General features: G+C 30.1%; 119 protein-coding genes, 14 long non-coding RNA genes and 2 pseudogenes across 262 annotated transcripts; 64 read left to right on the top strand and 71 right to left on the bottom strand.

Moving 5' to 3' along the window:
- Positions 1-11,438: 11,438 nt before the first annotated feature.
- Sxc (O-linked N-acetylglucosamine (GlcNAc) transferase sxc) lies at positions 11,439-29,124 on the bottom strand. Of its 4 annotated transcripts, none has more exons than XM_074244593.1 (10): positions 28,900-29,124; positions 28,720-28,820; positions 26,797-26,947; positions 26,289-26,532; positions 26,141-26,209; positions 23,038-23,234; positions 15,821-15,910; positions 14,902-15,082; positions 12,862-14,810; positions 11,439-12,325 (listed from the first exon to the last, which is right to left on the bottom strand). In XM_074244593.1, the coding sequence occupies exons 2-10, from the start codon at positions 28,811-28,813 to the stop codon at positions 12,133-12,135; spliced, it is 3,168 nt and encodes a 1,055-aa protein (XP_074100694.1). In that variant the 5' UTR covers positions 28,814-28,820; positions 28,900-29,124; the 3' UTR covers positions 11,439-12,132. The 4 variants fall into 4 exon arrangements, with proteins under 4 accessions (XP_074100694.1, XP_074100696.1, XP_074100692.1 ...); XM_074244595.1 differs by having other exon boundaries at positions 28,937-29,124; XM_074244591.1 differs by lacking the exons at positions 28,720-28,820; positions 28,900-29,124 and adding an exon at positions 27,027-27,334.
- Positions 29,125-29,953: 829 nt separating this feature from the next.
- Awd (nucleoside diphosphate kinase) lies at positions 29,954-30,940 on the top strand. Its single transcript, XM_074244596.1, has 3 exons — positions 29,954-30,196; positions 30,380-30,481; positions 30,600-30,940. Exons 1-3 carry the CDS (start codon positions 30,068-30,070, stop codon positions 30,837-30,839), a joined length of 471 nt encoding a protein of 156 aa, XP_074100697.1. The 5' UTR covers positions 29,954-30,067; the 3' UTR covers positions 30,840-30,940.
- Positions 30,941-31,291: 351 nt separating this feature from the next.
- Rpl9 (ribosomal protein L9) lies at positions 31,292-33,032 on the bottom strand. Its single transcript, XM_074244637.1, has 4 exons — positions 32,897-33,032; positions 32,346-32,491; positions 31,523-31,850; positions 31,292-31,443 (listed from the first exon to the last, which is right to left on the bottom strand). The coding sequence occupies exons 2-4, from the start codon at positions 32,481-32,483 to the stop codon at positions 31,337-31,339; spliced, it is 573 nt and encodes a 190-aa protein (XP_074100738.1). The 5' UTR covers positions 32,484-32,491; positions 32,897-33,032; the 3' UTR covers positions 31,292-31,336.
- A 497-nt stretch (positions 33,033-33,529) lies between these two features.
- LOC141528570 (uncharacterized) lies at positions 33,530-44,870 on the bottom strand. Its single transcript, XM_074244689.1, has 4 exons — positions 43,555-44,870; positions 40,609-40,743; positions 40,300-40,507; positions 33,530-40,039 (listed from the first exon to the last, which is right to left on the bottom strand). The coding sequence occupies exons 1-4, from the start codon at positions 43,687-43,689 to the stop codon at positions 34,629-34,631; spliced, it is 5,889 nt and encodes a 1,962-aa protein (XP_074100790.1). The 5' UTR covers positions 43,690-44,870; the 3' UTR covers positions 33,530-34,628.
- On the top strand, positions 42,683-43,534 carry LOC141528571 (uncharacterized). The gene is made up of 2 exons (XM_074244691.1): positions 42,683-43,103; positions 43,236-43,534. The coding sequence occupies exons 1-2, from the start codon at positions 42,994-42,996 to the stop codon at positions 43,465-43,467; spliced, it is 342 nt and encodes a 113-aa protein (XP_074100792.1). The 5' UTR covers positions 42,683-42,993; the 3' UTR covers positions 43,468-43,534.
- A 271-nt stretch (positions 44,871-45,141) lies between the features above and the next one.
- Positions 45,142-51,932, bottom strand: Mahj (LisH and WD40 domain-containing protein mahjong). Of its 3 annotated transcripts, none has more exons than XM_074244895.1 (4): positions 51,907-51,932; positions 50,812-51,080; positions 46,207-50,416; positions 45,142-45,777 (listed from the first exon to the last, which is right to left on the bottom strand). In XM_074244895.1, exons 2-4 carry the CDS (start codon positions 51,070-51,072, stop codon positions 45,512-45,514), a joined length of 4,737 nt encoding a protein of 1,578 aa, XP_074100996.1. In that variant the 5' UTR covers positions 51,073-51,080; positions 51,907-51,932; the 3' UTR covers positions 45,142-45,511. The 3 variants fall into 3 exon arrangements, with proteins under 3 accessions (XP_074100996.1, XP_074100995.1, XP_074100997.1); XM_074244894.1 differs by lacking the exon at positions 51,907-51,932 and adding an exon at positions 51,634-51,785; XM_074244896.1 differs by lacking the exon at positions 51,907-51,932 and adding an exon at positions 51,634-51,789 and having other exon boundaries at positions 45,576-45,802.
- Positions 51,933-52,965: 1,033 nt separating this feature from the next.
- Ago (F-box and WD-40 domain protein 7) lies at positions 52,966-59,869 on the bottom strand. Of its 2 annotated transcripts, none has more exons than XM_074245033.1 (8): positions 59,662-59,869; positions 59,125-59,387; positions 58,737-59,035; positions 57,436-57,538; positions 56,832-57,350; positions 55,739-56,146; positions 55,345-55,660; positions 52,966-55,081 (listed from the first exon to the last, which is right to left on the bottom strand). In XM_074245033.1, exons 2-8 carry the CDS (start codon positions 59,359-59,361, stop codon positions 54,918-54,920), a joined length of 2,046 nt encoding a protein of 681 aa, XP_074101134.1. In that variant the 5' UTR covers positions 59,362-59,387; positions 59,662-59,869; the 3' UTR covers positions 52,966-54,917. The 2 variants fall into 2 exon arrangements, with proteins under 2 accessions (XP_074101134.1, XP_074101133.1); XM_074245032.1 differs by having other exon boundaries at positions 59,125-59,384.
- Positions 59,870-60,423: 554 nt separating this feature from the next.
- Positions 60,424-86,862, bottom strand: LOC141528596 (uncharacterized). 2 transcript variants are annotated; one of them, XR_012479405.1, is made up of 3 exons: positions 84,125-84,256; positions 81,407-81,643; positions 60,424-60,888 (listed from the first exon to the last, which is right to left on the bottom strand). It is a non-coding gene; the product is annotated as an uncharacterized LOC141528596 (long non-coding RNA). The 2 variants fall into 2 exon arrangements; XR_012479404.1 differs by lacking the exon at positions 84,125-84,256 and adding an exon at positions 86,723-86,862 and having other exon boundaries at positions 60,426-60,888.
- Positions 62,670-66,739, top strand: Fabp (fatty acid binding protein). Its single transcript, XM_074244647.1, has 4 exons — positions 62,670-62,724; positions 62,789-62,891; positions 64,936-65,210; positions 66,487-66,739. The coding sequence occupies exons 2-4, from the start codon at positions 62,819-62,821 to the stop codon at positions 66,538-66,540; spliced, it is 402 nt and encodes a 133-aa protein (XP_074100748.1). The 5' UTR covers positions 62,670-62,724; positions 62,789-62,818; the 3' UTR covers positions 66,541-66,739.
- Positions 67,345-68,135, top strand: L(3)87df (cytochrome c oxidase assembly factor COX20 lethal (3) 87Df). The gene is made up of 2 exons (XM_074244827.1): positions 67,345-67,420; positions 67,661-68,135. Exon 2 carries the CDS (start codon positions 67,680-67,682, stop codon positions 68,046-68,048), a length of 369 nt encoding a protein of 122 aa, XP_074100928.1. The 5' UTR covers positions 67,345-67,420; positions 67,661-67,679; the 3' UTR covers positions 68,049-68,135.
- On the top strand, positions 79,870-88,759 carry Scaf (inactive serine protease scarface). The gene is made up of 9 exons (XM_074244734.1): positions 79,870-80,110; positions 80,759-81,299; positions 81,403-81,573; positions 83,758-84,025; positions 84,142-84,347; positions 84,582-84,989; positions 86,796-86,950; positions 87,104-87,393; positions 87,676-88,759. The coding sequence occupies exons 2-9, from the start codon at positions 80,772-80,774 to the stop codon at positions 88,599-88,601; spliced, it is 2,952 nt and encodes a 983-aa protein (XP_074100835.1). The 5' UTR covers positions 79,870-80,110; positions 80,759-80,771; the 3' UTR covers positions 88,602-88,759.
- Noi (splicing factor 3a subunit 3 noi) lies at positions 88,684-90,760 on the bottom strand. The gene is made up of 2 exons (XM_074244735.1): positions 90,461-90,760; positions 88,684-90,122 (listed from the first exon to the last, which is right to left on the bottom strand). Exons 1-2 carry the CDS (start codon positions 90,671-90,673, stop codon positions 88,833-88,835), a joined length of 1,503 nt encoding a protein of 500 aa, XP_074100836.1. The 5' UTR covers positions 90,674-90,760; the 3' UTR covers positions 88,684-88,832.
- A 1,460-nt stretch (positions 90,761-92,220) lies between these two features.
- Positions 92,221-95,065, top strand: Orc1 (origin recognition complex subunit 1). The gene is made up of 4 exons (XM_074244635.1): positions 92,221-92,559; positions 92,629-93,657; positions 93,785-94,597; positions 94,686-95,065. Exons 2-4 carry the CDS (start codon positions 92,742-92,744, stop codon positions 94,841-94,843), a joined length of 1,887 nt encoding a protein of 628 aa, XP_074100736.1. The 5' UTR covers positions 92,221-92,559; positions 92,629-92,741; the 3' UTR covers positions 94,844-95,065.
- Positions 95,066-95,283: 218 nt separating this feature from the next.
- LOC141528664 (uncharacterized) lies at positions 95,284-97,096 on the top strand. 2 transcript variants are annotated; one of them, XR_012479420.1, is made up of 3 exons: positions 95,284-95,633; positions 95,819-96,294; positions 96,371-97,096. XR_012479420.1 is itself a non-coding variant. In XM_074244826.1 (3 exons), the coding sequence occupies exons 1-3, from the start codon at positions 95,396-95,398 to the stop codon at positions 96,419-96,421; spliced, it is 624 nt and encodes a 207-aa protein (XP_074100927.1). In that variant the 5' UTR covers positions 95,284-95,395; the 3' UTR covers positions 96,422-97,094. The 2 variants fall into 2 exon arrangements, 1 of the variants encoding a protein (XP_074100927.1); XM_074244826.1 differs by having other exon boundaries at positions 95,819-96,153; positions 96,371-97,094.
- A 3,775-nt stretch (positions 97,097-100,871) lies between these two features.
- Positions 100,872-105,832, bottom strand: LOC141528794 (uncharacterized). The gene has a single exon (XM_074245022.1). The coding sequence runs from the start codon at positions 105,811-105,813 to the stop codon at positions 100,912-100,914; it is 4,902 nt and encodes a 1,633-aa protein (XP_074101123.1). The 5' UTR covers positions 105,814-105,832; the 3' UTR covers positions 100,872-100,911.
- Positions 105,833-164,345: 58,513 nt separating this feature from the next.
- Positions 164,346-199,121, top strand: Tfap-2 (transcription factor AP-2). 3 transcript variants are annotated; one of them, XM_074244716.1, is made up of 9 exons: positions 164,346-164,938; positions 176,017-176,394; positions 183,901-184,074; positions 184,541-184,592; positions 190,086-190,284; positions 193,298-193,416; positions 197,672-197,813; positions 197,890-198,061; positions 198,716-199,121. In XM_074244716.1, exons 1-9 carry the CDS (start codon positions 164,669-164,671, stop codon positions 198,848-198,850), a joined length of 1,641 nt encoding a protein of 546 aa, XP_074100817.1. In that variant the 5' UTR covers positions 164,346-164,668; the 3' UTR covers positions 198,851-199,121. The 3 variants fall into 3 exon arrangements, with proteins under 3 accessions (XP_074100817.1, XP_074100816.1, XP_074100818.1); XM_074244715.1 differs by having other exon boundaries at positions 183,901-184,086; positions 198,716-199,120; XM_074244717.1 differs by lacking the exon at positions 164,346-164,938 and adding an exon at positions 173,702-173,746 and having other exon boundaries at positions 183,901-184,086; positions 198,716-199,120.
- A 2,173-nt stretch (positions 199,122-201,294) lies between these two features.
- LOC141528662 (ubiquitin carboxyl-terminal hydrolase isozyme L3-like) lies at positions 201,295-202,753 on the top strand. Of its 2 annotated transcripts, none has more exons than XM_074244823.1 (6): positions 201,295-201,400; positions 201,496-201,507; positions 201,736-201,864; positions 201,927-202,072; positions 202,153-202,373; positions 202,499-202,752. In XM_074244823.1, exons 1-6 carry the CDS (start codon positions 201,368-201,370, stop codon positions 202,642-202,644), a joined length of 687 nt encoding a protein of 228 aa, XP_074100924.1. In that variant the 5' UTR covers positions 201,295-201,367; the 3' UTR covers positions 202,645-202,752. The 2 variants fall into 2 exon arrangements, with proteins under 2 accessions (XP_074100924.1, XP_074100923.1); XM_074244822.1 differs by having other exon boundaries at positions 201,337-201,400; positions 201,496-201,543; positions 202,499-202,753.
- An 802-nt stretch (positions 202,754-203,555) lies between these two features.
- Positions 203,556-253,864, bottom strand: LOC141528904 (uncharacterized). 4 transcript variants are annotated; one of them, XM_074245185.1, is made up of 5 exons: positions 253,532-253,864; positions 252,342-252,865; positions 208,341-209,394; positions 207,616-207,675; positions 203,556-205,454 (listed from the first exon to the last, which is right to left on the bottom strand). In XM_074245185.1, the coding sequence occupies exons 2-5, from the start codon at positions 252,822-252,824 to the stop codon at positions 205,261-205,263; spliced, it is 1,791 nt and encodes a 596-aa protein (XP_074101286.1). In that variant the 5' UTR covers positions 252,825-252,865; positions 253,532-253,864; the 3' UTR covers positions 203,556-205,260. The 4 variants fall into 4 exon arrangements, with proteins under 4 accessions (XP_074101286.1, XP_074101287.1, XP_074101285.1 ...); XM_074245186.1 differs by having other exon boundaries at positions 253,536-253,864; XM_074245184.1 differs by having other exon boundaries at positions 252,342-253,617; positions 253,712-253,864.
- A 6,386-nt stretch (positions 253,865-260,250) lies between these two features.
- Metro (membrane palmitoylated protein 7-like protein metro) lies at positions 260,251-266,071 on the top strand. 6 transcript variants are annotated; one of them, XM_074245518.1, is made up of 9 exons: positions 260,251-260,372; positions 260,843-260,967; positions 261,662-261,948; positions 262,059-262,190; positions 262,520-262,546; positions 262,933-263,172; positions 263,313-263,568; positions 263,863-264,168; positions 264,689-266,066. In XM_074245518.1, the coding sequence occupies exons 2-9, from the start codon at positions 260,931-260,933 to the stop codon at positions 265,207-265,209; spliced, it is 1,806 nt and encodes a 601-aa protein (XP_074101619.1). In that variant the 5' UTR covers positions 260,251-260,372; positions 260,843-260,930; the 3' UTR covers positions 265,210-266,066. The 6 variants fall into 6 exon arrangements, with proteins under 6 accessions (XP_074101619.1, XP_074101620.1, XP_074101622.1 ...); XM_074245519.1 differs by having other exon boundaries at positions 260,256-260,372; positions 260,840-260,967; positions 263,881-264,168; positions 264,689-266,071; XM_074245521.1 differs by having other exon boundaries at positions 260,256-260,372; positions 260,840-260,967; positions 263,992-264,168; positions 264,689-266,070.
- An 826-nt stretch (positions 266,072-266,897) lies between these two features.
- Positions 266,898-275,173, top strand: LOC141529109 (uncharacterized). Of its 2 annotated transcripts, none has more exons than XM_074245523.1 (10): positions 266,898-267,486; positions 270,306-270,449; positions 271,136-271,445; positions 271,645-271,962; positions 272,034-272,212; positions 273,438-273,567; positions 273,734-273,874; positions 273,968-274,149; positions 274,205-274,404; positions 274,800-275,173. In XM_074245523.1, exons 1-10 carry the CDS (start codon positions 267,445-267,447, stop codon positions 274,906-274,908), a joined length of 1,755 nt encoding a protein of 584 aa, XP_074101624.1. In that variant the 5' UTR covers positions 266,898-267,444; the 3' UTR covers positions 274,909-275,173. The 2 variants fall into 2 exon arrangements, with proteins under 2 accessions (XP_074101624.1, XP_074101623.1); XM_074245522.1 differs by having other exon boundaries at positions 270,303-270,449.
- Positions 267,410-270,296, bottom strand: LOC141529113 (uncharacterized). 8 transcript variants are annotated; one of them, XR_012479519.1, is made up of 6 exons: positions 270,022-270,296; positions 269,699-269,956; positions 268,802-268,991; positions 268,412-268,721; positions 267,766-267,922; positions 267,410-267,546 (listed from the first exon to the last, which is right to left on the bottom strand). It is a non-coding gene; the product is annotated as an uncharacterized LOC141529113 (long non-coding RNA). The 8 variants fall into 8 exon arrangements; XR_012479517.1 differs by having other exon boundaries at positions 267,418-267,546; positions 267,619-267,922; XR_012479522.1 differs by having other exon boundaries at positions 267,476-267,922; positions 268,794-268,991.
- Positions 275,174-275,319: 146 nt separating the features above from the next.
- Positions 275,320-278,402, bottom strand: Wus (TM2 and DnaJ domain-containing protein wurst). Its single transcript, XM_074245526.1, has 6 exons — positions 278,250-278,402; positions 277,593-277,914; positions 276,844-276,991; positions 276,305-276,669; positions 275,830-275,937; positions 275,320-275,700 (listed from the first exon to the last, which is right to left on the bottom strand). The coding sequence occupies exons 2-6, from the start codon at positions 277,899-277,901 to the stop codon at positions 275,494-275,496; spliced, it is 1,137 nt and encodes a 378-aa protein (XP_074101627.1). The 5' UTR covers positions 277,902-277,914; positions 278,250-278,402; the 3' UTR covers positions 275,320-275,493.
- Positions 278,403-279,111: 709 nt separating this feature from the next.
- On the top strand, positions 279,112-281,730 carry LOC141529110 (uncharacterized). Its single transcript, XM_074245525.1, has 2 exons — positions 279,112-279,508; positions 279,859-281,730. The coding sequence occupies exons 1-2, from the start codon at positions 279,251-279,253 to the stop codon at positions 281,086-281,088; spliced, it is 1,488 nt and encodes a 495-aa protein (XP_074101626.1). The 5' UTR covers positions 279,112-279,250; the 3' UTR covers positions 281,089-281,730.
- On the bottom strand, positions 281,613-286,056 carry LOC141529112 (alpha-tocopherol transfer protein-like). Its single transcript, XM_074245527.1, has 7 exons — positions 285,900-286,056; positions 283,389-283,614; positions 283,013-283,172; positions 282,888-282,949; positions 282,623-282,816; positions 282,053-282,266; positions 281,613-281,936 (listed from the first exon to the last, which is right to left on the bottom strand). The coding sequence occupies exons 2-7, from the start codon at positions 283,570-283,572 to the stop codon at positions 281,731-281,733; spliced, it is 1,020 nt and encodes a 339-aa protein (XP_074101628.1). The 5' UTR covers positions 283,573-283,614; positions 285,900-286,056; the 3' UTR covers positions 281,613-281,730.
- Positions 283,588-285,264, top strand: LOC141529114 (uncharacterized). Its single transcript, XR_012479523.1, has 2 exons — positions 283,588-283,723; positions 283,862-285,264. It is a non-coding gene; the product is annotated as an uncharacterized LOC141529114 (long non-coding RNA).
- A 627-nt stretch (positions 286,057-286,683) lies between the features above and the next one.
- Positions 286,684-290,239, bottom strand: LOC141529119 (uncharacterized). 2 transcript variants are annotated; one of them, XM_074245540.1, is made up of 5 exons: positions 290,023-290,239; positions 289,687-289,849; positions 287,875-289,382; positions 287,503-287,771; positions 286,690-287,098 (listed from the first exon to the last, which is right to left on the bottom strand). In XM_074245540.1, the coding sequence occupies exons 2-3, from the start codon at positions 289,836-289,838 to the stop codon at positions 288,197-288,199; spliced, it is 1,338 nt and encodes a 445-aa protein (XP_074101641.1). In that variant the 5' UTR covers positions 289,839-289,849; positions 290,023-290,239; the 3' UTR covers positions 286,690-287,098; positions 287,503-287,771; positions 287,875-288,196. The 2 variants fall into 2 exon arrangements, with proteins under 2 accessions (XP_074101640.1, XP_074101641.1); XM_074245539.1 differs by having other exon boundaries at positions 286,684-287,771.
- Positions 290,240-290,961: 722 nt separating this feature from the next.
- Fmt (phosphatase 6 regulatory subunit 1-like protein fmt) lies at positions 290,962-296,957 on the bottom strand. Of its 7 annotated transcripts, none has more exons than XM_074245535.1 (18): positions 296,905-296,957; positions 296,349-296,539; positions 295,945-296,024; positions 295,727-295,878; positions 295,231-295,352; positions 294,812-294,982; positions 294,520-294,698; positions 294,320-294,433; positions 293,911-294,043; positions 293,555-293,821; positions 293,408-293,472; positions 293,123-293,321; positions 292,936-293,022; positions 292,763-292,860; positions 292,590-292,677; positions 292,337-292,526; positions 291,801-292,263; positions 290,962-291,684 (listed from the first exon to the last, which is right to left on the bottom strand). In XM_074245535.1, exons 2-18 carry the CDS (start codon positions 296,406-296,408, stop codon positions 291,636-291,638), a joined length of 2,517 nt encoding a protein of 838 aa, XP_074101636.1. In that variant the 5' UTR covers positions 296,409-296,539; positions 296,905-296,957; the 3' UTR covers positions 290,962-291,635. The 7 variants fall into 7 exon arrangements, with proteins under 7 accessions (XP_074101636.1, XP_074101633.1, XP_074101639.1 ...); XM_074245532.1 differs by having other exon boundaries at positions 296,822-296,916; XM_074245538.1 differs by having other exon boundaries at positions 294,812-294,949; positions 296,822-296,916.
- Positions 296,958-297,202: 245 nt separating this feature from the next.
- Positions 297,203-300,774, top strand: LOC141529116 (leucine-rich PPR motif-containing protein, mitochondrial-like). 2 transcript variants are annotated; one of them, XM_074245530.1, is made up of 3 exons: positions 297,203-297,315; positions 297,574-297,717; positions 297,867-300,774. In XM_074245530.1, exons 2-3 carry the CDS (start codon positions 297,593-297,595, stop codon positions 300,718-300,720), a joined length of 2,979 nt encoding a protein of 992 aa, XP_074101631.1. In that variant the 5' UTR covers positions 297,203-297,315; positions 297,574-297,592; the 3' UTR covers positions 300,721-300,774. The 2 variants fall into 2 exon arrangements, with proteins under 2 accessions (XP_074101631.1, XP_074101632.1); XM_074245531.1 differs by having other exon boundaries at positions 297,237-297,252.
- A 657-nt stretch (positions 300,775-301,431) lies between these two features.
- On the top strand, positions 301,432-306,416 carry LOC141529115 (leucine-rich PPR motif-containing protein, mitochondrial-like). Its single transcript, XM_074245529.1, has 5 exons — positions 301,432-301,702; positions 301,794-304,758; positions 304,929-305,601; positions 305,759-305,911; positions 306,203-306,416. The coding sequence occupies exons 1-5, from the start codon at positions 301,569-301,571 to the stop codon at positions 306,283-306,285; spliced, it is 4,008 nt and encodes a 1,335-aa protein (XP_074101630.1). The 5' UTR covers positions 301,432-301,568; the 3' UTR covers positions 306,286-306,416.
- Positions 306,324-307,483, bottom strand: Baf (barrier to autointegration factor). The gene is made up of 2 exons (XM_074245541.1): positions 307,236-307,483; positions 306,324-306,956 (listed from the first exon to the last, which is right to left on the bottom strand). Exons 1-2 carry the CDS (start codon positions 307,359-307,361, stop codon positions 306,810-306,812), a joined length of 273 nt encoding a protein of 90 aa, XP_074101642.1. The 5' UTR covers positions 307,362-307,483; the 3' UTR covers positions 306,324-306,809.
- A 97-nt stretch (positions 307,484-307,580) lies between these two features.
- LOC141528760 (structural maintenance of chromosomes protein 3-like) lies at positions 307,581-312,303 on the top strand. The gene is made up of 5 exons (XM_074244975.1): positions 307,581-307,646; positions 307,915-308,106; positions 308,275-308,350; positions 308,534-311,894; positions 311,965-312,303. The coding sequence occupies exons 2-5, from the start codon at positions 308,092-308,094 to the stop codon at positions 312,074-312,076; spliced, it is 3,564 nt and encodes a 1,187-aa protein (XP_074101076.1). The 5' UTR covers positions 307,581-307,646; positions 307,915-308,091; the 3' UTR covers positions 312,077-312,303.
- Positions 312,304-312,475: 172 nt separating this feature from the next.
- Positions 312,476-314,343, top strand: LOC141529185 (PSME3-interacting protein). Of its 3 annotated transcripts, none has more exons than XM_074245657.1 (5): positions 312,476-312,705; positions 312,950-313,048; positions 313,171-313,452; positions 313,547-313,718; positions 314,192-314,343. In XM_074245657.1, exons 1-5 carry the CDS (start codon positions 312,609-312,611, stop codon positions 314,217-314,219), a joined length of 678 nt encoding a protein of 225 aa, XP_074101758.1. In that variant the 5' UTR covers positions 312,476-312,608; the 3' UTR covers positions 314,220-314,343. The 3 variants fall into 3 exon arrangements, 2 of the variants coding, with proteins under 2 accessions (XP_074101758.1, XP_074101757.1); XM_074245656.1 differs by having other exon boundaries at positions 313,547-313,736; XR_012479537.1 differs by having other exon boundaries at positions 312,477-312,705; positions 313,547-313,876.
- Slh (sec1 family domain containing Slh) lies at positions 314,056-317,498 on the bottom strand. The gene is made up of 7 exons (XM_074245650.1): positions 317,336-317,498; positions 317,069-317,228; positions 315,862-316,714; positions 315,121-315,518; positions 314,922-315,060; positions 314,650-314,853; positions 314,056-314,581 (listed from the first exon to the last, which is right to left on the bottom strand). Exons 1-7 carry the CDS (start codon positions 317,361-317,363, stop codon positions 314,471-314,473), a joined length of 1,893 nt encoding a protein of 630 aa, XP_074101751.1. The 5' UTR covers positions 317,364-317,498; the 3' UTR covers positions 314,056-314,470.
- Positions 317,499-317,630: 132 nt separating this feature from the next.
- LOC141529192 (uncharacterized) lies at positions 317,631-318,942 on the top strand. The gene is made up of 2 exons (XR_012479542.1): positions 317,631-318,119; positions 318,638-318,942. It is a non-coding gene; the product is annotated as an uncharacterized LOC141529192 (long non-coding RNA).
- Positions 318,943-319,090: 148 nt separating this feature from the next.
- Positions 319,091-329,185, bottom strand: LOC141529178 (uncharacterized). Of its 10 annotated transcripts, none has more exons than XM_074245648.1 (12): positions 327,807-328,583; positions 323,843-324,767; positions 323,315-323,522; positions 322,993-323,231; positions 321,957-322,572; positions 321,715-321,884; positions 321,065-321,320; positions 320,726-320,959; positions 320,533-320,649; positions 320,307-320,442; positions 320,027-320,186; positions 319,091-319,901 (listed from the first exon to the last, which is right to left on the bottom strand). In XM_074245648.1, the coding sequence occupies exons 2-12, from the start codon at positions 324,701-324,703 to the stop codon at positions 319,674-319,676; spliced, it is 3,225 nt and encodes a 1,074-aa protein (XP_074101749.1). In that variant the 5' UTR covers positions 324,704-324,767; positions 327,807-328,583; the 3' UTR covers positions 319,091-319,673. The 10 variants fall into 10 exon arrangements, with proteins under 10 accessions (XP_074101749.1, XP_074101745.1, XP_074101747.1 ...); XM_074245644.1 differs by having other exon boundaries at positions 320,524-320,649; positions 321,715-321,899; positions 327,807-328,577; XM_074245646.1 differs by having other exon boundaries at positions 320,524-320,649; positions 327,807-328,574.
- D2hgdh (D-2-hydroxyglutaric acid dehydrogenase) lies at positions 325,259-338,462 on the top strand. 3 transcript variants are annotated; one of them, XM_074245654.1, is made up of 9 exons: positions 325,259-325,424; positions 326,816-327,006; positions 335,257-335,511; positions 335,576-335,773; positions 336,273-336,466; positions 336,594-336,762; positions 336,833-337,122; positions 337,543-337,711; positions 337,896-338,462. In XM_074245654.1, exons 3-9 carry the CDS (start codon positions 335,262-335,264, stop codon positions 338,144-338,146), a joined length of 1,521 nt encoding a protein of 506 aa, XP_074101755.1. In that variant the 5' UTR covers positions 325,259-325,424; positions 326,816-327,006; positions 335,257-335,261; the 3' UTR covers positions 338,147-338,462. The 3 variants fall into 3 exon arrangements, with proteins under 3 accessions (XP_074101755.1, XP_074101752.1, XP_074101753.1); XM_074245651.1 differs by lacking the exon at positions 326,816-327,006 and having other exon boundaries at positions 325,260-325,424; XM_074245652.1 differs by lacking the exons at positions 325,259-325,424; positions 326,816-327,006 and adding an exon at positions 329,011-329,029.
- Positions 338,463-339,805: 1,343 nt separating this feature from the next.
- LOC141529177 (uncharacterized) lies at positions 339,806-363,925 on the top strand. Of its 2 annotated transcripts, XM_074245637.1 has the most exons (5): positions 339,806-340,658; positions 341,040-341,791; positions 356,240-356,335; positions 357,044-358,935; positions 359,457-363,925. In XM_074245637.1, the coding sequence occupies exons 2-5, from the start codon at positions 341,065-341,067 to the stop codon at positions 360,387-360,389; spliced, it is 3,648 nt and encodes a 1,215-aa protein (XP_074101738.1). In that variant the 5' UTR covers positions 339,806-340,658; positions 341,040-341,064; the 3' UTR covers positions 360,390-363,925. The 2 variants fall into 2 exon arrangements, with proteins under 2 accessions (XP_074101738.1, XP_074101739.1); XM_074245638.1 differs by lacking the exons at positions 339,806-340,658; positions 341,040-341,791 and adding an exon at positions 356,046-356,112.
- Positions 363,926-366,819: 2,894 nt separating this feature from the next.
- On the bottom strand, positions 366,820-369,914 carry LOC141529188 (cdc42 homolog). Of its 5 annotated transcripts, none has more exons than XR_012479541.1 (6): positions 369,690-369,914; positions 368,482-368,668; positions 368,263-368,372; positions 367,697-367,894; positions 367,479-367,621; positions 366,820-367,115 (listed from the first exon to the last, which is right to left on the bottom strand). XR_012479541.1 is itself a non-coding variant. In XM_074245660.1 (5 exons), the coding sequence occupies exons 2-5, from the start codon at positions 368,657-368,659 to the stop codon at positions 367,532-367,534; spliced, it is 576 nt and encodes a 191-aa protein (XP_074101761.1). In that variant the 5' UTR covers positions 368,660-368,668; positions 369,695-369,913; the 3' UTR covers positions 367,337-367,531. The 5 variants fall into 5 exon arrangements, 1 of the variants encoding a protein (XP_074101761.1); XR_012479538.1 differs by having other exon boundaries at positions 369,695-369,912; XR_012479540.1 differs by lacking the exon at positions 369,690-369,914 and adding an exon at positions 369,482-369,622.
- Positions 369,915-370,359: 445 nt separating this feature from the next.
- On the top strand, positions 370,360-371,871 carry Prosbeta6 (proteasome beta6 subunit). Its single transcript, XM_074245658.1, has 3 exons — positions 370,360-370,553; positions 370,643-370,832; positions 371,392-371,871. Exons 1-3 carry the CDS (start codon positions 370,459-370,461, stop codon positions 371,812-371,814), a joined length of 708 nt encoding a protein of 235 aa, XP_074101759.1. The 5' UTR covers positions 370,360-370,458; the 3' UTR covers positions 371,815-371,871.
- Positions 371,872-371,982: 111 nt separating this feature from the next.
- Positions 371,983-373,533, bottom strand: Rps7 (ribosomal protein S7). The gene is made up of 5 exons (XM_074245659.1): positions 373,490-373,533; positions 372,864-373,037; positions 372,405-372,586; positions 372,172-372,322; positions 371,983-372,107 (listed from the first exon to the last, which is right to left on the bottom strand). Exons 2-5 carry the CDS (start codon positions 373,032-373,034, stop codon positions 372,030-372,032), a joined length of 582 nt encoding a protein of 193 aa, XP_074101760.1. The 5' UTR covers positions 373,035-373,037; positions 373,490-373,533; the 3' UTR covers positions 371,983-372,029.
- A 718-nt stretch (positions 373,534-374,251) lies between these two features.
- Positions 374,252-375,940, top strand: LOC141529190 (cytochrome c oxidase subunit 4 isoform 1, mitochondrial). The gene is made up of 4 exons (XM_074245661.1): positions 374,252-374,394; positions 374,714-374,944; positions 375,323-375,515; positions 375,590-375,940. The coding sequence occupies exons 2-4, from the start codon at positions 374,717-374,719 to the stop codon at positions 375,724-375,726; spliced, it is 558 nt and encodes a 185-aa protein (XP_074101762.1). The 5' UTR covers positions 374,252-374,394; positions 374,714-374,716; the 3' UTR covers positions 375,727-375,940.
- A 591-nt stretch (positions 375,941-376,531) lies between these two features.
- On the bottom strand, positions 376,532-382,901 carry LOC141529181 (terminal nucleotidyltransferase 4B). The gene is made up of 8 exons (XM_074245649.1): positions 382,050-382,901; positions 381,128-381,298; positions 380,464-380,821; positions 380,236-380,379; positions 379,931-380,118; positions 379,689-379,842; positions 379,237-379,375; positions 376,532-379,121 (listed from the first exon to the last, which is right to left on the bottom strand). The coding sequence occupies exons 1-8, from the start codon at positions 382,565-382,567 to the stop codon at positions 378,877-378,879; spliced, it is 1,917 nt and encodes a 638-aa protein (XP_074101750.1). The 5' UTR covers positions 382,568-382,901; the 3' UTR covers positions 376,532-378,876.
- A 918-nt stretch (positions 382,902-383,819) lies between these two features.
- On the top strand, positions 383,820-385,170 carry LOC141529191 (cytochrome c oxidase subunit 5B, mitochondrial). Its single transcript, XM_074245662.1, has 3 exons — positions 383,820-383,988; positions 384,222-384,295; positions 384,784-385,170. The coding sequence occupies exons 1-3, from the start codon at positions 383,901-383,903 to the stop codon at positions 384,988-384,990; spliced, it is 369 nt and encodes a 122-aa protein (XP_074101763.1). The 5' UTR covers positions 383,820-383,900; the 3' UTR covers positions 384,991-385,170.
- Positions 385,171-385,639: 469 nt separating this feature from the next.
- Pex13 (peroxisomal biogenesis factor 13) lies at positions 385,640-387,837 on the bottom strand. Its single transcript, XM_074245655.1, has 3 exons — positions 387,536-387,837; positions 386,870-387,336; positions 385,640-386,555 (listed from the first exon to the last, which is right to left on the bottom strand). Exons 1-3 carry the CDS (start codon positions 387,592-387,594, stop codon positions 386,002-386,004), a joined length of 1,080 nt encoding a protein of 359 aa, XP_074101756.1. The 5' UTR covers positions 387,595-387,837; the 3' UTR covers positions 385,640-386,001.
- A 624-nt stretch (positions 387,838-388,461) lies between these two features.
- Positions 388,462-391,782, top strand: LOC141528638 (protein phosphatase 1 regulatory subunit 14B). Its single transcript, XM_074244795.1, has 5 exons — positions 388,462-388,742; positions 389,520-389,810; positions 389,904-389,993; positions 390,137-390,175; positions 390,293-391,782. The coding sequence occupies exons 2-5, from the start codon at positions 389,601-389,603 to the stop codon at positions 390,332-390,334; spliced, it is 381 nt and encodes a 126-aa protein (XP_074100896.1). The 5' UTR covers positions 388,462-388,742; positions 389,520-389,600; the 3' UTR covers positions 390,335-391,782.
- Positions 391,783-392,681: 899 nt separating this feature from the next.
- On the bottom strand, positions 392,682-396,532 carry LOC141528637 (U4/U6.U5 tri-snRNP-associated protein 1). Its single transcript, XM_074244794.1, has 4 exons — positions 396,259-396,532; positions 395,549-396,144; positions 394,596-395,346; positions 392,682-394,318 (listed from the first exon to the last, which is right to left on the bottom strand). The coding sequence occupies exons 1-4, from the start codon at positions 396,419-396,421 to the stop codon at positions 393,558-393,560; spliced, it is 2,271 nt and encodes a 756-aa protein (XP_074100895.1). The 5' UTR covers positions 396,422-396,532; the 3' UTR covers positions 392,682-393,557.
- Positions 396,533-397,016: 484 nt separating this feature from the next.
- Positions 397,017-398,363, top strand: LOC141528984 (uncharacterized). The gene is made up of 3 exons (XR_012479489.1): positions 397,017-397,399; positions 397,496-397,591; positions 397,695-398,363. It is a non-coding gene; the product is annotated as an uncharacterized LOC141528984 (long non-coding RNA).
- Positions 398,364-399,737: 1,374 nt separating this feature from the next.
- On the bottom strand, positions 399,738-406,559 carry LOC141528719 (protein decapentaplegic). Of its 2 annotated transcripts, XM_074244916.1 has the most exons (4): positions 406,358-406,559; positions 403,865-404,263; positions 401,052-401,907; positions 399,738-400,963 (listed from the first exon to the last, which is right to left on the bottom strand). In XM_074244916.1, exons 2-3 carry the CDS (start codon positions 404,232-404,234, stop codon positions 401,063-401,065), a joined length of 1,215 nt encoding a protein of 404 aa, XP_074101017.1. In that variant the 5' UTR covers positions 404,235-404,263; positions 406,358-406,559; the 3' UTR covers positions 399,738-400,963; positions 401,052-401,062. The 2 variants fall into 2 exon arrangements, with proteins under 2 accessions (XP_074101017.1, XP_074101016.1); XM_074244915.1 differs by having other exon boundaries at positions 399,738-401,907.
- On the top strand, positions 401,781-403,979 carry LOC141528721 (uncharacterized). Of its 2 annotated transcripts, XR_012479445.1 has the most exons (4): positions 401,781-401,909; positions 402,304-402,656; positions 402,736-403,333; positions 403,840-403,979. It is a non-coding gene; the product is annotated as an uncharacterized LOC141528721 (long non-coding RNA). The 2 variants fall into 2 exon arrangements; XR_012479444.1 differs by having other exon boundaries at positions 402,304-403,333.
- Positions 404,205-408,137, top strand: LOC141528720 (uncharacterized). 3 transcript variants are annotated; one of them, XR_012479443.1, is made up of 8 exons: positions 404,205-404,334; positions 404,431-405,363; positions 405,578-405,685; positions 405,753-406,083; positions 406,279-406,335; positions 406,553-406,918; positions 406,997-407,444; positions 407,634-407,819. It is a non-coding gene; the product is annotated as an uncharacterized LOC141528720 (long non-coding RNA). The 3 variants fall into 3 exon arrangements; XR_012479441.1 differs by having other exon boundaries at positions 405,753-406,335; positions 407,634-408,137; XR_012479442.1 differs by lacking the exons at positions 404,205-404,334; positions 404,431-405,363 and adding an exon at positions 405,379-405,501 and having other exon boundaries at positions 405,753-406,335; positions 407,634-407,811.
- A 2,074-nt stretch (positions 408,138-410,211) lies between these two features.
- On the top strand, positions 410,212-413,635 carry LOC141528797 (uncharacterized). Of its 2 annotated transcripts, XR_012479472.1 has the most exons (8): positions 410,212-410,814; positions 411,273-411,330; positions 411,414-411,944; positions 412,025-412,035; positions 412,113-412,227; positions 412,387-412,660; positions 412,758-412,889; positions 412,978-413,635. It is a non-coding gene; the product is annotated as an uncharacterized LOC141528797 (long non-coding RNA). The 2 variants fall into 2 exon arrangements; XR_012479473.1 differs by having other exon boundaries at positions 410,212-410,810; positions 411,273-411,944.
- Positions 413,636-414,744: 1,109 nt separating this feature from the next.
- Positions 414,745-417,761, bottom strand: LOC141528974 (malonate--CoA ligase ACSF3, mitochondrial-like). The gene is made up of 7 exons (XM_074245282.1): positions 417,626-417,761; positions 417,297-417,540; positions 416,389-417,064; positions 416,041-416,186; positions 415,682-415,912; positions 415,281-415,459; positions 414,745-415,112 (listed from the first exon to the last, which is right to left on the bottom strand). The coding sequence occupies exons 1-7, from the start codon at positions 417,755-417,757 to the stop codon at positions 414,918-414,920; spliced, it is 1,803 nt and encodes a 600-aa protein (XP_074101383.1). The 5' UTR covers positions 417,758-417,761; the 3' UTR covers positions 414,745-414,917.
- Positions 417,762-418,259: 498 nt separating this feature from the next.
- On the top strand, positions 418,260-419,423 carry Sf3b5 (splicing factor 3B subunit 5). 2 transcript variants are annotated; one of them, XM_074245295.1, is made up of 2 exons: positions 418,260-418,399; positions 419,013-419,423. In XM_074245295.1, coding segments are annotated over exons 1-2 (267 nt in total). In that variant the 5' UTR covers positions 418,260-418,397; the 3' UTR covers positions 419,278-419,423. The 2 variants fall into 2 exon arrangements, with proteins under 2 accessions (XP_074101396.1, XP_074101397.1); XM_074245296.1 differs by lacking the exon at positions 418,260-418,399 and adding an exon at positions 418,659-418,786.
- Positions 419,414-420,934, bottom strand: LOC141528979 (exosome complex component MTR3). Its single transcript, XM_074245292.1, has 4 exons — positions 420,592-420,934; positions 420,128-420,381; positions 419,872-420,018; positions 419,414-419,756 (listed from the first exon to the last, which is right to left on the bottom strand). The coding sequence occupies exons 1-4, from the start codon at positions 420,740-420,742 to the stop codon at positions 419,460-419,462; spliced, it is 849 nt and encodes a 282-aa protein (XP_074101393.1). The 5' UTR covers positions 420,743-420,934; the 3' UTR covers positions 419,414-419,459.
- A 112-nt stretch (positions 420,935-421,046) lies between these two features.
- Positions 421,047-425,918, top strand: LOC141528975 (glucose dehydrogenase [FAD, quinone]). 2 transcript variants are annotated; one of them, XM_074245284.1, is made up of 10 exons: positions 421,047-421,260; positions 421,638-421,837; positions 421,911-422,019; positions 422,076-422,293; positions 422,408-422,575; positions 422,630-422,783; positions 422,857-422,999; positions 423,230-423,407; positions 423,470-423,674; positions 425,783-425,918. In XM_074245284.1, the coding sequence occupies exons 1-10, from the start codon at positions 421,107-421,109 to the stop codon at positions 425,784-425,786; spliced, it is 1,533 nt and encodes a 510-aa protein (XP_074101385.1). In that variant the 5' UTR covers positions 421,047-421,106; the 3' UTR covers positions 425,787-425,918. The 2 variants fall into 2 exon arrangements, with proteins under 2 accessions (XP_074101385.1, XP_074101384.1); XM_074245283.1 differs by lacking the exon at positions 425,783-425,918 and adding an exon at positions 423,820-424,097.
- Positions 423,956-424,931, bottom strand: LOC141528980 (uncharacterized). Its single transcript, XM_074245293.1, has 2 exons — positions 424,668-424,931; positions 423,956-424,589 (listed from the first exon to the last, which is right to left on the bottom strand). The coding sequence occupies exons 1-2, from the start codon at positions 424,749-424,751 to the stop codon at positions 424,098-424,100; spliced, it is 576 nt and encodes a 191-aa protein (XP_074101394.1). The 5' UTR covers positions 424,752-424,931; the 3' UTR covers positions 423,956-424,097.
- Grp (serine/threonine-protein kinase grp) lies at positions 425,832-430,624 on the top strand. 6 transcript variants are annotated; one of them, XM_074245285.1, is made up of 7 exons: positions 426,096-426,185; positions 426,301-426,366; positions 426,673-426,774; positions 427,533-428,077; positions 428,176-428,379; positions 429,706-430,061; positions 430,202-430,624. In XM_074245285.1, exons 3-7 carry the CDS (start codon positions 426,692-426,694, stop codon positions 430,418-430,420), a joined length of 1,407 nt encoding a protein of 468 aa, XP_074101386.1. In that variant the 5' UTR covers positions 426,096-426,185; positions 426,301-426,366; positions 426,673-426,691; the 3' UTR covers positions 430,421-430,624. The 6 variants fall into 6 exon arrangements, with proteins under 6 accessions (XP_074101388.1, XP_074101389.1, XP_074101386.1 ...); XM_074245286.1 differs by having other exon boundaries at positions 426,101-426,185; positions 426,677-426,774; XM_074245287.1 differs by lacking the exons at positions 426,096-426,185; positions 426,301-426,366 and adding an exon at positions 425,832-425,973.
- On the bottom strand, positions 430,513-432,639 carry Nipp1 (nuclear inhibitor of protein phosphatase 1). Its single transcript, XM_074245291.1, has 5 exons — positions 432,453-432,639; positions 432,258-432,318; positions 432,017-432,170; positions 431,607-431,827; positions 430,513-431,231 (listed from the first exon to the last, which is right to left on the bottom strand). The coding sequence occupies exons 1-5, from the start codon at positions 432,479-432,481 to the stop codon at positions 430,659-430,661; spliced, it is 1,038 nt and encodes a 345-aa protein (XP_074101392.1). The 5' UTR covers positions 432,482-432,639; the 3' UTR covers positions 430,513-430,658.
- Positions 432,640-432,770: 131 nt separating this feature from the next.
- On the top strand, positions 432,771-437,617 carry Bsg25d (blastoderm-specific gene 25D). Its single transcript, XM_074245280.1, has 2 exons — positions 432,771-432,989; positions 433,777-437,617. The coding sequence occupies exon 2, from the start codon at positions 433,827-433,829 to the stop codon at positions 436,713-436,715; it is 2,889 nt and encodes a 962-aa protein (XP_074101381.1). The 5' UTR covers positions 432,771-432,989; positions 433,777-433,826; the 3' UTR covers positions 436,716-437,617.
- Positions 437,618-438,289: 672 nt separating this feature from the next.
- On the bottom strand, positions 438,290-439,796 carry Mbf1 (multiprotein bridging factor 1). Its single transcript, XM_074245297.1, has 4 exons — positions 439,700-439,796; positions 439,556-439,607; positions 439,319-439,479; positions 438,290-438,904 (listed from the first exon to the last, which is right to left on the bottom strand). The coding sequence occupies exons 1-4, from the start codon at positions 439,772-439,774 to the stop codon at positions 438,749-438,751; spliced, it is 444 nt and encodes a 147-aa protein (XP_074101398.1). The 5' UTR covers positions 439,775-439,796; the 3' UTR covers positions 438,290-438,748.
- A 716-nt stretch (positions 439,797-440,512) lies between these two features.
- On the bottom strand, positions 440,513-443,563 carry LOC141528611 (uncharacterized). 2 transcript variants are annotated; one of them, XM_074244757.1, is made up of 5 exons: positions 443,461-443,563; positions 443,127-443,384; positions 442,533-442,643; positions 441,831-442,316; positions 440,513-441,744 (listed from the first exon to the last, which is right to left on the bottom strand). In XM_074244757.1, the coding sequence occupies exons 2-5, from the start codon at positions 443,226-443,228 to the stop codon at positions 440,569-440,571; spliced, it is 1,875 nt and encodes a 624-aa protein (XP_074100858.1). In that variant the 5' UTR covers positions 443,229-443,384; positions 443,461-443,563; the 3' UTR covers positions 440,513-440,568. The 2 variants fall into 2 exon arrangements, with proteins under 2 accessions (XP_074100858.1, XP_074100857.1); XM_074244756.1 differs by lacking the exon at positions 443,461-443,563 and having other exon boundaries at positions 443,127-443,409.
- Positions 443,564-444,604: 1,041 nt separating this feature from the next.
- LOC141528844 (microtubule-associated protein 10) lies at positions 444,605-445,588 on the bottom strand (the record flags this gene model as incomplete). Its single annotated transcript, XM_074245095.1, has 3 exons — positions 445,561-445,588; positions 444,907-445,228; positions 444,605-444,833 (listed from the first exon to the last, which is right to left on the bottom strand). Coding segments are annotated over exons 1-3 (579 nt in total), but the record flags the coding sequence as incomplete, so codon positions are not given.
- Positions 445,589-446,030: 442 nt separating this feature from the next.
- Positions 446,031-447,185, bottom strand: LOC141528842 (uncharacterized). The gene has a single exon (XM_074245094.1). It carries the CDS (start codon positions 447,138-447,140, stop codon positions 446,031-446,033), a length of 1,110 nt encoding a protein of 369 aa, XP_074101195.1. The 5' UTR covers positions 447,141-447,185.
- Positions 447,186-447,987: 802 nt separating this feature from the next.
- Positions 447,988-453,414, top strand: LOC141528878 (proton-coupled amino acid transporter-like protein pathetic). 2 transcript variants are annotated; one of them, XM_074245159.1, is made up of 8 exons: positions 447,988-448,246; positions 448,342-448,657; positions 451,168-451,231; positions 451,299-451,366; positions 451,444-451,548; positions 451,725-451,875; positions 452,056-452,177; positions 452,244-453,414. In XM_074245159.1, the coding sequence occupies exons 3-8, from the start codon at positions 451,229-451,231 to the stop codon at positions 453,292-453,294; spliced, it is 1,500 nt and encodes a 499-aa protein (XP_074101260.1). In that variant the 5' UTR covers positions 447,988-448,246; positions 448,342-448,657; positions 451,168-451,228; the 3' UTR covers positions 453,295-453,414. The 2 variants fall into 2 exon arrangements, with proteins under 2 accessions (XP_074101260.1, XP_074101259.1); XM_074245158.1 differs by lacking the exons at positions 447,988-448,246; positions 448,342-448,657 and adding an exon at positions 448,728-448,941.
- Positions 453,415-454,372: 958 nt separating this feature from the next.
- On the top strand, positions 454,373-460,800 carry Path (solute carrier family 36 member pathetic). The gene is made up of 7 exons (XM_074244631.1): positions 454,373-454,635; positions 457,167-457,212; positions 457,626-457,696; positions 458,252-458,356; positions 458,438-458,588; positions 458,879-459,000; positions 459,090-460,800. The coding sequence occupies exons 2-7, from the start codon at positions 457,210-457,212 to the stop codon at positions 460,084-460,086; spliced, it is 1,449 nt and encodes a 482-aa protein (XP_074100732.1). The 5' UTR covers positions 454,373-454,635; positions 457,167-457,209; the 3' UTR covers positions 460,087-460,800.
- A 358-nt stretch (positions 460,801-461,158) lies between these two features.
- Rpb10 (DNA-directed RNA polymerases I, II, and III subunit Rpb10) lies at positions 461,159-461,964 on the bottom strand. The gene is made up of 2 exons (XM_074244632.1): positions 461,689-461,964; positions 461,159-461,354 (listed from the first exon to the last, which is right to left on the bottom strand). Exons 1-2 carry the CDS (start codon positions 461,781-461,783, stop codon positions 461,246-461,248), a joined length of 204 nt encoding a protein of 67 aa, XP_074100733.1. The 5' UTR covers positions 461,784-461,964; the 3' UTR covers positions 461,159-461,245.
- Positions 461,965-462,540: 576 nt separating this feature from the next.
- Pan3 (Poly(A) specific ribonuclease subunit PAN3) lies at positions 462,541-466,558 on the top strand. Of its 8 annotated transcripts, none has more exons than XM_074244629.1 (10): positions 462,541-463,085; positions 463,245-463,369; positions 463,451-463,702; positions 463,779-464,148; positions 464,348-464,464; positions 464,551-464,790; positions 464,874-465,156; positions 465,245-465,599; positions 465,900-466,020; positions 466,102-466,558. In XM_074244629.1, the coding sequence occupies exons 2-9, from the start codon at positions 463,292-463,294 to the stop codon at positions 466,017-466,019; spliced, it is 1,815 nt and encodes a 604-aa protein (XP_074100730.1). In that variant the 5' UTR covers positions 462,541-463,085; positions 463,245-463,291; the 3' UTR covers position 466,020; positions 466,102-466,558. The 8 variants fall into 8 exon arrangements, 7 of the variants coding, with proteins under 7 accessions (XP_074100730.1, XP_074100731.1, XP_074100728.1 ...); XR_012479392.1 differs by having other exon boundaries at positions 462,543-463,085; positions 465,900-466,265; positions 466,334-466,558; XM_074244627.1 differs by having other exon boundaries at positions 462,543-462,703; positions 462,931-463,044; positions 465,900-466,558.
- Positions 466,559-469,716: 3,158 nt separating this feature from the next.
- On the top strand, positions 469,717-474,023 carry LOC141528795 (uncharacterized). Of its 4 annotated transcripts, XM_074245025.1 has the most exons (7): positions 469,717-469,988; positions 470,091-470,295; positions 470,690-470,782; positions 472,584-472,733; positions 473,277-473,435; positions 473,679-473,837; positions 473,915-474,023. In XM_074245025.1, exons 4-7 carry the CDS (start codon positions 472,589-472,591, stop codon positions 473,944-473,946), a joined length of 495 nt encoding a protein of 164 aa, XP_074101126.1. In that variant the 5' UTR covers positions 469,717-469,988; positions 470,091-470,295; positions 470,690-470,782; positions 472,584-472,588; the 3' UTR covers positions 473,947-474,023. The 4 variants fall into 4 exon arrangements, with proteins under 4 accessions (XP_074101126.1, XP_074101125.1, XP_074101127.1 ...); XM_074245024.1 differs by lacking the exon at positions 470,091-470,295; XM_074245026.1 differs by lacking the exon at positions 470,690-470,782.
- Positions 474,024-475,510: 1,487 nt separating this feature from the next.
- Positions 475,511-475,943, bottom strand: Wrm2 (wurmchen 2 transmembrane micropeptide). The gene has a single exon (XM_074244754.1). It carries the CDS (start codon positions 475,941-475,943, stop codon positions 475,749-475,751), a length of 195 nt encoding a protein of 64 aa, XP_074100855.1. The 3' UTR covers positions 475,511-475,748.
- Positions 475,944-476,027: 84 nt separating this feature from the next.
- Positions 476,028-476,995, bottom strand: Wrm1 (wurmchen 1 transmembrane protein). Of its 2 annotated transcripts, none has more exons than XM_074244752.1 (3): positions 476,854-476,995; positions 476,394-476,611; positions 476,028-476,251 (listed from the first exon to the last, which is right to left on the bottom strand). In XM_074244752.1, the coding sequence occupies exons 2-3, from the start codon at positions 476,581-476,583 to the stop codon at positions 476,028-476,030; spliced, it is 414 nt and encodes a 137-aa protein (XP_074100853.1). In that variant the 5' UTR covers positions 476,584-476,611; positions 476,854-476,995. The 2 variants fall into 2 exon arrangements, with proteins under 2 accessions (XP_074100853.1, XP_074100852.1); XM_074244751.1 differs by having other exon boundaries at positions 476,394-476,614; positions 476,854-476,993.
- LOC141528606 (splicing factor C9orf78) lies at positions 476,929-479,196 on the top strand. The gene is made up of 7 exons (XM_074244749.1): positions 476,929-477,045; positions 477,397-477,826; positions 478,036-478,147; positions 478,233-478,378; positions 478,510-478,728; positions 478,791-478,924; positions 478,999-479,196. The coding sequence occupies exons 2-7, from the start codon at positions 477,705-477,707 to the stop codon at positions 479,154-479,156; spliced, it is 891 nt and encodes a 296-aa protein (XP_074100850.1). The 5' UTR covers positions 476,929-477,045; positions 477,397-477,704; the 3' UTR covers positions 479,157-479,196.
- Positions 479,197-480,041: 845 nt separating this feature from the next.
- On the top strand, positions 480,042-484,130 carry Flo1 (flotillin-1). Its single transcript, XM_074244747.1, has 7 exons — positions 480,042-480,193; positions 480,335-480,410; positions 480,498-480,588; positions 481,154-481,417; positions 482,527-482,742; positions 482,817-483,380; positions 483,823-484,130. The coding sequence occupies exons 1-7, from the start codon at positions 480,142-480,144 to the stop codon at positions 483,835-483,837; spliced, it is 1,278 nt and encodes a 425-aa protein (XP_074100848.1). The 5' UTR covers positions 480,042-480,141; the 3' UTR covers positions 483,838-484,130.
- On the bottom strand, positions 484,114-485,628 carry LOC141528607 (uncharacterized protein CG1161). Its single transcript, XM_074244750.1, has 5 exons — positions 485,442-485,628; positions 485,211-485,341; positions 485,030-485,144; positions 484,483-484,623; positions 484,114-484,386 (listed from the first exon to the last, which is right to left on the bottom strand). The coding sequence occupies exons 1-5, from the start codon at positions 485,499-485,501 to the stop codon at positions 484,231-484,233; spliced, it is 603 nt and encodes a 200-aa protein (XP_074100851.1). The 5' UTR covers positions 485,502-485,628; the 3' UTR covers positions 484,114-484,230.
- Positions 485,629-486,216: 588 nt separating this feature from the next.
- Positions 486,217-489,686, bottom strand: Alpha-man-ib (alpha-Mannosidase class I b). 2 transcript variants are annotated; one of them, XM_074244599.1, is made up of 5 exons: positions 489,321-489,686; positions 489,084-489,229; positions 488,852-489,007; positions 488,055-488,469; positions 486,217-487,906 (listed from the first exon to the last, which is right to left on the bottom strand). In XM_074244599.1, exons 2-5 carry the CDS (start codon positions 489,177-489,179, stop codon positions 486,717-486,719), a joined length of 1,857 nt encoding a protein of 618 aa, XP_074100700.1. In that variant the 5' UTR covers positions 489,180-489,229; positions 489,321-489,686; the 3' UTR covers positions 486,217-486,716. The 2 variants fall into 2 exon arrangements, with proteins under 2 accessions (XP_074100700.1, XP_074100699.1); XM_074244598.1 differs by having other exon boundaries at positions 489,084-489,686.
- A 2,351-nt stretch (positions 489,687-492,037) lies between these two features.
- Rad60 (DNA repair protein Rad60) lies at positions 492,038-493,746 on the bottom strand. The gene is made up of 6 exons (XM_074244880.1): positions 493,600-493,746; positions 493,180-493,524; positions 493,008-493,095; positions 492,736-492,930; positions 492,532-492,676; positions 492,038-492,466 (listed from the first exon to the last, which is right to left on the bottom strand). Exons 2-6 carry the CDS (start codon positions 493,506-493,508, stop codon positions 492,180-492,182), a joined length of 1,044 nt encoding a protein of 347 aa, XP_074100981.1. The 5' UTR covers positions 493,509-493,524; positions 493,600-493,746; the 3' UTR covers positions 492,038-492,179.
- Positions 493,747-494,076: 330 nt separating this feature from the next.
- On the bottom strand, positions 494,077-500,141 carry LOC141528841 (uncharacterized; annotated as a pseudogene).
- LOC141528752 (odorant receptor 4-like) lies at positions 496,194-497,856 on the bottom strand. Its single transcript, XM_074244964.1, has 6 exons — positions 497,839-497,856; positions 497,328-497,778; positions 496,843-497,128; positions 496,679-496,778; positions 496,474-496,584; positions 496,194-496,406 (listed from the first exon to the last, which is right to left on the bottom strand). The coding sequence occupies exons 1-6, from the start codon at positions 497,854-497,856 to the stop codon at positions 496,194-496,196; spliced, it is 1,179 nt and encodes a 392-aa protein (XP_074101065.1).
- Positions 500,142-500,917: 776 nt separating the features above from the next.
- Positions 500,918-502,925, bottom strand: LOC141528840 (putative odorant receptor 92a; annotated as a pseudogene).
- Positions 502,926-503,915: 990 nt separating this feature from the next.
- LOC141528839 (uncharacterized) lies at positions 503,916-519,118 on the bottom strand. Its single transcript, XM_074245093.1, has 19 exons — positions 518,979-519,118; positions 518,446-518,887; positions 518,071-518,365; positions 517,902-518,001; positions 517,725-517,838; positions 517,503-517,658; positions 517,344-517,394; positions 516,368-516,809; positions 516,284-516,287; positions 516,114-516,165; positions 512,005-512,365; positions 506,447-506,544; positions 506,225-506,380; positions 505,583-505,609; positions 504,885-505,362; positions 504,558-504,837; positions 504,397-504,496; positions 504,216-504,326; positions 503,916-504,131 (listed from the first exon to the last, which is right to left on the bottom strand). The coding sequence occupies exons 1-19, from the start codon at positions 518,985-518,987 to the stop codon at positions 503,916-503,918; spliced, it is 3,492 nt and encodes a 1,163-aa protein (XP_074101194.1). The 5' UTR covers positions 518,988-519,118.
- On the bottom strand, positions 508,557-510,034 carry LOC141528751 (odorant receptor 13a-like). The gene is made up of 5 exons (XM_074244963.1): positions 509,566-510,034; positions 509,209-509,497; positions 509,046-509,145; positions 508,829-508,939; positions 508,557-508,772 (listed from the first exon to the last, which is right to left on the bottom strand). Exons 1-5 carry the CDS (start codon positions 510,032-510,034, stop codon positions 508,557-508,559), a joined length of 1,185 nt encoding a protein of 394 aa, XP_074101064.1.
- Positions 512,979-514,741, bottom strand: LOC141528753 (uncharacterized). Its single transcript, XM_074244965.1, is given in 7 exon segments — positions 512,979-513,017; positions 513,093-513,203; positions 513,271-513,370; positions 513,576-513,685; positions 513,687-513,838; positions 513,898-514,351; positions 514,721-514,741. Coding segments are annotated over 7 exon segments (987 nt in total).
- On the bottom strand, positions 519,066-523,055 carry LOC141528754 (uncharacterized). 2 transcript variants are annotated; one of them, XM_074244966.1, is made up of 9 exons: positions 522,948-523,055; positions 522,004-522,869; positions 521,678-521,902; positions 520,589-521,463; positions 520,088-520,523; positions 519,825-519,999; positions 519,675-519,741; positions 519,498-519,592; positions 519,066-519,351 (listed from the first exon to the last, which is right to left on the bottom strand). In XM_074244966.1, exons 4-9 carry the CDS (start codon positions 520,622-520,624, stop codon positions 519,303-519,305), a joined length of 858 nt encoding a protein of 285 aa, XP_074101067.1. In that variant the 5' UTR covers positions 520,625-521,463; positions 521,678-521,902; positions 522,004-522,869; positions 522,948-523,055; the 3' UTR covers positions 519,066-519,302. The 2 variants fall into 2 exon arrangements, with proteins under 2 accessions (XP_074101067.1, XP_074101068.1); XM_074244967.1 differs by lacking the exons at positions 522,004-522,869; positions 522,948-523,055 and having other exon boundaries at positions 520,589-520,902; positions 521,678-521,694.
- Positions 523,056-523,257: 202 nt separating this feature from the next.
- Positions 523,258-525,462, bottom strand: LOC141528755 (odorant receptor 45b-like). 2 transcript variants are annotated; one of them, XM_074244968.1, is made up of 6 exons: positions 525,444-525,462; positions 524,187-524,484; positions 524,017-524,116; positions 523,846-523,956; positions 523,625-523,780; positions 523,258-523,446 (listed from the first exon to the last, which is right to left on the bottom strand). In XM_074244968.1, exons 2-6 carry the CDS (start codon positions 524,474-524,476, stop codon positions 523,384-523,386), a joined length of 720 nt encoding a protein of 239 aa, XP_074101069.1. In that variant the 5' UTR covers positions 524,477-524,484; positions 525,444-525,462; the 3' UTR covers positions 523,258-523,383. The 2 variants fall into 2 exon arrangements, with proteins under 2 accessions (XP_074101069.1, XP_074101070.1); XM_074244969.1 differs by lacking the exon at positions 525,444-525,462 and having other exon boundaries at positions 524,104-524,257.
- Positions 524,578-525,869, bottom strand: LOC141528756 (uncharacterized). The gene is made up of 2 exons (XM_074244970.1): positions 525,607-525,869; positions 524,578-525,548 (listed from the first exon to the last, which is right to left on the bottom strand). Exons 1-2 carry the CDS (start codon positions 525,613-525,615, stop codon positions 525,075-525,077), a joined length of 483 nt encoding a protein of 160 aa, XP_074101071.1. The 5' UTR covers positions 525,616-525,869; the 3' UTR covers positions 524,578-525,074.
- A 367-nt stretch (positions 525,870-526,236) lies between these two features.
- On the bottom strand, positions 526,237-529,675 carry LOC141528778 (uncharacterized). Its single transcript, XM_074245004.1, has 4 exons — positions 529,427-529,675; positions 529,159-529,357; positions 527,423-528,562; positions 526,237-527,163 (listed from the first exon to the last, which is right to left on the bottom strand). Exons 2-4 carry the CDS (start codon positions 529,330-529,332, stop codon positions 526,471-526,473), a joined length of 2,007 nt encoding a protein of 668 aa, XP_074101105.1. The 5' UTR covers positions 529,333-529,357; positions 529,427-529,675; the 3' UTR covers positions 526,237-526,470.
- Positions 529,676-530,459: 784 nt separating this feature from the next.
- Positions 530,460-533,904, top strand: Pgant7 (N-acetylgalactosaminyltransferase 7). Its single transcript, XM_074245010.1, has 5 exons — positions 530,460-530,605; positions 530,707-530,926; positions 531,010-531,185; positions 531,657-532,414; positions 532,678-533,904. Exons 3-5 carry the CDS (start codon positions 531,069-531,071, stop codon positions 533,507-533,509), a joined length of 1,707 nt encoding a protein of 568 aa, XP_074101111.1. The 5' UTR covers positions 530,460-530,605; positions 530,707-530,926; positions 531,010-531,068; the 3' UTR covers positions 533,510-533,904.
- A 470-nt stretch (positions 533,905-534,374) lies between these two features.
- On the bottom strand, positions 534,375-536,728 carry Cct4 (chaperonin containing TCP1 subunit 4). Its single transcript, XM_074245011.1, has 5 exons — positions 536,591-536,728; positions 536,331-536,501; positions 536,105-536,157; positions 535,872-535,961; positions 534,375-535,758 (listed from the first exon to the last, which is right to left on the bottom strand). The coding sequence occupies exons 2-5, from the start codon at positions 536,440-536,442 to the stop codon at positions 534,403-534,405; spliced, it is 1,611 nt and encodes a 536-aa protein (XP_074101112.1). The 5' UTR covers positions 536,443-536,501; positions 536,591-536,728; the 3' UTR covers positions 534,375-534,402.
- LOC141528784 (protein POLR1D) lies at positions 536,613-537,686 on the top strand. The gene is made up of 3 exons (XM_074245012.1): positions 536,613-536,676; positions 536,744-536,900; positions 537,416-537,686. The coding sequence occupies exons 2-3, from the start codon at positions 536,878-536,880 to the stop codon at positions 537,618-537,620; spliced, it is 228 nt and encodes a 75-aa protein (XP_074101113.1). The 5' UTR covers positions 536,613-536,676; positions 536,744-536,877; the 3' UTR covers positions 537,621-537,686.
- A 140-nt stretch (positions 537,687-537,826) lies between these two features.
- On the bottom strand, positions 537,827-544,304 carry Whd (carnitine O-palmitoyltransferase whd). Of its 4 annotated transcripts, none has more exons than XM_074245002.1 (11): positions 544,017-544,304; positions 542,063-542,217; positions 541,739-541,875; positions 541,398-541,674; positions 540,415-541,143; positions 540,096-540,229; positions 539,888-539,953; positions 539,622-539,687; positions 539,296-539,404; positions 538,464-539,093; positions 537,827-538,306 (listed from the first exon to the last, which is right to left on the bottom strand). In XM_074245002.1, the coding sequence occupies exons 2-11, from the start codon at positions 542,201-542,203 to the stop codon at positions 538,202-538,204; spliced, it is 2,394 nt and encodes a 797-aa protein (XP_074101103.1). In that variant the 5' UTR covers positions 542,204-542,217; positions 544,017-544,304; the 3' UTR covers positions 537,827-538,201. The 4 variants fall into 4 exon arrangements, with proteins under 4 accessions (XP_074101103.1, XP_074101101.1, XP_074101100.1 ...); XM_074245000.1 differs by lacking the exon at positions 539,888-539,953 and adding an exon at positions 542,879-543,017 and having other exon boundaries at positions 544,017-544,303; XM_074244999.1 differs by lacking the exon at positions 539,888-539,953 and having other exon boundaries at positions 544,017-544,303.
- A 1,002-nt stretch (positions 544,305-545,306) lies between these two features.
- Th1 (negative elongation factor complex member TH1) lies at positions 545,307-547,988 on the top strand. The gene is made up of 4 exons (XM_074245006.1): positions 545,307-545,458; positions 545,645-545,820; positions 545,983-547,514; positions 547,732-547,988. The coding sequence occupies exons 2-4, from the start codon at positions 545,645-545,647 to the stop codon at positions 547,764-547,766; spliced, it is 1,743 nt and encodes a 580-aa protein (XP_074101107.1). The 5' UTR covers positions 545,307-545,458; the 3' UTR covers positions 547,767-547,988.
- Positions 547,683-548,834, bottom strand: LOC141528785 (protein stunted). Of its 2 annotated transcripts, XM_074245013.1 has the most exons (4): positions 548,694-548,834; positions 548,373-548,503; positions 548,081-548,106; positions 547,683-547,919 (listed from the first exon to the last, which is right to left on the bottom strand). In XM_074245013.1, exons 1-3 carry the CDS (start codon positions 548,720-548,722, stop codon positions 548,093-548,095), a joined length of 174 nt encoding a protein of 57 aa, XP_074101114.1. In that variant the 5' UTR covers positions 548,723-548,834; the 3' UTR covers positions 547,683-547,919; positions 548,081-548,092. The 2 variants fall into 2 exon arrangements, with proteins under 2 accessions (XP_074101114.1, XP_074101115.1); XM_074245014.1 differs by lacking the exon at positions 548,081-548,106.
- Positions 548,835-548,972: 138 nt separating this feature from the next.
- LOC141528777 (uncharacterized) lies at positions 548,973-551,898 on the bottom strand. The gene is made up of 7 exons (XM_074245003.1): positions 551,661-551,898; positions 551,433-551,553; positions 551,197-551,361; positions 550,000-551,135; positions 549,826-549,931; positions 549,236-549,753; positions 548,973-549,112 (listed from the first exon to the last, which is right to left on the bottom strand). The coding sequence occupies exons 1-7, from the start codon at positions 551,796-551,798 to the stop codon at positions 549,005-549,007; spliced, it is 2,292 nt and encodes a 763-aa protein (XP_074101104.1). The 5' UTR covers positions 551,799-551,898; the 3' UTR covers positions 548,973-549,004.
- An 846-nt stretch (positions 551,899-552,744) lies between these two features.
- Positions 552,745-581,526, top strand: LOC141528781 (UNC93-like protein). Of its 2 annotated transcripts, none has more exons than XM_074245007.1 (6): positions 552,745-552,881; positions 568,254-569,014; positions 571,910-572,129; positions 577,204-577,366; positions 578,432-578,699; positions 579,546-581,526. In XM_074245007.1, exons 2-6 carry the CDS (start codon positions 568,270-568,272, stop codon positions 579,869-579,871), a joined length of 1,722 nt encoding a protein of 573 aa, XP_074101108.1. In that variant the 5' UTR covers positions 552,745-552,881; positions 568,254-568,269; the 3' UTR covers positions 579,872-581,526. The 2 variants fall into 2 exon arrangements, with proteins under 2 accessions (XP_074101108.1, XP_074101110.1); XM_074245009.1 differs by lacking the exon at positions 552,745-552,881 and adding an exon at positions 559,444-559,600.
- Positions 552,761-559,172, bottom strand: LOC141528786 (uncharacterized). Its single transcript, XR_012479469.1, has 3 exons — positions 559,036-559,172; positions 557,742-558,747; positions 552,761-552,855 (listed from the first exon to the last, which is right to left on the bottom strand). It is a non-coding gene; the product is annotated as an uncharacterized LOC141528786 (long non-coding RNA).
- LOC141528951 (uncharacterized) lies at positions 573,795-575,050 on the bottom strand. Of its 2 annotated transcripts, none has more exons than XR_012479483.1 (3): positions 574,942-575,050; positions 574,383-574,872; positions 573,795-574,311 (listed from the first exon to the last, which is right to left on the bottom strand). It is a non-coding gene; the product is annotated as an uncharacterized LOC141528951 (long non-coding RNA). The 2 variants fall into 2 exon arrangements; XR_012479482.1 differs by having other exon boundaries at positions 574,402-574,872.
- Positions 581,527-583,136: 1,610 nt separating the features above from the next.
- Positions 583,137-587,720, bottom strand: LOC141528779 (solute carrier family 53 member 1). The gene is made up of 10 exons (XM_074245005.1): positions 587,440-587,720; positions 587,269-587,363; positions 586,982-587,135; positions 586,610-586,851; positions 586,261-586,522; positions 585,805-586,172; positions 585,397-585,739; positions 585,137-585,306; positions 584,944-585,077; positions 583,137-584,884 (listed from the first exon to the last, which is right to left on the bottom strand). The coding sequence occupies exons 2-10, from the start codon at positions 587,335-587,337 to the stop codon at positions 584,629-584,631; spliced, it is 1,998 nt and encodes a 665-aa protein (XP_074101106.1). The 5' UTR covers positions 587,338-587,363; positions 587,440-587,720; the 3' UTR covers positions 583,137-584,628.
- A 376-nt stretch (positions 587,721-588,096) lies between these two features.
- Positions 588,097-589,163, bottom strand: LOC141529064 (uncharacterized). 2 transcript variants are annotated; one of them, XM_074245410.1, is made up of 3 exons: positions 589,022-589,163; positions 588,467-588,752; positions 588,097-588,384 (listed from the first exon to the last, which is right to left on the bottom strand). In XM_074245410.1, exons 2-3 carry the CDS (start codon positions 588,539-588,541, stop codon positions 588,097-588,099), a joined length of 363 nt encoding a protein of 120 aa, XP_074101511.1. In that variant the 5' UTR covers positions 588,542-588,752; positions 589,022-589,163. The 2 variants fall into 2 exon arrangements, with proteins under 2 accessions (XP_074101511.1, XP_074101510.1); XM_074245409.1 differs by having other exon boundaries at positions 588,467-588,832; positions 589,022-589,160.
- A 100-nt stretch (positions 589,164-589,263) lies between these two features.
- Positions 589,264-592,282, top strand: Non1 (nucleolar GTP-binding protein 1). Of its 3 annotated transcripts, none has more exons than XM_074245401.1 (7): positions 589,264-589,398; positions 589,500-589,774; positions 589,922-590,159; positions 590,274-591,056; positions 591,269-591,694; positions 591,784-591,972; positions 592,131-592,282. In XM_074245401.1, exons 1-6 carry the CDS (start codon positions 589,351-589,353, stop codon positions 591,937-591,939), a joined length of 1,926 nt encoding a protein of 641 aa, XP_074101502.1. In that variant the 5' UTR covers positions 589,264-589,350; the 3' UTR covers positions 591,940-591,972; positions 592,131-592,282. The 3 variants fall into 3 exon arrangements, with proteins under 3 accessions (XP_074101502.1, XP_074101503.1, XP_074101501.1); XM_074245402.1 differs by having other exon boundaries at positions 592,128-592,248; XM_074245400.1 differs by lacking the exon at positions 592,131-592,282 and having other exon boundaries at positions 591,784-592,103.
- Positions 592,283-592,757: 475 nt separating this feature from the next.
- On the top strand, positions 592,758-597,708 carry Coro (protein coronin). Of its 3 annotated transcripts, none has more exons than XM_074245403.1 (6): positions 592,758-592,886; positions 594,596-594,806; positions 595,520-596,001; positions 596,444-596,822; positions 596,907-597,143; positions 597,267-597,708. In XM_074245403.1, exons 2-6 carry the CDS (start codon positions 594,609-594,611, stop codon positions 597,456-597,458), a joined length of 1,488 nt encoding a protein of 495 aa, XP_074101504.1. In that variant the 5' UTR covers positions 592,758-592,886; positions 594,596-594,608; the 3' UTR covers positions 597,459-597,708. The 3 variants fall into 3 exon arrangements, with proteins under 3 accessions (XP_074101504.1, XP_074101506.1, XP_074101505.1); XM_074245405.1 differs by lacking the exon at positions 592,758-592,886 and adding an exon at positions 594,362-594,509; XM_074245404.1 differs by lacking the exon at positions 592,758-592,886 and adding an exon at positions 594,384-594,519.
- Positions 595,756-601,573, bottom strand: LOC141529067 (uncharacterized). Its single transcript, XR_012479510.1, has 7 exons — positions 601,434-601,573; positions 601,038-601,270; positions 599,775-599,846; positions 599,394-599,555; positions 599,158-599,193; positions 598,903-599,078; positions 595,756-595,896 (listed from the first exon to the last, which is right to left on the bottom strand). It is a non-coding gene; the product is annotated as an uncharacterized LOC141529067 (long non-coding RNA).
- On the top strand, positions 601,143-602,682 carry LOC141529065 (uncharacterized). The gene is made up of 3 exons (XM_074245412.1): positions 601,143-601,273; positions 601,445-601,589; positions 602,037-602,682. Exons 1-3 carry the CDS (start codon positions 601,165-601,167, stop codon positions 602,137-602,139), a joined length of 357 nt encoding a protein of 118 aa, XP_074101513.1. The 5' UTR covers positions 601,143-601,164; the 3' UTR covers positions 602,140-602,682.
- On the bottom strand, positions 602,092-604,334 carry LOC141529068 (uncharacterized). 2 transcript variants are annotated; one of them, XR_012479511.1, is made up of 3 exons: positions 604,194-604,334; positions 603,813-603,885; positions 602,092-602,231 (listed from the first exon to the last, which is right to left on the bottom strand). It is a non-coding gene; the product is annotated as an uncharacterized LOC141529068 (long non-coding RNA). The 2 variants fall into 2 exon arrangements; XR_012479512.1 differs by lacking the exon at positions 604,194-604,334 and adding an exon at positions 604,023-604,160.
- On the top strand, positions 602,918-604,023 carry LOC141529066 (uncharacterized). Its single transcript, XM_074245413.1, has 3 exons — positions 602,918-603,060; positions 603,583-603,730; positions 603,796-604,023. The coding sequence occupies exons 1-3, from the start codon at positions 603,042-603,044 to the stop codon at positions 603,896-603,898; spliced, it is 270 nt and encodes an 89-aa protein (XP_074101514.1). The 5' UTR covers positions 602,918-603,041; the 3' UTR covers positions 603,899-604,023.
- Positions 604,206-605,254, top strand: LOC141529063 (uncharacterized). The gene is made up of 3 exons (XM_074245408.1): positions 604,206-604,509; positions 604,677-604,824; positions 605,004-605,254. Exons 1-3 carry the CDS (start codon positions 604,341-604,343, stop codon positions 605,104-605,106), a joined length of 420 nt encoding a protein of 139 aa, XP_074101509.1. The 5' UTR covers positions 604,206-604,340; the 3' UTR covers positions 605,107-605,254.
- A 161-nt stretch (positions 605,255-605,415) lies between these two features.
- On the bottom strand, positions 605,416-606,048 carry LOC141529069 (uncharacterized). Its single transcript, XR_012479513.1, has 3 exons — positions 605,927-606,048; positions 605,611-605,856; positions 605,416-605,540 (listed from the first exon to the last, which is right to left on the bottom strand). It is a non-coding gene; the product is annotated as an uncharacterized LOC141529069 (long non-coding RNA).
- LOC141529061 (lipopolysaccharide-induced tumor necrosis factor-alpha factor homolog) lies at positions 605,626-606,437 on the top strand. Its single transcript, XM_074245407.1, has 3 exons — positions 605,626-605,824; positions 605,909-606,053; positions 606,139-606,437. Exons 1-3 carry the CDS (start codon positions 605,626-605,628, stop codon positions 606,239-606,241), a joined length of 447 nt encoding a protein of 148 aa, XP_074101508.1. The 3' UTR covers positions 606,242-606,437.
- A 300-nt stretch (positions 606,438-606,737) lies between these two features.
- On the top strand, positions 606,738-609,935 carry LOC141529060 (BTB/POZ domain-containing protein 10-like). The gene is made up of 5 exons (XM_074245406.1): positions 606,738-606,897; positions 607,197-607,322; positions 608,214-608,611; positions 608,694-608,891; positions 609,187-609,935. The coding sequence occupies exons 1-5, from the start codon at positions 606,764-606,766 to the stop codon at positions 609,636-609,638; spliced, it is 1,308 nt and encodes a 435-aa protein (XP_074101507.1). The 5' UTR covers positions 606,738-606,763; the 3' UTR covers positions 609,639-609,935.
- A 388-nt stretch (positions 609,936-610,323) lies between these two features.
- Positions 610,324-617,843, top strand: LOC141528953 (protein nervous wreck). Of its 4 annotated transcripts, none has more exons than XM_074245250.1 (19): positions 610,335-610,704; positions 610,773-610,837; positions 611,306-611,403; positions 611,496-611,541; positions 611,601-611,686; positions 611,783-611,927; positions 612,158-612,358; positions 612,604-612,855; positions 613,084-613,187; positions 613,483-613,627; positions 613,694-613,771; positions 613,843-613,894; positions 613,978-614,081; positions 614,206-614,359; positions 614,768-614,949; positions 615,028-615,673; positions 616,099-616,227; positions 616,300-616,328; positions 616,696-617,843. In XM_074245250.1, the coding sequence occupies exons 2-19, from the start codon at positions 610,817-610,819 to the stop codon at positions 617,254-617,256; spliced, it is 3,033 nt and encodes a 1,010-aa protein (XP_074101351.1). In that variant the 5' UTR covers positions 610,335-610,704; positions 610,773-610,816; the 3' UTR covers positions 617,257-617,843. The 4 variants fall into 4 exon arrangements, with proteins under 4 accessions (XP_074101353.1, XP_074101352.1, XP_074101351.1 ...); XM_074245249.1 differs by having other exon boundaries at positions 610,337-610,704; positions 616,096-616,227; positions 616,696-617,842; XM_074245252.1 differs by lacking the exon at positions 616,300-616,328 and having other exon boundaries at positions 610,324-610,704; positions 616,696-616,849.
- A 237-nt stretch (positions 617,844-618,080) lies between these two features.
- On the bottom strand, positions 618,081-619,547 carry Scu (hydroxysteroid 17-beta dehydrogenase 10). The gene is made up of 3 exons (XM_074245262.1): positions 619,404-619,547; positions 618,872-619,036; positions 618,081-618,763 (listed from the first exon to the last, which is right to left on the bottom strand). The coding sequence occupies exons 1-3, from the start codon at positions 619,410-619,412 to the stop codon at positions 618,170-618,172; spliced, it is 768 nt and encodes a 255-aa protein (XP_074101363.1). The 5' UTR covers positions 619,413-619,547; the 3' UTR covers positions 618,081-618,169.
- A 133-nt stretch (positions 619,548-619,680) lies between these two features.
- Positions 619,681-659,222, bottom strand: LOC141528954 (5'-3' exonuclease PLD3). Of its 6 annotated transcripts, none has more exons than XM_074245255.1 (11): positions 659,085-659,222; positions 658,630-658,991; positions 658,185-658,321; positions 656,106-656,404; positions 655,933-655,985; positions 637,053-637,313; positions 623,259-623,374; positions 622,488-622,839; positions 621,570-621,896; positions 620,540-621,116; positions 619,681-620,406 (listed from the first exon to the last, which is right to left on the bottom strand). In XM_074245255.1, the coding sequence occupies exons 4-11, from the start codon at positions 656,188-656,190 to the stop codon at positions 620,204-620,206; spliced, it is 1,974 nt and encodes a 657-aa protein (XP_074101356.1). In that variant the 5' UTR covers positions 656,191-656,404; positions 658,185-658,321; positions 658,630-658,991; positions 659,085-659,222; the 3' UTR covers positions 619,681-620,203. The 6 variants fall into 6 exon arrangements, with proteins under 6 accessions (XP_074101356.1, XP_074101355.1, XP_074101358.1 ...); XM_074245254.1 differs by having other exon boundaries at positions 658,630-658,988; positions 659,085-659,213; XM_074245257.1 differs by lacking the exon at positions 655,933-655,985 and having other exon boundaries at positions 658,630-658,988; positions 659,085-659,213.
- Positions 659,223-659,811: 589 nt separating this feature from the next.
- Positions 659,812-815,813, top strand: LOC141528955 (uncharacterized). 2 transcript variants are annotated; one of them, XM_074245260.1, is made up of 13 exons: positions 659,812-659,951; positions 678,511-678,590; positions 783,798-783,936; positions 784,731-784,804; positions 803,659-803,919; positions 807,226-807,334; positions 807,975-808,102; positions 808,632-808,875; positions 809,134-809,201; positions 809,995-810,072; positions 810,578-810,898; positions 811,537-811,833; positions 812,132-815,813. In XM_074245260.1, the coding sequence occupies exons 2-13, from the start codon at positions 678,512-678,514 to the stop codon at positions 812,242-812,244; spliced, it is 1,911 nt and encodes a 636-aa protein (XP_074101361.1). In that variant the 5' UTR covers positions 659,812-659,951; position 678,511; the 3' UTR covers positions 812,245-815,813. The 2 variants fall into 2 exon arrangements, with proteins under 2 accessions (XP_074101361.1, XP_074101362.1); XM_074245261.1 differs by lacking the exons at positions 659,812-659,951; positions 678,511-678,590 and adding an exon at positions 781,672-782,066.
- LOC141528958 (uncharacterized) lies at positions 773,771-793,659 on the bottom strand. Its single transcript, XR_012479484.1, has 4 exons — positions 793,524-793,659; positions 779,456-779,545; positions 778,016-778,350; positions 773,771-775,234 (listed from the first exon to the last, which is right to left on the bottom strand). It is a non-coding gene; the product is annotated as an uncharacterized LOC141528958 (long non-coding RNA).
- LOC141528957 (uncharacterized) lies at positions 794,249-795,199 on the top strand. The gene is made up of 2 exons (XM_074245264.1): positions 794,249-794,888; positions 794,963-795,199. The coding sequence occupies exons 1-2, from the start codon at positions 794,291-794,293 to the stop codon at positions 795,031-795,033; spliced, it is 669 nt and encodes a 222-aa protein (XP_074101365.1). The 5' UTR covers positions 794,249-794,290; the 3' UTR covers positions 795,034-795,199.
- Positions 815,814-817,400: 1,587 nt separating the features above from the next.
- Positions 817,401-837,126, bottom strand: Plx (PTB_TBC1D1_like and TBC domain-containing protein plx). Of its 3 annotated transcripts, XM_074244712.1 has the most exons (8): positions 836,907-837,126; positions 835,458-835,731; positions 834,591-834,800; positions 823,379-823,723; positions 823,015-823,305; positions 822,682-822,886; positions 821,939-822,596; positions 817,401-821,829 (listed from the first exon to the last, which is right to left on the bottom strand). In XM_074244712.1, the coding sequence occupies exons 2-8, from the start codon at positions 835,569-835,571 to the stop codon at positions 819,429-819,431; spliced, it is 4,224 nt and encodes a 1,407-aa protein (XP_074100813.1). In that variant the 5' UTR covers positions 835,572-835,731; positions 836,907-837,126; the 3' UTR covers positions 817,401-819,428. The 3 variants fall into 3 exon arrangements, with proteins under 3 accessions (XP_074100813.1, XP_074100815.1, XP_074100814.1); XM_074244714.1 differs by lacking the exons at positions 834,591-834,800; positions 835,458-835,731; positions 836,907-837,126 and adding an exon at positions 831,403-831,506; XM_074244713.1 differs by lacking the exons at positions 834,591-834,800; positions 835,458-835,731; positions 836,907-837,126 and adding an exon at positions 826,555-826,896.
- Positions 837,127-838,345: 1,219 nt separating this feature from the next.
- LOC141529087 (uncharacterized) lies at positions 838,346-851,840 on the bottom strand. 5 transcript variants are annotated; one of them, XM_074245477.1, is made up of 11 exons: positions 851,753-851,840; positions 850,715-850,947; positions 850,277-850,405; positions 847,590-847,622; positions 847,366-847,431; positions 842,998-843,284; positions 842,627-842,900; positions 841,995-842,451; positions 841,719-841,871; positions 839,763-840,568; positions 838,346-839,562 (listed from the first exon to the last, which is right to left on the bottom strand). In XM_074245477.1, exons 4-11 carry the CDS (start codon positions 847,614-847,616, stop codon positions 838,510-838,512), a joined length of 3,123 nt encoding a protein of 1,040 aa, XP_074101578.1. In that variant the 5' UTR covers positions 847,617-847,622; positions 850,277-850,405; positions 850,715-850,947; positions 851,753-851,840; the 3' UTR covers positions 838,346-838,509. The 5 variants fall into 5 exon arrangements, with proteins under 5 accessions (XP_074101578.1, XP_074101575.1, XP_074101576.1 ...); XM_074245478.1 differs by lacking the exon at positions 850,277-850,405 and adding an exon at positions 841,366-841,472 and having other exon boundaries at positions 838,912-839,562; XM_074245474.1 differs by lacking the exon at positions 850,277-850,405.
- A 672-nt stretch (positions 851,841-852,512) lies between these two features.
- On the top strand, positions 852,513-855,570 carry Nup50 (nuclear pore complex protein Nup50). 3 transcript variants are annotated; one of them, XM_074245498.1, is made up of 4 exons: positions 852,513-852,646; positions 853,065-853,225; positions 853,416-854,724; positions 854,781-855,570. In XM_074245498.1, exons 2-4 carry the CDS (start codon positions 853,067-853,069, stop codon positions 854,807-854,809), a joined length of 1,497 nt encoding a protein of 498 aa, XP_074101599.1. In that variant the 5' UTR covers positions 852,513-852,646; positions 853,065-853,066; the 3' UTR covers positions 854,810-855,570. The 3 variants fall into 3 exon arrangements, with proteins under 3 accessions (XP_074101599.1, XP_074101598.1, XP_074101600.1); XM_074245497.1 differs by lacking the exon at positions 852,513-852,646 and adding an exon at positions 852,667-852,884; XM_074245499.1 differs by lacking the exon at positions 852,513-852,646 and adding an exon at positions 852,668-852,884 and having other exon boundaries at positions 853,416-855,570.
- Positions 855,308-859,214, bottom strand: LOC141529092 (protein lin-9 homolog). 2 transcript variants are annotated; one of them, XM_074245488.1, is made up of 4 exons: positions 859,082-859,214; positions 857,794-858,136; positions 856,201-857,656; positions 855,308-855,895 (listed from the first exon to the last, which is right to left on the bottom strand). In XM_074245488.1, exons 1-4 carry the CDS (start codon positions 859,098-859,100, stop codon positions 855,704-855,706), a joined length of 2,010 nt encoding a protein of 669 aa, XP_074101589.1. In that variant the 5' UTR covers positions 859,101-859,214; the 3' UTR covers positions 855,308-855,703. The 2 variants fall into 2 exon arrangements, with proteins under 2 accessions (XP_074101589.1, XP_074101588.1); XM_074245487.1 differs by lacking the exon at positions 859,082-859,214 and adding an exon at positions 858,839-858,973.
- A 146-nt stretch (positions 859,215-859,360) lies between these two features.
- On the top strand, positions 859,361-862,234 carry LOC141529098 (uncharacterized). 2 transcript variants are annotated; one of them, XM_074245500.1, is made up of 7 exons: positions 859,361-860,270; positions 860,362-860,597; positions 860,654-860,757; positions 860,822-860,983; positions 861,041-861,530; positions 861,789-862,038; positions 862,114-862,234. In XM_074245500.1, the coding sequence occupies exons 1-6, from the start codon at positions 860,086-860,088 to the stop codon at positions 861,986-861,988; spliced, it is 1,377 nt and encodes a 458-aa protein (XP_074101601.1). In that variant the 5' UTR covers positions 859,361-860,085; the 3' UTR covers positions 861,989-862,038; positions 862,114-862,234. The 2 variants fall into 2 exon arrangements, with proteins under 2 accessions (XP_074101601.1, XP_074101602.1); XM_074245501.1 differs by lacking the exon at positions 862,114-862,234 and having other exon boundaries at positions 859,361-859,629; positions 860,162-860,270; positions 861,789-861,997.
- A 60-nt stretch (positions 862,235-862,294) lies between these two features.
- On the top strand, positions 862,295-863,761 carry Rtv (QVR superfamily protein rtv). The gene is made up of 3 exons (XM_074245513.1): positions 862,295-862,434; positions 862,641-862,808; positions 863,444-863,761. The coding sequence occupies exons 1-3, from the start codon at positions 862,371-862,373 to the stop codon at positions 863,647-863,649; spliced, it is 438 nt and encodes a 145-aa protein (XP_074101614.1). The 5' UTR covers positions 862,295-862,370; the 3' UTR covers positions 863,650-863,761.
- Positions 863,544-873,110, bottom strand: LOC141529103 (uncharacterized). 4 transcript variants are annotated; one of them, XM_074245509.1, is made up of 5 exons: positions 872,853-873,110; positions 864,995-865,112; positions 864,592-864,828; positions 863,763-864,102; positions 863,544-863,681 (listed from the first exon to the last, which is right to left on the bottom strand). In XM_074245509.1, the coding sequence occupies exons 1-4, from the start codon at positions 872,871-872,873 to the stop codon at positions 863,897-863,899; spliced, it is 582 nt and encodes a 193-aa protein (XP_074101610.1). In that variant the 5' UTR covers positions 872,874-873,110; the 3' UTR covers positions 863,544-863,681; positions 863,763-863,896. The 4 variants fall into 4 exon arrangements, with proteins under 4 accessions (XP_074101610.1, XP_074101609.1, XP_074101612.1 ...); XM_074245508.1 differs by having other exon boundaries at positions 863,553-863,690; XM_074245511.1 differs by having other exon boundaries at positions 863,553-863,690; positions 864,592-864,789.
- Positions 865,697-867,087, bottom strand: LOC141528983 (uncharacterized). Its single transcript, XM_074245298.1, has 2 exons — positions 866,999-867,087; positions 865,697-866,340 (listed from the first exon to the last, which is right to left on the bottom strand). Exons 1-2 carry the CDS (start codon positions 867,047-867,049, stop codon positions 865,816-865,818), a joined length of 576 nt encoding a protein of 191 aa, XP_074101399.1. The 5' UTR covers positions 867,050-867,087; the 3' UTR covers positions 865,697-865,815.
- LOC141528572 (serine protease inhibitor I/II-like) lies at positions 869,399-870,312 on the bottom strand. 2 transcript variants are annotated; one of them, XM_074244692.1, is made up of 3 exons: positions 870,153-870,312; positions 869,893-870,093; positions 869,399-869,781 (listed from the first exon to the last, which is right to left on the bottom strand). In XM_074244692.1, the coding sequence occupies exons 1-3, from the start codon at positions 870,199-870,201 to the stop codon at positions 869,651-869,653; spliced, it is 381 nt and encodes a 126-aa protein (XP_074100793.1). In that variant the 5' UTR covers positions 870,202-870,312; the 3' UTR covers positions 869,399-869,650. The 2 variants fall into 2 exon arrangements, with proteins under 2 accessions (XP_074100793.1, XP_074100794.1); XM_074244693.1 differs by having other exon boundaries at positions 869,893-870,090; positions 870,153-870,289.
- LOC141529093 (P protein) lies at positions 871,945-877,178 on the top strand. Of its 2 annotated transcripts, none has more exons than XM_074245491.1 (10): positions 871,945-872,764; positions 872,870-873,030; positions 873,097-873,429; positions 873,507-873,638; positions 873,787-874,041; positions 874,115-874,444; positions 874,511-874,744; positions 874,961-875,219; positions 875,474-875,546; positions 875,648-877,178. In XM_074245491.1, exons 1-10 carry the CDS (start codon positions 872,701-872,703, stop codon positions 875,730-875,732), a joined length of 1,926 nt encoding a protein of 641 aa, XP_074101592.1. In that variant the 5' UTR covers positions 871,945-872,700; the 3' UTR covers positions 875,733-877,178. The 2 variants fall into 2 exon arrangements, with proteins under 2 accessions (XP_074101592.1, XP_074101591.1); XM_074245490.1 differs by having other exon boundaries at positions 871,948-872,764; positions 875,453-875,546; positions 875,648-877,177.
- Positions 877,179-880,553: 3,375 nt separating this feature from the next.
- Dsb (scavenger receptor class B member debris buster) lies at positions 880,554-904,759 on the top strand. 4 transcript variants are annotated; one of them, XM_074245495.1, is made up of 11 exons: positions 880,554-880,771; positions 886,232-886,413; positions 886,501-886,787; positions 897,148-897,239; positions 897,796-897,956; positions 901,660-901,798; positions 901,946-902,149; positions 902,410-902,554; positions 902,682-902,936; positions 903,259-903,377; positions 903,506-904,759. In XM_074245495.1, the coding sequence occupies exons 3-11, from the start codon at positions 886,604-886,606 to the stop codon at positions 903,935-903,937; spliced, it is 1,731 nt and encodes a 576-aa protein (XP_074101596.1). In that variant the 5' UTR covers positions 880,554-880,771; positions 886,232-886,413; positions 886,501-886,603; the 3' UTR covers positions 903,938-904,759. The 4 variants fall into 4 exon arrangements, with proteins under 4 accessions (XP_074101596.1, XP_074101595.1, XP_074101593.1 ...); XM_074245494.1 differs by having other exon boundaries at positions 886,232-886,418; XM_074245492.1 differs by having other exon boundaries at positions 886,232-886,787.
- Positions 904,760-905,653: 894 nt separating this feature from the next.
- Positions 905,654-908,118, top strand: LOC141529095 (uncharacterized). Its single transcript, XM_074245496.1, has 3 exons — positions 905,654-906,015; positions 906,545-907,540; positions 907,680-908,118. The coding sequence occupies exons 1-3, from the start codon at positions 905,737-905,739 to the stop codon at positions 908,097-908,099; spliced, it is 1,695 nt and encodes a 564-aa protein (XP_074101597.1). The 5' UTR covers positions 905,654-905,736; the 3' UTR covers positions 908,100-908,118.
- Positions 908,119-910,570: 2,452 nt separating this feature from the next.
- On the bottom strand, positions 910,571-915,816 carry Cka (Connector of kinase to AP-1). 4 transcript variants are annotated; one of them, XM_074245483.1, is made up of 10 exons: positions 915,644-915,816; positions 915,117-915,580; positions 913,919-914,022; positions 913,617-913,796; positions 913,010-913,205; positions 912,281-912,575; positions 912,085-912,179; positions 911,482-911,998; positions 911,072-911,383; positions 910,571-910,830 (listed from the first exon to the last, which is right to left on the bottom strand). In XM_074245483.1, the coding sequence occupies exons 2-10, from the start codon at positions 915,387-915,389 to the stop codon at positions 910,661-910,663; spliced, it is 2,142 nt and encodes a 713-aa protein (XP_074101584.1). In that variant the 5' UTR covers positions 915,390-915,580; positions 915,644-915,816; the 3' UTR covers positions 910,571-910,660. The 4 variants fall into 4 exon arrangements, with proteins under 4 accessions (XP_074101584.1, XP_074101585.1, XP_074101586.1 ...); XM_074245484.1 differs by having other exon boundaries at positions 912,281-912,572; XM_074245485.1 differs by having other exon boundaries at positions 913,016-913,205.
- A 325-nt stretch (positions 915,817-916,141) lies between these two features.
- LOC141529088 (uncharacterized) lies at positions 916,142-924,154 on the top strand. The gene is made up of 4 exons (XM_074245479.1): positions 916,142-916,490; positions 917,290-917,543; positions 919,752-919,953; positions 920,694-924,154. The coding sequence occupies exons 3-4, from the start codon at positions 919,811-919,813 to the stop codon at positions 923,482-923,484; spliced, it is 2,934 nt and encodes a 977-aa protein (XP_074101580.1). The 5' UTR covers positions 916,142-916,490; positions 917,290-917,543; positions 919,752-919,810; the 3' UTR covers positions 923,485-924,154.
- A 1,701-nt stretch (positions 924,155-925,855) lies between these two features.
- Pxn (Peroxidasin) lies at positions 925,856-932,885 on the top strand. 2 transcript variants are annotated; one of them, XM_074245473.1, is made up of 7 exons: positions 925,856-925,993; positions 926,116-926,580; positions 927,578-928,095; positions 928,189-928,490; positions 928,974-929,704; positions 930,008-930,879; positions 931,034-932,885. In XM_074245473.1, exons 2-7 carry the CDS (start codon positions 926,387-926,389, stop codon positions 932,458-932,460), a joined length of 4,044 nt encoding a protein of 1,347 aa, XP_074101574.1. In that variant the 5' UTR covers positions 925,856-925,993; positions 926,116-926,386; the 3' UTR covers positions 932,461-932,885. The 2 variants fall into 2 exon arrangements, with proteins under 2 accessions (XP_074101574.1, XP_074101573.1); XM_074245472.1 differs by having other exon boundaries at positions 925,989-926,580.
- LOC141529105 (acyl-coenzyme A thioesterase 13) lies at positions 932,492-933,918 on the bottom strand. The gene is made up of 4 exons (XM_074245512.1): positions 933,787-933,918; positions 933,532-933,642; positions 933,274-933,461; positions 932,492-933,070 (listed from the first exon to the last, which is right to left on the bottom strand). The coding sequence occupies exons 2-4, from the start codon at positions 933,613-933,615 to the stop codon at positions 932,905-932,907; spliced, it is 438 nt and encodes a 145-aa protein (XP_074101613.1). The 5' UTR covers positions 933,616-933,642; positions 933,787-933,918; the 3' UTR covers positions 932,492-932,904.
- A 121-nt stretch (positions 933,919-934,039) lies between these two features.
- Positions 934,040-936,287, bottom strand: Mvd (mevalonate diphosphate decarboxylase). Its single transcript, XM_074245504.1, has 8 exons — positions 935,945-936,287; positions 935,811-935,881; positions 935,668-935,735; positions 935,488-935,534; positions 935,065-935,384; positions 934,695-934,988; positions 934,397-934,552; positions 934,040-934,288 (listed from the first exon to the last, which is right to left on the bottom strand). The coding sequence occupies exons 1-8, from the start codon at positions 936,003-936,005 to the stop codon at positions 934,145-934,147; spliced, it is 1,161 nt and encodes a 386-aa protein (XP_074101605.1). The 5' UTR covers positions 936,006-936,287; the 3' UTR covers positions 934,040-934,144.
- A 228-nt stretch (positions 936,288-936,515) lies between these two features.
- On the top strand, positions 936,516-938,796 carry Arp3 (Actin-related protein 3). The gene is made up of 4 exons (XM_074245503.1): positions 936,516-936,759; positions 936,890-937,070; positions 937,568-938,416; positions 938,551-938,796. The coding sequence occupies exons 1-4, from the start codon at positions 936,716-936,718 to the stop codon at positions 938,728-938,730; spliced, it is 1,254 nt and encodes a 417-aa protein (XP_074101604.1). The 5' UTR covers positions 936,516-936,715; the 3' UTR covers positions 938,731-938,796.
- A 153-nt stretch (positions 938,797-938,949) lies between these two features.
- Positions 938,950-941,565, top strand: Cpsf5 (cleavage and polyadenylation specificity factor subunit 5). The gene is made up of 6 exons (XM_074245507.1): positions 938,950-939,270; positions 940,032-940,232; positions 940,387-940,450; positions 940,953-941,118; positions 941,180-941,294; positions 941,373-941,565. Exons 1-6 carry the CDS (start codon positions 939,152-939,154, stop codon positions 941,392-941,394), a joined length of 687 nt encoding a protein of 228 aa, XP_074101608.1. The 5' UTR covers positions 938,950-939,151; the 3' UTR covers positions 941,395-941,565.
- Positions 941,566-941,850: 285 nt separating this feature from the next.
- Swt1 (Swt1 RNA endoribonuclease) lies at positions 941,851-946,421 on the top strand. Of its 3 annotated transcripts, none has more exons than XM_074245482.1 (5): positions 941,851-942,073; positions 942,140-942,293; positions 942,997-944,046; positions 944,147-944,782; positions 944,957-946,421. In XM_074245482.1, exons 2-5 carry the CDS (start codon positions 942,153-942,155, stop codon positions 945,848-945,850), a joined length of 2,721 nt encoding a protein of 906 aa, XP_074101583.1. In that variant the 5' UTR covers positions 941,851-942,073; positions 942,140-942,152; the 3' UTR covers positions 945,851-946,421. The 3 variants fall into 3 exon arrangements, with proteins under 3 accessions (XP_074101583.1, XP_074101582.1, XP_074101581.1); XM_074245481.1 differs by having other exon boundaries at positions 942,135-942,293; positions 944,960-946,421; XM_074245480.1 differs by having other exon boundaries at positions 942,135-942,293.
- A 118-nt stretch (positions 946,422-946,539) lies between these two features.
- On the bottom strand, positions 946,540-948,809 carry Phyhd1 (Phytanoyl-CoA dioxygenase domain containing 1). 2 transcript variants are annotated; one of them, XM_074245506.1, is made up of 5 exons: positions 948,444-948,809; positions 947,616-947,759; positions 947,431-947,544; positions 947,108-947,258; positions 946,540-947,026 (listed from the first exon to the last, which is right to left on the bottom strand). In XM_074245506.1, the coding sequence occupies exons 1-5, from the start codon at positions 948,462-948,464 to the stop codon at positions 946,608-946,610; spliced, it is 849 nt and encodes a 282-aa protein (XP_074101607.1). In that variant the 5' UTR covers positions 948,465-948,809; the 3' UTR covers positions 946,540-946,607. The 2 variants fall into 2 exon arrangements, with proteins under 2 accessions (XP_074101607.1, XP_074101606.1); XM_074245505.1 differs by having other exon boundaries at positions 946,540-947,032; positions 948,444-948,789.
- A 1,643-nt stretch (positions 948,810-950,452) lies between these two features.
- LOC141528574 (uncharacterized) lies at positions 950,453-955,134 on the top strand. 3 transcript variants are annotated; one of them, XM_074244698.1, is made up of 8 exons: positions 950,453-950,650; positions 950,934-951,080; positions 951,964-952,019; positions 952,572-952,965; positions 953,056-953,317; positions 953,405-953,498; positions 953,583-953,767; positions 954,326-955,134. In XM_074244698.1, the coding sequence occupies exons 2-8, from the start codon at positions 950,988-950,990 to the stop codon at positions 954,883-954,885; spliced, it is 1,644 nt and encodes a 547-aa protein (XP_074100799.1). In that variant the 5' UTR covers positions 950,453-950,650; positions 950,934-950,987; the 3' UTR covers positions 954,886-955,134. The 3 variants fall into 3 exon arrangements, with proteins under 3 accessions (XP_074100799.1, XP_074100800.1, XP_074100802.1); XM_074244699.1 differs by having other exon boundaries at positions 950,453-950,709; XM_074244701.1 differs by lacking the exons at positions 950,453-950,650; positions 950,934-951,080 and adding an exon at positions 951,558-951,697.
- The last annotated feature ends 28,306 nt before the right edge of the window (positions 955,135-983,440 follow it).

The following is a 983,440-nucleotide window of genomic DNA, read 5'->3' as shown; positions in this document are numbered from 1 at the left end:
TAGTTTTAGTTATCCGCCATTTTGATTCACGCCTACACCCTGCAGCTTCTAAAGAAAACTCCGAACGTTTCTTTAAAGTATAACACATTTGATATTCCGAATACGAAATACGGAAACGGAATAAAATAATACTCGGGGAATTAACGCTGATGGGGATTTGAATTAAACGGTAATTTTGATGACAATGAGGAGGATTATTCTGATCCCGGTACTCTGATTGCTAAAACTTATCTCGCTTCTCTTCTCTTCTCTTCTCTTCTCGACTCTTCTGTTTAGTTCCAAACTGCTGATTGGTTAACTGATTTTGGATTGCTGGATTGGATCTTCCTGACGAGTAAACACGGAAAATTCGGCATCGCGCTCCAAGAATCCGAATAGGGATATCTAAAAAATTTATCGGCAATTTAAACCTGCTGAAGAAATCTATTTTATCCAATAGTGTGTTTAATTGAGTGGAATTTGTATATTGATAGAAAAATTAACTTTAATTCAAAGGAAAATATTATTTTTAAAAATTTAATTATTAAATAATTGACATTTTTAAAGATATAAGCTCATCCCGATATTACACTCATCAAGACCTTTCATTTGAGTACCCACATTAATTTTTCATATATTTTATATATTTATATATATTATATATATGTATATATGAAAAATATGTCAAAAGTGCATGTGGGTACTCAAATAAAAGCTCTTGATGAGTGTAACATCGGGATGAGCTTATATTTTTAAAATATATATAAATCAAGTAAATTTTTTTAAAACAATTTATTTTTAATCAAGAAAAAAAATTCTTTAATTCAAGAATAGTCCTTCTTTATATATAACGGTACTTATAGCCAGGTTGCGACATCAAAATATATATATATATATATAAAGTTATAGAAGCAAAGTCCTAAGCGATTTGTTCCTCCAGCAGTTTCTACAGCGTGAACCATGCACGGAATAGAACCGTTTATCGTTTACCACACATCGGCACGTTCAATTGCATTCTCGTGATGTCTTCCAGCGCACTTGTACATACATATACATATATATATATATATATATATATATATATATATATATATATATATATATATATATATATATATATATATATATATATATATATATAAGTTAAGAAACCATTTAGAAAGCTTATATGTACAATAAATTAACAAACACACATTCAAATTCCTAACCTCGCATACTTCAGGCTCACAACATTGCTAAGGATTATTAACTAAGACCGCCGATAAATAATTGTGGGTAAAAATCAATGAAATAATTATTGATTTGAATTTGTTCAGATTAAAGCTACGTGAAAAGTTGCTTGCCGAAGCGGTTGATTAATTGCGGGAATTACTGGAGCTGTTCCAAATTCCCAGGTGGAGAACTTAAATATGGCCAAGTTGCAGTCAGGGAAGCAAGCTATAAGCTACAGTGTGTGCTTATTAAAAGTGTAGCATAAATTAATAACTATTAAGTAATGAAAAAAAAAATTTTTTTTAATATTATTAATATTAAAAAAAATTTTTTTTTTTATTTTCAAACAAATTGAAAAAAATTTTTTCTATTCGTGAAATTTAAAAAAAAAATTCGAGCTTAATATTTAAAAAAAAAAATTACAATATTTAATTATAAATTATAGCTCAAGTTATTAAAAATAATAAATAAATAAAAATGAAAATAATATTTATTTATTATCATCAGGTTAATCGTTTATTGAGACATCAACGATGTAGATAATGTATAGAGAAAGGGGGGTTTAGGGCGTGCATCAACCAATTGTTCCGTGTGTGTACTTCCTGCTCTGTGACTATCATTATGCATAAGAGCATGGTGCGACACAAACGCATGATTAACTATCTCATGCATACATATCTGTTTATATGGTTATGTGGTTATATGTTGTATGTTATATGGTACGGGTGTATTAGTATGGTTAGTATGTAGTATGTACCTCTCGGCTATTTATCGTAAACGTCCTCAGCTCTCTACTTATTACTATATACGTTAACGTTTCCCTCGCAAACTCGTCGACGAGGAGGGACTTGTATCGATACATTCACTCTTTCAAAAATTGATTCGAGATAATTATCATTTTTCTTGTTTAATTTTTTTTTTTTTTAAACAAGTCCATTTTTTTTTTTTTTTTTAATTGAATTTATTGAAAATAATTTTTTTTTGTAAAAAATTTATTTTCTTTACAAAAAATCAATTTTTAACCATTTTTTAAAAATTAAATTTATTAAAAATAAATTTTTTTCTAAAAGTTTATTTACTTTAATTAAAATAATTTTTTTAAAAAATACAACTTAAATTAAACACTTGAAACTTTTATTTTTTAAAAGCAATTTAGTTAAATCGCTCTAAAAATTATTTCTATCGGTCTGAACTAAAATTTAAAAAGTTAGCATTAAATTCAATAAAACCCAGTAAAGTTAACGTCCATCATCTTAGACTGATTCTCGGAATAAAATGCGGGCCGAGTTAGTGACCAAACTTTTAATTAATTTGCGGTGGAGACCCGTCGAGTTATAAAAAATAAAAAGCACTAATCATTACTGTTTTCAAAAGTTTTAAGCAAACGTATTTTGTACATCGACAGTCGACAGTTAAACTTGGCTATTACGGAGCTATATAAACTTGTACTTAGCCATATATATATAACGTTTTCTTCGATTTATGAGGGAGTAAGACGACGAGAGTACCACGTATGCACTTACTTAGCTAAATAAAAATAGTACACGTCTATTCCTAGAAACTGAATCGATAAATTATTTATATTCTATTTAAATTTATAATTTCTTTTAATTTGACAATAATATCAATGAAACTTTTTAAATAAAGGATTGTTAAAATTTGTCAATTAAAAAAGTATTATTTGACGCTCCAATAAACTGAAATAATAAGCTCTTACAATTAAAAAAAATTTGAAAAGCTCCACTTCAATTTTTTTACTAAAAAAAAATGTGACGAGTATTTTTAAAGTGAAAAAAATTTTACAGTTTGGAGTAAAATAAAATTTTAGTTATAAAATTCTTGAAAATCTAAAATAATAGAGAATTAAATTAGAATTAGAAATCAGAGTGTTGTGTGCTCAAGGTTAAAAGCCCCTTTCGGTTACACAACACACGGCAAGCGGCGTTACAAAGAGTTACTATCCATACATATATATATATTAAAAAAAAATGATAAAAAGTAAAAAATAAAAAAAGCAGTTGCCGTTTGGGAAGAAATGGTGCACATGGTGGAGAAGAAAAGAGAATAGGAAAGAATAAGAGAAGTTATTAAATTTATTCCCTATTCCCTTGTACTGCCCGATGCCCACTAAATTACAAACTATAAAACTATATTTTACTGTAAATACTGTTAAATATTTTTATTATAGTTTTAAATTTTATTTAATATATATTTAGAGAAGTAGAACGAGGGAACCCAGCGACCTACATTGTAGAGTATCATCATCGGAATGTAGGCCATTCTCTTCACTAGTACTTCTACATTTTCTTAAACATCTTCATATATATATATATATATATATATATATATATATATATATATATATATATATATATATATATATATATATATATATATATTATCTATTATTGTAGATGTGTGTAAGAGTTAAGAGACAAGAGCATTGTTCGGTCACGCCCGAGTTTGTTTGTAAGGTTTGTATTTATTGTTAACGCTCCTGCATGTAAATTACGTGTATGTTTCAGAGCAAGTGAGCAAAGGTTACAGGTCTCATTTATAAATATATTCGTATTCTATTCAATTGATCTAGTTATTTATAGACAAATAGCCGTTGAAACTATTGAAAAAAAAAAAAAAAAAAAAGTCATTTCTTACCTAAATTTGTTAGAAAATTTTTTATTTACAATTAAATTTTCCTGCTAATTAGTTTAATTACAGTGCAATTTAAAAAAATTCATTATTTAATAAAGCAAAATTTTATTTATTTATAATTCACAAATTAAGGTTGCTATAATAATAATAAAGTTTAAAAAATAATAAAAAAATTAAATATTTTATCAAATGTAAATAATAAATAACAAAAAAAATTTTTTTTTCCAAGCCAGGAAAAAAAAAACAAACAATAAATTTCTCCACAATAAAAATTTCCAGATTAATGTATAACAAACACTTGAAACGGAAAAAATGCCTGTCAAGTATATTGTACATAAAGAATTTTCTGGTATTAATATTATTCGAAATAAAACAACAGAATTTTTCTCTTTTTTTTTTTTTTTTTTTCCACCTCACACCAGTTTTGACACTTAGCTTTTCACAATTTTCCGTATAATTATTCCTCCTCTGATATATGAACTGTTAATTTATTTCTTTATTTCTTCCTCTATGATACGGAGAATTATTTTCAACAGAAGAGGCAGCACTAAAAATAAATTGAGTGATAACGTTGAAAAAATAGATAGTGTAGATAAACTGACGGATATTTCATTTTTCAATGATAACCGCTAGTCGTGACACGTATATACAATTGTGTATCGTCTATAATGTTATAAAAATTATATTAGACTGTAAAATAATACTTAAGTGTATAATTATTATTGTACGACGACCATGATCTCCAGTATGACCATTGTCAATATTATAGATTTTTTAGTCTATTTTGTACCCGACTTACAATAATACCATAACATATTTGCAGTTTGTATAGTTATTGTCTGGATAGCAAGTTGCGATTGCGCATTATCATTGATAAGAACAATAGTTGTGATGACATTTAATCCAATATATTTAGATGCTTAATTATATAAATATATATGTTTATCATTATTAATAATTCTTCATTCTTTTTCTTTTATTAAATAATTAAAATAAATTATTATCATTATTATTATAAAATGGCTAAATTTTTTTAAATTCGCGCCGTGAGTTAGATTTTTATAAAATCTACTAAAAAGAAGATATTTTTATCAAATTAATTAATTTTTTTCATCTTGAAAGAAATATTAAAAAAAATTTTTCTCGAATGAATTTTTTTTTTTAAGTATTGACTTTTTTAAAAATATAAGCTTATCCCGAGGTTACACTCTTCAAGACCTTTTATTTGAGTACCCACATGCATTTTTGATATATTTTTCATATATACACATATATATAATATATATAAATATATAAAATATATGAAAAATTGATGTGGCCACTAAAATGAAAGGTCTTGATAAGTGTAATCTCGAGATGAATTTATCTCTTTAAAAATTTCAATAAATCTCAAGATAAAAGGTAATTTATAAATTATTAAATTTTTTTAGATTTAATTTAATTTTATAAAAAATAAATTAAATACTTTCAGACGAAATTAAATAAAAAATCCAACGTATGGTTTAATTAAAAATATTTTTCTCTGAAATTGTTCCATTAAAAAAAAAAAATGAAACGTTTTTTTGTATTTATTATTATTGAAAAAAAAATTTTTTTTGCATTTAAAATTACCATTCAGTTGAAAATAATAATAATAAAACTCAACTTTAACGAATAAAGTTAACAACGGAGGATATTAGGACAGAGTATATGAAGGCCAAGCTAATCTAGTGAGCTCTTGCCTCTTCCTCTAAAATTCTCTCATGCAGCCACAGCACACACACAAACACACACAGATCTATAACATAAAACATATATACATACAACATATTTAATACTTATAACGTATAATACAGTCTTTCGTGCCGTACATACATATGTGCGTGACATACGACGTGTTATGTCACGTCCCGTCGCGTGACTAACAAACTCTATTCCACATTTCGAAAATATAATATACAAGAAAAAGAGTTATATTATTATTTTATTTCATTAATTACAACAAATCATCAGATCCCAAACGTGTAATTTATAAATTCATTTCTTCTTTTATATTTTATTTATAATTGCACTTAGAAATTTTTAATAGATAGTCAGAAATTCAAAAGTAATAATTTAAAAATTTGCGCCAAAATTATTTACCGCCATGACACTGTTTCTTGCGTCTTCAATGATCAGCCACCAGTTTTAAGAATTTTTTGGTGATAATTATTTAACTAAAAGGATTTTAATCATCATTTTTCAGAGATTTCTTCTTTTTAAGTGCATTAACCCAATAAAAAAAGAATTATGCTGATAAATAGAACAGTTCAAGAGTTATTTAGTCTAAAAAATTCCTCCGTAATGGCCGTTCAAATTTCTCGAATAAAATAACCTCACTTTTCTATTAAATTCTCGAAAAAATTCCTTATTTATGCTAAAAATGATTAAGTTGAATTAATTAATAAATTTAGCAAATCTAAAGCATTAATATTGGAAAAGGGCACAAATTGAATATTAATCATATTATGCAAAATATTAGAATATAGTCAGCGTAGCAAAGTGTAGAGTGTATTAAGCTTATGCAGGTTTAGTTGATTCGAGTTAAGTTGAGTTAAGTAACAAGGATCAATATGAAAGCACTCGGGTAAAAGGGGTTAGGGAAGCAAGGAGATTTTTAGTATTATAAGGACAGGGTTGCCAGTTTGGGCGATTTTCTTAAGTTTTAGTGTATTTAAATAAGATTTTTATCCAAAATTTTCTTTACAATAATCAAAAAAATTTTTATTTCTTCTTTATTATTAAATTTTTTAATTTCTTGTCTCAAAAATCAGCTTCTAATTATCAAAATTTTTACATTTCTTCTTTCTTATAAAATTCTATCTAATTTTTAAACAAGTCAATTTTTTAAATAATTTTTCTTCTAAAAAATTTTTTTAATTTCTTCTTTGTTATAAAATTTACTAAAATTTATAAATAAGAGTGTTAATTTATTTTAAGTTCCTTTTCTTTAAAATTTGCTCTGTTTTTTGGCATAATTAATGAATTTTTAGTACCAAAAAAACTGAAGAAATAAAAAGAAGAAATTTAAAAATAAAAATTAAAAAAATTGACTGATTTTTCAATTAATCTGCGGTTTTTTAAGGACGCTACTTTCTAGTGAGAATTTCCGGCAGCCCTGATTAAAGAGAAGTAACCGAAGAGAGCGATGGAAGGGATAGAAGAAAGAAGAAAAAAAAAAAGAAGAAAGAGCGAGTTAAGGGTTTCGATGAGTTCACAAGTGGAAGGTGGATATGCTACCTACTACATATATATATATATATATATATATATATATATATATATATATATATATATATATATATATATATATATATATATATATATATATATATATATATATATATATATATATGTACAAAGTAATGTCGATTGCACATACATATGTGTATGTACCTAGGATCTATGAAAGTATGTGTAAGGGTTGTACGTTGTACGTTGCATGAGAACTAGGGCGAGGCCGAGTTACGTTATAGTTTTTGATCTACTCATGTAGGTACCCGCACCCTTTTGTACACCAATATTTATTCTCTACTCTTTACTCATTATACTTACCAAGTTGTTGTTATTATTCGCATATATTACTAATTTTTACTTGGCATTACTTTTTAGGTTTTGTTATCACATGTCTGCATAAATTAATACTCATTAAGATCAACGGACTTTTTACTCATTATCATTTTTAAATCAACCGATTTTTAGTTTTTTAATTTTTTTTTTTTTTTAATTATTTCTAAGAATTTTTTAAATTGTGTAAATTTATCATTTTTTTTTTTTCATGAAAGAAACTTATGGATTATTTATATAAAACTAGGACGGTATTAATTACATAAAATCAATTATTTATTGCTTGGAGGAAACAAGAATCAATCATACTGATGGATATTGAGCAATTTCATAAAAAAGTACTTGAATTTTTCGCAATTATTTATTAAATAGTGATTGATATTTTTATGTAGATAAAAATTTAATTTTTTAATGGAAGAAAAATGTAATTAAAATTTTTAGAAAAAGAAAATTATTTTGAAGAGTTTTCAATTAAGAAGAAATAGTTTTGAATTGATAAATCTGAATTTTACTTGATTTAAAAATTTTTTGTCGAGAATTTTTTCTTTAATTTTATTTTTTTCAGATTTTATTTAAATAAAGAGCTAATTTTTAAATAAAGAAAATTATTTTATAGCTTGATGAAATTGAAGCATTTTTTTGGGATTTTTTTTAAAAAAACAATCAAGAGAAAAACCAAAAAAAAATTTTCAGATTTATAATTTTGGATTTTTAGTGATTATTATAAAAAAAAATTTTAAATAATAATTAAAAATTTTTTTATAAAATAATTATAATTATTTTGTAAGAAAAATAAATAAAACTGTGATATGCTTGCTGATCTGAGTATCATATAATGACCATAAAGCTTAAAGAATTAACTGTCTATATATAAATAAAATATGATGAGAATAGTAGCATATCAGTAGCCAGAGTTAGGAGTAGAGCACATAATCGGCGCCGCGACGCCACGCGTCGATCGATGTTGTTGTCATGACGACCGAGTAGCGCACGATTCTCTACTACTGATTATTTATGTCAAGGATCCTACAGTGAAATGTGAACGCAAACGTATCTGCTCTTCCGCTCTACTCACCCGACACATATATATATATATATATATATATATATATATATATATATATATATATATATATATATATATATATATCTATCAACTAGTCCTTTCACCCTTTGGCCCTTTCTTCCTCGCCCTTGCCAGCCAGAGAATTGCCAGAGAATCGAGTAAGAGCCCATTGCATAGTCTTCGGGATCCAGCGCTATTTCTAGAGCTTTTTACCGTGCGCTGATTTTACGAAGGGGTGTATGGAAGGTACTAAGTACTACTCCTACACCCCTACATCCCTACTAAACTCTCAGTAACATTACGACCCAGTTTATCCCTCCTTTTAAGCATTACACCGATCGATTAATTCCTCCCCAAAAATCCGCTATTTCTTCTTTCTTAACACCACCCCTCCTGCGATAAATAAACTCTCGAAATAAATGAAATTTTTGACACTTCTTTTGATTTATTTTCAGCGCTAATTTTATTTACAAAGCTCAAGAAATAAAAGGCGTTTCTTCGTTATTTTATTTCTATTCATCGGAGCTGTTTTTGAGGGCTTCCAGGTAGAATTGTGTCCTAATGTGATGTTATTTAACAGAGGAGCCGAGCCCATACCCACTTTGGAGTTTAAAAGGTTGATATGGGCTGTAACTTATATCTACACCTGTCATTCGAGATCCTTTGGGTATAATGAAGCTACAGCTTGCACCAATGACAGCTTAAGATATCTTTTATATTCTTCATCCTTTGTTGTTGTTCTTTTTGAGTATATTTAGCTTTGCAACACTTTTTGGTGACTCGAATTTTTTTTTTTTTAATTTATTTATCTGATTTGGACAAATTATTAATTTATTCATTTTTTTTAATTAATTTATTAGTTTTTTTTAAATTATTATTATTATTATTATTAATAAAAAAAAAATGTTTATTAAATTAATGAAAAAATGTAGAAAGATATAAAGTGTATTTGTTAGATCATTTTACCATCTAATAAACGATGAATTAGCGATTAATCGATCAGCAGTCATTGCATTCGAATCGCGAAAAGTATATATTTATATACACATATGTCTATATATGTATATAGAGATTAATGTAGAGAAAGATATGTAATGTGATGAGGAAGCTCGTATTGTATCGCATATCGTACAATGTACAATACAGAGTATTGTAATGGGCGTTTCCATGCATATGTGTTATATGTGTTATGTACATACGTGCGTGCTCGGGCTGATAACGGCTATCCGTCCGTACATATCTAGCTGACATACGTCTTTAATTTTTTTATTACTCTTTACTTTTTTTTAATGCTTTCTCTACGGAAAATCCAACCCGCTAAATCATACTCATGATTAACTTTTTTTTTTTTTTTTTTTTTTTTTTTTTTTTTTTTATTATTATTTCTTCTTGTATTTAATTCATCCAATTAGCTTTTTTCTTCGCTGATGAATAATTATATATCAACACTCAGATTACGTGTACAAAGACTTTTATAAGGAGAAAAAAAATTGTGCAATAAAAATTCTTTTTAATTGTTTAATGAACAATTTTTAAATGAAAATTAATTTTTATTCTTTTAATAATAAAGATAATAATAATAATTTAGAGATTGAAATATAAAATAAAGATGACGTTATAATTTTTTAATCGATTTTCTTTATCTAGTAATTTAATATAAACTTATCAGTATTTTAAATAAGATATTTATTAGTTGTGAGAAGAAGAAATAAATACGTTTTACTCAGCAGAAAATAAAGTAGATTGCTTATAATTCAATATAAAAAATTATTCCTCGTTATTTAATATTAATGACTACTATGCCTATTACAGTAATTCAGGAGATTAATCGAGTGTTAAATAATATTATTAATGAAGGAACTATTTAAAAAAAAAAATTAGAGTATGTAAGTCTAAACATATCTACGTGTGTATATGTAGATAAATTTATATGTGAGTGAAGTATAGTGGGTAAATTCTTTGTGGCTTCTGCATAGTTGTTCTGTCCCCGATATAAGCATTAGACTCATTCAATTGAAATTAATTAATGTGCCCGCTACGTGCTATCAAGTCCGCTGACCTATTCCTTCAGTAGGCGGTAGATGTATTTATTATTATAATATTTATGACGAGACCTATATTTATTTTATTATTATTTTATAAAATAATAATAATAAAACTTTTGAAAATTAATATATATAATTAAGAAATCACCTTGTATCTTGATTACTATTGACATTTTTAAAAATATAAGCTCATCTCGACATTACACTCATCAAGAGCTTTAATTTGAGTACCCACATCAATTTTTCATATATTTTATATATATATATATGAAAAATATATAAAAATAGCATGTGGGTACTCAAATGAAAGCACTTGATAAGAGTGTAATGTCAGGATGAGCTTATATTTTAAAAATCGTCAATATTTAAGAAAGTACAGTGCAATTTAACAAAAGTCATTATTTAATAAACCAAAATTTTATTTATTTATAGTTCACATAGTAACTGCAAGGTTTCTAGTTATTATCATTTTATTTAATAAAAATTTGAAATTATATTAGAAATTTAAAAACTGTAGTTTTTAGATTTAGATATTCATAGTTGAGGCGGCTAGTATATAACATCCGGGTTAAAGATTAATCTATTTCTATGTACATTATTCATGTTTTTATTATATTAACTAAATAAATTATTGTGTAAGCAAATTTTTTTATTATCTAATCGTTTTATTTTTTATTTCTCTAAGCTTTGTTTAAAATCTATTTATAAATATCTTAGTTAATATTATGGAGTAATAATTATTTCAGTTTAAACCAAAAAAGTAAATTTTTACAATAATTGACAATTTTCTTTTTTTCTAATTAAAAAAATTTTTTTCTTATTATTTTTCACATATTTTCTTTCCCAAAACCAAATCTTAAACTACAACTACAAGGAACAATCTAAAAAATAAATATTCATTATTATATATACTTATATTTATTACCTAAATTATACATAATATATTTAATCTATTTCTACATTAATAATAAACTCCCTTAAATATCCTTGTCACACATAAATATTTTTTCCAGGATTTTTTCTTTTAAATGCCCAAGAAAAAATAATAAAATAGTAATAATAAAATAAAACTAGTGTATTTAAGTAATCTTAACTATAACAGTAACCTTGTAATTATTTACAATTTTTTTTTTTAATTATTACAACTCATTTTTCAACAAAAAATAAGAAAAAAAAAAACCCCCCAAATTAATTATTTAATTTATTAAAAATTTTCCCATCCCTTTCCTGAAAAATAAAGAAAAATATATTTATATAAATTTAGCTTGATTCAAAATTTACATTTTAATTGACAGAGTTGTAATTAATGTCACTAGTTATCAGTTATCACGTCTTATCTTTATCTCTGTCTCATTTTATACATAGCAATATAATATAACAGTTTAATAAAATTATTATAGAGATAGAGATTTTTAATCAGTTGGATTTCAAATTTCAAATCAATGTCTAATGGTATAAATAAATTCAATTATTTGACGTACATGTGAAGCTGGAGTCTCTAAGGAACATTGAGTTAATCTGTTATTTTAAAGATAATAATGGATTAACAAAATGATTTAACTTGAGATCGGTTTTATAAATTATTGAAACAGATTATGTCGCTGTTATTTGTTGTAATTTTTCGTTTACTTTGTCAATAGCTGCAATGTGATCTGGCTTTTCTCCGCGACTGTAACGCTCCCACATGCGCTTGTACAGCATTTCCATTCCCAGTGCATACATTTTGCAATCAAATAGCGGGCTCTCTGATCTTGCTTTCCAAACTTTTACTCTGATTCCTTTCAAGCTGAAAATTTAATTTAAATAAATTAGCAATTAATAAAAAAACTAAAATTAGCAGACATAGATTTTTTTATTCTATTTAAAAAAAAAAATTAATTTATTTTAAAAAATAAATTTTTATAAATGGAATTGAAAAAAAATTTTTTTTTCAAGACCTATTTTCCAAAAGATTTAATAAAAATTTTTAAATAAAGAGAGAATTAAATTATAAGATCTACAATACGAAATTTTAAGTTTTAATTATCTAAGATAGTAAACTTTGCTCAATATCAAAATAATTATTTTTAAAAATATAAGCTCATCCCGATGTTACACTCATCGAGACCTTTCATTTGAGTACCCACATCAATTTTTCATATATTTTATATATTTATATATTTCATAAATATCATATATATAAAATATATAAAAAATGCAATGTGGATACTTAAATTGAAGGTCTTGATGAGTGTTATTTAATTATTATAAAAAAAATAAATAAAAAAATTATCCCAATTTGATTCTCTCCTTTTAAAAAAAAAAAATCATAAAAATACTCACAATTCCCTATCAGTGCCCAATCTAACAGCAATATCCTGATACTCCTGCCTAGTCCTCGCAACCAACTCAGGACACCCAAGAGTATGCAGTTGACTAGCAGCAACCCTAGAAGCGAGCGTCTCTCCTGGCAGCGTAACAACCGGAGTGCCAGTCCACAGGACATCCATGCTAGTAGTGTGCCCATTGCACAGCGGAGTATCCAAACAAACATCAGCTAACTGCCCACGCCTAACATGTTCCTCCTTAGCCGCAACATTACTGAACAAAATCCTCCCAGGAGTAAGTCCCAACTGCTGAGCAGTGGCTTGCAAGTTAGGCTCTCCAACTGCAGGGAACCTCAGCAACCAGAGCACGGAATTAGGCACGTGTTTCAGAATATACGCCCACATATGCAGCGTGAGCGGATCAATTTTGTAAAGCTGATTAAAGTTGCAATAAACAACCGCATCCTCCGGGAGTCCGTACTGCTGTCTCGTAGTAATAACAATATTCTGCGGGACCTCTTCACCTGTTGCCGTTTTAGTATTGACCGGAGTGGGCGCCATGCCATTCTGCACCACGACTCCATTGACAGACATCTGGCACTGTCCAGAAGCGATCATCGTCTCAATGGGAGTCGTCGTGGGCAACTCAGCGATCTTCATAGAAATTTCCACGGGCTTGGCTTTAGCATCCGCGACGACAATCTCGCGGATCTCCTTCACCATAGTGTTCTCAATCATCGGAGATAAGTCAGTCGCGTTGATCACCGCGACATTATCAGCAAGCTTGCCCTTCATATTGAGCTTGTCTGTTAAAATCAACCGCTCCTTCAAGTGCGGGAACATCTGTTTGTGATCTCCAATGAAATAAGTGTGCGGCATGTACGCCAGCTTCTCGCTGTACTGACTAGCAAGCTCCACCGGCGAGGTTACTTCATCAGTGATAAGATAGTCCATGAAACTGGCCCCTGAAGTCCCGGGGTAGCCCAGCCACATGACCTGGATCGGAGCTGGACGAAGAGCGAAGATTTCATTCCTCGCTCCTTTTGTATATCCGTTCATATTAACCAAAATATGAATCCCGTCATTGTTAATTCGATCAGCAGCTTTGCCATTGCAAGGAATCTGCGACAAGTCAATAAAGTGCTCGGCTTCTCGAGCAATTTTAGACCTAAAATTGGTTCCATCATCAGTGCTGAGCGCGTAGCAGAAGATTTCAATGTTGGACTTCTCGTGGAGCCCCGGGATGGACTGCATTAAATGACTCGTGGGGTGGTTCCCAAAGTCAGAGGACACATACCCGATTTTGAGCCTGGCTCCAGCCTCGCGGGGATATTTATAGGGCTGCTTGTGGAGCACGTGGATCTTCTCGATGCAGAGGTTCGCGTGGCGAGCCGCTATGGCCTTGCGGAACTCGTGGGACAGCGGGTAGAGCATGGAATGGTGAGGATGGACACTAGGCAGCCGATTCTTGTCCAGCTGCTCGGCGACTATTGAGACCAGCTTCTTCATGCGGGCTTCGTAGTCGGTCCAGTCGCAGGCGATCTGGAGACAGTGCGCGAGGTTGCAGTACGCGTCGGGGAAGTCTGGTTTCAATTTCAGAGCGGTCCGGTAGGACTGGATCGCCTCGGGGATGTTCCCGGAGTCTTTGTGGATAGAAGCGAGATTAGAGTGAGCGTCAGCGAACGCGGGGTTGATCTGGATGGCCCGGGTGTAGCATTGCAGCGCGCCTTGGATGTCCTGCATCTCCTTCAGGGTGTTTCCCATGTTGGAGTACGCGTCCGCGAACGTCGGCTGAATTCGGATCGCTTCTTTGTAGTGCATCAGCGCTTCGTTTAATTTTCCTTGCTGCTGCAGGACTGAGGCAAGGTTGCTGTGCGCTGCTGCGAATTCTGGAAATACTTCCAAAGCTTTCAAGTACAGTCGGGTCGCTTCTTCTATGTATCCTTGCTCCCGCTTTATGTTGGCCTGGAATTTTTAGTGCATTAGATAATGAAGGGGACTTTTTTTTTTTTTTTTTTTTTTTGGTTTTGGCTTTTTGGTTTTAAGGCTGGCTTACCAGATTATTAAGGGAGTCTGCGTGGGTGGGACACAAGCGCAGGGCTGTGTTGTAACATTCTTCCGCTTCAACCACTTGACCTTTCTCCTTGAGGGCGTTTGCAAGATTACAGTAGGCATCCGGGAAATTTGGTTGGAGCTCAATTGCTCGTCGGTAAGTATCAATCGCAAGATCAATGAGCCTGTTGAATTTTATTGTGTTAATATGATTTTTTTAAAGATTGTAAGGTAAAAGACCCTGTTGCAATTTAATTTTAATTAAAATAATTAAATGTTCTCAAAAAAACAATTTTCTTAAAATTTATAATTAAAAAATTGTATTTATTAATTTATCAGAATTAATTAATTTTTTTTTTAATCTAGGTGCGTACAATCCTTTAAATAATATTAAAATGAATTTTTATAAAAAAAAACTTCACAAAAAATAATTAAATTATCTCCTTTGTGAGTGTTAGTGATATTAAAAAATTTTTTTAGTTAATTATTTTTATGGTAATTTTTTTTAATGAGTTACACACACTTATTAAAGAGAAAAATTAGATTTTTTGTCGCAAGGATTTCTTTATTCATTTATTTAAAAATTTTTATGTTTGAAATAGTGAGTTTAATTTACTTAGTTTTTTTATTCATTAACATACTAATTTTTTGTAGCTCTTGTAATTTAAAAATTAAAAAAAATTCTGCTAAATTGAGCTATTGTCTAATAATTAATTAAAAAATTTTTTAGATAGATTTTTTTAATAAAAATGAAGTAAACAAATTAAATATTAAGTGCGTATAATCTTTTAAATAATATTAATATCAATTTTTATAAAAAATGATTAAATTTTCTCCCTTGTGATTACAAAAAAAAAAAAAAAAAAAAAAAAAGTAATTATTTTTTCCCACCCTATAAACACTAAAGATAAAAAAGTATTTACCCTTGTTCATAATAAACACAAGCGAGATTTCCATGGACAACAGCATTATTGGGGCTTAAATTCAGCGCTCTCAGATATGCAGCAACAGCTCTGTAAAAAAATAACGAGATTAGTCGACCTTTTAAATATTAACCACTCTAATAATAAAATATTTAAATAAAAAAAAAATATCACAATTTAAAATCAACGCACGCGAGTAAATTTAGTCGAGTGACATTTTTTTTTCTATTTTATTACTCCAGAACTTTCCGGTTATAGCATAAAAGCACTAAAAGCTTCTGCGAGCCCACTTTATCTCTGTATAATATCTTTGGCCTTTATCGAGACGTTTAAATGTAAAAATCCCCGAGGTTATTTTAAAATTCAAAGGGACAAGATGGGCTGAGTCAATAAGCATCAAAGTATGATCCGTCAGAGGAGAAATAAAAAGTTTGGAGAATCCAAAACTGCACGACTCATAATGCTCATTTAATTGTGAAATATTGATGGTATAAAGAATGTAAAAAAATATATATATAAAACATTAAAAATATTAAAAATTTTTTTAGCCGGGAAAATTTTAAATCAGTCGCCATTTTTTTAAATAAAAAATTTTTTTAGTGCTCTACGAGATTGTTAATAACTTTGTAATAATTAAATATTTTTTAATAAAAATTTAGGGTAATAATCTTTAATGTACCGTTAATAAAATAAAAAAAATCCGATGCCTAAATTCCTTTATTTTCCCTGTCAAAAAAATTCCCGAAAATCACCCTTAAAATGGTTTTTGTGTATTTTTTTTTGATATTATAATATTTTGATTTTTAAAATTCTTTTTTGAATGAATTTTAAAATATTTTGTCCACAGATATTTTGACAAGGATATTTTGTCCAAGGATATAGACTCCAGTTACCGTTTTTTTTTTTTTTTTTTTTTTTTTCGTTTATATTGCACTAAATAAATTTTCAAAAAGTGTTAAATTAATCTCCATTAAATTATCTTGACAATAGTATGCAAAGCATCTTCATTCCGTGAACTAATAAGGCTACAATAATAAAAATAATTGCCAAAATGCGGCTAAAAAATTTTTCGATCGTAAAGCACTCTCTGATGCTTCGCAAAATAAAAAAAAAAAAAAACAATTAAAGATGAGGGATAATTAATTGACAAGACACCTCTTAAGCCAGGACTTAATCCAGTCGATGCATCCGCTGGGTACAGAACTGGTGACAACGTTCTCCAGCTGGAGGCGTATCGAGGGCGCGTCAGATGTCGAGGGAGAGATCACTGTGTAGACAATAACACATTGGTACTCCATATCTTATCCATCTCTAATTACTTATCATTATCACAATGTATTTTTATAATCCTCCCGATTATCTATTCCTATCGATTTCATTTTCATAAGCGCTTTATTTATATCCTTATCGACCTTTTTTTTTTCGTTATAAAAATAAAAATATTTACGGCCGGTTCCTTAGGAAACATCACCTTGTTATAACTATCAGTCTTTAATTATTATTATTTTTTTTTTTTTTACAATTGATAAATAAATTAATTTGATATTTAGATGGCAGGAATTTTTTTATAATTATTGAATTTTTCCATTTCCGTTCTACATTCTATCCTTTTTATTTTGTTTAGATTCTGGTTGATATACAAATAATAGCGAGATGTTTGATTGATATTTGTTGACACGCCTGTTTACAATAACACTCGCGTACTCTCTATTTCACTTTTTTATTTATTTTTTTTTTTTTTATTAATAAAATATTTTTTTTTGCTTTTATGTTACTATTACTTTTATTCAATAAAATAATATTTTACTAGCAAATAATTTTTTATATCAATAATAAAATATTGTTTTAACTAAAAAATTAATTTAATAATTTTAATATAAAAAATTATAGTAAAAAAAAATTTATGTAAATTTTTAATTGAAAAAATTAATAAATTATTTTTGGTTAAAAAATTTTTTTCTAAAAATTTATCAATAATTAATTTTAAAATTTAATAACTAAGAAATACTTGATAATTGAAGAATTAGACGGTAGTTAATATTGAATAGTAGATATAAAATTTTGAAGATCAATTTTTAAATAGTACAGTAGTAGTAATAATAATAATAATAATTGTTATAATTGATAATTTAAGTTATAAGGTATTAGTTGATAGTTGTTTAATAGTAGAGAAATAGAGAAACGATGTGTTCGAGGGACTACGAACTAAACTACTGGCTTTGGTCGGTGTATCACAAGTTGAGATAGGGGTAGACTATGATTCTGATTGCCTTAGAGCCGGCGTCAGCGTCGGAGTCGGCGTCGGCGTCGAACGCACCACGTATATAATATTATATAAACTCATTTTTGTAGTACATTATCTGTGTTAAATTTTAAATATAAATAATAATAATAATAATAATAATAATAATAATTTATTTTTTTAAATAATTTAAAAAATTTTGAATGAAGGATTTAAGCTAAAAAAAATTGATAATTTTTTTTAGAGAATTAAATTTTCTAAAAAAAAAATTTCTTGTAATTTTTTTTGTATTTTTTTTTTTTTTTGCAATCTAAATATTTAAAATTCAAGAATAAGTTTTATAACTTTATTTTTAAACTTTGAATTTAAATTTTAGGAAAAATAAGAGATGGAGCAAAATTGATAAGGACCTTTTTTGTAAGAAAAAAAATTCTCTGTTTTCGTTATAAATATTTTTAATATTTAATCCAGAATTTTAAATTAAAAGTTAAAAATTTGAAAGTTCAATAAACAAACTATTTTTAAAAAATAAAATAACAACAATAATAATAAATGTAATAAAACGAGGTTTCTCCAGAGAGGTAACTATGACTTTTGCCCTATCCACCTATCTCATTGTCTCCAGAGTCTGGTGATTTGTACTCCATTTCAGGAGACTTTAATACAAAGGCGAGTAGTTTACTACTGTGTATCCTATCCAGTAATAGCTTTTTTTAATTTTTTTTTATTTCTTCGGACAAATATAATACTGATGAAGACCACATGATACTGGATACTGGATACTAGACAGAACATTACCCGTTCATTGCACTGTCTACTTATTCTTATACTTTGTTTCTCTCTTATCTGATAATATTTCATGGCGCCAGACTACTATTTACTTCTCCAATACATACTTTTTATTTTAAGGAAAATCCTTCTCGTTATTTTATAAATAATAATTTTTAAAATAGTAAATTTAAAAAAAATTAATTATTTAAAAAAATGAGTCAAAAAAATAAAAATTATAAATTTTTAAATAAAAAAAATAAAAATAGTATTTTAGTATCGATTGACTGAAAGGCTTGAAAAGAGGAATGAGAAGGACCGAGCAAACGCCCATTCAACATTAACTTGCTCATGCGCTATTTTATTTACTCATTTAGTTTATTGCCACAATAATCATTATAATTATTGCTATTGCGGAATGCTTGGACAGATAAATAGAATCGATATTGAATATAATTTTCCATCGGAATCAACTCATTGAATTTAAGTAGATAAATATTTTATTGAAATTTCCCGTCCGCTGATTATTCAAGTGCTTAAATAATTTCACTCTGCATTTAAGCTCATTGAGTGGAAAAACACCCGATTTTTTTTTTTTTTGTTCAGATCATTAAATCACAAATCTTTTTTGTTTGTACAAATAAAAGAGTTGATAAATAGATAAATATTGATCAAATGTTTGTGAAAGTAAAGTTATTTGGACAGTAGGTTTCTTGGGGAAGAAAAACAAGTTAATAAAAATTCATAAGCTGGTATTTCTATGCCTCTGTAAATACTTTGTATCTTGCGGTTTTTATATTAATAAATTTTAATACAAATTGCTAATAAATATTTTATTACAATTTAAAAAAAAAAAAGTGAATTTAATAAAAATATATTTTGGTAACATTTTAATTTTAATTTTAATTAATTTAATTTAATTATTAATTAATTTTTTTCTAAAATTTAAATTTAAAGTTTAAAAATAAAGTTATAGAATTCATTCGTGAATTTTAAATATTTATATTAAATATTCTGACTAAATATTGAAAATACAAGAAAAAAAAAATTATAAGAAATTTTTTTTTTAGCCAATTAAATTCTCGGAAAGAAAAAAAAAAAAAAGTTAGTATCAATTTTACGGTGGCTTGAAAACTTTAGTCAGAATTTAAAAAATTAGAATTTGAATTTTTAAAATTATTAAAAATAATAATTTATCTAGAAAGTGTATCTTCATGACAATAAACACTTCAATTATACTTTGGCACAAATCTAACAATAAAGTAACATTTTATCGGTAATATTACATCACGAAAGGACATAAACGGTAGACAATAGTGATCCATAAATCAATAGATGATAACTCGGTACTTTTAAGTAGACAATAAAATTTTGTCAAAAAGATTTATCACATAAACAATAAAACGTGAGTTTAATAATAGCGTAATAAAAAATATATTGGAGTGCCTGGAGCCATAACAATCCAGGATAATGGAACAAAATAGTGGCGGAATGTTTAATAATGCCCGATTAATTTTTAATGCTTTTATTAAACGGTGAATAATTAAAAATAATGGGAAAATTCAAGCAATCATACGAATGAATTAGATTGCGTCCCAGCGGGGTTTTATTTTCCGGTGGCTGTATAGAACCGAGTTTTATTTTTTTTTTTTTTTTCACTTATTTTCCTTTATATGATCGTTTGGCCAACTGTGTAATGAAAAGAGGAATAAAACAAGTTGAATCCGGTCTTTTATAGTGTCATACAGACAATGGCAATGACAAAAGGAGTGATTTTCTAAAGCATACCTCTGAGCTTAGTTTTGTAAAATGGAAAAGCGACAGGATCGATTCTAATAAAAGGATTAAATAAAGCTACCCTGAAAGATGGATAAAGTTTTGGGTGTGCTTAGACCTACCCTCTTATTCTCAGATTAAATTAAGAAAATAAAAAGACCACTAAGTTTTGCTAAATCTATTCCACGTAATGGACTGTTGCCTTTTAAGTAATAACTCTCTGAACCTTATCCGTACTTTTTTTATTAATGGGGCCGTGAATTCTCCAAGATTTAGTTGTAAAGTTTTATTTAAAGTATTTTACATATTTTTCGAATTATTTAAGATTAAATGTATGACTCGTGACTATCCACACCAGGTTTAGATCCCGGGCTAGAAATAACTGAGTCACTTTTATTTTGCACAAACTTTAAGACCGTCGTTTAGAATTTTTTTTTCAATGACTGCCGATCAAATTGTGCAAGGATTTTTTTTTTTTTTTTTTTTTTTTTGTAAGTACACTACTTAAAAAAATAATTTTAAAAAATCAAGTCAATCACCTAAGTAGTTTCCGCGAAAATAATTTAAAAAAAAACAAAATTATTTTCGCGGTAATTTCAAAAATAAAATTTATAAAAAAAAATGTTTCGTAGAATTTTTCTAAAATATTTAAAAAAAAAAATTATTTTCGCGGTAATTTTAAAAATAGAATTTATGAAAAAAAAAAAATTCAAATTTTGTTTTGTGATAATTATCAATCTTATTTTTTAAATTACAGCGAAATTATTGATCTTAAAAAAAAAAATGAGACGTTGATTTTGTAAAATTAAATTTTGAACAACTTTTGTTAAAAAAAAATTTTTCTAAGACTAATATTTTAGTCATAATATCCAAAAATTTGAGCCATTAATTATAAATTTTTATTTTTTAATTGCGGCAAAAATCTTGACGCTAGTAATTACGAGCTAATGAGGGAAAATTATGCAAATATCACACCTGGGTACAGTAAATACTACTTAGAATAATTTTAATAATAAATTAACTTCTGTATATTGAAATTTAAAGTAAGAATATTTATATTGTAAAATTTAAAAGAAATAAAATAAAACGCTTGAACAAGTAAGATGTATTGAACTCGTTTATATCTTTCGTTCTGAACTATCTAGCACAAGATTTAAAGACTAAAACTGTGCGAGTATAAAAATCTCAAGTAATTTTTTTTTTTTTTTTTTAAAGTATTGTTTTTCTTTACCAGAGTTTTTATTAAAAAATAATGAGCCGGAAACTGTAATAAATAAACTAATAACAAGATCGATACTTTCCGGGACTCTGTTCAGTAAATTTATAAAAATAAAAAAAAAATCAAAGGTGATTTTTAAAGATCGTTAGTACCCTTGAACAATCAAGGCCGATAATTACTATGCGGTTAGTTTGTGGCGAAAACTTTGGTCGTTAATTGTATTTGAGCTTGATAATTGGTTGCTAAGCGATTACTATCCACTTTGATATCACGGAAATTAAACGCTCATAATTTTAAATAATTTATTATCAAGTTAATAATTTGCTGGCATAAATTATCTTGTCAATATCAAATTAAAGACAAGTGGAAAAAATTAAAAGTCTTTAAATTAGATTAAATTCTGTGAAACTGCTCCGGGATGCTCTTTAGAGCATATGAGCTTCTACGTCGTTAGAATTTCAATTATCTAAGCTGAGATTCACAATTACTATTATTAAAAATTTTTTATTTATTTTTACAGTAAATTTAATTGAAAAAAAAAAAAAAAAAAAAAGTTAGAAAGGTTCCTTGACAGCTGAATAAAATGTCAGGAGGAAAAATAAATTTATCGATAAAATATCGAAAATTCGTTCTAGTTAAATAGGTTTATTTTTATTTCTTCTCCTCGAATGGATATTAAATAATAAATCAGAGTGAAAGACGTGGAGATGAAAATGACGCGAAGAATAAGAAGTAAAAGAGGCCTTGAGGGTTACACTGGGAGTTTTAAGATCAATAAAAGGGTTCACGGAAGACTTTCGTTGCTTTTGCACCCTTGAGATTACTCGATAAAAGCCAAAGAAATAAATGTCGAGATATTTCACGTCGATTTGCAATTTTAATTGTCAGGAAAATTTATTTATTCATTGATTGTTTTAATTCCAAATTGATAAATAAATTAGATAAAAAATTTCACAGCAACGCTTTTTACTTAAATAATTTTTTTTTGAATATTCATTGGAACTTTCAAATAAAAAAAAAAAAAAAAAGTTTAAATTAACTTTAAAATTTGCTGGACATTCAAAAATTAAATTTTAGAGTTTTAAATTAAATTTAATCCTTTGAAAATAAATTCTACTGCAAAATAAAATCTAAATTATTGAGAGAATAAGAAAAAATTTGTAAAAAACATTTTATCCTTATTTTTAAATGAATAAAATATTTAAAACTTACCGATCAAAAATTCTGGCTTCTTTGAGGACATTCCCAAGATTAATATAGGCGTCGAGAAAATTAGGATCTAAAGCAACGGCTTTCTCAAAGTGATGAATCGCCAGCCATATTTCACCTTGTGCATTGAAAACACAGCCTAGATTGCTCCAGGCGACAGCAAAATCCGGCCGAGTCTCAATAGCTTTCAGGTAACAAGCCTAGAGTCAAATAAAAGAGACAAAAATAATATAAAAAATAAAAAAATTATTAACTTGTTTTAATAAAATTTCGCGCCGCGCGTTTCGCCCGTCTCTCTTTCTATTATACTTCAATTAACAACAACAATAATAATGATAATAACAATAAAACTAGTTATAATTATTATAAAATAATTCAAATTGCCGCGCTGCTGCTATTGCGAGTGTCCAATCATCAGCGAGAAAGAATTATTTGTCGTAAAGTTAAAAAATATCTCATAAAATTAATTACTGTTAATTCTTTCTTTTATTGAGTCAAGAACACGTCGCAATGTTTAAATTCTAAGCCAGGATCTTGTTGATGTCCTCCTAGATAAATAAATTCAATAATTTACATACTTCTAGTTTTAATTGAAAAAAAAAATATCTCAAAGAATTTTTAAAATACTTTATCGTATTTTTTTTTTATATGCAATTTAATTTTTAAATAAAAATAATTTTATATTAATTCCTTGAGACTTGTTTTTTCAATAAATAATTAGTGTGTTGTTGTTAGCTAGTGTATGAATTAAATTCAAAGGATGCATTGGGTGTTTATAGATGTAATGAGCATAATAATGACTATGAATTAATGTAAGGACGCGCGAGGAGTGTCAGTTATTGTTTTTTGCTTTGCTATAGAATTTCCTGAATGCGTCTGGTTAATTCTTTAGCAAATATTAATTAATTAAAAACTTTTTATTCAGGACCTGCAATAATTTTTAGGATGCAAAAAATTGTCCAAAAAAAAAAAAAAAGGTAGAAAAAAAATAAAAATAAATAAAAAATATTACGCGCATTGCGAGAGGCGGGCTTGCATAAATACACTGTATTAAATTCCGTACCTAAAGAAGAGTAAATAAAAAAGGGGATTGCGGTTTGGCCGATCTCAAGGGACAGTTGGATTTAAATAATTTTTTTTTTTTTTTTTTTTTAATTTAGTAAATATTTGATAGAGGATTTAAAAAAAAACTACTTGTTAGATTGAGAGCTAAATTAAAAGTTGGGATTGGAGAAAAATATAAAAGGATTGGAGTAACAAATTGGAAATAAAAGGATTGATGGTGATCTGATGAGCGATTCGAAGGGAGTGGATAGAGATCGGCCTTGGGATCTACATTACCTTTGGTATACCCTTTGGTAGGTTGACGGTAGGTATGGGTCGCAAGCTCTCTCATACACTAAACGTATAGACACTCTGAGGAGAGACACATTGAGTATGAGTGTGCGTTACTGAACGAACCGGACTCTCGTTCATGAGAATTCACCCTTTGATGTAGCAAACAGTATGGGCTGATACCGATTGAATAGATCCGACTTCCTCTCCTAAAGTTGATAATTCCGTCAACAACAAGACAGCTGCGTTAATGTCTCTTCAATACACTCTCTCTCCCCTCTTCCCTCTTCTCAACCCCTTATTCTATTTTTTGTCACTTACACTAATCATTTTTTCTTTTTTATTTTTTTATTTTAATTATTTTAATATTTCTCAGTGAAATATATTTTTTTTTTAGATAAGATTTTTTTTTCTAACTGATTTTTTCCAACTGCTGTTCTATGGAAATTTATTTTTAAAATAATAAAAAAGATAAAATTATATTAATCCATTAAAAGTTCTTAAGAATCGTTTATATGGTAATTTAAATGCAGATAACTTTCTTTTTTTTTTTTTTTTTTTTTTTTTTCATTTTATCCGCGCGTATATTGCATAAATATATTTACAAATTAAAATATTTATTCATTTAATTAATCTTGTTATTTTAAACTAATTCATTTAATTATTTTTGTTTTTTATTTTTATTAAAATGATTTAATTAAATTTTGTAAATATATTTTTTTTATCCGCCAGCGCCGCGCTATTAAGCAGAGTACTTGATTTTTTTTTTTAATTCTAAACAATTTTATTCCTATATTACAATGATTTATTTAAATTTTCATAATTATGTGACTGCCGTGACTTGTGAACTATAAACAAATGAAATTTTGCTTCATTAGTTCACAAGATACATTCTCTTAATAATATAGGTTTATTAAATAAATCGTTGTATTTAAATACTTAATTAAAATCAAGTATTCTCGCGCAAATAATGCATGTGATGATAAAAATTAATGAATACATATATTGCTGTACAAAAAAAAAGTGATAAATTAATTAAAAATGATTGCTAATGATGAATCATCGCGCGCATTGATCTTATTTTAAAAATCTTATAAATACTTGTTGAACTATAATAAAATTTTAGCGCATAAAATAAGATCAATATAACAAACACAATGCACATGGAAGCATTTTAAAAATTAATAAAATATTTTTAATTATTTTAAATGATTCCATGTCGCGCTGCTAGCTTCTGTCAACGTGTTACTCCAATAATTTACCACCTCCATCAACAATGTTGACGGAATAAAAAATTCCAGTCTGCAATCAAAATTATAAATTATTCCGTTTTTTGAAAAAACTTTAATTTTAATAAAATATATTTTTTTTGTGCAAAAAAAAAATTAAGGAAATGTACTTAAGAGATAAATTTTGATTGCAGACACGCGCTACGCAGCATAAAATTAGCCAGCATAAAAAAATGCATTAAATTATTAAAAAAAAAAAAAAAAAAAAAAGATAGCTTTCTGCATTGAGCAATTAAATTAAAACCAAATTAAAATCGCTCTACGCATTGCTTAAGAACTTTACTGGAACACATGCACGTTATGTATTAGTACTCTCTGATAAAATAAAACAATATTAATAAATTTCATATTTTCAAAATAAAAAAAAAAAAAAAAAAAAATAAATAAATAAAAAAATAAACTTAAGAAACAAAAAATGAAGAGTACTAATTCATAGTATTGTGACACGTGATAAATGATTACTAGCTTATAGTTAAAGTTACCTTGGCTTCATCAAGTCTTGCTAATGCTTTCAAAAGATTACCGAGATCACTGCGAACACAATACAGATCCTGGAAGCAATAATTAAATTATTAATTATAGACAAAGGTAAAATGATATAATATACGTGAGATTAGAGGGATTACTCACTGGATTGTATTGCAAAGCAGTAACATAAGCTTGAACAGCTTGCTCCATGTCTCCGGCAGCGACCAGCGCCGCAGCCAAATTTATATACCCGTCAATGAAATCCGGCTTTAGTCTGACTGCGTGTCTGTAATTTTCCAGAGCTTCTTGGAGCTGTCCTCGCTCCTTGTAGACGTTTCCCAAGTTGCTGTAAGCTTCTGCTAACAGTGGGTTTTGCTTTATCGCGAGACTACTGTAGTGTGCTGATCTGAAAAATTATATTACATTTAATTTAATAAATGCCTAATTAATTTTTAAATTTAATTTCTTTGTCAAAAATTAATTTATATATTTAAGAGACTAAGAAAAATTTTTTAACGAGTATATCTTCATTATAAATTGGGTTTGATATTTTTTTAGAGATAGTTATGTATGATTTAAATAATTTAGAGAGTAAGAAAAATTTTCGGAGCATGTTATTATTTTTAAATGAATTTTTAGTTTAATTAAATATTTAAAAAATTATATTTACTTTTCCAGGCGCCGACATTGGAAGTGTATGGAGGATAACAGTAATAGAACTCCAGTATTGTTTGTTTCTTGTCGCCATAACTGCATACAATGTCTCTCAGCGTTCTCATAATCTCCGGACTGATATTCACGATGCGCCAACTCTAAGAGCCCTGAAATAAAAAATAAAAATTTTTATTTAACAATTTTTCATAAATAATTATTAAAAAAAAAAAAAAATCTTTTACTAACAATATGAATTATTTATTAAAGTAAAATCATTTAAACTCTTAGATTCACCTTCTGCATTGTCCACAACTATATTTTGTCCCGAATAATAATTAGAATATACTTGAGCATTTTTTTTAGTCAACTTATTCAACGAATAAATGTTTGTTATCTGAGGATTCATTTTATTTTGTTATCAAAATAATTAATATTAAATTTAGAAATTTTAAATTTAGTTTTTTAGTCTCACTACACGGTTATATTATAAACGTGGCAGAGTTGAAACTTATAATAGCTGCGTAATATTTTCCTGTCCAGGTTTCACCCTGCGTTCAAATTACATGGAAGGGAGCACAGACCCACTCAGTAGGGAGCAGGAACCAATTCAAATCAACTAAGGGGGAATGTAGCAACGACCAGGAGTGTAATTACTATTTCTAGTGCCCTACTTTGATTTATTTTTACCTTTAAAAAATTATCTAATAATTTTTTTTAAATAAATTAAATAAAAAAATTTACCTTCAAATTTAATTCTTAAAAATTTAATTATGAGTTTTTTTATTGATATGTTACTGATGAGTATTGTAATGAACTTAAACGAAAAAAAGAAGGAATTTTATTGTACAGTTTATGTAAAGCAGATGAAACCTGGAATATTACACTGACTTTTTTTCTTCAATTCTAATACTATAGCATGACAATGACAAGTACAGCCATAACTTGTACCGAAACTTTAATTTTTAATTATTGTAATTATTAATAATTAATAATACTAAAGTAAGCCGTCAGCTGTTAATTTTAAAAATTTTTTTAACAAATTAATTACAATAAAAAAATACTTCTAAAAATTTTCACTTGAAATTTTCACCTGTGAAATTTTTTTAATAATTATTTAATTGCCAAAAAACTCTAGAAATATTTTTTTTTGTCTGTCAACTTCAGTATCGTAATTATTTAAATAATAATTAACTTATCCGACATTTTTAATTTTTTTTTAATAATTAAATTGGAGCAAAAAAATATTTTTAAAAAATTGCATGACTAATTTGTAAAATTTTCTATTTAATTTTTTTTAAGATTTTTTAATAAAAAAAAAATTCTAAAAATTTTTAAATGTCGGCTAACTTAATTTTCATATTATTCAATTATAAATTGGAGTCAAAATTTCTGGAAAAATATTCCTAGATTGTAACTAAGATTGATAAAATTTTTAATTAGAGATTGATTTAAACTCGGCTTGCGCATAAGCTGTATTATTAGTTTCACGTAACAAAGAAACCTGATCAATACACATGAACACGTGTTCGTGTGCTTTAAATGTATAATACATATGTTAATTAATTTTTCTGTCAATTAATGGCGTTAATAAATCTAATAATTTTTTTTTTCTAGAAAATTTCTGCAAAGTTTTATTTTAACGTGTTGGCAAAATTAAAAAAAAAATAATTATGGCCAAAATGACAATTATAATTATTAAAAAAAAAAAAAAATAAAATTACTCATAATATTTAAGTTAGTTGTCACTTGATCATTTTTTAATTTTATTTAACAAAAATATTTGTTCCGAAAAATTATTTTAAAAAATTGAATTTTTAATTTATTAAAATTTCTAAATGTCAATTTTTTTTTTTCATTTTTTTAATGCAGAAATTTATTTATTAAAAAAATTATTTAAATTATTAAATATAAGCTAAATTAATTTATAAAAATTACTCACCGACTGTAGAAAGTTGCTGAATTTCATTCATTTTCAATATAACACTGGCACCTGCAATCTGATGTCCCTGCTGAGGCTGTTGTGGTGCTTGCATTTTGTCTCTGTTAATTATTTACTCAATTAATCACTCTGAATATTCTCGAAATTAAGATTATGATGATAATAATGAATAATTATTACTCTTAATAAAAATTATCAATGTTAATTTATTTAATACATTTAATCTTGAATGTCGAGTGTCTTTGTCTGCCGCTCGAGCACAACTCACGGTCTTTGTCAGAGAAAACAACTCCCGATGCGAAAAAATAAAAAAACCTTTTAATTATTCGTTAGACCGTACCGAAACAATGGCTTTAAATTGCTACTTTTGATTGTGTCGTTAATTAAACGTAAAAAAATGAGATATCATACCCGATAACTCTACGAGCTATTTGAAGACGCCATATTTAATTGATTTGCAATCCATGACCTGGCTCCCAGTCGTCTTTCTCTCTCTCTCTCTCTCTCTCTCTCTCTCTCTCTCTCTCTCTCTCTTTTATTTTGTCAATTGAGTTACAGTTTTTTAAATTATTTATTGGATTTTGCAGAAAATTCCTTCAATTATTAACCTAAAAAATTATTTATTAATTAAAATCTCAGTTAAAAATAATAATTTGTAAAAAGAATTCTTTTAAATTTCAAACCTGTTTTAAAAATTTTCATATCAAGTTTTTGATTAAGAATTGTGAATTTATACTTCAATTAATTTTATTCAATTTGTTTTTTTCTTACTATTATTTAATAAATCTTTTTTTTCCTCGTCGTGTTTTATGTAATTACTATTATAATTTTTTTTTTATTAATTTTGCTGTTTATCTGCATTCAAATTTTAGCGCCTTAATTCCGTCCAATCAAATAGTCTTGAAGTTAGTCAAAGGTCGAAACTCGCAAAAAACTCGCCACGATTTCTTATTGGTTGAAATTTTGGCGCGCGCGCAGCGCGCTATTTGAATTTCTAGTAAATATTTTAAGAATCAATTTAACAGATATTTAATAATGTTTAGAATTTTTTTAACAAATAAATTATAACAAAAAAAATTGACTTGTAAAAATTAAAGTTATAAAAAAATTTTAAATATTTAACTGTTAATTAAAATTACGTAATTGTAAAATTAAATTAATTAAAGTACTTTTTTAAAATAAGCGCCATCTGTCTGTAAAAAAATTTTTACTCGTGTCTTCCTGTTCCAGCTTGCCTGTTGGAGCATTTAACAGCCGGCAACTTCTTGGCGTGGCTTTACACACTTTATTAATTGTTAAAATTATTATATTTTGTTTTATTTATTAATTGTTTGGTAAATAATAAACAATGGCCGACAACAAGGAAAGAACTTTCATCATGATCAAACCCGACGGTGTCCAACGTGGACTCATTGGTAAAATTATCCAGCGTTTTGAAGAAAAAGGCTTCAAACTCGTGGCCATGAAGATGGTTTGGGTAAGTTTTAATTTTTTAAATATTATAATTACAAATTTACTTGAAAAATTATAACTTTTCTGGAATATTTGTGATTTTTGATCCAGAAAAATTTTAAACTCAATTTTTTTTTGTGAGGAACTCAAAGGTCAAAATTAAAGACTGTCATGGAAGGTTAATACTAATTTTTTTTTCTTTTTTTAGCCAACTGAGGAGTTACTGAAAAAACACTACGCTGACTTGGCTGCCAGACCATTCTTCCCCGGTTTAGTAAAATACATGAGCTCAGGCCCAGTTGTCCCAATGGTGAGTTTCGTAAAATGTCAAAGTTTATTTTAATCAATGTAGATAAGTTATTTAAGAATGAAGCCGCTAAAGTTCAAACTTTATTAAATTTAATCAAACTTTATTAAACGCAACATAGGTGTGGGAAGGTCTTGACTCAGTTAAGACTGGCCGCAAAATGTTGGGAGAAACCAACCCCAAGGACTCTGCTCCAGGAACCATCCGCGGAGACTTCTGTATCCAGGTTGGACGCAACATCATCCACGGATCTGATTCAGTCGAGTCAGCCAAGCACGAAATTGGTCTCTGGTTCCCAGAAGACAAGAAAGAAGGTGTTATTGACTGGGCTTCCTGGGCCGAGAAATGGATCTATGAATAAGCTCCAAAATTCTTTAAAATTCTAGACATGTGTTGAGCAGTATACTATCACTGCCTTTTGATTAAAATTTTAATAAATAAATAAAAAATTCCATTCCTTAAGATTTTTTTTGTTATTATTATTCCTTATCATAATTTTATTTTAGATAAAGATTATTTAGAAAGAAATTTAAATATTAATTTTTTAAAATAAATATTTAATTTACTTAAATTACTTACTAAATTATCAAATTATTTTTTAAATTAAATTAATTTAATTTTCAATATCAAATTAAAATTAAAAATTATTTAGATTAAATTTTAAATATTAATTATTTGAAATTGCTAAGTTAATTTTTAATAAATAAATAATTATTTAAGCTCCTTTTGAAATAAAATAAAAAAAAGCATGCAATTATTGGACAGGAAAAAATGTGTTTAGATTAAATTAAAAAAAAAAAATAAAATAATAAATTACGAAACAATCAATTATATTTATAATATTGTTGTTATGAAAATTTATTCGTTGTCTTCTTGGACAGTAGTTTTTTCAGATACATATAAACCGTCTAAGAACATACGAATATCCTTGTTTTTTACAGTGGTTGATTGTTGGATAAGTGCAGCTGTAACAAACAAACAAATAAATTAACACTCCGACAATAATAATTAAATTTATACAATAAATGATATAAAAAAAATTACCTGATCGTGATACATCCTCTAGGGAGTTACCCTCGACAATTAGTTCATCCTTCTGTTTTGTTGAGTTACTAACGGTAACTCCTGGGGCCATCTTTACCCTACGGATGAATTTTTCACCCAAGAAATTTCTGATTTCAACTACAGAGTTGTTCTCGGTGGTGACACAGTTAATGGGGAAATGGGCATATACTGCACGCATTTTGTACATGTAGCCCTTGGTTACACCCTTCAGCATATTTTCAATATGCGAACACACGGTCCGCACAGCGGCAAGTTCCTTCTTCTTACCGAACCATTTTTCAACCTTCAAAGTACGGGGGTTGATCATCTGCAATTAAATCATCAAATTAGACACTTTTATTATTTACAAACAAAAAAAAATTTACTCTAAAATTAAGTAGATTTTTAATCAAAAATAAAATTAATAAATGATAATAAAATTAGCCGAGGCTCAACAATTTTTTAATTTTTAATTTCATTAATAGAAACAATTAAAACTACCAAGCAATTTCATTTTATCTTGTAATACATACTCTTAGAGATATTTTTTTATAATGCTAATAATTTAAATTTATAAAGCAAATGAAAATTGATTTAATTTAATTTAATTCTATTGAAATGTTAAAATTTTTTTTTTTATTTTGTTTTTTCACCTATAAATAAATTTAATTGATTTAGAACTAATGTATAAAGCCGATAGGCGTTTGAATAAATAAATAAATTAATTAAATTACAAATGAAAAAAAATTTTTTTTTTAAATAAAAAATTGTAAGATGACAGCTAATTAAATTTTCATGATTAATTATTTAATTATTTACTTACGCGAATGTCAAGGGCGAGATGTTTGAACGATCGCTTCAGGACACCTCTTGGTCCTTTTACAGTCACCATCCTAGACTTGACTGAGGCAGTCAAGCCATCAGGAATTTTAACTATTTGATTTGTCACGATCTGCTTCATGTCGCCAGCTATAATAATAAAATTCAATATTAATAAAATAAGACAATTGTCAATTAATTTTAAGAATTGTTAATGGAGTACAAACATAACCTCCAAGGTTGTTTACAGAAAATTAAATGTTGAAAATTTTTATAAATTTATAAGTGAAAATTTTTTTTAAGAGTTTCAAGAAAAGAAAATTAATTAATTGGGTAATTAGAAATTAAATAATAATTGTGACAGGTCTGGTAGTTGTTTGAGGTTAGAATATTTGTTGAAATAATTATTGCTGTGAGTTATAAATAATAAGTGACAAATATTAGATGAAAATGATAAAGCGTGAAGGAAGGGTTTTGTTTGTGTCGAATTTTTTAATTATTTTTAGGATGCACATGCGATTTTATTGGATATTAATTGATGGAAAATTTCGTTACCTGATCACACGCGAGCAAATCTCCAAAAGAATTTCACCGTGCTCGTGGACTATCGCTTCGACTCTGTGTATGATAATGTAGAGGGTCCTACGTTAGATTGACATCTTGTGATTGTTGGAGGAATTACTTTTAAATTTTGTCATTTAGAATTTTTTTGTTGACATTTATTTTTTTTGTAAATAAAAAATGAAAATTAATTTAGAAGGTATTTATTAAATTTAAGAATTTTTTTAACAAATAAATTATGACAATAAATTAAAAATAATTTTTTGGGACTATTTTTTTTTTTTTTATTAAATAAAATTAAAAAATTGTGGAGTGCTTAATGCTAACTTTAATAATACTGAAGTTGACAGACATTAAAAATTTTTTTAGAATTTTATAGTAATTAAATTATGATTAAAAAAAATTATTTAAAAAATTCCACGTGTGAAAATTAATAAAAATTACAATAAAATTAAAAAATTGTCAAGTGACAGTTAACTTTAATGACATTGAAAATTAAGTTAGCCGACATCTAAAAATAAAAAAAATTTTTTTTGTTGAAAAAATTGCAAGAAAAAAAAAATTTCATATTAAAAAAAAAAAAAAACCTTACGTATAAAAAAATCAAATTAATAAATTAATAAAATATTATTTTTGAAATATTAATACTTTATTCAAACATTAAATATATCTATATGTATATAATTATCCATATTAATTGTTTAAAATTTTAATTATTTGTTTGTCAAATATTTTTTATACATGGCGCAGTCGCTTATCACATGAAACATTATCCTTGTATACCTTCAAACTTTTAATTTTAATTAAAAAATAATCAATTTTACAGAATAATAAAAATAATATTAATTAAATCTTAAATTCATGATTAATTTCCAACATGCATCTTATTAAAAAAAAAAAATTACTTCACAATTGATTAAATAATTTTCCGGCAATAATATATAACAAGAACAGATTGATAATATTGTACCTAAACAATTACAACATTTAAGAATCAAATGAGAGTGTAAAACAAAAAGAAAAAAAAACACAATTTAACTCAAATTACTTTAATTTAAATAAAAGCCTTATAAATAAAAAAAAAAAAAAAAAAAAAAATAGTAATAATAATTATAATCATAATTAATTAATAAATCATTAGGTTACAAGACAGTAAACCTTACAACTCAAAAAAATTAATAAAGATTGAGGATTAATCGTTTTACTTTGGAATGAATGAGGTCAAATAAATAATTGACTGAAGCGTAACTCGCTTATTCAATTACTCAAAAACAAATTAATTATACAATAATAATAATTAATAATAAAAAAATAAAATAATGAGGTTGATTACTAAATACAACTACAAACCAAAAAAAATTCAACAATTTATCATTTGGGCTTAATTTAAACCAAAAAAAAAAAAAAAATCATTACTTTTAAATCTTATAAATTACAATGCCCAAGCGAATTGTCAATCATTCAACCCCCAGACTACCTTAAATTTAACCATTTGTAATTTGTATTTGTAATTTATCGTCTAGATTAGGCAGAGTTCTTTAAATTTACATTAAATTTACATTTAATCTACTGTACAGTGAACTTATTATTATTATCTTTTTTTTTATTTTTTTATTTTTTTTTTTTTTTTTATTTTAATCCATTAATTTTAATTATTTTTTAATAAAAATAAAGATAAACAAGTTAAATATCCCCATTTATACAAAATAATAATAATAATTCACAACTACGTCCTCGAGACACGTTTTTTGGCACTAGAATTAGCCTCTTGATCATCATTAACATCATGATCCTCTTCCTCTTCCTCTTGGACCTCCTCCTCCTCTTCCTCCTGAACCTCCTGGCTATCTCCATCATAATTATCCGGATCGACTTGATAAATAAAATCCGCTACGTCTTGAATCGACTCGCCATCATAATTTTCATTAATTTCTTCCACATTCTGTTCAATGACAATTTCATTTCCCTCATCATCATTGGTGACCATCAGAACAGTGTCATTAATCCTAATTTGCTCCTCAAACTCTCCATCATTCTCAGCCATAGAATCCAAAGTATTTTCATTCAGCCCTCTTTCATCATCAACCTCCGAGCCATAGTATCCAGAGTTGCTCTCCAATAACACCTTATCATCCAGCTCAGGAATGTTTTTTTTAGATTTCACCCTGCGAGACTTGTTCTCATGAATCGGAATTATCGGACTAAGAACCGGGGGTCCATCATCATCATCAGTGTCATTGTCTCTGACATTTTCTCTCTCCTTTTTTTCTTCTTCATCCGAGTCATCGCTGTCGTTGTTGCTGTTGGAGTTGCTATTGGAGTTGTCCTCTCTCTCAATAGTTTCATTCTCGTGTTCATTTTCACTGTCAGATTCACAAGCAGACTCTTCACTGTGTTCACCATTGACCAGGTCTTCAGAGTCAAAGTCACCTTCTGCTTCTTCTCCCTCTTCGCCTTCTTCGCCTTCTTCACCCTCAACCTCATCATCTTCTTCATTATCATCAACATCAACCTCACCATTATCTCCCTCTCCCTCTCCTTCTTCTTCCTCCTCTTCTTCTTCTTCATCACCCTCACCAAGCAAAGAAGCTTCATCGCCAATCAAACTTCCTTTATCATCATCAATCTTGACATCTTCATCCCCAATTTCTTCATTATCTTCATTTTCTTCATCATCATCATCATCATTATCATTATTATGATCATTATCATTCTCATTGTCATTGTCATTATCATTCTCATTGCCATCTTCGTCCCTCCTTTGCTTATTAACAACACAATTAGCCATATGAGCTTCAAGTTTCTCCTCGCTATCAAAACTAAGCGCACATTTAGAGCACCAAATGTGCTCATTATTATTGATATGAATGCTCATATGAAGCAACAGCTTACTCCGAGCATTGTGATACCTCCCGCAAGTCTTGCAAGTAAAATTATTCCCCTCACAAGACAAAATAGCTTCATGAGCTTCCTTAAGATGCTGCGACAATCCGCGGTAGGTCGTGCACAATTTCAAGCATACTCCGCAAGTAACAGCCGCCTCAGCTCTATGAAATCGGATCAAATGCTGCCAGAGGTGCTTCTTAGCTGGCCACTGCTTCCCACAAACTTCGCAAGCGCACACTGTATTTGTCGACTCGTCATAAACTTTTCTAGAATCCTTGCGGTTGCATTTCATCGGAGACATTCGGTGTGATGAAGACAGTGGCATTAAATTTGGCACTGGTTTGTGTCCAGATAACTGCAAATTAATATCTTCAAATAAATTAAAATCAGGTATATTTAAATTAGACTCATTTATAATATCAACAGGCTCCTTTTTAATCATATTATTATTTTTTAAATGCGTTTCAAGTATCGAGGTAGTTGTAGTAGTATTATCATTATTATTTTTTGATAAATTATTTTTACGCGTACAATTGCTGATATGATTCCAAAATAATGTTTTTGTACAAAATTGTTTTTTACAATTTTCACATTCAAAATTTTCACGATTACGCATTCGTCTTTTACCGCTATTTGTTTTCATTTTTTTAAACATTCTTTCTGGATCGGTATTGTGAATAAGCTGATAATGATCAGCCAAAGTTTCATAATTTAAAAATATTTCCGGGCATATTTCACAGTCATAAGTGTCTTGAGGTTTGCGTTTAGTTGATTTATTAACTCTGGGTAATTCATCATAAACACTATCATCAAAATCAAGATCATCTGGCTCTTCTTTAATTCCATCATCATGTCCGGCTCCTTTACCACCACCATCAGAATTATTTTCAAATCCCGCAAGCTGATCCTTAGGCACATTATGAACATGCTCGTAGTGATGTCTAATATCAGCGTCAGTCGTAAAAACAGCAAGACATTGTTTGCAAGTCCGAAAAACTTTACCGTGGCATTTTTTCGTGTGATCAAATGCCTTCCACTTGGAAGCGTACTGTTTTCCGCAGACCTGACAAGTATTTGCTTTTAACAAAACTCCTGGATGAACACTCTCCACGTGATTCTTCAATTCTTGAGGATCTTTCATCGGTATCAAACAAACCCCACAAGACACACCAATTTCATTCCGATGCAGCGACAAAATATGCATTTTTAATTTCAATTTATTCTCGACAGTATCTCCGCAAAAATCGCAAACATTCGGAGAGTGATATTTATGATCCTTGCGATGAGCTTCAAGATCTTCTTTAGTCCGGAATAATTTTTTACAACTCGCATGATCACAAGTCAAGTCCGGATGATTCATATGATTAACACGATTGTGTGTCATAATTCCCAGCTTGGAAGTAATCGTCTCATTGCACAAATGGCACGTGTAGCTGCTGTGATGATTCTCAATGTGCTTCTGCAAGCTCGCCCGGTCCTTAAAAATTCTCTCGCAAGCTCTGCAGCGGGTCAACAACGCTCCCGGATCCTTCCGATAATTTTGACAGCCTTTCATGTGTCTCTTCAATAAATATCTCTTGTGGAAAGCTTTGTTGCATTTTTCGCAGTGATGAATCGTGTCTTCTTCAACAACCGGAGTTTTATAATTAGTTTCTTTGAGGACTTTCTTGCTTTCTGGCTCATAGCGATGAATTTTAGCAATGTGCGCCGCTAAATGATCCTTGGAAGCGCTCGTTTTTAAACAATACTTACAAGTAACGTCCTTGTGGCCTTTGTGAACTCGATTAACGTGCTTCCACAAGTGAGAAGTCCTTCCGTAGCATTTGTTACACAAATCACACGGGAATAATCCGTGGACTATTCTTCTGTGCTGGCACAAGTCTTCCCAGCTGGGGAATATCAAGTCCGTGCACAATTCACAAGTCAAATCAACTTCAGCTGTATTTGTTTCATACGTACTGGCTGGTATTACTTGACTCACCGACTCATTAACGCTATTGCTGTAACTCTCAATTTCTAGACCATGAATTTTACGGTGTCTCGACATTTTGGATTTATTTGAATAAGGACGCCCGCAAATGTCGCAACTAAAGTCCCCGTTGGTCAGCGGCCAGTGTTTGCTCTTAACATGATCGCTCAATTGAATAACATCCGGGAATACTTTCAAGCAAACGCCGCAAATTAGAGGAACAGTGTCGGAATGGACACCCATGACGTGTTTCCAATAATCGACTCGGCTGCCCCAAAGTTTTCCGCAAATTTCACAAGTATTAGGTGACGCGCCTTGCAAGACATGATGCTGAGCATGTTCATTTTTCAGCGACTTGGTAGAAAATATTTTACCGCAGTCCTCGCGCTCGCACCTAATCTGCGTTTCTGAGCTGTGAACACTGCTGACGTGTAACCAGCGTTCCCATTTGCTTGGGTGGGAGCTTCCGCAAATTTCACAGACGAAAAATAAGTGATACTGCGCTTTGTTCCCATTCGGATTCGCAGGACTGCTGGCAGCATTGACGGCAAGATGATGATCAGCTGCAAAAGGAGTCTGCTCTTTATGCGCATTGCGCTGGTGACGGATCAAGTGGTCTTCATTTGGAAAAGATTTGTAGCAGATAAAACAATCGACCTTCTCACCGTCCTCGTGGTCAAAGTCCACCGTTGGATTTAATCTGTGATCTTGAGTGCTGTCATTTATATTTTCATTGCTGTAATACCCGCTGTTTAGCTGGACAAAGTTAGCTGGGTCGTAGGAAGGATCTATATTGTGAATTGACACGTGGGTCATTAATTTCTTACGTGAGTCATGCTGTCTGCCGCAAATGGTACAACTGTAGCGCCGTTGTTCGGATATCTGAAGCTTAGAAGCACCGTGGTACATATTTACGTGATTCAACAATTGATCATTGTCCGTGCAGATTTTTAAACACACACCACAGGCAAATGCTGCGTACTCTTTGTGAGTCGCGCGTATGTGAAGCCACAAAGAAGCACGGTCGTTAAAATCACGAGTGCAAATTTCACATACAAATACTGTTTCTATTTCAATCATATCTTGCTGCTGAGCTTCTTCTTCTTCGTCATCAGCATTGACATCTTCTGGAGAAAAAGAAGGCTCGCGTTTTATTTTAACTTCCTCGCGAGATTGATTACTGTGCTTGTCATTTGAAGAAGAGAATTTTTTTTTGAAACACTTTTCGTCGTCTAGCATCGGAGCTGGATCTACGCCGTGGGATGAGATGATATGCCGATTGAGAGACGACTTGAGTGTAAAATGTTTTTTGCACAGAAGACAGACAAAGGGTTTGTCGGACTCGTGAGTGACCTCGTGGTCTTTTAAAGCTTCGATGGAAGTAAACGACTGCGGACAGGTCTCGCAGAACCATCTCTTGCCTTCTGGGTCAACTTGAGCGTCAACTTGAGGCACGCGTAGGGATTTATAAGGATCGCGGTCGTCGCGCTTAAGTCCTTCGGCTCCACGAGTCAAAGCTTGCTTTAGAATAGTCAGCTGGGGATTTTTTGACAGTTTAGCCTCGGCTGTGCGGTAGTCTTTGCTGTCCTCGTCGGACTCGAAGCTCGAAGCTTCTGAGGTGTCCATAAGACTCTTGCCTTTCTTTTTCAACAGCAAGCTTATTGATTCGCGGATGCCAGTGCAGACTTTTTTGTGCTTGTTCAAGTCCGTGATGTTGGTGTACATCTTCGGGCACGTGTTACACTGGAATCGATTGTCCGAGGGGACGTAGACGCCGAGTTTCGGGGGCGGAGGCTGCCCAGTGTGTCGGGACTTTATGTGGTCCATTAGATTTCCACGTGTCGAGTACAAACGTGAGCAGTACTGACACGTTACTGCTGGGTGTCCGCGGTGGTTTGAGGACACGTGACCCCACCGGTGCTTGGCTGTTGAGTAGGATTTGTTGCAGAGGTCACATTGGTACAGCCGCTTGAAGGATGTGTGGTCGTCTGTGATTACCTTTTCACCCACTACGTCCCCAGCTCCGGCGTGAATTCGCGCGTGCAGTGACAGGTGGCCTTTCGAACTGAATGCTTTGTTGCATAATGAACATACGTAGACTTCATGGTGCTCCGATTTGTGTTGAAACAACGCTGGTGAGCGCGATGAGTTCAGCTCCCGCGGGTCCGTTTCTTCTGGGTCTTCTGTTACCATTGGAGGCATTTCCAAAAAATCACTTGGGTTTGTCTCCATGTCCATTTCGTACTCGTCGTCGTATTTTCTGTCCTCGCCATCTTCTAAACCTGTTTTTAGAATTTTATTTTTTTAATAAATATATTTTCAAAATTAAAACATTTAAATTAATTAGATAGAAATTTTTTTATAATTTTATAACAATCAAATTGTTATAAAAAAAATGTAGTAAAAATTTTACATGTAAAAATTATTAGTGGAAATTTTTTAAAAGATTTTTTTTATTGTAATTTATTTAAAAAAAAAAAAAAAAAAATTGTTGGCTAATTTCAATATTAAAATATTTAAAAAATTAAAAAAGATAAATTACCTTCTTCAGTTCCACTGTGTTCAAGAATTTCTTCAATTTCCTGATCGGCTTCACCGTCAGAATTTAATCTTGGTGGAGTACCCAACGCCGCATTCGGATTAACTATCGGTGCTTCAGGTATAAGAATTGGCATCTTTTCTTTTTCCTTAAGTAACTCTGAGCGCAACTCTGAATGTTTTTCCATGTCATTGTGTAATCCACAGTTTGACTAATTTAAAAATAAAAATAAAAAAAAAATAAACATTAATTTAAATTACATTATTAATTATTAATTAATAAAAATAAATTAAAAAATTTATAAATACTCACAGATTCTTTTGGAGATAATTTTCTTTCCAACAGCGCGACAGCATTGACGCAAGCCGTTCGAAAATCGTAAAAATTTTCCAGATTGTACATACAACGGTAACACAAACATTTTGGTAATCTGTCATCTTCATCAATCTGTAATTAAAAAATAAAAATAAAATTTATTAACATAAAAATTAAAAACTCATTAACTAGAAAAAAAAATAATTTTCTAAAATAAAATTTACGATGAATAAATTTAAAAATGAAAAAAGAGAAAACCAGGATATTGAAATGGTAAGGGTAATGGGTACCTGGACAAAGGATTCACGGTCAAAAGGACCCTCCTTAGGATTAAGAAGAGAATAAGAAGAAGGAGAAAAGGAAAATAGTATTTTGCTGGGTCGTAAATGTGAATAGCGAGGCTAAATTCAGGTCAGTTTCTCTTGTACAATCGGAGCCAGGTATACGACCACTAGGTTGTAAAGTGGGACAGGTAAAACGTTCGGACGACCGTAGCAGAGAACGAACATGTGCTGGGTTTTGAAGTTGAGGCAACTGCCAGGCAGTTAACTTGCAAGACTCGTCTTGCCGGAGAATAATAATACAACAGCAGTTTCTCTTTCTGGGGGCCCAACGGAAAATACTCCGAAATGCAGCCACCGTCAGCATCTTCAACAGAAGACATTTTTAATTTATCTCCGAGGTATTATCCATCAGTGATAATCAAGACGAAGACGTGGTAAGAAATAAGCCACAGTAGAGTGAATAGAGCGGATCCTTGGCTCGCTCTACTCCACACTGAGTAGAGACACATGCGGGGGACCTGGTACTGCAGTGGTGGGAAGCCGCTTTAACTAAAACGTATTTTGCTCCGTCTGTTCGGCTGCTGCTGCTGCTGCTTGTGCTGTTGCTGGTTATGCTGGCATGCCGCTGCCGACGACGTTCAGACGAGACGAGCTCAGCGGACATATATACCATATAACACACAGATCTGCATCTGTGTACGTGTGTGTAATATAGCACAAACGATACGAGAAGTTTGTGAAGTAAGAGAACAGCAAGATGAGGTGGGGAAGTGCCGGTCGGGGTAAGGGGCTGTCGGGCGGGCGGATGCAGCTTGAGCGACAACTACCAACTCTTACAAAACGTGATGTTGTTATTGTCGAGCATATCACACACTTTTAATGTTTGAGTTACCACTTAAATCATCAAGATTAATCTATTATACAGATTTTATAATTAATGCTTAGATATGTCTATAATAATTAATTTTTTTTTTTAATTGTTTAAGTGGTAATTGATTTTTAATAAACAGATGAGAGTGGATAGCTCAGTTTTGAGTTATTATTTATGGTAATTATTTACAAGTAGAGTCCACCTTATTTTTGACCATCTAGGTGAAAAATTAACATTTTTTATTTAAAAAAAAATTTTTTTTTTTAATAAAAAATGTGAAAAAAAAATAAAAAATTTTGATAATTTTTTTTTGCCTTTAAAAGTTGAAAAAAAAAATTGGCTTTTATATATTTGGATAAAAAAAAAAAAAAAAAAAGTTAAATTTCACAATTTTATAAAATTTTTTGAAAATTGTAATAATCAAATTTTTTTTTGTAATTATTCATTTTTTAATGTATTTAAAAAAAAAAAATTAAATAGAAATTTCTTTAAAAAAAAAAAATTAAAATTAAAATCGTGGACCCGCTTGTAAATAATTACCTTATATTATTTATTGTTGACAAAGTATGCTGGGAAATTGGGAATGCTGAAGGACTGGATAGGAATGAGTAGTAGAGGACAGAGAGTTAAAGCGCTAAAGCCAAGCCTGACTGACTACTGCCCGACGGTGCCCACGGTACTCTCAAGGATGACGATCGATATTAAGAGACCCGGAGCGTATTTTTTTTTTCTTTTATCTCTTCCTCTATTCTCTGAAGATGCCTACAATATAAATTTGAAATTATTTTATTGAATTATTTCAAGCGTCTTAAAATAAAAAAAAATAAAAAAAATATATATATATATATATAAAAAAAAAAAAAAAACATTACTAAACAAAAATATAGATAGTCACGTGTTTAAAAACAATAGAGCGCCCGGATAAAATATTTTTTTACATATATATTCATATATAATATATATGGTGAGATTAGTACGTGGCCTTGATCATCTCGAGTGCGTGATAAAAGCAGCATTTGGTTTTACAGAATTTTAGGAAGTAGAATGAAAGAGCAGTAGTGAGCTGAAGGCAGCCGGCGACCTCGCTCTCTCGATACAGCGAGTATAACGCCCGTACCGGCCGCGCCTCCTCTTCTTTTACACCGACACTCGTTCACGGCCCCCCGTTCCACCACGTCTCGTGCTCCCCGAGGCAATCGTCATCCACTGTCACCATGTTGGCTCTTTATGGCTGATCCAGCAGCAGCAGCAGCAGCAGCAGCAGTAGCAGCAGCAGCAGCAGCTCCACTCTTGAGCTCTGCTTTGAGCAGTGTGTGCTGTTGGACCTGGTATATGTGGTAATTAATAACAACAATAATTACACACTTAGCTTTGGCTAAGCTAATGTCCCAACACACATGTGTGCACATGTACACATGTCTTTATATTTACACATTTAAATGTTAGAGTTACACTGCAGTTGATTAAAGTCTGCAGGTTCGAATTGTCCAGAATTCGAAAGTCCAAGGTAAGGTGGGCATCAGTAGCGACACTCGCCGTAAGAACGAGGACGAGGACGTAATGTTGATCGGTGATGATGATGACGACGACGATATGACGCACGAGGGAGTGGACAACAATTATAGCCAACGCAGTTTGTTAAATCTACTATACAGTGTGTATTCTACACTTGATGAAGATGATGATGATACAATTAGCTGAATAAATATCTACGTCTATTTTTCTATTAATTTAAAATAATAATAAATTTTTTTTAATTAAAATTAATATTTTAAATAAATTATTTACCTTGAATGGTAGACAAGTCTCTATTTTATCAACTAGCTGACGATTTTTTCCTTCTTGTCCAAATATATCCATTTTAACCGCATCGTAAGATGCACACAGGCGACACAGCTCGTCGTAACGTTCTCTCGACTCCATCTTCGTAACAACTTGTAACCAACGTGAGCGTTAACGTTAATATTAATACTCCAATAATATATAAATATAAATTATCGAGTAAATAATTTACAATTGTCAGGAAAATATTTTTAGGAATTAAACAGAAAAGGTCCTGGCTCAGGCTGACGACTGGTTATCCTGACTACCGACTACTGATGTGTCCCAGTGGGAGGGACGAGCAGCAGCTGCTTCTATACTACCACCGCTGCTGCTGCTGCTGCTGCTAGAGGCTACAGGAAATCCGACTTGTTACGATTGCAACGTCGTCGTGGTTCGCCGTCGTTGCTGCTGTCGTTGTTGTAGTTGGAAATTTTATACTGGCTGTTGCGATTACTAACCACCTCTTCCTCGTGGTTAATCAACACACTCGCACTGTATGTGTTATATCATGCAATGTATATATTACATTGTACAGAGCCTATATATTTACGTGTGTATGTATTTATGATTCACTTATTCACTCGCTCACTTATGATTTACTTAAAAACTCACTAACTCACTCTCGGAGAGGAATTCATTGCAATATTTGGTCGTCGTGAAACTCGTGGTCGCCGTCGTCCATGGAAAGATGACGAGTGCTTCCACCAATGCCGCTTCAAGAATTACACTACGGAACTAAAATTTTTAATAAATATTTTTATTTTTGTGTTTTATTTAATTAGAAAATTTTTTTAAGTTTTGTTTACTTTGATTTTTATTTTTATTTTTTTTTTTTTTTATGAAAAATTAATTATTTATTTATTTATTTTTGGAGCTAGTGTTGTTTAGAAAAATAGCAGACCCCTGATTCGGTATTTTATCAGCAAGCACTAGCTGATTGATTGGCTAGCGGAGGTTATTGTGTCACAACTCACAACGTTTTAAAAAGTAACCCGAGGCACGCTTATCGCACCCAATGCATACACGCCGTTGTAGTTTATCGGGCGTCCACGACGCTCTTGGGACTCCTCACGCTAAGGTCGACACTGATCAACACCAAAACCAAGCACCAAGCACCAACACCCGGGCGCAGCCATCTTGGACACAGACCACTTGTTTTCATCCCCACTATACTCACATTATTATTTCATTCTACGATTGGTTGCTTGGATACCTGAGGTATCAAATTGGAGCGAATATTTAAATTTTTAATTTATGAAAATTAATTTAGCACATATTTAATAATTTTAAAAATTTTATAACAAATTATGGGAAAAAAAAAAATTGATATTTAGAAATTTAAAAAATTAAAAAATTCAATTTTAAAAAAAAAAATTATTTGGAACAAATTTTTTTGTTAAAATTAAAAAATTGTCAAGTGACAAATGAAAATTAATCTAGCACATATTTAATCATTTTAATAATTTTATAACAAATAAATTATGGGAAAAAAAAATTGATATCTATAAATTAAAAAAAAAAATTAATATAGATTATAAAATAACATTAGTATTAATTTTAAAATTTTTATTTCATTTACATAAATCTTACCTTAATATTTAATATTTTATTTTATTTACCTAGTTACTTATAATTATATTAATAGTAATTACTTCTAATAATAATAATAATAATAATAATATTTATTCATTTAAAAGTTTATGATATCCCTAGTTTTTAATCTGTATTTCTTATAAGCATAAATACAATGCAAAAAGTTTTTCATTTATACATTTTCACATGGGAAAAAAAAATTTATCCGTAAAAAAAAAAAAAATAATCTGCGCTCAACGCACGTAGAACTTGAATTTAAATATTTAAAAAATTAATTAATATAACTGAAGAGACGGAGCTTGTAAATCACGGCAAGATTACAACCAAATTACAAATGAAACAGAGCATCAAAATCATCGATTTCTGATAGATCGTACTCGGACGAGTTGGGGTTGAAATTACTATCATTAGCTGAATCATCGCCGTCGAGAATATCATCATCGTCGTCGTCATCATCATCATCATCATCATCATCATTCTCATCATCTTCATCATTATCATCATCATCATCATCATCATCATCGTCGTCGTCGTTGTCCTCGCCTTCGTTTAAATTCTGATCCGCGTCGCCAACTGGGTCTGCATTATCGGGATCTAGAGTCCAGAAACAAAATATCAACTATTAATTAATTAATAAATAATTAATTCAATTTATTTACAGTTAAATTATTTAATTTTAATAAAAAACACAAGTTCATGTCTTAATTATTGACATTTTTTAAGAGATAAACTCATTTCGATGTTACACTCATCGAGACCTTTCATTTAAGTACCCACATGGCATTTTTTATATATTTTATATATATATATATATATATATATATATGATATTTGTGAAATATGTAAATATATAAAATATATGAAAAATTGATCTGGGTACTCAAATGAAAGGTCCCGATGAGTGTAATATCGGGATGAGCTTATATTTTTAAAAATGTCAATAGCTGACAAGATACAAGGTCAAATAAATATTTAATTGAATTTACAACTAAATCCTAGAATTTTAATTAAAAAAATAATTACCATCGCCATTATTGTCATCATCATCATCATCAGAATCAGAATTAGAGCCATCATCATCATCACTAGCATCAAGATCATCTTCATCATCATCCTCATCAGCTTCATCTTCATCATCCCTCCTTCTCCCGACATCATACAACCTGACAGACGATTCCTGAACATTAATATATTCATCTCCGACATTCTCAACAATAGCGATCTGGGTGTCATATTTATTGCACGCCAAGCTATAAATTCCCTTTTTAACATCACAGGTCGCAATGGACGAATAATCCAAAGCATCAAGAGTTTGAAAAGCCGTCGAGCAAGTCGGCTCATTATCATTATCCTGCTCGACAAACACTCCATAAAGTATATGATTAACCGGAGAGAAGACAACTTCGTGCTGCTCCAACGCCGGCACAGTATTGAGCAAATGGAATGTCCTCAAATCCCAGACTTCTGTGTTGGAAATAATTTCCGTCCCACTAGGATGAAAAAATCCGTTTATAGAAGAGTTTAATTTATCAAACTTATGAATTTCCTTTCCGGAATTAACATCCCAGAGGATTCCATCACTCAGAACAAGCTCATCATTGACACTAAAAGTCGCGCGGTTCCTAAAGTACCCGTTCGACGCAATCGACGGGGTCAACGTGCTGATCAGTTTCCCCGTTACAACATCGTAAATCGTCGCAGTGTCGCTCTGAGTCCCGATAATTTTATCCTGGTGCTTGCTGAACTCGACATAGTCCTCAGCTTCCATGGAGAGCTTGAGGTCAAAGAAGGTCCCGATGCTCCAGAGCCCGGACATGGGCCGTCTCCAAGCAGTTGAGGTCAGCAGCAAGTCTCCTCGTTTATTGCACTCCATATGGCTGAGATAAGACTCGTGGCACTGATAAGAAGCTTCTTCAATCCCCGTGTGAATATTAATCATCTTGACATCTCCCGAGTAAGTTCCAACCATCAGCGACTGCTGGTCCGCGGAAAATGTACAGCACATAAAAGCGCCTTCAACGTCAGTGGGCCTGAAAGTTTTAATGGGGCAAAAGCGACTGTAGATGTATCTCCTGTCAAGCCGCTTGTCGTTAATCCCGATTTGCCTCCTGGTGGACCTCACAGTGATGTTCGCCGCCGCGGAGCTCTTAGGTCTTGGATCAGGACACTTGTGCGGCTGGAAGAGGTTGAACTTAGGACAGGTCACCATCGGGTTCTTGCAGAGCGCGTGCTGGTTTGTCAGGTACTCTGTAACAATCGAGTCTAGAGTGATAAATGGAGTCGTGTGAGAGGTAATTGGCAAATCAGCTCCAGCGACCGCTCCAGGGTCGCGAGAAATTTGTTTTTGCAGGGATCTGTTGAAGGGAGTCGACAGCGACTGGTTCATTGAATTACTCTTGTCTTGCTGGTGCTTCTTCTGGTTTATCTGCAGCTTTATCGGCTGGTTGGTGGAGCCCACGGACTGGTTCAGACTGTCGGCTAATTTAATCCTAACTCCGGGTGTAATTGGCGTGCTGGCTGTGTGAGAAATATACCGAGTCGACGGAGGAGTTTGAGCAGTAGACCGGTTGAAGGTGTCGCGCTGATTCCGAGGATTTGTGTTGTAAATATACCCCGGAGAGTACCCTGGACGGGTCGCCACTGTCGGAGCAGGAGAGCTGTAAGTAAACGGCTGGTACGAAACCAAAGGCTTCATCACCGCTGTGTCCAGTCCAACTGACCGCTGGAGCTCCGCTGCTACATGGTACAATCCCTCGGACATAAAATGCTGGTAGATAAGTTGGTTAAGTTGCTGCTTGTCGTACTGAATTTTAGTCTGAGCGATGACATTAGCACGATGGAGACTCGCTAAGGACAACTCGTACTCGGCATTTGTCGGCTTGGCTTTTCCAGAAACCCGCTCGATTAATTCTAAAGCGTACTTCTGGAACATGACGTGTTCTTGACGCTTCTCGTTGTGGATCGGGTTGGTCATTAAAGATTGAAGTTGGCCTCCGGTGAACATCGACAGCTTCCCGATTATCTGTCTGACTTTTTCGCTGCGTGCCAGACCAGCTAGAGCACGACAAGCCAGAGCCCGGATACTGTCAGCGTCGGTGATAGGAGTCTTTACCATCATCAATTGGAGCAGGACCATGATTCCGTTATTAGACCTGACACTGGACCAGACTTTTTGGATTAATTCTTCGCTGTTGTAAGTATTTGTTTTTTTCTTATTAGACCCCGTGGAGGAAAAACGGACCACCGTTCCAGAGACTCGCTGGATTGGAGCGCAAACGCAGTTTACAATAGCCCGCAATGCAGCGCGCTGGACATCTGCGTCTGGAGTTATCTCTCCCTCCGCGGCGGCTAGCAGTAAATTAATCGCCATTGTCATTGAAGAATCCGGCATGTCCACGCGGTCGCAGAGCAAAAGCATTACTTTTGGAACGACTGTACAGACTGCTATTACATCCAAGCAGGAGCGGACTGTCTCGGAGCAGGATGATGTGTAAGCTCGGTTGCTAAAATTCCACTCTCTGGCCAGCGCTATTATCTGCAACAGCAGAGTAATAGAACCTAGTTCGTATAATTTTTCAACAGGAGGCCAATGCGTGCGAACGTTCATCAGCTTCAAGAGTAATTCAACCTTTTCTTGAGCTTCTTCTTCGTTTTTAAATTTACAAGGCTTGCTGGATTGCAAGGACTGAGGAACCACCTGCTGACCTAGCTCATTTTCGACTCTCTGCTGCTGCTGTAGTTGCTCTGCTTTGAGGTACAAATGCGCTTCGATGTACTTCTTTAAAGCTACGGCGACGTGTCGGACGATCTGACGAGAAGCGCACTCCTCATCGTCGTGTAAAACTGACTCGTCTTCGACATTTAGAATTGGCAGGGTGGATATTACGTTGAAGAGCTTGCGCAGGCCGTCTTGGGCGTCAAACTCCTCGAGGATGATTTTAAAGGGGAAAGAACACCCGAAGAACATAGTAGCGTGGCACCTTCCAGAGTCGTGGCTCCTCTCCAGCAGCCACAGCGCGTAAGTTACCAGGTTGGAGATTATTGCTTTTGGCTTTTGACACACTCGCTCAAGAGCGTCTTCGCAGTAAGCTAGATAATAGAGGCAGATTGAGACACCAGTTGCTGCTACGCTGGGTCGGGGGACATCCAGGAGTTTGTCGAGACCATTGGCGTTTAAAAATTCTATTGAAAATTTTTTGTGACACAGTAGAGAAGCGAGATACTTTAAAGCTTCAAACGCTAGCCGACTGTCTTTGGTCTCACGGACGTTTATGTATTTTAGAATTAAGTCCAGGGCGTTTTTTTCGAAGACATGCTGGAGAAATTCTTGGTACTCTCCCATAGGCGTCAGGTAACGGAAGATCAGCATTTGCTGGGTCGCTAATGTTGGAGGGTACATTTGGATGTTTCCTATAACGTAAGACTCCATTTCTGCCCAAGAAGAGTTTGAATTTCCCTCGAGGAGCATCGATGGGGTGCTGACGCTGTGAGTGAGGTTGCGAGTGGCACTTGAACGGGCAATATTTAAACTTCGGGGTGGTGTTGCGCGATTTGGAGTGTGGGAAGGCGTCAACGATCCTTGCTCCTTGACGGCGGAGTTTGGAGTGTTGGGAACTGATTGAGGAGGCGACATCATTTGTTGATAGTCGCTGGACTTTATGGGGGTTGTGTTCTGGGGTTCTTCGTCGTCGGGACTGCTTCTGCGTTTTTTAGCAGGTTGGACTTGATTGTCCGGACTGTTTGGGCCTTCTTCGTTGAGGAAACTCAAATTGTTAGAGTTTCTTACGCCGTTTTCGAGCTTGTCGCGGATTTTTCTCTTCCCTGGCACGCATTTGTTCTCGGAGTCGCCGAAATTGTGGCGGTTGTGCCCGAAACTCGCGAAAGGACGATTGTTGACCGTAGGGTGCTCTTCTTGGAGCTTGTGCAGCCGCTGCAGCATCAGCGGAACCATCTTCGCGTTCTGCTCTCGGAAACCCGTCGCTATGTCTTGGACTTCCATCGCGGCTGCTAGCAAGCCTGTGGCGTAACTCCGGAGAGGCTCCGGGCTTTTTTCTGCCCACGAAAATAAACGGTGGATCAGACCGTCGTTGTCTGGCTGGAAGACTGCTGAGGTTTCTAAGCCCGGGAGGATGTCTAGCATCAGTCTGCACGCTGCTATGTTTAATTGACGCACATCTCGTCCTGATATTCCTGCTCTTGTGTAATAAGAGTCTCTTAAATAGTCGTTTATAAGCTGAAATTAAATTTTTTTTTTAGTTTTGGAGATTTTTGAGAGATGGGAAAATAATTAGAGAAATTAGCAGACACTTGACACTTTTTTTTTATAAAATAAATTAAGTAAAAAATTTAATTCTTTATTTTTTTTGAGCTTCTAGAAATTAATTTTTTTTTTTTAAATTTATTAATTTCTAAAAAATTCTAAAACTCATCAGATGTCTCTCAATTTCAATATCATTTAATAATGACACTAAAATTAACAGACTTGATGATTTTTTTTGAAAAATAAATTAAGTCTAGAAAATTGATAATTTTTTTTTTTAATGAACTGAGTCTAAAAAATTAAATAATTTATTTATTAAAATTGTCAGATGTCTCTCAACTTCAGTATCATGAAAAAAATATACTTACTCTAGTCATAAAATTATCTTTACGAAATAAAACTTTGAGAATGTGGCCAAAATTGCACTCCGGGTCAGTGCGGGACGGATGACGCTCGTCAAAGGGGTCTGGATCCATTTTAAGGTAGTTTTCAGTCTCCGACTCGATTACCTCGGCTAACCTTTTAAGTGTTGGGATCGGATCGTATGACGGCGTCTGGTGATCTTCCTCCCATTGCCTTAATATTTGAACGACGTCCGTCTCTCTGACAAGTGCATCTGCCGAAGTCATTTTTTAATCTAAAAAATACAATTATTTATTAAAAAAAAATTTTTTTAATTATTTTATATTTACTTGTATTTTTTTTTTTTTTTTTTTTTTAATATATTTTTCAACACTGACCTTGAGATAAGACAACTGTCAGAAATTTAATAAAATAATTTCCAATTTTGTTTAATTTTATTAATTACTCTAAATAAAATAATTATCAGTAAATTTCTAACCTCAATTTTATAATTCCGGATGGTAAAAAAAATAAATTCAGACTTTTAATTTTATTATCAAGCAAAAAAAATAAAAAGCAGAATATTTAAAATGTTTTTTGGATTTTATTAAAAAATTGTTATCAGTTGTTGAAAAATATATATATATATATATATATATATATATATATATATATATATATATATATATATATATATATATATATATATATATATATATATATATATATATATATATATATATATATATATATATATATATATATATATATATGTTGTGTTATTAATATATATAGGTTACTCATAAAAATTTTTTTATAAAAAATTTATCATAAAAAATATGACTTACTTTAGTTATTAAATATAATTTTAAGAATAACAGTCTGTGAAAAAATTATATTTCGATGTACTTAAATTTATTTTTTTAAGTTTTACTTATAATCAACTTTACTATCACGTAGTTTTATATTCTCACAAATTATTACGAAAAAATGCAAGAATAAAATGCACGCGACAGCTCAACTTATATATTTTATTTGTATCATATATCTATGTATATTTAAATGTATATAAGTACTTAAGCGCATGGCCGGGTACGGAGGAAAGAATTTTGAAGACTTACATCGATTGATAATTATTCGATACTCGAAAATCTAGGGCTCGATACACACTTTCACTATCAATTCAATGCTTGAAATTTTAAATTACTAGATAAGAGTTTTACTCCATTTTTCTCCCACCATTGCTCTTGTACGTGCATTCATATTTACGTATATAAACAATAGAAATTAAATTAGCTGACTTTTAAAAGTTTTTAGAATTTTTTTTTTACTGGAAAAATTATTGCAAAAAAAATTTTTTAAAAAATGTCACTTGTAAAAATTAATAAAAATTACAAGTGAAACTTTTTACAAGCATTTTTTTATTGTAATTGATTATTAAAAAAATTTTTAAAATTAACAGCTGACTGCTAACTTCAGTATTATAATAAATAATATTTATTTGAAATAAAATAAATATTCTACAACATAAAACTTAAACTTTTTAATTTAAAACAGTTTTCATTATTTAAATTAATAAAATATTAAAAATAATTTAAATTACATTTAAATTTCGCGCTTTAAAGTGACAGGCAGTGCCGTCTGCTGGAAGCATTTAGAGGCGCTGTAAATAGCTAAAAATTTTTTAGCGACAGGTGGCGCCTTTTCAAAAGGACTAATTAATTTAATTTTAAAATATGGCGGGAAAAAAAAATTGCCTAAAAAATAAATTAATAAAAAATTATTAAATCTTTTAAAAAAAAATATTTTTTTACTTACAATTTTTATTGATTCAAAAAATCAAAAATTTTCAAATGTCTGCTAATTTTAATATCACACAAAAAAAGAATAAAAAAAAGGTGTCAAATAATCATACAAAATTGTTTTTATTTTTTATTGTTTTTTTTTTTTTTTTTTCTTATAAAAAATGATGCAACAGATAACACATTTATTAGTTAATAATATAAACTATTGAGCAATATATAAATAGAACGCGATCATTGGTACATCTGTAGTCCAATAATCAAAGTTATTTACGGAATTTAATTTCATTAATTATTAATGAATAATTTTTAATTAAGTCAATAATTACGCCAAAAATATTTCATAAATTTGTCTAAAGTATCCTAAAATAATTAGAATTTAATTGCATGGAATAAAATTAAAACAAAATTTCAATTATTGGACTTCAGTTTAATACGACGGAGAAGTTACAATTTATTTTTTTTTAAATGAGTGGATTTTTTTTTGAACACGAGGAAATCGAAATCTGTGAAAGATTCGATTGTTTGTCGGTGTTTAATTTTACAGGGGTATTCTAAACTAGAAAACCCCATTAATCATTAATTTTTTCTAGATGAAGAAAAAAAAATAAATTATAAAACAAATATTTTTTTTTTCCATTGATAATTAATTCGTATAACTAATTCACATTTATAATCATCATTATTCGACATTTGTTTAAATTACATCGCATGAGTTACAGGCTGTCACACTTGCGAGACTTTTTTTTGTCTAATTCAGTATTTTATAATTTTCGTTGCACACTAATAGATTTTACGAATTTAAATAAGCATTAAACAATACATTTTTATTTAAACTAATTTCAATAAATTTCAGTAAATTATTTACAAAGACCGCATGTTTTTTTTTTTTTATCTCGCATTTAACTTTGTAGTTATATCTATTTAAATTTTTAATTTAATAAATCGCTAATTAGGTAATTATTTAATTAATTTACAGAAATGCGGACACTGTTATAAAATAAAAAGAAAATTACGAAACGTATCGAAAATAATTATTAATAATAAAATCGTAAAATCACAGTGTATTTTTTTTTTTACGCCTAAATACATTTAAATATAAAATAAATAACAATTGTAACAATAGTAATGATAATAATCAACTAAGTAATAATAATAGTAATTGATAATTAATAATTATTACAAACTAACAATAATAATTAATATTTTTTAAATATTTTTTTTTCGCCTTCGCATGTGTGACATTGTCACTTTTATTTTTCATACAAAAAAAAAGAAAAAATAATAATCATTCATTGTATATAAAAATAATTCGATTACGTATTGATATTAAAATGATTACATTTTTAAATAGATTTATCAAAATTATTTTTAAAAGTTTTTTTTTTATATTCATACTTGCAAAATGAATTTAAAATAAAACTTTGGTAATTATTTACAAATTGATAAAATTTATATTTAATTTTTTTTTTATGTTTTTGATTTTTTTTTAAAGTAAAAAAAAAAACGAAACAATAAAAAAAAATTGGATATCACAATTTTCTAAAAAATTTACAAATTTTTTTGAAAATTTATAAAATTGTGATAACAAATTTTTTTTTTTAATTGTTCATTTTAATATCTATTTTTCAAAAAAATATTATATTGATAAAATTAAATAAAAATTCCGTTTGAAAAAAAAAATTAATCTAGTTGACCTCACTTGTAAATATTTACCAAGATTTTTATGAAAAAAAACAAAATAATATTAATAACAATATTTTTTATTAGTATAATGATGATTAATATTTAGAGTAATCGCGTTTCATTGAAGAGGTACCGCTGTGTTATTAATTATTTTTATAACTATTATAATAAAATAATAATTGAATGTCTTATCAAGCAATAAGATCTCAAGACATAATTTTAATCTTCACTCATTTCTGATTAATTACCAAAAACCCTCTCGAAAAAATTGTTGATCTTACAACCAACATAACTCCTATGATTGTTCACATTTCTTTTTAAAAAAATCAACACACAGTCTTATCACAATCAGACCATACATAATCGTCCACATTATCCAGATTTTTGTTTTTTTTTTCTTCAATTTTTTTTAAGTCACCTAACTTTATGTACAGAATTAAATTTTTCACGATTATCATTAGTATGTAAATAAGTTGATTGTTATGATTATTATCATTACTATCATTAATATTATTATGATTATTGTTTAGTGTTATTATTAATATTAATATTATAATAATAATTATTTTATTTGTTTTAATTATTTTTGTGTTAAATACCGTGACGAGCCGAGGCACGAGGTGGTTCGACGGACAACGAGGTAATTATTTAGCCTCGACATCGAAATCGAGGACAAGAAGCTTTGTTTCTTCGGTACCATTACGACTCCCAACAGCACAAACAAGCTTTGTATCACTCGCACGAATCCTCCATACGACGCCACCACTTCCACCGCTTTCTAAAGCCACAAGATTTCTTATAAAATCACCTGAAAATTTTTTTTTATTAATTAATACGACAATTAAAATAATTCCTAATAATTAATATACAGAAAAAAAATTTTATTAAATATTAGGACACAAATTTCTCAAAAATTTTCAAGAATATATATGTTTATAATTAAGAAAAAAAAATTTTGAACTAATAAATTTTTTTTAAAATAAATTTTACTTAATTCAATCTCTTAAAAATTATTTTCTCATAATAGTTCAATAATTTTTTTCTTGAATTATTCAAAAAAATAAATTTTACCAGTCTTAACATCCCACAATTTCACAGTTCCATCATCCGAAGACGTAATAACAAAATGATTATTAAACTGAAGGCAAGTAACGGCCGACTGATGTTTATTAGGCCCAGACAATGTTTGTAAACAATGTCCATTAACAATATCCCAAACTTTAACAGTTGAGTCAGCATTGCCGGACACCAGAATGTTGTTACGTAATTCCATGCCCGACGTAAGCGACTGATGACCCATTAAAGTGTGACGACAGGCCCCAGTCTCGACTTCCCATACTCTGATGCTGGTGTCCAATGATCCACTTACAACATGCACTCCATCGAACTAAGCCCACAAAATTAAAACATTAATTTAATAATTAAAATTTTAATTATTAACTAAACTTATTTAATTAAAATCTACCTGAAGAGAGTACACGCGATTAGTGTGGCCCTGAAGCGTGTGCAGGCATTCCTCACGCTCCGGATTCCACACTTTAACCATGTAATCGTAAGCACCGCTAACAACTAATTTTCCATCATATTGCACGCATCTCACAGCAGCCAGATGACCAACGAGAACGTGTAGACACTCTCCGGTATCTACTTGCCACACTCTCAGTGTCGCATCTCTGCTGCCGCTTACCACCTTGTTACCATGAAGGTGCATACATCGAACCGTCGACGTGTGCCCGTACAGGGTATGAATGCACTGACCCGTATCTGCGTTCCACACTTTTAATGTGCGATCCGTACTGCCGCTTATTACTGTCGTACCTGCCATTTGGGAAGACCACACGCCTCCTGTATGACCCATTAGTGTTCTCAGGCACTAGAATAAAATTATTATCAACACATTAGTTGATATAAAATTTAAAGAGTCAAAACTTTGATTAATATATTTAAAAAAAAAAAAAAAAAAAAAAAAATAATTTGACTTGCAACAATACAAATAATTATTGAATCAAGTAAATTTATCAATTTAAAAAATTTTTTATTAAAATCAAGAAGATAGCAAGTTCTTTAAAATTATTTTAAGTAAAAGATTTAGTTATTGACATTTGCAATTTTATTCTAATTTATTTATTTATTGATAAACCCAACAGCTCTGTTCGACAATTAAGAAATGACCTTGTATCTCGTGAACTATTGACATTTTTAAAGATTTAAGCTCATTCCGATGTTACACTCATCGAGATCTTTCATTTGAGTACCCACATCAATTTTTCATATATTTATATATATTATATATATGTATATATGAAAAATATATCAAAATGCATGTGGGTACTCAAATGAAAGGTCTTGATGAGTGTAACATCGGGATGAGCTTATATTTAAAAAACTGTCAATATTTAAGACAGTATAGTGCAATTTAACAAAACTTATTAATTAATAAAGCAAAATTTTACTTATGGATTCGACTTGATTTTTTTTTTAATTAAGTGTCAATAACTGAGTCGTCTATCTTACTTGATTAAAATAATTTTTTTTTTCTGTATAAAAAAATATAATACCTTTCCCGTAACTGCGGACCAAACTTTGAGAGTATTATCGTCAGATCCACTAACTATACGATTACCGGAAAATTGTAAGCAAGTAATTACATGCTCGTCATGTCCCTTGAGAACCTTTGGCGGTCTTATTGGCTTGGTTCGCCAGTTCATTTTAATACTATATTGACGCATGTAAGCTTGTTTCCAAGGTGAACTACAACTGCTATTACTACGATTGCTCTTGCGCTTAGTAAATGATACATCCTTAAGGTCTTCTATGCCCTCAGATCGGCACTTTTCTTTCCACAGAAGATTGTCATCGGCAAGAAACCGCCAATTTCTACATGTTTGGGCGGCGCGTAATAAATCTCGGGGCTCTAAAAATGCCAAGACGGACAAAGCGAGCTCTTTTGGTAACAGTGATATAAAATCCCGCTGGAATTGGGGCTCTATTACTTGCATCATGTGCCGAACTTGCGTCGGCTCACAGCATTCTATCAACTCATCAATGGCTAACATCCTTTCAGCGTTTGTCCATTTCTGAAATAAATTACAAAGAATTAAATATTGTAATTACAAAATTTTAATAAAAAAAAAAAAAAAAAAAAACAATTAAAAAATTTACTTGGAATTGAATTAACCAGCTGTTCATTTCTGGCGGTGGATTGGCTCTCGTTGGTATTACAAATCTCACATGTTTCCCTTTATCATCTAATTTTTTAGTTATCCTAAACAGAAAATATAATTATTAATTTACATTTATTCATCATTTTAATTCAGGTATTACTTAAAGCTACAAAATTTTTTTATCATTATTTTTTTAACCAATAAAATAATGTGTTTTTTATTCAAAGTGGCAGTAATTATCGGTACCAACTTGGATTTATCATTAAAAAAAAATTAGAAATTTAAAAAAATATTTTGTTTTTAAAAATCCAGAGATAATAATTTTTTTTTTATCGATTCATATTAGTATTTGAACATTTAATTTAATTTGTTTATGTTTTTCTATTGATAAGTTTATATTAATCTTATTTAATTGATAATACATTTTTAAAGTAGTTCAATACATAATAGATTTTTTTCTTCAGTATAAATGATAATAATAAAATTTTTTTTCTTACAAGATAAATTTAGAAATTTAAATATTTTACTTGACTTATTTTTAAGTAAGTCTAAAATAAAATCTTGAACATCAATCAATATCACAAGAAGAGTTACATAATATTTTTTTTTTATTTTTACCTTTATTTTATCATTTTCTAAGTAATTTTTTATGATTAAATTTTAATAATAAAATTATTTGGTGTATTGAAAAAAATAAAAAATAAAAAAAAATGTTCATAATTAAAATCAAGTGCAAGTAATCAATTAAAAAAAAAAAATAAATTATAATAATAATAAATTATTATTATTTTTTATTTTTTTTAAATGTCAAGTCAATAATAATAATAATAATAATAATAATACTTTTTATTCAATAAATTGCTATCTTTCTTTCATTAAAATAATTATAAAATAAATAAAAAAAAATCATTTAATAAATTTTAATAACAATAATAATAATAATAATACTTTTGTTAAATTGCACTGTACTTTTTTAACTATTGATGTTTTTAAAGATATAAGCTCATCCTGATGTTACACTCATCAAGAGCTTTCATTTGAGTACCCACATGCACTTTTGATATATTTTTCATATATTCATATATATATATATATATATATATATATATATATATATATATATATATATATAAAAATATATGAAAAAATGATATAGGTACTCAAATGGAAGCTCTTGATGAGTGTAACATCGGAATGAGCTTATATCTTTAAAAATGTCAATATTTCACGAGATACAAGGTCATTTCTTAATTATGTAGCCTATTCTCTTAATAATATATATAATAAAAATTTACTTACATAATATGGTTAGTCTTATCCTCTGGATTAATTTTTTTACATGGCAAACTAATAAATTGCGTTTCACTTTTTCTTTTCCTAACCGATTGAAAAAGTGTCAATGGTATACTATTAGAGACATCATCACTCGGATGTTGTTCTTCGGCAGTGACATTAATAGCTACAACATGTCTGTACATAACATCAGAAGGAAGATTATCTATCGATTTCTGTACATCTGGATCCGTAGTCAGCGAGTCATCGTCTACTGCTACCTCTTCTTCACAGTCAGCATCACAGAACAGCCCGTTCTCACTAATCTGTAGTAGATCAGACATCAACAGATTAACAATTAGCTTCCCATCAATAAACCAAAAATCCCAACAAATAAATAAATAAATAAACTTACTTCACTCTCTTCTTCACTGGTCTCCTCTCCGGCCTCCTCGGTTTCATCAAACTCCTCCGCGTCAGCCTTCGATAGCAAACAGCTGATTTCAGCGCTGCTGGGTCCAGGTACACTTTCAGCTTCAACAGGACTCGGACTGCTGCCGCTCGGTTTATCGCCCTCGATTGTTTTCGAAGATGATGAAAGTGACGTAGACGGTGACGAGGATGTTGACAATGAGGATGAGGGTTCTGACATTACTGTATCATAGGACCCGTGGTCTTCTTGAGAGAAATAAAAATAATTATTTACTTTCTAGATTTTTATTTAATTTAATCACTTGCTCCAATTACTTTAAATTTTATTTTTATTTTAAAAACTGACGTAATCATCTTAAATATGAATCGATTTAATACCTAACCTCAACACTGATTATCTCCAGCCCACTCCAGAGATAATAATATTTTTTAAATAATTATATTTACAAAGTATTTAATAAAAAAAATTAAATATTTTGTCTAAAAATAATTAAATTTTTTTTTTTAATATTTTTCTTACCAAAGCGTTAAATATCACGAGTCCAGATTTTCTTAAGGCAAAACTCACTATATTTTTGGCAGCTACGGTACTTTAATTAACACGGTGATTATAATTTATATATACATTTATTTCTATATATATCACGTATAATACATGATGAAAAATATATTTTTTTTCTTCCCCGTTTATTTAAACAGTTACTAACCGAGGTTAAAGTATCACGGGGGTGGTGTGGAAATTTATACGCACCAAGTATATACACAAAAAAATACACCTATACATTCATATTGTGTACTCTATATCTATATATGTTTTACTATACATATATATGTATTTTTAGTGTATATGATATATATTTGTATGGTGTTATAAGAAAAATGAAGACGGCAGGTGCGAGGATTATCCGAAAGAGGCGAAGTGAAAGATCGTTTGTACTTTGTATCAGTTCATTTTATAATAAAATAAATTAAATAAATAATAATACTCAAGTTAGCTGACGTTTTTTATTTTTTGATATGACTGTAAAGTTAGCTGTCACTTGACAATTTTTTAATTTTTTTTTTTAACAAATAAATTTGTTCCAAAAAATTATTTTTAAAAAATTGGATTTGTAGTATTTTTTAATTTCTAAATGTCAATTTAAAAAAAAATTTTTTTTTTGCTATAATTTATTTGTTTCAAAAATTCTTAAAATTATCAAATATATGCTAAGTTAATTTTTTTTTTATTATTAAATTAGAACTAAAAAAAATTTTTTAAAAATTTCACGCATTGTTTTTTAAGTTTTTTACAATTAAAATTTTTTTTTATTTTTTTGTAATAATTTTTTCAATAAAAAAAATTATAAAAATTTTTAAATGTCAGCTAACTTCATTTATGAAAAATGACATTAAAGTTATAAATGTTTTTTTTTTTTTTTTTTTAAATTAAATAAATTTGCTCCAAAAAATTAATTCTGAAAAATTGCATTTTTTACTTTTTTAATTTTCTAGATGTCAATTTTTTTGCCATTATTTATTTGTGCTGCTAATTTTAATGTCATAGTATTTTTTTTTTTTTTACTAAATTGGAGGGAAAATTAAAAAAAAATTTTTTTTAAATTGTTTATGTTAAAAAAAAAAATAAATTGACCGGATAAGCAGCTGGTGGACGTTCCTCCGTACTCCGAATCCAGAGATTGCTGGTCCGTGGAGCAACAGCAACCTAAACCGAAGATCCTCCTTTCTTGTATCTTGTGTATTATACCTGTAATGATACATATATGTAAGAAGAGAATTAGAGGAAAGAAGAGAGCTCAATAGGGCTGCAAGCTGCTGATCAGCTTCTTTTTTAACTTGTAGCCTTATTATTCTGTTCTTTGTGTATCTCTAATTTTGTTTATGCGTATGCGGTATAAATATTTAAATAAAAATTTTTGCATTAAAAAAATTACCAGCAAATTTACTTTGTTTATTATTTAGAAATAACTTCTTAGCAATTTGCTGACAAGACATAATTATTTATGAAATTTATAAAACATCCAAAACAATGGAGTAATTGTTTTATTGACTGTCATCCAATTTTTTTTAAAAAATCCTTGAAATGTAATTAAAATAATTAATTTATGCAAATCATTTAATTATTTTTAAGACTTGTAATTTTTTCTGGACAGTCTCCAAATTTTTTTTTTCAATTTCGAATTTCAGCCAGCTGCTCTCTGATGCCTTAATTCAGTATCAAAGAACGGTAGATAAAAAAGAAACATTGCATTTATTTCTTCTCCATCAAACGCTGCCATCTGAGCTAAAATATTTACACCAAAGTCGGTTTCTAAATTAATTTTACAAATAAAATTAATAAATAAAAAATATCAAAATAAAGTAAAGAGCCAATGTAAAATTAAATACTTAATTACGTTCATTTAATATAATTTAAAATTTTAATAATGTCTTAATTTCAAAAATTAGTAAGCCGCAATTTAAAAATTCTCGTCGGAATAAATCTTTAGATTGAAATATGAGGATGCTAATCCAGAAAATCACAAATTTCAAAATTTACATTGTTGCCAGTCTGGAAGTGCGGTTGCGGGTCCGCTGCGTAACTTTACACATATATGATATCCTTTTCACATACAATATACATGTAACTAACACTTTTTACACCCTGTTGCCACGTCTGTTGCGGTACAGGTTTTAAAAGTAGCATTCTTATATCTTTAACAAACCCAAAGAATGAATTTTTTTGGGATAAAAAATTCTACTTAATCTTATTTAATTTTTTTAATAATTTAATCAAAAGAAAAAAATTTTTTTTAAATTTCCACAATAATTTAAAAAAAAATTCTAGATTTAAAATTTTATCATAAAAAAAAAAATTAATGTCTAAAAAATTTCATTGAATTTTTTTTTATTTTAATTACAAATTGATTAAAAAAAAATATTTTTAAAAAATTTCCACATCAATTAAAAAAAATTTCTAGATTTAAAATTTTGTTATAAAAATAAAAAAAAATTAGGAGCTGTCTTTAAATTTAAAGATTAATTTTTCCCAACAATTTTTCTTCCGATAAAATAACCATATATACAAAAATATAAATATAGTTTGATACAAAAAATAATTTATTCAGTATTTCAAAATACTTATGCAAATATGTTTTTTATAATAAATATTTCGAAGTTTTATTTGCATTACGCCCGACGCTATTGATTATTTGATACCACGGTTATAAAATAATAATTATAGTAAATAAAAAATATCTGAATAAATTCTTCGTTATATATATTTTAAATGTGAATGTAATGTAAATTTAGCTCAATGATGAATTAAGTATAAAATATATATAATAATATCATGCGATTTAGTATAAATTGGAGCAGAGTAGGATTTATTGTATGGGAAATAGGATAGCATGTGGGTGATCGTTTTTACCGGCTTCAACACTAAATCCTGAGGCATGTATGTACACATATATATATATGTGGACAATACATAGACCAAATTGTGCATTGAACATTGAGCTTGGGGTCTCACAGGCAATATAAATGATAATGTCTCAGTAGTCGCTACGATTCAGTCCAGAAAGCATCTAGTCCGACCCTTAAAGTAAAAATCTTAAAATTTACAATTTTTATTCCACATACTAATTAATTTTTTTATTTTTTAACAGACTAAAAAATAGTTAAATAAATCTAGAGTGATGGCAGAATTTTTGGGAAAAAAATACAAGCTTTTTAGCAGCGACAAGTTTGACGAAATGATGAAGGCGTTGGGTGAGTACCGGCTTTTTTTTTTTTTTTTTTTTTTTTTAAAAAATATAAAATATCAAAGTGTAGAATGTAATTAATTTTTTGTAATTTTTTATCTTTATTACAGGCGCTAAAAATTAGTTTTTGATTATTAACTTAATTGTCAAAAATAGGAGTGGCGTTTTCAGTTATTACTTGAGACAGATCGTATTATTTATTCTAATTACTGTAATTACCCAGGTGTTTTAGTGATGACCGGGCAGGATTATAAATATATATAGATATATATTTATAATTTTTTTTTTTATATCTTTTTAATTTATTTGCTTTGTATTAATTATCTATAAAGGCTTATTTTATTTTTATATTTGTCTAGTTTAAATTTCTTATCCGCAAAAAAAAAATTTCGGTAAATTTATTATTATTATTATTATTATTATTATTTGTCATTTAATATGTTAAATTATTTCAAATGGATTTATTATTTTTATTTGTGATTTTAAATTACAAAAAAAAATTTTTTTCAGGAAGTTAATCTGACTAATTTGCAATTTAAAAAATTATTAAAAGATTTTAATGAATTTTAAATGGCAATTTTATATTTTTTTGTTGAATTGAAAATTTTTTTATTTTTATTTAGTAAGTAGTTTATTAAAAAAAATTTATTTAATTTATTTAATTAATTTTTTTTTTTGTAGTAAAAAAAGACACACTATACTGCAGTGCAGGAAGAAAACATAATAATAATAATTTGCCGGAAAAATCAATAGTTAATTCACACGCGAAAAAATTAAATCAAGATTTGTTCACATTTAATAAAAAAAAAAAAAAAAATTAAAGATAAATTTGATATCATTGTTTACAATCCAGCAATTTTATTATTATTATCTAGACATTTACAGTGAGCAAACACTGTATGATGTTCATAATGATAATAAAAGTAATATTAGAGACTTAACTGGGCGGGAATCGCAAATGCTTGCTCATGACACGCTATCATTATGTGCGAAAATTGGCTACAGCTTATTATTAACGTTTCAACGTTTATTGCATGAATGACTTTTACTGTTCAGAATGTGTCTCATCCCCGGGATTTCTTAACAATTTATCGACAATAAAGTTATCATCTATTATACAACAAAATGTTTTCGTCCAGAATCAAATATTATCATTACGAGTTTGAGATTTTACATAATTGTCATAACAAGATTCCGTTAGTTGTAAAATAATATCACCATATTATTTTTATTTCATTTTAATAATTTGTGCAGTCACTAAAATATAATTGATTCAGCTTTTAAATTTTATCGTTAATTAAATACATGAGTTATCGACAAAAGTACTTTCACTTGTACTTAATATTAACTAATTTATTAGCGTTATTTTTTTCATTTTTTTGAAATGAAAAAACATTTTATTGCGATAAAAAGAAAGTTAAAGATAAATACTTGTATTGAGATAACTCGTTGATTGATAATTATTTTAGAGGTCAAAGTCCATACTCTAATCTTTTTTATTCGAGTTAAGAGTTCACTTTATTGATTTAACATTGAAAATTTATTATTTCTCTTTTTATCACTTTCTTCTTCGTGAATTTTCATTGATATTTCTTCTTTAATAAATTAATTAATGTTATTGTTTTAAAGCAACTGTTTAAAAATTTTATTATTAAATATTCAATCATTTTAATGATCAATATTTTTTTTTTACAAAAAAAAATTAATGGTTGTAAATCAATAAAATTAAACATTGAAATTTTTTTTTTATTAATTTTTTTTATTTATTATATATTTATTTATATATTATAATTATTTAAAAAAAAAATGAATTTAAAAATTTTTTTTAATCATCAAAAAGATTTTTTCTTTTCAATAAATCTAATAAAAAAAATTAAATTAACAAATTAAAAGCTCAATTAATTTGACTTATAAAAAGTGACATTTAATCCTTGCCTCATAAATTAGACCAGCAATAGAAGTCATATAAATATAATAAGCAGTCTATAAATGAGCTGTATGCATAAACATAAAATAAAATTAATTCTAAGATATGAATTTATAATTTTTAGGTGTCGGCCTGGTGACCCGCAAAATGGGAGCAAGTGTGAGCCCAATTGTCGAGCTGACCAAAGACGACAACGACTTGTACACTCTGAAGACAACAAGTACATTCAAGACCTCTGAAGTTAAGTTCAAGCTCGGGGAGGAATTTGACGAGGAGACACCGGATGGCCGCAAAGTTAAGAGTGTCATAACTTTAGATGGCAATAAAATGAGTCACATTCAAAAGGGAGAAAAAGATACAATCATTGAACGAGAGTTCACTCCTACGGAAATGACTGCTGTTAGTACCTATTAACCAACACTTTGTAGCGTTATTACCACACATCATTTTATTTTTTTTATTTTACGACACACCGTGCTACAAAATTAGACTTCAGTTTGATTCGCTAAAAGAAGAAAAAATAATCCTCCAGACGGATATTCAATGACATTTAATTTATATACTTATTTAATTGTTATTATTAGGAAGTACTTGGCCCTTTAATTATACGGGTAATTTCTTATGATTGGTCAAAGGACCGGCTATAAAACTCTTTTTAAATCTATTATTGTTATAAAATATAATATTTCTAAAGTATCAGCTGAAAAAAAGAAGGGATAACGACTCGCAATAAAGTAATGTAATGTCGTGTCGAGTTTTTTACTTGATCAAAGTTGATTGAGCGAATTAGTCACCATGATTCAATTATTCACTTAATGTTTATTTTAAGGACTCAATACTTTTATTATACAAGCTCAATACTCGCTAATTTTAAACTTGGGTTCTATTCCAAGTACCCTTGAAATTTAAATTGTCCATCTTACCCACAGACCAGCGGTCTGGAATTTTTGTGGTAATTATGCACAAGTGGGGTCCACCCGATTTTTCGAGGTAAAAAATTAACATTTTTTTTTTTCATATTTATGATAAAAAAAAAATTAAGATTTCGATAGCTTTTTTGCCTTGAAAAATTTTTTTAAATTTTGGCTCTTATATTTTTGGATAAAATTTCTATTTTATTTTTTTTTGAAAATTTGTAAAATTGTGATAATCAATTTTTTTTTTTTTTAAATTAATTTTTTTATGCATTTTTCAAAAAAAAAATGTATAGATAAATTCAAATAGAAATTTTATTAAAAAAAATGAAAATTAAAATAGTGGAGACCCCACTTGTAAATAATTACCATTTTTTTTTGTAATTTAATTATACTTTAAGTATTTTTTGTGATAAAATTTTTGATTAAATTTTTCTTATCATTTTATTTTAGCGTCAAGCTGTTAAGCTCTAATTAGTGTAGTAAAAAAAGATTAGATTAGGAAGAGAAATTTTGTGTGTTATATTTTTCAGGCGGTAATTTTAACAAAAAAAATATATTTGAGAAGTATTATATTGCATTGAAAAAAAATTTGTAGAATATCGCGTGAGATTTATATCAATCTACTTGATATAAAAATAATGAACATGAGACTAGCGAGTTTACATAAAATTTATTACTATTTTTTTTTTTATATCAATTGCTATTTTTTTTATTAAAAACAAAATTGCTTATAGTAATGTTTGTTTTATTTTTTTCAGATCATGAAAGTAGACGACATCGTCTGTACTCGTGTCTACAAACTTCAAGCATAAGAAGCTAATTTTATTTGAGAAGCTATTGCACCAAGTGGATCCACTATCAATTTATCATTTTTTCTACTTTTCTGCTATTATCATTATTATTATTATTTTTTCTAATATAATTATGAAAATTTACGATTCAAATTATAAATAATGAATTTTTCGGTATATAAAGTACTTTGTATTCAATAAATATCTGAAATTAATTAAATTTTTTTTTATTCTTCATATTTATTATAAAAATTTCATTCTAATCCTTTTAAAATAATTTTCAATTAAACAAAAATAAATGATAATATTTATTCATCTATGTTAGCATTAAGTAGTTAGTCAATAATCAGATAATTGACAATTTTTTATTTTTTCTTTAAAAATAAATTAGATTTAGAAAATTATTATTAAAAAATTGCATTAACAATTTTTTAGAGCGTCTAAAGATTAAATTTTTAATAAAATTTTTCTTTCATTTACATTAAAAGTTTTGAAGCGCTTTTAAAAATCTCTATTCAATCTGTTTTTTTTGTTTAATAACATTTTATTCTGTACTCCAATAAAATAATTTAATAAACTAAAAAAAATTTTTTTCACTGCATATAGATATATAAATTATATTTAATTAAATAAAGTTATCATTGAATAAAGTTTGTAAAACAATAGTATTTTATTTTTTAAGAATAAAATTATTGAGTAAAGTTTTTTTTTTTAATTATTTAATTGAAATTTTTTCAATAAAAAATTTTGAAATATCAGCTAACTTTATTTTCATTTAAATTATCACATGTCTCTCAATTTCAGTTTCAAATATTCCGCGCCATTTTTAAATATTAGGTTATGTTGAACAATAACAATTGTTCTAACCTGTGCAATCACTAGTCTGTAAATAAATTGCCTGGTAAGTAAATTTACAAACTTATAAAAACTAAATTTAAAAAAATGAATTTTTTATCATCCTAAAATTAGCAGGCATTTAAAAATTTTTATTCTTTTAATCAATAAAAAATTAAAAGTAAAAATTGCACTTGAAATTTAAAAAATTTTCTACATGTCAAATTTTTCCTTTTAATTATTTATAATAAAAAACATTCTAAAAATTTTCAAATGTCAGCTGATTTAATTTTTATAAATTTCTCAGGAAATAAATAAATAAAAAAATGGAAGAAGCAACAGACACTGCAACTGTGACAACTAACAAGAAGAATCTAATAATATTCGGCAGAGATGTTGCGAAAATCCCATGCTTTCGGAGCAGTTGGTTGTACGGAATTTACAGCGGGTTCGGGTGTGGAATTCTGACGTTTATGTTCACCAGCAGAACGCCTCTGGCTTCTCACGTGGCCATAGGCTCGACTTTTGGAGTCACCCTGGTATATTTCTCAGTCTGTCGGTATCGATTTGCCAAGGATGACATGATGGTTAAGCAGCTCAGAGTTTATATGAAAGATTCTATGGACCTCGAGGGCGAAGACCGGGAAGTTAAGATTAAACAAATAGAAGAACTCGCGAAGACTCACATTAAGTAGGAGTAATTTATTATTTAATTCCGGGTTTGTAAAAAAATACATGTACATAGGACTGTTTTGTAAAATATATGCTCAGTTTGACAGTAAGTGGTCTTGATATTTTTTTTTTCAGATCAATCATAATAATTATTTTAAAATTAAATTAGAAAAATCAATTTTTATTATGCTGATCAAATTGAAATATAAATTTGGAGTTTATTGTAAATTGTTTCAGTAAATATTGTGTATTTTGAAATTATTAATAAATATTTTTTATTTTGAGATAATTTTTATGATTTTTATAACAAATTATATTGTGAAAAAATATTCTAAGTGTGAATTTATAATAACTAGCAACTAAAATAAATAAATAAAATTTTGCTTTATTAAATCATGACTTTTGTTAAATTGAACTGTATTTTTTTTAAATACAGTGTATCAATAATATTTTAGTTCATTGTAAAAAGTGTAAATTTTTCTAATCATTTATGATTTTTAAATCAATATAAATTTAATAATTTCTAAGATTATATAAAAAATTTTTAAATATGAAATTTTTGTCATAAAAATCTAACAATTATCAGTTAATTTTATTATCATAATATTTTGTTCGAACAGCATAAAAAAATAAATTAACAAGTATTTTTTTTTTCCAGAAACAATATTAACTAAAAAAAAATAATTTTTAAAAAATAAAAAATTTAACAAGTAATTAATTCAAATCTGAAATAATTAAGCGAATTTAAAAACTTATCAGTTTTCTTTTACAAAAAAAAACCAGAAGCTTTTAGCCTCATTAACTCTATCCTTCTTTCGAACTAAAAAATACCAACTTAGCATACTGACAACCCGATAAATTTCCTCACCAAAAAAAAAAAAAAAAAAAAAAAAAAAAAAACAATAATTAATGAGTCGAAAAGCTTAAAATTAATAAACAAAAAAAATAATCTGTGATAGTAATCAAAAAGACCAAAAAGTCTGTTAATTTATAAAATTTCCAGCAAGGAAGAAAAAAAAATATTTTTTGAATGGAGACCGGTCGCCCTTCCTCGACAAATTTCACCATTATTATTATTACCATCAATTTAACTTCCACATAATATAATATCTTCGTACCTGTACAGGATCCCACTCACGATCACAATGAAATAAAATGCCTGTACAGGCACGAGCGTGGTTACGTGGACAACGTAAACGGACAAGTCTAAATTTAGAAGAGCTCCTTTTATTGCGGCCAACCTTGAACAGGGACTTCAAGTTTAACATTTCCACACTCGACATACCAACTGGTCTCCGGAGTCTGAATCAGAAAAGCCATAAACATCTGTACTAATATAACCGAGAATAACTCATCTTCGATCGTATCCTGAACGTCTGCTGAAGCGTCATCTCATCAAATTAAGAGAAAAAGAGATGCTCCATTCACTCAGCACATCCCAAAGAGATTGCTCTTTGCCTACATATTATATTATCTTATAATTTCTCAGTAAGACATCATACATCACACAATAACACGAAATCTCTCAGTCTTTCATTACTCTAATCGCCTTGAGCAAACAAATATCAAATAAATGTAAAAAAGCGATTGAATTTATGGAAAAATCTACCCGGTCTTCACACAAAATTAATATTTATCCGATCCAACACATTTCACACGAATTTTGTTTATAGTTTTCATTTTCATTACCATTATGCTAATTGGTGCCCTTTGGATTATCTACTGTCGGCCCGATACACTCTACAACTTCTTCAGTCTATACAGCTAGAAGAGGCACTTTTATAATGTAATCATCTCTTCTCTTACTCAGGAGATAGTACATTAAATTTATTTTTAACAACCTTTCTCAATAGAATTAACTAATAATTGAGAAATTATTAAGTCGAAGAATTTATTTAATTGTACTTGGTGTAAACAAATTATTTTGCTATGAAGATCATGGCGCGGTTTAATTTGTTATTCATTATTTATGGGTTATTATTTCATGTTGTAAATTTTTTTAATTTATGGCTTGTAATAAAATTTTGTGTTGTGCAAAAAATTATTTTAAATTTAGAGAAAGGGCCGATTGTTTTAAATAATTTCTTTTTAGTTAAAAATATTTAAAAAATTTTTAAATTAGCAAAAAAAAATTGTAATTAATTGATTTTTTTGTAAAAAATTTGAATTTATTATTTTATTTATTTAATGTTGTGTAAAAAATTTTAATTTTCTGAATTTTATCAAAAATTAAAAGAAATAATCGATTGTTTTAAATATTTTTAAATTAACAAAGAAAAAAAAATTAATTAATTTATTTATAAAAAATTTTTTATAAATATTTAATTGACAAAAAAAAAAAATTATTAAATAATTTTTTGACCGCCAGAAAAAAAATGATTGATTAAATAAAAAAATGTATAATTGATTTCGAGTAAAAAATGATAACCTATAAAAAAAGCAATCAATCAATAGTCAAAACTAATCATGAGGCTAGATCGAAAATGGATTAGAAAAAAAGAAGGTAAGTTAGCTGGTAATTAAAAGCGATTTAAAAATAAAAAATAAATAAAATCTGACACCTCAAGTGGATCTTAACGACGAGGGCGAGCGACCAGGAGCTTGTATTGGGTCTACTCCAGACTCAGGTGAAAGTCCCAGTATCCGGAGAGAAATTTTCAGACAACGCTCTCGCGTAACAAGCAATTGAGGAGCGACATTGAGGAGCCTCCGAAGGTACACGTTAAATTTAATGGGTTCACCTTTAAAACACACACACTCTCGAGCATTCATTAACCGCCAAATTATAATTATGCCGCGAACCTTTTCAATAATCAATCTAACGCTCTTACTCTCAGTTTTTTCGGTCACTTACCCAGTAATTAGTGTACTTTTTTTTTTAATGAAAAAAATAATTGTTTATTAAATCGTAATCATGCAATCCCTAATCGGTAATTGGTAATGTTTAGAAAGCAGGATTAATATTGATGGTAAGAGGTATTAAAAATTATCTGTCAATGCCTTGTGTCGCTTTTGCAAACAATTTATAAATAAAGATTATTTTTATTTTATTTATTAGCGATTATTATTTAATCATTTATTATTTATATTAAAGATTCTGTTCCTTGACTTTTAAACTTATGATTTTTCGTTACAATTATTTATTTTATTGATTTTATTCAATATTTTTAAATTATTATTTTTAAAAAAACAATCGAAAAATTTTTCTTAAGTGCATTTCTTTTTTTATCAAAAATTAATTTAATTTTTTTCCTTTTTAGATTTATTGATTGTTAAAAAAATTTTTTTTAATTTCAATAAAATTAAATAAAAATTGATAATTTCTTCTTTGACTAAAAATAAATTAAATTTTTTCTTTTAATTTAATCAAAGATTATTTTGTAAAAAATGACAGTGCTATTTATCAAAAAATTAATTTTAAATAAAATTTTGTTACTTAGATTTTTTTTTTAAGTTTTTAGAATAAATTTGAAATAATAACAAAGTCTGAATAATAAATGCGAGAATAAATGAAAGAATGATAAAAATCCATAAAAACGAGTCCACTTGGATTGGCGATAAATTAGAGAAAAGAAAAACAATTAAACGATAAACTAAAATCTAAAATTATGGGCTGCAGCAGCCTCTGAAGACTTATACGGTCCCGAACTAAAAATAATTTGATACGTTATTTGAAGAACAACAACAACAACAACATGGACAAAATGGATAAAATGGATGCAGAGATAATAAAATAAAATGGAAATACGCCCGCGCATAATTCAAAGCGGGTGATGTTTAAAAGTATCGGATAAGCGAGCAAAGAGGTGAACAAGGGCATCTGAGCATAATAATCTGGTAATCTGCGTCTCTGACACAGCAGAGACTAAAAACCACACCGACACTGACTAAATAAAATAAAATTCACAATACACAATGTACATAACACTAGCATAGGGCGATTATTCGCGTAGCCGGCTGACGTATCTCACGCACACGCGCTCTTACACATCACACTCAATAATTTATACATTTATAAATAAAAATGTTGCAACCTAAGTAATAATGTAACGCCAAAGTGAACATCATATTTCATTCTTACAATATCTCCCATGGCCCCGGAATTCTTTCCATTATTTCATTACGCCCTTACCCATTACCATTACCATTACCATCATCGTAACCTTAAGTATCAACAATTATTTCATCATGTATGAATTAACTGAATTATCATCTTTCAATTTTATGGGTTTTTAAAAAACTTACATTTTTTAAGTAAATTATTTTACAATTGAAATTTATTGTCTTTACTTATATAAAATTGATTATTGGAGTTTTTATTTCAATTTAGGTGTTTATTATCCTGTCAAAGTGATGTTTGCTTGATAATTAATGATGGATCATTTTATGAAGAAAATTTTGATTGGTAATTTGAATAAAAAATTAATTTTTAATATGTTTCTCATTTGATTAGTTTAGTTTGTTTATAAAAAATGTTAATATTAAATTTAAATCAAAACATTATTTTGTTTACATTTTTTTAAATAATTTTTTATAATCTTATATAATATATATTATTGATATAATATATCAAAAATCCATGTGGGTACTCAAATGAAAGCTCTTGATGAGTGTAACATCGGGATGAGCTTATATCTTTAAAAAAGTCAATAGTTAAGAAAGTACAGTGCAATTAAAAAAAAAAAAAAAAAAAAAACCAATAAAACTAAAGATTGATTAAAATAGAATTAATTGTTAATATATTTATGATTTATCAAAATTAAATTTTTTTTCCAAGTTTTTAATTACCAAAAATTAGTATTACAAAAAACTTGTATCAATTTTTGATGTTATGATTGATAATAAAACAAAATATAAATATTCATATAAAAGATCGAAAAAATAAGAATTTAATTACTGTTTAAAATATTTAACGAACATCAATTTTAGTAGATAATAAGTGTGATAATGATGTTAATAACATAAATAATAAAGGTCGAGCTGGAGCAAGAGCAATAAAGTTTTTTAGCCTCACATACTTAACATAGCAGAAGAAATAAAATAAAATATTTGGGGAATGAATTTTTTTGGAGAACTGTGAATAACTAAGTCCAATAAAATGAAATGCGTCATAAGGACGTCATTGCGGATTCGAACGGAATAGATCGGGAACCTGGCATGTGACTGAATACTGAATATGAATGTTATTAATATAATATAACGAAAGAAGCCCACCTTCAGTGTATCCGGATTCTACCAATGATCTCCGGTCCGATAAAATTGTGGTCGTCGTCGCTCGTAATAAGCACGGAAATTCCCGGTTTTCATTCTGATTCGATAATTATAATGCTAATAAAAAATTACTAACGTGAGTATCAATCACATAAATCCGTAAATACATATTTTTTTATTTATTATTATTATCGGATCGTAATAAATTGTTAGATCTGTAAGTTTTAATTTATAGCAAACGATTATTTTAAATGTTAATACAAAGATGAAATAAAAAAACTACTAAATATTGATCGAGTGACGGGATAATGAGAGCTTTTAAAAATTTAAATTATACATGTGCATAAGGACTGCAAAAAATCAATGTTGAAGTTTTAAAATTATAAAAAAACATTCTTGGTGAATATTTAATTTAATTTTCATTTTTTTGAGCGAAATTTCTATTTGATTTTATTGATATATTTTTTTTGGCAAAATAAATGAATAAAAAAAAAAAAAAAAAAATAGAAATTTTATCCAAAAACATGGGTCAAAATTTTTTCCAACTTTTAAAGGCAAAAAATTAAAAAAAAAAATTTGAAAATGTCAATTTTTCACCTGTTATGGCCTAAAATGGGGTTGACCCGACTTGTAAAAAATTGTCAAATTTTTTAATTAATTTCTTGGAAGAAAAATTAAAGATTTAAAAAATAAATGAATTAATTTTTAAAAATTATGAAATTTTTACGAGATATAAAAAATATAATGAAATAAATAAAAGTGAAGAATCTGAGTATTTAAAATAAATATTCATTAAAAAATTAGCTAACCATTTTTTGCTAGAGATTTTATCTGGATAAACAACTCAATTAACTATAAAGAAGATAAAGAATTGCGGGCTGGAGGATTTTCCTTGTCAACTCATGTAGCTAAATGTACTTGAGTATGAAGATCTTCGTACAGTTGTAAAGCCTCATTGTTTGTACACAAACAAACAAAGTGGGTATAATAATAAAAAATAAAAATAAAAATTGAATATTGTGTAATAAGATCAGATAAACATTAAACACAGCGTATATCAGAAGCTGCAGTTGCGGATGACTCAATAATAAATCGAGTGTTTGTGTATTTGCTCGAGTAATTTTCATACGTTAATTTAAAAATGGATATTTATTTAAAGTATTAAGTACATATCCGTACACGTATGATTGCTATTGGCGTGCATTGTACCTGGTGCCCGTGTATGTGCAGGCTACAGGTTATCTTCTCTTTTATTTTCTTCTTACTATACTTATACTTCGGTTCTTTACTTGTTAATATAATACACTCGTCTCGACAAGGTTGTTCGAGGACGCTTATAAGGCCACAACATCTAATTTACGATCATAAATATTTGTTACTTTCTTTTAATGAAGATAATTAATTAAATTATTCATTATACTTATTACTATTTTAATATTTATTTTGACAAATAATCAATTAAAATTTTTGATGGGATTAGCATTGCGTCAAGGCTAGACTCAAGTAGGTGAAAGGTAAAGTAACATTTTTTTACTTTATTATTATTATTTTTATTATTTTTGTTATTGTACTGAATTTTTACTAATTGATTATGAGGTGAGATTTTTGCTGAATAAATATTGGTCTTATCCGACTTTTATATCTTTTATTGTAATTTTGTGCGACGTTTCGAGGATCTACAAGGATCTAAATCCTTTGATTAAAATATTTTTAGTCAAATTTTCTCTTGAATTATAAGATCTTAATTCTTTTTTTTATAAAATGAAATTTTATTCAATAAAATTGTTAAAAAAATTTTTTTCTATCAATTTTTATAAGAAGAAATAATAAAAATTTTTTTTGCTTGTTTTTATGGCCCATTTTTAATAAAAAATTGCGTGGAAGAAAGAAATAAAGATTTTGATAGGTTTTTTGCCTTCAAAAGTCGGAAAAAATTTTGGCTTTCATGTTTTTGGACAAAATTTCTATTTTTTTTTTTTTTCTTGATAAGTACATAAAAAAACGAACAATTAAAAAAAAAAGTTAAAAATCACAATTTTCTAAAAAATTTGTAAAATTTATTAAAATTGTAATAATCAACTTTTTTTTTTATTGTTCATTTTTTTATTTATTTTTCCAAAAAAAAATATATCAATAAAATAAAATAGAAATTTCGTTCAAAAAAATAAAAATTATAATAGTTGGTCATTTATTTACGAAATTTTTTAAGTAAGATAAATTTTTTTTTTACAAAATTCAAAATTATTGTTAACATTTAATGTATTGATAAAAAAAAAATTAATTGGGAGAAATTAAATGACCATAACAAGAGATAATAACTATTATATCTACAATAATAAAAATATTGAATAAAAGGAAATAATATGAAGAAATAACCAATTTTGATTTTAGAATGAAATCTGGAGCTTTTTACTACTTCAGCGAGTCGAGTTTAATTTTTATTGAAGAGTTAAGTAAGGCAATCGTTTTGTTTTTGTTTTTGTTTTGCAAACACGTGGAAAAGTGGAGGATAATGGTTGAAGGGCGGAGTAAGAGAGCGAGTTTTTTTAATATTAATTTGGTTGTTTATTTCTGAGGCAAGGAACGGGCTCCGGATGGGAAAATTGCCCGTAGCTTACCTGTTGTTTATTGTGTGTATGTAATATGACAAACACGAAATGGAGTATCGGAATTTGCGGAGAAAGTAACGATGAAGGATTCTGTGTTTATAAGAAGAGAGTACCAAGAGTTTTGGGTGCGGTGCACTTATTTTTATTTTATACAGACGATTAACACCGCGTCCCAGTATAACTCGAATTTTTGGGCTTTGTTTGCTGGTTTTATGGCTAGAAAAGCTTTACGTAATCTATGCTAAAAATTTATATGGCTTTTATTAATGTATTCTTTGTTTGTTTTATCGTTTTTGATTAGATAGTTTAAATGTTTTTTTTTTTTTTTAAATAAATAAACATCTTGGAATTTCCTGATTTTTATCTTATAGCAAAAAATGATAACTAATTCCCTGAAAATTTTTGCTAAAATAAAATCAAATTATCCTTAATGTTGGCTACAATTTTTTTTAATGTTTATGGACTGTTTTTATTTAATGGGTTTTTAAAAAACTTCCGTTTTATGAGTAAATTATTTTACAATTGAAATTTAGTTTTATTGCTTGTATAAAATTGATTATTGGCTTGTTTATTTCAGTTTAGGTGTTTCTTATCCTGTCAAAGTGATGCCTGCTTGATAATTAATGATGGATCATTTTATGAAGAAAATCTTGATTGTTAATTTGCATAAAAAATTGTTTTTTAATATGTTTCACATTTAATCAATTTTATTTATTAAATTTAAATCAAAACATTTTTAAAAATTTTTTTAGATTAAAATTTTTGTAAAAAAAATATTTTTAAGCTTTGTCATAATTTTAAAATCGATAAAAAAAATAATTAAGTGCTTTTAAATGAATGAAATTAATTTTTCATCTCAGCAAAAAATAGTAACTGATTTTTAAAATTGATTCATTCGTAAATAAAAAATAAAACATTAATTTTAAAAATAAAAATTCTCTAAATAAAGAACAATTATTAAATTCTTCCTTTAAAAAAAAAAAAAAAAAAAAAAAAAAAAAAGATACATTTTTTCTATAAATCTAAAACATTCCACCAAAAATTCCTCCATACAACCAAGAAATAAAACAAGTAATAAAAAAATCTTCAATGCGGATCTTTTCTCGTCCTTGCATTAAAATAAAAAGAAAAAAAAAAGTAACATCCAATAGCTAGCACAAGATCTCAACAATAATTGACACAGATATTGTCGAACAAAACAACAAAATAAACTTCTCGAGAATCTTTTGATTCTATTCACATATTATTCCTACACAGCTTCAATTGAATGGTTGAAACTCGGGATTGAGGCGAGAACTAGTCATCGATTGCATCGATATGATTTATATCCACCGGGCATCCACATTAGTACTTAATACATATATATTTATAAATATAAATTAACAATTAGTAAATCCCGCATGTCATCTCGATGACATTGCGTCGACGTCATTGATTAAAGAGTGAATCACTATTGGTAAAGAGTCACCGCAAAATAGCATAATATGAAGCGAAGAAATGTAAGAGGTACGTGGGTAAGCCCGCCAAGGTTTTTGTCGGCCCACACTCTAAAATTCTTCGAGCATCAACATCACGAGCTCGAGATGAACAAAAGCGTTTAATTATTTTTATTTCATTACATCGGTTACCTTTTTTTAAACTTTTGATTTAAGTCCCAGTGTGGGAGACATTATTACGGCGATTGCGTCACGCGGATCTAATTGTTACATCTAAGGAGATAAGATGCTAATATAACACTCGATTCCCGATCTGCATTGGTGAACTCACCTAGACTGCGGTTTCATTTATTACACACGTAACATTAATTTAAATGAATAAGAAGAAGAAGAAGAAGAAGAAGAATAATTATTTAAACATAAATCAATTGTCGCCGGCACGCTCGCTTCGCGATAATTGATCCTTTATGGTTTGTTTGATTGTAAAAGAAAAATTTTTTTAAATAAAAATCAAGAGTATGAATATGAAAATAATTGTTGAGCAAACGGATCCATTGTTCGGCTGGACCTCGACGAGAATCTTCGATCGGATATTATTACATATAGAGTATGCGTTTATTTAGTATGAATCCTCAACCGGGGTGTCCTTGACTCCTTTAATTGTAAATTGTAGTGTTATATTACACTATATAACATTGCAGTACACATTGCATTTGGAGTGGATGGAATGGAGTCATCGGAACGCGAACACCGCATCATTGTTCTTTATGGATGTTTGTTAAACCCTTGACTGGCTAGTTCCGGATGAGATTTCTTCACTGATTGCGTGACCGTTTTTTGTTAAAACTTGTAAATAGTCGAAGCCTGAGATTTCCGCAATACGTATGAGGATTGTTTTTATTTTTTTTATTTTTTCTTTACTAGCTTTTTCAGTGTGAGGATTTTTACGAGTTTGCAAATTAGAGTTTTATGGCCCCAGATCCGCTTTCTTTCGGGGTCTTAAAAAATTTTTTTTATAGCTTGTTTATCAAAATTGTTTTAATTATATGTTTTAGGATTTAGGAAGTTTTTTTTTTTTTTTTTTTTTTTTTTTTTTATTAATAGGAAGAATTTTGAGATCTAGTTTTTGAGAAAAATTGTTTGAAATTAGATCAATTTTTTTATATATTTTTACTCAAAATTAAAAAAAATAATTTTAATGATTTTAAGTAGAATATTTTTCAAAAAATTAGTAAAAATAAAAACAAAACATATTTCACAATTTTTTTTTTCAAGAATAATAAGTATGAAGATCATAATTGATAAAAAGTACAATTATATCTATGTAAAATAATTTCCTAATTGATAACTATCAAACTTAACAGACTTTGACTTCTTTTGTTGTTTTTGTCAATAAAGAAAAATCCTTTTAACTTTTTTTTGTGATAAAAAATTCTCTAATTCTTTAAAATTTTTTTTTTTCAAATACAAATCAAAAAATATCCCTTTAATACTGTAATTTCTAATTTAAAATTCTAAAAAATTTCCAACGACTGAATACCGACAAAATTTACAACTTTCGGCACAAAAAACCTTCCAAGAAGCCCGTACCAAAAAGAAGAAATTCCCTCTGGTCACTTAAACCCAAAACTCTATTTCCAGCATAAATAAATTTTTTCTCGAATCGCGTCACTGCTATTACCAATACTTAATAAATCATTAACTCAAAAAACAAAAATTAAAATAAAAAATTCTTTCAACACCGTCGCCTCAATCTAACAAAAATTTGCCGAAAAAACTCGTACTCGCAAAAAATATAATTACACTAGAAGCAAATGAAAAAAATTCAAGGGTAAAATCTACAAAACAATAAAACCCGTATTTTAAAATCTTAATCACACGAATCGCGATTAAGTAATATAAATAAGCAGACGGTAATTATTAAAATATTAAAATAGTCGTGTAATTGGGTGTAAGAATTTCGAAAAGTAAATTCCTAAATTAATTTCAATAATAAAATGCGTGTTTTTGGGGCACATGAATAATTACATAAAAATTACCAGCATGCATTCCTATACACAAAAATATAAACGCGTATATTTTTAATATGTTTATACTTTTAAACTAAATAAAAGTCAATGATAATTAGATTGTCGTTAATATATTCAGTCTTACATTTATTGATGTTATGGTTACAAGTCTCCAGGTCCAGGTTGGACCAGGTTGTACTCAAGGTTGCGTTTTAACTCTCAGGAATATATATTTATATTATTTAATCCCATAAATGACTAATGAGAATGCTAAACTAGAGAAGAGATGTTCACTGGAAAAATTAATTATTAATTAAATAAAACCTCAGAAGTGAAGCAAGCGGTAAAAATCGAAGGCAAACTTATTCGATCAAAGTAGAGAGTAGACACTTTTATTTTATTTAAGCAATCGATGTTATTTTGATTTAAATAATGTATTAAATGTGGAATAGAAGATAGGAGACACCGTGTATGGATAGAATCGTTTACTATTTTTTTCCTCCTCTAGCTTCTATAATTAAATAGAATCCAAGATCGAGCGAAGGACAGTTTCGAATTGAGAATGTTGTGCGTATGTAACATCTTTAGCTTTATACAAATACACATACGTGATTCGATAAAATTCGATTCGATTATCCGATCTGGCGACGGTCTAAGTAAAAGATGCCATGAAATCTTTTCGAGGTTGGAGGTGGGGAGATCAACGCATCAAGAGGAGGATTATGGTATAAGAGAACCCGCAATGTGGAGGAGTCGCCAGTCAAACGAACTCTCTCTAAGAATCAAGTACGTGGTTCCGATTTTAAGGGAAACACGTCAGGTGAGTAGAGATCTGATCACAGTTTTAATTTTTTTTTTTTTTTTCTTCTTTCGGATCTGATTTTATTATTGGCCAGTGAACAAGCTGAGTGACAGTGTGTGATATGTAATGATGTGAAGAATATATAATATATATTATTTATTATATAGTCTTTTTATGTCTAGACTGATGTAACGAGTGATTGTAGTCACGTTCAAGTTGAAGGTGTACTGCTTGTACTTATGTGGCTAGAGACCTGTTTGTGATTACACTTTTATTTTTGTTTTTTTTTTTTTGTTTGTTGATATTAATTAATTCCGATGTTGATTGGTTTGTTTTGGGAGTTTGAATGATAGTTTTTTGCCAACGGGATTTTTTTCATTTTTTTTTATGATGAAATTTTTTTTTGAAAAATTTATTTCAAGTTTTTTGTTGGTGTGATTTTTAAAAGTTTTGCAAAAAAAAAAAATTTTTAGTGGATTTTTTATGGAATACTCTTTAAAGTATTAAAAATTTTATTTTACTTGTAAAAAATAATTTTTTAATAAATTTTAAAAGAAAAATTAAAATTTCTTCAAAAATTGAACTCTAAAAAAATGATTAAATTCTACAAAAAATTTCATCATAAATTTAATTAAAAAATTAATGTAAATTTAAATTTCTTCAAAGGAAACTCCGAAAAATGAAACGAAGAATGTTCCTACTTTGTTTGGCGCTCGTCAGCGTAACCGCGAGCCCGTACTCGAAGATTTCTGATGACGGCTACGGGCAACGGCTGCAGAAGAACTCGTTTGGCCAAGCTTCCGCGAGTTCTTCAGCTTCAGCATCAGCCGGAGCTTCCTCAAACGCGTACGTGGGCTCCTCGAGCAACGCAAATGCATTTTCGTCAGCCAATTCATTTTCCCAAGGATACGAGCAACAGAATGCCGACCAGTTTCAGTTCCTGGACCAACAGACCGAGGAGAAGTCCGGCCACGGGGCTGGAAACTCTGAAAAGTGGTGGATGGGCCCCAACAGCCCCTTCGAGGGTCACGGATCAAGCGCTCATGCCAACGCTCACGCTCACGTTAATGCTAACGCTAACACTCACGCTCAAGCCGGTGCTAGTGCAAATGCTCACTTCAAAGCAAATCCATTTTTGAACGGAAACTCCCAAGTTAGTGCTTATGCTCATGCAGCAGCCGGCCACGTTCCGTCTCACGACATCCAGGTAAATTTTTGTTTTTATTTTCATTTTTATAGAGAAGAAAATAAATATTTCCAAAAAAAATTTGAAAAAAAAAATTTTGAAAAATAAATAAATTTTTAATTAGTTACCCCACGTATCCACGGCGTCGAAAAACAACGTCTTCCTGGACCAGCAAAGCTCCAACGGATTTGAAGTGACCTGCAGCGGCGAGGGTCAGATCTGTGTTCCCCATCACCTCTGTAACAACGGGCGCGTCAGCTCAAACGTGCAAGGACTCTCCCAAGTTCGTTCAGACGTAAGTTAATCTGATGATTATTATTTTATTTTTTGGTGTAATTAATAGCTCCTTCACTTCCGCGGGTTCACTGAAAGCATAAAGAATATTATGATATAAAGGCTGCAAATTATTATTTAACTTTTATTTATTCCTTTTAATTTATAGAATCACGTAATCGTTAATCATAATTACTGGTGTCGTAAACAATCAGTTTTATTTATAATTTATAATTTACAGTAATATATGTAATTATTTTCTGAGACTATAAATCTTTGGAGAAGCAGCTTTTGATTTGACGGATTATATCTCAACAGATATAAGTTTTACTTTTATTTAACTTTTTATAGCTATTTTGTAATTTAATTTTTTTTTCTCTTTTTTTCAATGTCAAGTATGTCTTTGGGTAAACTTTTTATTTTTATGGCTCGTTAAAGAAATTACTAGGTTTGATTTTTATGTGATGAAAAAAAATACCTTTCAAATAACTAATGTCATAATTGTGTATAGTAATAAATATCACACTTAAATTTATTTTTATTTAAATGAATATTTATTAAGTAAAAAATTTTTTAACAGGAGAAAATTTTTACGCATTAAAATATCTTGTTAAAAAATTTAATAATTAATAAATAATAACCCGGAATGTTAAAAATAAACATAAAAATCACCCATTAGATCATCACTTAATATCAGATAATTTAAAAAGTTATAAACGTATTGCACAATCGAATGCCCCGCGTAACGAGGGTGGGCATTAAACTTTCACACGGTTTAATACCCAGTTTAAAATTTCACTGGATAACAGACGATCGATGTGTCCATAAAATATTATTTATTTACTTAATAACCAGTCCAACAATTTTTCATCGATCCATCCATCTACTGAGCATAATTACTTTAATAATTTAATAACAGGAATTTAATCGGGATCCCCAGGTTTATTAATCACTCGAGTTCTATCATCAGTACAGCCTAGATAAACTTATTCATTCGATTAATGTACAACGTTTGGCTTAAAAGGCCGTTTTACTTAATCTGTCTATAAAAGTACAGTCCGTCTTCACTTATATGAGATTGACTCTTCTAATCTCTATAATTTAATCCCGACAACGATTTCTTTTTTATTTTATTTTTTTTTTTATTATTTATATTTTCTATGGCTGTAATTGTGAGTTTTTAAATCCAAGGCCGGGATTTCCCAATTTTGAAAGTTTTTAATTTAAAGTATTAAGACCATTCCAGCACACTCTCGTCAACTCATCAATAATATTAATTATCTTCTTTATTATTTATCGCTTCCTATGTCCGACTTTTATTAATCATTAAATAATAATAATAATTATTATTTTTAATAATAATAAAAAATTTTCACCCGGACAAATGACATAAAATTAAAAAAAAAAAATGATAATAAGTGACTTGCATTTATTTGACAAAGCTCACTGCATGATATAACGATAAGTACAATTGACACTTCTTTACAAAGTGAATTATAGTATAATCGATCGGAGAAAAATTGCAAGGGGAAGATATATAATATGAAGAGAAGACAGATGAATTGAAATTCAAATTTAAATTGAAATTGAAGAGAGTTTGTTGCGGGAATACATCGTACGACACTTTACACACCTATACATCGGGTTTTTATAGGTCCTGATTACTTGCTTCTTCTTATTTGTTATTTATGTTTATAAGTATATATTTCCCTCTCGTGCAAGTGTGATAGATCGGCGAAAGTGATGTTATGTCACCGCTGTATCTGTAATATCTTTTCTGACATAAAAAATATAAATAAAAATAAAAATCACCCGCACTATGGACTAAATTACGCAGTTATTTATGATAAACGAGTATACGAATATCCGAGTACTAATATATTTAAATAAATAAATAAATAAATAAGTGTATACGCGTGAATTAAATAACTTTAAAGTCAACACAAGGTGCCTTGAACTTTTAAATTTGCTCAATAAATTCTAAATAAATAAATTATTCAAATCAATTGTTTTTAATTTATTTTGTCGAGATCAACTTGATTTATGGAGGATAGAGCTTTAATTAAATTTTTTTTTGTTAATTTTTGATAAATTATATTAATATGCAAAAGAAAATTAAATTTTTGTCAGTAAATGTCGAAGATTGAGAAGTTGATTTGCTTAATTAAATTAATGAGTTTAAATTATTTTAAAATATTAATTGCAGAACCAAAAATGCGACATAAGTCGCGAAGTCTGCTGTACTATGTCGCGCAATTACGACCAAGTCTCAGCAGGTAGTGACGGTTTACAGTCAATCAATGTCAATGAAAATTCCAATGCCGGATCTGATGGCTTCACTGGAGGACTTTTCGACCAAAAATACCAGAAACCCGTGAAGCCAATCAATGGTGACGCTATCAATGGATACTTGCCTCCCGATCCAAGTCCGAACCCTAACGATCCAATTCCAGATTATACTAAATTTTCAACGAGTTAGTATTTCATTTTAATTCCACAATAATTTAAAATTTTGTTCAAAAATTATTTTTTAATTGATCCTGAAGTAGATTATAGATTGTTATTATTATTACTTTTTTTTTTTTACTAGCTCCAAAGCCAACAACAAGAGTAACTCCAAGACCACCAGCTCCACCAGTTGAAAGAAAACCAGAACCAGTTCCAACTCACGTTCAATTGGGTTGCGCAGCAGCATTGGTTTGCGTCAAAGAAGAATTCTGTGGTATGGACGGTATGATGAATCCCTCGCCTTTGGCTTTAACTGAAGAGCAACTCATCCGCCGTGTACCTTTGAGTGTAAGTTAAATAATTATTTATATTTACTTTCTAATAATTACCCTACTCATAAATATTTCATTTGAATATTATATCACCTTGTCGATTTCTTCTATTAAATTTACACTTAAATCTAAAGACTCCCGCCCACAGCTGGTAATATCTCCAGTAGTTAGCATAAATTAAGAGTGATAAATCACCCGATTATACTTGATGATCATAACCATAACCATAACCTGTTGAATTTTTATCCAGGACTGCAAGAACCCAAACAACGGAGAAATTGGAAAATGCTGCAGAGACCCAAACTACGTTGACCCGTGGCCTACGGGCAACTTGCCAGCCAACTACTCCGGAGGATTCGACGACCAAGGGTTCCCCTTGAACGACCCCAGGCAAATTCCCACCTCCCCGATTGGCGTCAAGCGTCCAGCTCCTTCTTCACCAGTCAAAGGAAGAACTCCAACCAAAAACGTCCAGGCTCCTGCTCCAAACGCCATTCCTCAAAATATCAACCAACAGCCAATCATCCGCCCGAATGTACCCAACTATCCGACCTACCCAAAACCTTTCAATAAGAACAATTTCGTAGAATCACCCAGTAACGCAAACCCCGTTGTTGTTCAACCTCGACCAGCCGGATCTTGCGGTGTTAAAAACTCAGTAAGTGGTCAATGCCATTAATCTACCTCTACCTCTGCCTCGGTTCTTTAGAAAATTGTTTTATCATGGAAATTAGTTAATTCAACATTTTACACTTTCAACATTTTTTTATGATTATTATTATTATTAATGAAATTTATTTTGTTAATAAAGATTTTTTACGACTAAATCCTTCAGATTACTTGAAGGTTTTTCATAGATTACAAGGTTATTATTAATACTAATTAATAAAATTTATTTTTGGTAATAAAGATTTTTTTATGACGAAATTTATTTAGATAATTTTTTTTTTTTTTTTTTTAATTATTTTTTTGCAATTATTAAGGATTTTTTTATTGAATTAGACTAGTGTAATTGAGGTATTTTTAAGTCCTAGGAGTAATTGGATTTAAGTTTAATTTTTACAATTGTCAAGATAAGTTTGATTAGTTTTTATTTATAGTTTTAATGGATTTACGGAAAGACGTCTTTTGATAAGAATAAATAAATTTTTATAATTAACTTTTATAAAAAAAATATCCGACGAAATAAATTAACATTTTTATTAGTTATTATACTTAAAAATTTATAATAACAAGTTATTTTGAAACAAGGAAGTAATCAAGATGAAAAATAAGTTTTAGAGTTAATGCTATTTAATAAATAATTTTACGATTGGGAATTTTAAGAGTTTTTGAATATTTTATACCATGTAGTAATTATACTTTAAGATCAGTGAAACATTCCGATGAATGAAAATATTTTCATACCTGAAATATATCTTAAAACACGAGTTTTAACTCAATATTAAGTAATAACTTTCAGTTTTTATTTTTTATATAATTAAAGGACAATAGAATAAAAAAAAGTGGATCAAAAATAAAATTTATAAGGATAAGATAGATCTGATATTTATCATAATTATAATTATGTAATCGTAATTGAGCGGATTAAATCATCAAACGATACCAGAATCGAATTAAATAACAGGCTTGATTAGCAAACAATTACATGTATAATTATTTTTTTTTTTTAAATAACAATTGTAAGATCTTTACATAAGCCTGAACACAAACAATTGTTGATTTTTGCTATTGCATAATTATAATTATTTTTATAAGTTATTAATAATGTTGAAACAAAAAAAAAATTTTTTTTTAATTCTTTTGATTTATATCATGAAAATATAATTAGCCAACATTAATAAATTATTAGAATTTTTTTATGAAAATTAATTTAGCAGATATTTAATCATTATAAGAATTTTTGTAACAAGTAAATTATGGCAAAAAAAAATTGACAGAGAAATTTTTAAAAATTAAAAATAGAATTTTTAAAAAACAATTTTTTTTTACAAATTTGTTTTGAAAAATTATTAAAAAAAAAATTTTTTTTGTCATATTTTATTTATTAAAACAATTATTAAATATCTGCTGAATTTATTTTCATAATTTTTAGAACTTTTTTTTTTATTGAAAAATTATTACAAAAAAAAAAAAAATTCTAACTTGTGAAAAAATTTAAAAACTATAAGTCCAATTTTTTAAAAATATTTTTTACCTAAAATATTATATAAAATATAATTTAATAAATGAAAAAAAATTAAGAAATTAAAAATGTCGGCTAACTTTAATATTATCATTTAAAATCATATAAAAATTAATTTTGACAAGCTTTGTCTTGAAATTCTAAATAATACTTTGTTTCATCATGATTAATAGCATAATTAGGTTATGTCAAGTGTCTATAGATACCTTTAGATGTGATTAGTGATTGTGATTAGATTATAATACTGACAATGAGTAATTGGTAATTCAATGTGTTAAGGTACAACGACCAAGCAATTTGAAAGAAGAAGAGGTTGGATTCGGTGAAATACCATGGGAAGCAATGATACTTTACACTCCGGAAAAGAAACTCCTTTGTTCGGGAGCATTTGTGGCGCCGAATGCCGTTCTCACAGCGGCTCGTTGTTTCGATGGGTATGTATATATAATGTTATATCAGAAGAATAAGTACTGGTGCCCGTAATTCAGAGCATCCCGTTAATACATTAATTTATACCGCACTTCTCTTTTATTAAGACATTTTCTAGAAAAAGAACAACCGGACTTACGTAACATTGATTATTCCAGATACCAAGCGCACGATATTGCTGTCAAAGCCGGAGAATGGAAATTAGGCTACGAATTGAAACACGAAGAACCTTTGCCGTTCGAGATTGTCAAAGTTAAGGCTATTGTGACACATCCTGGGTACTTACCCGGCAGCGCTGCCCACGACGTTGCGTTCCTTTATCTCGAGCACGACATCCATCTCGACCAACATGTCGGACCTATTTGCTTGCAGGAGGATGTTCAGCAGTCTTATGTTCGCCCCGGGGCTAAATGTATCTCTACCGGATGGGGTAAACACATTTTGCAAGGTAATTTTATTTTTGTTATTATTTTTATGGATTTATATTTTTTTTTTATTTTTTATCAAAATGGCACGAAAAAATGTAAAACTTTAATTTTTTTATCAAAATGGCGCCAAGAAATATAAAATTTAAATTTTTATTTAATTTTTTATCAAAATAGCGCAAAAAAATATAAAAATAAATTTACTAGCTTATTTCACAAAATAAATGTATTTCTTCAGTAAATAATAAAATTAATTTATTTCTTCATTGAATAATAAAATTAAACTTGGAATAATTTACTTTCAGTTCACTTAGCGGGAGCAATAATGCACTCAATCGAAGTAGACGCAATAGAAGAAAACCAATGCCGGCAACGTGTATCAAACGCTGAAAACCAAATTGAACTTGACGACTCATTGGTCTGTGTGAAAGCGCACCAACAAAGAAACAACATGTGTCAAGTAGACATCGGCGGTCCACTGGCTTGTGAGCGCGAAGACGGAACCTACGAACTCGTAGGAGTCTACAATCAAGACACTGGCTGTTTACCAACAAATCAAGTGGCTACTTTTGGTTTGATTGATGTTCCATGGGTGAAATACATGTTGGAAAAACCTGTGCCCGCAGAACCTCAAGTTAAGCCTTACACTCCATCTCAGCCTCAGCAATCTTATGAACAACCCCAGAAACCCGAACCATACGCTCCTCAACAGCCTCAACAGCTTTACGAGCCTCAGAAACCCTACGAACAATCTCAACAACCCCAACAACCCTACGAGCAACCTAAACCTTACTCACCCTCCCAACCTCAGCAATCTTATGAACAACCTCAGACACCTGAGTCCTATGGTCCAGAAATACCTCAACAATCTTACGAACAACCTAAACCTTACACTCCTCAACAACCTGAACGATCTTACGAACAGCCTCCAAACCCTGAACCTTACGCGCCTCAACAACCTGAACAATCTTACGAACAACCTCAGAACCCCGAACCCTACGCTCCAGCCCAACAATCAGAACAATACCCACGACCTCAACAGCCAAAACCTTACAAGCCAGCCCAGTTACCTTTCGTACCTGCCCAAGAACCGCGACCTTTCGCACCCTCTGGGTACCAACATCCAAAACAAAGCCAACCTTACAACTACGGAAGCAACACCAATCAACAATGCGATTGTCAGAAGAGTAATTTACCACCCTACGACAATCAATACCTACCTCCCAATTAAGGGCTGACTGAATTTAATTTTCAAATTTATTAACATAAGAATAATTATAATATAATTTTATAATAAATAATTAATTAATTAATTAGGTTGTAAATGTATAGATTAACATTTTTTTTTGTAAACTAAAAGCTAATATACTTATATTACAATTATTTAAACTTATTTTCATTAATGTATTTTATTAAAAGTTTAATATAACTGTGATCAATTTTAAATCCAATGTATATATAATTATAAAAGACCCTGACGTTTTAAATCTTCATAGGTTTTTCTATTCACAACATTACCAAGTGAATCTTCAAATTCCTCTTCTTGCTCTGGCTGCCACCGTTCAGCCTGTTTCTGAGCCTTGAGCTTCTCCCAGAGAGCAAGAGCGTCCTCGATTTGAGTAACGTTAGCGAAGTGAGCAGTGTTGGGGATACCGAGACACCTCATGCCGTGAGCATGTCTCCATTCAGCAAAGTGCCTCTGAAAAGCCTTGGGACCTTTGTAAGTGAAGTTACCGCAGATCTCGCAGTTGTAGCTGATGTTCAGTCCGTGTAATTTGTACAGCCAGTAGGGAATGGGCTTTCCGTCCCACCCTAGAGGCAAATTTTTAGGATTGTACGGAACTTCATTGTCGTCTTCTTCTTCGGACTCAGAAGCACTGGCTTCGGCATCGGAGTCTCCGCGCTCTCCTTCAGTTCTCGCCTGCTTTCGCTGGACGTTTTCCTTGGTAGCCACTCGCTGAGTTGAGACTATCTCAGCCAAGCGATAGACCTGAGCCTCCAAAGAAGCGACTTCCTTCTGCTTGACCACGTCTTTTCCTTTGCCCGCTTTTTTATTTTTGCTCTTCGCCAACAAATTCGGGTCCAACGAAGCCTCGCCTTTTGTGCTGAACAATCTCTGAGCGCGTTCCTCTAAAGTACCTCCGCACTTCAGCCCCAAAGCCATCAGCGCTGACTTGAGACGATCCAGCCCCAGAGAGGCCAGTTCTTCCCAGGAAGAAAATGCTGAAAGATCTAAATGAGCGCCTACGTTGGTCAACGCACTGCCAGTTTCTTTCGGCCAGCCTGGAAATGTGTTTTGTTCCCACTGGACCTCGAATTCCTTTCTCGCCTCCTCCAGGTCATTGTTCAAGTTATGCAGAGGCTTGATACGCTCTATGTAGTCTGAAAGGTAAGTCAGCAGAGCGTCCAAGTAACGACGGTAGTCCGCGTTTTTACGCTCCCGGGGGATGTCGAACAAGTGGTCAAACGTTGATAAGTACGTGATGTAGTCAATTTTTTCGATACCTTTTAAGTTGATGTACTTTTCGTAGCACTCGTGGAGATCTAGGTATTTTCCGTAGCCTTCTTCGTCGGTGAATTCTATCCAGTTAGCGAGCTCTTCTGTAGGATTCTCCCGCATTTTTGCCAGCTCTTCGAATTCTATTGACATTGGAACGCTGATCTCGTTCGGGTGGCGTCGGTAAAAGTCTTTTATTGATTTTAGACGGTTGTAAAACTCGGAGAATTCATTTGGACCTGACAGAGCTTGAACCTGAAAGTAAAATAAATTTTTAATTATATTAAAAATTAATTTTAAGGCTATTTATTAAAAATAAGAAAAATTATTTGCCTAGAACAAAAATTTCAGACACTTGACAATTTTTTGATTTGTCTTGAAAAATAAACTAGGCACAAAAAATTATTTATAATTTTTCAGAGGTTCTAAAAATAAAATTTTTAATTAAAATTTTCTTGCTATAATTTTTTTGTCAAAAAAAATTCTTAAAATTATCAAATGTCTCTCAATTTCAGCATCGTAGCTATTTATTACTATTACAATAAAATAAAAATAATTATTGATGAAATAATAAAATAAATAAATATATTTACTTCTTCTTTACGTTGACCATCCTTATCCTCGTACAAATCCTGCAATTGCATAGCACACTCCATATATTGTTGGAGCAACATTTTTAATCTGTGCTCTGAATTAACATTGTCCCGGTGTCCTGGCTTTTTATGAAGCAGCTCCTTCACCATCGCATCCATCAGGCGTTCGCGTTCCTCATGATAACGACGCTGTTGCTCCAGCAATGTCTCCATTTTTAAATGTAAATATTAATTGTTTGTTTATAAATACACTACTCTTGCTGATAAACTAAACACAGCCTGCAGATTTAAAGGTTATTTTATTGATGTTGTACTGGCATGGAAAGTGTTGGTAATAAAGGAAAACTACTTGTCGTTTATGACATTGAAGTTGACAGACATGATAAATTGTTTTTAGAATTTTTTAATAATTAAATTATTATAAAAAAAATTTAATTATTAAGTAATTAATTATAAAAAAATTTATTTTTCATAATAAAATTTATAACTTCACCAATTTGAATTTTGGCAGATTTTTTTTGCGCATGCGCGCTCTTTAAAATTATAAAAATAAAATTTTTATTAAATAAAATTTAAATTAAAAAACTTTTGTTATTTAATTACAATAAAATAACATTTTATTAATTTTGAGCTTATTATTTTTTATTTGTAAACTTTTAATTTCATTTTTATTTATTAAAAAGAACTAGGAAGAGAAAAACGCCAGCCAATCAGAGCGCGGGAAGCGCGCATGACGCCATTTTGAGTAGCGAGGAAGAACAAAGCGGTTCCTTCATTACTAACTCAGTTTTCTAACGGTTAAGACGTACTTCCGCACATCGCGTACCTATCTTGTTCTTAAATTGTTAGTTTCATTATTTTAATTCTTTAATAATTAAATAATTATCAGTAATAATTAAGTAAAATATAGTGAGTTATTATTTATTTAAAAGTGAGTTATAAGTTATTAGTTCAGTGTTCAGTGCTGCGGGTATTGTCAAGATGTCTTCCAGCTCAACGGTGACAAGTTGCCGAATCCCGTCAACTCATCTGGCATCGTCTGATAGAGAAATAGCAGTTAAGTGATGATTTTTAGCTGATAAAACACTTGGAGATTCAGAAAGTGTTTCACCTTTCTGCATATTATTTCTCTGCCAAGATTTGTTAATGTAAAAAATTTTTTTTTTTTTTATTAATCATCATGTTGGATTTTATTTAATTTATCAAAAGTAACAAAAATTATTTTTTACATTACAAAAATTAAGAGCCGACATTTAAAAATTGAAAAAATTATTACAAAAAAATAAAAACGAAATTTAAAAAAAAAATTTTTTTTTTCTAATTTAATTACAAAAAAAAAATTAAAAATGTTCGCTAACTTTAGCAATATTTTTACATTTTTTTGCCCGCGAAAATTTAATTTTATTTGACAAGATTTTTTTAATTAATTTCAAATAAAATTATAATTAAATATTTTTTGTGATCAGTGATTTGTGAAATTAATTTATTTATCAAGAAGAATATTTCAGCGTAAGTATTTTATTTTTTTATGTAATGGCTGCCATCAAGTTGAAAATTGGCACCGGAGTTCAGTTCAGTATTGGCGCGCGAAAATTCAAAATTTAAAATGTCACTTTTAGGCGCATTTTCATGAAACTTGTCGGTAACAAAGAAATTCATAAAAATACCATCTACTGATACATTTTAAACATATTTTGTCTATATATATACATTTTTATATTTATAAGCAGTTACATTCCCGCGAAAAAGATTGAGGTTATTGTTGGTTGTTAGATTTACAAATATACCTCAAAATAATTGGTTAAAAATTTTTATTGTATTAAAATAGATATTTAAATATTAAAATAATGAGTAATGCAATGAAATAGTGAGAAAAAAAATGTCTGAGCGTGCTTGTGCAAGTACCGAGAAGGAAAATAAAAATAAATTAATAAAGAAAAGTAAAATTGAAAAATTGAACAGTTCGTTAGACGAAAGTGTGATTGATAAGCTGTTGAACGAAGAAACTTCTGAAAACGTGAATAATAAACGAAAAAAACTTGATGACAGCTTTGATAGTTCTGATTCTGATTATTTGTGTTCACCAGAAATAAAAATTGGTTTGTTTTTGTAGTTTTTTCCAATATTTTTATTTAATTTAAAATTAATAAACAAATTTTATTTTTTAGGACCAGCGGTAAGGTATCAGTTGGACTCAAACAAGAAAAAGATAGTAAAAGTTTCGATGAAAAAGAATTTTTAGTTCATCAGCTAGCTGATTTATAATTTAATAATAATTAAAATGCCGCCGAAGAGACATTCATCGTATGTCAGCTCAGACGATGATTTGACTAATGCAAACGTCCGAGAAACCAGAAGCCGGAGTCGAAGCTTAGTCACAAAAAGTCCCTCAAAATCTAAAAAACTGGAAGATCCAAAAACTCCAAGAAAAGCAAGCATAATTGTCAAAATTCGCAGGTCAACGGAGCAAAGCCAGTACAAATGTGAGATCGCCAAGCGCAGAGCGTCGTTGAGAAACAATATAAACACTGCAAGGAGGTACCGAGATTCAGTAACTCCTGACAAAAGCACTCCCAAAAAGAAAGTCAGTCCGAAATACAAAACCAGGTCCGTTGTTACTTCAAGCGTCGCTGAAAGGCTTTCCAGCTTGAAAATCACCGAGGACAAAGAAAATGAGTCTGGTGATTCTGACGACAGTCTGAAGATGTTTGATCTGACATCAGCCCGGAAAAAAGACAGAGCTCGCTCGATTACCACCAACGAGATTCAAAAAGCTCTGGAAGAAATCGAGACACCGCGGCTTAGAGAATTGAGGACCCCGTCGAAAAAAGCCCCTGCTACTCCGAAGAGGCTGAAGAAAATCGCCGAAGAGTCGACGCCTCGCCGTAGCTCCAGGACTCTGTTGACTCCAAGGTCGGTCAAGACTCTGAATACTCAGAAGGGAGTGTCTAAAGCTCCAGCGACTCCCAAAGGAACGCCCAGGAGCTTGAAGTTCCTGACACCGTCCATGAAGTCCAGAAGCGCTGGACCCGCGAAACCTGTTACTGTCTTGGAGAAAGCTCGAGCACAATTGCATGTTTCGGCGGTTCCGAAGAGTTTGCCCTGCAGAGATCAAGAGTTTAATGATATTTTTGAGTTTTTAGAGAAGAAGATCAGCGATGGGAGCAGCGGGTGTATGTACATCAGTGGGGTCCCAGGTTAGGATGATTAGAATTAAATAAAAAATTTTAATAATATTTTTTATAGAAGAAAATTAAGAAATTAATTTAATATTTCTAAAATTAAATATTTAATTAAAGAAAAAATTATTTTATAAAATTTTAGGTACAGGAAAAACAGCTACAGTAAACGAAGTGATCCGGTGCCTCAGAAAACTAACTCACGACAACCGCCTTCCAGCATTCGAGTGCGTAGAAATAAACGGAATGAAACTTTCAGAACCTCGACAAGCCTACGTCCAAATCCAGAAGCAATTGACCGGTAAAACAACGCTCTGGGAAGAAGCCCAGAAGGCTCTAGACAAAAGATTCACCGGAAAAGACTCCAAGAGGTCGAAAGATTGCATCACGCTGCTGGTGATCGACGAGCTGGATGTCCTGTGTAACAAGAGACAGGATGTGGTCTACAACCTCCTGAATTGGCCTTCTCAGCCGACGGCGCAGTTGGTCGTGATTACGATCGCGAACACCATGGACCTTCCGGAGCGCGTGCTGATGAGTCGCGTCACCTCGCGATTGGGTCTAACGCGGCTGACCTTCCAGCCGTACAATTTCAAGCAGCTCCACGAGATCGTGATAACCAGGCTGAACGAATCCGACGCGTTCAAGAGCGACGCGATCCAGCTGGTCGCCAGGAAGGTAGCCGCCGTTTCTGGAGATGCCAGACGCGCGTTGGACATCTGCAGACGCGCGACTGAAATTGCCGAGCACCAGGATTCTAAAGTCGTCGGTATTTCGCACGTGAATGAAGCACTCACCGAGATGATTGCCAGTGTTAAAGTACGCGCTATCAAACAATGCTCGGAAATGGAACGTGTTTTTCTCCAGGCTGTTTGCGCCGAAATCACGCGTACTGGAGTTGAAGAAACAACTTTTATTAATGTTTATAAACAACTTGATGCTTTGTGCTCCTTTGAAGGTTGCTTTTTTTTTTTATTTATTTTTTTTTAGACTTTAGATTTATAAAATTATTGATGTGTGCTAATAGAATTGTTTTTATGCTTCAGGTGTTACCAGTCCTAATATAACTCAGACTCTGGGGATCTGTAACCGGCTGAGTGCCTTCAGATTGATTATTTGCGATGAGCCAAGGTGCGATATCCTCCAGAGAATCTTTCTCAATGTCTCTAGCGATGACGTCCATTACGCGCTTCAAGTTAATTAAATTAAAGTAAATTAACAAATTTACTAGATTTTTTGTGTTATGTTAAGTAACTAATTGATTTAAGATTAATTGACTGTATTTAGAATTGAGATTAAGTGATTATTACTTTATGATATTTATTTTTGTTTAATTAGTAAATAATTTTTTTTTGTAATGCCATTAATTGTTTATAATATTGACTGGTTTTGTACAAGTAATAAAATTTATTAATAAGACTACCCTAAATAATTTTTTTTATTAATATTTATGTTCATTAATTTTTTTGCAAAATTTTGATATATTTTTTTTTATACTGTGTAAATAATTACTATTTTAATTTACTCATTTTCCGCTTTATTAATAGTTTATGTGCGATGATGTAAATCGTTAATGACGTTCCGAAGCTCAGTCTATAAAAAGACTAACTTTGAACTTGTATTGTCATTAGCATTTGCATTTAAAACCACCGAAGGTTCTCGCAGATTTTTTAATTGCTAGTAAAAGTTAAATATTATTTATTAATAATAAATAATTTATCAAAAAAAAATTTTCATAGTAAATATAATTAAAAAAATGGAATGTGAGTTTGAAAAAAAAGTTTCAAAATTACACGAGGAAGGAAATTACGAAAAAATAATTGAATTGAGCGGTTCCGCGGAGTGCGATGAAGCGCAAAGGCTTATGTGGGTCTGGCCGACATTTAATGATTTGCAGTGGATTCGGGATTTATTAGATAATTTTAAGTATAAGAAAATTGTAAGTGTCGGTTGTGGGACTGGCCTTTTGGAATGGATTATTCAACAATATTTAAGTAAGTTAATTGCTCAGTAAGTACTAAGTAAAGCTAGTTATTATTTTTCACTAAAATATTCAATTAAAACTTTTGGCTTTTAATTTTATTTCGAACATTCAATTAAAAGTTTTACTGCTAATTATTTTACTTTTAAAATTTCTATTTCAATTTTTTAATTATTAAAAAATCTATTTTATTTCCAGATTGCGACGTAATTGGAATAGAAATTGACAAATCGTGGTGGCAAAGTAAATATTCACCGTCATTTTATTTAAACAAGATAATATTTACCTCGAAAAAGAGTCCTGTAAATATTTCCGCGGATTACGCGGTTTTATTTTGCTATTTCAATAACAGCGAAGCGTTCAAAAGCTACCTAACTGACTATTCGGGGCATTTGGTGGTGGTGATTGGTCCTGAGGAGGGCAAAAATCGGCACACGGACCCTCGGCCGTTTGACAAAAAATTCTCAAAGATGGGATGGAAATTGCACGCCTCAAAAAAACTTGACAATGGAATCGATTGCATCGCAGCCTACGTACGAAATTAAAATAAATAAAAGATCATAATAATAGGAAGAAGTAAATAGTTATCGAGCGAAAAAACTGTGACCAGTAACTAGTAACTAGTAACTAGTAACTAGTAACTAGTAACTAGTAACTAGAAAAGAAGCTGAGAAGTAAATCAAAGAGACTGTGATATGAGATAGGACAATATAAATGACGGACTCATTTGAGTTTTTAAATTTTTTTCAGCAAAACTTGTTGGGAAGTAACGGTTTCTTTGCTCAAAACTCATCTCAGTAACAAGAGTAAAGCACGCCGACGGGCGATGTTTGCAAATCATTAACCGTAAAGTCGAGAACATGCTGGCTCATAGTACCAACTATCACTATAAGTATCGCTATAACTACCTTCTACTGCCTTCTATTGCTGCACATATCAAGTACAAGTATAATCTTAACACACTTGGCTTAGTTTCAAGTTTTCAAGGCAGGAGATATTCATACACTGCCTTATTTTTTCTACCGCTAAGAAAAGCTCATGTATTATTCTACTATTATATTTCACAGTAGTTTTTTTACTTTTTCTATTTTTGGTTACATCTAAATCATCAAAAAGACAAGATTTCAACTATCATTAGACATTTTGGGCCTATAAAAAATTATTAGTGTTAAAATTGTATACATCTAGTTTGAATTCTTGTAATTAATTGTAATTTATCCGTAAAAAAATTTTTTTTAATGTCCAAATAATTTTTTTTTAATCAATTCCTAACAAGAGAGTTAAGTTTTAAAATACAGATTAATTTTAAAAATTTTCTAAAAAGCTCAGTTGACATTATCTTTTAGTTTAATCAACTAATAAACTAATTTTTGTTTGATATAAAATTCTAGTTGACATAAAAATTTATAAAAAAATTATACATAGCACATATGGTCATAAAAAAAATTTTTTTTTCGGTTACGATTAATAAAATTGTACGAAATTTTCCACAAACTTGTCATTTCTGTAATTGAAAAAAAAAAAAAAATTAAATTATGAAAAAAAAATATAATAAATAAAACTAAGAATACGTAATTTAGTTACTTCTTAACTAATAAAATCCCTTTTCCCAGAGGATGAGATAAAAATACAAAACTAATGAACCCTTGTTGGTTCGCACGAATTTCCTGATCCTGTTAACTGGATCATCCGTGTACGTATAATCCAAGATACCAAACTCCGAGGAAACCAAACTCTCATTCATAGTTATCAATAATATTATTATTTTTATTATTGTCATTCCTGTTCTATTATTTTAGGTATACATATGACGCTTAAATACAGTTATAAAGAGCGTGGATATCAAACCATTCGATTCGTAACGCTAGGTCACAATATTTACATATGCATATCAAATAGCCTTATTTGTATCGTATCGTCTTTTCTCGACATCGTATAATACCACCGTAAAATATGTATATCACTCGGTGGTTATCCCATAGGACTATTCTCATATTTCTCCCCACCACAGGTCAATATTCCTAATCACCGTTTTATATGCGACAAAGTACGCGATCAAAATAGTAAAAAATGACAGATGTGATATTTTTCTCACGGAAAAACAATTTTCATCACTCAATTTTTAAACTCTCAGATAATTCTTTCGGACTCGTTAAATCCAAAGCAAACCATCAAACGAAACGGAATTCACAAATGCGTGGGGAGGTGGGTTAAAAATCCATCTCTCGTTAAAAATACGTGGGTGCGTTTGGTAAATCACATAACTTGAGTATTGGTTCGCGTTTCAACCTCGGGTAATTTTTTAGGCATGAGCCATGGCACCGACGGTTTAAGGGCTCGTAGCCCGTGGTTATTTTTATGCCCCGTAATTACACGTGATTTTTGTAGCATCGTAGATGCGTTAAGTTTCGGACGAAGAACAAGACAACTCTTCTTTAAAATTAAAAAACTATATATAAATAGCAGTTTTTCCATTTCTTGCGGTTTTCCCACGACCTCTGATAACATGGTATCCTAAGGGCGTCTTTGAGCAACGCCTTCGGGGAATTTCGGCACTGCCGGAGGGGTACAAAGAATTCATATATAATATAGTTGAGTATAAATAAACTCTTTACCACCAATTTTGAGTTACTAGTTGTCAAAAATTAGTCAAGTTAGTCACGGAATGCTAAACTTGTTACGCTTGCGGTCACGAATCACCTATCCGAAAAATCTTCTGCCGAAAAACTAAAGACTTAATTGATTACTAAAATCGACATATCTTTTCTACCGTTCATAAGTATTCAGTATATATGTATACTAATAATAGATTGGCATCTATAATTATATTTCAAGAAGGAAGCACAGACGGAAGATTTTGTTTGTTGTTCTATTTGCCACGGGTTATGTAGAATTTGGCGTTTAGTTAACTTTGGGAAAAAATTTTTTTTCGATTTTTAAATGAAAGTTATCGATTGACATTTCATCATCGAAAAGAAAGTATTTTTAATTTGAGAATATTCTTGGTTCGGACAATAAAACTTGGTATTAATACATGCACTGATAAAAAAAAAAAAAAAAAAAAAAAATAAATTTGATTCAAGAGAAAATTTATTGAACAGAAAATTTTCAATAAATTCTGTTCTTCTGTAGCTAAAAACTGGAGATCGAAAGATTTGGAACTCAAAACAAGAATCGAGGATGACCCGGATAGAGAAGTTAGCGTGAAATTTCCTCGCGGCATTGTTCTCACAATTATCGTGATCTACGGGATTTTTAGGAACCTGGTAAGAACGAATGATGATGATGATGATGATGATGATGATGATGATGAGTAGACCAGAGTGAACACGAAAGCAAAACTCCTAAAAGTATATTTATCTCAATCTCTCATTCACTTTCTACTAAATGGATAGCTCTCACTCTTGGAGGAGCATGGAGTCTATAACTCTGGAGTTTGGTTTAGTTCTTCTTTCGGTTCTGGTTCTGGCTATGCTTTGTTTTAGTTATTTATTTTTTCGGCGAAACCCTTTATCTCGGTTCTGCCCACACAGCACAGGTCTTACTGAGGATAACATTGTGCCCGATACTTAAGACTAAAGAACAGAATAATTTTAAATGCACGAGAACCCAAAGAAGCATTTGCAGAAAGCTGAATTTCGAATTTTTAAATAATTATGGGAATAATAGTAGAAGGATCCACATCTATATTGTTTTCTCTCACGAGTAACTAGTAGTTACTATCTATCTATTTAACTATATTCGACTATTCCACTGTTTGGTTATTAAATTTCGCTAATGCATGGATTGAGTAATGGGTGAAGGATGAAGGATGAAGGGTCAGGGTTTGAATCGCTCTGAGAATGAGAGGGGATCAACAGACAACGCTCAAATTGGGGTTCTAATCCCGGACAAGCTCAACGATAGACATCGGTTGAGGATCCACTGTTTACCGATAGCATTTTAACCCTCGATTTGTCGTCAACAGCTTTTGAGGCCATTGGGAATTCACGGGTGACATCTCAGGTCCATTCGCATCGCCACTCTTTCATAGAGGATGTTTACGCTTTTTATAATTATTCTTCCCTGTTATTTTTTCATCATAATTATGGTCTGGTGGTCAATTTTTTACAGTAATTCTTAGTATTCGGTTAGTTTAGAATTTCGTACTTTTACTACTTCTTTTTTAAATAACAATTGAATATTATAACTTATGAAAATCCTTTTGAATATATGCAAAAACGTATTGTAATCGTTTAACGATTGAAATTCTCGATATTAGTGATGAAATTTTTCTGTTCTAACCAATAAAAAATCTACATTCATTTCTGCTGCTGAGTGGACTTCTTTTGATAATAATTGCGAATTTTGTATTAAAATAATTTGTTAAAATAAAATACATCTCTTTAATTTTATTTCGAAGATAAAAAGAGAGAGAGGATGCTTTCGATAATGTTTTTGGCAAAATGGTTCGTCGCGTGTAGTACACAGCAGAGAAAAGATCAAAGCCGTCAGTAGCACCTGTCCTAACTCTGGTAGTATTCAGACTCAGTAGATGTGTATACGTATACAGAGAGCTTGTTATCCAGGAAACGTATCACCAGATCCGAGGACTTTCATCTATGCATCTACATTGTACACACACACATCACGAAAAAAAACAACCGGATAATTTGAGACGTTCTTTGTACACTCTCATGCAGCTTTAGTTAGATTAAATACTAATTATCTTTATTGCCGTGGTGTAGTCTAGTTAATTTATTTCTCTTGCATCACATCACTTTCAGGTTGCGCTTTCGTTGAATCGAGGGAACGTGACCTGCAATTTAACAAAGTGACATTGTATTAGACTCACGTTTAACAAGGAGGGAGACACAGGAATAAAAAATATTTAGCAGTAAAGATGACGATCGTAGTTGAGATAGTTGGCTGAGATCGGTTTTAATGCACCTTGAGCCAAAACATAAGTCATCGACGTGAGCCTCGGGCCACCGGTACGAAGAACCCTAGAATTATCGCGAAACGTTATTGCCTAGACTCCATAGATCTTCAGTATAAAATGCTAGGCTGGCAGTCGCTCGTACTGAAGCGAGGGTGGATTGATCCGTTAAATGTCCCGAAATATTTGGTTTGTTTCGGCTTTTTTTGATTTTTGCTTGCGAAGCCTTCATCTTTACGAGTAAAAGAATCGGGACTTTCAAATTGAGGTGAGATAATAATCACAAGGAGTTTTCACTGGATTTATTAATCTTCCAGTTCTTATGGTAAAAAAAAATGAATTCAATGAAATAATAATTTAATCAGTTTTAATATTAATGCTTATTTGTATCAATTTTCTCGTACATCATTGTTCTGGAATTTCGGCGGTAATCTTTACCGTTGTAATGAATGGTATCGTTGAGTCGCGAAGAATTATTGCCAATCAATATAACTTTCTTAGAGCTGTTGTTGTTACCGCGTGTTACCGTAAAATATGTTTCGTCAAAATCCATGTTTTTAATTTCGTAATCATAGCCATTGTACGTAAATGTCTGCGTTCCATCTGCGAATTTCAAGTTATGCGATGTTATAGTATTGTTGGTAGACATAAACCATTTAAAACTAGATTGACGGTCTTTCTCCAAAAAGATTTGGATATTATTATCAATTTGTTTACAATGTATGGTGTCTGTAACCTGGTAATTCATTTTCAGGTCGTTTTCACACTTGAACAACAATGCGTTAGAATTTTCCTCGCTAGAGAATATGTATATAGCTTCTAACCCATCAAAAGTAAACATTCCAACTTCGGTGACCGTGTAAGAATTTCCTTTTTGTTCACTGCTGCAGATAGCGTCATTAGATCTTTTCCAAAACAAAACTTGATTGTCTTTTGTTAATTGTCCAACGTAATTTGTGCGAAAAGTTTTGTGTCCAATATTACTGTACACATGTTTTTCGAAAGTATTCATGGCAGTACGATGATAAAGGAGTAACCCAGTTTCATGTATGATATCATTGAAATCGTTATAATTACTATACTCCTCATGAGTTGTGTAAATTTTTCGTAAATTTAATATACTTGTGACAAATTTATTACATCTGAGTTCTCGGCCTTTTTGACAAAATGACAGTACACTCAATGGTATATTATGCATTGGAATTCGTAAGGAAAACATGAACTGTTGGGTTTTGAATATTCCGAATCCAATGGAAGGTATCAAATAGCAACCTATTTGGCCTTTTACATCTAACCAGTTAAACTTTAAGTTAATTTTACCGTAATTATCGTTTAAACCATGTAGTAATACTTCGATTGTAGGATGCATTATCGTTGTCACTATTCTGTTCACGGCTTTATAGAAATTACCGGGTATGTCAAGCACCGAGTATACTGAGGCGTATAAGTCGGGAAATTTCATTACATTGACGACTTTTTCAAGGTAAAAACTGTAATTGACGTAGGGAACATGTCTTTCAGAGTGTACAACAAAGGCTGATGAATCTTGTCGAATATGGTCGCTGAATGCGATACCATCAACGGAATTTATCTTGGAATTTAATTTAGATAGTTCAATGCTATTTATATCATAGATGTAATCATGATAATTGTTTATGTAATTAGACAATAATCGCGGTGTTGATAAATTAAGAATAGCACTGTATTCTTTCTCTGAACTGCCGCTTGTGAGTTCTGGAATGGGAATAGATGGAATCGTCGGAATCAGTTGAATTATTAATTGATGATACTTTAAATTGTCAGACTGGCTCGTTGAACACACAAGCATGTACATTGATAGAAATGTAGTCAATGAAATAATAGAATCTTCATTGAAATTTATGGTTTTGCTGGAACTCGTCACGTCCTTCACTTCTTGTACGATAAAGTTGACAAATTGGCGGTACTTCGGTGAATTGGAATCATTGTCGTTGATGGAACGGAGACTTTTAATGCCCAATCGACATAGATTTATGATTTTGAAGGGATCGGAGCTGGAACTTCTGTAGTACGGTGACATGTTTAAAGAAGAAATATATCTATTTATAGTTTGCTCTTCTTCAGAACTTAAACCGGGAGTAAAAGAACGTAAGCTACGCAGCTTTGCTTTTATATTCGATATTTTCTTCGAATCTGATGATGTTCCTTGTTGAAGCTTCGAATCAATTGAATTGTTCAGCCTTTTCAATACTTCAAGCCGTTCGTTTATATCACTATTGAGGCGAGTATATTCCTGACTTTTCCTTTTTATTTGCGAATTTATATGTTCCCGTGTTTCCATCTTATTAGTGAAAGACACGTCAATACGACGATATTCGTTCGTTAGATCTGATATTTGGGAAAGCAAGTCTTTAACTGTTTGCATTTTTTCCGATAAGTCGTCGTCGATGAGATCATGTTCAACGGTTTTTTTCTTAATTCTCAAATTTAGTTCATCAATAATTTTATTTTTTTCTGAAATTTGACCGTCAAGACGATTGTGTTCAATATTTTTCTCTTTAATCTGTACGTCTATAGTTCCAGTCGTTTGAATTTTTTCCGCTATAAGATCTCCAAGACGATGTAATTCTTGAGATTTTTCATTTATTTGAGAATCTAGATCATTCTTTTCCTGTATTTTTTCAGATGTTTCACGATCGACAAGATCACGTGATTCTTCCTTACGCTTAATTTCCGATACTAGCGCAGTCTTGCGATGTTCACACACCGATATATCGCGAAGAAGATCATCGCGTTCAGCAATTTTTTTCTCAATTTGGGAATCTACATCGTTTAGTGTCTGAGATTTCTTGAAAATCTGATTGTCAAGGATAGTACATTTCGCACTTTTCCTACTTATTGACGAGTCTAAATTATTACATGTTTCTTTCTTATTGCGAATAAGATCGTCAAGACGACTACATTCATTCGTAAGTACTGATATTTCGGAAAGCAAGTCTTTAATTGTTTGTATTTTTTCCGAAACGTCGAGTTCGAGAAGATTATGTTCATCAGTTTTTCTTTTAATTCTGGAATTGAGATCATCAATAGTTATAGTTTTTTCTGAAATTTGCACATCAAGAAGATTGTGTTCATTTTTTTTCTCCTTTATCTGTACGTCTATAGTTTTATTCGTTTGAATTTTTTCCGCTATTAGATCTATAAGGCGATCTAATTCCTGAGATTTTTCGTTCATATGAGAATCTAGATCTTCATCTTCTTGTATTTTCGCGGATATTTCACGATCAAGAAGATCTCGTTTCTTAGCTTTAGTATCAATTTGAGAATCTAGATCGCCATTGATTTCCGTTTTTTCTAAAATAAGACCGTCGAGACGATCGTGTTCATTTTTTTTCTCCTTTATCTGTACGTCTATAGTTTTATTCGTTTGAATTTTTTCCGCTATTAGATCTATAAGGCGATTTAATTCCTGAGATTTTTCGTTCATATGAGAATCTAGATCATCTTTTTGTATTTTCACGGATATTTCAGGATCAAGAAGATCTCGTTTCTTAGCTTTAGTATCAATTTGAGAATCTAGATCGCCATTGATTTCCGTTTTTTCTAAAATAAGACCGTCGAGACGATCGTGTTCATTTTGTTTCTCCTTTATCTGTACGTCTATAGTTTTATTCGTTTGAATTTTTTCCGCTATTAGATCTATAAGGCGATCTAATTCCTGAGATTTTTCGTTCATATGAGAATCTAGATCTTCATCTTTTTGTATTTTCGCGGATATTTCACGATCAAGAAGATCTCGTTTCTTAGCTTTAGTATCAATTTGAGAATCTAGATCGCCATTGATTTCCGTTTTTTCTAAAATAAGACCGTCGAGACGATCGTGTTCATTTTTTTTCTCCTTTATCTGTACGTCTATAGTTTTATTCGTTTGAATTTTTTCCGCTATTAGATCTGTAAGGCGATTTAATTCCTGAGATTTTTCGTTCATATGAGAATCTAGAACATCTTTTTGTATTTTCGCGGATATTTCAGGATCAAGAAGATCTCGTTTCTTAGCTTTAGTATCAATTTGAGAATCTAGATCGCTATTTATTTCCGTTTTTTCTAAAATTTTCACGTTAAGACGATCGTGTTCATTTTTTTTCTCCTTTATCTGTACGTCTATAATTTCAGTCGTTTGAATTTTTTCCGCTATTAGATCTATAAGGCGATCTAATTCCTGAGATTTTTCGTTCATATGAGAATCTAGATCTTCATCTTTTTGTATTTTCGCGGATATTTCACGATCAAGAAGATCTCGTTTCTTAGCTTTAGTATCAATTTGAGAATCTAGATCGCTATTTATTTCCGTTTTTTCTAAAATTTTCACGTTAAGACGATCGTGTTCATTTTTTTTCTCCTTTATCTGTACGTCTATAATTTCAGTCGTTTGAATTTTTTCCGCTATTAGATCTATAAGGCGATCTAATTCCTGAGATTTTTCGTTCATATGAGAATCTAGATCTTCATCTTTTTGTATTTTCGCGGATATTTCACGATCAAGAAGATCTCGTTTCTTAGCTTTAGTATCAATTTGAGAATCTAGATCGCTATTTATTTCCGTTTTTTCTAAAATTTTCACGTCAAGACGATCGTGTTCATTTTTTTTCTCCTTTATCTGTACGTCTATAATTTCAGTCGTTTGAATTTTTTCCGCTATTAGATCTATAAGGCGATCTAATTCCTGAGATTTTTCGTTCATATGAGAATCTAGATCTTCATTTTTTTGTATTTTCACGGATATTTCACGGTCAAGAAGATCTCGTTTCTCAGCTTTAGTTTTGATTTGAGAATCTAGAGCGTCATTAATTTCGATTTTTTCTGAAATTTGCCTGTCAAGTTTAGTAAATTCCTTTGTTTCTTCCTTTATTTGTACGTCTACCAGCTTACCCGTTCGTTTTTTTTCCGCTATTAGATTGTCGAGGCGAGTAGATTCATCAGTTTTTTCCTTTATTTCATAGTTTTTGTCCTTTATTTTGGAGATCAGAACTTTTAGTTGTTCTTCTTTCAAACTTATATCGTTCGTTAGATCTTCTAATTTTGTCTTTTCGGACGCTATTCCTTCCTGTAACTCAACAAGATTATCATCTTTCTCCAACGAGTTTTTTAATTTTTCAGGAGTCATTACTTGGTCATCAGGATCGTCGATTTCTTCCGTTTTTCGTGGCCATAAAAATATCATTAATATGACAACCACTACTAATAAAGTAAACCATAATTTACTATTGCACGATTTTCCTTCTACTTTATTTTGCATTTTTTACTTCCGTTTTATCGATAAATTCGTTATCTTCTATAATAATCTTCACATATATTCTTTAGTTACGACATTAATCGTGAAGCAATTAATATTTGTATCAATACCACTGTGGTAATTATTAACATGAGTCACAAAATATTTTTGCTCGATTAATCCTGAGACATTTACTATTAACAAATCCTTATCAAAAGAAGCTCTTATATTTAGTAGTACAATATATCATTTGACATTGGCAATTTCATATTGTCTTTTAAATACTCTAGCCATGCGAATTCTTTGATTATCAACTTGTGTTATATTTTATTTAAGAAAAGTCATTACAAAAAAAAAGAAAAAAAAAAACTCGCAGTTAATAAAAAAATTTCAGCCTAAACAGGGTCTAAAGTAACTTAATGCTGTCCGATAAATAATTAAATTAAAATTTATTTTCCATAGGCACTATTTTATTTAGACAACCTCGTTGAAGCTAATATTTATTTAAAAAAAAAAAAAAAATGTATCCCGTGGCAGTTGAAAAACCAAACTCGAGCCAGAGGCTTTTGTTGTGCGACAACAGTTAGTTGCGTACATACTATATAATATAGCTGCATCGGACTTTGAGCAGTGTGCCACAAAGGTCAAAGCTGGCTCTGCCTAAGGCAGATCTACGCGGGCATTACGCTGTTTTGAATATGCTACGCTTATATTATGTACCCTTTTACTCTTAACGCCAATGGCGTACACCAGACTAGTAATCAACTTTTCGCTTCTTTCTCTTTCACTCTTTACCTCAACTCACCACGCGAGCAATCACGTTTATTTTTTAAAAATTTTTTATTATTTGGATTTTTTATGCCTCATATTAATACTCTCTCACACACACATACACACGTTTACTGTTTTATCTCGGTTCATTTTCTATTCCGGGATTTCAATCATCCAACAACCGACTCCGACCTACTTGTCTATAACTTATAAATTATCTTTAACGAATACTAAATAAGTGCTTGAGTTATGCTAGACATTAACTATCGGCTATAAAATCCACGTAATACGTATTTGCATTAACTATTATTGATAACTATATATCTTTATATTTATAAAAAAAAAAAAAAAAACATGTATAGTTACACATATATGCGATAATGATAAATAGAACGTATTGTGGTTGGTAAGACTTGGAAATTATTACTGCTGTTGTAGGAGTTGAAGAGCTCTGTTCTGGTTACTGGTTGGGCCGTGCCACCGAACAGCAGGGAAACATCGAGAATTTCTGGTGTTACACGTCAAGATTCCCGCAACCACAATCTGTCACGATTGTCCTCTTCGTTTACGCTTCTCATACATCCCATAATCCGTACCGAGCACCCCTTTCTTCTTTTCTCTCGTCACTTATACACTTTTATATCATTTTTGTACACTAGACTCCAGATTAATTAAATCGATAACTTATCGGTAATCTTTCAAGGTATTTGTTGCTCTTTATTACTTTTTTTATTAAAAAAAAACAAAAGACTTTACCCAATTGCAATAATTATAATTGAGTCATCAATTAAAATAATAAATTTCTGATACTGTTCAATTATAACATACAAGAAATAAGTTTTAAAAACAAGGATGTTAATTCTGCAAGTAATCACATGTTCGTCTAAAAGATTGAGCCATCTACGTTTCAGTACCTATACTCTATTATCAAGATGAAAACACGAATAGCTCATTAAATAAGTTATAGTCTTTAAGCGAAATAGAATAAGCTTAGACATCTCAACTTTGGCTCACCGCGTAATTTTGTTTCACCAACAGGAAGACATCCTAAATCGAAATCGAATGAAAAGTTTAAGCTTTATATATGATATCATTAACTGCAAAAAAAATCATTTACTGGGTGGTAATATATAACATAAGCTGCGATGTCAAGTGTATATTTAAAAGTTTTTCATCCACCAGCATTGGAGCACAAGATATTATTATTGTAGCTCGAAGCTCAAGTCGTATACTTATATATTGCTCCATAAAATTAGCAATGAGCATTACTTGTAAAGAGAGCAGAGCAAAAAGACCGAGAATGAAGAAGGAGGAAATGAGTGTGTTGATCTTAATAAATAATAAATTAACAATTTAAAAGTTGTATATTAATGTTAAAAGCCGATGTTAAAGCACATAACACGCGCTCGAGAGATCATAATGGTCCGCGGATTCTCTTTGTGAAGCACTGAACCGAATGATTGCTCAAGTTGGGAACTGATGTCTCGGACGTGCTCGTGAGTAGGTACGCCCTTCAGAAACCAAGATGAGTTTCTCCTTTGTACTGGTAAATCGCTAATAATTAGATAATCACTCATCCATCATGCGTTCGCCAAACAAAGCCTTTTTAACTTACCCAAACATTTTAAGCGCTTTGATAATTACTTTGCAGTTTTACACTTGAGCCTCAGCTTCCTAATTTGTATTTACTTATTTTTTTTTTTTTTTTTTTTTTTTCAATATCCTTATTCGTATAATTACTAAAGTTCGTCAAGGTCTAACGTGTAATGTCGAATTTATATATATTTTTTTTCCGTATCGTTATTTTTTTTGCCGGAAGAATAAAAGTGTTAAATCACGACACACGACAGATGTCTCGGCTCTCATCGAGAAGATACTCTATTTCAACTGTATATATTTATATCTATAGATACAAAAGCGAAAAATGAAAAAAAAATAAATAAAGAGCCGAGTAGAGTGAAAAGAGTGAGAGGGACAACGAGGGATTCCCAACTTGACGATTTTTAGCCTACGGCGGGGTACCGATGGAAAAGTTGCATCCTTGAGTGCTCTGCTCTGTTTTTCGACTGCCGACGTTCGCTGACGAATTGAAAAAAAAAAAATAATAATAAAACTCTACAATATAAAATATAAAATGAAAAAAGTGTAGTTTAAAAAATAAAACATAAATAACAAAATTTATGTATTAACTTGCCGTTGTCCTGTTATAAATGAAATATACGGTGGAAAAATATATTTTCGACTTTGTTTACTGGTAGGATAGTGGATTGCCATTTTTCCCACGAGCGCGAAACAATTTCATGGTGAAACAACTTTTTCAAATTGCCATGATTAGATTGCATTGGTAAATTTATTTATTTATTTTTTTTTTTATAATATCATTCTTTGCGCTAATTTCAGTTTAAATTCTTAAACTAAAATCCAATATCAATAATTATCAAAGCTCACTCGCGTGACGAATTGAGCAGGTAGATGGATTCGTTTCCCAGAATCGCGGATCTTGTAAAAAATTAAAAAAAACTGTGAATAAAAAAGATAGTCTGAGATGCAGAGGTACTGTAAGAGTTGTAAGCGAGGGTCCTCTGTAGTAGACGTGCTTTTATTCCCTTGGCTTTTTCTAGTTTCTTTTACTATTTCCTTCCTTTGTACATGGGCGTCTGTTTGCTTTGCACTGAGCTCATTAGCCAACTCGAGGGGCAATATATATACTCACCTTACACCCATATATATATATATATATATATATATATATATATATATATATATATATATATATATAAATATATATAGAAATGTTACCTACCTTACTCTTTTCTCCTGTCCGCAACAAATGATTAAGATGGTCGTTATACAACGATAGCAAGCGGGACATTAAAAATATCGAAAATGATATATCACCTGATATTTGTTTCATTCCTTCGGATTCAATAATGCCTTCACAACTTATAACAACACTGTATTTGCTATTTTACTTCGATCTAGCTCAATGAATCACTTAAACTCTTCAACGGTGTCTATATATATATTTGTAATGTCTGTAGTGAAAAATAGTTATGGTTATTATTATGAATATATATTTGATGGAGATGAACTTGGATATAAGCAGAGTAGTCACCGTGAATTTTAGCAGCTTATGAATATTCAAAATGTTGCTGCAGAGTTGATGAGCTTAACAAATTTGGCACCCAAGTTGGCATGTTAATGACCTCGTCTTACTTTTACTCGTTCCGGCTTATAAATTCAAAATTATATGAAATTCCGGTTTCAATTTATGTAACGAATAAATTATAATTATAATTTAAAATATTTTTTTGGAAAAGTATTTCTTGGAAAAAGTTGAAAACAATTTCTAAAAGAATTGTTGGGTAGCTTGAGTTTATTTTTTGTTTGCTCGGAAGGGCGAGCCGAGTTGGGATGTGGGATGGAGAATAAGAAAATTCTCGGTAGACAGTCCCGGTATGAGACTGGATAACAAGCTTTGAAGTAAACCCGGCATTTAGACGCCGGAGAAAAATGTTTTTCCGTTTGGTTTCTTTCCAAGGATCCAGTTTTATATCTTAATCCGCGAGATAAAGTTTTCCGAGGTTTTATTCCTTGAGAATGAAACAAACTTGCTTTTGAAATGCTAAGTAAAATTGTAATGATAACAGAGAAATAATGATTATAATAACGACGAAAGACTGAGATTTATTTCGCTGAGTTTTAGGTTAAATTTTTTACCCGCTTTTCGTTTTTTGTCAACTCATTATTTTTATTCTTATATCTCAATCTGAATTTAAATTTGTTTTCAATTTTATTTTTTTTTTTTTGTGTGAAGCTAAAGTTAATTGTGATAAAAAGTTGTGATTTAGTGCTTTTACTTGTTTTCAATTTTAAATGGAAAATTGATTTTCAAACTTTTCAGCGCAAATTAGTATTAAAATTCTTCGACAGATGGCGTATGATCGCTGAATCATCTCTTTACAAGAGAGTTAAGTTTTAATTTAATCAACCATCAAATCACAAAATTTTTGATATAAAAAATTGGCAAACTTTTGAAAAAGTAAGCGCCAATTTAAATCTAAAGACAATTGACAATTGAGCCGAACAAAAGATCGATATCAAAACTCTGCAAAATTTTAATGACTAGAATTATTCCTGGATGATGCCTAAATTAGCGCAAAAGCAAAATCGACACGTATAAAGGAGTAATCCTCCCTATAACGAACAAAAACAATGGATCCAATCACACACCGCGATAACAATGGTTGAAACACAACAATTGCGTAGAGACCCCCCATGAAGATACGCGCCCAGTTGGTAATTGGACGATACAGAGTCCGGGAAGCTTGCGTAGGGTTCTACGTGCCAAGTACTCGAAGAGCCCTTAACCGAGCCAAGTCTCACCGGGGTTATGTAGACACTAGAGCCATTGTTTGTGTACATTATCCGGGTCCTTACCAACTCGTCGTGGAGTCCAAGCTCTGAGCTGGTCTCTGTTGACGAATTTATCGTGCGTATCAATTGCAATCCTCTTTCCCATTTGACAACAATCGTTGTTTGACAAATAAATGCACTTCAAATGGTATTAGAATTGGTTGTGGTATTGGTAAGATATTAAAGGACTAAATACCGGAGCAAGGTACATAATAATAACAATGACAGATGGTTCGCTCGAAATAAATAACAAAAAATGAAACGGATTTAGGATCTAGGATTTTTTGCTCGACCAATACCCCAAGGCGTTGCTTTGCCTCACAAGAGGGAGTAGCTCGCCTACACTTCCGATATCCATATTATAATAAATCATAACAATAGACCGTTCAAGTTGGTGCTTTGGCTCGCCACATGCTACTCAAGGGGCGGAATTTTTTATTTCGCTGATAACCATATCAACTTTCCTTAATTTGAATTATTTAGGCGATACTTTTATGTTTCATTTATAAACACTTTTAAAAATTTTATGACGTCGCGAATTTTCCTATGAAGCCATATATGTCCATATTTTTACACGGAAGTAGCTTTAGTCTTGTTGATTTTAGACGACCAATAAAAGAAGATAGTTTTGCAATGAAGTACAGATACAATGCGTTTAACGAGTGAGAAATCTAATAAAGTAGCAGCATAAAAGTTGGTCACTTTAGCTCGGAGCTAAAGTAATTTCGTCTTGCAATATGAAGTGGAGGAATATGAACTAGCAACTACCAGTTACTGGAAACTAGATGGTGAATACCGAGTACCAAAGGACGAAGGAGTATCTTTCTTATAACTATAAGCAGGACTGGTAAATGGCAGCCATAGTCATAGTCTAGCATATACTAGACCTTTGGATACTAGGGGACGTAACGCAATATCCTAACGTGGTTCAGTCATTTCCTGGTTGGCTATATAGCCCCAACACGGGTAAGAGGAAACTCTTCAACCCTCTTCTTCTTCCCCGGGGACTATTTTGTCAAAGGATCTTTATTCGACGATGACTATATACGATATATATTATATCATGATACCCGGGGGCGGATTGGTAAGGTAAACGTGCGTTACATTAGTGATAACCAATTTACTAGCGATCGCTGAAGAGACACTTTCTGTTGACCATAAAAATGAACATAAAAGGATGTCGACTGCTTCGGTAGTCCACATCAAGCTCTAATAAATCAACGGAGGCATGTTATATCATATCATACATCATAGATCCTACATGTGAAGCCAGTCGTTTGACCGCGAGGAGAAACCGCGGTTTTATGCTCTGTCGGCGGGTTTTGTTAATTGGAAAAGTTAACCGGAAAAAATTGCATAAGAGTTGAGGCCACTGCGAGTTAGGCGCGGTGGATGTGCCGAAAATAGAGAATAGGAAGAGGAAGAGAGCTTCCAGAGTTTTGCGAATATTGAAAACGTCAAGCCTTTGAAACGATGGCAGCTGGCCACGACAGACGCAAATCTCGTGTGTGTTTCCGTTTGACGTTTCAATGTTATATATGCGTTATTGATTTTTTTTTATGCTACAGTTCACCTCATTTTTTTCAATGTCGGTTCGGAGGAGGGAAAGCTCAGGAAAAAATTTTTTTTAAATATTCTTGTTATATTAGTATCGGCAAATTTCTGCATTTGATGTTTTGCTTTATACGGCAATTAATATTGAACATTTGGAGCTCACTTAGCTATCTCAGTGTACTCACAATTACATGCAAAAAATTCTACAAGGGCATAATAAACGAGTAGTAAATGAAAGCCTATCAGTCCTATCAGGATATTTATTTAATACGAACAAAAAATTCGCGTGATCAAATAAGACGTATAAGCATGTCTGTGCGTAATTTAGAGTTCTTAAGACGCAGTAGGTGGGTAAGAACCACCTGGTGCGCAAGACACCTTAGTCCTTAGTCCAGGGATTCTGTTATTATTTTCCTTCAAGGAGTATCACACGTGGACGGTCAATAAAATTTTAGATCACGCGCCATCGCGTGATCAACTGTCTTCCTTTATGTTCTTTCTAATAAAACTGTTACTGGTACTCGAATTTTTGGAATACTTAGCCTCAGTGTATTCGAGACCATTATTTTCAATTTATGCTCGGTCGATTGCCAGATCGGCAAACTTCCTAAGACGCCCCGTGGGTCGCCGCTGGACCGCTGCTACCCTTACTAATGTCTTATTCTTTTTCGGCTGATTAATTTTTGTATTTATTAAATTCGTAGTTAAGAATTGAACTGAATATGGTTTTATATACTCAAATATGATTTTTCGATCGAAGTTTTAAAATTCTCCGACAGGTGGCGCATTGTTGTTAAATTTTCTCCCTAGAAGAGAGTTAATTTTGAGAAATTAAGTTATAAATTTGAGAATGGATTAAAATGTCGAATAATGGAGATGTTTAAAGATTTTATTGAAGAGTTGGAGAACAGGATGGCATAGGCCTCATCAGCGATGAACAACGGTATAATAAAAAAGTGTATTATATATATACTTATTTAAAAAACTGGTTATTGTAGAAAGGGAATGTAGAATGTAAAATATAGAATATAGAATACAGAATGTAAGGCGAGTCTTGGAAAATGTATGCGCACACGGCCAGATTCACAAGGAGGGCTGTAAATCCAGCCTTAGGCTAAAACAGAGTTCTATATTCCATCGAAAATTTCACCCTATACCGTAGTACACACACCCGGTCCGTCGCCCTTCTGATGTCATGTTCTCTTCAACACTCTCGCTCTATGTATGTACATATCTATATAACTACACAACTACATAACTGAAATACATGCGCAGACATATAAATCAGTGACCCACGAATCAACATATTGGTATTGTTTGACGAACTAAAATTGCTCATTGCGGTTACACTTTTCAGAGCAATTAGAATCCGAAAAGAAGAATCATAGTGATAGTGATGATGATGATGATGATAATGAGAAGAGGAATTAATTGAATTGGATAACTCACCAGATATTTAGAGTCGACGCCTACGCAGGCAATTCCGGAGCTCGAATCGAAAATACGTACGAGAGGTCCATCATAATGATAATGATAATGATAACCATAATATTAAGCGCAGAGTAAATATACGGTCTGGATGTTGATGTGTGTACCACGGCATATGGGCGCTGGGTCTATGGTGTATGGAATATCGTATATAGCGCCCTGCTATACGGAACGCTCTACGATATGTATATGATACGTTCACGCATATACTTGCCACAAATTAAACTCACGCACAAACCCCCGGGCGATTGCGTCAACTAATGAACGAGAAAAAGAGAGAAGAGAAAATTAAACTAAACGATAAAACTTTTTGAGATCGCTTTCAATTTCAGATCGGCTTATTGTTCTTGGATAATAATTTTTGGGCACGGATAAGGTTGTCTTTATTTTGATTTTGAAAATTTTCTCGATACAATTTTAAAAATAGCTACTGCAAAATTTTTAGACTTGTTTTGGCACTGTTAGATTTTATTTAAAAACATTTTTTTTTTTCATTACATGGCTTTAGATTTTTTTCTAAAGTTCAAGTCTTGAAATTTTTTATAAATTCTAAAAGTTGACATTTTTTAAATTGATAAAATTTTTTTTAAAATATTATACACCGATTATTGTCACAAAAGGAGTAAAAAAAAGTTAGAATCAATAAGTACAGCAAGTTGTAAGAAGTTTTCTGGAAAAAAACAAACAACAAAAAAAAAAGTAAAAGTTGTAAGTAAATCCAAGAATCAGCCATAACAAAAATAACTTTTTAGACAGGTTATATCGTTATTGGTGGTGAGTTCGGAGCATGTTCGCACGATGGGTGTTCTCTTTTATACTGAAATACAAGTCTCGAACCAATGTTCTATCACGAATTAACCCGGCGTGCGTTATACGGCATTAACCAAAACCAAAACCAAAAATATGACTAAAAAAAGGAACTCGGGCTTAACTAAAATATAAATAATCGAGTATAGAAACGTAGCTTTCAAATTATGTTGCTTTATCACGCATATCCGATACTAAAATACAATAATTTATCCTATTTATATATTTATTATTTACGCTGTGATTTATCCTCAGTATCAAGACTTAAATTGACTATAAAAAATTAAATTGAATGGTAAAATAAAAAATCGCCACCATCGAGCTCTTGAAAATGATCGAAGATGAGAATAAGACCAGGGTAAATAACAGAGACGTGATATGTTTTATTATTATGTTTTGAAAGGTGGATTCGCCACGCGCTTGAGTCAACAGTTCACTATTAAATACCCAACAACCAGAAAGGATTCCCAGTTTCAATGTTTTGTCAGGAATCTGATTCTTCGTCATTCTAAAGGGATTTTACTTTCACCGTGTTTCTTTTTCACGATGGATCCAATTCTGGGTTCGATTCTCAATTCTGATCGATCACCCACCGACGGATCAATCTAATACCTGCTCATGCGTTAAATCATGAGAACTGGATTTATAAAAAAGGTTATATCAATAGTGTACTATTGTAATTCATATAGAATATTAAAAAAAAATTCTTGTTGCCAATAAAACAGGACAAGTAATGTTTACAATTCGGTATTCAATCGATTGGAACAAATTGGTGGCTATTTTACGGCGTGTACATTCAATGATTTTTTAATACACTGGTGTTGTATATTAAACGGAAAAAATGTGCGTTAACGGTGATAAACATGTGGAAAAATTACGTACCCGTAACTTTATAAATTTATAATAATTTTATTTAATATAAATTTTGAAGGAAATTTTTTTAGATCAATAAAATATCAAAGAAAAAGAATATTTATTTTTTTAATGTAAATAAAATATGAAAAAAAAAATTTCAATCGAAAATCACCAATATTAAATCAAAAAAATTAACTTCAGATAACTTAAATTCTTAGAATAACTTGGATCCGCATATTCCACAATCCACCTACGCCTTATCTCGATTGGATGGCTTAACTTATGATCCTGGAACATATGCATGTGTGGGTGAGAATGTTTGAGGTTTAAGTTGGTACACAAGTAAGCCAATAGATAAACACCTGCATAGACAGATTACACCAACTGGTTCGGCGATCTCTCATATAGCTCAATGCAATTTAACTAGTAATTTCAAAGTAACATCGGTTTAACTTCTCAGATAATGATGTAGTAGGTAAATTGCATCACGAGCAAGTTACCGAGTTATTGGTATTGGCTATCGTAACCTCGTACCTTACACCTTACACCTTGTACCTCGTATGTACCTAGGCAATATTTATACATACCCACACTGATTTAGTTTATTACCATCTGATTAATACTTTGCTTGCATTGATTTATTTTATCCAAAAGATTTAGTGTTTTAAATTTCCCGCTTCACAGTACTGGAGTGGGGAGGGGAGAGAGCAGCCTCTGTAGTTGACTACCATTCACTTGGAGTTTTTAAAACTCGATAACTATTCAAAAAATAATAATATTAAGAAAATTTAAAGTTTATTCAGCGTCAAAAAAGTGAATTTAGAAAATTTTATGAATTATTTTAAAATTGGTCGTAGGTGAAAATTTGAGTAAACTTTTAAATCATAGAATTTTAAATCGTGGATAGTAAATAAAAAAATCTGCATCGATAATCAGATTTACGAGAGCTGGAGGATTTTAACAGCGACTAAAATTTAAAATTAAAACTCATAAACCAGTCACGAGCGAAAGGCGTGGTGCCGTACTTTCTATCCTTCGGATCAGCTGAACTCTCAATATTTATTTCTAAGTACGCGATGCATCTAAGCTTTAAGATCAGCCGATTTGATTTTTACAAACTCGGAAAATAACTGGTGGCGCTGTCCGCGACTCATCACTGACCATAATCGTAAATCGGGATATGCGTTATTTTCGATGCATGTAATGATTAAATTATTGTAATGTCCGGTAATAAATATGCGGGTAATTGAAAATTTTAAAGTTTTTTTATGCATCTTCATCTGCATCTGCATCTACAATTTAGTCACATACTCGCATATCGGATATCACACATGTGTAAAGGAAGAGGGTTTAATACGAGGCATTCCAAGTTAAAGGGAATCGATCGGTCATGCGCAGAACTCGTATCGTGTATGAACGTAACCAAGAGGATGATAACAGTCTGGCATATGTGTGAGTGTGTGAGTGTTGGAGGACTAAACTCTCGAATGAGTGCGGGTCTGGTGGCGGGGGTGTGGTATAAGGCATAAGATGGACCTAGGGGCGCGGGGTCGGGAGCGATATCGTTTGCGCCGGCTCGGTACTCGCTGATAGTGATAGTGAGTGTGTACGCGAGCCAGATACGTACACGGACTGTTGGGAGGGTGGTGGTTCCAGAATGTCGTCATGTGACTGGAGGCGGTACCACACCCCCGGCGGCGGGTGTCTCTCGCCTGAAGCACAGTGCGACGTCGCGACGCGCCACGTGCGGTCCACTTTGGCCCATACAATACCAAAATCACTTCCTTCCTTCCTTCCTTCCTTCCGCGAATACTCCCGCCGTCGCAATCGCAATCACCACCAACGCCGACGCCGAACTTACACTACCACCAAAACTACTCTACTGTATTAGTACCTAGTGCTGTACTACTGCACTCGCTGACCATCGCTGCATACTTCTGCATACGGGAATTCCTCGCGATAAAACTATTCTTTAATTCGATATTGTTATTATTATCATTATTATTATAATTATAATTATAATAATAATAATTATTATTATTATTGTCGTCATCAGTATGGACTAGTGGGTTGTTAGTTGTTAATGAGGTGGAATTTTGTTTTTGTTTAGTTGTTGGTTTTTTGCTGTTAGCGAGTTCAGTGATTTTTATCTCTCGTGATTTTTAAAAAATTATTTTTTTTTTATGAATTTTTTTTTTGCAAATGCACTGTGATTTTGTTAAGGGTAAGTTATAATGATCAATTATTTTTAAAAAGTTTTTTTATATTTTTTCTAGCAAAGAAATTACAGCGGTTTTTATTTTACTGGGTTTAAAACCCGACGGTCCGTGGTTCGAATCTTGAGTGAGGTTTTTAGAGTATTAGAATCCAAATAAAATTTTTTTTTAATTTAACTTGTATTTTAAAATTTTTTAATTTTGTAAAAAAAAAAATAAAATCAACCAGTTTGAATTTAAAAAAAAAAAATTTTTTTTATGAGACTAAAATTGTATTTTTAAAAAATAAAAAGTGAAAAATGTAAATACAAGTGTTACCACAAATATAAACATGAAAACAGCTTTCACCTATATGTGTTACCAATTATATTAGCACAAAATAAAAGTAATAATAATAATAACTATTTCAGTAAAAAAAATAAAATAAAATGGACGGAAAAAAATACAACCGCGGTGTTTTATGTACCGGTTGCGTGCGTTAAAGTTTTAACAATTAAAAGTCAGAGTTGTCGCACCTCTGGGAGCCGTATTTAACTTAGCTTAACTAAATTTTGTTGACGACGAAATGCCCCCGGGATTCGAAGACTTTGCGTATAAATTAAAACCCTTATCCCTTTTTAAACTTTTCCGTCTTTTAAACTATTTCAAAATCCAACATTATGATATGAGTTCGCCAAATTAATAAAACATTGGACTAATCACATGAATAAATATCTCTGTTGCAGGTTCAGTATACTAATTAAACAGAATGCCGGTTTTAAACCTCCCTGGCACGTGAATTTGTGAATTAGTGATATAATCAGCTGAATAAATCTGCACACACCGACATTTGTTAATTAAAACCCCAGTTTAATTCCGGTTCATCAGCTGAGGAGCATCTCTGGTCAACAGTCATCAATCCAACATGTCTTACCTCGCTCTGGATTCAAACACTTGGCAGGTGAGTAATTTGATAATTCAATTATTATCATTGATAAATAGTTACAGTGGAGTTAAATATGAGAACAAGTTTATTGAGTGAATCTTTGTTGAGTTAACCTAATAGTTAAGGGAGTTGTTTTATCCATAACTACAGAGCGAGATTATTCGGTTATAGCATAATATAACCACCCGTTCGCTACTTCTACGTCTACTAGAACAACATCTAGAGTAGCTTACATAAGTGGCATAGACGTTACAGGCTCACGCGATTATTGCTTTTCTGATGGCGGTAAGGTATTGAAAGCTCGCATCACCGACGTCGACGGCGTCGTTAACGTTAAATGGATCAACTCACCCATGAATATATATAATCCCAAGTTATGGGTTTAGAGATCCTAGCTTATATCAACCACTATATATGCATACTCCATGTATATCGTCCGTGTTAGTGTTAGAATATACTATAGGTTATCTCGTACCACGGTTCTTGTTATTATTTATATTTATGTTTATGTTTCGTTAATGGATCGATATATGACGGTATATACACATCAATATTTATGTGTTCATGTATCGAAACTAGGCCATGGGAAGTTAGTTTTTGAGTTATATGTCATAATAATAATTAGTTTGGACGGAAATTATTTTTATCATTTTTAGAAATTTACGTTTGGTGTTAAATTTGGTAAAATTAGATCTTTTTTTAACAAAATTAGATATTTTATGTTTTTTTTTTTTTTATTTTGGAATTTTTTACTAATTAATAATTGCAAGTATTTAATTTTTTATTTAAAGAATAATGAATAAATATTTCTGGTTAAATTCAAAATTTGGATTAGCTTATAAGATTTGCAGAGGAAAAATAATTTGTAAAAATTTTGATAAAAGTTAAGCCCAAATTAGAACTTTTAATCAAGTGGTATATTAAAAGCAGTTATTTATTTAATCAACAAACAAAGCTACAATAACCTCTTTGTTTTTCCTAGCCTCTATATACACTCCAAAAAGTATTAATTTCGATAATGTTAACCCTTGTTATTTCAAGCAAAGACATGCCCGACACGCGACCGATACTTTATTGGAAAATGTGCAAATATCTGTCCCCTAGGTTAACTTGTCTTCTCTCTTGACTTGCTCGCTGAAAAAACACGTGTGTGAGTAAGGTACTCGCAACTCGAAGGGAAGGACTAACGTGAGCCCGATAATAAATCTCGAGTAGTGTCTGAGGGTCTAAATCCAACAAAGAAAATTTTAAGTCAAAACGCTTCCCGGTCCATCAGCTTCAAAAATTCAATAGTTCTCTATTGCTATATACATCTGATCCTCCGTCCTTTCAACTAGAAACAGACAATTCAATTCACAACTTTGTTTCCCTTGTCCTGATTTTATAATACACATTACGTATTTCCTCAACTAAATTTCGGGTTCAAATATATGTAAATCCTTCAAAATTTATAACTTTTAACTTTTATTTCGAATTGTTAACTAAAATTATACTTAAAAAAATTTGCAAAGTTGAGTTTTAATTGTTTTAATTTCTCCAGAGTGAAATTTATTCTGAAAAGAATTTTATTTAAATTATTTTTAAACTTTATATCAAAATTCAATTATTGACTTAAAAAAAAAAAAAAATCAAAAGTTTATCAAATAAAAGATGAAAGATAAAAGATAGAGATAATCTTAAAAATGAAATGGTGTTTAAAGCGCAAAAGCAACAATTTATAATAGACCTTTAATAGGTGATTCATGCGTAGCCGAGAATAGAGTATTTTGCATGGGCTACGACATTAGAAAAGAAAGGGGGAACAGTTGGTGGCAACATCAAAAACCAACCGCACTTCAAAGTTCCCGGGTTAACATCTTTCTCTTTCTTCCTTTCCTCCTTTTCGGTGGCTGTGGAATCGAACTGTGCAGTAGTAAAGGATAGAAGTGGCCGAAGGGGTGGAATGATTCGAGTGATGAGCCAAGAAGGGTGAATGTAAAATAAATGATACCTGAATTAGTGTAATCGCGTGATGGTTTGCTAGGGAAATACTCTCCGTGAATTCGTCAACGGTTGGCCAGATCCTTAACTCCGAAAGTTGAGCGAGCTAAACGTAATGCTAGGGGAGGACAAATTGCGTTTATATTTAATTATGGTTTGAAATAACTATCGTCATAAGTATTGACATCAATCGTGCTTTTAAATTATTTTTTCATCTATATTGTAATTTTTTTTTTTTTTTTTTTTTTTTTTTAAATATCAGAATGAATCTCGGGATTGGACTGAATTATTTATTCAAACGAGGCTGATTTCAAGTGATAGAAATTTTATAGCCGAGCATTACATTGTGAATGTGTGCTGTTGAATTATAATAGCGCTGTTGTTTAACCGAGATGACAATGGGAGGTTTGCTGGTCCATTCCCGGCTGATGCAGCAGCTAAATGTGGAGAACGCTCTAGCTCTATTCACCTTCACCCACTCGATACAATGATACAATGGACGAGAATGTATTTTGTCCAGGAGTGTTCGCGCACATTTTTCAATTATTCACCAGACAAATTCTGTTTGGTGTCCGTGCTTCTGTTGCTCTACTATAAAGCCCTTGATTCATTGCTTTTTTAATACTTCGCCCGCTTTTTTCATCCATTTTTTATCTCACTGGAAAATACTTCAGTTTATCGTGAAATTATTACAGTTTTTTTTTTCAGGGTCGAAATTTTCTGAATTAATTTTTTTTGTTTTTCAATTTTCGTGATTTAAAAATTTTTTTGTCTCTATTAAACCGAAAAAATGATAAAAAAACAAAGTACTAACAGGTGAAAAAAATGTTATTACAACTTAAAAGACCTAAGGACTAATTCTGACAGTTGTAATTTCGTAATAAACGATCTCTGGTCCCTTATTTTTTTATTTACGCCGGCAAATTAATCTAGTTTGTCATGACGTGGGCGGGTGAGCATCAAAGTGCCGCTAATGAGAAAAAGCGAACCCGGACTCGTTATTTGTCAATGAAATAAAGCCCGTGACGCTGGTGACGAATTTATAAATATTAATCAACGCTCGTAATTACTAATAGCAATATAAACAATTGGAATTATCGGTTATAATAAGTAATATTAATATTTATAATGATTGTCGGGTGTGTAGTGTTGTCAGAGATGTTCCTTCGGAGTTTAACGACGTGCAATTGCTATCTGAGGATGATACGTGATGTCGAGGTGGAAACACCCGAGGGACTTACTTGTAAGTTGTAAGTGGTTCTTCTATATCATGTATACTACACTAGTGATAACTACACCACGGATAAGATAGGATGTAAACGGTTGACAAGCCAGACAGACACTCTAAGTACTGTATAACCAACTACACTTACAACTACCAACAAGAACAGCGGCCGGGAGAGGCGAGTCTATTTCATGGTTAATTTCCCAAATTCGTTTTCATCACCGGCAGTGACGTCCATGGACCGCTGCGTTATAGTTTCAGTTTAACCCGGCTCTTATCCGTACTTGTTTTATCTAGAGCTTCGTAAGACCTAAGGGTAGTTTTTTTATTCCAACAATCTTTATTCTATAGGTTAATATTTAATGATGTAATTTGATGCATGATGTAAGAGCTTTTGTGTAAATTTACGACTTGTGAGTGTAAGTACACATTTCTTAAGTGTTAGGATTGTTAAATTTTTTTTTTTTGTTTATTCTAGACTTCTTTTAAAATTTTAAAAAATTCAAATTTTTTTAAATTACAATTCTTAAAAATTTAATTATTCAAATTGATGTTTAAATAATTACTTCAATGATAAAATAATTAAGCCTGTTTCTAAATTTTCAGTGCGACAATTAAAATTTTTTTAAACTGATCTAAGGTCAGAACAAAGACGAATAATTAAGTAAAAATGGTTATTATAAATGGTTTTTCGATATTGGTTGGCATCTCGGGTGAGTCGAGCTCGCGATGGTACAGACACGGCGGACGTGGGTTACTGCGGTTCATTTGAATAAGTTAAGTTAAGGGTCTCCCATCCGGTGAGTGGTGCAAGATGCTCACGGGTCCATTACAGATGGGCAAAAGCGGCTAATTACCTGCCTGACGTGAGTTATAAACCCCTTCTACATTTCTCTTACGCAGACACATAACACATAGCACGCACACTCGTAAACACCCGGCGTCTTCCATCTTCCATCTCTTCTCTTTAAATAAAAAGGAGATCGAAATTTTTACAACCAAGCTTTTCAACGGCTGATTGCTTTGATCACATTCCTATCTTCATACCACAAGACCACCGACTATTTTTGTTTTTGTTTATTACAACACCCCAATTTTAATCTTCACTCGACGTTGAATTAAAAAATATTTTTTTTTTTTTAAATTCACATCAATAGCGTTCGTAAGAGGATTATTGATTTTATGTTCAAATGAAAGTGTGATTTGAATTTTGATTACCAAAACTATAACGGGGAGATCGCGTAACAGGATAGTCCACGCTTTGCCGGGTTCACAAGGGCTCTTCAGTTGAACGGTTAGTCACTTGGAAAATTGAAGATTCTGTTTTATAATTTACAAAAGTAAAAATATTTTTTTAAATTTTTTTATAATTTTGAATCAATCTTTTGACTGTAACTTTAACAAATTATTTTCCATGTAAAAATTAATAACAACAAAAGTGATTAGATTGAAAGTTTTAGTCCTTAAAAAAGTGAAGATAATTTTATATTTTGGGCGTCAAATATTAAATTGTATCCTAATAATGTTAGCGGCCCGTGACTACGCTCGTGACAAAAAAAAAAAAACGCAGCACATTATATCATATCATATATTATATTAGAAGGACTATTATAATATATGCTATATGTACGTTACAAAATAGTCGACGATGTAGGCGGTTTGGATCATGATATTAATGGGGATTTTTTACTGGATCATAATTATAGTCATCTTGGGTTGCGACTAATAAGAATTAGCATGTTTTTATCCTTTTAAATTTGAGCTTGTATCATTATCAAATTATCCTGAAGATTGTAATCATGTTAGAAAAGCGTCTACGACTACGCCTCTAGAGGTTTATAAGCCAGGACTCTGCAACCGGGGTGTCCTCTTCTTTTGACGTTTTTTTCTTTCTTTGGTCCTGATCCTGATACACGATCTTTTGTGGTTCGGAGTATCGATTTAGCGATTGCTGATAAGAGAAGCTGGAAATTTTTTATTTTTTTTTTTTGGTCATTTGATGACAGTTTTTAAAATTTTTTAATTTTTATCAATAAATTCTTTATTAGTTTTTCGGAAAAATCAATTATTTTTTTTTTTTTTTTGTAAATATTAAATATTTAACAATTTAAATTTCACAAAACTATTTCTGTAATTTTCACCGATATTTTTTTTGTGCGTGGTATTATTATTATACATAGTTGAGTTTAGTTTAGAATATCTCCACTCGTGGCTCCAATTAGTTCTGTACGTCAATCTATTCTTCGTCCATTACATTCGTCTGGTGAGATTGCTCGTTGTTGTGTTAGACGGTGGACCATCGAGGATGCAGGATATAGGATATAGGATGGCAACCCTCCAGTCTACAGTCTATAGTCCCGAGTCAGCTTCATTAAGAAACGGTAATGCGTTTTGTTTTTCTCATTCGGAGCATCACCTGTGTGCGTATATAGTAGAATATATATATCTATAGTTTTATTGCTATATATTGTTAAGAGCCATAACATTGATGCGGCTCAAAAGAGAACAAATTAAATGAGAGCCAACGCGGTTTTAATAATCTCCAAGCGTCTTCTGAGATTTATTATTTTCGGGCCGTAAGTATAAATAAATTCATCCATTGCTCGACTAATTTTTTCATTGTTATTATAAAATTTATTTTTAAATAATTTCAATGCAAAAATAAATTTTTAAATTATTTATAATTTAAGATAAATTTTAAAGGAATGAAAAACGAAATAAAAAATTTAATATACAAGGTAATAAAAAGTAAATATAAAACTCATTAGCGTTAGCGCAGAAACCTTTAGTTGATTTATCGGGGATGTACCCTTGTAAAAAAAACAAAACTCATGCAAAGTACAAGATCGATATATAAAATTTTTCGTTAATTCCTAATTTATTTAATTTCTTTTTTTATTGCCTTATTAAACAATCTTTTTATTCATCGGCTGAGCGTTGTTGTTTTATTCGAGTAGTATATAGGAACGGTGCTCGGTCTTCGGTCTGTCCGTTAAACGACTCGTTAATTGTATTTTTAGGGGCTCCTGCGAGCGACTCTTTCTAATTTACTGGCTAGTTCGTTTGGTTAACGGAGTCTGTAGCACATTCACAGACACCCTCGTTTAAATAAATAAAAAATAAAAATTAGATAACCACAGTAACTTGTTCAACTAATAATAATTTGTTTTTGTTATCTAGTATACATTTTTGCATATTTTTTTTTTTTAATAAATTTTATTCAATATTCAAAATTATTTTTATTAATTTAAAAAAAAAAAAATACAAAGTAGATTTCTATAAAAATTTTAAATTAATAAATTTTTTTACTAAAAAGAAAATAATTATCTTCGTGAAAAAATTTTTTTAAGACCATATATATGAAATTTTGTCATTGATAATTTTTATAAAATTTCATATTAAATAATTTTTTTAGAAAAAAATTAAAATTAAATTTTTATGACACTTTATATTAAAAAATAAACAAAAGTAGAATTCTAAAAAAATTTCGGAGTATTTTATATTAAAAATATTTACAAAATTAAAAAAAAATAAATTTGATACGAAGTGAAAATAATAATGAAGAAAAGTAACGAAAATATTTATCCACATCAGTCATACTTAAAAAAGGCAAAAAGACTTGAGTAGTTGAAGCTCTGCGGGGATTCGCGACCCCCGCGGAGAACACACGACTCCTGTAGCCTCCGTTTTCACCTGACGACCCCAAGAGCACGATAGCGATCCTTCGGAGCCTCCAACAATATAATTACCCTTGGCTAATGCACCCTCCGATCGACATTAACACACCGAGAAATAACTTGCATGCATGTTCTAATTGCGACAGTCGAATTGGAGCTGGAGCTCGACGGGAGCTTACTCCCGAGACCTGTAATTAACCGGTAGCTTAAAACTCGCGAGTATAAACCACCAGCGTTTCAACAGACCGGCGTTTATTGGCCGCTTATATTGGTTATTTTTATTTTTATTTTTTGCAGACGACCGGGTCCGCCTCCGGCTGCATCGAGCTCCCGGCTAACCGGAAAACCAAACTTTTAGATTATTTCGTGCTATGTGTTTACTAATTTAATTCACCATTCGCGTGCCGCTTCTTTATCCGAGTTTTTCTTTATTTTTAATCCAGTCTTCGGTCATTCAGTTCTTATCTCTTATCACTCGTTTCTTAATTTCATTATTTTTTATTCTATTCCATTGATATTGCTTTGTTTAGCGCTCTCACGTTACCTCGCAGCAATACTTAATACTTTATTCGGGAGGATGTCGGTCCACGTGCTGGTCACGCGGCGATCCCGCATTATTCCTCCTACGGTTAAGTGTTATGTGTTGTACAGTCGAGGATATAATTAAGAGCTCAAATATTAAACGAACAATCACTTGCCATAAAAATATAAGACTCTTCACTAATACTTTTTATTCAAACTCAAGAGTTCTGAGCAACAGTATCATCATTTTTATTTTTAATGCGACACGTGTCTGCTTTGCCTTTTTTTTATGGTACGAATTTTTTCACACAAAATAAATTAATTTTTTAGACGAGAAATTATTTTTTACTTGAAAAAAATTTCTGTATATTCTTCTTTTTTAATTTTTTTTTTGTTATTTCACAAAAGCTTGAAATTTAAAAAAAAAGTGTGGAACAAATTTATAAGAAATTAAATTTTTTCCAAAAAAGGTCCTTTGACCAAAATCGCTAACATTAATATTTCTCAAGATATAAAATTTCTAATTAAATCAATGATAAATCCACTAAATAAAAAAATTTCCTGAAAATTTTAATTAAAAAAATATTTTTCTTCTATAATTTTCTTGGTTAAAAAACAACATTTTTTTTCTAAGACAAATTGACAATAAAAAAAAAAAAGCAAAGTTTGTAATTTAAAGAATAATTATTGATTTAATTACCAAAAGTGTAGGGTAAGAAATGTGAGAGCTCCGGGGGACGTTGAGGAGTTGATTGAAACGTTGAGGTAAAAATAACCCAATTTGGTCGAGTCGGTTATTACGAAATTAATTGTTACGTTTAGGTCCCAAAATGGTCAAGCAGTGTATTTGATTATTATTAGTGATAATGTGTCGGGGACAGATGACGAGTTTAGTATTATATTGATTAAATTCATTCATTATTTAAAGTTGTGTTTATTGGGGATAGGAGTATGTAAATAATCAATTAAAATGCACACCGTCAATTTAACTATTCTACTACCGATAATTCGTTGTTCACCTCCGGGCGGTGTGTCCACAGTCGATTAATCTGTTTCGAGCGCACCTCAATGACGAGCGACACTCACATTAATCATTATCGCGTCTACCTCCGCTCTCGTGTCCGTCCCGATTTTTTCGTCCGCGCTAAAATATTCCGCTGGTTATTTTCTCTTTTAATTAATTTATTTCAATTTTTTACCATAATTTCATTTTATTTATCAATAAAAGTCGAATTATTAATTTTTTTTTGGTTGAAAATTTTTAAAAAATTTTTCCGCACCAGCAAACACGTCACTCCTTCGAGAAACCTTAACCTGACGGCTAATTATCATCCCCAAATAAAAATCTAGATGGTAAAAAAGTCCTCGAGTTGGAGCTTTCAGTCTTTTTAGCGGCACGCGCCGACACGCGTCCGCCGCCGAGGTAAAAAGGAAACCCACACCGATACCACTCGTTTCTGATATCAAAATAACCCGACGAAATCCGAAAAAAAAATCAATCTCACCCGGCTCAACCCCCAGCCCCAACTTAACAATCTTCATGCAGCAATTGCGGGCAAGTTGTTCGCGCCCATCTAAGATTAAATAATTAAGTAATCAAATGCCCGTCGGATTTACTGCGCTCCTCCTACTTCTCTTAAGCCCAATTACCGTGATTGCTCACCACCTATAGTATCGCTACAAAATATTAACGGGCCCATAAAGTTTGATAGAATATCCCAAACTTTTATTTTTTAACTAAAAATTTTTTATCCAACTTTTTTTAATTTTTTTAGTATAATTTTGAATTATAAAAAATGTTATAACATTTTTGAGTTACGTTTAATTAAGTGTTTGAAATAATTAATCTGATTAAAATTTTTTAACAATAATTTTTTTGATAAAAATTAATTTAAGAGAAATTTTTTTGAGTTCAAAATTTTTCATTTTAAAATTAAAAATTATCTAAGTTTAAAATTTCTCCAAGATCAAAATTTATTCCTCTAAAATTTTTTTAAGATCAAAATTTTTCATTCCAAAAAAAAAAATCTGCCAAATAAAAGTCCAAACAATAATACAAGGTTTTAAATAAAAGTTAAAGATACGCGTAGGATTAAACAAAAATGAAAGATGCAGCTGCAAAATTATTAGGGATTCATATCCCATTATTAGGCATTAATATTCTTATCGAATCGTCGTCACCTGGGGCAGAACAGTTTCTTAATGTGAACCCTTTTGGCAGGTGTCTTCCCAAGATTTTCTCTCTCTTATCCTTATCCTTATCCTTAGGCACCCACTACAACTTAAGATACAGGTCCAGGCTAGTTTTCTTTCGGAGCCAGCTCGATACCAATCCTAATTTAAATCACAGTAATTGCTCCGGTATCAAGACTAATGCGCTAATCAAATTCATCTAGATAAGGATGATAGCGAGCGAATCCCGAGTTGAGTCTCTGAGACTGCACAATAGCCGTTTCTCGCTGCCCGCGTACATCACACACTGGATTTGCTGGAGGCTGATAGATGTTAGCTAATTATGTGTCCGAGAAATCGCTGGTGCTGGGCCTCAAGGCCAAGAGCAAGACAAGAGCTATCTGCGATGTCCATGGTGCTTTTAACCAAACTATAATAACTACAGTGCAATCCAAGGTGGAGGTGGAGGAACATTTACGAGATACACGCGACCACCCGATCGAAAAAAGTTCAGACTCAAGGGTTTACTTTTTTACCCGATCTATTATAAATTTATCCTCGAATTATCCGCGATAATTAATTACAGTGACAGTGTTCGGGCATCGCGCAGCCTTTATATTTAGATTTATATTTATACGCGTATATATTATTGGGTAGCGAGTGAGGAATAGTACCTACCTCATATTAATACTATAATACTATAAGCTAAGTTCCAAGCCTCCATCATACTCGTTGTTGCAATTTCGAGCCAAGTATGAGGCGGCATGCATATAAGTCCAAGCGTCCCCTTTGGGCATCCTTCGCTCCCTCTACTCTCCGTTAGTCCTTTTGTAAGGCTCAGGATACCAATGTAACGATAGGATAAGGATAAGAACTTGGTGCTGGAAGAAATAACGGGTGGAGTTAAGTTTTTCGAATTTTAGGAGAAAACTGAAGATTTTTTGGAATTGGTCAAATTTTGATTGAAATTGGGGAAAAAAAATTTTTTTATTATTTATCAAAAATATTTTAGAAATAATTTTAAATAAGAAAATTAATTTTTGGAAAAAAAAATTTTATATAAAATTAAAATTGGTCCAAAGTCAAAAAATTAAATCATTTCCAGAAAAAAAAAAAAATAAAGTTATTATTTACAATCTCCTGGTGTCATAAAGTCGTCGAACTTCAATTTTACAGTTTTAAACCTTAAAAAAAAAAAATCATCAGGATTTTTAGATCCTCGGAAATGCCCCGGAATTTATCAGAAAGTAAAAAGCATTGTTTGCTCGAGTGGGATTAGTTATTGTTATTGTTTTTATAGTCGGGTTGTTATTGTATTATCGCTCAGAGCAAAGACTAAAAGTTGGTTGAGCGGTGGGGGCGTTGGTCCGTTGGTTCGGTGGTACTGGCCCTGTAATTGGGGCCCAAAAAGGCTCTCTCTGAAACCGGTCAAAGATTATACACCCGCATGTCCCGAGGCTCGATGCACGAAGGAGAAGAGAAACCCCGTGTAATATATTATGCCGAGCAATGCCGAGATACCTGTGTATCTGATTCACGAGGTGAGCGGTGAGCGGTCCGGACGGAGTACTTTTGAGGGTTATGACGGAGCAAACCGACAGCGAACAACCAACAACCAGGAACGAACAAGTAGGATAATATAATAAAATATTAAGTTTGGGCTGGAGAAAAGGGAAGAAAAGATAAAGACGGAGAAAGTATGTAGAAACAGAAAGAGTTAACTTTGCACAAAGTATTTGGTATTTTGGAGCGAGTAGAGGTTAGGTCCCCAAGGCAAACTCTGCCTCAGGAATTCCGTAATTGCGTGCTCCTAAACGCTCGACGGCAATTGCAAAGCGGAGGAGGCCAGACCAGTGTTATCCTCGATATTTTGTTTAAAAAATATTTTAAATAAAAAAAACACCCGGATAAAAAATTTAAGACGCATCGCAGATTCCGGCTATCTGGCCACGCCCTGGCAGAATTCAAGATACGTAACTCGTGCGGTGGCTCGACCTACCAGGCCCCGTTCTCCCTCTACCGAGGATCTCTAACTATAATATCGGGGCTTTTATTCCAATTGAATCCGCCGGGGCCAATTCAGCCCCTGAAGGGCCTTACTTCGTATTCGTATTCATATTTTTGTTTAAATTGATCATTTTTGTAGAAAATTTTTTTCTAATTGCAAATTTTTCAATTTTATTATAACTCAAGAATTTATTCTCTTGAGTCAAGATAATCATTTTCATCACATTAAAAATTTTGACAATATCAGATTATATCAAAAAAATTTTTTACAGAAAAAAATAAAAAAAATTGTCTCCTCCAATTTTTCAAGATGATTACCTTGGTTTAAGATTTTTCTTATAAATCAAATTAATTTTTTTATCAGTGTATGAATTTTCCTGTGTCCACCTCTGGTCCGTAGTTCGCCAATCCAACATATCAGAGTTGATAGTTGTAAAGTGAAAACAAAACACCGGAGTAAAAAAGCAGAGTGTAGAGCATTGTATTCTGATGCTCTGCCGGAGGAAAGGCTTCTTCAGGGTGCCAGGAACCTACTGCGCGGCCCACGCGGACTGCTGCTCATCGACATCCCGCCGCCCGAGGACTGAAATCCAGACCAAACGAGACCAGACAAGACCGGACCAAAGCAAGCCAGTAAGGAAGAAAGGCAGGCACATCTTACCTCTGGCTCAGCTCTTAACTTGTTGGTTGTTCCTTCTCTCGCGTGAGTTTTGTTAAGCCGAAGGAAGAAAGCAGCTCGTATGATTCTGCTCCTTGGGCAAAACCATCGGCATTCTTCGTTCGGTCTCCCCTAGCGTGGGTGTGCGTGCCTTCTATCCTTACTCTTGCTCCTTGCTCCTTTATCCGTGCTAGCTCTTACGGTAATCGTATGTAAATCGCATAGCAGAAGAGGATCTTTTGCTGTCTTGGTCGCGCGACTGGGATCAACATCATCCAGCCTTGGTCGCTCTTTCTTCTTTCTTCTTTATTCCCGTGTCCTGCTGGTCGTTTTCTTCAGCCCCAGGACAATCTGGAGATGCCAGGAGAGTACGAGAGCCCCGATCCTCTGCTGGGATTGGCCTGCTCTCGCTCCAGCTCCTCAATAAGACTTTGCCTTGTCCTTGTTGGTACTTGCGTGGCAATTGCGGGTTTGTGCTGGCCGAGGGTGCCCCAGGGCCCACGCCGATCATCCAACGGGGAACGGAATACCCGAGTAAGTTCCTCGTAAACAAATTATCCGGACCCAAGGGTCGAAGGTCTATTGAACCGAGCCTATCCTTTACTTCAGAGGTCTAAGATCTCATTTGCATAACGAATAACGCTCGACACGGACACGAGTTGCTCAAATACAGTCTCCAGGTCCTCAAACAATGACAGGATCTAATCAGGATCACGAACCAGGTAAACGCTGGGTAATATTTCATGTTTTTATGTGTTGGATTGAGCTCTGGTCGTATTTGAGAAAAAGATTTAAATTTTATTAAAATTGCTTTTTATATTTAAGTGAAAATAGATATTTTTATAAAAAAAAATCGATAAGAAATTTTTTAATAAAAAATTTAATACTCTTTAAAAAAAGCTTTCTTATCATTTTTTCATGTTTTCAATATATTAAATGCAATAATAAAAAAATTATTCAATTTTTTATTTTTCATAAATTAAATAAAAAATTTATGAAAATTTTTAAAATAAATTAAAATTAAATATAAAAAATTTTTTTTTTCGTTCTTCGAATGCGTGGGTGTTGTAATGCCAACTTTTCACGCCAGCAATCTCGTCTCAGTCCCAGTCTTATTAACCACTGTGATCCCTTGAAACCGCAAATTAACGCAAAAAAATAAATTCCTCAGTCCTGCAGGACAATTAAATTTTCCAGGTTGAGTACCAGTGATTAAATACATGAGAGTTGGTGTCCATTGTCTCGAGACAAAAGAAAGCGACACGGTACGGATCAGCAAATATATAAAATAAAATAAAAGAGTCGAGGTATATAGGTGTATAGGTGTGTAGTTATATAAAAGAAGGGACCGCGAGCTTGAGAAAGGCAAAGGTCCGGGTGGCGAGATGCTGTGTATGTGGTTCATGCAAGAGCCAGCAAGAGCAGGGGTGGAATATAAGCGGACTCTGACACGCGATGCCTGCCTCGAGGGAGCAATCACTTGCCGACCGGCGGGGGCGGCCCGGACCCCCTTAACGGCGCAAACCAACCTGCCAGCATTCCCTCAGTCCTCAGCTGCCCAGCAGAGTGAATGCCAGCTAACAACCACCACTCCCGATTACCATCGGCCCAAAAGAATTATCCGAAGAATTATCAGCAAACTAAATAAATCTCATACTTTTATGCTCGAGATTTTGAAATCGATCCTGTCAAATCTATCTTAGAAGAAGTCTTATAGAAGAGATTTTTTGAAAAAATTTGAGTATTTTATTTTTTTTTTTTAACTTTGTAAGAAACAAAATTTGACTACATTCTTTATTGTCATATTTGAGTCCAAATTTTGGACAAAATGTTGGAGATACGAAAAAATTATAAGAGAGCTTTTTTGTGAGGAATTTAATTTTCTATAAAAAAGATCTTTTTAATTTTATCATATCACCTATAATACAGACAAAATTTGAATTTTATCATGTCTAATTTTCGATCAACACAATTAGCGATTATTCTTGTATCAGACAGCCAAAAATAATTATCCACTAAAAGTCTAGCGTTAAAATAACTTTAATTACTAATTTCTAGTAAACTAGTCGGTGGTCGGTCGCCAGTTGTTATTTGTTATGATATAATTAAGCAAATAGGTGAGCGTATAATTAAATTTTTATTCCATGGTGTCGTTCAAATAAATTATTTGCACTCCGAACTGTGAACTTGAAGTTTATTTGTTTACCTGCGAAACCGAGTAATAAACCAAAGTAAATGTTTGTTTAATAAAATTAAAAATAGCTTTTTCCAAATACATACTGCGACAGTTGTTAATTAAACTGGGCATTTGTTCCCGCGATTTTAATTTCTGGTGGCGGAAAAAAAAAGTTATAACTATAACGGTGATTTATTTATTTGTATTGAAAAAAAGAAATAAAATTTAATTATATGTAATTAAGTTAGCGAATAGTGGATTTGCAAAATACAAAATACTACAGTATATTCACATATATAGATATAAGAGGAAGATATATTCGTAGAAACATAAGTCATTAGAGCGGCAAATCCAAGAAAACGAGTGTTTATATCCGCGCAATTATTATCGAATAAAAGAGTCGTTTATAAAACCTGTCTGCAAATGACATGCAATTTTTACAGCCCCCAATTTACTAGTGTCACAAAAACATAATATTCGTATACTTACATAAATTTTGAGTTTACTGTAAGAGTACAAAATTATTGAACTGTAATTTTAAATTCAAAATTTCGGGCAACAAAAACCTGTAACAACATTTATCATCAATTAGCGACTTTTTGAGTAAATAAATTTTTTTTTTAATTTCTATTGGCTGACAGGAGACGAAGGTCAAGTCATTAGAGCAATTTTTCGCGGTTGGATATTAGAGACACGCACCAAATATTATCTTTCCGATATAATATGTGATAAATTATTATTATTATTAACAGAATAAGCCAAATTTTCGTTGTGGCCAGTGTGTGGGTTTTCATGGTTAAATTTGGATGATAAATATTTAGGCTGCATTCGAAAATGTTCTATCTCTAAATACATAATTAAAAAATGATCCTGTAACTCGTGAACTATTGACATTTTTAAAGATATAAGCTCATCCCGATGTTACACTCATCAAGACCTTTCATTTAAGTACCCACATCAATTTTTCATATATTTATATATATTATATATATGTATATATGAAAAATATATAAAAATGCATGTGGGTACTCAAATGAAAGCTCTTAATGAATCCAACATCGGGATGAGCTTATATCTTTAAAAACGGCAATAGTAAAAAAATTACAGCGCAATTTATCAAAATTTTAAAGAAGTTAGACTTAAAAAAAACATTTACTTGAAAATAAAAATAAAATATAATTTTGATAAATAAAATCAATAGAAGCGATTGCTGTAAAATTTTTCGATTCAAACGTAAATTCATCTTGTCACGAGGCGTGGAATTACCCGGGGGTGACTTGAGATGCATCTAGGGTTCTTAAGAGCTTCGACCAAATGAAGGGGAGGGAGGGATGCGTGGGCCGAAGATGAGCCTCAGGCTGGAAGACGAGAAGTGGGTCTGCAACAAGGCACCAGCGACCACTGTTATAGGAGCCAAAGTCCATGGTGGATATTTTTAAAAGCCCTACGTTGGACGTTCAACGTCCAATCCATATCCAAGCCCACTTTGGTAACTCTTGGCTGAAACAAAGCCCCGGGCTTTGAATACGAGATCCAAGATCCGTCCAGTGGAGCCGAGGATCGGCAATGGTCGCCAATGGATATCTCTTCTGTTCGCGTGGCATACACACCTTGTGCATAATTAATAATTGCCGTACGTTTTAATTCGCTGTGGAGCGAGTTTTCAGTCAGACTCGCTCCGAGCAAAAAAAAATTTATTATCATTATAATTATTATTGTTTTCATCATCATTATTATTATATTTTAGATAATTATTATTTATGAATAAAAAATTCGTTTATTTTTAAACTTAGAAATAATTTTCGAAAGATTAAAGTAATAATTGCGGCTAAAATATTGAAGATATAAAAAATTGTGAAGGCTTTTTTGATAGAGAATTTATTTTTCTACAAAAAAGGTATTTTTTAATTTTACTGTATCTCTAATTCTTAAGCTAGAATTTTGAAAATAAAGACTAAAATTTCGGTCGTCTCGTATAACGATATAAATTTTTAAATTTATTATTATTTTTATTTTTATTTTGAAATTTTGTTGGTACTAATACTAATACTAATACCGTGAGTGATTTACGAGGATAGGAATGATTTATCGACACTAGAGCCAATGCAGGAACAAAGATAATGTCTGCAAGAGCAAACCCCAAAGTGGAAGATTACTCTCGATAATCGCGACGTCGGTGGGTGGCAGGCAAAACTCACGAAAGTTGAGTTAGCGAGTGCGAGTGTTAGTGGTGAGTCTGATTTTGATTTTGTAGGAAAAAATAAATCGAAATATGTAAGAACAAGAGCAGAGAGAGAGAGTGAAGAATAAAAACTCCGCCCGCAAGTTCTTGGTACGAATGGTCCCGCTGACCTCGAGGAGAGTTGGAGTCGGAGTTGGAGAGAAAGAACGTCTGAAACCACAAATGTATAATTTGCCGGTCGCGAATAAGTATAATCATCGAATACCAGAAACTATCCTATTCATTATTTAGTTTCTCTGCGTTTGCTACCAACGTAACAGTCGTCTTATATACAACATATATCCATATATCCATAGAGAGATAAAGAGCAAACGTTGAAAGTATTATAAAAACGGATTAAATCCTGGTGATTATGCTAATATTTATAAAATGACATGCTTTTCATTTTATTTCGGTATACTTTACTCCTGAGTGCCAACAATCATTGTGTTTTTGATCAACCCTCTAAACTTTACTTTTTTCGGTGAGAAAGAATTTTTTGGGCGGTTCTGATTTTTATTGTTCAACTAATTTCATCATTTTTTTGTGTTAAAGTTTATCATTTTTTATTAAAATTAAAGTTATTTAAAAGAAAAAAATTTTGAACCTCCTTCTTTATTTTTTTAGTGCAAAAAAAAGAGTAAAAATATTTTTATGTGACTGTATTTTTGTAACTATTGACTTTTTTAAAAATACAAGCTCATCCCGTTGTTACACTTATCAAGAGCTTTCATTTGAGTACCCACATGAATTTTGATATATTTTTCATGTATACATATATATAATAAATATAAATATATGAAAAATTGATGTGGGTACTCAAATGAAAGGTCTCGACGAGTATAACATCGGGATGAGCTTACATCTTTAAAAATGTCAATAGTTCACGCGATACTAGGCCATTTCTTAATGATGTATTTAGAGATAGAGCATTTTCGAATGCAGTCTCAATACTTATCATCATAAGTTGACTATCGGTGAGAAATTGAAATTTTTTATGACTTTTATATAAATACACTAGAAAATTAATAAGTCAGATTGATATTTTTTTCAATTTATTTCATAGTTTGAAAAAAAAAAAAAAAAATTAATTTTTGGCTTTTTGTCGTTCAATAACTTTTTTAATATTCATTCTAGACATCTGTCTATCCACGTAGGGTGTGGGCGAATAGCAATTTTTTGTTATTGACTTTATAAAAAATTTGATACTTTAAAAGTCACGGGGGCACGAATCAAAAAAAAAAAACGAATAAATATTTATATTACTTATCAATATTTATTACACGCGTTGCTAATTGGTATTTACGTGTCTCCAAGTAGAGTCCGGAAAGTTTTTATGGCGCCACGAAAATTATACACCAGCAGGTCTAAATAATTATATACTTTGTATAGATGTTAGAAGAGGAGATGTTAGAGGTTACAGCATAGAGGGGCGCTAGAATCACTGTCGATGTCGATATGAGCATTATATACCGATGTATATTCCTATTCGGGGTTTCTTTGTATCTAAGAAGAGATGTGGGCTGGAGAGTCAAGACTGAAGACCGCGAGGTTAACTAATGAAAAGGTTAGTTGACCCGGGTAAGAAAAAAATAACGCCCTGGCGCCTCCCTCGCCCTTTGCGCTCTCTATATACTTATATTTATATTTATACTTATATATTATCATTTTGTTTCCACTTTCGACTGAGGGTATGTGTGCTTATATGTGTTAGGTGTGGGAGGAAAGGAGACGGAAGAGGTACCGATTTATTCTGACGGTGATATACTGGGCCAATTGATACCATTAAGCGACGATCTCTTAACTTTAACCTCCGAAAGTATTGTTATTATTTGATACCCATCAGGTAATAAAATATTATTACAGGGGTTGGGGGTTTTATTAAAATACTTTTCGGGTTTATCTGTCTGTTGTTTTTATTAAACGGTTTGAGGCTTCAGTTGTTGGAGGAATTTTTATATTTCTGGGGGAAGATTGTGAGGTAGTTTTTTTAAAAGTATAAAATTGATAAAATTGAATTAGTCAGAAAATAAAAAAATTATTTTTAAAAATTTTTTCTATTTAGTAAAAGTAATCTATATTATTAAAAAAATAAAAAAAAAATTTTTTAATAATATTTTTGATGAATCTCAGCAAAAAAAAAAAAAAAAAAAAAACATAAATATGAAAAAAAAAAAAAAAATTCTAAATATCAGTTTCTGAACCGCGAGATAAAAATCCTTAACCTGACTAATTAGCGAATTCAATTTCCAACAAAGAAGACTCAGTTTTACACATCCTTCATTTCTGACCCGTAATTATACTTTCCCAACAAAAAGATCGAAAAGAAGCAAATAGCTAATTATTGATCACCGAAATAAATGGATTTATAATTTGAAAATAAGGATAGGTCTGTTATTTTCCAAAAAGCAGTGATAAAACAAAGCTGAGGGTGTTCCCCGGCCTTCACTGATGATAATTCTCCGGCGAAGAATGTAGACAAGTGGAAATAAGAGTGCATCACTCGATTACGTGGAATCCCCAATAACAGAGTAGAGCAGTGTCCTAAAAAAGACAAGCTTGTGTAGGAACCTACTCGCACACTAAAAAATTCTCACACACTGATCAGAATAGCCGTGGAACGAAACAAAACTCACTAGAGCGAAAAGGGAGATATTTGAGTTGCTCTTTCTGACGCAGAGGTTGGATCATCGCCGGTCATTGGAATTGTGTGGGAAGCGTTTCGGTAATCAATGGTTACTGGCAGGTAGGCGCCCTTTTAGTCGCTCGAACCTCTTCAGAGCTAAACTACACATTTTTGGTTACTATAGTTGACTCTACAAACTGCAAACTCAAACTACAACCTACAACCGTTTTACTTCTTTTCCGCCCTCTTTATCTCAACTCTTTACTCCTCCACTCCCAGAACCCACAAATATCAGGAATTCCTGGTCCAAGCTAACCCGCAGTTCCCAGCAGACGCAACATCATAAACGCTCGCTTTCTGACTCTGTTTTTTCGGGTAACACATTAGCATTCTCTTATTCAATTTCGAGAAATACCGTTTTCGAGCTTCACACGCTTCTGCTCCGCTAACTTTATTCTTACAAGCAATATTTCGAGGCTTTGCCTCCAATTATTGCCCCTTTCGAGGAAAAATATACTCCAGTTCTGTCAGGGTGTCAATAAAGGTCAGCGAAATAAACAGCACCGACCGAAGCTGAGGGTAAATAAACTCGACAAAGCAAGGGTCCGATATTGGATCCGCGTCCAATAAATCCGGAACTCAATCGCAGACAGGGCCTGCTTCTAGACCTTTACACTGTGCAGAGAACTTCTCGACCATGAGTGTACACATCACCTCTTGTTTGTTGAGACGAGCGGCGGTAACTGTAGTTCAATTTACAGCGCGATGTTCCGTACTTAGGCGAATTTTTTTTTTAAGATATTCAAGAATGTTATTTTCTTCTAAAAATTGAATCTAAAAAATTTTTTAATTTGAAAATTGAAGTATTAAGGTGGAAAAAAAAATTTTTTTTTAGTTTTTTGTGAAAATATGCTTTTTAATTATGTTTTAAAAGACTTGAGAGAAGATCCATTTGGTTAAAATTGTTTTAGGGGTCATCGGAAATTTTTTTAAGTACAAATATCATCAAAAATTAATTTTTTTTTTTCAATTATGAGTAATTTCATATTTATCATTCTTGTTATAAAATTTTTCTATAAAAATTCAAGAAAAAATTGTGATATAATAATTTTTAAATTGTACAAGTTTTGGTGAAATTTAATAATTCGACTTAAAAAAATTTTTAAATAAATTTTCTAAACTTTGATAAATCTATCAATACGATAAATTTAAGTGTACTCAACCATAAAAAATTCTTTTTATGACTAGTGAACCCTTTAAAAAAACTTTCCCAAGAATCAAAGTCAATAACCCTTCGAGAGTAGTCTAAAGAACCAATCATATGGAAGAATTTTGATCGAGTAAAAATTTTTTATAAAAATCTGTAAGCAGTTATAATAACAAAAATAACTCTACCAACCTACGAATGTGTTTAAAAGATTGTAGGGTAGCTACAACCCTGTTCCGGTATCCTAAATCTAGCATAAAGCGCAAGAGGCTAGAGATTTTTTAGGTCAGAAGCATCAAAGGCATATAAACATTAGATGAATGACGTCGGTTGTATCAAAAAGAGAAGTGGAAGTGTATAAGTTCTTACGAAAGCCCGAATTAAGAATTGAGAGCGGGGAAAAAATGATTATGGTTTTGAGAAAACAAAATCTATCCTCCTGATGACAAGATGAAAATTAATTAGCGGCAAAAAAGGTAATAGACGAAGCAAAATAATAAATAAAGATTTCATTTGTCGGCCGGAGCTGGGTCGGAGGTTGAGGAAAGAGAAGGAATAACTCGAGAAATTCGATTAGTCAAGGATGCCCCTAATAAAAAGACAATAGGCAAAGTGGTAAATTGAGGAGCTGGTGGCGATGCGAATTCCTCGGCCAGGTGTTGCATTCGGTAATTAATCGCTCCGGAGCGGCTTCGAGCAAAGACGGGGTACAGGGTAAGTTGAGACACACGCTTGGACACGCATTCAATTATTGGGCTGACACCAGGCACATCAATCTTACCCGGGCGGCGCTTCAGATTGCGTTGATGCTCTGATTTATCGGCGTACAACATCATTTCGGACAGGGCCCATTTGACACCTCCAAATTCCATGCAATTAGTTGCAAAGCGGTCTCTAGTGCTCTAGTTTCAGTCTTAATTTCGCCAAATGACCTTAATAATAATTTTTTGATAGATTAATTTTGGAAACCTCCGATAGGCGGCGCATTGTAGTAAATTGTCTCATTGCAGGAGAGTTATTTTAAAGAATTATGTAAAATTAAAAAATATTTCTCTCGTCTTTTTTTTATGTTTCTAATATTTTGTTTAAAATTTTGAATTTAAAGTCACAAAAAAAAATAAAAACTTTTAATATTTTTACTTTCTATTAAAAAAAATTGCCATAAATAATTTTTCACGGGACATTTTGAGTTGATCAGCAAGAAAGGCGGTCGTTGGAGGGAAAATATTTTTCCGTGAATTTTTCTGCCACTGTGTTTACGTTTTATCCTGCTAAATTGAATTTTGTCCTAAGGCTATCGAGAGAATGGAACTAGGATCGCGTATGTTTACCCGAAAACAGATGGCCTAGCCGAGGACTGCCTCGGGATGTAGCCAAAGAGGGGCCGATTCTAATCCTTTCGATCCAGGTTCAGAGGACACATAAATACGAATATATGTGAGAGTGTGTGAGTGGATAAAACACACGTCTATGCATAAAAGAGAATAGCACCTGGCCATGGACTAGCATCAATACTCGATAGTCGATTTTATTAAAAGTAACCGTAACCACTCGCTCGGTGATTTGTCGATGCAATTAGGGCGGTATAACTGGAGGCTAATTTTTAGGACTCGATAGAATTTTAGTGGTGAACTGGGAGGAAGGCTAGTGAGAGGCGGAAGGTGGAATATAGTCACATCTGGACGTTCTCATGCGATCATTTCCAGTTTACACAGCGTATATGCCTCGACTGGGTATATAGAGTGCATAGAGGACTGAAAATCACGAGAATATTATTCACATCCAGGCAACACACACAGAGCAGGCTTCTACTGCGAGGTGAACATTCGCGACTCCCGTATCCATATATACACTTCTGCATATTCCATTCGCTGTATATATTATTTCCAAAGCTATTATATACAGAGCGGACTCGAGCTAGGGGTTGGAGCTTCGGCTAGAGTTGGGGTTGGGTTTCAGTCCGACGTTGCTCAATATATTTATTCTGGGCAGCAATAATGCCTAACGTAATTTACCGTCGACTAACCGCTGTTTCATTTACGTTCTGTGTGAGCAGTTCGTCAGTCAACAAGACTCACCGAATCCGAAACTGATCAGATGATCAACGGACAATCATTCACTATTGTGCTTCTCTTATCCAAAACACTAAATTTAATATGTCCTGATTGGCTCATATATAGCTTGATATAAAAATTAACTATACATAAAAAAATATTCCAAGTCATATAAATAATTTTTTAAATCATGCATGTATACAGAAATGAGTAAGCTTTATAATTTAAAAATTTTTTTGCAAACCAAAAATTTTAATAAATATTCAAAATTTTTTAAAAGTTTAATTTTTTAAAAATATCCAACAGATGGCGTATCTTCGCTAAATTTTCTCCTTTTAAGAGAGTTAAATTCTAAAGTAATTATTATTATTATTATTTTTAAATCTTTCTAATGATTTTTAAATTAAAATAAATTTATGATAAAAATTTACAGAAACGTGCATAAAAAAAAAATAATTTTGTGATCTTATCGACATTCCGGCTAGTTGATACTTTATTTTCATACCCAGTCCTTTATGGCCATGTCAAAATTTCCGAATAAATAATAAATAGATGCAATTAAGGAGTACAGTGAGTAGTAGAGTGTTGCAGCACCTTCTTGGTTGATAATTGAATTCCTTCCGTGGAGAAGCACCCTCAGCCTCAGTCTCTTAGTTCGTTTAAAGCCTCGGTAAGCCAACTACAAGGTACAAGGCGGATCGATTTTCCCATTCCGTAGGTCTCTACCTCCCCTCGCAAGCTCCCCCCCAGTTGTGGCTCGGAGACAAAGAGACCGTAGATACCGGAAAGCTCGGCGTGCCCTTGTACGGCATCACGCGGAGGAATGGAACGCCAGCGGCCATTTTGTAAGCTTCCCGGAGGAATCGATGTGACGTCGCCTAGAGGGGCGCTTGCGCCGGCGGCTAGACACCCTCTGTATCTTCTCTTCCTCTTCCTCTGTAACACCCGATCAATTCGACGGTCATACTCCCAATTATCAATCGGCTGAGTCTAGCGTCCGTATCATAAATGATGTCGGTAATTGTTGGTCTAGCTCTTATTTTATCAGCGCTATAAACTGCGGTTGGGTTGGCTGAACGCCTGCCAACTATGCAGCACCCAACAATTTGAGCGTCTCCGAGCTGAGGCTGCGTCACCCCATTTCACAATTTATATCTTGGTGCTCTTGTGTTCCTCTTGTGTTCATACATAATAATAATTACGCGTGTTCGCAAATCCGAGGCACAAGACTTTGGAGGATGGGTTCGGGGGCAGAAGGGAGGACGGAGAGGAAGATCTGGTGCACCTGGCCATCCAGTCAGCCTCTCACTTCTCACTCGGACTTGTGTGTTATGAACCTGGATTATTACGATCAGCTACTTTCGGAGTGGATATTCATACGAGGGATTCATCGCTCTGATCCAGACTCTTTATAGGCACAAGGAAAGAGAACAGAAAGACAAGACGTTCGATGTACGCGATACGAGCACACCTCGGATTACGGGCTCGGATGATCCTCCCGATTCCCGATTCGCCCCAGGCCGTCGTCAGGTACCACCACGTATGCCCACCTCCTACCGAGGCATACTTCATTTATTATGACTGTGATCATCGATTATGCACCGACATCTTTCTTCTGCCTGCCTGCCTTTTTTGCGTCTACTTTGTTTTCTGGTACGCCATTGCCAAAGCCAACCCCCAAATTCCTGCCCCGCTATATATATATATATATATATATATATATATATATATATATATAGAGAGAGAGAGAGAGAGAGAGAGAGAGAGATATTTATGTAAATTCTCTATTTTTCGAGATTCATTCTTTTATAGCACCGAAGGAGCTTTTGGAACAATACCGAGTACCCAAAGTACCCTTTGGCTAGCATTTTTTGTTTTTAAACTAGTTTTTTGAGATTATAATCGGTGATTATTATTATCTCGATATTTATATTTTTATATATGGAAAAAATATATATTTTAATAGAGACAATTAAATTTTTTATGACCAGTGATTTTTTTCTTGTGCTTGAGTCAAAATTCTAGATAAAGTATTCGAAATATCAGAAAATAAAAATACTATTTTCATTTTTTAATCTCTCAGCTAATCATGCTATTTTTTAAAACTAAAATTACCTTCGACAGCCGTCTCTTAATTGTTTCAAATTCTACCAATGAAATATGTCCCTATCAAAATACAAACGTACCGATTTGAGAGTATCTGTCTTTGACATCCGAGTTCCACACCAAGTAAAATTGTACAGAGGAATAAATTTACCTCGTGAATAAAACATACTTCGGATTGAATGTATAAATCAAGATCGCAAGAAAGCTTTTTCCAATCTCTAAAGATATATGCGAGCGTTCACCGACTTTTATTTCAAAATTAAGTTTTCTCATACCTATCGACGGGTTATTTTTTATTCATCCACCCCAATGTACACACAAAGGCGTTCGTTACCCAAAAAGTCTATTGAATCGGCGGAATCTCTACTGGTCTCCGGAGAGCGAGACTTTCTCAGCTTCCACATCCCACATTATACATCCAGGCATCAGATATAGATCCAGATACCTTATCGTATGGATATCAGACGGAAGAACTTTGGTTCATAAAGGCGCCAGTTGATTTGAAACCTCTTAATCTATATATAGCGCAGACGCATGACGCAATTGTAAAATCTTTCTTGCTCTGGATGTTGAAGCGTCTTTCCTTGTTTTATCTCCGTTAGCTTTTTATTTTTTTATTCTAACGTAAGTCTTGACAACCCCTCGGGGCGAGAATGTTCCTAGCTCCTGGCTCCTGGTGATTGGGAGTTACCCCTCCGGATAGGGAGCCGCGCATGCGCAAGTTGTCCCCTTTGCTTTAGGGTTAGCTGCGGTCCTCCCTGCGGCTAAACAGCCCAGGATGACACGCCCCGGGCTACCAGATCAATAAGATACCTTACACATTCACATTCACCAGCACACTTACAAGCTTACACACCACCAGATTCATATGTCTGTATCATCTCAGTGCACAGATCCATTCAGTGTGTGGGTCTTCATCCCCTAGCAGCCTCATCCTCATCACTTTGGCATCAACCACTCTGGATACGCCTTTAGGAGGTTGTCCGCCTCAGATTTTTATCACCGAAAATTTTGGCCACCTATTTCTGATAAACAATCCGCGAAAAAGACAAACAATCGGTTTTTGGGAAAAAATTTAATGACATAGCTGTAAAATTTTGTCTTGACTATAAATTCTATAATTGATGATCAATTTAACAACTAACTTCAAATAAATCCCTTAAAAGATTTTAAAAATAACTTATATTTTAGAAATGAACTCTCTACTAACGAGAAACTTTAGCGACAATTCGCCACCTGTCGGATTTTTTAAAAACTAAATTTAAAAAAAATTATATATGGACATATCAAGCCTGTAAATGGAAAAAGTATTAACCTATAGTTGCGTAGAGTACCTCAGCAACTGTTATTGCTAAACACAGAGGAACATTATCTCATTGCCCGAGAGCAAGGGCGTGAAAGGAATTCCAAGATAAAATTGCTTCACGAATAATAATTTATCGAAAAAGTTGAGGGGTAGAGCATCTACCGTCCACCATAAAGAGTGCTCCATACACATCGGACTCTGAGAGTCCAATCTTTGAGCAGTCTTAGCCAGGACGGTTAGCGATGCAGAATCGTGACAGCCCAGGGCGTACACGCGAGCTTACCAGAAAATTTCCGATTGACCCAAGCTAAATTAAAGGTAGACAGCGAAGTACTCAGCCACTACCACGAGAGCCAATGCAGATTGGTACATCCAGCATTTAGCATTGCATTATTCCACGGCAATTCCATGGCTAAGAGAATGCTCCAGTCCTCAGCAGTTTGCAGTTTGCGGGTGGATATCATTTTTTGACTAATAACACACATCCCACATCCACCACTCACCATCCACCTCCATAATATCTGCATATCCATGATCCAACACGGTTATTTCGAACAACCATTGGTCATATCACAGCCGTACCGTTTTCCGAGAAAATTGTTTACAGCACGTAAGCATTTTTGCCTTTTTTTAATCTCAACTTGGACTGAGGCGAATCGGTAACTCCTTCTCTTATTTCCAACTTGTAAAGTACTAAATTGTAAAAAAATTCTCTGAAATCGCCGTGGATGGGCTGTGCTTCAACAATTAGCTTCTGCAAGCGCATCTTTTGATAATTAACCCAAGAAATTTCCTTCTTGCAGAGATTTTCTAATCACAAATCAGGAAAACGAACAGATCAGCAAGTTAGGAGCGGCTAATCATGATCATAATTTTTACGACGCTGAATTAAAATAAAAGAAAACTAAAAACAGCGAATCCAAGATTCAGGATCAAATCTCTGTGGTGAAATTTGATCGGTCTGGGGCAATTCGCGTCAGATATATTTTGAGAGTTTTTAAAGAAGAGACCCAGCCGAAGCACAATGGATAGCCAGAGTCTCCAGGTGAAAACATTAAATCCGGCTTACTGGTTATCCTTAGAGGATCATGGATCACTCTCGGATGGTGAGGCGAATAGAAGCCTTACTGACGGCGTAGGTATGAGGCTCTGACAGGGCCCCGCGGCTCCGAAGGAACGGCCAATCGCGGAGAGCGGGGTTAGGGCCCTAGCGTCAACGATTGGAGGGCTCGGCTCGGCTCGAGACCAATCCCGATGGTCTATGGCTCCGGGGAAGGTGGAGGCCGCACCCAGTCGGGCCCCTCCCTACCGGTGGAAAGTGGAAGCAGGGCCCGAACCGCGGATCTCGGTCCTCTTTCTGGTAGCTAAGGCCCCGCGGGCGCAGTAACCCTCGAGTCTTTCTGGACGGATGGTCTTTCGGTCTTCGATCTATCTGCCTGGATCCCAATTCAGGGCTACCTGCTCTAGCCGTAGATAGACGCAATAAGCCTACATCTGTAGATCGCGGATTTGTCCTGATTGTAATTGTAATTGTAATCATACCCAGTGCGTTGCTAGTTTTTTATACCGGTTACCTTCGTTGATTCTGATATTGGATTGTGATTCAACAAAGGGTGAAGTTGCCAGCGGCCAAATCCACTATTGCCTCTCGCTGACAAATGGTGACCTTTAAGCCTCGACAGCTTCCAGTTCTTGGTCTTAATTTTTTATCCGGGAGGAATTAACTGATTTATTGTCGATTGATAGTGAGTTGACGCTGGTGGAGAACGTTTGTTGAGTGATATGAGTTGCTAGTGCATTTAAATTTGGTGGTGTAGCTTTGTTATTTCCAAGGACTTTTTAATTTTGGTTGTTTGTAATCTTATTTGAGTACTCTGAGAGCCTAAAGGAACAAGAGGACCAAATGCCGAATTTAGACTACTACAATACTGCTAGGATGCATCAAATGGTAAATTTTTTAACTAAAAAATATCAATAGCTTTATTTTAATTGAATAAAAAATTTTTTACTAATTCTGCAGTGATTTTAAAAAATTTTTAATTGTAAAAACAGTAATTTATACTGTTACATTATAAAGCACAGTAACTATAAAATATTTAAATGATTTTTTTTTCTATATTTCTATTTGTTTTTTTTTTATAATCTTATTTTATTTTTTTAAATTTTATTTAAAATACAATTTTAAAAAATTAAAAAAACAATTACTGTCTGTCAAAATATAGCAACTAATAATTTTTTAAAAGAATTTTTTTTTTAATAAATTAATTGAAAATTAAATCCAAAAATTCTATAAAGAAAAATATCACAAAATCTCTTTACACTTCACTAATAAAGAAATAGTGAAACCTCTCTCATTTTCACGAAAAAAATTCCACAAAGTAAAACGAATGTAAACAGGTGGGAAAAAAACAAAGCATCACATAAAACAATAATAAATGATGCATGAGTTTTTTGGTGCATTAAATAACTTGCGGCACGCGCAAAACTAGTACAGGCAAAGGTAAACGTTGATGGGTGGTTAGTTGGCGTACAGCTTGTACAGAGGATTTCATTGTGGCAAAATTTTATGACGTTGGAGACCTGTCATTACGTTTGCCGTTTGCCATAACGTTGCTGGAAACGCTCGACTTTATTTACGGCTCAATATATTTTTATTTATAATCCATTATTTTAATGTATCTATTTCGAGTGTGAGCATTGTTCGCTAAGTGAATTGATCCGTCATACGTTTTCCGAGCAATTACGCTCTGCTTTTTTCCACTAATAGCAGGATATGCTTCTATAGAGTAACACACAGCTGAAGTTTATTGTTAATTAATAATTATTAATGTGGGCTAATATTTTAGGTGTAGTTGAGAGCTGAGTAGATGAGACCCGACCGCCCACCTGAGCGTGACGAGCTACTACTCTTTTGTGCAGGTCAATTAAACCCTCCCGTCTCTCGTTCTCCTGCTTTTTGTGTTTCGATTGTTTGTTTTGATGTTATAATTTTACTGATTTATTGTATTATATTATATATATATATATATATATATATATATATATATATATATATATATATATATTTTTATTCCAAGCTTTTATTGATGGTTTATTGGTTTGGCAATTTTCGAGCTTGTAGTACACAATATTTAAAATATAGGATGTTTAAAAAACGTTTGATGATTGTTTTGGTAAAAATCAATTGAAAAAGATGTTGCAATTAATTTATAAGCATTTCGAAGGTAAAGTCCAAAAAAAAAAGTAGAATTTGTAATTTAAAAATTATTGATGATACGTGACAGTTTTTTGAAGATATAGACACAAAATTAGAATTTTTTTCAACTATTAAATAAATTTTAAAAATAATCAAAAAGTGGACAAATTAAAATATAAGCTAAATTTATTCAATTTAAGTAAAAAATTATTTAAATAAAATTTACTAAATTTACATTGTCTAAATTTTTTGTAAATCAAAAATATATAAAAAAAAAAAAACAATATATAGAATTTTGAATTAATATTTTTGGCAATTTTTTGATCTAATTAAATAAATAAAATTACGAGAAAATTTTTAAAAAATTATTCTCCAGCAGAAAGAGCTCAGAATAAATTTCTCCACCAAAAAAGATACTAATATTTCTAAAGTGACATTTCAATTATGGGGCGCATTAAAAATTAGGGATGAATTTTTTCTAAAAATATTAGTATGTAAAGTGAGGCTCGGGCGGACCACCGGCAATAAATAACCGGCGGTTTAGTCCGCGTTATTTTAACGGCCGTGTAGGTGATTCCAATAACTCTTCAGCAGCTTGTATTATGTTTAGTTCAACTCTTATTGCCGGTATGTGGGCTGGAGAAAAAAAGACCGAGACGAAACCAATACCAATAACAATAATAATAAATAGTCAAGCAATATTGCTAACTAGTGTTGAAGTTGTAACTTGTAAGTCATCTGTGAGACGAGGACCCTAGTTAACCTTTGCGTTTTAGAGTCCAGATAATCGAAAGTCCTTAAGTAATCCTCTTTTCCATTTTATATTTATTTTTCTAAGAATAAAATTGTTTGTTATTTCGCAAGATTTTGATTGGGATTTGAATTCAGATTTAGAGCAAAATTTAGTGTGGGTCTGAATTTATACTTTCGAGGCTAAACAACCGACAAATTAATCAAAGGAGAATTTTAATGACAGGGTTATCGAGGGTAATTCCCATAATTCGAGGATCACGGTTCGGTTTTAATTTGATCGGCGCTGGATGCTGATCTCTGCCGACGTGTTGCGTCGGTAGGTTTCTTTCCTTTGTTTAACATGCCTGTTCTTGCTCTTGTTCTTCCTTTGCCTGAAAGATGTACTGTGCTATAGATACACGAGTCGAGTTTCTGGTGAGCCTCTATGCACGAGAGCTCTGTTTATTTTTTAGGACATAATAAACCCAGTTAATTACGGATAATGTGATTTAAATGGCCGAAATAAAATCATACCGGCTTTGGGTCTATTTTATGCACGCAAACATCAGATTTTTTTAATTAGCTGTTATTGTCGGGTTATTAATATGCGGGAGTTAATTGGTTGGAAATATTCAACCGGCTTGCATTAATTTTAATTTATAATCATTCATTTGTTTATGTTACAATTTTATTTCAGTTGTTGAATTTTAGAGAAAATTTTGCCTTCATTTCATCTAAGCCCGTTTTTTTTATCGAACTCCATTTTTTATTTAAATTCAATATTTTTCTTAAAAAATAACATGATTTTTCTTTAATTAAAAGATAAAAAATTTAATATATAATCCTATTAGATTTATTACTGAGAAAAAAATCATTTACTTATATTTTAGAATTTAACTCTCTTGTAGCGAGACAATTTATCGACCATGCGCCACCTGTTGGAGACATTTAGATCTAAATTCCATCCAAAAGTGATATATGATCATTTTTAATCAAAAGATGCATTAAAAAAATTAAATATAAACATATCAGACCAAATATGAGCATATAAAATTTATTTAAGAGCCCATAAAATTTTTTTTCATGAAAAAATTTTTGGAATTTTTACAACGATGTATGAAAAAATGATTCTATTTGCATAAAAATAAACGACGAGGGAGGAAAAGCACAATTAGTCGTGAATACAAATGGCCGCTAATTACTTAAATGGTTTGTAGTGTCTATCTCGAGCTGTTTAACCCGATTCAAGATCCAAGATTCGAGATCCGAAATCCAAGATCCAAGATTTGTAAAGTAAGAACTCTTTGTGGTTTAGTTCACGGCGGAGCATTAGGAGGCGGGTCAGACTTCTCACCTGCTTATTAACGTTTGTTTTATCGGCAGTTGAAGCCACCCAGACGTGATTTGCCGAGCTTACACAGAATGACTCAACGAAAATTAAATATACTCAACAACATTAAAATATTATTTTCCTAATGATTGTTCTCCGGGACAAGTCACTGGTATTCTGGTATTTTTCCTCCACCCGAAAAGTATACGCTACCGGCTAATGACAACAGCCCAAAAGTTATCATTCGATAGCTAAATTGGAGGAGATGTGTAACATTCCGATCTCCCGATCGGATACAATTACCGAATATCTAGACTCGAATGCTCGGATACGTTATGCGCTGGGTATGTTGGGGCAACGTCGAGCCAAAGCCAACCTGAAATTAAGTTGATTAGAGGCTACCGGTTCGTAACGATGCCCACTACTGGAATTTAACCACTTATTATATATAATCCCGTATAGAACTCCTACCCGTGCCCATACGCGTCAAGAGAAAAATCGAATTAGCTTCTCAACTTTTGAATCGAACTCCAAACTTATTTATTTAGAGTAAATCTCTCTGCAGACAAGATTGATAATTATTTCTTTTATTTCGATTAGTTTTTTCTTGAATATTTTTTTTGGTAAATTTTTTTAAGTAAAATAAGTTCAGAACTCTGAATCAGTCAAAAATTACGAGTAAAATGAGTCCTCACAGCAGTAGATCCGACATAGGTGGATTAAGTGATTAATCGATTAATAAAATATTAACGCCGTTAATTCTATGAAGCGATTGTGGTTAATAGGTGTTATGGGTATTCGCTGAACTCGGGATTTCATGATCTAGATCGCGGTACTCGACATTTGACAAAATGTTTCAATTAAAAATTTTTTTATTTCAAATTTTTAAATATTGAATCTTTCTTGAGGTAAAAAATTGAATAATTACGTATTAAAAAGAGTTAAAAACAGACTTTAACCACTTACTTATCCTCTCCTCTTCAAGCCACGTTAAAGTTATGATTATAAAGTGAAGCCGGGGTCTAAGGTCGAACCTCAGAGCCGAGGTTCGAGTGACTCGTTATCGGCAATTTAATGGTAAAATCTCATGCACAATGTACATCTATATATCGGTACCGACATCCTCCGTGAATATCTGTATTTTCCCTATAAATAAAATGCAAATCGATTTTGGGGTTTCGATCGGAAAAAATATAATACTGATTTCTCAATGCGACGTATGCAAGTTACCGAAATACATTCATACATCTATAGGTGTATGTATATAGTATATAGATATTAATGTACCAGAGAATTGGAACGATGGTGCTGGAGAAATGAATAATGGATTGGAACGCAGCCATGCCAGCGTCAAGTTGAATATTCATAATATTCCGGTGTGCTGTGTGCCGTACAAACTCCATTCCATCAGAATTTCTCCAGTCTCCCTACCGTACATCCATCCACATCTATATATGTATGTATGTATGTATAAGTGAACATTGACTGCTGCAGATGAGGACTAGCATCAGCAAGAGGACGAAGAGAGAACCAGTAGTAAAAGCTAGAGCTACCTGGTTGAATATGGAGTAGTAGCCCGCGAGTTATCCGCGCCAATGGATACTAAATTCGTATTTTCATCCAACATCCAACTCGTGAAATTGGACCTCCAGATTGAAACTCTCCTCTTTCTCGGTACACCAGTACACGCCACTCACAGTTCTCGTTTCCATTTATTGTACATACATTTATATATATGTATATTATGTGGGAATGTCAAACGGTCTTGTCACTTTAAGAAATAGAAATACCGCCGAAATTGCGATATGATTGAATAAATCGCTTTTCCCTTATTCAGAGCCAATTTAATGTTTAGCTTCTCAATTGTTCATTTTTTTTTTAAATTTCATATATTCTAATTTAATATATGTATCGAAATTCTATTAGTGAGCAAATAAGTTATTCTGGTGCAATCTTTTACGAAATTTTATATGCATCACATATTCCATAATAAAGTTTGAAACTTTTAAGATGATGTTCTTGGTCCAAAATTTTTTTTTCTCTCGAATCAAATTACCTTCTCTATACTCTATAAGTGTATTAGTTTGAAAACAGAGTCAGTTTCTGTAATTAATATCGGTATGATGGATCATTAACTTGAGAAACGCGATAACAAAATTTGTATCAGATCACTGTTGTCTTCCGTAGACCTCTCTGTTGTTTCTACCATAACATGTCCAAAGTATCGAATTAGTGTTTGTATTTGTGTAGAGTAAAATAGCAGCGAAGTAGACCGTAGATGTAGATTTAGATGTAAAGCTGTATAACAGAACAGTGTAGCGTGCGTCGGTAGTATAATACGATCGTGTTTTGAGATAAGAGACGATAGATTGGTGGATTTAGGGTGGAAGTATGAGGCGTGACACTTGTTAAGGATTCATTTACTAAATTATCTCGCACGTGTCTTTTGTACTGCTTATATTATTGTTGCTATTATTATTACAACTATTGTTTGTACTTTTTACTATTAATTGAACGATAAATAGTCAAGATAATAATTTTTTTTTAATTAAAGGTGAAAAAATTTCGATATATGGCATATATGGCCAATTACATCAGATATATGGCCATATATATGGCGCATATGATCACATATATGGCATATGGAGTTACATACATTAGCCATACATTAGCCATACATCAGCTATATGATTTTTAATATGGCATTTATGGTCATATATATCACCTGTATGGAACATTTGATCATATGTAAGACAAATATGGTTTTATAAAATAAATTTCCTCTCCTCATGAAAAAACCACAAAATGAAATAACATTTATTTAATTTTAATAACATGTGTGTATTTAATGATTACAGGTAAGTGACCTCAAGACCCGACGGTATACTGGAAATTAGACAAGCAAGATGACATTCAGATGCGGCGGCGTCGGTGCCGGTGGAACGGGCGCGTGTTTCCAGCCGAGCTTTAATGCCGTTGACTCATCTTGCTGGGTGAGTGAGTTTTAGTTCTCGCTTTCGCTTTTAGCCCCCGTAAGTAGGTATTATTCAAACTCCTAATTCTGGAAAAATAAACAATGAAACTCAAAAACTAGGGATAGTTAATACTTAACTTCAGAATGAGATTGAGAAGATGAAAATTTTCTATAGAGGAGCTTTTATTCTTTGATAAATTTATATTGTTTCTTTTCTCTGTTGGAGACGTATTTTCCCTGTTCTTGATTATTCATCCCCCTTGACTTTTCATTCCTTGGTCCTTATTTTAAAGCTATGGTTTGTCCTCGTCGTTTCTTTTGCTCGACTCTCAAACAGGTAAATAACTCGACGCCGTTTACTTGGGTTGCCTCGCAGTTTATAATAGAGATTATCTTATTTAAGTCTCAAGAGACTTGTTTCGCTAAACTTTTAAAAGAATAAATAAGGAAATGAAAATATACTGAGAAAAATTATTTGATAAAAAATTATTAAATTAATAGATGGAGTTTTTGCTGGGAGATAATATTTGTTTTTTAAGGACAAGGTACTGAAATCTTCAATTTAAAAAATTATTGTTGACAAATTTTTTTTCAAAAATTAAAATTAAAAATTTCTTAATTTTTAACAAAATTTTTTGTGAAAAAAATTAAATAAAAATTCTAAAGTCTCTTTTTTTGACTCAAAAAAACTTACAGAATTTCAATTTAAAATCAAACTTAAAACTCTTGAACAAATAAATTTATCTTGAGTAAAGCATTTGTTTAAAACGTATCAGTTAGAGCATCCGAGTTTTTAAAAACATAAATGTCTGCCTTAAGCATCTGCTAGGTCATAAATATGATAATAGAGGCGGTTTGCTGAGGAATGGGCATTTCTTACTGTCCATCATCACCTCGCCGACAGCTCGCACTAAAAGTGATTACACTCTTAGCTTAATTTACTTTTATTATTTTAATTAGCAACTCACAATTGCAATTACAATTCCAACTAGCCAAACAACAACAATTAAATGGTTTGTTGTGAAATTGGACGAACCTGGACACTGCAACAGGTCCTCTGTCCCGTGATTATACACAAGGTGATTACACAAAACGTCTTTGTTTGTGCAAACACGCATTACATGTGTGTCACCCGAGTCGCCGTCGGAGCCCTGGGGGACGATGGAGCTGGTATTTATCAACACTCTGCAGCATACTCGCTATAAATATAAATATATAAAATACATAACAGGTCAAAAGAACGAGCGAGCATGCACGTCCTCGAGATAAAGAGCTAAATTAGAAAGGAGCTTGCGGTTATCTAGCTCAAGGCACACAAAAGCTTCACGGCGGTGAGTTCGTCTAATATAATGCACTAATAACACGCTGCTGGGTTGTAATTAATAATATTACGTATATAACGTATAATTCTCGGTACTCGCTTCTCTCGCCGGTCTTTCCCGTCTTTTTGCTCGGCTAGTGCCAACTTTTAATGTATGCACGTTAAAAACAGGATAGTTTATGCGGGTGGACATATGTAGTCCATGTCGTTAGTCATGTCGATTATCCGACAGACCACTCAGGTAAATGCTTGTGAAACTCAACCCAAAGGCTACTTTTGCGACTCTAAAAGATTTATCTCATCGGCTATTTTAATAAATACTTTGATCTCATTTTTACTTGACAGATTATCCACTTTTTTTTTTTTTTTTGATGCATAATGCAGCTCTGCCTGGGAAAAATATTATAATAAATTTCTTGGAAATGATCCTTGGGAAAATTATGAGAATTCGAAAGTTTCATTTTAGGATTTTTTTTGAGATTTAATTTATTATACTTAGAAAAGATTTATTTATTTTTTTTTTTTTTGAGGAAGTGAAAATAAATTTTATTTTACAATTTTTTGGTTTCAAAATTTTTTTTTAAACTTCTAGAAATTATTTTCGTTGAAAATTTGAGCCTTAAATTTTTTAACAGATCTTATTAGGAGTTTTTAATAAATTTTGTTCAATAAATTTGAAAGGACAGTTTTTTGGGGCGAATTTTTCAATAAATTTTAAAGTGTTCAAATTAGTAGTAAAAAAAGCAACTGAGTAAGATTGCGGGTTATGGATTGATGACACGGGAGACAATGTGACAAATTAACGACCGGGTGAAAAAGGTTATCCGGGTAAATTTATGTAGCAATTAATGCTACTAACGCCACTGCCGTGTAATTACAATTAGCCAGCAACGCCCTCTGCCCGCCTACGCCTGGAAGCTTTCGCGGATGGGGGGGGGGAGGATCCAGGATCGAGAATTAAGGACCTACGTTTGAGCCGGGGATAAAAACCCGAAGAGAGGGCACATAATAATGATAATGATAAAAAAATCTAAACGAGCAGGAAAAAAAATTATAAGGCTGCATGAAAGCACCAAGAATTTTGCCAGGAATGCGAAACGCCGAAGGGCAGCCGGCACAGGGTTATACTCGTGGAGTCACGAGCGGGAAAAAGACCCACTCCGCGCACGCGTTTATTCAAATGACGCTAACATCGCACGAAAGGTGCCCACTTTACGGAATCGACATCGTATATTATATTAAATATATCGTATCCTGTATTTTTTGTTACTTATACATATATAAATATAATACAAGCAACCTGCCGTCACTATATGATTGCCGAGTCTCGAATTATGAGTAAAAAATTTTTTTGGCAATGATTTTTCGATATTTTTAATCACAATGTACGATTTGGGTATTTTTGAAAGGAATTTTGGAAATGTAATTGCTATCGCAGGATTCACTATTAAGAATTTGATGAAAAATGGGAAGAAAAATACTTATAGTTCAACAAACTCTTTCAAAAACTTGATAAAAAAAATTTTACTATCTAAAAATTATATACAATCATAAAAAAAGTCCAAGACAAAATAAATACAAAAATTTTCATTATTTTTTTGATAAAAATAAAAATTTTTGAACCAAAAAAATTATTTTAAAGAGTTTTATTGTCTTGGATTATATAAAATTCAAGTTTTTATTTAAATTAAAACAATAAAGCTCTTCAAAATGATTTTTTTGATTAAAAAAAATTTTTTTTTAATCACGTTGATTTTTTTTTTTTTTTAATGAAAAATCTTAAGTTTGCGCATTATAAGTAGTCATGCCCGCCACGTAACTCCGCGCCGCCATTTAGTGTACCGTCAACTCAGTCACGTGATTGCGACAATACTAACCTAAATTTTTCTAGTCTTTAATAATTTTGGTCTGATTAGAATTGAACAGTATTGCTGGTATGGTCAGCGAGAAGAGAAGCGAGCCTAGGCATAATGCCGATATTATATCGGGGATCGGTATGACCGGTATGGAGAATGGGGCGAGATGTAAGAGGGAATTGAGCGCGTGCCTCAGGGCGAGAGGAGGAACAAGACTCTTCGGATCTTCGCGTGCCCGGCCCATCGTCCATGGTTATACATAGCACAAGAGTTAAGAGTTAAGAGTATACGAGATGAGGAGTTGCATTGCTCTTTGGCCCTCTTCTTCACGGTCAGAGGTCACCCTTTAGCACGAGCCACCTTCGGATAGACGGGTTCTCAACTTATTTATACATACTCACATGTATGTGTATATTTGGATAAATGTGCCGCTTCACCCCGCTGGGATAAGAAGCTTCCTCGCAAATGGACCACCCGCGATTTATAGATCCCGTTGTTTCCAGGGTACAAACATCCATTGTAATCCATAATCCATTTTGCACAATATTTCAGAGTCTCGATTCGCTAAATAATTGTATTCATGGATTTCTGACGTGTGCTTGATTTTTAGCGGGTGTGGCTGAAGTTGTAAATCTTCCTCAAGGCTTTGAGCGCGTCAGTAGGACCATTAATTTACGAGGTTTTCAACTCTTTAGGGGATTTAATGCTAGGCTTTTTGTTAAATTTTTTAACATATAATTTTTCGTTTTTAAACTTTTTAAATTCATCATCTCTTTATATATTTTTTATTATTTTTATAAGTTATAAATAAGGATCTAAAAAAAAACGTAATGGGGTGAAAAATTTAATAAATATTTAGCATTTAACAAAAAAAGACTCTAAAAAATACGACTTTGATTGTAAAGCTTAAAAAAATTTTCAATTTATAAATTTTAATTTTTTAACTTATTAAATTTATTATTTTATTCATACTTATATCTTTCAAAGCTTGATTAAGTCTTAAAAAAAATTTATCTGAAAGTTATTTGATCCAAACGTATTTTATAATTTTTAAAAGTAATTTCAAGACTTCAAAAAATTCAAATACATAAATTTGAGCATTTAAAATGCCCAAAAATTACAAAAAAATTCTTAAAATATTCTCTTGAATTTTATTTTTGAATAAATTTAATTTTTCTCCCTTAACTTACTTTAAAAATACAAAAAAGTAGCTTCAATATGATAAAAAGTAAAAATTTAATATAAAAAATATTCAAATATAAAAAAAAAAATTTTTTTTTCAATTATTTGAGTATAAAAATCAATATCACAATCTCATGAAATGTTGCCATTCTTAATTTTGCTGCAAAGAAGTTCTCCACCGACAATTGAACCACCTTCTTTACCATCACTCGCGCAGTTTTGCAGCTGATAAGCATTAGACCTGCACTAACGACCACCGCGAACGAATTACCCTCAGAAAACCGCTTGACCATCACCAGATAGCTCGGTTATCTCCCAGACGATCATCAATCTGCAAGTTTTGATCAACTTTGCCAATTAATTAAAACAATCAATTAATTACCAGCTAAGTCAGTTTTTTTTTATTAAAAGCTAATCAAAGACCGGAGGCTAAAAATAATAAACAAATTTGCTGTAATCAGACTTGTTAGCCAGAGCAGTCGATACCCGGGAACTGGTAATTAGGTGATTCATTACCGATGTCTTCGCGATAGCGTCTAATTAATTTACCGGTTGATTTATTTTTTTAAAAATTATTAATCATTAATAGCAATAGAAGTAAAAATAAAATAAGAACAGAAAATAGTCTTTAAGAATTTATCTATAGAAGCAGTCTATTTATTGGTCAAGTCGCTGATTGTAAATCTAGCGAATCCCATTATGCAAAGGTCGTACCGATCGATCATCGATTCGAAAAGCGACTGACACGCATATAATAAAATAATAACAGTAGAGGAACCTCGGGCGAAATAATATAAAATATAAAAGTAACTCTATTGAAGAAACGAAATAGCGATAGAAAGTTGTAAGTTTGCCCGTAATATATTTTATATATATAAGACATAACTAAACTGGCTATCAGTTGTATTGGGCTCGAGATCGAAATATCTCTCATGCATTAATCATTTGTGTGTATATAAGTTAGTACAGAGGCTGTTATGTGTGCTACTCATACATATAATTTGTGAACCTGTAGTACTTGTATGGACAAATGTGGTATAAATACATACATATATAATGCTATTGAGCATTGAACATTCAGTATTGAGCTTATAACGACTTGAGATCCCAGTTACCGCCCAATGGAATCTCTCGATCGACAGATACACAACCGATTGTATACAACCAATCAAATTTACTGACAACCACTTTACAATATAAATATACTCTAATTTTTACTGTATGTATAAGGATTTATTTTTTTTTATTTCTGCAAAATTTATCGGTATTTTGATTTGCTTTGTTGGGAAAATTTATAATAAATGAAAAATTTTTTTTGTTTAATACCTCGACAGTATTGTAAATATTTGTTACTTGTGTTTTTTCGTTTAGAAAATAATTAGTTTTAATTATTAATTCGTTCTTTTCAATTGTCATTTATTTGGAATAAAAATAAAAATTCTATTATTCGTTTGGTACTTTGTTCAATGGACAGTTATTTAGTTTAATATAAAATAAAATTTAAATGATTTATTATTTTGAAAGTTTGATTTAAATATCAGGATAAAATAAGGGAGCAAACTCTGTGAGTTTTTATAATTGTTTTTCAATTTTTTAATAAGATGTAAAAGTAAACTGAATATTTATTTTTTATCATCTGTCTGTGATAATAAATTAAGACATTTTTTAGTGTCTTATTTTAAAAAATATAAAATCAATAGATATTTAATTAATTTAATAAAATTCATTATTTTATAGAGAATATTTTAAGTTGATAAAATTTTATCGATATTTTTTTAGTTGAGAAAAAATTTAATTTAAAAAAAATTAAAAATTTTATAATTATATTGATTGAATAATATTACTATCCAACTTATTGGCAAAAAATATTTCTAAATATTGACATTGAAAACGAACTAATAGATTGAATAATTTAAAAAAAAAAAAAAAAAAAAAAACAAATACAAAGGAATATTAAATATCAAAACAGCATGCATTTATTATTAACCGCAATAACTCTTAATAATATGACGTAGGTACGTGGTCATCAGTAATACGTTCAAGTGAAGTCCCTTGGTCTGAAGTACGAGGATAATCGTCAATCTTGTAACTTGTAACTTGTACCCTCAGTACAGAGTACAACTACAGATTGAAAGCCAGTACGTCTGAATAAATCGGTTCGCTCTTAGAATTAAAACCTTTGCCGCGGGGGTGTGCCGTAATTACCGTGTAATGTTCGGTAAATCCATATAATAGTCAGCATACGTGCCTCACAATCGGTCGCTCGGTGGTGCTCGAAAAAAGTTGAGTAGACTCTCCAGTCTACGGAGCACAGAGTGTCATTGTCTGGAGCTGGATTATGTCGCTAAATTGATCCACTGTAAAAATGATAAATCGGTAATGATGCCGACTCGTGCGAATCCTTCGGGTCTCGCAATCATGTCCGTGACCTCAGATCGATTTTACTTCGTCATTCCTATTCCTATTTTGATGTTCATTATTTATTATTTATTATTTATTATTATTTTAAGAATCTCAGATCGCGGATGAGCGGTGTAGTGATTATGTACTTGCTCAGAGGACTACGATGTTCGCATTGTAACGGATCATCTTTATGAATGACCCGTCGTTTGGCAGTATAACAACAAGTTCTTTACTCGCATGCACAAGGGTCTTATTCTAAAAAGAACTTACCGCTTATTACTTATATTATATTAGTCTCTGGGCATGCATATCAAGAGATAAATCGCCGTTTGTCATTACATGCTGAGAGTACAATTCTCCATTTTTATTATTGTCAATAATAATAATAATTATGCGTTTATTTATTTAAATACTAAATAAATAACAAAAAAATTATCTTTTAATTTATTACAAAATTTTGGTTAATTGTCTTCAAGTAAAAAATTTATTTCAAACATTTTGTTTTAATTAAATAAATATCATGCATATTTTAATTAAAAAATTTAATTAATTAATTGTGAATTTCATTTTCTATTTTTTTATAGAAATAAAATTTTTTCATAATTAAATAATTTTTCTGCTCGTTTCAATGCGAAAAAATTTCTTAAAAATAATTTTTTCTGTCCTTTTAAATCAAATTAATTTGTTTTTATTCCTTAATTCAAAGCTTAATTAATTTTTATAAAAAAAAATTTATTAGACAAAATTGCATAAAAATAAAAATTGTCCATACACGCCATCTGCTTCCTGATGCGAATTTAAAAGTCTCAGCAGCATTGCTCTTACATTAATCAGCAAGGGTGATAAATAAATCAATCGACGTTTTATCCAGCGTTTTTGTCCTCTTTCATAACTATATCTATATACGGGAGTTTTTTTGTTCCCATTTTACTTTTTAGTCCGCGATACGGCATACACAAACTTTTTGTTTGTCGCTGACGATCCGGGTCTTTTTTTCCTCATCGTCTTCTTTCTTCAACACACATATAAATAATATATATGTATCCACAATTGCTTTCTCCTTGTCTTTTACAAACGACTTGACCAAGCAGCGTCTGACGCTCGTCCTCGTCCCCTAACCTGAGATTCCGTTGTACTCACACTCGTTTGGTCCAGGCGCATCAGGTCAACGCCCCAGTGACCACTGCACCTTCTTCTCTTTTTTTTATTTTTGCTTATATTCCCACATTTGTTTTTATTTTTATTACATATCAAAATATTCATTCAATCCGTCTCAAATTTTTTATTTTTTCCATCCAAAAAAATAAAATAAAATAAATTTTTACACAAAAAATTATTAAAAAAATTTATTAGAATTTTTTAACGGCTCAAGAATTTAAATTCAATAAAATTAAACCTTAAAATCTTCCAATGGCCATTAAAATAAAAAATAGAGTCATTAAAATAATAATAAACCCTCTAAAAAGCTCTAACACTTAGATTACTAAAATAAGTACGAGTTTATTGCTACTTCGAAATGATCAGTAGGAATAAAAAAAAATTCCAATCTCAATTTGAAAATCGAGCAGAAGAATATTATCGGTTTAACGAGCCGTCGATCCGCGAATAATGCTCGAGTACCGCCGATTATTCGACTTAACTTCTATTCGAGCCATAAAAATAAATATAATATAATGTGGATGGACGTTATTACGTGAAGGTTGAATACAAGCTCGAATACATCGTACGAAGGAGAACGCGTGCTGGAATATGATATCGCGAGTGGCATTTCTCGATTTCAAAACCACAAACCTCCTCAACTTATTCCATTCTCCTTACTCCGTACTTACTCCATACTTCATTCTTGAGCTTTGTCCTACCTGGTACCCAGCAGTCTGCCAATCTTATTTTATATATATATAAAACTATTGGTATTGCAATGCAATATTATCACGCGTAATGGCTCGCTAAGTTGATCATTATTACCCGTTTTGTGGTTTTCCTCAAGTTTATCAATCGTATTTTTGTTTTTACCGGGCATAACGATTATTATATCCTCACCCCAAATGGTCTTTTTTGTTATCGACATAATTATTTTTATAAAACTTGGGTTTTATTGATTTTTCACGCAAAAAATAACAGTTTTTACACTGAAAATAATTGCATTGGCTAAAAGGAAAATTTTTGAACCAATAAAATAATTTTAAATTGTAATTTAAATTAGAATTGATTTTTCTAATCGCCCGGTTATAAATAACAAATAGTAGTCAGTAGTTAGCGTTTTGTGGAAAAGTACATGTATGTATTTGCCGTAGAACGTGTGAGTGCAATGGAATAAAACATACAACAGAAGAAAAGAACTTGTCCAGTGGCGATAAAGTAACGAGGTAAACGAATTAATCACCCGTTAAGATTATCGAGCAAACAGCAACAGTAATAGTAACAGATCTTGGTTATACGTGATTGAAATGGTAACGAGCTACGACGAATCTGTTGAGTATCAGGCCACACCCATCAACAGTCCACTATCCACTCTCCAGTGATAAGCCGAGCAATATCTCGCGGATAGAGAAATCGCTGTAAAATCTTGCATGAAAAAAAAAAAAAAAAATCATTCAATAGAAAAATTGTTGGATCAAAAAAATTATTTTGAAGAGTTTTTGTGTTGAATCGAGTAGAAAGTTTGAAAAAATATTCTTTGAAATTTTTAACAGTACTTTATCGGGACAATGATATTGATATTGACATCACATATTACATATGTTACATATTTAAGATAGTGGAGTTGATAGACGAATGTAGGGTGACTCTTTCTTAGCTATCTGCATCCGGCAGACTGCAGAATAGGCGAGAAAATATGCTCGAAGATTTCTCTCGGGAGACCGATACAATATCCAGCTCCCTCAATGGCTTTCCTGATATCAATGAATCATTTTCATCTGCCTACGCGGAGATATACGTCATGTATGATGTCTTGATGGCTTTGGATTTTTGTGGAAAATTTTACGTGCAATTTATGACTATCGATTAACACCGCAGCCTTCAATTTATAAAATTATTCAAACTAAAAATAGAAAACATTTTTTTGAGATAACTTTGAAACTATTCATCGAATCAACTCAAAACCTTGTATACACTTTTAGTGCTTGAAAAACTGCGTCGATTGCCGTCAACAAAATCAAAATTGAACCTTGCGTTCAAAAGATACCGCAGTTTAAAGATTTCCAAAAATTGACTGTTTTGAAACAAAGTAAATTAATAAATTTTAATCTTTTGATTTGAAAAAAAAAAAAAAAAAAAAAAAAAATGAATAAATTTAAAATTGAAATGATTTGACAAAAAATGAGCCTTTAAAATGCCAAGACGGAAAAAAAAATAAAACCGGTATGGTTGATTTCCTGATTGAATAAGCTGAAAAACTAAAGCCACCTAATTAGTATAATTAAATAATTTCCAACCGCCAAAAAATAAAGCAACTACTACAACCTGCTGCTCTTACTTATACTTACCCGAGATGATGATGGCTGATGGCTGTTGTTGATCTAATACTTGAGTTGATTCGCGGTGAAAGCCCCGAGGCCTCAAGGTCCAGTATGAGGCTTACAGCTACCAGTGTACAGCGATAGATCGATTTATTCGTATGTACACGAGCTTAATGTGTGTGTAATCTTGCACACCGATCCCCGCTAAGCGATATCTATCTGAAACCCGCTCGACAACAGTTATCCGTTCATTCAAGGTGCACAACATCCACAGGCTACGACTACTATCTTGTGCTTCTACTACTATTCACGCTGGATCCAAATACAAACATCGAGAAGAAAACAGAGAGATAATATTGAAAATTTAGTCCGATTCAGATCTTGCTACTCCTTATCTTTCAAGATCGGTAATTTTACATTTCCATACAATTTGTACCTTGTAACCTCAATCTAACATTTAAATAGTATCTATCGTGTATCTTCATCCTTCAAATGAGAGGTCACTTTTTATTCAATAGGATAATTAAAATTTATTTAAAACAAGAAAAATTATTACAGTTGATGTAACGTGTACTTGAATTATAAATAATACCCGTAAAAAAATTTTTTACGGTCAAATATGCCCACATATTATTTTTTTATTAAAAATAGTATTGAAAATTTCCGATAGGTGGCGTATGATCGCTAAATCTTCTCCCTAGAAGAGAGTTATGTTCCAGAATTTAAGTAATAAAATTAAAATAATTTTTTTTCAACTATTAGAAACTTACCTGAAATTTTTTTCTTGATAAATACTTTTATATAAATAAAAAATAAGTTAATACTAAAAAAAAATTTTTTTTTAATGGCATTAAAAAATTATAATCTGTCTATTATCTTCAAAATTTTCCAATTTGACTAAAAACCCTCTGAAAGATTATAAAAATAATTCTCCAAGATTCTGGAGGGGACCAGCTGGTAGTAAGAGGCTCAGCGATACCAGAGCTACGAGCAGCGAGTGGTCAAGTAGTTAAACACTTGCTCAGGTTATAAGATTTCCCTCCTCCTCCGCCTCCTCCTCTTCCTGCTGGTGATCCTGCCTTGGGCTAAGAGTTCTCCTCTTTTCGCCTCTAGGCCATTCTCGAGAGTCGCGCGCGCCAACGTGGTCTCTGTCAGATCGACCAATACAATCTTTCTTCATTATCATTATTACTATCATTATTATTGTTGTTATTGCCGCTTAAAACGTTTGACAGAAGTTAGAAGTAAAATAATAATTAACCCGCGGACCAAATTGCCACGTGATAAAAGTGAGTGCCTAAAAATGTGTGGCAAGGTGACAAGTGTCGAATTTCTAATTGACTAACAATTAAGTAATTGAAGAATCAAGATTGCATATCTTTATAAAGATATTAATGAATGTCAATATGTTAATGTGATCTGATCTGGAGATAGTTGACCTTTAACTCCTGATTGATGTCGAACAAGAACAGAAATATGTCGCCGTTAGAAGAATCCTCGCCGAGGAGTTCCGAGACGGAAATCCCCGACAATATGCTGCCGAGGGAGATCAGAATCGGCGGACAACACAAGCGGAAGCGCGATGGGAGTTTTAGGAAACTCGCGGGTTCTCCAATCGAAGATCATCAGAGTCAAAATGATAATGATGATGATGAAAATGACAGCAGCAATAATAATAATGACGTTGCGTTTGTGCTGGAAGAAAGTGGAGAATTGAGGGATGATGTAAGTGAATATTAATAATTAATAATTGATTGTTGTTGTTGTTATGATGGGAAAATAGAGAGGTATGCTCAAAACCTGTTATGTTGTATGATTATGTCCGGTAGGTTCGGATGTCAGGTGGGATTCGGACTGAGGAGACACATCTTGCCTTGGGCAGACCAAACTATGCCGATCGGTATTTACGAGGTAACTGTCCAGGTCCAGAGGGTTCCCCAGTCACCCTCGGGGTGCTAACCGTTTAACAGTTTGAGTCACACCTTTATATAGAAGTATATAAACGTATGTTTATATATATAGGAAGGAGACGCCGTTAGTCATGATGTGTCTTACTCATGTCTCCGAGAAGCCGTGTGAGAGTTGTTTTTTATTGATTATGGAATAAGAATGATGAATAAATTTGTGCTAAGTGACCTCTAAACGGGTTTTGTTCATTTACGTTCTAGCGTTTTTTTTTTTTTTTTTTTTTTTTTTTTTTTTTTTTATGAGGAAATTTAATAGTTGGACATTTTTTTGAAGAAAGTTTAGGAATTTTATTAGTTTTAAAGCAAAGTTTACAATAGCTAAGAATTAAATTGGATTTTTAATACATTTTTAAAATTTTTGTGATAGTAGAAAAATTCTTCAGATTCAATTTGAGCTATTAAAAACTTATTATTTATAAATATTTTAAATATTATTCTTCAATTTATATTTATTTTAAATTTCTACAAAATAAATAGCGTTTAAAATTTTTTCACGAAATATTTAAAAATTCTCTTTAAAAAAAAAAATACTTAAAGATTAAAATCTAGAATTGTTGTATAAATGCCAAAAAGAAATTTATACGTCTAAAGAAATATTTAAAAAAATTGTATCTATACTTTAAAGAATTTATTAAAGCCCTATAAAATTATTGGATAAAATGTATCTCACTAAAAAAATTGAATGAAAGATAAAAAAAATTTTTTAAAGACTAATCAGTAATTAAATACAATTTATTTAATTACTTATCAGGATCAATGATAAAAAATCTCAACTTCCATATAATTTAACAACGAAATAAATAATATACTATTAAATAAAATAAAATATAATGTCTAGATAAATAAAATTTATTATTAAAATAAGTCGTTGAAAAGTAGTGACTGGAATGCCCGCAAGCAGCGCGTGGCAAATGTGCAGAGTAAAACCGCAGCCTTAGCACGAATCTTTCACGCTGTCTTCTGAGCATAACTATTACAGAACCTATCCCACAATAATAGTAATAGTAATAATGCATCTGGCAATTACCTGCACACTCGTTTTCACGGTCGCGACTGGGTAATTAACTCGTAATCCAGCAAACATCCTAATCCAGATTTTAGCACAACAGTTAACTCTGGAGAAGAAGAAGAAAAACCAAGCGGGAGGCTTAAATTAGCTCACCTCTTTGTAAAGATCGGTATTAATTTCTCATCTTCATCTTGAGCCTGATCATTACAGACAAAGAACACCGGCATAAACACTTAACATCAATTTAATCTTTATTATTATCATTATCTTATATTGCAGGAGGATTCACTCTTTAAGAATGTTAACTGATCGTTTATTTACCGCTACAATAGGCAATGTATCAACTATCATAATCATAATAATATCGATGGAGTATGTGCGATTATATCTGCCAGTATGTTTTCATTTTTATGTCGAAAAACTCATCTTTCATTTTAACTTTATGTTATATTCTTTCATTTCTTTATTTGAGTAAAAATTTTAATTGCACTTGATTTTTATAAGCTAGAAAAATTGCTTGATTTAAAAAAAAAATTTTTTTTGGCTTAAAAAAATTTTTACAAATTAAGAAATTACCTTGTATCTCGTGAATGATTGTCATTTTTAAAGATTTAAGCTCATCCCGATGTTACACTCATCGAGACCTTTCATTTGAGTACCCACATCAATTTTTCATATATTTATATATATGAATATATAAAAAATATATCAAAATACATGTGGGTACTCAAATGAAAGCTCTTGATGAGTGTAACATCAGGATGAGCTTATATCTTTAAAAATGTATTTACTTTTATTATCAAAGCTAAAAAATCATTGATTTTTTATTAAAATAAATATTTTTTTCAACAAAATAATTTTTTTATCATAAAAATTTCAAGTAACTTTTTTCAGCAAACTCTTAAAAAATTTTTAAACCTACCGCTGACCTTTAAAAGCAATAATTTCACAATAAAAAATAATTTCTCATTACCCAGAAAGCAATCGATCAATTATACACAATAAAAAATAAGAAATAAAAATTGTACGTGAAATAGAGTTATTTCGCAATGAATTTATCGATTATATTTCTGAATGTAATTATCTGAGAGATCTCGATGTCGACGTGGAACCGTCAGGTCGTTTTTGAGAGAGGCGTAACTCGATAGGTCGACCTACTTATTTTGACATTGACGAGGATGTTTGAAGCTTCGAGTACGTATTTAATCCACCTTAAGTTTCTCTAACACGCCGTTAGAAAATACACACACACACACACACACACACACACACATTCTCCACATCCACCTTTTTTAATTATAATTATACATGACTCAAATTTTAGTTTCAATTTTTTCTAACAAGTTACACGCCAAACCCTCGACAAAAACTTCAAACTACTCATATTAGTCAGTATACACATTATGATTATTACACATTAGAAATTAGAGACTAAACTCAAGCACTACACACGCTAGCGGTATAATATATATAAATATATTTTATCAGGATAGCGACAATTATGTAAACACTTTGCTTACAAAACTGTTATGTTAGTTGAGCATTTTGCGGCTATTTAATTTTTAATTTTATTTGATAATAAGTACCCGAATAAAAATGGACATTTACGCGGATAATAAACCGGAAAATGTAAATAACAAAATAGCTTCTGCAGAAGTATAAATATTAATGCACGCGACGGAAAAATAATAAATAAAAGTGCAGACGTAAAACGGCTTAACGCTGTTAAAAGTTTATGACACTTTTTTTTTTTTTTTTTACTTAAACTTAATGTTTATTAACATTCACGTGGCTAGATGTAGAAACTTTTTCAGGCCCTCTGAGCCTAGCACAAATACACTTTGCAAACACGCAGATAATGCTGGCTTTTATGTCGTTGTCATTATGTTTAGCTGCACGCTGCGCGACTCTGACTCTTTACTTGATGCTTAGTTTGTTTTTTCATAACATTATATTATTTTTACATTTTTTAAATTATTATCCTTTTTATTTTCCTCACATAATTTTGCGGGTTTAAGAGATTTAATTGACGTACTTTCGAATTTATTGCTGTAACAAATAAATTTTTTTATCTTAGAGCTTTTTAATGACTATTTTTCTTATTCTCTTAATAATATACATTATTTAAATCCACAATAAAAATTTGGAGCCGAAAAAAGCATGTCAAATAAATTTCAAGTCTTGAATGAAGCAAAAAAAATTTTTTCTACCCAGTTAAAAATTTTTAACTTCGCAAAAAAAGATAAAAATTTCAATCCAACGCAATCCATCAATCTCAATTTCACATTTTTCCGAAATACTCTCACCAAAAAGGCCCATAAAAGCTTTCTCTGAAATTACTCACCAATAAAAACTGAACAATCAGGAGCCCGACAAAAACTCCATCAATTAGTCGGTCAGCAATTCCGCTTTCCTTTATGTTAAAACAATAATAAAACAGACGACATGAGCAACCGTTGAAATCAATTGTCAATCACTGTACAAACTTGATCTCTCGATATCCCGATTGACATGTTATGCTACATTATACTCTGAAAACTTCAAATGAACATGTATGCGCTCAATATTCAATACTCAAGCACAACAAACATGTTTAGAAAATTAAATTACGCATATCATGCATAATAATTGCAAAGCATCTCTGGTATAAAAATATTTCATAGTTCATCTGATGGATATACATATATAGAGCAATAAAAAAATGCCTTGGGCAAATTAAACTCACTTTAACGATTTTATCTCGCTTAAACTCTCTCGTTAAATCTTCTATACCGGTAACTAAACTAGTAATAGTTCTAGTCTTGTCTTCTGTACCAGATTGTGCGTATAAGTACAAGTATAAATCTATAAATATATAAGTACAAGTATAATATACCTATTGAGTGTATGATAGATACAGATATATCTCACGTAAAGTAACATTGATCAGGACACAAGCAGATTGATGGATGGATTGAGCACCGAGCACGTTAACTTTAACTTAGACGGGCCATTTCGAAATAATCGTTTGTCACACGACACCAATACCAATACATGTTGCTAAACTCTCTTTGCAAAGACTAAACTTTCTTCCTTATTTATTATTATTATTTTTTTTGTTATTATTATTATTATTATTGTTATTGTTATTTCACTATTTGCCACAAATCTCCGGCTTTAATTATTCTCCTTAAATAATAACCTGTTACTTAATATATAATATTTAATACATAACACATAATTTTTTATAAATTTACCTTTTACCGTTCCTGTAATGATTATAATTATTATAAATAATTATCGGTAAGGAGAGAATAGACAACTTTTTGGTCGTAAATCATAAGACTCTCACTTGCAGATGTTTATTAAAATAATAATAATAAATTAATAAGATACGGTGGTATTTATATTTTATATATTGTGGAAATATATATGTATTTATTTATTTATCATGTAGAATGATCCTATCGAGATTGAAATTTAAAAACAAATTTATCAGCATCACTTTGGTGCTTTATGAATATTTATATTATGCAAATTGAGTAATTAAGAACATTAATTTAATTTATACGATAATTAATTTAAATTATTATTATTGCGGATTTATTATTTAACACTAAAGACAAAAAAAAAAATCTATTTATTTTATTTAAAATTTTAGAATTTTTTTTTATTTTCTAATAAAATTTTTAATTAATAATTATATTTTTTTAAAACTCTTAATTTATAATAACAGTAAATTCTGTAGAAAAAGTTATTATAAAATTGAATATTCGCGTAATATAAAATATAAAACAAAATAAAAAATCATAGAAAAAGTATCAAGTGATTTGAAAGCCGAGTAGCGCTGTTTACCTTTATGGCAGATAGCGTACGTGTAATAATGTTTATACGGGAATTTAACGTCAGTGATTCGACGGTCTAATTATCAGACGTTCCCACGATTTTAGTTTACAAGCTCGCGGGTCGCGGGTCATCTTCACCTGAAGAGAAAAGATAGCTGCTAATAACTAGCAATATTCTAATAAATTTAATAAAATTAATCTTCATGATAATATCATAATAGTAAAACAATTACAACGATATAAACCGATGTAAGATAGCGTAATAACAGTAAACAGTGGCAATTAAATGTCGCGATACACTTCGCGAGTTAAGTACTTTCTATAAGTCAACTACTTTGCTTATTACTCCAGAGTATATTACTTACATGCTATTTAGTTACAATGTAGGCTTGAGTGAAGGCTTAAAGAGCACTTGTAATTATAATTGATAGCGATCACTCATTACAATTAACATGATAAATTTATACACGAACAAAATTTAATTATTTACAATTCAAAATTTGCCTATTGTTAAAATAATTAGTTTCATAATTTTTTAATTAGAATTATCAATAATTTAATGAAAAGTTTTGTAATAAAGTATCTTAATATTTATCATTTTAATTGTAGTAGTTATTATGGAGGATACTAACGATTACTATCGAGTATCATGATTTTTTATATGAAATTAAAATTTTTTAATATTTATTAAGCTTTATAGACTATTAAAAAATTATTTTTCAACAATAAATATTTAGTAATTTATAATAATTAATAATAGTATTAATTCTTATTAAGTTTAATTAAAAAAACCCTACAATAACTATCTGATAATTTTTACTATTAAATTTCTCCCTGAATTTTTGTTAAGAAAAAAAAATTAGTTCACATCACATCAGATGTCAACAAATTAAATGGACCTGATTTCCGTCATCGTAATTTGGGCATGCGTCGTTAACTTTTTGCGGGTTCCTCTACAAGACCAAAAACTTGACCATTTTTTTTTTTTTTTTTTTTTTTTTTTTTTTTTAAAATAAAAGTATAACATTATTATTTATCTTCTGGAGAATAAGAACGAGAGTTACTTCGTCCCTCGTTTAAAACCGCAGTTTTATTAGCCCAAGCTCGGCCCGAGATCACCGCGAAGTTAAGGTCCACCGGGTAAATATCGAGTGCAATCGTGGAAGTCTTAACAAAAAGATAACGAGCCGCATACATGCATTCAATTCACGTATAAAGTATGTATGTGCAGATGGATTTGGTATTGTGCAGCTGTATGTATTTATATATCTTTTTACACATATGTAATGTAAGGAGAGGGAAGTCGCTAAACGACATTCCACTGGAAACATCCGCACCGAACGGTAACCACTGTACGCCCTTATCCTACTTAACTTTACTTAAAGAGGACCATCTTCGATTATTATGACGAGATTTAAACGCCAATTGCTCATCATGCTTTTATGCACACGTCGCTCTACATTTGCTTAAGACCAGTCGAGCCCAATTTCCGCTCACTAATTATTAATTAATTAATTTATGGATTTATTTATTATTAACGTTTGCTTTTTCGGTGTGATGGCTCTCGTTTTATCTCAAGAGATTAAATTTCAAAATGGAAAAAATAAATTATTGTAATTTGTTCTACTCTTAGGTGAGTCCGTAACTATGAATGAAATTATTCGGTAAGAGTGTGAGTCTCTGGGAATAATTTTAGACATTAGCTATTAATTTTGAGGCGAGTATTAAGTGCTAAGACGGGCTTGAGAATATGAAGAGGCCTACACTTGAATTTAACTTTAAACTAACGGTACGTCGATCATTGATGATGTGCCTTGGCTTTTTTGTTTATGATTAAGACACGCTCATTTTTAATATTTTCAAGTATAAATTACTTTTTTTTCAGTCACTTTAAATAATTTTTTTTTTTTTTTTTTTTTCTGGTGACTCATTTTTCATAATTATTTTTTTTAATTTTAATTTTGAAATAAAAAAAACAATCTTTAACAAAAAAACGTTATTGAACATTATTTTTCTTCGAATCATTATCAGTTATCAGAATTACAAAACAGCTAATTATAAAAAAATATTTTTTAGGCAATGACGTCTTATCACCGTTTCCCAATTAATAACTTAAAATTCCTCAGACAGTTATAATTACTCTAATGACAAATTTGTCACAATTACTCGTCTAATAATTACTAAAGCTATTGTATAGTTGTTACAATATATCTTTATGAAGATCAAAAACACGTAAGCGGTAATGAAAAATATTATTTTAAATTACAATTAAAATAATAAAATTTTATTTTTACAAAATTGATGTAAAAACAATTATTAAGTATCCAAAATAAATTTTTTTCTCAACCAAAAAAAAATTTATTCTGCCTAAAAAAAAAAAAAAAATGAAAAAATTCTTGAATACAATAAAATTGAATTAAACTAAAAAATTTTCTAATTCAAGAATTTTTTTACGCAAATCAGGGCAAGAAAGCTCCCAAAAAAAATAATAATTTTCCTCCGAAATTTTTTCACTTATCTAATAATAATAATTAATAAAAAATAAAAAGCAACCCCGCTTATGATTCCGGGATAAAATAAATAATTTCTCACTATCAACAAGCAACAAGTAAAAGTAAGAGTAAGAGAAACACAAACTGTAGAGGCATAATCGCGAATAAATCCGTGACTGGCCATTTCTACCGACTGCACACATGTTGCTTTGCAAATGTGTGTATCAGAGGTACATAGAGTGTTGGTGTTAGTATATATTATATATTACATATCGTAATCAGTAAAACAAAGTACTTAGTCGCGATTCGTCGGAGGGGCGTCCCCGTGAGCCCCATCCGACTTCCTCGCGACGATTGACTGCGCGCGCGAGACCTAACACCGTAATAAGTGGTCCACGGAGGGGAACTCCTCCTATCCCCGACCCCCGGTCCCGGTTTCTTCGGATCTAGTGCTTACTGATCCAGCACTCCACGTGGTGTCGCAGTCATTGCGCGATCGCGGTAATATTATATTATCTTGTATCTTGTATCTTGTAGCCTCTATTGGTCATAACTCCATCTGTGGCTCTAATTATTCATTTTTATTTTTATTTCAATTAATTCCAGTGCAATAAAATTTAATTTTGATCTAAAAAGTAAAATGTACTTTTTGAAATTGATAAATATTAGCCGCGGGTTCGGCTAATCATAAATATTATTGTTAACCTTAGGCAACAATTATAAATAAATATAATAGATACTTGTAATCCCTACGGCGCTGGAATAAGACTATAAAGTAATGATGAGTGGTGATAATGATAACAGTGGTAATAACGCTTGCATCAAGCTCAAAAAGTCTCACAAGGCTCGCGGAATCTCGTGTGACCGTACTTAGCTTACAAGTCTTGCTTGTTCATTTTTTTAAGTGCCGATGAGTAGGACTAGAGTGACCATGTGGAAGAAACTTGCTAGGAAGCTTATACTTTTTTCTGTGGTTAAATAATTTTTTTTTATTAATTATTAATTCATATTTTTGGTGGTAAATCAACACGAATTTAATTTAAAAGTGGGAGTTCTGTGGGCTGTGATTTGTTTACAATTGCTACTAGTAAGAGTCTCCAAAGTTTGGATTTATTATAAAATAAAACGTCAAGCTGGAGATCCTCGAAATGTTTCCGCCGCGCACAGAGGCGCCGACAGCTGACAAACTCGCGCTTTGTTACGCGCCTCATGTTGACATGACCACTGTCATGGAAGTTGAGGTAAATTTTTAGTTTTAAGGAGAGCTACTCAGATTTTTAATTTCGAGAGTTCTTAATTTAGTTTGAAAAGTTGCTTGTTTAGATTTATTTTTAAAAAAGTGGAGTGGAATTAAATTTTAGGGATTAATGTAAATTGTGTGATTTTATTTTATTAAATTTTTCCATAAAAATATGGATTTAAATTTTGGATAAATTTATTTGTTTAGAATTTTTATTATTTTTTTGGAGTAAAATTTCTTTAAGGATTTTTTTCTTTCATCAAGTTAATTTTTAATTATTTATAAATGCGTGAAGTATTTTTTTTGATTTTTATAACAGTAAAATTTGTTAAAAACTTCCATTAATATTAAATAAATTTTTCGCTTATCCATATACTTATTTAATATTTTTTTTTAATTAATAATTTACCGTAAAATAACAAAAATTTTCATACTTCCCTAGAAACAAAATTTTTATAAAACTATTTTTGTAAAAAAAATTTTTTTTTTAATTTCTAGCAAAAAATTACTTGAAAAAAATAATTTTTTAATAAAAATAATATCATAATTATTTTTACAATAAATTAATAACATAAAAAAAAATTATTGCGGTTAAAAATAATAATGAGGCTATGTGATAATAAATATTATTAAAGTGTCTAATTCTAAAAACTATAAGAGTTTAATATAAAAAAAAAAAAAAAAAAAAAAAATAACACACCTCAGGCTCATCGCATTGAAAATTATTTAACACCAATAAATTTTGATAAGACTTTTATTATCCACTTAATAAAATTTATTATTTATAAAAATGAATAATGATATTTGAAAACTATGACGTTATTTTGATGAGTTATAAAGCGATTTTCTAATTTCTCGATTACTATTCGTCGATCCGGTACTGATACAATAATAATGGTAATAAGTAACAAATAATATCAATAATAAAGATGACAACGATAACGATTAATATAGGTGTAGGTATAGAGGTATAGCTCGATTAATATAGGTACGTGTCGTCTTGAACAATGTTGAGAAATAATACTTTTAGAGCGTTATCTATTTTTTACAATTTTAAAAAGCCATTAGCAGACTAACTATTAAATCAAGGCTATTCATTGCCGAGCCAAGTGCGCGCGTTAACGGACATTTTATTGTTTTAGTTTATCCTATGGCCTTTAAATTATTAAATTATACTTCGGTCTTTATTTAGAAATTACTAAAATTCAACTTGTATTTTATTTTAGTGGAGTTTTTTTAATTTTTATCGTTGTGACGATGAACTTGTGGATTTTAAATGTAAGTAATGTTATTTTGAATCCGTGAAATTATTTTATTTTTTAATTTAGTTTGGAAATAAATTTTATTGTTCGATAAAACTTATCAATTCTTAACAATTAAAATTATATTTATTATTTATGGATAAATTATTGACACTTAATCGCTAAGATTTAGAGAATATGTTTTTATACTTCATTTAGAAGTCGAAATTTAACGAAAAAAAATTTTTTTTTCTACTTTTTGCTTTAATTTATGCTTTTAGATCATAATTATCCGAAAAAAAAATTTTTTTTAGATAAAATTAGGTTTTTTTAAGTTGTTAAATATGTTCACAGATTTATTTTCAAAAAAATACTTGTGCTGGTTATTCAGAAAAATTAGTTTCGGTAAAAACCAACAGACGGCGCATAGTAGTGAAGAATTCTCCCTTGCAGATAGTTAATTTTAAAATCTTATAGCATTTATCGTACCTGATTATTTAATTTTTTTACACTTACAATAATTTAATATTAAAAATTCATAAAATGATTTCCATAAAATTAAACAATTATTTTCTTTAATTAAAGAGACAAAATTTCTACAAATTTAACTGTGTTGTCAATTTTTTACACTGATAAAATTTTATTAAACATCAAAAGAATAACTTCTTAGTGTTATTTTTAATTATTACTCAATTCAGCCCGAACTACCAAAAAAAAAGTATATAACTGTAAAAAAAGACAATGAAAATTCCATGTCCCTTTAATCACTGATTTAAAAGTGGGCAAAAACAGATCGTGTATGAAGGAAGAGTATTAAGTAAGTTTGTCCAAGTGGTTAGCAACGATCGATATCTCGCGAAGATTCTTCGGATGCCAGTAGAGTAGAGGATGAATAAGCGGCTCTTGACGTCCGAGTCCAGTTCGACATCTCTAGAGGAAAATGAGCTTGCTTATAGAATTAATTTCAATAAATTACACCGGATTTATTTATTATTTTTATATGAAAAAAAAAAAATTAATATTATTACAGGACCGATTGACGAGTCACGGAGGAATATCGTCGCTAGGGGGAGGAAACTCTTCGCCGTATTCGGGTGGTCACCACCATGGTCATCGGGGCAATGGGAACAACGGTGGGGGGATGCCGCACCACGGCGGAGCCTCCTTGGCGACGGCTTCAGACTTCCAGCCGCCGTACTTCCCGCCGCCCTTTCCGACCCACCACCACGCACCCGCGAGTCCTCAACACGGGCTTGGACAGCCACAACATCTTGATTACCTGGTCGGCGATCCTTACACACAGACTCTCAACACCCTCCATCAGCACCACTACAACCATCTCTCCGCGGCGGTCACCGCTGGCCAGAGAACTCAGGATCTCAGGCGAGATGCCGAAAGCATTCATGTCGTAAGTCTTCATTTTTAGTAACGTTACTTTTTTTTTCTATTCAATTATTTGCGAATTATTTGTTATTTATCTTCAGATGAAACTTTAAAAAAAATTAATTAACTCTTTTTGGGCTACCGTAATTTTTTAATATTCATAATTTTATCGGTCCGTTATAATTTGTAATTAGTTTTATTCATGGAAACGTTTATTAAAATTTTTTATGGATCATTCAATTATGTTTTTATTTTTTTTTTTTTTTTTCCTGGAAATTTAGTTTCAATTATATTCATTATTTTTTATTGAATTATTATGTGCGAATGTTGAGGAATTTTTTATTTTTATTCTATTAATCTTACTGATGGGTCAAAATTTAATTGAAAGTTATTTAAAAAAATTTATTAGGATTTAAAATAAAATTTATTTAGGAATAATTTTTTTGGTTAAAAATTTTAGTCAAATTTTTTAGTTTTCAATTTTACATATGTAAAATAAATTATTAAAATTTCTTCAAACATAAATTTAGAAATTTTTTAATTTGAGCTTTTAGAGGTAGATTATTAAAAAAAAATTTTTTATCAATGATTGACATTAAATGTCACAGAAAAAATTATTTTTAATTATCTTAGTACTGATAAAAAAATTCAATTTGTCTGACTTAATTAAAAAATAATTAATATAAATTTTAATATAATTCAATATTAAACAAAAATATTTTTAAAAAAAGCTTCGGCATTATTCCAATAAAAATCTACCGATAAAAATTCGGATGCGGAATTTTAAGAGATCTCAAAGTTGATCTGACCTCATCAATCTGATCGATCGATTAATACGATATATATACCGACTAAAAAACATAAACATAAATAAATAACAAAGTAATATTGTAGAATTTGAAAGCCCCGTTAACTTCGGCGGAATAACATGATCAGGAAGAGGATTGATCGAAATAAACTGATAGCCTCATAAATTGGCAACTAAATCATCGAGTATTCTAAAATTATAAATTATCATTTAAAAATAAATTCCGAGTTTTAAGTCCCAGTGATATTTTTTCGGATGATTAATTGCTGCATTGAGTACAACTGTAAGTATTCCCAGTACAACAACAGCAGACCGGAGAATATACATAATATAAGTTAATATTAAAAGTAGACGCGTGTCATTTCTCATGCAAAATTTATCATACACGTACATCATCCCGACGGTGATGTGAGTGTTCAGTGCTCGCTGGACCCAAGTATAAGTAAGACCTCGAGTAACTTTCACATCGGCGATTGTCGGCACCGAAAATAATAACACACATGGGACACGGTGCCCACTCACATCTTACGTCTTATATATTTTATTCCTCACATATGATATGATGCTCCTTTGCGCTACAGTCTCCACCAAGTCTCATACACTCACCTTACTTATATTTCTTTCTTATGTTCACTGTACAGCGAAAACCAAATTTCACTCTAATTGACGCTCCAAGATTCCCCAATACCTTAATGCCCACATACCACACACGCTTTTCAAAGACCATTGCGTGCTTCATATTATATTTTAAATTTTCGTCTCAATTTACAGTCCCACGGATCGATATATTTATTTTAAAAATCATACAAAAATAAATTATTTTTTAATTTACGGACCGTGATCTTTATTTTCAAAATTCTAGCTCGAGGATTGAAGGTACGCTAAAATCAACCAGAATTTTTTATAAAAAACTCAATTGCCTACAAAAAAGGTTTCATATCATTTTTTTTTATCTTCAATATTTTAGCCACAATAGTACTTTAAACTTTTGGAAATTACTGATAAATTCTATGACGACTTTTGAACTTTAAATTCAAAATTTGGAAAAAAGAAGCAAGATAGAGCAAAATTAATGATATATTTTTTTCAGGAAATTAAATTTTCTATAAAAAAAATCTGATGTGATTTTTTCGTATTTTCAATATTTACCCCATAATTTTGAAGAATTTGTTTCTTAAAAATTTATCAATTAGAGACAACATATTTTATTTATAAATTCCCAGCAAATATCTAAATTACTGTCATCATAATATAATAACAAGTCACGTTAGATTGAATATTTAGAATGTCTATCAAAATAGTCTGAATAAAATGCGAAGCTACTGAACAGCTGCTGAAATAGTTGTCCACAGTTTTGGTAAAATAACACCCAAATTATGCCTGACATTATATTGTATATACACACGAATGAGTAGGGGAGAGTTATGTTACAAATTTATAAAAATTCTCTTATTATTTATTATTACTAATTTCGATTCGAATTTTGCATAAAATATTGGAAAATTTGAAAAAAAAAAAAAAAAAAAACAAAATCCTTCGAATCGTAAAATGAAAATGTCACTTGAATAAATAAATAAAACAAAAAAAAAAAGTACCCCGACATACTATGCCGAAGTAATTCGCTTATTAAGTTCTGGGCTTTGACATTCCTTGGAAGTGGATGCCACGGACGTTTGCTTTGAGGGAAAATATGCCAAGAATCGTAAAACGCTGGGAAGTTACGCACAAAGAGGGGGAGGGTTAACCCTGAATTTAAACAAATTAACAATTACTTCAAATGAGTCGCTTTAATTCCGACAATAGCAAGAATTTTCTTGGATTATCCATGAAAAAATTTTTTATTGTCATAATTTGCACATATGTGATCATATAAATGCATATATATAATTTTTCAACCAAAAAAAAAATTATAAAAAAAATAAAAAATAAAAAATTTATAATAAATTATTTTTTTATTCTTCATACATAATTTTGGTGTAAAATTTGTTTGAAATTTTATACGCTACAATTTTTAACCAACAAAAATTTTTTGTAATTTATAACTTTTGAATTATTTAAAAAAAAAAACTAAAAAAATTCAAAAATTTCGGAGTTTTTTTTATTTTTCACGGGTAAAAAAATAAAAAAAAAAAATTAGCCGATGAGCGAACGATAAACTGATTACTTTTTGTGTGCCAAATGATAAGATATCCGCCCGTATCACATCGCGGATCCTTTTCAGAAGGTACAATAGAAAGGAAGAGTAAACCAGCGAAACCACAATGCCAATAATCAGCCGAGTGGTTCTATTCGATGAACCCCTTAAATATTAAATATCTTCACCCCGAAAGTATACGAGACGATCACCGTTATCTTCAGCTCCTTTATGTCCTGGATTCTATAATAGAAGAAAATTTTTATTTTCCCCTTCCCCCGGCATCAGACTCTCGACACAGCACACATGAGCTACGAGCGAGATTTTTTACCCATCAAATCTTCCGGGTGAACTTGCAAGCGTCTTTACACATTACACACGTGTAGTACAATATTATACAATATTGTCGGGTGTATGGATGCTCACAACTCCGGAAAATCCGAGGATTTGTATGTAAGCGTAAAGGCTTGAAGCCGAACGCAGCCGCCCTTTCATACACTCCGAGATAACCTTTTACTGCCTTCGACCTTTCAGATACATTGTACATTCAACATTATACATTGTGCATTATATCAAAGACTTTTTAATATCTTCCCATTTATTTTTATTCATTGCTATTATTAACTTCGGAGTTTAGATGCTAAATTCAGGTTTTTTATTTTCGTTGTTTGAAAAATTGTTTGCTTTATGCTAATTTTTTATTATTAATATTATAAAAATCTAACTTTTAAAATATTTTACAATAAAATTAAAACAACCAAGAAAAATTAATCCTTGACGAAAATATTCAAATAAATACCCCCTCATTTCCTGTCAATAAATTAATAACAGTAATCGATTTAATAACAGTGGGATATCTATTATTAAAGCCCATTAAAAATAATTTAATACCAAACAATTAATTAAGCCCAATGTAGCAATAAAAAAAAAAAAAAAAAAAAAAAAAAATAAACGGATTGTTTATCATAATTTTTTGCGGCAAATACTTTCTATGTGGAACAAAAACAATCCAGCATGATAATTATTAAAAACAGTGATAGCGATCTCTTTGTCGAGATAAATAGATTGGGAATTAATTGTAACCGTTATCTCAATATTGAATCAAACATGACGAGTAGCCAGCATCTACTGACAATATATATTTTTATTATTAATTAACCGGTATGTGCTTGAGTAAAAAATAATAACTTACAACAAATAAAATAACTGCAGCTAGCAGAAAGCTGAAAACTTCTGAGCTGTATCTACACAGCGCATTTCTCTGTAGGAAAATATATCTACTATGGCTGTATAATCTTTAACGAGAGAAAGGCGATCACATTTCATCTCATTAGCTGCACTGGGCCCAACGGAGTAGAGGTTACATCAATTTATAAGCTAACCCGTGATTCAAGTCGAATAGTCTTAGTACTCAGTCCTCGGCTACTTACGCCGCCCGCCAGTTAATTAACACCGTGTTTTTTTAGTCTTTTTTCGCGTGAAAGTTTATTCTCAGAACACTCTCGTTGTACTTTAACAGATAAAACACCTCCATCGATAAAACAACTATTTTTGTTTGCATTATGTTTTTTTAAATGCCTCACTTACGCGTTTGCTTGAAATTGTTTAAGCTTTTTTTTTTTGTGAAATAATGAACAGAAATTTTTTAATTGATAAAAAAAATTTTTTTAATAGATTTTTAAATAATCTATATTATTAAAAGAATAAGAAAAATTTTGTATCCAGGATAGTTATAGACCTTGTATCTGGTGAATTATTGATATTTTTAAAGATATAAGCTCATCCCGATGTTACACTAATCAAGAGCTTTCATTTGAGTACTCACATCAATTTTTCATATATTTATATATATTACATATATGTATATATGAAAAAAATATGAAAATACATGTGGGTACTCAAATGAAAGCTCTTGATGAGTATAATATCGGGATGAGCTTATATCTTTAAAAACGTCAATATTTAAGAAAGTACAGTGCATTTTAACAAAGTTTTTTAATTTTTTAAAAATTACAAAAATTTTTGATCTGAAAAAATTTATTATACAAAATAATTTATGGCCAAGACTGTTAAATAATTTTTGCTATAAATTAAAATTTTATTTCTTGTTAATATAGAATTATATAAAATTTTTTCATGTAAATTTAACAATTTTTTCTACGAAAAAAAAAATCAATAAAGTTTAAAAATCATAAATCTCCTAAGCAAAAAGTAAAAATTTTATCTCGAATAATTAAAGCCCGAAACAAAAAATTAAGAGTTGAGAATAATCGTGATCAGTTGTATAAATAAAATGTATAAGCAAGTGCATGAACCCTCGGGTTATAACGTAAGCAAGCTCACATGAGCATAATACAGAGATTAAATTAACTGGAAAAGGAGGTAATCGCACGCGTGTGTATATAACCGCTGATCCTCGTGGGTGATAATCACAAAGAGGTTTACATACTCATACCCATACCATGCTATACCTATAAGACCAATTGTCTCGGTTTATGTTTAGCCGGCAGCTACACCGCCAGTAATGTACTTTAACTGTAATGCAATGAAACATTTAAATGGTTTACTTAAATCTTTAAATTTACTCCTTTTTGTTTTATTTACCTCTATTTTATTTCCGATCCGATAATAATCGCTCAATTTATTTAGAGGTAAATATTACTACAATTTAGGAAATAGAAGTACTGTAATTATATTTATGTTACATAATTTATAATTTATTTAAATTAATGATCGGTAAGCAGGAGCGTTATCCAGAAAATATGACATGGATCCTTCGGTAATATGTGAGGTATATTATTAACATAATTTATGAAAAATAATTTTAATAATAATAATAATAATAATAATAATAATATAATTATGGTGAAAAATAATTTTATCGTGTTCGTGGATTCAAATATTTTTTATAAAAGAGCGTGAGTAAGTGTGTGTGCTACTTTATGTGTGTTGAGCTGCCGAAACGATAAAAAATTACCGCGTACGTGGGCCAGTTTCCGTAAAAAGAATGTAATAATAATAATATATTTTTTTAAATAATTTTGGATATTCAAATCTTTGTTTTTTAAAATTGAGGCTGAAGGATTAGAGCTATGAAAAAATTGACAAGGATATTTTGTAGGAAATTTAATTCTCTAAATAAAAGCTCTGAAATGATTTTTTCATATTTTTAATTCTTAGCTCACAATAATTAATTTAAAGTTAAAGATTTAAAACTTGAAGAAATAGACTATGAAAAATAATAATAATAATAATAAAATAAATTAAAGGTGATGCGAGATATATATGTATATGCTTTGCGCAATTGAGTACTAGCAATAAAATGTGCTTCTAATGGAACTGAAAAGTCGGAGATATCTTGGCTGGTTCTTGTTCGGTTAATTAAATAAAATGGAAGCAAAGCTCAATTTTTTAGACATTAAATTAGTAAATAATGCCGGTTTTTTCTGAGTAAGATCTGATCTTCGGTTGCCTCCAGGTATATATGCTACGTGAGAAGTTAATATGAACCCGGAATGGAATGGAATATACATCGCAAATAGTGACAAGAGACATGAGATATGAGAAAGAGGAAAAGGAAAAAGAGGACCGGTTTTTGTTTTGGATTTTTGACACTGTCACCCGATTTGATGCTTCTGATATTTGCCGATCTTTATGAACGCTGTAATTTGAATGAATAAATAGCTTTTATGTACGTGGTTTGATTGCTTTGCGATTATTTTTAAAATTTTTATGTGATATGAATTAAATAGTACTTTTGAATTTTTATTCTGGGTAACTGAAAGTTTTACGGTACAAAAAAATTTTTTTAGATAAAATTTTATACTATTTTTGTTTTAAATTAATTGACTTTTTTTTTTATTTAAAAATTTTTTTAAATATAAAATTAGACTTTTCTAAAAGACTATTTTTAATTTTATTAATTTTTTTAATTAAAAATTGAAATGATTTTGAATAATAATTTATTCTATGTATTTTAGTGGTAATAATGAATGAATCAGTGAAAGACAAACTTTGAAATTGAAGTAAAAAAAAAAAAAATAATGAGTTAAACGAAAATAAAAATGATCAATTCACTGTTATCTTAATAGAATCAGGGTTACAAGTAACATCGGTTAGTTTTTAAGACTCATCGGCATGACGTTTCAAAACTCTATCAGGTTGATATGTCGATCAATCCAACATTAACATTAACCACTGCCACCTTCATCCAAGAAACTCAATTAAAATCCCAAATAAATATTTGATTATATTATTATTAATAATAAAATAATATAAATCAAATTTTTTCCTTTTTTTATTTTTATTAATTATTCTGCCTAAAAAATCATATGAAAAAATTGATTCTTTAGCTTTAATTATTATTATATATTAAAAAAAATTTTAATTAATAAACGAAAAACTATTTTATTTAGTTAAATTTTGAATTTTCACATTTTAATTCAAAATTCCCGGTTAAATATTGAAAATACGAAAAAATCTGACTTTTTTTTTCTAGAAAATTTAATTTCCTTCACGATCTTAAAATTTTATTTTTTTAAAAATATAAATCTTGTAATAATAAAAAAAAATTATTTTAAAAATTACAGACAAATATGCACGCGTCGTTTCCGTACGACGGAAGCAGAGGAAGTGCTGGTGCAGGTGTCACAGGTGGTAGAGGCGTCGAATATGGAGTAAGACGTCCCGACGCTCTTTTGCCACCCCACGGGCTCGACCAGACGGACCTCGTCCTCAACTCGAGTCTCGTTGACGACCCCCAGGTGAGCGACGATGTACGTAATCGCAACGCACATTTTTAATTACTTATATTATTAATATTATTTATATTTATTTATAATACCGACGGTCATCCTTAAAAAAAAAAAATGCGATAAGATTCGCTCCAGAAATATATCTATAGAAGGTATTGAAGGATATTGATTGCATAACAACGTCGGAAGAATTTAATTTTGGTATCTACTTGGACAACGGACCCTCCCTACTGTAATTTCAAAGTATTCCAACCGGCCACAATATATAAATATATGTTCAATATATTTAAGCGACCGTTTGTTGTTTGTTCGATGTTATGACAGAGCTTGTGCAATCGTGAATTGCAATTAGAAATTAATTACATGCCCCAGAATAAAAATCATTGTCATTATTTATTATTATAATTATAATTGAGGTTGTCATTGATAAAGAGTCAATTGTTTCGTTTTAAAATGATTTTTTTTTGTATTGCAGAACACTAATGTCGATGACGGAGGATTTATGAACGATTTACCTCTTCTTAAAAGTAAGTTATTTTCATTTAATTTTTTTTTTTATTATTACATTAATTACACAAAAAATAAAGTGTGAAATTTTTATAAAAAAATTAATTTAATATTTTTATAATTTTTTTTTTGTAGTTTAAAAATTAAAAAAATATTTTTTTTTTATAAAAATTATTTAAACATTAATTTTCAGACAAAAATACTACTTTTTTTTAAATATAATTCTTATAAGAATAAAATAGATTTTAATTAATAGGATAAAATTTAAATATTAAAACAATTAATTAGCAGAAAACTGTAATAAAAGTAGACATTTATGACGAAAATACCATATGGTTGATTCTAACAAACATAAAATATAAAACAGAGTAGAATGATTTCCATATTGGGTGCGAAACACGCCTAAGTCACCTAGATTTTTATCTACACACATAAACATAAAAATATTTTAACATTAAGTGTAAATGTGTATCGATAGACTTTCATTGATATTGCGTATATATCGACGGCAAAACCCATCTCGTTCTGAGTCTTAGTTAAAATTCGATCAGCTCTGACTGGAGTCCACTATCGGTGGATGTGTGTGAAGATACAAACTGCTATCAGCTAAGTAAAGAGCCAATTCGATCGAGCAAAACAGCCATCGGTTGAAACACAGAACATATTGGCTGTAGTTGATGCTGATTGTGAGTCGATTGAAACCAGTTGCTGCTCGGTTATGTACACTCTGCTCTGTATTCCAGCCGCGTACAAATTATACTTTTACGTGTTCATGTGTTTATATTTATTAGACACATATATATATATATATATATATATATATATATATATTTATCTTTATATTAATAATGAGATTTAGAAATTTTGATCCCTGAAGTGACAAAAGTGCACACTCAATAAATGACGAATTAACGAGTGAGCTGCTGACTTTTTGGGCCCGAGGCGCCCTAATCCTCTAATGTGCCAATAAAACTAAAAATGAAAGGGTGTAAGAGTCACTCCCAGCAGCTGACCGACCAATCCGACATTCGAACAGAGTCCTACGACATAAGTGAACCGTTACAATTGGGTTTGCTTCCGGCGGAGTTGATTACCTAGGAAATTGTGCGTGTGCACGCGCCCAAAAGCTCTTTGCTCCTGACTACCTCGGAAATGGAGAGCTTATACGTTCTTTCATTTTCCCTACAAATTAAGTTACTCGATGGTGATTCCCTTTTTACTTCTAGTCTACCTTCGCAGCCTCCATTTTTGAAATTTGATAAAACGGTGGAAAAAAAATTCATTTTTCACAAAAAAAATTTATTTATTAAATTAATTTAGATACTTGAAGAAAATTATCGATCAATAAAAATTAATATTTTTGTTTCAAAAAAATAATAAATTTGTGAATTTGCAATTTCTGAAACACTTATTTAACATCCTAATCTTTTTTTTTTTTTTTGGTCTTCAAATTTTGAAGCTCCACGAATTACAATTTCTAAAAATGTCATTACAGAGCAGAGCCACCCATAAAATACAAATAATTCTTACCCACGAATTCGCCACTAATTAACCTCTTTATTTATCCAAGCAAAGATGTATATCAGCTTACGTAACCGCAGATAGGTAATATGTAATATATAATAATGCACATACATATAGATATAAATATATAATGGGTTAGTGATCTTTAACGATCTTTTCTTGATCAAGTGTTCTCTTTCATGTATAAAACCACATCTCAACTGAACTCTTATTATACCTAACATCATCCTGAATCCTCGATCGCTATTATCATTATCATTATCATTATGCTGATGAGTAACCATGACTCAAAGGTAAATATATATAAAGATATGGTGAATATTAATAAAAGTATAATCACAAGATCTCAATAAATCATCCTAGTTATTAACCCGATGTTTATAATTGAGATTATTTATCATATCATTTATTATTAGAACCTTTACCCGGACTCGTTTCACCACAGGCAACTATTACTTAAGTAATTATAAATAATTAAGAATAAAGTAATTGGGTGAATGGGCGTAGATAAAAGTGACGGTCCATACTCCAAATAAAAGTAATTTTGGGTCAGAGTTGGAAGTAACGAGGCATATAATAACCCTCGATGACATTTTGACAAACAGCCATCTGTATTTCATGCCCCTGTGGTGAAGGACCTCCCCAAAAACTGGTACCCATGGAGAAAATTATAATAACAATAACGAAACTCGATCCGCCCGCGGGCACGCTTTTTTTCACTATTTTTTCACACCTCGAATACCTTGTCTACTCGAGACACATTGGTAATTCTATAGCATTTGTCCCTTATTACCATTGTCGAGCACCCGACAATCACAATTGTCCCACTGCTATTGTCCAAATCTGAGTATTATACTCTGTAAAACTCATAGTTGCCAATTTTAGCATTTCCAAAAGTTGACTTTTATTTTTGTAGAATCTCTCTTTGGTTTTCGGCTTGGGATTTAGCTACGGAAAATGCTAAATTCTGAAACATGTGGATAGGTGAGAGGAAGAAGAAGGATTTTAGGGTAGAAGGGGACAAAAACCGTTGTGGGCTAATAAGCGGGTAATCTAGGGACTTGGTATGTGGTCGATGTTTATCCCCGGATTTTATTACAAATTTACTTCCCTCGGGTTTTTTGTGTAACTCGAGCCTGATAATAGTTTTGTTACACTAGTATTTTTGTATTATTGGTTGTTAGATGTAACCAATGTTTTATTTCTTAAAAAAAAAAAAAAAAAAAGGAAATTTTTTCAGGTGACGCAAAATTTTTTAAAAACTTTAAATATAACTGGAGAATTTTTTTTGTAATAATTTATTGATGTTAAAAATAATTAAGAATTTTTTGGCTTAAGAAAAAATATTAAAATAAATTATTTTGAAGAATTTGGTCTTATTAAATTAAACAAAATAATTCTAAATGAATTTTTCTGGTTAATTTAACTCAAAAAAACATTTTAAAAATTTTTTTTCTACCTTTTAAAGATGTAAAAAAATTACAGTCAGCAAATAAAATTTTTTCAAGCTGATTCATAATTAAGAAATAACTTTTTATGTCGTGAAATATTGACATTTTTAAAAATATAAGCTCATCCTGATGTTACACTCATCAAGACCTTTTATTTAAGTACCCACATCATTTTTTCATATATTTATATATATTATATATATGTATATATGAAAAATATATGAAAAATGCATGTGGGTACTCAAATGAAAGCTCTTGATGAGTGTAACATCGGAATGAGCTTATATTTTTAAAAAAGTGAATATTTAAGAAAGCACAGTGCAATTTAACAAAAGTCATTATTTAATAAATCAAAATTTTAATTTTTTATAATTCACATAGTGACTGCAAGATTGCAAGTAAAAACAATTTTACAATCAATAAATTTTTCATTGAAAAATTTAATTTTCCTCTGAATAAATCGTATGTGCACTGAAACAAAGTTATTGCACTCTTGGAATGCTTAATATCTCGAGTTATCCACTCCCTTGGGAGGGTGGGTTTTCTTATACTGATACTTATACTTATAATATAAACATAAACGGTCAAGTAAAGAGTAAAGAGTAAAGGCATATCGCGAATCTCGCTCAGTTCAGCGGATGCTAAACTTCCACAGAGCCGCGGGCCCTTGCATCTACCGACAGCCTCTATTATTATTATTATTAATATTTATTATACATTGAAGTAATTCTAAAACAATTTAATTGGACTCAGCTCTTGGATCTTTGCGAGTAAGAAATAAAAATTAAGATCAATCAGATATTATATTAAATGCCGCTGCGATCACAAACTTTTAACATAAATATTATTTATTTTATAAACACTTTCGCAATAATAAAAAATAATAATAATAAATATGTGCTGATACCCGTGAGGCTTTCAATACCTCGGGCTAGCACGCGCACGTTTTCTTCCCGCCCTTTTTTATTTATATATATATATATATATATATATATATATATATATATATATATATATATATATATATATCAATTATATTATATAAATTATATAAATCAACTATCTGGGCTACGTTTAATATATTATTATTATATGTCGAGATTAGATACATTTACTACTTCTATATATGTTGAGGATAATTTATAATTCATAAAATTAATTAAACGTGTCAAGTATTTTGAAATGAAATTCGAATAAATTCAATTAGCTGTTTATTATTAACCACGCTTAAAAAGTTAATAAAAAAAAAAAAATATTATTTATGGCTTGAGAAGTTTAAATTCGTCGTAATAATAATCGATTTCGAGACAATAAAATAAATAATTTAAATAATGGCATGTTTAAGCTGACGGGTAATTTATAATAAAATTTTTATAACTTTTGAACTTTAAAAAAAAGATATGAGTTTTAATAGTTGTATGTATGAATTTTGAATTTAAAAAACCCGGGTTTTTATTTTTCATTTAACTATCTGTCGACATATTTATTGAACGTTTAGCTTGATGCTTGATGCTCGATAACAAATGATTGCCTGAGTTTATTATGACATGACCCGTTAAACTTTCACGAGCCTGAGCTCTAGTGCATAGAAATATGTATGATAAACTCTCACACATTCTCTTTTACCTATTTTTATTAGTTTTGTGGATAATAATTTTTAATGTGGGATTTTTATTTTTATAAATTGCTAGAAAAAAATTTTTAATTTTAGATTATCGAACAAAAAAATGAAATTAACTTTTTAAAAATTAATTTTGAACTTTGAGTAAAATCAAATGCTTTTGTGTCAACTTGTAACTAAATTTTTTTTTAATAATTAACACTAAATGTTAAGCTTTGATAAAAAATTTATGATTAATGATTTAATGATTGATGAACAATTTTTAGCAATAAATAAATATCTAAAGATTTTTTTTTTTAGTTAAAATAAAATTGTGAATACAGTAATAATGAATGATTAATGATTAATCATAGATTATTGATGATTTATCATTTTTCATCAACTTTTGATTTTTTATCTAGTGACAAGAAAATTTTTAATTAAAATTATGATTAATGATATCATTAATAAATTAATAAAAAATTTTAAGCTTTAACTTAAGATCAAATGATTTTTCGTTTGTTTAAAAAAATTTTTTTTATTAATTTAATGATTTATCTAATAATATATGATTAATGATTAATCAAAAATTTTTATCTGTAAATAAAGATCAACAGATTTTTTTATTTGTTTAAAAAAAAATTGTGAATACAATAATAATAAATAATCTTTCTTTAATTTTTATTTATAATTAAAATTATTATTAATGAAATAATTTTTAAATAAAAATCAAATGATTTTCTGCCGGGATAAAAATTTTTTTTTGATTAATCTGATGATAAATGATTAATGTTTTATATTTAATGATTAATCAATAATAATTAATAATAAATTCTGAACTTTAAGAAAAGATCAAATGATTTTTTTTAATAAAAAAATTTTTTGATTAAACTAATGATTATTATTTAATGATAAATGATTAATGAAAACTGTTATAGATATAAAACAATCAGACAGAGGAGAAAAAGGAATGTTATCAGGCAATGCCCAGCCAGTGGATGTGTTTTGCTCGGTACCAGGAAGACTATCACTGCTAAGCAGCACCAGCAAATATAAGGTCACGGTCGCCGAGGTTCAAAGACGACTCTCACCACCTGAGTGCCTGAACGCGAGTCTTTTAGGCGGCGTTCTAAGAAGGTGAGGCCGTAATATAATACAATATAAGTAAATACTATTTAAATCTACAATTTACAATTGATACCAGCGAAGTAAAGAGGGAAGAAAGGAAAGAGAGTGGAGACAGCCGATTGCCCATTGCCTATTGCTGATTGCCGATAGTTGATAGTTGATAGTTTAATCTCCAATCGAATCCAATGTTTGCTCATGAAAAATAATCTGTTGATTCTCACACACCTGTGCCATCAGTGTCCACCTATCCACCTATCTCGCGAGACATACTGACCCCATGCTAATGACCCTCTCGCTCCAAAGCTCTCTTTCTCTTTCTCTTTTTCTCCTCCCTCCTCTCATTCATAAGGCCAGTCACCAATAATTATTTACAATCTTTATATTCATTCATATAATATAACAGTATCTTGTCGTATTCATTTTTTTTTATTTTTAATTTTTATTCCGCCCTGTCAAATATTTCATACGTCTTATTTATTGTGTTTTTAATTATTTTATTTTAAAAAAAATTTTTTTTTAATTTTAATTTAAAAATTAAAAAAAAAAAATAAATTTTAACATTTTACTTGATAAAAATAGAGATTTTTATTTTTTAATTATTTCTTAGACAAATTTTTTAATATTTTTAAAACTTTAGAAATTATTTTTTAACAATAAATCTTTAGTAATTAATTCTGATCGAGTTTAATTAAAAAAAAAACCCTACGATAATTTTTACTATTAAATTTCTCCCTGAATTTTTGTTAAGCTTGAACATTTACAATAATTAAATGATAATATAATTTTTACTACTGAATTCTCGCGGTTGTTATTGATTTATTGAGACATTGGTAACTTCCCAAAGTGGAGCAATTCACCCGGTCGTTAGCCAGAGATTAATTTTATGAGAGTTTAGCTCGCGGATCTTGTGACGCCGATTGTGAGAGATTTGCATGTATATGGAGCTACTAGCGACTAGCTACTAGCTACTAGTTACTAGACGTGGACTTTAGTGAAGGAGAATTAATGTCTGTTATGATTATGGCTGGTAACTGGTATTATACTATATTATGCATGCATGATGATAAATAAGGTACCGAGTTTGGACATTCGAGTACCGGTGGCCGGTCTATCGGGATGATTAAGGATTAAGTAATAGATAGCGCCTGATAAAGCAACAAAACTTCCTGGGAAAGTTATTAATCAGGGGCTGGTATTGTTTTCCGGGCGTTACAAAAACCTTACCAAGGGATATTAATTTACAGTTGGAGAAACCGTAACTTTATAAAATTGTGATGAAGAATTATTATTATATATATTTAGTTTTTTTTTTTTTTTTTTTTTCTGGAAACTGTCTTCATGTTACATAAGAGAGTAATGAAGATCATGTTTTTTGGGATGTAAAATATTTTTGCTTGAAATTTAATGAAGTTTTTAATTGGTTTTAATATTTAATTTTATTTTGCTAGATAAAATTAAAAAATTTATTTTTACTCTAAAATTTGTAAAATAAAGTGTCATTTTTTTAAATTAAAAGTTGTAAAATAAAATTAAGCTTAATTAAATAATTTGGAGTAATAAAAAAAAATAAAATTCAATGAAATTTTTTTAAACAAAAAATTAAACAATTTTTCTAAAGTTTAAAAAATTAATTTTGATTTTTATTAAATAAATCTGCAGAGAATAAAAAAAAAAAAAAAAAAAAAAGCATGCACGTGAAGTGCGTTTTAATGATCTTCGGGATTTATTTTGAGATTACAAAGAGTAAAATTGTCTAGTCGAGGAGTAATCACGAAACGGCGACAAGAGACAGAGGGTCCTCGCCGTCACCATCCTCATCCTTGTTCTCATGTACACCATGTAATAATAGTAATGATAGTAGTAGCAATAGTATATAATATAATACAGTAGTCGACGGGCTTTATAGTGGATATAAAGACGTTGGTTGCGACGGTAAAAGAGCGCAGACGGAGGATATCGTTTCTCAAGAAGACAAGCCACCATAATGAGTCAAGCATGCTTTGTATCACGTCCGGTGCTCATTTTTTTCATTTTAAATCATTATTGAAATAAATTTTCCTTGTGAATATTTAACGCAAAAACTTGCTCGGGTATTTTTTTTTGTTTGGTATTATTATTATTATAGTAGTTGTAATCGGTTTAAATTATTCAATCAGTAATTTGAAAAATAAAATTTTTTAATATTAATTTTCTTAATTTTTATAAATTTATTTATTTAAAAATTAAAGAAAAAATAATTACAAAATTCATAAAAAAAATTTTTAAATTACTAAATTATTTTTTAAAAATTCTAAATGATTAAAATATAATTAAATTAAAGACCTTGTTATTAAAAAAAAATATTATTTAAATATTTATTAATATTAAAAATTTTTTTTTATTTAAACTTAAAATCTAAAAAAATATAAGATTTTTACTAAGTTTAATATAATTATTTTTAATATCAATTTTTTCCATAGAAAGCAATAATATGTAATGTATAATAAGCTTGTAAGAAATAATAAAAATAAAAAAAAAAGGATTTCGAAAACCGTTATGACGATGATGGATCGGTAAAAAATATGAGAATTGAATTGAAGAATCGAGGATGTAGGATATAATGTAATATAATAAGATAATATAATATAGGATGGGAGTTTAGCCAGTACATGAAGTAAGAAATAAATCTGTAGCACTGATTGTGAGTGGAGAAAGAGAAGAGTATGTTGTATGTTGACGTGAGCTTGCTCAATAGTGACTATACTGAATTATTGACACGACGGCAATAGAATATGCTAATTACAATTATGACAAAGTTACATTATACTTTTAGTATTGTCGGTGATTAATAGTTCGCTTTTGTAAATTCATCGCGAATATTTTTGTACTCGATGATTGAGATGTGCTTTCAGATTTGCCATTATAATTGTTACTTTTATTTTTTTTTGTCAATGAGAACTGTCGCGTGAGAAAGTCACGAGAGAGAGCCAAGAATTTTTTTTAAATTTGTTGTTTTATTCAAATTTGATCGTTTGTTTTGCAGAGCCAAGTCGAAAAATGGAGGCAGGTTGCTGAGGGAAAAGCTCGAGAAAATTGGGCTTAATTTACCTGCCGGCAGGAGGAAGGCTGCTAATGTTACTCTACTTACGTCATTGGTCGAAGGTAAATTATTTTTAATTTTAAAAATATATTTAAAATTTATAAGAAAATTTTTTAAATATTTTATAGTGAAAAAAAAATCAAATTAATTGGAGAAAAAATTTTGTAAAAAAATTTTTGAACTAAAAATTTTCTTGAATCTTAAAATTGATGCTCTTAATTTGAAATTTTTTTATTTTTAAATTTAAATCAACTTTTTTAAGTGTAAATTTTTATGAAAATTACTGCAAAAAATTTTAGTATCTTTAGCCAGGCAGAAAAATTCTTAAATTAATTATTTTAATGAAAATTTTTTTATTATTCTTTTCCTATATTATTATTAAAGTTTAAAATATATTTAAAAAATTTTTATATTTTTTAAAAATATTTTACATATCATTAATTAATTCTAAATAAATTTTTTTCACGATAAAATGTTGGGTCAAAGTTGACACATAAATATCTTAAATAAAAAGTAAATCTAACTTGAGCTCCTGATCGACATTAAGAACAAAATAAATAAATATATCAATCGTGATGGTTATATCGACGGTATTGAGATTGAGACGTCAGCTAGCGAGTAGAGTCTTGAGCTCCTATCAGACCGCAGTAACAAGTGCGTTTTTTTTTTTTTTTTTTTTTTTTTACTGTTAATCGAGAGCTCTCCGCCTCTTGCATTGTATTGTGTAGTCTTGTACAACATTATACCCACTAAATAAAAAAAGAGAGAAAGACAGAGCAAAGAAGGTGAATAAAGAAGAGATAAGAGCGTATAGATCATCAGCCCTAAACCTGCCAGTCTTGAAGACAATGTTTTAACGACATCGTCGAAGTTTGTCAGTACTAAGAGACTCCGAGAAGTATTATTATATATTGTATACAGTGTGCTATGCTGGTGAAGACGTTGATTATAATTTACGAGCATTACCCCAACATAAAACACTGTCTTTAACCTTTGCTTTAACGAACCCCGTCGCATAGCGCTGAGTACTGTAAATTATTTACAACATTTAACTGGCTTTTATTTATTCATCAAACAGAGACTCAACACTCTGAATCGTCCTTAAATCATCTCGTGAGCTTGAATATTTTTACTAAGTAATTTATTAGTTGTTTTCTTTTATATCCGCTAGGTGGCGCATTGTCGATACACGCGCTCGCTAGTGAAACGGCCGGGCTAAGGTATTTGGTCAATTTCAAAGACTAACACGCATTAAGTTGATAAAATTTTATCAATATTTTTTTAATTGAGAAAAAATTAAATATTTATTTAAAAAATATCAAAAATTTTTAGAATCTTAATTTTAATTATGATGCCAATTTAAAAAACCTAAGTTTTATTTTTAAAGACTAACTTAAAAAATTTTAGGAATAAAAAATTATTAATATTTTCAAAAGTCGTTGAGAATATTATTGCACATTCAATAATAACATTGAATCAACTAAACAATTAAATTTAATACAATATTAAGCGATAAAAAATAAAAAATGAAAATAAATTGTCCGATTTCTCTAGCACTTGCCACCCACGGATTTAAATAACTACTCGAGCATATTAAAGTAAACATTTGCCGATACTTAAAAATAAAAATATCTAAAAGCCTCTAGACAGATTCATTTCTAGAGCGTACAATGATGAGAATAAGATAGGTAAAGTACTTTAGAAAAAATAAAATAAAAATTTGAGCTTGAGTAGAGAGTTAGAAAGAAGGTGATATGATAGGACGTAGGATGCCCACGCTCATACGGTCATACTTGGTTCCTGGTCATACCGCGGTGATGAATAAAGAGAGCCCCTACATACTACATACTACATACAACATACAATATATATTATATACTACATAATACTAACGGCATTGCGAAAGTGTGGGAACCGCCTCTTCCATTACATGCCTTTAGCCTTTTGCCTTCTCTTCTTTCTTTAGACTCTACGCTGGGTATCGAGACACCGGTACAGGTACCAGGTGCCAAAGGTCCCGAATCTCGAAAATTTTTTAATTTTTCAGCCCACTTTGCTTCAATGTATATAATTACATCCATTACCTTGCATAATTATATTTCTTCTTAAGATAATTGTTCGTAACTACTTAATCGATATTTTAAAATTTTTAAAAACTTTCCAATTTTTATTTTTCCGAAATAAAAATTATTGATTAAAATTATTGTTGAGTGTTCAATAAATGATTATTGAATTTAATCGTGATAAGAGCGCGACAAGTGTAGCGACTAAGGATTTACACGCGGTGTGACATTAAATGATCGGTATCTAAAATACATATATATATATATATATATATATATATATATATATATATATATATATATATATATATATATATATTTAAGTATCTATTCTTAGATCAATCACGTTCACTCGACCGCAAACGCTGCTCCATTATCCTCCTCGATAATGATGAAACTCTTCGGTATTTCGACTATTCCTTCATATCATACAAGAATATATACTTGCATATGTCTATGTCTGTATAAATCAGACATAGTATTCTGCCCAGTTTTCGTAATATTTACCGATTAATTTCATAAATTTATTTGGAAAATACCGGCGAGTTAAATCGAAAGTATTGAGCGATAAAAATGTGCTTGGAAAAAATTAAATATGTTTATTTAATTAAGGATTGTTTTTATTTTTTATCAATTAATTCTAAAAGGTATAAATAATTTTTTTAAACAATTTAATTTGAAAAATTCTTTAACTTAAAATTTTTTTTAGATAAGTGAATTTTATTTTATAAAAAAATTTTTTGACTATTGAGATTTTTAAAAATTTTAACTCATCCCGATGTTACAAACATCAAGAGCTTTCATTTAAGTACCCACATGCTTTTTTGATATATTTTTCATATATACATATATATAATATATATAAATATATAAAATATATGAAAAATTGATGTGGGTACTTAAATGAAAGGTCTTGCTGAGTGTAACATCAAGATGAGCTTATATCTTTAAAAATGTCAATATTTCACAAGATATTTATTAAATTGCACCGTAAAAAATTTTGCGTCAAAAAATTTTGTTTTAAATATTTAACATAAAAATTTTTAACACAAAATTTTTTGTGTGGGCACAAAATTTTTTTTATTCTCTTAATAATATAGATTAATAAATTTAACAAGATTATGTTATAAAAAAAATAATAAACACAATCTGAAAGCAAAAGATAATGTCCCGATTACTGTAACAACAAAATAATTGCCGACATAAAAGAGTTTTAACAATTTCCATCGATAGCGTGTTTTTATTTTATTAAACCAGTGTACGGTGACCAGTGACACGTGTCGTGTCACCCGACGACGTGACACGATAATAACCTACTAGATTTCATTCTTGTTAAATAAAACGCGAGGGAAAAAAATTTCACAAGATCCGTTAAAGCATTTTTCCGCTAAAAGATAAAATAATAATTTTTTACCCGATAAAATTATCATTTAATCTTGAGTGATAAAGTTACGGATTTTTTCTCCATTTATTTATTTTTTTTTTTTTTTTTTTTTTTTTTTCCGTTCCTTTTGCGTTACACATGATTACAGTAAGAGAGTTAACGAATGTGAAAGTGTAAGATTTATACGCCGTTTACGCGGCTGACGACAATCTCCCAGAGAATCCGGTAACGAGGTCTTATTTTCGAGGCTCTGACACACTCGTGATGAGGATTCATTGTCGACCCACCTATTATAACTATCTTCCACGTCCTACTCCTTGTTTGTTATTATATATTAATTTTTTTTTTTTTTTTTTTTTTAACACATATTTAAAAGTTCAATAATTTTTTTTATTATTTATTATTTTAAAAATTTTTTTTTCTAACTGTTTATTATAAATTAGAGCCAAGGTTGATAATAATAATAATTTTATAAATTTAAGTGATGGATTAATTTTTTATGAAAAAAAAATTTTTTTTTTTATTTTTTAAATTTGGAATTTTTTTAATAAATTTTTTTTTGCAGGGATTTAATTATTATAAAAATTTTTAGACCAAAAAAAAATAAAACAGTTAATTTTTTCTGCTAATTAAAAAAAATCGAAATAAATTTTAAAAATTTATAAAATTTATTAAAAAAAAAATTTGACAGGACGAGGAAAGTTATGAAAAGAAGGATAATCGAGAGAACGAGGAAGAAGGTGAATGGACGTCGAAAATAAAAACGTAGAATAGAATAAAAAATATAAAAATTGCTCTGAGAGTGTGAGTGCGAGTGTGTAAGAGCAAGTAAGAGCCAGAGGACTGAAAGTGGGACGTTTTTTGTTGCAGGTGAGGCTATTCACCTTGCCAGGGACTTTGGATACGTGTGTGAGACGGAGTTCCCGGCGAAGCAAGTTGCCGAATACCTCAGTCGGCAGCACTGCGAGCCCCAGGACTCGTACAGGAGAAAAGAGCTGCTTCATGCCACCAAGTATGCTTCACTTTTTTTTTTATTCAATTAAATGAAGTTGAATTTGATTTCTGACCAACTTCTTTCCGATTTTCAGACAAATCACCAAAGAGCTGATGGACCTGCTGAACCAGGACAGGTCACCGCTGTGCAACACCAGACCGGCACATATCTTGGACCCCAATATACAGAGACATTTGACCAATTTCTCTCTGATATCTCATGGGTTTGGAAGTCCGGCTATTGTTGCTGCTTTGACAGCAATTCAGGTAAATTTCATTATTTTTTTCTCATGAAAAAAAAATAAAATTTTTATCAGAAAAAAAAAATATTAAAATTTTTTTTTAGTAGTCTATTTTTGTATATATTTAAATTAGATAAAAAATATACAAAATACAGGTATAAAAATATTTAAAAAATTCATTAAATATCAATTTAAATTTATAACATTAAACTTGACAATTATTTATTTTTTTTTTTAACAAAAAAAATTGTTTTAAAAAATTATTTAAAAAAAATTGCATTTTTAATTTATTAAAATATTTACAAGTCTATTTTTTTAATGATTTTTTGTTGCTATAATTTATTTATTAAATAAAATTAAAAAAATTGTGAAGGGACAGTGAATTTTAAATTTGTGTAAAAAATTAGGTATGATAAATTTTTTATATTGTCTTACATAATTTTTTTTATACTTGGTAATATATATTTAAAAAATATAAAATATGTTTAAAAATTATGAAAATAAATTTAGCAGATATTTAATAATTTTTTTCATCAAATAAATTATGACAAAAAAAATTGACAATTGTAAATTTAAAAAAATTAAAAATCATTTTTTGAAATTAATTTAATTTAAATTAATTTTTTTCATGAGGATCAATTTAAAAAAATAAAATACTGAGAAAATTATTAATTTTCAGAAATTTTTATCGGAATCACTGACGCACCTGGAAAAAATGTACCCCGGTAACGGAAGCGGTGTCACGAGCAGTCAGCAGTCCTCTATGGAGAACAAGAACAAGGACGGATCCTTGATGAACGACATGAAAAAGTGACGCCCGGAAGACCCGCCTACCTCAAACGTGGTCACGTCAATCAGCCACTCTTGGCCCTACAATTAATTAATCTTTGCGCTAGTCCAAGACTAGATTTCAGTGGACCACTAATTGTACATTTATTAAAGAGGTTGGCTGGTCGTGGTAACACCAATCTTGTAAAAATCACATTTTTAAATCTAATATCAAAAATTATATATTATATATTTACGCATAAGCGTTTTTAAATTCTAATGAGCTACATACTGTATAATATTATTTTATTATGTATATATTATTATTAATTATTAATTATTATAATTATAATTATTATTATTATTATTATTATTATTATTATTATTATTATTATTATTATTATTATTATTATTATTATTATTATTATTATTATTATTATTATTATTATTATTATTATTATTATTAAATAGGTTACTCGATATCGCTTCCATTCTTAAAATACTAAGTACGTTCCTTAATCTTAGTACCATTTTATTTTAAATACGTAATTTGTTGTAATAAGTAATAAGTAATTAGAAATTAACGTCGATTTTTATTAATTTAAATTGTATTAAGCCGTCCGAGGCTAATTACTTACTTAATGTTTACCTGCAATGCTCAGATCCTTTTTTTTCTTTTTTAATAACAATTTATTTGTAATTTAAAAAAAAAAGCCGAATTTTTAATTGTAAAATTTATGAATTAAAAAAATGACAATTAATGTAATTAATTGAAAAATTGTTTATAAATCTTTGGAATTTTTTTTTTATTTTGATAAAAATTTAAACAAAATTTTAATTTGATTTTAGCGAAAAAGTTTATTCAAAATTTTATAAAATAATTTTTTACTTAAATTTTAATAATTTTTTTTTTAATAAAAAAAAAAATTGAAGCCTAAAATTATTTAAAAAATTAAATTTTTCAATTATTTATTTTAATTTTTATGTAAAAAATTAAAAAAAAAAAAAAAAAATTTTTTTCCTTAAATTAATAAAAAAAAAAAAAAATAATTCTAATAAAAATGGTGCCAATGCAGAAAAAAACTTGCCATTATAAATGTGCCAATAAAATATTAAAATAAAAATCGCAAAAATTTTTTTGAATTTTAAATTAAAAATAAATAAAAAAAGGAACGATCATTTACATGACGATGTTATCAAGTACAAGATCGGGTAAACCTGAGACATATCTAACTTTGTAACTAATTACTAGAATTAAAAAAAAATATAAATAAATTCTCTATAAATGAATATATAAATATATAAATATATTGAAAATATTATTATTAAGAAAATGTTTTAGTTGTTAAGAAAAAATGAAATTTAAAAAAAAAAAAAAAAAAAACTCGAGAGCATATTTTTATGGTGTGTTCTGAGAAATAAAAATTGTACAGAACATTTTAATCTTTCTTGTGATATAATCATACAATATTGTCAAATAAATAAATATCTTAATAATAAAATAAATAATTAATTTGATTCGTGAAAGCAATTAGAAAAATAATAACTGTTAAAAACTATTTCACATAAACGGTTCTTTTTATCGCGACTTGATAGAGCGTAGGCTGTAAGATAAAATAATTATTTATCGAGTAAACAGTAAAATGTAGAAAAATATTTTTTTTTCTACGGAGAATTCTGTGCCAACTGTGAGAAAAAGTAATAATTATTATTATTAATTATTAATCAAAAGTAGATGTGTTTTGTTCGGCGCTGCGTTGAGTTTAATCTTGTAAAATAATACTCAGATTGTTATTAAAATTATTGATTTACTTAAGTAGCACATTATATATTTAAACGATTCATTTTTGTATATTGGTGTGTGATAAATGAATAAATAAAAATATTGTTTATAAGTAAGCTAATTATTGACTTTTTATTTATTTAAAAATATTAGAAAATTAAGTGCGCTTCGCGCGCTTTTATTTAAATATTTATTTCTCAATAATTTAATTTATACACAGTAAAAAATTTTTTTAACAAATTAATTACAATAAAAAAATGCTTTTAAAAATTTTCACTTGTAATTTTTATTAATTTTCACATGTGAAATATTTTAAATAAATTTTTATTATAATAATTTAACTAATGACATTAAATTGAGAAACCACTTGATAATTTCTTAATTTTATTTAACAAACAAATCTTTTCTGAAAAAGTATTTTTTAAAAATTGCATTTATAATTTTGTAAAATTTCTAGATGTCAATTTTTTTTTCTTGTTTATATTTGCCATAATTTATTTGTTAAAAAATTTTAAAAATTAATAAATATCTGTTAAATTAATTCCCATATTTAATTATTATAAAATTCTAAAATAATTTTTAATGTTAACTTCAGTATCACAAAAAATAAAAATTGAATTTAAATTTGCCGCCAAAGCAACAGTTGAAAAAAACGCGCCAAGCGGAGGCTTCTAGAACTATGGAGCTAATAATTACTGCACGTCATCTGATTCTTCAATTGAACCTAAACAACACCGATAATTATTTTTAAAAAATCACAGTGCCAATAATTAATTAAAAATGGCTTTAATTCCACTAGAATCCAATCCTGAGGTAAATTTAATGTTAAAAAAAAAAAACTAGTTACTTTTTATTGTGCATATATTTACATAAATTGACAGTAATATATTTTGTGTTGTTACTTTCAGGTTATGTCAAAGGTAAACCGGACCAAAATTGAGTATAAAAAAAAAAATGTTATTTATTTTTAATTAGTAAAAAGTATTTTTTTAATTTATTAAATTTTTAATCTTCACTATACAATTTTTTTTATTTATTTATATTGTTTATAATTTTTTTTTTTATTTTAAAATTTTAATATTTTGTTTTTAAAGAACTTAAAAAATTATACATTAATAATTTTTTATAATTTAATTTTAAACTGACAGTTTATCCATCAAATCGGAGTACCATCAAAATGGATCCTCCATGACGTTTACGGATTGGACCAAGAATTGCTGCAAATGGTTCCTAGACCAGCTTTGGCTCTTATTTTACTTTATCCAGAATCTGAAAAGGTATTTATTTATTTATTAAAATTTTTAATAATTAAAATAAATTATTATTAATAATTTTACAGGCACAATCTTACAACGCAGAATTGGAGGCAAAAATTAAGGAAGAAGGTTTGGAGCCGCCAAAAAATGTTTTTCACATGCAACAGTGCGTCCCCAATGCCTGTGGAACTGTTGCTTTAATCCACGCTATTGTCAATAATCTTGATAAGTAAGTTATTTAGTCATTAAGGGGTTAGAGGAAGTCACGAAAATTTGAAAAAAAAAATTTTAAATGTCTGTGTTTTTTAGGATCGAGCTAGAGGACGGAATCTTGAAAAACTTCTACAAAGAAGCTAAAGACTTGTCATTTGCTGAGCGAGGTAAATTGTTAATAAACACTGCCTGTGATATTATCGACGCCCATGAACAATTAGCTCAAGAAGGACAAACTCCAGCGCCTCAGGAAAATGCTCCAGTTTATTATCATTTTGTTGCGTTTGTTGTCAAAGATGGATCTTTATGGGAGCTTGGTAATTTTTTTTTTAATTACAAATAAACTCAAATTTAATTTCACTTTATTAAAAAAAAATTTTTTTTAGTCAATAATAATTTTTTTAAAGGCGGTAATAATAATAATTATTATTATTATATTTAGATGGCCGTAAATCAATTCCAATTAATCACGGACCAGCAACTGAAGAAACAATGTTGGAAGATGCCGCTGAAGTTTGTGGACAATACATGGAACGTGATCCAGAAGAAGTTCGCTTCACCATGATCGCTCTTGTTGCCAATGAATAGTAATCAACGATAATTATAATTATAATTATTGTTACATACCTCTTTAAATATTAACGAACAAAGTTATTTTATTAAAAAATATTTTAGGATATTCTGAGACATTTTTTATATTATATATATATATATATATATATATATATATATATATATATATATATATATATATATATATATATATATATATATATATATATATATATATAATATTACAACTCAATAATTCAAAATTGTTGAAAAAATTAAATAGTCAAAATTTTACTTTTATAATTTTAGTTTGTAAATTAAAATTTCTTTAATTACTGTTAGTCTCAGAATTATCTAAAATTATACTTAATCAAAAATTAATTTTAAATATCAATTATCATTAAACACAGCAGGGAATTTTAAAAACTACAAAATAATCTTAAAACATTCATCACTCAAAAGTATGAACGTTTATATTTTTATAATTTTCTATCAATCATTTAAATAGTAATGTATTAAACATTATTGACTCCATTGATGTATGAATGCTAGGATTATTTGTATAATATAATCATAATATAAGATATAAGCTCATTTCGACATTACACTCATCGAGAGCTTTCATTTGAGTACCCACATCACTTTTTCATATATTTTATATATTTATATATATATGTATATATGAAAAATATATCAAAAATGCATGTGGGTACTCAAATGAAAGATCTTGATTAGTGTAACATCGGGATGAGCTTATATCTTTAAAAAAGTAATATTAAATATTTAATCTATTAATTTTAAAATCATGGAAAAAATTTTGACCCTAATAAAATTTAAATATTATACTTACTTATATAATTATACAACTACAATGTGATGCTTCCTGTATATTAATCGTCTACTGGGACCCAAAATATACAAAATACAAATATAATAAAAATTAAAGATTTAGCCATACAATTAAAATTTATTAAGCCATTTGGACATTTGCTGATTTACAATATTTTTATCAATAAAATTAAAAAAAAAACATAAAACGTCAAAATAATTGACTGTTTAAATAAAATTGTATTTATTACATAAAAAATAAAGGTAAAAAATAACAAAAAAAAAAAGTTTTGTATAAATTTTTTTTTCTACAAACTACAGCATCGAAGATGCACTTTGATTAGTTACCAGTGCAGTTTTTAATTAATCAATTTTTTATTAAATATTAATCAATGTGAATTTTTTTGTTTTTATTATTTTTTTTTTTTTTTCAATTCATACATGCTCGATAAATTTTTTTTTTTTTTTTTTTTTTTTTTTGTAGTACTAATTACTACTTAAGAAATAAATCTAGTATTAGCTTTAAGTACATCTTTGTACATCGGCTCCGACTAGGATATTTTAATTTACACAAACGGATTAATCGGGTCTCTTTGCCTCACAATCATAAAATAATAAAAATAATAATAATAATTAATTTTTAAAGACACTATACATAATCCGGCAAAGAAACTCCGAAATTACAAATTATAAATTTATTTTATATAATTTAAATATTTATTATAATTTATAATATTTTATTTTAATTAAGGGTACACGTGCAATTAATTCCGATAGTGACATTTGCTGCAGTACTGGGTGTTTATCAATAATTATAATTTATAATTAATAATTGTTAATAATTATAATTAATATTATTATTTATTTATTTTTTTATTATTAAGTATTTTTTTTAAGAAGAAATATCTAACAGTTGACTGAACTAAAAAACACGTCCCCAAGACATTCGGCAACGTAGTCTTTGGATATATTATTATTATTTAATATTTTATATTTAATATGATACTTTATAACTCTACATGTAAGTCGCGGTGGTCTTTAGTGGACGTGATAAAATCTACGTGTAATTATGTTTATTTTATTTGTTAATTCTTCAATTCTTTTCTTTGAATTTTATTTTTACAAAATTGAGAAGAAATTTTTTATAGAATTCAGTCAAAATTATTTAATAATAATTAAAATTTTATTTATACGCACAAAATAATTTTTTTAAATTTCTTTAATGATTAAAAAAAATTTTTTTAACACTTTGGTGAATTAATAATAAAAGAAAAAAATATTTAAAGCTTCATTGGAAATTTAAGCCTTAAATTTTTATGAAAATAAAATTTAATTAAAATTTTTCATTAGAAAAAATTAAGTAATAAAAAAAAATTGATTTTTAAAAATTTTAAGTGAGTATAAAATAATTAAAAAAATTTTTCCATAAATACAAAAAAAAATTAAAAATAAATTTTTTTGACTGAATAACTATTATTTAATATGGAAAAAAAAAAAAAAAAAAAAAAAAACAGTAAAGAGACTTATTAGATATTTGTGGACCAGCCACCGTAATCAATTAAGTACAGGGCAAGTATTATGCGTGCGTTTGCTGCTAATTAATTAATATTTATATGTGTAATTGATAATTGAAGATTATAATTATAATATGAAAGAAGAAGAACCGAAGAGTTTAGTCGAGTTGAAGTACGTCCGCTGGATCAAATATAATTGATAATAATTTGATATAAAGCATGAAACTCGGCTTCAAGACCAGTCTTGAGAAGATAGAGTTGGTAGTGAGTTAATATCGAAGGGCTGGTGCTCCACCGAGGTGGTCTCTTGTCACTTGGCGTGTTGCTTAGGGAGATGCCGCTTCATGTGCAGCGCTAAATGATCACTTCTCGCAAATGATCGCTCGCAGACTGCACACTTGAACGGTTTAGCACCTGTATGCTTGCGGTAATGACGGGTTAATTCATCGCTCCGGGCAAATCTCCATTCGCATTCTGGCCATTGGCACTGGTATGGTTTTTCACCTGAAATTCGTTTAGTTTTTATTAATATTATTGCTCTTATTATGTTTTGAATGTCAAATAAATAATAATAATAATTAAAAAAAATAGCTAATTATTATTGTAGGTTCTTAAATATTGACATTTTTAAAGATATAAGCTCATCCCGAAGTTACACTTATCAAGAGCTTTCATTTGAGTACCCACATGCATTTTTGATATATTTTTCATATATACATATATATAATATATATAAATATATAAAAAATTGATGTGGGTACTCAAATGAAAGCTCTTGATGAATGTAACATCGGGATGAGCTTATATCTTTAAAAATGTTAATAATTCATAAATTAAATTAAATTTATTTGCAAATTAGATTTTTTCAAATAAATAATTTTTTAATAATAAAGTAAAGAGATCAAGATCAGAAATGAAAATAAATTTGTTGATTAGAGTGACAAGTGGAATTCAATAGTCATGTGGCTTTGATAATGAAGACGATGATGAGGGAGATTAATAGATCAGCGTAGTTGTAGTATAGAGCAGCTCTTAGTATATAAGGTACATTATTCATATACATATGTACACACATAGGCATATTAGGCATATAACAAGTCGCGAGACTAGACTCTCTATTCTATATTGGGTTTGGTTGATGGTGTTGGGCACGTGGCGGTCTTCTTGAATGGAAGAGCACCAGTACATCAGCATCCGAGCATGATGTGAGTCCAGGACGCATTCATGAGTAGATACACTGTATCCAGGCGCCTTCTTACACACTTTCCTTCTTCTATTCTATACATAATACCAGTAACACGCGGGACGATTAGCCAACAGTGTGTGAGTCAATATAAACACACACACATACACACACATATGTATTACAGACAAGATACTCTTTATGTATAATACGCGAGTAGCGTGTGCGGGCAGCATTCCTTTTGTAGTGTATATATCTTCCAACAATCCTTTAGTTTTTATTTATTTCTAAAATTTTATTAAGAATAATTATTGATAAAATAAAAAATTTCTTCCGTAAAATTGCACGATATTTTCTTAACTACAGACATTTTTAAAGATATAAGCTCATTTTGATGTTACACTCATCAAGAGCTTTCATTTGAGTACCCACATGTATTTTGATATATATTTTTCATATATATAAATATATAAAATATATGAAAAATTGATGTGGGTACTCAAATGAAAGGTCTCGATGAGTGTAACATCAGGATGAGCTTATATCTTTAAAAATGTCAGTGATTAACAAGATACAAGGTCAATTAAAAAATAAAAAAATCAAATTACGAATTACGAACTACTAAATTAAAAATTGGAGCTTTTTGAATTTAAAATTAATTATAAAATGAAATTTAGTGATATTAGAGACATGCTAACTTATTTTATTAAAAAAAAAATAAATAATTATTAAATAATAAAGAAAATGATAACGGATGTTGATATTAACTATCGAATGTTAATAATTTTGGATGATACAAATTACGACGGTAATGTAAAACGTCCAAGAGAGTATAAGAGAGCATAAGAATCCATTTTCGAGATATTTATAATTAACTATAATCACAATCAGTAATCTGTTATTTCAGATTTGAATAATTCATGAGCTAGAGTAAGAGGAAACTGGACATTTTGAAAGTGGTACATTGCACTCGAGACGCCTCTTGCATTCCTCATGAGGACACCAGGTGAGCAACAAACACTGCACACTACTACGGATAATGTGTTTATATTTATAGTTGTGTGTGTAGAGTAAAGAGTACCGAGTAGTCTCCAGTAATAATATCGACTAGCGAATCAACATTGTGGATATTGCTGGATGTGGGTCGCTAACTCATCGCACACCTTGCCGTCGCTGGACTGAACTCTTTCTGCTTTCTGCCGTGCATTATCATCCCGATAAACAACTACAACTACAAATACAAATACAAATACAGATAAAGAAAGAAGAAGTATCTAGCTCCCACACGGACTGGATTCGCGCCACGCCCTGACCATCATTGCTCATTGCTCATTGCAGGAACATATATCATACATCATCAAAGCCTATTTTTCATCGTTTCCGGATATACCTATCCTCGCTAACAAAAGCTTTCAATTTATATTATGCAACAAGCTGGACAATGCTCTAGTTATTTTAGCTAGATTTTACGGCAATAAGTACCTGTGTGTATCCGCTGGTGGGCTTTCAGGTGCGAACTTTTTGTGTAGACCTTTGTACAACCTGGAATAGAAATTTTTTTTTATTCATTTTTATTTGATACGCTATATTTAGCTTATAATTACTGTCTAAATTTTTTTTCAATATTTTATCAAATTATTAATTAATTTTTTTTTGATAAAAAATTTTTTAATTGAGTTGATTTTTAGATTTTATTAATTGATATATTATTATAGAAAACTCTTTTCAATTTAAATTAATTTATTTTTTAAAGCTATTTTAGAAGATAAAATTTGAATTTTTAATTTCATTTAAAAATTCAATCATCTTAAATTAAAAATAAAAAATTTCAAAATTAATTTTGTACCAGTGTAAGAGAAGAATATAATTTTTTTATTTAAATTCAAATCTTAAATTTAATTATTTTAGAATATAAAATTAAAATTTTTAATTCTATTTAAAAAAAAAAAAATTTATTTTAAAAATTTCATCTTGAAAATCTCTAAAAAATTTTAAGTGAAATTTTTTATAAAAAAATTAATACCGCTCGTTTATGATATTTTTGATAAAAAATAATTTTTACAAGGACTATTAAAAAATTGATTCGTATAGAGGTTACTTAAAAGTACGCGTATTAAAAAAAAATTGAAGAGTATTGTAAGTAATTTTGCACAGTAGTTCCTTAATTTAATAAAATAAAAAAATTTTTTTTTCACTATAAAACTTACCAATAAAATCGCAATGATGAACTCTACGTTTCTCCAGCTCAGGATTATTCCTGCGATTAAACTTAGCGATCCCCGAGCTCTGGATCCTGTGCGAGGGATTCAGCATAGGCGGCTGAGGGTAAGGAGGCGGAGGAGTCCGTCTAGGAGGGCCACCGAGGGGCGAGCCGGGGTCTGAGATTGGAGGCGTCAACGGAGAGACGTACATCAGCCTCGTCATCGATCCGTAGAGTGGCGAGCTCGCGGTACCCGATCCTTGATGACTGTGATGGTTCGTCGGCGAGTCGTTGTTGTTGTTGTTGTTGTTATTATTATTATTACTATTACTATTGTTGTTATTATTATTATTACTACTACTATTATTATTATTGTTATTATTATTACTATTACTGTTGTTATTATTATTATTATTATTATTATTATTATTATTATTATTATTATTATTATTATTATTATTATTATTACTACTACTACTATTATTATTGTTGCTATTACTATTATTATTGTTATTAGTAGTAGTGTTATTATTATTATTATTATTATTATTATTGTTGTTGTTGTTGTTGTTGTTGTTGTTGTTGTTGTTGTTGTTTTGAAAGCTCTTGAGGCCATTTCGGTCCCGAAAGCCGACGGTCTGGCGGCCCTCCAGGAGGTGGAGGGTCGGCTGGGTGGCGAGAGGCTCGCTTTTTATCTCGACAGGCGAGAGAACGGGCGAGGTCACGTCCTCAGTCTCCATTTTGACGTGAGAGGTCGAAGAACCTGCGGAAAGCGTCGACTGGGAGCCGAGCATGTCCGCGTTCTCCGGGTCCAGCTTCTGGATGCTCGAGGTGATGTCTTCCCAGAGCGGCGGCCTGAGGAAGACGTCATCGTCGCTGCTCGCTGGCTGGCTTCGGGAGGATACAAAACTCGCTTGGGGTCTGCAAGCTCCCACTGGCCCCGTCTCGAAGAAATCCTCAATTGGTAAGGCCTCGCGCGCACTTTTTTCCGGGTCTTCTTCATCCAGCTTTTGGAGTTGCTCCAGGTCTTGGCGGTATAACAGTGTGTCCAGGTCTGAGGTCTGCAAGCAAAATAAATAAACAATTTTTTAGATAAATATTTAAGAATTATTTTGGGAAATTATTTAATTTTATTATTTTTAACAACGGAGACAAATTATTTATTTTTAATTAATTTAAAAAAAAAAAAAAAAAAAAAAATTTTTTTATTTTACTCCGTTAATTTTCTTTTTCACGAAAAGAACAAGATGACACTGGATATCATCCCAGATTATACTTAGTGATATCTGTGGTGAATAAAAATTTCAGATAGTAGCTAAAAAAAAAAAAAATACAGATTATACTGCGTGATATCTGGATTATACTCATTATAATCCAGATTATAATGAGTGATATCTGGATAATATTAATTATAATCTAAGATGATATCCAGTGTAATCTTGTTCTTATCGTGTTGTTGAAAAAAAAAAGTTTAAATTAATTTTTGCAGAAAATTTTATTAATTATTTAAATCAAAATTTTTTTTTAATCAATTATAGAGCTTTTCTTTATCTAAAAAAAATTTTTTTTTCTACAGTTATTAAATTTAAAATTTATAATTTTTTCTCAAAAAAAAAATATTGAGTTTCTCAATTAATCGTATTTTTGATAAAATAAAAGAAAAAAGGCTTTTTAAATTCTAATTTTCTCGTGAAAAAAAAATAAATATAATTCACAAGCTATATTGAATTAACTAAATTAAAAACCCAACAATTAAATCTCACAATGACTTTTAAAATAATAATAATAATAAAACATTAAATTAAAAACACCCATGACTTGCCGTATGCTGATAATCCCGTTAATATGCAGACAGTATATTAAATTTTTATTATTTTCCTTTTTATCCCGTTTTATTTAATATTAAAACGTTCCTCAATATTTCAAGTAGTGGCGTATGGTGTGAAAGACAAAACATAGGTCCATCGCCATCCATAGCATAATAAAAAATAAAAAACACAATACAATAATACAAAATAAGAGTATACAGAGAGAAGAACATGTTTAGGTCGTAGGCCGTCCATGCTGCGTCATTTCTTGGATGATTTGTACATGCGTAACGCCTTCTTCTGTATCTGCTCTAACTCGGCAAGTCACATTATATTGCTATACAGCATCCACCATATCATCTTATTATATTATGTTTATGTATTCCGTTCCCTTTCTATTCCGTGGACGCAAACATTGTCAGTGTGCAGCAGCATGTCGAGCTTTTTGCAGAGTTGTGCCGCACATTATAAAATTATAAAACACCGGACTGCAACGGAAAGATGGACCTTTTTTGTCCATACCCATCCACATAATATCTATTACTGGGCTTACAAACGACTTATGGACAGTAACACTGTAATATTATGTATGTATAAACACGGACTGAAATAATATAATATTTTAATGGTAAACAGCAACACAAACGCCCCTTTACTTGGACAACCTCACTATTGATGAATTATATTCAGAGGATGCAGCACACTCTTAAATTTATTCATGTATTTTGAATTTTTATTAAACTCTCTGACTCTCCCGTAGCTTTTTTATTTATTATTTATTATTTATATGACTGGACATGAGTTATATTTAATCTGTAAGTGAATGATTGTCAGATATATGGGGGCATATCCCAGGTGAAGAAGGTCAGAAATTGTTTTCATGTTAACGCGATCACCATGATTTGACAAAACAACAAAACTAATTTGTTGACGTGTCTAAAATACTTAATCGGTTGATCTTACTTTTTTATTGCTTGATTTATTATTTGTACTAATTGATTTTTTTTTATTCCTTTCAACAACAAATCATGCTTTTGATTTTTTTTTTTTTTTTAAGTATTAATCCATTCATTTTAACTCAAAAGCTTCTGATGATATTTTTTAATGAGTTTTTTAACTTATTAAATTTTATTAGTCTTTTATTTATTTTTTAATAAATTCTTGCCAATTAAAAAATTAAATTTTATTAGTAAAAAAAAATTTTTTTCTTTTTAATCATTTAATTTCTGAGTAATTTTGTAATTTTCTAATTCGTATCCTTTTTTCATTATTAATAATGTGTAAATATTATTTTTAATAATTTTTTTTTAAATAAACTCGTAATAATTGCTTAAAAAATAAAAATTACATAAAAAAAATTTTTTTCTCTATTTCATTAAAAATTTTCATTATAAAATTTTTAAATAAATTTCTAAAATTTATTTTTTAATTATTTATCAATTAAATTAATTTTTTCAAAGATTCTTTTGTATCAAAAATTGTTTTATAAATATTTAAAAATTTTTTATTTTATTTTTAATGTAGAAAAAAATTTTTTTTAATTACAGAATTTGTTAATTTAAAAATTTAATAATTCTTTTAAAAAAAAAAGCGAAATCTTTGAAGAATATTGACTAAAATTATTTAATTGGTATAAAATTAATTAGTAAAAAATTTTTGGAAGTAGAATTAATTTAAAAAAAAAATTTACCATATTAAAAATTTTGAAGTAATTTAAAAATTTTTTTTACCTTTAAAAAAATGTGAATAAAATTTTTCGAAAGTGGAAGGACAAGAGGACACGGAGTACGGCGTGTGACAATTCTTAATGTTTGTCTTAAAATATAATTGTTGAGTAAGCCGTATAATTCTGCTGGTGAGATAATAATAGTGCAGAGAAAGAACAAAGATCGCCGGCCCGGCTATTAATGCTCCTAATAATATATATATATATATATATATATATATATATATATATATATATATATATATATATATATATATATATGTATAATAGGGGAGGAGGGTTTGTTGGTGTTAATAATCCCTCTAGTCCTTGAATCCTCTGAAGCTTAACCCGAACTGTTATGTATAATAATATTTAGTATATATACACAATAATCTTGAGCGTCGCTTCAATCTTTAATACAGTTTTTATCCCAACAGACCAAAGACATGGGAAAATCTCTAGAAAGAGAGTCATCCGTGACACTCAACGTTTTGATGTCTTATTACGATACGTAACATGTAATTTCCTGTTGCAGATTGATCAATTAACGATATAAATAAAATTAAAATAAAAACGACAAAAAAAAAAAAAATAAATCAGTCTAAATAAATTTACACATAAAAATTTTTTAACACAAAATTTTTATTGTGTAAAAAAGCTCATTAAGCTAATTGTTGTCGTCCTCTCAGTAATTGATTGCCTGATAAAAAAATAAAAGGCATGATAATAATACTAATTTAATAAAAAGTAAAAGCAATGGTTGCCTAGGGGTAGAAGCGCGTGCGTGAATATAAACGCGCAGAAGCCGGTGCCGAGGCGAATCAATCTGGGGTGGCCACACCCTTGTTTGATTCACTCTGCTATAACTCACACGAATATATTTAACGTCAAAATGGCACACTACCTCGGCCATTTTTGCGCTTCTCATCACGATAATTGATCGGAAAATAATACGCTTTGTTTTACGAGCTTTTAGCTGTTTTTGTTCCCGTGAGTTGCTTTTGGGCTTTTAAAATTTTTTTATTACCCTCTAGAGCTCGAAGGGATCCCCCGCATAGAGAAATTTATTTGTCAAAAATGTAAGTCGCATAAATAATATACAAAAAAACAAAATATGTCAACATATACACTAAAAAAAAAAAAAAAAAAAAAAAAAAATAACTTGAATCAAGAGAAAAATTTTTAAACCAAGAAAATAATTTTAAAGAGTTTAATTTTCTTCAATTAAGATAAACAATTCTTGAATTAAGTAAAATTTAATTAAACCAAGAAAAATTTCATTAATTTAAGAATTTTTTTACTCAAATTAAAAAGGTGAAATTATTTGCTTGATTCAAGAATTTTTCTCTCAATTCAAGTTAATTTTTATTTAAATATCTATAAACTTCTCAGGCGGAATTTTTCTTAATTTAATTCACTTACCCTGCAAAAGGATTAAATTTTCAGGATTTGAGGCCTACACATACAAGTGTAATTTCATGGCATTAGCGTTCGCATATAAGAAAAGTCCTGTTAAATGGATGGCGCCATGCCGGAGGCATTTCGGATTTATAAAAGCGAGAGCCAAGGGGCTGTGTCTTCCATTTACCATAGTAAAGGTAAAAATACTTAAGGTGCGTGTACTCATGAAGAATCATGGAGGAATATGGACAGAGACAGGTAATACTCTCTTAAAGAAAGTTTAAACGAATAAAATAATAATAATAATAATAATAATAATAAAGAACACATTGGTACGGTGCGGTAACGGACGGATGGACGCGTAGATTCTATCTCTCCATTCACTCGCCTCGAGGGTAATAAAACTCCACGTCCATTATTTACTTGCATTATCGTTATTTTACGCCCACAAAACTCCATATTTATGGTGAAATTATTCAGCATTATTTCTCAGATATGAATGAAATGCCTGATTCCAGGGGATAACACGTATCTTTAGCCAAAGCCGCGTAGCGTAAGCCTCCACTCGAGATTTTGCTAAGTCTTACTATCTTTTTTCATTTCATTTATTTCTTGTTAACGAAAGATGAGCCGAGGATCCGAGACACGCTCTTTGCTGCATTACATCACTAGAAACTCTTGTGTTATGATTAAGGTCCTGATTTGAGACTGATTTCAAAATTATATTAAAAAAAATATTTACAATAATTTTGAAGAATTTTATTTTCTTAATTTGAGTAAAAAATTTCTTTTAAAACCAGTGACTATAAATCACTACATAAAAAAAAAATTTTTTTTGAGATAGTAACTAGTATAATCTAGATTATAATGAGTATAATTTATATTACAATGAGTATAATCTAGATTAAAGTGAGTATAATCCAGATATCACTGAGTATAATCTTAAAAATTTTTTTTTTTAGCTTAAAATTTTTTTATAAAAATTAAAATAGCAGATGCTTGATAATTTTTTTTTTTTCATAAATAAATTACTGCAAAAAAAAATTAAACCAGCGGATTATTGAATTGCTTGATTGATTCTTTGTTTCGGATTTAATACTACAAAGCTATCGGTGTTAAGGAAAAGTGTGATTGCTTCAACTTAATTAAATTAAATGAAAGCTTGATGTAGTTTATCCAGAAATGAAAACAAGCAATAGACCTAGAGTTTATAAACTATTCAATCGGCGGTGCATGTAGTGCAGGATTGAAAATTAAAATGCAGCAAACTCTTACTTACTGAACCCGCTAGACCCGATTCGATATAATAGTTGATTCCTTCTTATCCATTACATTACATTACATTACATTATATTACATTACATTAGTGAAGCAGTCTGAAGTCTAGGGTCTATTAAGGCCTAGCGAGCGTTGGTACACATCGAGTCACGCGTGGCTCAAAGAAAGTACTTGAATACAAAGGTCAGAGCTAACTCGCGCCCGGCGTCAAATGCCAATCTACTTACGAAACATATTGAAACAATGATACTGAGTTAAAGGGTTACCTTACCTTGGATTCAGCCAGCGGCCTACCATCAACTCTTTGCACATATTAACTCAAGATTTTTTCATACCATCGTTTTAATACCATAAATATCAACATTTGCGCCATTTGTTGACATCTTCAAAGTGACATTTTAGTTTATACTCTATCTATACATTTAATAAATTTCAAATAACATTTAGCTATTAATTTTATACACATCATTACATTACGCCGTTCAATTATTATTATTTTTTAATAAATAAATAAATAAAATTATAATTCAAAATTATTATGTTTAATTTTAAAATCTTCCTAATCTTTGGATTTAATTTCACTTTTCGTTAAAAAAATTTTTTACAACATTTGCTGGGGTATATAAGCTCATAAATACTCATAATAGACCATATATACCCAAAAATAATTTTTTTTTTAAAAATTAGTTCCAAAAATTTCCGACAGGTGGCGCATGGTAGCGGAATTCTCTCCCTTGTAGAGAGTTAAATTTTAAAATATAACTATTTTTGTTTTTATTGTCTATTTTAGTTTAATATAAGATATTAATTAAAATTAATACTCCTAAAAATAAATAAAATAAATTTTATATCGTAAAAAATATTAGTTTAATTTTTAAGTAATTTTTATAGATTCCGTTATGAATTTTTTCAACTTCTTGAATTGAATGTACTGTAAGGTAGTTGAAAAACTGTTGAAGGTCTGTTTCTTAGCAAACAGACGAAAGCTTGATAAATATAAATGGTATTTGATTCGAATCCAGATAAAAATATTGACCATTTGTTATTTACTTTTCAGGCAATGAGTTAACATGAAGGAAAGTCGAGTAAATGATTTAAAAGCATAAAAAAAGGCTTTCGCCTGTGGGTCATGGGAATTAATGAAGACAGGCATGCGATGCATTAGTCGGTATTAAAAAGTTTTATAAAAACCGAGTACTGGCTACCAACTACCAGCTAATGTAATGTACAACATAAAAACAAGTAACAATAATAATTCTAATGACAAATAAATTTTCCCACAAGTAAAGGCAACATATATTGGCTTGACTGGTTAAATATTTGATAATAACTTTAATAATTAGCTAGAATTACAGATTAAATATTAAAAAGTATGACGCATTGGGCGATTGGGCGCCAGTTCAAAATAATAACCAAATAACCGACTCCTGTAGTCCGAAAGGTAATCCAAAGGATAGGGGCAGTACAATATACAATAGAATAACACGAATGGAAGGTATTGAAAGGAAGAAGAATGAAAGGGAGCTGCTGTAAGCCTGTAACCTAACGACGTGATAAAGTCGCGTGCGTGACCTGTGCCCAGTTTGTTAGGACCATCTTCCACGTTGTTGTGCTCATAGAACTCGCTAACACACACACACACACACACACACACACACACACACACACACACACACACATATATATATATATATATATATATATATATATATATATATATATATATATATATATATATATATATATATATATATATATATATATATATATATATATATATATATATATATGGGATATATAGTTATATATTGAAGCTCTCGCCTGCTGGTTGATCATCGATCTCTGTAGGCCTCCAACTCACGCGATTTGCGCATCCCCGCGGAGCTAAACACCCTTTTCATCGCTCCCATACCTCCATCAACAGTTACAGCCGCTTGCACACTAGCTTTTAAATATTACATTTGAATTCACCTGGACAATGTACCAAGATGATGATGATGATGATGATGATGATGATGATGATGACTTATGGATTAATCATAATACATCAAATTTTAGCTTTTAACGATTTATCATCTGATGATCCTCGTTAGTATCACTATTTGGTCAAGTAAGGATTTGTCTGGATGAGGATATGATAAAAGGCCCATCTGATTGTTTGCCTGGTGCAGTATGGGGCACCATGAGTCATTCAGGCGAAAGCGATGGGCTTGTAATATAATAATAAGGAGCTAACGGGCTAGGATGAACAAAAGCGGTGGTTAGATGGTTAGTACATTAAGCCGATTAGCTATTAGCTATTACTGGCGGTGTTGATGGCCCAAGAGATGCTCGATCAGTCGATGAGTTAGGTCAGCTGCTATATTGCTGCCAGCGGTGTAGTTATGAGTATCACGTCATAGTTATTGCCGTCTAATCATCCTGCCAACAATCTTCTCTTTATATGCTGGTAATTTGCACCTGGAGGATTCTGATTTTTGAGAGAGATTGCAGGAGGGCCTTTTAGATCGGTGGGCTTTTTATGACAAGCTGGTTTTATAACAAACTCCAAAAGTTTAAAATTAAATTTAAAAAATTTTTTTAACAAATAAATTTAGCAAAAAAAAATTGACATTTAGAAATTAAAAAAAAACTACAAATGTAATTTTTTTAAAAGTAATTTTTTTGTTAAAAAAAAATTAAAAACTCGCCAAGATTGCTGCTAACTTTAATGTCATCAATTTAGCAAATAATAATTCATTTAAAAATTTTTTTAACAAATAAATTATGGTAAAAAAAATTGACATTTAAAAATTTTTAAAAACTCCAAATGTAATTTTTTAAAACAAATTTTTTTGTTAAAAAAAAATTAAAAACTGGCCAAAACTGCTGCTAACTTTAATGTTTATAAATTTTTATAAATTTTTATAATGTTTAGAAATTTTAAAAAACTACAAATGCAATTTTTTTAAAATAATTTATTTGTTAAAAAAATTAAAAAATTGTCAAGTGATAGCTAACGAAAAAATAATAAAACTTTTTTGATAAAAAATTAAATTTTCTACTAAAGATCGTTGTCAATTTTATCATAATTCTTACCGTTTGGTCACAATAAATGATTAATAATTTTCCAAGCATAATATATAGACTACTTTACCAAATAAATTTATTTAATGCATCAAAAGTTGAAATTAAAAAATAAAATGATGAAAAATAAGTTTATGTAGTATAATTTATATAAATTTGTTCCCTAGGTATCAAAAGAGAATTTTATCAAGGCTAAAGACCGTAAATCGATAACAATTGGTATGAGTTAAGCATTACGATCTCGGGACGAAAAGTCAATATCATAAAATAGATGACTGTCATAATTCAGGTAAAAACAGAGTCTTTATTGCCCGTAGCGATAGTTTTTTTTAATCAAGAGATAGATATATATCTCCTGACATATATAAATATAAATGTATGTTCTGGAGAGCTCTAGACAGCGGAGACCCGTTAATGCACTTTTAATTAATTAAATAGACTTTGGCCTCACCCTCCCTGGTAACTACTGGGGTATTACGGACGCTTGACCTCGCGTGCCGGCTGTCCACCGGTGCAAACTCATCCCATTATTTACTAATTCCCGTTACTTTTTATCTTTAAATAAGATTACTGAATATTATTGCCTGTTACCGAATGGTTGTATTTATATTTTAACGATTTAACGCTAGCGGTACGCTGATGAATCACTAATCCTGATAATGATACTGATATCTAATAACTAATATGCCGTTGTTGTTGTTGTTGTTGTTGTTGTTGTTGTTGTTGTTGTTGTTGTTGTTGTTGTTGTTGTTGTTGGGGATATTTATTGCACTGCAGATGGACTCTGTCTTCAATAATTTAACATCCAGAAAAGGCTACTTAATTCGAATGGATAAGGGGATAGCTGGCCTGTTTGTATGTTTCTCTGGTGAAGTATCTGAGGTAAAGGTGGACCACCCGAAGGCCCAGCGGGTCACCGTCCAGGTAACTCTGTAGGAGCGCTCTCATAATTAAACTCCACGATGACATTTGATTTAGGTACTCAGAGCACCGACATGCTCCGTGCTTCCTCTACCCAGCTGTGTGTTAAGTAGTTAATATATACTAATATAAATAATGTACTTCTGTAACAATAACTAATCACAATTGCTAATTACTGATGAGTAATAGCTATAGGTACTTTGTTTATTTTTTTTTTTTAAATAATTGTCAAGAAATTTTTGGATTATTATTTTGAGCAAACTCTTATTATTTTTTCATATCTTTAATATTTAATTCAAAATTTTGACATAGTAAATCATATATTTTTTTGGAGAATGAGCAAAATTTTTTAGCCAATGTATTTATTTAATAAAATGAGTTTTTATGGTTAAATTTGTTATCGTTAAAAAAGTCTTGAATATTTCATGAACTATTGACATTTTTAAAGATATAAGCTCATTTTGATGTTACACTCATCGAGACCTTTCATTTGAGTACCCACATCAATTTTTCATATATAAATATATATAATATATATAAATATATGAAAAATTGATGTGGGTACTCAAATCAAAGCTCTTGATGAGTATAACATCGGGGCGAGCTTATATCTTTAAAAATTTCAATAGTTGACAAGATACAATTTAATTCTTGATTTTGATATTTTTAAAAATATAAGCTCATCCCGATGATACACTCATCAAGAGCTTTTATTTGAGTACCCACATTCATTTTTCATATATTTTATATATTTATATATATTATATATATGTATATATGAAAAATATATAAAAAATGCATGTGGGTACTCAAATGAAAGCTCTTGAAGAGTATAACATCGGGATGAGCTTATATTTTTAAAAATGTCAATAGTTAAAAAAGTATAATGCAATTTAACAAAAGTCATTGTTTAATAATTTGTAATTAAAATTAATTTTCAAAATTGATATTCTTATAAAAAAAAAAGTTTTAAATAAATTACCGTCTACAAAAATATCACAAATGACTCGCCTAAACAAACAAAATATTTCCTGTGATAAACTCTGTATTTTCTAACAATACCAGCAGGTTAATTCGGTATTTAATACCGACAGGTTGGGCGCTAAACAACGTTTATTACAATCAACGTTGACGTTTGAGAAAGTTGGAATGTTTCGTAATGAATAATAACCGGTGACACATGTACTCTCGTTGACTCTTATGTCGAATCATAAATATTACTATCAACTTACGTTGTATTTAACGTCTTCCATCTCAATCTTTATTTACCCGTGTACCGTTCAAGAATTATTATTTCTTATTCTTATATATTAATATTGGTACAGCCTCCGTATTATACTCTCTATTATATCCAGGACCGCAAATGGATAGCATACACTGTCAAATGATTCTCCACAGTGCACTCACGACTTACAACTTATAGTTTCATCTTTATAACCCCCGACAAAAAAAAAAAAAAAAAAAAAAAAAAACAACATACAACAGACTGTTTAGTTTGTTGGTCTTGTATACACCAGAAGTCACGGTGATTTCATAACTATATTTATGTTCCTCGGTGTCAGGTCATACCTTATTGCCTTTATATCCATCATCTCTTTTTACTTACACCAACTACTTTTATTTATTTATTTATTTATTTATCTGCACATTAATAAATACTGTACTTTCTTTTTATGTTATCAGGTGTGCTCTTAATTGTGAGATATTAAATTCCGTGTCTTCCCGACATTTATTACGATAGATAGACTCTCGTATTGATATTTTCTAAAAATTTTTATTCCTAGTATAATAATAAAAAAAAATAATTTATTTAATAGTCAATAAATCCATTTATTTAATTATTTTTCAAGAGATTCAAGGTAATTTCTTAATTATGTATCGACACAGAAAATTTTTTGAATTAAGTTAAATTTTTTTAAGCTAAAAAAATATTTTTCTTGCTCCAAAATAACTTCGGTTTTTTTTTTTTTTTTTTTTTTTTTTTTTAATAATTTTCTTGGTTCAAAAAATTTTTTTTTCTGTGTAGGATAGTAATAATAGTTTTAGTTTTGTCACTTAATTATGTAAAATAATCAGAAATTAAATATTTTAAACTATAAAAAAATTATTAAAAAAAAAAGTTTTTTTTTAAAATGGTTAATTTTCAAACGTGTTTTGCTCATGTATAAAATAAAATTTAGATAGAGCATTTTCGAAGGCATATTTCTCAATAATAAATTTTTGAAACCACAAAATTTGCAATCCTGATTGACCACACAAAGAAAAAAATTCTTAAACCAAGAAAATAATTTTAAGAAATTTAATTGTCTTGAATTAAGACAAAAAAATTTTGAATCAAGTAAAAATTGGGAAATCAAGAAAATAAGTGATTTGATTCAAGTAAATTTTTTCATCTGTCCACAAAAACTCTAATTAAATAACCAGAAAAATTATTCTCCTGAAAAGAATAAATGAAAGGATTAAGCTCAATAAATATGAAAAATAAAATTGACTCTTCAACAATTGTCCGAGGTGTTTGGATACACGAATTGTGACAATCCCTGAAAGTTATGAATGAAGAAAGTGAAAAAGACTCGAAGCGGATAGTTCTGGGGCATTGTTGATCAGGTTTAGATTTATAGTCATTTGGGTTTGGAGCTTGCGACAAGATTCTCCACGAGCTCCGAAAAGTTGTTAATTAAATGGTTTATAGGTGCGACCAAATATCCAACTTTTTATAGTCAATTAGCCACGGTCCCGGCTGGTATCTTAAAGAAGTGCAGCCCCCGTAGACAGGGAGGATGTAAGATCCAGGACGATTAGAATGAATGGCCGCCATAAATCAGCTCCCTCGTTGGCTGGATACCGCAAAACCAAACTTTGCAGCGACACCAAACAGTCCCGGAATATTTTTAACTCTTGGTTTATTTTATTAAAACCCTCTCTGGGTTAGAGCGCTCATTTCTGTCCAGCTCTGGACCATTCGCTCTGCCTAATATACCTTCTTTAGCGCTGTCCAAATCTTGATCTACTGGTACCACTCGGGATCCACGTGTGAGATTTATTCTACCCTTTTGCCATTTAATCCACACACACACACACACACACACACACACACACACAGACCTTACAAGATAGCCTCGTTGAGTTTACACACCACTAACCGCTATCGATAACACACCACACTCTAAACCTCTCTCTCTCCGGCTGGATTTTGGAAACCACTAAAATGATACTTTTTAATTTATGTCATATCGGCTGTTTTCTTGTTTAATTTATTCGGGCCCAATTATCAGGCTGTTGGCGTGAAGCTTACCTTGTTCTGGTAACGTCTAATTTATTTTATTTTATATTGATTCTCGGGCGACATGTGGCGTAAGTTGCATATGGTCTTATCGCGACTCTTGATCAAAAAATACAACCAGTGTGTCACACGGAATATTAAAATTATTTCTCTTCATTAAGGGAATAACTTTCACCGGGTGCTTCATCATTTTTGGTTCATCTCTTCTTTATATATTTTAATAGAGAAATTTATCTTTCATAATGTCGCTTTTTAATTTATTCAGTTAAATATTATGTACTATTTTTAATTATTTAATTTTATACTCTACATTGAAATAGAAAAAAAAAAAAAAACACTTTAACTCAATTAAAAATTTCTTGGTTCAAGAAACTTGATTACGATCAAATATTTTATTATTAAGATTAATTATTAATTTCTGAAGAGAAGAGCATCAATATTTATTTTTAGATGATAAATAAACAAGACAATAGCTTTTTTTAAATTAAATAAAAATTATTTCAATCAACTTAACAAATTTTTGTATCGAGAAAATTTTAATATAAAAATTAAAATATATCTATCAAAAATTTTAAAAATTATCAAATAAAATATTTAAAATATTTATTCTTCGAAAAATGAATCGACGGAATTTTTATTGAGTATTATAGATTGGAAATTTTAAGAAAGAAACCGGCCGAGTGCTCCCAAGGGAACTGGGTTCGAGCCCGCTGGGGAATCAAATGGAAAAATTCGAGTTTTTTAATTTAAATGTCTCTTTTTTTTTTAACAGGAGGAATTATGTAGAAATTTGGACGAAATTTAAAAATTAAAAATAGAAATATTGTAATCATAAGACCGGAAGAGCTAAATGTAGTCATCATCATCAACGATGTGTACTTAGTAACGTGTGTGATGCCGATGGTAATCATTGTTTAAACTACACACACCAATGACGGCGGTGTTTAATAAAATTGTGTGTTTTCTTCGAAAAAGTGACGGCGTTGAAGGTTTTACGAGATGTAGACTACAGGCTATAATATTAATAGACATTGGATGGTAATAATAGTCAATGTAATTATACATTGAGAAAAAAAATTTCTTTTGAAAATTTTTGTGACAAGAAATTAATTTTTTTTTTTATTAACTGAAGAAATAAAATTTTTTTTCACAGAAAAATTAATTTTGGATTAAAATTTTCAAATTGTCTATCTAAAATAATTTTTTTCCAACAATAAAGTTTCTGTAAAAATTATTATTTCTTCAGTTAAGAGAAGAAATCATTTAAAATAAATTTTTTATCGCAAAATGAAAATTTTTTTGCATTAAATTTAATCTAAATATGAACTAGGTACCACTCTGAAGGATACTTTATAGTCTAGAGTTAGTTATATGCAGGCACAGACTGTAGAGGGTATACTTGAGCCTACAGATGATCGAGAGAAGCTATAACTACGCGAGTACCTCATCGATGTAACATTATTCCTAATAGATTTAAACTAAACATTAAATTATTAAAGCACCTCGAGATATAAGACGTGAGTCGGAAATAAATTACCATTGATGTTTATAGGCGAGCAACGGTAATTTCGCTTCGATTAGTGACTTGCAAGCTGGTACATGTATGCTCATGTTGATGTTCATACACGTTGGATGGATAGATCACTCCGAGGATGGATGGATGGATGGATGGATGGATGGATGGAATTGTTAAGACCGAGAGGATATATCGCAGGGCGATTGGCTCCAGGAATTCTCGCTCATTTGTAAGTATATATTTATTTATATTTATACGCGTATACTTGACTCTACTTGGTAACTTGTATGTTGTATATTATATATTTTAGATTGTGTGTAGGCGTTTGAGCTGAAAGAGGACGGAAACTCAATATGAAGGCCTCAGGATCAAGATGAGGATGAAGAAGAAGAAAATCGTGTAAGCAGCCACAACCAAAAGTAAGGATTATGGCTTAGCTGCCTGGTTTGCGTGTTCTCTGATGGGGTCATCAACGGGAATTAACATACTGGGTGGACTCGTACCACCAGAAAGATGAAGAACATCAACATCACTGATAGACCAGGTTACACCGCTCTCAACACTTTATTACACTTCTCTACAACGGGTACAATGTTAAACACAATCTAAAGAAGAAGCTAGATCATCGACGTCTGTTAAGTTACCACTGATACATTGATAAAAAATTCTTTAACCGAGAATATTATTTTGAAGAGATTCTTAATCTTGAATCAAAAAAAAAAAAAAAATTTTTTATCAAGTTAAATTTACTTGAATCAAGAATAAATGACTCAAAAAATTTTTACTTGATTTTAAATCTTTAGAATTGAATATTTTTTTTTTTATAAAAGACTTTTGAGTCTCAATTCTTAGTTTTACTAATTTATATTCACTAAAAAAAGTATTTTTGATGATTATTTTAACTAGTCTTAATATATCTTGGATTTAACTTTCTAATAGCGAGATAATCTAGCGCTCATGCGCCACCATACGGAGATTTTTAAAACTAACTTTAATCAAAAAATTATAAATGGATATTAAAAGTATTTTTGACGGGAATTTTTCTACTTTTTAAAAGTAAATTAAAAAGTAACACTTATTGAAATAATTAGTATGAAAACTTAAAAAAAAAATTTGGAAAATTCAATTTATAAGTTGTTTAATTAATTTAAATATTCTTAATACAAATTTTATAATGTAAAATAAAACCCATTTTTGGAATTAAATGGATATAATCATTCTTTTTGATCAGTACCTAATTTTCTCCCTACAAAAATCAGCGACGAGACCTCCCACTATTACAAGTGAAGATCCAAAGCTCGATATTTCAAAATTAATAGTTTAGGCGTGAGAAGTAGGGAAGATTTAAAATGTAACAAAAAATCTAAACTCTCCGAATAAAATGGAATAAAAAAAAAAATAAGATAAAGAGGAAGTAATTGAAAGTCACGATGAATTTAGGAGCGATATATTTTGAAAAAACCACAGGTGCTCGGATTTTCATTCCCCGCAGGAGGTAATCAGGATCGATCCGAAGATTGATTCCCCATTGGCCAAGTCACCAAATACAATGAGACAATTATGCCGATCGAGCCAGATAGCCCCCGGATTAGCCGGTAGCTCGCTGGGACTAGACATTAAATATCGGGAGCAAGAATAACAATAACCTCAAGAAGATATAAGAAGAAGAAGAAGAATAAGAAGAAGAAGAAGATGAAGTAAAGGCTGAAGTAAGCCTCAATCAGCTCCTCGACTCCGATCCGTCTCCGGGATAATTTTATCAGCTCAGGCCTGACATCAAAACACCGATTACTCTTTCATTCATAGATATATCCAGGGCTCCATTATGCCGAGGCTCTACAGGACTCATCCGGATGTCGTTTCCTTGTATTAATATAAAGATATACATAACAACGAATCGTGTCCTCGCTTATAGACATGATGACGCCCAGCGGGACGCTAATGCTTTCTATGGGCTTCTGGATCAGTTTGTGCGATTTTAGATAAAACTTTGGTTTTTTTAATGGACTCAGATGAGCTCAGGCTATCTTTCACTTGGAAATTAATTGCTACACAGCTGAATTTATCCATTTATTTATTTAGATTTGAAATTTGGACCTTTTAAGATTTTTTTTTTATTTTAAATTAATTTTAAAAAAAATATCATTAATCTCAATCAAAACTTTCTGTAAAATTTTGAATTTTTATTTATTTATAGACAGAAAAATTTTATTAAAATTTTTTAATTTAAAAAAAAAATTATTAAAATTTCTCACTTTATTATTTTTTTCGCTCCAAATTTTTTATCTAATTGAAGTAATTTTAATTTAATCCTTTAAAGAAAAATTGAAATTTTCAAAATAATATTTTGCTTAAAACTCAAAATTTTTTTCTTCAAATAATTCCCACGGTTTTTAAAAAATTAAAAAAAATAAACTTAAATTCTTAAAAATGATTTTTTTAATCAAATAAATTTTTTTGAATGTAAAAATTTATCACAAGACTAATTTTTGGACAATTAACGTCAATATTGATGTGTTCTCATTGAAAAACTCAACAAATCCCAGTGTCCAGTCGAGAGACTAAATATCCAATTGGCTGGATTTATTTTTGGGTTAAGAATGGGCAGCTAATGGCGAACCAGGGCGGTCCTGTCGAGCCTAAAAATTAGTTGACCACAAATCAACAGTACCGTCCTTTTAGCAACATCACTTTCTTCTTTCTTCCTTTTACCACATATATTTATTGTTATTGTTATTATTTACTCTTATATCATTCTTATTCCTCGGTCTCCTGGTAGTTGGTCAACATAGTGTGCAGTATGTCTGCGTGCCTGTGGATCCCTTCGGTGGTCTAGCGCAAGAGACAGGAATTAATATCACTCCCTTATTCACAGCATCTTAGTCCCTGTGCTAGTCCATTATATATAATAACAACAATGATAATATATAATATACTACACGCTCTCAGTGTTTACACTTCAATTTATTGACCTCGCCCATTCAAGTCTTTCAATGAAGATCATCCTCTGGATTCATTTTTACACTTATGAAAAAAGTTGCTATAAAATTAATTAATTTATTGTTTTAAACTTCTTTTTTTTTTTTTTTTTTTTTTCTAGTATACTTTTTGTGATTTTTATCATTAAAAATAAGTCTAATAATTTTTAAAATGAACTCAAATAAATTTAATAATTAAATAAAATTTTTTTTTGCTATTTTGAGCGGCAAAAAAAATTTTTTTTAATAAAAATATAAAATTAAGACAAAATTATTTTTTAAATAATTTTTTAAAATAAAAAATTTTAAAAATTTATTGATAAAAAAAAACAATATCGAAGTAGCTCTTCTCCGTTAGTTTCAATAATTATCTGATCTTTTTTACGGAGCAGCTCAATAAATATCTGGGTAATGTGGTCTAATAACTCAAAAATGTTATTCTATAAAATTTAATGCCCCGAGTTGTAAATGATTCCAGAAACAAACTGAATTGCAAATGTAAATGTAACCGGAGAAATTATTGTAAACTGCGACCGGAAAAGATGAGGAGTAACGGTAAGTATGTTTTTTTTTTTTTTTTTTTGAGGACTCGAAATTTTCCCAAGTCAGCGTATTGTAATCATATATCTTTTCTTCTATTCTTCCAACTAGCTTCAATAGCTATCTATCGGAATTGATGAAGAATAGAATTGAATTCAAAAACTCCCCGCGGGGATCATCTCAGATGAGGATCAAGCCCGAACAGATTAAACCCATTTGACTAATCATGTTTACGAGTGACCGAGCATCACTTTTACCAGAAGACTCCCTACAGGTGCAGAATCTGTACAATATCATTTTTATTTAATACATCATCATTATTCAATCTTTGATTTGCTTCCAAGAAAGTATTATTTATTATCGTCTCGTTATTTTGTTATTAAATATTAAATCTAGATCTATCTGCACTCAAAATAAAATTAATAATAAATAATAATTCAATATTTTAAATTATTATTATTATTATTTATATTATTGAGGGAATAAAAAAAAATTTGTCTCCAGAATATCTTGTGAACTATTGACATTTTCAAAGATATAAGCTCATCCCGATGTTACACTTATCAAGACCTCTCATTTGAGTACCCAATTCAATTTTTCATATATTTTATATATTTATATATATTATATATATGTATATATGAAAAATATATTAAAAATGCATATGGGTACTTAAATGAAAGCTCTTGACGAGTGTAACATCAGGATGAACTTATATTTTTGAAAATGTCAATATTTAAGAAAATAATAATAAAAATAATTTTCTTAATTCAAAATTTTTTTTTCAAAAATTAAGTCATTTTCTTCCACGTCGATTCATCGACTACTTTGTCAGTCATTATTATTATTATTATTAATGTAAGTTTTATTTATTATTAATCATATATACATTGATAAATGTTTATCCAAAAAATGAACTGTGTGTTTCACGACTATGGAAATAGATTTAAAAGAAACGTGAGGTTGTTTTGAGATGAAAAATGCGCGACCTCGATACTCCCTAGTTAGAAGAATGAGCATAAGAAAACCAGGAAAGGTACAACTCCACAACTCCACCTAGTGCTGTAGTTACAGAGAGCAATCGCTCGAGGATGAGCGCTACGATTAGTCCCCCTCCCAGGAGTGTGTTAAAACTCTCGTATATATATATATATATTTATATGTATGTATCAATGTATGGATGTTAAAGCAAGTCCTTGCTCGTGGATAAGTACAGAGTAACCAGAGTTACTGAGTAGCATAACGGTTACACCAAGAATCAGGCCCAAGTAAACGAGTCATGGATGGACAATCCAGCCACTAGTATTTTAATGCTGCTTTAAATATATAAATATTTTTTTCAATTTACGGCTACCGGGAACAACTTCTGAAGATTGTTTTGATGGTTAATGACTGAGTAATGACAGATAATGTAACATGTGTAATAGGGTGGGTCAAAAAAATCGAATAATTTATTTTTGACTTTATACTCTGAAAAATAGGTTCGTAGACACCTAAAAAGAATTCTCTCCAAGTATAAGCTCTTAATTATAACGGAAGGTCCTCCGCTTTGCGGGTTTCTATTTTTCGAATAATCAGATAAAAAAATTTATATCTCGCTTCCAACTGCTTGGAAAAATATTCCGTGGCATAGATTTTGTGAGAAATTGAATGCTTTACAAAAAGGTCTCTTATGACTTTTTCAAAAACTCAACCGATTAAAAGATATTCATGCATAGTTGAAGTTTGGCTATTTTAAGGAAAATATTCGTTTTTATTATGAATTTTATAAGTCGATGAAAAAAATTATTTCGGATTGCGGAACTCATGATTTTGTAGGAAATTTACTGCTCTACAAAAATGGTCTCTTATGATTTTTTGATTAAGTGAAGCCGTTACGAGATATTCATCGTCAAACATTAACGAATATCAATATTTCCAGTTTTTGATCAATAATTCGATAAATTTTAATTTAAACTATGAGTTTCAGGAAAATTTACATAAATTTGAGTTTCGATCGATAAAGAAATGTTATAAACAATTTTTTTAATATTGTTTTCAGTCTTGAGCTTGTTTGATTGCATTAAAACAAGAAATTAGAGCATTTTTTCGACATATAGCCAATGATTAGTTTAATTTGAAGTGAATGACATATTTCTTTGTCAAATTTAATATGAAAAGTATTGAATCAAGTGAGAAACAACCAGTATTTAACTTTTTTATAGATAATGTTTTTATTGAATTATCAATTGCAATATAATTGTCTATATTTTTAACATAACAGTACGCTATTACTATAAATAATTTCTTTTATTACAATTTGGGAATGTTTTTGATGTTCTTTGACAACTTGCAATAAGTACTGGAATTGTTCTTCATTTTTGTCAAGCATTGATTATATTCACTGACTAATGCAACAGCTCGCTCTGCTGAATCATTGACAACTTTTAGTTGTTGAAAGTATTCTTTATTTTCGAGATAACTCTCATTAGTAGGCCATAATTCAACATCGACATCAAGAAAGTCATACGGTAGATCGAAGATTTTGAAAAGATTTAATGACTTTTTAGACACAAAGTCACTCAGAGTTCTCTGCGCCAATGAATTCAAATCTTTTTAGCAATTACAAATCTTTTAGCTTTAGAATCTGTACCTTCACGAGTATTAACAGCTTCAACAATACTTTTTTTACTTCTAATGGAACGCCATCGTCAAACAGTGATAAAATGGCAAGTTCATCGCTCAAATACCATAAGTGCGAAATCATTTTTTCACACGTAGCTGAAGAAATCAAAGGATTGATATGTTTGTACTCCAATAAATTTTTCATAAACTGCAAGTCATGATAAGCAGCAGTTGTTGCAGAAGTTGATGAAAACCAAGCTTTTAAATACAATGTGACTATAAAAATACAGAAATGACGAAGACCATGCAATTCTTTCCGAGAGAGTTTGAATTCATCTCTGAATAGATACATTTTCAAACTATAAATGGCCTTAGCCATCCATCTAGCATGATGAACAGCACCAGGACGTTTTAAAGAAATCTTTTCTTGAGGCATTTCTCCAAGGAAAATCAATGATAATTCCAATAATTCTTTATCTAACTTATTATAACATTTCTTTATCGATCGAAACTCAAATTTATGTAAATTTTCCTGAAACTCATAGTTTAAATTAAAATTTATCGAATTATTGATCAAAAACTGGAAATATTGATATTCGTTAATGTTTGACGATGAATATCTCGTAACGGCTTCACTTAATCAAAAAATCATAAGAGACCATTTTTGTAGAGCAGTAAATTTCCTACATAATCATGAGTTCCGCAATCCGAAATAATTTTTTTTCATCGACTTATAAAATTCATAATAAAAACGAATATTTTCCTTAAAATAGCCAAACTTCAACTGTGAATATCTTTTAATCGGTTGAGTTTTTGAAAAAGTCATAAGAGACCTTTTTTGTAAAGCATTCAATTTCTCACAAAATCTATGCCACGGAATATTTTTCCAAGCAGTTGGAAGCGAGATATAAATTTTTTTATCTGATTATTCGAAAAAAATAGAAACCCGCAAAGCGGAGGACCTTCCCGTTATAATTAAGAGCTTATACTTGGAGAGAATTCTTTTTAGGTGTCTACGAACCTATTTTTCAGAGTATAAAGTCAAAAATAAATTATTCGATTTTTTTGACCCACCCTAATGTGTAAGATGTTGACATTTTTGATAAGAATTTTTATTTATTGCTTTTTATTTTATTTATTGCACGCCTCATAAGTGAAGCGGATTATTTATTTGCAGTTAATAATTTTTTTTTAACAGTGATTAACCTTATTGCATTCAAAGTTTAACGAATTATCTGATAATTATCAAAATCAGTGGTTAAAATCAGCCATTTACCCACAAAGCCGTTTACTGACATCCGCCGGAAATTTTTCCGGTAATCGAGCCCCTTTTGGCACTGGTTCATAATTTATTATGAATCCTATCACTCTATTAAATACAAAAGGGTTCTTCTGTTAGTATATTATATTCATGTTTAATGGATAATATAATAATTGAACCGAAAAGGCGCTACTCGTCCATGATTCCTCAGTTAATAATTATTAAAATAACACTATTCTGAACTAAATTTTATCTGCTTTATATTTGAATTCAAAATTTTGGCTAAAATATTAAAAATAAGAAAAAATTATTAGAAACCTTTTTGATAGAAAATTTCATTCTTCACAAAAAAGATCCTCGTCGATTTCATCATATCTCTAATATTTTAGCCAGAATATTGAATTTTAACAAATCTTTCAATTTTTTCAGAAATAAAAATTTGAATTAATATTATGTCTAAATTTTGACTAAAATATTGAAGATACGGAAAAATGATAAAAAACCTTTTTGATAAAAAATTAAATCCTCCATAAAAAAGGTCCTTATCAATTTCATCATATCTCTTGTCGTTTAATCAAAATAAATTATCAAAAAAAAAAAAAAAAAAAAAAATAATAAATTGTTTTCAAATAAATGAACTTATTAAAAATCCAATTAAATTTTCAGAAAAAAAAAGTGATCAAAAATAGTATTTATATCTCATTACTGTGTCAAGAAAATTTCCTCGATAAAAGTAATTTATTTTGAGCTTTGTTAGACTCTATTCTAGGACCTTAGTGTCTCTATCCATGTATTTATATTTATTTAACATAGATAGTACACCCATAGCACGATACAAATGCGTGGGAGTTGCCTGACCGGACCATCGGAATCCACATAACGGGAATTTCCGTTGATCCAGGGATTATTGCTTGTTAATATTTTGATAAGCGACATTTTCATTCATTTTATTTCAATCCGGGAATTAAATTAATCAGCATCCATTGAAATTACAATACATTATTTATGAGAGATTAGAGGAAAGAGAGCCTACTAAAATTAATTAAATTATTCTCTCTAGCCTATTATCATCCATCCATCCGTTGAAATTCAAATAAGCTACCAGCTACTAGTTTCTGAGGTTCTTTCGGATCGCTGATCACTTCATTGACAAACACGGACCCGTTTTGGTCTCTGGAGTCCCAGTCCTCGACTCTAGAGAGCGCAAATACCGTACAGATATGTGTACGCTTCTCTACTTGGCTGATTGCGCGTGTCATGCAGCTACCGATACTTATACTCCATAATGTAATACATAACTAGAGTCTTACACTTACAAACTCGTGTCTCATAAATATTAATCCCTGGTATCACATAGACAAGCTAATACCCAGAATCTATGTCTATATATATATATATATATATATATATATATATATATATATATATATATATATATATATATATATATATATATATAAATATATAAATACATATGGATATTCACCACAAGGAATACTAAAATATTTATACGCTTTTTTATCTCAAAGCTTATCCGCAGATTATCTGATCCGGGCGTGTTTGGTTAATTTAGTTAGACTTTATCGGATCGGCAACTTTATCCGATTGATTTTCGCCGCTAGAACGGGACCAAACAACTCCATGGAATTATATATTATGAGCTCTAAGTTACAGGATTTTATTCCCTTGTTAGCTTCTTTGTCTTTCCTTGATCAGACATTGTCTTGGATAGTAACAATAGTTTTAGTTTTGTCACTTAATTATGTAAAATAATCAGAAATTGAGTATTTTAAATTATACACAGAAAAAAAAAATTTTTTGAACCAAGAAAATTGGAAGGAAGACCGAAGTTATTTTGGAGCAAGAATACATTTTTTTGGCTTAAAAAAATTGACGTAAGAAATTATTTCAAAAAAAATTTTTTTTAAGTTTTAAAAATAAAATTGAAAAAATTAAAAATTGAAATTTTTTTAATGAATGATAAAAAAAATACTAAAGATTGATAAATTTATTGGGACATATTTTAATTGATCTAATTTTGATATTATTAAAAGCTTCAAAAAATTAATTTTTGTAAATATTTAAAAAAAAAAATTAATTTTTAACAATAAAAAAAATTTAATGACCGATTTTAAAAAAAATTGAAAGCCCTATTAATATTAATATTAATAAAAAAAAAAAAAATGCACATAAAATTCCAGTGCCAAGTAATTTGGACGTCTGTGGTGGGCTAAAGTGGGAACTCGACAAGTCCCTCGATCTCTCGCGTGAACTCACGTAGGCTGGTTGAAGACGCGGGATTAGTGGGCCGTACGCCCGGTTTCAATCTATATATATATATATATATATATATATATATATATATATATATATAAATATACATATAAACACACATGGATAGTTATATCACACTTGCAAATACATGTACATATACATTCTGGAGGTACTTTTACCAGTGGAAGCTGAATCTGAAGGAGAAGGTGGTATAATAGTAAGAGGTCCTTGCGTACGCGTATGAGTACCTACACATATGTCTATATATACAAATATATAAATATATAAGCACGCTTTGGTCTTTCCTCCTTTAAATCCACCGATCCAGTCCTTTCTCCTCTTCTCACTCGATAAGTACCAGCCAGATACACGCATATGTGTTTAAATGTGTTTATATGTGAGGCAATATAGGCATAGGCATAGGTAGAAGCATGGACATACCCTCTAGATCGGTATACAACAACTTTTCCAGCTTGAAGGCGTAGAGGTGAGCCGGTGGCTCTAGATGAGAGCCAAAAGTGGGAGAACAGAATGCGGAATAGCCTAGAATGTGATGTGAGCGCACTTCTATACTTCTATGCCCAGCTCTGCCTCTACTCTGTTAATAATAAGAGTCTGCATGTTGGTATTATGCCTTTTGCCTCTGCCTCAATGCTACATACGAGCAAGATCTGTTTATTTTCAATTTCCCTGGCCGTAAGGCCCACCTACCCACGTCTTTCAAGAGCACTGTCTTAAGATTTGTTGGGTCCTGCTCGAATTTTACCGGCTTCGATCCACTTTCTCTAGGGATTAGAATTTACTTTATTTTATTTATTCAGTTACAAATTGGTCTAATCATCCGGATGGTGGAAGAAAATCTAAGTAGAATGTAGAAAGAGTTTGTCGAAACTTTCTTCAAAATTTATTTTGAATTTTAATTCATTGAGAAGTTGAATTTCAAAAGGGTATCTTTTCATTTTTGATTAATCGAGACAAAAAATTAGTTGTCTTTAATTGTAAATATTTTTATTAGCTCAAAAATTTTATAAAATTTTTAAAAATAATTTTCTTAAATAAAATTAATTTTTTTTTGTATATTTTTTAAAAAAATTAAATTAATTCAAAACAAAAAATTATAAAAAAATTATTTTAAATCTTTGATTTAAAAAATTCTCAATTAAAAAATATTTTACTGAATTAAAAATTTTTTCTTTAAAATAATTTTTTTACTTAAAAATTTTTTCATCTTGAATCAAGTTAATTTATTGATTATTAAAACGAATAACTCAAAGAAAATGACCATAATTAACTCGATATATTATTCGCACAAATATATAAACACAGCGAGAGTGATTTGACGGATGATGTCAATATAAATGTTAAAAGTACTGAAACCGCATGAACTTGCAGTCTGCATGTGCCAATTATTCGCCGATGCATAGCAAGGACTCTCGAGATAGAGATGAATTGTCAGTGTTTTACTACTTGGTGAATTGCGCAATTAAATTATTAACATATTAGCTGTTGACTTTTTACATATATATATATATATATATATATATATATATATATATATATATATATATATATATATATGTTTATAATAATTATAATTATAACTATTTATAATAACAAGAACAGCACGGAGCATTCTTAATGATTATGTATGAGTGTTGAATTTTTGCATCCGAGCATGAGAAAATCTCAACGTCAGTCGTCATGTGCATGGATAACTCGCGTGGGAGGTTTACCTTGCACGCATAACCAGATCTCTATTAATTTATATGCACCGATATGGAATTATCAAGTTCGAGAAAAACCTCTGTTTAATATCTTGTATCTTATATACACAATATAAATGTGTGCGTTAACACGTGATAGATACAGACGTTTAATATTCCGTATGAGTTCATTTTTTAGAAATGTTAATGGCGATGTTAATGCTGCAAATTACAGATTAGATTGTTAATAAATAATTGTTATTATTTATTATTATCAGTAGTTTAATGTTCAACTGGATTACCAGTTATGAGAGTCGTCCTTGTGCTAAACTGACCACATACTTCATACTTCATACTTTATAGTCACCTCACCCGCGCACGCTTTAGTTAGATTCATTCGATTGTAATTAACATGCATGATCACAATTTACATTTTTACATATGAAATTTTTAGTGTTAATCATTTAAAATACTTGAAAAATTTATACAATGTTGAAATAATTTTGTAATTAGAATTAATAGAACAAATCTTTTATCATTTTAATTACAGTACGACGGTCTAATTACCAATTGGTCTTTCTAATTTTTTAGAAGGTGATTTTTTACAGTTTGATGTAGCAATAGTCTAATTATAAATTATTTCAATGATCCAAACCAAAATTTTATAACTCTATTCAATTTTTAAAGTGATAATAAATTTTAAACAGATTATTATTCCATACAAATGGAAGATTTTTTTAAATGGAGTAGACAATTTGCTAATTAGAACATCGAGTAGTAATTATTACTGGGTTACCGTCTGTTTTTTCTCAACCAAAAAATTCTCAGCAATAATTTCTTGTTCAATATTCTCTCAAATGCTTTATTTCTCATTGGAAAAATTTATTTGGTATTATTTTCTTACAAAAAAAATTTATTTAAATATTTACAGCTCATGTGTTGGTTTATTTTTAAATAAACACATACAAAAAAAACCATGACAAATGGCAACAAATTTATGTGTTGGTATAATGTCAAATAAATTGAGTTTATTATTATTTAAATGCATATTTATTTAATTATTATTGTCGTTTGTTGTAATAAAATCTTTGAGAAATTTTAGAATTATAATTTTTGTTCTGTGAGAATTTTTTATGTCAAGAAATTTTTGACGGATTAATAAAGCCATTTTTTATATGAAATATAAATAATACTTTAATAGAGATTATTTAATTAATAACTTAAGTAGTATTAATTCCTATCGAGTTAAATTATTAAAGCACTACAATAACTATATGATAATTTTAACTATTCAATTATCTGCGTGCAAAGTCTTAGTCTCAGTCTGATATTAATGACACTACATCTAATCAGGTGACTTGATTTATTTTATTTATTTACAATATAATACTGAGATAGTGATCGATTGTGAGATCCCCGTAAGGATCACTTTATTCCATTATAACAGCTAATAGATATATATTTATAATTACATTTTATGTATCATACAATGTAATTATGCATGAGTTTGTAAGAATATAAATATAAAGGCCGGAGAGCATTATTTATATTGTGTTGATATAGATAGATATAGATATATATATATATATATATATATATATATATATATATATATATATATATATATATATATATATATATGGGTATTATGAATGTGGTTGGCTATTCAAAGCCGATCTGATCGATCGGATGCATTGCATCGAGGCTGTGTACAAAAATCGATTTCTTCACGAGCTCATAACAGCTAACAGTAATATTTGAGCGTGTAATGCTCGAGGTTTTGTTATAGTTAATTTTAATATTGTATATATATATATGTATAGGGATAACAAACTGTTTTATGTTTCATCATTACGTTTGTGAAGCAACGATTAAAGTTCAGGTCAATTAGATCTATGACATTTCACTGAATTAACGGTTAACTAATGAATTTTATTTAATATTGTTATCGAAATTCGGTTCTTTATCTGGATTTCTTTATTTAACCAATTTCTTAATAGATTGAATTGGTAAGTAGATTAGATTGCTCAAATTCGGTCGCATTCTTCGGGAATTAGTAAGCTTTTATCGAGGTTTGTTGATATTGAATTTGAAAGAAAAAATTTGGTTATTTTGAGATAGCAGAGGGCATTTATTAAAAAGAAATTCACTAATTAAATTAAAAAAATAAAAAACAAAATTTACCCTCCAAAAAATTTAAGCTTTTTTTTATTTTTTAAGAAGATAAAATAAATAACACTTATTAATTCCTTTTTTTTTTTGTAAAATTGTTTTAAAAAATTACTTTTTTCAAAAACAATATAATTTTTTAAGTAATTAATTTTTTTTAAGGGTTAAAAAATATTTTTTTTTATATTTTATAGTAAAAGTTTTTGAATTGAAAGCTTAGAAAAATTATTTAGAAATTAAAATTTTAAATATTAATTTTTACTATTTAAAAATATAAATAAAATTCGAAATTAAAAAAATTTCTTCTCAAATCATCAGTTAATATAAAACTAATTATTTACCGATAGCGATAACCAAAATAGTAAAAACATAACAATAATTCAAGCGCATTGTTCTAACGAGACTCGAATAATAGCATTCAAAAATAAAAATAAAAAAAAAAAGAGAACATTTAAAATCTCTTGTAACATTAAAAAAATTCTCTCGCATCCTTTCTGTTGTTTGAAAAGTGTATTGTAGTTTAAATTGACAATGAACAAACAAACGATAAGGATAATGAGACAGTACTTTTAAAAGCCATTATAATAATGCAATACAAACACACATCTATATACATTCCCCACTGAAAGTATTTTTACATACATCTCAGCACAATTGACTTGTCTTATCTTTTTGAAACTTTATTACTTCTCTCTGTCTCTTAGACTCTTTTTTACCCTCTACCTCGGAATTAACAAGGCCGCGCGTTTTTAAAATCCGGATTAATCGGTCTTTGTTACTCAACCGTGACATTATTCAATTGGATGACAATAAAGTTTATAAAAATAATAATAATTATTACTTCAACACCAGTAACAATTGTTATTATCGATATCGATAAAAAAAAAAAAAAAACCAGCAGGTAAATTATTACAGATTGTAAGTTATCACACTATAACCGGTATTAATTCTTGCAGAATTTAAAATTATGATTATTTTTTTTTTTTAAGTTATTATTACACTGGAAAAAAAATTAAATTGAATTTAGAGTAAAATTCTTGAACCAAAAAAATAATTTGTCTTGAATCAAGACAAAAAATTCTTAATTAAAATAAAATGTACTTGAACCATGATTTAATTCACTTGCAAGTGAAATTTTTTAGTTTAAGAATTTTTTAACTGAAACCAAAAAGATGAAATTCTTCAAAATTATTTATTTGATTCGAGTAAATTTCTTTTTCTGTGTAATATTAAAAAAAAAAACTAGTTTATTTATTTAATTTTTGAATCTTTAAATTTCAATTCTAAATTCTAGGTCAATTATTAAAAATTTAAATTTTTAGTTAAAAATTCAAATTATTGAACATTAAAAATTTCCAAAAATTTAAAGTACTGTTTGTGGCTAAAATATTAAAAATACAAAAAAAATGATAAAAGACCTTTTTTGTAAATGATTAAATCCTCTATAAAAATTCAGCGTCAATTTTGCCGTATTTTAAATCCTCAAGCTAGAATTTTAAAAATAAATTAAAATTTTTATTGTCTTGTAAAATTATCAATTTTTTAATTTATTATTATTAATAAAAATAAAAATAAATTAATTTTGTAGGTAGGTTAGTGAATGTCCATTATTCAATATTCAATATTCTATACTGCAGAAATTTAAAGCTTTAATCGTTGCATACTTTATTTAGCAATTTATCTTAAAATTTATTTTTAGTGTATGTAAATAATAAAACTTTTAGCCAGTCCCGAGGAACAAAGTGTCATGAGGTGTATTGCTGTATATAATATATACCGGATAAATAAAATTGTAGCATACGAGGAACCAGCGCCTCTTATTATGTAGACCTTTATGTATACACATCTACACATCTCCCGGGCCATTCATCAACTTTTTATCACCTCACTCCCGGTGAGGTGTGTGGGTAATAGTAAGTCAACATGTTACATGTAAAACGGTGTACATCGCGATCCGAGCAGAGTCATGTTGTCTGAATATTGCAGAAATCAAGGCACTCTCGACCCCCAGGGCTTTTAGGCCCAACAAAACTCTATAAATCAGCCGAGATGAGTTGAGGCATCAGTGAGTAATTAACTTAAGTAATTCACGTGTCTCAGTTTTTTTATTTTTTTTTTTCTTGGTCAATGTTTGCTTAACAATTTTTATTAAAATTCGTTTTGTTAAAAAGAAGAACGATAAAAGTCAAGGCAAACATTGACTAAAAATTATTATTAATAAATTGTTTTACGGTCTTATTTATAAATGTGAATAAACATCAGTAATATATTTTTTTAAAAATTTTCTTGGCAAAAAATTATTTTATAAAATTATTGATATTGATTTTTTTTTTTTCTCCAGTAAATTGTAATGAAGCAATATTGATATTTTTTTATCAAAAAAATTAATAAAAAAATTTCTAAGTCAACAAATCTATTCAAATAATTATTTTTCTTAAAAATAAAAAGTCTATTAAAAACAAAATACTATTTAAGTTTAAATTAATAACGTAAGTTTCCGCATTGTGCAAGATATATATTAAAAATGTATATATTTATTTAGACACGTTGTTTTTTAACAGCTCTATGAGAAAAGACACGTGTGAATGTTTAACGAGAAGACTAATGTAAAGTAAGTAATTGATAAGGGCCGACGGAACTTGCGGATAATCTGAACAAATACTAAAAATTAAAGTTAAGCGACAAATATAAAACGAATATAAATATATATGATAAACATTATAATCTCATTGTGACATTGAGTACCGCTAATAATTCTCATAGATATATTGAAAATACATACATATATACAAATACAATATTAATAAATACAATATTAATAAATAAAGTACGAGTGAGCGGTTTAATATCTTTTACATTGACGATAAAACATCCGGGATAACGTGCTCGAGGATATGAGCCATTGTGTAATCGTAAACAGCAACCCTTTTTTATAAAAATAAAATGTCATTATTATAACTTTAAATAGATACTTAAATTATTTTTACCCTGGAGCCCCGACTTGAGCTGAGTCCTGCCGAGTACAACTCAATAAATTCAGCTTCTAAATCATTATCTTTATGTATTATGTATTTTACTGGGCAATAAAAGCCCAGTCAGGGTCAGAACACCTAACCAGGAATTTTAAGTAACACAGTGTCTTATCTCCCCTCTATTAGATTTTATTTACACCAATCTGTGGCTGGGTGAGCAAATATCAACAATCAAAATACCATAAACTTCTGTGATAAACATACCAGTTATTCCGAGCTCATCTCCAGGGATCAGATCTTTTACCTTTCTTCGAGGGGAATATCTGTTTACAGATTATGTAACTTTTTGCGACTCAGAATTGCATACCGAGCTTAGGCGGCTAAGGATAGTAACAGTATTTTATGTACGAGACCGGTCAATCATTAATAAGTGTCTATTTTTATCGCCAATTGTGAGATATGTAGTTTGTATTCATTAAAACATGAATATTTTTTCTTAAGTAAGCTTTTTGAGGTGTGCAACTTTTTCATTTTAAGTTTTAAAAATTTTTTGTGAGCAAATTTTAATTATTATTCTTCCAAAAATAATTTTTATTGAATTTTATCAATAAATTAAAAGAAAAAGTCTTGAAGATATCTTAAAATATATAAATATTTTTGTTTTTTAATTTGTATTAGTATAAAAAAAAATTTTAAACATCAAAAATATTTATAAAACTATATAAAATTTGTATTTAAAAGTATTTTTTCAATTTCATAATTTTTATTTATATTTTATATCATTAAAAAAAAAACATTTCAAATCTGTGAGAAATAATAATTTTTATTTTCATAGATGTATTTTTAATATAACAAAAAATACATTTCTAATTATATTTAAAATATATACGAGAATGAAAATTTTTTCTAAATTTCTTATATATAAGAAGATATCACAAATGGCGCCCAAAATTCTCAAAGCCGTCTACTGTTGGTAAATCAGATCTCCCTCGCCAATTGAAATCCGAAACAAGTGTTCAATTTTCCAAAATGATTAATAGACCTCCAACAGCAACAAAGACCCAGAATCGGTTTCACCACAGTAGACAGTACAAGACCATCGGGTTTGCAATCCTTCCATGGGAATCCATAGGTCACGCGAATTCCATCGCTATCGAATTGTCGTGTAGTATTCCATACAAACATATAAATATGTAACATCGACACACACACACATATATATATATATATATATATATATATATATATATATATATATCGACAATAGCATTAGCAACAAGCAGGCAAAATAGATCAAGGGAAAAAATTAATGGGTATTTATTATGCCGTGTTAAAAAGCGTGAAATTGTAATAATTCCGGAAAAGATATAGCATTTGAGGGCGGAGTCAACTTAGGTCTACAAAGGTGTAAAAGCAAGATTTTTCCGAGGCGAGCTTCTTTGTTTCATAAGTTACGAATGCGCTCAGTCACGTTAGAAAGTCTCAGGCACATACATATAAATATAAATACATATACTATTTATATTATACATATTATATTGTATCACTATATATCCCTGGACTTCATTGCTCGACTCGTTGGTGTTCTCCAGCTTCTTACCAGCAGTAAACTTACTCTCAGGTCTTGAAACTTCTCTCTTAACTCTCAGCTCTTTCTCTTTCAGGCTCAGCTCCGTCGCTCACTTAAACTTGGTACACCAGAGAGCAAGATATACCATAGGCAAGAGAAGTAAGGAGGCTCGCGGGCTGCACGCCAACCAGCAAGATACCAATCTTGTTTCTTGACCTATATCCGCGTTTGCATCCTTGCGCAACAGCTATCTTGAAAGGCGTCTTCGCGAAAAATTCCCCCGACTCTACTCTACACACGACAACACCTCGAAAATAATTATTCCGAGTTATTATACATCATCACAGATTACACACCAATTTACATCACACTATCACCGGATACTCACTTGCTCTGGTTAATTTTCATTTTACAATTAATCTTGTTATTCTCCATTGCCATTCACTCCAGCATAAGTAATCTTTGATTTTTTATTTTTATCTTTCTTCCTTCGAGCTTGTTCATTCATTGATGATCGGCTCTATCGGCTGCATACTCAACTCCGAAGAGCTCATTAACCGTTTTTGCTGAGCCAACACTTCGGCATTAATATAACCATTTTAATTGTTATTTAATGCGATAAATTAATAGCGCAAGAGCAACGGTACTTTTCTTTAGTCTTCTATTAAATATATATATATATGAGTGTACATTTATTTTACAAGACGACGATGTAATTCCCTACGTGATCACGTCCTGACAAAACGTGATGGATATCATTGAGCGGGAAGAATAACCGACACCACGTACTACCAATCATATACGTGTATGTAGTATGTTCTATGATACAGTACACTTCACTACTGTCTGTATAGATGTTAATTAAATTAATAGAATCCAGAGAATCCCATTAATCTTGACGCCTTTTTATCTTTATCAGCATTAACAATTTTAATTAATAAATTGTTATTTAAAAATGAAAAACTAGTTTAATCTTCCAATCCAAATTTATGGATCGTATATTGAAAATATAAAAAAATCGTATCAGACCTTTTTTTATAAAGAATTTAATTTTTTCCAAAAAAGATCCTTACAAATTTTACCGTATCTTCAATCCTTGAGCTAGAATTTTAAAAATAAGAACTCCGTCTATCAGCTTTCAAATTTATCATCATTATTAATAATTTTTTTTACATTAATTATATATTATTGCTAGAGGGTCACGATAAAGACGTACCGCCAAACAATCTATACCCAAGTCTCGCTAATTGGTTCCGCATAATTACTAGCATATATCGACTCCAGAAATCTTCATAAATCACCGTATAATTGATCGCTGATTAATTACCTAGATTATTGGAAAATATAAATTTATCTTTTTTATATTCATTATCGACGTAAAAATCAAACATTTGCTGAGCCACTTATTTTTAATAAGAATTCTCATTCTTGATCATCAATACTCTATTTTTATCCAGTTCTTTCAACATTGACAGCTGTCGATTCAAATTTCCTCAGTTCAACAGGTTATGGGCCCAGGGCACAATCCAAATTTTTTATAAATTATTTTTTATTATTTCCTTCAAACTTTTTGCGTTTTAAAAATAAAAATTCTCCAATTAAACGCATTAAATCGACACTGAATCCAAGAGTGGGCAGTTTGGGTATAGACCTGTGCTCCGAAGGCTTTCCTTAAACTTCTGTCCGGAGTTACCGTTAGCTCGGTCATCCCAGTTGATCCTCTAGTTTCATCATCCATACATGCAAACACATGAGATAAAACGGGTCCGGGATCTTGGGGCCCTGACCACGGGCCTGGGCGCTCCCGCCGGGCCTTGAGCACGCGCCGTGGCTACCATGCCTCTCATATAAGATCAACTGTGGTATATAATGCAAAGGTACATACTTATGATCCTGTATTGGTCCATACATGCACAGAGGTTAGTGTTTGCTCTTTCTTATTAATGTACCATCAGATGGCATCATCCTTAGGCTGCATTGCTCGCTATGTCCTCTTCTGGTCTATCCAGCCAGATACCAGATACCAGATACCAGTCCCAAGTTCCCAGTTTAGTTGTCCGTTCAGTTTCCTACTCGCGCTCACTCTCGTTTTAATTATCATCCTGCCGCCTGATACACACCGCCTCGGTCAAACTCGTGAGCAGTGAGCTGGACGATTTCGTTAATGCTCAAGTCGTTGGTCTCTAGTCTAGTTTACTACTTTGTATCAACATTCCGAGCCGGTCTTTAGGACAAATTCGATGGATAGATAGACAGACAGATAGATCAAGATTGATAGATCACTCGATCTCTATCATAGCTGTTTTGACGTCATACACTTTCTGTGACTGCTTAGAGATATTTTTATTTTTATTTCGACATTTTTTTTTTTTTTTCTTAATCTGTTTATATAAATATAAATGCTGAAGCCGTGCAGCCGAAAAAGAAAACAGATGCCCGCAAGTCACTTTCACTTGCAAGTCGAAAATGCGAAATCGTGGATCATGGCTCTTTTACTTTGCCCGCTTTGCCAAAGATTGATTGTATTTATAGGTATTTTTCTTCGGTTAACATTTATTCTTTGTATCTAACTCGGGTTTGTTCTTTCTCAGGTTTCCGCAGAGATATTCAATGGAAAAATTTTTAGAAACTACACCAATTGTGATAATGTTATTTTGCAATACTTTGACCGAGTTTTTTAGATTTTATTTTTTATGGTTGATTAATAAAATAAAATATATGAAAAAAAAAATATTTTACTATTAGGTAACTTTTGAATGATATTTTTTAACTATAATTTAAAATTTATTAAAGAAAAACATGCTTAAATTAAAAAAAAATTTTTTTTCTTAAAATTTATGCTCCATCGTTTTAATAAATTTTTTATATAGTTTAAAATATATTTTCTAAGCATGTTTATTCATGAGTTTCTTCCGTATTCTAAAATATAATTTTGTTATTCTTTAAATGTGTAAAATATATAAAAAAAATCGGCTTAAATTTAGTAATACTCTTTATAAAAAATTTAAACATGAAAATTTATAAAAATTGAATGTTTTGAGCAAAAAATGTAAATTTTCCCGAAAAAAAAAAATCTATCAAAAAATTTACTAAAAATCTGTCAAAGTAACAAAAATAAATAATAAATAACAAACATACTGCAGAAACCATGTTGTAAGATGAACGTAGACTTGTCTTAAGATGCGCACCGTCGCGCATTAAACAACACGACAATGTCCCTCGACTGCGTAGCAATCATGCCAAGCAAGCGCGATTCAAACAGTCAGACACGATGGAACGCATGTAAATTTTTTATTCAACATAAATACATACATATATATGAATAAACGAATATATGACTGTCCAGAGTAATTCGTACACGTAATGTGTACATTTAAAAATTTTTCCTGACATACTTGGACTGTAAATATTATTATCAATCAAGAAAATATATTTTTTGATTAATATTGTTAACAATATTAATACTTTTGGTGAAAAAGAAGACACTTGGCCGAGCAGGTATAAGGAAGAAGGTGTAAGGTATAAACGGCGGAATTCCCCGAAATAACGAAATATTGGTGAAACGTTTGTCTTGAACAGAGAGTGAAGATGTGTTGGCCTGAAAGAGGAAGTAGAAGCAAAAGACTGGTAATGGGTAGAATAAAAAAGTATGTTTTTAAAAAGTATGAGCTGGTGGTATGAACTAGCCAGAAGTTCGTGGATATTTATATATATATATATATATATATATATATATATATATATATATATATATATATATATATATATATAATAGAGAAGAGTTGTATCTTTGGCTCATCGCACCATTAAATCGAGGCTCATTAGCATGGATAGCGTGACGCCACTTCACAGTTATTACAGTAGATACCAATGCTTTACAATCCAGCCTCGGTGCTAGCTCGCAATGCTAATGTGTTATACAGCCTTACAGGTTTGGTTCCACAAGCGACACGGCGAAATCAACGAGGACTAGGACTCTGGATGTCTTATGCCTTCTAACATACGTCCAGGGTCTACGTACTTCCGTTTAAATATTAAATTATGAAGTTCAACAGGTTATGGGCCCAGGGCCGGTGGAAAATTAATTGCCAAGCATATAGATCAAGAGAAATGTTACTTTTGTACTGATTTCTTTTGAATTTAAAGGATGGATATGTCTTAAAAAGGATTTTAAAATATTTAAAAAATTATTTAGCACGTTTTTTTTTCTAAAATATTTTTGACTCATTATTTCAAGTTCTAATTAACAAATTTACTTGAAATTTGGTATGAATTTTCTTTAGACATCCCTCTAAAGTCTCTATCAAAATTTTTATTTTTAAAAAATCCCTAAAAGCAAAAGTTAATAAAAAAATCTACAATTTTGCTTTAAAAAGAAATTTTTTTCTTCTCTAAAGTCAAAGTTTAAAAAAAAAAAATTTTTTTATTCTTAAAACCTGAATAAATAAATAATTAAAAAAAAAAAAAAAACATTTGTAAAAAGATCAACTGCCCTGAACCTGAGCGAAAACACTTGTTCCCCATAATAATTACAGAATTAGTTTTATTACACAGTGAAGAAGAAAATATTATAATGAATCATTGTTCAAAAGAATATTTAAATTTAAATGATAATTGAATTGTAAAATAATAACAAGTCGTAAGTAATTTAACTCGAAAGCATAAATTGTTCCAGTGTATCCCCTTGCTCCCTAAAACACATACGATATACATGAGACCGGTACCTAAAATGTAAATTGTAAATCTCACCGCTCACGAAAACAATCTCCATAAAAAGTAATCGTTTGAAGACGTATGTTCGTAGATATTTATATAGGTCGATATAGCTGTCCCATCGAGCGAGTTGTCATTTGGTGTAGCAAAGGACCGCAACAATACACAATAAGGTCGCCGGGTAATTTCCTGTCGTTACTGTCTATGAGTCTTGCTCGGAAGGTATTAGGTATGTATTATGTACAATAATACCTCTACCACTCGACACATCGAGCTTTTGTCCCAGCAAGCCGGCTGCATGAGTATTTTTTACGGCTTTTTTTTTCATTAATAACACGACTGCTGATGCGTAATACATTGTAACATTGTAACATTGTAACATTGTAGACATTATTACAATAAAACACAACCAAAGTGTTCAATGTTGAACATCGTGATGGTGATAATAGCGCTATGTTGTATCTGGCAAAGACAATCGCTCTATCAGACAAAGCATCGCCGAAAAATACGGTATCCTGTCCGCTAAAATACACCCAATAAAAACAAGCTTGCTACGTCATACCTTGGCCTCATTATTACCGTCATCACAATTCACAGCAATAGCGGTTAACTATTGCTATCATCCACTATTAATAAGTAATAGCGATGGAGAATTGCCAGTTAAGTAAAGTTACTGGCCCAACTGTGTAAATACTCAATTTTATAATTTATAAAACGATGGGGTTCAGAGCGGATCTTAATTATGATTTTAAAGTAATGTTGTGGGAAAATTAACCGAAGAGGTCTCAGGAACAAATACCTCGTAATGTTGGTCATTGAGGGGTTCAAAATTGGCTGATGGCAAATAGAACCAACCGTTTAAAAGCATCGTCCGTTATAATATATAGTACCCAAGGTATATGCTTTTGCTCTCTTGCTCTTTTCACAGTCTAACTATTGGTCAATTGTCTTCTTTGTCTTTGGCTATGACTTTTCAGCCTTCAGTACGCCCTGAACCTTAATAATGATTACATTATTACACAGCTCCGTGATCGTGTAATGTCCCCGGTCAATCTAATAAATAACGGCCAGAATTTTATACTGTAAAAGGGGTAAAGGTAATTTTAATTAATTAATTAATTATTTCCCTCTCTATTTTGTGTGAAAAAAATTACATTAGAAATGTTTTAAAAATAATTTGTGAAACTATATCAAACATTTACAAAGGAAAAAAAAATTTTTTAATATTATTTTAATTTTTTAAAATGTACTTTTTATAAAACTTCTAAAAAAATATTTTTAAATTATCATTAATCTATTTTTAACACATTAAACATTTTTCTATTTTTCTAATAAATTATTTCCATAAAAGCCTCTAGCTGATCACCGAAGAAACTCCGCCATATTGAACACAGAAGAAATAACTATTTTAATAACCCAAACGCCCTCGCTAAAACTAGCACCCACGCTCAGCAATGATAATGATAATGATAATAAGGACAATAATGACGATCGGTGATCAGTGATCGTTGAAGAAAGGGAAACACAGTATAATATATATTATTCACGTCTAACATAATGTAAATACATTTACATGTGCGAGTGCGCATATAATCGTGAGTATATGGGCGCGTTCGGTGTTTCACGCTCCGCGACGCGCATCATATCTGTTTCCTGACTAAAGCACCGTTCCGTGCTCCCTTCTCCAACCACCCGAATCCTCTTCTATATTTATCCTCTTAGTGATGTCTAATTGCCCATCAAAGATTATCTTGATTCGGTAATTTTTGCAAGCACAGCACATCATTTCTAAATCCGTAATTAAAATTCAAGCAAAAACTATTTTCGACCTTGTCAATCCAGCGACACTTGATGGCTTAATTATCAGGGTAGGGCTTAGGCAGGGTCATTAGGCAAGATGCCGAGTGACAGCAGATTTTCCTCTGAAGGCATAGCAGTAGGCATCATACAACAATAATGGACTGAAGTAATATAAGGGCGAAGCTGCAGCAGTATGTGTTATATGGGATGTACGTCGGGTAATAAATCGGTATGCATATCCAAGCTCTTACAGCTCTAAAATCCATTATGGTGGCCTCCGTGAACAATAACTCTTGGCAACTCTCAGCATTTAATGGTCGTCCATCTATTTACCCGCGGAGGAAGCGGAAGTGGCTGATGGGCAGATAGGTCGACCGTTTTGTAGCTAATTTCGTGAGTAAATTGTCCGGAACATTGGTTTGGTGCACTCTTGTTCTCTGCTATGTGTGTATGGATATTAACATTAACATATATATTCCTCTGATTGTAGGTACACACACTAAATTGACTGTATGGCCGTGAGCAGTGTGCTAATGCATGCACCGCCGAGTATGAGGCCCAAGATTGAGCTGGAATTTTCAGCAGAGTTGGCCAATACCGCTCTCTAATTCACCAGTAACGTTTCAGAGCTGCTAATCCAGTAACTAGTTCATAGTTTGGCTTAGTTAAGATATTATCCTGATCTGCTTTTTAATTCGCTCAGTATCCGTCTCTATCACCGTAGTTATAGTTATAGTTGTAGTTACTGGATGAAATGGTGTACTACTTAATGAAGCTGTTTACCTCCATCATCAACGATAATTGCCATCTGCATTTCAGGTTTTGTTTCGCCAGACAGAGTAGGCTTGCTCATATGCATTATTCGCGGATACAATTGCGGGTACTCTGTTCTGTGTATCTGTATTCGGTACGATATGCAGCGCCCGAACGGGATGAGAGCTGGCTCTATCCCGAGTGGAGATAATGCCGCATGTAAGAATAAGCAAGACTATACCTACACTAGCACACACGTCTTAGGTTTGCTTGCATGACCGTTTGGCAAGTTTTAAGCGTGGGATGAAGGAGAAAGGAGTATCATTTCAACTCATCAATGTGTATATATATATATATATATATATATATATATATATATATATATATATATATATATATATATATATATATATATATAATATGAGTCTCAGGCGAGTATCAGCATAAGTATGTGTATAAGAGATTAACGTTTTACATTTTGCCGACTTTTAGCTCTAATGCTATGCTCAATGCTCAATGTTTAATGTTTAATGCTGAATTGGTACCAACCCACTCGTACTCTAAGATACCGACGTATCGTATGAGCCAACACTCTCGACTCGAGACTTCTCAAGACATGATATTATGAGTCACTCTTCATATTCAGGTTCACTTGCGTTTATTAACCAGCGGCTTGTGCATATTTATAAGCTTTTTACATTTCTTCCTTGTTCGGTTTTCGTTTTTATTCAATTTGTCAAGGATTGCCAGCTTGGGCGACTTTTCATCATTTTCGCCAATAAAAATTCTTCAAAATAATCTTCTTAATTCAAGAATTTTTTTCTTAAATGCCTTTTATAGGTCATAAAATTTTTCAACAAGAAAAAAGAGGAAAAATAATACGAATTTTTAATTCTATTAATTTTAATTTAACATATCACCGATTTTCCCACCCTCCGAAGACTCAAACTTAAGGTGAACCCGAGCATGGAACCGGACATTGTAATAACAAATTTCCGCTGTATCTTTGATATAAGCTCGCAAATACGAAATACAGAGTGAACATATTTCATGTCAAAGTCCCGAGGAATTTACATTGTTCCTTTTATTTGCAATTCTGTTTTATGGATATTAACACACATGTGTGGCTCTCCTCCCGTGTGTGCCAACGTCAGGCAAAAAAGTAAGTGGTAGCAATTTCAATTAATTAACGTCGACCCCAATATTGCGAGTTGATGTCACTGTAATTCAATCTCCAGGGGAATTTTTTAAAAAAATCAATACCTTTTTTTCCCACTGAAGTATTTTTTATTAAAATTCAACGTTGACTTTTGAAATATTAGAAAGTTTGAATATTTCGATGTTTTTTGAATAACTTTTCACGGTTTTCAACACATCCGGAAAATTTTTCAAGAAACAGTTATTTTTTAGATTATTTTATTTAACGTGAAAATTATAAAGAAAAAGAATATATATTACAAAGAGAATATATAATACAGTTATTATGTTTAAAAAGCGATGAGATGCGTAGTGTCTATACAATTAGATATTATACATATATGTATGTATTCCATTCCGTGGTTTGTAATATGCGACGCGTGTCCCAAGAGACAGACGGTGTATCAAAGGATATTTACCCTGTCAACATTATAAGTTTTACGTGTATGGGGATCGTGTACTATATACCTGGTATCATACATATATAATATGTGAGCACATAGTATATGTATGAGAGGATATATATGATGAAAAAGACAATAAAGTGAAATAAAAAAGAAGACGGACAGCAGTCGAGTTGAAAAAGCATCATCATAATAATAGATATCATTACTTTGGCTTATTATTTTATGATGCCTTTTATAAAGTCAATACATTATCCATATCACTCAAAGAGTTTACGCTTTCACGTTTTTTTAACGCTGTCATACTGTGAGAGAAAAAATAATGCGTAAATATTGTCTTTTATAGATTAAATAAATTATTTTTGTACGACTTTTCAAGCTAATTTATGTTTAAATATTTTTTAGTTATTTTGATTTTTCAAACTTATTTTAATGTTTTATATTATTTTTAAAGTTTAAAAAATTTTTTTAATGGATTTATGAATTTTTTTTTGTGAGTTTTAATGACATTGAACTTAGCAGTCACGACCATTTTTTAATTTTTTTAATAAATAAATTTATTTATGACAAATAAATTAATAAAAATTCCAAAAAATTCGATTTTTAATTTTTTTTTAATTTCTTCTCTTAAAGGAGACACAAATGATTGCTTTAAAATAAAAATAAATCCTTAATAAAAATTGCCAATTGGGGTAAAAAATAAATCCTTCAAAAAAAATATTCGAAAGTAGTGTTATTTTAAAAAAAAAAAAAGAGAAAATAAAATAATACGAAGAAAATAAAAGGAAGCATTAGAATTACAGGTGAAATATTTGACACAAGTACCGTACAATCCTGACCTAAATAACCCGAGGAAAGATCGTGATGATCAATTGCCTCTGCCCGAGCCTCTAGTGTACGCATCTATCCCATCCCGGTACTCTTCTCCGGGCTTGGAGAGTACTCGACGGTACAGTACTCGGAGATATACGCGAGCACCTCCCGACACGTACGGATTTTTTGTCGGTACCCGAGCTGGACGTTCCGCATTCTCTTCTAAGGAGCTTTCACACCCGTCCTCACGTACACGCACTCATGCTGCCCGTATACTCCTCATATCAATAATCAGCATCACGGACCATTTTAAATTACATTACTGCTGCACTACGTTATTATCTTTTTATAAATTGCAATGACAGTTATTAATAATTTATTAATTTTTTTTTTTTTTTTTTTTTTTTTTTTTTTTTTCCAAGCACAATCCTGGCAACAGTCACCACGAGTGCTGATGATTGATGATCGCTAATTGAGAATCATGAATTCATTTATCCTGAAGACTGTATCTAATTAGAGTAAATCATACGTTTTGAATTTTAATCAAAAGTTATAACGCTCATTTTTCATTTTTCACCTTTCAATTTAATTATTTTATTATGGAATAAAGTCTGAAGCCAACGATTATAAAAATTCAAGAGGAAACTCAAATTTTATGGATTAAAAAAAATTTTTTTTTGATAAAAATGTTCTCCAAAAATAGTAAAGCTTCTTAAAAAAATTAGCTCTCTGGATATTTTGAAGCAAAAGTATAGAAATCGGTCAGAAATTAACTAATATGTCAACTTATAATTTTTTTTATCAAAGTTAGTATGAAAAATCCCCAACAGATGGCGCAAAGTCGCTAAATCGTCTCGTTACCAGAAAGTTAAATTTAAAACATTAAGTATTATGTAAAAAAAATTTTTTTAACGCTTTTATAGAACACATCTGACATTGAATCGAATTTTTCAATGTAATTTTTTATTAATCATTCGTTTCTTCTTTTAATCGTATTAAAAATAATTTTATAATTTTTAATTTAGTTCGCTGTTAAAATTAATTTATTAAACTAATTTTCTTTCAGTGTCTTTTAGAAGCCTAAGATTTCTTCAGCAAAAATCAACAATTTATCGCCAAAAGAATAATCAATTGAACCCGCAGAAAATTAAAATTTGTCAATTTTATCATTCATCATGAAGACAATCTGCATTGGAGATAAATTTCTTGCAGATCGTACATTACAAAAATTAGTATAAAAAAAAAAAAAAAAAAAAAAAAAAAAAAAGAAACTTACCTGCATTTGCAGCCAAGAGTAGTCAATATAAGTAGTAGCATTGGGGATCCCGGGCGCGCCGGTGGAAGCATTCTGCTGCCAAGCATCCTGGGCACCGTTGACCAGCGTAAGTCCATCGGGCTGACCCCGATCGGGGACTATTTGATCAGCATACTGATAAGTCGGGTGAATCGTCGGCTGGCCCGCGGACGGGAGGCCACTCTGGACGTGGTGATGCCCGTGACCGTGGTTGCTGTGAGTGTGCCCGTGTGCGACGTGATTGAGATGATGATGGCCGTGGTGGTGGGCCCCGATGTGGTGCCCTATGTGATGAGCCTGGTGGTGGTGAGTCGAGGAAGAAGGGTGCTGGACCCCCGAGCCGGCGCTGGGCTGCAAGCAGCACACGCTCACGTCCATCCGGGGGGGCGGCGAGTCGTAAAAGCCTCGCTGTTCCGGCTCTGGATGCTCCCAGACACTCTCGAGGGCGGCCTCCCGCGGAACCATTCAACTGACACCAAGAAGTATAATTTTTTCCGCTTACCACACTGCAAATTTTTACTTCTTCTTTAATTACTCCTTTTTTTTTTTTTTTTCTTTTATCAACTCAAACTTTTTATTAATTATTATAATTGTTTTTTAGGTTAAAAAAGTGAAAAAATTAAAAATTTTCAAACAAGTTGTCTCTTAAAAAATTATTTTTTAGGTTATAATTTTTTAAAACATAAAACAAAAACACTTTGATGATACTAAAGTCAGCCGACGTTTTGAAGTTTTTTTTTAAATAATTAAATTAGAACAAAGAATACTTTTTTTTTAATTTTACTTACAGTTTTTAAAGTTTAAAAATTTTTTTTTATTTATTTTGTAATCATTTTTTTTAATGAAAAAAATTTTTTTTATATTTAAATGTCGGCTAACTTAATTTTTATAACACTTTGACACTTTTACCGTCGCAGCACATGTCAAGTATCTAGTTTTTTTTAATTTAACAATTTAATCAATTTTTTTTTTTTGAAATTTAACAATTCTCACTTTCATGCAATTGTACCCGAGCGTTAAAAAATGGCAACATGTCTCTTGGTGTTTAAATCCCCGGAGACGTGCGCCAAACTGGTCAAGTCCACATGAGTAACTATTTTTTTAAAATTTACAAATACTTTTTTAAAATAAAAAACAATCAAATAAATAAAAAACACAAAAAATAAAATTACCAACACTGATTCACAATATTTAACCAAATACTGACGACATGTCTTTTTTTCTTCATAAAATCACTGGTAAGTTCAATGACAGGAGTCTAAAATTCACAAATGAAAATAATTATTATAAAAATAATAACAATAATTTTTTGATAGGTTGATTAATAATGAATGTGTAAAAAAATAAAGCACCTTGGTGGAATAATGATAAAACAATTGAAGAAATACACACAAGTAGCTGCGGCGGTCCTCTTGGAGGTGTTGTATCGTTTACAATAAACAAACACTTAACCGAGCGAGACTTGACCGCGTAGAACCCAGGCGCATGCGTCAACACACGCGTGTGTCGTCAAGGCAACGGTTCCGCGGTAACTGGTGCTCGTCTCGCCTTGGCGTACGACGTAGCCAGCGTTCCTCACTCTCCCCAATCCCGTCCCGATACTCGCCGGAGTGAAGTAAGGTAAGGAGACAAACCAACAACGCTCTACTCAACTTTAAACGCTAAACGTGTATAATACGTATGTATGCTACGTAGGCTACGTACGGGAGATTCAGTGCTGCTGAGGACAGAGGTGAGTATGCCACCAGTAACCCAAGTACCCGGCATCCAGTACCAGGACCCACTGGAACCGTAAACCCAGCTAACAGCACCAGAGGAAGGGTTTTCCAAGCTGATGCCCCGGGCGCGAGCTCCACGCAGCCTAGGCGGCCATCCAGCTCAACTTTTATGTGGATTTATAATGTAATACTCAACACGGATGGATATCTTCGGTAGGATTTCATTCTTATACATTTACTAGCAAGAATTTCATTGCTTTTATATTTATATTTTATATCGATAATACTGAAGTTAGCTGTCAGCTGTTAATTTTAAAAATTTTTTTAATAAATTAATTACAATAAAAAAATACTTCTAAAAATTTTCAATGGTAATTTTTGTATAAAATTAAAGTTAACTGTCACTTGACAATTTTTTTATTTTTTTTTAACAATTAATATTTGCTCCAAAAAATTATTTTTAAAAAATTCCATTTGTAATTTTTTTAAATTTTTAAATGTCAATTTTTTTAACAAATAATATTTGCTCCAAAAAATTATTTTTAAAAAATTGCATTTGGAGTTTTTTTTAATTTCTAAATCTCAATTTTTTTTTTATAAATTTTTTTTTATGAAAATTAATTTAGCGGACATCTAAAAATTTTTAGAATTTGTTTTTTTATTGAAAAAACTAAAAAATAAAATTTTCTTTTGTAAAAAACTTGAAGAACTACATAAGTACAGTTTTTAAAAAATATTTTGTATAGTTTTAATCAATGCAAAAAAATTAAAAATGTCGGGTATAAAAATTCTTAAATTTTTTGATAAATAATTAATATCTTCTTTAATTTTTTTTTTTTTTTAGAATTTAAAGCATTAATTAATTAATTTACGAATAAAAATTTTTAAAATAATTAAAAAAAACTCCCGTCCGTTGAATTCATACCGATTTAACGAGTGGGAGAGAATCTAAATATACCAAAGAGCTGCGACAACGGAGTGAAGACAACGAATCCATGGTCACTATACGCCAACGCTGAATTTACGTCAGCGAAGACGAGTGCTTGTTGCTAAATCTTTGAGATTTAACCATGAAAAATAAGAAATCTGTGTAATTGTTGGCTATTTTCCCGGACTGTTCTTTAAAACCTGCAATTTAAAGAACGATAATAATGATGGTAATGATGATGATGATGATTTTAAAGAGATTAAATATATTTAACTATATAAATGCATAAGATAATTGTTGTATACACACGAGTAGCTGCTACAGAGGATAGAATAAGTAAAACAGGTATTTATTATTATTGCAGATACTCACGCGGCATCCCCGTGGAGAAGGCGCGAAAGGCGCAAAAGATTCCCTTTCTCTTTGGGATTGTGAAATCAAACGTTTATTCTATGGCTCTCAAGCTTAGCATCAGGCATCACCACTCGATTTATTATCTATTTTCTATATAGGTTTTCAAGTTTTATAAACTCGATGATTGCACTCGACAAAGTGCAGATATTTCACATGACCTTCACCAATTATCCGGGGGTTTTTCTCATGTAACCACCTCATGAGCCGAATGAATAACACCCCGTATAAATACTTGCTTTTTAAATGTCTTCAGAAGCTAACATTTAACCGGTAAAGGAAATATCTGATCATACATTTGAACTATTACTTAAATAGATTAATTATTTGAAGATACTATTTCCTTGAAACTTGCACTGATGTTTTATAAGGAAATATCAACTAAGTTTTAACGTAATCAGCGATTCATTTTTTATTATTTTTATTTTTATTTATTTATTTATTTGTCTTTATGACCGCCAATCGGCATTATTTATCTATTAAGATATTCTTTAAATTATAATAAAATTTAATTTATTATAAAATAATTTTCTTGACAGACTGCAAAATTTTTAAATAAATATTTAAGAAAAAAAAATTCTTTACTCCAAAAAATTTTAATCTTCTGCAAAAATTTTGTAACTTAAAAAAAAATATTATTAATAATATTGCAAAATGTATTTTTTTATGGGGCAATTTTTTTTTTTTCATTAAAATTTAGAACAATTATTAAATTAATTTAAAGCTTAAAATTTAATTTAAGCTTTTGTTTACTTTCAAGTACATTTATTATATAATTATTTAAATAACTATTGAGTCATAAAAAATATATAGCTAATGCTTAGTCATAAAATTATAAAAATTTAAATATTCCATTTAAATTTAATAATTACTAATATTTTTTACAGTTTCCGTTTTACATTTATAAAAAGGTATTTACATCCATGTACATAAATAATAAAATAAGGCAACTTGATATGATGGGAAAGCAATTATTGTCGTGAATGTCTTATGACGTAAGACACTTCTAGATCATTGGTATTGATGTATCGATGGAAAAGCCGTGATTATACAAAGGCTTCGTAAACAACAAGCTTCGGTGTATTGAATATTATGTATTAGTACATCTATACATATATTGTATTATAGTAGTGAGATCATGGATATACAGACTCAAAACAATACATACAGATAAAGGTGGTAAATATATATTATCCTAAAAAATTTTTTTTTCTTGATTAAAAAATCTTTTATAAAATTTTACGGAGTCAAAAAAATTTTTTTAGCTCGGATAAATTTTTTTTTGTACGTAATTAAGGTATTATGATAAAAATTTTAAAAGTAATAAATCTTTTAGGTCACATTTGGAACTTCTCGCTTAAAAATAATCATCTAAAAAAATCCTTTTAATTTTTAAACAATAAATATAATGAATTTTCAATGAAAATTAAAATTTCCAACTTGGTTTCAACATAGTACTACATACTACACCACAACATGGACACACGACCGGCAATAACCATATTTCATACACATTTACGGGCCTTCCGTTCCATTTACCTATACGCGAGTTCCAGACCCCCCTCGAGGAACTCCAGTCTTCACCAGTGGTCATACAATAAATAAATCTATATTATTCTTCATGACGTGACGAGGAACGATTTACCAGGATATATTCATAGGTTTTTAAGTATTAACCGAAGAAGTTGATTATTATCATGTAAAGCGAGAAGACTATACGCGGTGATATGATAGGAGTTTGCGCACAACCCTCTGAAGAAATCGGAGGAAATTAAAGATGTGCATTATCAACAGTGTATGCATGTGTAATATCTCTTTTTATTTCCCCTGGACTCCGTACAATATTATATACTTCCCTTGCAGAGCGACGCAACTTATGAATGGAAGTGGGAGCTGATTGGCCCGTTCTGCCGACCAATGGCTCCGCGTGATTCCTCGACACGGCATAATGTATACAGCAAGCACTGTGGCTGTAGTACAGTCGTCGCTAATGCTGAAGAGAGAAAGAGAGAGAGAGAGAGAGAGAGAGAGAATATTAATTGTCGGGTTTGCTTTAACAGCTGAGAAGAGATAGAAGATGACGAGACAAAAGGATTACGGAATCAGCTGTCAGACAGACGAATGGTGGTGAGCCGCGTGTTCGCCCCCGGGGAGAGAAGAAATTGCCGTGGTGTCGCGAGTTACTCTCTCTCTACTCTCAACAATCTATATATATATATATATATTTATATCCGTGAGATTTAATATTATAGTTATATGATGTACTGGGAACAAAACAGAACTTAGAACCGAGAACTTTTAGCTGAGGCGAGACATTAAAAAGATTAACAGTAAGGAAGAAATGTTAAAGCTTGTCTTAGTCTCGATAATAAATAATAATACATTTCGCATTCATTTTAGAGTACAATATAATATATAGATTTTTTATTTTATTTAGAATTTTGTAATTTTATTTGTTTAAGATTGAATCTATTAACTTATTGAGTCTAGGGTCCTTGAGCAATGATCTGATATTGTGATTAGATAATTCACGATTGTATATATCTCATTGTGAAAGAGATTATAGGTGATAAATTGTCGCTAGAAATAGTTTATAATATTATAATGTTATACAAAAATATTTCATTACTGTGCTGGTAATATGCTGGGTCATTTGTTGCGTAACTGTAATTAATCATGAGGGTGTAAATCAATATTTTATAGATTATTATTCAGTGCAAATGTCTGAATTATCTTAAAACCTTAATTACGTCCAGAAAATTTAAATAACTTAAAATTTTGTCACAGAAATTCACGACAATAATTTCTAACATTTTTTAGTTTTAATTTAATTAATAAAAAAATTAAGAATTAAGTATTTTTCTAACATCAGCTGTCTGGATAATATTTCTGGTTAAAAAATTACTGTGAAATTTATTTATGTGTTATAATAATATATATTAGATCAGGTATTAATATCTTTATAATAATATTAATAAGCTAAATTATTATTCTTCTTAATATAATAATAATCTAATAAAGAAACATTATTTTAAACAGGTAAAATAACATACGTGTAGCAGTAATTGATTATTGCACTAAATAATTGCGTAAACAAAATAGTTCGTGGAACGAAGAAAATATATACTACATATGATGGAGCTGATGATGATTGAGAGCGGTTTTATTAAATATGCTGATTATGGCGGCGGGTAAGTTCAGGCTGTAATTAAGTAATCATCGGTGCAAATCTGTCGATGTTGTGTATGTTTATTATATCTATAAAAGAATTGCATTTAGAGCTCTGACATTTGCTGTGTACACATTATAAATATATTGATGAGCGAGCAATCTGAGGCAAAGACAAAGACGATATAATGCTCTTAAAGAAGAAATTAAAAAGAGAAGAAATGGATGATCCGCGACCCCATTACCTTGACGTGCCCAGCATTTTAATTTTCAGCCCTGTCATAAACACCGCCGGCTACATTTCTTCCCTGTGTTTAGCATAAGTTTAAGCGACAATTGTCTGAAATTACTTTTATACTTCCAAGACTCTTCATATCGCACAATATGTTAGTTTATGGTGACGAGCACGAGTTTATTCCCTGCAATTTTCACAATTGCGCAATTTTTTCTTTCAAGTACTTACCAATAATATGAAAAATTTATTTATTCTACCTTTTTAATTTTTTTGCATTTATTTAATTAAACATAAAAAATTTTTTTCTAATAATTTTTTCAATAAAAAAAAAATTTTTTTAATTTTTAAATGGCTAATTTAATTTTCATCAATTAAATTATTATAAAAAAAATTAATTTAAAAAGTTTCACTTGTGAAAATTAATAAAAATCACATTTGAAAATTTTCAAAAGCATTTTTTTATTGTAATTAATTTATAAAAAAAATTTTTTTAATTAACAGCTGACATCTAACTTCAATGTTATTTAAATATCTATTAAATTAATTTTCATAAATACTCACCCAGATGTTTTAATTTAAAGCTGATTTAATACACACGCGTAATAATTTGTTGACTAAATGACACACATGTTATTATTTATATTTTAAAAAAAATGACAATTTGCTTTACATTTATCTCACGGATAAATTTTATTGCCTAGATTTTATCTTTAAATAAGATTATATTAAGTCCTTTTATCACCAGGTAAATTTTATTTATGTAATTTAATTGCAATTAACTTGAATTTTTATTTTGATAGGTTTTTGCACTTTTTTTATGACACTGAAGTTGACAGACATTAAAATTTTTATAGCAATTTAATGATTACTAAAGAAAATTAATTAAAAAGTTTCACATATGAATTGAATTGTTAAAAAAATTTTTTAAAATGACAGCTGACGGCTAACTTCAGTATGATTTTTTTTTAGAAACAAAATGGCGGCAGGGAATGACTTGGCCTAAAATTGAGCATCCAGAAACGAGCGTTACCTATCGTCGGTATCAGAACTAACTTCAGGTAAGATAGAAAATTGAAAAAAAAAAAAATTATTACAATAAAAATTGTTTATAGAAATTTAATGCAGGTAATTAATTAAAATTTTTAGATAATTTTATGAAGAATAAATAAATAAAAATAATTTTTAAAATTGCAGGATTTAAATTATCAAAAACATCCATGACATTTAACTTAGCTGTCACTTGACAATGTTTTAAATTTCTTTAACAAAAAAATTTCTTGTAAAAAATTATTTTTAAACAATTGTATTTTTAATTTATTTAAATTTCTACTAATTTTTTTTTTGCCATAATTTATTTATTAAATAAAATTAATAAAATTGTAACAGCTAAATTTAATGCCATAAAACATCCGCTAGAGTGCTGTCAATAATAAAATGGCAGAATCACATCAAGGTAATTGTTGACTGTGAAATCAGTGCTGGTAGTGCTTAATCAATAAACATAATTTTAATTAACTATGTGAAGAAATTTATAAAAAAGTTTATGAAGAAAGGTATAAAATAATTTATTTATTTATTTATAACAATAATCATTTAACATGAATATTAAATAATAACAGTAATAGTTACAATAATAATAACAACAATAAAATAAATTTTTGATCTCCCCCAGCCTACTCTGCAACACTGTGTCCAGTGACAGCTTACGTAACTAATTTATTTTCGCAATGATAAGAGAGACGCGGAACTTTTGTGTTACTGGGTATACTGGTAGCGGGCCAGTTAAATAGTAGTAATTATTATTATTATTACAATAAGAAAATTCTGGGAAAAGTTAAATAAGTGTTGAATCCAAGAACGCGATATGAATACAGTGACCCGGTTGTAGAATCCTGAGTACATGTATGCGAACTATATTAAATTATAAAAACAACAACTACTACTGTTACTATTGCTATGTTGCACTGGTAGTAGGACTACTATTACTACTAAATGTATGCGTAATTTATTATTCTTGTAGTAGCCATCGAACACGCAAGATTTTAGTCCGTCTGAAGGGAATAATTGACCAGTGCTCCAATCGATCCACCTAGTCGTGCTTGCTTCGAGCTATGACAGTAGTCATGGAACACGTTAATTGGAATCCTGGTAAGTTAATTTGTAATTAAGAATTTTTTTTGTTTTTTGAGTCATTAGTTTTCAAGTAGTCAAATTAAATATTTATACTGGGGTAAATTTATTGTTAATTTACTTTATTAAATTTTTAATAAAAAATTTTAATTAAAAAAAATTAATTTTTGTTTAAAAATTAAAATTAAAATTTTTTTTTGTAATAATTAAAACTGTCAAAAATTGTTTAAACTTTAAAAAGGGTAAAAAAAAGTTTTTATTAAATTTATTATTAATTTACTTTATTAAATTTTTAATAAAAAATTAAAATTAATTTTTTTTTTTTATTTTTTAATTTGCTAAAAGCAATTTTAATGATCTCTAATGGTCTAAATGAAGAATCCTACATAAAATGTATGATAATAATAATAATGTAAATATTTACTTATGTTATTTTTACTCTAGTTTACATAAAAATCAATTTTCTTCTTATTTATAGCCGTAAAATAATAATTATATATTTATAACACTGTACTACTCAAAAGATTAAAAAATAACATTTATATTTTTATACCTTGTATAAATTAACGTATTGATCTGCTCGGCCGTTCTAATTTTCTATATTTACATATTAATAATAGCAAGCATAAATCCGATACGATTAAATGTTTGCTAGTATTTATTAATTTGCAAATTTTTTATTTATTCTCTGTGATTAATAATTAATTTTCAGCATTATCAACACTCTTGAACTCGCTTGAAGAGAACAAATCCGAAATACCCAGCTGCACTGACGAAGAGTTTGGCTTTCTGAGTGACTTGCTCCGATCAAAAGAATTAAACGCACTCGTTAACGTTCACAAGAAGATCCAGTCCAATGCCGAAGACGATAAATTCTTCCCCGTGCTGTCCAACTCAATGGATATCGACGTAGAAATTCTGGATATGCTGGCGTCTAAGACACATGGCTCGGAATTGTGTCGGGAGTTGTTTCATTTGCTCCAAAAACCTCACATACAGGTAGAGTAGCTAATTTTTAAGTCATACTGAAATTAACAGACACATCAATTTTTTAGTTGATTAATTTTTTTATTTACTGTTTAATAAAATTATTTAATATAATTTTTAAGGGTCTACTATGTACGCACGACGCAGTTGCTCAAAAGGATTACTACCCACGTCTCTCAGAAATCCCCTTGGAAGTAGACGAGGACGAGGAGACTGTGAAGATAGTCCAGCTGGTGAAATCAGATGAGCCATTGGTACGTCAGAATCTCGGTATTTTATAACTCTGAAAGTAAATACGAGCCTAAATTCGGCTTTCGGGATTTAATAGTCAAATGTGTGGAGTGGTAATTAGCTGGATGCCGGTCCACGATCTCCACCTGCATGTGTTTGGTCCGTCCTTTCCACACATTCCCTTTTCTCGGGAAAAAAAAAAAAAAAAAAAAAAAAAAAAAAAAAAAAAAATCCCACTACATTATTATCACAAAATAAATCCTTTAATCCACTTTCTAATTACGCGAAATTTTCCGCAAAATCAATTCCAAGTAATCACGTGTTTTGTTTTATCCTTAAACTTGCCTCGAAGTGCGGTGACGACGTTGAACCGATCGTGGTAAGTTTTCCCGTGGCTTTAGTTGCATCAGCTGAGCTTTTTAAATATGCCAATGTTTTCCGTGATTTATGTTTTTTATATACATATTACTTTATTATTTTATTGTGTACCTAAAATATTTTATTTACTGTAAATAAGAGATAAGTATTTTATTATTTATTTATTTATTAATTTTATTTATTTATTTAAATTGCATGATCTGTATGTGATGCTGTAAATAAAGCATTTATGTTTATTTATTTGTTTTATTTTATGTTAAGCATGTAATTAGAATTTTTATTTTTTAGATCCTGACCCTGATCCTTGAGATTTTTTGATAGTATGAGTTGTTGAGTGTGAGTGAGTAATTACTTTAAATAAATGGATTTATATTAAACTTACAATAGGGAGCGACGATTAAGACCTGCGAGATAACAGGGAAGATCGTGATAGCAAGAATAATGCACGGTGGTGCTGCTGACAGATCCGGGCTAATCCACGTGGGAGACGAAGTTTGCGAAGTTAATAATATAAGTGTCGAAGGTAAGACTCCCAATGATGTGCTCAAGATTCTTCAGAACTCCGAGGGGACTATTACCTTCAAAATCATTCCGGCTGACAGTAAAGGCGGCATCAGAGAAAGCAAGGTAATTTTTTTTAAATACAAAAATAATAATTAAGAGCTGTGACTTGTGAACTATAGATAAATAAAATTTTTTTTTATTAAATATTCTTTATTTAAAAAAAAAAAAAAAAAAAAATCTGTAATTATAATTTAATTTTTTAGGTCCGTGTTAGAGCTCACTTTTTATACAAAGCAGCAGACGATCCTTATATTCCGTGCAAAGAAGCCGGATTAGACTTCAACAAAGGCGACGTTCTGCATATAGTCAGCCAGGATGACGCTTACTGGTGGCAAGCCCGCCGAGAAGGAGATAGAAATATGAGAGCTGGATTGATTCCCAGCCGAGCGCTTCAGGAGCGTCGTATAATCCTAGAGCGCCAGCAGAAGGATAAGACTGACGATGAAGAAGATAACTTGAGTAAGAAAGTAACGGTGACGCGACTAATGAATCCCAGAAAATTAATTCGCTAAAAAAAATAAATAATTAATAAAATTATATCAATTTTTTTGACCCTGCTATAGAATTTTTTAATTTTGCATCAAGGATCAATTTTCTGGAGTTCAGTTGTCTTGTAATCGAATCTGATTGCTTCGCTCTGCCTTTGCTTTTCTATTAATACTATTAATTAATTTTATTTGATTGATTAGCTTGGCATAGTTCCACTAATACTCGCATAAAGCGCATAATGTGCCACCTAACCCGCCCGGTTAGGTTTGTGTTCTGTTCCAGTGCCTTTGCCCACATTGTGCCCCCGTCCCAGTACCTCTTCATTGCACGCTTCGCCTACTAAGTGCAATTTACAAGGAATAAAAACTAAAAAAATAATGTATGACGCTGCAGAGAACGACGATTTTGATCGCGAAGAGATTCCCACTTATGAGGAAGTCGCCAAGTTGTATCCGAGACCTGGACTTTATCGTCCAGTTGTACTTATTGGTCCTCCTGGAGTTGGCAGGAATGAATTGAAGCGACGACTTTTAGTTACTGATCCTGATAAATATAAAACACCTGTACCATGTAAGTTTTTTTTTTTTTTTTTCTTTTTCTTTCAAATGTCTAAGGTACAAGCGAGGTAATAAGACTTTTTTAAAATGAGAAAAAAATTTTTTTAATTATTAACTAGCAACCTTGCAGTCACTATGTGACTTAACTATTAAATTTTTTGAAAATATAAGCTCATCCCGATGTTACAGTCATCAAGAGCTTTCATTTGAGTACCCATATGTATTTTTGATATATTTTTTAAATATACATACATACATATATATAATATATATAAATATATAAAATATATGAAAAATTGATGTGGGTACTTAAATAAAAGGTCTCGATGAGAGTAATGTCGGGATGAACTTATATTTTTAAAAATGTCAATAGTTCTCTTAATAATATAAATTAAAAATATTTTACAAAAATTATTAAAAAAAATTTTTTTGACTAAGTTGAATATTTTTAGCCTTATTACTCGGTTTACCTAATTTTTCGCAATCGCTTAAAAAAATTGATTTAATAAAATAATTTATTACAAAACTTCTAGACACATCAAGACCACCGCGACCTGGAGAAGTTGACGGTAAAGAATACTTCTTCGTAACTCGGGAACAAATGGAGCAAGACATAGAATCAGGAAAGTTCATAGAATACGGCGAGTACAAAGGCAACCTCTATGGTACCAGTGGTGAGAGTGTCAGCTCGCTGTTAAACGCCGGGTTCGTTTGTCTCCTTAGTCCGCATTACCAGGCTCTGAAGATGTTGCGTACGCCTCAGTCAAAACCGTACGTGATCTACATAAAGCCTCCGCGGTTTGAAATCCTGAAAGAGACCAGAAATGAGGCTCGCGCTCGATCAACCTTCGACGAGTCAAACTCTCGAGGGTTCACCGACGACGAGTTCAACGAGATTCTGCACAGCGCGGCTCGCATTGAGTTCCTCTACTCGCATCTCTTCGACGAGGTTATCGTCAACGGAGACCTGGCTATTGCATTCGAGCAGCTGGTCACCGCGATACACAGGGTTGAAAGCGAGCCGCTGTGGGTTCCCGCTTCTTGGGTCCAGTGAAGAATAATTAATTAATTAATTTATTTATTTATTAAATAATTAATTAATTACGGGAAGAAAAAATATAGAGAAATAAATAAATAATAATTAATGATGTTCCATCGCCGTAATCGGGCACCATTTCCACTAGCTTAGTCTGTTAAGCTTCTACGTGAATAATGATCACCACCCACTAAGTACCTTCATCATAATCTTCCATTTGGTTATCAAGCAAAAGTAAATCATTAATAAATATTACCATTATTAAATTTGTGTCATTATCCCCCAGGATAAGTCCTCACTGCCAAGAGAGTGTCTCTAATCTCGTGGTGATCACGAAAACACATGTTAATTAATTAATAATTAATTATTTTTTCAATTTAATTTAAATTATTATTGTAAAAAAATCGATTTAAATTGTATAGAGATTTAACAATAATAATAATAATAATAAGAAGAAGAAGAATTAATGGATAAAGATATTAGTCAAGTCGTTAATTTTTTTTTTTTCTGTTAAAAATTAATTATTGAAAAATGTTTTTGTCATTTCTTCTTGAGAGTTCACTTTGTTACGTTAGATTGTGAGCCGATAATTTTTTTTGACATTCAATCTTTTGGTTAAGAGTCTCATCAGAAATTTTTGGGGATAAAAAATATTTTTTTTTTAGTATGAAAATTAATTTAGCAAATATTTATTAAATTTTGACTTGTAGAAATTTAAAAAAAAATTAAAAATGTAATTTTTTTTTTAATTTGTTTGTTAAAAAAAATTAAAAAATTATTAAATAATTGCTCACTTTAATGTTATTTTTTGGGGTTGAAATAAATCTCTTAAAAAATTTTATTAATAAAAATAAAAAATTTTTTTTTAATGACTTATTATTACTCCGTAATTTTATTATCATTTAAAAAAACTTACTTATTGTTATTAATTTTATTAAAAAAAAAAAAAAATTGATAATTTGACATTAAACTAATTATATAATAACAATTAAATTTTTGAGTTAATAATTTTTGTAATAAATTATATTTTATAAATTAGATTAAGAAATTTAAATTTTCTAAAAGAGTAATTAGACTAACCGTAGCAATAAAATAAGCAAAATTAAATCTTTGTTACTATTAATAATAATAATAATAAGTACTACCGTTAAATTGAATAACAAAAATTCCTTGATGATTATTAATTATTATTTATTATTATAATAATTAAATTGGAAAGAGAGAGACCAGTGGAAATTGTTGTTAATTGTTGCCAAATAATTATTATTAATAAATAATAAATAAATAAATAAATAAATTAACGAGATAATTAACAAAGACATTTAAATATAATAATAATTATTGTTCAATTATATTTTACACTCGGCATTGTAAATACTTGTGAAGAAATAAATGAAAGAAGAAATATGCTGATAGTTAATTTTAAATATAAATAATTAAAAGATGAAATTTACTGTCGTTGATTAGATTATCTTCGATGTATCTTACCGTTAATAAAAAACATTCATTTCAAAGTAATGCTTTTAATTAATTTAATTTAATTTAATTACTTCATTTTTTTTTTTTTAATAATGTTGTCATACTAATATTGTTGACAGTTATTTATTTTTCAACTTTTGTATTTCAGTCTCACAGCCGGGGCGCATTGTTTTTTTCGATTCAGTGTCGCGTAAAAATTTTTCGAGGGCACACGCCGAAATAGAACACAGAAAGCTCGACACTAAGCTATACTGTCCTATCACAAGATAGTTTTTGATGCACGTAGCGAATCAATTAAGCCTGAGTGAGTAAAATAAAACTTTTAATTTCCACTGAAAATTTTGAATACTAAAACAAACTTTGTAATTAGTTTTTAAATTTAACCTTGACATACATTAATTCTCAATTTTCTTCCTCAATTTACCTCCAGTAATTTTTTTTTGTTTAAAAAAAAAATTCATTTTTTTTTATTTAAAAAAAAATCCAATAATTTTTTTTTTTTTTTTTTTTTATAAAAAAAAAATTCAGTAATTTTTTTCTTAAAATTTTCAGCAATCGATTTCTAGATCTGTTAAGTGATTTCACAGATTACAAGTGCAATAACACACACACAAGTAATGCAGCACACTAAAAAGGTGTAGATAACGTTCCAGGCAGGTATCACCGCCTCGCACCTGGACATAATCCGCGCTTGCGTGATCCGGAGGATAGTTTACAACAATTTAAACTTTTTTCCAGTAGACGGTTTAGCTCAGAAGGATAAACACCCACGGGATGGTTTTGAACCGCGTCTCCGACTGCCAGAATTTAAAACAGGTAAATAAAATTATTTACTCAATAATAATTTTTAACCACGAGGGTAAACAGTTTCTCAATCTGAAAATAAAAATAAAATATTTAGTTGTAAAATAATGAGTTGAGAAAACTAGTGATCATCGTGAGATTTACGTAAATTTTTACGCTGATGATTTTAGTTATTTATAAATAAAGCGACCAATGACGATATGTATTTCCCTCTCCTTCATTTGCTCGCTTTATTTAACTCAATATATCTATTCTAATCTATTCTCTTTGTCATTTGATTAAAAAGCCTACGTGTACATCCTCGGCAAAGTCGACGCGGTGATAAATTTTGTTCTTTATATATAAGAATATAAGTAATAGGTCGCAAGTAATCTTAATCGTATCTTGGTCTACTCGCTTTTGCTGTTTGCTTTTATTTATTTATTTGAAAATTATTCTCGAGAAATCTCTGAAAAAAAAAAAAAAAAATAAATTAATAAATTAAAATCAAATTATCCGAAGAATTTTTTTGTATTAAAAAAATTCTTTTAAAAAAATTTCAGACGTTAAAATTTTTAAAAATTATACATGGAATTTTTTACTTGTAATTTAATTGATAAAAAAAATAAAAAATTAGCCATTTAAAAATTTTTTTTATTTAAAAAATTATTAAAAAAAATTGTAATTTGTAAAAAATTAAAAAAACTATAAGTTCAATTTTTTAAAAATAATTTTAAGTTCTAATTTAATAAATAAAAATAATATTTATTAAATAATAACTAAAAAATTGCACTTGTAGTTTTTCAAGTTTTTTACAAATTAAAATTTTTTTTTATTTTGTAATAATTTTATTAATAAAAAATAAATAAATAAGTGAAGAAATAAAAAAAATGGCTAATTAAAAATCTAAAATTAAAATAAAAAATAGTGACATTTAAAAAAAAAATAATAAATGCACCTAGACATTAATTATTAATAATTAATCCAAATGGATGATGGCTATAATTAACTCCTGAATAAAAGGAAATTTAGCATTAATTTAAGGAGTTGATCTGCAAGTATAAAGCTTGACCTTGGAAGCTCGCACGAAAGGTAGTTTACTCGGCTGTATACTTTTAATATACATAAATGTATGTACACACTCGGGAGCATACACCACTCGAGAGTATTATCTTTCACTTTGGCTTGTCACATTACACCCTCGCTTTAATCTCTGGAGACAAGTCAAGCCTCTGCTCCCAGTTTTCAATGTTTACACACAAGTACGGCTGAAGAAAAAATAATATTTAATTAATAGCGTCAACAAAAGGCTATTTCAGATTCAGATTAATAAAAATTACACGCTTACTGTCTACTGCTTATTACTGACATGACATGTTTTTAAAGAGTGTAATTAAATTTACTGACACGTTCCAATGCTGCTTCAACCCTTCACCTTGCTCAATCAACGTCGGGTTAATCACGCACGGTATCTAATCATCAAACATTTCCGTGAAGTAATTTATACATCCGAACGAGAAACTCTTGACCTCTTTCTTCTGATTACCCTCAAAAATATTTTTTTTTAATTGTTCAGGATAATTTTTATTTTTATATTAAATTTAATAATAAAGTTAGCCGACTTTAAAAATTTTTTTTTTAATAATTAAATTAGAACAAAAAAGTATTTTTAAAAAATTGCACATGTAATTTTAAAAATTTTTTCTTTAATTTTTTTTTAAATAATTTTTTAATAAAAAAAAAATTCTAAAAATTTTTAGATAAAAATAATAATTATAATTTTTTAATTTTGATATTATTTTATTTGAACTTCGAAAAGACCAAAACAATGATCATAAAAATTTATTTAAAAAAATTAGATCCAAAAATGAATTTTTAATTTTTAAAAATTTTTAAATGTCAATTTTTTTTCCTAATTTATTTTTGCCATAATTTATTTGTTAAAAAAAATTATCAAACCTCTGCAAAATTTATTTTCATTAAAATTAGCCATCAGCTGTCAATTTTAAAAATTTTTTTAACGAATTAATTGCAATAAAAAAATTTTTATTAATTTTTACATGTGAAATTTAAAAAAAAAATTTTTTTTATAAAAATTGAATTAATATAAAATTCTAAAAAAATTTGTAATGTCTATCAACTTTATTGTCATAAAAAGAAATTTAAAGAAAAAATAATTTAAATAAATAATTGCTGTAATTAATTAGTAAAAAAAAATTTTGAAAATCATCAGCTGTCATCATACATAATTCACGAATTTTCTAGGAACATGTTTTTGTTGAAGAAATTGAAAGTTTGTTATTCTTCTCAGCTTTACATGATTTCGTATTAAATTTAAGTTTACTCCGTATCGATATTCTAAACTTAGCTTATTTTTTTCACGAAAAAAAAGTACCCCAATGAATATCGAATTTAAAAAACATTCTCAACTTATCATCCTTATGATTATTAATCAAATAATTCTCATTACTCTGCTCCACTATTAAAATAATCTAATCTTGAGCTAAAAAAAAAAAATAATCAAAAAATCCACTTGAAGCAAAAAAAAAATAAAATAAAAATACTTACTTGACAAAATGACACATCAGAAATCAGAGTTTGCGAAACTACAAGATAGATCCTGTCATGAGAATACCCAGCAATTGATCACCCAGTTATTACTCATTACACTGGTAATTTAAATAATTCCTTGACAATAACTAAACGTGATTTATCCACGGCAGCAGAATACAATAGATAAATAATATATTGCTTAGATATATAATATATAGAAGTAAGTGTAGATAAAATGACTAAAATGACTAAAATGACTAAAATGAATAAAATGACCATGAATTGTTTGTCGTCAGCAGAATTCAATGATGGAAACAAGTACGACGACCGGACGAAGATGGAGTTCAGTATCTGGCTTAACGCACCATCGGGAGAGCATCATCAACGTCCCGGCCAGAAGTGGTCAAAGACTCCCCACTTATGTCGAGCCCACCACTCATCAAGTAAGTTCTATCTAACTAAATGCAATGCAATAGTAATATGTAAACTGTATTAATATAAAGTTTAGTAAAGCCAAGCTAAAGTTAACGTACTTACACTTATACGTAGATCCTCTGTCTCATAAGTCTATTCGTACACTTACAACTTGCCTCTACTTGATATAATATTATCATTATACTGCTCTTTACATTACATCGTACGATAGACTTTTGACTCTCTACTTGTCGAGTCACGTCAGTCAACCAGAGTAAGCTTAAGTGTAAGTCTAATACAAGTCCAACCACTTGCTATTACTTTTGTGATAACACCAGTTTAGTCTTCACCATCAACGACTGCATCTTTAATAAATTCTTGCTTTAATACTGATAAAAAAGTTCAGAGGTTAAACATTTCTTCTTTAAGTAAATTTTAAGATTTCTTCTTTTCATTCAAATTAATTTTTTTATCAATGTATGTAATGTTTTTTTTCATCAAAAATTTTTTCTCGGCTTGAATAAATTTTTGATAAATATTTCTTCTTTTTATTCAAGTTAATTTTTTTTTATTTCTTCTTTGAATAAATTTAACATGATCAAAGATTTCTTCTTTTAATTTTTTGCCAGTGTATATTCTTCTTTTCCAAAAATGATTGATTAATTTTGATAAATTGAATTAATGATATTAAATATTACTGACCTAAAAATTCCAGAAAGTTCATCGTATAATTGAAGAACACAAGACCAAACGCCCCAGCAAGTCTTCATCATCTTCGTGTAACCTTCCAGACTACATCGTCGCGTCTCGTGGCTTCTTCGCGATCCGCGAAACCTCCAAGGATTGTTTTCCGATTTCTTCCTACTCTTCACGTCGAAAAACTCATCCGAACGAGTTGCTGGTAAACGGGCGAGAAGACACCAAAGGAAGAATAAACCAAAAGTCTTCCAGCAATTGGGAACGAAGGGCCGAAGATAAATCAAGTTCTAGGTCGCGGAGCCTCAAGAATAAATCCGTTAAAGAAGGCAAGTCAATGACTTAATAATTATAATTGGATGGTTAGTTTTAGTTGTTAATTTTTGAAATTTGGAGGTACTGCCAAGTCAAACACTGAAAACGTGTTATTTCCTGAATGTTGACGCCAGGAGTATATTTAGTTGGGTCAGGGCTGGGCGTCATTGATACCACTGACGTTATTTAGTTGTACAACTACAACTGTTGCAGGATTGGGAGCGATTCCACCTGGCAAAATACCCACCGATGGAATACTGAAGAAATCTACGACGCTGGTTTACAAACCCGGGGATAAAGAAGTTATCAGAGCTCTTAAAAAGACCGGAGTTATCAAAGCGAGCAGTTATCAAAATTTGAGTAGCGCTGATGTTAAAAAAGACTCGAGGATTCATTTTAATAATAATAATCCAAGAGCAGTTAAGAAGTCAGTGTCTTTTAGCTCTGATACGAGCTTCGTGGCTAAACGACTGCGTACGCGTAAACCAGCTGTTCATGAAGCCAAAGTTTATCACAAAGGTGTTCTAAGAGGTAAACAAAATTTTTTTATAATTATTTTTTTTTTTTTTTTTTTTTGTACTAAAATAAAAATATTTTTTTAGATATTAAAAACTTGGAATTGCCGTTAAAGAAGCTGGAAATTAGCCGAGAAAATATGAATCAGTTGCTGTTAAAAGCGGCTCGCGAAGCCGATGAACTAGCGCTCAGTGATATTATTTCAAGGATCCAGAGATCCAATTTGGAGCCCATTGATGTGAATCTAACTGACACGAGTGGTCGGGTAATTATTGACAATCAATTAGCTAAAGTAAATATGGGTATAGATATAGATATAGATTATGTTTGGGAAAAGTCAAAAGGCAATTGAAGATTTTTATTAATCCTCGCGTGTGTATGTATTATCAAGTAGAAATCGATACGTAAATTATTATAGTTTCCCCTGTAACTAGTAGTGTTGTAAGCGTCACGCGATCAATTTCACGAGCTGTTACTTTTTTTCCTTGACTTGTGAAGAAATGATAGATAGATCAAATTTAAATCTCTGTTAAAAATTAAATCAACATTTATTATTATTATTATTATTATTATTATTATTATTATTATTATTATTATTATTATTATTATTATTATTATTATTATTATTATTATTATTTAACTATTAGAGTGAAGATATATTTATAGATTTCTTCTTCTATAAATATTTGTATATTATTCTCTAGTAATAATTACTCAGACTGGAAAATTTAAATCATGACATTGTACACATGGTCAAACGCCAGACGTTTAAATACCGCTGATTATAAAAACACTTTTAATATTATTCTGAGCTAAATAATAAAGAAAAAAAAAACTATGGTATAATAAGTTTACTCAAAACAATCGGATTGTTGTAAAAACAATCGTCGGTTTCATTTAAAAACTTTTTATTTAAATACCACATATTTGCTGTTAGATTATAATTGTTATGCTTCTATTAACGATCTTTACTCAACTCCTTGTGTCGTTAAAGTTTTACTTTGTGTTTATTTAAATAAAACCAAGATCTTACGGAATGTTGAAGACCTTGACCGTACAATTCCGTAAACTGTAAAGCAACTTCACTAACCCCGATGTCGCAGATCTATTTGGAAAAATAGTCGATAAATTTTATTCGCCCAATTTGGATTATTTAAATTTGAAATATTAAATTAAATCTAACAATTTCTATTTCTTCACTAATTTTTTTCAATTAAAAATTTTTCTCACATCAGACCAGAAATTTATACATCTTATATTTCTTAAAAAATTATTTAATAAAAAAAAAAAAAAATTAATTAATAATGATATAATACTCAATACTTTGTATGAGTATTCAGAAAATCCAGATTAAATATGACCGGAAGATAAACCCCAGAAGAATTATATCATTAAAAAAAATATAATACTTAATAGAGGCCCTATATATTATTATATAATTACAATTAGTGTATTCACACACTAAAATTTTTATTTAATTATTATTACAGACTGCAATAAGTTATATGGCTGGTAATGGTGCCGGAGAATTATTAGAAATGGTTCTCAATTTTCCTGGAGCAGACGTTGATATTCCAGACAACGAAGGAAACACTCCACTTCATTTCGCTGCTCAAGCTGGTAAATGAATTTAAAAATTTTTTTTTCCTTAAATAATTTTTAAATTAATTAATTTTACAATTTTTTTTTTTTTTTTATTAAAAAATTCCTAAATTGATTAATTTAATATTTATTTATTTATTTTATATTAATTAAATTAATTCATAATTTATTTTCTTATTTTTAGGACAAGCAGAGTGTCTAAATATTTTATTTCAAAAATGTACAAACATTCAATTAGACTCAAGAAATATTTTAGGCTTCACTCCGCTAATGAAAGCCGCGCTGCAAGGACGGACCAAGTGCGCCAAAGTTCTTCTCTTTGCAGGTTTTTATTTAATTAAAATTGAAATTAAAATAAAATAAATTTTAAATAGTAAAAAATTTTTTTAATTTAAATAATAATTGTTAATTTAATTAGGAGCTAATCCAACCCTGCGAGACCACGGCCGAGGATATAAAGCGGAGCAATGGGCGCGATTTTGCGGCCGGCATGTGTGTGCTGACGTAATCGAGCGCTTCACGAGGCATCGATTGATGGAAAAGACTTCCTGCCGCTGGGGAAGCGAGCCCGAGCTCGCGGCGAAGGTCCTCCAAGGAAAGGTACCCTTGAACCTTTCCGGTCGTTAATCCTGACATTAAACTGAATTATTTGCAGGTTCTGCCGGTTCCGGTTGCGTCATCCGGGTTCAAATCGAAGCTTAAGCGAGTCTTTCGCAGTGTTGGGTCTGACAAAAGCTTCTCCTTGGTGTCTCAGCTCACCAATGCTGCGCTCTGTGCCAGCTCGCCTGCTCTTCCCAAACCTGGAGACACGCCTGTTAAAAATTTTATTAAGCCACTTAATATTCCCCAGCTGAGGTAGAGATTTGGCATTTATTTTTTTTTTTTTTTTAATTTAAATTTGCAGTTATTTGACAATTTAAAATTTTTTTAACAAACAAATTTATTTTAAAAAAAAGTATTTTTAATTTTTTTTAATTTTTACAAGTCAATTTTTTTTTTCCATAATTTATTAATTTAAAAATTTATTTAAATTTTAAAATATTTGATAAATTAATTTTTATTTTTTTATAAAATTAAAATTAGCAATTATTTAACAATTTTTTAATTTTATTTAACAAATAAATTTATTCTAAAAATTATTTTAAAAAAAATAACATTATTAATTTTTTTTACAAAAAATTATCAAATATCTGCAAAATAATTTTTTTATAAAGAAATTTTTTTTTAATAAAAATCTGATTGACTTTCAGAGTGACTTTAGTCGCGCCGTTGGAGATCCTGGACAAGTGCGAGCTGAACTACGGAGACAAACTAGATGGCTCGAAGAAACCAGCCCGTACGAAGAAGAAAACCAAGTAGCGTCTAAGGAGCTCTTTACTTGCCATTAACTGCTGTGGAATTGACGGAGCACCAGTATTGAGCGATAAAAATATAAGTATTCCAGATATACTTGCTCGTGGGCGGGCGAAGGTAAGACGTAAGACGTAAGACGTAAATAAGCGGTTATTTTTAAATAAAAGTAATCACTATAAAAGTGATTTTAATACACGACTCCCGGTGTGTAAAAAAGACTCTTTCACAATATTTTCTCAGACTCACGACTGACCAACGAAATTACTCAGAGCCGCGCTGTAAATATTTACAATCTTATTATTTTTAGTTATTAAAAAAATATAAAAATATCAAATCAAAATTTATGATAAAACTTAATATTTAATATTTAATTTAACTCTAAAATTTTTTCAACGCCGCGAAAAAAAAAATTTAGTAATTTTATTTTTAAATATAAATTATAAACTATATTTAAAATTTAAATAATAATAAATTTACAATATTATAAGTCTATTTAAAATAATTATGATAAAAAAATAATTTTGTAGTGCGCAAAGCGCAGAGTCATTGATTGAAGACTATTGATTTAATGGAAAGACTATATTATTAAAATCATCCGTTCCGACGATTTTTACGTTGCCGTCGATTCTTTTTGCTCGAGAGAATTTCGTAAGCCTCTTGAATTTCCATGAATCGATTTTGCGCGGCCTTACGCTCTTCCGCAGAACCCTTTACTTTGTCGGGATGATGTTCTTTGGATAACATTCGCCATTTAGATGTGATCTCACTTTCTGACGCTGTTTGAGAAAGTTCTAAAACCTAAGACAATTATGTATAAGTATGAGAATATATATATATATATATATATATATATATATATATATATATTTACATGGAGTTTTGAAATTATAGATTATAAATATTTATAATAAATTATTTTATACATACTTTGTAAGCGTTCATTTCTCCACGTAAATCTGACATGTCTACTAACTGTTGCCATGTTGCCCAGAATCCTTGATTCTTCACTTGCTCCCATGTAGCCCATAGAGTTGTCTGAAACCGACAATTTTAATTTATATTTTATTAATTCAGGAATAAAAATTAGTAAGTGTCATGAATAAAAAAAATTTTGTGTCCAGGATACATAATTAAGTTTGTATCTTGAGAACTATTGACATTTTTAAAGATATAAGCTCATCCCGACATCACACTCGTCGAGACCTTTCATTTGACTACCCACATCAATTTTTCATATATTTTATATATTTATATATATATATAATATATAAAAAATGCATGTGGGTACTCAAATGAAAGCTCTTGATGAGTGTAACACCGATATGTGCTTATATTTTTAAAAACGTTAATATTTAAAAAACTATAGTGCAATTTAACAAAATTAATTATTTAATAAACTTACTTTTAAATCCAACCACATCGGAGAAGTAAAAAAATGTTTAACAGCCTCAGATAATTTAATTTCTTCCCCTTCGCTGTCAGTAACAACAGCATTGAAGTAGAAGTAGCTCGTCCAAAGCGCCAAGTACAACGCAAGAGCCAGAGAAAATGTAATGACCCGTTTTCCCACCGATTTTTTTTCCCGAGGCTTGAGTCTCCATTGTTTGCTGAAAGTGTCGAAGACCAGAGCGTCTACAACGACCATCAAACTCAACCAGGTACTGTCATCGCCGATGTAGTAGAGTGTCGGGTACATCAGGTACGAGCACGCCAGAGTCAGCCAGAGAGACCCTTGCTCTCTACCGATGTTTCCTATCACCCACACACCTGCAATTGTTATTTTTAATTACTCGTTACTCATCAGAGCAAATAGTGCATGCATGTAGGTATCATAAATTATAACTAATGAATATTTATCGTTATCGTAAGAGATAACAATAACTTAATTGCTAAGTAAATTGGTTAAAATTTATATTATTTAATATCTTGTTGAAAATTTACCTAGAGCGACTGCTAGAGGCACAAAGATCATCAGAGGCCGTAAATTGTACCCGTGAATTTCATCCTGAGGAATTGCTGACCAGAGTAACAAGCCCCAGAAGTATCCGACTATCAAAGCACCAATAAATCTTACAGTCGAAAACGTTGGCTGGAAAAAAAAATTTTTTTTATTGGAGTTTGGAAATAAATTTATATTATTAAGAGAAAAAGTAGGATTTTGTCTCCAGGATTGTCATGAATTATTGATATAAGCTCATCTCGATGTTACACTTGTCAAGACCTTTCATTTGAATACCCACATCAATTTTTCATATATTTTATATATTTATATATATATATATATATATATATATATATATATATATATATATATATATATATATATATATATATATATATATATATATTACATATATGTATATATGAAAAATATATTAAAAATGCATGTGGGTACTCAAATGAAAGCTCTTGATGAGTGTAACGCCGGGATGAGCTTATATTTTTAAAGCCGTCAGTAGTTAAAAAAGTACAGTGCAATTTTACAAAAGTTATTATTTAAAAAAGCAAAATTTAGATAATTTTTAGAAATTTTTTAACAAATAAAATATTAAAAAAATTCCATGTTTAGAAGCTCTAAAAAATTTTTAATGGAATTTATTAAAAATAATTTTCTAGATAAAGCCAATTTAATTTTAACAGCTAATTTAAACGTCCTTAGAACTGTTTTAATTTAACTATAAATTAATTACCTTTCTATTGTGCCTGACTGAAAGCTTGAAGCTTTCCACAAAATGCGGATGATTATTAACGTCATCGACGTAGGTAGAAATTCTTAGCAAATCTCTTAACCAACCGATTCCAAAGTACCCTCCTAGAGTCGTTAACCAAATAAAAGCATGAGCGTCACGGCCAAGGTACAGGTGGTGTGCTCCAAAAATCCCGCCAAACACCCACCAGAAGTAGGCCCAGAATTTTGATTTTAATTTTTTTTCCGGTATAATAGTTCCGTTTGAATGTACTTTGTTTGTGGTCTCCTTTGTTCCGTTTGTCAGCTCCATTTTAACTGATAAACTGAAATAAAAATAATTAAATTACACCAAGTCAGTATTTTTTAATAAAAAAAATTTTCAATTTTAATTTTCACATAAATTTTTAATTAATAAAATTTATTTTTCAGTTCCGTGACCTTGGAAAGGTCTTTAAATATTTTTGACACACTGAAACGTAGTTTTGTCACTGAGAAAAATGACACGTAGTCACGAGTATGTTAAGTCGGCATTTTTAAACTGCATTAAAACTATTGTAAGTAGTATTTGTTAGACCAAATGTTTTATGTCAAATGCACACTCAGGTGATTATATATACATAGATATAGTATATAAGGAGAGTAGTAAACTGTATCTCACCTCTTGTTACTTCACTAATGGCTAGGCATCCGTTAAACAACAGCACAGGTAAGTTGCAACCGTAAACACACGTCAGTACCTGAGAAATAACGGGAATATGCCTGACGTGGATTCATTACAGAGGATTCTTTTTCCCTCTCTTCCACCTATTTCTTTAATATGTATTTTCTTCCTTCCATTTCTACTGGTTTATATACTCATACCTTGATCTTGACCATGAGCTGTCAAAAGTAGGCCAGTGACTTGTAACACTAAAGTTAGCCAAAGTTTTTAATTAAAAAAAATTTTTTTTAATTATTAAATTAGAACATTTTAAAAAATTTTTAATAAAAACAAATTATGGCAAAAAAAATTGACATCTAAAAAATTGAATAAGTAAAGAATGCAATTTTTTGAAGCAAATTTATTTAATAAAAAAAATAAAACAAATGACACTGAAGTTGGCAGACATTGAAAATTATTTTTAAAAAATTGCATTTATAGTTATTTAAAATTTATAAATGTCAATTTTATTTTTTTAGTAAAAAAAAAAATTCTAAAAATTTTTAAACGTCGGCTAATTTAATTTTCATCAGTGATTTTAATAATTAACAATTATTTTACTTACATTTCACTTTTGGTAATTTATTTTCTTGGTCTTTTAAAATTTTCTTCATCATTTCTTCACCTGAAATAATTTATAAAATTATTTATTAATAATTAAAAACATTTTTTTTTTTTAATCACTTTTAGATTAAAAAATAAAAATAAAAATTAATTTTAAAAAAACATTAAAGAAGAAATGTAAAAATGTTGATTAAATTTTTTGGTTATTGTTTAAAATCTGTAATACCGGCTGGGAAGAAATAAAAAAAGAACCGAAGACCGGAATAAAAAAAAGATGGCTGTCATAAAAGCACATGAGCCACGAAATGTTGTTATGGGTGGTAAATTAACTTGGTTAAAAGTTTGTTATTTACTTTTTATAAATAATAACGAGTGATAATAATAAATGATGTGTTATGGAAGAATATAATTGTGAAAAAGTTAAATTGCGTCATAAGGAATGGAGAAAGATTGTTAAAAAAGAACGACGTAAACGGGTGAGACGGAAAACCGCTCAGCTGAGAGATGCCGAGGAGAAACAGCTGCAGGTGGCGCTCGAGAGAAGCGCGGGATATTTGAACTGGCTTCTTAAACAGAAATTGTTGCAAGAGGAGAAAGAGAGAAAGGAAGCGGAGGAGTTGGCGGAACAAGAGAAGCAATGGCTGGAAAATGAGGTTAGTTTTAGTTTCTTCTTTGAGGATTAAAAATTAATTTAGCAGATTTGATTATTTTTAGAATTTTTTAACAAATAAATTATGGCAAAAAAAATTGACATTTAAAAATTAAAAAAAAAAAATAAATAAAAAATGCAATTTTTTGGAACAAATTTTATTAGTGGAAAATTTTTTAAGTATTTTTTTATTGTAATTAATTTATTATAAAAAATAATAAATTGTCAGCTATCAGCTGACTTGAATTTAATTTTTTTTTATTTTATAAAATTTTTTTCTTAATAATTGAAATGCTAAAAATGATTAATTATTATTAGTGTTTTATTAACTAATTATTCTAAATAAAATTTTAGGTTAGAGCTCAAAAAGAATGGCAAGAATCTCAAGAGCGCAAAGCACGCGCCCGAGCGGAACAGCAGCGCCAAGAAGAAATAATAAGAAAAGAATTTGAAGAAAAGCAAGAAGCACTAAAAAAGAAGCGTGAAGAAATAAAGCGGCTGCAGGACGAGGAAATTAACAGGCAAGTCCAATTAGAAAAAGAAATAAATGATTACATAGACACTGGAGCGAGAACTCCTGAATATTTGAGGTTAACTAGCGACACGCACCCAACAAAGGAGCCGTGCGTGTTCTTCACCAAAACTGGAGCTTGCAAATATGGCGACGCGTGTTCCAGGAACCACCAAAGAAAATCCCTGACCAAAGTGATCCTGATTCCGGGCTTCTACTCGCACTTTTCGCTGGAAAAAAATTCCAATGAGTATGACACCGATGTGGGACTGGAGTTTGAGTCTTCGGAAACGCGCAAGCACTTTAGAGACTTTTACAAGGACGTAGTGCCTGAGTTGGAGAGCTTCGGTAGGATCAGGACGCTCAAGTGTTGCTTCAACAGCGACATCCACCTCAGAGGAAATTTGTACGTCGAGTACGAGACTGAGCGCGAAGCTGCCAGAGCCTGGAGGAAGCTCCGGAGTCGCTGGTACGCTGGAAGGCAAATTAATTGCGAGTTTGCTAATATTGCCTCCTGGAGGAACGCCATCTGCGGGATGTTCCACTGCCCCAAGGGTCGGGCTTGCAATTTTATCCACGCTTTTATGAACCCCGGAGACGAGTACGAGATCAAGAGTCCGCCTTGGCGCCCTATTAGGGTCGACAGGGAGTCCACCAGCAGCCGCAGAGACAGGATGGATCTCCTGGAAGAATCCAGGAGAAGAGAAGACACTCATCGCAACTGGCGATGGTCTGAGTCTCCGGAAGTCGATGTGGAAGCTATTAACTTGAAGGAAGAAAAGGAGAGACTGAAATCTAGGCGGCGGTCTGAAACTCCAGGCTCCAGGTCTGAAAGACATTCTAAGGGTAGGAGTTCCAGGAGGGATAAGAAGAAATCTAGGAGACATTCTTCCCAATCTAGGCATGAATATTCTTCTAAAAAGAAGAAACGCTGTGATAAGGATAAAGAAAATGGAGAGTTGAAGGAAAATAAATTGGAGAAGAAATTTAAAGAAGATATAAGAAGAAAATCTAGAGATCAAGGAAAAATTCACAACGGTTGGGACACTACTGATTCAGAGGATAGTTCTTAATAAAATCTAAGCCTTAAATAATATGTCTAAGCCGATTAGGCCATTGTTAGCCTTATTGTAAATAAATTATAATTAATTTTATTTTTATAACATTGTAAAAATTATCATTCATAATTATCAGGAATGTGGACAAAATAGGATCATAATAATAATTATTATGTCTGATATTATTATTATTATTATTATTATTATTTTTATAATTCAAAATTACAAACTCTACAAAATTCTAGTGGAATTTAAAAAAAAAATCTTGTGCAAGTTTTTTCTGAAAACTAGTAAATTATTTCAACTTTTTTTATTAAAATTAAATTAGCCGACACGTGAAAATTTTAATAAATTTTTTATTTAAAAAATTTTAACTTGTAGATGAAAAATTATAGTTCAATTTTTTTCAAGTATTTGAAATTTAATTATTAAAAAAAAATGTCGGCTAATTTTAGTTTATTTTTTTAATTATTTAATAAAATAAATGAAATATTTATAACTAAAACTAAACATCACCTTATTTAAAATAATTTTTTGAGAAACTTTGAAACCTATTTCTTCACGAAGAAAAAAAAATTTTTAAATTAAAAACCTTCCTAATCGAAATTAAAAATAATTTAATTTAAAAAAAAAAAAAAAAAAAACTAATAAATAAAATCAATCAACTTCTAATTTTCTAAAAGATCCACTGAGCCCGTGTATCGTTGAGTCACCGGAATTCAAATCGCCGCAGCCCAAGCCTTGTTTCAAAGCCGAAACAGCTCCTTCGCGTGCTTTTTCCGAGTACATATTAATACGTACTTTCATTTTGTCATTTCTCAATAGAATTGGTCGTGCTTCTAAAACTTCCTTTCTCCAAAGTTCTAATCAAGATAAAACAGATAAATAATTAAATTTATTTAACTAAAAAATTTCAACAGAATTTTATTTCAATTTCAGAGCAATCAATTGCTCAATCTAATGAAATAAAAAGACTTACCAATCATCTCTTTCATGGGCATTTTACCGCCATATTCTTTCGGCAACATGCTGGTGTCCATTCCCTTGGCGATAGCTTCTTCCAAATTTTCGTACAAAGTCACGCGCTTCTTAATCTTGTCAGACACCAGGGACATCCCAAAATCAAGGACGTACTGCAGTTTTTTCGGGACATTTATTCCGACGACCACTTTGTGCCTCATTGGAATAGTGCGCTGCAATAAAATAAAATAAAAAATTACTCCATTGACTTTCACCTTTTTATTTGTCCAACTTCTAAATATCTAACTAATAAATTCCGTTTCCTAACAATCCGAAATTTTATCACTGAATAATCTCAAGCCCGGATATTGAAACCGGTTTTTTTTATTAATTTGTGTAACATATTCATGGATTATGTGAGTGTCCTTGGTGAGCTGATTAACCAACAACGTAACAAACAAAAGTGAAAGATCTGACATCTCTTTATTTACATAATACTCAATGATTTTAATTTATCAATGTATTTATAATTAATTTTACTATTAAATTAAATAAATAATACCGAAATTTAATTAAAAGTGACACTTACTTCGCCATTTTTAACAATGCGAACAGCTTCACGCGGTGTAAACAAAGTAATATGCGGGAATCCAACTCCAGCGCCATCTGCGAAGTGTGAAAATCCACGCACTTGATTTTCTTCGTCCTCCATTAATGTTTCATAAGCAATTCCGTGGATTTTGCACATGTCAACGTTGGTATATTTGTATGGATCAAAAACTCCTGGAAAAACAATTATTTAAGCACAAATATTCAATTAAAATTAAAAAAAATTTATATGACAATGATTTTACCAGGTCTGGTAATAATAACCCGGCGGCCATTTGCATCACGGCCCGGTGCAGCAAAAATGTACCTTAAAAGTGAAATTGAAATAATCAATTATTTGTATAAGAAGAAATGTCAACTAAAAACGTACCCAAGTGACAGCAACTCATCCATATTAGGCTCGTTGATATCCAAGTTATTAAAAGCTGGGTGATAAACTTGCCTCAGTAATAAATATCTTTCTACAGCTTCCTGAGACATTGGTACGCTGAATTTTTTAACTCTCAAAAATCTAAGAAGAAATTGAGCATCTGGAAGTAATAATTTTTTTTTATTTATTTATTTACAATAAGAAATATACTTAATTGAAATTAAATTAGCCGTCTAAAAATTTTTATAATTTTTTTATTAAAGAAAATATTTGACATTTAGAAAATTTGAAAATGTCTGCTAATTTTAATATCATAGAAATATATTAAAAATTAAAAATTAAATTAATGATTTTTTTTTTCTGTTTACAAACTCACCAAGACGGCAATTTTCAATGCGCTCATTCCGCATAATATAATCACGCATTTGTTCCAGAGCAGTGTTGCGTCTTGATTCATCTTCCCTCAATTCCTCCTTGGCGACTTCTTGAGTTTCTTTAGACAGTTTGCAAACGTAAGTATCTGGCTCAGTAACCCATTTGATACCTTCTCCGAAACCCATTTTTAATCAAGAAATGAACGAGATTTAATGGAATCTAGTTAACTGAAATGCAAACAAAGGAATTAGACATTTATCTTGATGAGTGACTATAAAGAATGGGAATCTCTTTAAATAATATAGATTATTTACTTTCATGCCGATAAAAAAAAAAGTAAGTAGCTTATAACCATCTACAATTGATTCCTTTTTCATTATATATATATATATATATATATATATATATATATATATATATATATATATATATATATATATATATATATATATATATATATATATATATGTCTAGATGTTATATGTTATGTCAAGGAAACAAAGAAAGTGATGTAGGTCAACGTCGCCGGACCAACTGCTCACTTTCACTTTCCCTGGGTCAATGTGACCTCGAAAAATTTTTTTATCCTTTCTGGTAGGTGTCTAATTAATATTATAAATATACATAAAAAATTTATACATTATATTTTATATTTTACAGACTGACCGAAGAAGATAAGCGAAGTGTTACATATCAAATATTACATCAAATTACGTCCGCAAAGAAAGGAAAACCTTGAAAGAAATTAAAAAATAATAACTTGTAATAATCTAACGTAATATTTACAGAATCGAATGATATAACATGCAATGGATAATATAATGTACGCGTAATATCTCGCTCCGGAGTAATGTTATGCTGCATGGAGGTAGAGATGGAGATGTGGAAGAAATAAACGGTTTAACTCGTATTAGCTCTTTCGTAATAACTTTCTCCAGTTATATAACGATTATATGTCGAGTGGATATCAAGTATGGGTTGTTCACCCATCTTTCTTCTCTGAGTCACTAGGCCTTTGGTTTTTACTCTTACGAGAGATATAAACTATTGATATTACTTTAATAACTACTTTTTTAATTAAATTAGATAGTTGTTAATAACTCATTTCAGCTAATCACACTTGTTTTATATAGGTCATGTTTACCTTTTCTTCCGGGTTGCTTTATTATTCATTAAAGTCTCTTTTTGGCAGCGAAAAAATTTTTTAATAATTCAAAAGTTGGATTTAAAATTTATTTGATAGAAAATATTAAAAATTTTTGAACGGAATTTAAAATTTATAATTTTTTACAAAATTTATTATTATTGTTAAACAATATTTGTAAGTTTATAAATTTTTATTGCAAGTAATTTATTGTTATTTGTTGTTAATTATTAAGTCATAATAGGAAATTAAATTTTTCAGGCAATTAAAAAAAACAAACAAACAAAAGAAGAAAACTAAATTCTTGGAAGAATAACAAGTTTAAAAAAAAATAAATAAATTCTGGTTATCCTTGGGATGAAATTTGAATGCCGCAAAAACTATCTCCAGCGGCTTTTTACTAGTACAGAATAAATGTTAATTAGAAAAACTATCCTTGACAAATAAATAAAATGATGAAACCATCAAGTTCAACTGGTAATGCTTATATTGCATTATTCGTCAGCAATTTGTATTCAAGAGGGCTCAAGTTTTAAGATGACACCTGATAAATGCGGAATATTAGTAAAGTGTATTAATATTTAACTGATGAGCAGGTTGAGGGTAACTTGACCCCGACACGCATTAACGAATTTGAATTGTAATGCGCTCTCCTTAAGAATAGTATTGACGTATATTATTAGTGATCTAGTGGTTTTTTTTTTTTTTTTTTTTTTTTTTTTTTTTTTTTTTTTTTTTTAATAATAATAATAATAATAATAATAATAATATATATATAGAAAAAATAATTTATATATATGGTCAATGATTGCTAAGTAAAAAGTTAAACGTTAATAAAAAATGGAATCGCTTCGATAAATGTTTTCCGCGTGGAAAGCTACAACTGTCGAAGCAATTAATTATCTAACTTAATTAATATAAGGTAATTTTTTTTTTTTTATTAGAAAATTTAATTAAAAATTTTTATAAAATTTAAATTAAAATATTTATAAAATTTTTTACATACATAATTGCTCCGCGGGGAAATAGACAAAGAACAACTTGCATTTATTAAAAAATTAGTTGTATAATATTATGCGTTAGAATAATTATATATTATGAAATTACATTTACAGTAATTATTATTATGGTTTAAATTATCTCACTGCATGGAATAAAATAATTTCATCAAAATTAATTAATTAAATGTTTGAATTAAAATTTTTATTACTTTAAAATGACACTTTTATTTTAAAAATGCAGTGAAATAATTTGTCACACACTAATTTTAATTTTTTAAAAGTTAGCTTCACAAAAAATAATCACTTTTTTTAATTTTTTTTTTTTTTAATTAGTATAAAAGTGTAATAATTTTGAAAACACACGTACCCCAAACGCTGTTGCTTTGCGGCAAACTTGTAAGCAACTGCCCCTTCGCCAAGGCTTGATCACTCTTTTATAATTTTGACGAGCTCCTCTCTTTCTCCAAGCTCTCTGGTACCACCTGAGGCTATCAGTTTTGTCCCAACGTCATGGTCTGCTACCGAGATTTACTTAATCGCCCAACACTCCAGCTAACACTCATCTTTGTCTATGTTATTGTCATTTTTTTGTTCGGTCTTTTGATCTGTTGGAAAAAAAAAGGATATTAATCAACTATTTTATGATGAAAGTCATTGTCATTTTATTAAATAAATTATTACATTATACTTCCTTGAAAAAAAAAAAAAAAAAAAAGTACTTGTTACTAAATTGATAAAAAATTTTAATTAAATTTTTTAAAGAAGAAATAGATATGAATATTTAATAATTTAGTCATAAAAAAAAATTTTTAATATTTTATTTTTATAGAAATTTTTAATTAAATTTTTTAAAGAAGAAATAAATATGAATATTATAAAATTTTTAAGAATTTAATCATTATAAAAATTTTTATAAATTTTGATTTCTTCTTTTCTTAAAATTAAATTATTGTAAAATTAACAGCGTAATTTATAAACAACAAAATTTTTTTTTTAAATTATAATATTTTTCAACAATTCTTAAAATAAATTTCAAGGAAATTAATTAATAATTAATAATAGAATTTTACTTTAAAATAAATTTCAAGAAGAAATACCGACAAAAATTCATAATAAAAAATTTGTAATTTTTTTAGCCAAAATAATTAATGTTTATAAAAAAAAGGTAATTTATACGTAAGCGAAAAATTTTTCAAAGAAGAAATGACTCAACTAATTAAAAAAAAAAAAAAAAAAACTGTAACAACTAAAGTCATAAAACTTTTTACAAAATTGAATTTACTGTGAGTAAAAAAATAAGAGACAAATTTAGTGAAAGTTTTCCGGTACAATAAAACAAGAGCGAATAGCTTAATGATATCTTAAATCTAAAAGATACGGTTTTGTTAACAAGATGATAATATCTGGCTTATCACTTATAATTCCCTTAATTTGCTCTGCATTATTATTTTATTATATTATCCTTTTAATATTCACAATCATAAATCGTAAATCATAACATAAGCCGGAATTAAATATAGGAAATGCGTGTCCAACAATTAAACAGTCCATTGAGTAATATTAAATCTGAAATAATAATAAAAATGTTTATATAAACAAGTACAATAGCTAGTAATATAAAATAGTTGAAAGCAATTAAGTGTGACTAAAAAAAGGCATTTCTATAATTTAAATTCCGTGGTCCGTACCCGTTACATCATTTAAGACATGTAACAGGTAAACATTAAGTAATTTTAGCCTAAACGATATTTAAATGAAAATAATTACTTATAATGATACTTATACATAGATACGCATATTTATAAAATACATGTTGTTAGTTATCAATCGTAGTATTATTAGATTTTATTTATGCGTATGATTATCCAATATTATCTAAAACAATTATCCCTGCTTGCAATAAACAGCCTCCGGTTTATTAAAAATCCCAATTATTTATGTCCCGGTTAATATCTTCGTAAATATCTCACCGGTGCTTTGCTCCCAGGACTCAGTTTATTTTTTGTCAACATCTTGGACGCGATACTTAGTAGCTAGTAACTTTCTTCTGGTTAAATATATTTTTTTTTTCATTTTGCATAACTGAACGAACGTAATAATGTGTAACGCAATAATATACTTTCCTACAATTTCATGAGTTTCAGCGGTATCAAACTTATAGACACGCAACAATATTCCAAGGGACGTCCCGGTTGTTGGCTTCATATAATAATAAAAAGTGAAATGTTTTGTCTATACCCTGGGAGAAAAAAAAAAAAAAAAAAAAAAAAAAAGTACAACAATGGTCATTACTATTCTTCAACTCAATACTTTTTTAAGTTATATTATTTGTTAATACTTACACTTGGATGGGCTTTAAAAAAATCATTTCATGTGCGGTCTTTAATTAAAGCGAAAAATTAATACAGTTTATTTATTAAGTACTATTATTACTTTCTTCGCGTTGCCTGTCTGGAGTAATTAATTATTTATAGTGAATTTTTATTACGTGTTTTATATAAAAATAATTTATTGCTTGAAATTTATTTTATTCTTCTTTATTATTTATTTTTTTTTAATTTAATTTAAAGCAAAAAATTTTTTTATTTTTAAATGTCTGCTAATGTATTATCAAAAATGAACAAAATAATTTTTTGATAAAAAAAATTAATCAAATAATTTATTTCACTTAACATAAAGTTGAACTTTAGCATAAGCGCCTTTGCAGCCGCTCTGTGAAGAAATGATACTCTTCATAACTTCTTCAACTTGAAGATCACTAATCTTAAAATTTAATTTCTTTGCTTCATCTCTAACACAAGCTTCCAGAGCTTGAGATTCCAAAACTTGAAAAGCGACAGCCTTAACTGGAACCTGAACCTTAAAAAAAGTGTCTTCGATGGTCCGGATGCTAATCTCCAAGTCTAGGGACTTCTTCAAATTAAAATCCACAGTCTCAGGATTGATCATCGCAAGAATAATGACCTTCGGTCTGTTCTTCTGCTCGAAGAAATACCTGACAAAGTAAACAAGATCCTGGAGATCTTTAATCCTCAAATTCTCCAGGACCACCAAATTGGAGTGCAAGGCTGAGAGAATGTCATAGGCTTCAGGAATGGAGTCAGCTAGCGGCGGGATGTACTCGTAAATATTATGAGTGTGAGGAAAGTGTTTCTTTATAATTTTCCCTGCGTAAGTTTTTCCAACGCCAGTGCCTCCAACCAAGGCGACGACTTTAAAGTCCAGAGAATTTTCCTGAAAGAATTCATACAGCTGGACGACAGCGAGATCTTGCCCGTAGATTTTCTGGCTGAGCTCCAGGCTCGCGTTCCTGAAGTCAAACGACGGCTCGTAGATCTCCGTGATGAGGCTGGAGATAATTAACACACTCAAGGCCACAAGTCCGAAGAATAAGAGCTTGACGGACCTGCTGGACCTCGCGGCCGTGAACTCTTGGGCTAAAGGTCGCAGTTTTTTCAAGTCTGCCTCGATGATAGCTTCCTTGTTTTTGGAATCGCCTTGAACTTTCAATTCTGGATCTTTCGAGGCATTCATATCTAAAGCAGGTTTTCGGACAAATACAGGCGAGTCTGCTCTTCGGCGGTCGTCGTAACTCGACCGACTGCGTCTATGTTTTTTTAATTCGCATGAAGTTCCGCGACGTGAATCATCAGATATCTGCAAGAGACTTAAATTTACTGCCTGTAGGTGACAAGGTTCTGACTTTTCTTTTATTTGCATCGGTAGCTTATTCAAGGAAGATGACTTCAGGTTTTTTACACTGTGTGACACACGTGGGAAGCTTGAGGTCCAAATCTCTTGGCTCTGAGGCTTGCCTGCTGCGGTTATTAGAGTTGAAACTTTTACTTGTCTGTAAATATTTAGCATTAATAATTAAGCGGTTTGAATAATTATTTATATTATTTTTTTTTTAATTAAAAAAATTATTACAAAAAAATTTTTTTAAAAATGTCACTTAAAATTTAATTAAAAAAATTCCATATGTTAAAATTAAAGAAAATTATTTTTCTACATGTGAAATTTTTTTTAATAATAATAATAACTTAATTTTCATTTTTTTTATTTTTACCAATTTGATATAAAATTATAAAAAAATTGTTAGAACTCTAATAAATTCAGGATCTTGTTTTTTAGAAGGGTAAATAATTACTAACCTGACATTTGAATTCTTGTCAAAAATCTGCTCACAGCTGTAGTGTTTAACGAGACCTTCAGTAGCTGTCACTTGTTGGAATATTAATTTTCGAGCTGATGACAAGTCTGTGAAGCTTGATGTTCTTGTTAAACCTTGGAAATTAATATCCATTGCTTAATTAGCTGCCAAAAAATTATTCATTATTTTTTTTTAATTTATCTAAAAATCATTTGATGATTTTTGGATTTTTACCAACATAACCTAGTTGATATTACAAATTTCGATTTAAAAATAATTACAATTTATAAATTTACAATTAATAAATTATAAATTTATTGCAAAATTTATTATTTACCTTTTTAGTTCCATTTTACACAATTAATCTAATTTGATTGTAAGACTTCAGTTAGTTTTACAGTTTAGGATAATTATTGTAAATAAATTAAATTTATTCAATTAATTTTGGAGGTAAGGACAATCATCTGGATATTTGTCATCTAATTTGTAAAAAAAAATTCTTGTTAGTAAACAAATATTTTTATTATTAATTTACCGGCACACACGTGTACTGACAATCATAAATAAAAAACTGCGCGCGCAGGTTATAACACTGAAGTTAGCCGTCAGCTGTTAATTAAAAAAAATTTTTTTAATAAATTAATTGCAATAAAAAAAACACTTCTGAAAATGTTTACTTGTGATTTTTATTAATTTTCACATGTGAAATTTTTTAATTTATATTTTTTATAATAATTTAATTGCTGTAAAATTCTAAAAAAATTTTTAACACCTGTCAACTTCAGTGTCATGCGCAGGATTTATTTTTTTAAGTAGAAGCCTATCAGATATTTTGAAAAGAATAAGTGAAAAAAAAAAAAAAAATGTGATAAATTACGCTGATAGACATTAGAAATTTTTTTTATAAGTTTATAAAATTATTGTGAAAAAAAATTTAATCAAAATAATTATTAGTGAAAATTTTTACAAGTGTTTTTTTTATTGAAATTTATTTGTTAAAAAAATTGACAGCTGTCAGCTGGCTTCAAGATGATGGTAAAGTAATTAATTTTTAGTACCAATAAATAAAATTAATAATAATAAAGTTAGCTGACGTTTTCAATATTTTAATTTTCTACATGTGAAATTTTTTTTTTAAAATAATTTTTTAATAAAAAAAAATTCTAAAATTTTTAGATGTCGGCTAATTTAATTTTAATAATAATTAATCTAAAAATAAAATACCAGTAAGAATATAAATCTAATTTAAGGTTTATTGTAGCAAAAAAAATGAATGTAAAAGTCGAGATGAATTTTTTATTCATTGTAACATCATTTAGCGTCATGGTAATTAATTTTATGATAAAAATACAAGGATTAATTCATATTACAGTTACTTTAATTCTACTAGTTTTAATTAAATAATATTTCATTTGTTTCTTTCTGTTTGTTTGTTTCTTCAATTAACTACTATATAGACATCGAACAATTTCACTATATAAAACAGTTGAGCATCAAATAACTCGCATTCATCGTATCTAATTAATTAATACAATGCATTAATGATAGTAATAATAAATTGACGACAATAATAATAGTAATAGTAATAATAATAATAATAATAATAATAATAATAATAATAATAATAATAATAATAATAATAATAATAATAATTAATAATTAATAATTGATAACAATACCCTGCAATACATAACTTGAAGCCATGTTTATACAATGTTTTTCATTTTTTAAGTATAAATTTAAATAACTCTGTAATTTGTGGACAATGTTTTTTTTTTCCCATCTGATATGATTTACGTATAATACAGAAATATAATCAAAATTTAATATACTTATTATTTTTTTTTTTTTTAAACTTCTTCGATGCATTCACTCATACATAATCACCAATTAACTAAACAAATAAATCTCATCCTTATAAATTTACAATTTAACAATCTGTTGGTTTGTTTATAAATTTGTAAGTGCACGTGTTTTATCTTCAGGCTCATTTGATTTTCTGAAATTTAATTTTAAATATTTTATTTTTAATAATAATAATAATTAAAAGTATTTAAAAAAAAAAAAAAAAAAAAAAAAGTAAATAGAGGAATAATAATAAAATTTAATATTTACCTATCACTTGTAGGAATATTTTCAATTGGCTCTACATTAGCATGATCATTTACATTTGAAGACACATTATTATCTGGATTTTCTTTAACTGAATCACTATTATTTTTATCCTCAATGATATTGTCTTTAATTGGATCTTGATCAGAGGATGCTTCTGGAGACTTAACATCATTAGGAGAAGAAGAAGAATTAGTCGAAAAAGGAGAAGAAGTGGCGATTGGTTCAGGATTAGAAGTAGCTAGTTTGTCTGTTGTACTAGTCGTTGTTTCAGGTACTTCCTGCTTTTCAGGTTCTGCGCTAGATTGCATGGTTGTTTGTGCAGGGTTTGCAATATTAAGCGTACTGTCAAAGTTGTCAAAATTAGCCCAGCCTGACGATTCATCCGTCGGCGATGTCGATGAATCCCAAGGATTTACTTCTGGTAGAATTGTATTGTTTGATAAAGGCTCTGGTGTGTCCCAAGCTGATTAATGATAAAGTTAATTAATAATTGTAAAATTTAATGATAAATAATAAATTTAATAATTGAAACTAACGATCAGCAGAATCTATTTCCATTTGAATGTCTTTAGTGTCTTCGTCCTCGTCGGAAGAAATAGAATCATGCTGTTGTTGCTTGAATGGCCAATCGCGCTTATCAATAACTGTTTGGAAAGTTAGTTCGCCTTCATCGCCCCATTCAAGACCGTCTTCCTCTAGGCCGGCTTTTTGTTTTTGCTGACAAATCTATTTAAATTATTAACCAATTATTTTCAATTAAAACTTTTAATAAAAAAAAAAATTATTTACTTTGTTAAATGCATCTTCTTGTTGGATAAGATCTTCTTCAGTTAAAGTGAAAGGCATCGTGGCTATCTGATCAACCGAATTACTGGGCCTATTAAAAATTCAATTTTAATTTTAAATAATTGTGAAATAAAAATTAAAAAAACAAAAAAAAAAAAATAATTTTTTATTCTTACTGCAGAGCATCATTTCCATCATTAAATTTATCATCGTACAAGCCGTAATGATCGGTAAAACGTGATGTCATTTGTTGTTCTTGATAATTTTCATAAACCTAAATAAATTTATAAAATAATTATATCCATATAGATAATAAAAATTTTGATAAAAATATTTTTAAATCAAGTACCTGCTGACAATAATTATCTTGGGAGTAAGAATTAAAATCTTCTGTGCTGTCCTCAGACGACGTGATGTACGGCTGTGTTTTTCCGCCCTAAAATTTAATTATTAATTAATTTATTAAAAAGGTAATTTTTTAATTATATTTCTAGAAAAAGAAAAAAAGATTGCTAAAAAAAAAAAAAAAAAATTACCAGGAATATTTGGTGTGTTTTGTTAATTTCAGCAAGTTGAGTATTTACAAGTGCTTCCCACTTTTCAAAGCACTCTTGAGGAACATTTTCTTTTAAATACTTGCTCAATTCTTCGCTCTTTTCAGACTTTTTAACAATATTATTAGCTATATTAATTAAATGGCCCATATAGCCTTGACGGATTCCATTTTCTTTTTTTCTGGGTTAAATAAATTATCTGGTTAATATAAATTGTCATTGACGTGAATTAAGATAATTAAATAAATAAAATAAATAAAAACATACTGTTTATCGTCATTTATCACCCATACGTCTAGTATACGCTCGATCAATTTACACTGAACAAATATCTGTTGCAAAAATTGATAATAATATTTAATAAAGTTTATAAAATATCAGCTGATTGATTTATGTAAAAATTTAAAGCCTTACGTGAGAATATACTAAATTGCTGTTCTCTTGCCACTCTCCACAAATAACTAAAGCCAGGCATTGATCTACTTGAGTATGGAGGAAGTTATTCCAACAGTACTTGAAAAATAGATCCAACAACGTTTGGAATGTACCTAGCTCAGCGAGCTTTTGGAATACTTTGATATTTTCCGACGAAAGAAGAGCTGTTAATAATTTGGCAATATGCAGGCGAGTATTCCCTAACGGAATCTCTAGTAATCCGGCTGTTGTTTTAACTGAGGACTTCTGTTGAGCAAATATAGAACAGGGTATTTAATTATATTTTAAAATGGATTATTATTATTTTTAATTGTGGTTAATTGATGTTGTCTTACAGGCGGTGGGTCCAATAATAGCTTTTGTAATTTTTCCAGGTACGGTAAATTGGCATTTTGGATTTTAATACGGTCCATATTTTCTGTTGTATCTTCACCAGAATTATTACCTTGTTTTGGATCAATTAAAATACTGAAATAAATTTTATTTTTTATTTTTAATAATTTTTAATTTTAAATTAATAATAATTAAATGAACAGACAGTTAATAATTTAAAAAAATTAAAAAAAATTTTTTCTTTATTTAAAATAAAATTAAGCAATAAATAAATAATAATTAAAAAATATTTTTAAAAATTCGCACTTAAAATTTTTTTAATTATAATAAAAATCTAAAAAATTATTATATGTCCGTTAAACTAAATATTATTTTTAAATTATCATAATTAATATAAAAAAATAATCATACTTGTTTGTTTCTTGACCAAGTAAAACTAATAGCACTTGAATACCTCCTACAATGCTACTTTCTTTATGTTCACCAGATAAAATAGTCTCTAATATTAATGACACGGTTTCTTCTCTGTAATAAAAAAAAAAAAAAAAAAAAAAAAATATTAATATTTGTATTAATTAATTAATAAAAAAAATAAATAAATAAAAACTTACGACTCTAATGTATTAAGAATAGGATCAGGATCAGTGCGTTCAGTGCACGTTAACCTGTACTCCCTTGCTAATTTAACAATATCGCAAAGTAACTGTGCCGCATTAGTATGTTTGTCTGAATTAGCTTCAGACGATAATAATTTAATCAATCGTTGTACTAGTTGCTGAGTATCCAACCACTTTTATAAAAGAAAAAAAAAATTATTTCAATAAAAATAAATTAATATAAAAAATAAAGTCATTCTAGTATCAATCTCCGGGCCTACGCTAAAACATAGAATTAAATTCTCACATTTAGTATATTCTGACGCATGTCAACGCCCTCGACCTTGGTGACAAGCTTCAGCACCAAGTCCATTATCGCTGAGGTCTCAAGGTGCTCAAGGAGACGATCCACGCACTTCTGGCGACCTTTAAGAAACTCTAAGACCTGCAAGCACATGAACTGATAGGAGTACCAATTCTGGTAGTGAGGAATGGATCAGGATTCAGTGACGGAGCAAAAGGGTTGGTGGAGGAAAAAGACTCATATATTAACTATTAATTTAGCTTACAGCAATATTTTCTTCAAATGCTGCTAATAGTATTTATTTAATAAGGTTTTTAAGCGTCAGTTAAACTATTAAATTTTCAAAATGCCAGAAATTATTATACTCAGAAATTAAATAGCAATTTTAAACTGACTAATTTAAGATTTTATTTTTTTATTACCTGGTCACTTTTACGGATCAAAAGTACTCCTATTATTTTACTGAAAAATGAGGCAAGAAGTGGGTTCAATGGTTCATCGGTGTCGATAAATGAATATAATTTTGCCAGCAAGGTTTCGGAACCTGAAAAAAAAAATTTAAGTCATAAATTTTATTCTTAAATAAATAAATTTTTTTTTTATTAATTCCTTTAATAATCTTTTAAGTAAAAAAAAATTTGTCAAACTTTATAAGACAAAAATTTTTTAAGTCTTCTTTAAAAGTAAAAAATTATTTAAAAAAAAATTAATTTTCTATTTTTTTAAGTTACTACAGTAATTTTGATATTTTTACTCCGTTTGTCAGACAAGAGCCAAGTGTCCAATTAAATTTAAAAACAAAACATTATTTAACATAATCACACCTTGTAACAGTTACCATTAAAAATAGTAAAACTAACAAGAAGAAGAAGAAGAAGAAGAAGAAGAAGTATAATTGAAGTTGCTCCAATAAATTACCTGCCAACTTTTCATTAAGAGTCGGAACATTGCACGTGAGTAATTCACAAGCTACATTGGGGTATTTGTACCTCCATCTCTCCTCGATGTCTTCAGGTGGCTCTTTAGTGATCATCGATACTAATTCTTCGATAACTTCAGGCCTCGTCAGACTGAAATAAATTTTTTTTTTAAATACCAATTCTATTACAAATATTAAATAATCTAACCACACTTACTATTCAACTAATTTTTTATTCTGACTTTTACACTCAGGCACTATTTCCTCTTGATCCATCAGCTCTTGAAGTGTGACATCCTTAAAAAAACAACGTAAAGGTTAGCTTTGACAATAAAATAGTAAATTAATTAGCAGTTGACTAAATTAATGACTAAGTATGACATTCAAGTTATTATTATTTATTATTATTATTATTATTATTGTCACTTGACAATTTTTTAATTTTATTTTAAGATGAAAATTAATTGAGCAGATATTTGATCACTTTAATAATTTTTTTAACAAATAAATTATAGCAAAAAAAAAAATTAAACTGCTTGTGAAACAAAATAAAAAAAATCATCAAGTGTCTGGTAAATTTAATGTCATGCAGCAAGTAAGGTTAACATAAAAAATACAAACTTCTTTGTTAAGTAATGCCTCAATTTGTGGAGACAATGCATAGATGTTAGCCCAAAACATCTTAGATCCACGCTGGCTTTCAAATAACCCACGTACTGAACTTGTAAATACTGTTTGATTCAAGTATTTTTATCTCCCACAGCATCCGGACCAAGTAATATGCTGGATTTTATTTTAATAATACTGAGCTGCTACAAAAAAAAAATACAAAAAATAATTATTAATCTAAATTAATCACTTGATTAAAAAATAACTAACGCGTATGTATTTAAGATAAACTGAAACGTAAAAGCTAAATAAAATATAAAAAGTTATTTAAGCAGATCTATACTACGGTACATAAAGTTTTTGCGATCATCACTGTGTTCAACTAACTGTGCTACATATGCTTATGCACTTGATTTTTAATGCCTAATGCTTATCATACAGCATACATACTCTTATTGAGATTACTATTATTATCATTACATTACATTAGATACTAGGATATATCTTCATTGTTCGCTCTCGCTCTTAATGTATTTAAATCCGTTATTCTAACTTATTCTCCACTTACTTATTTATTTTTTATTTTACATTTATTATATATGTTTTTCTCCCAACTACTGCACTGAGTTTTTCACTGTGCATGCGCGGAAGTATTAAAAAATTAAGCGCCATTTTGAATTTCTTATCGTTTCAGTAATCGCGTGTTAGAACTTGTTTTGGAGTTTTTTAAGTTTTTTAACTCCAATTCTAGTGAAATATTTTTTTTTATATAATTGTAAAAATAATTGCACTAATTTTTTGCAATTATTAAAAAGTGTTTTTAGTTTTATTTTATTTTGTGTGATCTGGGAGTTGACATTTGGCGCCATCTGTCAAAATTAAATTAAACTGACAATTATTTGCTCACTTTTTTTAGGTTAGATTTTTATAATAATGATTATTTAAAATTACAATTATAATAAATAAACAATTATGACAGGTATTTTATTTTTTTAGAAAATATTTTATGAACATGCGCATAATTATTTAAATTTTATAACACTGAAGTTAGCTGTCAACTGTTAATTTAAAAAATTTTTTTATTTGTTTTTCAATAATTAACTGAAAAATTAATTTGTTTTTTGTAGTCAAAAAAAAATTAATCAAAAATATAATAAACTATTTTTTAAAATGATTTTTAATAATTGGAGTGTTTTATTAACTTTAATTTAAAAAATGTATTTATTTATTTTTCTAGATAAATTATATGTGCAATAATGAGACCGGTATCAAAGTATATAATACAAGTGATAAGAAATGGATTTCGTTTGAGATGTCCTATTTATCAACCCCATTTTGTAGTCACCAACAACTCAGTGAACTATGCACAAAATTTATTAAGGTAAATTATTTTGATGTATATTTAAAAATAATAAATAAAAATTAATTTAGCAGATATTTAATAATTTTTTTAACAAAAAAATTGACATGTAGAAATTTAAAAAAATTAATTAAATGAAAAATTTTTTAAAAATCATAAAAAATTTCCAGGAGTTATGGAAACAGTCCAGGACCAGTAGCTTCAACAGTTTTCAATGAAAACCTCCTGAATCAAATCGACATAAAACTTCAAAAAGGAAACCCGATCCCGAAAAAATTAATCGAGCGTTTGATAGTCGAGCTTCAAAACTCCGGAAAAATCCAGAACTTCGACGCGTTCCTCGTCATAAAAAGTTGCGGTAAGTCTTTGATGGACGCAGACGCTAAGGAGAGTATCGATCTGGTCCACTACTTGTGGGAGACCCTTGAAAGCCTCGATGTAAAACTCGAAGTGTCTCATTACAATGCTCTGCTCGACGTTTACCTAGAAAAAGACTTCGACTTTTCAGCAAGTGAATTTCTCTCCACAATGATTGAAAAGTCAGTAGAACCCAACCGCGTGACTTTCCAGAAACTGATAGCAGGTTGTTGCAAAAAGGGCGACATAGCAGAAGTGATGACCCTGATGGTAGACATGAAGAGCCGCAACCTTCCTCTGACCGAGGAGAATTTCAACCTGCTGATCTTGGGACACAGCCAGGCGGGTGACATGGACAGCGCGATTAATATCCTGGCCATCATGAAGGAGAAGGGAATCGCCCCTTCCCCCGACACCGAAACCGCTTTGATATGCGCGTATGCTAGGCAAGGCGACTTCAAATCTCTGAATGAGTCTTTAAAAAAATTAGCAGCTAGCAATGTTGACCTGGGGGAGAGACATTACATGGAAATTTTCCAAAGCTTGGTAATAAACGGACACTTGGAGCAAGCTGAGAATTTTTTATTAAAAATGCCCAAAGAAATTAACTCTGACATAGACATCAGCCGGCTGATCATAAAACTCATCAAGATGCAGCACACTGACCTAGCTTTAAGGCTGCTAAAGTCCACGACGACGATTCCTCTGAGATTCCACGCCCGTATGAATATTATCCTTGGATCTTTGGTAAAAACCGACACCAAGGTAGAAGAAGTAATTTTAATTTGCGAGAGAATAAAAAAAGACTTTGAAAATGAAGATCCTTTCAAAGACGCGGTCTACTTCTACCTGTTCAACGGAATAAACCCTTCTTTAACTCTCGAGATGATGAAAGCCTGGTTCAAAGCTGGTGGAGAAATCCACGATCATTTCTTCTGGCCGCTGCTAGTCCTCGAGAGCAAAGCCAGCAATGTCGACGGTATTTTAAACGTCCTTAGGTCAATGATTGAAGATTTTAAAATTACCCCTTCTTTGAGGACACTCAGAGACTTTACAATTCCGTATTTGTTTGGTTCGAAAAAAGAAATCATCAACAGGCTGCAGCCGCTGAATATTTCCGCGGACAATATTGTGACAGCGATGGCCGACAGGTGTATCATTGAGCGACAGGTTAAAAATGCAGCGATTCTTTTGACTTATCATGAAGCTAAATTCCCCACGGATGAGGAATTCCTCCAGCGATTCGTCGAGACTCTTAACGTCAGAAATGACGTAAAGTCATTTGTTGTAATTTTAAGACTTTTGTACAGCGACTCGGGAAAGATGTCAGCGGCTTATATGGATAAAATTTTAAGGAAAGTTATTGATGTAGTGCCGGATTATCGGCCGAGTGTGATAATTAGTCTGTTGCAGGAGCTGCTGGTAGCTGGGCTGAGTATTTCTCCAGAAATTGCGGGGGAAATTAGGAGCTATCTTGGCAATTCTGCTGAAGAAGTTGAGGATGTTATTAAAAAATTAGAATCTGGAGAATTAAAAGAAGTTCCAATGTCTGAGTACAACCCTTATTTATTGCAGCGGTCTGAAGCTTCTGGAGAGATTATTTCTAATAGTCAGGTTTATGAATTGAGGAATGAATTCAATAAATATGTTACAGAGCAGGATAATGAGCGCGCAGCTGTTGTTTGCAAGCAGCTATTAGCTATCGGGTATATATCTGCGCCGTTTTACGCCGTGGCGATTGGAGTTTTTTGCGACCTGGAAGATCTGGAGACTGCTGGAAAATATGTTGAGCAATTTTCAGAGAAATTACCGCAGCATAATCTGAGTTTTGGGAAGGGTCTTAAGTTTGCGGAGCTGCTGGTGAAAAATAATCAGTTTGAGGAAGCTGTCAGGTTTATCAGGAGGCAACCAGTCGCTGAAGATAAGCAAGCATTTTCTAGGACCAATATCAAAGCTGTGGAGTCTCTTCTTGCGCTCACGGCGAATCGGGAGAGTCTTGAGAGGATTTTTCAGATGATTGACCTGCTGGCGGAAAAAAGATTGTTAAAAGCGCCCATTTTTCCTCTGGGAATTATTATTGAATCATTTCTTGAAAAAAAAGAACCTACCAAGGCGCTGGAAGTTTTTGAAAGGGCTGTCACTGAGTATAAATGCACTCCTAATAAAATTAAATTGTTACAGGCTTTGGTACTCAGTGATGACCAGGTTAATCTGAAAAGATTTGTAGATTTTTATAACGAGACTTGGGGAGAAGAAAACACGCAAGTATGCATGGCGCTGGTGAATTTAAGCATTGGAAAGTATCACCTTGTTAGGAAATATTTTCAAAATTTGGGATCGTTTATTTCTAACTTTCAAATTGGATTTTTTGTCGACTATTTGGAGAAGACGAAAAACTTTGAGGCGCTTGAAGAATTTATTGAAATTACTAAGCGCTTGAATGGAAATCACACTAATTTGTACAAAAAAGTGCTGAAGGTTTATGATAAGCACAATAACTGGGAAGGAGCGCTAGATCTTTGGATGAAGATGCAAGAAAATGAAATTAATCCTGATCGGGATTTTTTATTCACTTTGAAGAAGTTACTTGTTAGGCATCATCAGCAAGTTCCTTTTATTTGTGAAAATAGTCTTAAGAGTGATAGGGGACTTTCTAGAGTAGGATAATTATTTGTACAAATTATATATGTATTTCATAAAGTTGTAAAAAAAGATTATTAATTTTTGTGAATTTTATTTTAATTAAGACCACTTGATTTTTTTAATATTTTTAGAAGATATTTTAAAAATATTTTAAGTGATAGTTTATATAAATTAGTATTTTTTAAATATTATACTAGATAAAATAGAATATAATTTTTTTTAAAGAAAAAATTACAAAAACTATTTTTTGGAATAAATTTTTTTGTTAAATAAAATTAAAAAATTGTCAAGTGACAGCTAACTTGAATGTCATAAAAAAATTGTTAGTGAAAATTTTTACAAGTATTTTATTCATTGTAATTGATTTGTTAAAAAAAATTGACAGCTGTCAGCTGACTTCACTTTCATACTAAAAAACACTTAAAAAAATTACAACAATAATTTTTCAACACATTACAAATAGAAAAAATTATTTATAATAATTTATTTGTTAAAAAAAAAAAAAAAAAATCACATGTCAGCTGACAATAGTATTAAAAAAAAAAAAATAAAAAATAGAAACCACGAGCCGGCGCTACTGTAAAATTCCCAACTACAAAACACGACTTTACGTCTAATAATCGCGGAGTGTGTGTGTCGCGTTACGAAACTATCTACACACACATAAAAAAAAAAAAAAAAAAAAAAAAAAATAAGAATGTATATTATATTGAGGTACAGTGTAAAACACGTGTATTGAGGCGGCCATTGTTGCTAGATGTGAAATAATTACTCGCTAAATAAAAATATAAATAATTATTAAATTTATAATATAAATTGACTCACTATAAATTAAATAAATACACTGACAAATAAAAAGAAACCTCAATAAAATGTCAACGATGCTCAGGTACGTAAGGCATTTAAGAAAATTGCATCATGTCGGCTGGAGAGTAGCCTTAAATCAACCAAATTTAGAAGGCGCCGGCATAAAAAATGTCGTCAATCAGCTGCCAAATTTGTCGAGGTAATTTTTTGAAATATTTGTCACAAAATAAATAAATTAAACAGTTAAAAGTTAAAAGTTAAAAATTAAAAACTTGGACTGTTTTTTGTAGGAATTATGCAACAAATCTGGCGGTGCGACAAAAGCCGCTTCCAACAGCGACATTCCAGAACATGGAGAGTCAGCTGAAGCGAACGGGCCGAGTTTTTGCGGTGGAAATCGAGCACTGGCTCGAAGAAACCCAATCTCAGAAGAATATGTCTAGTCTGAACGCTCTGCTGTTAATCCGAAGCTGCGGTAAATCGCTGATTGACGCAGACTCCAAAAAAAGTATCCAGCTCGTGCAGAAAGTCTTCAAGACTCTCGAGAGCTTCAAGATAAAAATGGACGTGTCACATTACAACGCGCTTTTAAATGTTTACATGGAGAAAGACTATGATTTCACTCCGGACAAATTTCTGTCAAAGATGGAGGAGCAAAATATCGAACCTAACCGCATTACTTTCCAGAGGCTAATCGCCGGGTACTGCAACAAGGGAGACATCGCCGGGGCGACCAAAATGCTGGCAGAAATGAAGAACAGAGACATGCCGCTGAGCGAAGACATCTTCATCTCGCTGATCACCGGCCATAGCCAAGCAGGAGACATGGAGAACGCTCTGAAAACCCTGGAGTCAATGAAGATTGCGAAGATCTATCCTTCGGCAGACATTTACGCTACTCTGATGTGCGCGCACGCGAAAAAAGGAGACATGGATGGCATCAGGCGTACTTTTGAGCTGATGAAAAAGGAAGAAATTTCTCTATTGGACAATCATTATTTAGAAATCATCAACGTGCTGGCTTCCAATGGGTTTGTCAACGAAGCAGAAGAATTCTTCACCCAGTTGCCCAGCATAATCCGCTCTGACACAGACATCTGCAGGACTTTAATCAAACTTGCCTTTGAAGGGCACCTGGAGCTTGCGCTCAAGCTGCTGAACTCTACCGCCGAGGATTCTACCAGAGAGTTATACAGGTCTTCGCTCATCGCGAAAGCTCTGGTGCTCAACGGCGGCAAGATAGAGGACGTGATCCACGTCTGCAATTTCGCTAAAATCGAGCTCAAGACCGACAGAAATTTCGCTGTGATCGTTTATGATTGCTTGCAGGAGGGCGTGGACCCAAAGACGACCTTGAAAATAATGCAGGCTTGGTTGAAAGCCGGGGGTAAGATCCGCGAGCATTTCTTCTGGCCTTTGTTGGTCTCCCACGGCAAAACCGGCAACCCCAAGGGCGTTGCAGAGATTTTAAAGACCATGAAGGAGGACTTTAATATCACTCCGTCGATGGAGACCATAAAAAATTACGCGATTCCCTTCATGTACGGCAACTTGGACAACACAATCGAGCTCTTGACTCCTTTAGGCATCTCCAAGAACGACATCTTGCTGGTGACTGTTGAGAGGCAGATGGTTGAGAGGAAACTCTTGTCATCTGCCGCTACTATGGCAAACTACCCGGCTCCGTACTCCAAGGACGTCTTGTTGAACCGTTTAGCCTTGGCTTCTTGGGATAACTCGCCCAAGCAGTTCGTGATGAACCTCAGGTACCTGTCCGACAACTCAGAGGCCGCTAATCCTGACCAGGTCCCCACGTCGCTTGTTGATGAAGCTATCAGGAAGATCATGTCCGTGGTTTCAAGCAACCAGCCTTTAGCAGTGAGTAATTTAATCAATGAATTGGTCGCAGCTGGGCTGAGCATCTCCAAGGAGACTGGAGAGGAACTCAGGAGTTATTTAGGCTCTAAGATCACTCCAGAGCTCAATGAGAGCATTGACAAACTGACCTTAGGTAGCTTAACCATCGTTCCTATTTCAGAGTATCATCCTTTGCCGGACAAGCCGATAAATTTGGCTCTTAATAAGCACGTTCGTAGCTTAGGAAGGAAGTTCAATGAATTAATAGAGCAGCATGATGTCAAAGGTATTGAGAATTCTCTCCAGAAGATGGAATCTTTTGGACAACTCACTCCCTGGGCGCTGGCTCAGGCGATTGGTGTTTTTTCTGAGACAGACTGCTTGGAGCTTGCTAAAGACTGCGTTAGAAAATTCAAAGCTACTTTCCAAGAAGCGTCTTTGGACGCCAAGAAGGCGATCAAGTTTGCTGATCTGCTGGTGAGGAACGGCCAGTTTGATGAAGCTGTCAAGTTCTTAAATGATCAACCGAAGCTGCCGCAGAATAACGAGTTGAACAAGTACGACATCAATCTTAAAATCTTGCTGGAGAAAGTTGCTGGTAGTCAGAGTATCGAGAAGGCTTTTGAATTTTTTGAGCTTCTGAGGAAGAAAAATTACGTTGAAGTGGATAATTTTACTTTGGGACCCTTGGTTAAGGCTCATGCTCTTGCCAATGACCTCCCCAAGGCCATAGAGGCTTTTGAACGAGCCTGTACTCAGTACAGCTGCGCGCCTTATAAGAATAAATTGGCTACGCTACTGATTGAAGCGGAAGACGCCACTAATTTACAAAAAATCACGGACATGACCACTCAGATTCATGGAGAGAGCAACGCTCTGATGGATCTGGCTTTCGCGTTCACGGAGTGCGGGAAGATTAGACAGGCAAGGAAAATATTCGAGACTCCTGGGCTCCAGGTTCAGAGTCAAAAGATTGCTGTTGCGATTGAACATTTAAGGAAGTTTCATCCAGAGTATCTCATACAGCTGGTCAATATTACTAAGAGCATCGCTAGGATGGACAGAGGGTTTATGTATAATAAATTGCTCAATGTGTTTATTGAGGACAACAATTGGCAGCAAGGTCTCGCGCTATGGACTGAGATGCAGGATGATTATATTCAGCCGACTAGTGATTTTTTGAAGAAACTCAGCGAACTGCTTCAGAAGAATAATCAGAAGGTGCCTTTTGTATTTGACCCTCAGTGGAGTAGTCAGGAGACTAGGTCCCCTATGACCAAAAATGTACTAATTCTTACGAGGAAGCTGACTCCGGTCCGACTTGGACCTTTTGAAGATGCGATTCAGGAAAAAGACTATAAGAAGGCGGCGACGCTGATTTCTAATGACGCTCCAAAGGTATGATATTAATTATTTTTTACCAACAAATTTGTTTTAAAAAATTATTTTAAAAAATTGCATTTTTATTTTATTAAAATTTCTACTTGTAAATTTTTTTTTTCCTATAATTTATTTACAAAAAAAAAAAAATTCTTAAACTATCTTCTAAATTAATTTTAATTCCAAAGATTGAAGCTGTTGGAAAGTACACGAGATTGATCAACAACGCGCTTGCCGAGGACCAGATCGACCTTGCGTTTGAAATGATGAAAACTCTCATCACCAAATACGGATACGTCAAGTCTAATACTTTCACGAACTTGGCAATGAAGTTGGTCGACACAAAGCGATTTGACGCGATTGAAGAGCTGGGTAATTTGTTGTCTGTAAGAACTAAGGACGCTATTAATTATGGAAAGGTTCTTTGTATTGCGAGGATCAAGGACAAAGGCTTGAGAAATTTTATTGAGACTTTTGACATAGAAGCGGTTCAGTCGGACAATCTTAAAGATGTACAGAAAGATCTTCACTTTGGAGCTTTGACCGAGGGACTGCTCAAAGATGAAAGTTGCTTGGAGACCTTTGAGAACTGGGTTAATAAATTGTCTGATAAGGGACTTAGCAGAGGCAAACACGCCTTGTGGTGCTATTACTTTATCAAGAGGGATCCCAAGGTAGAGGATCTGTGGAAATCTGAGATTGAATCGAGTCCCTCGCCCCTTACTAAACCCATTACTGAGTACGCTTTGAAAAATAAAGACAGTGAATTGATGGAGATGTTGAAGAAGAAACTTGACACGCATCCAGAGTTGGCGAACAATTCTTCTGCTAGGATTTACAGTGATTTAATGGAGCTTTATAGTAAGTTTTGTGATTAAATTGATTTATTTATAAATTAAAAAAAAATTCCATTAATAATTTTTTTTTTAATTTAAAAAATGGAATTTCTTAAATAATTTTTTTTTTTTTTTTGTTAAAATTGTGATTTTTTTTTTTTTTTTTTTTTTTTTTTTTACAGATTCACTTGAACGATTTGAAGACTCACTGAAAGTTTTCAATGAAGTAAAAAGTCGATTCCGAGATAATGTAATAAGGAATGTGATGATATTGGACCTAAAAGAAGGTCTAGAAAAAATAGGAAAACGTTTTCCTTATAAAATCGAATACGCAGGTAATTTTAATAACTAAATTTATTTTTGTATCTAAATATAAATATATATATATATATATATATATATATATATATATATATATATAATTATAAGTATTCATGTAAATTTTTATGAGTTTAAAATAAATCAAAATTAGTAATAAAAATCATAATTGAGTTCTAAGACAATTCATAAGCTTCGGGATTTTTTATAACAAATAAATTAAGACTGAAAAAATTCTAGATGTAAAAAAAATTATTTTAAATAATTTATTTGTTAAAAAAAAAAATTTTTAAATATTTGTTTTTCAGATTGGAGAAAAGACAACAATGGAAAAGGATCCCAAAAAATTCAAGACATAAATTTAGAAAGAAAAGCAAATTATTCTAATTAGCAACGTAGTATAAATTATAAATAACTCATAACTAATCATACTTTTTAAAACCACTGTAAGAAAATTTACTTTTATTTGTATACAATACATGCATTGTTATGTTTATGGTAATTAAACTTGTGTATAAAATAGAGATGTTTTTTTTTTTTATCGATGTCACTGAAGATACCAAACATCCGTCAAGTTTTTACAATAATTAGTGACATTTTTATTTTATCTGGGACGACAATGAATAAGATATTAAAATTACAATCATTTTTACGATAAAAATATTACATTAGTCCATTTGGTTAACTATCAGCATATAAAAATATCTTTCGATTAAAATTTAATCAACCATTTATCATAATTTATCATTATTATTATTATTATTATTATTATTATTATTATTATCTTTAGAGTTAATTAGCAACATCGTGTCTGAATCAGACACCAAACAATCTTATAATTTTCTAATAGACATAGACACTTTTCGGAATTATCTAACTTAGCAATGATAAAAAAGAAAATATATTAAAACAAAATTACAAAAATTCATCACACCAGTCGTTAAGGCACTGGTAACAATCGTTAGATTGTTTAGAATTCGCAGAGCAGACGTCCTTCATCCATTCTTGAAAAAGTTCTTTATCTTTCTTCAATACCAAGTACTGTCCCAGCACCACGTACGCCTGAAAAATAAATATTTATTGATAAAAATATTAAATTAGTGGAAAAATTATTTATTGACACTGATTATAATGAAACTGAAGTTAGCAGACGTCTAAAAATTTTTTAATTTTTTTTATTAATTAAATTACAACTACAAAGATATTTATAAAAATTACACTTGTATTTTTTCAAGTTTTTTACATGTGACAATTTTTTAAGTGAAATTTTTTTCCAAAAAAAATTTCTAAAAATTTTGAAATGTCGGCTAACTTCATTTTCATTGATTATACACGACATACCTTATCAAAGCCGGCAGCTTCTAACCGCCTTGCCAAAGTTTCACCTACACCAGCTAAATCTGTGACTGGTTTTTCTCCCATTGGCTCGGCCACGAAGTTCTTGTGCTTTTGTGAAGTACTCGACATTTTTAATGCTTCTTATTTTTTTATATTGTTAATTTTTAGGAAAATTTATTTTTAGACAACAACAACAATGATGCAAATGCAGAAGGATGATTTGAAGGTGTTTAGGTTACAAAGGTTCAACACGCTCTGGCGGTGGTAATTAAATTCGCCATCTGGTGGGTTAAGTTGTAGTTGACAATTTCACCACGTGGCGCTTTAAAAAATTCTAGCGCTGCATTTCAAAGTTTTTATTGTTGTTGTTATTATTAAATTGTTGGTAGTGAGTTTTTGACATTTTTAATCTCTGTAAGTAAAATTATAAATTATTAATAATTAAAAAATCGATTACAATAAATAAATGCTTCTAAAAATTTTCACTTGTAATTTTTATTAGTTTTCACATGTGGAATTTTTTAATTAAATTTTTTTTATAATAATTTAGTTGTTATACAATTCTAAAAAAATTTTTAATGTCTGTCAAAAAAAAATTGACATGGATAATTTTCTAAAAATAATTTTTAGGAGTAAATATTTTGACACTTTAGTCACGGTCGAACTTCCTTACATTTTTTAGGCTACAAGATTTCCGTACTACAAGCCACTTTAACCGCCAACCGCACAACCGTCGCCATTTCTTCATTGTTACACTGATCGCTGTCTTCTCGTCTGAAATGTAAAAGATCAATTGTTAATTTCTGAAAGAAATTGAAGATTAAAAATTTCATCAAGTAACATAATTTATTAAATAAATATGTATATTGAAAAGGTAAAAATTCTTTACTTGTTATTTTTATAAAAAAAAAAAAATTTAAGGTTAGAAATTTTTGTCGAAGAACTTAACTTAAAATTAATAATTAATTATAACATTTGAGAAATTTATCTTTTTTTAATTTTGAATTATTTTAATGATAAGATTAATTTTAATTTTTTTTAGATCGTCATTGAGGGCTTTAGGTCTTACCAAGGGCCAATTACTATCGGTCCATTTCATCCAGGCTACAATGTAATTGGTACGTAATAATAATAATAATAATAATAATAATTATTATTATTATTATTATTATTATTATTATTATTATTATTATTATTATATAAATAAATATATATACATTTTAGTAAAAAAAAAAAAAAAAACAACTTAAAATTTTAAATAAATTTAATAAAAAATTAATTTTAATTATTACAAATTATAGTTGGCAGAAATGGATCCGGAAAAAGTAGTTTTTTCGAAGCGATCCAATTCGTCTTATGCGAAGAATACCACAAACTATCACCGGAAGAGCGCACTAGTTTTCTGCACGAAGGCACATCTTCTCGAGTTCCTTCATGTTTTGTAGAAATAATCTTCAACAACTCCGACAACCAATTCCCCGGAGACTCCAAAGAAAAAATAGCAATCCGTCGCACAATTGGTCCAAAGCAAGACCAATTTCTCTTGAACAAAAAGCGAATTACAAAGGAAGAAATTCTGAAATTATTCCCGTCTGCTGGATTATCAGCGCGCAATCCATATTACATCATCAAGCAGCGTCAGCTGTTAGAAATAGTAAACGGCACAGATGACATGAGATTGGAGCAGCTCAAAGAAATAGCGGGTGTTTCTTCGTTCGAAAATCAGTATCAGGAAATGAAGACACTGCTGCACCCGACAGTGTTTTACCTGACGCGTGACGACTTGTTTGAAAATGTAAACAGATGTCTGCGGCAAAAAGAAGCAGAAGAGCAAGACATGAAGCAGTACGCTGAGTTGAAGAAGCAGCGACGCTTGGTGGAGTTCTTGCTGAGTGAGATGGAGCTCAAAAAATTCACCAGCTTGCTCACCAAAGCTCAGCGCCGGTACTCTGAGCAGAGCGCCCAGCTGATTCAAGCTCAGAAGAATTTAAATGAAGTTGAAGAAGAAATTTCAAAGCTTGCTGGCAAAATTAACGGGACTAAAAAAGAAATTGATCTTGCTAAATTTAATTTTAGAGAATTAATTACTAAGCGGGAAAAATTTTTGATTAATCAAAAAAATTGGAAGATTAATCTTGAGCGTTTGCTGGAAAATATTAGCAAAGACAGAGAGGCTCAGGAAAAAATTGAAGCAGAGTTGGAACAATTAGCTGAGGATATTGATAACCGTAATGCTGAATTAATTCCTATCAAGGCAAAGTTTGAGGCTCAAGAAGCTGAAAATAAAAAAGTCACTCATAATTTTGCTGTTGCAGAGAAGCTGCAGAAAGAATTGATTTTAAAAAAGCACCGAAAAAAATTGTTTAAAAATAAAGAAGAGCGCGATACTTGGATTAAAGAACACATGCAATTGTTGGATAAAAAAATTACAGAGTCTGAAAAGTATAAAGCACAGTACGAGAAAGAACTTGAAGTAGAAAAGGGTAAAAAGCCTGAGTTTAAAAATAAAATTCAAGAACTTGAGGATCATTTTAAATCTCAGCTAACTTCAATTATTAATTATGAGAGAAGTTTGTATGAAAGGAAAAATAAAAGAAGCCAGCACCAAAAACAACGGAAAGATTTGTTTGAAAAGAAGAATATTCTTGAGGAGGAATTGAATGACTTGAATCATGAGTTGAAGAAAGCTGACCAGGCTCTTGGGGTTAGCAAGGATGTTATAATGGGTCTTTACAGTGTTGCTAAAGTACTTGATAGTTTTAAACAGCATGAAGTTGAAGATAATTATCACGGAATGGTCGTTGATAATTTTAGCGCGTCAGAAGATCTCAATACTGCTATTGAAATGACTGCCGGCAATCGGCTGTTTTATAATATTGTTGAGAGTGATGAATTCGGCATGAAAATCCTGGAGGAGATGAATGAAAAAAAACTGCCTGGAGTGGTTAATTTCTTGGCAATTAATAGAATTAATTTTAAAGAGCAAAACTATCCGGCTGATGATGATGCAAGGCCTTTGATATTTTCTTTGCAGTTTGAAGATAAATTTGAGGCTGTTATTAATAGTATTTTTGGTAAAACGCTTGTATGCAAAAATTTAGAGTGCGCTAGCAATGCAGTGGATAGATATAAATTAAATTGCATCACTCTGAGTGGCGCTAAAATTTCTAAATCCGGTGACGTTGCTGGTGGGTATAAAAAAAATTATAAATCGATGATTGTGGCTTATAAAGCGCGCTCTAAAATACTGGAGAAGATTCGGGAGACTGAGGAGGAGTTGAAGGGGATTGAGGAAGAGTTTAAGAGGGTTGAAAAGGAGACTAATGAAAATTTGACGGAGATTACTAAATTGGAAGTGAAGTTGATCAAAGCCAATGACATTCAGAAGAATGTTGGAGAAGAAATTGAAAGGCTGAGGGAGCAGCTGAGGGATGTGGAGGGAAACTGCGAGGAGACGGAGAAAATTTTTAATGATTTTGCGACTGATTTAGAGATTGTTAGAGGTAATAAAGGTAATTTGGAGAATGAATTGCAGCAGGATTTACTCAGTCAGCTGTCTGATGAAGATCAGAGGCAGTTTCAGGAGGTTAATGATTTAATTGTAGAATTAAGCTGTGAAAAGAAGAAATTAGTTGATCAGCTGATTGATTTAAGCAGTGAAAAATATCGGGTGGAGAAATTGGTGAAGAAAGAAATTTTCAAGAAGAAAAAATTAGAGGAGAGACTGGAGGAATTGAAGGTAGGCATTGATAAATTTAATGTGGAGTTGAGAATGACTAAAGAAGAAATAGAAGAGATTAAAAATAAAATTAAGGAGATCAATAAGAGGATTGATGAGGAAAAAATTACGGACCTAGTGAAGGTTAAAATAAAATTTGAAGAAGACTTGAAAAAAAAATTGGAGATTAAAGAAGAAATTTTAGAAAATTTCAGGGCTCTTAATTATTCTGTTGAAGAGCTAGAAGCAAAAATAAAAAATTATCAAGAAGAATTAGCTTCGCAGAAGGAGAAATTAAATACGCTTGGTCCGGTGGCGAGGCGAGATGTTCAGATGTCTTGTAGGGAGTTGAATGAAAGGTTGAAAGAAGTTAATGCGAGTTTAAAAGCTTTGGAGAATATTAATATAGATGTTCTGCATCAGTTTGAAATGGTCACTGAGTGCAGTGAAGACTTTAAAGAGACTCATGAGAAATTGTTAGAGGACGTCGAGGCAGCGCGGGAGCTTATGCAGATTGTCAGTGAAAATAAAACTGAAAAGATTTGTTCTACTTTTCAAGATATGGACAAACACTTTAATAGGATTTTTAAAAAACTGGTTCCGGGTGGCTCAGCTAAGTTGATCATGAAAATTGAGGGAGAGGAGGATAGATATTTTGAAGATATTTCTGTTCAAGTTATAGAAGCTGGTAATTTCACTGGGGTGGACATTGAAGTTTCTTTTAATGAATCTTATGAGGAGTGTCAGGTTTTAGAACAGTTTTCTAGTGGACAGAAGTCCCTTGTTGCTCTCGCCTTTATTTTGGCGGCCCAAAAGTGCCATTTTACCCCGTTTTATGTGCTTGATGAAAGCGACTATGCGCTTGATCCCGAGCATAGGAGGAGCTTTGCGAAATTAATCGCTAGTCTCAGTAATAAAATACAATTTATTTCTACAACTTTCAGGTATTTATTTATTTTTGTTTTTTTATTTGTTTTAAAATTTAGAGATTCATTTTTTGGGTTTTATTTTTAGGCCAGAGCAGCTGACGTATGCTAATGAATTTTTTGGAGTTCAAATACGGAATAAAGTTTCTTACTTGCAAAAAATTTCCAAGAAGGAAGCTGCTGCCTTCATTGAAAATTAAAAATTTTAATTATTTTAATTTAAAAAAAAAAAAAAAAATTGTATTTATTTTAAACAGCTCCTTTTTTTAATTTTATTGTAATTATTTTATTTGTGATAATTCTGCTTATAAAGCAGTTTTTTTTTTTTTTAATTTTACATTTGTTCTTTTTTTAAAAAAAAAAAAAAAAAATTGTACTTTTTTTTTGTTATTTTATATTTTAATATTATTAATTGTAGACTTTATAAATAATAAAACACTTGATTATAAAAAAAATTTATCATTTATTTATAAACATTTAAAAAAAATTTTTTTATGATTTTAAATTTTGGCGCGGTTAAATCAGCTGTTTACATTTATATTCGCCAGACGGCAGCACTATTTTGATAAACACACTATACCTAACTGCTGTTGGTTAGAAAACTTCTATAGTTAACATGTAAATAAATTAACCAGTAAATACAATTCATATATTATAATTAAAAAAAAAAAATATTTACTACGCTTCAATATACTTTTTTTTTAAATAATAAGTAATTATTTAGATTAAAAAATGAGCTCGGGATTTGTGTCCGAAGCTGAACTTGCTGAGCAGCGGAAAGCTAGACAAGAAGAATGGGAGCGTGTGAGAACTGCGGAAGATTCACTTGGTAATTCCGGGAGATTGTTATTAATTTATTATAATTATTATTGAATAATTATTTTTTTAATTTTTTCTGTTGTAAAAATTTAAGAAAAAAAATTTTTTTTTAAATTTTTGACGTTTAGTAGTTTGACAATTATTTGTAGAATTTTTTTTTATAATTTACATTTTAGTTAATTAAATTAATTAACAATGTAATTATTAAGTTAGTGCGGTATTGTTTAATTAATTTAATTATTAATTATTCTTAGAACGTCCGGAAGAAAAATATGATCCCAGGCCGCTGTATGAAAAGTTACAGGAGCAAAAAAACAAACGAGATCTTGAATATGAAGAAGCTCACAAACTTAGTAAGTTATTTATTTAAAAATAAAATTTTATTTTCATAATTTTGGTATCAATTATTTGTAAATAAATAATCAATAATAACAATCAGCTGTTAATTAATTAATTATTAAATAATTTATTGCAGAAAATATGATAAAAGGTCTAGATGACGATGAAGTTGAATTTCTAGATCTGGTTGACAGAAAAAAATTAGAAGAAGAAAGAAAGAAAAAAGAAGAGGAAGCTCAAGAGCTGCGTAACTTTAAAAAAGCCGTTGCCTCTTTGCAAGATAAAATGCAGGAAGAGAGACTCAAGTCCGAGTTAAAGCCTCCGTCTACTGGAAGTAAAACAGCTGGTAAACATTCCCAGGTCAAAGTATTAGCAGGCGTTGTTGTTAATAGACCTGAAAAGTCAGGATCTAGCCAAGGTAAACTCAATTTAAGTTTTTTTTTTTTTTTTTTTTTTTTTTTTTTTTTTTTTATAAATAATAATAATAATAATTGAAAATTTATAATGATTAGGTACCAAGAGAAAATTGCCTGAGACTGATACCGATGACAACTCGCCAAAAAAAGAAATAAAAACAGAGCAGCAAAAAAGTCAGTCAGGAATGAAGTGTATTGGAATTCTTCCGGGAATCGGGTCTTATAATGACTCGAGTGATACTGATTGTTCGTCAGATTCAGAAGCAGAGTATGCTAATCCTGTCAAGTATGATTTGTTAGGGAGAAAAATAGTAATAAAGTCTGAGGATAAAAGCTAGGAATTAAATATAGGGATTATTGAAAATAAATATTTAAAATTGAATGAATAAAAAAAATTATTTAATTTGTATTAAGCTGTCGATTTTGGTAATTATTAAATTAAGATGAAGTAAATAATGATAGAGATTTATTATTATTATTATTTTTTTAATACTAAATCAATAACAATAATAATAATAATTTTTCAAAATAACGAAGGATGATTATTATTATTATTATTATTATTATTACTATAATTATCATTATGATAATGATAACTTATAAAATATAGTTATAAAAATGTTCTTTATTAAAATAAGTTATGCAAATCAAATGATTACAAATAATAACTTTAAATAATTGTAAGTTACTTTGAATATAACAATTTAATAATAAATGTTTTAATCTTTTTTTTATTTACAGCACAAATAGTAACCATCCGCAGCAATAAGACTGCCACATGTCGAGGCTCTGCTGATGTTTTTATAATTCAAAAACCGCATTGTACAAATAATTGTAATTGTTTACTTGACTTCTCCATTGCTATTGTAAAATAACACGAGTTTTCAAAATCATTCTGTGTTACTTTACAATGATTTTATTTAATGTACATACACTGAGCCCTGCTTAGCTAAATAAAATCCCCACTTCTTTTTTTTATAAATAATTATACTTATCGTAATATAAAAATTAGTTTTTTAGTCAGTGTACTTCTTGCCCGAGTAATGACAATTGTTTGATAAATTGTCGGGCATTTATTAAGGTCGTTGAACCGTAGATAACTCTTTTGTTGGCACCGCTACTTGTTTTTTGCTGTGGAAAAAAAAATGGTTAGCTAATTTTTTTTTTACAGGGCATTTAATTAATAATTAATATTTTACCTTTACATAGTCATTCAAGTTTTGATACTCAATGTAATTACCACCACCAACGATAAATACAATAACGTCTTGGAATGTAGTACGATTTTTAGGAACATGTTCTATTTGTTTCAATTGCTTTGGATCAAGGTAATAATAATCTTCAGTACTTGAACTTTGTTTCATTTCTATTAATTCATCAACTATTTTTGTCACAGGTAAATTCTGAAATCAATAATAATAATTTTTAGAATGAAATATTATTAATAATTTTTATAATTAAAAAGACTTACATGTTTTTTAACGACAAGATTTTTCACCCCTTCCATCACAAACGACGAACCCTGATTCATAAGTTTAGAAAACATACTAACAGTTTTAGTACCACCGCCTTCATAACTATTTTGAATACTCGACAATTTTGTGTATCCCCTAAAAAAATAATTATATTAATTACGCAAAAAATAATAAATAAAAAAAATATGAAAATACCTCCATCTCTTGATGTACAAAAGTGGATTGAGATCGCATCCAGCATTGGCTAACGCAGCTTCATGTTTGTTGAACTCAACCTCTGACATGTTTGTGCAGAGGTAATAAATAATAAACAACCGAATTTTATCCTCAGGCGTTCCAGCCTCTGGGTCGTTAATAATGTCGAGAATGCTGCGGTCTAAAGTTTGCTTGCTCATTATTTTCTCTTCTATTTCAAAGAACGTGTCAAGCCGACGGGACTTTATGGAATTTAGAATTCCTGTGGCAATCGTCGTGTGCATGTCAATCAGCCGCTTCATGTCCAATAGTTGCGGTAAAGAGTTCACAGCATTTGTCAGACGGGCTGTGTTGTTGGCTACCATATTACCGGGTATATCCATGTTACCGTCAATACCCTGTTTATATATTTAAATTTATTATTAAAAAATATTATACTGACATTAGTGAAGATCTAACAATTTTTATTTTTTAAATTAAAAATTATTTTAAAAAATTCTCACTTATAATTTTTTTTTTTTTTAATTTTTACGTGTGGAATTTTTTTCATTGTAATTTAATTGATAATTATAAAATTAATTAACAGTAAAAATTTTTTTATAAATTTATAGTAATAAAATTATTATTTAAAAAATTCCACATATAAAAATTAAAAATAATTATTAATGAAAATTTTTTAAATAATTTTTTTTCTAATGTAATTAATTTATATTAAAATTAATTTAAAAATTGAATTCAAACCATTGAGCTTTTAAGTTTTTTAACTTCTTCCTCGCAGACGCGATACTGCTCCAATTCTTCTTGAATGGCCTCAGCGACCCGAGGGAAGGGACTGCCTTTGTGCTGAGACCAAAAGCGATCGGTATTATTAAGCTCGCAAGGTCGAGTTTTGGACCTGGCGCCTCCAGCTGGAGACCGCCCAACATTTTCTTCGATCACCAGCCGATTGAGCGCCAGCTCGAGAACGTCGTGAGCCAGCGCCTGGTAGGTCCAAGTGTGATGCAGCGGCGTCGCCATGTCGACACTCCGGTCCAGGACTATCAACAGCGGCCGCTGAAATGAAAAGTGTCCAGTTCCCGCGACTTCGCCCTGGAACAAACTGTTCCTCGTGTCCCAGACATTCTCCCTGAGCTTTTTGTCCAGCTTCTTGGCAACCATCTCTGCGGCGTTACCACGTGGGCACCGGATTATTGGAACAGTTCCTAGAGTTACGAAGACTGAGAACAGGCTGTCGACTATAATGTCCATGATTGATTCCATCTCCGTGTCCTTAATCTCTCCGCGGTTTATCGCGTGGTAGGATATCATGTCGCTGTTTTGATGCCTCAGTACAAACATATCATCTTCTAAGGTAATAAAGTTGAGATACTGATCGAAGACTTTTTGGATGTTGGCAACTGCTCCGGCTAAAAGTGCTGCTGATGCCAGGTCTTCCATTTTTTGTCGAGATATTGGGGATATAAAATTCAAGTGATAAATGTCATACAGACCACTTTGGAAGTCTTGACCAATACGACCTATGTTTTCTTCTGTTGGAGCGCAAAAATATATTGCTGGGACTTCAGGAATTACATCTCTGTCTGAATGTAATTGCCTAGAAAATTTAAGTAATTAATTGCCGTGACTTGTGAATAAAATTTTGCTTTATTTAATAATTACTTTTATTAAATTGCACTTAATAAACGTCAATAATTAAAATATTTTAAAAAAATTAAACGTCTAGAGATTTTAAAAAAGTACAAATTTCTTATAAATAATTTTTTTTAATAATTAATTTATAATAAAACAAAAACTTAACAAATATCAGTTGATATAAAATTCTATATTTTTATATACTTAAAAAAAAAATTTTTTTTTTTTTTTTAATTTCATGATGAAAAATTTCTTAAGCTTTCATTTGATAAAATTGATGACTGAGTGATTAGATAAAAAAAAATGAATTACTTACATGTGCAATGTTATACCTAGATCACGTAATTCTTTGACAGAAATCAACGGTGAAATAATATCTTGACCTACACGGTCATATATTAATATTTTCCAGGTTGGAACAGCTGTTGTGGCTTTTGTCTCCTGCTGGTTTAAATTTAACATTTGCTTCAGAGCATCTGAAAAATAAATTAATTCATAATTAACTCAATATAAACTCAACATAACCAAGTTTCATAAATAAATAAATAAGAATTGGCTGTTAAAAAATATTTTTTAAACTTACGGATTTGTTTTTCTCGAAGCGTCATCATGTTTCCAGAGAAATAAAAAATTAATCTACTAAATTTTTATATTTGTTTTTGATAATAAGTAAATTATAAATGATAATTGTGGTGACGTTGATCAAATATGTTTTCTGTCACTCACTTGTTGTGTATTCGACGTCCAATAGGTTGACTGCTGCGCTCTCTATATGTTAATTACATAAAAATTACAATATTAATAATTATTATAAATTAATTAAGCACTACTCTATTTTTTCACAGCTGTTAAAATAAATTAATTAACAATACTTACGTTCTATAAATAAATAATTGTTGTATTATTATTAATTAAATATAAATTGACTAATCAGCTGTTACTTAAAAATGGCGGCTGTTACTTCCATGAAGTTGGCAATTTTTACAATTGTTTATTTCTTTTATTTATGAACATAACCTCAACCTGTCAGTGAAAAAAATTTAATTATTATTTATCAGTGAAATAATGAATAAATAAATATATAATTAAATTAAATAACAATAATTAATTTTAAAAAATATAAGAAGAATAAAAAGGATTTAAATTTGGCGCTTTATTGACTAATGCGCATGAGCGCTGCATACGTGATAGTTATTGTGGTTATTTATTTTTGTCGATTAGAACGTGAATAAAAAAACAGTGAATAGCAGACCGCAAACAATTGCGAGATTATTGTTAACAGGTTAATTAATTATTTAAATAATTATTAATTAATTAATATCTCTCAAATTTTAAGAGATAAAATAATTTAGTGAGATTTTTTGGAGGTTAGTTTTTAAAGTAAATTTATAAAAAATTCATTTTTTTTTTTTTTTCTTTATTAAAAACAAAAATGTATAATTGTTAAATTAATGAAATATTTTACAAATAAAATTAATAAAAATTGAATTTTAATTAAAATGTTTGTGACATTAAAATTAGCATATAATAATTCATTAAAAAAATTTTTTTAACAAATCAATTATTGCAAAAAAAAATGAGAACAAAAAATTGACATTTAAAAATTAAAAAATGCAATTTTTCAGAAATAATTTTTCGGAGCAAATTTATTTATTTAAAAAAATTATAATAGTGATAGCTAATTTTAAAGTCATAAAAATATTGACAAGTAGACATTTTAAAAAATTAAAAATGTAATTTTTTAGAAATAATTTTTTAGATGAAATTTCTATTTAAAAAAAAAAAATTAAAAAATTATTCTTATAATTTATTTGTATAAAAAATTATAAAAATTTTAATTAAAAAAATGAAACTAAATAAAATTTATGATCAATTTTTTGTTCAGGTGAATTATAAATCATCAACAATGAGACTTTCAGCAAAAAATAAATTGCTAGACAAATTTCACCATGGATTTGTTTACTGCTGTATGGGATTGAGCGTAGTAGCCTTGGTAGGTCTCGCTCAAATGGGCTACGATTACTATGTGAATATAAAACCCGCTCTAAACGCAGAAAAATTAAAAAAGGAGCGAGAATTACTCCAAGAAGGCAGTCCTTTCCTCTCAGAAGCTGAAACAACCAGCGCTTAGTTATAACCCACCTTAGAATAAACTAAAAATGTATCAAATAAATAAGGATAATTATCGTATATCGTAAAATGATTTATTTTGTACAAAAATTTATAATAATAGACTTATGTAGAAGATTTGTTCTATTTTTATTTAAGCATCACTGAATGTTCAAGTTGTAAACTTTAATTTCCATTTAAATGTAAATTTAAAAATTTAACAAAGCTCTTTAATTAAATCACATTTAATTTTATTGGCAGTTTTATTAAATTTTACATTAGCCTTACGTTTATCATTTCTTATAATAATAATTATTCAATAATTGAGTAGAAAACTGTCAATTGCACGAGATAGAGTGTGAAGTAAAAAAAAAAAAAAAAAAAATATTATTTACATTAAATGTTAAGAAATAAACTCAAAATTTCATACGTTTTAACTTAAAATTTCAAAATGCATCACTTGGTTAATTACAACTTACAATTCCATCGCTTAATATGTCCATAAATCATAAAAAAAAAAATCTCACCGAGACGTTTAATATTTGTAAACAATTTTAAAATAATAACTTATTTTATTCACACGTCCACGGCTTTAAGTCTTTAAATAAAAAGATAATAATTTCATATCTAATAAAAATTAACTTAAAAATATTTACAGCTTAACAATAGCTATTTTTATAATTTGTATATTTTTTTTTTTCGGACATGATTATACCGTATACGATAATGTCTTCATTTCTGTCTTATACGTAGCAGTTTGTACACAATACAATAATTGTTCAAGTAATTATAATCCAGGACGGAATGGATATTTATGAGCTATTTGACGAGGGTGAGGTGCTAACACTGTTGTCTATTCTCATAGAGTCTATTTTAGCGACTATTTTTAATGCTGGACCCAGTTTGATGCTCATTGCAGACATCAAGTGATCTTCTTTGAGCAACATCAGAGCTTGACCATCGATTTCCTGGATTGCAAAGTCCTCTGCGTAGTCTGAACATCCTGGCAAGTTGCGAATAAAATCGCACACTTCGTTGACCTGGTAAAAAAATTTCAAAATTTATTAATTTATTTTTTTACAATTTAATTATGTGATTTTTAATTTTTTTAATAAATTTATTGCAATAAAAAAATTCTTTAAAAATTCTTAAAAAAATTTCTTACCGTCCATTTGATAGGATTAATTTTAGGAGTAAGATCTTCAATGGGTAGAATTGATTTTTCTTCAGCAATTTTCTTTGCTGGATCATCTTTCTTGGTATCAACATCCATACCCGTCCACTGTTTGTCCGCAGCTTCGCGATCACGCGTCTCGCGTTTTTTACTACCAAAAAAAAAAAAAAAAAAAAAAAAAAAAAAATAAATAAATAAATAAATAAATAAATAAATTATTCAATATAAAATAAAATAAAATTAAAATATTTTTTTAATAAAATTAACAAACCTCTTTGCACATATTGAAGAACAGAAGCGTTTATCTTTCTTGAATTTACTAGTATGTTCATCAAAGTTATTACCACACGCCTCGCACTTGGACATTGTCTCACTTTCATTGGAGTAATTAGCAGTATGTTTTTTCCCTGAAACAAATTAAAAAATAAAATAATTAAAATTGAAAATTTTAATAAATATTCCAGAAGAAAAGAAGAAGCAAACAGTACTTTTCTTACTTGGAGGTTCTTCATGGGAGTCTTTTTCATTGATATTGTTGTTTCTGTTTAATAGATTCGATTCTTGAGCGACTGTTCCGTTCAGCGTGGATCGATTCACTGCAAACGGCTCAGAAGCTATGATAATAATTTTTATTAATTTAAATATAATAAAATTTAATAATTAAAATTCTTTTTTTAAAAAATAAATTACCTTCTTGGATGACAAAACCCTCGATGACGTGAGTCAGGACTTGTGGTTTAACCAAAGCTTTTGGAAGAGCTTGTTTACCACTTGACGTCGGAGTAGATACAGAATTTGCTGGTTCATCAGTAATTCCATTGGTGATTGAGTTTACAGCGTTGGCTAAATTAACTAACGGATTGTTTGAGAGTTTATCATCAGGTTTAGTGGCAGTTTCTTCTTTAGTAGATTGTTTAGACTCATCTATAATTATTTAAATTAAAAATAAAATTATTTAAATTAAAAAAATATAAAATAATACATTATCACAATTTTTATCATCATAATAAATTGATAAATAATTTCTACCTTGACTAGGAGCAGAAGCTTCTTTAGCTTCTTCCTCTTTCTTCGGAGTCTGTCTCGCTTCTTCACTAGCACAATTTTGCTGCGACACAACCGAGCCCTCAGTAGCTTGATTCCTATCACCAGCAACCACCATCGGGGTGCTAGCGTTGTCCTGGGGTGGAGCAGGAACTTCGCTGGGTTGAGCTAGAATCGGCATCGCCTGGACCTGGGGAGCTCCTCCGACCATTTGGTTACCAATAATCGCAGAATTGAGTGCCTAAAATTGGATTTCAAAATTAATAAAAATTTTTTTGACTTCTATGATGTCAATTTCAAATGTGAACTTTTTATTTGTTATTTATTATTGTCTAATTAAATTAATAATCCAAGTTCTTGATAATTTTTTAATTATATTTTTTCCAAAAAATAATTATTAAAAAATAACATTTATAATTTTTATATATTTATATATATAATATATATAAATATATGAAAAATTGATGTGGATACTCAAATGAAAGGTCTTGATGAGTGTGACATCGGGATGAGCTTATATCTTTAAAAATGTTAATAGTTCTCAAGAAACAAGGTCATTTCTTAATTAAGTATCTAGATTATCCTGGAGAAAAATTTTTCTTATTCTCTTAATAAAATAGATGAATGTATCTTACAGGCATGGGCAGCTGTTGGACGGCAGGCATGTTTGACTGCTGGACCTGTCCCATCTGCAAGGTTGTTGCAACGCCAACCCCAACTCCACCCATTGACACTACCGGCATGATGGGTCTTTCGGTTCCGAGAACGACGCCAGGCTGTTGCTGAGATGGCTGGATAGCCATGCCTGGACACCACATGCCTAAGTTAATGCCACCGTTCATGAAACGAGGGTACAAAAAACGTTGAGGTGACATACCCATCAGCGGCTTCGGTTGTATCTGTTGCTGGGTGGATTGGGCTTGCTGCTGCTGTTGCTGCTGCTGCTGCTGCTGCTGCTGTTGCTGCTGTTGTTGTTGTTGCTGTTGGTGCTGCTGCTGGAGCTGCTGAAACTGCTGGTGCTGCAATTGCATCTGTTGCATGATCATTTGTTGGTACTGTTGATTAGAGGACTGCAAGGTCGCCTGGGCTTGCTGCTGGACCTGTTGCTGTTGCTGTTGCTGAGCCTGCTGTTGCTGTTGCTGTTGCTGCTGCTGCTGCTGCTGCTGCTGCTGCTGCTGCTGCTGTGGTGATTGCATTACTGTTTTGTTTTGTTGCCCAAAGTTTTGTTTGTCAGCAGTGGACATAGGTGAGCCAGGTGGTTGCGCAGAAGTAACCACCGGTGAATTCGTTGTTATAAGTACTTTGTTACTGTTTCCGGTATTATTTGTAGCATTGGCCTGTTGGTGCATTATCATTGTGGCGTGATGAACATTAGATTTCGTTTGATTGGCTGCATCGGCTTTTGTTGTGCCTTGTGAGGCATTTGTTCCGGGACTTGTGCGAACCACCGGCTTACCACGGCCTTTACCGCCACTCCCACTGCCCTTGCCGCTCTGAATAATAACAAATTATAAGAAATAAATCCAGTTTTATTTATGGACACTCTAAAAAATTTTTGATCGTTTATTTTTATTTAAAATTAAAAATTTTTTTAATTTAAAAATTTTTTGATTTAAAAATTTTTATTAAAATTTTTTTATAAACATAAAAAAATTTAATTTTCGACCAAAAATTTAATACAGTACCGGGATAAAATTTTTTATCCTCTGTCCATTAAATTTAAATTAATTTTTAAAATCGTTAAATTATAATAATTATCCAATTAAAAATAATATTTTTAAATTTTGAAACTAAAAAAAATCGCGCTGATTTTTAACTAATAAAATTAAATAATATAACTAAACAAAAGCCCCCACGGCGTGGTTTTTTTTTTTTTTTTTTTTTTTGGTCTATCCATTATCAATAGTAGTAACCTGTGTTTGTACCGTTGTCTGTACTCCATGGACCGTTTGCGTAGAAACCGAGCTAGCCGGTCGTATGTTAGCACCCTGAACCCCTTGAAGAGAGGAAGGCAAGATACTGAGAGGACGCTGCCCGCTACCACCTTGTTTACCAGCTTGCTGAGATTGCTGCTGGATGTCCATCACTCGGGGCTTTCCACTGGCCGCTGCAATCTGCTGGACTCCCTGAAGCTGCTGCTGCGTCGCTATAGCTGATGGTTTTAAATTATTACTCTTGTGTTGTCAAGTAAATCAGGATAAATGGGAATTAAAAAAAAAAAAAAAAATAACCAACCATTGTGAGCCTGGATTGGCTGCGGGCTTTGTATGTACATTTCTGGTTGCGTGGGACTTCTAATAAAAATCTGATTAGGTGCAGCCAGGAGTGTCGTACCCGGTGGTTGTAATCCGGCCCACGCAACTTGCGGTGTAAATTGCCATGGTGCGAATTGCATTCCACCTCCTCGAGCTGCATTTTGTGTGCCAGCTGCGCACGTTGTGTACTAAAATAATTTTATTTAATTAATATTTTATTAAAATTTTTTTTTAATGAAAAAATAAATTAATTTGAATCAAGTAAATAATTTTTAAGTAAAAAATTTTTAAATTAAGATTTTTTTTTTTTGGGTTAAGTAAATTTTATTTGATAAAAAAATTTTTCGTCTTGATTCTAAGACAAAGAAAATTTTTTTAATTATTTTTTTGGTACGAGAATTTTTTCTAAATTCAAATTAATTTTTTTGTTCAGTATAAATTGATAAAAAAATTTTTTACTGTGTAAATTTAAATTAAATATTTAAAAAAAAAAAAAAAAAAAAATTACTTTTTGTACTTGATCAGCTTTATTGCCTCCCTGCTGTTGCTGCTGTTGCTGAAGAGACTGTTGAGGCTGAGGCGACCCAAGAACGCCCAGTGGCCCAAAAACCAGGGTCTGGCCTCCCCCAGGATTGGAAGTAGGCACAGGCAAGTACCCTGCTGGAAAACCTTGAACCTTACCTCCAGGTCCAGCATGACCACCAGGCTGTCCTTGAGTGGATGCGGTGGTCAGCATGTGAGGAGTCAACTGTCCAGCAGATTGGAAAGGTTTCCCGGCAGTTATGACCTGGATGGAGGACGGGTTGAGGTTCGAGTGAAGCGCCAGATTTCCAGGCAGAAGCATTGGCGTTCCTTGAGTGTTGTAGAGCTGTTGGAGGTGGTAAGCTCCGCTCTGCATGGGCTGCTGGATCACCTGGACCGCCTGGGGGTGAGCAGCCATGGTGGTGATGGTCGTCGCGCCCTGCTGACCTGCCAGAGCCATCGAGACCCCTGGTTGTTGCTGGTGCTGCTGCATCGACACCGCTACCGCCCCTTGGAGCTGCTGAGGCATGCTCGCCGCCACTTGGGACTGCACTTGAACCTGAGTGACATTGTGCTGAGCATTTCCTTGCTGCTGGTTTTGCGGTTGTTGCTGCTGTTGAACAGATACCTGTTGTATTTGTTGCTGGGGAGCGATCTGCTGGGGAGCGATCTGCTGGGGCACTTGCTGTCCGTGGTTCTCTTGCTGGCTCTGTTGCTGGGCTTGCTGCTGCTGCTGCTGGCCTGTTGTCTGCTGCTGACTCTGCGACTGCTGCTGGTTTTGTTGCTGGAGCTGTTGCTGCTGCTGGACATTCTGTTGCTGCTGCATCTCGATACCGTTTATCATCATCTAACTTGGCAATTTCTTTTTTTTTTCTCCTTGGTGGTTATTTTGTGATTTATCTATCTTCTTGCTGAAAAAATTTTGTTGAGTTAGGATTTATAAAAAATATAATCGCACTAAAGTTAACCGACGTTTTTAATTTTTTTTTTTTTTTTCATTAATTAAATTAGAACAAAAAAATATTTTTAAAAAATTGCATTTACAGTTTTTTTAGTTTTTTACAAATAAAAATTTTTTTAAATTGTTTTGTAATAATTTTTTCAATGAAAATAAATTATAAAAATTTTTAAATGGCGGCTAACTTCATTTTCATAAAAAATATCACTAAATTTTAATTATGGCCAATTTTAGCTTAATTTTTTCGAAATTATAATTAAAAAATTTTAATAAATTATTTTTAAATAATTTATTTATTTAAAAAATTCTAAAAATGATCATATGTCTTAATTTGAATATCATAAAAATTTTTAAATTAAAAAATTTTAACTTATTAAAAATAATAACTTTTAAAAACAAAACATTAATGCAGTGACTTATTAATAAATGACATTTGAACTTGATAAACTTGAAAATAAAATCATCAATATCGGCTGATAAAAATGCATATATATAACCTAGTTGATTTCTCAATTTCGCATTCGGCATCCCAACCTCTTGTTGTGTAACTAACAGTGCGTCAGTTAACAACAAAGCCCTCTCAATAATTCATCTTTTCAACAAAAAACCCGTAAGTACTCAAATAATTTTACTACCAGCATACCATTGTTATCAGCACGACTCATAAATAAACAATAGCCAAAATAACAACAATATTGACGTAATACTGACAGTCATAAGAGTGACATAACGCTGAAATAAATTTTCATTATTATTATCTTACGTTGTTCATTCATTGCTACATAATAAAAATTAAATAAATAATGTAAAAAAATTTTTAAATACTTCCGTAAGATTTAAATAATTAATTATCATTTTTAATTAAGCACCTAACCTAAAAGAAAGTAAATATAGATTATTAACGAAGAGATTGAGAACCTCTGGGCATGTTCGAGGGTGGCCAACAATGCACATTTTTTTTCCTTTTACTCTTTTACTTTTTTCGAGCCGCTGAGATAGGGATAGAGAAAATCCGTGGGGGAATAGAGAGTGATATATCACGGGCAATAACTGAGTATGATAAAAACTAGAAAAATATTCAAAACTACGATACTGAAGTTAGCTAACACCTGTCAAAATTTTGTTTTTAATTTTATAATTAATTAATTACAATAATAAATTTATTAAAAATTTTTTTTAATAATTTTATTGTTATAAAATTGTGAAAAAAAATTTCTAATGTCAGTTTACTTCAGTGTCTTCAATATATTATATTATACTGAAGTTAGCGGTCAGCTGTCAATTTTAAAAACTTTTTTAACAAATTAATTAAAAAAAAAAAAAAAAAAAAAAAGCTTATAAAAAAATTTTCACTTGTAATTTTTATGTGAAACTTTTTAATTATATTTTTTTTTTTGATAATTTAATTGATATAAAATTCTAAAAAAATTTTTAATCTGTCAACTTCAGTGTTATTGTATTATACTGAAGTTGGCTGAAAACCATCAACTAATTTTTTTAATTTTGTAACGAATAAATTGCAATAAAAGTTTTTCATAAATAATTTTATGGTTATAAAATTATAAAAATATTTTTAATATTAATTAACATCAGTGTGATAAAAGTGTTAAAGATTTAAAAAAATAAAATATAAAATGTAAGTATTAAAAAAAATCTAAATAAATATATTACAGTAGATATTATGACATTAAAGTTAGCAGTCATTTGATAATTTTTTAATTACAAATTTGTTCGAAAATATAATTTAAAAAAATTGCATTTTCAATTCTTTAAATTTCTACGTCAATTTTTATTTCTTCTTTTTGCCATAATTAATTGTTATAAAAATTATTAAAATTAAATTAGTTATCTAAAAATTTTTAGAATTTTTTTTTATTGAAAAAATTATTATAAAAATGTAATTTGTAAAAAACTTGGAAAATTATGAGTGCAATTTAAAAAAAATATTTTAAATATCTGCTGAATAAATTTTTACATAAATATTAATTTTAATTTTTTTAGCGAAGAAAATGGCGCTCGATAATAAAAACAGTAAACAGACAGCGAGGTTGAGAACAAGCGTGTGCTCGGAAGTATTCGTCCAAGGTCGAGGGCAGAGAAGTTTAAGACTTAATGTACATAAATATATATTTATATATGTATGAATATATATCGAGAATAACATATAAAGTATGAGCGTTGAATTTGCAAAAGTAAGTTTTTTTTTTACATATATTTTCTTTGATTTAAATTATTATATATTTATGTATCTACTTATATATTTTAGTATTCATATATATGAGAGAGAGAGAGAGAGAGAGAGAGAGAGAGAGAGAGAGAGATGTGCTCAAGTATATATTTATGTATGTATGTATGTATGTATGTATGTATGTATGAGTGTACATAATTGATGGCAGACTGTAAGCTGTTGCTCGAAGAGGGGAAGAAAGTTGGCCCGGCTCACTCGATATCCATCTTGGAACGTTGCGGAACAAAATGTCGTCCTGGGGCCGACCACCATAATTAGTGTGAGAGCGAGTGAGAAAAAAAACTAACAGGGATAAAAAATAATGGAGGCCTAGTGGCCTAGCGGCCTAGCGGTTGATGAAGAGCAGCCGAAGTATGGAGTTGCCTTTGCCGTAATTTTCTCCCCTGACTAAAAATCCAACAGGGCGGGGGAACCCAGCGGGACGAGGGAGGACAAAAATAGAGAAAGAGAGAGAGAGAGAGAGAGAGAAGAGCGTAGAAGGGGAGATCCAGGGACCGAGTAACGACATGGATTTCACGCGAGAATAATAATAATAATATCCCGCAATAATGAGGAGAGTAAAGCTTTGTGATTATTTTAGCTTACTGCGTTTTGTTCTTTAAAATTAAAATTTTTTCTGGTGAGTTAATTTTTTAATTAGTAATTTAAATAATTAAATTTTTAGCAATAATATTATTGAACTGGGTTTCAGATGAAGCAGTACACTACTGTAAATTTTTTTAGTTTAGTCGCTTGGATACTCACATGGCGATTGCGCAGTCACACCTAGACACGTTTTAAATCATGCCAATGAATTATCATTGTTGACACACACTTTTTAAAAAACAATCACGCTGTAGTTGAAGAATTAAACCTCGTAATTAGCGCACTGATAAACACCAGAAAAATTGTCCAAAAATTCCAGAGAGTATTATAAAAATCCATGAATAAACACCGAGGATACTTGGTGTGTTGTTACCGTGAACATAGCCAGCACTGTCGACTACTCGAGTTCCCTACTTGGAGTTTATAAAATTACGCCCCTCGCTCCTCTCACCACTCGGCTGAGGCACCTTGACTCCCACCCGGGACTCGAATTTATTCTACTCAGGTTGGCTTACTCTTCTCTAGAGAAACTAGCACCCCGCCAGGAGCACGTATCGTTGATTGGTCCGACGTGGACAAATCCCAGAGGCATCGTGATCGCTAAGAAAGGCGGAGCATTTACCAGCTCTCTCTCTCAGCGACGCTTTCTACTCGGCTCTCGCTTCCTCGCTCCAAAAACCTGATATGAGTGTGCTCTTTTTATTTGTGTGAGCCCTCGGAAAGCAACGCGCATGTATTGCCGGCTCACACTACACACAGAGTCACACAATCGTTACCGAACAACCGCAGAGACTACGCTCATATCAACCTCCAGCTCGTTTTTATTCACCCTCTCGCTTTAACTATTTTCTTCTCTTACATTTCATTCCCTTCTAGGCACTCACGCTCACACAAGCTTGCTTTAGCAGACTCACACAACCTCCCGGATCTCCAGGAGTGTACTAACAGTTCATTTTTAAGTATTTTAATTTTTAAATACTCCAATTCGTTAAATTTTATTTTTTTATTTAAATTAATTTATTTAATTATTTAATATTTATTTTTAAAAATTAAATACTGAGTTTTTTTATTACAAAGTAATGCAATTAAATTGTTCTAAAATATTTTTTTTATTGCAGGTACTTACTAATCAAGCGAAAAAATTTTTCTACATATTAATTCAGAAGTTTAATTTAAGATAAAGGAAGGGGAAGTCGAGGATTAGATACACAAATGATAAAAGCGAATAAATTAATAAAATAAATAGGGCAATGGTACAAATAGTACATACGCACCTGGCACAGCTGTCTCGTGGCCACATTTACACTCCCGGTCCTCGTAGTGTCTGTACTATGTGTGTACCTACACCAACACAGAGACCCTTGTTACTCGTGAATTGGGTGGTAGGTATCAAGCCGAAAATCTCCAGCCTATCCGGAGCAAGCTGACCCATCTGAAATAAAAACTATTTTTTAAAAATTTATAAAAAATTTTTAAAATTGCATCGCTGCAAAATTATTCCCATAATTTTTTTTCATTAGATATTTCTGAAGCGTAAGTTTGAATAGATAATTATTTTTTGCCGAGTTTGTAATTAGAGCGTGTTGATTTTTTTTTTTTTTTTTTTTTTTTTTTTTTTTCAGGATTTCTTTTCATCAGAGAAATCGCTCGTGAAACTATTCGCAGCTTACACACATCTCGTGTTTATCTCAGAGCGTGTGTGTATTTTTGAATGAGTTGGTGTGCTGGTGTGTCTGCAGTGTAGAAACACTGTCGGGTACTTGTACTTGTCTGTGCTGGTGCACATGAACTGTAATCCGACAATACTCGAAATAAGTAGGGATAAGGCAACCAACCAACCAATGGTTTAGGTCCGCGAGTGTTGCCAAGGAAACCGGTTAATGATTCGACCGGCTACAGAGGAATTGGCTTGCTTTATATTCTCTCTACATATAACGCATTGTTTGGCGCATGCGTGACTCATCTACTGATAAAACACTCGCTGTTTCAAATAAAAGGACAGAGAAGGAGATAGATATAGAAATAAGCGCTGAAAGAGCGAGAGGGAGAGATTTATTAATAGCGCCGGCGACTGGCAAAGGATTCTCAGCGACAGCATGCAGAAAGAGAGAGAGAGAGAGAGAGAGAATATCTTTTTGCGTTCCCTCTAAGCGGGAAATAAAAGCATACCCATATTAAATTACCGTACCCCCACCAAAGGAGGATATCGCGAGTGAAGAGACCGGGGGTCATGAACGCGGACGACGAGTTGGTCTTACGCGCTTGTTGTCGACGATTGGTTTTCTTCCCACCCCTCTATTTCTTCCCCTGCCCATTTACTGTTAGCTCTCACTTATTTTTACATATGTACATATTTTTATATACATATATAATTCATGTGTGTCAAAATATATGTACACATGTATATGTTTTTGTGATACGCTATCATTTCATCATACGCCTCAGCTTAATTGTTATATTTAATTGGCTTCGGCCCGCTACTTAATTTTATATCGACACTGAAGGTGTGTCTTTTTAATTACCAAAAATTTTTAATTTAATATAAATTACAGTAAAAAATTTTTTGTCATTGTTTAGAGTGTTAAAATTATTTTATAGAATAATTACACTCTAGTGTGTACAAACAATAAAATTTTCATGTGTTAATTTAATGATTTAATACACTAGATTTTACACAAATTTTAACACTCTACACAATAACGAAAAAATTTTTACTGAGTACTTTTGGAGTAAAAAAAAAATTTTATTTGTATTTTTTTATAGAATTTTTTTAGAAAATATGAGATTAAATTAATGAGCCCGCGCTGTGGGAGTTAAAGAGGTTTTATAATGATTAAACCGATGATTGATGACTATTGATGAGTTAGTGGAAGAAGATATCCCACGGAGTAGGCAATAGTAATAGGAAGTTATGTAACGACGCCCACGTATCATTGGTGCGTGTCAGACATTTTGACGCTCCGTACTATGGGTTCTACATAACAATTATCAGCGATCCTTGAGAAGGTGTTTTTATTCAGGATATTCAACCTGGTTTGGATAGATTTGTTTAATGAAAGAAAGTATTTTTGGCGAAAGTTAAAGATTTATCGGGGTAAATTTTGCTATCACTTTCGGCTATATTAAGAGTATTGATAAAAGGTTTATTAATCGATTGGACGTAATTATTTAAATATTTAAGAGTGAGGACTTGGCTAAGCTTTACGTCATTTACACAATAAATATTTTATCAGCTTGGTGTTGGATTTATAAATATCTTTTTTATTTTATTTTAATTTATGTGTAATGATTTTTTGTGGCTTTTTTAAGAAGCAATTTAAATTGTCTATCAGTCTTTAATTTTTAATTTATTTTTACTCTAGAGTAATTTATGTTTATATATTAGAAAATTTTTTAAAATATAATGAAAATAAATCTTTACCAGACTGATAAAAAAAAAGTAGAAAAATTTTTCAACTAAAAAATTTTTTTTTTTGGCTAAAATAAATTTTTCTTTATTAATTTTATTGGTTTAAATTTTTAAATCAAGTTAATTTTTCTATCATTAATATTATAGAATTTTAAAAGAGCGCAGAATTAAATAAGACTCCATTTTTTAAGCCAAAAAATTTTTTTTTCAATAAAATTTTTGTCCGAAATTATTTTATTAATTATTTGTTTGAAGTTTGATAGTTAATATCAAGCAAAAAAAAATTTAAACGTCTTTAATCTCGAGTTTACTCAAGACTTAAAGAGACTCTTTAATAAACACGGACCCAAAAAAAAAAAAAAATAAGATAAAATTGATACCGTTTTTAAAGATTAGATACAGGTCCTCTGATAATAGCAATCTTTTGTTTGTTCTTTTAAATGTGATATTTTTAATTTTATTTTTTTTTAGTGTCTCTGGAAACATAACACACTTGAAAATTGATACTGATGGCTATTAAAATGGTCACTCGTCACGTTTACGGATATTATTGAAGTAAATAATAGTCCGTAGATAATAATAGTGTAAGTCATAAGTAGTAGATATGCGCAAATGGAAAACCGCTTAGCGAATGAAAGCCCGATAAGAAGTTGCGCGCGCCGGCTGACAGAGTACCGCGCTTGCATCATTTCTTGTGCATGTTTGCATTGCACCTAGCCTACCTCACCTACTCACCTCACGGTCTAGGAAGTTCAATGCTTGCAGCTATTTCGTCGGCATAAATAAAATTTACAGAGTTTTTTCCTAGACAATCTGCGTTTCATAGATGTATGAAAATTTTAAATATGACAGTATGTTGATTATTTATTCACCAAATTAACTTCTTCTTTGAATTTTTGCCTCCATTTCTGTAAAAAAAAAAAAAAAAAAAAAAAATTATTTTAAACTTAATCTTTAATCATACTTAAAAAAAAATTGAATTTGATTTTATAGCAAAATTTTTGAACCAAGAAAATTATATTTTAGAGTTTAATTTATTAGAATTGAGACAAAATTCTTAAAGTTACACAGTAAAAAATTTAATTAAATCAAAAACAATTTTTTAGTTCAAGAATTTGTTATTTAAATTAAAAAAAAAGACACTTTAAAAATTTTTTTCTTGATTCAAAAATTTTTTTATATTAAATTAAATAAATTTTACCTGTTTCAAGAAGTTTTGGTATGAGAAAATATGTTCAAAAATATTTTTGCCATGATGAAATATTGCATAAAAAATTATTGAAGAGAAATTTCGTCGTAGTTAATTTTATTTCACGAGAAATAAAAGACGGTGAAGAATATTTTATCTTAAATCAATCCAATAAAATTCTCCAGAAGATTTTCTTGGTTCACAAATAGTTTTACAATTTTTTTTTTCGGTTTACCAGCTTCAAAAAATTAATCTAGAAAAAAAATGAAGAATCAGGAGAGAATGACCCTCATAGGAGGCAACATAATTCAAAAGGGGAATCCCCTCTACTTACAAACCATAGCCTGACATGCTTGTGTGTGTGTGTGTGTGTGTGTGTGTGTGTGTGTGTGTGTGTGTGTGTGTGTGTGTGTGTGTGTGTGTGTGTGTGTGTGTGTGTGTGTAATCATCCCTCCCCATAGATGATCTTCCATTCCATTTCTGAACGCGGCATGCAGACAATAAAGCATGCCGAACTCTTGAATCCCGTTAGGTTCCCCCACCCGAGAATCCGTCAGCCCTCGACCGACATAACATCCCTATGCCGTAATTCCCCATTTCTCTTCTCCTTGTCACAAAATGTGCCCAAGAATCCTTACCTGCCTGAAGCATGAAATTCTCCCTCTTTATCCGGGCGTTTATTCTCTTCTTCTGTTCTCCCCAATCGTAAACACACACACAAAGTGTTCTCCCCTCGCACCCACACACGTAAGCTCAAAGGGAGAGCTTGGGCTTTCTCTTAGCTGTTACTCGGTGTCCTTTGGTCCCTCCGTCGCCCAACGGGTGGTTGACATGCCAATAAATAAAGACAGTGTTTCCAGATTAGACCGTGGCAGCTCTTAGGCGCTAGTCGCTCCTTCTTCCTCTCGCCATCTCGCGGATCCGCTCTTTTTCTCCAGTCTGTCGCTGTCTTTGTCTTTTTAATAAAAGGAACAAACTCTGGTATCGGGCCTAATGTGAGTTGTGTCGACGGGATCTAGTGCGCCTGGCACAGTGGGCGTACCGAACACACGTCTCTTTCTCTTTATCGACATTAACACGCATGCGTGGTTATCAACCGATTTTTATATCCCTTCTTGCTGTCATCACCTTTACGCAGCGCTTTATCTTGACATTCACATCTATCTAGTCCGAGCTCCCTACAGAAACACGGACAAAGAAGTTGTGGCGCAGATTTTCGAGGTTAGAATTCACTAAAACAGAAAATAAAAAAACACATCATCAATATTCTTACGGGTACGTCTACCAGAGGGTCACACGACCCAAAAAAATAATAAGAATACTCACGTGGATGTTTATTATTATTCCAGTCAAGAATTTCTGAAATTTAATAAATATTTATTAAATAAATCGTTAGCAACCTACAATTGTTTTCATCATACTGAAGTTAGCGCTCAGCTGTCAATTTTAAAAATTTTTTTAACAAATCAATTACAATAAAAAAATCCTTTTAAAAATTTTCACTTGTAATTTTTATTAATTTTCACATTAGAAACTTTTTAATTAATTATTATTATTTTTTTTTTTTTTGTAATAATTTAATTGCTATTAAATTTTTAATAACTGTCAACTTCATTGTCATTAGTTTTCAAGACACTGAAGTTAACTGACATTTGAAATTTTTTTTAGAATTTTATACCAATGTCATTATTGTGTTTGCATATTAAAATTGATAAATATTATTGGTAGAAATTTTTTAAAACATTTCAAATACTTTTGTTGGATCCATTTTAAAAAATTGACAGTTATCAGCTGACTTCAGTGTGTGTGTTTTTATAATATTCAAATCAGCTGACATTTTTAAATTTTTTTATCATACTGAAGTTAGCTGTCAGCTGTCATTTTTAAAAAATTTTTGAACAAATTAATTACAATAAAAAAAAAGCTTCTAAAAATTTTTACTTGTAATTTTTATTAATTTTTACATGTGGAATTTTTTAATTATTTTTTTTTTTTTCAATAATTTAATTGCTATAAAATTCTAAAAAAATTTTTAATGACTGTCAACTTGTGTCATAATTTTTATTTTTATAAAAAAAAAATTTTTTTTTTCTAATTTCTTCAGGATAATTATTTTTCACAAGACAAGTCAGCTGACATATGATAATTTCTAAGATCAATTTAAACAAATTATTATAAAAAATTCTACTTGCAGATATCGTTATCAAAAAAATATTTTTGGAATTAAAAAAATTTTTTTTTTTAAATAATTTATTTGTTCTAAAATTCCAAAACCATGACACGTATTTGCTAACGTAAGTTTTGTTATTTTCCTCAATTTCTATTATTATTATTATTATTATTATTATTATTATTATTATTATTATTATTATTATTATTATTATTATTATTATTATTATTAGGTGTGCAGCAGGATTACTTCGGAATTTATTAATGGAATTTTGTACAAAAGGAAAAAAGGTGTCAAGGGGTGGAACGCGCATGGGCACAAATATAGATCGATGATGCCTTGCGCGACGGAGTTATAATAGAGAGTGTTATTATATCTCAACTGTAGATATTGTATATCTATATATTTGTATTGTAGGATGATGTATGTGTGCGGTGTGACAGACCCGGTCTAATGCATGCTACTGACATATATAACCTCATATGGATTAATGAGCATGCGTTTGACTGGGATGTTTAAATGATACTGAAATTACCAGGCGTCTGACAGTTTTTTGAAATTCGCTCCAAAATTTAATTTTAATTTTAATGCCATAATTATTTTTAAATACATAAATTATTTTAAAATTTATTATTTGATAATTTTAAGAATTTTTGTAACAAGTAAATTATAGTAAATAAAAATTAAAAATGCAATTTTTTGGAGCAAAATTATTTTCTGTATTTGATTTATATTTTTTTAATTTATTGCAAAAAAATTAAAAATTCTGCGTGTAAAAATTTATTAATAAGAGATTTAATGTTTGATAATTATTAATGATGAAGAAATAATTGTGTTGTAGAAATAATGAAGCCTGGAGGGCTGTTGAGAAAGGCCGACAAAATCTATCGATTAATTTGTCACGGCGATCTCGCTCGATCGGGTTCAACGATGCCGGATTTGACAGCAGTCAGGTATAAAGTCAAACGAGGGCCCTTTGGGGAAATAACTGGGACCCACGTCAATTTTTTTGAGCAATTGTTGGGACACAATCGAGTTATTACTGATCCAAATGAGTGCGACGCGTACAATGTCGACTGGGTGAAAACGGTGCGAGGTCTGTTGCATTAGATTGTATTTATTATCTTCACCCATATTTTTTAACGCAACGGTTCTTTCAGGAAGTAGTAGGCTGGTGCTAAAGCCAAAAACAACCGATGAAGTCAAGGAAATTCTCAAGTTCTGCAATCACAATCGGCTGGCTGTTTGTCCTCAGAGTGGGAATACTGGTCTTGTAGGTGGAAGCGTGCCAGTTTTTGATGAAATTGTTTTGTCAATGATGATGATGAATAAAATAATATCTATTGATCAGCTCTCTGGTAATTAAATTAGTTATCATTTTTTTTTTTAAATTAATTATTAATAAAAAAAAAATTTCTTCCGTAAAATTGCACGATATTTTCTTAAATATTGACAAGATATAAGCTCATTTTGATGTTACACTCATCAAGAGCTTTCGTTTGAGTACCCACATGGATTTTTCATATATTTTTCATATATACATATATAATATATATAAATATATGAAAAAATCATGTGGGTACTTAAATGAAAGGTCTTGATGAGTGTAACATCAGGATGAGTTTATATCTTTAAAAATGTCTCTAGTTCACAAGATACAAGGTCATTTATTAATTATAGCAAGAAAAATTTAATTTTTAGGAACTTAAAAAAATTGTAATTAAATAATTTTCTAGACTTAATTATTATTAAAAAAATTAAGTGTCTGCTAATATAATTATTTTAAGACAATTAAATTTTTTATTTATAAATTTATGATAAAGATAAGATTATAATTGTTAATTAAAATAATTATAGGAGCTTTAGTTTGTGAAGCTGGATGTGTTTTGGAAGTTTTGGAAAAGCACGTGGAACAATACGGATTAATGATGCCTCTGGACCTTGGGGCAAAGGGAAGTTGCCTTATCGGGGGAAATATATCTACAAATGCCGGAGGTCAAAGATTATTGAGATACGGAAATTTACATGGATCCGTATTGGGTCTTGAAGCTGTAGGTAGTGTTTTATCTGATGCATCCTCTATGAATAGCATTAGTTTTAGTTCTTATTATCAATTTAATAGATCGAGTCGATTTAGATATTTTAATAACCTCATGAATTAATTTTTCGTGAAACTAGGTTACCGCGGATGGCCGAGTAATTGATTCTATCAGTACACTGAAGAAGAATAACACCGGTTATCACCTGAAGAATCTATTCATCGGCTCCGAAGGCACTCTGGGAGTCGTCACTAAAGTCGCGATTCAGTGTCCCACTCGTCCCTCATCGCAAAACGTTGCTTTTGTCGGTAAAATAATAAACCTATAAGTTTATTTTATGGATTATTATATTATTTTGGTGTTTAATTCACGATGCAGGCCTAAATAGCTTTGATAAAGTTTTGAAAACTTTTGTACTGGCGAGAGAAAAGCTCGCGGAAATTCTGTCCGCCTGCGAGGTCATAGATTCATGGTCGATGGGAATCAGCACCGATTTGCTGTATCTCAAAAGCCCGCTCGGTCAGAAACACCAATTTTACATGCTTATTGAGACGTCTGGAAGCAATCAAGAGCATGACGAAGATAAACTTATGTCTTTTTTCGAGAGTGCTATGGCTGAGGAACTTATTGAAGACGGGACTATGAGTGGTGACCCGGTAAAAATTAAGGTTTGTTTTTTTTTAGTTAAATTACTTATTTTACACCCAGAAAAAAATTTACTTAATTAATTTTGAAAAAAATTCTGCTTAATTTGAGTAGAAAAATTTTTTAACTAAAAAAAATTTTTTTTTTTGACAAAAATTTATTTATTTTTTTTTTTTTTTATTTTATTTAATAATCAAATTTTTCCCAAAAAATAATTTTTAAAAAATTGCATTTTTAATTTTTTAAAATTTCAACTTGTCAATCTTTTTTTTTGTCATAATTTATTTTTTTTTTAAATTCTTAAAATTATCAAAAATCTGCTGATTAAATTTCTTTGGCTCAAAAATTTTTTGTCTTGATTAAAATTAATTTTTTTTTTTAATTTTCGTGTAATTATTTGATTTTTTTTTCTAATAAGTTGAAAAATAAATTAATTATTATAGAACATTTGGGAAGTTCGTGAGCGTTTGGGTGAAGGTTGCCTGCGTGACGGCTACTGCTTCAAATACGATGTATCGCTGCCACTTCCCCACTTCTACAAACTGATTGAAGCCCTTCACGAGCGTCTAGACACTTCACGCATCGTTCGGATCAGCGGATTTGGTCATTTAGGTAGATTGATACGTCAAATAAATAAACAATTTATTTTTTTTCCCTAAATTGATAAAAATTCTTCCCTAAAATTTTTTTTTATTGAAAAAAAAAAAAAAAAAAAAAAACAAAAAAAATATTGATACTCCAAATAGAATCTCCCGAACTTATGATCCGTAAAAAGCCATTAACTTAATGCCCACAGGCGACGGGAACTTACATGTGATAGTGGCAACACCCGAGTACGACCTAGAGATTGAGTCTCAACTTGAGCCTTTCCTCTTTGAGTATGTATCGGAGCAGCGTGGGAGTGTGAGCGCCGAGCACGGGATCGGGTTTAAAAAAACAAAGTATCTCAGCTACAGCAAAGACAAGTCTGCGATCCAGCTGATGAAGGAAATCAAAAGCTTGATGGATCCCAATGGAATTTTGAACCCCTACAAAGTTCTTCCCTAGATTTTATTTTTATTAATTTAAGGAGTCAAGAAAAAATTTATTTTTTTACTTAAAACATTCCGATTGTTGATCAGTCATTAATTTTAAGTCTCAGGTTAAATAAAATTTGTTATTTTGTTTTAAGAAATATGATGACAAACTTGTAACGCGATCTTGCGCAGGTATGCTCCATTTGTAGTCGCAGTCTGCTGGACTATATATTGTATATTGCGCAATCGATAAAACGTGCGCTATGTATATGTATTTATGTGGGTAGGTATATAAATGTGCGTTTACCAAAGAAATTCTTACCCTATTACAGCGCTACTCCAACAGAGTCTCGAGTGTTTTTTTTTCGAAACCAAAACACTGAATTTTTTTTTGCTCACGTACGCTTATTCTCTTACTCGTGATTTATTGTTCAAACAAAGACGATCGATACTTTTGTTATTATTGAGAACTAAACATTGAATTACGATCGAGAAATTCTTGACAATTTATTTTAATTAGTGGTTTTATTATTTAAAAAATTTTATATTTTTATTTAATATTTTAATGCATCTCTGGATTGCATTGTAATATTAAATTCAGTAGCTGGATTATAAATTTATGTAGGAGGATATTGATCGCAGGATAATATTGGATTTAATAACACTATTTGACGGTGGTTCGTTAAATATTTAGATCAAGATGAATATTTTTATTTAATCACGTTCTAGACATTGTATCGATAAAATAAATTTTTTTTTTTTTTTTTTATCACACCGAAGTTGATTCATATTAAAAATTTTTTTTATTAATATTTTATGGTAATTAAAATCATACTGTTAAATAAAAAAAATTTTCACTTGTAACTTTTATTAATTTTTTTTAATAGTAATTTAAAAAAATTAAAAATACAATTTTTAAAAAATAATTTTTGAAGCAAATTTGTTTGTTAAAAAAAAAAAAAAAAAAAAAAATTAAAAAATGGTCAAGTCTGTTAACTTTAATGTCATTTTTTAAAATTGACAGCTTGACGGCTAACTTCAGAGTCATTTAATTTATTTGTAATAAAATTGTTATTATTATTGTAAATCAATTTAATTAATTTGTAAAATTAAAAAAAAATGATCAATTAAACTGTCAAGTTATTTTATGATCAAATAAAAAATTAATTAAAAAATAATAAAATAGATTTAATTGAAGTTCATAAATCTGTAAAAAATTTTCCTATATTAGTAATCTATAAATAACCTAAAATAGATCAAATAAATTTGTCAGAGTACTATAATTTAATTGATTAAAAAAAAAAAAAAAAAAAAAAAAAACAATTTAATTAAAAGCTTAGACTTATCTCTGTCGTCAATCTTTAAAAACGTGGTCAGCTTAAAGCAGGTAATAAAAAAAAAACAAGCCGCGGTCATTAATCTTCGGAGACTCTTCAGTATCTGAAGCTAAAAATCTCTTATCAGAAACCCGGCCGGTTTAAAATGTTGACAGTGGCGCGCTCGCGCGGGAAATTTAAGTACTTGATATTCAAACTCGGCGGGTAAAGTTGGCGGTTTAAAAAAAGCTTGTTGCACCTGCAATTCTGTTGTAGGTTGCAGATTGCGCCCCGGAAAAAAAAATAAACAGCTGAGTCACTTTTGAGCCTAAAAATGTTCCCAGAAAATTAAAAAAAAAAAAAAAAAAAAAAAAAAAGAGAAGTGACAGGAGGGATTATTATAAGTGAGAGCGAGAGAGAAGAAAAGTGTTTAGTGGGTGAGACAGATCGATAAAGACGGCTGGACTTGTCGGGGAGGAGGAGCGTCGCAAGGCAAAGCAAAAAAAAGGTTTTATTCATTCGCGGATTTCCACGACAATACCCGAGCTATAACGTTTACGTTTTACTGGCGAGGAAAACGGTCTAGTGGACGGAACGTCGGAACACAGAAAGAGCCAACCAGTTGAGAAGGATGCCAGCAGTGGTGGTAGTGTGCTGGGAGCATCCAGAGTGATAGTCATAGTCATAGTAACCCAACGGACAACGGACTAACCAGTCTACTCTACACAGAAAACAGTGACTAGTGAGTGTGTTGTTGCCGGAGTGAATGTGTTTGGCTGGTGGGCCTGATTCAAGTGTCTCGCTCGAGGTGGTGGCACGTCAATCTGTATCTTTACTATTTTACAGTATACCTGTACAAGTTATATTACTACGTCAACAGTTTGGGCCAGTTTGTACCGCGGCTTCGAGCGCAGAGCACGTATTATGTCGAGGCGGTTTGTTTTCTTCACTCGAATTTAGTGTTTGTGATGTCTAAAAAATTATTTATTATTTTTTTTTGACGTTTGGTTTATTAATGGACGAGATTAAATAAAAATATTCAATTAAAATATCAGCTGACAGGTTCTAAGAAGAAATGAGTAAGCAGCTGGTGGAGAATGTGATGATTGTCATGGAGTTGGAGGACTTTTTTAATATTTGCTAGTTTTTTTATGTGCAAATGACGGGCTCAGATTGTTTTATTGTGCCGGATTAAAATTTATCACTCCAAAGTGACAGGTAGTTCAAGTAAGTGTAATTTTTTTTTTTTTTTTTTTTTTGTGTGGTAATAAATTTATTTATTTTAAATGATTCTGAAGTTAACAGACATGTGTCAATTTTTTTTTATTTTTACTTCAATGAAATTACAATGAAAAAAATTTTTTAAATAAAATAAAAAGTGTATACTTTTTAAAAATTACTATAAAAAAATTTTTTTAAATAAAATAAAAAGTGTAAACTTTTTGAAATTAATTAATTAAAAAATTACTATGAAAAAAATTTTTAAATTGAGTAAAAAGTGTAAACTTTTTAAAAATAATTAATTAAAAAAAATATCAAGTCAGCTAATTTCAGTATCAATATTTAAAAAAAAAAAATTAATTAATTAATTTGTAAATATTAAATCAGCAGGTATAAAAATCAGGATTAAAAAATGAAGGAATTAGAGCAGATGCATGAAGTCCCAATGGGCACACGAGCGCTTAAATCCCTGCTGAAGAAACCCGGGCACAGTAAACAACGAACGCAGAAGAATCGCGTGACGATAAACGAAAAGTTGAATGAATTTTTCGCAGCGGATTATATTATCCTGATAAAAGAAGAGTGCTGTGGTGATTACGAGGAAGAGTGTGATTGCTGCTGTCAGGAGCCTGAGATGATACGCCTGGGGAATTGCAAAGAGTGTCGAGCTGAGTTTACGAGACAATTGGCTGCCGGTGATATTGACACGCGTTTTGCTACCGAGAGAAACGGTAATAAGATTATTGATAACGGTTGTGATCTGTCGAGACGAGTGGGTGCTGGTGTTGGTGGGTGTATCAGTGTCGGTGGTCTCGGGATCCCAGGCAGTGAAGAGTCCCAGGAAGATGAGGACGAGGACGACGAGGACGAGGAGGAAGAGTACGAGGAGGAGGTCGACGACGATGATAACGACGAGTCATCTGAGGAGGCTGACCAGAGGAACAACCCTCTGGCTGGCGATCCTATGACTCCGGTTCAATTGCAGGCCCAGACCCACGAGACCCTCAGCCCTCCGGAAGGCTACAAGGACGTTTGTGATGAAGACATGCAAACTGAACCGGCGAATGATATGTGTCCTGCTTCCACTGAAGCTGTTGTTGTTTGCGGCGAGTGTAATTACTACCGTCAGAGAACTCCAGGTAAGAGATCTTCTTACTTGTTACTTGTACTTGTATTTAAATATGTTATTTTGTTTATTTTGTTCTTCTTTGAGGATGTTGTCTTCTTCTTATGTACATGTAAACACTGCCGCAAGTCTCAGGAACCTTATTTCTATAGGAATCCTTCCTGTCATGTGATGACAGGATAAAGAAGATAACACCGGATGCGGTTGCTCTCAGCTTTAGTCCGGATACTAAAACCGGTTGACAATTGATTTATTCTTACAATATATCTTGGAGTATTAATTTATTTAATTAAGAAAAAAATTCTTAGACCAAAAAAATAATTTTTAGGATTTTATTTTCTTGAATCAAGGCCAAAATTTTTTTTATTAAATTAAATTTTCTTACTTTAAGAATTTTTTTACTCCAAATTATTTACTTGATTCAAATTAATTTTTTTTCTATAAATTACAATTTAATTAATGATAAAAAAAAAAAAATTAAAAATTTTTTAATATCATTGTTATAAATATCAAGTTAGTTTAGATTTTGCTTTCATTTTAGTCGAGAAATTAACGACAGAGCATTGTGTGCTCGAGTTACTATACTTCGTACATTGTTTTTGTTACAAACTAGTACCGAGGACATTACATCACTTGCGTGTGAAGCCACGTGATCTGAACAATGACAGCTTTCGCCTGCTACCGTTTTTTCTCTCATTGTTTCGATATTTTTTATTCCAAAGCCATATTTTCACACTTGTGGATTTAAATTTTGTGTTTTGAGATTACGCTGATGGAAAAATACGTATTTGATTAAATACTGTTGTTCTGTAAGGCTTCTTTTTTCTATACTTATTTTATTTAAATTATACTAAAGTTAGCCGACTTTTTTTTTTTTTTTTTTTTTTTTTTAAATTTATTAAATTAGAACTAAAAAATATTAAAAAAAAAATGAGTAAAATTTTGAAATGTCGGCTAGCTTATTTTTAATTTAATTTAAAATTATAAAATGTTTATTTTGTACCGTGAAATTAATACTATCTTCACTCATACTTGTGTTTAAAGTATTTAGCGGGTAACAATTTAATTTACGACATTCAATACTTTAAAGAAATAAAATATCCTGTGAAACAGTTAACTGGTTTTATGATTAAGCATTAGTGGTGATATAAGTGGTAAGTAAGCCGATATATCTGAATAGAAGCGCTTAAAGTACGTATGTATTATTTTAATCTTTATTTATTTGTTTTATGCAATTATTATGTCAATGATTATTAAATTATTATGTACTAGCAAGAGCGGAACCACGGGTGATGTGAAATAATAAATGGAGGATCACGTGGAAAGTTGGAATGCACACACGACATATTATTATGTACATAGTTGGGCTTGATATCACAGAAACAGTGTTACTTTCTAAACAACTAACTGCAGAGCTACCAATGCATTAAACGAGTACTCAAGAAATAAAATAAAAGAAAAGAATGACACACTGGCAACTTTTATATTAGAGATGACAATAAAAAAAATCTTTGCAATTAAAGAACCGCTCACTTGGCCCTGCTCGGGAATAATGACAAGATTATCCAAGATACAAGCTAATACTATAAAGTTAAACTATAAATACTAAGAAAATATAAGACTCTGTTAGTTGTAAGCCAGATAAATCGCAGGAGATAAAAAGTTAAGAATGGGAAATTACTTTTAGAATGAATCAACTTTAATTGTTAACTATAGTTACTGTTCATGACCAGCCAGTGCTGTAATTATGGACCAGCAATCTGTGAGACGTCCTACACTGTGCATCCCAGATCAATCGATTCGAGTAAATACATCCCGGTATTAATTCCTCAAGAATATTATGCAAGCTCAGAGCAGGGAATAAATTAATACGAGTATGTAAATTAGATCAAAGAGAAATTTTAAGGGATTTATTCACTCCACTGATGAAAAAACGTTTACTTAATTTAAGACTAAAAAAATTACTAAAGAAATTATTTTTAAGATGAAAAATTCTTGATTTTTTTATTTTATTAATTTCTTTAAAAAAATTTTTTTTGGAAAAAATTTCACGAGGTATTTTTTTTATAAATCAAAAAAATTTTGGTAAATATTTACAAGTGGAGTAAAACATTTTAATTTTCATTTTTTTCAATGAAATTTCTAATCAATTTTATTAATATATTTTTTTTTGAAAAAAAAAAAAAAAAATATATATATATATATATATATATATATATATAAATTTTATCAAAAAAAAAATGAGAGCCAAAATTTTTTCCAACTATTTTATTTTTTCACATTTTTTATTATAAATGCGCCGTAAAAATAAGCAGAATTTGAAAATGTTAATTTGTAAATAATTCCAAAATTTTTTTTTTTAAATTAATTGTAAAAAATTTAATTTCTTGACACAATTATTCAAAAAAAAAAAAAAAAAAAAAAAATAAAAAAAGGAACCACTAACAGAAAGTAAAAAAAATGGAAGAAAATTTTATCAGCAAGTACTGCATTAAATATTTAAATAGAGTTTTACGTCTACAGATAATTGCAGGTGTATCAGGTTGATAGAACTCATTGAAACAACACCCAAGACAGCAGAGTGAATTAAAACTAAACATCTAAGTGCATAACTTGGAGAATAGAAGGCATAAGGAGTAAACGAGACAATGAGCTCGAAAGTAAAATGGTTAATGGTTAATGTGTAAGAAACGATGGCCGAAGAGAGGGAACTGTTTTAGCTTCAAACAGGTGGAAGTTGGTGTGCGCGTCGTTGGATCAATACACGCCAGTTTGATGGAGTAGAGACCAGCTAACGAGAGTGTGCCAGTACTATGGGTACACTGTACACTGTACGCGGTACTAGCGAACTAGAGAAATTGAGATAGGAACTTTGTAAGAACAGGTTGGAGTATAAAGACCCTGTATGCTGGTACACTGCATCTAAATACGTGATGTGGATAGTGTAGCTGGAGCTTTGGAGTAGTCGACAAGACGCACCTTCAGCTTTAACTTCAGCTTCAGCTCCGGGAAACCTTTCCACAAATTACTCATTTTTTTATCTTTTTTCAATCCACAACTTATTCTTTACTCTTGCAAGTCTTCCTTTTTTTATCTTCAGTACTTCCTTTCTATTATTCCATTCCCCACAACCAGCTTTCTCCTCTTTTCTTATTCCTCATTTTCAGTTGCCAGCAGGTAGAATATTGACCTGATAAAAAGTACTACATCGATCTGCTACTTAACTCGATTCTTGATTCATCTCATCCCCGTTTTATTTTTAATTCTAGCTATTGTATGTAGTTAGTCTAATGGCGAAATTTTATTATAACATGTTTTATTTTGTCGAATTCAATCTTGAGATCAAGATTAGTTTTGGAGTTGTAGGTGTTAAAAAATTGTTTTTATTTTATTTCAATTATATTTTTACCGTCAAATATAATTCTTACTTATTTTTATCTTAAATTTCTTTAATTTAAGCTATCATTTTTCCATTTTTTAAATTTATTTCGTGCTAAAAATTTTTTAATAAATACTTTTTTACCTTCTATTGTCTTATAATTTTTCAGTTATATAAAATAATCAAAATTTATTAAATTAATTATCAAATTTAAACAATTATCTTTCATTTGTTTACTTTTAATTTATTTCCTGACACTAAAAATTTTTTTTAAATTTATTAACAAAAATCTTTTTAGCTTTTGTCTTAAAATTTTTTAGCCATAAAAAATTTATTAAATTTAAACAATTATCTTAAATTTTTTGGCTTTTAAAAATTAATTCAATAGTTTTTTTTTTTTTTTTTTTTTTAATTAAAAAACTTTTTAACAAATATTTTTATTAATAATTATATTAAAAATTTGTTAAATAAATTTATCTATATAAATAGCGCTTTTAAAATATTTTATTCTCTTCCCTTGTCCAGAAAAATACTATTCCAGCTTTACCTCATTCCTCTTCCCTCGTTTAATAACTTTATGATGTTTATATTGTCCGGCTATATATGATAATAATGCTCTATATTTATCCGAATCCGACGTATCATTTTCTCGCGTCATTGAGAAGCGGGACACACTATATGCCTTGCCTCTTCCGGCGTTGCTCTCTCATTCTTCCTTTCATTTTTTCCTCTCACGGTTTTTTATCTTACTCTTGATGCGCCAGCGGCGCTTTATATTTTGCATTGGCTTCTGTTTTCTGGCACTGTACACTCCATTATATATATACATATGGATGATAGTCGTTAGGCTCTACAGTGTATTCATGCAGCCAGTCCACGTATGCATATGGACTTTACTGGATAAGAGACACCTACATACACGTAATGCACAGCAGAATGATATAGCTATAAGTATGTGGTGTGCAAGCACCGATACTATTGCTATGGCTAAGCACAACCGTTCCTTTATATTTGTGCATCCATACTGGAAGCTGGACGGTTGCCAGAATAGTATATAAGAGATCATTTTCCAAATATTTGGATTAATTACCGGTCATTAACACTTACTGGAATTAACGCTGATTTTATTTTATATAAAATTAAATTTTTTTTTTTTTTTTTTTATAAAATAATGAATTTTATTAAATTGCACTGTACTTTCTTAAATATTGACATTTTCAAAGATATAAAGCTCATCCCGATGTTACACACATCAAGATCTTTCATTTGAGTACCCACATGCATTTTTCATATATTTTTCATATATACATATATATAATATATATAAATATATTAAAAATTGATGTGGGTACTCAAATGAAAGCTCTTGATGAGTGTAACATCAAGATGAGCTTATATCTTTAAAAATGTCAATTATTCACAAGATACAAGGTCATTTCTTATTTCTCTTAATAATATAGATACTAATATGTCAGTTAGAAATTTTATTATTATTATTAATATTAAATTTTCAATAATAATAATATTAATGTCAAGTAGTATTTAAATTTTAAAAATTATAAATAAAATACTCGAGAAATTATTGGAGCGTTAATTACCAAGAGGTTTTTTTGTAATTTTATGTTTAATGAACACTTGTTAATTAACGGCTGTTGTCAAATAATAATAATAATAATTGTACCGAGTATTTTAGTTTATGATTTTTTTGTTTAACAATATAAAATATTTTTGTCCTTAATTAATAGTATCGATTTACACGGATGTATATTTTTAGTGGATTGTCATAGATTTTCGAATAGAAAAATATTTTTTCGTATTCAAAGTATGTAACTTTTATATCCACGGTATATTGAAAGCTTTTTTTTTTTTATCAGTCTTTTTTTGCTATTATCATTTGAAAGCAAATGTGAATATAAATAAAAGTTGGGTCTTTAAGTATTCTAAAGAATAATATTTTCTCGTATATTCAATGCTCAATAGTCATCGATTCTCGACAGTAAAATCTCAGATCTCAAAAGGTTATTTAAATATTACTCTTTTTAGTTATTATTTGTATTAATAGTAGCGGTCATGCGTAACCACTACAAAGTCATTTATTATTATTATTTTTCTTATTATAAAACAGATTTAGAAAATTAAAATATCTTTACAATTTAATTTACCACTTAAAAATATCAAAAATTAAGAAATGACCTTGTATCTTGTCAACTATTGACATTTTTCAAAATATAAGCTCATCCCGATGTTACACTCATCAAGAGCTTTAATTTGAGTACCCACATCAATTTTTCATATATATATTTCATATATATATGAAAAATATATCAAAAATGCATGTGGGTACTCAAATGAAAGCTTTTGATGAGTGTAATGTCAGGGTGGGTTTTTTTTTTTGAAAAATGTCAATATTTAAGAAAGTACAATGCAATTTAACAATAGTCATTATTTAATAAAGCAAAATTTTATTTATTTATAGAATAAACTGCAAGGTTGCTAGTAAAAATAATTTAACTAAAATAACATCTTACTTTACCGTGAAGTAAAATAAAAAAGTTTAACCATCAAACGTCTGAGTGAAGGTAACTTGTGTCTACACTTGATAAGTATTCAATAATTTAGCTAAACTACTTGTAAATACCCTTAACTTTTAAATATATTCAAAAGTTGTATTCTTACATCACAGCTCCCAGGAGATTTTTCAATCCCATTGTTGCTTTAGTAGTGTCTCAGCATAACAGAGATATTTTAATGACATGTTTACATCAAACAATTACCGAGGAATCTTCACTTCCTTTTAATTTATTTTTTTTTTTTTTTTTTTAGCTAAAGAATAAAAAACGCATCCAAGGTCTTGAATATTCTTCAAGCTTAAGCGTTTTAACTTTATTAAAAGCTCATTTGAACTTTTCCAGTAATATTTATATTTATATACATAGATTTCTTCATCTTATTGATATGATAATATATAAAATATATATATTTATAAATAATAATCAACTATTATTTATTAAAAATAAACAGAGAAGAGATAGAAGAAAAAATTTCCAGGTAATTGAAGATTAAATCCCGCCAACGCATTTAATTATAAAAATAATCTTATTTCAGATTTATCTTCCAGAAATTAATAAAAAAATATTGTGCGTCGTAGACTTGGTTGCGCTTGCGTCGCAATATTGAATCCGAAAAGTAGTATCCCTACAGTACATCTCGACATCTACCAAGCAACATTCTCGCCTCTCTTGACGTTGTTATCGTCGTGCTCTCCCTTATCCTCTTCGCCCTCTTCGGCTATACTAGTGTAGCCACGCTGCTGCTGTAGCCTATCTATCTAGTATAGCATGGATCCCCAACCCCAACCCCATCATCATCCCCTGCTGCCTTAAATTCTATTTCATTCTCTTGGTTCCAGTGTTGCATAGTACAACAACGTCAACACGAGAATGTTTACTCTCGAGCAAATCAATTTGGGGTAAAGGCGACGACGCTTCACTTTGCCCAATCGATTTGCCTAACTCTCTGTTGCTCTTACACAGAATCAAACTCTGGCCTTAAAACTCAACCCGTGTCTGGACTCCAGAGTCATTCAGATAAATTTACTTTTACGTTTCATTTCTTCTTTACCTTTTTTTTTTTAAAGGTCTCAATACTTTGGATGGAATAATGTTTACGGTTGTAAGTACGTAGTAAATTTAAACAGACGGATCCACTACTCTTTCATTCACTTTATTTTTCACGTTGCATAATCGAGGTTGACGAACGTTCAAAGAAGTCGTGTGTTTGTCTTATCCAGTATATGTCTATTTATCAAACCTTGATACGTCTCAGAGGCTTTTATTGCTCGAAGATGAGCTTATATCTTTAAAAATTATTCAAAATTCAATTTTTTCTTTGTCAATAAAATATTTTTAAATAAATAAATAACAAATATGAATTTTAATTAAAGATTTTCAATATATGTTTTATAAAAAAAAAAAAAAAAAAACACAAGTCAGAAGTATAAATATTTTAAGAATATAAAATTAACTAAACAAAGCTCTTGAAAAATATTCCAAAAACTCTTGACTATTATATTAAACCTTTTCTATTTCTTCTCAGTAAAAAATTTAAACTTAAAAAATAATACCCTGAAATCTCAAACCCTCTTTAAATGCAAATGAGCAAGAAAATATATTTTAAAATTAAATAACGGACATTCCTTGAGTTTCATAATAACACACAAAAAAAAAATATAAGTATATAATTATAAAAAAATTTTTTCTACTACCTAAAACTATTTAATTACTAAAATTACAGTGCAACTAAGTGGGCATTATCAATTAGCAGCACGCTTGCAAAAAAAAAAAAAAAAAAAGATAATAGCAATCTGACAATAAGGAAGAAACAAAAAAATAGTAAATAAAAACATGGCTGTTTTGTTCTTCAACTCTTTGAATTATCTTTCACTGTATCAGGGACAAACTCACAAGTGTGACGTATGCATGTGATATTATGTGATGTACATTTACATGAATATTGTATACAAAGTACGTATGTAATATAATGTACTGGAGTGTTATAGAGACAAGCGGAGAAGAGATGCTCAACAATAGGAAACTTTGGGTGCGGTCGTTAAATACTTGTATCGTATATATACAGTACGGCTTAATGTATATGTCTATATCATATTATGGTGGTTGTTTACGCTGCGTTCGTTGATGCAGGACAGTATGATTAGAACGGAATAAATTAGATTAAGGTTGTGACGAACAAAGGCTTTAAATTATCATATACATTGAAATGTATAAAAATTTAATCCGTTTAGCTCGAAATAATGTTACAAGTGGTTGAGAGATATTTTTTTTCCATTCAAGTTATTTTAAAATAGACTGAGAAGAAATAAGAAAATAAAATTTTTTATTTTTAAAATTATTAATTTCAATTTTAATAAATTTTATTTATTAAACTTTTTCTTTAGTTTTAAAATTAATCTGATAGAAGAATTTAGCAAAATTATTTATTTTTAAATAACATTTTGATTTATTAAATAGAAAATAATATTTATTTACTCCAAAAAATAAAAGTTGAATAATTTACAGTGTAAATTTTAATAGTTAGGTATTCCTAAAAAAATAACACTTTTTAAATACAATTTTTATAAACTTTGTATATTTTTAAATTAAAAATTTATAGAGTTGGATTTTTTTTAAAATGTTATTTTTTTTTTTGCTGAGAATACTTTATTAAAATTTTCTCTAAAAATATTTTTTTTTTTTTTTTTTTTTTTTTTTCCATTTGAGTACCTACATCAATTTTTCATATATTTATATATATTGTATATATGTATATATGAAAAATTTATGAAAATGCATGCGGGTACTCAAATGAAAGCTCTTGACGAGTGTAACATCGGAATGAGCTTATATCTTTAAAAATGTCAATATTTAAGAAAGTACAGTGCAAAAATCTGAGAATTATTTTTTTTTTTAATTTGCATTTGAAAAATTTTTTAAAATTAACAGACGTTAATTTAATAAATAAAATAATTGATTAATTTATAAAAAAATAAATAAATAATTTTTTGTAGAAAAAATCAACTGCATAATATCTAAAAAATAAAAAACTCGGCTCTAAAAAAGAAAAAACTTAAAGTTGTATAATTTTAATAAATCCTTTCTGTGTAACTGAAGTTAAGAGACTTATTTAAGATTTAAGAGTCAAGTTTAAAGTCTTTGTGTTAAATTATTTCTCGGTCTTTACGTTACACATTTTTTTTTTTTTTTTTTTTTTTTTTTTTAACAATTTAGAGTGGTGTATACCGAGCGCGAAGAAATCACTCGTGTGGAAATATTAACATTAGAATATACACACGTTTATCTATATATATTCATATCCCTACGACGTGAGTATAAAAACATGCAAGAATATTCTTCCCACGCGTACTATTTTATAACGAGGCGACTCGAAAGGCCACTATCCACCACCGCATTAAATTTGTTGTAATAATTTATAATAAAGCCTAAAAAATGTTGTAATAATTGCTATCATAACAATGATAATAATTAGATTAATTAACAGTAATTGAGATAATTCAATTACGACGGTGTTTTTTTGTGAAGAAAAGATTTTTTACTCGTTGAATCACGGGAGGATTGTCGGATTGAAAGAAAAGTACTAATGTATAAAAGACATTTTAAATATGATACCTATTCAAGTGAAACGAGGATTGTTCTCATTCTTTTCATTTTATTATTTCTCGGATTTCAAACTCGAGAAGTAGACCACATGTCTATTGCCGATTTTTTCAAGTTATTGTTCTATAATTTTTATTGTCTTGATCCTAATGTTAATATCTTTTAAATTATTCATTTAATTTTTATTTTTAGATAGTTTTTTTAATTATTATCCTATTTAATAATTTTCTTTAAATTGGAGTAATTTTATAAATTTAATTTATCATTATTATTTTATAATTAAAAATCAAATTAATTTTTTATCAAGACTGTAAAAAAATTTTTTAAATTTCTTCAATTAAAAAATTATTTTCATATTTATATTTGTGAGTTTTAATAATAAAAAAACTAACAAATGTCCCCGGAACTAAAAACAGGAAGTAATACTCCAAAAAATTTTTTATTGCTTGATAATTACAATTTGGTCAACAGTATAATTAAAATAGCTAATGTAGGTCACAAAGTTACACCTAATAATTCCATTTAAAATTGATGTTATATTTAAATTAATGTAATATAAAAATTAATGTTACATTTCACTAATTAAATGCAATTTTTTCAATTTTTTTTTTAAATTTACCCGCCAATACCTTAATCAATTTTTTATTAACTGCATTAGACAATGATAATGTACTTTCGATGTCAACAAAGAGGGTAAAAAAATTCTCACCGTAAAATCGGTATGAAAGTTAATGTAAGTAGAATGTTAAGTAAAAATAAAAAATAAGCCGGATAGTATTCAGCGTAGCGTGACTCCGGTGTTCCTCAACTTCCGGCAGCCCGCGCCCTTCTGCACTTAGAACAACGAACATTCTTATATCTTACAGATATGTGTTCATATATATATATATATATATATATATATATATATATATATATATATATATATATATATATATATATGTTGTCTTACATTAGGACCCAAAGGTTATAGCCTTGGTCAAGGTAGCTCTCAACCGCACGACCGTAAACTTAAAACGTACGTTTTATTTGCTTGGCGAGTGGAGGGATTAAATAACAATATATAATATATAACAATATATGGAGTGGATTGGAGGAAACTCACCCTCCGCTCTTATCTCTAAGCTCTGACTGTTGAAGGTATTTATAAATAAAGGAACTTAGTTATTACCACTATCCACACATTTATATATATTATATATTATTCGTTAAATTCCAGGGCGATTCTGGCGTCTTATTGTTTTCAATTAGACTCAATGGACTCTACTCAGCTCAGCGAAGCCTTAAATTTTCCCACGTACTTACTGACTTTACCAAGTTCTCATGATTATTTTTATGCATACCTAACATGCAAAAAATTACTACTAACACTGAAAATATATATTTTAATATTCTAGTTCATTTTACTTTTAATTAGTGCCATTATTATTTTTTTAACTAATAATTTCATTCAATTATTCTTTAAGTCTGTTCTAGTTCATTTAACTTGATTTAAAAATTTTTTTTCTGTCAAATTTAATTTTTTATCAGTTTAATTAAAATTAAATTTAAAAAATTAATATAAATAGAATTATTAAGTGAAACTTTGTGACCTACAATAGCTATTTTAATTATACTGTGACCAAATTACCCATCATTGTAATTATCAAGCAATAAAAAATTTTTTTCAAAGTTTTACTTCCTTTTTTTAATTCCAGGAACATTATAAAAAATATTTATCAGTTTTTTTTTTTTTCATTAAATTTAACAAATAAAAATATTATTTTTGGAAATCAAACTAACTAAATAATGAAAATAACGATCCATTGGTTTTTGGCTTTAAGCTCATCAACTAAATTGGATTTTAGTTTGTTTGTTATTAGATTTACCTGAACATTGGGTAATTCTGTTTTTTCACTTTTTAAAGTTTTTCATTTCTTCTTCTCTATTTTTTTTTTTTTTTTTTTAGATGCGGACAAAAAGAAATATTATAACTTTTAAATAACATTTTCTAGTGCACTAAAAGTTGAAAATATGTTTTTTCTATAATTTAAAAGCTATTTAACTTTATAACTGCAAAGTTTATAGAGAACATCTTCTTTTTCTTTTTATTAACTTCGGAAGAGAAGAGTAAAAAAAATTGGATTTTTTTTTTTAATATTGGAAAACGGGAATCCTATTAAAAATCCTTTTTTTTTTTTGCAGTTTTACGATACGTTGTACGAAAAAAAATTAATCTTGTTTATATTAATATATCTACAAAGTGTAAAAAATGTTTTCGTACTTCAAGCTCGGATAAGTTAATATCGATTTAAATTTGATAGACTCTTTATTACGATTCCGGAGTAAATTTGTTGACTTTATTAGCATAGATAGACATTTTTTTTCTTTCTTTTTTTGCATTCCAAACGAATAGTAATATAATTAGCTTTGATGAGAAAGTAAACATAAAAGTTTACTTTGGATAACGAAGTACGTACGTAAATAAAAAGTTACCGTTTAAAAACTAAAACGAAGAACATTTTTAATAATTAATTGATGAAAATTCCAATAGAATGACCCGTTTTTGTTCTACCAAATTTTAACAATCCCTCATTTTCTTATTTACTCCCATTCATATTAATAAAACTCTCACTGAAATTTTTATTACTCCAACATACGTTTTTTTGATTATTAACTTTAGTTCATTTATTATTTGCGACTTTCTGATTTTATTCTATTTATTTCCAAGCGATTGATTGCCTGGATTTAATAAACGAATTGTTATATAACTCATATATTCATGAATAAAAAAATTGCATATGAACAAATATGTAGAAAAATTTATACAGTGATTGATATATCGAATTTTAAATTACATTTTATAAAAAATTTTCTATTCAGAAAAAATAGTTTTATTATGATTCTCTAGATACATAATGAAGAAATAACACTGTATCTCGTGAATTATTGATATTTTTAAAGATATAAGCTCATCCTGATGTAACACTCATCAAGACCTTTCATTTGAGTACCCACATCAATTTTTCATATATATATATATATATATATATATATATATGTATATATGAAAAAAATATGAAAATGCATGTGGGTACTCAAATGAAAGCTCTTGATGAGTGTAACATCGGAAGGAGCTTATATTTTTGAAAATGTCAATATTTAAGAAAGTACAGTGCAATTTAACAAAATTCATTATTTAAAAAATTAAAGAGAAGAAATTATTGAATCGAGTAATTTTTTCCCAGTGTTATTTTTAAAAAATAAAAGTTTTAGTAAGCTAATATTTGTTTTAATTAAATAACTTAAAAAAAAAAGGTAAAGATAAAAATAGTTTTATGGTTGATGACAGTAGCTGAATATTAATATGCACAGCGGAAAACTTGTTATTCTAAATATTAATTTACATAAAACTACAATAGCAACTACAGAGCCCTGGAAACTGGAAATTATTTTCATTTGCTATTTAACAGAGTTTAACGGCTCAAAGACACAACTTTAAAATAAATATTTATATACAATGCATGGAAGTACGTAACATTAATCGTGTCTCAATTGCGAACGTGATATGCATCGGATATAAATTCTTTGTCATCAACAGTCATCACCCAGACTGTTAATAATTTTTTTTAAATTACAAAGAAAAAAAATCAAAAAAAAAATTTTTTAAGTCCCTCAAATTCAAACAAATAAAAAAACAAGAACTTCTTGGGAATATTTATCAAATATTTTGTAAAATTACGATCAACATTTTTCGCAGTGCATATAAATAATATACTTAATAAATATTTATAATGGCACGTGGTTTTAAATAAGCGAAAGTGAAGAAAATTTTAACTAAGTATATGTCTTCATTTAGTATTACTTTAGCGAGTCAATGCGACACACTACACATCGTGCTTTAGCGGGATGTTTAGCTCTCTCTTTAAGACCTCAGCACAGTAAAAAGTAACATGTAGGTACATGCTAAGAGCCAGAATACTAATCAACTATCATTTTAATCATCCACGTACCACCAAAGCTGTATTCCATTGAAAAGCTTTTAAATCCTTTACAATTTAATTAAAAAGTTTAAACTTTGAAGCTCGCTAGTCGCTTCAGTCCTTCACTAGTTCTTTTAACGGATGAGAAAAAGCTTCAATCAAAAAAAAAATATATATATATATATAATTTTTTTTTTTTTTTTTTTAATTAAATTTATTGAAGATAAATAAATAAATGGATATTTCTTCGGAAGAATAGTTCAAATAATTACGAACAAATCGATGTTTTGTCAAGCGTAATAAACAATTAAGCACGCTTAATTTTTATTTCATTAGCATAATTGCTTAATTAAATAAATTGCAACAGTGAAAAAGTATGTATTATCTCAGGGAAAGAGAACAGGTCATTGTAATTACACGAATCGTCAAGGAGAAAATATTAATATATATAAATAATCTTTCTTGTTGGCTTGAAAAAGTTCAAATTCAAGTCAAGACCTTTGCAATGATATAGATTTTAAAATTTATAAAATTGTTTAAAAATAAATTTTTTTTTCAAACTTTTAAAAATTATCAAGATAAAATTTTATTTTGAAAAAAAAAAAAAAAAAAAAAAAAAAAAATTATTTTCTCTTTATTCTATCATCGTTTGAATCAGCAAGAATTTTTAGTGCTGATAAACTAGTTTTATGATAAAAAGATAACGTGAGATATCGTTCAGTAGAGCACAAGTTGCAGACGAGACTGTAATGAATACAAAATAATAAAAATTACATTTAAATGGAAACCCGAGCTAAAATATTTTACAAACTTAGGATAATTAGTAAGTCGAGTGAATAAATAATAACAATAAATAAATAAACAATTATGTAATTAACAGAATTATTTGTTGAGGTGAAAGTAGCACGGAAAATTTATTTGTTTAACTGTGAGTATTTTTGTTGTTGCAGATGGAGACAAAAATGTCGAGGAAGATGGAAATAGAAATACACAGATCGATGAGAGTGCTCAGAAGACACCGGAGCAGTCTCAGCAAACAACGCCAGGTAAATTATAAATTACAAAACACCAAAAAATTTTTACTTTTTTTAGTGTTTACTCGAGCAAGCTTATTAATTAGCTGAAACGCTGCAGTTTTTTAATTTCGCTTTGTCATGAGTTGAGAATTTGGGTCGAAAAGTTTAATAATTAAATCAGAAAGAATTTTTAATAATAAATTTCAAAGTTTAAAAAACAAATCTCTGTGAAATGATTTGCATTTTAAAAATTTATTTTTCATATTTAAATTTTAGTCAATATTTTTAAAGTTTTAAATATAAAAGAAAAAAAAAATTGGAAATAGATTATTGCAATTTTTTAAAATAATAAAAAAATTTCCGTAACCTAAATTTGAACCCGAGACTTTTGTGTTACAAAATCAAAAATCTACCGTCAATCTTACGGCTCAGAAATATATTTATAAATTATCAATTAAAAGTATTATTTTGAATTTTTTACCTTTAATCATCAATTAAAAATTAATTTTTATAATATTGACACAATTTTTAGAAAATAAATTTGTATACTGAAAATATATGTGTTTATCAATGATTAATTTATAATTTAATAATATAATTATTTAATAAATCTAATAAATAAATAAATAAATAAATAATTACAGAGCAAGAAAATTGTGTTAAAAATTTACCAAAAAATTTTTTACTGTCCAATTAACTCAACCAATTTTTCTAAAAAAAAAATCAATATCATTCTAGATGTCCAGCAACGTTACCTCGTAGAAACAATAACAATGACCACCGTAACAGAGCGCCGTATAGTCCGAGAGATCAGCGAAGACAAAGGTCTAACCACCGCAATAACCAACAGCAGCCCGTCATCCTCTCTAGCGTCCCAGGATGATCAAACGGACAAGCCACCCGTAAATAACGCACCCTCAGTACCGAACGGTTCTGCGGAAGTAGTTTCCCAGCCGGAGGCTCCAGAGAAGGACAAGCCAGCTGAAAATTCCCCAGCCAAAGAAGAACAGCCCCCTGACTCAGAGCTGATGCCATTCAAGCTGAGCAGCTCGTCCCTAGTAACCAACAGCTTGAAGCCAAACTCAGCCGTGCGTCAGCTGTTCCCTAACCCTAAGTTCATCTCGCCGCCTCCCGCGCTCTCCAAAGGGATGTCGCTGTCGAACGACGAGACGGACAGCGACTCAGAAGCCCAGAGGTACCTGGTGACCACCGAGAGCCTGCGACTGTTTGACTCAGTGAAGCGCGCCAAGATGGCCGGGTCCCGCAGCGACTCTTCAGAGAGCGACTCGTCGACCATAAAGCGCACCATCGAGCGGAACGCGCTGCGGAGGTCGCTGGTCTGCAAGTACGACACTCTCACCAGGAAGAAGAACCTTATGAGCAAGGACGTGAGCCTGGAAGAGCGGATCCGGCAGCTGACCTGCGTAGATCCCGAAGAAGACACCACCTGCGACAGCGCTTCAGACTCTCTCTCCGCGGAGCAGAACTCTCTCCACCTCGCGACTCAGGGCCAGGACTTGCAGGATCTCCCGGCCCGGACGTCCCCCAACGGCGAGGAGAGACCCTTGGGGAAGGCTAGAGACTGCCCAGAGCACTCTCCGTCTCCCCCTTTGCACCACCATCATCACCACCACCACTACCATCATCACCATCACAACCCTTCGACCTACAAAAAGATCACCGACCTGTTCGGCCAGAAAAAAATCGACAACATGCCCGACCTGGGCCTTGGAGACCGCTCCAGTCCCAAAACTTCAACCTCTAAATTGAGCAGCGACCGGAAACAATTCCTGGCTAGCTTGGCTCCGCTGTCCTGCGTCGCTAACTCAGGAATTGATGGGAATGACTACTACCAGCTGTCCTCAAAGATTTCCAGAGACTCCGTTGGCTACGCTTCGGATTCTTCCTACAGCTTGGAGGACATTGAAGCCGCGCTTAGGGGAGATGAACGCAACGGAAAAACTCCAGGCCCGCCTGACGTTACCAAAGGAACTCCCACTGGAGTCGGTCCGGACGCTTCCGACGCTACTACTGATGAACTGCTGGCTTTTGTAGAGCAGGACAAGTCTAGGACTGAAAGGCTCAAGCGCAGGTATGATACCGAGGATAATAAAGAGGACAAAAATGCGGTTGATGAGGATGATGATGAGCTCAATGACTATGGGTTTAACAGAAGGCCCGCTGTTCGCGGGATCAAGCCACAGTTTGAATCCAGCGAAATTGTCAGGCAATTGAGGTACAGAACTATTCCTGCTTCCATTGATAAGCGGCAGGCTTCTTGGCCGTATTATGATACTGATAATCATCATCTGGAGAAGAGGGTCACTTTTACCTCGACTGCGGCCGCCGCTGCCGTGGGGGTGGGAATTGGCGTCGGGGTTAATGTTGAGCCCGATGAAATTAGTCTCGCGACTTCTAGAGACTCGACGATTAATCGGATTAATACTATGCAGAGACAAATTGATGATATTTATCAGACTATCGCGGAAAGCGCGCTCAGTATTCAGGGAACTTTGGACAGGGGCTCGTATTTAGAGAGCACGCTTCCGAGGGGAGTTTCTTCTAGGATTCCCGTTGTTCCTCCGCCACCTTTACCGCCCGGGGATTGTCATCGGTATCAGGATGCTAAGGTTGGTTTGGTTTTAGTTTAAATTTGCTTTTTTTATTTATTTAATTTTAATTTAGGTGCCTAGAATATAAAAAAAAAAAAAAAAAATAGAAGAAATAATTGTATTTACTTTTTTAGTTGGAATTGAATTTTACTTCTGAATTATTGATTGCCGCCATATATATTTTACTCTATGTTCGTTCAATATAATAGAAATAGCACAATAAAGCTCACTTTGTGGCCTGGTCTGATAAAATAGGCTCTCTAATAATCGAAGTACTTATAATACGCCTCTCAACCTTTTGATCAAGTATAACTATTTTCCACTAGAGAAATTTTTAACTAGCAATCTGCAGTCGAGTTTTGTCTTCATTTTATATATTTTATCTAATGTTGAAATTGAAAAATATCTTTTAAATAAAAAAATTGAACAACTTTTATTTTAAAATTTTTTTATAGGACATATAATATAAAAAATTTGAACCATTAACTTTACCTAAAAAATTTTTGCCTTAAATAACTCAAAAAATAATTTTTTTCCAGACGGGAGGAGCCGGACACTTCCAAGAGAATCCTCGAATGCGGATGTCGAGCGACATGCCAATGTACAGCACACTGAGCAAGCCTCGCCGAGCAGTAGCGATCTCGAACTACCCTTGCGGAGTGGTTCCAATCGAGAGCAGCACCAAGTGCTACCGAACGATGTACTTGGTGCCGTACAACGGCTTATCAGACCCGACGTACCAGAACATCCAGCGGATTCTGCCTCCGCACTCCTCAGCGAGCTACGCGGACCACATCGAGCGGTACCCGTACCCTCGGAACGTAGAAGGGGACGGAAGCCAAGTGCCTCGGTACTACCCCCGAGCTGGAGCGGCCGGCTCCAGCGGCGGACCCGGAGGAGCCTCAGGACACGTGACCCCGGCGATAGTTCCGCCTCCGCCTCTGCACCTGCGCCTGCAGCCCGAGGACATGGGGTTCAACCCGGGGCCGGGCGTGGGCATGCAGACGATCCTCCAGCACCAGCACATCTCCCAGCTGGCCACCTACAACGTCCAGTCGGTCCCAGCGTACACGGTGATGGCCCCGTCCAGGCCAGGGTACCCCTACCCCGTCCATCCCCGAGGCAGCGTCGAGGGAACCATCCAAGGCCAGCTCAAGCTCCAGCCTCAGTCTCAGTCCCAGACCGGCTCGCTGCCCCCGACGATGACCACCAACACAGTCGCCAGCGGCTTCAATGGAAATAATCACCTCGCCTGCACTTCCTCGTCCTCCTCGACTTCCTCGGCCTTGTCTTCGCCCACCAAGACTCCAGCTGGCTCCAACTTGTGCTCCACCACCGAGAGGGGAGTCCCCGAAGGCGCCGCCAGTACTCCGGCTCACGATTTTGTCTCCCAGGCAAATAACGTCACGTATGGTCATAATGTCCCTCCGCCTAACACTCAAAATTCAGTCTACTATGCTATGAACGTCTGAATTATTTTTTAGTTGCGTAGAATATTCGGGTAAATACTTCCTTCCTATTGTATCACGATGATCATGATGATTATCGTTGCTATTATGTATTATTTAAATAATCTCTCATATAATCAACTTTCTATTCTTCTGATTTTATTCTAATCTCTCTCTCTCTCTCTCTCTCTCTCTCTCTCTCTCTCTCTCTGGTTTTCTGTCTGGCTGTTGAAAGTTTGGGGCTTCATTTGCGGGAATTATTATTGAGATAAAAAAAAATTTTTAAACAGCAGGCTCGGTTAAATTTTTTTTTTATGATTAAAAAATAAGGCGATTTTTAAATTGAGGAGAATTTAATAAAATTGAGGGAAATTCTTATTTAAAAAATTTTTTTGATTAATTTAAAACAACAATTACTGAATTAAGAATATTATTTTAAAATATAAAATTTTTTTTTAATTAAAAATACTGTTTTAAAGAATTAAATCTTAAATCAAGAAGAAAAATTCTTGAATTAAGTAAAATTAAATTAAATTAAGAAGAAATTCTTATTTAAAAAATTGTTTTTATTAATTAAAAAAAAATTTTTGAACCAACAATGTTATTTAAAAATATAAGATCATTTTTAATCAAAAATGAAATTTTAAATCTTGCAGAAAAAAAATTTTTTAGTAAAATTTAATTATATTAAGAAATTAATTTTTTATCACTTTTATCTAAAAAAAATCCTCTTACATTAAAGTTTAAAATTTTCCTCCTTGATTTAGACACCAAACTAGATCGCAAAATTTTTCTAAACCCATAAATTTTCAACAGCACAGATCTGTCTCTCGCAAACACTAAATTAAAAGCGAAAAAAGGACTGGAATAATATTTTTTATGATCGTCAGTGGGAAGTTTGAGCGTAATGTGGGAAAGCGGGTTATCTTCGGCGCACAGACTAGCGATTGCATGTGTGCATGTGTGCATGTGTCCCGGCTCTTTTACCCGCATCACCGCAATAGAATGTTCAGTTAAAATGAGAATCGATACCACCGCAAATGTTTTTAAATTTATAATTGAGTGCCGGGATTTATTGTAAATAATTGCTAACAGGGATTAGATTTTTAGTGTGAGGTCTGGGCTGGAGATCATCACGGAAAAGGGAAACCACCAATACCGTTTACATATATCATGCTTTTGTTTTATCGATAATATATGTAATATATAGCCGGGAAATTAAACTGAGGCTCTGACGTCTAAACTATTGACTTTAGGCATCAGGTTGTAACTTTTTTTATATTGAAAATTTTATATTATATTGTTGATATTATTGTATGTAAAAAAAGTTTCTCTATAAATAGAGTTTTAAATACCAAATCAATAGTTTACCGCAGAATTATTATTTTTATATTTTTTTCTTTAAGATAATTACTCCGGGGTATTGTTAATTTTTTTCTGGCTCTAATTGAATGCAATAAAAAATATTTTTAAATTATTTATAACAGCTCCAAAATTAAAAATAACAATTCTAATTTTTTATTTTGCAGCGAAGATTTTGGTTCGATAAAAAATTTTTTAAACGAAAATTGTTTAAAATTTAATGGAAAAAAAAAAATTCTTGAAAATTAAATTTAAAAAATTTTAATTTAAATTTAAATTTAAAAAAAATATTTTCGCGGTTGTAATAAAAATTTAAACAATTAATTTTGCGTCAAAAATTGTAGCCCTCTAATTATTAAGTATAAGATCAAAAATTTAATTTGTTTTTATTAATTAATTTTAATTATATATAATTTTTAATTTTTAACACAAGAACGTATTTTTAAAAAGTTAATTTTTAAAAAAATTGAGCATTAAAAAATGAAAACTGTAGCCAAAAATTAGTTTTGATAAATATAATATAATTTAAAAACAAATTAATAATTTTACAACCGAATAGACAGCCGTTAATTGCTCATATCAAGTCATGAACACGTTAAGGGTCAGAGATAAAGGTAGTAAAAAAAAAAAAAAAACCAATGAAAGAGGGAGAGAGTTAGTTCGATTAAAAAAAAAAGAACTCGTTGATATTCAGTACTTGATGCGGAAGTTTTAATGTAATTAACGTACGTAACACTTGCGTCTCGGAAAATCCATATATTTTTGTTGGAATGTATAATAATTAATAATTGATAATAATAATTATTATTATTAATTATTTTGAAATTTAATTAATTACTTATCAATTGACCTACTGATATATAAATATATATAAAATGAATATATGAAGAAATAGTTTTTTAGTGCGAAGACTTTTGACTTTACAGAATTAATTAATTAATAATTAATATTGATACTTAATAAATCTGTATTGATAATTATAATGATATATATATATATATATATATATATATATATATATATATATTTCAATAACAAAACAATAACCAAAGTCGTAGAGCTGTTAGTTGTTGTTGTGATACCTAATGTTTTCATCTATAGAAGCTGTAGATTAAGCCAAAATGGTATTATAAACATAAATAATAATTTTAAATTACGCAGATTAGGCGAAGAAAAAAAAATTAAAACCTTGTTCAGTATTTTGTCGGTATTTAATAAATTAATAAGGATGATATTGATGATTGTTTAATTTTTTAATATAAAAAATTTAGAATTGTTATTGAATGACATGTTTATCATATTTTGTTTTTTTAATTGTAGAAATTTAGATTTTATGTCAAGGTTTTTTCAAGCGCCCTCTACTTTTCGCGTACACTCTGCCATTTTGAGTTACACTCTTGCCTCTAGATTTATTTTTCAAATTTCTTCTTTTTTTTTTTTAGTCATAAAAATTCGGAGTAATTTTTATTTAAATCTTTGAAAATGTCAAGATTGTATCTGATATTATTTAATTTTATTTTAATATTAATTAAATAAGAGAGTGATGTTTTGAAAGTGGAGGAAGCGTTTGGAATCGCCTTAATGATTAGAGTAGATTTTTAACTCAAAAATTTATGTATCTGTTAACGCGTTAAAAAGGGAATGCTGTGTAACGAGTAATGAGTTAAATAATTAGTGTATGAGTATGAGTAATTGGAATATTACTGTATTAATTGACGTATTAAAATTAAATTGGTAATTAACGTGGGAGGGCTTTAAACATTGAAGACTGCAATAATTACAACTCTGGCCTACTGATTAATATATCTGATCCGTAATTAATGACTAGACTACATAAAAAATTGTCCTAGAATTTTAAGATGTCTGTGTAATGTCTAGATATATATATGTAATTTATGTAAAAGTTTAATTTTGTTCAATTGTAGAGAATGCGTGGATTATTGTGAAAGATATTTAATAGATTATTTATTATTGAAATATAAAAAAAAATGAATAATGCGAAACGTACTCTCGTACCTATGGAAAAAAAGATATTTGTTGATATCAATTAATTGTATTTATTTTATTATTGATTTTAATTTATTATTAGTTATTATTATTATTAGGGTTAATCTATTTTTTTATCTGTTACCTCTCGTGGTCATTCCAAAGAATGGTTTTATTTGTTATAATTGTAATTATATATATTTATTTCAAAATTTGGTTTTTTATTTTTATATACCTTCATTAATAATTTAATTTTTTTTAAGATTTTAAATTATTTATCGTCATTTTTTTTTTGTTTTATTAAATTGGTAATTATTTTTGGCTTTTTTATAAGAAGAAAAATATTTTAATAATATTTCTTCTTAAAAAATAATTAATTTCTTCTTTAAAAATTGTCTAGAAAAAAATTTTTGCGTCAAAGAAGAAAAGTTTAACCTTAAAAAAAATCAATTAAAATAAAGTTTGCAAGAATTTCTTCTTAAGAAGAAATATGAGCTGAAAATAATTACCAATTTAATTAAAAGTTGTTAATTATATTTTTAGTAGATTGTTTTATTATAAACTGGGTGCAGAAAAGGATGCACAAAAGATTTACAGGCCTTTTGCAAACTCGAATTATTGTAAAAATAATTTTAGGAGAAGAAACAAAATTTAAAAAAAAAAAAAAAAAAAAAAAAAAAAAAAAACCGTATTTGGGACCCTCCGTAGATTTTAATATTAAGAAATACAGTAACCGATTTTCAATAGTCAGATTAGAGAAGAATATTTAAATTAAGATATTTAAATATAATATTATTAATAAATAAAAGAGAAACATACATTTAATTCTAGGGAATAAATCCGATTAGAAGTAAGGGATTGGTGTTACAAGGTCGTTGATCGTTGATGTAAAAGTGTTACGCGGTGAAAGGTTTTACGCTGCATTTGACATCAAAATACAAATATTAAGAGTGTCAATGGATTTAAAAGATTTTATAATCCTCAAGATGTCACCAGACTTCACAATAATAATTATCACTTACTTGGAAATAATTATCTGCGGCAATAATCAATATCCATGAAACTTGAATCAACTGGCACTTTTTTTAATTTTTATAACACAACACTAATCACAATAAAAAAATACTTTAACAATTTCACTGATAATTCTTTAACAATTTTTTAATTTTTTGCAATTAATCACGAATATAAAAATGGCTATTGATCGTTTACTTCAGTGCGTCATACTGAAGTTAGCTGAGAACTTTGAATTTTTTTAGCAACCAATTAGAATTCAAAAATTTTTACTAATCATTGTTTCATGTCGGTTAACTTCAGAGTCTTCAAAATTTAATACTGAAGTTAGCTGACATCTGTCAAGTTTTTGAATTTTTGTAACAACTAAATTTCTGTAAAAAAAAATTTAGAAATAAAAAAAGTGCAAACTTTTTAAAAATAATTTTTTTTATAAAAAAAAAAAAAAATATTTCAAATGTCAGCTGATTGAAAATAATTGATTTTTTCAAAAAATTTGTCAAATGTCAGTTGATTTTAATATTATTATATTGTTATCCTGAAGTTAGCTGACATCCGTTAATTTTTTTAATTGTTAATAATAAAAATTCTAGAAGTAAAAAAAAAAGTGCAAACTTTTTAAAAATAATTGTTTTTATAAAAAAAAAATTTTTTTAAATGTCAGCTGATTTGGAAATTATCAAATTTATAATTTTGGAACGTCAACGATCTGTCATTTGAAGAACACAAATAATTTCTAGGTTATACTTACAAAATTATGTACGATAGTATTAATGAAACAATGTATATGTATTTGTACTGGGTGGGTATCGGTCGTTGTCAATTTAACGGTCTAATGAACTAAAGAGTTATAATAATAGTATAAAATAATTAAGTTTAAAGAGCGATTAATGTCGGCTTTAATCTTAACGTCAGTTTTATTAAGTTTTTCTTCCGAGTATGAACATCCGATAATTACACGTACACATTTACAGTATTAAAGTTTTTAATGGAAGAAAGAATTAATTTAAAAAACATTTTAATGAGTAGAAAATTTAAATAATAATAATAATACTTCAGTATTTGATAATTATTACATAAGATAAATATTATTATTAAAAAGTGTATATTTTTTGTTCAGTATTCTGGAGATTTCTAATGTATGGAAACTGCCAAGCCAAGATGAATTACCCAAATTTTTTACTCCTCAATAATTAGCGTAAGATATTAGCAAACAAATATTATTATTATTATTGATCTGGTTTAATCAATAAGTAAATATACAGTGATGAATAATAAATATGGGATTAAAAGCTCTGTTAATTATTCATTTTCTTGGTTGAGGAGAATTTTTATTTAATTAATATTCATTATTTTATATTTATAAAAGGTTAAAATCGATTGCCAACGTGGGAAAACGTTTATAAATATTGAATTATCATTAGCGAGCTTTAATTTTATTTTAAAAAATATATAATGTACTGCGCATAGGATTATTTACCATGTATAATTTAATAATTTGTATTGTGCTTATCAGTAAAAAAAAAAATAATAATAAATGGTACAGGAAACATTTATAAAATAAAATTTTAAATTTCTCGTTGCAATGGCCAAATTATATAAAAAAATTGTATATATATACATATAATCAAATTGTTAAATTGACTAGTTATCAGTGTGTAAATAAACGCTTTACTCACGGATATATTTATTTTAATATTTCTTCTTTTAAGTTTTTAATTAAGAAAAGAAATTAATTTTTTTTTTTTGTGAAGAAATTTATAAAAAAAATTTGGAATTTTTTAAATTTTTATAATTTTAAAAATATCAATAATTAAGAAATTACCTTGTATCTCGTATTGTACCTAACTAACTATTGACATTTTTAGAGATATGAGCTCATCCTGATGTTATACTCATCGAGACCTTTCATTTGAATACCCAACATCAATTTTTCATTTCTCTAATTGCAAAAATTCAATAAAATTTTTTTTTCTTCATAAAAATTTTTTTGAAGAAATTAATTAGACTTAAATGTAAAATTGGCAATTAATTTTTTTTTTTTAATACTAAATTTAACCATAAAAGGTCAATGGATAATAACTAGAAAGAATTTTTCGATTATCGATTTATTAAAAAATTCACATTAGTAACTTATCATTAAAAATGCCTTATTAATTTATTAAATATTTGAAGAATGTATGTACCAAGGATGATTACCATCCCAGGTTTAAAACCATTCACAGTAGGTCTTAGTTATTATTATTTACTTTTAATTCCATTATTATTAATTAATAATTATTAAATGTGTTGACATGATGATTCCAAAGATTCTTGCCGGCTTATACGTTCTAAGCAACTTACAAATGATGATAATTTTTTTTTTTGTTTTAATATAATAGATTCGCCCTGAAGAAAAAAATTCTGGTTAAATTAACGATTCAACAATCGCACTATTTCCTGCAATAGTATTGTCTCTATGATATTGATCCAAAGTAAATCACTCATTGTCTGAATAATTAAATTTATAATTGAATTTAATGATAAAAAATAAAAATGATCGAAACTACGCAACTTGAGGTAGATATGACGCAACTCACAAATGCTCGCATGATTCAATCATAGATAAGTAAATTTAAAAAAATAATTTTATTTAAATAAATTCAAATTGTTTATAATTTTTTTTTTTTCAATTTTACGTAATTAAATCAAAAATATCTAGAGTTTTTGTAGCAAATTTGATGATGTTGGTTGTAACATTGCAAGACTTACAATAAACGGGCGCAGCAAGCCAATTTGAAGAAAAATGAGGTGTCGAAAGCTCCCTACAAAATAACGCACTTTTTTCTTCTCACAACCTCAGGCGGTTCAAGCGCTGCCAAAATTGCTTCGTCAAACACATTCTTCAGCCCTTTCTAAAATAATTTTATTTTATTTAATATTTAATATATACTAAATACTTAATAAACTTTAATAATTATTTTTTTTACCTGAGTCAATGCACTACATTCCACGTATTTAACAGCTTTCAATTCTTTTGCCAATTTTTCACCCTGCTCCCCGGTAATTGGCTTTTGTTTATTTTTTGCGAGCTTTTCAATAGTCGCAGCATCATCTCGCAAATCTATTTGAGTTCCTACCAATAAAAATGGTGTCTTTTGACAGTGATGAGTAATTTCTGGTACCCACTGTAAATAAATATTATTTATAATACATAAAAAATTTTTATTAATAATTTACAAGTGAGCTTTTAAATTTAAATTTTTATTTTTTTGAATAAAATTTTTTTTTAGAAAATTTAAATATTTTTTTTTTTTTTTTTTTTGAAAATACATTAAAAAATGAATTAAAAAAAAAAAAAAATTAATTATTAGTTTAAAATATTATTTTACACCTTAAAAAAATATTTTTTAATTCAACTAAATTACTTAATTAATTTATTAATGTTTATTTAAGATTAAAAATTTTTTAATCAACTTAAAAAATTAATTATCACAAAAAATAGTCTTGAAAAAAATTAAAATATTTTTGATAAAAATAATAATTAATAAATTACCTTTTCTTTGACATTTTCAAACGAAGAAGGCGATACAACTGAGAAGCAAACTAAAAACACATCCGTTTGTGGATAACTCAATGGTCGCAGTCTATCATAATCTTCCTGACCTATCAGACAAGAAATAAAATTATAGTAATTATCATCTTCACTTCCCTCTACTCTATAATAATAATTATTGTTGATAATAATAACAATAAAAAAAAAAAAAAAAATTACCAGCTGTGTCAAATAATCCTAATGTGTATGGCTCTCCACCAATCATTACAGTGACCGCATAATTGTCGAAAACCGTAGGAACGTACTCTGACGGAAATTTGTTCGTCGTGTAGGATATCAGCAGGCAAGTTTTACCCACAGCACCATCTCCAACCACCACACACTTTATCGTCTGCATATTCACCAACTGTTAACACATTTAATAAACAGCTATTAATTATTAATTAATCATTATCATTGTCATAACAAATTAATTCACAAACAATAATATGGAATTAAATAAATATTCATTTATTTTTTACTCTAATTATTGCGCTAAGAACAAACAAAAGACTGACATTTTGTTTTTTTAATTTAAAATTAATTATAAAAAAAAATAAAAAATTTTCATACTTTTTAGTTGTAAAAAAAATGTAGAATTTAATTATTTATTTTTTAATAATACTGAAATTATCAGTCAGCTGTTAATTTTAAAAATTTTTTTAATAAATTAATTACAATAAAAAAATTCTTCTAAAAATTTTTATTTGTAATTTTTATTAATTTTTACATGTGAAATTTTTTTTAATAATTTAATTGTTATAAATATCTAAAAAAAAATTTTGTCTGTCAAATTTTTTAAATAATTAAAATTTTCTTCAATAATAATGACATTAAAGTTAGCTGTAATTTTTAATTTTTTTTAACAATTAAATAAACTCTAAAAAATAATTTTTAAAAAATTGCATTTTAAGTTTCTACATGTCAATTTTTTTTTCTTATTTTTTTTTGCCAAAATTTATTTAAAAAAAAAATTATTAAATATCTGCTAAATTAATTTTCACTTAATATTATTATTGAATAGTTTAAGAAAAAATTCCTGGAATGAAAAATAAAAAATTAATAATTAAAAAATGAAGCGTAAAAAAATTAAAAAAAAAAAAAAAATTGAGCAGACATTAAGACGTCAGAGAAGACAATCGATGAATCTGAGATTTAAAATATACCTGCAGAACAATACCTGGATATTGACGGATAATTATTCACACATATGCGCCTTATACCGGAAAAATTGTTTTTAGAGGAGCCATTTTACCTAATACCAATATCAAACTAATACCAATCCCAATACCGTAGCAATGTACACACGTCTGCTCTTAATGAAACGGATACTTGTGAGCAGTAAGCACTGTAAGTAATGATTAAGGAATGTGGTATAAATTACATACATTACCTGTTTTTAGAGATTATTTGGATTATAAATATCTGGGCGAACAAAATCCAGGTGCTTTTTGTTTTAATGTATTTAGTATTTTTTCAGTATTAATGATGATGATACCGTGTCACGCTAGTTGTCCACTAGTCACACACCAATATTACATATATACGGTGGGTATACTCGCGAAAACGTACATGGAAAAATAAAAAGCCAGAGAACTACTCACAACCAACTAACTGGGCGTCGTCAACAATTGCTGTCACTTATTCCAGGGATAGTTTGCGGTGCAGACACTCTTCTGTGTTAATAAATTCCAGTGCAAAGTAGAATTTCACTCCAAGGACATCTGACAGATTGTATAAAATAAATTGTACTGCGCAGTCTGAAAAATTTAATTAAAATTAAATTAGCCGACATTTAAAAACTTTTAGAATTGTTTTTTATTAAAAAAATAAAAAAAAAAAAAAAAAAAATTTTCATTTATAAAAAACTTGAAAAACTGTAAGTGCAATTTAAAAAAAAAATTTTTTAGTTATAAATAATTAATTTATTTAAATTCTGTTTGCCGCCAAAATTCATAATGCGTGGCGCCACCTGTCGGTTACTTTTGAATTAATATTTTGAATCTGTACCGGCTGATTGACTAACTAAGGAATAAAATAGTGATATATATATAAAAAAATTTAACAGAAGCTAGCAAAAGTGTGTTGTCATTCTGTCTGAGAATTTATCAAGTAAATGAATTGTTGATATAAATTTTTAATAAAAAAAAAAAAGCAATGGCGATGATCAACGAATCTGTGGGAAGAAACTTGCCAGACTATGCTGCTGGAGCGAAAAATGTCCAATTTAGTCCGTACGCCGACAACGGAGGGTATGTATTTGCTTTAACCTAACATGACTTTATTATTTTTATATTCATTAATTTTGTAAATTGATAATTTAATTTATTACGGTTTATAGGAGTGTAGTTGCTATTGCCGGACCAGGGTATGCTATTATTGCCAGCGAGACACGTCTCAGCTCTGGGTACAGTATTTACACCAGGAACCAAGAAAAGCTGTTCACTCTTTCAGACAGGACTGTCTTGGGATGTTCTGGGTGCTGGTGCGACATTTTGACATTTACGCGAATCCTCGCTGCTCGCATGCAGGTAAATTATTTAAAAGACATTTTTTATGAGAATTAATTTAGCAGATAGTTGATTATTTTAAGAATTTTTTAACAAATAAATTATGGCAAAAAAAAAATTGATATTTAGAAATTTTAAAAAATTATAAATGCAATTTTTTAAAAATAATTTTTTGGAGCAAATTTATTTGTTAAAAAAAATTAAAAAATTGTTAAGTGATAGTTAAATTTAATGTCATGCATTTTTTTGTTAAATAAATTGACAAAAAAATTTTACAATCTTTTAAAAATATTTTTCGATTAAGAATTTATTTTTTAATTAAATAAAATTAGCAAATATTGAAGTAAATAATATTTTTAATAATTATCCTAACATTAACGGACATTAAAAATTTTTTTGATTAATTAAATTAGACAAAATTTAATCAGAAAAATTTTTTAAGTGTCAAATTTGTCTTTTAATTTTTTTAATAAAAAAAAATTTAATTTTAATTTTTAATGTCATAATTTATTTTTTTTTATTAATTTTAATACCTTTTAAATGTTTCTAAATTTGGTGATAATTGTAATAAATTTTTTAGATGTACAAACATGAACATCTTAAAGAAATGTCAACCCCAGCTGCAGCCCAGATGATGTCCACGATGTTGTACTACAAGAGATTCTTCCCGTACTACATCAGCAACATCCTCGCAGGCTTGGACGAAAATGGAGAGGGCTGCATCTTCAGCTACGACCCGATTGGTCACTGCGAGAGGAATATGTACCGAGCTGGTGGCTCTTCTGGTGCCTTGTTGCAGCCTCTTCTTGATAACCAGGTTGGACATAAAAACCAGGAAGGCGTCCCAAAGGAACCATTGAGTAAAGAACGCGCTCTGAGCATCATCAAGGATGTCTTTATCTCAGCAGCCGAGCGAGATATTTTAACCGGTGATGGTATCACTATTAAAATAATTACTAAAGATGGAATCGAAGATGATTACTGCAGCTTGAGAAAAGATTAAATTTTCAATTGAATTTTTTTGTAACTAAGATTTAAAATAAAGCTTCAATTACATTAATTATTTTTAAATTATTAATTTTTTTTTTTTTTTTAATTATCTTAAATTAAAAAATTAAAACTAAAAATTTATTCAAAATCTTCAATAATTTTTTTAAATAAATAAAACAAATTTTATAATTATATCTTAATCATTTTTTTTTTTATTGTGTTTAAAAATTACACGTAAGATTCAGGGAATTCAAACGTGACATCACGACCTGTCAACTTCTTGTAAACTCCAGCAAAAGTGTCAACCTATAAAAAATAAACAACATGATTAATAATTAAAAAAAATTCTGATAAATAAAAATTAAATTACTTTGTGCTCGATGTTGGTTTGCTCGTTCTTATCAAGATGAACCTTGATCAACTGAGAACCATCCAACTTCACTCGGATACGTTTGCCGACGATTTCTACTGGGTACACCAAATCTTCGAGCAGAGCGTCGTACACAGCGGTCAATGTACGGCTGGAAAAATTATTTATCGTTATTATTAATATTGATATTGATAGCTAAATAATAATTATAATTGTAAAAAATAACAAAGTACCTTCTTGGCCTCTTCTGCTTGTTTTTGGTACGAGTCTTACGGGTTGGCTTGGGCAGAATTTTTCTGTCACCAACAAACATAACATGTTTACCAGAGAATTTCTTCTCCAATTCACGTACCAAACGTGTCTGGACCTTTTGGAACTGTTTAAGTTTGTTCATTGGAACGTACACAATGATTGACTGTAAAAAATAAAATTAATTATTAATAATAAAAAAAAATTGAAATGTCAGCAAACTTAATTTTCAATGAAAAAAAAAATTAAAAACTGAATTTTAAAATTTTATTAAACAAAAAAATTATTTTTAAAAAATTGCATTTTTGATTTTTTAAAATTTCTAAATGTCAATTTTTTTTGCCATAATTTATTTGTTAAAAAAAATTATCAAAATTATTAAATATCTGCCATAATTTTCAACATAAAATTGTTAATTAATAATAAATAATTGCAGCAAGTACTTTTTTGTTGTTGACATCAATTTCACGTGCTTTGGTGATGTGCAGTTCTCTAAGTTGAGACTTGAGGTCGGAGTTCATCTCCAATTCAAGAAGAGCTTGAGAAATTCCAGACTCAAACTGGTCGGGCTCAGCCCCGCCGGCTTTGATAATTTTAGCGCTTGCAGTGAACATTTTCTGTAATTAAATAAAATTTTATTAATTATCATAATCAATCACTAAAAAAAAATAAAAATTATTTCAAGTGAAAAATTAAAAGTTAGGTTAGATCACTGTTGACATTTACTCTCACGCTGATCACAAATTTATCAGAACTAATTACAACTCAATAAAACAATAATTTTTTATAATAATTATACAAACTGGTAAGTATTCTTTTTTTTTTTTTTTTGTTTTTAATTAGAATTAAAAAAATTATTTAAGGTCTGAAAATTAATAATGGAGCCAAGCACAGGTGAACGGAATACAATGATACAAAATCCACAGTAATCCCAAGAATTTCGAGCGATCAATTTCAACAGATTGATTTAATTAAAAAAACAATGAATATCGTTTTGTCAAAACAAGATATTTTTTGTTAAATACACATATTATTTATTAAATAATTGTTTAATTATCAGTGTACGTACGGTGTTCGCGAGCAGAAGCGTGGAAAAGAAATTTCGGCATCGATCTAAAAAAATTGTAAGAATTGAAACTTGTTTTTAACGCCATCTAGTTTATTGTTTGACAACTAATTTTAAAAAGTTTATTATTATTTTAATTATAAGTTTAATAATAAATAATAATAATAATTTTACCTGAGATAATTTATTAATTGTTGTTAAAATTATTTTACTTAATTTTTTGAATTTTTCTTCTTGATTCCAAAAAAACTGTTTTAATAAAAAATTGTTTTTAGCAATTATAAAAAAAAATTAATAATATTGAAGTCAGCTGATGACATTAAATTTAGCTGTCACTTAACAATTGTTTTAATTTTTTTTAACAAATACATTGTAGCAAAGAAAAATTATTAAAAAATAGACTTGTAGAAATTTTAATAAATTAAAAATAATTTTTTTGTAAAAAAAAAATAAAAAAATAAAAAAATTTTCAAGTGACAGCTGACTTTAATGTCATTTAAATTTAATAAATTTAATGACATTAATTTTCATAATTTTTTTACTAAAAAAAAAATTAATAAAATAACGACACTAAAGTTTACAAACCTCAAAAATTTTTTGTTAATTTTGTAACAACAGAATTATTATCAAAACAATTAGATTAAATAATTAGACACGTTAAAATTAAAAAAAAAAAAAAAAGAATTAATAGAAATTTTTAACAGCTTTTTTTTATTGTAATTAATTTATGACTGTTGAAAAATTAAAAAAATTGACAGCTGTCAGCTAACTTCAGTACGATAGTAAAATAAGCAAGTGCTTCCCTCTACAAAATTTGCCGTCTCCGAGTCTGGCCTTTATTTAATGGCTGCCTGAAGATTTCATCGTAGCCATATTCTACTGTGTTTTAAGGAAAAAAATCACAGACGGTAATTATTGTTTTTTTAATAAAATACTTCTAATTATTAAAGAAAAAACTCCCAACTTTTAGTGACAGATAATTCAGCAAATTTTTTTAACAAGTGAAGCTAGTTTTGATTGACAAATATCACGACTTAGAGTAGCTGTGATATCGATTAGGTAATCAGCATGAGAAAATTTCACGATAACAATTATTAAAAATAAATGCAATGGTTAGGATGTAACTTCGCGTAATAATTGATAAATTGACACAAATTGCGACATTAAAAAAATTGTGTAAATAAATAAATCAATTAAATTACATTTAATAAACTATCGATTTTTCAGACAATGGCTGGGAAGCTCTTGGTGACGTGCTTGAGACTCAACAGCCGAGTCGTGCCGTCGAGGATGATGTCCAGTGTTCATGAGGAGGTTCCTTTTGTGCCACCGTACTTTAAGAAAATTGGCAAACGCGAAATTGTCGGGTTCGGTATAAACGGCGAGCCTCATTACATGGATCTCTGGGACTACCCATTCCCTTCAATCAGATTCAAGGAGATGACTCCTGACCTTGAGGTAAAAAAATAAACTGCTGGATAATAAATACTATAAATTTAATTATTTAGCTTTTGATTTTTTTATTGGAGTAATGTTTTTCACTAAAAATTAATAGAATTTTTTTTTTTTTTTATAAAAATTAGATCAGCTGATTTTTGAAAAAAAATTTTTTTTTAATGAGGGATAAAAAATTATATAAAAAAAAAAATTTATTTACAATTTTTTAGAGCTTATATTTTAAAAAATTTCAATAATTCACAAGATGCAAGGTAATTTTTTAATTATTCTGGACACAAAATTTTTTTTACATAAAATATTTTTTAAAAATTGTATTTATAATTTTTTTAAAGCTTCTAAAGATTAATTAATAATTAATAATAATTTATTTTGTAACAGGCACTGAGAGAGAAAGAAAAAGGTGACTGGAAAAAATTGTCATTGATCGAAAAGAAAGAACTGTACCGTGCAAGTTTCTGTCAAACTTTCGCAGAGCTTGAAGCTCCAGACGGCCACTGGAAGGCAATCGTCGGTTGTGTCTGCATTGGTATAAGCATAGCTATGTGGATGTTCATGTACATTAGATTCAACGGTACGTAAATAAATTTTATATTTTATTCCATTAATTTTCTGGATGAATTTAAAAAAAAAAAATTTATTTTACAGTTTACTCTCCGCTACCGGAATCATTCAGTCCAGAAAATCAAGCCGCTCAATTGAAACGTATCAGATTACTTGATATCAATCCAATCTGGGGAATTAACAAACGTACTCCAGAGGAGCTCGCCAAGAAGAACAATTAAGTTGGTCTTCTAGAATACCATCAAAGCAACCTTAGTTTACGCCGTGGTAGGAGTGGTAATTATTTAAATTTAAAATAAAAAACATGAATAAAAATTTCATTGTAAGTATTGTTACATGATCATTGATGAGGCATTCAATGGAATAAACAGCTAATAAAATGCCCTGATTATTATAAAAAATAAGCATCAAATAAATTATACTCTTATTATAAAACCTGTTTGTTCATTATTTCATAATTATTATCATTCATTAATCAATAATTTTTTTTTTTTTTTTTTTTTTTTAAATAAAATGAAAAATTGCATTTATAATTATTTAAAACTCATAAAAATTAAATTATTCTTGCTAGAATTTATTTGATAAATTTAAAAAAATTTATATTAATTAATCAATTATTTTATTTATTAAATTACTGTAAATTTTTCAAGTGCAAATTTTAGAAGAAAGATAATTGATTTACAATTAAAAAAAAAAAAATTCTTAGATTTCTGCACTGTGCTTTCTTAACCATTGACGTTTTTAAAGATATAAGCTTATCCCGATGTTACGCTCATCAAGAGCTTTCATTTGAGTACCCACATGCAATTTTAATATATTTTTCATATATACATATATATAATATATATAAATATATAAAATATATGAAAAATTGATGTGGGTACTCAAATGAAAGCTCTTGATGAGTGTTATGTCGGGATGAGCTTAGATCTTAGAAAGGTCAATAGTTCACAAGATGCAAGGTCATTTCTTAATTATTAAAATAAAAAAAAAAAATTATCAAAAGGTGAGTATTAAAAAACAATATTTGTTTGGGCAGAAGCCCTTTGATTTTATTAAGAAACGTAATGAACTATATGTTTGTACTTGAGATTATGATACAGTATTGTATATAAATAAAGTGATATCTTACAAAGACCGCTTATTTATTTAATAATAATTATTTTTTTGTTATTTTCAATTTTTCTTTTTTTACCTTTTTTTTTCATTTTTTTTTTTTTTTTTTTTTCCGTTTTATACAGTCTTGTAAGTTTATACATATTAAATAATAAAATTACAATAGCATATAATCTATTTAGGCTTCATTCATGCAGAATATCAGTTGCTTAAATTCATACAACCCATATCATCATCATACATTACATCTGTTATTGATTTCTGTACTTATAAATTGTAAATGTAGTTCATTAATAAATGTAATTAATAAGAAACAGCTTAGTATACATATATTTGACATTTTAATCGATCAAGCATTTAATTATGAGAAAAAATATATCCTACATATTTAAATATACTCGGTTTTTTTTATTTGAAGATAAAAGGAAAAATTTATAATTACTTATTTTTTAATTTTTTAATTTAATAATTATCTCACAAATCTATAAAAAAATTTACGCAGTTAATTTAATGGAATTTAAAATAGAAAAAAAATAACTAGACAATATTATTTTACATGTATACTAAACAATTACATTTTGCGATTTTCATATTTAAATAAATTTACAATATTTACAAACATGTATATCCTTAATAATTATTTAAAAATTTATTTTTTATTTTTTCACGTGGTTCCAATTAAACGTTGGATTAAATAAAATCAGCATTATAAGAATATATATATATAAGGGTTCGCGTAAAAAACTAACATTCTTTTGTCGGAAAAACTACGGTACAATATTGCAATAAAAAAATTGGGAAAAAAAAAACAGACATTATTTTTTTTTTTTAATCTTAATATAAAGTATACTTCCGAGTAAGAATAATAAAAAATATCAATATAATAATTAATAATAAACATACAATTTAATTTTTTTTTGTGGCAATGGTTTTTTAATTTATGATTCCTGTACGGACAATTTTTTTTTTTTAATAGTTTTAAATAATGAACACAATCAATTGCTTATTTAGACAGTTGCGACAACAGTACATATCAATAAATACTATCTTTAATAAAAATAATATTACTATAAAACGCACCACATCGCAATAATCGATTTTATTTATTTATTTATTACCTAACACTTTATTACTTTTTTTGGGTTGCAGTCAATTAGTCAGATCGATAACGTGCAAAATTTGTAAAATAAATTAGCATAAATGCAAAAAAAAATTTTTCTTCGAGCTAAAAATTTTTTTGGACTTAGAAAAAAAAACAGAATTTTTATTAAATTCAACATTATATTTTTCGGAATTTTAAAATTTGTAAAATTAATTTTTTAAGTTCTAGTAATTTATTAATCTGGAATATTGTCAGTCTAACTAATTGACTGCAACCCTTTTTTTTATCAAATTCTAAACTTTATCAATTAAATAGTTAGTTTGTTCGTTAAAAAAAAAAAAAAAAAAAAAAAAAATTAAAAATTAAAAATTAAAAAAAAAATAAAAAAGTTCTATATAATACCAACGGACCACGATAAAAATGGTTCAATAATTAAATCACAGTGATATAACTGAGACAGTTTATCATATTATTAAATCCATGGGATATTTATCATGTTAGTTGAAAAACAATTCTTTGGTTCATTTATTAAAACGTCTTAAGAACCAATTATTTATAATTATCATAGATAATAATAATTATTACAATTAAATATTAATAATTAAAATTTAAATCGAAAAAAAAAATATCAAAACTATTATTATTATTATTATTATTATTATTATTATTATTACTTTTACTTATAATTTATAGTCCTTAATATTATAATTAATATAATTAATATTAATATTATTTTTATTGTATTTTTTTTATATATTTATATATATTTTTATTTTCGTTATTTTTAAATAATTTTTTTGTCATTTTTTTTTTTAGTTTTTATACGAAATAAAATGCAGAAACTTTATACATTAGACTACGACGAACTTAATGTACACATTTAAAACTCTAGACCGTATTTTTACAAAATTTAAATTTACTTTTTAAATAAATGTTTGTATTAATAAAATATTAACAAAACATTTAACAATAAAATGTCGGTAAGTTCCGCGTCAGTGTAATAAATCTGTAAATTATTTATTAATAAATATTTAATTTGGACGAGAAGCCTCGTGGGTTTACCTGAGGTGAGAAGTCGCCTTGGCAAACAAAGTTTACCTTAATATAATAATTAATCACTTGAACAGCAGAACAATTTTTAGATGAAATTTCATCACCGTACACAGTCACCAGGCGCGCGGTTGTTGTAGGTCTTCTTCCTCTTCTGAGCTTGAATTCTTGTCCCAGGACTCTGGTTGCCGCCGTTGTTATTGCTAATATTGTTATTGTTGGTGTTACTACTGTTATTGTTGTTGGTGTTATTAACGCTGCCGTTGTGGTGGGAGTTTTTAGCTTTGTTATGCAGCGAGTTATTTATCCCGCGCGGATAACTTCCCCTCGAGCTGTGTTGGTGATTTACTAAAACGATATTCAACGTTTAACGGAGGGTCTATATATATATATATATGTATGTTATATATATCTAGTTAAATATATAGTTTTGATATTTTTTTAGGCTAATATCGAGGTCTACCATGTCCAGTTTTGTAGGGTTTTTTCCACGGGTTGTGAGTATACTGATTCTGTTGATTGTTGTACGCATTGCGGTCTCGATTGCGGTCTTCTATCTGTCCACCTGTGTTTGGAGAATTACCACGACTGTGCTCTGAATCCTAAAAATAAATTTACAATTTATTTTACTCTAATTTTTTTGATAGATTTTAATTTTAGTTTGACTTGAAAAAAATTTATTAAAATTTTTAATAGAAATTGTGCAAAAATTTTTTTACTACTTTAAATTAAATTATTAAAATTTTTTTTCATCTTTGCACATAATTTTTATTATTTTTAGGGCCAAATATTAAAAATTCTTTAAAAAAAATTTTTTTTTGGTTGAAAAATTTTTTTTCTCAAAGCTTAAAATTTTATCCAAAGCACTAAATTAAAAATATATTTTTAAAATAAAATTTTTTATCAATTACTAACAGTATCACTGGCAGGTGCTGAGAGAGTTGACGCGTCTGAACCAGTCGAGCTTGACAGTGAGTCTAATTCTAGGACGGAACTCGGAAACGAGTCTTTGATCCACTTCCGGTATTCTATTACTTCATCAGTAACGCGGATTATTCTTCCGAGTATACTGAAATAAAAAACAAACATAATAATGATTAACAACTCTTGGTAAAAAATTGGAGAATTAAAGAAATATAATTTATAATATTTAATACCTAAATTTAATAGAATCAATGGAATTTGTTGGGTTGACAGCTTGAACCAGACTGTGATAAGCCCAGTCAAATGCATCTTTAACATAGAGAGCTCCGTAGCTGCTGCGTCCGATGTCGTTACCGGGTGTCAATGGATCTTCAATACACAACAAAGATGGTCGGTGTCCATCAATCATGTCTCGTTGAACCTATAAATACAAAATATTAATTATATTTAATTACACTTAAATTATTTAAAGAAATTCTTAAAATATTTTATCAAAGTTGATCAAAGTTAAATATTTATAAAGTAAAAATAAAATTACCTCTTCCTTAGAAATATAAGTACCACCGTCTTTAACTCTAATGCCAGTCTTAACATAATTAAATTTTCTACCGTATAACTCTAAAAATTCAATAAGTAAAACTCCTAGATTAGAATTTTCATGTACATTTTGTCTAGGGTGTAACTATAAGTAAATAATAATTATATTAATTAATACAAATGTAATTTTAAATAAAATATTGGTTAATTAAATTATTAAAATTAATACCTGGAGGAAACTGATAGTCATGAGAATCAAGCTGTAAGATGAAATACCTCCAGTAAAAACTTCATTTAAATCACGTTGTAATAAAAATTGCTTTAAAACAAGCACGAGTTTGTCAAGTACTGGGAAATGTCTTTTGAAATTTTTTATGAGCTCCGCAGATTTAACGCCGTTGTTCATATTAAAACTAATGTCTACTTTAATATCAGTTTCTTTATCGGTTAATTTGATTATTGGTACACTAGCCTTGTCCAACACCTTTATTGAGCTCGGTTCAGCGATATCATACTCCAGGAACTTATTTTCTAACGTAAACAACGGGAGGTTCGCCCACCTTCCTATTACAACTAGATCGATATCACTAAAAATATCAAAATTTATTTTAAGATTATTTTTTAAACTATTTTTAAATAAATGGTTTTGATTTTTTATTTTACGGCAAAAATATTGGTCCTAAAAAAAAAAAAAAATTATTTTAATTTTTAATAAATTTTTATTAAAAATTATAATAAAAATTTTTTAACTACTTTAAATTATTTTTTATATTATTATTTTTAGGGCCAAAATTTTTGCTTTAATTGCAAAATTACAATTAATAAATTAACAGTGTCAAATTTTTTATATTGTGGCAAAAATATATTGAACAGTAATTTAAGAAAAAACAAACCTTGTAGGCAGATAAAGGCCAGTGCGAAAACTTCCAAATACCTCAACTTTAGACTCTGGCCATTGTTCATAAATAATTGACTCAATGCGCTTGACAACACGTATTCGCAAATTGTGCTCTTCGATTGTCGGACACATGTAATTGTAAAAGTCAATTATTTCTTCATGGAGCCTGAAGAAGAAAAAAAAAAATAAATAAATAATTATTTCATCATATTATATCACACGATTTTTCCACGCAAATTTTACATTCTAAGCAATATTTAATTTATTTATCAATGACAGATAAATGACTCATAAAATACCTATAAATTAAATAAATAAAACTTTTATTTTGCCTATTTGTAAACTTAGCAAGTATTATTAAAATTTCTAAAATCAGCTTAACAAATTCTTTCAATACTTTTGCTGGTAACTTAAGTAGCTTATCTTTTTCAGGTAATATAAATGACAAAAATTTTTTTTTCTTACTAATTAAAATTCCAATAACAATACAAATAGCTAGGGAGAAAAAAAAAAAAAAAAAAAAAAATTAAAATAAATTGCTCTTCAAGAGCAAATTGTCCGCTTGATAAAAATTTTAGAGCAATAAAATTTTTCAGGCGTGTTATCTGAAGCGTCATAAAAATTCTAGGGTTCAACCCAAGTAGGAAAATAAAAATGACTCCACTTGAAATTCCAACATCTTGAACAGAAGATTTAGAAAATTTCACGTGTAATTTCTAACCTCTTGGTAAGCGCCCTCGTGCGGATTGCGGTCCACTCTCTAAATATATTCAAGGCTAGCGAAAGATGTTGGCAAAAAAAAAAAAACCAACGAGACATACAATTCCTAAGTACTCTAAGTACGTCTAAAAAAATTCAATCTTTTAGAGGAAAAAAAAAAAAATTATTTTTTGACAGGTTTAAAAAAAAATAATTACCCAATAATTCCTGGACTGTACTGCTTGTTGGGAATCCTCCAAGGACATCCTCCGTACTCGCCGATGAGGGAGTCCTGGTTGTAATTGAGACCATAAGTGCTGGCTCGGTTGTCATTTTTCCTGCGAGACGGGTTGTAGTACATGTTTGAGGTGACTGGCAGGCTCCTGTGGAGATGATTGGTGGTCAAGTGATTCCGGTGGTCTTCCTGGTGGGCGACGCGGTTGTTAATGTTAACAGCCGGGTTGCTGTGATTGTTTATGTGACTGTCCTGGAGAGGAATAAAATCCTGGCCGCCTTTGTTGCCAGAAGTAGCCATTGCTGTTGGTACACCACCACCAACACTGTTAACAAGAGTGTTCGTCCCACCACCGCCGCCGCCGCCACCACAGCCTACTATGCTGTTTTCGTTTTTTAATGTCAACGTATCAATGCCTTTCTCAGCGATCCAAATTTGCAGCCACAAGTCTTTAGCTGGCCCAAACTGCTCCGGTTGATACCAGCCGATAGTAGGATCCATTAAAAAAATTACTCACACACGGGCACGAGCTACCCAAGGCCTGTGCTGTGTGTGCTGCTCCTGTCCTGTTGTCTGGATAATATCCAATATCCCGCGCGGCCGATTGCTACACGACCCGCCGGGCACTCTCTGCACTTTATCTCAAAAACAACACTAAACTTTTTTATACAACAGGATTTATCAATTAGCTTATTATTTATTCTTTAAGTCAACTCAGTCCTTTGTTATATGTACGGTAGACTGTTTGTTAACGCAGAAACCCCATGCATACAGGTGTTGCACCCGTGATATTAGATCCGCGATAGATGTCGCGCATTAACTTGCTAAAGTACTTTGAGAAAGGAACAATCTAGAATTACTATTTGTGTCCTATATGTGGTAGTGCATATGTCCCAGCACTGAGGACTAGATTGCGATTGCGCAATCATTTTTTATTATTTAATTTTATATTTTAACATTAATTATTTATTTTTAAACTATTTTTAATTTTATTTTCATTCTTATTAATTATTTTTAGTCTATCTGTAGTTAAATAATTATTAATTTTAGTATTTTTCACATGTTTTTATTACTGTCATGTCACCGCACGTCAAGATGGCGGCTACTGTTAATTCTTATTGTTTGATTTTTACACTATAAACACTTTTTTTTTATTTTAATTGCAAAACTAAAATTTCTCTTTTGCAAAAAAAATAAAAATTTTATTTATTTATTTATTTATTTATAATAATTACAATTCATTTAATAACACTGAAGTTAGCCGTCAGCTGTTGATTTTAAAAATTTTTTTAACAAATCAATTGCAAAAAATCTTTCACTTATAATTTTTATTAATTTTCACATGTGAAACTTTTTAATAGTATTTTTTTTATAATAATTAAATTGCTATAAGATTTAAAAAAAATATCAGCTGATTTAATTTTTTATTTTTTTATCAACAGGAATGTAATTTCACTATTTTGACTTTTAACCATCTGTAAGTAATTATTTTTATTAATTATATAAGTATAAGTAAAATATTTTTAATAGACATTTGTCAATTTTTTTTTTTTTTTATTTTCATAATTAAATTATTGTAAAAAAAAAAATTAAACTTGCAAAAAATTATTAACTGTCAAAAATTGCTAGTAATTAAGTTTATTATCTTTTACAGTCACCTTGTCACTGCAGAGCTGTCAAATTACCTCCAGATGGTAATTGGAGGGTTAAAAAGGTAAAAATAAACACAATAAGAGATGACGAGTCTCTCATTCGAGTGCCCAGTGGCCTGTAAAATTCGTCGGAGATCGGCAAACAGTGACGAGTATCACACTTATTAAAATAAATCTTTAAAATGGCCTCGTTGTGCAGACGAGCAGTATTCCAGGCATGTAGCCGAACATTTTCCACGGCTCCAGTCTGTGGAAAATACCGTAAAGACCGTAAGTCATCGTTACTCTTGATAATCATTTTGCTAACCACAATGTCATTGATTCTTATCCAACACAAGCTACATTATTATGTAATTTAGTCAATGTGATGGACTTGGACGAGACATTGCAATGGCCTCCTACAGCTCAATATTTATTTATAACAATTATTCTCCGCAATTTATCACTTAACAACTCCATAATTATCGTCTTAAATTAATCAATAAATTTAATTTGATTTTTAGAAATGCCTGACCCTATGGATCTGGCGACTGGTCTTGAAAAGCGTGAGCTTCTTGCTTACCAATCTGGGAACGACGTAAGATTTTATTTATTTTTTTTATTAATTCAAAAATAATATTAAATTAGCCAACATCTAAAAATGTTCAGATTTTTTTTTATTCAAAAAATTAGAATAAAAAAATATTTTTTAAAAATTGCATTTGCAGTTTTTCAAGTTTTTTATAAATGAAATTTTGATTTTTTTATTTTTTTTTTGTTGGAATTTTTTTTAATAAAAAAAAATCTGAAAATTTTTAAATGGCTAATTTAATTTTCATAATTAAAATTTAAATGACTATTTTAAAAATTTTTTTTTTTTTAACAAATAAATTATTTTTTAAAAATTGCATTTTTAATTTTTTTTAATTTCTACAAGTCAATTTTTTTTGCTCTAATTTAATTGTTAAAAAAATTATAAAAATTAAAAATCTGCCAAATTAATTTCCAAAAAATTAATTACAAAGATAAAAAAATTTTCTAAAGAAAATTAATTAATAAAAAAATTTTTTTTTCAATTTATTTAAGGATCCCTTCATGATGAAAGGAATCGTCCGCGGACCTGGAACCAAAGACCAGCCCAACGAAGTACCAAGTGCATTCAACAGTCGCATTGTTGGTTGTATTTGCGAGGAAGACTCAACTAGTATACTCTGGATGTGGTTACACTCAGGAATCCCACGACGCTGTAAATGTGGACATTGGTTCAAACTTGTGAAGAAAACTCCTATCTAAAATGTTAAAGCTTAACTATAAAATACAAATCATTAAACAACAACAAAGATTCGCATAAATTAGTCGATTGTTTGCAGTTACTTTAGATAATAATAATAATAATAATAATAATAATAATAATATTATCCATTAATTATTATTATGATTAAATTACATTATATTAATTTACTTATTAAATAACAGGGTGGATTTATTTCCGACAAGACCGATCTATCCCGTCCTTTATTTTATTGTAGATGAATAATGGATCCTCAATTTATTCTATAGGGATTTTCTTTAGAGGGATAAATTATTATTTATTATCTTCAGTGAAAATAACGGCAATTTAAATAATATATGATGGAAATTAATGATGATTATTATTATTGATTTTCTCGATGTAAATAAACGTTACCAAGTTCAATGATAATAAATGTCGTAAACTTATCGAATTATAGTCTAAATTTTTTTATTATCTGACGAAGAAAAAAATTTTTTTAAATTTTATTTAATTAAAAAATTTATTTAAGACAAAATTTTCAAAATAATCCTTAATTTTTTATTTATTAAAAATTAGGTATATGCAATTTTAATTTCTACTCAAAAATATTTTTGAAATTTAGTTAAAATTATTTCCAAAATAAAAAAACAAAGTGACAATAATTTTATATTTTATTATTTGGCATACAAATTTTTTTAATTTTATTCTTCTAATATTTTGAAATTATATATAATTTTTCATAGTGAATTTGATCTAATTAAAAAAAAATTACTTGTCTTTTTAAATTAATGAGAAATAATATAACTATCATCGTCATTTTTAATTAAAAGTTTGATTATTTTTAAAATTCAAGCGTATAAAAAATTCATTTCACGACTTACAGTTTTAATATTTAACAACACAAACCACTATTTAAATAAATAATAATTACTTATAAATTAGTCCTTATTATTTATTTTATTAAAGTCTAAAATTATCAAAAATTCCACTAACACTGTACTGGCATGTGAAGAATTTTCTAGCATTGAATTTTAAACTGCATGTTCAGAATTATTAACCAGAGGTTCGTCATTACAAGATTCTGGCCTTTTAGCCTCAACATTAGCGTCTTTGTAGCTCTCCTCCAAGTCTTTAGTACTTGAGCTAGAAGCAGAAGCATCGGCGTCATTTTTCCTGGTGACTTGCGCTCCAACATTAATATAATTAGAAGGAATAAAGCCGACTCGAGTTTTGTCAGTTGCCCGCGACCACCCGGGCATATTTTTGGGCTGCAAGGACTGCGGAGCAAGCCAGACTTTCTGTCCAGCCTTCAGGCTTATTTCTTCAGGGGATCCAGCGTTGAAGTCGTACATCGCTGTCGCCCAGTACACTGGTTCGTTCAATTCAAACCAAAACTGGGGATTTATTGCTGCTGCTGGCTTAGATTGCTGCACACTGTTGACTAATTTATGAACTAAGTAAGGTATCACTGCCAAGAGGCTGAAGAATAGAAGAATTGGCCATGTTGATGGTCCTTTTTCACCTTCAGCAGCTGATTCGATGCTTTTCCACAGGCTTTCGTCTCTAGGATCGTTAGGAGATAATCCTGCAATGTAAAATAGCAATTAATTAATTAAAAAAATAAAATAATTTATATTTTTATTGAAAATATTCATGATACTGAATTTAGCAGACGTTTAAAAATTTTTTTTAATTTTTATAACAATTAAATTATGATGAAAAAAATTTATTTATTTTTATTTATTAATAAATTAATAATATTATTAATAAATAATCAATTTTTTATAAAAATTTAAAGAATTCTTAAATGTCTGCTAATTTAAATATCATAAATGTTTCTCTAATAATTTTTAACAAAATTATTCTAAATAAAATATTAAATCACATAAATAAAATTACCTAATTTATAAACAACATATTTGTACAACCATTTAGCGAACCGTATCAGCGCAAAAGTATTCCACAATTGCACGAACATAGACCTAACTTTTCCTACATTTTCAGCGACACTAAGAATCGCCCGGAAGGAGCTGGTCATGGCCATGAACGTCGACTCCAGCATCATTGTTACAGAAGAAAACGTAGTAATGATTGACTGAATCGATTGGAAAGCCGGCCTCGTGCTTTCTTCCGCGAACTGGATTATCCTGTTCTCTACGTCTCCGCTGGGTCCCGCTCCGTAGCTGGATCCATAGGGATGGGACCCGAACCCGGGGTTGAATTGCCCAAAGGGAAATCCACTTGTGTACCCGTAGCCGCCGTAACCTAGCATTGAACTCCGCATGAACGGATTGTAGCCAGCAGTTCCATGATTTACTGCTCTTGGAGGGAGAGGCGGTAGAGCAGCTCCTGGTGTATAAGTTCCACTGTTAATATAAAAAAAAATATTATTAAAAAAATTGCAAGTATAGTTTTTAAAATTTTTTACACGTGGAATTTTTTCTTTTAATTTTTTTTTAATAATTTCATTTAAAAAAATTCTAAAAATTATCAAATATCTACCTAATTAATTTTGATAACAAATTTTAGAGATTAAAATACTTGGCTGATGAGCATCAAGCTTACCTTGGCATGAATCCTGGCTGGAATTGATTAAACTGTGATGAATCTGGTCTTTGATTCATTTTTCAATAATTTAAATAAATTACCGACTCAGTATTAATCAAAATTATTGTCCAAAGTTCAATTATTTATTTATAATAATAATTATAAATATTTAAACAATAAAATAAAAAATTTCAAAATACCAAACAATATTTTTTTACACAATTAAAAAAATTTCTTCACTCTAAATTTAAAAAATTAATTAACTAATTAACAATATGTCCAACTTTGCACTTTGAAGTCGTCATTACAAGCATTAATTGACAATTAATAAAAAAAAATGCATTATGAATTTAATTAATATCGATTTTAATATTTCATCAATTAAAAAAAAAAATTTTTTTATTTTTATTGTTTATCTTTTTTTTAAAAAAAAAAAAAAAAAAAAAAAAAAAGAAATTTTATTTTTTTTAATTACTGTAATTATTTTTTGATGAATAAGTAATATTTGTCGTTAAATACTTTATCAGTAAATATTGGAGGCACAATAATAACTACAATAATGCTGAAGTTAGCTGTCAGCTGTCAATTTAAAAAATTTTTTTAATAAATCAATTAGAATAAAAAAATGATTGTAAAATATTTCACTGGTAATTTTTATTAATTTTTACATGTGGAATTTTTTAATTTAATTTTTTTTATAATAATTAAATTATTGTAAAATTTTAAAATAATTTTTAACGTCTGCTAACTTTAGTGTCATTGACTACAATGTAAACACTAAGGCGGATTTTTAAGTGAAGATATAGGATCAGCTGGGAAGAAATGATTGGCGGAGCGCGGTGTTGTGACAGCCAATGAAACAGCTGATAAATTAAAAAGCATTTTATTATTCGGTGGAAAAAAAAGGTACATTGAAATAAATACTTGAGACTTAGCGAGCAGACTGTTGGTGCAGACTCTTGTCAATCGTCAAGTGAATTGTCAGGAGACGCGATTAGAGTTTTGCTTGTTACTTATTTTATTCATTATTATTATTATTGGTATTATTATTATTATTATTATTACCGATGTTGGTGTTTATTTACAAAATAATTTAGTGAAATTTAAAAATTGTTATTAACGTTTGGTAATTGGCAAAATTTTTAATGCAAAATAGAATTAGTATTTGGTTAAGAATCTCATTAAAAATAAAACAAAATACCGGGCTAGTAAATTAGAGTTTATTGTAAGTATAATTAGCATTTAGCACTTGTGCAAACGTAAATATAAATATAGATGTTAATGCAATGTAAATAGTATAATAATTATTATCATTACATGGATGTAGGATGTGTGCATGCATGTTATATGAGCAACACAAAGAAAAGTGTTACAGGATGTTAAAATTCCATGTCCAACAATAGTATAAATAACAATAATAAAATATAATGAAAATTAATGACACTGAAGTTGACAGATATTAAAATTTTTTGTGATATTGAAGTTTGCTGTCGCTTGATAATTTTGGAATTTTTTTTAATAAATAAATTTGCTCCAAAAAATTAATTTAGCAGATAGTTGATAATTTTAAGAATTTTTGTTACAAAAAAAATTTAATTTAAAAAATTTTTTAAAATTAAAAATGCAATTTTTAAAAAATAATTTTTTGGAGCTAATTTATTTGTTAAAAAAAATTAAAAAATTGTCATAAATTTTTTTTAAATATTTATAATAATTAAATTATTAAAAAAAAAAAATTAAATTAAAAAGTTTCACCTGTAAAAATTAATAAAAATTACAAATAAAAATTTCTAGAAGCATTTTTTTATTATAATTGATTTATTAAAAAAATTTTTAAATTTAACAGCTGACCGCTAACTTCAGTGTCATAAAATATAAATTTTTTTTTGATCAAAAATTTTATCATCAATTTATGGGCTATAAATTTTTAGAAATTAAATTAATTATCGATCGGTTTTTTATTAAATTAATACTAAATTAAATTTGTTACCTTTGTTGACAGATAACAGTAATAAATAATCCCTGGAGTAAGAAGAATAGTGATAATAATTATAATAATAATAATAAAATTGTTTGCTAAATAATGGAAGGAGTCGGAGGTGTATTGACGGCAGAACGTAGCCCGGCTCGTGCTAATTTGCACGTGGCTTTCACGGAAAAAGGTGAAGTTAAAGAAAAACGTGAGAAATTTCTCACGGCTAAATATGGTTCACATCAGATGTCTTTAATTAGAAAGAGACTCGCCGTTGAGATGTGGCTCTTTGATGAGCTTCAGAAGCTCTATGAATCAGTGGTAATTTATATTACACCAATATTTATATTAATTACTGCTTTATTTTTTTTTCTTTGTTCTATTATTTCTATTATTTTATTTCTATTGTTTTAGAGTGATAATGGCAAGAGTCGGGAAGTTGAGGTTGATATTGATGAATTGTTGGATATGGATAGCGACGACCATAGGCGAAGTTATTTACAAGTAAGTTTTTTTTTATTTTTTACTAACCAGGAGTCACTTAGTCATTTTTTTTACAATATTTAATAAATAAATTGTCCAAAAAATTATTTTAAAAAATTTTATTTTTAATTAATAATTTTCTAATTTTATTTTTGTATTTTTAGGAACTTTTGGTTGATGCTAAAAAACCCCATGATGTAAAGGTAATATTTTACTATAATTATTGGAGTGTAAAATTAATTATCACTAGATCAATAATTATTATTATTATTACATTAATTTCTTTAAAAAAATTAAAAAAAAAATTTTTTTTTTTATAGAAATTCATAAACGATTTGCTGGAAAAGGCAAAAACACTCTGAAAAGTATGTACCTGCCATGGATTAAATATACTGATACGCAAGGTCGTGATTTGCTCAGCTTTTTTAATAATATAGAAGAGGCCAGTGGAAAAAAAAAAAAAAAAAAAAATACACAAGTAAGTTATCAATTGATATAAAACAGAATTCTTAAAATTGATAAAGCTCAAAAGAGTAAAGGTACGACTTGTATAAGACAGCGTATTTAATTAATTTTTATTACTGATATTATCATTAACAATTATATTTTTGATTTATATTTTATTATTTTATATTCAGCTAAGAATTTATTATTATTATTATTATTATTATTATTATTACTATAATTATTATACAAGAATTTAATATGACTGAATTCCTACTTAATTTATCTCACTTTGGATCTAATAATTTTGATTTACGGATTGCCGGTTGGAAAGTTAAAAGCGATGCCATCCAAATAATCGCGTGGCAAAGTCTAATGGTACAAAAAAAAAAAAAAAAAAAAAAAAACAGATTTAAAAATAAATTTGTCAGAGCAATAGTTTTTTTAAATTTGTATGAGAAAAATTCAGCGGTTGAGTTGGTGTAAGAGAAATAAAAAAAAAAACAAAAAAGAAGAAGAAGAAGATAAATAATAAAATAAATAAATAAAATAAAATTAATTAGAGTCACTAGAACAGAGACCCGTGGCACTTGAACTAGTAATTTTTAATATCAGTAATAGGCAAGTCAATAAGTGCCAAATAGATATCACGTTCCAAAAAATAACTTTAGAAGTAACACACAAATAAATAAATAAAAATAAATATTAATTGTATGAGTAAGAGTATATCTATAGTAACGTCTAGTGTCTCGCGTGTTCTAGTAGGTCTTAGATTAATTTTTTTTCTCGTGATTTGTGTCAATATAATGTCAATCAATGTATTCCACGGAGAGAGATCGTATTAAAAGAAAGGAATAGAGAAGAAATAAATAATAATTATCGATTAAACAGATAAACAATTTTAGCTAAATTATTATTAATGTTAATGTTAATGGAAGCTTTAAAATTAAATTCGGTCTTTTTATCTTCATTATTGTTAAAATATATTTGTCATTTATAATTATTAAATTTTACACTGCCGAAAATTTATCATACACAAGACTTAAGATTGGTAACATCTGTTTGTTAAATAATCAGTTTGTTAGATACATATCTTTTAATTATCTCTCTGCATATCTTACCCCAAGGAAAAAAAAAAAAAAAAAAAGAATTTTTTTTTTAATAAAAAAAAAAAATTGTATACTTGATACGGATTATCAATTAGGCCACGTGTGAAAATAATATGACATTATTATCTAAAATAATATAATTTATGTTATTGTACTAGTATAAAATAAGCGTTGCAGTGTTATAAATACTCAGACTTTACACTAACTTTTACAACTTATTTATTATTAAAAAAAAAAAAAAAAAAAAAAAAAAAAAATACATAGTCATAATATTAAAAGCATTTGTCAAAATTTCTTATTTTAAATAAATAAACTGCCAAAGATTTATTTCATGATAACACTTATAAGTTATAAATTAAATTAAAAAAAAATAAAGGAAAGTAATGATGTATCAAGTGAGACTTGGTGCTCGCTAAACAGTTATTTGTGATTTAGAACGAATGAGTTGGATGAACAAAAAAAATTATATACTTTATGGTCTCGTTTCTTGTTTAAGTTTTTATTACTGTTATCATGTATAATTAGATTATTAATTAATCAATTAATTGCTACTGTTGAGAGCTTTTAGTCAACGAAAGATTTTTTTAATCCAGTGGAAAATTTTATGATATTAAATTTAACAGACTTGACAATTATTTTAATTTTTTTGAGAAAAAAATTTGTTCAGAAAATTATTTTTAATTTTTTTTAAAAACCAAATTTGTTCAAAAAAATTAAATTTTTTTTGCACTAATTTATTTAAAAAAAAAATTTTTTTTTTTTAATGTCAAAAATCTGCTAAATTAATTTTCATAAAAATTTTTTAATCTCTGGATTTTAATTAATTCACTAATAAATATTAATAGAATTAATCAGAGGTATTATCACTAAAATTTTAAGTAATTTACTGTATTTTTAAATCACTAGCTCCACTGCTTAATAATTAGCTTGTGTACTAAAAAACTAATTATTTAAATCCATCTTAGAACTTCCAGTAGAATTTTATTGTTTTAAAAAATTGTGTTGGAATGTTTGTAAAAATCAATTCTACGCTTGAATTAAAAAAAAGCGAACATTCGCGATTGTTAATTTAAATTATAGGGTAGCATGCTTCCATGTGGACTCGAGAACCCTCGAGGAGGAAAATCTGAAAAATATAAGAGCAAGAGCTTGTTAATTTTTAATTTAAAAAAAAAAAAAAAAAAAAAAAACCGTGCATCGATCGTATGTGATTTATAGTATCGCTAAAATGTACTCAGGATATGTTAACGATATTGCAAATAACCATCTCAATTCATTTTTTGTTGTCTTTTTTTACATGTATCATATAAATATAAATATATATTATAAATATAAATATAAATACAATATAAATAGTAAATAGCAGTAGAATTTTATAAACAAATCCAGTGATTATGCATTTATTTTTAAACCGTTTTTTAAAAGTAAACTCAACGCCAATATTATAATTATTATTTTTATTTATCATAATTGTCTAAGCGCACTATTATTATCTATTATAATGGAAATATACTTTTAAAATTAATACAACTAGTACAATTGATGAAAAAAATTAATATAAATTGTATTTGTGTTTTTGGTGTTCTGTTAAAAAAAATGTATCAATCTGAAAATAAATATTAGTTTTGGCGTTTATTTTTTTCTTGTTTATTTTTACAAAGTATATGACCCAAATATTTTTTTTTTACACAATCAAAAATGAAATCTCAAGATTGTAAACACTAAAAAAATTTATTTAGAAAAAAATGACAATTATTGTGAGAAGAAATTAATTTTTTTGTAAATTTAAAATTTTGTTAGCTTAAGAAATAATTTTTTTTTTAATAATTTTTTCAACAAAAAAAATTCTAAAAATTTTCAGATGTCGGCTAACTTCATTGTCATCAACAATTACCTAAATTCCTTCTTACAAAACTGCTGATTTTTTCAAAATAAATTTTTAAAGTAATAAAAAATTTACAAATTGTGATAAAGAATTTCCAAGTGAATCTTAAGTGACTGAAAACCTGTCTAGTAAATTAAAAAATCAAATCTAATGCTTGGTCTTAGAAATAGAAGTGGCCTGCATATGTTTATTCCCACTAAGGACAATAAAAGGCGACTGTGTTTCCTTCTGCTTCGCCTGAAGAAGGTTCAGCGTCCCCAGAGGAGTATCAGTCGAAGACATGCGTTTCATGAGAACTTCTTGCTCAGCTTTCTTCATCCTCTTTTCGACTTTATTTTTCCCGGGACCTTTCCCGTGAAATTTGTGCGACAAATACCTAAAAGCTTCTTTAGAACTGAGCACATGGCCGTCATCATCAATGTACTCAAGCTTGACATTAGGCTTGAAGCCTTCTTTTTCTTTGAAGTCCGAGGAGGGTCCATTAAATCTATCCCTGCGCCCGAACTTGTCATCATCTCCATAAGTCTTGTCTTCAATAGAATAATTCTGAGCTTGGAGATGCGCGAACCTGCTCGCGGAAGGCCTGTTGGAGTCTTCCTGATCAAGATACCCTTTGCTCATGGCCACACGAAGAGCGCCACTGAGTCCCTGACCTAGAGAGGGCTCTGCGTCGAGGATAGCCGCCTCCAGAGTGACTGGCTCGCGCTTGACTTCGTCTAATTTCACAGTATTCCAAGCTCCACGACCATCATCCGGGTCTTCCAGCTCCACCGGCTCCTCTTTAGGCTCTTCGTACTCAAAGTCCATCATCTCCCGGTCGTCATCCTCTCGGTTACCTGCCAATCCGTAAGTCGGGATCTCTCCAAGTGTCCGACAAAATTCAGCCGTCGCATTTAGCGTGATGTTACCTGAAATTATAAATATAATTAAACAATTATTAAAACCTTCTAAAAAAAAATTAATGAATAAAAAATATGTAAAAAGTATTGTAAATATTATATAAAGGTATTATTTCTTATAATTATAATTAATATCCTTAAAAAAAAACCAAAAAAAAAAAAATTTTTATTATATTATTTTTTAGAGCTCTCTTCTAAAGAGAAGATTTAGCGACCATGTGCCACCTATTGGAAATTTCTAAAACTAACTTTTATTAAAAATTACAGAAAAATTAATAATAGTTACCTGAAATATTTTTCTCTTCATTGCCCGGCTCGTTTTTAATTAAATTAAGCAGCGTTTCATTAAAAGAATTCGAAGAATCTTTCAGCCGATTCTTTTTACTCAAAGCCCGACTAACCACTGGCTGCTTCTCATCATCTTCGATTTTGGCATTCAATAACTCTCTAGGCGGCAATTCATAGTCCGCAACGTCCAAAGCGTCTGACGTATTAGCTTTGACTTTGGTCTCTTCGGGCTTCTTTCGTCGTCGACTCCCTAAATCTCGCAGATAATCAGTGCTATCAGGAACTAAATCATCCGCCTTAAGAGTTTTACTCTGTCTTATTTTTCTTACTTTCTTTTTACGTTTCTTAAACTTAGCCAGCTCGTCTTCGTTGTAATACTTGCTGGCCAACTTCGGCTCCTGTAATTTTAAACTTTCAAGACGCTTGTTAGCTAATCGCTGTTTTACTATTTCAGAACGACGTTGCTGGACTTCCTTGGCGCTGTCTATCCCCAGGATAAAGCTCTGTTTCTTCTCACCCTCAATTTCTTCGTCGTATTTTTCAAGAACCTGGTTATTCGGCAGGCCAAACTCGTCGAAGTGATCCTCGTCGTAAGCGTCGTAACCCGGTTTTTTCAGTTTATTCTTTACGTTACGGTGGTAGACTTCGTCGTCACGGAGATTTACGTTTACTAAAACGTCGTTACCTTCATCCAGGACTCCTTTGTCTTGGAGAGTTAAAATTACTGTTTGTCCTTCGGCAAATGTTTCCTAAAAAAATTTTTTTATGTTTTATTAAATCTTTAATTATTATAAAATAAATTTTTTAAATTTCTAGTTCAATAAATTTTTAAAATTTTGTAATAATAATAATAATAATAATAATAATAATAAAATTCAAACTCCAAAATTAATATAATTATTATTTAAGAATAAATTATATTTTTTAATAATAATAAAATAAAATACTTACAATATTATGTTCAACTTTAAGACCCCGAAGATCCTTATCAGAATAAGCAGCCCTCCTATCATTTCTAACCTCTTCTTTAACCAGATCTCCAATTCCAAACTCCTCATCCAGCTGATCCAGCTGCTTAGCCCTTAACTTAGCTTTCTTCTTCTCTTCCTGCAGCTGTCTATTTTTTTCAATCCAAGCCAGAGCATCCTCATCAGAATCATCATCACCTAGAGTTCTGATCTTCGACAAATTAGTCTCAATCATTCTTTTCTGCTTCTGGACATTGATCCTCTCCCTAACCTTCTCAGTTTGAATTTTTTCCGCGACATTTTGCGCGGGCTTGTGATAAAATTCCCCCAAGTCATCTTTTATTTTCGCCGGATCATCCTTGGACGGCGCAGCATTAACTTCCAGAGGCTTCAACCCCAACTTGGTACGAATCCTGTTGGACTCTTCGATGGACATCGACAGAGTAGAATTTCCACCTGATCCGCTGGAACGCGCTGGTGGTGACGGTGTCCTCGGTCTTGATATCTCCGGTGGAGGCGGGGTAGCATCGTGGTTCTTTGATATTTTCGGCGGAGGTGGCGGAGTCGTCACTATTTCCACTGCAGAAAATAATCTTATGTAATAAAAAACCAAAAAAACTTCATTAATATCAATCACATATTTTTATTTTAAAATATATAATTAATAATAATAGTAATAATAATAATACTCACCATCACTGTCGTAATCTTTGCGTTCTTTCCTCTTGTGCTTTTTGTGATGACGATGTCGCTCACTTTTCTCTGTATCCGGACTGTAAGACCTCGAACGGCTGCGGTGTCTTTTCTTTTTTGATTCCTTATTTTTATCAGACTTGTGACGTTTATTTGAACCCATTATTTATTATTTATAAATATTTTATTTAATAAAAATAATTACCAGTTACTGTTTACCAACTTGCAGCAGCAGTCAACAATCAACTATTTAATGACGACGACCACAAACGTTTAACAGTCGATTCTAACCTCTAACCTCTTTTTTTTTTCTGCGCGCGCATATTATACTGAAGTTAGCCGTCAGCTGTCAATTTAAAAAATTTTTAATAGCTGTCAACTTCAGTGTTATAAAAGTTATACAGAAAGTGCTGCCACCACGCGGGAAAAAATTAAACTAAATCACGTGGGAATGATTTTAAGTTTTTTGACAGTTATATTTTTTTTTATCAATAAAAAAAATAATTTAAAGAAGAAACAGATAATTACAAAGTACTTTAATAATTTGTTTATAAAAATACTTAAGAAATTTTTTATTAAAATTATAAAAACAATTACTAAAAAAAAATAAAATGACAATTATTTAATTTAAAAAAAAAAAAAAATGTAAAAATAATTTGAAAATAAAAATGCGCGCGCAAATAAAAATTACAAATTCCGATCACAGATGGCGAGAAGATATTCAAATAATTATTAACGGCTTACGTCGCAGTTGAAGATTAAACAATTAGATAAAATAATTATAATTTATTAAAAAAGTAACAATGACAAGTGAATCATTTTTAGAATTTATTGAATGAAACTGAAGTAAGCAGACGTTTAAAAATTTTTAATTTTTTTTTTTAATTAAATTACAACTAAAAAAATTACACTTGTCATTTTTCAAGTTTTCTACATGTGAATTTTTTTTTTAAAACTGTATGTATAATTGAAATTTATTAAACAAAAAATTTCAAAAAATTTTAAAATGTCAGCTAACTTAATTTTCATGAACAAGAATAAAAAGTTCCCGATGCGTAAATCGTTAAACACTTTCGGGGAATCTGTGAATGACGGATAAAAAGCATTAGCATGTTTTTCAGGGTGGAAAAAGAGACAAATGGTTATTGTTATTATTTCTTATGAATTGTCCAAGTCAGCATATTTGTTGGTGAGTAGTTTGAGATTCCGACTACCTGAAATGTTAAATTGTCTTTAGGTTAGTCGGGCTGTTGAACACCGCATAAAGAAGATGAAGATGAGATGACAAGGAGCAAGCAAGCAAGCAAGCTAAAGAAGAGTAGAGGGAGAATAGGTGGTCTTAAAATTTTCTATTCTTGTTATGTTATATTAACGGTTAGATGAAACGTTTTTTATATAATTATAATTCTTTTATTTTGGCCTCCCACTGATGCCAGTTTATCGACAGGATGAAGCCATTATCAAGGTGTACGGTCTAGTTCTTGTATGTATTGAGGCGAGGACTTTTCGACTGGCATATAGAACAATTCTACTGGGATGAAGCAGCAGAAGAAGAAGTAAAGATGATGATGATGATGATTATGACTGTGATGAAGAAGAGTAAATTCGCCGGCTCAAAAATGAGCTAAGGCTTCCTGTGTGTGTATAATACAGCAGTTGCCGGTTTAGTTCAAGCTCGTGTAGTAGGTCTTCTGGCTTAGTTGTTTAATGCTCCGTGTTGTTTAATGTTCGGGCTTGGGCACGGGCCAGAAAAAATAAAACAAAGACACAACCGAAGACTGAGACCTCATAAGCAAGAGCAAGACCAAGGTAAGACGTTGCCGTTGCCGTTGCTTGGGGGTATTCTTCACAAATACTACCTCAATCGGGTACGACGGACCGCATTCTCTACCTGTGTGGTAAAACGCTCACTCAGGACCCCAAGGGACATTCAAAAACAAAGACTATTCGACGTCCTGTTCTAACATGACCCCTCATTATGAAACAATTTCCACATCTACCGTCCCCGCTGAACAAAGAGAAAGGTCCCTACTTTATATACTCATACTTACATATATATACATATACCAATACTATCACAAATACTTACGAGTATACTTTTTTATTATTTTATTATTTGTATACTGCCCACGCGAGATACTTAAAAGTGTACCAAAATTATTGTTCCTTTTTATAGCAAGGTTGTTTTACATTTTAGAAATTAATTTTAAAAACTGACAATTTTTTTTAGCAATTTAATTATGATAAAAAAAAATTTAGTCGAAAAATTTAACATGGGAAAATTTTTTTAAATTATTTATAGAAATTTTTTTAAGTATTTTTTTTTTTTTTAATTTTTTTGATAAAATAATGTTTTAGACACATATTTATAGTCTTCTTTTCGGGATTTATTAATTTTTCAGTTAAAAAAAATTTTTTTTTAAGAATTTCACATGAGAAAGTTTTTTAAAGTATTTTTTTTATCATAAAAATTTTTAAAATTGTTTTTAATTAAATAATTTTTTTAGACACATATATTTAGTTTTCTTCTTGGGTTTTATTAATTTTGGAGTTAAAAAAAATATATAATTAATTTGAACGCGGTTTATTGAATTAAAAAATGTTTTAATATAAAAGCCTTTAAAATAATTATATAAATATATGTTTGATAGTATTTAAATACACATAAATATTATAGTTATACAATATACGATAATTTTTTTTTTTATCTAAAAAAAAAAACTAATTATAGTAATTAAGACTATAATAAATTAATTATAAATAGTGTGTTTAATGAAAGAATGTTTATTTAATAGTTACTCTAATTTATTTGCAATTTACATGCACCACATTTAAATTATTTTTAATGAATTTTTTATCTCATTTATCATACGTAAGATATTTGCTTTAAAAAATATACATTACTTAATAATTTACAAATATAATGAATTATTTACAATCTTTACACATAACGACTCCGCTTATTCACACATTATACAATCAATTATTTTTAGAGGAGGGAGAAAAGGGTACAGGATTACGAGGAGAGATATTTGATTTTTTAAAACTTATTATTATCATTACTCATCACTTTACTAAAAATAATAATTAATTCTATCCTGTACAAATATACAGCGTAATTGTTTTACAAATATAATTATTAAGAAGAAATAAGCGAATAAATAGTAATCCTTAGCAGGTACAATTTACATTACGAAAAAAAATAAACTTATTATTTAAATCTTATATTTTCAGATATTTCAGCTTGTTGATTCCATGATTTTTGATCCTACGACAAAATATCTTAAATAATTATAAGGGGATATTTTTTTTTTTTTGGGATATTTTGTCGGGGATATTTTCTCGGAGGATCAAGACGCCTGATACCCATTTAAATAGACACTAAGGAAAATTTAAATTGGAGTCACAGCATCCAAATCATTACAAAAAAAAAAAAAGTAAAAATTGCAATCTCTACTCTATTGAAAAATAAAAAAAGATTTTTATACAATAATAATTTTAATTTTCAGATCCTAAAAATATATATTTACAAAGAGGTTTTTTAAAAAGCGTCGTCATATCATCCAGCGAGCACTCGATCAAAGACCAAACAAGTATGAATAGCATAACTGGATCCCGAGTGCGGAAAATAACTGCATAGAAGTGGGCAACTAGTATATATCAATAAGTGAAAAAAGACATATTTAAACCAGGTAATACATCTGCATACATATATAATATAAAATAATAATAATAATAATAATAATAATAATAATAATAATAATAATAATAATAGTATTAATATTAATAGTAATAATAAAAATAATTTTAATATTAATAATAATAATAATTAAAGTTAAAAATAAAAAGATAAAATAATATTCAGCTCTCAAGCGTTCCTAATTACCATGAGTGTTTTTCGGTATTTGAAACATACTATCCAGAGGACAAGCTTATAACATATACACACACGATATGCAGTCGCAGTGTCTTATACCGGTTTTTCTCGCCTTATTAATAAATTATACAAGCCAAGGAGGTTCGGCGTATAGTAGAGAGCTCTCTTATATACATTAGCCCGAGAATGAACGACCAATAAAACGCACACGTATGTAAAAATTCATGTGTATGTATAAATATATAAATATATATCTATATCTATCGATATCTATATGTATGTATTACAGAGTGCGAGTAAGCAAAAAGACAAGAAGACAGCGTATCCAGCGTACAACCAGGCACCTTGGTTTAATACATATATACATAAGTTGTTTTATATTGAGTTTGTCGATTACTGAAAGTGTACAGAATGCGGCAGCGTCACGCACTCTGGGCTCTCAAGAGACGCCCGTTCTCCTGTATGTACCGGGGCTCGGTCTAACGAGCAATATACAAGCCAGTGATATGAGATTCTGAGATGGAGCAATCCAGCTTGCTCGCTTGCTGATGCTGTATGTATATTTATTTATTTATTTATTTATTTATTTATTTATTTATTTATATACATATAGGTAGTATATAGTAGGGAGAGAATGGAAAAGCAATACAAGTAACAGTGGTAAACGTCATCACTGCTTGTTGGTTGTTGGTTGTTGCTTGTTGCTTGTATGTCCTCTTGTCCAGTCATCATGTGACTCTGTATCCTATATATCCAGTCGAGTCATTTAAGAGCCAGCTTTACGTACAGCTGTTGTAAACACATCTCTTGTGTTGATATAATACGTACCTACATACATACACAATTATATTTATCCATACAAGTTATTACTAAATCCCAAATGCCTCGTCGATTGCGTAAAATTTTAATAGAATACTTTTAATAGCATCAGCGACAACCGCAACCAATAACTGCCATGTCTTGGTAATTTTTAAGCACAACCTTGTTTTCTTCGTCCAGGTACAGCATTGATATCGAGCTGAGTGCGGTGGGTACGCAGCAGGCTCGAGGAAGCATCGCGGGATTCGTCGAGTAGACGAGGTTCTGGACGATGGCGTGGTTCGTCGAGTTTAAATGGTCTGACAGAGGAAACGGACAGTCCCCGTTGCAGTAAAACGCGTCGTAGCCGGGAGGAGCGACGATCCAGTCGTTCCAGCCGACGTCTACGAAGTCTACATACAGAGGATGTCTTCGGCAATTTTCACGGCCGTCCTTGCGTCTGTTTTTTCGCAGCGCAGCTCGTCGGGCCCGGCGATCCATGATCTCGGAGGCTGAGGCCATCTTGTTGCGCCCGTCGTCGGTGTAGGTGAACAATGTAGGCCGGGATGAGGACCACGTGTCGTGGGACTTGTCGACGCTGCGCTTCAGTCGCACGTGGGAGTCGTTGGTTCTATTTCTAGTGCTCACCTGGATCAGCAGACCGTGGTTGTTGCCGTCTTGCAGCCAGCGCGACACTGCTGGGTGCACGTCCAGGCTTATTGTTGAATTACTGGTCATGTCGATCACCCGGCTGTCTATCAGTCGCAGCAGAGGCTTGTGCTGGCCTTTTACACCCGGCCGGATTATGTCGTGCACTAAGATTCGGCCTAATTTTTTTTCTGATCCAGATTCTAGCGCCACTCGCGTCAAGCTTAATTCTGCAGCTTTTAAGCTTTCTTCTTGCGGGATGCTGCTCAGGTCGAATGACAGGCGGAAACGATTCGACGACTGGAATTTTTCATCCAGTGGACTTTCTGTAAGAAAAAAAAAATTTTTTGTTTGATAAGTAATCTAATAATTCTTTTTTTATTTATTATTATAAGCATGTGCATAAAAAAAAATTTATTTTAATGAAATTAATTATTTTTTTAAAGGAGAAAAATTCTTAAAATTAAAAATTTTTCTTGATTTAAATAAATTTTTTAATTATTTTCTTGGTTCAAAAAATTTTTTTTAATTCTAATTAATTTTTTTTTTTTTTAGTATAAATTGATAAAAAAATTTTCTAATATTTTTTATATCAGCTTAGACAAAAATTTTCAACTAAAAAATTTATATATTAGTATTTAACGATCAGGAAGCTGGTCAGTATTCATTGTTTGTTTGTTTATCCTCACTAAAGAAACTTTTGTGGTTTTTAATGTGTTTAGTTGAGGATTGACGTTGACAGGGCATATTTAGAACACAATAGGTGAGAAAGCGAGCCATATTCTGTTGTCGGAGGTATCCGTTTCTACAACTACAAAAGAAGAATACTTTGAAGTGGATGTATTGAGATTTAAAGTTCTGAGGGTTTAAGACTTACAATGATTCAAGCGAAAGCTATTCGATATACTACGAGGTAGCATCAACGGAAAAAGACTGTTCTCCATTCATTCATTCATTGGATTATTTTTTACTACCGCCATGCAATTGTATCCAGTGTTCCGCTCGATTAGTGGCTTAAACGGAACTTATTTGGATTGAATGAAAGAAATTTAATATACATATGTATGCTATAATAGTAAGTATAATAGAGTGTTTATGTTTTTTCTTCTTTATTCTTTGGTACTTAGCAACGGTGGAATAATAAAGATTTTGAGGTTTAAACAGAAAGCCGATGGCCTTCATATATCCGTTATAGTCCCATTAGAACTAACACCCGAGAACGATTTCATAGTTTATTACTTTATCGGTATATTTATGACGATAGTCAAATGGTCACACATATATTTATTTATACATATATATTGAAAGGAAGGTTTGACTTCAAGGTAACTTGCTTATCCGTGCATAACGCTTCGAATTCTTGTTTATTACTTAAACCTACAGCTATATATAACAGCTACAGGTACAGATATAGATACGGACACAGGTAACACTAGATAAACTTGTTAAGTATACCTAACTAATTGTTTCTACTAGATATAGAGGTATAATGCCAAATTTCAGACACAATTTTTGTTCCAGAGATAACGAAAATGGGGAAAAAAAAATTAAGAGAAAAAGAAGAAGAACCGTCATCAACGTAAGACGTGCTACATTAGCCATCGGTATGAAAGAATGTGGGAAAAAATATTTTTTTTTTTAGTTTTTTTTTTTTTTAAACGCGCACGAATAACCTCGAGGAATTCCATGAACGACGTGAGGAGAGACACAAGAAAGCTTTGGTTAAAGTTATGGTTCTTAAAGTTGCGCCGGGTAAGTGCAGCCTTTGAGAGATTAAATTAAAGAGAGAAGAGATTCTTTAGTTTTATCTGTATAGACAATGTATACCTTCAGAAGTCCCGTCAACCTGGTGATTACTTAAAAGATTATAAACCATTTAAGACCACCCTCTGACTAATTACTTTCTAACTAACAGCTTTTTCTGACTAAATAGTCGCTGGTCAATTTATTTTTATCACTAAATAACTTACGATTATTGCACGCCTCTAAATTTAAGTGTTCTGGTTTAGGTAAAATAAAGAAGAAATGAAAAAATTTTTACCTGTAGAAAATTTAATTTTTTTTTTGGTAGTAAAAAATAAATTAAGATAAGAATTACAAAGTGACTAATTGGTATATAATGGAGCTTTAAGATTTTATACAAAAATTTAATTTTTTTTTATTTTTCTATAAATTTTTGACGATATATATTTCAAAAGTCTGTAATTTTCTGGTAATAAAATATATTAAATATTAAAAAATTTTTATTTTAATTTCAGGCAAAGAAGAAATGAAAATACTAACCAATATGCGAAAAAGATCGAACAGTGTTCGCCGATCTGGTGTGTAATCCTTTTTTGGCAATATTAGAGCTTGAAATAGAGTTTTGTTTGGCGTACAATTTTTTGAGAGACTCCGGGACGTGTGGTTTGCCCTTAGGTCTGGGCCTCCTGGAGAATCCCAGCAATGAAAGAAGACTAGCCTCAACATTGGCTGTTATCCGTTGCTTATCATTAGGATCCATATCGTCAACGCTATCAGAACTGCTCTCAATATAATTACTACCAGCCTGAGCAATATTGTTATCAGTTTGTAACGTAGTTGCCGTAGAGATATCAGTAACTAGCACGCCCACTCCCACAAACACCAATCTCAGCAGCAGCAACGTGCGCATCGTAACTCCAGTCACCGGGACTGCCACTCCTGAAACAATTACCGGGGTGTGGCATTAGTTTTATCGCTAAAGTAAATATTTACATAAAGAGAAAATAAAAGTACGTATATAAATATAAATATAATTAACATACTAACATATAAAATGATAAAAGTTTAAATAAACACCTTGTAATAAAAATTACTTTTTCACTTAGGAATAATCAGTGTGTTGACAATAAAATACGTAAATAAAATGATCACCTGAGATGGATCAGATATTAAGATTAAAATCAACACACATATTACCTTGGATTTATATATTTTATATTCTTATATATATACGAGTTAACATCGTAAATGTTTAAGTATAACCGCATTTTATATCAAGCTCATCTCACTTTCCATTGTACCTCATTAAAATATAACATCGCTAATAAAAGATTGAGGTTTTATTGATGTTTAGTAAATATTTATAGATGCAGTAAATAAAATAAAATTAAAACATCAACATTCGAAGAGATGAAGACGAAGAAATAAAAAAAAAAATTTATGGAATAAGAAGTTTATATAATAAACCAAGAAGAAGAAATTAGTTGAAAGGAAATGAAAGATTATTTGTTCTACAAAGAGAAACATATAATGTTTTTTAAAAAATACTTGGTGAGTCTGGTGAACTGTGGATATTTATATAGATGGCGGCATCAGAGAGACGCGATCGGTGGAGACGGCAAGGCTGGCACTGCTAGAGCCAAGCTGTCTGCTGGATACTCCTTATGTATATAATCTCCCCCGCTTGATCTTTCTTTCTCTCGGCTATCTCATTCCCTCTACATCAGAGATCGGGGACGGGGAGTCCTCGTATCGGTAGTCTGTGTCTACACTTCATCTTCTGGTTCCTCACGTTGTTTGTACATGCATCTCTTCAGGGTACCCAATAGAGATAGAGATGAAGATGAAGAAGAAAATGAAGACACATCCATATTAACGATTAGTCTACGATAATTTGGGACTAGACCGAGAATTATTCTTGTGTGGCATAGTATCAGAGACATTGCTTCTACGACAAGGTCAACAAGTAATATGATCATGACGTAGGCAACGATGACTTCTAGATTTTAAACACCAGCTTCCGGATAACATTTATAATGGTACGTCACAAATTTAAACCAGGTGAATATATTTTATTTTTAAACAACAGAGTGAACCCTATAGCAAGCCATTAATCGGGTTCCATTACAAAATAAAAAAAAAAAATAACAACTACATTAAATTTAATAATATTACTTGTAAGTAATAGTAATAGTGTAATAAATATTTGACAGAAGCCATTTTGTCTGGTATAATTGTAATTTATTCTTGTAGATTATAATCTGGGACCAAGGTGATGAAAGGACTCCTGAAGAAGTATTAGATTAGCAAAGAAGAAATAGATAGATACTGATAAAAGATTTTAGTCTTTAAATAATTAATGTAAGGAAAGTGTGTTGGTATTCATAAAGAAGAATATATGTTTATGTATATGTATATAATATTGCAGATGAGTCGTAAAGAGCTAATGTAACGCTGGGCTTAGTTCTCGCATCAGCTTGAGGAATGCGGTCCGCGTCGTGGAATCTGCGCGCGAGCGCTAAAAGCAAGGATACGGGGCCGCTGAGTGAGTCTGATGGTGGCCGATTGCCACGGTGGAACGCGCGGGAGCATGTATGTATACATACGTACACATATATTCAGATATGTACACACACAAACGTCATCGTTGAAAATAATCAAGACGAATCTAGAATCTGTTGGAGATATCATAAAACTCTTTGGAAAATGGAGTAAATCTCCTTGCTGGGGCACCAAGAAGAAATATTTATGACATTAAAGTTTGCAGTCACTTGACTATTTTTTCATTTTTTATAACAAATAAATTTGATCCAAAAAATTACATTTAAAAAAAATGTCAATTTTTTTTTTTTTTCGTAATTTATTTGTTAAAAAAATTTTTTAAATTATCAAATAATATCTAGTAAATTTATTTTCATAAATATTCTTGATCTTGGATCTTTGATTGAGATCAGGCTAATGATGATGAAGATGATGATTGGAGTTCATGACAAGGATTTAATATTTTATTGGTAAGTAATTGATATATTTTACCTATAGCTAGCCGTGAGTCTGTAGTCCGTGCAGCCACGGCATCTCAGCGTGTTCATACACCGCGAGAAATCTTTGGTTGGCCGCAGCCACTAGCACTTATCACTGACACTATCCACCATTCACACACGTATTAATAAATACAGGGAAGAATATAATTATTATTGGTATTGATATTTATTTATTTGGTAATTGTAGGAGTAAAGTCCTGGGCATTTGACTTTTGAGAAGACGATGGACAATGGATGACAATTATCAAGATCACTGTACACTGAGTATACGGAGTAGATTTATCAACGCAGTGAAGAAACAATAAATATAAATAATAATTAACACAAGTCACATTAACGTCACAAGAAGATGATAAAGAAGAATCCAGTTAGATAGGAACTCATCCGACACGGTTGAGGGGCGTCGTATGACTACTGGTCGCTGCTCAGGAGCAAGCGCCAAGGAGCCTTCCTCGCGCTCTCCACGATCACACCGTCCCCGCCGGTACGGACTGCCGTGCGCAAGATGGAGAGCGATATATTCCCCTACTGAATCCTCTACATGGTATTATATGTATGTATATATTTATATGAAGATATAGATATAATACCTCTGTATAATATTACACGTATGTATCTACTTATGCTATAGTGAAGCTGACCAGAGAAGAAAACCCAAGAGCGTCGATCTACAGAGTCTACAGAGTAAAGTACATAACACGCGCCCATTCGGACAGGGCCGCTGGCAAAGCCACTCGGGCCCCGATCTCCATCAGTCCCTTTTGTCGACAATCGTCAATCCCCTCTATGAGATCTCAAGATCTGATGCTGGGATTTCTCGGCTCTTCCACCTGTCCAGAGTGTAACCATGGAGCCCTCCTCCGGGCGTCCACCACCATCGCTATCTACCACCAATACCATCCACACCTCACCATTACCATCGTCTTGCTTTCTTTCTCCCCCACCTGGTGATACTCCTGCTGATACTGGATACCAGATATTCGAATGATACCTGCAGTCTGGAGCATCATCTCTAGCCCATTCACCAATTTTTTATCTTTTCTTCTTTGAGGGAAGACTGTTGATTCTGATTTCTCAAGGTATCTATTTACAAGTACTGGTTATTTAATATTAGGTAATAGAATTTGTTTTAGTGCACTCGTTTTTTTGATAAAAAAAAAAATCTACTGTGATTTTATCTGATAATAAGTATCATATTTTTTTTTTTTTGTACAATTTTATCTGGTTGTATTTTTTTGAATTATTTTTTTAATAGTAATTTTTTATAGGTGCCTGAAGAAATTGATGAAAATCAGTTGTTTCAACTTGAAGAAAATTGAAAGAATGTTCATCAATCTACAATAAAAAAAAAAAAATTTATTTTTAAAAAAATTTAATAAAATATTTAACGAATTAATTTCTTATTTTTTTTAAAATAAATTTCTTCTCTCAACCATGAAGAATATAAACTCTCCTGGCAGTTTATGACATATCTGTACTAGAGATTTATTAAAAATGTAAATCTATGCGTCAGGTGATGGATTTGCAAAACTATTAACTTACTAACTATTTACATAGTTGATTAGCGAGTAAAGTAAATTATTAAAAAAAATATTGTCCGGTAATGTATAAAGTTCTTGCATACATGCATAACTTACGACGATAATGGAAAAGAATAACATACATAGATGGTAATGATGAGTTTGGTAAAAAGAGTAAGGGAGTGTATGTGTATATTGAAGAATGTTGGATGATGGCTTAGTTTCTTGGCCGACCGGTCTTCCTGCCGCGCGCCATGCTGTCTGCCCGATATGATTCCCGCATACTTCCCACTTAGCAATTGGATATTTTACGCCATTTCCGCTTGACGACTCAATCGTACTCGCGAAATTTCGTAGAAATACCCACGCGTTTCCTTCTTCAAGATATTATACGAATCTGGATAATAATGACCTGCAAGCTTATATATTATTATTTATTTCATTTAATTAAATATTATTTAGGTGAGTACCGGTGATTATTTTAAAAGAAAAAATAAATTTAATCTATTTATTATTGTTTTTTTATTTTCCAGGAGTTGGCTGGTTAATTTATTAAAGAGCAAGATAATAAAAGAAGAAGTAATAGAGTGAGAAATCAGATATACTATGTAGACAGGAATGATTATTATCATATGAAGAATAATTTGTCTTGATGTGTTGAAACACACTTGAACAATTCAATATGCCTTTTAATCTGTTAATCTGGTATTCGTATCTTAAGGTAATGGTAAATTCGAGTTGAGATAAAACAGTAGAGTATATTAAGAATCATTCTGAGCATTATGATTGTTCAACAGGGGAATGCGGTGTCTTGAGATTCAAGCTCTTATAATAAGAGGCGAGCATCTCCCGTCGAATCAGACCCCAAGATAAAGAATAAGAATTGGCCAGAGCTGCCCAGATACTGAGTATAGTTGGCATTCGGCATACGAAGGACCAACATATCCGAGGAAGAAACACGACGGGAGTGGCGGTGAGAAACAACCAAAGGTAGAGAAGATATCGTGCCGGTTAGTGCCCCGCCCCGACTTCAGGGTCGTCTTAATTACCGGGTGGTCCAGTTCGAAACTCCATAAATATTTGGTTGCCTTGGCGGCACTCTTTCCTTCGAGTCGAGACCCCAGGACTCCTGGGAGACCACAAGATTTCTTCTTCTTCTTCTTCTTCTTCTTCTTCTTCTTCTTCTTTATAGTCTTCTTTATAGTCCTTCTTCTTCTTCTTCTTCTTCTTCTTCTTCTTCTTCTTCTTCTTCTTCTTCTTCTTCTTCTTCTTCTTCTTCTTCTTCTTCTTCTTCTTCTTCTTCTTCTTCTTCTTCTTCTTCTTCTTCTTCTTCTTCTTCTTCTTCTTCTTCTTCTTCTTCTTCTTCTTCTTCTTCTTCTTCTTCTTCTTCTTCTTCTTCTTCTTCTTCTTCTTCTTCTTCTTCTTCTTCTTCTTCTTCTTCTTCTTCTTCTTCTTCTTCTTCTTCTTCTTCTTCTTCTTCTTCTTCTTCTTCTTCTTCTTCTTCTTCTTCTTCTTCTTCTTCTTCTTCTTCTTCTTCTTCTTCTTCTTCTTCTTCTTCTTCTTCTTCTTCTTCTTCTTCTTCTTCTTCTTCTTCTTCTTCTTCTTCTTCTTTCTTCTTCTTCTTCTTCTTCTTCTTCTTCTTCTTCTTCTTCTTCTTCTTCTTCTTCTTCTTCTTCTTCTTCTTCTTCTTCTTCTTCTTCTTCTTCTTCTTCTTCTTCTTCTTCTTCTTCTTCTTCTTCTTCTTCTTCTTCTTCTTCTTCTTCTTCTTCTTCTTCTTCTTCTTCTTCTTCTTCTTCTTCTTCTTCTTCTTCTTCTTCTTCTTCTTCTTCTTCTTCTTCTTCTTCTTCTTCTTCTTCTTCTTCTTCTTCTTCTTCTTCTTCTTCTTCTTCTTCTTCTTCTTCTTCTTCTTCTTCTTCTTCTTCTTCTTCTTCTTCTTCTTCTTCTTCTTCTTCTTCTTCTTCTTCTTCTTCTTCTTCTTCTTCTTCTTCTTCTTCTTCTTCTTCTTCTTCTTCTTCTTCTTCTTCTTCTTCTTCTTCTTCTTCTTCTTCTTCTTCTTCTTCTTCTTCTTCTTCTTCTTCTTCTTCTTCTTCTTCTTCTTCTTCTTCTTCTTCTTCTTCTTCTTCTTCTTCTTCTTCTTCTTCTTTCTTCTTCTTCTCGAAGCTTCCTCTCGAGAACCAGAGAGAGAAAGTCAATAAGAAAAGGAGTATATAAAATGAGAGAGTAAATATAAAGATGTACAGTAAACTCGATAATTCGATGCTCGTGTAGGCTTTTTCACAGACCAAGACTCTTCTCTTGTATATAATTCCATCAGATTGAGGCCTCTTTGTATTTAGAGTTACACCGCCTGGCTCAACTCTCCTGACGAATAACCGGATGACCGTCCAACTCTTTTAAGTAACATTCTACTCAGTTATGTTGGCTAGGGAGCCAGAAAGTCTACCGAAGGTAGTCATTTAGATGAATCGTCGGTTTGGTCAATGTGGGAAAGAGATAAGTTAACTTGAAGATGAGGATAAGGATGAAAGATTATGCTCAAGTGGAAGAGGATATCTAATATTGTCTCTACGCGAAGATAAGGACAGCGGCTTGTCAAGAGCTGCCCACAAAAACTTAAACGTTAAACAAAATAATTTATTGATTTTAATCTATTCGGCGTTATCAAAAGAGAATAAATTTCTGCCGTTCCACCAGAAGAGGATTAGTCATTTTTGAATCATCGGGCAGGTATATGGAGAGATAACAAGGATGCTCATCCTAAAACTCAACATCCTATCCACGTCACCCAGCTTTACAAATTGACCGGCCTCCTACGCTATGCGCATAGCACTCTACATATTCGACAGAATGTTTAATGTTTTCGCCGTGACTCATCCGCCGGGACATCTCTATTATCTGGTCATCTGAGCATGGGATATTGTGGAAGTAAGTAAGTATACGTCATGTGGACCATAATCAATTACATTGCTTGTCATTTATATTATTAAGAGAATAAGAAAAATTTTTTATTATGATATTTAGGCTGCATTCGGAAATGCTCTATCTCTAGATACATAATTAAGAAATGGCCTTATATCTTGTGAAATATTGACATTTTTAAAGATATAAGCTCATCCCGATGTTACACTCATCGAGACCTTTCATTTAAGTACCCACATCAATTTTTCATATATTTTATATATTTATATATTTGTATATATGAAAAATATATCAAAAATGCATGTGGGTATTCAAATGAAAGCTCTTGATGAGTGTAACATCGGGATGAGCTTATATTTTTAAAAACGTAAATATTTAAGAAAGTACAATGCAATTTAACTAGTCATTATTTAATAAAGCAAAATTTAAATTTTTTATAGTTCATGTTATTATATTTATTGCTTCCAGGGAATCCATTAGTAAGTGCACGTGATATCTTGTGAAGTACAGAATTGGTGAATTATAAGTATGCTCCCTTTACTTAAAGAAGAAATATATGTATGTTCTTCTTTCTTCTCTTCTATGCTTCTACCCGGCTTGGCTTACCAGTTTCAGGCTCGTACGGTCCGCCCACATACGAAGCCTAAAACAATGGCCATTACTACCAATTTTCGATGAGCTGTCATCAACCACCCACGGGTATACGACGAGGGAGCTAGGGCACTATCATTTGTGTGGTCTGCCAGCCGGATTTGTGTTGAACCTCTGTTTCGATTTCACCAAAGTCTGAAAATGAGCTCGACAGAGAAGAGAATAGTTGAGGGCATGAGAGCAAAAAATCTATGTATATGTATAATATAATACTAAGTGAGTGAGATTGACGACTAAAAGAAGAAAGAGACCACCTTCGTAGAAGCCACTTACTCTCGCGAGAACAGAGAGAACATTATTTATTCTATCTCACTTGGTTTTATATTTCGAAATTCTCTCTACTCCTCCGACGGAGTTAACTCTATACACTCATCGGTATACCGCGGATTATCTTGGATATTATTATGTTTGTATTATAGTTCGAGTAAAGAGAGAGTGGAGTCATGTGAGAACAAGAGATGTTAATTCCCACCGAGCCTTGCTGATCAGGTGGGTTATAGAAAATTAATAATCTTCTCATGCTCAACTATAATCGTATTGCCAATGGTGAGTCTTTATTTTTATTCCAGAAAACTCTCAAGTATGTTCTCGATTATTCAGACACCTGATGGCTCATTATGCAAGTTATAATTATGTAATCACTCTTTTATTATGCAGAAGTATATTTTCATGGGTAGTACTACTGGATTGATGCACTAGTTTGGTTTTACCTGGTGATTTATTACGATCTGGTTCAAACTTGTCAGCTATTTTTCATTTTATCTTTAGAGAGGTATTTCTTTTTAATTTACTATAATTTTTTTTTTATTTAATATTTTTAATAATTTTAATTTTTTTTATACCAAAAATTATTTTGATTAGAGTGATAATTTTTTTTTTTTAATTTTAAACAAATAGTTTACCATAAAAAAATTTTTTTTATCAATTTTAGATGCAGAAATTTAAAAAAATTATCAATGCAATTTTTTAAAATATTTTTTTAATATCAATTTCTTCTTTAAAAAAAAAATTAAAAATTTTTTAAGGATCACCATGATAATAAATATAATTTTTTAAGAAAATTTTGAAAAGAAGCTTACAAAAAAATTGTATTCCAATATTTACACCCCTTAGTAATTATCCACAACTGGATTATACTGTAATACGTAAGTTTCTGAGAAGAGAATAATTTAAAATCGTCAATAAAAACCAGTAAGTTTTTTTCAGTAAGTATGAATTAATTACTACTGGTCTTAAAATGCTTAGAGCATCAGATCATTGATTAAAACGACTTATTATAAATTTTATTTTATTTATTTTCAGTAAAATCAGCTGGTATTGTATATTTAATGGTAGAAGGGAGTAGTATATACGTGGGCAATAAATACAGCGATGGATCTAACCAGTATAAGTACGGGCACCCTCACCTGTTCCCATCTGCAGCTGCATTTGACGGTAAGAACAACATAGTGGACAGTAAACAGGTTGATGTGTGCAACATACACACATATACTTACCTTAACTTATATATTTCTATATATAGACCGATATCTTCTTGACAAATTATTATTATCTCCCGGAAACTCGTTTCTTCTCAATTAAACGTGACGATGAGAGTTTTATTCCCGATCCTCGAGTTTTATTTTAAATTCCCGTGAGTATGTAATGCTAATTTATTTTATAATTATATACTTATTAATCAAGTAGGGAGCCAGATGAAGAATGATGATGATGATGATGATGATACTCGTATACTTATGCTGACATTCGATAGAAGCCGATACGAGGTAAACAAGTATTCTCTACAGTCCAGAGAGTACTTTCGGTACGCGGCAGACAGCGCGTCGCCCAATCTCCTGACTTGTTCATATTCTCACTACTTCTTGTGTATTAGAGCTCGAGATATAATACCAGTTACATCAACTCCCGTCGATTCAATTGTACCAATGTATTATTATGTTAATGCCTTTTTATTTAATTTATCGCGTTACAGCATCTAGAATTCAATTCTTGGTAATAGTCAAGATTTTTATCTTTATTATTAAGAGAATGAAAAAAAATTTGTTTCCAGGAAAGTCGTATGATAAAATCGGTTTTTTTTTTTAGTGAATTTTAGTGTCATTCCAAAGGCCTTGACTAATTTGTACCTTTTCAAGGATTTTTAAAGATATAAGTTCATCCTGACATTACACTCATCAAGAGCTTTCATTTGAGTACCCACATCAATTTTTCATATATTTTATATATTTATATATTTGTTTATATAAAAAAAAAAAATATCAAAATGCATGTGGGTACTCAAATGAAAGCTCTTGACGAGTGTATCATCGGGATGAGCTTATATCTTTAAAAAAATTAATATTTAAGAAAGTACAGTGCAATTTAACAAAAGTAATTATTTACTAAAGCACAATTTTATTTATTTATAGCTAAAAAGTCACGGCAGTAACATAGTAACTGCAAGATTGCTAGTTTAATATTAATTTATGACATTCTGGTTAAAACCATCTTTGAGATATTATAACACACTTTTCTTCTTAGTAAATTGCTTGCTTTAAATGTAATTTTAAAATTATTAGATGTAGTTTTAACTGGAAATTCGGTACATAAATATTTTTCTACGCTGTAAACAATTGTTTGAAGGTCTCACGTTCATATAATACTTTATTACAGTACTTTGACTGTTGTGAAAATTTTCTATTAATAGATAATGAACGCTGTGCTGCTTTAAATTATAATTTCATTATTATTATTATTATTATTATTCAATATTATCATTTTCTTAGAATATTAATTTGTTTATCCGTTCGGGGAAATTATTTAAACACACTTAGTAGAATCTTTATTTTAAAACATTTCAAGATTTATTCTATTTGTCTTTTCCTTGATATTTTGTCGGGTTTTTTTTTTTTTTTTTTTAATATACTTGTCCACGTGTTATTGAGGAAACCTTTGATGATTTTTTGTTTACTCAGTATACTTATACTAGGTTTATTAATATTTTTTGAGTTAAATGTGAAACTACGGTATTACTTTATATAACGTTATAACTATTAGAAAGTCTGATATGGATTTAAATATCGATTTATTTAATCTAAAGCGAGTTAATGTGTTTAATAATCTTGATCGTGTCAAATAAAATCAGCCAACGGAAATATTAAGTAGTTTTATTTTACACGGGCTGATTTTTTTTAAGTATTTATAAATGCAATTAAATATTTATCAAAAATTAAAATTTTTTTTTCTGTACACTGAGAGAAAATTTATTTAAAAAAAAATTAATTTGTTTAAAATCAAATTTAAAAATAAATTTTAACTAAAAAATAATTTTATTAAAATCCAAAAACAAATTTATAATTTTTTACAAATTTTATAACAATATAAGAATTAAATATTAACATTTTGATTGACATTAAAAAAAAATATATATATATTTTACGTATTTAAATATCAGTGAGCATGTTCATGATATGAATATTAATTTCAAATTTTATTATTTGGAAAAACAGCTGCCAATAAATTCGGCTTGTTAACTTTTCCGAGATTATTTTTCGGGATTTTGTCGACTATTTTAAGGACCGTAGGCGCAGCGTAGTCGGGTAGCGATTTTTTAGCGAACTCGCGTAGCTGGTGTAGCAGAATTTCTGATCCCTCGCGAGTGACCGCAACAGCGGCGACCTGTAAAAAAATTATAAATAAATAATTGATCAACTGGAGTTGAAAAGTATTGAATTAAAAATAATTATCAGTAAATATAAAAGAAGTTGTATTATATGTGACTTGTGATGAAAACAAATATATCAATGATAATAAACAAGTGTAGTGAATTGAAAAACTTGATCTTACTTTTTGTCCCCAAGTAATGTCAGGCAAACCGACCACTGCACAATCTATGATGTCTGGATGACCAAGAATTACCGTTTCCACTTGCAGGGCACTGACCTTATAGCCTCCTGTCTTTATAATATCAACCGAACTGCGACCTAAGATGCTGTAGACGCTGCCGTCATACATTGCAGTGTCACCTAAAAATTTTTATTAAAAAAAAAAAAAATAATTTTAATCATTAAAATATTTGCTACTAGTCCCTTGAATTTATTTTTGCCGAATTGATTTAAAAATCTTTATTATAAATTAATTAAAAAAATTTTTTTTAAAAAGCTTGATTCAAAAAGTTTAAAACTAAATTAATATTAAAATTATGAACAAGTCAGTCGGCAAAAATTATAAACAAATAAAATAATTACCAGTTTTAAACCATTTATCACTGGTAAATTCTTTGGCAGTAGCCTCCGGCTTATTGAAATATTCCCGAAAGAGACTTTCACCTTTGACTTGTAAGTCTCCACTTAAAGGAATTTTAGCTTTTTTTCCGACAACTTTGTTGCCGGAGCTGGAACCTTGAACCAATACTTCGGGTGTACTACTTGGGCCAGTTATTCTAACTTGTACATCAGGCAGTGGAGTCCCAACAGTACCTAAAAGTAAAGTATTTTTATCATTTAAAAATATGATTTATATTATCGCCGATAATGTCAAAAATGTTAAATAACTATTTTGAAATTTAAGCAAAAATCCGGGATATGGTGATTGGATAAATAAACACCTGGAATACGTTGACCTTCCAGCGGATTTGACAGAACCATACCCGTTTCAGTCATCCCGTACCTTTCCAGCAAACGATGTCCAGTGATTTCTTCCCATCTGTCGAAAATCGGCTTTGGTAAAGGTGCTGAGCCGCTCACCATCAATCTATTAAAAAAAATTAACAAGTGAGTAATTATTTATTTAAAAAAAAATATATCAATAAAATCAAATAGAAATTTCGTTCAAAAAAATGAAAATTAAAATGGTTGGACCTATTTGTAAATATTTACTGAAATTAATTTTTATTTTTTAGCTGGAAAAAAAAATTTTTACAATATTTACAAAAATAAAAAAAAAAATAAGATACCTAATTTTTGTACTGCAGACTGTATGAACATACTCTCGAATTTTGGGATTCTTGCTGAACAACTGCTCATACTCTTGAATGAGCATCATGTAAATCGTAGGAACAGCCATAAAGACATTGACTCGTTCGGGATTCTGGAGATTTACGGCGAGAATTTGGGCCCAGACACTGGAAGTTTCGAATTTCGGGAGCATAACACACCGCGCTCCAATGTAGAGAGGACACATCAGGACGTTGACGATTCCGTGGATATGATTAAGAGGTAGAGTATGCAAGACTATGTCCTTGTCTGTCCACTTCCAGGCGGAGATAAGCGCGTTCATTTGGGACTGCAGGTTCTTGTGAGTCAGCACCACGGCTTTGGGCGTTCCGGTGGTCCCGGATGTGTACACGAACATCGCGTCGCTGTCATTGTAAAATTCGTCCTTCAATGGAGTCTCAGTTGACTCGTCGAAGTATTCTATGTCAGTGTCTCTGTTGTTCGCCAATCTTGGTAATGGTTTCATGGCCAGGAGTCGCAGTGCGTTGTCCAGGACTATCAAACGACAGTTGCATTTTGAGGCGATTGGTTCCAGTAGAGGAGCAAATTCAGTCGTTGTGATTACAACTTTTGATCCTGAATCTTTTAGGTAATACTCCAGGACTGGAGGTGGACTTGTTACACTTAGAGGTACGGCTGAAAAATTTTTTTATTCATTTTTATTAAATTAATTTTTTTTTTATTCAAATTTTATAAAATTAAAATTACATTAATTTTTTTTTTTTTTTAATTAAAATCATAAAATTAAAATTTTATAAAAATAAAATGACATTAATTTTTGTTTTGGAGTTAAATAAATTTTTTTTTAGTTAAAATATAAAATAAAAATTTTATAAAAAATATCTAAATTATAAAATAAAATAATTACCAATTTGTCCACTCATCCAACATGCCCACTGAACAATAACATATCTCGCATCATTGGGCATCAAAAAAGCAATTCTTTCTTGCTGACCTTCCTTTAAAATATTCGACAACTCTCCAGCAAATTGTCTGGAGCTCAAAAATAATCCTCTGTATGTATAATACCCCTGTAGATCTCTTAAGGCTGTTTTATCGCCAAATTTAATGGCGTTTCTAAATATTGGTACTACATTATTGTTCCTTGGTGGCTAAAAAAATATTTACAAAATTATTTTTACTCTAAAAAAATTATAAATACAATTTTTTAAAAGTAATTACATCATTTATAAATACCTCATGTGTTTCATTAATAGAACTAAGTGCAGCATGTGTCTGTTGTAATCTCCGAATAATTAAATTATTTTTCTGACATCTAGCAATACCATACGCAGAAGAATAAAAACTACGTCTCAGCAACGATCCCATTGGTGTTGACAAATTAAATTAAAATGATCTTCTACGTGTCAAATTTGTGTAATCTTAAAATAAATGTCAATTATAAATATACAATACTAATAATAATTATATGTCAATTACAGGTATACCGACAGTGAATATATGTCTTGAGTGTTGTTAAAAAATAAACTCAGACATTTAATAAAAATCATATGATCAACAAAAATAAACTTTTATATAAACATACGTTTATATGTCCACTGAAAATATTTCATGTATTATATATGAACTTATATACATATTCATAATTATAAATAACCGTGATTTAAATTGAGTTAAATAAACAAGAATTCTTGAATTCTTGAATTAATTAAAATATATATTTTATATTCAGAGATTAAATCTGTCATGTAAGTCATACATACCTTATCAAACATAATTATTACACTATTTATATTTTACAGATTGTTGTTCGCGCCACTTGTTATTTTTTACAACTCAAGACACTTTGACAGATCGACAGCCAGATCACTTTTAATAACAACACATAAAAATAACTCCGGAATGACAAGTTGACTTATCTACATATTTTTTCGATAGGTTACTCGGGTAAATTGTATTAAAAACAAACTTGAGTCCCCCTCCATCTCAATCTTTATTCATCTACGTCATGTAAGTACCTACAAAAATAATAAATAGTTCTTTTTTATGACTCTGAAGTTAGCTGACAGCTGTCATTGTTTTTAATTCTTACAACAAATTTTTTACAATAATAAAAATATCTAATAATTTTTTTTTTTTTTTAATTTTTACAATGCGGAATTTGATTATTAAATTTTTTTATTATAATTTAATTGATATAAAATTTAAAAACAACTTCTAATGTCTGTCAACTTCAGAGTGCCATCTTTTTTTACCAGCTGTTAGTAAGTTGAATATGATACTGAAGTTAGCGGTTTGAGGTTATGTGGTGTGTTAATTTCAAGCTTAACATCAAAACAAATAAATAAAATATATATACATAAATATAAGCCACACATTGAGGAAGTAAATAATTTGGTAATTATTTATAAACTATTTCTTTAATACAATATTGAAAAAAAAAAAAAAAAATGTTAATAATAAATTCGTAATTTTTTAAAGAAAAAAAAAAACAGTAATAGTTTAAATTATTTTTGAGGTTATATTGCTAATAATTTATTAAAATTAATTTAGCAGAAATTTGATAATTTTTTTAAAAAGAAATTATAACTAAGTACGTTGTCATTAATAATTTTTTTTTAAGGATGACAATGGGTGAGAGATATAATATACACAGTCAACTAGAGCATCTACAGTCCAAATACATAGGAACTGGACACGCTGACACAACAAAATTCGAGTGGCTAGTCAACCAACACCGGGACTCATGCAGCTCCTTCATGGGGCACTATGATCTTTTAAGTTTCTTTGCAATTGCTGAAAATGAGTCCAAAGCCCGAGTGCGCTTTAATTTGATGGAAAAAATGCTCCAACCTTGCGGACCTCCTCCAGAGAAACCCGAAGACTAGTTAATATTAATTAATACATTTGAATTAATTTTTCATACCGTATTAAATTTAATTTTTTTAATGATTATAAGTTTATAAGAAACAATAATTATGATTTATTAAGGCTACAGGTAAAACAGTAAAATTACAAATTAAATCATTTAAAATATTCTTTATTTAATTAAAAAAAAATTTTTAAATCCTTATTCTAAATTTTTAATATTATTTTTATGCTTTTTCAATGCCAGTTTGACCAAGTACTGCTGAGTAATTAAAGAAAGATTTTCACTGGCTTTAGTCAATGCTTCCATGGTAGATTGCATTGTATCAAGATTAATGTTTCCCACAAAATACAACTCGGAAACTTGATTCTTCTGTAAAAGACTGGCTTGCATAATTATCCCGTGATTTTTAGACTTGTGGGTTTTTGAGGGAACACTCATACAAAGTTCTTCTTCATCGGTAGTTGGATCCAGGAACACAGTGTCTGCGTAAATACCCTTAAAAATTCAATTTTTACAATTTTATCATAGAACTATCCTGGGCACGAATTTTTTTTTTTTTTTTTCTTCATTTTTTTAATAATGTAGACAATAATTAATAATAAACACTTACAGTACTAACCGCAGTAACGATACCATACGTCGAAATATTAGCATCAATCAGAGCCAAACTGGCAGCAGTAATAGCTGCTCCTAAACAAGATCCTCCATTGTCAAGTACCATCGCATAGATATCTATTTGAAAATTTGGATATTCATGCTAAAATAATAATAATAATAATAATAATAATAATAATAATAATCGTAATATTTATTTTTTAATTTTTAATAAATGAATAAATAATTTTTTTATTTAGAAAAAAAATTACCCGGCAAACAGCTGGCTCCAGTGATCTCTGCATTATCAAGCTAAATTCTTTTTCTTCAGCATCCTGCTGATGAATTCTCCTTTTAGCGCAAGAAAAAGACGCGAATTTAAATTCGCAGTATAAATTTCCATGTAAACTGTATCCAGATTTATTAGGAATATCTCGGGGATCAAAAACTGAACATATCACCTTCGTTTTTCCTAATTCTATGTACGCAGATCCTTTGGCCTGGCTGACGACTCCAGTTTTGATAACTAAAAATAAAAAAAAAAAAAATTAGTAAAGTCATAAGGCATAAAAAAAATATATTTATTTTATTAATTAATAATGACACTGAAATTAAAAGACATTTAATAAATTTTTTTAATTTTTTAACCAATTATTTAAAAAAAAAAATTTGATAAATTCAGTATCATTAATTTAATTAAAAATTAATAAATATTATTTGACAAACATAACCTTACATATTTTTCTAAGCTCCTGATTTTGTCTGCCATCTTTTCTATTTTTTAAAAATTTCTCTGGATTTTCTGTCTTGCTACTAGTGGAATCAATATAAATTTGATAAGGTACTGTCACTTCAGGACCATTAATTCTTCGTTGATCAACCGGCATCGTTGTCACTTAAATCCAAAATACAAGTAACAAGTAAATATTTACAGGTGGTCTGTGTTTAAAAAACTGACGTTGGCGATAATACTGAAGTTAGCCGTCAGCTGTTAATTTAAAAAATTTTTTTAATAAATCAATTGCAATAAAAAAATTTTCACTTGTAATTTTTATTAATTTTAACATGTGAAACTTTTTAATTAAATTTTCTTATAATAATTTAATTGCTATAAAATTCTAAAAAAATTTTTAATGTCTGTCAACTTCAGTGTCATCGTTGGCGCTGCTGTCGTAGTTATAGAAACCGCAAGTTAGCTCACGTTTCTCTGGAGCCTTAATTATTTATAATTTATAAAAATACAATAAATAAATGGATTTAATTATTAAATGGACGGCATACTGGATTTATGCTATTGGAGTTTTTTTTTTTATTAATTATTTAAATATTTTTTATTTAATTAGTACTATCATTGATTATTTAGGAAGTAATTTTGAAAATGGACAATTTTTTGACTACGTCATAGGTAAATATTTTTTATAAATAAAAATTATGATATTAAAATTAGACATTTAAAAATTTTTGATTTTTTTTAAATGATAAAAACAAAAAAATATTTTTAAAAAATTAAAACAAAAATTTTCATGTGTGGAAAATTAAAAAAATTATATGTGGAAGTTTTTAAAAATATTTTTATAGCGAAAAAAAATTTTTTTTTTTTTATCTATTGAATTAGCAATAAAAAAATATTTTTTGAAAAATGCTCTTATAGTTTTTCAAATTTTTTACGTGTGAAATTTTTTCTTTTAATTTTTTTTTTAAATGATTTTTTAACAAAAAAATTTTTTTAATTTTATTTTCATTTTTTTTTTTTAATAAAAAAATTTTATTAATTAATTTCAGTTGGAGCGGGTAGTGCTGGAATAACACTTGCATCTAAATTAACAGATGCAGGACACAAAGTAATAATAATAGAAGCCGGTGGTTCAGCTCCACCATTCGCCGACATTCCCGTTCTCGCATCTCTATTTCAGCTATCAAATTATGACTGGAAATACAAAACAACTTCGCAGAAGCATGCTTGCAAAGCACTAGTCAACAATGTATGTATTAAAAAATTCTTTTTTTTTAAATTAATTCAATTTATTTTCTTTAATTAAAAAATAATAATTGCAGCAAAGCCGATGGCCGATGGGGAAAATTTTAGGAGGCTCCAGCAGATTAAATTACATGGCTTATGTTGAAGGCCATCCTCAAGATTATCAATGGTTTGCTGATTATAAAAGTAAGCACTTAATTTTTTTAATAAATAATTTTTTTGACAGCTTGAGTTTATTACAGGTTATAAATTAAATGGAGTAAGTGACACGCGTCATTGTTCAGAATTGTGTGATAAAATTCTGGAAGGCGCTGAGGAAATTAATCAAGAAGCTATAGATAATGAATTATTAGAATTTAGAAAAGTACAATTGACGATGATTAATGGAGAGAGATGGAGCACTGACAGGCTGTTAAATAAAAATCAATTAACTGTTATTACTCATGCTCTTGTTAATAAGGTAATTTTAATTTTTAATTTTTTAATGTCTTTAAAAAATTGTATTTAAAATTTTTTTTGCAACAATTTATTTTGTTAAAAAAATTATTAAATATTTGATGAATTTTTTTTTTAGATTAAATTTATAAATAATAAAGCAAAAGGTGTAGAATTTACAAAATGGAAACAAAATTTTACAATTTACGGCAACAAAGGCATAATAATTAGCGCAGGAGCCATAGGAACTCCGAAATTACTCATGCTTTCGGGTGTTGGTCCCAAAAACGATCTAGAAAAATTAAAAGTAATTATTTCTATCGAAAATAAACTACCAAATTTTAATAAAAAATTTTTTTAGATTAAAGTGATCAATGATTTACCAGTAGGAAAGAATTTGGTAGATCATATTTTAACCGGGATAGATCTAGTAATTCTAGAAAAAAAATTATCAGTCAGTGTTCCGGAGTTACTTAAGCCAACGTCCGTCTTAAATTACTTTTTTAATCAGCAAGGTGAGGAATATGCTAAAAAAAAAAAATTATAGAGATTATTATTTGTCTATTATTAAACATAATCAATCAACAGGTCCTTGGACTTCTGCTGGCATTGAAGTTGTAGGAACATTGGCTGAAAAAAACAAACCAGATCTCCAGTTTATGGTAATTCCTGTTGGAGTGTCTCAGGACAATGGAGTATTTCTTCGCAAGGCCATGGGGATTAAAACCCAAGTATGCAATTTTTAATTAATTAAAATGATATTAAAGTTAGCAGTCACTTGATAATTTTTTTAACAATTAAATTTGTTCCAAAAAATTATTTATAAAAAAAAAAGCATTTATAATTTTTCTAAATTTATACATGTCAATTTTTTTGCCACAATTAATCAGTTAAAAAATTATTAAATATCTGCTAAATTAATTTTTAATTAATTAAATAAATTCCTCAATTTTATTTTAAGATTTTCAACGAATATTTTGCTCCTCTAACATTTAAAACAGCAGTAACAATAGCTCCAGTCTTACTGCACCCCAAAAGCACTGGAGAAGTGAAGCTAAAAACTGCAGATCCTTCTGACGACCTTAAAATTAATCCCAACTATTTAAGCCACCCAGATGACATATATATTTTAATAAAAGGTATTATTAAAATATACCAGCAATAATTTTAATTATTAACAAAAAAAAATTTTTTTTTCTAGGTTTAAAATTGATCGCCAAGCTGGTGAAGACCCGAGCAATGAAGACTCTAGGAGCCTCATTGTACACAAGACCCTTCCCAGGATGTGAAGGTATGAAATTTGGCACGGACAATTACTGGAGGTGTTATATACAGCAATTAACGCTGACTTCATACCACCCCGCTGGGACTTGTAGACTTGGAAGTGTAGTAAACAATTCATTCAGGTAATATTAAATGTATTAATTAGAAAAAATATCCTATATATACTCTTACAACATTTATACATTTGCTTATTCAGCAATTAATATTATTTAAAATAATTCCCCTCGACTAAGGCAATAGCTGACTAAGTTATAATAATTATTACAGAGTTCTGGGTACAAAAAATTTATTCGTAGTAGATGCTTCTATACTACCCTCATTACCGAGCGGTAACATAAATGCAGCAGTGATGATGATTGCCTCAAAAGCGGCTGATTTAATAAATAAATCGATGAGCGAGCTCAATCAAACTAAAAATTATTTTTGTCCGAAAAGTAACTACGTTAGTGACATATTTAATTTGCCTAATGTATGTCTCAAGTCCCTTTAAATTAATTAATTAATTGAATAAAAAATAAATTTATAAAGAATTAATTTCTAGAAAATTAACGAGTATTGCGAGAGCGATTGTGGTGATATCGTTGATTTCTGTGATCATTTTTGTGTTGCTGGTTGCGATGCGAGCAGTCCTGTCTGTCTCGATCACGCTCGCGCTCTCTGTCGCGGTTGTAAGGGTGGCTGCGGTCACGTCGATTGTCGTTTTTCGAGGGAAAATTGTTCATTTGGCTGGGGTACATGCCCATCCCGGGAGGCGTGAACATAGGAAGCATGTTTCGGGCGATGTTGTACGCCATTGAATTCTCCAGCGGCTGGTTTCCATACTGCAGGACGTTGTCATTGTTGAACTTGTTCACGGCACCCTTTGGGTCGCTCACCTGGCGGTTCTTCAGCATCAGAGCGCGGTTGAACAGCGTTGTCCCTTCGAATAAATTCAGAGCGTAAGGTACCGAGACCATGTGCTTAAATGTCACAAAGCCAAATGACTTTTGGCTACCATCGTGGTCCTTTGGGATGTTTATCTTTTCCAGAGGTCCTGCCTAAAATCGTAAAATTAAATTAATAAAATAATAATTAATACTACCATCATTTATATTAATTAATAATTAATAACTTACTTGTAAAAATAATTCGTATAATATATCTTCAGTGCATTTGTTACTCAAATTTCCACACCAAATTGTGCGTGAATCTTTGTCCATTTTTTTTTAAATTCTATCTTCTAAAGTAACAATAATATTTTACAAAAAAATAACCTTATTGCTTTCTGCAGTTTTGTATTTATGTTTATAGCCTCAATAAACACACGACGTGTCTTTTGTTTATAAGGTTAAGCAGGAGTTATTGCTTCGACGAATATTCCTCTGTTTATAATTTTAGGAGCGGATGGAAGCCATTGTTTTTTTTTTTTTTTTTTTTTTTAATTGGTTGGTAAAACTGTAAAGCTGCCATGAAGTAGGTTTTTCATTCGACATACTGAAGTTAGCTGACAATTGATGACACTGAAGTTGGCAGACATTAAAAATTATTTTTAAATTTTATAACAATGCAATTATTATAAAAAAAATTAATTAAAAAGTTTCATATAAAAATTACAAGTGAAAATTGTTAGAAGCAGTTTTTTATTGTAATTGATTTATTATTAAAAAATTCCACATGTGAAGATCAATAAAAATTACAACTGAAAATTTTTAGAAGCTTTTTTTTTATTGTAGTTATTGTAATTGATTTGTTAAAAAAAATTTTTAAAAATGACAGCTGACGGATAACTTCAGTATGATGTCATTGTCATGTTTGCTGCCTGGTGGACAACCTGTAAATTAATTATATTTGTCTAATAATTTTATACCAACATGATTTCTAGACTCCCGGAAAATCTGAGTATGAAATTAATTTATTATTATATTAAATATAATTTTTACGTATTTATCAACTTACTAATCAAAATAATTTTTTTATTTGCATGGAAATAATTTTTTTTTTGTTATATTTTGTTCCAATAAGTAAATTATTGACAAATTTTCAAAACGTCAAATTTTTGCTCCATTTTTTTTTTTTTTTTTTTTTTTTTAGCGAGAATATTAAAATTTAAATTTTAAAATAATATACTGGATAAAATTATTAAGTTTGTAAATAATAATAATAATAATAATAATAATAATATTAGGTTAAGAAAAAACTAATTCTTTGACAAATTTCCGATTTGATAAAAATTTCTGAATGCTTCCACCAGATGACAGATGACGGGTGGCGCGCGCGCGCATCTCCAGTTGACGCTTGCCGCCAAATGACCGGCATCTTATTATTGCAAAGTTAATTCGCGGATTGCTCATCGCCGATAGAATCACCAGTGGTCAGTAATTCACCAGGACAATATTCCACCTCAAAAAGCTAACGCGGGCCAATAAATCTGAGGATTACACGGTAAATATAAAAATTTAATAATTATTGCAACACGACAAAAAAATTACGCCATTGTTGGTGAGAATAATGTGTGCGCGTGCGCTAATAATTTTTCCCTTGTCCATTTTTGCTGGTGGCTGGTGATCTCGTCGTCTCGTTCTTTCGTCGTTGTTAGCGGCAACGGTTATGCCGTTTAGCGATCGATTTCTCACATTTAATCGGATAAAAGCATGGTAATTTCGGTATTATTTAACATTTTATAATCACTCATAGCTGTTAATTAATGACAGTTAATTATTTTTAATAAAATTCCAAAGTTGCGCAATATTAATACCGTTTATTTAACAGATTAATTAAACATCTAACCAAAGCCACGTGTTCCTTGTGTCCTGACATTTTTTATCTACAAGTCAGGTAATCGTTACTTCATTTACTCGCTCCGTTTTTTTTTTTTTTTTTTTTTTTGCAATCTTTTAAACTATTTTTTATCGTTAATTACTTTTTAACAAGAACAGTTTTTATTCATTATTTTCCGGCTCGGCAATCGATTCTTTGTTGCATCTTACTGCGTATTTCAATACATTCGTTATTAATTTCATTTACAATCGATATTTCATTAAACATTTGTGGTTTAGTAATCCGATAAAATATTATTTTCACAATAATTAATATTATAATTATTATTTTTTTTTTTTTTTTTTTTTTTTTTTTTTTGCTTAGTCAGGTATGCTGATACATTATGGCAGCGGGACGAGAGAGGAAGACAGAGTTTGTAGAAGGATGGTATCTTGGGCACACTCTTGGGGAAGGAGCCTATGGGGAGTAAGTAACCATAATAAGTTTTAATTATATTGTATTCATCGATAAAATAAACTGGTATCCAGCGTCGCCGGTTATTACGATACGCGATAAGTTACAAGTATTTGTCTATTTTTACAAATAAATTTGGGTAATTAATAAAGTTTAGAGGTCAAGATCTTATAACAAGCCTGGGAATAAATTTAATAAAGAGTCTTGCTGTTATTAATTTATTACAGATAAGTCAATTTTTTTTTTTTTTTTTTATTTTTTATTTTTAGTATGTCTGAATGAAACTTCATATTTAATTTGTAAAATAATTTTTTTTTTAATAAAAAATTATTGAAGGTCGGCTAATTTTAATATCAATTAAAATTGAGAGGCATTTGATAATTTTTAAAAATTTTTTAATAAATAAATTATTGCAAGAAAAATTTATTTAAAAAAATTTTTTATTTAGAAGCTCTAAAAAAATTATAAATGCAATTTTTTTTTTAAATTTTTTAGTAGACCGGGCTTATTTAAAAAAAAAAAATTGTTGGATGTCTGTTAACTTCAGATAAAAATTATCTAAAAATTTATAGAATTTTTTTAATTAAAAAAAATATTTGATTTGTAAAAAATAAAAAAAAATTATAAGTGCAATTTATAAAAAATATTTTTAATTAATTTATTTATTCTTTATTTATTTATCAAAATTTTAGGCCCTGAAGCCTTAGCTTAACATCAATATTAATTTATAAATCCTCCAAAAAAAAAAAATAAAAAAAATAATTTTTTAGAGTAAAATTGGTAATAAACAAATCAACCGGTGAAGCAGTTGCCATGAAGATGATAGACTTAAAGAAGCACCCAGATGCTCGGCAGAGTATCCACAAAGAAACAACCGTGCACCGCATGTTGTCAAACCCGCACATAATCCGTTACTTCGGGCAGCGCAGCGAGCCGAACATGGAGTACATATTCCTGGAGTACGCCTCGGGCGGCGAATTATTCGACAGAATAGAGCCGGACGTAGGTATGCCGATGGCAGAAGCCCAGAAGTACTTCCGCCAGCTGATGACAGCCGTGGAGTACTTGCACTGTCGAGGAGTCGCGCACCGCGACCTCAAGCCCGAGAACTTGCTTTTAGACGAAAAAGACAACCTAAAAGTGACGGACTTTGGGATGGCGACAGTCTACCGTTTGCAGGGTAAAGAGCGGTGCCTGGAAAAGCGCTGCGGGACGCTTCCCTATGTAGCTCCGGAGGTTCTGGTCAAACCTTACCACGCTGAGCCGGCAGATATCTGGTCCTGCGGGATCATCCTCGTCGCTCTTCTCGCCGGTGGTAAGATTTGATAAAAAAAAAATTTTTTTTTTTTTTTTTTTATTAAAAATTTAATTTGCAATTTGCATGCTCCAGTCTAATCATCCATCTCTGCACAGAGCTGCCGTGGGACGAGGCAGACGTGGACTGTCCGGAGTACCAAGCCTGGAGGGAGGCGCAGCACCTGGAGCTGACTCCTTGGAAGAAGATTGACAACACTTCTCTGAGTTTAATTCGTAAAATTCTTACTCACTCTCCTTCTTCGAGGATAAAAATTCAAGATATTAAATTGCACCGATGGTACCTGAATGATTTAGATAAAGGTATTATTTAAATTAATGTTTTTATTATTATTTATTATTAAGTCGTTTATTGTCACCTCAGTTAGAGTGTAGAACTATTTACCGGATGAAATAATTAAATAGTAAAGCGGCATTATGGCCGAGCGGACTAAATCATTATCCCGTTAGTTCGGTCGCACATCATGCCGTGAGGCGAGGGTTCGAGCCCCGACGGTTGTTAGAATAGTTCCAGCACCAACCGTCGGGGGTCGCTCCGGTAGCCGAACTGTACTGGCATGGGTTTTCTCTGTGGTTTCCCCATCTCGCCACTATTCCAACAACCTCTCGAAAGAGTTAAGGAATAAGGGTAAATGCAGTACAGAAAGCACAAGTTGGTCCACAGCCGCATCGAGAGTAATATGAAAGGATATGTGCAAGAATAATAATATATTGATAATATTGAAAGAGAGTGCAAAAAAAATGTTGATAATAAAAAGTAAATGAGGATTTGAAAGATTGTGTTGAATATTATAAAAAAGCGAGGAACATACGATGATAATAGAGAGAAAAAAAATTATACGTGAAGACGTTGAGACAATCAGCCTTGTAAAAGCCAAAATTGTTATACAAGTAAAACTCATAATAATAATAATTAATAATTATTATTAATTAATAATAAAAAAAAAATAAAATAATCAATTGATTTTTTAGAATCCAGCTGAAGAAGAGCCATTGTTTGCGAAGTCAGGTACTGAGTGACTCTGAGCATAATTAAAGTCTCAGGAGTACTTAGTATCTAACTCCGAGAACATTTTCAGTCAACAACTAAACTTTAAGTCTAGTTACTTTTTTCAGGATTTAATATTACGGATCTCGAGAGTAATATTAAAATTAAAAAAAAAAAAAAAAAAAAAAAAAAAAGGCTTTTGTCTTTCCTTTGGTAATACAGCTCTATGACTGTAATTGATCTTCATAAAGCTAGATTACCAAAGCAAAGTATATAAGCCCAAGCATCATGACTCATATATATTTATACCATATAATTAAGTAATAGTTGATGGTTATAATATTTTATTTTGTCCATCGTACTGTCTTTGGTCATCTAGCTGTATGATTGTTATTAATTCATAAAGCTAGAATACCGAAGTAAGAACGTTGGATATTTTCGCCTTTATTTTATTTATTTTTTTATTTTTTTAATTGCTAAATCAAAAGACCCATTGGCACTTGTAATTTTATTTCAATTGAAAAAAAAATAAATTAATTAATAAATATAATTTTTTTTTTTTATTAAAATAAAATTTCAAGTGTCAAAAAAAAATTTTTTTTTTTTTTTTTTAAATATTTATTAATTATTTTTTATCGCAGAAATTTCAAACCGAGAAACTGACGCAGAAAGAAGAGCCAAATTCACGCGTTACAGCGACGAAGATTCTAATCGTGTTTGTCTCTCCCAACCGGAGTTCCCGAGCGTAAATTCTTCGGTCCGCATAAACCTGGACGAGCGACCTGGGTTCTCGTTTTCGCAGCCAGCTGCTTTAGAAGACTTGCTTTTGTCCACGCAACCGGTTCAAAATACTCAATCAACCCAAAACTCGTTCCAGAAGTTGGTCAGGCGTATGACCAGGTTCTTTGTTAAGACTGATTGTGACGATACCGTCACTCGGCTTGTTGATGCCTTTAAAAAACAGAATTATACTTACCGTATTCATGAAGCCGGAATTGTAAGTTTAATTAATAATTTTTTTTTTATAAAAATTTATTTAGCAATTATTTAATAATTTTTTAAATAAATTATTGCAAAAAAAAAATTAATTTTTTTTTTTAATTTATAAAAATTAATATTGAATTTATTAATTTTTAGGTAACAATTTCGACAGTAGATAGAAGAAAAATGCCGCTAGTTTTCAAGGCGAACATCGTCGATATGGATAATCAAATTCTTGTAGACTTCAGATTGTCCAAAGGTGATGGTCTAGAGTTTAAGCGCCGCTTCGTATTAATAAAAGAAGCCCTCGAAGATGTTATTGTTAAGGGACCAGTAACTTGGCCTTTGGCCGTAGCAACTCAGTCGATGCCATAATTTATAAAAAATCATTAATTAATTAATTAATTAATTAATTAATTAATTAATCCCAAATGGGGGAAAAAAAAAAAGTATTAAAATTTATAAAATTTCTTCTACCGATATATATATATATATTTTTTTTTAATAATGCGTTGTTATATAATATCAATTACAAATTTATTGTATATTGAAATAATATTTATTTACATTTCAAATTTATTTTTTGTATAATTAATTGTACCATAAAAATTCCTTACACCAAAAGCGTGGGCAGAGGTTTCTTTCCAGGCCAAGCTTCCTTGGCGTATTTCTTCTTCTTGGGCTCGTGAGCTAGGGCTTCGACACTTGCTGGAGCCTCCGGGACCGGAGAAGCAACGTCTTGCTGGATCTGGGCTGGAGCCATGTCCACGTCAGGTGCGGGGTTCGGTAGCGCGATTCCGAGACGCGAAGTCACGGAAGTCAACGAGGAATAAGGATTATTGTTGACTGAAGGAGTGTATTGCTCCGGAGGCAAATCTTGGTACAAGTGGGACGTATTTATCGGCTGGAAGTGCTTCATATGGTGATGATGATGGTGATTGTCGTCAGACAGAGATATTAATCCTCCTTCCAGTCGCATTCTTTTACTGGGAACCACTGTTGTTTGCACGAGGTTGCGGAAACGTCCCACCGAAGGGTCCACGTCCTCTGGGTTGATTACTTCTTCATCGTCGTTGAATGTTATTCCTTTTTTTTTGCGCTTGCGGTTTGATTTGTGGACATCGTCGTCAGTTATTCCTAGCATTGATATTCTTCTATTGTGGGCTGTGTTGAATTCTGTTAAATTCTAAAATTCAAGTTTTTTTTTTTTTTTTTTTTTTTTTTTTTTTTTTTTTATTATATTATAAATTATTTAAATTATTAAGAAAATTTTTGAAGAACTATTGACATTTTTAAAAATATAAGCTCATCCCGACATAACACTCATCAAGAGCTTTCATTTGAGTACCCACATCAATTTTTCATATATTTTATATATTTATATATATCATATATATGTATATATAAAAAATATACCAAAAGTGCATGTGGGTACTCAAATGAAAGCTCTTGAACAGTGTAACATCAAGACGAGCTTATATTTTTAAAATGTCAATATTTAAAAAAGTACAGCGCAATTGTCTGATAATTTCACCATCATTATTTTTCAATTATTACTTACATCAAGCTCAGTTTCAGTTTCAGGCAATCCAAGCAACCCACCAGCATCAACGTCATCAGAGGATTTTTCTAATTCTTCCATAATCGTTCTCGATCCAGTTTGTGGTCTCTCTCTGATAATATAATAACGCGTTGACGCTCCAAAATGAAATGTACTATCAATTGGCAATTGAGTTGGCTTATTTCCTTCTAGTCTTAAACTTCCAATGTAAGTTCCATGAGCTAAACAATTTAAATAATGTCAATTTAATTAGTAATCAATTTTAATTACGCCAATTATCAAGCAGTTAATTTTTAACTGCTTTAATTAATTTTTCTAAACATTTCTTACTACTAAAAAAATTTTTTTTTTAAAAAAATAAAAAAATTAATTATTTTTTTTTTTAGTTAAAATAAAATAAAAACACTTACTGCTTCCTAGATCAACCAAAAAAGCTCTGTTTAAATGCTTGTGATAAACAAGAGCCGCATGAACTCGAGAACATGAGGCATGATCTATGCAAAAGTCATTCAGCTGTTGATTCCGGCCAAATAAATAACATTTCTTCTCATCTACCATAAGTTTCTGCAAACATTTGTCCAACTTAATCATCTGTTCATTTATTTTTCAACTATTACAAATAATAAATAAATAAACATCAATTGTTTTTACCTGAATCAACTTGTCACCTTTCAGAACGTCCAAGTGCAAACCTACCGGCGGTTTTCCGGCCCTGAAAATTATTTAAATAATTATTTTTTATAAAACATTTGCTAATTTTATTAAATTAATTATTAATTATTGATTTATTAATAATATAATAATTTTAGCAATTAATAAATAAAAAAAAAATAAATAATTATTTACCAGCTAGGAACTTCATAGTGATTAGCCATGTTGAAACTTTTTCAAAATAAACTCAATCTTGCTCCATTCAACGCTCGACCATTATACCCCACCAAATAAAAAATTTTGACTAATTAAAATATAAAACCAACCTAAAATAATCTCAAAAGATTATTTTATTATTTTATTGACTTGAGAAATTAAAATGGCGGACAGTGGGGGAGCTACTGTCGAATTATTTTTACAAATACTGCGTTCCCCTCAGATATTTAATATCTTGTACATATTTTGGGCATGTACATATATGCGTATATATTTATACATGCATAATATATGTCTGTAACCTATAAAAATAATAATTGTTTAGAAGCTACTGAGAAACCAACTTAATCACCTAGTTTCTAAGAAAAAAAATATATTTGAGCTTATTTAAATATATTTAGTGCTTCAATAATTAAAATTCATTTGTTTAAACAATCAGTGAGAGGTTAATTATAATTATTTACTAGTACAGTTAACCTGCTACAGTTAATTGTTCAACAATAATTAATATTTTTGGTAAAGTATTTTCTTAATTACCTATTTAAGAAAATTCATTTTTTTTTTATCACGTGGTTTATAAATTGATTTAAAAATTATTTTTTAAATAACAGCTGATGCTGAAAATTTTATTTTACAATTTATTTATTGTGAAAAATAATTATATAAATTTTTGTAAATAACCTAAATAATTTTTTAACTCATTAATTTATTTTTAATAAATAATTGCATTAATGTAAAAGTAAAATTGATAGCAAACATTTTTGTTTATTATTTTTTAAATGAAATTTTATTAAAATAATTAAAAATCTAATTTTTCAAATAAAAAATAAAATAAGACATCAAAAATTTTTATTAATTATTTTTCATTTTTCAAATTAAATAAATTAAAAAAAATAATTATTTTATAAAACAGCTGATGCTAATTTTATTTTACAATTAATTTATCATGAAAAATAATTATATAAAATTTTTTGAATTAACCTAAATATTTTTTATTAATTAATTTTTTAATAAAAAAAATTAAATTAATGGAAAAATAAATTTAAGACTGCAAAAATTTTTATTAATTATTTTTTAAATAAAATTTTATTAAAATAATTAAAAATCAAAATCAAAATATTTTTAAAACAATAAATTAGATCATTTGTTCATTAAAAAAAATGAATCTGACCTTGCTAAATAAAATGCAATAAAAATAGTTACCTAATCTTTGCGTCACAATAAATTACACTTCAAGGTTAATTTTACTCACAATATTATACTAATAAATAAAAAAAAAAAAAAAAAAAATATTTATTTATAGGTGTGTGGGCAAATAATGAATTAACATCACCCAATCGAAAATAAGATGCAATGGAGTCCAGCTGCGATCCTTACGAGCAACGTTTGCTGTCAGTGTTCGAGAGTTGTTTGGAAAAAGGTGAGTCTGAATTGACGGAAAAAGGTCTGCGAAGTCTCTGCGACAAGCTCCAATTAGAGGAGCGTGGTGCGGAGTTGATCTCAAATTTACTGAACAAAACTCCTGGAAAAGGTAATGTGTATAAAATATCCTTTGAGGCGTTCCGCAACGGGCTGCTGACGCTGCTGGACTCTCAAGAAGAAGAACTTCTCGATGACAAGGTGATCGAGAGTTCGATTTTAAAGCGAGTAAACGCGCGACAGCTGGGAGTCGGCAACGGCGAGTTGAATATGCTGCTGAAGAATTCTATCAGCGACGGGTCAGTCAAGAGGATGTTGGAGCAGATCTTCCAGAAGCTGGACAGCGACGAGGACGGACTGATAACGTTCAACGAGTTTTTGATGCTGTTTCAGAGCAACTGCAGCCTGGAAGACGGTTCTTTGGGTACAGAGTGGAGCGACGGCGAAGAAGGCTGCAAGAGCAATTTTACAATGCTCGGTCCTGATCACACTGGCTTCATAGACCGCCGCAGTGTCATAAATCTCTGGCAATTAGCCGGAGTCAGCGACGCGATAGTTCTGCTGAATGACCTGGCAATTAGCGCCGCTGGTAATATTAATCTCTCTGAATTAATGAGTGTCTTAACGCAAGAACTGCAGAGCTTAGCTCACGAGCCGAAAGGCTCCGAGATCACCAATACACACTTGGACATCCTGAGAGCGACTCTGGTGCTTTATCAGGAAGAAGTCCGGTCTATCAACGTGCTGGTGGATCAGCTGACTCGCGAGAGAGACAAGCTTAAGGTAGACGTGGCTGAGGCCAATGAAAGAGCCAACATCTTGGCCCAGGAGATCGACGAGAACCACGCCAAGCTCGAGAAGTCTCGCTACGAGCAGATAAAACTTATTGAATCTCGGCATGGAGAAGTTATCAAAGATCTCACCCTGCAGCACGCCTCTGAAAGAGAAGCTCAACTGGCTAGCTTAAAGTCTCTCAATGAACAGCTTCAAATTTTCCAGCAAGAGGAACAAGTTTTCAGAACCAAACTTGCAGAGGCGCTGAATGACAACCAGAGTTTGGAAGTTGATAATCAAAATTTAAACGATCAAATTGATAAATTAAAAGTTTCTAATGGGCAATTGTTAATACAGGTCCAGGCGCTTGCAGCAGAGTGCGATGAAGCCGAGCATTGTGATGACAGGGAAAGCGAGCAGGTTATTTCGCTGGTGGACAGGATTAAGAAACTCCAGGATGAATCTTCTTTGTTGAGAGATCAGAATGATGAACTCACTTCGGAGATTGAGCTGCTTAAGTCGAGGTTTAGTGAAAAAATTATCAAATTTTCTAGCATGACCAGTGAAGACAATTCTACGGACTACGAGCCTTTGGGAAAGGTCCCGGAGTTTAAGAAGGAGGATAAAGTGTCTCTGCCGAATGCGATAGCAGGAATAATTAATGACTTGAAGAGTATTAGCATTGATAAGGATTTTAATTCTGATTTATTGCAGAGAAATATCTCGGAGATTATTAATGAATTGGAAGGACATTTTGACAAAGCTAACGATGATAAAAATCTGGAAGAGAAAGAAAGAACGGGCTCCTTGAGGGACTTTGTTGTTTCTAAAACTAAGAGGAGTGTCATGTCCTCTGAAGAGTCGATTGGTAAAAAATTGCGCGATTATCCGCCGAGAAAGGGCGAGGTTGATAAGGCTAGATGCGTGTCGGTGAGTGTTGATGTCACGGATGGGAATGAAGAGGCCCTGAGGAGAGACAGGGACAGACTGAGCAGCTTGCTGGCGGAGCAAGAGGCCAAGCACAGCTGCGAGAAAAAGCGGCTTGAGGAGCAGTGCAAGAAATTTGAGACTGACTTAGAGCTTTTGAGAAGCGAGTATTATTCTTGTGAAGACTACTGGGAGAATAAGCTGGAGGAGGAGCGGGCGATTATGGAGCAGGAGCAGAAGATCAGCGATGATAAGTTGACTGAGTTGATTAATAAAATCGCTGAGTACGAAGAGCAGTTCAGCGGGGCGGAAAAGAAGGGAAGGTTGTCCCCGATTGAGGAGAAGTTTGCGCTGGAGCAGTCTTACACTGAGCTAGAGGACGAGTTTGATGAGTTCAGGAGAGAAATGCAGGAAGCGCTGGAGGAGAAGGAGACTGAGATTAGTTTTGTGAAGGAACAGCTGAAGAAGAAAGAGTCCGTTGATGCTGGGGTTCAGGTTGAGGAGGACAAAAGCAAAAGGTTGAGTTTTTATGGGCAGGCTTCCAAGTTTGAGCCGGGGAAGCTTAATAAAATTAACGAGGATTGCTTTTGTAGAGATTCTGGAATCCAGGAGGCGGAATTGCAGAGATTGTTGCAGAAAAAGACCCAGAGCGCGCATTTTAAGTGCACCAGTCTGATGAAGCAGAAAGAGTGCCTTGTTAAGGAGATCATGGAGCTCCAGAATTTTAGGAATTGTCATGTATATCCCAATGATGGACAGGGAAAGGTTGACATGAATTTTATCAAGAGCTTGATGATGAAGGTTCAGGTGCTGGAGGGCAAGAAGAAGAGCTTGCAGGTCAGTCTCAAGCATCAGAAGCAGTACACGGATAAAGTTATTGAGTGCATTTGGAAGCAACACTTTAGTGAGAGGGCTAGTCTTCAGCATGTTCTTAGAGAGACTCAGGGCTCCTTGAAGCAGTATCTTGAGGTTAATAAAATTCAGATGCAGAAACTTGCCAAGGCGGATTTGTTGATTAAGGATTTGTATGTTGAGAATGCCCATCTCAAGGCTAAGGTTGACAGACTTTGCGAGAGGTGTGTTATGCTCGAGAATTCTGAAGCCAGGTCCACTTCTGTATGACCTTGGGAGGTTGGTTTGTCGAAGTAGGGGTTAATTTTTAAGTACATTCCGATGTCTTGCACTTGAGATTATATATTTTTATAGTCGCGGATTATTTCTAATTGTAATTTTGATTTATTAATTATTAATTATTCTAGGGTGAAAAATTTGTTTTGTAAAAAATTTCAAACTTATTTGTCAAGAATTTTATTTTTTAGGTGAAATTAAAATTTTTGACAGGAATTTTTTTTTTTTAGTGAAAAAAATTTTTTTAATTTGGAAAAAAAAAATAAAGCCTTTGATAAATTTTTTGCCTTTTTTTAATAAATTTTTTTTTTTTTCTCAAAAGTACATAAAAAAATTAATAATTTAAAAATTTTTTTTCACCAAGAAAATTAATTTTTTCAGCGAAGAAATAAAATTTTTCATTGCAAAATTGTTCATTTTTTATAAAATAAATTTTTTTTTTCAGTATAATAGTATTAATGTATTTTTAAATTGAGCAATTTAATTGGTGATTATTTTGATTTGTTAATTGACGGTAAAATTTTAATTTTTAATTTCTTGATTCCCCCAAGAAAACTTGACATTTTTTTTTTTAATAAATTTTTGAAGAAATTAAAAATTAAAACACTTAATAATTTTTTTTTATTTAAAAAATTAGTCAATTAACAAAAAAAAATCACCTCATGACTTGTCGAAGGTATTTATATAAAATAATGTGCCGTAAAGGTATCCGTAATGCGATATAATTCTAAATATTGTTAAATAATAATTAAATTTATACCGCTGCCATATTATTTATTAACATGGCTAAACAATAATCTCACGCCTTGTTGATAAAAAACAAAAAAAAATAGTTAATCGGTGCTGTTTAAGATTTTTTAATAATAATAATAAAAAAAAAAAAAAAAAAAAAAAAACTAATTGCCTTGATGTATACTTTAAGATGTAATTCCACCTTATTCCATCCGTTTGATAATTATAATTATAATTAAATGTATTGATAAATAATTAATTTTTTTTTTTCAACTTAAAAATTTTTTAAAACTATTTTGATACATTATATGTGATTTATTATGAACAAATGTATATTTAATCTAATAAATTTATAAATTATATTTAAAATTGTAATTTTAAACAAATATTTGTTAAAAATGTATTTCACGTTAGCCAAAGAGGTGAAAAAATAATTAAAATAACAGTAGAGTTAATTAATTATCTGTACATAGATTAAGTTGTAGATTAATTAATTAATTTAAAAAATAAATGTAATGTAAAAATTTATCACATCACGTTAATGTTAAAATAAAAATTTTTGGAGTATTAAAAACATTTAAAACTGATTAATGTGTTATAAATTTTATTTACACTACTTTAATTAAATATTTATTATTATTATAGGTATAAATGCAGTAAAATATTTTTGCTTTAAACATATTTTTTAAATTAATTATCAAGTAATGAAAAAGTTTATATTATAAACTATACAACTTAATTAAATAATGACAGAAAAGCCAAGTTTATGCATTTACAGTAATAATAATATTTAAAGTAATAATTACAATAATAAAGTAAATAATTGCATTCAGTAATAATTATGCATCTGTTTTCTTCTAATTACATTGATAAAGTTCATACAAAATATTATTTTTCTTAATTAATAATCTATTTTTTATAACACATTTATTGTTAATTCACTTATTATTACTACAACTCTAAATAAATTTATTAATTAAGTTAATTTAATTTAAAGTGATGTAATGAAATGTCCGTGTAAAAAAAAATCCTCTTAAAATTTTCGTTTTTTTAAGATCTTAAACAAACGACAATTTTAAAACAATTTTCTTTTACATGGGTGAAAACAACTTTGTATTATGATCTTAAATATTATTATTATCGGTAGTAGTAGTAATTATGCAATTTACTTGTTTACCTTTGAGATTTATTTTTTTAATCCTTTTAAAAGTTTTTTTTTTTTTTTTTTTTTTTTTTTTTTTTTTTTTTTAGAACCATTTGTTAATTCAATGATTTTTTTAATGGCCTGCTGAGCCTCATTTCTTGGGGTCGATGATTGCCAGTAGTGTTCCACGGTCTTTGCCGCGAAGTTTCATGCCAAGTACTTTTTCTATTTTTCCAATTACCATTTGGTTCGGTATTCCACGACCTGCTTCGTAGTCGTTGATAACTTGGGCTTTTTCATTAACTTTCTGTTGGCATTAATTTTATTTTGTTTATATTGATACACAAAAACATCAAAAAAAATTTTTTACAATAAATACAAATAAATTAGGGCAAAAAAAATTTTTTTTATTGAAAAAATTAAAAAAAAAAAAAAAAAAATTTCACTTGTGAAAAACTTGAAAAACTATAAGTGTAATTTTTAAAAATATTTTTTAGCTTTAATTTAATGAATAAAAAAAAAATTAAAAATGTCGGCTAACTCCATTTTCCATAAAAAATCAAAAATTGTCAAATATTTAATAGACATATGCCTACAAATAAAATTTGAATAAATTTTTAAAGCCCTAAATTATTTTTTAAATAAATAAAAAAATTACTAATTTAATTTGAATAAATTTTTAAAGTCCAAAATAATTATTTAAATAAATAAAAAAAATTACCGTAGCAAGATCTTTTTGCGACAAGCCTTTATTTTGTCTTCCTTGTTGAATCAATTTTCCCAAATCCAAAGGAACAGTCTCATGTTTAAGTTCTTCTGTCTCGCGATCTAATTTAGCAGTATTTTTTGTGTTGACATGCTGCTTATTTGATCCACCTCCCCCTGCGAAAAAATAAACAAACTCGACTCGTATTTTTTATTTATAAATAGTAACATAATTAGCAATAATCTGACTTACATTTAACTTGAGTGTCGACGGGGACACCTTGGCGACGAGCGGTGTTAACGGCCTGGAAAAAAATAATTATTCAATGCAATGATGGAGAGTATAATTAATTAGAAAAAACAGGAGTAAATAAAAAAAAAAAAAAAAAATCATTACCTTTTCGGATTTCATTGCTGAACCTTTGGGGACTCGCTTTCTCAGAGTTATCGGTACAGTATCCCAGTCAGACATTTTTAGTTGCTTCAGAAGACAATTGAATTAATATTTTAATTGATATATTAGTAATTGCAGTTGCTAATATCGGCTTTTAAATAATCGCTCACGTAGTCTGATTTAGCTGTTTCACGTTATACGCAAACGTATCTACGTATTCTACCTACAGGGCAACGATAATAATAATAATAATAATAATAATAATAATAATAATAATAGCAATAATAATGGTAATGGTAAAATTCTAGCAGTTTCTGTTGAATTTTATTCACTCCAAAATTTATAGTTCTCTTATTTGTCATTATTTTCTCCAGATGGCAGCATTCACACTTTTTTTTGTAGCGGTCCGAGCGGCCCGGTCACGCCACTAGCGGCCAAAATTACAACCAAGGCGCCTTTATTTAATTTATTTAATAATACTGAAGTTAACGGTCAGCTGTCAATTTTAAACATTTTTTTAACAAATTAATTATAATAAAAAAATGCTTCTAAAAATGTTCACTTGTAATTTTTATTAATTTTCACGTGAGTAACTTTTTAATTAAATTTTTTTTTTAAATAATTTAATTGCTACAAAATTCTAAAAAAAATTAAAAAAAATTGCATTTATAATTTTTAAAAATTTCTAAATGTCAATTTTTTTTTCTCATTTATTTTTGCCATAATTTATTTGTTAAAAAATTCTAAAAATTAATAAATAGCTGCTAAATTAATTTTTATTAAAATGTTTTGATAATAATTAAAAAAAAAATAATGTAATTTACACATGTAATTTATTGAGATATAAGTACAATGACTAGGCCGTGAAAAAATTAAAGTCGAGTGACTTCGGAGCTTTTAGCAGTTCTGTCTTTGCTGCCGGAATGACTAGATTTGCGATGCCTGCCCTGGTGATGATGGTGATGATGATGATGGTGATGTGAGTCATGATGGTGATGATGATGGTGGTGTGCATTATCCTGGTTTCGTTTCTTAGTCTTCTCAGCAGTCCCGGCGGTAGCAATAGTGGTCGAGCTGCTTTTGTCGGATTTATCCAGGCACTCGCAACTGTGACTAGAATCTAGTTCACTCTGATAAGGACTCTGGACGAGCAAGCTCTCGGTAGACTTTGTGGGCTGAAAGTGTCTTTGCGGCCCCGTAGAGTAGGCAGTAGAAGTGGACTTTCGATTAGACCCGGAGCTCTTGCGACTGTGCGACTTTGGTCTTTCTGCACTGTGAGTTTTAGCCGCAGTGTCCAAGTACCCGTATCCAAAACCGTAGCCTCCGAATGCTTTGGTGGTCAAATTGTCCCAGGATTTTGGCTTGGAGTACTGGATGCAGGTTGGAGGCCGATGCTGGACGTTGGGGTCCCAGTAGAGGGTATCTGTGCTGAGAGAGGTCGAGCAAGATGCTCCGCTTTCGACGTTTGTAGAAATTTCACTGCTGGTGATGGAATGAAGGCTGTGTCCTGATGCTCTGGAGCAATGATTTGGATGTTGCTGTTGTTGCTGTTGCTGCTGCTGCTGCTGCTGCTGCTGTTGCTGTTGTTGTTGTTGCTGTTGCTGTTGTTGAATTTGTTGCTGCTCGCTTCGCATTTTTCTCTGCTTTTCTCTCCTCCTGCGACCTGGAACGCAATTAGGATCGCAGCAAGGACTAGCTAGATCATAAACATCCAGACTCGCTCCCTCTGCAGGCTCGCGTTGTCGCTGATTAGCGCTAGAAATACAAGCTACACATAAATTATTGTGCATAGTAGAATGTGCGTTGTCTTCTTTGGTCGAAGATTGTAATTGTGATTGTCCAGCGGGTTTATGCTGACCGCTGTTAGCTTTATTTTTAGCCGGAGTAGAAGGCAATCCATTAGTCTGGTGATAGCTGTATCGTCCTAAGCTGACGTCATTGGAATTCTTAGATAAAAAATAATGATGATCGCTGCGTGATCTTGGAGGACCTATTGTCACCAAGCAAGCAGCACTCCGAGGTATAAGGCAAGGTCGACCGTCTGTATACTGTAATTTTGATAATATAAGCAATTTATTGGTAAATAATCAATTATTTAATAATTATTGATGGAATAGTAGTTTATACAACTTACAACGCTGTATAAAAGTAAGTGCTCAATGGAAGTAGCGGGTCGGCAGCAAGGTAAATTCGAGGTGAATCCAGTCGATCCAGTGTCTCGATCCTCGTCGTTGACGCCGCAATTAGGCGCCTTTTTTCTCGCAGGAAGCGAGTGAGTCTTCCATCTACCCATTAATATAGACCGCTCTCGCTCGCATAGTCTGTCAAGTTCAGCTAAACGGGACTGCAGGGCACGCTGGAGCTCTATGTACCGCATGTGTAACTCGACCTTTCTCACACAATCTTCAAAGGAGACGACCATACGCATACGCGAGTCACAATTCTTTATGAAATTAACCAGTGTCTTGTGATCCGCGCGGTCCATTTCATGTCCGTTGATTGACAGAATAACGTCACCTTCTCGCATACCGGCTTTGAATGCCGGTCCATCGTACTCGACAAAGTCCACGTAAGTAACCATTTCTATTTCCTGCTCACGTTTGTAGTGGATTCCGTAGCTCTGCAATTAGATTTATAATAATAAAATCATTTAATCTATTACTTTTAATTTATCTATTCTAAGAACAGATTTAATAACAATTTATTTTTAAATTCAACATGTTTATTAATACCTTTAAAGTTTTTTCATATCTAAATAAAATTTGTAGTCACAATAAAAAAAAAATAACAAGAATGAATAATAATAATAATGATAAAAAATGATACGTGCACTTACTTGCAATGTGAAACCATACGTTCCGTTCTTCTTTTCAACAATAATGGTACGTCTCCGTCGATCCTCGTCAGCTCGTGTTACTCTATCCAATGGTGATCTTTCCAGGACAGTCTGATAAAAAATTAATGACATTAATCAACTCACCAGTAATTAATACACCACTCCTGTTTCAAATTACGCAACTAATTAAATCTTGGATCATTTTATTTCGTATCTAAGTACTCTGAAGCATATGAAAATCTCCATTAGACTGGTTTTATTATTAGAATCTAAATCAGTCGGCATAAATATTTATAAATTATATGACTAGGTAATTTTTATCATCTAATTTTCCGCAGACAGTTTAACATCTCAAAAATAAGGTCTAAAATTAACTTAGCAAATAATTGATAATTTAAAAAATTTTGTAACAAATAAATTATGGCAAAAAAAAATTGACATTTAAAAATTATAAATGCAATTTTTTAAAAATAATTTTTTGGAGTAAATTTATTTGTTAAAAAAAAATTAAAAAATGACAGCTAAATTTAATTTGATAAATTAGCTCCGTAATTTGAATCTAAATTATCAAAAAATAAAGCAAAAAATAAATACACATTCAACAATAGCACTCCAATCATCTTCGTCAGCACTATTGTCATGGTTGCCGGTTCGTCGAGCAGCAACAGCCTCAGAGTTTTGCGGTGAGTCGTTCATCCTGCTTGTTTTTATTCACCACCGGTTAAATAAATAATATCCAGCCGTCTGGACAATTCAGGCGTTTGTTCCATCTTCCACTGGATCACTCAGTATCCGGGCGTCAACGTCAGTAGTCATTAGGCCTTTTGACTGTGTTTAGGCACTACTGATCGCCTAAAAGACTACCAGTCTGTTATATGATTAAGGAAATACGTTACTAACGCTACTGATGGACAATTTATTATAATACCTCGGGGTTGATCCGGACAGAAATTTATTTTGCGCAAGCGCCACAATATCGGCGGTCTACAACCCCTATCTCCTCCATCCACCACCGCTACTAGTTTGGCTTATTTTTATTCCATATAACCCAATGACTCAACAAATGTAATACTACCAACGAAAACCACTGTGTTACTCATGTCAGTGTGTCATCTACAATCTTAAATCCTCCAAAGGGTGACTGTCATTATTATTTCTTCCGGCGCATGTGCTTTGCAGGAAGATATTTAATTGCTAGGCCTCGCAATTAATTTTTCTCCCGGTCAATATTTTCCTGAAAATTTATTTTTTATTATTATTGATTTATTTATTTGTCCTAATTAAATTTTTTTTATTAATTCAGATTCTAAATGTACTTTTCTTTTCTTCCTTGATTAAAAAAAACGATTTAAAAATTTTTTTTAATTTTTATAAAAAATCTAGAAAAAATTTGAAATATTTTTTTTTTATTTTTTAATTAAAAAATTATTGCAAAAAAAATTTATTTTCAAAATTCTATTTTTAGAAGCTTAAAAAAAAATTATGAATGCAATTTTTTTAAATCAATTTTCTCTACCTAATTAGATTAAAAAAAAAAAAAAAAAAAAAAAAAAAAAAAATTGGAAAGATTAAAAATAAAAAAATTTTTAATCCTTAAAAATTAAAATCCTCTTTAATGATTAATCAATGAATCAGGGAACCTACTTGTGCTAACAATTAAGAAGTTTTGCTAATTTAAAAAATTTTTTTAACTAACAAATTATAGTAAAAAAAATTATTTAAAAAATTCCATTTTTAGAAGCTTAAAAAAATTATAAATGCAATTTTTTTTAAATAATTTTCTCGACCTAATTTATTACTCAAGAAAACTAAAAAAAAAATTGTAAACGATTAAAAAGAATTCATTCTTTTAAATAATTTAAAATTGCACTTGGATTAAAAAAAACCATTTTAGAAAGATTAAAAATAAAAAATTTTAAATCATTTTTTAATCCTGAGCAATAAAAATCCTCTTGATTGATAATCAGAGAACCTACTTGTGGTAATAATTAAGAAGACGTTTTATTAAACGTCAAAGTAGGCTTGTATGATGATTCAAAAAGACCGAGAGGTCTAGATGATTGACAATTAATCGGATCAATATTATCTCTTGTTGTTGATTTCTTCCCAGAAAATCCAGGGCTTACAGCACTTGTGGAGATTCTCTCGCACTCAAAGACATTGCTGTCATCCAGGCTTTTGAATAAATACGGCTTCCTATTATGGGGAATCTCAAATTGAGTTACCAGCTTCTTTCCGAAGCACGAAGCTCGGATGAAGACTGTAACATTGCCTACGACTTGTCCAGTAGCTGTTTCAATCCTGGAAAAAGTAAGTAAGGGTAATTAGTATTGAGTAATTATTACTAATTAATTTTATAAATTTACAGACTTACGTGAAGTTATTCTTGAGCGATTTGGAAGCATCTGAGCTCCTGAAGACATGCTCTCGTAACAATCCATTCATAAGCTCTTTTATCTCGATCTGGTGGGCGCCAATGTGCATCACGTCTGGCAAAACACCTGCCGGAAGTTTTTTGTAGACTGACAGTGTCACTGGGAAGGTGTGGAGAGGCTTTTCGAGGATCAGATTAGGTAGCGCGAACAAACACGACTTTCCTTTGCGAAAGAAATTGTGAGCTCCGCTTTCTGGATCTTCTTGATAAATATTTACGGCTGGTAAGCTTAGAATCTGATAAAATTTAGATATAATTGTATCTAGTATTTACACTGCAAATATAATTTTATTTTACAATATTTAATTTTAAATAGTATAAAAATTCTTGGAGTATTTTTTTGCAAACACATCACGGAAAAAAAAAAAAAAACACATGAGAAGTGCGTTTTAAATTAGAATTTCTGTTCTTTAATGAAGAAATCTAAAAATGCTTTAAAAAAAATTAATTAAATATAAATAAAAAATGAAGAATTTACAAATATCATGTTTGTTAATTTTTTTTAAATATTTACTGCAATTATTATTGCAAAATATGATAAGAAAAATTGCAGACATGTCAAAAATATTTAAATTAATTTTTAAACATAAATACTAATATTTTTGTCTGCAATTTTGATCATTTTTATGAACACTAAAATCATCCGACATGTAAAATTTATTTTATTAATTAAAAAAATATTTAAAAAATTTTTTACATGTCAAATTTTTTTTCTAATAATTTTTTTTAAAGCAAAAATTCTAAAAAACATCACCGATAATTTTATTTTCATCCAAAAAATAAAACAATAGACCTTAGCTCGCTAATTTACATAAAAATAAAATAAAAATCATACTTTAAAAGACACACAAGTTTTCGCCGGCATAAATTCATCATGCATAGCTCGTACAGTCGGAACGCTGACTCTATCGACCAAGAATTCAATTAAAAATAATTTCTGCTCTGTCATTTTAAATATTCACAAAAATTTTATTCTTCTTCTATTTTCTAAAAAAAAAAAAAAAACCAAATGATAAAAAAACAAAATTAAATATGACATATTAAACAAAAAGACCGACTGTCATTTATTTCTTCTTGTTCTTTTTATTATTTTTTTTGCTTTTCTTCTTGACCTGTATTTCTTCCTCAATCTTAGCTTCTTCCTCAGTTTGAATTTCCCTCGTTTCGCATCTGACAGGCAGCGTATCGACGAAAGCTTTCGGAGTGCGTAACTCAATTTGAATGTCGGGCTTTTCTTCTTCGCCAACCAGGCCTTTCTTCCCAATTTTCAGGACAAACACATCAAAATCTCCATCTTGATGACCAGCGTCATTAAAATTACCTTCTTTATCAATCATTCCGGAGACTTTGAGCACCAGCGGTTGGCTGGGAGGCGCGGGAGATTCAAAACTTGGCGCTTGCGCCGTATTATCCCCTCCACTGTCGTCCTTATCGCCGCCATTTTGACGCGGACAGTAGTTCTCTCGACAAAATGGCGGGTCTAACTGAAAATTCGACCGCGGGCTACTTTTTAAATTAAAAAGGCTTTGACTAACAAGCCTGCAATTGTACGCGAGAGCTTCTTGGTCCATAACTTCACTTCTAAAAATATAAGACCCTGTTTCAGTTGCCGGAGCGTCAAAAGCGGTGACGATAGACTGCCCGAAAGAAGAAATACGAACGTAAGCAAGCACGAAAGCAGCCAGCTGGTTGTTGTGGTAAATTTCTACCGGGCCTTCGTAATTCTTCGGCGGAGGAACATCGCAGTTCCAACAGTTCAACATTTCTTTCCTCAATCCCGCAAACTCGTTAGTTATGTCAAGCTCTCCGGTACCAATCAGCACGTCCGGGTGAATATCTGCTGGCATTTTCTTGTACACTCGAAGGTTTATCTTGAACTCCGCGTTCTTGTTCACAACTACCGTCTGCGGAATCGCGAACAATATAGAACGCCCGGAGTAAAATTTTTCTACGTCCCGGGCTCCGATTCCCCGACGAGCCAATGGCGATAATTGCTGATGCGCTGGAGTAATCTCGATTGCGTCATTTTGGATCCCCAGGAATTGTAATAAAATACTCGTTGGCCCACGGAGAGTTTCGTTTAGTTTAGATACTCTTTCTCCGGTTATGTAATGCACGAAAAACTCCAGCAAAAATAAGTACTGCTCTTTAAAAGATGATGTTGAGTCTGACATTTTTTTTACTACATTTTTGATAATTTTTATTATTTATAACCTTGATTTTCTTTTGACAGGTTGTTTTATTTATTAACGGATTTTTTTTTTATTTTTAGCGACCTGAATTGTGAGTAGAACTAATTTAAAAATTATAAACTTCAAAAAAAAATTTATATTTATTTTTTATTGATTTTAAAGATTGAAATTGATTTTAATAAATTTATTATTGGTTTTTCAGGTAAATATATTTATTAAATTAAAAAATATTGTCAATAATATATCAGTAAAATTTAATAATATTAATTAAATTTTTAAGTGATAATTTTTTCTAAAAATTCAATTTAATAATTATTTTTGTCAAAAGAAAAAATGAAAAATTATTAAAAAAAATCTTAATTTGACTTTTAAGGTCACTAAAATTAGATATTAAAATTTTTTAATAATTATTTATTTAAATTATTGCAATTATTAACTTACAAACATTTTTTTTTTTAAATATTAGAGCACAAATTAATTTTTAAATAAAAAAAAAATTAACAGTAAAAAATTTTAAATTACAAATTTTTCTACTTTTATTACATAAAATTTATTTATTTTTTTAATTTTTTTTTTTTTTTTTCAAACCAAGCTTCCAATTTTAACGGTCATACTTTTAACCGCAGTGTTCCGTAAAATATCCAAACAAAAAGCGACTCAATTGACTGTCATTTTCTAAATCAGTGCTTACTTCTTTCACACAATAATAAATAACAGAAAAAAAAAACTATTACAATACAATTAGAATACATTTAAATACAATGACAAAAAATAAAAAGAGCCGGAATCACATTAACTAAATCCATCTGCTAATTGACCTGTGAGTCAAAAAAATTCTTGAGGATCGACAGTCCCTAGAGAGTCATTCATAGAAAAATTTATCGAATATCGTATCATGTACATTCTGTCTATGAGATTGATTAAAACTCGTAAAGATTATATCATCGCTCATAAACACAATGTTCACTCATTATAGTCAATTAAGGAAAGCCGGTTACATCTGATTTGTCAATTAAAAATCGATTCTTCAGTTGAAGAAAATTTCTTCTGAAGAATATCAAGAAATAATATTAAAAATCATCAACCAGGTATTTTAAAATATTTTTTTAGTTAATTTATATTCTTGACTTTAATGTTTTTACAAAACATTAAAATTTACAAACATTTCTTTTTTTATTTACAGGCATTTTAATCACATCTGCCGCCAAGCAAACAGAGCAGCAAAAACTGATAAGCAACGACTATTTTAAATATTCTAATCGCTATCGCTATCAGTTATTGCTTAGTCGTTATTTCTTCGCCAAGGATGATAAATTGGAGTCAATAATGCATGAGCGTTTTTGACAAATAGTAAGAAGTTTGATGGTTGATTAAAATAACTACTTGAAGCAGCGGACAGTACACAGAGGAGATAATTGGCTAGTGGGGAGCCAATTCTTGGAAGTGAGGGAAGAAATTCCGAGGGTGGGAGAAGAAGAAGCCAGGAAGGGGAAGCATTAGTAAGTGGCGGGAAAGGAGAAAAAGGGGAAGGAATTAGTTTGCGGATAGTTCTTTCAAATCAACCGGTTTGTCAGTCTCAGTTCGTCCCAACAATTTTGGGCATGTACCCGTGGTATTAACCACCGCAAGCTGTAATTTTAAACACTTAAAGCTTGGACTCGGTGGGAATACCACGGCTTGTCCCAACAAGACTTATCTTTAGTTTCAAGTATTGATATTTTTTTTTTTAATCAATAGATTTCATTAAAGTTTTACTTGTAGTGTGATGTTGTAGTAAGTTAAGGTAAAACCACGTTTTTTTTTTTTTTTTTTTTTTTTTTTTTTTTTTTGAAAATTAAATACTTGAAGTATTTTTATTATTATTTTACACTTTAAGAAAATTTAATCTTATTTTTAGAGTGAATTTTAATTAATTTTAATGAAGAAATTCAATTTATAGTGAAGAAATTTTTTATATTAATTTTAATTTATTTTTTCGATTGTTTTTGGAATTTAAATTTAATTGTTTAATTATTTTAGGTAATTTGTTTGCAATTTTTGGTTTGCAAGAGGCTTCGCATGTTTCATCATACTTTAGTACACGCTCGATATTGTAATGTGGTTCGTCATCCGCTAGTGTCGGTTTATGCGGCTTCTCAATACATTTATATACATCGTTATACACATGGGTATCTTCATATATGTTATATATATATATATATATATATATATATATATATATATATATATATATATATATATATATATATATATATATATATATATATATATATATATTTATACACTTTGAATGAATACATATAAGGGAGGGCCGGATAAAATAGGGACGCTAAGAAAAGAATGGGTTTTTTTGTGAACGTTAATACGGGTCTTTTTATTTTTCACTCAGGAAGAAACGAAATGTCTTTCGGGGAATTTTATTCAATAAATTTATGCTGGATTGGATACATTGAAATTCATTTTTTAAGGCGTTTTTTTTTCACGAAATTATAATGTAAAATATTTGAAATTGGAGCGTAAAATTTAGTTTGAATTTTTATTGAAGAAATATTAATATTTTTTTTTAATAATTAAATCAATACAAAAAAATATTTTTAAAAAATTGCACTTGCAGTTTTTAAAGTTTTATACACGTGGAAATTTTTAAAAATTTTAAAAAATATTTTTTTATAATAATTTTTTTAATAAAAAAAAGAATTCTAAAAATTTTTAGATGTCAGCTAATTTTATTTTCATATTAAATTTAATTAGAAAAAATTTTAATTAAAATTGCATATTTAAAAATTTGTAAAAAAATTAAAAGTACAAATTTATTAAATATTTTTTTTTCAATAATAAATTTCCAATTATTTTTTATTTTAACTTTAATTTTTAAAGTTAAAAAAATAAAATAATAATTTTAAATTAAATAAGAAAATTTCTAATTTAAGAAACTTCAATAAAAAATAATCTAAGTAATCAAATACTTAAAACAATTCCCAAAACTAAAAATAAATAGTGAACCTATGTTTCAAAAACGATATCATTGTTTTCCTTAGTATAATTAATAGTTTTATCTCAACGATAATTTTTATAGTAATTATAATTATTAATCTTAACAATGTGTCGAAAGATAATAGTACTAACAGACAAATTTATATCTAGTTGTACCCAGTTTTATTTTATCACCAAAATAAACGTAATATCAGGATAAGATAGTCTCGGGAATTTTTTCTAATAAAACATAAAACACACTAATTATTATTATATTAAATTTTTTATCATTAGAACGTAGTAAAAAAAAAAAAAAAATACACACAACTTTTCAATAATAAACTCGTAATTGTATTTCTTCAAAAGAAGATAATGTTCTTACGGCAATTTTATCTTTTGTCGGTTTAGTTGGGCCTTGTATTGCAATTTAAAAATCTAAATTATTTTCTTTGTGATATATTTAGACTTATCTTGATTTTTATTTATTAATGCACAAATGAATATTTATTGCAAATAATAAATACTAAGTATTCTATTGTATTTCAATAAACGTCTAATGAAATAAATATTTCCTTAAAAATTTGTATGCATGTATAATAATTTATCTAACTCTTTTAGTAGCTTATTTATGTCAGCGATTATTTTTTATGCATAATAATATAACACCGTTTCATTTTTTTTTTTTTTTTTTTTTTTTTTTTTTTTTTCATCCTTCAATGTTATCCCAGAGATTTTTTTTAAAACCTGTTTCTGCACAACAAGGGTTCGACTGACTACAATAAATATTTCGATTGTATTTTTTTGTGTAAATTCCAGAAGTCTAAAAAATAATTTATCGACTGCAAGGGTCACGTCACATTAATAAGCCTCAAAAAACTGCAAATGCCAACAAATTGCTGTAATACCTTTTACAAAAAATTTGTCTTATAAATTAGACAAATATTTTACAAGGCTATTTAATTAAATTAATTTTAATTTTAAACTAGTTTTACAATAAGTTATTAATAATTTAATTAACATTTTGTTTTGCTTACAGGAACTACTTGGATTTAAATACTAATTATTATCAAGGAAACTTACAATCGCTAAACAGCAAAATGGTGAGTAATATAATTTACAATATTTATTTAATTATTATTTAATTATTGATTTATAACTTTGTTTCAGGTTGAAGGAAATAAAGCCTCGACTGAGATGCACACTTTTCTACCTCAAGATGACGCGCTTGCATCTAAGTAAGATATTTATAAAAATTATTTATTAAAATATAATTTTAATAATTCAAATATTTTTTTTTTTTTTTTTTTTTTAGATATAAAGTACAAGTTGTTTCAAAAGATGTGGAAGTCGCAACCCCTCTGGCGAATTCCAAAAATTTTAATCCATTTACGGAGCGAAAAATTGACAATCCAACTACGTAAGTATTTCTTCTCAATTTAATTAATTTTTAATAAATTTATTTTACAATTTTTATCGATGAAATTTTTTTTTATAAATTTTTTACTCAATTTATTCATTAGAAAAATTCTAAAAATGATCAAATTTCTCTTAATTTAATTAGAATTAATGTAAAAAAAAAAAAAAAATTTACAGGGATGGTGAAACGCTAACGCATTTACTGAAAGCAGCTTTGGGTACTGGAATTCTGTCTATGCCCTATGCCTTCAGAGGCGCTGGAATTGTAGGTGGTATCCTGGGAACAATCCTTGTCTCACTTATCTGCACTCATTGCTCTTACATCTTGGTAAGTTCACAATTTATTGAGTTTAAAATTTTTGATTTTACATTAGAAATGTTAATTTTGGAATAAAAGCTAAAATATTAGTTTAAAAAAAAAATAAGGCATTTTTTTTTAGACAATTAAATTTTAAATAACTTATGTTTGAAAAATCAGGACTAAAAAATAATCTAAATTTGTTTCCAGGTAAAATGCGCTCACGTATTATACTACAAAACACATAAAACAAAAATGGGATTTGCTGACGTCGCAGAAACAGCATTTGCAACTGGACCAAAATGGGGTCGTAAATTTTCCAAATTCTCCAGGTAAAAAAAAAAAACTTCTTTAACGCTTTAAAAAAACAATTAGTTACCCCAAAAATAATTTTGCAGATACTTCGTTCAAATTTGCCTGTTTTTAACCTACTTCGGCGCTTGTACAGCGTACAACATCATCATAGCGACAAATTTCGGGCAAGTAATAAAATACTACATGAACCACACCGAGCCAGTAGTATTACTGAGCAACACGACCACCCTAGAGAACGTTTCGGACGTAGTAAACATGACAACATCAGCGATAGAAACAGTAATCCCGCTGGATGTTTCATTTATGCGAATAATAATAGCCTGTCTGTTCATCCCGCTGATCCTGCTGGTCTACGTGCCTGACTTAAAGTACCTAGCACCTTTTTCGATGGTCGCAAACATCTTCATGGCCTGCAGTTTAGGAATGACCTTCTACTACCTGGTGCAAGACATGTTGCCGATAAGCCAATTGTCGCTGGTGCGACCGTATGAGGAGTTCCCGCAGTTCTTCAGCGTCACTGTCTTCGCGATGGAAGCCATCGGAGTGATAATGCCCCTGGAGAACAACATGAAGACTCCCCAGAACTTTGTGGGAATTTGCGGAGTCCTGAGCAGAGGAATGGGAAGCGTCACCTTCATCTACATCCTCCTGGGCTTGCTTGGATACATGAAGTACGGGGACCACGCAAATGCTGTGATCACTGCGAACCTGCCGATCGCTTTGATACCAGCCCAGGTCGTCAAAGTTTTAATCGGGCTTGCTGTTTTCTTCACCTTCGGGCTCCAGTTCTACGTTTGCATTGACATCGTCTGGAATGGAGTCAAGGAACACTTTGCTCACAGACCAAGAGCTGGGGAATACATCGTCAGGACGGTCATGGTGATCTGCTGTGTCTCCTTGGCCATCGCCATCCCCAACATCGGACCGCTTGTTGAACTTGTAGGTGCCTTCTGCTTCTCCCTGCTTGGACTTCTTGCTCCCGTGGTCATTGAAGTCATCACCTACTGGGACGTCGGGTTCGGTCGCTTCAACTGGAAGATTTATAAAAATATTGTCGTTACTGTAATCGGACTTTTGGCCCTTGTTTTTGGTACCAAGTCCGCTATTATCGGCATCATTGAAGCTATGATGTAGAATTAATTTTAAGTTTGCTTCTATTAACCATTTTAATTACAATTTTACTCAACTGATTATAAGACTTGTAATGATTCACATTTTTTAATTATAATTTTTTATATTAAGTTTATTATATTACTAAGTTGTTTAAAATTATCCACCGATATTCTTCGCAATTTTTATCTCTTCTACTTTCGCTTCACGTATCAAAATTAATTATCATCTTAAAGTTGTCACTTGATCATTTTTTAAGTCAATTTTTCTTTTGCAGTTTGTTACAAAAATTATTAAAATTATTTACAATATACAAAATTGAAACTCTTGTGTACTTAACAGTTTTATCAAGGATATTTTATACAAGACATATATATATATATATATATATATATATATATATATATATATATATATATATATATATATATATATATATATATATATATATATATATATATATATATCATTGCCTACAAACCCCACATGTATTTTCATAATTCTTATAGAAAAAAAAGTATCGCTTCACATTGTAAATAATACATTTTTATACAGTATTACTGCTCAATAGTTTTTAATAAAAATTGTATCTTTTTTATTCAATTGTGAAAATATTAACATCAAAAGGTTATGATTATTATTAATAAAATTTGAATGATTTTAAATAATTATTTTAAAGGTTTATTTTATTTGTAAGGCTAAATTTAATAGTAATTTAATTATAAGTTGACCGACATTATTTATAAAAGTTAATTTATTTAAAAAATGACCAGCATGCATTTTATATATATATATATATATATATATATATATATATATATATATATATATATATATATATATATATATATATATATATATATATATATATATATATATATATATATATATATATATATATATATATATATATATATATATATATAATAACAATTGATAATTAAACAAGTGGGGAGTATGAACTGTATTTCTGAAATGTTCAGTGTAAGTCGGCGCGTGAGTGGGAGTAAGAGCTAAAAATAATGAGTGGGGTAGATAATGTGAGGTTATGAAAGTGTAGTAAGTGTGGGCAAAGGCGGGAAAGGGGACCGATCTTATATCGTGTGTTATTAAACCGGTTGGTCAGTTCGTATTTAATTCTTGCCACGTACGCGTACCTAGGATAGAATCCTTACATCTGGCAGCTAACTACTGAAATAATTACACGCGTGTCGGTGTGCCGGCTAAGACATTTATTTATAATAAAAGTTTATTTATATTTTTGCAATAAAATACTGTACAGTCATAGCCGGTATTTTAGCAAGAAGAGATTTTAATTAACATAACTTCAGTAGCAAGTGACATGTTGTAGCGAGTTTGTCTCAGGTAAGAAAAAAAATTAAAAAAAATAATTTCTAATAAAATTTAAACTTGCAAATTTAATTGTTAATACTGCGAAGGAGGTTTGATTTTAATTAAATTTTGTGAGGTTGGTTTCGGACTTTCACGTGTTTCGCCCGATTCCAACATGCTTTTGCTCATGCCCATCTGTTCATGCAGCGGCTTTGACCACGTGGATATTTTAAAAAGACATAAGTACATATGATGTCGTCATTAACGAGTGCAATGAACACGATACTTTTACATATGTGTATATAAATACACAGTATATAGTTATAGTATAAATATATACTGGGGAAATAGTACAGAATACAAAATTAGTTTTAAGATTCAGTCGCACGGTTGAAGGAGCAAGTACTGTTATATCTGCATTTAAATATGTGTGCTAGACATCTATGTGACTTAAATCAAGCACCACCGTCGGGTGATGTAATACTTGCTGATATTTCAGTTACTAAATTTCACCAGGTCTTTATCTGTCGGGAAGAAATATTCTGATTAAGTTAATTACTACCTTACGGAGTTTATCGGATAAACTTTGACTTGACATCTAATTATCGGAGTCAATTATTTTTTGTGATAACTTTTTTTTATCAGTTTTCTACTTGCGGTAATTACCAAATTTTTTAATTATAAAGTCATTTTTTTAAGAAGATATTGTGGCGAGTTTTTATTGTTATTTTTTTTAAGGTAAATATTGAAAAGAATTGAAGAAATTTTTATTTTTATTTAAATTATTAATTATTGTTAAAATTAAAATTTTTCATTATTTTTATTAAATTTATTAATTATTATTAAAATAATTAAACAAATTTAAATAATTTTGATTTATTAAAATTTTAGAAAATAAATATTAATAAAAATTATTTTTGGAGTAAAAATTAAATTTTTTAACAATTGTATAAAAATTGATCGAAAAAAAATCTCCCTCAGATCTTTAAAAATATAGATAGTTTTGAATTTATGTCTTTGTAGTTATTTTTAAACACGACAAATTTAGATTCTTTTTCTTAATATTTAAATATGTCATTTATTTTTATTTATTTACATGCATAAAGTCATATGTTAAGAACAAAAAGCATTGGGGAAAAAAAAAAAAAAAAAAAAAGCAACTCGTGATTTAATAAGGAAAAAAATTATTTTTTCCTAAGAATTAAAAAATGAATTTAATTAAAATAATTATCAAAAAATATTTACTTTCTCAGGGTAGATGAAATAAATGAATTTATAAATATTATCACTCATTATATATATATGTATTTTCCTGGAAAATAATTTTGTAACTAATTGTTAAATTTATCAATAGATAACTTAGTTGATAAAAACAAATAGCTTTTTGATAAGTTTATATTAAAAATTTATTTTATCAGATTATTTGCCTGAAGAAATGAAGCTAAAATTTCTTCACAAAAACCTGTTTTAATATTATTTTTTTTTAAATACTAATAACCTGATTTCTTCACATTGGTGTAAGTTTATTAAATAAATATGAAATAGTGACGAGGTATATTAATAAAAATTAAATTAGCTGACATTAAGAATTTTTTTTTTTATTGAAAAAATTAAAAAAAAAAAAATTTTTTTAGTCATAATTTGATAATTAAAAATTAAATTATTATAAATTAACATGTTAAAAATAAAAAATCAGTCAAGTATGTAAAAATGGTTAGCTTTTAAGAATTATAGATTAGCGTAAATTGGAGAAAAATGTGTGGGCGACTATAAATAGAGAATAATTAGGTTTGGTATTAAAAGAAGAAAGAGCAATTGCTCAAATATTAAATTTCATTCAAGGCTTTCCACTTAATTGAATCATAATCGTAAAATATAAATTAGAGTAATTTAATTCCGGCGACTGTTGAATTTTTTTATTTAATTGTTAATTATTTGTTCAAACAATTGCCTCATTACTGTATAACGATATCGGCATATCATTTATTCATCTATTGAAAATTTTTAAAAAAATATTAATATTATAATCTTATCTTGTTGCGTGTCCGGTTTGTTACAAATCGTGATCTACAAATGTATTTATGTTTTTAAACAATAAAAGTGATATTGATTACAATTGTTTGCAACAGTTGTAAATAAAAAAAAAAAAAATAAAATAATAATAACGCTGATTAGAAAATAAGAGATAAATTATCAATGTATTGTTTTTGATTTTATGTACAAACATTGTGTGTGAATAACTAAAAGTTAAGGATGTTTAATATTATACATAAGCCTGGTAATTATGTAATTTTATGTAGGTTTTTGCGGCTGGATAAATTGCGGTGACTGTCACGGAATAATATAAATTATCGGATAAAGTTTCTTTTAGATAATTATGTATTGGAATTAATTCTTGTTATCATTCATTGTAACACTCGTACACTTTCAATGTTAAGTGTTTTTAATTATTAGTTTGATACTTTAATTGAATGGATAAAAATATACATATTTATTAAAATATAATGAGATGTCAAAATGTAAATGACGTGTGTTTTAATAACTTTTTTTTTCTCTGGTTGCAGTGGAAATTTTCGAGAGATTTTAATTACAATCAAACGCTGCAAAATGGTGAGTTCCAAAAAAATTATTATTTTTGTTAAATAAAAAATAATATTAATAATAAAATTTAATTAAATTATTTTTTTTTAATTTCTTGTGAACTATTGACATTTTTAAAGATATAAGCTCATCCCGATGTTACACTCATCAAGACCTTTCATTTGAGTACCCACATGCATTTTTTTCATATATTTATATATATTTATATATATATATATATATGTATATATGAAAAATATATAAAAAATGCATGTGGGTACTCAAATGAAAGCTCTTGATGAGTGTAACATCGGGATGAGCTCATATCTTTAAAAATGTCAATATTGAAAAAAGTACAGTGCAATTTAACAAAATTAATTTTTTTTTATAAATATAAAAAAAAAAAAAATACAATAATTAAATATTTTTTGGCTTGTTTCCAGGTTGAGAGCACGAACAAAACACCGACAGAGATGCACACGTTTTTACCTCAGGATGAGGCATTAACAAATAAGTACGCAGCATTAATAATTTAATAATATTAATAATAGTCCTAATAAAAATAATTTTCGTAGGTACTTTTGATGTAGTTTCACAGCTTACAATTTATAAATGATTTAATTCTTAATTTCCCGGCTGTCATTTATCTAATTAGATGACTCATATAACATTTAGAAGAATTTAGCTGTCAGCAATTTATTTTAAACAAAAATTCTCTTCTGTTAATTTAATACCGTATATTTTCTAAATGCTGAACATACTAATGTAGAACAAGGATAGAGTAGAGTGTCGTGCTAGTTAACTGCACGTAGATATGCGTATCTATTGCACAATAATTGCATAGTTTATTGAAATAATTGATAATTGTTAAGCTGTAAAAGTACATTTATTGATATTTATTACTATTTAAAATTAATCCTCCCGCGTTATAATTAACGCGCAAAAAAAAAAATATTCAAATTTACTTTGATTAAAAAATTTATCAAGTACTTGGTAGGAAATAAATTTAAATGATGAATAATCGATTGATCGCGCTATCAGCAATAATAATAAATCTTTTGTCTGGCAGATACAAAGTGCAGGTCGTAGCCAAAGACCCGGAGGTCGCAGTTCCATTAACCGATCACAAAAGTTTCAATCCCTTTACTGAGCGCAAAGTTGACAATCCAACTACGTAAATATTGTACACATTGAAAAAAAAAAAAAAAATGATGAATTATTTATTATTTACAATAATTAATTATGTTTGTTTTAGTGATTGCGATACGTTGACGCATTTATTGAAGGCAGCTTTGGGTACTGGAACTCTGGCTATGCCCTATGCCTTCAAAAGCTCTGGATTAATCGGCGGTATCTTTGGAACTATTTTCGTCTCACTTATTTGCACTCACTGCTCATATATTTTGGTAAATTTTTTTTGTTACTTTCTGTTATTAATTATTAATTAGTCAGAGGTCACTCGCGGCCTCGAGAATAAATTATTTTAATTATTAATATTTATGATTAATTATTTATTGGATTTAAAAAAAAAATTTTTTTTTGATTTTTTATTTATTTAATTTAATTATTTTAAATAATTGTATTTAATAATTTATCAGATTGATAAAAAAATTTTTTTTTTAATTTTTAATATTATTTTATTTATTAAAAAAAAAAATTCATGTAAGAATTACTGACCTTTGATATTAATTTCCAGGTAAAATGCGCTCATGTACTATATCACAAAACGCACAGAACGAAAATGGGGTTTGCTGATATTGCTGAAAATGCATTTGCTACTGGACCAAAATGGGGACGTAAATTTTCTAAATTTTCCAGGTAATTTTTTTTACCTAAAAAAATTTTTTTCATGTAAAGAAAATTTTTTTAATTATCAAAAAAAACTAAAATAATTTTATTTTCTTCAGGTACACCATCCAAATATGTCTACTGATAACATATTTTGGAACTTGCAGCGCGTACGCTTGCATAATAGCAGAAAACTTCGGCCAGGTAATAAAGTATTACATGGACCAGCATGCAGGAGTCCCGTTCGATCCAAAGATGGAACTAAGCGATAACTTTATGCGAACATTGGTAGCCGGACTATTCATTCCGCTGACATTGCTGGTCTACGTGCCGGACTTGAAGTACCTGGCGCCGTTCTCGATGGTAGCAAATTTGTTCATGGGCTGCGGACTGGCGATAACTTTCTACTACCTGGTCGACGGACTGCCTCCAATAACCCCGGAGGTACTGACCAGGCCGATCGGAGACTTCCCGCAGTTCTTCGGAGTGACGATATTCGCCATGGAAGCTATCGGAGTGATAATGCCTCTGGAGAACAACATGAAGACGCCCCAGAACTTTGTAGGAATTTGCGGAGTTCTTAACCGAGGAATGTCCTTCGTGACCCTCATCTACATCCTCCTCGGGTTCCTCGGATTTCTGAGGTACGGAGAAGCAGTAAAAGCAGTGGTCACCTCGAACCTGCCTATCGAATTGGTACCAGCCCAGGTCGTCAAAGTTTTAATCGGACTCGCGGTTTTCTTCACCTTCGGGCTTCAGTTCTACGTTTGCATCGACATTGGCTGGACCATGTTGAAGGAACGCTTCCCCAAGAGACCTCGGCTAGCCGAGTACTCCATGCGCACTGTCATGGTCACCATCTGCGTACTCCTAGCCATAGCTATTCCCAAAATCGGACCGCTTGTTGAACTTGTAGGTGCCTTTTGCTTCTCCCTGCTTGGACTTCTCGCTCCCGTGGCCATCGAAATCATCACCTACTGGAATGTCGGGTTCGGTCGCTTCAACTGGATGATTTACAAAAATATTTTAGTCACCTTGATTGGAATTACCGCCTTGATTCTCGGTACCACTTCCGCTATTCAAAGTATCGCCAAAGAAATGTTTGGAAGTGTGTAAATTTAAATTACAGATTTTGATTTAGGATCAAAAAAATTACTGAAGTTAGATGACATGATTTTTAGGATTTTTTTTTTTTTTTCAACAAATAAATTATTTTAAAAAATTTTAATTTATTTTTTGTTGAAATCTAAAAAATTACAGATGTCTTCTAACTTTAGGGTAAATATTTAAAAGTAGGGTCGACCATTTTAATTTTCATTTTTTCAACGAAATTTTTATTTAATTTTATTGATATTTTTTTTTCACCTAGTTAAGGCCCAAAATGGGGTTGACCCCACTTGTAAACAATTACCAACATTAGTTTTATAAAAATATCGTGTTCATTTTATCATTATCGGGCTTGTATTTGCTTCGAAATTAACCATCTAAGGTATTTTTTTTTAAGTTTAAATTATACATCAAAATCATTTAATTAATTATAAAATAAGTGGCGCTGTCCAAAAATGACGTTAGTTATTATTTTAGTTATTAAGAAATTACTATTACATATTTTAATTAATCTTCATAACATTTAAAATACTTCATAATTTATATTCAATTTTTGCTGGCTATGGTGATGTACAATTGATTTTTTTTTAATTATAAATTTATTTTTAGTCATAGAAATTTTTTTTTTTTTTTAGAGATAAATTGACAATATTGTTATATTTATTGTAATTGTCAAGACTTGAATTTTTATACAATTGACGCTTTAAATAATTTATATGAAAATACTTAGACCTTAATTAATTGAACTGTACTTAATGTATTTGTCCAATTTACAGAGGCTATTAGAAAAATTAGGTAAATTTTAAGTGCAATCCGCCAAAATTACGTGCCTTGTATAAAGTAATTATAAATTAGTCACTTAAATAAATCACAAATTCTGGTCTTTAAATTAAATAATCTATTTTGTAAATAAACGTTGTTACAAAATGATTATTGAATGCCAATATTGTTAAAATGAATATTAATGAGATTATAAACTGTATAATAATACTTGCATTTAAAATAAGTTAAATAAAATAATCAGGGTAGTAAATTTTTATTTTTATTGAAATAAATTTCCCATGATGTAATGTAAGAAAAATTTTATATATTTTTTTTTTTTTTTTTTTTTTTTTTTTTTTAAGTTAGCTTATAAGTAATTATTTACATATCAGAATTATTAAGGTGTTTATTTTTCAAGTGGAGCGTAGTTAAGTAATTTCTCGATCAAGTCCACGTGGCCGAGAAGCATTCTGCGACAGCAGTAGCGTTTTAATCCCAGAGAGTCCAGTGCATCACTGTCAAAAATTATAAAAAATAAAAAATTAATTTGTATTTAAATTAATAATTTAAAAAATTAGTGTATTTTTAATTTTTTTAATGAAAAAATAATTAATGTCAAAAAAAAAAAATTGATGTAAAAATAAAAAATGTAATTTTTTTAAATAAATTTGTTTGTTAAAAAAAATTAAAAAATAATTAAGTGACTGCTAATAAATGTCATAATTATTTTAAATCGCTGACTATCGAATTATTTAATTATAATTAAGTTATAAAAATTTAAAAAATTATAAATTTTAAAACAAAGTATGGAATTTAATAAAAATAAATAATTTTTAAGGTTATAATTACCCTTCAGTGTATTCAGCTTGCAAAAGACCAAGATAAGCTTCCCATTTATTGCCAATAACTTTTCCACAAGTGAAACAACGAACCGGAATGATCATTTTGTCGTTTAGTAATTAAAAATTCCAGTAATAAATATTATTTTAAACAATAAAAACACACCACCGACTGAATTTTAAGAAGCGTATGTGCGAATCGAATGCTCTGGAAGTTTTAAATGCGTTATTTACGTGACAGCCGCGCAGGAGTACTGACGCGCCACCTTGCGGATAAAATATTAATTCTGTATATTTCCAGTTGATTATTATTTATTTTCCGATTAAGGTTGAATTAATAAAATAATAAAGTGAATGAAAATATTAATTAATTTTATTAATTTATGCGTGAGATAAATCAATTATTTTATTTAATAATTGATAAGAAAATAATTGTGTCAAAAAAAAAAAAAAAAATTACAAGTAAAAAAAAAAGTAAGTAGAATTATAAAACTTTCTTGTTATTTTTTCATGATAAATTTTTTAATAAAAAACAAATTTAATTATTGAAAAAAAATTGAATTTAAAAATTTTTATTTAGTTTAAAAATACCGCGCGTGAAAAAGTGACAAAACGCAACGACGTTGTTCCGTAAAACTGGAAGCACATGAAACAAAGCGGTGGACTGGATCGAAGCACAAAGAAAATATGTACCTATAGAGTACTTGACATATATATATATATATATATATATATATATATATATATATATATATATATATATATATATAAAAAGAGAAAGATAAATACGTAAACAAGTAAGTAAAAGAAAATATAAAATAAACAGAGAAGAGTAAATATAAGTGTGGTGAGCAGAGTGAGAGGTTAGAAGTTTAGAGACTATGAAAGAAAAGAGAAGGGAGAACACCATAAACACTGGATGGGTTATAAGTTGTAATTGCTGGTCAGAAGATTCTTTGTCTCGATAACAAACAAAATCTACTTAAAATCGTGTACTTAATCCGTTAAATATGTTGATTTATTATGTAAGACATCTGTGTGGATAATATTTATTTATAAAATGTCATTAAACCCGCGTTTTTTGAGGGATTTTCGCGCCTATTAATGACGCGACATCACTGACAGATTCATGGGTTATGTTGACGGCGTACCTTATAAATTTGTCGCATAGCTATATCAGCTAATTATAATTTTTCCAATTATTTATTTTATTAATTAATTAATTTTAATTATAAGTGTGAATTTTTTTCAGTTTACTCTATTTTAAAACTGATAATTTTTATGACGTGAAAAATATTATACCAAGTGCCAAGTATTCTCAATTCAACTGTCAAGGTTATCTGTGACTTGATTTTTCCTTACTGGGGTATTGTCAAAATCAGCTGCCATTGCTGTTACTTCAATAACGTACTTTTTATAATTTTATTACTTCAATCTATATTTTCTGTATGATTCACTCTGACCATGTTTTTATTGACAAGATATTAATTATAATTACTTATTATTATTATCATCATTTTTTAAATTATTATTATTGTAATTAATTAATTTTTTTTTTTTTTATAGGAGCTGAAGAAGTGAGTTGATAAATTGGTAAATGTAGATGTTACAATATGGATCCATCAATGTTCGTTACTTACTCACCGCAGGCGAATGTCGTCCCGTTGGAGTCCAAGCTTGCTACTTATATGGTAAGTATTTTTTTTTTTTTTTTTTTTTGTTTTATTTTAAATATTTTTATTTATTTAAAAATATTTATTGAAAATTTTTAGAACCGCCAAAGCCCAGCTACCACGCTGAATGCCAATGTTGTGACGAAACATCTGTCTAACTTGTCTCTGGAGTCGAGTAAAAAAGCAACAGCTAGTCCAGAGTTTGTGCCAGGACGTGGGTTAGCTGGTAGCACCAGCAGCTCGCCGAATCTTTTTGCTAATTCATATCATTCCCAGGAGAATGTCGGAGGAACGACGTATTTTTATGTTAATAATACTGCTGACAATGTCGCTGATGATGGAAATGAAGTCGTAAAATTTTTTTTTTAAATATTTAATACGGATTAAGTGAAAGTGATTTTACTGTAATTTATTGACGTGATTATAGATCGGCAGCAGTCAGGTAGGATATGTTTATCCAAATACACCTGGACACCTTCAAGAAACGAAACCAATAAAAGTACCAGCAGCAAACAGTACATCAGCACCGTCCACGTCACCTCCTCCCCAAGTAAATTCGAGTTTTTTTATAAGCACCAATCTACGTATGGATATCCTCCACAAAAATTCGCTAACGTTAAGCCAGCCCGATCCAGCACAATTTCCCGACTTGCCAACGGAGGTTGATAATTATCACGAACTTTGTCCATTGGAGCCGATTCATAAACCCGCTTCGACTGTTTTGGGGTACCAAACTTCTACCTATAAAGCTACTAGCTTAAAAAATGGAGTTCGTTATTGTCTACGTCGTGTCCATGGTAATAATTAATTATATTTGTAACTAAAAAAATTTTTTTAGACAATTTATTAGTTGAAAAAAAAATTTTTTTTTACAATTAATTATTTATAAATTTTTTTTTGATAATTTATTAATTAAAAATTTTTTTTTTGATGATTTATTGATAAAAAAAATTTTTTTTAATAATTTATTAATCATAAAAAAAAAATGAATTACAGATTTTCGACTTGGCAATACAAAATGTATGGTACTAGTAGACATGTGGAAGCGCATATCTCACACAAACGTGGTTCAACTTCTGGAAGTTTTTACCACAAAAGCATTTGGCGATAATTGTGAGTATAAAAAACGTCAATCTCAATGAACTTAAATTGATCTAGATCAGCTGGATATTAATAACAAGTTATCAACTAAATTACAGCTATCGTATTCGTGTACGACTATCATCCTGGCGCCGAGACACTTCTCAGCAAACATTTCTCAGGGACAGAGTTGAACGGATACGCTGATCCGTTCTGTTCGGACCCCAATGCCCCACGGCCATACAGTCATACGAAAAATACAATATTACGGCAACAACACTCCAGCATGCTGCCTGAGAGTGTAATTTGGAGTTATATAATACAACTAACCGCTGCATTACGAGTCATACATTCTGGTGGTATGTTTTTTGGAGGAAAAAATATTTGAAAAATTTCCAGATTAATTAAAATTTTATCCAAAAATTATAAATTTAAATTACAGGAGTAGCGTATCGATGTTTAGATCCAACAAAAGTTTTACTGACATCACGAAATCGTTTGCGTTTAAGTTGCGCAGCAGTACCCGATGTCGTGACATTCGACGGTAACGCAGCGAACCCATTGTCGCTTATTCTTCATTATCAGCAGGAAGATCTTATTGCTCTTGGAAAATTGGTATTAGCATTAGCATGCCGCAGTTTGTTAGCCGTCCATCGTGATAATATTCAAGCGTCACTTGAACTTGTTGCACGTTCTTATTCAACAGATCTCCGTAATTTTATTCTGTAAGTTCATTAATAATAATAATTAATAATCAATAATAAATAAATTTTGTATTAAAGCTATTAATAAAATAATTTATTGATTTAATAGATACTTGCTGTCAGATCAAGCACGAAAAAGTGTAACGGATCTAATGCCGATGATCGGAGCACGTTTTTACACTCAATTGGACGCTGTCCAGCAGCGCGCTGACGTCCATGAGAACGAGCTGGCTAAAGAGCTCGAGAATGGTCGGCTGTTCAGGTTACTGGTGAAACTGGCGACTATCAACGAAAGGCCAGAGCTTAATATGGAATTAACATGGGCTGAGACCGGCGATCGGTATATGTTGAAGTTATTTAGAGACTATGTTTTTCATCAGGTCACTCCTAACGATCGTCCCTGGCTCGATATGGCACACGTTGTCTCCTGTCTTAATAAACTTGACGCGGGGTCTCCTGACAAGGTCAGTAAAATTTTTTGTTCATAAATAAGGCCAAGATTTTTTCTAAAATTTTTAATTTTTTAATTTATAATTAATAATTCAAATTTTTTATTATTAGAAAAATTTCTTATTTTTAAATTACGGTTTTTTTTATTGGCCTTAAAAAAAAAAAAAAAATTATGACATTTTTTTTAGACAATTAAAATTTTAAAAATTTTTTTAAGACCAATTTTTTTGCATTAATAATTATTTTAAAATTAAAGAAAAAATCCTGGCCAAATTGATAAAAATAAAATCATAAATATTTATTTATTTAATTAGATTTGTCTAATGTCGCGTGACGAGCAAAGTGTATTGGTTGTAAGTTACGCCGAGCTGAGACAATGCTTGGAGAATTCATTCGATGAGCTCGTTCAGGCAGCTAAAGATGCCGTCGTCTAATGTAAGCATGTTTATAAATATTAGTGATAAGGAAATAAAAAAGGGAGTTGATGATAAAGAAGAAAAAAAAAATAAATGACAGGTTTCAATCTACGGAATGTACCGATGTGATAAAATGAACAATTAGCGGTACTGTAATTTAAAAAATTGTTTCAAATATCAATCTCATAAATTAAAAACTGTGTCAATAATATAATAAATACAACACACAAATAGTAATTAATAAGAAAATGGCAAAATATACAGGTAAAGTTTTTGAAATCAGGTATAATTATTAATTGTAATATAAATTAACAATGATCTTAATTGCCAAGCGGTTTTGGTGTCAATCTTTACTAACAGTTCCGCTGTTTGGGATACTGCAAACAACAATCAACTAAAACAATAAATAAATAATCAGGCATGTCATGTGTATGTCTGCAATGCAGCTCTTAGATAATAGATTTTAAGGAAACTACACGAACTCGTAAACATTCATTTTCAAAATGTTTATTTTTGAAGAGAAAAATAAAAATAAAAAAAAAAAAAAAAACATTTCATTAACTGTTTTATTTTATTTTTTTGTCCTCATATCAAATATAAGTTCTATTAAGGTTTATAGTCTGGAACAAAATACTTAACCCGGAAATAATAACTCGGATAAAAATAACTCGCGTCAAAGATAATCATTTTTATAGTCGTTAAACGAAAAGTTTTGTCTAGAGGGTTCGTTTTAAAAGTTTTACAGGCAATTGTCAAGTTTTAAGAGTATTAATTGAAGGATACTGAAGTTCGATTGTTAAAATTTATCACACAAACAGATGTTGGCAATTAACTGATTAGTGAAGTATAAAATATATTAAAAATATATTAAAAACCTTGTTTTGGACTTCAGAAAAATTTTTCTGACTAAAGTTAACAGTCAGAGAATTTTTAAATTTTTTTTAACACTCAAATTTGTTCCAAAAAATTATTTAAAAAAAATTGCATTTTTAATTTTTTTTTTGTCAGAATTTATTTGTTAAAAAAATTATTAAATATCTGCTAAATTTATTTTCAGAATTAAATGACAAATTTAGCAGTCATTAAAAAATTTTTTTTATCAAATAAATTTTTTCCAAAAAATTGAATTTTTCATTTTTAAAAATTTTTACTTGTCAATTTTTTTTTGCCATAATTTATTTACTAAAAAAAAATTTTTTTAAATGATTAAATACCTGGTAAATAAATTTTAATTAAAATAAGAAGATAAATTTTGGCAAGCGACGTAGCTGAAATAAAGCTTATACTTTATAAACCATAATTTTGCATCATTTAAATTTTAAGTTGTTTTATCCGAGTGAATTAATAATAACACCGGAAAGACAGACTTAGTTCTGCAATCATTCAAACTTGATCCCATTTCCTTCGCAATTGCTGTTTAGTTATATTATGTGTTGCGTGGATGTCCCGGCCTGCTTTGCTCATATCAGCTCTTTACTCTTTACTCTTTACTCTTTGTCCCTGTCGCTGACGATGAGCCTGATAGACCCACCAGGCCGACCAGACGGTGGCTTTGGAACTTAAAAATGACATTAGTCGGTGGCATTGGATGTCCGTAGGCGAATCACCACTGAAACATTCAACATTCCAACATTTAACTACTGTTGTACTGTAACAGTGCCACCACTGTATTATATATCCAGATAATCCACTACTATCTATAGATAAAAAGAGTATGGAGGGCGAATGCCAGTTTGAAGAGGAAGGAAATAAAAGACAACTCGACGATGTCAACCAACTTGACGACAATCATTCCATTTAATTGTATCAACGACATCATTTTCTCCCTTTATCATGTCATTTTTATTGCTATTTTATTCCAGACATATTTACGATAATTGTTTCTTATTTTCCAGCTACGCCAACAAAGCTTCCGTCATTCTGAAAATTAACTTTATCAATTTTAATTACAAGTCCATTTATTTCTTCTCTGTTTACTTTAATTACTGTCTGGCTTTCCTGAATCTGATTTTTTAATCCTTATCAATGTTTTCTTTCAATTTCACCTCCTTTTTATCACTCTTGTTTTTTATTCTCTTACAAAACATTTTTTTATTTAATTTCCGTGTTTTGCCTATCAATTTTTTCACTTTAAAGGTAATCTAAGATAATTACGTGACTAAATTCAATAATTACACTGACAACTTACATTATTTTCGTAGGTCAAGTACAATGACATTTAAACAGTTGTAGGAACAGATGCGTCAAAAAAAAAAAATACTTTCAAATAAAATAAATATCAAAATTGAAATTTCTCACCTTGAAATTTTTTTTTATTTATTTATTCAACTCCATTTTTTTTTGTAAGTATTTATTCTTCTCTTTCTAACCTAAAAAAATGACACTTAAATCAGCAGCCATTTTTACCAAATAAAACATCTTCAAAATTTATATTAATAGTTTTTTTAAACTTCTTTAAACAAAATTAAAATTAATTTAAACAATTACAAAAATTTCCACTTGCATTTTTTTTTTTTTTTTTTTTTATTAAAATATTTTTGTAGTAATTTAATTGATATTAAAATTTAAAAAATGACAGATTGTTAATTTTAGTTCCAAAAAAAGCCGCAAAATTATTTTTTAATATTTTTAGTAATACTCATCTCCTAACAGCTGTTCTTCTTTGAAATTTTTATGAAAAATCAATTACAATAATTATATTCTTCTAAAAATTATCAATAATAATTTTTTTTTTAACTCTAACATGTGAAATTTTTTAATAACAATTTAAATGCTAAAAAATAATTCTCATATCCGCAACTTCGGTGTTATAATATAAAATGAACCTGAAGTTAGCAAACAGTTGACAATTTTTTTATTTTTCTTGAAAAATCAGGTAGGCATAGAAAATTATTGATAAAAATGTCATTTATAATTTTTCAGAACTTTTAAAAATGAAACTTTTAAATAAATAAATTTTCTGGCTATAATTTGTTGGTTAAAAAAATTCTAAAAATGATCAACTTCAGTGTCATATTAGTTACTGTAATAAAATTCTAAACTACTAACTTTTTAAAATGTTCTCAAGTGGAATTTTTTAATAAAATCTTAAAAAAATGAAAATTTCTGTCAAACTCGCGTCGATTTTAACAAAAAGATTTTTTTTAGACCCAAAAATAAAAAGAAAAAGATAAATTTACGTAGATCCTGAGTAGACACTCAGCTGCAATGTTATTTCAGTGTTTACGTTTGTTTTCTCAACATCAAGAAGAGATGAGCGCAGTGTAGTTGAGTGTTTCTGCAAAACTTTACCCAGAACATGGTACGGGATGACGGCATGGGGGCGTATTGCATTCAGCATCTCTACTCCGTCGTCATTCGGCACTCACACACTGACGAGCTAGCCCATGAAACATTAATACACATCCATCTCGCATGATCCATCTGCATCAATACTACCGTGCGAGGGAAACGAGAAGTCGATTTCGAGAACGAGAACGAGATCGACAACAGCCTGGTCCATGCCACGAGAAATGGACAAAAGCGAGTGGGAGGCCAGTGTTTCTCCCTTTTGTCTGTGTATAGGTAAGCTTTGCCACAAATCTACTGTGCTGCAGCTCCAAATAAGTATGTCTGTGTCTGACTACATACATTTATACATATATACATATATATCCATAAAATTGTGTACAGGAGCAAACCCCGAGTAGAGCCAAAGAGTTTCAGTCCAGAGTTTGTTGTTCTCGAGCAGTACAGAGTCGAGCTGAATAGTCTCTGTTTGACTACATCAGCACAACGCGCAGCCGCTCTCCACGCGAATCATCTCCCAGTAGCAAAAGTACCACCAGAAAAGAGAAAAGAGTCTATCACCTCTACTCTCAGACTCAGTGTATCAACTATCTACCATAAACCGCGAGCTTTGTGCACTCGATATTTTTGTTAAATCTATAATAAGATTAAATAAACAAGATCACAGTTAGCTTCTCATTTCTTCAGCATTTATCGCAGGTAAGTTTTGTCAATAATAACACTAATAATAATAATTAAATCCAGGTTCGAGTCCTGGTCTAGGCCGTCCAAATTATTTTTTTTTTTTTTTTTTTTTTTCAGTCAAATTAATCTTTACTGACAAATTTAAATCTAAATTGACGGTAATTTTTTTTTATGCCTGAAGAAAAATACAGGTCAACAATATAACAAAAAATTGTTCCATTAAACTGGACATCCAATAAAAAATTAAAAAAAACAATAATAATAATTCATACCATTAAAAGATCATCCGACAAAAATTTATTTTTTCAACTAGTTTTACGCAGTGAGTGATTAATTTTATTTAATAATAATAATTATAACACTGGGTCTATTCATCAGCTTCTTCCCGTTTGTTATCATTATTAGCCTTAATTCTCAGCTATAATAATTATTACACTATTGGTGGAATGCTGCTGAAATAGTAATTGATTTTCTTCCATATCTTTCTTTTTACGCTAATATCTCCAGTATAAATTACTAAATATTTATATTTATTATTTTATAATTATAAATATGTTTATTAATTTAAATTATCAATAATTAATTAACTGATTAGTGCAGTGAACATGTGGATTAAAAATTACTAACAAAGCGTATATCAAAATAGATTGAGAAAAGTAACATTTTTAATGTTTTTTTTTTTTTTTTTTTTTTTTTTTTTTATTTTATATTTTTAGCCGCTCAACTGGGAAAATTTAAATTCGGGTCAGTGAACAATACGCCGAGAGATAGAATAGTCGATGCTGTAGAGAAGAAATATATATAAAAGAGTAAGAGTGCTGCCAGCAGCTGCTACTTTTATTTCTAGATATCTATTCTCTAGATAAGACTACTCTGGTTACATTTTAAGGGATGGGGTTTGTTGCGCAAACCTTTTTGATATTTTTATAATCCTATTTGTTGTTATTTCTTCTCAATTTTATTCAATAATTTTTTTTTATTTCTTCTTTAGTCAAAATTAAAAAAAAATTAATTAATAGCATTAAAACAATTTTTTTTACATATTTATTTTTTGTTAGTATTTCTTCTCATTTTTTTATCATTTCTTCTTTAAAATAAATTCAATAAAAATTAATTAAATAATTATTTTAATGTTAAAACAGTTGGAATAGTAACTAAAAAATAATTAGAGATTATGGGGCTTATCGATCCCAGCTCACTCGTGTATATAACCAACGCGCGGTTGATTATTCACTTGTTCTCTTCTCGCTGTACCATGACAATATTCGTCACTAAATATAAATAGATTAAATTTATTATCATTATTGACCTTGATAAAAAAAAAATGACCAATCTATTTTAGTCTTACAATTAATAAAAAAAAAAAAAAAAAAAAATAAAATAAAATAAAATAAAATGAATTTCAACAAAAATAGGATTGTAAAAATTGAAGAAATAAATTTTGATAAATGTTTTAGATTAATAAAATAAAAGGTGTAGTTGTGGTTTTTATTGAATTGCAACTTGATGACTTGCGTCAACTAGTCCGATCGTTAACCCCGTGCCGGAGTTGTCCGAGTATTTGCCAACGAAATAACATATCATACATCTCGTTACTGTATATATATATATTTATATATTTATATATGTTCTGTACACATGGATGGATAAATTTGTTTCAGCTGTACTCTCAGCTATTTTGTACGGATTATTTTTCAGCCCGTCTAGCATACCATTTAGATTACATTGTCAACGAGCCGTAACAGCTCTGGCTTTTATTTTAAAATTTATAAAAAGTATATAATATGTAAAAACATCTACGTACATAGACATTAAAGAAAGAGAGTAAAGTTAAGTAAAATAATATGATATTGAATAGGAAGAGGAAGAGATAAAAAATACGATAATCGTATAAAAACCAAATAAACAAAAGGTTTAAATGGACATCAAGAAGAATATGGATTTAATAATATTTTTATATTAAAAGTAATAATACTTTATTTGGAGAGTGGATTCTCCATAAAAGTATTGAAAAAAAAAAATTTTTTTTTGTTCTTTATTTTATTGTAGGATTGCTTCAAGATCTTGTTGAGATTCTTTCACGTACTTGTTGACATTCCTTTAGTCGTCTTTCACTTTTAGTTTTTTAGAACTGTAAGAGCACTTGGGAAGAATATAGACAACGCTTGTAATTACACTTGCATTGTTTTTATTTATTTTAATTAATTTATTTGAATTTTTTTTTTAGATTTCAGGGAAGAAATAGAGAAGCTGTATTTCAAAAGGAGATTGAAGATCATAATACAATATATCAACAAATATTATTAATAATATTTATTTTTTTAACTTAAAGTTAACCATTATAATTAATATATGATGCAAAAATTCATGAAAATTAAATTAGCCGATATTTAAAAATTTTTATAATTTATTTTATTGAAAAATCATATTTAAAAAATTAAAATAAAAATTTTCCCATGTAGAAAATTTAAAAAATAGTTTTTTAGATATAATTTTTAATTAATAAAAAATTTCAAAAATTTTTGATTTAATGGCTTAAACTGTTGGGTTTATTTATTTAAATAAATGAATTATGTAAACTAAATATAATCCTTTTTTTTTTATTGGTAGGTACAATGAAGCTGTGGTGGAGCTTAATATTGCTGCTGGGAGTTGTACTCTCAATAATGGCAATTACGGCACGAGCTGAATCCGATGTATGGGAGGAAGAAGATGACAAAGAAGTACTCGTGCGAACTGTACGAGGTACTAAAGACCGTGGTACGTTCCATCATAATATTTTCACATAATTTATTTTATTATAGTCATTTGATTTGATGCACATTTTATTATTATAAGATACTCAGATTCGTTTTTCCAATTAACTAATTTATTCATTTATGTTTCAAGAATATTATTTCAATTATTTATACTTTGTACTCTGAAATTGAGTTAAAGATTTTATAAATTCCATTTTAATAATGTTCAGAGATTTTTTTTTTTTATTATTAAATAAAGTTTTGTAAGATCAATGTTATTAAAATTTATTCTAAGGATCAGGAAAATATCCGATATTTATATTCTTTTTCTTCTTTGCTATTATTATCCTCGTTATTCATTTCATATAAATATACGAACAAAAAGTAATATTTATTTTTAAACTAAACTATCATCTTCTTTAATGAATTACTTATTACTTTATTTAAAAATATTTAAATTTTCTTTAATAAATACTATAATTTTATTTTTAAAACAAATTTAATTTTTTAAGTGATTTATTAATTTTTTTTATAAAAAGAAGTAACATTTTATTTTTTATTGTAGCATCAGGAAGTAATGGATCAAGTTGTAGATATTCAAAAAGCGAATGGAATGAATGCGATCCAAAAACAAATATGCGAACACGTACTTTGAGTTTGAAAAAAGGAGACAAAACTTGTGAACAAACTAAAACAATTCAGAAGAAATGCAAAAAAGGCAAAGGTAAATAAAATATTTATTAGATTAATTTTTAATTATTTAATAATAGAAATTTATGTTTTAAATTAAAAAAAAAATTATTATTGTTATTTTTTTTTAAATGATAATAAATTATTAAATCACTCGCCTTAACAAAGTCTGTGAAAGAGACATTAATTAAAATGTTAATTTAACTTTCCGAGTATTTTTTTTAAAATCTTTGTATTAATTGGTTTTCTTAATAAATTTAATTAAAATGTAATTTAGCGTGTCGCTATGACAAAGGAACATTCAGTGCATGTGTAAATATGTCAATGACACGAGTGGATAATTTAAAAGCCAATAGCGATTCATCATGCGACCAAATGCGTCGCATTACCAAAAGCTGTAAACCAGAGGCTGCAAGCTCGAAAAAAGTCACCAAAGGTATTTTATTTTTAATTAAATATATATATTTATCTGTCGTTTAATTATATTTAATTGGCAATTGGTTTTATTTTCAGCCGATCGCAATAGAAAGACTGGAAAACAGTAAACAGTCAACAAAAAGCTATACAATTAAAAAAAAAAAAAAAAAAAAAAAAAAAAAAAAAATAATAATAATAATAATAATCGTAAGCCCGTCTTTTTTTGGCAATCGATAATTCAATAGCGTTATAATATTATATATAAATATCATAATGTTATATATAAATATAAATATATTACACTGACTGACGCACTAAAATATAACAAAAAATAATAATAATAATAATAATAATAATAAACATTTATAAGCCATGGCATTTATTTTACAGAAGATATTATACAAAAAAGAAAAAAAAAAGAAAAAAAACTATTGTTAACGTTTTGACGGTGAGGAAAAAAAAATTTTTTTCAATTTTTTTTTACTCGATACAATAAAATAATGTACAATAATATATTATCATTATTATTGAAGTAATATATACTTTAAAAGTATAGAAAATATTTGTCTTTAATCTCTAAATCTTGAAGAAGAAAAATAATAATTTTTTTGTACTCATTATTGATTTAAAAAAAAAAAAAGTGTTAATAGTTATTAACAAGTGACAACGATATAATTGAATAAATAATCTGTTTAAATTTAATTAAAACTCAATTTTATTGAGCATTAAAATCAAATTCAAATTACTCAATAAAAAAAAAAAAATAAAAATAATAATTAATATTAATTATTAATAAAATATTCGATAATAATCTTTCAATTTTATGATACAATTGTATGCGTTACAATGTTTAGTAACGAAATTAAAAAAGGAAAAAAAAAATTTATGGACATGTACTCAATGCTACATTACTTTTATGTAGTACTAAATTACATATTTAACAGCATATCATTGTAACAATTAATAATTTAAGATTAACGCGTTTAAATTAAATCGTGATTTAAAATTCCATATATTCTTCATTATTGTATGTAAAATAATATACAATAATGCTAATTTTAATGACTTTAATTGTGAAAATTAATGAATAATATCATTTATTAATTAATTGATTGATAATATTAATAAATCCGTATGTTAATCAGTGTTATTCAATGCATTGTAACATAGCGCGAAAGAAGAAATAATCTTTGTGCCATCTAGCAGTTCTTTTTATTATAAAATAACAGTAGAATCAACTAATTACACTATTAATTAAATTTATAACAATTGTAATATTGTTATTATTAATATACTTTCTTTTTAGATGCGTAGAGATTAATTAAATCCTGCTATAACCTTAGACGGTCTCACTTGCTACTCTAATTATTGTTTTAATGATAATTATAAATTCCAAGTTGGACAACTCATTCCATCATTCGACTATTTAATTAATAAAAATATTAAACTAATCAATAATTATTAATAATTAATGTATTAATTAAATAAATCTTGTATAATGTAATTAACTTACGTATTAAAAACATGTAACAATAATAAGATGTTGTCAATAAAATAAATAAAAAATATATTTTGATTTCTTCTTTATAAAATGAAGATTAACTAAAAATTCAATTAATTAAATTTAATAAATATAAAATTTAAATATAATTAAAAAAAAATTATTAACTAATGTAAAAAAATAATCATTAATTTTAATAATCCTTAATTTATTATTTCATTATATTCTTCACAATAAAAATACAAATAAAAGTGTAAAAAAATCTAAAACATTTGCATTATAAATATTAAGAGATTCAATAAGCTCTATGTAAAAAATTTACATAATGGACGGAAAATTTTCATTAATTATTACAATAAAATATAAAAGTGAGTTAAAAAATATCTATATAAAAGGTACGTGATGAGGCCACTAGTTAATTTTCGTTATTCAAGCCACTGATTCCGAAATTTCTCGGGCGTAAGCCTGACTATTTTCATCTTCCTCGTTGTACTCTTTCTGCTTGTACCGCGAGTCCTGACCTCGTCCGCAAATACTAGGCCCGTATTTGATGAGAATCATTATCACGCCGACGACGAAGAGCGTCAGGCAGGCGCTGGCTGGCCAGAATATGTGTAAGCCCATTTTATGATGTACTAATTACTGAAGACTTATAAATTACCAGAGAGTAGATTAATTTGAATTTTAAATTTATTTAAAGGGCTTGAATTAAATATCACTCTCTCGTTTTTGTAATTCCATGTATTCTTGGGGCAGCGGTGTGTCGAGTCTTGAGTCAGGGTATGGAATTTCTTCGTCCCCGACTACTGATGGTGGGTAGTAAAACTTTTCGTCGATTATTTGGTGCTTGATGCGATGGCTCAGTTCTGATAAATCCAGAGGTGGGTTTTTGTGAGGAGTTACTACCCAGAAAGAAGATATCCAGCGATTTCCTTTAATTTTTTAAACAAAATAAAATTAATTCTTCTTTTTAAGAAGTACCATTAAATAAATTAAAAAAAAATACTTAAAAAATTTTTTTCACATCTTGACAATTTTTTAATTTTTGGAAAAAAAATTTTAATAAATAATTACCAGTATGACGGTCGTTCCAATAACTTTTATAGGGCGAACACCAGCAGCAGATGATATTAAGGATGAATATAGTTCCACCTATCAAAGAAACGACAGCAATTATTGCATAAAAAGGTGTGAAATCTCCATAAATATGTTCTGTAAAATAAGTGTTGTTTTTATACAACTCGCGGTCGTCCAAAACTGACATTTTAAAATATTATTAATTTTATCACTTACTTCTGAAACATAAATATTAATATTTATAAGTTTACATTACATTAAATAATTATGAAAATTAATTTAGCCGACATCTAAACTTTTTTAGAATTTTTTTTGAAAAACTATACGTGCAATTTTTTTAAAATATTTTTTTATTGCTAATTCAATTAATAAAAATTTTTCGCTGTCGGCTAATTTTAGTTTCATTAAATAATTACATATTTATTATTTGTGTAAAAGCTAACAAGTGGTTACTCACGTACAAACCGCGCCCAATGATGGTTTTAATAATTTTAGATTTTTGTAATTTTTTTCTTTTATATATTTTCAGTCGTAGTGGTTCGGTTACATAGTGAGCAAACTGTATGTGACAAAATTTGCTCCTTTGAAGGAAGAAAGTATAAAAAAATAAATTTTCAGATCTTGTAAACGTGCAACTTGATTACAAATTGTAAGTTGTGTCCGTTGACTAAACCTAAACGATACAATAACGATAGCAGGGACGGGCGGGGCGCGCTATGGTGGGAAAGAATGCATGTTGTGTTCTATAGTTTGTTTATACATTTGATTTTTAAGCTACAGATTATTAAATTGACATATTTTTATTTTTATAAGTAATTTTATAGCAATTACTATTTTTTCCAAACTTAAAATTTATTCTTTACTTTTTTTGTAATTATTTTTTTATTAATTTTAAAATACTCTAAAAGCTTTTAATTGCTTTTATTTACTCTAATTTTATTAATTATTACTTAAAAAAATAAATTTATATTTTTGACCTATTTCTATTTTCTCTTTTTAGTCTAGCTGCGCGCATGCGCACATTGAGCGCCATCACATGTATCTACAAAGTATTTACTGTAAATAATAACACCAACAACAATAAAGTAACTCCAAAATTTACAAAAGAAGAAAACTAAATTATTAAAATACTTTGATTAATTAAAAATTATCATTTCATCACTGAAAATCAAAGTTATAAATTTTGAACAGCTGATTTAAAAAAAAAAAAAAAAAAATAAATTATAAAATTTTAAGTGGAGTTTTAGGTTAGAATTTATCAAGTAAAATTGTTGATAATAACAAATAAATTATTTAATAATTTTTAAAATGAGTACCTCAGAAGAAGTGCCTGTGAAAATAGAATTTAAAAAGAAGAAACGTAACATTCCATTGAGGATAAGAAAAGTTGAAAGTGATGACAGTGATGATGATAAAAATGATTCAGTTATGTATGTACTTTATTTATTTATTTATTTATTTAATTACTATTATCAAAATTATTCATGACATTAAAGTTAGCAGTAACTTAACAATTTTTCAAAAATAATTTTTTGGAGCAAATTTATTTGTTAGAAAAAAATTAAAAAAAATTATCAAGTGACAGCTAACTTTAATGTCATAAATTATTCTATAAAATTAATTAAATTGTTAATTATAGGAGCAAGATTGAAGAAACAAAAATAATTCAAAAACTCCGTGAGAAACCCAAGGGAGTTAATGTTATAGGTTTAGCTCTTGGACAAAAAGTCAGTGGTGATTCTGTAGTTAATGTAAGTATTTTTTTTTTTTTTAATAATTATTTATGACATTTATATTAAATAAAATTTTATTTAAATTAATTAATTATTTTTACAGTCATCAGATCCATTTAATGTCAAAACTGGTGGCATGGTTAACTTGGCAAATCTTAAGAATGCTAAGGTCAAAGATGATGCCTATGACACGGGTATCGGTACCCAATTTAATGCAGAAACTAACAAACGAGATGAAGATGAAGAAATGTAAGTTATTTATTTATTTAATTATTATTATTATTATTATTATTATTATTATTATTATTAAATAAATTTATTTAGTCTTGTTTAAAAAATATTTTATTACTCTAATTATATTTATAAATATTTTGTACCAGGTTGAAGTACATCGAAAAAGAGTTGACAAAAAGAAAAAATAATTTGAGTAACAATTCAGACAATCCACAGGATAGTGACAAAAATAATTATTGCTCGCCTGAAGAAGCAGCTTTGCAGGCAGTTCCTGAGCATTTAAGACTGAGTTCCACTCACAAGAGCGAAGAAATGTTGTCCAACCAAATGTTATCCGGAATTCCTGAAGTTGATTTAGGAATAGAGTAAGTAACTAAAATTAGACTTTTAATTTTTTAATAAAAATTATTTTATTTTCTTTTTTTAGAGCTAAGATAAAAAACATTGAAGCTACCGAGGAAGCTAAATTAAAATTACTGTGGGAAAAACATCGAAAGCAAGACGGGCCGTCGCAATTTGTACCCACTAATATGGCCGTGAATTTTGTACAACACAATAGATGTAAGTTTATTGTAAATTATAATTAATTAATTTAATTTAGTGTTATTAAATAATTAATTTTTTTTTTTTTATAGTTAACATTGATGACAATGAAGTGAAAAAAGCTAAAAGGGATTTATATAATAAAAGAAAAACTGAAGAAGATTCAAAGAAAAAAAATAAAGAAGGAACTGAAAAGGCGACGGATGATTATCATTATGAGAGATTTAAAAAACAATTTAGAAGATTTTAATTTATTAATTAATAAAAAAAATTTAATTTTATAAATAATATTTATTTTATGTAATATTTGATAGCTAAAAATTACTTAAAAAAATGATTAAAGTTCAAAGATTAAGTATGATAATTAATACTTAACATAAATAATTTAATTAAAATTAATTTAGCAGATATTTGACAATTTTAAAAATTTCTTAATAAATCAATTATAATAAAAAAATGCTGCTAAAAATTTTTACTTGTAATTTTTATGAATTTTCACACGTAAAAATTTTTATATAATTTAACAGCTACAAAATACTAAAAAAATTTTTAATGTCAATTTGTGTTAAATAAAATCAATGAATATTTTAAAAAGAAGAAAAAAAAATTCAACGCCTATTGCGTAATTAATTTTTCTCGTTAAAAATGAATAAAATATTATCAATTAGTCCCATCAAATATCAACATTGACAATAATAAGTGGTAAAAAGCTTGAGGCAATAATTTTTTTATGTCCGAGGGAGAACCAATAATCATTGTCACGGCGTAGCAGTACAGTCAGAGCGGAGTATAGTAGCTAGGAATTTAAACTACGCCGGCGCTATAGCCTATAGCTCACTGACGTCACCACCATGACAATCTACGCACACTGTGACAAAAATTACACACATGAAGTTGATGACAACATAACAAGCTAGTGCGTCAAGTAAATATATGTATACTGAGCCACGTAGATGTGGAGTGTAGTGTCGGCATTCGGATTGTTGGTGTTAGTGCGTCAGTAGAACAGCGCAATACAGCGTCTAGACTCTCGAATTATATTTTTCTTTAATTATATATATATATATATATATATATATATATATATATATATATATATATATATATATATATATATATATATATATATATTTGCTACTAAAAATAAATAAATATATTTTGATTAAATTTAAATATAAATACTATTCACAATTCGCGAGCGTAATTACGGGCGTGGTAAGCCGACCAAAATAAATATGAGTTGTGGGTTTGTTACTTGTGGTCCCAACGAGGCTCTTGTTGTTTCAGGTAATTTATTCTCCCACTTAAACCTCCATTTAATTCATTTAAATTGATTGACCTGTCATTTAATGCTTTTATAACCTAAAAGATAAATCAGGGATTTATTTTTGTGACCTTGGGTTTGTTTATTTACTTTTATTCTTTCAGGATGCTGTTATGGAAAACCGCTGCTGGTACCTGGAGGGAGAGTATTCGTGTGGCCGGTTGTTCAACAAGTACAAAAGTAATTATTCAATTGTTATTATTATCATCATCATTATTGCAGCTGTCAGGCTTCCGAGTTATATAATTTTGTTTGTTTATTTTTTAGAATTTCATTAAATACTATGACACTACAAGTTGAGAGTCCTACTGTTTACACTTGTCAAGGTGTACCTATTTCAGTTACTGGGATTGCACAGGTAATTTATTTTATTTTTATTTTTTATTAACGTATCAAGAGATTTTTAGTACGTTTTTTTTTTTTTTTAATTTAATACCTAAAGATTGCATGTCATTTTATTTTATCTTGATTCTGAGTTTAAAGATTTTTATTCATTGCAACTTTGTGCATATTTAATAACACTGAAATTTACAAATGTTAAAAATTTTTTTTTTAATTTTGGAGCAATTAAATTATTAAAAAGTTTCACATGTGAAAATTAATAAAAATTACAAGTAAAAATTTTTAGAAGCATTTTTTTATTGTAATTAATTTGTTAAAAAAATTTTTAAAATTGACAACTAATTTATTTTTATTTTAGTATCATAAAAAATTAATTAAGAATAATAATAATTATTATTATTATGCCCAAGGGGTTAATTAGCGAAAAATCAATGAGAAGTACAATCTAGATAAAAAAAAAAATTATGATACTAAAATCAATAAAAATTATAAGTAAAAAAATTTTTTTTTTTTTAATTATTGTTATTATTATTATTGATACTAGTTGATATATTATTAGGAGATTAAAAAAAATTTTTTAGGTGAAAATCCAAGGACAAAATGAAGAAATGTTATCAACAGCTTGCGAACAATTTCTCGGAAAAAACGAAGACGAAATTCACAACATCGCCCTGGTAACACTTGAGGGCCATCAGCGTGCAATAATGGGCAGCATGACAGTGGAAGAAATTTATAAAGACCGTAAGAAATTCAGCAAAGAAGTATTCGAAGTCGCGAGTAGCGACCTCGTCAACATGGGAATCACCGTGGTGTCATACACTCTGAAAGATATTCGCGACGAAGAGGTGATTAGATCTAAAATAATAAACCTACAGTCTTTTCTCTTATATATTTATTTATTTATTTATTTACCAATTATCTTATCTAGTAAATGATTAGACATAATTTCCATTTACTGAGAGAGGCATGAGTATTGATTTTTTTAACATACCAACCCATAGTTTTAAAGTCATCACCCTTAGATTGTTATGAGCTCATTAGTTGATGCTTTTATTATTACTATTATTAATTGACTATTGATTAATATTTTAATATAGATAATTATGATATTGAATTGATTTTTATTTGTTTTCTTTACTTACAGGGGGCTAAGGTATGTTAATGCATGACTTCTCTCTTATTTTTATTGTTTTTATTATCATTATCAAATCTAACCATTTTTATGCGTTAATTTGCAATTAGAATTAATTAGCAATTAATACAATTTTTTTTAGTTTAGAATTTTTATTAGAATAATGCTGTTTTATAAAAATTTATTTTTTTCACCGTGTGTATTAATATAAGAGCGTTCTTAGACAGTAATCTCTATTTTTTTTTTTTTTTTTTAATATTTTTCAATGACATTAAAGCTAACACTCACTTGGCCATTTTTAATTTTATTTAACAAACAAATTTGTCCTAAAAAATTGCATTTTTTATTTATTTTTTTTAATTTCTTCATGTCAATTCAAAGAAAAGATTTTTTTTTTGCACTAGTTTATTTTTTAAAAATATTATTACTTCAATTTTCACTATTTACATATTTTTTACAATTTAAATTTTCCCACCAAAAATTATTAAAAAAATTCCATTCTTACCAACAGCCATTCGAATGTGCTGAAGTTAGTTTTCTAAGTTAAAGACCCGCCATTTTGAATCATACCGCCATTTTGATGTCTAATGAAACTTCTTAACAAAATTTCAATTATTTCTAATAAAATAGACTTGCAATTAATTAAAAATATTATTTTTGCAATGATTACATAAAAAATTTTTACAATTGTTGCCTAAAATTAAAAAAAAAATATTTTTAAAAGTCATAAAAATTATTAAAGAAGAATATACAGTCTAAGAATAGCTTTAATTAATTTTTTTTTAATATATATTTTATTTATTTAAAATTTGATGTTTTTAGGGTTATTTAAAAGCCCTCGGTATGGCACGAACAGCAGAAGTAAAGCGCGATGCGCGAATTGGAGAAGCTGAAGCGCGAAGAGATGCGCAAATGCGTGAAGCTATTGCTGAAGAACAACGCATGGCCTCGCGTTTTCTCAACAACACTGAAATTGCTAAAGCACAGCGAGACTTTGAATTGAAGAAAGCAGCTTATGATGTCGAAGTTCAAACAAAGGTAAAAAAAATATATTTCTTCTTTTAAATAAAGAAGAAATGTTAAAAAAAATTTCAAACTTTTATATTCTTCAGAAAGCAGAGGCAGAAATGGCGTTTGAGCTCCAAGCAGCCAAGACGAAGCAGCGGATCATGGAAGAACAAATGCAGGTTAAAGTTATCGAGCGTGGTCAAGAAATTGCTGTGCAAGCTCAAGAAATGGTGCGCCGTGAGCGCGAGTTAGACGCGACAGTAAAACGTCCAGCTGACGCGGAGAAATACCGCCTTGAGAAAATGGCCGAGGCCAATAAATTGAGACTCGTAATGGAGGCCGAGGCTGAGTCTGAAGCGATCAGGATTCGCGGAGAGGCTGAAGCTTTTGCTATTGAAGCTAAGGCCAAGGCCGAGGCTAGTCAGATGGCCAAAAAAGCCGCTGCTTGGAATGAATACGGGCATGCTGCTATGGTCGACATGATGCTTGAAACTCTACCCAAGGTCGCTGCTGAAGTAGCTGCCCCTTTATCTCAAGCAAAAAAAATCACAATGGTTTCTAATGGCTCTGGAAGCATTGGAGCTGAAAAGCTTACTGAAGAAGTTCTTAATATTGTTACGCGTGTTCCTGAATTAGTTAAAACTCTAGCTGGAGTCGACATGGCTAAGGTAATTTTTTATTACAATTAAATTAACTGACACTTGACATTTTTTTAATTTTTTTTTGATAAACTAAATCTAGACGTAATTAAGAAATGACCTTGTATCTTGTCAACTACTGACATTTTTTAAGATATAAGCTCACCCCGATATTACACTCATCGAGACCTTTCATTTGAGTACCCACATCAATTTTTCATATATTTTATATATTTATATACATGTATATATGAAAAAAATATAAAAATGCATGTGGGTACTCAAATGAAAGCTCTTGATGAGTGTAACATCGAAATGAGCTTATATTTTAAAAAACGTTCATATTTAAGAAAATACAATGCAATTTAATTATCAGAAAAATTTTAAAAACTGTCAGATGTCTGTTGAATTAATTACCAAAATAAAAAAAATTTTTTTAATCTTAAATTAATAAAAAATGTTTTCTTTTCAGTCGGTCGCTGCATAAACTAAAATTTCTTCCAAAGAACAAAATTCAATAATTCATCAATTATTTAATAATTAAAAAAAAACATTAATTTTATTTATTTAATTGAATAATTAATGTGACTTTACAGTTTATTTGCAATAATAAAAGCATATTTAAATTGTGTGCTTGTGTACTCGTTGACAGATCTGACCATGCACCAAATATTTGTCACGACTAGATTTCTATTGAATAAAAATTTAAGTGTGTCTATCTCTTTTATGTAAATCAAAATATTTAATCATTAAAAAAAATATGTCTGATCTAATTATAAATCTTTATCACTTATTATAATTATAATTATAATTAATCCATAGTAACAACTTAAGGTAATTTTTTTATACAATTCAATATTAATAATTTTAACTTTTCAGCTCAATTCAGCATAGTGTGTCTGTCGTAAATATTGCGACGCTGCTCGCGAACTTGTCGCTTCCATTTGTCCTGTTGGTGACCTACGCGGTTTAACACGTTCCCTCGAACTCCCATGGCGTGAGAAGTACCCGCAGCGTTGGACGCTATTGTTTCGTCCTGTCAATTTTTTTTTTTTTTTTTTTTTCAGTAATTTAAATTTAAATTTAAATTCAAATTAAATTTTATTTAATTTAATATAAGAGGATTTCTTACGTCTTCATTTGTATGCTCTTCATAGCCACCTCCACTGTTACTTTTACGCAGACGTTTGTTTAATAACGGCTCAAGACAGATTAAGAACAGCATGTAGATGACAAGTAATGATATTACCCATATTACTATAATAACAACTATCTGGAAAAATTGTGTTTAATATTGTTGTTATAAATACCAAATTATTTTTAGAATTTTTTTAACAAATAAATTATTACACGAAAAATTTATTTAAAAAATTACTAATTTGTTAAAATAATTTTTTAGTCCTTATTTTTCAAAAAAAAAAAAAAAAAATAGATTTTTAATTTTTTAAAAATTATTATTCAATAAAATAAATTATAAAAATTTTCAAATGTCGGTTAATTTAATTTTCATGAAAATTAAAAAAAGAAAAAGTCATAAATAATAATAAAAATAAATTTAGAAAATAATTAAAAAATTTTTATAAGTTTTTTTTATGGAAAAATTTTTTTAATTAAAAATGTAATTTTTTAAAAATAATTTAATTAATTAAAAAAATTTTTTAATATAAAAAAATAAATACCTTAATGATTGTTGTATTACGATTTTCATATTTACATTCACACCGTGGGCAAAAAATAAGTTCTTGTCCATTCAGCTGATCTTTAATTTTTGGGAGTACAACTCCGTCACAATTGCTAAAAAAAAAAAAAAAAATTATTAAACATTCCAAAAAAAAAAAAAAAAAAAAAATTGACAATTACCAATCAGATGGAGAAACATTTCCTATGAAATTCATACGTTTATTTGTTGGATTCGATGGTGTTGTCGTGTTGATCACAGAAGAAATACTTGGACATATACATTTGCATCTTTTGTCATCGTAAGATTTCGCCTAAATTAATTCATTTGTTAATAAAATACTAAATTTAAATGTCTTAAAAATTACAACAATTACTAATTAATAATTAAATAAAAAAGGTCAAATAACTAACCTGACACACTACCACTGAAATGTAAGTCAGTGAAATAATGAATATTAATTTATACTTCATTGTTTGTAAATTAATTAATTAATAGATTTGATTATTATTTTTGACATTAGAAGATATTTTTCAATTGTCGATGGGTGTAATTTTTGTCATTGATATTTGACAGAAGATTTTCAATAAACAGCTGGCTTAAAAACTGGAGATAGTTAAAGGCTGGTTTTAATGGCGGCGTAAAAAATGACTGACAGCGCCAATTTTCTGAAAGCGGGATTTTTTGAAAATATTATTCTGAACCGCGCAAGAAATTTTTTTCCAAGATTTTTGAAAAAGAAATCAATAAAATTTAATTATTTATCGACTGATTGATTAAAAAAAAAAATCAATTAATTTTTTATATTCAATATTTATTTATTTAATTAAATACAGTTTAATTAATTAATAATTTTACAAAAAGACTATTGATTGATAAATCAATAGTCGTTATAAATTAAAAACAATTTACAATTGTTTATAATTTTTTACATAATTCCTATTAAATTACGCAATACTCTATTCTGTACAAATAATATTTACTTATTTAAATCCTTATATAAAAAAGTTTACAATTCGTCATTTTTAAATAATTATAGTGTAAAATGCCGTTTAAAATATTAAAGTGCGTTCTTCGGAAGTCAGATTGTTAATATTTATAATATATAAATTAAATTTATCAATATCATTAATTATTACTATTATTATCATATTTTTTAACTCTGGATATATTAATATGTTTGTAAAAAGACTAGAGTTTTCTACACAAATTGCAATGTAATGCCAAAAAGACTTTTGGCTTAAACCAGTGATTTAATTGAAGATGATACTAAAAAATAGCAGACATTCAACAATTAATTTTTTTTTTTTTGTATTAAAACTATTTCAATTAATTTAAAAAATATTACGTCTTCCGTTCTACCAAAACCAGTGATTTATAAAACATGGAATGTTTCAAACTAAAAAAAATAAGTCACTAAAAAAAGACACTGAAGAAAACTGACAGAAATTTTTTTATAATTTTATAGAAATTGAATTATTATTAGAAAAATTTAATAATAATTTTTTTATTGTAATTTTATAATAAAAAAAAATATTTGTCAGCTAACTCCAGTATCACCACCAAAACTGGCATTAAAAATTCAACTTAATTTCTTCTCAGTTGAATAAATTCCCCAAAAATTTCTATTTTACAATTGCCAAAAAAAATTTTTAAGTCACATAAAAAAAAACTCAATTCAGTCATTATTAAATTTCATAAATGGGCAGTGGATGTCCCTCCGAATTAAAGATCCACCTGTCAAGGTCAATGAGCTGCCTGGTGTCATCAAATAGCAAGTATAAATATTTAAGAGTCTCAGCATACCAGAAGCTCTCGGTCATGTCTCTCGGCCTAGTGTTCTGAGGATTGCGAACATTGCCAATGCTGGTGTATCCATTCTCGACTTTAGTGAAATTTTCAAACGCTTGGAATATCTGCCAGCCCCAATCCTGGTAAGTTTTGTTTCCGGTAAAGTACCACATATAATAAAGGCTCTCAATAAATTCAGGTCTGAGCAAATTGTGCGCATCTGTGCTCTTGACATACATGTCCAGTTGATTATCATCTTCATTGAGGCCTTGAACATTGAAGTAGGTGATCTCAGGAGCCAGGAAGGTCGGCTGGGTTGCGTAAGTTTGATAGCAAGTGGCCGTGAGCTCCTTAGCAAGAGCCATGTGCTCCTCAGTGAGGCCGTGGTGAGTCCCCAGAGCCAAAGTGCCTGGCAGGTAGCAAGTCAAGTGGTCCATTTTGGGCTTCATGTCCTTAGAAACGCCCACTAGCTCCGCTATGAACAGGTATTTGTTTTTGGCAGTGCGTTTGCACAAGTGTTTTTGCGTTCCTGAGATACCCAGGAGGTAATCTTCTTTTAAATAATCAATCGTCTTGCCTGTTTGCAGCCACTGCTTGAGTAAATACTCGTAGTAGCTGTCTCCGCGAGCTCCCAAAGTTATTGTCGCGTGTTTCCTGAACAGCCCGGTGTTGGCGTTTATGAAGATCGGCACCAGGCCGTCGTACTTCTCCAGGTTGTGTATGTGTTCGGAAACCTTAGCAGCAGCTGCTTCAAACCGCGGCTGACCCGTGCTGCGACTCAGGTCGCGGAACTCTAATTGGATTGACGTCACCTCGCTTGTGCTGCTGTCTGGCCCCCACTTGGGGCTGTGAGCGCTTTTTGTGCCCAAGTTCACGTCGGAGTAAGGCACTCCAGAGCTCGTGGAAAACGCTGGCATCATACGGTCCCCGAGGTCCGTTGCTTTGTGGAGGAATAGCTTGTCTCCGGATAAATGATAAATTGCTAAGAGACCACCGAGAACGCGGATTGTTACTTCGAAGAGGTTTACGTCGCGGTTCAGGTCAAATTTTAGATTTTCTGAGACCCACGCTCGAGCTTTTGTAAAATCTGGAATTTAATAAATTTATATAATTAATTCAATGGGGGAAATTTTTAATTTTTGGAGAAAAAAAAATTTTTTTTTGCATTAACATAAAAACAAATTTTATTAATTGTTGATATACCATAATTGAATCATCAATCATTAATAATTTACCTTCATTCAAACCCATCATGTACATAGTGTCGAGAGAATCAACGATAGTGAGCCCTAGACCGAACCACTCGTGATAACCCCGAGAGATCGGTTTTATATTGTCATGCCCCCATGCATATTTAACATAGCCGTCCCAAGAGTGCTTGAAAGCTTTAACGACAGCTTTTTGCCGGTCATTTTGAGGACCACTGAATTTTACCACGTTCGGCTTTGGCTGTGGGGGCTCTCCGATCTGGTCATCATCCAGCTGATTTATTTCTGGCTGGAATTCAGGCTCCTCTATCACTTGGGCGTCTACTGCTTTTTCTTTCTCTACGTGATCGAGGTGATCTACATTGTCATCATGATCTCCCGTCTCGGCATTACCGACCTGTTCTGCGTGGACTCCAGTGTCTACTAGGACTAACTCTTCCAGCTATTATTAATTAATTAAGAATAAATAACATGTGATTAAATTTATCAATATTCATCACAGATAAATAGACAGAACTGTGATATAAAATAGCAAATTCGGAGAATAATTTATATGTAAAGTCAATTTTCATAATTCTAAAAATTTTTCTGATGAAAAAATCATGATTGATAAAAAAAACATCAAGTTTTGCTGAAAAAAATTTTTTAATAAGATATTTATATATATATATATATTTAAAAAAAAAAAAAAAAAAAAAAAAAAAAAAAAATAGCGTACATATTTTTAGCAATTTTTTTTCAGTGAAATTTTCAGCCCGTCTAAAATAACTCACAGACGTCTGCTATTTTAGTGTCACATAAAATTACATAAATTGAAGATTTACCTTTGCTGCATTAGAAGTTCCTTTAACTAAATTTAATTTTTCATAATCTATATTTGAATTCGTACTACCAGATAAAAAATAAAACGTTAAAATTAATACTGTTCCAAATAAAATATAAAATATGTTCCGTTGAAACCGTGATAGCTGGTTCCATTGCTGTCAAAAAAAAGAAAACGAATTATTGTCTATAAATAAAATTTTTATTTCTAAAAAATAAATATAAATAGCTTACCCTCCAGAGGCTTTTGGATGTTATGCGAGAATTAATATCAAAATCATTGATATTCAGACTAATATAATCCGGACCAATGTTACTGGATGAATGCATTTTTGTTTTCTCTAATTAATCACGAGGTTTATTCAGAGACTCGTGGACTTCTACCAGAACGTGGTGTCAAAATTTAAATTTAACCACACATTTATATACAGACCATTGATTTTTCCGCGTGGATAATTTTTATTTACTGACCTTTTTCATTTTAAATCCATGGCTTTTGAAAAGCTGATATGTGGAAGGTACGTAATCAAATTTAAATAGCATGAGGTGCATTGAAATTATTATGGGTGATACACAAGAGCGTGTGAATAGTATATTGTAGATACGTTAAACATTTTTATTCGAGTTCAATAGATAACAGACAACCGATGAACTTGGAGTATTTTTGTCATACTTCGTTTTAAACACTGTTATCAATTATATATCAATCACAGTATATACGAAAATTTATAGACCATCAAGTTGATGTTTTTAAGTTTGTTATCTTTTTTTTTATACTCATGTTCAAGCAGTCGCCTATGGAGCACTATTCGTTATAAATTCCAGTCTCCATAACCAACAGAACAGTCATTGTGACGTAAACAATTGATCAGAAGCTTTAAAATAACTGACGACAGGGGGCGCGAAAAATCGCGAAAATGGAAAATGAAGCCAGCTGTTAGCTGTCAATTTATAATACTGAAGTTAGCGGTCAGCTGTCAATTTTAAAAATTTTAATAAATCAATTACAATAAAATTTTGACTTGTAATTTTTATTAATTTTCACACGTGGAATTAATTTTTATTACAAATCAATTGCAATAAAAAAAAAAAATATTTTTTTTAATTTCAAATTCATAAATTATTCTATTTTCTTTTAAAGACTTGTCATTCCTGTAGGAAAATATTTTTTCAAAAAATTTCTTCATGATTATTGAAGAATTAATTAATACTTCCATTATATTAAGTTCATTTAATTGATGTTGATCAATAACGTTGTAAGTATTTTTCATAAAAGTTCTTCTATAGCAAAATTGATTTCTTCTTTGTTTAAAAATAATTTAACCTGTAAAAAGCTGATTAAAACAAAAATTTTTTTTTATTTCTAGAAAACAAAAGTATTAATTACAAAATAATCACTTAAAACTATTCCATTCAGTAAATGGCTGAAAGAAGAAATATATTCACATCATCAACTGAAAGAAGAAATAGATTAAATGATGACCTAAAAGAATTTATTATTTTTAAATATTTAAAAAAATTTGCATTTGTAATTATTTTTCTATTATTTAAGCAATTATTCACAATAATTTAATTATTAAAAATCTACAAAATATTTAGATGTTTTTAAACTTTCTTCAATATTTGTAAAATGAAAATTATAAAAAGAAATTAGATATTCAACATTTGTGCAAAATAATAATTAAAGAAGTAAATTATTAAATTGACTAAAATATTTTCAAATAAAAATTTAACATATTACACTAAAGCACAAAATAAATTTTCACAACTGTGTGGGCGTAATATTTAGCATGAATCCTAAAAAAATAATTATTCACTTGTAATTTAATGTATTATTAATCAACTGTTACTAACTAGCAACCACGAAGAGTCAAAATAATTCCAAGTCTTACTTGAAGCTTGAACTTCTTGCCCATGTTCGCTGCTAGATCAACTTCAGAGGAAGGTTGCCGATAGAATCGCGGAGCTCCGCCCTGCAAGCTCAAACGTGAACACCACTCTCTTTCTCTCCTGCAATTATATAAATATAAGTTTAAAAAAAAAATACAAAACTTTATATTCTTCCCCCTGTAAAAAGTTTATTTCATTCCTATTGTGAAATATAAATTCAAGGAACTGTAATTATCTATAGCCGCTTTTTTTTCATCTCTGCAAACTTTTATTTAAAATAAAATCCACATGACAATTATATTTTTTGCTGCGGTCTATAGCCTTGTGTTTTATTTTTCTTCCCTCGATACGTTTGTTTTCAATAAAACTTTAAAGCAATTATCTTCTAGCCGCTTTTTTGCCCCACCTTCCAGGAAGATAAAATAAAACAAAAGTTCCTTGCTATTATTTTTACTTCTCGACGTCTATAGAGCCAGGTGAATTTTTTTTGCCTTTAAAGATTAAAATAGAAGATCAATGGTTGCTCAAAACACAAACTAAAATTTACATACCGCAACTATAGCCACCCCAGGTGGTCTTGAGTTTTTTGTCCCTCACAAAGATTTAAAATAAAACTCGAATGTTTGCTTTAAATAAATTTTATACAAACTTTAGCAATTGTCTTATTTCTTCTTTGTTTTTTACCAGAAATTGTCTCTTTCCAGGAATATTTTAAATTAAATAAAAATACTCTACCTCTGGAAGAAACTTTTTGCTATTGTTTTGTTCTGCTTCAAAGCCTGCAAATTTAAAATAGCTTGAAACATGAATTTGTATTTTAAGTTTTTAAATAAAAAAAAACATGGCGTATAAAAGTTTGCTTATAGTTCACTTGATATTTGAAATAAAACTCACCTTTGGAAACAGATGATATAAAATTTATTGTTTGATTTTTTAATATTTATTTTGAATAAAATCCAGAGAAGAATATGTTGGGCATTTCTTCTTTTGTTTCAGAGCTTGTTCCGCTTTTATTCCAATTTTTTGCGAGGCGCCATCTAGTAACTGATGCTGAGAACTATAATAATGTACCGAGCGCTTGGAAATTTCTACTTTGTGTATAATTAATTATTAATTAAAAAATTGTATATTTCTTCCTAAGATTTAATAAAATAAAATTTATAATTAAAAAAATTTTAATTGTTTGTTTAAAATTAACGAAACAATAACTTGAAATTATTTTAATAAATTGCACACCTCAAAGCACCCAGTTTAATTAATTAAAAATAATTATTAATGAAAATTACTGAAGCAAAAAATATTTTATTTCACTTCAAATTTATTACTCAGTAAAAAATATAAATACTTGTATAAAACTCAGCCGTGGTAGGAAAAATTTGTGATTTTGTGTATTAAAATATTTAAAATGCAAATTGAAAAATAAATAAATAAAAACAGAAATTATGTAATTATTTTGAGGTCGATACAAGCTTGATCTTCCATGTCCAAGGCCTCTGGAGTATCACTCGGCTCAATTACGTCGCCGTCGAAGAAACATTTTACTTTGGACACGCTGACGTTATTTTGCTCCGCGCAGTACTCGAACAATTTTTGGAAAGGCTCGGTGGGTTTCAGGTCGAAAGAAAGACCTTTTTTGGCTCCAGTTTGGATTTTTATTTTACAGACGGGCTCTGCTACCTTCTCGCTAGCTACGTTATCCGCCATGTTTTTGTCTATGATCCCACCTTCTGAAAGTTTTAATTTATGAATAGTAGTGGTGTTTTTAAAATAAATAAATCTTCATAGTTTTTACCAAGAATATTGATTATTTTTAAATTTATTGACGATGGAGTATCTGAAGGCATGATAATATCATCCCCACGAGTTATCAATATTTGACTCTCTGACACTTTGGCGAAGTTAGCAAAATATTCAAAAATTTTGGAAAAGTTTTCATCCTGAAATTTTTTAATTATTAAAATATTTTTAAATTTTTATGAAGAATAAAAAAAAATACTTTGCCGAGTTGAAATCGCTTAACATCTCGAGATGTCCATCGAATTTTAACTTCAATAGATGATTCATCATCCTGAACCTCATTGAATATTATGTCATCATAATAATTATTTTTTCGGACAGAAAATGGGCTTACAATACTATCATTAATCGACGGACATGAATCATCTGGGTCTAATACAATAGCAGGCAAGTCCTTAAAAAAAAAAAAAAAAAAATATTAATTTATATAAATAAAATAAGTAAGTTTACTTGTATTAATTATATGATTACTGGTTGAATCGGCAGCTCTGGTTCAAAACTATTTCTGGCTCTTGATCTTGTAACTGGCCCAGAACGTTTTGCTGATCGGCGCATTGATCTTATAAAAACAAAAATGATTAATATTATCGCTCTAATAAATTTAAAATTTTTCAGTACTAAAATTAACACCTTTAGAACAAACCTAGGAGTTGGAGTGTCATCGATAATGACTATCGGATCAATTAATGGCGTTGGACTGTTTGGTTTTGATGGAATGTCATCGACAACAATCGTATCCTGAATTGGAGCTGCAGAACTTGATTTTTTAGGACTCGGTTCTTTTTTTTCTTCACTTTTTGACTTTTTTTTTTTTTTGTCTTCTTTTTTTTTTGGCGAGTCTATGTCCATTGAATCATCCAGCAAACTGTCATCAGTGTCGCCAAAATTTTTTTTACTCTTAGCCTTCAAGGCTAAGTAACGCGCAGCAGAGTTTACATATACGTCTTCTTCTGAACTGTCTGATGAAGACATTTTTAAAAATCTTTCACTGAAAAATTTTTTTAAATTTAAATTTCATGTAAAAATTTAAATTGCTTAAAAAATATAAATATTTATTACTTACCAGAAAGATATATGATACAGACAAAAGTATATTTGTTATAATATATAATATTTACAAGGATTAAATATATTAATATGCATTGAAAAAAATAGATTTGTTTTATTTTAATTTTTTTTGTTAGTTTAGTAAACAAACTTTGAACTGAGGTTAAATTTTTTAACTACAGACACATTTGACATGCGCGCGCGCGCGCTCTAGTGAGTTTTTGGAACTATAATTCAAATATCTCCGGCAAAAAATGGCGGGCTTTTTTTTATCATTGGTGTTACAGGAGTCAAGTTTTTTATCATTAAAAAAATTTAATAAAAAAATTCCACATGTAAAAATTATTAATGATAATTTTTTAGAGCATTTTTTTTATTGTGATTCGTTAAAAAAATTTTTTTAATTTTTTTAGCGGGAAATAAAAAAAAACAATTTAACTGCAACGATTATATATTTTAAACAATTACTACAACAATGTTGGCGTTATGTTGATCAATCATTAAGAAAATTTCTTAAAATACTAAGATAACCCATTGAAGTTTTGGTGACATCGGTCAAAGTACTGTTGCTAAAAACAACAAAAGCTCCAGCTGTCAATCCAAGTGGCTTTTGGGCGCGCATAATGCAATAGGCAATATCTTTGACACAATCTTGGGGCATTTCGTACCACTGGCAGCACCAAAAGGCCTCACTGCATTTTTTGTTCTAAATTTTGCAATATTATCTCCAAATAAATTTATTTTTGAGCCAGAATTTCAGAATTAAAAAATTTATAATTTATAATTTAAGAAAAATAATAATTGTTATTTATATGTAAAAAATATTTTACCTCTGCAAGAAGAAAAAGATTTTCGCTGAGAATACAATATATACTGATCAGACCATAAGTGGTAATTATAAAAACAAAGAATGGCATCAAACTGTGCTGTTTGCCCATAGAAACTAACTGGTAATAAAAAATTAAATAAAAAATGAAGTAATTATTCAAAAATTAATTTTTCAGGTTATGTGCACTTACCACAAGGATATGGTATCCAATAATGCACAATTGAATGGTACCAACTACGAGATAAACCAACAAAGCAGCAGCATAAGAAACTTTTATTTCTTCTCCCATACTAAAATAAATTAAACCTTTTACTCAGAGCCAACAAAAAAAATAATTCACCAATTCTTACTCTAAAAGTCTCGTATGTTCAAAAATAATTTCATTTATTTCAGTTCTAAGTTTTTCGTTGGAATTTTTCAAAGCATCGATTCTTCGTGTGAGAATCGCAAGTCTTCGGCTGACGTGAAACGAAAGTGCAATCAACAAGGTGGCAGATGTAATGGCACTTATTACACTGACGTATGCAAATGGAGCATGAGACATCTAAGTCAACGCCCAGGTACGCTGGTCATTTATTTTACAAATGGAATTTGTAGGGCAGAATGTAGGTAAACTTCGGTGATATTTCATTGGTCACCTGAAGAGACACCAACAAAGGAATCCGAGTGAATTTTACAGTTTACTTTTTTCAGTGTTTAATCACTTACCTGGTATGATAGATGTTGCAGGTGTTGAAGAAGTTATTGGCCGTAGAAACCACGAAGTTGTTGTTGAAAGAATGAAAATAGTTACTGCTCTTACAAAAAATTTACCTCTTTTTACGTAAGAAAGAAACTCATAAACTTCATCAGGATTTTTGAACGCGCTAACATCGTAATATTTAACCGATTCTGCTGTAATTCGTTGTAGTTTTTCAATATGAACCCTCAACATTATTCCACGAATATACATTTGGGTAAATGCAAGACTCTCAGTAAGATTATTGATTACTTTTTTAAAATTAGGAAGGCAAAAGTACAGATCAATGTACTCGGTGATCATAATGTAAGTGAAGTAAGTAATACAAATGTTGTAAAGATAATAATTTGAATCCAAAGGCCAGATTCCGATTACCTTGGATATCAAACGGACCCACGAAAACACTTTAACACCATTGTCCAGCTCTCGTTGTTCCTAAAATATTTATAATTCTGTATATTTTTTTTTTTTTAGCGAACTTATGGTAAATCGAACCACTTACATTTGGGCTTTGTGCTTTTTTTTGCAGAAGATAATCTGAAGTATTTTTTTTTAAGTATTTTTATTTCTTCTTAAGTATTATAAATAATAAGAAGTAATTTAACTACATGATTTTATATATTATTTAAGCAAAACTACAATCATATTAAATAAATATTTTTTTTTAATATTATTCAGTGAGGAAATTGCGTAAAATAGAAAGATATCCCATGGCAGCTTTAGTAACATCAGTCAAAGTGCTATTGCTGAGAGTCACAAACGCTCCAGCTGTTAGTCCGAGTGTCTTTTGGGATCGCATTATACAAAAAGTAATGTCTTTTATACAATCTAGCGGCATATCGCACCATTCGCAGTTCCAATAAGCTTCACTGTATCTCTGGCTTTAATTTCAATCCATGAATCAATTAAATGTGAATACATTTTACAAATTTATATTAATTTTTGATATTGCAGTAAATTAACTAAAAATATATATTAATAATAAACTTTTATTCAGTTATACTATAACAATATTCAACAATTTAATTTTAATAGTTAAAAATCATTCGCTGAGCAAAAAGTTCCTTAAAATAGAAAGATATCCCATCGCAGTTTTTGTGACGTCGGTTAAAGTGCTATTACTGAACGTCAAAAAATTCCCGGCGGTTAATCCCAAAGGTTTTTGGCCCCGATTAATGCAAAATGCAATATCTTTCATGCAATTCGGGTGGTCATACCACCCGCAAGTCCAAAATGCATCGCGAACATTATTGCACTGAGAAAAAAGCAATTTTGATAAACAAAATAAATTAAATAAATAAATAAAAAATAAAAAATTTTACCTGAGCTAAAAGATGTTCACTGAGGATGCAGAAGATGCTTATAACTAAATAGACAGTCAATATAAAAACAAAGTACGGCATCAAGTTATGACTCACGCCCGAAATAAGCGTCTAAAAAAAAAAAAAAAAAAAAAAAAAAAAAAGAAGAAATACTCAAAGAAGAAATTACTTCAATGATTGAAAATTTTTTATTTTTAATACTTGCCACAAGAATTTGGTAGCCAATGATTGTCAGCAGTATCGTGCCGTTGATGAAGTAAATTAACAACGCTATGGCGTAAGAACTTTTTATTCCTTTTCCCATTCTAGATAATTAAATTTAATTAATTAGTAAATCCTGTGGAGGAAGAAGAATTGATGAGTACCTACGCCAAAAGTCTAGAGTGCTCCGAAATAATTTCATTGAGATCACTTCTGAATCTCACGCCTTTGTACTTCAAAGCGTGGATCCTGCTCGCCAAAACTGAGAGCTTTCCGGTTACGTGAAATGATAGTATGATTAACAGCCATGCTGAAGTAACAGCACCGACACCACTGATCACCACGAATGGACTATGGGAGAGGTATGTCAGAACGTAGGTACGATAGTCGCTTATTTTATAAAAAACATGGAATTTGTAAGGTAACACGTATGTAAAACTTGTTTCGTTGTTTTCTGTAAAATTGATGAAGCAATTGGTAACAGGTGTCTTGATCCTCCGGCAAAATATCCCAAAAAAAAAATATCCGCGAGCTTGTGTGTCGATAATTTAATTATTTAAGATATTTTGTCCGGGAGGATCAAAAATCATGGAACCAAAAAAAGTATGAATAAATTAATTTATTCTTTATAAATTTTTTATAGAATAACTCACGTGGTGGCGATGGAGAAGTTATGGGACGTATGTACCACGAAGCTGCGGTAGAAATGACAAAAATACCGGCAGCTTTCACGAAAAATTTACCTTTTTTGACGTACATAAGAAATTCTTGAACTTCGTCAGAGTTTCTAAACGCACTTACGTGATAATCCTTCAGACATTCAGAAATAATTTCACCCAACTTTTTAATGTGAACCCTCAACATCAAAGTCCGCACGTACATGTGGGTAAACGCTAAACTTTCTGTGAGATTGTTGATAACTCTCTTGAGATTTGGAAGGCAGTAGAATAAATTTATCAACTCGGTAATCATTATATAGGTAAAGTACACGAAACATATGTTAAAGAGATAATAATTAGGCTCTAATGGCCACACTCCGATGCATTTTGATATTATTCGTACCCAGTTAAACACCCTGGCTCCCTTGTCCAGGTCACGCTGATCCTGAAATTTTTTTTATTATTTCTTCTTGTTATAAACTAATAATAAAGTGAAGTTGCTTACGCGACTGTGCAGTTCCATGACTGATTTGCTTGATTACCAGCGGAAAAGTGGAGACAAATATATTGTCACAACTTCCAAGGTAAACTTTACTTTTAAGTGTGAGAGGGAATGAGAAAACTGTTTTGCAAACAATAATTTATGTAATTTCAGTTTGTAATCGCATTATACATTTTTTATGGAAATTTAATTCACTTGGGCTTTAAGCTGGGATATTATTGGCAGTTTGATATAGCATTACTCTTAGGAAGTAATAACGTAGCATTTGTGGAAGAATATTTTAGTTATCTTTAGATATTTTTTTTTTTTTTTTTTTTTTTAAATCAATATTTCTTCTTTTGCGGTGCGTTATTTAGATTTAATATTTAAAGATTTTAGAATGAATAAAAATTATAAAAATGATAATTCTGTTATCTGAGAAGAAATGAAAAACAAAATTAAAAAAAAAGGTAATCTTAGATGATAAAATATATCTTTATTAATAACATTTATTTATTTAGTGTATGAAAATAAACATTAATTTATAGTTTTCTTCTTTTCAGGATTGTTCTGCAAGTAAAAAATTTCTTAGAACACTCAAGTAGCCCATGGCCGTCTTTGTTACCTTAAAAAAGCAAAGTTAATGATTATAAATTAAAGTTAAAATTGTTGTGAAGCTATTCAAAAGCTCACTTCTGTTAATGTCTTGTTACCGAAGGTAAAAAAAGCTCCAGCCTGAAGACAGAGCGGTTTTTGTGAACGTTTGATGCAAAAAATAATATCTTTTGTACAATCTTGATCCATATTGTACCACTGGCAATTCCAAAATGCATTTGAAACTTTCTTTGACTTGAAACAGGAATGAAAAATTTTTTTGTTCGTTTAGTGAAGATCATATTATTAAAAATTTACAAATAGTCTTATATAATTGAACAAATTTATAAAAAAAAACAAACCTCTGCAATTAAATGTTCACTCAATATACAAAAAATAGTTATTACAAGGTACACCGTCATTATAAAAACAAAAAAAGGCGTCAAATTTTTCTTGATCCCCAAAGTGAAGATCTAAAAGTATCAGAATATTTAAATGTATATTAATTATCACTAAAATATTTACAAAACTGCTTACTAGCAATATTTGGTAACCAATAATGCAGATTAATATACTTCCGTTTATCAAGTATATCAATAATGACGTAGTATACGCCTTTTTTATCCCCTCACCCATACTGCGAAGTAAAAACTTTAACTACAATAAAAAAGTTTTAATGCATAATATTAAAATTTACGCACTTCAGTAATCGGCTGTGCTCAAAAATAATTTCATTAAGTTCTTTTCTATATCCTTCTTTTCTGTATTTCAGAGCGTTGATCCTCGTTGCCAAAACTGCCAGCCTTCCGCTTACGTGAAACGAAAGCATTATCAGAAAACATCCTGAAGTAACGTGGCCAAGTCCGCTGATAAAAGCGAATGGTCCATGCGAGATGTAAGTCAGAACATAAGCGCGGTAGCTGTTGATTGGATAGAAAACGTGGAATTTGTAAGGCAAGACGTAAGTAAATTTTGGGATTGTTGAATTGTCTGATGCTGTAGAAAAAAAAATTTATAAATACTAATAGTTTATATTACTTTGATTTAATAAAAAAATTATTTAAAAAAAAATTGAATTTTTAATTTTGAAAATTTAATTTTTATTTCTAATTTTTTTTACTATTATTTGTGTGTCAAAAAATTATTAAATGTCTGTTAAATTTATTTTTATTATAATTGATAATTTTAGAATGACTTACGGGGTGCTTGGACTGAAGATGATGTTATCGGACGGATGAACCAAGAAGTGACGGTCATAGCGACGAAAATCGTAGCATATTTAACAAAAAATTTACCTTTCTTCATGTAACCCATAAACAGATAAACTTCTTCAGAATTTTTGTACGCACTGACATGATAATCCTTCAAAAATTCAGAAATAATTTCACGTAATTTTTTAATGTGAACTCTCAGCATCAAAGTTCGAACGTAAATATGAGTGAAAGCCAGAGATTCGGTGAGGTTGTTGACGACTTTCTTCAAATTTGGAAGGCAATAAAATAAATTAACGTACTCGGTAAACATAATGTACGTAAAATATAAAAAACTTAAGTTGAAGAGATAATAATTTGGCTCTAATGGCCACACTCCGATGCATTTTGACATTATTCGCGCCCAGGTAAACACTTTGACACCCTTGTTCAGGTCACGCTGGTCCTTAAATTTTTATTTTGTTATTTCTTCTTGTTATAAATTAATAATAAAATAAAGTTGCTTACGCGACTGTATTCCATGGCTGGTTCGTTTGATTATCGCCAGAAAAGTGGAGACAAATATATTGTCACAACTTCCGAGGTAAACTTTACTTTTAAGTGCGAGAAGGGATGAGAAAATTATTTTGCAAACAACAATTTTAGTTTACAATCGCATTATAAATTTTTAATGCAGAAAATTACTTCATAAATGCTGCCGTAATGCCCCCTATAGTTCCAAGAATTAAACTTGATCGAAACTAAGATATTTGTATCAATACATCGATAGTTTTCTTCGGATAAACATCTAATCTTCATAATATTGAAGTTAAAAATTTTTTTATAATTTTCTAAAAATTAAATTATTGGGAAAAAAAATTTAATTAAAAAATTCGGTGTGAAAATTAAAAAAAATTTTTTAAAGCATTTTTTTAATAATAATTATTTTAAAAATGGACTTTTCTGATTTTTTACAAATATTTTATTTATTTATCGAAGTTTTTAGTGACATATATAAGCTGTAAAAATTATTTTTACTGGCTAAAGTTATAAAAATGACATTTAGTAAAAATTGTCACCGACATAACAATGTGTTGCATATAAAAATTTTAAATATTAACACCAACTTGTTTTAAAACAATTACATATAGTTTATAAATCTTAGATAATAAATGAGCTTGTGCAAAACACAAATTCGTGGTGTAATAATGAAAAAATTACAACTACACAGAAAAAAAAATTACTTGAATCAAATAAATAATTTTGAAAAATTTGTCTAATTTTTTTTTTTTTTTTTTTTTTTTTTTTTTTTTTTCAGATTAAGCAGATTGTTCTGAAACCATAAAACTTCGTAAGACGGACAAGTATCCCATACTTGTTTTGGTGATCTGTAAAAAATTAATTTATTAAAAACTAAAATATTGAAAAGAAGAAATCAATAATATGTGCTCTTCCAAAATATTCATATTGTGACGAGTGATTATTTATTTTTAATATTTAATAAATAAATATCTCACATCAGTTAGAGTACTGCTCCCAAGAGTAACAAATGAACCAGCAGTTAAACAAAGTGGTTTTTGTGACCGCTTGATACAAAAAATAATATCTTTGACGCAATCTTGGGGCATGTTGTACCACTGACCAAAATGCATTGGAAACTTTTTTTGACTTCAGAAATAAAAGGTATTTATTAATAATTATAATTATCTACGTACAATTTACTGTATTAAAAAATAATTACTTGCGCTATTAGATTTTCACTGAGCGTACAAAAAACACACATGGCAAGATAAACCGTACTGATAAAAATGTAGTACGGGGTCAAATTTTTGTTGTCTCTGACAGTCCAGGACTGAAAAATGAAACATTTCAACAAACTGCAAGTTATTTATCCAGAGCTCACTTACAACGAGTATTTGGTATCCAATAAACGTCAACTATATACTTCCGTTCATAAAGTATATATCAATAACGACGGAGCGTAAGCACGTTTTATTCCCTCCCCCATTCTGTAATACACAAACTTTGAGTCCAATCAAATAGTTTTAATGTATAATCAGATGTAATTATTTATAACTGGGGTCAACATCATTTTGGGCCATAACTAGGTGACAAATTAATATTTTTAAATTTTTTTTATGATAAAAAATGTCGTGAAAGAAAAAAATAGAAATTTTTTTGCCTTTAAAAGTTGGAAAAATTTTTGGATCTCATGTTTTTGGATAAAATTTCTATTTTATCTTATTTTTTTTAATTTTTTTGATATATTTTTTTTTTAAATACATAAAAAAATGAACAATTAAAAAAAAAATAGGAATATTAAAATTTTCTAAAAATTTATTTGTAAAATCAAAAATTTAATTTCATTTAAAAAAATGAAAATTAAAATGGTTTACCCCACTTGTAAATATTTACCTCAGATGTACGTACTTGAGTAATCTGCTATGCTCAAAAATAATTTCATTGAGTTCTCTTCTGATGCCTTCATTCTTGTATTTCAGAGCATCGATCCTCGTAGCCAAAACAGCGAGTTTTTCGCTGACGTGAAAAGTCAATATTATCAAGAAGCATCCTGATGTAACGTGGCCGAACCCGACGATAAAAGCAAAGGGACTCCATGAGATGTAAGTCAACACATAAGTTCTGTAACTATTTATTTCATAAAAAACGTGAAATTTGTACGGCAAAGGATACGCAGCGATATTGAATGTAGAATTTCCTTCTAAAAAAAAAGAAGAAATGAGATAAATTTATTTGGAGTCACAAGATGATACTCTGACTAACTTACGCGGCGGTGAAGCTAATCCCGAAGTTATAGGCCGCAGGAACCAAGAGCTGATGGTCCAGAATGAGAAAATCGACGCACACTTTACGAACAATTTTCCTTTTTTCATAAAAGTCATGAGCTCGTAAACTTCCTCGGAAGTTTTGTAAGCGCGTTCGTGATAATCCTTCAAGGACTCGGACATTACTTCCCCCAAAATCTTGATGTACACTCTCAGTATCACTGTACCTACGTAAATATGCGTAAAGGACAGAGTTTCTGTGAGATTGCCGATAACTTTCTTCAGATTCGGAAGGCAGAAAAATAAATTAACGTACTCGGTGAACATTGCGTAAGTGAAATACAAAAAAATTAAATTCGAGAGGTGATAATTCGGCTTTAGTGGCCAAACTCCGATGCACTTGGACATAAATTTTATCCAAGCAAACGCTTTTACACCGTTGTCCAACTCTCGCTGGTCCTTAAATTATTTTAGATTTTTTGATTATTAAATTATTTGTTTGTATTTTAAATTAAATACTTACACGGGTGTATATTTCCATGTCTGTTTTGTTTGACGGATAACGTAAAAATAATGGGAAATGCATTTTGCGCAACTTTCGAAGTAAACTTTACTTTCATAAGTGCAACAGAGGATTGGAAAGCTATTATGTAAACAACAATTTAACTCAATTATATGGCTTTGTATAATTAATATAATATGCAGGCAATAGCTTCCGAGAAACCCCGTAACAATGGCGTCCATGATGCGCTCTGGATTTCAAACACTACTTAATCTTCCTTCAACAAACATCTAAGTTTATACTTCAATAATAATTTATATTTATTTCATTGATTTACAATTGTGTTGAATATTTTTTGTTTTGAGACAAAAGAAGAAATTTTAAATTAAATACTGTGCAAATAATGTAAAAATTCAGAAACACTTTATTTATTTTTTTAGTATTGGAAAATGACAGTAATTTTTATTTGAGAAACTTTTGAGAACTTAACTTATTATAAAACTGTTCCTGCGCAGTGCTATCGTCTTCTTTAATGTATTTCTTCAAGTTCAGTTCCGCAAGATGGACTTAAGTTTTTTTATTTAGTAAGTTTTTTGAGCAATGTTTTATGTCATAAATTTATTTTATTAAAACATAATCGATTTTTTTTTAATTTAAGGCTTATTTTAGTGAAGATATATAATAATTTTTACACAGAAAAAACAAAATTCTTGCGCCAAGAAAAATTTAAGAAAAACAAAAGTTATTTTGGAGCAAGAAGAAATTTTCTTGGCTCAAGAAACTACCGATTGGCGTAAAAAAATTTTTAAAATAACTTTATTTTTTTTTTTTTAGCAAACAACGATGAGTTTTTTTATTAATTAAGAGTACTGTAACTTACAACGAGGATTTGATACCCGATCAAGCACAGCAAATGAGAAAAAATTGATAAAGCTCAACTATCAAGTTATAATTTTATTTTATTAAATAAATTTTGCATCAATTTTTTTACAAATTTCTAACAACACCAGATAGTAAATATTGAAGACTTTAATTTACAATTAAAACATTTCTCAGCACTGATAAGTAACCCATGGCTGTCTTCGTAACTTCGGTTAATGTTCCGTTACTAAAGAATGCGAATTTTCCAGCTTGCAATGCGAGTGATTTCTGCGATCTCGAAATGCAGAATATTATGTCATTTACATACTCGCGTTCCATTGTGTACCACTCGCTATTCCAAAAAGCTTCGGTGACTTTGTTGCTCTAAATCCGTGAAAAAAAAAAAAAAAAAAATTGTGACTCTAAATCAATAAAAAAAAAATATAACAAGCTTTATAATTTAATTACCTCGGTAATAAGACGCTCACTAACGATGCATAATACAGTGATTATAAAATAAGTTGCAAATATAAAAATAAAGTACTGCATTAAATCCGAGTTCGGTCCAGTCATGAAATTCTAACAATAAATTCAATTATTTTATTTTTTTACAAATAAATTTATTATTGTAATTACTATTATTACTTACGATGAGTATCTGGTAGCCAATAATACATAAAAGTATCGTGCCGTTCAATAAATACACCAATAACGCAGTAGCGAATGCCTCTCGAATATTTTCGCCCATTCTAAAAAGTAAAACTTCTTTTTTACTATCAAAATTTTTTTGTTGTAAAAAATACTTCTTACTTCAACAACCGCATGTGTTCTTTAATAATACTCTTGAGATTAATCTTATATGTTTCTAGTTCTTCTTTCAGTGTGTTGATCCTCTCGGTCAAAACAGCCAACCTGCCGCTCAAGTGAAACACAAGGATTATTAAAAAACAATCTGATGTCATGTGACCAAACCCGCTGATGATAACATGTGGTCCATGGGAAAGATACGTCAAAACATAACTAAGGAAGCCATTCATTTCATAGAAAACATAAAAGTGATACGGTAACAGAAACTGCACTGTTTCATTGTCTTTCTCAACTAAAAATAAAAATTATTCCAGGTAAATTAATGTTGATTAATGGTGAAGCTCCCAATGATCTTACTTGGAGAGGCTGGAGTTGTCAACGGTTGCAAATACCAGGTAATTTCAGTCATTGCGATAAAAGTAAGAACTACTTTTGCAAATAGTTTGCCTTTGTTGATGTGGCTCATGAATATTTTTATTTCGATGGAATTTCTGAAAGCACTTGCCTTGTAATCATTTAGCGATTCGGTTATTACGTACCGCAACTCATCAATATACACCCGCAACATCAAAGTACGCACGTATATGTGGACAAACGCCAGGTTTTCGGTGAGATTATCGATAACTTTTTCGAAATTCCCGAGACATGTGTAAAGATCCACAAATTCTAGGATCATCACTGCGGTGAAGTAGGAGAAAGTAACGGTAAATAAGTAATCATTGGGGGCTATAGGCCACACACCGATGCCTTTTGAAATCCATCTACCCCAATCGAATATTTTTGCACCCTCATTTAGGTCTTTTTGTCCCTACAAAAATTATTTTTTAATTAATTACACTGAGAGAAAAATTTATTTTGATAAAAATTAATATTACGTTGATAAAAAATTTATTTGTTTTCAATTTTAAACAATTTTATTTCTTAGCTGAAGAAATAAAATTATTTAAAATTTTAAATTAATTAATTTCTTGTCTTTAATATTTAAAAAAAATTTTTTTTCTCTCACTGCAGTGATTCAAATAACTCACTTGTACCCAGTCTTCCATGTGTTGTTGGTTTCACTGTTACCAAGAGAATGACGCCACAAAACTAGTGACCATCTTTGAAGTAAACATCGTAGTAGGAGTTTCTGCGGATTTTACACCAATAATTGGGCAATTTCCAACTTTGAAGTTGATAAACATAAACTTCATTCTATACATAGTTATTATTTTTGTTGTTGGACTTATAATTCATAATGCATCAGTTTTTGAGGAGCTTCAGTTATTGTTAAACCATCAACAGTATTTCTTCAATTGATTTTTAGTGCTGAAAGTCCTGCGGTACGAATACACATCAAAGAAGTATAAATAAATTGTGTTTGATATCCGAAAGAAGAATATAGAGTTTTCAGTAATTGTTTATTTTGTTTTAAAAGTATCAAGAAAATAATTACAAAACACTTTGTTTGATAGTAACTAAAAATAATTATTCTATTTGCAATATTTAGACTATAAAAGGTTGGCCAAGAAGTAAACCATTCTTCATTCAGTCATCAAAAAATGTCTCAAAACTGATAAGTATCCCATACTTGTTTTTGTAAGCTGGAAAAAGTACAAAAATAAAAAATTGGGTGATTTTATAATCAAGTTCTACGAAAGAAGAAATAGTTTGCATGGATAAAATCTTACAGCAGTTAATGTATCATTACCAAAATATGAAAATTTTCCTATTTTTAACGCAAGAGGTGTTTGTGATCTGGCAATACAAAATTTTATATTTTTGACAGTATTTGGAGGCTTGTCATACCAATAACAGCTCCAAAAAGCTTCACTTATTTGATTGCTCTAAAATAATAATTTCAATTTAATTAATTGCATCAAAAAATGAAGATGAAAACTATAATTGCTTACTTCAGCGCTTAAACGCTCACTGACAACACAAAAAACGCTTATTATAAGGTACGTTGTACACAAATAAATCACCATTTGCACAACTTCTGAATCGGGACCTGTTAAAAAATTCTGACAACAATAAAATTTTTCCTAAACTCGCTTACTTAAATTATCCCGTACGTGAAAACAATAACTTTTTAGCATCGATCGTTATTACAACGATCCTATAAATTACTTACAAGCAATATTTTATATCCAATTATACAAACGAGTATAGAAGCACTCAGCATGTAAACCATTAACGATGAGCTGTACGCTTCAATTACCGTTCCACCGAATCTGAAGAAAATATTGGAAATAATAGTTTGAAAATAATTTGGTAAATATTTGAAATTTTTACTTTAATAATTTAGAATGTTCTGTAATTATATTTTCGAGTTCAATTTTCCAGACTCCGGCGATGCTGTTCAGCTCGTTGATCCTTTTTGCTAAAATTACTAATTTTGCTCTTAAGTAGAAGATCAGGGTGATGAGAGTACACTCTACTGTCGCATGGCAACATCCGTGGATATAAGTGATCGGTACATATGCCATGTAAGTCCACATGTAAGTATTTGAATCGTTAATTTTGAAGACTACGTAAGTTGGATACGGCAAAATGTATTTTGTTGTTTCATTTCTATTTTCTGTGATTTATTTTTTTATTATTTTTATTTATAATTAATTAGAATTATAAACCATTAAAATTAATAATTAATAATATAATAAATTAATTAAATTTATTAATTTATTTTTTTTTTTTTTACAGAAAAAACTTACCGAGATTTTGTTTAGCAGAGAGCGGCTTTAAAAAGTATGGATAAATAGACATTATCATAAAAATAATGGTAAATTTTATAAAGAATCTTGCTGAGTTTATGTAACTCATAAAAACTTTCACTTCCGACGAGCGCTTAAAAGTTTTAACATTAAAATCTTGGATCATTTCTTCAATAGCTCCGCCAACTTTATTAATATGCCGCTTCAAGAGCAGCCCTCGGATGAAAATATGAGTGAAGGTTAAATTAATAAATAGGTTGTTGAGCACTTGGTCAATGTCAGTAATGGAGCAAAACAGATCCGTGTACTCTAAAATCATTACCGTGGTGAAATAAGCAAAAGTTATAAAAAACACAAAATGATTGGGCGCCAGAGGCCACAGTCCAATAAGCTTTGAGGTTTTCATAGTCCAGGTGAATACTTTGAGCCCCTCTTCCAAGTCTCTCTGATCCTAAGAAATAATTTCTGTTATTGAGCTCAAACTTGTAAAAAAAACTTACTTTGTCTAATAATTCCATGGTTTTGTTTGCTCGACAAACAGTGAGTGATGAAAAAAGTTTCCTCGATCGTTGAGGAAACGTATTGTATTTGGAATATTATAGCAGTAATTGCCATGTTGTTTGAAAGTTTTATTTTTTATAAACTTTTAATCTATACAAAGTTTATTATGCAGCCATATTCGGGCAAGCGCGTTAATGTTTGTTTTTATTTACCGTGGTGAGACAAGCGCATTGAAGTTTGATTTTTTTACGGGTATTTTCAGTCTTTGTTATATACTTCATGAATGTACTTTCTTTAGAATAAGTTTTATTAGTTTGACGAGCTTGAGGTTTTTTTTTTAAGAATTTCTGTGTTACAATAACAGAATTTTGCATTAAAAAAAAAAAAAAAAAAAAAAAAAAATACTGCCATTTTTTTTACGAAAATTATAATATTAAGGTTTGATTTTATTAAATTAAAAATTTTAGTTTTTTAGAGAAATTTTTCAGTGAAGAAATATTAAATTAAGCAAGTGGATCTTTAGATAATAAATAAATCAAGAGTTCAAAATTCCAAAGAGTTTTTCATTAGTTACAACAATGGTGAGTACAAAAAAAATTTTATTATTTAAATTCTTTATTAACAATATTTGAAAATTGTAACAAAACTAGTAATTTTTCATCATAAATATGAAATCGTACATAATAGGTAAAACAATGGTTTAAAAAAAAAAAAAAAAAACATTTCTTCTTCTTTTTTGCAATTTAATTTTTAATTATCACTTTCTATGATTTTTGTATTAACCATAGAAGAAAATTTTTTTAACACATTACTCAATTAATAAAAAATTACGCAAGACACTTAAGTATCCCATGGCAGTTTTGGTGACAATTGTCAGCATATTATTGCCAAAGTGAGAAAATTTTCCAATTTTCAGCGTAAGTGGTTGCTGAGATATTTGAATACAGAACATGACATTAACAACAATCTTCGGCGGCATTCGGTACCATTCACAATTCCAAAAAGCTTCGCTAACTTTATCACACTGTCAAAAAAATAAATTTTACCTTTACGGTGAATTTTAATCGTAATTTTTCATACCTCAGACATGAGCTGCTCGCTGATGAAACAAAATACCGTCATTATGAGGTACACCGCAAATACATATATAAAAAATTGGACTAAATCCGCATCTGGTCCGGTCATGCAGTTCTAAAAAATTTTATTAACTATACATGCGGTATTTATTGCAAGAAATTGAAGAAAAGTTTATGATTGATAACTTCAAAAATAGTATAACAGAAGAAGAAATACTCACCACCAGTATTTTGTAGCCAATAACGCAAATGCAGATGGTTGTACAAATCATGTAAATCATCAACGACGTGCTGTAGATGTCGATGACATTGTTTCCGAATCTAAAAGAAGAAATGGTATAAAAAAATTACACCAAGAAAACACGACCAATGATCATTAAATACTTGAGCAATCTAATGTGTTCCACAATTATTTCTTGAAGATCATTTTTCCATTCAACTACTTCCATTCCACTCAGTCTGTCAATTCTTCCCGCTAAAATAACTAGTCTTCCTCGCAAATAATAAACAATAGTAATGAGGAAACACTCGACTGACGCGTGGCTGCATCCGTGGATCCATGTGTAAGGCGCAAAGGCAATATAAGTCAGCATGTAAGATTTTGAATCATTTATTTCAAAAATTATGTGACAGCGATAAGGCAAAAGGAACATTATCGTCTCATTATCACTGGCTGAGAAATAATAATCACAATTTATTTAAATATCAATTTAATGTCGTAAGAAAGTGGAATCACCCTACCTATAGGAGCTGGGGTTGTCAAAGGCTGAAAATACCAAGTAATTACGGTCATCGCCATGAAAGAAATTATTGACTTGACGAAAAATCGGCCCTTTTTGATGTAAGTCATGAATATTTTTATCTCCGATGGATTTTTGAAGCTATTTATACTAAAATCACCGATTGTGTTTTCAATTATTTTTTTAAGACTGTTCATGTGGATCCTCAAAATAATTCCACGGATATAAATTTGGGTGTACGATAAGTTTTCCGTGAGATTATCGAGGACATCGTTGAGATCATCCAGCGAGTAGTACAAATCCATCCACTCAAAAATCATTATCATCGTAAAATAACAATACGAGAAAGTAAAAATGTAATCATTTGAAGCTAAAGGCCACAATCCTACGGCTTTAGATACTCTTCTGCTAAAATCAAATATTTTGACACCCTCGTCCAGCTTTTTTTGATCGGAACTCAATTTTTCCATGTCTTCTTGGTTTGGAAACTTTATTGTAAATGACGGAAATAAACTCGCGGTACCATCGAAGAAACATATTGAACGTTCAAATGCTATACTTATAATTACAGCAATTTGGAAGTTTGTTTATTTCTAGGAAGTTTTGATAAGTTTTATCTATACACAGCTTTCAGTTGTGGAGTATTTACGGACTCACTGAGCACAAAGTGAACTGTACCTCACAGTTGTTATTCGAGATCTTGAAGACTGTTTGATACAATGTCTATAAGTACTCTAAATAATTTTCAATGAAATGACGCTTTCATCAGACTCAAATTTGAAGTATAAATTTTATTTTTGGAATTTTAATCAATGTGGTCATAGTGCATTCTGTTTGAAAGTGAAAATGTGAGTAATGAATGGTAAAAAAAATTACTAATATACTCATTAATTATAAAAACATTAAAAAAGCTGTATAAATATTTTATTAACGCTAGTATACGTTTATATTGAAGAAATATATTTTAAAATCCATGTCAGGATTCGAGATATGCTGAATAAATTTGTGCGTTTATTTCACAGCGGGTTATTAAATACCAATTGAAAGTTTTTTATCAGTCATTTTTTGTCGCTTCATTATACAATTTTTAATATAATGTCAGTACTTTATTTCTTCTCAATATAATCATTTATTGTAACAAATAGATTAATTAGAACCTTCTGTTATTATAAACCGACGCAGTACCGACAAATAACTCATCGCTAATTTTGTCGTCTGAAAAATTTCAAAATAAAATTTATAATTTTTAATTAACAATTATTAAGCACTGACACACATACATTTGTTAACGTGCTGATTCCAAAGTAAGAAAACTTTCCAATTTTTAACGCAAGAGGCTTCTGAGATCTTAGAATACAAAATGTTATTATTTTAATATATTTTGGAGGTATGTTGTACCAAGAACAGTTCCAAAAAGCTTGACAAACTTTTTGATTCTGTAAAAAAAATTTTTTTTTAATTACAAACTTTCAGATAAATTAATAAATTAATTACCTCTGCGATTAGGCGCTCGCTAACAATACAAAAGACAGTTATTACCAAGTATATTGTAAATATGTATACAAAACAATGAATTAATTTGATCTTTGGACCGACGATAATATGCTGTCAATATAAATAACAAATTTGGTAATTAATAAGGTTTATTATAAATTTTCACATGTGAAATTTTTTAATTTATTTTTTTTTTAAACAATTTTATTGCTAAAAAAATTATAAAAAAAAATTTATAACGTCAGAAAACTTGAGTGTCTTACTTACAATCAAAATTTGATATCCAATAATACACAAAAGTAATGTAGAATTTATCATATAGACAAACAATGATGATTTATATGAATTAATCACTGTTTCTCCTAATCTATATGAAAATTATGTAATATTATAAAAAAGCTAATAGTAAAAAAAGGTAAAAGTAAAAAAAAAAAAGTTAATTTATAAAATTACTTTTACTTTAATAATCTTGTGTACTCTTTAATGATGTCATTGAGATCTTTTTCATACAAATCTTTTTTTTTACTCAGAAAATGAATTCTTTCAGCGACAATGACCAATCTTCCGCTTATATAGTAGACGAGTGTTATCAGAAAGCATTCTGTTGAAGAATGGCTGAGCCCGGTGATAAACATATGGGGGGTGTACAAAATATATGTTATAACGTAGGATTTGAAACTGTCAATTTCGTAGACAATGTAAAATTGATAAGGCAAAATATATTTTATTGTTCCATTATCGTTCACTAAAAAATTGTTTAAATAATTTAAAATTATTTTTGTAAATTTTAAATTATTATTTTAAATATTTAAATAATTATTAAAATTAATTTTTAATATTTTGCAGAAGAAATTACTAAAATGTCCGGGAATAGCCAACGGTTGAAGAAACCAAATAATTTCCGTAATAGCGATGAACAAGATGATATACCTAGTGACACTCTTACCTCTGTTGATGTGGTTCAAGAAAATTTTGACTTCAGTTGAATTTTTAAAGGTACTAACATTAAAGTCCTGCATTGAGCTGTTAATCAGCATCCGTATTTCCTTGACATGGAACCTCAGAATCAGTCCGCGCACAAAAGTGTGAGTAAACGCAAGACTATCCGAAAGATTGTTGATAATTTTGTCCAAATCGTGAAGAGAATTGAAGAAATCCAACCACTCAAGACCCATCGCAAGGGTGAAGTAGAAAAATGTTATCACGAAAATATAATTATTGGGCGCCAGAGGCCACATTCCAAGGCCTTGTGACACTCGCCTACCCCAATTGAATATTTTAACTCCCTCATTCAAGTCTTTTTGGTCCTAAAATAGTGAAGAAATAAATTTTGTCGCTGGAAAATATTTATCAAACTTACGGAACTAAGTTCTTCCATGTTGATCCCTTGGAGAAACTTTTTAAGAATGACGGACTAGACCTCCCGGCGACGTCTGAGGTAAACATTTTTGTGGTAGGGATGTGGGTACTATATCTATAATTGCTCGGCAATTTAAACTTTTGTTTATACATTTAATATTTTTTAAACTTAAAACTCTACACAGCTATTATTGCGGTATTTCCTCGGAACTTCTATTTTTTACGGGAACTTCCCGTCATTTAAAGTTCTGCCAGCACAAGGATATAGTTTTTTGTCTAATAGAGTAACAAAGCAATTTTATTTACGCTAAATAATTTTTTTTATTTTCAACAAATACATAACATTATTTTTGGTGCTATATTTATTTTAACAGTTCCAAAAAAAAAAATATTTCTTTACAGTTTTTAATTCTTCATTTAATCATTCGTCTTCCAACAGCAAAAAGTTTCTCAGAACCTGAAAAGTTTTAAAGTTTAAGTTATAAATTGTTTAAAAAAATTTTTTTAAGGCAGTGAATAATTTTTAATAATTATTTTCAGTGCGATAAAATATTATCTACACTAACCGCATGTCCAAAACGCTTCAGACACTTTTTGAGACTTTTAAAATATAAAATAATCAATTTATAATTTTTATTAAAGTCCAAAATAATTTTTTTTTTATTGGACACTTACTTCAGCAATCAAATTTTCATTGAGGATGCAAAAAATTGCTATCACCATGTACATTGTCATGATGTAAACTATTAAAGGCATTATGTTGGTTTTTGGTCCTACGGTAAGAGTCTGAAAAATAATTAAATTATTAATTTATTTATTTATTTATTTTTTATAATTAATATTTCTAATTTACCAAAAGTATTTGATATCCAATAATACAAAGGAGAATTGTTCCGTTTAGTAAATATACCAGCAAGTTAACTGCATAAGAAACTTTTACATCTTCTCCCATCCTAAAAAATGTAATTTTTTATTTCTTCATTAATTAATATCAGTAATTTTTTAATTTTCTTTAATAAAAAAACTTGTTCTAAAAAATTATTTTTAAAAAATTGCATTTTTAATTTATTAAAATTTCTACAAGTTCATTTTTTTAATAATTATTTTTTGCTATAATTTATTTGTTAAAAAAATTAAAATTAAAATTAAATACTTTACTTTAATAGTCTTATATGTTCATCAATAATTAACTTCAACTCCTTTTTATAATTCGCAGGATTATCTCTTAACTCTTTTATTCTTTCAGCCAAAACAGCTATCCGCTAGCAGTCCCGAAGTCATATTTATAGGAATTAAAGGCCCGTGAGAGAGATACGTCAGAAAGTAAGTCTTCACGGAATTAATCTCGTAAAAAACGTAGAAGTGAAATGGCAAATTGAACTTCAGCGTGATGTTGTTCTCCGTTTCATTATTAGGTATTACTAAAAATTTATTTGACTATAATAATTTAAATAAAAATAAAAATTAGAATAATACTTGCCTTTTATTGCAGTGTGCGAAGTTGTGGGCCTCAAATACCACGAGGTCTCAGTCATTGCCGCAAAAGCAATGACGAACTTGGCGAAAAATTTTCCTTGTTTGGTATACTGCACAAACATGTCTATCTCCTTGGAATTTCTGAAGGCACTGACTTTCGAGTTCTTCAAGCATTCTCTGATCGCTGAACCTAGTTTGTGGTTGTGTACGCGCAACATCAATGTGCGGACGTAGATTATTGTAAACGACAAATTTTCTGTCAGGTTATCCAAGACTTTCTCGAAGTTCGGCAAATAAAAGAAGAGATCTACGTACTCCAGCAGCATCACGGCAGTGAAGTAGGCGAATGTTACGTTGAACAAGTAAAAATTTGGTGCCAGTGGCCATACTCCAATCCATTTTGACATCCATCTACCCCAGTAAAAAGCTCTAACACCATTTTCCAAATCGCGCTCATCCTAGGTAAGTCCAATTTTAATTATAAATTGATTAAAAAATTCTATATTCTTCACGTGTTATTAAAAAAATATTAAAAACCCCATTTTTTGACACCCCAAATGGATAATTAGATTTCTTCAATTATTATTTATTTTTTTGTTGAAAAAAATATTAAAAAGCAATTAAAAAAAAATTTCATTCGTAAAAAACTTGAAAAACTGTAAGTGCAATTTTTCAAAAATATTTTAGCAATAAAAAAATATTTAAAAAAAATTGCACTTATAGTTTTTCAAATTTTTTACATGTGAAATTTTTTCTTTTAATTTTTTTGCAATAATTTTATAAATATATAAACTATAAGACTAATGCTATTTTTCAATCTAACTTACACGATTGCGGTATTCTTCCATAACTTTTCAATTGAATAAATTTCACAAGAATGATAGTATAGAGCTTGCAACATTGTCCGAAGTAAACACTATTCAGTATGCAGTTCACTTGAAACCCTCGTTTTTTTTTCATTCATTTTGATACAATGTATCGTGAGGTCACCCACGCGAGTTTTTTAGGTGTACACAATATTTTACAATTTATTTATTTTCTCTGTAAGTACACATGGAAAAAAAAACTTGACTGAATTTTTTTGCTTGATCATGCGCGATGTTTGTCCGCTTGCAAACAGAATTATAGCTCAGTTCTGTGGAAACTTCCGAGGGTTTAACGCCTTCTTACTTATATCAAGTGATTTCAAGCTTGAGCAAGTGGGATTTAAAACAAAATTGATCGAAAGTTTGGCAATAAATTTATTTAACAGTATTTAATATTTTTTCATAAATTATAAAGTCTTGCGCTTTTTTTAAAACTAAACAAATTAGCTTGATGTAGGATTAAATAATTTGGTTCTGTAGAAAAAGATAACAAACTATAATTCAATTTCACTAAATTTATTTTGTGATATGAATAATTCCATAAAGTAACACCATTTTCAAGCCATAGAAGTGAGAAGAATATATGAAGAGAAGAGTTTCTAAAATACGTGTCAAAAAAGATTTTTCGTAACATAAATCATATCAGTTAACTCTATCCACTTCATTTAAATAATAAATCACAACTAATGATTATTATATATATATATATATATATATATATATATATATATATATATATATATATATATATATATATATATATATATATATATATTAATTAATAATATAACTAACAAGGTGAGCTAAAGATCTAATTTATTCATCTAAAAAGTTTCTCAGCACACTCAATTACCCCATCACAGCTTTTGTGACCTTCTTCTTTTGATTTCAATAATGTGTATTATAAAACTTACATTAGTCATCGTAACGTTATTGAATATTGTAAATTTACCGGCCGACAGAGCCAAAGGTTTTTGAGAGTGTTTGATGCAGTAAATTATGTCTTTTTTACAATCAGTTGGCAAGTCTTACCACTGACAATTGTAAAATGTTTCGCAACATTTTAAACTCTACAAAAATAAAGAAGAAATAGTAAGTTTTTAATAATAAAGAAGAAATAGTAAAAAAAATATTACCTCAGCAGTTAAGTGTTCACTAATCATACAAAAAATACTTAACAGCATATACATTTCGCTCATGTATAGAGCATATCTAAAAAAGTTTGCCTCTCGACCAGGAACCATGAAAGTCTATAAAAAATTACAAGATTAATATTGAAGATTAACAATGATGAAAATTAACTTACTATTAACATTTAGTAGCCGACAATGCAGATTATCACATTTGTATTTACCAAGTAAACTAGTAATCCAGCATTGTAAGCATCTTTAACGCCATCTCCCATCCTTCAAACAAAAAAATTGTTTGTATTTATAAATTTTTACAATTTATTTTAAAAATTTTTTGTATTTATAAATTTAGGGAATGATAAATATTATTTGATTGTTGTCATCAATGAAAAACTTAGCTGCAATAAAATTTATAAATCAATTAGAAGAAATCAACACGTGTTAGTTGTTATAAATGCAAGTTAATGATAATACTTACGAGTTGCTGCTAATGAACTCAAGTACCAAATTACTTCGGTTCCTATCATGAAACTGGCGAATCCTCTCACCAAAAATATGCCTTTATTAATAAACTGCATAAATACTTTTATTTCTTCAGAATTTTTGAAATCACTGACCTTGTAATCCTTGAATACTTGGGAATATATTTCACCAAGACTAGAAATGTTGACGCAAAGAAATAATATGCGGAAGTATATGTAGATAACGGCCATAGACTCTGTAACATTATCAACCAGCTCGTCAGTATTGTCGATTGATTTATACATATCAAACAATGCTAGAACCACGTAAATAATATAGTAAACTGAACATGTAGTGAACAAAAAGGAATTCTGCGATAATGGCCACAGACCAATTACTGACGATATTTTTTTAGTCCATTTAAATATTTCATAGCCTTTCTTCAGCATTTTTTGATCCTGATGAGCAATTTATTATCGTTAGTTTCATTGAAGAAAATTAAATTTTACTTTTACTTACTCTTTTCGCCGTTCTAGACTCATTTACATTTTTCATGCTTTCTTCCGTGAAGAAATATGAATTGTAGAAAAAAGCTTGAAAAAAATTACAGTGAATTGCTGAAATATAAATTTTAAAAACTGTTTTATAATTTTGGAAACTTAAACTAGCTGTATTAGCCCCAGGGGTACTCGGATCATCCTAATTATGCATCTTTTTACATGGTGTACTTCAATAGATCTTCAAATCAGATTGAAATGGTCTATAATTAATAATAATTTATGTCTTCAAGAGAAATTTTACGGCAATAAATAAATTACAGTTCAATCAAAGCATATTTATTTCGCACATAAATAATTAAACAAATTAAAAGAATATTATAAATTCAAATGGGTATCTAAATTTCTTGTCAGGGAACTCTTTGGTACTTTTAATTAGTTATAAACATCTTATCTTCCAAATAATAAATGGATTAACAGACGTTTTTATTCGGCGATCAAAAAGCTGCGGAGGACTGACAAGTAACTCAATGCAGTCTTTGTAACCTATTTAAAGAAGAAATAATCAATTATTATTATTATTATTATTACGGAGTTTTAAAAAAAATACTGTACGCTATATTCTTCTTAGGATAAAAGTTGTAGATAACTTACGTCTGTAAGAGTAACGTTACTAAATGTTGTAAATTGACCTGCCCAAAGTGCCAGCGGTTGTTGGGAACGTTCAATACAGAAAACAATATCTTTACCACAATCCATCGGCAAATTGTACCAACCAGTATTGTAAAATGCTTCGCAACACTTCAGACTCTAGAATGAAAAAAAAAATAATAATATTATGTATTGAAATGAAAATTAAATAAAAGATTTGATTACCTCGGCAGTCATATGTACACTAATTATACAATAAATACTTAACATCGCATACATTTCCATCATGAACAGAATAAATCGAACTAAATCTCCTTCTTGGCCTCCCGCCATGTAACACTATTAGAATCATTAATATTATTAATGTATTAACATTAACAATGATAAAAAAAATTTACTTACTATCAAAATTTGGTAGCCGACAATGCAAATTATTAAATTGGTATTTACTAAGTAAACTAGCAATCCAGCACTGTAAGCATCTTTAACGCCGTTTCCCATTCTTCAAACAAAAAATTTTTTGTATTTATAAATTTTTATTAAATTAATTAATTTTAAGTGAAATAATTACTTCAATAATTTACAGTGCTCAGCGATTATTTTATTGAGTTCCTTCCTAGAATCAGGGCCGTTTTCTAGCGCCTCAATCCTCATTGTCAACACAGCCATTTTTCCACTGATATAAAAGAGCAGAGAAATCAAAATGGAATCCACTGCCACATTTCCGAAGTTAAATACCCAAACCGTCGGCATAATAAATAAAAATGTCAAATAATAACGCGTCAAGCTATTTAATTCATAAAAAATATAAATTTCGTAGGGAAAAATAAATATTGTTTGATTGTTATCATCAATGAAGAACTCAGCTGAAATAAAATTTAAAAAGCAATTAGAAGAAATCAACACGTGTGAATTTTTATAAATGCAAGTTAATGATAATACTTACGTGTTGCTGCTAATGAACTCAAGTACCAAATTACTTCACTTCCTACTATGATACTGACGAATCCTCTCAGCAAAAATATACCTTTATTAATAAATTGCATAAATACTTCTATTTCTTCAGAACTTTCGAAATCATTGACGTTGTAATCTTTGAATACTTGGGAATATATTTCATCAAGACTAGAAATGTTGAAGCGAAGAAATAACATACGGGCGTATACGAGGACTACTACCGAAGTCTCCGTAATATTATCAACCAGCTTGTCGGTATTGTCAAATGATTTATACAAATCTAATAATGCTAAAACCACGTAAATAGTATAATAACAAGCACCTATGCCAAATAAATAGGGATTTAATGATAATGGCCACAGACCAACGACTTTTGAAATTTTTTTTGGCCATTCAAATATCTTAGAACCTTTCTTCAATGCTTCCTGATCCTAGTTAGCAATTATTAACCATTAATTTCAATATTATTAATTATATTAAATATTAATCAATAAATTATTAATTAAATTTGTTTTTACTTACACCTTTCATTTATCTTCTTTTCTTCACTAAAATCGGAAGATTTAAATTTTAAAGTTCACCTGGAATATTTCTAACTTTTAATCTAAATTTTCCTTACTCATTATTTTAAAAAATATCTTTATTAAATTATTAAATTGCATTCATAAATAATTTCGCCGTCTTAAAAGACAATATTTATTATGCAATCTAGATCTTTCGACAAACCAACACCATTTACATGTCGCTTTCTTCTAAAATTACAACTAAATTTACAAAAATATAATTAACATCTAATAACAATAACAATTTTTATATAATGTTCTTCTAGACTGAATTATCCTTTAATTAAAAAATTTCTAAGGATACTCTAGTAACCAACCGCAGTTTTTGTGACCTATTGAGAAAAATTTTTTTATATTAATTACTTCATATAATGATCGGGAAGAAATATATGTTGTATTAATGTAGTTAAAGAAATTGCATAATATTCCATTATTAAAAATTATTTCTTCTCGTATAAAAATTTTATAAAAAAATTACCTCTTCATGACACAATAAATAATTAATATAAGATACATTTGCAGGATGTAAAGGATATACGTGATAGCTTTCGACTCTCGGCCAACCATGTAACACTATTAAATTTTACAACTTATTAATTTTATTAATAATCTATTAAATTAATAATTTACCAAAAAAATTAATAATTGTCCTTACTATTAACACTTGATAGCCAATTATACACATTACAAACTGGATATTTAAGTACAGCAACCAGTTGGCTCTATGAAAGTTTAACAAATTAAAATTTTCATAATAATCTAATTTTTTTTACAATTATTTCTAAATTTAATTTTTTTAATTTACTTCAATAATCGACTGTGCTCGGCGATTATTTTATCAAGCTTTTTCCTAGACTCCAGGCCGCCATGAAGCGCGTAGATTTTTACTGTAAACACAGTCAATTTTTCGTTAGTCAAAAAAACCCGAGATATCAAAATGCAATCCACCGTAGAGCCTTCATTAATTAAATTAATCAAAACTAAAAAATATAAATTTATATTTACTATTGTTTTACGCATGAAGATCCTTAAAAAAAAAAAAAAAAAAAAAAAAAAAAAACTACTTACACAATGAAGACAATAACGCGTCAAAGTAATAAAAAAACTCTGAAGAAATAACAAAAATACTCAAACCTTTTAAAATAAATCTACCCTTATTAAAATACTCTATAAATAATTTAATTTCACAAGAGTTTTTAAAAAAACTGACAGTGTTATATTCAATTAGTCTTCCAATTTGATAATTATGAACTCGAAGCATCACAATTCGCACGTAGATAATTGTTGAGCCTAAATTTTCAGTGAAGATATCGATAATTTTATCTACGTCGTCAATAAATTCATAAAGATCTATCACTTGCAAAATAATTACGCAACTAAGATAAAGTATGTGAAAGTAAAATAAATAATAATTGGGAGCTAGAGGCCAGAATTCTCCCATAATTCTTGATATTCCTTTAGTCCATGGGAATGTTTTAAGACCTCCATCCAAGTTTTTCTGCTCCTACAATTGATAAAACGTTTATAAATTTTATTAAAGCAAAAAGACAGAGTTGTAAACTCACTTACACTTTCCATGTTTTCTTCCCTTGATGATTGAAGCATAAATGATGAGAGAGAGCTTGCGACAAACTCCGAGGTAAAAAAAACTGGGTATACATCCTGACTATACTGCGCAATTAAAAGTTACTCCATTGTTTGTTTTTGAATAAACTTTTATCTGCGGGAAAACTCTCCCTGCATATTAAATGTTGTCTGCTGTGAAACTTTTTTAAACTTTTGGTTTAAGCTTGCGCAGTTTATACTCAGCGTTCTTTTAAGAGTGCAGTTCTTTTAAGAGGATCACAGAACTAGAGTGTAACTGCGATCAGTATTGACGTGATCTGCCTACAAGTTTAAACAATCTATTTCTTCGCATGGTTTCAAGTTTTGAAAGTTATTTAATAATTGGATTTTTACACGTGGTGTTTATTTTTCAATTATTTAGTACACTTTTTTTGTGAAAGAAAAAATACAGGTGGTTATTTTGTAATAAAATTTAATTTTACTTGCGTAAAATTATTTTGTGAGCTAGATAATTCTTCAACAAATCAACACCGGAATTGATCTATAGAGATTAGATTAATTTTTACACAGTAAAAAATGTTTTACTGTGTAGAAAGATTTAAGAATTTTTAGCTTATGTTCAAAAATGTATTTTTTTTGTAAGTTATACTATAATAATAATAATACTATAAATAATTATTTGAGAAGAAATTTTATTGGTGAATAATTTTATAATCATTCATTAATTAAAAAATTTCTCAATATACTATCCGAGTTTTTGTGACCTATAAAAGAATAATTATTTCTTGATAAGCAACCCAGATAGCCAGTGTAGCACTAGTTTGGAGTCAGTTTAACGGTAAACGACATTTGGATGCAAGTTAATCGAAATCTACGGCCTACAATTGAATACAAGTTGTTATTATTATTGTTTATTTATTTATTTAATTGATATAAAAAGCAAATATATAAAGCGGTGTATTAAACACTCAATCATCACCAAATAATATAACAATGAATATATATTGAAAAAAAATTTTAAGTACAGTATATATTATATAAAATATACAGTACGAAAAAATATAAAATTACTTATCGTTATAAAATACTCACCGTGAAATAAAATTCCCAACAAGTACAATGAATATGAAATTATTTCTCAGGTCATGTAACACTATTTACATTAGGATTTTAATTAATTAATGTTAATGGTAATTATTTTGTTTATTTTGTTTGGAAAATGAAGAATATTAATTTATGATTAATATTTGTACTTTACTATTAACATTTGATGGCCTAGTACACTTGTTTCATTGTTATCATCAATGAAGAACTCAGCTGAAATAAAATTTACAAAGCAATTAGAAGAAATCAATACGTGTGATACTGATGAATCCTCTCAGCAAAAATATATCTTTATTAATAAACTGCATAAATACTTCTATTTCTTCAGAACTTTCGAAATCACTGACGTTGTAATCTTTGAATACTTGGGAATATATTTCACCAAGACTAGAAATGTTGACACGAAGAAATAATATGCGGATTAGTTAAAGAATTTAGTTGAGAAATTTTGGTAATGAATTAAATTAGTGAATTTGGTATTTTGTATTAAAGAAATGTTAAGCGTAAAATTTCAGGAATTTAGAGAATTAGTAATTCGGATAAAGTGTGTATTGAGTTAGCGTCCGGTGGACGATTTTGTATGGAATTAGGGAGTTATTTAGAAACGTTGTATAGACGCCCGAGTCGGGGGCGCAGTCGGGAATAGGTTTTAATTGGTATTCCGTCAGGTTGACGAGGAAATTAAGATATTGAGATATTCCGTCGGAGTGACGAGAATAAGAAAATTGGTTATTTAGTTGTAAGAATAATTGGCAAGGGCCAACGTAGGTGAGAGGTTCTCACAATTAAGTTAGTTATAAGAAAATTGTTAAGTTTGTAAATTGATTGAATGAATCACTTTAATTGTTATAAATAATTTTTTTCTCAGTTTTATTTACAGCCTTTCTCGGACTTCTCACGACCCTGTCTTTTCCCTCTCATGCTTCCCCGGTTTCTGGGACACCGTGTCTAAAATCCCAGTGGCGCCCTTTCTAAAGAGGAAAGGGGTAGGACTAACTGGACCTGGGCTAAACCCCACGGTTACACCCTATAGGGCAGGGATATAGATCGGCTATACTTTAATTGCCGCACCGTAAAACTTTATAAAACTTTTTTTTTAGAACGATTATCTTCACGGTCTACAGACTGCAAACTTTTTCCCAGGGTTTTCATATTTTTAAATTTAAAGTCCTCCTCAGTACTGAAACAAACTAAAGACAGTGAATGTGCTCCGATAACTCAGTCATGTTATTTAAATTTCTTTTATTAACATACTTACTTCTTTTATATTCATTCATTAAATTGGAAAAAAAAAAAATATTTTTAAATTGCACTTAAAGTTTTTCATTTTTCGTGATAATTTTTTAATTTAATTTCTTGTGTTTGTGTTATAAAGGAAGGATCAAAGCCAATTAAAGTCAGGATCTTGGTAATGTTTTAATGCAAGCAGATTAATGTTTAAATATTGACTCTTGGCTGTTGCTGATGTGTGTAATATTTGATTTAATAAATAAATAAATTATATAACATAATTTTATTTATTAATTATATTATCATAATATTTAAATTTAATTTTTATATTATGAGATTCTTAAAATTTAATCAGTGCGTTTTATTAATAAATATTTACAACTAAATCTTAAATATTATCAACATTTCATAAATATATTTAATATGCAGATAACAATTTTTCAAGAAGCACTAAAGTGACAGATTTAATCATCAACAATCATAAAGTTCCGAAGAACTGATAAATATCCGGCAGCTGTTTTTGAAACCTGTCAAAAATAAATTTTATTTTATATTAATAATTTTATTTATAACTTATAATTTTTATTAATATTCATATGTGGAATTTTTTAATTAAATTATTTTTTTATAATAATTTAATTACTAAAAAATTCTAAAAAAATTTTTAATGTCTGTCAACTTCAATGTCATAAATTATCAACTTACATCCGTCAATGTAACGCTGCTGAAGGTCGTAAATTTACCAGCTTTTAGTCCCAAAGGTTTTTGAGATCTTGCAATACTGAGGATAATATTTTTGCTGCAATCTACAGGAAAGTTGTACCAATGGCATTGATAAAATGCTTCCCCGCATTTCAGGCTCTACGTTAATAAATAAAAAAAAATTTAATTATTATTATTTTTAAATTTATGCAATGTATAATTACCTCAGAAGTAAGATGTTCACTTATCATACAATAAAGACCCAACATAAAGTATATTTCAATAAAATATATTATATATTGAACCACTTCAACCATATTATTAGTCATGAAACTCTGTTAAATTATTTTTCACATTAATAAAATTTAACTAACAAAAAACATAAATATGCTTACTATTAATATTTGATAGCCAAGAATGCATAATATGAAATTCACGACTAAGAAATAAACCAATAAAAGAAGACTATAAGCGTTTCTAACCTCATCACCCATTCTTAAACAAATATTACAAGTATTTAGTATAAAAAAAATATTAAATTTTAATTATAATAATTATTATTCACCCCAATAATTTTCCATGCTCGGCAATTATTTTTCCGAGTTCGTTTCTGCAGTTATGCGGGTGATTTTTAAGCGCGTCGATCCTCATTGTTAGTACCGCCATCTTTCCACTAATGTAGAACACCAAGAAAATTAGGCAGCAATCTGTCGCCATATTGGCCACCAAAACAATGAAAGGTACCGGGAGAAGTAATAAGTAAGTAAAGTAATAACTTGGTTTAGAATCTATTTCATAAAACAGCCATACTTCATATGGCAGAACAAACATTGTTTTGTTGTTTTCGTCCATCATATTATCCGCTAAAAAAATGAAAAAAAATAATATTAATAGCTGTCATATATACATTTTATGGCTTTTCATGAAACAGACGAAGAAATTAAAAAATTATTTACAAAAGTTATCTTGTTTTTTTGTACTCATAAATTTACATGATATTAAAATCAGCTGACTTGTGACATTTTTAAAAATTTTTGTACTATATTATAATAATTAAATTAATTAACCTGAAGTTAGCTGACAGTTGTTAATTTTTTTAATTTATGAAACTGAAGTTAGCTGACAGCTTTCATTTTTGTGATTTTCACAACAAATAAATTACTACAAAGAAAAAATTATTCAAAAAATTACAATAATAAATTTTTGAGACAAGTGTCTTCTAAAAATGGAATTATTCATGAAAATTAAGATAGCCAACATGTGAAAATTTTAATAATTATCTTTTATTGAAGAAATTGTGACAAAAAAATTAAAAAAAAAATTTTCATTAGTGAAAAAATTGAAATACTATAAGTGTAATTTAAAAAAAAAAAAAAAATACTTTTTAGTTCTTTTTTAATATAACTTTAGTGTCATTTAAATTGTTATAAAAAATTGTAAGGGGTAAGGTATGTCAGCTGACTTCAGTATCACAAATGTACTTACAAAAATCCATTAATGGTAAAAGGTACCAAAGGACTTCAATCGTTCCATAGTAAATAATTAATCCTTTCATTAAAAGCCGAGCTCTATTGATAAACTGCATAAACACATCAATTTCATCAGAATCTCTGAAGTCATTTATGTTGTAATCTGTGACTACTTGAACTATTACCCGGCCAAGTTGCCGATTATTCACTCTCAGCATCACCATAGTCATATAAATATAAACAAACGCGATGTTTTCCGTCAGAATATCAATGAATTTGTCAACATCTTTAAGAGACTTGTAAAGGTATGTACATTGCAGGAGCATTATAACAGTTAAATAAAATATACATACGTCAAATAAATAGTGATTTGGAGTTAGTGGCCACAGACCTATCGACCTGGTTGTTATTTTAGTCCACGTATATATTTTGAACCCCTCTTGCAACCTTTTCCGATCCTGCGAAATATTTATCAATTGTTACTTTTAAAACAAATTCAACTGTCGCCTCACTTACACTTTCCATATCTTCTCTGTTTTAAATTTCAGGTTTGAATGATGAAAAACACTCCCGTCTGTCTCCAAAGTAAAGTTTTTATCTATAGGACAGGGTATATGTCAGCTATACCGTCCATTACTTCAATTGCTGAGAAACTATCTACAAATTTTATAAAACTTTTAGTTTTTAAAGTAATTATCTTCTGCGTTTACAAACTGCAAACTTTTACGCAGCTGTTTTTATTTTTAAAGTCGGAGTTTTCTTCAATTCTAGAAGAAACTACAGACAGTGTGTGTGTACAGATAACTAAACAATTTATTTTTACTTTTTGTAATTTACTTACTTTTTTTTTAGGTCTTCAAGCATCGATTAGACTCATTGTTTTAACAACAAAATTTATTTGTGGTGCTAAATTAGTTGTTATGTTTGGAATTTTTTTCCTTATTTAAATTTCGAGCAATTGTTACCATACTGAAGAAGGTAACAACTTTCAATTTTTTTTATTTTTATAACAAATTAATTCCAAAAAAATTTTTTTTATAATTATTTATTTGTCATAAAATTATAAAAACATTTTTAATGTTTTTTTAATTTTAGTTTCATGCAATCATTAATAATATAAAATAATAATAATAATAATAATAGTAATTTTATTATCAAATAATTTTATTTATTAATAATATAATTATGGTACTCAAAATGAATTAAATACCAGGGAATTTTTTAGAAATTACAAATAAAAAAATAGCGCTAATTATTTTACACAACTATTATATAAAATACATTCAACCTTTTAACTTAATAACTAATACACTTATAATAGTAACTTATATTTACAACTACATTAATTTTTAATTTTATTTTCATTTGAAAAAACAGTCTTCACGTGGATGTTTTTTCCGGAACGTACCGAACCTCGTCGATGGCCGCAATATATTCGTATGGCAGTACGATATCATCATCAATATTCATTAAAATATCTTGTACTATATTTCTTGTACTTGACTCGTATTCGATTTCATCTATTTCTTCCTGCTCCAGTTTCTCGTCTTCCTCAATTTCGGGATCTAGCGCATCGAAATCAATATGCTCGGGCTCTGAATTATTTTCAACTAACGCGTCATGTTCAATTACTGTTTCAGGTTGGGGCCTTTGAGCAGCGGTTTCTTGCTTAATGCGAGGGACATCCAGGATTTCCGAGTCTACATCGCCGTCAATATCTTCATCGGCGTCGGAAACCTCGGACTCCTCGGCGACCATCGCGACTCGATTTATCGTCGCGTTCATGTGCTCCTGGATCATTTCGTCGGTGTAGTCGTTTATTCGTGAAATTTCACGGTGACGATACAGAGTTCGGAATGACGGCAGTGGGTAGTGCTCCTGTGAACGTAAATACTCGTAAGCTCTTGGACCGACGATGCAACGGATCTTAGCGCTCTTTTTCAACGTTTCTGCTGACCAGGATGTCGTGTTCATTGACGGAGATTGAGACTGTAGGAGTTTTATTTGGTCCTCGTTTAAAAATGTTCGGAGGTTGTTTTGAAATGTTTCCATTTTTAATTCTAATCGTCGGTACTGAAAAATATAAAATAATTTTTAAAGATATAAGCTCATCGCGATATTACACTCATCAAGACCTTTCATTTGAGTACACACATCAATTTTTCATATATTTTATATATTTATATATAATATATTAAAAATGTATGTGGTGGGTACTCAAATGAAAGCTCTTGATGAGTGTAACATCGGGATGAGCTTATATCTTTAAAAACGTTAATAGTTAAGAGATTACAGTGTAATTCAACAAGTTATTACCGACAAAAAAAATTACCTTTTTAATAATACTATCTTTTTCAATTTCCAGCTCATTGACTCTCTTTTGCAAATCAGAAGCACTCATTATCAGCTGAGAATAATCAATATCATTATCCAGGTCTTGAGATTGATCATCATGCAATTGATCCTCATCATTAATAATATAATTCCCATTATCATTTTCATCATCGTTATCATTATCAAAATGATCAACAGTTTTTAAATTTTTCAACAAAGCTGGATCAAAGTCCTCATTAGCAGACTCTTCATGCGCCTCATTAGACTCCAGACTTTCAGTTTGCGAGATATTAAAGTGCATGATATCTCTGAGCCTGGACTTGTCGTCAATCTCGTCGTCAACGATCTCCTTTTTGATAAACACCGGAGTAATTTCATACTTGTGTTGTTTTTTAAACGTCGAATTTGCGACCTTCCTCTTATTGGAGTAACAATTGTAAGTAGAATTAAAATTAGAGTTACCGCTTTCAATATAATTATAATTTCCTGACTCTTGGTTGTAATTCTCTGAGTGATGGTCATACTCAGCCTGGTCGTGCTCGGACTCTAGTGACTCGAGACCCAGAGATCCGTCCCCGGAGACTTTAAAAGCGACCTGCTTGTTGTCGACGTCCAAGCAGTACCTCTTGCCGCCCATCGTGACGAAGGAGCTCGAGTTGTCGTCGACGTTCTCCATTTCGTTGCTCGAGGGCGGCGAAAGACCCTCCTCGAAGTGCTCGACCTGAGTGTGCTCTGCCATGTTGATGTTGTTCAGCTGCGTCTTGCATGAAGCCGAAATTATTTTAATACCCTGCGGCGTCGCGATCTGCATTTTGTTCCTCTGAATGCGTATTAATTTCACTCGCTTAGGTGGAGTGTCTTCGACGTCTACATACTCGAAACCATTGTCGTCGTTCAGCTCCTCCAGCAGCTCAACCTCGTTGTCCTGATTGTCATTGTTGTAGATTATAGAATCGTCTGTTAGGTCATTCAATAATGACAGTGTGTTGTTGTGCTTGTATTCACGCTCGTACCACAATTCCACCGCGTCGCTCACTCGTGGAGGGTTTTTGGTAAAAATTGTTGGGATTGCAGTTGGTTTTAAAATTGTACGCACGCTTGGTCCGTATTCTACAAATTGGTCTGGTTCAAAGTGACCCTGTAATTCAAAATTTTTTTTAATTTATTTAGCAAACAAATTTTTTTCACAAAAATTACTTTTTTTAAATTTTTAAATGTCAATTTAAAAATTTTTTTTTGTCATAATTTATTTGTTACGAAAATTATAAATTATCTGCTAAATTAATTTTTATCAATTTTCAATAAAAAAAAATTAAAATTTTAATACTTTATAAAAAAATTTTTAAATAAAAAAAAAAAAAAAAATCTGATACATGTTACTTTAGAATCCACTTTAATATAAATTTATTTTAACACACACTGAATAAAATAAATAACTTTGACGTATTGATAAAAAAAACGAACCCACAATTTAAAAAATCTACCGGCGTATAAATTTAATCAATTGTACTTATTTAAATAAAATAAAAAAAAAAAAAAAAAACTCTAAATGAGTATAACCATAAACTTATTTTCAAATACATGGTACTGTATAATATACATATAAAATGAAATATAGGTTGTGATTATTTTGAAAGAAGCATCAGTTGTCTTTTATATAAATGTACCGTCACGAAATAATTACTAATTATTAATGAAAATGATAATAAATCTAAATACCGCAAAAGAACTTACTTCACAGAGAGATATTGAATTACCACTAGTAGGAAGTGGTTCTGTTAATAAATAATCACATTGTTGCAACCACGCAGCTCTTTTAGCAACTTTTTTAACTGATGGTAATAAAAAAAATCGGTACTTTTGTCTCACTGAATTATTGCAATTTCTCAGTGAACAAGAGCGCACCATCTTCGAGGTTTGGTGTTAAAAAAATCTGTGAAAAAAAGCCGCTTGTCAAAAATAACAGCTGACAATTAAATAAAATAAAAATAAATAAACTTACCAATTAATTATTAACTAAATAAAAATTTCAAACGACAAACATAACCAACAAAACAAACTCTTCCCATTAATATAAATTATAGTTGCTGCGGCAAGTGTAGCTGACTGTAATTGTTGATAGGAGGATTATGTACTAAATAATATTGCTAAAAAGTATAAATAAATGTAAATATAACGAGTAAATTGTTTATAAATACAGAATTCGACACAAGTGCCCCTGCCTCTTGATAGCAATAAAATAGAGACCCAGCTTCGGCTTCTTCTCGACTTTACTTTGGATTTAATTTTTTTTTTTTCTATGACCTGAAACTATGCGCGTTTGAGGGTTTATTACCGCTGCGCTGTGAAGTTGGCTGTCATCAGATTCTAAAAGTTAGTTTCAATTTATCAACATCAGACTGAAGTTAATTGACAGCTGTCATTTTTATAAAAATTAATTTTGCATGAAAATTTACTTATTATAAATTTACTTTAATTATAACAAAAAAAAATTAACGTTTAGAAATTAAAAAAAAATACAAATGCAATTTTTTAAAAATAATTTTTTGGAGCAAATTTATTTGTTAATCATAATTAAAAAAATTGTCAAGTGACAGCTAACTTTAATGTCATTCATTTAGCCGACATCTAATAATTTTTAGAACTTTTTTTTTATTAAAAAAATAACAAAAAAAATTTTCACTTGTGAAAAACTTAAAAAACTGTAAGTACAATTTTTTGAAAATATTTTTTAGCTTTAATTTAATAAACTGAAAAAAAAAATTAAAAATGTCGGCTAACTTTATTGTCATAAAAATTACAACAATTAATTTTTGATATTTTTAAAAGTAGAAATTATTATAAATTTTTTTTTTTTTTTTTTTTTTTTTATAATTTACTCGTTGAATTAAATTATAAAAATCATATGTCAGTTAACTTCAGTATTATTTTAATAACACTCAAGTTGACAGACGTTAAAAATTTTTTTTAGAATTTTATAACAATTAAATTATTATTAAAAAAATTTCACATGTAAAAATTCAAGAAAATTAGCAGTGAAAATTTTTAGAAGCACTTTTAGTGTTGTAATTTATTTGTTGTGAGAATTTAAAAAATTGACAGTTGTCAGCTAACTTCAGTATCATTTTATCATCGTGTGTGTAAGTCGGGGATATAATATTAATAAGTACACACATACAAGGTACGTAATTATACCTGGATATAAATTGATACAGCTATAGTAAGTTAAGAACACACACCTTTATATAAACTCATATTAATTGTACGTATTTTATATCACAGTCAGAAGTCAGATGACCTGAAAAGAGAGCGGTAGTGAAATATCGACACGTTGACAAATCTGATATTTTTATAAATTTACTTTGACGTTTATGTATAAGTATATATTGAAATAAATATTTAAACACATAAACACTGATAATAAATACCGGTTATTGTTTATTCCAAAAAGTTGGACAAGTTTTAATTAAGGTACTTAATTAAATGTCAAAATGGAGTGAAGGTAAATTATTTATAATAATTATTAACAAAAAAATTATTTTTGTAATTGTAATTTTATTAAATAAATTGTTTTTGATTTGACAGGTTGCATTGGGAGCCTTTAATTGCTTGGTAATTAATTTTATTGTCAGTCAACTCTGAAGATGAGGGTCATACAGCTCAGGAGAAATGCCAGGCTTATTACTGTTGTTATACTGGGACTGCTGATGTTTTATGCTACTTATTCTATTATGAATGATGATTATGGTAGAAGTCTCAATGTGAGTAAGCAATTAATTTATTTTTCTGTCAGCGAATTTAACGAGTAGCTGAATGAGTAAATTAAAATTGAAATAATTCATTTTTTCAATTTGTTGATTAACTATTTTTTTTTTCTGCAATAATTTATTTATAAAAAAAAAAATTATTAAGTCTATTAATTCTATCAATTTTCAGTATCATTATATTTTAACATATTTATCTAAGAACTCTTTATTAGAATTAAATGGTAATTCTTAAATAAAATTTTTATCACTACAGATAAGATTAAAAAAATGACTAGAAAAATATTTTCCATGATGAAATGTAGACAAAATTACCCAATTGCAATTTGTGATAATATTTTTTAAGTTTTAAATATTTTTGCATAAAATAATTTATGAAAATTTTATTTATTAATCATCAAAAAAAATTTTAAATAAAATTCAACAACCTTAAAAAATTTTTTTCTTTCTAAAAAAAATTTTTTCCAGGTCCCAGTCTTAGTAGAAGGTCCAGGAAACTTCGAGCCTCAAAACCTAGAACAGCGAAGCGGTCCAGGTGAAGGAGGCAAGCCGCATGTGTTGCGCGACGACCAGCAGAACGACGTGCAGCAATCAGAATCCGATTACGGAATGAACATGATCTGTTCCGACGAGATATCTCTAGACCGTACAATCCCAGATTTGCGCCCGGAGGAGTGCAAGCACTGGGATTACCCAAAGAAGCTTCCGTCCACGAGTGTGATAATCGTCTTCCACAACGAGGGGTGGTCCGTGTTGATGCGAACAGTGCACAGCGTGATCAACCGCACTCCCCCGGAATTCCTCGAAGAAATCCTGCTGGTGGACGACTACTCCGACAAGGAGAACCTGAAGGTCGAACTGGAAGCCTACATCGACAGGTGGAACGGCAAGGTCCGCCTGCTCCGAAACGAGGAGCGTCAAGGCTTAATCCGCACCAGGTCCCGCGGAGCTCGGGAAGCCCGAGGGGAGGTGATCGTCTTCCTGGACGCGCACTGCGAAGCGAACATAAATTGGTTGCCACCCTTGCTGGCTCCAATTGCCGTCGACCGGACCGTTATGACAGTTCCGATAATCGACGGAGTCGATCACAAGACCTTCGAGTACCGGTCTGTCTACCAGGAAGGCCACTTGTACCGCGGGATCTTCGAGTGGGGGATGCTTTATAAAGAAAACGAGCTTCCCAGACGTGAGAGCAAGCGCAGAGAGTACTCCAGCATGCCTTACAGGTTATACGATGCTTATAATTCTTGATATCATCCCAGATTATACTGAGTGAAAAAAAAATTTTTAGATAGTAGCTAGTATAATCCAAATTACAATGAGTATAATCCAGATATCACTGAGTATAATCTGGGATGATATCCAGTGTCATCTTGTTCTTTTCGAGTAGCTTAAAAATTTTTTTGTCTTCGAGCCAAAAAAGTGTATGCAAAAAAAATTTTTTTATCCACTTTTCAAAATTTTATCAAAATGTAATTTTTTATTACAGGTCTCCCACCCACGCCGGAGGGCTTTTCGCGATAAATCGCAAATATTTCCTGTCTCTAGGCGGCTACGATGAAGGTCTCCTGGTCTGGGGCGGAGAAAACTTCGAGCTCTCCTTCAAGATCTGGCAGTGTGGCGGTAGCATCCTCTGGGTGCCCTGCTCCCACGTGGGCCACGTCTACCGCGGGTTCATGCCCTACACTTTCGGAAAACTCGCGGACAAGAAGAAAGGCCCGCTCATCACGATCAACTACAAGCGGGTCATCGAGACCTGGTTTGATGAAAAGCACAAGGAGTTCTTCTACACTCGCGAACCCCTCGCGAGACTCCTGGACCATGGAGACATCACCGAGCAGCTTAAATTTAAAGAGAGGAAAAAGTGTAAGAGCTTCCAGTGGTTCATGGACAATATTGCCTACGATGTTCTGGATAAATTCCCGGAGCTTCCGCCGAATATACACTGGGGAGAGCTCAGGAACGTCGCCACCACCGCCTGCTTGGACACTATGGGCCACAGCCCGCCTAGTTTGATGGCCACTTCTCACTGTCATGGCTTTGGGAATAATCAGCTCATTAGGCTGAACTCGCAGGGGCAAATGGGCGTCGGTGAGAGGTGCGTTGAAGCTGACAATCAAGGAATCAAATTCTCCTTCTGCAGACTCGGCACTGTTGATGGACCCTGGGAGTATGACGAGAAGACTAAAAGTCTTTTGCATAAGGTTCACAAGAAGTGCATCGCGCTCCATCCTCAGACTAATCATCTTTCTCTAATGCCTTGTGATTATGAGAATACTTATAATCAATGGACCTTCCATCCTATTAATCCAAGATGGTGATTTTTTTTTTTCTGTTTAATTTTACATCACTCAGCCAAACAATCAGTACTTAAGATACTGGTCCATTTTTTTTAAGATCTTCTGGGGCTTGTTGAGACTTTTTTTTATTATTTTTAAATTGTTGAGGAAGGTCAAGAATGTCTAAAATTTTTTCCGCTAATGCTCACTTATTTTTAAACATGAGATTTTGGTTAAAATGGACCGTGATTACGCACACTCATTTTACAATATTCCGTACAAAGACTGTCTACAATAAATTCTAAACTATTTCTATGTTTTTATTTTTATTATTATTAATGTATACGAAATTACAAATTACAATTTATAGATAATTTTTAAAAAATCAAAACTTGTAAAATTATTTTTTAATAAATTTATTGGAACTATTGTTAAAATTTTATTAATTTTATTAGAATGTAGAAAAACTTTTTTCTAGTTTAAGCAAATATTTTTGTTTTAAGGCTCTCTTTTTTAACTTTTTTAATAAATCTAATTTTATTAATATTTCGTATGTTTATTTATTAATTTTAAAATTAATAAAAGTTTTTATTAATTAGTTGTCAAATTTAAATAAATAGAAATTTTGTTTGCATTTTTTTTATTCAGAATTTTTTCAATTGAAAAAATATAAATATTTTTAGATTTATTAAAAAAGTAAATAATTCTAAACTCTAAAAGTGTTTCAAGCGTGTAATTAAATGCATATATTTAATTGAAAAAAAATTTTTTATACTGACCAAAGTAATCTTACAATTTTAAAAATATATTTATAAAAATGTACTCTTAGTAATTACTAATAATAATAAAAATGACAACTGTCAACCTTGGTCAATAATTATAATCTCTCAAAGAAGGTGTTTTTATAAAAAAAAAAAAAAGAAAAAAAAGAAAAATTACTGCATGGTGTTGATAATGTCATCAATTTTAAGAATACTACGAACAGTTTCCGAAGCAAGAGTGATAGCACTTGTAGAAACCAATAAGGGCTGAACGACATTCTCCTCAAGAATGTTAGTAATCATTCCCTTGCGTACATTAATTCCCGCAGTGATTTCCCCATTGGCATGTCGATTGCGCAGCTCAGTGACAGTAGCAATAGGATTGAGCCCAGCGTTTTCAGCGAGGGTGGAGGGAATGATTTCCAGAGCGTCAGCGAAGGCTTTGACACAGTAAGCGTCAACTCCTCCAAGAGTTTGTGCGTAAGCGGATAACTTGAGGGCGAGTTCGATCTCAGGAGCACCGCCTCCAGCAATCAGTGCTTTTTCTTTAACGAGACACCTGATGACACAAAGAGCGTCGTGAAGAGACCTGGCAGCTTCTTCGAGGACAAGCTTGTTGCTTCCGCGAACCAAGACAGTGATAGTGCGCCCGGGGTTCTGGATCCCGGTGATTTTGACGAACTTCGAGTTGCCAGTCTGGACTTCCTCGCAGAGCTCCGCGTTCACCAGGTTCTCGGCGGTGAAGTGGTCCAAGGAAGCGATTGGTCTGCAGCCGAGGGTCTTGCAAATGAAAGAAATGTCCTCCCGCTCGATGTCCTTGATCACCATGACCTTTATTTTGTCCAAAAAGTGGATCGCCAGGTCGCTGATCGCGTCCCGGAGGATCGACTTCTGGACCAGGAGGACATTGCACCCAGACTTCTTGATCTGCTTGACAATGTTCAGGATGTAGGTCCTCTCTTCCTTCAAAATACGGTCCATCGCAGAGTAATCCGAGACGATGACACTGTGGTCCATGTCAGTCTTCGGGGGAGAGATGCAGAACTGGATCAACCCGATCTTGGCTTTCTCAATTTTCTTGGGTCCGTTCACGTTGCAGGACTTCTGAGTGAAGACCAGTCCTTCGATCAATTCAGTGTCTTCCACTGTTCCACCGAGCTTCTTGATCACGTGGATGTCCTTCAAGTCAGTGGCTTGCTCCTTTCCGGGCTCTGTGATTTTTAGAACCGCAGTTACTGCCAGAGGTGCCAGGATGCTCGATTGCTGGAACACCACCTTGGAGTTTAGTGAAGTTGCTGCTGCCTTGATCAAAGACTCTTTGTCTGCCAGGTCCACTGGGATCGACATGGTCCAGCTGAGGATCTCCACCGCTTTTGCGGCGGCTTTTTGGAACGCGTCGCTTATTAACGTTGGGTGGATCCCTTTGTGGAGGAGACGATCCACTGCTTCCAGCAGAGCTCCGGCAATTACTACCACACTTGTTGTTCCGTCTCCGGCTTCGGTGTCTTGCGCTCGGGATAATTCTACCAACTAAATTATTTTTATTAGTTATTACATTTTTTATCAATTATTTAAAAATTATTTTTAAAAAATGCATTTTTAATTTTTATTAAAAAAATTAATAATTATAAAAAATAAATTACCATTTTTGCTGCTGGATGAATAACATTCATTTCTTTTAAAATAGTAGCTCCGTCATTTGTAATTGTCACTTCACCATTTGCGGCTTGGATCTAATAAAATTATTATAAATAAAATAATTAATTACCACAATCAAGGATTGCATTAAATAAAATAAAAAAATATAAATTGACTATAATGTGACTGACAAAAAAATTTTTAATTAATTTTTTTAATAAGTAAAATAATTATTTACCATTTTGTCCATTCCACGAGGGCCCAAACTGGTGCGAATAGCATCACAAAGAGCTGAAAAAAAAAAAAATTTATTTATTAATTAATTAATTCATAAATTATTAGTTGATTTAAAAAAAAAAAAAAAAATGGAGTATACCAAAACCGGTATTATAACCAAATAAGGTAATGTTTCTCTTCACGACAGTTCGGACACAAATTGCAACAAATAAATAAAAAATAAATACCTTTAGCGGCCAGAATGTTACTAATCCGAATATCAGCGGGTTTACTTTTATCCTGGAAAGCCTTTTTGTGGCTACCTCCGTATTTAGCGTCGTTGCTCATTGTATTCTTCATAGTGCAGGTAAATATATATTAATATCAGCTAAGAATGATTTAAACTTCAGACTTTGGTTCTGAAATTAATTATTTTATAGATTAGTATTTTTTTTTTTAGTTCATTAAATTTAATTGTAAAAAATTATCAGAGTAAAATAAAACTTACAAACACGAGGCTAGAATCACACAAGGGCTTGAAGTTAGTTGTAGAGGCTCGCCTTTTTTTTATTTGACGTTCCTATAGCAGTGAAGGTAAGTCAGTGATGTCGGTAAGAATTTAGAAGACTACTGAAGCGCCACCTTGCTTAATTATTTTAAGAAACAGCTGTTGTTGGTAAGAAAGGCAGCACCTGTCAAAATTTATAAATAAACAAGAGTTACACAAACAGAGACAGTAAGTTCGACAAACAATTGCAAACAAAAAGTAATTATTGTAATAATTAATTATTAAAAATGGATGAAGAAACATTGAACAGGTATTTATGAGTGTTGACATAATTTTTTTTGTTTTTATTTTAATTTAATTACTTTATTGTAGAGTTTTATAAACAGCAAATGTTTGACATTTATTTTTTTTACAATCAATATTTAATTTAATAATAATAATAATTATTATTATAATTAATATTATTTAATAATTGCATTTAATATTGATGACTCTAATGTTAACTGATATTCAAAATTTTTTTTAACAAATAAATTATAGCAAAAAAAAATTGACATTTAGAAATTTTAAAAAATTAAATTATTAAAAGAAAAAATTAAATGAAAAAAATTTGACATGTAGAAATTAAAAAAAATAATCAGTGGAAATTTTTAAAAATATTTTTAATATTGTTTTTTGGAGCAAATTATTTATTAAAAAAAATAAAAAAATAGTCAGCTGATTTCAGTTTTATTTTTTTTTTTTTTTAATTAAAAATTTAATTTACTTGACACAAATAATTAATATATTTACGTGATATTAAAAATAAATAAAATAATTGTCCAGATTAGCTGCAGAAGCATTAATTGAAGAAGCTAAAATAGGAGCAAGAAGAGCCGAAGTGGTGGGTCCAAGTGGATGGGTGAAGCCTAGAGAAACAATTAATAAACGATTCCTGCATTCCACACTGCGTAATGCAATAATATCAAATAAACACCGTCACAAAGAGAGCAAGGACCGGGACAGTTCAAAGTCACGTAAAAAAAATTAATAAAAATAAGGCAAGCTTAAAAAACATTTAATCTAAATTTATTTTTTCTATAAAAAAGATAAAATAACAAATTGTTAATTTCAATAATATATATACAAAGACATATATAATTATATATGCAATTAAATAATTTCATTTTTAACCAGTCACCAATTAATATATTATATATATTCAAAAATATATATAGATATATGTGTAAATATATGTATATTCATAACAATTTATTTAATTTTTGTTAACATACTTTATAAGCTCCAAAACTTTAGTATATAAAATATTGTATTTATATATATATAAATCTAAATTATTGTTTTTTTTGCATTGATAGGTTGCTCAGTGATTGAGTATGTCTCTCGCAAGTAATTACTAAATAAATAAAAATTTTTAATACAATTTCGAGGATAAATTTTAAAAACTAATAATGAAATATCTAATTTTTAACGAATATTTACATTTCTATTTTGCGAGAGACAATGATTTTAATTTCAATCAATTTGTGCATAGTTAATTATAATTATAATTAAAATAATAATAATAATAATAAAACAATATGGAACCAATTAATTAAATAAAGTGAAGTGTTAATTAACTGATCCGTTTTTTTGATGATTTTTCTTGACAGACACCATGAGATCCTTAATATCAGCTAGTGCTTTTTCTATGTGTTTTGCAAATCTTGATGAATCCTGAAAATTATATTATTGATAAACATCTGATTAAAAAAATTATATATGACACTGAAATTAGCAGACAATTTTTTTAAATAAATAAACTAGGTTTAGAAAATTATTTTTAAAAAATTGAATTTATATTTTTTAATTAAAAAAAAAAAAAAAAACTCACTGTAGCTGGTGAACTAGTTTTGCTGGAAATATGCAAAAATATAAGATCTTCACCAGCAATAATATAAGAAACACCATAACCATCATCAGCAACTGGACCAAACCCGCCTCCAGCAGAAATACACTTCGGGAACTTTTTCAAGTCCAGCTTAGGAGTCTGTCCGTGGGGAGTCTGAGAGGTGGACAGCTTCCAGGGTTCACTGAGGACTTCTTTCAAGAAGGGCGAGTCGACCTCCAGGTACTTGGAGACGACATACAGACAGAACAAGTGTCTGTCGATTCCTTTGCCGCACATGGCTTCCTGGTAGCCACGTTGGTGCTGCAGCGCAGCTGCCTTCAGCAATTCGTGTCTCTCAGCGATACTCGCTGATTCGTTCTCCATTGACTTGACCCAATTAGCGGACTCGATGGTGCAGGGCCGGACTGTTTCTGTTCTTCCTTCTCTGAACAACCGCGTCATTGAGGCTTCGTATGTCAAACTAAATTTACCAGCGTCTCGGTAGTATGCTAATTGGAGTGCCATTTGAATATACGCATCCGGAGACATTGAACATGTCTTCATAAATCCTTTTCCGTAGTTATCATGGACGTAAATACGCAAATCTACGTCGTTTAATAATTTATGAGCATCCTAAAATAAAAATATGGTAATTTTATATTGGCTATTTTTAATTTGGTGCATTAGATTAGCAATTTTAATATATTTAAATTTTTTTTTGTTTTTGTAATCACTTGTTTGATTTTTTAAATAGAGAATTTAATTTAAAAAAAAAAAAAAAAAAAAAAAAAAAAAAAAAAATTTTTAATAAAAAATTAAATTTTGTAATAAATACCTCTGCCGCACGATTAATTTCATCAATACACTCTGAAGTAAGATCCCACTGCAATCTTGTAGGAGTCAATGAAAATTCTGGTGTACCCGCGCAATGTCCATCTTTGTATCTGTTTTAAAATAATTGCACCAAATAAATGAATAAGAATGCATTTATTGAATGAGAGCAATAAAATGAATGTTAACGCTTAAATGTTAGGTCAGATGAAATCAAAGCGACATAAACAAAACAATTAAAAATAATTAATGAACAATGCAATGCAGCAAGAAGTGAGTTGAACATGTTGCTTATATTTTAGATTTAAAGAATAGTCAAGAGAATATTACCCATCTTCAAATACGTCACTGCCAATAACGTATTCCCACATAGCACCCATCACAGGAGCATCGGCCCTAACAAGCATAAACAATTAAGTTAAGTAGCTTTATAAGAATTGTTGATTTTCTATCGCTTAGTTTTACAATAAGTACAATAATTATTTTATAATTTAAAGTAATAATAATTATTATAAAGGTAGAGACAGTAGCAAAAGAATTTGGAGTCACGGCTGAAGTAGAGATCAGAAAAAAAAAAAATATCCGGCGGTTCTTACATGCTCTCATCAACTTCTTCAGCTACTATGTGCTCCCATAAATGAGACATCACTGCAGCGTCAGCCCTGCTCATTTTAGTTCAAGTGGTAATTAAGATTCGGGATTTTTCACAGTCCCGATTACGTATTTTATTTTAATTAACATTTTTTAACTAAATTGGAAGTATAAAAAAAAATTTTATTTTATTTTAATTTGATTATGACTTACCAGGAGTGCTCGGCATTGAATCCAATGCGACCATTAGTACCGATGCAAAGAGTAAATGATTTATCAAACCATCTGTCGTATCCTTTACCGTGTAATAAAATTCTTCCATACTGGTCTAATTTTTCTGGTCGTTCCTGAAAATATTTATTATATTGAAGTCAGAAAAATTTTTAATATTTTTAATTTATTAAATTAAAATTAAAAAACAATTAAATTTATAATTTTTTACATGTAAAATTATTTTTTAATTAAATTTTTTTTCATAATAATTTAATTTTTATAAAAATAAAAAATAAATCCAATAATTAAAATAACTTACAGAATCAAATTCATAAGGAAAATCATCAACCGCAACAACAAACGCAGATTTTTCAATTAAATCCAGAGACAATTTGTTAGTACCCTTAGAAAAATATTCCTCTCTAGCTTTAGCCCAAGTAGTACGATTAGCAGCAGTAAGAGCAGCTAATTTTTCCTCCCCATTAACCGGCGCGGAGTCGTGGTTCATGATGTAGTTAATCTGCTGCTCGATTTCGCAAGCAGTCAGAATCCTGTTTTTGTAGTAAATAAGCAGCTTGTAATAGCGACCTTTGTGATAAACCACGACGTGCTTAGCGTCATTGTAGTGGACGATCTTGTCAGTCTCGATCCCGGGGATCCTCGTGGTATTAAAGAGTCTCTCGTACTGCCAAGAGCACAGAGGCACTAGACCCTGTAACTTAATCGGCTCCAATTCTTGTCGTTCGATACTACGTCTGTACTGTAAACACAAGTGTATAATACTAGCAGCACGTGCAGCCTGTACGTCTATTGGATGCATAAGTATCGCATCAATACCATAAAAATTAGAATTGACCATAATTGGTGATCTACCGCGCAAATAAACGTACTCCTCCCACCAATCCGACACGTAGTTACTCGACCACCACGACTTTAGTATCAGGTAACGCTGCAATTTAACAGCGATTCCTTCTTCAAATTCTTTTGCTAATTTTTCCATCCGGGCGTAGTTTTCGTCGTCTAGTAATGGCCTCACGCTTCTTAAATACTGTAAAATATAATTTATATCAGTAAAAATTTATTATTAATCTAATTAATTATTAAGTATTAATAATATACACTGAAAAAAAAAAATTATTTTTATTCAAAATTGCCATTATTGTGACAAAAAGTTAATTTATAAATTTTTATTAAAAAAATTCCTAATTTTATAAAAATAATTTTTTTGTCTCAGTATATACTGCAATAATTTATCTAAAATACTCAAACAAAAAAAAATGATAAATAAAAAAAATTGTTAACCCTTTTAGTAGTTTCCTCAACCGAGGGCAACGGCAACCGCGGTAAGGACCCTTGGAAACTATAAAGCATTGGTTTGTTCCACCCGGAGAATAATTTAACCAAAATGACCCACAATTTGGTACTTAGAGATACTTTTCCCCCGCGACCGCGGGCCTCGTACATCCATCCTTTGTACATCAGGAGTAACTTCAGGCAGTAACGGAGCGTGTAAATAACTACCAGCCACAGTATTAAGCCTACTATTATTGACGCCATCAGGTGGGCTGATATCGAGGAGCTGAGTAAAATTATTAATTAATTTTTTTTTTAAATAAATAAATTGATAAAATTAAAATAATTACCCGGACACATAAGGGACAACTTTTCCAACTAAATCATAAGGAACCTTGAACCCAGTAAAATGGATAGCTGCAACTATTCCTATTGTCAGCCACAAGCTTTCCAATGACGCTGGGTAAACTCCAGTCTTCAAATTGTTCTGAGAAAAATAATAATAATAATAATAATTATGACAGGTATATAATTAATGTAGATACACGTGATAAAAAACGATGACTAATTTATTGACATTGATCGACGTCATTAAATTTCTATATAAAAATATTGTTATCAATGTTTGCTTAAAAAGCAATAGAAGATAAGATTGATAAATAAATAATTCTTACAGTGAATCTAAAAAATCTTTTCTTCCATGACCGTAATCCAGATTCCCAGACTAGATGGAGAACTTCTCGATCGAAATTAACGTCCCATCCTTCGTGGGTTATTGAGAAGCTGAAGGCTACCGCTGAGTGAGCTTCTGCCATGCTTGCTTTTTACTCTGCAAAGTGAAAGCATGTACAATAATTTTTTGAAAATTTTGACTAAAAAAAAAAAAAAAAATATTAAAAATTTACAGAAAGAAGAAATACAAAAAATTTTACAGATTAAAAATAAAATACAAAGTGTTAATTAAAATGAAAGAAGAAATATAAAATTATTGACAACTAAGGACATAGAGTTCAATTAACCTGAACAAAAAAATTTTATTAGTAATAAATATATTTCTTCTCAAGATTTTTGACCTTTGATCATGACTAGCATCTGTCTAGACTTTACCTGAATGATTAAAATACAGAAAAAAAAAAAAAAAAAAAAAAAAAAACTGATTAAGTTATCAACTTATTGAACCCAAAATAATTCTAGACGTAAAAAAAAAAAAAAATAATTGCGCAATTTCTAGATAAAAATATTTTAATTCATATTGATATCTAATGTCTGTATTTTGTTTGATAAAAATCGCAAGAAGAAAAATATACATATATATATATATATATATATATATATATATATATATATATATATATATATATATATATATATATATATATATATATATATATATATATATAATTTAGATATTATTGCAGTTATCGTGATTATAATTGCAGAGGAGAATTAAAATGATGACATGTGTTGTATCCACATATATTTGTGTGTACATATAGGAGTAAGTGTTGAGGATGTGGCGTTGTGGACTTTGGACTTTAAGAGCGGTTGATGGGCCAATGATGCCAGAGTGTGGGTCATATTGTTAGTGCTTCGGCCTTCGTTCAATCCTATGTCTACTGCAGCTTGCACCTATTAATTGTACTTTAATTATTTAAATATTTATATGCACATAAATTTATTGTTTTAAATAAATATTGATAATAATTAATTTAAATTGTTAATCTGATGTAACCTTTTATTTACTTTTTTTTTTTATTTTTTATTGCACTAACAAAGGTATTTACTTGACCTATGATACGGTAGCGCATGACATTGTCATTGATAAGAATAGGTAAATAGACATTTAAAAGTTTTTGTTTACAATTTTTAATTAATAAATTAAATGTCTGTTGATCTTTTGTTTGAGGAATTATTAACTAGTCATTATTGATTTTTTTCCGTTAATTTGAATTGATACAAGGTCACCTGATAAATTTAATCATACTATTTTACTCTGGATTAACATGACACTATTACTATTATTTTTATTATTGTTATTAATTTTTTTATTTAATTTTTTATAGCTAAAAAAATTTTACGGTTTCAATTTCAATTATTAGATAGCAAAAAATAATTAATAAAAAATTATACAGCGAGTTGAATAATAAAAAAATTATGTTATTGAAAAAAATGTTGATAAAAAAAGTAAACATTTTAAAATAAATAAACGTAAAAAATTACATTCACGTATTCATTTATTTAAAAAAAAATTACGTTTGAAATTAATTAATGGAAAAAAAATCTTACGTATGTCAATTTACAATTTAAATTGTATTTAAAAAAAAAATTAACTTAAAAACTAATAATAATAATAATAATAATAAAAAATAAAACAGGTGACTTTTACTTATTTTCCTTTCGCTGAAACACTTTCTTTATTTTTTACTGGATTCTTTCTTTTTACCTAATTAAACTGGTGAACAAATAAGCCTTATGTGTTATTTATATAAATACATACACAATTGCGTAATGAAGTTTTGCGCTAAAAATTGTAAGGGTCAGTTTATTAATAGTGTGGTGTTAATATATTGTAAATATGAATATATAGTTAATAATAAATAAAATAAAAATAAATATTAACAAACTTACAAGCGAATAAAATCAACCAGCTGGTATGATACTGTAACGTTGTTATTATTATTCTTTGTAGAATTTCAGTACTCGAACGGAGTACGTTTAAATATCCAGATGCAGAGTCATTTAATTGTGCAATTTTTTACCTGTTGATTTTTTATTTGGTGGAAAATTAAATTAAAGTTATTTGCGTTTGGTACGCCAAGTGCGCACTCACTTTTAGAAAAACGTTTTGATTACGATCTAGGATCGATGATCGAGCGCGACTTGTTAATTTGTAGATCACTGATCAAAGCGTTGAGCGAAACTGAAGTGAGAAGTGAGAAATCGGAAGTCGCCGAGCAGAGAACGAGCCCACCAAGAGCCACCAATGCAGCCTCTACACACTTTGCTTGAGTACGCGACATGTTTACTCGAGAGAGCGACAGAGATAAAGACAATACAATGTTTTATGACACGCAATTAACGGAATGTCCCGAGTTTCATGTCAATTTATTTTTTTTCTTCAATTTCTTTTGACAGTTCAATTATTTTTTTTAATCAGGTATTTATTTCTATGAAAATTTAGTTAGCTGAAAATTAAAAATTTTTTATGACACTGAAGTTGACAGACATTAAAAATTTTTTTGAAATTTTATAGTAATTAAATTGTTGTAAAAAAAATTTAATTAAAAAGTTCCACGTGTGAAATTTGATAAAAATTGTAAGTGAAAGTTTTTAAAATCATTTTTTTATTGCAATTGATTTTTTATAAAAATTTTTAAAATTGACGGCTAATTTCAGTATTATTATATTTATTTATTGCCGTGTGATAAATTTATTTTATTAATTTTATTAATTAATCATTTTTTTTTAGCTGTCATACAAATTGTTTATTTTTTGAAGAACTCGGTTTTTATCGACATTAATTTTTTTTACTTATTTATCTGTCACGTAGTTTATAATTAAAATATAATACTCAAATCAGCTGACATTTATTAATTTTGTTTATTTTTATAAAAAATAAATTAATTTTTTTAATTTTGCACTTATAATTTTTTTATAGAAATTTAGTAATTAGAAAAATCCAAAAAATTGACAGATGTCAGTTAACTTCAGTATCATAATTAAAATTATGTTATTTAAAAACTTGACGAATAATTTAAAATTATTTACTTACTCCAAAAATTAAAAAATTAAATTATTTGTTTTTAAAAAATTATTTTGTAATAAATAAATAAATAAATAAATAAATACAAATGTTATTAACAAAATAATAATTTTACCATAACTCATTGTTACTTGTGAGACAAAAAATGAGAATTCTAAATTAGATGGCGCCAGAAACTGAACACAATGATTTGAGGTTAAGTTGTGTTTTCCTTATTTTATTTTAAACCAATGTAATTGTTGGTTGTAATTATTATAAAAAATAACTAAAAAAAAATTTATTTGGATATTATTTAAGAAACTACAAGGTAATTTTTTTTAATTTTTCTATTAAATAATTATTTTTTACTTGTATTATTGTAAATAAAAAATTTTTAGCATCAAGAATTTATTTAAAAATAAATAAAATACTTTTTAATAAACCTTAAAAATCTAATTTTTGGTGCTATTATTTTATTAAACACTAAAATTAATTATTTTATTGGTAAAAATAGATGGCGAATGATTACGACGATGACAGAACAGCCTGGAGAGATGACATGCATCGTGGGGATGATCCATCAAGCGAGGAAGTGCTTGACAATCCCCAGGAAGTACTTCAGCAATGTCTGGATAAGTTTAAGACTCCAGATTATATTATGGAGCCTGGAATATTCACCCAGCTCAAAAGGTACTTTGTAGTTTATTATTAAAAAAATTTTATTTTTAATTTATTAAAATTTTTACATGTCAATTTTTTAACTTAATTTATTTATTTAAAAAATTATCAAATATCTGCTAAATTAATTTTAATTATTTGAATAAAATTAAAAAAACATTTTTATTAATTAAGGTATTTTCAAACTGGAGGCAACCCGGAGCAGGTAATAGAACTCTTGTCTCAAAACTACACAGCATGCGCGCAAATGGCGAACCTATTAGCAGACTGGTTGCTCATAGCAGGCGTAGACGTGGGAGACGTGCGAGCGATGATAGAAAACAACTTAAAAGACGTAATCCTCAAAACCTTCGACCCTAAAAAGGCTGATAAAATCTTCACCGAGGAGGGAGAGACGCCGGCTTGGTTAACAGAGATGATCCAGCATCACACCTGGAGATCTTTGATTTACCGTCTCGCTGAAGAGTACCCAGACTGCCTGATGTTGAACTTCACCATCAAACTAATCTCCGACGCGGGCTTCCAGGGAGAGATCACGAGTATCTCGACCGCTGCTCAGCAGATTGAAGTGTTCTCGCGGGTGCTGAAGACTGCGATCACGGGGTTCCTCCAGAGCACCGAGAACTGGCAGAACAGCATCCAGGAATGTGCCAAAATGGTCTGTCACGGGCAGCACACGTACGTGTACAGCCAAGTCTTGCTGCAGATTCTCGCCCAGGAGCCGCGAGGCGGATTCATGATGAAAAGACTGTCCCAGGAGATCACCAAGTGCGCCCAGCAGAACCGCCATGACGTCACGCCGATCACCATGGCGTTGAACGGTGCTGCGGGCAGTCCTGCTGCGTGCCAAGCTTTGACTTCCATGTTGTCGAGGAACAACCTCAACCCCGCGGACATTTCCGTGCTTTACAGACACTATTCTTCCGCAGAGCCACCGCCGATCGAGCTGGTGAGGAACCCCCAGTTCCTGGAGCTGCTTGTCGACGTCCTGTTCAAGCCTGGGGTCAAGCTCAACCCAGAACACAAGAGCAAGTACATCTACCTGCTAGCTTACGCTGCCAGTGTCTGCGAAACCCTGCCGAAAAAAGGAAACGCGAGGAAGCTGAACAAAGATGAGCTGAAGACCACCATCCAGGCCATTGAGAAGGTCCACAATATTTGCAACATCAACAAGGGATCCACGGAACTCATCGCTGAGCTCAATACTCTATACCAGGCCATCAGGTTCCCTGTAGTCAGTGTTGGAGTCATCAGGTGGGTCGAATGCACTGTCACAGAACCTTCTTACTTTAAATTAAGCACCGAGTACTGTCCAGTTCATCTGGCTCTTCTGGATGAAGTCGTCACTTGCCACCACTTGCTTCATCCCAAAGTTCTCCAGCTTCTCATCCAGCTGTTTGAGAGCAAGCAAGACGAGCTGGAAATTTTGGTACAGTTGGAGATGAAGAAAATGCTCATTGACCGCATGGTTAATTTACTCAGTCGCGGGTGCGTCGTTCCTGTTGTTTGCTATATCAAGCAGTGCTGGCAGAAAGACGATACTGATATCAGTCTCATCAGGTACTTTGTTACCGAGGTCCTAGAGGCTATCGCTCCGCCTTACACACCAGAGTTTGTTGAAATGTTCCTGCCCATGGTGGAAAATGAGGAAATTACTGGAACTATGCGTGGGGATAGCGAAAATGATCTTGTTTCTGAGTTTATTGGTGAGTTTTTTATTAACCCCTGAGAGGTGAACTAGATAGATAGATTTGCTGATTTTTTTTTAATTCTCACTTGTGGAATTTTTTTAATAATTTAATTGCTAAAAAAAATTTCTGTCTAAATGTTCGCCTGTCAGGAGTTAAAATTAATTCAGTTATTTAGTTATAGAATTGTGGATTCAATTAATAATCTTTATTAATAATTTATACATTTTTTTAGTTCACTGCAAAGCCCATTGTCCGGTTGAGAGATGACGATTTAAATAAAACTATTGATGTGGCCAAATAAATTAATTACCATCATTATTTTTTTATTTTGGTGGTAATATATTTTATAATTAATATTTATAACCATGGTGTGGGATGAGTGAAATTCTCTACCGATCTGCGAGTCTGTTTATGTGGTTTCTGAACAAAAATATTAAATTGTAAAATTAATAATTGATAAGTTGATAAATAAAGTTATTCAAATTTTAAGTTCATGTTAATTCATTCATTGAATGTTAATTTGAGTGCTGTAATTGGGAAAATAACTCTGTTATCAACACATGGGTCAATTAAAGACTTACTAAATGATGTGTTCACAATTTTTCAGCTGTAAAATTTAATTATTAATTTATTTACATCTCTAAATTTTTTTAATAAAATAGAATTTAATTAAAAAATAAAATAATATTAAAGTTAGCCGACATTTTTGATTTTTTTTATTTATTAAATTAATTTTTTAAAAATTACACTTAAAATTTTTTACAAGTAAAATTTTATTTTTTTGTGATATATTTTTTATTAAAAAAAAAATTTTAACGTCGGCTAGCTTAATTTTAATTTAAAAAAAAATTAATATTGAATTTAGATACTCACTGACTGGTTTACCCTCTTTCCAATGGGTGAATTTAACACTGGTATCATCACGTTTCGCAGCAGCGGTACGGAACTCGGTCTTCAGAGCTTGGCGAACTAATTTCGCAGCGATTTGCGAGTAGTTGATGTAGCTGGACAATAAAAAAAAATTTTGTTTTGTAAAAATAGTAAAAAATTACTGATTTAAGTCAGTAATACAAAATAATTTTCAAATTATTTTGAGAGGTTACATAATTTTGTAAATTGTCAGACAAGTGATACAATTAATTAAGTGGTAAAAATTATCAATTATGTAAATAAATAATTATTTTATAATCTTACTTTAATCCAGCTTGTCTCCATGCAGCCATTTTTTAGTAATTAATTTTATTTATTTGGATTTATTTCAGAGCCGAATTACTGAGTAATAATTTTTCTTTATGGTTATAGAACAGCACAAACTGTACAGTGATAGTTTTTAAAGTATTGATTAGTTGACAGTCGATAAAAATGGAAATTAATATATCAAACAATTTAAAATATTTTTTTTTTTTTTTTCATTTTTTAACAGAAAAAAAAATAATTTTATTATAAAAATTATTTTACAATTAAAAAATTTTTTTTTTTATTTGATAATTTGAATTTTATGACCATTACGAAGGATCAAAATTTTTTAAATCATAAATACGGTGTAAAATACTCAAATCCTCATTTTCATCAATCCATTCATTAAAATATTTTTCAATCTTCTTGATATTTCCCTAAAAAAAAAAAAAAAAATAAAATTTATTAAAATAAATTCTGATTAAAAAAAAATAAAATAATTATTGGCCCTTTGGGCTATTGGATTTACATAAAGGCAAATAAATAAATAAATAGTCTACCTCAGCAACTTGACGCTGCATATCATCCAACTCCAAATCATCAAACAAGTACTCTAACTTAAACCCCCAAATTTGGGTATTCGTAGTTGCAAAACAAACTTTATCAATTTTTCCAATAATACGATACTTTTCAAGACTTACTTCATTCTTCCTCTCTTGAGCATCCTTCGCATAATCCATATTTATATTTAAAGGAACTACTGTAGCAATAAAATTCTTTCCACCAATATTTTCATTCTCAATCTCATTTTCATTTTTACTCTCATTTTCTTCAACTTTCGCCAACTTTCTATTCTCAAGCTGCTGCTTCAGCATCTTCATGAGCCTATTATCTTTCTCAGGAGCTTTCGGGAGCTTTTTCTTCTGACTTCGGCTGCTAAAACTCGTATCCAGAGGGAAATACGTATTGCGACCCAGTTCCCGGTAATGTTGACGTTCAACTGGACTCAACTGTCTCCATTTTTCCGCCAACTTAGCGGCAGAATCAACTGGATTCATTCCTGGACTTCCATTGGACACTAAAAAAAATAATTTAACATTTAAAATTTTATTTTTAATTAAACTACTATTAATTAAATAAATTTATTCACTTTGCGATTGATTAGTACGACAGAAGATTTGAAAACCACTCTCTGCTTCTGATTTAATTTTTTGACTCCCTGGACTCGGTCTACCAATTATCACATTTGTTCCTCCCTAGAAATAATATGATATTAAAGTTAGCAGTCACCGATATTAAAAAATTTCAACATGAGCTACATTACCTGAATTGGCAAGTGTCCTTTACTCCACTGTGACAAAGTATACTGAGGAGTTTTAGGAGTATCAGGAGTACTAGGTGCATCAGACCTAACCGGAGCATCGCTAGTTAAATCAGGCGTACTGCTTGAAACATTATCATCAAAAGTTAAAATCTCACTGCTCTGCATTTTTCTCTCCAACAATTCCATTTCTTCTACAGTCAAACTCGGCTTATCAATAATCTCTTGGGTACAAAAATCTTCTCCAAGGTCAATCACTGGTATCTGACTCAAAGTGTCTTCAAAAATATCACTCTCATTTCCAAAATCTTTCTCCGTTTCTTTAACAGTGTCTTCAATCGGCTTAACAAATTCTGTCGAAACATTTTCTTTATCATCATCGTTCAACTTACTCTTTTTCAGTGAACTCCTAGAATTTTTTTTCGTCAGCTTTCTTTTTTTATTACTCATTTCCTCCTCAGTTTCACTGTCATTAAAAGTAGAGTCAAAATAAGCCGGCGAAGAGATAGTTTCTGAATTAGTCAATTCAGCTTGCTCAGATTCTTCTTCAAGATCGTAATACTCAACCAGCAGCTTCTTGATAAGCCCCAAGACACCCGACTGGTTGATCATCAAAATTTTGACTTTGTTCGGCTCGAGATTGACGTCTATCTCAGCTGGAGGTACGTCGATGCGCAGGAAAAAACACAGCTTGCTCTTGCCTAATTTATCTTTGAAATACTCGCCGATTGTCTTGCCAATCGCTTTTTCTAATTCTTCATAATAAACAGGGCGTTTATTTACAAAAATATGAGAGTTTTCTGCGCTATAGACTTGATGTAGATCTGACAAGTCCTTTCTGGGGACCGTCAGTACGATATTTATTTTATCATCTTGATGAGTGATGAATTCGCAGCTTGTAACTAATTTTCTGCCGAATATTTCTATTAAACAGTCTCTGTAGTTTGACTTCACGTGTTTTAGAAGAAGATTCTTGGAGTCTACTATAAAACTTATTGAGACTTCTGGGCGACAGATTGCGTAGCTTTGTAGCCACTTTTTAATGGTTTTGATGTCTTTGTTGGCTGTCTTTTGGTCAGTTATTACTTGTCTACGTACTGGGATGTTGAAAAATAAATTTTCTGCTCTTACTGTTGTACCTAGAATTAAATATTGATTGTTAAAAATCTAATACAAACAATTACATTGAAGTTGACAGACCTAAAGTACGATGACAATGTTGAACAGCAATGACTGATCCATTGTGATCCAAAGTATGGCATCTACCAACGTCATCTTCAACTGTCCGTGTTATTATTTGGACTTTTGAGACTCTGCAAAGTGAACTAAGTGCTTCTCCACGAAATCCATAGGTTGTTAATGACTCTGTTAAATTTTTTTAATTATCAGGAATAAAAAATAAAATTAAAAAAATTATAGTAAATTTTTAAAAATACCTAGATCATTAAAATTTGTCAGTTTAGACGTATAACCCTGTAATCCCATTAAATTTGCACTTTCAGCTGATATTCCACTCCCATTATCTTTAACCTCAATCGCTGACAATCCTTTATTTTTCTAAAATCAATAATGATATAATTATTAAAAATTATTTTCATTTGTTTTATTAATAAAAAATAACATTAAACTTAGCCGACTTAATTTAAATTAATAAAAATACTTACAAGAACGACTTCAATATTTTTAGCGCCAGCATCCAGAGAATTTTCAACAAGTTCTTTGACAGCACTAAAGACAGATGTTATTACTTGCGTGGTGGTCAGTCTTTTAACTGTATTTCCATCGAGAGCTTTGATTGACATTTTTAAAAATTATTTTAATAAATAAATCATTAAAAACACAAAAATTGTGAGCTTAAATAAAAGCGGCGGGTTGTTTACAAACACCGGAGCTAAGTTAGCTGTCAGAAATTGAATTTACCGGCTGATTTTAAAAATTAGTTCAAGTTGTCGCCGCTAGTGGCGTGATAGTCTGAAATTTCGTTATTCGGCAGATTAATTGAATTAAGAAGATAAATTTTGATTTGTTTCTGCAAAACTTGATAGTGGAGTCTAACCAAAAAATCGATATTACTAATCACTCCAATTAATAATCATTAAAATAAATACTTATATAATTAATTGCAGTAATTAACATTTACAAATAATTTTTTGCCAAAGTTGATAAAAAGTTTGTTATTAATTACTTACCAAAAATTAACATCTGTAAAAGCCGAAGGTCAGAAATAAACTCGATTAAATAAATACCAGGAAGAAATATTGATTAATCCTTAAATTTGGTAAGTTAAATTTATAAAAAAGAACATTGTAAAAAAATTTAACTGATCTGTCAATATTTTGGATTTTTACAATTAAATTTATATAAAAAAATTTTTAATTAAGAAATTCTATATTTAGAAATTTAAAAAATTTCACAAGTGCAATTTTTTAAAAATAATTTATTTTTTATAACAACTAAAAAAATTCTCAGATGTTAGCTGACTTCATTATAATAAGAAATATGATTATAAAATTCAATTATAACAAAAAAATTGCATGAGTAATTTTTAAAATTTTCAACGTGTGAAAATTATTGTTTTAATTTTTTTTAAATTATTTTTCAATAAAATAAATTATAAAAATTGACATATGTCTCTAAAATTCAGTATCGTTAAAAATAAATATATTATACTAAAAAATGGCTGATTTTTGACAGGTGGAAGATTTAAAAGCCATAATAGTGAACAATAAATTTGGCAGCAAATAGTTTAGTCAAGGATGACACAGTTAGGTTCGACCATTGACAAATAATCAATAAACGATCCATGGACTTGGATGTTTACCGGTGATTCCTCCAACTAGGCCATGGTTCCTCGTAAGACTATGAAAATTATAAGGACATTATATGTGAGTACAATAAAATCTATTACGCAATAAATACTTAACATCTATAAAATATTCATCGCAAGCCCTCAGCAGTATCATTAGAATCTAATTAAATTAATCACCCGGTTAAACGAAAACCTTTCGTTATTTTTATCTCTGATTTCGCGAAAATTAAAGATAAACACAAGAAATAAATTTATCGCTACCGGTAAATTCAACAAGTGTTGGCTTACAATTATACGCCGCTATACACATCTCATAGTGTGTGTTATATAATTATTGGTAAAATTTTTTCACGTGTTTAAACGTGAAACGGTTCTTTTAATTTCAATGCCAATCATTCGGCTTGAAGTTTTCAAAACAATGTCATCGCTGGCGAACTTTTGCTGTTTTTTTTTTTTTTTTTTTTTTTTTTTATTAATATTGAGTGCAATATCTAAATATCAGTCAGAATTTATTATTAATTCAGGTATTTATTTATTTATTTATTTAGTTTTAAAATATTGTGTCGAATATCGTATTTGCGACATCACTTGCGGATGCTTGTTGCGTTTTGTTACACAATTAATTTAAAATACTGGCCACAGTTAATATAAATGATACTTGTTACAAGTTACAATACAAGTGTTATAATTTTATTTCTTCGGAGAATCGGCTGGCTAACACCAGACTTGACTGTAAAAATTTACAAAAAAAAAGTCTGGCGTGACTAATTTTTTATTTTTTATTTTTTTTTTTTGTGAGAAAATAACAAAAGAATTAAATGAAATAATTTTAAAAAGATTTAGATTTAGGGCACCTAATTTTAAGGGAACATTTTTTACGGTCCATTAAAATTATCTTTTTCTGAAAGGAAAAATCAGATTAAAAAAAAAAACAATTAATTTTAGAAAAAAATACAAAAGACTAAATTTAAATTGTCTCTCCTTTTAATTTATATTTTTAAAAATATTTTACCTTAAATTTTTATAGAAAAGTATAAAAAAAAAGCGTGATAATAAAATCGCTTTATATTTATAAATTCGAATGAATTATTGAAAATAATTATAGTAATTATTAATGTAAGTATAAGTATAGATAAATATTTACTGGATAAAGTATCAAGCATAATTGATTGATAATATCACAAGTGATTTATTGTATCAATACCCGGGTAATTTATGTGCGATGGAAATTTTATCGACATCTCAGTAGTTAGTAGATAAAATTACAATGTAATTGTGCAAATGAAAAAATTAAACGTTTGCATTTGGCTCGAGAATTACCGGTGACACGGAAAATGCCGGGTTCTTAGGAACGGATGTCCTAACTACCTGGATATTAAGAGCAATCGCTTCCTCAAAAATAATATAAGTCTACAATTCCGGTTAAATTTGCATTTGTGATTTATTATTACGCAACAAGGTGCTTCCGGCTCATCTCAGGATGTTTTTTCATGCTATTCATCGTGTCTTCATCAACATTTATACAATTAGTTTATTTTTTATTTTATTTAACTCGTTAGATTTACAAGTTGGTGAAAAAAGAACTCTAGTTTTTTCAAAACTTGTTATCTTTTGTTTATTAACGTAACGAGAACCATAGTCTGTTATCAAGTTATGATAATTTGTATTTAATTATGAAACGAATAATTACTTGCTTAAAAAAAGAAAATTATTTCATTTTAAATTTCTTTAAATTATATTCACAACTTTTAGTTTTTTTTATTAATTATTATTCTCTATTAAAATTAAATTTTATTATAAATTCTTTTTTTTTTTTTTATATTTTATAGTCTTTCATTTGATAAAATATTAAGAAAATAATTTATGACTTACAACTAATTTAAATTAACACAAAAATGTTAATGCGCGCAAGCAAACTATAAAGTATTTACTCTACTGCTTATAAAAGTAAATTTTTCAAGTTTCTCATTTATTTATTTATTATTTTTATTAAATAAAAATGAGTATAAATTAATGAAAAGTGTAAATAAAATAATTTCCAGGCTTTTTATCTAAATTCGATAAATATTAAATTAATTATTGCTTAAAAAAGTTAAAATGTGTAACGTAATTTTTTACCGCGAGTTTGTACTTGTGTTTAGTGTTGTTGTCACTCCTCACTGTCATCACAAGCTATAAAATACGCCCGCAAACAATTAAAATACACAATCGCAGTACGGCTAAGAAAATTCATTCATTTTGAAGGATTAATAAAATTTTACTACTGATAAAAAAATTAATTTGCATAAAAAAAAAATAATTAATAGAGTTTAATAATTTTTTAGTCAAGTAAAAAATTTTTTAAATTAAAAAATAAATTTTTAGATTTAAATTACTTGATTAAAAATAATAAAATTCTTCCAAATTAATTTTTTTGGTCCAAAAATATATCTTTTTAATTTTTTTCCACTGTAATTTTTAGACTGGTTTTTTTTTTTTTTAACTAAACTAGACTTTTAGAGAGAGTAATCTCTGAATTTGAGATTTATCTAGATTGATAGTTATAATAAATTGCAAATGACGTCTGGATATGAGAAACGACGTCGATGCACCAGCTCCTTATTATCCTGAGTATAATACAGGCTGTTAAATAAAAGTAAAAGCAGTTGAGCATAATAACATGGAGGAATAAAAGTCGACGTGAGTCACGGGACAAGACAAGCGTGTAATGCGTTATATTAGCTTTTTTTCTGGCGATCGCCCCAGCCTACAATATTTATACGGCGTACAAAGAAACAGTTAACTGGACTTAACTGGATTTATCCAAGTTTCTATACAATATATAATATGAGAAATCCTTAAGGAGAAGGGAATTGTTTTGCTGAAAGCACTTCGTCTAATTGTCACTAATAAACGGCACGTGCTACTCCATTTGCCCTGCACAACAATTAAATTTAAAATTTCCAGTCACGAGTGTATGACGTATTTGCTCATTCATTTTGTACCCATTCTTTTTTTTATTATTTTTTTGACTGATATTTTTTTTAATTTTAGAAAAAATTTGATTATTTATTTCTCGGGTTTGTTTTTTAATTAAAAATTATTTAAGTTAATTAATTTTGACACAAAAAAATTAAGTAATGGTTAAAAAATTCCCGAATAAATTACCTAAAAAAAATATTTTGTAAAAGTTGGAATTTTCCTGGGCTGAAAATTACACAAGCAAACTTAATTACCGGTTTTTAAGTTTGAAATATAAAATATCCAGATAAGAGACAAATTAATAAATAAAAGGATATGTAATATTAAATATTAAAAACAAGTTTATCGAAATATCCCTGAAAAATTACCAGTTGAGCAGCTATTTTAATGGGTAAATAATTGTCGCTTAAGGTTGACACTTTAACGCTGTTGTCAGTCACTAAGATTGATTTAGTGTTCTTTTAATTAATTGTAAAATAAAGCTCACTTCTATACAGAAGATATGTCAGAATTTTTTATTAATATTTAAAAAATTTATTTAGAATTTTTTATTAATGTTGAAAAATATTTATTAATTAATTAAAAAAATGAAAATTTAAGTAGTAAAGAAAATATCAGCTTCTGTAGAAAAAATCCTTGGGTAGGTGTATTGCGTGATACGCGGTGCTTTACGATTTGTTTGACCGTGACGATGCAAAAGGCTCATACCTTCGCAATCTGACACCGTGAGTGACAATCTTGAGTAATAAGAGCACGATAACGCAGCCGCGTACAAGACTGCTGGTATAAGCCATAAGCAAAGAATAGTTATTTGTATATTAATGTGTAGTGCAAATATTATTGCAACAATAATTACAACTATAATTGTAATTATGGCTCGGTATTAGTTTTTCAGCGCGATGACTAAAAATAATTGCCCGACTATTCTCGATTGTTACTTTTATTTCCATCTAATATAACTCACGAGTCTTCAGTTGTCAATCGTCTTGGATTTTTGCCAGCGCCGGTCTTTTAATAAATAATCTGTTGAATAAAATTAATTGCCTTCACTTTGAGATTTATCGTTAAAATATATCATTAAAAAAATTTTCTTGGATACTTACATCATTTTTAAATTCACGATATCTTTTTAAAATATATATATATATATATATATATATATATATATATATATATATATATATATATATATATATATCGACTCGATTCTTTTTTTATAAGCTTCATACTTGATCCAAGAATAATTCTACCAAATATCATAAATTAAATCCTCGCCGTTTTTTTATAATCGCGGAAATTTAGTTAAAACCGGGTTGATCAGCTGTTAAGCCGCGGCCATGTTAGTTCGCTTTGTGACGTCTGGCGGCGCTGCTTTATTTAAATTAATCGGCCCGCGAAAAAAATTTAAAGCTTTAAAAATGTTAAAAATTTTTTTAATTTATTGAACAGTAAAAAAATGTCACAATAATTAATTTAATTAAAAAAAGAAGACAAGAAAAATTTAATTAAATGAAATGATTAATTTTCCCTTGTTTACATTATCGATGCAGCAACTACAAATTGTTTGTTGTCACGAATAGACGCAACGTGAATGACCGTATCGCCCTCCGTACTCTTTTAATAGCCCACGAATGAACAGTAAACATAAACAAAATTTAATCTGTCATTAATTCATTTGATACTACCCACATACCCGGCAATCGATACACCTATAAATATCTTCTTTATATCTTCCTTCTCTTCTGCACAATATAAGATTGCAGAGTTGTTATAAAGTTATAACTAAAACTCCCGTGGTTGATGGTAGATTGCAGAATAAAGTAAAAAAATAAATCTAAAATTAACCGAAGTCTCTAGAAAAAAATAACAACGAGTATGTAATTAAGCCGACAATGACGTGAGGGCTTACAAGAATAATAATAATAATAATAATAATAATAATAATAATAATAATAATAATAATAATAATAAAAACCTTGTCATTGTGATACATGGCATCAAGACAGGCTAGGTAATATATTGTATTGTCAAACTGATGTCGCGACCACATCAATTATCAAATGTAATACAAGTTAGATAATTTTCTCGTCATCGGAGTTACTTTCACTTTCTTTTATTCAAAAATCAAATTACAAATAAATATATTTGTACTAAAATTTTACTTCCTGAGAATTTAATAGGGGGTGAAAACTTTTTTTTTAACAATATAAAAATTTTTACAAGTGATTGATCGAATTTTTTGGATGGAAATTGATGCATTTTTTTGACCAAAAATTGTTTTTTAACTTTAAAGCCAAACTTTGGGCAAAGTAAGAGAGATAGAAAAAAATTGACGGATCTATTTTGTAGAGAATTAAATTTTCTACAAAAAAGGTATCTTGTAATTTTTCCGTATCTCCAATATTAAGCCCACAAATCCCTTAAAAAAAATTCAAAAAACCCACTTGGTATCTCAAGGCCCAAAACTCGAAGGGTCAACGCTCAAAACAGTAATTAAATCCCGACCTTGAGCGTTTGAGTGTACAAGGAAATGAATAAGCGACTCTTAAGATACACAAGTATAGAGAAATGAGAAAACCTTCTCTCAGAAACCGGAACCACAAGGTCCTTACCCGGTTAACCCTGGGTGCGAGGGTTACTCTGCTCTCGGTACAAGTGATAGTACTCACCACCTACCAGTCAGTACTGCCTTTGTACACGTTAATTACAACGAGAGCAAGAGAGACCGGGTTTAGTTGACCGGACACCGGAGATCGGAGTTTCAGTTTGCAATTGGCCAGCATCCAGCTCAGGAGTGCGGCAGAATTGCTCTCGATTTAAGTTTAAATTACTTGAATTTACAAAATTAAATCATTATTTATTAATTATTTGCTTGCATTAAACAAACAGTGATTCAGTTTATTAAAAGTGTTCGATAAGGAGTCGTCTAGACTCTTCCGTCATCGACTGCACATATTTCTCTGGTTCCAGTTTCTCCTACTCTGAAAGTAAATTTTTTTTTTTGAGTAAAAAAAAATTTTTTTTCAATAAAATAAATATTATTTTGTAGATATTACCGATTATTTAAAAAAAAATATAATAAAACAGTAAAAAATTAACAATAATAATAGTAATAATAATCGGTATTGCCATTTTGAAGAAGAATAAGAAGAAATAATAAGAGGGGATATATTATAAATCTAATGAGAGAAAAGTCACGGTTTTTTTTCAATAAAAATAACCGCGTAACTTATCATCAGAGATTCTTCTCATCATAATTTACCATTTACCTGGATAATATATATATACGCAATTAAATTGCAAGTAGTGTTGTTGTATTGTGGAGTAGACAGAGAGTAAACGACACGAGTCAATACTAATATAATACCGTACATTCGTTACTTATATTACTACCAATCGCGGTACTCGCGGGTTTAAAACTCTAGTGTACCAGCAACACACATTACCACAAACCACGACACTACCGATCCGAAGAACTAAACGGTCTACACTCGTGTCAGTTGTCTCCGAACCCTCGAGTTGTTCGGACGTTTAAAACGTATTTTTTACACCGCAACAACAATAATAAAATTTATATTAATATTAATATTATTAATATAAACGAACACTTATCTAAAAAACAAATTGAAGAAACAGAGATAACGTGAAATAAATTGTTATCGGTAAATTATTTTTAACTGGTATTTAAATCCAAATATTTTCTTTATTTATTTATTATTATTTTTTTGTTTTATTGCTCTGAGTCATTAGCAATCAAACCGTGCGCGAGGTGATTTTTTTTTTCAGTTCTCATTTTTTCAACCAGTTACAGTGCTTTTCAAAATCCGTAACAACGTAAGTTTTTTTTTTTTATATTTTTATACTTATTTTTGTTTAATTTTTGGAATTTTTTATCTTTGATCATTCAGGAGTGAAAATTGGACTGATTAATTAAAAAAAAAAACTCCTTGGAGTGATAAATATAAGTGAAAATTGGAGATAGTGGTTAAAAAATTAGAAAAATGAACAAATTAATTTTATTATTTCTTAAAATTTTATACTTAACAATTTTACTTTGGAAAAAAATTGTAAAATATTTTTTACCAAAAAATTATTTATTAAAATTTTGAATTTACTTCAAAAAAATTCAAAATTTAATTAATAAACTAATTTTCACATAAAAATTTAAATTAACTCCAAAAAAAAAATTTTTTTTCACCGAAAATTTGAGCCATAAAAAATCAATCTTTATCGTAAAATAAAAATCTGATTAAAGTCAAAGAGTAAGTTTCCGGATTCTTAAATATAAATGCAGAGATTGCTTTCACTCGGATGTCTTGCTATCGATACATAAGTGTGAATTTGCGAAATAACAGGCTGGCGACTTTCTCGGTAATTAAAAACGGCTAGTTTGAGGAGGATAGGTGTCTGGAAGAGGTAAAAAGAAAACAAAGAGATAAATAAATGATTGACATCGGCGCCAATGACGATCGCGAGTCGTTAAGGATTCTTAAGGTGATAATGAGCCGAGCGAGAAGGATACGATACCTGGCAAGGCAAGGGTAGATTGTTGGAGCGTGACGAGCAAGAAGCGCAAGTAGTTCAGGCTATACTTAGACTTAAATAACTAGCTGGTACGCCTGTTATATAGTGCTGGTTCCTTTTTTATTTTTTTTTTTTTTTGTACGTATCAGTTAGGCGTAATCTCGCTCCTCTGGAGGAAATGTGTTAATGCTGAACGGTTGCACTATTAAGTATTTTTATCTGTCCGTTTAAAAGTGCTGTAAAAAGCCAGGAGTTTTATTTATATTAATATAAGATCGCCGAGAAACATTAAGGTGGCACGCGGGAATTCGAAACCGCGTGTTAACGTTCTTTGACACACTTCCCACTTGGAATGCCGCGATCATTGCCACCTATCTGGCTATTATTTATCTTTTTTTTTTTTTTAGTTTGTATTTAAGAGTTTTTGCACTTTTTTTTGATGGAAAATTTTTGTTTTATTTTTTAAATGATTAATAAAATTTTGTACTTACTTAAATATTGACATTTTTTAAGATAAAAGCTCATCTTGATGTTACACTCATCAAGAGCTTTCATTTGAGTACCCACATGCATTTTTGATATATTTTTCATATATACATATATATAAATATATAAAATATATGAAAAATTGATGTGGGTACTCAAATGAAAGGTCTTGATGAGTGTAACATCGGGATGAACTTAAATCTTTAAAAATTTCAATATTTTACAAGATGCAAGGTCATTTCTTAATTATGTAGCCAGAGATAAAATTAATTTTTTCAAAGAAAAATTTTAGTTAATTAAAATTGATGACTATATTTATTTTAAAAAAAAAAAAAAAAAAAAAAAAAAATGAAGAACAAAGAAGAAAAATCTTTAAAAAAGAAATAAATTAATAAAATAATATAATTAAATCAGTAGAAAAAAAAAAAAACTAGTGAAACGTGGCGACCGCCGCGACGGTACGGCGTCGATCCGACGTTTAGTTGTGTGTCTCAGGTTCGCTTCCACGATCCTTTCGAGACTTTCTAAAGCTAGAGAGACTGATATATACAGCAAAGATATATCCACAATGTATACATAAAATGTAAATGTACATATACATTAGTAACATATAATATGCGTATTCTCGTGCGATAAGTATGTGCATGTACTTCGCGTAACCGAGGCGTTTAACAAATACGAATGACTCGCGGTACAAGTTGACCAAGCCAGCTCTTGAATATTAAACATTAAAGCTTAATACTGAGCTCGAGTCTAGCTACCAGCCATTTACTTACTAACTAACTACTTCAGGATAAGGCAACTGATAAAAATAAGAATAAGAATACCACTAAGAAAGAATTATTCCAGAAAGTGGCATTCGATTTCTACCGATGATTAAATGAAAATAAAAATAAAGTGCTGGTTAGGAGAACCGACCAATCACTAGAATAACAACAGATTGTTTTTTCAAATTAATTTTTATTCATTTATTTATTTTTTTGCGGTTAATTGAGCTCGTTATTTTTCTACTCCATCGAGAAACTAACCAGCTAGAAATAAACACAATGCGCTTACAATACGTCACGGTACCAGTCGTAAGGCATTTCAATCAAATTATCGTATTTAATAATTATTTTAATTATTATTAATAAATAAAAACTAATTTATTTTTTCAAGTTTTGAATTTTTAAACTCCAATTTTGAATTCTGGATTAAATATTGAAAATATTAAAAAATTATTAAATTTAATTTCCTTCAAAAAATGTTTAACAATTTTGCCCTTTATCGCTCCGTTTGTCGAAAATTCTAATTTAAACTCCAAAAATCAAGCTAAAAAAATTTTTTAAATTATTATTTTGATTGTAATTATTAGTAAACAATAAAATTAATAACTGAGATTATTGCTCCGTAATAAGTAATTAGAATCGGGGTTGACTCACTTTTAGTCGACTGTCACTTTGTACTTGAACATTTGTCTTTATACGGCGACTGTTTTATTTCTTCGCTCGGTGTTGAGCTTATTTGATAATATTTGTTTAAACATTTATTTACATGTGTAATAGCAATCATAATAAAGAATATACAATACGTATATGAATTTGTATGTGTAAATTTAAGAGAATTCGTTGACGTGGCAAAATGTATGGAGTGAAAGAGTAAGTAATACAAAAGTAATATAACAGTCATGTACGCACGTACACGTGTACAAAGAGTGCGAGTAGCATAATTTAAAATCTAAATGTTCAGTTTATGATTTTTATTTTTTAATTCTCTTTCACTGGTCAATTAATTTTACGAGAAAAATTTAGAATTTTTCTGTAAAAAAGGCAAAATTTTTTTTTGTTTTAATATTAAAGAAAACAATTTGAATTTTTCTCAAAGTTGTTTGTGTAAATTAATTAAATAATTAGTAATTATTTTTATTTATAAATAATTATTTATGGACTCAAGGCAATTGATACGAATATTTATCCTGTGACCTTTGAATATGGTGATTATTTGCATAAGAATGCAATGAGCAATGACACTGTTACCGCTATATAATTTTAATTAAAGCGTACGGGTGATTAAGACCGATGTTACAAAAAAATATAGTTGGTTATTTAAACAGTTTTTTCTACAGAATTTAATATTACAAGTAATTAGATTTGCAGTTACTTGCAGATTTTTCAATCGAAGAAATATCCACGAATTTTGATTGATAATTTATATTAAGCCAGATCTAGTAATACGGTTGTGATAAATCATTATTATTTATACTCGCTTAGAATCAGTGGAATTTAATAAAAGTCGCTGTTAAATTCAACCTCATTGTATAATGTGAAACGCATTAATAATAAATACAGAGCGATATCTCAAACGCAATCCACAAACTTGCAGCAACTTTAAATAAATTTTCATTCCCGTTTATTAACATTAATAAAATAAATTCAATTAACAAACTAACTCGTACACTTTAATCAGATTTATTTTGCCGCTTAATAGACATTGATTTATTTAATAGGATCCATTACAATCTGTGTAAATTAACCGAGTGTCAATAGCCTAAATCGACCGTCTGAAATTCTCTTTCTTTATAATTTTTAATCTTAACATTCACCTTTTCAAATAATTATCTAAATTTTATCTTTATTTCTTTTAGTTTCATTTCTTACGTTTAATTTATTGAAACTAAAATACTTTTTAAACTTTTCCTCCTCTGTAACACCTGAAAATTCAATGCCCTTTACAATTGAGTCCAAACCCGATATACTTATCTTTATTTCCAACGATATATGCACACATTAATAACCGGCACACGTCAATGTTTTTTTTTTTTGCAGCCTTTTGTGATAAATTGTAAAAAATAATTTTAAATAATTCACACGACTATTTTTTTAAATTTAAATATCCAAATTATTAAATTGATTTTTTTAAACCAAAAATTACTCACACAAAAAATGGATTAATCCGAAAATTTCCTTCTTGATCTTTACCTTTTATTTTTTTTTTAAATACTTATTCTTCTGATTTTTTTTTCTATTGTTAGTATAATTTTCATTTTTTTGTTATTATTACACTCGATTAAAAAATACATAAATAGTAATCAATAATTACTGACTATTGATTAGAATATTCTTATAAAAAAAAAAAAAAAATGATTAGCGATTACAAACTAATTTATTTAATTATTATTCCTATTTAATATGAATGACTTTGTTTTAAAAATAATTATAATCATATTAATAATGATTATTATTATTATTCTATTTAATTTTATTTATTAAAATAGTAGCCTAATCTTGACCTTGAAACAAAAATAACAATAAAATATTCGCATGCATTAATTTTATTAACACAACTGAAAACTGTTCTTCGGAATGTAAACAAATTTAAAAAGTGTTTAATCCCACCGGCGATTAGTGAAAGTATTTTTATTTGATAAAACAAGAATTGCTCATACTTATCATGAGGTGTCATTGTTATTAATTCTTAATTCCCGATGATTATTATTATTATTATTAAATTTTTAGACACGCCTTAATTAATAATATTTAAACACAAAAGAATTATTAATATAACTATAAAAAAAAAATAATTTATTGATTTATTAATTATTCATAAAAATAATAGTGAGTACTTGAAGTTGAATAATAATCAGCAATTAAATGTTCGCGATAAGTTCAAGGTTACTTTCTGTATACATTTTCCTGCATGAGTAAAAAGTAAAACATCAATTTTCTTTTCAATCGATAGCGATTGCAATTATTTTTTAATTGGCAAAAATTAAAAGTGAATAAATGATAAAATATCGCTACATTATAAGGCAGTCAATATTTATATGAAATAAAAAAAAAAAAAAAAGATAATTTTTTTTTTTTAGCTAAAGAAAAAAACTATTGTCGTCTGCTATTTAATTTTATTTATAGAAAAAATAAATATTTTATGACTGCAGAGTCACCGACGTTATTTTTTTTTTTTTTTTTCAGAACAGGATTACTCAATTCGAAAGTAATTAATGCTCTTCATCTGCCAGGTGAAGGACGCATTAATGCGTAAATTCCACGAAGGATGCGCGAAATCCTTAGTTGTTATTTCCCTTGAAAACATCGAAAATAATTTTTGTTCGCGGTTATTATTAATTGTAATTATAATTATTAATTTAAATTGAGTATTATATTCAAATAAAAATGGTTAAAATTTATTTTAATTATTTAAAAGTGGACTTTGTGAGTCGGGAGTAATTAAATGTTAAAGAGATGATGATTAATATGTTTACTATATTTATTATATTATTATTTTCCAAAGACACGTAGGGACATCAGACAAACGTGAAAGCAATTTTAATTATATTACATCACAAGTCGTTAACCCAGTGTGTCTAGATAAATATAAATGTAAATATAAATATCAATATTAATATATTTACGGTAATATTATTTTTTAATAACTTTTTTAAACTATTATTGGCTTTCGTAACTATTTTTTCTTGCTTAAATTATTATACAATGTGCTATAATAAATTATTAAAGTTAATTTATATAAGTGGAACGATTTTATTAATTCATTTTATTAATCATTCAATGGTATTCATATTTAATATAGGAATAATAATTAAATAAATTAGTTTGTAATCGCTAATCATTTTTTTTTTTTTTTTATAAGAATATTCTAATCAATAGTCAGTAATTATTGATTACTATTTATGTATTTTTTAATCGAGGGTAATAATAACAAAAAAATGAAAATTATACTAACAATAGAAAAAAAAAATAAGAATAATAAGTATTTTAAAAAAAAAAAAAAGGTAAAGATCAAGAAGGAAATTTTCGGATTAATCCATTTTTTGTGTGAGTAATTTTTGGTTTAAAAAAATCAATTTAATAATTTGGATATTTAAATTTTAAAAAATAGTCGTGTGAATTATTTAAAATTATTTTTTACAATTTATCACAAAAGGCTGCAAAAAATAAAAAAACATTGACGTGTGCCGGTTATTAATGTGTGCATATATCGTTGGAAATAAAGATAAGTATATCGGGTTTGGACTCAATTGTAAAGGGCATTGAATTTTCAGGTGTTACAGAGGAGGAAAAGTTTAAAAAGTATTTTAGTTTTAATAAATTAAACGTAAGAAATGAAACTAAAAGAAATAAAGATAATATTTAGATAATTATTTGAAAAGGTGAATGTAAAGATTAAAAATTATAAAGAAAGAGAATTTCAGACGGTCGATTTAGGCTATTGACACTCGGTTAATTTACACAGATTGTAATGGATCCTATTTAATAAATCAATGTCTATTAAGCGGCAAAATAAATCTGATTAAAGTGCACGAGTTAGTTTGTTAATTGAATTTATTTTATTAATGTTAATAAACGGGAATGAAAATTTATTTAAAGTTGCTGCAAGTTTGTGGATTGCGTTTGAGATATCGCTCTGTATTTATTATTAATGCGTTTTACATTATTTAATGAGGTTGAATTTAACAGCGACTTTTATTAAATTCCACTGATTCTAAGCGAACATAAATAATAATGATTTATCACAACCGTAATACTAGATCTGGCTTAATATAAATTATCAATCAAAATTTGTTGATATTTCTTCTGTTGAAAAATCTGCAAGTAACTGCAAATCTAATTGCTTGTAATAATAAATCCTGAACTCTAAGAATTGAAATATTTTTCCAAATTATCTCAATCAGTTGATATTAATTATTTAAAGTGATCTAACAGAGAAAATTTCCATGACATATTGCGTACTGTTAATCAATAGTAAACCATATAACCGCTATCGCTTAATAAATACCAACAGTATTCAACTTTTAAACTTGTTATTGATATTTATAATGCATACAACACGTTCGTACATTCACAATACACCGATCATACTCACACTGCTCCTTACGCAATCATTTGTACGCTTACGCCAAATACTAAAGTGAATGCGTCGAAAACAAGCTCACCGTTTAATATTTATTGCCTTTTTTTTTTTTTTTTTTTTTTTTTTTTTTTTATTAATTACTAAGTTATCCTTCTTTAATACAATTAACAATACATATTTCCATCTTTTCCTTCATATTTTTCTCTTCCTTCTTTTTGTCCTTCATTATTATTTTACTCACGGTAAATAGTCCTTCATAAAAGTCATTTATTTTAAAAATATATACTTAAAAAAATTGATTAATATTTTTTAAATGTAAATTTTTATTTGTAAGGGCTTAAAATAATTTTCTAAAATATTTAAAAAAATAACTTTGAATCCCGGAAAAATAATAAGTATTTACTTTTAATTTTTTTATCAGCATCCACGTGCGTATTTTAGTTTTATGTAAATTCCTGTTTTGACGAGACGATAACTACCTAATAATATAAATAACAATAAAAAATAAACAATTTTATTTGTTTCAACTGGTAGTACTTGAGATGATTGTCGGTAATAATATTAATTACACAAGTAATAAGATAATGATCTATTGAAAAAAGCGCTTATTAGTTTTAGCTGGCGGAAAATTTCGAGCTTGTTAATAGTAACAATTAATATTTTTATTTTATTGTTATTTCGTCGCCTTGAGTTCTTAGAATCTAACTAGACCCAACAATCTATTAACTATTATGCTACTAAACATTGTTTAACGTAATACGCCCTCGAATAGAGTGATTAAAATAATTATTCCATTTTTTCACTTAAACTCATAAATCATAGAACCAATAATACAATCATAGTTTATTTTTTTTTAATTCTAATGACTTATTAACGAAAAAAAAAAAAAAAAAAAAAAAAATTAGAAGTTGGAAATTTATTTTAGTAAAATAAAATTTGAGGGAAAATTAAATATTTGCGAATAATTTTGAACTTGGGGTTGAATTAAAGGGAAAATTCAGGAGAATTTGGAAAAATAAAAAAAAAATAAAAAAAGTTATTGGTCGAATCATATCGACCAGGCTGCGAACGCAGTCCCACTCCCGGGTGCGATCCCACTACTGCTCACCACGGAGACTTTTGGCTGCTGTGTTTCCCCTCTGGCCCGGTTCGCCTCTCCTTAGCTAACCTGGACACCCTGGACTCCTTCAGGGTGTCCATATTGATGGCAAAGCTTAGTGCGGACGCCCAGTCAACGTGGATCCTGCACCCACAGTGACTCCTTGTCTCAGATCCTCCACAATAACTAGCCTCCGAGTAGCCGGATTACAGAAGCCGCCACGCTCCCAGCTGAAAGCCACTCATGCTAGTTGTTCTTATGAATCGTTCGGAGCTTACGCATGCGCGATAATATATTTAAGCACTTGATTTTATTTTTTAAAAATGAAAATTTAAATAATTTATTAATAAATAAATAATTAAAAAATTGTAGACAAATAATTAGTCTTATTAATTTATGATAAAAGTTATTAATAGAAATTTTTGACAGAGAATTATTATTAATAATTAATTATAAATATTATTATAAAATAAATTTTAATAAAAATTGAAAATAATTAATATTAATAATAAAAACAAATTATAATTACAGGTAGTCATTAAATAGAATGGTAGCATCACAAAGCGACGATAGAAGGGGCGGTGGTGAGTCTCCGCCGACAAACGGAGCATCAGCCACCCCCGCGACAGACTCGTCACCCCCGGACGAGCATGAAACAGCAGTCTACACAGTCTCAGTGACCGGCGTGGGTTACAGAAATGAAGGGTACAAAGAAGACGGCACCGACGGAATTCCACCCGAGCCAACAAAGCCCCCGGCGCTTCCCGCCCCCGAGGATGACACGCAATCAAGGAAGTTCAAATTATCGCGCAGCGAAAAGTGGAGAATCCTCAAAAACATCGGAACAGTGTCGATAGCCTTCATGGTCCAGTTCACCGCCTTCCAGGGGACGGCGAACCTCCAGTCCTCGATAAATGCCTCCGATGGTCTGGGAACAGTCTCGTTGTCCGCGATTTACGCGGCGCTGGTGCTGTCCTGCATATTCGTCCCAACTTTTCTGATAAAAAGGCTCACTGTAAAATGGACGCTCTGCTTGTCGATGCTCTGCTACGCGCCCTATATTGGATCGCAGTTCTATCCAAGGTTTTACACCCTTGTGCCTGCCGGGGTGCTGCTCGGGCTGGGGGCGGCTCCCATGTGGGCTGCCAAGGCCACTTATTTAACTCAAGTCGGTGGGGTTTATGCCAAACTGACCGATCAACCTGCCGATGCTATTGTTGTCAGGTTCTTCGGGTTCTTCTTTCTTGCCTGGCAGACTGCTGAACTCTGGGGCAATCTTATTTCTTCTCTCGGTAAGTTTTTATCTTTTAATTCTTTTATAAAAAAATTTTTTCTTTAATTTTTTAGACAAAATTATTTTCATTTAAAAAAAAAATTTTTTTTTAATTTTGTATGCAATATAAATATTTTTTTTTTTTCTAAAATTCAAGCTATCTAGAAGCTATTAAAGTCATTAAGAATTTTTGTTTACTGTTATTTTATAAAAAAAAATTTTTTTCATTAACCAAGAAATGAAATTAGATTTTTTTTTAAACCCATAAAATTATTAACATAATTTTATTATATTTTTATTACGAGAATTTAATAAAAAATTAGAATAAATTAATAAAACAAAAACAAAGTAGATAAAAAAAGTAAAATGACTAGTTTTAGGTTCCACTATTTAAAACAGCAGGAATATAATTTAATAATTAATTAACAATAATAAAATATTGAATAAACTAACGCGTAGTTATTCTGAGAATGATTATTGACTGAAAGCGGAATAAAACAATTAGTGAGTGTATCAGCGGAACGTACTAAATATGATCTTAAATAGTAGTGAGGGTCAATGGATAGTCAGGCGCGTTATTAAACTCTGCAAACATCTTCAGCAAAATATCTGTCAAGAATATAAAAAACAACAAATAAATTTATTTATACATATCTTTCACAGACTAACTTGCCCATAGTCAACAGCCTCGGTTCATCGTATTCGATATTTATTATCATTATTATTATTATTAGTTTATTAGTATTTCAACATTCAACACGTGTAAGAAACGTAATATTAAATGTCACACGGAAACTGCCAAGTTTATTTTATTTACTATGTTTAAAGTCCTATTACAAGTTTCTGATATCTTTTATGTCCATACATATATTATATATTAATATATTTATGCTATATGGACTGTATTATGTATCAGTGAAAGACACTCAAGGCAATTAGTCAAACAAGACTTAACTAGTACGAACCTGTAATGATTTCTTCAGTTATTTATTTCATCTTATTTCTTTAAAAAAAATTTATTTTAATTATTTTAAATTAATTTTATTTTTTCTTTCAATTGAATTTTTTTTTAAATATTTAAGCCTTGTATATAATTTTTAAAATTAAAAAAAAAAAAAAATTGCATTTTTTTAGAGGTCTTGAAATAAAAACATAATTTTTGGAATTTAAAAAAAAAAAATTTTTTTTTTTTTTTTTTTTTTTGTTAAATTTTCTTAATAAATAAAATAAATTTTATAAATTTTTGCGATTAAAGTATCAGTAACCATCCGTGTAATTAAAAAAAAAAAAAAAAATAAATAAACAAATGCTGAGACTTTTAATTAAAAAAAAATATTAGATCTAGTATTAGATAAAAAATTACACACGCAACAATAAAAATAAAACTGTAATAATAAATTAGTTAATTAAATATGTTAATTTTTCTCACTCACACTGTAAAATTAAAAATATTAAGTGTTAAGCATCTGACCTTTACCAATTGTAAATTAAACAATGAAATCCCGTGTTGGATTATCATTATTCAATACTCGGCGATAAATTTAATCAAGGTCAATGTTTTTAATTCAAAATCTCGAGGTTAAGGAGTTAAATAATGATGTTTGCCGAACAATTAGCTGTTCAATCAATCGAAAAATTTTCAAATTAATTATTAATTAATACTTTTAATTATTAATTATAATTTTATTGATAAAAGTTTCGATCTGAATCTGCGTAAATTTGAAAGTAAATTCTCCACAATCAATAACAGATTTCTATTATTATTAATTATTATTATTATTATTATTATTATTATTATTATTATTATTATTATTATTATTATTATTATTATTATTATTATTATTATATTATTTATTGTTATTATTGGCGCTGTCGTGTGGTGAAAGTCGCTTAATTTTATTTTGTACATTTATAAATATTAAATTATTAAAAGTAATAACATTAATTGTAAACTGTAGACTGAGCGGTGATTTAACTAATTGATTTATTTATTTATTAATTTCATTAATCGATAAGATCACCCGAGCATTAACGCTCTTGTGTGAACAACTCTTTATCTATAAAAAATGTTAATATATGTACCGATAATTTTAAATAATATTTAGACAGTATACGTGCACATCCCGTCGCACTTGTGTCAATTCTTTAATATCTTATTCCACTTTGTTGCTACGCTTATTATTATTGCCAGTGTTTTGACCCACGGGAGTTTTTAATGTTTATTTTTTTAACAATTTTATATACTTTTCAAAGTTGTCAAAATTTGGTGAGAATTATTATTGATATTAAGATTTTAAGTTTACAGTTTTTTTTTTTTTTTAACTAAAAAAATTTTTTTTTCTATTTTTTTATTTAGTATGAGCTTAAAAAATTTATTTTTATTTTAGTTTTAGTTTTAAAATTTTTTAAATAGCTGGCTTGTTTTTTTTTTTTTTTTTTTAATTTATGATATTATTTAATAATTTTTTATAAATTTCAATGATTTTAAAGTGAAAAAATATAATTTTATATTTTTAATAAAAAAAAAAATTAAAAAATAAATTTATGTTTGAATTTTTTTGGAAAAAATTGAAAATTAAAAAAAATGACTAATTTTTTAAAATATATTGATCTAAAATTAAAAAATTTTCATTCTAAAAATTCATGAAAAATTTTTAAAAAGAAAAAAAATTGCAGTTTTTTGACTTAAAAATTACAAAATTCAAAATTAAATTTTAAAATTATATAAATCCATTGCAACGCAATATAGTTTAATAAAAAAGTTAATTTATTGATTGTTTATATTTAAAAACCGGCGACGCCCAAATTTATGAATAATAATTTGATGATTTTATGAATAATTTTTTTTTTTTTTTTTTTTTTAACTAAAAGTAGTAAAAAATTAATAACATTAAAAAAAAACTTTATTTTTCAGTGTTAAGCGAAGGAGAATTTGGTGGCGAAGGTGACATAAATTCAACGCGCTACAAAAAACTAAAAAGTTGCGGCGCTAATTTCTGTGTGATCGGAAACGGCGCGGATGAATCCTTGAAGCGTCCACCAGATTCCGAGATCTACGAGATATCCGCGATCTACTTAACTTGCGTCATCGTCGCTGTTATTATAGTCGCACTTTTTGTGGATCCTCTTTCAAGGTGAGTCCGAAAAAACTGTTTGTTTATACAGCCAGTAAAAAGTCGATAACAAATATCTTCATCGTCCCCTTCTAGTCAACTACAGTCAACACCGCTGAATAGACTGTTTAATCACAGTCACCGGGTACTAAATTAATAAATAAATTAATAAATTTGAATAAATCAAGGAACTAATTATCTGATTGTTGAATTTCGCCATTGCATTATCATTTTTTATTACTTGTGACTCATGTTTGTATTTCTTATTTCAATCCATACTTTTAAATTCATTCAGATGTGTTATCTTCATCTTGATTTGCAAAAAATTTATTCACTTATAATAATTATATTATAATAACAATAACAAATGTTTAATGCATTTTTTAAATCATTTTAATTCATTGGCTCAAGTTATAAAAAATTATGGAAGAATTTAAAACAAAATCATTTGATTCAACATTTTTTTATCAAATTAATTTTTATAATTTCTTCCCAATTTTTTAAATTAAAAATTTTTAAATCAAAAATTTTTCCACTCAAATCAAGATAAATAAAATCAAGTTAATTTTTCCAGAATACTCACTTAAATCCAAAGCGGGGGTAAAAATGATCATGTATCATTTTGTTTTGTCGTCATATTATGAAACAAGTGGCTAATAATAAGGTATCACGGGATCGACGAATCGCTGGCATTGTATCGCCATAAACATTGCTCGGTTAATGATTGCAAAATGACATACATCCGACTTTTAAGTTAGGATTCACCGATGCATAGCGCTCGCTTATGTAATTTCAAGATTTATAATTTCATTTTATTTTAAATTTTAGCTGTTGACGTACTTCCGGAGCGCGAACGGATATTCCAGTTATTATTTTCCTCTTTGAGCTGTTAGTTTCCCGAGTAATATAGCATATTCTTCCTAAAAAATTAATCAACTACTCACAAAAATATTTTAATAATAATTATTATCAAATAATTCAATTTAATGATCGGTAATTGATTAATTTTAATTTATTAAACAGAGATTTCCTTGTGTTGCGGAAAAAAACAGCAATTACCTCCTAATTTGATCTATTATTGACAATTGAATTGTCTGACCACAGTCTCTTCTTCTACTTCTCATGCTATTGCGCGTTGTTTTTCTTCAACCGCTTTATTATCTTGCTATTATCTTCAATTCTGTTCTATTCTTTTCAAATCGCTGGCGCTGATAGCGGGAGAGAAGACACTAGAATAAGAAGAAATAATTAAAATTTATATATCCTATTGTGTTGTAATATCAGGCTTCTCTTCCTGGTGGTACGTGGTGACGAGTAATTACGGATTATAATACTTACAATACACATCCATCTATTTTTTTTATTATATTTTAACTGGGTACGGTGAAGTAGGAATGACGCTAAAAAATTTAATTGATAAAACAGTAGCTGGAGATTATCTTTTTGATTATTTCGTTTATTCCAGGGAATTTTTATGTTTGTCACGCGATTTCTTTTTTTAATTAGGTCATCGTTTGTTCTAGAAATTTTTTTAAATTAAAATTTATATTATTGTCAGGGGGATAATTAAAATTTTAGTCTAATTTTATAATTTGACTATTTTATTATTAAAATTAAAATAATTAAATTTTTTGAATTAAGAATTTAAATAAAAATTTTATTTATTTATAGTGTACAAGCCATGACAAGGTTGCTAGTTAAAATTAAAACAATCAATTTTTTTTCCAAAAAATCTAAAAGCTTTAAATTAAATAATTTAAAATGTAAATAAAAATTTTATTGTCAGTAGGACAATAAAAATTTTATTATCAAAATTAAATTAATCAATTTTACTAAATAAAATAATTTCAAGGTCTCTAAAAAAATATAAATAATCTCTGAAAAAGAAAAAAAAATTAATAACAATTATTCAACATAAATAAATTATCTAACCACAATAATAAAGTCTTTCCGGTCTAATTATTAAAAAAAAATGATCGGAAAGTATGTGAAAGTAGCGTCACATCACATAATTTAAAAAATCTTTTCACCTCTACACGAATATCGCCTTTATTCTATAAATAAATAAATAAATAATTAAATCAGCCGAAGAAACAAGGTCCCGATCATTGCATTGGAATTGACCATATAACACTCATACAAATTGGAAAACACCTTTTTGCTCGCTGGCCGTCCAGAAATAAACTTGCATACATTCTCGTATCTAAAATAAAATAAATAATAAAGAATCCGTGGGAAAGGAAAATCGTAGAGCATACTTATATATATACTGACGACAATCTATACAGCATACCATAATTGAATTGAAGATTACGATTGATTACCAACAGACGTTTACGCTAGTCAGTATTAAATAAATTATTGGAAGAAACTTGAAGGCTATCGCATCGTCCTGCATCGCGGATGATTTTAATGACTTTATCATACGTGATATCTCAATATGACGGTAATTACATAACTTTCCGTCTACCTTATACATGTGATACTTAAGTTCTCAAATATATATATATATATATATATATATATATATATCTTCACGTATAAAGTTGGAAGTACAAGGTCATAAATAGCCCGACTGCGTAACGGTTCCATTCAAATCCATATATATATATATATATATATATACATAAAGAGTAATGAATTTAAAATTCTCGGAAAAACCTTTACGAATTAAATATTCATACGATAATTATATGTACATATTATTCCGAGGTAATTAATTGATGTTTTATATGAAGACGAGTTTTGTACCAAGATCTGAGACCTAAAAAAAAGTTATGGCTATAAATATGTGTGCAGGTATATATATTTATATATAAATTGACTAGCTTACCTTGCAAGGCTGTTTCTTCTTGCACACACACACACCTGTAATGTATTCTTAGCCTGGGGTACTAAATACAGAAGCTGTTATACTAACTATTGGTTACTCCGAGTTTTTCTCTTGAGATTATCCGTCTCTCCTTCTTATGAAAATTGCCAGTGATTCATAGAGAAGATACTGTGTATCTTTTTTTATTTACGCTCCGCTGGAGTATCGGTGTGTCTTCATCTGTGTGAGTAAGATTCTTTGAACTAGATTTTCGGGCACTTAAAAAGGTCGGATTAAATTGAAACTTTAAATACTTATCAAGGATTGATTTTATTTTTATTTAAAAATTTTTTTTTAGAATTTTAATTAGGACTTTCAAGATTTTTGGGTTTTTTTTTTTTTTTTTTAAATACAAAGATACGGGAGTGCGTGCGCCAAGTAGTTAAAAGTTTTTTAAGACATGCGCAGATTGATTTTTTATTTGAAAGATTTTTTGTTTGACTTTTTATTTAATAGCATTCTTTTTTAATTTTTTTAATTAAAAAAAAATATTTTTAGTTTGTAATTTTAAATATTATAAAATAAAACAAAAAATAATTTTATCTTTTAAAAATTTTATAGCTCCAAAAAAAATGTAAAACTGTATTGAGAAATATTTCCTCGAAATTAGTTCTTGAATAAATTAAATTAAGTATCCTCTAAAACATTTTATCAAAAAAAAAAAAAAAAAAAAAAAAAAAAAAAAATGAAAAAGAAATTTAAAGTAACATGTTCTATGATAAAATCCGAGAAAAAAAGTTCGGTTACATATTAAATAACAATAAAATGTAATCCAGTGGTACGGTAAATAAAATCGAGCGATAAACTAGTGGGTTAGTGTCCTCTATACATAATCTCGCTGTTCGGCGAGTTTTGAAAGATTATAACACATTGGTGGTGCCTGTGATCGCTATCTAAACCTCAAACCTTCCTCAAGAGGGAATAGAGTGAATATAATAGTACACCCACGCTTAGCTCAACCCGAAGAAAGGGACCAATAAAACTAGTGTTTGATTATTTTGCATGTCGAGTTGAGAAACAGAAACTTATAACTGGTAAACGTGTTCTCTGGAATGCAGTCCTTGCTACGCTCTGTCCGCAGAGTTGCTTGCCCATCGGTAATGCTCGAGGGCTGTGGAAGAGATACGCTAACTTATTCTTAGTCTTCTACGAATTTAACGAGTAACAAGAATAAGAAACACAAGTAACTTAAAAAAAAAAAAAAAAAATTAATAATAAATTTTTAAGTTTAAAACATTTTAGTCTACTTTAAATTTTCGCTCTGGGAATAAAAATGGGGTAAAAAAAGGTCTCCATAATTTTTTATCTTCAATATTTTAGCCACAATAAATACTTAAAATTTTTTTAAATTATGGATAAATTTTTTAGCTTGATTTTTGGAGTTTAAATTCAAATTTTAGAGACAAGAAAATTAAATTTTCTATAAAAAAACGTCTGAAATAATTTTTCCATATTTTCAATATTTAAACCCAGAATTTTGAATTGGAATAAAAAAATTCAAAATTAAAAAAAAATAAACTATTTTAAAATTAAGAACCGTCAAAAAATCGATTTAAATCCAAAATGCGATGATTAAAAAGCCTGAGTCTGAAAACTACGAGGCCCATGACCTTCCGATTATTCTCTCTAGACAGCTAACGAGTCTGCTGATATCTCAGGATATCCCGTGATCTGTAAAAAAAATAAAATACCAGAAAAAGAAGAAGAAGAAGAAGAAGAAGAGCCAGCTAAGGATGATTAATTTCTTTTCGAGCTACTTTTTATTTTTTTTGACTTACCTTTCGGTGGTTTGCTTGCAAATCTGCGGCCCATTAATAACAGCTCTTGAATAAATGCAAAATTTTATTGTTATAGAAAAAAAATATCGAGAGGTCATGGAACTCGTTTTTATGCTCAATCCGATTAGACATGTCACGTAATATCATTTTTTATGTTACGGGTCTTGAGGCTCGTTTTTTGGCTGTGAATTATCGAGCTGTACAAGCGGACCGATTTGTTCTGGTCATTTTAATACTTTATGTCTGAGTTATTAATTTTCTAAAATAGATATTTTACAGTAGACAATTGACAATTCAAACATGTGATAAAAAATTTATTTCACTTTATTGGCATAAAAAATAAATTTTTTAGCTCGTTATTCGTGAGATATATATTTTTTAAAATATATTTAATGATGAGAAAACGGCTTGTAAATATTTAAAATTATAATTTTTTATGTTACAGGTACGGAGAAAAACAGCGTAGAAATGATAGCACAGAGCTGAGCGGTATCCAGCTGTTATCAGCGACAGCCTATCAATTAAAAAAGCCATACCAGCAATTACTGATACCAATAACAGTATGGATTGGTATGGAGCAAGCATTTATCGGCGCCGATTTTACTCAGGTAAAAAAATTACCGTTCTTCTGCATGAGTATGCTTCTCAGCCCATACTTAAAATTTTTTCACACTCGTAATCTATTATAATCACCTCATTACAATAAACAAACTTCTTTAAAAATCTAGACTACACTAAAAACTAAAATAAAAAAAAAAATACTTAATTAACATATGTGTTAAATACATAACACAAATTTAAATTAAGTAACCAGTCGTGACAAAAATAATTCCTCAATATTTCTTCTGACGTCATGCCGCTCCGGAAAAGTCCAAAGACTGAAATTTCGAAATTTTATGTATTTAAAAAATTTATTACTATTACAATTTATGTCTTATCATCAGTAATTGCTAATTGAGCCACTAATTACTATGCAAATTTAAATAATAAAATTATAGTTTATAATTTACGCTGACGATTACTTGTCATTAATTTCAATTAATTATTACGTCAAATAAATTTATTAATAAAGAAAGAATTATTTTTCTAATAAATTGATTAATAGCGAAAGTTAATGCAATAAATAAATTAACATAATCGGGTTTGAGGTGATCGTCCACTGGTCAGGGATTTCTTTGGAATAAAAACCCAAGTATAAATAAATATGCTCTTATATATTATTTATTGATCATTAAAAATACTTACTTTAATTTTTTTAATAATTATTTATTATATTTATTGTCTTATTTATTTATTGCTTATTATTTTTATTATTAACACACTGATTTATTGTGCGCATGACTTCAGCATAAAAATTTTTTTTTATTTTTACATGTGGAATATTTTAATTAAATTTATTTTTATTGTTATAAAATTCTAAAAAAATTTCTAATGCTTGTCAAAATTTTAATAACAAAAAAATATTTTTTAAAAATTGTACTGACAGTTTTTGAAGTTTTTGACAAGTAAAATTTATTTACTTTTTTTTTTTTATAATTTTTTTGGATAAAAAAAATTTTTTTAAAGTCGGCTAATTTGATTGTTTTTTTTTTTTTTTTTTTTGTAATTTTATTTGTTATAAAATTTTTAAAATAAATAAATATCTGCTAAATTAATTTTAATATTGTTCTCAGGCTTACATTTCATGCGCATTGGGAGTCCAGAAAGTCGGCTACGTCATGATTTGTTTTGGCGTAGTAAACGCAATCTGTTCATTACTATTTGGCTCGGTAATGAAATTTGTCGGAAGACAACCACTAATGGCTTTGGGCGCCATAGTTCACGCGGCGCTAGTAGGTGTCCTTCTAGTCTGGAGGCCGCACCCAGAAAATGCCTACGTTTTCTTCACCGTCTCAGGACTCTGGGGCGTCGGAGATGCTGTTTGGCAAACCCAGGTTAACGGTAAATGTCTAGATTTATTTTATTTACCATTTATCACTCTTATTTCTTATTTTTTTTAATATTTTAATATTTGCTGCGCAATTGAATGAATTTTTTAGAAAGAATTAATCATCTTCAGTTATTAATCATCTTCGGCTTTGTTATAAATTTAAGTGATTTATTTTTAAGTCTACGTGCTGATAAAGAATTATAATCTGGAGATAATAAAAAAAAAGCAATAAAAATGATAATGATGGTAGTGACTAACGCGGAGAAGTAATGATGATAATTGTCTAACGGTTGTTATGAAATTATTTTACAATTTACATACTTAAGTGTCAAAAAAAATAAACGAATTATTGTTTTTTTTTTTTTTTAAATTTGCTTTTATGCGAAATCTTTTTAGTTTGTTTAAAAATTTTATTAGTTTGTTTACTTCCGTGTTTAAATAACCTGACTAAATTCAAGTTTTTTTAACTGGGAAGAAAAAGTCACACTAACTCATTTTGCGGAAGAAATATATTTATTATTATTATTATATTATTATTATATTATTATCATCATCTAAGCTCATCCCGATGTTAAATTCATCAAGAGCTTTCATTTGAGTACCCACATGCATTTTTGATATATTTTATATATATACATATATATAAATATATAAAATATATGAAAAATTGATGTGGGTACTCAAATGAAAGATCTCGATGAGTGTAACATCGGGATGAACTTATATCTTTAAAAATGTCAATATTTTACAAGATACTAGAGAGAAAATATAAATTACCATTACAATAATTTTTTTATTAAATATTTCAAAATTAAAAAAAAAAAAAAACACTAAACTAATAAAATAAAATCCAACAGGTCTGTACGGTACACTCTTCAGAAGAAATAAAGAAGCAGCATTTTCAAACTACCGACTATGGGAGAGCGTGGGTTTCGTAGTAGCATACGCATACAGCACCCACCTGTGCGCAAGAATGAAGCTCTACGTGATGTTATCAGTCCTGGTGATCGGCTTCATGGGTTACATAGTGGTAGAAATCCTGCACCGACGCAAGCAAAGAAGGCTAAAAGCCCTGGCAGAGGACCCGAAAGCCGCTCAGGCGGCGGCGGAGGCAAACCTCCCCGAGGAGACCGACGACGAGAAGGACGATATCGATGACGATATCATTATCACCCACTTGTAGGAGTTGAGGATCCAAAATCGATAGCAAGTAAGCCTGACGGTCTGACGCACAGGTTTAGCCTCTCTTACCTCGTTACTGCAAGATCGCTCGTCGACCCGCGCAATCAAATTAATCAAATGTCCTAATATAGATTATAAATATTTAATATTCACATAAATATAAATAAACTAAAAGCTTTAATTTATAAATAATAATAATTAAAAATATTAAATATTATTTATTATTTTAAAAAAATTATCGCAAGTTTATTTATAGTTTGCCGGGGCGACGATCGAAGGAAAATGCTTGGAAGCCATTTCCGGACACGTTTGATTGCTAATTTATTTAATTAGCAAAAAATTAGCTTGATTTATTTAAAGCTAACTCGCTTTCTTCCCGTAAGAAGGCGCTGGGGTATCAACGTGGTTATTTCCCGACTTGTATATATATTTAAAATTTACACAAACCACATGCGAGAAGATAAAAAATTATTTTTCATTATAAATGAAAAAAAAAAAATTGAGAACAATTAATTGATGATAATTGGAGATATATTTAATCGAAAATATTTATATCAAATGATTAGTAATTATATAAATGATAAAATAAAATAATAGATATCGCTCGTAGCCATCTAGCGGTGTAACCATGAAGCGTCCGTTTAATTGTACAGTATGTTTACGAATAATGGATTAGAAAGTGTGATTATTCATATGTAATGGTAAGGATGATGATGAATGAAGAAATGAAAAAAATTTAAAAAAAAAAAAAAAAAAAAAATAGCTGGTTTGTTTTTTTAGTAATCGGCTTTGTGTATTGATATCGGATTTATTGTATGTAATGTTTTGATTTAATATCAAGGGACACACGAGCACCCGGAGATTATTAAGGATTATTAATTTGTTATATGTTATATATTAAATATTATATTATGTGTAATTCTAATTGTATTTGTAATAGTTGTTGTATGTCATATAGGCCGCGTCAAGCGTGCAATAACACGTTTTAAATTTTAAAATTCACCGTACGACACTTGCGAAACAGTATTTTTTACACGTTTATTTAAAACGTTATGAAGGACATGTCAGTTTTTAAATTATTCATTTTCAATTTTTTTTTTTTTTTTTTTTTTTTTTTTTTTTTTTAAGGCAATTTATTGATCAAAATTCAATCAGATTTTTTTTTTTGTTGTATAGTTATTTTTTTTACAATTGGTTGCTTAATATTCAGCAAAATTGTTATCGTTGAAAAAAAAATTTTTTTTTGAGATAGAAATTATCAATAAATATTTAAGTGGAATAAAATAATTATTCTAAATTGGAAAATTAAAATTTTCTGGATTATTTTCCAACCGACGGCCTTGCTTGCATACCAGACAAGTATATTTATTGATATTTTTATATTAAAAAGAAAATAAACGGTGGTAACAATGATGAATTATCATGTACAAGAAATCTGATCTTTTTTCCATCGATAATTACTTATTCGACCTTCGTGCGATACACGAGAATGAAATGAGTATTAAGTAGGTACTATTATATTGTAATCAGTGGACGAGTATAAAACTTCAATCATATTTCATTTAAATTTTTTAAAAATCTAATTAATGTGTATTATATTTTACGAGCAGAGATAAGAGTACACTGCATTACTTTGAGATAATGTCTGGTTGGAGATTTTTTGGAGAGCTTCAGGTTTGTTTGATTATCATCTTCGGTGTTTTTCTTCTTTCTTAGATTTTATATTATAGAGAATTATGGAAAATAAAAATTCAGACGGAAACTTGTAACACGCCTTTTGTATCCGTCGCTATTTATATATTCTATGTGCGTGTTATGATTGATTTTTTTTTTGTAATTATGGTAAATTGTTTTTATTTATAGAAAAAAATTAAAAGAGAAATTGTTGGATTATTTAAATGAAGAAAATTATTAAAAAAAATTTTGTTTTGTAAATATTTAATAAAAAATTTCTTCTTGATATTTAAATAATTTTTTTTTTTCAGTTAATAAATTGTTTTTGGTTATAAAATATGATTTTTGGATATTTAAGAAGAAAGAAGAAATTGTTTTTAAAAAATCAAAGAAGAAATTTATAAATTAAAAAAATAAAAGAGAAATTATTGGAATATTTATTTTTTGAATAATGAATAAGAAAGAAGAAATAATTTGTAAAAAATTAAAGAAGAAATTTAATAAATTTTCTGAATAATTAAAAAAAAAATTAAAAATAATTTTTTTTTATATAAAAATTTTCTTCTAAAATTTTCAAAGAATGTTTTTTTAATTAATAAATTGTAATTAAAAAAAAAAATTTTTTTTTTGAATATTTGAGAAGAAATAAAAAATAAAAAATCAAAGAAGAAATATATAAATTAAAAATTTTGTATTAATATTTAAAAAAAAAAAAACATTTCTTCAGAATAAATAAAAAAAATGAACAATAGATAAATTATAAATAAATGAATAATGGATAAAAAGATATCCATAAATAAATAAATAAATAAATAAAGTGAAGTGATAAAATAATGAAACATGTCGTGTAGATAATTTCTTATTCAGGCATATGCTCAACAAGATATAACAAAACTACTTTTTTATTTGCGTAATGCACCATTCACTATCATGCATTAGATCAATCTGCAATATTTCAATACAATTTACACATAAATATTGTACATATAACATAAATTGTTGAAGTAATGCGGTATGTATCTTACTCTTAGATTTTTATAAAAAAATCTACGACCTTGTTTTGCTTTCAATTATAATAATAATTATAACGAGGAATTTTTACGCAATGATAAATATTTTCGAAAGAAGAATATAATTGACAGTATGAAAAATAAAAGCTCAGTGTGCTTTACGATAATTAAACAAAGTGTATAAAATAAATTGTTAGCAAGTTGAGTAACGAGTAATTTTATAAAGAGCACTAGCACTTAATAACAAGTTATTATATTATTTTATATAATAAAAAGAACAAAAAAATATCTCATAAGTAATAGTCGTATGTATTACTGTTATATACATATTTTAATTACTTTAATTATATTAATTAATCTATTAATGGTAACAGTAAGTTAGAATAAGAACAAAGCAATGGGACCAATTTACCCGATCAAGAAAATTTAATTGAGTAATCAGTTATTAGTATTAAGCATAATTGTCATGCATTTCTTCATGGCAGTAATTATCTTTGAAAAATTATAACAGGAAATTACTCTACTTAGAGCGGATTTTCGATAAAAAAAAATTATTATTTTTTTTCTTCTTGTCTTTAAAGGTTTTATTATTTCATTTTTTTTTTTTTTTTTTTTTATTTATCCATATTATTATTATTATAATTAATTAAAAATTATTGCCGGCACGATGCTTTAGGCGAATATTTGTACAGTGTAGTTTGTATTATTTTACTATTAAACATGTCTTTATAATATAAATTTATTTATTTATTTTTTCCTTAACAATTTTAGATTTTTATTTAATTTTTTTTAATTAATATTTATTTAATATTTATACGAAAATTAAAATTTATGTTTCAAAACTATAAAAGTAGCCATAACTCCTAAAATAATGACTAGGGGCAAATTAGGCCATTCTAAATCCTCGAAAATTAAAAATTTTTATACTACTTTGATCAATAGCTTTATTCATAATAATTAGCCTTACATTAATTATTTATTTATATATTTATAAGATTTACAATATATATATATATTTAATATTTCAAAAAAATCTATTTTTAAATTCAACGAGCAAATAAATTATAAAATACGTAATTACAAATATTAACTATTAATAATAATAATAATAATGCCATTTTTATTTGGAACGTTTAACTAAATTATTCATTTAAAATATCACATTTAATTACTTAATGTTTTATTTATCGGTAAATTGTTCTATAAAAAAATATTATATTGTTAAAGTACTTTACTGTTGAGCTTAAAAATTGAGTATGAAACCAATTAATTACTATTAACAATAACTAATAAAAAATAATTAAGTTTTTTTCTTTAATTGCTATTGTGTTAAGTAAATCAGTAGCGTTAAAATTATTTTTAAAGGTCATTTTTTTTTATGTAATTATAAAATACTGAGCAGTCAATAATTTAATTTTCTAAACGTTCCTTATTTTTTTTTTTTTTTTAAATTAATAATCAAATTAAAATGGCTAATAATCGCTAAAGCAAGTTATTTATACAACTTAATATTAGCCACTTATTATCCCGACAAAATATCCCCGGAAAAAATATGTTAAATAATTAAATTACCAATACATGAGCTTGTTACCATATTGTGCCCTTTTATCATGAATTTTCTGTTACATTTAGTCTCGAGGATATTTTCTCGGAGATATTTTTTTTTAGGATATTTTTTCGGGGATATTTTGTCGAAGATATTTTATCGAAGGATCAAAACGCCTGATACTCTAATTATACTGATAAAAAATAGCTCGAACTAAAAAACAAAAATTTTCTCAAATCCTCAATAATTTTTTTTCAACAAATAAAACTTAAAAAAAAAAAAAAAAATCAAAATTCAAAACAACGCTCAATGGAAGCACTTGTCATCGTATAAAACCATCAACTTCAAAATATATAATAAATTTAGAAAAACAAAGGCACCCGATGGCAAAGTATTAATCATAATTACAATTACACTACTCAACAAATAGCATAAAAGTCTACTAACTAAAAACTAATTAATTTGTTTTTAAATTCACCTAGATAATTTACAGATTTACATTTCCAATAATTTAATATAGCACGTGTCTCAGCTGGCATTCGAGACGTCAATGTCAATAGTCTCTTCTTTAAGTAACGCTCGCTTGTCTTCTTTGCCAGGTTTTTTACCACCGGCTTTGCGTTTACCTCTGTTTACTACTCCGTTTTCGTCGTCCATCATTCTGAGTATTTGAATCTGATCTGAGCTTTCTATCGGTGCGATCGAAATATCTCTTACGGCTCTGAATTTACCGCAATTATTCAGGTGCTCGTTTTCTAAACGGAAAAAATTCCAAACGAATCTCCTATAAAAAAAAAAAATATGTAATATTGATAATTATTTTTTTTTTTAAGTAATAATTACCTAAAAACTTCTAGAGGAGCAACAATAGAAGTCATCAAATCACTTGAAACATATTTAAAATCAACTAAAATAAAACTTGCTATCCATATAAATCTCAAAACAAAGTCTTCAATGATGGCAAAGTAATAAAAGCTCTGTAATAAAATTTTTTTAAATAATTTATTATTATTATTATTAAAAAAAAAATACTTACAGCTGAAGAATACACAACTTCTTCACGTAAAAATTTATTTTCTCCAGCATTACTATCTAACAACCCCCAATCCATTTTTATATCCCAAGTGTAAGAGTAAATAGAATTGATAATACAGCTTGCTAACCAAAACCATAGAAATGGATTTTCCCAGTTGCTTTTATATTGATCTGAAATAAAAATTAAATTTAAAAAAATATTCTTATATTAAATTAAATAATTACTCAATTGATTAATTAATAAATAAATAAGAAATATACCTGCGTAATAAGACCTCAAAGTATTTGAAATAACAACTAAAAAAGTTGTCGAATATTTTCCAGCATTAGCCAAATGCGGAAAAGCTTCTTTAGAATCTTTATAACGCCTGAGACACTGGGCGAATCTAAACCACGCAGGTAGACAATTTACAATAGGCCTGACGATAAGCGACCCGGACATACATTGCGTAGTGTCGTTAGCTTGCAGCCAATCGCCGTTGGTTAAATAAAAACACACTAGAAAATGAAAATCCAGCAACGGAGTTACAAGACTGTTTAATTGATCAGCCAGCCAGAAATCCGCGAAATTTACAAACGCAAATGGTGCTATTATCATTCTCCACTGAAACAAATTTTATTAATAAATATTTATTATTGGATATAATTATGTAATTATTGTAAACTTACTGTTATTCTCAGTAACCAGAACCGCGCTTCGTGGCGAAATATTTTTAGAGGATTCAAAATGAATGCTATCATAATACAAACAAGCACCAGAGGATTTACGAACGGTGGAATACTCAAGCTAGCGCTGAATAAAAAACTTAGAAGACTGAGAGTCCATATGACTCCTAAAACCGCTGATAATTCCATTAAATGCTGCTCGGATAAGTGATTACGTGGATCGAGCTCGAATATTAACACATGATTCACTCCAGATGATCTCCAGCCGTAGACGTTTACTCCCATTAGAAATAAAAATTGAATTATTAGCAGTGGTCCTCTGTACAAGCGAAATGCTATTTTTAAATTCTCTTGTCCTTCGTGAAAAATTGCTGAAAATATTTATTAATGTAAAATTGAAAAAAAAAAAAAAAAAAAAAAAATATCAATCAAATATTTTAAATCGAAAAATTAAATTACCGGAAAGTACAACAGCGACGAATAATATAATAAAGCTTCCTGAAAATAATCCAACTTTAAAAGTCGTCCATGGACTCTGATGTTCGCCCAGTGGAGGAACTCTCAGGCGTTTCATAGCCCGTTGACGATCACCACCTTCCAGTTCATTAGTGACATTGGCCTCGGTATCGTGGATTAATTTGTCTATGTCTTTCGACGTGTAGAAATGACTCGTCTCCACGCATTCTACTCGCCACTTGCATCCAGTATCTACTGATAAAAGCTATAAAGACATTTTTTTTTTTTTTTTTAAATAGCGATAATTAATTTAATAGTAAAAAAAATGTACATGGAATTTAAATTTAAGTACCTTGTCATGTTTTTTGAGAATTTTCCTGAACCCAGTGTAATTTAAATTTTGATAATTCTGCAGTAATATCAATGATAAATAATACTCTGAAAATCCTAATTTCAATTCACGAATTTTTCGTGCTGGTAATTTAGCGCTTGCTAGCTTTCCTTTATTTTTATGGCTGCCATGCTGCAAATCTAGGGCAGTTTTTAATTCGTTTTGTAAGGAGGCATATTTTCTTGTTGCTTCTGCTAACTTTTCTGTAATAAATTTTAATTTATTTTTTATTAATTGTAGCAAGAAAAATTTATTTTAAAAATTCTATCTTAAGAAACTCCAAAAAATTATAAATACAATTTTTTTTTAAATAATTTTTTAATAAAGTGATACCTGAATAAAATGTGTTAATTTTTTTTAATTCACGATCACAAAACGTAAAAAAAACTTCATCAAAGGAAGCAAAGTGTCGTGAAATAACCTCTGGTTCCACACTCTCTGCAGACGGCGCTTCTTCGACGGCTGCATAGAGCATAGCTTTCATTTCCTATTAAATAAATAAATAAAAATTAATTCAGCAGATATTTGACAATTTTAAAAATTTTTTTAACAAATAAATTATTGCAAAAATTAAAAAAAAAAATCAAGTCTTGAAAAAAGAATAAATAAAATAATTTTACCTCATAACTGATGTATTGTTTTCTCCATTCCGGAGTAATATGAGCTGATAGATGCTCCGCAAACTTCATTTTTTATTTTTATAATTTTCAGTCACCTAAAAAATAAATTAATTATTAATTAATTAATTAAAAAACACTGAGGTTAAAAAACTATCCAAACATGCTACTCACCATCAAGAGATTAAAAGAGATCAAAACAATTTATATTTATAATCTCTGGTGTTTATTAGCAGTAAAGCGAGATTATATTATTAAGTTGACAAAATAAATATTTATAATCTTAAAATAAACAAAGACTCCGGTGCAATGCAATTGTTGAAATAAAACACTGCTCGACAATGAGAGTAAGTACTGTTACCCAGACATTTAATTGTTTAAAGTTAATTTTCTTTGCTAATGCAATTTATTTAGCCTCTATAAGACCTTTGTTTGAGCATTATATTGCTGTTACTCATTTTATCAGCTGTTATCTATTGTATTATCAATTTTTAACTCATGACATTAATAGTATGTTTATTAAAAGTCACTTGACTTGTAGTTTTTGTTTTTGCCGCTTGGCGGAGACACTGGGAAGTTCTTTGGGAGATTTAAATTGTATTAAAAAAATAATAAGTTATAAATAATCAAAAAAAATAAAAACATCGGCTATCTTTATTATTATTTTTATTAATAACACTTTTAAATTGTTTTACAATTTTTTTATTTAATTTAAATAAATAAATTTGTTTTAAATAATTAAAAATTACAGCAATGAAGAAATAAAAAATTTATAAAACTGAATAATTAAGTGAGTAAATAAAAAAATTGACAATAGTGCAATTAATTTTTTTAACAGCTGATATTAAATCGATGTAAAATAAATCCAGTACTAATTTCATTAACAAACACCGCAAAGTTGTGATTTCCTTTTGAGCACGTGTCAAATTTAAATTGTGCTCTCATTTTTTCGGGTGGAATTCGCATTGGAAAATATTTAGAGCACTCTGTATTTTTATTTTCATACCGCTCATTTTCCGCAACAGAAGTGTAAATATTAACCTCGGTATTTCTTTTCTGGTCGAGGAAAACATCGACTGATTCATTTGCGCACTTGTAGGAAAATCCACTGTAAGTAAGCTGTAATTAAAAAAAGATAAGTATGTTTTCTAAAAAAAAAATATTAATAGAAAATTTTTAATTTATAAAATTAAAAACTTACATTTTTAACAAGAGCTTGGGCGCTGACCAGACGAAGGAACAAAGATATAATAAAAAATAATTTTTTATCCGCCATTTTCGAAAATTGCTTTTTAAAAATATATATATATATTTGTAAAATAGTGTTTTTATATCAACTGAATTTTAACTTCAAATTTTATTTCCCTTTTATAACCGATAAAACCACTGACTCATTGCTTCCGTAAAAAATTAATCTAATTACCATTCAGTCAACAATGGAATTAAATTGTACTTCCTATTTTGATGATGATTTTATCAGCAAAACACTTTGAAATAATGAATTGGTACTAATATATTAGTTTTCGGTCTACCGACTTCAATATTTATTAATATCTCTTGACTGAAGCTTAATAATGGAACAAATTTTAGATTTCTACGTCAATTTTTTTTTTTAATTTGTCACCAAAATTTTTAAAACAATTAAAACAATTCAAAATGTTTAGAATTTTTTTTTTTTTCATTAAAAAAAAATTTGTCATGTGGATAATTTGAAAAATTCTAAGTTTAATTTTTTAAAAAAACCTTTTTTACTTACCATTTTTATTCAGTTTATGATTTGGTCAGCTGATAGTAGTGAAATTTTTTTCAAAATGAGGGCGCGCAAAGCATAATTACCAAAAATTCAAAATATAGTGACACAAGTTACTTGCAGATGGCGTTATAGTAATTTTACAAATTATCAACAGAGTATTTTCATTCCACCTGATTGAGCGTGCGCATTTTTTACTCTTTGTGAACTATGAAAAATACATCGGCTGGCAATTTATAATTTATAGGTTAGGCATCAAATGAAATTCACATCACCACGTGAGTTTCTTGTGAGTAGTGTTTAATCATTTAAATAATTAAATAAAACAAGCCAAGATGTCGATGTACAACTTTAAAAAAATCACTGTAGTCCCTACGGCAAAGGTAAATATAATTTTGTTAAATAAATAAAAATACAATTAGCATTAATTGTTTTTCCATAATGTTGGTTAAGCAGGAGGTTATTAAAATATTTTATTTTTCAGGATTTCATCGATATAATTTTATCTCGAACTCAAAGAAAAACCCCGACAGTAATTCACAAAAATTACAAAATATCCCGAATCCGGGCATTTTACACCCGCAAGGTTAAATTCTCCCAGCAGAGTTTCCACGACCGTCTGTCTAAGATTATCCAGGAGTTCCCGAAGCTCGATGATGTCCACCCTTTCTACGCGGACTTGATGAACGTCTTGTACGACAAGGATCATTACAAAATAGCTCTGGGACAAACAAATACTGCAAGACATTTAATTGATAAGTAAGTTTGATCTTTAAATTTAATATATGAAAATTAAATTAGCCAACGTTTAAAAATTTTTAGAATTTTCTTTTATTAAAAAAGTTCTGATTTAATTATTTTTTATTCATAATTCACTCAATTTATTTTTTTATCGGCCATTTTCAGTGTTGCCAAGGATTACGTTCGTCTTCTCAAGTACGGAGACTCTCTCTACAGATGTAAACAGCTCAAAAAAGCGGCCTTGGGTCGTATGGCCACCATTATGAAGCGACAAGCTGCTAATTTGACTTATTTGGAGCAAGTTCGTCAGCATTTAGCTCGTTTACCTAGCATTGATCCTTATACAAGGACTATTATTATCTGTGGGTTTCCTAATGTCGGAAAAAGTAGTTTTATTAACAAGGTATTTTTTTTTTTTTTTTTTTTTTTTTTATATATATAATTATTACAGTACAAAATTTTAGAATTTTTTTAACAAATGAATTATAGAAAAAAAAATTTTTTTTATCAATTTCAGATAACTCGCGCAGAAGTAGAAGTCCAACCGTACGCTTTTACAACAAAATCACTGTACGTAGGTCACACAGACTACAAATACTTACGCTGGCAAGTAATTGACACCCCTGGAATCCTAGATCACGCATTGGAAGACCGTAACGTGATTGAAATGCAAGCAGTAACAGCTTTGGCACACTTGCGAGCTGCAGTTCTTTACGTCTGCGATTTATCTGAGCAATGCGGTCATACTCTAGAAGAGCAACTGAAGCTTTTCGAGTCGATCAAGCCGCTCTTCGCCAACAAGCCCCTGATAATCGTCGCGAACAAAATCGACGTGGTGGGCCTGGACGAGCTGTCCGCTGACAAGCGTGAAGTCGTAAAGAAATTCGAGGAATACGATATTCCCGTCTTGGCGATGAGTACATTCACCGAGGAAGGAGTGATGGAGGTTAAACATGAGGCTTGCGAACGACTGTTGTCCTTCCGGGTCGACCAGAAGGTCAAGACCAAGAAAGTGGAAGGTCTGCTGAACCGTCTCCATGTCGCAATTCCTGCTCCTAGAGACAGCAAAGTACGTCCGCCTTGCATTCCTGCTAGTGTTTTGCAGAAAAAAGCAGTTGCTGCTGAAAAAGCCGAACGTAAACGCAAGTTGGAGCGCGATATTGAAGAAGAAATGGGAGATGATTATATTCTTGATTTGAAGAAGAATTATGATATTGAAGGCGATCAGAAGTATGATATTATTCCTGAAATTTGGGAAGGACACAATATTGCTGATTATATTGATCCTGAAATATTTGATGTAAATATTTTTTTTTATGATTTATTAATTTATAAATTTTTATTTATTAATGATGATAATAATAATAATAATAAACAAATACATTTTTATTGTTGTTATTATTATTATTAAAAATTAGATTAAAAAAAAAACTTATTTAATAATAATAATAAATTTTGGAATTATTGTTATTATTAATAATTATTAATAATTTTGTTTTATATTTTTTCTAGAAACTAAATGAATTAGAAAGAGCTGAAGAATTAAGAATCGCTTCAGGAATTTACGACTACAAGGTACCAGAATTAACAGAAACAATGAAAGATATCCGTGCGATGGCCCAACAGATCCGTGAAAAGATAGCAATAGACAAGCAAGAATCGCTTGTCAACAAACAATCTACAAAACCAGTAATGCCACGAACCTCAGTAGCTCGCGGTCGCGACAGAAGTGTTCGTAAATTGCGAGACCAGATGGAAGGTCTCGGCGTTGATATGGAAGACACCGGAGATGCCCACTTCACCAAGACTCGAGGAAGATCTCGCTCGTTATCTGGTCCAGCTCGTAAGAAGCAACGCGTCGAGTCCGTGGTCTCGACTTCTCGCGCCCGCAGCAGCTCAAGACCTGCCAGAGATGAGATGGGTGTCAAGGATGTTGTGGTAATTTTTTTTTCCCACTATTTTTTTCAAATTTTCCAACTGTGTTTGGTTTTTAATCTTTTTTTTTTTTTTTTTTTTTTTTTTTCTAGATGAAATCTAAGCTGAAGAATATCGCTCACAAAGCTATCAGAAAGAAGGTCGCGAAGAAAGGTCTTAAGGGTGAAGCTGATCGCTTCATCGGTACAAAAATGCCTAAGCATTTGTTTTCAGGCAAACGAGGTGTTGGAAAAACTGACAGAAGATAAAAATTTATTTTATTATTTTTATTATTCTTCTTGGTACGTTTTAATTAACGTAATTTATTTTTACATTAAATTTAAATGTATTAGAATAATTAATTTTTTTTTTTTTTTTTCAATAATTATACTGATTATTATTATTAAAAATACAAAATATATTAATCAACGAATTTTTAATTGAAATTTAATGCCAGCAGTTGAGACAAGATACAAGATAATTTCTTCATAAGACACAAATTGCAACGACACTAAATATTACTTAAAAAAACCGATTTTTGTCATATAAATATCCTGGATAAAAAATTTTTATTCTCTTAATATAGATAATTTTTTAATAAATTTAAACCAGACATTTAATTAATGCGACATATAATTATATTCGATGATTGTACACTTGAGTCATAGATTAATTATAAAATTGTCTAGTGGAGTAAGTTTGTCTCATTCGATCCAATAAGCGAAGATGATAATTATAAGATTAAAATAAAATAAGTAATTGTTTAGGGATGAGCTTTTAAGTAGGGGTGAACATTGCCAAATAAGGTGTTTGATGAGGGTTTCCGGTTTTTCGTTAGCATTTGCGCCACCACTCGGTGTCTGTTTAAATTATTCACCACGAGTGTGTAAAGAGCAGTTTTAAGTTAAGAGGATGAGGGAACGAATGAGCTTTTATTTGTAAGTCGGCAAATACGTTTACATATGTATTATTATATACATCTATATCTCTATATATACATATATTTACATATGTGTACGTAGTACGTTTAAAATTATAAATCGCCCGTGGGTTGCGAACTTATAGTTGCCAAAAATACGAGATGCGTGGAACACGTTAAATTTTAGTTTTTAAAAATTTTTTTGTGTACTTAGATTTATTTTCAATGTAATGGGATTTTTTTAAGTGAATTTTTGTGAAGAAATTTTCTGGATTTTTACTTCAGTATATTTTTAAAGTAAGTAATTTTTTTTTTTTAATACTAGTTAGAGCCGATATTTATTAAAGAAGAAATATTTTTTAAAAAGTGAAATTTTATTTTATTAAAAAAAAAATTCTAAAAAATTTCCATACTTTTTATAATTTAATTTTCTTCTTTAAATTTAAATTAATTTAGTGACTGGAAATTTTATAGAAGAAATTATGCTTGCACGTAATATTTAAACGATTAAAAATAAAACTAATGACCATGAAGACGAGGAAATGTTTATTAATAATTTATAGAAAAAAATTTCTGTGTGCGTTGAAACCGACGGAGTGTTAGTAGTATAGATAGAAATTATCTTTTTCAATAGAATTTATATTAATTCCGATAAAATGTATATTTATTATCTAGGTCTTTTTAAATTTGTTAGTTTAAAAGTTTCGGTGTCCAATTTCACGTGAGAAGAATAAATGCCCATTTGACCCTGTTAAAATGAGCCGCCAAAAACAATGGCCTACTTTATAACCAAATCAAACTTCAGAATAAACTCATTAATATTTACACTTTTTTTTTTTATTCATTAATAATTTATTAATTTAATTTATTTAATTTATTTATTTATTTACTAGCCTGTAATTCTCAGAATTTATAAAAATATTTTTATTTAATATTTATTTTTAGTTTTTACTTTAAAGATTTTTTTTTTTTAATTAAATATTTAAAAAAAAATTTTACATTTCTTCTTTAAATAATTATTTTAATTTTAAATTAATAAATGTCAAAAATTAATTTAAAAATAATAATAATTTTATAAATAATTATATTAATTTTAAATTAAAATAATTATTTAAAGAAGAAATGTAAAATTTTTTTTTATATAAAATTTTAATTAAAAAAAAAAAAAAAAATAGATAAAAATTGTAATTTTTTACTATTAAAAAAAATAAAAAATATTACCAGCTGTTTAATACTCACATTAAAATTTTTTTTCTTCTAAAAAAATGTAAAAACTCTTTATAAAAAAAATTCAAGACCGCGTTAGGCAATTAGCAACACATAAAATCCATAAGTGCATGTAGTCTCACTGATACACTACATATAAATAAATCTAAATTGTACATCAGAGTGTACAGTTGTTAACTCCAGTTAACTTTCCTCATAATACCCATCAATTTAATATCTCACATATTTTTCCGCAATCAAACTAAAAAGTAAAAAAAAAAAAAAAATTAAATTAAAGTGAAATAAAAAAAAAAAAAAAAAAAAATTTGAACGCACATAAATATATTTATATTTATATATAGTTAATACTCACATACATGATACATTTGGCGGTGCGTGCGGGGCAGTGGGGAACTTGGAGTGTCTATTTATAAAAAAAAGTCTCAGGGGATGATCTACGCGACGCCCACGCCCCAAGTGGCTACGTAACATTTATTTGTTAATAAATGATGTATCTAGATATTTAAAAATAAGCCGGCCGAGGAATCCTCTCTGGAGATATTATTATTTATTTATTGCCAGCGAATTCGAGCGGTTGTAGGTTAGAATTCCGACGATTGTGATTGTGAGTAACGACTGTGATCACTGACGATAATATTCTATGTCAGTTCTATGCTTGTGACTTTTATTGAAACACCGCTTTTAGAGAAATAGGTACATCTATGTATGTATGTGTGTGTTGATATATATATTATTGTTTGAAGTTTGTATTAATATATCCATGGGTTTTTTTTATTCAGGTAAATAATAGACATGTCGTTTCGCGTGGTACGTAGCAGCAAATTCCGCCACGTTTACGGAACATCTTTGAAAAGGGAGCAATGTTACGACAATATCAGAGTGTCTAAATCCTCCTGGGACTCTACCTTTTGTGCTGTTAACCCCAAATTTTTGGCTATCATTGTTGAATCTGCTGGAGGTGGTGCTTTTATTGTTTTGCCACACAATAAGGTATTTTATTTATTTTATTTTGTTCACCTGTTTTATATTAATAATACTTTACTTTGCCGACGTTTTTCTTTTTTTTTTTTTTTTATATTTATTTTATGATGTCACATTTAAGTTAACAGACTTGACAATTTTTTTATTTTATTTAATAAAAAAATTCCATTTTTTTTTTTTCTAATTTATTTTTTATAAAATTATTAAATTAAATATGTGCTACATTAATTTTCATTTTATGATAATTAAATTAGTAGACATCTGAAAATTCTGGGAATTTTTATGACAGCTAAGCTAGTATAAGAAAATTCGCACTTTAATTCTTTTTAATTTTTACATATGGAATTTTTTTTTATTATAATTTAATTGTTAAAAAAATTATTTTACTAAAATTAATAAACATCTGTCATTTTTTTTTTATTTTTCTTAATAAAATTTTACCTCCAGAAATTTATAAAGAAATTTTATTTTTTAAAAATAAATTGTTAATTTATTTTTTAATAAAATTAAAAATATTAAATATTTAATTTAAAATCAACAGACCTTGAATTTTATTTAAATTTAAAACAAGCATTTAAATTTTAAAAATCGCTGAAAGACTTGTTGATTTAAACTTCTGTTATTTATTTACTCAAAAATAACAATAACAATAAAATAAAGATAATTTTATTCACTTTCCTGGTTCATTCATGATAAGAATTACTAATTGATGTCCTTATCAGGTGGGCAGGATATCCGCAGATCATCCACTGGTCGGCGGCCACAAAGGTCCTGTTTTAGATATTGCCTGGTGCCCACACAATGACAACGTCATCGCCTCTGGCTCAGAGGACTGCGTGGTGAAAGTTTGGCAGATTCCAGACAGTGGGATCTCGCGTACGCTCACGGAGCCGGTCGTCGACTTGCAGCTCCATCAGCGACGAGTTGGCCTGGTGTTATGGCACCCGACCGCGCTCAACGTCCTGCTGACCGCGGGCTCCGACAATCTCGTGATAATTTGGAACGTCGGCACCGGAGAAGCTGTTGTCAAAATAAACTGCCATCCTGATGTCGTCTACTCGGCCTGCTGGAATTGGGACGGCTCGAGGCTCGTCACTACCTGTAAAGACAAAAAAATACGGATTGTCGATCCCAGATCGGGTGAAGTCCTGGAGGAAGCTATTGCTCATGAAGGAAGTAAAGCTACTAGAGCGATATTTTTGAGGTAATTTTAAAAATATAAAAAAATTTAATTTTGCTTAATTAAATAATGACTTTTGTTAAATTGCTCTGTAATTTTTTAAATATTGACATTTTTAAAGATTTAAGCTCATCCTGATGTTACACTCATCAAGAGCTTTCATTTGAGTACCCACATGCATTTTTTATATATTTTTAATATATACATATATATAATATATATATATATATATATATATATATATATATATATATATATATATATATATATATATATATATATATATATGAAAAATTGATGTGGGTATTCAAATGAAAGGTCTCAGTGAGTGTAATCTCGGAGTGAACTTATATCTTCAAAAATGTCAGTAATTCACAAGATACAAGGTCATTTTTTAATTACGCATCTGTTTTACAGCAATTATGGTAGTTAAAACTAAAACAAAAAAATAAATATTAAATTACAGAGGCGGTTTAATATTCACGACAGGATTCAGCAAAATGTCTGAGCGTCAGTATTCGTTGCGGGCACCAGATATGCTAGGAGAACCAATAGTTATGGTTGAACTGGACACCAGCAACGGAGTAATGTTCCCTCTGTACGACCCAGACACCAGTCTTGTCTACTTATGCGGCAAGGGCGACTCTGTTATCCGGTACTTTGAAATCACTCCAGAACCGCCATTCGTTCATTATATCAATACCTTCCAAACACCCGATCCACAACGTGGTATCGGAATGATGCCAAAACGCGGCTGTGACGTTAATAGTTGTGAAATTAGTCGATTTTATCGTTTAAACAATTCGGGATTCTGCCAAGTTATTTCAATGACCGTACCAAGAAAGGTGATTTCATATTTTTATTTTTACTGCAATTGATTAAATTTTTTTACTAAATTGTTAAATTAAAAATTTTGTTTTTTTTTACAGTCTGAATTATTTCAAGAAGATTTATATCCTGACACACCTGGTGATACTGCAGCAATTTCTGCTGAAGAATGGGCTGCTGGTACCGACGCAGAACCTATTTTAATTTCTTTAAGAGATGGTTATCAACCTACAGCGTCTAAAAGCGAATTGAAATGTACTAAAAAAGCTAATGTACTTGGTAAAAGTACTAAAGTTGGAGCTAATGCACAAAATTCATCGCAGAATAATGCTAACTTTGTATGTATTTTTTTTTTTTTTTTTTTTAAATTAAATATCACACAAATTTTTTCTTCTTTTGTTAATAATATAAATTATGACTTTATTATTTAATTTTAATAAAATTTTTTTTTTTTTAAACAGGAGGATATAATAAAAGAATTCTCCGAAGAGATAAGAAAACTTAAAGCAGTTATCGTGAAGCACGAAGGAAGAATTCGCGTACTCGAGTCTGCAGTTGCATTGCAAATGAAAGAAGACGAAAGAGAAAGAAACGACAATAAAACATCATCGTCTCCAGCAGAGAAAGAATTTTTAGCTTCCGACGAAGTATGATCACATGAGGAATATTTTTTATAAAAATTTACTGGAAAAACTTAAAAAAAAAAAAAAATATTGACGAGAAAGAAATATGTTTCATAGCGAACAGTGGTTCTTTTAACTTAACTGAATAATAATAATGATAATTAATTAATTAATTAATTAATTAATTGAAGAGTAAAATGTTAATGACAAATAACGAAATAAGATCGTATTATATTTAATGAAGTAAAAGTTTAAAAGTAATTGAAGAAATGATAAAAACGTGGACGAATAATTCGTGTAAATATTAGATAGTTAGCCGAGTTGCCTTATAATTAATATTCCGATCATTTTTTTGCTACGATCTTTGTTATTTATTGTATTGTATTTACATCGTTAAATCATCGTGCCTATTTACCTGTTTTTACATACTGACGACTTTATTCGAATCTTTGTATTTTTAACAATTATTATTATTTTAATTATTATACATATGTATAGGTGAGCTCAACGACAAAGTATCTCGTTACCTGCTAATAATATCATTAACATGACAATGTTATATATTTATATATATATAACGTTATTTTTTGAAACTTTTAATGATAAAAATAATAATTAAACAAATTAAATATTTACTATTGTGAAATATTAATTCAATAATTGAATAACTCTAGCACAAATTGTGCCTCAATTTGTATAAAAAATTAAAAAAAATAAAAAAAAAATAAATCTCTCGTTTAATTGACTGAGAGATTGACTGTAAAAAAATTTACTTGGTTTTTTTTTTTTTTTTTTTTTTACTACAACAGTCATTTATGTAATTATAAAATTTTTTTTAATTGAAAATTATTTATCAATAAATTAATAATTATTATGTCTTTTAAAAAAGTTGATGAAAAATTAATTTAATTGATTTTTGATCATTTTTATAAGAAATAAATTTTTAAAAATTGAAATTTTTTTTAAATAATTTTTTTTTTTAACTAATTTGTTTGTTAAAATAAAATAAAAAAATTATTTAGTGACTATTAATTTTAATGTGATGCAAATTTGTTAATTTAAAAATATTTTCATTGAAATTATCAATAATTATAATTAATAAGATTATTTTTCAGTTTTAAAAATCAATAATTGAAGCAAAAGGCAAAAAATAAAATAATCATTTTAAAAAATTAAATAATTAAATTTAACATTTAAAAAATTTGAAAAATTTGAAAAATCTCAAGTTTGATAAAAAAAAAAATTAAAATTTTAGATTAAGACCAAAAAAAATTAAAAGGTAAATTTCGATAAAACCCAGTTAAATTTTTATTGCCAGCAAGAATGCTTGCATTCACATTGAATAAAGACCCCAACGGAAAAGAGAAAATAAAAAGTAGGTAGAAAGAATATTATAACGTATAGAATGTATAGTTAAGTACAGTGAGTCATGGCACAGGCAGTACAAAATATATGTAACATACAAAAGACTCACCAGTATAGCTATATAATGAATATATAGAAACTTGCAGGAACAGTTTCAGTATAGACACGCATCTCTCCGCGTTTCGTCAATCCTTGTAATATAATTTATAATATCATAAAAATTGCTCTGTAATATACTTTCATTCATATATTTAGACATTTCCGTCCAGGAAGCTTACTTAGAACCTCAAACAGAGCCACGTAAGTATTTTATTGGAGTATTAATTTTTTAAAAATTAAAATCCGAGTTATAAAAGTTACTTACCATATCTGCGGCTTGAGTTACCCAGTAATACATGACCTGCAACAAAACAAATAAAATACATTTAAATTGCATCAGAAAGACAAGATAATTTAATTTAATTTAATTTAATAAATTGCAAGAGAAAGTAAGAAGACTATAAATGTCTAGACAGTGAGACGGTGACTAAACTACTAATTGACTCGCGGTAATAAATTTTATAAAATTATAATATTAAAAATAAAATGATGTTTGCTTACCAATTTTTGTTTTAGCTTATCGCTTTTTTACGTAACACAATTGCGCACTAGCAAGTACATTAGTTTATTATTGTCCACAAGAATCCAACTATTGAAGTGATAAATAAATGAGATCTTTTGCCACTCTTCAATTTTAAATTTAGACAAAATCTTGCTAGAGATCTGGAATATTTTTTAAATTAAATTATTTTTAATTATTTAAAACACTGAAGCCAACTGGACTGAAAATTTTTGGCTATTAAATTATTAAAAAAAAATTTCCACGTGTGAAAATTAAATAAATAATTTTTTTTTCTTGTAATATATTTGTTAAAAAATAAAAAAATTGACAGTTCAGCTCACTTCAGTATTTATTAATTATTGTGTTTAATTTTTTTTTACATTTCTAATTATTTTCCGACAAAACATCAAATTCCGGTTGAGAGCCACTGCTTTGAAGAAGACCTTGGGAGCCTGGAATTAATTTTACTATAATAATTATTGGGATTTTTGATAGTTATTTGTTTTATTACACATATTAGGTGATTAACAGGTGGATACGGTGAATCTTGGAGTGTTAACTCGGCAAAACCGGCCTGTTTCTTTGTTGGTTTTTCAAACAGAATTTCATTGATCCTTAGTTATATATATTTTTATATATATGAGCACATGCGTGTATAAGGACAGTCTTTTTTAATGCTAACGCCCAATCTTTGTCAACTGCTTTCTATTTATTTATTTTTACAAAACTCAATTATTTTATTTTGTGAAGAAATTTATTACCCGGTCCTAATTTTTACTTTGAATTTAAAATGCGGATTTTTTAAATTAAAGGAAAAAAAATTATCAACAGATCTTGCTTATTGATTAGTTTTTTACACGAGGAAAAACAAGGTTTACAAACAGACTTTTTTTTTTTTTTTTTTTTTTATAAAAGAAGTTTTAATTTCTTTAAATTAGAAGAAATAAAAATTTTATTTAAAAAATTTTTAGATTAAATAATTTAATTAAAATAAATTTTTTTCTTAATAAATTAATTAAATTAAAGAAGAAATAATTATTAATAATATTTTTTTATAATCATTATAAATTATTTAAATAATTTATAAAACTTTAATCACTGAAAATTTTTTTTTAAATGATTTTTAAAATATTTTTGTATAAAAATTACTAGAATAAAAAAAAAAGAGTCGATTAAATAATTATTAAGTTTTGTAAAAAGTCTCAATTTCTCTAAACATACGTCATAATGTGTAATACCATGAACATATACGAAAACACGACATATTTATAAAGTAAATAAAATAATGACTCATATGACGTCTGTACAATAATACGAATGCTTTCGAAAAGAAAGATAATATTTCATTACACCGAATCAATACTTAGTCATTCAATATTCACTCAAAACATGTAATACACTTATACTCATCAGCAAATTAAAAATTTTAAATGCCGTAATTAAGTCTATCTATGTAGATTAGTGGGTCTATTAAATAAACCTGAAAGTAACAGTCTGGCCCAAGGCCAATGATACGGAAGACGTAGAACAAAAAATATTTTTATAAACACAATCTTTAATCGTATTATCAGTACTTGAGCACGATAATGATAAGGCGCTGATATAATGCCGGCTAAATGTACTGGTGATATCATTGCGCGTACCTGTTTTTATCAGGTGCCTGCTATTTAGTCTTATCAAGTCCATTCGTACTCTATTTAAATTTGTTATTTCTTTTTTGCTCAGAAGTAAATTTTTGGTCTGATCAGTTTTAGATTTTGAAGAAGAAATATGGATAAACATGGAGTACCTCTTGGACCGGGTGTTCAATTACCTCCACCTGGATTCGCTCCACCACCACCTTACAGTGCTGGAGCTCCACCACCTCCTCCAGGACCTGGTAATTATTTTTATTTTATTATTATTTATTTCATTAAAAATTGTCATTTTTATTTATATTTTTAATAATGATAATAACTTCCAAAAATTAAATATTAATTAATAATTATAAAGTCGTAAAATTAATTTTTTTAATAATAAAAATAATAATTAATGCTTACTCATTTTTCAGGAGTAATTTTTATCCAGCAAACAACCTTTGGACCAGATACAATGAGATTGAGCTGTCCTCATTGTCACGTAGATATTTCCACAAGAGTAGAAACAGAACCGAGTACCAAAACTCATCTCTTTGCTCTGCTGCTTTGTCTTGTCGGGTAAGAAAATATCCATAACAATAAAACTCATCTTATGGAAGCTAACAACTGACCTTTTTATTTCGCTCCATAAATTTCCTCAAAAGGTCAAGCGTCAAATGTCGCGTCTCTGACATCATTATACTAACAAAAAATTTTTAAAAATAGCTTCTGAAAAAAATTAAACAGCTGTTAGAAAATAATCTTACATAACTTTGTATCACTAATTATTATTATTTTAAAATACGTACAGGAATGTCACTTGTTATGATCATCTCTCAATATCCGGTGAATTCTTAATTACTACCGTCAATTATTATACTTCTCTTTGTTCACTTTATTGATTTCCTTACTCTGGAAAAAAAAAAAAAAAAAAAAAAAATAAATAAATAAATAAATAAATAAATAAATAAATAAATAAATAAAAAAATTTTTTTTCTGTCAATAAATAATCTATTAAATTTTCAGATGTTGGTGCTGCGCTCCGAGTCCTTACTGCATAGACAGCTGCTTGGTGAAGAAACATTACTGTCCATCATGCAACCAATACCTCGGAAATTACGAAAATTAATATTTCACATTTTAATATTCCGTTCGTCGAATTTATTTAATTCCTTAAGAAATGCTTATGCATTTGCGCCATTAAATGATAAATTCATTTTCCTGAAATGATAAATAATTAGATTATATTTTTTAATTTTTAAATACCAGAAACTACATTAATTTTTCTACTTATAAGTGCCTAGAGTTAAGATTATTAATTTAAAAGTTTTGAATATTTTTTTTACAAGCTAAAAGCTTTCTGTCCGTTTTTTATCTTCGCTAAAGATATTTTTCCAATACGGCTTTGTAAAGATTACTAGGCATTTACTCAATTATTTGAGTTAATTGCCTTCAATGTCCTAGTAACTTTATTGATTTTATTAAATATTCAAACACTTTCTATATTATATAAATATAAATATTACACTGGGGAAAAAAAAAATAATATTTCAATAAATATTTATTGTCTAAATAAAAAAAAAATTTTTTATGACTACACGTTGAAAAAATAATATTCACCTTGCTGTTAAAATTTTTATGAACAAATATACTGAATTATTAAATATTGTAATGCGTGTATTTAATTATTTTTTTTTTTAATTAAAAACCTTTTTTTATATTTCTTTATTTTTAGTTTAATTTTTAATAAGAAGAATATTAAATTTTCATTAATAAAAAATTATTTAATAAATTTTTTTTAAAAAAAAAAATTTTAATCTAGAAAAAATATAAAAGAAATAAAATATTTACCATCAAGATTAGTGCAAACAATAATAATAATAGTAATAAATAAAAAGAGTATAAATAGCCCAAGGAATTTATCTACACCATTCCCATCAGTCAGTCTGTATAGCTGATACTGATATCGAGCACTTCGGTCTCCGTTTACAAATAAAAAATATTTTAAATTCAAAAAAATATTTAGAAAACATGAACAATCAACCACCAGGTACAATAAATTTTTTTATTTTCTTCTTACTCTTATTTGCTTTAAATTTAGACACGTAATCTCTGACACAATAAATAAACAAACGAATAATAATAATAATAATAATTCTTAACAAACTCAGTTTATATTACTGCAGTAATTACCAAGAATCAAGCTTTATTTTCTTGGAAATAGTTCTTTTATAACTAGAAATTGAATTAATGACTGGTTAGTGTACGTGAAAAATTTATTTACGACTAAATATATTTTCTAGCAGCAACATATGTTATTATTGTTACTATTATTATAAACACATTTTACCTTGCACTTATTAAACAATATAAAGCTGGTTAATTTTAGAGACAAGGATAGATATTAAATATTTTAAATATTACAAAAAAAAATAAATTATAATTTCTTAAAAATTTAAAATATAATTTATTATTATTATTATTATCTATTTATTTATTTATGATTATTATATTTTTTGGCGAGCTTAAAAATTAATAATAATAATTAAAAATTAAAAAAAAATTTTTTTAGGTGTTACTGTAATCCAGCAAAATATTAATTATGGCTCGGAATCAATGCGATTAAATTGTCCACATTGTCACGCAGATATTTCAACAAAAGTTGAAACTGAAGCAAACACTAAAACTCATCTAATTGCTCTATTGTTATGTATTTTCCAGTAAGTTAATTAAATTAAATTAAATAATAATAATTATATTATCAATAAAAAAAATTTTTTTCTAGATGTTGGATTTGCTTACCATGTGTTTATTGCAATGACAGTTGTCTGGTTAAAAAACACACCTGCCCTTCTTGCAATCAGTACCTTGGAGCCTGTGAAAATTAAAAAAAAAATATATTTATTATTTAGCTTTATGCTTCACCTTAATTAGTGTCTCTGTAATAACCAAAACACGCACTAGATTATGTAATAAAAAAAAAAAAAAAAAAAAAAAAAAAAAAAAAAATACCGTTATGCCAAATATGCGAATAAAGTAATTTTATAATTTATATGGTTGAAAAAATGACGTCTTATTTTTTACCACAGAATATTTTCAGCATCAATTTAATATTGCTGATATTAAGTGATAAGTGCAATTGCAATGATGTGTAAAAATAGTCCGATGACATAATATTCATACCGCGAACATCAGTTGGCTTCTAATTGCGATTGAACGCAGACGTTCGAGTATCTGCGTCCGTTGAATTAAATAGTTTATTTTTAAACGTTCATGGTTAATTTCTTCTTTTATGAATATTTATTTTTAAAAAATTAATCTTTTGTAAAAATGAACCCAGAAGTGTCGCCTTATCCACCACAGCCGGGATTTACAAAGCTAATTTATCCGAATCTTCAGCCAGATTTTTCGCAACCATCTTATCCGCATCCCACGGCTCCAGAAGTTCCTCCACCGCCTCCATATACTTCGGAGCCACTTCAGACCACTGCTGAACCTGGTAAATTTATTTTAAATTCCATTATTTTATTTTAAACAAACAAATTTATTAAAACATCTAAAAAAAATTTTTTTTAATTTAAAAAATTAATTTATCATCTACTTGTCAATTTTATATAACAATAATAAATAATAAATAAAATACTTACAACCGGAAGTTTTTTACAGTTGTCACTCTAGTTCAGCCAGCCGTAAACTATGGCCCTGAATCAATGCATGTCACTTGTCCTCATTGTCGTGCTGAAATTTCAACGAGAGTTGAAACTGAACCAAACTTGAAAACTCACATGATTGCATTGCTACTCTGTCTCTTCCAGTAAGATTATACTTAATATTTTTCTACTAAATTAAAAATTCCTAAAATCATAAGTATAAAAAAATTTCTCTATTTTTTTTTTTTAAGAAATATTATCATGAGATTGTCAATACTTTTTTTTTAAAGAGAGTAGTCTTCTTTGTTAAAGCTCTGATTTATCACAATTTTTTTCTTCTCAGATGCTGGTTCTGCGCTCCTTGTGTTTATTGTATAGACGGCTGCTTAGTGAAGAAACATTACTGCCCTTCATGCGAGCAATATCTTGGATCCTGTGAAAATTGATAATTTATATTTATTTTCTACTACTATCCAATCAATAATCCTACAAGAATTTAATCAATTTTTATGCTGATGTACATACAATTATTAATTAATATTATTTTTTAATTCGTATAATTTAAAAATCTAAATAAATATGACAGTAAAATTATTTAAATACTTTTAAATCATTTTTAAAAGCATTAATTTACTTACAGAAAAATAAATTTTTAATTTAAGAAAAATATGTTCTACTAATCTATAAAATATTTTTATAAACGTCTCAAGAATTATTTTTTATCGCTCAATCGTTACCTCGAAGTGATAAGTAGTAATGATAATTAAAAGCTTATCCAGAAGTGTAATTAAATAAAAATAGGCTGATGATGACGTACATTACTCACAATTATCAGTACATCTGGTTTTGATTGAGCATAAACGTATTTAAGTGTCTTTACCTGTAAATTTAACAATAAATTTATTTTACCACAAAAAAAAAAAAAAAAAAAAAAAAAAAAAAAAACTCACCAGTGACTTCCAAAAATGAATAATCAAGGAATGCCTCAACCTGGTTATTATCCTCCACCACCGGGGTTCAATAATCAGCCGATTTATCCAAATTACCAACCGCAACCACAGCCAATGTATCCTTATCCTGGACAAGCACCACCAGCACCAGAATTTAATCCTCCTCCTGCTTATAACCCCGACTATCCACCAGTTACACATGCACCGGGTCCAGGTATAAAAAATATTTCTTCATTCAATTTTTAACTGTAAAAAATTGCGATTTAATAATTAAATTAATTTATTTTCCTTTTTTTAGTTGTTACTCAAATAAGACCTGTGACTTTTGGTCCCGATTCAGTGCGACTAATCTGCCCTCACTGCAGCGCCGACATTTCAACAAGAGTTGAAATTGAAGCAAGCACCAAGACTCATATTTTTGCCATGATACTTTGTCTTCTAGGGTATTTAATTTATATTAATAATTCAATTTGTTTAATAGTGTAAAATAAATAATTTTGGTACTTACTATAATTACTTTTCTTCTAGATTATGCCTCTGTGTTCCATGCGCGTACTGTGGGGACTGCTTCGCAGCAGTTAACCATTACTGTCCTTGCTGTAATGCACGTCTTGGATCCCATGAACCTTAATTTTGTATTAAATTAAAATCAGCTGACTTCTAACAATTTTTTGATGAAAAAAATATTTAATCTTGTGATTTTTTTTAATCTCTAGACATTTTTCTTTAGTAAAAATTTTTTATAGTTATTTAATTGTTGATAAATGAAAAAAAAAAAAAAAAAAAATTACCTGTAAAAAACTTGAATAACTATAAGTGTAATTTTTAGAAATATCTTTTTTGTTGTAATTTAATTAATACAAAAATAATTAAAAAAAATTATTTTTTAAATTATTTAAAAAAATAATTTAATTAATAACTATTAAACTAGTAAGCACTTGACTATTTTTTAATTTAATTAATTAAACTTAATTAATTTTCTTTATAATTTTTTTTTAATAAAAAAAAAAAAAAAAAAAATGTCCATCAAAATCAGCTGAAATTTGAAATTTGCACTACCGCGCACCCTGGCGGATAATTTTCAAACTACTCTGGCGCTTGACAAAGAAAAAGATAGCAGATGTGTGTATGTATTGAAAATAACTTTTATTATATGGAGAACTGTAAACTCTCTATCGTTCAGTCATCAGTTAACGACTCAAACAACGAAATTTGCGGGTTCGAAATTTGCTCATCCTCGCGTTGGCTTCGTAACAAACTACAGTGTTACTTTCCAGTGTCTAGTATGTAAGTACAACGACAATTTAATTACTCCTTCTAATAGACTCATTGTTGACAATTCAGCTCGTTACTTTTATTGTTAGTCATTTTATTTATTTTATTGCTCAAGTATCCTCTGCTGTCATTTGTCAACTAGGTGATATCAATAGCAATAGGTTATAAATTAAATTATAGATTATAAAAAATTTAGATGTTTAATATCTAAATATTAATATATTTATTTCAATAATAATAATAATTTAATTATCTCTAATGTTATTATTTATTTACATAACTTATTTTTTTTTTTTTTTTTTTTTTTCCAGCTGGTCTGATATGTCAAATCCTGCTGACCGTTCAAATTATCTTCAAGACAGCAGTAGTGATACTGAGACTGATTGCAAGGAAACTGATGGACGTGGACGATTACGTGTTTGTAAAAATAATTTGAGGTAATTTTTTATTTATTATTTTTAATTATAAAAATTAAATAATTATTAATTATTAATACTGAAGAAATTTTTTAAAACTTGTTTTTAATAAATTAAAAAAAAAATTAATTAAATGAAAAAAAATTAAAACTTCAGTATTAATTCTTTGACAACTGTCAGAATTTATTGAGCAAAAACTCTGGGTATTATAATTAAAAATATTACAATTAATGACGCAATTAAAATTATTTATATAGGTTGGTGATGAATTAATTTATTAATAATAGTTAATAGCGGATTGTTAGAAGCAGTCGTATAATTAAAGTGTAAGGTAAAACATAATGCTTGCACGTAGTTTAACTTCTCCGATACCCAAGTCTTGTTTGGTAACTCACAAGCAACAGAAGATGGAGATTAACAATAAATCTGGAAGTAATGTTATTCGTAGATGTCGGTCATATGATTTTGGTGAAGGAGATAAAAATTATTATCAGAGTCTAAGGTAAAACAAAATACGAGGATGATATTGAAGTTAGCATAATTCATTAATTATGACATTCAAGTTAGCTGTCAGTTGACAATTTTTTAATTTTATTTAACAAAAAGATTTGTTCCAAAAAATTGCATTTTTAATTTTTTTTAATTTTCACAAGTGGAAATTAAAAAAAATTTTTTTTTCATAATAATTTAATTGCTGTGCAATTATAAAAAAATTTCTAATGTCTGTCAACTTCAGTATCATAAACAGGAGAACTATTTAAAAAAAAAAAAAAAATTTTTTTCCTAAGAAAATAAATCAAAACTTAACTCTTCGCTCTTTGCAGCTAAAAAATTGGTCTTTATAATTTTAATTTATTATTATTAATTATAAATTATAAATTATTAATTTTGTTGTAAAATAAATTTGTTTAGAATGCGCCCGACATTAGGAATAGGAAAGAGTCAACCTCAGAATCACGGGAACCAGACAAGTGTGGGAGGTTTGTCGGGGAACCAGCAAAGCGATGATCGCATAACTCTGATTGTCGACAACACGAGATTCATCTTGGACCCCTCGCTGTTTACCGCTCACCCAAACACGATGTTGGGTCGGATGTTCAGCTCGGGGATAGATTTCGCTCAGCCGAACGAGCGAGGGGAGTATGAAGTCGCGGAGGGAATTTCCGCGATGGTTTTCCGCGCGATCCTCGAGTACTACAAGGGAGGAATTATTCGCTGTCCACCGACGGTCACGGTCCAAGAGCTGAGAGAGGCTTGTGATTATCTGCTGGTACCTTTTGATGCCAATACTGTCAAGTGTCAGAATTTGAGTAAGGATTTAAAACTATTGTTTATTTTTTTTTTTTATTGAACTAATTTTTTTTTTAATTAAGTAATTTGATTTTTTAAAAGGAGGATTATTACACGAACTGTCTAATGAAGGAGCTCGCTGTCAATTTGAAGTTTTTCTAGAGGATTTAATTTTACCGCTCATGGTCAACAGTGCTAGACGGGGAGATCGAGAATGTCATATTGTGGTTTTGCTTGAAGATGATTTGGTTGATTGGGATGAAGAATATCCTCCACAAATGGGTGAAGAATATTCGCAAAGTATGTTTTTTATTGTTATAATTTTAATTAAAAAGTATTGAAAATAAATAAATTTTAATACTTTTTTATTTCTTCTCTAATGAAGAAATAAAAAAATAATATTATTGGTTATTTAAAAAAATTTTTTTTATCAATATTATTATAAACTATAAAAAATAATTTTTAAGAAATAAATATACTAAAAATAACAGATAAAAAAATTTTTATAATGGTCCGTCTGTATATTTAATAATTAACTAGCAAGTATAAATAAATAAAATTATTGCTAAGTATTATTAATTTTTTTTTTTTTCAGCTGTAAATAGCACAGCGATGTACCGATTCTTCAAGTATATAGAAAACCGTGACGTAGCGAAGCAAGTAATGAAAGAGCGTGGATTAAAAAAGATCCGTCTTGGTATCGAGGGCTACCCGACTTACAAAGAAAAAATAAAAAAGCGAGCGGGTGGACGTGCCGAGGTCATTTATAATTACGTCCAGCGACCTTTTATCCACATGTCTTGGGAAAAAGAGGAGGCCAAGAGTCGTCACGTCGACTTCCAGTGTGTTAAGTCCAAATCGGTGACCAACCTGGCCGAGGCGACCGCCGACCCAGCGCTGCTCGACGCCGCCGGCAACACACAAGCCGTCGAGGACCTTCCTCAGCCTGAAGTTATCGCTGTCGGGTCGGATCCCGACGCCGAAGGAGCCATGGCTTTGATGCCCGACATCGATCCTCGCCGTCTTCTTTCCGAGGATCTCATGTGACTCGGCCTCTCCGCGCGATGCCATCCGTGTCAGCACAACTACTACTACAAAGACCACTCCGCACTGCGTTAAATTATTAATTATTAAATATTGAAGATTTTACATTAGACTTCAATACTGTACTATCAATAGATAGACACTAACACATGTTTATATTTTAAATTACTGTAAATAACTTTTCTATTCAGTCGTATCATATTTTACTGTATTACATTACTTATAATTGTAATATTAGCTTTCACATTACATATCCAGGTTTAAATATTAGAGTTTACGTAATTGTGATTTCTATATTACATATATAAATATAAATATATATATATATATATATATATATATATATATATATATATATATATATATATATATATAAAATAATAATTATAATAATATTAAGCTTTTTTTATTTTATACAGTTATTTAAATAAATGTTGGATATAAATTTAATTAAAAGATTTTTTATTGTAGTAGTTTGGAGTAATTAATATTTAATAAGTATTTTATATTGTAAAAGTTCGTATTAATTAATTTATTTATTATTATTATTATTATTATTATTATTTCAAAAGCTTAAAAATTAATAATTAAATTTAAAAGATAAAAATATTTTTTTTTTAATTTTTAAAGAAGAAATCTTAAAAAAAATCACAGTAAAATAATTAATTATAAATATTTTTTCCAAATTCATAAATAATTAAAAATGTTAATTTTATAAAAGGAAAATGTAAAAAATAATTGTTAAGAATAATTGAATTATTACTAAATTGTAAAAAGACAAAATAATGAAGACGTGGGTGTTGAAGAGTAGCTTTCGGTGTGTAAAATAAGAAGAGGGTGTTAGGGTATTTCGCGGATCACCTTCTTGCATTTAGGTAGCACATGCGTACCCACCACCTAAGCCTCTACTCGATTTCCACCTATCTCCTGAACAATTTAGAACAATATATGTCAGTGTGGGTCCGAAAACGCAGGCGCCAGGACGATCAATAAACAGTAAAAGTTGAGGGCAAGAGGCCAGTAGCATACGGATTTGCAGTGGGATAACATCATCATCCGAATTCAAGTGGTGAGTGTCTGCCTGTCAGAGTGTTGAATTGCATTTTTATAAAATCATTTCTTTTTTTTCTTTTCAAGTATTGTACAGTTTTGAGTGGTGAGGCTCAGGCGGCTGGTCGATCATGCAACCGCCACCGAGGAAGGTAAATTTTATTTTTCAATTTTTCATTTTATTTTTCTACTTGGAGAATTTAAAAGCTGAGAAGCTATCGTTGCTAATCGAACCAGGAAGCAATCGCGGACATTGTCTTCTTTTCTTTTTTTTTTTTTTTTTTTTATCGATTGTAAAATTTTATTTCATTTAAATTTTATTAATAAAAATAACCAGAGCAGAACAGACCGGAAGATTTGGCGATTCCGCAATCGCGGTGTGACCACTCAGCTACTCATACCCGCGGAACGCTCCTGGGAAAATCGATTCACATTCACCGCCCGTTCTTAAGGATCGAATCTATGTCATTAAATTTTCACCCCCGTTTTATTTATTACTACCTTACCACTTAATTTTAGGCTATTTATACCCTGTTACGTCCGTACTACGTCTATTTTATTCTATTTAGTACCCTAGTCTATCAATTTTTTTATTCACCCTCTGTTTCATATTTTTCTAGGGCAATTATGCGAAGTTTTTGAAAAATGTACACAGTGAACAAGCTGCTAAACTAGCGGCTAAAAATCAACATGAGTGTGATCTTCTTGAAGATATAAGGTATATATATTTTTATTTTCTTCTTTAAATATTTTTTATTTATTTATTTATTTATTTATTTATTTTTTTTTTTTTTTTTTTTTTTTTTTCAGGAACTTCACATTGAAAAAATCGGCTATTGAAAAATCATATTCTGAAGTAAGTTCATATTAAAAAATTTTGTTTTAAAAAGTTATTGATGTTATTTTTTATTCTAGGCATTACTTAAAATATCATCAGCGTATTTGAATAAGAAGATTCCAAATATTCCAGATTTAAAAATAGATAATGCTGATGAAAAATGGTAAAGTTTATTTTTTATTTAATTTTTGTTATTATTATCAATTTTTAAGCTTTTAAAATAATAATAATAATAATAATAATAATAAAAATTTTTAAGGAACATGTGGAATGTTTGGCGGACTGTATTAGAAGAAAATGAAAAATTAGCGCGAGCGCGTTTGGCTGCTGTTGAAGTATTTCAACAGCAAATAGCAGATGATGCAAAAATTTTACGTATGCATAAAATGCAAATATCAAAAAAGGTATATATAAATTTTTGTTAATATTTCTTCTTAAATTAAAATTTTATTTGAGTCTACTTTCAAAACTCTTGCCCATTTTTTTATCTTCAATATTTTAGTCACAATAATTACTATAAAAAAATTTGAATAAATAAAGTTGTTTTTAATTTATCAATCAATAATTTTATAAAATATAAAATATAATAATAAAGTAATCGATAAAATTGATTAATAATTTTTTTTTTCTTCAGGCAATAGACCAACTACTGATAGTACAAAAAGAACTACAGACATGTGTACAGGATGTCGATAAAACAAAGAAATTATACCACGACGAAGAGCACAGCGCTCATGACGTCCGCGACAAAGCCAAAGATATCGAAGAAAAGCTAAAGAAGAAAAAAGGATCGTTTTTCCAGTCAATAACTTCTTTGCAGAAAAATAGCGCCAAGGTATATTATAAAAATATCTCTTATAAATAAATAAAAAAAAAAAGATTCTCTGTAAAGAATTGAGCTTGGGTGATTTCAGAGTATAAAAGTTTAAACTATTGCGAGTAATAGTTTTAAATTAAATCGCACGTCAGTGACCCGGTCGCGTATTTCCGACGCTGTTATGTCAGGCATCACGTTATTATCTCTGTACATAAATTTATTTATTTTTTTGTATTGATCAATCTGGATTACACAAATTACAGGTAACATCAAAACGCGATGCTCTGGAAGAAAAATCAACGGGAGCGCGTAACGATTACTTGTTGAGTCTAGCAGCCGCCAACGCCCATCAGAATCGCTATTTCGCGGTCGATCTGCAAACCACGATGCAGTATCTTGAGCAGAATGTCTATGACAAAGTTCAAGAGTATTTGACACTTATGGGTCGCACTGAATTGCTTACTTGCATGGCTACGCAAAATAGTTTTGGTAAAATTCGTGATCAAGCACAACAGGTAATTTTTTTTTTTTTTTTTTTTAATAAAATTAATTAAAAATTTTTTAGTAGATTTTATAAAAATCTAATTATTATATTATTTTTTTAAATTAAAATTTATCTTGATTTTTTTTTAATAAAGTTAATTTTAAATTTATTAAAAATCTAACTATTGTATTTTTTTTTTTTTTTTTTTTTTTTTTTTAATATAGTTAATAAATAAATTAATAAAAAAATTTTTTAACAGCTCACAAGAGAATACAACATTCAATGCTGCAATTTATATTACCCGGTATTAAAACAACATATACAGTATGATTTCGAGCCTTGTGACAGTGATCCAATTGATAGGTAAGTTAAAAGTTTTCTTCTTTGACCTTTATATTGAAAAAGTATATTTTAATATTTATTAAAATTATAAATCATCATTCTTATCTATAATTTTTAATTTTTTTATTAATTTTTGTGTCCAAAAATTAAACAATAATTTTTTTAATATTAATTCTGGTAATAAATTTATAAAAAAAATTTTATAAAGAAGAAAATTAATTTAAATAAATTAATTACCATAAATAATTTTTTTTTGTTTTAATTATGGATATTTATATCAATTTATTTATTTATTTTTTTTTTTTTTTAATTTAAGGGTAACTGCAGATCATTCAGCTGCAACATCGCTGGGCAAAGAAGCCCGACGATGGTCATCAAAAATAGCCCGAGAAGTAAGCAATATCCGCGAGAATACTAGAAAATTACACGCAATGCTCCAGCTTAAGGAGTCAGGACAGAAAGTGAGTAAATAAAATAAAAAATAAAAATTAAAAAATAAAAAATAAAAAATAATTTTAAAATTACAGAGTGACCCGAATGATCCAAATGGTCCAGATTTAGACACCAAAATAGACGAATTGAAGCACAATATTCGACGCGCTGAGGTACTGATAATAAACTATAAAATTCAATTATTATTATTATCATCATTTGTTGATTAAATAATTAAATTTAGACGGCCAAAATGAAAGCTGAAGCTCGGATCGAATGCCTGCGTGCTGGCGGAGGTAAATTTTATTTATTTCAATTTTAATTTTTAATTTTTCAATTAAAAAAAAAAAAAAAAAAAATTAATTATATTTTATTTCAGTTAACGTCGACGAGTTCCTGCAAGAGGCCGAGACTCTAAGCGTCCAGGACATGCCTCGTTCGGCGAGCTCTTTGTCAGTACGTACTGACGCATCGGGAGCTGCGGTAATTAATTAATAACTTTAAATATTAATTATAATTACTGTAATTGATGTTGAAGCTTGAAGCTTGTTGGATTTAATTACTCGATCAATCAATCGATTGATTAACTAACTTTACTTATTTATAGGAACACCCGTCCTCGGATTCGTTCTACGACAGCGACAATGACGCCGGTAGCGATTTAACGACCGTCGAGAGGCCCGGCAGTGCTCGTCATTCCAGCCAGCACGAGGATGAGACTTATAATGAACGCGAGAGGCATGATAGCGCTGAAGTTGATGGTAAATTATTGTTTTATTATTATCATCAGTAATTATCGATAATGTTGGGGCAATTTTCATCGATATTTGTGATTTTAATATTTAATTTATTTACGTTAATTATTAGATAATTATCTTTACTTAATTTTTGTTCATTTTAAAATTAAAAGTTTAATTTTTAGCTTATAAAAAAAAAATATCAATTTTGCAATAAAATTTTTGAATTTTTTTTAGAAAATTTTTGCTTTAAATTCTTTAAAAAAATATCAAAAATTTATTGCTGAAAAATCTAATATAATTAATGACTAAATAATATAATTAAAAAAATTTAGAACTAAAAAAAAAAAATAATTTTGTATAACTTTGAAAAAAATTAATTAAAAAAAAAAAAAAAAAAAAAAAAATTCTAACTGTATTAAATTATTTTAGCTCTACTAGAAGAAGAAAAGCAACGAATGGAGCAAACAGTAGCAGGTTGGGACGATCCAACCCAGATAGATTGGGGAACTACTGACGAAAAAGGAGAAGTAGTCACCGACACAGCAGCTGAAGTATCTGATCCAAACGCCAGTCTACAATTATTCAAATGCACTGCTCTGTATTCTTACACTGTAAATGAATTATTTAGTTAATTAATTAATAATAATTAATTAAATATAAATTTAATTTAAAAAATTTTTAATTACCAGGCACAAAATCCGGACGAGTTATCAATAGTCGAAAGCGAGCAACTAGAAGTAGTAGGCGAGGGCGACGGAGACGGCTGGCTGCGAGCCAGGAATTACCGCGGAGAAGAAGGCTTCGTTCCGCAGAATTACTTGGACGTAGAGCGAGAAGCTGTGGCCACAACGGGGCTGATATCCCAGCCGGGGCTGGTCACACAGATCTCTTTCTCCTCGGTGGACTACACTATCGACGATCACGACGCGGTTGATCCTGATGCTCATCTTCACGCGCAGCAGGAACCTGCTCCGCAGGAACCGGAACCAGAACCACAATTACAACAGCAATATGTCCCTGAAGATCCCGGAGCTTCGTACTGCATCGCTCTTTATGACTACGACGCGACTTGCGATGAAGAGCTGACTTTCATGGAAGGAGACGTGCTTAAGATAATTAAGACAGAGCCCCATGATATGGACGACGGCTGGTGGGAAGGAGAGCTTCATGGACGCAGGGGATTATTTCCTTCGCTGGTTGTTGAACCCTGTGCTCCTGATGGCGCTCCGCTGACTCCTGAAGAAAGCAAAACACCCCCTAGTTCTGCTCCGCCTGTTTTTACGCCTCCAGAAGTTCCTGAATACGCGCTTACTGAAGAACTTGCTTTAGCTTTTGGTAATTTTTTTATTTTAATTAATTTAATTAAGTTTCTTTTTAGTCTTTTGTACGGCGGATTTATTAATATAATTTTTTTAATTAATTTGAAAGTCAAAATTTATATTATTTTTTTGTCAAAATTTTTATTTTTAAATTTCTAATAAAATAATTTTTTGAATAATTAATTTAAGAAACATTTAAAAATTTTTTTAATTAAATTAATTATGAAAAAAAAATTTTATATATTGATATTTTTATTAGAGTTGATAAAAAAAATAAAAATTAATTTTTAACTTACCTTATTAATGAATATTGAGCAGTAAAAAATTTTTCCACAATGGCCGCTTAATTGATTTACAATACTGCCCTCCTAGTTTCACAGTCAGCTGGCAGGATACTCAAACTGAAAACTGAAATTAATATTTTATTATTACTTTCAGCAGCAGCAGAAGAAGGAAAGCCGCCAATAATAAACGGTGAAGTAGAAAACTTTTCCATGACAATGTCCAGAGACCAGAAAAGTCACTACGGAAGTCAATTCGACGAGACCGGCGCTGCGCCAGGAATAGTCGGTAAGTAATAAGCTAAAAATTAGTAATTAAAAATGATCTAAATTATTGAATTGGCTTTGTATCAATGTGCAGTCGTTCAAGTGTCGGATGAAGGTGACAAGGTAAATTGCCTTGGCTTATTTTATATTTTTTTTTTTTTTTTTAAATACCAAAATCAGCTGACAGCTGTTAATTTCTTGATAAAAAAAATTAAATGTTTCTTGTTATAATTTATTATTTTTTTAATTCTTAAAATTATCAGCTGTTTCTTCTTAATTTGAGTGTAATATAAAAATGACAAAACATTTTTTTTTAATTATTTAATTTAATAAATTAAAAATGTCAGCTGACTTTAGTATTTTTATTTATTTTTTAACTTTTCGTAGTGCACTTAGTCAAGTGAGAAAAAAAAAGCTTGAGAAGAAGAAAAAACAAATTAAAATAATAATAAATAAAAAAAAAAAAACTAACCTAAAAATTATTTGACAGGAGCCGCAGGATGACAAGGTAATAAAAGATGGAGACCGGCCTAAAATAAAGCTAGAAAAAGTTGAAGATGACGGAGGCCTAGGTGTCGCGCAGATCGTGATTACCGCAGCGACGCCTATGGAAGAAATCGAGCGACCTTTTCCCGGGGAAGAAGACCAGAAACAAGATGAAGGTGAGGAAGAAGAAAAAAAAGCCGAAGAAGAAATAACAATTAAAGAAGAAATAAAAGAACAAGAACACCAAGAAACTCCGCCTAATGAAGAAGTCGAAGAAAAGTCAACTGTCGACGACTTGCCAGCTGACTCGGCGCCATTTCCTATAAGCAGCAGCTCCGGAAGTGAAGCTGACTCGACATCCGGGCCTAGCACTGCTGACAATTCAGCGTCATTGCCTTCCCGAGGTACGGTTATTGAAATGCAGGTCGAGAACAACGAGACCAGCGACGAGCAGCCTGACATTATCCCCGAGAAGATGTTGATCGGCGGACGCGCCAGCATACCTGATGAGCTGCAGCCCGACCAGCTGGAGAAACTTCAGAACCTCAAGGAATCCAATGCCTAGGATTGACTCTACCTCGGAGATGAGGGTTACAATGCCTTAACAGAAAAACTGGCTCTTCCTAATAATCATCAAAATAAATTTCATTCCTTGATGAAGTTTTGGAGTAATTCTCCGGTGGTTTTCGGGAATAAAGACTCTAATAAAGTTTATTTCAATAATGATAATACCAATATTAATAATAATAATAATAATAATAATAATAATAATAATAATAATAATGAGGATGATATTTAAAGAAGACTACTAAGGAAACTAATAAATGCTATTCCCCGTGTGTGTTTCGCGAGATAAATCCCCAAGAAATGTTCATTATTTATTATTAATTATTAAATATTTTTATGTTGATATTATGTACACAAATTTTTTCTAGGCAATACTCTAGGTAACTATTGTAACGCGTTGTGATTTTTGCAACGTTATCGCTATATATATAAATAAATAAAAAAAAAATAAATAAATAAATATTATAAACTATAATGAAATAAAGAACAATAATGTGAAAATATTAAATAATAAATGAGATTAATTGTACAGTCGTAAATAAAGAAATTAAAAATATTGTCGATATTGGAGTTTCTTTTTTTTACATCTGGCAAATTTTGAAATTTTTTTTTTCAAAAAAAAAAAAATTTTTTTAAATTACTAAAATTGTTCAATTTTACACTCTTAAAATATTGGGGAAAAAAAAAAAAAAAATTTATTTATTATTTTTATTAAAAATGAATTTTTAGATTTTTTTAAATGCATAAATTTCTAATTTTATTATTTAAAATATACCAACATTTATAAAGATCTAATAAAATTCATATAAAAGTTATAAAAAATTCCTGATCCACTTAAAAAATTTATTAGAGTCAATTTTAAAATTAATTTACAAAGTAAATAATTAAAATTGACACTTAATAAAAATATTTTAAGGCTGCATGCGAAGAGCACCATCCAGACGAATAGTCTCGCCATTCAAGAGCGGGTTCTCGACGATAGCCTGGGCCAGCTGAGCGAACTCCTCGGTCTTTCCCAGACGCTGCGGGAAGGGGACTGTCTTTGCCAAGAAGATCCTGACCTTCTCAGGCAGAGAAGACAACAGCGGAGTGTCAAACAGTCCCGGAGCTATCGTGCAAACGCGGATGCCTTGAGAAGAAAGGTCGCGAGCAAGTGGAAGAGTCATTCCGACGATGGCGCCTTTGCTGGCTGAGTACGCGGACTGACCTGTCTGTCCCTCGAAAGCGGCTACACTGGCGGTGTTGATGATCACTCCGCGCTGCCCGTCGGCGTTTGGCGTGTTGTCGCCCATCAGTCCCACGGAAAGTCGGATCACGTTGAAAGTCCCGATTGTGTTGACGGTCACCACTCGGGAAAAAGTGTCCAAGCTGTGTGGAAGCTTCTTGTTGAAGTTGTAGACTTTGAACGCTGCTGCTATCCCAGCGCAGTTTACTAAAACGTCCAGCTTTCCGAACTCACTTTTTGTTAAGTCAAGCGCTTTTTCTATGTCCTCTGTTGATGTCACCTGGAATAATTATTTTTGAGGTGTAAAAAAAAAAATATTTAAAATTGTTTATAAAATTAAGTTTACAAGTCTCGGAATTAATTCATTAATTTAATAATAATTACTTACATCCATAGGCGCAAATATTACATTGGGACCCAACTCCTTGGCCATTTCCTGGCCCTTAGAAGTCGGTAAATCCGCGGCGATTACCTTACCACCTTGCTGGACAAATCTCTCAACAGTCGCACGTCCTAATCCTGACGCACCGCCTGTCACCAAAGTTACTAATCCCTAAAAAATTTATAAAATTAATTATATTATAATTAAAAAAATTTTTTGGAATTTTAAAACACATTGTGAATTTTTTAACAATTAAAATTATTAAATAAAAAAATTCCACGTGTAAAAATTAAATAAAATTTTTTAACTAATTTTTTTTTTTTTTTTTGTAATAAAAATTAATTATTATTCAAAGATCTAGATTCAGTGATAAGTTTTTATTTTTAACCTTATCTATTATGTTCATTTGCAAAACGACCTTTGGACGTCAGAATTTTTGCAGGATTAACCAATAATTGAATAATTATAAAAAATTACTATATTAATCCATGAAAATATAAATTTTGAATAATTATCGAATAAATAAATAATAAGTTACCTTCATCATCTTGTTTTGATTTTTTTTTACAAGTTTAGAGTTTTAGAATATCTTTGTAGATACACCGGTGACTCCAGGCGAATTCTTCAACTACTGAACTATGGATCTTTTTAATCATTGTTATTATTACAATAATGATAATAATAATAATAATAATAATTGGAACTGTTGCGCCATCTGAAGAGTTATTTTAGCAGCCGGTAAGAGAGAACTGTCAAGATAAATTAATGAAAATTAACTTTGACGACATCTAAAAACTTGATCAGATTTTCTAAATGTTAAAAATAAATTCAAAATATTATTCTTATTTATTTTTTATATTAAATTTACATTATGCATTTATTTAATTATTAATATAAGGTACAATTACCGGCGGACTTTTATTTTACTACTGGCAAAAAAAAAAAAAACCAGTAAAAAGAAAATAAACGCTGTAAAAAAATAATTTCGTTGGTAAGCAACGCGTGCAATTATAAAATATTTCATTTCGTTGTTTTATTACTTACGTACTTTAATTAAGTACGTAATTAATTAACGCTCGTTTTCTAAATATTTACAGTTTAACTTACCCCGATTAAGTTAATTTTAATTATGACACTGAAGTTTAAAAATTATTAGAATTTTTTTTCTTCTTCTTTAAAAAATTATTAATCGAAAAAAAAAAAAAATTTCATTAAAAAAATTTTTTTTTTCATTGTAATTGATTTTTTATAAAAATAAAAAAAATTGACAGCTATCAGCTAACTTCAGTGTCATTTTTAATTCAATAATATTTACACACTTTCTTAACTTAGATCAAGTTACGCGTGTATGTGGTGGTGATAGTACGGTAGGAAGTAATTCATTTTGTTTTTAACCGCTGAACGAATTCGATTGGCTGCTGGAGTCGTATTCAGTGGGTATGAGTAAGGAGAGTTCCAGTCGCGGAGAAATACGTCTTCTAGTTGTTGGCGGATGCTTTCGTTGTTTTTGTGATCGGCGTCTTCTAATATTAATCCGATACCTGACAATAAATAAAATTTATAATTAATTAATTTTATAAAAAAATAAATAATTTTTAAAAGTATTAAAAAATTTTTTAATTGAAAAAAAAAAAAAAAAAAAAAAAAAGAATAATTAAAAATTAAAATATTTACCAGCAGTATCGATAAAATAATCCCCGTACCAATTACTGGTCCCAATATAAGCCGCCGAGTCAGTAACCATATATTTATTATGATTAACCCTTCCAAAGGGAATTTTATCAAACTCTTCATTAGTCGGTACAACAAAGCGCCTGATTTCAATCCTGACATTCTTGTAACTATTGGTAAGATCCATCAAGGAAGCCAGGAAATTATCCTCGGATTTACGGGAATGTTTCCACCAGGAGATCAATAATCTTATTCTGATCCGTCTGTCGATGGCCGTCGATCTCAATGCGTTGTCTATTACCGGCCAGTACTTTACTTTCGGCGAGTAGACAGTCAGAGGAGCGTAATCCATCACAGATATATAAATAAATTTTTCAGCTTTCTCTATGCAGTCCAGAATCCCGTCGATATCGTTGGATCTACCCTTGGGAGACAGGGACGCTGGAGAACTCGTGATAAATCCTCTGTAATTATTACCCTCTGTAGTTAAGTTCACTGGGTTGTTGATATTTATTTTTGTACTGACAGAATCAGGCCAGGACGCTGGAACTCTTCCATCTTTACCCAGCTGCCAGTAAACCTGTTAAATAATTATTAAAATTAAATTAATTAAGACTAATTTATTTGTTAAATAAATAAAAAAAATTCTTTACTAATTTTAGTGGCAAATATTCTTTTTAAAAATTAAATTAACCGACGTCTAAAATTTTTTTTATTTTTTATTTATTTTTTTTTTTATAATAAAAAATAATTTTGCGCCACAATAAAAATTAATCAAGTAAGATATTAAGATAGAAAGAGGTCGTAAAATTTTAAAGCAAAAACTGGGAGGAAATAAAAAAATTGATAAATTATTTATAGATCATTATTATGCACAGGAAATCTTTGTTTTCCTCTGCAAAATCGTTATTTTCAGATAATTTATAATGTACATATCGCTTTTCTCTGGAAAAGCGATATATACATTACATTATTAGAAAATTTTTTTCCCCAGAGATTTTAGAGTAATTTTAAAATATAAAAATAAAATTACCTCAAATATTTTGGCGAAATCATTCGCCAAGCACGTGCAATTTTGGATAAGAACGCCCAGTTCTTTGACTTGGGTCAAGGATCTCCAGTCCATATTCGCTGATCCGACGTAGACATGCGTGCGATCTATCAGCCATAATTTGGTGTGTAATACTCCGCCGCCGAAAAAAGCCGCAAAATTTAGACTTCTTACTTCGGCGTTGGCTTTTTTTGACAAGTACTCGGTGTCAAAGTTGGGGCTCAGTTGGGAGGGCGCGTTCTGGGCGACTTTTATCATAATATTTCTGTCTCTTCCGGCGGAAACTAACGCTTCGAAGACGTCTTCGCCCTGTAAATTAAAATCAATTATTAATTTTTTTTTTCATAAAATATTTTTTAAAAAATAATAAAAGTAAATTAATTATTAAAATAAAATTAATTAAAAAAAAAAAAAAAAAAAAAAATTAATACTTAAATTATCTACAATTATGTTAAATTGAATGTTAATAAATATACCGTCGTCTGGGTTTCAATAATGGATTTTAATTTCAGTATATATGCATTAAAATTATAAAAAATTCTGGTGAAAAGTTGGATGAAATAAACTGTTATATTAAATATTTAATAAATTTACATTAAAAGTTTCTAATATGAACCAGTTGCCGAGACGTTTTCGTTTAATATATAAAGAAAAAAGTTGACCCGAAAACTTTATTAATTATTGGGAATATTTAAAAGAAAAGTATCTAAATTGAGTTTTTGAGAAGTTACCGGGTCAATTAGGCCACCGGTTTGCCGTCTGGGATTTCAGTAATCGTTTATTGATATATAAAATTGAGAAAAGAAAAAAAAAATCAAAATAAATAGTGAAGTAGAATATAATGTAGCAGGTAATTTTGATGATTTGTTTGGGCCCAGAGAGAATTACTAAGTAATTTACCTCTCGGGCGCTATCGTCGGGATAAACATCTTGTCTGGTCATAGTCCAGTATAATGACGCAATTTCAATAGTATATTGAGCGGACTGAATGAGCTCAATCCAAGTGGAATAAGTGCTCCGGTGGACCACTGAATTATTATCGTAAATCACCCCGATGGGTATTGATTCGACCAGCGAAATACGGCAGCTGTCCTTGCAGATGTACTCAGATTCATTTCCGTAAATACTCGAATTGCTCAAGTGTTTGTGCTCCGCGTGGTCTAGTAAAGGCAGTAAAACTACCAGGACTATCAGGATCAGGATTATGCTGATGGGGATACAGCTCGGGCGGCACCAGCCTTGCGCTCCCCACCTGAAAAATCAAATTTATTTATCTATATTATTAAGAAAAATGTTACATTCATCAAGACCTTTCGTTTGAGTACCCACATCAATTTTTCATATATTTGATATATTTGATATATATATATATATATATGTATATATGAAAAATATATAAAAAATGCATGTGGGTACTCAAATGAAAGCTCTCGATGAGTATAACATCGGGATGAGCTTATATTTTTAAAAATGTCAATATTTAATAAAGCAAAATTTTATTTATTAAATTTATCAAAACAATATTAAGAAAAAAAAATTACATTCTGTACTGTAATGAAACGTGTCGGAAAAAAAACTGGAGTAATTATAGTTTCAGACTATGATTTTATAAAAAATTCTCCAACTATTGTGATTTATTAGTTATGAGAATAATGAGTCATTATGACTTACTTTGAATGCGTAAGGTGGTCACCAATATCACTTCTCAGCATGAAACCAGTTTGATCCCAAGTATCGTAGTCATCGTCAACTGATACTGTTTCAAGCTTTGCATTTTCTGCTACGGTCTGCAAAATAAATAATTTAATAATATTTTTAACAAATAAATTAATTAAAAATTAAAAATAATAATTAAAAACTCCAAAAAAATTTTAAATAAATATATAAATCTTCACCTTTTTACCAGATTTGTCATATAATTTAGTAGCAACCATTTCTACCTCTAATGTCTTAAAATATAAATACCAATAAAAAATCTAAAATATTTAAAGGCAGTAAATAATAAATGAAATGACTTTATCTAGCACATTATTGAGTGTACTATTATAGTTCAACGACACAATGCTACAGGTGTTAAAATCGAAGTATATTCGGTTTATCAATACCAATACATTACATGTAATCATTAAATCGAAACATTCTCAATAATTCATAGCGTCGATGTTGTTAATAATGAATTAACAGTTCGAGTTACACTTAAACTTCGATTATATTCTACATTGTATTACATTAAATTATATTGTATTATATATAGAATTCAGATTGCATTGTTCTATATTGTATTATATCGCCCAATTATTATATTACCCGGTTTCAAGTAGCATTTAATAATGCAGATAAATAGAATTCATAACATTTGTTTATAATAATTCGATAATGCACTTTTGTGACTCAATATTCTACCAAGTGTTTATAGCAACGCGTACTGCAGATAACATATGTGTTGAGCATTGTAATTTTACTATATTGAGTTCGACTATAGATGTGTAATGTTTAAATATATATACCGTAGTTCAAACTGCAGCAAAAAATTAGGATGATATATATATATATATATATATATATATATATATATATATATATATATATATATATATATATATATATATATATATATATATATATATAAGTTTATGGTGCAGAAAAGAGAACTGCAGCATCGAGTACCGATATTTCGGAGAAGAATTTCTCATGGTAGTCAACAGATGTCTACTTTGGTCTGAAAATCTTCTTCAATTTTTTTTTTTTTTTTTAATTTTACTGAGATTTAAAAATTTTTTAAATATTTTTTGTTGCTAAATTTCTCAAATTTTTTTTTATAATGATAACAATTAATTAAAAATTTTTATTTCAATGTATTTTGCTATTAAACTAAATTTTACACTTCACAAACAATAAATTGTTTAAAATATTCTCTATTCCCTTGAAGGTAATATAAATAACATCCTTATAAAATAAAAAATATATAAAAAACTAACAGGCAGTATTTTTTCCATGTATCAGTTTATCGCCGATAAAAGTACGAATAATTTTATTGCAAGTAAAAAATATATTCTTCAATATCGAGAGCTTGTGTCAAAGGACTTTCAATAAATTTTCCTATTTAATTGAATCCTTCTGTAACATCCAGCCCGTAACAGAATTGTAATTTAAATGAAATGCATTCCTATATATAAAAATTGTTTTTTAAAAATAAATTTTTCTATTTAACAATAATAATTTCCAATATTGCACAAAAAAATTTATTTTTAATAGATATTTTTGTAACAATAAATAAATTTGTCAGAAATTGAAAAAAAAAAAAAAATATTTTTTTACCGAAAATAATTGATTTATTCTCACAAAAATTAATAAATAAAAAAAAAAAAAAAAAAAAAAAAATTTAATATTAATTTTTGTAAAAAAATCCAATAAAAATTTGCCTACTCTTATCTCCTTAAGGGCTTAAAAAAGCGGTGACTAATAGCCACTGTAAAAAGCCGTAATCACCTTGCTATCTTGCATCTCTCGAGGAATGCACACCTCTTATCTTGAACCATAACACAATAATGAAATTAAATTATCAATAATAACATTATAAACGAGTGATAAAGGCTTTCAGCGAGCCTTTGGAGGCCAGAGTCCAGGCAGATACTCTCGCCGCAGACTCGTAAAGTAAAGTAAAGATCTAAGTGTCGCCTAGCTGTTCTATCTATAATAACAGCAACACTCAATCTCCCAATCTGGGAAGTGAAATTGATGATTAACGTTCCATCGATCAAAGCGCCGTCCGGCAAAATTACTTCCCGGGTTGATTTTTTATTCCCTTTTCTCGACTGGTTCTCTCCCAGAGGACGAGCGGGGAGGGAGGTTCAATGAGAGCCGAAGAAAATCCGTGAAGAAGGAAAAGGGACGGCGAATCCGTTGGTACACACTGGCCATTTGGTCGGTTTGGCATTGATCGGATTCCGATAGCAGGAGCTTGCAGTGATCATCACGATCAACTTGGATCCATAGCCATCGGTTGAGTAAATATTGACCGTGGGCAAGCTTGCCTCAGAAATGTCGTTCGGCAGACGCCGCTTATCGATGATGCCTCTTACTGCGTGATAATAATGATGATAATAATGGGAATCAAGCTACGCGTGAGAGCATCAACTTGGCACTCATACACTACGAGCTATCTCTGGCTCTAGTGTGTGTCTGTCGCCTATCAGTGGCGTTGATCCCCGGGATCCTGGATGACACACGTACGCCGGTTCGTCTTGATGCGACAGTCTCCACGCGAAACACTCTTTCACCAAAGGGAAGGATAAAACTCTCTCCTCCCTCTTCCCAGTCTCGGTTAGATGTTATGAATGTCTAGGTTATATATATTTGCTAAGTATAGTTAGAAATGGCTAAAAGTTTGTCTTGATGTCGCAGAAAGCAAGACGGAAGTGTCTAGATGACGTTTCCGTCCCGTCAAGACGATGACGAGCGGTTTATTAGAGTTGCCGTAGCGTTTACTACTGACTCGAGGATCTCCCGAGAGAATATCTTATTATATATATATATATATATATATATATATATATATATATATATATATATATATATATATATATATATATATAGATATATAGATATATGGAGTGTCGATGTAGTTATAACACCAACTTTTTGAGAAGTACTGGAAAATTTTACAGGTTAAGTTTTTTTTCTGGTTTAAAAATAAATTTCAAGAAAATTATTGAATAAAAAATTTTTTTTCGATTGAAATTTATTTTATTTTATTTCAATAATTTTTTATTTATTTCTTTTTAATAGTTTTTGTTCAAAATATTCTTTTTTGAAACAAATTAATTTAAAATCAATTTAAAAATAATTTTAATCTTTAATAAAAAAAAATTTCATTCTAATCAATTAATTTTCATAATAATTGTGACTCTTTCTAGGTACTATAGCAATCTAATAAAACAAGCAATATAAAGGTATCATTACGAAAGAGTTTTACATTGTTAAAAAGCTTCGATTGCCACACATGTTTAAAGAAGACTTTTTAAATCATTTAATTTCTCAAAATTGATTCAGAAACTTCCTATTTATTTTTTAACACCCCAAAAATTAGTCACTTAATTATTTTGATTTAATATGAACGCGTTAATTATATTGAAAAATATTGTTAATTATTTTCTGAGACAAAACTATTTTCTAAAAAATTTTAAAGAATACATGTGTCTTGAATGAAGAAAAAAAATTCTTAAATTAAGTAAAATTTACTTTAATTAAGCTTTTTTTACCCAAATTAAAAAGAAGGAATTCTTTAAAATTATTAACTTGATTAAAATAAATTTTTTTTTGTGAGAAAAAAAATTAATTTTGAAGTTTTATGAATGAAAATTCATAATATAAAAAAAAAAAAAAAAAAAACTCTTACCGTAAGTTTAATTATCATTGACCAAAACAATCCAATTAGATAAAATAAGTAACTGAAGAGACAATTGGTTTAGATACATGAGAAACTTTTAATTAAAATAAGGTAAATATTTGAGGTGTAAAAATTCGGAGTAACAATTAACCGTTTGTAATTTTTTGGAGCAGTCGGTAGGGGATAACTGTAGTTGATAACAACGGAGTATCAGACTCTGAACTAGATAGTTGGTGAACAACAGAACAGAAACTGAAAATACTTGACCCTCCTGTTTGAATGGGCGAGCAGTACCAGTGAATTGAGGTAGAAGGTATAAGGTATAAGGTATAAGGTAGAAAGTATAAGGTGGGAGTGGGAGGGCCAGTACTCTGTACTCGGTACTCATACTCACACCAGCGAGCCGAGCAGAGAGGAACCTGAGCAATGTTGTGTATTGGGCTCGAAGTTATTGCTCAGAGGTATAGTAAGAGTATAAGTAGACGGAGATGTAGTAGTTGCGGAGTTGTTCCGTGAGTACGCGAAACTCCGCAGCGGCTGCCGCAGCGGTTATGAAAAAACCTTTTTTCACTAGTAGGTGAACATACAGGTGAGCATTTACACGATGCTTCATTGCAACGATGATAGTGCTTCTGTGCAAAGGGTGCTTTGATATGAGTGTTGCCGTGTAAATATACTCCGTGGATCAGTGAGTGTGTTGAGGGATAATGTAGAGGGTGGGAGCAGCCTGATTAATCGTTTCTATGCTGCATGCTTCAAATAAGGCTACACGAGAGCTAATATTCAACTACAAACTCCTCTAGACTACATTGCATACTTTTAAACTGGGTCGCACTGCTTTCGACCTAACCCGCGTGATCAACCTTATTAACTTCTGCTTCTATGCTTTAATTGTTATTGTTATTGTTATTGTTATTGTTATTGTTGTTGTTATGCTCCATCGACCCAAGGGGTGCTTTTAGTCACGCATTTTTGGGAATCGATACGCTTTTTCGGTGGACAGAGCACGACCTTGACTTACAAATCCCTCTTCAATTAATAGTGATTTTTTTGGGTGCTGAAATACGCTTTAGACTTGGAAATTAATTGCTGCTAATAAATTTCATTTGAATTAATTAAGTTAGTTTAATATTGAAGGAATTAATTAAAGTTTTTGATGACATAAATGACAATTTTTTAATTTTATAAAATAATAAAAATTATTAAATTAATTTTTATAAGTTTTTAAGGAAAAAGAAGAATTTAGAGAAAAATTGGGACAATTATAGGTTTTATAAATTGTTATTAATTCATTTTTATGTCTTTGCTGGTATTTTTAGAATCCTCAAGGTCTCAGTTTTAAGATACAATATTAATTTTTTTGATTTTTAATTTTTTTGACAAAATTTTCAGCGCCCCCAGATCGAAATTCCACTTTTTCGGGTTTTTAGCCTTTAAATTCTCGCAAGTTTTTTTTTTATTTTTTATTTTCGCTTAAAATTGCAAATTGGAAGTTAAAAAGACAATAATTGAATTTTTTACAGCCAAATTATTACCGATAAGAGATATGTGCATTTTAATTGTTTCTATTAATTAATTTTTCTATTTTTCTGTAATTAAAAAATTTTTTTTTAATAGAAAAAATATAAAAAAAAAAATTTTATCAATATTAAATAAAATTGTTTACAAGATAAACATAAAAAAGTAATCAACTTTTACGATTCGCAGCGTTTGTCTATTTATGAGCTTCATTGAGTTGTTTACACTGAAATAATCAATAAAATAGCAGTCGAAATTAACCTTGAAAGCACTAACACCTCCAAAAAAATATAACGAACTAATTTTATGACAATAAATTACTTTTCAATAATAAAATCAAAAAAATCAATAATAAGGATACCTTTGGCAGCACCAGTCGATAATGAAGATAAATAATTACTAACCCCACTTTTTAGGTGCAATCACCCTTCATATTACTCCGCTGTAATGAATTGCGATAAATTAAATATTAGACTAAGACGTAGATAGTAGCAACAAACCGTAACAGCCAAACAGCCAGCGCATACTGAACCTTTCAGAGTCGTATCCTGAGGATTGAGGACTGTCGAGTAAAGGCGTGCATATGAATCGCGATAATAACCAACACGCGCGATATATCTTTACTCTTCGCATGTCGTTCGTTCTCAACTTTACTTTATATTACTGCAATTCTCCCTTGTATTACTTAGCGTATTACCTGGCACCAGGCTCACGTACGTCGTATATCGTCTATGTGTAAGCCGGTAAATTATCCACCATTACAATCTTCCGCGAATTAATATCACTTTTACAAATATATAAATAAAAATAATAGCTTATTATTTATGGATGCGGGTAAATATAATAATACACTGATAAATCACGTAGTTAACGATGTAGATGGAAAAAATTCATATCTTGACCACTATTTCAATTAAAATACTGAATTTTATAAATTTTAAGTTTGTTTTTTAAAAATCCCGCGCTTTTAACATAAAAAACGTCATTTTTATGTATAATGATGGTAATTGTACTACTATCGCCATCTGTTTGGGCTTTTCATAACTAAAAAGAAAATAATTACTGCTTTATCGATCTAAAAATAACAATCCGTTATTATTCCATATTTTATTAATATTTTAAGTCGAATAATTAATTTATATCATTTTTTTAAATATAAATAATGATAATAATAATAGCTTATTACTTAAGCATGTGATAATTTATGTAGTTATTGATGTAAAAGAGAAAAAAATAAATATTTTAACCACTTATGTAATTAAAATAATAAATTTAATGACTCCAAGGTTTAAATTAATTATTTTTTCAAAAAAACCCGCGCTTTTAACGCGATGTACGTCATTTTTATGTACAGTTATAGTTTTTTAGCTACTGTCGCCATCTGTTGAATTTTTTACCAAGTAAAAAATAGATAATTTCTTTTCTATTGACCACAAAGCAACGGCTCTTCTTTATTCCTTATCATATCAATGTCTCGGGTTCAATAACTCGTGTTAATTATCTGAACATGACAATAAACAATAATCCCTCGTAATAGCAACAATACTAACGTATATCGAAAAAAAAAAAAAATAAATAATGACTCTTCACACCTACTCGTTAATTTATCGCCGAGGGAATAACTGAAATAAAGTCCCTCGATAATGTGTGTACACAATTGTTTGCCCAGATCGTTATCGGTTTCATTAAAGCTAATGTAAATGTAAAAGCGGTGTCTTCGTGTCGCGTCTATAGTATATAAGATGTATATCACCATAGATGTACACACGATTCTCGATTTCGAATTCCCAGGGCAATCACTCGTGTGCTATGAAAAACACCAGAGTAAACAAAGAAAATAAGAAAAAAACTAATATAACAATGAAAAAGGTAGTTGTAGTGTGTTTCGTGACAAGATGCAATATTAAGCTAAGAACAAAGTAGTCTTTCAATGGACATTCGAGTTCTATTGCCTATCATTTTCTAAACACTTATGTTCCACAAAAGCTATTATCTTGGAATGGTCAATGCTGGGTTTCGGGCTAAAAGTCTCTGCACCGGGTGCAATTCAGGAGCCATCAGCTGCTGCTTTTTTGGAATAACAAAAATTGCTGTTATCTTTGAATAGATTTTGATTATAAGTTTGTTTCAATACGATTAGACGTCAAGATCATCTATGTAAAAATTATTTTTAAATTTGAATTTTAGAAAGTTTGATTTGTTTTTTTAATCAATATGGCAGTGCAGTGAATTTTTTTTCAGACCAAAAAAAAATTTTATCTTGATTTGGAGAAAAAAAAATTTCTTTTCATTTAAGTATAAAATTAATAATTGAGTTTTTTATCTTGAATTATAGTCCGAGCAGTTTATAAAAAAAAAAAAAAAAAAATCACCGGAAAAGCTCATAAAAATGATCTATTATTGAAATTGAAAAAAAAAAAAAAAAACAGAATTTTTGGAAATTCCCATCGGGATTTCCCTCTCAAACAATAAACTTTGAGGGTCGACTAATAACAAAGTACAAAAGTCTCGAACGGTTGGATGTTTTGTCGGAAAATAAAAAGTTTGTCTTAAAGCCTCGAACGAAAACCACGGCTAAGCCAGTTGTGAGTTTGTCCTAATGGAAGTGACAGTAACTTTTTAAACCTAGACGGAGTGACTGGACCAGGAGCAGAGAAAATTACTTTTCAGAAATACCTTTGGTCCTTTCGGCTCGGGCTTACTCGCCATTCTTAGCTTTCAACCCCCTTCATATTATACAGAGTGGAAAGTATAATTAATACAAGTGTGTAGCCGAGAAACAGCCGGCGAGTCATTGAGGCGTTGAGGTGTTGAGGCGTTGAGGCGTTGAACCGTTCGCCAAAATAAAACCTATATCCTTGAACATACGACCCTTTTAACTGTAAACCATCTCGTTTCCCTTTTATCGAGCGTGTTTTCGCGACGAATGTTACACTAACAGTCGAGCAGAGCTGCTCTGCTGGAGATTACCACCACACTCACTATCGCAATCACTGTTACAATCACTTACGGCATGCACACAAGAGCACACACACATATACATACAGTACAGCAGCAGTGGCTACGAAAAGCAATGAGTAGGAAAATCACGGTCGCTGGCTTCAACCAATAGAAAACCACCAAATACCCACGGGAGTTGTTAAATTAATTGTTTACACGTGTTTACTCAGCCAGCTTCCCGCTTCTCGTTTCTCATTAACCGAGGAATCTGTGAGCAATTGGGCTCTGAGGTCTCATTACGTCACACCAAATTCGATTTTATTTTCATTATCATGCAATGCTGAAGCCTGTCAACTTACTAATAAAATTACATAATTATTTAATCTCCCTAATTTGACGTTAAGATTCTTCAAAATTTCCACCTCTGATTTTTTTTCTCCAAAAAATTAATTATAATATATTTAACTATAAATTTAGTTAGACAAAAAGCCGTTAGGTTTCGCCTAAAAGCTCCTTAAAAGAGCGAACAAAAGATTTTTCTTCAAACTTAACAATAAAAAAATTTAACTCTCCTCGAAGGAGACGATAAAGCGACAATACGCCACCTGTTGGAGAATTTCAAAACAAAAAAATATATGACATTTTTAATAAGTCAAAAAAAAAAAAAAAAAAAAAAAAAAATTAATAAATTTTTTACGGATAAATTTCGAATAAAAAAAAATTCTATTACGCATCCAGCCGTTCTTGAGGAATAAAAATGAGGTAATTAATTGACAATTACCCCCTTGAAGAAAGATAAAAAAAGCATAACCTCTACTAGATATATCCCAAGCCAGTTGGCGCTTAGTACGTAGCTTGCTTACAATTACAACCTTAATTAATTTCACGGTCAAATCAATTTAGTAATTAAAGTAATAACGTAAAGAAAGATGGCGCTTGTTAATGTCCCCCGTGTAGATAATTGTTCGATCGCATGTGAAAAACGTTAAATAACAATATTGATAAAAGACTTATTATATTTATTGATCTCGGTGCACACTGTCAAAGGTTGTGAGGCAACATCGAGGGCGATATTCGTCCCAGAAGTTCGTGTACGTTAATGTTTCCTGGAGAATATATTAATCTAACGATCAATATGCCATCGAGGTCGAAAGTTGATGAGCCACTGGGACTGCTGGTAAACTCCGTGGTTTGCTCTTTCGAGGGGATAGAGAAATCAGGAAAATTCTCTTGCTCTTCTTGACAAGAAGAAGAGACAAACTGGGAGGGTGAAAATCCAAAGAGAAGAAAATAAAGTTTTAAAGTTTCCATTTAGAGTTTGTTCTAGCCTCGGTCATTTGTTACCCTTATTTTTGTGTCAGATAGTCTTCATAAAAATCGTCCAGGACTTTGCGGGTGTAACTATAGTATAGTAATGCTGCTAGATGGGGCCTAGACGTGGGCGGTAACACGAGAACGACTTTGCTAAATTGAAAGCCGAAGCCCAGCATGTAAAACTTGAGGGCTGTCCTCTACTTAGTCATTCTCCTTTTCTTCTTTATTCTTTCTTCCTTGTCTTGTCGCCTTCTCCTCTGTTTCACGGTCTTGTTATTTCTTCTTTATATTCTTGGTGGAAATCACCACCAGCCAGCATTAAGCGGCGAAGGTGATACTTAAAAATGGGGTGAGTCTGTGGCACAACCTCGAAAATATAATGATTACATATTCCACGGAAAGTGGTAGAAGCTAGGGAAGGAACGTAAAAATAATCACTTGTAATAAGTACTCTTGGACAGCCCTCTTTCGGAGCTTTAATTCGTATCGTGTCGTGGCACAGTTAACTATTTTTGGGGCACTTTGCCGTTTCATTTCTGCTAACACTGGAGCAAAATAATAAGAACAAGTTCATGCCTTCTTATAATATTCCGCTCGAATCTATGCATGTACTTATCTACTGGGGATGGAGATTCGCGACACCAGGGGTCCAAAGGGGGGAACCAGAAGAAGTAGAAGAAGAAGAAGAAGAAGTTGTGTAATTTCCGAAATTTAATCTGAAACTCCCTCGACGAAAAAATACATCTCGGGTATATATAATAGTTATAACTATGACTATAGATCCTTCTTACTTGTAATCTCCTGGCGTGTGAATAACATCCCTCAGTATTTTATTCTTTTTTTTGGTTATGCTTTTTTGGCACGCGAGGGATGAGATTAGAGTTGTTTCTTTCAGTCCTGCTTATCACTTTAACATTTTTTTTCTTAGTTTAGCTAAATTGATTTCAAGCGATTTTAGTTTTATCGGAAAAATTAATATTTTTAATTTTTATAGAATTAATTAGTTTTAAAAATTATAAACTGTTCTACAATTAAAGCCAAAACATCGGAATTAAAAGCCCAATATCAAATACTACAATCAAAATTTAAGTATCAATAGTCCGTGCAGATAAACCAGGATTAATGTATTGTAATCCAAAGTTTATAACTCGAGGACTTACACAGCCAATATAACCGCGAATTCTATAACTTCCGACTAGTCTAGAGCAGAATGATCCCGGATTGAGAAAACACTCTCGTTCCTTAGTATTGTTAGTATCCTCGATTTGATAGCATTAGCCAGCTATAACTCTGGTTCACCGAGCAGAGTTGTAAATAGTTAGTCTTTAAATCGGAATGGATAATTAATTATCTATCTTTAAATATTAATTTAAGGGGATTAATAAAAAATAAAAAGATAGAATAGTTAGATTTTAATGAAATCTAGTAAAAAGTAACTATCAGCCGGGTGAATATTGAAAACTGTTTAAAATTAATAGTCTGTGCCGGTGTTCTCTGGTGAGAGATGAGAGTGAGTGGTTATTTGTCGGGTATTCATCAGCGGGAGATAATTTTACGCTCGGATAATCATTTATTGGTTATGTTATGCATAGGTATAAATGTCTACTATATGTAGACTTGAAATCGGAATATCGCCGTAAGCCCATCGGGTTAGATAAACAGAATATTTAATGATTGTTACGTATACCAGTAATTATTACCATTACATTGAGTCATTGGTAAAACAAAAGCCTCCACTTTCAAATGTTGTCACTTCACTTCCGATGACCCTTCCTTTAATTATCTCCGTCTATATGTATATATTCCATCACTCGTACTGTCAGTTCTTGCCCATTCGACTGAATGTTATTATTGTCTGTACGTTTAAACGCATCGAGCAAATGGCGTCCGAGCGTGTATCAACACCCACCGCCATAGACATACATCCACTATCCACTACATATTTTATACAGTTTGGGTCTATATCTATAGTGTGGTAGTAGACACAGGACAGTACACAGGACATACTATTACTGTCGGAGAACCGGCACAGAGTACGCCACCAGCAAAGACCTGTTTTCGCGTAATATACACTGAATGAGAAATTAATCGGGCGTGTTGATCCTCCATTAACAGACGCGGACAAAGGAAAATTCCATTGTTCCACTACTCTGATGTGCCTATCGCGTCATTTCACGTGTAAACATGCGACAGTAAAATACACAAATTACAATCGCTGGTAAGAGAAAACCTGTGCTTTAAGCTGGAAACTCCAAAGTTAAGTTAATGTAACCTCTATAACTTTGGTTCCCTCAGAGCTAAGTCACGTGATTATATGCCGACATTTTGTGAATATTAATATTACAATTTTATAAATGTAATTTTTAGTTTAAAGTTTAAAAAATAATTTTACAAAAGTAAATTTTAATTTCTCAAAAAAATTAGCATTAAAAATAAATGAAATTTAAATTCAAGCATGATTGTGAAAGGCGTACAGCATTGTTGGATTCCCAGGATTTCAATATAAGATATTAAATATCTCCTACAATTTAAGGAAAAAAATTTAATATATTTTAGCGATATATTTATTGTATTTCATTCGGGGAAATCGCGTGGCGAGGAAATTTCGAAATTAACTGATAGCATCATTCAGATCTATCACCCAGCTCTTATATCCTTCAGGAGATATATTTTCGCGTGAATTCGATCCAACACTTCATACCCGCTCAGCACGCGACAACTCGAGGAGACGAGATACTCCTCTAGGCAATTTTATTTTATTATTTACTCAGTAACTTTAATATAAATTTTTCACGGTTCAATCGATTCGTCAGTCGCCATTTATCATCATCATCATCATCAAGAGTTCCCTCTTTCAGGGACTGAATTGTCATTCAGAGTAAGCTGGTAAAAAATCCAAACATAAAGACGTAGTGATAACTCAAGAAAGTACAAACTGTCTTTTAGAAATGGCAAAAGGTTTCTTTGAATGGTCACTGTTGTCTCCATTACATCCATGAAATGTTAAGTAATTCCGGACAGTAGTGCAATGGCGCTCGGTAATGGTCCCAGCAAAAGCCACACGATCTAATTCTGGTTTTACTTTACTTTACTTTGGTAAAAATAAAAAAATCTTACATATAATAATTTTTTTTCTTCAACTGTAACCACCCACCGCCTGGCCATACACGTACAGAGTTTCATCTTTAACGTCTTAAAATACTCAAGCAAGAACAAGATTGAGTAGTTGCTCTTCTTTGTCTCTTTTTTCCGACGTTATTTTTTTTTCCTTTTTTCTATATAGGTACACGCTGTAAATTTGTGTTTTTTCTATCTAAGCAGACAGAATTTTCCGTGTTGGAAGGTTATTTTATTGGCAGTAACTTTCTTAGTGGCCTAACCTACACCAGCGCATCTCGTGTTTTGTCGCGATAAAATTCTCACTTATACGACAACGAGAGACTATCAACTACCTACTACTTGGAGAATGAGAATAGGACCAGGAATAAGATTATAGTCTGTTTCGTAGGTAGAGGAACTACGGCAAAGTCGATTCCAATAGCACGTGATTTAATGGGAGCTTTCAACCCTGACCTTAGCCAGAGTTTCAGTTAGGTACCGTTTAAATTGCCACTTACTACACCTTCAGACTATTCAAATTGTGACCCAAATTCTGCAGTACCAGCAAATAATTTGTCTACTTCAGCGTCTGTTATTTATAAAATTCTTAATATATAGATGAATATAAATACTGTACTTATAACGCGACGGAAACGATCATAAATAAATCTTGAGAGGGGGAAATATTTAGAGAAAAGTCTATGATCATTGAATTCATGGAAAAAATTAGTTTTAAAAATTTCCGACAGGCGGCGCATAGTTAATAAATCTTCTCACTATAGGAGATTTAATTTTCAAATTATATAAGTTCGTAAATAAAAAATTTTTTTTTTTTTTAATACTTTTAAGAAGTTTATCTGATCACATTTAATTTTAAAAAACTATCAAATTAATTCGACGCTAATTAAAGTAAAAATTCCTTGAAAATATAAAAAAATGTCACAATAAGAATTTAATTGACCGAATAATAAATGTTAAAAATTTTTGTTATTTCCGATCTCCGTTAGCTAACTCTGATGACAATGTTAAGTGACATAAATGACAATGTATAACACTTATACCTCGGCAGTATCTAGAAATGGAGCATACACGGTAGTTTGAGAATTACTTTCTCTTGGGAAACATTTAACACACTTTGTTATCACGCATTACACGTTACATATTAGTTTTTACGTGCTAACAGGTATGGCAGAGAAGTTACTTACCGAGAGCTTGTGCTTCACCCTGGGAGTCCGGCTTTTACGACTGGGCAATAGAACAACGACATCTTGATCCTTGGCTCGTCTGGGAGTTTCCAAGTGCTGGTGCGAATTACTGTTGGTTGATGGATACGATTTACCGGAGCCCGATGCACCCATTGGCGAACTCCCGGTTGATGGACCGCGTGAGCTTGATGGGTACTTTGAGTAAGCCACATTGGTTACGGTGTTACTGCCTCCGTAGCTGACGTTGTGAGTATTGTTAACCTATTAAGGAGCCATAACTCGTTAGTGTCATTGTTCTTTTATTTTGTTATTATTATTGTTATTTTATTTCAGGTGTATTGTATAAATCCCAGAGCTTAAAAGTGTATGTAGATGTAGATGTAAATGTTGAGGAGTTTAATTTGATAAAAGCAGATTCGTTTGGTTACAAATCGGCTAATCTCAAGTGTTGGAAGCTTTTACTTTAATTAAACTAGAGTCGAGAGTTGGCATTGTTGGTACCTGCACAAGTATGTGACAAGCTTGAGAGGCTATTTGGAAGAGGCCATCTTGTAAATTGTGTCCCGAGTGCTCTGCGTTTTCTCGTCCGCTCTTAGCCCAACTGAAGAAAGACATTATGGACCGGTTCCGTGAAATACTTTATATTCGTCTTTACTTTCGTTATTTAATACGAGCTTTTATTATTTTTATTCCCGGGCTTTTTTAGCAAAAATACCGATTGTTTACATTTTTTTTTCACTGTCATTTTTTTAATCTCACTTGCTCTTTAGTTATCATTTTTTTAGTGATTAATTGCTGCTCCATTTTTCTCTAAAACATGAATTTTTTTAAAATAAATTTAGTATTTATTTAATTACTAATAAAAAATTTTTTTAAGTCAATTTATTTGTTCTGATATGCCAATGTAGTTGTAAAAGCCTATAAATAATTTTTTATTAAAATTAGTTTTGGAAATTTCCAACAGGTGGCGCATGGTCGCCAAATCTTCTCACTTATAGAGACTTAAATTCTAATATTATATATAAATCATCATCTTTTACTCTCTTAAAAAGCTTATTTGATTTTTTTTTTTTTAATTTTTTAAATAAATTAATTGAAAGCATTTAATATAATTTTATCGGCTTGAACTGCGACTAAAAAATTTTAATTATTCAAGCAGCCGTTTGGCGCTGCTGGTGTTTGCTTAACAATTTAAACAATTTAAAAATAATTTTATAAAGTAAATTTTTAACGACAATTGAATTAAAACGTTGTTAAAAATGAACTATTAACAGAAGTTCATTAAATTAATTGAAATTTTGAGAGCTTTTATTTAAATGAGAAGCGAACAGACACTCTCTTATTAATGTTTTAAGTGAAATGTTAAAGTCTTATTTAATAAATATTTAAAATATTGAATTAAGTAAATGTAAAATATTTTGAATTAAAATTCCCATTTATTGAGTTGGAAGATTATGAAATAAATAAATAAAATATTGAATAGGAATAAAAATTATAGAATATTAAATTTATCATATCAGAATATCTTCCCCTAATGTAATACACAATTTTAGGATGATAAGTTAATATCCCAAGTAGTAATTTGGTCAAAGTATTGTTAGGGCATTATAATGATAAAGGGGAGGTGAGTTAAAATGATTATATACTTTAACATTTGTTGTTGTATTAGTATTAATAATATTCTTAGAATGTATTGAAAACAATATAAAAGCTCGAGTACTGGCTCGTTGTGTTAACCGTACACATATTTGTGTATTTATCATCGTAAATGTTGATGGCCATGAGACACGCACTTATTCAAACTGTGTATGTGTGAAGGCAGACTGGATAAGGATAGCTTATCTATCGACAAACCTAACAGTAGTTTTAGCTCATGAATTTTTCAAACGCCCGCTAATATTGAATCTCATTTTCATCCCTCTCTACATTATATATTATACATTACATATATCATATGATGTCGCTCTAGTCCACATATGCGTGATTGCCGTATTTTATTATTTTACGCGACACACAGGCATTAATACCAACGACAGATAAACACCAGTTTATTTTTATCCGACTTTTGCTCGACTCGACTAAAGTAATTAAATATTGACATCACGCATTTGAGGCTGCTTTTTTATTTCGCCAGATCCTCACTCCGATTTCATCGATTTCGGTTAATATTTTATTAAATTACGACTTTTTGTAGATACCTTCTACCCGGTAATCATTTTCTGCTGCTGTTTTAGTGTAATTGTCAGGGAAAACAAAGTGCAGCTACTGCAGGGGAAAAATTTTAGCTGGAAATTACGGAATAATGGGTATGGAAAAATTATACGGATGTTTTATGGCATGTTTACAATAGAAAAGTGTTAAATTTACAGGAAAAGATTTGTAAAAATAACATATACGGAAAAAATTTACATTTTTTCCATACAAAAAAATTTATATTTTTTTCCTTATGTTAAATTTACATTTTTTTCAGGTAAATTCGATATTTTTTTCATATAAAAATTTAAATCTTTTTGCTCATACTAAATTTACATTTTCCATGTCAATTTACATTTTTTCCATGTAGATTTTTACAATTTTCACGGGCTAAATTTACAATTTGTCCATGAAAATTTGAGAGTCTTTTTTCTACATTTTAAAATTCCATTTTTTGCAATATAAAATAAAAATTTTTTTCCACTGTAAATTTTACATTTTCTAAATAATAAAAATTACAGTAATAAAACTGTAAATTTCACAAATTTATATCATTTTAACCGGACTGTTTTTGCGTGTAATAATTAAAATTCTTGTACTTCTCAATATACGGAAAAAAAAAAAAAAAAACAAAAAAAAAAGCAATAAATAAATTTCCAATGATTTACCGCATCCAATTAAATTATTATTGCAATTAGTTTGATTAAAAATATTACCAAGCATTATTAATTCGGAGGGTGAAGATGTCTAGACAAAAAAGTTATTTATCGATTCTATGATTTGTTGACTCGTCGATATTTTCATTTTAAATTTTAATAACTCAGAGTAGGGCAACTAGATTTCTTCAGAGTTCCTTAAATTAAAAGTATGTTGCGGTGTTGCGTTATAATATCGAGGTAGAGTGGTATTCAAAAGGCATGTGCATTTAAAATTGATTGACTATCTACGTTATTAAGTTTCTGGCATAACTTTGTCGATTATGATGAAATAGAAATAAAAAGTGCATATGTGCTTCAAAATGCCAAAAATTCTTGTTTTTTTTAGTTCGAAAAAATTTTTTTTTAAATAAAGTTTAAAAAAAAAAATTGACATTTTTTCAGCCACCCTAATACGATTTAAGAGATGTTGGATGTATATATTATATAAACTAACTACATTGTACTTATATATTTGTATGCAGACTCAAAAGTTTCGATAGTCGAGCAACTAATTGTGACAGGACGTTACGAGACGGTTATTGCTCATTGTTGCGACCTGGTAAACTAATACTATAGACTAGTGTATGGTAGTGTAGCTGGTCTTTCGCATGTTAGGGTGGTTGATAGTCTGTGAGCGGGTGTGCTGTATACATTTATCCCTTTTACCCACTTTCACAGTAATTGTTTCAATGTTTACGCTGTCGAATTCTACAATAAACGACCGCCACGAGCACATTTGTTGTTTTACTAATGATTCTCGAAACTTGCAAAATATGCATTACTCATGAATAAACAAATTTAATAGTAAACTAATCAATTTCTAATTTATTTTATAAACAAATTTGTCTTGTTGGTACTACGGTTTATCATACGTTTCATCCGATTAATTACTTTTTGATGGATATCTATTTTTTTTTTTTTTAAATTTATAAAATATTAAAAACGTTTTTTGATGTTTAATTTTAATCCTCGAGTCATTTTAGTTTTAGTAAATTTATGATTATCTTAATATACAATCTTTGTACGGCTCGAGCGTGAATGTAAACATAATTTGATTTATTAAAAACTATGATTATTTTAATATATGATGGACCTAAATTTACGTCACATATATTCAGTGTTTTTTTATATTAAAATTTACGTTTTTTATTTTATTAATATAAATTTTTTTCTTTAATAATTATAATAATAACTAGCGACCTTGCTGTCACTATGTGATTGCTGTGACTTGTGAACTATGAATAAATAAAATTTTGCTTTATTAAATAATGACTTTTGTTAAATTGCACTGTATTTTCTTGAATATTTATGTTTTTAAAAATATAAGAAGTTCATACCGATGTTACACTCATCAAGAGCTTTCATTTGAGTACCCACATGCATTTTTGATATATTTATTATATATATATATATATATATATATATATATATATATATATATATATATATGAAATATATTAAAAATTGATGTGGGTACTTAAATGAAAGGTCTTGATGAATGTAACATTGGGATGAGCTGATTTTTTTAAAAATGTCAATATTTCACAAGATACAAGGTCATTTCTTAATTATCTATCCTGGACATTAAATTTTTTTTTTATTCTCTTAATAATATAGATAATAATAATAAATTTTTAAATCATGATATTATTATTATTACCGCTAAAAATTATTTTATTCTTCTGATTTAAATTTTATATAAATAAAAAAATAATAAATCGTATTTTCACTCATAAATTATTGATTATTTTTTTTTTTTTCACTAAATTAATCAATATTGAGTGAATATTTACGAACTTACAGTAGTTTGAATTAAACTGTAAAATAATAAAAATATTTACTAATTTAATTAAAGACTTTATCAACATTAAATAAATAAAAATAATAATTATCAATTAAAAATTACCTTACATCCTTAATAAAGCACAATACACTTGTTTATTAAAACATAAACCCACCAACGTGTAAACAACAATCACCTCAATGTTTACCGTAAAAACAACAACAACAACAACAACAATAACAATAATACTAATACTAATAGTAATAATAACAACCAGTAAAGAGAAATTGCAATGGTAGATGAAATAGAGAGTAGCTTGAGGGCGCGAACGCGACTCTTCAGCAGCAGAGTATACTAATACCAGGCAGGTGGAACCTGACAAGTCTGTAGGCTACTTCTAGGCGGGTGCTCTCTTACGATAACGTTACCCAGTTCAGGCTCTAGCGTTTACCGCTTGGAGAACAGTCATCATCAGCCAGGGGTGGAAATGGGGAAAGAAGAACTATCTATAACTATAACTATAATTCTAAGGCAGTATCAACAGCACTAAGGGCAAGGAGCAGACAGAGCGAGTAGAAGGCATATCCGAGATAGACGGAGAAAACTATTCGCGGGTGAAGGGGTTACCGAAGGTTTCAGGGGTTTGTACGCCACCGGCAGACCTGCGCCCAGCCAGCTCGCGTGACCTCGATACACCTACCTGTAAATACATACCTAGTATTCAACATAGTTCAGACCTACCTCAGGTAAAATGTATTCAATTCATTCCATTTTGTTAAATATTGCTGGTATTGTTTTTCGTTGATAGAGATTTGACTTTCATTGGGGTGGATTATGGTTTTTATTTTTTTATAGTTTCATATTTGTTATCCAATATTTATTTATGTAATTCACTTTGTGATTGAAAAAAAAAATTTTTAAGGATTAAAAATAGAAAAAAAAAAAAAAATAGAAAAAAACAGTAAAAAAGTTGAAAAATTTCTGAATAGTTATATAGATAAATTTATTAAAATTTTTTTTAAATATGAATATAACTATTATTAAATAGAGTATAAATTTATCAGTATATTATCAACTCTAGATTACGGAGACTATAATTGAAGATGTTTAAAGTCGGATTATAGATTTTAAACGGCAAATAGATGAATTATACGAACGTTTGGGTCATTTAACTGGTGTGGGAGAGTAAGGGTGAAGAGTAGAATTAGGGTGGGTGGATACTGAGAGTACGAATTAGGATTCACCCGAAGGCAAGTTAATGACGACGACTTTGCTATGACAGTTCCAGATGAAACTGATGAATATTTAAATTATATGATCCTTTCATTTATTCCCCGACCCCTTCTCATCTGTAGATCTCATGTATTTAGCGCGACCTACTTTAAGGGAGAATTATTTCGGGCGTTAACTTGTTTATTAATAGACGGCTATTTTTACGGTAATTGTTTCTTAACCCTGTGGCGAATTTACACGGGTTGATAAGTATCTCAAGGATAATTAAAATAATTTTATTTACTATCAGAAAATTAAATTAAACAAATTGATTTTAAATCTAATAATAAAATTAGTCATTGAACATAGAATAAAAATAAAACTAAATCAATAATTGTTATTGAATAATTTTTAAGTGATGATCGGTTAAATATATTAATTATTAATATCAATAGATTAATATGGATAAAAATAGTGTATATACTTGCATATAATCAACATTAACGGTGTAAAGTCTAGACTGTAGACAACTCTTGACCTTAGTTAAAAATGAAACCCTTAATTACGGAGTAAGTGAACTTACAACTTACAACTATAAGTTATAGAGCAGTAAATAAATCCGGGAGTGGAAACAAATTTAGAGCTCGAAAACTAAATAAATAGCTAAACTCCTCTCCTGTTGGCTCTTCGGACAGGAATGACAGGAAAGGAGTACAGATATAAAAATAAATAAAAGTGGAAAATTAATTTCGAGTACTGACAATATAGCCGGCGATATTTCAGCATTAATATCTCTCGCGTCTTTGACTCGTTTGGCAGATGGTGTGAGAGGTTATCTGCACCGGAGAAGAGAAAACAGAGGAGAGAAAAGGGAGGAGGAATGGAGAACGAGGACGGGGGATGTGCAAGCGAATAAGGTGACAAAGGAACGAGCGAGTGCAAATATTGCTGATTGTTTGGCTGGACTATCTCTCTGGCTCTTCTTTTTGGTTATCCTTTTTGTCGGAAGATCCCCGGGGCACTGCGTACGAAAATTCACCACGTACAGTATCATCCTGATACAAGCTTCAACCCCCTTTTTTTATTAAGTACACTCCTCTTTTTATCTCCCTCCATCCTTTCCTTTTGTCGAGCTATAGATATGGATGCATGTCCTTTCCCAGCAAAGATTGCTTTCATCTCGCCCCTTCGCCCCCTAAGCCTTTTTACCGGTAAGTCAAATAAAAGCAACCGCTTTAATGAAAGTTACGCCCCTGGCTAAAGTGACGATTACCTTTCACGTATTTTGAGAATTTTGAGAATGGTACTTCTATCCAGTGCGTTATAAACTTTTTTACTGGGACTGTCTTTTTGACGGTTTTTGTCGCCTGTGCTAAATATGCTTCGCTTTTCGATATTTTTATTTTTTTAAATAGAAAATAAAATTATTATAAAAAAAATTGAATCCAAGAAAATATTTGTGAAATTGTTAGATTGTAAATAAATATGGAAAAAAATAGAAAATAATGATGACTTTATTAAAAATAAAAAAAAAAAAAAAAATACATTTTTGAACCAAGAAAAACAAAATAATTTTGATTTTGGATAAATAATATTTTTTTATAATCTAATTATTTTCCGTATGGTCATTATAAACTTTCATGGGTATATTTTAAAATAAAAAATAATTTTGTTTCAAAACTAAAATGACTAAGCTCTCAATCACCTCTTATTCAAACAACAAACATAAAGCGCCGTCGTACATTTAACGGCAATAAATTAAACAAGTTGTTAAAATAAAAAAAAAAATTTGATTATATAACCAGTGGGTTATTTTATATTTTTTCTCCATTTTATTTCAGTGACCTCGTTAATCTACAGATCGCGTGACTGTTATTTCCAATTCTCAAATGTATGAAAAATTATGCCCGAGTTATATGGAAGTAGTTATTGTATCTTTTATGCCCCCGTGTATATTTGTATATCTAAATATCTACCGAGAAATTAAATTTTATTGTTTGATATTGTTTCATTGCGATTAATTATTTTGATCTAGCAAAAAGCCCCGTCATCATCATTATTAATGTTAATAGTAATAGTAACAGTAAATTCTACTATTATTAATATAAATTATAAGTATAAGTGACGGGTTAGTGGGCTAATTGATGGGAAAGTAAGTGCAAGATGTAAATGCGGATAAAAGTACTCACTGTCTAAAATAATACCGAGTCGAAAATAATGATATCCAGATTGAGTCTGAGGAATATGAAAAGTTTAGCGACTTAAAATTAGCTGAAATTGACGTATCGATTTTCCATTATGCCGGCAACCAGCTGCAGACTGCCAGAGAGTTCAGATCCGACCGTGAGCAAGGGAGTAAGGAGTCAGAAAAGCAAGGAGAGTGACTATTGCCCTCCTTACTCCCAACATTAGTTTATTTTTTATTCCTTAACCTTTTTTTCCTCGAATGAGAAGAAAAAAGTCTTCAAATAGTATCATCATCAATGTATGTGTATAAATCTATAAATATATGTACATATGTATACAGACAAGCGCGAGTGAATAACACCCTCCATCTATCGGCACTCTGGAACTGAACATTCTCCCCCGTTACCCAACGAAGCTTTATACTCTTCGTATTCTGCTTGTAGTTACGCTGACGTAATATATCAAATAGTGTGACGTCATTCGACGACCCGACTACCCGAATACCCGAGGAAATGGGTCTCTTTACTTGACAAAACTACTTGACAATAAGGATGGATGAAAGGAGAATAAAATATTTGTTTTTACGGCTATTTACTCGAGAATGTCTAATGATTAATCATTTCAGGAGTTGGATTATTGATCGAGATGTTTAAAAAAATTTCCAAGTTGTGGAATAATTGAAGAATTTTTTTTTTTAAGGGCAAAGAATTGATAATTTTGTGTTTAATGGATTAAAAAGTAGAAGGTATTTCTACGGAGTTCCAAAACGGAGTGAAGGAACGGATTCCCCTACTCTGCTCCGCCGCTCGACGGGCTGAGGAGTGGGGCTGCCCAGTAAGACGGCGTAATGCACTAAATTAGAGCAATAAAATAGAATTTATATATTTTTTTTTTTTTTTCAGAAAAATATAAACCGTAAATTATTTTGACAATTAATTATGTGAAGAAAAAATTTTTAGAAAGAAATTTTGAGCTTTTAAATAGAAAATAATTTTTTGGAAATCAAGTTAATTTGTTTATCACCGTGTAAGTATGATTTAACGACACAAAAGACATAATATAAAAGATTTAATAATGAAAGATTAAAATTTTTCACAGCTCATCTCTCATCATCACTGGACGGTAGTTTTAAAGTCTTATCCGTATACAGTATATAGTATTTTCCTATTCCTAACTATTACGTATCTAGGTAGTAGGTAGTATGTAGACTGTTAAAGATACGCGCGAGTGCTCGCAAGCTGCATTCAAAATCTGAATATAAAGCCTCCAAGGTTCGGTCGGCCGTGTAATCGGGATAAGCGAAGCGAATCTAAAGTATGGAATATTATATATATACATATATTTATACATACAACAGTCAAAGTAAAAGAAAAACGAACAGAGGGAGATGGAGATGAGTAAAAAAATAAAAAAAAAAAGATAAAGCATGGATTATGAATATTCCAACCTTTTAATGGAAGAATATTTTCCGTGACTATATCAACCGGCGCATGGAGCCGAAAACGAGTGAGATAAAGAGAGATAATGATAGAGACGGGAATATCCTATCCGATACGGGGATGAGGATGAGAATGATGGGGCTGGGGACGAGCACACATAAATTATTTAACGATTGTGCGAGGTGCGTGGGTGCATAAAAAGTATATAGGAAACACTTTCGTTCCTCTGCTGCGTACACTCATATGAGTTCGGAATCAAAGCCGCCCTATCCCGTACCAACCTTTTATTTATGGATATTTTATCGTCAAAACACACACACTAAATTGTTTTTCGTTATTTTAATGAGATCAATTTTCAATTTCTTTTTTTTTTTTTTTTTTCTATGGAGAGTAAGGATGAATTTGTTTACTTTGCGCTGATAAAATTTTAATTTTGAGAAATGGGTTCTTGGAGAGTTTTTTAAATTTATTTTGTTGTTTCTTGGGAAAATATTTTTTGATAAGGCTGTTTTTTTTTGTCAGTCTGCATTTAAAAAAATAGTTTGTTAAAAAATACACTATGTGACTTAAGAGCTTTCATTTGAGTACCCACATGCATTTTTGAAATATTTTTAATATATACATATATATAAATATATTAAATATATGAAAAATCGATGTGGGTACTCAAATGAAAGGTCTCGATGAGTGTAACATCGGGATGAGCTTATATCTTTAAAAATGTCAATAGTTCAAATAGATACAAGATAATTTCTTAATTATCAATCTAGAGATAGACATTCTCGACTATATATTAGGCTGGATATGAAAATATAAAATTTTTTTACGAGTTATAATAATGAATTATCTCATCATAAAGAAATAATTTAATAATTGCAATTAATACCAAAATATTTACGAACCACAATAAATAATTAGCCTATCGGTCGATCGTTAAAAATGAAAACATCGAACAGAAAAAAAAATTCGCGGTTATTGGAATCAATACCAATGGTTCTTATTTAGCGATAAAATTAACGGACCCGACTCTATAAAAAAAATTCATAAATGCATACGATACTTTCTAGGACGGTAAAAAATTTTAGTATTCAATTATAGCCATCATATAAATAAAAATCTAAAAAAAATTCTCTAATGCATTTATTTAAGGAGGATATTAAAAAAAAAATAGTGTCATTAAATTTGGCAGTTAAATGTCGGTTGTTAAATTCGAGCGGGATATATAGAAGCAATTACAAAATGTCCATCGGAAAGATTGAATCCAGCTCGCTTAGCCGGTTCATCCATCCATCAACGTTAGTCTGTCATATTATATACATTATATATATGAGAGCTTATGTAGTCTGTAGTGAGCAGTATGTAGCGTTAACGTTATATGTAGCCTCGGATCTGCTAACCAACTACTAGTAGGCAGAGATGGAGATACCTACCATAATACTTACTGGCGCTGGTATTACATGGGGACAAGCTTCTCGCTATTTAGTTACTATCTATAACTTTATCTTTATGTATAGAATATAATACATATGTATAGAAGTAAGTGTAACTTGGAAACCATCTGCTACATAGCCAACGAGAAGCCTCTTGATAGATACAGTGTATTACACCCCCTTCTGCCCTATCCTCGCAAAGCTTTGACAGTTTTCGTATCGACGAATGACAAGTGTACCAATTCATCTTCTCTACCTGTCTTAAAGTTCATCCTATATAATTATTATTGCCTCCGGGATTATACTTTTTTTTTTTTTACGGGTAGTAGTTACTCTGCAAGGGTTTATTTTTGTCACTTTTAGTAATTATTGTGGAGCACTATCAAGAAATAAAAAAAAAAAAAAAAAAAAAAAAAAAAAAAAAAAACATTTAAGACTCAAACATGTCGGTACAAATTTTTATTAATGATAAAAATGTGTAAAAAAATCTATTTAATGATAAAATTTGGATTTTATTTAATTAATTAAATATATAAAAATAAAAGAGCTACACCAAATAAAATTAATATTGATGATTAATAAATTCCATTAAATTTTTATTAATAATAATTATCACGTGAATTATTAATACTAATTTATTAAATTGAAAATAGACAGACGAAATAATTAAAATCACATAATCCCCGAAAATACATGAAATAATCAGCCAAAGACTACCAGCGAGTATTATCATATTTAAAATCACTAATCCGCGGCATTATAATTCGAATTTAATATACTGTTTTTATTTAACTTATATATATATATATATATATATATATATATATATTTACATGCAATATTTCAATTTCTCTTCCATTTATCACGAAATTATTCACGCGGTATTAAACGCACGTCTACGTGTTTTAAAGCATCATTAGTGCGGAGCATACACCAGAAAACTCGATAACTTTTCTAGATTTTATTCGCGATACAAAAAATAAATCCTTAGAAAAAAAAATTGTCATAAAGACTCAATACTTTCCTTGAAAAATCGATGGATAATTATTGCATACATAATAGGATAATCAATCAATAATAAAACAATTTTTTATCTTCATAATTTTCTACGACTATCTTCATATACTCAAGAAATTTATTATTGAAATATTTACCTCTAAAAAATTTATTATTTCAATAATTCAACTGCCGACCTAAATAATTTAAAAAATATTTAAACTTTTTACTTTTACTAAAAAAAATTTATTTGATGTTTTAAAAAAATTCTTGAACGAAAAAAATAATTTTTAAGACTTTTATTGTCTCAAATCTAGACAAAAAATGTTGAATTTAAATAAAATTTCCCCATAAATAAATTAGTAAAATTAACCGAAAAACAAACGTTAGCAAACCATCAAAGCCAGGACACGGAAAAAATCTGAAAAAATTGCATTTTAAAAATTGTCTTACACGTCACGCTCGAAAGTGGCAACATCTGCATGTAATTGCAAGAGATTCTTTTATTATAATCCATTTAAAAAACATATATGTTGTTTATATTTTATTTAACCACCTCCGTCTTTATTTTGTTTTATTTTGTTTGAGCTTAATTCCTTTATTTATATTGCCTGAAATTTTTCTTTGTGTATTCAATTATTATTATTATTATTATTATTATTATTATTATTATTATTGTTATTATCATTTGGTATCTTTTTGCGTGAGGATCTGCAGAGCGCGACGCCCACACACCAGCACAGGTAAAATGTTTATGTGACGAAGCAGAGGCCGTTTGAATACGTAATCCCGACTGAAAAATACCATCCCTGAAATGTTAAGAGGAAAGATCTAAAGGTCCATGAGCCACTCTATCTCAAGCTCACTCTGTCTACGTGTCTCTGTTACTCTAGTTACAAATAGAATAAAACTACCCGCACTCACACCTTGATCCGACAAACTATAGACTACACCCACATCAACCGCGGAAACAATTCATACAACCGCGGAACAGAAACAATAAAAATTACACGCGAGGAAAGAATTAAAAGTGTCGAGTTATTTCAACCAACGAGCTAACGAACCTCTATTATATTTATTTTCTTCTATTCTTTTACCCTCCTCAAGCTTCGAGCTTCAACCTTCACGGAGAAAATTAAATAATAGCAGTTACTATCTAGATATGGTAAAAAATTTTACCATCATCCTGATCGTAGTGAATAATATCTAAATGATTGTAGATATTATCATCCTAAATGGTTATATTTTTAAGGTGAGACATGCCACATATCTCACCTTTAAAATATAAAATACAAAAAAATACTGATGTTATTTTTTTAGAAGGAGGAGAAACCGCCAAATGGACGTGGATGAACTTCTTTTCAGTTATATACTAAAGTAAAACAGAGTTTTGGTCTACTGGAAGTTTATTTTGTATTTTAAAGTGAAAAGTTTCATATGTGACCATATTAGGCTATGATTCATTATAATTTTTCTATTTTTATCTTTCCAAAAAATATGAAAATAAATTATGATGTCGAATTAGACAAAAATTAATTTTTTTTACCATGTAATTAATTAATCTAACAACAAATCTCAGAAAATTAGAAAATAATTAATATTTTAAAACTTAATTCTCTTGCAACGAGAAAATTTTTCGATTATACGCCATCTGTTGGAAATTTTCAAAACTAAAATAAAAATTTTTAAAACCATATAATTATATTAAGCAAAATATAAAGTATTAAACTGCGATATCCTTTAATTGAAGTGTGGATGCAACTTCAATAAATTTTGTTTATTTTTTAGTTCGATTTTCTACCTCGAATGTTTCTTCCCTCGACGGCCTGAAATAGAACTGGGGATTGCCAGCGAGAGTTACAGAGTCTATTGATACAATAATTGGCTAATTGCAGACAAGGACCGGAAACACGGTTAGTTTGAGATGAATCCTCAAACTGTGAGCGAGTAAATCATATTAAATACACCGTAAAAAATCCACAGACACGTGTAGTTATGGCATAGAAGGTATATATAACATAAAGTATATGGTAGATGGAAGATGGGTTAGTACATAATGGTACCTCTGCTCGAGGATGAGGGTTCGAAACCCGTCGGTAGCACAAAGCTATGCCACAGGCCATTTTCCTAGCTCATCTCTACAACTCTCAGCAGCATATTTTGTTCTCTCTTCTCTCCTCTAATCTTTCCTCGCAAACTCTTAATTTACTCCTATCCTGACTCCGACTTCCAAATAGAATGTTATTATTACATTTTTATAATACACCGCCATTTTTGATTCTCTTTTCTCACTCCCTATTTCTTTCCGAGAAGCGGTTAATTAAAATTAATATTTAAGTGGTTAATATTTTTCCTCATCTTATGATTTTTTTTTCCGGCGAGATATTTTTCGTTAAAAAAAATTCGTAATTCCTGACGGAATAATTTCAGCTTACGGAATAATACACCCGACCAAAAATGAATTTTTCATTAATGTTTTATTTGAATGTTAATTTTTCAGCAGGGAAAAATATTTGAAATATAAAAAAAAATATAGACAAATATAATCGGTTTATACTGATGTAAAATCGTCGATCACAATGTTTAAATGATATTTAACGGTCCACGTACTCGGGATTTAAATTATGCACTCATCCTTTACTTCCATTTATAAATACATATAATATATTATATAGATTGACCGGTGAATAAATTTTCACTCATCACTCATCACAGTTGATTAATTATTATCTGTATTAATATTAATAATAACAGCTCAATAACTTTCCCTCTTTATTCTTTTTATATTCATAAAAGGTTTCGCAGTTTCCACTTTTTTACTCCCAATTCTGATTTTTTTTTTTTTTTTTTTTTTTTTTTTTTAATTGACAGGTTATTCATTTTTCATTTTACTCATCGCGAAACAAAATTTATATCAATGTTACTTTTATTATTTTACAACTCATAAGGTCATTTTTTAATTTTTCGCTTCGACAATTTTTTTTTAAATACAAAATTAATTTTTATCAATGCTAATTTTGAGAAAACAATTTTCAAATTTTATTGGTAAATTTTTGAGTACTTTTACTTTGTAAAAAAATTATAAGGTTTAAAAATAGTCAAAAAAATCAAACAATTTTCAGATTTTAAATTAAAAATTAATGATTTACTTGAATAAAAATAATCTATTAAAATATTTGAAATACTAAGAATAATTACAGCGCGATTACGTTTAAATTCGCTCTAAAATATGTCTATAAATGAATTTATAACGAAAAATGTAAACTTTCAACCTAACCTAGTTCAATTTCCCCGTTTTTATCCCAGATAATTATAATAAAACGAATAAAAAGGTAAAATAAAAATGTGGGAGAAGCATAAAGCCGGATAATCGTAATATCCATCGACACACATGAGTTTTGAAAAAAACCTTTTCCACCGGATCGGCATATTTTTCATAGATATATACGTATATAAAATATATTGATCGTAAAGCGGGTTTACGAAGCAGAAAAACTCGATATTTGAAATATTTAAAAATTCCTCAAATTAATCTGGATAATTATCGTAGAGTCATCGATCACCATTATTGTTATTTTTGTTAGATAAAATTGGATTAAGCGAACGGATACTTGTACGTAGTTAGATGTGGGTCTAGGTATGTATGTTGTATATGCAGATATATATTATTAAGTAGATCTAGATTATATAATTCTGCAGGGACGGGGTAGGACGAGAAAGACCGTTATATTACTGAGATAGGTGCTTTCAAGCGAGAAGAGATGCTCGAGAAAATCCGAATAATCCATGTCATTCGGATCCATTAGCCATTTGGTGGAATCTCTATTTACGATGCTACGCTATTGAGAACAGTAAATTGAACCCGAAGACCTCATTGCTAACTTACCCGTCTTACACTAATTTTAAACTATCCAATAATTCAGAGGTCACTTATCTTTCCTTCATTTTGTTTTTGTTGGTTTGAGTTACGAGAAAAAATTTTAACATATTTTTCGGAGCAAATTAATCATCGCTCCTTTGAATATTTATTAAGTGTAAAAAATTACTGGATAAAAAAGAAATTTAAGACCTCAAAAATAATCTTATTAATTATTATCTCAACAAATTCTAGAAAAAGAAATTCTAACTGGTTAAAAATATAAACTAAAGCTTGCTAATTTTTTCCAATAAAAGAACTCTCTATAAAATTTTAAAGAAAAAAAATGTCCATCTAAATATCAAAACTGGAACACATTAATGAATAAATTAGCAGTCAAAAATAAATATCGTCTGTTAAATAAAAAAAATAAGAGCTTGTTAATTAATAGATTTAAAGTGACAGTAAAAGAGTAGCTTTAAAATTTTTCTAAAAAAGAAATACATTATATGGCTGACGACTTAATTATCTCGTATGTGACACATATGCCTACACGGACAAAAATCGGCACTTAGCGCGGGTTATTACGGCGGTACCGCAGTTATTACGCGCATTAAACGCGCTACTCTCTCAAAGTGCTTTGGCTCTATAATATACCATATCACATCCTCTCAACATATACCTGCACATATGTGCACAACGTATGTACACTTAATAAAATATTTTTTACGGGGCGACCGTTTTCAAAGTCATCTCGAAAATCTAGTAGATATATATTGGTACACGGATAAAAAAAAAAAATAAACTTGATTTAAGAATTTTTCAACTGAAATAAATTAATAATGAATCAATTAATTTTTTTGCATCCACATAAATTTAATTATCTACAGTGATAGTTTAAACAGTTACAGTAAATCTATAAAATTTATATTCAACCCCCGAAAATAATTTTTCCAACAGAATTCAAACGAGCAATTTCTTGTAATAAATTTTCCTCCCAACCTCCAGTTTCTATTCCAAAAACTTTTTATTCTTCTTCTTTATTTTAGCCAGTTAAATCCAATGAATGACTCAGGCGGTAATGAGTAACTCTTCGTCAAGCTTTACTTTTTCTTTACTTAAACTTTATCTCCTTTTTATTATTTTTATTATATTTTTTACCTAATTTTTTATTTAACTTTTTTTTTTTATTTTTCACAACTCAAATATCCTAGAATTTAACAGAAGCACATATATATCTATATATCTATATCTATATATATATATATATATATATGAATAACTGTACCCGAGAGCAATCTAGGTAGCCGCGCTGGTAATATTTGCGCTTCCCTTGTTTGCGCGACGCTGACATCCCCCGCGGTATTTTATAAGTCACGGGGTTTAAATATTTAAATTCTATTTTTTAAAAAATTGAACGAATTCCGCTGGTACTCGAGAATATGAACAAGTTGTAGTAGTTTAAGTATGATAAAGTAAGTGACTACTCGCTCCTCGACATCGACATCGGCACACACCCCCACATCCGTATAAATACACGTGTATGGACGAACACGTAGACTTGTTCGACAAAAACCCGCGAGACAGATAAAATTGTAGAGTGAATCGGTAAAGCACGACTACTACGACAGTGCGCTCTTATCTTCTAACTGAATAAAAAGCAGCAGCAGCAACACACCCTCGGCCACCCTCGGAAAATCTTAAGTATATGCTGAATGAAGCTAAACTTTAAAAAACCGAGTTGCGAGGACCGAAAACCGAATGGAAGACGAACAGCAAAATTATGATAAGTGACTCGGTAATCACAGCTATACGTCCCCTTACTCTACCGTTTCTCTGGTAGTTTCCATACAACGAGATGTAAACTTATTACGGATTCACCCGAAAATGTAGAACGAAAAAGCAAGTGGAACACAAGAACCGCCAACTGAGTTTAGATTAATTTAAATATTTGTCAACTGTTGCATCCACTTTTGTGGAAAACAAAAATATTGTCAAGACAAGCACAATCTATTTCTGGTGTATTTGCTTTTCATGTTTGTCTATCATGTGTTTAATTTATATTTTCATTTTAATTGTAATTATAATTACAATTATAAATGCCAGCGAAATGAAACGCCAGACAAAGACTTGTAATTAATTGAATTGCGCGGTTCGTTAACGGTTTATCTCTATTTGTTGAAATCATTAAATAGCTAATGTTTGAATGCAAACAAGTGTATCATCAATTTAACGGTTTACATGGTTTATATCTAAATGCCAAATAGAATACTAAGCTTCCGAATCGTTCATACATATTATGTAATATTTGTTAGTCCAATTACCTGATATAGCAATGGAAAATCCATTAACAAATTTAATTCAGGAGAAAAATTTGTGACCTAAAAAAACCAATTCCAAAATTTTCCAAAAAAAATTTTTGTTCATTTAAGAATCATTCCTTGGTTCAAAAATTTTTCTCTAGTTTTTTTTAAGTGTATATTTATCTTTCACTGTATATATATTTGCTAGTGTGTATAAAAAGATCTGGTTGTCCTCTCATATCCTATCCAAAATCCCCATTCCAGTACATGTTCAATTTCTGGTTGTTAAGCGAAATATTTCGCAATATTACAACCATCATATGGATACTTAGTTTAAATGTATGCGTGGATGCACATTATACATACATACATATATATGTACAGAAACCTAAAACAGGAAAATAGAATAGACCAGCAGAGGAATCAGCGAACATCGGTCGGACGTGGAACGCCAGCAATTCCATTTTAAAAATCTTATAGAAAAAAAGCAAATCCTGGTATGTATTTTATGGCCCTTTTTCTTCTCTGGTTCTTCCAGCCAGCTCAACTTTGGACACATTCCTAGCACTATGGAACCCTGAATGTTGGATAGCACACTACGGTTAACTAGCTCTACATCGACACTACTGAGAGCCTGCACTGAGGTGCCTTTTTACGAGCGGCAATTTGTTATTAATAATAAAAAATATTTGACAAAGAGAAGGAATGAAGAATGGTGAAAAGTGTAAAGAGAAAGAGAAATAGAAAGAGTGTAGAGGTTGATTAAAAAAACAAACTACTCACTGGATGTACATTGCACTCAAATTGGCTCTCATTGTTTGCACTCATCACATCAGCTAACAAAACACTCGGTCATTTTACTTTTTTTTTTTTTTTTTTTTTTTTTTACGCTCAAACAAAGAACTTGAGAGGTAACTCAACATTTTCTTTTTATAAATTTGTTTAATAATACTTACTTTTGTTTTTTTTTACATGCGTTCCGTTGCATCCGTCTCCTCTGGGAATTAATAAATCGATTTTTACTACACGGCAGCTTATCATGCTCGAATTTATATTTTTTCGGACTAAAAAGCGCTTTAATTAAATAATTGGAGTAATAAAACATTTTTTTATATACTTTTTGAAGTTAAACGCGAATTTTTATTGTTTACTTGTCAAAACACAACACACAACACCGTGAAACACCTGCGCCATTATGAAAATGCGCAGACCGCCAAAATTAGAATGCGCAGAAGTTGAAAAGCTGCGCGCGCACCTGCGGGAGAATTTCAAATATTAATATTTTTATTAAATTAAATTAATTGTTAAAATTAAAAATTTTTATACTTTTTGGGGTTAGTTGGACCACAAAAAGTATACATATTATTTTTGTAAGTTAAAAAAAAATTTCATTTTATTTTTACACTAAATTTCTTGCTTTTATTTTAAAGTTTGTCTGGTAACTTTTAAAATTTATTCAATTGACATCACTGCTTACTTATTAACCTTCTCTAATTTAAATTTCAAATCCATTTAATTATAAAAACTCAATTACTCTTGAATTTTTAAAGAAATTGAAAATTTAACCCGTTAATGTCAATATAATTTTATTGTGTACTTAAAAATTACTTTTTTAAATTTAAATCTTATTTATTTTAACACAATAGTCTTATTCTTACTTTCAATTAACTTAAATAAAACTCATAATTTCATTCTATTTCCAGATACATTCGTCAAGAAAACTGATCCGTGAATTATTTATCAACATGAGGTACGCTGATTTTAAAATAACAAAAGCACTTAATTATTTAAAAAAAAAAAAAAAAAAAAAAAAAAAAAAAAGCCAATATTTACTTCAAGTCGGTAATATGACCCAATTTACACTCTTTAAAGTCTGGAGATGACTTTTTACTTATCAAAAATTCATCTCCTGAAATTAAAAATCGTTTCTCATTACCAGTGTGTCAGACTGTCTCAATTTAGTAATTTTTTGGATATAGAATGATCTACTTTTATTTTATCAAAGACTCATCAATTTTAAATTATCCCGATTCAGTACAATAACTTTAGCAGATGTAAATTTAAATAGATTTAAACATTATTATTAATAATCATTAATTTTTCTGGCATTTATAAATATTTGATACGTTTATAATAATAATAAAAATTGCATTTTTTATGTTCCAATACCTCAAATTTTCTCTGAGTAATTTTTTATTTAAAATTAAAAATTTTTTAATTATTAAGAATAAAGTTAAAATATTTTATTACCATGTAATATTTTTGCACTGATAAAAAATTTATATTGATCATAAATTAACACAAAAAAAGTGTTAAATGTTTAACATAAAAATTTTTAACCCAAAATTTTTTGATGCATTGACGCAAAATTTTTTTATTGTGTAAATAGAATAATTTTATTAAAGAGTATTGTTAGTTTCGGAACTAGGATAGTTTTATTGTGTGTATAATATGTTAATGAGTCAAAAATAATAAAAGGATAAAGCAGAGTAGAGGTTGTAAAAACGGTTTCTCACGTGTGATCCGAATGAAGGTGATTTGCAAAGGTGCAACGAGTGGAAAAAACCGATCGAGCGAAACCACCAAGAAATGCTTGGCCAAGCGAAAAAATGAATGAAAAAATAAAAAATATTTCGAGCTTATACTTATATATTCTGGCAGAGAGAGAGAGAGCGAGAGAAAATATGGGGATTAACCCTTGACGTGGGGAGAGAAAAGAAGAGTAAAGGAGTAGAGACCAGGAGCATGCGGACGGTCATTAAGCCGCGGTCTGTACGAATGGTCGCACAATCATGTTGAATCTTAAATCCATCACGATAATCGACGTCAGCTTAATAATAATGATAATAATAATAAAAATGAAAATAAAGCAAGAAATGGCGGGGAGGAAAAAGAGTGAAGGGCGAAGGGGCACTGAACACTCGCAGTGTAAATAGAAGCAACGAGTAGTCGGGCTGCGCCTCATTAAAGGCGACGACGTCTCGCCCGATGCGTCTCCGTCGGGCGTGACACTCAACCATTTTACACCCTCTTACCTCCCTTGGATTCTTCCGTCGAGGCGGCACCTCAAGATATGACAGGGTTCAACTCTCACCAGGATAAAAAATTAACGGGTCTTATAGCTTGTAGGGTGACCTGGAGATCTTCTCAATTTCATTTTCAAACCTCGATTCTGCAAATTTTTTCTTTTTGTTAGAAATTTTTAATATTGTAGGTCAATTTAAAAAAAAAATGTGTTTTGCAAAATATTTCTAAACATTTGTTAATTATTTTAAATGTCAATTTCTTAATTTTTGCTCCTAAAAATTTGATATTTAAAAAAAATTTTTTTTTTGAAATTTTTTTAATAAATGAACAAAAAAAAATTTTTAAACTTGCATTCAAATTCTTTTAAAAACAAATACTACAAAATTTCCTAAATTAAAATTTTTCACAAAACAAATTTTTCAAAAAAAAAAAAAAAAAAAAAAAAGAACGTACCATCTCCGCTTAAAAAAAAATAAATCACTTTAGTTCTCCAATCCCCCGCTAGAGGGCAGCAGTTGAACTTGTTCACACACTCTCAACACACGTGTCGCTTGTCGTTCCCTCTCCATTCATAATATAATGTGTACCTGGTTCCCACTCCAGTGATCCTCCAGACACGGCTTCGTCGTGGTAGTCACCAACATCCTCTTTCACATATGTACATGTACACCGGCGGCGAGGTGCGCCGAAAACGCCCGAGTTTCCTCAGTCATATCACCAGAGTCACCGGCATCGAGCGACGCCCTTCTCCTGGCGTTTTTCCGCTTGCCAAAAAAATTTTCCCTCGCCCTTACAAATTTCCAAAAAAATATCTGCTGAAAAAAAAAATAAAATTTAATCATACCAAAAATTGACAAAAAAAAAAATATATTAAAAAAAAATATATATTAAAATTAAAAAATTCAAACCTTCCCGCGCATGCTCCGCCCCACTCCTTCTCCCACTCCCGCCATAACGGTAGGCAGCAGGCAGCATAGCGGTGGTCAGAGCACAGTACCGGCACCCCTCGCCCTGTTAGTTTCGCTCTTCGGTAGTCGGTCGTTCTGGTTAGCAGCCAGTGCCAGTTGAGTATCAAACACTGCCTCAGAATCGAATGTGTCCTCGTTTTCGCAGGTTTCATCGCGTTTTATTATTATCAGTCTCAGTCCTCGTACCGGTGCAACACTTAACGTTTTCCCGTATATCCTGCCGCCGCCATTGTTATCGACGACAGCCAGCCGCATCCAGGAGCTGTCTCAGGACCTCAAGTTAAAACAACCAACACTGTTTATAATATTAAACTCACTAGAATTTTTTTTACACTCTACGTAAAGTAGTATGTAGTACTTGATGCCTTCATACTTACCAAACAATTTTAAATATATCTAACTGTACGTATTTCTCCCACTTAAATATATATATACTTTCACGAAAACACCCGGCGAGCTTAGCTTATTTATTTACTTTTCGCTCGCCGCAATTTTTACCCTTTATTGCCTCGTAAAAATTTGCTGACTCATAAAAAATTATTTGCCAACAGTGACCTGGTGGAAGTTTTGAAAACTAAACAATTCAAATTTTTTAATTTGGCGGGAATTTCAAAAAGTTGGTTTTTTTAAAAGCGGGTGAGATTGACAGCTTATTATTATTATTATTATTTAATTTTTATAAATATTATTATTATTACGTGAACGAAGTGATTATCAGTGAAGTGTTATAATGTGCATTATGTGATTCGTGACAACAATCTGAAGAATTTTATTGGTTTGACGCGAACCTTTGGATACTACTTGAAGGTAAATTAATCATTGTACTGAAATATAAACAGAAAGCTGATAGTTTTTTTTTTTTTTTTTTTTTTTTTTTTTTTTTAATGATATTGAAGTCAGCTGACAGCTGTCAATTTTTTTATTATTATAAAAAATCAATTTAGCAGATATCTAATAATTTTTAGAACTTTTGTTGACAAAAATTTCTTTAATAATTTTATTGTTATAAATTATAAAAAAATTTCTAAAATGTCAGTGTCTTATTTTTTTATTAAAAATTTAATTTAATTAAAATTTCTGGAATTATTTTTATAATAATTAAAAAAAAAAAATTCTAAAGCTGTCAAATGTCTGTTGATTTCATTATGATAATTTTAATAGCTATTTTTTTTTTTTTTTTAAATTAATGTGAGAATTATATGTGCTGTTTTTTTATACCATTTTATTTTTCTTGCTTCGGGCAGAGGTTTTTCGGCGAGCGAAGGGGAGGTTTGATCGATCGTGAATTGTTTTTTATTATTTTTACTTCTGTAGGTAGAATTGAGTAGAATTCCGATGAGGGTGGTTTGATATTAGAAGGATTGAGAAGGATTGATATTATTTTATATTGCATTATATTTAGTAGGATGTCATGTGATGTTTAATTGTGCAGGAGGATATTATGTCGGGAAAATGGTTTTTAAAAATGCGGTGGACAGGACTGAAGTTTCGGGCGAATTGGTGGCCAGTGGAAGTAGGAAATGAGAGGGAAATGTTGACGGGGGCGTTGTTGCGCGCCAGGGATTCGGGTTTATGCTAAAACGATGTGCAATGTTGCGTGATTAGAATCTCTTGTCGGGTTAATGATCTCACGGGATGTAAGCGGGGCTTAGTCGAGCTGATTGCTATCGCGACTGGTATTTGGTATGGTCTTTCGGGTAAAAGTTCTCAGCTGTTGGAAAATTTTTACAGGCGCTTATTGGTGATAAGTAAGACGAAAAATTGTTTGTTTTACTGTCATTAATTTTTTGGAGTAGAATTTTATATTTTTTGTCATTAAATTAATTTAACAAAATTTTACGTTTAAAAATTTCTATTAAAAAAAATAATCAGACAATTTTTTTTGGATTTATTTAAAAAATAAATTTATTTAAAAAATTGCCTTAAAATAAAAAATTATCAAACGTATTTTAATATAAAAAATATTTACTCAAAAAATAAATAATAATTTTATTTTATTTTTAAAAATTACACAAAAAAAATCTGTGAAATAAATTTAAAAATCCAAAAACAGAACAATTATAAAAATGCTTGCGAAGCTTTTAGAAAAATTAGAGTATGAAAATTTTTATTCACACTCAAATTCGTTCCACAAACTCTAAAGTTATCTAATTCGAGTCAAATATTAGAAGCAATTTTCTAGGCTAAAATAAAAAAAAGAAACCTAATATTTGCGAATTTTTTTGCTTCCGCCTAACAGAGTGTGACAAACTTCAGTAATTGCTCCGAAGCATAAAAACCGGTGAAAATATTCCAGGAGGTCGAAAAACTATAATTTCGCGTGTATAATATTTGAAATAATATAAAAAGCAAACATTCGTTGATAAAACAAGTTAATTTAAATAATGCACCGAATGGCAAGTATATAAAAACGTCACAATCAAAAAGTTTAAACATAAAATAGTGAATTTTATCATCACCGCGGTAATATTAATGCGAGCTAACAAGGAATAGGTATGCACTGCGAGAATGGCACGTTCGTGTCCTCGGTGCAGTTTCTTATCAGCTTAAAATGTGCGGGTGCTAAGCAATTCGTGTCTCTCATCTTTTTACCTATTTCTCGACTCCTTTCATTTACTTACCTCCGTTTTTATTCACTTATGTCGTTATTTTTATTTCATGCACTCGCCGAAAGACAAAACGGCTTTTAGAAACTGCAGAAAGAAATTATATTTTATCTGATAGCCAAATTAATAAACTTTTATCAATTTTTTTAACAATTAAATTGATATAAAAAAATTTTACATTTAAAAATTTTTTATATTTAGAAATTTGAAAAAAAAAAAAAAAAAATATATATATATATATCAACAAAAAAAGATCAAAATTTGCACATCAGTGTGAAAAATTTCTCTCCTATTCTCTCAACGGCAATCTTTATTTTATCACTTCTGGCATTACCATTATTGCTATTGCTATTGCTATCGCCATTATCATTATTGCTGTTAATGCTGGTATAGAACACAATCTAAAAAGTAAAATGGCCTACCGTGTATGTTGTATGTTAAATGTACAAAGTACGAGTTTGGATCGAGTTTGTATAAGCGTGACTTGCTTTGTTCTCTGATGCGATCGGCCCGGTACGGCTGAGGACTGAGGAGACGCATATAAGATAAGTATCTACAAAAAGGTCAATGTCTTGTTCTAGATTATCTCGTTAATTTGTGTCTGGCTATGTCAGTATAATATATTACATATCATTATTATTATTTTTGTTGTGATCATCATCATCATTTCATTTTTATTGATATCTAATATATACAACACGCTGTTGTATATAATAATTAGTTATTATTTATTATCTATCGCATATCCATACTCGATTTTTTATTGTCCTAAACTAATTATTTAAATAAATTTACATCTAATTACACGGTACTTTATTGTACGCAGAAAAGGGAGGGCTAATGTATCCGGTAAGAAATTTTTTGATGCCCGCAGCTATCGGGCCACTTTTAATTTTCATTTCAATTATTCTATTTTAAACTTTTTTTTTGCAGTTTATGATTATTTTATGTTACAAATTATTTTTTAAAATAAATTTTTTTAATGAGAAAATCTTGAAAAAAAATTAAAAAATTTTTTTAAATCAATCCCATTAAAAAAATTAAAAATAAACATCGTATTAGTTGATTAGATTACACAATCCATTTATAACATTTATAACATTCGGGTATGGGAAACGCAAAGATTTAAATCACCAGTGTATATTTATATTAAATCGAATATTCATTCGGTATAAATTTAATACGATTACTTATAGTTAAATCTAACGAGAAGAGTACAGTACTTGAATAAATATCATTGCCTATTGTAGGTTGTAGGTCGTAGGATCCCGGGTTTATACATATCCACACACTTCCCCGCGTACATAACATACACATATACATCTGTATGTAACGTGCATAATAATCTGTAGGTATATCAACGGCTTATCTTGTAAACACAGACTGTCGAGATAAATATTTTAAGTATTAAGTGGGATGTATAAAATATAATATATTATTTGCAATCGGAGATGAAAATTATACTTCCTTAAATTGTTTACCGTTTATTATAGAATAAATATTAAATAATATAAATTTATTTTATTTAGCGTAAATTTTTATTCGAGGCCTTGTCAAGCAGAGACATCCCGCTGAAAAGACCCGTCGAAATTTCATTTCGAAGTAATTGGTTCCGAAGAATAGCCTAGCCGGGTTTTAACCTGAGGTTTTTAAGTACGGATGTTATTATTATCATCATTATTTGCCCTTTTTAAAGTTCTTCTATCCTCTGAAATAGAAATACGTATAATGACTATAATAGTGGCCTCCTACAGGCAGACTACACTTCACTAGTTAAGACTTATACTTACACTCGACATTACACGCTCCGAAATTTCTCGACCCAAATCCAAACCGTACGGTCTCGAGTTTAAGTTTGAATTTCAGGTCCAGTCTATATAACAATCCGGCATACCTCGGGGCAGGCTAGTTTAGTCCCGTGTTAGTGTGTAGGTTACTCTGGGTTCATGTCTGCATTTGCAGAGCTAGGTATAAACGTCGTATCTATACATAGAGTGTACATAGTAGGAGAATTAAGGGTCCAGGTCATTGAATTATTGCCGAGATGTACGTGTAACATAAGAGGATGCATGGGTTTTTATTTTCTTTTTTTACTCGGACCATCTGGTCTCCATATTCAGAGGAACTTCAAGATATTTTGATGGAATTAACACGTTTTCGGATCTCTCAAATACTTCAACGCTTTTGTGGATACCAAATTGTATTCAGTTATGCTTGCTTTGGGATAATACTGTGTTTATGTCCAGAGGGAAATAATTATTTAATAATACTTGCCCGATAAATTGATTTTTTGTTGTCGGATTTTTCTACTTCACGGTTAATTTTTGGAAATAAACTCCAGACTTTTAAAAAAATATTTTAAATTGATGAAAAATTTTTATACATTAGGAAATTATTTTTTTTATCACTGTACAAATATTTGAATTAAAAAACACTGTTTAAATATTTTCCAGTTACGAATTAAAGATTAGTTAATTTTATTTAAAGATTAAATTTAAATTTACTTCTGAGAAAGATCAAATTTTTCATGGTAATTTTTTTTTTCTACAAAAATTTCCATACTCCAATAAAAAAATCAATTAAAATTTCATTACAAAACTATCAAACCCAAACAAAAAAAAAAAAAAAAAAAAAAAAGGTCGCAATTAAGTGCAAAAATCAACCCCGATCAGTAAATAAAAGACTTTAAATACTTTTTTCTCGATGAAATTAAAAAAAATAAAATAAAAAGAGTATAAATGTTAAATCACTTTAAAGCCCTTTGACTCTTGTCGAAGCAAAGCAATTGCTCTCATGATATTCCAGTTCATATCCCGCGGTTCGACGGGCACTCGGCATTGACGCGAGTAGAAATTGACGTTGTCAGTTGAATTAAACGGCATTCGATAGATCAAGGGCGTAGAGAGACACTCTCGAAAGCCGACGGGACGCTTCGCACATCTACATACATTACATCGACATAGATCCACACAGACTGGGTTATATCCGCACACATTTGTCAGCAACAACACATTAGAGCGAGTACTCACATATGTGCGGCAGTATCACGGGCTTAGGGTGCGCAAAGTCGATTTAGTTAGTCAAACTCCTATCTGTAGTGCTGGTAGTGGTACCAGCACTAGTATCTACCATCTAGTGTGTAGTAATCGCAATAGTTATGCAATAGCGGGAGTATTAGTGGGTAAAGGGTAGCAAGTGGTGGAAACCTTTGGTATACCCAGTCAGATTCTCTATCTTCATCTGTCGCTATCTATCTATCCATTACTCTGACTCTCGATCGTTTACTCTAGTCTAGTCAACTAAACTCACGGTTTAAATACTCTAATTTAACCTTACAGCCGAGCACTAGTTATACATACACCTGCAGCCTCTATACATATATACACAAACCTAGTTTGGTCTAGTCTAGTCTGGTCTAGTCCGAGGAATCTCAACTGATATAAGCAGATCAGAAAATTCCGATCCAGCCTGCTCTAGTCTGCTAGATATTTAAGTCTAGCACACCGCGAGGCAGAATTCGCGGGTAGCATTCGAGAAACAACCTGGGGCGCTTTCGGCTCCTTCTCTCTTGAAACATCAGCTACACCTGTAAACCCCCGGGGGTGAGTTTAACTTCCCCTCATATCTGATCTCCGCTAATACAAGTAGAACTAGTTTGTATCTGTGGATCTCTGGGGCTTGTCGAGGGCTCTTGTGTGTGTGTCCATATGCGCTCATACGAATGGCAAAGCCCGGCTGAGCGAGAGGTTATGAAACCGTTGATAGGAATTTCCGTAATTCCCTGGAAACATAATCGAATATTACCGCAACGCGCTGCATTAGCACGAGATCGCCATCGCCTGTGTAGGTACTGCTAGACCAGTCGATTGAAACAGAGTGGGCTACGCCAATTATTAACCTTCACTAAGAGGATAATTATCCGTCGGTGTATTTATATGGATGTCTGATGGCTTTTTTTAATCGGGTATTGATTTTTTAGAGGGAACAGGATTTTTATTTTTTAAATAGTACCAAAGTTTTTTTTTTTATTCCATTTATGTTAGGTAATAAAAAATTGTGTTTTGTTAAGTACATGCGAGACGATTTAGCGATCATACGGCATCTAGCGGAAATTTTGAATATTATATTTCGTTAAAAAACTATTTATGGCCACATCAAAAAATTATTTCATGAGTAATAATAGTAATTTTTTTTTTTAAAGATAAATTTCATTAAAAAAATCTTATAATTTATTTTTTTAAAAAATTAATTACAGAATTAAAAAATGTAATTAAGTCTAAAAATTCCTAAAATTTTTTTTATTCAGGTTTAATTTTTTTTTTAATTAACAATTTTTATTTCACCCTCAAAAAATTCCAATTTAATTGGATTTTTCTTTAAAATAAAAAAAAGTTTATCCTTTAAAATGACTAGGTGTTAAAAATAACGAGGATGTGAATTAATAAAGAAATAAAGAATAAAACCTCCACTAACAATAATAAAAATAATAATAATAATAATAATAATAACAATAACAATAAAAAATCTAAAAAAAGAAGCAGAAGCGGTAAGAAAATGCGGCATTGGTGAAACGTGGCCACGTTGCGCACTTGGTCGAGTCGTCGACTCCCGGCGAGACACGTGTACCGTGATAAATAATGCAACCACCTACTTCGAGGGGTTTCCTCCCTTAGATATATATATATATATATATATATATATATATATATATATATATATATATATATATATATATATATATATATATATATATATAAATGCATATATATTACAAGTATAGTTACGCTTACGTGGATGTGGTCTTAGCACTTGTATTCTACTCTACTCAACTCGGTAGTATAGCATGCATGACTATGACTACGACTACGAACTACGAGTAGGAGTACGGCCACGGGGTTCCTTTTCTTTCGCAACCTTTCTTCTTCTTCTTCTTCTTGTTCAATCGGGTCTCTTTTGCTGACGGCGTTCTTTACATTCTCCCCGACTAGCAGCCTGCGAATGAGAGTTTCGCACATCGCGAGTGAGGGTTTTAAACTCAACTCCACTCCACTCCACTCCGTTATCGAAATTCCACTGAAAAAATTACTCATCCAGAAATTTCATTATTTTATTTTTCACAGCTAAATTCATCCTTCATCGTTCGTCATTCCTCCACTATACTCTACTGACGAGTACTCTACTTGTACTGTTAATTAATATCCGGCACACCCGCTGAATCATAACCGCCTTAACCGCGATATCCGTTATCATTCGTCAGACGAGATACGATAACATTTTCTCGACAAATTATTATATTACATCGTTCATTTATCTTGAGTTAAGGAGTTTTTATCAGTCTTGTGTAGTGCTTTAATAAAGTTAGGTTTTAATTGAAAAAAATTATCGGTATCGTGAATTTTAATTATAATAATCACATGTTTAGTAACTAGGTAAGATTAGTAAAGTTACTGTTATTTATTTTACAAAATAATTATTAATAAATGATTATTTATTCAAGTTTCAATTTTAAATTTTGGCTCAAATATTCAAAATACAAAAAAATTATATCAGACCTTTTTTATAGAAAATTAAATCCTGTACAAAAATGTCCTTATCAATTTTACCCTATTTTTAATCCTTGAGCAAAAATGAAAAAAATACTCAAATTTCTACAACTATAAATTTTTTAATTTATTATTATTAATTTTAAAAATTAAAAAAAAAATTTACACTAAAAGATGACGCGCTAAAACTATCAATAAACTTGAGAGTGAGCCGAAATTCGCTTACAGTACAAATATAATCCCTGTGTTAAGACAGAGTAAAAGTAAGGAACGAAACGAAAAAAGGTAAATAACCAGAGAGCCCAAAGAGACAAAGCGCGGAGGGTAGAAGGGAGAAAGAAGGGTAAAAGTTAAGTTAGAGTCACCCGGGTCGGGCAAGTGGGTCGAGCCACGTAAGTAGTAACACTGGTATATACTATATACCACTGTCTATCATGTAAAATAGCCTCGTGTAAGAAAGAGCCGCGAAGAGACAAGGCAGGGGCTAAAACAACAAAAGTAAGCCTCTATTCGCGGGATAGGAGGTTATAGACACCATTTACACATTTATACATCTATATACGTCTTCATGTGTTGTATTATATGCAGAATAAATATATTATACACTTAGGTATATATTTTACAAGGTATCGTATGTCTACTAACTGGTGTCGTGCCACGCAAGACTTAACTCCGGTTATTAGCGAGTACAGGAACGTTGATGTTGAATGTCGCGATTTAAACTCACACGAGATAACAAATAAAAAAGAGCTCTACTAAACAAACTCTATTTCATTTAAATAATAATAACAACAACTTCGCTACACTGTTACATGAAACCCTGTATTATCGCGGTACAAATTACTAATATAATAATATAACAATATAATAACAGTTAACTTATAGTAATGATAAAAAAACAAGCCATATTTTACATACTCTAAATAAACATTTTATTAGATTGAAAAATAATTTTAAATTAAAATAAAAAAAAAAATTTTATTGATCGTAATTGTCATCTGACCTTAATTGCAATTGGATTTCATATAAATATCTATTTAAATTCCATCTAAAAGAGTCGCGTTTATAGAGCGAAGGCAAATCAGTATTTATATTGAATTTAAACAGAGATAAGTTTTTAATCAGCTATTAATTATTAACAGGCTTTTATAATCCAAATGCTCTCAAGCAACAACCAGTACTGATTTATAAAATTAATTATGTATTTACATTTATAACAGGAAATTGAACTTTAGATTACTACAGTCCAATCAGAATCATATTTTTATCTCTATCTAATTATCTTATTACGCAAATCCTGTTTTTTAACTTTAAACTCAACCTTTAATTAATCCTCCAATATTAATGACAATTTTCATTTATAATTCACTGTAAATTTAATATTTTATGAGTTTAAAATTATAATCTTCATGTCACTTCGAATAAAATTTTTTTTTCGCTACAATAATTTATTTTTGATAATCATTGTGGCCAAAAAAAAAAATCTAGTTTAATATTAAATAATTTTTTTTTTTTATTTTATCAATCTATGATTTATTCCGAGTAAAAAATATGGACAATATTTTTCTGCAATTCTTAAATTTAATCACCTTTCAAATGATATACAATCAAATAATTCTTGCAACGCTTGATCGAGCCCATAACTTGTAGGATGAGCTCGTAAATCATTGAATTTTCATTGAAGCAAGCTTTTGTTTGTTTTACCTAAATACAAAAACAAGATTCCTCTCCGGGGCAGCAATTACCGATCCAGCCACCGGTACTGTACTCACAACAGCAAAGATATCTCGGCAGAAGCTTTTATAACGTTACGTTAGGCTGGTTGGATGTGCCAGTGACTTATGAAAACCGGATCAACTGGTTTGAGAGCATTATTACGGATTTTTTTTTTTTTTTTATTTTCGGGTGATGATATTTATTTTGAGCGGCTGAGTGCATCATAATCTCCAGGGTCTAAGGAGATCATCATGTGGATGCTGGTTGCTGGTTTTTGATTCCACGTTATCACCCGCCACGAAAGATCACGATGAAAGAGATAATGGGTTATACTACTCCACACACACTCTATATATACATAGATATGTATTTATATCTATATCTATATGTATGAGAGGATAAAGCTGAGGTTACTACGGACGGAGGACCACACTGGCAGCTATCAGAGACCAGAGACTAGAGAAGGAGCTTTGAAAAAACTTATGGGCTGGAGAAGGATAACGATCAGAAGAAGAGGTCCGCGACCCGATGTTCGCCTTTGGAGACTCGCCAAGATAACCAATCTTGATATCAGTATCATATTATCCGGCCAATAATACGTTGGGTACACATCACAATTCACGCTGCCTCGTGTGTCATATTTTTGTACTCTTACCGCAAAAAGTATAATGTGATAATAAGAGATTTTTTGCTCTGAGATAAGTATTGGAAATTCGCTGCTTCACTGGGTTAAAAAAAAAAAAAAAAAAAAAAATATAGAAGGTGAAACTAGAAGTAGTTCTTTAAGATTACATTTTTTAATTCTAAAATTTTTTTTTGGCTGACTTAGTAATGTTTTAAAAATAACTAGAAACCTTGCAGTCACTGTGTGACTGCCGTGACTTGTGAGCTGTAAAAAATTAACAGAAATTTTGAAAGCAAAATATAATAAAGATTTTCTAATTCTTGTCTTAAATTTAAATTTTTAACTAAAAAAAAATTGAATAAATAAATTAAAAGATTAAAGTAAAAATTCTTAAAAGAAAAAAATAGTTTTCTTTAGAAAAAATTTATTAAAAAAAATAAACTGGAAAAGTTTTGAACAAAACGCCCAGTCGGTGGTTAGTACAAAACAAAAAGCAGAAAGCTAAAGGGTAAATAAAAATAAATAAAACTGTGCTGAAAGTTCTTGTAACCCTCAAAGTGCATTTAACATAGTTTCACCTGACGTTTGAAAGAGAATTATACGATCGCAAGAAGTTTCGAGACGTTCTTCTCGAATTAATTATGGCATTAGGTTCGTTAGGTTAATTTAATGAGCGCTTAATTCTCGCTTCTCCTTTCGTCGAGAGGATTTTCAATGTGAAATATCCCGTAAAGATCTCTAGTAGCTCGAGCTGTCTCTTCCTTATCTGTTCTCCTCTTCATCCACTTTCTGTCTTTCTCAAACTCTTTCGAGATATAGATTATTAGATCGAGGCAGAAGTACTCTCCTTTAACCTTTCGACAACTTATCTTTAAATTCAACTGATGATTCGACCAGAGCCCACACCAGACGATTCGTTTCCCCTTCCGACTTAGAATTGCCAATATCCTTACCTTTTTCATTCTATCCGGTTATTAAGAGTGCAGCTATCATCGAAAAATTTCGATCTCCACACACATATATATTTATAAATCTAATATAATATTTATTGCCGGATTAGCAATAATCTTCGACATTAAAGCCCTCATCCAATCAAAGGTAACTTTATTTTGCAGTTTGCTTTGAACTTTTGCTTTTATTCAACAAGCTTACTTTTTTTTTAAATTCGATTTATTAATATTAATATTAATATTTTTTTTTTTTTTTTTTTTATATTTTGTCGTCCTCACAAGTTCTTTTCAAATGTTGAATCGTATTTATTTTTTTATCATTAATAATGTTTTGTAAAATTAAAAGAAAAAAAAAATTTTTTTTAATTCAAATTAATCACAAAATAAATTTAAAATTACAAGTTGTACAATATTCGACAAAGTATCCTGTAATACAAAGAAAAATAATCCGAAACCGATTAAAAGTTGGCTCGTACAACCCTAGAATGTCGCCCATAAATAATTGTCAAAAAAACTATTACGTGAAATTTATTTTTATTGCAGACAATACAAAGTATGAGAGTAGAATAAATTTATCGAAATAAAATGTTTCTTGCATTGAGCCCAGAGCAATGATAGAAATATAAAATCTACCACACCAGAAACTAAAATAAACAATATATAGAATCCATAGATTGATAAAAGGTCGCCCGAAGCTGTTAGCTATTCTGCAGTCACAATGACAGATATTAAGCTTCCTATTTACGTCCTAAGTAAACGAACCGTGGCGAACTTTATTGCAATTCGTTGATCGCGGGTTGATATACTCAACTGCTGTCCCACTATCCACTATTTCTTGGTTTTTATCGACGCGGCTAAACCAGAACTACCAATCGAAAGCACACATACATAATATACAGACACGGTGAATATATATATATATATATATATATATATATATATATATATATATATATATATATATATATATATATATATATATATATATGTGTGCAATGTGTACTTTTGGTCCTTTAGCAAAGTTCTGGGTCCTGGGAAATGTCCGTTGCCAAAATATAAACTCAGTGGATAGGATGCTGGGTAACCACTGGATGTTCGGTGTCGTAAGTGCAAGTAGAGTCATGCTTTGGGTCTATGCTCCGGTAGGTTCTACGGATTTTCGGTTCCGCTGATCTGGTTCTTGCTCTATTCAAGTGCTGAAAGGAAAAGGAAGGAATAGGAAAGCTCCCCACATATATAGTATCAGTATGTAATATATAAATGTCCGAGCACGTAGATCGGGTGTACACAAGACCACCAACTTTGATATATTTCCCTTTATCGGGTTTTCCTCTGCTACTCACTCACTTACTATATATATATATATATATATATATATATATATATATATATATATATATATATATATATATATATATATATATATATATATATATATATATATATATATAGAGTGTTTACTCATTCCTTCGGGCGAGTTCCCAATCGATTTCTGGTAATACTGCACACACTCGGGATGTGCAAATTAGATCTGTTAATAGCTTAGAAATATCGGTTAATTTAAACTATTCGTTAATTATATACTCGGTAATTATTTTTAATGAAAATTCTTAAAGGTTTTTTTTTTGTACGCCTCATAATGCGGAGCTGTAATTTTTTTTAAGTTCTATCAAGGTGCAGAAAAAAATAAATTTTTTTAAATTTTTCCCCAATGATAAAAAAAAAAAAAGTGTCAGGATTTAAAAATAAAAATAAAATGACAACCTCCCGTGAGCGGTTTTTATTTATTTAATCCACGAAAAATCTCGATCGGTGTTTAAATTCAATTCACGAACCGAGAGTGAAAAAATAAACTCCAGAAACTAAAAACCTGGAGCTGTACAGGTTAACCATTGAGATTATTGTCGGAAATAATTTATAAACTTTACAAGAGATTCATTGATTTTTCCGCGCAGAGAGCACAGACCCGAGATTTGTATAAAGAATTTATCTGCCAAGGATAATTTTTTCCACGGACGTGTGCATGCATGAGAGTATGCTAGTGAACACGGGAGTCGGCAATCTCCTGGTGAGCTCGTGACTCACCGCTCGAAGATCCGGGAGGATCCGGGAGGCTAACAATGAGCTTCCATGTTACCTTAGTTACATTGCTGGGAGGGAAAAGGAAAAGGAAAAAGGATAAGGAACCGAAAAAACCATATTATAATGTTTAATGTTCTTTGTTTTGTATATTTTGTTGTTTGAGTTTCTGTTTAAACTCGGGCTTAAAGAGAACGGGTTTTTTTAGTTACGCTGTCTTTCTTTTTCTTTATCGCTACGGAGATTACATTTTTGTTGGAATAAAGAAACATTAATTTAGCGTTTGGGTCGGTGCTCCGACAAAATTCTCCATAATTACTGGTTATCAGTATGCAGCTGCTACTCCGGAATTTACCGGGCTTACTAAATATTAAACAACAAATACCGGTCAAACTTACCTCGAATAAAACTTATTTTTATATTAAAAATGTATATTATTATTATTGTTGTTAGTCTCATGTCTGCTCCAAACTCAAAGAGGGCCTTTTAATAACATATATGTCCTGTAATTACCGTCAATTATTTTGCTCGTGAAATTTCGAGCTCGAGTCCTTTTTTGAGCGAACCCAATTTATTGCTTTTAAATTGTTTAGTTAAAAAAAAAATGATTTATTGCTCCTTAAATTTTTATACGAAATGATAAATTATTGAAAAAAATTTTTAATACTTTTTTGACATTGGTACAAAATTAAATGTCAATTATTAGACACCTGACTAATTTTTTTCTTTAATAAATACTAGCAACACTTAAAAAAATTTTTTTACAATAAATTATTAAAAAAAAAATTTTATTACTAAAAAATTTTAATTTAAAAATAATAAAAAAATGACTAATATTATTTTCAATGACGTATCATCACGTTTTTAAATAAATTTCTTATTCTTATTAGTTTCTAAAATAAATCAGCCTGTAATGGAAGGGACTGACGGTACAGTAATACATAATACAAGGATAAGAGTCGAGCGAAATGGAATTATTTTAGCTTCAGCATCAGTATTATAAGAAGCAATGTAAGGAGAGTAAGATACACACAATATATATATATATATATATATATATATATATATATATATATATATATATATAAATACAAATGTATAAAGAACACATTATGCAGAATGAGAAATGAGAAGATGAGTTTAGAGGCCACCTCGAGACAAGCATTACAATTCCGAATGCAATAAAGCTCAGACGAGTGTTTTGTTACTGGTTATTATCATTATTGTTGTTGTTGATGCTGTTGTTTTTGTTGTTATGTATGGCAGGGAGGTATGTGTGCATTGTACGCAGCAACGCGGATATCAAGATCCTCAGTAAGAAAAACAATGGGCACCTTGATGACTTTGAAACTCGTGTATCGGATTCCAAACGTGCGTTTTCATTCTCTCCGAGTTGTAACTGCTATTCAAAGCTTCATTACTAACGCTATTGGGTGTCGACTAATTATTTAGATGCAAATATTTTTAACAATCAATGCGGACGTTTGTTATTGTTTGCACGGCTATTCAATCATTTCTTCGATATGGAATCTGTCAAAGAGAGTGAATCATGATTGTATAGAAAATTTATTTATTTCAAAACCAAGGACGGATAAACTTTTTAATTGAAAAATTATGCATGACCTTATTAAAAAAATAATAGAAATAAAAATCGAAGAGTTGATAAAGTTGATTTTTTATAGAGAATTTTTGACCTAGAATTTAAAATTGTAACTTGAATAAATAAATCAGCTGTTAATTGTAATTTTTGATAGATTAATTTAGTAAAAAAAAATTAAACAAAAAAGTTACATCCGCCCTTTGCTTAAAAAAAAAAAAAAAAAAAAAAAAACTTAAAACCAATTAGTTTTTAAAAAGTTTCCTTTGTTGAACAACTAAATGATTTTAGTTACAGCGAATAGCCGGGAGGGTGATCGAGCAAAAATAATATTTGACTTTAGTCACTAAAATTTCAGCTGGGAATGTTAGTCTGTCTGTAAATAGTCAAAATAAATAATGAAAGTGGAAATAAATGTATAAATATAATTAGAATAAAATCGATTAGGGAGTTATAACCCGCGGAATAGACAGACCTAGAGTAATTAGCAGAAGGTGACTAATTAAACGATAGTGGGAGGAGTTGCCGCGGCAACAGACCGTGTGACTATACATACATTGTAGATCTATATAGTCTTCAGATAGTGTCGGGTGTATATCTGTATCTGTATAAACCGTTTTCGAGCGATAATACCGAACGTAGGCGTGTGTGTTTGTTTATCCATCCTCAAACATTTCGTGTCTGCGTGCAAAGTCAATCCATTACTACTTTTTATTATTTTTTATCCATTCTCATTCTGTGTGCTTTCCTTCTCTTCTATTTTATTCTATTCTTTTTACTTTTACCAGCTCATCCTTTTTTACACCCCTCTTATCTCTCTCTTTCTCATTTAGTTTTCATTTAAACACCACTATCGCAAGATCACTTTTATTTGTCGATTGTAAACGTACAGTTAAATAAAATAACACCTTGTTTATTCATTTATTTATTTATTTATTTATTTATTTATTTATAAAGTTAATTTATCACTTCAATGAACAATAACGATATCCATCAATTCCGAACCAATAGAATCATTTTTTTTTTTTTATTAATTAATATTTATACCCACATGAATTTTTGATATATATTTAATATATATAAATATATGAAAAATTGATGTGGGTACTTGAATGATAGTTTATATCTTTAAGAATGTCAAGAAAAAAATTTTTTATTGACAAAAATAATTACAAGTTAGTAAAAGGTATGATTTGTACCTCAGTATAACCATTAAAAAATATTTTACCCAGTGAACTAAATAAAACAAGATACCAAAACTCAAAATTGTGTCACCACGTAAATTGCAATGACTTTTGACAGAATTTTTGCAGATAAAAGAAGTTTAATTACGACTGATCAATCACCCACTATCAGTAGAATGTTCGTGTCATACAACACTAACCAGTTTCCAAATTCTATACCACACAAACACCCATTCGAATGGGTAAATTGAGTGAGTATTTATGAAACGACACTAGCTTTCGGTCTTTTCATTGTCGCAGTCTCGTTTATTTCGATTTTCCACCCGTATTTGTATTAGCGGTACTATCAGTTATCGGCCATTACGCGTTCAACACGAAATGGCGCAGCGAGCGAACAAAGGCCAAACAAGGTATTTACACTCGAAGATTTTACAGTGGCTTTTCAATCACTACCGTAAAATTTGCAACAAAAACCTCTAGGATTTTCCGGTAAAAATTCTGACAATGACAACTAGGTTGAAAAGAATTAACCCCTAAATCTGGCGTTAAACTCCGCAATTCATTATTCAAATGACCCTCTTATTCATATCATTATTCGTGTATAGAAGATGGCCTTGCTTTGCCAGCACTTGGCTAAAGACACCGCGCGGTGACTCAGGATTATGATAATTCTCGGTTTCAAATAACGCAACACCAAAAATCAATTGAATGGAGCTTAATGAAAAATCCAAATCTCTAAATCTCTGTGAAAAATAATAAAAGGCGGGTTTTATTATAAAAAAAGGAGTTTATGCAATTTAATATTCCAGTGCAGTGGCAGACTTGAATTCGTTTTCCTCGAGGGGTAATGGTCTGCTCTCTATTTGAGCTTGAAAAATACTCATCATCATCCACCAGCACCTTCGCCAGCTGCATAAGTACAACCACCACTACTATTACCATCATATATAAACATAAAAAGCACCCTCGACATAATCGCAGCCTTAAACTAGTAGCTGCGGCAACAACTTTTATTCTAACTCTTTCCATTCATCATAGTATTTTTCTTTGAAATTTTAAATATTTTTTTATCATTTCTCGAGCATCTACATCGGCACCAGCAGGGACGTAGATGGGAGGTGGGACTGAGAGGAAGAACAAAGACAGAATAAATAAAAAAAGTATAGTAGTAAAAATATTCGTGTCCCCTAGCTGGCAGCTACTAGCTACTGGAATAGTTCCTTTCAACGACAACGTCCCGAGCCATCAGTCTTCCATTCTCAGCGGACAGAAGAGACAGATATTTCCCCCGGAGGATGTCCACCAGCGTGTGCTCGATGCATATCTATCTCCGAGACTCGGATCTCAAAGTACGACCAGGAATCTCCGGTTTTTCCTCACGTATCCTTTTCCCTTTTCCCTTTCAGGGGCCTTTTTTTTTTTTTTTTATCTCTTATCACCGCAGCCCTTCCTCGGTCATTTTTTGGCGAGCCGGCTTTTTTTTTTTAGCATACAACACACACAATGCTGTCCTCGGTAGTGTCGGTGAGCGTCGGTAGTGTCAAGCTTTTTGATTTTTCATTGAAATTGTGAAACTCGGGCGGCGTGAAGATTGCCGGGATTCTCTTGAGAGTGGTCGATCGATCATCAAAGCACGTGGACGCAATATCGAGGAGTTGAGATGTGATGCTACCAGGATTGCTTCTGCTTCTAGTTCTGCTTTGCCCCTATTTGCTTCGGGGAGCATTAGAGCAGCCTCTTTATACAACTACACGGAGGAGGGCGTCATGGCGAAACAAGTTAAAATTCCATCGAGTCTCATATCTACGATGAGTTCTATCCCACTTTCTGGGATCACTTTCTGAATACTTTCATCCCCTTTGCACTTTTATTACGTGTTCGATAGACACGACACGATTGTCTATCAGATACATCCGAGATACCATTTTTTTAATTTGATCTGAGATTTGATGTAAAGCCCACAGAATTGGATTTTTTTATGGGTTCTACTAACATTAAGGATTCTCTTTTATTTACAATTGTGAAATTAGGAATTAAAAAATTTATCGACAAAATGATAATAAAAAAAGCGTATAATTATAATTATCACCCAAAGAAAAAAATCTTGTTAATTCTTACCCGAACTTTTATTATTTTCTTAATTAAAAAATAAAAGCTTTCTTTTTAATCTCAAGATGAAAAATTGCAATTAGTGATAAGAGCATTTAATTAATTCAGTATCGCACATAAATCTCTATGAGAACTTCTCAAACATACCATCTAGTAAAAGACAAAAAAAGCCACACATTATTCTTAATTATTTTTCTCTCAATTTCATTTTTTATTTTTTACCAAGTAAATAAAATTTTCATACGGCTATTAGAAGTCTGAAAAAAATCAATAACACTTTAATGACAAAAAACCGTGTCGTCAGTAGTAAAAATTTTTTTACTCGTTAAATTACAACCCCTTGTTCTAAAAATAATAACTCCCAAAAATAAGTATCCTCGACCCTTGATAATTGATATTTCCCGAGCACGCACCAATTACCCAATTATAATTGCCGAAAAATAATTTAATCCCTTGGCAGAACAAAACCATAAAACTGTCTCTAATCATCCCCCCGGGATAATTATTATTACTTATCCCAACTGCCGGATCCTTTTCTTTCACCTGACAGTATTTTAGGGCCAGCCTTGAAGCATTCATTCTGGAGAAATTCGTCATGTATCACGCAATGCTTTCCTTTTATTCGGTCCTTTCCCTCAAAGACCGCTTCTCCGTCCCGGAGTGAGCTTCGCAGCGTGAGCTTCAAGAATTTATATCGCGATTCGTAACAATACGAGACAGGCGAATGTCAAAATACTGTATAACATATAACATATAACATATAACATATTATATAAGTGCTTTTCTCCCTATTGGTACTCGTATGCTGTAAGGCAGTGCTCCATCCTTCCATCATCTCTGCATATGCTTCTGTATTCTGTATGTTTATATATATGAACACCATAAAGAAGAATATTATATATCCCTCTATAAATAATAAATAGATATACTGACTGTAGTGTGTATATTTTTTTTCAGGATGCAGGAACGAGTGTATTGGGTAGTAGGGAAGACCCTGCTGCTTTTGCTGCTATTGCCCATTTTACCCTCAGCTAACGGTGAGTCATTTTTTGCTGTGTACATATACTGGATTCTAGATACATAATAGGGGAAGAGAACGAGCGGGGAGGGGAAGAGGAAGGAGAATAGTCAAACTAACTCCACCTAACACATATGAGATAGCAGATGAGAGGAAGGAGTCGGGGAGGTCGCGGCCCCTCGGCGATACTAATACCAGTGTGGAAGCATGTAGCATGGGGGTTGTCAAGGACCGACCGTGGTCGCGTTGCCTCGCAAACACACAACACCGCCACGGGGGCCAAATTTTGGGGGGGTTGCGGGCTACAACTAGACATAGACGAGCTAACCGAGGGTATTGCTATCTGGTTTTAGCGAGGCAGTTTCTCGACTATGACGGATATGTTGCCAGGATATATAGATGTATAGAGGAGGGCTGTCATCGCCCGTTTATGCGAGTCACGTGGTCGCTTCCAAACATTCCGGGGAAATTAGAGCTTTGTTTTTCGGTTATTAAATTCTTTAGTTTTCGCAAATGGTTTATTCATTTCGCCATTTCGTGAACTTTGGGACTAAAATTCAGGACTTTAAAAAAATTATTAATTTATTTTTTAAATGGTTAATTTTTAGTTATTAAAAAACTAATTTTTATTGAATTTTAATATTCACTGTTTCAAAAAGCCAAAATTTGCCTAATTTACTTAAAAAAAAAAAAAAAAAAAAGAGAGGATTAAACAGAGAATCTGAGGATTTATTTCTCTAGCAGCATAGATAGGAGAGACAGAATTTGGTTGAATGGTATTTATTTAACCTTTTTTATTTACACCGGGCGGTTGTTTGAAGAGTGAGGGAGGGAGTGTGCGGCTGTTTGGTGGGTGTTGTCGGTCCTGCAACCACAAGAGACACGTGCAGCCCTCATCCTCATCCGAACAGAACCTCTTATCTCATCCGCTTTCTTTCAGACCGCAGCACTCCGCCCGCTTAGCCCAAGATTTCATTCATTTCGCTCCTCCATTCACACGTCCATTCATTTCGGCTGTGCACTTACCTGTCTCAGAGGTTTTATTAAATTCACTGTCGAGTGCTATCTTTACTTTACTTTATACCCGGTTGCTTTTTTTACTTCCCGTGATTCAGGATTAATTTTTAATATGTTCAGTTCAATTTTTTAAATTTCACTTTGGGAAAATTAAATTTGATTTAATCCTGCATTGAGAGCAAAAGTGCTACTTTTAATGAAATTTTCTTGACACATATATTTTTTACAACTATCAAGAATATATTTTTTCTTTCTCTCAGTATGTAGCTTTTTTTGTCGTACGATATCTTAAGACCGAATCAACCTATCAAGACCTGCCTCGACACATTGTTCAAAAAGATCTATTGAGACTTAGATCTGATTAGACTTCGGAGTCAATCAGTCGAGTCGTTTCAAAGACATAAAAAAAAAAAAAAAAAAAAAAAAAAATCCTCCGAGAAACATTTTAGAGTGGTTAAAATTGCATTTAAAGCTATTATTTTAATAGTTACGGTCACTTAAAGATCCGGAAAAACAAATTTAAATTTTCGATTTTTAAAATTTTTTTTAAGTCCAAATATCTTCAAAAAAAAAATTTTTTTTCTTTATAAAACACAAACGTATCTTGTAGGAAATTTCCCGAGGAACATTTTAGAGTGGCTATAATTGCATTTTGAGCCATTATTTTTGGAGTTATGGCCACTTTTATGTTTCGGGACAAAAAAATTTAATTTCTCCTAAAAAAAAAAAAAATTATTTCCGCATAATACACCGGAAAAAAAAATTTTTCTGATTCTCTTAATAATTTTTTAAACCAAAAATAATTTCCTTGGATCAAGATTTCCAAAAAATAAAATGCAAGCCCACGTAGCTGCCCCATTTTTCACAAAAAAATATGACTAAAAAGGAGATAAAACGTTTTTAACCAACATTGTTGTTATCTTTATATAAAATTTGTTTGACAGAGAACAAATCGCGGGTGTTTATGGTTGACATTGCAGACTAGACATAGACACAAATACACAAATCGGGCGGTTTAGTTCTTGGGGCTGAAATGGTGGGAGGAGATTATGGGCTATCTCCATTGTACACTCAGTGTTTTTTATTTTTATTCCCTGTCGTGGGGTCGCCCTCGGAGGCTTTCAGGCAAATAAGGGCATAAAAGTGACGCAAGGCTGAGGGAGCGGTTCTCCAGCACGAAAATCCTAGTGTCAGAGCCATCACCAGCTCGCTATCAGCCCCGACGGGTCACAAAATAACCCAGAATAATCGGTGTGCAGTTATTCGATCTCTATTTTCTGTTATCCCCGAAATGTATCTAATGTATCAGCAGAGCCCCCCGTTCCTTCTTCATGAGCATCGTCTCTCTTCTCACTTATCATTTCTCATCCCTTAACCCTCGTGCACTTTTATACTCAACCAAACGCGACCCTTTCTTTTCTTCTGGCTCTTCTTTTTGTTCGCCGGTCGTTTTATTTATTTTTTATATTCTTTGCTCTCTCATCCCCATCCCTTGTGGGGCACGATACCGCTGTCTAGCACTATCTACTTATCTCCGTGAAAGGAGAGCACCGATAACTTTAAACGAGAACAAAAACCGGAAACCAATAACGTAAATCTTGAGGCCAATAGCTTGTAGTTACGGTTACGGGGGTGACCTACTATTAGATATATATATATATATATATATACCAAGATTCTTAGTCGACATGAAAATGTTTCCAGAGGTAATAGTTGTACTACTCAATGCTCAATGCTGTATAATAATAAAATACTCAATAGTTCTACTCTATTCACATCGATTTGGTCTTTGTTGCCCAATCATATTCAATATTTCATCGTATTCATAAATATATATTGTTATTTTTATTTACAGGATCTTAACTTTTATTTAAGGGACAAAACACTAAATAAAACGGATATTCCCTCCTGTATCTTTTTTTTTTTTTTTTAGTTTGAATTATTTTTTATTAAGAAAGATTTTTTTTTAGTTATTTTTAGTGAGAAAAAAATATATTTTAATTAAATATAAAAATTGGCCAAAAGTTTACGATTAAAAATATATTTTTTTTAAATAATTATTAAGAATTTAATTTGAGCAGTCCAAAAAAAAAAAAAATTGTTTTTAGTCAGTTAAATATTTATCTCTTGAAAAACTCTCAAAATCAAGTGCGTAAAAAAAAAAAATAACAGTTAACTTTCACCATCAAAGCATAAAAGGCCAATAATTTTGAGTTATTAATTAAACACCGATAATTGAAACGAATTTATTAAAATTAATTGGATGAGTACTTAAGAATTTAAAAAGTCGAAAGAGAACAATATCGCTAGTCAAAAAAAAAAAAATAATAATAATAATAATCAGAGTATAGAGAGAAGAGAAGAGAAGAGAAGAGAAGAGAAGAGAAGAGAAGAGCACAAAATCGGTTCGTCGCGTTAACAGTGAAGATAATGATAACAATAACCGTGAGTGTATTTACTGAGGCAAATTAATAATAGGTAATACTTTGTTGGATGCAGTAGCGCCAGTAGCTATGAAAGTATTAGCAGAGCAACCGGTACTATATTTCAATGAATCGTTTATTGCAATCGTATTTCCTCTCTGTATAATATTGCACATCTACAGAGATATCTACATCTCTGTAGCACATAATACAACGTAGGATTGAATTAAACACGAGGAACACACAAAGTTCACCAGTAGTAGTGCCACAGTAGTTACATATTACATTATATTACATTATGTTGTGTTCATGTGCTCATATGTGTACACTGTGTGCTTGTATGGATAATAAGTTGCAGCGCAGAATGAACGAATAGAAGGCCGAGGGGCATATGGTTATAGTGGGTTCTGCACAGCGGCTTCTTTGTGCTCCTGTTAGATGGACAATGCCTTTGAACTGCATAACAACTCAACCGATTAAATATAAATTACTCTTTCACATAACTCACTTTTTCTTTTATTTTTATTCCACACGCGTCCGAATGCTGCAAACTTAATTACTATTTTATTCATGCTATTATTAACTCCCTTATTTATTGCTCGTTAGATTGCTTCATTATTTACGAGTTTGCGCTCTAATTTCCACTAAAAATACCCGGTCTACTTGGAAATTCTATTAAAAATTTTTTCTGGCCATTTGAGGTGTGCAATTTTGCAATTGGAGGTCCCGAGTTCGAATCCTGGTCGTTTTTTTTTTTTTTATTTTTAATAAATAAAACTAATCTAATTATTTTATACAATAAAATTTTAAATGGATAAATAATTTTATTCATTCGTACTTCATTAAACTTTGCCGATTAAATTAGTTTTACAACAAAGTTGTAACTTATTGTAACCAAAGGTCATAAGTTCAAATCCCGTTGAGGTTAATGATTTTTTTTTTTTTGACAATAAAATTTTTGATCGAAAAAATCAAAATTAAATTCTTTAAAATTTTTCTACCGTAAAAAAAAAAAATTCCGAAATTTTATTAAATATTTAAATCGTCAAACTAAAAAATAAAACAAATTAAAAAATAAAAATCTAGCGCGCTGCTTTTGTATAGATTTCAATTAATTATTTTTAATGACAAAAAAAAGTAAAGGTTGATTTTTTTATTTGCCTTTTCGTGCATACTCTCATAGACAACTCGTTAAAAATTGCCGGTTGATTGCTTTATCCCGTGATTTTTCCCAGCTACCTCAGAGTTTCCCGGAAATGAATGAGGATGCAAGAGGGAGCGGGAAAGCCTCTCGGGAAATTTGGATCCTATGCTTCCGCCGGAAACTAGAGAATTGCCATGGAAATTGTGATTATTCTTTACAGAGTAAAAAAAACATTTTTGTTTTGAAAACAAACTAAAAATAATTATAAATAACAGATTGTTGCCGCCGCGTCTCGCATTTTTCTTTTATTATTTTTCCAAGTCTTCGTTCCATTAATTTTAAATACTGAATATTGGAGTTCTCCGGCTGGTTCTCTTTACTGCAAACATGAGTAATGCTCTAAATAGTTAATTAGTTTGTTGAATAAACTAGATATTGCAGCAGACGATTCTGGGCTTCCAGCATCAATTTGTTGTTGTTGTTGTTGTTGTTGTTGTTGTTGTTGTTCACCTACACCCACACCTGTCTGCTTATCCGCGGCATGAATAATATACAATGACAAAGATGAATAAGAATGTTTTATTATTAAATATACGCACGTCAGAATAATTAAATGCATCAGTCCGGACTTTTAATCTAACATTTCGCTTCTTTTTGATTTTTTTATTCTCTCTGTGAATATCGAAGTTTATATTGATAAAAAAGCTTTTATATAAATTTATATTTAATACTTTTCCGCCTTAATATTGCTTTTATAAAGTTTCGTTTTGATTTATAATTTATCCCTTATACTCGGTGGGATTTTATTTTAAAGTTTAAGAAATATTTTTAATATTGATTATTTAATATAAAATATTTTTGATGTTAATTTATGGCAAAAAAACCATAAAAATAATTTTTTTAGAAAAATAAATTATTTTCCCAGCAAATATAACAGGACAGAGCGTTGATTGTTCCGTAGGTTGATTAAGAACAAAGCAATTGACTTATCTAAGCAGTCTCGATGCCAACACACATATAAATTTAGTGATAATAATACATCGAGAAATCAATTTCAGTGTAAATTCTGTTTGAATTAGCATTTTCGTTGTCTTGTCCATCATTCCCAAGTCGTCTCTCATTTCCACATGGATCGGTTGCTTTTCCGTTACGTGTACAGTGTTCTCACCAGCGACTTCAACATCCACATCCACATATACCTTTCTACCTCTCTACCTGTATGTAGTTTGAGCACGGCACAGAGAATAGTGGAATAGTGGAAGATGGCGGGTATGGGATGATATTAGCGATTCTGTCGACGTCCCAGCGGCCCTTGTGTTCGTCCTAGCTAGCATCCCCACATCCCCACATCCACGTCCATTCCTTCTTCCAGCATGCTATCCCAGAGGCATCTCACGGCTCCGCTCTCCACCGGGTACTTTTTTATTCTTTGCCTCATTTTTTACCCCGCCTTTTTTTCGACACCTTACATATCACATGAACTCAAAAAAGTGCATACGTAGTGAGTGCCGGAAAAATGAGTCAGATGACTCATATATCCTAGTTTAAATTCCGACCAAGCCCGGGTAAACCGAGTGAAAGTACGCCAACACACCAGGATTTATTTTTTAGGTGAAATATTTTTAAAATATTGTAATGGCCGAGGGGAAATTATTATATTTCCGGTGGGGGGTTAATTTTATCGGGGTAATGGACCGAGAAAGAACTCTTCTGATCCGATTGTCTGGATGTGGAACGGAGAATGCATAATGTCGATCGAGGACTACTAAGACACGTGTCTCCTCGGTTATGTCAAATATATGCGCCGGAGATATAAAGGTTATATATTGTGTTGGGTTATAAATGAATGTACAGTGTCCTATGATGCGGATGATAGGGGGATGAAAGGTCAACTGTATATACATACCCGAGACACCCTATTAAAATCTGCACTTAGTCTTCTCATTGTCAGGGAATGTCATTAGAACTACACAGGATTTCCTGAGATTGTATTCACTTGTCTGCCAAATGAATTATCGTCCTTTACCTCAATGACAATTAATTATCTCCATATATACATATATTATTGTATGCCTCTATTTGGATATTAATTTGGAAATGGAATTTCCTCTGTCTCATATGTCTTATCAAATTTGTATAATCGATTTTTTTTTTTTTTTTTTTTTTTTTCATACTAGACATTTTGATAAAAAATTAATGTTTTATATTTTTCCATAAACATTAAATATTTCGGACTAAGAAAAAAATTTCTATTAATTTTTTAAAATATATTTTATTTGATTTATTTAATTCAAAAGTTAAAAAAAAAAAATAAATGACGACTCGGCATTAAATAATCGCGGGTATTTATCATTTTACATCTTCTCCGAACATGCCCACAACTAATGAGATAATTACTCGCAATTCAAAAAGACAAAGACCACCCTCTGCGTGCAAGCGGTTCTTCACAGATGATCTTAACAACTCCTTAGTTGGTTTAGTTGCTCTTTTGTTCCCGGTTTAATTTATTTTTTAAAAGGTTTACTCGGTATTCGTAAGGGTTTTAGTTAAACAGAGATGAGTTTATCGTCATCGTCTTATTTAATTCCTTTATCGTTTAGTTTAAGTTTGTCTTTTGTCTTTTGTCTTGGGCTCAATCGAGAGAACCAACAGCTAACTCGGTTACACGCCTATCAGGCTAATCAGCCTTGTTTAGTTTTTATTTTCTCTTCCTCGTGGTTTAGAGTTAGAGTCAATGCGCAAATTAAACTCTACGAAATATCAACACGGATAAGAGATTTATGGCTGCCTAGATTGACTCAGTGACTACAAAGATATATCTGCAATAATAGTACACCATTGAAATCTTCTCTATGCTATCTATTGTCATATATATTCACTCAACTGCAAACATACTGTACTACAGATGATTTATTTTTATGTCGTGTGTGTTTGACAGATTCGTGAGAATATCTATCTTGTAATTTTAATATTTATTTTTATCATAATAAAATAAAATAAAATAAATTAATAAATAGTTATTTAAAACTGGAGGTTTTATTTTCAAAATTTCTCCTTAAGGATTAAAGATAGAATAAAATTGACTAAGGCTTTTTTTTATAGAAAATTAAATCCTCTAGTTTATTTCTCAATAATAATTAAAAAAAAAAAATCCTTTTCGCAATCGTCAGTCTTTACTTCTCTCCCTTCAAATCAAATAAACCAATAAAAAATGTTTGTTAATAAAAAGACTATTCATCGTGGAGTAAAAAAGTGCAAAGTAAAAGCGAGAGAACAAATATAATAAAATAAAATAAAATAAAAGTTCCTTTTGAAAGGTATTTTTTAAACCTGACAAATATGTCAAAAGTTCAAACGATAACTTGCTATTGAACTTACGGCCTTGAAAAAAAAAAAAAAAAATGAAATAAAATAAAAAACAATTTGTCTGATCGTGTGTCATGCTACGAAGTGTCACTAAAGTCTTTGTACACAGATGCGCCATTTGCGCCGAGACAATTGTGGATAGAGACTCTTTTTTCTCACACTCACATATGAAATTTAAAATGTGTGCTCGTACACTTACATAACATATTATATATTATATGTTATATATAAATCCAAGTTGAGTTAAGGCTAATGTAATATCAACCGTAGAAAAGACTTGAGGACAAAAACTTGGTGGGTTTCTTTCTTGTATTTCATTTCATTTCATTTCATTTCATTTCATTTCTTTCTTGTCGCCCTCCAGGTCCTATTTAAATACAAACTACGTCCGTGTGGAAAGCATATGTGGATGTGTAGTTGTCTACATGTAATACGAACACACTAACAGAGGCGACAATGCGGGTATGGACACTGTCATTCATCGAATTGATTAATTACAGGGTGTCCATTTCATCCCTATTAGTAGTATTAGTAGACCTTCCCTCGGCTAGTAGTTGGCATCGTTGCTACGGAATTGATTGTTCCCGGGCGGGCTGCTGGAAAAAAGTTTATAAATACGGTAAATTAATAGGAAAAAAGATAATAAATAAAGTTAAGTAAATAAGGAGCATGATAATAATCGGCGAGTGTATGTTATACTTACCGAGAGTAGAAGAAATAGAAATCAGTAATTTATCTAACGGGCCATTCAACAAAATGGTAATTTCTTTTATACTATTTTTTGCTGTGAAAAAAGTGAGGGGAAGTAGTCAATTCACCGCTAAGTGGATATTCCCCCTGTCTATCCCCCCCCCCCGGATATAACCATTTCGTCGGGTTACTTCGGGGCTAAATAATGGAACGTCGAAACTGTCGATCGCTTCTGAACGACTGTTTTTACTTTTTACTTTTTATGCTTTTATGCTTTTGTCTCAAGTCTTGGGCCGCTCTTTAGTTATTTATTTTAATTCTTATAGTTTATACTTTCAAAGGGAGAAAATTTTTTTTTAACTTTTTTGACTTACTACCTTAAATTTTCATTTTTGGTAATTTATTTCCTTTCCAAAATTTGAATTTTAAGTCCAAAAATCAAGCTAAAAAACTTATCCCTAGTTTTCAAAAGTTTAAAGTAATAATCGAATTACATCGTCGCCATTTTCTCGATCCGCCATCTTATCTCATGACTCGTCCATCTTCTTCAACAAATCAATCAATAATTTTCTTAAAAAATTTTCTTTAATAAAATAAAACAACTTAATTTTTTAATTTTCTGTCTCGCCGCTTAATAAATTAAATTTTCAAATTTTCCATCAACCCTGCTCGTTAAAACAAATCTCTTCTTTATCTTTCCACGACACCGCAAAATTATTTATCAACAAGAAAGTAACTGACTGTGAAATAGAGTAAGAGGTTAACAATTTCTTTTTATTTTTTATTTTTTATTTTTTATTTTTATTTGGAGTTAACAACATAAGCTAAAGATTTTTACGAGGCTTATCATTTACGTCTGGGTTCCAAGAAGCGATTCAATTACTTGGTAGCTGGCTTATCGATTAGGTAGTAAAAGTATCCAGGTGCGATACTTGTATTCGTTTTACTTAAACTCCTCTTCTCTACTTTCTTTGTCCATTTTTCTTCAGCACGTTTTCTGGGTAAGACCCGGCTCTTCCCTTGCCCTTAGTGTAGGTGAGGAGAATTTAGGTTCGCTCTATCGCCCCTGTACGGAAAATGTTGTTGCTTCTCTGTTGGCTGCGTCACCAACCCTTACCTTCACAAGCTCACGTATAATGTGTAGGTGCTTTTATCGTTTATAAACTACCTCGATCGTTCGTTCCTTCGTCGTTCCACAGTAGTCAACTCTAACTGATCGCATCAACAAACGTAACTGTCAGCTTTTCAATAAACTTTATCGTCATGCTAACTTATGTTTACCACGAGCTTTTTTTAATAACGAATCATCGATTTTTATTTTTTACTCAAGTTACACCGTCACAGGCTTCAAATTTCGGCTGACATGTTGTCGGGAAAACAGGGAAAATCAACAATAGGGAAGATTTTTTTTCTTCAGCCCTTGGGTACTCTTTTTTTTATCGGAAAAAAAATTCAGCATTTTTTTTTTCACTGGAATTTCTTATTTTTTCTTACAATTTTTCTTATATTTCTTACAAATATTAATATTAAAAACATATCCGTAGAGAATTTAAACAGTAGAATATTTTTTTTTAATTAAAAGACAAATAAATACACACTTTTTTTGACAAATATTAAATCTATAAATTTTTATACAAATCTACAAAAGCTTGTTGACAAAAAAAAAAAAATTGTGTCAGCAGGATTCGATCCCAGTCCCTACGGATTACAAGACTCGCGGGGTTTTATTTTTAAAATCGCGTTGGATTAAATATTTACACTGTTTTTGTTATTAAAAGTATTTTACTATTTATTTATTACAAAAAAAAAAAAAAAAAAAAAAACAAATATTTTAGTTTAATAAAATTTTTCATCAATTTATAATAAAAAAATTCGCTTGAAAAAAATACAATAGTTTCGGCGCCGGGATTTGAACCCCGTACCTTAGGATTACGCGAATACTTTAGAAAAAAAAATTATTTACTACGTTAAAATTTATTTTCGATAAAAATATTTATTATTTTCTCATAATTATAATAATAATAATAATAATTACACATAAAAATAAAAATTTTTTTCACGCTCTAAAAATTTATGCGTACAAAAGTTTCGTAGTAAAACTTTAACTGTTGAAGCCTTTTTATTACAGATATAATTTTTTTATCCGCATGTAAATAGTCAGGTTTTGTTTCCATGCTTCTCAACAATGGATCATGTATCGAAATTTTTGTACATGGACGAAAAAAAAAAAAAAAAAGTTTCCGCTTAGCGCTAAAAAAGTATAAAAAGTTTCGATCGGTTTTTATTATTATTTTTCATGGGAAAGTTCAAATACACGTACACAAGCTGATTAATGCGGGAATTCATTGTAATCCGGAAATATTTAGTGTTTTTTTCGCAAGTTAACATCCAGCCGTTTTCGACTGTCTTTATCTTCCGTTGGGTTTTATTCCAGGGGTGTAGCAAGTTACTGGAGATAAAACCAGCAGAGGGGTTGTGGTGAACAGTGTGTACAAACTTATTTGTGTCCAGCACATCACCTCCGAAAGCTAGAGTTGAAATAAATAAAAGAAGAGGAACCGATATAGCAGCTAATACCGACAGCAAAAATAGAAAAAGTATAGGGAAGAAAAAGAGGTAGAACTCCGAAATCCTTTTCATCGATTATTCCCATGATACTGTCCTCGCCACGGTTAACCCACCTCTTGTCACCTCATTTTTCAATGTAATAAAAAACAAAAGAATGTTATTTATTGGCTATGACAAACACTTTTGGGACTCTAAGTTCTTCGGGAATTTCATGGTATATACTTCTCTTAAGTACCGGATAAATCTTAAAATGTTTCCTTCTAAAACTATAAGAAAGTTATTAGATTCAATAAATCACTTGATCTTTTTTTTGGCTATTATGTTTTTGTTTTTTTTTAAGTTCTTGTGATTAAAATTTTTTTGGTATAAGAAATAATTGCGATTTCAAATTTTTAAAGGCTGAAAAAAATGGTGAGCTAAAAATGAACCAATAAAAATTTATTTAAATGATTATTAATCTAGAATTTGTATAAAAAAAATTTTAAAGTCTGTCAAAATTCAAATAATTAATTTTTTTATGACTATAAATTAATTAAAAAAATTTTTTTAACTGTAAAAATTTGCCAGAATATTTTTACCAGCACCTCCAAAAAAAAAAAAAAAAAAAAAAACACCTCTAACTTTAATCAAAATAATCCACCGACAAAAAAAGCAAATTCCAGTCCGAAAATTACCCTCCATAAAACAAAATTATCCTTAAAAAGATGGCACTCGACTCGGGTGAGTGGATTCTCGCGGAAGTTGCGGTTGAAAAGCGGAAATTAACGTCCAAGTTGGCGAAGGATAAGAGTCCGAGAGTCCGAGTCCGAGTAGGTACGTAAAGTTGTTGAGAAGATAAAAGACGAAAAATTTAAAACAACGTTTAGTATGTATATGAAGACCCCTGGCCACACAGACATTCCCAACGTTTGAGATTCGATAGATAGACTAGCCGTCCACTAGAAAAGTTCTCGAGAAATAACTCGAGTCTGTTTAGTTCTATTCCGAGGCGCTTCCTCTCGACTTTGAAGCACAGAACTAGATGAACAGCCAAATGAACTCCCAATAAAATGATCCTTATTTTTTCATCTCAAATTCCGCCGCATTAAATTCAACATTAAGCATTCTTCTATTTTTATTTTCGTTCTTGTGAGTCACTTTGAGTCCCTGATGTCCGATTTTTTGCCGATCATCTTTGTGATGCAGGAGAATTTTACTGACGGAGGGATCTCGAGTCGCTTTTTACCTCCTCGGGGACTCAAATCGGTAATTTTGAAACAATTCTTGACGGTCATGAGAAAAGAATGTGAATGCGTGGCTTTGTTTTCGCCATCTTTGAATTTTAAATGACGGAGAAGAAAAAACTTTATAAAATTATCATTATTGTAGAGTTAAAAAATAATCGACGGGTATTTATCATGTCTAGGGTTAGTTTTTGGCGGTGTTTCGTCCGTGAGAAATCGATTGACGTTTGTCGGGAGAAAAAAAAAAAGCAGAGGAGAAAAAATAAATAATAGAAGCGAGGAGTAATCGAGTACCAGGCACAGTTTCTGTTTAGATATAGGGCCTTGTTCCGATATTTATGAGGCCCATTAGTTTAACACGAGGGCCGAAGAGTCCAATCGCGTTTCCGTATATGGCAGGAAACGATGCCGAGTGCGCTGAAACGAACCAAATACGCTTCTGGTGCTTTTTTTTTTTTTTTTTTTTAGAGAGAAATATAAAATAAATGGTACGGCACTTGGTAAAACAAAATGGGATACTGACAACAAATAGATTTGCATTTTTCGCAGCCTCCGAATAAGAAGTTTTTTAAGGAAATTGCTTTTTATACTGCAAACTAGAGTTATCAATTTTTTATTGAATTTAAGCTATTATGTATTTTTGAATATATTCTTCCATATGTTATTAGATAAATCATTATTTATATTTATTTTTTTTACTGATAAAAAATTAAACACAATTTGTTAATATATTAATAATATATTCAATTATTTTTTTTTTGTGAGCAGAAAAATTAGGCTCTGAGAATGTTGGTGCAACGAGCAAAGAGTGTATGTTGAAACACGAGCGCAGAAAGTCTTTATATTTAGATTATTATAGCTAATTAATTTATAATATTTTGATAAAAAAAAATAAAAATATTATTTTTAATTACAACATTATCATTTATTATTTAATTATTATATTTTGTGAAATATTCGCAGAGCTCGACTAATTAAATTTGCATTTAACATTCATATAAATATTTAAATAATTAAAAATAAAATATTTTCAGTTATAATTTCAATTAAACCCTTTTTGAAAACATCAAATAATTTATTAAATTACGAAAATATTCATCGCTGACATGAATTCCATGTAAAATTAACTACCAATTAAAATTACCTGGCTTTTAAAAAATAAAAACTAAAAGATTTTTAAAAAAATCCATGAATCAGCGGTTTGATTGGGAAAGTTTTTATAAAATTTGTAAAATAAAATGAAATTTTTTCTGCTCAACTCGTGTTCGGAGTTAATTTCGTCAAGTCACTTAAGAACCACTAATGTTCCCTCGAGTGTGGGATTAATAGTTTTAGCTTTGCAAAAGCTAAGTATTTACAAGCAAGTGAACGAGTCCCGGGAGTAAAACATCTACTGGCAAATATATATATATATATATATATATATATATATATATATATATATATATATATATATATATATATATATATATATATATATATATATATATATATATATATTGAAGCAGGTGTGGCTGGTCTCCAGATAAGAGTCTTCTTCCATATCTTGTTCATCTAGTTTTGTACGGAAACATCTCGGTAAAGATTGTCCGAAGTACGTGGCGGTGGTGGCTGGTTCTACTCCCCGAATTCTCCCCGCGGGATGTAATTAATAGCTCCTGGGACACACCGTACTTGTGTGATAGTTGTTCGCGTGGTAGTAGTTGTATTAGGATCTTGAAAGACAAATCGTTCCGACACGCCAAATGCTCTTAACCCTTTAAGACAACTAGTTTGTTGAACGGGGGCTATGCAAACTATAATTTATCTTTTTTTCGGATAATTAATTTTCTTTGTTTTATTTTTTAATTAATCCTTAAGTCTTTAACTCATTAAATTAAATTTATTTATGATGAATTTTTATTTTTGTTCCAGGTATGTACCAGACTTATGTGTGATATGTTTCGTGAGTATGACTCACATTTAAAAATTTTTTTTTGGCTTTTAAAAATATTTTAAGGTAATAAATAATTTTGCGAGATAGAAATTTAAATTTATTTTTAAAATTCTTGCTCAAGGATTAAAGATAGAATAAAATTGGCAAAGACTTTTTTGTAGAAAATTAAATCCTCTATAAAAAAGGTCTTTTGTGATTTTTTCATATTTTTAATATCTGACCTAGAATTTTGAATTGAATCTTAAAAAAAATTAAATTTCTATATATCGATAATAATTTTGTAAAATAAAATAAATAATCATGCTTCAAGATGAACTTTGACAAAAAGAAAGCATAAAATTAGTCATCGACCTTAGTCAATCACCCTCGAGAAAATTTCCAGCTGAAAACCCCAAAAGTCCATGTATTTACCATAAATATATTGACTTTGCGATATCTCTTCAAGACTTATTCAATTGCGATGACTAAATTACAATCACGGGAAACTTCAAGTGATTGAATTGTTCCGTTCGAAAGATATGGGTCTCGAGCCCGAATGGGAATCGAGCTAAGTAATTTCATCAGGGTGAATACACATTATTCTATTTTTCCCAGTCGTTCCAGGTCGCGTCGAATTAATGAGCTCAACACAAACAAAAATCTTAGATAAAAATCAGGTAAAAACATCTCGGATAAAAGCGATATTAAATATAAAATCAGAGCGCACTTTATCAGCTCTTAAGAATTTAAAGAAGCTCGTGAAAAAAAGCACCCTCCCCACATACATCCTTATCTTCATTTAATGTCTGCTATCGAGTTCAAACGAGCGTAAAAAATATTTCGTTAAATCATATAGAAGCGAAGGAACTGAACTGAACTCACCCCTTCGGCTCTGGTGTATTTTCTACCGGGAATCTATCGGTGGATCCCTCCTTCCTCTTCACTCTTCACTCTTCACTCTCCACTCTTCACTCTTTACTCTTTCACTCTTTCTTTCATCCCTTACTCGATACTGCCTCGTGTCCAGAATATAAATGGCTTCCGTAAATCACAACCTTTGGTTTATCCGGTGATTTCCGTGCGTTGTTATCCGACGCTACTTATTTTTTATTTTATTTTGTAATTTTTCATGTCTCCTCGACTTTTATTTTTAAATTTTAAATATTTATCCCGTTATTTATTAAGCGCAATATTTCTTCCCCTGTTTAGGGAAAGCCATTTTTTCTTTTAAACGGTTTAGTTCGCCTTTCTTTATGATCTTTTCCATTTGATGCACGAGTCTCGTCGCGAAAGCTCACTCGCGCGTCAAAATGCTTGGGCGAGCATGAGCTCCGTTAATCCGCCAGTGGTTGTCCCAGTTGTCCCGAAGTACAGGGGTGCCACTCTGTCTGGTTACTTACGCCTTCTTGGGTCCGTAGCATGTAAACACCGGAAGTGCCCGGCGAAACGATTTTTTGATCCCAAAATTACTGTCTGGTTTAACCCTCTTCTCGGGTTTCTCTATATCTGTGTCTGGGATGAAGAAGCAGTCGAATCCTTGACCCTCACCCTTCTCGGTTATTTTCTGTTATTATAGCGGTATTGTGCCAGTGATAGTCTGGTGGGAAAGAGACGGATGGGAAACGACGGCTACGACCATGCCAGAAGACAACGATAATATTGGGGAGGTTGTAGGAAATAGATACATCTCCATTGCGGGTCATTGAGCAACCCTCGTTTGTCTTTTATGATCACTTGTTTTTTTTTTTTTCTTTTTCTAATACTCTTTTATTTGACTTTTCTTCCTCTTAACCACCTACTAAACCCACCCGGCTTGGATAAGTTCTTGGGATTTTATTTTTATGTTATCCTGGATTAATAAATAATATCATACTGATTTTTCATTTTTCATTTTTTTTTTTTTTTCTTTATAAAAAAATAAGAAAATAAATTCAACAAAGTAAAAATAAAAATTTTGTTTGATAAAAAATGCTCCATAATTAAAAAATGACCCTGTATCTTGTGAACTATTGACATTTTTAAAGATATAAGCTCATTCCGATGTTACACTCATCAAAACCTTTCATTTGAGTACCCACATGTATTTTTGATATATTTTTCATATATACATATATATAATATATATAAATATATGAAAAATTAATGTGGGTACTCAAATGAAAGCTCTTGATGAGTGTAACATCAGGATGAGCTTATATTTTTAAAAACGCCAATATTTTTATAAACTTATGCAATTTAAAAAAATTTTCTTGATAATCCTTACATAATTTTCCAAAAGTTGTCCACTCTTATAGATCCACTCAACCTACATTTTAAAGGGTAGCGCTAAAAGTGGGCATTTAGCTGAAAAAAGTTGGCAATAATAAAAATAAAAACGTCTTATTTATATTTAACAATCTCAAGCATACTCTCAGAAGTTGAATCCCGTGGAGGACTTTTAAAAAGCATACCACCGTGGCACCCATCAACCGCATTCTCCTTTTTATGTCCTGGTGCTTTTAAAGAAAGAACCTTACCACACGTGAATATACATACGGGGGGGGGGCAAGCAAAACTGCCCTTTTGGCTTTGCAGAGCCCCACACATCTATTGCAAATAAAAAATATACATACACAGATATTTTAACAGTACATGACTGTAGATAGAGCATAAATGCCGCCCTGTGAGAGCAATACGCCGTTGGGGACACACTCGCAAGTCGTGTGCATTTCTCCGTGTACCTACCACCCTTTCTTTTATCCTCTTTGCCCCTTTATTCCTGAATATTCCTCCGCTACCCTTTATACCAGCCAGTGCTCCTCTATTATTATCATTATCATTTCAATTATTATTATTATTATTATTATTATTATTATTATTTTCTTTTTTAATACTCAACTCGCTATTTTCCCAGTGGACCAATTCGCAAATGTAAAGAACAAAGTGAAGCCTTTCGCGTGAGAAAAACGAGGGTTACTTTACCGAATTTACCTTCATTATGTTATTTCTTTTAAACATTTCTTTTTTAAATCTTTTGTATTCTTTCTTTTTATTTTTGATTTATTTCATGCTTTTTTACCTTTCAAGCTTTTATTAGCTGTCATTTTTTAAGAGTCTGTGATTAAAGGCAACGTTTACGTAACTTTTTTTATTTAATTAAATTTTTATTGATTACAAAATTTTATTTAAAAATTATTTAGTCAAATTTTTCTATAAAAAATAAAAAAAAAATTTTTTTAAATCATCCCCAAAATTATTTTGCACTAATGTATGCACAATTTTTACCGTCACCGAGTTTCGAACCCCATCCATCCAGTCCGCAGTGCTCACTCATGTGACTGTCGCCTGGGTCCTTGTATTAATCCCCAGAATAATTATCCTCGAGGGTCGTCGTACCCCGTATCCTAATGAATAAATTTGTCACTTAATTTCAACTTAATAACCTCTCAAGCCTAACCATCAATCCTTTCGAATTTAAACCTCGAAAAAAGCCAAAACTTTGAAATCATAGCTTTAAATATAAATATTAATCCCGTCGTAAATAATAAATACTAACTAAAATGAAGTTTACGAGATGAAAATGTCAGAATGTAATAACAGCGGTTAGGAAATCGCGTCTAGCGAAAGCAGAGTAGCTACCACGTCGGAGTAAAGTCTATTCTACAATTCCACCGGAATATTCCTGTCTCCCTTTATCCCCGCTATTATCCAGGATTCCTCAGCCCTTACCCTGAGCCGCAACCCAGATCTCTCTCTCTCTCTCTCTCTCTCTCTCTCTCTCTCTCTCTCTCTCTCTCTCTCTCTCTCTCTCTCTTACTTAGTTATCGACCGCACTACTAGTACTAGTGCTGGAAGTTTAAGTCTGGTAGTACACTACTTGGACTATTTACCAGCAGTTCAGTCTCCTAGTGGTGGTGGTAGTAGTTGTTGTGTAAGTAATAGCACCAAGAGCAAGAGTACCAAGTTGCCCTTATGCTCTCCAGATCCCTTGGCTTCCCCCATTTCTAACTCGGTCTGCCTCCATTTTGTTCCCTCCCTCAAAAGGAGTAAAACTCCTGCTACAGTTTCTGAAATCTCGCAAGGTATCGTCACTCTTGTAGTTAACCGGGGGGCAAAAGGGAGACCGAGAATGAGGATCAGAGTGCAGCGTCGTGCGAAACGCAGCTACAAGTACGAACCTCGAGACTTTCATTCCTTTTAACGAGAAAGAATGTTGTAACAAGAACAAAGAGGGCTCAGAAGTGTTATAAGGGTGGAAAGTATGCATGAGTGTACAAACAAACAAAACGGGGGAGGGGGCGAATTTTTCCGAGGTATTGCGAGGTAATGAGAGCATAAAATTTCACGAGGGATTTAAATCAAAGGTGTGGAACTTTTTCTGTTCCTTGTTCCTGATAGTCGCGCCAGATGTCATAGAGTCGAGGATAGACGATCCGAGTGACTAGGGGCGAGACCAAAAAAATACCTCTTACGCGGATGGTATGCATCATTACGTCATCAAAAGGCCGGAAACGAAAAAATTCACCACCATTACTCCCCGGCTGTTGATTCCAGTCTTTAGAGTCTTTTCAGGAACCTCTTTGAGCCTCCTTCAAGCCTTTTTTCCTTTTTTTTTTTTTATGGATTGATAATTGATACTGAGATTTAAGGGGGGCTGTGATGAGACAATGAGAGTTTTTAGGATCTTGAAGCGGAATTATAATATATTTAACTCAGAATTCAAAATTTAAACTTTTGGAAAAATCTAATAATTTCTACCATTGTACTTTTGAACTTTAAATTCAAATTTGAAAAAAGGAAGCTAGATAGAGCAAAATTGATAAGGACTTTTTTTAAAAAAGAATTAAATTTTCTACAAAAAAGGTATCTTATCATTTTTCCGTATCTCTAATATTTAGCCCAAAATAAAAGTTCGAAAGTTTAAAAATTTTTATCAGTAATTTAAAGTTATTAAGCAACAAACTTTTTGTCCGAAGTTGTATAAAAAGCAGCCCCAGTTTAGATCAGACGAAATGTAGACATAGAAGCCTTAGAGTCAGTAAGTATCGAGGGTGTTGATAGTTGGTCTATAAAAGGGGGAAGGGGAAGGGGAGTGAGAAAAAAGCAGAAGTTAAGAAGTCTAAAAAGAGAGAAAAGGTCTCTTTGGTGCCTAGCGAGTTCCTCGGGGGACGGGAGTTATACTTCTGATGGTATATATTACGCCTTTGCAATCGACGATGAGGAGACATCTGTCTGCTTCACCCGCTAAAAGACCCCTTACGAAGCTCTCTCCGTTCCTCAAGTTTCAGCTCTCCAAGTTCCACCACTACTTATCCTAGACTACTTGTGTGTATAAATCTGATGGGTGGCTGTGTTGGCGAAGACACCCCAGAAGACAACCCCTTATTCGAGGCGGCCTCGGGAAGGGATCCACCAACACCCTTACCAGAACCAGAAGTAACTCCCGATGGTATTCTTGTCTCCGAGCTCGAGGGGCGAAAAGAGGAAAAGAGAAGAAGAGAAGAACACAAGACTGAAGAGACGAGAAGAGGCTGCTCCTGCTGCTGTGGTGACTCAAGATGCTCACTAAAATATATATAGAATATATATTTGATGACAGACGAAAACGAGGACCGAACTTTCAAACGTCACGGAATAAGAAATTTCGCTCGTCGACCAACGAATATGCTAATTCTCCCTGTCCCTCCTGCCCTTCAACATCCCGGTCAACATTTTTCACCGGTGACGTTTATTTTACAGATATATACAACAAATGAAAGCTCGCCCGGAAAAAACAAGTGTCATTTATTTTAAATCGACGGAAATGAGATTTTTTAACATTTTAACATCGTAAATGCTCTTATTTTATTTACTTTTTTTATTTTTTTTTATTTTTTACAAACTTTTAAGTACTTTTATTTCATTTCATACTTGTTTTACATTTCTTCACTGAATTTCATTTATGAAATATACTTACACACCTTTCGACCTCGTTAAAAATATTCACCACTATTTTTTATGCTCCCAACTCTCGTAATATTTCTTTTTTTTTTTTTTTTTTTTATATAATAAAACTTTTGATAATGTATATATACATTTGCATTCTAGCAGCTTGATCTTTCGTTTTTTACGACCCAGTTATTGACGATTTTTTTTTTTTTTTTTTTTTTTTATTTTCTTATATTTAAAATTTATTATAAAATTATTTTTTTTTTAAAGAAATTAGATTAAAAATATTTCTGGACTAAAAAAATTTTTAATTTTTAACCCCAAAAAAAAAAATTTTTTTTTTTTCTCCCATACTTAAAAAAAAAAAAAAAAAAAAAAAAATAGCCAGACCTTATTAGGCAATAATTCTCGCCCCAGTTCATCCATAAATAATCACGTAGAATGTTAATACATATGAGGTTATACATCTTTAAGTTATCTTTTAAGGAATTTAAATAGTTAAAGAGGTTGTTGGTGAGTCGCCTGAGAAAACGATCTATCTCGCATGAGCTGGGTCGTAGGTTGTTGGGTTTAACGGGTGTGCGGTCAAACCGTGCTGAAAACTTTATACTTTCATTTATTTTAGTTAACTGGACTGTCAGTTAGTGTCGGGGGCCAGTCGTCAGGGGGTGGACGAGAGGTTGATGGCTGGCGTAAGAAGGGGCTGTGGCTGGGTGAGTTTTGAGGGGTAGAATTAAAGTTAACAGTGAAAGAAGGCTTTAAACGTAGAATGACACTACGATCTCAAACTGTCGGATAAAATTCCGGTCCCCGGGTGGCGAGCTCGCAATGCCGCCGATGGATTAAACTGATGCCACCAGCCAGAGTTTCGCCAGTTAAGTGTGCAAGTGCGAGAACCAGTGCGGCTCTGTTGTCTCCATTCGGATCTGACTTTGCTCGCGACTAAAGTTTTGTTAATTGTATTTTTTGCTTAATTCAAAACTCCCCAACTTGGATCATTTTTTATTTGTTTATCCAGACATTTCATACACAAATTTTAATTATAAAAGTTATGCGTGAATTTTAGTATTTTTTGTGCTTTGTTTTATTGGGTTTTATTATTTCCCTATTTGCTAGTTTTATTGTTATTTATTTTCACATTTTTTTTTTTTTTTTCTCCTGAAGGGAGGTATAAATTTTTCTATAGGAGAATTTATGTCTTCCCTCCAGGTAGATCCCATGTACGCCCCGACTACCTTCTATATATTATATACTTATATATTTATATATTTATACTGATATGTATATGTATATGCGTTTATAAATTATGACCCGTTGAGAAATGATGCAAGTCAATTTTATTTTATAAAGTTGGATATATGGCTTAATATTTTAAGTGTAGCATTATAATTTTTTTTTTAATGCAGACTGTTGGCAAGCTTGCGAATAATAAGCTTAAATAATAATAATTATTTTATTGAAGATTTTTTTTTAGTTTTTATTTTAATATTTTTAATAAAAATTTATTTTTTTTTTTTATTCAAAAAATTTATCATCAACCTCAAAATATTTTTTTTCCCCCCAAAATTCTCCTCTTTAAAATTCAATCCATCATTTTTTCATCAAACACTTAAAAAAAAAAACCGTCCACCAATTCTGTAAAAACAATAATTCCTCTCCCCCCAAAACCCATAAACAATCTCTTTTCCATTTTGTCAAGCCGTCTCGAGCAAATAATAACCTCCCAAAAAAAAAAAAAAAAAAAAAAAAAAAAAAAAAAACAATCAATTTTCCACGGAATAAAATTTAAATGTAACGAAAACAGGAAAAAAGTAAAACTAAATAACTGGAATATGATAAATAAGTTTTCTGTGGCAGCATCTATCTACAGGCAGCCATAATAACTTCAAATTCGATTAAAAAGTTGAAATATTGAGAAGGTAGATAAGAACCCATAAATTGAATTATTTCCTGCTATAAAATGCATAGAACTTTTTAAAATATAGGCGCCAAAATACTTTTTTAAATTCGCCTCGGTATAACAACAATAACAAAACTAAACTATAAAAAAAATAAAATTTCCAACCGGCATGCCTGCGTCTGAAATGGAAAACAGAGTGACTATACTTACAGCATACAGCAGCATACTCCATACTCGGTACTATTTCAACTTCTGGACAGAAACGTGGAACGCGAACGTGGGCGAGAACTTTCCTTCAACTCTTGGATTCTGCGCTGCAGGAGCTTTTTCCTCCCTCTCTTTCTCTCTGTCCTTGGTTCGGTGGCGGCGCCCGCTAGCTCGCTTTTAGCCACATCCTTCAGGGCCGCGAGGACACAATCGATATCACAGGAGTGCCGGCACCCGACACAGACTACAGACTAAAAGAGAAAGAGAGAGAATCAACCCCATGCGACACGACTCCAACGTTAAGAGAAGACAAGAGTGAGTGGCTCTTCCTCTCCCTCCACCCCGTGACGTTCCGTGGAACCGGTGGCACACTAGAGTCTAGAGTCGTCGCCACCATCGCCGGGAGACACATATATGTATAAAACAGAGGGATATTGTCAAGTCCTTGCGTAGACTCGCGTGCGAGATCAATTTGCATAAACAAACTCGATTCGATTCCGATCTTGTCCTTCGGCTACGTCGTTTATACGTGCGTTATACGCACCCGGTCCCTTCTACTTCTTCTTCGTCCCTTATAGTTCCTCCAGTTCTTCCAGGACTGCTACATGTATGGTATATATTATGTGTATTAAGCTCCCTCTTTGTCTGGCGATATTGCGCTCACACCACTCAGCTCGTGCTTATACGGCTGACGCTTATGATCTCGACTACTTTTTCTTTACACTTTCCGAGGACCCCAGGGAGCTACCCTCCTGTCTTTCTTTCCTCTTGCCTTCACTGTACAAGCTAACCGGGAAAGGCGAAGGCTCAGGGACATTTTAGAGTATCGGTGACTTGATTTTTCATCTTATTTTTTTAAACACCGCCGAGAGATGCCTATTTTTTAACCAACTAATCTTCACTCCGGGCTGTTTTATGTATGTTATATATTTTACGCTCTCGGGGTGATTTTTGATTTTGGATTGATAAAATCTGGAATGAGATTAGGAGCTAGAGAAATTTTTATTTAGGGTTAAAATTTATTTTTTTATAAGTCTATCTTAAATTTTATTGTAATAATTTAAATTTAAATTAATATTTTATAATAATTTAAATTTGACTTTAATTGCTAGAAATAATTTTTTAATATTAAAAAAAAAAATTATTTCAACAATAATAAACTCCAAAACTTATCAATAAAATTAAATATTTTTTATTTTACCAAAAAAATATTCTTTAAATAAATATTAAAAGAAAATAATAATAAAAATACTAAAGAAAGAAAAAACAATAGATAACTTGACGAAAAATAAAATGAATAGTAATATAATTGGACTTGGATCATAAATATTTAAAAGTGACACGTTGAGTGTGTAATATATCGATAGAAAATCGAAAAGAATAGACACGAGAGTAAAAATAAGTCGAAAAAGAATAAAAAAAGTAAAAATGGCGAAACACGTACGAATGTAGAAAACGTGTTACGCTTACCAGTGTCACGGCGAAACCGGATTAGGGTTGCAAGAGACTTGAACTAACATTTTGTTCTCACTTGCGTTTTTCCTTTTTCCTCTTTCGTCTTATTTATTTATTTATTTAATTTTATTTTATTTTTCTCGTGTCGGTCGGGAGGACGAAGACTGGTTTTTAACAACAAATAAGAGAGAAGGGCTCGAGCCTCCAAAACGGACATACCGTCGACGGCAGAGTGCAAAGTGAAGAGACGGTAGAAATAGTGTAAGAGAACCCCTAAACATTTGACAGTAACAGATATATATTGCGTTATATTCCTCCACAGTCCGCACCCGGAGTAGAGAAGTAGAGAAGTAGAGGACAAGGAGGGAGGAAATAGTGAGAGAATAGAAATAAAATGGAGGCGACATAACAATACTCTCTCTATTTATTTTTTCCGAGGCGAGCTCGAGCCTCATTACAGATGCAAGCCTCGAACGCACCGAACCCCCGGCTAAAAGAAAACAAAAATAAAATGAGGAAATGGATACGGGAATGGTTCAAGTTTAAATAAAATTAAAACAAAAATGCAATAGCATGACCACGCGGCAACCGTGACCGATATGCCTTGACAGAGATATTTCCGAGCAGTGAATACCGAACTGAAGTTGCTTGTCCTGTCTACATGATCTCTTTTCTCTGTCCTATCACTTGTACGCGATACTGCTCGGTGTAACTCTAATTTGTATCGCATGAAAAGTTTCAATTAAATTACCTTTCACGTTAATTACGCTTCGAATTCCTACAGGTTTCTAGTCTCATTTTTTTCCCCAGTTATTTGGTTAATCAAATTTTTAATAGTTTTTTCAATACTAAAAGTCTCGGGGAATTTAATTTATTAATTATTTTCAATGCTGTTTATTTATTTTCACACTTTTAACTTTTAACTATAAATAAATAAAATTTTGCTTTATTAAATAATTACTTTTGTTAAATTGCACTGTAATTTTTTAACTATTGACCTTTTTAAAAATATAAGTTCATCCTGATGTTACACTCTTCAAGAGCTCTTATTTGAGTACCCACATGCATTTTTGATATATTTTTCATATATACATATATGTAATTTATATAAATTTATGAAAAAATGATGTGGGTACTTAAATGAAAGGTCTTGATGAGTATAACATCGGGAGGAGCTTATATCTTTAAAAATGTCAATAGTTCACAAGATGCAAGGTCATTTCTTATTCAAAGGGGCACGAGATAATTAAATTTCCTACAAAAAAGGTCTTATGATTTTTTCGTATCTCCAATATCTTAGCCATAATAATTATTTAAATGAAAATTTGCATGATAAAAGCTGGAAATTAATGATTGGTCTTGTACAAGATATTGATAGTGATACGATAATGTTTGCCGAGTGATTCACGATCTGAGGAGTGTCGGTATGAAACTGGCATGCATGGTGTCGGGACATGGCATTCAAAGACTGGCATTGCCTGCACCAGAGCAGCACAATACCAGCATCTCCAACCAGCAGTAGCAGCAGCAGCAGCAGCAGCAGCAGCAGCAGCAGCAGCATGTCTATTGCGGACCGAGTGCGAGAATGTCGTCAACTGAAGTTTAAAGAGAAATAAAACAACTTCGTTTGCTGAGTGCATGAACGTGCTGTGTTAAGTGTTGTGCCGAGAAATAGAAAGGGAAAGGACAAATATAACTGCAAGAGAGAAAGGAGTAGAACAGCCACTATAAACACAGACACAGAGATATGCAGTACAAGAATAGGCGCAGCAAAACAGGACATGTACGCGTTAACGTTAATACCTCGGCTCGTAAATAACGATGCTGTCGTCGTGAAGGAAGACCGAGTGGATATAGAGGCGACGAAATACACCAACATCCATGAAATATCACGCTTTCAAATCTCGACCTGCTCACTCTCTCTTTCTCTTATTCTCGGCATGTGTGACCATCAGTGCATATTATACTACTTACTATACGTATAGAATGTATGTAGTGCTATATAAGCCCGCTTTATAACTCGGTTGTTCTTCCTCTGCCGTACTCCGCCAATGGCTTGTTCTTGTCGTTTAATCTTGTGAATTACATACGAAATGACGTTACCCCAGCTGATATCCCTTTTTATTCACCGACGCAATACTATTTCTGCCACTGCTATTTATTTTATGGATTTATGTTTGTATTTATAAGCACACCTTAAGTTTACTGGCAAATTTTTATTTTTATGAGGGTGTTTTTTTTTTTTAAATAAAACCAATGTAGTGATTTTTATTGCCAAAAAGTCAAGAGAAATATTTTTTCTGTTTTTTGTATGTCCAAATTTTTATATCACTCTTAATACAATTTTTTTAAAAGTTAGTTTCAAAAAATTCCAGCAGGTGGCTCATGGTCGTTAAATTTTCTCCTTACTAGAGAGTTGATTTAAAAAATATAAACCAAAAATAATTAATTTTTATTTAATTTGACTTTTATGTCTGTAAAAAATCCAAAATTAATTTATTTTTCACTCAAAATTCAATCCCTTTTAAATAAATATTAATAAAAACAGCCAAAATTAATACTCAACCCAACTACCACAATCTAACCCATAAACCATAAAATAAAATAACCAAATATGATAGGCCATAACTCCGGAATTCAATAACATAATTCAGCATCAGCGATAAACCGTTTTTTTTTTTTTTTTTTTTTTTTTTTATTATTCGTATAAACCATAGGAGCATTAAAATAAGGCAGTGGAGCCGAGTCACAGGTGTAATATCGCGGGCAAAGGTCCCCTTTGCTCCACTTGAGCCTTAACGTCAAAAATATTCCAATGAAATTCCATACATTAAAAGCAACTCTTTAAATTCAATATTATATGTTATATATTATATATATCTGGATTTTACGATCCATAAAACATGATTAACACCACGATGTTTTTTATTTCCATCAGGCATTTTTAAAATTTAAAAACCCAGTCTCATGAACTGAACCCTGATCCCTCGCTCTGGAGAAGATGAGATGAGATGAGATGAGGTGCTCCTTGATATTTCTCATTCTCATACCCACGCACGCGATAAACAAGAAGAGGGAAGTAGATTTAGCCTTTGAACGTCAAGTTGTTTCGACAATCTTGCACGGCTGCATCTAAATTAAGACGTGTCGAGGCTGCGTTAATTCGTGGAGCTCCCGTATGTGTTGCCCAACCGATTTCCTGGAGACGCCTCTTCTTTATAAACCACAAAGTAATAAGACCAACTCAACGTCTGTGGAAGAAGTGCTCCTTCTTCTCTTCATCTCCCTCTTAGTTACTTCTGTTGGTGTGATGTATAAACAAATATATATATATATATATATATATATATATATATATGTGCCCAAGCCATAACCTAGCTCAGTAAGTTGGTGGTAGTTAAGGATCCACCCAAGATAACCTCTACGTGCCGTCGAGAAGCACCAACTTAAGTAACAGAACGAAAGGAGGATGTTCTTTGCTAGGGCGTTGGAAAACGGGGGCATCCTCACTTAATTAATGTTTTCAAAACACGAATACCAGATACAACACGTTGGAGAAACCTTCTCGAGAAATGATCCATCATTTACATGTGTGGAAATAATTATTTTGCGGTTTTTAGCTTGATAAATTTAAACTTTTGAATTTTAGTTTATTTTTAGACCAAAAAGTCAAAAATAAATTTATAAATAAAATTATTTGACCATCTCTGGGAATCGAACCCAATTCTTCTGCGTGAAAGTTTCGCACTGCTAAAATTTTTTGAAACAAAAAAATTCTTTAAATAATTAAAAACAAAACTAATGACATTTTAATGAATAAAATAAAATTTTTTTATGTTTCAGGTACGTACAAGCAGACAATACTAATTGGCCTAACAAATAGCTTTACTGTGAGTAAAATAGCAAAAGAAGGTTAAATTAAAAAAATAAAAAAATCCGTAGTATTGTATAATATTATGAATTATAAATGATAATTTAGTATAAATTTATCTCTAAAAGTTGAGCGGATAAATCCACCATCTCTTATCCCTGTCACGTCGTAAAATAATTAAAGTACGTTATTCGTTGGAATAGCATGCTCATTTTGAATTAGCGTCTGGATCGACTGTGATGTTCCTTATTTCAGGTTCTATTCTTTACCCTCAACATTTTCAGAGTCATAACGAGGTTAAAGAAACGACTTGCTGGCATTTCTCGAGAGGGCGTCTTCGTCTTCCTCGGCTTAGCTGACTTTCACAGTATAAACTTTATATATACATATATATATTAAGTTAGAGCTCGAGTGAGGAACACCGAACGGGGAGTACCCGCCAGTGTATAGCGATCATGAAATAAGAAAGAGCGCAATAGATGCTCCTGCGGTTTAGTTGGAAATAAAAGGAAGACGAGCCGTGGAAGAAGAAAGAAAGAAAGCGAGAAAGAGAGATAGCTTCTTATCTCGAACAACTCTGCTTATCGTCTTGGCTCTCAAGGGAAAAATACTTCCGCAGTCAGTGTCTTTTTTTCCCTTCGAGACGTAGTTACCTTAATCGAGCTACCAGAAAACCTCTTGCATTTTCTCTATTATTTCTATGTTCTTTTCCTCCTCCGACCTCTAAGATATTTCCATCGCGTGTTTTTACTGAACATTGTATTTTAAATGTTTGCACTGCCTAAACTATTGAACACCCGGAACCTGACACTCGCCTTTACTTATTTTACTATTTTTTATACATTTTATACATTTATATATTTTACTCCGAATTCTCTGAAATATTGCACGCCAAATAATTGTTATTGCGCTTATTTATTTTTCACAACTCTCGAGTGCTTTGCGTCTTGCTTCAGGTGAATTATGCCTTTTTTCGGTAATTCAACAAGTCAAATAAAAAGTTAAAAATATTTTACGATAAAATAGAAAATGAAAAAAATTTCATATTTTTTAACGACAAGATAACAACTTTTGCAATTAATGAAAATTTAATTACAGTTAGGACTTATTTCAGTACAGTCAGATAATTAATTATAATTAAATGGCTTTAGTATATTGTAATTAAATCTTTACTACACTTTAAATGTTTAATTATCAACAATTAAATTTATTAATAATTTTTTTTAAATAAAAATATTCTAAAAATTTTTACTTTGAATAAATAAGACTTTTGATTATGAGAGAGTTGGTAGAATGAAAATTCATCGTTACATTACAAAATCATGCAAAATAATTGCCCAAGTCTAGCAAAAAAAAATTTTAATAGAATCTTTGGGGTAAAAAATGTTTATGAAGGATTAAAAAAATCACCACTAATTTAATTAACAATTATTAATTATGAATAAAGCATCAAAAATATAACTGGCAATTACAATATAACTGTTCAATTACATGAAATTCAAAGTAAACAAATTTATTAAATGGAATGCATGGAGCATGCACAGACATTAAATAAAGCGCAATATAATTATCAAGTATAATATACTAATTAAATCTAAATAATAATTACTGTTGTATATTGTAGATTGTCGATAATATTAATGCACATCGATGGCTCAACAAATAAAACCAATAAAACACGGTTAAGCTCAAACGGACCCGCGGTTAGAATTAAAAAGTTCAATTAAATAAGTATAAATAATAATTAATATTTATTTAGTAATTTGCGGGAAACTTTTTTAATTTGCATTGATATTACACCGTATGCTCGAGAGTATTTAGACGGCGGGGGTTTTTCCGGTAGGAGAATTGGAACCCAGTGAACTGGGATTAACGCGAATCGAATAGAATAACATTGAAGGTTTATAAGGTGCCGGGTGGTAATTTCATAAGTTGTACCAGCAAAGATAGAAGATAGAAGAAGGTATTTTCTGGTGAGACGAAACGAGAGGCTTCAAGAGGAGATCATGGAGGGTAGAAATAAGAAACGCAGAAACCCTGAAAAAAATAAGAGAACGAACGAAACCGGCGACGTCGTTTATCACGTAGTTTTTACCTCCCCGCGAACCGCCGCCCGACGTCTGACAGCCGTCACGTGTACGCGGTTAAGAGTACAGACCCCGTATTCTGGATTCTCCGTTCCAGGTTCTTATTCCGTAGGATAGAAGAGTCAGACACCAGGCCTACAACAAACTCAACCAAAAGAAAGAATAAGATGAGACGAAAAGACGCGCCGACGCATGCTGTGACTCTCGATCTATATCTATAGTCGCTCTGTCGAGAAGTTGGCGACGTAAAGTCGTCAAGGTCCTGCGGGACTCTGAGACGGAGACGGTGCACTGAAAAAGTTGTTAACAAGCCAATCTACGCCCAAATGACTTGGAAATATTCACACCCGGCCGGAAATTATAAGCTTCCTCGAATTTTCAAATTTACTGACAACCAGACGTGAGAGACAGATGCCTTTTAACTTGTCGCTATCTTTATGTTGTCACTCTCATGTTTAGATTTCGTTATGCTGAGTTTATCATTTTGTGATGCTTGAGGTTAGAAATTGGTTAATTGCGCGTGACATTTTTTTTTATTGGGTTTTAATTTTTTTTTTTTTTTTCTTTTTAGATCAAGTAATTTTATCTTCAAAATTTGATGACAAAAATTTGCAACTATGTAAACTTCATCCACCCAAATGACTCTGAACACGTGGAATCTCAGCATATTTGCAGTTAAATTAACAATTAAATAACCGGGAGTTCTCTAATTAATTGGATAGCTAAATAAATAATCCATCAGTAGAGCAAACATTATTTAAGGATACCACAAGAGTAATTCAAGGGCACACAGAGTGGAGGATAGCAGATGATGATGAGGACTCGGATGTAGCCGGTTCCCGGTTGCCAGTTCCCGGTTTGGATGTTGTTGCTGCTGTTGATACTCGAATAAGTAGAGCGAGTATGATTACAGAAAATTGGCTGTAGCGTCCGTACCAACATCACCGATCTGTGTGCACACACATCCCCAGATTCACACATCCACACACCGAGATTCCATAGATATACAAGAGCTGAGTATCAACGAGTCGATTAGTGCCCCGTGAATTCGCAGTGTCTGTTTCACCGGTGGCTTTACATAGCATTTGTGGTTTGAATGTACAGCCCGCCAGTTTGCGGCCTGTTCCCGTTAGTCGAGGCGACGTTAGTTAGCCTGATTGTTTATTTACTAATTAGTTGTATTCCCTCACCCTGGCGGCTCTTACTCCCAGAGCTCACATACTCAAACACCCGGTCTACCAATAGATCCTCCACCCACTTACGCTTCCACATTCCTACTGTCACTGCTCGAGTACCAAACTATAACAGTACACCACCACCCCAAACCCGAAAGGTATATAATATACACCAGTATATATCCTCCGTAACACTATCGTCTCGTATCAACTAACTGGCTCCTTCTGCTCCTTCTGCTGCTGCTGCTGCTGCTGCTGCTGCTGCTGTTGTAGATCTAGCTTCATCTTCTATCTCCTGTTGTTGTTGTTTGCCAACCATTTATTTCATTTACAACATTTACCGTTTAATTCATCTGCAAATACTATTAATAGATCATCATTTAAATCAAATTCATTAAACTGTTTGCTTTTGCGCTTCTATTTCATCCTAATCGCTTTATCTCCATCTGTTTTATTGAATTAAACTGTTAATACTTTTACGACAACTAAAATTCGTCTGTTTTGTTGTTTATTCCAACTGTCCATGACCGTATTGCCCACAATTTTGAAGGAATCTTAATTAAACTGAAGGGCGATCTTTTTTGAGATGTCTTTAAGCTTCAGTTTAAGTTTGATCAAAATCGGTCGATTAGTTTCAAAATGGCGGGTATTATTAAAATGTTTAAAGAGGAAAAATTTATAACTACGTTTTTTAAATTGATAAAAAAATTGATTGTAAAGTAAAATGAGAGTACGATAATAAAAATAGTATCGTTAGCATTGATGAAGAAGCAGACATTTAATATTTAAAATAAAAAGTATCTCTTGTTTTAATATTTTTCCCGTCGAGAGACTATTACACTTCAACGAAACAAAGCGCAGTATTAGTACACAAAGTAACTAATAAATAATTCCAATAATATTCCCTTTTGCTTGAGCGCTTGTAATGAAACTGGTGAATGTACCATGTACCATTACAGTTAATTAATTTACAGCACCCTCATCAAGTTTATGCGGATATCGAAAAGGTATCGTGCACGCTCAAAGTGTTCACTTAATTGCAAAGGCGCTAATGGCTTTCTATCTGTACTCAAGTTTCGCTATAAGCATGCACACTTGTGTCATTAATAGTTCCGCAGTGATTCAATAGACGTACAACATCTTCTTTATTCATTAATATCCACAGGTATAAGCTCTGGAGCAACCTGGACCATTAAAAAAATGATACAGCTCTCAATAGTTTGAAAATTGATCATCTCTCATTTTCAAAAATAGATCTAATGGCCATATTACCCACAATATTGAAGAGAAGTCTACAAAACTGAAGAGCCTTCTTCTTTGAGATGTTCTTGAGGTTGTCTTTCAAAATAAACAAAATCGGTCGATTAAATTCAAAATGGCGGCTGTTATAAAAATCTCAAAAAGCTAAAAGTTGATAATTTCGTTGTTATTTTTGCACTTTTGGTAAAATATTGGTTCTAAATACCGAAGTTGGTCATTCTTTTGCTTAGATGTCGGTACCTACAAACCAGAAAGAGCCTCAATTTTTTATTTCTTCGATTTTATCAGACTTTATTACCGGTCTTTCCTTTCGGCAACTAGATACATCTTATCTCTTCTCTCAGTCGGTGGTTGGTTTTCGATCTCTGGTGTCTCTATCTCCATCAGTAGCAATACTGTCCCATCATTGATATGACGTCGTATAAAAGAGTAGTGAGGAAGAGGAAGAGCAGAGTACAGTAGAGTGAACCATGTGCTGGAGTGTAAAATAAACTGGGCAAGAAAACTCTAAAGGAGACTGAAGTTATATAGACAGGAAATAAAAGGATCATTTTAAAGAAGGTGGAAGGTTATAGGTATAGCAGAAGTTCTGCTTCGGAAGAACAAGATGAATAGAACAAAACTTTTTAAAAATGAAAAAGATAAAAATGAAAGGAGAAAAAATGTTGTTTCAGAGGAGAGCTAGAGTAAAAATATAAATAAAAATAAGTAGCTGTCTCGAGTCTTTTAGTTCTGTTGGCTCGAGACGGTGATGGAACTATCCAAGACAAAGTACCTGTCTAAAAATATCACGGCAAATAACTTGTATTTGCTATATTGTAATGTACTTTAACTAAAAACTGATAATGGGGCTTAACTTTATATTTTTAAAAGTTTACGCGCTCCTGATTAATAGCGCAAACTAACTTTTTAATTTAAGATTTAGTAATCTTGTAAATGTTTCCGTCCTCTGACTTTTATAGCTCATTTTTTCTATTCCTGATTAGAGTTCTTATTTTAGATTTTTTTTTTACTTTGCACAGATTCAGTTAAAATTTATTCAAGAAATTTTACATCATTTCCATCAATTATGACATCACTGACAAACTCTTTATTGATCCTAAAATTTTTTAATTTCCCTCTAAAAAAAAAAAAAAAAGTTCAAAAATAAAAACTATAAAATTTCATCACCAATATTCAATTTTTTCCACTATAAAATATAAAAATTTCAAAAAAAAAAAAAAAAAAAAAACTTCCACTAAAATTCTTGCCTCACAAAAATTGAATTTCACGCAATAAACCCGTAAAATTAGTAGGTTATGTAGGTCATCCCCGAACAACATTAGCCTTTTCATCCCCGGCGACTGGTTTCTTTTCTATCACCGTAAAAGTTTTGAGTTTGGTTTCTTGAGCTTGTACACAACCCGACCACCATTATCGCAAGCTCGGGTCCGGTCGGTCTCTACACCCTGGAAAACAAGTTAAAAGAACAACTTGGGGACAAGGACGAGGACGAGGAGGAAAAATCGAAAAATCAGAGCAGATTCTCAACTATCCCGCTGACCGCTATTGGCGAGCTGACCCCCGAGGCTCTCGTTCCGGAAGAGCACATATACAGCGGAAGGTCCTCCATTCCCTTACATACTATCCACCATCCGTCCCAAGGGTAAAATAACTTGGCTCTTTCTCCTTCCTCAGCTCCGGAGTCCAGGCTCGGTGACCTCTTACTTCTTCTTCTTCTTCTGTGTCTTCTTCATCTCTCTTCGTAATTTTCCGTCAATTATCCAGCAATCGGGGTGTCGCTGTCTAATACATTTGTCTTCTATTTTTTCGATGATGATCATAATACAATAAAAATAAAAAGAGGAATGATGATAATGCGATTTGTTGATAAAATAAATAAAGAATTCAATCAGAGATTAATAAATTCCCACACGTCGTTATCTCCTTCGCCGGTCGGTTTTTTCGCCCTTTTTATTCACCATCCCTCTTAATTCAGTGAGTGTCTTTATTTAACTACCGGCTGGTCGTTTCCGCAAGCGCCTCTTCTAATGATGAAAAAGTCCCGTAGGATGCCCCCGAATAATCCAACAGAGTCGAGGATAGAGAACTGAGGACGATGGAAGAACACCGGCGCCGTATATCTCGATCCTACAAAATTAGCTTAATCTCAATTTAGATCTTGCGGATTAATGACGTCGTCAATCAGGAAACAAAGAAATTTCATTTAATTAGAAAAGTTTATTAGAAAACATTGCGCCTTTTTTGCATCACAGAAAATTCAATATTTAAATTCGTCTCTGAATTTTTTTTTCGAAAGAGATTTTCGTTAATTGAGAATAATATTTACATCGAATAAGGAAAATTATTTTTTCCATACTATCATTTTAACTATTGACCAAAATAAATTTTTTCAAAATTTTTGCTTCCACGGCGCCTCAATCCGGATACTTTATAACTCGTAAAAAATGTTTGCGGAGTCATGAAACGTTCGCGAGCAGACAGAAGACCATTTACGCATTCCTCGGTTCATGTTAGACAACCGGGACAAGAGGAAAGATCATGGTGCCTACGTGACCCAGAGCTATCCTGTGTTTTACAATATCAAGTTTATATCTAGGACTATATATTACACCTTTCTGCCTCCTACGTACTCTGTACTTGGTGCTTGTCCTACTCGAGTTATATCGCATTTTTGGTATTTGTTTTAAGCTTCCTCCTCACCCGTCACTTTTCTTCCGACTTATTGCCCAGAGCTTTCTTTTTTAAATATTTATATTGGCTCCATTATGCTCCGCTGCTTCACGCCGGCTCTTTTTCAATAAAAATTATTTTTTTGTGCTATTACATATTTGATGCTCATTAATTTTTTTCAAAATTTCTTCAACAAAATAGATAGATTACAGTCCAGCTGACCGTAGCAAAAGCTAAATTATCACCAAAATTAGTCCCTCCATCTAATAAGTCACCTAATAAATCAATTCGCTATCATCGGTCCAAAAATAACACCATAAAATTTCCAATAAATCTCATGACAATAGAATAATAACTACATGACGAATTTTTAACTTTGATTGATCCCTCACCAACAGTAAAGATAATGATAATGATCAATCAACTTCAAAACAACCGGCTGACTTTGGAAAACAATAGAAGTAGCCTTCAAGACGTATTAATCGAAAGGAGTCTTCGATTTGAGCTTAATAACAGGAACCTAGCTAACAGGTTAATGTTGCTAACCAACATGACTGCATTGAACCTTTCAATAGACGTTTCAAAGATGGAGCCGAAGTTCTGCGGCTGTTGTTCCTTTCAGAAGCCAGAAGTTTAGTTAAAGGAGAGTTTTGATCTCGAGGTTTCCACAACAAAACAACTTTTGAGGCTCATTATTTTGGACATGCTTCTCCCGGTCTCCATGTTCATCATATAGGGTTGAAGGAAGAGAAAGAGGAAGAGCCAGTTAACTGGCAAAAGCACCACCATCACCATTACCAGTAGTATCAATACTAGTACTAGTTTAAGTATAAGTACAAGTGCAGAAACAGCAACAGTAATTCGAGGATAGTAATTGAGAGATATTGCTCATCGTACCGTGCAGCTGGTACATTGCCGCACATTATCCCTCGCCTGAGGCTTCCGGACCCTCCAATTGGTAGGTTGTTTGCCGCCTTTTCCATCTATACCAAACTAAACACCGTGCAGACATACAGACATACAGAAATTCAGTCTTAACGTCTTCGATATACGTCTTAACCTTAACCAATACCAGGGATCTCGGTGGAACCCTGGCAGAGCACAGTCCAAGCTAGATATTGATAGAGGAACTTGCTATATCACCCTCCACTCGCGGTTTATTTGGTTTTGGTCTTTTCTCCAGCTCCAGTTCCAGTTTGAGCATCAGCATCAGCTCCCAGCTCCTTTTATTTTATTTATTTATTTGCCTTCTTCTGTTATGCCGTTTTTTTGTTTTCGATTCCTGTTTGCTCGCCTTATTTCGGTCTATCGTTTCGTTTTCGTTCAGCCCGAGCTCTTGTTTTGTTTTTCCGTATCCAGCAAAGTGTATTGCGTGAAATCTCCTGGGTATCGAAGCATCCTCGTGTCCTCGGGGCATCTACCGAATGTAAGACGGGAAAGAGAGGCTAGGGGATGGAGATGGAGATGGGCTCGAGTGGAAAGTCCCGAATAGTCACGGGTCGTTTCCTCCTACGTGTGTTGCTATACATATAGACTACTACGTATCTTTTCTCTGTCCTCATTTTCAGTCTAGTCCTCCTTTCTTACGTTATCCATTTTATTTTCTTGTCCTTGCGCTTTTTTTTTTTTTTTTTTTTTTTTTTACTCCCTTGGTTCGTTTTTTTCTTTTACTCTTCCTGCCGATACACGACTATTTATTTTTTACGGTGACGTTTTTCGTTGACGATACTCGGCTGCTTTCAGTGGTAAACTGAATTTATTATTTCGGGGATGTCTTTTCAGTTGGTTAATTAAACTAATCTAGTTTTTTTTTTTCTGGGTAAATTTTAACCCAAGGGTATACATCTGTAAATGTTTGATTGAAAAAATTTTTATTTAGGTTAATGCAATTTAATCTGATCAATTTGTAATAAATTTTTATTTTTTCTATAAATCTGGAGATCAATTAATCTATTAAATTGATTAAAAACTGGTTAAAAAATTTTAATAAGAAATTATTTAGATTTTGAAAGTTAACTCTCTTGTAGTGATAAAAATTAGCGATCATGCGCCACCTGTTGGAAATTTATAAAACTAATTTTATTAAAAAAATTCTGTGTGGATATTTATGATTATATTGAATCATATATAGCCACAGAAAAATTTTTTTTCTAGGCATAATTAATAAAATTGACATTTAAATTTTTTAATTAACTTAAAATTAAAACTGTCTTAAGACTTTGTCCAATCAAAAAACTGAAAAGTTAAAATCCGCAAATAAATAACATGACATTTACGAAAGAAACTTAACTAAAATAGAATTAAAATGTCACTCAAATTTAAAAATTAATTAACAAAAGTACATTTATACTTTAGCAGCTGACACTATTAATTTTAACAGAAATCTATTGTTATATTTAATAATAATAATATAGTAATATCACGAATTCATCTTAAAAAGTTGACCCGAGTGATGACAAAACTTTTAATTAAATGAATCTATTTTCAAAAGTAAATGATAAAACTTTAAAAAAATACATGTGTTTTAACCTTAAGTATATATGCGATATAATATGATATGCTATAATTAAAAACGATATTACCCTCTAGTCGGTATATATATATATATATATATATATATATATATATATATATATATATATATATATATATATATATATATATATATATATATATATATATTTAATTTTCATACACGAGACTGAGTAAACAAAGTGATAGGCAAAATTAATTAAACATTTTCCGAGAATAGTTAATAAAGTATAAATACGACAAACACACGTTAAAGTATGAAAATTAATAGGGGGGAATATTTAGGAGAGGAACTATATAGAGTATAAAAGAGAAAGATAAAACAAAACTCGAATAAATTATAACCATGGAATGTCCCTGTATGTGTGTGTGTTTATTAGGGGTAATTGTAATTGTGCTTGTATGAATCCAAGTAAAAGTACAAGAGACAGAAGAGAGGAGCGAAAAGACAGAATACAGAAGACACAAGTAAAGACTAAAGTTAATTTAGTTGTCAGCTGGACAGACAGGGCGAGACTACACGCGAAATTATTCTCATTCCTTGAGGAAGCTCCGGGGCATTAAATGGCATACTTTAATGGGAAAATGTCAGATATCTTCGGCAATGATGTCAGCGGCGTCTTCTTTCCTTACTTTGGTTGTTTTTCCGTCTTCTCCGTACCGGCGAAACAAAATACACAAGACAAGAAGATTCAAGAGTCACTCTTTAGGACCAACAGAAAGGAGAAAAGTAAGAGCAGGTAATGTTGTAGCTGAGAATAACCACCCCAGCCTCCTCTTTGCTCTTACACTATAGGTATGTTCGTACTCAGCACAGGTACTAACTGAAGAACTGAGGAGTTGAAACTTGAGGAGCTTTCACTGAGAGAAAAGGAAAATTTCCTGTTATGAGGTGTCAGGTGGATGGAGAAAGCTTCTCTAGCTTCTCTCCAGAGCTTGTTTCTCACTTATATTCTCAAATTATCGCATTCAAAACACTCACGTGAAATTACAGAAACTCTAATCAGATGGAATTAAGTTATGGATTTTGTGTTATGAAATATTACACGGAAATACAAAACAAAAAGTTCCTTCAAAATAATAAATGGAGCTATTTTAAATTTATTAATCCTATTTTTTTTTTTTTGTAATACCTAAAAAAATAAGACCTAAAAAAATGACACAATAATAGTTGCAAAATCTGAAACCTCGAAAAACAAAGTTAACAAATTTAATATTGAAAAATCAATAAAGTATAAAATTCCCACTAGGAAATAAAAGCAATTTAAAGTTTCGCCGCAATGAAAACAAAAAGTTAAAAGCTAAAAAAAGGGGAAATCAATGACAGTTTTATTAAAAGTCGTAAATAAATAAAATGTCGGTTAAAAGTAAATTTAAACAATTAAGTTAGTGGATTCAAATTGAACTTCACCGAGCGGGCAGACGTTGACAGGAGCCTCGTTGTTAAAGAATCAAAATAACGGTGATGTATTTCGCGACAAAGTGGCTTGATTGTTGTCGCGACGTTGAAAAAGTTTATCGGTCATGCCCAACCACCTCTATATCTATACATTTTGTCTGTTTTTAGATGTTGTATAGATATACAGAGATATACAGAGTAATAGTCGAGCAGCAGCAACAACAACTCTGAACTGAACCGAGTATGAGCAAACGCGCGTTAACATCCTACGCGGTTTTCAAGGGCGTTAGTTTATACCACCAAGTAACTGGTGGAGACATGCCCATGAACAACGTGTCCCAGCACTCTTGTGTACCCACTACACATAAATATATCTATATATCTATATATCTATAGATCTATACAGAGGAGGAGGAGGATAATAATAATGCAGAGAGTGAATGGTTTAGATGGAGATGGAGGTGCAGAGAGTGAGTAGCAACACTAATACTCTATATACACCGGATATGTCTCTGCACCACCCCGGCTGGCTCTTTCCCTGTTATCCATTACCTCCCACTTTCACCCCCACCCTTTCCCCTTTACTTGGCACTTTGGTACATAAAATATAACCATGCCAGTTGCTGTCTGATGCAGTTTAAATTCTATCCACCCTGTCGCCGACCTCCTCCTCACTTCTGGATCCGCCGGTATTCATATATGGATATTTCATATATTTTGTACTCATCTATCATTTAATTTTGACTTAATATCCGTCAATATACCACTCGCTTTTGTTTTTGCTTTGTCTGCCAATGGATAATGGAAAAATTTTAAATATTTGTGATAAATTATTTTTCAAATGGATTTTTATTCAGAAATTGAAAAAAATTAAATGGAAAAAAAAATTTCTAAAAATTTTTTAAGCAAATTAAATTTTAATCGAAAAAAATAAACATTTATAATAATTTTAAATCTAAAGAAATTGCAGGAAAAAAATTGAGCTGCTAATTTGAAGTTTTCTAAAAATTTTGAAAATTTAATTTTTTAATAATTTTTTTTCTGTTGTTCTAAATGAAAAAAAAAAAAAAAAAAAAAAATAAAAAAAAAATAAAATTTTTAAAGCTCACAATCAATTTTTTATTACAATTAAAATCCGTTCAAAAATTAACTTCTAAAAACGTATTTTTCATATTTTTAACATAAATTTTTTCCAACAAGAATAAATGTCCAATCTTTTCGACTTGTCATGATATAAATTTGAATAAATATTGATTTAACGCTTAAATTTTTTCAAGTATCATTATTTCCGATCACGAAGTAAAATTCGCGTGGGAAGATTGAATTCGAAAGGAATAAATATAAATATATAAAAAATAAATAGGAATAATAATGACCCAGTAGGCAGAGGTGTAAATTTTTGGAGGTTAAAGGAGGAATAATCCGTTTTATTGGATGATTATGGAGGGTAAAGTGTCGGGGGAGTAAAATGATGTTCCATTAATAAGAAGACTAAAGAGTAAGAAGAGAATCGAAGCCAGACGGTCTACCTACTTTCCAACAATATCCACGTCCAACTTTCTGAGAGCAATGGCTCGTATTCATCCCTTTCTCGTTCACCGAGAACGTTTTACGACTTTATTTATAGAGAACGCCCGTTTGCCAATCTCTGTTCCTATATCCTATCCCGGAACCAGGGAACCGAGTGCTGTCCTACAGGCAAACTGTTTTCGAGTAGACAAAAGGGTATTAGCCACAATGAAAAATCCCCACGATCGCTAATAGACTTCTCCGCTGAATAAGATGAATAAACTCCTCCCACCTCCCCTCGATTCCCCGGTTAATCCTCTCTATTTGCCTTTTTATCACTTTCCTAGTGTCACAGGACGTCAAACTATTTTTTTCTTACATCGTTTATTAAGGGAAATTCTTAATTCAATTTTAAGTCTCTCTGCTGGGGCTTACTTCAGTGGAGTGACAATTTTATCTAGGATTTATCTTTTTTGAAATTTGACAACTTTTTTTTCTTTTCAGACTTTTATGACCAATTATTCTACCCACAATTTATTACACAAAAAAATCTCTTTTAGTTTTTACCAATTTAGATTCATTTTTTTCATTTTTTATAGAAGAAAAAAATTTATTTAAATATTTTTAGCCAGTATTTAGAAATTTTTTGGTTCAAATTTTGTTTTTTGAATCAAAATAATTTTTTTTATTTCCATTTATCACGACAATACCGTCCAAAATTCTCAATAAAACCCAACATACTTAATTTAAAGCCAATTCTTAAGTCCAAATTTAAAAATAATCCAGATCGGTCAAATAATTCAAAATTTTACCATTATATTTAATTTTAAAAATTTTGGCACCTCTAAAAAAAATATCCAATTTCGATTTCCGACTCGATTTTTATCAATTGTCACCCAAACCCGTGTCCTAACACACTCACATTCGCGATAAATACACTGATCTTCGTCGCTATTCCCCAAAAGATCAAAAGTTCGTAGATAATTATTCACATAATTTTTTCCGAGCCGATTCTACCCAGTGAATTTAAAAATTAAAATATTCCGTCTCCAAAAATAAAAACCAACAATCTTCTATCCTCTTTTTTTGTCATTAAATCAATTTTTCAGCATACATTTTATCCAGAACACATCCATTCGTGTTTCGTATAAACTTACAATATTTATTTATATTTTTATTACCTAGGCAGCCTAACTTCTTTATACCAAATAAAAGTCACTCAACATTTTTTCACGATGTACACGGTACTTGTTGTCGTATCATGGCACTCCCAGTTACCCGCCCATTTCTTCTTCTTATTCTCAGTCGTCTTCTTTATCAACCACATATACAAACGCAAACATAAATAAAAATATAAGTAATATAAGGGACACCGAAACTTATTCGATCGTCTGGGTCTCATCCATTTCGCTCGGAACGAATTCTTGCGGGCTTTGAGATTTCTCAGCTGACACAAGGCATGCAGATAAATGTCGTCTAATTAACGCAACTACGTTATTAATTAAAACACTAAATCCATATTATTTATATTTTGTTATTATAATTTTCACCCCGAGCCTTCTTACTCTATTTTTTGATGTATTTATTTATAAAATACGGTAAAAAAGTTTATTTTTATAAATTGACTCGTTAAAAGTCCCGAGAATTTTAATTGGCAGTATAAATTTATTTAAAACTTCATTTATCGCGAGGAATAAGTACGAAAAATTACTTCAAATTTTTCAGCATATTATTAAAGTTTAAAATAAAAATATTAAACATTTCCCCTTAAATAAGCTAAGCAATTCCCGGTTGTACTTTATTTGGCTAAATAATTAATGACCAAGAGTCTATTATTGGTCAGTTGACTTCTGGACTAGCTCCTGGACTAGCTATAAATTTTTAAGTACCTGGTTCGATTCCGGGCGTGAATAAAACAGTAGCTTATTTCCGAGCTCATTCTTTCTCTGTTAAATATTGACACGGTAAAAATAATTAAAGGCAGACGAATTGTAATTAACAATTAAAGTCAAAATCAAGAGACCGGTTCTATTTTTTATTGTCGTAAACAATTGTCTCTAGATGCTAGAAAATTTTATTTATCAAGATATATAAGATTAAACTCACAAGAACTCGATAATTTAATAATAATGTAGGTTACATATTTCTATAAATATCTGTAAATTTTCATCCGTTGCTCAATTATACGCTGAAAATCAGTTATCTTGAACTGTTTTCTTCAATAGACTTTATACGATAAAAATAGATTTAAACGAGCCGATTTTTTTTAAAAATTCCGATCTTGAAAAGAGCAAAAATTTATAAATAGAAGAATCTTTATTTATTTTTTATAGAGTTAAAAATTAAAATGAAATTCCGTCAATCGCAAGACATGGATATATTTCACGTGGGACACTTACTTTATCTTAATAAATAAAATAGACACACATTTTAGTCCCGTAAAAACAAGTGTTGCTTGGAAAGATAAATGTGAGAGAGTATTAAAAAACTGAGAGTAAAAAAAATCTCCGTGTCAACGCGATGACCTTATTCGAGATAAATAACGATCGGATCTAATGAATAGCTTCCTTATCATATCACATACTGTAATTTTATAATTATTCTATTTAATCTCTATTTGCATTAATTTAACAAGATTTTTTACTTTAAATATATCTTTTTTGGGAATTTATTCAAATCTATTCGTCTCATCTGTAGATAATACGTCTTGGAGCTCGATGAGTCACGGAAAGAAATTCTTTTATTTCAAACGAATCAATTTTTAATAAAATTATTTGAAATTTTTTAAAATGGCGGCTAATAGCCGCCATTTTGAAACTAATCGATCGATTTGTTTCAAATTCAAACTGAACCTCAAAAATACCTCTAAGAAAAAGCTCCTTCAGTTTCATTAAGCTTCCTTCAAAATTAAGGGGCATTATGGCCATAGTATTAACGAAAACTGTTAAAATCATAAAAATTCTTGCAAAAATGAATGCAATAATAGGATCTCGACAAAATTCCTTCTAAAAATAAAACCCCGAAAGACGATAACGTTTGGTTTATTTAAAAGTTGAATAAATACTTGAAATGTATATTTATGATGATAAATAAAATCGCAACATGACCTGGAATAAATTTAAAAAATAGGTGAATCGATATTCAAGAAATAGTCTCGTATATATATCAATGTAAACAATTTAAACAATTGATGTCTCTTCTAAAACTAGTCTTGATATATATATATATATATATATATATATATATATATATATATATATATATATATATATATATATATATATATATATATATATATATATCCGTCTTATTCTTATTTTATGAAACTACTCGACTAGAATCTCGCGGGAGGTACCGGCGTCTCTACAACCCACTCGATCGTTTTATTTCCCTATCCATGAGCCCATATACATGGCTTATACATACAAATGTATGTACAAGCCTTTTTTAAGAAGGAAAAAGTTTTGAATCACCGACTAACGTACCCCCAAGAAGAAATAACAAGTACAAGATATTTTACCGAGCTTCTCCTAAACTTTATTATTTCTCTTTCTTATTATTTTATTTTTTATTTTTATCTTTATCTTACATTTTTTATTGTTATTTTGTTATTTTTTAGTGAGCTTGTTCCTTATTCCTGGTATCCTTATCCCTCTTTGTCTATCTCTATCTCGGTCGTTCTTCTCTTAGGACGTCGTAAATGCAGGAGGAATAGCGACAAGACTCCTAAAGTATTATCGCTGAGGAGTAGGTGGTACCAGGACAAAATCGGGTCGAAAGATAGAAGCTACCCGTAATGTACACATACATACATACAGATATATGTACCACCGCCAGTCTTGTAGAGGAACTACAAGAAGAACAAGAAGAAGAGCTTCGTGACTACTCCCGAGAGAAAACCCGGGGTTGAGAGGGGGTTAAAGGAGTTCAGAGTTTGGGGGTGAACTACCGGGGGGTTAAAGAACCGTCCGCTCCACTCTCGCAAATACCATCATGAGTTTAGATTTCCGAGCTAGCGCCAAGTGCATGCTTACTTTTAAACTATTTTTTTTTTAATCAATCATTTTGGAGCTTTTTTGAAAATTATTCTAATTTTAATAGTTGACTATTTTAATATAAAAAAAAAAAATAGAAAAGGGCAGATGATCTATCTCAATGGAAACTAATAAAAATTTTTACAGTGGTGATTCACTAGGACAAAAGCGCTTAGTTATTGAATCAAAAAGCAATAACCATTTTCGACTGACGGGAAGTTTTATTTCATCTGTTATTAATATCTCGATACAAAATTTGTTCATACGAATAATAACTCCGCATCACCTAATTATAGTACTCAATAATACTCGACCAGTTGATCAAATAATTTTGCATTTAATATCTGATCAAAGGGAACACATGAAATGTTTCAGTTCAATTTGGTGATATATATTCGTATCGAATTGCAGAGTATTGAAAGTTTTTGTCCGGTGACAGTGTTTAATTTCAGAGTATGGAAATATTCATCAGTGTTTGGAGTCAATCGAACTTTTGACCTGCTGTTTTATGAAAAGCTTTTGGATTTAGTTATTATGTGACATTGAGATCTTAATCTGATTTATAATTCTAAAATATTTTTTATATTTATATCATCCCGACGTAAAAAATAATCATATCAAGCTCAATATAGTCTAAAATCTTTGTAAATTAATTTTAAAAAAACTTAGTTTTTTAAAATTTCCGATAGGTGGCGCATGCTCGCTAAATTTTCTCACTTTGATCATATTTTTCATTTTGATCAATAACTAAGCCGATTATCGTGCAATGAAAGATAATTTCCCTGAAAACAAATAAAAAAAAATTTTTTTTTCTTATTTCTTCTAGAATTAAATGAATAACTCACTAATGCTAATACTAATTCTAATGCTGCTTTCATAAAATCGTTAAAAACAGTGAATAGTGTCCCCGGACGACAGTAAGAACAAAAGTTGAAACATAAATGAAAAGAGTAAACTTAAATTTAAGTCACGATTTGTCTTTGCGATAAGAAGAGTTAAGTAAAGTACTTTAAACGGATGGGACAGAACTGTCGAGCAAACAATTAACGAAGCCAATCACTATGGGTAAAGGGACCACAAATGGGGGCGGAATGATCCTAGAAGGATGTTCCCTGATAAATATTAACGAGTTGCTCCCAGTAATGTAGATTCAACCGTAGATTGAAACTCGAACAGAGGTGGCGCTGAGGTGTAGGTAAAGGTGCTCTAACTAGTGGATCCGCGTCATTGGGCGCGAGCAAATCACATTCTGTTTTCTCTTCTCTGTCTGGAGAGAATCTTCCTCTTACTCCGCTGGTTCGAGTTGTGTTCGACTGTTATTTAAATTACGCTTTCTGTTGGTCTCTCCTGTCCCTTTGGTGTCTTTGCTTGAACTTTGCTGCACCCGCAAACTCTTCAGCGACACCCGCGTCCATTAGAACCGTCCCGAACTTTTTTTTTTTTTTAAGTATAAAAAAATATAATTTATTATTTTTTAATTGCCAGGATCGGGGATCTTTTGTTTGCTGTCTGGAAAAAAAATTTGATCACGGCCAGACGATTTATAAATGCTGATAGACGAAATAGATTTTTTGGAGAGAAAAAAAAAATTCATTTTTGCCATAGGGGAACTTAAGTGGAAAGTTGGAAGCAAATATAGCCGATATGTGGGTGTTTAAATATTTAAATTACTTTTTTTCGTGGAAATTACTGATTAATTTATTTTTTTAATTCTTCTCTTCACTTTGAGATTAGAAAAAAAATTATTTGCTGGTGTTTTTTTTTTTTTTTAGCACACATTGTTAATTAATTCCCGATTAAAGTTTAGGTTTTATAAATCGCTTGGCCGTGATGAAAAGTTTAAAATTATTATTTATTATGATGTTATTTTTTGAATATTCATCGATGAGTTTATTTCTGATAAAATGAAACTTCTGGACCGATTAATTCGTAATAAAGCTCCACTTTTTTGAATTTTTTTTTTCATATTCAATGATTGACGAAAAGTAGGAGTATGAATTGAAAATCATTATTAATTCTTTTTGATCAATATTTAAATTTATGTGCATTAATGTTTGCGTATATTTTGCCGATTATGAATTATTGAAATTTTAATTATTATTATTATTATGATATTTTAAATAATTATTATCTGTTGAAAAAACCTTTTTATAGAAAATTAAATTTCCTACAAAATAATTTTATTTTTAAATAAAAATTAATAAAATTAATAAAATTTAAATAAAAATTTTGAATTTTCTGTTGCAGGTATGTACCAAAAGCGAACAATTAATTGATTCTTTCTATTGATAAACAATACCGTTAGTAAACTTTAGCGATTAACAAATTCAACTAAAAAAAAAAAGTAATTTTCCCTGATGAATAATTGAAATAACTAAACTGTCTTTTTTCCCGATGAGTATATAAATGAAAAAAGTTAGTCCGGGTTATTTTGAATTCAATACGATTCCTTTGGCGCTTTCGTTTTATTCAAAAATTTTTTTAAAACTATAAACCGGGAGATATATCCTTCATCTTTTATTCCGGTGAGTTTTTAACGTCGAGCGTCGCCAGAGCGGATTGCCAAAACAAAATTCCCTTTGTGAATAGCAAAATTTTTATTTTTCATTCCCGTCGATCGAACAAGTATCGCTCTTCAAAGCTATCGAATTTCTCTATCCACCCCCGTCGCCCCTCCTGGTATCACGTATTCTGCAGAAACTATTATACATATATGGTATACATATGATATTTTTATTCCATTCTTGCTCACCGTCGTTTCAAACGCACTCTGCCTCCATACAGATTTTCTCTCTCGCTCTTTCACGCTCCCTGTACTACACTATATCCATTTTATACAGTACACACATACTATACTGTACCGGTATAATGCACTCGCGTGTACGCATCCTGTATCATATTTTCTGTATCCTATATCCTATCGCCGAGCCTCTATTCTGTTCGCGTTCAGGACAAAGAGTGCGCGTGCCTTGTCACGTTTAAACTGCCACGTGCCGCTTATCGTATTCCGCTATTTAATTATTTTATTTATTTTTCATCGACTTATTTTACATTTTTCCTTCCCCAATTTTTTTTTTTTTTTTTTTTTTTTTTTTTTTTTCCTGTAAAAATAGTCCAAATTTTTTAATTTATTATTTATAAATTTGAGATACATTTTAAAGGCGTTTAAAGTTAAATTCAGCGAACTAAGTTTGATTGGTATTAATAAATTATATTATGATCAAAATAGGAAAATTTATTTTGAGAAAATTGCAGGAGTATTACTAATTATTATTAATAATAACAATTAATTTTAAAATTTTTTAATCTGTATTTTTTATTATTGAATTTAGTACTTTAATAATTTTTTTAAGATCTAGAAATTTGAATTTATTTCTAAAATTCTGGCTTAAAAATTAAAAATAAGCTTATTTTAGCCAAAATGAATTCTTTAAACTTTTGAAAATTACTGATAAGTTTTATAATTTGATTTTTGAATTTTGAATTAAAATTTTGGAGATATTTTTAATCAAAACTCAAAAACTTGGATAATTAAGCTAGTTTTTTATTTATTAATAATTTTAAAAAATATAATAATAATAATAATAGTAAAATAAAAAAATAATGTGAAGGAAAAAAAGCTTGAACAAGAAAAATAAAAAAGTTAAGAAGAACATGAGATATCCAAGACGTAGCGTGTGTGTTCACCCGCTGTGCAGATGTGGATTCTCATTTTAAATTATTACATAGGCCCGGTTTTTCAACACACATATATCTATACCGTATATTTAATATTAAAAAGTCTATTTATATTTGATCTACTACCATACTGTATATATACTACAGTATGCACAAACATATATTATATATACACTGTAAATCATCGATATTTTTTATAGGAAATCTGATAAAACACAAACACGAGAACACACACCGGTATAATTCAGTCAATAAAAATATTTAATATTTTAAGGAGTCAACTAAAGGCGGACACTTTGATTAATTACTTGTTAAGTGGGTACAACTGAATTTATAACAGAGATGGCATGGCGTAGGGTTAATAGATTAACACTATTAAATTACATATATTATATATTTAATATATAGAGGTACCAGTATTATTTATGATGTTCATTTTTTAACAAGAAGCGATTATTAATATTACAGCGGCGTGAATTGTCTTGCCTTTTTTATTTCAATTAATTTTTTTTTCTGGAATTAAATCACAAAGTTGCTACAAATTTTTAAATTTTCATTAATTCAGGTATTTAATTTTTTTTTAAAGGCAAAACTTTATTATCAAAGTCAAGACATTTAATTAAAAAAAATTATTTAAATTTTTTTTTAATTTTTTCAAGAAAAAATTTTTATCAAAAAATTATTTTTAAAACTTTGAGAAGGAAAAATTTATAAATGCTCCAAAAAAAAAATTTTCCATATCATTTTTATGAATTAAAATTTTTTTAGACGTCAGACTAAATAATAAAACTAAAAAAAATTTTTTTGAATTAATTTCCTGATTGAAAAATAAAAAATTCAAGTAAAATAATTGGAATTGATTGTAATAAAGGAACACATGAAAATTCGACTGTAAATTCCTCAATTAAAAGGTAACGCACACTCGAGGGAATGTATGGATTCGGGTTCGGTAGATTGTATGGCCACACGCGAATCGATTCCATTAGATTGCATAACACTGCTCGACTACACGAGTAGAAATAAGTCGGGTAGATCGGGATCAACCGAGAGAGAGAGAGAGAGAGAGAGAGAGAGAGAGAGAGAGAGAGAGAATAAGGACAGTAGAAGTGAAGTGGATCGGGATTAAATTGGACAAGACATTATTTAAGGTGGTGACGCACTCTTGTACCACCTCGCAGCTCGTTAGACCGTAATATTTCAAAGGACAACACCCAATCGTCACGAAACATACTCGTTTGTATTATTAACACTATTTGTTGTCGGTGCTCTAGCTCTAGCTCTGGATTTAGCTCTTGTTGTTTTATTATTACTTCCTTACCAGGTGTAGGTGTCTAGGATAATTGCATAGACAGTACCATTGCTAATTCACAGCCGACATGACTAATTATTTACTTAGACATTTTCTTAGATCTTCAATGTAAGATTTTGATATAATAATTAATAAATTATTTTTATTTAAGTATTAAATTTTAATTTTTTTCTCCAAAATTTGGATTTAAAGTTCAAAATATTTATTTTGGCTAAAATATTAAAACTCCAAAAAAATGATAAGAGAATTTTTCCATAGAAAATAAAATTCTCTACAAAGAGAGCACATCAATTTTACCCTATCTTGAATTCTTACGAATTTTAAAAATAAAGACAAAAATTTCACTCCCTCAGATAACCATCAACTTTAAAATGTATTATTATTATTATTATTATTATTTTATATATCTGTATGAGAGTATACAATATGTCCATGTGGCTGCAGATGTCGATGTATTTTTTGGTCTTTATACACGTCTGGAGATTTTGCTTACTGTGCAACGTCGAAAGAATATACCGTGCACCGTCCAAAGTCACGTTCTAAGAGCATACATATCCTATAAAGAGGATTCGTGGACACTCTATGTAGGCTTTTTAAAATATACCATACTTACGTATACATTGTATGGATATAAAAATAATAAAATTTGTATTTTGCTATCGAAGCAATATACTGGCTCTGGCTTTTAGATAAAAAATATTTGGCTAATAAAATTTAAACTCACATTTCGGACTATTAACTTTATTATGCAAAAGGAAATTATTATTTTTATAGTCAATTGGTTTAATGTTAGAAATTTTCCGCTTAGAAGAAAAATTATTTTCTACTAAAAAAATAAAAAAAAAACAGCAGTAAATTTTTTAGTCTGAGTAATAAACGGCCTCTAATTAATTAAATAAACAAAATTTATTTACCAGGTGTTTATTTTTCGGTGGACTTGATAGCGTCTGAGGACGCATAAAACTGGATGGATCGGGAAAAAAATTTAACGCGCATTTGCGGAAATGTGAAACGGAAGGTAAAAGCATTGAGCATGCGAATGGCGACATAAAGCAGTGATCGATGCCTGGGTTTTCCGCTTTTCCGTCTCACTGTTACAGCTACAACTGGTGTAACACCAGCACAGAGTGGGCAGGAGGGTGTACTTGTTCATTCACCTCCTTGCCCCTCTTTTGTTAACATCAAGGGCTGAGGGTAGCAGAGGGTGCAGGACAGAGGACCAGAGCTGTAACAACAGTTCAGCTGAACCCGTAGACGAGAGAAACAAGGTATACATATACATATACACCTACACAATATACAATATACAGATTCGAGTTTCGTACGCGAGTCAGGAGCGTTCTCGAATAATTGATGCAGAGACCGGTATCCATAATCAAGCTCAACTCTCACTAAAATATATATATTGCCCACGTATATGTATGGACGGTTTGCCCTGCTAGGGTGGATAATATATAATTGTTCCACTGCTATACAACATTCATACACGGTTAAGGAGTTTAGAGAACATTTCTCCGTCAAAAGAAAATTAGTTATACATGTGTGATCTCATATATGATCAGAAATGGATTCATATAATTATTTTAATACTTTAATTCATTTAATACAAGTTACAGTCTCTATTATTAATGTTTGTGTCTAATTTTGGTGGCTTATAATTCATATTTCTTCATATATGATCATATATGATGTGCATTTATAAAAATAAAATTTATATAAGCTCCATTTCAAATTTTGATTATCCAAAATTGATAATTTAGTATGAATTTTTTAAATTATTCATTTATTTGAGACTTTTTTCATATATGATTTTTTATGTGACGTAAATCTAAAAAAAAAATTTTATTTATTATTTAAAAATATAAAAATTTTTTTTGTCAAAAAAAAAAAAATGATTGAATAGAATAATAAGGCGTAGACTGAAAAAAAGGAAAAATATTCATCAGTTGATTTGATATTTATTGATCGAATAAAATAAAAAAAAGCTTAAAAATTCTAAAAGCTTTACTCAAATAGTGAAGACGTGACAAATTTACAAAAAAGAGGACGAAATTAGCCGTCTGTCGAACAAAAAATTTATCTCGTCTGAGGATTTCTCCAGCGAGACAAAGATATAAAGACGAAGATTAAAATAAAGACGAATAAACACATAAATAAAAATAACGACAGAGATGTAAACGTTTTTATAAACGTAAAAGTGTATCTCAGGTGTTGCATCTCTACGTTTTGCATCAAGTATCCAGCTGTGACGGGCACAATGGCTTTGACGCGGAATCCGAGGACCCCCGCAGGACTCGATGTCTCTATGTTCTGACTTCCCGCAGCGCCGCTCCAATTAGAATCATCAGATTCTTTGTATATTGTGCACTCATCCTGCACATATTTTTTACTATTCACCTTATTGTGTCTCTCTTTCTTTTTCTTTTTCTCCAGTATCATCTTCATTTTATGTTTACAGCTTATAAAAAATCAAACAGTTAATGAGTAATAATCCAGCTTCAAACATTTCTTATTTCTTTTATTGACATGCCTTAAAGATTAAAAATTTTTTGTATCTTTAAATTTTATCCACAATTATTACTTGAACCTTTCAAAATTTATTTATAAGTCCAATAACATTATTTTTGATCTTTAAATTCAAATTTTGGAAAAAGGAAGAACGAGAGAAAAATTGACAATAATTTTATTTGTAGGAAATTGAATTTTTTATAAAAAAAAGTCTGGTATGATTTTTTTATATTTTTGAAATTTGGCTCAAAATTTTAAATTGAAACTTAAAAATTTAAAACTTTAATAAATAAATTAGTTTTTAATTTATTAATTATTATTTAAAGTATAATAATAAAATTTAACGTTCATTGAACTTAAAATCTCCATATTTTCACATCTAATAAATTACCAAATCCTTAAAAAAAAAAAAAAAAAAAAGATTCTATTTATAATCTCGAAAATATATTTTCCAAAGGAATGCATTGTTTCCTCTAGCGGTCTAGGGCATCCATGTGGGTCCTTTATTTTCTTTCAAACCTGTTCTTTTAGATCTTTTAAAAAGTTACCCAAATTCGTGTCGACCCATACGATAAATACTAATAATAAAAACCAACTTGCTTGATCATTATTTATTTAAAAAAAAAAAAAAAAAAAACTGACTAGATTTCTAATTTTCCGACAGAAATCAAAATGCAGTTTATATCGAACAAAAAGGAAAACTAATTTAATAAGCCAGTTATAGTTTAACGATCAATACAAGCGGGAAGGGAGAGAACAGTTAGGAAAAAAAGCTTATTATTTTAACGCTGGAGGATTTCCGGTCGATTCGCGCCGGCATAAGTCAAACTTTCCGACGTCGAAAACACAACTCTGCTTCTTATTCTCCAAGCACTGGAAGCTTCTTAGTTCCATTCTGCAGAGCTACATCCTGCTCCTTGTTCAGTACTCAATGGGCGCCACGAACACCCTAATCGCGTTGTCTAAACTCTAACGCAATAACGAGGAGAGAAGCAGCTCCTGCTCCTTTAGCAGCTGAGGGGAAAACGTTCGACTCTGGTGCTTCCGTTTGAATTCTCCGAGGGATAACATGCCCCCTACACAGCACACAGCACACAACACACACAACACACACACACACACGTACAAGTGTATTGCAAGACTGGCTAGGTCACTGTTCAGCAATTTTTCATCTGCACAAATTACATCTAAGCTCACGTGTCATATATCGTGAAAACACACATTTGTTTTGTGTTATGATGAAAATAAATGTATTGTATGACAAAACTATTATTACGTGGTGAATTTAGTGTATGGATGTGTTGGGCACTAATTCTGGTAGGCTTTGTCGCAATATGTTGTTATGTTACGAATGAATGAACGGGTGAGTGAGTGAGTGAGTGAGGATAGCGGAGATAATTCGCTTAGAAACGCGTAAAGACCCTTGAGACTCACTTGAAAGAGTGGGGGTGGGATTTAAGCTAGGGAGGCTCCAGTATTACATGGATAAGAGACACCAGAATTTTGTGGAAAGACAAATTACGCTTTTGTGTCTTTCGCGGTTTGTGAAAATCCTTTGATCAAGCGACAATTTTAATGTTGGAATTATTTTAACTTTATTTTTGGTAAATCATTTTTTTTTATCTTCAATATTTTAGCGACAAATTTTTGGAAATTAAGGACTAGATTTATAAAATACAATTTTGAAAAAATGATTCAATAATAATTTAAACGGATATTTTTTTTTTTTTTTTTGTATAATTAATCGTCTGAAAAATCGTTATTTCTATTTTTGAATAAGAATCGTTTGGAATATTGACTACAGAGGCAATAAATAAAAGTATGATGGGTAGGTAAAGTTGGGTCAGGCCTTGATCCTCAATACAAGCTCCCCGATAGGATCGCAAAATAAAAATAGTAAATAAAAGAAGCGTATCGGGAAAAACGAGGAGGCAGATCTTAACTCGGGGATTCAAAAGAACCGCTAACGAGGGAATCATCGCTGGTTTTACATCTTCCGACCAGGTGATAAACATCTGCCTCCATACTTATTATACCGGAGCACCTTTTTGCTTCTCTCTACTTCTTTTTTCATTTTTTTCGCCACGCACCAGATATATCTCAATTTAATCATTAACCGCTCTTTACTTTTATTATCCATCAGCATCTGACATTTCTTCATTTTTTACCTCATTAATACGACCCCCCCCCTCAATAATTATTTAACTACAAGAATATTTAAACTTTATTCAATTATTTGAAAATTTTAAATCAAAATGTTTAATATTTAAATCATAATTTTTTTTTTAATCAAAAAATAAAAAAGAAAAAACGGGATAAAAATTTTTGTACTTCAGCAACTAAAGTAGCTTTTAACTTTTTTACTTTTTGACTGAACTAATTCAATTCGAGCGAGTATATACACCGATTTCCATTCGCTTACACGGTTATTCAGTCCCCCTTGTATTTTACTCTTTTTGCTCTCAGTTTTATTTGACAGTATATATTGTTGTACGGGATCGCGTGACACCGAACGATCGCATTTCAAAACCGCACCGTGTCAACGATTCTGTGTGTCACCGTATCCCACGCTGTGGGTTCTTATACTCATTGGCATTGGACTTCTCCACACTCGGCATGCTCTGTGCTCTGTACTCTGTATTGTACACCCTCTGCTGAACCATCCACCATCAGCATCCCTCTACCTGAACATACATAGGTAATATAGCTATATACACTATCAGGGAGCCAACAGCCCCTCCACGCCATTCTCTTTCTCTCATTTCTTCTCGATGTTTTCTCTTTTGTGTGTACATTCACCGGCTATTTCAACTTATAATAACTTGAGATATTAATTTTGTTTCGTTATAATTGAAATACTTTGATGAAATAACTCTTCAGTTTACTTCTGCTAGCTATACATTATATATATATATATATATATATATATATATATATATATATATATATATATATATATATATATATATATATATATATATTATATTAAATATTATATTCAAAGTTATACTGATATAAATATTTTTTTATCAACCGAGAAAACATTTTTATACCAATATTCCACCTTCTTTGATATTCTCACCAGTATTACAACTTGTAATTACGAAAAACACTTTATTTTTCTCCTCAAAGTACTTTATTAATGATCCACGGGTTTAAATATCTTCATTAATTTTTTTTTTTTTTTCAATACTTTGTCCAAATTTACGTAGAATCTTGCTTTAACCCCAATTTCCATTTAAACACTGCGAGATAGGATAAAATGGGTAGGGACCTTTTTTAAAGAAAATTCAATTTTCTACCAAAAAGTCCTTAATGATTTTTTTTTATCTCCAATATTTGAGCAAAAATTCGAACTCTAAACTTTTGGAAACTATGGATAATTTTTACGACTTTATTTTTGAACTTTAAATTAAAATTTTGGAGAAAAAAAGCGAAATAGATAAATTAATAAGGACTTTTTTGATAGAAACATTAATTCCCTACAAAAAAGGTATCTTATGATTTTTTTGTATTTTCAATATTTAACCCATAATTACAATTTTAAACTTTTGGACACAAGAAGTGATATCAAAATGAAACTGTAAAGAAGAATTTAGAGATTTTTAATTGAAAAGTATGTTATAAGAGAAGCAATGTTTGAGTAATAAAATGATCCGTAACATCGTAAAGTTTTTTATTTGGTAGAGAGCAGACAGAATGTAAAAATTAAATCTGAAGCTTAAATGTAAAATAGTGAAATCAAAGTAAATCCAAAAAGGTTAAGTTAAAATTGAAATACATTTCCATCGAGATTTTCCCGGCGTGGAGATGGTATGGGATCTCGAGATCGCCTGAGTGCATTTTGCGAATTGTTAGACCGGAGTGGAGCAGAGATAGATAGGAAGTGAATGAGAAAATGAGAAATGCCAGGCAGGGCAGGGCAGGAGCTGCTCCGAATGCTACTCTCGATATCAAAGAGGTTAAATTTGTTCATCTCGTTTGCTCTGTGACTTTTTTACTGCTCCTCACTGGAGCTGAAGCTGGAACTGAAACTGGAACTGGTACTGGAACTGGATCCTTCTGAGGAAGAGGGAAAGGGCAAAGGGAAATTGTTAAAAATAAAAAAGGTTTTTTTTAAAAATAGGGAAAAAGTAAAGATACAATGTAGTATATTTTCATCTAGACACGCCTGAGTTTCCAGAGCTCTTAACGACCGGACGTTCCCGGGAAATTGCGATTCCATTCAAATGTATATCTCTATATATCTGTATATATATAGATGGATAGATATAAATGTGTGGATATTTTGTTCAAGATGAAATAAACGGTAGAGTGAATGTAGACAAAACGCGAGTAAAAAGACAGAGCCGTTATTAGAGTTTTTACCGAAATTAAAAATGAAATGTGAAGCTGCTATGGAATGTTTAATGTTTCGGGAAATAAAATAATTATCGGTACTTGGTAATGAAAATTTGTTAGCTTAAAATGATGATGTTGTTTCTCGTTAAGTGCCTCTGCTCTCATCTGTATCTGGAATCCCGAGTACCGGGTTCATGGGTAATGAATTAAATGAGTTGAGGGCGGAAAATAATGTGATACGATTCACGTTCCGTTCGCGGATCGCCCATGAAATTAACAATACGCTTTATTATTTTTACTTTAGTGATGAAAAAAATGATTTATTCATCCTAATAATTCATAAGGATTTATTTGTTTTTACCCAGGGTAATTATTTGCTGGCTGAGTTTTCATTTTTTTAATATCATCAGGGGTGAAAATATTGAAGATCATTTTTTTAAAGGAAAATTTTAATTTAAAGTTCAAAAATCATGTCACAGAAATTATTCATAGTTTCCAAAATTTAAACCCAAAGTTCTAAAATAAAGTTATCGATAGTTTTAAAAAAATAAACGTTAATTATTAAAATTGATCTTTTTTTAGACAAAAAATTCCCTCGGGTTCTTAAAAGAAATATCAATTTTTCTGACAGTGGTCCTTGAAACCCGGAACAAAGTTAAGACAAAAATAACCCGTCATATTTCACGGTAAAAAAATCTGCAAGTCACCTGACAAATTTATTAACCAAGTAATTCTCTTGAAAAATGATCGGGTTTTTATGTTTAATTTCTCTCAAATACATCCATCATTGGGATAAAATAAAAAATAAAAAAAAAAAAGCCAACAAATAATTTGGACAGACAACAACAAGATGAAAATGAAAAATAGAGGCAGAATTGTTGATAAAGACTCAAGATATTAGTGACGACTGAACAAGTTTCTTTGGCGTTATAATACTTGGTCATCATTTCTCTGTTTCATAATTTGAAGAAGCCTATCGTAATTCTGGATCTCTGACGGAGCAGTTTCCTCGCTCAACAACTTCTGGGTGTTTTATTTCGTCGACTCTTGCTCGGTCTTGTTCTTGTTCTCCTTCGCATCCTCGGCTGTTCTATACCTCCGATTGTTTTTTATTTTTAATTTTATTTTTTCCTATCCTTTCAATTCTATTATTTTTTGCCCTGGTCGGTCCTCTTGTCTAGCTCGTAGTTCTCCGTCTCTTCATCACATCTCGCATCTCACATCTCGGAGAGCTATCACCGATAAAAGCATTTCCACCGATATCAATGATAAAACGAAGCATTTGTCTTCGCTGAGGGCCCGCCGATAAAATCGATGAGTACTAGAGGTGAACACGATAGTGAGTGAGAGCCAAAAGGACCAAATAACTAGAAAAATAATCGAATAAAATGAAATAAAATAAAATAGTGAGGGAGAAACGAAACGAAAGGGGAAAACCTGTCCCAGGAAAAATTATCACCAACTCACCTCGATGTTTATTTTATTTCATTTTATCTTTTCTCTTTCCAAGAAATACAAAGTGAAATCAATCAATTGTTCCCTCGGGACCAGACCTTTTTACATTGTCATTCTACATATATTTATTTATCAATACCCCCGCTGCCGACAATTATTCTCAAAATTCCTTTAATTTATCAGTCGAAAATTTTATCCAAATTTTCAAACTTTTAAATCTTATAGCTCTTTAATGGCTTATCTAACAGCGACGCCTGGGAGAAATTTAAAAAGAAAATTTACCGTTCTACAAAAAAAGTCTCTTTCGATTTTTTGATAAATTGAATCCTTTAATAGTTACTTAAAAAAAAATTTTTTTTAATTTAATAATATAGATTAAAATAAAAAATAGCAAGACCGAGAATCGAACCCGGTGCCAGACAAATCAAACTAATGCACTCTTAACGACAATCGACTTTTATCACAGAGATTACTTTGGTGGCGGAAAAACTGTGCCTTAATTCAATTAAAAAGGTAGTAACAACAACAATAACAGCAACAACAACAAATATAAGCTAGGTGGAGCTGTATTGAAACTGAAGTGAGAGTTTGGAGTGCTTAGGAACAAAGTATTGAACCAGGAGAGTAGCAGCGAGTGTATTCACACTTTTGGGAACAATGAAATAAACAATAAATATATAAATGAACTTTGAGGCGACTAAATGGTGCAGACAGCTCAACAGCCGATGAATTCGCGCCCACCTTTCTATTCCGCGGAACAGCAACTTCGTTAGTTACGGTAACTCCAGCTCGCTATTGTCTGCGTGTAGGCTTTATTACTGTAGAACTGTAGTGCTACAACCGTACTTGGCACTAGTGGCGTGCAGGTACTGTGCTCGCATCCACTCAGCTCTCAATCCTCTCGCTCTCCACTCACTTGTCGTCTATACACAAACCCCTCTCAGCAGAGAGGGAGGAAACCACGACTGAGAGTCTTAGTACATAGCACACACGTTTCTCGTTCAGAAATCGCTGAGAATTATTGTCCAAGTGGGATTACTCACGGGATTAACGTTGTACTGCAATTAACTGACGATCCATTATTTTGGATTTATAGACACATGTCTTTGTCCTGAATATTTTACACTCATCCCTTTTCCTCTGCCCCTCTTTCTATTTCCTCTTTGCCATCACCAAGCTGGTTAATATTTTTAGTCTTAGTTTTATTTTAAAACTTTTCTTTGCTCGCTTTTTATTTTGTTCTCCATTTCTTTTGAGATTAACTTTTCTAAAGAATAATTACGGTATTCCTGGTGCACTACTATCAGACAACTTTAATTATATACTTTTTTGTCATTAAGTATAATTATTAATAAAGACACTTTTAATTAATATCATGCGTCCTTTTGTCGGTTTATTGGGGATTTTATTAATTAATAAGGTGCCTGAGGGGAATTTTTTAAAATAAATTCGATTTATCTTTATTTAAATAGATTTTTTTTATAATAAAGACGTCTGATAATTTTTTGATAAATTTTAGAAGCTTTAAAAAATAATATGGCCAATTATTATATTAGGCCATGTAAAAAAATTTTTTTTCTAAATTCCACACATGACATAAGTTAAAAAATATTTAACGCTGACCTTCTCATTAAAATACCCGGTCTCCAAGGTAATTAATTAATTAAAATGTCGGTTGTTCCCGATCATAAATTACTGAGAAAGGACAGAAGGCAGTATTTAAGAGTAAGAAAGAGATAATAGAGCATAGTTTCTGTTTCTGTTAATAACACCGGGAAAAAATTCACAGAGAAGTAAATAAAATAGAGAATTATTATTGTCAGTGGGTGAGCTGCTGTCTTTGTTAAGTTAAAAGTTAAGAAAGCAAGTTCTTTAACATTGACATTTAAAAATCTAAATGAAAGACGTTTCGCGGAGATTCAACCACCGGAAGCTTACTTGTCATTGTTTTTTATCATCATTACCATTACCATTATCATTGTTATTATGATAATAATTAATATTTTTTTTTTAGTGTCCCTGTAGTTGTCTATGCTTTGCTCGGTGTTGGTTTCCTTGTCCCGATCCCTACCCGGCTGCAAAGTAAAGGTTCGTCAGTTGACAAAGCCGCACGAGGAACGCCGTCGAGCGGTAGACAACGTACCAGAACTTGCTTGGCTTCAAGTAATATCACGGTTTGAAATTCCACAGCCGAGAAATTCCACCTTCCTACCTCTTACCTTCGCTATTTATGTATACATACTTCCTTATATACTATATGCTATACTTATATATATTTATACGTATATTGTGGCCTCCAAGTTTTCCCATACTTGACGTCCTCTCGGCTACCCACTTCATCTTTTTCTTATTTTATAGTTATTCTCCTCTTTTATAGTCTATTGTTTTCATTTATTTCTTTACGGACTCAAACTTACACTTTAAATATATTTTAATACTTCATTTAATATATTTTACTTGAGAAAATTTAATTTAAATGTAAAATTAAAAAAAAAGGCCATATCTGGCTCAATATATCCTGAAATAATTTAACAAATCTATAAATGTCCATAAAAAAATTTTTTTTTAAATTTAGTTTTGGGAATTTCCAACAGGTGGCGCATGATCGCTTATTTTTCTCACTATTAGAGAATTTAATTTAAGAAATTAAGTATTAAAATAAAAATTACTGTTTTGACTCTCTTAAGAAGCTTATTATTAAACTACTTACTGACTTATTTTTTTTATATTGACAAATAGCCTCATAAGACCACATACGAAAATTCATAGGGTATTTTCATTTAGAAAAAAACACAGCTCCAGTCAATTGAAAGGACAATTAAGAAGTTGAGTAATGAAAAAAACATCCGTATTGTGTTAAGTACCCTCGTCCTTGCTCTTGGGGAGATGAAAAATTGAAAGTTTTGACACAAAGAATGAACCTTGGAATCATTAATCGGGCTCATCCACGATCTTTCTGGCATTCACTCTTCAATTCAATGGTTGGGGTTTTTTTTTTTTTTTCCAACAATGCAAGGACGAAAAGCAAAGCTCGCGGTCTCTGCTTTTAAAACTTATACTTAAAGTTGTGCTCACACGGGAAATGCTAAAAATATAAACTCAAAGGCCTCTTCGGCTTTTCCAACACAACACCGCCTAAGCTGACCCAACTTCTTATGAAAAACTTCCACGACAAGTACAGCTCAGAAATTCTCAAAGAGGTTTCCTCGACAAGGAACCTTTTACCTAGTGGAAGGTGAAAAGCTCCAAGTGGCCCTACACAAGAGTGAGTTTTTAAGAGTCTTGAGATAGCAACTAAATAAGTCTAATTGTATACGTGACCGTTATTTAGTTGTTTTTTTTTTTTTTTTTTAATTTTCCAGCTTTGTTTTTTCTAATTTCGGTCAATTTAAAAATTTTTTCAACCTTTATTTTAAATAATTTTCTTCAATTTTTCCGTTCTATTTTTTTAAATAAATTTTACGAGTTTTTTTTTTTTTTTTTAATTTTTCCCTATTTAATTTATCAATTTTTAGTTTTATTTTATAAAAAAATCTTCGATATATTAAATTTAAATTTATTTTTCTAAAATTTTCTTTGACAATTTAAAAACTTTAATTTCCTCTCTTTCGAAAATTAGAGTAATTAATTTCCCCGATTTTCATGAACGAACAAACGAAAAGACAGAATAAAATGTTACACCAGAGAGACATAATTAGTGTGTCGGTATTGGTTAAAGATAAAAGTTATTTGTCAGACATTAGTCTCGATATATTTCCTCGGGTTCTTTGTCAGAGTTTCATTACTTATGTGGGCAAATATATAATATTATATCGTCCAGAGTCTGGAGCGTATACGGGTGGCCGAGCGAGCGAGCAAGCGAGCGACCACCATCCATATAACACATATCGCAGTAAATACAGCACATACGTGTGTAAAATCTTTGTACGTGGAAAAATTGAGTGTAGGTGTGTGCGTAAAAGCGTATCGTAATGTACACCCATTCCGATAAGACCCGAGTCGAGAACGTAGTCGGTCGGCTCCATCGTCGTTTTACTGGCTGCGTTTTCGCGACAAAGGACGGGTTATGTTACGACCGCGTGTATGTTACCCGTGGAAATGTCCTTTTTTTTTTCTCTTCCTTTTTGCTCCCGTCCCAGCGCCGACACGGCTCTTGTCTTTTTTCAATATCCCATTTCGTCATGTCATTTTTTTTTCTCGCTCCCATATTATATGAAAAAAGGCTGCGCACAGGGAAAAATGAAAAATAAAATGAATGCAAGCCGAGCGACTCGCCGCGAGTTACCAATAACTGAGACTGAGACTGAGACTGAGATTCCCCATTCCGAGGGATGTACCTACTTATACTATATATTGTATATATTTTACGTTATATGTAGATTTGCATTTCTATGGATAAACTAAACTTGTACTTTAGTTCTTCATATTTTTTATATTTATACGATTTCTTGAATCTTAGATTTTATTGCTACACTCGATACTTTTATTTATATTTAAATTCTATTTTAAAAATTTATTTTTTACATTTTTACCTTTGTTAAATTGCACTGTATTTTTTTAAATATTGATCTTTCTAAAGATATAAGCTCATCTTGATATTACACTCATCAAGAGCTTTCATTTGAGTACCCACATGTATTTTTCATATATTTTTCATATATACATATATATAATATATATAAATATATAAAATATATGAAAAATTGATGTGGGTACTTAAATGAAAGCTCTTAATGAGTGTAATATCAAAATGAGATTATATTTTTAAAAATGTCAATAGTTCACAAGATTCAGTCATTTTTTAATCCAACAAAATTAATTATTTTAAATCTAAAAAATTTTTTTTAAATAATTAAATTAGGAAAAAAAAATTTATTTTTCAATACTAAATTAGTGATTTTCCATCAATTATAAAATCTCTCTACAGAATATTTCACAACAGTAAAAATAAATTGGTATTAATTAGAATTTCCATTTATTCGCAATATTTTAAAAGAAAACAAACACCAGTTAATTAAACTCAGTATTTTTTAACTAAAACCAAAGATATTGTTTTAATATCTATTTGTATTCACCCGTTCTTTTTTTATTTATGTATTTATATTTATTTTTTATATTTACCCACTGATATTCTATTTATTTAACTCAACTTTCCTCTATTTACTTTCATTTTATAAGTTTTTATTGTGAAGTTTATCAATAACTATCCGAGCGTAAAGATGATCCGCGAGTTCACCAGAGAGAGCCCGCGGTGGAGATGAGATAATAAAAAGGCGTTGACGTGGATGCTCCATCGGGTAACAAAAATACCCTCTCGAAACTCCCTGGGTAAAACACTGCACAAGTGCAGTTATAGCAAAACTCTTTATTTGTATTTATACTTTTTTTATTTTTTTGTCTATCTTTTATCATTTGCCAAATTAATTAAGAATTAAAGCTTGGAATTTTACAATACTAATATCTTGTTATTTTTTTATAGAAAAAACTGCTACTGTGTAATTAATAACTGCTTTGCATAATGAAAAATATTGCTCCGATTTTTTTTTTTTTTTGTGATTCTCAATTCTATTTTCTGTCTAGACGTTTTTTAAATATTTATACTGTGCCAGTTTATTTTACGGAGCAAGAAAATAAATTAAGAGCTAATAAATGAAATATGAATCTGTCATTTTTAACATTATTTTTATTATTTATTTTTGATAATTTAAAATTAAAAAGAAAATTGCTTAAAAAAAATTTTTTTGATAAATTATTGAGTTGAATAATTAAAAAAAAAAAAAATCTTGGACGGAAAAAAGTGAAGAAGTTTAGGGCTAAATAATAAATAAACCTCGATTGAAAGTTTTAGAAATCTTAATTGTCTGGAGGACGTCAGAAAGCTTAAAATAAAAAGTAACTTTCATTCGTGAGTTTCTCATCAACAAGAGACGAAAGTTGTGTAGAAGAAAGTGAAAAATATTAGCCCTTGGCACGAAATATATCCGCGAAACGGTTCTTATTTTTGACGTAGCCCGGACGGGAAACGGGAGAGTGAATATTGTATGACCCTTCGGAGGGCGAGGAGAAGATATCTTGTCCGTAAATTTCCACGAGCTTCAATAAGAAGACTACTCTCTGGTATGGTTTGCTAGGGTATATATAGCATTGTATTATGTAGAGCCCGTCAAAAGTTGTTGGTTAGCGTCTTCACGTCTGTCCAACCGTGTACTGAAACTACTTGGGTTATTCTCTGCTCCCTGGAGCAGAGCTCCGTGTTGTGAGATTGAGGGCGTACTTTAATGCCAAAAAGGGGTGACAAGCCTTTCGGCTCTTATTTCTTTTGTGTATCGAGTTGAGAGACCTTCACCAAACTTGTCACTGTTATTTTATACTAAATTTATAATTATTATTATTATTTTAATTATAATAATACATTTTTAAGTTGATAGTTATACAATACGTGGGGGGTTGAATTTATTTTTTAAATTTTTGCTCAAGAATTGGAGATAGGATAAAATTAAAGAGAATTTTTTTTTTTTTCTACAAAAATATTTTTTATAATTTTTATGCCAAAATTTGAATTTTTAACTTTTGGAAAATTTGGAGAAATAAAGCGAGGTCTCACAATTTTTTTTTATTTTTAATATTTGACTCAAAATTTTGAATTAAAATTTCAAAATTCAAAACTTTAATAAGTAAACAAGCTTTTAATTTATTAATAATATTAAAGATTGAATTTTTAATAAAAATAAAAAATAAATTCTTACAATCAATAAAATAATTAAAAAATTAAAATATTCATGTCTTGAAGTAATTAAAAAATAATTGAAAAAAAAAAAAAAAAAAAAATTCCATCCAGAGAATAATTAATCGTGAATAAAGCACATCCCTAAACACTTGGCATTATGAGACGTGCAATATTTCCCGAGTTTTAATGAGTTGAAAGAGACCGTTAGAACAAAGTTTGTGTTGGGATTTTTTTAATAACCCCGCGTTAAAATATCGAGAAAAGTCACGGAGAGCGAGAGTTGCTGGAGGGAAAACCGAAAGGAAGGAAGGAACCAACAAAATCTAAAGGAGCTCGAGCGGGAGGTAGGGAGACGGTGCGGCGGTTGCTAGGATACCTCACTCGCTCCAGCTTTAGGTAAATCGGTTCTACTGATCTTATGGGCAAGGTTAGCCTCACACTGAGACTGTTCCGAGGATCCTGAGCCTCTTGAATTTTCAAAGCAGATTAGCTATTAGCCACCCACCGCCCGCCCTGTACAAATACAAGGTTCAACCGTAGGACTCACGTATTAGTGTGTCCTACATACTACAGCAAGCTCTTTAATAATAAATATTACTACTGTGCTGAGGTTCACTCGTAAACATCATCATTACTAGTCGATCGATAACCATGCTACCACTTTTTTTAGTTTTTTTCCGCTAGTTCATTATTAACCATGTTTGCGGGGGTAGTTTCAGCTTGTTTGCTTTGTTCAATCAACCGCTACTCGTTACTCAAGATTCTTTTTTTCTTTTTTTTTTTTTTTTATTAATTTCAAAATTTTTATGCTTAGTTTATAATAAAGAAACTTTTTAGAATAATATTCTTGCTAAAATTTACCGTATTTTAATTTTTGACTGAATTTAGTTTTGAAAACTTCCGATAGGTGGCGCATGGCCGCTAAATTTTCTCACTACAGGAGAGTTAATTTTTTAAATACATATATTATATTTTTATTCTTGTAAAGAGCTTATTTTTCATCGATTTCCTGATGAATTAATTAATAAATTAATTTTTGATTAATAATACATGATAATTAATGTACAAATTTCTGAAAAAAAAAATTAAATTAACAATAAAATAAATTTTTTTACCGAAAACTAAAATAAAGTGATGGATTATATAATGTATAACTGTCGGGATTTGATGGACTGAATGGTATTTTATCTCTCAGTAGACAAAAAAAAATTTTTTTTCAAGAAATTTTTGTTTAATTTAAGAGAAAATAATTTTTTTAGTTTCTAACTTTTTTTTATAATAATACTTATCAAAAGAAAATGAGGGTTAATTAAAATGAAACGGTAATTTCTTATTAAAAATAACGAATGAAGACATTAAAATTATATGAACAAAGAAACAAGCTCCGGCGATTATATAATTACAATGTAAATCGTAAATGTAGACGAAAATATTTCGCAGGTGCGGTAAATATATAATACACAATATATAATATAATTAGAGAGTCAAGGTGCTCGGATTTCTCTTTTAAAACTGAAGACATCGGGCTTAGGCAAAGCGCAAAGGGTTGACAGAACAGTGGGGAGGAAAAAAGGGTGATAGGAAGACGAGGAACGTAAAACGGCGTGTCGTATAACGTTACAATGGAGAGACATTAAACAGGTGGCCACGGGCCCATTAGCAATGCACTTCGCATGTTGCATCGCGCAACGACGCATTCATACATTTCATACACACATACAATAGCTGTAATACAGAATCCAGATAGTATATTATATCCATACACGTGCCCGCAAGCTCTTACATTGCATCGATCGACTTTAATACAAGACCCATTCAGCTGGTTCTCTCTTTTATCCAGAGACTAATACAGCCTTCTGTCCTCCGCTCGGCACTCTCTGGATCTCCGTGCTATCTGCTGATACTCTCTACATACAAATCCGGATACGTACACATCAACTCTGCCAACCCTTACTCTTTCTTCTTTGCTAGAAAATACTCACACACTGCTCGGAAATTAAACGCCTGAATTATAGCCACTTGTTTTTGTCCACTGAGATCTGACAGCTTGATTAATTGGAACTTTCTACGGGTAATTAATCCGAACTGTTACTTTGAATTCTGTTTAAGTGATTACGCATTCCTAGTCTTCGTCAATTATCACTGTTTTAGTTATAGTTTTTTTTTACGGATTAAATAAAAGTATCTAAATCCTGAAATTTATTATAAAAGTACTGACAAGTTGTTAAATCTATTTATTTAAGAGTTATTTCGATCATAAAGATAAAAAAAAATTTAACATCTAAATTTGCAGTAAAGAAACTCTTTAAAATTATATTCTCGCTTAAATCATGAAAAATTAGCCATTTATAAATTTTTGACTAAATTTAGTATTTAAAAATTTCGATAGGTGGCACATGCTCGCTAAATTCTTTCACTACTAGAGAGTTAATTTCTAATATATATATATATATATATATATATATATATATATATATATATATAATTTTATTTTTATTTTTAAGAAGCTCATTTTTTGATTAATCAACTGCTAAATAAATTTTTTTTTTTTAATAAAACAAATTAATTAATGAAAAGAAACAGAAAAAATTTTATAAAAACAATAATCCAATTTTTTACCGGAAACTAAAATAAAGTGAACGATTATATAATGTATAACAGTCTGGATTTGATGGACCGAATGATATTTTACCTTTTAGTAGATAAAATATCTATATATCTGTCTATATCTCCGGTGTTTCATATTTAGAAGTGGGCACTTGTAAGCCAGAGAGAGAGAGAGAGAGAGAGAGAGAGAGAGAGAGAGAGAGAGAGAGAGAGAGAGAGAGAGAGAGAGAGAGAGAGAACAAGAGAGACCGGACGGGCACTCGACGCATAACGCCTGGGGGCTAAACACCCCTCTTATAAACTAAAACGGAATGGGATGGACTATAAATTAAGGGACCATTCATTGCAAATCACAAATCGCCTGGAGCATAAATCGGCATTTTCAATTATTTACCTTTATTTTTATTTTTATATTATTTTTCCACCGTCTACAGCTCTTATTTTTTTCCCAATGTTTTTCTTTTATTTACTTTGTTCAATATTAATATTATTCCGGTGTATTTTCCGATCAATATCAGGTCTAGATTTTTTCGAGGTAAACCGCGAGGGGTGTTGATGAAAAATCTAAATTAAAATTAAAATTAATATTTTAAATAAAAGTAAAAGCAAATAATAACAATAAAAAATATATATGAAACAACGAACATAACAAGAGGGTTAATAATACCATACAGCGCCATATTGGGGGGCGCTGTGTGATTGCATTACAAATGGAGAGCGAGTCATTTTTATTCTGCACTCTTCGCTCTCCTGCGCTTGATGGGGTGCTCTACTTCACTTCATATTGCTTTTATCATCTCTCTTTGACTCACCGTTAACAGCTATTATCATATTATTATTATTATTCTATATATTGTTTATCACTGTACGCTATACAATACAATATATAATAGAACTCTGACCCTCAACTAGTTTTATTGTTAACGGCTGATTATTAATACCGGATTAAAATTTGGTTTAGTCAAAAGAAATTCTAGAAGCTTTTAATATTTCATCGAAATTTAATAGAATATTTAATTCAAGCATTAAAAATTCAATCAAAAGCTATTTAGCTCATATTTTATTCATTATTTATCAGAAAACAATGGAACTCGTTCATTTCTGACCAACCAGGCGTCGCTCCGCTTCTTTTGGGCGTTCCATAGCAACCGTATCCTAGCGACAGGCCTTTGCTCCGCCTCTTTTACCCCTTCTCCTACTCCGTTGCCTAGCAACCGCCTTAGAGACGCATCTTTAAATCCTCCCCTTGGCAATTAAAATTTTTTTTTCACTTTTGAATCAATTTTTTGCAACATCTGCTACATTGCAACATTTTTCTGAACCTTAAAGAGTTACCCCATTAACTCCGACACTCAGATCAATCGGTTTGATAGAAAAAATAGGAACTAATTGACCGTAAACTCGGATAAAAAATGTGCTACTATCTAAGGCCTTATTTAGATATTGATAAATAAAAAAAGGGGGAAAAAAAGAAATAAAAAATAGCACTTGAGGTCGAGTGGTTGTAACAAACAAGCTCGGTAAACCGCCCAAGGATTTTGTGTACTTCCAATGAAGAAATAAGATTGGTAGGAGCCGGAGAGATTAAGCTGGTCTCAGAGACTACTATAGTCCTTTGCTCCTTTTTCCCTTTGCTTTAGCTTTTGGTTTTGCTTTTGGTTTATCCCCGACGTATCTCCTTTATTCGTGACCAACCGATCCACATACTCACTTATCCCTCGGTACACACACGTTCACGTACTTGTGTAAGTCTACGGTGTACTGTAAAAAGCAAAAAGAGTCAATAGAAGAATAAGAATAAGAGTTAGTCTTGTCTGTTGAATGCGCCCAGGTGGTCGAATCATTGAATCCCATAAAATCGTGTCTACCTTTACTTCTTCGTCTCTTCGATCACGTTCCTTTGTAAATTTTTTATTACTACTTTTACGACTGTTAGTTAAATATTTTTCTTCGTTACATTACATTGTCCTATACGATACAATATTGAGCAGTTTAAGGATATAAAACTCCGGATAAATCTCTACATATCCTTTGGTTTCGTTTTTTTTTTTTTACAATTTTAATTGAGAGTTTCAAGTCCTGATTTTTAATTAATGATTGAATCGTAAGATAAAAACAAAGTCGTAAAAATTATTCATAGTTCCCAAAAATTTAGAGTTCAAATTTTGGCTCAAATGTTTAAGTTAAAAAATCAAGCGTAAAATTGAAGACACTTATAAAGTTGTAAAGATTAAAGATATGTCACATTTTTGCTTTATAGCATTGGATTCGCGTTCAGGTTGTAAATTGGAGGTAGAATGAAATAATTTAAAAGGCTTGGTGATGAAGAGCTCACCGTACATTGTAGACCGTGTGCTGTAAGAAAGATCTCGGTGATAAGCTCACAATAATGTACAACAGTGGTTACTTGCCAGTAAGGTGACTAAGTAGTGTAGTGTGGAGCTGTGGGGCATTGTGCGGTGTATTATAGAGAACAGAAAGATGAGTGTGAATGGGAGACTAATCGTTTCTTACACCATGGCATATAATACCAACTGCGAGTCTTTTTCCCAACAGCACTTTGCAGGAACCTATTTTAAACTACTTGGTGCATTGTTCTGCACCTGGGCTCCTAGCATTGTTGTACGGATTTTATTTTTTTTATCTTTTGTGCAATTGTCCGAGCGACACTTACACTTACTTACCGCTCTGAATATATGTATCAAATGGGTCACTGGTATACTGTTATGCTTCAGGTTTTATGGCTTTATTATATTGTGGATTTTGTGTAATTTGTTAACTGGAAACTACAAATTTAGAATTTAATTTTTTTTTTAAAGATTTATTGCTTCTCATTTTGTCGTTGTTTATAATACAAAAGACAGTTTTTTATTATTATATTTAGTGAAAAATTTTTTTATAAAAATTAGAAGATTAAATTATGCAATAATTTAATTAAACAAATTTTTAATCAAAGAAAAAAATCAAATTTTATTTTTAAAAATATTAATGTGTTTAATGATTTTTAAATTAAAAAAAAAAAAATTACCCAAGCTTGGAATCGAACCCTGAACGGACCAAACAGTTCAAAATAAGTGATACCATTCAGCCAAAATAAAATTCACTGGCATTAAATAAATTAAAAATTTTTTTACCATGTTTTTAATTCAAAAAATTTACTTGCGAATTCTTGAATAAAAAAAAAATTTATTAATCGTGAAAAAATGTTTTTCTTCAATCAACAGTTTTCTTTCATTCTAAAAATAACAATTTAATAATTAAATAAAAAATTAATAAAGCAAGTACCAATAAAAAAAAATTCCTTTCCGTATAAAGTGACTAAAGGGCTTTTAAACTAACAGCATAAAAAATTAAAGAAAAAACGTAAAAAACTGTTAACACTTAAACAATAATAAAACCTCAACAATTTCTCATAATTTTCCACCGGGTTTATAATTTTTTTAGTTTATTTCCCATCGTATAATATGCTTCACGGAGTGAAAAACCGCGGATGTTTGGATGCAGGTCGCAGATGTGAGACAAATAAATGGAAAAAAAAAAAAAAAAAAAAAAAAAAAAGTCCCGAGTAAGTGTGAGTGAAAAAAAAATCCACTCCCCCATTCTGTTTCTATTCTTTTTCCGTCCTTTGTTTTTTATTTTATTTATTTTTTATTCCATCCGAAAGACGGTTGTCGGGATAGGAGTAGAGACTGTGTACTTTTATCTGGAAAAGTGGCCGCCGGCGATTAAAAAGTTTCATTACCGTTGGCGTCAGTTTCGTTCCGGCCGAGGAAATAGAATACAATTCTCCAATCCGGTCAATCTCGTTTGTCGGATTTCTTATTTTTATTTTTATTTTTTTTTTTTTTACCGCCCTCTCTATAAGTATAAGTATAAGTATAAGTATACAGGTAGTTTGCAGTACCCATGCAGTTTTGGGGCTAGTCGAATTGCGACACCCTCGCTCATGTGTGGAGTGCAATACCGTAGAGTAAAGTACTCTATACTATGAACCGGGACATGAGTTTTCTGCACTTTACTTTGCCAACTGTTACTGCAAGAAGCAAAGGACAGGGAGATTGCGGATGCCGCGGGGTCACGGAATAAAAAATGGATCCATTCCCTGTTACTGGATGGCTAACTTATCAACGTGCATGCGCTAGATCTGTCTGATGAAAAAATTGTTTATTTCTAAATAAAAACTTAGATTAGCTTGCAAAAATTTATTGCTGTAATTTTGATGCAAAATTTTTCAAAATTTAATCATTTTTTTATTGAATTAAAATTTTTTTTTGTTGAAAAATTTATAAACTTAAATTTTTAGACAGTGATTTAATTTTTTTGATTAAAAAAATTTTTATTAAAATACTTTGTTATCGCGCAATAATATTTTTATTTAATAAAATAAATTGAAAAAATTTTATTTTGGTTCAAGAAAAAAAATATTGAATCTAAAAATAATGAAAAAAAATTTTTTAATACATTTTTTTCGTCAATAATTTATTTTTTTAATCAAACTTGAAACTCTAACAAAAATTACAACGCACTATTTCGCACTTAAAAGATAAAAAGAAAAAATTATACTCAATAACTAATTAACAAAAATAAAAATTCCATAGAAAAGTACACATACCGATAAATGAAATAAAATTCAAGTGGATTTTTCTCTTATTGAGAATGTAAATAAAAACACAAGTATCAACACTTGAAAAGAGAATAAAAAAAAAAAGGGAGCAAAAAAGCCTCAATTACTTTAACAACGTATTGAATAAAGTGATTATTTAACAAAACCGAGTCTCGCATGCATTTGACGAAGCAAGTACGTCGTATATAAATATATTTATATAAATATATATAATACACATTACCGGCGTTCAATATAAATCTGCTTGACATCGGAAGGCACGTTTTATCGGATAAGATTTCCTTATTCTTCCTCCTCCTCTTTTATCGGCGAGAAAATCTCCTTCTCAATCTCTCTCAGTCTTTATTCCGACGTGAATTTTTATTCGTTACACCGTCAGCGAGTCGCTTTTTCTCCATTCGCTTTAAGAAATCTGAGCGAACCCGGATATCGCCTTTCCACAAGGGAAAATAATTAACTGCCTGCCTCCGTCCTGGCTAGAAATTTAAGAACGTTTGTTTAACTTAAGAGTCTTACCTTCTTTTGTTCCTCTCCACCTCACTTTTATTATTTTTCACTATTTACGCTGGCTAATCCGATAGCTTCCTTTTATTTTTTTTTTTTTTTTAAATATTTTTATCCCCCAGCCCCCGGCCGTTTCTTATCATTAAACAAATTATAATTAAAATCTCGACTTTCCTAATTTAATTATTTTCATTTTTCTGTTACAGGTACGTTTCTTTTACGAGTTACTTCATTAATCCGTAAGTTTATTAACAATTATTATTAGATAAGACAACAAATTAGAAAGTTCAACTCATTTTAAAATTTAGCTCTTTATTTTATGAGGGACTTGCAATATTTAAATCCATAAAATTATTTTTGAAGGATTTAAAATTCAAAAACAAAATCATAAAAATTTTTAAAAATTTTAAATTCAAATTTTGGCTTAAATATAGGCGACAAAAAAATTACAAAAGACCTTTTTGAATGGAAATTAAATTTTTTAAAAAAGGTCCTTATCATTTTTGCTCTATCTCTTTTTTTCATTCCAGAAAAAAATAAAAAAAAAAAAAAAAAAAATTAATTCTATCTCTTCGTAAACTTTTAAAGTAAAGTAATAAAAAAAAAAAAATGTCCATTTATCAATTAGTTATTTAATTGAAAAAAAATCCTCGAAATATCCCCTTAATGATCTTATCACTTAAATTATTAAAAACATTCAGCGACAAGTTAAATCACTTAATAACAAACGGGAAAGAAAAAATGTAAAAACAGCGTTATCTCGTCTGTCGGAATCCCGCTCAGAGCCGTACCGAGGGTCGCAACCGGCAGCTGAAAATAGTGGGAGTACCGGTAGGCCTCTTAATTCGTCCAATAAAACGGCAATTTCGCAGTACGTGGGCTCCATCGGTGTCACTATTAAAGCCGTATAGCACCTGGGATCTGTCGGAAAAATAAGTAAATAATAAATTGGCCACAAGGGAACAAAGACTGTCCCAACCCATAACAACAAGGAGCTAAATTGAGTAGTCTCTTTTCTCCTCTCGCTCTCTGAAATCCACTTCCGATCCACTGGCGACGCCAGTTGCCAAAAGTAAAAATAAAAAGGAACTTGGTCTGGAGCAAAGAAACGTCAAATTGAGGGACACAGAAGGGCTTTCATAATCACCCAGATAACCCTCCGTTTTAAATAAAAGCCACTTGCGCGTTCACGTCCCATTGTTCTGCTTTTAAACACAGCCCAACTATTCATATCACACTGTGCGGTATACACCGTCAATCATTTTAAATCAACGAGTACAGAGAGATGAGTGCCGCGTATCGATTTCACGCCCAGATCTCAAACTATTTTATTTTACGCTTTGTTTTTATCTCTAAGTCTGACTATTGTCCGACGTTTCTACTTAATTGTGTTTTAATTTATGTCCAACCGATTTTATTGACAACCGGCACTCTTTCATTTTTTATTATCACTCCAATTATATGGAATTTTTTTTTTTCTAATAAATATTTTATTGACTTTAATACGCGTGATTTAATTTTGTGATTTTTTTATCATTCGATTGAATTTTGATTCAATTGAATATTATCGTATTTTAATTGAATATGCGCATATTTTAGTGGAAATTAATTATAATTATGACAATTATTAGGTACCGTATGTAGTCATGTGATTTATTTTTATAATCCATTTTTAAAGCGCCTATTGGGTCAAAAAAATTATTAAGATATATAATGTGATTTTTAAAATTCTACGATTGATTTTTTTTTTCTTTAAATTAAATTATTAAAAATTATTAACTCTCTCAAAGCGGATATTGATGGAAAATATTGTACCCGTTAAAAAAAGGGCTCGAAAAATAAAACTTGATTTTCAATAATTTTCCTTCGAATGCCAAAGGGTTAGCATCGACAAATTAAAAAGGAGGGAAAAATATTTTCTCAAACCGGAGGAAAATTTTTTATCGGAGGGTTAAAAAAGTGGCAATAATAATAGCTATCGCGGGAGACTTTATAGGATTGAGGGTGAAGGTTTGAATAAATGCAGCCCGCGTGCACCAGTGGTATTACATACAATATTTTCCTTACAACCGCGAACTTGCAGCAATTCCAACCCCGGATGGGATCGAACCGATCCAACATATGGCAAGTTACACTTCCGATCCCCTTTTCATTCACCCTTTCCCTAAAAATATTTTTTATCTCCATCTCCATCGAGGTTTTTCTCTTATTTCAACCCAACACACGCTGAATTTATGTTATAAGTACGTATTAGTCCACAAATATTTGTAAACAAGGGAAACATTTTCCTATCTCTCGATAGACTGCTTAATTTTTCCAGACATTTATCTCCAAATATTTATTTTTTCCATAAATATGGATTAATATCAAAACCATCTGGCGAAATTTTTGAGCCTGATCAATAAAAAAAATTTTTTTTTCAATAAAAAATAAAATAAGCTTAAAAATTTTTCAATTTTTTTTTTTTACATTCAATTTAAAAAATAATTAAATGACGAAATCTTTTGATTGAATCGTTTGATATAAAGTTTTTAGTAGATTGGTCCAATAATTAAATAATTAAAAATCTTCAATTGAAGCAATTATCAAAATAAAAAATAAACTTGACCCAAAAATCGAAATTGAAATGGGTAATTAGTAGAACAGTAAATTTGAGCATCGTATGAACCGTAATAATAAATAATTACCGATATCAGGCAAGTAGTTATAATTCAACGAGATTATTTGTAAATCAAATGAAATATGTTTATGAGAATGGATTTGTAACAGATATGACAAATAGTTCTCTGTGGGGTTTATACTCACACTCACTCCTCCTGGTCATAATCCGTCGGCATTGGCACACATCCACAGATAGCATTGTTAAAATGTGTATTTGATCTTGATAGCAGCTCGATTGGCAATCGTTTTTAATCAATAACCGTTGGTATTGTGATGTAAACATGGTTAATTAGTCAGTTTTCCCGGATATCTACCCCCGTCGATTCAACCGAATGTAAATTCCGGATCATCTCTCTTCTTTCTCGCGATTCTCCTATTACGCTCTATCCTAGAATTTGCAACCTATTATCTCGATCCCGACCAACAAGCAAATTTTCTATTAAATTCTTACAAAATCAATCAATTTATAAAAATAAAAATTACTTTAAGTTAAGAGAATAATTGTTGAACCAGAAAAATAATTTTTTTGCTTCTAGAATTTTTTCTTTTTGAATCAATTCAATTTTTTTGGCTGATAACTGACATACAGTTTTCAACATAAAAACAGAATATTTCTATTAAAACAGTCAAAAAAGTTCTAAGTTTTACTGACAAACGAAAAAATATTTGAAACATTTTCAATCGAAAATGGATCGCTGTTATTTCAACAAAAATGTTTCAACTGAAGCTTTGTGTGCATATCAGTGAGTAACCGCGGTTTGGAGAAAACAAACCAAAAAATCTGTCAATATGCCAATCTAAAATATTAAACATTAACGTCCAGTTACTAAAAATAATATTCGATTCCGGAGCAATCACCAATCTTGAATCCTCGATCACCGTAACAATAAAAATATAAAATAACAGGTAAAAGGTAAAAGGTATTGCATTAGTCGGAAAAAGAAAGCGACAGTTACAGTTGACATTGACGTCGGTAAACGTCACAAAAAAGCTCCAAGGGAAAAAAGTAAAATTAAATCTTATTTCTGAAAATGAGCCTGCTCGTAGTCGGCAGGATTGGCAGGATTGTGTTATGTTGTGTAATGGCGAGGAAGAGACGCATCAGGAGTTTGTGTTTGAGCTCGGCTAAGTGAGGAAGATTCAAGCGGGACGAGACTCCCAGAACAACCGGGAGTGTAACTGAGCAAGAGAGTTGAACTTATAAATTACGTTTCGCACAGAAAAGGATCCGAGTATTCTCTAGGCGCTTTTCAGATTACACGGGGAGAGTAACTGTCTGCTATTCTGGCATTCGAGGCCTCGCTCCTCATCTTTCTGTGTACATGTCTAGGTACAAAATTTCTGTATACGTCTTCTCAATGTTTTTACTCCCATCCCAGCAGTGCTCTTACCTCAAATGGTAATGCACCCCTGACAGGTCCAGATTCCCAGTAAGAAACCCTCAACCAGAATACAGACGATTTACAACCTACTCCTCTGATTCTGGTGCTTCTTCTTATTCGCCCTTATTTTATCCCACAGTCTGTACTCTCTTATTGTAGTTTTATCCAGCCGACGAATTATAGACTATGCAAATACATCTCGTCCTAAATCAATTTCCTTCTCTTTTACTTTGCATATTACATACATTCATAAATGTGCTTTTTACATTACTGTCAAATCGAGCTTGAAATCATTTTTCAAGAACAAGGTTGGATTTTTTTTTTTTTGTTTTTAGGGTTAATTGGTCTTATTTTTTGTGTGGATGGTTGATATTGGTTCAAAAATTCTTCATTCAAAAAACTTAATAAAAATCATTTTTCCAAAAACTAAAAAAAAATCACAAAAAAGCCTGCATTATTTTCTTATAAATCCAGCAGTAATAAAAAATATCCATCAAATTCCTGGAGAAAAAAAAATTCTCCAGGAAAGTGAAACGAAGGAAATAAAAAGATTTCCGTTAACGTTAAAATAGGTATAAAATGAAACAAAATAAAATAAGATCGAGGCCTATTGAAAAATGTGGCCTTTGAGTATCTTAACGGATGGTATGTCGGGAATAATGCGAGTCAGGTGTACGGGTATCCCAACCCCAGACGGGACCTTGCGGAGCTGGGAGACGACGTAAAAAGAGTAGACTCGGCGAATGCTCCGGCTTCAAGAATTGCCGTAGGAACCCGGCATGCTATCTTCCAGCTTCTCCGCAGCACCTCCTGGTACGTGGTAGGTGTACGCGTCCGCAACATAAATAGTTCAATCACGACGGGCTTAACGTCGTAAGCTCTCCTTTGCTTTTACAGCCCTCCCTTCATCTTCCCACCTCCTGCTCCTCCTGCTGGCAGAGTCTGTGTCTACCTTTTCCACTCTCTACTCTCTACTCAACTCGCAATCCTTTCATTCCTTTCTCCGTCTCACTAGCAATTTTCTCGCTCACACTCCCCCAGACAACAAAGTCTTACATTTTTCTTTTCCCTCTTCTTATTTTTATAAATTTTTCTACCCTGCACTCTTTACTTTTCTCTTGTCACTGAACTTTGGCTGTACTTTCTTCCCCATATTGAAATATTTAATATTTTTAATAGAAAGACGATCCGTGAAAAGGACACTGCTGCTGCTGCTCCTGGAAAAGCTTCTGTATACATCGAGAAAATTTATAAAATGAGCAGAGTGAGTAGTGAGTGACTGAAGTAAGGAGCAGTGAGCGCAAGAATGTTCCCGGCAATTCCCGAGACAGCCAAAAGAAACTTTTTCTCGTGAATTATTGCGCCAAAGACGTCTTTTCCTTCATGCAAGGCTTGTTAAATTTCTTCAATTATTTCACCTAATGGACGTTTCATTTTCCTTACAAATCCCACCCCCGTCCCCCTAACTACCCCCAGTTATTTCTGTAACTGGTAGCAGTCTACTTTCTTCACGGTATTTCTTACCGATTTTAACGAAACTTTATTTATTCCTTTCTAGTCTCGATTCCTCTTGGCTCTAACAGTTTAAATATATATATATATATATACTGTTCCTCTTCATTTGAATTTTATTCCGTCTGTCGAGGAAACACTCTATTTCCGAGATATTAATATTTATTTGTTATAGATTTTTTATTTCTTCTTGTAAAATTATAATTTAATTTTTTTGTTACAAAGCTTTTAAAATTAAATTTATTCACGAATCAATTATTTTCTTTATTATAATTATTTTTGATGATGAAAAAAATATTTTTATTTTAAATCTCGCGCCTAAAAACCATACGGGATATGACATACATAGATGGCGCAGCTAAAGCGCGAAATTTGAACTCTAAAAATGAATAAAGATAATAATTATTGTATTTTTGTCCTGTAAATTGGTAAAACATCAATTCAGTTGTCAAAGATAGTCCAAACAGTAATTTAAAATGAAAATAACAGGTCCATTAGCTGTTAAAAGCACCGTAAAAATAGTTGAAGAAAAAAGAAAGAAAAGTAGGGAAAGCACTTGAGAGGAAAGAGTATAAAAAAAAAATCGTCACCATTTGAGAAATCACTAGGGTCAAGGGGTCCGTAATAACTCATGGATTCCGTGAGTGGTGTATAGCTGACGTTTAATATATATATATAATATATCCTATATACAGTCAGCAAAGCTCGAGATATTTAGGAACACGTTGCACGGAGTGCCCAAGGGATTCTCTGTGCGGAGCTTGACGCACGACGTAACACTCGACGTGCAGCATAAAGAAGAAAATCCGCGGAACTTTATCGTTTATAAGAAATAGAATGAGAAACTGTGCTTGCGAGCACATCAACCGAATAAAGCTTTGTATATTTCGTGCATATACATCTATACAATCCACAGAAAGGTGGAGGAGTTTTAGTTCGCGGGTCGGATCTTACCTGGTAGTTCAGCGCCGGGTGGTTAGTATACGACTATAAGAGTCAGCGACACATTTTAACTATCCAAATTTAAGTTGTAGGTAAGTGCCTTTACTTCGGTCTCTGAGAAACTTTTTCTGGGGTGTTGCTGTTAGAATTGTATTTATATGCTAATGTCAAATGAACTTCTCCTGCTCGGAGATTCTGACGGTATCCTAAGAGCTTTTTAGTTATTTATAGTTGCTTATGTTATGCTCCACTGTCTTTTTCTATCGATAGTTTTCTTACAAGTAATATAACTTTCTTTGGATTATCTAACATATGGTTTTGTTGTTCTGTCCAAAAAAATTTTTTTTTTTTTAATTTCAAATTGAAAAAAATTTTTTTGCTACCTTTATATTATAAATAAATGTTTCTAATTTACCTAATAATTATCTTCTCTCCTCACTATATAATTAACAAACTAATTAACCCTTAAACATGTCACTAAACTACCATTAATTAATCCTACCTTCAAAGCACTCCCGATAAATTTTTTCCTCTAATTATTTCTCCATTACCCTAATTATTAAATTCAGCATTTATCTATTTAATTACCCGTCTAATAGAGAGAACATACTCCTGTAATAACTCGGGGAATACTTATTCCCTTGTTTAATACATTTATTCAATTATTTTCCACCAGTAGAGTAAATTTTTAACTTTCTGACCCAAGAAATATCTGACGGATAAATATTAAAGGTCCATTAGAATCAAAATGAACATAAGTATAATCCAGTACGAAAATAATTCAAGCACGTGAAAATTTGCATTCGTTTTTAACAGACGTTTTTCCTTAACTCTGACGTAGAGAGAAAGCCTGACGGATGAAAGTCAGCATTTGCCAACCGAGGAATTTGTAGAACAAAAAATAAAAATAACAGATAGTACGGAGATAAATAAAATATAAAATAGCTGAAGGAGGATGAAAATTTATATAAAGACAGGTCTGGGGTAAAAAATGTAGATAAAATAAAATAAATAAAAAAACCAAACATCGAATGCGGATTTTTAAGAAACAGAGGCGCTAAGAGAAAGAGGAAGAGGAAGCTGCTGGTAATGTGAGAGATTATCTTTGACTATGTTCCTGGCAGTGATCCATCGGGCTGGGGAGGTGTGACGACCAATGTGTAGCTCTTTCGCTCATCATATACATGTCCTGGCTTCGCATTAATCCTCGGTAATATTGTTGGTAGAGGAAGGAGCTATGCACTTATTCACAAGTTTTAAAATCCATTTTCAAAATTGTTTAATCACTCTTCGTCACATCAAATAAAATTTAACATTACGCTGCATTGCATTATATTACCCGTTCCTCAGCGCAATGTCTGCAGTCTCCAGTCTCCCGTTGGAGGGCTAATTTAATTTATTATTAATATCATAAAATGAAAATTCATCTATCAATATCATTCAATTACCTTTGACAGTTACTAGGAAAATATTAAGAGAACATGCTGCTTTTTATCTTTTTATTTTACTTCGTTATTGATTATTGAGTCGTAGACTTTTTTTGCGAAGTGAAAAAAAATTTTTTTTTTTTTTTTTTTATGTATAAAAAAATAAATTTTTATTTTTTTTTAATAAAAAATGATTCATTTATTTTGTAAATAAAAATACATTTGTTAAAAAAAAACTTGATGGAAAAAAATAAAAAATATTTACTAAAATTTCAATTAAATTTGATATAAAAAAAAAAAATTAATGAAAAACAGCTGGTATGTCAGTTATATTCTGTCAAAATAAAGACTATTAATCACCGGGATTATAAAATAAAATAAAATAAAATAAAAAGGTTATATTATATTGTATGATATTTATTATATTTTCATGATGATGTTATTTAGTGTGTCTGGTGTATTTTGAAGATTAAGATACCCTAGTACTACTCAGTGGACATTAAATAAGAGGGAATTTAACGGCTTATTATTAGTGTTGAAAGAGGATTATACATTCATTTATAAACATATATAAGTATATATTTGTATAGATGTACTGTGTAGATTATAAATGCCGAGTTTAAAGTCTTTAAAGTGTTTTATTGTGTTAAATGTCTGGTTGGACCTGTTGTATACAGTAACTTATTACGAGAATTTCTGTGTAGGAGTTTAGTTGTGTGTAAAATGAATGGAATGAATGAACTAAAATTTAAATGATTACCAACCACTGATGACAGATTTTTATTGCCGCTACAACGCCGGCTGACACCAGAAACTCACTCACTGTCGTCAGACATTTTTTTTTTACTTTTAACATTTCTCATATTTCTTATACACAATTTTTACTGGTAAATTATCTACTAACTCCGTTAGTTAGGCTTTGATGTATTTATACATTTTACATTACATTGTTTTTTAATTAAAACCAGATGAAAATTCTATTTTCGTCCGAGGAAAGAGAGAGTTGAAATAAATTTTATTATTTTTATTTTTGTAGTTGAGAATATATAAATGAATCCATTAGGGAATCATTTTTCTTTGTTGACAGCTTTTAGAATATTATTTTTAATGAAGAATTTTTTTTCATAAATAGATAAATTTTTCATTTTTAATTTCAACAAAATTTACCAAAAATAAAAATTTTTATGACTATATTAGAAAATTTTATAAGCTCATATATAGCATAATTTTACAAATGTCCATATATATGGCCATTTTAGACCATAATATGGCTTTTTATTGCCATATTATAAAATTTGATATCTTGATTTTCCCATATTCGGTTTGATATAAAAAGTTTGCCATATATATAGCACAATATGGCATTATTGCCATATATATGGCCAGTTAAAAAAATTTTCTGTCATAATAATTTGCTTTAAAGTTTATAAAATTTTTTTTTTTTTTATGGATTTTTTGTAATTTTATCTCAACAAAGAATTTTTCCAAGCAAAAAAAAAAAAAAAAAAACAATGACTGCCGAGACGAAAATTTAACCCGAAAAAGAACTATTTAAAACATAAGAGTATAAATTTAACAACAAATGAATTTCCCAGCGGGATCGCGTATCCCTAGACAAACATTTGATATCTCTGGTCAGTGATATTTGAAGCGTACATAGGGATATCATGAGTTGAATGCGCATGCTCGATTACACCCTGTTCCAAGGACATACACACCGACATAAATTCATACATATATCCATATCCATATCTATATACATATAGATGCAGTACGCCCACTCTGACGAGGATCCTGAGTGTGAGGGTGGGTGAGAACGGTGGTCGAAATCGGCCCCGGGTGCAACCTACCGTGGCCCATACGCTCTCAATGTTCACTGCTAAAAGCGTTATACAACCCCTTTCCTCACCTCAAACTCTCCTTCTCTTTCCATTCTCTTTCCTCTGTCCTCTGTTCGCCTAAACCCGACCAACCCTTACATACAAAACGGAAGCCCAGCGAGGGTGGCGACACGTTTCCGTTAACAATGCCGCTTACTAACGGGTTTCGTTGCTCGAAAACACCCGCCGCTGCCCCGTGGCCCCACTAGATCCTCGCGACGCATATTCTCTTTCACAATTGTTTCACAGGGTACTGGTTACTCCCGCCGTTAACTTTAACACACGATACCCTGATTTATAACAACAAAAAACAAAAAACAAAAAATTAAAATCATTTTTAGAGAATTTAAAAATAAAAAAAATAATAAAAGTGGAAAAAAAAAAATAAAAATGTCTTCGACAAATTGTTGGGACTTTTTCGGAGGATGAAAAATACTCACCGAAGATAAATAGTTTAGTTGGAAAAATAAAAAGTTGGGAAGGGTACAGATGATTCTCTGGAGCTGATTCAGGACATTGTGGAAATATAAATGGAGTATGCCGGTTTTCTCGGCTTACTAACACAATCCTCTTGTTGTCGATTGAGAGGAGGACGGAAGAGGATAAAGAGAGAAAGGCGGTGGGTTGTGGGTGACCAGGGTGGCAACGGGAGAATTAATCCTTTGGATTTAATGCCGGAAGTGGTACGTTGGTAGCTTGTCATAAATTGGATTATGAATTGTTGTATTTTTATGTGACGCCCTTGTAAGCCCGTTTCCCAGCATTGAGTACCCCGGTTCTGTTCCTTTGTCTTCAATAAGGAATCCTGTTTCATGAGCGAGTTATTTTAGTGAAAGAATCGCGAGCTCTACCGAGTTTTCCTCCTAGTACACTCATTTTCGGTTTATTACCCTTTTTCGGGCTCTGTGTAACTCTTTTTTTCTTTTGTACAAACAAAAGTTCCTTCACTGCTTTACTCAACCCGTGAAAATAATTTTTAATGTGTCCATATATACCTTTTTTTAAATCCTGATGTGAAATTCTTGTATATATCATTTATTAGTTCAAATTAGTTCCAAAAATTCCGATAGGTGGCGAATTGGCGCTAGATTTTCTCACTTGTAGAGAGTTAAATTTTAAAATATACATAGAGAAATGTTTTTTTATTTTTTTAAGGTTTTTTATTAAGGACAAAATTTTTTTTCTTCAAACAAATTAATTTTTTAATTTAATTCAATATTATATTATTTTTTCTATACATTTATATTTATCAACAAGAAAAAAAAAAAAAAAGAAAGTTCTTAACCAGAATACAAACCAGCATTGTAATTGCCAAAAGTCCTGAAAAATGTCGGCTACCCCTCGGAAGAAACCTAGAGGGACCAAATGCGGCAGAACGGAACAGAATGGAACAGAGACATTACACTTAAACGAAAGTGCTTTTTGTGAGCCTAATACTTAATACTGCTTTATGACTACTAGTACAGCCGGGAAACAAAAGTAAGTGCGACAGGTAGTCGTCGTGACATTCCCACACACAGTAGTCTTTAGCTGCGTCCACCGTAAGCTGAGGGGGATTAAATAAGGCAAGTAGGAATAAAAGAAACAAAATGTCTAGCCGAGCTTGTGTTGCATATCACATTCTACATTCTGCATAGCTTGGCGGAATCTCTTGACAGTCTGATGATAACAGAAAACGGTAGCAGAAAATACACCAGCCACTCGAGTGTTCCCAGCTAGCTCGAGTTAGTGTGACGATAGAGCCACTCTTGATTCTCTTCAACCCTTTCTGCATACTGGCTCCACTTTTGTTGTTTTCATCTCCACTCCATTGGATTATTTGTCGCATTGTTTGCTCTTTGGCTCCAGATAAAAAAATCTCCTGGTTCTCCATTCCTGTACAGCGCAACGCTGTTTGCATCCCACACATTCAATTCGAACAAAAAAATTAAAAAAGGGGAAAATAATAACAGAGAGTACTCTCAACTCTCACTTTTAAACTTTTGGCGATACAGGATAGAAGGAAGAAGAGGTCTGCACCGTCAATTTCATCTCTTTCAATGCCAACTGGCTCTGGGTGTTTTTACTCTGGTTTCCCTTTTTTTAAAACTTATGTATTTATACATTTCCCTTTCGGTTACATTATCTGGCATTGTGCGCTCTTCTCTCTTTCGACTTTTTACGATCCATTTCTTATTATTATCATTATTATTATTATTATTATTATTATTATTATTATTATTATTATTATTATTATTATTATTATTATTATATTCTAGTGAAGCTTCCACAGGATCCCCCTTTATGACATATCGAGCCGGAATAAAAATACAGTGCCTGCCTCGGAGTCAGAGTTTTCGATTTTCTCAGTACTTAGGGATAAATCCGGTGGTATTGGTAGGTAATACCAGAAAGAGATTTTTCTTATTTTCACTTTTTACGTTTTTATATACTTCCACCAATGCAGATCCTCCTCTTCCAGATTTCTCTTTCTTTATGCTCTTATCTGTTCGCTTTTCATTCTAAAGAGAACCGGTACTTGCTACTCGGTACTCACTGTAAGCTCCGGGCGTTCCACTACATTTCCCTGGCACAACTCCTTCGTACTCCACTTCTCTTCCATCCGCTTTTCTTGTATTCCAAACGGGTACCACTGCCAGAAAATAAAACCGATAAATATAAATTTAAGTAGAAACCAACAATCTACACTCTGTCTAGTGCTCTTTTTCTAAATGTTAACTTCTAATGTTGTATTGATGATTTTTTTATTGTTTTAGCAGGTTATGGGCCCATAACCTGTTAAAAAAAAAAAATTATTACCCAATTAAAAACAATCTTAAGTTTTAATATTGTATTTGATCTCAATGGTAATTTGTCTTACTTGTATTGGAGAAAAAAAAAAATTGAAAATTGAATTTTTGTTGACTCGCGGTATTACCGACTTTGTCGTGTTTATTTAAAATATTTGTTATAAATTAATTTAAAATATATTCCTTAGTACTGAGATATTGAATGTTCGCACGATTTCGAGATTTGTGGTCTTGCGAATTGATTGGTGAGGGTGGCGAACCAATATCTCGTCTTACCTTATATTATATGTTTGTATATATTTATATGAAGATATACCGAGCAGAGTGATAGCAATAGCAATAGGAATAGGAATAGGAATATAGAAATAGAAAAAGCAGAATCAAGGGTGTAGAGGGAGAGATATTGATACTTTGATGTGTCTCGGCAAATACCGGATCCATGAGGATTGGCAATGCCAAGAGGATGGGTAAACTTTATACGGATATTCAATGGTAACAGCAGTCATACGTCCCACGATATATTCTACTTAATTCTCTCTTGTGCTCAGCGCTATGCAAACTCTAAGATTTGTATTTCCCTTTTCCTTATCCTTTCTTCTCCTCTTATTTTGTTGTCGTTTGTATTTAGTTCCATTTTTTGTTTGCTTTTTAGCAATCTCGCGGTAATATTCTCACGTGTGTGTATTAAAAAAATTTTTTTTATTTAAAAATAAAATATTATACAGTCTGAAATTTATTTTCATTTAATTTCATAAAAAAATTTTATAATAATATTTTTTTATCACACTTAGTTTTTAAAAATTCCAACAGATGGCGCATGGTCGCTAAATTTTCTCATTATAAGAGAGTTAATTTTTTAAATCTTTATAATTTTTCAAGAAGTAAAATATTTTATATTAATTATTAAATAATTATAAAAAAATACTTAGATAATTTTAGAGTAACGATTAAAAACTTCCTTAACTAATAATTCATACAATAAACTGCTGCAGAATAAAAGTACAAAGGTGCAGCTTTTCCTCAACTCAACTCAAGTAACCTCATATTTTAATGAAAATACTTAGTTGTAATAAAGTATAAGAGATTTAAATATTTAATATCACGGTAATAATTTACTCAATCGTGAATTGCGAGTAAGTAAAAAACTTTATAAAAAATATTCAGCCTTACCATTTTGTTTAATCTCGAGAATAGAGCTTTTATATATTTAATATATATTTATTCGCATCCCTCTGCGAAATATGTCTGATTTAAATTTCTCCATATCCTCAGTACACCACCGAGTAACAGTTAACTTGTAACAGTTTAAATTGTACGTCAAAAACAGTTACTGAGCATCGCAAATTTTTTCAATTGAAACTACCGCCGTCAAAAGTTTCCTTCAGTAAAATCAACCATCAGACAAAACGTACTCTCTATTTTATTTAATTTAATTAAAAATTTTCAGTAAAATTGTATTTCCTCGAGTATTACTTTTCTCCATATTTATAAAATCTATTTATAAAATATCGACTGTTCGTCCCGAAACGATAAAGTTTCCGCAAAAAGTCTCCGGAACACGTGTTACAAAACTGAGTCAAACCCCACGCCGTAGGAAAACAAATCGACAAGTTTATCTCCGTCAGTACCAAAAACTTTCCTCTTTATTTTGTCGAACAAAAAAAAAAAAAAAAAAAAAAAAAAACAAATAAATTACCAAATGTTGGATTCAATGATAGGTTGTTTGAAAAATCAATTAAGCTAGTTATTGCTCCATACGTTTTTGTTTCATAGTTATTTTTTTTTAATTCAAAAGGCTTCAAGCCAGAATTAAAAATTTTTTTATAATTATTTTGACAGTAAATTAATAATAAAATTTTTTTTTGTTGCAGGTATGTACCAAACACCTCTAAATTTTCATAATTCAAAAAACGTAAATTTTTTCATTGCAAATAAAAGTAAAATAATTTTAAGTTTTTTACGGAAAAAGGAGCTAATTATCCAGAGGATTATTTTTGAAAGTCAAATTAATTATAATTTATTAATTAATAATTTTTTTTACGTTAAATTGATGAAATAACATTGAAGCCCGGACATCAAAAGCTGAACAAATGAAAATGAAAAGTAAAATAAAGGCTGTAACAAATAAAAGATAAGATTGATTAACACTGGCGGTTTTTTAGCGTTAGTAATCTCGGTATTTACGGGGTGGAAGAACGATAAACGGAATCCGCAAGACTATAGGCAGCCAGGGCAGAGGGTCAGGCATTAGTAGATTTAGTGCGCATTTATTGGCTCCCAGAACAAAGGGCGGTCAAGGGGTGGAAGGCATCGTAGTGACCGCCAGGCATCTGCTTTGGACATTCACCGTAATTGCATTTACAAACACACAAACGGGCGAGTTACGCATAGCACGGATATCCAACTGCTATAATACACACACACACACACACACAGATGCACACGCACACACCTAGTGGAGAGGAGAGACTGTATGTGTGTCTGTTTGTGTTCAGCGAAAAGAGAGGGCGAACGCGCGGAAGAAAGATACCATGTTACCCTTATAGTATGTACATTTGTAGCACAGTATACACTGATTTGGAGTGCACAATCTAAATCTGCGTACTCTCTTTTACTGTTTGCATACCTCGAGAGCACGGATTTTAAATGAATTTAAATGTCAGCCCTAAGGCTCTTTGAAGAGTTGTCTTCGGAGTTAAATAAAATATACTAAAAGGAAGAGAACAGAACAGGAAAACAAAAATAAAAATAAAAATAGCGGAAGCTACTGAAAAAATTTAAATAAAATGAGAAAATAGTATCGACCGTTTTACTCAAAGTACTTTTTCAATGTCCGAATACAAAAGGTTTAATTAAAGTGATTTCACTATCAATACTGGGCTTTTAAATGTTTCAACACTTGAATTAAACTACTGAGCTGGATTCAACAATAAGAAGAAAAAATTCTGCATCCCTTAGCCTTTAGCGCGGATCCACGCTAAGTACCTTTCGTAATATTCAATTGTATGTGATCAAAATAGCTGCTTAGTATTCAGTATTTTTTAATTTTTAATTCTATATATTTAATTTAATTCTAATATTCCCCGTTTAAATTTATTTTTAAATTAAAAATCAGCTATTTAATGAAATTTTTAATTTTTCTACAATTTAATGAATTTTAAAACTTTTAGAATTTCTATTAAAAAATTTAAAAATGTCTTAATTAAATTTTTTTTTAATTAATAAATAAAAAAGAAATTCAGAATAATAATAAAAATATTAATATTTTGTAAGAATTCAATGTTTGTGAAATAATAGTTAAAAATAGCAATTTTTGGCATATTTACGAAGACTTTTAATATTTAAAGAGATTATACTCGTAAAATATATCTATCATGGGTATTATGACGGGGCAGATATTTTGTCTTGGATATTTAATTTAATATTTTATTCTTTTCCCAAAATAAATTCAGTCTTAAAGTATTAATTTAAAAACAGTAAACAATAAATTATTGGATGAATGATATGAATCGGTTTTAGGCAATAATAATAATTGTAAATAAAAAAGTAAACGTTTAATTAATAAAATCGAAAAAAGTAATTTAGTTAAATATCGAATATCTCGGAGTTCTGAAATGTATTTTTGAATTACCAGCGGGTATGGAAATGGATTAATTATAGACGTGACAACTATTGGAATATCGGCAGCAGATTAATCTCGGTTATTCTGTAAAAAAAATGTCAAGAGAAAATGTCTGGACCAGTCGTTGCGGTCGATTGGGAGTTTCGTTTTATTTATGATATATATGTATATACATCTATCTATATTCATATGTGTATGATATGATAACTGTATATCTGTATATGGAGAGAGAATTTATTCATCTCTTCAATCTTCAACTGATACTCATATGCAAGCGTGTGTCCCTTTGCGTTCGACAGCGGCTCAAAATAAATACTCGATCGCTCTCACCGTCATCACCAGATTTATCTCTATATCTTTTAAATCATTTGCAAGAGAATTATTATACTCGTTTTATTTTTTATGTTTTTTAACGATACAATGCAATACAACTAAAAAGTAACATGTTACAATTTTCAATTATTTTTTTTCTTTCGATTTCATTTTAACGATTTCTGCTCGACAACTCTTTTAATTGAATTTTTTTTTTTTTTTTTCATTTATATTTTTACTGTTGTAGTATTATTACTCTTTTTTAGTTAAATTACACTGTCGATTACAATTACACTAGTTTTTGTATAAATAATTATCTCGAGGCACGATTATTGACTAAAAAAGTTTTAAATTAATTTGTTCAAATTTTTTTTTAATTAAAAAAATTTTTTTACTTTAAAAATTAGAAATCGAAAAAATTTCTTGACAAAAAAAAAATCATTTTTAATTTTGTTCTATTTCTGTTACTTTTATTTTTCTAAAAGTTTAAAGTTCAAATTTTGGCTCAAAATTTTGAAAATACAAAGTATAATAAGGAACTTTTTTTTGTAGGAAATTAAAAAGATCCTTTTTAATTTTTGCTCTGTCTTTTCCTTCTTTCTCACAGAATTTTAATTCAAACTTCAAAAATACAAGTTCAGCACTTCGACACCATTGATTATTCAGATGAAATGAAGTTAATTTTAAAATACTTAAATGGAAGGTTTGAATGAATAATCTCAACAAAAAGACCCGACTTTCTCTTGAAAGACTCGGCATTGATTATCGAAACAATTAAATAATTCACAATGTATTATCTTAAAATAAAATTAAGATATAATTTTCCTCGGGTTGTAATTTTTCGACAATATGAATTGTTGTGTGCGAAACAACGTAATATTCATAAATTAAGGTAATAATAGAGCGAGCAAGTGTATTTTGACTGGAACTTGTCACTACGGTAAAGTGGATGTTGAATTGTTGAATAGACATCTTGGGACAAATGATGAGAATTTCTCGACGAGAGTATCTTCCATCAAGTGAGTTTAGGTTATATCGCTGTATAAGAATAGGAGGCGTGAAGGTTTATATAACTGAATAAGAAAGAGCGAGAGGGTGAGACAGTGGGACGAAGAGAAGTCGAGGATTTGGTAACTATATCGCGTTCTAATTGTGGCACGCTATAATCGCGCTCCAGCCACCCTTTAGTATGAGCGCTCTCACGATATTTCGAATGAACGAATGAACGTGTTCGTGTATATATATGAAGGTTTGATGCGAGGGCGAGAGCGAGGGTGAGAGACGGTAAATATAATATTGAGGAAAGGAAGGAAGGGAGAAAGATACTGAGTAGAATGCTGCATTACAGGTTGCGTTTGCGGCGTCGAAACGTGGCTCGACCCGTAATGTACTCGATGAGCTTAATAATCAGGAATACACGGAATTACGTGGAGTGAATAGGAATAATGTACGTGATACTCTTGCCAGGAAATTCTACATTGAACTTGACGTACTTTCAAAACACTCTTATAACTAAATTATCTTATTATTCGTTTATCATTATTATTATTTTTCGGTAATAATATCTGATAGTCTCGCGTTTTAATTAACTTTCTCTAGTTTTTATTTATTTATTTATTTATGGTTTTTTAAATTTATTCCATAGTCATTTTAATTTTAATGCTTAAATTTTAAACAATTTTAATTAATTTTTTTGTTTAAATAATTTATTTTTAATTTTCTATGTGAGCAATAATTTAAATTTTCATCAACTTTAATTAATTTGAATTTTAAATCTCAATTACTAAATCATTTTAATTTTTCATTATAAAATTTTATTATTAATTTTAATTATAATAATTCATTTTTAATATCTTTAAAAAAATTTTTCTTTTATTAATTTTTATTTCAATCATAATTAACATAATTTAATTTTAATTAAATTTTCAACTTGCTTCATTTTACTATTCATAATTTTTAATTTTCATTTTTATTTCCCCGTCATTTATTTTTAATTCTCATTGAATTTATATAATTTTCTCCAAATGAAAAAATTAATTAAAACCTTAAACATAAAATTTTCTATTAGAAAAAAATTAAAAATAGAAATAATAAAATCATCATATTTAAATTTCTCCAATCGTCCACTTAAAGTAATTTAAAATAAACTTTTTCTTGATCAAACAATTGCTTTCTTACTCTACACACAGACACACAATCGAGCAATATAACTTATACAATACATACAACCGGACAAAATAACAGAGTAAGTTTTCCCATTAGATGGAAATGATTTTGATTGTAGAAAGAACCCGTGAATTGCTTTTGATGCGTCTGTGCACGCAATAGAGCCAATAGTTTCTTATTCACAATATGTGTAATATCAAGTCCGTATCTATTGATTTCCATGGTGAATTGCTGTTCAGCTCTAGCTACTTTCTCTGTCACCAATATTACCAATACTAACACTAACTTCCTCCTAGAGACTCCCATATTAGGGGACAAAAGAGCCCGAGTAAACTTTTACGATTTGTCATTCTCTACCTTAGTCGCCAAAATAAAAATTCAACCTTATATGGTTCACAACCCGATAAAAAATTCTATCAGTCAATTTATAGCTTAATATTTCCTTATAAGGCCTAAAATGTTCATAAATTACCAAATATAATTTTTGACCAAAATTAGTTCCCAATTTTTCCGATAGGCGGCGCATAGTCGCTGAATTTTCTCGCTATTAGAGAGTTAATTTCTAAAATACTAGTTATTATTTTAATTTTTCTTTTTAAATATGTGTATAGACATATTTTTTTGTTATTATTAAAAATAACAAGGCTTTTATTGCCATAATATAAAAATTGGCTGTATGAAAATATTTTATAAAAAAAATTTCTTCACCTACCATTTCCAGTCCGACATAAAAAAGCACCACTGATTTGAAACATTGATGACAAGCATAGAAGGGCTAATGCAAAAAATGCCGCTAACAAACCACCGCACGTGCGGGACAAAAATGCATTGAGTGACCAGAGTAGAAAAAAAGTACTCAAAAATTCGCAACGGACTTTAAGTTCAAATGGGGATCTGAGTTAGGGGTTGAACCATTCAACAGAAGACTCTTTCCCGGTTCAGGTCTGTTTTTCTCTTTTGAAAACATTAGGCCGAGGGAGCTTTAGACAAAGACAAAAGGGTGTAAGTCTTGCTTACTTGCTTACGCGTGTCGCGCATTAAGTTGACTTGATTCAATTGAAGAGTGGAATAGAGAAAGGAAGTGTTGGTGAATCAATTGCGGAGGTGAGTGAAGACCGTGAAAAACTAACTTGATTCGGCATTCATCCACGATTAAACGCCCTCTATGTGCAATTCTCAAATTAATTTATGGACGCTTTTAGCCAGAAGTTTTGGTTTATGTTTAAGTGAATAGTTTTGTTCGCTTCCGGACAGTGATCATAATCATAAACATTGTCATTAAATGAAATCGTGAAATGAAAAATGAAGTAATAAAAGCTTGAAACTTTTTGTATAAAAAAAAAAAAAAAAAAAAAAAAAAAAGAAAAAGCAGGTTTGTAGTATTAGAATGAGATGAGATGACGACGGATTTGACTCTTTTTTCAATCAAGAAACATTGTTGCGGTCTCATGAACAAATTGGATGATCCAGTCCCCTTAATTGCGTCGGGTAAAACGAGCACTGAAAGGAAAGGGGTGGACTGAGTTGTCTACGTCTACGTTTGTGGGGGTAAGACAAACTTTATCTCTCTTTCTCTGCTTTACGGGAGGATGTAGCTTCGAGTGAAGAAGAACCGTGAATCAGAAGAGTGGATGGAGCTAAGTATTTTGATCTCGCTTGCAAGCTTCCTTCATTTCTCCACTCAGATTGTCTCGTTTCTAGGCCACAGGATTATCCGACCCCATCTGATTTCCGATCTCTGGTCTACGATTGTTAGTTAGGAGACATAATTTTGTCTTTTGAAAATTATAGGGTTTCTGCTTCTGATTATTATCGAATAATTCTCGGTCTTAGTGACCCAGCTAAGTGACCAAGGACACTCAGATTTTAGTACTTTTAGTATTAATAACGGTTATTTCATTTATTATCCTTCGAACTTTTATTTTAAGAGGTACTATAATCATTGTATTTATTAGATACGACCTTTTGTTACTATTAAGGCGATTGTATTAGTTAAGGACTTTGATTCTTATACTTTTATTGTATTTATAAATATATTTTTATATTTCTATCAATTTTTTTTTTATAATTTCTGCTCAGTGAAACATTTCTGATCATATATGTGTACATATTTATATGATCACATATGTAACCATATGTGACATCATATGGTTCTATATATGAAATTCTGTATGGAAATTACTGAAATGGAATAAATCTAATAGCATTTAAAACAAAAAAAAAATTCGTATCAATTTTATAACAATGTATTTAGTTAGTAGCCAAGCGAATAGCCGATAAATGTAATACAATTAGATCGAGCGTAATAGGATTAATAACAAAACGTATAAATAATAATAAGAGCTCTCAATTAGCTTATTGAGAGAAGATTAATCCGACATTTGTGATCGTCCTGACGAATCCATATCCAATCGTGTAATCCGGTGTACAAATGGATCCGAATCACTCGTCTGTAACGCGACTCATGTTTAACGCCCTTGGCTTGCCCGGTGATCAGACAGACAGACAGTCACAGAGGACACACACAGTCGAACGGACTGTTCCAATCCACATCCACACATCCACATATACAGAGATTCACTCGAGTGTGGATTTATCGATATATTTATACTTTCTACACATAACATGAAGCAGTTTGAACGGAATAATACGCAGATCGGTATCGGTATCGGGCGTTGTCTTCTTTAGCTGATGAGACACAGGCAAGTAGTGACGCGTGTGTCCTACAAATGGTCATTCAACCGTAGGCATACGGCCTTGAAAAGGGTTCAAAGGGTGAATATATTACGTTGCCATCAGATTGTCCCTCTCCCTTTTACTTTCCTTCTCCTCTTCAACCCCCCTGTACGGTCTTCCTAGCTCTGGACTCAGTCTGCTCGGCTTCTATTCCTCTTGAAAGCAACTGGACCGCGAATATATGATGCACTCCATCAAATGTCATACCGTTATAAATATTCATCCTCGTTTATTTTAATTATGAAGAAAGTACTCTTTTTTTGTTTTTATCATACGGCTCTCGAGGGTGGAAAATATATGAATTTTTCCATATAGTTATTCTGTATAACCGGCTAGTGTAATTACTTTTATGGAAAAAAAAATATTAATATTTATTGTTTGTATAAACAATAAATTTATATATTTTTCTTTTATTTATTACTTGTCAGCTAATTTGTTGAATTTATTATTTTGTAATTCTTGAAACTCCCAGATTATCGGAATTTTTTCATGTAAAATAATAGAATTATACCATACAAATTTTTTCATGAAAATATATGAATATTTGACTAATATATATGATCATATATGATCACATAATTAAAAATAATTTGTACTAATAATTTTTTTTTTTTAATTTTAAATTGAAAATTATTAAAGGTAGTTTTATAATATTTTTTTTCTGCGATTAAAGTGATGAATTATGAAGATCGGTTCTCTGTGTACCGATGATTAAGAACATTCATGCTCATAAATCGGGTCTTTCTGTTGTTAACTCACAAGAGACACAGGCGAAAAAATAAAATAGTCAAAGTGTGTATTATGTTTATAAAGATAGAATGAAACCAAGGGAGCTGTGGAGTTTGTGTGTGACTTTAGCTCGCATTTGCTAATGTACTATGTATTATGTAATACGTAATACATAGTATGTAGTATGTAGATGGAGTTGAGTGTATAGAGACCAACTGCGGCAGTTATTACATTTAATTATACACGAGAGGACGTTACGAATTCACATGGGCGACGATCACGTGACTACGTCGCGACCTGATGACGACAATTCACCGAACAGACTGCGATTTATATATTTTTTATGCATGTGTATGTGTCTATTTTATCTACAAGCTTGAGGGTAATGCAAGGATTGTGATTACGATAACTCAGGACTGAGGACAAAAATTGTTTGTTTTATTTTTAATACTTCTTCTCACTGATCACCAGAGAGTGATTTTATCTCTATACTTCTCGTTCGTGACTCACCGTCAATTTTAATAAACACTTTTAAATGCTTTATGACTATTGACTTTTTTTTCGGAGAAGCTTAATCGATGCCTGATGCATTGTTTAGGGTAATTATCCCCGGGAAAAACCTGCATTTTTTCACAGAATAATAAAACTTTTAAGGATAAATTTTCGAGCTTCCGTTCGGTGGAAAAATTCATGGTATTTATCCGTATTAAATTAATGGAGAAGTATAGTATTTTTTTTTTTTTTTTTTTTTTCTGCATTAAAAAATAACTTTGTTTCCGAAGGGTCTCATTAAAAATAAATAATAAAAATTATATTAACCTACACATAAAAAAATTTTTAAAAAAATGAAAAATATCTTGATCAAAGAAAATTATTCTCTTGATATTAAATATTTCTCGAGCTTAAAGAATAATTTATTAAATTTCCATGTTCTGTACCTTTCAATAAAAATATCTTTTGGCTTAATTTAAAAATAAATTATTTTTCAATCAACAAATTTATTTTCTTAATTCAATTTTATTGATTTAAAAAAAAATTTTTTTTTAAATTAATAAAAAATTTTTAAAGATCAAAACTCCCTCTGTATTTAACTTCCTAACTGAAATGTATGACCTGACATTAGATTAACATTATTAATTTAGCAGATCTAAAAAATGAATAGGAAGAAACACATGTGACACGTATGCGAAGGGGCGTATTGATGCATAAATAAGAACCTTGCGGTCACACCAGACCAAGCAAAGGGTACATAACAGTGTCGCACTGGATATAGTATGATGTGATACAACAGAGAGTGCGTAGATCAAATTTATGAACACACATACTGAAATGTGTGTATGTAAGGAAACACGTGACTTTGATTTTAATAATTCGCGGATGAATAAAGACTTGATTGGATATATACGTATGCAGTGCATGTCTGCGGAGCATCTACGGGTTTAATGTATAAATGGATGATATATTATGTATGTGTGGAAGCATTAAGTCGGTACGTGTTTACTAACGATAGGTTGCGTACCCGGCGTGTGCCAGCACACACTGCACACTGCACACTGTATGGAGCACAGTACACATAATATAACACACCCTGCGAAATTGAAGGCGCACGCGTTTACTTGTATATACACACGGGAATGCTGCGGGTATTACTCTCTACGTAGCAGTAAACTTGCACGCCCTCGCACCCTGTAATTCGATTGTTTGGTAAATTCGGTTGTTAATGGTCCGACTGTGCGGTTAATTAGACCTATACGAGACGGCTAAACTCGTACTATCATTTCATTACAACCAAGGATTTTTTTTTTTTTTTTTTTTTAAATATTAACTCAATTTTAAATCATTGAAGATTTATTTTTTATTTTATTTTATTTTATTACGTAAAATATTATAATTTTACTCTTTCAAATTTTTATTAAAAAAAAATTTTTTTTAATAAATTAAAGCATAAAAAAGTAAAAATATTTTTAATAGCAAACCAGTCTTTTTTTTTTTTTTTTTTTTTTTTTTTTTTTTAAGCGCTAGATATTTTTTTTTAATTTTATTTTTACAAATATTTATAATTTTATTAAGTCAGCTTAATTTGATATTTTTTTAATAAAAAAATCATTTGACTTTAAAAATTTCCCGCTTTTTTTCACAACACCAGTCAAACCTATCCACCGTCGGTATTTTGCCCCTCTCAGACTTCGCTGGTGTCTTGAACCCAAACCTGGGCCCAGGAGTGGGGGTAATGAAGAAGCTCCATCCCCTCCAGACTAGCAAATTCAGATCCCACAGCGTTAACGTCCATACTGTCTATTATTCCCTCGTATTTTGTCGTAGTAAGTTGTATCTTCTCCATAGTTGCGCGTATTTTTCATTTATCAAATTTAATCCGCATTTTGCACCATCAATCCTCTGTAAAATTAAATTCGTACTATTAAATATTCAGTTCTCGGTATTTTATTGAATTAATTAACTATTTATTTTCTCGTAAATCGTCTAAATTTAACTTGAAATTATTTTATCGGAAAACCGCGTGGTAGAATATAAATTGCCGCGTTTGCATACCACGTGTAATTAAATTTTTAAAATCTAAGTTTGCTGATAAAACTATTGATTCATTTTAACTAAAATTAGTGTACATTTTTTGAATAAATTATTGAATTTTAATTTAAAGAAAAAATGTGCGTTTTTTATTTCTAAGCTAAGAAAATTCCCGATCCTGCATCCTTAATTTTCAATTTTTTTTTGCTAATTTTATTAATTAACTTTTTATAATTATTTTTAGAAAAAAGAAAAATGAATTTTTGTTGTAAATGATGACATTGAGAGGTCTCTCTGAATTAAAGTGATTATACTTAATCTCTTGCTGATACAACACTTTAAAAGTTCATTTATTCTTATCTAAAAATTTTTTTTCTCACTTAAAAAAATTTAAAATAATTTTTATTCTCAAAAATTTTAATACTTAAATTTTTTTCTTAATTTTCAAGTCACTTTTTGATTAATTTAAATATTTAAAAATAGACGCAAACAAGTCCACATTTTTCACATTAAAAATTTACTTCTGCTCTTAAATTATTTAAAGATATTATTCACAGTTTTTTCACAAAAAAAAAAGTCAAAAATGTAAACAAAAAAAAAAATAAATAAATTAACCAGCGCATTAAAGCCCGCCCTAAATTAACAGCATAATCACCAATGACATCAATTACTCTGCAGCAGATAGAGATAGCCGAGATTTAAAAGCCTCGTCTTTTAGATTTCAATTTAAATCGAATGATTCTATTTAATTTTCCTGTACTCCGATGTCTTCCCTTTCAGCGGTTCTTTCTTTCTCGAATTTAATATTCAAAGTGCGCCAAGACTGGGCGTACTGTGACAAGTTCAAGCTGCCTTTTTAATGAAGAATGACTTCCCAGGGAAATTCGAGGGTCCAAATTCTTCCCTTATTCGCATCATCCCTCATTCCTCTCAATTTCGCGTCCAAAGATTTATACTTTTGCTCAAACCTTTTATTTACCAAATCTGTCTTAATACCCTGTAAAACATGACAATATTTATCCTTCTCATTTCCAAATTCGTACCTTTTATTTTTATTACTTTTATTATTATACTAGATGAATTTATTTTATTTATTTTTTTTGCATTGTCAAAATTGTCAACACGAGTGTCATCAATTTTGCGCTTGTTTATTCCGGCTAAAATTCATCCCTGATAAAAACGAAATGTTGATAAAAAAACGCTACGAAAAATTATAACCATAACAATATGAAAAATATAAATATAATACGTGTGTATGAATAATAAAAAAATATGAAAAAAAAAATATATATATATATATAAAACTAAATACAAAACGTGGGAAAAATGTGAACGTCCATCCATTTGGGAGTTGCAACATCACAACGCCCCGGATTGTACACAATTTCATTTATAAACAAACAATATAGAACGTATATATGTATATATATTTTCAATTTTCATTTATGTATCGCTATCGCTAATGTATCGCACGGTAACATATTTTTCGATCTCGTTTTCCGTTTTTGTATCACCCTCTGGTGTTTCGACAAGAAAAAATATAAATATTAATATTTTTATAAATATTATATTATTTAATAACACAAAGCTCAATAGAATCCTGCTGAGTTATATTAAAAACAATATCAAATGATAATTATTATTATTATTAAATTTTTAAATACAAATATAGATGTGTTATATCTTGTTCAAGGCATTTAAAACACATATTTCTCTTCGCTTTATTTATTTTCACCCTTGGGGTGTATTACCTTCTAATAATTTAATTTTCACCACAATTTCCAATCTGACATTACAGGCTTTCGTTTTTTTTTTTTTTTTTTTATTTTATTTTAAATTATAAATAACTGCCACAGCAAGTTATTTATGTGATAAATTTTGATGACGTCTAATTAAATGTATTTTTTATTTTTAACTTTTAATTCAAAATTATCTATCAGTAATTTTCAAAAGTTTAAAGTATTTTTTTTTTTTTTTGGCTAAAATATTGTAGATACAAAAAAATTATAAGATACCTTTATTGTAGAGGGTTCAATTTTCTACAAAAAAAGTCCATCAATTTTACTGTATTTTTAATCCTCGAGTAAGAATTTTGAATATTCAAGAAAATAAAATTTTTTTATTGCTCCGAAATGAATTTCAGAATTTTTTAATTAATTTTTATCTCGACAAAAATGAATTAATTTATAACACAATATTTTTCCAAGTATCGTAGAATATTTACCGAGTCCAGGTATGATCGTTGTCTCAGGCGTATCGCGTAGCAACCCCTTTAGGTTTCGGTTATCGAAGAGCATTAAGGCGGGGGTGGTAGAGAGTTTAGAGGCGATCGTACCAATTGGGGTTGGCCATCATGAAAACGAGGGTGCAGGATACGGGGCCCGAAGGCAGTAGGGAACAGTACTGTTGTTTCCCACGGAAGACGAGCCATCCTGAGGCTGTTATACCGGCATCGTCTAGGTATGGAGTGTAGAGGACTGTGTACCCTCGCACACACACACACACACACAAATCAACACATGTATACTCTCGATCTCGCTCTAATTCCATCTCTCTACACCCTGCACCCCAGCACATCGGTATGTATGATCTTCTGTATCGCGTTGTCTACCAATTAACGCTATTGAGTACGCCCGTGTAGTGTACCCTTACCCTTGCCCTTACTCTGGCCGTGCTTGTTTTAGTGGCTCATGGCTCATGCACGAGAGAACACCCTTCTCGAGATATTCGGACGTGCGAATATTAAAAAATTCCATCTGCTGATATTTAATCACTTTTTTTATTTTTCTCTTCTGGCATTACATTGTTATTTTGAAATATGTTTTTGTCTGCGAATAATACGGCACTTATCACTCACTTAGCCTTTGAATTACTCGGGGTTTCAATAATAATTTATCTAGTATTTTATTCCACCAGAATTTTATCAATTTTTGATAAAAATTAATTAAAATTTTTAATTTGAAGCTCCGAAATTGACTCCATAGTTCCTGAAAATTAAAAATTATTATTATGGCTTAAATATTGGAATTAAAAAAAAATGTCTCTGTCAATTTTGTCCTATCTCTCTTCCTTTCCCTAGAATTTTTAATTAAAGTTCAAAAATGATGCGTAGAAATTTTAAAATTTTTTCAAAAGTTTAAAATTTAAATCTTGGCTAAAATTTTGGAGCTAAGAAAAAATCTCGAGAATCCTTTTTTGAAGGGAATTAAATTTTCTACAAAAAAAAATTTTATTTTAGTGTAGTTCTTACCCTTTTTCCAGAATATCAATTCAAAGTTGAGAAGACACTCAAAAAGCATTTTGTTTAAAATTAACTTTTTTGCTGTTAATTTTGAAAGAAAAAAAAAAAAAAACAGAATAATTGTCAATTAAAACACTAAAATCGTTGCATAAATTAGAGAAACAGCTCGTTTATGCGGCCCAAAAAAGAAGATAATGACGTAGAAGACGTGTTGACAAAAAACAATCCTGAAAATCTATTTTGACGAGGATTTAAAATGATAAAGAGGGAAAATTTAGCGCAAGCTCGTACGTCGACTGTCGAATGATGTATATTGTATGAATTCTTTGGTTGTTAAAACCATAACGACGCTCTTAGATTGCAAAACCAAATTCAAAGGCATGTCCGGAGCAAATGGTAACCGTCAGGCCGTCAAAGTTCAAAAGAAAAGCAAGCCAACTCGTCAACCGCGAAGCTGCTCAAAATATAATGAAGTCAAGCTTGCCCATAACATAAAGAGCGAGGGAGAGAGACGGAGAGATAAAGAATGAAGAGACAGCGTAAGCGTGTTTATACGAACCATCGATTTTCCTTTATATTACGAATAAAACTATATTTAGCTATTTTCGTTGTTATTACCCGGAGTGAGTACTTAGTTGTGGTAAAATAGTTATTTTTTACAGTTTTTCACTCAGACCTTTTTTTTTCTGGGTTTCGTTTTATTTTTATAAATAGCGGGTTGTTGCTTGACAAAAGAAGAGTATAGAAAATAGAGGATATAAACGACGAGACAGGGTCCCAAGACAGGACGTATCTTCCTCGGTCTTTGACTGACGGAGTTACGACAGCCAGACGTCGTACCTCAATATTACCTCGACTAGGTCTTTTCCTTTTCAGATCACTCGTAACTCCACCTTTGATGTGATTCCCATTGGCACCGCACGTCCCGGCAACCTGAAGAACTAAAATAAAATTTGAAACCTCGTTTACTCGCTCTTTGATGCCAACCAAAATATATATATATTTATATATTTATAATAAAATAGTCACGTAAAATAACAATCACAGATTAGCCTAAAATTTATGTCCCCGGGAATTTTGCTCCGTCAAGTCGATGGAAATTTTACGCTCCATAAAATATTTCTTATCTGGTTAGCTTTTCCTTCAGTCGAGTCATTTTTGATACTTTCGATTCTTTCAGACACGCTCGCGAAAATAGTAATAGGTTCATGTATTATGTCATGATATATATGCCTGTTTATTATTTTTTTTTTGGGGAAATTTAGTTTGAAAAAATTCCGACAGGTGGCGCATTGTCGCTAAATCTTTTCAATGCCAGAGAGTTGAATTCTTAAATATAAATTATTTTCATCAAATAATTAAATAAAAATTATATTTATCACAAAATTCTATAATTTACAGCTTTAGAAATTTAATTTTCTATTATAAAAATTTTTAATAAAAAAATAACTCCAATTTGAACAATTCCAGATTTAAACTAATCACTTGGTAGGGGTAAACCCCGAAAAACTGAAACCACCCTAAAATTTATTGAATCAAAGCCAGTCTCAGACAATATCCGTTTACTGGAACTACCACTCAAGTCCTTTATTTCAGAAAGGGTATCAAACAAAAAAGGCTAAAAAGCCGTAGTAGTAGTAGTAGACAAAGTAGGAGAAGGCAAAATCAATTTTTCTAACCAAAGTGGATCTTATCAAGCCGACTCTTGACATCTTTGACCCTCGTTTGAAGACGTTTCAAAGGGTTTAAATCTTTTTTTCACCTAGCCAGTGTTCACCTCTTTACTTACTTCCTCACGCTCAAAGTATGAGTGGAGGTATAGAGGACAGAAGAACAGGCTTTGCTCGGAAGATGAATAGCCACTGGTGAAAGATTGAATGACAAAAAGAGCATTCAAACAATAAATTACAATAGATAACCCAGATAATTCTATCTTCGGGTTCAGCAAATATAATAATCGTGACGTACAACATGACATAATATGTGGTATTATATATTACTGTTGTTATTATTATTATTTGTTATTATTATTATTATTATTATTATTATTATTATTATTATTATTATTATTATTATTATTATTATTATTATTATTATTATTGCACAAATATAATAGATAAAAGCTAACAATCTGAATGAACTGGCGACAGCCAATTGAAGGGGATCACGTGAATAATGTTGATGAAGCTTTCATCTAGCGTCTTATAGACTATCACTCCTAGCCACATTTCTCAAGACTTTCTTGATTTATTGATAATTATATTAGCTAACTTTGTGGATTTTCCTTGAGATTGTAGATCAGACTTCTGGTGTAGCTGCTAGAAGTTAAAATCCGCCTTAAACATGTCGAAGTAACTATTCAATTATATTTCCATTAGTTACAAATTTTCGATTCTCGTGTTAATTATTTAAGAAATTTACCAACTTTCAACAGGATATTCCTGATGGAAGTTCTATTAATAATTTATGGTGTATAATGGTAATCCTCATCAAGTCATTCATTATTTTAATTTTATTTCAACCCTCTGAGCTCACTGGAAGTCTTCAATTTTTTAGATCAAAGATATCAAATTAGTTATAATTCCTTTCATCCATTTTTTTTTAAATTTAATCAGCTTTGATCCGTACAAATTTACAGTATTGATTTTTTTTTATCAAATTTTGATATTTTTTACCTTAAAAAAATTATTTTGACAATTTACAAAATTTTCTTCTATATTTCAAAAGTTGGAAGTTTTCTTGAGATAACTTTTGATCTATTGAACCGATCGACTTAAAACCATATATACACTTTTTTAGCATGAAAAATTGCGTCGAATGCCGTCAAAAAAATTAAAATCGAACCAGGCGTCCAAAAGATATGACAAGTTTAAAGATTTTGGGTAATGCACTGTTTTGGAAAAATTTTGTAATTTGTCTTTTTTTGATAATTTATTAATTAAAATTTTTCAGATATTGATGATGAATTATTTGAAGTATACAAAAATAAAATTTTTAATTTTCCAAAAAATTTTTTGGACTTAAATATTTTTTTTTTAAATTAAACAAATTTTGAAAATTATTAATTTTTGGTGACCAAATCCGTCTCAGCCCGCATTTGGATGTGTGTAATGCGTGTATGTATTGGTCGGGGTGTAGAATATGGAGTATGCTAGAAATTTGGGGAATGCGAGATGCGTGGGTAAGACGGGGTATTCGTGCGGTGGTGGGTTCCTTGGATCGTTATGGCGGTGCCTGTAGACAGTAGACTAGCGAGATCGGGAAGGGCAACAGTAACCGCTCTTGCTCTCCCCTTGGCACTGGCGGTATCAACATCAACTAAATTCTGGTCTGGAGAACTGAGAGCGACGCGTGTCAATGATCCTCGAGAGACTTGGCTTCATTTATAGAAACGTGCACTCGTGATGATCGACAACGGGCAATTAATCAGCCGCAAGTTAATCAAGTAGAAGGCCCAAGTGGGTAAGAATATTAATTAAATTGATAACTCTTGGCAACCTCCGAAGGATGATAACCGTCGAGGGGGGTCCAGACTTCCAATTCGCCAGTTAAAAAATTTTTGGGTTGATTTTTAGCATAAAAAAAAATATTTTTTTTCAATTATCATTAATTTAATAATTAAAAAAATTTATGAGTTAATTTTTATTGTAAAAAAATTTTTTTCTTTCTAATTTAAATATTTAAAAATTTTTTTCCGAGTAATTCGTGTTTTTTATCGGATTTTAGCTTAAATATTTAATCAAGATTTTTATTACAACACAAAACTTTAAAAAAGTTGGACTAAAGAGAGAAACTATTGAGTAACTATTAAAATTTTTTTCTCCCAGGGATTTATTGCCCCAAGAATTTAATCCTCTTTATATAAAACTGTATTGTTCCTGTTTCCGACCTACTAATTTCGTTAAACTTATAAGAATTTAATCTCTCTTATTTCCATATTTAAAAAGTTTATTTTTAATAAATCGTAACAATAAATAGACAAACTTTTTCATTTCAAATTCTTCATCCGAGCGTTCGATGTATAAATTGTAACCTCAATACAAAACGGAAAATAGCTTGTCTCTCCACCAAATCGTCTGTTTCATGATTGTTTAATGAACGCAGTCACGTCTTCCATTTATAAAACGTCAATTGCTTAATTTCGGTCTGCTATTCAGGTCCAGAAATCGAGACATTTATATTTTTTTAGATAAACTTCAATCGACCCCGGAGAAACTATTTTAGAATCTAAAAAATTATTATTTTGTTCAATGGATCTCGTTAAAATTTCCAAGTATCACTTACCCTCACCTTGATTCTCACTTTCAGATTGTGCTATTGTATCAACGATCTTACAGTTTAGAATCCGATACCCAACAAAAGGTCCCTGATTGTCGAGTTTAGTATTCGAATATATCAGATTTCCAAAATGGAAATCCGGATACTAAAAGCACTTATTTGATAATAAATATCATCTGTTTATCATCAGTGTTTCCAAAATAATCATTTCAATCCATCCAAGATAAAAATAATTTTTTTTAAACTCTATAAATTCAAATATTTTTTTACAAACATAAAATTTGCAGTATTGATAAAAATTGATCAAGGAAAAATTAATTAATATTTAATTTGATTAAAAAAATTTTTTTTAATCAGGTATAAAAAGAATTAAATAATAAGACTAATTTTAGTGAAAAAATGAAACGACTTTTGACTTTAAAAGAAGAAAATCCATTTAAAAAAAAAAAAAAAAAAAAAAAAAAAAAAAAAAAAAAAAAAAACATTAGAGCGGGTTGAAAGTTTAGCTGAAGATAAAAATACATAAATCTATTGTTGCGATGACCCGGATCTTGGCCGATTTACAAGGCGAAGTTGAATAAGGAAGGAAGTGAGAAAATGTTTTCTCGCTTTTGGGAAAGATATCTTCGGTAGACTAGGCGAGCTTGTTAGGGAGTTTGTCACGGTGTAACTCGCTTTCACCGTCTTTGTGTGCTTGTGTGTACATTGGTGGTGCAAAACAACAACAATGTATCGCATCAACCATGCATTCAGACGGTGAGAGTTCACGAGAAAGAGAATTAAACAACCCTGATACGACAAACTCGGCTCTCTGCTTTTGATATATATATATATATACATCTACGGAGAAGGAAAGCACAAGTTATGTTACAAATCGGACGTCGGTATTTACGAGGAAACTTGTTCGTGTTTCAGGGTCTTGCCAATTTCCGGAATCATGGAGAGGACAATGGTTCCAGTCAGGAAAACCGACGTCTGTCACGATAAACGCTACTACCTTTGGCGAGAAGACTTGCATTGAGAACAACGGAGACATGTATTCTGTTTATGATTTGTAAGTTATCATTTTACTTAATTAATTCATTACTCCAATATTCATTTATTGATTTCCTACCAATTTGTCAATTTTATTTTCTCTCCAATTTATTATTGTTGCATTATAAATTCAATTTCCTGAATGCTTAACTTGGTAATTTTTTAGAATTATAATTTTACGCTCGTTTAATTTTTAATTGCACCGCAATTTTCAGTTAAGTTTAATCGCATCCTCTCTTTAGAATTCGAAATAGCATTAATTATTTATTAAAGAAAATTATCAACTATTCATAAGTCTTTATTTAACTTTATTTTTAATTTAAAAAAAAAAGAAAAATTTTAGATAAAATAAAAAATTTAATTAATCAATTTTGAGATTAATAATTATTGTATTGTTTCATAGAAATTAAATTTGATATTATAAACAAAGGAAATAAATATGATCTGTATTTTTTAAAGACTAAACATTAAAGCGATAAAATAAATACTTGGAATGAAATATAATACGCTTAAATTAAACTAACAATTAGTCATTTTGATTTAAAAATAATTTTCCCTATAAATTACTAAAATATTTGTTAATTTTAAATTAAAAACTACAAAGCAAAAATTGGCAATATCTTTTACGAAGCTTTAAAACAATTTATCGATCGACTTTATCCGATGTAATAACTTGAATTTTATCGCCATTAAAAAAAATTACGCTCTCAAGTTACAGAGACATAAATTCTTTAATATTAATTTTCATCCTATTAAAAACAATATAATGTTAACAATAAATAAATAAATAAATTTTTTTTTTATTGTCCACAGTTTCCAGAACGAAAACTGCTACAAATGTCTGATAATAAACGACCGTCATAAGAACGTCATTCAATTCCGCGAACGTAAGTAATTTTATTCTCTCATTATATGGCGTCGTCAATTTAAAATGCAATATCGAAAGAAAACATGAGTGGTTTTTATCACCGAGTGAAGGTATAACTTATAACTATGTTTAACTAGAAGGAAGCATGACCTTTTTCCCCGATATTTTTATTTATTCGTTTATTTTCCAAGCTCCTTGTTTTTATTGTTGATTTTGTTTATTATTTCTCCCGTCGGTGTATTCAAGATATAATGGAATATCCCGTCGCTGGAATACAACCACTTACACTTATATATATATTGGTGTTTTTTCTCAAATGTACACATGTGTACTTTTCATCCACTGGATGGACGTATCTTAGTACCTTATCAACAAAGGCGCGTCTTATTGCTGATAGCTGATAGCTGATAGATTTTATGAGATCAACTTGTTGTCTCAGTGACATTTCATCGCCGGCTTAAATTTCTTTTCAATTGGTTTATCAACTCGACAACAACGTTAATCGAAAAATATTATCTTTCATTACTTGGTAAAGTTCATTTACTTTCTTTTTATTTTTTTTTATTCAATTAATTTCTTTTTTAATTACTCAGTCGTGAAAAGAATTTTCTAAGTGGCCTAACATGAAATTATTAAAGTTTTTATTTATTTTGTGGATAATATAAGACAATAATTTATTAAATTAAAAAAAAAAAAATCTGATTTTATCCATTGAAAAAAAAAAAAAAAATTATATATATATATATATTTTAAAATGAACTTTCTTATAGCGAGAAAATTTAGCGACAATACGCCGCCTGTTGGAATTTTTCGAAACTAAATTCTATAAAAAAATTATATGTAGACTTTTTAAGGTATATGAAGTCAAATTTAAGTATATGAAGCCATTTTTATAATTTTTACACCAGCAGAAAATTATTTAAACAATTTTTTATTTTTTCTTTTTTTTTCCTAAAAAAAAAAAAGTAATTTCAAATCATCTTAAATCTATCATAAAAAAAAAAAAAACTATAGCACCGCCTCACTGGCAATATTCGATTACCACCTCGTAAGCAGCTGTCAAAATGATTATACCCCGAAAAGAATAATGTAAAACACAATCTTTGAAATATAATTGTGCGTATATTGGATCATACGTTTTGAGTGCGAGCAGTATCTGGATTTTCCGGTCTTGACACGGGCATGCGATCGCGGACAATGGAAAGCTGATTTTGAGCACGAGGGGTGGATATGCTTTTCGCGGGGTCTCACACACACACACACACACACACACACACACACACACACACACACACACAGAAACATATGTACGTCAAAGCGGTGAATTAAAGTGCTGTAGACTCCACACTCGATGGAGATGAGTAGTCTCTCCTCGACTCCATTCTGTTGATATTATACACACATATAATAACCTCCACCCACTAGATATAATTATGTGTCTGTGTGCGTGTGGTACATGAACACGAAATAAGCCAAGCTAGGTTAGCTAAACGGAACATTGGCCCGTCGTTCGATGATTCCGAGGTTGACGGGCGTGCCATAACTAAAACTGACGTCCATTGTATCGAGGCACATCCTGGGTATTCTACAATTCACCGCCTAGCCGCGAGGGCCTTTATTTCTCTTTCCCTTTCTGTCTTTATACATATATTTATCTATCACACAGATATAGAGATACATAACACAACACAAAACATGGAGCGCGCACCCTTCTTCTCTGTTGCTCCGTTGTCTGTATCTGGCTGAACTAGTCTCGCCATATGGCGGATTGCAAGCAGAGAACTCGACGTTTTAGTGGATTATTGAACGAAAAAATTGATATCCTGAAACTGGTGGTTATGAATGCCTCTGCGAACGCTAGTCAGCGTAAACAACAGAACATCAGTTTACACACACGCTCGCCGATCCATTTTTTACCGTACGATATATCGCAGGGATTATACATTAATAGACATAAAACACAATATCGATCATCAGTACAATAAATAATAAATCTATTGGCGATTTAGCACTCGCTGAAAATGATAAATCCATCGTGCGAGAGCACAAAATCCATCATTTCAGTTATAAATTTAATTCATAGTCAACTTTACAAACGGAATATTTAAACACTCGAAATAGTCACGCTCGCATTAACAGATCGGCATTATGTTGTATTATTTAACCGGCGCGAGGTACCATGTGTTTATATTCACGTATTTCAGTTTCAGTTTGTTCTATTTATCGCTGATAATCTTTTCAATTTGATATAATATTCAGTTTCAGTTTCATTTTCATTTGCCAATTTTATTTATTAAATAGAATCCAACTGTGAGTCTATGTGGGGGATTTTCGATGCACCAATAACGATAACATTGTTCCTGGTATTAACCAATAGATTATTTAAACAATTATTGCAAACGATTGTTGTTATCCAGTTTGACGCTTGGTATAATTTAAATTTTATTTTCAATAGTCACTGTTTTTTGGATCAAAAACGTTTAATACGATTTTAAAATATATTTAATTTTTTTTTTTTCTTTCTAATATTAATACCTTAAGTGAACAATCTGATGTTTAATTTACAATTTAAATAAACAGCCTCAAAAACAAAATAAATAATTCCGGCTTAGCTTATCAGAATTTTTTAATTAACAGATATTAAATTTGAATATTTGACTCATTAAAAATGTTAAGAAAGATACATATGCACTTTGAGAAGATTAATATTAGCTTGACGAACTTTAAAAAAAAAGTTATAAAGTTTTTTAACTTAAGGAGAAAGTTAATATTGGCTCCCATTTATATTTCACCGACTGCAGATAAATCTTTATAAATTTTCAGTAATTAAACTATTTTTAATTAACATAATTTACTGACTGAAAATAAAACGATTATATTACTAGCCCATAGAGCAGAGAACATATAACGGCGCACTTGGAGGATCCGCTGGCTTAAACTTTTCGGCGTGTCTTATCTTCCAGATGAATCCCTCTGATTTTCCGACTCGTGTTCACACACACACACACACACACACACACACACACACACACACACACACACACACACACACACACACACACACACACACACAACTGGAGCCTGCATCCACCAGTCAAGTTTCAAGCCACCCTCGTCCCCGTAAAACCAAAACGAATAGAACCTTACCAGACTCAAGAATCAAGATTCGCACAACTGTGATAGTGACGTGTAAGAGACTACCAGTTCTAGTTCTAGTTCTAGTTCTCCTTCTCCTTCTCCTTCCTAATTCTCAGTTCCAACTTCCCATTCTAATTCTCCTCCAGCTCCGTTCCTTCTAGCAGTCGTAGGTAACTGCGGGTGGATGTAATTTTCCAGTCGAGTGAATTCTCGCGATTAAGGGCTCGACACGGTGCACCGATCCTTTCTTCAGTTTCAGGCATCACACTCTTCTTCCAAGTTTATTCCCTCCCTTTCTTCTGAGCTTTATAGTAGCTTCTATCTGCAATCTTCCGTCCCCGTCTTCTATCTTCTATCTGCTATCAATATTAGAAGAAAGAAATTACTTGAACCAAAAGTTGCATTTTTGGTGCAAATCATGCATCATTCTTAGAAGAATTTTCCATGGAAAAAATCTTCAATATTATTGAAGGAGCTGCAGCAAAATCCTTCTAAAGATTGCATGATGCATCCATTAAAAGTTCACGAACATTCAACATAAGGATTATCAACATCAAACTGATTTGCCAGTTTATTTTCCCGCTTAATCGCCTTAAAACAAATTTATTTAATGCTCTTCTATTCCACAGACGGAAATGAACGCAACGCATTTCACAAATGTAGACAGAACACAAAATGAAAATAACCACATGACAATTGTAACTTTCTACATACTATTGCAGCGTGTAATTGTCATGACATGACATCCCATCACATCAGCGCAGAAATGCGTCGTTTGATTAAATTAATGCGATGAAGAGAAATTACTGAAGTAGAGAAGAGGTAAAAGGACGGGCAACATGGAAATACTGACTGAAATGAACCTGAATATAATATAGCAGCTGGAGGGCTAGTCTGCGGAGTGCCGGAGGATCAAAAAGGGATGGATATAACCGGAGCCAACTTGTATCCAGTGTAATTTTGTGTAATGCAGAACAGAAAGCGATGAACAGAGACAAACTTTCAACCAAACTCGAGTATTACAAGAGCAATCTCAAACGCGAGTGCTTTGCGAATAAACATGATTATGCATTTCCGTGTCCCATTTCCATGGGATGTGTGGAATGGCTGTATATGCATCGCTCGACCAGAGATCACCCTATTGTCGTACTAGCGTATCGTGCTACACTCGAATATAAACAGAGAATATAATATGGACACATGTGCAGAAAGCAGAGATCGACTCTTTTACGGGTTGGTGCTTTTTTCCTAGAGGATACAAGGGAAATTGATTTTTTGTTATGCTTTGTGCTTTTTAGTACATAAGGCTCCATTCGCTCCAGAATCACACCCTGATGATCACCCGACGGCTCACAACGGGGGGTGTTACGATTTGACAGTCATTTTTAACATCTATGAATTTGATATGGACCGCAGAAATTTTTTAGGGAGTTCATTTGTCAATTCAATTAAATTATTGTCTTTTTAAGTGCTTTTGGGAATATTTCACGCCCTACTTTGATAAAATCTTCACTATTAAAAAGTAGATTAAGGAAAAAAAAAAAAAATGTCAAGTTAATTTCCAAGCGTGAGAAAATTTTTTTCAGTCATTACAAATAATTTACCTGACCCAGATAATAAAATTATCGTAACCGTAATCAAAAGTCACCCAAAGAAATGCTTACGATGCAGTGTGGCCTCTAAATAAAAATTATCCTGAAGAAAATAAACAAAAATGAATGTGTAAAAGTGATGTTAGCTTTAATTACACAAATTTATTTACGGTATCGTACATTGCTTCAGCAGTGCAAGGGCGAACGAGTTAAAAAGCTCCTAACCGTTTATATTATGTTCTAACTACAATGAATGTGACAAAGCACTTTGCCGTTAAAAATAGTCAAAGTCATCACCATCACTGTCTCTGGGTGTTCAGTATTTAGTGTTTAGTGTTGCGCAACGCAACGCAAACGTAAAGCCCCCTTCAGTGATATTAGCGATAAACCTGATTCAAAGCGTGTAATAGATGGCGTATATAGATTTATCTATCTATTATAAATAAATAATAAATCTGAAAGTCATTTAACGCATATTTAATAGCTTAAGTGGTAAATAATAACAGACAGATGTCATACCAATAGATTAATATATATCCCGTGATGACTAGTCAAAATGATAATATAATCCAGTAAGGGTACGCTCAAAATCAAATAAATGATAACGATGGCAATAATTATATCAGCTGAGTTATTATCTATAAATAAATCCGAGAGAGCTTTCCAAACGGTAATTTTTAAAATAAAAAGCTATTCGTCATTATTTAATGTCACTAATTAATATCTCGTTGACTAATGGTTGAATTTAATTTGATCTATTAGAGCATTTAATATCAACGTTCTGGTGATGATAATAATAAATTTTTGATGTTGAGTGGTATATATGATAATATCAGTATGATTTTATAATCGGATTCACTGATGGCGACACTGTTGAAAACGGAAACAGTATAAGTGCCGGTATAAAACGTTAGAAAAAACGATATGGAAAATTAAAGCAGGATTGGATGGATACGGATAGGAGATATGGTTTATTATTATGCGGGACGTCTTAGGGAAATACCCGGGTTTTATTTTCCGACAAGAAAAATCAGAATGCACATTTCTTTCAGAAAAATAAAAAAGAATTTGGTGCACTGAATAGGATGATACAATCTCTCGAGCTTTCAGTCTTTTTCATTCTATCTTATGGAGAGATTGGATCTATGAATTTTTATTGCAAAGGATTACAAGTTGGAATTTTTATCTGGGTTATATTTTTGATAATGATTTTTAGCTATCAATTTTTTTAACAGTGCTCCGAGAAGCTGTAACAAAATTAAGGCAAAAATAACCCGTCATATTTACGATAAAAAATTCTGCAAGTCACTTGACAAATATATTAACGAAGCAATTCCCTTGAAAAATGATCGAGTTTTTATGTTTAATTGTTTCCAACAACATCCATTACTCGGAGAAAAAAAATAATCTGGACATAATTTTCCATCTAACCCAACTCGAACAAAATTTCCTTCCAAAATAACAGAACACTCCTGAAAAATATCTAAAAAACGTGGTGTTTTCCCGGATGATGAGACCAATCAATTCCGTGGTTGAAAGTAGGGATTTCGTGGGTCAACAGTTCCGAGGAATTCATCTCGAGATAAAGGAGCCGGATCCGAACAAAGAGCCGAGAATCTTCAGCATCACGGAAGAAAAAAGTGGATTACCGGTAGGCACCCTTTTGATGGTAGCGCACCGCGTCTTTCGGCCCTTGTCATTTTTTCCTTATTCGAAATTCCGCCCCCGTAGATTGTGGGGTCTCTCCCCCCGAGCTTGCCGGGCACTTATCTCCCTAATGCCACAGCACGTTTCCTTTTTCTCCGGCTGTGTCCTGCGTTTATCTCCCCGTCAAATCTGAAAGACCGACGAGGGTTCTCACCACCCACGCGAACGATTTCCCACTCTCTTTGTGAGCCTAATCAACAGCCCCTATCTCTCTTCTACCCATAACAAGTCTCGCTCCAAATAATGCCCGGCTCACTTTTATCACTTTGTCTTGCTTTAACGTCCACAACCTGTCACTCATTATATCCTCGAGGTTTTGAATTTCATTTAGATAATTCTCATTTGCTCTTCAATCAACCGTTTGTTTAATTATCGCAATTCAAATTGAGGAAGATAAATTTTTCGGAACTTTCCCCCTAAAGGACTCGGGTTCGATTCCCGGCGGGGTAAAAAAAAAAGTTTTTTTTTTCTGGAAGGAAAAAATAGATTTAAATTAAGTAATTAATTTAATTTAATTAATAATGAAGACTTAACCCAGTTCTTAGAGCCTGGCTGATGGTTCACAGCCGGATAACGTCAGTCTTTTCATGACGATTCATAAATGATTAACCTCCTAATTATCAATGCTAATCCAGGTGCTCTGGTTACCGAATAGATCTGGATAGCGATAACAATTACTCGTTACCTCTGTACTCTATATTCAAGAATATATATCTGTATAAATAAATATATATTATTGAGTTTGTAGGTGAATATATAGGTATAGGTGCGGGTGTAAAATGACGGCTGGATATAGCATGGCGGTTAGAGAAGATAGTTACGGGATGAGTTATAATTGCCAGTCGTAACCGTGGTAGGAATAATGAGAGAAGCCAACGGGGGAGAGAGGGAGGATATGAAAATATTCACGATTTGTACGACGGATTATGCCAGTATAATTATTACCTTGTGTACTGGCATACGATAGTTTAATTAGTAACTATTTCATTATAATCCCGAGACTAGTTGGAGGTTAATATTTCAAGTTGTAAAATTATTTGTTACAGAAAATTAATTAAAAAATTAATTCATTGAAAAAAAAAAAATGACTTTGAAAAAATTTAAGGATTCAAAACCGAGCCGAGAATCGAACTCAGGACTCACTGGTCACGCGTCAGGAGCTCTAACGCTTTCGCCACTTTGTTTTATTTTCTTGATTTTGTTCGTAAATTTTTGCAATTAATTTTAACTTAATATCTCGAACCAAACGTGAAATTTTAATGACAATATAATTAATATATAATTTCTGATCCAAATTAAAAAATTGGCAATTAATCACAATAATTAACAAAACTAATTAGCGCCGATTCAAATTTAAAGATTCTCAACAACCCGAAGTGATCAATAAATATATTAATTTACTAATTAAAATATATTGTATAACAATATCAATGATTTCGCTCTAATAATTGATTACATAATTTAATTAGAGTTTATATAATTATCAATATTAATTAGCATAAAATAAAAGAATAATTTTTTTCGTAAATAATTAGTGCGAACAAATAAATATTTATTGTTATATGCTTAATTGATACCGACGGACGTGAAGCATCAAACAAAACTAGAATAATTAAAGAGAGCTGTCATGAATAAAATATAAAAACTATCATCACTGTATGTATGCATATTAAATTAAAAGATGTTAATAATTGCACGAGTAGACTATTTGGCAGCTATATTGAAGCACTGGATGACGTAAGCGAATCTCGGAGTGTTGATTCATCGAGGAGTTGATTCTTCCACCGACGAGTGTCACCGAGGAGTATATTGAGAGGAAATGAGAGCGGGATAGGAAAAACCGCGGAAGAGAAAGAGAACAAGCAGAGAAAAAACTGTCATGTAGATGTATATTTTTAGTGTGTGTGTGTGTGTGTGTGTGTGTGTGTGTGTGTGTGTGTGTGTGTGTGTGTGTGTGTGTGTGTGTGTGTGTGTGTGTGTGTGTGTGTGTGTGTGTGTGTGTGTGTGTGTGTGTGTGTGTTGGTGAAAGGGAGAGAGCACTAGAGCCCTTTTAATCAACGAGATCCGCACTCCATTAATATAATGGCTTCGAGGAATGTTATATACTCTTAATGAGAGCGAGTTGGAAAATGCTTTAGCGTGCTCCCTAAGTACAGCAAAAAACATTTTCACGACTATTAGTACAAGGTCTTTAGGTCACATAAAGAGCTCTCATGACGTTAAAAAAATAAAACTCTCTCTTTTTCCCAGCTACAATATAGCATTTACTAATAAATAAATCATTTCATTTAATTAACTCACGTTATTAACTCATTTTAATCTTCCTTGGTTTTCTTCTCGTTTTTTTTTTTAAGCCATTCACTTTGAACTTGAGATTATATTACTTTGTAAAATCTTATCATGGAATTTTAAAGACTTATAACACTTACAAAAAGTACTTGGTTCAAAAGAAATCTTTTGTTAAAAATTTCAATCCCATTTTTAGATATTGATTCGAAAAATTCATTAATTGAATCAAAAAAAATCAAATTAAAAGGTTTAAAGAGACAATTTTAATCCGTTGAAGAATTTTCAGAAGAACTTATAAGTCAGAAGAAACTTACAGTCAATTTGATGATTTAATTTTGATTGAAAAAAAGCAACTGACAGTTTGAATTTCTAACAAAACTAAAATAACTCTTAATACTCCTTTAAAAATCAAGTCAAAAATTAAAATCCAGTTTCAAAGTCCACTGATAATAATTTCGACATATTTGCTGTCCCAAAAGTATCAAACAATGCAAAAATTTTAACGAATTATCTTTACACAAAATAACTGCTTAATCACGAATTCCTCGACCTCGCGCGAGAGATTAGCCAGGCTCCGATAAGACTTATTGTTGCGGAAAAAGAAACAACTGCGATTATCAAGTGCCGAACGTGACACTTTTGGCTCACAAATGTTTGTTATTTTAGTTTGGAATGTTTCTTTATTCGATTCGTGGTATAAAAAGTAGGCCCAGCGGCTAATGAGAGCAAGTATTCCTTCAACTTCTTTCAAGACAGTAATTCCAAGTTCGATCATCATCATGGAGCTGAAATTCATCATCTTGACTTTTGCAGTCGCAATGTCTTTTCTGCTATCATTTTCGACAGTTGCCGCAAAGGCGGACGGAGAGTCCTGTACAGTTAATACCGATTGCGATAAAAGTTCAATATGCTCAGGGGGCACGTGTAAATACTTATGTGGCCCTGAGCTATACAACTGCTCTGGAAAATTTTGCATTATCGGTGATCACTCTTCCACATGTGATTCTGTAAGGACTTTTAGAAGAGGTGAAGATTGTGATATAGACAAGGACTGTCCCGATAATTTATTTTGTGACACGGCAACTAAAAAGTGCAAAAACCCATGTGTGAGCCGATGTACAGGTACTGGCGAAAAATGCTTCGTTATAAACCATAAACCAACATGTAAATTGGTCTCTTCTTTCTGTTTTGACGACAACGACTGTGCTGATTGCTTGATGTGTTCAAAAAGCACGTGTGTAAGTCCCTGTACGGATCACAAATGTTCCACTGGTCAAAAATGCGTTGCTACTGATCATAAAGCTTCTTGCTCACCGATTAAAGCTGCTGATACTCCTAGCGCTGTTACTGCTACTACTGCTGCTACTTATCTGACTGGTTAGTGAAAACTCTTTATTTATGTTTTAGCAACCAAACAGTAATGAATATGATGAATAATTATTCTTTTTTAGGACTTAAAAAATGTCAATGTCCCTGGTGGGATCCTTTCTGCATGCTCGGTCTCTACAGTTACCTTTGTTGAGCCCAATAAAATGGAGAATCCAACCATATTCATATCGCAAAGAAGGATTCTATATATTAAGCATATTTTAATCGCAACATTTATAGTTCGGGTTTTAGGGAATCTTATTTCAATGTTCTTATTAATGTAACACACATTATTGCGCAATAAAGAGTTCTAAAAATGATTCATGAGCCGTAAAATTATTTCCACAATCCCAACAATTTCCAATTCCAAAAGGCCTTTTGGAAAGACAGCAATTTACAAAGCACATTGATAGAAAGAACCAAAAAATTGCATAGATTCCGGACGGAAAAATAAATCATAATTAATAACGAAAGCAACATCAAGAGGTGAACCGCGAACGGACCACTGACGGGTGACATTAATTTAATGACGTAAATAAAATATCGGGGAATGAATTCAATAAAAAAGCAACAAACTTGTTTGTCACTTGTTTGTCGTCGTTATAAATCATCCGAAGTGAGGCTAAGGCTGAAGCCGAAGAAACCCTAGATGGTGTATATATGCAGTGGGTTGTCTGTGGGAGCACACACACAATGGGTCCATCAGTTGGACTGAGTACGCCACCAAGAACCGGGAAGTATCAAGAACATCCTTGAGTGGTGGAAAGAAAAGAGACTCAGAATAAAGGAGTCGGAAGGAAGAAAGTAAAGTTGGTTTTACTTTTAGTTTAACTCTTGGCTCTTTTGGAAAAAAAAAAAAAAATAAAATAGGATAGATTGTGGATGGCATGGGAATCCGATATCTTGGTCAGCGGATTCGCCTCACTTTTACTGTCTACACCAGCCAATTTCGAGGATTTTCTGCTCTGAATTTTCTGGTCAGTCCTCTCGGTATCCTTAACCCACATAAGGCGGGAAGAAAGCTTCGGAAAGAAAAAGAATGGTGATAATAATAACAAAAGCATTTGGAGAAGCAAGAGGGATCAAATCAAGAGACTTATGTGGTGAAAACACATGCGTGTGGCCATCAGCTGGACGGGATTTGGATTGACGAAGAGAAAAAAAAAAAAAAATAAAGGAGCTTCGTGTTATATTCTATTGAACCGAACGTGTCCAAGCCCAAAATTGTTTATGTTTGCCGATAGAGAGGGTACACAGTCGGTTCGATAACGTATTGGGGACGTTAGGTAGTAAGGATCGAGAAGGGGTAAGTTTCCGTTATAGACGTCCATCGGCGGGTGGAGTTTAAGGACCAGAGAAAGCAAAGCAAGGGAGGTGCCTCGCCTAAGGCAATAAAGGATACGTATACATGCCACGAGGTTATAATCTCCCTTGGGTAACTTGCAAATTCAATTTGTCCACCGTAATTACATCAGAGCGATGAAATAATAATAATAATAATAATAATAATAATAATAATAATAATAATAATAATAATAATAATAATAATAATAATAATAATAATAATAATAATAATACCAGGCTCTGCAAAAAATCAATCAAGTTTTAAGAGTTTAAGGAATTTAAAGGTATTTATTTAATATAATAACCGAAGCCTGGATTTTTTAACTAATTATTCTCTTTTGAGTAAAAAGGTTTAATTATCACGGGAATTTGTTTTAATTAATGATTGATCGTTCTATGGAGGCTTAATGAGGCTTCTTTGAAGGATAAGAGTTTTAAAAAATTATTATTTAAAAAATATTATTTCTTTTGAATGAATTAAATTTGTCATAAAATTTCTCAGCAAATAAATAATATTTTAAATTATCCATAACTTTAAAATAATATAATTTATTAAGGGTCTTTTTAATCTTACGATAAAATTGTTTTTCCAAACTTAAATATTAATGACAAATAAAATATTTTATCGTCTGGGCGACAGTAAACCCACTAATTAAAAAACAAACTTTTCAATGAGCTTCTAAAATTAAAGGTCTCTTAAATAATTATTTAAAATCGGGAAAATATGCAAATGATATTTAAAATATTGTAAAAAATAGTGAATTTAATTAAAACTGTAGTTTTATCTTGGAGAAAACGGAGCCTCTGCTCGAACAAAGTGCTCGGCTAAGCCTGAAGGTATTAGACTAAAGTAATTCAGTTTATTGACGGACACATTGAGTGAACAGGCGATGTGTTTTTATATTAATAGGCGCATAATAGTTGATAGGAAAATTTGATAGGGTCGAAGTGTCATTTGCAGAAGTGAATACTTGTTGAAATGACCTCTTTGGGGAATTTTTCACCGAGCGGTTATGCAGACAATGATAAAGGGTTAAGGCGGCAATTCCCTTAGGACAGAGCCGGATGTCGCTCGGTACGATAGAAACCATAAAATAACAAATTCAGGTAGTTATACTGGAGCTAAACCAGCAGAAACTGCCGTCGGTGTACTCCCATTGCTTTTACTTGACGCTTCGTTAAAGTGGATCGAGTCACGAAAGTCACTAAACGGTTTTAACCCGCCTCGTGATAACGTATCAACGAGCTGCGGAAATACTTGTGAGAGCCGCATCGCGGAACTTCAGTAATGAGCATAATCATCTTCTTCATTATACATATCATATACACGTCAAAAGCCGGCACTTTAAACTGTTTAACATATTAAAAAAAAAAAAAACAAATAATTCATAAAGTTACACTCACGCCAAAGTTGTTTTTATTATTTAAATTTTTTTTTTTTTTTTTTTTTACGTTGGCTAATACTTGGTGCGATGTCGCATTTTCGTAAGTGCTTTTTGGCCTCCCGATATAACATACACGTTCTCCCAAATGACCAGTAAATTCCCACCGGTGTAGTCGTCGAGCCAGGGGGTTGCTGAAAAAAATTTATATACGCGTCAACCATGCCAAAGTTTTATTGCAAAGGGTATACATTGCGACACAATGATAATTTATTGTCCCCTAAAAATATCATCTTCATAAATATACTATGCTTTATTACTTTATTTCAATATTTTAATTCATCAATTTGTTTTTATTTTTCATTTTTTAAAATAAATAAATTGCTAATTTAATATTTAAAAATGATCAAAATTTCAATTTTTTATTGAGAAAATCCCATTTAGAATTTTAAGAAAAAATAATATTTTAATATTCTGATTTAAAAAATAAAACTCTCTTAAAAAAAAAAAAAAATCCTTGATAAATGAAATAGAAAACAGAATTTATAAAATTAGACTTGAGTTAAAAATAAAATAATCGATGTAAGCAAAAAAACGGAATTCGAAATTGATATTTTAATTGATAAAACATAGCAATTAGTAACAGTACAAGCTCCGGGACGTATATGTCTATCAGTACAACATTTATCCAGATGATTCTAATACCGCAGAGAGGGATGAGGACATCTCACACTGTTTTCGGATCAACTCCAGACTAATTGGACGCGACGTAATCCTACATGACGTAGATAGTAGGGACTATCGCGAGCGCGATCGAGTCAATTCACCATGTAGATTACCATCATCGTGCCGGTGGTTTTCCTTGGTGACACGTTAGCGTCCTCCCTGCCGTTCTCTTCATCATCACATACATCCGTATAGATCGGTCCAATTCCGTGTTTTCCGGGACGGAACCGCCGATGGACCGGGAGCTGAATATTCGGGCAATATGTGGGTTAACCACCCGAGCCCGATGGATCCACTGGCCATCTTGTCATCTACGAAAATTGGTCAAAGCGTCCTAAAAAAATATTTGAATGGCTATTTCCCGGGCGGTAATCGAATCTTGCTCTGTTTTTTCCTCGGGCCAGCCAATCTCGGCATCATGCTGTTTATTTTCCCCGGTGCTCTCTTATTTCACATACAAATCAATTGCACATCATATTCTAGTCCTCGGGCACACACGCAACCAATTCGCTTGGGGCACTGCATATGAATTACTAGATTACAATTTTGTTTACTTCGCATTCATGAATCAATGCATACGCTACATTTTCATCCCTCGAATATGTATTTACACGCTTACTGAATTACATAAATCGTTATGGGCTTCAGCTCCGAAATTACTGTTTATATATACAACAGATACATGTTTACGAAAATTCATTAACGTTTGTCATCGCTACTCATCCGTTTGTTTTCATTTGAATATATTTACTCCAGGATAAACTAGCCCTTTTCTGTCCATTTCATTCCAATTTAATATCAATCAACAAATATAGACAGTTACGATACACTAATTTCGTTTAATTTTTCATTTTAAATAATAATTTTTACTTTATACACTGAAAAAATTAATTAATTCAATAAACTATTTAAATATATTTAATCCAAAAATTTCTGGCTTGAGGATCAAGATATACAAGGTGGCGAAAGTGTTAGAGCTCCTGACGCTTGACTAAAGCGACCTGGGTTCGATTCCCGGCTTGGTTTTAAAGCTCCATATTTTTTCAAACTAATTTTTTTCTTTCTATTTATCTTATAAAATATTTCACAATAATCACTGTTAAAAAATTAAAACAATAATTGACACAATAAAATCAATGTTTTATTAACGAGACGTTAAAAGGTCAGCGTAATTTAAGCCCCGATAAAATGTAAATTCATTTGAAGTAAAGGAGTTTAAATTAATCGCAAATAGACTGTGATTAGTCTTTCAACTGAAACTCTTTCTCTCTTTCACTTAAACCGGGTCCTTTATTTTTCAATCCGGAGTCTTGATTCTCTTTCACTTTTTATTCTTAATAAACTTTTTTCCGAGTTCTCTAATCGCCTGGACTCCACCTGAAAAAAGTCAATTCCGTAGATTTAAAAGCACCACCCCCTAAAAGAGGGTCAGCGGAGGGAAGCACCAAGAATTCTCAAGGATCTGGTGGGGGAGGAGCGAGGAAAAGTGAAGAAATTAAAAAAAAAAAAAAAAAAAAAAAAAAAAGCCATTCGTCGCTGAAAGAAGGGTTAGGGCTGGAAGTTGTCGCTTCCTCAGTCCTCGAGTTCGATATAGGTCGCGAACTTTTACATTTCAATTAGCATTTGCATTTCAAAGGGCTGCAAATAGAGCCACCAGCGTGGTCGTTGACGTGAACCCCGTCAGAGGTAATCATAGTCTCTGGATCCAGGTTCTAGCAAGAACAATGCTCGTCATATCTTTCTTCCCCGTCTCTCAAGGACCAATATATCTTCACTATATTTATATTATTACACCATTCGTCTCCTCGTTTACATAAAATCACAATTTACAATTTATAATATCGTTTATTATTATTTATAATCCCAAAGCTTTGTCTCGAAAACTTTCTCGACTTATGAATTCATTAAAACCGATAACAAACTTATTTATAATATTGTTATTTATTATTTACTCTATCAGTGAATAGATAGATATAGATTCCTGGAATTACACTCTCGTGTAATCCTCTTAGCGCATCGGAAAAAGTTTACCGATAATATTTATTTTTAATTAACATCAGGTGTACTTCACATTATCCATATTTCAATATCTTCCCGGTGGTTAATAGTTTTCGTGTAATGGTAATGGCTCCCTTCATCCTATTCTAAAACTTTCCAGGTTAGAATCCTTTAAGACGCTTATTCTCCTTTATTGGTTGATTCTGTCATCTCTGATAGGTTAATCCTGATTAGGGAGGGGACCCGGTTCTTTGTTAGAACTAACCTTAATGTCTCTAGATTATGTTGTCGAATTTTTTCCCCCAACTTGTATTAAGTAATGTAAATCATTTAAATGAAAATTAATTTTCATTTAAACTAATTTCACTTTTGCTTAACTAGTAAGATCCATTCAGTATTCAAATGCTCGGAGATCAGATAATTAATCCTGGGAGCAAATTTTCACTAATTTCCAGGTGTTTAATTAATTTTATTTATAATACTCGCTTTATTTTTTTAATCTCAAGATCTTCAGACATTTATTATCAAATTTTAGTCACAATAAATTAATTAAATTTTTATTAACTTTTGCATTTTTTATCAATATAATCAGCTTTAAAAATAAACTCTATTTTATTTCAACTTTTAAATGTGTAAATTTGTGCTTTAATACGGTGGAAAATTCACAGAAACAAATAAATAATATTTCTAATAATTTAATTCCTTTTATTTAAAATTATTTTTTATGACTAGCGTAATTTTCAAGATTATCTTAATTAATTAAAAAGTTTAATACTACTTTTTTATGCAATAATTTAAACTGCATATTTACATCAATAATATTATAACTTTAATTTTATAGAGGCGCCTTAAATATAATCGGACAGATCCGGGTTCGATTCCTGGCTTGGTAAAATAATTTTATATCGAGTTAGCTTATTAAATTAATAATTATTTCCAATTTTTATAATTTCAAATAACAAATTAAATATTCAATAACTTCAAAACAATTTATAATTTTTATAAAGCTTAAAAAAAAAAATCAATTAACCTCAACCGTCCAACAATAAACCTCCCCATAAAAAGATGATGAAAGAACGTAATAATTAAAATATATCGGCATTAAAAGTTGCCGTATATTTATTACTTTTATGTAATAAAATGATTATTAAATAGTTTTATACAAGGTGAAATTTTAACGGTAGTTTTTTAGTGTTTAGCGTAACCAATAAATAAATACCCACAGACTTAGACCTGAATAAAGCGTCAGTGTATGAACCGAGCCATCAAGCTGTCTTTTACGAGCCGGTAAAATTGTTGTGATATAAAGTGATGTGATTATCTTAGAGCCTTTAAATTTCTCGATTGATCCAAATAAACAAGGCACCTTAGGTTATTTTCGATTGGGCTCTTTCATCCGCCTCCTATATACTATATACTATATACTATATACTCTGTATAATTCTATACTCTGTGACGTAATGCGCGCGCAAAGGACTCCTCAAGGCGAGTTTCAGACAAAGTCATATAATTACCGAGCCTTTCAGAGATAATACTTAAAATCTCTTTAGTTGTAATTAATAATTAACTTTGAGTGTGTTAATAAAGGCAATGCTGGTTAATTAATTTCCAAGGAAGGTTATTTAAAAATAAGGTAATTTTGCCTGAAGTTAATTACCGAGTAAAGATAATATTTATTTTCCATTGACTTGTTATTAAAGCGCAATGGATGAGAAGACAGCAAACGAATAAAAAGATAATAAAAAAGAAGAGATACAAGGCGAGTTTAAGGGCAGTTTTAACCCTTAAAGGTGAAAAAAGTTGTCTAGAGATAGACTTAAAAAAGAGTAGCCGTAAAATGACTGAACCGAGGACAGAGGGAGGGAGCGAGCGAGCCGGTAAATGAGCTTAGCCAATGAATGAGCGGAAAAACGACACCGTAAAGAGAATGTTTGTGGAGGGGGAACAAAACTTTAGCTTTGTTCGGCTAATGTCTCGGTAAGGGAAAGTTTTCCACTGCAGTAACGGGTTAAATGGCCAGGGAAGAAAAGGTCTGTCCTAAATATAAAGCCCGCATGTTCGCGGATTTCGTCAGGTTCTCTTCTAATCCTCCGGCTTCCCTCCAGTCTTCGGAGTTTGCTCCCGGACTTGGGCACTGTTGCCCCGTGGGCAAGAGACTAGAGGGGCAGAGGAAGCTTCGCAGGCGGAAAGCCGCTGGCTACCATCTTTCATACACAAGGATTATCCTGGGAAATGCATAAATTATCAAAGCAAATAGAGAACTATATCCTCTTCCGTATACTAACTCAGAGATCCTCCTCCGGTCCCGCGTCCCTTGCCCGGATCTTTCTTCTCGGAGCCCTCTCACCCTCGTACTCGGTATCCACGCAAAATGCAACTGCTTGCGTACAAATCTCGCCTCTAGAAAATTTACCTTTTACGTTTAATTCAATCCTACCGCCGACTTTATCTTTACTTGACGTTCGTCGACGCCCTGGGATTAGATTCATGTTTAAAGCACATCAGAAATATTATTTTTTAATGCTGTTAAATCAGATTTATTTTTAATTGGGTTTAATTGTTGTTTTTATGGAGTTGATAATTGATAAAATTAATTTTTTTTAAACATTTTTTTTTTTTAATTATTAAAATCTATATTATTAAAAAATGGCTTATTATCTCGTAAACTATTGACATTTTTAAAGATATAAGCTCATCCTGATGTTACACTCATCAAGACCTTTCATTTGAGTACCCACATCGATTTTTCATATATATATATATATATATGAAAAATATATCAAAAATACATGTGGAAAAATATTTAAGAATGTACAATGCAATTTTCTAATTTATAAATTATAGCAAAAATATTTATTCCTTAAAAAAAATTAAATTAAAAATATTGTAATAAATTTTTCGTCATTTAACTTGAGCTATTAAATATTCATATTTAATTATACATAATGTATTTATAAATAAATATATACCTGTTATATGTTAGATATATATATGTATCTATATGGATCGAGGGGATTATTTTAAGTGAATAAATTATCAAACGGCGTTCAAGGACTCCGGGAGTTAAGCTTCTTAGTAAACTTGACAAGCAAATCCTTCTTTGAATGCTTATTGATTATTCACAAAGACGCCTTATTTTTAATTCCCGTCAACACACTCAATTTTTAGCTTTTTCACTTTAATAATAATAACAATATTTTATTCTCTTATACTTATACTTTAATATGTTTTATATATATTATATATTATATATTTATACATTTGAAAGACAGCTTCTGCCTTTCGTTAGTATTCCTGAATATTAATACGGGCTTTGCTTTTTGTTGCAGTGGGAATATGCTCCTCGGAGAGAAAAAGCCTGCAAGAGATATGCGAATCAATTAGGACGGACGACAGTCTGTTTACGATGTTTCGTTTGAACCCAGAACCGATAACGTGTCCTTTTAATGGGGCGCCTTACACATTCACCTACAACCGCGGTGATAAGGAATGCAATTCTCCAGTTAGTGTCGCTGAAAGCTGCACTGATCCCAGTAAATTGCTCCTTAAGTATCAAGCTTGTCCAGATATTGAAGACTCTGAAAGTATAAGTAAGTTTTACATTTATTTATTTTTTTTTTTTTACACAAAAAAAATTTATTTTAATTAAGTAAATTTTTATTCAAAAATTTTTTTATGTTAAAAAATATTGTTTTGATAAAAATTTTTCAAATTTTCAAATTTTGACTTTTTTTGAAATTTTTGGAATAAATTCTATTTTTATATTTTATTGTGTAAATATTATAGTCTTGTAGAAAATTTGAGTTTAATTGTGAAAAAAAGTTTTTAAATGAATTAATTTATTAAATAATTAGTAAAAAAAAATAGAAATAAACAATGTATATTGAGTTAACTGAAATCAGTCAGAAAGTATCGGTAGAATAAATGAAAATATGCGGAATTAATTAACCACTTAAACATGTCACAACTTTGCGTTTAATAAAACAAAGTTTTTCGAATATTACCAGTGAATAATTACAAAAGTATTAATTAAATAACTTTTAATAATAAAGCGTCTAGAGTGACGGAATATTGATTGAATAATTTATTAAGAAATATAAACTGAGAGTAGCCGAGACAGTGAATAATTAAGTGAGTTTATTGGTAATTTAATGTTTAATTTTATTCAAAGTTGGTCACATACTCTGATGAATTTTTGATAGTTTTTGGTTAATTTTTAATTGGAGCGATTTGACGTTTGGATATTTGCCTTTCGGTAAACAGTGAGAGGTGTCTGAACTTTAGTGACGATTTAATGAAAAATAAACGGAGCCGTTTAATTTCTGAATGATTAAAAGTGTCGGTAAATATTAAATTGAGTCTCGACGTTTTAATTTAAATAATATAGATTCGCAAAAATGGAAATTGCTTTGGTTCTTTTTAAAATTTAATCGGCTAGACATTGGCTACTGAAATTTATATTTTTAAATTCGACATATATCAACCTCTCTATTTATTTAATTATTTATTTATCTGATTGTCTACCGGATTGTTTGTAATTATCATTATCGAATGAATTAATTTCTTTTTTATTCAATGCATAAGTTGAGATTTAATATACCATAACTTTAAAATAATAAAATTTATTAAGGATCTTCTTAATCTTACGATAAAATTGTTTTTCCAAACTTAAATATTAATGACAAATAAAATAGTTTATCGTCCAGGCGACAGTAAACCTACTAATTAAAAAACAAACTTTTCAATGAGCTTTAAAACTTAAGGTCTCTTAAATAATTATTTAAAACCACGAAAATATGCAAATGCAAGAGCCAATTAAATTTAAAGTATAGATTTAAAAATGCAAATCTATAAATTGCTCATCTAAAAATTTTTTAAGACTATTTTAAGATTTTTTTAAGACGATTTTTTTTACTCGAGTATCATGTTTATACAAAAATTAAATCACTCTTACCTTTTTTTATTCAGAATAAAATTTACTTAAAAAATTTTTTCGTATCTTTGATACTTAACCGATAAAATAAAAATTAAAAGATCATATTATTAACACAATAATCATAAAAAGAAACATTTCAAAAACAAAAGTATCAATTACGGAAGTGAGTAAAACATGTAACCGAAAAATTGATTTATAAATGTTAATTGAATTACCTAAAATTGAATTGCGGCCACCGGTTCCACCCGTAGCGCTGATATTTATTGAAATTTATGATGTTAAATCATTGCGTAAGCTCGTGTACTAATTTACGTACCAGCACTCATATTTACGCGAAGCGAGTTATACATGTGAGCATACACTCGCAGCAAGTAGACAAGAGAATTAAAGACGAGAAATATTCGGGGTGAAAATATTTCTCCCCCGTTTTTTTTTTTTTTTTTTTTTTTTTTCCCTCTTGTAATGTAATAATTAAAAAAAATACCAGCAGAGAGAAGTTAACCTTGCTCCTTACTGCTGTGAATTAACCGGTAAATTTATACACATAGGAACGCCGGGCAAGATTATTTACTTATATTTTAGCATCGTCTGTTTAACATTGTGTTGGATAGGTGGACGGCCGGGAGAAAATTAAAGCGTATATAAGAGAGAAAGATTTCGCATTCCTCATTCCTCATTATAAATATTTTTCCTCTGGCCTCTAGTCTTCTCTACTACACTGTATACTACTAAAGCTCCCTTTCAAAGCTCCAGCTCGACGTTAATGCACTTAACGCATTTTAAATTCCGCAATTGAATTAGCAACACCGGAAAAAGGAAAGATTTATTGAGAAATAAATGAAAAATATTTTATCTTCTTTTTTTTTACTTATTCTCATTTATATTTATTCACATTTTTTAGTTTTTAAATTATCAAAGAACAGCTTCATTTTTCTTAGATGCTTTACTGAGGGAATTTATAGTACCTGCTGATATTATTAATATTTTACTTCTTTAATCAACCTTTTTTTGGTACTTCAATTTTGTTAGAAAAATATTTTTTTTTTCTTTCGAAGGGATTTTTCGCAAATTTATTATTTATTTAATTTTTATATTCAGAAGTTATATTAATTAGAATTTTATTGAAACAAGTATTTTATTTATTTTTTTTTAATTGTAAATAAATTTAATTAATAATTAAAATTAAAAAATAAAAATTTTTTCAAAGTGTAATTTTAATATTAAATTACCCTGTAAAAAGTCATAAACTACAATAAGAATAATTAATGACAATAAAATTGAATAGCTTATAAATTTTCCTTAATAGAATATTTAATTAAATTAAATTAGGAGCGTCTCCGTGGCGGTGAAATCAAGACGATGATCTGGGGGGCAAAAAGTGTCCCCTGGTATAACAAACAGGGGCTGCCTACGATTGTAGCTTAATAAAACATTGGCAGTGTAGCAGAAGAACCTGGCAGGACTTGGATCGAACCCACTAAATGGATTATAGACTAATTTGATTATCATTCTTTCATGCGCCGTCGAGTCCCGACGGGATTTTTCACCCTTTCAAATGTCTTCTTTCTTTATATATACCCACGACACTCACACACACACACACACACACACACGCGCGCGCGCGCGCACACTATCTCAATTTAGCTGTTGTCGCATCCCCGATGACCCATCACTCGGAAAATATATTTGAATCGTTTCTCGTTCTTCTCTTCTCGGCTCCAAACAAGGGAGAGACCTGAAAATAGTTACAATAAATAGGAATGGGTTAATTGCAAAGATTAGCCTCACATTACTTGTTATTTGTTTTAGTTTGATTCCCTTCGGTTTTAGTTATTCTTATTGGTCCTTTTATTTTCCCGGCGCTAAACCGGATGATATTTTAACTCTCCGAAAGTAACGATAAAGATAGCTTGACCTTTTTACCTGGAGTGCTTTTAAAAGTAAATTTATTCTGGTACAGCCGAGGAACTGCAGTGTCTTGCTCTCTGGAAGGATGGAAGGAACAAATATTTGGTCGGCACTCTCAAGCTGTTTGGAAGGAGCGCCGCAACTAATGAGGAAACATTCAGGTAATTTTATAACTTTTTATAGCTTCAATTTTTTGCTAAATAGTTTTTTAATTCCGTTATAAATTTTAAGTTATTTTTTATTTTATTAAAAAAATAAATTAATTTTTTTTTGTGAATGACTTTTTAAATTAAATTAAATAAAAGTAGAGAATTTTATTAAATTAAATAAAAATAAGTGTTAATTGAATAACTTAAAAAAAAAAAATAATAATAATAATAATAAATAAATGAATTGAAAAATATCAAATAAATAAAATAATTGCAGGCGTACAATTAATTTCCACTCGTATAACAATAAATAAATAAAAAGTAAAACTGGGAACATACGAGTACAACAACCTTTTAACAAATTATCCACAATGATTCTAATTGGAAGGGGAACATTCAATTAGTAAAATTGCCGACGGAATAACAGTACTGAATTGATAAATAAATCAATTAATGATTCTCTCTGGCATCCCCGGAGACACTTGATAATACAAGTGGTCTATGAAAATTATTAATGTTATCATCTAATTAATATTTCTCAATATTTCTCTTTCTAAATAATCATTTACTGTATTTCTATTTGTATGGTAGTGTACTTACTCGTTTACATTAATTAGTCTCTTGTTGTTATTAATCTAATTATTTTATACAGATGTTTCCTGTATGAGAGGAATCATCATGGCGAAAAAGTTACTTATGACATTGCCCAATCCGGTGATTCAACGTGCTCGGCATTGAACGACGTGTCCCAAGGATCGAGAACTATTAAATTAACTAAAGGTATGTTATTGTCATTTTTCAATTTTTTTAAATAAAAAAATTCCAAGTGATTTTTTAATAAAAATTTATCAAAAGAAAAAAAAAAAAAAAAAAAACTTGAAAATGTTTATAATTGAAAAATGACATTGTATCTTGTCAACCATTAACATTTTTAAAGATATAAGCTTATCCCGGTGTTACACTCATCGAGAGCTTTCATTTGAATACCCACATCAATTTTTCATATATTTATATATTTTATATATATGTATATATGAAAAATATATGAAAAATGCATGTGGGTACTCAAATGAAAGCTCTTGATGAGTGTAACATCAAGATGAGCTTACATCTTTAAAAATATCAATAGTTAAAAAAGTACAGTGCAATTCAACAAAAGTAATTAGTTAATAAAACAAAATTTTATTTATTTATAATTTTTTAATCGAGGTTAAAAATAAAAAAATGTAAAAGCCGAACAAAAATGAGTATCATTTGAAGCAAATTGTTAACTTAATCTAAAATGAGTGATTATTATCTGAAATTACAGTTGATAGAGAGCACAATAAATGTAAGTACCCGCAATGGGTGACTAAGCACCACGCCTGGCACTCTTTGGACGGAACCAGAGTTTACCACTTCACCACCGGGAATGCGACGCTTAAGGTTGAGCAGAGCAAGGACCAGCAGAACAAGGGGCACAAGTACGAGGAGAGAATCGTCTGTCATAATCTCGAGAGTATTGATAGTCCGGACAAGAAAGTGAAGCTCGTTGCTCACATAACGAGTGGTTGGTGAGTGAGGAGGAAATTTTTCATTGCACCGGTACTTTTCTTCCTCTCCCTTTCCATCCTCATCCTCATACTTCATTCTTTTTCAAGATCCTGCACCAAGTAGACACTATTGTTGTGATCAAGCAGAATGAACTCGTCTGACGAATCATCCATGTGACTTTTTTAAAAATGCTCCTTTGACAAGGAAATACTCCTTCTTTATAATAGAACTCGCTTGCTCATATTTTTATATATTTCTTCTTTTATTTATTTCAACAGCGATATTGGCTACGTCTGCATGATCTTCCACAGAAGAAGTGCTGGCGTGATCGAGCTTCAGCAATCAAGTGAGTTTTTTAATCTTCACTCATTTCTATTCACTTTGTCATTTTATTACTCAAATCAAAATTTATTGTTGAAATTTTATTGTGAGAAAAAAAATTAAATTACCAGCCAGCTGTGATTTCTATAAATATTTATTATAAAGACGATAACTCCTAAAATAATGAGTTTAGGAGAAAATTGTAAGAGATCAAAATTGTAGCTTAGGAAATTTCCTATCAAAAATATTTTTATACTATAGGTCTATCTCTAATATTTCTATAGTAAATAAATTATTACTAAAAAAATTACAACAACAAATTTTTGACAAATTAAAAAGTGAAATTTTTTCACTTTTTATCAATTAATTAAACTATTATTACTAGCCATCAAATAGTATTTAAATTAAACGTTCGATAAATATTATTTAAATAATTTTCGCGGTTATTTTATTTTATAAATTAAAAAAAAAAAATTAATTGCACATATTTGTAACAAAAAAAAAAAAAAAAAAAAACTATTGTTAAAATATTTTAAATTAGATTGAGTGACATTTCTATAAAATGGCTAATTGTTACATGATATCGCTTCAATCATTATAAATTGAAATATAATGGCTTTCCATTATTTTATAGAAAAAATTTTGAATTTTTCCTTTGTTGGAAAATTGTAATAAAATTAAAAAATCAACAAGCAATTTAATTTTAATCTCAATAAATAATTGTTTTAACGTTTTTTGATGCGATGAAATAAAATATATGCGTTCATGAGGGTGATTAATGAGGATGCTAATGAAATTCAATTATTCATCGTTTGCAGATGTCAAAACAATTTTACCTGAAGAAGCATGCAAGCAGCAGGAAGATCTATCAGTGATGCCGTATATAACTTTAATAAGTGAGTTTTGAATTATTGTGTTGAAGAAAAACGCGAGCTATGACCTACAAGATATATAGCTTTGTTTTTATTCCTATTTCTTCAAATTATATATAATTTTCATTATTATTATTTTTACACTTTAAAAATTAATATTAAAAAATTAAAATTTAGTTTTTTCAAGTTTTGAATGTTCAATTCAAAATAATGGGTCAAATATTGAAAATAAAAAAAAATGATAAGAGACCTTATTTATAGGAAATTAAATTTCCTAAAATAAAGGTGTCTATCAATTTTGCCCTATCTCTCTTCCTTTTCTCAAAATTTAAATTTAAAGTCCAAAAATCAAATTATAGAACTTATCAGTAATTTTTAAAAGTTTATAGAAAATTAATTTTGGCTAAAATATTGAAAATAAAAAAAAAGTGATGAGAGATTTTTTTTTTTTTTTTTGAAAAATTTAATTTAAATTTAAAAAATTAAACAATAAAAAAATTTACAAACAATAATTAATTTTGATTTACAGCATCGACATTAGAGAAGAAGAGATGTCCGCAGCCTGGACGTTACCACGTTGTAAATTACGGGTCCTCTCACGCGCTGTCCGCACCTTCGCGCCGCCAACGCAAGGACACAAACATCCAGATCCACGACACCCCGTCGTCTTCTTCTTCTTCATTATCATCTTCAGTGTCCTCGTCAATTTCGCAACGCGCTGCTGAGAAACGGACCTGGGAGGAAAAGAACGACGACGAGCAGTGCAGCGTTTCTGACATACAAATCGGATGCACCACTTCTGATCAAAGCGAAATGATCATCATCAACACCTGTGAAGATAAACACGAAGGTGCTTATTTATTTATTTAATAAACTAATGAATTAAATCCATAAATCTAGATAAATAAATCTATAAATATATTAATCCAGATTCTATCAAAAGATTTATCTTCAGAGATTATTTTATATTGACTTATAGCTTCAAAAATTTATGCTTGTATTGTACCAAATCCTGGATTTAGAGTTTATGATCTAAAAAATTTATAATCACATTTTTTTTTTTTTTTTAGTCAATTTATTATTATAAAATCTAAAAAAAAATTTTTTCTTAATCTTTGTTGAAGTTGATTATTAAATTAGTTTTTTTAATAATTAAATTATAAAAACAAAATAAAATATTATAATTATTATTAAACATTAATATTACTTAAAAAAAAATTTTTTTTTAATCTTTAAAAAATTTATAAAAGATTAAATTAGAAATTTTGTGAATTTTTTTTAATTAATTTTATTAAAAAAAATTATTGCAAAAAAATTGTACCGGAAGAAAAATAGCAAAATGTCTATAAATTTCCGTGCAATTTAAAATTTTCTCGTAAACCGTCTGGCAACGTCAGTATTATAAATAACTTGTGAAAAAAGCAGGACTTAGTTGAATTATCAGAATAAATCCAAAGTTCTTGAATAACAGAAAGAACCTTTTTGCAGCGTACACATGTCATGACAGCTGGGAAGAAAAAGGAGTCTGGTACACAATAGTCTCGCAAAAACAAAAGAGCCTGAGCGGTATCAGCATAAACGTAAACAGCGGGAGCAGCATCGGGAGTGAATCCGCGGTGACAAATGCGAGCTTCTGCTTCTCGATGCGCTGGGTTGATCCCACGCCTAAATTGTCTGGTAGAGGCTCAAGAGTCGAACAAGAACAAGAGTTGAGGCTGACTTGGCCGGTGCGCGAGTTTCAGAGGGACGATCCTAATCAATGGACTTACAAGCTTTCTAATCAAGGTATTATTTTAATTAAATAAATAAATCTAATTTTGTCCAAAAAAATTTTTTTTTTGCTTTAAATAATTTTTTTTTCCTTAAAAAAAATTTTTTTTCCTTTAAAAACCTTTTTTTTTCTTTAACAAAATTTTTTTTCCTTAAAAAAATTTTTATACAATAAAATTTTTCTAAAATAAATCAAATTTTGGCAAAAATAAAATTTTGTCCAAAAAATTCTAATGAAATAAACAAAATTTTACTGAAATAAAATTATTTCAAAATAAATATCTCCAATTAATAATTCCATAATAAATTCCAGGTGTATGCGAAGATATAACCCGGGCCAGCGCGACCTCAGCGTCATCATTCTCGCGCGTGTCTTTAGTCCTATCAGCGGGCGCAGCAATAATCTGCGAATTGTTATCAAGATGATGTGTCACCCTCGACAAGAAGCTAATACTCGAGGCCTAGATAGCAAACAAACATCCAAACATATATATATATATATATATATATATATATATATATATATATATATATATATATATATATATATATATACATATTAACCTAAATGTATCAGTAATTATCAATCATCAATCAATAGAATAATTCAACGGGTACCGCAGCTGATTTTCAGACTAATTAAATTAAATCTTGCTATTTATTTCTCTTGGTGAATAACTGAGAAACTGAGGAGCAGAGTGTGTGACCATGTGAGCTAAATGACTGCGACAACTGAGTTGAGAGGACCGCTCGAATATTCCTGCTAATACGGAAACAATAACAAGAACAACTGTCTCACATACTGGTGCTTGAACTGTCAAAGCTCTGTTCCCGAGGATAATCGAGACCGACGTCTCAATTGCTGCCTACCCGGACATTTAACTAACCAGTACATATTGATGTATGTGTGTATATATTTATACATATGCATATATATATATATATATAGGATGTATGTATGCTAACAGTTGTACTGTTCTGGAGGATACGACGTCGATCCAGCCACAATTATTAATGTCATTGTAGAAGACATATACATCCCATCACATCTGAGTCTATTAGTGATACCCAGCTAACACCTACGACATTGTTCTGTTTGAGTAATTTGTTAGCTATCGTGTACTTTCAATCTATTGCCATTTAAGATATTGATTGCTAATTCTAACATTGTTAACGTTAATTAGGAAAATTCACACAAGTGAAGAGAGACATTTGATTTTTATTTCTTACACTGAAAAAAATTGTTAATTATTTATTTCTTCAAAAGAAAGAATCAATATTTATTTTTTAAGTACCCACATGTATTTTTGATATATTTTTCATATATACATATACATATAAATATATAAAATATATGAAAAATTGATGTGGGTACTCAAATGAAAGCTCTTGATGAGTAAAACGTCGGGATGAGCTTATATTTTTAAAAATGTCAATAGTCCTGGAGACAAAAATTTTTTTTAGTCTCTTGATAATAAATATTATACATTTAATTGTCTATAAATGACTCAGATGTGGTAGATTGTATGAAGAAATGAAAATTCGGTGCAGCTAATTAAAAGTGTAAATACGATCAGGGTATAAGTGATCGACGTTCGAAATTAGCGATTAAAAAAGTTAATGATGAGTAATATCAAGAGTTAAACTCATGATTTTACCTGAAGCTTATCTGAGAACGTCATTACCGATCGAAATATACGACGAAAAATAATAAGATAAATATATATTGAATATTTTAGGTTAAAAAATAGCATAAGAAAATTTTTATTCACTAGCTAGTTGCACACATCTGTATATACTGATTTATTAAAATAATAATTATAATTACAGGATTGATAAGAATTATAATAATTGATAATTATAAATGTATAAAGACTGTTTTTAAGGGAATTATTCAGAGGTTTACTTGCCCGAACAATTAAAAAGTTTGGCTGCTATATATTGACATATTAAATATAATTAAAGAAGATAATTTATAATTGTAACTAGTAATAATTCAAATTAATTATAATTATTCATTTATAATTATAAGTTAATAAGAAAAGAGAAGTTTTGAACTATCGAGAAATGAATATTGTTTTAATGCATTTATTTCTTCATTTATAAGGGCAGGCCAATGATGAAGAAATTATATTATTATTATTATATTATAAATTAAATATTCAATTATATAATTGTAACAATAATTATATATTTAATACTAAAAAAAAAAAAAAAAAAAAAAAAAATGTACTTATCAGAATTGTCTCATCACAGAGTCTTACAATGTATTTATTAATTATTATTATTATTTAAATTTATTTTTTAAAAAAAATATCGATCAATTTTTTACACAAATAATAATAATTAATAATTATTTTTATGAATTTTTTTAAAGAAGAAATAATAATTTTTTTTTATTTTGTTACTAATTACCTTTTTATATTATTGTAATTAAAAGCTCGTTACTGCCTCAATTAAATCGGATTTATTTTAAAAGGTATTTGAATTGACCATTTTAAACAAAGTTAATTTTCAACCACCGGCAATTATCTTGGCCTATCGGTACTGGTAATAGATAGAACAAAAAATACAAAATAAAATAAAAAGTAAGAGAAGAAAAGAGTATTTTTTACATATATCCAATTATATGTAGAAACTCTGTGGTATCCGACACGTGCAGGCACAAATTAAGAGCCAAATAATAATAATAATAATAATAATAATAATAATAATAATTAATAAAGAAGAAATGAACAAACCGTTATTTGAATTTTTTTTAATAACTGTTGTACATATTCTAAGTATTTTTTATCAAAATAACTTGTTATCCGGTACTTGTTTTAGAAGTAATTTTATATATTTTAAAATAAAGTATAAATACTAAATAATTACTCGCATTAATCGAAAAAAATTTATTTCTTCAGTAAAATTTAATTATTGTATCTAAATAATATTAATTGTTTGTTTTTTTACGGAAAATTTTGATGGGAAAGAAGAATACTGACACTTTGTTCCAAGCAAACATAACCTGTAAATTTTTTTTGAAGATTATACTGTACAATGTACAGTGTACTCAACCTAAAGTATACAAAAATAATTAATCAATTTAATATTGTTTGTTTAAAGTTGTGAAACAATTTTAGAGGTTAAACAATGGAAGAAATCCATTAAACAAAGTATTAAATGCGAGTATTAGCTAATGTAATTTGTTACACTTTTTATCATATCATTAACGCCACGGATTAAAAAGAGAATAATTATAACTATAAGAGTAAAAGGTCTAGGAGTAATTAAATATATTAAATTAAAAAAAAAAAAAAAAAAAAAAAAAAAAAACCAGTGTAAATATTTAACCGAGTACCGGAGGACAAGTTAGCTTTACCTGATGTAATTTTAAACGGCTAACACAAAGAACAATTTTTTTAGGTAAATAGTGGAGGCATAAGATTAATTAAAAAATTTTATTAATAATAATTAATTAATAAATATATTAAAATGGGAGATGGGTTTTGATTGTACTTGTATAAAATAACCTGTAAGAAATTTTAAAAAGTTACAGTATTGATTTTTCCCTCTGATTAAAAACTTGGGAACATAACCTCATTTGTAACAAACTTTCGTTTGTATCCGAAGCTTTTAACCAGAAACAAAGGAGTTTTTAATGAAATTTTTTTTGTTTAAAATTAATTAATCAGTACTGTAGGTGTGTGGGTGCCACAAGAAAAATTTTTGAACGAATATTTATTAATTAACCTAAAAATGGAGAGAAGAAATGATCAATTATTAAAAGATCAATCGTACAAGGAGATTTTGAAGGAAATAAAATACATATATATTAAAATCATTTATATATACATCCATATATATATATATATATATATATATATATTTTTTTTTTTTTCGTTTATCACTGTGATGATTATAACTATTATAAATAACTAATAGATAAGGCAGTTTGAGTGTTGTTTTTTCTTGCCACCTGTATAGTAATTATATATATATATATATATATATATATATATATATATATATATATATATATATATATATATATATATATATATATATATATATATATATATATATAAAAAAAACAAAAAAAAACAATTAAAAAATAACGAAATATTAATAATTATAATTATAAATAAATCTTAAGGGTTTTGGGGCTTATTAAATAAATTAAATTGTAAAGTGGGCTTGTCGCTTGCCTACATTTGGATTTTATTATTACAATAATAATTATTATTAATTATAATTGATTAATTATTATGTAACTAAATGATATGTATTATATTAAATATAAATGAATATTAATATTAATATTAATAATAATTATAATGATAATTAATAAATTGTATGCGTAAGAAGTGGAGGATGCAGTTGATGTGAAGCTAACGTCTTGTAATACGCAGATGCACTACAAAAATAAAAAAAAAAAAAAAAAAAAAAATAACAATTTTACAATAAATAAAAAAAAAATTAAACAACCGTCTGTATGTATGTAAAACTATCATTTTAATCTAACTCTTGTTTTTTATATTATTTATAAATAAAATGAAGAAAAAAAAAATAAAAAAATATAATTTACGATGAAATAAAATATTTTATCTGTCATCGTAATTTAAATATATATGACGTTATAAATTTAAATAAAAAATAATAAATACTATCATTATTTTCTACATACGAAAGGAAGAAATGAAAAAATAAATAAAAAATTAATGCTGACTTGACGAGCGGATACGTCTTGGATTATAGAGAAGAAATGAATGATATTGATGTTTAATAAATATATGGATGATAAAACAACGACCCTTTTTTAAAGTCGCCTAAGTTGGACAGTTTTTTGATAAATATTTAATGATAATTATTTGTTTATTTTTTTATTATTGAAAGAAGAAATGACAACTGAATAAAAAAAAAGGCCAATTGTTCGGTAGCTTTTGGTATTTTTCCGATCTCATATCTGCCTTTACTGCAGACGCTAGCCGTTCGACTAGATTATATGATGATTATTATTATTATTAACAAACCACGGTACCACTGTCAAACGTGTCAATCTGCGCTGATTGTCACAATATGATCTAGCATCATGTGTAATGTTCATTATTATATTTTGAATACGAAATATATATATTGAAAATTATTTTGTTGAGTATTTTATTTTTTTAATTAGTTGTATGTTTAAAAATAAATTTATTATTACAATTTTATTTTGAGACTGAGAAGAAATAAATAAAAGGTAAGAAAAAAATTTTTTTTTAATATAAATATTTTTAAAAAATTTAGTCAATTATTAATTAATGAAATTATTTTTTTAAGTATTAATTTTTTTAAAAATATAAGCTCATTCCGATGTTACACTCGTCAAGAGCTTTCATTTGAGTACCCACATGTATTTTTGATATATTTTTCATATATACATATATGTAATATATATTAATATATAAAATATATGAAAAATTGATGTGGGTATTCAAATGAAAGGTCTCGATGAGTGTAATCTTGGGGTGAGCTTGGATCTCAAAAAATGTCAATAGTTCACGAGATACGAGGTCATTTCTTAATTATATATCTAGAGATAGAAAATATTAAACATATTTATTTGGTATAATTACTTTATTGAAGACATTCAGATTCACATTATCAACCATACAAGGATATCAACTTATTTACATATCATACATTTACAACTATAATTATTAATAATGATAAAAATAATAATAATAAAATTTAAAACTACATAGTACACTGGCCTAATAATAAACGCCAGCCATTTCTACCACAGCCGGCAAAAAATCAACTAAAATCTACGTAATTTTACGTCACAAATATACGATTACATTTCAAAAAATAATTAAATAAAAATAAATTTAATTAAAAAAAAATATATATTATATAAAACATCCAGATTTCTTCACACTTAATTTAAAAATATAAAAACAAAATTTTTAAATCTGTCTAATATAACTTCACATATATATTTCTTCAAGCAAAGTTTTGGCAATTTGCTCTAACCTCTCACTAAATTTTTTTTTTTTTTTATAATTTTCAAAATAAATAATAAACATTTAAATATTAATAATTATAATAATTACCAATCAGATATTTTTCATATAAATACTGTTTTAAATTTCAGTGTATATATTTTTTATACCTAGTGTTAGTACTAGATACAATAATTAATAATTAATAATTAATAGACAAGCCGAAATTTTTTATATTCTTCTCACCAGTCTTTACATTAAAATTACGTGAAGAAAAAAATAAAATAAATTTTTTTTACCGGTAAATAATTAATATATTAAATGTAATAAGTATATAATTATAGTGTATTTAATTTCGAATAATAATGATTAAATTTGGCAGTATTTCGCCTCTTTAAATGGTAACTACATTTACATTTTTTCTCGACTATTGTCCCCGGTTAACAATAAACTATTTTATTTATTTTATGTAAATATATATATATATATATATATATATATATATATATATATATATATATATATATATATATATATATTTATATTTATATTTATATTTATATATGTTGTAAATATTAAATATTTTATATTTGTGAAAATATTAATATAATCTTCTTTTGTTTATTTTGTCATTGGCACACTGCTGTAGGAGTTTTTTTTTTTTTCTTCAATTAAAAACTAAAAACAATCTACTGATTACGGCAAGACTTTCATCTATTGACATTTTTTCTTTTTCAAATATATTTCTACACTTTGTGCGATTTATTCTTTAAAAATTATTAAAATTGACTGCAAACATTCGCTAAAGGCCGGATAATTCAACGAAGAATACTGATCCAAAAAACTTTGTTTATTTCTTATAATTTTGTTTCATACCATAAAAAATAAATTTATTGGACGTGTAAATTTATTACGAACATAAATAATGACTTGTCTTAAAAATACTTATTTTTACTGTTAGATAATATCTAGGCCACTAGCCAATTTAATTTTAAAATATTTCATTACTTCTAGAAGATATATTTTTTATTTATTTATTTATTTATTTTTTTTTTTAATTTTTAAAAAATCTATTGCATACACGGTAAAAATAAGATTACACTGTATATCATCCTAGATTATACTGAGTATAATCCAGATACCGCGCAGTATAATCTGGGATGATACCCAGTATCATCTTGTTTTTTCCATGTACAGAAGACATTTTTTTTTCTTTTGGTATGAAGATAAGATTTTTTTAAACATATTTAATTTTAGTTTAAAAAAAAAAAAAAAACACTGAATTATTAATTTAATCCTGAAATAAATTCTTTTGAAATTATTAATCAAAATATATCATACAATTAACAATTAATAATTACTACACTAGTTTTTTTTTTTTTTTATATAAATCTTAATTCTAAATAAAAAAAAATCTTATTACTAATTATTGATCAATAATAATAATTATTTTTAATTAATAACTATCAATAATAATTTTTTAATATAATTATTAAAAATATTTGTAAATTAAAATTATTAAAAAAAATTTTATTAAATATTAATTAATCAAAATTATTGAAAATTATTATTAATAAATAATTATTATTATTACCACTAATTAATAATAAATTACTCCTGAAAAATAGTAATCATACGTTGTTATCTCGTGAGAATTTCCGTCGTATTTAACTCATTATTATTTTCCTGTTTCTGAACTTGAACCTCAGCCATAGTCGCCAGAGTCACAGGATTCATCCTAACCGGTTTAATCGACTTAAGTTTGGTCGTGCCTCCATACTTAAAATTAACATCACTGCACGTATCCAGAGGATGAACAGTCCCAGTGATCATCCCGACACCCTCAGTATCCTCCAGCTTAGTAGTCGGTATTTTCCTGACGGAGCCCAGCTCGTACGCCGACTTGGTAGGCTTGAGTTTCATCTTAGCATTGAGCGGCAACGAAGTGGACTTCTCCAGGCCTCCAACTTCAATTTTCAAGTTAGCGTAATTCTGTACTGAGCCTTCATTAGTAATCCCAACTGTATCCGTCACCTGAATGTCAATATTAACCGTCTTGGGGTCGTTCTCATCATTATTATTACTCAAATTATTATTATTATTATTATTATTATTATTATTATTATTATTATTATTATTATTATTATTATTATTATTATTATTATTAATACTATTATTGATAGAAGTCAAGCCGTCATTGTTCCTGAAAGCGGCTATCTGCGCCCTCTGCTGGCGAATATGGTTGTGCGAAGTCGCGAAGAAAGACGACATTTTTTCTAACTTTGTTCCTAGGTTAGGTTGACTCAGCGCGGACTTGAGGGGGTAAGGAGGTTCCATGGAGTTCTTTAATAAATTTTTAGCCAACAATTCACCACCTCTCCCGCCTCCAGTCGAATTGCTCTTCATAGGTTCGTACCTATTATTATTATCCTCAATGACTTTCAGCGGAAATGACCTAGAATTGGAACCCGAGCTTGAATTGTTCCTCCGTTGAGCCACACTGAGCTGGCCTAGAATCCTCCGGACATCTCCAGGAACCTCCAAGTCCTGAGTTTCAATCAGCTGCTGAATAAATGAGCCCAAGGTGATCACAGTGACCTCCAAGCTGCGGTTCTGAGTTTCTAATTTATGAACAGAGTTGCTGGAGCCGCGGTTGTCCAACCGCTGGATGCTAGCCACCGCAGCCTCCAGCTGGGAGGTCAAGCGGCTGTTCTGCTGAGTCAGCTGTTTGTTCATCAGCTCCAATTTTTCTATGTTCTCAATTTGCGGCTTTACCGACAGCATTTCTTCCTGGAGAACTTGGTACTCGACTCTGTACTCGTTTAACTGCCTGGAGATCTCTGTGTCGGGTAAAAAGACATGCTTCATGACTTTGTCCAGCATGACCTTGTCCACAGCTGGAACCTTGACCTTCAAGTACTCCATGATTTCCTCAAAGCTGTCGCAGAGCAGCAGCTGTTCCTGGTGCTCCTCCAGCAGAGCCAAGGCCACGCGGAAAATAACCTCAGAACTCTCCAGGAACAGGAGGTCGAAAACCCGGGTGACAAAGCCCAGCGGGAACTGGCTCGCGAAGAGAGTGAGCAGCCAGGGAGCTGCGTAGAGCGTCGGAGAGACCTCGTGTTTGTCGAAATGGCTGTAGACCAGGGGAAGACGGTCGTGCAGGAGTCGGGAGAGTTGGTAGAGCCGCAGCTGGAGCGCAGCCATGTCCGGGAGGTAGAGCTTCCTGAGCCCGCGGCGGAACATCAGGTGCCGCAGGAGAAAGAACGCTTGATCCTCGGACATGTGCAGCAGCAAGACTCCCGCGACGAAGCTCAGCCCCTGGCAGTAGCCGACCTCGTGGTCCAGCAGGGAGTAGGCTTTTAAAAGGTTGAAGAGCGCCAGTTGTCCTGGACCCAGTGCGGAGCTGAAGAACGGGTGGTTCGGGAAGGTTCGCCCGAGGTCGATCAGGATTGCGTGCTGCTGCGAGGTCAGTTGCTTTAGCAGCAGCTCGTATGGTGTGTTGTAGTTCGGGAACTCCTGGGTGTCTATCGGAGGCTGATTCAAACAGAACTGCTCCGCGAGGAACTGCCAGACCTCTCCGCGCTTTCCGCGGGGAACTCCTTGTTTTATGGCTTGTAGAAGCATCTTCGAGTCGCACTTTGTGGAGATTCGCGATTGCTTGCTCACCAGCAGGTCCCACACGTCAATTAATTCACGAGCGCAGCTGCTCAGCTCGTCGTACTCGAGTTTCACGCGCTTCATTGTCGCTTCTTCTTGCCGGACTCGGAGGCGAGTGTTTTCTTTCTCCATTCGAATCAGGATCACTTGCTGGTTTATCGCTTTTTTCCACAACTCGCGGAGCTCCGAGCCGGTACGCTTCACCACGGGGAGAGACGCAGATTTTCCGGAGGCGCTGTCGCCGTCTCGGGCGTCTTGGTCCTTTCCGGGAGTCACTACGCGGTTTAGAATCGCTTGACGCCAAGAACTATTTGATTGGAGACGTCCGCTGTTCTCTTCGGATTCTATCGGAGACATCTTGGGGGAGTTTCCTACTTTTAGGAAGCTGAAAAAAATTTCATTTTTTATTAACTTGATTATTTTTTTATTATAATTTAATAAATATAAAAATTTATAATAATTAATTAATAAAAAATTAAAAAAAGAAACCTTACATGTCCATCATCGGGCTTTTGGGTCCAGTATTAACAACCAACTGTTGCTCTGGTGAAACCCTGAGCGATCTTGGCCTACTGGACTCAGAACTGGAGTCAGGAATCGAGGAATTACTCATCCCAACAGGACTCTGGCGGTCGCTTTTGGACATCGAAGTCGTCTCACGTATGTGGTGAGCAGCGAGGTTGAAATCATCACGCGAGCCTTTGCGCTTCATCAGGTGGTCGAAGCTGTTGGTGAGCGAGCGCTTGGCCTTCATGAAGATCGTGCTGCCGACGCCGACACTCAAGTACTGATTTAAAAACTCGCTGCGATTTTCGGCGGTGTCATGGACGTGGCGAGTCTGCTTGGACTCGCAGTGGGCGCGTAACAGCAGCATCAGAAATTGATTTTGCTCACGTAAACTGAACTCACGGCCAGAGCCTCCCGCTGCCTCCGCGCCCTTGTACTTGGTCACCACGATTTCTTGCTCGTCTTCGGGTAACATCTCCAAACGTGAGAATATTATTGACTGGACACGTCGGTCATTTTGTCCTTCTATCTCCTGGCAGAGTTTATTGTACCAGACCATTGGACAGTGCTCGCAAGAGAATACTTGGTGGCGCTCTTTTTTTGTGCTATTGCCGTGACATGTTGCTATAAACGCCTGTGTTATTGCTGAAATAATATATTTAATATATAATTTTGTAGTTATATTTATTTTCTCTTAATTAATTAAATTTATTATTATTATTAAACTTACCACCAACCAAATCATCAGCAACAGAAGCAGACTGACATTTGAAAATATACCCAACAAAACCATCAGTATTGACTTCACGGCAAATAAAACCAAAGTGCTCTGGATTCTTAAGACCTTGAACGCAGCTCGCGATGTCTTTCAGCTGTTTGTGAAACAACACTTGCTTTCTATCTGGACTAATAAGTCTTAAATCATAGCGACCCACCTGAAAACCGCATTCACGTTTAGCCACATTACAAAAACTCAATAAAATACTTTCATTTCACTTAAAGTTATATTACCATAAAAATAATTAACTGGATAAAAAAAAAAAAAATGAAATAGATGGGATACCTGGAATAGCATGGTGCGATTGTGGTCCTCATTTCCTTTGACCGAGGACTCTCTCCTCGGGCCTAGCACGCTTCCAGTAGAGGCTGCTCTACTTCTCATCATTTCTGGGACAGGCATTGTTGAGCTTCTGCCTTTTTTTGGGCTCTGGCTCTCCTGGGTGTCGCTCGGCACCGGGAGAGATTCCACCGAGCCACCCAGAGGTGCTGACATTCCTATTGGTGTTGATGGTGAGATTATGCTTCCTGATGCTGATACATTGTCTGTGCTTCCCAGATCGCTTGTTACCGAGTCCTGAAATTTTTAATTAATTTAAAAAAAATTGATAACATAAAAAATAATATATGATAATTTTTAAATTACTTACACCACTATTGCGGCGATTATCACTATTAGCCTCAGAATTATCAGCAGCTTGATTTTTAAGCTGTTGACACTCGGCTAGCAAATTACTGACAGTAGCCTTTGATTTGTCAAGGCCGTAAGCCCTGAACTTGACCATAGCATCGTCGATAAATGACTCCGGTACTTTCTGATGTGATAATTTAATTTTACCGACGTAAAGTACTTCGAAGAAGTGCGAGGAACTCGGTGATATGTCTGCTCCGATGCTAAGTGCCGCTGCGCTGCTGTTAGATCTTTGGAGATCACGATCTCTGTCGGGCCGTGCTAATGACGACTGTTCTTTCATCGCGGTGAATAATTCTTGTACCTGGAATTTTAGATAATTTTTATTAAAAAAATAAATAAATAAAATTCACACCTTTGTATTTTAAAAACTATTAAAAATTACTTTTTTTTTTTTCTCAATTTGTTTGTTAAAGTTTATAAATAAATTCAATAAAAACAATCATTTTGTTTTTTTACTTTCAATGTCACATTGTTAAAAAAATATTCCAATTTTTGATGTCCAATAATAATAATAATAATAATAATAATAATAATAATAATACATATTTTTTATTTTAAAATCAATTTTATAAATTAATCATAATTTTTTTTCAGCAAAATAAAAAATAAACTCACTAATAAATGAATAAGTAATATCATTGATTTTAAATTGAATTTAATTTAAAGCTAGCAGTTCTGTTTGATGATAAACAAAATGATTTCGCAATAAAATAGTCCATCAAACAGATTCAAGGCTGCAAGTGACTAAAATAAATTGCTCAAATGGATTTAAAATAAATACAAGTAGCAAGTATTTTATTTTGAAAAAAAAAAAAAAAAAATCTCTGGTGTTATAAATAATTAACTGAAAAAATTGACCAGAGAAAATAAAATAAAGTGAAAAAAGGGTGGAGGAATTTATCGAAGCATCATCGAGTCAAATAAAACGAGTATTTGGTTTTCATTGGATGTCCTATTAATCAAGTGGCACTAGACCTTTAATTAAACACGAGTACGTAGTTGTCAAATTGGTCAAGTGATCAATATTAAATTTATGTGATATATCTCCATATTTATAGCATCTGAAGGAGAATCGAATAGAAAGCTAAGACAATTTCGCGACAATTGCTGACACGGAAAAAATATCATCAACTCCTACAGGCTTCTCATCCAATTATTAACTGGGCTCTTTATTACTCTTTTTATTATTATTATCATTATTATTATTGTCATTTTTTTTTTTTTTTTAGAAAATTATCTTTAATATATAAAAAACTAAAATTTTGAATTTTTAACTTTAGATTCAAAATTCTGGGTTAAATATCAAAAATATAAAAAAACCATATCAGACTTTTTTTGTAGAGAATTTAATTACCTACAAAAAAAGTCCATCAATTTTGTCCTATCTTTAATCCTTGAGCAAGAATTTTAAAAATAAAGACTGAAACTTCCATCTCCTGATTTTATTATTAATTTTTTTTTTAATTTATTATTATTATTATTATTATTATTATTATTATTATTATTATTATTATTATTATTATTATTATTGCTGTACATAATAATTATATCAGTTAATCATTTCTTTTATCATCAGAAGTTGCTCGGAAATTTATTCGGTGATAGTTAATAAATTTACTCATATTTTTATTATTATTATTATTATTGTTATTAAATAATTTATATTATTTAGTATGAAAACGAAAATATGTTTTTACTGTCAATTACTAAGTAATTTATCAACGGTTGTTTGTACGTAATTAATAATTAATGGGATTCTTTCTTCAGCCGAAGAAAATTTAGATATACAGTAGATAGTACTTTTATCTAGCCATTAATTGAATTGCTGTTGGGAATACAAACATGTATATAATGGGTGTGGATGATAGATGATGGATTGAAAAGAAAATTTACTAGCTCATTAACTGCGGTTCAAATATAATTCATTTGATAGAACGCTAAAATTTGATTTATGAGCTCAAGTATACTCCACCGATCAATTTATTAATATTACGTCAAATTAATTTATTTGGATTTTTTAATTATTGATAAATTATTTTTATTTTATGATTTATTAATACTTAAAAAATTTTTTTACATGTTATTAAAAATTAAAAAAATTAATAATAATTTTTTTTTTTTTATTAAAAAATTTAATAATAATAAATTTATTTTTTAAAAATAATAATCAGTTAAAAGTTATTAAATTTATCTGTTAAATTCAACGTGTCCTGTTTTTAAGAGATAAAATAAAAAAAAAATATATTGTACATCATATTAAATATCCCAGTGTGTATTTCAACTTGTTATTTAATTTTGATTGAGTAATATTAGTTACGGAAGTTATTGATAATAATTACATATAATTGATTTGTTAGCAAATTGTAATATATTAAATTAAATGTTCATTCAAACTATAATAGAAAAAAAAAATTCAAAGACACTAATAAAAATTTATCACAACATATAAAACTAATATTTTCTAAGTAATTTGATATCAATTGTTATTTGATATTAAGAAGTATTCAATACATATAATAATCCTATTTTAATAACATAATTGATATTTAATAAAATCAATTTTATTATTGATTGTTAAATAAAAATAAAAACCGTATTTTTTCCAAAGAATTTAATCACTTGCGTATCTGATCTTGTTTTTAAAAAAATATTAACTACAAAATAAATTCTTTACAATCCAAAGTACTTTAATTTCTCTACAAAAATAACTACTAAAATAAAAATGTAAACATAAAAACAAAAAATGATAAATTCCAGTGTCGTTAAAACCTCGTACAATTTTAGAATCAGCAATATCTACGTATACAAAGTACAGCGTAAATAACATTAAAATTATCCGGCAACCGCAAACAGTCTTACTCGCGGTTTTAAATGCTTATAATTATTTAATTGATCAATTTATCCTGAATAATTAAAATATCAATATCAACAACATTATATTTTTCTGTTATTTGTAACTGATAATAAAAATTAATTTACTTAATTGATTATTAAATAAATGAACAGATTGACCCGAGAGATCACTGCAAAATTGATAGTAATTAGCATTAATAACAATACTGCCGGAAGAATAATATCTGAGCGGGTCAGCAAGTTCAAGATCGTTTATTGCAGACTCAACAAGAGACTTACCGATCTTCTTTTGCTAATTGCAAGTGTACTTGCATCGCTTAATGATCCTCGAGTAGTGACATGAGGGCTAGAAGATTTAGCTGGTACTGATATCATTTTAAAAATTTATTTTTTTTTTCTAACTACTTAATCCATGCCGGTAAAAATTTCAATCACTCACAAGAAGAATTAAGAAAAAATTGTTCACTTAAATTTATCACAAAAATTAATTCACATTTTTTGAACTCCAATTACCGATAATTTGTCAATAATAATTGTCTTTACTTAAACAAAGGCATGAAATAAATAAAAAAAGCCGAGCTAGCGGACTGGGATGTCGACGTTCCCAGTCCCGAGTTGTAACTGAGTGTAAGTACTGTACAAACTTTTGAGCGTACCGATTGGACAAGAGGAAGAAAGAGAGGAGAAGAATATGTACCTCTTGCGTGTACGTGTATATTATGCATTAATATTAACTCATCTTAGTCTGTTTTAGCGAGCAACTCGTGGAGAAGAAAAGAGGACTGAAGAGAAGAGTTTATACGTGAGCAAAAAATATTAATAAAAAATTTAATGTGTATGAGGATCTACGCTTTGTAAAAACAGGGAATTTTTTAAATTAACTCAAGGTCAAGACACTGGAATTATCCGGTTTTTAAATTAGCTGTTTATTCTAATTGCTTTTTTAGAAATTCGCGAGTTCTAGGCTGTAATCATAATTTTTATTGACGAGTAGAAAATTTTTAAGTTTGAGAAAGAAAAATTAAGAAATTTATAAATTAAAAAAAAAAAAAAATTCAATTATTTTTTTTTTTTTTAATAATAAAACACTTATCATAAATATTTATCAGTTTTTATTAAAATCCGTTATATTTTGCTCGTTCTAACTTTCTTATAACGAGAAAATTAAGCTAAAATGCGACACGTAGCGGATTTTTTTAAAAAGCTAGAAAAATTATTTTTTTTTAATCATTAGAAATTTTTTTTTTTAGGAAAAATTGAAATTTTGATAGAAAAAAAAATATAAAATAATTATTGTTAACAAATAATAATGCGTAAATTAAAAAAGTTTAATTAAAATTAAGCATTATTTGCTAGGTTTAAATTTCCAATAGTGAGAAAATTTTTCGACTATGCGCCACCTAGCGGAACTTTTGGAAAGCTTCAAAATAATTTTTTTTTTTTAAGCTTTAATTTTAAAATAATTAATTTTTATAAATTGCCAGTGATTTTATTTAAATTATTGAAGAGAAATAAAATTTATTTAAGAACAGTAAAATATTGAGTTAAATATTAATTATAAACAGACAGTGATAGGCAAAAAACAGATCCACGCGTACGTATCAATAATAAACCAATTGCTATAAGAGAATAGAAAAAAAAAATATATATATATATATATATATATATATATATATATATATATATATATATATATATATATATATATATATATATATTTAAATATGTCGCGTGACACTTAGTAAGATTACAGACGTGACGTACTCGTGCCTAGAAAAAAAATGTTTGAATAAGCCCTTGGGGGCTTTGACAAAATTAACAGACCGTAGTTGAACACGTTATCGAATACTAACCGCTCCCTTGTATATTACTATGGTCACTGGCCTCTTACAAAACTATATATTGATAATAATAACTTTAACGACGTAATTTACTTTAACAGTAATTTACTAAAAAATTTATTTCGTACTTTTACTGTTATCTTCTTTTACGATTAACCTGTAGGGCGCCATAAATCTATAAAAATTTTTGTTTATACAAAAATAAAATACTAGGGGAAGAATTTAAATCTGAAGCTTGAAAAGAGAAAGGGGTAAGTTGAGCTAAGAATCTTCACTCAAAGTTTAAATTTAAAATACTTGGTGAAAGAAAAAGTTTCTTTTTTTGGTTTTCCGGACTGAGATTGAGACTCGGTCCTTTAGTTTTTTTTTTTTTTTTTTACTATTTTTAAAAAGTACTGACCTATTTTTATGGCTAGCTAAAATAACTTTCCAAAAGTAATATTAATTCGATAAAACTTTTACCTTATCATTATTATTTTTTAATCATTTTAACGAGATTATTGATAGCTTCAAAGTACTTTTAATAACTCCGGCTCCCCTTTATCTATTTATAAGTTTATGTTTTATAAATAAAAAGCTTTGAGTGATTATTAATTTTTTTTTTTTAATTTAATCTGACTATTTATCCAAATTTTTATGTTAAAAATATGAAAAAAGCATATCAGACCTTTGGATTAATTTTTTTTATCCATAAAAATCGATCAACTATTTAATTAAGTCGAAAAAAAACAAACTGGGTACAAGAAATTCAAGTAAAAACATTTAATAGTCAGTAGTATAATTTATGTAGGTCTAAAAAATTGTATTCTGCAAAAAATATAACGTCACCGCATGTAAAAGTCCGATTGGATCATTACATATTCTTATCTTTTTTATTCTCTTGAATAAACACAACAAATGATAGATTGTCGGGTTGTAGGAAAATCAAGTTCATGGCCTGACATCCCACGTACATCAATAATTGTCTTCATTTTGCTGTATTTGAGATAGAATCATGTCATATTTTATAATAAATTTATAAAAAAAATTTTATTACATTCTTAAGATTTTATTGTTCGTAATTTTTGTCATTTGTAGTCTTCCAAGTACTCGAACTTCTTGACTAGATTTTAAATTTTCAAATATTTATTATTTTAATAAAAATAAATTAAAAAAAATTTTTTTATCTTTCATATTTTAGTTAAAATTAATATTTTAAACTTTTGAAAATTATTAATAAATTTTATAATATGATTTTTGAACTTTAAATTCAAATTTTGGAGAAAAGGAAGAGAGATAGGATAAAATTGATGATAAGAAATATTATTGAAGGAAATAAAATTCTCTACAAAAAAGGTCTGAAATAATTTTTTCATATTTTTAATATTTGCCCCAGAATTTTTAATTGAAATTTAAAAATTCAAAATTTGAATAAATAAACTAATTTTTCATTTATTAATGATAATAATAATGAAATAAATAGTTTATATATAATAATATATGTATAAACCATGTATAAAAAATAAATCAAGTTAATGTCTATCGATCAGCACGTCTATTGATACAAAATAAAACAGACAAGTTAAATGACCGCCTCCACAGAATGATCGGCAAGGCGTGATGAATAATTATGGTGATTATACTCGTAGAATAATGGATGAGACTTTGTTGGTCAGTCGAGATTGTCTACAACTATCAATATCCCAGCAATAAAAATAAAAAATAAAATTAATTAAAAATTTAAAATGATTTACATAACTGATTAATGAAAGAAAACTTACATAATGTTAAAACAAGTTCTGGAAATTAATTAACGAAAAAAATAATATAAATAGCTGTCAAACGTCATTGTTGGTCTTAAATATATTAATAATTATTATTATAATATTGTTGTCGTCATCGTAATGATGTAGATCCAAAATAAACCAGGAACGCGTGCGTGCACAAGTACGCTAAAATGAACGCTAACGCGAGCAGTGAATTTACGTAAGAATGAAACAACTACTATATAATATATTATGTTGTATGCTGTACAGCGAGTACAATTTCACATATAAGAAGAATAAGTACCTGCATATTTAAAAACTAGCGAGCTTATGTAAGAAAAGTTGGAATATAATCATCTTTTTGCTGTAAAGAGAAAAATTTTTTATAAAATTCAAAATTGACGATCTGATTTTTGTTTTTATTAAATGAAAAATTAATTTATTAATTTTATTTAATAATAATTGAGCAAAAAATTAATTTATTAAAAAGAAATAAAAAAATTAAATTGGATGCAAATCAAGGTGAAATTAGAACGGTTTTGCAGGCGTGATATGAAAGAGTTTAAGAAAATCTCTCTTCTATTCATCAACCCACTTTACTTAACACTCGACTTTAGCTCTTTGCGTATTACATTGTAGACTATAGATTGTAGATTGCATAATTTTTTTTTTTATTCAAGTTTTGTTGTATCGGCCATTACTGACTTATCGTTTTTGCGGCATAAAGACGCTTTATTTGTTAACGCAGGTCATTTACGAGAGACCGTTGTTAATGGGGAGCGTTAAAATAAAATTAAAAAAAGGGAAATAGGTGGAAATGTCGATGTAGAACACACACTGCGTTCTTTAATTATTTTACATGCTCTTTATGCTTGCATGGAAGAATTTTTTAATTGTTTGTTTAGTTATTTATTGTGGAGGTTAATTAAAATTTTTTTAATAGACTAGGGATTTGATTTGCTTTAATGAGATAATTGTAGATCAAATTTAATGTAAAATTGTGTCTAGTTAAAAAAAAAAAAATTATTTTCAAAATTTTTAATGCTTAAAAAAATTATTAATAATTTTCTTTTTTTTAAAAATGGAAAATTTATGACTCAATAATTAAAAAAAAAAAAATATTTTTAGCCATGACTCACATTTATAAATAATAACAACAATTACAAAAGAAAAAAATCAACAATAATAGCAATAAGCAGCGATAAATAATCGATATTACTATTCAAATGACACCAATACATTAAAATTAACCGGTAATTAACGAGCTATTCCGCCACCTTACAATCTCGCAAAAAAGATTCTGGTTTTAAATGGCACTCAAGGTCGGGAAGAAATGAATAATAAAAGTTAACACAAACTAAAAATTCCTCGGTGGAATAGAGTTCTCATAGCAAACCGGATGGCCTTTTTTCCCCCGGCATCTCTTAAGATCTTATCCTCGATTATAAACTGACTTTAAACTCGTAACATGATAAAAACTTATGCAAAATACAAACATACAATACAAATGATATCACACACATTTGTTAAAAAATACTCACTTTTATGGGAATATTTTATTTCAGCTATTATATTTAATTACTAAGTCCGTTCAACTTAGACATTTAATTCCCAGGATCGAGAAAAAAATTCCACATTAATTTCCTCAAAATTATATAACAAAAAAAAAAAAAAAAAAAAAAAATATATATATATATATATATATATATATATATATATATATATATATATATATATATATATATATTTTAAATAATACTGCACTCACAATTTAAATGTAAAAAAATTATCACTTAATTTTGGAATCATTTATATTTAATATTAATAATTAATTTGTTAACTATAGTGATTGTTAACAGTAAAGCTATCAGCAGTGTCCATTTGTACGGCTGTAAGCAAACTGATTTTGGTGGCAATGTCGTTTTGCAGTGGCACGACCAAGACGTTGAGGACAAATTTAATAATAGTTACTAACATTAAATCTATTTAGTAGACACAGAGCATCAGCATTTATTTGTACACACATCAATACTACTTAAATCCATCAAGTTTAAGCTGAGTGCATCTGCAAACTAGTCTAATGATTGGTCATTTTATTCTATCTATTTATTTCATTGGTTTGCTGTTTGCGTGCGCTTAAAAAATATATATGATATATGATATATGTTGTATTATAATGCATCAACTGTATGTACGATGTGTAATAAGTGACACTTGAGAATATTGTAAGCTTAAAGAGCCAACAAACAAGAGGAAAATAAATTCACCTCTTATGTTTTTTTTTTTTTTTTTTTTTTGTTTACTTGTCGAGAAAAACACATAAATGTATGTTGTATGCTATACATTATACATGTAAGAGTCCGATTTATAAAACATGCTGCCCGTAGAGTTTCAGAATTTAATGCGTGCGTGATATGGTAAGTTTTATCGACGCTTATTGGTTTCATGGAAAAAAAAAAAATCAATTTGGAAATTTTAAATCACAAAATTTTTTTGCAAAAAAAAAAATTAAAATATTGAAAAGTTATTTTGATTGAAAGATTTTTAATTATTATTAATGGTCGTAAAAGGATAGTGAATGAATTTAAATAATTAAATAAAAAATAGCGAATTAAATTGATCAATAAATCATTAGATAAATTATTTACTTAATTTATCTTTGTACAATTTTGCAATTCTTCCGCTTGAAACGTGATAATTTAAAAATGACAACTGGCTACTGTACTATAACAGGTAATTTATAACATGCGCATTGTTAATTACACATTGATAATACCCGACAATCCAGTCAAAATAATCTAGAATTTTATTCAACGTTAACTCAATAACTATTTTGCGATTTCGTAATCCGGCTTCATCCTGCTGCTCAGTTTTTTTACTCTTCTATCATGTGAAACATTTAATGCTTATTAAATTAATGTAATTTTTACTTTTTATTTATAAAAAATAAATAAATACTTAAAGAATGTCAATAAAATTTATTTATCCTCTGTTAAGTATTTTAGTAATTTATCGATAAGTAATTATTAATGAGATAAACAATTACTTCGAATAAACACCCCGTGGTATTTAATTAATAAATAAAATTGACCGATTAATAAAAAAAAAATAACAAAACAAAGAAAAGAAATTACTGATCTAATTTATTGGTGATATTTTGGTTGATACGTAAAATGTTTATCGGCGTTTGAGTATTAACTTGCTAACTTTATATCTTAGAAAGTTATTGTAAATATAATAATAATAAATTTCAAAAGACTGACATTAATCGCTTGGAATATTACTTTTACTATTTCCGGTTGTTGTAATTTTAAATGTTTGCTAGTTAGAAGAGTAAACAGTTCGGAAAATTTTCAACACATATCTTTTCAATTTTATTTTTGCGTTTCAAGATGAAAAATTAAAAAAATGAATTTTTTAATTAAAAAAATTATAAAAACAATAAAAATTTTTTTAATTGAAAAATTTAATATAAATAGTAAAATTTTTGATGCAATGCCGTGAATAATTAATAGCTTCTTTGAAAAATAAACAATGAAATAAATAAAATTGCAGCTACAATGTACCAGGGAAGATTCACCAGTAAATGAAGCAGAATGTGTTCTATTTAATGATCTAAATAAAAAGGAACTAGTCTGCGTGGCGGGGACTTTTCAAGTTGGTCATCAGTTCACGTGTGAAGTGTGTGCTCAACACGTGTTTCTATTTTGAGCTGCAACGAATCGGCACAGACTATAAGTAGATGAAGATAGGTCAAAGAGCTAAGCCAAGAAAATTGTATCATCAATTTAATGGTGATAGATATCATTGCAGATAACATTCTACACGCTATTCAATTCACTAAACGGATATCTGGAACAATATCTAGGCATTCATTTATATCGAACACGGCATTGGCATTCCCTTCAATAATCTATTTATATTAGATTAAAAATTCATCTTTAATTTTAAAACTTGACAACAATTATTTTATGAAATAATTATATAAATAAAATAGTACGGATTATGACACGTTGTTCATTTATAAACTGTCGCAATTGATTTTGAATTAATGTTACTTCAAACTCTTCTTTGTAATAAAAAATGTGACGTAATTTAATGAATGTTAAAGGCTTTAATTATATAAGCATTTTTTTTTTTTTTTTTTTTTTTTTTTTTTTTAATGAATTTGTTTTTAATAATTAGATAAAATAATTTAAATAAAATTACGGAAGATATTATATTTAATAATAATAATAATGATAATAATTTGATATGACAAGAGAGATTGTCGTTGGCAAAGTAAATATTTAAATTAACAAGTTGCCAAACTGTCTAGTGATTTTATTCTATTTATATTTTCAGGAACAGCGGACATCCCCCCATCATCCACCAAACATGAATCTCATTCACATTTAATTCTGAATATAATGATGTTGTCTTTTTGAAACTGAAAGATTATATAAACGCGTGGCAGATATAAACACAATCAATGAGAACAATGTTGTTTATATTGGAATGAAAAACGTCAACAACGAGAGTAACATTAATGATAAATCGAAGGACAAATTTTATAAATAAATAAATAAATAAATAAGCTAAGGATAAATATAGCAGGAAGCTATTTAATTTAACATTGAATTGCTTGGGTTTTTAAAATATTTAATTATTAAATTATTTAATAAGTATACGGATGAATATGTATTTATATAGATGAATATAAATTTGTGGTGTTAAATATATTACTTACCGTCTCCGCATTCTCAACCTTGAACAGATGATAATAGTAGAGTCCGTCATCTCCTTTAATAAGGTAGAGAAAATTTCCACCCTTGGAGTCTTGGGAATTCGCTGAAAGCGGTTGCGGCTTTGAAGTACCTGTTAATGAGTGCCGAAACAAAGGCTGCTCCTTATCATTTGTGTACGCGGATATGTATCCTGATGCCACGTGGAGATTTACCTGGGAATTAAATTTTTTTAATTAAAAAAAAATTTTATTTATTTATTAATTTTAATTAAAAAGCTTTTTAAAATATTTTTCTTTGTCACAAACAAATTCTTAAAACTTCTGACTAACCCTCTTAAAAATAAATTTATAAATAAAATCAACTGACTCATATAATTATTTTATTTATAAATTATTTAGTCTGAGTGAAAGTTCTTTATGCAAAAAAAAAAAAAAAAACGTGCGGGTATTATTAAGTTAACAAAGTTAAAAAATTAATTGGGCCGATTAAAACTTAACGTGGACTATTTAAGAGACTTTTATATAAATTTGGGTAACCCATAAATCAAAAATAAATTTAAAATTCAGATTATTTAATGAGCTGTTACGCAATTTACTAAACGCAAAACTTTCAAGCATAATAATAAGCTAAAGATAGCAATAATAATAAAATATTTATGTATGTAAAGAAGTAAAGGACGTTTGGAGATAATGAATTTTATTGTCCGGCAATTTTCATGGTCTCGCTCAAGACTTAATTGAAAAAGCAAGTATTTTATGCATTTAAAAGACATGCTTGATGTGTAATTTATAATTTTTTTATCTTTTAACTAATTTTTAACTAATTATTTAATTAATTAAAAGTAAAAAGTAAATAAGAAAGCGTCATACCCTCTCATGATTACTTCTGCGCTTAATTTCCTTCGTGATCCATGGCAACATGGGGCTGCTAAATCGGCGATCTATCGCCGTGGATCCTAGATAAATTGCCGGTACTAGCTTCATTTTTTTTATTTTTTACTACCGATTGCGTGACTGACTTTATTACTCCAGAAACTATACCATATAATTCCTTTTAGCCCGAACTTTTGGTAAGTCGAGCACGTGAGTTCCTTTACATATTTGATCAGTTGGCTTCAAGTGCTTTCATTTTTCAAACTCCTCTCTGCAATCATAAATAAAATTGTTCATACTCAATTTAAAAATTTTTATCTAATAATTAAAAATAAATTCTTTAACAGCTTAATTAAATAGTTTGATAAAAAAGCTTTTAAATGAATCACTGAATTAAAAAAAAAAAATGTTTAATGACCGAAAAAAACACTTAAGTAATTTTTAAATCTCTTTACATAATTTATTAACTCAAATATTTATTCTTTAACGAAACATTTTATTTCATTTATAAAATTACTGAAGTGTGAAATAATTAACACTTAATTTTATAACTAAAACTTGCATCTATAATTAATAAAAAAAATTACAAAATTTTCGACTTTGATTGTGTTTTTATCTAGTCATTACATTGTGTTTTTTTTATTTTATTTTATTTTTTTTTTCTAGGTATTCATTAAATTTATCGCTTAATTTAATTTTAAATGAAATTATTTGTTTAATCGTTGGCTGAAGATAATACGATAATATTCTGATGTTGTATAGATAAATTCATATCTAAAAGTTAAATATTATTAACATTAATTTTTTTGCTTTTAATTACAAACAAAATTTATGAAAATTTAATTATTTTAATGACAATAATTATGGCTAAAAAAATTTATGAAAATCATGTTAGCTGACATCTAAAAATTTTAAGAATTTTTTTTTTATTAAAAGAATTATTACAAAAATTAAAAAAAAAATTTTTTATGTAAAAATGATAAAAAATAAGAAATTTAATTTTTTAAAAATGATTTCTTAAAAAAAAAAATTAAAAAATACTCAAGTGACAGCTGACTTTAATTTAATTAATTATTATTATAAATAAAAATACAATTTAAAAATATTAAAAAAAAAAATAAATAAATAAAAGATATTACTTGACAGACCACTTGACAACTTGACAACTATGCTTGTAAATACTTGATCGCGGTTTTCGCGGTTGTCCAAACGGATGTTAGAGTATCCTTAACGATTAGGACCATAAAACATCAACTTGGCCAGCACAAGCAGAGTGTCAAATAATAATAATACTATTCTTAATCTAGGAACAATTACTCGTATTTAATAATACTAATTATTTTCCGAGGTATGAATAGTACCCAGAAGCCATATCGTCATTTGACAATAAATAATAATAATAATAATAATAATAATAATAAAAATAAAATTATTTATTCACACTACCTGGTCGCGATCAATTATGTTTATATTTGTTATTACACCTCTCTTGAAGTCCACGATTTTTAAAGTGACATGATAAACTTTTATTTACTTTTAATATCTTTGATGAATTTTAATTAACCACCAATTATAGACACTGTACTGAGTTACACTTAAAATGATAAATTAAATATCAAGATATTTGCCTTTCAATGCTGGATTGGTACTAAACTGGAGAAAGGTGTACATTACATTCCTCCACACAACACATACTTGATAAGTTTCTGGATTATAGATCGGCTTTTTTTCATCTACGTCACTGACATCTTGATGGCGCAATGTGTAAGTTGTATCAAAATGATTTTACACACTGTCGATACAGTCTTTTATTTTGACACTGATAAACTTTTTTTTTTTTAACAATATTTAAATTGTTATAAAAAAATAAATTCAACTTGGAGAAATTAAGAAGAAATGTCAAGTGTCATTTTCAAAAAAAATTTTTTTTATCACCGCCATTTTATTATTTAAAAACTGTCATTTATTTTTCCCGGGTTTGAGCGCATGCGCGCGGGAAATTTAAAAATGTTTCCAAATTTGACCGTGCCGCAGCGCTACATGAGTGTGTCAACGTTAATTATTTTGTTGTGATCTCTTCAGCTGCATCCAGAAGGTGACACTGACTGTCAGGGAATTAATTCATCAAAAAAGTAAGTGTGAAAATTAAAATTAAATATATTTATCAATAAAATAAATTGACGATGGGATTAAAAAATAGAATGAGTTAAAAAATTAATTAATCAATAATAAATGGATTTATTACCAAAAAAATCAATCCATAAAAATACAAAACGCCTTAATTTAAATTGATAAACAACTACCAATTATAATAATCTTAAAATAACATATAAGTTATTAAATTAAACTAAACAACGGCATAACATAAAATATTGAGTAAATTATCTATAGAGTTTGATTATCACTTAAAAGCTCCCTCGCTATTAAACAATAAACATGACCATTATTGTTAAAGGTAATTACAAAGTATCGAACTATTTATTAAAAAATATTTTATTATCACTAATTTAATAAAATCATCAGAATAGTGAAATTCAATTATTATTAAGGCAATATTGGTAATATATGGTTCCGCTGTATAATTTACAGCGTAATTTGATCCATACTTCTCATTTCTTATTTTATTAATTTCACAAAATTTAATAAATAAATTCAATAGTCATATATTACACAACAAGATATGTGCGTGTTTCATTAATAATTTCTTTTACGTATTTAAAATCAGCTCTCACCTAATTCATCAATTTAAAACTATTAAATTATAATTATCAGAGTATCTTTGGCGAGCTGTCGCTGATAATTAGGTATTAAGTTACTTTAATTAACTTTGGTCGATATATACAAACTAACAAAAACATCAATATGTATAGTGAAGAAATGAGATGTTGAAAAAAAAAAAAAAAAAAAAATATCAACAATTATTAATTAATAAAACTAAAATTACAAAAAATGAGCGAAATCGCTACTAAATAAAATAGTAGCTCCAATATTAAATAATATTAAATTTTTTCTGAGGCACGAGTCTTAAAAAATAATTTAGTGCCTTATATTAAGATTCTAATAAACTGCCAGCAGCGCCGCATTCTTCAGCGCGCATGGCAGATTCAAAGTCTTCAAGCACAGTCATGTCGATAGAAGAGACAATAGCTTCTTCGTCAATATTATCCGGGGAGTCTGAGGCTTCATCTTCCTCCTCTTCGTCAGCTAACTCGATCTCGAGCCTGCCGGACTCTGGATCGTCGTTTTCATCCCCGGTGAGAGTGTCTTCAGCAGAAGGCGGCTCAAAGTCCTTGTCAGTCTCTTGGGTAAAATTGTCCTGGTTACGAACGGGAGTCCAGAGCCGACAGGTGTTCGTGAGATCAGCTTGCAAGGAGTCGAGACTCCTGCGACCGAGTCTGGAGACTTGGACAACCTTGCACCCTTGATCATTCTCGTTCTTATTGTCATTCTCTTTATTATTCGGGTCGATTTTTCCGACGTAGAGACTTTTTTCCCCCTTGACAGTCGGGCAGGAGTGCGGGCGGTCGCTGGACAAAGACGAGACTAAGTTTGCTGCAAGTGGCGCTGATAAATGCGCTTCTTCCAATTTCAAGTGCTCGTCTCTGTCAGCTCGCTCGGAGGAGAGTCCCTTTGCCGGAGAGTGAGGCTCGGCTGGCTCTTGGCCTTCAGCGAGTCTGCGGTACAGTCGCTCGACAATTGACCCGGGCTGGATGTCGAGATCTCGGGGCTGACAATCTTCGGGGAGGTTATCGGCAGGACTCGCGTTATCGGCAGGCTCGGTCCCTGGCTGGACACTACTGGTGGACCTGGACTTGTCACACTTGTCGTCATTGGCACCCTCCACTGCTCCCCTTTGCTTCTTGTTCCGGTTTTTACGTACGTAATGCTTACGTCGTTTTCGGTTAGCTGGTCCAGCTGGTGCACCTGGATTCTTAGTGCTGGTATTTTGCGACTCAAACACTGCGATGCGATTGAGTCTGGGCACTGCGCGGCTAGTGGGCTGCCGGTTGGGTCGCTGGGACTCGGTGATGAGCCGACTCGCGGAGAACTGCTCGTAGAATATCCCTGGGTGGCCCTCGGCGAGTCGTTGGTCGTAGATGGCCTGTTTGGAATATTTTGGTTTTGGAGTTTTATTTTTTAAAATACTAAAAAATTATAAATTAAAATCAAAATCTTTCTGATAATACTAAATTCAACAATAAAAATTAATTTTATTACAAAAATAGACCAAAGCCAAATTTTTTTATTTTGTTTTTATTTATTGAATAAAATTAATATTTAAAAAAAAGATAAATTACTCACAACACCGGCCTGGGGTGATGCAATGGGGATTCCTGAGGCAGAACTTGTGAGAAGTTGTTGAGATGCGGATGTCCCTGGATCAATTGTACCGATACTGTAGTTGATAATAGGCTGGCCTGGCTGTTGGCTTGCGTAACTGACGATAGCTGGTCCCGAGGAGATTGGCAGACTGTAGCCGATGGTTGACGGGCACGAAGACTGGGTTGGATAGCGGGTGACGAGTCCACCGACACAAGGATCGGATAGCTTTTTGATGATAAGAAACGAATGTGGCTGCTGTTGCTGATGCTGCTGCTGCTGGTGTTGGTGATGCTGGTGCTGGTGATGTTGTTGATGGTGATGGTGTTGTTGTTGTTGTTGTTGTTGTTGTTGGTGGTGGTGGTGGTGGTGGTGGTGGTGGTGATGGTGGTGGTCTGAGGGACTGACGATGGGGACGCCGTAGTTGTAAGTGAGTCGCGGATCCGGCTGCATGTAGGGCCCGATGCAGGGCTGCTGCGAGGGGAACTGGTTGATGATGACGGGCGAATAGGTGACGGCGTTTTCGTTTGACGGCCCGCCGATGAAGTTGTTGGAGATGTTGAGCGGACCCGCGAATAGCGAGTGGTTGGATTGGGTGATGTTGGTGCTGGAGAGCGGCCCCGAGCCGATGGGGATGAGCTGGATTGATGGAGGCAGCTGCTGGACTCCGAAGTTTGAGTTGAAGCTGGGGGTTGTCGCATCAATTTTATGAAATCCACCAGTCTCTTTATTGACTTCTGTGTTTTCTCCTGTTTGCTCAGCAGCTCTTGCTTCAATCGGTGCTGGACCTAATTTTTTTTTTTAATATTATTGTTATTATTTTTGAGTCATGATTTTTGTAATTATGCTAGATGATGATCGGAGTTCAATAATTATTGCTGATGAATTTTTAGCAGGATTGCAAAAAATATATTTTTTCATTTGAATACTTAAAAAAAAATTTTTTTAGACATTTTATTCATTTTATAAAAAATGCATTTATTGATTTTTTTTTTTTTTGCAATAAGTCATTAATTTTTCAAAAAAAAAATTTAATTAAAAATTTTTTTTTAATTAATACTTTTAAATGTAGTTAAATAAATCATTTATAAAAATAATAATTAAATTTTCATTCCATTTGTGCAGATCAAATAAATCATTCAGTCTTTTGTATTATAATTTTATTCATTCGTGAAATAATTAAAATTCATGAAATAAAATTTTTCTAAAAATAAAAATAATTTTAAAAAATCTCTTGCCACCACTAAATTTAACCACAGAACAAGAAAAGTTTTTAATGAATTCTTTGACAAAAAAACGACTGAACGATTCTTCAATAAAAAAAAAAAAAAAAAGAAGAAGAAAAAACCTTGGGGAAATCTATTCGTAATAAGCGTATGTGACACAATGGCGTAAATTATAAAAATAAATCCAAGAGCTTGCAGGTTTTAAAATAAAATACATAAAGAGGAATTAATCGTATTTTGAATTGATATGGAAAAAAAACTAAAAATATAACTGAAATAAATAAAAATTTGAGCATTCCAACAAAACAAATATCTTAACTTTATAATTATTTTTTGTCTACACAGGCCACAGGACGAACCTGAAGTGACTGGCCGAGCAGCTGGGATCGTTTTTCCATCTCATAAACCTGCAATCTCAGATCCGCGTTTCGTTCTCGCTGCTCGTATCTTTCTCGCTCTTTTTCCTCTGCAACGAGTACATATTTCGCGTACAATAGATAACAATGTGCATTTATTTTAATAAACTCAAAAATAAATCTTCTTTCAGATTATTAATTCATTTTGACGAATTTGAAACACACGCGTGTATGTCTTATCATCTATTAATTATAATTCTAAAGTTAGCCGACATTTTTGATTTTTTTTTTTTCAAGTATTTTACAAATTAATTTTTTTTTTTAATAAATAAAAATATTTTACAACTATTAATTACCTATTTCATCGGATTTTTTAATAACTGGACTCGCCACTTCGTTATTTTGATTCATTTCATAACATTTCGGGCACTGTCCTTGTGGGGGAGGTAAAATTACATGACATGCTTGGTGATAATTTGCTGAACAATTTTCACAAGTTGATAACATTCCTGCAAATTAATTTTTTTATGTTTAAATAATCTATATTATTATATATTTTATAAATCACAGTGCAATTTCACAAAATTCATTATTTAATTAATTAAAAAATTGTTTTAAATAATTTAAATTACCTGGACTCCTGCAATGTATGCATACAACATCATTTTCTATTTTCTCAATAGTGAGACTCGACGGCAACCCGGGTATATTTATAACTTTTGACGGCGAAGTCTTAACCGAGTTTGAATTAGAAGTGATTGTTTGGCTTTTGCTACAATTTTCTACTGTTTTGTTGCAGCTACCATGAGCAAGTGTTTCATTCAAATTCGGAAGGATATTTGGCTTTCCTGAGGGCTTTTGAGCAGGTAGAAGAGACTTTGAGCTTGACGACTGCGATGAGGAAGACGATGATGGCGAGGGTGGCGGGGAACCAGCTACGCTCTTAGTTACTGGCTGAGATTTTTGAATTTTGTGACCAGATGAGGTCGCCGTTGGCGGTGGAGGCGGTGAGGGTCCATTGAGTCGCGCCGTCGTTTGCCTCGTCTGAGGCGCGTTCCCTGATTGTAAGTACGAGTGTCTCTTTTTTTTCTATATAAAATAAATTAACGAAGTTGATACAAATAATTTATATATATATATATATATATATATATATATATATATATATATATATATATATATATATATATATATATATATATATATATATAATAAAAAAAAAAAAAAAAAAAAAAAAAAAAAAAACTTGATAAATAAATATTACTGTCGGTAATTCCCAAGTAGAACAAACAAACTGAGGATTTGCGCGACTTCTGCGTTTTCTTTCGGCTTTTTTACTTTGTAACTTATCAAAGTTAGATATTGTTATGAGACCAAGTTTATCGAGAAATTCAGTCTGCTGTAACTCTGATTTATCAACAGGCGTCTTTAGATCATTTTCGTTTATTGTATTTTCTTCTTTTTCATTACTATCATTTTCTTCATTTGATAATTCTATCACATCGTCATCTATCGATAAAGTTTCTACTGGAGTTTCTCTGTAAAAATTTTAAAAATATTTATAATAATAATAATAAATTTTTTCTACCATTATTATTATTATTATTATTTTTAAATATAAAAAAAAATACTTACTTGGCACGTATTTTTTTATTAACTCCATTCCTAAAATTATCCTTATTTAATCGTCGACGTTTGGCTAATCCATTAGCTTGAACCTTGACCTGGAGAACATCATCCTTATCCTGATCATTATTTGGCGTGAAGTGATTGTTATTATTGCTGCTGGCATGGTTGTTATTGTTTATGTTATTGTTATTATTAGTTAAACCCAAAAGCGAAGCTACTGAAAGTTTAACGCCTTTATCATTCTGCGCCTGGTATCCCTCGACTTCTTTGCGCAATCGCTCGACAACTTGCTTCTGCGTACAGACAAAAACCAACAACAAACTTTACTCATTGCTCATAATGGATATTGTATGTTGTAGATATAACTTTATACCGCAGCTTTAGGCAAAAGTACATGTTACATACATATATAAATAACATCCGTCTTGGTATAGTTTTGCTTTATTTCATAAAGTCTAATTTTCTTCCTTATTCCTTTCGGGACACTTTATAGCGCTTACTTTTGGTGAATTTGCTTTTTCCGAGGGTACGTGGAAATAAATAGGTAGTAGCCGGGGAATGAATAAAATAAAATTCTATTTTTATTACTTCCTATGTGAGTTAGACCGGTGACTTGAATGAAAAACTTCTCAGCAAATGGAGAGTCTATTTAGAATCGATTTTACGGGTTTATAACAACGTCGATAATCATCCCCTGGGAATCTACAGGTCTCTCGTTCACTTACTCTCAGTTAGACTAATATGTACTTTCAATTAGTAATTTATTTTTTTTTTTTTAGACTTAAAAAAATTTTTTTTGCTATTTAAACATTAATTTTTATTTTTTTTCATTCTTCAAAAATTAATTTTACTGCCAAAGAAGAAAAAATTTTTTTTATTAATATTAGCTTTAATTATTTTTTTTAATTAAAATTTGAAGCACAATTTTATTAAAATTTAATTTTTTAAACATATTTTAAGCTTTAACTAAAAAAAAAAAAAAATTATTGATAAATTTTAATAAAATTTTTAAATGAAATAAATTTTTTTTTTTCGATTAAAAAATCAATTTTATTACAAAAAATCTTTTTTAATTTTAAAAATAACTCTCCCGTAATTCAATCACCAAAACTTTTCAATTTTTGACCTACTTCAATTTCGCACAAACAATAAAATTAAATTTCAAATAAATTAATAATAATTAATGTTACAAAGTTAAAAGCACGTGTAACTTCTGTTTTAATAATAAAAAAAAATCAACCGAGGAAAAACATTAATAAAAAGAAAATTAATTGACTTGAGATAAGATTTCCGCTTGAATTAAACTCCAGCCCCTAAGGGTTAGTTTGGGATGATAAAAAATACAAATGACACACCCTGAATATCCAAAAGAATATATATATATATATATATATATATATATATATATATATATATATATATATATATATATATATATATATATATATATTAAACATCCCGAAGAGTAAACACCCAGTAGGTATTTCTGTGATCGATCGGCTCTTCAATAATATTAGTACGCTAGAAAAAACTCTTAAAAAATTTAAAACAAGATTCAAGAATTACTTTTCAAAAACTAGCATGTCAAGTTGAATAATTTATCATATAAGTAATCACAAATATAAACTATTTGTCTATAAATAATTTTTTCATTAATAAAAATACTATTCTTCTCATAATAATTATTATTAATATTATTTCTAATTATTTAAAAATATCTTCTTCAGCTTTGAGTCTTACTTTAGTTTCAATAAATAATTAAGAAGAAATAAAGATAATTTTCTTTCTACTCCCATCATTAACACGCAAAGAAGCTGAAGAAGAAAAGACGCTTAAAGTAAAGCTCAATGCGTTGTGCCAAAGTGGCTGTATAACGGTTTTTAAGCTAGCTGCGCCGTGACAAGAAAAATTTTTTGTTTTCTTCAGATAAAATCTTTAATATTAATATTATTAATTAATAAAAATTAAAATATGTTGATAGTATTTTTTATAGCTGCAAAAAAAATTATTCAACTTTTCTAAAATTAAATAACAAGTTTTTTTTAAATATTATCCGCGCGGAAATTTAATTAGTAATTAAATATTATTTATAATTGTGACTAAAGTTTATGGATAGTTAAAATTAATGCTCAGAAATTCAATATTATAATAAAGTTTCAATAAAAACTGCGAAAAAGTATCAATTTTTATAATTGAAATATTAGAACAAACTAATAGCGGCCGACAAAATGGCGATTGGGAAGAAAAGTTAGGTTAGCGTGAAACAATGCATCATATTGGGATATAAAAAATAAAAAATTAACAAAAAGTGCGTGAATTATGTAACCGCTATCAGTGTGCTTATTAAAACAATTAAAGTTGCATTGTTATATTACATATTTACTTCTATAAATAGCTTTAATATCCAGAAGTAGTATTCAGAAAGTTGCGCGCTCGCGCGGAGATACGCGGCAGATTCAAATTGGATATCACGCTGGTGAATCTCGGGTTTTTTTATTGCGTGTAATATATAATTTTATATCTGTATGTACAGTGCATAGAGTCAGTAATATTAGCGCGCTTATATATTTATACAATATATGTACGAAAGGATGGAAGCAAAGAGAGGAGAAGAATAGAGAACGAGATAAATGTAGTATATATGTATATATTAAATGTATATACGGGAAAAGATGGAAAGATGGAAAGATGGGAAGGTCGTAGTCGAGCTGCTGCTGCTGCTCCTCTGCGGTTTCAATTGGAAAGCTAGAGGGAAGATCAATAAGAACCAGGTTGCCGTTCGCGTGCCAACGCCGATTGGACGGCAGAGTTGAATCTTACGCTTTATTGGCGAGCTATAGATAACAATTTACTCAAAAATTTGTTGTGATTAATAAAACAACAGGCATTTATCGTTTATCATCATCCGTGAGCTTGCTTATTTCGGAGCTTTTGATTGTTTTTTTTTTTTAAGGAATCAAAAATTAAGATTTAGGAAAAGTTTGAAATAGAAAGTCAACTTTTGGAATAGTCTTGAATGATTTTAACGTCCCTAACTAAAATTCTATCGAGGTGACGACCTTGCGGAGGTGTTGGTTGGTTCCGTTCGAAACTTTGGGAAACTTTTCCCAACAAACCGACAACAATGCTATAGAGCGCTTTTTATGTTTGTTTTTCCGGAACTTTTTCTAAAGTTTAATTATGTCATTTGTTTAAAGCTTTTTATCAATTTGTGAGGGGCTTTTTGTTTGATTTTAAATTTGCCGCATCACTTATTTATTGAGAATTACTTATTGAGAATTATTTTAAATAAGCTTTAATTTTTTTTTGTAACAATAAAATCTAAGTTTTTTCTAGAAATCTTTAAAAAATTTAATTTTACAAATTATTTAAAGCTTCTTATAAATTTCTACGAGATTTTTTTATAGATCAATAATTTTAATTAAAAATTAAAAATAATTATCTTTAATTTTATATTAAAATAAAATTTGATTTTAGTTTTCTTCTTGAAAAGTTTTAGAAGATATTAATAATTCCACAGTAAAGCGATAGACGGCTCGAAGGTTATTAATAATCGATGTAACTAGTAGATTATTGGTGATGATAGCATGAAATAGATAGATAGATGAATTTACAATTCAACCGATAAACAAGTTATTAATTTTAGCTGACTATTTAATGTAATTCACAATATACATTGTGTATTAACGATCGATGTTACTAGTCCGCGTCAGTACTGCAGCAATTTGAGAATAGAAGATGCGACGAATCACGGCGATGCGCAACTGGTGATAAAAATAGTTTAATTATTTTTCACGCTTAATCCTCGACAAGAATCTTTAATCTTCATTTTCGGGAATTAAGTCCATGATTTATCGTTTTTATTAACGATTAATTAATTTTAACATGATAAAAGTCCGGGGAAATATTAACATTCATTATTTGCACGCGGAAAATTCATTAAATGTTAAACTGTGACGTGACAATTGATGAGAATTAATTAGTTTTACATTTAGGACTAACTAATTTAATTTTTATGGAATTATTAATTAATCTGGAAAGTTTGCAAGAGAAATTTTCATTTTTTAAGAGAAAAAAAAAATTAAGGGATTAATTTTATAGTAATTTTAGAAAAAAAAAAATTATTTAAAATTTTTTTGTTGAAAAATTTTTAAAGTTTCATTTTTGATGATTCAAAGGCGGTGTCTTGTATTTATTTAGTAAGTAATAAATGAATGGAAAACTATTTTTCATAAAAGAAACTTTCAATGTATGACCTTGCACTCACTAAAATCAAGCATCTGTCACAAAGGAAGGTATTTGAGGTAGAAGTAAAATGGTAAGGGAAAAGTATAGTGTGGAGTAATATAATGTTGAATCTATAGTGACAATCACCTGGCATCGCCCGAGGGAAACGATGTTGAGCTGAATCTGCTGTATTTGTCCACGTATATCTGCATTCTGAAACATTTAATAGATAAATTATTATTATACAATTACTCTTTAATTAATTAATATTATTATTATCGTAAAAATATATATTAAACACTAGAGTTACTAGTTTTTAATACTATATACTTTAGATAATTATGTATAATTAGCTTTGTTTAGAAACTTACATTTGGGTCATCCTTGAGCTTCCCCATGCAAATCTAGAATGTAATAAAAAATTTTTTAATTAAGATTAAATTGATAAAATTAAATGATACATTATTATTATTATTAAAAAGTTTATAATTGATGTAACAGTAATTAATGTTTGGATAATGGTGCAAAGCCGAATTGATGAGTTATGTAAAATAGCAAATGTAATTTTAAACAAGTAAAGAGAAGTATAGCGAAGACAAATTATGAGACAGACGGGCCAAAACTAATCTACAGCTATTATCATCTACATCGGCATTGAGAAGGCCACGTAATTTCAAAGTTGCATAGAAAATACTCGAGTAGAAATGATTAACTTGTATACACGAATACTCTCGAATGAATAAGTTCATTTTAAAAGACCAAAACTTAGGGTAATGAGCGTTATATATGCGTACAAATAGCGCACTTTAATTTAATTAATTAATAGATGATTTAATTTAAAAAAAAAAATTTTTAATATCTCCAATGGAATCGCTAAAAAAGCCGGACTTTATTAAATGGTTTTTTTTTCCCCACAAAAAGTTTTAATAACTTGAGTTTAAGTATTTTATTTATTTTATTCCAGTTTATGTTTTAAATAATTGAGTTTTGTAACTAATTCTATCTCAGTCTATTATTTAAAAATTTTTAATGTTTTTTTTTTTTTCTGAATTTTCTTAAAAATTTTTTGATAAAAAAATTTTTAAATAATTAATTTTTATAATTTTGTAAAGAAAATAAATTTAAAATTATTGTCAAAATAACAAAGTGTTAAAAAAATTATTGAATTAATTTGAGAAAGTCTGATAATTTTTTTTTTTTTTTTTTTTTTTTTTTTTCCCCAGTAAATAGTAAATGAAATATTTATAAAACCTCCAGTTAATACGAAGAGTGATATATATTATTTAAAACTGAAGTATAAAATAATAAAACAAAGTAAAAGCCGAGAACTAACTAGAAAGAGAAACTAACTCTGTCATTATTCTCATCCAAGAACTTTTCAAAAGTTGAGTTTTTAAAACTTTGAGAATGTTTTGCGCTTCTACGGGAATCCCCGCTTTTCTTTTACACTAAAGTGTTTTCGTCTTTTCACAATCATCATTTTTATATCCAAGTTATTTCTTTTATGCATTTAAATCTGCTACAGGTTAATAGAAAAAATTTTTTTACAAGTATTTAACATTGAAAATAAATTTTTCAATGTAAAAAAACTTGACAGTAATTATAAATTATAAACAATTAAATAAAAATAATTTATATCCAATAAATAGCGGTATTAACAGAGTAGTGAATGAAATTCATGACTAAAATTCATAACAACTTCCTCATTATTATTTAAATCAATACTTGGCTCGACAAACTTTAGCATAAAAATTTAATACAATAAATATAAATAACAATTGTTTTTTTTTTTTTTTTTAAGATAATTTTTATTTATTGGAGTTTATATTTATTTTCAATTAATGAAACATGATAAATATTTAACTAATCATAATAAATAAATAAATCAATAAAAATAGTCATTAAAACGTAATGAAAGAATATTAGCGTCGTAGATATCTCATTCATTGTTAAATAGAATCCGCTGATAAGTGTAATGAGTTTAAAAGTGACTATTTTATGTAATTACTCTCAAGATAAATCAATAATGAGTTTTTGTCCAGCTTTTTATATTTAAAATCCGAAAATTTTAATTTTAAATTAAAATTTTCTTAATTATTTTTTTAGAAAAAATAAAAAAAAAACCTCTTTTGAACTCAATTAAAAAAAATAAAACTTTTCAATCCTAAAAAAAAAAAAAAAAAAACTTGCAAACTTTTCTTATTAGACATTATTTGACAAACAACTACTGAAAACAATTTACACAAAATTGCATTACTTTTTTTTACAAAAAAATAAAAATTAGCTTTAAAAATTTAATTATTAAATTCTCGAGTTAAATAACTGACATATATAGGGTAGGTCTGACAATTCGGTCTAATTATCTTATACAATCCGTTAAATAACACTAATTGATAAGCATTATCATTATTCATACAGATGCGCAGTAGAACCGCTCGTCAGTCGTATCACTTTGTAAAATATAATAAATAAACTTCGATTTATATAAATTGTGTAATAGTAAAATAAAAAAAAATAATCGCCTATTTTGGTATTACAAAAAGTTTAAAGACTTTGAAAAACTTTTTAAATATTCAATTTTTTTTATTTTAAATTGAATCGTGATAACGATTCATAATAATGATCATGATTCCATCGGTCGCAATCGCAATTCTAGAAACTTTGTATCGAATTCGTTGCATTAAACACGTGGATAATTTCGTAACTTTATCATCTTTGACGTTATTACCTAAAAGCAGCTGTACATTACATACATCCTTGTATTTAATTCACAAATAAATTTATTTTTATTTTTTTAAGTCCAAAAAATGGTAATGAAATTTAATTTAGCAGATAATTGATAATTTATTAATTTTTTTAACAAATAAATTACTCCAAAAAAATTAACAATTAAAAATTTTTTAAAATTAAAAATGCAATTTTTTGGAATAAATTTATTTGTTAAATAAAAAACCGTCAAATAACTTTAATTGTAATTACTTGGTAATTTTTATTTGGTAACAAATACCATGGGAGTTTTGTCTTTCCACCACACACCTATTAATTTATAAATACATACTTAACATAAATAGAGCTACTTGACGATGATGAAGAAGCTTAGTTGTTTTCGCGCCAGCAAGACGTCCTGGGACAATCTAACGCGCGTTGCGGCTTATCGACATCTGTACGGCAATTACCCTCCCCGTTACTCCATAAAAATAATAATATTAATAACAATAATAATAACAGCAGTTGTTATAATTATTATTGCAACTAAAAGTTAGAGAAAAAAAAAAAAAAAAACAATGAAGAATCATAACAACCAAAAAAAAAACAGCCTTGAGATATCGATGAGATAGCCTTGAAAAAAATCTCTTTAATAAAATAAAAACTGATGTAACTTTAAAATCTTAAATAAAAGTAAATATATAAATAAGCCGATGCTTAATGACATACTTAAAGTAAAACAAACATTTAAATAAAAAAAATTAGGTACTTATAATTTGTTTAAAATTACCTGATGATCACAAATGGCGTTCTTCAATTTATTTTGTACCAAAACAATTTCCTTCTGCAGGCCCTTTGATATCTCCATTATAATTATAATTATAATTATAATTATAATTATAATTCCAGTTCAAAATATTATTTGAAATAAAATAGTAGTAAACTTATTTTTTTTTTTAAATAAGTTTGTTAATTTTTGGTGTTTATTGGAAAACGTGTCCCTCTCGCGTACAAAAAGCCTGCCTGTAATAGTAGTAAAAGTACAAGTATTAGTATTGGTACAAGTATTAATATATACATACATTAAAGTGAGTATTGGTGTATTGGCATGAATTAGTATAAGTTTAGTATAGTTATACCAAGTGAGTACACGTACTTGTGTGTTGGTAGCGCGAGTGCAAGCGAGTAAGACTAAACAATAACTATAACTTAAATACTAGGATCCAAGAGAGAGAGATACGAGGACTAAGTGGAAGCAAGAGGGTAGATGAATCGTGCCCGTATTCGTGTAAAATACTGTAATGTAAGAATGGAGAGTACACGTACACTATCACACGGCACACTCGTAAAACCGGTGGACAAAACCCCGGAGTTATAACTAAACACTTTTTTTTTATTTTATTTATCTTCTGATTATTTCTGGCTGCAATCACCAATTTTCATCACTTGCCAATTTTTTTTTTTTTTTTGAATTATTATCAATTGTTTATTTTTTTCTATAAAAAAACACTAATTTATTTATTTATTTTAATGTGAGTATTATTATGATTATTGTGAGTAATTAATTGAATATATTAAATGTCAATTAGATGAGAAAAATCCTCCGCCGGATAAGTGACGGCGAAGAGCGCGCACCACGAACAACCCACCACGACGGAGGCCCACGGGCACTTGTCCGTTCTGATCTTCTCCCGAACTAAACCTCACCAATACCAATGCGCACGTGTATGTATAATTATGAGTAAATATATGTGTATATATATATATATATATGACTATCAAACTCTACATATATATAATTCTGTGTATTACTTTTACTTGTACTTACTGTTACGCGGCATACACACTAACAGCGCAACGTCGACTCCTGGCTGCTCGCGCTCTCGCTGTAGTCAACTGACTGCTGTTACTTTACACAGACAAGAATTACCGAACAATACGGTAACACACTAAATTACATTACTCATACTTCTATGCCTTGCAATATATATATATATATTGTATATAGTAAATTTATAATACATAATATACTTTTTCACATTGTTTTTGCACGCGCGTGCGCAGAATTTACTTTCGCACATAACTAGCGACACCACTACTCAAAATATAATAATAATGGATGCAAAAGTTTTAAATATTTTCAATTACTCATTATTCATCATCCCCCCTTACTTTTTGTCACCGCTTATCCTTGTTTTTTAATTTTTTATTTTAAATAATAATCATCAGCTGTTTTTCGCGGTTTAAATTTCCCACCATTTGTAAACTTTTTAAATTTCTATTTAATAATTTTTAAAAGTAATTATTTAAGTGTAATTAGGTTTAATTAATAATTCTGAAGTTAGCAGTCAGCTGTTAATTTAAAAAAATTTTTTTAATAAATCAATTACAATAAAAAAATACTTCTAAAAATTTTCAATTGTCAATTAATTTTTATTAATTTTTACATGTGAGACTTTTTAATTTAATTTTTTTTTATAATGATTTAATTGCTATAAATAATATGTAAAAAAATTTTTATACCTGTCAACTTCAGTGTCATTTTAATTAGCTATTTTAGCGCTTAAGAAAAATAATTGCCGGAAAATTAATCGCCATTTTGGAAATAACTGCACTGATTAATTTTCGCGGGCAAATTTACGGAATTTGTATTTTTAATTTATTTCTTTTTTTATTTCGTAATTATTTACAGAAATAATTATAGTCAAGCGAATAATTGAAGGTAATTAGAGATTATTATTGTTGGTTAAAATTTTACGGTATTGATGAGCAACTGGGGAGAATTGAAATAGTTTTAGTTGAGGTTAAGTGACATTTGTAAAGTTTACAAATGTAAACTTGACTCACGCGCATCGTGTAAAAAACAGCGTTGGAGAGCCTGTATCTAGTTTTGATATTTAATACGAATATTATTTATTATTAATTAGTTTTTTTTAGGTAATAGTACGACGTATGTACAGGTAAATTATTTGCATTAATAATTTGTATTATTTATTGTTTTTAAAATGCGTATTAATATTTTTTAGCTTTTAGGTTAGGTTTAACGTGTATCAACAACTTTAGTGTTACAAAATATTTTATTCACTTTGTTAGTACTATTTATTTAAAAAAATTTAATTTTTTTTATTTATAAATTATAGTAATGGCTGGTAAGAGAAACGCAACTAGTGAATTGAACCACGACAATTGGAATAATGAGGAAGAACCAGAAGATGCGGGAACATTCACTACCGCATCACCGGAGGAGTTACAAAAGAGAGTTGTTAAAACTGCTAAACGGAGAATAACTCCTGGATCAGAAGTAATTTTTTTTTTATTTATTATATCAATAATAATAATATTAATATCAATAATTATTTTTATTTTTATTTAACCTCGTGAGATGAATAATTAATATTAAATATTAAAAAATTAAAAAAATTTTTTTTTATAAAAAAAATTTTATTTTACTAAAAATTCTAATAAAAAAAAAAAAAAAAAACTTCTTCCAGGCTCCTCCAACAAAGAACGTATTTGGTAGTTTCTCCGGTTTCAAAGTATCCTCAGCAGCGCCGACTTCAGCGTTCAGTTTCCTGAGCAAATCAAGCACGACGACCGCGAGCTTATCAACTTCCACAGCGACAAAAACTACCAGCATCTTCTCAAAAATAACCCCAACCACCAACGGTATGAAAGCCACTGACAACGGCCTCTCTTCATCATCCAGCACTAAACTCAACGATTCTTCAAAGCCAGCCACCACTACGACCACCAGCAGCATCACCAACAGCAGCATCATCAACACCAAGTCTACCAACAAGGTCGACGAAGCTGCTAATAAAAACAAGGAGATATTCGCGATGTCCTCCGAGTACTACGCGAAGCTGAAGGACCTGAACCAAAGCGTGAGTCAGTGGATAAAGACCCACGTGGACTCCAACGCGTTCTGCATCCTGTCTCCAATTTTCCGCGACTATGAAAATCATTTGAAGATTATCCAGACCCAGTACGGCAAGTCTTGCCCTGAAAAGGGCCAAGAGGAAGAAAAGAAGAAGAGTCCCACGAGTGGTGTGTTCACATCTGGACAATCCACAGCGTCAACCTCGGCCGCGGTATCTTCATCAGCATCAACAGAAGCCAGTGACAAGCCTCCAGCTACCACTTCTATCTTCGGATCAACGCAGTCCAAAAGTATCTTCAGCGGTATTTCCAGCGCGACTTCTTCGGTTAAAAAGCCGGCGGAGAGTCAAGAAGCAGACTCTGATATAAATAAAAATAAAAATTCTAGTTCAATTGAAAAAAAATATCTGACATTCCCACAGACAACTTCGCTGTTCAGCTTCGGAGGTTCCAATTCAGGAACAACAGCAAGCTTCACTTTCGGGTCCGCGAAGCCTAATAGCTTCAATATCGGCAAGTCAGTTCCAGAAGAGACCAAGGAGGAAAATAAAGACGATGAAGATGAGCCGCCGAAGGTTGAGATCAAGCCTATTACCGAAGAAGGAGCCATTTATGAAAAAAGGTGTAAAGTTTACTTCAAAAATAAAGAAACTGGCGTCCTCAGTGATCGCGGAATCGGCGTGCTGTTCCTCAAGCCCACGCCCAATGATAAAACACAGCTGATTGTACGCGCTGAAACATCTCTGGGGAACTTGTTGCTCAACACCTTGCTGACCCCGGCTGTTCCCACCAAGAAAATTAATAAGAATTCCGTGATGCTGATGTGCTTGCCTCTTGCTGACTCCAAACCTCCTCCAGTTCCGGTTTACCTTAGGGTCAAGACTTCCGAGGACGCTGTTGCTCTTCTGGAGGCTTTAGAGAGTAATAAAAAATAGGTTTGTATTATGTAAGTGATTAATTACATTTTTTTTTTTTAGGGGAGTATCGAGTTGTAAAGGGTCGGTAGATTTACAAAAAAAGTAAATTTATTCATGCAATTGATTTAATTTCAATTAAACTCATTATTATTGTTTAATTGTCTGTAATTCTTAATTCATACTGTAATTGTATTTAAATTATGAAAATATAAGAATTATTATAAAATATTATTCTTAATTGATTAATTAAATATTACACTGAAAATTTATTTTTATTAAACAATAATAATGATTTTTTTTTAATACGTAAAAATACTTTAAATGTTTTTTTCAGTAGTTGTCATTGTTATTATTATTAATTATGATGAATTAAAGAGCGCGCTGGAATAAATTTAGGTAATTTAATTTTTTATTAAAAAATTTGTAACTCACATTAAGATTATGTAAATAATTATAATAAAAACAATAAATAAAATTAAATTTTTTTTTTTTCTCTTAATATTTAGCTGGGAAATTAGTTTATTTTATAGTTTACAAATCACGTAATGACTGCAAGGTTGCTAGTAATAATAAAACACGATAAAAAATAATTTGAAAAATTTTTTTATCAAATTTAATTATTAATTTTTACAATATCACTAACCATTACAATAATTATTGGTATTAATATATACTGTTATAAATATACAGTGCGTTTTATTTATAACATTTATTTGACAATAAAAGTGTACAATAATCCTAGATGTTAACACTATGTAAATAATTGAATCGTCAACTTGATCATCCACAAGAAAATTTAAACCTTTGCTCGATCATTAAAATTAATTACTCGATTAATTTAAAAAAGAAAGTATCATTAATTAATATCGATAAACTTTTTACATAATTCTTTAACAGCCGTAAAAATTCCACCGGCAATTATTAACAGCGTTGTTTAAATAAAATAAAATAAAATTTTAAGCAAAAAAAATTAATTGGCTTATCTAAGCTTTGGGAGCCATGAACGGCGTCAATCCTCCCATTTGTCCAAGGCCAAGTTGAATGTGTTTCATGTGAATTTCAATGCAATTTTGAAATACTTGCTGGTTCTTGGGGTTCAATTTTGATCTTATTTGCTCCATTGTACCTTGCAGGACTTTCAACTCATAGGCGTTACGGTCAGAGTCTGATAGTGACTGAAAAAATAAATTATTTATAAATTATTAATTCCAACAATCTAATAATAAATATGAAACTAAAATATTTTCAACATATTATTAAAAAAAAATTTTTGTTTTCACATTTATAAAATTGTACAATGTTTTTTAAATTTACATTAACATTTATAGCTATTTTTAATTTCATTTATCCACGTGTTAATTTAGAAGACACTTAAAAAAAAAAATTTTTTTTTAAATTAGTGTAAAAAAAAAATTCTCTTTTAAAAAAATATTTTTCAGTTTTAATTAATTAATAAAATAAAAAATTAAAAAAAAAATACCTTGACTTGAAGCATCAAAGCAGTCAAATCAGTAACCAACTGGTCCATCTTAGAAGGTCCTTTATCAGTCATAATATTATGTCTGGACACCATATCAGCAGCTTCTTGCCTGCATCGTTCCCTCAAATGACTTGGAGCAAGCATCGCAGCAATACTCGGCTCAGGCGCAATTTCCTGACAAAGTTCCTGAACATCATTCAAGTAATCCTGCAAGCTAGCGTTCATTTTCTCAAGCTCTACAACAATAGCCGCGTACTTGCGTTCAAAGTCCTGAGGGAGTTCATCCCCAAAGGACTTGCTTTTCTCCGCGACGGTGTTCATCTCCTTGATCTTCTGGATCCTCAATTTCTTGACGTTGAGGATCTTGGTGACTTTGACAATATTATCCAGCAGTCTCATCGGGTAGCCATTGATCACGCCGCCCAGGGACTTTTTGGCGGAGGGAATGGCAGCATTGGAGATCAGCGGATCATTGTTAACCCTCGGAGAGCGCAGCTTGAGCGCGTAGGGAGGCGAGGGGACGTAGCTAATGTGCCTAGGTCGGAATTTCTGGGAGAATGACGAGACACTGATGGTCTCCGGAGGATCATTGGAGAGAACTTCGTAATCGGGAACGCTGTGAGTGCCCAGGCCGCCTCGCTCGAAGGTTATTCTGTAGGTATTGTTGCTGGTGTCCACAGCGTCGATGCTTCCGGTGAACAAACCGTCCTGAGGCTTCCTGAGCCTCGCGGTGACCTTCTGGCCAATCACCAGCTGGAGCGGGATCTCCGGCGGTAAATCCTTGAAGCTGTTCACGTCTCCGGTCTTCCTCTGCTGGAGCATCCGGATCTTCTGCCTCTTGCGCTCCAGCTCCTTCCGCTCCTCCTCGAAGAACGACTGAGAGCAGCGACGGGGCTTCCCCATCATTCTCCTGATCTTGCACCACTCGACTCGGGTCAGCTTACGTGACTTCAACTGAGGGAAAGACTCCTTCAAGCAGATCATGAAGTCGTTGTCGCCCTCGAACAGTGTCTTGTCGATGTTGCTGTAGAACCACTCGTAGCAGACCCACTTGTGGGCTTTCGGCAGCTTCAGCAAATTTCGGAGTCTCATTCCAATCTTCTGCCCGATTCTGCGGTCGGGAGAGCTCGGTCTGACCGCCTTTAAGGGTTGTTCCTTTGCTTTTTCCTTCTCCCGGGTCTTTTCTTTGATTTTATCCTTGTCTTTTTCTTTTTCCTTGTCTTTTTCCTTATCTTTATCTTTATCCTTGTCCTTTTCTTTTTTTATAGAGGACACTTTGGATGGGGTTGGTGTCGGTACTGGAGGAGGTGTTGGTGGAGGAGCCACTGGCTTTTCACGCTCTGGCTTCTTTTTCTCCTCAACTGCTGGACTTTTGGGGAGTTTCTTCGCTGAAGATGGCTTTAACATTCTTCGGGGTGATTGTTTTACTTCTGGAGTTCCTGGCTCTTTTTTTATTCTGGAAATTTATTATTTTTATTTTTTAAATTGAAATATATATTTTAAAAAAATTTTTAATGTCATAAAAAATTAAATTAAATCATAAAATTTATTAAAAAAAAAAAAAATTAATAATAATTTATTTTAAATAAATACCTGTGATGAGGATGATTGACAAGAATATCATCATAAAATAATTTATTCTTCTTTCTAATTCTTGCAGGCATCCCTCGTCTGTTTAAAACCTGAACCGGCTGTGGTGGGTTAGCCTTTTTTGGAGGAGGCTTAGTTCCAACTCTCTGAAGCCCCAGTGCAGCTGGTCCCAGCTCTGGCATTGGCTCAGAGTCCTCTTCGTCCATCTCCATTGAATTGTTGCCGTAAGAGTGCTCGTCTATGTCCATATCCTCCTCGTCATCCTCGTCCCGCTTCTCCTGCTTTATCTCATCCACCTTCGGGTAACCACCATTCTTCATTGACAGCAAAGTCTCTGCTGACTCGTCTGCAAAATAAATTAAAATATCAATTTGTATTTAATAATAATTATTGTTTTTTTTTTTTTTTTTTTTTGTACACAATTTTAAAATATTTTAAATAAAAAATGTACGTTTAAAAATTTTTTAAATTAATATTAATTTTTAAAAATTAAACATTTTTAATTATTGACAATATTGAAATAATTATTGACAAAATGTTAAATTATTTAATTTTTGCAATATTAATAAAAAAAATTATTAAAATTTAATAAAAAATTTTTATATAAATATTCAAAATTATTTTTTCGTACTTTATATCTTTAAAATATTCTCCGGTAAAAATAATTTTCACTGAAGCGAATAGAATAAAAATTAAATAAAATAATTACAAATCTAAAAAAAAAAAAAAAAAAAAAAAAAAATGAGATTGACGTTTTAAATCTAAATTTAAAAACCAAGTGACAATATAATATTCTGCACAATTATTATCTCTAACATAACCAACGGGCTCGCTGTACTAAACCCGAGTTGTAAAAACAAAATAAACTTTATTGACGGTTAGGTTTTTAAAAACATATCTAGAAAAAAAAAAAAAAGCGGATTTGATTTAACATAAAAAACAAATAATTGAATAAAATAACATCAACAATTATGATATTTAACATTTATAAAAAAAAATATTACTAATAAGTATTTATACAAAACGATTGTTCGATAAATCGACTAACTGATGGTACGGAGCATACGACGGTCCCGCTTGAATTCTGCATTGGTCATTTTTGAAATTTTGAACACATACGATGTTGATTTTGTTAAATTACAACTACCGAAAAATACCAGCGTGTATTTAATAAAATTATTGCTCCACTTAAACACTGATTTTCGACAACCAAGTACGCGTAATTTTTAGTGCTGCAAATACTGATAAATAAATAATTATCAAAAGGTAAATATGATAAAAATAAACTTACTTTCAATCGTGTCGGCCATTTCTATTATAATAACTGAGGCATTATGGGTACGTGTTTCCGCCAAAGCATGTTCATTACCCCGCGCCCCCACTTTGGCGTCTGCGCGTCACTTCTTGCGCGTGCGCAATGTCTGCGCGGTGGATGTTGAAGTCCACTTCCGGTTTTATGTCATTTATTTATATTATTTATTTATTAATTAATTGTCGTTCAAAGTTTTGTTGAAATAAAATTTATTACTTCGTTTATTTTACGTGAATTATTTTTTACTTACGAAAATTTTAATTCATTTATTAATTCTTATTAATTTAAATGAGTTTTTATAAATTGAAAGAGTACATTGTTTAATTAAAAAAAGTGACTGTCAAAAAACAAGTGAGTGATTAAGTTAATGGTGTAGAAATTAATTTTAGTTTATTTATTTATACAAGTGAATTTGTTTGGTGCTTAGAAAAAATTATTATTAATATTTGTTATTATTATTATTGTGATAAATAAAATTCAAAGTTTTGAAAATTAGTTACGAAAGTGGCAACTAGATGGCAGTGAAGGTGTTTTTTTTTAAATCTATAAGTTTATTTATTTTATTTGTTACACAAAATATCGATACTCATGTTTTAAAATTTTAAACTTGACATTTTTAAAAAAATTGAGTAACAATAATATTATAATATATTTTTTTAGTTATTTATAGCAATGAAATTATAAAAAAAAAAAATTAAATTAAAAACATGACAGTGAAAAATCAGCCGACTGCTGTCAATTTTTTGAATTTTTATAAAAAATTAATTACAATAATAAAAAAACTTCTAAAAATTTACACTAATAATTTTTTTTTATATTTATTACACTGCTATAAATTTATAAAATAATTTTTAATGTCTGTTATATATAAAAAAATATCAATTAAGTTTTAAATAAAAAAACTGAATACATTTGATGGGTGTTTTGTTTTGATTTAAATTGTCAATTATATACACGTTTAAAATGACGCCTCACGACAGATTATGGTTATATTTAAAATCTTCACTACGATGAATATTTACATAATAATTACCAATACTATTTACACAGAATCGTTAGAAATTTATTGCAGAGACAAAGACCGGCTGATTGTTTCGGATACCTTGGATGAGTATCTGCTAGTTGAGGCTGTGCTTGGCTCAACTATAAAACTTCAGTGTCATTTTTGGTATTTACAAATGTCATAATAATACTATGATATTTATAGTAATAATAATAATAATAATAATAATAATAATAATAATAAAAATTGTTGACAGTAAAGAGTCGAGTAACAAAGAAGCAAGACTGTGGTACATGCAAGACAGGTTCAAAGATTTTTCTGAAATTGAAGTCCAGTTCGATATGAACAACAACGTGTCCTACGATCGTGTTCACTTAACTCCGGATTTTGATTTGGTTTTTGTGAGCTTTGAAAAGGAAGATGCTGGAATTTATAGGTGCCATGGACAATTGGGAGAAGATGTTGAAAATAAATTTAATTATCGCCTAGAACGTAAATATTGATTTATTAAATTTTACTAAATTTATTTATTTATTTTAATTTTTTAGCTATTTTTGAAAGAAATCAAAGTGATAAAATTCATTACGGAAATTTGACAAATTATGAAGAATATAGACAAATAAATTTAGTTCCTGTAGCTCATAGATTTGCTGTACGTATAATTAATAATATTGAATTAAAAAAATTTTTTATAATTTTTATTTTAAAATAAATAGGTATCGTTAATGAGGCCTCTGGCAAAGATACGCGAAGCTGGAATAATTCTAGAAGTAATAACAGAATGGTCACCATGGACTCCTTGCGCAAGATGCGCAGAAAATAGAGGCATAAAGACCAGCCTTGCTCAATGTCGTTTAAAAAGTCGCATCTCAACTGCCGTAAGAAATATAAAATTATATTAATTATAATTTAAACTACGGTACTTCAATTTCCAGGAGCCAATATCAAAAAACGGAGACTTTGAATTTTTCTTCTCAAGATCTCCGCTGCTGCCTTGCCGGTCGGTCTTGTTAAATTTCCTGTTTCCAGCAGTAAGCGCAGCGGTAAGAAATTTGCCAGAATTTTTACTAGAGCAACCGTGCGAGAATTGCAAGAAGAAAAAAGCTAGAAAAGACAAATTTAAGTACAAGAAGACGTTGACTTTGATGGAGGGCCAGCACTTTTCGATAACGTGTCCTGACGCAGATGTCGACTCGGTTGTCGTTTGGAGAAAAGACGGGCTCCTTATGAAACCCGGGATCAAAACAGTGTACAATTTATTTGAGAATGAAAATGAACATCACGCTCATGTTGATCCTTTTTTGACGCTCTATCTCGTCCAAGTTACTCAAAATGAGAAGGGCAATTACACTTGTTACATCGACGGTCAGAAAATTTTGCAGCTTAGGATTTATATTAGGTCCAATGAAGCCTTTTTTACACCAGGTAATTTATTGGTATAAATTAAAAAAAAAATACAAATTAAATTAAATTAAAAAAATAAATCAATAATTTTTTTGCGTGAAAATTAATTTAGCAGATGTTTAATAATTTTTTTTAACAAAAAAATTATTAAAAAAATTGACACGCAGAAATTTTATAAAATTAAAAATGCAATTTTTTAAAAATAATTTTTTTTTTTTATGAATTTATTTGGCAAAAAAAAAATAAAGTGATTGCTAACTTCAATGTAATTTTTTTCAGCTTTGCTCCGACACATGAAGTACTTAGGATACGTGCTACTAATTGCATTCTTCGGCTATTGCGCGGGAGTCTTTATACTCTGGAGAAACCGGAACAAGTACCCGAAATATACCTTCGAAAAATTTATGGAAGAGCGTGGTAAAAAAAAAGACCACGAAGAGCGGGAATTTTTGTGGATGGAGCAAGCGGTTGGCGATTAATTTTTCTAATCATATCAGCACAAAGTTAATGATTAGATTTTAATTTAAATGTTAGTGGGCTTTTAACTAAAAGGAGATATAGTTATATTTATATTTATATTAATTTAACCAGTTTGATTCAACAGTTAGCTCATTGTTTGAAGGTATCTGTGCGCATGCACACATGTTACACGAATTACACAAAGTGAAAGGCCTCAAACATTGGCCGTTTCTGGTTCTGAAGATATTCAGTCGGTCTTCCAACATGGCTGTTTGCTAAATAAGACAGCTTATCTTATTTTTTTATTATTCTTTGAGCTATCGATTAATTTATCGATTAAATTATTTAATAAAATAATTTTGTACAGTTTTAATTTCTGGTAAAATTTATTTTTTAAAAGTTATGATGAACAAGTGGATCGTCTGTTTTCTAGCGATTACTATCCTAGGATTTAAAACTGTCGACGGTGAGTTGAGCTTGGAGTTCGGATATTTACTTTCACTCATCCGATGAGTTCAATGACAACTCGTTCTAATTTTAAGTTAATTAAAATAAGATTATTTTTTGGAAAATTTTATTTATTATTTAATTTATTAAGTAAAAATAAGTTTGTAAAATTTTTATTTTATTTTATTTATGCAGAAATTTTTTGTTATTCGAATGACCTTTCAGGAAAGCTGAAAAGATGTGTCAAATGCAGGTCGAGAGGAGACCTCGGCTCGTGTAAGGATCCTTTCACGTCAAACATCACACTTATTGAAAAGGAACATGGAGTTAAAACTATTCCTTGCGCTTCTGGCTGGTGCGGAAAAATTATTGAGTCTCCTAATTTGAATAATGGTACGCTTTTAGAATTATTTATCAAACAAACTTGATAAAAATTTTAATCTAATAATTAAAAAAAAAAAAATTTTTTTAATTACAATTTAAATATTATTTATTTGGGTACAAAAAAAAAAATAATTAAACTATTTTTGTGGGAAAAAAAAAAAAAAAAATAATGCCTCAGGTGGGGATCAAACTCACGACCTTAAGCTTACACGCTGCCATCTGCGCTACTGAGACTTCGGGGCGGAGGAAATTAAAAATTTTATATAAATATTTTAATAAATATGAAATCGTGACTACCGTAATTTATGAACTATAAATAAATAAAATTTTGCTTTATCCAATAATAAAACACTCATTATTATTTTTTTAATTATAATTAATTTATAATAACTCAAAATTTTTTTTTTTTTTTTTTTTTTTTTTTTTTTTTTGTTTTGATATATAAAACTATAAAATTTGTAAGTAAAAATTTAAATTTTCATTCAAGAACCATAGCCTTGAATTTTGAATTAAAAATTTCAATGCTCAGGAATGTAGAAGGTCGAAAGTCGAAATTTAATTATTAAAAAAATTGACTATTTATCATAGATATAATAGTGAATAATTTTATTTAAAAATTAATAATAAAATTATATTTCTTCCAGAGTACGGCACAGCAACAGAAAGAATGTGCTTACAAAGAGGACCTGACGACAATGAAGAAAGATGTGCGTACACTTTAAAAAATTACAAAAAAGTATTCATGTGCTTTTGTCGCGGGGATTTGTGCAATAGCAGCACGTCGACAACCCCCAAATTTGTTTTCATTGTTGGTCTTCTTCTATTGCAAGTGTCGCGGCGATCGGTATGAAGAAGAAATGCTTCATATCAAGTAAATAACACCTAAAAAGACTATTATGAAAGCTGTATTGTGTAAATATCGAAGAAATATAAGTACAAATAAATTTTGAATTTTTAACCAACCTCTGAAAATTAAAAGATGTAATTGTAGAGTATGTAGACTAAATGTAAGTAATGTTGGATATAATGTGTATGAATAATGGAATCCAATTAATCTAGCAGAGTCTAGATTCATCAGTACGTTCTTAAATCTTATATCAAAGGCTAGGATTGTAGAAAGGTGATTGAGGCCTGATGCTACTCAGTACGTTATCCTGAAGGCCATTTGATCGTCTTTCATGCTGCAGTCTCAGTAATGATCTCAGATGCGGGATTTCATGGAAAAATAACCCCGTACGGTCATAAAGATGGCTTATTACTGACGCTGCTGATTCATCTGTCAAAAGCAGTGGATCTGGATACGCTGGAATGATTACATGGTATCTTAATTGTAAATATTGGAGTTTTTAAAGATCTAAGCTAATCCCGATGTTACACTCATCAAGAGCTTTCATTTGAGTACCCACATGCATTTTTTATATATTTTTCATATATACATATATATATATATATATATAAATATATAAAATATATGAAAAATTGATGTGGGTATTCAAATGAAAGCTCTTGATGAGTGTAACATCGAAATGAGCTTATATTTTCAAAAATATCTGTTAAAAACTTTTAAAAGACAGTTTAAAAAAAATGGCCGCTCCGGGACAGCTTTACAAAAATCAGTATAACTTTTAAAATAATTTTCGGATTGACATGAATTTTTTTTTTTAAATGTACTTAAATTAATAATACTCATTACAAAAATAAAATTAAAATAATTAAAAAAAATTTTTTACCTTAAAATAAACATTTCTTCTCTCAATAATCAAGAGAAGAAATATTAAAAAAATTATAATACCTAGACCATTTGAAAAATCAGGCGTTGAATGAAATTGAGATGAATCCTGAGAACTAATTCCTAAATCATTGACATCAACAGGCTTAATAAAAACTCCATTCGGCCACAAAGCTTCAGGATTTCTTCCGGCAAAAGAAGAAACAGGTGACTTGAAGAAGCTTGATGATAATTTATTGGCAAAATCAGCGGACCGTCGGCCTATTGACAAAAATGATTTCTGTGCAATAGTATTGTGACCTAAAAATAATTATCCTTATTATTATACTAGCGAGCGTTGAAAAAAATGAATGATTGACCATGTTATTTACGGAGTATCATAATTTAATTTAATTAAATAAAATATAATGGCGGAATGAATGAAGAAATAATGAAAAGTACTTAGTAATAATAATTGATTTATTACCGTCAGTAGTTAGTTGGTGCTCGTAAATATGGGGAGGCGAAATAAATTTAACGTGAACGCTTGCCAAAGGTGCTGCTGAAGAGCCTGTGATGAGCGTCAGTAGTCCGAGAATTTTCAACTGAAAAACGATAAATTACTTCTTGTTACATAAACTGTTAATAATTAATAGTTATTTATTATGCTTTATTAGATTAGCCTAGAGAATTGAGATGATTCTTGAAGAAACTCTATAGTAGATTCTACTGTTCCATCAAAGCAATAGAAAGCATTCTCATGCTCAACAACTTTATCTTAATCACGCTTGCGTTGTATATTGCTCACTATCCCGTCGGCTTTTAACTATGTAATTATCTTAAATCTATTAATCTGTTTTAGATATACTTCTCTTTATTATATAAATTCAAGGATTGGATAATCATTAAGGATTCTTTAGGATTTTACTGAAAAAAAATTTTTTTTTATTACTTGGATTTAGAATTTAACTATTTTAACAGTTAAATTCAATCACAAGTGTAAAAAAAATATTTAATGATTTTTTTTTTTTATAATATTATTATAATTATTAAAGTAATAAAATTTATTTTATAAATTTTTTTAATTAAAGAAAAAATATTAACAAAAATTTTTTTTTTTGTAAAAATTTAATTTTATTCCGCTCAAAGCGGTAAAAATTTAATTACAATTAGATCTTAAAATTTTAATGGTAAAATTAATCTTTAATTAAATTAAAGCATAATATTTTATTGTTTCAAAAATTATCTAAAAAATTTTAAATACTAAATTTTTGATACAATTTTTATTAAGATTTAAAATAATTAAAATTAAAAACTAGTCTCATTGACTTTTAACGCATCTTCTGTGAAATTAGCTAGTAATACCGTCATGTTCAGAGAATTTATTACATTGTTGGTCAAATTATCAATTTCTGAGCTGTTAAACTCAGTTTCATTGCTGTCTGATCCATCGACGGTCAAATTACCAAAGGGTATCAGCAAGATTGTGTTATTACCAAAAACGTTCAGGTAGTCGACAAATTCTGAATCTTTGGACTCAGTTTGGTTGCTCTTCAAGTCGGTGGCATTCAAAATTCCGACAGATCCCGAGAATTTAAAAAGATAGAGTACTCTTTTATAAAACGTTAAAGCTTCAATTTCAGGTTCAGTGGCTTCTATTGGGTCCAAGGGTGTGACTTCACGGGAGTTTTCTCCGTTTATTGCCAAATAAATTGCGTCAACAGGATCATTTTCAAAAATTTCTTCCGTTTTATTCTCAACCGAAGGCGACGAGCTCGAGTTGTAATAAACTCCGACCATTACTTCTCCATCTGGCAGCGGCACAGCGGAACCCTATTACAGTTTAAACATATAATTAGTATTATTATTATTATTATTATTATCCTTATCTATTTTATAAAATTATTTCTAATTTTTCTTATCATAAAAACTTTTTTTTTTATTTTTATCAAAAGAATTTTGTAATGCTTGATAAATTTCTTTATTTATCTCAATACATTTTATTAGAAACATTTTATTGTTTATTTTTTTTATCAAATTTTTTATTTGACAAATTTAAATCAATTTTTTTTTTCTTCTTAAAAAATTGAAGAAATTTCAAAATTATTATTGAAAAATTTTTTTATTTCTTCATAAAATAATTTTTTAATAATTAATCTTAACATATGTTTTAAATTTTAATTTTTATTTAATTTAACTGGAATTCTTTATAAAATAATCTAAAAAAATTTTTTAAGACTCAAAATTAAAAAAAAAAATTTTTTTTCAAGTTCAATAAATTTTTACAACTTAAAAATTTTATTTAAACTTCAAAATTAATTTAAAAAAAATAATGAATTTTAAAAATTAATATTTTTTGACTAAAAAATATTTCTTCATTTTTAAAAAATAATTTAAGCCTTAAAAATAAATTTTTTTTGGTTTATTTTTTGTAAAATAAAATTCTAAATTATAAAATTGAACTGAGAAAATAATAAAAAAATAAACTTACTTGCAAAGTGAAACTTGCGATGGCAATTAAACACAACAAAAAAGACTTCATTTTACGAAGGATTTTTTATTAATAAAAGCAAGAGTTTCTTTCACAATCTCACTTTAAAATAACAATGAAAAATAAAAAAAAAAAAAACCCTGATTATATATAGAGAAAAACTTGCTCTTATCACGAGTCATTAACAAGTCCAAGAAGGTGACGTTAGTAATTATCTAAGAAATTTCAAAATCATCATACACACAAAATACATGTCCGACAATTTTATTCCTTCCAACTCGAATTAATTTATTTATTAAATTCAAATTAAAAATTGATTTCTCGAAACTTCTTTTACAATCGAAATATCCGGCGGCTAAATTAATAATAATTACAACACAATCGATTTTTAAGTGCGTCATAATTCATATAACTGATAAAATTGAATTGACGTGTCCAAAAATTGAATTTACAATTAAAATTACTTGTAAAAAAGTTTATTGTTGGTTATAAATTAAAAAATTTAATTCAAACTTAAAATTGGGTTAAATCCTTGATCTAGTTTAGTAATTTGATTTGATAAAAATCTATTATTCATCAGAGGAGAAAGAAAGTGCTTGAAATAATAAAAAATTTTATTTCTTCTTTTATAAAAAATAAATATTGTCGCTTGGATATATTATATATTTATATAATAATAAATTTAGTACAATAAATCGCAGAGTTACTCAACTTTATTTCTGCTAAGTAAATTTAAGGCCTCTCCTTAATACTAAACTCTGCAATCCATTGAAACAAGACGCTATAAGTAAACAACAAAAGTATCTCTCAAAGATCTGAGGACAAATGTGAGTGTATCTGGAGCCTCCATTTAGGGAATCGATGACTTAGATCTCAACCAGCCTCAGCACTCAAGTACTGTTTAATCTCTTTTAATGGTTTTTAAACCGAACAATGCTATCAATTATTGCTTAAAATAAATCTCAGACTTTTAGATTATTTTTTAAAAATTATTTTTTAGTTCAAAATTATATTTAAAAAATATAAAATAACAAAATTTGAATTCTTAATATTTTAAATAATGTTTTATTTCTTCTTTTAGAAAAAGCTTAACAGAGTTTATTTTTTATAAAAGAAGAAATTAAATTAGACAACTTAACGAAATTTTATCTACAAAAATTCATAATAAAATTTATTTGATTTAAAACTTGATCTTAAAATTATTAAAATAATTTTTTTATCTGCCGTTTATAAAAATGAACTAGGTCTGTAAACATGTTTCATTAAAAACGTAACAGCAATAAAAAATAAAACCCAAGATTGGCTCGTCAATTACTGCATGAAGATATTAAGATATGATGAGCACAGGCCGCCCTTTCTAATATAACTATTATTTATCTGTATACATTCACCGACAACCCGAAGAACACGACCCGGAACACTCACGTGACTAATTTCACCGTGGGAGAGACATAAAACATTTTGAAACTTGTCAATCATCTCAACTCTCGCTTATGAAATAGAACACTTAATTAAATTATTCTAACGAGAACAATTGAGTTAGCACTGGTCTTCTTTTATTCCTTGATTAGAAATAATAAATTTACAATATTAAATTGTGGAAAATTTTAGTGAACTTACCATCAGCATGGCGATAATAAAAATTATTATTTTTTTCCGAAAAAAATTAAGTTTAAGGGACTAATGCAAAAGACTGACTAAGCGCTGGCTACTGATCCAGTTTAGATGCACTAGAGAATGCTAACTTATGGTTTGCTTGTAAATATACCTTCTAGGATACACTCTCATATTCCACCTCTACCTGGGTCACAAGATATCCACGTAATTATAATATATAATAATAATAATAATAACCCATGGGAGAACAAGCAAGGATCATCACGTGAGGAGTGAGGAGTCAGCAAGCCGATGGGAGTATACTTTCATTTTCAAAGACAACTCTATTTTGTAATCTTCGATCTATTTTATAATACACGGGATCATTCGATCAATTGGCATAGATGAGAGAATTTTTTTTAAAGAAGAAATTATTAAAGAAAATTTTTTATTAATAAAATCATTTTGAAAAGAATTTTTTAATTTCTTCTTTTCAATAAAATTTATTTTTCTATCTACAATGATTTCTTCTTAAAAAAAAAAATTTTTTTTGCTTAATTAAAGATTTCTTCTTTTCAATAAAATTAATATTATTTTATTTTTTCAACCATTGTAATTTGATTGAAATGAACAGATATTAAAATCAATAATGAAGTAAAAATGTAATCATTATTTGCAATTGTTATCAATAATTCAATAAATCGGTGTGCTTGCTCAATGTTCATACCTTTGTAATCAAATAATCACCTAGTGATTGCGAAAAGTTATATCAAATACAAACAAATAAATCAATACAAAGAATAATTAATTATTAAAGCATTATTTATTCAAAAAATATTTCTTCATGAATCTTAATTTTAAAAGTGGAGGCTCGTCTTTGAATATTACTCAGTACAATAAAAATAAATAGCAATCTACGATATAAAAATATCTTCTTTTGATTTTATATTGATGATAAAATACCAGTAATAAGAACTATCTATTTAATTTATTTATTTATTAATTATAGGAATTATTTTGATTCTTCAATGCTCAAGTCCAATTTTTTTGAATTATTTATACAGCTGGACGGACGCAAGCTTTCAGTGTACAAACTGCAGTTTTTCCATCGGGACCACACTGACATTTGTTACATTCACTGTAGAATTCTTTGTTGGCTGGACAAGGGTCGCCATGTTTCCAGAAAGCTGCAAAAAATAATCAGAATTAAATTTAAAAAAATAAAAATGCAATTTTGTAAAAATAATTTTTTTGAAGAAATTTTTTTATTAAATAAATTATAATAAAAAATTTCTTACGCCCCCACGCAATGTCTTGCTTTACTGGATGAGGAACGCACTTCCTTCTTGTACAAGCTAAATCTTTTTCAGATAAACACGAGCACAAATTACAGTCTACTTTGTATTTCTTCCCAGGTTCGCAATGCTCCGGTGCTTTGTCAACTACAATATATTCTACGCCATCACCATCCATCATGTATTGAGTTTCTGCTGCAGCTACTACAAGAAAATAATTAATAATTAAAAAAAAAAAATTGTAATAATTAGTTAATACTTACCAATCCCAACAAAAGCCATCAAGGCGAAAGAAATCATCATCTTCTTCATTTTGCAGTTAATTGTAATTACACTATTATTTTTTTTCTTTAAAATTGTGAACTTGTTATTACTGTCAACACGGTTCGACTGATACTTCCCGATGGCAAAGCGCGTAGTTAAATACTCCCGCAATATTGCCGCTAGATTGGGGAAGTGAACCTCCAATCAGAAATAACAACGTCGTATTTACAAGAGCAAACATTTACCGTTAAATAGTCAACATAACATCATATGTTAATTCATTATTTATCGTTGTATATCTTTCAGGGGAATTTTTTAAAGATTTATTAAAGAGTTCGCTAATATTTATACACTTTTAATTGAGAAATATGACTTTAATTAAAATTGGTTTCTTTACGTATTTCTTCTCAAGGCGATTTCAATTGAGTCTGAGGTTAATTTAAACATATTAATGGTAAAATAAATAATTGCTTTAATTTTAAGGAAGAAATAAAATTTATAAAAATAAATTTAACAATTTAATTTTAAAAGAAGAAAATTAAAAAACTATTATAATTATAATTATTAAATGTATTTTGAAATTATAATTTTTTATGTCTTATATATATATATATATATATTTCCTTTAAAAAAAAAAAATTGTAATTTTACAATTGTTTTTTTTTTTTTTCTTCACATTAAATAAAATTGTAAAGATTTTTTTTTTTATTAAAAAATCATTATTAATAATAATAATAATAATAATAATAAAATTTAAAAAAAATATTAAATTGCACAATATAAAGATTATAAATAAAATAATAGTAGAGTAAAAGTGTATTACTTATTAATCATTATTTACAGAAAGATAAGAAAGACTTTTATGTTCGACAATATAACTAAGCTCGTAAACGAGCGTTTTTTCATTGAATTACAATTATTTGTGAATAATTTTAGCAATTTATTATCGCGCATTAGAAGATACTAATTAATGACTAACAAATATAATTTCACAAGTAAATAGTTGCCTGAGTTTTGAATAAATTACACAATCTAATTACGATTAATTAATTTCGATAAGATTTGATGATCTCTTGGCTATTTATCGCTCCGTGAATCAGAAAGATAATTTAATTATTCCAGACTTAAAATTATCTTCAACAAAATTACTGAAGATAAATTTTGTTTATCATTTATCGATAAACAATAATGTATATATTTTAAGAAAAAAACAAAAATATTTTCTCAAATTTTCGATCGAATTTATCAGTCCCCTTTATTTTATCTAATTTATTATTTTAAGAAATATACAATCATATATTTTTTAGGGTTAACGGTTCAGGTTTTAATTCCTAAAATATTTCAACACTTGCGCGATATTAATTATTTCCTCTTTTTTGATAAATACTATTAATATTTAATCAGTTGTATTTATTTAGAGAATAATAATATGTTTTATTTTAATTATTAAGCATTTTGTTCTTTGAAGAGAATTTTTTTATGCCGAAGGACAAAAATAAGATGATAATTAGTTATTAAATATTTGTTTTTCATTTAGCAAAGTGTAATTATTTATTTATTTATTTTTTTTTTTTTTTTTTTTATTATTACGACATTAATTTTGATAAAAACTATCCATAAAATTTTAATTGTCAATAATTAAATAGATAATTGCAATATTAAGATAAAAAAAAATATTTACGTGACTTTTTTTTATAAATCTCAAGCCCACTGTATCGCGGATTAACTTCAAATTAAAAGATATGATTATTTAAATAATAAAAAATATGGCAAGGTTCTTGAAAAAATTATTTTAACATTGTTTTATTTATATAATTATCAATTTATCAATAATTATTAAAAAAATTGACAATTATTTTAAATTAATTATAATTTGGTAATTTTTTCTGAAGAAATAAATAAAATAAAAATTAATTTAACAAGCGAGGTATCTTGTCATGGATGAACTCCAAAGTTCATGAATATTATAATGAAAAAAATTAAAAAATATCTGATTCAATCTGCTGTAATGTGATATAACGGGGACATCTTTGTCATCGGATAATCGAAGCGAGAAATCGGCAGTTGTTTTGGATAATATTTTAAAGAGGTACTTGAGACATGTAATTTTAAATTGCCTTCCTTAAAATGTAATTCTTTAGATCCGCTTAGGTCTCATTAAAATAGTCTTTAAGTGTTGCGTTATGTCTTGGAACAACCAAATTTTACCTTTGAGGTAAATATTTGTCATTTATTTTTGTACTAAATAAGTTTATAGTGGTGATAAAAATTTTTACAAGTGAATTAATTTTTTTCTCAGAAGAAATAATATTTTTTTAAGAAATATTAAACCTAAAAAATTAATTGCAGTGGCCGCTACTACAGATCTAAAGAAAAATACAACGATATTGAGGATCCATTTTCTTTAAAAGTAAAACCTATTTATCGGTACATAAAATTGGGTTTTTTGGTGACATACTGGTCAATATTTACTGTAAGTAAAAATAAAAAAAAATATATTTTTAAAAATTTTTTTCTTGAAAAAAAAATCTATTTTAGTTATTATTGATGACTAAAAGCGAAAAACCGGGACTGATGAATCACTTATCAATACAAAGCGACGGAGTAACCAGTATCCTTTTTTAAAAAAATCAAATATTTACTTTCCTCGGATATTATATATTTACACACATACACTTCATTAAAATATGTGTACATACATCCTTAGCACATGTAGACATTGAGATAGCAAGCAAGCCAATCAGTGACAAAGTTAAGTTGAATCTCCAGGGGCCACTAGTCCCCGTACTACAGACGGATGACGTTAACTCTCCGTATCATCTCGTCGTCTGGCTGGAGTTAATTTCTGATTATAATAACACTGATAATTATTACCAAGTATTTATTTTTTCAACAGAAAAAATTATAAATTATCCAAAAATCATTTATAAAAATAATTTATAGGCACTAACTGAAAAGTGGGTGGTTCCAATTCTGCCCTTAAATTTGCTCCAAGTTTTCTCGAAACAAGAAGCGCAAAAAATACTGGAAGTCTTGAAATACGATAGAAAGTTAGCGGGAAGATTGAGATTGAGATTTGAAACAAACTCGCCGAAGAAATTAAAAATTTTGTATACTCTTGATCTGTCTCCGGCAAACGCTGATGAAGGCCTGCTTTATGGAACGATTATTTTGTTTGGACTTTATTTTTTCATCATTTTTGATATCATCAATCGGGCTCTTGCTGCGATGCTTGCTTCGACCATGTCTTTGGCTGTTTTGGCGTTTTTGAATCAGGTAGCGTGATTTCTTCCGTAGATTATACTTCAAATTTAAGGTTTTTATTTTATAAGTTTAATAAAAAAATTTTTTAGCGGCCAACAACTTCAGAAATAATTTCATGGATTGATATTGATACGTTGTTGTTGCTTTTTTCAATGATGATTCTTGTTGCGATACTTGGAGACACTGGACTTTTTGATTATTTAGCTGTATTTGCTTATAAGGTTGAAAAATATTAATTAAATTCATTATTAATTTATTATTATTATTATTAGAAATTTTTTAAGTTTTTATCAAGAGCTTTCATTTGAGTACCCACATGTATTTTTACATATTTTTATAATAATAATAATAATAATAAATTGATTCTAGATAACAAATGGTAAAGTTTGGCCATTAATTTACACTCTCTGTATCTTCACCGCAATTTTATCATCTTTTCTTGACAACACAACAATGGTCTTACTAATGACACCCGTCACAATCCGACTTTGTGAAGTAATGGAACTAAATCCCGTTCCAATATTGACAGCAATGGTAATTTACTCAAATATCGGTGGAACCTTGACTCCTGTTGGTGATCCACCGAATGTTATAATCACTACCAATCAAAAAGTCATCAAAGCGGTAATAAAATATAAATTTTCAATGAATAATAATAATATAATTAATTAAAAACAAAAATTAATCATTGCAACAGGGCGTAGATTTCAATAACTTCGTGTTACACATGAGCATCGGCGTAGTAATGGCGGTAATAGTCGCAAGTTTCCAATTAAAACATATTTTCCACGACACGAAGCTGCTAAAATTTAACGAGCCTCTAGAAATCCAAGAAATGCGGCACGAAATCGCGATTTGGCAGCGCGCTGCAGCCAGCTTATCGAGTTACTGTCGAGAAGAAAAGCTGGTGCGCGACATTTTGCTGCAGAAAGTTAAAACACTCAGCGCTGCTTTAGATAACAAATTAACTACGGGAAGAATAAGCTCGTTGAAGTACAGGTTGACGCTCGAGGAACTTCAAGACAAAGTAATTAATAATTTTTAAGAAAAGATAATTATAATTAAATGTTAATAATATTTGTCTTGATTTTAGTTCCAAATACGCGACAAATGGATGCTGCTAAAAACAACTATCACCTTAATCTTCGTGATAGTACTTTTTTTTCTGCATAACTTGCCCAACGTAAATTTATCACTCGGGTGGACGACCTTGCTGGGAGTTTTCCTCATCCTCATCCTGGCGGACAACAAGGATTTGGATGGAATTCTCGCCCGGGTCGAGTGGAGCACCTTAATATTTTTTGCGGCCTTGTTTATTCTTATGGAGGTATTAATTTAAGTATTATCTTCAAAGATGTTTATGTTTATATATCTTCTTCATGCAATTCAATGTCTTGATGCTAAATAATATTTTTCTTCTTCTTTTTTTTTTAAATTAATTAAATGATTTTTTTAACAAATAAATTATGGCAAAAAAAGAAGAAATAAAAAATTTTATTTGTCAAAAAAATCAATTTGACTGTTAATTTTATCATTTTTTAAGGCACTTTCTTGCTTGGGCTTAATCGTCTGGATCGGCAAGCAAACCGAGATGATAATCCTGTCAGTAAGCGAAGAGTTCAGATTAGCCATAGCCATTATTCTGATTTTATGGATATCAGGAATCGCCAGCGCCTTTGTAGATAACGTTTCTTTGACGACTATGATGATCAGAATCATAACGAACTTATCGCAAAATAATGAGCTCGGGCTGCCTCTCCAGCCGTTGGTTTGGGCCTTGGCCTACGGAGCCTGCATGGGAGGTAAGTTTAATCTTGTTTTTTAATTGCTAATCAATAAGATGAAAAAAAAAAAAAAAAAAAAAAAAAAAAGAATTTTCTAGATGCTTTTTAATTATATACACTTATTTTATCAGATTATATGCTGATCATCGATTTCAATTGATACTTGTTATCATTTACATTATCATCAGCGTATTTTGTAGTGTTATCAGTGATTTTATTTTTTTGTTGAATGGATGCGTGTTATTTTGCAGGTAATGCGACTCTCATTGGAGCTACGGCAAATGTTGTATGCGCTGGAGTCGCTGAACAACATGGATATCCGTTTACATTCATGCAATTTTTTAAGTAATTATTTCTTCTTTCTATTTTTATATTATAAATATTTTATTTTATTTCTTCTTTATATTTTCAATTCAAAATATTAACAATTTAATTTTATTTTGCAGAGTGGGATTTCCAATAACGATTGGTAGTCTTCTAACAGCAACTGTATATCTTCTCGTAGCTCACATAATTTTCCAATGGCATTGATTAATTTTTTATTTATTTTAACAATTATATTTTCAACTTTCAACCTTTAAATACTCAATTTATATAATATTATATTACATTAATATGATTATTTTAAATTAAACAATCCTTAGGTCACTTGAAATTAATAATTGTAAAATTTCAAGGATCAATAATTTTTCTTCAACAAATCTTGATCTATTTATAATCTAATTATTTATCAATTTATTTTATTAATTAGTTAATTAAAAAAAATTGTGATACTTGATTATTATTTGTAAAATAAATATCAATTTTTTTTAAACTTTGTATTTAAGGTACTCTGCGGTACCAACAAGCTGCGGTACCAATAAGTCCGCCTTTCGCTAAAAGGTGGCAGCTCTCACTACTTAACAACTAAGCAGTCATTCAAAAAAATTCAGTATAATTCCTATTTATAATCTGGGAATTCCAGAAGACTATAAAGAATTTTTTAAAGTTTTATTCCGCAGTTTTTTGTATCATTTAAACGAAAAAAAATTTTCTATGAACTATTTACATCTCAAGATGTCATTAGAATAAATTTAAATGTTCAAACGGCGATACACTTTTTTTCGTAATTTTCGTAATTGATTGAAGAAATTATTCATTTATAAAAAAATGTATCTTGTTTACAGAATATTGTTTATATAAAAATTTGTATTAAAATTCAAACAATGGAAAGTTTTATTTTTTTTTTTTTTTTTTTTAATTTTAAAATAGTAGCAGCACAACTTTATATAAATAGAATTTTATTTTATTTAGAGAATAAGGAAATTTTATTAAGTTAAATAAGAAAGGTCTTGACCGGAAGTACCTTTCCATTATTAGCATGTTTTTCGGTTAATTTCAAAACAAAGTAACTCAAAAAAATATTTTTTTATTAATATTTAACTTCTAATTTTTAATCAAAATTTATATAAATAATATGCAAAATTTTTTCCTGTAAAATAAATTAAAAAAAAAAAAAAAAAAAAAAAAGAAGAAGAAATGCCAATTGTGTGTTAAAATGGACAGCCGTATAAATAATATATGTATATATAAATAAAAAATATGTAAAAATCAATAAAAAAATTTTTTTAATCCTAATTTTGTGCAGTCACACATTAAAGCAAGTCGCTACTTCTTATTAATCATTTTTGGGTCCAAAAACAATATGACTAAGCATTCGAAGAAACTAGTATCATTTTAATGAAGAGGCTATTGACGTAGATAACTCCAAATAATGTAAATAATTTTTTCTTCATTAATTTTCTTGTTATTTTATACGCTGTTTTGTATTCATCTCTCCGACGATTGTCCAAAAATGACAGGACATTATTCATTAATATTATGATTATACGGCGAATTTTTTGTACAAGATTATTATAGTTTTATTAATAAAAAAAAATAGTTAACTATTTATGGATGATTCATAAACAAACAGCCGGTTTTAATATTTTTTTATGCCCAGTTCATGTCGAAGTTCACTGTCATGGTTTAGTTAATCCCCAAAAATACACAATGGAAGACAATTAATCGGCAGTGGAAAAAAAATTATATACTTCAAAATTATTTTTCCGCGTCTCAAATATTATTTTGATTATTTAAAGGTTTGTTTTTTATTTTGTTTGGTTATTTATTTTTTTTTTTTTTATTCTTTTGAGGTAAATTTCCTTATTTCCGATTCCGAGAAGCTTTTAACACTGAATTGGTGTAAAAATATACACAAGGGGATAACTATTTATGACGATACCTGGATATATTTATCGGGTGTAAAACTAATTACACAATTTATAAGAAAATATTTTTTAATTATTTAAAATATTTTTTTTTTATAGAAATAAATTTTTTTTATTAAAATTCGCTGTCTAAAAATTATTTTTTAGCCCCAAAGCGCGTGAAAAATTTTTCTCTTATTAAATTTCAGCAAAACAAATAACTTAGATCAAAAAGCTATCTTTTCCCGATTCTGACAAGTAATTCAATGATTATTTATCCTCTAATAATAGGTATCGGGAAATGGTAAATGTAATGAGGTCGAGTTACTGTTATCAAGAATCGTAACTAAACCTGGTAAAGTATATAAAGACACTCCTTTACTTACCGCGTTAGTGAGAGTAAATCTTCTTATTTATTCAAACGTCTATCTGTTTATTATATACTGTATGCGCATATATTTATCCTCATGTTCCTTGTCATGTTCGATCAGCCAGGCACTATCCATATGTTTACACCTTCGGGTTCTAGAATTGCAATGAAAATACAATTTAAATTATCATAATTTATTTTTATCTCTATTAATTTTTTATTGAACATCTCATTAACGGAAAAATCGATTACGCGTTGGTAAAAAAATTGTATCAACACATTGATGGAAATTTTTATTATTATTATTATTTTATGAATTTTTTTTTTTTTTTTTTAATTTCCACTCTCGATCGGAAAACGCTAATCGTAGAAGATTCAAGCAAAACTAGTCGAGAGAAATGCAAGAGGGAGGAATGAGGCAAGTAGCATGTCAACTTCTGAGAGATATTCATTGATAATTTATTATTATTATTAATAAAAAATCTCATTAATTGTAAAACAAAAAAATTAATACCATATACTCATATTTATTGTAAAATATCTTCGATGGAGCGGAGAGTCAAGCGTTAAATACGCTTTTGGGATTCACCGGACAAACGCGTGGGAGTATAATGTTAGAATTTAAAAGTTTTATTACAAATAAAAATAAAATCAAGTGAGTGAGAAATGAAGATGGTCAACCTGTTTTTTTATCACCCCGGAATTTTTATAACGTAGGGGGCGTTTATTTATTTTAGAGCCGTAAATTAAATGTCGGATTTTTGGTTTTATTATTAATGTCTAAAAATTTATAAGAAAATATTTTTTTAAGTAAGATTTTTTTTTTATAATAATTAAATAATTTTTTTGTCAATTAAAATATAAATACAGGAAAAATTGTATTTTTTTTTTTTTTTTTTTAATAAAATTTTTATCAGTGACGTAAGAATATAATTTATTTAAATTCGAATATTGTAAAAAGTAGAATCGTAAAAAAAGTAAATTTTATTGTTGATTATAATTATAATGAAAAATATATAAATAGTCTGATTTATTGACCAAAAAACAGTGCAATGATGAGTAATCCCCTTTGACGCAAGGTGATTTTTAAAATTCTTGAATGGATGATTTATAAAATAAATAGCCTGAAATTTGCATGTCGGCTGGTTATCTTTCTCGCCTGCTATGAGGATAAAATAAAACTCTTCTTAAGTTTAAAAAACTCCGATTATTTATCGACCAGAAAACAAATCATTCGACGTAATTGGACGAAAAATAGAATCCCAACAACAATTTTTTAATGTTTCAATTAATTTCTCATTTTGTAGAAGAATTTTCGGCACCACAAAAAATATAAACAATCAAAAACTTGATGTGCCTTTTAAATGTCAGATTGATCAAGAAAAAATTTTATACTGCATTAATTTTGGATTATGTAATAGTTTAAAAAAAGTAAGATTTATTTATTCTGTACCAGGAAGTAGAAAAAAATTTACTTTTTCTGGGTAATAGTCTAATTTTTTTTTTAATTTTGATTAAAAAAATTAATAACTGGATAAAACAATAGAATATGCATACCTGGACGCGCAATTTCCAGCGTGAACTCTAACGGTGAAATAATAAGCTAGAGTTCAATAGTTCCGAGCTGCACAGGCGAGATCGATTTGCAACTTGAACCTTCAGATCAAGGCCAAGCTTTTCACTCTGCGGCTTCTGCAAATTCATAAAAATTCATTATATATATATATATATATATATTAATATAATTCCTTTGGAATTTCCGAAATGACAAATTTTAAATTGTTATATTACAAAACACGTTTTTCACATGAAAATGTTAAAAAATTGAGTGATGTAAATTTTTTATCATCACCTTGCTTTTATTTCTGGCTATTAATTATCATATCAGACAAAAATTTATATTTTTCCTTATTCATTACCATTTTTTTTTTATTTTCTTGTAGTGTCAAAACCCTTAAAAAAAATTAATAATAATAATTTAAAAAAATTTTGATTTTAGTATTATTAATCTTTAAGTTTGCTAAATAACTAATAATAATGTATATTATTAAGAGAATAAATAATAATTATCCGACACTGATTAAGGCGTTAAAAAAAAATATTTTTACACTTTGCCCCTGAAGTGTCTTCCTCTTTGTCAGAATTCATGGGAAATTCAACCACGAATAAAAATTACTTTACAAAAAAAATTATTAACAACAAAACGAATTATTGTAATATAAACCTTAAAAAAAAAAATTTAATTAACAAACCAGAAGAACCGTCACCTTGAAACGAGTCTTCGATCGGTTTGTCCGATGGAAAGTACAACACTTATACTTAACAAAAGAAAGAAATAAATAAAATCGGTAATACTAAGTACAAAGATCGAGGACGAGTAATTTTATCAGCATTGTCAGATATGTGCTACACGTTTTATCTCCTGTGTAAATTTTTACCGGATAGCTATTACAATTACCGTCTCTCTTTACAACATGCGCGAGAATCTTCCCTTTCCACCTTCTAGAGAAGCTGGTTCATTTAAATCTTCCCCATCATCTTCATGCGTATCTGATATTATACACACTCGGACATACACCTTCTCCTGTTTTTATTCATCCGAATGCTTCTATGGAAGATGTTGTGTCCTTTTCGTCTTCTTTCTTTCTTTTCGAGCTCCGATGACGTACTTTACACGTAGTTGTTGCTCTGTTGTTTAAAGATCCACAACCGGCGCACATATATCCGCGGATCTTTCCGTAGATCGCTCATTTCCACGCACCCTTTTAACAAGCCACCATCTAGCTGCTTCACATAGACATTTGTTGCAGTTTTTTGGACTATTGTCGATAATTGTGATCAAGTGATTAATAGTATCGATTACAATATTGTCAAAAATTTCTGTATCGAATGGATAATTCGCAGATTTTTTTTCTAAAGTGAGCAACTTTGTGAGTGAATTAGTGCGTAGATCCTAAATATTTTTTTCGAGAGTAAGTAAATAAATTTATATGTACTTTCTTCGTTTAAATAGCGGGTTTTAATTTTTATTACGGGCCAATTATTGTTCTATTTGTCTAGAGGTGAAGGAACTCCAAAAAATATTATTTAAGTCTGATTGAAAACTGGCTGACCCATTGGTTATGCTAATACTGAACCACTTCCTTTTTTTTTTTTTTTTTTTTTTTTTTTTACTAATTATTTATGTTAGCTTTAGATAAAATTTTGCTTTGGGAGTTTATAGTAATCGCTTAGACAAGAAGTACGAGTTTTTAAATTGTGATTTAGCATAATGGTCTAGCGAATAGCCTGAGGGCTAATTTATTTCGTAATTATTTAGAATTTAATTAAAATTTTTTTATCAAAAAATTAAAAGCAATTATTAATTTTTTTTTTTTTTTTTCTAAAAATGTTGAAAAAAAATTTTTTTTGTAAAAATTTATTTGCCCTCTTTGAATGTCAACCCTTTAGTCAATTAAAAATAAAAAAAAACCAACAATTGCACTAAAATAAATTTCTTGAGACAGAGACGAAGGTCGTGGCTTTCTTTTTCATCCTTTCCAGAGTAATAAAACAGATTAATGGTATAATAATGGTCCAAAAATTAAAAAAGAATAATAACTTGTCAAAAAGATCACGGCCATCATTACGCACTTGCATATTACACTCTCCATACAAAATATTGAAATAAAAATAATAATTATGATAATGAAAGTAATCCCCACATTAAAAATGACATTAAATGTGGAGTAATTTAAAACTAGATATTAACGAGGGTATGCAATGATTTTAGCCAGCCTTGGAATTATCGAACCTACGAATTTAGCAAGCGGATGTTTACAAGACCTTGCTTGTAAGTATCGGCGGGGGGGGGGGGTGAAAAGTTACTTTTAATTTACCGAGCAACATATCTCTGTACTAAGTATATTTATATTTTATTTATTCCTGGCGTAAAATACTAGTGCGTTAAAATTATTAAATTTTCATGCTAGCTCGCTCCCTGTAATGTTTCAACGGTCTCCATTGCATAATACAACCGTGTCGAATGCGAACCAGAAAGTAACTACGCATAGTCATAAGTACTGTACTCATAACTGATAATTGCGCTCCTACTACTTGTACTCGGATAGATTTAATTAAATATCGGTTTAGTATTACGCTTACTATTCGGACTGTTTATTATTTATTACTTTATTAGCATTTCGCTTCATTCAACAGTTCAATAATTACTCATACAAAATTTTATTGGCAATTGATAATTCTTTATTTCATTAAATAAATTTTTTATTGCTTATTATTGCTTGTGATAACCTCTGCTTTAATGGCCACTTCTTATTTTTTTTTCTTTCGATTGATTTGATTAATTGTTAGACGAGACCTTCATTTTGATTACCGAAATCATCTGATATTTGTTTGGACATAAATAACCTTTGGAATTTTTCATCAATAACATGTTTGAAAATAATTTTTTGTTAGTTCATCAATCAATTGGATTCTAATGAAAATTTGTGTTAATTTTAAGTTTTTAGTTTTGGAACAAAATATTGAGGATAAAAAAAATTTAATTTTTTTTTTAAATTCAATAAAAAATTTTTAGGGTGGCTTATGAATTTTGATAAAACTTATTCCGAGACTTTTTAAAGTAATTGCGATAAAAAAAATTTTTTTATGAATTCTACTGAGATTTCATCAGCTAAAATGATAATTTTTTAGTTTCACGGTCACCTGGTTTTTTTTTTTTTAAATAAAAAATTAAAAAATTAACATGTTAAAACACTTCTTCCTTTTCAAATCATTCTATTTAAGTGTTGAAGCTTTAAATGCTAATAAAAATTTTATTTCCACCGAAAATTATTAATAAAATAATATATCTTCATAAATTTATCAATTAAATTAAAAAAAATCCCAAAAGTCAATTTTTAAAAATTATTGGATGATTTTTTTTTTTTTAATTTTAAATATAATTCCTGGAGATAAAAATAGAATTTATTTTTATAAATTGACATTCCATTACGCCCCTAAGGCATATAAGTAGTCAATAAACTATTTTTACATCACATTACTTATTAAACTCATTATAAATTTACATGTAAGCCTCTCAAAAATAATTCGAGTACCGACAGACGATCAATAACACTAAAATAAAGTGACATTATAAAAAATTGATTAATTTCGCACCAACTATATAATTAAATAAAAACACTCGAGAGAATTAATCCAACCAATTGATAAATAATTCATGACCGATTCTTAAAAGTTACGCTCAATAATTTCAAATAATTTCGTTTTTTATAAAATTCACTAATTTTACTTGAAAAAATTATTTTTCCCTTCAAGGCAAAAAAATTAAAAATTTTTCTTCAATAAATTAATTAAAAATTCTTTGCAATGTCTAACAAGAATCGATTTATTTGGTCCATAATAAAATAAAAAACCCAAGCAATTATTAAATAATTCATGAGGATTCTTCAAAGCTTGCTATCGGCTCAATAATTAGAATTTGAATTATAATACCGGAAAAAATGTTAGGCCTTTGACTCCCATTAACTAAAAAAAAAAGAAAAAAAAGGCTAAGACTTCGTCTGGTGACAATGAACTCTGGAGTTCAAGCCTGGAGTCTAAGCTGGAGCGAACTCGGCATAATAAATCGGCTCGTGCATTTCAAAAGTTCGGATACTTTTTACCTCCCATAATGATCTTTCTTAAATTACCTGATTCTGGCCGGAGAGAAAGATTGACTCGAAGGTCAGTTTAATTTATGCCAACTTAAAAAGTAGTTTCATTTCTCGTTTATTTTTTTCTGAATGGATTTGCGAAACCCCGAATCCACCTGACCCGCCGACCAACTCATAAGGTGTTCAGCAATTTTTATTTACTTACGCGTATTTGTGTTTATCCTGGAATTAACACTGCTGGAGTCCGATAGGACTATCGAAGCCGCGATCCGGGGACTCGTGCTCTTACAATCAGCTCAACTCGGCTTACAATCTTTAGTTTCATTAATTCGCGGTGCTGCAGTGCAATGCCGTTCAGTTCCCTACTACCGATTACGATTCCCAGCTCGTGTAGTTGCGGCTTGGCTCTGCACTCGGTGAGTTCCTCGACGTTGGCCACCCGGTGCCGCGGTTTTGTGCCAGGACGTCTTTAAATCCTCCATGTAGTTTTTAATACAAAATTTCCGCTTGCTTTTCTCAATATTTTTTTTTCCTTAAAAAAAAAAAAAAAAAATAGTGAGTGTTTTTTTTTGAAAGTGCAACAAAAAAATAGTGAAAAAAAATTTTTTTTCTTTAATTTATTTCAGCAATTTTTATTAAAATTTATTGACAAGATTTTTACGTAATTTTTAAGTGAAAAAAATATTTAAATTTAAAATTATTTGTTTATTTATTTAAATAAATAAAAAAATGTCAGCCATGTTGCATTTTTAAAAGGATTTCTCAAGTAAATAATAAATAATAAAAATAAAAAATAAATTGCCGTGAAGATAAAAGTGGGAAAAAAAATGATGTAGTAAAATTAAAAAAAAATTGAGAAGAACAAATTGTCCGAAGAGATTTAAGCAAGATGATGAGACCGCTAGGCATGTAAAGAGCGTCGATCAACTCACTGGTGATCTATATTTTATTTATATTTGCAAAACAGTGCATGCTTTTCCGTTAGAGATAGAGAAATTTAATATTATGTATAAGTACTACGTGCGTATGTGAGTATGTGAGTATGTGTATAGGAGAGCGACCGTTGCTGGTTGGGTTACATAAAGACGGATTGAATCTTGTCTGCTAATATAACGAACCTGGTGCTGGTGCGGAACGCTGTAACTCGCAGAGAAGCGTTTGGATAACTTATGTAAGTCTACATGCCGCGATTCAGGAGACCGCCTTTCTCATCTCGCTCAATATTTATTGAGCCAAGCTGCTGATATCGCGGGTTTATTGGTTTTAGGTTTAGGAGGATCATTGGTGGCTGCGGGGTTTGTTTTGTTACCGAATAGGAAGATTATTGTTTGTGACGGAAGTGTGAGTCAGTTTTAATGTCTGTTTGTTGGATTAAAAAAATGTTGGAAGCGATTTTTATGATTTAGAGAGAAGAAATTTTTTATTTGGAATTTTGAAGCTTTTTTTTTTTTAGTTTGGAGGCAAAAATTTATTTTAAAAGTTAAAATTATTGAAAATTTTAATTTAAATTTGTAAAAACATTATTTTAAAAAATTAAAATCATATTTTAAGTTTGTAAAAAAAATTTAATTTATTAAAATTTTAATTTAAAAATTATTTTGATAGAATAAAAAATTTTTATAATAATACTTAATAAATTTTTTTTTAAATATTGAAAAAAAATGACGATTTTATATAAAATATATTTAAATCATAATTAAAATACAAATATTCTTCTCAACATAATCTTGATGAGAATTAAAAAAACTGAATCAATAAATATTTTTCGACTAATTATATTCAAACAATAACCCAAAAAATTCCAACAAAAATTTGCATAAAAAACAACTTAATAATGATTGCTATCAATATTAGAATCCCTTTTAAATGGCTGGTAAAAATAAATAAGGATTAGAATAAAGTCCCATAACAAATGGAAGGAAGTATCAAAATAAAAAAAGAAAAAAAATAAAAAGAAGAAAGACGACAGGTTGATAGAAGAAATATTCGAATCTATTAAGTGAATGGGCGAATAAACGAATAAAAGGCATGTATAGTGAAACCGGTAAACAATAACGGTGAAAAAACTATGCACCATGAAGAATGTAGACGTCAAGGTTCCTTGTAGCTTGTCAATTGATGACATGCAACAGAATAATCAGGCATTGACCAGTACGGTGAAATTCGCCGTTTGCCATTTGCCCGTTGATAAGCAGGACGAAATGGTTAGCTTCTGGAAAAAGTCGCTCATCCATTTCTTCCCACAATTTTATAATTATACCGCCTCAGTTCTTCAATTTCTTATTTATTTATAAATGATATAAAAATTCTAGCTAGTTTTTGCGATATTTTTATTAATTGCTTATTTTTACGCTCTACTTTTCCGGGTATTAAAGCAGAAAAATTCATTTTCATTGACTTTAATAAATTTTTGACTAGAAAAAAATTTTTTTTTTAATTTTCTGATTGAAAAATTCATTGTAAAAAAATAATTAATGCAAAGGAATAATTTGAAATTAAAATTTTTTTAATTGAAAATTTTCATTATTCAATATCCTGAGTATAATATTTTCTTAAACGTTTAATTACTTGGTCTCTCATGTCTGACTGTATAAAAAGTAACTACTGAGAAGTGTTTCTCTCAGTTATAAATTTTCTTGCTAATCAACTAACACATATTATTTTATATCAACATTTTTCTTTTTGTCTCTGTGACAGAAAGCGCTGTAATAAAAATTTTTTAATTATTATTTTACTATTTTTCTTTCATAGAAATTAATAAAAAAATTTTTTTTACAGATTTGAAGCGAATTAAATTGAAGCAGATTAAAAAAAAAAAAAAAGTAAATAAATGCATCTGTGATACGTAAAGTGAAAAATAATTTAACTTACACATGAATTTTCGCACTGAGGAATTATCGATTTAATTTTTTGAATAAAAAATTTAAATGTGGAATACCAGTTGCCGAAAACAATGTTGGGTGAGGTGACGTAAAAGATGCAATCTACCAGTGTTACTCGTAATTTTTACAACAAACACAAAAATTCAATTAACATAAATATTTTAGTCGCCCAATAAAGCGGACGTAAAAGTTTCCAAGTGATTTCGCGGATGAAAGAGATAATTTTTCAATTATTGTGTATTTTTATCGAATTTGTTGAGGATTCAAAATGAAATTCATCACGTCCTTGTTCGGGGTTGGATCCCCCCAAAAAATGGGCAGACAGTACATGAAAGTAGGAAGAAATGCGCTCTTTGGTATCAGGCCCAATAGAGAAGGCGAGCCGATGTGCGCAGAACGAGTTCCTCGACCTATGAATGTCTTCATTTCGAAAAAAGGAAAACTTAGACACGGTAAGTCTTATTTTTCTTACAAAAAAATTATATTATTATTATTATTATTATTATTATTATTATTATTAATTAAAAATCATTCTAAAAACTTTTTATAAAACATAATTACTAATTTTTTTAGAAAAAGTTCTTTTAAAAAAATTAAAATCAATGTCAAAGTCGATTTTAATTATTATTAGCTCTAGGCGAAATTTCTTCAAGTGAGAAGATTTTAATTTCATGCGCCACCTAGCGGCGCCATATGAATTAAATTTATATTACCCCTTTTTATCCACTGCCATTTTGTCGGCAAAAAATTTTACAATACAAAATTAATTATTACATTTAAATTATTTATAATAAATTTTCTGTAACTCTAAAAATCATTACAAATTAATAAAAAACTAAACATTCTAAAAGAGCGATCAGTATAAAACAATAAATAATAGAAATATATAAGAATTACTACAATTACAAGATATATATGATAGTTAATACAATTAAGCAAGATGAATTAACTCAGTAAATCTTCTAATGACGGGCCATTAAAGTTATTCCTTACGGTGAATGTGAATATATCGCACACACACCTCTCGGTAGCATCTTTTTATACTGTGCTCATAAACCGTGACACGTGTTCAGAGTACCAAGCTTAGTTTTACGCACATGTTGATTAATAGACAGATAACGTTGGACTAATGCATTATCCTCTTTCAAATAGTTGCACATTTTGTTCTTTTTAATCTATTACTTCTTTTAAATTAACAATAAATTTTTTTAAAGATCCAAATTGTGTTCAGATTAATTTCAAAATTTAGACCGCAAAAATTCATTAAATTGCCAGAAAAAAATGCAATTTCCTTACGAAGGATTGCAGCCTTGACCTATTCTTTGAGAAATACAGATCCTCGGGCCTTAAAGAAGTATATACATATATAAGTTAAGTTAAAGAGCTGATGATCAAGAGACAAGACTGAGGGAAAGCAGTGAGACACAAGTGTATGTCGTAATAATGTACTGATCAACTTTTTGAATGCCGGTTAGTTATATATATATATATATATATATATATATATATATATATATGACGTAATTAAGGTAATAAATCGTCCGAGAAAACCAGAATAATCGTAAAACAAAGTATTTATATTTTTTTAATAAATTTACTGAGAAATTTTTGAAAAAAAAAATTATTAATTGATAAAATTTTATTATTATTAAATAAGTCAAATTTTAATAATTTTATGTATAATTATTTTTAAAATTTAATATTTTTAATCACGGGTGCAATAATTTATTTAAAATTAAACTTGAAGATAATTTAAGAGGTTCATTAAAAAAAAAAAAAAATCAAGCGGAAATTGATGATTATAATGATGATTTTTAATAATAATAAGTGGAATGATACTTTTAATAACTCACTATTAAATAAAGTATCGGAATCTCAATTGATTTGCACAATGACGGACTGGAAATTGAGTAGTTATAATAAACAAACAAAAAAACCAGATGGATAAGTTAAGAGGAATTCCGGTTTGGTTCTAAGCCGTCACAGTTCTTGCCCGATGACTTGCTCACTTTGTTTGGATAAGCTACTCATTTATCATTTAATATTGAAATATAAATTAATAAGAGCTTTGCTGCTGCTATTTAGGTTTTAGTATTGTCATTTTTTTGGCTAAAGGCTACTTTCTGTCGCGATTTTATTGAATTGCTGGTTTTATTCAGTATTAGAAAATTATCGGGCTGATAGTAATGGTCTTGAGAATCGTTAAGTTAATTTAATGGTCAGGAGTCATGCTTGTGGTTAACCATAATGTTAATTTTCTTTACAAATCAATTCTCGTTAGACATTGCAAAGAATTTTTAATTAATTTATTGAAGAAAAATTTTTAATTTTTTTGCCTTGTAGTAAAATTCAAAAAATAAAATTATTTGAAATTATTGAGCGTAGCTTTTAAGAATCGGTCATGAATTATTTATCAATTGGTTGGATTAATTCTCTCGAGTGTTTTTATTTAATTATATAGTTGATGCGAAATTAATCAATTTTTTATAATGTCACTTTATTTTAGTGTTATTGATCGTCTGTCGGTACTCGAATTATTTTTGAGAGGCTTACATGTAAATTTATAATGAGTTTAATAAGTAATGTGATGTAAAAATAGTTTATTGACTATTTATAAGCCTTAGGGGGGTAATGGAAGGTCAATTTATAGAAATAAATTCTATTTTTACCTCCAGGAATAATATTAAAAAAATTTTTTTTTTGTCAAAAATCATGTGATAATTTAAAAAAATTGACTTTTGAAATTTTTTTTAATTTAATTGATAAACTTATGAAGATTTATCATTTTATTAACATTAAAAGCTTCAACAATAAAATAAAATAATTTGAAAAAGAAAAAGTGTTTTAAAATTTTAATTTTTCAATTAATAACAAATTTAGAAATTACTTAAAAGCTAACGTTTAAAAAAAACTAATCACGGTAATAATGAATTACTGATATGACACCCGACCTTTCCCAAGAATCATTAAAAAAAACAAACAAAACAATATTATCCCCGATTGGAGGAAAAAAAAAAAAGACTTTGCTAGCAATTGCAATAAACAAAAGACAAGTAGTGTCTGTAGTATTATCTAAACGCCTATAAATAGCAAAGCGAGATAGCTTAAACGAGCTAATGAGTAATAAAGCTTCGAGAATGTTACATTGATTTCAAAACTGCCGAGTCGCAGGGAAATAATCGCTCAAATAATATAATAAAAAAATAAATAAATAAATAAGTAAATAAATGAATAAAAAATCAAAGGATTCAATAAAAATAGGAGTATAAAATAGATAATAAAAATATCTAGAATGGTGGAGGAATGTATTCGTCCTTGTGACCCAAGTAGAGGCTGCATTACAAAATCCACCTGTCCAAACATTTTTACTCGGAGTTGCAAAACGTCTATTATTCAATGAGTCGGGTTAGGCTGTGTACGCTATCGGTCCTGTTCACATCTTACATCGCGGCATTAAATGCACATTAGTGCTTTACTATATATTTATATATATATAATATTATGTGCTGTGTGTTGATGCTGAGCCGTATGTAGCACTAATGCTAAGCGTACATAGACAGATATTTAACTTGAAGCAATATTGAGGGTGTAAAGTTGTATGGCTGAGAAAATTGTGATGTTATATACATGCAATTACACGTGTGTACTGTGCCTGCGTGCACGTACATGCAATCGAAGCTACTAAGACATTTTTGAGATCACTTTCACTCCTCAACATTCCTCATAATACTGGAAGACCAATGACTAGACGCAATGATCTTTTCGTGCGTAAACGCGAACCGGTCTCTCCACTTAGCTTCTTATTTTTTTATTTTGATACTCTGCGTTTACCTAAATCTCTGTTTTTGCCCGGTTTTTTGGCTGAGTAAGCTAATTTGTTTTTCATTGAGGATTATTCAATCATTTGTCAGGTTTTTAATAGATCTGTTTGTTTTTTTTTTTAAGAGAATTTGATTAATGTTAATAATAATTTTTTTTTTTTTTTTTTTTTTTTTTTGTTATTATTTAAAGTTTTAAAAATTTTTTTATTTAAATTTTAAGTTTAAAAAAATTTCAGACTTTTTTTTGATATTTTAATAAAAAAAAATAATTTTTATTAACATTTTTTCTGTTTAAATAAAATTTTTTTAATTTAGTTATTAAAATAATTAAAAATTATTTAAATTTTTTGAAATGAAATAAAAAAATAAATCTTGTAAAATAGCAACTTTGTTTTGATACGAATAAAAGTATCTATTAAAAAATATTTCTTGTTTATCAACTAAAAAAATAAAAAAGCTTTGGCAAAACCGAATGTCACACGTGTCTATTTACCAGATATTTGTCAATAGGTTTAATGGCGAAATCTAAATCGTTGGTAATTATTTGAGATAGGTTTACAACATACTAATATCGTTTTTGACATTCACTTTATATGCGGTTTGATTAGTAAGTGTTGCAATTTCAGCAAGTATGCTAAACTTTTTTAACAGTTTTGGCCTTCGCTTACCTTGCGCACTCAAATGTAAACTGTAATCAAGTTACTAACTAGTTCAATGTACTGAGATTAATTAGCAATCATGCGGTTTTATCCTCTGCACTCTGGTAGTTTTTAAAAAATTACTACGAAAATTTTTTATTTAAGTTAATGTATGCCTGACCTAGATCATTCATCAAATGAAGCGTAACTAGTGATTATTATTACTAATTATATCACCTATCAAACGTGTGACAGGATAAAATCTTAACCAGGATTTCCGGTATATCTTCAATTGTCTTATCAATTCTATAAATAATAATCTTAATTAGTTTGCGCAAAATAAATTAAAAAGTCTATAGTTATGCAAGATTAGAAATTTTAGATTTTAATTTTTAATTCTGGCTCAAGGATCAGAGATAGAGCAAAATTGATAAGGACCTTATTGATAGAAGATTGAATTCTTTACAAAAAAGGTATCTTATTATTTTTTTGTATCTTTAATATTTTAGCCAAAAAAAATTTTTTTAACTTTGAAAATTAAGAAAAGTCCTTAAATTTTAGTTTGGATCTTTAAATTTAAATTATGGAGAAAAAAAAGGAGATAGAGCAAAATTGACAGAAACCTTTTTTGTAGATAATTAAATTTTCTATAAAAAAAGTCTGATATGATTTTTTCATAATTTCAATATTTGACCCAGAATTTTGAATTAAACTTGGATAAGTAAGTTATTATTTTATTTATCAATAAAAATAAAAAATGACAGTCGGTGAACTTAATTCAGATCATTTTACCGACATGTATCAATTAGAAAGGTTTTCTCAAGACTCTGAAGCCAGACAATCCTTTGGCTATTGAGAGCACCTGTTCATCCCGACATGATAGCATGATAAATGGGTATGATCTCGGCGTAAATTCACAACTCTCGTGATAAAAAGCTGGAGATGATTTAGCAAATATCTGAGATCTCAGGTGAATAGAATAAAGAACTCGAGTAAAAAGCTAAAACAGATGGACATTGAAACCGGTTGTAACTCTTGATAGGATAATGTACAATTGCAACTTTGTTCCTAATTATTTTATCATTAATAAGGCAGATAAACCGTAAGGCGATTATAATAATTTTTATCAAGCCTTTAAATTAGAGCCGGCATTTAATTTTTAACTATTTTAATTACCAGGATTATTGCGCGTCTTAATTATAATTGCCAATTACCAACACTCGGTTTAGAAAATTTTAAAGCATTTAATATTTTATTTAATTAGACGGTTAGTGTGAAGACAATCAGAGATTAAATATTTGCATTTATTATTTATTTATTAATGCAAAATTAAAAACTCGGAATATTATTGAATATTTGAGCGTATCATGAGTGGAAACCAGTCTCGAGGCTTTTATAGAACAGGATACCCGTCGACCTATTGAAGCATCTTCAGCTGCAGCTGTTGCTACTAAGAATGCTTTTGCTCTTGCCTGTTAATATAAGCACCAATACTACTTTAGCTTCTATCTACAGAGTTTAGATCTGCAGAACATGTTCTTAATGCTATTAGAGTTTGAAGATGTCATTCAGAAGTCGGAGTAATAGAATAAACACTTGCGAGTAATTGTATAATATAATGTGTCTCAGTTACCTACTGACTGACATTTGAGATCTTTACTTCTAAAGAATTTCGTTTTTATTTTATTAAATTACGATTTTTCTTTTTTTTTTTCTGCACAGTAAAAAATTTTGCGTCAAAAAAATTAGTGTTAAAAATTTTTTTTTATTAAATATAAAGATTTATTATGTTAAATCAACACAAAAAAGTGTTAAATATTCAATAAAAGGCTCAAAATTTATCAAATTTTATTTTATTCTTAATTTCTTTTTTAAGAATTAAAAAAATTACTGAATTAAAATTTTTTTTTAATTCTTTTAGCAAACTAAAGAGAAAAACTGCAGCTTAATTAACCAAATAATTAATTTTTACATCAAATAACTTTTAAAAAAATTTATAAAGTCCAAAGAAACTTAAAAAATTAAAAAAATTCCTTTTAATTTAACTCTACAATATTAAAAACAATTATTTTAACCCGTAAAAAAAAAAATAAAAAATACATTAATACAATTTCCAGCCGACTTAAATGACCTGCAATTAAATAAAAAAAATTAACTATGCATGTACTACAACTTTAACCACTAAAATACTAACAAAAGAACAAGGTTAAACAACTGCTATATTATTAATAGACTTTAAACGATTATTTTATCTCCCGGGAATGTTAAATCACGCTAAATAAGTCGGCTGTATTTAACATTAACCGTGTGTACTCCCCGAAGCGTTCAGTAAATTACAATTGAAAGTAAAAAGCTCAGGTATCTCCGAAGGTTCAATTTCTTTTACAATAAGTATAAAATTAAAAAATTTTCGTGCCCTTGATAAAGTGCGTAGCCTTAACTCTGAAAACTTTCCACTGCATCAAGGTCTAGTACTAGGGTTAAAGCCTTTTTAAAATTTTTCTCAGCACCAAGGTCTACCACATCGTTTGCTAAAGTTGCTGAGGTGAATTGCGGAGTTATTGAGATCAAAAAATTAATAATTGCTCGGATGAGCAGAGAGCCGCTAAAGAAAGTATTATATTACATTAATAATTTGTGAAAATATTTAGTGAGCTGATATTAACTCATGTGAGCAGTCAGATGCATTTTCTAAAACTCATAAATCGTAACGGGACACGGAGATCATTAACTATCTGCTGGCGGTTATTTACTTCTTCCCTTGTCCCATCTCTCATCTCTCACTTTGTTTTACATCTCTATAGCTCAAGAGACAGGATTAAAGCTATTATTTGCGGCATATTCACCTTCGTCTTTCGCGGTTTATCCTCGTACGTCTCCCTAGAATCATTCTCAGTTAAATGTCCTCTTATTTCCGCATTCATTTCGTGCTAGGAAATTTTTTTTTAATATTCTATCTAATTTGTATTATTATTTCGGTTTTTTACGGTTTCCCTGGGAAGTATGCTACCCAATTTACCTCTTTAACTCTACGGGGTTATGAATTATTGAGGATCAATATAATTTTGTACTTTGTATTGGTAAATTTTCGGTTTTTTGCATAAGGAGAAAATCCTGAGAATAGGTGGGCAGTTTATTGAATTTTTATATAATTAATTATGAAAGTTATGAATTGATAATCATTCGGGGAAATAATGAATATTTTATTTTAATTTTAGAAAATAAATAAGAAATTTATTAAAAAAATTATGAGTGAAAAATTAAACTAATTTTGTTGTGACGGTATTTAAAAATTTTTAAATGTAAAATTATTTAAATTAATTTTGACATTTATAAAATAATTAATAACTTGATAAAAAAATAATTTTTACCAATTAAAAAAAAAAAATATTCATAAACGACTCGATATTCCAATCACCAAAAATCTACAACGCGAGTCAGGTGAAAGGGTCAATGGCACAGCCAAGAAATGTCAGAAGATCGCAATAAAAGTATTACAGCTATAATTTAATCTCGAAGCTAGGCGCAACAATTGATTTTTTCACCCGTGAAACCATCAATCATTCTTTTCTCTCCATTGTTACAATTTATAATTCACGGTCAAATTTACCGGACAAAGTTTAACTTAAAATGGCATTCATCTTGAATTCCCGTTGCCGAAAAAAAACGCGCCCGTTATTATAATTATAACAATAATAAAAACAAAAATTTTTCCGCTTTTGATTGACAGTCCATCGTAATTACCCGATGAATTTATTTATAAAATTCGGCTCATATTAAACCAGAATCTTTATTTGAAGATGTTAATTCAATCCCGCAACTAGATTAAGAAATAAATGCTGCGATTTGCCAATGGGACAGAACGCAAAAGGAGAGATCAGTGTACGATTGCGCAATTTTCCTGTCGTGTAATGACTCCACTTGTGTGTAGTCAGTATATATATATATATATATATATATATATATATATATATATATATATATATATATATTCATATATATATATATATATATATATATATATATATATATATATATATATATAATATATATTAAATAGTAAGTTTAAGTTGCAGTAACATTAAAATTACATCTTTAATCTCAACTGCAGGGAATTTTATTTTACAAGCCCAGATTTAACTGGATAAATTCTATTTTGATTATGATTATGGCCACGAGCAGTGAGTGAACTACGTATAACGAGTAGAGCGACATCTTATGCAACGACTGACCCAATTTTTGTTTTATTTTCTCCAGGACATTATCCTGAGCGATAAAATATTTGGGTCAAGATCTCGGAGGACTTTAATTGTTTTTTGTATTCAATAATTTTATTTTACGACAAATTATTACTCAATTTATTCATGAATGAAAAGTACTTAACGTAATTGATAGCTGATATTATAAGTCTGTGAATATTTTTATTATTTATTTAATAAAATTGTTAATTGACGTGTAATGGACCGATGTAGGATGTGAGAATGGGAATCAAGTGCGCTAGTAGGTCATCGCGGTATAACAGCAACTATTATCTGATATGTCTGCTTTTGACTCTTAAATAACCGTAGGCTTATTGATATCCAGTGCAAAAATAACCAAGTAACGGGTTTTTGCGGCCCGAAATTTTTTATTATTACTTCGTGGGTTTTTATTAATTACTTTGGTAAAAAAGTTCTAGGAGAAGAATTTAAAATACAAGAGAAATGGGACGTTTAAATTTTTTTGGAGTTTAAATTATTATTTCCTCTAAAGGATGCGAGATATCGAAAAATTAATTAAAACATCGATAGGAAATTAAATTTCCTACAAAAAAGGTTTCTTATGATTTTTCTGTATCTCCAAAATTTAAGCCAGAATTTTAAAGTTTTTTAAAAACAAGAAAAATAATTATTGTAATTTTTATAAAAAGTTTGAAGCTTCAAGATCACTCCAAAAAAATATAAATAATTATAATTTTCTATACGGATAACTTGTTACCGTTCGTCCTTAAAAAATGTGTAATTTTCTTAAAATAATTAACACACGCTTTCTTGTAACTATTACGTTTTCTAATCTAACTTTCTTCCTAATCACTCCGGCAAATCGATGCAATTTACCTTTATAGTTTGCACGAAAAAAAAAATAAATAAATAAAATTCTTCAACTTTAAAATAAATGAAATAAAAATCCTCATTCCTCTAAATTATAAAGAACTGCTGTAACTTGTTTTACTTGGTTCTTAAATTACGTCATAAATTATTATATATTACGTATATTTTTGCTTTCATCTTCAATGTCACTACCCAGAATATTAGCGCGTTAGTCACTTTATTATCATTATTAATTATTTTTTTTTTGAGTCGTTGACATCCAAATTTCCCGGAACAAACTTCAAGGTCCCTAATTATCTTCACTGCTTCTAATATTACAAATTTAAATTATAAATTAGACGTAAGCATCAACGATTTGAGTTTAATAATTAAATGCTGGACGCTAAATTATCAAGAAAAAAAAAAAATATATATATATATATAGAAGCAAGTATACGTTTGATCAAAATTACTTATGTTCCTTTATCGTGCACGTACGGAGTTTAAGTTGAGAAAATTATACCTTTGATTTCTCAGAGTTATTTCCTCAACATTTCTCCGTAAGTTTCCGGTGTATCTCAATAAAAAAAAAAAAAAAAAAATCATAATAAATTTTTTTATTTACTAAAACAAATTATATATTTATTTTCTGATAAAAAATTTTTTTAATTGTCGGGAGAATTTTTTTTTTTTTTGAGAAAAAAAATCATAAAATTGAAATTTATTTAAAAAACGTGGGATTTAAATTGTTAAAGATAAATAAATATAACTTTTTATGCAAATAAATTATAGAATCGTAGGAATAATGTAGTAATAGTTGAAAGTTCAAACGATTTCGTAATGAAAAAAATAAATAAGAAGCTAAGTGACATCTCTTTTTCTTTTGTCGTTGTTATTACATTGAAATTATAGATAATAAACGAGTGTCGAATCTCAATAACTCATGAATGGCTGGCTTCTATTGCTAAAGTCTTCTAACATTCTACAAATAAAGCTATTTAATATGTAGAGGACGATTACTATTACCTTTCTCTTTTAATATTATTTAAATAATTATTTAAATTCCAAAAAAATTTTTTAATATAAATTTTGAAAGAAAAAAAATTTATATGATATTAATATATAAATAATAACAATTATCTTTGATAATAAGTATCATTTTTCATTCGAGAGTATGTTAGTATTTTGCAACGACCATTAATTGTATGAATGTGTGCCATAAAGAAACATTAAACGTTATTTAGTACATAAAACATAAACTTAATTTTAATTTTTTGCTTACAGGTAGAATAGCCGCTATTCTATTCGGGCTCCTGGCGTTGGCAATCGGTATTATTCTCAGTAGTATACCTTGGGTTGATTACGTTATTTTAAGAGTAAGTATATATTATTAACTGATAAAATTTTTTCCCTCATAATTTTAGCTAATAATTAAAAATCCTCCGTTTAATTTAATAATCCTTAAAGTGTTAAAATTCATCGTAAAAATTTTTATTTTCAATAAAAAAAAAAAAAAAAATAAAATCAATTGTTATTAATTGTGTAAATATTTCATAAAAAATGTGAATCAATTGAAACAAGCAACGTATAATTTACAATTACAATAGTCAATAAATAAACTATAATCAACCGTAAGATAATTATCAATCAACAAACACTGATAAATAAATCAGTGAAAGGATATTTAGACTATGGTTTATAGTTTAGATTTATTACGATATTTAATAATATTCCTATAACATTTGTTCACCGGAACTTTCACATTGCATATGATAAAAAAATACATTTTATCTCTTATGAAATTAATCATTATTGTTTCGATAGGATTTCAATTTTTTAATACCGCGAAATCGGTAGCGGGATGACGCTAATGTCGGTAATTTATTTAATTAAGAGTTAATAATTTAACGAGGTAATTTCAATTTGTTGCAGCAATTAAGGCTATGGAATGGCTCACTTTCGTTTCAATATTGGCAGAAACCCGGAGTTGTTAGACTTACCAAAGTTTATATATTCAATGTTACGAATGCTGATAATTTTTTAAGTTTAAATGAAAAACCAAAACTTCAAGAAGTTGGACCATTTGTTTATAGGTAAGTTATTTTTTTTTTTTTTTTTGATTAATCTATATTATTAAAAGGACAAGATAAATTTTGTCTTCAGGATTTAGGCGACATTTGAAAAATAAATAGGGAAAAAAAAAAATAAATTAAATAAAAAAATTTCATATAAATAAATCAACGATGAAAGACTACAAGTATCTCAAGTACGTGAAGATATTTCTCGCTTTACATTAAATTTATCACCCGACTCTCTTAAATTTATATTTTCAATCCGCACAAACCTATTATATATGTTAACTTGTTAAATAGCCTCGCGTAAAAATGTAAAATAAAAACAACAAAAATTTCCGTGCTATAATATAAAAATATGAATCCGTAAATAAGGTCGCGCAATTTAAATATAACAATAACATAAATAATAAGAATAATTGAAAGCTAGTGTAATTGAATCCGACTATTCAAATTACCTCTTCATAATGTCCACAATATTAAAATTATTGTAATAGACTGAGCTACGGCTCGGGGCATTTCCAGGGTTATTTAATACGTCAACTCTGTTTGTATCTAACGTATCGCTTGTTCCTCTTCTTATTTACTTTATATTTTATTTTCTTCACAATAAAATTTTTATCGATCATCTAAACTCGCTACCATAGATAAAAAATTCAATAAAAAGCCTTGGCTTTAATGAATCGCGGAAAAATCGGCTAATTAATTGAGAAAATAAATTTAAGAATGACATAACGCAATTAGCTAAGTCGTAAAAATAATGAAAAGTAATAATAATAATATCTAATTGTAAATGAAAGTTATAATCTTATTTGTACAAGAGTAAAGTCCAGAAGTTGGGTCTGAGTTTCAAAGTGAGAGTACTCTTCTACTTATATTACATTATATTTTTACTGTGATATGTGGCATGTACTTACGTTCAACGCCTGGGCAATCATCCCTAGCACCAGCACTAGGAATTATATTTATTATCCCACCTTGATATCGTTAAATTATGTATCATGTAGCCCATGTAATGCGGTTAGGCCTCTTATAAATGGAGCTGTCGACTTCCCGTATGTAAGGTTTACGTCAACATTATCCTGGACAAGGTGGTTTATTTACAAAACGACGATTGAGCTGAAATCAAACAAAAAGTTATATAAATTGATATATTAATGTATATATGTACGTACAACTCTACTTTTCCGGTATAAAAAAAAATTGACGTGAATTTCTAAGACCACTTGTCGATGATGTTCGCGTGTCGGCTTTTCTCTTCCGCGTTTTAAATTTGTTTATTAAATTTTATATTTATTTTTTTTTAAATATTTATGCGGCATTAAAAAATGTTCTAAATTGATTTGTTTAAAAAAAGAAATGTCTCTTAATTTAAATATAATTTTGATAAGTCAGTAAATAAATACAAATAATTAAATATTTACTTTAATAGTAGCACGGTGACCCAATAAGTTGATTATCTAACAATAAATAACACAGGGTTAAGTGCATGTATACTCACTCGGTATTGGGTGTTCCTATACTTTCTATTTAAACAATTTACGTTTAAATAATTGCATTACAATTCAACGAGCAGTATGTTATTTAAATAAAATAGCTTTCAAATTTCGCCGTCACAACTCATTGTTTTATAAAAATAATCCACATGTCAAAATAGCAATATCGAGCTTCCATGCGTGACATTAACCGCAACTATCCTCCGAAAAAAAAAATAAATAAATAAATAAATTATTACATTGCACAATCCGAAAGTATGAGTCCGCGTTTTATTTCTTTACTCCGAAAAAAAAAAAAAAAAACGATGAAATTTTGAGATAAAATTTTCAGCGAGTACGTGGCCGTTTTTTGATACCGCGATTAGGGGAAAAAAATAGCGCTCATATATTACTTTCACATTGTTCTTATATTATAAGAAGACAATTCAAGATAAAAAAGTAAAAGTTGCCCTCTGACAAATTTATTGCACTGTTTACTGTTTCCATTGCACAATTTTATATAATATAAGTTATATTAATTATTAAAAAGAATCTTTTTAATTATCTTAAATCTAGTTGATTGCTTCACTAAATCCTTTCAAAGCTCGGTCATTGTTCTTGATTGCTTAGCCGGAAAAATGGGTGAGACAATTGCGGTGATTTAGGATAATTACAGGCGCAATCAAATGAAATAAGAATGACTTATTTAAATAGACTATTAAATAAAATATTAACTCCTATTGTGGTTGCGGTGGGTATGCAAATACTTTACTTTCTAGCATTTAATACGGAAGTTGGTGGTACAGGTCGATGCGAATAAGTTAAACGCGTACTTGTGCTATGTGTTACGAGAGCTATTACATCTTCAAAAGTATGCAACACTGTGTAATAGTCTCATGTAATAATGGCCTATGATTCAATCTTGTGTATCGAACCGATCAAATCACACGAAAGATTATATTATTATACACATATAAGCCTATTATTTACAACTATATATACTTATAAGTACCTCTGTTATTGGCTAATTGGAGAAACAGATATTAGATAAACATTCGTTCTCCTATTTATTAATTTAACGGTTAAGATGCATGAGAGTGATTATCATTTTTATAATATGGATGATTAAACAATCTTTAGAAAATTTTAATTAATACTTATTTAATTAATTTTGCTATAATTAATCTCTTAAGTTTCGTAATCTTTGGACATTAATATTTTATCGTCAGTTGGTAGTTTAAAATTTTTAAATTACTAGAAAAAAAATCTAGTTGGTTTAAAAAAAATTATTTTAAGTGAAAAAAAATTTTTTTTTTAACTAAAATAATTTTTTAAGGCTTAATTATTATAAATTAAATTAAAAAAAAAATTTTTAATCAAATAATAACAAACTAACAACCTTGCAGATGAGCTTATCACAACCTCTTAATAAATAAATTTCAAAATTAAAAAGTCACATTAAAAATAATAAATGAGATTCTATAAACGTCAATGTTAATGATATTCACCTAGTTTCTCGACTATAAATAAATAATACAATAATGAAAAATCAGTTGGCTAAATTGATGCTTTCTCAACAATATAATGATCAAATATCACGGCAGTAGCTCATACGCTCCAAGCAATTTAGCTAAGTAATATTATATAAAAATAGCTTAACGCTTAATCATAAGCCGACAATTATATTACGGAGTTTGCAGCCAGTAACTTGTCGTTCATCTGCCGTGTTGAATCTGCGGTACTTTCTCGAGAAAATATACGACCTTCTCTAGGTCGCTAATTATTCAGCTTATAAACAAGCATTTATACAATAAAATAAAATTACATAAAAAAGAAAATAATTTATATAAGTTATTTAATATTTTAGTGACCTAATTATCAATTTTTAGCTGACTATAATTCATTAACATTTAACATAATGAATAAATTATTCACTCAACAATTAAAAGGCTACACGCGATTTTTTTTTTTTCTGCAATTATTAATGTAACTTTAATTGTTCTTGGTTGAGTTTAAGGTCAGTGATACAATTAATTTCTCATTTATTATTTATGAGTATATAACATTTCCACCGTAGATATTATAGTAATTTTTTTTCCATTAAAAATCATAAATTTAATTATTAATTATTTAAAATTAATTTTTTATGCTAATAAAAATTTTAATTAAATTAATTTTTATTCAATAAAATAATTCAATTTTAGAATTAAAAATTTGAAATTTTTAAATAATTTTTTTTTTAATTACAGAGAAGACATGGAAAAAGTAAACATAGTATTCCACAACAACGACACAGTATCATATCAGCACAAAAAGATCTTAAACTTCGTACCGGAATTGTCTAAAGACAAGGACTTGCGAGTTTTAGTACCAAATATTCCGCTTCTCGTAAGTACCAAAGATATATATAAATATAAAAACTTCCCGTATTAATTATAAATAAATTATTATTGAAAAAAAAATTACATGTAAAAATTAAAAATTTCAAAAATTGTAATAAAAAATTTTTAAACAATACCTTAATTTTATAAACAGACATTGACGACGCAAAGTAAGAGTTTGCCAAGATTCTTAAACTTCGGACTATCAATGTTCATAAGCGGGCTGAATCAAAAGCCTTTTGTTCCTGTCACAGCCCAGCAATTGGTCTTCGGATATGATGATCCCCTGGTGAGCATAGCGCACCGATTTTTTCCAAAAGCGCGGCGTCCGATGCATCAGATGGGGCTTCTTCTTGCCGTAAGTCTCCATTGAAAATAAAATAATTATTGTGATTATCTTTAAAATCAAACTTGTTTCTTCTTGCGACTGATTAAATTCACCGTTAACTTCTCAGCGACTAACAAAGTTTGTAATTTATTAGGTGCGAACAGATGAATTTATTAATTAATTAATCACTGAGCAATTAATCGCCTTGCCAAGTAGAACATAAAAATCTTTGATTAATATTTATTACTCTTCAGTAAATTATTGAATTTTTTTTTTTTTTTTTTTTGCAGAGAAATGGAACGCTGGATGAGGTGTCGACAATTTATACCGGGCATACTGATATGAAACAGTTCGGGCTTATTAATAAATTGAACGGCCTAGATCGGCTTCCGTATTGGGAAGACGAGCCTTGTAATTCTATAACCGCTTCAGAAGGTAATTAAAAATTGATAAAGCAAATTTTTTAAATTTTCAATATTTGACCCAAAATTTAAAATTCTAATTTAAATATTAAAAATTTAGATAAGTTTTTTAATTATCAAGTTTGTTTGTTTATCTGCAGGGTCATTTTTCCCTCCTCGAGACAGCACAGGTGCAGACGTAGTCCACGTTTGGGATAAGGACCTCTGTCGAGTGCTACCACTTCAGTACCGAGGACCTGTCGAGAAGGCGGGCATAAACGCAGATCTTTACACACCCACAGACGACGTTTTTGACCCGCCGAGTGTTAAAAAGCCCGACAATGAGTGCTTCTGTCCAGACGATCCAACCAGTTGTCCGCCCAAGGGTCTCCAGAACATTAGTCCTTGTCAATACAGTGAGTCATTCAATCCTTTGTTTATTTTCTCCAGTTCTGTTTTGCCTTCTTCTATTTAAATCTTGACCAGTTTAGGTTCATTGACCAAATTCATTTCTTTTTATTTTTCTTCTTGCGGGTTTGTCCAATCAGTTTTATTTATAAACGAAACGATGAAAAAATTTTAAGATGTTGTTTTTGTTAATAAATTCACTGGTAAGAATCATTACTGGTAAATTTATTCATTAATAAAATCCAAATCCAGTACTTAAGTTGAATTTTTATCCCAAAAAATAATATAAGTATAAATATTTATTTTATTAATATTGTTGTTATTTTTTAGGCGCACCAGTTTATTTATCATTTCCTCACTTTTATAAAGCTGATCAAAAGCTTACTGATGCTGTTGTAGGCTTGAAACCAGTGCCAGAGTTACATGAAACTTATTTTAAAATTCAACCTGTAAGTATTTCTTTTTAATTATTATTATTATTTATTTTATTTTAAATAAATTATCATATTTTTTTTTTCGCAAAAAAAAATTTTAAAATTATTTTAAAAATAAACTAATAAAAAAATTTTTTTAACAGAAACTAGGAGTACCTGTCGAAGGAAAAGTGCGAGTGCAATTGAACCTAAAAGTAGAAAGACAGCCGGACATAACAGCAGTTAAAGATTTTCCGGACATAGTATTCCCGATAATGTGGATCGAGGAGGGAATCGATGAGCTGACTCCCGCAATAAGAAGGTGGATCTACCTGGCGACTACCTTCGCGGACATCGCGGTGCCGTGTATAACATACGGACTTATTCTAGTCGGTATGGTTGTTCTCAGTACGATAACGATAAAAGCGTACACCAACGTCCTGACAACGCAAGAAGCCATCGAACTTGGCAAGAAGACAATAAGAAGAGGCTCCTCGTTTATCGTAAATGGGCAGCATCGCACTCTCGTCGTCAAGGATTCCTACATTTTATTGAATCATAATTCAGAGGATGCTAGGCCTATCGTCGAAGTGTAATTTTTTATTTAATACATATTTTAACTTCCGTTCATTATTATTATTAATTTTTATTTTATAAAAGTGTATTTTAAGTGAACTAAATGCTCATTGTGCTCAATAACTTTTATATTTTTACAAACTTCTCATTTTGAGATTTAATTTAAGACTTTCGAGTGAGTTTTTATAAAAACAATTTATTTTATTTTTTATTATTATTATTATTATTATTATTATTATTATTATTATTATTATTATTATTATTATTATTATTATTATTATTATTATTATTATTATTAATAATAATATTACGATTAATATTAATACGACTAATTAATTAGTTGAATTTAAATAAGTTTTGACAAAAGCTTTCTTGTCGGATTTTTTTTATTTCTACCTCTGCATTCTACGAACACTTTATTTGTTCGTGAGAATATTTAAATTGATAAATGTTGAAATAGCGTTAAAAAATAAACCACCAATGTTTGAGCGTTTTAAGTGTGCAGAAAAAATTTTTAAAAATAAGAGGTTTTATATTTGTAATTCATTTTGATTAATATCAAGAATTATTCGTATAAAAAAAGCTGAAAAATTTTTAGGAGGAAAGAATAAATATTATTTTTTTTATTAAAAATATTTCTAAAAATTCTTCAGTTAAAACTTTCAGCTTTTTTTAATCAGATAATTGATGGTTTTAAATTTATGTCATTTATTCTTAAAATTTTTTATATTTATACTGAAAATTGCACAACTCAGGTGTGCTAGCATTTAACTTACCTCAGATGAATCATTTAGAATTTTTTCATTATTGAAAAGTGGTGCTCATTGTTGACTTTAGAGGAATATTTATCTGAAAATAAAAAAAATAATTGTTTACTTTTATAATTAAAAGGAAAAAACAAAAAAATATTTTTTTAAATAAAATTCATCAACTGAAAACTGAAAAAAAAAAAAAAAAAAAAAATAAGTTAAGAATAAAATGACATTGCGTCGAAATAAAAGCTAAAAATTAAAAAAAAATAAATTAATAAACTATTAATTTATTTATTTAACTGAAAATAAAAATTACTTAATTATAAAATTGTAAAAAATAGGTAAATTTTTATAAATAAATTAAAGAAAAAGCGATTAAAATTTAATAGACAATAAAATAATGAAGAGTCAATGCCAAACAGCTGAAAAAATTAATTAGATTTTTTTTTAAATATTCAGTTTGTATTTTTAGACCCATAATTACTTCAAGGGCATGTGCAATCATGATAATTGAAAGTACTATACGGGGATTGTCATTATGTCGCTGACACAATGACTTTTACTACTGAGTTTTTTACAAATCAATTTATTAATTATTACTGATTAATTATTTTAAATTACGGCGAGGATAATTTATTTAATATTTAATTTCTCAGTGACTCATCTAAGAGCTAAATATTTATTCATACAGATAAAATTTTTTTAATTGACATTATTGAGTGTGAAGAATATTAAAATTTAATTTATTTATAAAAATCTGATTAATTATAAATATTGTTAAACAATCTAATAAAAAATAACTAAATAAATGCTCAATTAATGAACCTCGTTTTTAATTATTCATAAATAAAATATGATGTATTTCTTCTTTATTATTAAAAAGACAACTTCAAGTTAAAAAAAAAATTGCCAGCATGGATTTAAAAAAATTGTTGGTTAAATTTAAAATGTATAATATAAATATAATTATGCTCGAGGAGCAGGTGATTATGGAAGCGATTATTGATCGCTTCTAATGCTCGGGGACTTGCGCGCTTCAGTATTTTGGCGTCGACAACACAAACGTCATGTTTTATTTAGACTTTTGTATTTTTATCAAATTAGTAGTGATATTAAATTTTGCAAACAGTGAAAATTTATTGGTCCAGACCGGGAAATTCTCGGAAGACGATGTGCAAATTTGCCTGGACAGTTTTGCAGTCCACACGGACAAAATAATACGGACCCAAGACTCACTAACTCTCGGGGCCAAGTATCTGATGGAGACCGAGGTGGACAATCGACAAGATTGTTTGAAACTTTGTTGCAAAACCAATGAGTGCGATGTTTTTGTCTTTGAAGAAAAGGTTTTATTTTATTTCTTCATTTTATTCAGAATTATTTTTTAATCTAATATTCGATTAAATATAATCTTATTATTGGAGTTGTATAGATTCATAATATTTATCACAATTAAATTTTTTATCCAAAAAAATTATGTAATTAATTTACTGAATTGTCAACTTTAAATTTAATGATAAAATTAAAAATTCATGGGTTATTATTTATCGTAAAATATTTTTTTAAATTCTTGTTGTAAAAAAATTAGAACATGGTTGTTGTAAATTTTTTAATTTACAAGAATAAAATAAACAAAAAATTTTATTAAACAATTAATACTGTATTTCTTTAAATTCTAATTATAGAAAAAGTTTTTTTAATAGTTTAATATAAATTTTATTACTATTAAAAAAATTTAATAATAAAATTTTATAAAAATCTCACTAGAGTAATAAATTAAAAAAAAAAAATCTCCAACAACCAAGACCCAATTTTTTTATTGTACCAAAACAATTTTTTATCTAAAAAAAAACTAATCCTATAAACATTTCCCAGAAACAAGGAAGCTGTTATTTATTCCACTGCGGGCCGCCTCACGACTTCAAATGTAAATTTACCAGCCACGTAAATTACAGCAGCGCAGTGCTGACGAATCTGAACATCAGATCTCACACGCACTCGGAGGAGCAAATGCGTCATAGTCAGCAGGAACACGAGCTGAAATCGCTGAGAAAAATGGTGGAGAGACCACTGGAATACTCGTACACGCCAGCGTCAATAGTAATCCAGCCAGCGACGGAAATTCCAGAGGTGATAAAGCCGATCCCGACTACCTCTCGACCAATCAAGCCTGGATGCAGCCGAAACCAGTACGAGTGTCGCAGCTCCCACGATTGCATAGCAATTTACAACGTCTGCGACGGGATTCCCCAGTGTTCGGACGCCTCCGACGAGGCCAGCGACCTGGGGTGTCCAACGGAAAAACCCACGTCTCCCCCGGTCGCCGGACCGCCCAGACCACCTCCCCCGCCTCCAGAGCCTCCGGTTCATGAGCCTCCGGCCCTCGAGCTCAAGTATCCTCTCCATTATAAATACCCACCCGTACAAAGGTTCGGGAATCCCGAGCTTGCCAAAACCTGGCACCAGGTCTACCCCCAGCAGACTGTCCAGTATTCTCTACCTCAAGTACCTAACTACGGACTCGGCTATGTCAACGCCTGGGACTATCGGCAGATGTACGACCAGCAGACGGCTTTTAACAAAGACGCTTTTCCTGTAAATCCGAAAGACAACGGGCTCATACCGCACTACGTGGAAAGGCAGCATATTTTTAATCATAAAAGACCTGGGGGTGATAATAATCCTGAAGAAACTCCTTACCTTGACCCCGAACGCTACGATCCTTACTACCCCAGGCAGCTCCACGAATCCTGGCAGCAACCAGGTCCTCTTCCAGATGCTCCCAAGTTAGTTGTCACCATTCCTCCCGTTAGTTTAGCGAGAAAAGAGTCTCGGCTTGATGGTAGTCATCCTGACGCTAAAAATGATAAGGTGATTAATTTATTTTTTCTAAAATTAACTTAGCTGACATTTAAAAATTTTTTTTTTATTGAAAAAAATTTAATTAAAAAATTCCACGTAAAAATTAAAAAAAAATTATTAGTGTAAATTTTTTATTGATTTTTTTTAGGAATCAGCTGATGGAATATCAACCAAGGAGACTGTCAGCATAAAAAAAGAGTTGGAGACTCAGAAAATTGTCAATAAGGAGGCTAAAATTTCTGGGGATAAAACTGAGCATTTGAGTGGTAAAAATAAAGACCTGGTGGACAATAAAAATGGACATGTTGAGAAAGTGAGTGAGAAAGCGGAGAAACATGAGGTGAGGGTTCATCACTATGCTGAGCACTTGCAGAGTCATAACAAAGATGTTAATAATGAAATATTGAAGCCCAGAGGAGCTGTGATATCTCTGGTGCTTGGGCTGACCGTCACTGCAATGATGGTCGCTTTGTTTACCTGTAGATTGAGGGGGCTGAGGAAAAGGGGCAAGCGACATGGACCTTTTGCCCATGACGCTGATTATCTAGTCAATGGAATGTATCTGTAATATATTTATGTTGATGTTATATTTAATGTCTTATTTTTTTCTTACCTTTGGTCATTATTTGTGATACTAAATTAGCAGACATTTGATAATTTTTTATTTTTTTGATCAATAAAAATTACACTTGGAATTTTTTTAATTTTCTACATGCCAAATTTTTTTTTTTTTTATTTTTTTCGGCTTCATTCATATTTTGAAATTTTTGGACTTACCGGTGAGAAGTTTGAGATTGAATTTTGGAATTATTAGTCTACTCTGACTAAATTATCATCAAATCATTGTAAAATATCGTCTAAAATTAATTTTCATAAATACGAACAATAAAAAATCATTATTTGTAATAAATAAATTAATAATTGTCCATTTTTCATGAATTTTCTTGAAGAAGAAAAAAGAACAAGTCACCGCCGCGCCATTTTCGGAAAAACTAGTTCTTTATTTCGCCTGTAGGGGGCGCGCTACTTAAGCGCGCCAATTTTGAAAGCTGTAAATATAGTTGCAGTCACACTTCATTAAAAAAATTGAATAACTTAAAAAAAAAAAACTTGAATAACTTTTAAAGAATTAAAATAACTTATTTTATAACAGCTGAGAAAAAAAAATGAATAATTATAATTAAAGTGAAAAAAAAATGACAAGTAAATAATAAATTTCGGTAAGTTTAAAGGTTAAAGTTATATAAAAAAGTTTCTAAGTGTATTTTATAGTAAACGTATACAGTCAAAAAATCATTAAATTCCACTAATTAATTAATAATTATTATTATATAATTTAATAACGCAATTTATAGTCTAAGATAAAGCCCATGCATTGGAATTGCTTTTATTCATTTATTATTATTATTATTATTTAATCAATTATTTATACTTGTAAAAAACGAGTACGTTAGAAAATAATGATTAAAATAAAAAAAAAATCTTAAAACTACTGCTACAAATAATAAAATAAAAAAACAAGAGAGAGCTCGTTAAAACAAAAAGTATGCATTATAAGTTACACGTCTTTTTGTCTATTTTTAAATACAATATATTACAGTGAAACACACAATTATAATTTATTGTTATTAATTATTATGTCTAGTATTTTTCATAATCTTACGCATTATTACTTTAGTATTAATATTATTATTATTATCAATTATTGTAATTATAATTATAATTTCTATTATGCTGGAACTCAAGTATTAGAGTCAGCAAAGTCGTGTAATGGGAGACTAATTATAACATTTAATTTATTATTTTAAAACTTCCTTTTTCACTGGACCAACTTTTACTTTTTTCATCCTTCTTTTTATTTATTATTTTTTTTAATGATACTAAACTTCAGTGGCTGTGCAACAGTAACTATAATTGTAATAAATAATTAACATAAAGATAAATATTATGTTACTGCGGCAGTGTGCATTTCGGACTTTTTTTTTTTTAAAAAAACAATTTTAATAAAATTGTTTAATTTTTAATTATTTTTTTACCTTCTCATTAAAGTCTTACCTCCATTTTTTCCAATCATCCTTTTTTTAACTCAAGGAGAATCGTTAGTTACAAAAGTTTCAAGTTTAATTTTACGGATTTTGGTATATTATTATTATTATTATTATTGAAATATTTATTAGTTTTTATAATAATAATTATCATTAATCAGTTAATTGTATTATTTATGAATTATACAAATTATTAAATCGGTAAAAAAATTATAAATTAATTTTATTCATTTAAATTACTTAATTTTATTATTGTTAAACCTTTAATATTTTTTAATTATTTTTTGTTGATATTTTATTAAAAATTTTTATTTAACTAAATTACTAAATAATCTCAAAAATAAAACGAGTAAAAAAATTTATTGACAAAAATAATTGATCAAAAAAAAAAAAAAAAAACTAACGAACCTCCTCAAAAAAAATTTTTTTTACTTTCTATAATTTAATTATACGCATTTAATGTCTGGGTGAATTACATTAAGGATTTTTGTCACGCTGCCGACAGGATTACACGTCTAATTAGTGACAGTTTATAACAAATAGCATTTGCACATAAAATAAAAATTAAAACATTATTCAAACAGTATATTATTACAAAGTTTGTTTATTTTTTTTATCTATTAGATTTGCCATTAACGTTTATATTTTATTTTTAATTAATAATAACTTTACTTTTAATAATAATTATTATTTATTTGCTTTTCATCTCTATCAATGTATATTTATTTATATATTTATATAATATGAGTATTTTTTAATATGTTGAAATTTTTTTTTTAATTTTTTAATATTTTTTTTTGTTTGACATACTTAACTACGGCTCACAACTAATTATCAATGGTAATAGATCCTTAAAACATTCAAAACAAGTTTGGAAGTGGAGTACATACAAAAAAACCTATCTAAAAAAAAAAATAACGTAGAACATGAGTACAAAAACCGCTTCACATGATTTATCCGCTAATTTTAACAAAGACTCGTAGTTGAAAACGTATTTTGTGATTTTTTTTTTTTTTTTTTTTTTAATTATTGTGATTTTTTTCCTGTTTGTTTAGTTTTCTGTTATTTACTTTTAAAATATCACTTACGCGAATACCTTAGCAAGTGCATCAGCTCCGGCGCTCGCGATAAACGGTAACGATGGATGAAACGCAACGTCTAAAATACTTTCATCGAATTTCTTACGATGTGCTGTTATTTCTTGTACGCAAGTCTTGTTATCAATATTCCATAATCTTATACTGCAATCATGACCTAGAAAAAAAAAAAATAAATAAATAAATAATTTTATTTCTATTTTAATAAATAATTTTTATTTAGACTAAAGCTAGCTGAAGCAGTCGAGTTTGATTAAATATTAATCTCGATACATCAATCAGTTGATTGGGTCGAGGTTTAATTAATTAAATCTATCACGGTTGCTATGAGAGTAAAAATAAAATTCATAGTCTATAATAGTGGTGATATAAAAATAAAAAATAATAATAATACGTACTGCCTGATAGTAAATAGAGCCCGTGGGGATCCACAGCGAGACTAGTGACGGCGTCCAAATGCGCGACCATAGCGTGTGCAAGACTGGCACTGCGATGATCATAAAATCTAATGTGTCTGTCTTCATGAGCCGCAACAATTAACGATTGTAGTGGGTGGGCTACTACGCGATTAATGCCTTTAGTACCATTGCCCTCGAGTCGCGATACAACGGCTCCTGTTTCGGCGTCGAATATTAGACAAGCAGCTTCGTAAGCTACTACTATTTTGTGTGGTTCATCTCTTACAAAATCTACAGAAGTTGGAATGCCATCTGAAAATTAGGATTATTTTTATTAAATTTAAAAATTAATAATAATAATTTATAAATAAATTGAATAATTAATAATAATAAAAAAAAAAAACAAATACCTTGTTCAGAAGTATACGTATTAAGCAATGGTACTTTGCTCTGTGGATTCCACAGCTTAACTGTACCATCAGCACTCACAGACAGCAACTGTGACCGTGGATGGAACATACTCAGTCCCCAAACAGCGTCAGTGTGTCCAGTCAACGTCTGACTGAGTACTCCGGGCTCATATGAGTCGTAGGGATCAATATTACCTGAAGGTACTGACCAACAGTGTATCATACTGTCAAGTCCGCCGCTGTAGCAGCGATTCCCGGAGTTACACATTGCCAAGCACAACACCGGTCCTGTGTGCGATCTGAATGTGTAGAGCGGCTCGACGTCAAGAGACGCGGATTTTTTAGCCGGGACTGTTTTTTGCAGATTCCACAATTTCAGAGTGTGATCATCGCTCGCTGTTATCAGTACTGGATCTGTTGGGTGGAAGACGAGGGATCTTACGCAATCAAAGTGAGAACGTAAGATGTTCTTCGCGTTCCATGTTTTTCTAAATATTTCTCTTGGCGCAGCTGACATCTGCAAATTTATTTTGTCATTCTATTTTATTTTTTTATCTTTTTTCTAAGTGTAAATAAATTTATTTATTAAATAAAAAAACTTACGTCGTAGGTTACTTCCGCATCATTATTGACAGTCAATTGGGCTAAATCGCCGAGCCTCTCCATTGCTGCAAGACGCTCTTCTGATTTTGTTGGAGCTAAAATAAATTTAATTAATTAAGTAAATCTATTTATTATTTAATAAATCAAAATCCTATTTATTTATTGCTCGTATAAATAAATTAATTAATTAACAAACCGATATAATTAGAGTGAAATGTCATGGCCGGTTTGGGTTGCAATTGATCTTCTGTTTCTGTAAGAAGATTCAATTCATTGAATACTTCTTCAGCCTCGACATCGACATCTTCAACCAACATTATCGATTCCTTATTTTGCTTCTGCTTCTTTACGTCTTGATCGTACAACTCATCTTCATTCTCGACGTCCTCTTCCTCCACGTCAATGTCAGTGTGAGCGAGAAATTCAAAGTTAGCCATCACAGATGCCTCTGTGTCGAATATTATTGCTTCCGTGAGTGATGATGGCTGCTGCTATAATGATTTTCTTTATCAATTAATCGATAAGGGCAATTAAAAAAAAAAAAAAAAAAAAAAAGAGAGAGAGAGAGAGAGAGCACAATACGGGCTACGTAAAAATAATCGCATGTGCATGACTGTTTAAGTGTACGTGTGTCTACAAATAATGCTAATTATTTATTTTAAACTATACTAATATTTAAAATAAATATAGGAGATATTTTAATTTATTTTAACTGGGTAATTAAATTTTATAATAACTACTGACATTTTTTTCCCGCTTTCGTCATACTATACCTACTTCCTCACAAATGTGTAACTATGTAAGGTGTAGAAAAAATTCATTAAAATGTAATATTGTTGTGTATTAAGTTTATAAAATAAAAATAATTAAATTAAATTAATAAATAAATAAATAAATAAAAAAATTGACTAGTTTTGTTATTTACCTCTACCTTTTTTGCTGCTACACTTCGTTTGTAGTTAGTATTATACCGCACACGTTTTGTTGCCGTTTCGTTACCATTTATAGCCGGTGTATGAATCTCTTCGGTATCAGCATTATTATTTAAACCGAGTAATGAACGTACTCGATTTGATCTTACATCAATAATTGTGTCAGTGTATCCGATTTCTTGTAAATATCTAAATTTTTTTTAATTTTATTATTTTTTAATATTAATCTTAAATTATTGCTTGTAAATTTATTCTATAATTTTTTAATCATTTTTAAAAATAATAAATGCAATTTTTTTTTAAATAAATTTTTTTGTTAAAAAAAAAAATTAAAAAATCTTCAAGACTGCTATCTTTAATGACATTATTATTTAACAAATAGTTTTGTAACTAATTTAATAAAGTAAAGAGTTTAATACTTATTTAAAAAAACATTTGAAATCATATATAAAAGTATTAGATAGAGAACTTTTGAGGCTTCCTTTCAAGATAGTAAATAAATAAATAAAGCGTCCGTTCCGATGATAAGCTCTTAACATAGTTAATGATCAATTGTTTAGCGCAATATAAACTCTAAGTAGATATTAATTATTATCTTACTCTCGTAATAACTGACGTCCTTGTCGCCATGATATATTACTGACGGATGAAAAGAATGCCTCGTCATCAGCACCACCACCTTCAGATCCATCACCTGTGGTGCTCTCCTCGTATAGAGGCGGCTTTCCATCCCCCTCGATTCCAATATCCGTTCCATATTTCAATACATGGTATTTTGCCCTTCATAAAAATAATAAAAAAAAAATTAAACTTATTTTATCGATTTATTTTTCCAATTTTCAATTCGGTAAAAATTGGCTTTGAATTTTTGGAGTAAATAATTAATAAAATAAAAATATTACCTTTCTTGTTTGAGAGCATACTCAAGCATTTTTATCCTTCTTACTAAATCATTTTTCAAATTTTCTTGAGCTTTTCTTTCTCCTTGTAAAAAAGCTATTCTAGCCTACAAAAAAAAAATTTTATTATAAAAATATTTTATATAAAAAAAAATTATTTTTTAATTTGACAGTAAAGATTAATTAATTTAGCGCTTACTATTTTTAGCTTAATAAATTAAAAATCAATTGCAATCATTATAAATCAAACTCTTACATTCTGATCTTATCAATACATTTTATTATTTACGCTGACAACGTGTAATTGCTCTAGTACATAGCATTTCATTGCAATGTAATAAAATTTCTATTTATTATCATTAAGATAAAAATAAAAATACTATTTATATACTTGTTAACATAAATTAAATCGGCAATTAAATACTTTTACTCCATTTTAACAATGGCTAGAAATTTTCAAATTTAAATTTTAAATTAAATGAAACTTTTATTGTCTCAAATTACATTTTTTTTTTTTTTTTTTTTTTTTTATTAAATTTTATCAAAATTTTTTATGAAAATTAATTAATTTATTTATTAATTGACACACATTTTGATGGTAAAATAAAATAAAATTTAACGCGTCAATAAAAATAGTAAAAAATTATGATACTGAAGTTAACCGTCAACGGTCAATTTAAAAAAATTTTTTAGAAGTTCTTTTTATTGAAAAATTATTTAAAAAAAAAATTTCACATGTAGAAAATTTAAAAAATTACTCATGCAATTTTTTAAAAATATTTTTTTGTTCTAATTTGATTATTAAAAAAAAAATTAAAAATGTTGGCTAACTTTACTATTATACTTCAGTGTCATAAATAATTCTCTTAAAAAAATTTTCTATTTCCCCTCAATAATGTTTATGAAAACTAAAAGCTGATCGGCTATTTTCAGCATCAAAGTAAACTTTAATTCCTCAAAAAATCAATCGAATAATTTGATAAAAATAAATAAAACAGCGCATTAATGATTATTTGATGACCGAATCTAAAAAAAGGAAATAAAAATGATATCAGCCGTTAAAATGTCAGATGACAATTAAAACAAAGTCAAAAGCTAACTATATAAATAATAAACCAGCAAATTGGATAAAATAAAATATTGAATTTAAAAATAAAAAAAATAATAAATAAAATAAAATGTAAAATAAAATAATAAATACCTGAAATTCAGCTCTGTCTAATTCCCATTGGGATCTGTCAAGCTCAAAACGAGCCCACTCGTGCTGTATGAAGTGTAGAATTCCAGGCATCGAGTACTGTGGTCGTTGATCTTTATTATTACCATTACCACTAGCATTATCACTGTTTTGATGTTTGTCATTTGAAGGTGACACATTAACACCAGCTGACGACAATGGTCCATTGTGATTTTGTGAAGTTGAACTGGAGTTATCCTCCATTATGGGACCGCAACACTGGCTGGGCACCTTCATTTCATGACACGGCGGCCATTACAGCAACTGTGCCTTTTTACCCTCACTAACACACGACACCAACAAACACCATCACACTGCTCCCTGGGTGGAACGTGTGCAAGAACGAGACAAAGATACTACTTCACTTTTCTTCCCTCTCCCTTCTTTCCTCGTCTCCGTTTTCTTCTCCCTCCTTGTCTTTCTCAGCTCTGAAAAGATATTGCAAGATGCTTCAAACCTTGATCGTATCCACACATCAAACTCACACTTACCGCTTGCCTAGACTCGGACTAAATAAATACTTGACAAATACACTCACTAATTACAGCAATAAGTACATTTATTTATTCAAATACTTGCTCGAGTCTCGAATGTTAAATTATTAGTTAGATCTAGATCTCTGGTACTCACTTAAAGCCCACTAAATTCAATCTTCAATCGCGAATCGCGAATTACGAATATTAACACCGGGTTCTCAGGATTATTTATCATTGCACGGATAAAAATATATATCGAATAAATATCTCCGTTGATTGGATGTTTAATTGAGAGTCGACCAATCACAGCTGACCACTTTTCTCTACTGTCGTTTTTTGTGGACACTTTTTAAGCTTAGTTAAAAAAAAAAATCAAAATAAATATTGTTATTTTTTTAAAAACAGCTGATCGATTTTTTATTTTTTAAAAAAGTGAAATTACATTTTTTTTTATTTAAAAATTTGAAGTTGTCAATTATTATTATTATTAATATTTAATTAATTTTTTAATTTAATTAAAACAATTAAACTGACACTTTGACTGTCAACATATTTATATTTTCCCGCAAATTTAAAACCCACCAGATGGCGCGAAATAAAAATCGATAAGCGCACATCGATATCTGCGTAAATAATTGACGCGCAGCTAAACTAAATGACCGCCATTTTGTACCATCAACATTATCGTTCGTGTGTTCAGGCGACAAGCATTTTGTAATCACATTCTATAATAAAATAATATACACAGCGTCGTTTTTACATTTAAAGGACAGCTATTTAATTTACAGTATGCACGTGTGAATAAATTAAAATATATATCTATATAAATATATTAAACATCATCATTTTTAGAGTTAGTTTGGTGAGTTTGCTATTTTCTAAGGAACAAAATTATTATAGTAATTAATCATTACTATACATACATATATCTACGTCTCTTTTATTCGATATAACACGTCAATATATCTATATATACTAATAGATATAAAACATGGAAATACTTTCTGGTAATGGCGACCATTTATGATATTTACACAGTCTTCAATAAATAATTGTTTCCATACACAATTATTTCAATAAAATCGTCTCGCATGAATTTTTTTTTTTTTTTTTAATTAAATAATTAATTATTACATTTTATGACACTGAAGTTGGCAGACATTAAAAATTATTTTAAAATTTTATAATAATGCAATTATTATAAAAAAAATTAAATTAATAAAAATTACAAGTGAAAATTTTTAGAAGCATTTTTTTATTGTAATTGATTTTAAATTGTTATTAAAATTTTTAAAATTGAAAGCTGACGGTTAACTTCAGCATTATTACATTTTGAACCTTGCGACGATTATTTACAGTAAATTTCTTTTTATATTTTTATCGCCCTATATTTTATTTTATATAATATAAAATAATATATATATTCAATAAAAAAAAATAAAATTTTGAGTATTAATTAAATAAATAAAATGTGTGTATGTGTGTGTGCAAAAAGGGAGGGATGTAATTATTTTTAAAAATGAGTGTTAAAAAAAAAAATGATCAGTAATAAAAAATAAAAAAAAATTCTATTTAAATTTAATTTGCATTAATTGAACGAGAAAAAAGTTCATCTGAAAGAATCAACGTCGGAAACAAAAACAAAAATGATTGTGTTGCAGGATAATTAGGCAGCAGTGGATGTGTTTTTCTGATATTTAAGCTGATTTACACAACATGACCACAATAATTTTGGAGTGCACTTACGAAGATCGAATTTAATGAATTTACTGCAAATCGATTACGTATTTTTTCGTTGCCGCAATTGAAAATAAAATTTTAATTGAAACAAACCCTGCGAAATAATTATAAGCGACGTTGTTTTACTGCACCGGTATCCAGAGTCCAGATATTTGTCTCTCAAGTTCCTGCTAAGGTAATTCGATTCAAAGTAATTCAAATGTAATAAAACAAATAAGTATTTATTTAAAATAATTTCTCATCATTGACAATATTTTATTCACTTATTTTATTTTTTATTTTTATTACAATACTAAGCTGTTTTTTTTTTTTTTTTTTTTTTTTTTTTTTTAAATAACATTTATTATATATTTTAAAGTTTTTATTTTATTTATATATCCTGAGGTAAGTAATAAGTTACCGAGCCGAGAATCGAGGATTTTAATTATCTCCTAGAGGTGTAATAAATATCAGAATAAACTTTTTTATCAACTTCTTACACTTGAATACATTCCCGGAGATTTGAATAAATAATCTGGCCGGATAAAATTACTGTTAATTTCTCTGTATCTAATAAGATTTCAGAGGTTTATTTATTTATTGATCAGCTTACTTTTTTATTCAAAAGATTAATCAACTGTGAATTGTAAGCTCTGACTTTTTAGCTATTATCAAATATTTAATACTGTTACCAAGCTGATTTTAAATTACATACTACAATTTACACCGAAAAAATTAACTTGATAACAGTATTTGGATTCGGTCTATTGATTTATAAATTTATATTCCGTTTAATAAATATCACTAAAGACTATTTGATAAGAAAACATTTTACGGATAAGTATCCGGTGATTTTAAAATCAAATAGCAGAGTTAAAAACTCTGCTAATATAATTTTATTTTAAATAATTGGAACCAGCTCTTATTTTTTTATTCAGACAGTTATCAATTTTTTTTTAATTAATCAATTAAATGATTTAATTAAAAAATTACCTGATAACAGTACTTAAAATTATTCAGTCTATTCTTCTTGAAATTATACAAATTAAGCACAGTGTGATTTTTAAACACAAATTTTTTTAATTTAATTATTTAAAAATTAACAATTTAAATTTGCAGGATGAAAAAAATTTTTTATTAAAATATAAATAAAACTTGGCACCTTTATTTACTCAAAAAAAAAAAAAAAAAAATTCTATTGTGATACAAATTGAATGCGAGTGGAGTGTGAGATGGGTTGGCTATTAATCATAAACTAAGTATCAATGTGTACCAGCATTGAAGCTCTTATCTAATCAGCACTTGAATATCCATCTAATCGTTCTGACACGATCGTTATTAATACTTGTGATTGTCTAATAAAATAGCGGCGGTATTTTATGGAGCAGTAACTCATCGAAGGAGATTCAGCGTGCCTGAGGACGGAAACAATAATCTTTCACACAAATATATTCTTATCTATGCTTGACAATATTCTATTTAAATAATCTATATTATTAAGATTATTAAGAAAATAAGAAAAATTTTGTATCTAGGATAGTCGTATTATAAAATCGGCTTTTTTTTAGTGAAATTTAGTGTCATTGCAAAGGTCTTTCATATCATTTTCACCGATAATTAATTTATTATGATAAGTATTTATGCTGCATTTGAAAATGCTCTATCTCTAGATACATAATTAATAAATGACTTTGTATCTTGAGAACGATTGACATTTTTAAATATTTAAGCTCACCACGACATTATACTCATCGAGACCTTTCATTTGAGTACCCACATTAATTTTTCATATATTTATATATATTATATATATGTATATATGAAAAATATATGAAAAATGCATGTGGGTACTCAAATGAAAGGTCTCGATGAGTGTAACATCGGGATGAGCTTATATTTTAAAAAATGTCAATAGTTAAAAAAGTACAGCCCAATTTAACAAAAGTCATTATTTAATAAATCAAAATTTTATTTATTTATATCACATAGTGACTGCAAGGTTGCTAGATTTTATTATTTAAAAATTTCTTATGTCTGAAGCACAGAATACTTGTTGACTCTGAAATCTTTTTATGATTTCTCGATTGCTGGTGATCTTGCTGCTGGATAATTATTTATTGCTGCTGAAAAAATCTCGACGCTAGTTGCAATTACTTCAATTGACACTTGGTTCGTCTGCAAACAGAGGAATCTTTAATTAAAATAAGCTTTGTTAGTTTAAGATCGAATTTATTACTATTATTTACTATGACCGTCTTGAGCCGTTAAATTTTTATCTTAGAAGCATTTCAACAGTATATCAGAGAAATAGCAATAGTTATTAACAATAAATCTAAAATATTAAAAGTTTTGGTAAAAACCCTGACAATTAATTAACTCGTTCTTGACTTCCCTTCGGTTCCAGATATCAAATAATCGTGTTTATGTGTGCGTATTTGTAATTAGTCACACATAAGCTGAAAAATGAGCGTTATTATCAGGCTGCAAAATCTGGCGTGGTCTGCGAATGCACTGGACATTCGTCAATTCTTCCGCGGGCTCAGCATTCCCGAAGGCGGCGTTCACATTGTCGGCGGCGAATTGGGCGATGCTTTTATTGCGTTCAGGTAAAGTTGTTTTGTCTCTCAACAATCCACACAATTATTTTTAGAAAAAGCTGCTTCTATTTTTTTTATAAATTAAGTTGTACTTTTCTATTGTTTCCTCTCTTATAATAATAATAATAATAATAATAATCATAGTAGCACCATGGTGGCCACGTTATAATCACAAATCTTGGTCGTAATCGCCGTTGGGAAAATTATCATCAAGGAAAATTTTTTTTTTTAATTTTATTTTTCCTTTATTAAGTCCTAAAAGGCATAAGTTAATGGCAGGGTTACTCAATAAAATTATTTATAATTAATTAATAATATTGGCAGAGCTATAAAAATTTTTTTTATTAATTCTACTCTACTTTGAAAAAAAAAAATTAAATTAAGAGAAAAATTATTTGCTTGATTCTAATTTTTTTTTTCTGTGTATATAAACAAAAATTAAATAACTCAAGTAATTTTTAATCAATTTAATTAATAATAAATTAAATTTAAGTTATACATATTATTAGGATCATTATAAAAAATTATATAAAATTATCACTATCCAGAAATAAGAGTAAAGAAGCAAGAGAGCCAGCTGATGATGATTAAAGCAAAATATATCAAGTTTAATTAATATTTTCCCAATTATCACTATCTAAATCCCCCCAAAAAAAAAAAAAAAAATCTGTGGTCACCATGATCAATGTTAAAAAAAAAAAAAAAATTTTACTGCATCGTGGTATATTTTATTTTTCTCTAAAATTTAGCACCGACGAAGATGCGCGTCAAGCGATGATGCACGACGGGGGCAAAATAAAGGAGATGAAGATAAAATTACTCCTGAGCTCGCGAACAGAGATGCAAAAGGTGATCGAGACAGCTCGCCAGCAAACTCTGTCCCTGCAGTCGTTCATGCAGAACCCAGTCCCCGTCCCAGGAGTCCCAGTAATGAACCAGCACCTGCAGCCGCAGCACCAGCTCCAGATCAAGCCGCCGCAGGAAGTCAAAAAGGAGGAAGACTCCAAAGACAGAAAAGAGCGCCGCGAGCGTTCCAGGTCTCGCGACCGGTCTCGCTCCCGCGACAGAGACCGCGGAAGGGACCGCAACCGGGATCGCCGCCGCCGCGATCGTTCCCGGTCCAGAGACCGCGATCGCGACCGGCGAGACCGCGGAAGGCGTCGCAGAGACAACTCACGGTCGCGAGACCGCACCAGGTCCCGCGATCGCGACCGCGACAGCAAGCGCTACAGCGACCGCAGAAACAAGGACTCCCAGCAGGACAACGACGACACCAGCGACGTCGTCTGCGTGGGTCAGTTTTCCAAAGACAAGCCCATGCTCGGGAAAAACTCCAAGAGACACCCGACCATCGAGAACGGCATTTGGGAGGTTCCTCCCCAGACCCAGATGCAAATGATGATCGCACCTGGAATTCTAGGCGCTGGAATTGCCGCTATTCCTCATCAAGATCCCGAGCCTCGGGCTCTGGGATTCCCCGGCGCTGTTCCCGGAGTTTGTCCGCCTCCGCTCATGCCCGCACAGTTCCCTCTTAACAACGGTCTCAATTTGAGCATGCCTGGTATTAATAATTCTAATATTGCCGCGATTAATCGCGAGAGACACTCTTGGCCAGGAAATCCTTCGCCTGGAGGCAACGAATTGCCTCGTCTTAATGACTTGAGATTCCCGTCACGTCCGCCGGGTAATTTTGGCTCTGAAAATTTCAGTAACAACAGTAATAATAATGCTAATAATCCTAATAATGCTAATAATAGCAATAATAATAATAATAATAATAATAATAATCCTAATGCTAATTCTAGCGCTAATAATATTAATAGAGACTATAATAACAGCAATTATAGAAATACCCTTAGAAATAACAGCAACAACCATTCCTTAATGACAAAAATGCAGGAACTAGACGGGCGACGTAACCCATACGCGTTCCAGTCCTCGAACTACAGCGACCTCTACACCTCGGAACGTGGTTCCAATTCTGGGAACAATGGAAGATTTGAAGGCAAAGGGGGAAACTGCATTGAAGTAAGAAATATGCCGTTAAACGCGTCTTACAGTGACATCCGTCACGCGTTCCAGGGTATTTTTATCCGAAAAGACGGGCTCAAGCTGATAAACGACACTCATGGAAACAGAGTCGGCATTGCTTATATAAAGTTCAGCAAGCCGGAGGGCAAAGAGCTCGCGATGAACACTCCGAGGTTCGTAAGAGGCTCTGAAGTGGAGATCTGCTCGCTTGATGAGAGTATTTTCGACAAGGCCGTGGATTCTTACAACCCCGATCGCGAGGGGCCTAGTAATAATAACATTAATAATAATTTGATTAATAGTAGTAGTAGTAGTAGTAGTAATATTAATATTAACAATAACAGCAACAGCAGTGTTGAAGATTTGCCGTCAGATCCTCAAAACTCCTCGTGTATTTTTATAAACGAGCTGCCGAGCTTCGCCAAAGAAATGGATATCGCTAAAATGTTCCAAGACTGGAAGATAAACGACCTGTTTATAACTTCTTCCACGGCGTTGCTGTCCCCGTCGTCGAAGGACGACTCTGTCCAGGTTGGAGCTTTTGTACAGTTCTCCAGAGTCGAGGACGCAAAAGCCGCGCTGAGTTCCTCGCTTAAAATTGGGCCGATTCCCATTACTGCGGTTAGTATTCCGGAGGACAAGTTTGTCAAGGCGAAGAGGATCCACGAGCAAGAAACGCTGAGCAATAACAGCTCTAATGCAGACAGCGGCAACACTCCGGATTGTATTATCATTCGAGGGCTTCCGTTCCAGACCGGAGACCGGGATATCTTGGACTTCTTCTCGGACATTGGAATTGTTCCCCGAAGGATCCACATGATGGTCAACAAGCACGGGACGCCAATGGGCGAGTGCTTCTGCGAGTTTGACGCTCCCGAAGAAGCGATCAGAGCTCTGGCCAAGAATGGTCTTCCAATGGGGAAGAGCTTCCCGACTGTCGAGTTGGTTTCGAGACACAAGATGCTGGACACCTTGGGAAACCCCGAGTCTTCTGGCGCCTCGGGCCAATGGATGGACCCCCAGCAGAATTTTCCGTTCAGCATGCATGAGTCCAGGCCCAGGGGGCCCCAGATGATGAACTACCACTCACCCAGATTTAATAATGGCTTCGGTATGCGTGGACTTCCTCCTCCTCCACCTCCTCCGCCCGGAATCATCAACATGCCCCTCAGACCTCTTGTTCCTGGGCTCACCAGCTCCGGATCTAATTCTGGGAACGGTTCCGGGAACAGGCCGCCCGCCATGGACTACGTTGAAGGCTTTGGAAAACCTGGATGTGTTCTCAGCCTGGAGAATGTTCCTTTCAAAGCGGACATCAATGAAATCATCGAATTCTTCGGGGACTTTGATATCAAACGCGAGCATGTCATTCGGCGGTACAACGAACGCGGAATGCCCACTGGAGACGCCCGGGTCGCTTTTTCTTCACCAAGTGAAGCTCAACGCGCTCTTAGGGAGCTCAGAAATTGCAAAGTTCGTGATAGGACTATCTACATGAAGCTCGCGTAAAATTATTAATTTATTTTTTATTATATTGATTAATATTATTTTTAAGATTGTTTTATACATTGATTAATGTGTAAATATTTAAGCTTCATTTTAATTAAAAAATAAAAAATTAAATTTTGTGTACACACTAATTACTTATTACATACTTGGCGTACTCACTATTGACTTGTGATTTATAGAAAAAATAAAAATACTTAGAGGTATTTTTTGGTTTAATTATATTTTTTTAGCGATAAAATGCGAAATGTGTATCGGAATAATTATTATTATATTTTAGTCTTACTCTATTACTTATATATCAATTAAGATAAATTATATATGTTATATGTTATAATATGAAATAAATCATCGCAATTATTTAGCGTAACAAACAAGTATGAGGGTCAAGTATTGTATTGTATATAATTGAGTCAGCTGCTATTTTTGGATAAACATATTTAATAGCAATAATAATAATAATAATAATAATAATAATTATTATTATTATTATTATTATTATTATTATTATTATTATTATTATTATACTGATCTGTATAAATAATTACTACTATTGAAGGCGATGTAAATTTATTTCGTACGGACTCAAGATAACTATTAACATTTGTTATGTAAGTTTAGAATAAGGCAGTGTATATATTAGGAATCCGAATAAAGAATCCTAAAATAATAATTAATGATGTGATTATTTTAACTAGCTTGTAATTTTTTTTAATTTTAAAAATAGGCTATTGACTATAAAAAATAAATTTAGGAATTTTTGTTGGGTGTTATTCATATGTTAATTTCTTCTTTTATTATTTTTAAGTCATCATTTTTGTGTTAAATCCATTTTTAAGTAGTTGTAGACACATAATTATAATTTATCGCTTTTGATTTTTTTTTTTTTTTTTTTTTTTTTTTTTATTTATTTTATTTATTGAGTGAAAATATTAAGTATCCATTCAATTTTTTTTTTTTTTAAGGTATTAATTTATCACTTTTATAGTTTTTATAGAGACTAAATTTAAGTAAGATAAATTCATATTAAATATATTTTATTATTTTATTTTTATGTAATAATTTTATTGTTAATTTTAATTTCTTCATCTATTTTTTTTAATCCAATAATAATCATAAAATCAATATTTTTTTAATTATTATTATTATGAATGGAAAATTTTTAGCAATGAAGAAATAAAAATAATAATAATAATAAAGAACCCTGACCAATAAATTACATAACAAAGAAGAAGAAAAAAATTTCTAGATTGCAACAAAATATTTATCTTCAATATTTACATATTTTTATCATTCCAAATAAAATTGATATCATAAACTACAAATAAATATAGATAAACCCAACAAAAATGACTATTGTATAAATATCAATAATTCTTATTCATAACTTTCAATAGTATCTATCAAATAAATATAAAAACTATAAACTAAAAATTTTTCCAAAAAATTATCGGATCAGAAACGCAGTGACATAAATACATTCAACAGAATATTACCATGGAGTAAAGTCTCCCTTTCTCCAAGTAGCAGCAGATACTTAAAATATAAAACTACTTGAGTATAAGAGTAGGCTGAGAAGTCTGGTATCGCCAGCATAGCATTATACTTATATATATATACCATACATCCAGTTGATTCTTGGTTGATTTTACAATCTCCATCTACCACAGTGTTCTCCATCTCCGCATTCAAGTGTGATTCATGTGTGGCATGGTACCGCGTTGGTAAAAGTTTCAGTCAAGCTAGTGTCACTCATAGAGCCGCTGTCCGGCTGAATGTGTTAAAAAAGTTCGTCTCTGGTTCCAGCGGAAACCTTTTGTTCATATATCTTACTGCACTCAAGCATTAGTATAACATTACTTATTGCTATTATTATAAATTACAATATAATATCAAGTATATACATCGGTTATCTTGTTATATTTAATATTATATTATATTATATTATACATACACGTGTGATTACTTATACATACTTATATTCTCAGTCTTGCCTGAATAACTCTAGAGTCTTAGATAATATTAATATCAAGATTTTAAAAATTATCATTATTAATATTATTATTTATTAATTATTAATTAAAAATTTTTATACTTTTAGAAATGAAGAAATGATCTTGTATCTGGTCAAATGCTGTGTTTTTCAAAGATATAAGCTCATCCCGAAGTTATACTCATCAAGAGCTTTCATTTGAGTACCCACATCATTTTTTCATATATTTTATATATATATATATATATATATATATATATATTATATATCAAAAATACATGTGGGTACTCAAATGAAAGCTCTTGATGAGTGTAACTTCGGGATGAGCTTATATTTTAAAAAATAATAATAATAATAATAAAATTAAATATTATTGTATTAAACTATACATACACATATGATATGTACTTACACATACATGGAGATATTCCCAGTCTTGCCTGAATAATTCTAGAGTCTTAGCTTGTCTTCAGTCTTAGTTGATCACTCCTACTGTTGTGTCTTGAACTTATACTTATAGTTAAGTATTAATTTTTGTACCTTCTCGGTTGGCCTCTACCTTTTCTTCTATTTTCTTACTCCATCTTCCAACCAATAACTCACTCTCCTTCTCTTTCTTTTCTTCTTATTCTTGCTCTTAGTCTTTTTATTGCCTCGTGGATTCGTGAGTTTTAATGTGTATATTCAACATATTACTGGTTGCTGGTTGCTCGGCAGCTTATTCTTGCCCACGTACTATTAAGTCTACATGCTGCTTGCATTGAATTTAATTAAATATATCAGTTTTGTGAAGAAGAAATAAAACAGGCAATGTGATCTTCAAAGTCTACCGGATAAAGTATTTTTAATTGGGTTTTTTTTTAATGGATTTACTCTTACTTGGTGCTGATTGACGGATTCCTCCACGGCAAAATGAAACTTTTCAATGAGTTGTGCTGCAGTTTGGTGCTTCTGGTGCTCATTCTGGGATTAGAGGTCCATACGCTGGAAAAAAATAGTTTTTTTATTAATTGTCCTGATAAATGTTGGTGCTATCACTCCAGTGTCAGATGTATGTATCAAGGGATTACTTTTGTGCCAAGAGTTCCGACGAATACTACTATTTTGTAAGTCATTTTATTTTTTTTTATTAAATTATTAAATAAATTTTATTTTATAAAATTATTTAACTTTGCTATAAAAAGAGTGTATTTAAAATTATTGTAGTAATTATTAAATTTATAAATCAACAAACATTATTCATTCTTATAATAAAATCCATTAACAATTTTTTACAAAAAAAAAAAAAAAAAAAAAAAAAAAAAACATGAATAATCTTTTTACTTTAATTTAATAAAGATTGATTATGTGGCGTTTAATATGCATAATTTAAGTTTTTTATGCTGGCGCTGCAAATAATTACAGTGATTATTATTTTGCGAATAAATACTATAATTATTTTATGGAACATAAAAATCCTTAAAGACTTTAAATAACAGCTTTTGACGATTTTAAAGATTTTTACTCCAAAATTTTTTATAAAATTCAATTTGTATTAAAAAAAATTATTGATGTAATTTTATTTAATATTAGTTAAAAAGAAAAAAAAATCTGGTGCCTGTTGATTTAATTATCATAAAATTAGCAAAATACACTCAACTTTTTGAAAAAAAAAATCAAGAATAACGACCCAAATAGATATTCGTCATCAAAAGTTATCAGCCGTTCATTAATAATTGTCAGGAATAAATACCAGCATTGTCTCAACTTAAAATTTTTTTAATGAGAACACGATAAATATTTTAGTCACAATATAAAAATGAAAATATTTATTAAATTTAAATTTAGATACCCAGAAAGATTTATCAAAAAATAAGTCATAATAAATCATAATTTTAGACTGTTAAAATAAACGCCACTATTTGAATCAGAGATAAAAATACACAGAGATAGCTTAAACATCCAGTTCCCAATAATGTTTCCTGTGAAAAAAAAAAATAAATAAATAAATAAATATTTTCATTCAATGAGCTTACATCTTTAATTAAAAATATCAATGATTAAAAAAAAAAAAAAAAAATGACCTTGACAAAATTAAATCTTCCATATAAAATAATTCTCCAGAGATTTACGATTCAACGACATAGTGGACTTACAACCGGGGACATTCCACGGTCTCAAGCACATGGACACAATCCTCCTGAATGACAACAAAGTAAAGCACCTAAGCGCAAATACTTTCATCGGGCTGCCGAGGCTGAGGATTCTTTATTTGTATAAAAATTACATAACATCAATAACGCCCGGGGCGTTCTCACACTTGCCGAATCTGAGACAGCTTTATCTGCAAAACAACAAACTTATGGAGATATTGCCCAACACATTCAGCAACTTACCTCGTCTTGAGCGGCTATTTCTGCATAACAATCAGCTGAAGAAAATACCCGCCGCTGCTTTCGAGAATATCGGCTCGATGACCAGATTGCGGCTCGATTCCAATGATCTGGTCTGTGATTGTGATTTGTTGTGGCTGGTAGAGAGATTGAGAGATAAGCCGACTGAGATGGCTGCTATTTGTCAGTCGCCTGAAGAAATGCAGGGCAAGTCACTGACAACTATGACGATACACGATTTTCACTGCAGTAAGTCTTTTTAATTATAATTAAAAATTTTAATTTTAATAAAAATAATTATTCTTAAATAATTGATACTAATTTACGAATAAAAACTTTCAGAGACTCCAAAAATACTCCAAGGTCCCGGAGATGTTGAAGTGCAAGAAGGCGAGACTGCATACTTCACTTGTCGCGTTGATGGGGATCCAAAGCCGGCTGTTAAATGGATGAGAAACTCCGACCAAGTTAATGTCGACGGCAAAAAGTACATTTTGAAACAAGACGGGACTCTTGTTATTCCTCGAGTGACTGTCGATGATATTGGAGAGTATGAGTGTATTGCTGAGAGTAAAATGGGCGCTGAAGTTTCTCGGAAAGCTCGCGCTGTTATTACTGTCAGCCCGGCGATTCGTTTTACTCAGGTAATTTTTAAATTAATTATTTATTATTAAATAAAAAAAAAAAAAAAAAATATGTCACAAATTAAGCAATTAATTAATTAATTAATGTATGAGTAATACTCAACTGCAAGTGTCTTATGGGATATAAGATTGTCGGAACTCGATAATAATGTGATTCACTGATTAAAGATATTAATTTTAGATAATGCTTAATAAATATACTTATTCAATTCATATAATTGATTCAATTGATTTTAGAAATCTATTTTAGAGTTTGTATCTTTGATCTTAATTATGTTTAATTCATTGTTTAAAATAATTACTCAATTGTTTTGAAAGATACAATTTAAAATAATTATTTTTTAATTGAAACATTTGATAATTTTTTAATATATTTATAAAAAAAAAAAATTTTTTTTTATAATAATTAGTTTATTATAAAAATTTCAAGATTAAATTTTAAAATAATTGTAATAATAAAATCAACAATTAAAAAATTTCCAGTTACCATCTTCCCAAACGGTAACAGCCGGAGAAGACATAAGCTTCACTTGCAAAGCAGACAGCCAGATGCCAGTAACACTAGAATGGTGGAAAGACGGGCAGCGAATTTACTCCGACAACCAGCGAATATATCTCCAAGACCAGTCCTCAATTTTAAGAATCCTCTCCGCAACACCTCGGGACTCAGCGAGATACGTCTGCCAGGCTCGCAATGCCAACGGCTTCGCGGAGGTCAGCGCGGACTTGCGGGTGCTGGAAAAAAATTCCAGCCCCCCGAAATTGATCTACGAGCCCCCAAAGAACCTGGACAGCGAAGTGGGAGCCACCGTGGAGATCCCTTGCCGCGCCGCGGGCGAACCTAAGCCTGTAATTCAGTGGAAAAAGGACGGCAGTGCGCTGGAGCCGAGAGTTTCTTCGATAAAAATCTCCCGGGGAGGCTCGCTGTACATCCAGAACATCTCGCTGGCGGATTCCGGACGGTACGAGTGCACTGCTGTCAATAATAATGGACGCGTCACCGCGCAATGTCTGCTGCAAGTACACCCAGTCCTGGGCAGCAGCAACACCATCAGCAACAGCATTGGGTCCACCTCTGACACGCTGATAAGGCGTGCGTTTAATGACGCAACTGAGACAATTGACCGAGCTATTAATCAGACGCTTGAGTCGCTCTTTGGAGTTAAGAATGATGCCAAAGAGCCAAGGCATTTTGATCCATTCCGCGTCACTAGGTCAGAGTTTCAATTTTATTTTTTTTAATTTATTTTTAATTAAAGATTAATTATTTAATTTTTGGAATTAAATTAAAAATTTATAATTGATTTTTATTAAAAATTTTGGAAATTAATAATTTATAATTTATTTAATTCTTTAGTCCTTAATATAAATAAAAAAATTAATTTTCAATGCATTAATTAAAATTTTTAATAATAAATTTTATAAATCATTTTTAAACCAATTTTTTCAACCAAAAAAATTTTAATATAAATTTTTTTCCAATCAAAAATTAAAATAATCAAAATAAAAATCACCAGGTTCCCAAACGCAGTCGCCAGAGCAGCAGCAAGACCAGCAGAAATTTTCGAAAGGACTCTACTAAACATCCGGCGTTTCATGGACAAAGGAATGTCAGTAAATTCATCAACACCCTTCAAATACGAGGACATACTGACCTCCGAGCAGATAGCAGAAATAGAAAGACTTTCAGGCTGCACCGGGCACAGAAAAAAACACACTTGCAATAATTTATGCTTCCACACCAAGTACAGAAGCATAGACGGTAGCTGCAACAATTTGAAGCATCCCACCTGGGGATCGTCTTACACCGGGTTCCGCCGCATACTCCAGCCGATTTACGAGAACGGGTTCTCGCAACCCATCGGCTGGGACCCCTCGAGGCTTTACTACGGATTCAAGAAACCTCCCGCGAGGTTGGTGTCCACCAAGCTTATTTCTACAACAAAGATATCGTCAGACTCGAGGATCACGCACATGGTGATGCAGTGGGGCCAGTTTCTAGACCACGATTTGGACCACGCTTTGCCAGCTGTTTCTTCCGAGTCCTGGGACGGAATAGATTGTAAAAAGTCCTGTGAGAACGCAGCGCCGTGCTTTCCCATGCAAGTGCCGCCGGGGGATCCAAGAATCTCTAATAGACGGTGCATCGATTTCATACGGACGAGCGCGGTCTGCGGTTCCGGAATGACTAGTATTCTCTGGGGTCAAGGAATTATGCTTCGGGAGCAGATGAATCAGTTGACTAGTTATTTAGACGCCTCTCAGGTTTATGGATACAACGATGATCTGGCTTTGGATCTCAGAGATATGACTCCATCAAGGTCGCTTAATAATGATGCTGACCGTAATGACAATAGAGGATTACTGAGAGAAGGAGTTACTTTACCTGGTAAAAAAAAAAAAGAAAAAAAAAAAAAAAAAAAAAAAAAAAAAAAAAAAAAATTTTTATTATTTCTATTAATTTTAAGCTTGTTAAAAAAATAATAATAATACTGACGTGTTCAAAATTTTTATTATTATAATTAATTAAAAATATTTTTCAGGTAAAAAACCATTGCTACCTTACTCAACACCTGGCCAATTCGTCGACTGCCGAAGAAACCCCATAGAATCCACAATAAACTGCTTCGTCGCTGGAGACATCCGAGCAAACGAGCAGGTAGGATTACTAGCGATGCATACACTCTGGCTGCGAGAGCACAACCGAATAGCGCAAATTCTCGGGGAACTGAACCCCCACTGGAGCGGGGAGAGACTTTACCAAGAATCCCGAAAAATAGTAGGCGCGGAGATGCAGCACATAACTTACCAGCACTGGCTACCAATAATATTCGGACAAACTACTGAAGAACTAATAGGTACCTGGACGGGTTACAATCCCGAGCTAGACGCGAGTATCTCCAACGTCTTCGCGACAGCAGCTTTAAGATTCGGACACTCGATAATCCAGCCGAGATTGGAGCGTCTGAACGAAGACTTGTCTAGCATTCCTCAGGGTCCTTTGAATTTGCGAGATGCTTTCTTCTCTCCCTGGCGGCTGGTCGACGAAGGCGGAGTAGATCCTCTTCTCCGGGGAATGTTCGCGACTGCAGCGAAGCTCAAAATGCCCGAAGAAAATCTCAACACTGAGCTGACGGAGCAGCTGTTCAGAACTGCTCACGCTGTCGCGCTGGACCTGGCGGCGATGAACATCCAGCGAGCGCGCGAGCATGGAATTCCAGGGTACCTAGAGTGGAGAAAGTTCTGCAATTTTTCCCACGAATTTGACAGCTTTGACGAGCTTGCTAATGAAATATCCAACGCGAAGGTCCGGAGGAAGCTCCAGGAGCTCTACGGACACCCGGGGAACATCGACGTCTGGGTCGGAGGAATTCTGGAGGACCAATTGCCTGGAGCAAAGGTCGGTCCGCTCTTCAAGTGTCTTCTTCTCGAGCAATTCAAGCGGACCAGAGACGCTGACCGGCTCTGGTACGAAAACCCCTCGACCTTCAAGCCCGAGCAGCTCCAGCAGATCAAGCAGACTAGCCTCGCAAGAATTTTATGCGACAATGGAGACAACATCACCAGGATTCAGAAGAATGTCTTCGTGCTTCCTGAAACAGATGGAGAGAAAATGGTTTCTTGTCAGGACATCCCGGCGGTTGATTTGAGATTCTGGTCTCAGTGCTGCGGAGACCTGGACTCCACTTGCACGAGTGTCAATGGAAACTTGCCCAGGGTCAGGCTGCCCAGGTCGCCGACTGCGGAAAAATATCTGGAGGTCTTTAATACTCACCAGCAGCTCGTTGATGGAAATTATTATGATAACAGCAAAGACAAGGTTGTCATGATGGTCGAACATGTCAAGGAAGAGGCCAGGATACTTAACAAGCTGGTTAATAAAATTTCTAAGAGGGTCGATGAACTCAAGGAGTTTATTAAGAGTACTAATAATACTATTGACAGCTGGATGGCTGGAGATTTAATTTAATTATTTAGAGTTTTTTAATTACTGTTGATAGTTACGCTTAACTGATGCAATTAAATAATTAGCGATTTTTTTTAACAGTGATACCAATAGACAATTTTTTTTTTTTAAATTAATACTATAGTTAGCTTTTTTAATTTTTTAATTATTTTTTTAGTAAAAAAAAAATCTAAAAATTTTTACATGTCTGCTAATTTAATTTAAATTGTTTTTAAAAAATTAAAATTGATTAAGAATTATTTTTTGGTCACTGATTTAAATAATTATTAAAATATGTTTTTATATAAATTATTAATTCAGTAACTTTAGAGTTTTTTTTTTTTTTTTATTTTTTGTAAATAAATGTTCAACCCGGCAGCTATGCTTGCAATTGTACCGCATTGTATATAATAAATTTATAAATAGTCAACTTGCTTACTTAAAAATCACTACTAGTTTAATAATTTTTTATTTTTGATCAAATCCCACGAATTTAGTGTGAGATCCTCGAGCAATCAGCGAGCCATCCTTCTTCTTGAACATTTCAACATCCAGGAAAGCTAAAGTGCGCCCGAGTTTTTTAGTTTTAGCTTCTATTGTTATTACTTCACCCGGCAGTGCTGATTTTATAAATCTGATGGAAAAATTGAGGCTTGTTAATGAAAAAAATTTTGTTTCAGTAAATTACAGTTATTATTTATAAATACATGTAAAACTAAATTGCTCGCAATTTACCAGAGCAAAATATTCTTCAGAAGAATTTTTAAAATTTAATTTATGACTTGGAGTGTGTAATTACACCTAACAAAACAAAATATATATTGATTTAGTACTTACGAGACGTGCAAGTCAACAGAGACACCAGGATGAGGATTCTTGGCGTGTGTCACCAACGCGTAGGTTGATACATTGTCAATGAGGCTGCACGTACAACCACCGTGAAGAGTGCCTCCGTGGTTTAGTTGCTCTTCTTGAACAGTAAATTCCGCAGTGCAATTACCTTTATCAGCTGACAGGACTTCAAGCTACAATTCATATAAAAATTAATAATCACAGCTGATCATTTGTTATAAATAATTAAAAATTGAAATTTACATTTTTTAAAAATGAACCCCATGTTTTTGTTTTTAAAGTGTTCTCAATTGCGGCTTTTATTAACTCCAATCCGCGGGATGCCATTTTAATTATTTAACAAATTTTTATAACCTAAAAATTAATACATTAATTTTTATAACACTGAAATTGACAGATAAAATTTTTTTTTATAATTTTATAACAATTAAATTATTAAAAAATAATTTTTCGTGAATTTATTCAATAAAAATTATTAAATTATTATTATTTACTTACTATTTATCTCAGCTGATGTCAAAATTTACAATCTTAATTTTCTTAGCCCATAAATAAATTTATAATTATAATAATGTAAGTATAATTTTTTTTTTTTTTTAGATAAGCCAGATTTTTTTTATCATTAATAAAATAAATAATTTATTTTAAAATACTGACATTAATTTTTTCTTTTTTTTAAGTCAGATAAATAAAATTACAATAAAAGGCTCTTTTTAAAAGCTGTCAGGTAATAGAACATAAATTTTCCAAATAATGAAAACAATTTATTATATATTTTTATAAAACCCGTATAAAATCCACAGTAAAAAAATTAGTATACATTTATTATAAAAAACGTAACAATGTGGTCCTATTTTTAAAGGCCTTTCGGAAGTCCGGAATTATTCAACAGATGCTCGCTGGGATCATCAAGATACGTGGGACTTTCTCCGACTCGGGTGTAAATAATACTTTTTATAGAACCTTGGTGCTTTTTACAATTCAATTTTTCTACTAAATCCTGTTAAAAAAAAAAAAAAAAAAAAAAAAAAAAAAAAAAAAAAAAAAAAGATTTACATTTTAAAAATGAATGAATTTTTCCAAGAAAAATAAATAAAAAACTTAGTACCTTTAATGGAGGAATACTAATAGGGAAATCCCCTCTTTTGTAATCATCTTTCCCAGTAGAAGGGAAGAAATGATCTATAAGGCCAAGAACTTGAGGAACGTTCTCTTCTAAGAGGTATAAAACAGTATTTGGACCTGCGTCATTTGTGTACGCAACCTATCAAAAAAAAAAAAAAACATTTTATTTATAATTTTTTAAAATTAATTTTTTTTTGCAATAATTTATTTGTAAAAAAATTATAAAATGTCTAGATTAATTATCCTTTTAAATAATAATTAAAAAATTTTTAATTACTTACTTTAATAGTGTTGCTAGCTTCATTATAAGAATTAATTAAATCAATAATTGCGTGAGAAACATCAGTGAGGTAATTAAAAGACGGATACGCGTCAAGACACACTGCGTGCATTTGATTTGAATCTTTCATAGTCAACTCTGCAAATTGCTGATAATTTTTATTAATAATAGCTTTTTGCATCAACTCGACTCTCTTAGGAACACAAACTTCAGCGCGGTATTTTAGAAGCTCTGATGTTTGGACACATCGCTTCATTCCTACTGCGCTAGAAATTTTTTTACTCGAATCATTTACCTGCAAATATAATAAAAAAATTTTTTAATTACTTCTATCATAAGTTTTGTGCTCAGGAATTAAAAATATTAATTACAACTAAAATGATAACTCTCATCTCAGGCCAATGAGAAGCTGGAGCTATTTGCTTGGAGATACTGTCGACTCCAGTTGGCTCGGAGCCCATGTACCATCTGACGAAGCCGCCAAAGACGCTTCTACACGCTGATCCTGACCCAGTTCTAGCGATCTCGCTGATATTTTCGGTGTAATTGTATAATTTGGCTAGTGCTGCTGTCAGACAAGCATATCCAGCTGCGCTAGACGCGAGACCGGCCGCAGTTGGAAAATTGTTGTTTGAACAAATGTGAATTTTCCATAATTCCATCTCGTTTGTCAAAGTCACTTTACTTTTTACTAATTTAATAAAAAAAAAAAATTGACAAATTAGAAATTTTTTAATAAATTTTAATTGGAGTAATTTTTTAAATTAGTAATTTAATTTATTTAAGTTACTTACTCCTTTGTAAACAATTTTGGAGTCTTTTATTATTCATTAATTCTTCTCTAAAAAAAAAAAAAAAAAAAAAAAAAAAATAATAATAATTAATTCTTAATAAAATTTACAAAAATTATCAAACATCTGATAATCTTCATCTTAATTTTTTTTAAGGATTTAAATTAAAATATTAAAACTTACCTGCCATTCAGCCAAATTTTATCCTCCTTAAAATTAGGACTAGCCATCACAGTAGTCTTCGTGCATAACTGAAGAAATAATCAGCCGTTAAAATAAAATAAAAAAAAAAAAAAAAAAAAACAATAAATAAAATGACAATTTACCTGTTTAGTGTCCAAAGACAAGCTAATAGAATCATTGACAGGTAAAATCAGATCATCATCTCTTTTTCCCCCTAAAAATAAAAAAATCAAAATTATCAAAAATAAAAAAAAAATAGTTAAATAAATATACTTACAGTATTTAATAACTGCAATATTAACAGGAGCTATACAAGTAACAATATTATTGTTATTCATATTTATAATAAAATTCAGAACCGTCAAACTTGAAACTTGGACTGAAAGTGTGACAACGAAAGCATAAAAATCTGCTGACGTTTTGATTTCTCTTCACGTATCCATTGTAATACTAATTTAAAACTTGACATTAAAATACATATTATAAATACCTAAGCTGTACATTTATTTACATGTATTTTCCACTGAGTAAATACACAAGTGTGACAAAGACAGACTGTCATTTTTTTTTTTACTTTTTTTCCCGGTCGGTAAGCGCGCCATTTTTATTTTTAACTAAAGAATCACACTATATATTTTTTGTATTTAAAATAATATAAAAAATTAATGAAACTATATCTGTAATTACATTTTAAAAAATTACTTGACAAATGGAGTTTTTTTTTATTTATCAGTAAAAAACGTGCTTAATGATAACAAAAAATGATAAATATACACATATAGTATATGTAAGTTGTTCACATGTATATTAAATGTAAGTGTAAGTATGACTAAAGTACTAAAGTATAGCCGGTAATTGCACTCTCTCTCGCCTTGTCACCGAGATTTTTTTCGAAGGCGCGGCAGTACAATAATTTTTCTCTGAAAGCTGATTACAGTTAAACAATAAATAAACATTTGTAAAAATAAAAACCTGCTGCTGAAAATCCTGAGGATAATTTATTAGCTATTTAGTTAGTGCAAGTGCTCAATAAAATACTAAGTTTAAGATGCTGGGTCACCCACCAGCGTGTGTAATTGATGTTGGGACCGGGTGAGTTGCTGGTTATTTACTGCTCACTTGTTTCTATTACTCATTGTTATTAATAAGTGTTGCTATTGTATACCAAGTGTGTGTATTTTGTTTTTTTTTTTTTTTTTTAATTATTGGTTAATTATTGTAGGTACACAAAATTGGGCTTTGCTGGTAACAGGGATCCCCAGCTGACAATCCCTTCAGCCATTTCAATTAAAGAAACTGCCAAAGTTGGAGATAACTCGGCCAGAAGAGTGACCAAGGGTGTTGAAGATTTAGATTTTTATATTGGATATGAAGCTTTTAATTCCCCTGGTTATTCAATTAAGGTATTTTTAGTGTTTTAAAAATTTTAGAGTTATTTATTTATAGTTAGTAAAAATTTTTATTAAAATTAAATCAGAAGACAGTTGTCATTTTTTTTTTTACATTTCACTGTATTTTATTAAATATTGACATTTTTTAAAATATAAGCTCATCCTGATATTATATTCATCAAGAGCTTTCATTTGAGTACCCACATGCATTTTTGATATATTTTATATATATATATATATATATATATATATATATATATATATATATATATATATATATATATATATATAGAATATATATAAATATATAAAATATATAAAATATATGAAAAATTGATGTGGGTACTCAAATGAAAGCTTCTGATGAGTGTAACATCGGGATGAGCTTATATAATTAAAAATGTCAATAATTTACAAGATACAAAATTATTTTTATTCTCTTAATAATTTATATTTATATAATTAATAAAATTATAAAACAATAATTAAATACAAAATTTTATTTTCAGTATCCAGTAAGACATGGATTAGTTGAAGACTGGGACCTAATGGAGCGTTTCCTCCAGCAATGTATCTTCAAATACCTCCGAGCAGAGCCAGAGGACCATTATTTCCTCCTAACAGAGCCTCCATTAAATACTCCGGAGAACCGTGAGTACATGGCGGAAATAATGTTCGAGTCTTTCAACGTTCCTGGTCTGTACATCGCGGTGCAAGCAGTGCTGGCATTAGCAGCTTCTTGGACAGCGAAATCCGTGGAAGACCGCTCGCTGACGGGAATAGTAGTCGACAGCGGAGACGGAGTGACCCACGTGATTCCCGTGGCCTCTGGGTTCGTAATCGGGAGCTGTATCAAACACATTCCGATCGCCGGACGTGACATCACGTACTTCATCCAGAGTCTGCTGAGAGAGCGCGAAGTTGGTATTCCGCCAGAACAATCTCTGGAGACTGCCAAGGCTATCAAGGAGAAGTACTGCTATATATGTCCAGACATCGCCAAGGAGTTTGCCAAGTATGACAGCGATCCGACTAAATTCAAGCAGCACACTGGAGTCAATAGTATCACGCAACAGTCCTTCAATGTTGATGTTGGGTATGAAAGATTCTTGGGCCCAGAGATATTCTTTCATCCAGAATTCGCTAATCCTGATTTTACCACGCCGCTAGGAGAGATTGTCGATGATGTCATCCAGAATTGTCCAATTGATGTCCGCAGACCGTTGTACAAAAATATTGTGCTTTCTGGTGGATCTACGATGTTCAAAGATTTTGGAAGAAGGTTACAGAGAGACGTCAAAAAAATGGTTGACGCTCGGTTGAAGCTCAGTGAAAAATTGAGCGGTGGTCATATTACGGTAAGTTGTTTTTTTTTTTTTTTAATAAATAAAATTTTGATTTATTAAATAATGACTAAATTTCACAAAAAAAAAAAAAAAAATCGATTTCATAATTTAATATAATTATTTAATCTTTATAATTTTTTTTACAGCCTACGGCAATTGACGTTCGCGTTATTACGCATCATAAACAACGTTGTGCAGTTTGGTTTGGCGGAGCTTTATTAGCAAGTGGGCCTGAATTCTACCAGGTTTGTCATACGAAAAAAGATTACCAAGAATATGGACCAGGAATTTGCCGCTACAATCCAGTGTTCCGCAGTGTTGTTTAATATATATCAAATATGTAATTATTACTAATAAATATTATTAATAAAATTTAAAAATTTAGATTTTAATTAATTGTAAATAATTTTTTTTTTTTTTAGATTTTTATACTTTTATTTTTAATTATTTTTTTTATCAATAAAATAAAAATGATCAGCTGCTCGCTGATTTAAAATAAATTAAAAAATTTCCCGCCTTGTGTTTGTATTTCCCGCCACCAGGTGTCGCACAATCTAGATGACGCTGCGCCGAATCAGAAAAAAGTCGATGCTTGTTTCAAAGCATTATTATTATTGTTGTTATTGTTATTATTGTTACAAAAGCAGATGTGCGATGTGCCGTAAATTCAGTACAGTGTATACATATATTGCAAGTTAAATTCAAACAATTCTCTGAAAACTCTGGTCAGAAGAGCAAATATCAAATATGGCAATGGCGACTACTCAGGTTAAAGGAAGCGGATGGCCACGCCGGTCCAGCAACAGCTCCTTTGAGGGCAAGCCTGTGCAAAATCAATCTGTAACTATTCTTAGGACTGTTAATTTGTAAGTAAAAAAAACAGAGTGTAAATTTATTATTGCTATACTTTCATAACCTGGACACTTGTAACGCGCCCATGATAAATTTACATACACAATGTGACGCTCTAACTAGACAATGTCTGTCTGTGCAAATTATCACTTACAATTAATAAATATAAAATATTTAATGTATATTTAAACTGTACTATGTACTAAATAATTATTTTAAAGTAAATTCATATTTAATTTTTAATATTTTTCTGAACAATTGTTATTTAATTATTTATTGATTTTCGGTAATTATTTTGTTACCGCAATTGTTAAAAAAAAAAAAAAAAAATGAACATATTTACTGTTATTGTAAACAATTTTATTCATGAGCGCATGTCAAAAAAAAAAAAAATTTGTTTAAAATTGTAAAAAAAATGTATTTTTTTTTGTCTGGTAATTTTGTTAAATTATTATTATTATTATTATTATTAATAAATACTATTGTTAAGATAATTACTCGATAATTGATCGAGTAAATTTATAAAAACAAGGTTAATTATTACTTGAATGTATAATTAAAAATTTGTTCGGTAAAAAAAGAAGAATGTATAATTTTTAACAATTGTAATTGTTTGTAAAAGCTTGAAGATTGTTTTATAAATTGGTATGTTTATTTTTTAAAAGCAAGAAGAGTTACCACTGAAGATTTATTATATATTTTAGATAAATTTGTTGTTTTAAATTGTAAAGGAAAGAAGATTGTTAACAATGTGTATAAAACTCGTTTATCATAGATATCCTTTGACAAACTATACTTTTGGAACGAAAGAGCCGCTGTTTGAAAAAGACCCGTCTGTTCCGGCAAGATTTCAGCGTATGCGAGATGAATTTGACAAGATTGGGATGCGTAGGAGTGTCGAAGGAGTTCTTTTGGTACATGAGCATGGGCTGCCTCATGTACTTTTGCTCCAGCTTGGTACAACCTTTTTTAAATTGTAAGTTTCTTTATTTTTTTAATAAAAAAATTTATAAAAAATTTTTTTAATAAAAAAAAAAGTCATAAAAATCTTTAAATGTCGGCTAATTTAATTTTTTATATTTTAATTATTATTATAAATATTAATGAATTATTTTTTTTTATAATTTCAGGCCTGGAGGAGAATTAAACGCTGGAGAAGATGAGGTAGAGGGCCTAAAACGGCTCTTGACAGAGGTAACGGCTAACATCGTGGCTCCCTTTGCTACCCTGTATCAAGGGTGGTTAAGATTTAGCTCTAAGTTTTGTAATTTATTTATAGATACACCATGATCTGTGATAATTAAAATATATTTTATATTTTGTACGATCAATGTAACTGGGCATGTAGCTCTCACATTTTTCTCTACTCTTGTTAAAATCATTGATAAAATATCAGTCAAAAAAAAAAAAAAAATTGATTGATTTTTTCACTACATGCTGCATGTCCGGCGATTTCTTTATTATTATATTTTTACAGTAGTAAAATTTGTAATTTAATCAGCTAAGAACATAGTTTAGAAAAATTTTAATTCAAAATTTTTTATGAAATTTTAAGAATCATTCTGTGTTAGAACTATGTTCTAAGCTTTTGAAAAAAAAGATTGTAAAATTTAGTGTAAGCTTTGAAGTTTTAAATTGTTGAATAAATGTTTTTAATTTTAGTAGACAATTTTTGAAACTTACGTACGTTTTTCAGACACTGGGGCGTCAGGATGGTGTCAAACAGGAATGGGTGATTGAAGACACTATTGGAAATTGGTGGAGACCCAATTTTGAACCACCTCAGTATCCGTATGTTCCACCACATATTACTAAACCTAAAGAACACAAGAAATTGTTTTTAGTTCAGCTTCAAGAAAAAGGTATTGTAATTTAAAATAATTTATTAATATTAATTAATTGACTAATAAATTATTTTTTTAGCACTTTTTGCCGTTCCTAAAAATTACAAACTTGTGGCTGCGCCATTGTTTGAACTTTATGATAACTCTCAAGGATATGGACCAATTATTTCTTCTCTACCTCAGTCACTGTGCAGGTAATTAATTAGTTAAATAATTTTTTACCTCCATTGTAATTAATCAGCGTTGATTTATTTGAAAATTTCTTCTTTCAGATTTAATTTCATCTACATGTGAGCCTCGTAAAATTCCGACGTACAATTAAATAAAAATAATTTGAATTTTGAAGTTTAAGTATAATTAGTGCAAGAGAAAATAAATTTTTAATTAATTATCTGACTATGTATGTGTATGGATGCGAAAAGTACGGATGACAATTTGTATTAATAAATATTCATAATAATTATATCAATGATCTCTGTTCTTTGTATAAAATGACATTCTTAATAAATCTCTTAAATTTCCTAAATTATAAATTTTAATATTTTATTTAATTATTAATTAAAAAATTATTAGTGAAAATTTTTTAAAGCATTTTTCATTCTTCTGACTTGTTATAAAAATTAAAAAAATTGACAGCTGTTAGCTAACTTCACAACGATGACACCTTCACATCGTTATATAAAAGAGTTAACTTCAGACTAAACCATTATTAAATTAGTTCACCATGTTGCGTTGATGTTGGCAAATATTATTTAACCTAGAAATAACACTGACAATTAAAACGAAATTTCTACGTTTAAAATAAAAATAAAATAGTGTCATTAACGATAAATTAACAAGTTTCATTTAGATTTGCATACTTATCAATAAACTAACCTGCAATATGTAATAAATAATTTCACACTAAATTTTTTTTTTTTATTTATAAAAATAATGTATGACTCATAGAATTTATCAGCGATTTGTTCACAACGTAAGTATATATGATAACTCCAGCTCATGTTACTTCCGTTGCTGACAATATTTAATTTCAGTTTAGTTTGCATCAAATCATGGCCAAGATTAATCTTCCGAAAGACTGGATCCTTGTTACGTCAACAACAGATCCAGGGCGCAATTATTATTTCAACACTGCTACTAATAAATCTACATGGATTTTTCCTAATGATAATTCTGACAGTCAACCAACTCAGGTAATTTAATTAATTTCATGATATTTTATATAATTATTAATTTTTTTTAACAAATAAAATATTTTTAAAAAATTGTATTTTTTTATTTTTTTACATGTCAATTTTTTTTGTCATAATTTATTTGTTAAAAAAATTCTTAAAATTATCAAATATCTGCTAAATTAATTTTTATTTTTATCAAATATTTTTTATAATAAATTTTTATCACAGGAAATTATTCATTGTGTCATAATTAAAAAAGTACAATTAAAATTTTATTTCTTGGTACTGATATAAATTGTAAAAAATTTTATTTCAATAAAAAAAAAAAAAAAATAGAATTGTCTAGAATTAACTAGAATAATTATTAAAAGTCATTTTTCAAAAAATTAAATCACAAAAAAAATATTTTTATTAATTATAATTTTAAAATCATCTCAAATAATTTAAAAAAAAAAAAAAAAAATTATATTCAAAATATTTAATTAACACAAACTATATATAAAATTTCTAAAAGTCAGTACAAAAATTTCCGAACAAAAACGAAAAAATTAACCTCAATTTTGATGATCAAAATAATAATTTGAATAGATTGTATTTTTGTTTATTAAAATGTGAATTTATAAATTAAAATTCTTTAAATATTTTTTAATTAAATCATCGAAAAAAAAATTAACTGTTATTATTAAAAAATGTCATTAATAATTAATTATTTGTTATTTAGAACACCAGAAAAAATTCAACAAGAAAACGTAAAAAAAACGAAGAGCATGACTACAGACCGCACACGCCAGAAGGCGACCCAGAAGTAAACCGGCGTCCCAAGCTGAAAGCCAAGAGACAGTTGTCAACTTCCGAAGATTCTGGGAAGAAGAAGCCAGCCGATACTCCGCAGATGAAAGCGCTGAGAGAGAAAATGCTGCAGAGACAAGCCAAGACTAGTGCGATAAAAAAACCCCGTCCTTTGAAGAGTTCAACGGTCAAAGCTTCTTCAAGCAACGATGTTGACAAAGTTGATGGAGTTGATAAAGCTAAAGTTGAAAAAACTCCTGAAAAACTGAGAAAGAATTTTAAATTCGATGATCTTGAAGAAGAAAAAACAATGACCCCGGCGATGAAACAGCTGAAGTCAAAAATGCTAGCAAGGAAATCTTTATCTGCGATAGCTGATAGAAAGAAAGGCAAATCTAGTCCTAAATTCCAGTCAGGGCACCTGTCTTTAGCGAGTACCAGCAAATCTGCGAGTGAAGACACGGTTAGCTCCTCCACGGCCTCAACGTCCACGGCCGCAGCTCAGTCTGAAGCTAAAGTTCAGGGACTCGACAGTCCCAGGACCAGGGTCAGCAGGAGTCTCTCCTGTTCTACGACTCCAAGGAGAAAGTCCGGCAAGGTTGCTATCGAGAGCAAGCTCAAGCAGATGAAGACTCTGGAAGCTCCTCCTGGAGTCTCTGCGAAAAGAGTTTTGGTTTCTGATGACAGTGCCGAGCTGGTTAAGGATGATGATTCATGGACTAGTCCTGTGAGTAATGCGAAAATTCCGAGGATTGGGAAATTGAAAGCTAAAGAGAGTCCGGAAGAGGACGCTAAGGACCCGCCGGTGGTTTTTAAAAATGCTGAGGATAGAATGAAAGCTTTTTGTAGTAATCTTGAGAGTCAGAGGAGTTTATCTAGCTCATTTAATGATAGTGGGTCTTCAACGGCTAAAGATTCTGGGGAGGTATTTTGTGAAGAGATGGATTGGGAGCCTAGTAAAGAAGAAAAGATTGTCTCTGAGGTAAAAATAATTTTTTTTTTTTTTTTTTTTATTAATTTTATTTTTAATTTTAATTAAATTTAATTTAAAATTAAAAATTTTAATTTTATTTTTTTTTTAGATCCAAAATGTAAGAGCGCAATTAGTAATAGAAGATGACGTTCATATGCTAGAATTAAATAACACCGGCTTAGACTTAACAGACAGCGGAAGCGAATCAAATGGAAGTCTGCGTAAGCTTTACATAGTAGTTGACACAAATGTCTTCTTATCCAACATGATAGCGATAGAAGAAGCGCGGGACGCAATCTTCAAGTTCTATAATCGTCCAATCATCGTAATTCCTTGGACAGTGATCCGTGAGTTGGACTTTATAAAGGACGATAAGTCACACTCGCGCCCTCAGAGCCTCAAATTCAGAGCAAGACACGCGATCCAGTTTATAAACAAGCACTTCGCGGCCAAGCACCCGCGAATTCTTGGACAAACCTTCGCTGATGTCTTCAGCAACCGGCAGAAATTTGAGACAGAGTGTCCGGATGATGAAATTCTCCAGACTTGCTTGCAGATCCAGTCAGCTGGACACCATGTTGTTTTGCTGTCTTATGATAAAAATCTTTGCAATAAAGCTATGATTCATGATGTTATTTCTCTGGGGAAAAATGACCCGCTAGAGAAAGTCGATTATTTGAAAGAGAGCGAGATCAAAAAGCAATTCAGTCTTGCTGACAGTCTGAAAGATGTTGAGCAAGAAGAAGTAAGTATTTTTTTATTTGAAAATTGATGGGATTTTTTTTTTTTTTTTTTTAATTCAAAATTTTTTTAGAATTTTTTAATTTTAATTTAAAAAATTTTGAAATAATATAATTTGATTTTTCTATCAATTATTTAATTAATAATTTAAAAATTAACATATATTATTTGTTTTTAGAAGAAAGCCGAGCTTTTACTGGCAGAAGAATTATTCGAGGACCTGAAGACAACTTTAACATCGTTTATGTCAGTGGTAGTCGCCAAAGAGATGAAAAATTTGTACGGCGAAACCTGGGAGCGCCACACGATAATCCAACCGCCTTGGACGGTCCAGACAGTCCTGAAGTGCGCGAGCAAGCACTGGATAGCAGCAGTGAGTGATTCATTTGAGCGGCGAGCGGAGAGTATTTTAAAAGACTTGACGCAGATAGTGACAGGTCTACAGTACAGTTGTCAGCTGAAAGACATCGAGACACTGATCCACCAGTTCCACGATCTAGTGGGCTGCTTGAAGTCAGTAAAGTACCCGAACATCCTCGAGAACGTCACGGAGGCAATCGAGGCCGTGAAGCAGAAATTTCGGGACAGCCTCAAATTAATTTACCGCAATAAAAAAGATAACAAGCAAGAAGAAGAGTCCAAAGCCGCGCTGCTGGCCTTCGGGTACTTTGAAACTGTCTATTTATTCGCTAGGGATGTTTGTGGGACCTCCGCAAGTTTAATGGGCATGCCTTTTGGTCTTGCTTTTAAGAAGCTCGAATCTCTTTCTATTGAAGATAATATTAAGCAACTCAGGCCTGAAGTCGCGGGGAATTTAAACAGGCTCATGCAGATTCTCAGCACCGCGCTGGATGACATTGATCACCTGCATGTTGATCATCCATCGGTTCTGGCTTTGCACCAGGTACTCACTGGATTTTTGCCGGAGTTTCTGAAGAGTGATCATCAGCTGATGCCGCAGGATGTCTTTTTGTGCTTAAAGTATAAACAAGAGGTTCTTAGGAATGGCCTTGGACAGTTGCAGGAGTTGAGCGAATATTTTTGCAGGATGGCTACTTTTAAGTGTTTGTAATTATTATATCATTTTTGGGCGGTAAATTTTTTTATAATTGATGAAAAAATTAGTTGATAATTTTTTTTTTTTCTTTCAAGTTTGTTGGAAATTTTTAATACTAGGTTTGATTTTTTTTTTTTTTTTTTTTTTTTTTTATTTAAAAAAATTTTAATTTAAAAACTACTTAAGAAAATTTTTGGATATTTTTTTTTTGCTATTTAAAAATAATTTTTTTTCAATAAAAAATTTATTCAGACGCTTGCTAATTTTAGTATTGAAAAATTTAAGTATTAAAAAAATTATTTATAATTTTAGGAGTGTTAATTATATTTAGAAAAAAATTTTTGATAAATCTGAATTAGTGAAGCTTTTATTTTTGATTAAAAAAATTTTTTCATTTAAGAAATAGTTATTAAAAAAAAAAAAAAAATAAATTTTTCATCAATTATTTAATTTAAGCCTAAAAAAATTATTGACTAATCATCGTATATTATTAAAATGCAAATTATATTTAATATATAAGTTAATTTTTATATTGACCATTGAAAAATGTGAAATTTTTGCGGCAACTAAATAAAAAATAAAAAAAAATTTTTTTTTTTAAATTGCGGCAAAAATTTTGACTTTAAAGATAAACTTTTTACAAATAAAATAATTATTTTGTAAAGCAAAGAATATTTTTTGTACGTGAAATAAATCCAGGTGAATATACGTAATGTTATTTATTTTCAACAATAATAACAATTATAGTAATAAATGCAGCAGGTAAAAAAATTTAATTTTTGTAAAGAAGCGGAAAGCCACCCTCCGGGGGTTGGAGCCAGTTGTCTTTAGCGTAGGTGGTCAGTTTAGTTTCAATAACATGAAAAGTGTATGCGTGCCTTGATTTATCGCTCTTGTTGGCTTTGGAGAAGTGGACAACCAGCCCGTGGATAAGAACACAGGAGCCTCTGCGTACTGGGACTGCGCGGAAGTTGCTGGCCGGATAACAAGGGGTTCCTCGGTCGTATATCAAGATATCTTTCGACGACTCGGGGTAATCTTTATTCCTGATGTATCGCCGATGAACTCCGCTCTTGTGGGAACCCGGGGCAATCCACAAGCACCCGTTCTCTAGGGTCGCATCGTCCAGTGCTATCCAGAATCCAACCAGCTTCATTGGCTCTACGTGCAGGTACGATGCGTCTTGGTGAGCTATCACTTTTATTGTCAATTAAATTTTATGATGATTTATTATTTTGTGATATAGAAATTTTTTTTTTTTTTAAGGTGTACCTTCTGAACCTAGTCCTGAATTTTTGTAGATGTACATCGACTGACAGACTGCTGGCTCTTGGAAGTTTAATTGAAATGCTGTTTCTTTTATTCTTTCATCAAATGTTATTTTTTTAAATATTGGATGAAGCCAGTGAAGTGCGTGGCCTACCTGATAAAATTAAAAATTTTATATTTCTTCACTATTAATTATCAAAAATAATTGTAACATTGTATCTAATTAATGTTAAGTATTGATTAGCACTAGAGTAAGTTGCTTACATTATAAAATCTCTAATTAGTTTTAATTAAGAAAAAATCAATGTGATAAAAAATATTTTTACCTTGTTTAATGATACTCTTGGATGAACTTTTAACTTTCCATTATCTTCTAATGACTCTGACTCAAAAAAATAACTTATTTTATGAGCGCTGTCCATAAAATATTCATCCTTATTCTAGATAAATAAATAAATTAAAAAATAATTACATAATGACAATTCATAAAAAAAAAAATAAGTTTCCGTACCTGTTGAAGTTCAATAGTATTGAAAACTTTTCTTTGATTTTCTGGGGGTAAATTATTTGTAAAATTTTCTCCACAAGCCTTCATTTCTTCAACTTCTTCCGGAGAGAAGAAATCTTCAAGAACAACGTATCCATCTTTTTCAAGCTAATTTTATAAATATGAAATCATCTGTTAGTGATCTTGAAATTAATATTAATAATTAATAATTTTTTTTTTTAGGAATAAAAGTGACATTGATACCAAGGAGATTTCATGAACAAGCAATGTAAAATTTTAAAGGTCGCTGAATAATTGCGTTTAAAATTGGTCAATAGCGTGGGATAAAATAAAATAGCAGGTGAGAATCATAAAGATCAAAATAAACTCACGATGAATGAGCAGAATAAAATAGGATTTCCTCATTCTCGCTATTAACATTTACTCGTTGTCTATTTTTATTTTATTTAGCCAAGCTGTATATTTTTTATTGAATTTTCAATTGTTAAAAATTAAATTAAATTGATTTATAATTTTTTTAATAAATTTAAATAGTAAAATTATTTTTTAAATAATTATTTTAATATTGAATTAAATTTTATTTATAAATTTAAAGATTAATAAAATAATTAAAAAAAATAATAAAAATTAAATTTTAATAAATAATTAATATGTATTTTTAAATTAATAAAATGTTTGCAGATTTTTTTTATCAAAAATAAAAAAATCGTGTTATTTAATCTGACCTTTAAAGTGTAAGTTCATGTTTTAAATTTTTACAAAACCCGGTAAAAAAAAATTTCCACTTAATAAAGTAATTAATAAAAAAATTTTTAAAATAACTGAACTCACCTGCAATTGTATGTCTTTCATTTCAATTAATAAACCAAAAAAACAAAGCGACTTCTTGAGCAAGCACTCTCGTTTAAACTAACCCGACAATACAATGTAGGCGTGAAAGTTTATTATCATAAATAATAACAAAATAAATATAATATCCGTATATCTATATCTCGTTTATATGAAAGTAAAGATGAATAGATTGAACTGTCCGGCGATTGACCGCGCTCGTTCGCAAGAAGGAAGCGATAGTGAGATTTTTCACCTTACTTTTCTTCTCGATATATTATTTATATAAACGCTGATTTTATTTAGAACGTTAAATGTAATGATATGTGAGCTATGTGCGATAAACTCTGCTATCATATATATATATTCAGAACTGATGCGCGTGATCTACGTATGAGTAATTGAGATAGTGAGTAACCATCCTACACATACTTACACTTAAGTAACATTGAAACATGTGCTGAGGATGTGTAAATCTTATATGTGATATGACTACACATGTGTAATGAGATTTTTATACTTGGCATTTGTTTCTTTAGCTTCTGCTCTTCTTAAAAATACACTCTTATTTGTCATCTAGTATTATTAATAAACGACCGATCTTTGTTTCTTCTTTGCTCTTTTTCTTTGCAAAAGCTTTCACAGAAACTGATAAATTTATTTAATTTTTTTGTTTTGTTTTTTTTTTTTATCATAAATTTACAGAGGAACTGTTGAGCAATTATAATATAATGAATAATTTATAATAAAGTCAGGCTTTATATGACGAAAGTTTAAATTTTAATACTGAGCGCGTGGGCGTTTTTATGGTATGGTATAGTACTATGTCTCAGAGCTCGTTTTTCTATATATGGGGCATGAGTATGAAAACAAATATTTTTGTTGTGGATGAAATGTATCTGTAATGACTGATAACCTTGATGACTTTTCTTGATTTTTTTTTATGAATGTTTGCTTGTCTAGAGAAGTTTTAAGTGGAAGAAGATTTAGTTTTTTTGTAATTTTGAAGTGAAAAAAAATTTTTTAGGCTTTAAATTATTTATTTTTGGGAAATTAAAATTTTTTTTGAGGAATTTAGTTTTAAAATTGGGAAATTTATTTATTTAATTAAATTTAGCTAAAAAATTGTTTTTAATTAAAAAAAAAAAAAAAAATTAATTAGTTTTAAAATAAATATTTAAAAAATGTTTATAATAAATTTAATTAAAAAAAATCATTTTATTTTAATTTTTAATGAAAATTAATTAATTTAAATTTACAAAAATTCAATTTTATTAATTTAAAAAATTTTAACTTAGATATTTGTCAAAATTTTTTAAAATAAAAAAAATTTGAACAAAATCGAAAAAAAATTAAAAGTACCTCAGTCCAAAATTTTCTCAGCGCTGCATAAATAAAAATGATTATCTTTACTGTCAAAATTCTTCATAAAATTCCAAAAGACGCAACAAATTTTCTAATTAAAATATCTAAAAGTTATATCACCCATATTGAGATTGGAATTGAAAAATCCAGTCTATCATCTCGGCCGGCAATCTGAACATATTTGGAAGTTGTCTTAAGTATGTTGCGAAAGTAAGACACTAGACAAATCTAGGACGTAGGTTCGAGGTAAGTCGCCGAGTGGGATTAAATTATTTTCCTCGGACAACAACAACATTTATATTCACAAATTTAAAACCCGTAATTTATTATTTTGAGCACTCGGTCAACAGAGATGACATCAGGAGGCCCCGTATAAACATTTATTCCGAAGATCGTTAAGTCCTAATCGCTCAATTTTACGGTTAATTTACGATTTATTTTTAAAGAATCTTTGAGTAAATGTAAAAAAAATTATTTTTTTTTTTCGAAAAATTCGACAAATCACGGGCATTATTAAATTATTTGCCGGTAATTTTTTATTAAATAATGATCGTTAGAGTGAGACAGCAGAAACTGGCATGCAAAGGTGGGGCGGAGAGACTGGTTTAGCAGATATAGAAAGCCCTTCTTTACAATACCAGTATCTTTCATACCTCGTACCATCGACGGTCTGCATTAAATAGTCCGCTTAATTATTATTTATTTATTTTTTTATTTATCTGTTTGTGCTTTTTATTATATAGAGAAACTATTGTCAAGCTTTTGTAATCGGTTCCACTTGTTCCGCAGTTACGGCAACAGTTGATGCCATTTAAACTCTCCTCAGAATGGTGCCCTATTTTTGTGTAATAACTGTTTGATATTTTTGTATACGTTTTGTATACCAATCCAACAGCGCTGACATGTAACCTATTTATTGAAAAATTTTATCTGTTGAACTTTCAAATTTACTTTTTAATATTTTGCTTTTTTTATTAAAAATTTATCAATTTTTTTTTAGCCCCTTTTTAATTTTTTTTTTAGTGACTTTATTTTAATTTTAAAATTATTTTTTTTAATAAAAAATTTTTTTTCTAAAATAATTATTAATTTATTTAATAATAATAAAATAAAAATTTTTTATTCCAGTTATAAATTAAACTAAGTTTAATAATTAATTAATTAAAATAATAAAAAAAGAAAATGGGCCAAGTGTGGTGTAAAAATAAAAATTGGAAGGAACAGGATACTAATAAATCTCCATTAGACAGAGTTTTTTTGCGTTGTGCGCAGCGAGTAAGTATTAATTACACTAATTACAATTGTTATCATCATCATAACATCAACAATAATAAAAATAATGATAATTGTTATTACCACAAAGTATATTTGATATTTTAATAGTTAGTAATTAAAAGATCGCATGATTAATAAAATGAATAAAAAAACACAAATAAATTTTTTCATGAGCGGGGATAACGAGTTCCGTTAGCTAAAATAATTTGCTTGTAAAACAATAAAAACAAAGCAAACTTTTGATTTTCAGCATTTAATCGGGAAGTTGCGCAATTTTTATTACAAATATTCGAGTTGCATAAAAATTGTCAGTTCCAGTGATTTGTGTCCGGTACAGAAGAATATTCTTCGGTAAATTAAAACTATAAAAAAAAAAAAAAAAAAAAAAAATATTTTTCATGAAGATATTAATTTGTTGATAGCTCGAGCTTAACAAATGACAATTATGATTAACGTTAATTAACTGGGAGTTAGAGAGCCGGCGATAATTGAAAATATTAAAAAGGAAGATTAATATGAAATGACATGTGTGCATATGATTGTACGTTTTTCGTCTCTGAATTGCACATTACACAAAATGTAACATGTTATGCAACGAAACACGATGCCATATGCAGGTTTGAGAGCATATGCATATGCTTCACTAGTGCATGTGAATTTATCTAGCGTAACGTCATTCTGCGCAATATCTAGAGCTCTTGAAATTAATTGAATGCTACACGCTGTTTATTCATAGAATATTTACTAAATACCTACGTGTATTATTTTCCGAACTTGAATAAGATATTGTCATTCCCAATTCATTGTTGTGTTATTATTTCAACTTTTTTTTTTTTTTTTTAGAAAAAATTTAAATCTGATTTTTATGAATTTTTATTTTTAGATTTATCCGAGATTTAAAGAGGATGGTCTTAATGGAGCTACTCAAAGAGTTTCAAGGTATATTATCCAAAATATTTATCTTTGTAAAATTTTTTATTTCTTCTTATTTAATATATTTTTTATTTCTTCTTATTCAGAAATTTTTCTATTTCTTCTTTTTTTTTTAATTATTTTTCATTTCTTTTAACTAAAAAATTTTTTTATTTCTTTTTATTCAGAAATCTCTATTTCTTCTTTTTTATGAATTTATTTAAAATTTATTCTAAATTTTATTTCTTCTCAAATAAAAATTATCATTATTTAAAAATAAAAAATCTAAGCATTAAAATTATTTCAGAGACACGGTAGTGTTTTGTATCAAGTACGCGTTCAGTATAGTATTAATACACTTTATAAAAAGCGCGCCTGCGCAATCTAATATAAAATAAAAGAATCCAAGACTTTTCTTCCCTAAATCTCCAATAAAAAAAAAAAAAAAAAAAAAAAAAAAAAAAAAAAAAAAAATGTCTTCCCCAGTATTAAAAAATCATCTGTCCAAGTCTTCCTACAAGTAAATTAAATGAAGAATATAATTACTATCATAATTCATGATAAATGAAATTTTTATAGTTCGGAAATCGGATATGCAGGATCACCTTCAGCGAAGGAATTACTGCGAACTCGCAGTATCAGTTCCGTGGACCGTCCATTCCAGCAGAGTGACTGGGTAGACGTTAACCTGGAAGTAACAACCCCAAAAACAGGAAATAAAAATAAAAACAATAATAACTTGACGAGCACGAACCGTTCATTAGACTTGTCACTGTACCAAGTAAAAACCCCGGTCCCGGTTTATAAGAATTGTAAAACTCCGCCGGTGCCTCCGCCCAGGAAGAAAAGACGTAAAAAAATACGATCATTACCCGCGTTGAAGATTAATGAACGTGCAAGTCGTAATAACATTGTTAAAAGTAAGAAAGATGTTGAAGGAAAAGAAAAGCGCAGGGAATTTTACGAACACAAAGTAAGCGATCTATTAAATAATTATTTATTAAATAAAAAAATTATTTATATTTTTAAGTTATATATTATTTATGGAAATAAAATATTGTAGGTTAACGGGACAGGAGTAATAATTCCCAGCAAAGTTGTCTCAGGCTGGAAATCTGCAGAAGGACTATCTAATCATAATCAAAAGTTACCCGAAATTAATAATACTTTTAAAGTTAATAATATAAGTACTAGTAGTTTGCCTAATTACGATCAATTTAAATTATCTCAACTTTCAAATGCTGAGAGTTGTAAAGATCAACTAAAACTGAGTGGAAATAAATCCCTTGAGAGTCTCAAGTATTGTAAACATCAAAACTCCTCTGGTGAGTCATTTCATAAAGTCACTTTCCGAGTTTCTTGTTTGTTAATTCTTTATTGTTAATTATTTGTTTATTCAAAAACTCCTTCAGGACGAAAGTTCACAGAGAAAACGTCTAGCAAGATTCCGGTTATGCAGAACAATGAAAAATTTTTGGTCAAAGGAACTTCGTCGTATCCCAATAGGTTTATTTATTTATTTTTTTTTTTTTTTATTTATTAAATATATAAAATATTATTTTAATTATTTTTTTCAAATAAATATTTTAGGAATTCTAATAAATATCAAGAATCGAGGCCAGAAAGAAGAAATAAAGAAAACGAACGAAATTATTATTCTCTTACTGGAGACTTTGATAAATTCAAACAACGAGACGTAAATTATTTATTTTCACCGAACGAAATTACAACGTCACGTTCTCATCCGTTTTTAAATAACGAAAGTACTAAAACTGGTAAGTTTTTTTTTCTTTTTTTTTTTTTTTTGTAAGTGTTTAAGTTGGGTGTAATAAAGTAATAAAAATACCTGGGAAAAAAATCTTGTCTAAGTAACAAAAAAATCTGTTTAATTTACGAGGAAAAAATGTAATGTTTAGAATTATCAATGGAAAAAATGTAAATTCAACATACATTATCTTGTAAACTATTGACATTTTTGAAGATATAAGCTCATCCCGATGTTACACTCATCGAGAGCTTTCATTTGAGTACCCACATGCATTTTTGATATATTTTTCATATATATATATATATATATATATATGAAAAATTGATGTGGGTACTCAAATGAAAGCTCTCGATGAGTGTAACATCGGGATGAGCTTATATCTTTAAAAACGTCAATATTTAAGAAAGTACAATGCAATTTAACCCAAGTAATTATTTAATAAAGCAAAATTTTATTTATTTATTTTAAATTTAAATTTTGCATGTAAGAAATTTTTTATTGTAATTTATTTATTATAAAAATTGTCAGCAAGCTTCCTATAAATAATGTGTAATTATTGCTTCAGATTACAACAGTGAATTCCGGCCGAAGTTAATCCTAAGGCGAGTCCACTCGAACGACAACGGATCATTAGACATAATGTCAAGATCAGAAGACTTTGTCACTAAATCGATATCCGAAGAATCGCTTCCCAGCGCGCTGATGGAAGACGATGACCTCAACTTATTCGAGGACAATACCAAGGACCCGGTCAAAAATGAGATCACTAAAATTCGCGAGGAGCTCGAGGCAGTGACTAATGAAATAAAAACCCCGCCGCGGAGCCCTCAGCTCGCAAAAAATTCCACCAAGCTCAGGCTTTCAGAAGTTTACAAAGACAAAGAAAATATTAATTCGATGACTCCTAGTTTGAGCGAGTTTGAGGCGACACTCTCGGAGCTTCTGGAGGGCAATTCCCGAGAAGGTGTTGATGGCAAAAATCTCGGCGATTCTAGCTTCGACTCCGAGCTGAATCGAAGTAATTTTAAGAGTAAAAGTCAGAATGTTAGTTTGATAAATATTCCAGCTCCGCCGAGGAGGAAGAGGAGGAAAACCCTTAAATCTAATTCTGATGACTCGGGATGACTCGGGACCTGAATTTTATGTCGATAGACTTATTTAAATTTTTTAATAATTAATTAAAATTTTTTCTACGAAAATTCTAGAGGTGCCTTTGTAATAAGAGTAATATATTAATTACATATAAATAATAAATGACATTATTATTATTAAACAAAAAATATTAATTGTTAAAAATAATATTATGAAATATTTTATGTAAATAAAAAAAAAAAAAAAAATTATTAAATCTAGAATAAATTTGTAAAAATCTGATCAAGATTTTTTTCTTAATTTTAAAATTAATGGCATAAATATTTAATATTACGGCGAAAATATTAATAAATAAATTATTAGAAATTTTTAACAAAATTCGTGTAATTTTGTAATTCAACGAGGCGTCACGACAAATTGCCAGGTTTTGCCGTATTGAGCAGAGTAAATAAAATTGTACATAGTATACTGCAGAGAAGGATAGAATGATAGTGGAGTAAAATGTAGGGGCTCGGATGGGTTACAAGTACATCGATGTGAGGCATTTAAAGGGTAAAGAGATAACTAAAGCTCACGCATTCGCCAAAGGAATTTATATAGTCTACCAACTATTTAGATAGGCTGTAGGATAGACTCGATTCACATTAAGGTGATTTCGCCTTTTTGTCTCTCTGTTCTCTTCCTCGATTCTCTAAATAGCTGATACTAATACTCCCTGCAAAAACACATTTTATTTTATTCACAAGTGACTTGTAAATATTTTTTTTGGGAATTTTTTTTAGGCAATTGCTGGAGATTTTACGAGTTGAGAAAAAATTTTATTTACTCTAAAAGTATTTAAATTATTTTATTTTATTTAATAAAAAATTTAATAAAATGTTATTTATTAAAAATACCAAAAAAAGTTTAAAATCGGCGGCAGTTAAAATTTTTTGAAAGACTGGAAGATTTAAGAAACTCCTAGCTCAGATAAAGAAATGATAGCTTACGATGATAAAAATTAATCCTCAGGCCAGCGTGTTATTTGCATTCGCGCTGGCGAACTCAGACAAAAACACCAGACATATACAGTTATTGAAGCAAGAAGGTAGGTACCCTATGTACACCAGGGAAGATTGAGTTAAGCATTGAGGATAAAGTGGTCGTGTTATCTTGTTTAAATATCTTAATCTTTGACCTAAAAGCCACTCGGATTGTAGAAACGTAAACTTTCCAAGACAAATCAACCCTCTAAATAAGATCATGGATCCACCTTCAATGGGATTAGTGACGGAAAAAGACTCAGATAATTAACTTTGTGGAATTTTTTCAGTTTATTGTTATTTCAAGTAATAAATTAAAGGAATAACCATAAAATAAAATAAATGCCTTGTTTTATTTTATCAGGAATTATTAATATGTAGTTTAATAAAAAATTACTGAATTTTAAGACGATAAAATAGTCTTGATCGATAATTTATAATTTTTTTATTACAATTTAATCAAAAACCTCAAACGAAGAATAATTGACTAAAAAAAAGGGATGAATTTTGTCCCTGACCTTTAGAAGGAGCGGCAAAAGCAAATAACAAAAAATAAACTGCAAAATAGTAGACATTAATAAACAGTGATGAGGAAAATAAGTGTCGCAAGGTGTCGCGGGTTCGCGTCACGTTCCACGTTGAGCAGAACGAGTTTACACTGATGTATAAGTACAAGCATTATCCTCTACAACGGACTGTGGGTTAAATGAGCCGGAGTTTGCGGTAAGGTATCAAAGTCCCGAGGTGGTCCCTGCCAAATGATAACTGTTGGCTCATGTCCCGGCTGAGGTGAGCTGCCAGCGCGATAAACGCGGCAATTCGACAAACAAGAAAACTTTTGTCAAGTTAACTTAATATGAGGCAGGTTAGGCTTCCAGGCCTTTAGTTTGCTTTTAATGAGCTTGCGAGTAAGGCTCTAAATGGGGACCTTTATTATTATTATCTAGATTATCGTATGTTCTCCATCCACATTGTACATGTAATATGTGCTCGAGATAAAAATACACTGAGGAAATTATCCACCAGGATTTTATTTTATTGCTGTCAGTTGGACCCCTGCCAGAGTTTTTGTTATTTGTTGTTATAATGCACCCGCGTGATGATAATCGAGTTTGGATTATAGTCAAGCCCGACGCCGTCTAATTTACCGAATTTTCCCTAAGCTTCATTTTTTTATGGTGACACCCTGTCGAGGATCATTTGGTTTATACGATCGCGGGGTTAAAAAAAATTAGATCGAATTTTTTTAAGAAATTGCAAATTATTGCAAATTTTTTTTTTTTTAATATTTTGAGAGAGAATTATATTTTTTTTTTTTCTTCAATTTATTTAAAAGTTATATTTGACAGTAAATTTATTTTGATAATTTTTTAAAGTAAATGTGCTGTAATTGGAAAAATATAATTATTTAAAAATGATTTTTTATTAATTATTACAAAATTGACAAATATTAAATTGCACGAATATTTAATTATATTAATGGCTACAAATATGAAAAAATTAATGTTTTTTTAATAAATAAATTATTGTAAAGAGAATTTTAAATGTTATTAATATCGTAGATTACAAAAATTAATTATATTGACATTAATAAATATCTGACATTTTTTTTTGGAGTAATTTTTGTGAAGAAAATTTGTAAAATAATTAAAAAATATAAATTTTATCAAAAAACTTTCTGAAAAAATTTTTTTTAATACAAAAAATTTCAATCAATATAAATAGTATAATCTCGATAGTACATAATCATAACCCTAACTATCCTGATAAATTTAATCAATAATTAAAAAAATAAAATGAGAAAAACAAGCTATTGTCCAGAAATATTAATCAAGAAAGGAAAATCGAAGTGCAACCGCGGCAGGTAATAGCTAATAAACTCATCCCCTTGAATCTAACTAATTTCAGCGAAATAATTCTCCCGGTAAACACTCACAAATTTCGAACAAAAATCCCGTAAATATGAAAGTAATAACTAATAAATAACAAGCGACCCCAGCGAGCATATTATCATCGTGAGTATTTGAACGGTGAATAAATATTTTGTCACATCAAAATTCTCATTAATTTTAGCAATTTATCCTCGAGATAATTACCCTTGTAAAAATCAGTGGTAATTATCGAATCGATAATTTAATCGTTGCAAAAACTATGAAAGTTATTCTGTAAATTACCATCTATGTATTAAGCACAAAGATATATTATATAGACAGTTATAGTTAGGGAGAGTAGTAAAGAGTAGAGAGTAGAGTAAAATGAGTAAACTGCTCCAAGAGGGGATGATGATGAAGGATCAGAGGGCGAAACTACCGCGCATGCGCTGAACAAAGTGGGGGATGAAAATAGCTTCGAGGATACGACCAAGGGTGACACCCTGCAGTCTGATACGGGATTTGAATCTCGCTTGTCTCGCTTGTCTTGCTTGTCTCGCTTGTCTTGCTTGTCTTGCTTGTCTCGCGCTTTTCCAACAGAAAAAACTATCCCTTAAATTTTTCCTTGATTTTAAATAAATTCAAAGTCCGGAATTAAAAGCTGTGCAGTGCTGTGCGCCAGTGCCCGAATTTATTTTCAGTGTTGTGCTTTATCGGCTGACCAAAACCAACTCTTACCACTGAATCCGTCTTTCCTTGCGAATAAATTAATCTCTAAAAAAATTGTTTAGAATCTTAGACACTTTTGTGCTCGTCTTCCGACCGCAAGAAGCCTCAGGTAAGCTTAATTTTTATTTCTCCGGAGGTACAAAGCTTTTTAAAGATATTTTATTAATATAACCTTGCACGCAAAGATACGCTTTGATTAGAGCTGTAATTACGATTGTCATGCCTTACAACACGATAAACATCGGCTCTGCACTCTGCACTCATTACATTTATGTGGATAATTATTGCGATGACATAATGTTGTTATCTCGACATTTGTGCCGAGTTAATTTAACAAGGATGTCGACGTTAGACTCTAGGTTGTTTAAGGGCTAAACAGGTCAATAAGAGACGGCTTGTATATGTATGTATGGATTTCAATGTATGGATGGGGACGTATATGTTGCCAAGCAAAGCGATCACAGTTTAAATTCCATTTTGGGGCGACTGTGAATCCCTACGTCGGCAAATGCTACGAGAATTAGATCCTGGGAGCTTGTGCATAGCTCATCTTAACAGATATATGGTAATATATAATATATTATATATATATATATATATATATATATATATATATATATATATATATATATATATATTTTTTTTTTTTTTTTTTTTTTTCATTTAAGAAGACATTTTTTAAAAATTAAGCTTTCATTTTTATTTATTAATATTTTTTCTTAGAAAAATTTGATATAAATTTAATAAGTCCGAACAGAGAATCAATATCAATTTATATTGTATTATTAATATAAGAAATTTCAACCCCTCGAATTCCGATGTCTTTTTATATCTAGCTTGACAAATAAATACTTAATTAATTTTTTTGTGTAGTTAATTTAATAAAAAAAAAATTGAATTTATTTCAAATATTACAATAGTAATTTTTATTCTTCTGTTGTATTTTTATTAAATTAAAACAATCAAGCTAATTATTTGATACATGCTTTTATTACCTTTAATTAAAGATTAATTTTTTTATTGTTAAAATTTTTGTCCACCCCAATAAATTAAAAACAAAAATAAATTTCCTCAATGATAATAAAATAAACAAAAACAAATTTACCTGCATTTAAATATTTCACCGACACTTTAAAGCGTAACGAGTAAATAACTGCAGTTTGAGAGCAATAAAAATTAAAGTTTCTAAAATATCGATCTAGTTGGTTCAGCCGCGGTAGCGAGAGGGAGGGGGTGGAAAAATTAATAATATTTAATTTTTGCAATAAGTTACGAGTTTGAGGAGAGCAGAAGGCTTTATTATGAAAATAGGGTGGCGAAAGGCGCGGGTCAGGGAAGTGGGATCACATTAATTGCTGGCGTATATCATTCGGGGTGACTGGACCGGGAAAGTGCTGGCGGGCACATAATTTAGGGAAATAATCCTCGAGTTCCGTTTGTGACACGTGACCATGATGGTCACTCTTCATCTTGTCAGGCCCTGATTCGAGATTTATGCTCCTATTCCATTCTGTTCGGGCAGTCGGCATATATACCACCATATACCATATACCATATACCATATACCAGCGAGCTATGGCTTTTAAATGTTTTTAATTTTCGCGAAATAAAACCTTTTATGTTTGCCCGCAAAAGCTCCCTGGGTGTGCTTCTACTGGTGGCTCCACTCATTAAATCATTTGTTTTGCTTCAGTGAACACCAGACGCAATATATATGGACGTGCTCTACACATATATGTTATGTGTATCGCGGAATTTTTTTTATTTACTTTTTACCGGGGTTTTATTTGTAGCCTTTTGAACAATTCTTATAGGGAAATAAATGTTGTATGAAATTCACGCTCTGTCAATTTTTATCACCGGTATTTTTGTTTTATTCGTTTTTCTGACTTTTTTTTTTTAATGTATGAAACTTATTAGAGACAATAGATGTTTTTTTTTTTTTTTTTTTTTTTTTTTTTTTTTTTTTTAAAAAAATTGTGGGTACAATTTTTTTTTTTACTAAAAATGTCACAAGAAGAATCTTTAATTTTTTATTAATAAAAAATTTTTATGAGAATTTTATTATAAATTTTTTTTTAATCAAAAGATTTATTTTTGATAAAAAAATAATTTATTCAACCATAAATTTATTTGGGCGTATTTAAAATAATATTTTAAAGAACTAGGTCATAGCAAAAAAAAAAAAAAATCTTTTAATTGTATTTTATTTATTTAAAAAACAATTTTTAAATCACCATTTTTTAAAATAAAAAAATATAGAATTTTTCATAAAAATATTGAAAATAACATAGATGTAAAGTAATTTTTAGTAAAACCCTTTCATAAGATTTAAATTCCAGAGATTTGGAGCCGGTCTTAAAGAGCTATGAATCTTGGCATTGTCAAGTTAAACGTTAAATCCATACTAGAGAAACACCTTACAATACCAGAGCATTAGCGACGCGTGCTTTGTTCTATTTAACAATTGAATGATAATATTAACCATAAATTAAACAATCATCTTTATTAAATTCAAACTTCGTATAAATATGAATAGACAGAAGAAGGTACTTAGATAGTTTACAAATAGAAGTAACATTTAGAGTAAACCCCCCCCACACACACACACACACACTCGGTGCATTCGCCGGTAAATAAAGGTCATAAAAGATTATATACTTAGAGAACAATAAGTTAAACTTGATCCCAGATTCAGTAGATATATTTATAGAGTTTAGTCGGAGGATAGAAAGTTACTGCTCTAGCTCTTGCTCTCAACAGCATTAATGGCACAATACACTTGTATATAAATTTACCGAAGCTGTTAACAGAGTCTACATTTAAATACATGTGTATGCATATCAAACAGTTTGTTTAACCTCAATTGGATCTCAATCGAGAATAATAATAACAATTATTATAAAGAAATTAATTATTCTCCAGAAAAGTAAATAATATGGCCATAAACGTCCACGAACAATTTTTTGTCAAAGTTAGTTCGAAAAAATTCCGACAGGTGGCGCATGGTCAATAAATCTTCTCACTAGAGGAGAGTTAATTTTTATGTATTTAATACTTAATTAAAAAAAATTGTCAAGGAGGTTATTTGACATTAATTTGTTGTATAATTAATTACTGAATTGATTTTTATATTATAAATGTTAATGAAATGAAATGAAAAAAAAAAAAAAATTCATAACACACGTGTATTGAATTCTGGATATAAATATAAATATAAATGTATAAATAACGAACCGGAGCTGGAGAATAATAAATCTGTCAGGTTGATCCCTACATTGAAAAGCCAGCAACAACTTGAAGGAAGCGATGGCAAAGTAGAAACGCTCCGGGAATTGTATAAGCAATAGTAACAGTAGCTATAACAGGAATAGTGATAGCAGAGGCTACGATAGAGCTCGGGGATCGAAGAAGACGGAAAATAAAGAGTGGAAGGAACGACGGAAGGGAAAAAGCAAGAAAGAGAGACAAATAAAGCTTTGTCTGACGGGCGACTTCAGTAATGTAAAAGTGAAGCGATGGCAGCATTAGGCAAATTGAAACGCTTTTTCTTTATCTGGTTGAATACGCTTCAAGACGCACGAGAAACCGAATGGGGAAAAATATAAAATATTAAGTGAAGAGTACAGTAAATTCAAGACTTTACTTTATTGCCTTTTTTAAACTCACATTTGTGCTCTTAATCTCATATAAATAGCGAGTTTTTCGGGCCTCGGAGGAACGACAAGATGTCGGGCGCGTGAAATGGCGCTTGTATAGCTCTTTAACTATAAGCGCCAAATTTAAATAGTATTTTTTTATTTATTTTAATTACAATTTTATCTAATCCCCTGAGCTTTGTTTATTTAAATTTATCGTCGCACTTATTAGTAATAAAGCAGTGTAATTTTTCGAGGTTTAACCGTACTCAATGCTCGGTATTTAATGTCAAGTACGTTAACAAGCATATTTTACATTTCATTGCGCCACTTAACGCAATACCTACGCTATTATCACTGTTATAAAAATCGAGCATGAGATAGTTACCGGCGGGATATTTTTAAGCGAAAATGGGCTCGCTCCTACCCGCTTCATGCGTTTCTGTACATGTATAGGTATATATATGTACGTATATATATATATATATATATATATATATATATATATATATATATATATATATATATATATATATATATGAATAGTGTGAGAATAACTGTCCCATGGTGCAGGTTACTTTACTGTTTTTCCTCTCCGCGGTATTCTCATGAGAGTACGCCGCTATCGAGGTCTATTATCACGTTTTGTTTGCAACGTTACACCTCCACCTTTATTCGGAGCCCGGTCCCCGATAACGACCGAAAAATGAACCAAGTAATTTTATATTTTATATTATTACCACTTTATTTAAAGATACTATCTAAATTTTTTATTAACAAAAATTTTTTATACGAAATATTCATTTTTTTAAATCGACAATAAAGTTTAAAAAAATTATATTCAAGAAGTTTAATTTTTTTTTTGTGTAGTAAAAAAAAAAAAAAAACTATAACTCTGCAAGGATAAATTTGAAGACAAGCTGGTTAATTTAATTTTATCGTCAAAAAAATTGAGATAATCCGGCGATGAAAAATTTATAATATGAATTTTTTATATTGTAGACAAGGAAATAATCGTTTGTAGTATAAAGAGTACATTTGAATGCAGCTACAAGTCGTTTCATTTAATTTTATTATTTTTTCTTTAGATATGGGAGTTTATTCGGTAGTAATAATTTTTTTATTTTAAACTCCGGAGTTTTAAATTGCCAGAAATGTTTAATTTCATTTTTAGATAAGCTAGAAAATTATTCAATTTTATTTTATCCGAAAATTATTAATAAAAGTTAAAATTAAAAAAAATTTCTGGTTAGAAATTTAATTTTTTAAGCAAAAAATTGAAATAAAAATTTTTTTATCTTTAAGAAAATTTTTAGAAGACTGCAAGTCATAAAAAAAATTTTTTTAGCATCAATATATTTTTAAATATTTCAATATAAATATTTTTTTGTAAGAATATTGAGACAATCATATCAATAAAATCCAGTTTTGCCCTCCAGCAAAGAAAAATTGAAATAAAAATAATCTCCTTAAGGTCAAAAAGGATTTGAAGCGCTATTTATCCAAAAACAAGAGCCCGTGTATTTACAGTAACAGGAACTTAACTAAAAGTGATGATAAACCAAAAGGAAAAGTAAACCAGAAGCAGAAAAAAGTAAAACTAGTAAAAACACAATTGTACTCGCAGATAGAGCGAGTGTGTTAAGGCTTTTGGTCGCGGTCGGTTTATTAAGTGAGGCGGGTGAGCAACTAAAAGCAGAAAGGTGCCGAGGGCAAGGGCGGAAGGCGAGCAGGGGGCTGGAGACAAAACCCGCGGGATCACAATTGCGCATTCATCGGGCCAACGGGGTTCTAATTAAAACGCATTGTTTATATTCGCAGCACGGAGCCGAGTGTACTGTGTACACCTTTATCCAGCAGACATCTCACCGGCTCGCAAACTCCGAACCTAAGCCCCACTGTTTTCAGCTCATCCACCCTCGGTAAGGTCCATCTATATCCTACTTTTTCTGCTGACTTTATATGTGAGTGGCTTTCCGAGCACTAGCTTCCTCTCTCACCGTTCTAGGTCCAGCTACAGCTTCACCGAACTTTACAGCAACTCGTTAAAGGTATCTAGAATTCAAGATACAAGTTGCCTACAGTTAGAGACATGTTGCTGAATAAAAATTGAGATAAATATTCTTTCTTTTTTATTTTTAAATAACAACTGGTTTTTTTTTTTTTTTTTTTTTTTTTTTTTTTTTTTTTTTTTTTAGAATTACTATCTTGCAGTTTATCATCACTTAACATTTGAATTCTTACGATAAAAGATTTAATAATATGGTTATAAATGTTTAAAAATAATTTTTTGGTAAAGTTAGTTTTAAAAAATTCCGACAGGTGGCGCGTGGCCAATAAATCTTCTCAATATATGAGAGTTTAATTTTTAAATATATAATTCTCATATAAAAAAAATTTTTTTAACAAAAACTTCATCGTTTTTTAGTGCTGACAATTTAAAAATAAAAAAATTGAGTATTAAAAATTATCTAAAAGTCTTGCAAGATTTATTAAAAAATAAAATTAAAGATTTTTAATAAAAATAATTAGTTCTTTTCTTCTAGTGTGATAAACAAGATAAAAAATGAATAACTAATTGTTATTTTGCTCGAATAAATAAGCGTAAAAAATAATAAAAGCCGAAAATGTTAATCTAAAAGCCTAGACCTGAATCCCTGTGGATTAAAAGGGGCATAAAAAAGGTGAAATATAGGAACAGAGATTAATAATGTCTGGAGAAGTCATATCTAGTAGTTTCAGAACAATGCTTAACCGCCCACAGTCCGGGGATTTGCATGTACTCGCTTGATCGTCGGTCCAGCTAACCATGTTGGATGCTGGTGATATAGAACCAGCACCAGGAGTTCCAAGGACCGAGGGCTGAGGGAGGAGGGGCGACACCAAAGGATCCAGTTAACGTAGACGGGGTGTACAGGCCTGGAGAATATAGACCGAGTGCGAGTCAGATGCATTCCAGTATGTACTGTAATGGATGTGTATGTATGTATCTGCCTGTGGTTCACTCGAGGGTGAATGTGATGACGGAGTAAGCGTGAGCATGAATTACTTGAGATACCGTCTATTAAAGGTTCCACACGGTCCTCCTAAACGAGAAATCGAGGACGATTAACCAACCCCGAGGCCTCGTTTCCCAGCCCTCCGAATATATTATACATTATATGCAGAGTATCTTCCTTTGGATCCATTGAGGATCAAGATCAATTAAAACTTTCGGAGACTCTTATCAATAAGACCCAATTAACCTGTTTATTTTTTTGTCTCTTCGATATTATATTTTTAAAATAGTTTAAAATTTTCTTAAAATATTTTTTAGTTGTAATTTAATAATTAAAAAAAATTAAAAAATCGGCTGACTTTAGTAATATAAAAAAAATAAGTTTTTTGAAACCAAAAATGAAAAAAAAAAAAAAAAAAAAAAAAACCTTCAAATTCTCACAAGCTGAATTACAAAAAAATTAGATAGTTGTCAAAAATAACTTCCAAGTTTTCTGACCACACATGAAAAAAAAAAAAAAAAAAAAAACTTTATCAAACCGGACGGAAAAACTTATAAACTTTGAAAGCTTGGTGAAAAGCAATAAAAGCGTTTTTGCAGTTCGTTTCTCTTGTATAGATATATATGTGTAGGTTTTTACAATCTTTTCCCCGGGGGGCAAAAAATATAAACGATGTTTAGCTGGTGTCATTAAAACGTTGGAGCAGACTCGCCAAATAGAAGCGGACACCGTTGGTCCGGTTAATTAAGCTAATTATAGGTAACCACCAAACACACGGAGGGACGAGTGGCCGGCGTTGAGTCATGAGCGGGGCAATGGAGGACAGGGGCCCGGGAGGATGGAGATTGAGGATATAGGGTGCTCAATTGCATACATACATACATTGATGCATATATCTACACTACGGGCGATATCTCGTCGCTATTGTGTAATAACGCACTGTTACGGCTCGATACACGCGACGCCGCGATTCATCGTATAGGCGCATAAATTTCTCTCGGCTCGTGAAACGCTCTCCCATTTCCCCACAACACCCACCCTCTCTATCTCGTTTACCGGGATGTGTCGCTCTTGTTTGTCATTTCGTTTCGCAGCTCGTTATCACGAATAATGCAAGTCAACTTTTTTCGTCATACATCATACATGTCCCCTGATGCCACCTCACCCCTAAGCTCGCGATTTTAACGGAGTTATTAATAAAATTAAAACAAATACCCCTCCAAAAATTTACTAATTGAAGGATAATATTTAGTAGGAGGATTTAAAATAATTGGCAGATAAGGGACTGATTTTTTTTATTGTTTCAAGATAATAGTGTGAATTTAAATATTTTAATTTTAACAATTTTTAAAAAATTATCAACAATTTAATAATTAAGTTTATTTTTTTTTTGGTTAAAATATTTATCAAGATTTCTATTTTTTTAAAATACAAAAAAAATTGACAAATAATTTTTATTGTTTAAATAATGACAAATCAAGTGGTGTATTCTAAAGTCTGATGACTTTGTAATCCTCTAAACATGATCAGTAGCTCTGACAAAACATCAATCTGTATTTGACACGCTTCTGATCCACCTAAAGTTCCCTTACAACAGATCCGTGGAGTAAATTTAATCTCGATCATCGTAATGATCAGCAACAGCACTGACATCGATAAAATATGGCCACTGAATTTGTTATGGACATCCATAACGTGGATTGGGAGAGATGGGAAGAATAAAAGCGAAATGGCATCAGAGTAGGAATGATGTGGTGTAGGTTATCGGTAACGAGTAGTACACCTCTGTTCAGTTTGACCGATGATGGATGTACGGATGGACGCGCCGATCGGGCTTTATAATCACGTTTGGAAAGCCGTGGCCGCGACGTACATCATTCAAGCTCGCAATGCCACCAAACCAGGCTCCCATTGGACGGAAAGGGCGAGGGAGGGGACTGTTGAGCCTGGTCAAGCCGAGAAGTATAGTGTGGCGGATCTATAGTGCCCTATAGATAGATCTACAGTGTGAAGCGTAGCTGGCTGAGAGCACAGCAGTGATGTTGCTTCCCCAATTGGCCATTACTCGATTCAGATCCAATTGGCTGTATCGCTCCCAGTGGTCCTGGCTGCTTATCTATGCGCCAGCATCCGACCGCAACGCTTGAGTTAGGTATGTGATCCCATCCTCTTCTGCAGAAAAGAGAGAGAGAGCTCGTATATCTATCACTTGGGATCGCTTCTCCGTCAATAAATGATGAAAATTAACGAATCCAGAGCGCTTTTTACTATTATTTTTTATTCACCCGATCATTAATTCTTTCCAATGATTTATCATTTCAAGGGTTGCTAATTTCCGCTTCAGTTTATTACGGTTAGTTTGATTTCACGCTATTTATTATTGGTTTTATTTGTCAAAATTTTGTGTAAAAAATAATTAAAAATTTAATTAAATTTCAAAATTTTGTTTTTTAGTTTAAAAATTTATTTTATAAAAAAAAATATTTTTAGAGTTTGGATTAAAAAAATAAAAAAAAAAAAAAAACATCAGGTTTTATTTCTTCATCACTCAGACACATCTAAAAAAAAAATTCCGGAATTTATTAAAGCGTAAGAATTTTTCTAAACGTTATCTCACGCCCGTCATGTTTCCACGACATAGATCCGAGGCCTTTAACTTTTATTTTAAAATTTACGAGCAGTCGAGGGCAGAAAAGAAGAAAAGTTGAGAATAGAAAGTAAAATGGTCAACCTTGTGTGCAGTGATTTACCGTCGGATCATAGGCAAGAGGAATCGACAATTTATCGTGAAATACTCTAGCTCGTAAACTGAAGCGTAATAAAATCCTGGATATCTTATTCAGGAGAAAAGGCTCTAAAACTCTTCGAAAAAGATCTAAATCTCGAGAAGATTGAATAAAATAATTATTTTAAAAATATAAAAATATCCTTTAGAATAAAAAATCTAAATTATAATTATAATTGTAATTTTAAAACAGTAATTTATTTATCCAGACAAGCTTTTGATTGCAGGTAATTGTAGAACGATAAAAAATAATTGCGGTCGGGTAATTACTCCTGGAAATTTCGCTCTCGAGATTAAATTTTAAATTTTATTCCCGCTCACTCCAGACTCGGAAGACAGTCTTCATATCAGTGTTCGGTGTAATCAGCGGCGGATACTCGGATAAAACGGACTATGAGTAAATTCGATGATAATAGTGATAGTAATAGTAATAGTAATAGTAATAGTAATAGTAATAGCAATTTCACGGTTCGACGCCCGAATGCAAGCCGTCATTAGTAATCCAACTCTTCTTTGCTATTTTCAGGTGCATATATCTACATATGTATATGGCCTTTTAACTACGTGTAGCAACACGTGTGCTGATTAGCTCTAAGCTATCGAAAAATGGTGATACAATTTTGACAGGATCAATTGAATTTATAATTTTTTTTTAATAAAAAAAAATTTTTAATTTTTACTACTTTATATTATTAAAAAAAAAAAAAAAAAAATAAATAAATAAATAAATACTTTAATAACAAAGCGTATTGATCCAATAATAAATAAAACCTATCACGCAGCAGGGTTCATAAGAAAGTCTTTGAGACTATAAAACAAGGTTATAACCAATAACCAATCATCTATGTAGGCATTTACGCGACAAATGGGTTGTCAAGTATCACTCAGTCATAATCTCAAAGCTCGAGATAAAAGCTCTTTATATTTTCATCTTTCTTAGATTTATGCGAGAAGCAAAGACAGACACCACTTTTTCTACTAAAATTTCTATTCCAAGCAGCTTATTTAGCAATCGCTTTTCCACCTCCATAAATATCAAAATTTATCTTTATCAGAGATAATAAATGGGGGAATAAACTCTGGCGTGAAAAATCGGGTCAATAGCGGATGATTAGAAATAGACTGATGAACGTCATGATTTGAATATTATACGTTAGATGTAAAATATATCCGCGGGCAATATAAACTACGCTTTCATCAATCAACTGTCATTACCTTGTACTTATGAAAATTCCATCTATCGATCGTCTACCGAATCTTTCATGTCAGAACCACTCGATCTGTCATACGCCCAAATGGAGCTTTCTTACATTATTTCCCGATATATTTATTTATTTCAGAGCTTATATTTAAAGTAACCCGGATTTTATTGAATTTAAGCCGCCGGGAAGCAACCGGGAGCTAGTATATGTAATATATACCATCGCAAAGTTTTATTTCGTGTTCGCGTACACTCAAAACTATTTTCCATAGACATTAAATTAAAGCGCTCGGTAAATCCGTTGTAGTTATTTAGTTCTCATTACTGTTTAAACTATTCTAAAGCGGAAACACTTGTTCGCAACTTTGCTTTTAAAAATTACTGAGGCGTGCATTACTCGCGTGGGATTAATGCACTGTCGGGTCTCTGGAATTTATTGAGATTATCTATTTTCGTATTTGGAGTTTAGTTTCGAACATTTTTATTATTTTTTAATTAAAATTTTGTTAATATAAAATTAGCTGAATTTTATTAAGTAAGTTTTGGTTTTTTTGGAATGTATAGAAGGTACTTGAGGATCAATAAATCACAACTCTTGAATGAAGAGCAGAAAGTTTGTCATTGAAGAGTTGGACTCTTAAATAAAGTACTTTGCTGTTTTCAAACAATTGTTGTTTTTTTTTTTTTTTTTTTTTTTAACATTGTTGGAACTAAATATTGCTAATTTTTATAAACAAATTTTTTAATGATTAAAAATCCAGATTTTTATTTAAAAAATTGATTTTTTTAAAATTCACATCTGTATTTAATTTTAATTTGCCGAAAAGACCGAAAAAAAATTGTAGAATTTTTTTAAGGTTGAAAAAAAAATTGTAGACGTAATTTTATGCAAATTTTTGAAGAAAAAAAATTTTTTGAGTAAAAAATTCAAGACAAAAAATGTTAAAATACCTAAATAATTCTTTTTAATTGTCAAAAAATCGTTAATATAAATAAATAATCAAAGTATCAATTACAATCTTTAAAAAAATGTAGGATAAACATTATCACTGATTCGAATGAGGTTCGTTAGCAGAAATTTAGATTTGTTGTTTTTTTATCTTTCTATTCATTAGTCTCTTATTTGAATATAACTCACGTAAACACGAATAAATGAATACAAAAGTGCATTAAATTTATGAATAAATTCACCTAAATAATATTTCATCATCGCTAATTGACAACGGCAGTATTCATCAGTTGGTGATATCGAAACAAAAAAAAATGTTTAAAAAGCCGTAAGAAATAAATATTTGGCATTTATTGTTTTATTTCAGTAGCTCGAGTAATTTCAGTGATATTTAAATACAATACGTGGGAGTTCGAAATAAAATATTATGCATATGTAAATTTTTCGAGACAAATTATTCCATGTCAGCAGGGTGCCAGGGAAGAATAAATGAGAAAATGGCGGAAAGATGTACAATAATAATAAAAGTAAAAAAATATTCCACAACGTGAATGGACACGAATGAAATATGAGCAAGTTGTTGTGCTCACAGGGGATGAAGCAGTCAAGGGTGAAAAAAACATTTCGAGCATGCTAAAGAATTTTAGACCTTTCCACCACAATGAATTTTATTACCTAATAAACTATTTTTGTTTTTTTTTTTTTTTTTTTTTTTTTTTTTTTTTAATTTATTTAATAAATAAATATTTTTTAAATTAATAAAAAAAAAAAAATTCAATTAAAAACAAGACAAGTAATTAAACAAATTCAGTTTTAAAAGAAAAATTATTTATTAAATTGTCAAGAAAATAACATTTCAATAAAAAAATCTTCAATTCTTTTTTCAATAAAATTTTGATTGCAACGCGCGAACTAATTAAAATAATTAATTCTCAACAAAAAAAAAAAAACCCAACATTTGCAGTAATAACAATTTTTAATTACTACAAAAAATAGTCCCTGCGATAAATAATGAAGAAAAAAAAAAAACAACATTAAATCACCCGAGAAAAAATAAATTAATAATTACGAAACTCGGCGGAAATGCTAACAATTATAACTCGAGTTGTAAGTTTCCTTGATATAAAGCAAAAGCAGCGGAGCTTTTCTCGGAGAAAAAAAGGTAAATAACGGTAAGTAGTAAGAGTAATTTTTCATCAGCCTAACGCCGCGTATTTATTGCTTGTCCCATAAATACGGGCTTAAAACTATAAAATTTAAATTCTTGTTAAAGTTTATAATCAATTTCACGAAAAGCTTGTTACCTAGAAGGTAGTCGCGGGCTGACATTTAATTTACTATTACCGGTGAATTATTTAGAGCAAACATATGATGACTTAGTCTGTAAACCCGTAAGTCTCTTTGGCAACTAGAGCGCTACACTGACAAGCCTGTGTGAATTCTGTCAGACATCTTTTTACTCCATCTTCCAATGTATTCGCACTGTAAATTCCTACTCGTAACTCAAATAAGCAAACACCGCCTCAGACGTACTAGTTCCTCTGCTTACTTACCTCCAGTTATGTACATCAAATATCTTACGCTTTAATTACTAATCAAATGATCCTGGTTATGGTTTACAAGGGTTGATGAATAAGTTACAGATTAATTTATTGTTTTAATGCTAAATTAATAATTTATAATCTTTTGTATGAATTAAATTAACATTTTTTTTTAAATCCAAAGTTTATAAATTTTTTAATATAAATGTTTTTTTAATAATTGCCAAAAAAAATTGATAGACAACATAAAAAGCGATACAAAGATAAGGATTTTGGATTTATAAGTTGAGAGGCAATATAAATAAGAAAAAAGTATGCCCTAGTCCAGAAATAAAGCAGCACTGGAACTCCTGCCCGAAAAAAGGACCGCTTATCCCCTTATCCTCTTTACGTGCTTCGCTTTTTTCAGCAACCCGACCCTTCAAGCTCGCTTTCCCGTCTGTCTTCTTACGTTAAATTCTTCCTTATCTTTTCCATCCACTGTATATAGCCAGATATTCGAGCTTTTGTGTGGATGTAATGCCCGCAGATAATGAAAAAGTACAAGTATTTAAAATATAAATCATAGATAATGGTAAATCTCGTGTAGGTAAATTGCCGACGGTAAAAATCGAGTGAAAAGATATAAATAAACACTTGGGAATAAAGTAAGTGGAGTCTCGAGACGAGTAATGGCGGCGACAAAAGAGCTTCTCTTTTTTTTCTATATAGTGTAGTATAGTACAGTAGAGTACTATATAAAATACTATATAAAATACCTCGACTCTCCATGAGCTGCTGGAGAGTTTTAAGGGTAGTTAGGTGCAGAAGAGAATTTAGAGGACGAAAAATAAACAACTTGGTACGTGACAAGAGAAGAAAAGTCGGAGGGAATTTTACAAGTTACAGGGCTAGAGATGTTTGAGAAAAGTGCAGGTCTCTGATATGGACATTTCTGACTTGATATGTCTATTTATCATTTTTTTTTTTTTTTTATAAAAATTAGTTTTGGAAATTTCCGCTAGGTGGCGCATAGCCGTTAAATTTTCTCATTAGTAGAGAGTTAATTTTTTAAATATAAGTAATTTTTGTTTATTTTAAGAATTTTTTAATTATAATTTAACGATAAAATTATTTATTTTTGGCTAAATTTTAATTTCTACCGTCGAGTTTTTTTATTTTAAAAATAATTCTTTAGTCCCAGATTTAAACTCAAAAAAATAAAAAAACAGGCAGGATAAAAAAAAAAATAGTTGAAAGTTGAATAGCCGAGTGTTTGAAAGAAAAGGAGCTTAAACCGAAAACATAATCAAATCTTGCTGAGAGCGCCTGTGGTGCAAAGTTACTAATTGCTTAATTTCCCTCTACCACTAGAGGGAGTATCTTGGAGGCTCTGCTCCATGCGAATGTATATTTATATATCCGACGGGTGTTTCCTACTCCTAGAAGCTTTTGAGGGGAACAGCCTCAAAAAGACAAGCACTTGCTTACCGTAGTTTTTATTTTGTTTATTTTTATTCCCTTTATTCTTGGAGCTCTTACAACCTCCAACCTCGTTCTATTAGCACAAATACTCTCTTAAATCCTCGGTTTATACTTTTTTCTGGTTTCTGCTTTCAGCTGTACAGAGTCTATTGTTTTTCAAAAGGACATTTCTCTTCCAGCCGAGTGTCGTTCTTTGAGCGGTTAGCGGACATTTTTATACAGATTTATAAAGATACCTCTTTGTATTTAAACTCCGATGGGTTTATCCGGGGGATCAAAAGTTGACGCCATTACCCAGCTCCTTGCTCGGCTGTAGACAATACCGGCTCTGGTAATTAATTCATTCTTCCGTTAATTTTTGCAGGAATAATCGCTGGAACTTAGCTCCCATATTCTGATCAATAACCCACTTTAATTTATTGTTTTCCACTTGGCAGTTTTATCTTCACTTACGAGTAATTAACTGCTGGTAATTTAAACTAAAGTGTAGTTTAAATTCTTTGAGTCTCGACTACTTTGTTCCGAGTCACTGGAATCGACATTTTTATTTCTTCTTTGGCAATTGTCGCCGGGACGTGACAATCGGCTTTATAAGGACCTAGAATTACTTTAAGAGCTTCATTTTTTTTAATTAATTGCTGAAGACAATTTAATATTTTAGTCGAATGACAATAAATTTTTTTTTCAGTTCTATAAACATTGCAGTAATTAAAAAAAAAAAAAAAATAAATAAATAAAATCAATCGGCAATATGGGAATAATTAATCTTTAAAACGTAACAGCCCCCCTCAGAGTATCCGAGCCACAATAAAATAAGAAAAATAATCGATGCAGCAGAAGTAAATAAATAAAATAAATAAAAATAGTTAATGGAAAACAAAAGTTAAAACAGATGAGGATTTTCCAGGAACATTAAAAGTTACAAAGTGCAAAGTTTCAATCTATCAGGATGATCCGTAACCGGTAACCAGTAATGGGCGCGTTCGTAATTCAGTTACTTTTTTGCAGCTCATATCTCGGTAGATTTTACCCTCGCTAGAATCGGCTATTGATATTGTGTATCTATAGAAATAAATTTTAGTAATTTTCCGTGAGTTATTGGGTCATATAATCCTTATTGATCAGAAGATATAGAGTACGTAAGCCCGAGAAAGATGGTATTGAGTTTAAAGAGGTTTAAGTTTAGAGTAAAAGCTAAAAAAGTGAATAAGAGCATACTAGTTTTATATTGCTTTGGAAATTCAAACGGGTAGTTTTATCTCCTCGGCTTTGACAGTTTTGTTTCTTGGTGTCTTCATTCTACTTCGCGTTGATACTTGAATAAAACTTTTTGCCTTACGCAAAATTTCGGGAGCTGGGGGAAGTAAAAAACTCATGTCTATATGGGGATAAATCTCCAAGATACGTTCGATAAAAGACTTAGCTTGGAATAAAAAATATTCTATTCAATCTACAAGATTTCTTTTTAATTAATTATTGATCAATTATATATTTTTTTTAATTAAAATATTTAATAAAAAATATTTTTAAATAAAAATTAATCAATTATTATTTTTATAAAATTTTTCCACCAGTAATTTAATTTTTACAATTAATAAAATTACTCCCTTAACAGCAATATAATTCCTGATGACTCTTCAAAGTCTTCCGAGTCAAAAGACACAAAGGCGAGTCTCACAAACAATTTCTAAATTGAAATTCTAATAAAATTAAAGTCTTTTCCTCAAATAACTCGCGTAGGAAGAAATTTTGGCAAATAAATTTAAAAATAGCCCCAAAAAAAAAAAAAAATATTCTCTAATGACGAGCTTGCGTCTGGACATAAAATGTCCGTGAAAAATAGTGAATTGAGTAGAAGGCAATCATGGAGATGGGTAGGGCACACACATGTACATTCTCGTTGGAGTTACACGCATGATCCCCAAAATGATCCTTTAGTCACGTTTGTCACGTTCGGCCAATAAAGTGCGACCGTTGGCAGCTAGGGCAAATAAATGTCACTCTCGATTCACTCGAAAATCCCTTCAAAGAGTGTGGGGGCTGCGGTCCCACTTGTTTTACCATTTTTTTCATCGTCCTCAATATACGTCAGCGCTACTTCACAAACGCGCAATGTAAGCCACTGACTCTAACAATAATTTACTTGCAAGAGAATAAATAATTGCAAAAACTATAAATCGCTCAGTTATATTTAAAGCTTGATGTTATGTGTAATTACGATGTCTTGGCGCATATTAATGAAGTGGAGGGGGTATAACTTTTCAGAGTTACAAATATTTTGTAGTGGGGGACAGCTACAAAGGGTGAGTTAAGATTAAGAGTGAGCAGCTGGAGATGTAATAGCATCATAGAGGACGCAAAGCCGAGAAACTAGATTATACTCGTCGCGCCTCCTGGAGTCAAAGACGCGCTTGGCTGCTCACTTTGCTGCATAATAATTATTCCATGCTCTTGACGTCGACTACATTGTTTCTCTGAGAATTAAAATTTTTTTTTTTTTTTTTTTCTAAAAGAAGTTTATTAATTTGCAATGGGAAAAAATTGAGTGTAAAATCGGGATGAGTCTAGTAATATTAAAAAAAAAAAAAAAAAATGCTAATTTTTAAGTCCTTTAAAAAAGTCAAAAAAAATTTTTTTAAGCCCGAAAAATATTTTTTTAAATTAAAAATAAGTATAAAGTATCAGAAGCTGAAAAATAAAATACTGGAGTTGTTTAAAGACGGACTATAATTCAAAAGATATATAACATTGGAAAACTACCCTCGACTACCCTTGAAAAAGTTTCATACATAAATGCATGTCCTGGCTCTCGGAAAAGGGAATTAGAATTATTTTGTCGCTACATCGGGAGCATCACGTAAGTAAACATAAATAATTCATATAAATTAAAAGGCAAAGGCGACCGAAAAATATAGAAATAGAAGTCTAACATGTTTTTAAAGTAACTTTACCTTTTTATTTTTATTGTTAATTTATTTTTTAATTACACCTGTAATTGAAGTGTGATACCGTTATTTTTCCACTTATTTAATTAATTTGTAATGCAAATATAAAACCTGCTGGTATAACTATTAAAACATTTCAGGTACTGTTTAATTGACCCTAGTACTTAGCAGAAAGTTAATCAGTAATTGGGTACTGCAACACCTGTATAAAATAATAAATTCTCTAATTAGATAATTGCCTTTACAACTCCAGAAATTTAACCTGCGATAATGGAGCTGGCTGAGTAATTTACTGTAAAAGAGACTCCAGATCGATAAATATTAATGCTTTTATATAATTTAAGGTAATGACATATATTATGAGATGATAAAATGAAAAGGGAATAATTTAATTCCTCTCGGATACTTAACCCGAAATATGTTGACCCGACAGAGCCATCGAATTGTCGCAATGCGGTATAGAGATCTATAGACCGATTTGCCAATTCGGTTAAGACTTTTATCACAACAGTGACATCACTTCATCCCGGATATATATCTATACGCGCCGTTTTGGGTAATAAAAGCCGCGGATTATGATTGAGTAGTAAAACAAGCTATGCACTCTGATAGGATTTTTTCAATGTTTAAAAAATTTTTTTAATTAATATTTATCACAGATTTTTTTATTAATTAAAAATTAATTATTAATTAAAGAAAAATCTTTTTTCTTTAAAAAGAAATTATTTTTACGGTAATAATTAATTGTTAATTTTTTATTAAAAAAATAAATAAATGACTTTTGTTATTATAGATAATTTTGAAGAATTTCTTTTTTTATTGTAGAACAAATCTCAAATCCAGAAACAGTTGATCGAACAACAGAGTCAAAGTTTGATTAAGTTATTGTTATTAATTTGAAAAGTTTTATTCCGAAGGATACCGGATAATTTATAGTCATATTGACTGTCGTCTCAACAGTTCCAATCTTGAGTCTTCTATCAAATATAATATGATATAATACACAACAGTATGCAGATACAGTTTCAGTTAGTCATAGTCATAGTCATAGTCATAATTATGGTTATAGTTATGGTTATGGCTATAGTTATAGTTGTGGGGCCAGAGTATCAGTGTTGGTAGATGTCATCCAGTTTCTAATTTCTCTCGAGCAATTGCTCAGCTTCGATCGACCACTTCTCGACGTACGGAATTGTGTTAAGTTAGAAATTGCAGAACTGAATACAGAGATTGGGAGATTATCTGTTGCAGTCTTACCTCGTCCGGGGATTGAATTTATGCCGGGTGGAAGTTGAAGTAAGCGACACAGAACGACGAAACAGGATACCAATGACAGACAATACCAAGAACAGAAGGAACGACACAGAAACAGACCCGTTGTTGTAACTTGAGATAAACTCTGATTGCTGGCGCATGTTCCAGCCACCGCACTATACACCAGCACCCTATCATGTTTCTCCACCAACAAAATTCGCTCTCATTTCTCCAGTGAACTCGTTATTTGTCATTCTGGGTATTACTTACCCATACTCCTTTAATTAATATACTCCTTCTATTCGGTCTTCTTCATCCCGATATTTCAAAAAGTATATTTTTGTCACCCTCAAGCTTTCAATTATCAGAATTGTCATTTTTTTTCATCAAAAGAATTTTTTAACCAAAAATAATGCTTGAATCAAGGCAAAAAATTCTTATAAGAATTTTTTTTTACAAATTTTAATTAGTAAAAACTATCATCAGATTGATACCGCATCCATTAAACCAACTGGTTCTTTCCATCTCGATTCACATCCTTAGGAAAGGTATGTCATATATAAGGTATATGGTATGAGATATGAGGTAAATCTCTTAAGCCAATTCAGTCGTCTAGCAGATGCCATTATCCTCTTCCATTGCCGGTGACGGTAATTATTAAAGAACAGGAGGAGTAAGTAACGTGTAACGGCGTAACATACACTCCGGAATCTCCATATAGGTAATTTCGCATAAAGAGATAATAAACCTATGCAAATAACGAGGTTATATAACTATAACACGTAGATAACCCACCACTAACTCAGGCTCCCGGATATAACCGCTGACTATTTGAATTAAATCGGATGAAACGAACCAAGCGGATACGGGCGAGCTTCCCTATTAATCTTTAACTGTCGCAGTTACCACTTTTTACTTTTATCTTCTGTTACACCAAGACGGTAATTCCTTTTTAAGTTATGTCCTTTTGGTTGTTACAGGTCCTTGGAGATTGAACGCGAGTTTTTTTTTTTTTTTTTTTTTTTTTGTGAGAAGAAATGTCAATTCTATTTTTACTGTCGTTAAAAAAATTTACTTTTTTGATTTTAAAAATAAATTACTCAAAACTGACAAGGAGAAAAATTAAAATTCCCGAGAAATAATAACTCAGTTTAAATAATTTCTCATGAGCGTGAGTATGATTGCTTAACACATCAAGCTTAATGAGCAGTAATATAACACACGTGAAAGTCATATCACTTTGCAATTACGATATTCACGATGCGTGAAATGGAGGTATGCTTGTGTGGTAAAGAGTGCCCCTGTACTGCCGCCGGTGGAACTGTCGGTGGTAGAGGTCGATAAAGAGTACGATGAGAAGAGAGTTTTGGGAAACCGAGAGAAAGAGAGAGAGAGAGAAAGAGAGAGCAGAGTTTAGTACGAGTTTGTAAGCCTGCATTTGACACACCAGAGTTAGACCACCCTTTTACATTCTTGTCCTCTGCTTCTTTATATTTTATTGTATTTTTTCTTTACTTTTATCCTTATTCTCCCCTCTTTTCACGTTTTCCTCCTCTATCACTTCACATATATATTTCTTCTTTCGCTGAGTGCATAAATTCCCATAAAAAATTCAATCTCAGCATCCAATATATTCAGTTCTCCAAGGTTTCATCGGATCTCTAATATAAAAAGTATCTCTACCCTTTCGTTCAATATACCTGTAGTTATCCAAAAAATTTTCCAGGATATTTTAAAAAATTTTAAATTTAAGGTAAAATTGTAAGAAATAGTCAAAAAATTTTTATTTTTAAAATTATGGGGATAAATATTGAGATTAAAAATTATATGTAAATTTTATCTGATAGAAAATTAAATTCTCTACAAATTTAGTATCAAAAAATTTTTCTAAATGGAATATTTTCAAAGTTATTCACCAGTTTATATACATATGTGTATCGATATTATTATATTGCATTAATAAGGATGAATAGATGTCACGAGGCATGACACATGTCAATAAAATGTGACTAGTAATTCACGTGCTCGCACATGCATTCCTAGTCAAGTATACACCGACAACCATGGCTACAACGATTAATATAACATCTTGGTTATACATAGCTCACAGCAGAATCGACAAAGGGTTGGATTAATAAACTTTCCAGATACAAGATTAATTGTTCGCTGGATTAGATTTACAACGAGTTGTTTAAATTAAGACGGAATGCTTTTTCGTGCTCAGTGTATTCGAGTGGGCCGTTCGCTCTTATCTTCCGATAATAAAAAAAAAAATTTATTGTGTTAATTAGAAGTAAAATAAAATTCTTATCGAATTTTATTAAAACTCAGTTCAATTATAGAACCTTGTTTTTTTTTTTTTTTTTTTTTTTCCATATATTTTTTTTCCATACGGCATATAAAATTATGAGGATGATTTAAGATCTGCTCACGTTTTTCATCTGTGATAATAGAACACTCCACGTCCGAAGTGTACAAAAAATTTAGTTCAGACTGCTGTAGTAATAATATTTATAATTATACAGCAACAAAAACCTGGCGAATTTTTTTAAATTTATTTTTTAAATTAATCTCGATTATTAAGAGAATAAGAAAAATTTTGTAGGGTTATTAGTTTAATTTAAAAAATTTATCTGTTTAAATTTTCTCTCCACAAAGTGATTAATAATAAAAAAAAGAAAATTTTTTTTATCGATGAAATTTCTTCTGAATGGCAATCAATCACCCCGCGAAGTATTCTGGTCATAAAAAAATTTCCCGACTCGGATAAAAGATAAAAGGGGGTGTTGTGTAACAAAATACTGATAATGGCCATTATTGTTAATATCTCGGTAAAATTTCCACGCTGATTAGCACAAATGACAAAATATCGGTATAAAAAATAGAGTTAAAATTTTTTTTTTTTTGGCAATTAAGGGGAAAAAGATGGCAATAACAGTGTAAATATAAGTACAAATTTATAATATTTATTTAAATGAGTTAATACAAAAGAGCAGCGCGTTGAAAACAGCATCAGCGGAGAGAATCGTGTGCAAAGAGCCAACAAAAAGAAAATACATTTCTTATTCTTTCTGATAAGAGGGTGGAAAGTCGAGACAACTGGCAACATGTATCCGTAGAGAAAGAGAGCAGCCGGAGAGTTGAGGGGGGATGAAACAAGGGTAGGAACGCAAGTAGCCGTAACTTGGTAACTCGTGACGGGCGGGTTGCTCTCTCGCACGAGTACCGCCACGTGCTGAGCGCTGCTCGTTGCCGTAGAGGAGTTCAACACCAAGGAGAAGGCACCACACCCTTCAAACGACGATCGATAGTCAACCCCTCAGCGCTGGTAGCTAAGCAAAAGAATAAAGATCTGGATAAAAAAATAAACGATCCGAGGAAAACTCTTTTTTGGACAGTAAGAGCCATGCTGCGTAGATCGAGATAAATATGGAGAATGTTGGGTTGAATTGAAAAATTTGAGCTTGAGTCAGTGCAAAATTTAATTTCCTACAATTTTGGTCTCTTTGAAAATTCCAAAAATCTCAATAATTCAAGAGTTATCGCTATTTAAACATCAGAAAGTGATAATTTAAGGACTAGTCTAGAATTTTAATGATCATACTTTTGATTTTTGCTATTACGGGGGTAATTATCAAATTAAAAATTTTATGAAGGCTTTATTTGATAGGAAATTAAATTTCCTAAAAATTTTGTATCTTGTAAAATTCTTCTAAATTCAATATTTTCTGAATTAATAAGATAAAAAACAAAGTTATACAAAATTGTACTTTCAAAGTTTAAAAAAAAATGAATTTATCTCATGCATGACTGCAAAAAAATTCCTCTGTAATAAAACTATCGTCCAAAGATATTGAGGTAAAATTTATATAAATACGAGCCAGAAAAAAAAATTCCATAAAAACGATTCTGTGGATAAAAGCAGAACAAAAGAAAAATAATTCAACTTTCTGGTTCTGGACTAAACACACAATCTTCTCCATTTGCGATCCGCGGCTTCGGAAAAACAGCAAAAAAAATCAAACGATAAAATAAAAATAGAATAACTGAGAGAGAAAAATTTTTATTCGTCCCCTGTGTCACGTAGTTTCGCGCTCTCATCTCTGGGGATGAATCACGCACGCGTTTTCATAGATATAAGTCGGTATCTTTTCTCGTCTGTTGGGAGTAAGAGTCCTCCCGCTCGTAATTTACATTATAATTTATAATTTATAACAAAAAAAAACTTTACAAGAAAAATTCTTTTAAAGATTTTCCGTTTTTGTTTCGAGTAAAAATAAACTTTGTGTATGTTAAGTAATAAGTAATGAGTTATTGTGATTATGCGGCCGCTATTTTTCCGGCGTGACAATATCTCCGGGTCGCGGCGGCCATATTTAATTACACCCACTTAAGTTACTTCTTCACATGACGTCGTCTCGAGGTGAGCCGCCAGATAATGAGAGCGAGAGAGATATCCAGCTTTCGAGGACCGCAGTTGCGCTCTCCAGCGATCAGAGACTCAGCTCGAATATCTTCAGAAGACATCAACCATCCGAGTGGTGCTGAGCTTGCGAATTTTATCCGCACCTCTATCTAATATATTTTAATAAATTGTAATTTATAATTACAATTATAAGCAGCATCTACTTTTGTTAGATTCAATTAAATGATTAATGCGTCTGAATTAAGAAGGAATTTTGGGCCGACATTCCTGAGCCACTTAATTAGCGTTTATTTGTGAGGGATTTTATTCGTTATTTTAATTAGCGCTCCACTTTAAAGGCTTGTTTAATTTTTTTTTTTATAAAAAATTGAAAAGTCGGACTAAAATAAATTTGTACTACTAATTTAATCCCCCCCCCCCCAAATAATGACTCAAGGATTAGAGCTACGGTAAAATTGACAAAGACCTTTTTGAGGAAATTAAATTTTCTATAAAAAATGTCTCTTATAATTTTTTTTTATCGTTAATATTTAACCCAGAATTTGAATTGAAAGTTAAACATTCAAAATTTGAATTGAGTAATTATTATCTTAAACAAATGGGATCATTTGTATGTTTAACATCAATCTTATTCTAGACTGAAAAATTTAATAATAACTCACTGAAGAATCTTGAAGATTTAACTCTTTAAAATTTCAGTCCCCGTCAAATTTTTCTCCTCAACTCAAGCGCAAGTTTTAATGAGATTATTTGTATACTTCCACCGCCCGTGGCATTAAACAGAAATCCCTGGAATTTAAGCAAATTTCAGTCTGATTTATTTCGAAAAAAAAAATATAAAGCCACCACTTTTATGTTCTAATTAAATTAAAACTATACTGTAATAATAACCGATGAGTCATGGAATTTAATCACCACTTAATTCTCGATGACCCACTGAGGCAATAAAACCCAAATAATTCAATTTTCGCCGTCTCATATTTATCGATAATAAACCTCCTTTTTATGTATAATACAAGGAAAATGATAAAAATATAACAGATAATAATGTTTACGATTTTTACCATAATATTAAATATAAGAACATTCATTAAAAACTATATCACTTTATCGTTAATATCCGCGTGTATTCAAAAGGATTTAGAAAGGTCATACTATAAAATACTAAATGCACTGTACTAATACTCAATATCGTTTTTTTTTATATATAAATTTTTTTTTATTTTTTATCTTTCTTGGTGGTATTATATCAGACTAAGCCCTACTTTTTTTTTATTTTTATTTCTGGTCTTCCCAAGGTATTTATTTATTAACCGCTTTATATAAACGAACACTTAAAAAAAAAAATTCATTTAAATTTAATAACTTATTTTGTATCTTAACAATTCAATTTAAGAATTTTTTAATTTTGAGTGAAATATTTACGATACAAAAAAATTATATTAGACTTTTTTTTTTAGACAATTAAATTTCCTACAAAACAATCTCTTGTCAATTTTGCTCTATCTTTTTTCTTTTATAAGATAATAATTAAAAAAGATATTTTATTTAAAAAAATTTGACATTCTCTCTCTAAATTTTTAAATAAAAAAAAAATTTACCATCAAAAAAATTAATAATAATTTTTTTTAATATTCTCAAAGTCTCCATTAGCAGCGAGCCTAATTTATAACAAAAATGAGTGAAATAAATGGAGATTCAATGGAGCAGGTGAAAGATCATGTAGTAGATGAAATAAATTGGTGTGTGGTTGGTGCAATTTTT

The sequence above is a fragment of the Cotesia typhae genome, unplaced genomic scaffold, assembly GCF_013202065.1.
Source record: "Cotesia typhae breed Kobodo isofemale line unplaced genomic scaffold, CoteBio_Ctyphae contig_44, whole genome shotgun sequence".
Lineage (NCBI taxonomy): Eukaryota > Metazoa > Arthropoda > Insecta > Hymenoptera > Braconidae > Cotesia > Cotesia typhae.
Note: the sequence above shows the minus strand (reverse complement) of the source record. Positions and strands in the feature narration are given on the sequence as shown.

Coding starts and splice junctions, on each gene's coding strand:
- Sxc (XM_074244591.1), bottom strand. CDS start 27,186: ATGAATCCTCAGATAACAAACATTTATTCGTTGAATAAGTTGACTAAA. Junction 26,533..26,796: donor CAATGTCGGCGCCTGGAAAA/GTAAATATAATT, acceptor ATAATTTTTCAG/ATCAGCACACTACAGTAGTC. Junction 23,235..26,140: donor CAAGACTTGATGAAGCCAAG/GTAACTTTAACT, acceptor ATTTGACTCTAG/GCTTGTTACCTGAAAGCTAT.
- Awd (XM_074244596.1), top strand. CDS start 30,068: ATGGCCGACAACAAGGAAAGAACTTTCATCATGATCAAACCCGACGGT. Junction 30,197..30,379: donor TGGCCATGAAGATGGTTTGG/GTAAGTTTTAAT, acceptor TTCTTTTTTTAG/CCAACTGAGGAGTTACTGAA. Junction 30,482..30,599: donor CAGGCCCAGTTGTCCCAATG/GTGAGTTTCGTA, acceptor AACGCAACATAG/GTGTGGGAAGGTCTTGACTC.
- Rpl9 (XM_074244637.1), bottom strand. CDS start 32,483: ATGAAGCAGATCGTGACAAATCAAATAGTTAAAATTCCTGATGGCTTG. Junction 31,851..32,345: donor ATCTCGCCCTTGACATTCGC/GTAAGTAAATAA, acceptor ATTTAATTGCAG/ATGATCAACCCCCGTACTTT. Junction 31,444..31,522: donor AGAGGATGTATCACGATCAG/GTAATTTTTTTT, acceptor TGTTTGTTACAG/CTGCACTTATCCAACAATCA.
- LOC141528571 (XM_074244691.1), top strand. CDS start 42,994: ATGGCTGATCCAGCAGCAGCAGCAGCAGCAGCAGCAGTAGCAGCAGCA. Junction 43,104..43,235: donor TGTTGGACCTGGTATATGTG/GTAATTAATAAC, acceptor AGTTGATTAAAG/TCTGCAGGTTCGAATTGTCC.
- LOC141528570 (XM_074244689.1), bottom strand. CDS start 43,689: ATGGAGTCGAGAGAACGTTACGACGAGCTGTGTCGCCTGTGTGCATCT. Junction 40,744..43,554: donor AGACTTGTCTACCATTCAAG/GTAAATAATTTA, acceptor TTTTAATTACAG/ATTGATGAAGATGACAGATT. Junction 40,040..40,299: donor ACACAGTGGAACTGAAGAAG/GTAATTTATCTT, acceptor TTCTAAAAACAG/GTTTAGAAGATGGCGAGGAC.
- Mahj (XM_074244895.1), bottom strand. CDS start 51,072: ATGACTTCGGCAGATGCACTTGTCAGAGAGACGGACGTCGTTCAAATA. Junction 50,417..50,811: donor AAGATAATTTTATGACTAGA/GTAAGTATATTT, acceptor ATTTAATTTCAG/CTTATAAACGACTATTTAAG. Junction 45,778..46,206: donor TGATGACAATAATGGCGATG/GTAATTATTTTT, acceptor TCTGGACTCTAG/ATCCCGATAATGCAGACCCA.
- Ago (XM_074245033.1), bottom strand. CDS start 59,361: ATGTCAGAACCCTCATCCTCATTGTCAACATCCTCGTCACCGTCTACG. Junction 57,539..58,736: donor GATAAGACTAACCATATTAT/GTAAGTAAATTT, acceptor TTTTCTGTTTAG/GATAACTAAAAAATTAGATG. Junction 55,661..55,738: donor ATCGCGTGTACTCTCTTCAG/GTAGATTTTAAT, acceptor TTGTGGGCTTAG/TTCGATGGAGTGCATGTTGT.
- Fabp (XM_074244647.1), top strand. CDS start 62,819: ATGGCAGAATTTTTGGGAAAAAAATACAAGCTTTTTAGCAGCGACAAG. Junction 62,892..64,935: donor CGAAATGATGAAGGCGTTGG/GTGAGTACCGGC, acceptor TATAATTTTTAG/GTGTCGGCCTGGTGACCCGC. Junction 65,211..66,486: donor CTCCTACGGAAATGACTGCT/GTTAGTACCTAT, acceptor TATTTTTTTCAG/ATCATGAAAGTAGACGACAT.
- Scaf (XM_074244734.1), top strand. CDS start 80,772: ATGAAACGAAGAATGTTCCTACTTTGTTTGGCGCTCGTCAGCGTAACC. Junction 84,026..84,141: donor TTATACTAAATTTTCAACGA/GTTAGTATTTCA, acceptor TTTTTTTACTAG/CTCCAAAGCCAACAACAAGA. Junction 84,990..86,795: donor CTTGCGGTGTTAAAAACTCA/GTAAGTGGTCAA, acceptor CAATGTGTTAAG/GTACAACGACCAAGCAATTT.
- Noi (XM_074244735.1), bottom strand. CDS start 90,673: ATGGAGACATTGCTGGAGCAACAGCGTCGTTATCATGAGGAACGCGAA. Junction 90,123..90,460: donor ATGGTCAACGTAAAGAAGAA/GTAAATATATTT, acceptor TTTTACTTTCAG/GTTCAAGCTCTGTCAGGTCC.
- Orc1 (XM_074244635.1), top strand. CDS start 92,742: ATGCCGCCGAAGAGACATTCATCGTATGTCAGCTCAGACGATGATTTG. Junction 93,658..93,784: donor GTACATCAGTGGGGTCCCAG/GTTAGGATGATT, acceptor ATAAAATTTTAG/GTACAGGAAAAACAGCTACA. Junction 94,598..94,685: donor TGCTTTGTGCTCCTTTGAAG/GTTGCTTTTTTT, acceptor TTTATGCTTCAG/GTGTTACCAGTCCTAATATA.
- LOC141528664 (XM_074244826.1), top strand. CDS start 95,396: ATGGAATGTGAGTTTGAAAAAAAAGTTTCAAAATTACACGAGGAAGGA. Junction 95,634..95,818: donor GATTATTCAACAATATTTAA/GTAAGTTAATTG, acceptor TTTTATTTCCAG/ATTGCGACGTAATTGGAATA. Junction 96,154..96,370: donor TCGATTGCATCGCAGCCTAC/GTACGAAATTAA, acceptor AATTTTTTTCAG/CAAAACTTGTTGGGAAGTAA.
- LOC141528794 (XM_074245022.1), bottom strand. CDS start 105,813: ATGCAAAATAAAGTAGAAGGAAAATCGTGCAATAGTAAATTATGGTTT.
- Tfap-2 (XM_074244715.1), top strand. CDS start 164,669: ATGTCGAACAAGAACAGAAATATGTCGCCGTTAGAAGAATCCTCGCCG. Junction 190,285..193,297: donor TTAGGCGGCGTTCTAAGAAG/GTGAGGCCGTAA, acceptor TTTGTTTTGCAG/AGCCAAGTCGAAAAATGGAG. Junction 197,814..197,889: donor GAGCTGCTTCATGCCACCAA/GTATGCTTCACT, acceptor TCCGATTTTCAG/ACAAATCACCAAAGAGCTGA.
- LOC141528662 (XM_074244822.1), top strand. CDS start 201,368: ATGGCTTTAATTCCACTAGAATCCAATCCTGAG. Junction 201,401..201,495: donor CACTAGAATCCAATCCTGAG/GTAAATTTAATG, acceptor TGTTACTTTCAG/GTTATGTCAAAGGTAAACCG. Junction 202,374..202,498: donor TGGATCTTTATGGGAGCTTG/GTAATTTTTTTT, acceptor TATTATATTTAG/ATGGCCGTAAATCAATTCCA.
- LOC141528904 (XM_074245183.1), bottom strand. CDS start 252,824: ATGGTTCCGCGGGAGGCCGCCCTCGAGAGTGTCTGGGAGCATCCAGAG. Junction 209,395..252,341: donor ACTCTTGGCTGCAAATGCAG/GTAAGTTTCTTT, acceptor TTTTGCTTGCAG/ACCTCAGACCTGGACACACT. Junction 207,676..208,340: donor TCATCATTGCGATTTTATTG/GTAAGTTTTATA, acceptor TTTCTATTCCAG/GTTGTACAAAGGTCTACACA.
- Metro (XM_074245518.1), top strand. CDS start 260,931: ATGACAGTAGTCATGGAACACGTTAATTGGAATCCTG. Junction 263,569..263,862: donor CGATGAAGAAGATAACTTGA/GTAAGAAAGTAA, acceptor CCGCCCGGTTAG/GTTTGTGTTCTGTTCCAGTG. Junction 264,169..264,688: donor ATATAAAACACCTGTACCAT/GTAAGTTTTTTT, acceptor CAAAACTTCTAG/ACACATCAAGACCACCGCGA.
- LOC141529109 (XM_074245522.1), top strand. CDS start 267,445: ATGGTTTTGAACCGCGTCTCCGACTGCCAGAATTTAAAACAG. Junction 270,450..271,135: donor TCGAGCCCACCACTCATCAA/GTAAGTTCTATC, acceptor TAAAAATTCCAG/AAAGTTCATCGTATAATTGA. Junction 273,875..273,967: donor CAAAGTTCTTCTCTTTGCAG/GTTTTTATTTAA, acceptor TAATTTAATTAG/GAGCTAATCCAACCCTGCGA.
- Wus (XM_074245526.1), bottom strand. CDS start 277,901: ATGGAGCTGACAAACGGAACAAAGGAGACCACAAACAAAGTACATTCA. Junction 276,670..276,843: donor GCCTCTAGCAGTCGCTCTAG/GTAAATTTTCAA, acceptor TAACAATTGCAG/GTGTGTGGGTGATAGGAAAC. Junction 275,701..275,829: donor GAGAAATGAACGCTTACAAA/GTATGTATAAAA, acceptor TAATTGTCTTAG/GTTTTAGAACTTTCTCAAAC.
- LOC141529110 (XM_074245525.1), top strand. CDS start 279,251: ATGGAAGAATATAATTGTGAAAAAGTTAAATTGCGTCATAAGGAATGG. Junction 279,509..279,858: donor AGCAATGGCTGGAAAATGAG/GTTAGTTTTAGT, acceptor ATAAAATTTTAG/GTTAGAGCTCAAAAAGAATG.
- LOC141529112 (XM_074245527.1), bottom strand. CDS start 283,572: ATGGGTTTCGGAGAAGGTATCAAATGGGTTACTGAGCCAGATACTTAC. Junction 282,817..282,887: donor GGTTATTATTACCAGACCTG/GTAAAATCATTG, acceptor TTGTTTTTCCAG/GAGTTTTTGATCCATACAAA. Junction 281,937..282,052: donor GCCCATGAAAGAGATGATTG/GTAAGTCTTTTT, acceptor TATCTTGATTAG/AACTTTGGAGAAAGGAAGTT.
- LOC141529119 (XM_074245539.1), bottom strand. CDS start 289,838: ATGGATATTAATTTCCAAGGTTTAACAAGAACATCAAGCTTCACAGAC. Junction 289,383..289,686: donor GACAAGAATTCAAATGTCAG/GTTAGTAATTAT, acceptor AAATATTTACAG/ACAAGTAAAAGTTTCAACTC.
- Fmt (XM_074245535.1), bottom strand. CDS start 296,408: ATGTTTTGGGCTAACATCTATGCATTGTCTCCACAAATTGAGGCATTA. Junction 296,025..296,348: donor AGGCATTACTTAACAAAGAA/GTTTGTATTTTT, acceptor TGTTTTTTTAAG/GATGTCACACTTCAAGAGCT. Junction 292,861..292,935: donor AAGATAATTATTGTCAGCAG/GTACTTGATTTA, acceptor AAATTTATTTAG/GTTTATGAAAATTATCAAGA.
- LOC141529116 (XM_074245530.1), top strand. CDS start 297,593: ATGAGACCGGTATCAAAGTATATAATACAAGTGATAAGAAATGGATTT. Junction 297,718..297,866: donor TATGCACAAAATTTATTAAG/GTAAATTATTTT, acceptor AAAAATTTCCAG/GAGTTATGGAAACAGTCCAG.
- LOC141529115 (XM_074245529.1), top strand. CDS start 301,569: ATGTCAACGATGCTCAGGTACGTAAGGCATTTAAGAAAATTGCATCAT. Junction 305,602..305,758: donor TGATTTAATGGAGCTTTATA/GTAAGTTTTGTG, acceptor TTTTTTTTACAG/ATTCACTTGAACGATTTGAA. Junction 305,912..306,202: donor TTATAAAATCGAATACGCAG/GTAATTTTAATA, acceptor TTTGTTTTTCAG/ATTGGAGAAAAGACAACAAT.
- Baf (XM_074245541.1), bottom strand. CDS start 307,361: ATGTCGAGTACTTCACAAAAGCACAAGAACTTCGTGGCCGAGCCAATG. Junction 306,957..307,235: donor AAGCTGCCGGCTTTGATAAG/GTATGTCGTGTA, acceptor TTTATTTTTCAG/GCGTACGTGGTGCTGGGACA.
- LOC141528760 (XM_074244975.1), top strand. Junction 308,351..308,533: donor TCCAGGCTACAATGTAATTG/GTACGTAATAAT, acceptor TACAAATTATAG/TTGGCAGAAATGGATCCGGA. Junction 311,895..311,964: donor TTTATTTCTACAACTTTCAG/GTATTTATTTAT, acceptor TTTTATTTTTAG/GCCAGAGCAGCTGACGTATG.
- LOC141529185 (XM_074245656.1), top strand. CDS start 312,609: ATGAGCTCGGGATTTGTGTCCGAAGCTGAACTTGCTGAGCAGCGGAAA. Junction 312,706..312,949: donor AACTGCGGAAGATTCACTTG/GTAATTCCGGGA, acceptor AATTATTCTTAG/AACGTCCGGAAGAAAAATAT. Junction 313,049..313,170: donor TGAAGAAGCTCACAAACTTA/GTAAGTTATTTA, acceptor AATTTATTGCAG/AAAATATGATAAAAGGTCTA.
- Slh (XM_074245650.1), bottom strand. CDS start 317,363: ATGATGACGCTTCGAGAAAAACAAATCC. Junction 316,715..317,068: donor CTAGGTATAACATTGCACAT/GTAAGTAATTCA, acceptor TAAATTTTCTAG/GCAATTACATTCAGACAGAG. Junction 315,519..315,861: donor AAAAACTTAAAAGCTCAATG/GTTTGAATTCAA, acceptor ATATATAAACAG/GGTATTGACGGTAACATGGA.
- LOC141529178 (XM_074245640.1), bottom strand. CDS start 324,703: ATGATGATAAACGGTATCGAGATGCAGCAGCAACAGAATGTCCAGCAG. Junction 320,960..321,064: donor AGCTTCTGCTCCTAGTCAAG/GTAGAAATTATT, acceptor AAATAATTATAG/ATGAGTCTAAACAATCTACT. Junction 320,650..320,725: donor GGGTTTTGTCATCCAAGAAG/GTAATTTATTTT, acceptor TTATTATCATAG/CTTCTGAGCCGTTTGCAGTG.
- D2hgdh (XM_074245654.1), top strand. CDS start 335,262: ATGAAGCCTGGAGGGCTGTTGAGAAAGGCCGACAAAATCTATCGATTA. Junction 335,774..336,272: donor ATCTATTGATCAGCTCTCTG/GTAATTAAATTA, acceptor AAATAATTATAG/GAGCTTTAGTTTGTGAAGCT. Junction 337,123..337,542: donor GTGACCCGGTAAAAATTAAG/GTTTGTTTTTTT, acceptor TAATTATTATAG/AACATTTGGGAAGTTCGTGA.
- LOC141529177 (XM_074245637.1), top strand. CDS start 341,065: ATGAAGGAATTAGAGCAGATGCATGAAGTCCCAATGGGCACACGAGCG. Junction 341,792..356,239: donor CTACCGTCAGAGAACTCCAG/GTAAGAGATCTT, acceptor TTGTTGTTGCAG/ATGGAGACAAAAATGTCGAG. Junction 356,336..357,043: donor GTCTCAGCAAACAACGCCAG/GTAAATTATAAA, acceptor ATATCATTCTAG/ATGTCCAGCAACGTTACCTC.
- LOC141529188 (XM_074245660.1), bottom strand. CDS start 368,659: ATGCAGACGATAAAGTGTGTGGTGGTTGGAGATGGTGCTGTGGGTAAA. Junction 368,373..368,481: donor AGGATTATTTGACACAGCTG/GTAATTTTTTTT, acceptor CTTGTCTGATAG/GTCAGGAAGATTATGATAGA. Junction 367,895..368,262: donor TTGAAAATGTCAAAGAAAAG/GTAATTTATTAA, acceptor ATTTATTTACAG/TGGGTACCAGAAATTACTCA.
- Prosbeta6 (XM_074245658.1), top strand. CDS start 370,459: ATGGCGATGATCAACGAATCTGTGGGAAGAAACTTGCCAGACTATGCT. Junction 370,554..370,642: donor CCGTACGCCGACAACGGAGG/GTATGTATTTGC, acceptor TACGGTTTATAG/GAGTGTAGTTGCTATTGCCG. Junction 370,833..371,391: donor TCCTCGCTGCTCGCATGCAG/GTAAATTATTTA, acceptor TAAATTTTTTAG/ATGTACAAACATGAACATCT.
- Rps7 (XM_074245659.1), bottom strand. CDS start 373,034: ATGTTCACTGCAAGCGCTAAAATTATCAAAGCCGGCGGGGCTGAGCCC. Junction 372,587..372,863: donor TTGATGTCAACAACAAAAAA/GTACTTGCTGCA, acceptor TATTTTTTACAG/TCAATCATTGTGTACGTTCC. Junction 372,323..372,404: donor AAGCAGAAGAGGCCAAGAAG/GTACTTTGTTAT, acceptor TAATTTTTCCAG/CCGTACATTGACCGCTGTGT.
- LOC141529190 (XM_074245661.1), top strand. CDS start 374,717: ATGGCTGGGAAGCTCTTGGTGACGTGCTTGAGACTCAACAGCCGAGTC. Junction 374,945..375,322: donor AGATGACTCCTGACCTTGAG/GTAAAAAAATAA, acceptor ATTTTGTAACAG/GCACTGAGAGAGAAAGAAAA. Junction 375,516..375,589: donor CATGTACATTAGATTCAACG/GTACGTAAATAA, acceptor TTTATTTTACAG/TTTACTCTCCGCTACCGGAA.
- LOC141529181 (XM_074245649.1), bottom strand. CDS start 382,567: ATGGATCCTACTATCGGCTGGTATCAACCGGAGCAGTTTGGGCCAGCT. Junction 380,119..380,235: donor CTTATATTTCTAAGGAAGAG/GTAATTTTATTT, acceptor TTGTATTTATAG/GTTCAACGAGACATGATTGA. Junction 379,122..379,236: donor ACCCTACAAAACTGGACATG/GTAGACCTCGAT, acceptor ATATCGTTTTAG/TAAATCACCAACACAGCTCG.
- LOC141529191 (XM_074245662.1), top strand. CDS start 383,901: ATGGCCTCGTTGTGCAGACGAGCAGTATTCCAGGCATGTAGCCGAACA. Junction 383,989..384,221: donor TGGAAAATACCGTAAAGACC/GTAAGTCATCGT, acceptor TTTGATTTTTAG/AAATGCCTGACCCTATGGAT. Junction 384,296..384,783: donor CTTACCAATCTGGGAACGAC/GTAAGATTTTAT, acceptor AATTTATTTAAG/GATCCCTTCATGATGAAAGG.
- Pex13 (XM_074245655.1), bottom strand. CDS start 387,594: ATGAATCAAAGACCAGATTCATCACAGTTTAATCAATTCCAGCCAGGA. Junction 387,337..387,535: donor CAGCCAGGATTCATGCCAAG/GTAAGCTTGATG, acceptor TTATATTAACAG/TGGAACTTATACACCAGGAG. Junction 386,556..386,869: donor ATATGTTGTTTATAAATTAG/GTAATTTTATTT, acceptor TTTACATTGCAG/GATTATCTCCTAACGATCCT.
- LOC141528638 (XM_074244795.1), top strand. CDS start 389,601: ATGGAAGGAGTCGGAGGTGTATTGACGGCAGAACGTAGCCCGGCTCGT. Junction 389,994..390,136: donor ATAGGCGAAGTTATTTACAA/GTAAGTTTTTTT, acceptor TTGTATTTTTAG/GAACTTTTGGTTGATGCTAA. Junction 390,176..390,292: donor AAAAACCCCATGATGTAAAG/GTAATATTTTAC, acceptor TTTTTTTTATAG/AAATTCATAAACGATTTGCT.
- LOC141528637 (XM_074244794.1), bottom strand. CDS start 396,421: ATGGGTTCAAATAAACGTCACAAGTCTGATAAAAATAAGGAATCAAAA. Junction 395,347..395,548: donor TTAAAGTTGAACATAATATT/GTAAGTATTTTA, acceptor AAATTTTTTTAG/GAAACATTTGCCGAAGGACA. Junction 394,319..394,595: donor TGAAGAGAAAAATATTTCAG/GTAACTATTATT, acceptor TTATAATTTCAG/GTAACATCACGCTAAATGCG.
- LOC141528719 (XM_074244915.1), bottom strand. CDS start 404,234: ATGCGCACGTTGCTGCTGCTGAGATTGGTGTTTGTGGGAGTGGGCGTG. Junction 401,908..403,864: donor TCGATCTTTTTCGCATATTG/GTTAGTATTTTC, acceptor TTTTTCTTACAG/AAAGTCCACTGGATGAAAAA.
- LOC141528974 (XM_074245282.1), bottom strand. CDS start 417,757: ATGGGATCGTTGCTGAGACGTAGTTTTTATTCTTCTGCGTATGGTATT. Junction 417,541..417,625: donor CTATTAATGAAACACATGAG/GTATTTATAAAT, acceptor ATATTTTTTTAG/CCACCAAGGAACAATAATGT. Junction 417,065..417,296: donor TTGGATGAGTGGACAAATTG/GTAATTATTTTA, acceptor AAAATTTTTCAG/CCGTACCTCTAAGTGTAACA.
- LOC141528979 (XM_074245292.1), bottom strand. CDS start 420,742: ATGCCGGTTGATCAACGAAGAATTAATGGTCCTGAAGTGACAGTACCT. Junction 420,019..420,127: donor TGGAGCCAGCTGTTTGCCGG/GTAATTTTTTTT, acceptor TTATTATTTTAG/CATGAATATCCAAATTTTCA. Junction 419,757..419,871: donor TCGTTACTGCGGTTAGTACT/GTAAGTGTTTAT, acceptor TGAATTTTTAAG/GGTATTTACGCAGACACTGT.
- LOC141528975 (XM_074245283.1), top strand. CDS start 421,107: ATGGATTTAATTATTAAATGGACGGCATACTGGATTTATGCTATTGGA. Junction 422,576..422,629: donor ACGATCTAGAAAAATTAAAA/GTAATTATTTCT, acceptor AAATTTTTTTAG/ATTAAAGTGATCAATGATTT. Junction 422,784..422,856: donor TTACTTTTTTAATCAGCAAG/GTGAGGAATATG, acceptor ATCAATCAACAG/GTCCTTGGACTTCTGCTGGC.
- LOC141528980 (XM_074245293.1), bottom strand. CDS start 424,751: ATGGACAAAGATTCACGCACAATTTGGTGTGGAAATTTGAGTAACAAA. Junction 424,590..424,667: donor TATACGAATTATTTTTACAA/GTAAGTTATTAA, acceptor TTACGATTTTAG/GCAGGACCTCTGGAAAAGAT.
- Grp (XM_074245287.1), top strand. CDS start 426,692: ATGGCAGCGGGACGAGAGAGGAAGACAGAGTTTGTAGAAGGATGGTAT. Junction 426,775..427,532: donor GGGGAAGGAGCCTATGGGGA/GTAAGTAACCAT, acceptor ATAATTTTTTAG/AGTAAAATTGGTAATAAACA. Junction 430,062..430,201: donor GTATTCATGAAGCCGGAATT/GTAAGTTTAATT, acceptor ATTAATTTTTAG/GTAACAATTTCGACAGTAGA.
- Nipp1 (XM_074245291.1), bottom strand. CDS start 432,481: ATGGCTAATCACTATGAAGTTCCTAGCTG. Junction 432,171..432,257: donor AAGGTGACAAGTTGATTCAG/GTAAAAACAATT, acceptor AAATGTTTGCAG/AAACTTATGGTAGATGAGAA. Junction 431,828..432,016: donor TTTGGTTGATCTAGGAAGCA/GTAAGTGTTTTT, acceptor TAAATTGTTTAG/CTCATGGAACTTACATTGGA.
- Bsg25d (XM_074245280.1), top strand. CDS start 433,827: ATGGAGTCCAGCTGCGATCCTTACGAGCAACGTTTGCTGTCAGTGTTC.
- Mbf1 (XM_074245297.1), bottom strand. CDS start 439,774: ATGTCTGACTGGGATACTGTACCGATAACTCTGAGAAAGCGAGTCCCC. Junction 439,480..439,555: donor CGTCGACACTCAAGTTAAAT/GTAAGTCAGATT, acceptor ATTTTTTCGCAG/GGGGAGGTGGATCAAATAAG. Junction 438,905..439,318: donor CGCAAAAAGATCTTGCTACG/GTAATTTTTTTT, acceptor TAATGCCAACAG/AAAGTTAATGAAAAAGCCCA.
- LOC141528611 (XM_074244757.1), bottom strand. CDS start 443,228: ATGAACGACTCACCGCAAAACTCTGAGGCTGTTGCTGCTCGACGAACC. Junction 442,644..443,126: donor GGAGTGCTATTGTTGAATGT/GTATTTATTTTT, acceptor ATTTTTTATCAG/ACTGTCCTGGAAAGATCACC. Junction 442,317..442,532: donor CGTATGGTTTCACATTGCAA/GTAAGTGCACGT, acceptor ATCTAATTGCAG/AGCTACGGAATCCACTACAA.
- LOC141528842 (XM_074245094.1), bottom strand. CDS start 447,140: ATGTCAGACTCAACATCATCTTTTAAAGAGCAGTACTTATTTTTGCTG.
- LOC141528878 (XM_074245159.1), top strand. Junction 451,367..451,443: donor GATGACGCGCTTGCATCTAA/GTAAGATATTTA, acceptor TTTTTTTTTTAG/ATATAAAGTACAAGTTGTTT. Junction 451,876..452,055: donor CTCATTGCTCTTACATCTTG/GTAAGTTCACAA, acceptor ATTTGTTTCCAG/GTAAAATGCGCTCACGTATT.
- Path (XM_074244631.1), top strand. Junction 458,357..458,437: donor AAAGTTGACAATCCAACTAC/GTAAATATTGTA, acceptor TGTTTGTTTTAG/TGATTGCGATACGTTGACGC. Junction 459,001..459,089: donor AAATTTTCTAAATTTTCCAG/GTAATTTTTTTT, acceptor TATTTTCTTCAG/GTACACCATCCAAATATGTC.
- Rpb10 (XM_074244632.1), bottom strand. CDS start 461,783: ATGATCATTCCGGTTCGTTGTTTCACTTGTGGAAAAGTTATTGGCAAT. Junction 461,355..461,688: donor CAAGCTGAATACACTGAAGG/GTAATTATAACC, acceptor AATTTTTGACAG/TGATGCACTGGACTCTCTGG.
- Pan3 (XM_074244629.1), top strand. CDS start 463,292: ATGGATCCATCAATGTTCGTTACTTACTCACCGCAGGCGAATGTCGTC. Junction 464,791..464,873: donor ACGAGTCATACATTCTGGTG/GTATGTTTTTTG, acceptor TTTAAATTACAG/GAGTAGCGTATCGATGTTTA. Junction 465,600..465,899: donor ACGCGGGGTCTCCTGACAAG/GTCAGTAAAATT, acceptor TTATTTAATTAG/ATTTGTCTAATGTCGCGTGA.
- LOC141528795 (XM_074245024.1), top strand. CDS start 472,589: ATGAAGCTGTGGTGGAGCTTAATATTGCTGCTGGGAGTTGTACTCTCA. Junction 472,734..473,276: donor ACGAGGTACTAAAGACCGTG/GTACGTTCCATC, acceptor TTTTTATTGTAG/CATCAGGAAGTAATGGATCA. Junction 473,838..473,914: donor CTCGAAAAAAGTCACCAAAG/GTATTTTATTTT, acceptor TTTTATTTTCAG/CCGATCGCAATAGAAAGACT.
- Wrm2 (XM_074244754.1), bottom strand. CDS start 475,943: ATGGGCTTACACATATTCTGGCCAGCCAGCGCCTGCCTGACGCTCTTC.
- Wrm1 (XM_074244752.1), bottom strand. CDS start 476,583: ATGTCAGTTTTGGACGACCGCGAGTTGTATAAAAACAACACTTATTTT. Junction 476,252..476,393: donor TTGGAACGACCGTCATACTG/GTAATTATTTAT, acceptor AAAAAATTAAAG/GAAATCGCTGGATATCTTCT.
- LOC141528606 (XM_074244749.1), top strand. CDS start 477,705: ATGAGTACCTCAGAAGAAGTGCCTGTGAAAATAGAATTTAAAAAGAAG. Junction 478,148..478,232: donor GTGGTGATTCTGTAGTTAAT/GTAAGTATTTTT, acceptor TTATTTTTACAG/TCATCAGATCCATTTAATGT. Junction 478,729..478,790: donor GAAGTTGATTTAGGAATAGA/GTAAGTAACTAA, acceptor TTCTTTTTTTAG/AGCTAAGATAAAAAACATTG.
- Flo1 (XM_074244747.1), top strand. CDS start 480,142: ATGAGTTGTGGGTTTGTTACTTGTGGTCCCAACGAGGCTCTTGTTGTT. Junction 480,411..480,497: donor GTTGTTCAACAAGTACAAAA/GTAATTATTCAA, acceptor TTTATTTTTTAG/AATTTCATTAAATACTATGA. Junction 480,589..481,153: donor CAGTTACTGGGATTGCACAG/GTAATTTATTTT, acceptor AAAATTTTTTAG/GTGAAAATCCAAGGACAAAA.
- LOC141528607 (XM_074244750.1), bottom strand. CDS start 485,501: ATGAAGTATAAATTAATATTCATTATTTCACTGACTTACATTTCAGTG. Junction 485,145..485,210: donor AATGTTTCTCCATCTGATTG/GTAATTGTCAAT, acceptor TTTTTTTTTTAG/CAATTGTGACGGAGTTGTAC. Junction 484,624..485,029: donor GTAATACAACAATCATTAAG/GTATTTATTTTT, acceptor CAATTTTTCCAG/ATAGTTGTTATTATAGTAAT.
- Alpha-man-ib (XM_074244598.1), bottom strand. CDS start 489,179: ATGCATTCATCCAGTAACATTGGTCCGGATTATATTAGTCTGAATATC. Junction 489,008..489,083: donor CATCCAAAAGCCTCTGGAGG/GTAAGCTATTTA, acceptor TTTTTTTGACAG/CAATGGAACCAGCTATCACG. Junction 488,470..488,851: donor GAACTTCTAATGCAGCAAAG/GTAAATCTTCAA, acceptor AATTAATAATAG/CTGGAAGAGTTAGTCCTAGT.
- Rad60 (XM_074244880.1), bottom strand. CDS start 493,508: ATGTCTTCATCAGACAGTTCAGAAGAAGACGTATATGTAAACTCTGCT. Junction 493,096..493,179: donor GATGACACTCCAACTCCTAG/GTTTGTTCTAAA, acceptor TGTTTTTATAAG/ATCAATGCGCCGATCAGCAA. Junction 492,677..492,735: donor AGCGATTTCAACTCGGCAAA/GTATTTTTTTTT, acceptor AAAAAATTTCAG/GATGAAAACTTTTCCAAAAT.
- LOC141528752 (XM_074244964.1), bottom strand. Junction 497,129..497,327: donor AACTTCTCCATCGCCACCAC/GTGAGTTATTCT, acceptor TCAATTTTACAG/AAAACAACGAAACAAGTTTT. Junction 496,407..496,473: donor GTGAACATCTTTTAGCTCAG/GTAAAATTTTTT, acceptor CTTTTTTCTCAG/TGCAATAATGTTCGCGATGC.
- LOC141528751 (XM_074244963.1), bottom strand. CDS start 510,034: ATGGAAAAATTGAGTTCCGATCAAAAAAAGCTGGACGAGGGTGTCAAA. Junction 509,498..509,565: donor GACAACCCCAGCTCCTATAG/GTAGGGTGATTC, acceptor ATTATTTCTCAG/CCAGTGATAATGAGACGATA. Junction 508,773..508,828: donor GCGAGCAGCTCATGTCTGAG/GTATGAAAAATT, acceptor TTTTTTTGACAG/TGTGATAAAGTTAGCGAAGC.
- LOC141528839 (XM_074245093.1), bottom strand. Junction 518,002..518,070: donor GAGCACTGTAAATTATTGAA/GTAATTATTTCA, acceptor TTTTGTTTGAAG/AATGGGAAACGGCGTTAAAG. Junction 517,839..517,901: donor TCGGCTACCAAATTTTGATA/GTAAGTAAATTT, acceptor TGATTCTAATAG/TGTTACATGGCGGGAGGCCA.
- LOC141528754 (XM_074244966.1), bottom strand. CDS start 520,624: ATGCTTCAATCATCAAGGGAAGAAAACATGGAAAGT. Junction 520,000..520,087: donor CGCGTTATTGTCTTCATTGT/GTAAGTAGTTTT, acceptor TATATTTTTTAG/TTTTGATTAATTTAATTAAT. Junction 519,593..519,674: donor TTGGCTATCAAGTGTTAATA/GTAAGGACAATT, acceptor AAAATTTAATAG/TGTTACATGGTTGGCCGAGA.
- LOC141528755 (XM_074244968.1), bottom strand. CDS start 524,476: ATGATGGACGAAAACAACAAAACAATGTTTGTTCTGCCATATGAAGTA. Junction 524,117..524,186: donor GAGCATGGAAAATTATTGGG/GTGAATAATAAT, acceptor TATTTGTTTAAG/AATGGGTGATGAGGTTAGAA. Junction 523,781..523,845: donor GTGAACATCTTACTTCTGAG/GTAATTATACAT, acceptor TTATTAACGTAG/AGCCTGAAATGCGGGGAAGC.
- LOC141528778 (XM_074245004.1), bottom strand. CDS start 529,332: ATGGTGCGCTCTTGTTCACTGAGAAATTGCAATAATTCAGTGAGACAA. Junction 528,563..529,158: donor ATTCAATATCTCTCTGTGAA/GTAAGTTCTTTT, acceptor TTTGAATTACAG/GGTCACTTTGAACCAGACCA. Junction 527,164..527,422: donor AAGATAGTATTATTAAAAAG/GTAATTTTTTTT, acceptor TATATTTTTCAG/TACCGACGATTAGAATTAAA.
- Pgant7 (XM_074245010.1), top strand. CDS start 531,069: ATGAGGGTCATACAGCTCAGGAGAAATGCCAGGCTTATTACTGTTGTT. Junction 531,186..531,656: donor ATTATGGTAGAAGTCTCAAT/GTGAGTAAGCAA, acceptor AATTTTTTCCAG/GTCCCAGTCTTAGTAGAAGG. Junction 532,415..532,677: donor TACTCCAGCATGCCTTACAG/GTTATACGATGC, acceptor TTTTTATTACAG/GTCTCCCACCCACGCCGGAG.
- Cct4 (XM_074245011.1), bottom strand. CDS start 536,442: ATGAAGAATACAATGAGCAACGACGCTAAATACGGAGGTAGCCACAAA. Junction 535,962..536,104: donor CTCGTGGAATGGACAAAATG/GTAAATAATTAT, acceptor TAATTTTATTAG/ATCCAAGCCGCAAATGGTGA. Junction 535,759..535,871: donor TTCATCCAGCAGCAAAAATG/GTAATTTATTTT, acceptor AAAATAATTTAG/TTGGTAGAATTATCCCGAGC.
- LOC141528784 (XM_074245012.1), top strand. CDS start 536,878: ATGGATGAAGAAACATTGAACAG. Junction 536,901..537,415: donor GATGAAGAAACATTGAACAG/GTATTTATGAGT, acceptor ATAATTGTCCAG/ATTAGCTGCAGAAGCATTAA.
- Whd (XM_074245002.1), bottom strand. CDS start 542,203: ATGGCAGAAGCTCACTCAGCGGTAGCCTTCAGCTTCTCAATAACCCAC. Junction 541,675..541,738: donor GTTGTCCCTTATGTGTCCGG/GTAATTATTTTA, acceptor AATTTTACTCAG/CTCCTCGATATCAGCCCACC. Junction 540,230..540,414: donor TTCCTTATGAATTTGATTCT/GTAAGTTATTTT, acceptor AAATATTTTCAG/GAACGACCAGAAAAATTAGA.
- Th1 (XM_074245006.1), top strand. CDS start 545,645: ATGGCGAATGATTACGACGATGACAGAACAGCCTGGAGAGATGACATG. Junction 545,821..545,982: donor ATATTCACCCAGCTCAAAAG/GTACTTTGTAGT, acceptor TTATTAATTAAG/GTATTTTCAAACTGGAGGCA. Junction 547,515..547,731: donor TCTTGTTTCTGAGTTTATTG/GTGAGTTTTTTA, acceptor ACATTTTTTTAG/TTCACTGCAAAGCCCATTGT.
- LOC141528785 (XM_074245013.1), bottom strand. CDS start 548,722: ATGGCTGCATGGAGACAAGCTGGATTAAA. Junction 548,504..548,693: donor TGGAGACAAGCTGGATTAAA/GTAAGATTATAA, acceptor TTTATTGTCCAG/CTACATCAACTACTCGCAAA.
- LOC141528777 (XM_074245003.1), bottom strand. CDS start 551,798: ATGTCAATCAAAGCTCTCGATGGAAATACAGTTAAAAGACTGACCACC. Junction 551,136..551,196: donor ACATTGTCATCGTACTTTAG/GTCTGTCAACTT, acceptor ATTTAATTCTAG/GTACAACAGTAAGAGCAGAA. Junction 549,113..549,235: donor TGCAGCGTCAAGTTGCTGAG/GTAGACTATTTA, acceptor TTTTTTTTTTAG/GGAAATATCAAGAAGATTGA.
- LOC141528781 (XM_074245007.1), top strand. CDS start 568,270: ATGGTAGCATCACAAAGCGACGATAGAAGGGGCGGTGGTGAGTCTCCG. Junction 569,015..571,909: donor CAATCTTATTTCTTCTCTCG/GTAAGTTTTTAT, acceptor TTTATTTTTCAG/TGTTAAGCGAAGGAGAATTT. Junction 572,130..577,203: donor TTTGTGGATCCTCTTTCAAG/GTGAGTCCGAAA, acceptor TTTATGTTACAG/GTACGGAGAAAAACAGCGTA.
- LOC141528779 (XM_074245005.1), bottom strand. CDS start 587,337: ATGAAGTTTGCGGAGCATCTATCAGCTCATATTACTCCGGAATGGAGA. Junction 587,136..587,268: donor AACAATACATCAGTTATGAG/GTAAAATTATTT, acceptor TTTATTTAATAG/GAAATGAAAGCTATGCTCTA. Junction 586,523..586,609: donor TTCTCAAAAAACATGACAAG/GTACTTAAATTT, acceptor ATGTCTTTATAG/CTTTTATCAGTAGATACTGG.
- LOC141529064 (XM_074245410.1), bottom strand. CDS start 588,541: ATGGCGGATAAAAAATTATTTTTTATTATATCTTTGTTCCTTCGTCTG. Junction 588,385..588,466: donor CCCAAGCTCTTGTTAAAAAT/GTAAGTTTTTAA, acceptor TTTTAATTACAG/CTTACTTACAGTGGATTTTC.
- Non1 (XM_074245401.1), top strand. CDS start 589,351: ATGTCGATGTACAACTTTAAAAAAATCACTGTAGTCCCTACGGCAAAG. Junction 591,057..591,268: donor TTGATCCTGAAATATTTGAT/GTAAATATTTTT, acceptor TATTTTTTCTAG/AAACTAAATGAATTAGAAAG. Junction 591,695..591,783: donor TGGGTGTCAAGGATGTTGTG/GTAATTTTTTTT, acceptor TTTTTTTTCTAG/ATGAAATCTAAGCTGAAGAA.
- Coro (XM_074245403.1), top strand. CDS start 594,609: ATGTCGTTTCGCGTGGTACGTAGCAGCAAATTCCGCCACGTTTACGGA. Junction 594,807..595,519: donor TTGTTTTGCCACACAATAAG/GTATTTTATTTA, acceptor TGTCCTTATCAG/GTGGGCAGGATATCCGCAGA. Junction 597,144..597,266: donor CGCAGAATAATGCTAACTTT/GTATGTATTTTT, acceptor TTTTTTAAACAG/GAGGATATAATAAAAGAATT.
- LOC141529065 (XM_074245412.1), top strand. CDS start 601,165: ATGGATAAACATGGAGTACCTCTTGGACCGGGTGTTCAATTACCTCCA. Junction 601,274..601,444: donor ACCACCTCCTCCAGGACCTG/GTAATTATTTTT, acceptor CTCATTTTTCAG/GAGTAATTTTTATCCAGCAA. Junction 601,590..602,036: donor CTGCTGCTTTGTCTTGTCGG/GTAAGAAAATAT, acceptor TTAAATTTTCAG/ATGTTGGTGCTGCGCTCCGA.
- LOC141529066 (XM_074245413.1), top strand. Junction 603,731..603,795: donor CTATTGTTATGTATTTTCCA/GTAAGTTAATTA, acceptor ATTTTTTTCTAG/ATGTTGGATTTGCTTACCAT.
- LOC141529063 (XM_074245408.1), top strand. CDS start 604,341: ATGAACCCAGAAGTGTCGCCTTATCCACCACAGCCGGGATTTACAAAG. Junction 604,510..604,676: donor TCAGACCACTGCTGAACCTG/GTAAATTTATTT, acceptor AGTTTTTTACAG/TTGTCACTCTAGTTCAGCCA. Junction 604,825..605,003: donor TTGCTACTCTGTCTCTTCCA/GTAAGATTATAC, acceptor TTTTCTTCTCAG/ATGCTGGTTCTGCGCTCCTT.
- LOC141529061 (XM_074245407.1), top strand. CDS start 605,626: ATGAATAATCAAGGAATGCCTCAACCTGGTTATTATCCTCCACCACCG. Junction 605,825..605,908: donor TACACATGCACCGGGTCCAG/GTATAAAAAATA, acceptor TCCTTTTTTTAG/TTGTTACTCAAATAAGACCT. Junction 606,054..606,138: donor ATGATACTTTGTCTTCTAGG/GTATTTAATTTA, acceptor CTTTTCTTCTAG/ATTATGCCTCTGTGTTCCAT.
- LOC141529060 (XM_074245406.1), top strand. CDS start 606,764: ATGGAGAACTGTAAACTCTCTATCGTTCAGTCATCAGTTAACGACTCA. Junction 607,323..608,213: donor GTTTGTAAAAATAATTTGAG/GTAATTTTTTAT, acceptor AAATTTGTTTAG/AATGCGCCCGACATTAGGAA. Junction 608,612..608,693: donor TGTCAAGTGTCAGAATTTGA/GTAAGGATTTAA, acceptor ATTTTTTAAAAG/GAGGATTATTACACGAACTG.
- LOC141528953 (XM_074245249.1), top strand. CDS start 610,817: ATGCAACCGCCACCGAGGAAG. Junction 612,359..612,603: donor TGCAGAAAAATAGCGCCAAG/GTATATTATAAA, acceptor CACAAATTACAG/GTAACATCAAAACGCGATGC. Junction 615,674..616,095: donor AGAACTTGCTTTAGCTTTTG/GTAATTTTTTTA, acceptor TATTACTTTCAG/CAGCAGCAGAAGAAGGAAAG.
- Scu (XM_074245262.1), bottom strand. Junction 618,764..618,871: donor TAATATTTGCGCCTATGGAT/GTAAGTAATTAT, acceptor TAATTATTCCAG/GTGACATCAACAGAGGACAT.
- LOC141528954 (XM_074245255.1), bottom strand. CDS start 656,190: ATGATAAGCTGCCGTGTAGTAAAAATCGATTTATTAATTCCCAGAGGA. Junction 623,375..637,052: donor GGGTGAAGCACAAGCTCTCG/GTAAGTAACTTC, acceptor TTTATTTTGCAG/ACCGTAGCAGAAAATGCAAA. Junction 620,407..620,539: donor TTATTTTATCGATACTGCTG/GTAAATATTTTA, acceptor ATTTATTGTCAG/GTATCGGATTAATATTAGAA.
- LOC141528955 (XM_074245260.1), top strand. CDS start 678,512: ATGCAGGAACGAGTGTATTGGGTAGTAGGGAAGACCCTGCTGCTTTTG. Junction 809,202..809,994: donor GATCGAGCTTCAGCAATCAA/GTGAGTTTTTTA, acceptor CATCGTTTGCAG/ATGTCAAAACAATTTTACCT. Junction 811,834..812,131: donor TTACAAGCTTTCTAATCAAG/GTATTATTTTAA, acceptor AATAAATTCCAG/GTGTATGCGAAGATATAACC.
- LOC141528957 (XM_074245264.1), top strand. CDS start 794,291: ATGGAGCTGAAATTCATCATCTTGACTTTTGCAGTCGCAATGTCTTTT. Junction 794,889..794,962: donor TGCTGCTACTTATCTGACTG/GTTAGTGAAAAC, acceptor ATTCTTTTTTAG/GACTTAAAAAATGTCAATGT.
- Plx (XM_074244712.1), bottom strand. CDS start 835,571: ATGAAGCTAGTACCGGCAATTTATCTAGGATCCACGGCGATAGATCGC. Junction 823,724..834,590: donor AGGTTGAGAATGCGGAGACG/GTAAGTAATATA, acceptor CTAAAATTCCAG/GTACAAGAATTATTCACCGC. Junction 821,830..821,938: donor AAAAGCCCGATGATGGACAT/GTAAGGTTTCTT, acceptor AATTTTTTTCAG/CTTCCTAAAAGTAGGAAACT.
- LOC141529087 (XM_074245474.1), bottom strand. CDS start 850,792: ATGGAGATATCAAAGGGCCTGCAGAAGGAAATTGTTTTGGTACAAAAT. Junction 843,285..847,365: donor TTTCCCTCGGGCGATGCCAG/GTGATTGTCACT, acceptor GTCTGTACGCAG/AAGCAAGTTGTCGAGCGATT. Junction 841,872..841,994: donor CATACATTGCAGGAGTCCAG/GTAATTTAAATT, acceptor ATTAATTTGCAG/GAATGTTATCAACTTGTGAA.
- Nup50 (XM_074245498.1), top strand. CDS start 853,067: ATGGCTGGTAAGAGAAACGCAACTAGTGAATTGAACCACGACAATTGG. Junction 853,226..853,415: donor GAATAACTCCTGGATCAGAA/GTAATTTTTTTT, acceptor AACTTCTTCCAG/GCTCCTCCAACAAAGAACGT. Junction 854,725..854,780: donor TCTTCTGGAGGCTTTAGAGA/GTAATAAAAAAT, acceptor TTTTTTTTTTAG/GGGAGTATCGAGTTGTAAAG.
- LOC141529092 (XM_074245487.1), bottom strand. CDS start 858,887: ATGACCAATGCAGAATTCAAGCGGGACCGTCGTATGCTCCGTACCATC. Junction 858,137..858,838: donor TCGTATGCTCCGTACCATCA/GTTAGTCGATTT, acceptor TTTATTTTGCAG/ACGAGTCAGCAGAGACTTTG. Junction 855,896..856,200: donor CTTTGATGCTTCAAGTCAAG/GTATTTTTTTTT, acceptor TTATTTTTTCAG/TCACTATCAGACTCTGACCG.
- LOC141529098 (XM_074245500.1), top strand. CDS start 860,086: ATGGTTATATTTAAAATCTTCACTACGATGAATATTTACATAATAATT. Junction 860,271..860,361: donor AAACTTCAGTGTCATTTTTG/GTATTTACAAAT, acceptor AATTGTTGACAG/TAAAGAGTCGAGTAACAAAG. Junction 860,984..861,040: donor AAAGTCGCATCTCAACTGCC/GTAAGAAATATA, acceptor TTCAATTTCCAG/GAGCCAATATCAAAAAACGG.
- Rtv (XM_074245513.1), top strand. CDS start 862,371: ATGATGAACAAGTGGATCGTCTGTTTTCTAGCGATTACTATCCTAGGA. Junction 862,435..862,640: donor AGGATTTAAAACTGTCGACG/GTGAGTTGAGCT, acceptor ATGACCTTTCAG/GAAAGCTGAAAAGATGTGTC. Junction 862,809..863,443: donor GTCTCCTAATTTGAATAATG/GTACGCTTTTAG, acceptor TATTTCTTCCAG/AGTACGGCACAGCAACAGAA.
- LOC141528983 (XM_074245298.1), bottom strand. CDS start 867,049: ATGAAGTCTTTTTTGTTGTGTTTAATTGCCATCGCAAGTTTCACTTTG. Junction 866,341..866,998: donor TCGCAAGTTTCACTTTGCAA/GTAAGTTTATTT, acceptor AAACTGTAATAG/GGTTCCGCTGTGCCGCTGCC.
- LOC141528572 (XM_074244692.1), bottom strand. CDS start 870,201: ATGAAGAAGATGATGATTTCTTTCGCCTTGATGGCTTTTGTTGGGATT. Junction 870,094..870,152: donor GATGGCTTTTGTTGGGATTG/GTAAGTATTAAC, acceptor ATTTTCTTGTAG/TAGCTGCAGCAGAAACTCAA. Junction 869,782..869,892: donor GCAAGACATTGCGTGGGGGC/GTAAGAAATTTT, acceptor TATTTTTTGCAG/CTTTCTGGAAACATGGCGAC.
- LOC141529093 (XM_074245490.1), top strand. CDS start 872,701: ATGACTAAAAGCGAAAAACCGGGACTGATGAATCACTTATCAATACAA. Junction 873,639..873,786: donor TAGCTGTATTTGCTTATAAG/GTTGAAAAATAT, acceptor AATTGATTCTAG/ATAACAAATGGTAAAGTTTG. Junction 875,547..875,647: donor ACATTCATGCAATTTTTTAA/GTAATTATTTCT, acceptor TTTATTTTGCAG/AGTGGGATTTCCAATAACGA.
- LOC141529103 (XM_074245509.1), bottom strand. CDS start 872,873: ATGTCTACATGTGCTAAGGAT. Junction 864,829..864,994: donor GCACCAACTAACTACTGACG/GTAATAAATCAA, acceptor AATTATTTTTAG/GTCACAATACTATTGCACAG. Junction 864,103..864,591: donor TGATTTTTCAAATGGTCTAG/GTATTATAATTT, acceptor TAATCATTCCAG/CGTATCCAGATCCACTGCTT.
- Dsb (XM_074245495.1), top strand. CDS start 886,604: ATGAAATTCATCACGTCCTTGTTCGGGGTTGGATCCCCCCAAAAAATG. Junction 902,150..902,409: donor AGATGGGGCTTCTTCTTGCC/GTAAGTCTCCAT, acceptor TTTTTTTTGCAG/AGAAATGGAACGCTGGATGA. Junction 902,555..902,681: donor TTCTATAACCGCTTCAGAAG/GTAATTAAAAAT, acceptor GTTTATCTGCAG/GGTCATTTTTCCCTCCTCGA.
- LOC141529095 (XM_074245496.1), top strand. CDS start 905,737: ATGTTTTATTTAGACTTTTGTATTTTTATCAAATTAGTAGTGATATTA. Junction 906,016..906,544: donor TTTTTGTCTTTGAAGAAAAG/GTTTTATTTTAT, acceptor AACATTTCCCAG/AAACAAGGAAGCTGTTATTT. Junction 907,541..907,679: donor CTGACGCTAAAAATGATAAG/GTGATTAATTTA, acceptor GATTTTTTTTAG/GAATCAGCTGATGGAATATC.
- Cka (XM_074245483.1), bottom strand. CDS start 915,389: ATGAAGGTGCCCAGCCAGTGTTGCGGTCCCATAATGGAGGATAACTCC. Junction 914,023..915,116: donor TAGACAGAGCTGAATTTCAG/GTATTTATTATT, acceptor TTTTTTTTGTAG/GCTAGAATAGCTTTTTTACA. Junction 912,180..912,280: donor ATTTCACTCTAATTATATCG/GTTTGTTAATTA, acceptor AATTTATTTTAG/CTCCAACAAAATCAGAAGAG.
- LOC141529088 (XM_074245479.1), top strand. CDS start 919,811: ATGAGCGTTATTATCAGGCTGCAAAATCTGGCGTGGTCTGCGAATGCA. Junction 919,954..920,693: donor GATGCTTTTATTGCGTTCAG/GTAAAGTTGTTT, acceptor TCTAAAATTTAG/CACCGACGAAGATGCGCGTC.
- Pxn (XM_074245473.1), top strand. CDS start 926,387: ATGAAACTTTTCAATGAGTTGTGCTGCAGTTTGGTGCTTCTGGTGCTC. Junction 928,096..928,188: donor GATACACGATTTTCACTGCA/GTAAGTCTTTTT, acceptor AAAAACTTTCAG/AGACTCCAAAAATACTCCAA. Junction 929,705..930,007: donor GATCCATTCCGCGTCACTAG/GTCAGAGTTTCA, acceptor AAAAATCACCAG/GTTCCCAAACGCAGTCGCCA.
- LOC141529105 (XM_074245512.1), bottom strand. CDS start 933,615: ATGGCATCCCGCGGATTGGAGTTAATAAAAGCCGCAATTGAGAACACT. Junction 933,462..933,531: donor GGGGTTCATTTTTAAAAAAT/GTAAATTTCAAT, acceptor TATGAATTGTAG/CTTGAAGTCCTGTCAGCTGA. Junction 933,071..933,273: donor TCTGTTGACTTGCACGTCTC/GTAAGTACTAAA, acceptor TTTTTCCATCAG/ATTTATAAAATCAGCACTGC.
- Mvd (XM_074245504.1), bottom strand. CDS start 936,005: ATGAATAACAATAATATTGTTACTTGTATAGCTCCTGTTAATATTGCA. Junction 935,736..935,810: donor TGTCTTTGGACACTAAACAG/GTAAATTGTCAT, acceptor TTATTTCTTCAG/TTATGCACGAAGACTACTGT. Junction 935,385..935,487: donor CCAAAATTGTTTACAAAGGA/GTAAGTAACTTA, acceptor TTATTAAATTAG/TAAAAAGTAAAGTGACTTTG.
- Arp3 (XM_074245503.1), top strand. CDS start 936,716: ATGCTGGGTCACCCACCAGCGTGTGTAATTGATGTTGGGACCGG. Junction 936,760..936,889: donor GTAATTGATGTTGGGACCGG/GTGAGTTGCTGG, acceptor TAATTATTGTAG/GTACACAAAATTGGGCTTTG. Junction 937,071..937,567: donor CCCCTGGTTATTCAATTAAG/GTATTTTTAGTG, acceptor TTTTATTTTCAG/TATCCAGTAAGACATGGATT.
- Cpsf5 (XM_074245507.1), top strand. CDS start 939,152: ATGGCAATGGCGACTACTCAGGTTAAAGGAAGCGGATGGCCACGCCGG. Junction 940,451..940,952: donor TAAAACGGCTCTTGACAGAG/GTAACGGCTAAC, acceptor TACGTTTTTCAG/ACACTGGGGCGTCAGGATGG. Junction 941,119..941,179: donor AGTTCAGCTTCAAGAAAAAG/GTATTGTAATTT, acceptor TTATTTTTTTAG/CACTTTTTGCCGTTCCTAAA.
- Swt1 (XM_074245480.1), top strand. CDS start 942,038: ATGACTCATAGAATTTATCAGCGATTTGTTCACAAC. Junction 942,294..942,996: donor CTGACAGTCAACCAACTCAG/GTAATTTAATTA, acceptor TTTGTTATTTAG/AACACCAGAAAAAATTCAAC. Junction 944,047..944,146: donor AAGAAAAGATTGTCTCTGAG/GTAAAAATAATT, acceptor TTTTTTTTTTAG/ATCCAAAATGTAAGAGCGCA.
- Phyhd1 (XM_074245505.1), bottom strand. CDS start 948,464: ATGAAAGACATACAATTGCAG. Junction 947,545..947,615: donor ATACTATTGAACTTCAACAG/GTACGGAAACTT, acceptor TTATTTATCTAG/AATAAGGATGAATATTTTAT. Junction 947,033..947,107: donor TTCAGGACTAGGTTCAGAAG/GTACACCTTAAA, acceptor TGACAATAAAAG/TGATAGCTCACCAAGACGCA.
- LOC141528574 (XM_074244698.1), top strand. CDS start 950,988: ATGGGCCAAGTGTGGTGTAAAAATAAAAATTGGAAGGAACAGGATACT. Junction 952,966..953,055: donor GGGAATTTTACGAACACAAA/GTAAGCGATCTA, acceptor AAAATATTGTAG/GTTAACGGGACAGGAGTAAT. Junction 953,768..954,325: donor TAACGAAAGTACTAAAACTG/GTAAGTTTTTTT, acceptor TTATTGCTTCAG/ATTACAACAGTGAATTCCGG.